The sequence below is a fragment of the Mirounga angustirostris genome, unplaced genomic scaffold, assembly GCF_029215605.1.
Source record: "Mirounga angustirostris isolate CCGP_5_RB_7025 unplaced genomic scaffold, mMirAng1.0.hap1 SCAF_2, whole genome shotgun sequence".
Lineage (NCBI taxonomy): Eukaryota > Metazoa > Chordata > Mammalia > Carnivora > Phocidae > Mirounga > Mirounga angustirostris.
The window spans coordinates 161,792,305-162,945,737 of record NW_026991710.1 but is presented as its reverse complement, the minus strand read 5'-3'; the positions used below and the strand labels follow the sequence as shown (position 1 = coordinate 162,945,737).

Genomic DNA, 1,153,433 nt, shown 5'->3' with positions numbered 1-1,153,433 from the left:
TCTGTGTGGTTTGAGAAAGCTATGGATGTGTCAACGCAGGTGATACATCCTTACACTAACACGACCCTGGAAGAGCAGTTGCGTACAATGGTGTGTTTTCTGGATTGAGTAACTTCTGGTCGAATTAATTTCTCATTTTAAACATGGCTGTTGAAAACAGGCTCCATTTAGAAGGACTTATCCCATGAAGTCATACTCTTTCCTCTTTGGAGCTTTCACCCGTGGGAGTTGTATTCCTTTGTATTAGTGATGTTGGCCCCAGGAAGCTTTTTCCCACTCTGACTGGTTTTTGGGTAAGCTTGCCTGTGCCTTCCTAGATTCCAGCCTTAGAGATTTTTGGCCTGTCGCAATATCTTTCATATTACTGTGTAAAGGGAACCAAATGTGAAACACTCATTGGCTTTAGGCTTGTATTTTTCTAGTTCTTTTGTTTGAATTCATTTTCATCCTATGTCCACTGACATTATTTTAATAGGCCATTTGCAGGGAGATTAATTATACCCTTGGCACATCTGTTTTCCCATTTGAAACTTTTCTTTCTGTGACAGAATTGGAAAATAATAGAAAACAGTTCATACAGCTGCCTTAGTTACCAAGACAACAAAACGAAGAAAGAGCTGGCTACTTGGCTTTTTCCTTTTTCTGAGTTACCTTCCAAATACAGTAATCTCCATCCTAAAAGCTATGTATCTGTTTGAGATTACTAGTTTGAGTTGACTAGTTGAGTACTGGATTAATTTTTTAGCAAGAGTATTGTGTGCCTGATTATAGTTTGAGAACAAAGCAGGGTTTTTTTTCTTCAGGTTTTCTTTTAAATTATTTTAAAAATTACACAGGTAATATATTTACACTTGTTCAGTATACAAATGTAAAACTTGACAGAAGTGTGTGGGGAAAAAATGTAAGTCTCACTTTCCAGGACACTTATCTTGAGCAATATCAACATACTGTAATGAATATAATTTCATAGACTGGCTCAGGGTGATTTTAAGAACAGCAATGTTTTCAAATCAGTAAAAACCACATGTGAAATATATGTCTTAAAAATTTAAAAACTTTAAAGTCCTTTAAAGTTTATATGAGCAATACATGTTTCTTGTATGAAATTCAGAAAAAACAGACAAGCAAAAAAGAGTGTATAAATTACTCACAATTCTACTACCCAGAAGTCACCACCACTAATATTTAGTTTTCGATGCTTTTTGAAAGGATTAGTTTTTATTTTAAAGTAACACATGCTTATTAAAAATAAAAACAAACCGGGCACCTGGGTGGCTCAGCCGTTAAGCGTCTGCCTTCTGCTCAAGTCGTGATCCTGGGGTCCTGCTCGGGGGGAGGCCTGCTTCTCCCTCTCCCACTCCCCCTGCTTGTGTTCCTTCTCTCGCTGTGTCTCTCTCCATCAAATAAATAAATAAAATCTTTAAAAAAACCAAACAGGGGTGCCTGGGTGGCTCAGTCATTAAGCGTCTGCCTTTGGCTCAGGTCATGAAACCAGGGTCCTGGGATCGAGCCCCGCATCGGGCTCCCTGCTCCGCGGGAGGCCTGCTTCTCCCTCTCCCACTCCCCCTGCTTGTGGTTCCCTCTCGCTGTGTCTCTCTCTGTCAAAATACATGAAAAATAAATAAATAAAATTAAAAAATAAAAAACCAAACAAACTGGAGTCCCATCAATAATGATAATCAGAACAATACTAATGGCAATAATGAATATTGCCTACGTGCTTGCCCTGCGGTAAGAGCTTACTTGCATGAAGACACAATCATTTTTTGGGTAACATTCATAATATTAATTTCTGTTCCTCTCCTTCCGTGTGTAGGTATTTTTAAAAGTATGAACTCTAATTGTAGTATGTAAACAGTTTTGAATTCTGATTTTTCATAAAAATTTTTTCTGTGATGCTACCTAATTTTTGATGTCATTTTACAGTACATTATCAGATAGTCTTTTTGAAGTCTTTGTCTTCTTCCTGATTGTTTAATATTTCATTGAATGCATGTATAGAATCCATTTAATTATTTCCATATTGTTGAACATTTATTATTTCTACTTTTTCATATAAAGCTCTTTATATATTATTTCTTAGAATAGATTTATTCTTAGAATGGATTTTTTTCTTAGAATAGATTTGTCAGAAAGGAAATTATTGGCTCAAGGTAATGAATAGTTTTAGAGCTCTTGAATGTATTTTCAAATTCCCTTACCAAAGGGTCGTGGTGATTCATACTGCCGACAGACTTGTGTGACAGCACTGGGAATTATGTTTCATACTCCTTCCTAACTTGATAGAAGCAAAATCCTTGTGTGTATTTCATTAGTTTCTTTTTGATTATGACTGAGTTTAATCATTTACCAATGTTTGCTACTATTATTTCCTTTTATAATGAATAATTTATCTATTGTGATATTGCATTTTACCCTCAAAAATGTATGTCTTTTTAAATCACAAGAGTAATGCATGTTTACTGTAAAATTAAAACAATATAGAATGTATCTCCTTAAGCTCACTCCCCAGGGCTGGTTTGGTATGTTCATCTCCAGACCTTTTTCTAAGATTTAGGAGTTAGGTTTTTTTTTTTTTTGGTGGTGGTGGTGGTGGTAGTGAGGGGGGTAATGAGTTTGTTGTTAGTTCTTTATGAAGAACTTGTCTTTTGTGCTTGCTAGAAATGTATAATATTTTTTCCTGTTTTCTGTTAAGCTTTAATTTTGCCTTTGTTGTGGTTGCAGTCAAATTTGCTGATATTTTCCTTTGTGATTTAAAAAAAAGTTCGGGGCGCCTGGGTGGCTCAGTTGGTTAAGCGGCTGCCTTCGGCTCAGGTCATGATCCTGGAGTCCCGGGATCGAGTCCCACATCGGGCTCCCCGCTCGGCAGGGAGTCTGCTTCTCCCTCTGATCCTCCCCCTCTCATGCTCTCTGTCTCCCATTCTCTCTCAGATAAATAAATAAAATCTTTAAAAAAAATAAAAAAAATAAAAAATAAATAAAAAAGAGTTCTTTTCAGTTTAAAAAGGCCTTTTCATTTAAAGACTCAATAAATACTAAGTTCTTTATCTTGCTAGTTTTTACTATGGTTTTTATTTTGGCATATACTATAAGGTGATGATCTAAATGTAATTTTGTCTTTCAAGAAATTAATTTTGATATGTATGTTATGAGATGATTATCTAAATGCAATTTTTTCCCCAAATGGTGAGCCCAATGCCCCCCAAACCAAGGGCTGCATAATCCCAGTCCTCCCCGGTGATTTACAGTGCCTCCGTTATCGTGTCTTAAATCTGAAGTGTAAGAGGACCTCTTTTGGTGTTTCTAGGTCTATTGATTTGTGTGTAATTTAATGTCATTTAAAAAAATAAGTGTTACATAAAAATAAGTGTTATGCTTCGGTAAGACTAGATTTCTCTTCATACAAACCAAAAAAGTTCATGTGTGCATTCCTGTAAAAGATTTTCCCCCCGGAATTTGTTTAATGAAAACAAAAAATTACTATATATCTTTTATTGTTGTTTGTTTTTGAAAGTAGGCTACTCTGCGGGGAGCCTGCTTCTCCCTCCCCCTCTGCTGCTCCCCCTGCTTGTGCTCTCTCTCTCACTCTGTCACTATCTGTCTCTTTCTCTCAATTAAATTTTTTTTAATTAAAAAAAAAGAAAACTGTTCCCAATAGTGTGTAACATAAAGAATTAAAACATGATGCATAACCTCAAAAACTTGACATTTCATTGGAGAAATAAATCAAGCCCTTATGAAAGTAACAAAATGCATGATAATGTATGAATGAAGTAGGGAGTCAAGGAAAACAGATTTAGAGGTAGGACAAAGCCTTAAGAGAATGCCTAATACGAGAGGAATATAAACTTTGGGTAACTATTCTTTCCTTATTATTAGGACTCTACCTGAGCACTCTGTCCCACAATAAATGCTACCACACATCAATATAAGAATTTTTATCTAAATTTATGCTACCTTCTTAACTGTCATCTTAGTGGCAAATCCATGGTGTTATGATGGTCTCTAAGCTACAACTCCCCAGGACCCCAGTCCTTTCTCTGTTGCTTTGTTGTGCTCTCCATCTTATTTATACAAACAAATGTGCTTTCTTTTAGCCAAGATACCAAGTGTGCCCTTGAATAATCTGGAATATAATTTGAAGCAGCCCTTAAATTTTATTAAAAATTAATTTCCAGGGGTGCCTGGGTGGCTCAATTGGTTAAGCATCTGCCTTTGGTTCAGGCCATGATCTCGGGTTCCTTAAAAAAAAAAAAAAAGAGCCAGATGGTTAATTGACTGAGCCACCCTAGTGCCCCAAAAGTACTATATATCTTTTAGGATGTATATTAAACATGGAATAAAATTAAAAAAAATAAGATTATCCATTTTCTTGCATTCAGTTTAGAGCCTGAATTCTGCTCAGGTGTTTACCTTTCAGTGTTGGTTGAGGGGAAGGGCAGGGCAGATAAAGGGCAGTGCAGGGAACAGGTAATGCTTACCCCATTTTCAATTCTTTGAAAATATATACATGCCTGGGAGTCAGATTCCTAAATCATACGATGATTTTGTTTAACTTTTTGAGGAACTGCTAAAATGTTTTCCATAATAGCTGCACCATTTAAAATTACCACCAGCAATGCACAAAGGTTCCAGTCTTTTCATATTCTGGCAAAAACGTGTTCTTTTCTTTTTCCTTTTTTTTCTCTTCTTCTCTTCTCTTCTCTTCTCTTCTCTTCTCTTCTCTTCTCTTCTCTTCTCTTCTCTTCTCCTCTCCTCTCCTCTCCTCTCCTCTTCTCTTCTCTTCTCTTCTTCTCTCTTCTCTTCTCTTCTCTTCTTCTCTTCTCTCCTCTCCTCTCCTTTCTTCTTTTCTTTTCTTTTCTTTTCTTTTTTATAATAGCCTGCCTGTAATGGGTGTGAAGTGGTATCTCATTGTGATTTTGATTTGTATTTCCCTAATGACTAATGATGCTGAGCATCCTTTCATGTGTTTATTGACCGTGGTATATCTTCCTTAGATAAATATCTATTCAAGTCCTTGCCCAGTTGTGAATTGAATTGTTTTTTGCTGTTGTTGAGTTGTTGGAGGTCTTTACATATTCTGGATATTAATATCTTATCAGATGTTTGATTTGCAAATATACTCCGTGAGTTGTCTTTTTACTTTGGCAGGTGTCCTTTTATGCACAAAGTTTTAAATGTTGATGCTGTCTAATGTATTTTTTCTTTCGGTGCCTGTGCTTTGGTGTCATATCCAAGAAATCATCACCAGACCCCAAATTGTGAAGATTTCTATATTTTCTTCTAAAAGTTTTATAGTTTAGCTTTTAAGTTTAGGTCTTTGATTAAATTTTTGTTCATTTTTGAGTTAATTTTTGTGTATGGTATGAGGCTATCCAGTTTTTCCAGCATCCTTTCTTTTTTTTTTTTTTTAAAGATTTATTTATTTTTGAGAGAGTGAGAATGAGAGAGAGAGAGAGAGCACATGAGAGGGGGGAGGGTCAGAGGGAGAAGCAGGCTCCTCGCTGAGCAGGGAGCCCGATGCGGGACTCGATCCCGGGACTCCAGGATCATGACCTGAGCCGAAGGCAGTCGCTTAACCAACTGAGCCACCCAGGCGCCCTCCAGCATCCTTTCTTGAAAAGACTCCTCATTGAATGGTCTTGACACCCTTGTCAAAAACCAATTGATCAGGGCACCTGGGTCTAGCGGCTGACTCTTGATTTGGCTCAGTTTAGGATCTCAGGGTGGTGAGATAGAGCCCTGCATCAGGTTCCATTCTCAGCATGGAGTCTGCTTGAGATTCTCTCTCTCCATGTGCCCCTCCCCACCACACACTTTCTCTGTCTAAAATAAATAAATAAAATCTTTAAAAAAATCAATTGACCATATATGTGAGGGTTTATTTTGGGGCTCTATGTCCTATTCCATTGGTTTAGGTCTGTCCTTATGCCAGTATCTCACTCTTTTGATTACTGAAGATTTATAGAAAGTTCTGACATCAGGAAGTATGAAAATTTCCAACTTTGTTCTTGTCTTACAGATTGCTTTGGCTATTTGGGGTCCCTTGAGATGCCATGTGAATTTTAAGTTGGATTTTTGCAAAAAACATCATTGGGATTTTGATAGGGATTACACTGAATCTGTATACCACTTTGGATGGTATTGTCATCTTAATATTAAATTTTCTATTCCATGACCATAAGATATCTTTCTTTTTACTTATGTCTTCTTTAATTTCCTTCTGGAGTGTTTTCTAGTTTCAGTGTACAAGTCTTTTGCCTCTTTAGTTAAATTTATTCATAAGTATTTATTCTTTGGGTGCTATTATAAATGGAATTGTTTTCTTAATTTTATCGTTGGAATGTTCATTGTTTGTGTACAGAAATTGAACCAATTTTTGCATGTTGATTTTGTATTCTGCAACTTTGTTGAATTCATTTATCAGTTCTAACAGGTTTTTGTGTGGAATCTTTAGAGTTTTTTACATATAGAATCATATCATCTGAAAACAGATAACTTTACCTCTTTCTTTCCAATTTAGATGCCTATCTCTTTTTCTTGGTGAGAACTTCCAGGACTATGTGAAGTAGAAGTGACAAAAGTGGACATACTTGTCTTGTTCCTGGTTGGGAGAAAAGCTTTCATTATTGAGTGTGATGTTAGCCCTGGGTTGGTTGTTTTGTTTTTGTTGTTGTTGTTTTGTTTTTGTATATTGCCTTTATCATGTTGAAGAAATTTCCTTTTAGAAATTGGATATCTTGAATTGAGTTTTTAGAAATTGGAAAGCATTCCAAAGAACTGAGAAAGCCAATATCTTCAAGGTGGATAGAAAAAATCTTATCATTTTAGTAGTGTTCCCTAGTAAGTGGTATTATATCAAATCAGAGATGTTAGATGGTGCAACCGTTTGGTATAGCAATTTGGCAACACATTTAAGGGCTCTAAAACTGTTCATAACCTTGAAGCAATAATTTCATTTCTGATAAATCCATTCTAATAAATGTTCTTCAGTATATAAGGAGGTTTATATGAAAGAGTAGAAAGAAAAATTTATGTATAGTATTTTATAGTTCCATGACATAATTGGGAAAGTTTAAGTAAAAGCATGGATTTATCCACAGCTGTGGAAGATTGAAGTTTAAGGTTTGTTACCAGGACAATACAGTTGTTCAGGTGCCTTCACTCTACATGCACAGCTCTTTTGTGAAATGAAATATTTTTAAAAAATCACATTCTTTATCATTAGGGTTTCAATGTCACAGTGTGGTCAACATTGTTTTGGTGGCTAAGATCTTACATTAAGGAACAAAATAGGGATTTATTTAGCAAGATAGGAAAGTAGAGTAAGATAGGAGAAAATGTAATTCCAGCATTTGGTATTCTAGTTTCATTTGCATCAGGAATGCTCTAGAACATTGGTTTTGAAACAGTGGCAATTTTGTCCCAAGGGACATTTGTCAACTGCTGGACCCATTTTTTAATTGTTATGACGGGGGGTGAGGGGTAAGGGTGTGCTACTGACATCTAGTGGTAAAGGCCAGGGATGCTGCTAAACATCTCACACCAGCACAGGACAGTTTCTTTCCCACAACAAAGAATGATCTAGTCCAAATTGTCAGTAGTGCTGAGATAGAAAAAAGAGCTCTAAAGAAAGTAGTCAGTATGATTATACTATTACAATAATTAATTTGCAAGACAAGGATATTAAAAGCAATAGGTAGATTTTGACTGTGCTATTGCTGTGATCATGGGGTGAAATCCCAACGGTACTGTATTTGAAGCACAAAAGAAGGGAAGAGAGTCTAATATATGGATAATCATGCTAGAGACATGGTCTGTTCTCTACAAAAACATTATAATTTACACCTTATGCTGAATTGTTCTAAGGATATAATAAGAAATTAGGGCAAGTGTGAAATAGTGTAAGTAGGCTAGCATCCATTCCCAAATAGGTCTAGGTGAAAATATGTTATCATAAGAGGGATTTTGTTGTTGTTGTCATTTTAAGTAGGCTCCATGCCCAGTGGGGAGCCCAACATGGGGCTTGAACACACGACCCTGAGATCAAGACCTGAGCTGAGATCAAGAGACACTTAACCGACTGAGCCACCCAGGCTCCCCCATTAGAGGTATTTTTAATATCTAATGTTATTGAACAATAGTTCATACATACAAAACAATATGTATAAATAATTGTATGCCTGTATATATTTTATACCTGTATACATGTATATGAAATGTATTAAATGAATATTCCTAAGCCTACCACCCAGCTTGTGAATTAGAACATTATCAATACCATGGGCTCCTCCTGAGTTCCAACCCCCTGCTTCTCCCCAAGACATTAACCACTATATTGACTTTTATCTTTATCATTCCTTTGCCTTAAAAATAGTGAATCATACATACATATATCCTTAAATTATATACCTTTTAGTTTTGCTTTTCTTTTCCCAAACAAAAAAGGTATCATAATGGAGACAGTCTTTTGTGATTTCCTTTTCCACTCAACGTTATCCACCTTCTCACATGCAGTTCTTATTCATTATGTTACTGTTGTTTAACACTACTTTGAGTAATTGTTACAGAATTTGTCTATTCTCCTCTTGATACACATTTGGGTTTGTTATGGGTTGAAATGGGTTCTCCCAAACTCGTATTTTGAAGCCCTAACCCCCAGTGCCTCAGAATGTGACTGGATTTGGAGATAGGGCCTTTGAAGAGACGATTAAGTTAAAATGAGGCCATAGGATGGGTTCGATCCAGTCTGACTGGTGTCCTAAGAAGAGGAAATTCAGGGATGTGCAGGCACAGAGGAAGGACCATGTGGGGACACGCCAAGAAGGCAGCCATCTGCAAGCAAGAAAAGAGAGGCCTCAGAAGAAACCTAACCTGCTAACACCTTGATTTCTGCTGTCTTGCCTCTCAAACTGTAAGAAAATAAATTTCTGATGTTTAAGGCTCTCATTAGTATTTTCTTATGACAGCCTAGCCCTAGTTTCTAGTTTTCAATATTCTGAATGTACTGCTAAAAATACTGTTGTTTCTATACATATGTATGTGAGTTTTTCTACTATACACATTGGAGTGGAACTGCTAGGTTGTGCCATATACATATCTTATGTGGCTTAAGATGATGCCAAAGGGTTTTCCATAGCGTGCATGAAAAATTCCCGTAACTCCATGGTCTTGCCAATACTTGCTATTGTCAGACTTCTTCATTGTTGCTCTTGGGTTTGTTTTTGTTTTTTTTTAATTGAGCTTTCTCATTCCATTTTACCTCTTCCACTAGTTGGGAAATTATATACTTTGTTTATTTTATTTTATTTTATTTTATTTTTTTAAAGATTTTATTTATTTATTTGAGAAAGAGAATGAGAGAGAGAGAGCATGAGAGGGGGGAGGGTCAGAGGGAGAAGCAGACTCCGAGCAGGGAGCCCGATGCGGGACTCGATCCCGGGACTCCAGGATCATGACCTGAGCCGAAGGCAGTCGCTTAACCAACTGAGCCACCCAGGCGCCCTACTTTGTTTATTTTAGTGGTTATCCTTAGAATTTACCATATAAATTTATCTGAAGTTAATCAGCATCTTTCTCTCCTAGGGTCATATAAGAGCTTTAGAACATTCGCTTCTGATGACTCTTTCCCAATTTATGTGCTACTGCTGTCCAGCATTTCATTTTCTTTTTTTTTTAACCCATCAAATTAGACATTTTTTATTTTTTACAGATAATATCTTCATCAGGTATACACACATACACACACTCACACGTTTACCAATTTCTTTGTTTCTTTGTTTATTTATGCCTTCTTACATCTCACACTTTCCTCCTGCAGCAGGTTTTTGTTTTTCTTCTCACTCTGACGTTCTTTTAGAAGCTCCTTCAGTGAAGATGAACTAGAAATAAACTCGCAGTTTTTGTTTATCTGAAAATGTCTTTATTTCAACTTTATTCTAGAAACATAGTTTTTCTGGGCCCCTGGTGGCTCAGTTGGTTAAGCGACTGCCTTCGGCTCAGGTCATGATCCCGGAGTCCCCGGATCGAGTCCCGCATCGGGCTCCCTGCTCAGCAGGGAGTCTGCTTCTCCCTCTGACCCTTCCTGCTCTCATTTTCTCTCTCTCTCATTTTTTCTCTCAAATAAATAAAGTCTTTACAAAAAAAAAAAAAGAAACAGTTTTTCTGAGTTCATAATTCAATGTCCATATTTTGTTCTTGCTAATTTTTCGATATTGTTCGGCAGTCCTCTGGCTTCCATTGTTATGGGTGAGAAGTCTGCTGTCAGTCTAATTACCGTTCTGTGGAAGTGATCTTGTCTCACTGGCTGTTTTACTAGGGTGACCTTGCTCCAGGTTTGCCCAGCGCAGCCCAGCTTATGTCTGTTGTTTTAAGATCATGATTAAGCATGCCCTCTTTGACTCTAAACATCTGTTTTAGGCAATAAATAATATGGTTACTCACTGTGACATTCAAGGTCTTCTTTGATTCCCTTCAGTTTCACAAAATGTGTCTAGAATTAGATTTTTTTTTTTTTAAGATTTTATTTATTTATTTGAGAGAGAGCACTAGCAGGTCGGGGGGAGCGGAGAGGGAGAGAGAGAAGCAGACTCCCCACTGAGCAGGGAGCCTGATGCGGGGCCTATCCCAGGACGCTGGGATCACAACCTGAGCCGAAGGCAGACGCTTAACCCACTGAGCCACCCAGGCACCTCTAGATTTATTTTCATTCATGTCACTTGGTACATGACACATTCTTTACTTTCTTATCTCTTTTTGAAGCACTTTGTGCTACCTCCTACCCTATCCTCAAGTTTGCCAGTTCACTTTTCAGCTACTTCTAATCTTCCATTTTACCCATCCACTGAGGCTTTAGTGTCAATGATTACATTATAAAATCTATTTGGTTCCTTTAAAAAATTGAGGTTCCTTTAAAAAATTTGGTTCCGTTAAAAAATGACTCATTCTATGTTTTGTTGCTCTCTCCTTGCTCATTTTTGTCCTTCTTTTATACCATTTGTTCCCTCTTTATTTTGTAGTCTGTGTCTGATAATTTTAGCACTACAGTTCTTGGAGTTCTAAGTTTATTGTTTGTTGTATCTGGACTTTTGGTCATGGTGGCTTATTTTCTTATAGGTTTGGTGATCTTGCACTGTGAGCTCAGATTTGGCTGATTGTTTTTTTTTTTTTTTTTGCTTTGAAGTACCTTTTATTTTTTAAATAGAGTTATTTATTTATATACAAATATTACCTTTCTGTACTTTCAATTGATGAAATGTTTTTTCCATTAATCAAAATTAATGTGGATAAGTATTTATAAACACTTTTAAGTTAATAAATATGTATAAGTCTATTTTTTAAATTCAATTAATTAACATATAGTGTATTATTAGTTTCAGAGGTAGAGTTCAGTGATTCATCAGTCTTATATAATATCCAATGAGCATTACATCATGTGCCCTCCTTAATGTCCATCACCCACCCACTTCTCCAGCAACCCTCATTTTGTTTCCTATGATTAAGAGTCTCTCATGGTTTGTCTCCCTCTCTGGTTTCGTCTTGTTTTAGGTTTTCCTCTCTTCCCCTATGATCCTCTATTTGTTTCTTAAATTCCACATATGAGCAAGATCATATGATAATTGTCTTTCTCTGATTGACTTATTTTGCTTAGCATAATCCCCTCTAGTTCCATCCATGTTGTTGCAAATGGCAAGATTTCATTCTTTTTGATGGCTGAGTAATATTCCACTTTATACACACACACACACACACACACACACCCCTCATCTTTGTTATCCATTTATCTGCCAATGGACATCTGGGCTCTTTCCATAGTTTGGCTATTGTGGACATTGCTGCTATAAACATTGGGGTGCAGGTGCCCCTTTGTATCACTACATTTGTATCTTTGGGGTAAATACCCAGTAGTCCACTTGCTGTGTTGTAGCATAGCTCTATTTTCAACTTTTTGAAGAACCTCCATACTGTTTTCCAGAGTGGCTGCACCAGCTTGCATTCCCAAGATTTGGATGATTTTAATTAGTTGGAATTATGGGGGCCTAAGCCCAGGATAATTTCTTCAGAAAGGATTTGTTTTACATTCCGGTGTGTGCCAGAAGGGGGACAATTTAGCCGCCTACAGAGCATTCAATTTAATGTGGGTCTTAGCTTTCAGATCTTGTGGTGAGCTCCAGGATTGTGGATTTTTCTATTTCTTCTTTCAGTTCTATCAGTTTTTGCTTCTTGTACTTTGAACCTCTGTTCTTAAGTGTATACACATTTAGGATTGCTACATCTTCTTGGTGAACTGACTCTTTTATAATTATGTAATGCCTGTCTGTATCCTGGGTAATATTTCTCCTTCTGAAGCCTACTTTGTCTAATATTAATATAACCACTCAACTTTCCTTTGGTCAGAGTTCACATGGTATTTATCTTTTCCTACCCTTTTCCTTTGGACCTATCTATGTCTTTGTATTTAAAGTTGGTTTCTTCATCGCCAAAGGCAAGGGAAGCAAGGGCAAAAATGAACTATTGGGACTTCATCAAGATAAAAAGCTTTTGCAAAGCAAAGGAAACAGTCAACAAAACCAAAAGACAACTGACAGAATGGGAGAAGATATTTGCAAATGACATATCAGTTAAAGGGCTAGTATCCAAATTCTATAAAGAACTTATCAAACTCAACACCCAAAGAACAAAGAATCCAATCAAGAAATGGGCAGAAGACATGAACAGACATTTTTCCAAAGAAGACATCCAAATGGCCAACAGACACATGAAAAAGTGCTCAACATCGCTCGGCATCAGGGAAATCCAAATCAAAACCTCAATGAGACACCACCTCACACCACTCAGAATGGCTAAAATTAACAAGTCAGGAAATGACAGATGTTGGAGAGGATGCAGAGAAGGAGAACCCTCCTACACCTTTGGTGGGAATGCAAGCTGGTGCAGCCACTTTGGAAAACAGTATGGAGGTTCTTCAGAAAGTTGAAAATAGAGCTACCATATGATCTAGCAATTGCACTACTGGGTATTTAGCCCAAAGATACAAATGTAGTGATCCGAAGGGGTACCTGCACCCCGATGTTTATAGCAGCAATGTCCACAATAGCCAAACTACGGAAATAGCCAAGATGTCCATCAACAGATGAATGGATAAAGAAGATGTGGTATATATGGAATATTATGCAGCCATCAAAAAATGAAATCTTGCCATTTGCAACGACATGGATGGAACTGGACGGTGTTATGCTGAGCGAAATAAATCAAACAGAGAAAGACATGCATCATATGACCTCACTGATATGAGGAATTCTTAATCTCAGGAAACAAACTGAGGGTTGCTGGAGTGGTGGGGGGTGGGAGGGATGGGATGGCTGGGTGATGGACATTGGGGAGGGTATGTGCTATGGTGAGCGTCGTGAATTGTGTAAGACTGATGAATCACAGACCTGTACCCCTGAAACAAATAATACATTATATGTTAAAAAAAAAAAAAGAAGATAGTGGGAAGGGAAAAATGAAGGGGGGGGATATTGATGGGGGGAGACGAACCATGAGAGACTATGGACTCTGAGAAACAAACTGAGGGTTTTAGAGGGGAAGGGGGTGGGGGGATGAGTTAGCCCGGTGAAGGGTATTAAGGAGGCCATGTATTGCATGGAGCACTGGGTGTTATGCACAAACAATGAATCATGGAACACTACATCAAAAACTAATGATGTAATACATGGTGACTAACATAACATAATAAAATAAAATTTAAAAAAATCTTAAAGTTGGTTTCTTGTAGACAGCATATAATTGAGCTTTGCTTTTTAAAATTATTCTAATCTACCTATTTGTCTTTTAAATGATTCTTATGGAGTTAGTTTTATCATATGGAGCTTATACAAGAGGGGCCTAAAATTCCCAAATTGAAAAATTTCCGAAGTACTATTGGTGTAATAATTTATTAAAAATTAGGTGAATCAAAATTACTAGATTAATCCACAAAAGTTCTAAATGTTGCCTACTATTATTTAGCACAAATAGCTTAAAATGTTTAAGGTTTACCTAGATTCTGCCAAATACATTTATCGAATGTTTACTATTTAGTCAACTCTGTATCAGGTTGCCAGCCTAGTTGAAAAACAGAAAATACTCTGTTGACCTGCATGATTTCACCCTTTCTTTCCCATTTTCCTTCTCAAATGATCAGTGGAATTGGGAGTGATATAAGCAGTTTCTCCTCAGCCCAGAGCCTGCTTAGAGGATTCTCTGTGACTGGCTTTTTAATTGTCTGTGGTCATGTTTGCCCCCAGGTTTGCACCTTAATTAGAAGCAGGGTGTATTTTGTATAGCATATTGAAGCTCGACTGGGAAGGTCTGAGTCAACATACCCATCTCGCCCTCTTTCTTGTGTCTATGTTCCCGTTTGATGCCGGAGTGGCACACAGCACCCTTGGGTGTTGGTATAACTGCAACAGGCACGCGGGCTTCGGAGCGCAGATGGCTGGTGTAGAATCCTGGCTCAGCCATTGATTTGCTCTGAGACTCCTAAATAGATTCAAATTCCTAAGCATCAAATATGTAGTAGATGCTAATCTCCGACCCCTGTCCCACTAAATAATTTAAAACCCCAAGGATGATGTGAAACATATTTTTAAAGATAAAAAAGATCTTGGAAAGTTATTAGTAACTTTCCAGGAAATTTTTATTATGGAGAATTTCAAATACACTCAAAAGTAGAATAGTATAATAAATCCTCATGTTCTCATCACCCCAATGGTTTGCCAATCTCATTTTACCTACCTCCCAGATCAACTTTTTTCTTTCTTTGTTTCCTGAAGCATTTCAAAGCAAATCATAGATATCAGATTATGAAGCCCATAAATACTACAGTATGCAAGTAAATCTTTTTAAAATTACATCTACCAATCCTTTCTTAGTCCCACTCCCTCCTTATTAGATTAGGAAACTTAGAGGGTTAGTGACTTGCCCAAAGCCATATAATTAGTGGCAGAACTAGAGCTAGAACTTTAGTGCTCCTAATAATCCTGTATTCTTTCCCTTAACATGTTGCCGATGAAGATTACCTACTTACCAGCTAAAAAAAAAATGCAGTTAGATTCTCCACCAATTTCTTGCATCAGGATCACTTGGGAAAATTTTTTTTTAATGTTTTATTTATTTATTCATGAGAGTCAGAGAGAGAGAGAGAGAGAGAGGCAGAGGCAGAGGAAGAAGCAGGCTCCCCGCCTGGCAGGGAGCCTGATGCGGGATTCGATCCCAGGCTCCTGGGATCACGACCTGAGCCGAACGCAGATGCTTAACCATCTGAGCCACCCAGGCGCCCCTCACTTGGGAAATATTAAAAATGCAAATTCCTGAGCCCTTAGTCCCAGAGGATCTAATTCCTTAGGGCTGAGCTGGAGCCAGTGGTTTGCTGGAGCCAATTTATAGTGGTTCTTCAGATCCAACTATTAAATTTTAAGGGATTTTAAAGTTACTAAAAATCATTAAAAATTAAATTATATAAGCTTACAATTAAGTAAATTATATTAAAACCAAAGGTAATGAATACTCAAAACTGTTTTCTACAGACTTTACTGCATTTTACCATTATCTACGCTCCTGAGGTTATGTCCATCGTATCTGTACGGAGGAAATACTGTATAATGGTGTGCCGCAAACATCTCTCCTCAACTGCACGTTCAGTGGTAGCTTGAAATTCGCCATATGGGACATTTATACCACGAAATTAGCAAATTTCACTCAGCAACCAGAGTTGTTGTTTTGTTTATTGTCTAGACTTCAGAAAGTGCTGGAGAAAATGTTAATAATGCAGATTAAATTTAAGTGTGTCATGTCTATGACCATCATAAATAGTACAAAATACGAGGAAATATTAAAAAACTGTTATACAATTCAGCAAAGAGATCTCCCACATTATTAATAAATGATATTTCATTTCAGTTTTATTCATTCACGTAAATGGAAATATTAACTAATATTCATGTCCTTTGTTCATCAGCTGCAACCATGGGCTGGCTATAGATAGAGTTTGGCAAAAATCAATGCATTCTGTAAGAATGAATTAGATCATGAAATTTACAAAAACAAAATTTAAAAACATTGAATATATTATTATCTGTAAACTGTGTGTAACAATCTATTTTATCGGCAAGATATATTATGATGTATGCATAAAATGACTACATTGTTTTGTTTTTTACGTTTTTGGAGACCTAGTTGTTAAACATTTTCCAGCACACCTCTGTCTGAAACACAAGAATCTACATTTAAAGGAACCTCTCAGGTATTCTTATCTTTACTAAATTTGGAGAACCAATGTTTTAGCCATTGAACAAAAAGAGCAGGATCATTTAATTAGTCTCCAAAAGTTCTTCCTGATTCTTAACTGAAAGCAAGATACAAAATGTGTACTTTCAAATACAGAGGACTATTTAAAGATTTTAAAATAATTAATATACAATAAACAACACATATTTGGAGTGTACAATTTGCTAAGTTTTGAGAAAACTATTACTATAATCAAGATTGTGAACATATTATCACCCCCCAAAAGTTTTCTCATGTCCTTTTATAATTCTTCCCTCTATCCCTGTCTGCCCACCCCATCCTCAAGCACGACCAGTCTTCTTTCTGTCGCTACAGATAACTTTGCATTTTCTAGAATTTTATATAAATGAAATCATACAGTGTGTACTTTTTTTGGTCTAGTTTCTTTCACTTGGCATAACTGTTTTGAGATTTATCTATGTTCGTGAGCGAATAGTTCATCTTTATTCTGAGTAGTATTCTACTACTCAGAAATTCCACAATTTCTTTTTTTTTAGACGAAATATGAATGAATACCATAATTTTTCTTCATTCAACTCTTGATGGTTGTTTCCAGCTTTTGCCTATTACAAATAATGCTGCTATGAATATTTGTGTATTAATTTTTGTTTGGATAGGCATTTCCTTTTCTTTTTTCCTTTTTCAAAGATTTTATTTATTTATTTGACAGAGAGAGACACAGCGAGAGAGGGAACACAAGCAAGGGGAGTGGGAGAAGGAGAAGCAGGCTTCCTGCCAAGCAGGGAGCCCGATGTGGGACTTGATCCCAGGACCCTGGGATCATGACCTGAGACGAAGGCAGACGCTTAACCGACTGAGCCACCCAGGCGCCCCACTTTTTCTTTTTTTAATAAACAAGTGGAATTTGACATTTTATTTATTTTTATTTTTATTTTTTAAGAGAGGGGGAGAGAGAGAGAGAATGCACACAAGTTGGGGGAAAGGGAGAAGCAGACTGCCCCCTGAGTGGGGAGCCTGATGTGGGACTCGGTCCCAGGACCCTGAGATCATGACCTGAGCTGGAATCAAGAGTTAGATGCTTAACCAACTGAGCCACCCAGGCACCCCGCATTTCCTTTTCTTTTGGGTAAATACCTAGGAGTGAAATGGTTGGATCATATGGGTGATATGTGTGTAACTTTTAAAGAAACTGCCAAACTGTTTTCTGAAGTGTCAGAGGCCATTTTTTTCCTTTTTGTTTGATGGTGAAAAAATATGAGTGGTCTGACTTTGGGTCAAGATTTTTACGAGAGCACTCCAAGCGAGACAGTGTTGCAACACAATTCGGGCTATATTCTTTAAGTAATTAGTCTTTAGAGTCCTTAGTTAGTGGAAGTGGGAAGAAACTAGTGTATAGCAATGAACTTTGTACAGCGTTAAAGTCACTTATTTAATTTACGTCATTGGTTGATGATAAATTTGTTTGATTTTCCATTTTCCTATAGTTCTTGTTTGCACTTCTATTTCCTTTTGTGATTTTCTGAACCAGAGAACATCTTAGGAGGTATATTAAAAGGTTTAAAATTTTAGATAATAAACTCATTAACTTCAGTAAACATTATGCCAAATATTACTTGATTTCAGAAAATCAGCTGAAGGCAAGTAGTTACTATTTAGCACATGGGCATTGACAAAATACTCAACAGAGATAAATGTGCGTGTGTGTGTGTGTGTGCATGCACACAGGTGTACATGGTGTTTATTTTCCCATTCCAGAAAGTTGTCTATTTCAAGACTAGTGAGACCAATTACATTGTACTCAGGCTAACTGGGGCTATGGTTCTGATTTATTTTGGTGATATGTCTGTCTCCTCTTATGGATTGTTCCTCTAAAAAGCTGCCTGGCTAGCCCCTTGATTTATCTGTCTCTGAGTGGTCCCTTTGGAGAAAGACAATCCAAAAACTAAGACTAGGTATGCTATTATTATACCAATAGGCTTTACAAACCCCACATCTAAAATGGCACAGCCATAGTTTATGTCCTGTGAAGTGTAACAAGAAATTCAGAACTGCAGGAGGCTTCCGCGAGGAGGTGACCACAGGGAACCCTGACTAGGAACCACTTGCTTGTGCAAGTGTGGCGACTTCTTAATCACTTCAAAATATGGTGTTATTTCCGAGTTTTTCTCAGAGCGGGTTGCTTGGTGGCAGGCTTGGAGGGGGATGAGCCTTGCCAGTGATGATTAGCTCCAGCTTTAGAGAGACTTCCCAGGAAGTTGGCTCTAGCAGCTTCTTCTTTCCCCAAAGAGGCGACCTGTGCGAATCACCCAAGAGTTAATGGACAAATGCCCAGTTCTCTTTTGATGAAATTCAACTGCAGTGTGGTACTGTCAAATTATTTGCTTTCTTATTTTATCTGTGAGCACTGTATGACTCTGAAAAAAATCGAACTGTACATACAACAATAAGCAATATTGCCCCCTCATTCCTGGGCATTATTCTCCAGCACATAGCAGAAGTTATATACAGCAAATGTCTTCAAAAAGCTCTTTATCAGTGAGGGAGCAGTTTACCTCTCTCTGCCCAATCGAGATAAAAGCTCTATCTGGAGGGAAGCACTGTTTATAGATCCTGGGACTGGTAGTCTTCCAAGATGCTAGTAAAAAAAAAAATTAGGAATGAGAAGTATCTGTTCTGTGACAAGGAAAAGAAACAAAAAGCCTCCTTTATTTTGTTAGGTAGACATTTTTAGTCTGACTCCAGTTGTTGGCTTAATGAATTGAGAATATATCAATGACGTTGATTATCACCTCAGAGTACAAAGCACGGTACCATGTGACAAAAGAATAAAGCAAATGACTGCAGAAGCAGATCCATGAGTTCAAATCTTGTTTAACTTTCCATTGTAATACCTTGTCACACTTCCTGATAACTCTAATCAGTTATTATTTCAAACGTTCGGAGAACACAAGGAGCGTAGCTGAGGAGCACTGGACTCAGGCAGGTTGGCTAGATCCCAATTCTGAATTTACTGTGTTCTCAGAGGGGAGTGTTGGAGAGATAAGTGGTTCCCAACTTTTCCACCACAAAGAATACATTTTATTATTTTTGCCCTGTCTATGATGTTTTGAAAGATTTTATTAATTTTCTAGACATGAGCCAGCAGCGTGTCATGGGGAAAGGAAGCTGGTCCGGGTGTGAATCTTGGCCCCCTGGCTTACTAGCGATGTGACCTTGGGAAAACCATATAACCTTTCTAAGTTTCAGCTTCCTCATAGGGTGTGGCCAGTATATAAATATATAAATGGCTTATAGCAGTGCCTGGAATATGATAAAAACCAAAATCTTAATAATAGTAATATTTTTGTTGTTGTTGTTATTTGAACTAACCAGATAGAAGAATTGGTCCTTCTGAGAGTTGACTAGTAGTCCCTCCCACAGTGCCCAAAGGCATTCAGCAGACGTTGGTCTGAGTGATGTTTCTGTATCTATAAGAGGGTGTGGAAGTGGACAGCAGACGTTTGGGTGCAGAGATGGTACTATTTTTCAGGTGCAGAGATCTAAGCTGAATTTTGTTGGAGTTGTCAAAGTTGGAGCAGGATTCAGTTAAGGAAGAGTATTGTAGGTGGAGGAAGTGAAACTGAAAAAAAGAAACCCACAAAAAAACCAAAACAAGAAGGGATCAGGGTGCAGGTTGGATAGACGGGCTTCAGAGCAGAAGTTGTTCTCAGAGGAGGACTTATATCTCCAAAAAACCAAGCCAATCCTTAATACTTCCTGAAAAAGGAAGATGCTAAGGGGCGAGGGTGCAGCAGGCAGATGCTTGCCGTGGACACAGACTTTGTGTGTGTCCAATGACAGGCAGCAAGACCAATGACACCCCCTACTCCATGTTGGGGCCGTGGATCCTAAATATGGTGAGGCCATATTTATTTAGGACAAACGGGGTTAGACACAGCTGGGTCTGCAGATTAAAGGGCCCGAGACCCTATAACAAAAATGATTTTTTAATTTGTAGTCACATTATTTTTTAAAAAAATTTCATCTCTGGTCCATCCCTATTTGAACCAAAGATACACCATTATTAAAGGGATAATAAATTTACCTTATTGCTTGAATTACTGATATGTTTGTAATGCTAAAAGCCAATCAGGACAAGTGAGCATGTAGGCACTTATACACTGTTCCTGGTTTCTGGCTATTGTTTTCTAGGCCAAGGTTGATGATATGCTGGATACTCTGTGCACGGTGACAGGGTCACCATTTGCATCCTAGTAAGTCCTACAAAGTCATCAACAGCAAAGCGACTTGGGTCCATTGTAAAATGTCAGTGTAACCATACAGATTTTATATGATTCTAGTAGAAAACAGGGAAACAATATTTAGTTAGCTGATGCTGTCCCATTGTGGGTATATATACCTTTTCTGTTGGGTTTTTAAAATAATTATCATGGCTCATCTACAGCTAAAGTAACTTCTTAACAAACCTAGTAGGTGCTATAGGACTTTACACTTGTGACTGTCACCTGCCTCTTGAAGGTCTCTGGCTCCAAAGACACCTCCTGATTCTCCTATCCTTGTCACCATTCCTTCCTAGTTTTCTTTATAGAACATCCTTTCTTGGCCGATTAATTCTAATGTTTCCCTGCACTGTGCTCTCTGCAACTTCTTTCATTTTATGTACTTTCACTAGTTGTTCTTTTCATTCTCATGTAGATGATTCTGTTTTGTCTGTGGAAGACTCCCTATTCTCCCTATTCTCTCTGTTATTTCTGGTCTTAGCCTGTCTTGAGTTCCAGATTGCTATTGCTGATTGATAGCCGCTCCTCTCTCCTGGGCTATCCCACAGGTGCCATAAGCTTAGCCATTTTTCACACTGATTTTCCTGTTTGCTTAAACCAACCATAACTCATCCCCACACCCCCACCCAGAGCCGGGGGCATGTTGACCTCCCTTGAGGGCCTCACGCAGGACTTCTCAGAGGTGGGCTCTGAATAATCAAGAGTTCTTCCAGCTAGCAGGAAAGCCTGTCGATTAGGTAACTAACAGTGTCTGTTCACATACACACATTCCCATCTCACGAACATTCACATGCTAAATTCCTTCTGTGGCATTCAAAGTCCTCCATCATCTTGACCGACTCAGGCCACTTTTAGACTTTGACCTTTTTCCCTAAATGTTGCCTGTGTTCGGGCCACCGTGGGCCGCCATTTTCGGACATGCGCAGTGCTTTCCCATCTCTGCTTCACTGGTCAGGCATTATTTCTTGGCTACTCTCCTATTTTCTCTGCCCGTCAAAATCCTATTCATCGTTCCGGAGCTGTCTGAAAAGCTACTTCTTTTTTTTTTTTTTTTTTTTAAGATTTTATTTATTTATTTGACTGAGAGAGAGACAGCAAGAGAGGGAACACAAGCAGGGGGAGCGGGAGAGGGAGAAGCAGGCTTCCCGCCGAGCAGGGAGCCCGACGCGGGGCTCGATCCCAGGATCCTGGGACCATGACCTGAGCCGAAGGCAGATGCTTAACGACTGAGCCACCCAGGCGCCCTGAAAAGCTACTTCTAACATGAAGCCATCCACGGGAACCTCGGGGGTCTCTCTCTCTCTCTTTCCCTCCTTTGAATTCCTATAATATTGTGTTTGGTCTTTCCTACTAGATTTTGGGTTCCTTGAGGTTAAGGACTAGGCTTAATCATTTTTGTAGTTTCCATGGTGCCTGGCACACACTAACTGCCTCACTTACTGGTATCAGAGGAATAATGATTTGACTAAACCACTTTCTGGCTGTGTTTACAAGAAAGCCAAATATGTCTCATACGGCAAGGAAAGCGACACTGGTATCATCTGGTTTGAAGGCAAAGTTTGCCCTCAGATGCACATGTGTATGGTCATATAAAATGAATCCCTGTGTACACAGGTTTTAGATACACGTGAGAAAAAAAGAAAAGGAGGGGCAGCTGAGGGGCTCAGTCGGTTAAGCGTCTGCCTTTGGCTCAGGTCATGATCCCAGGGTCCTGCTCAGCAGGGAGCCCGCTTCTCCCTTTCCCTCTGCCCTTCCCCCCTGCCTGTGCTGGCTCACTCTCTCTCTCTCAAATAAAATCTTTAAAAAAAAAAGGAAATATTCTTGTTTCTGAAGTTGGTACAGCTTGTTTTCCACATCATCATCATTGCCTTTCCATGTCTTTTTCACTTTTGGTGGGTATCCTACTTGTTGCTTCTCCTGTAGGTATTTCTTATGTTTGGACCTATTGATTTAACTATACTTGCCCTTCCTGTGGCCAGGCCATATTCCTGATATCCCTGAGAACATCTTTATATATCCTATTTCTGCTGTCTGCAATAGAGATTCTTACAACAGTGTGTGTTGTTGAAACAGATTCTTTTATTAACGGACTGTATTGTCACAATGTATATCTGTAGCAGTGAAAGGGCACAGAGTGAGGCCTGGAGGTAGGACAGGACTTTGCAGATATTGACTTAAAAGATAAACGGTCTATTTTTTTTTAAAGATTTTATTTTTTTAAGTAATCTCTACACCCAATGCGAGGCTCAAACTCACAACCCTGAGATCAAGAGTTGCACATTCCACGGACTGAGCCAGCCAGATGCCCCATTAAATGATCTATTTTTTTTTTTTTTGAAGATGCTAATAATGCTTGGAAAGAAATACAATAATAATTGAAAATAGTCTATCCATCAGGGTTAAAAAATTCAAGCTGTAGTGAAAGCCACGGAGATTTGAGTCATCCAAGCGACATGTTTGAGTATTTCTGGCTTTCAAAAAGAAAGGCATGCATAAGCTTGATCTGCACATGGGTGACTTAGTGCAACTACCGTAGAAAGAAGGGACACGGTTTTGAGCTGCTCTGTGTTTAGGTATCTGGATTTGATGTCAGGTGGATGTGGACCAGATGTGGCCGAGTCTCTGGTGATTCCCTGCTTGGGTTTTTCTGCAGTTCCTTCTGTAACCCTTTTGTTTTCTTCTAGAGATGGGGGTGTGGAAATGCTGAGTGCACAGAAGGAGAATGGAAAAGTCAACCTGTGAAGCACCTGTGACTGAGATGACTTTCCTGTGAGATCTGTTACACTGTGGACAGCATTAGCCCAGGAACGGCCTCACTTGTCTGCCATTTGGAGAAGACAGCTTGGGAGGGGCGCCCTGAGGAGAGCAGGCCTTCTAGCTCTGCTCCTGCACTGACCCCAAGGATAACGGAGCATGTGAGATTGAAAATATTATGAATCAACTCATTGATTTTGATGTGTATATCTAAAGATGTGAATGTAAAACGTGCGAAAGAAGTGAAAATCATCCCTGATTCAGTCAACAGATTTTAATGGGGCCCCACGGTGTTTGAGTAACAGTGTTTATGGAATGAGGTCTTCAACACGTGTGATTTTTTTTTCTAGAAAAACAAAATTTGCCTTTTTGGGTCACACATTATTTATTTTACTCATTTTAAATGAAAACGTAGTTGGAAATGCATTGCATATTTTCAAGATTTCTAAAGTAGACTCTAGAATATAATTAGATTCTATCTCAATGACTCACCACTCACAGTAGCGCCATCTGGCCAGTTTTTAGGCTTTGAGTACAACACACCTCTCCCATCTAATGAGCTACCTCTGACTACACAGCACATTTGCTGTGATCTAAGAAATCAGATAACCCTGATTATTAGAGCTATTTAAAGTAAGAGTCAACACGGCTTGAGTGACTGCCTGAGAGCTTCTCTTAGAAAGTAAAGTAATTGAGTTTTAATGAATAAGCTTTACAACTGCTCTTTCAGCTCCTGGATGGCTCTGGGTCAAGGTTCTCAAGGTTCCTGGTGAGGTTAAGTCTGACCTCGAACTGTGAAATATTTTTGTACTTAAAATTTAATATTTTATGCAGTATATATTTAAAACAAATTACATATTATATATATTTTTTGCATTTTATAAATGTAAAAGTTTGACATCTTATGTATTGTTTTATAATATATTTTTATATGGACTAGTTTTTCCCCCAAGGGGATAAAATCAGTCCAGCATCATAATCTTACCTATTTACAGAACTTTCTATATATTTCTGTATTGTTACCACATTACTAGCACAATATGAAGGTGGAAGTGCCTTTATAATATGCTTGGAAATTCCAATAACATATTCTGATTCCTAAATCATTATGCTTATAAAAACATTTACATAAGAATACTGCAGCTAAAAGCTAAAATCCATGTAGAAAACCTTTTTTTTTAATTCGCTCTTATAAATTGGTTTTTAACATCTAGGTCTGGCGTTCAACCTATTTATTCTGGTCAGTTGGTCTTTGAAGTCTAAAGGAACCCCTCTTTCTACTGGTAACACCAATTCTGTGAGGTGTCATTATAGGATGGGAGCTGCAGAGGCAAGCTGGTTGGCCTTTTCCCTCATTCAGTGCTGTTTCTGCTAATGATGAAGACTAAGGGTGACTGACTGACCCTGCTTCATAATAGTGACTCCCCCAAAAGCCCCTTCATAATAATTGAAATAATATTTACTTTTCTAGTATTTCCAGAAAAATGTATCTTTAAATTATTTATTTTTTTAAAGATTTATTTGAGAGAGAGAGAGAGAGAGAGCACCCACGGGAGTGTAGGGGGGAAGAGGGAGAGGGAGAATCCTAAGCAGACTCCCCTCTGAACGTGGAGCCTGACCCTGGGCTCCCTCCCACGACCCTGAGATCACAACCCGAGCCAAAATCACAAGTTGGATGCCCAACCGACGAGCCACCGGTGCCCCCAGAAAAATGTATCTTTTCTCACATTATGCTCTTAATTTTGTAGTTTTATCACTTTTCAACTACCTTATTTTTTGATGTACTAATTATTGTCAGGATGTACCTAGAGGCATCAAACGCTTAGCTAGCATTGGCCTGATGACTTTTGATATGTAGACATATACTGATACGTATTGATATGTATATTGCTGTGCTGATATATTTGGAAAACCTCTTCAGGTACCTTTACAAGTAAGTTATGTGCCGTGAAAGGAAATGTAATTAATCCTGAAGTGATGACAAGAACAGAGACGGTTGCTTCTTCCTCCTTTCCCAAGCAGTCCATGCAAACCTAGAATCTGAGCCTATGAGTGTGCCAGCATAGCAGCCCTTACTCAAATCTTTGGCCCATCTTCCGGACCAGATTCCTCCCTTAAGCCCTATTAAATAGAGATTCTGGAGCCATCACTGAACAGACAGTTGGAAGAAAAGGAGGAAAGAAAATTGATGCTTTAACAACCTGCCTATCAATACGTGAAGGTGTGGGAATGTGTTCGTGACATCTGGAAAGGCTCTGAAGGGGTTACCTGATTACCCAGAGGGCTTGATTGTGCAGGCTCTGACCTTTGCACAACTCACCACTAACTGTAACCTCCATGTGGCCCCTCCATCTGCACATCGGGGGTTGTCATATGATTTGCCTCATGAGGTTGCTGTGAGAACAGTGTATGGAGGAGGCTTGGCCAATGACTTGTACCTACATATATGTGGATGCTAAATTAACCATTTACTTATGACTTCATAACCTTGCCACATTTTGGGGGCAGTAACAGGACAGACACTGTATTTTTCATTCATTTGATACATACCTGTTGCTTCTTCTTTCTGAAATCCCAGTTGAATTGCTGTGGGGGCCTTATGTCACAAGGGTGATTAGCCCACTCAGGGGTGTGGGGTTGGTACAGAGCCACCTAAAGTACCAGGGCAGCATGCGTTGGAAGAAGGATGAGCCTGGTGTGTTAGGGAGTCCTGGTAGGAAGCAAGGCTTGCTTCAGGGATGCTTCTTGTAGGTAAGTAAGTGCTTGCTGGTTGCTTGAGGACTGCTTATTGCCTCCAGGACCACTACCCTGTGCCCACATAAAGTCTGGTACCTGGAAACCTCCCATATGGGGGCTTTGAGCCTTCTGCTGGTCAGGTAGTGGAAGGAGCACTGCACCAGGAGTCCTAGGACTGGTTTCTAGCTCTGGTTCTTCTATGGCTCAGCCAGGGGGACTCTGCAAGTTGCATCTTTAAGTGGAGAGATGACCTCTTTCAGCTGATTCCTCCTGAGTCTCCTCCATTGTATTGAGAATTGGGGAACATAATACCCCCAAACTCCCTCTCCCCAGAGAAGTGCTGGAACACTTACAAATAAAAGGCACCTGTGGCCCCAGAGGGTGTGTGCGTGTGCGTATGCGTGTGCGTGAGGGGCTTTTCTTACTCAATAGCCCACTTGCTGACTTCCATCCTTCTCCCCCTTCCTCTCCTAGGCCTCTCAGTGGCCATCAGGGGTCCCTACAGAATCACTTCTCCACAGTGGTGGGGTCTCAGAGCCAAAGGGTTTCTGACCTTCGCTGTCAATAAAGGTTCTCTAGTGAAGACGTTATAACTGACGGGGGCCGCAAAGACACCGACTACAGGGTTAATGCTCCGAAGTCCAATTTACAAAGTTTTGGTAAGTCAGCCGGCCCAGGGAGGGGAAGGCGGCCCCGTGATGGCAAGGGAAACAGAGGGAGGGGCGTGGGGAACTCTGTCCAGAAAGAGGGAGTACCAAAAACTTGTCGAAAGGCACCCGACCGCCCCTCCTCGGGGGTACCGGCCGCGCCGCAGTGTCCGGGCCCCTTCCCTCAGCTCCTCCAGACCTCAGGGCCAGTCACCTGCCAGGGGACCCCGGGTGTCCGGGCGTGCCCCCTGCAGAGAGGGGCCAGGCTCCCGCCAGGGCGCCCCTCTCCAACGGGGCGGAGGGACGCACTGCTGAGGGACGGCGGGGGAAGCGGGTCGCAGCCAAGCGCGACCCCCGCCGGGCGGCTGCAGCGCGGGCTCGCGGCCCGCGGGCTCCCACCCGGCGGCGGGGCGCTGGGGCTTGGCGGAGGTTCAGCCCGCCCGCCGCCGCCACCGCCGCTCCCCGCCCCCCGGGGCCCTGGAGGCTCCGCGGCTGCCGGAGCGGGAGGTGGAGCCGAGCCCGCGGCGGCCGCGCAGGAGGGAAAGTTCGGCGGCGGCGGGAGCAGCGGGGGCCGGCCGGGCAGCCCGGAGGGCGCCTCGGGGTGAGTCGGGTCCCCTGCCGGGGCCCCCGGGTGTGGTGCGCCGCGCGGGGGCGTCGGTGCGGCTCGCGGGTCCGCGCAGCTCCGCGCGGCTTCCTCGCGCTGCCCAGCCCGCGACCCCGGGGCGGCTGGTGCCGCGGGGGACACGGTGCAGCGCCCCGCCTCCCGCCGTCCGCCGTCCGCGGGGGTGCGGGGGTGCGGGGGTGGGGGTGGGGGGCTGCGGGCGCCGGCGGGGAGGGGGCTCGGCGCGGAGGCGGGGGCTGGGGCCGGGCGGCTCGGCCCGGCGGAGGGCGCGGCGCGTTCAGGTGGACGCGCGAGGACGCGGAGCTGGCCGCCGGGGACGGTCGGCGGCCGCTGTGTGCCGGCGGTCACTTTGGCTTTGCCACCCTTTCTCGTGGCCTTTGACTGTTTACTTGCTTTCTCCAACACGTACTGAAAAAGTAGGCTCACACGTGCCCGCGTGACTACTTTGCTGGCGTTGGTGTATTATTTTTGCTGGGCTGGAGAGGGTGGAGGGGGCGTGCCGAGGGCGGCCGGTGGGCAGCGTGCTCGCCTGCCTTGGACCGGGGCCGGCGGGCTTGTGTCCGAGGGTGAGCGCGGTCCGCAGGGCGCCCCGAGCGAGAGTTTTGTGCTGTCAGTAGAGAGAAGCCTTTCTTTCGAGGGCATGGTCTGGGGGTGAGGGTTTTGAAGCGCCGGGAGGAGGAGGAAAACTGTACAAAGAGAAGGCGAAGCTGTTGTCTCCGCGACACTTCCTGCACCTGCACTACCGTCAGTGATTTTGAAGTTACCTTTCCATCGACGTGCGGAGAAAGAGCGATGGGAGAGGGAGAGATTTTAACAGCACTGTACATGCCCGAACAGTGAGGCTTGGGAAACACGAATAAATGCAAGAGTGGCTCCTTGGAGTGGTTTTTACTTAAATGTCGTTAGATAGGTCTAGGTAATAAAGATAATTAACTGCTCTCACATCTTTTTACTAGAAATTTAAATTTAATTCTACCGGATTTCTTGGATTTTGTTAACATTGTTCATACGAGGCAGTCATAATTCGTGGAGTATTACTTGCACCGTGAGCATTAATAAGCCCTGGGCAGTGCTGTCATGTTGCTAATTGGAAGGAGAAAAGTCTTTCAAACTTGGAAATAGAAGCATATAGGAAAAAAACCAAAGCCTTAGTCATAAATAGTGCCTCGAACACGTGTAATAGTGCTTAATAGAGTATGAGATCCTGTGGTGTGTTCCCAGGGAATGTCAGTTCCTGGAAAGCAAGAGATGGGCCATACCTAAATATTTAATAATTCCTCTACATTGAATTACCATACTATATGTTCTCTAAATTATACGGTATTGAAATGCCTTAATTTTGTTAATCTTTGTGTTCCAAATCTCGTCCGTCTGCTTGCAGGCTGTATTAATGGGGTTCAAAGGAAAATCTCAAACTTTGGGATTCACCAGTTTACAGTGAAGCAAACATTTGCTTTGCCATCCCAGGTACCTGGGCTCCAAGCAGCCTCTCCCGTTTATCAAATGTATAACCTTGGGCAAGTCACTTACCCTTTCCCAGAGATAGTCTCCTATTTCGTAAAATGCCAATAATATTCCTCACGTTATGGAGGTATTAGGCAGAATGAAGTAACATTTAGGAACTTATCCCAGTGCTTGGAGCATGCTAAGTACTTCGTAAATGTTGTCTCTTGCCTTTGTCTTCCTTTATTTTCAGGAATCCTCAACTCTGGAATGTTTCAACAGTCTTTTTTTTAATTTAAAAATCCTGTGCCATCTTATTTTCCACTCGTTCATTCATTCAACCTCATTTTGTTGATGAACCTCAGATGCTGCCCTGTATATACTGAAAGTGAGGAGCTGACCCTTCGACGGTGGGGGTGGGCAATACTTCAGGTTTTCAGGTTTTTCCTGTTGGTAAGAACGCATTACAAGGTCATAAGGTGGTGAATTGTACTTCCCAGTTTCTCTATCTCTGTCCTTAACTAATATGATTACGTTGAAAAGAAATAACAGGAAACTCTATGAGGGTGCTCATCTCTCCTGTTTACCCTGCCTCCATGCCCAGCTCAGTGCCTAGCAGTGTGTAAGGGCCTCATAAGTATTTGTTGATTTAAATGGAGAAGGTAATGAAATTATTCCTCAGGTCCCATCCTTTTTATATATATAAATTCCTGATGAAAGGACCTTGGGATTCTAAATGATGGCCCTATTATATTAGGGCTAATAGAGGTTATTAAAGAAGCAAAGCTCAGGTAGACTGTATTACCTATTCATTCTGCCCTCGTGATAAAGCCGTCTTAGAAAATGTCTAAAGCCAAGTTGGAGCAGCAGCTTCACCACTAGGGGCCTCCTCTGCATAGTGTATCACCCTGGGCGGGTGTTTATGGCCATTATGCTGTCCTTTAAGGTAGCAAAGGAATTAAACTTCCTTGGTCCTTGACATGGAATCCTTTATTACAAAAGGGCAACCCTGTGTGAAAAGCATTACCAAAGACCTAAAAATAAGTGAAAGCCGTCTTAAATGATGGATTCGGTACCGTTTTAGAATCACTTCAGAGGTTTAAAGGAGATTTAAGGATGGGCTTTTTAATTTGCACATCCTTATATTCAAATATATGATTTTTTAAAAAAGTAATAAGGCAAATATATGATTTTGTTATAGTATCCAAGTTTTTAGGTATGTCTCTGGTGAGGCTTATTTTTTATGTTTTAATGTTTTAAAAATTGCTTTATTTCCTACATAGGTACTTGTAGCACTAACAGTAATACAAGTTGTTTCTCAAGGAATGTTATCCTGGTAGTAGAAGCTTCTGGTGTCCCTCCCTCCTTTCCCCCCTCCCTCCCTCCCCCTCTCTCTCTCCTTTCTTTCTTTTAAAAGAGGACCACGTTAAATTCCAACTTTAAGAAATATGTTTCATTGCATTCCAAGATGCGTCATTGAAAGGTACTTTTCTGTGAGTTTTTGAAAAGACCTCTTACTTCAAAATTCTAATTTGAATGAAGTTAGTCATTGGGACTGTTGAACAACTCAAAGGTGTGTTGGTGTTTTTGTCAGATGTAATTTGCTATTTGGTGGAAAAATTACAATATATGTAAGCACACATTATTACTAAAAATATTGCCATATTGTTTACAAATGAGTAAGAGAAAATTCCAGGTTTTCTGTGAAATTTAATTATAGTGGCAAACTAAACACCATCAGTCTTTAAAGTAAAATTAACAACATTGAGAAAAGAGATCAGAGCATTGCATTGTAGGCCCAAATTCTTATCAAGGGGTTTCTTCTCTTGGCAGAATGCCTCTGAGTTCAAAAAATGATCAGGCATCCAATTCTGATTTTTACATGGTGGGATTTTAAAACAAAGCAATCTGTTTTTCACTGTTTTTCTTCCATGGTCTAGATTTGGACTCTTTAGGGAACTGAGTAAGGGGAATAACTTTTGTGTAAAGGTCAGAGATAATTTTTATTATCACTTTTCTTTGATTAAGTGAAAGATGTTTGGATTATTTTTAGGATTCTGAGTATATAAAATGTTTGGATTATTTTAGGATTCTGAGCATATAAAAAAGTTAAAACAGATCCTGTCTGCATAAACTGATGCTTCTCTGGAACTGGAAGAGTATTGTTTTCACCCTCACACATCCAGCCTGTAAGGGTGTGGTGTCCCCCTGTCTCTCCCTCCCGGGCTGATGCAGGGTCTAAGCCACAGTGAGAGGTATAGAGCTATATGCAGGATGAGGGCTTTTAGCTTGGGCAAGAGCCCCTGAGCTGACCGAGATTACAGATGCTTGAGGTGGCAGGAAATGAATGTCTTTATACCTGGGAGTCATTTTTAGGAAACTCCGTTGGGGAGGTGCCTCCTGGAGGGACAGAAATGGTAACTGTTTGCTAGAGTTTGCAGTGGAGTGTTTGGAACCTATCACTTAGCAAAATATTACCTTGCCACACAGATACTTTTTGTTGTTTTTAGACAATGCAAAATGTAACATTTGGTTATCTGGGGGTCAAGTATGATGCTTTGTTTCATTATCACACACAGGGACATTTGAGTTGATGTAGGAAGAAGGAAGCAGGAGGTGGGGAGGAGGTGGATGGGAATTGTCTATTTCCACCCAACACCAGGGCCTGCCTTATTTTCATGTTCCCACGTGGCACATGGCTGTGCAGCTTAATAATACGTGTTGTTCGCTGGTGACTTGGGGTTTACTCATCTACTCTGTTAATGCAATTACTGAAATGATGGTCTTTGACTTGGGTCGTGGGTACTCTCAAAAGTAACTTTCTACTTCTGTCTCCCATTTGTTAGAAATTTGCCAAATTTAATGCATCAGTTAATGCATGTAAACAGAGCTGCTGCCAGCCCACGGGGTGCCCCTTTGTGGTGGACCACGCCATGCCAGGGTACATGGCACGGTAAACTGAGAGTGGACTGAACTTCAGCCCCACTCACCTCCTGCTGGGTGCTCTTGTGTGGCATCAGCTACACAGCTGTGTGTGATGCTCTTGTCTGGGAAAGTGGTTAGAACAGTGCCTGGCACATAGTAAATATCGCTGTTGGTGGTTATTGTTACTATTTTTGTAGTACTGATGGTATTGCTTTCAGGGTAGATCGTTTTCACCGCAATCATCTGGAACAGATGATCCAGGTGAATTTAGTGCTTGTAATAACATTTGTGAAGGTGATTAATTTCAGGTTTCTTGTCGCACTTCCATTATAGTTCTCCTCAGGTGATGAAAATGGCTAACACTCAGGGCCACTTACCCACAGAGCAGCTGCTATGCTAAGTGTGGGCCATGAGTCATTCACTGAATCAGCACAACTACTTCAGGAAGCATGTGCTATTAGTATTTGCCGTTGACGGATGAGAAGACTAAGGTTTAGAGGGTGTCTTACTTGCCCCGGGTCAGTTTGTGGGTTCTGTGCCTGGGCCTTGAGTTCACATCTGCCACGCCTGGCTCTACGACTTGAGCTCCTAACCTCTGTGCCGTCTTAGAGAATGCGGAGAAATGGGAGCCCTTTGCCCTGTTGGCGGGAATGCAAGCTGGTGCAGCCACTCTGGGAAACAGTATGGAGGTTCCTCAACAAGTTAAACGTAGAGTTATCCTACGATCCAGCAATCACGCTACCAGATATTTACCCAAATACAAAAATACTAATTCAAAGGGCTATATGCACCTCAATATTTATAGCACCATTATCCACAACAGCCAAATTATGGAAACAGCCCAAGTGTCCATCCACTGATGAATGGATAAAGAAGATGTGTGTGTGTGCACGCATGCATGATAATGGAATATCACCCAACTATAAAAAAGAATGAAATCTTGCCATTCACATTTGCCATGACATGGATGGAGCTAGAGAGTGTTATGCTAAGTGAAATAAGTCAGAGAAAGACAAATACCATACCATGGAATTTAAGAAACAAAACAAATGAGCAAAGGGAAAAAAAGATAGGTAAACCAGGAAACAGACTCTTAACTCTAGAGAACACACTGCTGGTTACCAGAGGGGAGGTGTGTGGGGGGATGGATGAGAAAGGTGATGGGGAATAAGGAGGGTACTTGCTGAGATGAGCACAGGGTGATGTATGGAAGTGTTGAATCACCATATTGTACACCTGAAACTAATATTACACCGTATGTTAACTGGAATTTAAATAAAAACTTAAAAAAACCCTCTGTGCTATCTTTTCTGGCATGAGTACTCACTGCCTTGGCAGTCCAGAAAACATGTTAGTATTCCAAGGGTTAGCAAAATGTGAAAACTTTGATTTTCCTTAGATTATTGTATTTATATCCATTTCTGGACATGACGGAGCAAGATGACAAATGAATTTTTATCAGGAAGTCTGCTTCAGCATTTTTTTATTTATAGATTTTTGTGTGTAGCTTTTTCTAGTAGCTCAAAATACAATACAATGTGGTACAACTTATTTCTGTACAACATTTAACTTCCTATCAAGGCACTTTGCAGGCGTGTTATAAGTAGAATATATGAATAAAATCAAGTGTGTGGGTTGCAGAATATTAAGGTGTGAAGGCTGGAATCCACCATTCATGCATTCATTCAACACATTCATTATTCGCCCCTTAGGCAGTCTGCTGGACACTACAAAAATGGCACGTTGGGAAGACAGCTTGGAAGGCAGTGGAGAGGAAAGCGTTTGAGCCTTGGGAGCTAGACAGTCCTGGGCTTTGAATCCCAGCTCCACCACTGACTGACTGTGGCTCCCGCTCCCATCACTGAACACCTCTAAGGGCTTAGTTTCTTTGTGTGCATGATGGGGGTAATCATACCTTATAGGCTGTTGCAAGAATTAAAGGAGTTGTGAAGGGAAGGAGCCAAGCCAGCAGAGGTAGTAGGTGCTGCGGATAGCGGTGCTCTTCCCCTTCTTTTCTTTTTTAAAGATTTATTTATGTATTTGAGAGAGAGAGACAGAGAAAGGGTGCGTTAGTGAGCCTGCAAGCAGGGGGAGGGGCAGAGGGGAAGCAGACTCCCCACTGAGCAGGGAGCCCGGTTGCAGGGCTTGATCCCAGGACCCTGAGATCATGACCTGAGCTGAGATCAAGAGTCAGACGCTTAACTGACTAAGCCACCCAGGCATCCCTTTCCCTTTCTTCTTGTCTCTTTTCATTCTTTCCCTTTCCACTCCTCCTGCCCCCTCCCCCCCCCCCCCCCCCCCCGCTTAGGGGGGCATGGTAGGGATAAAAATATCTAAAGAAGAAGAAAAAATATCTAAATTTAAGGTAGACTGTGATGAATTCATTTAAAATGTTCCTTTCTGCTTCTCCCTCTTGGGTCCTGGGACAGACCTGGTGTTGGGTGATTCGTGAGCTGGTGCCGGCGTATGGTTCCTGTCACACTGGGTTGCTACCCAGGCTGGCCAGAGGAGGATGAATCCCAGAAGGCAAAGGCAGCTTGGAGCCCAGGATAGGTGCCTATGATGTAGAATAAGGTTGGGGTCCAAGGGATGAGCATGAGGCTCTTTTGGGGAGTAGCTGAGAACTCAGGTCTCATGAAAATTAGAACAAGCTAGAAGTGAAATTGGAGGTGGGCTGAGTAGAAAGGGTTTGGGATCTAGGTGGAGAGCAAGGCATGAACATGAGCAGCTTGTTCTTGAGAGGCACAAGGTTGAGTCATGTGGCTCAGATGTGTGGCTCTTGGCTGGTTGGGCTCTGCTGAAGAGCTAGGAGGAGGTCTGCAGCCCTCTGTGTCCCCAGGTTGGTGCATTGCCTATTATATGCTTCTAGCTCCTTGGTCTCCTACTGCAGGGTTTTTCCAAAAGCAGTGCTTCCTCTTTTAGCAAGGCTAAATCAAAATTATTAGTTGTCGCCAGTTCCCCTCTAGATCTTCAAGAGGTAGCTGGACTCACAGAAAAATAAGCCTTTTTTTTTTTTTTGGTTCCAGTTGGAGATGTGGTTACATACACCCAGATCTGTTTCACAGGAAGGCAGGGAGCCAGGTGCACAGGGCCCACAGTATAGAATCCTGCTTGCATTTCTGTAGAGTGGCTGTGTTGTAAGATCAGGGAATGTTTTTAGAGAGATGTTCCTAGTGGTTTTATGATAATGAGCCACCTTGTTTGGTGTCCAGGGTAGATGCTCTGTGCAGTAGGGAGGGAATGTAGGCTTTATAAAATCATTACAGTTTGGGACTGTGTACCTCAGCCAGGGGCAGGAGGCCTCAACTCATTATTTATTATGTGTTGGCACAGAGGCATAAACCAGCCCTTCTGTGAATAAGCAAACAGAACCTGCCCAGGTGCAAGAGGAGATTGATTCAGGGTTTTTAAAAAATGCAAAACATTTAAAAACAGTATCGAATTGGGGAACAGTCTGTTTAAAGCAAGTTACTGTAATTTTCAAAAGCCCATTTTATTTTTTATTTTATTTTTTTAAGCCCATTTTTGAGAATTAGTAAAGTGTATTGAAATGAACAAGCAGACTTAAAAACAACAACAACGGAAGGATAGCTTAGTGGGAAGAAGAATAGTCCTTGAAATGAAATCCAAGTTCATATGGTTCTTGGGAAGATTAGGGGAATGAGGGTGTGTGCTGAGCACTCCAAGTGAGAAAGTACAGGAACCAGTGGACTGAATGAGGAAGCAGCACCTTGGCGAATGGGGTTGGCAGTTGGAGTCCATTCACCCAGCTTCACTGCTCCACTCTTTCTTCACTCTGTGATCTTGGGCAAATTCCTGAATTCCTTAGACCCCAGTTTTCTCATCTATAGAATGAGGATAATAGTTCTTATCATATTGGACGGTCTGCTGATTGATTTAGATAATGTATGTAAACTGATTAGCACATGGTAAATAATGCTTATCAGTTGTTATTACTACAAAGGCACATAGGGAGGAAGCATGGAAGAGAAAACAAGGATCAAGGAGTATTTGGAAGACTAGGAAGAACATTCTCTATCTGTCCTGGACCTTGAGTTTTCTAATTCTACTCTTGGATAGTTTTAATGTCTTAAGTTCTAGATGATTTTAATCATATATGTCTTGAACACCCACCTTGTATATGTCACTATGATAAGATGCTTGGATATGGACACTAATCCCAGAAAACCACCTTTGGTATGCTTATGTAACTTCCAATTTTATTTTTTGTTTATTTTTAATTTTTAAAGATTTTATTTATTTGAGAAATAGAGTGAGCACGAGAGAGAGCACATGAGCAGGGGGAGAGGGAGAAGCAGGTTCCCCTGCTGAGCAAGGAGCCCGATGCGGGGCTTGATCCCAGGACTCTGGGATCATGACCTGAGCCGAAGGCAGATGGTTAACGAACTGAGCCACCCAGGTGCCCCAATAACTTCCAGTTTTATACTGAGAGGAGCAAGGTGGTAGCTGGGACTTACTGTTAAATAATGAATTCCTGCTGTCCCTTGGCTACTTTAACTAGCTGTCCAAAGGAGAGTAGCTGTCCTTTTCTTACTTACCATCTATTCTATACATAAATGGATAGGGAATAAATACTACTTCTTGGGCCACTATAGATGTAAGTAACTCAAAATATCCAGGATACTTTTGGATATCTTATATGCATAGAAATAAGATTTATTTAAATACCTCTGTGGCTACATAATGAGGAACCAGGGGAGGAGACTTGTGTTCTGGGGGGGATTTCTTTGGATGTACCTATGACCTGTCAGCTCTGGCTTCCACTTAAAGCATGTTCTTTGGGGGGAGGTTCCTTTTGTTTTTTCACTAAACTCATGGCCCATAAATTTCCTGGGCCTGAATAACAGGAGTGAGGTCAGTTTGAAGAGTGTGTGTACATGTGTGTATCTCTCCTCCAGATGGACGTGTCGACAAGTTGCTACAGGAGACTAGATTGATGGAGGAAGGATTCCAGAGCTGACTCTGTGGCCACGAACACATTCTTAATCCCTAAAGTAGGAATTTAATCATTGAGACTCAGGGACCATTTGAATGAAAAGCAATGAAATTTGTGGACTGTGAATGGAATCCAAATGGAGGTTGAAGCCAAAATCTGAGCATAAAGCTAGTAACTCCGTTGGATTAAGTAAGCTGATTCAACATCTTGGGTCTTAAGTTGTCTCAAAAATGTTTTTTCTTTGAAGAGAGTATATTGTTCACTTCAGTAATTAAAAATCTTGAGGATGTTTTCCATGAGTATCCTTTGGGAATATAGGAAAATTTTTCCAGCTTCACTGGAATTATTTTTTGTCTTCGTCTGAGAATGAGTCTGGACTAAAACCTGGGTCACTATTAGTGTGGATAACAGAGACCATGAGATACTTCTTTAGACCCTTTATGCAGGGCAGGTGTCTTCAGGTTCATGTTCTGGGGGAAATGAGGTAGGAGTAGTTGTAGGAACTATAAGCTTTTTGGATTCTCTCCCACTCAAGAGAGTGATCCCAGGAACTGACTGTAGAAATGATTTGCTCACTGACTACCTGGACTGTGCTTTCTTTTCCATCCTTTCAAGATGGTGAATTTTATTGATGGCTAAAGGGTGGCCAGTGAGTATTTATATTTTCCACCAGTGTGGGGCAGGTGGGAGGTGGGTGATGGTCCTTTATAGAACCTTCTGGTTGCTGGAAGGCATGAGGAGGTGCTTGACTTGTGTGATGGTCCAGCTTAGGGTGAAGATGCATGGGAGACACCTGCTTCTCTAGATTCCTTTCCCTGGTCTCCATAAGTGACTGTTTGATTATGCTTGGGGCAAATGTCATGCCAGTGTGAAATGGACAGGTATTACTGCTGCTCCTAATCACTTAGCAATGAGGGTCAGAGAATGAATGGAGAAGCTTCGAATAAAGATGGCCATGTTTATTTATTTTATCTAGATGAACTGGAAATCTTTCAAATGGTAATATTCCATATTTGAAAGAGACACATGGGCTCTGGAGGATTTGTAGACTTCATTTAATCTTGTCATTGACTTGCTGGAGTTAGAAGTCAAGGGTGAATCATTGGTTGACAAAAATACATCAAGAACAGTGTCATCTCTGAGATCATTTGGTCTAACATCAGTATTTTGCAGAAATAATAGCACATTAGAGATCATTTAGACTATCTCTGTGTTTTGCAGATGAACAGAAAGATGCCCAGAGAGGCAAAGTGACTTATTTATGATGACCCAGCTACTTAGTAGAATTCCATTGTTAGGAATGGAACTCAGGTACATTGTTTCCATCATGCATCATCATTAGGCCACCATGGCTAGCTGGCTGGTAATTTTAGGTGCCCCTACAACGATGCCACTTAAATACCTGCACGTTCTCAGGTTGTTTAGAATCTGGGTATGGCCCTCCTACTGTGTGCTTGGCACTGTGTTCAGGGCTAGAGATGCATCGATGAAAAGACAGGGGTTTCTGACCTCAAGGAGCTCACAGTAGAGTTAAATACAAAGAAGGGAATGTATCATCAAGCTATGGCTTAATGACACGCAGAACATCTTCCCTGGGGATAGTAAGCTCTCAGTGCCCACTTCAAGGCCAAGGGGATTGGTTTTTATTTCCTGTTGACTTGACAACATCAGAAATGGAAATCACAGCAATAAGCTTTGTGAATCCAATTGAGTTTAAATGCTCTCAGCTTCATCTGTACATATCCAGCTAGTGGATTAAAATTTGAAATCTTTTGTTCTCTGCACTTCAAATCCATGCTCTTTCTGGAAAGACTTGGTAAGAATAGTTCTGGAGGGGTTTGTTTGCGGACACAAATAAAAAATGGGATTGTTTGTGCCAAAGAGAGGTAAGATGTGGATATGGGTATCATTGCCACTAAGTCGGTGGTTGAAAAATTGGTTTTTCAATTAAAATGGGGCCCATTTTATCCTGGGAAAGCAGAAATGGCAGAAGGTTAGGAAGAAATCCACGCTGTGCTAAACACTATTTGAAGCACTTTATTTGTGGAATTTTTTTTAAACCCATGCAGTGTTATTTGAGGAACTGAGGTTTATATCGATGGACTACCTCGGCTGGATCAGATGACTATGACAGGCAGAACCAGCATTTGAACGTAGATCTGTTTGCCACGAAAGCTCCTCCTTGCAGGACTGTCACCGGAACTCCATGGGTACCAGGCATTACATGGTGGTGGGCACTGTCGTTGCTTCTCTGTCCTCCTTGGATGAGTCTGTGGGCTCCTGGAGCATAGGGATGGCACTTGACACAGGTTTTCAATATATTCCAAGGAGTGTATAGCACAGTGTGTAGGCACAGTGAGCTCTCTGTGACTGTGCATGGAATGAACAAATGCAGCCATTTAAAAGTCAACAGGCTTAGTAAGCAAGTGGGTTCATGAATGGGCAAGTTGCCTTCTACGATCTTTGTATTTGCATGCAAAGCTGGCCTTAGAGAAACCGAACAGATAACCCACCCTTAGAAATCTCTTACTATGATTTGCAGTTCATAAGTATGCCTGTTTTTAACTATATTCCTATGTACTGTTTTCTTTGTGTTTTCTTAAAAGCTACCTATAAAACAAATTATGTATTCATAATCTTGTGGCAGGCTGGGTGGATTTAATAGAGTCAGGAAAGCTTCCAACACATTAAGTGTTCTTGAACATAATAAAAAGGAGGACTAATTATCTAACTGGAAAGATTATAACAGAGATGTTGGACATCTTGACTCAGTGGGATTTTTGACGGCAGCCAAGAGTGGTTAGGAAAAGACAGCTTTGAGAAACAGCAAAGATGAGTTTTTTTGAACCCAATTATTTTATTAAATCTATGGTGTGGGTGTACCTATAAGCAAGAGGACAGGACTAAATAATGCATGGAGTGTCTGGGGTTGGAGTGGTAATTTGAAAGTACGTGGTTGGTGTTCACAGTTGGAGCCTGTGAGATTTTACATTTAATGATTATACCTTTCCTGGAGCCATCTGTCTCTCTCTTTAATAAGCAATATTCCTTATCAGGCCTGATTTGTGTACATTGATTACACCATTATACTTGTTAAATATTAAAGCATTTTTCCCCTTGTGTGAAGTCTAATTAGGCAAAATGGTTAGTGCAAGCCTGGCATTATCATTCAGAATCACAACCTGGTCATTACCGACAACATACCTCAGATTCCTGATCATTTGTCTTTTTTTCCATCCCCCCTTCTATCAGAGTCCAGTTACCAAATAGAGTGCTGGAGCCTGGAAGTTTGATGAGGGGTTCAACACTGTTGAGCTGTTAAGAAGGGTCATACTACAAAGCCAGTCAGTAAGTAGTTGCATCTTATCCATACTACTGATAACAGGAAGAATTTTCGGTATCAAGCCACTGTCACCCGAAGGGCCATAAGGTGATCTGTTATGATCTTTTTCAACTTATTTCTTCTGTACAGTCTAGTTAAAAAATTTATTTGCGTCATTGATTTAAGAGCAAGCATTTAATTAGTACAGGGCCCAAAATAAGATTATTAATCACTCTGATATCTTTGATAAGTTATCTCGCATCATTTTGAGGCAACCACTGTAATGGATGTTGTCTTTTTTTTTTTTTTTTTGAGGTATTCATAGTACTTTCTCATTTATTGTTTAAATTTCTAGAAGAATCTGCAGTCTACAGTGAGCATGCACAAACACACAGGCACACATGTACTCACATGTGTGATCTGGGGCTGATGGGCATGAACCGGTTAGGAATAGGCCCAGTTTATTGCTTGTTATTCTCAGGGAGAAAAGATTTCAGGCCATAAGTTTCATGTGATGTATGTTACCAGGCTAATAGGTTTTTCCCTCTCAGTAGTCCCAGCTGCTTGTGTTGGGGTTTTTCAAAGTGCCTTTATCCCTTTACAGCTGCAAGTAGCAACAGCATTGCGTTCTATTTATGCATTGTGGAAAGCAGCCTGAATATCTCCTTAAAGTGAGAATTTATTTTGAGTTGTTTTTGTATATAGTCAAATCAAAATGACATTTGGCTCTGGACTGAAATACGGATACAAAGATCGAAGACTGGAAGGAACTTACAGATTTTCTGCTTCCCAAAGGTGGAAGCTGCCGCTCGGAGAGGTGAAGTGGTTCAGCCAAGTTCACGTGGGTATTAGCAGCAGGAACTGGGGCTCTGTTGTTCCATACCACTTTCTCTTCAGGGCAGTTGGAGACCCTTGGCAGAGGATGACATCCGGACCATTTCCCATTTCCCAGGCCCTTCACAGGTATAGGGTGCCCTTGGCCTGGGCGGGTTAGAAACGATTTGAAGGAAAGATTGCTGCTTTACAACCAGCTGAAGGCAGAGAGGCTATAATCTGAGTCTATCTGGGCTTACAGAAGAATTTACATTTTATGTTTGCTAATTGGCATATTGCTAGAAACGGAGAACTCTGAGCCAGTGCCTGCCTTTGAGAATCCCAGCAGTCAGAGCCTCACTTGTTTTGTTTATTAACATGGAGTAATAACAAACATTTATATTATACTCACTACGTGACAGTTGCTGTCTCGGAATTTTAGGAATATTCACTAATTTAATACAACAATGCCATGAGGTGGAACTACCGTTACTCCCACTTTACAGATGGGGAGACTGAGGCCCAAGAAGTTCAAAGTATTGCTCAAAGTTACACAGCTACTAAGAGTCAGAGCTGGGGTTTGAATCTTGGCGTCTGATGCTCTTTAGCACTGTCCTATGCTGCCTCTCACTAGGATGAAGATTTTTGTGAGGATCAAGTGAGATAAGCATACAAGGAATATCAGCTGTCATTGTGAGTAATAATAAAGCTAACGTTGCCTTAACAGCAACAATAAAAATCTACATGATCAGCACCTTCTTTTCCCACAGACAAGCTCCAGAAAAGCCAGATCATAATCAGAAAGTTGTTTTGGCTATTACAAAGGTAATGCAGAGAGAATTCAAAAGACTTTATCAAATGTCGCTCCTGCTCAGTGTTGGTATCACCAACGTAGAGTCGGTCAGTGGGGTCAGCTCAGTTGTCCCCTACCTGTCATCCAGACAGTGAAGAAGATTAGGTATGCTAAGGGCATTGTCCATGCCGCAGAACTAACCACCACTACTACAGAAGTTGCTAAGAACAACACTCTGATGTTTTGAGGAAATCTTTCAACCACTTGTAGAAGTCATTTTTTGACCAGCTTCCTCCATTTTGTGTTGAGTTTACAGCCTGATTCTCAGAGTGCAGTCTTATCTCCAAATTACTTTGCTATGGAGTTTAGATATTATTTTGTTTTTGTTCTTTTACATCATAGGCTATGAATAAATACATGTATATGTAATGTGTTCACATTTTAACTTATAATAACAAAGTGAATAACTACCCAGATAAACATCTAGAATGTTCTCTTCGAAACCCCTTGCATGCACTTCCTGGTGGTATTTCCTTCCTTCATCCTGGCCCCCACACCCACCCCAGGGGTAACTGCTCTTCCAAATACTGTATTGTTTCCTTGCTTTTCTTTCAGTTTTACCACAAATGTGCATCCCCACGTAATGCATTGTTTTTGTCATAGGCAGTTGAGTTGGAAAGTTTGACTAATATCTCAAGATGTACTAGATAGAAGTTACTAAAATAAGTTGTGAGAAAGAGCAAAATAGGCATTTTCAAAGGAAATATCTGAACATCAGGTTCACAGCTCTTGAAAATCTTCAGTCTGACTGTATAAAAAGCATCGATACAAGATTTGTAAGGGGATTTATTTAGAGAAGCTGCTGCTATGAGTCTGCATCATCCCATGTTCCTGGAAGAAGCATGAGGTGGGGGAGCTGTCCCTCAGTCCCAGCCTGGAGAGAGGTTGCCAGTGGAGCTAGGAGCGCAGCGGACTGGCTCTGACTCTGGTGAGATGTTTTGGTGGTGTGGCTGAGTGGGGAGCAGCTGCAATAGGGCTACCCCCACTGCCAAGTTTGTTGGAGCGATTGTGCATGCTTCCCACAGACCAGATGCGGCCCATGCAGGGATGGAGAGCCAGCCTGGAACCCTTTGACCTCTGCCCAAGTGGCACAGTCAGCAGAGAGATTATAAAGTGAATTTCAGGGGCTTAGGTGGGGGTGGCAAATGAAGAACTTGAATACATCACTCATATCACAAGGATCTTGAGAGGAGCCCCATAAAACTACCCATAAGAGACAGGGAGTCAGGTTTAAGTAGCTACTGGTTCAGAGAACGTGAAGCCCTCTGTACTAGTGAGCAGTACATTTGCCGGCATATAAATGAAAGAACAATGGTAACACAAAATAGAAGTTTATTTCTCTCTTACATAGAATAAGTCAGGAAATAGGCAATTCATGGATGGGATGGTGGCTCCACACAGTTATCAGGAACAAGCCTCCTAGTTCATTGCTCCCATGGCCCTGAATGTGGTCCTCAGGCTCATGGTCAGGGGGAGCTGCTAAAGCTCCAGCCATCACATCATGTTTCAGGCAGCTGGAGGAGAGGAACGGCAGAGGAAAGGTCTGCCCCATCTCTTTTAAGGATTCTTTCAGAGTATACCCCCATCATTTTCGCTTACACCTCATTAACCAGAGCTCAGGCACAGGGTCACACCTAGCTCTGAGGGAAACCAGGAAACCCAAGCTTGTTTGGGGCAGCAATGGGCCCAGCCTAAAGTTGGGATTCTTTTTGTAAAGACAAAGGGGTAATGGACATCGGGAGGCAGCAGCAGCCTCTGTCACTTTATTTTAATGGCAGCAGCAGTGAAGTAGCTGCCGCTAGCAGGCAGGGCAGGAAGTGGGTGGAAGAGATGGAGGCCGGCAGACGGCCTATACAGATCTTAGCTGGGGGTATGGGGTGGAGCAGGAAGTCTTTTTTTCTTTTTTGCCTTACTTAAAGTGTCCATTAATATAGTGAACTTTACATTTCATTTTCTGAATCACAGTTGCGTTTTGTGACTTAAAGTAAATTTAGGACTTTGTCACCTGTAAGTGGCAGAGAATTATGGGGCCTGCTAGAATTTCCCTTGAGTAGCGAAGGTTTCCCTGAATATTCCTTGAATATTATATGAATTTCAACGTGATAAGGTTTTTATTATACATAACCACTGTGCCATTTCCACACCTAAAAAAAATAATAATCAGCCTTTAAAATCACCTAATACCCAGGCCATATTCAAATTTTTCTTATTTTGTAACTATGTATGGTGATGGATATTAACCGGATTTATTGTGGTGATCATTTTGCAATATATACAAATATAGAATCAGTTACATTGTACACCTGAAACTAATATAATGTTATATGTCAGTTATACCAAAAAAAAATGCATACTCTAACCTAGTAAGTCTGCTCATAAGGGTTTATTCTTAGGAGAGCATCAGACTAGTATCTAAAGATACAGGTAAAGTAGGAGAGATGTGTGGGGGGATGGGTGAAATAGGTGATGGGGATTAAGGAGAGCACTTGTGATGAGCGTCAGGTGTTGTGTGGAAGTGTTGAATCACTGTATTGCGCACCTGAAGCTACTATTACACTGCATGTTCACTAACTGGAATTTAAATAAAAACTAAAAAAAAAGGATATAGGTATATCATGTTCATTGAAGCCTTATCTATAGAAAAAAATTCTAAAAATCAATGGGAAATGGTTAAAACATTATAGTACCTCCAGATAAAGGAATTATGATAAGCCATTAAAAATGATATAGATGATGTGAAAATTTGATTAAAATATTAGATGATGTGAAAATATGATTAAAATATGATTAAAATATTTGCCTTACTTGTGATGTGAAAATATGATTAAAATATATTGATGAGTGAAAAAAAATTCCTTATCTCAAAAAGTATCTTTGTTTGTTTGAATCTCAATTGCAAAAGCTGAGCATGTGTGTTAGGTGTATTTCAGCTGCGTGGAAAAGCATGCATAGATTAGCATGTGGTGTTTCTCTATCAGCAGAAGGACCTAAACCTCTCAGCACACACAGTCCCTTGTGCCTTGCCTCTGTCACCCTTAGATGAAAAGTCTTTTTTAGAAATTGTGGAGGAGGTTAGTGATAATCCATATCGATACAAAACATCATGTGTCACACAGCTGCTGACTCCTAGATCGGAAAGCTTGAGACAGTGGAGTCTGACTTGATGGTTATCCTGGCAAGGGAATTGATTTATTCTTAATAATGGAAGGTACAGGTCTTTGAAGTGAGAAATAATAGAATCTATTTTACGCTTGAATAGAATTTCACATTGACCATTGCTAGAACGTGGGCTTTGGATGTGATGCCATAAGGAGCATGTTCCAAGTTGACAAGAATGCTTTATAAAATTGTGTATTTAGACTATATGGATAGGATTGTTTTAATTCAAATCGAATTTACTGGACACCTTCCACAGAAAGCACTGCCATGTAAAACAAAAGAAACAGAAAACAATGGGTTTGATAGGCTCGTCCTGCCTGTTCTCCCCAGTTCTGTCCAGATGTTCTGCTTTTTGTCAAATTCTGTGATTAATCCTCAGAAATCCTCTTTCACTGCTATCCCATTCCCCAGTATGTCACTACAAAGGGGTGGTTAAGAAGTATAATCATTTGAAAGTACAGGTACTTCACTTTTTAGTTATTTCTATTATATCCTCTTAATATATCCAAATGAATATCTATATCCAAAATGAATTTGAGATGTCTACATGATCTGCTTTTAGGAAGAGCAAGTTAAGAACTGCAACAAATCCAGTATGGTCAAAGTTACATCACCAAACTGTCCTCGTAGGCTGCAGTAATGCAGGAGTATACAGATAGCAGTCCATATAGTGAGGTAGTGTACTTCACAGTAACATAATTTATAAAGATCCACATATGTAACTTTTTTGCAACTTGATCTATTGCCAAAAGTAAGGTGTCCATGAATACTTCTTGCTTTTGGTATCTATTGTAAACTCTTGAACTTTGACATTATTTTTGTTGTTTCTTCTTTTAACACATGCTCATTGGACCTTCGCTATGTGCCCTGTGTTGTCCTGACGCTGGGGGAAAGCCACATAAAGACACAGCTGCTTTTTATTCTAATTTCAGGGTCGGGGAAATTTAGTATCTAATTGAAAGGTCAACTCCTGGCGAGCCAGGATTTGTTTTCATGTTCTGGTTTTCAAGAGATGGTACGAGCACAGCAGCTAATTCTGTTGCATGTTTTTATGGCAGCTGATAAATAGGGTTAACCACAGTAGACAATTATCTTAAAATGGTGTATCCTGTAGAAACACCCATAAAAACTCTCTACTTTTTTATTTCAGGAAATTAAAAATAGTGTTTTTGAGTGCAGATTTTTCTTGTTAGTTCATGTCCGTCAAAGACCATAGGAAGAATACAGTTAGCTGTCATATTAGTTTACTTGAAAACATGCCATCTTTAGCACACTAATTTCTAGAAAAGGGAGATCTGAGTCAAGCTAGGTTGATCCAGATTGCAATGTTCGCTTACATTACCTGATTCTCTTAACTTGGAAGATTTAGAATGGATTGTAAGAAAGGGTTTGGCAAATGGCACTTTTTAAAAGAAACAATCTTATTTTATTTTCTGTGTGCTATCAGTGCCTCATGGAGATCAAAACTCTAATGCCATACAGAATTGAAATGCCAAAGGTAGAGCTGCAGCATGTTCTGATAACTTGGTTATTATTTGATTCAACATTTTAATTTATTTTCTAAACTATTCATGGCAACAATTTAAAAGAGATTCTTAATATAAAAGTATAGAGGATGCTGACAAGTAAATATCTGTTGTGTGTTGATTAAGAATTAAAGCCTAAGCAAGAAGTTTTTTTTTTTTTAATTGTGGTAAAATATACATAACAAAAAATTTATCATCTTAACCACTTTTAAGCTTTTTTTTTTTTTTTTTTAGATTTTTATTTATTTATTCATGAGAGAGAGAGAGAGAGGCAGAGGGAGAAGCAGGCTCCTAAGGAGCAGGGAGCCCGATGCGGAACTCGATCCCAGGACCCTGAGATCATGACCTGAGCCGAAGGCAGACGCTCAACCATCTAAGCCACCCAGGTGCCCCTAAGCTTATTTTTGTTACAAGTTATTTTGAGGCACTGTGTTCTAGCTAGCCTGATGGAATTTCTTATGGAAAGGTGGCAGCACATATTCCCTGGTCTTTAAAAAGGTTGTAAAATGGTGTGTCACAAACCCCCTTCTTGAGAGAGCTGACGGTTCCCTTGCTTTTTAAGGGAGGCCTTCCCCTTCACCCTTGGCATGGTTAGTTTCCTGATGTTTCCATGTGTTCTCCTGCTCCTCCTCCTAGGGCTATCTGTTCACAGTCCCCCCAAACTCCAGAATGTGTCCTGGTGGCATAAAGAATGCAGGAGGCCAGGTTCTGGTCTGAGTGTGGTGCATGAGGGCTGGTTTCAGCTGGCTGGGGAACTGAGGTTCCCGGTTAGCAAGGAAGTTCTGGCCAGGGGCAGTTGGGGTGTAGGTTGCAGGATGATTAGAAGATGGAACACAAGAATTCCTTTAGTGTTATTGACAAATACAAGCAATTTAAAGGACACGCTGCTCTAGGAATAGTCGGAGGGATGATCAGAGACCGTCTGAAGGCTCCGCGGCCATGTGGGCTGCACTCTTACTGGGGGGTCCATGCTGCTGTGGTCACTGTCTGGGTCTGGGGGGGGACAGCTGCCAGGTGGATGCACATCCAGGGCTCTGCACACAAGGACAGATGGTAGTCAGCTCAGATCGATGACCTAGTTATTCCCTCCTGTGGGTCCACTTCATGCATTTTACTTTTTGCTCATTCCCCCATCCTCCACCTTTTTGATTGGGTAAAGTCCATTCAGAATAGCAGCCCACTTCAACATTGTAATTCCAGCCTCAGCATGGACATAATAAAAGTTTAACAATGCAGAACATTTTCAGTCATCTAGCATAAGCAGTCTCTCCATTAGCAATTTGATTGGAAGTCCTCCACTTTGCAAATTCTTAGTGACTGCATTTTCACACCCTTCGACAGCCTGCCGGGGGCGGTGCCGGGAACCACCCGTCACATGACCTAGTAGTTCTGTCCTGGGTCTTCATACTCCTTTGCTTGGTTTGGAGCATTCATATATAGGAATGGTGCGATTGTGGGTCTAAAGAAGGGAGTGTGATGACTGTAAGCATGCTTTTGACTTTGCATTTCTCAGGGAAGGGGCTTTCTGCTTTTCTAGAACCGCTGCAGATGAGAGGTGTGATTGCAGGCTGGGGGGAAGGGTTCACCCAGGAGTTCTCCAGTCTGTTAGGCTTCCCTGGCACCCCCACCCTAAGGTTTCCCCCTCTGCACACAGGGGACAGCAGTGACAGCAGCACCCCAGTCCTGCTCGTGTTATCTGAGCTCCCTCCAGGGAGCTGAAGGGTGTCGGGGATGAAAATGATGGCATTTCCCCAGTGCAGAATGCTGGCGACTTCTCTGGGACACGGTTCAGCTCTTCCTCCTTACTGCTGTGGAGTGCCTCTCAGAAGGGGGTCCAGGAGCCCCTCCAGGCCCTGGGTAGTGTGAGATTCCCCTTCTCTGTGTGGTCAAGACAGAAGACAAGAAAGGGGGTGGGTGTTCCCGTCACATTCTTAGGTACGTGCTCCGGCCTCCTGCAGGGGGCTGTTCCTGGGCTGGGTGGCTGAGGAGAAAGACAGTGCTAGCTTGAAGAGAAAGGAATGAAAGCCCGTCAGTTTGGCTTGGAAAGGCCCCCAGCCCTCCAAGGTGAAAGGAACCTGTATCCAGAGTAGCTAGCTAGCTCTCTGATACTGAAGCCTCTCCTCAGCACCCTGGGTGGTCCAGTCTCTTTGAATACTTCTGGGAACAGCAAACCCCTGATTTACAAGGCAGTCCATTCTGAATCTGGGTGGCTCAGCTAGAAAGTTTTCCATGTGTTTTCTACAGTTTCTACCCATTGGTCCTCAGTTTTGACGCTTAGAGGCATGAAGAACAGTGGATAGGAATGGGTACCAGTCTGCACATAAGCACTCTCTGGAAATAGGCAGCCAGTGATGTGACAAGCAAGCAGGCAAACACACACATGAATCAAGGAGTGGAGACTTCTCTGCACCTCCATGTGTTATTTTGTGTTATTTAACTTCCTTGGTTTAACAGCCCAAAGGCTTCTGAGTGTGTGGCTTAATTTTCCAAAGATACTACTTTTCTTCCTTGTGACAATGGTACATTTCAACTCACACTTAGTTGAATCCCATAGGTCAAATTTAACTGGCTTCTACCGTGATGGAAACATCCATGGGATATTTTGTAAAAAGAAATAGAGGAAATCTGTGTTAATTGCCTTGGGGAAATACACTCAGTTTCAAAAAGAAAAGGAGCAGTTAAAAATTTTCCCTTGGTAAACTCATTTAGTAACATGACATTTGTAACCCATTACTCCTCAGAAGCCTGGTGACTTGCTTAAAGGACAGTTTTATTTTAATCTTTTATTTCATCTTCTTGAAAGGCCCAGGCTAAAGGTCTGTCAAGTCTCCTGGGACCGAGGAAAGGGTTAATTTTTTCCACGGTGCAGTCATACACACCTCAACACATTCCAGAATTTTTGGTAGAAATTGTAAGAAAGTATTAAAAGTTGAGAAATGAATGAACAAGCCACCTTTTTATGCGGCGGCAGCGTGGCCCTTCGTTGAATGACTAGTACTTTATTCCACAACTGCATAAATCGTGGGCTGAGATGTGGAGGGAGCATGTGGCCTCGAAATCAATGAGGGTGTGTGTGCGTGTGTATTCACATCAGAAAGAGCCTGTGCAAATAAGATGAGAAGTCCCACCTCAACTCCCAGAACCCTGAAGCAGAAGAATTTCAAACAAATCTCTATCTTCAGCCCACACTGATGTGTTTCGGCATTTTTTCGGGTTTCTTAAATAGATCATTCTCACTATAGCACTGATAATTCTTGTTATACAAAGAAAGAATGCTTTTCCTTTGTCCTTGTTCACTTTTTATTTTGAAGGCTGACTTGTAGATGTGTTAATTTTTTCCAAGTCACATACCTGAAATACAACTGTAAAAAATGAAACTGCTTTTTTTGAAATAATGTAGAAATTGTAATGATTTCGGGTGCCTGGGTGGCTCAGTTGGATAAGCGACTGCTTTCGGCTCAGGTCATGATCCTGGAATCTCGGCATCGAGTCCCCCATCGGGCTCCCTGCTCAGCGGGGGGTCTGCTTCTCCCTCTGCCCTCTTCCCTCTCGTGCTCTCTCTCATTCTCTCTCTCTCAAATAAATAAATAAAATCTTTAAAAAAAAATTGTAATGATTTCTACGTTCCTTTGTGCTGGTCGCTGTCGTGTCTTACACAGACTAATTCCCTTAATCCTCACAGCAGTGGTCTGAGGTAGGCAACACATGAGCTCCATTTTACAGAGGATGAAGCTGAGGTGCCGAATGGCTAAGTAACTCACCAGGCCGTGCCTCTAGGTCGTGGGGGAACCCAGGTTTGAGCTCTGGCCTCCTGTCCTGAGTGTAGACTTGAATCACTACTTGTCGCAGCCTCCTAGAGCGTAGCTAGTAGAATTGCTGTCACCCTTGTAGTGACATCTTGCTTCCCCTATATTAATTAGGAGAAGGCCAGGAGGTTACAACAAAGAGACTCAACAATAATTTTAGTGGCTTAAGGAAATATAAGTTGTTTTTATTTCCCTCTCATAGGGTCTGAGGGGAGCATTCCAGGTGAGCAGGACAGTTAGGCTACATGGAGTCTTTCAGTGACCTGGATTCTTTCCATGTCATTGCTCCATCATCTTAGGGACCTTGTCATGTGTATGGTGGGAGCTGGGTGGTGGCCACGCTCAGATTCTACCCGTTGGGAAGGGGAGAAGAGTGTGGAGTGGCAGGCAGAGCTTCTAATTTTTTCCAAGTCACATACCTGAAATACAATTGTAAAAAATGAAACTGCTTTTTTTTGAAATAATGTAGAAATTGTAATGATTGCTACATTCCCTTGTGCTGGTCGCTATCACGTTTTACACAGACTACACAGACTAGGCCCAAGTGTGGCATGCAGTACTTTTGCTCATCTTCCTCTTAAGAGAACTTAGTCACCCCTACCTTGGTCACATGGCCACACCCACCTGCAAGGAAATATGGGAAATGTAATCTAGCTATGGTGTTAGGAAAAAGGGGAGAGCAGAGTTTGATGGACAACCAGCAGTCTCCACCATGTGTGTAAAAAAGAACATAATTATCTTGATAAATAACATATCATCACTATAAGAAACCTGGCAAAATGGGATGCCAGGATAGTTAGTTGGTTAAGCGTCTGCCTTCAGCTCAGGTCATGATCCCAGGGCCCTGGGATCGAGTCCCGCATTGGGCTCCCTGCTCTGCTGGGAGTCTGTCTCTGTCTCTCTCTGTCTCTCATGAATAAATACATAAAATCTTAAAAAAGAAATCTGGCAAGTAAAGGAAATATTTAAAAAAGAGAAACAAAGTCACTTCTAATTCCACTGAAGTGGGCTTTTTATTTTAAATTATCCTTTGTCCATTCCTTCTCATAAACCCTTTGATTTCCTTTGGGGGATTCCATCTCTCCCTTTAGGATAGTGTCTCGTGGGATTGAAAAGCAGGTGTCTTGCCCTCCCCTAGCTCTGGGGGTGGGTGTGTGACCCAGGCTGGGTCCATAGAACCTTCCTTCCCATTTGAGGAACCCTCCTCACTCATTTGAGGAGTGAGACAAGGAGATTAAAAATGCTGGAGCGTATTTTTTCCTGGTGGTGGCACCTGGACCAGCACCTGCAAGTCTACCGGTGGCCTTAGTCCTCATTTACTTACAAGCTTGGCATTCGAGCTTTCAATCCCCTGAGCTCCCAGAATTGTAATAAAACCCCCTTTGTTCAAGTTAGTCAGAACTGGTCCCTGTTGTTTGCAACTAAAGATCTCAGACATGCTTGCTATCTAGAGGAAGTCTCTGCCAATGTTTGTCTCATAATACATTTTACATATTGTTTATATAATTTTATACCCATTCGAAAAATAAGTATTTTTTCCATTTTACAAAAGTACCTGGATAATATTAGATTGCATGGATGTTCCATATTTATTAAGACAGTTAACAATTTTTTGTGTCTTAAATACCTTTTTTTAAAATTGTGCATCATTTTAGGACCAGAGGGCTATTTCATTTATTAAAGGTCCTGAATATTGTTGCATTAAAATTTACTTTTCACTTATCTTAAAGTTTGTAACTATTTATAATACTTTTTAAAATCCAAATATGTCTAGTTCATATGCTCTTTTTTTTTTTTTTTTTTTTTGAGGTGGGTGCTAGGGGAGGGAGGGAGCAAATCTTAAGCAGGTTCCATGCCCAGAATGAAGCCTGATGTGTGAGGCTCGATCTCACCACCCTGAGATCTTGTCCTGAGCTGAAATAGAGAGTCAGATGCTTAACTGACTGAGCCCCCATATACTTTCTAACATAGGCAATTCAGGCAGGATTACCAATATTTTGTTAAGAAATTTGAGGCCCTATGACTTTCCCTAATGGCCACAGAGTCTGCAAAAAGTCAGGTCTATTGGTGGCTTGTCTTGAGCCGCCTTCTGAAGCCAGGCTGGAGACTCTCTTTTTTTTTTGGGCAGCTGGTAGGCAATGATTCTGATAGCTGTGCTTTTGAGAACTCACCCAGATCTCTAACTAGTATGGAGGGTTTGCTGCACTGGCGAGATGCTTGCCCAAAACATGAGTGCCTTGGAGTTCTCCACCCTTTTGGAAATGGACAATTACCCAGATTGTCCAAGGAAAACTCTGCTTGATCTGGATCTGAGGTGGCTTGTTGGGTAAGAATGAAATCAGGGTCAAATTAAACAGCAGCCGTCGTGAGTCCTTGGAGGAATGGGCAAAAGCAAGGTTGGAGTTTATGTGTTAGACGACTCTGACAAAGCCCCATCAGAGGCAGCAGGGGTCGGAGAGGGGCTATGGATAAAGCTCCCTGCTCACATAGGGTGGGCCTGGAGATCTGAAAAAGGGAATGTGGGGCACCCTCCCCACCCCCCAGGCCCCCCATGCCGGCCCTCTGACCTCCCTGAAAGGTCATGACACAGGCATGACACATGGAGCACATAAAGCGTCTGCACGTGCAGCCCACAAGGCTGTGGAACCTGGGACGTCTGAGCAGGGTAATTTATATTTGTGTCTTGTTTTGAACTCCCTGCACCTTTGTTGCATGTTATCAATCCTTATTTATTAGTTGAAAGTGTTGAGGTAGGCAGAATAACGGCTTCCCAAAGATGGCCACATTCTGGAATCTGTGAGTATGTTACCTTCAAAAAGAGTTTTGCAGATGTGATCAGGATTAAGGACTTTGAGATGGGGACATCGTTCTGGATTATCTGGGTGGGGCCGATGTAATCGCTAGTCTTAAAAGAATCAGGGAAGGAGATGTGATGAGGAAAACAGAACCAGATTGGTGCAATGTGAGAAACACTCAACCAGCTCTTGTTGGCTTGGAAGATGGAAGAAGGAGCCACTAGCCAAAGGATGAAGGTGGCTTCTGGAAATGGAAAGGGGAAAGAAATGGATTCTCCCCTAGAAGGTTCTCCCGTGTTCCAGAAGGAATGCAGCCCTGCTCACACATTCATTTAGCCGCGTGAGACCTGTTTTGGACTTCTGACCAACAGAGCTGTAAGAGAGTAAATTTGAATTAGTCCACATGAATAGAAGAGGCTGCTCTCAAGTGGAGACCTTGAGAAGGGAACTCGAGACAGACACTGGAATTGCCTCTCTCTACTTTGTCCCCAGAGCACAGATTTGTGGCAGGGAGTGACAGCCAACAAAATAGATAAACTTGTGCTGGTTTCCCACTTCCCACTGCAGAAGAATTGGTCAATCATGGCCAGCACTGTGGACTTGAAGGCTCTGCCCTTGCTGGTTGAATCGGACTTCTGGGTGTTCAGGGTGGTGTCCCATCACGTCTCTGGACTGCGCTGAATCCTCGGAGCCAAGCAGCCTCCTGTGGAAAGGCGGGCTGGGTTGTATGTGGTGGCCACCGCTCACGTCTGCACACTTCCCCAGTAACTGCCCGTGGGCCCTAGGAGAGGGCAGTGATGTGCGGATGGCGTGGAGTTTTGTGGCCACACCTGCATTTGCCTCTTGGCTCTGTCACTTCATAGCTACTTGATCTTGGGCATATTACTTAAGCTTGCTGGGCCTCAGTTCTCTTATCTGTGAATTGAGGAGACCACCTCTTATTTTAGGGTCCTTGGTACATAGTAAGTGTTTAAGAAATTTTAGCTGTCAGTATTATGTTAATCAGCTAAAGGCCTCATGTGTCACTGCAAGCAGCTCATTCGGTTATTCCTTTATCTAAGAACTCTGAGCCCCTCTCCGCACCAGGCACGGTGCTGTGTCGGTTCCTGCAAGAGAGTGGCCAACGGGCCTCGAGGTTCGGTTTGCTGCCTTCTTGGCTTTTATGTTCTTTTTCTCATCTGATTATAAAAAAAGAGATAAATAGATACTTATTTAAAACCCTTTGAAATGTGAGGATTCCAATGTAAGCACTTTAACCAGACTCAGGCATCCAGCTTTAAATCATACACAGAGAAGAATTTGATACAAACTTTATTTTTTCTTGAAGGCTTACTGTGGGTTGGGAGCCAGCATGGAAAGACACTCTATTACAGCAACACTTTTAGTTTTAAATCTTTATATTGGTTGTGCCAGGGAATTTATTTTTATAACTATTACTATTTCTTTTGAAATTAATATGCTAAGGGATACATTTAATGATCCATAAAAATATTGACTTTATGTAAAAGAAACAGCTAAAGGCGATTAGCATATCTTAATTTGCATATGTAGTCCAGCTCATTAGATATAAATGTGTTTTCAATATAATGCATGATATTTTTTGACTATATGATACAGTAAGAAGACATTGCTCTTTTCAAATTTAACCTTTTAGGTGATAAACAGAATTCTGTTGACTTGTTACAGCCTATGTGTTTAAAGTAAAAAAAATTTTTTTAAAGATTTTATTTATTTATTTGACAGAGAGAGACAGCGAGAGAGGGAACACAAGCAGGGGGAGAGGGAGAAGCAGGCTTCCCGCTGAGCAGGGAGCCCGATGTGGGGCTCGATCCCAGGACCCTGGGATCATGACCTGAGCCGAAGGCAGATGCTTAATCATCTGAGCCACCCAGGCACCCCTAAAGTAAAATATTTTTGTAGTTACTATTTCATAGTGAAAACAGTGCTTTCCATAGTTTTTGGGTTAGAATCCTTTTTTGTGGGGAAGGTGAGGGAGGCAGAAGCAGAGGGCTAGAGGTCTTGGCTGGGAAACTCAGAACATCTGGAGGACCAGTTTTGTGGTCTCCAGGGTGGTGTTTGTAAGGAAAACCCAAGGGCCTCCAGAGAAAGGGTGCAGACCAAGGAAGATGGCCCTGAGAGTCAGCAACCGTCATCAGCTTTGAGGGTGAGGTGGGATTTGTGCCTCGCACATTGCCCTCTGTCAGGCCTGGTGAACTTGTGGCCCAGTCCCAGTGGGCAGTGGTGTGTAGGGTGGTGGGGGTATGCAGGAAGACAGGGCAGCACTGCTTATGGCCTGCATGGAGCACAGTGTGGGGATGAAAGGCGGCTCCCCCCTTTGGAATTACGAGTAAGTCAGGGACTTGGAGTGGAAGAGAGAGAGAGGGATGGGCCAGCGTGTTCTGGGGGGGGGGTGCAGGTCGTGGAGATTGCCAGTGACGGAGGACTCACCAGTGCTACTGCAAGGGAGACATGGCGGATAGCTCCCATGTGGTTCATGGCCACCAGCCTTGAATCTAGAACCCAGCGGGGCTGCAGATTTTGGTTGCTGTTTCTCATGACCCCTATTTCACGGCCCAGGCCACATGGTATCTGGAAAACCGTGCTGCCAACCCCTTGGAGTGTTTTTGTGGATGTCTTGGCTGTCTAGCTCTTACAGGAGATGAGCTCAGATAGCCTCAGGCCTCTGCACAGTGCAAGCATTAGGCTCAGATTGCTCATCCAGACTGTTGTTGTGATGGTTTAAAACCTGCAACCCAAATCCTTCCCTAAGGAGCTGCTCTGCCAGGGCATTCCTGGGCATGAGCCAGCAGCACCAGAGTCAGCCAGAGAGGGACAGAGGGAAGTTTTTCCCCTTTAGGCTCTGAAAACACGTATTTAGGACTCTCAGAAAAAGTGGGTGGATGGACGGGAGAAGGGAAGGGAGAGGAGAGGGAGGATCAGAGCGACACATTCCCATGCCCACGGCGGGCACAGCCCCAGTCCCCAGCCCTGTCTGTGGAAAGGGAGCCACCACTTAACAATACTCCTAAGAAGCTCAGATGCATACAGACCCATCAGTAGAGATTGATTCTCTTGGATTGAACAGTGTCTCTGCAGATGAGATAAATGTGATATTTTAGTGTGGAGTGGCCCAGTTTCAAAGCTTTTAGCTAGAAGGCGTTTCTCCCCACTCCGAGCTCTCTTTAGCACCCCAGCTATGGCTCATGCGCCTGTGACATTCCGTCTGGTATTATGATGATTCCTCTGAGCTTCTTATCTCTCCTGATAGATTATAACCATCTGAGGGCTGGGATCAGGTCTTATTTATCTCTCTTTTTATCAAGCACACTGCTTCCCTTCATCACTTAGGGATTGAATTTGGCTCAGTGTAACAGAAGACCTAAAACTCTGGCTTGAAATGTGGGGGTTCATTTTCCTCAGGCAGCAAGAAGTGCAGAGGCGGTAGTCCAGGACTGGTGTGGTAGCTCCTGCGTGTCCCAGGTCCTCTGGCTTTCTGCTGTCCTATTCTGTCATTCTCAGGCTTATAGACCGGCTCTTGCACCCCTGTCATCACATCTGAAGGGGAACAGTGAGGGCAAACGTTTAGGCCAGCTGAGTGTGCTTCTCTTATTATTAGGAAGAGGAGAGCTTTCCTGGAAGGCCTCCACCACTAGGCTTCTGCTCACATCTCACTGGCCGGAAATAGGCCATCCTTTGCTGCAAGAGTGTGTGCGAAATGAAGTTGTTTGTTTTTTAAGGAGGCTACACTGCTGCCTGGAGTAAGTTGGGGTTCTGTTGGTAAAGGAAAGAGGACAATGTAGGCAGCTAGCATTGCCAGGCACACTCCCATAGAGAAATGACTCAAATAAACACTTGTGGAATGAGCGGCTTTAACTGTGGACAAGAAGCTACGTAGCCAGAGGGAAGAACAAGGTCTAGACTTGGTAACAACACAGAGATTTTTGCTGAAGCCTGCTCTTACCATCATCAGTGGGTATTTTGAGTGTTTAACTTTGGCATTCTTTGTGTGGTAGTTTTTCTTTTATTGACCCCAGCTTTACTGAGGTATAGTTGGTAAATAAAATTGTAGTACATTTAAAGTGTACAATGTGATGATTTGATATATCTGTACATTATGAAAAGATCACTACAATCAGGTTAGTTCACATCTATCACCTCACATAATTATCTTCTTGTGTGTGTGAAAATGCTTAGGATCCATTCCTTTGGCAGATTTCAGGTATATAATATGGTATTATTAACTATAGTCATCATGCTATACCCTCAGAACTTACTCCTCTGATAACTGGAAGTGTGTTCTGTTTGACCAACCCTTCCCTGTTTCTCCCCATCCAGCTCCTGGAAATCACTATTCTACTCTGTTTCTGTGATATAAATTCCAGTGTTTTTTTTTTTTTTAAAGATTCTACATATAAGTGATACCAGGTAGTATTTATCTTCCTCTATTTGGCTTATTTCACTTAGTATAATGGCCTCCAGGTTCATCCATGCTGCTGCAAATGGCAGGATTTCTGCTTTTTTATGGCTGAATAATATTCCAGTATCTGTGTATTTTACATATTTATATATTTATGTATATAAGTGTATTTTTACATATAATATGTATATATCATAAACTTATAAAATACATACCACATTTTCTTTGTCCACTCATCCATCAGTGGACACTTAGGTTGTTCCCATATTTTGACTATTGTGAGTAAATCTGCAATGCAGATACCTTTTTGAGATAGTGATCTCATTTTCTCTGGATATATACCTAGATGTGGGATTGCTGGATTATATGGTTTTTTTTTTTTTGAGGAACCTCCATTCTGTTTTCCATAATGGCTATACCACATTCCCACCAACAGCATACAAAGGTTCTCCTTTCTTTACATCCTTGCCATAATTTGCTTTCTCTTGTTTTCTCATAATGGACATCTTAACAGATATAAAGTGATATCTTGTTGGTTTTTATTTGCATTTCCCTGATGCAAATGATGATGAGTGATATTGAACATCTTTTCATATACCTGTTGACCATTTGTATGTTCTTCAGAAAAATGTTTGTTCTGAATAAACCTGAATAAACCCCATTTTTAAATCAGGTCATTTATATTTTTGCTATTATAAGAATTCCTTTTAGATTTTGGATATTAACTCTTTATCAGATATATGGTTTGCAAATATTTTCTCTCATTCTGCAAACTGCCTTTTCATTTTGTTGATTGTTTTCTTTGCTGTGCAGAAACTTTTTAGTTTGATATAATTCCACTTGTTTATTTTTGCTTTTGTTGCCTTTGCTTTTGGTGTCATGTTGGGGAATTGCTGCCAAGACTAATGTCAAGAAGTTTTTTCTTCTGGGATGCCTGGGTGGCTCAGTCGGTTGAGTGTCTGTCTTCAGCTCAGGTGGTGATCCCAGGATCGAGTCACACATTGGGCTCCTTGCTCGGCGGGGAGCCTGCTTCTCCCTCTGCCTGCCATTCCCCCCACTTTGTGCTCTCTCACTCTAATAAAATCTTAAAAAAAAAAAGTGTTTTCTTCTAGGAGATTTATGGTTTCAGGTCTTAAATTTAAGACCTTAATCCATTTCAAGTTAGTTTTTATGAGTGGTGTAAAATAGGAGTCTGATCTCATTCTTGTGGTTATCCAGTTTTCCCAGTACCATTTATTAAGGAGATTATTCTTTTCCCATTGAATATTCATGGCTCCTTTGATAAATATTAATTGTCTGTATATATGTGGCTTTATTTCTAGGCTCTCTATACTGTTCCATTGGTCCATTTTATGCCAGTACCATATCGTTTTGATCATTATAACTTTGTAATATAGTTTGAAATCAGCAAGTGTGAGGCTTCTGGCTTAGTTCTTTCTCAGGACTGGGTCTTTTTTTAGCTCTGTATAAATTTTAGGATACTTTTTCTATTTCTGTGAAAAATGCTATTGGAATTTGGATAGGGATTGCATTGAATCTATGGATGGAATTAATTCTTCATATCTATGAATCTGAGATATCTTTCCATTTGTGACTTCTTCAATTTCTTTCATCAAAGTCTTACAGTTTTCAGAGTACAGATCTTTCACCTCCTTGGTTAAACTTACTCCTAATTATTTTATTGTTTTTGATACTGTTGTGAATAGGATTGTTTCCTTTATTTCTAGAAGTTTTACAGCTTAGGTATTAAATTTTAGTTAATCTTTGTGTATGGTGTAAGATAAGGGTCTAATTTCATCTTTTGTATACGGATATCCAGTTTTCCCAGCACTATTTATTAAAGAGACTGTCTTTCCCCATTGTGTATTCTTGGCACCTTTGTCAAAAATTCATTGACTGTTATGCATGGGTTTATTTCTGGGCTCTCTATTCTGTTCCATTGATCTATGTCTTTGTTTTTATGCCAATACCATACTTTTATTATTACTATACCATACTTTTATTATTAACATAGTTTGAAATCAGGAAGTATGATGCCTTTGTTTTTCGTGCTTAAGATTGCTTTAGCTATTCGGGGTCTTTTCTGGTTCTGGTTGAATTTTAGGAATATTTTTCCTGTTTCAGTGAAAAATGTCAGTGGAATTTTAATACGGGTTGCACTGAATCTGTAGACAGCTTCGGCAAGTTTGGATATTCTTTTTACTTAAAAATTTTTTATTTAAATTCAATTTAGTTAACATATAGTGTATTATTAGTTTCAGGGGTAGAATTTTGTGATTCATCAGTTGCATGTAACACCCGGTGCTCATTACATCACGTGCCCTCCTTATGCCCATCACCCAATTACCCCTTCCCCCCACCCACCTCTCCTACAGCAGCACTCAGTTTGTTCCCTATAGTTAAGGGTCTCTTATGGTTTGCCTCCCTCTCTGTTTTTATTTGTTTGTTTGTTTATTTATTTACTTACTTTTAATATATTTTAAAAATATTTTTAAAATTTAAATGCAATTAATTAATGTGTTATTAGTTTCTCTTTTTGACCTATTTTTATTAGGCCAATGATTCATCTTAATAATACCCAATGCTCATTACATCACATCTAATTTTATTTTTCCTTCCCTTCCCATATGTGCATCTGTTTTGTTTCTTAAATTTTACATGAGTGAAATCATATGGTATTTGTCTTTCTCTGATTGACTTATTTCGCTTAGCATAATACCCACTAGTCCCATGCATGTTGTTGCAAATGGCAAGATTTCATTCTTTTTGAAGGCTGAGTAGTATTTCATTGTGTAGATAGACCACATCTTCTTTATCCATTCATCTGCCTATGGACAGCTGGGCTCTTTCCACAGTTTGGCTATTGTGGACATTGCTGCTATAAACATCGGAGTGCAGGTGCCTTTTCGGATCACTATGGTTGTATTCTTTGGATAAATACCTAGTAGTGTAATTGCTGGGTTGTGGAGTAGTTCTGTTTTTAGCATGTATGGATATTCTTGCAGTTTTTCTAAAAATACTGTAAAGGAATGGGAAAGTTTGACTTCTGGCCAGATCAGGGCTTTGGTGTTGTTCACTGCAACAGGGTTAAAGTGCCTTGTGAATCCTGGTTGGTCATAACAGCACCAGCAACCTGAAGAACTTGTGCTCACTTCCAGATGTATCTTTATATAATGACAGATACAACAGGTTAACCACCTCTTGCCAACTTTGTATCATGGAGAGTGCAGGATGTCTGTGCCAGGCACGGTCAGGAATGAATTTCACTATCACATATTCTCATCCTTCCTCCCAAAACATACATGCACGTAGCAAGATAAAATAAATACAAGTCAGAAAGACAAATGAGTCAAAGAAAAAAATAACGGTAGGGACCTATGATTTGAGCCAGGGCTGAAGTTTAAGTTACTATACAAAATATATGGCATAAGGTCCTGTATATTTTGCTAGAAGTAGGAGACAAATTTAGCTCTCTGCTTTTTAGCAGTCAGCAGGGAAGAGGGCAAGAATTCCTTACCCAGTTCACAGTGTCCATAAGGGAAAGACAGTTACTCAGGAGAAGCTCAACTCTTTCTGATCCTGGGAGATCTTGCAGGGTGAGAGGAGACCTATCAACAGCCATAACAGCTCAAGGTGGTGTAGGCTGCTGAAGAGTTTGGGTTCTAGAAATCCCAGTGAGGGAGGAAGTTCATTCCTATTCTTGGCCTGAGAGGGTTTCGTGGGGGTGGTGACACTTGCAGAAGAGGCAGGGGAGTTTGGGAAAAATAAGTCCTGTTTAATCAGAGCAGATCTTTGTGTGGAGGCATCATGGGAGGCAAAGTGGGCAAATCTAGGGATGGCTAAATGGCTTGGACTTTAACAGGTAAACAATGGCAAACTGTCAAGTGTTTGGGGGCAGGGAAGTGACATGATCAAAGTAGTGTTTTTGAAAATTACTAAGTGCTCATGATAGGGAAACATGGCATACGATAATTATCAGTTCATATAAAATAAAAACAGTACCACTGATGGCAAGAAAAAAGAAAAGAGAATGTGTTCAATTAGATCATTTTAAAAACACAGATGCATTTCCAGTGACCATGTATTTCCGAAGCATAGGAATTGTGCACACAGCATGGGAATTGTACAAATTTGTTGCAGCTTCAGTCTTTGGCTTTCGCTTTGTGAACAGGAAAATGGATAAGAAATGAAAGCCTTTTATGTTTTGAACCTTTCAGGCATCCAAAATGGGGACTGTCGGCACTGAGCTCTGGACCTCCAGGGAGAGAGCTTGTGGAGGCCCCGGCCCATCCTGCTGTAGCCTGTGGCCGGGTGGACAGGGCAGGGCCTGTTGTAGGGTTCATGGCCACAGGGATATTTGGTGAATATAGCAGTGCCCAAGGCTAGATCAGGTAACGCTTTTGGAGTTAAAGTGTAAGAAACTAGAAATGGTCTCTCGCCTTGAAGAAAAGAGCCAATAGGAATATGGCGTAGGTTCATGGGTCCTGGATGACCAAGCTGGGGTTGTTGCTAACTTGGTCCCGATCAGGAACGCAGGGATTGGGGTCCTGGGGGAACCAGGGCGTACTAGCTGTTTGATGTTGCCCTCATCCCAAAATGGCACAAAGAGGAGGCACGAGAGACTTTTTGGAGTAGCGGAACTGTTTTTTACTGTGGTCAAGTAATCTGTGGTGATTATATGACTTACTGCATTTGTCAGAACCCATATACTATACACACAGAGTTTGGGGACCTAGCAGTGAACTCATAGCCTTGAGGCTTGAAAGGTCACTGTGCTGCCACCTTGTTAGTAATCTCCTCTTCTATTTTTCTCTGTCTCTGTGAGCCCCTAGAAGAGGTTTTCTGCAGTCGTAAGAAGAAAAGTAACAATCCATTGTTACATAGGCCACGGCAGCTGTGACATGGTAAATTTGTGCTACCTTGTTTCTGTCACACCAGGTAGCTTTCCCTTGAACCTGTATTGAATGAGATACAATGGCCGTGGCCTCCTCCAAGGAAATGGAAGTTGCTCATTAGCTACTTAGTGAGCCTGGTCAGGCCATGTGAGGAGGGGTAAAGGGAAGCTCAGTCCTACACAGACTTCCTTCAGTGGCCACTCAGCAGCAGGTGCCCTCTCCCTCCGTGCTGCCTGCGAGGCTCAGGCGCAGAGGCCTGGCGGTGACAATGGACCCCGAGGGTTTGGCCGACAGACAGGCTGTGCTTCTGTAATGGTCTTTTCTGAAAGAGTGCGGGCATTTCAGCAGGCGGCTCCCAACCCCCACCCAAGCCTTATGAAACGCCCTTTATAGTCACAAGAGTTGGTGTCAAGTGGTCAGTGGTGGGTGGTTCTACGAGGCCTCCGTGTCCACTGTGAATGGAAGCACCGTGCAATCACTGCACAGGCTTCCAGGCCCCGTGGAGCCGGCGGGCAGTGCTGGGGGGTGGGAGCAGCCTTTGGACGCTGGACTTCCGAATCTCGACTTTGCCACTCATCAGTTATGTGACCTTCCGCAAGTTACCGAGCTTTCGTTCCCTAATTTCACAGATTTGGTTCATAACATATATACCTTTTAAGTTATGAGGCTTAAATTAGAAAATGCAAAAGCACCAAGCACTGTGTTTGGGACTGAGTAAAAGCTCCTGCCATTCCTCTCCTCTGTCAAAAGCAGTTATTTCTTAAGAGGATACTTATGCAAAAATCCCAACATCTGCATAGTGCAGATACATATATTGAGGGATAGGAAGGTCATTCTTGGTGGAGGGAATAGGTTGAAAATGCAAAGAGGTATTTCGTTTTTCCAGTTGAAGATGTAGAAGGATGGAAAGATCTGGAAAGCACTTTGTTCTCCGCTTTACAGTGAAAAAAACTGGACAAAGAGCAAGTTAACAACTGTTCTTGAACCAAGGAGAGTGCTGAAGGTGCAAGATCCAGAACGTGGCGTGAGGTGGGTGTGGGCAGGGAGGGGTGAGACAGAAGCACTAAGGTACTGTGTGAGCAGCTGCTGGGAGACTGGTAAGAAGAGTTCTGCCAGCGCGCCTGGAGGATGATGAAGGCTAACTGCGTGTGCCCTGGTGAAAGTGAATGAAGCCCTTGCGGTTGCAAATAGGAGCTGGTATCTGTACTTGCTTGCAGGTTTTTTCCTCCATGAGCCATACCAGTCCCTCCAGGAAACGTGGAGAAAGTGTTCTCTGTGGGGCAGAGCCAGGGGAACAAATAGCTGTTCTTGGAAGGGCAAGAAACTTTGCCTGGATTTCTTTTGTATCTCCCCTACAGAACAAATCTTTGCTTTGGGAGGGATGCAACAAACACCATCATCTTTTGGGGACTGGTGAAATCTTTCTGTAGCTGGGCAAGAAAGCTGGAAAAAAAAATCTCAACCCGTTGGTGGGGAGGGGGGAAAGATTATAAACTGGATTCAGGACTATGAATACGGGAGAGGGCAGGATTACTGAAGGATGGGCAGGATCACTAGGTAGGCCATACTCCCCAGGATCCAGGGATATAGAAGCTGCTTAACACTGAGGGTTAATCAGAACAACTGAGGACGCCCTCTACTCCCCTACTCTACCACCAGGCTAGCAAAGCATGGAGTAGCAACTAATTTGCAAGAGGCAGACTTTCTCTGAGGCATGGTGAAAAGAAAAGACTTAAGGCCCAGGGTGCAGCAGTCATTGGAGAACAAGTAGACTCTGGCATTCACCCTTACCCCGAGCTCAGGGTGTCACTAGTCTGTGGGTCCCTGAGGATTACCATAGCAACAACAGACTTCAAAGCTAGCCCAGCTCCTGATTAGATTAGTTCAAACCCTTACACTAAAGGCCTGGCAGAAGGAAAGGCATAGCCATTTCCAGGCATTAAAAAAATATTTACCTCAGTCTCTACTCTCTTATCTAAGATGTCCAACTTTAAATAAAAAATTACGAGGCATATGAAAAGGCAAGAAAAAAAAAGACTATGAACACAAAAACCAGCAGACAAAGCAATCATTAGAAGCAGACTGGATATGTCATAGATGTTGGAACTATTGGGCAGGGAGTTTGTTTGTTTGTTTGTTTAAAGATTTATTTATTTGAGGGAGAGAGCATGTGTGAGTGTGGGGAGGGGCAGAGAGAAGAATCTCCAACCAGCCTCCACAGCCCCCCACCCCTATCCCACCCAGCACGAAGCCTGATGTGGGGCTCGATCTCCCGACCCATGAGATCATGACCTGAGCCCATACCAAGAGTTGGACACGCAACCAACTACGCCACCCAGGCACCCCTGGCAGGGAGTTTAAAATAACTATGATTAAATAGGCTAAGTGCTCTAATAGAAGAGGTGGAAAATGGGCAAGATCAGATGGGGCAATAGAAATTAACCAAATTGAAACACAAAGAGAAAAAAAAAAAGTAAAATCATCAAGAGAAGAAAACAAAGAAAGAACAGAACATCCGAGAACTGTGGGATGGCATCAGACAGTCTAAGAAATACTTTATTGGAATGCCAGAAGGAGATGTGAGAGCGAGAATGGGGAAGGCAAAAAATATTTGAAAAAATAATGGCTGAGAAGTTCGCAAAGTTAATGACACCAAATCACAGACCAAGAAGCTCAGATTATACCAGGCAGGATAAATACAGCAAAACAAAATACACTGAGGCAAATTATATTCGTACAGCTATAAACAAAAAAGGGAGAAGATCTTAAAGGCAACCAGAGAAAAAAGGACACATTACAGAGGAACAAAAATAAAAATTATAGCAGACCTCTGTTCAGAAACTATGCAAGTTAGAATATAATGAAGTGACATTTTTAAAGTGCTAAAAGCAAAGAGCTGTCAACTCAGAGTTCCATATCTAGTGAAAACCTATTTCAAAAATGAAAGAGAATGAAATATTTCCTCAAAAACAAAACAAAACTGGAAATTCATTGCCAGCATACCAACTCTATAAGAAATGTTAAAGAAAGGTCTTTAGGCAGTAGGATTTGATACTAAATAGAATTTTGGATCTATACAGAGAAATGAAAAACACTTTATATGAAATAAAGGTAAAATAAAATTCAATTTTTCTTATTTTTAACTCTAAAAGAACATTGTCCAAAGCAAAATAGTTGTACTGTGTTGTATATTTCTGACTTAGTTTTAATTTTTTAAAAAATTTATTTATTTATTAGCGAGAGAGCACACGAATGCATAGGGGAGGGGGAGGGGCAGAGGGAGAGGGAAATAGAGAATATCAAGCGGATTTCCCACTGAGTGCAGAGCCAATGCAGGGCTCGATCCCACAACCCTGAGATCATGACCTGAGCTGATCAAGAGTTGGACACCTAACTGACTGAGCCACCCTGGTGCCCATAAGCTACTTTTTCATATGTATGACAACAATAGCACAAGAGGAGTGAGGAATTAGGAATATACCACAGTAAGGCCCTTACCCTACATGTGGAGCAGAGTAATGGTATTCAAAGGTAAGCTGTGATTGATTGAAGATAACCCTAAGGCAAATACTAAGAATTGCTATAACAGAGGTCAATACAGAGTATGGTGGTATTTTCCTTAGGTAGCAAAGGAGCACTGAGAGGATCTTGATCCAGGAAGGAAACAGAAAAGGAGCAGTCAGGGAGGTGAGTGGAGAACTAGGGGAGTGTGTTCTTCCAGGAGCCAGAAGAAGAGAGCATTTCATGCAGGGAGAAAGTGGGCGCTAGTTTGAAGCAATGCAAAGAATTTGTGGAGAGTGAAAATGATAGTGTCTGTAGGAGTCAGTGATCAGGCAGACTAATTAGCATCCTTCCATAATAGTTTCCATACGCAGGTCCAGAGAGGTCATCTTAATGAAGAGTTGTGAATGGGTGATGAGAAAGTAGAGGAATCTATGCTAGCTTCTTTTATTTTTATTTTCATTTTTAAAAAGATTTGTGAGAGAGAGGGAGCACGCACGCTCAAGTGGGGTGAGGGGCAGAGGGAGAGGGAAGCAGGCTCCCCACTGAGTGCAGAGACCAGTGCAGGGTTTGACCTCGGGACCCTATGATCCTGACCTGAGCTGAAATCAACAAGAGTCGGACAGACGCCCAACTGACTGAGCCACCCAGGCACCCCTACCCTAGGCTTCTTTTAAGTAGAACAAATGGGAGGTCAGCAGGTGGGGAGTGGGAAGGGGGAAGCGGAATTGCAGGAAATATCTGTGGTTTACCCAGCAGACGACCAAAATGTGAAATAAGTGGAGTAAAATATAGAAATGATGAATAGGAAGTCCTTGGATTAAAGTAATTAAAGCAAGGTGGCAGATCTAGCCTTTGAAAGGAGAAACAGCTCCTTTATTTAAAGACAAGCTGAAAGGGAGGGAGGTGAAGACAGAGAGCCCTGGGGAAGCAGAGGAGAGGATGTTGAGGTGGAGTCATTCTAATCAGAGTAAAGTAGGGCATAGGTCTTCTGTAAGTTACTGGAAGGTTTTTTAAAAAAATATCTTCTGTGGTTGCCTTTCACCACATCTTGTTTTTTCTCTTTCTTCAAATTGCCTACTGTATTAGTTTCTTAGGGCTGCCATGACAGAGTACCACACACGGGTGGTTTAAAAAACAGAAATGTTTTGTCTCCGTTCTGAAGGCTGAAGGTCAAAATCAAGGTGTGGACAGGGCCATGTTCCCTCTGGAACCTGGAGGGGAGAGTCCTCCCTCGCCTCTTCATAGAGTCTGGTGTTTTGCCAGCACCCCTTGGTGCTCCTTGGCTTGTGGCTATGTCTCTCCAGGCTCAGATGATTGTCACCTGGCGTTCTCCCATGTGTCCCTATCTTCACAGGGTTGTCTTCTTTGAAGGATGCCAGTTCTATTGAACTAAGGGCCCCCTCTGCTCCAGGATGATCTCATCTTATCCCATTACATCTGCAACAACCCTGTTTCCAAATCAGGTCTCATTCTGAGGTACTGGGGGTTAGGGCTTCCACATATCTTTTTTTGGGGGAGCCCAATTCAACTCATATATATACTAAATCTTCATCCCTCTTTACAAAATTTTCTTCAAGAGAAATCCAACTCAGCATCTAGAGCCCATTGAAATACTGCTACCTCTTATCTGAGGCCTTTCATGAACTTCCCTCCCTGCCACTCTCTCTTTTGTGCCCCACAAATCTCTTATGGGCTCATCATGCGGCTCATTATCCCTCTCTATTCAGCATGGCTCCCCTTCCTGAGAGCAGAAATTGTCCAGTGGCTCTGTGTACCTTTGACAGAGTTCAGAGGCACTTCCTTGTGGAATGGCTTAGGATCTCACAAACCAGCAGCAATTGGGAATTCAGCGATAAAGGAGAATCTGGGAATTCAGGATCAGGGAGCTATTAGAGTAGATGGGGACTAACCAGGTGAGCTTTCCTGAGAGTGATGGGATAGAGCATTGGGAGGCGGGAGGAAGAGAGAACATTCTAGGCTGTTTCTTGAACATATTTTTTGTTGGCAGGCAAGATCATGATGGTGCTTCCTTATGATGACGTGTTGGAACCTTCTGCACAGGGTCCACCTCGTAGCTCGTACAGCAGTCAGTTATGGTTATTGGGTTCATTGTTCAAAGCCGCAGCTGGGATTCTCCCTGTCAAACTCTGCCCTCCTCACCATTTTGAATATCCCACGTGTGCTGCTATCCATGCATTTAGGGACCTAGTAGGATGGTCACCCATCTTTAGTGAGGTAACAGAAATTGTCCATCTGTGCAATTTTTTTCTTTCTTGGTACCATTTTGGCCAGGAAGGTAATTTTAAAAAATGCAGTGGGTGGTGCTTCTGTGTTTTGATGGTGGTGGTTGGAGTGCAGAGACTTGTTTTAGAGTTCTCTTTCTAAGATCTAAAGAAGGGTTAACTTCTTTCCTGAAAAGATGAACCTGTCTCATTGTAAGCATTTAATCAGAATGTAGGGCAACATATGCTTTAATCCAGCCCTGGCCCTGTTTTCTGATCTTGCCCTCAATATCTCCTAAGGAAGAGCTTTGTGGGCATGTCTCTCGGAGGTGCTCAGTTTGGTAGTTCAGTAGAAGCACTCCAGGGCCATTTGGGCCCTTGGAGAACAAGCTGAATGAATTTTCAGGAACAGAGTGTTCAGTGATAGAGGTAGGCAATGTGAATTGACAAAGTACCATCACAGCCTTTCCTTGGTCCCCTGGTGCAGGCAACTAAAATCTTCTTGGCACATCTGTCCTCTTACTGTTCCTGTGAATTTGGCTGGAGTATAAGGGAAGGAGCATGAGTTTTGAAGTTGAATAGCTCTGAATTCTAACCTGGCTTCATCACTTTATTACTTCTGTGATCTTGGGCACGTAGCTTCCTCACTGGTAAAATGGAGCTGATACCATATTTGGGGTTCTTGGGAAGAGTCAATGAAGTAAGAGTTGAAAGTGGCTGGCCCACTGGTGCCAGGCACATCAAAGATGCCACATGCTGTCAGTTTATCCTTACATAGTTTTGCAGAGTGTGGAACATCACAGCGAAGAGGTAGGAAGTGGCCTCCTGGGAGCAAGGCACATGTCAGCTGGGAATAGAAGTAAATTAGGGGACGCTCAATGTTCTTCTTCTCTCTCTCTTTTTTAAGATTATTTATTTATTTGAGAGAGAAAACAAGCAGAGAGGAGGGACAGAGGGAGAGGGAGAAGCAGACTCCCCACTGGGCAGGGAGCCCGATGCAGGGCTCAATCCCAGGACTCCGGGATCATGACCTGAGCCAAAGGCAGACACTTAACCAACTGAGCCACCCAGGCGCCCCTGTGTTCTTCCTTCTTAATTACCTGAGATACACTGGGGACTTAAGCTTCTGAAAAATACTAATTTTTAAGTGTAATATCATTGATTAGGAGTTTGTACTATAAAAGCTTCCATATAGGGGGCGCCTGGGTGGCTCAGTAGTTAAGTGTCTGCCTTCGGCTCAGGTCATGATCCCAGGGTCTGGGGATTGAGTCCCACATTGGGCTCCCTGCTCTGCGGGAAGCCTGCTTTTCCCTCTCTCACTCTCCCTGCTTGTGTTCCCTTTCTCGCTGTGTCTCTCTCTGTCAAGTAAATAAAATCTTTAAAAAAAAAAAAAAAAAGGCTTTCATGTAAGTTTTATTTGTGCTGTCCCTTTAAATATGATGCTACAATGTTGGAATACGTTACTTCCTGCCATTCAGCACGCAAGATTTGATCTACTATATTTCATCACCAAACTGAGTCCTCTTAAAATTTATTGTTGAACTTGTTAGAATCTCTTCCTTTGTGTCTTTTTCTGCTTCCTCCCCGCCCCACCTTCCTGCAGGAGGGAAATGTTTGCTGCTGCTGTAAAACTGATTGATAAACATTTCAGGATGAAAACATCAGTTTTAAAACTTTCAGCTTCTGTCTCCGCCCCCCCGCCCCCGCCCCCAGCACTACTCAACTATCACTTTTGATGATTACTTACTTTTTATTGGGCCTGACTTGGCATAAGGACTATGAATTATCCTTTAAAGACATGTAAGAACCTAAAGTTAAATTGCCCTCTAAAATATATTTATATTGAAAATATAAATTAAGAAAAAAAAAGAATGCATAAAGATTGACCAAAAACCTTTAAGATAACAGCAGGGTTCTGGTGGAGTGGTGAACCACAGAGTCAGATCTCCTTGGAGAATAGGGGGGCTATCTAATTAATCCTTCTTTCTGCAGGACTTTTGGGAGAAATGTCAGAGAGGAGCTTGAGGGGTGGTTCAGTTGAATAGAAGGGAAAAATGTGAAGTAGACAATCTACAAAGTATTTCACAGCTCTCGAGTGTTAATATAACAGGAGCACAAATGCTGGTGATGAATTCAGGAGCATTGTCTCTGAAACTGGCAAACGGTAAGTAAGGAATAATTACAGGGTTTCAGCCCAATTTAACACATTATACAAGAAGTGTTAAATGAAGAAGTTTTACTGTTTCAACATGCTCTCTCTTCTTTTTCTTTCTTTCTTTTTTTTTTTTAAAGATTTTATTTATTTATTTGACAGAGAGACACAGCGAGAGAGGGAACACAAGCAGGGGGAGGGGGAGAGGGAGAAGCAGGCTTCCTGCCGAGCAGGGAGCCCGATGCGGGGCTCGATCCCAGGACCCCGAGATCACGACCTGAGCTGAAGGCAGACGCTTAACGACTGAGCCACCCAGGCGCCCCTCTCTCTTCTTTTTCATACAGAAAAGTACAGACAGTAATACCGCAAGCACTTATGGACCACTCCCTGGAATTAATGAATATTTATAACATTGTGCTATGTTTGCCTCAGATTTTTTTGAAATGAAAGCAATAAAATACTTCTGATAACGGTGTTCTTTGTTCTCCTCCTTCCCTCCCTGGAGGAAACCACTGCGGTGATTTTGGTGTGCTTCCTGTCACCAAGCGTACAATGGTAACGATGATCTACTTCTTTTGCCGGAACCATCCTTTTACAGATGATTTTACCACCTTATGATATGTGCCGTAAAAGAAACCAGATGACAGCAGCAAGCTTGCCCAGCTGACTCTTGGCTGGTCATTGTTTCTCGACATATGGACCACAGACCCTGTTCACTCCCCATACATAGTCATGCTGTGTTAATTTTTAATTAAGCATTTTATGGGATGGCAAAGATAATTAATTTATGCCTACGTTTTGGTATATTTTTTGACACTTTAATTCAACAGTCGCAGACAATTTGAGGGGATATGGATTAAGCCGATTTAGTTGCGGTGTTTTCCTAGAAGTATTCCTTCAGGAGGAACCGTCAGCCTCCAGGGAGTAATATTTCACACACATTGTCTTGCCTCCTTCCAGGCTGTGAAGTGAAAATAAAAAGTAATTAGTCATTTATACCTACCATGGACATGCCCTCCAACTTAGCCTTCACTCGTGTTTGGTGTCATCGCTGACTGGAACAAAGGTTCTGAAGTGACCTTTACAAGAGGGAGGCCTCAATCCCCAGGTGCCCCAGGTCTCTGTCCTGAGCCTTATTTGCTGTCTTACTCTGTGTGGGTCTCAACCTGAGCTGTGCTTCAGAAACATCTGGGGAGCCTGGCGAACTCCGCATGCCCAGGCTGCACAGGGACAGTCATACTCGAGTCTGGGAGCAGACTCAAGCATCCATGGCTCCTCAGGCTCTCCTGGCGATTCCACCACTTGCCAAGCTGAGAAGCAGTGCGTTAAAGCATTCAGCCATCCTGGCCGTCTTCTAGTTTCTTGAACTTACCAAGGGCTTCCAAGCCCCAGGAGCACTTGCTTTTCCCTCTACTGGGAACCACTTTATTCTCTTAGTTTAAATTGTACCTCTTCAGGCAGGCCTTCCTTGACCAGCCCCTCCAAAACAGCCCCCCCCCCCCGTCACCAGCTAGACTAAAGTATTGTACCCTATTTATTTCCTTCTTAGCACTACAGTCATAGAAAATGTCTGTTACTTTGTTCACTTGCTTATTGTCTCCCCTCCCCCAACTAGAATATAACCCCTTGAGGGTAGGACCTTGCTTTCTTGTTTATCACTGTATTCTTGGTGTCCAGCATGGCGCCTGGCATAATACATAGGTAGAAAATGTTCCTTAAATGAGAATGAATTCTAATATCAAGAGGCATCGGGGAGTCACTCAATAACTTTTAAGTTCTAAGATCTAAAGAAGGGTTAACTTCTTTCCTGAAAAGATGTACCTGTCTCATTGTAAGCATTTAATCAGAATGTAGGGCAACATATGCTTTAATCCAGCCCTGGCCCTGTTTTCTGATCTTGCCCTCAGTATCTTCTAATTAATAATAATAATAATAAATCGACAGTACACAAACATGTATACAATAATAATCAGCTTAAAAGGGCCTTCACATACTTTATCTGATGTGATCCTTTTCTGTGGAATGGCTATGATTACGCACAGATCATGAAACAGGCATATAGAGTAGTAAAATACCATGGCCAAGTCCACATACATCTAAGACACAGAACTGGGATGGATATTGGGTGTCCTGTTTTGGGACATTAGGAAAGGTATGTGTGGGCATTAGACCTCTCCAGGATTAGGGAGCTCTTGCCACCTCTCCATGCAATGTTGAGGGCTAATGCCCTTTTCCCCTGAACTTCTGTGCTTTCTTGGTTTAAAACTCAGAGGGAGTGAATAGGATAGTGAGTAGAATTGGAGAAAGGATGGAGGGGTAAGGAGGAGGAAGTCTTTCTCACCTTTTGCCTTTCATATGGCCTCCTCTCTTTGGATGCAGTGCCAAGTCTTTGGCACGAATATAGCTGAGTACCTTTATTTTTTTAAAGATTTTGTTTATTTATTTGACAGAGAGGGTGAGAGAGCACAAGCAGGGGGAATGTTAGAGGGAGAGGGAGAAGCAGGCTTGATCCCAGGATGCTGGGATCGTGACCTGAGCTGAAGGCAGACGCTTAACCATTTGAGCCACCCAGGCGCCCCTAGCTGAGTACCTTTAATATAATGGTTCATATGTACCTTGTGGATGTGACCTTCCTAACTCACTGTTAACACTGGGTGGTGTGTTTTGTAGGTGAGGACTTGGAGGGGCTTGGCTTTATTTCATTCAATTGACTTGTAAAGGAAACCCGTCCTCCTCAGTGCATTCCTGGGAATGCCTTAATCCTGGTAGACCATGAGTTTCAGGAGAAGCTCCTAAAATCTGGAGTAGTTATTCATCGGTGGATCAGATTCAAAGAGCCTGACTAATAGAGATGAAAATATGTCCCCTTGACAGGACTCCCTTGTGACGGCTGCACCCTGTACCCTCAGGATGATGGGTGCTGAATTCCCAGTATGCTTCATAACTTAGATGCATGCGCTGTATGTGTTCCTTTGCGCGGAGGAAATATTGTGCTGTTCTACCATTAAAACATAAGAAATAAAACAGAGTAAGGAGATCAGTTACCTTGACCTCAGAACCAAACTAAACTGCCTCCCTGTGGTTCCACCTCACTTCAGTGACTCTTTAAATAGGAATAGTCTCCATCTCTGATACCGTCTCCGTTACTGAGATGCTGTGCTGGCGGAGGTATCATACTTCCTGCTGCTGACCGATCCCACACGAGTGTCCTTATCTTAAATCGTGCGGCTGTAAGGAAATAATTGGTAAACTGGCTGGTGACGGAGGTGTTACTGAGTCCTGTAGTTCACGGAGCAGCTATTAATGGGGATTTAAACGTTGTAATTGGTTGTGCTTAATTGTACAGTGCTTTTGGACACAGAACTGCTTCACTTGTCAGCCAACAAGGATTTCCTGGCTTAAGTGCCAGTACCATCGACACTGTTGGTGTTCTCAAATCCTGTTTAACCTCACTTTTTTCTTGAGCTACCTTCTGGATTTCTCTGATTTGGGTGATTTTGGTCACTAGACCAGAAGGACAGTAGCCTCAGGTTGGTGGGACTGCTTGGCACCCGTCAGAGCTTCCCCACGGCCTCCCTCCTGTCCCTTTCTACACAGCCTTAGGGTTACAGTTTCCCCTTTGTGAAGTATTTTTAGCTAGAGGGCTGTCGTGTTGATTTTGCTCTGATAAGGGAAGTGAGGGCTCACGCACGAGGCCTGCACTTGGAGTCACATCCTGGGGGGACCCTGACCTCTAGAGGCACCTGGGGTGTGCCACCACAGACCTTTATTACTGCTATTTACTCTTTCACCATTAAAATGATTCCTCCTTTTCCCTCGTGGCCTGAGATGATAAAGAGGTTTTTCTGGTTGCTTTGTGGACTTTGGCTTGGGAAGAGGCACTCCTTTCAACTTGATTCAGTGTCTTCCAGTGTCTGATTTTAGAGCTGGCATTTGTCACGTTCTTGATTGCCCGTGTGGTGGCCTGACTGCTCCCAGAGGTGAACATCAGTCTCCACTGTGGTGGTTTTCCTTTTAGGAAGTAACGCTTCCTTTGAGGATGTTGAGGAAATTCTGTTGCCCACAACACAGATATGGATTGAGCCGGGCTCAGATGCACACAGCACATGGACAATGACTCTGTCCTTTTGTGAAATTCTTTTAGAGCTGTAAACAGAATTTTCGCTAATTTAAAGGAATTAAATGTTAAACTGGGGAGGGGTTGGTGGGTTCACTGACAGACAAAAGGGTATAAACAACTGTCTTCCGTGCCATGGCTGCCTTTGCAAGGGCTGTGTGTGATCGGGGAGAGATGAGAAATCTATTTTTAAATTAAAAAGAGAGTATTGGTGGTGCTTTGGAAAAATTCATCTAACCCCCAATGTAACAGGGGTCCAGAAGGGTGTGTGACTCAAATGCCCTGTTGCTTTTCTTGTCTCTTCTTTGGCAGCACATTCATTTATTGCCTTGTTTTTCCAGGGGCGGGGGCAGGCGGGGACAGAGGAGCGGGGGACAAGACTGTGAGAATGACCAAATGATTTGCCAATTAACCACTAAATGTGGCTGATTTGGGGGATTCTTATCCTTTCCTTTCTTCAAAACTTAAAAAAAAAAAAAAAATCTCCCTTGGCAATGTGGTGTGTTGGTTGTACTGAAGGCCGGAAGAATGAGTCCGACATTGGTGGTGCCCGTGGGAGCGGATGGCTGTTGGGGAAGAGTAAGATAGCCACACACTGCCCCCGAGGCCTCTGACAGCTGCTTGTGAGGTGAGGGAAGAAAAGCCAGTATCACCAGTATCGTCCTGGGAATGAGCAGTTGCCTAGAGCACACTGTGAGTTGTAGCTTTCCTTGAGGAGATCTAAAATTAGCTGTACTGAGTAGCTTTAGGTTTGGATATTGTGCATGGCTTGGCTTAGAATGTGTTTTGAGTAAATGAATCCGGTAATTTTGTGTCAACCAGTGAGCCTTGCAAGCCATGAGGATTCCTTGTATTTGGCTGAATTTTGTTTTCCTATGCAAGATGCTATGCATACAGTAGCAATCAATCCTTGTTACCTGAGGTTTAGGAGAGGTAAGCCCCTTCTTATGATGTAACAACCTTGAGCAAGCTACTTCTGGGTGTTCCTGACTTGGGTGATTTTGGTCAGTAGACCAGAAGGGCAGTAGCATCATGTTGCCCAGACCCCTTGGTGCTGGTCAGAGCTCTTCCGTGGCCTTCTCCTGCCCCTTTCTACAGATCCTTAGGGTTATAAGTTTCCCTTTGGGAACGATTTTTAGCTCAAAGAATGTTCATGGTGTTGATTTTGATCAGCTAAAATATGGAGGGAAGTGAGAACACACCAGGAAGGGGGCTGAGGAGGGTGAGGGTGAGAAGGGGGCAGGAGAGGGATCCTAGTCCTTGCTCTGGTTTAAGTGGGGGCTATTGCAGGGCTGGGCTACATTTACTCTCTTTACAGGAGACCCTAAAACCCAGTGCTTTTCCTTCTCGACCAGAACTATGACAGCTCAGTCCTTGTCCAGAAGGAGCCATCAATGTGGCACACAAGGTTTTGACTTGGGTCTTGAGGATTTGGTCTGGTGGGGGACACATGGGGCTGGGGGAGGCATGAGAGAGGATGTGCATCCAGGTGGACTAGATAGTATATGCCAAGGTGCAGGATGGGAAATCCCAGGGAAATACAGGGCACAACCAGGGGCTCAGTTTGGCTGGAGGGTTTGGAGTGTGAAAGGGAGAGGTGGGGAGGAGGGAAAGGAGTGGGAAGCAGATACAGGTTAAAGAGTTTGGACTTTATTCAGGTAACAGAGATCCAGTGAAGACTTTGGTGAAGGGTGTGATATGATCAGAGCTTCACTTTTGGGAGACTAATCTTGTAGTGGGTGGTGGTAAGGAGGGATTTCTATCAGGACACTATGGTAACGATCTAAGCAGTATTTATGATGACATATAAAGCAGCTATGAAACCAGTCAGATGTTTTGCCAGAGCTACAAGAATCTCAGTTCCTACAGGAAATAATTTCTCAAGTAGAGGAGCAATTTAGGGATGACATACAATAAGAATTTTCGTTAATGAATTGACAAAGCTTCTTCAAGATTAGCATGTCTGTGGAGATTGGTTTGTGCAATGTCTGTTAGTTTGTTGTGTTTGATATTGTTGTCTTGTAGTTAAACGCATGTACTCTGGAGCCAGGCTGCTTGGATTTAAAGCCCAGCCTCACCATTTATTAGCCAATAGACCTTGGGTAAATTACCTAACCTCTCTGTGCCTCCATGCCTTCTACCTACAATGTGCTTCATAAGGGTTAATGCCATCATTACCATTGTCATTAGCATCATTTATTTCTAACAGATTGTCTTACTTCACAGAGTTAGAGGATCTTTTCAGGATCCTAAGTATAGTTATATACCAAGACCTCCTTAGGACTTGCATTTGGCTGAGAGTGCAGACCCCTCCGCCACCACTGCATGATTTTGAACTCTGAAGGGCTTATTTTCTTAACAAGAAGACTAGAGGTAGAGTTGCTGACATTGCCTTGGTGTCTTAAGGATGTCGAGTAATTGAGATTCTCTTGGTTTCCTTCCTTCATGGGCTCAAGATGGCTGCTGCAGCTCCAGCCATCATATCTGTCAGACTGAAGGAAAAAGGATAAAGGGTAGAAGGTCAAAAGGGTACCTGCCAGTTGAATAAGCTCTTTTTTAAATTCCTTCTTAGAAATCCAGCCTAAGGACTTCCATCAACATCTTATTGGCCATCTCTTTTCCAGGGATGTGGAAAAGGTAATTTTCCCCAGATACTTTGCCTCCCTCAAAAATACAGATGTTCTGTTACAAAGAAAAAAAGAGAAGGATGGATATTGTATGGGTGGCTAGCAGTCTCTGCCACAGTGGGAGCTCACTGTAAGAAAGCCACCTCAAGGGTTTCAAAGAATTTTGTCTATTTCTAGCAATTGGATTGCCTTCTTCCAGAGCAACAGCTTCTGGTAGTCTAGTCATTTAAGTTTTTAGCATGTGTTCAGTTTTTGCCATTAGCAATTTTGTTCAAGAAAGAAAAGATGATTACAGAAAAATATGGGAACATACTATGTTTTAAGCTCAATTAGTTGTCAGTATACATGAGGGCGGATTCTTAGTTTACCCCTAAAGATACATTCTGTGGGTCACATAATAGGTGCTCCCCAAGCACCTATTATGTGAGGTGGTGACGAAGCCTCTGTCATACATCCATATCGGGTCTATTGTATTGTTATCTGTAGACAGATCGACAGTAGTATAAAAACACTACAGATATCAGTCAAGAGGTGCAGAGAAGGAAGGTAATTAGCCTGATTCTGTAGGAAAAAAAAAAATTTCCAGGCAAGGTATGTACATAAGGAAGGACCATGGCAACAAGTTATAATGATTTGCTTAACCTCAGGTCAGAGTCAAAGTTGAAAGCCAAACCATGAGCACTATCTAATAAGATCTTACAAGTAAGAGGTTTAGGATCTAGGTCCAGATTTGCAGTAAATGATTTATATAATAAAAAAATAACTTTTCTGTGCCTTATTTCTTATTTTAAAGTAAGAAATAATACCTAAGTTTTTGTTTTAATTGTGGCAAAATACACATAACATCAAATTTTCCATTTTCACCAGTTTTAAGTATATAGTTGCAATCCGTTTCCAGAACCCTTCTTCATCTTGCAAAATTGAAACTCTGTACTCATTAAACAATAGCTTCTCATTCCCCTTCTCTGGCAACCCCTGGCAATCATCATTCTATTTTGTTTCTATGAATTTGACTACTTTAGAAACCTCATATAAGTAGAATCATACAGTAGTTGTTCATTTCACTTAGCATAGGGTCTTCAAGCTTCATCTACATTATAGCATATTAACTTTTTTTAAAGGATTAAAAGAATTTCCTTTAAAGGCTGGTAATATTCCATCCCAATGTATGTACCACATTTTGTTTATCTCCTCATTGTTGATGGACAGTTGGGTTGCTTCCACCTTTTAGCTATTACAAATAATGCTACTGTGAATGTGAATATACAGATATTTCTTTAAGACCTTGCTTTCAATTCTTTAGGGTACCTATCCAGAAGTGGAATTGCTGGAGCATATGACAATTAAAAAAAATTTTTTTTGAGGAACAGCCATACTGTTTTCCACAGCAGCTACATCATTTTACTTTCCCACCAGCAACGCACAAGGGTTCCAGTTTCTCCATATCCTCCCCAACATGTATTGTTTCCTGAGGTTTTGTTTTGTTTTGTTTTTTGTTTATTTACTGTTTTTTTTTTTTTTTCTGGATAGTAGCCATCCTGATAGGTGTGAGGTACGCACCTAAGTTTTATTTTATTTTTTTATTTTATTATTTTTTAAAGACTTTATTTATTTGACAGAAGGAGAGAGAGAGCACAAGCAAGGGGGAGTGGGAGAGGGAGAAGCAGGTTCCCCGCTGAACAATGAGCTCAATGCTGGACTCAATCCCAGGACCCTGAGATCATGACCCGAGCTGAAAGAAGATGCTTAACCTACTGAACCACCCAGGCGCCCCTTACCTAAGTTTTAAAGGAGTCCCAACAGTGCCTCCAGATTGACCTCTTCTGGAATCACTGCTCCCTCACTCAATCCTTGTTTCTCTTTGGGCGAGTTACTGAGCCTGTGAGCCTCAATTTCATTTTCTGTCCAATGTAGATGTCCGTACGGGAGGGTTGTATGAATGTTGTTGAGATTATGCCCTATGCTACGTGCCTATTCCAGTATTTTTATTGCCGTGGAAAACTTAAAGGCATTAACAGAGTACATTATTGTTAATATTCCCATTATCCCTGGCTGTAGGTTTTCTCCTACATTCTAATAAAAAACGTGATGTTTCCAAAGTGTTAGGGTAGAGAGAGCATTGGTCTTGGAGCCAGCAGGCAGGGAACTGAATTTCCATATTCCCACTTTTTAGCTGAGGGACCTTGGACAAATATCTGGGTCTTTCTTTATCTGAAAAAAAAAAAAAAAAAAAAAAAAAGATGGCATGACTGTGGACACCTCATGGGACTTCTCTTTCACAACTGCCTCCCCCTGGCCCCTCCCAACAACCTAGAGGTTTTCCCTGCCAGCTTTACTGAGATTTTATTGACATATAACACATGTACGTTTAAGGTGTGCAATTGTGCTGACTTGATACACATATCTATTGCAAAATGATCACCACAGTAACGTTAGCTAACATCGCCGTCCCCTCAGATAATTACCTTTTTTATGCATGTGGTTATAACGTTTAAGGTCTAAGTCTGTAAGACAGTATTGTTAATTATACTCACCATTGTGCACATTAGATCCCTGGAATTTATTCATCATGTAGCTGGGAGTTTGTACCCTTTGAGCAATGTCTCCCTGTTTCACACACCCTCTAGCCCCTAGCAACCACCATTCTACTCTGTTTCTGTGAGTTCAGCTCTTTTAGATTCCACATACAAGTGAGAACATAAGGGATTTGTCTTTGCCTGGTTTATCTTACCTAACATAGTATCCTCAAAGTCCGTGCATATTGTCACAAATGGCAGAATTTCCTTCTTTGTTAATGGCTGAGTGATATTGCATTGCAATTATACACCAGGTTTTCTTTATCCATTCGTCTTTCAGTGGCTGCTCGGGTTGTTTCTGCGTCTTGGCTACCGTGAGTAATGCTGCAGTGAACATGGGAGTGCAGATATGTCTTTGAGATAGTGTTCTCATTTCCTTTGGATACACCCAGAAGTGGGATTCTAATAGCCTACATTTGGCTGCCGCCTTATAACTTCTGACTCACTGTTCGCCGCCTGAAGTTCAAGCTTTCCTACGAACTGCTCTGACCCCTCTCACTGTGAATTTCTAATTGCGAAGTCTGGAGATGTGCTGGGCCTCCATCTTCCTGGACTCTTTTGCTGCGTTTGACTGTCCGTGCAGGACTACTTCATTCTTGACCTTCCTCGTTGGTTCCTAGGATCCCACTTCCCTTTGATTTTCCTTTCTGTTTAGATAGTTCTCTCTCAGTATCCTTCTCATTCTCTTTCCTCTCTCCAGGGTAAGGCATCCCCCTCCACATATTTTCTGATGACCCTCGAATCTCTATTTCCAGACCTTCTTTTCTGAACTCCAGACTCCTGGATACATCTCTTTCTTGAGCTCCTTGAAGTCAGCATACCCAAAGTGAGCTCCTTACCTCCCACTCCACTCAGTCCCAGCAAGGTCCTCGAAGCAGCTGGGCCCACAGCGTGGTGCTTGTTGGTGTCCCATTCCCAGGAGCGCTGGTGCTGCTCACTCTCTGATGCCCCACCCCTACCCCTGTTGCACTTGGCTTAGTCTCCAGATTTTCCTGACCATCACTCTTGCTCTTCCTTCTGTTCCCCTTCTGCCCTGCCCTGGTACTTCATGCCTACTTGCCTTGCGAGGATATGGCCAACCCCCCCCCCCCCCGCGATCTGGTTCACAGTTCTGTCTGGATCCCCTCCCTGCCATTACCATTCCTCCACCTGAAGTCCACACTGGGGCTCAGTCCCACCATTCACGGTATACCAAGGCCAGAGATCTGGGTATCTTTCTGGACTCCTCCTCACTCCTTTCCCTTGGCACCTAGAGCTAAGGGCCACTAAGACTGAAACTGCTTCTGCATGGCTCCCAAGTCCTCCCCTCCTCCACACCTTCGCCACCAGTTTTCTCGTTCGGGCTATGGTCATCTCTCTTTGCTGCTATTGCCTTCACCGCATATTTAGTTGCTTTGTCTCCATCCTTGCCTCCTCCTGGCCATCCTCTACTCTACTGCTAGATCCTACAGTGCTGATGCTCTGAGCTGCTTAAAACTCACACATCCCTTGATGTGGGATCAAGGACCAATTCCTATGAATGGCACACATAAGCCCTCTGTGGTCTGTTCACGCCATCTTCATCGCCTGCCTCTCAAGCCCCTGCACTTTTGAGCTACACCAAACCACTCAGGGTTGCTTTTCATGTTTGTATTCATTTGCATGCACTGTCTTCTGCCTTTCTCTCTACCTTGTTTTGCTAGAAAATTCCCACGCATCATTTGAGACTCAGCTCCATCATAGTGCTCTCTGTCATGATGAGAGCAGCTAACATTTGCATGTGCTTGCTGTGTGCTAGTCACTGCTCTAAACACTACATGAATTTGTGGAGTCCTCCCAACAACCCTCTTGTGGTACCTGGAGGGCAGGCACCATTATGATCATCCTCATTTTACAGTTGGGAAATGGAGGCACAGAGAGGTTAAGTGTCTAATGCAGGGTCACACAGCTAGCAAATGGGAAGCTGGGATCTGAAGGCAGGCAGTCTCATTCTGGACTTTGGGCTCCTCACCCCTGGAGCAGCCCCGTCTATCTTAGGCAGAGGTGGCCATTTCCTCCTTGTGCTGCCCTGCCCTCACCTGCCTCAAATACAGCTCTATCATGGCCCCTTGGGGAGACCTGCCTTTAAGTCATGCTCAGATTCCTGGTACGGGGGACCCCGACTCACCCATTTATGTATCCCCATCACCCCGTGGTACATACTTATCAAAATTCTTCTGAAGAGTAACTGAAGGAATATGATGAATATTAGTTGAATGAATGATTAGTGAGAACCTTTTTAAGGGGTTGGCCAACTGTGGGCAAATCTGGCCTGCTGTCTGTTTTTGCACTATGCACAAGCTAAGAATGGCTTTTGCAGATGCATATTTGCAATCGATCTGATGATAGGGAGTGCTAATTCTAGACTCAATTAAATAAAATGTTATCCCTCCCAAAAGAATTCTGTCCTTCCTCATTAGATCTAGGTTTTACTCAATTGTTGTTACTGTCTTTTGAATTTTGTCAATAACAAATTTGAGGAAATGTGTGCGTTCTCTTATTATGTAAGTACTTACAGGACATCCTCATTTGTGCCCCTTGGCTCACAAACCCTAAAATATTTACTCCTTTACTAGAAAAATGTGCCCCCTGCTCAAAGTGCTGTTTACATAACAATGTTACTGTTATTGTTACAGTATGATGTAGGGATTAAAAAATGTAGGATGTTCTGGGCACACGCGTCTGATTAGATGGGGTAAAGCTTGCGAAGCCTTGGGAGTAAGGGCTAAACAAATGTTCTTTTTCTCTTTTCTATTCCTAGACCTAATTTAGGGTAACACATTGTTGGTTGGTTTGAGGGTAGGTGACTTAAAAAATATGACACACAGTGTCTTGCTTTACTGGGTGACCCTGGGGGTTAGTCAGTGGTGTCTAGGGCAGATTGTATACAGTTGAAATTGGAGACAGACCCTTTTTTACACTTTTAGAGCCCCACATTCCTGATGAGAGTGACCTGGACTGCAGGACATCTAATTGTTTATGAGGCCTTGGACAAAGGCAAAACTCAGCAGGAGCCAAAAGGAATCTTTTCCACATGTTTTTTAAAAAAAGACTATTTATAGGCTTATGTCTACATATATATTTTTGCTACTGGTCTTAGAACTTTAAAGTCTTTAAAAATTTATATTCAGAGTGTTTTTCTGTTCATTTTTCATTTTATTAAGAAGAAACTATAAATAAAACTTAACAATGTCATCGTTTTTCATTAGCTCTAATGGCTTTGTGACAGGATGAAAGCTCACGCAGCGTAATGTTTGATTTTTTTTCTTCCTCAGATGCTGTTGGGCTAGATCATTTAGAAATATTACAAAATCTTCTGTGCTGAAGGAGAAAGCTTTTGACTCCAAATTAAAAAAAAAACAACAACAAAACAAGACATGTGCATTACATCAAATGAAACCTTTGTAACTTTTGGAAGCTTTTCTACATCACATAAATTCCTTTGTCTTCACGTTGTTGTTTCTCTTCTATTCACAATCTCTGCCCCCAGCTGCAGTGTAGCCTCCAGAATAATGATAGAACTCTAAGAGCCCGTGTTCTTATTTCCTTATACTTCAAATTTACCTTGAATTAAAATCTGCATTTCTTAGGTTATTATTCTGGAGCCAATTGTACAGTTATTTTAATAGGAACATTTTAGGCCTGTATGGGTCCAACCACATTGTTTACAAGGAAGAAAGTGGGGCCAGGAGAGAGATTAACAAATACACTCATGGTCATAGGAGTAGGTAGTGGCAGAGCAAAGACAAGAGCCCAGACAAGGTCCACTTGCTAAAATTTCCTAGCTGAATTTTTTCCCTTTTGTAATTTTTCAGGGATGAAATCATCCAGAAACTTGAGTGGAAAGAAATAACAAGAGTCCAAATTCTTATTTTTAAAATTAAGTTGTTAGGATTTAAATTATTTCCGATTCTGTAGACATTTAAAATTGAGTCCCTGGATTCAGGAAAATAATAACAAGGTACTTTGAAAATGTACTGAATTTCACATCAATGTTACTAGAGACAGATTTTCTCAGGAATTGACACCAAGTCAAGTTCGCGGTGGTAGGTGATGTCGAAATACTAGACCCTTGGCATCTAAGTTCAAAGCGAGACGGGATTTCTGTGTCAGCTAGCGGGCTCCTCAGCATTGGTCTCCCAGGCTTGTCAGATGGGAGGGGCCTGGGCTGTTTGGCAGATGCCATGCACCTGGCTGCCATCTTTGCCTCACAAACTCTTGGGGACTTTTTGCGTTTGTGCAGTGGATCATTTTAGAAAATAACCTGTAATTCTGTGCCTTTGCCTGTGTCTGCTGTTTTATTAATGTTTTTTTTCTTAAGACAGCTGCCTGCATTTGCTTAAGGGCAGATTGGGAAGGAGCTGAGTAACTGTACAAGGGCTCAGAAGCACTCATTAGGGTGGTCATCACTTCCAGCCGTTTACTTAACATTTAAGGAAACCCCTACCTTTTCCCTTTCTAGAAGACATCATGGACACTAACCGAATATATGTACAAATCCAGTGCCTGTCCCCCTGGGAAAGCCATCGTATTTGCCAGTCCCGGCTCCAATCCCAGGTCAACACCACCATGATCTTTGTTATATCCGGTTATCTCTGTTTTTTTTTTTTTTTTTAACTTTTTAACTTTCTGAAAAATTAATTATGAGAGTTGTGCTTTCTAAGGTTTGCCATTAAGGATAATTCGGTGATTTCATTTGGAACGTAAGACCTGAAATGGGGGCAGATCTCTCTACAAAACAAGAAGTATCAAGTGAGTATAGACGCTAATACTGTACTTACTGCCCATATGTGGGTAGTTGCCAAAAGTATCATAATCACTTTCTGGAACACTGTGTTCTGACTCTAGTTTGTACATCTGTTGTATCTTTCTAGCCAAAAGGAAGTGGAGAGTTGTGAAAATATCAGGCGAGTTTGGGGCCAGTTGGATAGTTATTTCAAGTCACAAGTTTACTTTCACCTGATTAACCTACTCCCTTAATGGTATACGGTTGCTCCTAGAAATATTTTAAATGTAAACATTTACTGAGAACCTCAGTGTATGTGCTCACATTGTTACTGAGTGCAAGGTGGGATAGGTAGCAAATGCCAGTAGAGCTTGGCTGGCCCCCATGAGAGCTGGGGTCAGATGGAGGTGAAGTCTGGGTGATCGGGGCTGGGGCCGCCATCAGGCCATTGCGTGGGCTGGTATCAAACATGGTTGATTACACACAGGTAAGAACTAAAGACCTAGATGTGAGTGAACAGGGACTCCCCGTGGGAAAATGTAGTTCCAAAGACCGTCTCCGGTAGGGGCCTGAGTCAGTTGAGCAGACATCAGGTAAGGCATGATCCAGACTGAAACTGTGAGAACGGGCTGCATTCGTCATGGCCCATTCAAACAGAAGGCTTTTAATACCAGGACTTAGTTACAAAAGTCTTTGGAGGATCTGGCAGCCAAGTAGGGGATGATGAGGTCACCCAGAGATTAGCAATAGCAGGAAATCACTATCATCCCTGAGGCTGGTGGAACAAAGAGAAGGGGATTGTTTTTATCAGAGACCAAGAGCTGGGTCTCCATGCAGGCTCCTAGAAGCAGCCGGGACCATGGAGGGAGGCCTATCTGGTGGGAGCTGGAGCTGTGGAGAAGACAAAGCCACTGCTGGAGATACCGTCCAAAGCAGAGAGAGGAAAGGGAAGAAACACTCTGGCTTCTTCCTCTCTCCCATCCTCCAATCTTCTATTTAAACCTTGCTCGAGCCAGTTGGCAAGTGAGTATGGAAAAGATAGTTTGCAAGGGAAGGGCAGGGAATGGATCAAATTACAAACAGGCACATGACCAGCTTGTGGACAAGAGCCTGGGGCAGGGTTGGAGGGAGACTCACTGCTGGCAAGTTTTGAGCTGACAAGAGGCTGCAAGCCTAATAGATGCTAATAGCGCAGCAGAACATGCCTTCTGTGAAGGCTCAGAGGGCCCAGAGTGTCAGACTCATCTGATTTTCCCATGCTTGAGCCCAAGAGTCTTTCTTGTGTGAGGTGACCGTGCTCCCTCTCTGGCCCATTGCAAGCTCAGCCAGACTTGGGGGAGGTGGCGCCTTTTCAGGATGCGGGCTTTCTTTGTTGGATTCTTGTGGCCATGTGAAGGCTCAGCAGCTGGCCTTTGACCAGGGATCCCAAAACGTCTCTTTAAGTGGCCGGAGCTCTTGGGATGAGTGATGAGGAGTCATGGCCACGAGTACTAAAAGAAAGAAAAGTTCTGTATGCAAAGATCCTTTTAGGCCTGTTCCAGGTGGCCTCAGAGGCACCACTTTACTGAGGTAGTCTTATAAATTCTCAGCCATGACTTTGGGCATCTTCTGGTCTCTGTCCCCCTTCCATTTAATCATTCTTATTATCATCATCACCATCTCCAGTGTCTTCATCCCAGACATGGAGCTCACTGTAGGTAGGACATCATGTTACCTGCATTGCAGAGAAGGGATGAGTTCAGCTACTTGTAACTATGGTGAATTATCCCTTATTGAACAATGAACATACACCCGGCACTGTGCAAAGTGCTTTATGAACAGTTGCATGGTGGTGCTCAAACTTCAGTGTGACACCAACAGGGCTTGTTTAAGATGCAGGGTAGTTTCCCTTCCTTACAGCTACCCATCCGTTTCTGATACGGTGGGTCCACTCTGGTCCCCAAGGATTCGCATTTCTAACTAGTTTCCAGATGACGCTGATGCTGCTCATCCTGGGACGCACTTTGAGAACCACTGCATTGTGCCTTGGCTCTTCACAAAGTTATGGGCAGGTCTTGTATTCTCCATCCTACAGCCGAGGAACCGGCGCTAAAGAAGTCACGTCATTAGTTCAAGGCTACATGGCTGGGAGGCAGTAGAGGGAGGTCATCATTTGGGTCAGCTCTTGGTGGCCCTCCTAGGCCTCTCAGAGCTGGCATGGCCCATCATTAGGGCTTTCCCTGAGGCTGGTGGAACAAAGAGAGGGGGTTTGCTTTCGGGCTTTGGGGCAGCAAGCCTGAATGGCTGCCACCCAGTGGTCCAGGCCATTGATCACCTGTGAAATTTGTCATTTGGTCTTAACAGCCCTAGTGGATTTCTTTCTTAAATGTTATTCTGTGGTGAAAGTGAATTGGTGGGTTACATTTTTTAAAAAAATTGGGTCCAGTTTGGGTTGGTTAGTAGATTTTACCTTTTGGTACAAAATGCTAGCTGAAGCGGGCTGGGTTGTCTGAGGCAGCGAGACCTGGAAGCCCCACTCGGTAGCCTTCAGGGAGGGATCCCCCACATGACCAGCTGCCCTCTCTGCTGGGAGAGAACCTGCACTCACCATCTGCAGTGTGGGGGATTAGCCATGAGGCTAAGACCTCTTTCCCTTACCTCAGGATGTGGCCTGTTGCCCTATTTTTTTTCACAATAAACCGAGGATCTTTTTAATAAACTCAGTCTCCCGTACTGATGAATCCTGTGGTCATCCCCAGGGACTTGCACGGGGCGGTTAGCTCAGACGCTTCACCAGCAAACTCTACTTAACTTCTCGAGTCACCATTGAGCAAAGCAGGCCACAGGAAGGCCCAGGGCTTGAAGGACAAAAAGGGTGAGATAGGGAGCATAACACACCATCTCCTTTCCTACTGGATTTGAATAACATATTAATTATTAATTCAGAGTGTCTTTATTGTTCCATCTGCAAACTGCAAATGTGAATTCCAGCCATGTATTTTTAAACAGTTCTATTATGATCAAACAAATTTGAATATCTCTTGCAGTTTATTGCAAGTGGGCTTTGCTTATAAGGAAACAGCTGTTGTTTTATATATGGTTTCTATTTTTTTCATTTTGGTAAACTGTAGCCACATTCTGAGTTAGGAGAAATGCGAGCTGTTTACTATTTAATAGTTCTATATGTCATCCTTGCAGTTGCTTCCATCATGTTTCCTTTGCAGAAATAGTGAGTTAAGGACCATAGTAGAGAAATCTATGCCCTGGGACCTGGACTAGACTAGAGGAATTGATGAATTTATAACAATATAGATAACTAATCTGGGTAATAAAGATTTAAAAACAGCTTCAGTTGGCTATAAATGCAATTAATGCTGCCTCCTGGAAAGAAAGGTTGTAAAATTATATTTTCTGTTACTTTAGAAATTGATTCCAAAAGTATTCCTGTATTAATTGCCCATCAACATTAAGCCATCGATTAGAAAATAACTGCTTGTGACCTTTTTTTTTGAAACATAGTTTTATTCAGATTCTAGTAAATTTGTACCTGCAGTTTTCTGGTTGTCTCTCAAATGTAGCATTGTGTTTTGTCTAATGGGTTTAATACATAGAAAATTCTCACCGTCTTTCTTGTAGAATTTTTAAGTAGAAGCCAGAGTCTTCTGTGGTCCTGTGTATCAGTTATTTATTGCTGCATAGTAAACCTTCCCCAAAACATAGTGGCTCAAAATAGCAACAGTCATTTATTGAGTCCGAGATAGGCACTTTGGGCCGAGCTTGGCATGGAAAGCATGCGCATCATGCAAGTTAGCTGGGGCCATTCAAGGGCAGGGGGCAGTTGGGGAATGTGGGGTGGAGTGGGGAGGGCCACAGGTCCTCTTCCAAGATGGCACTGACCTGGCTGGCGAGTTGGTGCTGGCTGTTGACCGGGAGCTGAGCTGGGGCGGAGGACCTGGAGTCCCTCTTCATGTAACCATGGTAGAACCGCAGTAGCTGGGTTCTAAAAACCATCATCCCAAGAGAACCAGGTTAGAAAGCTACGACGTCGTCTTTACGACAGCCTTGGAAGGCTCATGGCCGTACTTCTGCTATGCGCTACTGGTCAGGCCAGGTTGAAGGGCAGGGGCCTCTAGGCTCTGCTTGTTGGATGGGTAGAGTGCCAGAGGTTTGACAGTGTGTTTCAGAACTGTCACACTCCGTTAGGAGCCTCAGATCCACATTTAACTGTGACTTGTCAATGAATGATCTTAAGTACTTACTGATAGGGTGAGGACGCACCACTACCCATAATTACGTGGCCTGATTGGAATCCATCCGGGCCCATTAGGTCCGAGCTGAACAGTGCTCTCAGGCTTGCACTGTGGTGGACCCAGGTTTTGTTGGAGTGGTGGGGATGGAAATCAGAGTGCGGTGCCACTGGAACAATTGTGCGGGGGGTGGGGTGGTGGTGGTGGAGTGGAGTCAGCAGGTATGGATGGTGCTTTCAAAAATGCTCAGCTGAGACAAAAAGAAGAAGAGAAAGGGGCAGTAACATGAAGGTGATAGCGGGCCAAGAGAGCTTTTCTTTTCTATTTTTCTTTTTTCAAGGACGGGAGAATTTATAAGGTGAAGGGAAGGAGCCAATACAAAGTATAAGGTGATATTGTTCCCATTCACCTATGTGACTTAATTTCTCTTCCAGATTTTCTTAAGAGATCCTGGCACACTGCCATATAAGAGACACTTGATAAACATTTCCTATAGAACAAAGAAATTTCACCTGTAGAAAAACATTGTTTATGGGATTGTTCACTATATGTGGTGGCCTCTTTCCTTCCCCTTCAGGGTGTGGCCTTTTGCCTGCCATTTTGTTTCACGATAGACCATGGAGATTTGAAATAAAAGTCAGTCTCCCACATTGCTGGGTGCTGTGGCCATCCCAGTGACTGCCACTAGAATTCATGACTATGTCTTTTCCTCACCCCCACCTCAAAGACCTCACTAATAAACTCGACCTATTTTCCTGAATCACCCATCAAAGCAAAAGAGACCATAGGAAGACCTAGGCCTCAAGAAGCCCCCACTGAGGGCACCAGGAACTAAATACAGACCTAGTCACAAAGTCCTTTTCTCTCAGGGCATCACCTGGGCATCTATAATATGGGATATGAACATCTACTTCAGAGGGATGTCATGAGTAAGGTCTTAAGATTGATCACGTTTGTAAAAGTACTTCCTAAACTGTAAAAATTAACTGCAGAGCACTATACAAATGTAAGAAACTGATTATATGTAGTCCAGTAGGCCAGTATGGGTGTTTATATTTTATTAGAAACCTGATTTTTTTTCTCTAAGGATTGTATAGTATCTGCTTCAGTCACTTTCCCATTTTTTTGACTTATGTAAGAAATTGGCCTGGAAGTGTCAGCAATTGAAAAATTGCAATGATTTTTTGCTTCATGATCTACAGTTGTAATAGACACAGTAATAACAGTACTCTCTGTCTGTAGTCTTTTTCTTTCTTTCTAAGGAGTACAAACCACTGACTACTGTAAATAATGGGAGAGTGGCATTTTGCCTCTGGACCTGCATGTCTTTAGAGACTCTTGTTTTCTCTGACACATGAGAAATGGTTGAAGACATTGCAGGAATTATTTATATTAGTGTGCTAATGATCCAAGGCATACAACATGGAGAGAATAGTACAATTCAATTTATAATTCATGCTAATTAACAGCTCTATGAAAAGAATTTCAGCCTTGACTTCATTTTTAATAATTGGTGCATCCGTACAGCCCTGTACGTTTGATTATTTTTGGTGACGGGTGCATATGTACCATTTCCTTAGGACGGCTTCTCTTTCAGAGCAACTACTCTCTTTTCTAAACTAAAATTTCTAATGAGGACAGGGAATGAGACACGAGTGTGTTTATTTCCCGAGTTTTTCTGCTCAGAAGAAGCGTGTGGGTTTTAATGGATGCGTGAGTGTTTTGCTGAGCAGTTTGTCATTTGGGATGCCAACTGGAGAAAAACTCATTGGTGGTTTTGAAGCCTCACTGATGTCTACTTCATTCTGGTGGAGCAAAAGTCACAGGTATGACACTGTGCACATTTTTGTACTTCTTAATGGAAACAGAGGCCCCGAGACCATGAATATATCCAAACCACAATAATAAACAGCATTTAAGTAACTGAGATGGCATTTGAATGACCTGTTTTTGGTGTTTGCATTTCTTAGGGTGTGTGCGTCTGTGCTCTATTTGATTTTGTCCCTAGGGGAAATTTCTGTGCCACATGTGAGAGGTAGACATACGTGACCAAGCTGGACTTGGAGTCAGAGAAGACGGTGATGTGACAGGCCACAGGCCCTGTCTCCAGTCCCGCAACCACAATGACTCCATTCCCTGTTATGTCCCCGGGGGAGGGTGCTGGTCGATGCCGTCTCTCTCTAGGGTTGCTGCCTTTCCCAGGGCTCTTGCCCTGGCCAGCTGCCTTCTTCTGTCCCAACGAGGGGTGAGGGAGAGCTGTTGAGAAACTCATCTGTGGGAGGAGCCTGAGTCTTATGTGGCCCATATTTCCACATTTAGGAAATTCCAGAGAGCACGTTTGTTTTGTTTTTTGCCATCATTTCTCGTTTTGGGGACTCCCCTTCTGTGTGTAGCCTAGGTGGGGGGCAGGCATCGGCCCTGGCTGGGCACAGGCACCCCTCCTTGACCAGCCAGCTGGCTGCTCTCCCTGGAGCTTTGACTCTTGAGCGAAGAGTGGGAAGAGGAAAGATGGTTAGAGCTGTGTGTGGCAGAGGCTCAGCACTCCTGTGGGCTGCCTCCACCCTCCTGAGTGCGTGTCCTGTGGGTCAAGTGAGACTAAGCTTTTGCTAGTTTTCTAACTCCTTCCTAAGCTGGGTGGTGTCTGTTTCATCCCTCTTACCCAGAGGCTTCCCTGACATGGAGACCCCCTGAGTAGCCCCCGTGCTGCCATTTGTTTCACACTTTCTTTTTGTCCCTCTAGTTTTGGTCCCCTCCATCCCTGGGTGGAGTGTGAGATGGAGCACCAATGTTTCCCATCCGCCATTCGCCAAGGTTGGTTTTCCAGAGGAAAGGAGCTGGTCTGCTTGCCTTTGTTGTGGATGGTAAAGGTAGTCATCACTGTGCTGTCTACCTTTGTGGGACACTTCACAGTTCACTGAAGCATGTAGATGCCTGATTATTTTGATGTCTGAATGTAGGTAGATACTGCTGTCCAAGTTGTATGGGTGATCAGATGGCCTCAGTGAAGTTAAGTGATTTGCCCAAGGCTGGTCGTATGGCTGTTAACTAGCAGAGATAGAACTTTAACCCAGGCCTCCTGACTCCCAAGCCTCCTGCTCCTAGCCGTTCTGATACACCAGTTAGTCTGGTGACGAAACAGCCTCCCCTGAAATACCATGCCGACCAGATTCAGAAGATCTCAGCAACTAAGAGCTGCAGATGAGGAACATTTGAGCAAGAACAGTTCCCAGTGGGCGTGGGTGCCGTGAGCAGTCCTTTTTGGAGCTCCTCTTGACATGTGGCTCATGCTCAGTCCCAGAATGGGAAAGATCAAGGGCTACTAGACTGAACACCCACTGTTTTACTTCTCCATCTGAGACCACAGCAGGCCCTGCGATGGGGATGGCCAAGGACCAGGATCCCTGGGAGGGTCCTGCGCTCCGGTTTGAATGCATCAGCAGCTCGCTCACGTTACAGCATGACAGGTCAGCTCCCAGGACGGGGTAGGTTACTTTGAATAACACGAATTTAAGAACTAGTTAATATGAATTAGGATCATCCCCAAATAGCTTTTCTTTTTTCCTTTTTTCCCTCAAGTCCTATGTGCTTACTCCTGAGAGATTAGAAAACACAAAAAGAAGTAAAAAAAAATTGAAAATACAGACAAAAAGAAGACGTAAGGAAAAAACTCTCACTTCCTTGCCACCCACAAATAACCATCTTAACATATATTTTTCCAACCTTCTTTCTGTTAAACTTTTATCACCATGTGTTAGGTATTCCGTTTTTAGCATATTTGTATACCTGATCTCATTAGGTCTTCCCAACACGCAAGGTATTATAACCCCCGTTTTACGAAAAGGGAACTGAAGCTCTAAGGGGTCTGCCTCATTTGAGAGGATGTGCTCTTTACTGTACCCCTAAATGCACATGTTATACACACATAGTTATTTAGCGAATACGTACCAAGGGCCTCCTCCAAATGGGTTGGTGCCGCAGCGAGGCCGAGTGTGTGGAATGTGTCAGAGCTTTGCTGCCGCAGGGAGCGTGGATGCAAGGACAGATTCGGGTTTTGTGGGGCCCCACACTTATGCCACTTGGGTTTCTCTTTAAGAAAAAGAATATACAATTTTGAATACAGGATTCGATACAAAAGTGAGTATTTACTTAGAAGGAGAAGAGGATAGAGAGTCAGTTCCTTTCTTCCTCCGGAGCTCTCTTGAGGCAGTTGATCTGAAAAGCATACATGAAAGGCTTCCTCATTGGAACCTGGTGTTTCCTGCTGCCCAGAACACTCCACCCTCCAGGGCCCTGCTGCTTTCGCTTCCTTGGCTTCTCAGGCCAAGTTGGAGACCGTGTACAAGGGAAGACTCCGGATCCAGGGGTGTGGGGAGGGGAGGAGTCACCTTTCTGAGCTGAGAGCTGGTGTGGGCCTGGAGTCATCCCAGCAAGAATTCCTGTCCCACTCTAGGAGAAAAAAAAAAAAAAAAAAAAAAAAAAAAAAAAAATATATATATATATATATATATATACACACACACACACAAATATTTGCTGGCATTCTCATAATTTTATGGTTTCATGTTTTGTCTTTGTTAGATCTACAGTTTAATTTGGTGAATGTTTTGGAGTAGGGATCTAGTAATTTTTTTTCCCAAATTTTAACCAGTGACTTCAATATTACTTGTTAATTAATTTACCTTTTCCCCTTGATTTGAAATGCCACCTTTATGATCTATTAAGTTATTTATTCTTGGATCTGTGTCTGGATTTTCTATTCTGTTGCATTGATAGGCCCCTTTATTGCTGGGCCATTACTCACTTGATCATTAGAATTTAAACTATATTTTCATATTTGAGAGGGTGGGGTCTTACCCTGTCCCCTCAATAGCTTTTGTTTTAAAACAACTTCTTTACTCATCTAGTTATTTTTCTAGATGATGGTTAAAACCATTTTGCTAAGTTCCAGAAAAAAAAAAATTGTTGGGATTTGATTGGGTTAGTATAAATTTTAGGTTAATTTCTAAAGACTTGAAATCTATATACTATTAAATTATATTTTCCAGAAATGTGGTATATCTATTTATTCTATTTTCCCTTTATGTTATTAGTGCCCCCCCCCTTTTTGTCTTTTTGGCAAATTTTGAATGCTCAGTCTAGGTAGTTAATTTTTGTTATGAAAGGGATCTTATGTCCCTCTTCTATAACTTTTCTAACTGGCTGTTGTTGGTATGTAGAAAGGCTTTTCAGAAAGGAACATGACCCCTTACCAAACTTAGTAATTCTAATAATTGTTGAATTGTCAGGCCTTTTGATCTTGTTTTCACTTTTTGAAAACTGTATTTGGAGTGGCGTCTGATGCATCAAAAGCTGTAATGACTGGCCCTCGGCTGTGGGCGGTATCCAGGGCATGGTGACCTGATCAGGCAGGATTACTGATTTTGATAACTGTGACTGAACAAATTTGGGTCAAGGTTAGGACGCACAGAACTTGTAGAATTTATTATAAATCATCGAGAGTCTGACAACGTGTAAATCACACAGCACAGATCAAATCGCTTATCCTGATTGGACATTTAACTTGACCATGGTCCTGCGATAGTTCACAGCTGCGTATCTCTTGCCTGTCTGTGCTGCTGATGTTGGCAAATCAGGTTCCCCAGGGTTATTCAAAGGGATGCTGTGTTCAGGGTGAACGTGTTTTACCTGCTCTTCACTGTATAAAGGACACCAAACTGAACTACCCGTAGATAAACACAGCTAATAGGGATTTCCTAAATGTTTGGGCATTTACTGATGGTGATCTGCTGTTGGATTTGTGGGGGCCCTTGGCTGTAGTACCCTGCTTCTGAATGCAGAACGGGACTGTGTTATCCTTTATCTGTGCTTACTGGAAAGACTGCTTAGAACAAGACCTCAAGTGTGGGCAGACAGACTGATTCCAAAATTAGCAGGCTTGCTCAGGCTGTGTTGTGGAGTGGCTCAGGAGGTGAGTAACCTGAGACCGTATCTACAACTTACCCGTGGTTTAGACCGATTTTACTTGAATGTTGTTTCACACTGAAGCAACATCATTTCTGGGCTTATACCCTAGTGTGAGTTAGTGAGTATTCTACTTTGGAAGAGCCAGAAGGGGAAAGACCACAAGTCCCAGGGGTGTGGTGATGACAGGGGTCATCTTTGTGATCTCGTGTATGTGGGTGTGTGACAGAGGGAAGTACCCCCAGTGGGACTAAAATTTAGGAACCCAGTTTGGGGAGTGCTGGGAATCATTTTATTTCTAATTAAGAAGAGCCCCTAGGAAGGGAAATAAGTTAGCTTGCCAACTCATTTGCAGACATTCTGATTAGACCTTCATGGCACATTGTCTGGTGGCTGGACGTAGGGATAGGAGGGACAGCCCGCCCCTAACATTTGTCGGGCCTGGGACAGGAGTATAAATGGAGGCTTAGGTACCGTGTGTCTAAATAAATATTTCAAAGTTACATGTCAGCCTATCTATAAATCAGGTTCTAACCCACTCTCTTGATAAGTAGACCTTCGTAACAACCTGGACAGCCAGATTCAAATGCAGAATTCTCACAGTCCTCAAGTTTCTTGTTCAAAATCTCCCTGTGGCACATATAGACACCCCTGGCCTCAGGCGCCCCCAAGTCTGTCTGTACCTCCTGTGAACAGCCTCCCTTGTGCAAGCTGTGGAGTGGTACTCCCTTGACAGAATGGACCCAGGCAGGTATGGAAGCAGGTCCCAGGACCTGTGATGGCATCCTAGGGGCTCTGTGAGCTCCTTCCCCCATGGAGGTGGCATGGCTGGAAGAGGTGTGAGTAGGGTCCTGTAAGCATGGTGCCCAGGATATGGGCCCAGCCTCGCACCCAACCTGAGGTTCACAGGGCAGGGGGTGGATGTGGGAAGAGTGGATGGAGCAGCGGGTGGGAGCTTAGAACCCCAGAATAGGTGAGGTGCTCTAAGGGGTGAGATCAGATGCCCCAAGCACGAGGGCCCTGGGATGGGCCAAACTGTGATTGTAGAAATGCTCTTTTATTATTTCTGGATTATGGGCAGCATGTGTTGAGATTCACAACTCATGTGATACAGACCCAGTGGACATGTCCTGCCCCTTTCTCAGACCTCTCTCCTCCCCTGTCCCCTAGTCCCCAGGTCCTCCTCACAATGTGGGCTTCAGTGTTGGTGGTGACAAGGGTCTGCTGTGATGGAAGGAGCCAGAAGTGGGGCTGGGGAGAGGTGGAGGGCAGACGGCTTCACTCCCGCTTTTGTCTCCCCTCACTGTTCTTACAGATCTGCTCCTCTGGTCCTCATGCCCTTGCCTCAGCCTCCCACACTCACCCAACACCTGTCTCTCCACTTCCTTTCCATTCTCATTTTCTGTTCCATTTTTGCCTGAGAATCTTCTTCTTCCCCATTCTTGGTGGCGGTGGCTTGGCCGGGGCCCTGGGGGCTTGACGGGGAGCTGAGGGGTACTTCCCTTGCATCCCAGCAAGCTGAGGTGTTATTATAGTAGTACTATATTCAGGTACTTTACAATTTAATAGGCTTTTGTGGGTCGACATGGAAACCTAACAGCCACTAATAACATTATTTCTATGGAGAAGTACGTTCCCAGTTTCAAATAACTGATTTACAAGTGAACTTTCAGAACAAAACCTGTTTGTCATAGTGGCTGTTATTTTTAGAATTTTGGATCTGAAAAGTGCTCTTTGTACATCAGTAAATGAATTGAAGCAAATGTAACCTGATGTGTGGGGCCCCTTGTGGCTCTGAAGGCCTATTTTTACAGGTGAGAAAACTGCGATCAGAGAATGTGAAGTGCTGTGTGTAAAGCCAAACCCAAAGCCTTGTCCGGAACCAGGCCTCTGGTCCCAACTTGCTGCCCCCTTTTATTACTATCAGGACATATGAGGGCCATTTTGATTAGCAAAGGATATGAGCACCTGCATCTCTTTGGGGACAGATAGTTCACGAGGTGTTTCGGGGACACGGCAGCCTGGAACCATGGTAGATGCTGCCGGACTCCACCTGTCCGCACAGGAGCCTTTGGAAAAGACAGAGGGCTACTTGTTAGATTTCATGCACGTGACCACGTCCAATGAGAGGATATTTGAAGAGAAGCAGCGAGAATCACAGCTTTTTAGTGCTTAAAGGCCGCTACAGGGGTCATTTGATCAACATTCTCAAAGTGTCTCTCTCTGTCCATACTTTAAAATGAGACTGATCTGCATGTGGAATTAAATTGTTGGAATTTTTTTTAACACGGCTTGAACATTTTTATAACATAGCTGTAATAGCTACTTTAAAGCCTTACCGTGATAATTCTAACGTCCAGGTCATGGCTTTGTTGCCGTCTTGAACTTCCTTAACTTTAAGTGTTCCAGTACAGAAAATAAGAGCTCCTGTTTCACAGAACTTTGAAATTGTTTTCTCTGGTGTCAATTGCACAATATCTGTGAAGCTGTTTCCTCACCTATAAAATCAGGATCATGATGCATCAGGATGACACGACAAGAAACACACAAAGCCCCTGGCACTGCGCCTACCTCACTGATGGTGTGGTTTCTGTCCTTCTTGTCATTGTTGTCACTGTCACCAGGGATTCCCTGTCACTGCTGGGAGGCTCTTCTATCCACTCCTGAACAGGTTTCTCGGTGCTTTCTGGCACCTCCTCCTCAGTTTGAAGAGATTGCCTATTCAGAAAAACCTGTTGCATATTCCGAAGAGCCCTCCTTCATGGGTCAAGAGCCACAGAATTGCTTTGTTTCTTTTTACGTGTTTAAGATTTTTGGTTTGTTACGTTCCAGGAACTACTTTTGATTCCTCTTGGCTGCCTCTAAGTTCTTTCAGTTATGGCTTTTCTCTTGACCTTTCTCTGTGCCCTATTTGTCTTGGACCTTCTTTTCTTAATAAGCTGGGGACATAGGGATATCCCTTAAGCCTATTTACCTTCTCAGTTAGGTGCTTGATTTGCATTTATGTCAAACATCATCAGTAACTGCTCAGCTATGAGGATAAAATGAGACCAGTCTTTCTAAAGTTGAGCCATCCTTTTTTGTGGCTTTTCCTGGAATAGTTTCTATGGTCTGTCATCGGTTATCTGAAGAATTCCCAGTCTGGAGTTTCCCTCACCCTCTCCTGACCTTTGTCTGCTTGCTAGGTTTTAGTATTCCACACTAATTCCCATCATCCAATCTGATGTGGTATATTTGTCACAAAGCAAATGTACAGAGACCTCTTTATACTTCCTGTCCAGCCCTTTGCCCCGGGTGCTGGGTGTTAAGGTTTACGTGGTGTCTCACACTGGGGATTGGTTCCTGAGGAAATGACTTGGGAGTTTACAATGTGGCTAAGTAGCATTTAGTAGGATATAATGTTTTTCAGACAATTTGAAAATTCCAGTTGTCAGTGACTTTTAACATTGTCTACAAAGGAATCCTATAGCCTTGCTGAATTTGTGCACTTTCCCCCAGTCCAGATATTCACTCTTCAAAATGACTTTTCCACGCCTTTTCTTTTCTCCTCAAGCCTCCAGCATCTTCTCACCCTTCCTTATATCTGGGGGTGGCCTTGCTTCTCATTTCACTGATAAAGTAAAAACACTTAGAAGACGGTATATCCTTTTGGTGCTGAAGCTACACCCACCCACCACATCTGTCTGTATAGACTCTGATTTCCTTCCAATCCATGCTCTCATCTGTATACCTATCCAAGGCCTGCTCTTCTTGCACTGGACTCTGTCCCTTCCCACTTACTCAAGGATATTGCTTTAAAGTTGATCTTCACTCCCTGCATCCTTAATTTTCCCCCTCTCCTGGATCAGCCCCATCAGCACACAGAAATATCTTATATCTTAAAAAATTCACTCTTGAACCCACTTCTAGTTTTCAATTTATCCCATTTGGTTCTTTTTTTACAGTTTCTGTTCCTCTGCTGGGAACACCCAGATTTCCAGTGATTTTGAGATAGTTTGCCTCCTAGAGCATAGCTCTAATGGCTACTTTCAAGTCTTTACTTGGTAATTCTAACATCTGGGTCATACTGGGGTCAGCATCTGTTGATTGTCTTTTCCCTTGGGAATTGGCCACATTTCCTTGGTTCTTTGTGCACTGGGTCATTTTGCATTGTCCAGAACACCGTGAATGTTACGTTGTGTAAACTCGGGGTCCTTTTGTAATCCTGGAGAAGTGTGTTCATTTCTGTAAGCAGGCAATCAGCATGATTAAGTTTAGGCCTCTAGTTCTATCTCACCCTCTCTGAATTAATGGTTCCCATGCAGTTTAGTTTTCCATAGCCTCTGCTTTCTATTTTGGGTCTGTCCTGCCCATGTGCAACTCAGGGTGACCCTGAGACTTGAGTGGGCTCACACACAGAACTGGGGGATCCCCTTCCCTAGCTTTCTCCTCTCTGTGGTTCCACTCGTACTTCTTGGCTCACAGGAGCCAGACAGATGGGGTTTCTATCTGAGATTTGTGCAATCGTGGACCTCTGTGATTGGAGCCCATCCTCTGGGCAAGGCCTCAAGAGAAAAGAGAGACAGATGAAGAAGGAGGGTTGTGGGGAGAAAGTGAGGGAAAGGTGAGGTTGGGGAGGGAGATGAACTCTTTGAGGGTCACTTTTCCAACTTTTGTTTCCTTTCCACAATCTGCTTGCTTTCCACCCCCCCCCAAATTTATTTTATTGCGGTGAGATACACATAACATAAAATTTACCCTGCTGATCATTTTAAGTGTACAGTTCAGTGTATTAATTACATTCATAATATAATGCTACCATCACGACCATCCATCTCTAGAGCTCACTCTTCTTATAAAACCAGAACTCTGTATCCAGTAGACAATGACTCTCCTGCTGCCAGTTCCTGGAAATCAAAATTCTACTCTCTGCCTCTATGATTTTGACTACTCAAATATGTCATATAAATGGAATCATAGAGTGAGTGTTTGTCTGTTTTGTGACTGGCTTATTACACTTACTAGAAAGTCTTCAAGGTGCATCCATGTTGTAGCATAGGTCAGAATTTCCTCCTTTTTTTAAAAAAAATTTTTTATTGTTATGTTAATCACCATACATTACATCATTAGTTTTTGATGTAGTGTTCCATGATTCATTGTTTGTGCATAACACCCAGTGCTCCATGCAGAACGTGCCCTCTTTAATACCCATCACCAGGCTAACCCATCCCCCCACCCCCCTCCCCTCTAGAACCCTCAGTTTGTTTTTCAGAGTCCATTGTCTCTCATGGTTAGTCTCCTCCTCTGATTTCCCCCCCTTCATTCTTCACCTCCTGCTATCTTCTTCTTTTTTTTTTTTCTTAACATATATTGCATTATTTGTTTCAGAGGTACAGATCTGTGATTCAACAGTCTTGCACAATTCACAGCGCTCGCCATAGCACATGCCCTCCCCAGTGTCTATCACCCAGCCACCCCATCCCTCCCACCCCACTCCCCACTCCAGCAACCCTCAGTTTGTTTCCTGAGATTAAGAATTCCTCATATCAGTGAGGTCATATGATACATGTCTTTCTCTGATTGACTTATTTCGCTCAGCATAACACCCTCCAGTTCTATCCATGTCGTTGCAAATGGCAAGATCTCATTCCTTTTGATGGCTGCATAATATTCCATTGTATATATATACCACCTCTTCTTTATCCATTCATCTGTCGATGGACATCTTGGCTCTTTCCACAGTTTGGCTATTGTGGACATTGCTGCTATAAACATCGGGGTGCACGTACCCTTTCGGATCACTACATTTGTATCTTTGGGCTAAATACCCAGTAGTGCAATTCCTGGATCGTAGGGTAGCTCTATTTTCAACTTTTTGAGGAACCTCCATACTGTTTTCCAGAGTGGCTGCACCAGCTTGCATTCCCACCAACAGTGTAGGAGGGTTCCCCTTTCTCCGCATCCCCGCCAACATCTGTCATTTCCTGACTTGTTAATTTTAGCCATTCTGACTGGTGTGAGGTGGTGTCTCATTGAGGTTTTGATTTGGATTTCCCTGATGCCGAGAGATGTTGAGCACTTTTTCATGTGTCTGTTGGCCATTTGAATGTCTTCTTTGGAAAAATGCCTGTTCATGTCTTCTGCCCATTTCTTGATTGGATTCTTTGTTCTTTGGGTGTTGAGTTTAAGAAGTTCTTTACAGATTTTGGAGACTAGCCCTTTATCTGATATGTCATTTGCAAAGATCTTCTCCCATTCTGTCGGTTGTCTTTTGGTTTTGTTGACTGTTTCTTTTGCTGTGCAAAAGCTTTTTATCTTGATGATATCCCAATAGTTCATTTTTGCCCTTGCTTCCCTTGCCTTTGGCGATGTTTCTAGGAAGAAGTTGCTGTGGCTGAGGTCAAAGAGGTTGCTGCCTGTGTTCTCCTTTAGGATTTTGATGGACTCCTGTCTCACATTGAGGTCCTTCAACCATTTTGAGTCTATTTTTGTGTGTGGTGTAAGGAAGTGGTCCAATTTCATTCTTCTGCATGTGGCTGTCCAATTTTCCCAACACCATTTGTTGAAGAGACTGTCTTTTTTCCATTGGACATTCTTTCCTGCTTTGTCAAAGATGAGTTGACCATAGAGTTGAGGGTCCATTTCTGGGCTCTCTATTCTGTTCCATTGATCTATGTGTCTGTTTTTGTGCCAGTACCATACTGTCTTGATGATGACAGCTTTGTAATAGAGCTGGAAGTCCGGAATTGTGATGCCGCCGGCTTTGCTTTTCTTTTTCAACATTCCTCTGGCTATGCGGGGTCTTTTCTGGTTCCATACAAATTTTAGGATTATTTGTTCCATTTCTTTGAAAAAAGTGGATGGTATTATTATTATTTTTTTAAGATTTTATTTATTTATTTGACAGAGAGAGACACAGAGAGAGAGGGAACACAAGCAGGGGGAGAAGGAGAGGGAGAAGCAGGCTTCCTGCGGAGCAGGGAGCCCGATGTGGGGCTTGATCCCAGGACCCTGAGATCATGACCCGAGCCGAAGGCAGACGCTTAACGACTGAGCCACCCAGGCACCCCAAAAAGTGGATGGTATTTTGACAGGGATTGCATTGAATGTGTAGATTGCTCTAGGTAGCATTGACATCTTCACAATATTTGTTCTTCCAGTCCATGAGCATGGAATGTTTTTCCATTTCTTTGTGTCTTCCTCAATTTCTTTCATGAGTATTTTATAGTTTTCTGAGTGCAGATCCTTTCCCTCTTTGGTTAGACTTATTCCTAGGTATCTTACGGTTTTCGGTGCAGTTGTAAATGGCATCGACTCCTTAATTTCTCTTTCTTCTGTCTTGTTGTTGGTGTATAGGAATGCCACTGACTTCTGTGCATTGATTTTATATCCTGCCACTTTACTGAATTCCTGTATGAGTTCTGGGGTGGAGTCTTTTGGGTTTTCCACATAAAGTATCATATCATCTGCAAAGAGTGAGAGTTTGACTTCTTCTTTGCCGATTTGGATGCCTTTGATTTCTTTTTGTTGTCTGATTGCTGTGGCTAGAACTTCTAATACTAGGTTGAATAGCAGTGGTGATAGTGGACATCCCTGCCGCGTTCCTGACCTTAGGGGGAAAGCTCTCAGTTTTTCCCCATTGAGAATGAGAGTCGATGTAGGTTTTTCATAGATGGCTTTTATGATATTGAGGTATGTACCCTCTATGCCTATACTCTGAAGAGTTTTGATCAAGAAAGGATGCTGTACTTTGTCAAAAGCTTTTTCTGCATCTATTGAGAGGATCATATGATTCTCTTCTTTCTTTTGTTAATGTATTGTATCACGTTGATTGATTTGCGGATGTTGAACCAACCTTGCAGCCCAGGGATAAATCCCACTTGGTCGTGGTGAATAATCCTTTTAATGTACTGTTGGATCCTATTGGCTAGTATTTTGGTGAGAATTTTTGCATCCATGTTCATCAAGGATATTGGTCTGTAATTCTCCTTTTTGATGGGGTCTTTGGTTTTGGGATCAAGGTAATGCAGGCCTCATAAAATGAGTTTGGAAGTTTTCCTTCCATTTCTATTTTTTGGAATAGTTTCAGAAGAATAGGTATTAATTCTTCTTGAAATGTTTGGTAGAATTCCCCTGGGAAGCCATCTGGCCCTGGGCTTTTGTTTGTTGGGAGATTTTTGATGACTGCTTCAATATCCTTAGTGGTTATAGGTCTGTTCAGGTTTTCTATTTCTTCCTGGTTCAGTTTTGGTAGTTGATACATCTCTAGGAATGCATCCATTTCTTCCAGGTTATCTAATTTGCTCGCATAGAGTTGCTTATAATATGTTCTTATAATTGTTTGTATTTCTTTGGTGTTGGTTGTGATCTCTCCTCTTTCATTCATGATTTTGTTGATTTGGGTCATTTCTCTTTTCTTTTTGATAAGTCTGGCCAGGGGTTTATCAATCTTGTTAATTCTTTCATAGAACCAGCTCCTAGTTTCGTTGATCTGTTCTACTGTTCTTTTTAGTTTCTATTTCATTCATTCACCAGGGTTCCAGTTTATCTACATCCTCACCAACACTTGTCATTTTCTGTTTTATTTTGGTTTTTTTTGATAGTAGCCCTCCTAATGGGTGTGATGTGGTATCTCATTGTAGTTTGGTTTGCATTTCCCTAATGATCAGTGATGTTGAGTATCTTTTCATTTCCATTTTACATTTGTACATCTTCTTTGGAGAAATATCTATTCAAATCCTTTGCCCATTTTGAATTGATTTGGCTTTTTTTGTTATTGTTGAGTTTTAGAAGTTTTCTATACATTCTGGATATTAATTCTGGATATATGATTTGAAAATATTTTTTCCATTTTGTGGGTTGCCTTTTAACTCTGTATTATCTTTTGATGCACAAAATTTTCATGAAGTCCAATTTGACTGTTTTTTCTTTTTTTGATTGTGCCTTTGGTGTCATATTCAAGAAATCATTGTCAAATCCAATGTTATGAAGTGTTCGCTTTATGTTTTCTTCTAAGGGTTTTATAGTTTTAGGTCTTACATTTATGTCTTTGATGTATTTTTGAGCTAATTTTTGTATATGGTGAAAAGTAAGCATCCAACTTCATTCTTTTGCATGTGGATATCCAGTTTCCCCACACAATTTGTTGGAAAGACTGTCCTTTCCCCATTGAATTGGTGTTGGCACCCTTGTCAAGAATCATTTGACTATATATGTGAGGGTTTATTTCAGGGCTCTTTATTCTGTTCCCTTGGTCTATATGTCTATCTTTATGCCAGTATGTTTTAATTAATAAAGCCACAGTCTGCCTGCTTTTGTTCCCTTTTCATAGTTCCAGGTAGCTGCTTTTTGTATTTTGTCCAGAGTTTCTATCTGTGATCAGAGGGAGGATGACCATTGTGAGTGTTCACCACCATGACAGTTCCATGATTTTAAATGCCGTATGAGCAACATCCAGGTAAACCTCCTGCCTGCATGTCTCCCCTGAACTACTTCTTCTGGATATCAAACAGGCATCTCAATGAGTCTAAGGCTGAGTTCTCCATCTCCCTCCCTACCTCTACTTTCGTAGCTTTCCCCACCCCAACGAGGGACCACCATCCTTCAGTTGCTCAGACCAGATACCTGGAGCTGTTCATGGCTCCTCTCTGTTGCTCCTACCCCACATCCAAACCCTTAGCTAATCTTGACAGCACTTTTCAAATTATATCTAAAATCTGGCTTCTTACCATTTCCCTGTTATCATCATCTCTTACCTACAGAGCTGTAAGAGCCTCATAACTGCTCTCCTTGCTTCCATACCTTGGTCCCAGTCTGTTTTTCACCCTGTTGTAAGTCAGAGCATATTAAGCTTTTGCTCAACCCCATCACCCCTATTGATGACTATTTATCTCACTGTGTGTAAAAGCTAAAGTCCTCACAGTGATTTTTAAGATCCTAGGTAACCTCTAATCATCTTTCATTCCTGCTTTTTCCCATTGCTGTCCTTACTCATCTGGCTTCAGTTACACAGCTCCTAGCTGTTCTTCAACCCTCTTCTTGTACTCCTACCTTAGGGCCTTTGTACTTGCTATTCCTCACCTGGAATCCCCCTCTCCCAGATATCTGCAGGGCTCTCTCTTTCACTCACCTTCTAATCTCTCTTCAAATATCACTTACTCAGAGAGTCTTCCCCCATGACTCTCTGTCTCCTCTTACCCTGCATTAGCCATAGCACTCATCAAACCTGATGTCTTATTTGTGTCTCTTCTCATGAGCTTATGCTAATAAGCTCTTTTTTTTTTACATTCAACTAACATCTATTTATTTATATTTATTTTCTTTTTTTAATTTAAATTCAATTAGCCAACATAAATTCAATTAGCCAACATATCATTAGTTTTAGATGTAGTGTTCAATAATTTATCAGTTGCATACAACACTCAGTGCTCATCATATCATCAGTTTCAGATGTAGTGTTCAATAATTTATCAGTTGCATATAACACCCAGTGCTCATCACATCATGTAGCATAAGCTCTTTGATGACAAGTTCTTTGTATTTATTTTTCCAGTGTTGTATCTTAGGTGCCTAGAACAGTACCTAGCACACAATAGGCACTCAATAATTATTTGCTGAATGAACAAATTAAAAGATAAACAATAGAATCAAAGTATTTCTTCACAAAAAGGAATTTGGTAGAGTTATTCGCCAATATTTTTCAAAAACACTGTATTAAAAGAAGGATGCAGAATTGTTATGATAGTAGTGTTCCAAGATACTGGCATCTACAAGCCCACATTTGGAGGACAGAACATTAGTGCGCTGGTAGAAGCAAATGAATTCATTTCTCACTCTTACCTACTTGGATTGACTTCCTGGTCCTCATTGGGCTATTTTTTCTAAGGATAGCTACTGTGATCAAAGATGGAAATATTGAGCTTTCACTCTTGTATCGCATAGTGCATCTTGAAGGCCGACAAGAGGGGAACATAGTGTGGAAACCAGACGGACCCCATTGTATGTAGCCACTTGGGCTGCAATATCTCTGCTCTCTTGTTCTGCTGAGACTGGGTCCCATTATCGTGAATGACAGAGTGAAGAGCTGTTATACAGATGTTTAGCCCTGAATGTGAGCAACTTTAAAGTCATTTTCTGTGGCTAGAATCCTTACCTCCTCTATTTTCAGCACCTCCGAGGCACAGGCAGGTTGGTTGTGAAGATGCAGTAGTTATGTAGCTCAACTATTGAACCCAGAAACCCAGGGAACACTCTGAAATCCGTATCACTTTTGTTCTTTGCATCCGAGTCCATTTTTAATGCAGTGGCCATGTGGGTTCACAGAAAGGACAGTTGTCACCCTAGGGTGTGTGTTCTCACTGCTGGTGAGTATTAGGACATCTGCCTCTTGTTCTTTCTAAGGCTACATCATAAATTAGGACATCTTTTTGAGGTGGCTTTCTGGATTTACTTCTGACTTCTGAAAGTGGGCGTTAGAAAGGAGGATTTTGAGGAGGTAATCCTAATAGTCATATATAGTGCTTACAACTCAGAATTTCCCGTTGCCTTATCAATGGAACTGTTATTGCTCAGTAGATGGTCCCAAAATGAACCAGCTTAGTGGTAAATAACTGATGTGTCCTGTTCTTCTGTTTTTGCTTTTATCAAGTGCAGTATTTTCTTGTTTGTCAAGTTTTATGCACATTGTTTTAAGGCTTTTTCCTCCTCCTATATGTGAGGGCATAAGTGTTTTGTTTTGTTTTGTCTTGATGAGAGTTGCTGCCTATAATGCTATGGCTAGAATTTAGGATGAAGAGTGGACTATTTATGAACTATTAAAAGATACACTTTTCATTTCTGTTTCAAGGGTAAGGTATTATATAATTGTCATCTTTAAGTGACTAGAAAGAGGAAAAATAATGGAAATGTGTTCTGCATAGTTTCTGTATGGTACTTAGCATTTAATTTAGATATTTAATAGTATTCTCTAGTTGTCCAGGGCACATGGCAGTTTCGAGCATCCTAAAGGCATGAAGGGAAATATTTTGCAGCCCTGTTAGGAGGACGCTGAATATGTCTGAGATATGACTCACTACTCTTGGTGGAAGGGAGCTTTAGTGGGAGGAAGAATTTCTAGCATCTTCTTGGCTGTATGAAAGCCTGAGTGTTTTTTCAGTACTCATTCATTTTTTTGTTCATTTATTAATCCAATGGATTGCATGTTCTGCTCTGTACCAGTCACTGTGCTAGGTAGGCATCTAGGGAAGAGTTCCTCTCTAATACACAGAGTAGCTGATAGTGGAGAGATGGGGAAGCCAGAACACTTCTGTGAGTCTGATGAAAAGGTTGTTGGGTGTAGGTGGCAGGAACCTTGCCAGGAAGAGAGGGAGGAGTCTGGGCACATGGCTTGCAAGGTATTGCTACCCTGTGCAGTTAGAGTATACCATGAGCCTTAACATTGTTTATGCTCAATTCTATGTAATTCCATTTCCTTACATTTCTCTTGAGGAAATAGAAGCAGTATTTATAATAATTAAAAAAAAGGGAGAAAATCTAATTGGCCCGTAGAGCAGAGTGATTAAATTATTTATGGTGCATTCATGAGATGGAGTTTTCTGCAGTCATTAAAAATCATATTGCAAAAGAATACTTAATGGCGTGGGGAAATACCATTTCATAAGTGGAGGAAAACGCCTATAAAAAGTATGATCTCAATATGGTAATGCTGCATTCTTAATCTGGCCCACCTGGATTACCATGTTGAAATTGCTGCCATCCCCACCCCCAAGTTCACTCCCCATGCTCTTACCCTGCTCTGCTCTTCACCTTTCCTTACCACCTGCTAACATACTCTACAGTTTACTTGTTCATATTATTGCTGTTGTTTTTCTGTCCTGCTAGAATATAAGTTGGAGGAGTGCAGGGATTCTTTGTCTATTTTGTTCACCGATGAATCCAAATAAGTCTAGTGTCTGGCACATGACAGATCCAAAAAAAAAAAAAAATACTATAATTGTTGAATAAATGTTGAAGGAAATGTGGAAGGGTTATGATGGTTATTCATTTTTTCTTTTGTCAGTTTTTCATATTTTCTGTAATAAACATGGATTACCTCTATTGTTAGAGGGGAAAAAAAGCTTAAAAAGGATATTGTTGAATCTGAATTCCTCATGTAGACCTTGCTCGTTTATCTGGGGGAGAGGGCTGAGTGGGTGATCAGAGAAGGCAGAATCAGGTTGTTGGTTGTAGAGAAGACTTTAAACTGCCTGTGGACGCTGGTCCGGGTTTATGCTGGGCTGCGGGCTGGATTTTGAGCCTTCCCCGCTCACCCTTCTCCCGTATTTCCCCATGCTCATAGCTGCCTTCATGCTTTGCTCCTTTCTCCTTCCTGGTCTTATTTTTCCTGGTCACCATTTTCTTCAAACGCTTGCTGTCTTTTTATAGCCTCCTGTGACGACTCTGGCCTTATCCTCCCCTGAATTCCCATGGCGCTTACAGAGTGTGCCAAGTGCAGCGCTTGAGGAGGCCTGGCCTGACATGACTCGCTCACGCTTTCGCAGCTGGCCTTTGGAGGAGCCATGTTTGCAATGGACGTTAACCAAGGAGGCCAGAGCCACCACTGCTGGGAGCCAGGAGGAATCTATTTTAAGACAAGAACCATAGAAATACTTTAAACACACATATGCTTCACTCATCTCATGTGTTACTTTTTTCTGCAAGTAAATGACAAGCTGCTTGAGAAAAAGGCTTCTATTTTCTACTCTTCTTCCATAGCGCATAAACAGTTCTGGTCTCCAAGCTGACGTCACATATTCGTTGGCCAGTCCTTGGTTTCCCATATATAAAATAAATGTTGTTTGTGACCCTTCAGAGATGGCATGAGAATGACATAGGGGCAGTGATTCGAGTGCCATCGAGGGCATTATCTATGTATGCACATATATATTTAATGACATTTTGTTATTAATAATTGAAAAGAGAATAACTGAAGTGAATTGTTCAGGATATAACTTGGCTGCAGTGAGCTTTTGCTGTTAAAATTGTACAATTTTTGGGCGCCTGGGTGGCTCAGTTGGTTAAGCGACTGCCTTCGGCTCAGGTCATGATCCTGGAGTCCCAGGATCGAGTCCCGCATCGGGCTCCCTGCTTGGCAGGGAGTCTGCTTCTCCCTCTGACCCTCCCCCCTCTCATGCTCTCTCTATCTCATTCTCTCTCTCAAATAAATAAATAAAATCTTAAAAAAAATTGTACAATTTTTATTTAGGGAATTCAGATTGATTTTTAGGAAGCAGGATATTATATAACAGATTATTCAATTCAGTAAATGTTTATTGAGATTCTACTGTTTATAAGGTGCTACCGCAGGCCCTGAAGGGACTTGTAGAGGTCAGCTGAAAACAGTCTACTGGAGGTGGGATTATAAGGAAGTACATAAATAATGCCAAGAAAATTGACGGTTCAAGAAGGAAGAGATAACATGTGATCTGGGGACCAGGGAACAGGCATGGAGTAGAGGACAATGGGATGAGCCCAGAATTATGAATATTATTGGGTGGGAGATTGTAGATGTGGGGAAAAGAGGATGCCAGGTGGAGGTAGCACAATTGGAGAGGGGTGGGGAGAAGGCATTTGGGAGAATAGTGGTTGTTGGTGGGCAGGACTGCAGGGGACATGCTGGTGAGGAGGTTGGAGAGGAAGCTAAAAGGTAGATTTAGGTCATATATGGGAAGCCTTCATGCTGGAATAAGAAGCCCTGTTTTCAGTCTCCCAAGGGACCTTTGGATATTCTACAACATCGGATACAGGTTTTGAAAGAAAATGTTTATAGTTTTTGTTTGGTTTGATAAGTAGAAGAGTAACCATATGCTTTTGATATTTGATATTTTGTGGTTTTTATGATGGTGAGTTTCCTCTCATCATGCACTTATTAAGTGAGGTTACATAAAATAAAAAAAAGTTGTTTGTTTCCAGGAACACTGGTATTTGTTTGTTTGTTTTATTTTTTTACCACTGCAGTTGCAGAACCAGTGGATTGGGTGAGTGCTTCAGTTTGCAGATGGACCTAAACTACTGTTGGGGAAATGGAAGTAAATTTTAAATGGTTCAGTGATTTTCTCAAAGCCATATAGCAAATTATTAAGATGCTTTTGAATATAATCCATGTGTCTGGGCTCTAAGAAGCCTGCAATATCAGAAAATTTGTGATGATTTTCAGAACGTCATCAATATGGTTGATACCACATATGTGCAGTGAACGGTCTGATATTAATGCTATTTCTGTCCATTGCCTTGTGCAGAATGTGTTTCAGAGTCCATAGTCCTCTACAACAGGCTTTTTTTTTTTTTTTTTTAACATTTTGGGGCATGAACCCAAACCACAATCATTGGAAATTCATAAATTATTTTTCATACTATTTCAAAAGTTTAGCAAAGCGTGTATTCCTAATCCTATGTGATTTATATCATTTTCTCATTTGAAATAGATTAACAGCTTAGAAATATACAGCTAGGAATCTTTGGGTTTGAGTTACTCACAAAGTAATTGATCAGTTACTTAAGAATTCTTTTTTTTAACTGAGGGTTGCTGGAGGGGAGGTGGGTGGGGGGGTGGGGTAACTGAGTGGTGAGCTTTAAGGAGGGCACGTGAGTGTTGAGCACGGGGTGTTGTATGCAACTAATGAATCACTAAATTCTACCTCTGAAACTGATGAAAACAAGATTTTTTTCCTATTTTTTAAAAGTTCAACTCATTACTTTTTTTAGTTTTTAAATTTTAAAATATATTTGGAAAGGAAGCAAATTGAAGACTCAGGGGTGAAATGTTTGCCTGTTTTTGTGAAAGTGTGCATGTGTGTGTGTCTGAGCTGAGGAGAAACAGGCTGAGGAGCATCAGTCCTCACACTGCTTCCCTGACATGGCTGGACAGGTAAGGGAGAGATTGATTGAACGAATGGAGGAAAAAATGAAGTCTTTTCTCACTTTACATTCTTTTAAACAAATGGTGACATTACGTGTGATTTTTGCTTTTCCCTTTTTGCATTTTTGAATAAAAACCAGAAATATTTGTCAAAACTATTTTTCATTATGTAGATTACTATGTGGTACATTTTGGAGTCAGTTTCCTCCCTCATTGGACATTAAAGGATGCAATATATATGCTGCTCAGGTTTTTACTTTCTTAATGCCTTTCTAGTTGCTTCTTCTAATATTTGAATTTTTACAGTTCCTTCCTTTCAACTTTACTATCTTCATTTTCAGAGAAGTTATAATCTGTACTCTAATTATATCTCCTTCTCAAATATTTAGTTGAAGGAAATTTCATGATCATTCATGGAGTTTAATACTTTTTTTCACTTGCTTTATCAAATTTTTGAATTCTTACCAATATTTAATACTCTTATAATGCAAATATGTGTATAGTATAATTTTACATTCCATTCTCTGTGGTGTAACTTCCAGAGATTTATGGTCTGTGATTTTCACATTCTCACAGAATAATCTTGTCAACTTTTTGAGAGTGCTCCTCACTTGACAGAGAGACACTACTTTTTCAGTTGCAAATACCTTTTCCTTACTGTCATTTTGTGGTCATGTTGGATTTAAGGTCTTGACCTGTCCTTATTCCAGTCCTACTTTGTTCAGAGGGAGTCTAACAGTCCTGACCTGTTTCTCTGACTGTTGTGTGAAGTAACATTCAAATCATTTCACACTTTAGGTACTAAGGTAGAATACAAATAATGTCTTTTGAGGAGAAAATGCTGAAATAAATGACTTGGGTGAAGTAGCTAACTAGAATAGAAGTAAAAGTGATGGGTTTTCTTCACGGGACCTGCATTCGTCTGGGCCTCCATTCCCCGAGTTGTAGAGTGAGGGCAATGGATTGGAAACCTTTAATTCCCCTACAGCACTATGTTTATGGTCTGACTGCAAAGGGCCAGTAACTTGGACTTCGGAGCTGTGGGAAGAACACGGATGGAATATCCTGTTCCTCTTCTTCCAGCATGTTGACCTAGGTTCCATGAGCTTTAGGAGAGCATAGAACACCCTCCTTCTACTAAATGTTTCACACAAATAAAGGGAAGTATCATGAGGATTGCCTGGATTTAAACTGGTAGGCAAATAATTGGAAGTGACTCCACAAGGAATGAAAAGAAACCACATCTGGATTGCCATGTGAAGGTGTCATGAATAGAATTTGAAAAGATGAGGAAACTGACCAGGAAAGTGGAAGCTGCAGATAAAAAGTCTGGAAAACCATCCAGAATGTGGTAAGTGAATGTGGGCTCTTGACCTTGACCTGGAGGGGAGACCAAGAGGTTACCTCTTAGAAGTTGAAATGTTAAGTTTAAAAGAAGAGAGAGTATGCTTGTTTTCCTAGTGGATGATACATTTTTAAGTATCCATTATCCCAAATGTACCTCACACCCTTACATAATGTGTTAAGTATAGGGAAATGCATGATCTCTGTTCTTTAACAGGTGAGAGGATCGTGCCTGATTGAGCTACAGGTCTACCTTGGTTCTGATGACAGAACCAAATTCTGTGCTAGTGGACCATGGTTCTGCTCTGGGGTTGCAAGTCAACCAGGACGGTGGTGAGGTCCATGGGATCCCAGGCTAGATGTTGGAAAGAGGCATGGTGAGTCATCACCATGAAGAGAGATTTCAACATGGGCTGAGAATAAGAGCATTTACTCCATTGAAAGTCCACTCATCGCCTGAGTACCTTTGAGACAGTTGTCTTTTCTTGATTTTTTACTTTTGAGTTCTGGCTCCTACATATTATCTTAGGAGGCAGGCTGGGTATAAATAGACATTTTGTAGCTATTTAAAACACTATGTTAAAAGCCTGAAGGAACCACAGGGTATTTAATCACAATTCAGTCGTGAGTACTTTTACAAACAAATTTGTCTTTTATTTTTGTAAGATCAGGATAGTTTGGAGTAGAGTAAAAATGCCAGTTCTTTATTCAGCAACCCTGTGAAACCAGTAATGTCTTCATTTCACTCTTAGATTTACAGCTTTGAAAAATGTTTTCAGCATAAAATGTGAGTCTGAGGACATTTGGGGAGAGTATATCAATACCAAGAGGTAATGGGAACAAAGCTACTCTATTTCTAAGGGCCTGGCTGGAGCCATTGCATGAGTCCCTCCAAAGACATGGGAGAGTGACTTGGCCGTGACCATGCTCCCTCCAGCTGGGAGTCCTTCGGCTGGATATTAGAAAAGTCTTTTCTCTGAGAAGAGTGCCATTCTTAATCTTGTATAGAAAGTGACATTTGTCTATTGTTTTAAAAATGCCAGTGTCAAAAAAAAAAAATGCCAGTGTCTGCTCAAACCCAGATCTGAAGGCAATTTCAGGGTCATATGAAACATTAAGAGGAGAGAATTGTAGTTTTGGGGAGGAGGAGGGCTGGATTATCTCCTTGGCTCTTATCTGTTCTCATACTTAAGATTCCATCCTGATGAATTGAAATTTTCGCACAACAGAAATGTAGTATTACATTTTGTCCAAGTTGTTTCAGGTCATAAATCTGTCTCTTTAAGTCTCCTATATGCACTTTCGCCTAGTCCCGCCCCCCCTCCTCCCTCCCCAGTTGGTAATCATTCTTCATAACTTCGTCCAAGGTTCGAGTTGTTGAAGCTTACGGAAATGTTGCCATTCCTGGCCACACATGCCTGGCATGTCAATAAGGCCGTCCTTGCAGCTTCCGGGATTGTCTGTTCCCAGCTCCTGAGCGCATGAATGCTGCGCCGTTTGGAAGGGAGCCCATTGTCAGAACCCCCATCCTAGGAGGAAAGGCACATTTGGTGTTAGGTCCTTGGTTGTTTTAAACTGAAGATTTGCTCTGGAAATATTTAATTCTGGTGAGGGATTCTCAGTATGTTTTGTATTTAGATTTTCTGCGGTTGGGGGAGAGGTTTAAAAGAAAAATAATTACCTGAAGAAAACATAGGGTTTTCATAGTATTTTAGCCTTAAACCACGGCAGGAGATTAAAAAACATAGAATAGGGGGCACCTGGGTGGCTCAGTCGTTAAGCATCTGCCTTTGGCTCGGGTCATGATCCCAGGGTCCTGGGATTGAGCCCCACATCGGGCTCCCTTCTTGGCGGGAAGCCTGCTTCTCCCTCTCCCACTTCCCCTGCTTGTGTTCCTGCTCTCGCTATCTCTCTCTCTGTCAAATAAATTAAAAAAAAAAAGAAAACATAGAATAGGTGCAGACCTGACCCTAAACCATGGAAGATGGACAAATCCATCTTCAGGACTGTGGTTATCTTTAGATATGTTGGTGCTGCTCCTGGGAAATGCTTGCCCAGCTCTTTGGGGAATTGGTGGCATTGCAGAGGCAGAGTGATTACGGGAAACGTAATCGCTACACGGGCAGAGCGCATCGCCCATCGCGCATCGTTCTTTATGTTCTCTTGCAGGTGTGTGTTACACTCAGTTTCTTGTTGTTACCGATGTGCTTGACACTTTAGGCAGACAATGCCTGGGTTTCTGCCTTTGGGGGCACCCGTGGGGTGGAGAGCTGGAGGTAGAGGTATCCTCTCTCTCAGGACTGGCTGGAGGCTCAGAGAGGCTGGATGCGCTCCTGGATGGGAGCAGGATGGCCGCCCTGCTAAGTCCGTTAACGCCGCAGCAGATGGTCTGGCCTTCTCCCCATCACTCACGGTGGCTGGCAGGGCCAGAGCCAAAGGAGAGTATTCACCAGTGTTGGCTGCTGTTACCAAAGGAGTGAAAAAGAACAAATATCCTCTCCTTCTGATGTTTACCACACATACCTCAGCGTCCACCTAACAGACTATTTTTCTGTGCTTAGGCCAGCTGCTATGTTTCTCCTCAGGACCTAAAGATTTCCTATCAGGAAAGAGGAAATGATAGAATAATAGAGGCTTTTGCAGGAAGAGGAAATGCTATTTACAAGTAATACACAGTTGTTAACTATTTAGATTGCATGCAATTATTGGATGACGCAAACCTTTTTAACCAAAACATCACTTTAACGTTTAGCTTTGATTTTTTAAATCAGTGAGAGTGTTGGGAACATAGATTCTTGCTGTAGTTGTTTCACTTACCGAATTTCAATAAAGAGCTGGAGCTGGTGGAAATTCAGAGAGGGACAACTGTAAATGATAGAAAAGGAGTTGCTGCTGGAAGGGAGATGCTAAAAATAGCTAACCTCTTAATCCTGGAATAGTGAAGACTGGGAAGGAGAATGGTTGATCTGGAATGTGGGCTTGTTCACCAGATCTTGAAGTGTTAGGATTAAGGAGCACTCTGTGGTCACAATAAGTTTGTTTCATTAGAGGAGACACTGCTCCCATATGAAATGTAAGACTGAGGAGGTGAAAAGGCAGGACGTAGCCATGACTTTATCGTGTCAGTGGTACATCCGTAAGGACTTGTATTAGACATTGAGATACACATGACCTGTAGGGTTCATGAAAAGGGAGGACCGTATCCTCCCATAGTAACAATATTCTAGCTGTCTGTTCCATTATTTTTATAAAGCAGAATGCAGAGGATCATGAAATAGATCAGGGATGAAGATCCTTATGTCTCTTCCAACCCAGGCTACATGTTTCCTGTGTTACCTAAAAAAAAAAAAATCTATATAGTAATAATAGTACTATATTCCAGAACATTGGAAAAGTCTCAACAAAAACTATAAGCCATGATACCAGAACCCCCACACAAACACTGTTGGTTTGGTGCATTCCTTAGATTCTAGACGGTTTTTCATTTTTATTTTTTACCTTCATTTTATAAATAGCTTTGCTCAGTGCTGCATAGTGAGTATGTAAGGCTTTGCAGCATTCTACCGAGGAACTGGCCTGGGTGATGATAGCCTGAGGCACTTCCCAGTTGGTGACTCATCTTCACATGCTCTGAACAGAGCCTTTGCCTGGTTTCCAGGGCCCTTGCAAGGCTGATGGAATGAAGCTCTGAGCACAGCAGCTCCTGGGTGGAAGGATCGAAAGGTCCTAACCCAATAGAATGAATTCATCTAGGAGGTTTTGGGGGTGCACACCCTATTTAAGAATCTTATTTTGTTGTGTGTAGAAGGGAGTGGGTTGTTCTGGGCAGAGGAGACACTGGTGCTCCAGGTGCTGGTAATGCTTACCTTTGATGTAGGGGGTTACCTGTAGGTAGGCTCTGAGCACCCTCCTTTAGCTAAATGGAGCCCTTTGTGAGGAAGAGGATGGCCTTTCTCTGTTACTTACTGTGTCGTGTGTGATGGTGCACTGATTAACTAGGAACCCCCCAGGCTTTTTAGATCTAATGGGACTAGGAGATTCTAGTTGGAGGTACAGTTGCCTCCAAACCAGCCGGCAGCAAGGATGCACTGGTAAAGCCCACAATTTCAAAAGATTATAATCTTCTGGAGGATGTGGCACCATAGTGTTATGGAAAGATTATGGGGTTGATTCCTACTTCTGCCACTCATTAGCAGTGATAGAAGGTATAATTATCCCCAATTTACAGATGAGGAAATTGAAGCTTAGAGAAATTAAGTAATTTGCCTGAGGTCGCATAGCTAAAAAGAGTCTGGCCCCAAGACTGCCTGTTTAAACCTACTGCATCCTCTCATCTCTCTCGCTCTCTTTTTCTCTCTCTCTCCCCCACCCCTTCTTGCCCCTTCTCCCTCTCCCCGCTCTCTCTTTTTGAGCAGCCATTTTCATTTTCTCTGATCCCATGGCAGAATGTGTGGATAATACAGTATGCATGTGAAATTGTGGTTAAGAATGTGAACTCCAGAGCCCAACTGATTGACCAAGTTTAAATCAAGGCCTGGTCACATCTCAGCTTGAAACTGGGAAAATCACTTAATTTTTCTGAACCTTAGCTTCTTCATCTGTAAGCCAGGGACAATGATAGTACCTGCCTTATGGCTGTGAGAGTATTAAATGAATTACTACCTGGAAAGCACCTAGAACAGAGTCCAGCATATGATAAGCACTCAATACATGCGAGCCATTATTATTTCTGCCATGATTTACTGCCATCTCTATAGGCCACTTTGTGGTTGGCAGTAAGTGCAGCTTTGTCCCCTATGCAGCTGCCTTGCTAGAGGCTTATGTGCTTTGATGGTCAGGGTCTAGGCAGATAATGTTCTAGGCAACATATTAAGCAAGATTCAATGGTCAGCCAGTCTTGAGCCAACAATCTAGGCAGAGATTAACAGGCTGTGCGTTCTGTACTCTTATGTGAAAAAGAAAATGAGAATTTAAGCTGATATCTGATTTTGATGAAAAATTTTCATGTTAATTTGTAAGGTCTGAGCAGACTCAATTAAAATATTTTTAGAGCCAGTACAGAGGTACAAGTTCTGGGGGATTCATATGGCTGATTATCTACTCCTGAGGAACATTCAGTTTTGTTAGAAACACACAATACTTGCAGAAGGCTCTGTGGAAGTTTTGAATTGGTGATGAGAACTAATGTCTTGGGTTGATGTGAAGAGGGTGTGAAGAACATCTAGGACGGGGAAAGAGCCCTAGTAAAGGATAAAGAAGGAGTTGCTTAGAGTTGAGAGTTACAGAGGGGAAACAATAGAAGACATGGGCAAAATGGGACTGAGTTATAGAGTTCTGTTTTTTTGGTATGAATTTAAGATGATGGGCAAAGAAATACCACTGCACACTCTTCTTCTTGAAGATATCTTGTTAAATTTGCCCAGAATATGTACATTTCCCTAAAGGTACTCTGGACTTTAAAATGAGAAAGCCATCCTGCAGGAAATGTACATAACAAAGCCATGGAAGTTGATTTTTAAAGAAACCTTTGTCTTTTCAGTGGGAATTGAACAAGTGATTTCACTACTTAGGTTAATAGAAAAACCGTTTATGAAGCTGGTTATTCACAACTTCGACAAATGTAACTGGCCATCAGGTAACTGGCTTTTGCACATCATGCTCCAAGGACCTATTTATTCAACACAAAGTTTTCAGATTACAAGGTGAGCACTGTGTATTACTTTTTAGCTTCCAAATTCCCTTAAAGGAGTTACAGCTTGCTAAATGCCACCACTGATGAAAATCCAGTGGAGCATAGACTTTGCTTGGGTTTTGGAATTCTTCTCCTTGACATTTTTTTTTGGTAGTGATGATCCTAAAACCTATCTTAATAAAGTATGATTGGTCGAACAATAATTAACCATAATTCTCCTATCATTATTCTGCCTGAATAAGATTTCAAAGTTGAAAGGAGTCTTAAAGATCAGCTAATTAGATCACAAAGTTGATGCCTGACTCTTCTGTGCATCAGGCCATGTCTGACTGGTATCTGGATACTCAACATTGTTGAGCTCAGCCAGTGTGGCTTTTTGGACTCTCCACTGGAAAATTTCCAGCGGAGAAATTCAAGTCATTAAAATTACTTTTAAAGACTCATACAGTCTGCCCCCGGGGCACCTTTCTGTCCTCACCTCCTGGTACTCTCTTCATCTACTCTTTCCTTGTCACACTGGCCGCCTTTCCCAAACATCCCTAGCATGTGCCCATCTCCAGACCTTTGGACTTCATACTTGCTATTTCCTAGAATGTTCTTCCATGATATATTTATTTCACCCTAGTTCTTAAGATGTTTCCTCAGCCTATACTAGTGCTAGATTGACATTTATTTTCTCTTATCACACTGAAAATATTTTTCCCTTGAGTTTTGGCTTGCGTTGTAGCTCTTGAGAAATCAGTTACTTGTTCCTTTGAAGGTAATCTGTCTTTTCATTCTGGCTGCTTTTAAGATCTTGTCTTTGGTGTTCTGTAGTATCTCTAGGATGTATTAGGTGTGGAGGTCTTTTAATGAATCTGTTCTGGTTTTGTTGGATCTTCTGTGTCTTTGGATTTGTGTCTTTCATCAATTCTAGAAAATGCTCAGATGTTATCTCTTTATATGCTGCCTCTGATCCATTCTTTCTTTTCTCATGGAAATCCATCTGGATCTGTTAAACCTCTTTAACATCCTCATGTCTTTTTAACTTGTCATTAAATTTTCTGTCTCTGTTTTTCTATTCTTTATTCTCAATAATTTCTTCAGCTTTATCTTCAAGTTCACAAACCTTTATCAGTTTCTAGTCTGCTCAACAAACATATCCTTTGTGTTTTAAATGTCATGTATCTTAGATGCTTTTATTTATAGAAGTTCTGTTTAGTCAGTTTAAAAATCTGCTTATTTTAAAGTTTATTGTTTCATATTACTTTTACCAACTGCTACTTTCATTTCTTTAAACATGATTGTTTAATATTTTGTGTTTGACAATTTAATACCTGAAATCTTTTTTGATCCACTTTTTGTGGTTTTTGCTGGTTCTTGCTCCTACATATTTGTGACTTTTAAGTGTGAATTCAGTTTTTTGAATATTTATCCATGGGGCTTTTGGGAGGTCTAGATGGAAGGCGAGTTCCTCTAGAGAATTTATGTTTGGTGCTGTCAGATTTCTTGGGGATACTACCAACCTGGGACCCCCTTACAACAAATTATTGGCTTAAGGTTTTCCAGGCCACCCAGGTACCGTGAATTTGGACTGGAGATCCTGTGTGAGGGCTAGATTTTGATGACAAAATTTTAGGGGAGATTTTTTTCCCCTTTCCATATCCACAAGGGACATGTCATTTGAGACAGTCATATTTTCTTGAAGTCCCTGGGAGGTGGCCACACTGCTTGTTATATGTGGAAATTAGAAAAAAGCAGTCCTTTCTCAAGATACTTTATTGCTGTCAGAACATTTTCATAATAACTAAAATCCATAATAACTAAAAAGATGACTGTGAAGCGAGTGGTATCCCGGGGATTGTGTGAAGCACCAGTTACTCTCACTTCATGAAATGTACCCTCTCTCACATTCTGTCCAATCAAATCCCGCCCAAGCCTCAAGGCCTCACTCAAAAATCCCTCCTCTGGGAACACATCCCTCATTTCCCCATTCTAATGTCAAATGGCAGCCCCTCTTCTGAATGACCATAGAAGCAGTGGTGCATTTATCACAAATTTGCTACTTGTTGTTATTCTCTTTAAATCTTATACCTATTACCAGAATGAGAGTTGCATGTTTTATTCAAATTTCTGGGTTCCATAGCACTCAGTGGAAGGTCTTGAGCAGGTAGGTGGAATATTTTTGTTCAATAATTAATTAAAGGGAAGAATTTAATTGAATAACAGGATGTGAACCTACTAAATAAAGGATTGCAAAAGGTTAGCAATTTGGATGGTTCGTAAAGATTCTCTAAATCCCACGTGTATAGTTGAGAAAGGCTGTCAAAGTGGGTAGAAGTCTTCTCTGGGTGATGGCGTGCTATGTTATAAAGAGCTTAGATGTTTTTGCTTGGCTTCAGTGTCCAAATTTAGAGTGGTTTGGCAAAACTTAAGTCTGCTTATAATAGAGTCAGAGATGTCTGTTAAGGAACGAAAACTTTGTATCATTCCAGGAAAGTGATTTCTACCAATCTTTGTTTTTTCAAAGGGAGATGAGGCCACATTATTCTATAGAAATTGTTCCTCTAACATTTATTTATTACTCAATATATTTTACTCATTTTGTTAAGTAAGTGAATGCATGTCACGGATTTTCTTCCTTCCCAGTTCTTTTCCATTATCAGGTGATTTTTAGAACTTTTTAAAAGTTATTTTTTAGTAGAACACGAAAAAATGTTTTCTTTAAAATCTCGAGTTTTCTTTAGCTGATACTTCTGGAAAATTTAGTTTGTACTGGGGACTTTTTATAAATTATCTGATCTACTTCTTTGAAGGTCCCACAAAATTGAGGGAACGCACAAAATAACTTGTCCTGGTCACTCAACCAATAAGGGGTGGGACGGCTGTGATTTGGTTATAGGTTCACCTTTCTTTCCAGTACACCACAGATTTACAGATTTAGCTTCCTAGTATGATTTGGTCAGATTTTAAATGGTAAGCATTAAATGTGTTTAAGCTCCTTTCCCTCCCATTTAAAATTTAAAGCTCATTATGATATTAACAGGATATGACCTTATAGGAAAGTGATTGAGCCTTCTAGTTCCTTTGTTTATTTTGTATTTGGAGAAACATCTGGAAAATATTATGTTCAATGACTATTATTGACTTAGTGACTAATGTTGATGCCCTAGCATAGAGGTCCTAAAGCACGCTAAAGTAGTCTGTAGGTGTGTTTGTAGTGATTATAGAACAAGGCACTTTCCGTGCAGTGGGCACTCTGGGAGAGGTGCAGGGCTCTGATTAGCTGGGCTTGGACCTTGACTGGTGGGATGCTGGGCTTTCAGCTACCTGGCATGGCTTCTTCACTAGAAAGAGGAGTGCCGTCACAGAAGAAGGGAGTGTGGAGGCAGGCCAGGGAATCAAAAACTAGAGCCACTCTTGTGCACTTCTTGATAAACAAATAGAGATGTGAATGCGTGGTTGGATAGAAGGTTCTGATGCTCCAGATAAATGTAGGGTTGAAGATTCTAATTTGGTCCTGAGGGCATATAGATAGATGGGATTTAAAGCCATGGGGTTGTACCAGAACCAAGGGCCGGACCTTGAGGCACACGATAGACCATAAAGAAGGAGTTGCCAGGGGATAGTGGGAGCAAGTGCCCAAAGAGGCGGGAGTGCAGGACCTCTTAAGATCAGAGAAGAGAGAGTTGCCATCTGAGGCTATACTCAACACTGCTGAGAGCGCAGGTGATAGAAAAATTGAGAAGTATCCATTGATTCATTAGGCAAGATGTGAGCACTCTGAGAAAATTAGAACTGATAGGAGATGACCATCAACTGGCATGTGGGTTGGAGGAGAAGAGAAGTAGAGAACAGAAGTATCTGGTTTGGGTGAGGAGGTGGTTGCTCATTCCATGGAGAGGGACAGCAAGTCTGGGAAGGTAGAGTAGGTCTGAAGAGAAGGGGATGGATTCCGTTTTCATCACTTCATAATTCAATTCCATGGCTTTCATTAAAATGAGGTTTTGACTTTCAAGCCTATATTTCATAAATTATTACATATACCAAGAGGAGGTCCAAAGCAGAAACTTGATGAATGGAAACATATGAGGGAAGAAGAGCAGCCTGTGAAGAAGTCTGGAAGGCAGGGAGGCCACAGGCAATTGAGGCTGGTGTCATCTGCTAGGCCAAGTGGGGAGAGAGTCTGAAGGAAGGGATGACTGTCAGCAGTTTCCATTATTAGAGAGGGGTCAAGTAAGTTAACAACTGAGAAGTGCCTATTGATTTTGGCAAAGACTATTACAGAAGAGTAGTGGGGTCAAAATCCAATTAGCAGAGGGATTTTAAGTGGAAGAGATGAGAAGTGGGGAAGTCTGGAACAGATCACTGTTCCCTGAAACTGTGATTGGAGCGGTAGAAACACAGGGATATGGTCAAGGAAGTGTTGGTTATTATTTTTGGTGGGGGGCAGGATAGATTTGTGCTGTTTGTATGCTAATGGAAAGAGGAAGGTTGAAGATCCTGGAGAGGAGAATATTTGAGGAGTGAGGTCCCAGAGCAGGTGAATGGAGGAGATACTTCAACCGGTGAATTAGGAGGGATGGTGGTGTGAGCAGGATCCAAATGTTTCTAGATGCACGTAGATGCGTATAGTCAATTCAATTGGTGAACAATGAATAGGCAGCATCAGTTATAAGTTGTATCAACTCCCCCTTCTTGATCTTGATCCCCAAATATTTAACATTAGGAAAGTTATTGCCACTCCCATTTTACAATTCAAAGGCCTTAGCAAACTAGCCTACCTGCTGCCTGTCCTGTCAAATAAAGTTCTACTGAAACATGGCCATGCTCCCATTCGTTCATTTGCATTCTGCCCATGCTTTTGCACAATAGCAGCCAAGCCTAAAATATCATTGTCTGGCCCTTTTCAGAAAAGTTTGCTGACCTCTATTCAGTTGGTAAAACCGAAGCCCAGAGAGAATATTGACTTTAGAGGATCCCTCCCTCTCCCATCCATGTCTGAGACCACTCTTTCTCTGTGTTACTTGGCATTCTCCTAATGTTTGCTAAGTGTGCACACTCTTAGAATTATTTGGTAACCTCTCTTTCTCAGGAACTTTCACCAGTTGCAATTGTAAATGAGATCAAATTTAACCCTATCCTGGTTCCACCCTAGAAATTCAACTGTGTCTCAGCATTTCCTAGGAGGTATGTGCTAGAGACAGCCCTGCTCTTTCCATGACCTAGGATACGAGGATGCGCTGGTTTATTATGTTTACTTGGATTGCTTTTCTTCACCTTTTCTGAGAAGCTAAGATCATCTTCTCTCAGATCATTACGGAAGCCCCCATGTGTTCCTTATCCCCATGGTTTTGTTTCATTGTTTCCCTCCTGTACTTGCCCATCTTTGAGTATAGTCTGTGTCCTTGAGAGGGGACTCCCCCCACTCTGGTGCCAGAGTACTGTCTCTGCATCTAACCTCCTGGAGGAAAGGGACCATATTGACCATGTTATTAAGCACCTTGAGTTCCACAGTTGCTGAGCATGTTATTGGTGCTGATCAGATGAATTTTGATTAAGTTAAAAATAATTTAGGTGCTTCAGAATTGCTCATTTATGCATAAAATGGTGTGCTAATTACTAGCCCTTCTCAACTGCTCTTGAAACCAAATCCCTTCCTGAATCTTTTGAAATCTACTTTGAATTATTGACCAAATTTGAAAGTAATGCATTTACAGGTACATTTTCCCCCTTTATGTCACACTGTTCAATTTGCAAGAGAATATACAAAATCTATTCAAATGTATTTCTTTGCTGGAATTTCAAATGTTTTTGTAGGGGCTAAGATTTTAATAGTTGCAATTTACTTCTACAATTTATCAGATTATAGTTGTATTTACTTACACATACTGTTTAGCACCTTGCTACTAAAAATGTGGTCTGCCCACCAGCTGCTTAGGTATCGCTTGGGAGCTCGTTAGAAATGCATAGTCTTGGGGCACCTGGGTGGCTCAGTCGGTTGAGCGGCTGCCTTTGGCTCAGGTCATGGTCCCGGGGTCCTGGAATCGAGCCCTGCATCAGGCTCCCTGCTCAGCAGAGAGCCTGCTTCTGCCTCTCCCTCTGCCTGCCGCTGCTCCTACTTGTGCTATCTCTCTGTCAAATAAATAAATAAAATCTTAAAAAAAAAAGAAAGAAATGCATAGTCTTGGGTGCCTGGCTGGCTCAGTGGGTTAAGCGGCTGCCTTTGGCTCGGGTCATGATCTTAGGGTCCTGGGATTGGAGCCCCATGTTGGGCTCCCCACTCAGTAGGGAGTCTGCTTCTCCCTCTCCCCCTGCCCCTTCCCCTGCTCTAGCTCTCTCTTTCTCTCTTGCTCTCAAATAAATAAATAAAATCTTAAAAAAAAAAAAAGAAATGTACAGTCTGGTTCCACCCAGACTTACTGAATCAGAATCTGCATTTTGACAAGATCCCTGAGATGCATATATGCATTGCAATTTGAGAAGCACTGCTTTGGGCTGTTGAACTTGGGTTTTAGACAAACACACAAAGCATAGGGCCCTACCTCACAGACCTTTTATAACTTTCATATGTTATGATGGTGTGTTCTACATTTTATGATGGAAGTTTTCCCTATCAGAAAAATTTTGCTGTTTTTCTCTATTATTGTTGGAGGTAGATCATGATTAAGAGACAGATCAGGTGTGCTTTTGTTCTTTCTGCCACCTGGAATGTATTTATTTTCTCTCTTTTTATAGAAATAACAAAATCTAAAACTTCAGTCTTTGACAGGAATCTGGGCAATAATCTGTAGTGAGTGAACAACATTAACCCTCCCTCACCTGTAACATTGGGCTTAATGCTATTTTTTTTGGTATGTATATTTTATCATCCCCCTTCAGTTTCCTTGGAAATTGCTTGTACACAATTGAATTCTGTACTGTATGAAGTTGTATTTCCCATTTTTTCAAGTCCTTGGAATAGTAAGGGACTAATTATAGGAACAAGTAAATAATAAAACTGCATTTCTTTAAAAATGTTTAATTAATTCAAAACACTAATTCATATTGCCCTTCTTGCCAATTAATCCAAACTGGCAGAGCCAAAAAATAATACTTCATTTGTTTATTTTTTGGACAGGTCATATGTATAGAATTCAAAAGATTCAGTAAAAAGTGAATCTCCGGGGCGCCTGGGTGGCTCAGTTGTTAAGCATCTGCCTTCGGCTCAGGTCATGATACCAGGGTCCTGGGATCGAGCCCCGCATCAGGCTCCCTGCTCAGCGGGAAGCCTGCTTCTCCCTCTCTCACTCCCCTTGCTTGTGTTCCCTCTCTCGCTGTGTCTCTCTCTCAAATAAAGAAATAAAATCTTAAAAAAAAAAAAAGTGAATCTCCTTCCCATCCCCACCCCCTAGCTGGGCAGTTCCCTCCTTGGGAGCAGCTCTTTTTCCCAGGTTCTTATGGAAACTTTCAAAGATGGTATATGGACTAGGAAGTTCCATGTAGCTGTGGCTGAGGGTGAGTTCTGAGGCCAGCCAGAGTTTGAACCTTGGCTACTAGCTTTGTGATCTTGGGCAAGTTTCTGAATCTCACTATGCCTCAGTTTTCTCATCTGTGAAATGGGTATATTAATTGTATCTCTCAGAATTGCTGAGAAGAATTAATGAGATAATTCATGTAACAGTTCTTGGCATGCAGAATACATTTAAAAATATTAACTATTAATATTATATGTGAGGATTTCTTTATGTTTTTATCATTTCTATACATAGTAGTAACATACCCTAAACACTTCTACACCTTGCTTTGTGTTTTATTTGTGACTATTTTCTTTTTGTTTTTTCTTTCATGACCCTGCGATCAAGACCTGAGCTGGAATCAAGAGTTGTATGCTTAACAGGCTGAGTCACCCAGGCACCCTGTGCTTTTTCTTTTTTTAACCTGATGATTTGAGATTTTCACTAACAGTGTGGAGATTGGTATATTTTATTATGTATAGAACTGCTTCATTCTTTTTTTTTTAAAAAAGATTTTATTTATTTATTTGAGAGAGAGAGAATGAGAGACAGAGAGCATGAGAGGGAGGAGGGTCAGAGGGAGAAGCAGACTCCCTGCCGAGCAGGGAGCCCGATGCGGGACTCAATCCTGGGACTCCAGGATCATGACCTGAGCCGAAGGCAGTCGCCCAACCAACTGAGCCACCCAGGCGCCCCTGAGCTGCTTCATTCTTTTTAGTGGCTCTACAGTATTCTTTTTTTTTTTTTTTAGAGAGTGAGTGTGGGCACGTGGGTGTGAGTGGGTTGAGGAGGGGCAGAGAGAGAATCTGAAGCAGGCTCCACACCCAGCCCAGAGCCCAGTGTGGGGCTTGATGTCACCATCCTGAGATCATGACCTGAGCTGAAATCTAGTCGGACGTTTAACTTACTGAGCCACCCGAGCACCCCAAGTGGCTCTACAGTATTGTTTTATATTTATTTATTTATTTATTTATTTATTTATTTATATTTAGATATAAATATTTATATTTATTTATAAAAAATAAATTATTTTTTCGGCCCCCTATTGGTGGACATTTGTTTCCATTCTTTTTTTTTTTTTTTTTTAGGGGAGGGGCAGAAGGAGAGGGGGAGAGAGAATTATAAGCAGACTCCACACCCAGCACAGAGCCCCATGTGGGGCTTGATCTCATAACCCTGAGATCATGACCTGAGCCGAAATCAAGAATCAGATGCTTAACAGACTGGGCCACCCAGGTGCCCCGAGTTGTTTCCATTCTTATGAGATTATAAAAAGCTTTTGCACTTTCGCTCAATGGCATGTGTATATGTTATAGTGTGTCTGTAGGGCAAATTTCTAGAAATGGTCAAAGTATAGGAGTTAGTCTTGCTAGATGTTGACTCAGTGCCCTCCCCAGAATGATACACGTCTACCAGCAAAAGCATTCGCACACTTGTTTTGACAGTCAGATTATAACTGTAGTTTTTAAAAATATAATTTTGTTCATGAATATATAATAAAAATGTCCATACATATTTGGAAGTTTTATTAAGATTGCTAGATTCTTTGGAAGAGTTTGGTGGGTAGGAGTAGGAAGATAATACTTAACTCTTAAGGGTTTGAAGGAGCAACAAAGTGGGATAGTGAGCTGTTTTTAAAGAGGAACTGTATGATATGCAACAAACTGTCATTATACACACTAACTTCTAAAGGATTTTTGAGATACTGAAACAAAACAGAGTTCAGAAAACTCCCCTGAACAACAGTGCCTGGCCTCTAGAAGCTCCTTGAAGGGTCTTGGCTTAGCTGCACTGTTCTGAGATCGGCATGACATAGAGCACTTCTTTCTCCTACTCAGACATCTCATTGTACAAATTCTTGCTGCCAACGGAGCTGACCATTCAGCTTTTACTTAGGATGTGGGCAAAACAGTTTCTCCTATATATTTTAAAAAATTAATATAACCTCCAAAGTAAGTAAGACCAGAATCTAGTATCCTGGAACATGTGACCTTTGCTTAGTAATTTTTGAGTGACCCAAAACATTTGCAGGCCCCTTCTCATCTATATTACATTTTGTAAATTGTTCAACCATTGAATTTTACAGAATTTATAATATGCAGCTCTTCTGAAACACAGCTCTAGTCTGCCATGAGAATTAAGATTAGCACTGAAATATACATTTTTAATCCATTTAGCAGATGATCGCTTGGTTCTTTTTGCATATTCAGATGAGTTGAGGAACTGAAGGGGAAACGAAGATAACTTTACATTCCAAGAAGCATATAAGTACACGGCCATTTTTAGTCACTGACATCAATCAGGAAATACTTGCTGGCTGGATATCAGGTGTATTGAATGTGGCACCTGGTCACAGTGACATGCAGCAGGTTCTCCGCTGACCTCTCCCAACCTGGTTGGAATACCCTTGCAGCTGTCAGACTCCAGGAAATGCTTTTCAGGGCAGCCTCTGATGCCTGAGTTCGGCTGCTGTCGCTTCGTGAGGTTCACTGTGAGGGACGGCATGGGGCCACAGAAGATTTGCTCTTGTTTAGGGGACCAATAGACAGGTAGGGTTCACAGATAGATGCTCTGTGGTAAGCTGAATCGTTCAGCCATCTAGGGCTAACCTTGTTGCTAGGACAAAGGAGATAATGCATGTATTCTCTGAGGAGTTTATCAACATGGCTGTCATTCTTTCTTAGCCATTTGACAAGATCTTGACATTGAGGAACTATAACTCCCCCTTCCCCCCCTTTAAAATCTAGCTCCACACAATAGATGCTGTTAAGCTTCAAAATAGGTACCAATTATGTGGTTCTTACTTTGTGCCACGTCTTTTTGTCAATTGTTAATTGTCATGAACGTCAATGAGGTAGATGACAAGTTAAGGCTTAGTGGGATTAATTAACCATGTGCCAACTTTGGCAAGGGGACAGCATTGAGATGGACCCTCGGGTCTTTCTCACACTGAAGATAGGGCTTCCCTATCCACAGTGCTGTCCTGCCAGCTAAAACTGTAAGTGCCTATTGCAATGCAAGGAGCCGTCATGTTTGTCTGGACAGTTGTTTTTTCCTAAATAAAGGCTCATTATTACTGCTCGTTCAACTACCCGTAATGTAATTATGATCAATTTTGATGTTGCTAATGATTTTGAATTATCTCCTCAAATTATCTTTATTACTTCTCTGAAAACTGAGGCTTAATATATTGACAAGTTGTCAGACTTGCCCTTTAAGTTTTCAGTGATCAGCGATACCCGCCATGATCTGTCATCAGCTTCTGGTGATGACTGGAGCTTTGCAGGCACACACACTGTCTCGCTCTCTTTCAATCAGCAAGGTCATTGTCTAATTCTCTTAGGATCCTGATGCACACCAGGCAGCATTCTTCTTTTACACATACTTACCTTGTGTTTCTAGTGTTTTTCTCTTGTCTTCTGAGTTATATTGATTTTTGTCTTCATTAATTCTTCCCATCCCTGCCAATTTTCTTCACCCTTTCTGCCTGACATCTCTTTTAAAGTGTTACTCAATAGGCTTATTCTAGATTTGTTGATTTCTCATTCTTAATTTATTTCTTGTTATTTTTCTTTCAGTTATAAGGCTTATTATATTTTCTATACCATGCATTTTGTCCCCTTCTGTAATTATTTTTTCTTTCTCTGGGGGTTCTTTTTTGCTGTATTTCCACCCCTTTGTCCCCACTTCTGTTCCAGGCTCTTTGGAGTCTGGGTTGGGGTGTGGTGGAGCAGACCCCAGGCCAGTACTGCCTGGGGGAGCCTGCAGGGACTGTCAGGGTCTGGGCTCCATATAATCACTGGGGGTTACTGGCAGGTCATTCTTTTCCTACCTGTCTCTGGCCCCCTGCTAGCACAAGCAAGGCTTTCCCCCACCCTGCCTGCAAGTTGGCCAGGAGAGGGAAAGCAGATCCCACAGCCTCAGGGACACGTGGCTGCCTCTGTGGTCCCTGGTCTTTCATCAAGAGAATAATGGGTTCCATTCATTGTTAGGCATGCTGGGCTTTGAACCAGCTGTCTCCTATCTGCTATGTCAAACCTTACACCCACCCTGCAAGGTTAATTACTATCTGGGTTTGACAGATGAGGAAGCTGGTGCCCTGAGAGGTTAAGAATCTTGCCGGAGGCATGCCTGGGTGCCTCAGTCGTTAATTCTGCCTTCGGCTCAGGTCAGGATCCCAGGGTCCTGGGATCGAGCCCCACATTGGGCTCCCTGCTCGGTGGGAAGCCTGGTCTCCCTCTCCCACTCCCCCTGCTTGTGTTCCTGCTCTCGCTCTCTCTCTCTGTCAAATAAATAAATAAAATCTTAAAAAAAAAAAAAAAAAGGATCTTGCCGGAGAGTGCGTTCTGCAAACGGACGCACTAGGATTCCAGCCTGTCTGTGTGACTCCACAGTCTACTTTGTTTCCACCACAGCATATCCTTCTCTGCCAGAAGGAACTTGTTACTTGAGTACTTTCTACCACTTTTGTTATCTGCATTTGGATTAGATCCTCCTTGTCCTAAGTAGAGGGTGCTTTAGGTATTCCCTACTGTTGTATCTTAATCCTATTGCATCATGCTCCTGAGAGTTACTCATTTCTCCCTATTTAATTCATTAATAATCCCAGTACATTGTTTCCTTTGTTCATTGTCTTAGACTCCAGTAACTGGTGGATCCTGTTTCTCAGCTTCCTGCCACACTGAGAACAGGCCTAAATTAATTAGTGTGTGTTGCTCTGACAATCTAGTAACGTAAAAATCAAGATTATTGATCTTTTCAATTCAATGAATCAAACTTTGCTGCTTACAGGGCATTTACATGGACCCTTGGCTTTTATTGGTGCTGGTTCTCTTACTCTTAGACCTGTGTTTTACTTACGCGGAGCATCCTGCTGATGTTCACACAGAGGCATGATTGATACTGGGCTGCCTGCAGGTGGGGATAAGCCTTGATACATGTAGGATGTGTCTTGGTTTCATGAAGTACTTTTAATGATTTTTAATCTGCAATACAAAGTCTTCGATTAGATACATGAGGTCATTGTCAACTCAGTAGTTCTGCTTTAGGGTAAGTTTTGGCTTGATGAGTATCAACATTTACTTTCTTATTGTCTCTCTTTTGTCTCTTTTTTGAGGTCAAGGTCAGTCTTTAAAGTGTGTTTTTTTTTCTGATTAGGAAATTAATATAAATTGTGGAAAATCCCACTGTAATCCTGCTTTCTAGTGATAACTACTATTGAACATTTGGGCATATTTCTTTCCCAATTAATATAGATGATAAATTCCCTATCACTAAAACTCTCCATGAGCATAATTTTAGTGGCTGTATAGTATTTCATGGTACGTATATGCCGTAAGTTCCTAACCATTCCCCAGTGTTAGGCATTTAAATCCTTTCCCATTTTATGAATAGTGTTCCCTGGTATGCTGTAGTGCATCCATCTTTGTCCAGATTTATGATTATTTCATTTAGATTAATTCCTTGAAGTGAAATTAATAGGTCAAAAAATATGACCACTTTAAAGTTACTTGATAAATAATGCTTGCCAAATTATTTACCAGAGTGCATTTCCACTCCAGCCAGCAGTGGGTGGGAGCCTAGGACTCATTAGCCCCAAGAAGCACTGTGTGTTGGCACGGCTAATTTGATAAGTAAAAACTAAAGATGCTGTTTCAATTTGCATTTCTTTGATTACCAGTGAAGTTAAACATTTTTTATCTATATGTTAACTTTTGTATTCCTTTAAAAAAACTCTCTACTTTTTATCTATTGAAGTCTGGCATATTTCTTACAGCTCATAAGAGATCTTTATATAGTAAGGCTACTGACCCTTTTTCCATTTTATTTGTTGAAAACGTTTTCCTAATTAGTTTTTGGCTTTTATATCGGTAATTTTTTTGATGTTTACATGTGTTTAGTTTACTAATCTTTATTTAGCATTTTAATTTACTATGTCACTTATGATATATCATTTATAATGTAAAGATATACTAATTTAATTTACTAATTTTGATTTTTTAATTGTCAGTTATATCTTTTGTGTGTGAGTGTGATTTCTCCCATCATTTTATTTTATTTTTTTAAGATTTTATTTATTTATTTGACAGAGAGAGAGAGAGTGCATAGCAGAGGGAGAGGGAGAAGCAGACTCCCGGCTGAGCGGGGAGCCTGACGAGGAACTCGATCCCAGGACCCTGGGATCATGACCTCAGCTGAAGGCAGACTCTTAACCGACTGAGCCACCCAGGCACCCTCTCCCGTCATTTAAAAAAGTCTTTTCCCCTTAGATTAAAAAAAAAGAAGAAAGTCTTTCCTCACACAGAAAGAAGATAAATATATTTAACTCTTTTTTTTTTCTAGCTCCTCTAATGGAATTTTACAATTTCAACTCTGTGATTTACTTGGCATTTATTTTGGAGAATATTTTGAGATAAAAAAGCTAACTTGATTTCCCCCTGTAGATAATCAGTTGACCCAGCAATATTTTTGTTAAATAAGCCATTGTATCACTGCAGAGTTTTGTCATTACTTCGTCATGTGTTTAAGTTTTATGTAACTTAGGGTCTGTTTCTAGGCTCTTTTGTTTCATTGATCTGTTTCTGATTTATCCTAGAATTATATTCTTAATTATTATAGCTTTATAATAGGTTTTATTATTTGAAAAGTTGTATTTCTCCTTCTTGCAATTATCTAGAACTTACTTATTTTAAGCTTTTTATTTTTTTATAGAAATTGTAGCATCATTTTGCCAAATTCTTTATTTGACCTCTATTCCCCTTGACCTCTCCCCTCCCACCCTAAAGCAAAAACCAATAAAATAATAACAAGAAGGAAACATAAATATCTCTGGGATTTTGGTTGGAACTGTGTTAACCAATAAAATGATTCAGGCAGAACTGAACTCTCTTATGCCTATCTAGAAAGGCACTTTCCTTTTAAACAACGCTTATTGTTTGTTGGGTCAGAGATGGTCATCAGGTGTCCCTGTTTGAGCCCCAAAGATGTTCCAAGGCAGAACTGTGTGACCTACAACCTGCAAATGGCCAAAAGTGGCAAAAGGCTGCCAGCGACTGTCCTCAAGCTAGCATGGTTTTTACACTTTTAAAGGGTTGTAAGAGGAACCAAAGAAGATGCGACGACGGAAACCTTATGTGGCCCACAAAGCTGCAAATGTTTACTGTCTGACTCTTGAGAGATAAGGTTGGCTGGGGGCATCGCACGCAGCAAAACACTGGCAAGCAAGCTAAGGCATTTGGAGTTCACATGTTAATTATGAGTCCTGCCTTCCCTTTACTTGCTGCTTCTTCAGCACATTGGTGGGAAGGTCTGTGTTTGTTTAATGTATTTAAGGTCATCTGATGTGAGGCTGTCAGCGAACATCTACAGGTTCTGTTTCTTCCTACATTTAAAAATGTGTTTATACATTTTAAAAAGTGCCTGAGTGTGTGTTGTGAAACTTAAAAAAAAGTACTTCTTTTTGAAGAATCATGTAGTCTCGAGGCAACATCTTGTTTTAATGACCTGTCCCCAAAGTAGGGCTAGTGAGGTCAGCAGCGGCCCATGCAGGAACGCTGGAGGGGGTCCAGCGGAGTCAGCCCCACGCTCCAACCCCACCAGCAGTGCTGTTTCGTAGACATCTTAACTAGAGGAAGGCCTTTTGTTAACCTGATGGGCTCTGCTTTATTATCGCATTACCTCCCCTCTGTTATCACTGGAGAGAGCCGGCTCTGCCAGGACCAGACACAGAGTGTGGGTCTGATGGGCTCAGGTGAGCTCAGGTGAGCGCAGGTGAGGAGGAGCCCAGCAGAGGCTTGGGTGTCCTGAGGTCTGGGGAGGAGACATGGGGAAGAGGGATGGCTGGACGAGACAGACAGGGTCTACAGGTCACTGTTCCTGGTAATGAGGGTAGGTTCCATGTCCTGGGAGACCTGAAAACCTCACGGACTGAGGGACTGAAGAGAGATGAGCTAGAAAAATGACCCTGAATCTGCCTCGGTGCCAGGTGTTTCTTTGTTGCTGAAGGAAGGGCAGGGGAGGACCAAGGGAGACCTCGTTTCAAGTTCAAGCAGCCTGAGTCTCACCAATGGGTCCAAACTCGAATAAGGTTTCATTAGGGCTTCTCTCCTGCGTCTTGGAAAATCTGATTGTTCAGAGTTTGAATTTAGCCTTTCGGATATTCTGAAAGGAAAACAACCAAAGTTTAAGTCTTTCACGCATACGTTTACCTTCTGAAATATAGAAGGTGTTTGCTGGTGGTTTCATAATCTCTCTTTGTTTTTTTTTCCAAGTGTAGAGTTATTCAGGAGTAGTGTAAGGCCCTGCAGAGTTTGGTTAATAGAATTTACAGCAGGCAAGTCAGGCAAAGACCAGATTTCATGGAAAAGCTTCTAAAGCAAAGTTGTTGGAAATTTAAATTAGATTTGAGTGTGACAGATTGACTACTGAGAAATGGTATAGTGCCTCACTGTTAAATTCTACAGGAATCAGCCTAGAATTAATAATGTTGTTTTTCTGATGTAGTGGGTACTGATTTTGAGTTTTGAATCCAAGTTTATACATTTTCAAGATGTAATCATTTTACCCAAGTAAATGGAAATATGGCTGTATCAGGGACTCAAAACCATTACATAGAGAATGTATCTAGCAGCAATTTTGTGTCCAGTCAAGAATATTCTAGCAATTGAACTCTAAGGAGTCTTGGGAAAATTTCCTGCTCATGGAAAGTATAGTTTGAAGGAGAAAACAATAAAATTAAAAGCATTAGGAGATCTATCTGTCTGTCTGTCTATCTATCTATCTATCTATCTATCTATCTATCTATCTATCTATTTCTAGCTCACATATTTCATGAAGTGAGCTAGAATACCTGGCAATTGCTGTAGGGTGCAATGTGAGATTTTAATGCTAATACGCTGTGTGCTCACTAGAATGTCCTTGATGGAAATCAGAGATCTTTCGTTTGTGTGTCTCTGTCATTTCTAGTAGGTGCCTTGAACACTTGGAGTTCTTATGAGCAAGCAGGAAGGTTCAGAGAGTCCCATGTGTGGGCTGAGTTGAGGCCTTTGGGAGCTTCCTAGTTTAGATAGTTTAGATCCTTCCCAGGGCAGGACTTCATTCCTTTCTAAGTCACTGGAACATATCCATACACATTCCTGACGAATTGTATCTGAACTCCCTCAAAAAGGGGTTTCTAGGAGATTTGTAAAGACGCATTTATTTCTTGGGACTGTAGGAGCTACAGTGTCTATCTTGTTCATCACTTTATATTCAGCTCCCAGCATGGGGCCTTGCACAGTGTAGATACTCAGTAAACATTTGTTGAGGGAATAAATGGACTATAAATTAGGTGTTTTGAAACTGAGGGTTTTAGAGGGGAGGGGGGTGGGGGGTTGGGTTAGCCTGGTGATGGGTATTAAGGAGGGCACGTACTGAATGGAGCACTGGGTGTTAGATGCAAACAGTGAATCATGGAACACTACATCAAAAACGACTGATGTATACTGCATGGTGATTAACATAATAAAATAAAATTAATTAAAAAAATTAGGTGTTTTGAGATTGCAATCCTAGTTCTCATATTTAACCACTCCACAATGATAATAATGGGGTCCAAATTTTATTGATTGCTGATTGTATGGAGAACTCCCTCTATAATTTTACTTGGGTCATCACAACAAGAGGCACAAAGACTATATTAGTCAGGGTAGCCTAGATTATGCTGTGGTCACAAGCCCACAGGTTCAGTGGCTTCACTCAACAGAGCAAAGTCCACTGTAGTGGTGACCCAGGCTGCTTCCATATCAGCACGACTCTGTTATCTGAACCCGAGGCTGGATAAGAGTGGGGTGCAGCCTCAGGTATGGGCTTTTCATTGTCCAGATCTGGAAGTGACATGCCATATGTCTGTTCACATTTCATTGGTCAGAACTGGTCACACATGATACCATCCAACTGTAGGGGGACTGAGAAGTACCATCTTCTCTATGCAGGGAAGGACAGGAAAACCAGAAGTTGATATGCAATGGTAATAGCTATCATCAGTCTATTATAAAATTTCCCCATTTTATAGGTGATAAAACTGAGGCCCAGAGAAGATAGGTTACTTGTCCAAAGTTACATAGCTGGTATATGCCAGAGCAAGGCCTGGTACTTAGGTGAGTTTGTTTTCAAAGCCCATATTCCTTTTTTAAATTAAGTTTTTTATATTAATTCCAGTATAGCTAACAGTGTTATATTAATTTCAGGTGTATGATATATGACATTCCCCCACCCACCTCCCCTCTGGTTAACTATTAGTTCATTCTCTATATTTAGGAGTCTATTTCTTGGTTTGTCTCTCCTTTTTCCTTTGCTTGCTTGTTTTGTTTCTTAAATTCCACATACGAGTGAAGTCATGATTTCATATGGTATTTCTCTTGACGGACTTATTTTGCTTAGCGTTATATTCTCTACTTTCATCCATGTTGTGGCAAATGGCAGGATTTCATTCTTTTTTATGGCTAAATAATAGTCCATTTGTGTGTGTGTGTATACCCCACATCTTCATTATCCATTCATCTCTTGATGGGCACTTGGGCTGCTTCTATAATTTGGCTGTTGTAAATAATGCTGCAATAAACATAAGGGTACAGGTATCCTTTTGAATTCGTGTCTTTGTATTTTTTGGGTAAATACCCAGTAGTTCAATTACTGGATTGTAGGGTAGCTCTATTTTTAACTTTCTGAGGAAGCTCCACACTGTTTTCCACAGTGGCTGCAGCAGTTTGCATTCCCACCAACAGTGCACGAAGGTTCCTTTTTCTCCACATCCTTGACAACACTTGTTTCTTGTGTCTTTTATTTTAGCCATTCTGACAGGCATGAGGTGATAGCTCATTGTAGTTTTGACTTGCATTTCCCTGATGATGAGTGATGCTGAGCATCTTTCGAAGCTGTACTCTTAACCACCTTTCTTAAGGAAATTAATTTCCTTCTAAAGAAAACTTGACCTTAGTGAGGGGGGAGAATAAGAAAAGTATTGGATTTGGGGTTTGGGTACCTGGTTTATAGGACTGATTGCATGACTGACTTTCTTTTACATGTAGCTAAGCCACTTGCCTGGGCTGATTTCCTCACGTGAGAGTGGCAGTTACTCTGACGGAGATACAAAGTAATGCGTATAGTAGCACATGCTATTACATAAGGGACTGCATAAAGATGTGATGGTGTTACTGCTGATAACCACTTTATGCCTTGCTCTCGTGCAGGTTTTTCACCCATAACAAGCCTCAAGATTCTGACAGGAAAACCAGGAAACCCTTCAAATAATCTCGGTACATTTAGGTGAATATGCTCTATGTTACGAGATAAAGCTAAACTTCATTGGGATAATCTTTTCAGACATTTCATGACACCGAAATGATGTTAAGGTTCAACTAAATTTCTTAGCTCTCACCTTCTAACCTCCTTCCCCCATCTTTTCATTATACAAGTTTTCAAAAACTGTTCTTTTAAAAGTGAGTATCCCAAAGAGCATCTCTAGATGGATATGTCACTGTAAAGTCAGCAAACTCTTCCGTATTTGGCCTTCTGTTTACAGTGCTATGGAGGGGCTCAAGTCAGAACAGGTGTGTGCTGCTTGTTGTCTAAGCGAGAAGAGCAGCCCTCTTCCTTTGTAGCTGTGGGAGGAGAGGGAACCTTTTTGTCAACTGGGTTAAATCCCTGGCTGGCACCACCTTCCCATCCCCCCAAAACTTGGTGTGATGTTGTAGTTCTCAATATTCATCTTCTATTTCGAGTATCTCCCAAACTTGATGTTCTGTAATGCCTCTCTCCCCGCCCCCAGGGCCACCTGGCAGACCTCAGGCAGGCCCACTGGGGGTACCTGGAGCCTCACATTGCTTTAGATATGATATAATAGACTTTCACAGTCCTTCCACTTCTTCCTGGCAGTGGTTAATAGTGCAATGAATAATCAGACTAGAAAAGAAAAAGTTTTCTGTGGAAATTTGGGAGCCAAATTCCCATTAATTAAAAAAAATACCCCGCATGTTTTTCTCAGACCCCATCTCATAGACATGTTTATCCCTCATTGTTTAAATATAACCCTCCTTAACCAAGGGCAAGAATGCTATGCCTTTCTCCTCCTCTCCTGTTTGGACATAAAGCCTGTTATTGTTGATTGTTCTGCAGTTGGGTCACTTGAAAATGAGATTTCGTTTAAGTAGAACATTTTCATTACAGGATAACGGGCCTCTTGAATTTTGTACTTTTAGAGTGGCTAGGAAACGTTTACATTTACTCCTGATTTTCTCTTTTCAGAGTCCTGGATGGACAGGGAGGATTCATTAGAGAATAGATCATGATGACACATCTCTTTATTGGTGAGCCATAAAAGTTTAGAGAAGGAACACAGAAAGTAGGCATTTATACTATTAAAAGCCTTTGGCAAATTATGTATGTGATGGCTTTAACTGACCGTGGAAGTTATGTAAGTCTTTGTATGTACTTTTGGGTGAGAGTGTGGTCTATAAAAACGATGGTAATCTACTGAATTTACAGAATAGCTTCCCAGATGCCTGGTTCGGCTCTTTCATAGTAGTGAGCAGTGAATTGGCACTGCGTCTCATTTTGGGAAGGAACCACTTTGGTGGCACCTCCTTTCTATTCCTGTTCTTTCAGTTCATTTACATAAATGCTTCTTGCAGAGCTCTCCCAAAACTGTTTAAATCCCAGGGGGGTCAGTCTTGTGTGCATTTAGCTTCCATTCAATCGTAGTGCATTTCAAGAACCCCTTTCCCCTTTATGATTCCTTTTTCTATTGCTCCCTTTCCAATTCTTCCAGTTTCTTTAACTTATTTTGGAACACATTTTTAAGGCTTCTGAGAGCCACAATGAATTAGAACAAGGAGACAAGTGAGATTAAAGATCTTACAGGGCAGAAAGAAGAAGGGCAGGTCAGGTCCAGGGTTAGGTTGAGCCCAGAGCTGAGGAGGCATGGCTGGGCTGTGGCTGCCACTCCGTGACCATTTCTTCCCTTCAGGTTGTCTTTGTCTCTTATTCTGGGCTCTGCCTTCCGTAGCAGTAGACACAGGTTGGGGAAGGGCCGGTCAAGCTAGGCCTCTCTTAGGAGCTGACGTCCGAGCTGAGACCTGGGGGGTGAGGTGGACCAGCAATGCTGAGAGGCGGGAGGGGCCGTTCAGGCAGCGAGGGTGTTTTGGCCTATGCTAGGAGCTGGGAAGCTAGAGATACATCCCACTTAGTGCCTGAGAGTTTAGGCTGGTTGTCAAGCCACTAAGCTTCATCCACGGCCACTTCCTGCCTCCCCGAAACGGACACTTCCTGTAACCCGTCCTTTGGCTTTAGTTACACCAGGATCTCTTTCAACCTGTGATTTGGCTCCAGATAACCTCGAAGGAAGCTGTTTAACTGATTCCTCCAGTCAACATGTCAGTTTAATGTCGGCAAGAGGTACACGTTCTGATATATAAGTTAAAAAATAACAGCGGAAAACTGGTCAGGTTACTTTAGAGTAGACTCTCATGTAGTGGTGATGGGTAGCAGGATAGGCCACCCCAGAGTGTGCTTTTTGGCATGTGGATTATTTTGAATTAAAGTTACTTGAGAAACAACCATTGCAGGAAGGACAGTCTAGCCCTTCTTCATACCCCTGCAGGCAGAAAATAAATCTCTCCTGTGAAAGGTACCCTCTCCTGTGAAAGGAGAGCATCCCTATCACCAGAGATAGGAATTTAGGGCTGGAAGGGTTGTATGAAGAAACCTTGTTACTTCTTCACTAATTTACCACCTCAAGCTCAAACCCCTTTGTCTGGGCAAATTTATTGCTTCCTTGTCAAGAAGGTATAAAAGCTGCCTGCTTTGGTCACTGCTTTGAGCATCATATCTTTGGGGGGTCTTATATGTATGAAATTAAATTTGTTTTTCTCCTGTTAATCTGTTTTATGTCAATTTAATTATTCAACCAGCCAAAGAACCTAAAAGGGAAGAAAGGAGAAGTCCCAACCCCCCTTCAGTGGGTATAATTCTTAAGCTGTAATTTTCTGCCTCAGATGTAAATGATACTCAGAAGTCTTGGAACAGCAGTGACAACCTGATTCCTAGTTATTTGCCCTCCCTCCTACCTATTACCTTTTAAAAACTTTAGCCTCAGTTTTACAATTAGATCAGCCCTGAAGGGAAGCTGCTTACTACATATGCTGCATTAGACTTAATTTGCATGGAATAATATTAACAGTATCTGTAGGCTTAGTTTCCCATATATGCATGTGATCACATAACCATTGTGCTAACATTAAGTTTTAAATGCTTTAATTTTAAATATCAGCCTTTGGGGGGAATAATCAAGACCTAACAGAAGGGAAAATTAGGCTTATGACATTATCATACAAAAAAAGAGAACATTATCATAAAGTGGAAAGAAAAACAGTAAAATAAAAATCTTACCAACTGCAGAGGGTAAATAAAAAAGAATGATGGCAGTTATTACTAAATACTAAAATCAACAACTCTAACTTGAGAAAATTAAGCTTTTTCATGGAAAAGAAGGGAGGGGTTTGGTTGCATATCAAGTAGAAAAGAGAGCCTTTAAGGCAGAGCAATTTCCTTAAGACATTGTAATGAGAACAGATGACTCTAGTAAGTCATTGTTTTATGTAAGGAGTGATACATCTGAAAGCATTGTCTCAAGGGTTCTGATTAGCCTAGGAAAGCAGCCATATTCAAATGGTAGGAAATGATGCATTACATAATCAAGGTAAAAAAAAACTTCATAAAGCCTGAGAGGACTCTCAAGCTATTCATGTTGCGTAGACAATTCTAGAAGGATGTTACAAAGATCTCTCTAAAGTTGGGGAAGGCACTGTTGGCTGTGCCTATGTGGCACGAGTGAACCTCAACTGCTGTGAAGGCTGACTTTGGCCAGATGGTGTTGTTCAGATGCACAAAAAAGAATAAGCCAATTGTGTCTTTGTGGGACCTGTCAATACTTTCCAAAGACGCGTAGAAAATTAAAGAAAAGGTTAGCCATCCTCTTGAAGTGAATCCAGCTATGCCAAAGTGGTGCTGATTTCAAAGGTATATTATTTTCTCTGGGGTTCTCGCTTCTCTTCCATATCATTTCTGGGAATTCTACCATGACATTTGAGAAATTGTGTGAGGAGCCTTCTAAAAAGCTAGAAAGGAACAGGGTTGTGAAAAGAGGAAGAGGAGAGTGGAAAGACTTCTTAACTGGCCCAGTCTGAATGCCTCGAGTCTGTTCCCCACTGCCTGTCCCTTTATGACAGGAGGGCGGGGTGCTGAGGAGGGGGAGCTGCTGCAGAGGTGAGGTGCACAGGGAGGAGCAGGAGAGATCTGGTGCTACTGTAGACAAGGAGCACGCATCAGGGAAGCTGGACAGAGAAGCAGCCTCCCTTCTCCCCGTGTCCGGGACTCCAACATGCTGTGGCCTCCACAGGTGTCCCTGGCTGGGAGGTTCAGACAGGTGCCCAGCCACAGCCCTGAGCTTTTCAAGCAGTGTGTCCTTGGGAGAAGACAGGACAGCCCTTTTCTCCCTCCCCCCTCCTTTTCTGTGCGTCCCTGACGGCCAACCTCAGGGCACAGAGCAGTGCCGTGAAACATGAACCAAACAGATCTTACTTATCTTACTTATTATCGAGAGCAAAGGAGCACAGCAACTTAAACACAATTCTTTAGAGATTTTTGGTACTTAAAACACCTAAAATTTCTAGTGAGGGAGTTCTGACCCCATTGATACCTGATTACCACTACTGATTGTGAGGTGTTTTCATCATTTCGTTAAATTGTGTTCTCATTTATATATGACACCTGTCTTAGTCAACTCCGGTTACCATAGCAAAATATCACAGACCGGGAGGCTTAATCAACAACATTTTATTTCCCGAAGTTCTGGAGGCTGGAAGTCCAGGTGCCAGCATGATGGGTGTTTGGTGAGGACTTTCTTCCTGGTTTGTGCAAGGCCACCTTCTCGCTGTGTCCTCAGGTGGCGGAGAGAAAGGGAGTGGAGGATGTAGGCTGGTGTCTCTTCTTATAAGGGCATTAATCCCATCATGAAGGCCCCACCCTCATGACCTCATCTAACCCTAAGTACCTCCCAAAGGCCCTGTCTCCAAATACTGTTCCATTGGGGGTTAGGGCTTCAGGATAGGAATTTTGAGGGAATACAATTCAATCCATACCAACAACTTTTCAGCCAAAGCTATTTTGTATGTATAAAAATAATAAAATATATTTTAGGATTAATAAATATGTAATATGCTTGGCACATTTTAATTTTAAGGGGAAATTATGAATGTCCCAGCTTCTTTTGTGTTTATTAAATATTAAGCACACCAAAAACAAACTCTTAAGTCCTTGGAGATTCTCCATGGGCTCTGCCCATAGACCACGAGGCAGTATCTCTGGAGGCTATGTCCCTGCCAAGGGAAGTGTGGTGACAAGTAGCAAACCTCCGGGTCTGGACGGGATTCTGGCTTCTGGGGAGGGGTTACTGCATCAAGGCTGGGCCCCAGTCCCAGAGAAGCTCTGAATGCCATGACACTTTGTCCAGACAGCAGGCTTTGAATTCCCATCTGGCTCCAGAACCCATTTTTCAAAGAGTGTATTTATTAGTTTTCTTTTTTTGTTGGTTAATTTTATTTTTCTTTTTCCTCAGCTTTATTGAGATATAATTGAAATGTAACACTGTGTAAGTTTAAGGTAAACAATGTGTTGATTTGATACATTTTTATATATTTCAAAATGATTACAGCCATAGCATTAGCTAAGACTTCCTTCTCATCACATAATTATTGTTCCTTTTTGGTGCTGAGGATATTTTAATGTTCTCTTTTAAATCCAGTTTTAATGAGAAATAGTTGATATGTATTACTGTATAAGTTTAAGGTGTATAGCATGATGATTTGATTTATATATATTGTGAATGATTACCACACTAGGTTCAGCTAACATCTATCGTCTCATGCAGATACAATAAAAAAGAAAAGGAAGAAGAAAAAAGAAGAAAGATTCTCCTTGTGATGAGAACTCTTAGGATCTGCTCTCTTAACTTACCTGTCTATCATACAGCAGTGCTGACTGTAGTCAGCATGGACCTCCAATTCCCCTTCCCCCACCCTCTGCCTCTGGTAACCACATGTCTGATCTCTTTCTGTGAGTTTGTTTTTTGTTTTATTTTAGGTTCCACGTGTAAGTGAGATCATACAGGATTTGTCTTTCTCTATCTGATTTATGTCACTTAGCATAATGCCTTCAAGGTCTATCCACATTGTCACAAATGGTAGGATTTCCTTATTTTTTATGGCTGGATAATGTTCCATTGTGCATGTACATACATATATGTGAGAATATTTAATACCTACTCTCTTTGCAACATTCAAGTATATGGTACAGTATTATTAGCTATAATCACCATGCTGTGCATTAGATCCCCAGAACTTGTTACTCTTAGAAGTTTGTACCCTTTGACCAACATCTCTCTGTTTCCCCCACCTCAACTCCTGGTAACCACGACTCTATTCTTTGTTTTCTTTGAGTTCAGCTTTTTTAGATTCCACATTAAGTGCTATCATTCAGTATTTGTCTTTTCTCTATCTGGCTTATTTGACTAAGCACAGTGTCCTCAAGGTCCAGCCAAGGTGTTGCAAATGGCAGGAGTTCCTTTTTTCTCATGGCTGAATAATACTCCACTGTGTATGTATATCACATCTTATTTTTTTTTCTTCCAATATTTTATTTAAATTCAAGTTAACATATAGTGTAGTATTGGTTTCAGAGTAGAATTTAGTGATTCCTCACTTACATACAACACCCAGTGCTCGTCACAACAAGTGCCCTTCTTAATGCCCATCACCCATCTAGCCTATACTCCTACTCACCCCCCTCCAACAAACCTTAGTTTGTTCTTTTTTTTTTTTTTTTTAAAGATTTTATTTATTTATTTGACAGAGAGAGACACAGCAAGAGAGGGAACACAAGCAGGGGGAGTGGGAGAGGGAGAAGCAGGCTTCCCGCCGAGCAGGGAGCCCGACGCGGGGCTCGATCCCAGGATCCTGGTATCATGACCTGAGCCGAAGGCAGATGCTTAACAACTGAGCCACCCAGGCGCCCCCCTCAGTTTGTTCTTAAAAGTCTCTTATGGTTTGCCTCCCTGTTTTTATCTTATTTTTCTTTCCCTTCCCCTATGTTCATCTGTTTCATTTCTTAAAATCCACATAGAGATTATACCACGACTTCTTTATCCATTCATCTGTTGACTGACACTTAGGTTGTTTCCTCTTGTCTATTGCGAGTAATGCTGCAATGAACATGGGAGTGCGGATAGCTCTACAAGGTCCTGATTTCATTTCATTTGGATATATGCCCAGAAGTGGGATTGATGGATCATATGGTAGTTCTATTTTTAATTTTTTTGAATTATGTTGTTTTCCATAGTGGCTGCACCAACTTGTATTCCCACTAATAGTGCAATGGGTTCCTTTTTGTCCACATGCTCACCAACACTTGTTATGTCTTCTCTTTTTGATGATAGCCATTCTAACAAATGTGAGGTGATACCTCATTGTGGTTTTGATTTGCATTTCCCCAGTGATTAATGATGTTGAGCACCTTTTCATATACCTGTTGGCCATTTTTTTAAACTTTTAAAATTCTATTTTATTTTTTAAATTGAAGTATAATTAACATACAGTTTTATATTAGTTTCAGGTGTACAATATATTGATTCAATGATTCTATATATTATTGAGTGCTCACCATGAAAAGTAGAGTCACCATATAATGTTATTACAATATCATTGTAATACTTTCCATCTCCATGACTTATTTATTTTATAACTGGAAATTTGTACCTCTTAATCCCCTTTGTCTATTTTACTCATCCCTCCACCCACCTCCCCTCTGGCAACCACTAGTTTGTTCTCTGTATTTAAGAGTCTGTTTTTTTGTTTTTGTTCGTTAGTTTGTTTTGTTTTTTAGATTCCACATATAAGTGAAATTATATGGTATTTGTTTTTCTTGTCTGACCTATTTCATTAAGCATAATGCCCTTTAAGTCTATCCATGTTGTTGCAAATGTCAAGATCTTATTCCTTTTTATGGCTGAATAATATTCCATGATATATCTCCCACATCTTCTGTTGTCCATTTGGATGTCTTCTTTGGAACACTGTTGAGTTCCTCTGCCCATTTAAAAATTGGATTGTTTTTTGTTATTGGGTTGTATGAGTTCTGAATATTAAGCCCTTATCAGTTATATGATTTATGAATATTTTCTTCCACGTGGTAGGTTCCCTTTTCATTTTGTTGTTGATTCCTTTGCTTTGCAGAAGCTTTTTAGTTTGATATAATTCCACTTATTTATTTTTGCATTTGTTTGTACTTTTGGTGTCATATCTAGGAAACTGCTGCCATGACAAATGTCAAGGAGCTTTTTCTTCTATGTTTTCTTCTAGGAGTTTTATGGTTTCAGGTCTTAAATTTAAGTCTTTAGTCCATTTCTGGTTCTTTTTGTGAATGGTGTAGGATAGGGATCTAATTTCATTCTTCTGTGTGTAGTTATTCAGTTTTCCCAATACCATCTATGAAGAGACTATTCGTTCTTTCGTTGAGTATTTATGTCTCCCCTGATAAATATTAATTGACTGTTTATGTGTAGGTTTATTTCTGGGCTCTCTATTCTGTTCTGTTGGTCTGTGTGTCTATTTTTAGGTCAGTACCACACTGTTCGATGATGATAGTCATCAAAATATAGGTTTTTTAAAAAAATTTTTATTTATTTGACAGAGAGACAGTGAGAGAAGGAACACAAGCAGGGGGGAGTGGGAGAGGGAGAAGCAGGCTTCCCGCTGAGCAGGGAGCCCAACGTGGGGCTCCATCCCAAGACCCTGGGATCATGACCTGAGCCGAAGGCAGACGCTTAATGACTGAGCCACTCAGGTGCCCCATCATCAAAATATAGTTTGAATATAGTTTGAAATCAGAAAGTGTGATGCCTCTAGCTTAGTTCTTCTTTCTCAGGATTGCTTTGATCATTTGGGGTTTTTTGCCTCCATACAAATTTTAGGCTATTTTTTCTATTTCTTTGAAAAATACCATTGGAATTTTGATAGAGATTGCCTTGAATCTATAGATGGCTTTGGGTAACAGGGGACATATTAACAGTACTCATTCTTTCTATCCATGAACATGGGATATCTTTTAATTTGTGTCTTCTTCAGTTTCTTTCAGCAAAGTCTTTCTAGTGTTCAGTGTACAGATCTTTCACTTCCTTGGCTAAATTTATTCCTAAGTATTGTATTGTTTTTTGATACTATTGTCAGTGGGATTGTTTTCCTTATTTTTCAGATATTTTGTTGTCAGTATATAAAAATACAACTATTTTCTATATGTTGATTTTGTATTCTGCAACTACTGAATTCACTGGCTAGTTTTAGCAATTTTTTGATGGAGTCTAGGATTTTCTATATATAAGATTATGTCATCTGTGAACAAAGACAGTTTTACTTCTTCATTTCCTGTTTGGATGCCTTTTATTTCTTTTTCTTGCCTAATTGCTCTGGCTGTGACTTTCAGTACTATGTTGAATAGGAGTGCCGAGAGTGGGCACCCTTTTCTTATTACTGATCTTAGAGGAAAAGCTTTCAACCTTTCACCATTGAGTATGATGTCAACTGTGGGCTTGTCAATATGGCCTTTATTATATTAAGGTACATTCTTTCTATTCCCAATTTTTAAGGTGTTTTTATCACAGAAGGGTGTTGTATTTTGTTAAATGCTTTTTCTGCATCTGTTGGGATGATCATATGGTTTTTATCTTTTGTTCTATTTTTGTGGTGTATCACATTGATTTGTATGTGTTGAACCACCCTTGCATCCCAGAGATATGATCATGGTATTAGTTTTCTAACGCTACCATAACAAATTACCACAGTCTGAGTGTCTTAAAACAGAAGAAATGTATTGTCTCACAAATCTAAAGATTAGAAGTCTGAAATTTGTAAGTCTGAAAGGTATCAACAGTACCATACTTCCTCCAACACCTGTAAATGAATGTTATTCCTTCCCTCTTCCTAGCTTCTAGTGGTGGCTGTTGATTTTGCAGCTGCATCTCTTCATTCTCTGTCCCTGTCATATTCTTTCCCTGTGTTTTCACATTGTCTTCTTATAAGGACTTCAGCCATATTGGATTTGGGACCCACTCTACTCCAATATGACCTCATTGCATCTGCAAAGACCCTATTTCTAAACAAGGTCACATTCTGAGGCTTAGAGCTTAGGACTTCAACATTTTTTTGGGGGGGGGACACAATTCAACCCATAACAGTGTGCTAGAAAATTTTCCATTTTTTGGTGTGGATGGGAGTAGTATGTTTATCTGTGTGTAGGGTGAAAAAGGAAAGGAATGGATTACAGAAAATCTTCCAGTTACTTGTGGTATATTAAATATCTGCAACTTGCTTGTCCTGGAGACTCCACAACACAATTAGTAAGGATATATGGTTCACCTGGAGAAGACACCTTCAATTACGCAGTCATAATAAAGTATCCTCTGAGCCAGATGTCCCTCACTGGAAATTTTTTTAAAGTTATGCTATATTTTACTAGCCCCAAAACTCCCCTTTGAAAATTTCTTAGCAGAATACATAGTCACTTTGCTTAGATTGACAGCAAAATAATGGGGAGAATTTTCTTAGCACTACTGACGTGTGGGTGTTTCAGCTTTTTGCTTGAAGTTACACTAGAGGATGTTTCCATATAAAATATAAGGACACCTAGTATCAATTCTGGTATGTAGCCAAAGGTAAATAACAGAAGTATTTGATTGTACCCTCCAAAATGCAGTGATAAAAACACACAGAAACGGTAGTCTAAATGTTATGCTTATTCCTGACAAATACCTTTTTGATACTTTTCTTAAATGCTTTGCCATTTGGTTTGGAAGAACTTTCAGACATCCTTGCCACCTAATTATGGACTATTTCCAAGGCTTTGAGGAGCTGCTATAAACAGCAGATCCAGAGTTGAGGAGAAAGCACTTGTTTCATATGGTTATATTTTGTTTGTTAAGAATGGGAACATAAAATGGGCCATTTAAAAATTTCACTTGCTTGCTAATATTTTTTCAAGGTAGATGTGTTATGTGACTTTTGATTATGTTATGTTTCATCAACAAAAATGCCTAAGATAAAATTCACAAGTTTGCAAAAATTATGAAATTGAGTGACTTCTTTTTCTTCAAGAATTTTGTTTTGCACTTTATTGCCTGAATCTTTGTAGAGTTAATGAACATCAAAACCATTATATAAACATGCAGGTGTGAAATGTTGCTTTGAAATAAATATAGTAAGAAAGTATCACTCTTTGAAAGTTCAAGCCATAGCAGGTGTAATAGTAGACAGCAGAGACTTTCTGCTCATTATTCTGTTGTTCTAGTTTCCATAAAAGTGTTGGAACATCTGGATAAGCTATAGAAGAAGAAGAAACCCAGACCTCCCTCCCCTCCTCTATCCATAACTTTTAGTGGCTTAGAAATAGTACAAAGCAATTTAGGACTGTATAATGTTTATTTAAATCTGAGAAGAACTTTGTGAAACAAAGCCAAATTCAGCTATGTCAGAGAAAATGCCTTTATCTGGCTAGTCATCAATAAAAGACAATTTTTATCCCTGTGCTTCAGGTATCCTCATGGCCTTGAAAGCTCATTTTAGTATATTAGCGATGAAGGGACAAATTTTGCTTTGGCTTTTTCAAGCTCAGGTACCAAGTAATACGAGCCCTGCCTTCGGCAATGAGGATTAATTGTTTTAAAGAATTTTTTTTTCTCTTGACAGATACTTCTTGTTTGATTGGAATTTCTGAGAAGGACAATTATGGGCTGAATTATGACAGTTTATTATGCAGTTTGTTAGGACTTGCTTTTTACTTTAGAGAGCTGAACAGTATGATTTAAAAAATACACATGTTGGGTTATAACAACAGTAAGACATCACTACACAGAGAATGGATGAAATTTAAAACTGTGACAACACTAAATGCTGGAGAGGACACGGAGCAACAAGAACTCTCATTCATGGGGAGCCTGGGAGGCTCAGTCGGTTAAGCGTCTGCCTTCGGCTCAGGTCATGATGCCAGAGTCCTGGAATCGAGCCCCACATTGGGCTCCTTGCTCAGTAGGAAGCCTGCTTCTCCCTCTCCCTCTGCTCCTCTCCGTGCTTGTGCTCTGTCAAATACATAAATAAAATCTTAAAAAAAAGAACCGTTGTTCATTACTGCTGGAAATGCAAAATGGTACAGCCACTTCAGAAGACAATTTGCAGTGTCTGGCAAAGCTAAACATTTGAATTCTCACCATATGATCCAGAAGTCATGCTCCTAAATGAATTGAAAACTGTGTCCACACGAAAACCTGCACAAAAATATTTGTAGCACTTTTATTCATAATTGCCAAAAATTGGAAGAAACCAAAATGTCTGTCAGTAGCAAAAGGATAAACAAACTGGCCGGATTGCAATGACAGTGACCGTCGTCAGGCTGCTATTGGCCGGATGGGAAGCGCCCTCCAGGGGCATTGCTCTCTGTGGCTTGCCCTGGGCTGTTCCGGTTCCATTTTGAAATCTCCAGGAGGGTGCACTCCGCAGCTCCCCAAGTGTCTCTCCACTCATACACGATTTTGATTCCATGCCCGACTTGTGGGGCAGCTCGACTTCTCATCTGTAAAATGGGAGTCATCACATTCACTTTCTCTTTTGTCTCTTCTAATTAAATTGGTCACCCCACAGGGGTGTTGTAAGGAGAATGATAGTGAGAAACATAGCTTCACTTCCTAGAAAAAATTGAGTTCCTAAAAGATCATGATAGAGATGAGTGGGGATGGAGCTGATGTAAAACTAGGTGAGAAGCATTTTGAGGGATAGATATTTTTACAGCTGGAAGGCACTGTAATCGATTACCTGATCTAGGTTTAGGCCAGCAGGCAGGGGACTCTCCAAGCTTAGTTAGCAGTGTGTGTGATATAGTGGAAAGATCTGGATGGTGAAGGCAGAGATACCTGAGTCTGTCCCTCTCTGGGCAGCTGAGGGGTCTTATGTGGGACTTAGCCTCTCTGACGCTGTTTGTGTTTCTATAAAATGGGAATGATGACACCTGCTTTCTAATTAGCTGATTAAAACTGATACCATGTGTAAAGTGCCCTTTATGGGGCCTGGTACAGGGCAGGCTGCTCTGTCTGCCAGGTTTAATATTTAGTGGAATGAACTGCCAGTTTTATTCTATCCTTCTTGAAGGTCTCAGAAGAAAGTCAACTGCCCTTTAATCTGTCTTAGTTTTATCCGGTCAGGAAAATAGTTTTTAACGTCAAACTAAATCTTGTTTTCAGTTTAAGTCTCCTTTCCTTTGTCCTATATCCTCTGGACATTTCCTCAAAAGCCTTCACAAAGGAGGTGATTAAACCACCTTCCTGACTTCCTCTAGATTAAATAACTTCAATTACTCTGACCTATTCTAAGAGGAACTGTTTAATATTTCTTTGAACATGTTTCTTACCTTGTTCCAGCTTCTCCTTGGTCTTTGAGGTGTGTTTTCCTAGGGGACTGATGTCCAGAGAGGGTGCCAGGAAGACCCCCTCCCTGGAGCCTTCACATGCCTTGTTCATTTTATTTTGTCTTTTGGTGTTCTTTTTCTTTTCCTCTGTATTATTGACTCCCATTCTGACCTTGTTTTTGTCCTGCTTTCTTTTTCTTAAAAAACATTGTCTATTGGCTAAGACAGCACTGGAAGTGGACTTCCTGGGTTTGAGCCCCACCTCTGTTACTCACCAACTCTGTCCTTGCCCACATGACTTCACTTTTCCAAAATTCAGTTTTCTCCTCCGCAAATGGGATGAATGAAGTATCTACTGCAAAGACTTAGATATTAAGTTCTCAGAACAGTATGGCTACACAGAGTACTCAACAAATATAAGCTATTTTATTCTTTATTTTTATATTTTTAAAGATTTTATTTATTTGAAAGACAGGAGATATGAGAGAGAGCACCAGTGGGGAGGAGAAGGAGAAGCAGACTCCCCACTGAGCAGGGAGCCCAACACGAGGCTCCATCCCTGGACCCCGGGATCATGATCTGAGCCGAAGGCAGACGCTTAACCAACTGAGCCACCCAGGCACCCCAAGTATCAGCTATCTTAAAACCTATTTTGAAATCATTTAGGCTCACAAGAAGTTGAAAGAATAGTACAGAGAGTTCCCATGTACCCTTCCCCCAGATTCATATAATAGCTTCCATAATTAAAATACTTTATCACAACTGGATAATTACCATTGATATAACACTGTTAATGGAATGACAGACCTTATTTAGATTCACCAGTTTTGTCATGCTTTCTTTTATATGTTGGTGTGTATGTATGTATAGTTCTGTGAAACTTTATTGCATGTTTAGGTCCATAGAACCACCACCACGGTCAGGATAGAGCATGGTTCCATTTCCACAGAGGCTATCTCTTCACAGTCACACAGGGGTATCCCTGGCAACCACTGATCTGTTCTCAATCACTTTTTTGAAAATGTCATACAAGTGGAATCATACCTTTTGAGACTGGGCTTTTTGACTCAATATAATGAATGACCTTGAGATCCATCCAAGATGTTCATGTACCAGCAGTCTGTTCCTTTTCATCACCAATTGGTATTCCATTGCTTGGGTGTGCCACAGTTTGTTTACCTGTTTATTCCTTGAAAGACATTTGGGGTGTTGTCGAACTTTTGGCTATTACAAATAAAGCTGCCAAAAAAATTCATGCACATTTTTGGTGGGCATGTTTTCATTTCTCAAAGGGTAAGTAATTGAAAGTGTGATTGCTGAGTCATTATATTAAGTATATGTTTAACTTTTTGTAAAACTGTCAAACTGTTTTCTCTTGTGGCTATACCATTTTATATTCCTACCAGCAATGTGTGAGAGGTCTAGTTTCTTCTGCATCCTCACCAGAATTTGTGATTATCACTATTTTTTATTTTTGCTATTCTAATAGATGTGAAATGGTATCTCACTGTGGCTTTAATTTGTATTTCTCAAATGGTAATGACATTGAACATCTCATGTACTCAGTTGCCATCCATATATTCTATTTTGAAGGTCTGTTCAAGTCTTCTGCCCCTTTTCAAAATTCTTTTTCTTTTTACCATTGAGTTTAGAAAGTTCTTCATATATTCAGAATATAAGTCCTTTGTCAGATATGCATTTTGTAGTAACTTTCTCCCTTTTTGTGTCCTGTCTTTTCATCCTCTTCATAGGATCCTTTACAGAGCAAAAGGTTTAATTTATTGATTTTTTTCTTTTTCATGCTTTTGGTGTTAACGTCTAATATTTCTTTGCCTAACCCTAAATCATGAAGATTTTCTCCTATGTTTTTTTCCTAAAAGTTTTATATTTTTACATTTAAATCTAGGTTCCATTTTGGTTTGATTTTTGTTTAAAATTAGTTCAGTTTAGATGAAAATTCTTCCTTATCTTTTTTTTTTTTGCCTATGGATAGCCAATAGTCCCAATACCATTTTTTTTTTTTTTTTGAAAACGCTATCCTTTCTCCATTCAGTTGCTTTTGTGTTGGCTCTACTTATGTACAGCTATTTCTGGCTTCTTAAATCTGTTCTCTTGATCTGTGTATCTGTTCCTCTGCCAAGATCACACTGTCTTGATTATTGTAGTTATATAGTAAGTCTTACAGTTGGGTATTGTGATTCCTCTAACTTTCTGCTTCTCTTTCAGAATTGTTTTTTTTTTTTTTTTTAGCTACTTTAGTTTTGTTGCCTTTCCATGTAAATTTTAGAGGAAGTTTGTCTATATCTACAAAAACCTTGCTTGGATTAGCTATTATTTTAAATGTTATTATTACTTTCTTATCTGTATTTGTTTTATTGTCTCACTTTATAGTTTTCACTTTATTGTAGAGCCAAAGGGATCTTTAAGAGGTTATTTAGCCTGATTCCAACATTTTTCAGTGGAGAAAATGTAATCTTTCTTTGGACTAGATTCGGTGAGGGTAAGTGACTTCCTAAGGTCATTCAGGAGGTTAATAGGTCTAGGACCAGTGTCCACGCCTCTGACTCCTGGGTCTGTAGGATTTTCAATTTGTCACAAGGCTCCTCTCTTACACCTACTGAGTTTTATCTCTTTTCCATACATTTTCTACTTTATTGAAAAAGGTTATTTAGAATGTCACTGTTTTGTATTTCAGAGAAAAAATGATCAATAGCATAAAATCCCCTTGGAAACTTTTTAAAAGTGCAGGTTCCTGTACTCTTGAGATTCTTATGCAGTGAGTGTGGTGTGGGGCTCTGAAAAGGCACCTCTAGTTACTGTGATGCAGGGGGGCTGTGGCCCACACTAAGAGCAGCTGGAACCCACCAGCAAACACGGGCATTGCAGTCATAGGTCAGGGTTTAACTCCTTACTTCCTGTTTAACTGTATGCTTCAATTTCTTCAGGTATAAGTTGGGGATAATGGTGTCTGGCTCACAGTGTTTTTGTTTAAACATGTATGTGCAAAGTTCGTAACATTTAACTTAGTACCCCAAATCAGTGGATACTACTTCCTTTCTTTCTTTCCTCTTTGTTATGTATTTGAGGCAGAGACTGTGTTATGTGTTCAATAAACCATTTCCTCCTGATTGCTGGGAGGACTGTCCTTGTCAATGAGTATGGTCCTGTGACTAGTTTGGCAAATGGAAATTTCATACAACCAGTGTGTGTCACTTCCAGGCTGAGATGGTTAAGGGTTTGACTTGACCTCCCTATGTGGTCTGCTTCTGCTGGCGGCAAGATACCTGAATGACCCTGAGGCAGGAATATGGTAGCAGCCCAATTCCCTGAGTTACTGTTCAGAAAAATGCACCTCCATTAACTACATTAGTTGGTGATTCAAAAGAGAACTCAAACTTTGTTGAGATTTTGGGGGATGGGGTATAGCACTTAGTGTTAACTTACCCCAATTAATATACTGTTGGGTGTTTAAAAACTTAAAATTATCTTTTGAATATTATATTTGTTATGATATTCTAAATACTTTATGATTTATGTAAGCTATAGGAGATATAAAGTATGCAAGAAATTTAGTAGGAGGCTCTGGCACAAAGAGATCTTCATTTGTGGTGAATAAAAATTTTTTTTCAGGGCGCCTGGGTGGCTCAGTTGGTTAAGCGACTGCCTTTGGCTCAGGTCATGATCCTGGAGTCCCAGGATCGAGTCCCGCATCGGGCTACCTCCTCAGCAGGGAGTCTGCTTCTCCCTCTCCCACTCCCCCCTCTTGTGCTCTTTCTCTCTCTCACTCTCTCTCTCAAATAAATAAATAAAATTAAAAAAAAAAATTTTTTTTTTCAAACCAAGATATTTTTGTAGGTTTCATGTATTTGAGGTCTTATGTAAGTTTTATGTATAGATGTAATTCTTAAGCATCAAAAGGCAGGTCCTTATCCAGGTGAAAGTTGAGATAATAGTCCTTTAAGTATAAGGGTCATCAGGAGCCAGACTGGCAGAAAGGATAGAATCTCAGAGTATGTACACTGTGAGGAGGTGGTCCAAATGGTCTAGGTGGGGGTGGGCATTTTACCACTGGGAGAGTAATGCTGGGCACTGGAAGGAAAGACAAAGGGTCTTTAGCACATAACTGACCACACCATCCCTCACTGTAAAATAGAAGAAGGTTCTTGTGTTCCGTGGGATAGCTGCCCTGGGTCCAGATCCAAAGTATTTAACCATTTGCCTCCAAGGACCTCCTAGACCTAGGATCGGGTAGAGGTCTCTTTTTAGGCACAGGCTTAATTTTTTAATAAAAATGACAGATCTCTCAGGTCAGCACATCACTGAGGGGAACAGATACTTCACCACTTTCAGTGAATGGATCAAAAGACCCTTCTTGACTTAGAGATATTCCCTCTAGAAGAATTTATATTTTCATTATCTTTCAGTTCTAAGGAGTTTTTGTTTCATGAATTATTTTAAAGTTTATTGGTTAATATCCAAATACCTGGGGATTTTTCCATTTCTTTTTGTTATTGATTTCTGGCTTAATTTTACTATAATCAGTGAACCCACTCTATGTAATTTCAGTCTTTTGAGCAATTTGTTGAGACATGCTTTCTCTCTCAGCATGAAGTCAACTGTAAACATTCTATTTACTCCTGGAAATGATGCATATTCTGAAGATGTTAGGTATAGTGTTCAAGAGTGTTAATAGTATTGTTTAATTAGAAAAATGTGTCAGACCAACTTTGTGCTGCTTATAATAGACACTTCTTAAATTAAGAATATGGAAAAGTTAAAAGTAAAGGATAGAAAAATTGATTTTCTCTTGTTTATTGTATTAGCTCCTGAGAGAGGTGTGTTAAAATGTCTCACTCTGATTATGGGTTACTGCTTATGATTATTTCTCCCTTTAGTTCCTTCACTTTGTGCTTTCTGTGTTTTGAGGCCATATTAGTACGTGCATACAAACTACAGAATTGTTATATTAATTTGATGACAATGGTTTGTCCCTTAAAATCTTTGACTAATATAGCCCTTCCACCTTTGTTTGGGGTAGTGTTTGCATGCTGAATTTTTAATCCTATTACTGTCAAACACTCTCTATCTTTATGTTTAAAGTATGTCTCTTAAAAGCAACATAGTTAAATTTCATTGTATACCTGGTTTGTTAATCTTTGTCTTTTAATGAGATGATTTAGTCTGTTTACCTTTAATGAACTCTATTTGGGTTTCAATCTACCATCTTACTCTTTGGTTTCTATTTTCCCCACATGTTCTTTTTTGTTTTTGTCTCCTTTCTTGCCTCATTTTCAATTAAGCAGTTTTTACTTTTCCATTTTTTCCCCTCTTTTCTATTGGCTTGTTAATTATCCATCCTTCTATGTTCTTTGGAGAGGGTACACCATTCATATTTGACTCATTAAGGCTAATACAAATTAGTACTTTTACCACTTCCTGGACAATACAAGGACCTTAGAATGCCTCAATTCCATTTATATTCCTCCCAGACTTAAGTGCTATTCGTTTCATGTATTTTGAATCACTCCAAGAGCATAGATAGTAGTAGAATGTAATAAAATTAATGGAAAGTAATGAATCTTGAATATTTAATATCTTTTTTAAAATGTTAAATATAATTTATATAATTCTAAGTTTATATAATGTATTTTTAATAATGATTGTGTTTAACAACCAGCTTGTAAAATTCTTGAAAATGTAATAATTATCTCTTGTGAGCCAATATGAACTGGTTCAGTTACACCACTGACTGAGGTCATTTCTTAGAATGGGAGCCAAGTTTAATAAAGATAATCCTTGGAATTATAGGCATCTCAGCATCCAAACATCAATATTTATGATCCCTACACAGTAAAACAGCAATCATGTTTTGTCAAATTCAACAAATTAGGGGCACATTTTGCTGATGACCTGGATGAAGGAATTGAAAAAGAGTTTGTAAATGTGCAACAATGAAGTACCTGTATGGTGGAAATGCAACATAACAGTGCGCTACTACACATTTCTTCCAAACTGTATCTGGTGATGGTCATGTTATAGCTTGAAATGGGCCATGGTGGACTATTTACTTCATGGGGTTATTGACATTTACATTAGGGTGTGATTTATTGTTTTGTGTTCTAGACCTAAGAAAATGATGAAGAAAATTGCAGATTCAACTGTCTGTAGCATTACATCATGAACAGCATAAAAATTGTGGAAGTATTCTTTTAATATTAAAAAAAAAAACCTACCAGACTCAGCAAAAAAAGAACTTTTACCATTGATAAGCAAGTGATATCTTATCTTACCCTTAATATAAAATAAAATATCAACAAGCCTTCACACTGGAACCATACTCGTTTGTCAATTGCAACCATAGGTGTTTCTACAGACACAAGAATTTGGCAAAAGTTAATGAATGAATTGGCTGTATGGAATTTATGATAACACTGGGTATTTTATTATTATTTGTAAATTGTGTATTAATACTCTATATCAGTAAAATTTATAACTAATTTATGTCTATAGGTATAGATATACATGCAGTTTTCTTCCTGGAGATCTGGTTCTAAAACCAACATAATTTGCCAGCATACCACTGACCTCACTCCTCCAAAACTGCAGTTAGAAGCATTGTTATTGAATCTACTGACCTCCTTAAGAATCCTAGGGTGAAAAGTTAACAGATGTTACTGACTTCAATACAGCAATTGCTTCTTTCTACATTTCTTTATTCTACTGGAGTTTTTCTAGAACTTGGACTAGTTGTCTTCTTATTACCTCTGTGAAAACTCCCAAGGCCTCAAGGTCTTCACAATATTTTTACAGTTTTTTTCTTTAAAGCTTGAGTTTCTCTGCTCATGTATTTAGAATACAAAGTAGATAATTCCTTTCCTTTTACCTAAAAGATGTTTCTGCTACTGTGTCATCACCTCTTAAGCTTTTACTTCCCAGAGTTTTTTGACAGATTTTGCATCTCACAGTCCCCACATGAGCACCTTTGCTCCTTCTGCTACCAACAGGGTATTGATGCCCTCTTTCTTGCCCAATACCAGAACTCAGGATATCTTAACAATACAAGATAATATTTTGAATAAATTTTTATTTTCTAGCCCTGGGGAAATCCTCTATACTATATAATAATAGTGATCGTTTAGTAAGTGCTCACTGTGGATCAGTTATTGCATTTTGTACTTTCTCCTTATATCACCCTCCTGATTAACCTCCTCAGGTAAGTTTCATCATTATTCTCATTTTAGAGATAAGAAAACTGAGGGGCACCTGAATGGCTGTCAGTGGTTAAGCATCTGCCTTTGGCTCAGGTCATGATCTCGAGGTCCTGGGATCGAGCCCTGCATGGGCTCCCTGCTTGGTGGGGAATCTGCTTCTCCCTCTCCCTCTGTCCCTTCTCTCCTCCCCCCGCTCATGCTCTTGCTCTCTCAGCCTCTCTCTCTCAAATAAATAATATCCTAAAAAAAAAAAAAAAAAGAAATAAGAAAACTGAGATTTAAAAAGGACAACTTGCCAGCGTTTCAAGTGTCCAGACCAGAATTTGAACCCAAGTTCTTCTGGTGCTGTAAGCACTGTATTATTCTGTGACTTGTCAACAATGCCTGTCCTGTTTCTCTTTTGTCTCTCTCAAGTAACTCACTGGCCTCTGCATCCCATTTTCTTGTCAGAATTAGTGAGTATTCCTTGAAATTTAAATGTGAGGACAGAAACATTTTGTTATTGTGACATGAATATTTTGAATATTCAAAATATTCAAAAATATTTTTTGAAAACGGAGAAAGTTAAAACTTTGAATAGTCTCCTCCCTTTCCCTCACTCCATGTGAAGATGATCACCAAGCCCCAACTCCATGTCTTTTAAACCTGTCCCTTATCGGGCACCAGCCCTCCTTGGTATAGGCCTCCAGTCCTTCACGGTTGGGTAACTGCTGGAGCCTCTCATTGGTTCCACACCTTTGGTCCTCACCTCTCCAGCCCAGCCTCATGGCCCTACAAAGAACATTTTAAAACACAAGTATGACCATTTTAGTTTCTTGCTTTAAATTTCCCTTTAGTGACTCCATTGCCTTTAAGATATTATTCCTTCACTTAGTGGAGTTTTCCAGGCTTCTCTATCACCTCACCTGCATCCACTTTCCCATGAGTATATGAAATTCTAGCCACATTCAACTTCATATTCTTCAACATCAAAATCAAACACAAGTTCCAAACTCTGGCATATTTTCTTATGTCTGCTTTTTCTTTGGGTCTCCCTGCCTAGAATGCTATTTTCCTGTCTCCATTTCTTCCATCATCTGCACTCCCACCTGCCTTTCACAACTCAGATATAAGTATGATTAGCCTAATTGGATTAGCTGCTCTTTCCCTCTGCTCCCATTGCAGCCCACATATGCTTCCTCATACCCCTTAGCCTTCCAAATTGTGGATGGTGGGGGAACAGGTAATCTGTGAGCTCCCTGAGGGCAGGAATTGTAACCTTATCATAGAACTTGACAGTTTTAAGGTACTTGGTATATTTATGTTATGAATGAGAGAGGAGAGATTTGCCTGTTCAATCACCTGTCCTGCATTAAAAATTTCTCCTGTAGAGGTAAACATTTCATTGTAGAAGAAAATAGGTGGTGGCTATAAATCCAGTGGGAAAGAAAAATTCAGAAGAGATTACAGATGCTGCTGTGCTAAGAAACAGTGCTAGCTAAGAACTTGGGGGAGTCATTTCACCTCTCTGAACTTTGATTTCTAGGAGAATGAAGGTTGGATGCTATGATTCCTAAGGTTCTTTAGGTTGGTGAATACCAACCTTATAGTCACACTTAATAGCCATTTGTATTATAATTTTTTTTTGGTATTTAGAACTTCCCAAAAGATCTGGAATCTGATTATTTCCTAATCATGATAGTGAGTACAAATCTCATTTTAAGCATATAGGAATATAGGACTTCTATTGAGTTCCTCTTTTAAAAGCTTACCTATTCTTCCTTCAAGTTGTTAAATGAATGACATGTTAACATAAATCAGTACAATTTTATTTTAAGATATCTTAACATGTCAAAATATATACATCAAAATGAATGCAAAGTAATTCAATGAAGATACTTTGGGAAGCTATTCCCATAAGACTGTCTTCGCTTGAAATATTTTTGGAACTTCTTGTTCAGAATTATCCTTGAGCACTTGCACAATCTTTTTTCTAATGTCGGCAAATCTGTCTTTTTAGGACAGATTTGTGAACAAAGTAGGTGATCAAACTGTATTATCGTTTTGTTTATTAGTTACTTGCTCTGCTTAGGAGAGTAATGTATGTTCATTTGGAGAGCATAGAGTAAAAAGAAAAATTAACAGAGTCTATATTCCACTTAAACATTAATCAGTCCTGAGGAGAAAACACCAGAAATTATGGGGTTCAGAGCCTGAAGGTGATTGAGGTTCAGAATTTTCATCTAACACAACAAATTTTTTCTGTCTGCCTTGTCAGTGCCCTGGGATGGAATTTGTCTGCTTCTGGAATTTTGGATGCATGATTCATATAAAGGAGCAAAATCCCCCATGCTATCTTTTCATTTATCTTGGACTTCAGACCCCCTTTTTTTCCCATAGGGAAAAATGGCAAAAAAAAAAAAAAAAAAAAAAAAAGTAACTAGAGATCTCCCTTAATTTAACCAGAATATTATTTTGGTGCATTTTTTTCTAAATTTTTTTTTTCATTTTTTTTTAATTTTAACAAAATATGTCCTGTGTGTTTTATTTAAGAAAAACTGAGATCCTACTGTTTATGCCTTGTATCTTGCCACCTCTTCTTAGATGATTGCCATTCATTAAATTTTTAAAAACATGATTTTTAGTGGGCACATTTTATTCTATCATATATATTCATATTGTATTTTCCATTTTCCTATTCATAATAGTAGCATATGGATGTCTATTTGAGTGTACCCACAATTATAAAAAATATTATAAATTAGAATATGTCAGTTTGATAAACAGTTTCTTAAAAGTGGAATTTTTATTATTAATGAGGTTGAACTATTTCACATATTCTCTGTCTTGTTAAATGTTCTTTTGCCTTAAATTCTGCTCTGATATTGCCATCCAAACTTTCTTTTCATTTGTGTTCTCTAGATACACTTAGCTCTTCCTTTTATTTTAGATTTCTGGGTCATTTGGTTTTAGAATTGTCTTATAAACAGCATATAATTGGATGTTAAGCATCTTTGTTTTTGTTGGGGATGTTTAACCCACTTACATTTATTGTCATATTTGATAAGTTTGATCTTTGATCAATTAAAAAAGGGATAAAGGGGTATTCAAAAGAAAGCATGAGCAATAGAGCATTATTGGAATCAGTGTTTATCCTTTCAAGTAGACTATTCTGAGGGACAAAAGTCATTTGATTTCAAGTGTTGATACTTTCATGTAAAAAAAAAAATCATGTTTTATAGTAAGGTCAGCTTAGTGAGCGTTTCTCCACCAATTTGACCCATTGGTTACTTTAGGATTAATTTAAAATAAAGGCAAACAATTAAAAAAAACCACCTTATCCAGGTACACTTTCTCTGTTATGCACCTTGCCTTCTTTGTTACCCCTATGTCTTTAACATAAGGAGTGGAGAGCAATCAGCCAGTGGCCAGTGAGGGCAACATGATGTGGCAGAAAGAGCTCTGAATTGTTAGATCTTGGATAAGTCACTTTCCCTCTGGGCTTCAGTTTCCATATCTGGAAGTTTAAGAAGTTGGAGTACATAATCTCTGAGGTCATTACTTGTAGCTTTAATCTTTAATAATTAAACAAAACTTATTAAGCACCTATTTGTATAGCTTCAGTACCAGGCTATATAGAATGACAAACACAAAAACAATCTATGTTTAAAAACTAAGAAAAAGAGAAGTTACTAAGCTGATGAGATTCTGTATCTTGGTCTATGTGCTGGTTACATTGTGTGTAGTATGTAAAAAATTCGCTAGGCTATATCTTTAGGATGAGGGTACTTAAATCACTTTATTTGTGTATTTTATACCTCAATAAATTGGAAAACTAAACTGAAAAAAGAAAGAGAAAAGAAAAACTGGCCAGATGTTTAAAGGTTGTACTTATGAGACAGGATGGTATAATGGAGAATCCACAGAAAGTGGATGGTGAGTTTAAATCCTGACAACAAATATTAGCCTTGGAATCTTGTGCACATTACTCAACCTTTTGAGACTCAGTTTTCTTAGTGAAAATAAAATTTGTGGTTTCTACTTTATGAGGCAGTCAGGAGTATTGAATGAGTGAAAAGGCACATAAAGGACCTGGCATGTAGTAGGTGATCAATACATATTTTTTATTTTTTAATTAATTTATTTTTATTTGACAGAGAGAGAGAGAGTACAAGCAGGGGGAGTGGCAGGCAGAGGCAGAGGGAGAGGGAGAAGCGGGCTCCCTGCTAAGCAGGGAGCCCGATGTGGGGCTCGATCCTAGGACCCCGGGATCATGACCTGAGCCGAAGGCAGACGGTTAACCGTCTGAGCCACCCAGGTGCCCCAATACATATTTTTTAAAAAGAGGCAGTAAGAGTATAAACAAATGTTTATGACAGATTCGAAGAACTAAAAGATTTTACATCATTCTTTTTAAATCACCCCCAAATTAATAAACTCCAGAAAGCCCAGTGTTAAAGAGACTACGAAGTAAAAGCTAGGCTTGTATTTTTCTGGTGATGTGCAAATTAGAAATATCTCTTTTGGAGAGCCACCTGGCAATTTATAATAAAAATCACCCAGTTTATAATTATGATCTTTAAACCGTTAATCCCACTTTTTGGATTATAGTCTGAGGAAATAAGTCCAAAAGGAAAAACAAACTTTATTTAAAAATGCTTGACTGGGTTATAATAATGTGTGGAAGCAACTAGCTGGAAGATAGCTAATTAAACCCTTTTAGCGAGCAGTGGAATATTGCTCCATTTAAAATGACAGATACATGGACTAAGTAGATATATGGAGAATTCAAGCAAAAAATTAGAAAATAGGGTGCACTCAGTGAATACAACCACATAAAACCTATGTCTATGCAATGATAAAGGTTAGAAGTGAATTTTGTAAATTTCTGGTTCTATGTGGAAAAGGGGTGACCTATATTTTAATTTTTGGCTTGTTATAGTATAATGATTACTAAGTGAGTCTATAAAAATAAAGTAAAAACACTGTATGTTCTGAGATAGAACAGGGTATATATGAACATAGTGTATAAAATACAGAATAAAAATGTACGGCTGATACATAGGTAGAGTTATAGAAAAATAGGCATATTCCTCATAATATTGAAAAGCTTGCCTCACCAATGCATTGTGAAAGGAGTTATCACTCTCAAGAAGTGCTTTTCCTAGAAATAATTTCCAAGTCAGCTAAAATGCCAAAATATGGAGATGAAAATTCATGAGAGAAGTTGTTCTTAAAGATATCAAGTTCCCTATCAGCTGCATTTTTTTTTCCAGCTGCTTTTTCTTCTTTCTTTTCTTTTGTAATAAAGGAGAAGGTTTTATAGATGCTGAAATGGTTTACAATTGCCTTATTTAGTTGCTCTTATTTTTTTATGTCTCCCCAAAGGGTCACAAAATCCATCATTTAAAAAGAGAAAATGATGTGTTTTTAGTGCAAGGAGAGAATAGCCACTTTAGAGAACCAATAGGAATGGAAATAAATGGAATCGGGCACCTATAGCCATAACATACTAAGTGCTTTGAATCATCTCAGATATCAGAAGCTTCACAGGGCAAATGGAATGAGGTGCTGGGTGGTGGGGTACTTCCTTTTCATCACTGGAAGGCCTAAATCAACTTGTTAGTGGTTTTGAAGTGAAAGACTGTGGGAGTGCACAGGACAACATGGCAGGCCCGGGTTGAGGGACGCTCCTCTTTCCTCTGGGAATAGAACATCTTTGGGAAATAATGAAGGAATTTGCTAGGTGTGGGAGGAGTCTGGGTGTTTTAGGAGATGGAGGAAGCTTTGTATCTGAAATGTGTTTGGTGGCATGGAAAATTTTTGACCCAAGTTACAAAATGCAAGGAATATTCCCCAAAAGAGGACTGGCAAGAATCACGGAGCTGGAAGGAGTTTTAGAAATTGATTAGTCCAAACTCTTAATTGTGCCAAAGAGGAAACAGACCCAAGGGGGAGAAATGGCTTGCCCAAGGTTAGAAGTCAGCAGTGAGGACATGGCCAAAACCAAGTCTGTTGATTTCTGGCCATGACTTTTCCTGCTCTACCTTGCTGAATTGCCCTTACCTTCCACCATCACTTCATTACTGACCTTTTCTGCATCTGTCATGCAAAAGATTAGCTTTCAGACTTAGAAATGTAGCCCTTTAATTCACAAAGAGTTCCTTTAAGCCATCAGAGGTGTGAATCAGCAAATCGTGATCTATAGCATTGTTCCAGGATTCTGTTTGTGTAGCAGAGGGAGAGAAGTTTAATTTCAAGAGCTTGATTCTGGAATCAGAGTTCATATCCCATGGTTCATATCACAGCTCCACCACTGGTGGTGACCGACATGAAGCAAATTATTTAACCTCTCTGAATTTTGGTATCATCTGTAAAATGGAGGATCATAATAGAACCTATCTTTTAGGGCCTTTAGGTGAGGATTAAATGGGATACCCCATTAGATGGGGGCCTGGGTTATAGTAAGTGCTCATTAATGCTATTGTTATTGTTGTTCTGGGGATAGTTAGAACTACTTCTGTCAAAAGTCTTAAGGAAAGAATTTTTTTTTTTTGAGGGAGGAATGGTATTATCTAGGCATGGTCCTTAGGTGCTCAGAAAGACTTCTCTGGGATTATAAAACTTCCTGAACTTTCAACAACGAGAAATCTTTCTCTGGTAGTCTTTTATGGATCTAGTGTAGCTTATTTTTTCTGTAGCTTTTCATCCAACAGCTATCTTAATTACCCCGAATTTAGCTACTCCTTATCTTTAAATTTTTTCCCTATTTTTGTCTCTCAATAGTTTTTATAGCTTTACTGATATGTAATAAACCCACATATTTAAAGTATGCAATTTGATTAGTTTTGATATACACATGAAACCATTACCAAAATCAAGACAATGAACGTATTTATCACCAGCAGAATTTCTGTGTGCCCCTAGGTAATCCCACCATCCTGGTCCCTTATGGTCCCTCCCAACTCCCAACCCCATCCTCAGCCAAACACTGATCTGCTAGAATTTTATATAAATGCTATCATATAGTATGTTTACTATTTGTCTGGTTTCTTTCAACTCAGCGTAATTATCATCCATGTTGATACATGTATCAATTGCTCATTTGTTTTTATTGCTGAGTACTCAATAATTTTTCCTTTGTTCACTCTTTACCCCTGTCTTGCTTAACTGGCCATGATATGGGACGACAACACATTTTGATGATTTAAAAATATTTATTGATTAAATATCTGTGTTTCCTGTTCTTATTTTCTATGTCATTGCTGTCCAGTATACATAGTAAATAGTACACAGCACTTTAGTCTCCCTGAGAAGTAACACCCATTTGCATTCTGTATGCATGTTTTAAGAAATGGTGTCCATAAGCAGTATTATTATTTATTTACTCGAAGGTTGAGATTAAAATTTTCTCCTGTCTCTTTGGCTCTCAGTATTAAAAAGAGCATACTTCCATTGGCCTAACCCAATGAATTGATTGAATAAATTCAATTATATAAATATTTACACAGTTTTAATTTTTTTAGTGAAATATTTACTGTGAATGTTACAGTCCTTTTTTTGAAAATGTGGACAGCATGTTCTCAATTCCCTTGCAATTGGAGCAAAACATGAAATAAACTAAAAAATTGATACAGCAAAAGTAATACATGTGCAAAATAATGACAGCTCATTTAGGACGCAAGTCCATTTTTATAATGACTTTTTACCAACACCATAGTATCTCTCAACTATTGGCATTCCTGCATCTGGGAAGGAAGAAGATGAAAATTACCATTTAAAACGCCCATTCAGGTTTGGTGAAAGATTTAATTTCTTCATCTGTCACGGTGTCACGAGCCTTGTGAATACTATAGATCAAGCCTCAGCACCAGAAGTTTGGAGACTTGGCAGTGTGGAGGGTAGCATTTAGCCAGAGGGAATCATAATGCCAGAGAAAACAAACTTTACCCATTCTGCATCTTACAGTTGTGTTCTGAGCGGTTGTCCTGAGTGCTCTTTCTGCCTGAGAAGCCTGGGAATGCAGTAATTTAAAAACTGAGCCCATAGTGGGGATGTATGTACAGGAGCTACAGACATTCTAGTGAAAGATAGAGGTTTGTATGGAGCAACGAAGAGAAGGTGTGGTTTCTGTACTTGAAGGTAAACTGGAGATTATCTGGTCCCAACTTTCATTTTGCGGGTGACTAGCCCAAGGTCATAATCACTTAATAGCAGAACTAGGACCAGAGCTGTGCTTTCTGAACCACAAACTCACGCCCTCTCTGTGTTGCTGTTGTCCTGGGGCTGGTGTGCTGGTGTGAGAGGTGTTGGACTCTATGATTTGTTCTCTCTGAGCTGCCCCGCCTAGGGGTCCGTAGTCTGGGACATTGCACCTTGATGAGCTATACTTCTTGAGCGTTGTGTCTTTAGCTTGTCCGTTTTAAAGCCCTCTTCCCTACTCTTAGCATCTAAGCCTAAATGCTGTCCTGCATCTTCATCATTTGTCTGTGCAGCTTGTGCCCAGCTGTAACATATCTTCTTGTCCACAGGGATTCTTAGGGGGTGTGGCAAGCAACAGATCAAGATCAGCCTCCTTCAGTGCTAATCATTGACTTAGGCCAAACCCTTTATTTTACAGACCTGGAAACACAGGCGAAGAAGTTATGGACTTAAGTCTCACGGTAATGCATTTAAGATGATGTCATAGCTTGGGCTGCTATATAAAAATACCGTTAACTGGGTGGCTTATCAACAACAGGCATTTATTTCTCACAGCACTGGAAGCTGGGAGTCCAAGGTCCTGGTGTCAGCATGGTCAGGTTCTGGTGAGAAACCTCTTCTGGGTTGCAGACAGCTGGCTTCTCATTGTGTCCTCGTGTGGAGAGAGAAGAGCCAGCCAGTTCTCCGGCCTGTTCTTCTTAGGGCGCTAGTCCCACTCATGATGGCTGGCTCCACCTTCGTGACCTAAAACGGCCCTACCTCCAAATACCATCACACTGGGATTAGAACTTCAACAGACAAATTTTGGGAGGGACACCAGCATTCAGTCCCTAGCTGCAAATCTGTTGTTCTGCATGGGAAGAAGTACAACAGATCTCCCTGAAACAAGGTTCATGCCTCATTAGCATCTGCGATAGTACTTAGCACATGCCGAGCAGCTGCAGGATCTAGTAGGGCGGAAGAATGTATTCGGAGAGGGGTGTCTGCGTGGCTCAGTCTTTGGCTCAGGTCATGATCCCAGGGTGCTGGGATCAAGCCCCGTGTCGGGCTCCCTGCTCGGTGGGAAGCCTGCTTCTCCCTCTCCCACTCCCCCTGCTTGTGTTCCCTCTCTCGCTGTGTCTCTGTCAAATGAATAAACGATTTTTTTTTTTTTTTTAATGTATTTGGAGAGGATGTCTAATGAAATGAACAGTCGCCCGTGAGGCTGACTGTAGCACTGCAGGCCCTGTGCTGGAAAGGAGCTCTCTATGGAGGCCCTCAGTTGTCTGCGTCTGAGCAGATTTAGGAGAGAGAGAATGTTAGTGGTCTCACAACTAATGGCCAACAGAGCAATGCAGTTTCTTTCCAAGAGACTACATATAACTCTGTCCTCTCCAGTTCAAATTAGTTTGTCTTCCTTTCTGCTCTAACAGAACATTATTTGGATTTCTGCGTAGGATGTGAGTCATTTCATTCTTGAATGTGCTAGTGATTCACAGTGAGGATGGCTCAGATAGGGAGCCCACAGGGACCCCACTGCCTAGCTTGGGACGCACTGGGTAAAGCTTTATAAAGAAAGTATGATTGGATACCCTTTAAGGTGCTAACAGACCCACACATTTTGTTTTTTTTTTTAATTTAAATTCAATTAGCCAACATATAAGTACATAAGTTTCAGATGTAGTGTTCAGTAATTCATCAGTTGCATATAACTGAGCTTATCACATCATGTGCCCTCCTTAATGCCCATCACCCAGTTACCCCATCCTCCCACCCACTTCCCTTCCAGAAACCCTCAGTTTGTTTCCTATAGGTAAGAGTCTCTCACGGTTTGTCTCCCTCTCTGATTTCTTCCCATTCAGTTTTCCCTCCCTTCCCCTATGATCCTCTGCGCTATTCCTTATATTCCACATATGAGTGAAACCATATGATAATTGTCTTTCTCTGATTGACTATTTCACTCAGCATAATACCTTCCAGTTCCATCCACATCGATGTAAATGGTAAGATTTCAACCTTTCTGATGGCTGCATAATATCCCATTGTATATATGAACCACATCTTCTTTATCCATTCCTCTGTTGATGGACATCTGGGCTCTTTCCACAGTTTCGCTACTGTGGACGTGGCTGCTATAAACATTGGGGTGCAGGTGCCCTTTTGGATCCCTACATTTGTATCTTTGGGGTAAATACCCAGTAGTGCAATGTAGACCCATACATTTTAAAAGAGACTTCAAATAATTTAGCAATATAATTTGTTGATAGTCTTGATAGTTCTGCTAATAGTATCTGAGATTATCCCCATTTATCAGAATGAAATTTGAAGAAAATAAGAGTGACCTACTTCACTGGAAGGATTAGGAATAAGAAAGAAATGAAGAGGTATCTTCTTATTTAGTCTGCTTCTGTATATGCTAGGCCAGGACACAGTGATCCTGTTTTTCATTCCACAGGATAACAGAAGAGCAACATTTTTGGGGAAATTCGTGACTTTTAAAGTCAGTTGTGCTCTAAAAAATACTATTTTCAGCATAATTATTTAATGTGGAAGGAATGTGGTTACATGTGATTTATAATGTGTAGCATGCAAGGGCACTTTCTTTTCTAAAACATTTTCTTTTTTTTTTTAAAGATTTTATATATTTTTTTTGAGAGAGAGAGGGCATGGGAGTGAGGGGGACAGCGGGGAGAGGCAGAGGGGGAGTGAGAGAGGGAGAGGGAGAAGCAGACTCTGCACTGAGCCCAACACAGGGCTCGATTCCACGACCCTGGGATCATGACCTGAGCTGTAACCAAGAGTCGGAAGCTCAACAGACTGAGCCACCCAGGGGCCCCTCTGAAACAAATTCTTGAGAAAGATAATTTTAGAAGTTGTCTGCACAGTTCCTGACTCTATCCCTGCTCTGTCTTCTAGTACCATAACATAGAAGACTTCACTGATTTATACAAATAAAAGACATTACCATCAAGATTTAAAAATATATATTATTATCCACATACGCACAAAGAAAAATCTCACGGTAACTCGAGCTGGCAGACACATATCTAGTCTCTGCCTGTTTTGGTGCCTTTCTTTTGTTGTTTTAGGCACATTGATGATGAAAGGGCTTGTTAGTCTTCCTTTCTTATTTCTCACATTTCAGGAATCAATGTGTCTGATACATACATGGTTTAGATGGACTAAAGATTTAAAGATTGACATTTATGAAGGGGAGGAAGCCTTGGAGCTTAAGGCACATGGATGGGTATTATTGCACCATTGGATCAGTTGTGTTTTTGAAGCTCTTTAGAAATTAAATTGCTGGGAACTTTCACTTAGGAATTGTACATTTTATAGAATGGGTTGCTAGACTGTTAAAATGTTACTGATCTCAGTGTACTCATTTTTAACATTTTTGATTGCTGTTTTCAGTAGTTGATTTTTGGTAGTCTCCTTTTAATATGATTACAAGCTGACTTATTTATGGAGTCCTGTTAATTAATGTATGTCAAACTCTATTGTTGTGGGGCTGTGGTGGGTCAGACTTCCTAACCTTTAGAATCCTGCTGGGAAGCTTCCAGATCCAAGTATGGGATTGTTCCATGGACGTTCTCCCCGCCACCGTCTGCACATCTGCCTTCTCTTGCCTACTTTTTACCGTAACTAAAACTTGTGAAACAACATAATTGTCTCCGTAATCCTCACTCTTTATGCCAAATGATCAAGAACACACTTGGCATCAGGTGATAAGAGAGGGGACCTCGGATCTGGCTACAGATATTTAGACTGAGGGATGTTGTTGAGAACTATTTTCCGAATGGAACAAAGCCAGGCACCATATCTGTACACGTGCAGTTGCTGTCCTGGATGTAGCTTTTATTTTGAGCACAGTCTTGTTGTCTGTTTCTTTGATACTCAGGAAGACTTGTCCAAGAGTGTGTTTTTGTCACTGTGATTTCTTATAAAGGATGAGGGATTCAGATCAGGGAGGGGCTGTGTTCTCAAGGCCTCGATGGCAACCTTTGGCATATATGCCAGGCCCCCACTTAATGCAGTAGAAGCCCCTGTAAGTCCCATACTGTCTTAGAGGACCACACGTGAGGACCAGTACTTGCAGCTAAGGCAATGTTGCAATATAGAAAAGTAAGGGCTTGCTTTTCCTTTTTCTCTCTAGAGCTTTGGTTTTAAATTCGGAAAAATCCTGGCTTTAGCATATACTAGTAGGGTGTACTAGTAGGGAGGTTTCTTAACCCCTTAGAGCCTCGCTTTCCCCATCTGTAGAATGGGAATGTTAACACACACGCACAGCGCTGTTGCGGGGACTGAGTGAGTTTGTATGTGATGCAGCTAGACAGTGTATGGCACAGTGTAGTTGTGCAGTTGGTGTCCCTTGCCTTTCTTCCAATAGAGGCTGTGTCCAGTTGAACACACCCATTTCTCCCTAACGGACCTTCCGTTTACCTTCAGTAATTTTCCATGATGCTAATTCACCTTCCACCCCCATCTCTAAGGGAGTCTTGTCAGTGGTTCTGCCTTCCTGTCTCTTTCCTTTTCCATCACTAGCTTGAGATGACTGCTTTCTGGGGAAACATGATGTTTGGAACTGCTAAGAAGACAACGTACTTCCCAGTGCCAAGGATTGGAGTTTTAATGAGTTCTTTCACTAGGAAAAGAGGGAGGCGCTGGGCCATCCTGTGGCTCTTACCCTGCAGTTTGGCATTGGTAGGGCCAGGCACTTAGAAGCTGGATGAATGTGGACTACTGTGTGTGGGTGAAAAAACTGTGAATGTTTCTCTTCAAGTTGCCAGAGAGAGAAGTACAAATTAGATTATTAATGATCATATGGAAGTATGAGCTGACAGTCTATTTAGTTTCATTATTAAAACAAGTGTGGTTTTGGACGATGCGGATGTTTCCCCTTATTATTTAGATGGCAAAGAATATTCATTAAGGGTATCAATAGAGACCCTGTCAATGATTCAGCCTCCAAAGCTGCCCCCTGCATGCTAAAAGACAGAAAAGAAAATTTAAGTGGTTGAGAATGAGAATGTGAGATTGGAAGCCAAATTATAAACTCATTTCAACTCCTGGCCTGCAGGCGCTGGAATAACATTATTTGTTGTCAAGGATGGAAAACAACTCAGATTCAGGTCCAAGTGATTATTCCACTTTGGCATTGCTGCCTTTCTGCCAACAGCAATTCCATTTGGACATAAATTAATTAGCCAGGCAGGGATGGAAGTGTTGCTGGTGAGAGCAAAGCCCGAAGAGGCAGAGCTGCAGCCCCATGTCGCAGTGGAGGGCACTGCTCTGGGCCCCGAGAGGACGAGAGGACGGCCGCAGGCTGGCCCAACCCACTTGAAACTCACACCCACAGTAAACTGGGAAGAGGGTGCCGATCCAAATGGACTCGGAGTTGTACGGACTGTTAATGGCGATGCCTCAGAGAAAACCTTCAAACTTAGGTGCGGGAAGAAGCAAAAATGTGACAGATGTGCTGTAGACACAACCGCTGTCCCCATGGAGAAAGGACAAGCGGTGGCAGGCCCGAGGGCCTTCGCAGTCTTGTCTTTGGCATTCTGGACCTTTTTTTATTTCTGCATGTGAAACGGGAACAATAGTGTTTACTTGCTGTTACTTGAATTATAAAGACACATGAGACAAGATCATGAACACTCTTGGGAAAGATGACTCTGTTAATTAATCGAAGATAGCATTGATGTAGTTATTAACACTTTAACAGGAGGGCGTAGTCCCTTTCCAGAATATTTTCCCTGCCTTTGCTTCCAAAGTGTTTTGCTTGTACCTCTTTTCCATCTGCTTTTATCTTCGTTGACACATCTGTGGCCTCCAGTGGAATTCCTTTTAAAGGCAGGGGTGGCGTGGGGAGGTCGCCGTTCTCCGCCGTGCCGCACTCGGCCCTGCACAGCCGGGAGCGCGAAGGCGGCGGGAGGCGCAGGCGGGAGGGGGCCGGGGACCCGCGGGGCCGTGCGCGCGCCCCTCTCCCCGCCGCGCCCGCGGGACAGCGCTATAGCCGCGCGCGGCCCCGGGGGGCCAGACTGGGGACGCGCGCCCCGGGGCAGGGCTTTCCCGGCGGCCCGGGACCCTTTGGAAGCGTGTGCACCCTTTCCGTCCCTTGGGCAAAACTTCCCGGAGGATTTGCTCTTTTCTAACATTTCATTCCATGAAAACATTAAAAAAAAAAAAAAAAAAAAAGTGGTGGCGCTGCACGCGGTCCTTGCAGAGGGGGGCAGCACTTTCACTCCTGACCCCAACCTGGAAGCCCGAGTGACTTCAGCGCTGATAGAGCATGCAAGCCTGCAAGCCTGCAAGCCGAGCCGCGAGTTCAGAAGCAGCGCGTGGGCCCCGCGCACGTTTCTTTCTGGCGAGGTTTGCTTTTTGGGGGGAGGTTCCTTCTCAAGTCAGTGTGATTGCTTTCACGCACACTTCTATAGGGCTTTCGCCATTTATTTTAAACCTTTGTGTGTGTGTGTGTGTGAACAAACATTTTGTATTTTACCATTAAAATAGAGAGCGGAGAAATACCATCCCGCAATTTGGGGATGAATTGTATTTTATATCCTAAGTGATTTAAATTTCTACCATTTTGTAATATCACCTGGAGCAGAGACATGGAAATTCACAGGGGCTCCTACTTCTTATTTTTATTTTATTTTATTTTTTTATGTTTTAGATTCCTTTCCGTTTCGAGGAAAGAAACCAAGGTATTTTTACCCAGAGGAGGAATGATGTAGTTCCAACCTAACCTTTTCTTATACTTACAGGTAAGTGAGTCTGTTCATCATAGATTACTTAAGAAATGAACTTTGGTATGGTCTGAGTTGTATTCAGTATTCTGGCTATGTTTGAAATGTGTTAAATTTCATTTTACTTTCAACAGTTTGATTAACAACAAATTATTTTTTTAAGATATGAATACTTTTTCAAAGTAATTCAGTTATTTCTGCCTTGGAATCTTTTTTATTCACTTTGTAAAGCCTATAATCTACATTTAATGTTACCAACTTCTTTAGAATTTATCTCTTCTCACAGTGGCAAATGACTTAAGCCAATAATGAAGTTAGAAGAATTACATAAGTCTTCTTAAAAAAAAATACTCACTTGAATTTCTCCTTTTGGAGGTTGTGACAGACTATTAAGCTTTCTCAAATATTTAGCCCATAATCAAATGGGCACCATAATTTTGACCATGCTACAAAATATTTCTTTCATTAAAATGGTTTAGGAAATTGAAGAATGATCTTCCTTTCTAACTTATATCTTAGGGGTATACTTTCTAGAATCTTGGAGAATAGTACCCCAGTGGATTATATGGTTGGTTTCCGTCTGGGGGCAAACGTAAAACTCTGGAACGTTGTTTTAGTTCTGCTCTTATAACCAGTAATTTTGAGTTTCTCTGCGATAAGATACTACATTTGGCAAGACTAAACTTTAAAAAAAAAAGCAAGAACCTTAGGGACATCATTAATATTGAAAGGCAACAGTATGAAATCTGAAGTTGTATACATGGTTTCTGTCTTCAGCAGAGCAAACCTTTTCTAATTTTCTTTAGAACTGGCTCAAAAGACATAAAATTAAAAATAGGTGAGCTGTGCTCAGCATATGCATATCTTCAAGAAGCTCCTCTCACCTTTCCTCTTCATTTAACAGATTTCTGTAGAGGTTTTGTTCAGGATTTGTTTTGTTTTATTTTTACTTCTGTCACACTGATTAAAATGAAAGAATGGAAGTCAAAGCATCTGATTTGATTTTACATTAATGAACTGCTTTGCATTAAAACAGTAGAGTGTGCAGAGTGTAAAAGGGATTGTAACTGAGTTACTATAAACAGAAAAATAAAAATGACCTTGGCCAAAAGTTAATAATACAAACAAAAATAAAAGAAATTTCTTCACAAATTCTTTTCTGAGTAGAAAGTCAAGTGCCTATCAGGCCTAAGTTCAGGGCCTCAAGTTCAGGGCCAACTTGAGGGATATATGAAATTATTCTGATCTTTGGTCTCGGGATGTTTCATGTTTTTGAGGATGACTTGGATGTTGTAGAAGAGAACAATGTCAGTAGAACACCATGTAGACCCTAATTATTAAAATCTTGAGATAATAGTAGAAAAGAGCCAAGTCAACTTTACAAAATAGAGAAGCGGTAAAAAGCTGATTAAGGTCTGCTTGGGCAAATGCAAAGTTATATGATGTTTGTGCTCTAGTCCAAGGCTATTAGACTAGCAAGACGGGGAATGCTTGGGTGGCCAAAGGGCAGAGTGGTAGCCCGAGCTGGGTTTTAATGGTGGTCACAGTGCTGTGGATCCCTGGGCAGAGACATGGGAAGTTGCTGAGGAGCCGAGCCTGCACCTGGGCAGTACCAGCTTGGGAAAGCCAGCCTTCCAGGAACTTCCCTTTACAGACTGAGGCTGTTACAGACTCAGGGACTTGAATATCCTTCAGCAGTAGACCTTCCCCAGACTTGCAAGAAACAAACGTGTGATTTGGGAAAAGAGTGACTGGGTTGTGTTCTCCCTCTGGTCGGCAGACACGCCACACCAATGCCCGGTGACCATGGAGTCCAAGCGACGACAGTTCACTATTTGATTCAAATATTTAATAGCATCAGGCCATAAAAGGTTTGCAATAAGGATGTCCTGGTGTCACAGACACATCCTTCACAGAGCCTACGGCCCCACCACTGCTCCTTCCCTGTCCGTTGCTGCCCACCATGTTTTCAGCCCTACTCCATGCCCTGTTGATGGTTCTTGTCTCTCCCTACCCAGAAGTGGGTCCGCATTGCCACACGTGCTAATTCCTCTCCTCCCGAGGAGGGAGGTGTGTGCCCCGGGTCACTCCCTCTCATCTCCACCTTCTGCCCCTGCCCCACTCCCCGGGAGTGCTGGAAGCTGCGCTGGTCTTCACACTCCTCTTCCTACCTGCCATACTTTCTTCATGGCCGCTCTCCTGGGGAACTTTTCTCACCCTTCAGCACCAGTGCCTCCGATGAACATCGCCAGCACTCAGAAACAGCTCCTAGGAGGCCCTGATGACAGGAGTGAAAGGGCCAGTCAGTATGTGGAAAAGTGAAGAAAGGATGTCCCTGACCTGCAGATGCCTCCTCTGTTCCCTAGCCCCTGCCTGATGCTCCTGCATGGTCAAAACTGTGTGTCCCAGGGTCTCTCGCACCCTCCTCTGAGCAGGGCGCAGGCCTTTCTGTTCTCATTTTGGTGGTCTAGTCTGTTTCTTGGGGAGTGTCTGGGGAATAGAAACTCTCTTTGTAGACAGATAACCTTGTAGGTCCTTAACAGTCCTGGGAGCTCTTGAAATGTGATGACCAGATAACATAAAATGGTAGCTGATTCAGTCCTTTTTGGGATGAAGTGGGCATGGTAAGTAAATACTAATATGAAGCTATGATATAGGAACTTGACACGTTGCTCATATTTGAAAAACCAGAGGATTAAGTAGAGCAGTTTGTGTTTTACGAATTTTTGGATATGTTTTCAGCTTCTAAAGTATTTCCATTTAATGGCATGAAGTGTGACACAAAGTCCGTAAGCTTTTAATGAGTGTCAGCTTTTGCCGCTACAATTTTAATTTATACTCCTGAGCCACAATTTGTTTTCAGCAGATGAAGCTACTCCAGGCAAGCCAGGGCCGGGAGACTCACACTGGCACCAGAATGGGTACCCAGCGATGCAGGCCTTCTAGTGGATTTTCGTTTCTTTCTGTTGATTGACACTTAATTAGGCCTTGTGTTTTGTCTTTTCTGTTCTCTTCTGGGGCTCTGCTTATTGAGATTCCCTTTCCATCGAGTTAGTTTCTCTGTCCCAAGCCTGTATTGCAGCCTCTCACATCTGCGTCTGGTTCTGCTGTCCCGGACTCCCTTCCTCTCTAGGACTTGGCTCTGGAAAACCCTTCCTGAGCCCCGGCGACCAAGGGGCTGGGCCGTTGTGCCTCTATCACCTTATTTCCTGCACTGTTTACAGCTGTTTACCGGTGAGACAGCTGTGCCAGGGCCCAGCATTGTCCTCACAGGAAGCACTGTCTCTGCACTTTTAGCACCTAGCCCATGTTTGTCCTTACTCAGAGCCGCAAGCAACGTTTGGATGACTTTCTGGTATCGAAAACCCTCATCCGAACCTAGTAATGTCAGTATTTTAGTTTGCTGAGGGCTACATGATATACCTACCTTTCCTTTGCCTTCTTCTTTCATTTTAACGTGTATATTTTTGGAGCTACCACAGAGGTCGGGGGGGTGGGATTCGAACCCAGGTGTTCGGACTCCAGCACCAGTGCTTACTTAGTTTCATCTGTTTGAAACTTAAGTCAAAGAAGGTTGGCTGCAACCCACGTGTCTAACCACAGATAAACGGATGAACACAATGTGGAATATACATACCGCAGAATAGCATTCTACCTCAAAAGGGAAGGAAGTTCTGCCACATGCTGCAACATGGATGAACTGTGAGGACAGGACGTGAAGTGAAATAAGCCAGCTACAAAGAAAGACAAAACATTGTATGCCTCAGCTTACATGAGGTCTCTGGAGTCTTCAAATTCATAAAGACAGAAAGTGGAATGGTGGTGGCAAGGGGCGGGGGGCAGGGAGAATGCAGTGTTGTGTAATTGGTAGAGTTTTCATTTTGCGAGATGAAAACTTCTGGGGATTGTTGAACAACACTGTGAATGTATCGAATACTACTGAACCATATACTTAAAAATCATTGGGATGGCAGGGGCCCTGGGTGGCTCAGTCGGTTAAGTGTCAGACTCTTGCTTTCAGCTCAGGTCATGGTCTCAGGGTCCTGGGATCAGGGCCCCTGCGGCAGGATCTGTGGTCAGCACGGAGCCTACTTGTCCCTCTCCCTTTGTTCCTCCCCATGCTCTTTCTCTCTCTTGGATAGATAAATAAAAAAAATCTTAAAAAATCACTGAGATGGTGAATTTTATGTTATATGTATCTTACCAAAATTTAAAATAACAAAAAGTAAGTCAAAGACCTTGCTTTTAAAAAAGATAATTAATCCATTGAAAGTAAAAAAAAAATGGAATTTGATTTGGGGACTTTTCCTTCCCTACGCTTTATTTTTCATTTGCTCAGATCTTTAAATCACTTTTTATTTAAACATGTATTATGTAATAAAAACAAACTGGATTCACATTGATAAGATCTTTGGGATTTACTTCCAGACCTTGTTATTCCTTTTCTTATCTTTGCCTACATTTGCAGTTAAAATCTGATTCAAAATTACCCACTTTCTCACCTGTTTTTCTTCAGTAAAGATAATAGGATCTTCCTGCTCATCTAGAAATACTTGTATGACACTTAAAAAAATTACTTGTATGATTAAGGGCAGAAATGTTTGTTCTGTCACAAGCAGAGGGCATGACAGACTCCAGGCTTTCATTTGCTCATGAGGAGCCAGCTACTTCAGTCTTTTTTTTTTTCTATCACACTAATGGACCTTTTATGTGGAAAATCATGACTCTAAAACTGTAAATAACACTCTGGTGCTTGAAAGAGCACAATTTCAAGATGTTCAGCTGACACCTAGGAAACAGCTCTCTTTTTTACTCTGACCCAGTGTGTAATATCTTTCCTGAAGAATTTAAAATGAAACTTGAATCCTGTCAGCCTAGGGACATGTTTGTGGAGAAGGGAAGGCAAGGATCTGATTGAGGAGCTATGTGTAAAGGTTTGAGGGGAAAGTGGGGATGAAAATTAGAGGTGGAGGTGGGCATAGGAATGAATTGTAACCTTGTGGAAATTTCTATCTCAATTGTTACTTAGATTTTTCTTTCTTTTCTTTTCTTTTCTTTTCTTTTCTTTTCTTTTCTTTTCTTTTCTTTTCTTTTCTTTTCTTTTCGAGAGAGAGCCCACACGAGCAGGGGCTTGGGGAGGTGGGAGGTGGAGGGGGAGAGGAGGGTCAGAGGGGGAGAGAGAATCTTAAGCTGGCTCCATGCCCAGTATGGAGCCCTACGTGGGGCTTGATCTCACAACTCTGAGATCATGACCTGAGCCGAAATCAAGAGTCGGATGCTTAATGGACTGAGCCACCCAGGCGCCCCATTACTTAGATTTTTTTTTAACATTACAGACAGGATTCTATGGTCAGGACCACCAGAAAACACTAAATTCATCTCTACTATTAGGAAACCATGTAATCCAAGTTGGTACTTTAAAATTTTTTTCTAAAGCTCTTTAAAAATATGTGGTAATTAGAAATATTAATATTTACACAAATCTTTTAATAAGGAGTTGCATATTTTCAACTCAACAAACAAATGAGACTTGCTACAAGTTAGACTTTAAATACACTTTGTGGTTACAAAGTGTCAATTCTTGGATTGGAATCCAGTCTCTGGTGAAGGTGTCAGTCATCTGCAGAAAAATGAGAACAGTAAGGTGATGTCTTTCAAAGAGCTAATACTCCCTCTGAAGGAATAATCTTTACTCTGAGGCTCTGGTCTTTTTCTTATGTATTAATATTTAAAATATCTATTCTTTTAGAATATAATGATAATTAATATTTAAAATTCTATTTCTTGACAAATTAAAATGTTGGATATTATTTAGGATTTAGGATTCCTACAGGAAAGGTATATATTGGAAGAATGTCCCAGAATTGATAGAAGAACCAAAATCTCATGTATAATAAAGACTTGCAGCCAGGGCTAATTGTATGATTAAATGTGTTTTTCTGAATTTATAAAACATGTGAATAACCAACTTAGTCCCAACCATGTGGGATCCATGCCAAGGAATAGAGGTCTTGATAGAGGGGGAGAAAAGGATTAAATTAATAATATTTGACCTTTATGATAATTTTTTGCAGCCAAGTGAAATAAAGCACTTACCTGTAGCCTTGGACCATTGCCCTAGTTGGAATCCTGACCTAAAGTTGGAATGAGCGCTGTACCTGGGTGTGGTTTAGCTGACTGCATGAGGGTCGGTTGTGTTGTTCTCATCACCTAACTTTTCTTGCCCTGAAGTCGTTGTTGTGGGTTTTTGCTCATCTCACTGCAATTTGATTCATGGCATCTTAATTATTATTTTTAGTACTTGAAAAGCCAGATTATTGATATCACTATGGCCTGCCTTCTCTCCATTGTTTGATGCTTTGACTGCTGTCCTTTAAACTCTAACTTCCCTTGGCTTATACAATGTGACAATAAGCTCTTATAGTTTTTCCCTACTTCTCTGGCTGATCCTGCACAGTCCCTTTCCCATCACTTATATCTTGACGTTCCCTAGCATTCTGTACTCTCTGTCTTTTCAGTCTATACCTCTGTGTCGTTTCTTCTGGTCCAAATGGTGAACTTTCATCCATTTCCTGCTTCTTTCCAACTTTGCTACCCCAGCTCACATGACCCTTCAGTGCCGCAGACTCCTGGCCATGTCTACGGCATACCCCACCAGTGTTCTCCACTCGTCCCCAGCTGAGCTGATTAGGTTAGAACCAGGTGATGAGGATCCTGTTTCCTTCTTCTCCCCATCTAGCATGCTACTCTAAACAACTCAACCCTTGTCTAACTTGGACCCAGTATAAACAAACATAAGTGATAAATAACTCCCAAGTTGTGGATGAAAATGAGTGCACACATTACTGAATTTCTTAGAATAAAGTTGCCAAGTGGAGTCACATTCTCAGCAATACTGAAAACTGCTCCAAAAAGATGATACTGTCGAAGACCCATATGCTGATGTTCTAGGAACCAGTGGCAAGGGCATTAATACTCCTGCATTGCGGGAGAGATCCTTAGAAGGGAGATACTGTCCAACCTCGGGTCACATAATGCCACAGTTATCCAGGGGCATGGCTTTCTTCTCTGCGTCTCCCTTCTTGCGAGTCCAAATTTTAAACCCTCAACACAAGCAGTAGACTTCCAGCTCTGATTTGTTTCATACTTGTACTCCCTATGAGACTAACATTTCAATAACAAAAAGCCATAGGTGGGATAACTCTGTTGGTGATAACAAGGATATTAATATCATAATACTACCCTCAATATATCCTAGCCAGTGAGAACTTACCACAGACATTACTATTACTTCTATAGATTATTATTTGATTCTGAATAACATGAAATAAAGTTCATCTAAGCAGACTTTAAAAAATCCAGTAACTCGGGGCGCCTGGGTGGCTCAGTCGTTAAGCATCTGCCTTTGGCTCAGGTCATGATCCCAGGGTCCTGGGGTTGAGCCCCGCATCGGGCTCCCTGCTTGGCGGGGAGCCTGCATCTCCCTCTCCCTCTCCTGTTCCCTCTGCTTGTGCTCTTTCATTCTCTCTGTCAAACAAATAAATAAAATCTTAAAAAAAAAATCCAGTAGCTCATTTCCTTCCAGAATGTTAAGTATAAACACTACCCACACACATTCCCTTTCCTTACAGTAGGCCAGTGCACTCAGTCAGCAAATTTGCTAAGTGTCTCCTATGCACTAGGCAGTATTCTAGGAGTTGGAAATACAGAAGTGAATAAGAGATGAAAATCCCTGCCCTCGCGAAGCATTTATTCTGGAGCTAGGAGTCCAGATATCTAGCAAAATAACTGGATTTTTGACCTTTCCATTTTCTTCCAAGGTTTATTCACTATTATAAATCCTATCTCCCTCTGATCACAAAAATCGTGGCTTGGTAGAGCTGAAAGAAATGGCTTCAGCCACTCTGTGTGTGGCGTGAACTCCGGGCAGGTGGGCAGAGACCCTTGATCCTAGCTGTGCTTGTTCGGATGACCTGTGACGACCCCCTCACGTCCCTGAGCCTTAGTTTTCTCACCTGTTAAATAAGGACTGGATTCGAATCTGACTCAAGCATGGCAGCTGAGGGGTGTTTGGAGAATTTGGTTGACACCATGACTGAGTGGGCCCAGGAATGCTGAGTAACTTGCATGTCCTGGGACAAGCCCAGCCCAGGCCCACAGAGCTTATGAGAGCTGATCTGGGAACAGGACCAGAGATCTGCTATATTCAGTTTGGGGCTTTTTGGGGACCCCATGCCATTCCATCCTTTTTAAGATTGTCTAGGGTGACATGTTCTCTGATTTCCGTTCATTTGGAATAGCCTGGGTAAGGCAGTAGGTAAGTGTGTTTGATGGGAAAGCTGTCCACCAAGGTCCTCTACTCTGAAATCCTCAGACTGGGCAGAGCAGGGAGCTTCTAGTTATCATTCTAAAGCAACCTCGATTTTCAAAATATCCCCTGATTTTTTTTCGGGATAGCTGAAGCTCAAATACATAAAATTAAAATTATTATGTCAACTAGATCTAATTTCTACTAGGATCTAGTTAATTTGCATAGCTATTGTATCTTATTATGCAAAGAGAGAGACCTTATTACAACATTGGTTTTGAGGAGATTTATAGCGTCCAAAGCCCAAAGTGAATAATGCCAAAATATTTTGCAAGCAAATCATCAATCCATGGAAAATAAGCAGCTTATGGGGAGAATAATATGCGAACCAAACCAAAAAGGTTATGTAAGGAAATCTTATCAAATAAACGGTGTATTAAGTATTTCTTCTTTTATTCATTGGTAAGCAGGGTATAATGCAATACTGTCCAAGAGAGAAAAATCAGGCCTCTCAACCTGAGAGGTATCATAAATGAAAGAAACAATGTTCATCTTTTGCCAATTAGGTTGAAATGTCATCTCTGCCTCCTGTCTGTGTCTGGTGAAATTATAATCTTTTTTTTTTTTTTAAAGATTTTATTTATTTATTTGAGAGAGAGAGAATGAGAGACAGAGAGCACGAGAGGGAAGAGGGCAGAGGGAGAAGCAGACCCCCTGCTGAGCAGGGAGCCCGATGCAGGGCTCGATCCCGGGACTCCAGGATCATGACCTGAGCCGAAGGCAGTCGCTTAACCAACTGAGCCATCCAGGCGCCCCAAAGACAAATGTTTAATTTAACTTCCTGGTTCCTAGCTTTCTTCTCCATAGAACCCTTTTCCAGGCTTTTTCCTTTCCAGAACCCTCCACCCTCGCCTTTTTAAGAACGGTGTCCCACCAACCAGCCTTTGGGAGGCGCTGCTGCTGCCTGTGATGGAAAGAAATCTGATTCCATTAGATTTGCATCTCACTAGCTGTCATACACTAAGCCAGCATTTCTCAACATTTGAAAACTTGGAGTTTACAGAAACGTACAGATGCCCCAGCCCATCCCCAGAGTTTCTGTATACCAGGGGTGGTGCCAGTTACCTACATTTTTGAGAAGCTCTTGCAGGTGGTCTTAGAGGTTCTGAGGTTGAGAGTCGCTTTGCTTGGAAGAACTTTCTAGGTTCTGTTTCTTTTCTCTAAGGCTGCATCGGTGTTTCCACGAGTCTTTTTGATGTTGGGCATGTTTCCTGAAGGGAACTGATTTCATGTTGAAAGAAGACTGCTGCGACGCTGTGGCTCGGGAGTGTCTCAGCCTGTGGGCCTCCCCCTGCTGTTGCGTGCCCGGGCCCTGGGGCTGCTCCAGCGCAGGTGTGCTCCTGAGGTCTCGGGAAGGCTGCAGGGGAGTGGGAGAGAGGATGAGCCCTGTCCAGAGGCCTGTTCCTGAGCTCCTCAAGCGGGGTGCCACTCACACCTTGAGCTCTGCTTTGTCCATAAGCCGATAATTGGGTCGTGGGGACCTTGACCTCATGTTCTCCTGGAGAAACGTTCTCTGTTATGGATCTTCTCGTATTATATCTCATGGCCTGACATTCTCTAGAATCTCTGTTCCTCCTCATGAGACCACGAGAAGCAAGGCAGGAAAGAGCTCAGTAAGGTGAGTGGGTTTTATGGTAATCAGTCAGGGAATTAGTACAGGGATAGTGAAGTGATGTGGTGCAGCCACAGGCTGTGGATTTTTCCACTAAAAAAAACCCCAAAAGGGCCCAGGTGAGAACATAGGACACTGAAACCAAGGCAGGGTCTACTGGATCTCCCCACACTGTGAAGGTGGTGTGGGAAAAGTCCCATAACCGAATGTTGAATCAGAAGCAAGAGAATCAGGCTTTTTTTTTTTTAATTGTTATGTTAATCCCCATACATTACATCATTAGAGAATCAGGCTTTTTTGAGTGGTGGATGAGATGCATTGCTGAGGTCTGTTTGTGTTTTACCTTCTTCAGTCACATGTGGTCCCTAGCCTGGCCACAGAAATTATGCCAGTAGTTACTAGAGACTGTCAACTCAAACGGGAAGGAGCCTCCTTCCTGTTCATCGATGGCTGGGGAGAGCGCTCTTACCGGTCTGCCTTTTCTCTTTATAGTGACTCTGAGATAGTCTGAGATGACTCACCTACGGACAGGCCAGAAGAAGAGGGAACCAGTGTCTGCATTGTGTTCCAAGCATGACGTGGTCAATTTTATATACATAGTTCCCTCTGTTATTCCCTACAACAGCCCTTGGGAGTACTTCTTAGTTCTTTAAATAAAGATGAGACACACAGGTTCAGAGAGATGAAATAAGTTGTCCAAGGGTTCACAGCTCGGAAATGAGGGGGATAGAACCCAGATCTGATTGATTCCAAAGTCCACTTTGATGCCCCTCCCCCGCCCCCCCAAGCCCTTCCTGTTGCCCGTTGCCGGGACCCATGGCTGTGGTGCTCCTGGATATCTTCTGTGCAATGAGCTGGATAACAAGCTCTTGAAAAAGAAAATGAAGAGATGCCTTTGAATACTTTCTTGCTTGTCTGTATTGCTACAGCCATGGAACTGAGCATGCTTCCTATCACCAGTCCTTCTGGGACAGACTGTGTGATAGGAAAGAATATGGTGGCAGAAGATTCATTTGTTTTTCTCAGAGTATATTTAGATTATACTTCTTTTGATTTTATAAATAGTTGGTTTTCAAATAAGCCGTTGATAGTGTTCACTAGCAGTGTGTTTTAGGTCTAAAATTTAGTGGCATTAGCTGGAACTTTATCATGGCATAAAAATTTCCTGGAGGAAATAGAATATCAACCGTGGGATATATAGCTAACATTAGTAAAATAAATATTAATCCAAGGTTAACTGGTAGTCTAAACTTTTTCTTAATTCAAAATCCAAGCGAAGCCTTACTTTGTCAAAAAAAAAAAACCTTTATTTCAGCTCACTTTGAAATTCTAATGTGAAAATCACCATAGACTTGCAAAATCACAGCATGAATAATATTAACGGCCTCTGTAACTTAATTACAGAATACCAAATACCATTGCCCAGGAGGCACATGACCATAAGCTTCCAGGTTTAGAGATCACACATTTCTCAAATGTTAGCTCTGGATGGTGATCATTTAATTTGACTCTTACATTCTGCAGATGAAGAAAATACATAGGTGAGTGATCTTTTCAAAAGTCATAAAGATGATGGGTGGCAGACAGGGCTTCTTATTTTGTTACCATAGATAGTGGTGCCTTTAACTGGAATATTTTTAAGAAACACTTTAGCCAAGCCTATTAATGTAGCAGACTATTAGGCTTGGCTCAGTTTGTGCTTCTTATGCGTCATTTAATCATAACTAAGCAACATAAACATACCCCAGAAGCTGTGGGCTGAGGAAGTGACAGTTGTCAGTGTTCAGCCTCATTGGTTTGAGCTTTCTCAAATCCAGAAGAGGGGCAGGTGGCCAACAGAATTTGGAAGCCTTTGAAATTGTATTCTAGTTGCTCAGGTACCGCAGAGCAATCATTGGTTCTTTGTTGGCATTTTCAAACCGAATGTGGAGGCTGTGTGGCTTGTCTGGGACAAGGTAGCAGGAAGGTGACTGGAGAGTTTAAGTAAGCTGAAATGGAACGCCTGCAACTGAGCGTAATCCCAAGCAAGGCCTCTAATCAAAGTAATTGGATTTATAGTGATTGATAATTTCAGTGAAAGTTGAATGTAGGTCTCTGCTATTACGTTGTTCTGAATTACACTTGCTTATTATTATCAGAAAGCACTGAGACATTTGGTAACCCGATTAGTTTTGGGACAAGGTCACTTAGAATGGAATCAAATCATCTTACTTTTATTTTAATGTCAGAGGCTGGTCTGATGCTATATATACTCCATGGTTTTACATTGGGTTCAGTGCAGTTCAGAATTTTTTCTCCGAAGTGTATGTGTTTTTATCTGTGTCTGCCAGCCATGGTCTAATCTGGCTATTGGTCCACCCTGGTCACCAGGACTTCCAGCTGAGAAATCTTTTGAGGCATCTCACAACAGTACCTGTTAGAATGGCTCCCTTTCTCCAGAGTGAACTTACTAGTTTAGACTCTTCCTACTACAAAAGATAGAATACTCTGCTCATACTGGCTCAAGCAAGAAAGGGTATGGGTGCCGCTGGTTTCTGGGACTCTTTGATTCAGGAACCTAGATCTCTTGGCTCTGCTCTGCTTCATTTTTAGGTAGGGAAGAAAGTCTAGCTGAAGAGTGAGCATGCTTCTCAATCTCTCTTTTCTTTCTCATTGTATCTCGTGTTTTGTCAGATATGTATATATATCTCATCATCATCATAATATGATATATGTAATTTTTAATTGAAATACAGTTGACATAAGTTTCAGGTGTACAGTATAGTGACTTCAGAGTTATATACATAATGAAATGCTCACCATGATGAGTGTAGTCACCCTCTGTCACCATACAAAGTTATTGCAGTATTATTGACTGTATTCCCCGTTCTGTACTTTGCATCTTTGTGACTTACTTATTTTATAACTGGAAATTTGGGCCTCTTAATCCCCTTCACCTATTTTACCTGTCCCTTCACCCCCCTTTGTAAATCACCAGTTTGTTCTCTGTATTTATGAGTCTGTTTCTGTTTTGTTGTTGTTGTTAATTTTTTTGTTCATTTGTTTCTTAGATTCTACATGTAAGTGAAATCATATGGTATTTGTTTTTCTCTGTCTAACTTACTTCACTTAGCCTAATACCCTCTAGATCCATCAATGTGGTTGTAAATGGCAAGATCTCATTCTTTTTTATGCCTGAGTAATATTCCACTGTGTGTGTGTGTATAAGAGTGTGTATGTATCACATCTTCTTTATGCATTCATCTGTTGATGGATAGCTTGCTTCTGTATCTTGGTTATTATAAATAATGCTCCTATAAACATAGGGGTACATATATCTTTTTGAGTTAGTGTTTTTATTTTCTTTGGATAAATACCCAGAAGTGGAATTACCCATGCAAGTGGATTGTATGATATTTCTATTTTTAATTTCTTGAGGAACCTCCATCCTGTTTTCCAGAGTGCTGCACCAGTTTATAATCCCACCAACAGTTCAGAGGCTTCCTTTTCCTTCTCTCTTAATCTTTCCAGCACACCCCAAGACTGACTTTCATTAGCTTTGATTGGGTCATGTGTCCATCTCTGAACCAGTCACTGTGGCTGGGGGATTGAATTCCTTAGCTGGCCAGGTCTTGGACACGGGTATCACTCCCAAGGATGGATGGTTTCTTTCACACATGAGCTAGAGAAGGTAGTGTTTTTAGTAGATATTCTCAGGCTTTTTAAATGAAAATGTTAGGACTTTGAGGGAAATGAACAACAGGGGCTCTTTCCTCAACTTGCATACTCTAGTGTTGCTGATATTCATTACAGGTTTTGAAAGGTCTAAGGGCTAGTCTTTCAATAGAAGTATTGATTTTCTTCCCCCAACCTTTCTTCTTTTGGTTTCTCGTAAACCATCTGTGAAGACTCTAATCATGTTCTTCTATTATGTTATCATTTACCAAGATAGTATCTAAAACCCTGATAAATGGTGGTTGTATAGTGAGCTGTGATCCCTAGTCACAGCCATGGCCTTCTTGAGGAAGGGCTAGGTGACTGGGCACTTTTGTTTTTGAGCCTGTTTTTCTGTTCCAGCATTTTCAGGACTCATTTGGACTCATTTGGGTAAGACAAATAACTCATGCAGAGCCTGGTCTGGTAGATTATTATCACAACATTATTTTGAAGCTTTTGCACATGATTTCTTTTCCTGTTAATAACTAAGACAAATAATTTTCTGAGTTGTTGGAAAATCAGAATGAATTTCTTAATCTTTTGAAAGGATGATGAGCTCACCATTCTTAAGTATGTACCATAACAGCATTCTGTCTGTTAAGAGATCAGTCTCATCATGTCATGACAATAACTCATTTTTATTGTCTACTTTATGGGCCTTGGGTCCCTGGAAAGTGAAATTGTGGGTATATATTAGCATACTGTTGATACTCAGTAGCCGGTGTATTTTCTTTATCAGTTAGAGAAGCATCAGGCATCAATAAAAAGCTTTTCTCTTTATATACTGACAAGTTTTTAAAACTGAAAACAAAAGAAGATATAAAAGAATTTGTATGCCACGATTGGTATCTTGCAGAATTCTGCCCCAAGTTAATAGAAAGGAATTTAACTTTGGGACTTCAACAAGGCATTATCTGAACTTTTGTCCTTAGTTTCACCTGATAGCAAAGTGGGAAAGAGAGGCTATCACACTTCCATATGATAATAAGCTCTGAGTCAGGCCTATACATACTCCTATTATATATACTATTACATCTGCCATTAGGCACCCCCACCCCTCTGCCCCAATCCTGGATGATGCTTTTTTCTTTTTTTAATAAAGATTTTTTTTTTTTAAATTTATTCATTTGACAGAGATAGAGGGAGAGAGAGCATGATCTGGGGAGAGGGGGAGAGGGAGAAGCAGGCTCCCCACTGAACCAGGAACCCAATATGGGGCTCGATTCCAGGACCCCAGGATCATGACCTAAGCTGAAGGCAGATGCTTAACCATCTGAGCCACCCAGGCGCCCCAATCCTGGATGTTTCTAAGACTTTCTCTTTATATTTCGATCTCAGCAGGTTTACTGGGATGGGCTTTGGCATGTTTGCTTTATTATTTCCCTTAACTGTGGTTTGTGCAGCTTCTTGGATCTGTAGCTCGATATCTTGAATCTGTTTCGGCCTCCTGGTGACTGTCTTTCTCCCCTTCGCTCCTTTTGGGATTCCAGTCGCATGTGCATTAGTGCTCTCATCTGTGTTTCATGTGCCACTTCAGCTCTGTTCTGTGTTTGCAGTTCTTTTTTCCCCTCTAGGCTTCTGTTTGGATCTATCCTACTGACATCGCTTTCACTTTGGAAAACCCCTCTTGTGCTGTGTCTCACCTGCTGTTAAACTCATGTATTGAATTATTAATTGCAATTATTATTATAAAGATTATATATAGATTCCAAGTATCTGATAAAATTCTCTATCTTTAATCTATTTTCTTGAACATAGTAATTGTAATTCTATTGAAATTCCTTTTTGAAAATTACAATCTCTAGATCACCTGTGGGTCAGTATATTATCTGTTTTTTTCTCTTAATTTTTGGCCATCTATTCTTGTTTCCTGTCATGCTTTGTAATTGTTTATTAAGTACCTGACATCATATGTGAAAAATTGGTGGTGTCTCTGGAGACTGTTGTCTTCCTCCAGAGAAGATTGAATTTTTTTCTGGTGGACAGTAGAATAAAGCTGTTCCTCTTGATACAGTCAACAATGATGATGACTGGGGTGGGGTTTCAGGCTGTTCTGTTTCTGTGTACCTGACTCCTAAGGCATAGCCCATCAAGGGTCTTACCTGAAAGCCAGGGCTCCTGGTCCATGTCAGACCCTAAACTTCAAGTCCCAAGCAGAGTGGGGCTGACAAAAACTTCTTAGCTTCTTAGCCTCTTGGCAGCAGCTTTCTGCTTGTTCTCTCCTCCTTTTACAACTCATATATTCAGCAAGTGCCTTGAGTGCAAAATCTGAGCAGCATATTTGGTTTATGTTCCTGAGGTTCCCTTTTCCCTGGGATATTGTCTGCTCAGGTCCTGACTGCAGTGGTGGTCTGAACTCCATGTTGTGTCTCTTCAACCCAGGCAGACTGCTCCAGGCTATGGGCTGCATCTGTCTGCTTGCCTCTTCTTCCCCTCCCCCTCCCTCTCCCTCTCCTCTTCCTCCCCTCTTCCTCCTTCTTTTCCTTCTTCTCTCCTTCCCCGACTTCTTCATTTTTAGTCTGGCTTTTGTAGTTGCTCTCAGTGGGAGACTTAGTGTGATTATTGCCCTTATTGGGCAATATTGGGATTATTTTATAATCAAGTATTCTCATGAATGCAATATATATTGTTTATTCAGAACAAGGTTTTACTTCAAGAAAAGAGAGTATTCAAATATTATAACTGTTTTGAGGTAAAAAAAATTTCTGGTGGTTGCCAGGAGTGGGGATTAGGGGGAGAATGAAATGGTTGAAGGGAGTCAAAAGTTGCAAATTTTCAGTTATAAAACAAGTCATGAAGATATAATGTACAAAATGGTGACCATGAATAATAATACCATATTGAATATATGAAAACCACTAAGAGAGTAGACATTAAAAGTTCTCATCACAAGGAGAAAAATTATAACTATGGTCTAGATGTTAACTAGACCTATTGTGGTGATCATTTCATAATATGTATAAATATTGAATCATTTTATTGTACACCCGAAACTAATATAGTATTATGTCAGTTATACTCAATAAAAATGTGGGAAGGAAAATAGCTTTAGGATTTAATAAAAAGAGGAAAATCTATATAGGATCTTGGTGAATATCTTTAAAAATGTGTTCTCAAAGTTCAGAGACCAAATTTCTTACCATCTTTTTCTTTAAGAAAGATTCAGGAAGTAATCTACTGAAGAACATGTTATTTATTGGATTAAAGTCATTGAGATCAGATTGCTAGCAAAATAGATACAATTGACCCTTGAGCAACATGGGTTTGAACTGTGCAGGTCTACTTATATGTGGATTTTTGTCAATAAATGTATTGGAAATTTTTTGATAGATATGTAAAAATTTGAAAAAACTTTCAGACAAACTGTGTAGCCTAGATGTACAAAAAAATTAAGACAAAGTTAGGTATTATTGAAAGAATATAGTATATAATACCCATAAAATGCAAAATATGTGTTAATTGACTATTATTGGTAAGGCTTCTGGTCATCTGTAGGGTATTAGTAATTATGTTCTGGGGGAGTCAAAAGTTATAGGCAGATTTTTAACTGTGTGTGTTGAGGAGAGGGTTGACATCTCTAACCCCCACATTGTGCATGGGTCAACTGTAGATACAGAATGGAAGAAATCACTTATGAACATAAATACAAAAATCCTAAACAAAATATTAGCAAACTGAATCCTTTAAAGGTTTAAAAAAATCACAACTTAGCTGAAATTCCTTATTCCAGGAATTTAAAGATGGTTTAGCATAAGAAAATCTTTTTGTACTTTACTCATATTCACAATTTAAATCTGAAAACCACATGTTTATCTCAACTGATACAGTAAAGTATATAATAAAATTCCAATTTTCATTCATGATAAGCTTCTTAACAATAATAGAGCATTTCTAATCTGATAAGGTATAGCTAACAAAAATTTTCAGCAAATATCATATTTAACTGTGAAACTTAAGCAAGATTTCCATTAAATTCAAAACAATTAATTACCTGAAAATAAGAAATAAAACAATCCCATTTACAATAGCATCAAAACAGTAAAATACTTAGGAATAAATTTAACTAAGGAGGTGAAAGATCTATACTCCAGAAACTATAAGACTTTGATGAGAGAAATTGAAGAATACACAAACAAATGGAAAGATACTTCATGCTCATTGATGGAAGAATTAATATTGTTAAAATGTCCATATTACCCAAACTATCTATAGATTCAATGTAATCCATATCAAGATTCCAATGGCGTTTTTTACAGAAATAGAAACAATCCTAAAATTTGTATGGAACCACAAAAAATCTCAAATAGACAAAGCAATCTTGAGAAGGAAGAACAAAGCTGGAGGCATCACACTGCCTGATTTCAAACTATATTACAAAGTAAACAAAACAATATGGCATTGGTGTAAAACACACATACCAATGGAACAGATTTGAGAACCCAGAAATAAACTCTCAGGTATACAGGCAACTAATATTTCTCAAGGGAGTCGAGAACATTCAGTGGAGAAAAGATGGTCTCTTCAATATATTGTGCTAGGGGGGCGCCTGGGTGGCTCAGTCATTAAGCGTCTGCCTTCGGCTCAGGTCACGGTCCCAGAGTCCTGGGATCAAGCCCCACATCGGGCTCCCTGCTCGGCGGGAAGCCTGCTTCTCCCTCTCCCGCTCCCTCTGCTTGTGTTCCCTCTCTCGCTGTGTCTCTCCCTGTCAAATAAATAAAATCTTTAGAAAATAAATAAATAAATAAATTGTGCTAGGAAAGTTGGATATTAACATGCAAAAGAAGGAAACTAGACCCCTATATTACACCACTCACAAAAATTAACTCAAAATGGATTAAAGACTTAAATATAAGACCTGAAACCATAAAGCTCCCAGAAGAAAATATAGGGGAAAAATCTCCTTGATATGTCTTGGCAGTGATTTTTTTTTAAGATGTGACACCTAAAGAACAAAAAACAAAAGTAAAAATAAGCAAATAAGCAACATCAAACTAAAAAACTTTGCATAGCAAAGTAAATGATCAACAAAATGAAAAGGCAACCTATGGAATGGGAGAAAATATTGCAAACCAAATTTCTGATAAGAGGTTAATGTCCAAAATATATAAGGAACTCATACAACTCAATAGCAAAAACCCCCAAATAATCCAAGGAAAAAAATGGGCAAAGTACTTGAATACAGATATTTTTCTGAAGAAGGTATTCAGATGGGCAACAGGTATGTAAAAAAGATGCTCAACATCACCAACCATCAAGGAAATGCAAACCCAAACCACAAATAGATACCACCTCACACTTATTAGAATGACTGTTATCCAAAGGACAGTGGTGCTGGTGAAGATGTGGAGAAAAGGAAGCCCTAGTAGACCGTTGGAGGGAATGTAAATCAGTACAGCCACTATGCAAAATAGTATAGAGCTTCCTTGAAAAATTAAAAATAGAACTACCATTTCATCCAGCAATTCCACTTCTGAATATATATCAAAAGGAAATGAAATCACTATCTTGAAGTGATATCTGCACCCCCCCATATTTATTGCAGTATTATTTACAGTGGCAAAGACATAGAAACAACCTAAGTGTCTACCCATGAATGAGTGGATAAAGAATGTGTGTGTGTGTGTGTAATGGAATATTATTCAACCATAAAAAAGGAAATGGGGATGCTTGTTGGGTGGCTCAGTCGGTTAAGCGTCTGCCTTCGGCTCAAGTCATGATCCCAGGATCCTGGGTTTGAGCTCCGCATTGGGCTCCTTGCTCAGCAGGGAGCCTGCTTCTCCCTCCGCCCCTCTCCCTGCTTGTGCTCTCTCTCTCTCTATCTCTTTCTCTGACAAATAAATAAAAAATCTTAAAAAAAGGAAGTGTTACCATTTGCAACAACTTGGGTAACCTTGAGGACATTATGTTAAATGAAATAAGTCACACAGAGAAAGACAAACAGTGTATGGCCTCACTTATATGTGGATATAAAAGAACAAAACTCACGGAAACAGAGAACACGCTGGTGGTTGCCTGAGGTGGGGGTTGGGTGAAACGGGTGAAGGCGGTCAAAAGGTACAGACGTCCAGTTACAAGATGAATAAGTCCTGGGGATGTGATGTACAGCATGCTGACAGCACTATATCATGTATTTGAAAGTTACCGAGAGAGTAGATCTAAAAATTCTCATCACAAACAAAAATTTGCAGCTATGTGAGGCGATGAGTATGTTGACTAAACTTAATGTGCTAATCATTTCATAAAATATACATTTATCAAATCATTATGTTGTACACCTTAAACTTACACAATGTTATAACCAATTATATCTCAGTAAAGCTGGAAAAATATAACTATTTTTAGGTTAAAGTAAGGATATACACTGTTTATGTTCACTCATTAGCTTTTTCTTTATTCATTATTAAATATGCTAGAAACCGAGTATGTTGCTATGAACTAATTAAGGGTAATTCCTATTCTTGGAGATCTTATAGTCCTCGTGGCAGGGCTGGGTATTTATGGGTCTCTTCACCTCTATCTGCAGCTGTACATAATTACAAACTGTAAGTCTTACAGAGGAAAAGTAAACATAATTATTAAAAAGAATGAAAGAGTAACTTAATTTAGACTAGGGGAAAGGTTTTAGAGAATGTCCCCTTTTGGAACTGTCGACGGGAACCTGCATACTCAAAAGGAATTAACCAAAGAGAAGGGGAAGAGCTTTTAAGAGGAAACAACGTGAGAACCAAGAATATGGGTCATTGGAAAAACCGAGAAATTGCTGAACTGAAGAATTGAGAAAGTGTGGCTTTCAGGAGTGTAGAGGGTGTGTGGGGAGTGGGGGCCAAGGACAGTGACATGAGATGAACTTGGAGCTGAGCCTTTTGGGCCATGCAAAGGAATTTGGAATTTTTCTTGAATGCAGTTGGAAGCCACTCCAGAGTTTTGAGGAGGCAGGGTTTCATGGTTTAAAATGCTTGCTCTGGCTGCTGCATGGATAGTGGATTAGAAGCAGCGAGAGTGAAAGCAGGGGCACGGGTCAGGAAGATGTTGCAGGGGTCCAGGTAAGGACGTAGTGGGTTGGGCTACAATTAGGACAGAATCTTAGGGCAGCATCTGCAGCCTGCATGTACCTTCTGCCTCAGGAGCGGCCCGTGCCCCACACCCACACCTGACACGGAAAGGCTGTGGCTGATCTGGAACCTGCTCCCTCCCGAGGGCTGAGTGAAAGCAGAGGAGGGCTGTGGCGTAATTTTTTCCACCGCTCCATTCAGTGCAACTGCACCTACAGATCTACTTATGGTGCATGCCAGCTAGCTCTTTATTTTACTTTGGAGTTAGCTGTGGCAGAGGCTGGGCTCCTAGGATGCCAGTAGTTTTGTTCAGTTGTTGGCTGAGAATGCTTTAGAATTTGGGTGTCATCTTGAGACATCTCTCTCATTTTCTAGTTACAGACTCTAAGTGTTCGCGTCAGCATCGGCTTCATTTTCTTGCTCAAATCAGACAGCTGGGAAGTGGCAGAGCCTGTACCCAGCTTCATTCCTTGTGATTTCAAAGCCAGTGCCAGGATGTCTCACTTGCCTTGCATTTTCATTGCCTGGCATGGTGACCTGACACCTAACAGATGCAGCAGGGTGGTGGGAGGTGCCCATTGAGATCTTTTTATGCTACTCACCCCAGCCCCAACAGTTGAGCTAGTATCCTGTGGAGAACAGAAGTCTAAGTTCTCCAGTACCCCACACAGTCTCTATTCTGTTTCCTGGTATGAGAAGGGGCCCTAGTTTGGCCAACTTTTATCCATGGCCACTAAGAGGAGAGCCAGGATCGAGAAGGAGGTGGGCTTCTGCATACACTCCTAATGAATAAAAGATGCTCCTTCTCTCTTTCCCAAAGGAGATCAGAGAGGCCAATGGGGTTTGAAGGTTGCCATGCTTCTGAGCCGAGGTGAAGGACGGGGGACAGGAGGATTGCTCATATAATTCTTGAGGTCCACAAGAAGCAAAGACTGTTTGTGTGTTCCTTATTGGATGCCTGCTGACCTGCCCAGGGCTGACAGCACAGAGAAGAGCGTTGGTGAGAGAGGGTATGGTGATATAACCAGTTGCAGAGGAAACAAGACTGTTTCCTCACATTCATGGTTTCTGAGAAATATGCAAACAGGATCTCACTCCTGAGCAGGCTGTTATTGGCCCTGGCTCACACAGGAAAGATTAGCTTGGGTCACCAGGTGGGGTGAAAAGGCTCTCCTATCAATGCAAGGTGGCATGATGCTGCCAGCTGGGGGTCAGCTGGAAGATGCAGTTAGAGCTAACAACAGACCACCAACCCCCAGAGTTCCTGCTCAGGACGGAGATGCCTGCCAGCAAGGCTCGTTTGGGTCTCTGCCTGTCCATTTGTATCAGCTGCGACTGGGCTCAGTCATTAAAGGAGTAGGCTACCAGCAAAGAGAACAACAACGAATGAGAGAGGAGAAGTCTCCCCCAAGCTTTTATCTGCTCTGTCCTCAGGGCAGTGAGGGCAGGCGAGAGGGAGGGGTATGGGGAGCAGACAGCACCCCCTTCCTTTCTCTGCCCATCCAGCTTTTTCTTTCAGAGCCATTGGAACCAGCAGCTTGGCGGGCTCTGCAGGGAGGAGGGGGTCCCAGAATGGATGAGATTGAAATGTTGCATGGACTTAGATCTTTTTATTATGAAAAATCTTCAAATATATGCAAAAGTAGAATGTAATGAACTCTCAAGAGTTCACCAAACCTCAGCGGAGTATCAACATTTTGCTAGTCTTATTTCACTCATCCTTGCCTGACTTTTATTTTATTAAAAACATTTTTTTGTCAGACTGTTTTAAAGGAAATCCTAGCCATTGTGTCGTTTTACATGCAAATACTTTTGGGTGTAAGACTAACAGATAAAGAAAGACGTGTTTCCCCCCTGCAAAGCTGTTATGCCGGTATTAGTTTCTAACAGAATTAATATGAATTCCTTTACTGTCGTACAGCATCCAGTCCACATTCAAATTTCCCCAGTTGTTTCAGAGGTATCTTTTCACAGTTGTTTTTCAAATTTGTGTATAAACAAAGGCCTGTGTTTTGCATTTGGGCATTTGGTGTTTTGTGAGTCTCTTTTATTATGTTCCCCTATTTCACTTCCCCCCACCTCACAACATTAATTTGTTGGAGAAGCAGGTTCATTTGTCCCATAGGAAGTTTCACCCTCCTGACTTACTCCTTCCTAGTGGTGACAAGTAGCTTGTTTCTCTATCCCTGGTATTATCTGTAGGCCAGTAGGTAGATGAGATTCAGACGAATGATTTTTTAGACAAGAATACTTCATAGGCGGTGCTGTATAGGCTGCACTACTTTAATAATCCAAAGTGATCAAATGTTTTGGGATGGACTGAGAATAAAAGTCACTCACTTCCCAGGGGGAGAAAGGGTACACAGTACACAGTTGGTGGTGGCCGTTGCTGGAAAAAAGAAAACCACTGTGTTTATTTCTCAATCAGTTGAGCATCTTTGGCCACTCCAATTATAGAGGCGAGTTGTGATGGAATTTGAAAATTGCCTTTTCCACTAGGGATCCAAATTCAATAGACACATGAGTTGGCAGACAAGGCAGTTTTGAAAACCAGCCGCACAACTCCAAACGGGTCAAACTAAGGAGAGGAGAGAGGATTTTGGACATAGCTGCCTGTCTTACCCTCCCTGGGCTGGGCAGCTGGAGGGCACCAGGGTGGGGCCCTGAACCTCAGGTGGCCTGAGGAGGGCTGGCTGGCAGCTGTGGGCTTTGCCCTGCACTCTGCCTTCGTTTGTTGAGCAAGAGAGGTGAAATGGTTATTATTTGTGCACCAGAGGTAAGCCACACATGAGAGAACAGCGTGTCTTCTTGGATTCTGTCGGGTAAATTGGGCCATGCAGAGGGCCTCTGGGAGCAAGAGGCTGGAAACAGATGCCAGATCCTATGGGGTTTCGGAGATCGATGGCACTGAGACAAGTTCGCCCAGGTCAAGGGAGAGAGGTTTCCAGCAATGAGAATCTCCCAAGAACCCAATAAGCAGCCCATACAGGAAGAATGAGCTTTAGATATCTGCCAGGCTCAGGAATGGATGCCAACTTCTGATGGAACCAGTTTAGTACTAACTTTCTTATTCCTTTTTCTTCTTCCATCTTATATCCCAGCACCTGAGGGGATCAGCAGCTGTAAAGAGGAAAGCCCGATCCACCCCCTTCCTCAAGACTACAGGTCCAAAACCAGCCTAGCCCTGAAAATGGGGATAGAATCTAAATCAGATTTGGAGTATTGATTATTCCTATTATTTTTTTAAAGATTTTATTTATTTTGACAGAGAGAGCACAAGCAGGGGGAGCGGGCAGGCAGAGGGAGAAGCAGGCTTCCCGCTGAGCAGGGAGCCTGATGCGAGCCTCGATCCTAGGGACCTGGGATCATGACCTGAGCCGAGGGCAGACGCTCAACCATGGAGTATTGATTATTAAAAGGGATTGGGAACGGGGCACCTGGATGGCTCAGTTGGTTGAGCACCTGACTCTTGATTTCAGCTCAGGTCATGACCTCAGGGCTGTGAGATTGAGCCCCGCCTCAGGCTGCACGCTGGCCGTGGAGCCTCCTTAAGATTCTCTCTCTTCCTTGCCCTTTGCCCCTCCCCACTTCTTTAAAAAAAAAAAAGGGATTGGGAAGTCTCATCTCTGAATTAAGATTGTTTTATGACTTGAAGTGACTCTCAGTGACCTAAGAGTGAACAGAGAGGATCTGGCACTTGCCCAGATTTTCATCTGGAGCAAGGGAAGTCCACCTCCCACTGATGGATTTTAAAGGGGCAGAGGGAGTTTTGTTGTGATCCCATTCTATAGTTGTGCTTGTTCAATGTACTAGTTGCTCAGGCAGTCAACGTTTGAATGAAGGAGTGGGTAAGGGCTAATTTACTGGGTCCGGCTAGGTGAAAAGAGGATGGGCCAAGCTGACTTCATCTTTTTCATGTCTCGAAATCAAAGTAAAACCTCAGAACACTGCCACCATAGGAGTGTATCCTGTTCAATGATCTGCTGGTGGGAGGTGCAAACCTGCTTTTTGTTCATTTCATCCTCTGTCCTCTATGTATTTCTCATTTAGTATCATTTCCGCAAGCTGTAACACGTGCAATTTTGACTTTAAATCCCTTGAATTGTCTTCTTGCTTTCTAAATATGATTTTTAGGACCATGGCAGTTTTCTAGAGAAAGTACTCAGCTTTATCTCATTTCAAGTTGCTTATCTTAACCTGGATAGAATGAAACATAGTGTCATTTGTCATTTATGCATGTCCATGAAAAACTCTAGTGTGGAATTGTCATAAGTGACCTCAAATAATAAAACGTTAGGTTGTGTAAACATTTAAGGGTCCTTATGAAATGTCGTTTTTAGCATTTGCTACCCAGTTTCCTTCCTTTGCTTAGGAAGTGTGCCTTGCAGCTTTGGCAACTTGAGATTATCCACCCAAAGGGTAAAATTATTTATTTGTAGTTGGATAAATACAATTAATATTACCTGTTGAAATAATGTATTTGCTGAATTAAAACTTGTTCTTTGTGAGTAATATGTACACATAAGTGATTCTTTTCCTGGCCAAAGAAGCCTTTGTCCTTTTGATGTTTGGGCCTTAATCATCAGTAAGGCTATCTCCCAGAAGGGACTTTTGAATCATTTTTCCTTTTTTTTTTTTTCCTTTTTCTTTCTTGACTTCCTGTGTTAACCTGTTCTGAAAATTACTGTGATTTTTCTCTTAGAATCAGTGGTAAGCCTAAAATGCTATTCTTCTTTCACTGCATCATATCTATGAAGAATGACAAGAAAGGAGAAAATTAATGGCATGAATTTTAAAGTTTTTATCTCTTTCATCAGGGAAGATAAAATTTTATAGATAGGTAAACATTTAGGTCTTCTGGGAAGCAGCTCTACAATTCAATGACGGTGGGGAGATGGAGCTCTAAAAAAACATGTGAAAATATTGGGCGCCTGGGTGGCTCAGATGGTTGGGCGTCTGCCTTCGGCTCAGGTCATGATCTCAGGGTCCTGGGATCGAGTCCTGCATCGGGCTCCCTGCTCCTTGGGAGCCTGCTTCTCCCTCTGCCTTTCTCTCTCGCTCTGTCTCTCATGAATTAAAAAAAAAACAAAAAAAACAAAAACAAAAAAAACATGTGAAAATATTATTATTTTAAGGGGAAGTATTTATATTTTTGTTGTTGCTGCTGTTTTTCCAGTTGACAGGCAGATTTTACTATTTCAGTTTGAAGAAAACACTTGATGGTAGATGATTTTAACTAGCCATTTAAAATACGAAATTACAGTGTGACATATGATAACTGTGTTCCCATTCATGAGGGAAGTCGACTAAAGGGAAAAAATAATGTAATGACTTGTTTGTTGGTGAAAATGAGGCAGGCAGTTTTAATTTAAATATTTTGAAATGAATCCAATTTATCCAGGTTCCACAGAAAACTTACAATATTTTCATCCAAGATATTCAGGTATCTCATAAATTAGCTTTTCAGGCCGCCATTGTCTGGTAGCAAAAAGAGCAAAGGTTTCTATTCCTATTTTGCTGATGGACTGTAGGTTTGCTTTAAAGCTCTCTAAAAAGTCAGTGGCTAAAACAGTTGAAGCCATTTTCCATGGGCTTTGGCTGTGAAAGCTGAAGGTAATGCCTTTCTCTGTGGCTTTTCGATAGGATTTTTTCAAATAGTGGTAGTTTTCATCTGGAGGTACTTAAAAAAAACACCTTCTTCCTGTTTTAATCATTAACTTAAAATATGTTTATTATTATTTTTTGCGTATATATTGAATTTTACTCACAGGGTCAGTATTAAAATTTACTGGAACATTGGAAATATTTTCTATCTGGGAAAGAGAGGGGTTAATCAACAGTCAGAAGCACAGTTTGGTGAGAAACCCAGCTACTTCTACAAAATGAGAACATGCCTAAGTGTTCAGTCCTTGTAGTAGTGCAAATGTCATATTAGCCACAGGAGTCTGTGAAGAGAGATGGCAGCTGACAGTGACTTCCCCTGGTTATGATTTCTGATTGCTCTCAGTAGCCTTTTGTACTTGCGCCGTGTAGACAGACACCAGACTTACGTCAGTAATAATTCTCAAGTGCTTCTCGCACTAGACTTCCATGACTCCCCGAATAACAGATCTTTCACTAGGGCCTGGCTTATATAAGACGGGGTTTAGCAGATGAGGGTCTTATGCATATCAAATGTAGAGCTTCTAGATTCAGAGACATCTCTGTACTGGTCTTACTAAATTATTGGAACCCCCAGGGATAGTGTGAGCTACTGCCTTAAACCCTGCCATGAAGTTGGAAGTACTACTCATTTCTGTGCCTGTCCTCATTACCTCTTGCTCTCTGTTTATGTCTAGATTTTGATTAGGGCTCCTTTTAGATGTTAATGAGGAACAGACTGTTGAGACAGAACAGCTTATTTATCTGTGTAGGGGAGATAAGTGCTAGTACTTATTTGATTGGCCGGTATCTCTTCAAGTGTTCAAACATTCAAATTATAGCCAACAGCAATGATCCCCTTAGAGAAAATTGGCTTCCCTTAATTAAAATGATTAAAACAAATATTCAACATTGAAAAACAGCCAACTTTTTTTTCTTGTTTACCTTTTTAATAAGGTATAATTTATATAAATGCATTATACAAAGTACACAAATCTTACGTGTAGAGCTCAGTGAAGTTTTACATATGAAAATATCCATGTAATCACTACCCAGATCAAGATTTAGACATATCTAGCCCCCCAAAAGTCTCCCTATCTACCCCTCATTCACAGTCAATACTCTCCCCACAAAATAACCACTAGTCTGACCTCTAATCTAATCCAGCATCTTGGATTAGTTTTGCCTGGTTTTGAACTTCACATAAATGGCATTATAAGATGTTGTGTCTGGGAGATTGATTATATGTTGCTGCGTATAGCGGTGGTTTGTTCTTTGTTGTTGTATAATATTCTCTTGTATGACTATACCACAGTTTATCGATTCTGCTGTTGATGGACAATTTGTGTTTTCTAATTTTTGGCTATTACGAACAAAGCTTCTCTATGAATAAATATCCTTGTATGTGTTTTCTGGTGGATATCTGTTCTTGAATTATTGGGCCATAGAGTAGGCCTATGTTTATCTTTAGAATACGCTCATCAACAGTTTTCCAAGTTGGTTGTGTCAATTTAGACTCCCACCAGCAATGTATGCCAGTTCCAGTTGCTTCACATCTTTGCCAACACTTGGTATTGTCAGCAACCCACTTAAAAAAAAAATGCTAGCTCTCCTTTAAAAATGATTGTATCTCCCAGAACTCAGTTACTTGTCTTTAAATGAATTTTTAATTCACCAAGTGATATTACTGAGTGCCTACTGGGTTCATAGTGCTTTATTGTGCTGTGGGGTCTGTAAGAGAATTAAACATAACCCCTGCTTTTATGGGTTTACCATATCCCCCTAGGGTGCTATGGAGAACAGGCCATCAGCAGTGTAAGTCAGGGTATGATAAAGTGCCATCATCAGTAGTTTCTTCAACAAGTCTTGATAGCAGAACTGTGTCCTCAGCTATATTTTCAGATGAATTTGCTTTTTCTAGTGTCTTTTCACTTTTCCTGTAGCACTGCAATGTCATTAGCTTTGTACTTTCCAGGATACCTCACTGGCCAACCCATCTGGCTAATGGTAGCATTATGTACTCTGGATCTGTCTCCCTCAAAGTACTGTGCCTTCCTCCTCTGTGTTGTCAGAACTGATTCCCCCAGGGCGCCTGGGTGGCTCAGTTGGTTAAGCAACTGCCTTCAGCTCAGGTCATGATCCTGGAGTCCCTGGATCGAGTCCCGCATCGGGCTCCCTGCTTGGTAGGGAGTCTGCTTCGCCCTCTGACCCTATCCCCTCTCATGCGTTCTTTCTCTCTCATTCTCTCTCTCTCAAATAAATAAAATCTTAAAAAAAAAAAAAAAAAGAACTGATTCCCCCAAATCTTTCTTGTGAGTCAGGTAAGTTAAGTTTGGTGTTAAAATTGGATGGTGGCTCCTTTATGTTATCTCCTCTAAGAAGTGTTTTCCTTTTGAAAATGGATTCCAGGTGACATAGTGTCTTAGCTCAAAGGAGTTAACCACTGATACTTGGGCTTTTGATGTTTTCAGGCTAATGGAAAATTTTGAGACGTGTACTTTAGAAATTTCACATTAAGGGAAGCTGTCCATTCCATCTACATTTAAAGATAGCTCTAACAGGGAATGACTAAAAAAGAAGGCAGAAATTCTAAATAATTCCCATGCAAGGATGAATTGACCCTGGTATATATCCATTGGTTTGGACCACTTATTCTAAATGGATTGGCTGAGTAAAATCTCAGATGTGTTGAAGTTTTATAAATATCCATGAAATGCCACTTTAGATTTTATGTTCTAACAACTTTTTTATGCACTCATTATAACATTAAAGGACTTAATGTTTTTGTTTTTCACAGTTATTATAGTACTTAGTGTGGAAATTCAAATGTCTCATCAGTGTTTGGTTAAGACATGGGATAATGACAAGAATTCCAGTCTGCCACCAGAACCTACATTGCACCTCTCCGATCAGAATTCTTATATGACATATCAAGATAGCACTAGATTTCAAAAAGCATTTTTTATGGGTGCCTGGGTGGCTTAGTCATTTAAGTGTCATACTCTTGATTTTGGCTCAGGTCATGATCTCAGAGTCGTGAGGTCGAGCCCCACAGAGCCTGCTTAAGATTCTCTCTCTCCCTCTGTCCTCCCTGCCCCCAACTCTGCTCATGTGCATGCTCTCCTTCTCTCTCAAAAAAACAAAAACAAAAAAACCACCCTCCCCAAAAAACCCCAAAAGCACTGTTTGGATGAGAAGATAAGGTGATAATTATATTCAGTTTATTTTTCTTTCATTTGTTGAGACTAAAACCTATCTATACACCTGAGTTATTTTAGAAAACTCAGTCTTGTTGTGTAATTTTCCTTGTTACTGGTTTTGCACATCTTTTGTTAAATCCATTTCTAGATACTTTTGTATTTTAGATAATATAGTCAGTGGTATCTTTTTTTAATATTTCATTTTCTGTTTGTGTTGGTATGTTGAAATACAGTTGATTTTTCCATATTGAATTTGTATCTAGCAACCTTGTTAAACTTTCCTATTTATTTTAATATTTTATCTGTGTTTTCTTCAGGCCTTTTACAGATATAATCACATATCAGTAAATAATGACAATTTTATTTCTTCTTTGCCATTCCTTATAATTTTTCCTTTTTTTTTTTTTTTTTTTGGTTCTCCTGGATAGGCTTGGATCTTGAGTACAGTGTTAAAGGAAGTGGTCATGGGCATCCTTACCTTATTCCTGATTCCAAAGGGAAAACTTCTAACATTTCACTAGAAAGTATGATGCCTGGGGTAGGGATTTTATAAATACCAAGATTAAGGAAGTTGCCTCCTATTCCGGTTGTTAAAAGTTTTTATCCTGATTGATGAATTTTATCACACACTTTCTCTGTCTGTCGCACTGTCTTTTTAATGGGAAGATGGCCGTACTGACCCATGCTCATTAAGGCATGATCTTTTAGATTGTTTGATATTACCTGGGATGGATTACACACAGATCTTCCGCTCCTTGTCTTGACTGATTGATGCTGGAAGAATTGATGTTTATTTACAGTTCCCTAAGGCTTTCTTTTTGTGCTGGTGGAAATCTGGTTCTGAGCAAAGAAGGACTGGCTCCTTATCATCACAGTATACTTTGGGTTTTTGTTTGTAATTTTTTTCCTACATCAAGCTGAGGCTGGAGACTTTTCAGTTGCAACAATCTGTAGTCCAACCCCCTATTTCACATTAGCCTTAAAGGTGACCAAATGTTTGCATGTCATCAGAGAGAACTCACCCCTGTTCCTTGAAGAAGAACAGAGTACGGGTGAATTGAAAATATCGTTCTCGCCCTTCTGTGGGCAGCGCATTGCTGTGCAAAGGGCTCTGAGCCAGAATGGAGATGCCTGAGGTCTGACTGGCTCTCATGCCAAGGGCCTCACCCTTGCAATCCTTCGTGTTCTCTTTCTTAGAAGGAAGGTTGCCTTCAAAGGGCTATTTTTGCTCTAAGACTATAGATCTTTGAATGGTAGTCCATTATCATCCTTTCCCGCATTATCTCTACAAGAATCCCTGTAAGAATTTTCATCTTACCTTTTCAGATGGGAAACTGCCTTACGGAAACACCGTGTTGAGTAGCTTTAAATCCTAATGAGAATGGAGAACTGTGATGTAGATCTGTCTTGCAAAAGGGAAATTGAGTATATTTCAATTATATTTATTTAAAATGTAAATGTTAAAGAAATGTATTTACCTTGAAACAAAAACTTGTTTTTGATAGAGGTTAAATTTCTCGTGCCATGCTCTCATAATGTCTAGCAGATACTAATTATCAGTAAAGCATATATTAGTTTCCTGTGGCTGTTGTAACAAATGACCACAGACCAGAAGACTTAAAAAACTGTAGAAATTTATTCTTTCACAGTTCTGGAGGCCAGAAGTCTAAAATCAAGGTGTCAGCAGGGCTGTGCTCCCTTTGAAGGAGAATCCTAGAGAAGGCTCCAGGCAGAATCCATTTCTTGCCTCTTGTAGCTTCTGGAAGTTCCAGGCATTCATTGGCTTTTGCCCACATCACTCCAGTCTCTGCCTCCTTCATCACATTGCCTTCTCCTCTTCTGTGTCAGCATTTACTCTGCCTCTCTCTTGAAGGATACATGGGATTGCATTTAGGGCCCACCCAGATAATCCAGGATAAGCTTTTCCTTAGGAGATCATTAACTTCACATCTTTTGCCACAGAAGGTAATATTCACTCTTTGGGCATATAAAGTAGTGTTCACAGGTCCAAGGGGTTAGGATGTGGACGCATCTTTTTGGAGATTGTCATTCATCTCATTAAAAAGCAGAATGATTATTTTTTTTGATAATGATTATTTTCTCCCTATAACTAGAAATGGGCACTTAAAGAAAGACTAGATCAGCCTTATATTTCTTTAATGTATGAATAGAGGTGCCTCTGCTTTTAGTATCCAAAAAGTGGAGCTAGAGGAAATATTTTAGTATCTTTTGGACTTCCTGTTTATTTTCACTGAAACTGATTATTAGAGAACCTTGAGTTTAAAAGATATCTCTAACAACCTATTTATATGAATGAATGTCATAAATATAGGTTAAAAGATTGAATTTAAAAATTTGACATGATGTCGAAGAATGTAGTAGTCATAGTCTAGCAAGTAAGCAGTCATGCTACATTACCTAGACAGGTGACAGTTTATATCAGAGGAGGGTGAAAGGATGCTTTATTTTAAATTTAGTCATTCTGAGAGTCAGATAGACCGGTCATCTTGTTATATGATGTTTATGAATTTTAGAACTGTTCTTAAAGTTGGATTTTAGTCTTTAGAGCAACTTTAATTTATCCTCTATGTATAGGATAGGGAAAGTATATTTATAGTAAGGATGACCATAACCTTTCAAGTTGAGCCACATTTGTAATGTAATGGTTATTTTTAGTTCTTGAAATGGAATGGATTCATTGAGGTCCTTCTGCATGCAAAGCACAGCTCAGCATGATGGATGGAGGTGACCTGATATGTTCCCTTGCTTATCACTCATTTATTCCACAAATATTTACTGAATGTCTGCTGTGTGCCAGGCACTGTTCTAGGAGCTTGGGAATCTGTGATGAACAACACAGATAAGGATTTTACTTCCATGGAGTTTATGTTCTAGTGGGGAGAACAGACAATAAACAAGAGAGATGTTGGAGAATATGAGTGCCAAGCAGAGAATTAAAATAAGATATGCTATGTAAAGACCAGTGGTTTCTCTTGATTGGGTGATCCGAGAAGGCTTCTTTAAGAAATGGATATTTAAGATGAATTAGGATAGGTGATGAAGGAGTGAGATTTATGGGGTGGGCTAGATAGGGTGCAGAAACACAGGGCAGTAGAAACACCTCTTGCAAAGGCCCCCAGGAAAGAATGGGTTCAATATCTTTGAGGAGCAAAAAAACAAACCACAGTGGGTGAGGGGTCTATGGGAGGGAGATGAGGTTGGAAGGAGTTAGGGTCAGTCACCTAGTTATGTGGTCTTAGCCCCAGGGTTCATGTTTGAAATGTCTGTAGGAACTTAAAAACTTACCTGGATCTCACTCCAGCCAAATCAAATTGGTGTCTCTTTTGTTGCTGTTGTTTTGTTTTATTTTGTTCCCAAGGGAATTGTAATCTATTATGCAGCCAACATGGTACTTCAGGCTTTTGAAAAGGTAAGGAATTTTATCTTAAAATCAATGGAATATCAGTGAAGTCCTTTAACAAAGGGAATGATATGCTTGGCTTTTATGTTTTTAAAAGTCTCGCTGCTTCTTTTGTGGCAAAGGGGTTAGAAAAGCAGGGCACAAAAGAAAGGGGGTCCTCAGGAGGCTGTGGCCTGACCCTAGGGCTCAGCTGGGCCACATTCTGGAGATGGTGCTGACAGGGCTGTGGAGGGATTGCGTAAGGCCAGGAGAGAAAGCAAGCATCACACAGGATTCCTAGCGTTTTGGTCTGAGCAAGCAGGTGGATGGTAGCTCCATATACTGAGATGGGGAAGCTCAAGCTTGGGGAGGAAAATTAAGAGTTTGGCAGTAGAAGTGCTAAGTGAAATAAATGTGTCAAGTGAAGTTTAAGTGTAGGCTTGTAGGTGTGCCGAACACAGAAGGGTCACATCAGGACGGGAAGTTGTCAGCAGAAGCAGAATCATTGGAAGGAGCAGGTATAGGGTGAGTAGAGCTTCCGAGACACACCTCCAGGCTTCAGAAGTGGCCGTGGTGTGCAGCCCAGGTGGGAGGGTGGGGAGGACAGTGTGGTAGGAGTCCTGGGTATGGGGAGCAGTGTGGCTGGGGAAGAGGCTGAGAAGGTAGGTTGGGGACCTTTGAGTGTTGGGCAGGATGGCTCAAGTCTCTAGGAGCCACTGAAAGTCAGTGAATATGTGTGAGGTGTGGAGGGGTCTGGGCCGACTTGTGTGGTTAGGAGGCTTGGTCCAGGGACCCTGAAGCTTGGATTAAAGGAACGAGTGGAGGGGTAGGGAGGGCAAAGGAGGCTGCCATGCTAGGTCACAGTAGAGGCCACAAATGAGGGTCTGAAGTAGGGCAGTGGCTGTGGGAATGGCAGAGAGCAGGTAGATTTAAGGGAGAGCCTGGTGATGACTGGCCTGGACACCTGGGAGGGTGCATGGTGAGGCTGGGCTTTTGGAGAGCCAGAGCAGAGATGATCCAGGCCTTCTATGACTTGCCAGTTGCCTCCATATGCTGCAAATGATTTTGTTTCTTGTGCTTCTCGGTCATTACTATTCTGTGGAAAAGTGCAATTCAAAATATTTTGTGTGTGTGTGTGTGTGAGCCTAAATAATTTGTATGAAATGAGCAAGGCAACCTAATTAGAGAACATACTTCATTCAGATGACCATGAATGGCCTTTTCAAAGTTGCAGATTGAATGAACCATGTTAGAGGCCGAGCTCCACTGGGGTCCCAGTGTGGGATTGGGCTGTGGGAGGACCGCAGTGCTCAGGGAGTGGTCGCAGCCACGCTCCTCCCTGACAGCTCTGGTTTGTCGCGCGAGACCTCAGCACAGGCCTGGGGTGAGCTCCAGCAAGAGGGGCAAGAGGGGCTCCGGAGGGCAGAGGCCTTGGAGGAGGATGAAGGGAGGGTGAAGATACTCTATAGGGATCAGGAGTGAGAAGTGTGGAAATTAGGGGGCCTCGTGCTGGAGTAGCAACCCCTCCCCACCCCACTGGGCTCAGGCCCTCCTTCACTTCCCTGCCCCCTTGGCCCCTGCTGGTTTCTCTTCTCCCTGCAGTCATCTGGTGCCTGCATGGGCCTTCCTCACCCTGTTGGCTCACTGAAAGCAGAAGTAGCTCCACAGTGTGCTCTTTTTGCTCATGACCTTGTGATAGTTTCTACTAACAAGGCAAATGGGGTCGAGTCCTTCTTGTTTGTGCTCCCTGCCCCCTCCCCAGCTCTTCTGTTTGCCGTTGTAAAGGAAGAGGAGGCTTGCACATATATCCGGATTGTTGGACCCCAGCACAGTGGAGTGACGTGAACTTCAGCAGCACTTGGCCTGGATTCTTTCACGGGCTTTGTGATACAGTGGAGGGAGCCGAGTGGGGCTAAGAAGAGGGACTAATAGAGTATTCTCTTCCACTCTTATCTTCAGCCTGATTCTTCTCATTCTCCAGTCTTACTGTGCTTGTTGATGATAATGAAACATTTATCCACTATATCCCCAAACCAAGCTCTGAAATTTATGTATTTATTTTCAGTCATTTTTATTATAAAATACAACAGATGTGCAAAAAAAAGTCCATGGGCCCCAGTAGTATAGGTTAATGAATAATTAGAAAAGCGACATCTGGGGGCGCCTGGGTGGCTCAGTTGTTAAGCGTCTGCCTTCGGCTCAGGTCATGATCCCAGAGTCCTGGGATCGAGCCCCACATCGGGCTCCCTGCTCAGCGGGAAGCCTGCTTCTCCCTCTCCCACTCCCCCTGCTTGTGTTCCCTCTCTCGCTGTGTCTCTCTCTGTCAAATAAATAAAATCTTTAAAAAAAAAAAAGAAAAGCGGCATCTGTGGATTGCCAGCCTACCTGAAGCCTCCGTGGTCGCTTCTGGATCACATCTCTTCCTCTTCCCACAGGTAACCACTCTTCTCGTTCTTAGAGTTTTCTTGCTTTAAAAAACAATCTCACCTCTCTACATATTATCATTTGGTTTTGCTTGGTTTCGAATCCTATGTAAATGGAGTCAGACTGTACATCTTCTTTTGTGTCTTGCTTCTTTGTTCCACTTTAGGTTTCCAAGATGTATTTATTTTGTTGTGTCTCGCTATAGTTTGTTAAATTCTGCTGCCATATAGTATTTCATGGAATGGTGATAGGACGTTGTGTTTATCCACTTCTTAAGGTTGTTAACAGTTTGGGGACTACAAAGATGCAGGTGTGAACATTCTTATGCCTGCATCCCAGTGCATGCTAGCATGACTTTCTCATTCAGCCTAAGAAGGGGACATGCTGGCTCATGGAATATGCTTCTCTTTACCTCCATTGTGTTCAAGAATTTTCATATGTCCTTGTCAACCCTTAATATTGTCATACCTTTTTTTTTTTTTTTTCCTAAACAAGGATGTGTGTTCTTATCTCTTTGTGGTTTTACTTGGCTTTTCTCTGTTTACTAGTTAGGTTGGTCATTTTTCATATATTTATGGCCATATGGATTTCCTCTTTTATGAAGTGGACCATTTTTGTGCTGTGTTGTCTACCACCTTTGAATTGTTTGCTGACTTTCTTATACATTCTGGATCTAGTCTTCTGTAGTTATACATAATAGCTAATCTCTTCTCTTACTTTGTGGCTTGTCTAACTCTCCTATGGTGTTTCTTGATAAATAGAAAATTAAAATTTTAGTATAGTCAAATTTATGAATCATTTCCTTCAGGGCTTGTGCTTTTTGTACTTTGTTTAAGGTATCCTTCCCTATCCCAAGGTCATGAAGATATTTTCTTTCTTTTTCCTTTTTGCCTTTTGACCCCTTTCATCTATTACTCTCACCCCCTCCCCCCACCTCTGGCAGCTACCAATTTCTTCTCAGTCACTGTGAGCTTGGTTTTTGTTTTTTTGTTTTATGTTTATATATCAGAATGTTTTCATCCATTCATCTATTGATGAATACTTAGGTTGTTTCCATATCTTGGCTATTACGAACATTGCTATAGTGAACATGGGAGTCCATATATCTTTTTGAGTTAGTAGTTTTTGTTTTTCTTTTTTCAGATAAATAGCCACAAATAGAATTGCTGGATCATGTGGTAGTTCTATTTTTAATACTTTGAAGAACCTCTGTACTGTTTTCCATAGTGGCTGTACTAATTTACATTCCCACCAACAGTGCACAAGGGTTCCCTTTTCTTCACATGCTCACTTGTTCTTTCTTTCTTTCTTTCTTTTTTCTTTCTTTCTTTTTTAGCCATTCTGACAGGTGTAAGGTGATACCTCATTGTGGTTTTGATTTGCACTTCCCTGATAGTTAATGATGCTGAGCATTTTTTCATGTGCTTGTTAACTCTCTGTGTCTTCTTTTTGGGAAATGTCTATTTAGGTCTTTTGACCTTTGTAAAATTGGATTGTTTGGGTGTTTTTTTTGTGTGTGTTTTTTCCTTTTTTTTTTTTTTTTGCTATTGAGTTGTAAGATCCTCTCTATAATTTGGATGTTAGCTCTGTATCAGGTATATGATTTGCAAGTATTTTCTCCCATTCAGTAGGTTGCCTTTTCATTTTTGTTTATGGTTTTCTTTGCTGTGCAGAAGCTTTTTAGTATGATATAGTCCCACTTAATTTATTTTTGCTTTTATTGTTTTTGCTTTTAGTGTCAGATTTAAAAAATCATTTCTAAGAACTGTGTCTGGGAGCTTACCACCTATGTTTTCTTCTAGGAGTTCTATGGTTTTAGGTCTTATATTCAAGTTTTTAATCCATTTTGAGTTAATGTTTATGTGTGATGTAAAGTAGGGATCCAGTTTCATTCTTTCACATATGGCTGTCCAGTCTCCCCAACACCATTTGTTGAAGAGGCTGTCCTTTCCCCACTGTGTGTTCTTGGCTTTTTTTTCATAAATTAATTGACCATATGTGTGTAGGTTTATTTCTGAGCTCTCTATTCTGTTCCATTGATCTCTGTGTCTGTTTATCATGCCAATACTATACTGTTCTGATTACTGTAGCTTTGTAATGTAGTTTGAAATCAAGGAATGAGGATATTTTCTATATTGAATCCTATATTTAATGTATTTTCTATATTAAATTTAATAAATCAATTTAATATATTTTCTGTATTAAATCATTTTCTGTATTAAACTTATTAGCCTTTCATAGTTGGGTCTGAAATTCACCTGAAATTACTTTATGTGTGTGGTGTGAGATAAAGATCAAAATTAATTTCTTCTGTATGGATATACATTCATCCCAGCTTCATTTACTGAAAAGACTATTATTTCTACCTTTGTGAGGCGTCACACATCCTTCTGAGTGTGAGTCAGTTTCTTAGCACTCTAGTATATTCTGTTGGTCTATTTTATGCCTATACCACACTGGTTTAATTTTTTTTTAAAAAGTTCTGATGTCTGACAGAGCATTCTTGTTCTCCGAGAGAGTCTTGACTTGTCTGAGCCCTTTACGTTTCCATGTAAAGTTTTAGAAATGAGTTAGTCAGGTTTCACAGCCCCCAAATAAAGTTTTGGGATTTCATTTGAGATTGCATTGAATCTATGAATTAATTTGGAGACAACAGATATCTTTACACTACTGAGTCTTTCTCTAAGTCTTTTTCAATGTCTTAATAAGGTCTTAATAGTTTTTTCCTCAGATCCCCAGAAGTCTTACATATTTTTTATCAGATTTATTGCTAGGCACCTCATATTTTTTATACTCTTGCAAATATTACATTTTTAAGCTGTTATATAGAAATGTACTTGTTTTTTTCTACATAGCAAATTGATTTTCTACATCAGAGAACTCTCCTATTCTAACAGCTTGTCTATAAATAGCTTTGGATAGTCTACAAACATAATCATACCATTTGTGAATAATGACATCTTTGTTTTTTCCTTTCCAATCCTTACTCCATTTATTTATGCCTGCCATGCTGGCTAGGTCTCCAGTTTTCTGTTGAATAGAAGTGCTGAAGGTGAGCATCCTTGTCTTCTAATTTCAAAGGGAAATTCTCTGCATTTAGTATGATGTTTCCCATAGCATTTTTTTTGGTGGGGGCAGTAGACAATCTAGTAAAGGGAAAGAAGTCCCTTTCTCTTCCTCCTTTTCTCAGGGTTTGAAATTATGAATATTGAATACTATTAAATATATATTCTGCATTTATTGAGATGATTATATGATTTTTCTGTTTAGACTGTTAAAGTGAGAAATTAAGTTGCCGATTTCAGCATGTTAAACCAACTTAGCACCTGGGATAAAACTTGATATTTTATATATTGCTGGATTCAGTTTGCTAAAATTTTGAGTGGGGGTTTTTGTATCTGTGCTCATGAAAGAGGTTAGTTTGTGATTATCCCTTTTCCTACTATCTTTATTGTTAAAAAACAGAATTGAAATATTTAATTTCATTCTGAAGTTCCTTGAGGAATAAAAATTAAGGTTTTTTTATTCTTATGTTAATCCCCATATGTTACATCATTAGTTTTAGATGAAGTGTTCCATGATTCATTGTTTGTGCATAACACCCAGTGTTCCATGCAGAATGTGCCCTCCTCAATACCCACCACCAGGCTAACCCATCCTCCCACCCCCCTCCCCTCTAGAACCCTCAGTTTGTTTTTCAGAGTCCATCGTCTCTCATGGTTCATCTACCCCTCCGATTTCCCCCGCTTCATTCTTCCCCTCCCGCTACCTTCTTCTTTTTTTTTTCTTAACATATATTGCATTATTTGTTTCAGAGGTACAGATCTGAGATTCAACAGTCTTGCACAATTCACAGCGCTTACCAGAGCACATACCCTCCCCAGTGTCTATCACCCAGTCACCCCATCCCTCCCACCCCACCCCCCACTCCAGCAACCCTCAGTTTGTTTCCTGCAATTAAGAATTCCTCATATCAGTGAGATCATATGATACATGTCTTTCTCTGTTTGACTTATTTCACTCAACATAATACCCTCCAGTTCCATCCACGTCGTTGCAAATGGCAAGATCTCATTCCTTTTGATGGCTGCATAATATTCCATTGTATATATATACCACCTCTTCTTTATCCATTCATCTGTCAATGGACATCTTGGCTCTTTCCACAGTTTGGCTATTGTGGACATTGCTGCTATAAACATTGGGGTGCACGTACCCTTTCGGATCCCTACTTTTGTATCTTTGGGGTAAATACCCAGTAGTGCAATTGCTGGATCGTACAGTAACTCTATTTTCAACTTTTTGAGGAACCTCCATACTGTTTTCCAGAGTGGCTGCACCAGCTTGCATTCCCACGAACAGTGTAGGAGGGTTCCCCTTTCTCCGCATCCCTGCCAACATCTGTCGTTTCCTGACTTGTTAATTTTAGCCATTCTGACTGGTGTGAGGTGGTATCTCATTGAGGTTTTGATTTGGATTTCCCTGATGCTGAGTGATGTTGAACACTTTTTCATGTGTCTGTTGGCCATTTGGATGTCTTCTTTGGAAAAATGTCTGTTCATGTCTTCTGCCCATTTCTTGATTGGATTCTTTGTTCTTTGGGTGTTGAGTTTAAGAAGTTCTTTATAGATTTTGGATACTATCCCTTTATCTGATATGTCATTTGCAAAGATCTTCTCCCATTCTGTCGGTTGTCTTTTGGTTTTGTTGACTGTTTCCTTTGCTTTGCAAAAGCTTTTTATCTTGATGAAGTCCCAATAGTTCATTTTTGCCCTTGCTTCCCTTGCCTTTGGCAATGTTTCTAGGAAGAAGTTGCTGTGGCTGAGGTCACAGAGGTTGCTGCCTGTGTTCTCCTTTAGGATTTTGTTGGACTCCTGTCTCACATTGAGGTCCTTCAACCATTTGGAGTCTATTTTTGTGTGTGGTGTAAGGAAATGGTCCAGTTTCATTCTTCTGCCTGTGGCTATCCAATTTTCCCAACACCATTTGTTGAAGAGACTGTCTTTGTTCCATTGGACATTCTTTCCTGCTTTGTCAAAGATTAGTTGACCATAGAGTTGAGGGTCCATTTCTGGGCTCTCTATTCTGTTCCATTGATCTATGTGTCTGTTTTTGTGCCAGTACCATGCTGTCTTGATGATGACAGCTTTGTAATAGAGCTGGAAGTCCGGAATTGTGATGCCGCCGGCTTTGCTTTTCTTTTTCAACATTCCTCTGGCTATGCGGGGTCTTTTCTGGTTCCATACAAATTTTAGGATGATTTGTTCCATTTCTTTGAAAAAAGTGGATGGTATTTTGATGGGGATTGCATTGAATGTGTAGATGGCTCTAGGTAGCATTGACATCTTCACAATATTGGTTCTTCCAGTCCATGAGCATGGAACGTTTTTCCATTTCTTTGTGTCTTCCTCAATTTCTTTCATGAGTATTTTATAGTTTTCTGAGTACAGATCCTTTGTCTCTTTGGTTAGATTTATTCGTAGGTATCTTATGGTTCTGGGTGCAATTGTAAATGGGATCGACTCCTTAATTTCTCTTTCTTCTGTCTTGTTGTTGGTGTATAGGAATGCCACTGACTTCTGTGCATTGATTTTATATCCTGCCACTTGACTGAATTCCTGTATGAGTTCTAGCAGTTTTGGGGTGGAGTCTTTTGGGTGTTCCACATAAAGTATCATATCATCTGCAAAGAGTGAGAGTTTGACTTCTTCTTTGCCGATTTGGATACCTTTGATTTCTTTTTGTTGTCTGATTGCTGTGGCTAGGACTTCCAATACTATGTTGAATAGCAGTGGTGATAGTGGACATCCCTGCCGCGTTCCTGACCTTAGGGGGAAAGCTCTCAGTTTTTCCCCATTGAGAATGATATTCGCTGTAGGTTTTTCATAGATGGCTTTTATGATATTGAGGTATGTACCCTCTATGCCTATACTCTGAAGAGTTTTGATCAAGAAAGGATGCTGTACTTTGTCAAAAGCTTTTTCTGCATCTATTGAGAGGATCATATGGTTCTTGTTCTTTCTTTTGTTAATGTATTGTATCACATTGATTGATTTGCGGATGTTGAACCAACCTTGCAGCCCAGGGATAAATCCCACTTGGTCGTGGTGAATAATCCTTTTAATGTACTGTTGGATCCTATTGGCTAGTATTTTGGTGAGAATTTTTGCATCCATGTTCATCAGGGATATTGGTCTGTAATTCTCCTTTTTGATGGGGTCTTTGTCTGGTTTTGGGATCAAGGTAATGCTGGCCTCATAAAATGAGTTTGGAAGTTTTCCTTCCATTTCTATTTTTTGGAACAGTTTCAGAAGAATAGGTATTAATTCTTCTTGGAATGTTTGGTAGAATTCCCCTGGGAAGCCATTGGCCCTGGGCTTTTGTTTGTTGGGAGATTTTTGATGACTGCTTCAATTGCCTTAGTGGTTATAGGTCTGTTCAGGTTTTCTGTTTCTTCCTGGTTCAGTTTTGGTAGTTGATACATCTCTAGGAATGCATCCATTTCTTCCAGGTTATCTAATTTGCTGGCATAGAGTTGCTCATAATATGTTCTTATAATTGTTTGTATGTCTTTGGTGTTGGTTGGGATCTCTCCTCTTTCATTCATGATTTTGTGGATTTGGGTCATTTCTCTTTTCTTTTTGATAAGTCTGGCCAGGGGTTTATCAATCTTGTTAATTCTTTCAAAGAACCAGTTTCTAGTTTCGTTGATCTGTTCTACTGTTCTTTTAGTTTCTATTTCATTGATTTCTGCTCTGATCTTTATTATTTCTCTTCTCCTGCTGGGTTTAGGCTTTATTTGCTGTTCTTTCTCCAGCTCCTTTAGGTGTAGGGTTAGGTTGTGTACTTGAGACCTTTCTTGTTTCTTGAGAAAGGCTTGTATTGCTATATCCTTTTCTCTTAGGACTGCCTTTGCTGCATCCCAAAGATCTTGAACAGTTGTGTTTTCATTTTCATTGGTTTCCGTGTATTTTTTTAATTCTTCTTTAATTTCCTGGTTGACCCATTCATTCTTCAGTAGGATGCTCTTTAGCCTCCATGTATTTGAGTTCTTTCCGACTTTCCTCTTGTGATTGAGTTCTAGTTTCAAAGCATTGTGGTCTGAAAATAGGCAGGAAATGATCCCAATCTTTTGGTACCGGTTGAGACCTGATTTATGACCTACAATGTGATCTATTCTGGAGAATGTTCCATGGGCACTAGAGAAGAATGTGTATTCCGTTGCTTTGGGGTGGAATGTTCTGAATATGTCTGTGAAGTCCATTTGGTCCAATGTGTCATTTAAAGTCTTTATTTCCTTGTTGATCTTTTGCTTAGACGATCTGTCCATTTCAGTGAGGGGGTGGTTAAAGTCCCCCACTATTATTGTATTGTTGTCGATGTGTTTCTTTGCTTTTGTTATTAATTGCCTTATATAATTGGCTGCTCCCATGTTAGGGGCATAGATATTTACAATTGTTAGATCTTCTTGTTGCATAGATCCTTTAAGTAGGATATAATGTCCTTCCTCATCTCTTATTACAGTCTTTGGTTTAAAATCGAATTTGTCTGATAGAAGGATTGCCACCCCAGCTTTCTTTTGGTGTCCATTAGCATGGTAAATGGTTTTCCACCCCCTCACTTTCAATCTGGGGGTGTCTTTGGTTCTAAAATGAGTCTCTTGCAGAGAGCATATCGATGGGTCTTGTTTTTTAATCCAGTCTGATAGCCTGTGTCTTTTGATTGGGGCATTTAGCCCATTTACATTCAGGGTAACTATTGAAAGATAGGAATTTAGTGCCATTGTATTGCCTGTAAGGTGACTGTTACTGTATATTGTCTGTGTTCCTTTCTGGTCTATGTTGCTTTTAGGGTCTCTCTTTGCTTAGAGGACCCCTTTCAAGATTTCCTGTAGGGCTGGTTTCGTGTTTGCAAATTCCTTTAGTTTTTGTTTGTCCTGGAAGCTTTTTATCTCTCCTTCAATTTTCAATGACAGCCTAGCTGGATATAGTATTCTTGGCTGCATATTTTTCTCATTTAGTGCTCTGAATATATCCTGCCAGTCCTTTCTGGCCTGCCAGGTCTCTGTGGATAGGTCTGTTGCCAATCTAATGTTTCTACCCTTGTAGGTTACATATCTCTTCTCCTGAGCTGCTTTCAGGATTTTCTCTTTGTCTATGAGACTCGTAAGTTTTACTATTAGATGTCGGGGTGTTGACCTATTTTTATTGATTTTGAGAGGGTTTCTCTGTGCTTCCTGGATTTTCATGCCTGTTTCCTTCCCCAAATTAGGGAAGTTCTCTGCTATAATTTGCTCCATTATACCTTCTGCCCCTCTCTCTCTTTCTTCTTCTTCTGGGATCCCAATTATTCTAATGTTGTTTCGTCTTATGGTATCGCTTATCTCTCGAATTCTGCCCTTGTGATCCAGTAGTTGTTTATCTTTTTCTCAGCTTCTTTATTTTCCATCATTTCATCTTCTATATTACTGATTCTCTCTTCTGCCTCATTTATTCTAGCAGTTAGCGTCCCCATTTTTGATTGCACCTCATTAATAGCCTTTTTGATTTCTACTTGGTTGGATTTTAGTTCTTTTACTTCTCCAGAAAGGGTTTCTCTAATAACTTCCATATTTTTTTCAAGCCCAGCTAGTATCTTTAAAGTGATGATTCTGAACTCTAGATCTGACATTGTACTAATGTCTGTATTGAGTAGGTCCCTGGCAGTCGGTACTACCTCTTGTTCTTTTTGTTGAGGTGGTTTTTTCCGTCTTGTCATTTTGTGTAGAGGAGAATAGATTAATGAGAGAACAAAATGCTAGCAGAGTAACAACGTCCCCAGAAAATATACTCTAAGCAAATCAGAAAAGACCTGAAGCAGTGGAACAAGAAATGGAAAGAGAGAAAAAAGAAAAAGAAAAAAAAAAAAAAAAGAAAAAGATAAATATAAAAACAAAAGCAAACAAAACAAAACAGCAACAACAACAAAAAAACCAGAATGTGATCAAATATGATCAGGCTGGTATATAGATCAGTGCCACACACTAGATTTGGGGTGTATTTTGGTCTGTTAGAAGAAAGTGCCTCCCAAAATTTTAAAGAAAGAAAAACTTATATATGTACAAAAATAAGGGTTGATATGATGAAGGGATGGAATATGAGTGTAAAGATGGAAATTTTAAAAAATTTTATAAAAGGAATTGATAAGTTGTTTGAAAAAAGAAAGAAGAGGATTTAAAAAAAAAAGAAAAAAGAAAAAAAAAAGGGAGAGAATGTGATCAGGCAGGGGAATAGAAAACACCATATACTAGAGATTTAGGGTATATTTTAATCTGTTAGAAGAAACTATCTCAAAATTTTAAAGAGAGAACAACTTATATATATAAGACAAAAATACGGGTAACTACTATGAAGGGATAGAATATGACTCTAAAAATGAAAAATAAAAATGTTTTTTATTTTTTTTTTTTATATTTTATTTTATTTATTAGAGAGAACGAGAGAGAGAGAGCATGAGAGGGGGGAGGGTCAGAGGGAGAAGCAGACTCCCTGCCGAGCAGGGAGCCCGATGCGGGACCCGATCCCGGGACTCCAGGATCATGACCTGAGCCGAAGGCAGTCGCTTAACCAACTGAGCCACCCAGGCGCCCCAATAAAAATGTTTTTTAAAAAAGGGATTGATAAGATGTTGGTTGAAAAAGGGAAAAAGAAAAATTCAAAAAAAAGAAAAAAAGTTAAAAAAATTAACTTTGAAAGACTAAAGAATCATGGTAAAAAAGCCATGAATTCTATGTGCAGTATTCCCCTAGCGCTGGAGTTCTGCCGTTCTCATTGATCGGTGAACTTGGTCTTGGCTGGCTGTTCTCGCTGATCTTCTGGGGAGGGGCCTGTTGCCGTGGTTTCCAAATGTCTCTGCCAGAGGCGGAATTGCCCCACCCTCGCCCCCTCCCGGCTAAGTAATCTGCTCGGGTTTGCTCTCCGGGCTTTTGTTCCCTGCAAGCTTTCCGTACAGCTTTGGAGGCGGAGAGTGAAAATGGCGGCCTCCCAATCTCTGCCCCGGAGGAGCCGAGAACTCGGGGCCCCACTTCTCAGTGAGCCCCCAGAGAAAAGCCGTCAGTCACTCCCGGATCCCCGGTCTCCGGCCGCACTCCATGCTCACCTGGCCTGTGACCGCGCATTTCTATCTCTGGCACCCGACCCGGGTGGAGTCTCCAAACCCAGCAGATCCCTGCGGTGCACTCCCGCGAGGCTCCTCCTGGGGGATGAAGGTGAGTCTCCCCGGATCTGCCGCTTGTTGGGTCCCTGCTGGAGGAGCAGGGGCCCGACTGTGCCGCGGATCTCGGTTTATGGCCACCCCGAGCTGAGAGCCCGCGCCTGGGCTCCGCCTCTGCAGCCGGCTTCCCTGCTCCGTTACCTGGGAGCTCTGCCGCACTCAGGCACCCCCGGTCTTTCTGTGACCCCGAGGGTCCTGAGACCACACTGTCCCGGAGGGTTCCACCCCCCGCTTAGCCACCGGAGTGACGTCCCTCGGCGGAGCAGACTTTTAAAAGTTCCGATTTTGTGCTCCGTGGTTCTATCACTTGCCAGAAGCGGCGACGGAGGGCCCACCCCCCCAACCCCCCCACCCCCCCCCACCATCTATCCTCCCGAATATCGCTGCGGATTCACTTCTCCGCACGTCCTACCTTCCAGAAAGTGGTCGCTTTTCTGATGAGAGAGTTGTTGCTCTTCTTTTCTTCGATCTCCTGTTGAGTTTATAGGTGTTCAGAATGGTTTGATCCCTATCCAGCTGAATTCCTGAGAGGAGACGAAATCCAGGTCTCCTACTCCTCCGCCATCTTGCTCCGCCCCCAAATTAAGTTTTTTTGACGTGAAAGGCACAGTTGCCTTGAAACAGAGCTATTTACCCATGCATATAGTTCAGGGAATATCAAATATTTGGAAACTGATTTCTTCTGGAAACTTTCAAATCATGTACAGAATGTTCCAGTTTGGTGAATAATGAGAAAACTCCTTTATGTAAATTGTTTCATGGAAAAAAGTTCTTTTCAAAATATCTTGACAAGAATGTTGGTGACATGTATGTAATGTCCTCATCCTTTGATGAAACAATTTTTAGATAATTAGATTTAAAATTTGTTCATTATTCCATTTCAATCTCTAAATGTAATGTCAGTATGGAAAGAATTTTTCTTGTCTTGGATAACCATGACACTGATAATTTGAGAATTGAATCGATAACTAAGTAGTGAATTTGTTAAAAATAGTTTTCATTTTTGGAAGCTAAAGGCAAGTGTTGCAAGTTAAATAAAATCTATGTAAAAGCCACACGATATAAAATACAATTTTGATTGATGTCAATTAACTTTCTAAATCATATGTATTCCTTTCTCTGCATTAACATTTCTTTTTTTCAAGAGTGTTCAGAAACCACCTGGAAATCCTGATGGTATAACTTGCTTAGCTACAGGGACGTTGGATCCCTAATTATAAAAAAACAAATTTCTGGGGCACCTGGGTGGCTCAGTTGGTTAAGCGTCTGTCTTTAGCTCAGGTCCTGATCCCAGGGTCCCGAGATAGAGTCCCGAATCAGGCTCCCTGCTCAGCGGGTAGCCTGCTTCTCCCTCTCCCTCTGCCTCTCCCCCAGCTCGTGCTCGTTCACGCTCAAATAAATAGACAAAATCTTTAAAAACAAAAAACAATCCCCCCCCCAAATTTCTGAGTGGTGGAAAGGGAAAAGAGCCAAGTAGGCAGCCTGAGAACAGGGTTCCTACCTCATAGGAGTGGGCTGTATAGTTAAGTACATACATATATATGTATGTTTTAATAGTTATACACCTGAGTTATTAATATCATTTATAGCAAACATGATGGTAGCTTTCCATTTGTAGTGGTGATAAGCTAAGAGTTTTAGAATGTGAGGAGATGTTAGCAACCATGGAATATAATTTCCTTTTCCCAGAGATGAGACCAGTGATTTGCCTAAGATCAGAAAGACATTTATTATTAGAGTTGGGACTGTATTTTTTTATACATTCCTTTATTCAACACAAATTTATTGAGAACCTAGTATGTGTGAGATTCTATTCTACATACTAGGGATATAGTGGTGAACAATTGTAGTCCTTCCCTCATGGGGTTTGTATTCCAAAGTAGGAAACTGGCAAATAACAAAGAGCTATGTAATAAAATGACAGACATTGAGAATTGGCAGGAAGAAAAATAAAGCAAGGAAAGGGAATAGAGATGATAGGGAATGCTGTTTAGGGTGGGACGGTCAAGAGAAGTCTCATTGAGGGTATGACCTTTGAGCAAAACCTGAATGAAATGAGGGAGTAAGCCCTGTGGATATCTTGCAGAAGAATGTTCTAGAAAAAGAGAACAGAAATCTCACATGTTTGCTGTGTTCCCAGAACAGCAAGGAAGTCAGTGTGGCTACAGTAGGTAAGAAGGGGAGAGTGGTGGGCTGTGAGGTGCGGGATGAGCTAGGTGACTCCAGGTCATGGCTGGGAGCCATGTGAGGACTCTGGGATTTATTCTGAGTGTGCAGGAAGACGGAGAGTTGTGAGCAGGGCAAGAGCACGGTCTGCCTTCAGTTTTGAAAGGTACACTCTGGCGGCTCTAGGATAGTCTGAAGAGAGACAGGAATGGAAGTGGGATGGCGGTGAGGGGCTCCTGCAGTTTTACAGTGAGAGACAAAGGAGGCAAGAGATTCTGATTCATGAGTAAGACAGAGGCAGCTTGATGGCTTCTTGATATATTTTAAAAGTAGAGCAACAAGATTTGTAGAAGATATAAGGGCAAAGCAAGCACCTCAACAATTTTGCCTGTTCCCTTTCACTGGACTAGAGCATATTAGAATGCTTTTCCAGGATTTAATTTTGCTTTGCTTTTCTGAAGGACGTTCAAGGCAGTTTTAAGACTTGGTTTGCTGGGCAGATGATGGTTTTCATCTGTGGTGGTATAAGGTTTGTTTACAGTGCACCTGCCCTCAGGTGTCACTAACTTTGTATCTGATTTACTTTAAATGTCTGCACCTGGTTCAATTTTTGTTTACGTCTGGAAGCTTCGTAGTGTTTTACTTTAATCTCTGCATTGACCTGAAAATTGCTAAGTCTCTTTGAGGTTAGATTTGCCTCAAGATAGATGGTGCATTAATAGGACTATTGTAGCTCTGCGTGTTGGCACTAACGAAATTATCCTGGAAAAAAAGAGAATCTATTGGTTTGTGCCTGCTTGCAGCAGATAGGAGCTTGCATACAGAACAGTCTCAACAATGCAGAGTTCCGATTGTGCCAGCTCGTTAAATGGACTAGAGGACAACACTGTCGGAGAGCCCTCTCCCTCGCTGTGATGCAGTGACACTGAATCTTGACTCCGAATTGATGCCAAAGGCAGATCCATCGGATTTTGTGAATGCTGATCGTTGCCCTCTCCCCCCACCTTCTAGGATGAAAGGAACACATGTTAAATCAGGGTTTCATTCACTAATAAAATATTCCTTTTCATGTAGTTTGTTAATGCAGGATGTTGCTCATCTTTTTATCACAACTTCCAGTGTTTTTGTTGTTCTTATCTTTGAGGGAAAAATATACCACAGAATACCCATTCCAGATGGCTGTTTTTAAATGGGACTTCAGAGGCAAAATGAAGACGAGCATTTTACTTCTTCAGTTTCTGCGACTCTCCCCCATTGCTAAATCACCAAGGGGAGGAATGGCGTTGGTGCGTTTCCATTAGTTGAATTAGTCTACACATCAGGTTGCCTGTTTCCCACAAAATGGACATATATTTTTAGGCAGAGCCCATAAATGTTCATTTTGTAAGCAAATATGAGTAAAGGAAGATCCAAATGCCCCTGGAACCCAACCACCTGTAATGCGCCAAGTGAAGTCTGAAGTGCATAGTCGGGTGTACTAAAGAGCATCTTGACTGCAGAGATGTTTTTGAAAGCTCACAGATGTTTCCAGTTGAGCCGGTGCTGAAGTCTTGTTTTAGTTCCTTATTAGGTATGTGGGAATTATGCTTCAGTCTAGTGGATAGACTTCAAATACTTAGGTCAGAGTGTATGTATGGGCAGCATATGAAATCTCGAGAAGTTTGGGAGCCAGGCTCTGGAAGGTGGACGTCTCTCTTGCATCTGATAGTTTGTCACTTGGTCTTCAGACTCCACCCCTTTAGCTTCCATACCACCAAACACTCCCGGTTCTCTTTGGCAGGCTCCCCTCCATTGGACATAAATGTTCTCTGGGGTTTCATCCTTGGCCTACCCCTGACTCCCACCACATATTCTTCCCACTCACAATCGTGGCTTTAACTAACCTGCAGACAGATGGCTGTCAAACTGTTGCCCCCAGCCCAGACCTCTCCCTTAAGCTTTTGATCTGCACACCCAAGTCCAGTTTAGTCATTTCTTCCTGCCACAGGCACCTCAAACTCTGCAGGTTCTCCACCAGACCCTTCCTTTTGTCCCATGGCATGGTCTGTCCCCGAGTGCTGTCTTGGCTGGTGGCCCCACCATCCATCCCCCAGTCACACACAACCCTCCCTGCCACAGCAGATCAATAACCAAGTCATAAGTATGTTTTATAATAAAGTTTCATTTTAAATTTTTTATCGAAGTAATTCATGCCCATGGTTAAAAAGTCAAGTTAGTACAGAATGCCTTAGAATAAAAAGCAATCATTTCCTTGCCTCACTCCTCCCCACTCTCATTCCTTCTTGCCAGAGGGAACCACTTTTAGCTCCTGTAACTGCCTCTTCTGGTCATTATCGTCATAGATTTAAGTTCTGTGCTTAGATGGTCATCCCCTCACTTAGCAATTTTGGAGAGTGGCTACTGGTTTCCTGCCACCCTTTTCCACCCCCCCCCCTTTAGCCAACAGAGTTGGATCACAGTTTTTATTTCCTCTATTTAAGTAATATAGTTACACTTTTGTATCTTGCTTCATCACCTTTGGATGGAATCACTTGGGGAAGATCTTAGCACACCCATCCTTCCCTTTAGCTCTTCTTCTTGCTTCTCCCCATCTTCTGTCATGCGCACTGACTCTGCAGTTATCAAAATTCATGCCACTTGTTTGACAAATTGATAAATGTATTTTCCCTCTGAGTTTTGAGACATTGCTCCATTTTTGTATCCAGCGTTGCTGTGATAAGTCTCATATCAATCTAATTGTCCTTCCTTTGCAGGAAGACTTTAGGATAGTCTCTTTGGAGTTCTGAAATTTCCCCATCTTGTATTCAGGTGTGTGCTTTTCAAAACTTCCATTATATTTCCATTATTCCTTACTAATTTTCTCCCACTTGCTCTGTTTACTTTTTCTAGGACTCCTTTTAGATGACGGACAAGTGGACAAACTAGAAATTGGTTTTCAGATGCTTATACTTTTTAATTTTTCTGTATTCTGGAAGGTTTTCTCTACTTTATCTTCCAGCCTTATATTGATTTTTTTAAAAAAAATTTGTTGTGTGTGTATTCTTATTCTGTGATTGTTTTTTCCATAACATCCTGTACTTACTTTATGGATGCAATATTTTCTCAGCTCTCTGAGATGAATAATTACATTTTAAAAACTTCTTTTTAAAGGTACAGGGATTTCCCATAGACCCTCCATCCCCACACAGGCATAGTCTTTCCCATTATCAACATCCCCATCAGAGTGGTACCTTTGCTACAACTGATCAAACTACATTGATGCCTTATTACCATCCAAAGTCCATAGTTTCCATTAGGGTTCACTCTTAGCATTCTACATTCTATGGGTTTTGACAAATGTGTAATGATTTGTATGCATCTTTATAGTATCATACAGAGTATTTTTTTCCATACAGAGTATTTTCACTGCCCATAAATTCTCTGTGCTCAACATGTTTATCCCTCAGCATTCCCCCCCCAATTAGTGATCTTTTAATTTTCTCTATAGTTTTTTCTTTTACTAGAATGTCATATAGTTGGGATCACACTACAGTATGTGGCATTTTCAGATTGGCTTCTTTCACTTTGTAATATGTATTACAAAGACTCCATGTCTTTGACTTGATACCACATTTTTTTTCAGTGCTGAATAATATTCCATCGTGTGGATGTTTGTTTATCTGTTCCCCTACTGAAGAACATCTTTTTTTTTTTTTTTTTTAAAGATTTTATTTATTTATTTGAGACAGAGAGAATGAGAGAGAGCACATGAGAGGGGGGAGGGTCAGAGGGAGAAGCAGGCTCCCTGCCGAGCAGGGAGCCCGATGCGGGACTCGATCCAGGGACTCCAGGATCATGACCTGAGCCGAAGGCAGTCGCTTAACCAACTGAGCCACCCAGGCGCCCCCTACTGAAGAACATCTTGAGTGCTTCCCAGTTTTGGCAGTTATAAGTAAAACATTTGTATCTATCCATGTGCAGGTTTTTATGTGGACATAAGTTTTCCACTCTTTTGGTTAATACCAAGGAGCACAGTGACTAAGGCAAGAGTGTGTTTAGTTTTGTAAGAAACTGTCAAACTGTCTTCCAAAGTGCCTGTACCATTTTGCCTTCCTTCCAGCACTGAAGGGGAGTTCCTGTTCCTCACCAGCATTTGGTGTTGTCAGTGTTTGGGATTATGGTCATTCTTCTACATGGGTAGTAGTATCTTGTTTTACTTTGCATTTCTCTAATGACGTATGATGAAGCACATCTTTTTATATGCTTATTTGCCATCTGTGTATCTTTTCTGGCAAGGTGTCTATTAAAGTCTTTGGCCATTTTTTAATTGGGGTTTTTGTTTTCTTGTAGAGTTTTAAAAGTTCTTTGTATTTGGGTACAGTCCTTTTCCAGATGTGTCTTTTGCAATTATTTTTTCCCAGTCTATGGCTTGACTTCTCAGTTTCTTGACACTGTCTTTAGCAGAGCAGAAGTTTTTAACTTTAATGAAATCTAGCTCATCAATTATTTCTTTTATGGGTTGTACCCTTGGTGTTGTATTTAAAAAGTCATAGCCAAGGAAGGGAAAAAATAAAGGGGGCAGGAAATCAGAGGGGAGATGAACCATGAGAGACGATGGACTCTGAGAAACAATCTGAGGGTTCTAGAGGGGAGGGGGTGGGGGGATGGGTTAGCCCGGTGAAGGGTATTAAGGAGGGCACATACTGCATGCAGCACTGGGTGTTATACGCAAACAATGAATCATGGATCACTACATCAAAAAACTAATGATGTAATGTATGGTGACTAACATAACAATAAAATAAAAAATAAATAAATGAATCATAGCCAAACCCAAGGCCATCAAGTTTTTAGGAGTTTTATAGTTTTACATTTTACATGTAGGTCTGTGATCCCTTTTGAGTTAATTTTTGTGAAGGGTGTGTCTAGCTTCATCTTTTGAATGGGGGTGACCAGTTGTTCTGGCACCATTGCTTGAAAAGACTGTTTACTTCATTTCGTTGCCTTTGCACCTCTGTTAAAGATCAGCTGACTATATTAATGTGAGCCTATTCTAGTTGCTTATTCTCTCATCAATACCACCCTGTCCTGATTACTGTGGCTTTTTAATTTTTTTTTTAAAGATTTTATTTATTTATTTGATAGATACCGAGAGCAGAAACACAAACAGGGGGAGTAGAAGGGGGAGAAGCAGGCTCCCTGCTGAGCAGGAAGCCCGATGTGGGGCTCGATCCCAGGACCCTGGGATCATGACCTGAGCCGAAGACAGATGCTATGCTTAACAACTGATCCACCCAGGTGCACCCCCCCTTTTTTTTTTTTTTAAGATTTTTATACTAAGTCTTGAAGTCAGGTAATGTCAGCCTTCCAACCTTTTTTTTTTTCCTTCAATATCATTTTGGCTATTTTGGGTCTTTTGCATCTCTCTATAAACTTTAGAATCAGTTTGTCAATATCCTCAAAATAATTTGCTGGGAATTTTATTGGAATTGTAGTAAATCTAGAGATCAAGTTGGGAAGAATTGACATCTTGACAATATTGAGTCTTCCTATCCATGAATATGACATGTTTCCATTTATTTAATTTTTCGATTTCATTTATCAGAGTTTTGTAAGTTTCCTCACATAGATCTTTTACATATTTTGTTAGAGTTATACCTAATTATTTCATGTGTTGGAGTGCTAATGTAAGTGGTATTGTGTTTTTAATATCAAAGTCCACTTGTTTGTTGCTTGTATATAGGAAAGTGATTGACTTTTGTATATTAACCTTGTATCCTGTGACCTTGCTATGATGGCTAATGAGTTCAAGGAGACTTACTGAAATTTGGATTCACTCAGATGAGAAGGAGGTACATTGACATCTCACTGTAACACTTCTGCAGTGGGTTTGGCATTGCGTTATTTCATTTTGGATTCCTTCTCAGTAGCTTTTTTTTTTAGTAGTAGTTTTTTTTAAGTTATAAAAAAAGCATGCAGGCACATCTGAAAGGGTATACACCAAATTGTATTAGTTACTTCATCTGTGTGGGATAAAGAGCCAGAGTATCTGCTTTATGTATTCTCTGTTTATTTTCCTGAACTATTAAAATTTTGAAATAAAACCTAGTAAAAAGATGTACATAACAGCATAAATGTACAGATGAAAGAATTACTTATTTTTTAAAGATTTATTTATTTGTCAGAGAGAGCGCATGCATAAACAGGGGGAGTGGCAAGCAGAGGGAGAGGGAGAAGTAGGCTCCCCCGGAGCAAGGAACCCGATGTGGGGCTCAATACCAGGAATCTGGAATCATGACCTGAGCTGAAGGCAGATGCTTAACCAATTGAGCCACCCAGGCATCCCTGAAAGAATTATTTAAAGCAAATATCTAGGGGTGCCTGGGTGGCTCAGTCGTTAAGCGGCTGCCTTCGGCTTGGGTCATGATCCCAGGGTCCTGGGATCGAGCCCCGCATTGGGCTCCCTGCTTGGCGGGAGGCCTGCGCCTCCCTCTCCCACTCCCCCTGCTTGTGTTCCCTCTCTCGCTATGTCTCTCTCTGTCAAATAAATAAATAAAATCTTAAAAAAAAATAAAGCAAATATCTATATAACCACTGTCTAGATCAAGAAACAGGATACTGCCTGTCCTGCAGAAGGTCTCCTGCATCCCTTCCCAATCCCAGTGCCCCCACTCACCTCAGTGTGATCATTATCCAGCTTTGTAAGGTTATTACTTCTTTGGATTTAGTGATAGTTTCATCTCCTAAGTATGGATTCCTAATTACTTTTTAAAACTTTGGAATCATAATACAGAATCATATTTAAATGGAGTTATTCCTTTGTGTCTGGCTTCTTTTGCTTAACTTCATTTTTGTGAGATTCAGTCCCATGATTACATGTAATGTAGTACATTCATTTTCATTGCTGCAAAATATTCCGTTATATGAATATATGATTATTTGTCCACTCTACTATTCATGAACATTTGAGTTGTTTCCAGTTTTACACTATTATAAAAAATGCTGCTAGAAACATTCTTATACAGGTATCCTGATAAATATGTACTCATATTTTTGCTCAGTATATGTTGAGGAGTGGAATTGATGGTCATAGAGCATGTATATCTTCCAACTTTATTAGATACTGTCAAAACAGTTTTCTAAAGGAGTTACACCAATTTATGTAACATATTGTCAGGTTTAAAAAATTGTTATTCTGGTGAGTATAGAGTAGCATCTTATTATAGCTTTTATTTACATTTTGCTAATGACTAATGAAGTCAAACTCATTTTTACATGTCAATTGGCCCTTGGGATTTCTTCTTTGCTTTGGGTTTTTCTTTTTGATTTATTAGGATTTTTTAAAAAGTGTGTTTTGGATTCAGGTCACCCAGGTAGCTCAGTTGGTTGAGCAGCTGAGTCTTGATTTCAGCTCAAGTCATGATCTCAGGATCCTGGGAACTGAGCCTCGTGTCAGCCTCCCTGCTTGGCGGGGAATCTGCTTGAGGATTCTCTTTCTCCCTCGGCCCCTCCCCTCCATTCTCTCTCAAATAAATAAAATCTTTTTTTTTAAGTGTCTTTTGGATTCAGATTATCTGTCACCTATATGTGTTACAAACATTTTCTACCACTGTGTGACTTGCCTTTTTACTTATTTTAGGGTATCTTTTAATAAACAGATTTTAAAATTTTATTGTCCAATTGCTCAGTATTTGTTGTTTGTGTTTTTTCTGTCTTATTTAAGAAATCTTTTCCTAATCAGTGATCAAGAAAGTATTCTCTTGCTCTTTTCTCCTAAATGGTTTGTTTTGTCTCAAGTATTTAGATATTCAGCCTACCTGGAATTGATTCTTGTATATGGTGTGAGGTCAGGTTCAAATTTCTGTCCTAAAAACAAATAGACACCAACCCATATTTCTTTAACAACAACAACAACAACATAAAAATGAAGCACACAATGGAGGCAGGGCCTAATGTGGTTAGACCTCCACCATGTTCTCACGATGTGTCTTTCAGCCATCCTAAATACATCCTCCTCTGTCTCTGTTCCTCCTCGTGGCCCTTTACTAGCCACCATCCTGTGTTTGGTAAGTGTATTCTCAAAGATGAATAGGAAAGGGAAAGTACTTTACCTTCTGATCAGATAAGCATTCTGTCTAGCTATAGTTTGACTTTATTTTCATAAGTCTTTTTATAACATGAAACTAATACTTTTTAAAAGTGCAGCTTACTGCAAAACAAAATCTAAAACTTCAGTAATACTAATGTTTGTCTCAGTATTGAAGTGCTACCCACATTTTGAATGTAGTCATAATGTATAGGAAGTCAATCTGTAATTTCACTAAAAAACTATTGGAACTTGCAAGTGCAAATCTTGAAGTTGAATTGAACTTGCTTTAGAAATAATCTTCTCTTATTCCCAGGAGATGTTTCTATTAGGAAAAAAAAGAAGCTTGGCATAGCAGTGATTATTTTCTGCATACAGGTCTATTGGAAAGAAAAGAAGCATACAGCTGGAAGGAATTTAAGATGTCATCTAGTGCAGGATTTTTACCTCTAAGAAGTGGACTGCTCTCATTTTTAATATAGTTCCAGAAAAGAAAATTCCACACCCTCTCCTGGTAATATTTAATATATCTCACTGTCAGTGAGTTTTCCTTATGTTATGTCTTAAGTCCATTTTCTTATTCTGTTTCAAATGGAAACAGAGAAATTGGGCCAACCATCTTGTGTCTATAATAATCCTTCATCTACTTGATTACTGAACCCCTTGCCAGCCCTCTTTTCATGGTATATTCAAATATGTTTGTTTAGCTCTTTCTTTTAAGTCAGTTTCCAAGTCCTCTAATTACTGCTCTTCATCCCATCTGAATTTTCTCCATGTCTTCTATAAGTTATGATTTATAGACTCAAAAATTGAACTAATACTTTTGCCAAGATATGACCAAATGCTGGTCTTTTAAATAAGACTTCTAACCTGAATTTTTTTGTGTGTGGTGAAAAGATTTTTGCACTTACATCTACACATGGCAGTTTGAACACAGTTGTTTATCTCTGCTTCCTGAGACTACCCAAAATGGTACGTAACAAATAAAAAAGATATAAGTCCATATGGACAAATAAAATGGGCGATGAGGCTTGGTGGATGAAGGATACCAACAAATTTTTGGAAGGTGGAAAGCAATGGAGAAATGGGAATTGAATTAGCAGAGGAGAGAAAACTGAAAGCGAAGTGTCCACAGAGCTGGAAGTCAGCCTGAAGAGGTTGATTTGTGGTCAGGACCAGAAACTTGGAACTGCACTTGGAACCACAAACTATGCCAGAAGGCAGTATGAAGGGTGAGGCCAAAAACTGGTGTTGGGTGGAAAGCCCAAATAAGGAGTAGTTAGACCCCTTCCATCCTAGCCACCTGGGAAATAAACCCTAGTGGGTATATTTTCTAGGGAACTTAGACCAAAGAAGCTTTGGGCTTGGAAATAGCAGATACCAATGAGAGTGTGGGTAAGACTCCTTAGAGAAAACAGGAATATTATGTGAACTTCTACATATAGAACGGTGCTATCTCCTTTCTGGACACTCAGAACAGACAACCAGCCTCACAGGTCTCCATTCCTGGATTAGAGGGTGAGAGGATTCTTTGCTGGGAACCTGACCAATTGAAGAGAAAAGACTTTTGGAGGCCTCCTGTAAAATGACTGGGTCCCCCCCCTCAATCATGTCACATAAGTTCAGCTTTTGAGGTCTCACAATGGACACTCAAGGGTTGCCAGATATATGAGGACCATCTATAACATGAACAAATGGAACCAAAACAAATAAACTATCAGGAAAAGAGGCTCAGAGGGAACAGAGAGAGAAGCAGAGATGGGGGGAAAAAAACCCCTGAAATAATTATAACTGATATTCTCTGAGAGATTAGAGAAGATTCATGAAAGAGGGCTTGGAGATTAAAATATGATAGTAGAAATTAAAATTCAGTGAAAAGTTGGAATGTTGATGACACTGCCCAGAAAATAGAATGAAAAGACTGAGATGGAAAACATGAGAGAAAAGAGGAGGAAATAAGAGGCTTCTTTTAGGAAGTCCAAAATCTGACTAGTAAGAGTTTTAGAAAAAAATAGAGAAAATGCAGGTGGAAGATCTATAGAAGAATGTTATGGAATACTTTACCAAAGTCTAAGGACATAAATTTCCGTATGGGAAGGGTACATTAGGTGCCCAGCACAATGAGTGAAAAAAGACCAATTCCAAGACACGTCTGATAAAGTCTGTGAATTAAAAATAATTTTCTAACAGTTTTCACAGAGAAAAAAGTAGGTCACATACAGAGGCTCAGGAAGCAGGCAGTGTCTGACTTCTCAACTGCAATAGTGGAACCTAGAATAAATAGAGCTGTACTTTCCAAATCTGAAGGAAAATAATCTCCAATCTGGAATCTTGTACCTGGCCAAATTGTCAACCGAATGCAAGGGTAGAATAAGACTATTTTCAGACAGATACACAAAGTCTCAAAAATTGGTCTCTCGTGTGTTTTCTTGGATAGTTCTTGGGGGAGGTGCTCTACTGAGATGAGAGAAGGAGCCAAAAATTTTGCAGGAACTAGGGGAAGTGAAGGAAGTTCCCTGATGGGAGGCAAAGAGAAATTCCAGGGTGACACCTGGATATCACTAGTTAGACCTGGAGGACACCTTTCTAGATTGGACAGGAGGACAACATGTAAGAAAGATCACGTAATGTGTTTATCTGTGATGAAATGAGTTTTCTAGTTCTGTCCTAGAGTTAGATATAATTTAAAACAAACAAACAAACAATTGAAAGATTGAGGTAATTATTAACACCAGGAAAAAAAAAGGTTGTAAAAGAAATGAAATATAATTGTAGTATACTATTGGGCTCAGTTATTAATAATATTTAAATAGATATACTATTATAATGCAAATACTGAGTATTTTTGTTATCAAAAATTGTGATATAGTTAAATTGAGAGGATTTTGGTGAGGGGACAGAGGAAGTAAGAGAGCTAAATCTTCATATTCTACAGCAGGAAGCCAATAGACATTAAAAATGGGTAAGAAATAGCAGCTGAAGAATATTAGTTAAAATATGAAGGTAAATACTGAAAGAAACAGCCAGAAGAGTTGAAAGTGATTGCATTTGGTCACTGGGACTCAAGAGTAGAAGGATGGTGAGAGCAAAGGACTGCTATTTTTAATTGCCAGCCTTATAGTACCATTTGATTTTTAAATTATGTGCATGTATTATTTTGATAAAAGTAAAATAAATGTACATAGAAGTATATTTGCATGTATGAATTTTAATGTATTTCACAAAATATTGTTAAAAATTAATATTTGAGAAAAACAGCAACAAATTTTTGGAATATATTGAAAAGTTAACATATTTTTTAGCTTGTCATGATCATGAGTTCATGGTAGATTTGATATTTGATGTTGGAATTTGTGAAAACGTAGATTTATTATTCACACATGTGGTATCTGATTTATTCTTTCATATTTATTAAGCATTAGAAAAAATGTGCCAGAATTATTGGAATTCAAATTTGCCTTCCTAGAGGAAAAATCCAGTCCGAATGAAATGGGCAAGTTGGCTCTTCTAATTTTAACTGATTTGTGTTGATTATGGTTTGCTTGAAATATACTCCAGATGATTATTTATTTGAAACATTTAATACTCAGTCCTATGATGGTCTACTTCCAGCTTTGGACACTTTCAGACTTTCAGCCTCACAGAGTTAGTGTGAGCGATGTGTTCTATCAGACATATGAATTTTTTTTTTTTTTTAAGATTTTATTTATTTATTTGAGAGAGAGAATGAGAGAGAGAGAGCACATGAGAGGGGGGAGGGTCAGGGGGAGAAGCAGACCCCCCGCCAATCAGGGAGCCCGATGCGGGACTCGATCCCAGGACTCCAGGACCATGACCTGAGCCGAAGGCAGTCGCCCAACCAACTGAGCCACCCAGGCACCCTGAATTTCTTAATATAGTGCTTGGAATGTGGTAGCTGCTCGCCTGTCTTCCCCGTCCATCACTATGATCACTCTGGGAACACATCCCAGTCCCTTGGGGTCAGGCAGCTGCTGTCTTGTCCTGCCTCCTCTTTATGTAAGTCTTGCTCTTTTCTTCATTTCTTAGTCTTACTAGTTAAAATTTATTGTACGTATCAGTGATCAGTCTTTTCCCCAGGTATTTTAAAATTATTACTCTTTTTTTCATAACTATTATTCTTGATATAAATCAAAGTCCCTAGAGCATATTGTACTGTATTCTACTAAATACCTAACTGCATTTCTGATTCCAAATTACCAGGCTTAGACCATAAATAAGGAGTAAGAGATCTTACTTCTGCCCCTCATTTGGGTACAAGTTATGTTAAACTTCAAAAACCCCAGCAAGTGATGAGCAGACTTTCAGCAAAACAGTGCTTTTTAAATTTTTATTTATTTATTTATTTATATATTTTTTTTAAAAAAGATTTTATTTATTTGTTTGACAGAGAAAGACACAGCGAGAGAGGGAACACAAGCAGGGGGAGTAGGAGAAGGAGAAGCAGGCTTCCCACGGAGCAGGGAGCCTGATGCAGGGCTCGATCCCAGGACCCTGGGACAATGACCTGAGCCGAAGGCAGATGCTTAACGACTGAGCTACCCAGGCGCCCAGTGCTTTTTATTTTTATTATTTATCCTTTGGCATCATGGAACCTTCACCTCATTGACTAACATGTTTTTTTTAGCCAGTTAGATTCGGGGTATCTTTTTGTATCTGTAATATTCTTGGGTGTAAAAATGCCAGGAGAGTCTACTTTGAGGCACTAGTGAGTTCTCAGAAAATGTTTTTAGAAAACCACTGTCAGGTATTTCTAGGGAAGAGGCTTCTCGTGATTCAGCTACTGTCAGTTCCCTCTGGGAAGAGCATCTTGCTGGTTCATTGGCTTTGTGATGCCCCAAGAGCCCATGCCCTGGGCCATCGTGTGGCACTGATCCAGGGACCTCAGTTACAGTGGCAGAACCTCCGCTTGGTCCATTCAAAGTTCTTTGCAAGGAACAGATAGGTTTGTTTTTTAGTTTTCTTCTGAGTTTGAATGGAGATCAAGACAACTTAGAAGGTATTATTTCTTTAGCAATTTAGGAGAACTATATAAGTATTTGCATGATAAACAAGGAGTAGGTGGCAGATCAAGCAAAGAGAAATGTGGAAACTTCGGCCAGTCCCTTTCAGGAGCCTGATTCTGGTCGTGTGTCATTACCTGCGTCAGCCAGTTGGGATCAATTTGTTAAGTACAGCGTTGTCTCTGGGGGGCCCTCACTCACTGTAGGTTGAATGAAATTGGGAATTTGTCAGCTTGGAAGGGCCCTTTTTTTCTTTTTTTTAGAACAGCTTTCTTGAGATATTAAGTGAACATACCATACAAAGCAACTATTTAAAGGATACAATTGTATGGCTTTGTTATATTACAGTATTAACTTTTTAAAACTTTTGGTAAAATATATATAACAAACTATCATTTAAGCTGTTTTTGAAAACTTTTTAATTAAAAAACTTTTAATTACAAGTTGAAAAAATCAATACACATAACCTAAAATTTACCATCATAACCATTTTAAAGTATACAGTTGTTCACTTAAATTCATCATTAATGTATTCACATTGTCGTGGAATCCCAACATCTATACACAGAACTCTCTTTATCTTGCAGAACCCATCAAACAGTAACCCCCATTCTTGCCTCCTTCCAGCCCCTGGCAACCACCATCTTCCTTTCAGTCTCTGTGAATTTGACTCTAAGTGACTTATTTAAGTGGAAGCATACAGGATATTTGTCTTTTTATGTCTGGCTTATTTCACTTGGCATGTCTTCGGAGTTCATCTGTGCTATAGCATATGTCAGAATTTCCTTCCTTTTTAAGACTGAATAATATTCCATTGTATGTATAGACTACGTTTTGTTTATCCATTCCTCTGTCGCTAGGCATTTGAGTTGTTTCTCTGTTTTGGCTATTGTGAATGATGCTGCTGTTAACATTGGTGAGTTTCTGTTCATGTCCTGAAAGGCCAATTTCTAACCTATTCTTTAAGGTCACTATAATACAATACAAGCAAACAAAAGAATTTCACTTATATTCTGGAATAATTTATGTTGCTGTGCCTTGTCAGACAACCATTCAGGAATGTATATGGTCCATAAGGACTCCATGGTGAGAGATGCTTAGAGAACATACTGAGAAGGGAGAATATGAAGAAGGGATAACTCTGTCCTGCAAGGAAAAAGTGATTTCACGAAGTAGGAAGAAGACAGTGACAGGCAGAGAAAAGGGAGCATCACTGTAGAGAAATGGAGCTGATACTTCTTGTTCCCCTTGGCTAAGAGGATAAAGTTTGAGCGGGAAGCCAGGCTTAGACAAATGTCACCCTGACCCATAGTTTCTGGATGGCCCACAGTTGATGCCCATAACCACACCCCGTGAACATCGCCCAAACTTCTTTAGGGACCAGTAGAAAACTTCAACTGATTGGGGTTTGGGAAGCATAGGGAACTAGGGGTTTCATGCAGGCTAGTTTTTATTTATTACATTCCTTTCCAGTAACTCTGTATCAAGAGTACTTATCCTCCATTCCAGATGTTCCCAAGAATGATTGGGTAGGATGAAGGAACAATGTTCATGAAAGTACCGACCTGGGAGAATTTATGTTGCTGGGCACTACCAGAGGATATTCCCAGGGCTTATTTCTAAATGATTTGGTGGCACGTTTTGTTATAACAGAAAATTCTAGTTGGCTTTATGACCAACTCTTAATTCTTAATGATACTCTCCTTATTTGAGTGGAGAGTGATGTGGTATAGTTGTTCTCACAGTTCTGTTGAGGTTCATGTTCACAAATTTCTGAACATTCAACAGAGGTCAAGGTCTATTGTTAGAGGTCTATTGTTAGAAAGGATAACATCTAAAAATTTGTGTGTGGTCAGTAGCTTCCACAAAAATTGATTGTTGTAGCAGGAATAAGACATGTGAGCATTTCGTTTCCATTTTTGCCAAGGGAAAAAAGAAAACCCTAATATTGAAAAACAACCCCCAGGCATATGTTAAAGCTATGTTTAACTCGTTTATCAAAATACACTTAAAGAAATATTTTTAATATATTTAAAGAAATGTATTTAATATATTAATATCACTGAATAGAGAAATTGGGTAAAATACTAAAAAGTAAGTATTATACTCTACTGAATTTATCCACATATATTTGTGTGATTGAATTAAATATTTAAAACATATTGAGCCTTTCCTGGTTTCCTTGTAAATTTTTTTTCCCGTTGTATTAAGTGAAGAGAAAAGTACCATAGTGATTTGATCCAATACTATGGCAACTATATGTCCTGAATTTTTCTGGGATATTTAAATTTCAAACTATCACCTCCATAGCTATACTTCCAGTTGATATACTGTGTGTCTTGCTTATTCACTTTTTTTGTGTTTTGTTATGTTGTTATAGAAAAATGGGGTTGCCGTATCTATTCCTAACCAACTCATCTCAGAATCTTCCACTCTTGGCTGCCTGGAGACTTTGGGGAAGAAAAGTGTATTATTGTAGTTTAGTCTGATAATTTGACTCATTTACTTCTTCAAAAATATTTTCTTTATATTGTTTTACTACCTTACCTATTTAATAGACTCATTTCATTCATCTGGAAACATTTATTGAATGTCTATTATGTTGGAGGCCGTGTACTAGGCATTGGAGGGGAGTAACAAGGCAAAGCCTTTGCAGTCACTGCACTTGCCACCCACTAACTCAATTGGCACAATCAAGGATGGCATTTTATACTTTCTCAGCATGAGTTGTTATCAAAGAAAAAAAAGGTCGTAGGCAGAGAACTGGTTTTCCAGGTTTAGTCTGTGAGACAGTTCTCACAATCTCATTTTCTAGAAGAGTCTTACCTGTGAATTTAAATCTTCAATTAAATATTAATTTTTCTATAGAAATTTTTTTTGAGATTTCATTCATTTCCTCTCTGATCAACAAAGAGGATATCCTACATCCTGCTAAAGCAGAGGATATATCAAATATGGTGGCCATTTAACTACTGTGAACAGGTCTCCCTGAGCAGGGGATACTTGGCCTTTGGTCAGTCAAGTCCAGAAATACGACCTTAACTATTTCATTGGAAAACAATGTATTTTTAGCTTCGGGGCTGATATGGGAGTGGCCTTGCTGTGCTTCATTCCTACCCCCTCCCCGTCCCCCCCCCCAATCCCTGTGCAGGTGTGACTCCGTTCTCATCTAGGAACCGAGTTTTTGAAAATAGGAAGCACCTGGAAGAATGAGCTGGTTTCTCCCATGGTTCCTCCTGCTTGTCTTTGAAAGCTTCTCTTTTTGAAAGGGAAGAGGCCTGAAGGCCCTTCTACAAATTATAATCTATTTCTTTGCTGTCTTCTCAGTGGGATTTTCTTATTTCTTAGATATACAGCCTCCACTTGGAGGATGTGGTTGTGTGTCCATAGTGTTCCAACAGGATAGATCAGACCTACCCTATAGTTAGTCAAAATCCTATGCCAGAAATGTTTGCCCTTTTAGCTGCTTTAAACTTTTATCAATCTACCCCTGGTATTCTCCCAGCATAGCTACGGGGCCATATTCCATATTTCACTAGAAATGTGATGAAATATTTGGATAAGCTAGTTTCATCTAGGATCTGTAACATCAGAGTGGTTAAAAAAAGAAACTCATTCAAGCAGGTGCATGTTTGTTTGGGGTCAGCTTTGGTGTAGTTTTATGTATTTCAAAAAGTAGGAAAAAAACCAGTTTTTTTCTTTCTTCTTTCAGAGCTATAGTTTTTTTTTTTTCTTCACTCCTGGAGAAAAAATTTTATATTTTATATTCTTACTATTTAAAACATCTGAGTTTTTATGTTTAGGTTCAGTATTTCAGTAATAAAAGCTACTCAGTGGTAATTTGTTCCCAATATCTTTTAAACTACTTTTAAAAAGTAGTGGAGATGAATCCTATTAAATTATATTTTTCTTAAGATTGAATTAGAGAATAAAATCTTAATCTCCCTGGTGGGAATACATATCTCAGCTGTCTGCCTTGCTTTCTTTTGTTGCTTCTGGCAAGGAGCAGATTTATTATTCAGATTCTGTCTAAATCTATAGTTTGACAGCTATGTCCTTCTGGTCACCAAAATATTCTTTTTCCATAAACGAAATAGCCGCAAACAACCTATAAAAAGTTACAGTCATGTCTCCATAGTAGAAAACCCATTACATTAGCAGCATCAGGTTATAATGTAGGCTGCATTTAATGATGGAAATCTACTTTTTCCATTAGAAAAATTAATAAACACAAAATATTTACACAGTAAAAGCTAATATTTTGTTTTAAGCCTTGTTTTGGGGGTACCCAAGACTTTCCACACATTTAGAGATTCACTGGAAGGACTCAGAGGATCAGCAGATAGCCCCATTATGCCTAAGATGAATTCCAGTGACACAGCCAGATGTAAGGGGAAAAGACATCAGTGGAGTCTGGAGGAATCCTGTGCTCTCTCCATGAAGGGTCACATGGAGTGCATGCACCCTTCCTAATATGGCAAAACGCAGCCATCCGTTTGCACTTTTTCTGTGCAGAGAAGCCCGGTTGAGATTCAGAGTTTAGGGTTTTTATTGGGGTCATGTAGGCATTCTCTGCCTAACAACACCTACTAAAATTCCAGGCTCTCCGAAAGAAAGCAGGTTTTCACCATCAATCACATGGTTTGTACAAACAGCTTAGGCACAGCAGAACAACCTTATCAGTTAGGGAACTCTTCATGTCAATGTAGGAAACTTTTTGTAAGCTGAATTCTCGGACGCCAGCCAAAGGCTAACCTTGCAAATTGGCCTTTCCAAGGACAGCAGCCTCAGACCTGCTGTATTAATGCTTCCCACCCAGGCCTGCATTTTGGTTTGTAAACAGTTTGCAAAAATACACTGAGCTTTAAGTGATACGTAGTGATGGAGGAAGGCAGTGAGATTGTTTCTCCTAACTGTCGTCAAGATCAGACTTTGCATTTGATAAAGGTATCTGGAGAAAATGATGATTCTCTGTGTAATACACTTCTAGTTCTAGAAACCCCATGAGCCTAATATTTTTAAAATTACAATTCGGTCATAATCTGGGTTACATTTTGCATATTCAGGTGACTGCTTCTGAATTTCTTGGATTTGGGCATCATGCAGTTGAAATTGGTTTTATTGCCAGTAGCTTAGCCTACGCTATGCTGCTTACTTATTGCTGAGCTCTCCCACCTGTGGGGGATATTCTTGGAGTAGCTCTTACCTGTCTGATCTTCCACTGTTGGAAGTATGAAAATGAAATTGGACTTATCAGGAAACAGAATTGGAATCTAGGGAATCATTACTTTTATAAAATTAACCCAACAGTTTTGGAGCCATTTAGGCAACTAAAACAATTTAGAAATGATGTTTTTCTTCTTTTGTTTTGTTTTGTTGAATAACAGTTCTTCTTAAAAATCAAATGAACTAAGAGGTTTTGGTTAGGGAAATAAATAAAAATGACGGGGCGGTGAAGCAGCAGCTAGGCACAAGTGGCTGCCTGTTTGTGTTCATACCAGGAAACAGGAGTGTGTTTTCCTCCCCCGTATACTCTTACACTGCCCCCCACCTCCCAGAGATTAATCATCATCCCTTGTCTCTGTAACTCCATTAGGATTTCACAAGGTGTCATTCAGAGCCTGAGGAGGTTGAAGAGAGGGAGGGCAGCAAGCTTGTGGAGGAAAGGGGAAAATAGGCTGGGAGATCTGGGCCCGGGGATACTGTCAGATGGACCATGCCATTGAGCCTGCTGTTGAAAATATTCAATGATCCCTTTGCCACGAATACAGTTTTAATCTTCTGTGAAATGAACATACTTCTCTTCTTCGTTTGGCTTAAGTGACACAGCTCTCATTTTATTGACAGTGTTTTCTTTATAGGGCATTTAAATGGTTTTCCTTTGGACTTATCTAATAGGCATCAGTGAACAGTAACACGTGTTCACACGCATGTATCCTTGTGCTTTCTCTCTTCTTTCTTGGGTACTTGGAATAAAATTCTTGTCAAAACCAATTGGCTCACAGAAGGGAACATTCAGAAAACACTTTCTTGTCATTTAAATACTCCTTTTCCTTCCATCAAAAACTAGACAATCTCTGGATAGGAAATATGTTCCATAATAAAATCTGCCCATGCCAGTTTCCTCTTCTTTTGTATAAGCACATTTTGTCTCCATTCCAGTATTTGCTGATAACCGAAGACCTTTTCTGTCAAATGCTATGAGATTCAAGTGAGAACTGCCAAAAGCATTATTTGACAGGATCCTAAAGGGACTTCATTTAAAAGTGGCCCTCCATGCTTCCATCCAGTCCAGGCATTCATTTTAAGGAATAGGAGTATGAAAACACTGAAGAGTTATATTTATTTTCTATTACAAAAATACATTTTTATTAAAATAAACATTGAAAATCTATATGAGCCAAATTAACAACAGCAAAAATTCTTTATTACTCTATACCCAGAGAAAATATGTGTGGCCTTGACAATGTACTGATGCATGGCATGACTTACAGTGGGGGCAACAATGAATGAGACTGAGTTCTTTCTTTAGTGGCCTGCAGTCTGGGGACAGGGTGGGGGTGAGAGAGTTGATGAACAGGCAATTGCAGCACAGTGTGAGGGGGGTCCCACAAAACTTCCTGGAAATTGGCATGGAAGCTGATGAAGAATACATAGGGATTATTCTGGCAGAGGTGGTAGGAGGTGAGGAAAGACTTCCCAGGCAAAGGAAACAGGATGAACAGAGCTCTCCAGGTGAGGGTAAAATGTGACACATTGAGAAATCTGTGACATAAATCAGTATGGCTGAAGCACAGAATCTAGGAAGTGAGGGCTGAGAGTTGAGGCAGGAGAGATTAGTGGAGGGAGATCAGTCACAAAAAAGCTGGCCCACCATGTTATAAAGTTTGAAAATGTTCATTTTGATGTTTTTTTCCTGTTCAGTCTCTTACTTATATGTAATGGTCTCCTTAGTTGTAATCACAGTGCAAAACATTTATTCACTAATGGATATTTATAAGGATTTACTATGGCCGGAAGCTTTGAACTCAAGTTTCGTCATTTTTGTATCTGCACAGTGAGCCAGTGTGGGGGGAACCCTGGGAGCAAGGGGAGAGGAGTAGAAGACCTACCTTATCTCTCATTTTATTGTTGACCCACGTGATATAATAGCATAAATGCTTTTATCCTTCTTGCCACCCAGCCTTTCCAACAACCATTTTAAGCATCTATACAGTAACCCAACAGATGGAAGGACCATAATTAACTGGATAGGACATGAATTTTTGGTTGCATATTTAGGTTGTTAGACTATTTTGGTAGCAAGAACAAACTCCCAAATATCATGTGAGGCTGGGATAGTGTTTTTTTTTTTAATTTTTAATTTATTTATTTAAATTTTTAAGCCCCATTGTGGGACTTGAACTCACGACCCTGAGATCAAGAGCTGAGCTGAGATCAAGAGTCTGACACTTAACCAACTGAGCCACCCAGGCGCCTCCAGGCTGGGATAGTTTAAAGAAACACATGAAGGAGGCACAAATCTCATGGGAACCAAAAATGTCCATTTCTCAGGATCTATGACAATTGTAGAGATGCTGTCTTATTACCCGTTTAGCATCAGGAATTTGTGATCTTTAACCTATTGTTTTGTGGCTCTGCTACTCCTTCTGTGTCTATCTCTGTGTCACTTCCACTAACCAGTTGACAAATTCACTATTTCTTCATTCAAGAGGGAGGAGGCTGATGTGCCCAGCTACTTACAACTCCTCTTGACACACTTCCTTTCTAGACTATGTCCTAGATGTCTCTTCTTTTCTTCTCCTACCCTTCATGACCATCTCGCTGGTCATCTGTGTTCAACAGCCCAAGACTATGCCCTCAGCAGGGGATGTGGGAAGGGAATCACATCATAGAATGGGTCGGGGGCAATCACAGTCACCATGGCTAACATTTCCAATATCAGTCATTTCAACATTTTTCTTAAGGAAAAATACTGCTGTTACATATCACTATGCATGGTTCAGGTATGGCTAGTGCAGGACTACCACCTCCTTTAATCTGGGAAACATATATTTCTCAGGACAGTCTTGGTTCCATTACATCCCTTGACATTTTATAAGAGGACATTTGTCTACTTAATAGTCCTCCTGATTTTCATGATTTATGGAAGGCTTGGTCTAAATTTTCTCTCTTCCTTCCAGTCAAGAAGTACTTATTCAATGCCTTCTAAATGCCAGACTCTGTTTTAAGCACTAAGATTACAACAGAGAATAAGACACTGAATATCCCTATTCTAATGGATTTAACTTTCTTGCGGGGGAAGGCAGAGAATAAAGAAGAAAATTAATGATGAGATCGTTTCAGATAGTTTCTTCTTGGAAGAAAATGAAACAGATGTCTGAGAGACTGCCTGGGGGTCAAGTACTACTTTCTGGTGTATTCCCAGCACAGGGTCTTTAAAGAGAAATGTCTCAGCTGAGACCTGACAGTTGCGAGCCAGGCGGGGTGGAGGTCTCAGGAAGAGCATTCTAGGCAGAGAATATAAATGTATACAAGGCTGAATGCGCAAGGTTGGTGGGTCCATAGAAGAGATGGTGAGTCAGTGCGGGGGCATCATGGGAGCAAGGGAACAGGGTAGAGACCTACTTTACTACTTTATAACCCCTACCCAAGTGTACGCAGAGAGTATTATATAAACACTGCCATTTCCACCGATCTTCTCACAGTTAACTCTAACTTGCCCTGCCCACAGCACAACTCGTTGGTTTTCCTCTTAGCCTATACCTCTTCCAAGTCTCCTTCAGCTCAGGAAATTAAACCACCCCATTGCTCATGTTACCCTAACACCTTCTTCTCACTTCCCCATCTAAATTGCCCAGTCTTTCAGTCCTACATCCAACAGAAAGCTCAAGTTCATTCACTTCTTCCCATGTCCATTACCCTCATCCTCATTCAAACCACAGTAATCTTTTGCCTAGATCAGTGCCTTGGCTTCTTGGGTGATTTCCCACCATGGGAGAATGTCTGTCCCATTTTCTAATTAGATTGTGTTTTTTTTTACTGTTGAGTTTTGAGAGTTCTTTATATATTCTAGATACTAGTTCTTTGTTGGATATGTTGTTTGTAAATATTTCCCCCAGTATGTAGCTTATCATTGTCTTTTGTAGAGCAAAATGTTTTAATTTTGATGAAGTCCAGTTTATGAATTTTTCCTCTTATGCTTTCAATGTCAAGTCAAAGAACCCTGTCTAGTTTTTAGATCCCAAAGATTTTCTCCTATATTTTTTTCTAAAAGCTTTCTAGTTTAATATCTTACATTTAAATCTGTCACCCATTTTGAGTTAATTTTTTTTGTATAAGGTATCAGACTTAGGTTGAGATTCTTTTTGGAAGGGGAGGGGGCTATTGATGTTCAATTGCTGCAGCATCATTTGTTGAAAAGCTATTTATTTTTCATTGAATTACTTTTGCACTTTTATGAAGTCATTCAGGCATATCAGTTGGATCTGTTTCAGGTTCACTGTTCTGTTTCATTTGTCTGTGTGTCTGGTCCTCTGCCAGTAACACACATTGTGATTAATCTGGCTATATGATAATTCTTGAAATGCGTAGACGGATTCCTTCCATTTTATTCTTTTTCAAATTATTTTAGCTACTCTAGTTCCTTTGTCTTCTCATATAAATTTTGGAATAATCTAGACTATATCCATAAAGCAATTTCATTGGCATTTTTGTAGGCATTGCATTAAATCTATATATCAATCGGAGGAGAATTTATATTTTTCCTATGTTGAGTCTTCCAATCCATGAATATGTTTTCCAACCCATGAATCCATTTACAGTTGACCCTTGAACAATGCAGGAGTTAGGGGCACCGATCCTCTGCACAGTCAAAAATTTGAGTATGACTTTTGGCTCCCCTAAAACTTTATTAATAACCTGCTGTTCACTGGAAGTCTTTATAACATAAACAGTCTATTCACACAAATCTTACATGTTATATGTACATATCCTGATTTCTTACAATAAAAGAAGTTAGAGAAAAGAAAATGTCATTAAGAAAATCACAAGGAAGAGAAAATACATTTACAGTACTGTACTGTGATTATTGGAAAAAATCCTCATGTAAATGGACTTGCATAGTTCAAACCCATGTTGTTCAAGGATCTGCTGTATTTAGATATTTGAATTCTTTTACTGGCATTTTGTAGTTTTCAGCATGCAGGTCATGTTTTGTTAGATTTACATCCAAGTATTTCAGCTTTTTGCGTGATTGTAAATGCTGTTGTATTTTTAATTTCAGTGTCCACATGTTCATTGATAGTATGTGGATACAATTTGGTTTTGTATTTTCCATATAGATAATCATGTCATCTGCAAATATGGGCAGTTTTGTTCCTTCATTTCCAATCTATATGCCTTTCATTTCATTTTCTTGACTATTACACTAGCTAGAACTCCATTACTAGATCTAATACAAGTTGTGAAAATAGACATCCTTGCTTTATTCCCAGTTCAGTGTTTCATCATTCAGTATGATGTTAGTTGTAGGTTTTTTGTGGATACTCTTTATCAAGTTGAGGAAGTTCCCTGTATTCTTTTTTTTTTTTTTTTTTAAGATTTTATTATTTGAGAGAGAGGGAGAGAGAGGGAGAGAGCGAGCGTGCAGGAACAGGGGGAAGGAGAACCAGAGTCACCGCTGAGCAGGGAGCCAGATGCGGACTGGATCCCAGGACGCCAGGATCATGACCTGAGTGGAAGGCAGACGCTTAACCGACTGAGCCGCCCAGATGCCCCGAAGTTCCCTGTATTCTTAGTTTCCTGAGAGGTTTTTTGTGTTTGTTTGTTGGTTTGTTTCCTGAGAGTTTTTATCATGAATGCGTGTTGAATTTTGTCAAATGCTTTTTTGCATCAATTGATGTGATCATGTGATTTTCCTTCTATAGCCTGTTAATATGGTGTATTACATTAGATTAGATACCTGAGTTCAACTTGCCATACTACAATTGGAATTCTGTTTAGTTTTTAAATTTCCAGAAATTGAATTGGAACATTATGTTTACCTCATTCATAAGATACAAAATCTTATTTTGTACTTGTTAATGTGGGTTTATTGTTTAAATGACTAGAAATGTTTAAAATATTGTTGTTATTAATGGACATTTAATTGAACTAGTGATTTTGAGAATGAGTATATATGCTTTCTAAATGTTTGAATCAAGAGAATTCAGTTGATGAATTTTCCATTACAAGGAGGTCTGCTTTAAGGAGTAATCCACCTTTATCCCATTTTGCTGCTTTCATTGGAACAGAAATTGTAATATTAAGTTATCTCAGACCATCAGTTCTGGAAATAGTTTAAGGAGCAGCTTGGATGATGCAGTCTTCTTTGTGGTGCTAGGAGAATAACCTTAAAAATTTTTTTTGTAGGCTCTTAGAGAACTGGAAAGCTTCACTAATAATTTCATAAAATTAAACATGGGAGAGACTATTTCCTTTATAATTGATTGTATGATGTAGTCATCTACTGATGACTTGGAAATAGGTTTAAAATGTTAAATATATTAGAAACCAATCTCTTTACACTTTCCTTTCCTTACCACAGATGGCTTGATACATTTGCTATCCTTCTTTCTAAACAGTCCTCTGGTCCTCCCTGCTAACTCTGCTCACTTACTTTAACCTGGCAATATCTTTTGGCCATGTCAGCCACCATCTATATTTTGGCAGCTTTCTGGGACTTGAAGTTTCTTTTCTGGGGAAATATTGTGAAGTGCAATGGATATTCAAAAAATCTATTGTTATAATCACCATAGGTCTTTGGGTTACAAACTCCCGACTTGAAGAGGAAAAATTATTCCAACTGCAAGATTAGTTCTAATAAACTGCCTATTATTATTGATTTCTTCCAGGCATTTTTTATACCCCTTTAAACTGTCATTTTCTCCGCATTTTAGGTATGTGCGAGTGAGTTTAGGTCACTTGGGGCTTTTCCATTTGTGATTCAATATTCTATTCCTTCTGCCTTTAGTTCTGCCAAGAAATAGTTCTTGGTAGATTTCATTTAGTCTTTGGCCCCTGACTTAATGGCTTCTGCAGGGTCTTGATCGGTGTGTTTTCCACTAACACACCACAGTCTATGGCAATGTGAGGGATCAGCATTGGGTTCCTCTGGAATTTGCTTCTTTAGTATATAACTACTCTTATGCAGCTGAATATTATATACAACCACGAGCTTGCTAATATCTGGTGTGATTTTTTTCACCCAAATTTATTCCGTTTTTCACACATCACTGAAAAGGATATGTTTTCATTATTATACTTATTCCAGATTTAGACCTTTGGAAAGAAAGAGGACCAAATGCTGGATCTGAGTACCTCAGAACCGTGGGTTTGGTCTAGGGGGAGGGCAAGGGGAGACTTGCCAGAAAATACTGGAGGCTGTATTTTGGGGAATACTGAAGATTCCCTCTCTCTTCCGCTCATGGTTTTGAGAACATCTTTGTTCTTTTTGTTGTTGTTATGTTAATCACCACACATTACATCATTAGTTTTTGATGTAGTGTTCCATGATTCATTGTTTGCATATAACACCCTGTGTTCCATGCAGAACGTGCCCTCTGTAATACCCATCACCAGGCTAACCCACCCCCCCACCCGCCTCCTCCTAGAACCCTCAGTTTGTTTCTCAGAGTCCATAGTCTCTCATGGTTTGTCTCCCTCTCCGATTTCCCCCCCTTCATTCTTCCCCTCCTGCTATCTTCTTCTTTTTTTTTTTTTTAACATATAATGTATTATTTGTTTCAGAGGTACAGATCTGTGATTCAACAGTCTTACACAATTCACAGCGCTCACCATAGCACATACCCTCCCCAAAGTCTATCACCCAGCCACCCCATCCCTCCGACCCCCCACCACTCCAGCAACCCTCAGTTTGTTTCCTGAGATTAAGAATTCCTCATATCAGTGAGGTCATATGATACATGTCTTTCTCTGATTGACTTATTTCGCTCAGCATAACACCCTCCAGATCCATCCACGTCGTTGCAAATGGCAAGATCTGATTCCTTTTGATGGCTACATAATATTCCATTGTATATATATACCACCTCTTCTTTATCCATTCATCTGTCGATGGACATCTTGGCTCTTTCCACAGTTTGGCTATTGTGGACATTGCTGCTATAAACATTGGGGTGCGCGTACCCCTTTGGATCCCTACAGTTGTATCTTTGTTCTTTTTCAGAAGTACCATTTAAGCTTTGTTTTTCATATATCTAAATTTTTCCTCCCCACTTAGATTGCATATTCATTGAAGAGAAGATCTTTAAAAATTTCTCCTGTACTACCACAGCAAGGAGCATTCTGAATATATTATAGTTGCTAAATGGGAACTGAATGTTATCCTGTACCCTCTATGATGGTGATGTACAAAGTGTGCAGGATCCAATCCTTGCTCTCAAAGGGCTTACCATATATTAGAAAGATGTGAAGCACATAAAAATATATGTTCTGAGACATGGTATGAGGCAGGAGAAAGATGAAATCAAAGTGCTTGAAGACTAAGCAGGATAGAATATATAGCAGTAAAGCAGAGCTTCATGAAGAATCTGACATTTGAGGTCAGTCTCAAAGAAGGAGTAGGATTTGGAAAGGGGTATATTAAAAGTAGAGAATGAAAAAGAAAAGACGACCCTTTTAGATAAAATTACAGAATGAGCAAAGGTGTGGCCCTAGGAAACTACCGAGTCCAGCTGATAGCTTGTTTGCTGCTTCCGTGGCAGTAGAGAGAAGGCGGGGTATGTGCGCCCCACCCCCCCCCCAGTCCACGCTGAGGTGCTTCAAAGTCTAGGCATGTGAGCTGACCCCCAACTCTCTATGCCACCTCTGCCAAGGGGTTAACTGGCCTCAACATGTGCAGCCTTGGAGATGGGGGGCTCACTGCCTCTTGAGGTTCCAGCTGTCATTGGGGCATTCTTACCGTGGGGCCCTGGTGGGAAGACTGGCAAGTGGGGAGAAGTCCACATGAGAGGCACCGAGAAGGTCAGCCTGAAGAGTTTCCAGGCAGTTACTTTTTTTAGTCATGATTGAAGCTGTGAGTTTAGGAAAACACTAATGGCAGCTGTGTGGCAGGATGTGGAGTGGGGGCAGCCCTTTTGTGGTGATGAGAACCTAAAGTAGCGAGCTGTTTAAGGGAATAGAAAAGAGAGGACATACCCAAAAGGCTTTTGTAGCACAGACAGTGTTTTTGAAAATACCAAACTAACCTGTTCTTATTCCCAGTAACCCCTAATTGTTCCTTGTTGCCCTGCAGCTTTCTATCAGTTGCAACTGGGATCTTTATTATTTCTAGAGAAGGCTGGGCTTCTGGGATCAAACAGAGTTTGTTTTAAGATCCAGAGTGAGACAGTCTGAAAGCAAGCATTTTTGATTTCCAGAGGCAAGGCTTGGTTGAGAGAGGGAAGGAGGAAAATAGCACGGTAACAGAAAAGGATCTGTGCTTCCCTACGAGCCAGCGCTGACCACCTAAGCATAGAATTTGCAGTCGACCATGGTGTCAATGCAGGATGTGGCATGAGGACTGTTTTCTTGAGAATAGAAAAGAAGAACTCAGACAGCAGGCAGGAAGTAGAGGAGTTCAGAGGGGATAGGCTCTTCCTCTCCCTTCCCAGAGCCTGTGCATCCAGGGGGAAGCTCAGGTGAGAGAAACCCTGGGGCACTGTCTGCTGGAAAGGGATTGAGCTCTGTACTAGACAGTACCTGATGCAGAAACACTCGAATCTGACCAAGAAGAATCACTGGATTGCAGTGAGCACACCTGAACAGGGTAGGATGGGCAGCTTGCTCCATGCAGCCTTGGGGCATGAAAGCAAAGTTAAATTCAGTTGTAGAAAATAAAGTTGTCTTCTTCCAAAGAAGTCATAGTTGACATAAAATCTCACCTTGGCTACACTCTGAAGACGTGAGGTGTTCCAACTGCTGGGAGGTGAGTTAAGGTTTTACCACCATTTCACACTTGAGAAACTTAGAGAAGGTCTGTGGTTTGCCAGGGTTATTTATATTTAGTTGGTGCGCTGTGCTAGGAGGGGAATGTGGAGATGCCACTGAATCATAACTTTTGACTGACAACTACAGGGACGTCAGAGTCCAACCCTAGAATTTTCCCAGATCAGAGATCTTAAATAAATGGAGTGATCCACTCAGAGCTGTGTATCTGTGTCAGGAGGAGCAATGCTTTCTGGAGTTTCTTCACTAGTCCAGTGTATGTCTGATCAGCCTGGAGAAATTATTATCTATTCCATTTGACATCCATTTCCTTTCTTAATTATGTGCCGATAGGAGTGAACATTCTGTCAGGCTGATTAAGTAATTACTTTACATTCATCTAGAAAGCTTGTGCTTTGGGGATTTAAGTTTTTTCATCACTAAAATAAGGATGATAGATATCTGATTTCTTAGTAGCATGTCAGGAGGATTTAGAAAACAATTTTGTCTGTCCCGAGTTTCCGGCTCTGTGGAATCAGTCTCAGATTTTTCATTTCATTTAGTAGGAAGTGGCAACTCTACCAGGTCACCGAACCCAGAGCAGAGCTCAAGTTCAGGCGTGAACGGGTTGCGTGAATGGGTTGCGTGCAGCACGTTGCTATGGGGAGTGGCAGAGAAGAGCGCGGCAGCCTCGGTGCAGCCGCACTGGACGCAGTAGCTTCGCAGGGGCCTGATTGCAGTGCAGTGTTTGTGTTGAACAGAACTGCTCCTCTCACTCATTTTGTGTGACTCTTATTTTCCTCCATCCCCTTCTCAGACTATCTTTGAAGTGAGATGTAATGTCCTGCAAACTTCGTGGATAATTGCCTTTTTCTGCTTCACTAGTGGTTCCACAATTTTTTGGAAGGAATTTCCTGAATTATAGTAAATTTGATACATTGCCATTATGATTTATAAGTGTAGAGACTGAACAAATCCATGCAAAGTCTATTAGTTATCTATGTTAACGAAGGAAAGAGTTGCAGGTAGTATGGAATTTTACATATATATTTGGGGGTTCAGTGCATCAGCACCATTTCCGCTTACCATCTTTTCATTCACTCCTGTTCTTCATACTTACAGTCTGTAATGGGGAAGGGGGCTTGTGGTGGTGGTCAATTAAGTGTTAATCAGAGCTCAAATCCTAAAGTCAAACAAAGCAGAGGGAAACAGGGTCCTCTTCAGGATTCAGCTCTCACCCACTTGCTGCCTGTCTTGAGCTGAGACCCAGAGGCCTCACTGCTCACGTGGATATCGTGGGCTTCTTCCTGTCACACACCTTTCCAGCTATCGCTTGCCTTCTTACTCTTCTTCCGAACTTCTTGAAAAAGTTTCTGTATTCATTGCCTCTATTTCCTTCCTACTCTTTAATCCACTCTCCTGTGTCATTCGTACCCATCAGTCCACTAGACGAGTTTTCCACTGAGTTACCAGTGATCTGCATGTGGGTTCAGCTCGGGGGTGTTTTTTCAGTTCTCAGTTTACCTGATTTCTCAGCAGCATCTGACATTGTTGATTTTGTATTCTTCTTAAAAGAATATTGTTAACATTTTCAAACTGAAAGATTTTATTAAGAGTATAATAACCCCAGGGGCACCTGGGTGGCTCAGTTGGTTAAGCGACTGCCTTCGGCTCAGGTCATGATCCTGGAGTCCAGGGATCGAGTCCCGCATCGGGCTCCCTGCTCAGCGGGGGGTCTGCTTCTCCCTCTGACCCGCTTCCCTCTCATGCTCTCTGTCTCTCATTCTCTCTCTCAAATAAATAAATAAAATCTTTAAAAAAAAAAAGAGTGTAATAACCCCATATACTCTCCACTGAGTTTAAGAAATAACATTTTAGCAACATTAACACTTATTTCCTTATAGAGCTTCCAAAGGCTCTATACTGCTCCCTACTCCTACAAGGTAACTACTCTTATGACCTTGGTGTTTGTGGGGTCTTAGGGTATCAATATATTTATCTTCCTCATCTGAGTTCTGTCAATATCCTCCAGCCAAGGACCATCAGGAACGCAGTATTTGGACACGCTGGGTTTATTACTTGTTGCAGCAAGTGAGAACACATGCCATGGAGAATCGTGGGGTCTCAGTAAAAAGGTGGTAGAGAGAACCTATTCTGTGGATTTGGGTTTTAGTTGGATGATTTGCAAGAGAGTCTGAAGAAGAGGAGATATACTCCAGAATAGATGCTGTCAGAGAGCAGGAGTAATTCTCTGATTAGGTATATCAATAAATCTTATCTATTGGGAGACTAGAATAAAGATAACGTAACTGGTAAAGAAGTAGCCGTTGATCGTTTTGGCTGAGAAAGGGATGTTAGATATTTTGTGGGTGACACATTGACTTTGTTTTTGTGATTGGACAAAATGATGAAGTGGACTTACTTTGTTTCTTTCATCATGGTCTCAGAGTAACCTTGTTTGAGGCTGGTATTCTTTGAGATGGTTTATGTGTAGTAGGAGAATACATGGCCTTGCTAGGCATGTTGGGCAGCTTCTGATCATTGGGATTGCTTTCTTTTTTTTTCTTTCTCAGTTCTATACAAGTTGAGAAATCGAATTCAGGCAGATGGAGACCAAAGTATCAGCTTGGTTATAAGGTTAATTTGAAGAACATAGTTTGGATATGTGGTGAAAATGGGCTTCCTGATATTGGACCCAGGATAGCAGACTTCCCTCCTCAGTCATGGGTAGCTCTGGCCGTGCTCAGGCCGACCCACGCAGGGCCTCTCTCTCCCAGTTCACAACAGTATGGAGTTGGAGGCCGTTCAGAGTCAGAGTTTCTACAGACTCAGAACCAGATGTGCTTCTTGCTCTGTACTTTCCCTAAGTTGTCTCATCCACTCTCAGGGTTTGATGACCATTTTTTCCCAATGACCCCAATCTGTATCTCCAGGCTAGACTTCCTCTCTGATATGTTATTCTCCATCTCTACCTGGATGTTTCAGAGCACTGCAACTTCACATGACTCAGGCCAAATTCATAATCTCCTCCCTAAATTCAATGTCCCAGGTCCCCATAGCCTGACCCTACAGCTTCACCCCACATTCCAGCCACCCTGATCCACCTGCACAGTCTATATGCACCATGTTGCCTCACGCCTCCAAGCTCTGCCATTTGGTCATTTCTGCCCGGAATGCTCTTTCATTCTTTGTCTGCCTTGCTACACTCTTCTTTCAAGGCCTACCTCAAGTGTCATCTCCTACAGAAAGCCTTTTTGGAACCCTCTAGGTTGGATTGAATACTCCTGCTCTATGTCGATCTCTTCTTACCTTTTGCTCCTCTATATAGCAATTAGTTCATTGATTTATCTATTCATGTGTCTGTCTCCTTCACTATATCTTAAACTCCTTGAGGCCAGGAACTCTATCTTATTCATCTTTATATCTTGAGATACATCTATATCTATACATAGATACCTCCGTACTTTGATCTTATGCCTATGTATCTATAGATACATGGGTAGATACCTATCTATCTATATTGATAGATAGAACTAGATGTCTAATAGCTTAAACTAGACTTGGCACTTAATGAGTGTTCAGTAAATGTTTGTTAAGCTACTTGTTGTCTAAAGACTTTGTTAACATTTTGTCTAGACCTGGAATGACCAGAGCTTTGGTAATTTTAGTATTGAAAAGAGTAAGCCAAGTATTTTTTAATCTGGTTGTATTTTACTTTACTCGAGATATAGTCCAGAAAAGTAGTATTTAGATTGAAGTTTGTGAAGTACACAACATTTTCTTATTAAATTACATATTTTCAGCAAATGGTTTACTTTTTTTTTTTTTTAAAGATTTTATTTATTTATTTGAGAGAAAGAGAATGAGAGACAGCATGAGAGGGAGGAGGGTCAGAGGGAGAAGCAGACTCCCTGCTGAGCAGGGAGCCCGATGCGGGACTCGATCCTGGGACTCCAGGATCATGACCTGAGCCGAAGGCAGCCGCTCAACCAACTGAGCCACCCAGGTGCCCGCAAATGGTTTACTTTCATTTCTGATTGACTGTGTCGTAGATTAGGACTCCTAATAGTTCAGGTAATATCATTATCAGTCAAGTAAGCATTTTTCATTTTATCTATAATTTTTATCTGTAAATCATAAATTTATCTGTAATTTTAAGTTAAGGTCCTTTGCAAAATGGCTGTCCTAACCTTCTATGAAGGGCATGCAAGTGTCTGGGATGGAAACCTTCTCAGTCCCATGTCCTTCCGCTGGGGCCCCGGGATTTCAGGGGACTGGTGCGTGGGAGGTGGGATTCGACCTCAGGCGGCTTTAGTGGGCCCTGCCAGGAATCCCTCAGCTGACAGCAGAGAGGAGACGCCTCTGTTCTCACCCATTGGCGCTGACAAGTTTCTTAGGTTGTTGACCTGTGGCTCCAGGTGTCCCTATGACTCAGCTACCCTGTCAGGGCTGGCTGCCGTGCTCCAGGCTGGCAGCTTCCTTCTGAGTCTTTTACTATGGCTTTCTGAGCAAGGCTTTGGTGGTCTCAGCTCATCTTTTAGAGCTGGGCCACACACTGAGCAGTCTCTACCATCTGCCCCTCCTCTCTCGGAGGAGAGGGAAGGCTGAGTGGGGTTGTCCGGGCAGGACTCTACAGAGAAGGCCCCTCAGAACACACCTGGTGCCAGGTAAGAGACGAGCACTGTGTGTAGGGGACTCTGCTGAGGGGGAAGGGCAGGAGGAGCAAGGAGCTGGAGGAGAGAGGCAGGTGCCATTGATCTGAGAACAGACTTGATTGAATTGCAATTCCTATGTAAACAAGGATTTATTTTTCCGATTATCACCTCCTAATTTGGTTTTCTCAAGCAATATTCCTTTGAAATGTCTGCAGGTTCTTAGCGCCAGTCATAATGAAGATAAAAGCGGTAAGGATACCACCCATTGGGAGTATTTCTGTTTGTACTCTGCAAAGCAGTTTCACATTTGTTTAAAGAAAATTGACATTATTTTTCATCACCTTTGCAATGAGGATTGTGTGCCCTGGAAGAAGACTTCTGCCCTGGCAAATAAATTGGACAAAGAACACAAAAGTTCCATGCTGAGGGGCATGCTTGCTTTTCTGAATTGGGTCTGATGATGTGGTCAGTCTGTGTTCTACACTACTGGTGGATTTCTGTGGTCACTTCTCGTCACTTCTCAGAGCTGGCATGCTGCTTTACACGTGTCTGCAGTGGAGACTATGTCCTTGTTTTCTCTTCTGCTTCTTTTGTCTGATTCCTTTTTTTTTTTTTTTAAAGATTTTATTTATTTATTTGATGAGACAGCGAGAGCGCACAAGCAGGGGGAGCAGCAGAGGGAAAGGGAGAAGCAGACTCCCCACTGAGCAGGGAGCCCGATGCCAGGGCTCGATCCCAGGACCCTGGGCTCATGACCTGAGCCGAAGGCAGGTGCTTAACCTACTGAGCCACCCAGACGCCCCTTTTTGTCTGATTCTTAAACTGAGGCTGTAGAACGTATGACAAACGTACCCTTCATTGTGTTGTATCACGGAGCCAGCAGATGGAAATAAACATGCCAGGCATCAGCAAGCAACAGTGCTAGTCCATGGCAGCTGAGGAAAGTCCTTAAAAATCTTACCTCATGATAGGCTTTTAATAGAGAGAAAGCAATGTTCATTAAAAGCTGAACCCTCCTTAGACTCACTATTCCACAGAATAATTGCACTCATATCAATCTCGAGACCCATTAGCTTGGTGCCAAGAAAAAAATTCCAACTCTGCTTTCTAGATAGAAGGAGCTATATTAAACAAACAAACAAACAAACAAACAAACAAACAAGGACGAATACCCAATGCCCATTGCATTTCTTTTCACCTTGCCCCAGGGCATATGAAAAAGGGTTGAACACTAAGAAACACAATCAGACCAAAACTCTCCCCAGTGTCCCCATTTCTACCCAATAAAGAATACCTTGAAAAGTTCATCTGAAAGTTCTCTGGTCCTTCCAACCAAAGCAGTCTTTCTCTGCTCTGAACTACAGCAGCATTTTGTTTCTATTACTAATGATTGATCGTAGTCCCCTAGTATCTCAGTTATTTTTATACCTGTCCCTCCCAGGGGACCATTACCCTTGTGAGGACAATTGACTCTCCTCTTTATCCCCTACCATAGTTGACATGGTCCCTTTCACACAGTAAACATTCTATACATACTTGATGAGTGAGTGGATAAAATTCATATTAATTGGCACATCAGTGCAGAATTTCAGAAAAATTATTTTCTGTGTTCATGATATAATGGAGTGTTTGCTTCTTACGAGAGTCCCATATCCCTTTCCGGTAAAGCAGGGTGGGTGTGGACTGAGCATGTGGTGTTTTCAGAGCTGCACTCATCTCCCCTAGGCGTCTGGTGCATTGCGGGTCACTGTAGCCTGGGATGAAACTGTGTATGTTTTGCTCTTTTGACATTATGTAGCGCAGTTGTAGAAATTGTAGCAATTGTTGCAGATTCACGTAAGTCATCAAAAGGATAATATTCCAATTTATCTTTCAGGAAAGAGGCATTTTATGCCTGTTGCCCGTCTTGGGCAGCTTTGAACTGAGGGCTGTTAGGTATCAGGATAATGATGTACAGTCAAAAGAGGGAATCCGGGGACTCTTCTCACCAGAGGCATTGTGAAGCCTTATTTTGGGAAGCAGCTTTCATTGTTGTTTGAAGTTTTCTTTTGAACCCCAGGAATATCTCCAGTACCAGCAGGTGAAATCAGAACACTAGTGTATTGTCTTATATCATTTGGAGCTACCGGAAAACTGCATTTCAAAAGTATCCTAGGAGGTTCTGAGATTTCTCCCAAACAGTCCCTTTAATAGTGACTCAGCAGGTCTGACAGCCGAGTTGTGCCCAGGGTCCATGCAGTCAGTTCTCTGGTCGGTAAAGTTTGCTTGCAGCTTGCTCTCTCATGTCCATAGCTCTGTACTATATCATCCTGAGGCCCAAACAACGTTGAAGAAGCTCAAGAAAACCGCCCCTGTGCCCTTCCACTCTGCCTGGAGACTGCGCTAAGCCTTTCAATGCGATTGCCTTTTAAAACTCCCTCTGCACCACTTGGTGTAAATGGCAGAGAACTTTTCAGATTCATTACAAATTCCTTTTTCTTTTCCTTTTCTTTCTTTCTTTCTTTCATTTTTTTTTTTTTTTTTTTAACTGGGCTTTACAGGGACGATAGGGATGTGAGAGAGTTACTTTGATTTGAACTTTTGGGAGTGTCGTTCAGAGGCAAGAGACCGGGAGTGTGGAGCCCATAAATGTGTATAAACATCAGCTATTCCTCCTTGGTTGACTTTTCTGAGCAGTGAAATGGCGTCAGTGTCAGGCTTGTATGTGGGGGTTTGGGCCTCACTTTGGCTCGCACTGATTACATGTGAGCTTTGTGCCCGGTGCTTCACGTGCATTATCTCATTTACTTTCAGAAGGACCTGAGGCCCTCTCTGTGCTCCTGTGCTTGGGAAACTAAGGCTGAGGGAAGCCAAGCAACTGTAGGACCGAATAGTCTGCACCCTAGAACCTGTCCTCTCAGCCACTGAGCTGTACTGATAGGATAGAAGGGGACACGAGGTAGTGCTTCGAGAGTTAAAACAAATATAAATGTGAAGTCTTATCGAGGTGCAGGAATTGGTAGAGCAGGCACTTGCCCGTGCAGATAATTCAAAGAATGCAGGCGGGGGCCTCCTAACAGAGACCTCCCCCTCTACCTGACATTCCACGGGCTGTGCCACGTCCACATGTCCAAAACCAAGCTTGTCTTTCTGCTAAATCTCTTGTGTGTTGGCTTTTTCAGTGGTAGCCCCATCCTGTGAGTCACACAAGCTAAATCCTAGGCCTTGTTCTTGGTGGACACTTTCTTTCTCCCTCTTGTCTGATTGGCATCCACATCTTGGAGGTGGTACCCAAGAAAACCTTCTTGAATCCACCCTACCCCCATATTTCGTGCTGCTGCTTCCATGTGCCTTCGTTGGAATACTGAGGTGGTGGGTGGCTTCTTACCTGGCCCTCTAACGGCGGTCTTTCCGCCTGCAGCCTGGCTCAGCCCTGCCCATTTGCTAGGATTCAGTTCTGATCTTATCTAAAAATTTAAATGGCTGGCTTATCTAAAAACTTAAATGGCTGGCTAATCATCACCTGTAGAATAAAGTTTACATCCCCTGTCATGATATAAGGGCTGGTTGTAGTCTGTGCAGACTGCATTATAAAGTACCATCGATTAGCGGTGTAACAAACAAACACTGATTTCTCACAGTTCTGGAAGCCAGAAGTGCGAGATTAGGGTGTCAGCATGGTCGGGTTCTGGTGAGAGCTCTCTTCTACACCGGGCTCTTTGCTATAAAACCTTTCCGAGCTCCTCTCCTGCCCCCTTACCGTCCAGCACTGTGCATTGTGCAGTTCCACATCAGCCTTCTTTCTGCTCTTCCCCATTACCATGAACACTGCTCCGCTGAGCATGTAGCAAGCTATAGAGAAGCCGTGTAGCATAGTGATCAAGAGCACAGATGACGGAGACATACTGCCTGGATGAGAAGCCCAGTTCTGTCGTTTCATTGCCAAATGACTCAGGCAAATGACTAACCTCTGCCTAGATGTCCTTATCTGCAAAATGGGTATGATATTAATAGAACCTGTATCATAGGAGACATCAGAGAAGCTGGAGGAAGATGCAAATAGAGTGGGATCATAGATAGAAAGGCAAAAGTTTACAGAAAGAGCCTGGACTATGTTAAGAGTGACACAGAGAATATGTTTGTGGAATGTTACATAGTATTAAACTGTAAGACAAACTTAGATTAAGTAAGTACTCTGTGCTATTTAGCTTATGTAGAAATGGGACAGTGTTTCTGGTGGATAAATTTCTTGATAGGAGCAATGTCTTGAAATATTTTTAGCCAGTACCTTAATAATCAGTTAACCCTCTAGCAGGGACAGTTGACTCTAAGATAGGCTTGGTAGGGGTATTGGGAGTGGGCGCTGAAGAAGGGGTAGGGAAACCTGCAAGAGGTGCTCATAGGCGCAGTGGACCGGAACAGAATCTACTTGTAGTCAGTGCAAGGTTTTATTTTTGTGAAAAATAATAATACATCTTACATTTATGTAATATTGGACATCCTCCTGTTAATTTTTTCTCTATTACTGGTTCTATTTCCAGATTGAGATAGATGGCGCAAAGAGAGAAGGCTTTGCTGATCTAGCTTCGTGGGGTTTCTAAAATAATTCTGCACAATCCGTGCTTTCTCTAGTCCTGTTACATAATAACCACTTGCTAAAAGAAAGCCGCTCCTTTGTGTGCTGCTCTCTTCCTCGTAGGTGGGGAGGAAAGAGGAGAACCGAAAGGTGGTAGGCTGTTTATTTCATCTGGACTGAAAGCAGTTATCTTCTCAACCCTTCTTACCCCAAACACGCCAGCAGAACACGTCAAGTAACTCATGAGAGTGGCTGTCAGCACTGGTTTGATGCAGGATGTTTCCAGCGGTGGTTCCTTCAGGCGTCTGATGGGGGCGGAGAGCGGCAGTGCTCGTGCCTTCTTTCACGAGACTGGAGGCCGCCCAGACTCACGCACAGCATCATGCCGACTGATGCCCAGGCCCAGGGAGGAGGGCGAAGAATGACAGCCCTGGGAGAAGGCAGCACACTCTAGTCATGAGCAGACTACATATGCCAGAGAGAACAGGCTTCTTGGTCATTGTTCTTTGCACACTCAAGCAGGGAATCCCACCTTAGAGGAGCCCAAGATGGAGAAGGGGGGCGGAGTTCCCCCAACTCTGACCTTCAGGTCAGAGTGCCATTTTGCTTTGAGAGACTGGTATCTATGGGCCACTCCTCTTTGGAGGCCTGTTTTGTCCTGTTTCTAGGGCTTTCCCCGCCGTGTGTATTCTCAGCTTCTGGCTCTTTCTCTGTGGCCCTGTTTGTGGGCATTGCCTCCCCTTGCTGTTTTTCTCTAATTCCACACGTTGCGTAGCTCTGTCTATGCCTGGCAGCATCAGGCTGATGGAAGTAGGTGACTGTGGTGGTGTGGAGGCCCACTAGCTGCGTGGGAAGGTCACTGGCCTCCCCAAATCCCAGCTTCTGCATCTCAGAGAACAGGGATCAACGACTCACATGTGGTTTAGGTAAGACAGCCCGTAATGCATGAGGCCTAGTGATTCTCTGGTGGTCCTCAGTGGTGCCCCCTCCCCCTCCCAGGGCTGCCTGAACAGACGACCCAGGTGAGCACTTTTATCTTATCTGGGAGCTCTGTGTCTATAAATGTTTTAAAGCCATTGGGCGGTGCATGGTAGAGGCATTTGGTAAACATTTTTTTAAAGATTTTATTTATTTATTTATCTGTGAGTGAGGGGAGGGGCCAAGGGGGAGGGGGAGAAAGAATCTTAAGCAGACTCCACCCTCAGCGTGGAACTCCACACGGGGCTTGATCCCACGATTCTGAGATCGTGACCTGAACCCATACCAAGGGTCAGGCACTTAACCGACTGCGCTACGTAGGTGCCCCAGTAAACCTTTTTTCTCATCCTCCTCTTCCTTCTCCTGTCCGCTAATAAGGGGCATGGATCATGTTATCAGAAAGGAGAGAAGTCCACTTTCCTCTCTGTGCTGCCTTCACTCCAACTAACGTGCGGTTCATCTCATTCTGGAGCCTCCTCAGCCTCCGTGGCATCGTGTGACGTGATTCACACCTCTGACCTCACCTTGGAGCTGATAGCTACCACTCAGCAACTCTGGCATCTGCTCAGGGCTCTGTGCTTATCACTGAGCTAGAAGGTACTTGGCTGTGAGCATTGCTCACACTTAATTAGTCCCCTCCTTGTTAATTAACAGCGTGCATTTCCCTGGAAGCTGTGCTGTGTGACCTTGGGAATGTGGTCTCCTGGGGGGGGAGGGGTGCCTTTGCCTGAATCTGCATGGATGCCGGGGCTGACTTTGGCCTACACATGAGGGTATTCGTTGACACACGGTGAATGGCCATTGCCTGGGCATCTCCTTTTGCCATGCTTTGGAGGAAAGAGGTGAGAAATCAGTGTTTGGCAGGAAAGAGTTCCATAGTGATTCCAGCCAGCATCTTAACCATCTGAGAGATGTTCTCTTTTGCTCCTTTCAAAGAAGAACATCTCTCAGTTGATTAAAAATTCGACTTACTAGGGTGCTTTTTGGTGGAGCTGTCTTCAACCTGATATGTGGGTATAAGCTCTTGGCATCTGCTCAGAGCACTGGCTGGCGTGTTGCCGACGTCTTCTTTCCTGGCTCCAGCCGTGGGGCCAGGGCAATGCTTGCACTGGCCATGGCCGGGACCGGCATTATTTCTAGGGATAGCATGAGTTTGCGGAGCTGGTAAGCGATATGGAAATGCAAACCCTAGCTAAGTGGAGAGGTCAAAAATTTCACAGAAACAGTGCTTACTGCCACATCTGAGGGGCTGGACAAGCTCATAAATAGGAAGGTTCATTTTGAGTTCAGAAGCAAGAAAAATCAGACATGATGGTTGCAGAATGAGGAATGGGTCTCAGCAAGCAGTCCAGGATTATTAAGGGTGATGAACAGGATAGCCCAGTGGGTAAGAAGAGCAGGGTGTTAGCATCAGACGAAGCTGGGTTTGAAACCAGGCTTGGCTGCTTGCCCCTGTGCACCTTGGGCAAATGACTTCACTGCTCTAAGCCTCGGTTTCCTTGTCTTTAATGGGGGATAATAAGACTTAGCTCATAAGATTGTTTTGAGGATTAAATGAGATAATGTTTATAAAGTGCTTAGTGTGATGTCTGGCCCGAAGTAAATGCTCAGTAAGTGGTTGTGATTATGAGCAATGAGTTTTGGAAGCCTGGTTTCACAGGGTTCTCATTTGGTGGGGCTGGGCGGCTCCACCAGCTGCAGAGAGCCCCGCGGGACTGAGGGGGAGACGGAGACTAGGCAGGTCCGTCTGCAGTGTTTTGGCAGCTGACTCAGCCCTGTGTACGTGCTGGAGACACTTTCCTGCTGGGAAGAGGTTCTTTATTAGACTTATTCTCAGTCCCTTGAGTAATGCCTTCTTGTGCCAGGACCCTTCTCTCTTTTCCCTCTGTAGGCTCCATGACTGCCCCCTGTGCTGGCTGATTCCCTAGGACCCTTCTTGAAACAAGGTTGGAGGTAGCGAGGTAGGGCGAGGGTGGGGGGAGAATAGTAAATCTATGCATATTCAGGAAGCCCCCCTCTATCAGTTCTTCCCTTTGAAGTTTCACCAGCAAATTAAAAACCAAAATCAAAACAAGAGAGGATAGCAGAAACAGTTTAGACCTGTTTCCTGACTTTTTGGCTTGTGTGGTTGTGATTAATCTCTGTACCTTCACTTTCTGACTAGCAGACCCCATTTCTTCTACCACATTTCTTTTTTCCTGCTTTGAGGTAGGGAAAAGGGAATCAGAATGATTCTCTCAGGAGACCAGTGTGGAGTTGAGGGGATGGAAGCGTACCTCTCACCTAAGAAGTTTTCAACCAACAAGTAGTCAGCCCCGTTCCTTTGGGCTGCTCTCTGCTGGTCCCTGGAGGACATGCTCTCAGAGCCAGGTTATAGGGAGGACCCGCAGAACAGACCAGCTGAGTCTGAGTCCTCTAGGAAGGGAGGGGAGTGCGTTCCTGGCAGCAGTCTGGACATGTGGCCTGGCGGCAGGTGTTGGACACCCTGGGACTGAGTCAGTGTGGTCCAGAGACAGGAAAGTCACTCTGAGAAGGGGACAGCAAGGCAGGCGCCCCGGGCTGTGGAATTTGCTGTTGACTGGGGGCCATGGAAACGAAGGTCAGTAACCCCCTGAAGCAAAGGTCCCTGGGGGTGCCCAGGAAGGTTCATCAGGGTGAGAAAACAAACAAACAAAAAATGTTCTCCTGCATTATTTTAAGAGTGCTGTTTTGTGAATACATAATACAACAATGCTGTAAAACGTGTATGTAACTTATAAGTGAGTAAATTTACATACTTCTCTATCATCTGTATGTCAAAAGTTACTTATCACCTGGAATGTGCTATCATGTTTGATAAGTTTGGAGACGGCTGACGGTGAGGCCCAAGGTCGGGGAAGGAAAGCAGCGAAACTGCTGACATGACGAGGCCACAGCCTGCGTAGCCCCCTCTCTGTGTGAGGGCAGAGCCTCGGGCCCAGGCCAGGTGGCTGCTCTCAGGGCTGGACGAGGTCAGGGAGGAAAGCTTCAGACTGCTCCTGGCCCGTTCGACTCCACTCTGGGTGTTTGACTGTCGACTTCGCTTGGAAGCCCATGGGATCTGGGACTCGGCTGCAGCACCTCTTCATTTTTAGGCGGTGATACTGCTCCGCTTCCCTCCTTGCTTCAGCTCTTCATTCGTTGTCAGGAACATACCCGAGGATAAAGCATTTGGCACTAGAGAAGATGCTGACTTTACTCATGGGGAAAAAGAAACCTGCATTGCAGAAAGCGCTGTGACACCTGGGAACCCCAGCTCTAACGCTTCCAGGTGGATGTGGTTTAGGGAGATTATGAGCTCTTATGCCCATTTTTGGGCTGTTTTCACTTCTTTGCAAGTGCCTCAACCCTAAACGAACTGTGCACAAGAGGTAGATGATTGTGGACTCAACAAAGCAGTTTCAGGAGTTGGTTGTATATACTCATTTCCTTTAAGAGAAGGCAGATGGAAAAATCTTGGGAAAATCCGTAAACAGAATGCACTGGGAGTAGGCGCTGTGAGCTTCAAGGTTTTTCAGCTCTCATGATGGCTTTTTACCTGTTTTCTGTTGAATTTTGCAGAAATGTGCTCCACTTCTGCCATATGTGATCGGCCACTCATCTCAAACCCCCAGGACAGTGTGGGAGGCAAACACACAGCGGGATGAAAGCCCACAGGAGACAATGTTGAGGGTCAGATTGGGAGCTCCTTGCATGGGAGAGTCAGGCCAAGGTGGACAGAATTCTAAAGGAAGTCATGTGTTTGAGTAAAGTTTACAGTGTTACATACATTTACATTACATATACATTTTTGAGAGCATTTGGAAGCTCTTTGAATAAGAATCCTCGCATGATGCCTTTTCCACACACGTCCAGGATGCTAAATATTCCAAGAGATAGAACCTCCATTTATGTTCTGTTAGTACAGCTAATCCTTTGACTGAAGGTTAGCTTGTGGCCTTGGCATCAAAGAGCTGACTGTATGGGCCAGAGTGGAATAGACTCGCATGGTCGTGTTGGGGCTTTGGGCTACCACTTCCTGGCCCAGGAGACATTGCTTGTTTTCTTCCCCCCATCAACCCTCTTGGCTGTGCCTGCACATAGGGTGGAGATGTCTTGTAGAATTTATTGCCGCCCCTTGAATGGTTTCCTTTATCGGTCACAAGGCCTGTCATTGTAGTGTGTAGAACTGCCTGACCTGGTCTCACTGTGAAGCCACTGTCCTTTCTGCCTGCTGCCGACCCTGACGGTGTGGCATCCATGGGTGTCCTGGAATCCTTGGTGATTTATGAGCATCTTGTGGCCATTAATAGACACATCTTGGCAGGCTCTCTGTCACCGCACACAGCTCTTGTGACCCAAATGTTCCCTGGGATCTGTAGAGTGAAGTGCCTACACCCATCCTTCTACTTCTTAGAATAGGTACTTCTGTCCTAATCATAGAATTTCTAACTTCCACGGTCCCCATTGGGGTAAAATGTTGGACTCTGAACCAGACTTAGGCTTGGCTTGGTTTTACCAAGAGCGTCCACTCAAAGATGAAATGATGCCCATAGCCACTTGTCTGTCTTATCTTAACAACTGTTGTTGATTTCTACCATTTATTTTAAGCTTTTGTCATTTTAAAATGTATTTATTTATACGTCTCAACACCCCTGTCTTCCACATACATTTGGTAAGCGTTAACACTTTATATCTGTTTTAATGGTGTTTGCCTATAGGGGACTTATATTATAGTCATTTGAGCGTGCTGATAAACATGCTGACACTGGAACTTGTGCTTGGTTCATTTTCTCCTGTAATTTCTTACAGGAGTACATTCAACATAGTGGGTGCTTAATAACTATTTGTTTTAAGTGTGATAACAGTATCCTAGATGGAGTAGACTGTGATTCTGACCCACTGTTAGGTCACTGCTCGGTCATTTGGAGATCTGGGTGATGTTCTGGATGCCTCCCGGTCCCAGCAGGACGTCAGAGCTGTCAGACAACTTGCACCTAGAGTCTGAGAAACCCATCCATTGCTGGACCCCTTGGCAGAGGCCCACTGTGTCTTTCAGATTCTCTACCTTACGTGTTCAGAAAGTGCTGTAGATTCCTTAAACAACCCCCTATCTAGAGACCCTAGGGAAAACGTTCTTAGGGTTATCCTGGCCCATGGATGATGGAACACCAGTCTGCACTGAGAATGCTTTTCCATTCTGAGAGTTTGGAGGATAACCTTGCTTTACGTGGGCTCAGACCTGGGTGGATGCTAGAAAGCATTGCTCTTCAACATTGTCTTGCCTTTATAGTAGACTATGAAGAAGCCTTTACCCTGTGGCTTTTGTTGCCCAGAGATTGCAAGAATGGCAGCAGAACCATTGTGCTTGGATAGTCCCTCCATTCTAATCAATAAACCCAGTGTTTGGGACAAGATGTGTCACAGAGCCATCCTTGGGAGTTGGCCAAGGACAGGAAAGTATTGAGGAAAGCAATTAGTAAGGATGGACATTTAGAAATGTAAGTGGCAAGAGGGGCGCCTGATTGGCTCAGTTGGTAGGGCATGTGACTCTTGATGTTGGGTGTGAGTTCGGCCCCATGTTGGGTGTAGAGATTACTTAAGAGAATAAAAATCTTAAAAAAAATTTTAAAAATTAAAATTGTAAGTGGCAAGAAATCTGATGAATACAAGGATTTTCTATAATTAAAAAAATAGGAATATGCATCTCTCTTCTCCCAAAGGTTCTAAAATTGGTTATTGACAGGGCTTCAGCTTGCTCTCCACTCCTTCCCTGTTCCCAACCACCCCCAAAGACTGAACTAGTCTAAAATCTGGGTGCCTTTTCTAAGTTTTTAAAATAGTAGCACTGTGCTGCTGTGATCACATAAAGCTGTATTTTCACTGTCACCTCTAGCTTGTAGTAGTCTTTGGTAATTACATGGTGCTTTCCATCTGTAAGTCTGTAAACACATGGTAAATGTTAACTCTTACTTCTCCCAGCACTTCTGTAGGTATAGGGAGAGATTGCACGGTGTCTTTTAGCCCTGCGTTTGGTCTGGTTTCCCTATAGGTTTCGCTCGATGTTTGGTCTCGTTACATCTCATTGAGGTGTTCTTTCCTGACTGGTCAAGTAACATGTGCTCTTTTTTTTAAAAATTTAATTTTATTATGTTATGTTAATCACCATACATTACATCATTAGTTTTTGATGTAGTGTTCCATGATTCATTGTTTGCGTATAACACCCAGTGTTCCATGCAGTACGTGCCCTCCTTAATACCTATCACCAGGCTAACCCATCCCCCCACCCCCCTCCCCTCTAGAACCCTCAGTTTGTTTCTCAGAGTCCATCGTCTCTCATGGTTCATCTTGCCCTACGATTTCCTTCCCCCTTCATTTTTCCCTTCCTACTATCTTCTTCTTTTTTTTTTTTTTAAACATATAATGTATTATTTGTTTCAGAGGTACAGATCTGTGATTCAACAGTCTTACACAATTCACAGCGCTCGCCATAGCACATACCCTCCCCAATGTCCATCCCCCAGCCACCCCATCCCTCCCACCCTCACCACTCCAGCAACCCTGTTTGTTTCCTGAGATTAAGAACTCCTCATATCAGTGAGATCATATGATACATGTCTTTCTCTGATTGACTTATTTCGCTTAGCATAATACCCTCTAGTTCCATCCACGTCATTGCAAATGGCAAGATTCTGGGGTTTTTTTGATGTCCACATAACATTCCATTGTATATATATACCACATCTTCTTTATCCATTCATCTGTCGATGGACATCTTGGCTCTTTCCATAGTTTGGCTATTGTGGACATGTGCTCTTAAGAATGATGTTCTATGCTGCCAAATGAAAACCCTAAAGTCTCCATAGAAGCAAGAAGCCAAAAGATAGGCTGCCTGACTTTAGGAAGCACATACTCCTAGCCTCCACAGTTTAGCCAGTTGTTACTGTTTTGATTACAGATTAGATTGCTAGAATAGTTAGAAAACATTCTGTCTGTTAAAGAATGTAGAACTTTGTTTCTGATGCATATTATCTGCTCCTGACTTTTAAAGGAGAAATCCATCACTGCTTCTTTGGCTGTAATTTTTATGGCTTTTTCTTATTTCTTGTAAAGAGTCATTTTTTCCTAAGATCTGTTTTTTTTTTCTCCTTTTACATCCCAAAGAATGGAATATCAAGTAACTTTGAAATTTATACTAGTGAATTGCAAAAGCCGGGCTAGATGTTGAAGAGACTTACGGAACAGAACAAAATCATTACTGTACAGTTCTAAATTTCTTTAGCCATCCATAGCTTTAATATATTGCTTCGTTAAACAATGTGATTTCAATTTATTATGCAAATATAACAGTTATTCCAAATATAACAATTAGATTGCACTCTTTGTTTCTGTGGCACAATAAATAATGTTGAATGTTCCATTTTTGTTTTTTGATTTGCTTATTTTGCCTTTAATGACAACCCATTTAAAGTAAAAGTCTTTAAAATAGTAGAATAACGTGATAACATGTTTTCACTGGTAATTTAATACTTGGATATAATGAGTTCATCTGAGAGATTTCATTAAAAACAGCAAGGTGCCTGAATACCAAAGCTGAGATGTTTTTAATCACAGAATTATAGTAATTATACAAATCCCAAGATTTTCATCAGACAGAAAAGGCTTCCAGAGCTAAACATGCACTTTAAACTTAGCGCTAATAACTGTGTATTGTTCTACATTATAGCAGAGAGACTCCTTGGGCCAAGGGGAATATTGGAATTGAATTTTTAAGGACAATTGAGAAATAAACGATTTTGGTAATATAATGGTATCTGTAAGAGGCACATCACCAGGGTAATAGAAGAGGATCTCTCTCGGTGTGCATTAGACATAGCAGGTGCATATCAGATAAAGTCAGTGAGCCCATTATTGTTGATTATATTTTCAGCATAGAGAGAATGCTAGAAGGAGCACCTCTTTCTTCTCCTAGAGGTCCTGAAGTTGCTAATTGACAGGAGTCCTCTTCCAGTCAGTAAGTGGGGCAGACCACCAGTAAATGAGATGACCATTGACCCAGAATCTGGATTTTCTTGGTTGGATGAAGACTCTGTAAAGAGTAATTTAGTTATTGTGGGAATTATTTAAAATGTCAAATTTTTATAAAATGGTCAGGACATGGTATCCTCAGGGAGCTTGCTTTTAAGAGAAGTTATATAAAAAAAGATGCAGCTAGGAAGATTTTATAAAAAAATCTCCCTAAGCAAGAAATTTTATTTGCTCTATTTTTCATTTATTGTTATTTCTTTCTGTTTTCTGGCTCAGAAGGGTAGGGGGATACAAGGAAAGGGGATTGAGGGGGAAGGGAGAAGACTGAAGGAGTGTTCTCTGAGGAGTCCGTAATGGCAGGAGGAAGGAGGGGAGCGTGGGGCAAATGAAGGAGGCAGGTTAGGTTGGCTTCTCTGGTGTTACAAGGGGTTTGGAGTTGAGGTGCCGAGCACGGATTTGAATGAAAGGCTCTGTGATCTGTCCGGGTATTCCTGATGATCAGTCAGGACACAGAACTCCTTCTAGAGGCTGGAGCAGAGACGTGCCTGGGATCTGAGTTCTGACAAGACAAGTATTTCTGGTCTCTGTCCTCCCAACCCCATCCCTTTCTGTGGTAAACTCATCTTCCCCGGTCTGCAAGCAGAGTTAGAGAGTTAGCTGCAGCAACTGTCTCCGGACTCTGTCTTATTATGTTATCATCCACATTTACTATTTACATATTTGAAGCTCCAGGGGCTTCCCCCCCTCCTCATCAGATTTGAAGACCAGTCTGAGTCAGCTCTCAGCCCTGCCCTGAGTGAGTGCACACAGGTGAGTGCAGGTAGGCCTCACCTTCCGCATCCACCACTGCTGGGCAGGCCCTGGCTGGAGAAGTCCCTGCCCACAGCTTCAGCTTCATTAAAGTTTTGTTTTTTCCCTTCTAACCATCTATACCATCTAACCATAATACGTGCCCTTGTGGAAATTTATAAGATAGAGCAAAGTGTAGAGAAGCGGGGAAATCGCCATTAATGCTTTCGGAGGAAATTCACATTTTGCCGTATTTCCTTTGAATCTTTTTCCTGCATCCTTTGTATTTTCTGCGCACGGCTCTGCACATGCGTATTGGTGTTCTGATTTAGAAACATGTAACGGTATTTAATCCCGTCATAAGCATTTTCTGTAAACCTCATGGGACGCCTATGGAATATTGGTTGCCACGGTGAACGTAAGAGTATTATCGTCTTGATTAAGTGGTATTGCCGTTTGGTCTCTTCCCAGGTCCCTGCTTGTGGTCTGCTGCACATCTGGAGGCTATGATAAGAATGATCGTGAACGCTTGGAGGTTTCACCGAACTGGTTGCTCCTGCCTAGATCATCCTTTCCGAGTAGGAAAACTGCTCCACGTGGTGGTCGACTTCAAGGGACCAGAGCCATTGTAGAAAGAAATGGATGAAAGCAGCCTGGGGGGCCCCAGACACGTGCTCCCTGCGGTCTAGTCCAGGGAAGCCCTTCCGGGGGCCCTGGCCTTCTGGAATGTGGCCGGTGTGGACGCATGGCTGACTGCTGAGTGAGGATGCTCCGCCGGGGGCTGCTTGCGTGGGTCTCCCGGGTGGTGGTTTTGCTCGTGTTCCTCTGCTGCGCCGTCTCCGTCCTCTACATGTTGGCCTGCACTCCGCAAGGTGACGAGGAGCAGCTGGGGCTGCCCAGGGCCAGTGGCCCCACGGGGAAGGAGGGCTTCCAGGCGGCGCTGCAGGAGTGGGAGGAGCAGCACCGCCACTACATCGGCAGCCTCAAGAGGCAGATCGCGCAGCTCAAGGAGGAGCTGCAGGAGAGGAGTGAGCGGCTCAAGGCCGTGCAGTATCACCCCAGCGACGCCGCGGGCCTGGGGCTGGAGCAGGGGCCCCCCGAGAAAACCCAGGCCGACCTGCTGGCCTTCCTGCGCTCCCAGGTAGACAAGGCGGAGGTGCACGCCGGCGTCAAGCTGGCCACGGAGTACGCCGCCGTGCCTTTTGATAGTTTCACGCTGCAGAAGGTGTACCAGCTGGAGACCGGCCTGACTCGCCACCCCGAAGAGAAACCCGTGAGGAAGGACAAGCGGGATGAGTTGGTAGAAGCTGTCGAGTCGGCCTTGGAGACCCTGAACAGCCCTGTGGAGGGCAGCCCAAATCAGCGCCCGTACTCGGCGTCGGATTTCATAGAAGGTTGGCAAGTTCGTGAATTGGGGTAGAAGGCAGAAGGAAGGGCACCTGGGTCCAGGCACCCAGGCAGGTCACAGTTGCAACAGGCTGGCAGCTGGCTTTGGGCATGGCTGGTAGAAAGTGTCATGTGAGCGACAGCAAGGGTATATAGCATGGATTTTTATTTCTCAGAAATACCCTTTCTACTTACTTTCTCATGAAAATCACACTTACTGAGGGGACAGGGTTCATTGCTCCTTGGCAGAGGAAGGCAGAAGTTCTTGCTTTCATTAAAAAAAGAAATAAAACAAAACATAAACAAAAAACATTGAAACGCAAATCGAGGATGATAGGCAGTTTTTTTTAAAAAATATTTTATTTATTTATTTGACAGAGAGATAGAGAGAGAGAGTACAGGTAGGCAGAGAGGCCGCAGAGGGAGAGGGAGAAGCAGGCTCTCCGCTGAGCAGGAAGCCCGATGTGGGCCTTGACCCCAGGACCCTGGGATCATGACCCGAGCCGAAGGCAGACCCCCAACTGACTGAGCCTCCCAGGTGCCCCGATAGGCAGTTTTAATGGATCTCTTCCTTGGGCCCTTCTCCTAGAGATCGGGCCTTGTTACCAGGCCCATGAACAGGAGAGTGATTGCAAACATGTGGTCTACAGCACTTACCATTTGCTGGACACTCTTTGAGGAACTTTCTACTTAGTGATTCACTTTTTCTCCTTAACGACCCTATTAGGAGGATGAGGAAACCGAGGTTTAGGTTAATTAAGTAAATCACCTAAGATTGCTCAGTCAGCAAGTGACAGAGCCAGGATTTGAACCTGGGAAGTCTGATTCCAGAGTCCTCATCCTTAACCACTAGGTTATATTGTACAGACCACCAGAGCGCATGAACACTAGTGAGATGAACGGCTCAGCTTTTTTCATGGGCACGGAGCAGCCTACTATTAGTCTGTGTTTGTGTCTAATTTTAGAAGAAAGCGGCCTTGTCTCGTTTCTTGGAAGATTCATTAGTATCTTCTTACTGGCTTTTCCCTTGTTACTGGGGCAAAAATCAACTAATAAGTTGGGAGAGGAATTAACTTTCAAGGTCAGCCAGCTCTTCTGCCTGTTTCTGGAGAGAATCTACTTCAACTTCCCAGACGTGTGGCTGCCTCCTCGTCACCCTACTCCCAACTTCGGTTATATAACCGCCCTCTCATCAGCCTACAGGCAAGACGGACTCTCTTTAGTCATATCGAAAAGCCTGTTGCTGCTATTTATGCCTCTTCTCTTTGGACACTTCCCCATCTTATGATTTTTTTCCACTTTATATGTGAACCATATATCTGTGCAATTTTGGTAGAGAATTATTTTTCATATACCTCGAGCCAGGTAAAGAAATCTTTTACAGGATCAAGCTTTTGGTTGTCAGGATTTGTTGTTGTTGTTGTTGTTCCTCATTTATATGAGGTATTAAAGATGCCTAGCACATTGGGCAGCTAGTAAGTATAAGCACATGGTTAGTAAGAGTTTGAAATATCATGATGTTGTGGCATCACATTTTATCGTGCTTTGGAGTTTATGAAACCTTTCCGCATATAGTACCTTACTAGCTGACGCCCCCCCCCCCCCCCCCCCGGGAAAGCCATTAAACATCCTTAAAAAACGAATCCTGGTTACCACCCGCCCTGAATATGCTACAGGAACTGCCCCCACACAAAGCAGGTTCAAAAGACCTTGATTACAAATCAATGCCTGCAATTTGGAATGTTTGCCCTTGTGATTTTTCATCTGCATTCGTATTTGAAACCTCTGTCTACTTTTCTGCGTACAGTATCTTAATACGCAAGGCCTGTTCTCACTCAGCAGTGACACGGGCCTTTGGTGCCTGAGTTTCTTTGCTCTGAGATATGGCTGACTTTCTGTCAGAGCCGCTGTTCTCTTAGCTACCCAGTGTTGCTTCCGTGTGTGGCACACAGCCTCTGTTGGAAGGCAGATCCGTCCACACATGTCTTCCAGATTCGATGAAAGTCTAGTCAGCTGTTTACCTAGGATGACAACAGATTTGCTGAACCCAGAACGAGTATGGGGATTCTTTGTGTTTCAAGAAATAATAATAAAAGCACATGGAATCCTTCCAGATGGCAATAGTTATGCAAAGCTTAAAGCTGACTGTGAGGCAGGTGGCATGATGACATGAGCACGGGGAGCTGTGTGACTTTGACCAAGACCCTTAAGCCCCATTGAGACTCGGTTTCCTCATCTGTCCTTACAGACTTGACTTAATGTCCCCCCAGTCCCTACCCACCCCAGCCCTCTGCAAAACGCAAAGCACGGCTTCAACTTCTTTTCTTCTTAACTTTGCCAAGCGACCGTCCCTGAAGAGTACTCTGCCACCCACTCTGCTGGGTGACCAGGACATGCCACCAGCCCTTTGGGATCTTCCTCTATAAAAGGAGGAATTCAGGTAGATTATCAGGTGTGGACTGACTGTGGCCACTTCCTAGGGCGGTGTGAAGCTTGCAGAGGGAGAACACCACATTGACGACGATCTGTTATCTATATATATATATATATTTTTTAAAGATTTTATTTATTTATTTGACAGAGAGAGACACACAGCGAGAGAGGGAACACAAGCGGGGGGAGTGGGAGAGGGAGAAGCAGGCTCCCTGCAGAGCAGGGAGCCCGATGCGGGACTCGATCCCAGGACCCTGAGACCATGACCTGAGCAGAAGGCAGACGCTTAACGACTGAGCCACCCAGGCGCCCCTGTTATCTATATTGATGTAATTATTTTCTGTCTCTGAAACAGAGGGAACGGCATGTGGCTCCCTCTTCCCTTTCCTCCATGTTTTGTTGGCATCGATTTTTGCGTTGGCTTCTTACATAAGAGCATGATTTTTTTTTTTAACAACTATCTGGGAAAAGAAGTTAAAGTAGAAAAATGTGATCAAATCCTGTGCCTTAGGATGCCTAAATGTTTATCTCCTCAAGTGAACAGAAAATCTTTATGTTTGTGGTTTAGCTATTCCTTCAGTATTTAACTTTGAGTGGCATAACTTCTGGCTTTGGTTTCCTATTTTTCAGTAGACTCTTGGACATAAATTTGACATGGTTTCATAAAACAATTTAGCCTTCCAAACCATTCCCCTTTTACAATCCAAGCATCTGAGAATATGAATCTGCACGAGGCGTTTGTGTCTACTCTCTCCATGGGGTTGCGCCTCTGCTGCCCTCCTCCAGCTTCTGCAGCTTAGTGGTGGCCCGAGTGGGTCAGATACTAACAGTGGGTTTGGGGGCGGCGGGGAGCCAAACCATGATCCATGAGAAATTGAAGGCTTTGAGGGCACCCTGAGATGCATTTAAAGCCAGGGGCATGGAAATCATTATAAAACCTTAGTAGCTTTTCTACCATAAATACTGACCTTCTGTGCTCAATGACCAAAACCCCGTGCTTTCTGGGAAAGAAAGCTAAGGCAAGGAGTGAAGATAGAGTTTTTGATTTCCATTGTTTGTGTCTCACTGTGACCTCTAAGGGTACACCGTGTGACCCCTTTGCTAAAGCTGTTTTGGACAAGTCAAATCCATTTCCAGGTCCTGGGTACATTGGGAGCAAGGGGCTTGGGGCGGTGAGGACAGGCAGCGGGCTCTTTGCTCAGCACGCATTTCGGTGATAGGCTTCTTTGTCAGCAACTTTGTGACTGGGGGTAGAAAAGGGAAGGCAGGCGTTTGGATGCAATTCTGGCCATTTCTGGGGATCATGATGCAGAAATAGGGGAGAGCTGTGGTGGGCGTGGGAGGGGGATTCTGCACAGTGGGTGGGTCTAACCTGTTTTGGGGTGTGGGGAGAGGTGTTGGCAGGTGGGAAAGCATCAGGACTTCAGGTCCTGAGTTGGGCCTTGGTTCTTAGCCAGCATCTTCAGGGCAGTGAGGGTGTTCGAGCTCAGGACAGCCTTTCTGACCGTCTCTCACCTACTGTGAGCTGGAGCGACCTTGTTGGCTCACTTCTAAGTTCTGAGTAGGCCGACGGGATATTGGGGTCCCTGTCCCTTCTATCCCACTTCCTACCTCAGATCTCCGCCTTTGTTGGCTGATGCCTTAATGTCCTTTAAGGAGGGAGAAATGCTTTTTATTCTGAAATCAGAGATAAAAGGCTTAAGTGCACATAAATGGTTTGAGGCTACACTTTGAAGAGGGAATTCTCCCTGTGGTGATGGTAGGAGAGAAGGTGGCCCAGCTTAGGATTCGGCAAGTGGGCAGGACTCCAGCCCTCCACCAGGACAAGTGGAAGAGTCCCATGCTAGAGTAAATGCTCTGCAGTCGTAGAAGAGTTTGAAATTCTTAATAATTTTGAAACGGGACCTTATGTTTTCATTTTGCACGGAGCCCTACAAACTAGGTAGCAACCCACCTGCAAGGCTGAGAGGACAGGAGAGAAAGGTGAAGAAAGGGGGGCAGAATGAGGGGGTGAGCTGTGCAATCTGGCGCTTTTGCCGAGGGTCGGCTCTGTTGACCTTCGGTGTGCTGAGATAAATGGAACCTGTGTTTGACATATATCCTATGTGTACAGGGTATTTTGTCACAAAACTGCAGAAGCTGGTAAATCTCACTTTCTGGTGTATTTTCCTTGTGCTTGTGCAAAGCAATTTTGTTCCCAGGGGATTTTTTTTTTTAAAAAGTGAGGTTGTCACTGATCTCCTGCCTTGTTTCCTGTTAAGAACAGGCTACAAGAGCACTTGTGACAGTGGGGCATGTCCAGGATGGATGAACTTGGCTTTAGCGGGAGCAGGTAGCAAAGGTTCAATGGAGAGAGGGTCTGAACTGGGGCCTCATACCAAGTGGAAGGATGTGTGAGTGGGGGGGAGGGGGAGACCCAGGCAAGGAGCCCCTTCATGGGAATGTATGGCCAGGGCTGTTGCTCAGACTTCGGTCTGCTCAGCTCCTTTCTGGAAGGAAGTGGTGTTTACAGAAAGGATCTGCAGTTTTTTAACCAGACCCTTAATTTATCCCCTCTTAGAGTCGTGAGTGAGGTCTTGCACCAATGCATAATCAACGTGCATGGCTAGGACACCTGTTTTTTTGTGCAGGATGTCCTCAGCTGTTTTGGGGGCTGGGAAAGGAGGCTAAAGCTAGGTTCAGGCTTGAAGGACCTGATTATGTACATGGGGAAGCATAAGTCTGAGTGACTGAGGTTCAGTGAGGGGTACTCTTCGTGCCTGGGGCTTCAGAATTGGTGGCTGGGTGTAAGCCAGATGGTCAGGGAGGATCCAGAGGAGGCTGGATCTGAACTGGTCTCTAAAGCTGAGAAGGGGTTACCGGAGACGGAATGAGGCAGCAAGGGGAGGGGTACCAGAAAGCCAACTGACTCCAGCATAGGATTGGGGTATAGGCTTAGCGTGGAGAGCAGCCTGGTCATCATGCAGGATCTGAGAGTCACTAGAAGTGGACTTCACACGGGCCCTGAGGGCTGGGCATAGCAGTTTAGCTCAACAGGAATCATCTGGATCTGGAGTTAGAAGGTCCATCCTTCCCAGGAGGCAGTGAGCTCAGCTCTTGGGCCCCAGATAGCCCTCCTCCTCCTTTTGCTTGAGGTGGTTCCCAAGTGCTCAAACAATTCAGCATCTTGGAGGTCCCTGTGGTCAGAGATGGGGACTGCCATGGTTTGTCCCAGCTGTTCTTACGTCTGTGCACTGGGCACTATTTCTGACAGTTCCCACACTCTGGTTTATTTAATCACCTCTTTAACCAGACAGGTAGACATGCTCATTATCTCTGTCTTACATCAAGGTCACTCGTCTGGTAGGTGTTAGGACCAGGCAGGAATCTAGTGCTTTCAATCTTGGCTCCCCACGTGCTGCATCTCACCTCTGATGGTCTCTGACCCAATACACAAGCTCCTCTGGCCCCAGAATGAGGTGGGGAAATCTTTTAAAAACATGTCCAAGGTGTGCAGACACCCTTGGGGGAGGTCCTACACTAGTGAGTTGTATAAGATTGGGAAGAAGTTTTAATAGGAGGAGAAGGAAATACATGAGCTCCTGGGGGAGACAAGCAGACGGAGACATAGGAAGAGGCTGCCAAAGACAAATCCTTCACCTAACAGGGCAGAACTGACAGCGTCTAGGAGCCTTTAGCACAAAGAGCTTTATTTAAACTGCTCAGACATGCGTTTCTTCTCAGAATCATTACAACTTTATGGAAAGAGGTTTGAAAGAGGAGTGAATATTGAATTCAAAACAGCTAGTTGAAAGCTGTTGAGGAGCTGTTTGGCATGCTTGTCCATTCTTTAAAAGACCGGGTTTACTTTTTTTTTTTTTAAGATTTATTTATTTGAGAGAGGGAGAGTGAGTGAGCAGGGGCAAGGTGCAGAGGGAGAGGGAGAGAGAATCTCCAGCAGACTCCCTGCAGAGCAGGGAGCCTGATGTAGGGCTTGATCCTCGGTCCCCAAGATCATGACCTGAGCTGAAATCAAGAGTCAGACACTTAATTGACTGAGCCACCCAGTGCCCCTTACCTTTTTATTATTGTCTCCAAAACATATTGCCTTACCTAGGTAATCCTGGAGGACTCTGTGATCTAATCCCAGCTTATTTTTTCAACTTCATTTCCTCCTGCTTCCTCCTGCTTCCTCCTGCTTCCTCCTGCCCTTCCCATCCTGCCACTGCATCCCTGTCCTCTTGTGCCTGCCCTCACACTCCTTCCCTGTGCATGTTCCTTCGCCGGGAAGACCCTGGCTCCCAACCTCTCCGCCAAGGGTCCTATATTCTGTACGATGTTCTTCTCTGAAACCTGTTCCCAGTCTTCCACCTGAAGCTCCTGCTCGTTCCGCCCAATGTGGCAGACTGGATGGTGCTTTCTCCATCCGGTTTTATAGCTCTTCCTTTAGACTCAGCCTGTCTCTACTGACAACATCTAGCAACAGCTGCAGCCTACAGAGCGACTGCCAGCGGCAGGAGCCTTAAAGTCTGACTCCCCCGAGGTCCGCGGCGTGCACGAGAGGGAGCCTGGCTTCCTGACTCTCCTCGCCCCTTGTGTGCAGTCTGCTCCCGGACCATGCCCCACCCAGCTTTCAGCTCCCGATGAGTTGTAGACACTGCACAATTAGTATGTATCAAAGAAATTGCTTAAACCTTTTGGAATAAAAGTGTATTGAAAATCCTAAGTATGCAGGGCACCTGGATGGCTCACTGGGTTAAGTGTCTGCCTTCTGCTCAGGGTGTGATCCCAGGGTCCTGGGATCGAGTCTTACAAGGGCTCCTTGCTCTGCGGGGAGTCTGCTTCTCCCTCTGCCCCTCCTCTCACTCGTTCTCTCAAAAAGATAAATAAATAAATAAATAAATAAATAAATAAATAAATAAATAAATAAAATCTTTAAAAAAATGAAATCCTAGATATGCTCAATACTCACCTTACAAATCTGCTCTGCTCTTAAATTTCCATTATAAATTAGGTGTTTGGATTAGAGGATATTTTTGATAGAACTAATACTGTAAATACTACTTGGGTTCCTTGGACACACCACAGATCTGATTTAAACTGCAAATTCAAACAAACTGGTGCTTGCCAGAGGGGAGGTTGGGGGGGAGGCGGGGAAACGGGTAAAGGGAAGTGGAAGGTGCAGGCTTCCAGTTATGGAATGAATAAGTCATGAGGATGAAAGGTACAGCATAGGGAATATAGTCAATGGTATTTTAATAGCATTGTATGGTGACAGATGGTAGCTACACTTATGAGCATAGCATAATGTATAGACTTGTCAAATCACTGTGTTGTACACCTGAAACTAACATAACATTTTGGGTCTATTATACTTCAAAAAAAAAAAAAAGGGGGACGTTACCCTCCCCAAATTTTTTAAATAAATAAGTAAAAGCAAAACAAAAACTGAATAAACAAATTCCAAACTCAAGAACACAAATGCTAGAGATGAGAGATAAGTGTGGAGAATACTTTAGAAAGTTATTTTCATTTTCTGTTCTAGGCATTACTAGTACATTCTCAATGTAGTACCTAACAGTAAAGCCATTTTCAAAACCTTTTTATTTTGAAATATTTTAGAATTACTGAAGAGTTGCAAAAGTAGCACAGAGTTCCTGTATATACCCTTTTCCCAGCTTCCCCTGATGTCAACATTTTATATGACCATGGTACAATTATCAAAATGAGGTAGATAACATTGGTAGAGAACTATTAGCTAAATTATTCCCAGGTTTTGTTTTGTTTTGTTTTTGTATTTCTCCTACTTGGTGTTCTCTGAGTTTCATAGACCTGTGGTTTGGTGTCTGTCATTCATTTTGGGATATTCTGAGCCAGTATTTCTGCAACTATTTCTTCGCTCCATTCCTTCTCTGTTCTTCTGGAATTCCAATTATGTGTATGTCACACTGCTTGACATTGCCTCACAGCTCTTGGATGTTCTGTTTCTTAGTTTTCACTTCTTTACTCTTTGTGTTTCAGTTTGGGTAACTTTTAGTGATCCACCTCCAGTTAACTGATTCTTCCCTTAGCAGAGAGAGGGTTACTCATGAGCCCACCATCCAGGGCATTCTTTATCTCTATTACTGTATTTTTAAATTTCTACATTTCCATTTGATTCTTACAGCTTCCATCTCCCTGCTGGAATTACCTGATTGCCCAAGTTGTCCACTTTTTCTGCTAGAGCCTTCAACATATTGATCATAGCTATTTTAAATTCCTTGTCAGATGCTTCCAGCATCTATGTCCTATCTGGGTCTGGTTCTGATGATTGCTTTGTGTCTTGGATTTTTTCCTGCCTCATAATTTCTGTTGGAAGCCAGATATCTTGTGTAGCTAGCAGAGACTGAGGTGGTGTTTATCCCTGGAGATGGCCCACTTCTCCTTCTCCTAGGTCTTTAGTGTGTGCGTATGTGTGTGGAGGGGGTTCATCTAGTCAGCAGTGGGGCTGGGTTTGAGGCTTGTTGTTGCTATGGTTACCCTCAGAGCACCACAGCCTTCAAATTCCTCTTGTGATACCTTGTGTTTAGAGTGGAGGTTGTTTTGCCTGAGCATCCTCTGCTCAGCCCTACAATTTAGGTCTTCCCTACTCACCTCAGAGAAGGTCTTCTGGTACTTCTCTCCTGTCCCTCCCAGCTGTTCTGTTACTTGTTATTCAGACTTGTTGGCTTCGGCCTGCAGGAAGGTGACAAAGTCCCTGGTGTTCTGACTAAATCTCAGTCTTACACAGGCACTGTGTCACTAGGTCTCGGGGTGATCTCCTGATCCACCTCCAGGAATAAGGCTTTTTTACTTCTCCCTTCCCATAGTTGCAGTGAGTTTCACCAGTTCCTTGAGGGTGAGAATGTTCTTTGCCTAAGCTTTGTGTTTCAAGAAGAGGAGGCAGGAGAGACTGAGACAGGAGGAATTTCTTGCCCCCTCCTACATGGCAGCTGTCCTCTCCTCTGGTCTGCACCCTATAGCTATTTTCTTTCTTTCTCTTTTTCTTTTTAAAAATTGGAAGTATAATTGACATACACTATCCTATTAGTTTCAGGTGCACGTATATATATTTTTAAATTTTATTTTATTATGTTATGTTAATCACCATACATTACATCATTAGTTTTTGATGTAGTAATCCATGATTCATTGTTTGCATATAACACCCAGTGCTCCATGCAGTACGTGCCCTCTTTAATACCCATCACCAGGCTAACCCATCCTCCCCACCCCCCTCCCCTCTAAAACCCTCTGTTTCTCAGAGTCCATAATCTCTCATGGTTCGTCTCCCCCTACGATTCTCCCCCCCTTCATTTTTCCCTTCCTACTATCTTCTTCTTCTTCTTTTTTTTTTTTTTTAACATATAATGTGTTATTTGTTTCAGGGGTACAGGTCTGTGATTCAAAGTCTTGCACAATTCACAGTGTTCACCATAGCACATACCCTCCCCAATGTCCATCACCCAGCAACCCCATCCCTCCCACCCCCGACCACTCCAGCAACCCTTAGTTTGTTTCCTGAGATTAAGAATTCCTCATATCAGTGAGATCATATGATACTTGTCTTTCTCTGATTGACTTACTTCACTTAGCATAATACCCTCTAGTTCCATCCACGTCACTGCAAATGGCAAGATTTCATTTTTTAATGGCTGCATAATATTCCATTGTATATATATACCACATCTTCTTTATCCATTCATCTGTTTGTTTTTTTTTTTTAAGATTTTATTTATTTGACAGAGAGAGACACAGCGAGAGAGGGAACACAAGCAGGGGGAGTGGGAGAGAGAGAAGCAGGCTTCCTGCAGAGCAGGGAGCCCGATGCAGGGCTCGATCCCAGGACCCTGGGATCATGACCCGAGCTGAAGGCAGACGCTTAACGACTGAGCCACCCAGGCGCCCCTCCATTCATCTGTTGATGGACATCTTGGCTCTTTCCATAGTTTGACTGTTGTGGACATTGCTGCTATAAACATTGGGGTGGACATACCCATTCGGATCACTACCTTTGTATCTTTGGAGTAAATACCCAGTAGTGCAATTGCTGGGTTGTAGGGTAGCTCTATTTTCAACTTTTTGAGGAACCCCATACTGTTTTCCAGAGTGGCTGCACCAGCTTGCATTCCCACCAACAATATAGGAAGGTTCCCCTTTCTCCTCATCCTCGCCAATATCTGTCATTTCCTGACTTGTTAATTTTAGCCATTCTGACTGGTGTGAGGTGGTATCTCATTGAAGTTTTGATTTGGATTTCTCAGATGCACATATATTACAAAATGATCCCCATCTGTCACCATACAAGTTGTTACAATATTATTGACTATATTTCCTATGCTGTGTGCTACATCCCTGCGATTTATTTATTTTATAACTGGAAGTTTATACTTCTTAATCCCCTTCATCTATTTTGCCCCCCTCTCCACTCTCGGAGCCAACAGTTTGTTTCCTGTGTCAATGAATATTTCTGTTTTGTTTGTTTATTGGTTTTGTTTTTTAGACTTCACATATAAGTGAAATTACATGGCATTTATCTCTCTCTGTCTGACATTTCACTTAGCATAATACCCTCTGGGTCTATCCGTATTGTCAAAAACAGCAAGATTTCATTCTTTCTATATATCTATCTATTTATATGCTACATTCTCTTTATCCATTCATCTGTTGATACACACTTCGGTTGCTTCTATATCTTGGCTACTGTAAATAATGCTGCTGTGAACATGGGAGTGTATATACCTCTTTGATTGGTGGTTTCATTTTCTTCAGAAGGAGAATTGCTGGAATGTATGGCAGTTTGGTTTTTAATTTTTTGAGGAGTCTCCATACTGTTTTCCATAGTGGCTACACTCATTTATGTTCCTACCAGCAGAGTATAAGGGTTCCCTTTTCCCCTCATCCTCGCCAACACTTATTTATTGTTTTTTTGATAATTGCCAGTCTGACAGATGTGAGGCAATATCTCGTTGTGGTTTTGATTTGCATTTCCCTGATGATGAGTGCTACTGAAAATCTTTTCACGTGCCTGTTCGCCATCTGTATGTCTTTTTTATTTTATTTTATTTTGTTTTATTTATTATTATTATGTCTTCTTTGGAAAAATATCTATCAGGTTTTCTGCCTATTGTTTAATCAGAATTTTTGTTCATTGATATTAAGTTGTATGAGTTATTTATATATTTTGCATATTACTTCTTATTGGATGTGTGATTTGCAAATATCCTCTCCCATTCAGTAGGTTGCCTTTCATTTTGTTGATGGTTTCCTGCACTGTGCAAAACCTTTTTAGTTTGATATCATCACATTTGTTTATTTTAGCTTTTGTTGTCCTTATCTGAGAAGACTGGTCGAAAAAAATATTGCTTAAGACTAATGTCAAAGAATTTACTGCCTATGTTTTCTTTCAGGAGTTTCATGGTTTCAGGTTTTACATTCAAGTCTTTAATCTGTTTTGAATTTATTTTTGTACAGGGTGTAAGATAATGGTCCAGGTTTATTCTTTTGCATGTAGATATCCAGTTTTCCCAACACCATTTATTGAAGAGACTGTCTTTTCCACATTGTATATTCTTGCCTCCTTTGTCATAGAGTAATTGACCATATAAGTGTGGGTGTATTTCTGGGTTCTCTATTCTGTTCCATTGATATATGTGTCTGTTTTTGTGCTAGTACCATACTGTTTTGATTACTATAGGTTTGTAGTATAGTTTGTAATCAGGAAATGTGATACTTCCAGCTTTGTTCTTCTTTCTCAGGATTGCTTTGGCTATTTGGGGTCTTTCATGGTTCCATACAGATTTTAGGATTATTTGTTCTGGTTCTATGAAAAATGCCATTGGTATTTTGATGGAGATTGCATTGAATCAATGGATTTCTTTGGGTAGTATGGACATTTTAACAACATTAAATCTTCCAATCTATGAATATGGGATATATTTCTATTTATTTGTGTCATCTTTAATTTCTTTCAATCTAATTTTCAGAGTACAGGTTTTTTACCTCCTGGGTTAAATTTATTCCTAAGTATTTTATTCTTTCTGATGCCATTGTAAATGGGATTGTTTTCTTAATTTCTCTTTCTGAAAGCTCCTTATTAATGTCTAGAAATGCAACTGATTTATGTATGTTAATTTTGTAATCTGTGATTTTGCTGAATTCATTTATTAGTTCTAATAGTTTTTTGGTGGAGTGTTTAGAGTTTTCTATATGAAGAATCTTGTCACCTGCAAATAGTGACAATTTTACTTCTTCCTTTCCAATTTGGATGCCTTTAATCTTTCTTTCTTTCTTTTTCTTTTTTCTCTTTATTTGTTTTTCTTGCCTAATTGCTGTGGCTGTGACTTCCAATGTGATGTTGAAAAGAAGTGGTAAGAGTGGTTTTCTTTGTCTTGTTCCTAGTCTTAGAGGAAAAGCTTTACATTTTTTACCATTGAGTATGAAGTTACCTGTGGGTTTGTCATATATGGTCTTTATTAAGTTGAGGTATGTTCCTTTTATACACATTTAATTGAGAGTTATTTTTCATAAGTGGATTTGAATTTTGTCAGTTTTTTTTTTTTTTGCAGCTGTTGCAATGATCATATGATTTTTATCCTTCATTTTCTTAGTGTGGTGTATCATGTTGATTGATTTGCAGATATTAAATCTTCCCTGGACTAAATCCCACTTGACCATGGTGTATGATCCTTTTAAGGTATTATTGAATTTGCTAATATTTCGTTGAATATTTTTGCATCTATGTTCATTGGGATATTGGCTTGTAATTTTCTTCTTTTTTTAATGATGTTCTTGTCTGGTTTTGGAATCAGAGTATTGCTGGCCTCACAAAATGAGTTTGGAAACATTCCTTCCTCTTCAGTTTTTTGGAATAATTTGAGAAGCATAGGTTCTAATTCTTCTTTATATGTTTGGTAGAATCCATTTGTGAAGCCATCTGGTCCTGGACTTCTGGTGAGTTTTTATATGACTGATTCAGTTTCATTACTTGTAATTGGTCTATTCAGATTTTCTATTTCTTTGTGATTTAGTCTTGGAAGTTGTGTGTTTCTAGGAATTTATCCATTTTTTCCCTAGGTTTTTCAATTTGTTGGCATGTTTCAATTTGTTGGTAGTAGTCTCTCAGGATCTTTTGTATTTCTGTGGTGTCAATTGTAACCTTCTCTTTCATTTCTGACTTTATTTATTTGGGCCCTCTATCTTTTTATCTTTATGAGTCTGGCTAGATGTTTATTAATTTTATCATTACAAATAACCAGCTTTTAGTTTCATTGATTTTTCTATTGCTTTTTAGTCTCTATTTCACTTATTTCCACTCTGATATTTATTATATCCTTCCTTCTACTGACTTTGGGCTTTGTTTATGCTTCATATGAACACTTTAAGACTTTGATTTTTCTTTGAGTACTTAATGAAGTTCCTGGAGAAAGAGTCTGCAAGAGAGTACAGAGTTCTCTACTTTTTTGAACCCTAGGGGCTTTCTTTTTTTGCCAGCCTGCTCTTAGCCTCCATCATTCTTTTAATTACTTCTTACCAGTGTCCAGTTGCATATATCCCAATAAATGAATGCTCAGGTCTCTTCTCTACCTGTAGGCTCCTGTCTCTTCTTAGATTTTAGGCCAGCTCTTTGTTCTGTGAACTTTGCACTCCACTAAGTCAAGAGTCTTGCATTTGAAATCAGTCAGCTCTTTTTTCATTTTTTTTTAAAGATTTTTTTTTTATTTATTCATTTTATGAGAGAGACAGAGAGAGAACAAGCAGGGGGAGAGGCAGAGGGAGAGGGAGAAGCAGACTCCCTGCTGAGCAAGGAGCCCGATGCGGGACTCGATCCCAGGACCCTGGGATCATGACCTGAGCCGAAGGCAGACGCTTAACCATCTGAGCCACCCAGGCGCCCCCTCTTTTTTCATTTTAAGTGATGTTTCTTCAAGCTCATTATATCCTGGAGTGGAAACAGAAGTGTGAAACCATTTCTTAAAATAATAATTTAAAACCTATTGATTATTTTGTCTACTTCTGTTTCTCTACTAATCAATAATCTCTTCTCAAATCTAGTTTCAACCGTCATACACAATCCAACAGTTTAAAAGAACTTAATTATATTGATTTTACTGAGTGAGGATGCTGTGGTAACATCCCAAATCTGGAAGTCCATTATTAGAAGATTTACTTTGAATGAAAACCTCAAATTCCATGGTCTCTTTTCTGTGACCAACAATCAAAGGAATGGCATTGTTAATTAAAACCCCATCTTGTACTATAACTCTATTCTTTATTTGAATTTTAATGTTTAAGCGTTGAACACTTGGATTTTTTTCTCAAGTGTTGTATTATCATACGAAGTAAAATTATTCTTATTGTGACAATTTGTAATTTACAAATACACTTCCCCAAATTGGTGGTGTTGAACCATCCCTGTCTTCTTCATTGCCAGAATTTGGGGTTGTTATTTTCCATCTATGTTTTCCTTTCCCTTTCTAGGATCCCTATTATCCTCATGCCAGTGCTGATATCAGTCCTATGTCAACCGGATTGGGGGAGTTAAAAGAGTAGTAGAGGGAAAGGAAAAGGTAGTATCTTGTTTCCACCTCAAATATCCACCTTTTTTTCTGCATTTCCCCTCCCCCTTGGAGGCCCGGAGACACCAGCTGCCCCATCTCCTTATCTCCACCCCACACAAACCCTCAGTTAGGAACTAAGCCAAGACTTTAAAACCGCAGGAGGCTATTCATTACCTCTGAATCCTGTCATGATCCTTCCTCTGGGGGCTTAATCCCAGGCAATCAGCTCTGCTTCCTTCCTTCCCTGCACCTGTCCTCCTGATCTGGAGCTGGTGCCCTAACCCACCATCACCAGTGACTTAGAGTTCCCTCATCTCCAGTCCCTCATCTGTCCTATTCAAAATGTTGTTCCAACTTTTGAAGTTATATTCACAGTTACGTGCTTGGGTTGATTTATATAGCATGATAAATGCTATACCATGGGCACATAATGGGTTACAGAGGTTTTTGTGGGGTGGTGTGAGGACTTCACCTCAACAGATCATATTGTTTCTGTGCCTTCTGAGTGACTTACAAATACACTTTGAACATAGCCTATTTATAAATAGAGGACTATCCCATGTATTTCCTTTGCATTGTGAATGTTGCTGCCAGTGACAGCCAGTGTTTTTCCTGCACTGCAAGTCAGAATCTATCAGATTTAGCCAGGAAAAGGCAGCATATGGTGGCAGTGATGAGACTATTTTGACTGTAAGCAAGAGACAGGGTCTGTCAAGTGTCTTTCCTTTCTCCATCTGTTTCCATTGAGGTTGCTGATCAGAAGTCAATATCCACAGAGAGATATGGGCTCGTTCTTCTTCAGTGTCAAAGGTCTGCTAAGCCTTCTGCCCAGATGACTTTACTCTCATTATAGGACCTGTAGGAGCTGAGGTGGGAGAGAAATAAACACCAAGAAGAATGGCTCCATTGTGGAAATGCTTGCCTAAATCCTACCTGACTCTCCTTCTGCCCTCAGCCTCCTGTTTTTACTGAGGACACAGGTGACCTTTCCAACCTTGGAGGGTTCCATTTGGTTTATCAATGGTATGGAAAATGCAATTCTGAGAGATGACTTCATCTGAAGGTTTTTGTAAGGAAGATACTGATGGTAGAGCACCGAGCCAAGAAGAAATTAAATTGCAAGAGGAGGCAATTGGATTAAGCACTACTTAAAACTTCATAGCTTGTTAAATGTAGGAACAGATGGGTAATGGGAGACAGTGGATTTATGCTTTGAGATTTTTAAAGACTTGGCTATTCAGTGGTCTTTCATTCATTGGTTATGCCCTACGCACTAGACATTGTTAGTGCTGTGGATAGACAGAGTTACACACAGAGTCCCTGGACCCTCAAAAGCCCCAGGGCCCAGTGCGAGGGATACTCATGTACACAGATGACGTCAGCAGAGTCACATCTTAAACAAGTGATACAGGGGAGAGGAAATTAGCATGGTCAGAAGGCATCAAAGGGAAGGCTACCCTTAAACAGGGTTTTGAAAGATGAGTAAGAATCGGCTCAGACCAAGGGTGTGTATGGGCTGTAGGGAAGAAAGAATTTTAGGCAGCAGGAGTAATGTGGGCAAAACATGGAAGCAGATAAAGATTGGTGGATTCAGGGAATCAGATAATGCTGGAGAGTTAAGCAGAAGCATGATAGGTCTGGGTGGTAGGAGAAGTCGTGGTGAGAAGACAACACTGAAGAATTAGGCAGGGCCACAATTATCAAGACTTTTCTACACTGAGGGTTTATAGTTTACCCCACAGGGCATATGGCACTATTGGCTTTTAAATTGTGTGTACATTTATTTTTTGGCTGGGTCATGATAGCATGATGGAGGATATATTTGAGTGGGTTAAGAGTAGATGCAAGTCTGGAAAATAGTTTGGTAGTTCCTTAAAATGTTAAACATAGAGTTATTATAAACCCAACAATTCTACTCCTAGTTATAGACCCAAGAGAAATGAGAACTTACATTCACACAAAAAGTTGTCCATAAATGTTCATAGTAGCCAAATGGTAGAAACAACCCAAATGTCCATCAGTGAATAGATTGATAAAATAGGACTATCCATACGACAGAAAAGTATTCTCCATAGAATGAAATGAAGTCCTGATACATGCTACAACATGGATGTCACTTGAAAGCATGTTAAGTGAAAGAATGCAGATGCAAAAGATGACATATTGTATAATCCTATTTATATGAAATGTCCAGAGCAGGTAAATCTATAGAGACAGAAAGTAGAGTGTTGGTTGCCGAGGACTCTGGGTGGGTGGGGATGAGGAGTGCCTTCCAGGAGGTACAGGGTTTCTTTTTTAGGGAGATGAAATGCTCTAAAATTAGATTGTGGTGGTGGATGCACAACTCTGTGAATATAGTAAAAAAGTTGACTTGGATACTTTAAATGGTGCATTGTTTGGCATGTGAATCATATTTCAATAAAGCCACTTATAAGTAAATAAAAATAAATATAACACTTTCTGTGTCCTCAAAAAAAAAAAAAAAGTGAAGGCTGATTGACTAATGAGAATGCTCTAAAATTAGCTGAGGGGATGAGGGTTCCTGGACTGAGGCTGCTGCAGGGGGATAGGAGGGTGGGAGGAATGCTCAGTACTCCCAGGAGAAGGCAATTCTTGAGGCTTAACCATAGAATCCTAGGCTTTTCTATAGACATTTCTCAAGAGTGTTTGATGAATAAGCTACTATGATCGTATTTATTTTTACCATGGCTTTTTCAAAAAAAGATTTAAGGCAACTATAGTATTTATTGATGTCCTATCTCTTTCTTATATGTAAGTGCTAAATTATATCCTTCTTATATAAGACACAAATATGGGCAGGCACTGGGCAGGGGAGGTGGGGCGGAGGCTGATGGAAGGAAGACCCAAATCTCAGTTTTACTATAAGATTCATTCCAGAGGCAGAAATATGAAAAACCTCTGTCAACTGATTGTCTTACAAATGAATTTCCAATTTGTCAGTAGTCTTCCAAACATGTTACCGTTGGTTTGAGGCTGAGCATTGAAGCGTACTAAGTGAAAGCATGTACAACATCGCTGGGTGGGTGCCTGTCAGCAGGGAGGGGGGCCCAGGAGCTGGATTGGCAGGATGGAACGGCCAGACCAAAACACAGCTGGGCTTCCAGCTGATGTTGAAGTGGAAGATGCCATTATCATGAAAGCCTTTAGGGCAAAACCAAGTCAGACAGGGGCCTCAGGCCGACACAGGCAAGGCTTAGCCCTAGTTGGCGGGCCAGCCCAAGCAGGGTACATGGCACAGCATTCAAGAGCCTAGACACAGATAGAAATTTGGGGTTCCACTGCACACCAAGAAACAGGCCAGAGATGCAGGCTGAGTCAGGAGATGAGGAGCAGTGTGCTGGAACCTGAGGAGGCCAGTGAGTTTACCACCCTGGGATGATTATTTATTCAACAAACATTTATTGAATGTCTACCACATGTCAGACATAGCCCAAGGGTATGTTGGTTGATCTCAGGATGAGGGCTGTGTGCTTCTCTGAAAAGGAGCCTTCATTGTTCTCATGTAGATAATATTCTGTTACTTAAATCTTATATATTGCTAGACATTTTCTAAAGGATTCTCACTATTTACCAATGTTCCTCTAAGACTAGAGTTTAAACACGTTATTCATTTTCAAGTTCATGGCCGAGCCTCCTTGAATTATGAATATGTTTATGGTCAATAAGTAAATAGAATTTATTAATAGTACGGAGTGTTCTTTGGCCTTCCTTCCATGCTTAATGAAATCATTTATCTCTGTAACCTCTACCCACAAACTAAATTGCACTGGAATTCATGAAAAATAGTACTATATGACCTCATACAAAGTGTATGGATATAAAAGTATGTCTCAGTACCCTTCAATTATGTACCAAATTTATGCAGAATCAGTCTTGCCCTTTGCAGATTATTGGACAATAGAGAGACACACATGAAATGCTAAGAGTGAAGTCTAAAAAGACCTTACTTTATTTTGTTAAAGATACACATGAACATGACACAGGTTCTTGCTTAAACTTAAGTCCAGACAAACATCATGAAAGAAAAATGGGCAAAAAATATGAACAGACCACAAAGGAAGAGATACAAGTGTCTGTTATACCCATGAAAAAGCGAGATATAGATAAAAATGAAAACAAAAGTAGCATGTCAAATTGCCATAATTTTAAAAATGACAGTATGTGGCAGTGGTGAGGGTGGGGTAAAATGAACATTTACGTTTACAGAAATGAAGCCAAATGTCTGACAACAGGAGGTGAGTAACATCATGCAGTTTCTATATAGTGGAATATCACGCAGCAACTAAAACCATTTATTCAGTAAAATGGGGCAAAGCCTATGCCATGAGAAAAACTGTAATTTTAAATGCAAAAATAATTTCAAAGTTACATCTATCTATATATCTATGTAAAGAAAAATGATTGAGGGGCATCTGGGTGGCTCACTTGGTTAAGCGGTTGCCTTTGGCTCAGGTCATGATCTCTGGGTCCCGGGATTGAGTCCCGCATCAGGCTCCTTGCTCAGCGGGGAGCCTGCTTCTCCCTCTGCCTCTGCCGCTCCCCCTGCTCATGTTCTCTCTCTCTTTTTTTCTCTCTCTCAAAAAAATAAAATCTTTTCAAAATGATTGAGAGGATAAAAATCCTATATCAAAGCATTTATGGTTTTGTGCCTAAGTGGTACGATGATAGGTGATGCTGTGTTTTCCAGACATTCTGCTTTGAAAAACTGTTAGTCTTACACCTTGAAAAAAGATACCAGTGCTTGAATCATGTTGATATCACTAGGAAAGAAAATAGTATTTGACCTCCTAAAAGGGACAAAATCTGGTGGTTGAAACAGTCACAGAATTCAGGGTGGTGGTATTAGTGTACTTCCTTCCTGCTTCCTTCGTCCAACTGGAGAGTGAAAAAGAGAAAAGAAAAACTGTAGGTCACTTTCTCAATCTTGGCCAATCTATACCCTAAACACCAAGCCTGGAGGAAGCAGCCGCCTCGCAGGGGTGAGAGTGTTTTTTAGGAAAGGTGATTATCAGCTTCTTGGAGGACATTTGAACACAGCTTCTTTGTGCCCTAAGTTCCATTCCTGCCTTCTTCACGATCGATCCCAGGTATCCACGCTGGAGGGAGGAGCTCAGCAGAAGGCTCCCTGTGGGTGCAGATTTGCCCTCATCAGTTAGCTGTGACAGGTGGTGGCTGCGGGGCGTCATGGTCCCTGGACAGGTTTGGCAGAACCTTCCCACTGCCATGACCAGCTGCAGTCTGCCAAGTCCCTGTCCTTGGGGCCTCTTACATTACTCTCTAACTTCTTTTTTTAAAACCCTCTTAGTGCTCCTGTGAGAGGAATGGGAATTTTAAATGGCAAGAGGAAAGAGAACAAAACACCTCTTCTTCCTCTTATTCCAAAAAGACCCTACTGTCAATGGTGCCTTTTTTTTTAAGCCTGTCTCTCCCTTTTCCCTTCTTTCCCAAAAATATGTTTCACAGTCAGTTTGTGAAAACTAGTGTGAGCTGCGGCAGCCTCCCATACATGGCCTTCCATCTGTAGCTCAGTCTGTGTTACGCGCCGTATATTTAGAACGCCTAAATTAGTAGTGCTCCGTGTGCTATTTCAAGAGGAGCTGGAAAGTCAGATGGAAGAGCAAGGCTACTGATCAGGAACGGCTTCTGAACGGGCTTGGCTCTTATCCTCGAATTCCAGAAGTTAGAGATATTTTGGGGACATCAAGACAACAGATGGTCTGTGAAGGCAGCTGGCCCATGTGGTAATGAGTCCACGGAGGCAACTGGTCATTTTCTGAGCTTGGAGCAGAATTCCACTTCTGTTTGTGCCATTCAAGTTGTGGACAGAGGCTTCGGTTAGAACTTGTAGGCCCTGGACATGTGTATAAATGAATCATCACAAGTGGATAGATAGCAGCTCAGCTTGGCTTCCCAAGTAAAAGGTTCCTAGCAAAGAGATGGAAAGAATTTTTGTTTTGTTCTGTTTTTAATTTAAAGTTGGAGATACTCAACTGTGTTTAATAGGGTTAGGGAAAGATGTCATTGTCAAGGGAACCAGCGAAAATACACTTGATGGTGCAGACCCCACACACTCTTCTTTCATAGCATTTATGTCCCGTGATTGTGAAGTTTTCTGGGTCCCCCCACTAGACTGAGATGAGGGACCATTTTTCATATCACTTTGTAGCCCTAACACTAAACAGGGTACATGGTACACACATGATAAACGTTTGTTGAATGAATACGTGAATTCACAGAGGGTGTAGGAACAAGAGCACAGGTAGAGAGATTGATCTTGCCCAGGAGGAAGAGAATGATTCCTTTGAGACCTCAGGAAAGAATGGCTCTGCAGAGTAATGAGTAAATTTTTGTTGACTTGATTTTTCCTCTGGGAGAGAAACTAGGAATTTAGGGTCTAAACATATAAAAATGTCCACTGTCTAGTCAATAAATGTTTGACAGTGATGATTTGATATGACACCTTTATTCCTCCATATCCCTCCAAAGATTTGAGTCTTTAAGTTGGAAAGCTAACTTAATTGTGCATTTGCCATTCCTATTTTTGTAATATCCTGTTTCTCTCACTTGGTTCATCTTCCTTTTCTTCTAAGGACACCCTCCTCCCACTGCAGTTCACACCACTTTCTGCCATTCACCTGTCTTAGGTGACCTGGCTTTTCCATCTCTCATCTCCATACTGTACCTGTAGGAGATACATCTCCTGCCCTTCACATGGAGGCCATTGTTTCTTCCTGGCCACACACAGTCATAACTACTTATCATTACTTTTCAACAACCTCAGCTCTGTATAAAATGAGAACCCTCCAATTCTGCTATGCCTTGTGGTCAGGTAAAAGGGTCCTCATCCCAATTCCACTGTGTTATGTGGGGGTTTCCCACACATCCAACAAGTAGTTCTCTGACACCAGCTGAGTCTCCTACAGTTCCGCTCAATTCTGACACTCTCTGCCTACAGATAGCATCAGCTCTCACAGGGTAAGGGCTCAGTCCCATAAGACCACCCCCCCCGCTTCAGATGCCGGGCGCAAGCTCAGATTGTCACTGTGCTTTTCACTGACCAGCTGTAGATTGGAGAACCTGTCCTTGGGTCTGATTAATTTGCTAGAGTAGCTCACAGAACTCAGAAAAACATTGTACTTGCTAGATTACGGGCTTATTATGAGAGGATATGATAAAGTATACACATGAACATCCAGATAGAAGAGATGCACAGGGCGAGGTATGTGGGAAGGAGGGTGGAGCTTCCTTGCCCTCTCTGAGCACGCCACTCTCCCTGTATCTCCACCTGTTCACCAACCCCGAAGCTCCCTGAACCCGCGTACTTTGGGAATTGTTATGGAGGTTTCTTTGCATAGACACAATCAATCACTAATACCATTTTCAGCATTTCTCTCTTCTCAAGAGAATTGGGGGCAGGCTGAAAATTCTAGGCTTCTGATCATGGCTTGGTCTTCTGGTCACCACCCCCATCCAGGAGCCCATCTAGAGTCACCTCATTAAAACAAGACTCTCCTATCACCTATGAATTTAGGAGGTTTTCAGGAGCCCTGGGTCAGGAACCAGGATCAAAGACCAAGACCAATTAGTAGAACAAAAGATGCTCCTAGTGCTCTTCTCACTTAGGGAATTATAAGGACCTCAGGAGCTCTGTGTCAGGAACCAGGGACAGAGACCTATACATAGATTTTCTATTATCTAACAGTGGGAACGTTTATCAGACAATCTCGTCCCTATGCTGTCTTCTCTTGTAAGTTTGGCTTCGGAGTCAGGCTGCCTGATTTAAATCTCAGCTGAAGCATTTAATTGTGTCATGTAGACAGGATACTTACCCACCTCTGCTCCTCAGTTTCTCTGATCTATAAAATGGACATTATTAATACCTCCTGGGGTTTTTGCAAGGAATATATGGATTAACAGACATAATACACTGCTTTTATAGCAGTGCCTGGCACAGTAAATGTTCATAATTATGACTATTCTTTTTGTTATTTCTTGGTAGGCCTGAGGAAAGCATTTTTATAGCCCCAGAAATTTTTTAGACTCTTTCCCTGGCTCCTCATACCCTTTTGAACTGTAGTTGATTTTCTCTAAGACACCATTGAGACAAGCAGTGGGTTCATTTCCCTTTCTTGACTCATCTCCAAAATATCATTTAATATAAACAAAATTAAAAGTTTCTCAGTGAAGACATTTTGAGAAGTTCTCTTCACAAAGTTAGAATTCTGATCTAACTCAGTATTATTGTTCTGGGTATCAGTGGTCATATTTGAGATGTCTGTAGGATTTTTTTTTTTTTTAAGATTTTATTTATTTGACAGAGAGATAGCAAGAGCAGGAACACAAGCAGGGGAGTAAGAGAGGGAGAAGCAGGTTTCCCACGGAACAGGGAGCCCGACGAAGGGCTTGATTCCAGGACCCTGGGATCATGACCTGAGCCGAAGGCAGATGTGTAATGACTGAGCCACCCAGGCGCCCCTGTCTGTAGAATGTTAATCATAGTTTTTGCGCATACAGTATCTGTTGAAGTGAGAGACTGTCTCTTGGAAAGTGTGTGATACGGAGAATTTTGGATGTAGGATGAATACCAATGTTTGCTCACATTTATTTCAGCATGTCTTGAAATGTGAGTTTTCTTCTTTCTCATTTCTTTCTCTGAGCTGCTGTCTTCCAGTCTAAAACCCGAAGCCTGCTTTGGCTAGAAAGCGCAGTGATTTCATGGTCCCTCCAGTGTTTTCCTAATTAGAATCCTATTAGGAGACGGATGGCACGGGAAGGATGTGACAGTTGGCGTGTAAAGAGGCGCTCTGGGCTGTGAGCGGCTGTGAGTGTACCACGCCCCTTGGCTGAAGCTGCAGACACTCTGGTTTGCGCTGTGGCTTCTTGCCTGTCGGGGTTTGTGAACAGCTGAGTCTTTCAAAGCCTGACCATTTTTCTTGTCTGGTTTTTACCCATTATTTTTTATTGACTTTTCATTCATCATGTTAATTGCTATTAGATTCTAGTTTCTCTGGCCCAGGGCTCATTTGTTTGGCCCTTTGCACCCAGTGCTAAGACTCCGCCATGGTCTTGACACGTGATGGCCCCTTCCTTGACTGTGGGCTGTGCTTTTTGGATCTGGAACCAGCTTGAGTAAGCCAGAGCAGCAGTAATAAAAGAAATTCATCCTTTTATTTCCAGATACCATAGCTACTGTTGGGAGGTGAAATGGTCATCTCTTCTGGGTATTGGTTGGAGTGAAATCATTTGTCTTTTTAAAGCAATACTGCATTTTAGGATATAGTTTTTTCATAGTGCTTTTCAAATATTAACATGATAGATGAGTCTCTGGGGCAGAACATGAGTAAATGTTAAGGCATAAGCTTTCAGGAATAAAATTTAAGCTCTTTAGGGTTGTCAGCTTGAGAAAGAATTGAGGTAATTCTTCAGAAGGAAAGCGTCACATGAAAGTGTGAGTTGACATCTGAATATAGGTTAACTTTCTTCCCCAAATATACTAGTTAAAGGTGTACTCTTCGCCTTGGCTTCCTCAGAGGACGTGCAGTAGATCCCGAGACCCATTCACACAGGCATTAACTAGTAGATAGCCTTTTTAGTTCCCATTCATTCAACAATGACCCTCCACGTGGAGCATCTCCCACGTCAGGGGTACCCTCAGCATTGGCGATCCGGAAGTGAACGCCCAGACAAAAAGTCAGACTCATGGAGGTTACGTCCCATTTGGGGAAGAGACTAAACATAAACCTAACTAAGCAAATTATATAGTAAAAGATAATTCCCTTTATATGGGAAAAATGAGGGAGTTTAAGGAGAATGTGGGCTGCTGGGGAGACTTCTACCATCTTAAATAAGATAGACTAACTGTTGTTGAGAAGGCAACATCTGAATAGAAACCTGAAGAAGGTGAGGGAGCAAGTCATTCATGCATCTGGAGGAAGAGAATTCCAGAGGGAAGAGCAGCTGGTGGACCAGCTCTGGGCAGTAGCCTGCCTGTGTGCCCGAGGAACATATGAGAGGCACGTGTGCTGGGGCAGAGTGGATAAGGGGGAGGAGAGCAGGAGGGGCAGTCAGGGTTGGGGGGGGGGCACATCATGTGGGCCATTTACCCTCAGTGAAATGGGAAGACCCTGGCTAGTTTTAAGCAGAAAGTTCACATGATCTGACTTAAGTTTTAAAGGGATTATTTTCAAAAACTAATGATGTATTGTATGGTGACTAACATAATAAAATTAAATTTAAAAAAATAAAGGGATTATTTTGGATGCTGTGTTGAGAGTAAGCTGTGGGGTGGCAGGGTGGAAGCCGGGGGACCATTAGGTGGGTATCACAGTACCAGGCAGTAACCAGCATGGTTGTGGCTTGGACCAGGGTGGTGTTAATGGAGGTGGTTAGCAGTGGTCAGATTCTGGGCATATTTTGAAGGTAGAACCAGTATGGTGTGCCAGTGGATTGATGAGAGAAAGAGAGGAGTCAGAGATGACTGGGAATTTAGCCTGAGGAACTAGAAGGGTGCATTGCTCTTAATAGAGATGGGAAGTCTCTGGATGGAGTGCGTGCGTGTGTGTGTGTGTGTGTTGGGGCAGTTGTAGATGTCTTTTAGATGTCTAAACTGCACGAAGCTTGTTTTTTTGAGAAAATTATTAAAAAATGTACTCTGATAATAGATTTCCTAAAAAACATATACACAATACATTGAAATATATATATATATTCATTTCATTCACTCAGTAATTTATAAGTTCTTATGATGAGTTAGGCACTGAAACAAGAATAAAAGTTTCCCTACTCTAGGTGGGCAGCCAAGTTAGCAGGTGATCGGTGACAGTGATAAGGTGCTATTTTGGATCACAGAGATTATGCACGTGCTACATGGGAGCGAGCACATAGAAAGGAAAGATATCAAACCCACACTTGTAGATTGTGGGGAGGACTGGTTCCCAGGAGAAGATATTCTGTGTTGAAGTCTTCAGGGAGCAAAGGGAGCTGGAAAGGGAGGGGAACAGGTAGGCTGGAGATGGGGGCTGGGGCCTGTAGTGGCCATGTGCAAAGCCCTAATGAGGACACCAGAGCCTGGTGAGGTGGGATTGCAATCCATTTTGACTGTGGCTTTGAGTTCAGGGTCAGGGTGTGTTTCTAGGAGGCTGGGATGTCACTGAAAACCAAAGGACAAGATGTGTTAGCTTTCTATGCCCTGGATGACACCAGGGAGCCACTGAAGGGGGCTAAACAGAAGGGTGAAACTATCAGAATGTGGAAGTGCTGCTTTGGCTACTCTGGGGTGGTCAAGTTATAGGGACCCCACCCATGGGGATGGGGATCTGTTGAGTGATTTGGGGCTGAGATGATGCTAGCCTGATCTGTAGTAGCAGGAGTAGGGATATGAGAACCGGGCAGTTTCAGAGATGATGATTGGTTAGATAGTAATAATAGCTGATACTTATATAAAGCTCACTGTGTCCGAGGCATGGCGCAGAGAAGGAGTGAAGGATGAGCCTCAGATTCGGGCAGCTCATTTAACGCTGGTACCATCACTGCTCCTCAGGAGGGGAAAAGCTGGACAAGGGGAGACGATCAGATCAGTTTTGGTCGGTGATCGTGGGGTATCTCTGGGACACAGAAGGGGAGAGTGGAGACAGTTGGAATGTGAGTTTGGAGTTCAAGACAGAAATCAAGTTTAGAGTTGGAACTGGGACTTGTTAGGGGGCTGATGCAAATTTAAACTGCAGAAATGGTTGAGGTTCTCTGGCGGTGATGTTCGATTGGAGAGAGACCTGAAATCAAAACTCTGGGGACCACCCACAGTTGCATAATGGGCAGAGGAATGACACTTTGTGGGAGTAAAGAGGAAGTACGCAGGGAAGTAGGCAGGAGACCAGAAGAATGTGGTACCTTGAAAGCTGAGGAAAGAAAGTTTTAGATGGAGAAGAGTGAGCATTTGCATTGAATGCTGGCGACAAGTAGAGCAATACAATGTCTGTTGGATTTAGCTGCAGGGAGTCCTCGATTACCTTGGTTGGTGAGAACATTTTTGTGGTATGATGGGGTAGAAATCCGATAGGAAAGGAAGTGAATTGAGGAAAAGGAAGGAGAGGAAGTGGAGTCCTTAATATAGACTGTGTGATCTAGAAATTGCTCTGTACAACAGGGCAATCATCCCATCATGTATGGCTATTTAAAATTAAAATTATATGAAATTTAAAATTCAGTTTCTCACTTTTGCTAGCCACATTTCATGTGCCCAGTAGCCATTTGACAGCACAGATTATGAACATTTGTGTCATCTCGGAAAATTCTGTTTGACAGTGCTGATCTAGATGCTGAGCAGTGAAGGAGAGAAAGAAATAGAGCAGTAGCTATTCTGAACGTGTGTGTATGTGTGTATACAGGGATAGGTGTGTGTGTGTCTGAGTGCATGTGTGTGCATGTGTTTTTAATGAGGCAGACATAAGATCTTTAGAACTGGCGTGAAGAGCTCATGTGTAAATGCATGTGTTTGCCTCTGTCCTATCAGGTAGCTGTAGTGTATACAGAAAAGATCACTTCCACTCCCGCCAGCATTTTTTTTACACTTACAGAATTATTTTGAATACTTCTGGGTGTGTTAAAAATTTACTTAGGAAGAGAAAATATTGTATTGTCCCTGTATCTCCATGATTTTTAGCTTTGCACATAAAACGGGGTTGATACATGTTTGCTGTAAATTCCGAGTTGCTGTTGCAGCACCAAAATGATCTAGTGATGTAATGCATTCCATAATCAGAGAGCAGACCTGGGCTGAGCGCCCTCTGTGCCCCAGCTACTGTGCTGAGTGTTGAAGATGTAGAAATGAATTTTGACTAAGAAGAATGTATTTGTGTCCCCAGTTGTGCACTCTCTTTCCCCAGGGTGGTTCTAAGGCCCACCTGGGTGCTGCCCCGTGACGTTATTTGAGGGGCGGGGGGCGGGGGGCGGTTAGGGTAGTCTTGCTTAAGTCCTTGGGCCGGGCAGTCAGCTAGAGGTCTGTGACTTTACATCCCCAGCAGCATGGCAGCCCTTCAGGGCACACCTGTCCACACGTGTTTACTGAGTTCCTGCTAATGCCTACCCATCTGTTAGGCCAAGGATGTAGCAAAAATTTTTAAATAAGATAAAATCCCCATTCTGCTTGGGAAAATGAGACACTGTGACCACATAAAGCTAGAAACAGGACAGTGTGATCAGTAAGGTGGTGGCTGGGGGAGTAAGGGGCAGATTGCGAGGGCGAACGTCCAGAGCGCAGGGGGGCCCAGTGGTCAGCAAGGCTGTGTAGGAGTGAGAGGTGATTGTAAGAGTCATTGTGATTTTATGAGCCACACAGAATCTGTCACTAAGGCTAGTGTCTGATTAGTGACAGCCTTAAAGATTTGGACAAAGAAGTTTACCTTGATGTTTCCAGCAGTGGGAAACATTTGAGGGTCTTGTGCAGGGAAAAGACCCAAGGCTAGTGGAACCTGCCATGCGCATGGACCTGGAGTGCCTCCCTAGCGAGCGAGACCCAGAGCAGCAGAGAGCGAGGGTGGGAGGCACAGCTCCTGCCGACACTTGATGCTGTGTGAAAACTTCAGTGCAACCATTCAGGAGGAATAAAAATTCCTCCTCCCCCCTGCCAGTGTGATCAAGTGTCTCTCCTGATCACAGAGCTTACCCGCTGCTGGGGTAGCCTTGGTGGGAATGTGAGACAAGAAGAGAGACAAGCCGTTGTGGATACTCATTTTTCTCCTCAGGGCTGGATGCCAGGTCTCTAACTCACCCAGAGAGTCCCAGATACCCAGTGATGCTTCAGCATCTGTGCTCGTTGCTGCGTTGGTATAAAATATACTACTTGTTTACCGATCAGAATGTAGGCAGGCACCTGAAATATGCATCACTGTAGTTATTTATAATTCAAACTGAGGAAAAGAAGCCGACCATATTGAGAATTATTCTTTGAGGGTCCTGCCACAAAGAGGTATCTCATCCTGTTATTTCTATCACACCTGTTCTTTATGAGTCCCAGTGCACAAGGAGGATCCTGAAGCTAAGCATCAGTGGGATTCACAGACAGGAATCTTTTTCACCTGAGTCAAGAAATGTGGCTCTCCCTTCAGGTTCTTGTTAAACTTAACAGTTTCTGAGGGTACTTAATGACGAATACTAACTATCCAGGTTTTCTGTATCTGTATCTGCATGAACATCCCTTAATTCTGGATATTTGCTTGGTTATAACAGCACTTCTTACACCTTTGAACAGTATTTTGTCTGGCACCGGATTTCTTTATAAGCCTCAGTTACTACAGTTAAGATGTCATAAGCATATGAAGGAGAATAAGACAGAATTAATGAGAAAAATGAGAAGGAAGAAGTGTCCAGATTTTACAATACAATAATAATGGAAGAAAAAGAAATCCAGCTGTCTCAAATTATTGACGTTGATAAAGCCACAGGCCAGCCTGCAGGGCATCTGGACTACTGGTCTCCAGATGACACTTTGAGAACCTTGGTTCTCACCGTGGATTGAGTCCTCCAGTCCTTAGAGGCTTCCCTCGTGGTCCACTCAGAGAATAAACTCTCATACAAAGGAAGACACTCTGGAGGCCGTTGCTGTGGTACTTGAGGTGCCTCACTGTGTGTCAGTAATAGCTGCGATGGCTGCCATATTCAGTGGAATGGATGGGGCCCTGGACCTAGAAGACAATTTTTACACAAGTGTTACAGATGGGACCCTGTCCTGAAGTGTATTTTCACCTATCTCTTCCCAGTTTTATCTCCACATCATAACAACTCCCATCTTGGAAGCGCAGTCATTCCCGAGACCACTTATCCTTTGGTCTACACTTTGCGTTCCGTTCTTTAACACCGTCAAAGAAGCCATTCTCCAGGTGTTCATGATTTCCTTGTGCTACCGATATTTCCTCTCCACATTCTTCTCATAGAATCGCCCACCATTCAAACACTAACAACCTAAAATGGATTTTATATAACAGGGAAAACCGGGGCTTCTCAAGGTCATTATGGGTCCTCACATGGCAAAGACGCACAATGGACTTGAAGGTCCTTTTAAGGAGAATAACATGTGCAGAGGGCTGGAAGCTCTTCTTGATTTCTGTGTTGTTCGCTCCTGTTTCATTTGACTATTAAGCCTCCAAGGGATAAAAACCTCTGTCACATTAGGCCTCCACAACATTAACACTCCTTTACTGATGCAGTTTAGAGTAATAGAGCAGTTCAATGGTGGAGAAAGGGGAGGCATTATTTCTGTCATTACTTAGCTTCTAGAATCACTCTGAAGTGCCAGTGCCCCGTGACTGCCTGTGAATGACTTTGCCTCCATTTGGGAATCACTAGATCGTGGAAGCATTAGAGTTATATTCCCTAAAGCAGTGCTTTTTAACCTTGGCTGCACATTACAATCTCTTGGGGTGTGCAGGCTGCACTGCAGACTAAGTAAATCAGAGTCTCTTGAAGGGGGGGCCTGGGCATCAGTATTTTTAAAGTTCCCCAGGTGATTCCAGTGTGCCACCAGAGTTAGGAGCCCCTGCTTTATTTTTTTTAAGATTTCATTTATTTATTTGACAGAGAGAGACACAGCGAGAGAGGGAACACAAGCAGGGGGAGTGAGAGAGGGAGAAGCAGGCTTCCCGCTGAGCAGGGAGCCCGATGTGGGGCTCTATCACAGGACCCTGGGATCATGACCTGAGCCGAAGGCAGACTCTTAACGACTGAGCCACCCAGGCGGCCCATGTGCCCCTGCTTTAAAGGAATCGCCAAATCTAGAGCTGGAATACCCTTACAAGTAATGGTTCTTGAGCCTGTACCTGTTCAGGGGGCCGGTCCCTGGAAATTGTGATACTCTTTGTGGAACATCAGGAAATATATTTGGCCTTCTCTCTTTAACTAGTACATGACCTCCATTGTACTAGTTACAGATGTACTAGTTACCTTGACAAAAGTCTTTCTTCCCACACCCCAAGGTAATATGCTAGCTAACACTGAGTCCCTAAAATATTGTCTTTATTAAGTGCTGTATATGTACTTCAATCCACACAACAATCCTCTGAGTTAGGTCTTTTATTATGGTCATTCTTGTTTTATAAGTGAGGACACAGAAGCAAAGAAAGGCTCAGTTGCTTGCTCAAGAATACATAGCTGGAATGTGAGCCCGGGCACCCTGGCTCTGGAGTCTGTCTTCCTGTCTGTAGCCACGGTCCCCACAGTGAGAAAGTCAACATCGGTTCATTCAACAAATATTTACTGAGCACCTAGAATGTGCCAGGCACTGCTCTAGGATGTTCAAGCACACTTACTCATTCTTTTATTGTTATGAATGAGGGATGGCTTTAACAGGTAACAGATCTGTGTATCACCCACAGAAAAATAACTTAAAATTGATTGTTTCAAAATAATTATTCTTGGTAGATGTTCTGGAATACCATCTCTTCTATATCTAACTTGCTGTTATAGAGCAAATTAATTATTTAAGTGAATGTATTTTTTTTTTTTTAATTTACTTTGAGATTCCCTTTTTGACCCATGGATTATTTAGAAGCATGTTATTTAATTTCCAAGTGTTTAGAGATTTTCTTGTCTTTGTGTTATTTGTTTCTACTTTGAATCCATTATGAACAGAGAGCACACTCTGTATAATTTCAATTTTTTTCAAATTGTTTGTTTTATGGCCCAAATATGGTCTATCTTGTTGAATGTTCCATGGGTGCTTGAAAAATATGTGTACTAACGGTGGAATATTCTATCTGTGGGAATGAGATCCTGTTGGTTGATTGTGCTGGTCACATCTTTTGTTTCTTCCTGATTTTATGTCCAGTATTTTTATTCGTTGCTGGGGATTGAAGTTCCCAACCATAACTGTAGAATTGTCTGTTTCTCCTTTCAGCTTTATCAGTTTTTCTTCTCTGTCTTTTGAGGCTCTGTTGTTTGGGGCATACACATTAGGATCATTCTGTCTTCTTGGTGGATTGAACTTTTTATCATTTTGTGATGCTTTTTTTGTCTCTAGTAATTTTCTTTGTTCTAAAGTCTACTTTATCCTACACAGCCACTCCTTTTTTTATTAATGTTTCTAGGATATAGCTTTCTCCATCTTTTTTCCTTCAAGTTACCAGAAGTCATTTATTGAATTTGAAGTGAGTTTTTTGTAAAAAGCTTATAGTTGTGCTGTGTTTGTTTGTTTCTTAACCACTCTGTCCGTCTCTACTTTTAACTGGTATATTTGAACTACTTAGACTTAAGGCAGTTATTGATATGTTAGAGTTTATGTCACTCAAGTTAGCAATTATGTTGGAGAGCTCACCAAGAGATTAAATTCAAAATAGTTATCAGTGGGTACTTCACCAAGGGGTCCTTATTTGCATGATTTTATAGCCAAAGAGTTGATAGCCACTTGAAAGGTTTCCTAGACTAACTTATTGTAGCCAGGCTCCATTGCGTGGGGGTCTTAGTTGCCCATTTGTCCATGTGTCTCATGGCCCCAGAACTTTTTTCTGAGGAAAATTTTAGTCCTACCTGGGGAACTCCCAACTTCATACTGAGTTTGGGCGGCCTTTGCTCTAGTACGTGCCTGGTGAGTCATAGGAGGACATCAGTGGTACCAAGAGCACAGAAACTGATAATGTTTGCACGTGCTCTTAATAAACAGCAGAGGACATTTACATATTTACATGCTATTATTGGTTATTCACTTTCCAGGACCTTTGAACTATATTCCTTTTGTGTGGCACCGGATTTCTTTATAAGCCTCACTTACTACAGTTAAGATGTCATAAGCATATGAAGGAGAATAAGACAGAATTAATGACAAAAATGAGAAGGATGAAGTATCCAGATTTTACAATACAACAGTAATGGAAGAAAAAGAAGAAGAAATCCAGCTGTATCAAATTATTGACATTGATAAAACCACAGGCACCGTAACTGATAATGATTGCATGTGCTCCTAATGAGCAGCAGAGCACATTTGCGTACTTACATGCCGTGATCAATTATTCACATTCCAGTTATTATTGCTGCAGGATGCATTATCCCGCAGTTTACTGGCTTGAGATCATTTCCATATCCTGACAGACTCCATGGGTCGGGGATTCAGAAAGGACACAGTGGGGATGGCTTGTCCTGTTCCAGCATGTTTGGGGCCCCACCTAGGAAGGCTGGATGGCTGGGGCTGACAGCGAGGGGCTCAAGTCATCTGCATGCTCACTCACTCCCAGATGTGGCAGCCGGGCTGTGATGACAGGAGGACCAGGACTGCTAACTGGGCTGCATGGCTAACTGGATTGCACTGCTTCTCCTAGCAGCGTGGTGACCTCAGTAGTTTCACTTCTTACGTGGCAGTCTGGGCTCCCAGAGAAAGTGTTCCAGCAAAGTGGAAACCATATCACTTCACTGTGCTCTCTTAGGCGAAGCACTCACAGACCCACTCAGATTCAAGGCGGCAAGGTAGGAAAGCAGAGACCAAATAACTTGGGGGTCATGACTTACTTGAGAAAAAATACTTAGGGAACACTCCCTAAATAGGTTAAATATTATCTATTTTTATAGGTTCTCTAAGTTTAAAAAAATTCCTTCTATTAAACCATCACCTGAAAACTGCGTACCTAATAGACCACATTATTTTGCTTTCCTATGGAGTTGTTTTTTTAGAGAGAGAAAGCACATGTGCATGCAAGCAAGGGGGGAGGGGCAGAGGGAGAGGGAGAGGGAGAATCTTAAGTTGGCTCCACGCTCAGTGTAAAGCCCAGGGTGGGACTCGATCTCACAACCCTGAGATCATGACCTGAGCTGAAATCAAGAATTGGATGCTTAACTGACTGAGCCACTCAGGTGCCCCCACTGTGGAATTGTTCCTTTGCTTTATTAGTACATTATTAGTTTTTTAATTTTATTTTATTATGTATGTTAGTCACCATACAATACATCATTAGTTTTTGATGTAGTGATCCACGATTCATTGTTTTCATATATCACCCAGTGCTCCACGCAGTATGTGGCCTCCTTAATACCCATCACTGGGCTAACCCATCCCCCTCCCCCCCTCCCCTCTAAAACCCTCAGATTGCTTCTCAGAGCCCATAGTCTCTCGTGGTTCATCTCTCCCTCCGATTTCCCCCCCTTCATTTTTCCCTTCCTTCTCCTAATGTCCTCCATGCTATTCCTTATGTTCCAACAATAAGTGAAATCATATAATTGACTTTCTCTGCTTGACTTCTTTCACTTGGCATAATCTCCTCCAGTCCCATCTGCGTTGATGTAAAAGTTGGGTATTCATCCTTGCTGATGGCTGAGTAATATTCCATTGTATATATGGACCCCATCTTCTTTATCCATTCATCTGTTGAAGGGCATCTCAGCTCTTTCCACAGTTTGGCTATTGCGGACATTGCTGCTATGAACATTGGGGTGTGTATGGACCTTCTTTTCACCACATCTGTGTCTTTGGGGTAAATACCCAGGAGTGCAATTCCTGGGTCATAGGGTAGCTCTATTTTTAATTTTTTGAGGCACCTCTACACTGTTTTCCAAAGTGGCTGTATCAACTTGCATTCCCACCAATAGTGTAAGAAGGTTCCCCTTTCTCCACAACCTCTCCAACATTTGCTTGTCAATTTTTGCCCTTCTAACTGGTGTAAGGTGGTATCTCAATGTGGTTTTGATTTGAATTTCCCTGATGGCTAATGATGATGAACATTTTTTCATGTGTCTGTTAGCCATTTGTATGTCTTCTTCAGAGAAGTATCTGTTCATGTCTTCTGCCCATTTTTTGACTTGATTATTTGTTTTTTGGGTGTTGAGTTTGAGAAGTTCTTTATAGATCTTGGATACCAGCCCTTTATCTGTAGTATCATTTGCAAATATCTTCTCCCATTCTGTGGATTGCCTCTTTGTTTTGTTGACTGTTTCCTTTGCTATGCAGAAGCTTTTTATCTTGATGAAGTCCCAAAAGTTCATTTTTGCTTTTTCACTAGGCTTTGGAGATGTATCTTGAAAGAAGTTGCTGTGGCCGATGTCAAAGAGGTTACTGCCTATGTTCTTCTCTAGAATTTTGATGGATTCCTGTCTCACATTGAGGTCTTTCATCCATTTTGAGTTTATCTTTGTGTATGGTGTTAGAGAATAGTCGAGTCTCATTCTTCTGCATATGGCTTTCCAATTTTCCCAGCACCATTTATTGAAGAGACTGTCTTTTTTCCATTGCCTATTCTTTCCTGCATTGTCGAAGATTATTTGACCTTAGAGTTGAGGATCCATATCTGGGCTCTCTATTCTGTTCCATTGGTCTATATGTCTGTTTTCGGGCCAGTACCATGCTGTCTTGGTGATCACTGCTTTGTAATATAGCTTGAAATCCGGCAATGTGATGCCCCCAGCTTTGTTTTTCTCTTTCAGCATTTCCTTGGAGATTCGGGGTCTTTTCTGATTCCATACAAATTTTAGGATTGTTTGTTCCAGCACTTTGAAAAATGTCATTGGAATTTTGATCGGGATGGCATTGAAGGTATAGATTGCTCTGGGTAGCATAGACATTTTAACAATGTTTATTCTTCCGATCCATGAGCATGGAATGTTTTTCATCTTTTTGTGTCTTCTTCAATTTCTTGCATGAGTGTTCTGTAGTTCCTAGAGTATAGATCCTTTACCTCTTTGGTTAGGTTTATTTTGAGGATCTTATGGTTTTTGATGCTATTGTAAATGGAATCATTTCTCTAATTTCTCTTTCTACAGTTGCATTGTTAGTGTATAAGAAAGCAACTGATCTCTGTGCATTGATTTTGTATCCTGCCACATTACTGAATTGCTCTATGAGTTCTAGTAATTTGGGGGTGGAGTCTTTTGGGTTTTCCACATAAAGTATCATGTCATCTGCGAAAAGAGAGAGTTTGACTTCTTCTTTGCCAGTTTGCATACCTTTTATTTCTTTTTGTTTTCTGATTGCTGTTGCTAGGACTTCTAGTACTATGTTGAACAATAGTGGTGAGAATGGGCATCCTTGACGTGTTCCTGATCTTAAGGCAAAGGCTCTCAGCTTTTACCCACTGAGGATGATATTCGCTGTGGGTTTTTCATAGATGGATTTTATGAACTTGAGGAGTTTTCCCTCTATCCCTACACTCTGAAAAGTTTTAATCAGGAAAGGATGCTGTATTTTGTCAAGTGTTTTTTCTGCATCAATTGAGAGGACCATATGGTTCTTCTCTCTCCTCTTATTAATGTGTTCTATCACACTGATTGATTTGCAAATGTTGAACCACCCTTGCATCCCGGGGATAAATCCCACTTGGTCATGGTGGATCCTTTTAATGTATTTTTGGATCCTATTAGCTAGGATTTTGTTCAGGATTTTGGAATCCATATTCATCAGGGATATGGGTCTGAAATTCTCCTTTTTGATGGGGTCTTTGCCTGGTTTGGGGATTAAGGTAATGATGGCCTCATAGAACGAGTCTGGAAGCTTTCCTTCTGTTTCTATTTTTTGAAACAGTTTCAGGAGAATAGATATTATTTCTTCTTTGAATGTTTGGTAGAATTCCCCAGAGAATCCATCAGGCCCTGGACTCTTGTTTTTGGGGATGTTTTTGATCACTGCTGCAATCTCGTTACTGGTTATTGGCCTATTCAGGTTGTCAGTTTCTTCCTGTTTCAGTCTTGGGCGTTTATAAGCTTTCAGGAAGGCATCCATTTCATCCAGGTTGCTCAGTATATCATTCTTAAAGCATCTATCCAACAAGAAGATCTAACAATTGTAAATATCTATGCCCCCAACATGGGAGCAGCCATCTACATAAGCCAACTGTTAACCAAAATAAAGAGTCATATTGATAACAATACATTAATTGTAGGAGACCTCAATACTCCACTCTCAGCAATAGACAGATCATCTAAGCAGAAAATCAACAAAGAAACAAGAGCTTTGAATGACACACTGGACCAGATGGACCTCATAGATATATACAGAACATTCCACCCTAAAACAATAGAATACTCATTCTTCTCGAGCGCACATGGAACTTTCTCCAGAATAGACCATATACTGGGTCACAAATCAGGTCTCAACCAATACCAAAAGACTGAGATTATTCCCTGCATATTCTCAGACCATTAAGGCTTTAAAACTGACACTCAATCACAAGAAAAAATTTGGCAGAAATTCAAACACTTGGAAGCACAGACCACTCTGTGCAAGAATGTTTGGGTCAACCAGGAAATCAAAGAAGAACTTAATTCATAGAAACCAATGAGAATGAAAACACATCGGTCCAAAACCTATGGGATACTGCAAAGGCAGTCCTAAGGGGGAAATACATAGCCATCCAAGCCTCACTCAAAAAAGTAGAAAAATCCCGAATTCAGCAGCTAACTCTACACCTTAAAGAACTAGAGAAAAAGCAACAAATGATGCCTAAGTCATGCATTAGAAGATAAGTAATTAAGCTTTGAGCAGAGATCAATGAATTAGAAACCAGAAACACAGTAGATCAGATCAGTGAAATTAGAAGCTGGTTCTTTGAAAGAATAAGATCGATAAACCACTGGCCAGATTTATCCAAGAGAAAGGAGAAAGGACCCGAATTAATAAAATTATGAATGAAAGGGGGAGAGATCACGACTAACACCAAGGAAATAGAAACAATTATTAAAAATTATTATCAATAACTATATGCCAGTAAACTGAGCAATCTGGATGAAATGGATGGCTTCCTGGAAACCCATTATTAGTTTTATGATGTTTTTAAAGTTGCTGTAGGAATTTCGTAGAGGCAATAGCTCTTCTAATCCTAGGATTATAATTGTGTTTCTTCTAGTTTTTTGTTATTTCGTGGGCACAGTGAATCATGTATTATTTAGTGCCTGTGTTGTATAGCTGGGGAAACTGAAGCTTTGAGAACTGACCTTATCCAAAGTCATAGAGAAAGTTAATGGTTGAATGGACTTAAAATTCAGGTCTGTCTCTCTCCTGGGCCAGATTATCTCTGTAGAACTTTCCCTGGCTTTGTTATCAAGTGTCACTTTATGACTTGCTACCTCATAGGGGTCTCACATGACCAAAATGTAGCTTGGTGTTCTGAGCAGATCATTGTATTAAAAAGGATGTTTCTCTTGGGTTGACATACCTCATAGTTCCCAATAGTCGGTATTAAAGTTATTTCTTGGTGTGCTTTTCACCCCAAAGGGAAAACTCTCTCATTATGTGTTGATTTTACTCTCTCATTATGTGACCATCCCTTGAAGACCAGGTTGAGGTGTGTGTCCATGTCTGAGTGTGTGTCTGTAGGGATGTGGAGGAAAGTGCAATTGAAGCTAATCTCAAGGGAGGGGGGGTTTCTTCAAAACATTATACCAGTTAGAATATACTTTTTTACCGTTTAAGATTCGGATTGTTATATTTTTGTTACAGCGGTTGTCCAAAAAGTATAAGAAATTCCACAAACAAATAGCCACACAAAACCCACAAATCTATGTTGGTGGCGAACAGGAAGTCCTCCTGAGCATAACTCACAAGGCCATCGCGATTTGGAACCTGCCTAATCCTTGAGCTTCCTGTCTTGCCGTGTTCTTCACTGGGCCCCTCTCTCAGCCTTACTGAACTTGAGGGCTTTTCTGAATGTACCATATCCTTCCCCAGTCCTGCTGTACACTATTGTATATGCTGGTCAGGCTGCCCGCAGAGTTCTCGAGCAGCCCGTGCTGAGTCTGTCCCCTACACAGTCCTCCTCCTCCACACCGCTCAGATACTTGCCTCTCTGGGAGGCTGTCCCCGAGTCTCCCCAACAGAAGTAGCACCCTTGGCCCTAAACACAGGTGCTACTTCTGTTGCTACAGCTGCTCGTGTCTGTTTTTGTGCTCTCCAGGGCAGATCCATGTTTTATTATCTCTGTGTACTCTAGTCTGTTATCAGTAATGGCAGGTGCTTTTTGAGGGATTGTTAAATGAATGAGTGACTGGATTAATGGGTTCACAGAAGCATATCCCATTATTTACTATCATCTTAGCTTTACTTACTGTCCTTGTGGCCCTGGAATGTTTGCAGGAAATGATACATTATGCAGATTTCATTTAAAATATTGCCAAGGTTTGGGCCAGAGCTCCAAACTTTGTATTATGAAGTAGATGTTCAAAGACCAAAAAAAAAAAAAAAAGGATTGGGGTTTAAAAGTGTGCTTTTCATGCTGGTTCTCCATGTTGGTGTGGGGATTGATTCCTCTTCCTTTTTGTGATCATCCTAGAAGCATCAGGGATAGTGGATCCATCCTTGTTATAGGACGTGTTTAGTGAACCTTTGGTCATAGCTCTAGTCCCATCAGAAACTCCATTGACTGGGACCGTCATTATTTATTACAATAGCTAATTCTTCATTTTTACTCTCTAACTTTTGTACTGGTTTGGGGTACACCAGTGGTTCCCAAAAGCTAGTCCTCAGACCCAATTTAACATGTCTGGTGTAGGGCCGAAGAGTCTGTCTTTTCTAAAGCTTACCAGTTTCTACTGGCATGGATGAATACAAGTCAATTAATATCTGTTATGGTAGAAAATTGTGACCTATGTTCTAGGTCTTCTGATTCTTTTCTTGCTCTTCAGCTTGGGGTGGTTTATGTGTAGTTCAGAAGTTCCACAGAAATATACATATTTTCCCCCAGATGGCCAGTGATTTGCTCTTACAGCCTATTTGTAAAGCTAAGATGAATTTTTACCACTAATTAGATGAGTTCGTCAAATACGATAAATGCTTATGTAAGATCCAACTAATGATTTTACTTGAAGCACAAAGCAGTTGTTGTTGATGCTTTGAACATACACTGTGATTCAATTTTAAGACTAAAAAGTAGGAACCCTGTGTCATTAAATATCGTGTTTAAAGTGGCACAAAGTGAGCAGTGAAGCCAGAGTTAGGCCGTGAGTCTCTGGCCTAGATGTTGGCCAAGCACAGAAGCCGTCAACAAAGCCAGGAGACTGCATGTGTCTGGCAGAGGGAAGGAGGCTGTTCTAATTATGTCAGTGTTGGGGGGGGTGTAGGTGTGATAGGGTGCAGGGTCTTGCTAACCAGTAAGGTGATGAGGGGATGGTATAGTCAGACAAAAGCTCATGATATCTGATAAAGGGCTATGGGATCAATGGTTTGAAAATTCCAGTTGAGACTATGCATTAGAAACGGAGTTCTCAAGCAACAGCTAAAAATAAAATCCTATTGCAATATTGCTCAAAATTTTCCTGACTTAAATATTATATGCTACTTTGCGTATTACCAGGCTTTTTACCAGAGTATTCAAGAATCCTCATATCTCTGGATCCACAATGATGAGTGACTGGATTCAGCTTCTAAACACATCAAATGCCAGTGTAGCATAGCAAGAGGAAGGCCTGCCCCAGGGCCCGGACCTCTCTGACCAAGAGCAGGCATGCATTAAATGGCTAATGGAGCAAAGTAGGATGACATGATAATTATAGTAGTAATAATAGTTATTAGGGTTATTGCTATTGCTGACATCACTGAGTACTTCCCATGTACCAGGCATGTACTAATTTATTTAATCTTTACAACAGTCCTATGAAGAAGTAAGTATTATTATTAATCCCATTTCTTAAAGATGAGGAAATTGGTGTCCATGAATGAATTGGTAATATATTAATCTTCAGAGATGAGTTTTAAGCCTGACTTTCCTGATATACTGTGGAAAGTTAAAGATTAGCTTTCTGAAGTGATCTTTGTTGATGTTTTTCTGTCCTTGAAAGTCAATCTTGAAAAGAAAGGAAGAGCAGAGAAGAAAGAATCATAAACATCCTTTTGATGGTAAAGTTACTTTCAAAGAGATTTACCATGACATGCTCTGAAATGCAGTCATTATGTCCATCATCTGTGAGGATACCACTTGTAACCTTGAACATGTTCCTTATTTAACTGCTATGAGGGCCTCAATTCACCTGTCTGTAAAAGGAAATGGGTAACTGGCTTACCTCGTTGGAAGACTTTTTTAGGCCTAAGATGAAGTTTCTGAGTGTGCTTTGAGAAGGAGACACCTGCAGTGTGTCCTCTGTTTTGGCAGTATGTTGCTCAAGTCATTTCACACAGACAGGCTCAGCGGTTGGCCAGAGACAATAACAAGGTCACACATTCCCTGCCCTTTGACCTTTTAACTCCTGCTCATTGCTGCTACCTGGATCTGAAGTGATCTGCTTTCCACAGCATCCTGGATGTACCGTCCCATGGTGTGTTGAAAGGAAGTTCTGCAGCCGTTTGGAAATGGGCCCTGACAGTGGCCGCTTTGACTCCCCCCGCCCCCGATGTTTGTTCTGGAATCCCTGCAGAACTCCCCACTATCTTAGTGCCCCACTGCTGTGTCGAGCCCCTTAAACTCCCTTTACCCCAGGTAGGTGTCTAGACTGTCATTTTTTGCCACTGGTTTCTTAAAGTTATGGAAAGCGATGGATCTACCACGTCTTCATAAGAAGCCCACAGTCCTTGAAGAATAAGAGCTCAGGGCGAAAACGAGATCTGTGTAGTTGGGGGTCTTGAGCGGCACATTGTGTGGTCTGGCTGACACAAGGGCAGGGAGGGAGCGAAAGTGCACAGGCTGGTTTCCAGGGCAGTGTGGGCCTTGTCATCTCCTGTAAGAGCCCTGCTTCTTCATTAAACTTACACATCATCAGAAATCCATTTTCCCCCAGGACTTCTGTTATACTTCTGCCTTCGGTCTCTCCATTGTTTATTCACACTCTGACCCATTCCGTATCCTTTGACCTGCCTTTCCTTAGGCTTTACTCCTCCTTCTCTAGCCTGGACCCCATAGTGTATTCCTTCAGCCACTTGCTTCCCAGTGCCCTGATTTCCTTGCCCTGCAGAGCCTGGCCCTAAATCAGTCACTCACTGTCTTTTCCCCTCCTTCGCCTGTTCTTCATGCTGCAGGAGAAAAGCCCCTGAAGTTCCATACATGCTGATATCAGTACAAATTTATGATCTCCAGCCCAGCTGCATTCTCTGGCCACCCTCCCAAGCCCCCAGCACCCCTTGCAAAGCCTGTATCCACCCTTAATCCTCTTGTCCTCAGCCTGACCTTCCTCCCACTTCACCGAGGAATTAACGATATTAGTTATCATGGGTTCCTTTGGCTCCTTGCCCCAATCCTGCACCACCTGCACCCTTGCTCTCCTACTTCTGCCCTGTTTGGGAGAATAGGTGATGCTGCTCTGTCCAAAACCGTGTCTTTTCTGGGTCATGGTTCCCCCCAACCTCTCACTTTGTCATTCCATCCATGCATCCTCATTGCCTGGTTCTATTTGTTCTTTCCTCTCAACATATGAAAGCTTGTTTCTTTTTCCTATTTTTTAAAAAGATTTATTTATTTATTTATTTGAGAGAGCGAGGGAGAGCCCATGAGCAGGAGGGAGAGAATCTTAAGCAGACTCTGCGCTGAGCACCAAGCCTGACATGGGGCTCGATCTCATGACCTTGAGATCATGACCTGAGCTGAAACCAAGAGTTGGACGCTTAACCAACTGCACCACCCAGGTGCCCCTTTCCTATTTTTTAAAAAATATTTTTTTTATTTATTTGAGAGAAACAGAGATAATGAGAGAGAGCATGAGTGGAAAGGAGGGAGAGAAGCAGGCTCCCCGCTGAGTAGGGAGCCCGATGCGGGGCTCGGTCCCAAGACCCCGGGGTTAATGACTGAGCCAAAGGCAGACGCTTAACCAACTGAGCCACCCAGGTGCCCCCCTGTTTTTTTTTTTTTTTAAGAAACACTGTCAACTCTAAGTTCCTCTGGCTGCTACTCTGTTGCATTCATCCCCTTCTAACCAAGCACCTTCCTTCCCACCCTCCTGCCCTACTCTGTGTGAGGGGTATGCATTAGGGTTGCAGAAACAGTTGTGGTTTCCATGGAGCTTACCTTCTAGTGATGGGAACAGTACGGAATAGGCGGGTCAGTAGACACCTTCACATAGTGTGCGGTGCAAACACTCAAACGGGTAATGGGAAAGCGGTGGCAGAGTGATGGGGCCGGGGGTTGGGGAGCAAGACCACAGGAGGCCTCTTTGAGGAGGTGGCTTTGGGCTGAGACTCACGGCGAGAAGGATCCAGCCATGCCTGGCCCCTGGGGGGAAAGCATCCCAGGCAGACAGGAGAGAAAAGGCAATGGTCCTGAGGCAGCAGCCGTCACTTGACAACTTCAAAGAGATGAAAGGAAAATACTCACCTCCCTCAACTTGGTGCTGCCGCTTCAGCTCTCATCACCCTTCACGTCTGGCCTGCAGCCCTGACACTTCTCTGAGACCCTCATTGGTCAGGTCACCAGTGATCTCCTGCTTGCCCTCCAGGGGGCCAGTTTCGTCCTTGCACTTAACCCTGATGTAACAGCTGGCACGGCTGCTGTCCCTCGCTCACTGGCGGGCTCCTGCCTTCTGCATCCTGGGCTCCCTCTTCTGTCCTTACAGACTTCCTGGCTGCTCCGACCCCCTGCATGCTGGGGACACCTACCTCTGTGTGTCAACGGGAGGCCTGTCTGCTGAGCTTCCATCCTCCTCCTACAGTGCTGGAAATCAGCACATCCGGGGCTCCACTCACAACCCCTTTCTCACCTGTAACTGGAGTCACACCACGTTTCTCCCTCTCCCCCACACACTACGTTTGTCCCATTTCTTGAGTTCTTTCTGCTTCTCATCCTCCCACTGGCACTAGCACTGTTTAGGCCTTTGTCCTTTCTTGCTGAAGCATTTTGGTTCCCTCCTCATGGCAATCTGAGCTCAATGCCTGTGGTCCCTCCACGCTCCCGCTGCTGTAAGGGGTCTCCCGGCTCCTCTGTGAACGACCCACCGTACTCCCCTGAGCTCTGGGCCAGCATGGTGTGCCCCACCTGACTCTCCAGCTTTGTCCCCCGTCTCTGTCCCATACGTAGCTTTTGCACCCCAGCTTCCCTGAAGTGCCTCAAGTTTTCGTTTTGTCAGTATCTTAGCTTATGTTGCTGTCTTTCCCCAGAATGCCCTCTCTGATTTTGCAGTCTTGGCAAACACCCACTCAGTCTTCAGTTCTGGTGAAATATCTCCTATCAAACTGTTCATACCTGCACTAGGTAGAAGACTCCCTCCTTTCTGTTCCCTTCCAGCTTAGGCAGACTCTCTTAGGGGCTTATCATGCATTTATGCCTGTGTTGCTTACCTATCTACCTTTCTCTCTGAGAGCACAGTGATTTTATGTTCATTTTTGTATTTCTAATATAAAACACAATCCACAGTAAATAATAAGAAAAATCAGTGAGGATGAGAGTAACCATGTCACATGAATATGAAACGTGTCAGGCTGGCGGGTCCCTGGTGAGGATCCCCGCCCACTGCTGTGCTGGAATCACAACATGCCCTCACTTCCTGTTTATTGTGAAGTACCTGATAGCCTTCATGAAGTGATAGGTGGGTTGTAGTTTTGTGGGGGAGAAAATGCCTCTGAAAAGCAAGTCAGCTGTTAGTAGTAGTGATGAAGTAAGGACGAGCTCTAAGTATGGTGAGGTTCTTAGAAATTTCTGGTAGATTAAGGTGATGAAGTTGTCTGCATGGCTTCGTAACAAGAACAGATACAAAATGCAATAAATAGAAGTAGGAAAAGGCAATTCCTGAATTGCTTCGGCAAGGACACCAGTCAGTGCAACCATTTCTTATCAAACAAAAGAAACACGTTTGGTGAAGGTTGAAAACAGTGATAACCTTGCGTCAGGACATGTCCAGAAGCTGCTATGGGCTGACGCACCGTGATGAGTGGAAAGCAAGGTGTGTACAGACAGTTCCCTACCCTGGCAGTTGAGGAAAAGCCTGAAAGTGGTTACTTTTTATTGTTTTTTTATGGGGAGAATTGCTTACGTGTAGTACCTGAGCATTTGAAGATTCGTGGCAGTCTCAGGACCTCCTCTTTCCCAAATGTCAAAAGTCTACCATTTTCCCTGAGAAAACAGAGCTGACAACAGATGGCACTGTAATAATGTCTCATTTATCTCACAGGGTCTGGGAATGAGATATTCCTTCTGAACAGGATTTTCTAACCGAAAACCACTAAAGCACCAAAATAGTTAAAAATTACTATTGGGAATAAAATGTTTCTCAGGTGTTTCTCTTCTTGAGCAGAGTAAGGAGGCTATGCTCTTACAGTGACATCTTCAAAGACGATTTACATGGGAGTGTTTTTATATTCAGTGTCTCAGACATTTAAAAAAAGTCAATCATGTTCTGTCTCTCCCCCTGCTGTCCTATGTACCTCTTCCAGCATCTCTGCCTGTTCTAGATTTCTCTTTTCCCATATACTCTTCCTTTTGTGGTTAGAAATATTTTTTTCATGAAAAAATTTACTACTTTGAATGCATTGTAGACTATGAATTTAGGGGACTGTTATTTAGTAACTGTTGCAATTGTGCGTTAGCATAAAAGAAAAGTTCTAAGGGTGGATGTGAAGCTTATCTGTGGGTAAATGAGCCCAACTGGTTTTCACAACAGACTTTCTATTGTTTATTCTGACTTCTGTTTTTCATGCTTCTGCATCTTTGCCCTGCTCTGAGCTGTTCCTGTTGTGTATGAAAGTGACCTCTAGGGAGTAAACCCTTGCACAGGATATGTTCCAGTCAGTCATTAAAGAATCTGGTGAACACGGGCAGATTGCAACTGCCCTGTGACTTAGTGTGTTCACCTGTAAATGACAAGGCTGTACTAGATGATCTCCAAAGTCCGTAGAGGCTGAAAGAATAGTTCAGCAAAGCAAAGTTTAAAATCTCGGCAGACCAGAGTGTCCGAGGATTGAGTGGCCACTTTAGGTTGAGAATGTCATGGGGATCTTCCCAGAGGATGAGGTCAGCTTTAAAAAGGACAGACGGTAGACTGGTGGGCAAGTGTGTCTTGAGAAAGCTCAAGGCCTCTTCAGAGGAGAACAGTTATTGTGGTAAAATATACATAACATAAAATTTACCATTCTATTTTTTAAGTGTACAATTGAGTGACATTAAGCATATTCGCACTGTTGTGTAACCATCACACTACCCATTTCTAGAACTTTTTCATCATGTCGGACCGAAACTCTGTGCCCATTAAATACTAACTCCCCATTCCCTGCTTCCCCAACCCCAGGTAACCACATCTGGGATCAGCAGTCCACTTTCTGTCTCTAGGAATTCGACTAGTCCAGACACCTCATATAAGTGCAACCATACAGTATTTGTCCTTTTGTGTCTGGCTTATTTCATGTGGCACATGTCTTTAAGTTTCATTCCTGTTGTGGCATGTGTCAGAATTTCCTTCCTTTCTAAGGCTCAGTAGTAGTCCATTTATGCATCTACCATGTCTCATCCATTCATCTTTTCATGGAGGTTTGGGTTGTTGCCATCTCTTGGTATTGTAAACACTGCGGGTATGAACATGTACGTACAAGTATCTGTTCGAGACTCTGTTTTCATTTCTTTTGGGTACACACCCAGAAGTGGGTGGATCATGTGATAACTCTATGTTTAACTTTTTGAAGAACTGCCAAACTGTTTTCCATAGTGGCCGTACCATTTTACATTCCCACCAGCATTGCAGGAGAGTTCCAGTTTCTCCAAGGAGGAAGAGTAGTTGTATATGCGCGTTATGAACTAGTTTGGCTGGAGCCCATCTTTCTCATGAGGCAGTGGCAAGACCTACAATTAGGACAGTAGATTGAGGCCATAGTATGGAGGGTCTTGAAGGCCTGGCCATGGTATTAGTACTTTATTCTCTAGACTGTAAGAAGCTGGTGAGGGAAGAGCAGGATTAGAATGGTGCTGTAGGAAGGTGAAGGGCCAAAGGATAGCCTTTGCAGGATGGATTGGGCCCTGGAAGTGGGACGTGGGTTGGCAGAGAATTGTAGTTATCCTGCTGAGAGACCTGAACTAAGCTCTGTGTGGGAAGGTAGGAAAGACAGGGATGACAGCGGAGACACTTCTGGGATCAGCAGGCAGCACTGACCACAACCTGTGGACACTCATATTGAGGGAGGGTAAGTAAGAGCATGAGGGTAAGGAGTGGTACCTCCTTGACATCCGGCATCTGTCATGACAACGTAGTCAGGTCCTACGTTGATGACAGGATGTAGAGAGGGGGCTTATGTCTGGTTAGTTCCTTGCCTGCTGAAGGAACAGACATTTGCAGTAGACCATGGAGCTATATCTTGGATGCCTGGGGGTGTCCCCACCTAGTGGGTCATTCTACATACAGCCTGGCCCCCTTGAGTAGCATAAGATGAGCACTAGGATATTTGCTCAGGAAGCAGAAACACCAAACTCAAAGTAAACTTAGTGTCAATGGAAAGAGGGCAGTTAGGGTATCTAACCCAAAATCTAAGCTAGGTCCAAAGTTTTTATTTTGATCTTTAATTTACATAATGCCTAAAAATGATGTTATCCTACACAAAGCCGGTTTGCTTTGCATTTGCTGGTATGCATGCCAGCTCATTGGCTGAAAGGCCATTTCTGTCTCAGAATCCTTCTGCCTGCCCCCTTTCTCCCAGGCTCTTTGTGTTTCCACCACTGAAGATTTCCAGGAGGCACGGGGACCCACTGAGGTGTCGTCCTTTGTGTTCCAAGCAGACCGAGAGTGCCAGTGTGCAGGTGTGGGAGGGCGTGCCTGCGGGTGTGGTGGGTGGATGGCTGGGTGTGGGTTTTAGTGGACACAGGTTGCAAGAGAGTTTTAAATAACTTATTTGAAATGGACTTAAGAGATCTAAATCAGATTTGTAAGACATAATTAATTTAATTAGTTTGAGTATGGGGAAATATGCTAAAAAGTTGATGCAATAACTGTTTTGAGGCATGGGATGTGGAAGACAGTGAGAAAGCAGCTGAAACTGTGGTGTGCACGCTCGGCCTGGGTGCGCTGGTGTCCACAGGAAGCGGTGCCACGCCTGGGGGCCACGGCCACAGCTGCTGCCTGTCGGGAGGCAGCTCCACTGACGTGCCTATGAGGATCACTGTCGTGAGAATTCTCACATTCCCGGGCTTCTCTCTAAGTAGATGCCCATCTCTTCACATGGGTTCGTGTATCTCCCTACCTGTATTTTCAAATCTGTGGATTCAGATTTTTAAAAGTTAATGATTCTTATCCTGGTGCCGAGAAAGAAAATGACTCCGTTAAAAAACCCTCTTCAACCCACGTACATTTTTATCTGCACATTAAGCTGTCAGCAGCCTTTCCCACGTGGACTGCTGTGTGGAGAAGGTGTGCTTGCTGACAGCAGATACCAGGAGCTTGAGGAGGCGCAGCCACCGACCCCTGGCAGGCCCCTCCCAGCTGTGCGGCCTCTGTTACCGAAAGCAACCCCTTTCTCACTCGCCCAGTCTTATTTTAACCCTGGAAGTTAGTGGTTTCCCCAGCTGCTGCGGAGAGCGCTAGAGGTGGCGGAGGGCTTGTTTCCTCAGCGAGTACTGATTGCCCGAAAGAATGAACAGACTTTGAAGGGAACTACTTCACATTTTCAAAGAAGTCCTTTGAGCTTCCTCAGACATGAACCTTCTTCTTTCTTCCATGAATGGCCTCTGCAGGGACTCTAAATTCTGTTCCAGCGTGAGCTCAGCAAAACCTCTCTCGCTTCCGTGGCTCTGAGGGCCGTTGAGCAGTATACCCTGTTACCCAACGAATCTATGGAGGCTTCAGAAGGGCACTCAGGCCTTGTCACTGTGTGCCCAGGTCCTTCAATCACCTGTGCTGGCTGCCAACGGATTGCGCAGCTTGATTCTCAAGGCAGGCCCTTGGGACAGCTGTGAGAAATGAGACTACCTGAAAATCTGCAGGACCAGACTCCTCTCTGGGGCTCCTGAAGGAGATCCAATCTTTGAAAAGGATCAAAGAGGCAGTAAAGCAGGCTGTGAGCGTGAAAAGCCCCTGTACGGCAGAGAGTGGAGCAGAGAACCCGGCCGTGTTTGTGAAGAAGACCTGTACTGCCCACAAAAGCAGAGGGAGTGAGGAAGAAAAGGAGGGCTGTGTTAGAGGCCTGAGAACTGTAACTCCCGTGGGCAGGCACTTCCCTGGAGATGTACTTTTGAAGCTACTCCAAGACTGGGAGGTGCATGCCAGCTAAGGTGGGGATTGGGAGGAGGGATGAGAGCTGCAACAGAAAACATGGCAAGTCAGAGGTAAAAGATGAAGGAGCTTGTCTGGCAATTTGTTGGATTCTTACAGGAGTTTTTTTCTGACCGTAGAAAAAAACACCCACAATACCAGTGATGTCGGGAAGGCAGTGGAACCTAAGCATTGGGAATCGTTTGCTTGATAGAAAAATTCTGTCGGGTCAGGCTCATCTTGAGAGTTGACGGGTGGCGACTGTGGCATTTCAGTACCAGTGACGTGGGGTAGAGCACAGTTTGGGGGGGCCTTAAATAGATATCCCAGGTAGTCTGGCTCGGGAGCACTGAGCTGTGCTACTTCTCAGAGGTAGGAGGGATGATATAGAATTAAATAAGATGTGTGCCTGCCACTGTGCTGGGTATTTTATGTGTTGTGCACTTTAACGCTTCCAGAAGCTTCCAGAGGGCCACTCTGAAGTGCTCCGAATAGATCGCTATGGTCAGTCCATCGGAAATGGTGTAATTTCTAAGAGATAATTTTAACATTCTTTTACAATTAAATAAATAGAATAACTATAGTATTTATCTAATCATATTGCAGAAAGAGTGGATAATAGCAGAAAAGAAAAAAAAAAAAAAAACCCACAACCCCACTCCACATCACAGCCGATCTTATTTTGGCATGTTTCCTTACTGTCCTTTTTTGAATACCTCTGTATAGTACAAATACAGTTTTGTATCCAACATTACACATTTCTTTCTGTGTTTATAGGAAGTCTTCAAAACTACGATTTTTAAATTGATGGTATTTTGATTTCTTTGGGGATTTTAAATATGGGAGCATTTTGGGTATTCTAATACTTATTACATGTAGAGATTTAATCTTAATTTAATGTTTTAAAAGGTATTTTGTGCTAGATCTCAGCTATAAAAAAATATACTCAGCAGCCAGGGTCAATTTTTAACACTCTCTTTGTGTCTCCGTTGACAGGGATCTACCGCACAGAAAAGGATAAAGGCACTCTGTATGAGCTCACGTTCAAAGGGGAGCAGAAGCACGAATTCAGACGACTCGTCTTGTTTCGACCGTTTGGCCCGATCATGAAAGTAAAACAAGAAAAGCTCAACATGGCCAACACGCTCATCAACATCATCGTGCCACTGGCGAAGCGGGTGGACAAGTTCCGGCAGTTCATGCAGAATTTCAGGTTTGTTTGTACATGTTTACCTTCCTCTGTGTGGCATGTGTTAAAATGCTGATATCATTTCCCGTCATCTCCCTCCTTTCTCCAGCCAAGTACAAAGGCCCCTTTCTCTTCTTGTTCAACTGTTCTCTTCATGTAAAGTTTATCATTTGCATTTGCCTTTCCCTAAAGCAATTAGAAAACTGTCAGACAAGCAGATTTACCTTCAGAAGGGGAAATTCTGAGGGGTGGCTTTTCATCAGGACCTGCAGAGATGGCCTCATGCCTGCTGTGTCCAGGTCTAGCTTGAGTTTAGGCTCAGGTTTGGGGACAGCACAGGCCACGCTGTCTCATCAACGGTGTTAGGCTTCTCTCAGACTCTCGAAGGCCAGGGCCACCATGGCCCATGGACTTGGCTGGAGGATGTGCACCCTCAGCTGCGGGAGGCCTTCGTTGGCTGTCCTGCTCCTGAAGTGGCTGGGATGGATTGAATCAGAATCCATTTTTTATTCTAACCTACATCTCCTCAGAGACTAAATTTAGAATTATACCAAGAAGTTTCCAAGCACTCGCTTTTATAGCTATTCAAGAAGACTAAGTAGGGTTTCATTTTCAGATGCAGTAATGTAGTCTTTACATATGTGTCTTGAAGCTCTTTACTGTGCAATGTTGGCTCTTGTAAGCTATCATGGTTAACATTCATATATTGGTTCACCTAAATTAGCTCACTTACGTAGCCAGCTTACTGTAAAGATAAAGGTTATATGTGTCTAATTATAAATCTTGGAAGATCAAATTTATTTTTATTTTTTAAATTTTTAAAAGATTTTATTTATTTGTTTATTTGAGAGAGGGAGTGAGCACAAGTGTGGGGGAGGGGCAACAGCAGAGAGAGAAGCAGACTCCCCGCTGAGCAAGGAGTCCAATGCGGGGCTCGATCCCAGGACCCTGGGATCATGACCTGAGCTGAAGGTGGACGCTTAACTGACTGAGCCACCTAGGCTCCCCTCAAACTTATTTTTATTTTTATTTATTTTTTTTAGAGAGAGTGAGTCGGGGGAGGGGCAGAGGGAGAGGGAGAGAGAATCTTAAGCAGGCTCCATGGAGCCCGATGTGGGGCTCCGTCTCACAACCCTGAGATCTATTCAAGAGTCTGACGCTTAGGGGCACCTGGGTGGCTCAGTTGTTAAGCGTCTGCCTTCGGCTCAGGTCATGATCCCAGGGTCCTGGGATCGAGCCCCGCATGGGGCTTCCTGCTCCGCGGGAAGCCTGCTTCTCCCTCTCCCACTCCTCCTGCTTGTGTTCCCTCTCTCGCTGTGTCTCTCTCTGTCAAATAAATAAATAAAATCTTTAAAAAAAAAAAAAAAAGAGTCTGACGCTTAACCGAGTGAGCCACCCAAGTGCCCCTCAAACTTACTTCTAATCTTTTATCACTAAGTTCACATTATAAATTCATATTATATCACAGTAATGCTCAGTATAAGGGTGTGGTTGATACTTCTCAAAATTCTAGATAATGAATGCAATCTTTTTAAAAGTTTTACATTTGAAGGCTAACCTTTATCTAAATAAATTTTAGGGTCAGAATCCAATAGTCTTAAAAGAGGCCTTTGGAGGTCACCTGGTCTAATCCTCCCTTAGTTCAGAATCCCTCCAGAGCATCCCTGACATCCGTTCTCTGCAACGTGTGTGTGTGTGTGTGTGTACATGAGCATGCGTGCCAGGTAACAAACTGCCTCCTTCACTAGGCAGGCTGCTCTGTTGTTGAGCAGCTCCAGATAGGAAGCTTGCTATTATTTGGACCTGCAGTCTGCCTCCCTGTGATTTCAACCCGGTGGGTCTAGTTCTAGCCTCTGAGGAAATGACTGAAGAAATCCATTTCCTCTTAGACATGAGAGCCTTTCACATCTTTAAAGACAGCTGTCACAATGCCCATTGTCTTTCTTTTCCAGGTTCAGCAGTTGTGCCTTCAGTTGTGACACCATGCAGAGGAGGGTGGGCTGATCTTGTCATCTGCTCCCAATCTGTAGAGACCCTGTGGGCACCATCCTCTGAGTGTTGGCCGTGTCCCCTGGCTCCGGTAGTTAAGTGTCTATGGAGCTTTGGCTTCTGGCAGCCTTCCTTTGGTGTTTCTGTGTCCCCTGCCTTCTCTTTGGGATGTCAGAGGGCTGCTGGTTGATTCAGCATAATTTCCCGAGGACTAAACCTGTGGTTGGCACTAGGCATTAAGTCAAATCATTGCTTCCGTTCTAGGACTCGTTTCCGGTAAATTTCTGTGGCCGGAAGCTGCCTAGAGTTCACCGGATGAAGGGCCCTGAGATTGGCGTCAGGCCGGCGTGAGGACCCGCCGCGGGGCGTGCTGGGCGCGGCGGCGTAGTGGTCACGCTAAAGCAGCGTCCGCTTGGTTCTCTGTGTAGGTCCCGGGCCCAGAGCAGCAGGATTCTCTTGGTTTTACAGGACCGGCTCTTGCCGTAGTGTCGTGAGGATTGCAAATACTTAACGATAGGACTAAAACTAGAAGGGAAATATTGTTGAAACAGGTAAAATGACCAGCTTGCCAGTCTCCAAAATTGAGATAGTGAAATGAAATGTAATTCTAGTTCATGTTTTAAAAACAAATAAAATGCCCGCTGTGGCACAGAGGCAGGAGAGGAGGTGGGTGGGAAGGCTTACGACTTGGGTAGGATATTTGGAAGGCCTGTGTGTGCCAGACACGCGACCAGACGTCGGGGTAAGGAGGTGAGTTCCAGAGGTGGTGCCTACATTCCCGTGGCCTAGAAGCCACGCGAACGGAGCTCGGAGCTGCAGCAGAAACAGAGACAAGGGGCAGTGGGCGGCAAGAAAGGCTTCCCAGCCCAGAGGAAGCCGAGTGGGGAGTTTGCTCTGTACTCTAGGGGTTTCTGAGTGTGTTGGGTCTCTGAAAACAATGAGATAAGAAAGGGTACTCAAACCTGAGAGTATTTAATTCTGTGTCAGAACTTAGTATAGGTGGCATTTCAAATCAGCCAGCAGAGAATGGATTGTTTAGTGTATGGCTTTAAGACAACTAATCAAACATAGCAGAAAATATTTAATTCTTACTGCATACCAAAACTCTAGAGTAAACGCTGGTCAGTTAAATATTTAAATAGAATTAATACAAACAAAGTATTGGGGAAAAAATATAAGGAGCTATTTATTAAATATTTGACGTTATCTTTATGAAATCCTTTTTGTCATAACATTAGCAGATATTAACTCTGGCTGGAACTGAAGATGGCATTATGAGTGACTTTTGTTTTCTTCTTTTGAATTCGGTTTTGTAAATTTTTATGTAGTTACCATATGTTTTGTGTTTTTTTTAAAAATTCAACGAAAGATTTTTTTTGGCTGTTATAATTTAAACATGGATTTTTAGTTTGTAAAATGATATATAGCTATTATAAGATATTTAAATAATATAGAACACAAGGAATGAATTATTTAAAAATCCACTCCTCCCAAATTAACCATTTTTAACATTAATTAACTCTATTGTAGGTACTTTTCTTTGAATATATGCAGATAGAAGAATAACTTGCTAGCTAGAAATAATTTAATACAGCGTGAGATATACTATATATTCTGTTTTTAATTAATTAATTACTTTTTGCCTGACTCAATTTATAGAAGCGAATCCAAAGTATAAATTCAAAATCTGAAGTATAATCTGAAAAAATTGCTGATCTTTAATAAAATGTTTCTCCGCTGTAAGAGATATTATTAGCTCTGAAGAGATCCCTCTAAAATTATCTTTTTTTTTTAGAGAGAGAGAGAGAGTGGGGGAAAGGGCAGAGGAAGAGTGAGAGAGAGAATCTTAAGCTGGCTCCACGCTCTTCATGGAGCCCCATGCGGGTATTGAGCTCACGACCCTGAGATCATGAACTGAGCCTAAGCCAAGAATTGGACGCTTAACCAACTGAGCCACCCAGGCGCTGCTGAGATCCCTCTAAAATTTAAAAAAGAAAAAAAAAAAGATTTTGCACAACAGAAAAGATTGGAATCATTATGTATTTTTTGCTGCATATTCTCAATTTAAACTGGAATGACTGAAAAATCACCTGAAGAGGAGGAAATCAGCACAGTCATACTTCCTCCCTCTCCTACATCCCCTCTTCCAGTGCCCTGGCCGTCTATTATTTTTACCTTATCAGGGGTTGCAGCCTTTGTGTTCTGTTTTGTAGCCACAGAGCCTGTGTGTAAGTGGATTTCGTGGACCCATCAGCAGCCCTCTGACAACAGTGGCTTCAGTCCTGAGGTCTTGGTTGGCTAGATTTCATGGGTGAGATTTTTTTTCAAGAAGTGTCCTATGTGCTAAGAGTGGAATGTCTACTTATGGTCATTTTAATTTAAGGATAACTTGGTTGGGCTTAAAATTCTTAGGACACAGTTTCTTTCTTCGGAAGTTGGTAGACATTCTTCTGGCATCTGATGATCCCACGGACAAATGTTAGGACAACTTTATTTCGCTTCTCCTGAGAATGACTTACTTTTGCCTGAGTGCCTGAAGAATTCCTTCTTGAATCTTGAATCCTAATAGCTTCATCAGGATACGTCTCATCGCAGTGTCTTGTTCTCGCTCAGATTTTCCTGTACTTAATCAAGTTTTCTTTTTTGTTTTGTGGATTCTTTCATGTCAGGAAAATTTTGCGGTGTTTTAATTTTGTATTAGCTTCTATTTCTTAATGCTAGTCTTAATGCTGCTTTCACATAAGGCTTTCCTCGAGATGAGCAATTTGATTTTCAGATGCATCTATTCTGTCCCTAGCTATGCTTAATTTATTACTTTTGTGTGTTTGGGCGGCCACCTTATTTTCTCAGCACAGAATGTGCCTTTTAATCTGTTGTTTTTATCATTTCTTCTTTGAACTTTCTTTATTGAATTCACATTTTTTTTAAGAAAGTGAAATGTGTAAGATATTTTCTTCTGTTTGAATTGTATTTTCTTTCAGACTAGGTTTTTCATTTACTTTTCGAATGCTGTTGGCTTTCTTGTTTCTCTCTTTTTTTTCTTCCTTTAATTTTGATACTCTTCTTGAAACATAGTTGCTGTGAGGTGGCCCTTCATCTTCCTTCTGCCTGGCATACAGAGGGCCACACAGACTGTTTGCTCTGACTTTGTAGGGGTGGGTTCTCCTTTGCTACCTCCCCGTCTTGATGGAGAACTATTTGTGTCCCACTTCTGGCTATATTCTGAGGGCAGGGTATTTATTGTTCTATTCACTTTATTTGTAGTCTCCAAGAACAGAGAAAACTCAATGGAGGCTTTGTGCGGCCTTTGTTGGAGGTTCCCTATTCCCGTGGCTCTTCTGTGCCCTGGAATGGATTGGATATGAGCTGTGCTGGGCTCACTCTGCCTAGTGGTGGGTGGGTCTTTGTCCTCAGGGGAGGATGATTTGGCTCTGAGAATGGGCCCTCAGGGAAGGGCTGAGGCCTGGAACATCAGCCCCATGAGTTTCCTTCTCATCTCCACCTGTTGTCTTCAGCAGCTATCCCAACCCCCCCCGCCCCCCACACACACACCAAATCAAAAAGAGGAAAGAAGATAAGGTTTGGGCCTTCTGTTTAATGATTGGCGCTGTGTGTGTGTGTGTGTTGTGGAGGGTATATATAAGATGTTTCATCTGACTATCAGCATTTCCCATCCCTTCTTTTTCTGCTCTTAAGAAGGATCTTGACTATGATCATCTTTTTTTCCTTTGCTTCTGCCCACTCCACCTTTTTTGCAGGGGTTAGTTTACAAAGTGTAATGAAGAGAGTCCTAACGTCCTCCTCTACTTTCCATGTGAGGTGGAGAGACCATGTATTCCACTGTGGCTCTTCCTTCATGGAGATCCTGAATTGGGATTTGGGCCCCATCTCTCCCCAGACCAGCTGTTCCCCTCGGCCACCTTCTCCCCGCCTGGACTGCCTCCCCAGCTCTTCTGGAGGGAGTAGATGGAGCCAGGAGCCAGGAGCCACATGAGGGGAAAATCAAATCTTCTGTTTCTCCCACTGTCTTCTTGTCTTCCATGTGAAGATTTACATCCTGTTCATTGGTCATTTATTAGTAGTAAGACTTGCCATTTGCCACTATTTTTGGTATAGGGTTTGTAATGATCAGTGTGAGATTAATGTATTTAAAACATTATCTTTCCAGTGCATGTCTTTTAAAATGTAGACACCCTTTGTTCTGACACCATTTGAATGAGGAATCTTTTACAAGTTGCTTTATGTATCTGGCTTTAGTATCTTCTGTAAAATCAAAGTACTGGTCCAGATGGCTCCCCTTGTAGCTCTGACACTGGTTATTACCGATAGATTTAGGGTTTTGTTTTGTTTTTCACTTCAGCATCAGTTTGCTAACTATTCACCTAGAAAAGAGCCAAATGACTAAGAATTATAACAAAGATGCCTTCTTGGATAGAAGAAATAGATGTAGAACCCAAAATTCCCCCAGAGAGAATGGCCCCTAGGGAGAACTGGGTCTGAGAAATCAGCATACTTGGGGTGAAAGCCAGGCATGGGGTACAATCTGCAAGGAACCAAAGACCAAGTTTTCATGTTCCAGAACCATGTCGGGGGTGGGCCCTCCGGACAAAAATGATTCCTGGGTACATGGAATATATGGACTAAGCTTTTTATTCTCATTTTATTCTCATTATTATTTGAGTCATGTCAACTAATCCTAAAAATTATTTGTGTTTACAAAAAATACCGATTTAATAAAACCATTTTTATAAAGGTCATTAACAAAGACTGATTAACAATGCGGAATGGAAGGTGGGTGTGCCTGGAACCCGGAACCAAGGGAAACAGTTGCAGATTGTCAAAAATGCCAGCTCTGAGCTTTCTGTCAGACAAAGGGACAAGGGGGAAACTCAGGCTGGTTTACTTCCGCCCTCAGTAGTTAATGAAGAGAAGGCTGCTATTTGTTGGGGCAAAAAGCTTTCTCATAGTACTAGACCCTAACGGCCTTTATTGAAGTGGCAGTAAGCATTAAATGAGAGCTATTCCTGGGATTTACAAGACATTACAAAGCTAAAGCTTCAGTATTACTGTCTCTGTGAGTAGGAATACAGCTGGCAGGAGCACCATGGACCGTTCTGATCTGGCTACTGGGGGCCGCTTTGTGGCGCCATTGTTGTTCATGGAGATGAGATGGCTTTGTACTATGGCAGCCCGGTTCTCTGTTGCTGTCATTGTAGTCCTGGCCTGTGGAGGATCTTCACAGGCACTGGGCGCTGTTTCCTCTCCCATGAATGCTCCACATGACTCCCTTGGGGTTTGGGGGACTCCATCATTAAGGACCCCTTTACCTGTGGCCAGAAATAGAGGGAGTGTATCCAGGAGAACTTGCTTCACATCTAGCCCTGTTTTTATGTTTCCCCTTTGCCCAACAGCGTATTAACTTAAACCCACCTCCTCCTGCTTTTCTTCTTTTTTTTAATCACCTGATTTGCCTTTGAAACTATTCTCATATTTGCTTCTTGGCTCTTTAGTTTCCCTTGGCTTCTGGGTTATAGGTCTCAAGCTCATTAGTTATTTCAAGGTATAGTTTGTGATAGCAGAAAGAAACTCATAATAACAAAGCTATAGATTGTCTTTGTATCCTTTCTCTGAGCCTCTCCCAGAAAAAAAGGGATTTTTAAGCAAATGGTTTTTTTTATGATTTCTAAAAATCTTTCCCAGTTCATTTCAAATTTGCTTGATTTTTATTTTGACTACTTCCAGCTGGTCTGAGAACCCTTTTTCACGTTGCTATGATTCTCCTCAGACTTTGGTAGTTAATTTTGTTTTAATGTTCTTTCTTTCCTTCTTCTGACTCTTCTCTCATCCCTCTCAAAGCATTTATGATATTTTCAGTATCAGGGACATCTTTTACTTAAAATTTCTTTAGTCATATTTTAATCCCTTTTCTGCCTAGAACTGTGAAGATGTTTCTGGAGATTTCTGGATCTTTAAAAAACAATGACTATAGACTCTCCAGACCAAAATGAGCCTTGAGGGTAGGGCTAACTAACCTGGTGTAATTTAGAGTATAATAGAAAGGCTTCAGGTCATCATCACATTGCGCATTGTTGTTGAGATAGGCCCCTGATCTTCTTGGTTTTTCAGAAGGAAAACTAATGTAGTTTCCATTACAGTATTATCCTTCCTCCCACTCATGCCCCTCTGCCTCTCCCATGGGCCCTTTCTCTATTCATGCACCAGTGTTGCCCCTAGGAAAGTTTTAGGGTTCGTATGTTTGAGAAACACTAATTTACATCATTCACCTTATTTGGAGAAAAGTTTCTATTTTGGGACCTAATAGTAGTTGTTTCTTGGGGCGCCTGGGTGGCTCAGTTGGTTAAGCAACTGCCTTCGGCTCAGGTCATGATCCTGGAGTCCCGGGATCGAGTCCCACATCGGGCTCCCTGCTCGGCAGGGAGTCTGCTTCTCCCTCTGACCCTCCTCCCTCTCATGCTCTCTGTCTCTCATTCTCTCTCTCTCAAATAAATAAATAAAATCTTTAAAAAAAAAAAGTTGTTTCTTATTTCATTTGAGCCACAGAATATGTGAAAACATCTACCCAAGATCAGTTGGAAACGATTCCATTTGCTCTTCTGAAATGGGCATCCAGGAGAGTGGGTCCTGATTGCTTGGTTGAGAGTCAAAAATCAGGCTCATTTCTTTAACACTGATCAGACTACTCGAAAAATGGAATCCAGGAATTGTATATTAATTAACTTGGGGCAAGGGAAGGGGAGAGGACCCACCAAACCAAAAGAAGAATGTTATTTTTTTAAAGCCCAATTTCAGGAGGCCCCAGTCACTCTCTCTTCCCTCTTCAGGGTAGTACCTAGTCCTTTTTTCCAATGCCTTTTGGCTAAGCAGTTTCTTCCTGTTGGCAGTGCAGACCATAGGTAGCATTTGGAGACTAATGAGCTGTTATGTATTTATTACCTCATTTGCACGGGACATAATTAAAGGTAAATCATAGATTTTCTTCTCATACCTGATATATTTGAGTAGAAAATTGACTTAGAAAAGAGTAGTGATATAATTTCCTTGCAGCTATGCCTCCTGAGCTAAGAAAACACTTTCTCTGCTCCTCTCTACGTGCGTGGAGCCTGTCAGGGCTCAGCTTAAATACTCCCTCTTCCTTGAGAGCCCTTCTCCATCCCTCAAAAGAAAGTAATCACACTCTTCTCAGTCTCTTGGCTCACCACACCTCCAAACCATTGCTGCAGATAGTCCATCCTGCCTTATGCTCTTTAGCTGTCCATTCCTTCCAATACACTATAAGGTCACTGAGGCAGGTAGGGTGACCAGTTGTACCAGTTTGCTTGGGACTGAGGCATTTGTCAGGACATGGAGAATCCCAGGCAAACCTGGGTGGTTGGTCCCCCTACAAGGCGCCATAAAAGGTTACATTTTAAAATCTTATTCCAATGAGAATAGAGCATTGCACCACAAAGTTACTCAGTAGATATTTTTGAATCCATGTTTCCATAGGCCATTTAGCCTGAATTATAAAAATAACTACCCCTAATTATATATAAACACAATTTTCCTTCTCTCTGTCACTTTCTGTGGTAAGAGGTCCAGCTTCTTGTGCCCTCCCAGTCTTTCTAGGAATCCTCAGGGATGTTTCGCATATGCTCAAATACAAGTTCAGCTTCCACGGACTGCTCAGGCATCAGCTGCATGATGCCAACGCACTGCTTCTGACAACAGCCAAAGTTGTTGGCACTTGCTAATGCCACGGAGGCTGCTGGTGCAGCCACCACTGTGCCAACACTGCCACACTAATTCCCTAAAAGTCCTGGCTGGAGCTCCCGACACCCCCTCATAATCGTATTTTCTGTAAAGAGAGCCTTTCAGCATTTCCTGCAGCTCCATCTCTCTCTAGGGCTTACCCGTGAGTCCACAGGAACCAGCTGGAGAGCAGGACAAACCCTGGGGACGTACTCTGTTTTCACAGACATGCACCCCTCTGATAACTCCAGTATTCTGCTGAACCTGATTCTTCCTTAAGATAGTGGTTCTGACCAGGGGGGCTATTTTGCACCCTCTACCCTGGCACATTCGGTAAAATCTGGAGACTTTTTTGGTTGTCACAACTGAGCTGGGGGTTGGGGGTGCTACTGATGTCCAGTAGGTAGAGGCCAGAGATGCTGCTAGACCTCCTGCTATGCACAGGACAGCTCTTTCCACAACAGGGAATTCTCTGGTCCAAAATGTCGATGGTGTGAAGTTGAGAAACCCTACTTTAGGATGCGTTTTCTCCCTAGGAGTACAGCACTTCCTCCAAATAGGCCTTGGGTTCCCCTGTCCCCTATTCCACCAGATTGCACAGTCATATCTGACTGGTCCCATCAGGAACACAAGTGAACAGTCCTTCCCCATGGCCAGTTTACATTTGGAGTTTGGTTGAGACTTCTTCCATCTTCCTCCTAGCCACACAAACCCATTCCACTTTGTGGCAGAGTCCTAGATAGGTAAGACCAAAGCTGTGAGATTTCAAAAGTACATCCTTCATCCTGCTCAGGTAACCTGAGGTATACAAATACCAGGCTGGTCCTTAGGAAAGCTGGATTGCGTGCCTGGCTGCCTCCATAGCTTGGGCAGGTCACTGGAACTCCTTTCCTTATCTCTGTACTGAGAGTGTAAATGATGGTCAAGTAGTTCTTTCCACAGTGCAGTCGTTCAGATGAGTAACAGAACTCAAAGACCGTGATGTGCCTTCTTGAGAAATAAAAATACAGCTGTAAAAGTGACTGTGAAACATGTTTTCTGACTGAAAGTATATCTTAATTAGTCCCTGTACTCTGTGGCACAATATCCTCAGGGAGAAGGAACTGTTGTTTTCCAGAAAAAAAAGTCTTGAAAAGACAAGGTCTTTGTGGGCTGCCTTTTGTTTTGTTGATGGTTTCCTTTGCTGTACAAAAGTTTTTTATTTTGGTGTAGTCCCAGTAGTTTAATTTTGCTTTTGTTTCCCTTGCCTCAGGAGACATATCTAGAAAAATGTTTCTACGGCCAATGTCAAAGAAATTATCGCCTATGTTTTCTTCTAGGAGTTTTATGGTTTCAGGTCTCACATTTAGGTCTTTTCATCCATTTTGAGTTTATTTTCATACATGGTTTAAGAAAGTGGTCCAGTTTCATTCTTCTGCGTGTGGCTGTCCGGTTGTCCCAACACCATTTGTTGAAGAGACTGTCTTTTTTTCCATTGGATATTCTTTCCTACTTTGTTGAAGATTAGTCATGGGTTTATTTCTGGCCTGAATTATGTTTCATTGATCTATATGTCTGTTTTTGTGCCAGGACCGTATAGTTCTGATTACTACAGCTTTGTAGTATATCTTGAAATCTGGTATTGTTACACCTCCAGCTTTGTTCTTCTTTCTCAAGATTGCTTTGGCTATTTATGGTTCCATACGTATTTTAATATTATTTGTTCTAGTGCTGTGGAAAATGCTGCTGGTGTTTTGATAGGGATTGCAATAAATATATAGATTGCTTTGGGTAATATGGACATTTTAAGAATACCGTTTCTTCCAATCTATAAGCACAGAATAGCTCCATTTGTTTGTGTCATCTTCAGTTTATTTCATCAATGTCTTATAGTCTTGGGAATACAGTTCTTTCACCATCTTGATTAAGTTTATTCCTAGGTATTTAATTATTTTTGACACAATTGTAAATGGGATTGTTAATTTCTCTTTCTGCTACTTCATAATATTAGTGTATAAAACACAACAGATTTCCATATATTAACTTTGTATCCTGTGACTTTACTGAATTCATTTATTAGAAGATATTTGCCAAAGACATATTTGATAAGGGGTTAATATCCAAAATATGTAAGGAACTTATACAACTCAACACCAAAAATAATAATAATAATAATAATAATAATAATCTGACCAAAAAAATGGGCAGAGGATCTGAATAGACATTTTTTCCAAAGAAGACATCCAGATGGCCAACAGACACATGAAAAGATGCTCAGCATCACTCATCATTAGGGAAATGCAAATCAAAAGCACAATGAGGTAATCACCTTACACCTGTCAGAATGGCTAGAATAAAAAACACAAGAAACAACAAGTACTGGTGAGGGTGTGGAGAAAAGGAGTCCTCGTGCACTGTTGGTGGAATGCAAATTGGTGCAGCCACTGTGGAAACAGTATGGAGGTTCCTCCAAAAGTTAAAAATAGAATTAACTATATGACCCAGTAATTCCACTTCTGGGTATTTACCCAAAGAAAATGAAAGCAATAATTCGAAAAGATATATGCACCCTTATGTTTATTGCAGCATTATTTATGATAGTCAAATCATGGAAGCAACCAAATGTCCATCCATAGATGAGTGGATAAAGAAGATGTGGTATATATACAATGGAATATCACTCAGCCATTAAAAAAGAATGAGATCTTGCCATTTGCAACAACATGGATGGACCTGGAGATTATAATGCTGAGTGAAATAAGTCAGAGAAAGACAAATACCATATGATTTCACTCATATGTGGAAGAAACAAAACAAATGAACAAATAAAGAAAAATGAGACAAGCAAAAGAACCCCAGCGGACTCTTAAATACAGAGAACAAACTGGTGGTTGCCAGAGGGGAGGTTGAGGGAGATGGGGGAAATAGGTGAAGGGGATTAAGAGTACACTTATCGGGGCACCTGGGTAGCTCAGTCGGTTAAGTGTCTGCCTTTGGCTCAGGTCATGATCCCAGAGTCCCAAGATTGAGCCCCGAATCAGGCTCCCTGCTCAGTGGGGAGCCTGCTTCTCCCTCTGCCCCTAACCCCACTCGTGCTCACGCTTTCTCTCTTTCTCTCACTGTCTGTCTCTCTCAAATAAATAAAATCTTTTTTAAAAAAGTACACTTATGATGAACACTGAGTATTGTACAGAATTGTTGAATCACTATATATTGTGTACTTGAAATTAATACAACAGTGTATGTTAATTATATGTCAACTGAAAAAGAAGAAAAAAAAGACAAGGTCTTCATGAAGAAGAAACAATTTTGAGGTTTCTAGATTGAGATAGAAGAAAGACCACGTAGGATTGTGGAGCTCATATAATACAAAGCATCCATGTGAAATGAAGAGCTTTCCTGAAGGATACTTAGGAAGTTGAGGTGCCCTGAGATTCATTCCATGCACTTTGCTACAGCCGTACCATGGCTGTTACAGAGAGGTGCTCTCGGGGCACCTCAGTTAGCTCGAAGGATCCAGGCACAAATAATCACACCAAAACACAGACATCTCCATGTATGTAGTCACCCACATACACACTCTTCTCCCGCACACATTGTTCTAGGGGATGGAGTCTACTAAGACTTGTTTGGAAAAATATAAAAATTACAAGATCGTTCTGACAGATTGATGATGGTGTTTCCATAGTTCTGCTCATTCCCTCATGGAGTGTTTGTTTATTGCATCATAAGTAGTTTTAGTTATGATGGTAGATCGAGAACTTCTCAAGGGCAAGACTGTTGAGGTCCCGGGTAGAGCATCTGGCATATAGGATGTTGCTTGCGTGGTTTTTGTTTGTTGAAGGAAGGAAGGAAGAAATGAGTACGAGGAGTGGAGCCATGGAGGAGCACTGCAGAACCCAGTCTGCTTTGCCTTTTTGGGAAGCCTCAGCTGGTGAATGAAGAGTGAAGGTCCAAGGGATCTCTGTTTTAGTCCTTGAAAGCAGAAAGTGCTTCAAATGGATTTTAAAATGCCATCAAAGATGTTACTAGAAAAACAAGAATGCTTTTTATCCAGGCTCAGCGGGTAACCCTCTCCTGATTCTGGGATACATTTTTTCCAGGTACACATGCAATTTTAAAGCACCATTTTTTGGGTGCTTGGCGCTGTGTGCGCTTTTATCCTACCCTGGCAAAGGAAGTTGAAGCTTTGTCTGGCAGGTTTGCAAAAGAGCTCTTTTACGGACAGAGAATTTTGTTGTCCCTAGATTCCATCTGCGGGGCCTGGGTCTGTGAGGGAGCTCTCGGTTTGAAGCACGTTGTCACATGCTGCGCTTCTTGTTCCTGGTCTCTTGTCTGTGTCTGAGAGCTCTGCCATCAGACTGGGTTTCAGAGGCAGCTCTTAACTTTCTTCCATGGGAAAGAAACAGATTCTCGGAACCAAGCCTGTGACCAGGATGAGCCTTGCATGCCTCTAGCCTCGGGTCAGTATCATCTTCCCTGATAGTTCTTCCATCTGGAATTCTCTTCTTCCTCCTCTCTTCCTCTCCCCTATCCATCCTTCAGGCCTTGACCAGTCCAGCTGATAGGATTTGCGGTGCTTTCTGAATTCTGTGTACTTGTTATCTGTGCCACAAGGTGTCATGATTTTATTTGAGCTCATTTTATTTCCCAAGTTTCTGAGCACAGCAACTGTATCTCCTACATTTTTGGATTTCTCCCAGCAACCCCAGCTAGGCAGTCACTCCTTTTTGATGGCATTATAAAAAGCATTGAATAAATTGGCCTCTGCAGTTAGAGCTCAGGGACTTCTGGAAAGCTGTGATGTGTTGTTTGGGAGGTTAAGGAAAGTAGCGAATAGAGAGACAAAAGGAATAAAAAAGGAAGGACATGCAAAATGTCAAAATATCACAAAATATCATCCCACCAGTAGAACCTTTCATTAACTTGCTTCCAGAAAACTGTTTAAACTGTGCACACGCACACATATGTATACACATGTGTACACATAAGCACATATGTATATGCACATGTATTCACACACATACACACATATGTTCGTATACACATAGCTATACAGAATTTACGCACATATTACACGTGTATGTGTGGCAAACCCTCAGCAGAGTATCTTACCAGATTAGCTTAGGTGTTACCATTTAGAGCACAGGACATGGACAAATAAATCAGCTTTGGTGGAGAAAGTGGGTCTGGACCAGTCCAGAGCCGGAGGCCTGACCCCTAGAGGGCTGTTGGGGCCTTAGAGTGTGAGGTGCCAGGCGCCTGGGATAATCGGTCATGGAGAGGAGAAATGGGGAAGCAGTGAAGGTGATTGTGGGAAGGGTGAGATACCCTAACTGTGCTTCTGCCTTGTCATTCCCTTCGGGTGTTAAGAAGGGTTTTTGGAGCTCTACATGAAAGAAGGTCTTTTTGCCTTTGTTCATTCAGTCTTTTTTTTTTTTTTTTTAAGATTTTATTTATTTATTTGACAGAGAGAGACACAGCGAGAGAGGGAACACAAGCAGGGGGAGTGTGAAAGGGAGAAGCAGGCCTCCCGCAGAGCAGGGAGCCCGATGCGGGGCTCGATCCCAGGACCCTGGGATTATGACCTGAGCCGAAGGCAGACACCCAACGACTGAGCCACTCAGGCCCCCCTGTTCATTCAGTCTTTAAGACTATTTGTGTTTGGCACACACAGGAAAAGTCAGAGATAAGGATTCTAGTCCCACCATCTCTGGACTTTAGCTTTCTTATCCGTAAAATGGAATTTATGTCTTCTGTCCTTTATAGACTCTTTCTGGCAAAGAGGGGGATGGACCCAGTGCCCTTTGCATGACACTAGGTGGCCCCAGGGGCTAAGCCTGTGGTAGATTGGACCTGTGGCCTCATGCATCTGAGTTTTCATTCACTAGATCTGCTCTTTTACATTTCATTATTTTCTTGGGAAGATAAATACAAACACAGGTAATTGTGATGGCCAACCAGAAATGTCCTGGTGTCCCATCTCTGCTTTTTTTGGCAGTTCACTCAGTTTACTTCAAAAATCTTTTGCACTGGGGCGCCTGGGCAGCTCAGTTGGTTAAGTGTTCAGCTCAGGTCATGATATTGGGGTCCTGGAATGGAGCCCTGCGTCGGGCTCCCTGCAGGGCAGGGAGTCTGCTTCTCCCTCACCTTCTGCTCCTCCCTCCCGCTCAATGCTCTCTCTTTCTCTCTCTCTAAAAAAAAAAAAAGAAAGAAAGAAAAAGAAAAGAACCTTTTGCTCTTTACAAAATAGGTGTATGTTTGGACCTTGCCTGTTACAGTGAAAATGACCAGACACACGTGTGTTTTGTTTTCTAGGGAGATGTGCATCCAACAGGATGGGAGAATTCATCTCACCGTTGTTTACTTTGGGAAGGAAGAAATGAATGAGGTCAAAGGAATACTTGAAAATACTTCCAAGTAAGTACGACAAGGAGACGTAATAAGGAGTCATAGTATCTGACCTCAGGAGTCTATATCTGAGGCTGGAACTTCTGCTTCGGTTTTATTTTCCTTAACACTCTGGGTCAACTGGGAGATGGACTGGTTGCTGGCTGTGCTAGGGGGAATTGTGCACCCTCTTCCCTGGGAGACCACCCCTCCTGACACCAGTCCTCACTGCACAGGGTGTTGGCTTTGGCAGTTGAGATGAAGTGCCCTGAGCTGCAAGGATCGGCGGCGGGGGGTGGGGGGGTGGGGGGGGGTTGGCCACAGGCCTCTTTGGGCTTCTGCATGAGAGGGTGCAGTCAGCACTGCCGATTTGGGGACTTGGCATCACGGAGTAGGAATTAAGGGCCGCACAGCTGCGCAGTGAGCTCCAGCTAAGTGATGTCCGTCCTGGGGTTTCCTCCACTTAGCAAATGGTCTTACCCTTTTGACTTTGATTCATTATGCATTTTGAAAGATTAGGGAGAAGCCAGAAGTGATGGCTAGGACAGGATCCTGCATGAAACCTATTCAGTTGGACAGAAATGATTTAACCAAAAACCTTAGACTGAGGGTTGTATGTGTATACTTCATTGATCAGTTGTATGGGGGAATAAATGAAAGCAGCGCAGATGGGTTTTCTTCCCTCCCCAAATAAATAAACAAGTATTACTTTAATAAATACCTGGGGCATCTTCTACTAGTGAGGAAGCCGGAATGGTGCCCCCACACCATGCTCTGGTTTTCCAGGGAGGTTTGCAGGGCTTCGCTTGAATAATCAGGTGGGTAATTTCTCCTTAGTGAAGCTTGGAGGGGGGTCAGTAGTACTCAGTGGCAGAAATAGCCTCAAAAGGTCCATATGGTCTAAATATAAACAGGGCCCCCTGTTTTGAGTTTCTGGTAAATGATAATAGGATGATAGTCAAAGGATAAGATTACAAGATTGATTGCTCCTTTTGTATTTATGTTCACACTTTGTTACTAAGTTGGTATTAATGGGCACAAGATCAGAATGCTTATTACAATTACTCAAATGTTCTAAAGCAGTCCACTGATATTATTTCTGTAAAAAAAGGAAAAGTTGTATTGAAATGCAGGCATCCTCATTTCTTTTTTTTTATTCTCATGTTAATCCCCATACCTTACATCATTAGTTTTAGATGTAGTGTTCCATGAATCATTGTTTGTGCATAACACCCAGTGCTCCATGCAGAATGTGCCCTCCTCAATACCCATCACCAGGCTAACCCATCGTCCCACCCACCACAGTTTGTTTTTCAGAGTCCATCGTCTCTCATGGTTTGTCTACCCCTCCGATTTCCCCCCCTTCATTTTTCCCCTCCTGCTACCTTCTTCTTCTTCTTCTTTTTTTTTTTCTTAACATATATTGCATTATTTGTTTCAGAGGTACAGATCTGAGATTCAACAGTCTTGCACAATTCACAGCGCTTACCAGAGCACATACCCTCCCCAGTGTCTATCACCCAGTCACCCCATCCCTCCCACCCCACCCCCCACTCCAGCAACCCTCAGTTTGTTTCCTGAGATTAAGAATTCCTCGTATCAGTGAGGTCATATGATACATGTCTTTCTCTGTTTGACTTATATCGCTCAACATAATACCCTCCAGTTCCATCCACGTCGTTGCAAATGGCAAGATCTCATTCCTTTTGATGGCTGCATAATATTCCATTGTATATATATACCACCTCTTCTTTATCCATTCATCTGTCGATGGACATCATGGCTCTTTCCACAGTTTGGCTATTGTGGACATTGCTGCTATAAACATCGGGGTGCATGTACCCTTTCGGATCCCTACTTTTGTATCTTTGGGGTAAATACCCAGTAGTGCAATTGCTGGATCATATGGTAGCTCTATTTTCAACTTTTTGAGGAACGTCCATACTGTTTTCCAGAGTGGCTGCACCAGCTTGCATTCCCACCAACACTGTAGGAGGGTTCCCCTTTCTCCGCATCCCCGCCAACATCTGTTGTTTCCTGACTTGTTAATTGTAGCCATTCTGACTGGTGTGAGGTGGTATCTCATTGAGGTTTTGATTTGGATTTCTCTGATGCTGAGTGATGTTGAGCACTTTTTCATGTGTCTGTTGGCCATTTGGATGTCTTCTTTGGAAAAATGTCTGTTCAGTCTTCTGCCCATTTCTTGATTGGATTCTTTGTTCTTTGGGTGTTGAGTTTGATGAGTTCTTTATAGATTTTGGATACTAGCCCTTTATCTGATAGGTCATTTGCAAATATCTTCTCCCATTCTGTCGGTTGTCTTTTGGCTTTGTTTACTGTTTCCTTTGCTTTGCAAAAGCTTTTTATGTTGATGAAGTCCCAATAGTTCATTTTTGCCCTTGCTTCCCTTGCCTTGGGCGATGTTTCTAGGAAGAAGTTGCTGTGGCTGAGGTCAAAGAGGTTGCTGCCTGTGTTCTCCTTTAGGATTTTGATGGACTTCCTGTCTCACATTGAGGTCTTTCAACCATTTGGAGTCTATTTTTGTGTGTGGTGTAAGGAAATGGTCCAGTTTCATTCTTCTGCATGTGGCTATCCAATTTTCCCAACACCATTTGTTGAAGAGACTGTCTTTTTTCCATTGGACATTCTTTCCTGCTTTGTCAAAGATGAGTTGACCATAGAGTTGAGGGTCCATTTCTGGGCTCTCTATTCTGTTCCATTGATCTATGTGTCTGGTTTTGTGCCAGTACGATACTGTCTTGATGATGACAGCTTTGTAATAGAGCTGGAAGTCCGGAATTGTGATGCCGCCGACTTTGCTTTTCTTTTTCAACATTCCTCTGGCTATGTGGGGTCTTTTCTGGTTCCATACAAATTTTAGGATGATTTGTTCCATTTCTTTGAAAAAGGTAGATGGTATTTTGATGGGGATTGCATTGAATGTGTAGATTGCTCTAGGTAGCATTGACATCTTCACAATATTGGTTCTTCCAATCCATGAGCATGGAACGTTTTTCCATTTCTTTGTGTCTTCCTCAATTTCTTTCATGAGTATTTTATAGTTTTCTGAGTACAGATCCTTTGCCTCTTTGATTAGATTTATTCCTAGGTATCTTATGGTTTTGGGTGCAATTGTAAATGGGATCGACTCCTTAATTTCACTTTCTTCTGTCTTGTTGTTGGTGTATAGGAATGCCACTGATTTCTGTGCATTGATTTTATATCCTGCCACTTGACTGAATTCCTGAATGAGTTCTAGCAGTTTTGGGGTGGAGTCTTTGGGGTTTTCCACATAAAGTATCATATCATCTGCAAAGAGTGAGAGTTTGACTTCTTCTTTGCCGATTTGGATGCCTTTGATTTCTTTTTGTTGTCTGATTGCTGTGGCTAGGACTTCCAATACTATGTTGAATAGCAGTGGTGATAGTGGACATCCCTGCCACGTTCCTGACCTTAGGGGGAAAGCTCTCAGTTTTTCCCCATTGAGAATGATATTCGCTGTAGGTTTTTCATAGATGGCTTTTATGATATTGAGGTATGTACCCTCTATGCCTATACTCTGAAGAGTTTTGATCAAGAAAGGATGCTGTACTTTGTCAAAAGCTTTTTCTGCATCTATTGAGAGGATCATATGATTCTTGTTCTTTCTTTTGTTAATGTATTGTATCACATTGATTGATTTGCGGATGTTGAACCAACCTTGCAGCCCAGGGATAAATCCCACTTGGTTGTGGTGAATAATCCTTTTAATGTACTGTTGGATCCTATTGGCTAGTATTTTGGTGAGAATTTTTGCATCCGTGTTCATCAGGGATATTGGTCTGTAATTCTCCTTTTTGCTGGGGTCTTTGTCTGGTTTTGGGATCAAGGTAATGCTGGCCTCATAAAATGAGTTTGGAAGTTTTCCTTCCATTTCTATTTTTTGGAACAGTTTCAGAAGAATAGGTATTAATTCTTCTTGAAATGTTTGGTAGAATTCCCCTGGGAAGCCATTGGCCCTGGGCTTTTGTTTGTTGGGAGATTTTTGATGACTGCTTCAATTTCCTTAGTGGTTATAGGTCTGTTCAGGTTTTCTATTTCTTCCTGGTTCAGTTTTGGTAGTTGATACATCTCTAGGAATGCATCCATTTCTTCCAGGTTATCTAATTTGCTGGCATAGAGTTGCTCATAATATGTTCTTATAATTGTTTGTATTTCTTTGGTGTTGGTTGTGATCTCTCCTCTTTCATTCATGGTTTTGTTGATTTGGGTCCTTTCTCTTTTCTTTTTGATAAGTCTGGCCAGGGGTTTATCAATCTTGTTAATTCTTTCAAAGAACCCGCTCCTAGTTTTTTTGACCTGTTCTACTGTTCTTTTAGTTTCTATTTCATTGATTTCTGCTCTGATCTTTATTATTTCTCTTCTCCTGCTGGGTTTAGGCTTTATTTGCTGTTCTTTCTCCAGCTCCTTTAGGTGTAGGGTTAGGTTGTGTACTTGAGACCTTTCTTGTTTCTTGAGAAAGGCTTGTATTGCTATATACTTTCCTCTTAGGACTGCCTTTGCTGCATCCCAAAGATCTTGAATAGTTGTGTTTTCATTTTCATTGGTTTCCATGTATTTTTTTAATTCTTCTTTAATTTCCTGGTTGACCCATTCATTCTTCAGTAGGATGCTCTTTAGCCTCCATGTATTTGAGTTCTTTCCGACTTTCCTCTTGTGATTGAGTTCTAGTTTCAAAGCATTGTGGTCTGAAAATAGGCAGGGAATGATCCCAATCTTTTGGTACCGGTTGAGACCTGATTTATGACCTAGAATGTGATCTATTCTGGAGAATGTTCCATGGGGACTAGAGAAGAATGTGTATTCTGTTGCTTTGGGATGGAATGTTCTGAATATGTCTGTGAAGTCCATTTGGTCCAGTGTGTCATTTAAAGTCTATTTCCTTGTTGATCTTTTGCTTAGACAATCTGTCCATTTCAGTGAGGGGGTTTTTAAAGTCCCCCACTATTATTGTATTGTTGTCGATGTGTTTTTTTGCTTTTGTTATTAATTGCCTTATATAATTGGCTGCTCCCATGTTAGGGGCATAGATATTTACAATTGTTAGATCTTCTTGTTGCATAGACCCTTTAAGTAGGATATAATGTCCTTCCTCATCTCTTATTACAGTCTTTGGTTTAAAATCTAATTTGTCTGATAGAAGGATTGCCACCCCAGCTTTCTTTTGGTGTCCATTAGCATGGTAAATGGTTTTCCACCCCCTCACTTTCAATCTGGGGGTGTCTTTGGTTCTCAAATGAGTCTCTTGCAGAGAGCATATCGATGGGTCTTGTTTTTTAATCCAGTCTGATAGCCTGTGTCTTTTGATTGGGGCATTTAGCCCATTTACATTCAGGGCAACTATTGAAAGATAGGAATTTAGTGCCATTTTATTGCCTGTAAGGTGACTGTTACCGTATATTGTCTGTGTTCCTTTCTGGTCTATATTGCTTTTAGGGTCTCTCTTTGCCTAGAGGACCCCTTTCAAGATTTCTTGTAGGGCTGGTTTTGTGTTTGCAAATTCCTTTAGTTTTTGTTTGTCCTGGAAGCTTTTTATCTCTCCTTCAATTTTCAATGACAGCCTAGCTGGATAGAATATTCTTGGCTGCATATTTTTCTCATTTAGTCCTCTGAATATATCCTGCCCGTCCTTTCTGGCCTGTCAGGGCTCTGTGGATAGGTCTGTTGCCAATCTAATGTTTCTACCATTGTAGGTTACATATCTCTTCTCCCGAGCTGCTTTCAGGATTTTCTCTTTGTCTATGAGACTCGTAAGTTTTACTATTAGATGTCAGGGTGTTGACCTATTTTTATTGATTTTGAGAGGGGTTCTCTGTGCTTCCTGGATTTTGATGCCTGTTTCCTTCCCCAAATTAGGGAAATTCTCTGCTATAATTTGCTCCATTATACCTTCTGCCCCTCTCTCTCTTTCTTCTTCTTCTGGGATCCCAGTTATTCTTTTTTTTATTATTATTTTCATTTATTTATTTGAGAGAGAGAGAATGAGAGACAGAGAGCATGAGAGGGAAGAGGGCAGAGGGGGAAGCAGACCCCCTGCTGAGCAGGGAGCCCGATGTGGGACTCGATCCCGGGACTCCAGGATCATGACCTGAGCTGAAGGCAGTCGCTTAACCAACTGAGCCACCCAGGTGCCCAGGATCCCAATTATTCTAATGTTGTTTCGTCTTATGGTATCGCTTATCTCTTTAATTCTGCTCTCGTGATCCAGTAGTTGTTTATCTCTCTTTTTCTCAGCTTCTTTATTTTCCATCATTTGGTCTTCTATATCACTGATTCTCTCTTCTGCCTCATTTATCCTAGCAGTTAGCGCCCCCATATTTGATTGCACCTCATTAATAGCCTTTTTGATTTTTACTTGTTTAGATTTTAGTTCTTTTACTTCTCCAGAAAGGGTTTCTCTAATAACTTCCATATTTTTTTCAAGCCCAGCTAGTATCTTTAAAGTGATGATTCTGAACTCTAGATCTGACTTTGTACTAATGTCCGTATTGAGTAGGTCCCTGGCAGTTGGTACTACCTCTTGTTCTTTTTGTTGAGGTGATTTTTTCTGTCTTGTCATTTTGTGCAGAGGAGAATAGATTAATGAGAGAACAAAATGCTAGCAGAGTAACAACATCCCCAGAAAATATACTCTAAACAAATCAGAAAAGACCTGAAGCAATGGGAAAAGAAAGGGAAAGAGAGAAAAAAGAAAAAAAAAAAAAAAGACAAAGAAAAAGATAAAGATATAAACAAACAAAAACAAACAAAACAAAACCCAGAATGTGATCAAATATGATCAGGCTGGTATATAGATCAGTGCCACACACTAGATTTGGGGTGTATTTTGGTCTGTTAGAAGAAAGTGCCTCCCAAAATTTTAAAGAAAGAAAAACTTATATATGTACAAAAATAAGGGTTGATATGATGAAGGGATGGAATATGACTGTAAAGATGGAAATTATAAAAAATTTTATAAAAGGAATTGATAAGAAGTTGTTTGAAAAAAGAAAGAAGAGGATTTAAAAAAAGAAAAAAGAAAAAAAAGGGAGAGAATGTGATCAGGCAGGGGAGTAGAAAAAACCATATACTAGATATATAGGGTATATTTTGATCTGTTAGAAGAAACTATCTCAAAATTTTAAAGAGAGAACAACTTATATATATATATGCCAAAAATACGGGTAACTACTATGAAGGGATAGAATATGACTCTAAACATGAAAAATAAAAATGTTTTTTAAAAAAGGGATTGATAAGATGTTGGTTGAAAAAGGGAAAAAGAAAAATTAAAAAAAAGAAAAAAAAAACACAGTTAAAAAAAAAATTAACTTTGAAAGACTAAAGAATCATGGTAAAAAAGCCATGAATTCTATGTGCAGTATTCCCCTAGTGCTGGAGTTCTGCCGCTCTCATTGATCGTTAAACTTGGTCTTCGCTGGCTGTTCTCGCTGATCTTCTGGGGGAGGGGCCTGTTGCCCTGGTTTCCATATGTCTTTGCCGGAGGCGGAATTGCCCCGCCCTTGCCCGGTCTGGCCTAAGTAATCTGCCTGGGTTGCTCTCCGGAGCTTTTGTTCCCTGCGAGCTTTCCGTACAGCTTTGGAGTCGGAGAGTGAAAATGGCGGCCTCCCAATCTCCACCCCGGAGGAGCCGAGAACTCAGGGCCCCGCTCTTCAGTGAGCCCCCAGAGAAAAGCTGTCAGTCACTCCTGTCTCCCTGGTCTCTGGCCGCACTCTGTGCTCACCTGGCCTGTGACCGTGCATTTCTATCTCTGGCACCTGACCCCGGGTGGAGTCTCCAAACCCAGCAGATCCCTGCAGTGCGCTCCTGCTCCGCTCCTCCCGGGGGAGGAAGATGAGTCTCCCCAGATCTGCCACCTGTTGGGTCCCTGCTGGAGGAGTAGTGGCCCGACTGTGCCGTGGATCACGGTTTATGGCAACCCCGAGCTGAGAGCCCGCGCCTGGGCTCTACCTCTGCAGCCCGCTTCCCTGCTCCGTTACCTGGGAGCTCTGCCACACTCAGGCACCCCCGGTCTTTCTGTGACCCCAAGGGTCCTGAGACCACACTGTCCCGGAGGGTTCCACCCCCAGCTTAGCCACCAGAGTGACATCCCTCAGCAGAGCAGACTTTTAAAAGTTCCGATTTTGTGCTCCGTGGTTCTATCACTTGCCAGAAGTGGCCGATAGAGGCCCCTCCCCCACCGTCTATCCTCCCGAATATCGCCTCAGATTCACTTCTCCTCACGTCCTACCTTCCAGAAAGTGGTTGCTTTTCTGATGAGAGAGTTGTTGCTATTCTTTTCTTCGATCTCCTGTTGAGTTTGTAGGTGTTCAGAATGGTTTGATCCCTGTCCAGCTGAATTCCTGAGAGGAGATGAAATCCAGGTCTCCTACTCCTCCGCCATCTTGCTCCGCCCTTGACATCCTCATTTCTTTACATATTATTTATATCTGCTTTTGTGCTGCAGCAGAGTTGTGTAGTTGTGACAGAAACTGTATGACTGGGGCGCCTGGGTGGCTCAGTCGTTAAGCGTCTGCCTTCGGCTCAGGTCATAATCCCAGGGTCCTGGGATCAAGCCCCGCATCGGGCTCCCTGCTCCGTGGGACACCTGCTTCTCTCTCTCCCACTCCCCCTGCTTGTGTTCCCTCTCTCACTGTGTCTCTCTCTGTCAAATAAATAAAATCTTAAAAAAAAAAAAAAAAAAAGAAAGAAAGTGTATGACTTGCAAAGCCCGAATTCTCTACCGTCTGGTCCTTTACAGAAAAGGTTTGCTGACCTCTGTTCTAAAGCAATACGGAATTCAGAGTTTAAAACTAGTAACAGCTTAAAAGCTAGGCCCCTGTCGAAGGGAGATCAAAGAGAATAGAATAATTGAATATCTTAAATGTAAGTGAAATAGAAACCTCTCAACTCCAATGCATTGCAGTATCCTTTTCGTCTCTGCTTAGGAATGAGGCCCAGGAATTATTAGAGTTCATGTCCTCTGCCTGGTGGATAGGTTTCATCATCTCTGTAAGTATCCATTCGTGGGCATGGATCTCTTTTTTAACTTTCCCAGATGATTCTAACATGCAGCCAGGATTGAGAGTCATTGTCTGAGAAAGTGGTAGTCTGCCCCAGGGGCTCAGGCATGAGAGGCCTCGATTACAGCCAGCTGCCCCATTCTGAGGTGTTTTTGAGTAGTTATCCAGGTGACTCTGAAGTGTAGTCAGGACTGAGAAATTTAGTCCTATTGGGTCTGGCACCTTCTGAGCACTTTAAAGGACATTTGCTGATGGATACATATAACCAACTTGACATGAGTCTGATGGATAAGTGGAAGGCCAGTTTCAATGTTGTTATGAGAAATATCCATTTAACTGACTGGAAGGCTTAAGGACTCTTACTATCAAGGCATTCTTCTCTGTATCAAATTACCTGGCGAGCTGAATTCTCAAGCAGAAGTTTGCTTGGTGAGCAAAGAATGAATAGAATCTGAACAAGAAAAGTAGAATCATTTCAGTGGTAAGAATGGTTTACTTAAAATTTTGGAAAATTTCCAGAGATCAATCTACCCATAACCAAGAACTTTGTGTCAGAGACTGAGCCGTTCGATGCTTTAACGCAGTGCTACAGAAACTCTGGTGAAATGAATTGGAACCCCAGTTTTCTGTGTCAACGCTCTCATTCTGCTAACTGGGGATATCTACAGCGCTAAGGTCTCTGATGCCTTGGGGGTGTCCTCTGCCCTCCCTGGTGTTGCTCTAATCAGACCACCTCCTGTAGGAATGCCCCACCCTCTGCAGCCAAGCCTGGGCTGACCGAAAACAGCAGCACTGCCGCTCCACCTTCCAGATCAGTCTTCCTAATCACCTACTGCCCTAGGCTCTTGCCTTGATGATTTCCTGTCCCTGACCACACTGGGGGGCGTGGTTTGCCCCTTCGTCCTCCCTCCCAGTATCATCTTCTACTTGGTGATCTCTTGTCCTCCTCCTTTCTACATACTCAGACCGCCACCCTTTCGTCCCCACACCCCCACCTGACCTCCAGTCCTCTCTCTGAACTCAGACTGTACTCCCTGCTGGCATCCCTTCTGCTTGGCACTCGGCATATGATTTGACTATATGATCAGCACTGCCGATTTCGGGATTTATAAGCCGATTTATAAGCCGCTTAGTAAGCAGGTAGTACCATATCACGTGGCTCTTTATATCTCCAACTTAGGGTCTTACTCAGAAAACGTCCAGTGTTTGTTCCTGAAGAGAAGGGCACCTGGGTGGTGCAGTCAGTTAAGCATCCAACTCTTGGTTTTGGCTCAGGTCATGATCTCAGGGTCCTGGGATTGAGCCCCACACTGGGCTCCGTGCTCAGCGTGGAGTCTGCTTAAGATTCTCTTTCTCCGTCCCTTCTGGCCTTCCCACTCATGCTGTCTGTCTCTCTCTCTCTAAAATAAATAAAATCTTAAAAAAAAGAGGAGGATAATTCCACATACACAGTATATTTATGCTCCTAGTAATCCATATGAACACTTATATAATAAGCCCTATTTAAATGTCATTTTTATCATTCTTTTAAGGTAGTAAAACTTTTGTTCAAATGCATCTTATCTTTGAATAATAATAATAACTATTCTTATTTACATGAATTATCTTATTTATTATTCACAGCAACCTTATGAGATAGATGCTATTATTAGCCCCATTCATAGATGAAGGAACTGAGGCTTGGAGACTTTGTTGCTCAGGCTGCTGTCCCTAGCACAGGGGCAAGCCAAAATCTGAACCTCAGCTGTGACCTTGAGATACTCCAGGTCTTAACATGGCACATTTCCTCTTCAGTGTACTCCCTTCTGAAACTCATAATTGTCAGTTGAAAGTAGTAAGATTTGAAATCAGCCTAAGTGATATTTATTTCATTAGGGTACCAGCATTGTGATTAACCTGTTCGAAATGCAGCTAAATGTATATATGTTAAGAATAGCTTTTTAAAATCTAGTTTGGCTCATGTGCAGTGTTTTCCTCTCTCTGTCTCTAGATTTACGTTTACTCAGTTGAGCTTTACATTTCAGTTGATGGCTGTATATTAGTGTTTTGGAAACTATAATTTGTGATTCATTAGAGGGTTGTGTAATAGCTTTAGTGGGTTATGTCCAGTGTTTTTAAAAACATTGAAATAGAATAGGCTAGAAGATATCAGAGTGCATCACAAGTAGTAAGGGTAAATACTGTTTTGTAAAACTTGAGTGTGTGTTTGTGTCTACTATGTCATGATGTATAATATATTCCTTTGTATGGGTGGCAGTCAAAATATTTAGAAACCACTGCCATGGATAAAAGTACAAATCAGTTCTTGGTATCTGATTCTTATTCCATAGTTTTCCATACTAAGCTGCAGTTAATCTCAAATTAAAGCCTCACTTGGTGATTCTCAAATATAAATGTGCTTGGGAATAACCTGGGGTGCTTTTTTTAAAAAATATATTTTTTTATTTGAGAGAGACAGAGAGAGCGAGAGAGAGCACAAGCGGGAAGGAGGGTGAGAAGCAGACTCCCCGCTGAGCAGGGAGCCCGATGTGGGACTTGATCCCAGGACCCTGGGATCATGACCTGAGCCGAAGGCAGATGCTTAACCGACTGAGCCACCCAGGCACCCCCTGGGGTGCTTTTTAAAATGCAGATTCCTGGGAATCAGGTCCAGAAATTCTGAGTCAGTAGGCCTGAGATGTAGAAGCCTGGTAACTGACACTTAGAATGAGTCCCGCATGTGACGGTGATGTGGGTGGTCCATAGCCCACAGTGAGAAATGCTGACCTAAGTAGACATTTGCTTGGAGCTATGTATTAGGAAATTTTAAAAAATTGTAACAGGTAGGCAGATTGGCATGAGTTAACATTTACTATATTGCAACTTCATCTTTGTCCAATCATAAGGACACAAAGGCATCTTTCAGAGGTATTACCTCTGAGATCAAAGTACTAGAGATGAGATACTACCCTGTCATTGCAAGTATGTGACCTAAGAGAGGGGTTTTTCTGTATGTCTTATTGGGGACCTGCCTTTGTTGGTTTTTGTGTCATCATTTCATGCCTCTTTGAAAGGATTTTTTTTTTTAAGATTTTATTTATTTATTTGAGAGAGAGAGAGAGCACAAGCAGCGGGAGGGGCAGAGGGAAAGAGAGAAGCAGACTCACCATGGGGCTCAACCCCAGGACCCTGGGATCATGACCTGAGCCAAAGGCAGATGCTTAACCAACTGAGTCACCCAGGTGCCCCTGAAAGGATTTGTTTGACATGTACCCTCAGGAAGATTTTATCAGGACATCCCAGAAGAAAATTGGGGAGGAAGGTTTTATTCTGGTTTGTTTTATTTCAATTTATTTCTTAAATTAGAACAAAATTGTTGCTTTGTTTTACTTTTTTTCTTAAGCAATTTTTAGATACTATCTCTTCGCTAAAATCAAAAAAGCAACACAGCAAATCCCTCCCAAGAAGGTAAGAAATCTTGGACCCTGGGAGGCACCTCACAGATTAAGGCAGCATCTCAGGCCTGTGGCCATCCCACCTGGCATTTGCAGGAGGGGCTAAATATGATTCTGCTTGATGGAGATTCCACTCTTTGTGGAGATGTGCCTGTATTCAGTATTCTAAATTGTTCTTTGGGGAATTTGAACATAACATATAGATTATAGTATTGTAATAATGTTAAATTTCCAGAGTGTGATTATTATATTATTATAATGTTACATAGGAGAGTGCCCTGGTTCTTGGGAGATACTTCTCTTTAAGGGTAAAGCTGACATGATGTGTGCAACTAACTCTCAAAGAGTTCCAAGCAAGCAAGTAGGCAGGCAGGCAGGCAGAACATTAACACTTGGTAAATCTAAGTGAAAGATATGTGGAAACTTATACTATTCTTACATTTCTGAAGGTTTGAAATTTTTCCAGATAAAGATATTGGGGGGCACCTGGGTGGCTCAGTTGGTTAAGCGACTGCCTTCGGCTCAGGTCATGATCCTGGAGTCCCGGGATCGAGTCCCACATCAGGCTCCCTGCTGAGCAGGGAGTCTGCTTCTCCCTCTGACCCTCCTCCCTCTCATGCTCTTTGTCTCTCATTAAAAAAAAAAAAAAAGATATTGGGAAAATATATGATGAAAAAAATTAAATGATATTATTTATATAATGGAATATAATTCAACAGTTAAAGAAAGGTAATGTCAGCAAAAATGGTAAAATAAAGACCTCTGCAAATACTCTTAATAAAGCAATGAGAAAATGGCTAAAAATGGTCAGAATCAACTTTTTAAGAACTCTGGAAATAAAGCTGGCAATAACCTGGAAAATCTTTATCCAAGAAAAATGACTGAATTTTTGTGCAGCCTTAACCTGGCTTATTCCCACCTTCTCCTTAGCTCTTCAGTAGCCTTGAAATCCAGTAGCCCACAAGCACAGCAAGAACCACAACCTGGCAGCCACCAGGGGCCACCGTGGGCCAGGAGCTCCTTTAAAGTATTCCCAGAAAAATGTCATGATTTGATCTGTCTGGGGTTTTCTGGAAGACTCCACTCAGAAGGTTGTCTTTATTTAACTGACTCAGAGCTCTCCCAGTGGAAAAAGCCTTTCCTCCAAAAAACAATTATAGGAAGTCTGTAACTTTGTGGCCGCCTGAGGTGGTAGATAAGAGTTGGGGCAAACAACAAACTAGCTTAAAAGGTGAGGCTGAGGAGTGAGATCTCCACTGGGTTTTTGAAAAGTTCAAATACATTCCTGGGGATCTAGAAGACCATGCTCACATCTAGGGCTATGCTCATTACTTAGGAAAGATGTGAGTAGGCCCTAACTTTTCACCTCTGGCTGACCTTGAGGCTTTGTGCAGGAAGCAAGTAAAGGCTAAGGTAAGCAGTCAACTGCCTGGTTGAGTGTTGATGGCAGGCCCCAACATGTACACAAAACCCCTTGGGAAAGATTTGGAGACTTATTGGTTCTAGACACTTAAATCTCTGTCTAATCGTTAGCTTACCACTAAGTTGTCATACTCAACACAGAATATAGATTTTACAGAATTAGTTCAAGAAAGTCACTAAACAAACAACAACAACAAAGAGCACCAATAATAAACCCTGGGGGTGGGGGGTGAGGTTGATTCTCATTTCCAGGATTGCCACATTATATTATTTAAAATGTTAAGTTTTAAACAAAAAGTTATGAGATATGCAAAGAAACAGAAAGTATGGCTCATGCACAGGAAAAAAAAAATCAATCATTAGAAATTGTCTTGGACAGGGGCGCCTGGGTGGCTGAATTGGTTAAGTCATGATCCTGAGTCACAGGATCGAGCCCTGCATTGAGCTTCCTGCTCAGCGGGGAGTCTGCTTCTCCCTCTCTCTCTGCTCCCCCCCCACTCGTGCTCTCTCTCTCTCTAGCTCACTCTCAAATAAGTAAATAAAATCTTTAAAAAATATTGTCCCTGAGGAAGCCCAGGTATTGGACTTACTAGATGAAGACTTTAAATCAGCTGTATTAAATGTGAAGATTAAAAGAAACCATGGGTTTTTTTGTTTGGGTATTTTTAAAGATTTTATTTATTTATTTGACAGAGACACAGCAAGAGAGGGAACCACGAGCAGGGGGAGTGGGAGAGGGAGAAGCAGGCTTCCTGCCGAGCAGGGAGCCCGATGCAGGGCTCGATTCCAGGATCCTGGGATCATGACCTGAGCCGAAGGCAGATGCCCAATTACTGAGCCACCCAGGCGCCCCTAAAAGAAACCATGTTTAAAGAACTAATGAAAAGTATGAGAACCAAGTCTTGCCAAATAGAACCATGTCTTACCAAATAGAAACAGAAGTTATAAGAAAAGAACCAAATAGAAATTCTGGGGTTGAAAAGTACAGAAACTAAAATGAAAAATTCACTAGGGTGTGCTGAACATCTGGTTTGAACAGGCAGAGGAAAAAATCTGTGAACTTTAAGGTAGGTCAATTGATGTGATGAGGTGTAAGAAACAAAAATAAAGAAAAATGAAGAAAATGAACAAACCTCAGAGACTTGTAGGATACCATCAAGCATGTCAATGTAGACATAGTGGGAGTTCTAGAGGAGAGGAGAGAAAGGGGCAGAAAAAATTATTTGAAGAAATAATGGCCCCAAACTTCCCAAATTTGATGAAAAACCTGAATCTACACATCTAAAAAGCTCAACAAACTCCAAACAGGAAAATTCAAAGAAATCCACAGTAAACATATGATAATCAAATAGTTGAAAGACAAAGACAAAGAGAGAAAGAATCTTGTGAGTGGTAAGAGCAAAGCACTCATTGGGTCCAAGGGATTCTTAATAAGATCGGTAGCTGATTTCTCATCAGAAACAATGGAGGCCAGAAAGTGGGATGGCTTATTCAAAGTGCTGGAAGAAGAACACTAAACCAAGAATTCTATATTCAGCAAAACCATCCATCAGAAATGAAGGGGAAATTAAGACATTCCCAGATAAACAAGAACTGAGAGACGTCATAACTAGCATGCCTGCCCCACAAGAATTATGAAAAGAAGTCCATAAGGCTGAAATGAAAGGACACTAGACAAACTCAAATTCTTGTGAAGAAACCAACAGATGAAGTAAAAGTAACCATTTCCCTATTTATAGGGAAATATAAAATACAGTATAAATGTATTTTTTGTTTGTAACTCTCTTTTTCTCTTATCTGAAAAAATAACTGCATAAAACAAGGTTCATAAATCTGTATTGGTAGACACAGTGCATAAAGATATCATTTTAATATGATAACAACACAAAGGAGGGGAGAGGGAATGGAGGACCAAATTTTGTATGCTGTCGAAATTAAGTATTTCTTCAAAAAGAACTAGAAAATCTGACTAGACCTATAACAAGTAAATGGATTGAAATAGTAATCAGAAAACTCCCCCTAAAGAAAAGGCCAGGCTCAAATGGCTTCCCTGCTGATTTCTACCAGTCATTAAAGACGAATTAATACCAATGCTTCACAAACTTTCAAAATTTAGAAGAGGAGGGAATACATCCCAACTCATTCTGTGAGGGCAGTATTATCCTGATACCTTAACCAGGTAACGACTAAGAAAAGAAAACTACAGACCAATATCCCTTATAAATACAGATGCAGAGATCCTCAACAAAATACTAGCAAACTGTATCCAGCAACATATAAAAAGGATTTTACACCATGACTAAGTGAAACTTACCCTAGGAGTGCAGGGTTGACAACATACAAGAATCAATCAATGTAATACACAAAACTGCATGACCATCTCTATACACACAGAAAAAAACATTTGAAAAAAATGGGGATTTATTTTATTCTGGATATTTCAGATAAGTGGAATCGTATAACATGTGACCTTTTGTGTCTGGCTTCTTAACTTACAGTGATGATTTCAAGGTTCATCCACACTGTAGCATGTAACAGTAATTCACTACTTTTTATTTTATTGTTTTTGATGCTACTGTAAATGGGATTACTTTCTTAATTTCTCTTTCATTGTATATAGAAACACAACTGATTTTATATGTTATTTTGTATTCTGAAACTTTTACTGAATTAATTTATTAGTTCTAACAGATTTTTGGTGAAGTCTTTAGGGTTTTCTATATATAAGATCATGCCATCCACAGACAGAGATAATTTTACTTCTTTCTTTCTGATTTTGTCATATATGGCCTTAATTATGTTGAAGTACATTCCTTCTATACCTGATTTGTTAAGGGTTTTTATCATGAAAGGATGTTGAATTTTGTCAAATGTTTTTTCTGTATCTTTTGAAATGATCATATGGTTTTCATCCTTCATTCTGTTAATGTGGTGTATCATGTTTATTAATTTGCAGGTGTTGAATCATCCTTACATCCCAGGGATGAATCCCACTTGCTCATGGTGTATGCTCCTTTTAATGTATTGAATTTGGTTTGCCAATATTTCGTTGAGGATTTTTGCATCTGTGTTCATCAAGGAGATTGGCCTGTAATTTTCTTTTCTTGTAGTGTTCTTATGTGGCTTCGGTATCAGAGTAATGCTGGTCTTGTAAAATGAGTTTAGAACTATTCCTTCCTCTTCAATAGTTTGGAAGAGTTTGAGAAGGATTGGTATTAATTCATCTTTAGATGTTTGGTAGAATTCACTCATGAAGCCATCTGGTCCTGAGGCTTTTTATTTGTGGGAGATGTTTGATTATGGATTCAATGTCCTTGCTCATTATTGGTCTGTTCAGATTTTCTATTACTTTATGATTCGGTCTTGGGAAGTTGTATGTTTCTAGGAATTTATCCATTTCTTCTAAGTTATCTAATTTGTTGGCGTATAATTGTTCACAGTAATCTCATGAGATTTTGTATTTCTGTGGTATTAGTTGTAATGTCTCCTCTTTTGTTTAGGATTTTATTAATTTGAGTAACATCTCTTAAATCTCTCTTAGGTAGTCTAGCTAAAGTTTTGTCCATTTTGTTTATTGTTTCAAAAGAAACTTGCTGAAACAGAGTTGTATAAGCTGGCTTGTATAAGCTCAGAATCTAGAAAATTCTAAATTATTTAAGGTACCTACTATGAAAAGCTGCTTGAGAATATGTTTAATTTTAAATTCTTGACCATATTCAAGTGTTTTCAGTAAGTAGAACTCATAAGCAATTTCAATATTTAGAGCTGTTAGATTTAAAATTTTAAATTATAATGTGGGTTTTTATGTAAATTTTTAAAGTATTTTTTTAAATGAAAGGTTATTGTGGGAAGTGCCACATTAAGGGAATTTCCTTGTAATGGTATAAAGAAGTCTGTATGAGAATAAATCACAGTAGACAATAAGATCTTTTATCATTTTCAATCCGGCAATTCTGGGAAATGCAAGTCAATTAGAGAAATTAAATCTCCAGTAGAAACAGTAGCTTTCTGAGGTCATTATAATGTCTAGCACAATAATTGTTTATAACTTGGAGGAGTCCCTGTGCACCAGCCTTATTATATATAAGAGGGAATTGAATGAGAAACTTGAGAGTTTCATCAGTCAATAATACAATTGAAGAAGAATAGTGAGCAATCATGGGGCCTTTGGGAACTACATATTCTGGAGTCGTAGTAGGAAATTGCATAGTATCGAAAGGAGGGCCCTCATTCTGCCATGAAAAAGGCCTATTTTCCTTACCAGGCCATTACTTTAGGCGTGCCACTAAATGTTCCATTTCTTTGTATGGATAAATTAAGTATTTCAAACCAAATTGTATCTCCTTTTTCTCAGCTCTCATTTTTTCTGTTATTTCATATTTGTCATCTTTCTAAAAGCATGGGTTTATGTCTGTCCTTAGGAGTCTATTGGTTGGAGACTCTTGCTGATGATATGTGGGGGGTTCCCCAGTACCCACCTGAGGGAAGAAGGAGGAATCCTGGGCAGTGCCCCCCAACAGTGAAGGTCTGAGATACACCTCAGCTTTTCCTGTGGATCTACCCCTCGATTCATCCGATGCTTATTGATCGATCATCCACTGTATCCCTGTGTGTGCCGTCCACTGCAAAGTGCCAGATCATCTCTGCAGATTAAGAAAAGGGGGGGCAATCCCGGCCCACCCAGGATTTACAGCTTGCTAGGTCATCCAGTACAAGTCTGTACAGGCAAAGGCACAAGAATGCACCGGGCACGGGAGGACAGAGGGAGGACTGGGCAAAGTGCTTGGGAGCCCAAAGAGGCCACTTCAGTTTGTAGCAAGACCTAAGAGGTGGTGGCACTTGACTAGGGCTGTGAAGCCTGGATTGGATGGAGAAAGTACATTCCAGGAGGGGCCCTGGTGCAGAGGCAGGAGGCACATGGCACACCAGCCATGATCATCTTCTGGATGGTCACTGTGGGGTGGGGGGCCATGCACAGAGGACAAAACAGGGTCTTTGCCTGTGCACCTCTGTGGCCTGCATTTTTGGGTTACAGCCTCATGGCTGTGTTGGGTGCATTCCCAAACCACCACCAGACCCCCTTGGGGCGAATCAGAGTTTTGTGTTGCAATGTGTCCTTGCTTTTGCATGGCCTCACTGCCCCTTCATCCTGTTTTATACATGGTGGAGCAGTGCTGCTCTGGCCTAGTGAGTGAGTCCCCCTGCCCAAGCAGTGAGCGGCATTTCTGAGTGAAGACAGGGGACATGTTGAGGGAGGGGCCAGGCGATCCTGCAGAAGCCAGTTTCTCATCATCCTGTTGTGGGCTATGCTCCAGAGCTGATGCTGATGAGTTTGAGATGAGAGGAAGGTATCCACTGTGGATCTACCCCTCGATGTTTGACCCAGATGTTTGACAGTGTATTAATCTCTCTGTTCTGGAAAAGAGAGAAAGTAAAGTTGTTCCAATTCTTTTTCTGGTGTTTCCAGCTCAGCCCCCTTTCTTAGTAGAAAATACTTGTTAGTTATCTGAGGCCCTTCCTGACAGCAGAGAGGAGAGCATGGGGCTCCTCCAGATACCGGTCAGTTATAAAAAGTGCTTGGGTTGAGTGATCGGGAGGGAACACAGTACTATTATCCTTCTGCGGATAGACTCAGCTGAGCGCAGTGACCTGGCAGCCATGCCGGAACCACAGATGGATGGCAAAGTTAGCCCTGGGCCTTCTCCAACACCCATGACTGGCTAATGGTGCCTCCCAGGCCAGCCACTGCCCTGTCCCCACCCTGCCTCTGTGCGCCCTCACGTCCAGCTCCCTGCATCAGCCATCACATGTGTATGCTGGGAGGTCGGCAGGAAGCATGCGTGTCTCCCGCTGGCCAGCATTGGTCATGGTGGATGAGCTGGGCGCGGCGGGGTTCTCTGCAGGGGTTGGGGAGATGGGGAAGCAGAGGCTACTGGTACCACGTGCGTGTGGGCCCCCGTCGGGCAGCGGGGCTGCTGCGCAGACGGGACAGAGCTGAGTGCTACAGCCTGCAGTTTTCTCACGGCTTGTGGGCGCGCTGAGAGCGGCTTGGCCGTTTCAGACTGGGGAGCGCCACGGGTAGAACGTGAACCATCTCATCCTTGTAGAGGGCGTAACCGAAGAGAAAGGAAGCGGATTGCCTTTTACATCAGGGCCAAATGCAGGGTCCCTCGGCATCCACTTTCCTGAATTCTCTTCCTCTAGAGGCAACACATTGAAGCCTAGAAATGGATGTTTTAAGACTTGTTTAAAAAGTTCTTCCAAATTAAGGTCATCTCAAACACTAGGCACAGTGTTCCCCTCACCCCTTTTCCTGGTGGTTCTGGTGACAGACAAGCCCAGACCCCCATCTTCCTCTCTCCCCCTGCCCTTTGCTGTAGCAGAGCAGTTCAAGCCAGGGTTTGGGGAATTTAGGGACAGAACAAACTAGATTAACTTACATATTGGGTAAGGGTACACATCAAATTACCACTCTCCCCTCTAAGTTTATAGTACTCAACTGTCTCAGTGGTCAACTACCTACAGTCTTGTCATATCTTTAATGCTTGTTTCCTCAGTTTCTAGGGCTGCTTTGTGTTCTTAAGTATTTAAGCTTCTGGGAGAGTATTTAACTTTTGTAAACATTTGATATATATACACAAAGATCCGTATGTAGGCTGTTCCAGGAGGAAAACTGGACAGTTCCTTTAACACAGCATATCCAGGAACTGCATTCCTCTTCCTTTGGTGAAAGTTGCTTGCTGTTGGTAGATCTCCAATGGTAGATCCTGGAAAACCTCTTGGAGGAGGCACCTGAATTATGAGTCAGATACAGCCTAAAGAAGGAAGGCCTTCCTGCTCTGCCAACTAGCTAACCTATATCCCTGCATTCTGGGGGGGTCCCAAGAGTATGGGCCTTGAGACAAATTAAGAAAGAGACCCAGTACTGGCTGTTAGAGAAAGATGAGCCCCAGGGTGTGGGTAAGTCCTGTGAGACCTGGCAGGAGGCTCCCTTAGATGAAGAGGGAAAAATCCAGGTGCCTCTCAAGGGTGAAACCTTCCTGAAAACTGCCCAAACAGGTCAGGCAGAAGTGCGGTGAGCTTGACCTGCCGGGGCGGGGCTGTGGAAGCCTCCAGGAGATGTGAACACGACTGCAGGGGCCGCTCTGCACCTGCACATGCATCTGTGCATGAGGGAGGTAGCCCTGTCCTCACCAGGGGCCAGGCCAAGTGCTGAGGAGGCTCTGGAACATGACTTCAGTGCTCCTCACAGAAAATACGACCTGTGGCTACCTCCCCAGAGAATGCAAGAGCAGGAGGATCCCACCACAAGCAGAACCGTGCTGAACTGGATGCAGCATCCCAGAAAAACAGAATTTGAGAATGGCAAGGGCCATTGGGCTCCACCAGATTTGCAATGAGGAACCAGAGACAAGATAAGCAAAATGAGTTTCCCTAAATAGATGAGGGACAGCGCTGGGATGAAAGCCATTCGTCTACTGACACGCTTTTCCACACACGTCTATTGAGCACCTAGTGGGGGCAGGCGTGGCTCTAGGCCCCGGATCCAGGTTTGCTGCCGCAGACATCAGGGTTCTTCTAGTCACCAGGCCTCCTGCCTTGATCGAAATCTAAAAGTCTTGTCTGGCACTGGACTCAGACAAGGTTGGGCCCACAGATTCCCAGGATAAAAAACTCAGCTCAGGCACAGGTTTGAAAGATGTTCCGTCAAGGAAGGGGGAGCAGAACTAGTTCTGCTCGGCTGGTTAAATGACCAGGTATAGGCACAACCTCACATTTGAAAAGTTTCGGACTCTGTTTTTGTGTTGACCTTCACCCAAGAGACTTACTCGGAATATAGACTTTGAAATGGAAATGGGTTTTTATACTTGTTTTGAATACATCAAGATTAGAGAGGCCTTAGGAATGGGGAGTGGGTGAGGGGAAAGCCCAGGCTGTGGGAGGAGAGGAACCATTACGAAAAGATGGGTGGCATGAGTGGGAAGGGGGATTTGCCAAAGGCTAGGCCCCCCGCTGCACAGGCAGGGTTAGGAGCTGAAATAGGACTCAGAGTCGTTCTCTAGTTCTGTCTGGCCGAAGACAACGCCTGTCCCTCTAGATACAACATGAATTCCTGGAACTTCTGCTCAAGACATGCCCCATTTCAGAAGTTTCTGCTGTCCCTGGGAAAGAAGAGCCAAATGAAGAAACGTGTTGCTTGGCTTTACCACCACAGGCCTGGGCATCCTTGCCTGGGCTGAGGACAGCGAGAGCTGATGCTTACAGACCGCTTTATGCTCTTGGCAGCGTTGAGCTAACTACTAACTCTGTGAGGTAGTTAAGGAAGGTGTTTTTATTCCCATTTTCCAGATGAGGCAGCTGAGCTTCTGGGAGAGTAATGGGCTGGCCTAGATCACAGAGTTCATCTATAGGAGAGCCAGGTCTGGCATAGCCTTCGTGATCTGAGTCCAAGTCTGTCATTTTCCTACCGTGCTCTCTTGCTTTACCTGAAGGTGGGGAAGGAGTCCAGGTTTCAATCTGTTTTGGGATAGACATACATCAAGGCCATCGTGCCTGGTCTCCAGTCGCATACAGATGAGAAGACACTAGGCGGGGCCATTCCAGTGTGATTTTATTTCTTTGGCCCAGTGGTTTCATTCAGGTGGCTTGGAAGGCACGGAGCTTGTCCTGGGTTCTGTTCACCTAGTCTCCACTGGTTCAAGTTTCTCTATCACAGAGAATGTCCATTAGCTATAACTACAGTTTTCACTGTGGGGAAATTGCTAGAGAAAGAAGAAATAAGTTGGTGTTAAAACTTCACTGAGTGTTCTTGGTACCTTTAATATCAGTGAGTTTCCAGTGAGTCTGGGTCATTCCGTATCTTCTTGGTAGTTTCAGTGCCCTCATGATTACAAAAACTATGGGCCCTGGTCTTGTGTTTTCCAAGGGATTCTGTCTGCCTGGGTGCATGAGCACATGAGTGACTGTATCCAGTCTTCCCTTTTAGAGCTGCCAACTTCAGGAACTTTACCTTCATCCAGCTGAATGGAGAGTTTTCTCGGGGAAAAGGCCTTGATGTTGGAGCCCGCTTCTGGAAAGGAAGCAACGTCCTTCTCTTTTTCTGTGATGTCGATATCTACTTCACCTCCGAATTCCTCAATACATGCAGGCTGAACACACAGCCAGGTAAGGGTCTCTGGAGTAGGCTCTTCCCTTTCTCTCCCCCACGGTGGTGGTCAGCTCTGTCACAGTCACACTCATTCCTTCAGTTTCCCTCTGATGTCCTGCTTCTGCGCTGGCCCGATTTTACTCCCATGACAAAAAAAAAAAGGAAAATCATCTGGTTTGATTTCTCCTTTGATGTCAGTATGGGCCTGTCAGCCACCATAATTCTGGGGCTCTTCGTCCTACGTTCCAGTCTGTAACCCCTTTCCCATTTTCAGCTGGGACGTCAGCCCTAGTGAACATCCATGGGAGAAAGTGTGGGAGGACAGGGGCTGGAAAGCTGAAACTAAAGGGAAAGGAGTGGCTGTGGGCGTGTACTAAGGGAGGAAGGGCTCGGAGCAGAAAGAACCCACAACAGGAAAGTGATTTTCATAGAGTTTGACTCGAACCAAGGCTGATATTCAGCTGATAACTACTGTTAAAATACAGAAGCTCTTCCATGTAAGCTGGTAAAGAGCAAGTACCCTGGGGTCCCTAAATCCACTCCTGCTGCCTGAAGTCACCCTGGCCCCTCTAGCCATCCTTTGGACTCCCACAGGCGGGGGGTGGGCATCAGAACTCTCTCTCACGCCCGCCAGAGCCACCCACCGACTGTCAGTATTTTGAATACCACTTCTGTGCTAGGAGGTCAGAGATATTAGAGAGTCTGTCCATGTGGTCTGGGTGCACAGAACTTCTAAGATCTGTTTTAGGGCTGAGTGATAAGGAAAACTGGATGCAAATACCTGGGCTATTTCCGAGGGCTGAATATAAGTGAACCAGCCTAATAGTTTTGTCTTGTTGCTTTAAGTGAGTGTTTGTTTCCTGGTTTGCAGGGAAGAAGGTATTTTATCCGGTCCTTTTCAGTCAGTACAATCCTGGCATAATATACGGCCATCACGAGGCAGTGCCTCCCTTGGAACAGCAGCTGGTGAGTAATCACGCCGCAGGTGCCTTCGCGTGGCTCTGTGTCATGTCTTTCATTACCAGGGGCACCTGACCATGAGTAAAGGTGAGTGGAAATCTCTGGATTGATTCCCATAGTAATTTTTAAGTTTGGCAGACGTTCTGGCCCTTGCTCCCAGCGCCTTGTCCATTAAAAGTGCTTGCAATATTTAAAAATGGAAAATAAATAGAACAGTACCTTACAGAAAGGTAATTTCACACCTTCATAGTTTTCTTATATGGTTTTTGGAAACTAGGATTATTGCATTGTGGATGCAGCACATTTTCTCTTTGTTATTACAAAGGCTCCCAGGTAAGGTGACAGATGGCAAACAGAAGCCAGAAAGGGGTGGCACACCCCAGGTCACACGGTGAGTGAGTCAGTGGGGGACCAGATCCAGTGCCCGTCCCATCACGCTGCCATTCCCTCATATCACAGTCCCTCTGGGACATGGTCACCAGCAAGGTGGCTCTTAAAGGAACGTTGGAGGGGCTCCTCTGCTAAGATCGTGGGTTCACAGGTCATGGCGAGTGGAACCTCACAGCCACCAAGATCTCCGTACGCTGAGTGGTTTTGGTGGTGGTGGCGGCGGCGGCAATGAGCCCATTTGACAGAGAAGCAGTGCGGGCAACAGGAGGATGAGGTAAAGCCAGGAGAGGGTCTCTGTAACACGTGTAGGCTTGCCCTCCGGAGATGAAAGTCCCCATTATTGTTGGACTCTGACCCCCAACTTGGACTCTGACCTTTTCCTGCAAAGAGATCAGCTGGGTATGTCTAAAGCTGCTTCTAGCTCAGGCTGAATAGCAGGAGACAGCTGACCTGGGGCTGTCTGTGCTTCATTGCCTTGAGGGTCTCTGTCTTGAGGCAACGCTGTGTCTCTTCCCACTGAGTACGTCTTAGGGTGGAGAAGGGAAAGCTGCTGTGTGAACATGAAGATGGGAAGGAACCAACTCTCTCTCTCTTGCTTCTGTACAATGGGAGAGTAAATTGATGTTCATTGAAAACATGTGTTCTTTGAAATTTGTTTGGAGGACTGATTCTGTCTTTAAGCTTCCAGAAGTAGCAAAACCTGTTCTCTCTGGCCCCATCCTCCAGTAAACCTCTGGCAGCTGATACAGTGATCTTTTCCAGAAGGTTTCAGCTTGGGTTCCGTGAGGTTGGATGAGGTTTACTCCTACCCCATCCCAGCACGGTTTCCCTTGGGGCCCACGCCACACGATATGGTAATAATAGAGTTCTGTCTTCCCCCAGTGAAATCCCAACACCACAGATACACTGAATATCTGTTTATATAACTGTATGTTTCTGTGTACTGTATGTGTCAACACGGTAAGAGTTTTTCATTCCCCAAGAATCAGTTTTTACCTACTTTAGGGTGATACCGCTTCTGTTGAGACACAAACCTTGTTTCCTTTCCATGAGTTCTAAGCTTCCACCAGCGTTTGAGGGGGAAATGGGATACAGGATTTATTTTCTTTCAACCAATCAGAATATAAATTCCTTTGGTTTTAAATAAAGTACTTCTTTACATTTGACATCAAATGTGATTAATGTTTCAACTACAAACTCATAAAGATCTTATTTGCTTGCAAGGAATTCTTTTTATTCCACACTTTAAAAGTTTTATCCTTTTATTACCATTCCTGCAGAGAAGCAGGTGCAAAGGGAAACTAGAAGTTTCCCTAAGCCAGTTTCTCAGATCCCCAGAATTAATGGTCAAGCAGAAGCAGAACTTAGATCGCTGTGCGCATAGCTAGAGCCTCAGAATTCTCCTGCAACTGGGGACATTTACTTCCAAATATACCTTAGAGCTTTTCTAGAGCATGTCAGTCTGCTATGTTAGGGTTCAGTATTCGTGATGATTCAGTCCAGAGAAAGACAGCAGTTGTCTCTGAGACACAGGAGGTTCTCCATCCACAAAAGGAAAGTGTTGATTACGTTTGTTATTGGATGAGCCATTTCTGGAGCCCTTGCCGCCTGCAGAGAACTCGACTGGACATTCTAGAGGAGTCAGAGGAACTGAAAGAGTTTCATATGCTTGGGAGTGATTGGGGAGGAGGTCACTTTACTCTCTTGTTTTTGTAGACTTGCCCAGGATCACACAACCAGCTAGTAGGAGAACTCAGGCCCAAAGCAGGATTTCCTTACCTAGTGCAGTGGAAGCAGATTGGCTTAGGATCTAGATGAGGGCTGAAATATAAAGGAAATGATCTGACAAAAATTCCAAAGGAGAACATCAAGCTACAGAAATTAATTTAATGGAGACAGAATGTGTAGGTGCTGAGAAGGTATAAAATAAAAAGAGATGGTTAGGGATGGTAAGTTAGGAGGAACTTCCTAGCAAGGGTTCATTTTGGCTCTGTCCTGAAGGATCTGAGATCTGTGGATATTCTTGAGAGCCACTCCTGGCTCAGGGTGGAGGGAGAACACAGGTCCAGAAGGGAGCTATGACAAAAAGTACTCACAGATGCAAACACAAGACAAGTGTTCCAGCAGGCCTGCGAATGTGACCTCATTAGTCCCATGCGGGTCATTGCTTGTCAGGCTCTGGCCACTGCTGTTTGATAACACTTTGTCTTCAGACTAAAGCCGGAAGCCACATTCCTGATGTGTGTGTTTCTGTGTGTGTGTGTGCACGCGCGCCTTCAGACTACTCGTTTCTTTACTTTTGAGTACAGTCCATTAGTAATTGGAAGTATGTGAAATCATGGGATTTTATGCTAACATTCAGTTTCTTGACTTGTAAACCTGAGATAAACCTTGCTGATGCTTTAGTGTAGAAACAGCTCAGAGAGAAAGGAATGACTCTGATTTAAATAATTATTAACTTTAGATATTCCACTTTCCTAGTTCAAGCCTTGTTCATGCTGGGGCCACTCCTGCCTCCTCCGTCTATAGACCCTTTCCCTCCCCTATCATCCGGTCTTTCCTTCACCCTCTGCCAGAGATACATTTCCAAAACACAGATTAATCCCATTTTAAATCATCTTTCTGGCCTAAAGCCAGGGGTGTGCTAGTAAATGTGTAACAACCCACTGTCTGAGGAAGGAGGGGTAGAAAAAGCCCTGATTCATCGTGTTTGCCATTTTCCATGCCGTCAGTACCCCCACCGTGGCCTGGGGAGGCCCCAGAGTGACATCACTGGATGCACAATCCTGGTGAGCTGGGTGGGACAGGCTCCAGCACAGCACCGCAGCCTTGATGCCTTGTTGGGGTTTATCTGCTCCCCACGCTGACTCTGACACTGGTGACCGAGGAAATGGCTGCAAACACCAGCACCTGGCGCGTGGTCCCCGCCCAACAGACACCCCACTCTGCCGCTCTGCCAGGCAAGCATACCTGTCCCGCTTCTCCGTATGCTGACCTTCCCCCTCGGGGCCCTCTCCTCACCGGGAGATGCCCTTGCTCCCTGACACCTCAGTCCGCCCTGCATCCCACCCATCATTTAAATCCAGTGACTCTGTGCTACTCTGTCCAGTGTGTAAATGGTGTACTGACTCCCGTCCTCACCCTCTCTGATTCTATACCCTGCCTGTCTCCCCCCTTCCAAGAAGTATTTTACGACTAATCTGCATTTCAGTTTCAATGTCTAAAGCTTGCTGACTGGGCACAGTCCATCCTTTTAGTCTGCTTCTATATATTCGGGAAGCAGGCACTCACTGAGTACCAAGAGTAGTATTAACAGATGCCATCCACAGCTTATCGGAAGCCAGCATGGTGCCCGCTTTATTTCGTGGAATAGCCAGGAAGGTGAAGAGGCATTATTATGCTCGTTTCACAGAGGAAAACTTGAAGCTCAGAGCATAAGTCACTGCTCAGATCGCTGAGTGAGTGAGAGGGTTGGGAACTCGAGGCCTGCCCCGTGTGATGGGGTCGGGGCTGAGTATGCTGAGTGGCAACGACAGGTTCTTTGGCCTCAGACTGCTTCAAAAGACACCTTATTCTTTTTAAGCAGATGCCAATAAAAGAAGACTTGTGGGAAAATGTGGGTTAGTACAAAGCTTGCAGGAGGTGGCCTTTGAGTCCATTCTTAGACCAATTCTGTGAAAGCTTGAATTTCTCAAGAAATGGAAATGGTCCCAGCAATCCTGGTGTTGGCCTGGGCTCAGCCACAAGTGGCTGAGTTAGCTTGGCCAAGTCCTTCTGCCTCCACACTCTAAGGCACGTGCATGCCCCACACAGCCTCCCTCCGGGCCCCGATAACAAGGGATATACTGTGCGGGGGCAGAGGGCACCCAACCCAGCCACCAAAGCCCTTGAAGCTCAGGGTGTCTGCCGCTCCCAGGCAGGACTGGCTCCGTAATTGGTGCGGCCCAGTGCACGATGAAAGTGCAGGGCACTGGCTCAGGAATTTTTAAGAATTTCAAGAGCATTGAAGCAGGCAGGACTCCCTCTGAGTGTGGGGCCTGTGGGCTGCACTGGCATTTCTCATGAATGTGAGCCTGGACAAACACAACCTCGGTGCTTGGGAGGCTCTCTTTGAATTAGAGGAAATACTCTCCCCGAGTATTTGTTATTTATTTTATTTCAGGGTCCAGATTGCTTCGTGGGCACTTGTCCAAGTCCGCACCATTAAACCAACAGGCGCTGACTGCCTCCCAGCTCCCCGTGCAGCTGCAGGGCGCCGCCTTCCCACATCTCTGGGGAGAGACGCTGATTTGTGCTTTGTGCTCTGGTCCCGATAGAAAAGAATCATCCTGTCACATGAATCGCCCGTAGAGCTGCGGTAGAGCTGTGGGTCTGGAAACTTCCTGTGGGAGAGTGGGCTTGACAACTCTCCTTTGTGGTGTGTTCATGCCCTGCAGTGCTTTGCCGAGATCTAAGGTGGGGAGAGAAAGGGGGCTGCAGAGAGTTGAGAGGAGGCCAGCCCTCGAGAGACATTTTTTTAAGTGAGGATAGCACTTGAAAACAGATCGGAGAAATTCAGGACAGAAGATGTTTTTCTTTTAACATCCAATCTTTATCTGAAGGTTTCTTCCTCCTCTGTTGTAGTAAACATCATTGGTGTATATCTTTTCAAAGCTTGAACAGAGCAGTGGAGCTTCTCATGCCTGGAGCGGAGGCTCTAAGCAGGAGAGCCCTCTGCTCAAGCCCAGGAAGGTGAAAACGTTTTTGTCTGTACGTCCAAAGCCACACGATGCTGAGTTTTCCCACTTGAATTCCTAGGCCTTCTCTGAGCCGCTCAAGAATTCCCTGCTTGAACCATGTCTGTTTCCACTGGCATGGAGTCCTCTCTGCCCTAGGAGTGCTCCTCATTCCCTCATTGGAGAAGCATTTATTGAGCACCTGCTGTGTGCTGGACAGTGATCTGGGGGCTGTGAACGAGCCCAAGGCCCTGGGCGTACGTTCACCAGTGGTGGTAGGTAAAGACAGAAAAGAGAGGAACAAATGCATCAACAGGATAATTTCAGAGAGCTATTAAGTGTTACAGAGAAAATAAACCAGGTGACAGGTTAGAGAGTGACGTGGTGACGGGGGTGGAGGTGTGTGCTGACACTGGCTGGGAGGGTCAGTGTGACTGCTTTAGGCAAGTGGCATTGGAGCAGAGCCCAGTGGTGAGCAGGGAAAAGGTGACCCAGATCAGGGATCTGCAAGTGTCCAGCCTGAGAGACCTGTGAGCCTGGTGTGTTTGAGGGGCAGAATAGAAGGAGATTCTGCATGGGGGGATGAGATGGATGAGGCAGGCAGGGGTCGGGTCACATAGAACCTTTGCAGGCTAGAGGTTTTCTCTGGGTTTTATTCTAATTGCATTAGCGAGAATTGCAATTAAAGCCCCTGCAGGGTTTTAAATTGGAACGTGCTGTGATCTGATGTGCGCTCGAGAGCGCTCACTTCCAGCGAGGCTGCCGGTTGAGGGCACGGTGCCAGTGACTCGGCCCAGCTGAGGGTGGTAGAGCCCGTCAGAAATGAACCCCCTCTCACCCGTTTCCACCAAGGGGCTCAATCTCAAGGAGCATTTCAGATAGTGGCTTTTTTGGCTTGCCAACTTGAAAGCCGACATTAATAAGTGTTTATAGAATGCATTCCCCAGGGCGCCTGGGTGGCTCGGTGGTTAAGCGGTTGCCTTCAGCTCAGGTCATGATCCCAGGGTCCTGGGATCCAGTCCCACATTGGGCTCCCTGCTCAGCAGAGAGCCTGCTTCTCCCTCTGCCTCTGCCTGCCTCTCTGCCTACTTGTGCTCTCTATCTCTGTCAAATAAATAAATAAAATCTTTAAAAAAAAAAAAAAAGAATGCGTTCCCCAGCTCATAAATCAGTTTGTGTCTGTCCCACTGTCCCCAGGTGAGGGTCACTCTACCTTGTTCAGCCTTGCCAGGCACTGCATCCACAGCCCAGGTCTGGGGTGACCACCTCTTGCAATCCTTCTTGTCTTTCCTCCCCAGGGCTGGCTCATTGTGCTTCCTGTTTGGAGCATTTTTGTTTAGATTCCATATAGACCTCAGCCAAATGCTTGACATTTGGTTCCTGGCCCTTCTCTTTGACTGCATTTTTATCCAGAAGCTTAGAGGACTTGTCTGTTTGTGTCCTGGCCAGCAGAAAGATACCAAGCCAGGAGCTGCAACAGAAACCGTGTACCTGGTATGAAACAAACTGTTCTTTTTAAAAAATGACTCAGAGATTTTCCCAAACTTTCCTTTCCTGCAAAATCTTTCCAGTTGATACTAATGAAATTGCCTTGTCACTTGGGAAATATTGTATAAGAGGCTTTTGTTCCGAAGAAGAATTGCAGCACATCTGCTGAGACCACACTAACTGACAAAACCTCTCTGGGTCCTTATTCTCCCTCAGCAGCCCTGACGCGCGCGTGTTCACTCGGTGCAGGCCGTGTCTATGCGGAGGTTGTAGTGAAGATAAGATGGTTTCATGGATTACAGAGCAAAAGAATTTTTAAGTTCACAGTCCTTCCATGAGCCATATATGGAATATAAACCGAGGCTGTGATGGAGATAACTTGGAACTTCGGGGAGGTGGGAGAGCAGTAAGGTTAGATGTTTGGATGGTAGAGCTGGAAGAGACCTTAGCGGAGATTTAGCTCAACCTCCTCTTATTTTATTTTATTTTATTTATTTATTTTTAAAAGATTTTATTTATTTGAGAGAGAGAGAAATAACGAGAGAGAGCAGGAGCAGGGGGAAGGGCAGAGGGAGAAGCAGGCTCCCCGCTGAGCAGGGAGCCTGATGTGGGACTCGATCCCAGGACCCCGGGATCATGACCCGAGCCAAAGGCAGATGCTTAACCAACAGAGCCACCCAGGTGCCCCTTATTTTTTTTTATTTGGGGGGGAAGGGCAGAAGGAGAGAGAATCTTAAGCAGACTCCATGCCCAGCATGAAGCCCCATGTGGGACTTAATCCCAGGACCCCGAGATCATGACCTGAGGTGAAATCAGGAGTCGGATGCTTAACCAACTGAGCCACCCAGGCGCCCCTCAACCTCCTCACTTACAGGAAAGGAAGTAGAGGCTCAAAGAAGAGTGAAGGACCTGCCTGAGGCAGAAAAGCCAACGAGTGGTCAAGTTGGGAGGAGACCCTGGTGCAATCCCCCCTGCTGCACACGGTCTCTGATGAGCAGCAAAGGGAGCCAGACTTCGCAGGTGGAAAATGCAGAAATCCCAGTGGAGGGGGACCTGCTTCGGCCTCCCTTTCCCTTCCCCGGGCGGTGACTTTCTCCACTAAACACCTCTGTTAACCTCAAGAATGAGGAAGAACTATTAAGGTCTCAAAACAATCCCCAAAATTACCTCAGCCAAAAAATTAAACAAATGTTTTAGAAAGTTTTGCTGCTTTAGCAAATGCATTGGAAATTTACTTGCAGAGTGAGAGACTGAGCAGGACCAGGTCTCGCTTTTGGAAGACAGTCGCTGCTTAGACGGCCTCTCGGCATCCCTGCAGCCTGGCACCACCGCAGACGCTTTTGGGCACAGTTTGGTTTTAAAATAGCTTGAAGGTGAATGGACAGAGTCTTTCTTCAGAACCTGGACTCTTGGTGCCCTTTACCTCGGCCAGTGAGAGTTAGCAGAGCTGAAGTAACACACTGCCTTCTCGGGTTTTCTTTTTATTTCCCGAGGGAGTCCTGTGTGTGCCCTGTGCCAGAGCAGCTGAATTCCGAGTTGTTCTCTCTCCCTTTTCTCCACTTCCTGAGCCCTTTGCTGGCTCCCCGCCCGGCCCTGTGTGAGGGGCCGAGGCCTCGGATTCTCTCTGGCGCTGGTGTTGGGCCAGACACGTAGGTGGCTTTTCCATGGCGCTGCTCAAAAACTTGCTCTCCTGGTTTGTTTTTGAGTGTGTGTGTGTGTGTATGTGTGTGTGTGTGTGTTTTCATGCCTACACCCTGAAACATTCCAGCCAGACGTGCCAAAACTCACAAGGCCCATTTTGGAACTGGTGCGTTCAGTGTATTCCTACCCGGCGGAGAGGACTCAAATCCAGCTGCGTTTCCCACACGGTTGTGCTGGCTCCTTATCAGTGGGGGGCCGGGCCCCCCATGTAGCAGTGCTTACACGCGTGTGGGAATATGCTCTACTTCTGTCCACTCAAATGACAGTGCTTTCCCTGCAGGTCATAAAGAAGGAGACTGGATTTTGGAGAGACTTTGGATTTGGGATGACCTGTCAGTACCGGTCGGACTTCATCAATATAGGTAAGTGGAGGGACTGGCTGCCAGCCTGCACCTCTCCTGCCGCCCGGAGGCCCCGAGCAGCCCAGGGCCCCAGGAGTCGGCAAAGGTGGTGCCGTTTCCTAAGAAGAGGCCATTCCTCTTGTCAGGGACTTGGGGGCTGGACCAGGACAAGGCTTGGGGGTGCGCGACACACAAGCCCTTCTAATCCCCACCAGACCCTCTGGGTCACCCCAGTTGCGGCACACAATCTGAGGAAAAGGCAGTTGTTGCAGAAAGGCAGCTTCGAAGCAAGTCTCCCCCCCCCCCCCCACCCCGTGTCTCCTCCTGACCTAGTTCTGGCTCTGGTCCCTCTCCTGCAGAACATTCTGGGCCTCCACAGTAGCGGGATCCACTGAAGAAAAATAAGGGCAACATGGGGAATTTGGGAAAATCACATACTGGAAAAGATTGATTTCTCTCTGCTGAACCTTTGAAAATTCCAGATACTACTTCAAGCTCCGACTGAGTGTATAGTTCACTGTCAAAACACACACACTCACACACACACACACGTTCCCAGAGCACTGAGAGGAAAGGCCCTTAGGTTGCTGTTGAAGAGACCAAGGGCAAAGGGACCACACAGCAAGTGAGGGATGTAGGAGGAGAACAGAGCATTTCCTGTCCCCCTTGGAAATACCACCCCTCTTCCCATAGTAGTACCTACTCATGTGCCTTGAAACAGAACAAAATTATGGATTATACTTGACTAGGATCTGAATGAACAAGCCAGAAACTTTGATCTTGGGTTCAGGGGCTCAGAGTGGACCCTGGCTTGGGGTCAGGGAAGCCCTGCCCCCACAGAGCATGAAGACTTGCATCCCCCCCCTAATCTTTCTTTCTAAAGCAGGTTTCCATTTCGAGAAACTGTGTTTCCTTGCTCTGTGTACAGGGAAAGATTATTTTGTGATGGTGTATGTTTATCAAATTTGAATTTATAATAAATTGGATTTTCCTAAGGATGGGGCAGGGCTGCAGTTGAAACATGGGGGGATGGTAGGCTGGCGAGGGTGCTCTTCCTCCGTGAGCCATTGATGTGACCTCAGAATCTCTGGGTCACAACTGGACCCTGGTCTTTCTTTGCCATCTTGTATTTATTTGTAGGCATCTTACTTTTGCTCCATCTATTTACTAAGTTGTAATGATACCAATGATAATAAATCAGTTACAGCTAAGCAAGTGCTGCCCCTTACATGACTATCTCATTTGGTTATGACATCTAGTTCACTTCAGGATAAAGGAACCACAACTCGAGAGGTGACGTGGCCGAACCAAGACTCAAATTCCAGACCCCCGACTCGATATCATACACCTGCCCACCATGGGGTGGGGTGGGAGGCACAGATCACTTGCATACAGAGCCCAGCCGTGGCCAGGCTGCCGTTTTCCCTGTGCGTGAGCCCCCCCTTCCTGGCCCAGTGACGGCCTTGATCAGAGCAGTGCAGTGTGGGGGCTCCGTGGGGGCTCTGGTGGAAGGTGTTGAGGATGACTTCTTGTAGGAGTTAAATAAAGCCCCTAGGTGAGAAAGGAACAATGACAAAAAGGGGCAAGTCTTCTCTGGTTCTGTTCAGCTCACGGTGGGCTTTAGGTCAAGAAAAGACGTGGGGCATCTCAGTTTACAAAGGTGAGCCTTGAGGGGCCCATTACTCACTTTGAAGGAGTCCACCGTGGAGCACGGTGAGACCAGTCCCTTAAACATGACTCACGTCACCGGCTTGGGGCGGCCACACAACCTTCGGGACCGTTTCAGTCCATGAAAGGCAGAGTGTTTTGTGGGACATAATTTTGTTCACGCTGGGATCCTGTTGCTCTGTCAGGCAGCAAGCCCCTGCTTCCCTCGGCTTGAATGACAGGAGGCCACGTTCGAACAGATTCAAGAGTTTTCATCCTGGGGGCTCAGGCTGCTCGTTCGCCTTGCCGCTAGCTCTTCAAGGCAGGCGGGTGCTGGGAAGGAATGCTCCTTGCGGTCTTGGGATCTCCAGGAGTTGGTGCCGGCTGCCCCTGCCGCGGCGTCCTCTGTTCAGGATTCCTGACTTCTCTTTCCCGGATGGACACGCTCCTCTTTCGGAGGGGCAGTGAAGCGTCTCCCCTGGATGCTGCTTCTCTGCGTGCGAAGCGCTGTGCTGGTGCAGGTGCAGAAAGCCAGTCTAGACTGGGAGGGGGCTGCGCGGCTTGGTTCAGCGCTGTGTTCTCTCCCGACAGGTGGCTTCGATTTGGACATCAGAGGCTGGGGCGGAGAGGACGTGCACCTCTATCGCAAGTATCTGCACAGCAACCTCATCGTGGTGCGGACGCCTGTGCGGGGGCTCTTCCACCTCTGGCACGAGAAGCACTGCGTGGACGAGCTGACCCCCGAGCAGTACAAGATGTGCATGCAGTCGAAGGCCATGAATGAGGCGTCCCACGGGCAGCTGGGGATGCTGGTCTTCAGGCACGAGATAGAGGCTCACCTTCGCAAACAGAAACAGAAGACAAGCAGCAAAAAAACATGAACTCCCGGGGCTAGATCTGGGGAGACCTTTTATTTTTTCCCTTTTGTGATTACCGAACACATGGCTGTGACGAGGAAAAGATTTCCCTAAAGGGCAAAAAAAGAATTCAACTGATGAGTAAAAGAGAGGAGCGGGGAGAGCCTCTGATTTCTCTCTGCCTATTTGGCTGGACACAACAGGAATTAAAATCTCCCACTTTGCCTGCAAAAGTAGCCCAAATGCATCCCGAGCAGTGTCTGACAAAGGCAGAATGATTGTGAGGTTATAAGCCTGATGGCGTGGAGGTTTTCATTGTGTTTACAGCAAAGTGAGAGCTGTTATCTTTTGTGCTTATTGAAATAGTCACGAAATAAGACCAGTTTTATAAAAAGTTCTTTGGGATGAGAGGCAAGCCCATGTCTCCCCATAGGAATGATTACATGGTAGGGCTCTAGAGCCTGGAAGTGCTCGTGAGATTCGGAGATACGCTCACGGCGATCCTTGTGAGTATATTTAAGCAAAACCAAATGGACTCAAAAAGAAAAAAAAAAGAACTATTGTGTCATTTCCATCCAAGATTAACCAAAATAATCTGCTCATCTTTTTTATTATAGTTTTAACCATCCCCATTTCTTAATTTTATTTAAAAATGCACTTTTTTTTGCTTATGAGTTATATTCTGCTTATTTAATTACCAATTTGCAAGCCTTACTAAGAGAGCACAAGTTAGCATACGTTTTTTATATCTTTTAAGAAGATACTTGTAGGTGTATTATGAGAACTTTTTGTTCAGATCGAGCCCCATATCCAAGGACACGCCAAATGCTGATCCCGTCAGACACTGAATGTCAGACCTTTGGTCATGTGGAAGGCATGGTGTGGGGCTACTGATACATCGAGACATAGAGATACTTTATTGGAAGAGTATTTCCCAAGAGGAGCAACTGAACGCTGGAGGGAAAGAAAGATATACTTTTTACCTTAACAGAAAAGGAAACTCATTCAGACTGGTAATATCTTGATTTATTCAAAAGTCAGAAAACACATTTTCTCCTCAGGAGAACTGGGGACCACTTTCTTACCTGTTTAAATAAACCAAAGTATACTGTGTGAACCAAACTATCTTTTTTTCAAAGCAGGGTGCTCTTCCTGGCTGCTGGCTTTTATGAAAAGAAATGCAGAAAAATGTATTTTGTGAACGATCACTCCATCTGCCAGAGTCAAGTGGGATGGAAGATTTTGCTACACGTTCACCCACCCCAATCTAGGGGAAAGTAACTTTAACTATTTTTTAAATGAAACAGTTCTACTTAGTCGCCAAAATGCTTCTGAAAGTCGCATTTTATTACAGTTTCCAACTATTTAAAAAAAAATAGTTAACATTGAGTGGTTTCTACATTCATGTGAAAATTATTTATTTATTAGCCAGCACCAGATGCATGAGCTAATTATCTGTGATTCCTTGCCTTCTGTTTGCCCACAGTCGACTCATTGTTTAAAAGCCTCAAGAACATTTAAGCTGTTGGTGTGTAAAAAAAAAAAAAAAAAAAAAAATGCATTGTATTGATTTGTACTGGTAGTTCATAAAATTTAAAACACAGGACATGAATGGAAGGTGGCATTGGACAGCTAATAAAATATGATTTGTGGATATGATTTCTTCTTGGAGCAAGAATGCCATGTCTTTAGTTTTAGGAAAACATTTTTTATGTGTAGAGACCGGGGTTTCTGCTACAGACATTTTGGGCTAGATCGGTCTTTGTTGTGTGTGGTGGGGGGGCGGGGGGCTGTCCTGTGCATTGCAGGATATTGAGCAGCACCTCTGGCCTTCACCCACTGGATCCCAGGAGCATCTCTCACCTGGGTTGACAACCAAAATGTCTCCAGTCATTGCCAAATGTCCCCTGGAGGGAGGGCACGAAAGCACCGTCCTGTTGAGGACCATTGATCTAGACAGAGAGAACTACGAGGGAAAACCTGGCTGTTACTACATTTCACTTATCCTTTTCAGTTAGAAGAAATTGAGAAATGATTTCTAAGGTCCGTTTCTAACTGGGTTTCGTATTTCCACATGCAGTGGTGATACTAGAGACTCGGAGCACGCGTGGCCTCCCCTGCAGCAGTTCTGACGGCTTGTGGGACTGGCCACATACTCCGGGTCGGAGGACGCACTCCCAACGAGGCCGGTAGCAGGGGGCAGGTGCTGTGAGCATGCAGTTCGGCAGGTCTAGGCGTCCTGCAGACCGTGGGGTCCCGGCTGCACTCTGTGGGCCAACCAGCATATCCCAGGTGCCTGAGGCAGTGACGAAGACTTGAGCTTCGGCAGTTGGTTAAGAATTGCTGAGAGTAGCTGAAGAGGAAAGGAAACAGCGTTAAGATTAAACTATTCCTCTCTTTTTAGAGCTTAGGTAAAGCAGTTTTATCAAGAAGGAGGAGTCCTCTTCAAGCACACGTAAGAGGGGATTTGTCTTCGCTTGGGCTGCTGGACCCAAAAGCCCTAGACTGGGTGGCTTCAGCAGCAAGGGGATGACTCAGGGCGGGAAGGCTGAGGATTCCAGGATCAGTCCAATGTCTGGTGAGGACCCATCTCACCATATCCTCACAGGGTGGAGACCAGGCAGAGGGCTAGCTCTCTTCCGGTCTCAAGAGGACACTAATCCCGTCACGGAGGCTCCCCACCTCGTGACACTCCCAAAGACCTCACTTCCAAATACCATCACATGAGGGCTTCGACATCTGAATTTTGTGGGGGCACAAACATTCAGTTCTTATTAGGACCTGTTCTATCCTATATACAGACGAAGGGTCGGTGAAGACCCCACTGAAACATGACAATGAGGGGCTTGGAATTTAACCTCAGCAAAGGAAAGCAGCAGTGAACTCTGGCTTGAAGGACCCAGGCACATGACGTCTTCTAAAGGAAGGATACTGCCAAGGAAGCACTGAGTCCTGGGCTTGTCTGAGGTCCCTTCCAGCTCTCTGCATCCCCCCTCTGTTCTTACGGCATGTAAGTCACCTGGTAACTAGCCCAGCCATCCCCCTGGACCTGTGGTTTCTGATACAGACCTGGGTCTTCTCTGAGTCGTGGTGAGCTGCCGCAGGCTGGGAGAGCTGCTTGTTTGCACCTCTTCCCCCTCCTCACTCAGTACTGGCAGGATAGTATCTTGAAGTTGACCAAGATAGGAGTATTTACACCGTGGGAACGGGCATTTGGCAGAAGCTACCTACCAGGACTCCCCCTGCCCGCCTGCTCCACCACCACGCCCCATCCCAGCTGGTGGTTAACTGTTCACCAGCACAGCAGTGCCTCCAAGTGACACACCTGTTCTCCCTGTCATCTACTTTATAGCACCTCTTTTGTAGTTATCGGTGTGGCCAGCTGGCTTCTCCACACATCAGTGATGAGAGAATCAGGCCTAGGACTTTGCAACAGGTAAACGGAACTTCACACAGCCCTACTTTGAAGATTTTGTCCAACTCAAGTAGGCATCGTACGCAATTCTGAAAAGTAAGAAAACAGCTTCCCAGAACCTAATCTTAATACATTTTGTTTCAGGGAAAATCTAATGTCATCTACTTGTATCTAATTTTATCAGCGGTCAGTGCTGGGCGGTAGTTAATAGCAAGGCTTTCCCAGCCAGAGTGCCTGGGCTCAAATTCCAGCTCTTTGACTGGCAGCCTGTGTGATCTTAAGCCAGGCACTTGGCCTCTCTGTATCCCCGTCTCCTCATTCAGGGCCATGATCCCTATCCAGCTGAATTCCTGAGACCAGATGAAATCCAGGTCTCCTACTCCTCTGCCATCAGAAGCTTGTTTTTTCCATTCAGGGCCATGAATGCAGTCCCATCTACCATGTCCTAGAGATGGAGTTTTGGAAGGGTGGTGAGAACCTCGGAGCCAACGGCCAAGCCGTCTTTGGTGCAAAAAAGGTGCTTTTATTAAAGCACGGGGACAGGACCCGTGGGCAGAAAGAGCCGCAGCCCCAGGATTTGTGAGGAGCAACTAATTATATACTTTGGGGTTGGGGGGGTAAAGATTAGGGAAATTCCAATAAAACCTAATGACGTACTTATGTTGGCTAACTGAATTTAAATTAAGTAAAATTAAAAAAACACAAAGGCTCACAGGCTACCAGAGGCCTTGCTGTTGTCAAGCTAAGGTTGCTTTTCCCTCTAGCAAGGCATTAACTTCGAGACGGCTGGGAGTTTCCAGAGGAATGTTACGCTCTGCCAGCCTCAGGTATTTGTCAGTGGGCCGCAGGTTATAAGGACATTTCATTTTATTTGTTTCCCGCAACATTAGGACCCATCGGGCTTGCAGCGGGTATTCACAGCCAGCTATCGCTATGCAACACCAGGTCCGCGTTCACAGCCGTGGACGCTCCGCAACACAGCCAGCGCCTGTCGGGCCAGCATGGGTTGCACGTTAGAGGTCATGAACCCATCACATGGGCACCGCCATCCTCTATTTCTGTCATTCTGAAAACAAGTTCAGTCTATCTGAAGAAGGGTAACTAGGAATGTAAAATATAACGGATAATTCCGTCCTTAAATTCCACGCTCGGTAATTTGGTGTCGATGACCCCCTAGGCGGCTGAGGAGCATTCGAGGTTTCCAAGGTCAGGTGCAGAGCCGGGCACCCTCTGTATAGAACGCCACCGTGCTAAAGCAGGTAATACCCTTCCCAGGTGCAGAAACTGTGAGGAGCTCGCTCAGAGGCCTGGGACAGAAAGTGGCTGGCTTCAGGCTCACCCGTTATTACCCCGTCCTACCGCCAGCCCCAGAGGGCTTGAAGGTCAGGGGGAGGGGGTAAAGTAGGGAGCTTTGGCCTCCAGCAAGGCCAGAGTCTGTTCTCTTGTGCCTCAATTTCCCACCGTTGCTCTGCTCTTCAGCCCACCCGAGAATCCCCTGCCAGTGAAAGAAAACACCGTGATCCGGGAACACGGAAGGCACAGAGCTGCCTCCCTCTAGCGGCTCTGTAATCCCCTGCGGCTTGGGGCTCTGAAGCCCTGGAAGCCGCCCTCCTGGACCTCTGTGTGGCCTCTGTATGCCCAAGGCCTTGGACTTAAAGGCTGCCTTGAATGGGACGGGAGAGCAGGTGGGAATACTCGCCTTTTGAAAAAGATTTGACGTTGTTTCTGAGAATTGCTGATCAGAGATAATGCCCCTGGGCGGTCCGTGAGCCGGTGGGTGTGTTTTACTCCCAACACCCATCAAATAACTGGCAGCTTTGTGTGATCCATATTCTGATTAGCTTTACATTTGAAATTCAAAGCTGTTTCTCCTGGCAGGACTCAGTCAGTGCTTGTGCTGCGACAGCCAAAAACCGTGGGGACCGTGCCAGCTGGTGGGGGCGCGGAGGTTGGGTGGCGGTTTTTTCCAACACACAGAAAATGTTCTCTCGATCCTTTGCACGTGCCCCGGGCCTGTGTCTGCCTCCACGGCTCTTCCAGGGGAGTCGTCTCCAAGGAGAGAAGCAGTCTCTGCCTGTCATCCAGTCACCCCGAGGCTCAGGGAGGGCCAGGCCACCTTCGGCGACCTCTGCCCAAGACCCACCAAGTGTCCTGTGGTGGCTGACTGCGCAGCCAGCCTGCCCACTACAGGCGGCACCCAGGCGGGGCACTTACTCCTCATCCACCTGAGAGTCAGGGCTTCAGCTCGCTACGCCCTCCTCGTCAGCTGTTAACACCCCCGCCCCTCCCGTTTCTAACCCCAGCCCAATCTGCTCTCAGAGCACGCCCCCCAACCCCAGTGTTGAAAGAACTGCAACTACTAAATTTTTTTTAGGAGGTCATCCTCACCTGGCCTGCTAGGATGTGAAACCTCATTTGAAACGGTTAAGAAAAATAAATAAAAATGGACAACAAACAGCAAACCCCTCAAGTTACATTCAAAGAAAGGCTGAAGGGAGAATGCATTTAACTACTTGTTCCTTTTTCCAGCCATTAGCCTCAGAGAGCCGTCCGTGTAAGAGTCACCCATACAGTGTGTGGGGCTGTGAGCAGCAGCAAGGTGGTGTGTCCAGAGTCCACCCCCCGGAGCACCGGCCCGACAGAGGGTGAAGCAAGCGCATGCGGTTTGGTTGTGGAGGCGCCGTGTGGTGGAGGGTGACCGGGACCTGGACTCAGCTGGAAGGAAGACTTCGTGAAGGAACACCCTTTCAGCTAAAGGAAACCAAAAGTTGATTTAGACTGACCAGGGTGGCAGGGGCTTCCCCCCAACCCCCGCAGTCTGGGTTACCACTGGCTCTGCCTGACCTATTTGGGAGACAAAGCAGAGATAATCCCAGAGGGATCTGGAGTTGTGGTAACTCTTCTGGTCAAAAAGGCAGGCGAATTCTTGGGGATTTGTGATCAGGAATTCCCGAACAACTGAATCAATTTGTCGATGACCAATTTTGGGTAAAGACTGGCCCCTGCTAACTTCGGGGTTGTCAAAATTCAACATTAAGAGCATACCCTCGGGGCACCTGGGTGGCTCACTCATTAAGCATCTGCCTTCAGCTCAGGTCATGATCTCAGGGTCCTGGGATCGAGCCCCGCATCGGGCTCCCTGCTCAGCCAGGAGCCTGCTTCTCCCTCTCCCACTCCCCCTGCTTGTGTTTCCTCTCTAGCTGTCTTTCTCTCTGTGTCAAATAAATAAAATCTTTAAAAAAAAAAAAAAGAGCATGCCCTCTATCGGCCATTTCTAATCCAGACTAAGGTAGCCATCTCTCTGCAAGCCATTTCAACTGGCTAATTTATTGTGTGATTCCCTATTATATCCCTCACTCTAAAAGCTTCCCTTTCCCCCTGAAAATTCATCCCGGAAACTCTAGCAAATGGGCCATTGGTATACACAGCCCATGGGTTATATAAGCTGAGTTCATAACAGAGGAGCATGGAGTGTATAAATCCCGGCTTTGTTGGACCCAAGAGACTTTACATACTTCTTTTCTAAGCCTCAGAATCCAGTGGGTGACTTGAGTCACTGCTGTTTGAGAGCTGAAGCTCAGACAGGCTTACTATTGTTTTTCTTTTAAAATTCCACACAGCTAGGGGGCACCTGAGTGGCTCAGTCGGTTAAACGTCTGCCTTTGACTCAGGTCACGATCCCAGGGTCTTGGGATTGAGCCCCGCCTCGGGAAACCCTGTTCAGCAGGGTGTCTCCTTCTCCCTCTCCCTCTGACCGGTGCTCTCTCTCTCTCTCAAATGAATAAATAAATAATCTTAAAAAAAAAAAAAAAAGCCCACACTGCTGGTTAGTGATGTAGCCAGGATCCAAACCCAAACCTGCTAGACTTTCTACTGCACTGAGCTCACTCACGACCAAACAATGTGTTTTTACCACACGGTAGAAAGAGCACTTTTGCCCTTTAAGGCTCCTGAGCATTTTCAATCCGGGGCAGCAGTAGGAAGCGTGAGGATCCGGCAGAGGCCAGAAGGAAGCATAGCAAGTACACAGGAAATAGAACGCCTGCGTCCACAGTGGACGCAGTGAGAGCAGAATTCACGCTGCGTGTCTGTGTGCGAGTCTGTGATGCGGAAGGGAAGGAGATGAGAAGCTCTCGGAAATACAGCAGGAAAGCAGGAAGAGAGGAAAATGATGAGATTACAAAAATGGAAAGCAGAGGGGAGACCTGCAAGTAAGATCTGCGGCCACTCCTGAGGAAGGGAAAGTGCAAGTCGAATGGATGTCTTCTTTAAAAGACGTAACTGTAGAAACTTGCCTTCTGAAAGAAAGACCAATGGGATGCAGTCTGAACATATTTACCATGTTCTTGGCAAGAAGGGAAGCCCAGAGGCCCCGTGGAGACACATCCACACACCCCTGTAACATCTTTGTGTCTCCTGTGTGTCAAATGGCAGGCGTCCCGAGGATTCTGCGTGTGAGGCCTGTCACACGTGCTGAACTCCAGGCCTCTGCGGGAAGTGGCCACTGCAGAACTTTTGGCCATGAATTCTTTCCTTTTTTTAATCTAAAAGCATATTTTGTGCCACATGAGCACATGCCATTAGTTTATACTTAAAAGGAAGGTTAATTCCAAAGTGTAGCTAAGATAGGCAATTTTGATAGAAATGCCCCTAAGATATTTTAAGTGACCTGTCCATGCCCCATTTTCACTTTTTCTCCTTTTTCTTGATCCTTTTTCTTCTTAACTCTCCCTGTGTTTTTCCTTTTCTTTTTTATTCTTATGTTAATCCCCTACATTACATCATTAGTTTTAGATGTAGTGTTCCATGATTCGTTGTTTGTGCATAACACCCAGTGCTCCATGCAGAATGTGCCCTCCTCAATACCCATCACCAGGCTAACCCATCCTCCCACCCACCTCCCCTCTAGAACCCTCAGTTTGTTTTTCAGAGTCCATCGTCTCTCATGGATCGTCTACCCCTCCCGATTTCCCCCGCTTCATTCTTCCCCTCCTGCTATCTTCTTCTTCTTCTTTTTTTTTTTTTCTTAACATATATTGCATTATTTGTTTCAGAGGTACAGATCTGAGATTCAACAGTCTTGCACAATTCACAGCGCTTACCAGAGCACATACCCTCCCCAGTGTCTATCACCCAGTCACCCCATCCCTCCCACCCCACCCCCCACTCTGGCAACCCTCAGTTTGTTTCCTGCGATTAAGAATTCCTCATATCAGTGAGGTCATATGATACATGTCTTTCTCTGTTTGACTTATTTCGCTCAACATAATACCCTCCAGTTCCATCCACGTCGTTGCAAATGACAAGATCTCATTCCTTTTGATGGCTGCAGAATATTCCATTGTATATATATACCACCTCTTCTTTATCCATTCATCTGTTGATGGACATCTTGGCTCTTTCCACAGTTTGGCTATTGTGGATATTGCTGCTATAAACATCGGGGTGCACGTACCCTTTCGGATCCCTACTTTTGTATCTTTGGGGTAAATACCCAGTAGTGCAATTGCTGGATCATATGGTAGCTCTATTTTCAACTTTTTGAGGAACCTCCATACTGTTTTCCAGAGTGGCTGCACCAGCTTGCATTCCCACCAACAGTGTAGGAGGGTTCCCCTTTCTCCGCATCCCCGCCAACATTTGTCGTTTCCTGACTTGTTAATTTTAGCCATTCTGACTGGTGTGAGGTGGTGTCTCATTGAGGTTTTGATTTGGATTTCCCTGATGCCGAGCGATATTGAGCACTTTTTCATGTTGGCCATTTGGATGTCTTCTTTGGAAAAATGTCTGTTCATGTCTTCTGCCCCTTTCTTGATTGGATTCTTTGTTCTTTGGGTGTTGAGTTTGATGAGTTCTTTATAGATTTTGGATACTAGCCCTTTATCTGATATGTCATTTGCAAATATCTTCTCCCATTCTGTCGGTTGTCTTTTGGTTTTGTTGACTGTTTCCTTTGCTTTGCAAAAGCTTTTTATGTTGATGAAGTCCCAATAGTTCATTTTTGCCCCTGCTTCCCTTGCCTTTGGCAATGTTTCTAAGAAGAAGTTGCTGTGGCTGAGGTCAAAGAGGTTGCCTGTGTTCTCCTTTAGGATTTTGATGGACTCCTGTCTCACGTTTAGGTCTTTCAACCATTTGGAGTCTATTTTTGTGTGTGGTATAAGGAAATGGTCCAGTTTCATTCTTCTGTATGTGGCTGTCCAATTTTCCCAACACCATTTGTTGAAGAGACTGTCTTTTTTCCATTGGACATTCTTTCCTGCTTTGTCAAAGATGAGTTGACCATAGAGTTGAGGGTCCATTTCTGGGCTCTCTATTCTGTTCCATTGATCTATGTGTCTGTTTTTGTGCCAGTACCATGCTGTCTTGATGATGACAGCTTTGTAACAGAGCTGGAAGTCCGGAATTGTGATGCCGCCGGCTTTGCTTTTCTTTTTCAACATTCCTCTGGCTATGTGGGGTCTTTTCTGGTTCCATACAAATTTTAGGATGATTTGTTCCATTTCTTTGAAAAAAGTGGATGGTATTTTGATGGGGATTGCATTGAATGTGTAGATGGCTCTAGGTAGCATTGACATCTTCACAATATTGGTTCTTCCAATCCATGAGCATGGAACGTTTTTCCATTTCTTTGTGTCTTCCTCAATTTCTTTCATGAGTATTTTATAGTTTTCTGAGTACAGATCCTTTGCCTCTTTGGTTAGATTTATTCCTAGGTATCTTATGGTTTTGGGTGCAATTGTAAATGGGATCGACTCCTTAATTTCTCTTTCTTCTGTCTTGTTGTTGGTGTATAGGAATGCCACTGATTTCTGTTCATTGATTTTATATCCTGCCACTTGACTGAATTCCTGAATGAGTTCTAGCAGTTTTGGGGTGGAGTCTTTGGGGTTTTCCACATAAACTACCATGTCATCTGCAAAGAGTGAGAGTTTGACTTCTTCTTTGCCAATTTGGATGCCTTTGATTTCTTTTTGTTGTCTGATTGCTGTGGCTAGGACTTCCAATACTATGTTGAATAGCAGTGGTGATAGTGGACATCCCTGCTGCGTTCCTGACCTTAGGGGGAAAGCTCTCAGTTTTTCCCCATTGAGAATGAGAGTCGCTGTAGGTTTTTCATAGATGGCTTTTATGATATTGAGGTATGTACCCTCTATCCCTATACTCTGAAGAGTTTTGATCAAGAAAGGATGCTGTACTTTGTCAAAAGCTTTTTCTGCATCTATTGAGAGGATCATATGATTCTTGTTCTTTCTTTTGTTAATGTATTGTATCATGTTGATTGATTTGCGGATGTTGAACCAACCTTGCAGCCCAGGGATAAATCCCACTTGGTCGTGGTGAATAATCCTTTTAATGTACTGTTGGATCCTATTGGCTAGTATTTTGGTGAGAATTTTTGCATCCGTGTTCATCAGGGATATTGGTCTGTAATTCTCCTTTTTGCTGGGGTCTTTGTCTGGTTTGGGGATCAAGGTAATGCTGGCCTCATAAAATGAGTTTGGAAGTTTTCCTTCCATTTCTATTTTTTGGAAAAGTTTCAGAAGAATAGGTATTAATTCTTCTTGAAATGTTTGGTAGAATTCCCCTGGGAAGCCATCTGGCCCTGGGCTTTTGTTTGTTGGGAGATTTTTGATGACTGCTTCAATTTCCTTAGTGGTTATAGGGCTGTTCAGGTTTTCTATTTCTTCCTGGTTCAGTTTTGGTAGTTGATACATCTCTAGGAATGCATCCATTTCTTCCAGGTTATCTAATTTGCTGGCATAGAGTTGCTCATAATATGTTCTTATAATTGTTTGTATTTCTTTGGTGTTGGTTGTGATCTCTCCTCTTTCATTCATGGTTTTGTTGATTTGGGTCCTTTCTCTTTTCTTTTTGATAAGTCTGGCCAGGGGTTTATCAATCTTGTTAATTCTTTCAAAGAACCAGTTTCTAGTTTCGTTGACCTGTTCTACTGTTCTTTTAGTTTCTATTTCATTGATTTCTGCTCTGATCTTTATTATTTCTCTTCTCCTGCTGGGTTTAGGCTTTATTTGCTGTTCTTTCTCCAGCTCCTTTAGGTGTAGGGTTAGGTTGTGTACTTGAGACCTTTCTTGTTTCTTGAGAAAGGCTTGTATTGCTATATACTTTCCTCTTAGGATTGCCTTTGCTGCATCCCAAAGATTTTGAATAGTTGTGTTTTCATTTTCATTGGTTTCCATGTATTTTTTTAATTCTTCTTTAATTTCCTGGTTGACCCATTCATTCTTCAGTAGGATGCTCTTTAGCCTCCGTGTATTTGAGTTCTTTCCGACTTTCCTCTTGTGATTGAGTTCTAGTTTCAAAGCATTGTGGTCTGAAAATAGGCAGGGAATGATCCCAATCTTTTGGTACCGGTTGAGACCTGATTTATGACCTAGGATGTGATCTATTCTGGAGAATGTTCCATGGGGACTAGAGAAGAATGTGCATTCCGTTGCTTTGGGATGGAATGTTCTGAATATGTCTGTGAAGTCCATTTGGTCCAGTGTGTCATTTAAAGTCTTTATTTCCTTGTTGATCTTTTGCTTAGACGATCTGTCCATTTCAGTGAGGGGGGTGTTAAAGTCCCCCACTATTATTGTATTGTTGTCGATGTGTTTCTTTGCTTTTGTTATTAATTGCCTTATATAATTGGCTGCTCCCATGTTAGGGGCATAGATATTTACAATTTTTAGATCTTCTTGTTGCATAGACCCTTTAAGTAGGATATAATGTCCTTCCTCAATCTCTTATTACAGTCTTTGGTTTAAAATCTAATTTGTCTGATATAAGGATTGCCACCCCAGCTTTCTTTTGGTGTCCATTAGCATGGTAAATGGTTTTCCACCCCCTCACTTTCAATCCGGGGGTGTCTTTGGTTCTCAAATGAGTCTCTTGCAGAGAGCATATCGATGGGTCTTGTTTTTTAATCCAGTCTGATAGCCTATGTCTTTTGATTGGGGCATTTAGCCCATTTACATTCAGGGTAACTATTGAAAGATAGGAATTGTATTGCCTGTAAGGTGACTGTTACCGTATATTGTCTGTGTTCCTTTCTGGTCTATGTTGCTTTTAGGGTCTCTCTTTGCCTAGAGGACCCCTTTCAAGATTTCTTGTAGGGCTGGTTTTGTGTTTGCAAATTCCTTTAGTTTTTGTTTGTCCTGGAAGCTTTTTATCTCTCCTTCAATTTTCAATGACAGCCTAACTGGATAGAGTATTCTTGGCTGCATATTTTTCTCAGTTAGGGCTATGAATATATCATGCCAGTCCATTCTGGCCTGCCAGGTCTCTGTGGATAGGTCTGTTGCCAATCTAATGTTTCTACCATTGTAGGTTACATATCTCTTCTCCCGAGCTGCTTTCAGGATTTTCTCTTTGTCTATGAGACTCGTAAGTTTTACTATTAGATGTCGGGGTGTTGACCTATTTTTATTGATTTTGAGAGGGGCTCTCTGTGCTTCCTGGATTTTGATGCCTGTTTCCTTCTCCAAATTAGGGAAGTTCTCTGCTATAATTTGCTCCATTATACCTTCTGCCCCTCTCTCTCTTTCTTCTTCTTCTGGGATCCCAATTATTCTAATGTTGTTTCGTCTTATGGTATTGCTTATCTCTCGAATTCTGCCCTCGTGATCCAGTAGTTGTTTATCTCTCTTTTTCTCAGCTTTTTTATTTTCCATCATTTGGTCTTCTATATTACTGATTCTCTCTTCTGCCTCATTTATCCTAGCAGTTAGTGCCCCCATTTTTTATTGCACCTCATTAATAGCCTTTTTGATTTCTACTTGGTTAGATTTTAGTTCTTTTACTTCTCCAGAAAGGGTTTCTCTAATAACTTCCATATTTTTTTCAAGCCCAGCTAGTATCTTTAAAGTGATGATTCTGAACTCTAGATCTGACATCATACTAATGTCTGTATTGAGTAGGTCCCTGGCAGTCGGTACTACCTCTTGTTCTTTTTGTTGAGGTGATTTTTTCTGTCTTGTTATTTTGTGCAGAGGAGAATAGATTAATGAGAGAACAAAATGCTAGCAGAGTAACAACATCCCCAGAAAATATACTCTAAACAAATCAGAAAAGACCTGAAGCAGTGGAAAAAGAAACGGAAAGAGAGAAAAAAGAAAAAAAAAGACAAAGAAAAAGATAAAGATATAAACAAACAAAAACAAACAAAACAAAACAACAACAACAAAAAATACCAGAATGTGATCAAATATGATCAGGCTGGTATATAGGTCAGTGCCACACACTAGATTTGGGGTGTATTTTGGTCTGTTAGAAGAAAGTGCCTCCCAAAATTTTAAAGAAAGAAAAACTTATATATGTACAAAAATAAGGGTTGATATGATGAAGGGATGGAATATGACTGTAAAGATGGAAATTATAAAAAATTTTATAAAAGGAATTGATAAGAAGTTGTTTGAAAAAAGAAAGAAGAGGATTTAAAAAAAAGAAAAAAGAAAAAAAAAGGGAGAGAATGTGATCAGGCAGGGGAGTAGAAAAAACCATATACTAGAGATTTAGGGTATATTTTAATCTGTTAGAAGAAACTATCTCAAAATTTTAAAGAGAGAACAACTTATATATATATGTCAAAAATACGGGTAACTATTATGAAGGGATAGAATATGACTCTAAAAATGAAAAATAAAAATGTTTTTTAAAAAAGGGATTGATAAGATGTTGGTTGAAAAAGGGAAAAAGAAAAATTCAAAAAGAAATAAAAAGACAAAAAGACAGTTAAAAAAAATTAACTTTAAAAGACTAAAGAATCATGGTAAAAAAGCCGTGAATTCTATGTGCAGTAGTCCCCTAGCGCTGGAGTTCTGCCGTTCTCATTGATCGGTAAACTTGGTCTTGGCTGGCTGTTCTCGCTGATCTTCTGGGGAGGGGCCTGTTGCCGTGGTTTCCAAATGTCTCTGCCGGAGGCGGAAGTGCCCCGCCCTCGCCCCCTCCCGGCTAAGGAATCTGCTCGGGTTTGCTCTCCGGGGCTTTTGTTCCCTGCGAGCTTTCCGTACAGCTTTGGAGGTGGAGAGTGAAAATGGCGGCCTCCCAATCTCCGCCCCGGAGGAGCCGAGAACTCGGGGCCCCACTCCTCAGTGAGCCCCCAGAGTAAAGCAGTCAGTCACTCCCGTCTCCCCGGTCTCCGGCCGCACTCCGTGCTCACCCGGCCTGTGACTGCGCGTTTCTCTCTCTGGCACCCAACCCCGGGTGGAGTCTCCAAACCCAGCAGATCCCCGCAGTGCGCTCCCGCGCGGCTCCTCCCGGGGGAGGAAGGTGAGTCTCCCCGGATCTGCTGCTTGTTGGGTCCCTGCTGGAGGAGCAGGGGCCCGACTGTGCCGCGGATCCCGGTTTATGGCCACCCCGAGCTGAGAGCCCGCGCCTGGGCTCCGCCTCTGCAGCCGGCTTCCCTGCTCCGATACCTGGGAGCTCTGCCACACTCAGGCACCCCCGGTCTTTCTGTGACCCCGAGGGTCCTGAGACCACACTGTCCCAGAGGGTTCCACCCCCCGCTTAGCCACCAGATGTTTTTTTTTAACCGTCCCTCGGTGGGGCAGACTTTTAAAAGTTCCGATTTTGTGCTCCGCGGCTCTATCACTTGCCAGAAGCGGCCGACGGAGGCCCCTCCCCCGCCATCTATCCTCCCGAATATCGCCTCGGATTCACTTCTCCGCATGTCCTACCTCCCAGAAAGTGGTCGCTTTTCTGTTCAGAGAGTTGTTGCTATTCTTTTCTTCGATCTCCTGTTGAGTTTATAGGTGTTCAGAATGGTTTGATCCCTATCCAGCTGAATTCCTGAGAGGAGACGAAATCCAGGTCTCCTACTCCTCCGCCATCTTGCTCCGCCCCCCCCCCCCCCCATGTTTTTCCTTTTCTTGGCAGAAGTTTTGGGCCCACTAATACTTCTTGGCATTGGTTAGCTCTGCTGGTGACACTGAGGAACAAAGTAACTTTTGTGTGCATCCTCCAAAAGAGGGGTAGAGGAGGAGACCAGAACCAGGGTCCTTATGGGTGACCTGATTGGGGGTTAATGATTGTGAGGGTCTGGCAGGAGGGGGGTGGCAGCCAGAGAGTCTGGGATGACTGTAAGAGGAGATTCTAGAATCTTATTGAGGGAGTTGAGAAAGAAAAGAATCAACGTGGGCAGTGAGAGGCATTTGCACACAGTCCCAAAGAGGAAGGCAGATTGGAGTGCTTGGGGCTGGAACCTGGACAGTAACAGGAGAGGAACACCTTAGACCAAGAAACCATAGGCAGCCCAGGGGGCTGGGCTTGTTGAGGCAACCTAAGAGGGTTTCGATGTCCTCGGTTTAGGCCATAACTAGGGTCAGACATAGGGAGACTGTATCTAATAGCTGAGCTAGGATGAGAATTCAGGCTTCCTCAGCCCCATTTTTTTTTTTTAAATCTTTATTTATTTGACAGACAGAGACAGCGAGAGACGGAATATAAGGAGGGGGAGTGGGAGAGGGAGAAGCAAGCTCGTTGCTCAGCAGGGAGCCCGATGCGGGGCTCGATCCCAGGACCCTGGAATCATGACCTGAGCCGAAGGCAGACGCTTAATGACTGAGCCACCCAGGCGCCCCAACCCCATTTGGTTTTAATCACTTTCTGAATTCTGTACCATTCTCCCTCCCTAAGAATTTCAAGTAGCACTGCTGGCCATCATATCGTCAAACAATGGACAGTTTATTCCTCTGAATATTAATAATCAACAGGATAAAACCTACAGAACTCAGATCTGCTCCCCCTTGTACTATTAGGTTAATTCAGTCAGGTCATTTCCCGTTTACTAAATCATCCCACAGTAGGATGTTACTTAGTGTCATTATATCTGGATATGACTGTACTTATTTCCTCCAAAATAATTTTAGACAGAGGGTGATGCTGGAATCGTATGTCTTCATAATGATTAGTGACTACAGGGTACTTTTCTATTCATTACAGAACCATAAGATTTCAGAACTGGATGAAATTAATAAAAATCAGCTAGTAAAAGCACCTTCTTTTAATTAAAATAGAACTACCATGTGACCCAGCAATTCTACTTCTGGGTATTTATCCAAAGAAAACAGAAATACCAATTTGAAAAGATACATGCATGCCTAGGTTCGCTGCAGCATTATTTACAGTAGCCAAGATAATGGAAGCAACCTCGGTGTCCATCAACAGATGAATGGATAAAAAGAGGTGATATATATATATATATATATGTGTATATATATATATATATATATATATACACACACACACACACACACACACACACAATGGAATATTACTCGGCCATAAAAAAGAATGAGATCTTGCCATTTGCAACACGGATGGACCTTGATGTTGTTATGTGAAGTGAAATAAGTCAGAGAGAGACAAATACCCTATGGTTTCACTTATATGTGCAATCTAAACAACAAATAAACCAAGCCAAACTCACAGATACAGAGAACAGATTGGTGGTTGCCATAGCGAAGGAGGGTTGGGGTGGTGGGCAAAGTGGGTGAAGGGGGTCAAGAGGTACAGACTTGCAGTTATAAAATAAATAAGTCATGGGGATGTACAGCATGGTGACTATAGTGGATAATGCTAGAGTGCACATTTAAAAGTTGCTCTTAGCAACTTGGTAGATCTTAAAAGTTATCAGAAGAAAAAAAATTTCGTGACTTTTTAAGGTGATGGATGACAGACTTACAGTGGTGATCATTTCACAAACATTTCACATGTCAAATCATTATGTTGTATACCTGAAACGAATTTAATGTTAAATGTCAAGTACACCTCAACTAAAAAAATACTTTTTTTATTAGAAGTGAAAACTAGAGTTCAGAGAGCTAATGGTGGGCAGATATGGGTCCTGTGTGGTCTTTGCAATTCTAAAATGTCATGGCTGTTGAATCACAGTTAGAAATGACAGCTAAAGACAGGTCGTCTTGGACAAATGTCTCATTGACAGTTGTCGTTCAGACTATAGAAACACGTGGGACATTTCAGGAAACGCTTCACAGTGATCGGTGTTTAAAAACTTTCTCATGAGAGCACACACATGCACCCATACACACACATACACACACGTACCCCACCCTCTTCTCCGGTTACATTTTACAGGGTCTGTGAGTGTGTTACACAACCAACAACCTCATGAATAAACTGCCACAACGTTTGCTCCTTTGAAAAACTGCTGAGACAGGGATAGGCCTGGAGTACAAGCCAGCCTCCATCTTCCCAGAGGACGACTCTCTGGCCCAGAGCACTCTTGGTCACTGCCCAGAGGCGTCCCCCTCGCCGGGCCGGCCCGAGAGTTGCTGGCGGGGGCGGGGGGGGGTGCGGATGCAGTGGGCATAAGATTCCTGCCTGAGCAAACCTGCATCCCAGAGTGGAACAGAGCCGGCGAGGAGCTTCCTCTCCTCTCCCCTCTTCCTTCCTTCTCAGGAGCGTAGGCTGTGTAGCCACAAATGGTACACAACACCCATCAGGTTCTGTCATGACACGAACCTCTGAGTTTGCGAGGGCGGCTGTAACGGATGACCATAAACTCAGTGGCTTAAGACAACACAAATTTATTCTCTTACAGCTCTGGAGGCTCGAAGTCTGAAACCAAGGTGTCAGCAAGGCCACATTCCCCTCTAAGGCTCCAGGGAGGACCCTGGCTTGTGGGGGTGGCCAGCACTCCTTGGCATTCCCTGGCTTCCCAGGGCCGCCTCACCTCTGCGGGTCTCTGTTTCCCAAGCCCTCTCCCCTTAGAAGGACGCCTGTCCTTGGATGGAGGGTGCACTGAATCCAGTAGCAACTCATCTTCACTTGATCACATCGGCAAAGACCCTATTCCCAACTAAGGCCACATTCACAGGTACCAGGGTTTAGGACTTCAACCTATCTTCCTGGGGACACCATCCAACCCAGAGCAAGCGCTCCTGCAACGGCTCGCTCTCCGCGCTGGTCTGTCCGCACCTGGCGAGTGCGCGGGCCTCACCCTTCGTGGTGTGCTCTCCCACCGAGCCACGGTCGCAGGGCGAGCCCCGTGCTGTCCTCCAGGACGAGGAAACGCTCACAGCTCTTCGCTCACTCCCCTACCGTCCGAGGATTTCCTGCCACGGTAAGCCTCTCCTCCTCAGTTTTAACTCCTCATTCGATTCACATTCCCAAGGTTTGTTTTTCTATGTCTCTTCCTTACATCTTGGCTCCAACATGCATAATAAAGGAAGTGTGTTTGCAGCATTGGTTCAACCACCAGTGAAGCCTTTTCCGCCAGTTCCCCAAGGCCAACATGGAACTTAAACACAAACACCATCCTGAGACATTGCGAAATGATGCAAAGAGGGAGCGGAGAGGTCATAAAATAGTTGACAGGAGCTACTGGTTTTTGAAGTACGCCTTAATTCCTAAAAGGTTTCAATTTCTTCTGTGTTCATTTTATATACATCATTACGGTTGTATCCTTCATGTAGTTGCTGAAATTGGGGATCATCTCCCTTTACTTTTGGAGTGAATAGGATGCAGAGGTAATTTTCTCTTAACGTTAAATGCCAGCATTTGTGCAGAAGAGAGATTTCCACGGGGCTCCAAGGACACTTGACCGTTGATCAGTGTTGGCTCTGCTGCAGGCTAACTTTGGCTTCTCACGCAAAGGCCTAGTTGAGCAGCGTTTACCCAGAGGAAAGCCCAGCTGGAAGGAGCAGGATGACACGATGGAGGCTGTCACTCAAAGAGCTCCAGGTAGTCGGGCGGCTCGTCCTGCTGACCGCAGGGGTAGAGAAGGAGCTCTTTCCCCAGGGAAGTTATGGGTTCCTCCTGTGAATCAGAAGGCAGAGATCAGGCTGGGCTGTGGGTGGGCAGGTTGTTAAGACAGTAGAAATAAGAACGTCATGCCCTCCCCTGCCTCCTCAGAGTACATAACTTCTTGTTTGCCCTTGATTTACGTGAAGCTTTATTGGTTTATGGCAATCTTAAAAGAGATTTTCTCATCTGCACATTGCCATATATTCTTTTTCCCTCCCGGGCTTGAGTTCTCACTAAGAGTGGTCTCAGGTGCGATCAGTGTGTGCACAGACTTTGAGCATCTCCTCCATTCTCTGCCCCAGCGCCTTCTCCCTATCTGAGGAGGAACTAGGTTCAATGATAAAGGAAATGTAATTTAGAATCCTGATTATCCGGAAGAATTATCAAAGACTAATCCCCCCGTTACTCATCTCAATCTTTCTTCTTGTAATTGCCTTTCAATGCTAAAGCTGCTGCAGGACAACCATTCACAGAGCAAATTCAGCCTGGACACCGGTTCACCTTGTGATAGTCCACCAGCGCTGCCAGGGTGGTGTGCCGCAGCCGGTCCACGCCCAGGAAGCTGTAGGAGTCCGTAGAGGCATCTATGAGGAAATGCTTACAGCCATCCTCAGACAGATAGGACAGGGCATAGCCTTTGATCCTTTCACTGACACGGATCAGAAAACTGCCCGGCACGCATGTGCTCAGAAGTTCATTTGCTCTCTTTAATGTCAGAATACCTGCAGGAAAGAAAAGCAGGTATTTCAGCCAAATCATTTCCAGAACTGTCTTCAGTTATATAGCTGCGTGGATAAAGTTTAGTAAAAAGTAAGAGCAACTTCCAGTCCATTTTGGACTTCTTCAGAATGCAGTACAGTATCACTCATCTGGCATTCGGTCACCAGGCAAGCGGGGTAGGTGACAACAGCCAATGGATAATATAAATGAGAGCGTCAGTGTTTAACCTTCAGAATACGTTTCCACCTGTGCACCCGGTTATAACACCACAGGTGTTAGGTGGCTTCTGAGTCTGGTAGGACCCTTTACAGGCATCCTGGAAGCGTTCGATCTGGGAGGGGACTGGAAGGTGTCCTCCTCGGTTTATTGATGAGGACTCTGTGGCCTGGAGCATATTCCTACATGGTCTTAAACAGTGGTTCTCCACCAGGACAATGTCTGGAAATCTCTGGGAGACATTTTTGGTTGTCAGGGGCAACGGATCCTATGGGTATCTGGTGCATAGAGGCCAGGGATGCTGCTAAACATCCTCCAGTGCGTAGGATAGCTTCGCACTACAAAGAATCATCCAGCCCCAATATCAGTAGTGCTGAGCTGAGGAGCCTGGTCTAGGAGTCAGCAAGTTAGTAAGAGAACCAGGAGGGACCCAGGTTTATGTCTTTCTACTGTAGTTACTCCTAAATGATGCTTCAGTGGCATTTAAAGGAATAAAAGTACATACACATATGTATATGTGGATATACATATGCTCATATATTTATATTTTTCTATATGTTTGTCTTCACATATATTCAAAATAAAGCTTCATTTATATGAAGTTTTATATGTATATATACTTTAGAGGCCTCATGAATTCATACTAATTCAGACCAGCCTTTTCCCCAACTAGTCCAAACTCATGAAGTTTGACTCATATTCCCAATTTCCCTTATTCCTATTGTAGTTCATCAGATGAATCAGTGATGTTGTGAGACATATGGAGAGTGCACAAACACATCTTGGAGAGATGGTGAAGTCATTCACCTAATCAGCGGGCTCGGATTTGGGAGGAGGAGCGGCATTCTCCCAGTGACCCCTTTCACCTCAGCAGATAGAAGCTCTTACTTCTGTTCCACTGTTAGCTCCATTGTGAAACTCTGTATCTTATTATTAGGGAACCTCCCAAAAAAACCCTCCTGGTGAAAAGGCAATGGATGGATTATTATAGCCCGTTAGTCTTGTTATTAGTAAAGTTAATTGAGAATTGAACCCTAATTATCCAGAGCATGACATCAAATAAAAGCATCGCTGCTTTCTGGGGCGCCTGGGTGGTGCAGTCGGTTGAGTGTCTCATTCTTGATTTCAGCTCAGGTCGTGATCTCAGGGTCATGAGATCGAGCCCCACACTGGACTCTGTGCTTAGTGTGGAATCTGCTTAAGATTCTCTCTCCCTCTCCCTCTGCCCCTACCGCCCTGCTCTACCACCTGCGCTCTCTCTCAAATAAATAAATCGTGTTTTTAAAAGCATCTCTCTTTTCTTTTTTGTAAGTAGACCTTTAATAAGGGGGGGGATTAAAAAATCGCCCATTCCCTCCTAGCCAAGACCAACCAGCCAGCCCTCTGTCTTCTCTTCTCCCATGTACCTTTCAGGAGGCCCCAGAGCCTGCACCTCAGAGTCACAGTGCTCAACCCCCGTGAGGCTCAACCCCAGTGAAACACCGGGATAAGAACTGGGGGTGTTGCAAAGGCTTGGCAGATCCCCCCACTCACAGATAGGAAATATCCCTGAAACGGAAGAGTCATGGCCTCTCTTCTAGGGCCTCCAGCTCTACGGCATCGAGGCCCAGCAAGGTTACTGATGCCTGCGCATTATCTCTATCACCTCCGGTTACCTTTCTGCCCTTTCCTTGATGAGACCCGAGCCAATGGAAACTGCAGGCACCACTGACAGTGAGCGAGGGTCAGCTGCGGCACTGTCCACTTCAGGTGCTCAAATGATGCCCCTGTAAGGTCCAACAGATACGGACTGCTGCTTCTGTTGGTCTAGTCTACCTTTTTAAACACACCTGATCCTACTGATAAATTACAGATGACAACCATAATCTGAAACAAGGCAACAGGTAACCAGCCTACCCAGGGACTAAACATGACTGAAGTTTCAAGACTCTGTATTTGATTGTCTATGAAACCAGGGATATTTTTCACGGACACTGAAACTACCCTTCAGAGGTGAGTAAAGGAGAAGCAGCATTCTGGAAAAAAGATTTCTCTCTCCTTCCAGACTTATCAACAACCTAACTCTGAAACTCCAAGTTACTTCAACAGATGGGATAGATGTTATAATTTATAACATCAGCATGTTATCCAGATGGATTTAGGTTCCTAAAATGAAAGCTATTCTGGAAAATTATAACTGAACCTGGGCTAAGTTAGGTTAAATTCCTCCTAAAATCAGGTCAGATAGTAGCTGTAAACCAAACTTCCCGAAAGCCTCTCAAACTGTAATTATTACCCATTACACACAGATCTCGGCACTGTGTAATCTCCAGAGACACCAGAACCCAATAAAATGATTTTGTGGCAAATCATAATGGAGACTCAAACACAACGGTTCTGAAGGCAGGTTCAGAAGTGAAGTGCTGTGGAGACCACGCTTTGTTCTTTTTGCTTTACAACAGGATTATCATTCCAGAAGAGCACACTCTTTTGGCTCATCTGATGATACTTGTCCATGTACAATTTGTCACGATTCCATCGAAGGAAGAGAGGCCTGGCTATGACTGCTGCCAAGCAGTGAGCTTTGTCTGCCTGCAGAGAGAGTCCCTGACTGCAAAGGCCGAATCCAGTGTCTGATATTAATCGCTGTGAACTTGGGCAATCTCCTTACCCTGGTGCATGACTCTAAGAATTCTGAAGCAGTGGCCTTCATCCAGCTCCCTAAGGGCAGGGATGCCTCCAGGCGACCTCCCTCTGACCAGCTCTCTTAACACATACTCTAAGCCTGTGTGAGTGCACAACAGGATTTCTGTGCTAGTGATGAGGGGTAAATAAAAAGCTCTCTTTTATTTCGTCAATTTTTGAAACGAGCCAGATCCTCCCCCAGCCCCGCTCTATTTTAAGCGGAATCCAGGCAGCAGTGCCAGAACAACTACAGTCCAGAAGGAAGCAGATGTCACTGCATGAGGTCACACCGGACTGCTTCTGGCTCTTGAAGAGCCCGGGGCAGAGCTGGCTACAACCCCTGGGAGCCTGACCACCCAGCCTGGAGGTTCACAACAGCAGGAGTTGAGAGGGAGCAGGGAGAAATGTCCCACTCCTTTCTCTGCACGATGCCAGGGCACGCACCAGGACAGTGCTATCCAACAGAATTTTCTGTGGCAATGGAAATGCCTGGGCTGGCCATGTGGAGGCCATTAGCCACATGTGGCTATTGAGGACCTGAAATGTAGCTAGTGTTACTGAGGGACTCAACCTTTAGTTTTATTTAATTTTAATTAGTTTTGGTGTAAAGAGCCACATATGTGGAGTGGCTACCATATTGGCCAACACAGCTTTAAACCCCACTGGAGTGAAAGGAGAGCTCCATGACAGGCCCAGAAGGACTATTTTTTTGCACAAAAGACCCTAAGACACTTGAAATAACTCAGAAACCCTAGCATGGCCCTCACTGGAAATCCAAGTGGCAGCAACAACCCTACAGAAGGAGGGCAGGTCAGTGGGATGCCCTTCTCCACAGCTTCCTTCTGGAAAATGCCTATTCATTCTCCAAGATGCAACTCAATAGCATGAAGCTTTCTGAGCAGTAAGTCAAGGTTCCTCTGCACCTGCTGAGCACCTGTTCCCACCTCCCCCTGAGACTCCCCTGGTCTATCCAGGGTCTCCCCTAGCTCCCCCTCCATCCTGGCATGTACCATCCACAGCTCCATCGGAGTACTCACAGCACATTCTACTCTGTCTCTCCCTGCCCCACGTCCTTGTGATCTCGGAGAGAGCAAACACCACATCTTACTTATTTTCACACTCTTGGCACCTGCCACTTACAAGATGCCCAGAAAAGGTCTGACGAGTAATTCTGTCTTATAATGGGTCCAGAAACTTTCTTCTCTGGGACACTTCTATGCAGCCATTGCCTCTAGTCTGAGCATTGTTATGTATAGGGACAAGGGATGCACCACTAACTTTGTTTATATGTGTACATCTGTATGGCCTACGTCCAGAATCTGGAAAGTATGTGTTTAAAAACCAAATGAAAGGTAACCAAATAATAGTAGCATATGGAGTTCTTAATGTTTGCCTGGCACTCCTCAAACAGTGCCTTACTTCATTTAATTCTCAGAGCAGCCTGACAAGCAGGTACCATTCCTACTCTCAAATCTCAGATGAGCAAAACCTGCATCAGAGAGAGTTCATAATGTGCTTCAGGTCACTTAGGCAGGCCAGGAGAAGCACTGGTCTTGAACCCAGGCAGTCTGACCCCAGAGTCCAGGCTCTCACCAGCTCAACCAGAATGCTACCCCTGTGCTAGCATTTTGCATTGCTCAGCGTGCGTCCATTTGCTATTTCATTTAATTCCCAAACAACTCAACACAAACAGAACTGGTATTATTACCATCACCATACAGATGGGAAAACTGAAGAATAGGTATATGCCCAAGGTTATAGGATTAGTTAGTGATGGTTTCAGGTCTCTTGTCTCTCACTCAAATATTTTGTTTTTTAACCCCCATTGGGCTCATGAAATTTTCCTGAAATTGGCTGAAATTAAACCATGAATATTTATTTCACAAAGAGGTGTTCATTTCTAACCTGGGCAACATAGAGCAGGGAGGCGAGGGGGGGAGGGGCGGGGGGAGAATCCCGAAGCAGAGTCCCAGTTCAGCGTGGAGCCTGATGCAGGGCTTGATCCCAGGACCCCGATATCATGACCTGAGCCAAAATCAAGAGTTGGACGCTCAACTGACTGAGCCACCCAGGCACCCCTGACCCAGGCAACATAAAGAAGATGCATTTGTCAGTGATGACTTAAGTACAGTCATCTGGATGTAGAATTGATGCATCCGTGACCTCTGCCACCTCCCCTAAGCTCAGAATTCCTGTTGCCGGGGACTGAAAAGCCCCAGAGTACAGCAGGCTTCAGCATTCCCCGTGACCACACCTCGGGTCTGCTGAGAGCTGCCTGGGGGCTGCCCTTCCAGAGCTCTGCCAAGAAGCTCTCATTCCTTCTTTTGTCATCTGTCCTATATTCTCTGCTTCTTGGGCTGCCCAGAATACCCTGCAGGGAGGAAATAGCACTAAGATAACTTTCATGAAGGAACTCATCTCCGCTGTTAAGGTGACCTCAAAGTCCCACACTGCAAAGTGCCTAGATAAGGGGTGAATAAAAGAAAAAACTGAGTTTTAGAAGAACTTCTTTCCAAGTAGCAACCCTGCCAAATGCAAAGTGTACAGAGGTCTTAAACTTGGACAAGGGCTCTATATTTTCCCACTTTAGCTCCCTTCTTCTTTATGCTTCCTTTAACCCTGTCAGTATTTAAAGGAAGTATTTTCAGAGGGGCTCTGAGACCCTTGCTAGATCCTCTATCTAGAGGGAGATACACTGTGGTGTCAAGCCCTCAGGTCTCAGGCCCCTTGGGAGGAGGAAAAATAGAGCTCTCAAAATATTATTCATAATGTTTCCTTAATAATTCAAGAATTAAAATTACATCATTTGCTCTTTCTTCACTACCGTAATGGCTAACACTTACTAATTAGGGCTTCCTGTGTGTCACACTCAGCTCTAAGTACTTCACATATATTAACTCATGAATCTTTTGAACGATTCTGTGAGGCAGGTAATATCATTGTCTGCGGTATACAGATGAGCGACAAAAGTTCATAAGTCATGTGACTTGCCTAAGGCTGCACAGCTGGTTGGTGGGGGCTGGGATTTGGCCCCAGAGATGTGCTCTTGACGGCCACACTCTACTGCCTCCTTTCCCAGCATAAAGAAGGAGTGTCCAAATATTATAATCAGACCATGTGATGACAAAGAAAACTCTGGCAACAAAAGCACGGATTAAAAGTACTTCTCTAAATACCAGAATCCCCCTTTCCATAAAAGATCTGAAGTCAGACCCCCAAAGCAGGTGACTCTCTTTTGCCCCTCACCCACCCAGTCCCCCTTTCCTTGCCTGCGAGGTCCTTCTGGGTGTCTCCAAGAACACAGTGTAAAGTACAAGACTGGAGCCCTGGGCATCGGTAATGGCAAGCGTGGGGCTCCCGGGCACACGCAGGCCATGACATGCAGTGACTGGCAGCATTAGGGGGAAGACTCAAGGGCATCATTTAAAAAACTCAAGTAAGCAAGGCCTTTGGGGTTAATGGACTATTCCCAACATTAATGAAAATACATACTAACATTTTTGCAGCCAGTTTGCTATGCTGGGTAGTATGAGAAAAGTCAGGGTCTTCCCAAAAAACCCCACAATAATGCATGGTATGTGCTGCAGAAAAGCTAGCCCTTTTCAAGACTGAATGAATGTACATAGCTTTACCCTCTTTATGTTTCCTCTTCAGTTACTTTGGGAATATGATCCAATACTAGGCAGTCAGATAGAACTACGGAGAATAATTCCAAGGGCTCTGATGGTTAATGTAGGTGAAGGCTTCACGCTAAACTGCAGGTGAAGTCCCAGGACTCCGAGCTAAAGCTGTGCCGGCCCCTCTCCAGGGTGGGTCAGTGACTGCTGGGGATGCACTTGCAGGTGTCCTTCCCTGCCGCCCACGGACATGGCAGATTCTTGCTGCTGGCCACAACCTACCCCCCTCCACGAAGTGTATGAATCATGTATGTGAACGAGGCAGGATGTGCTTCGGAAAGACAGAAGCTTGAAAGTCTCTGTGTGGTAGGGGGGCAGAAATCTGATGGCCCCACAATGAAGAACTCACTACTCCTCATCAAAATAGTTGAAGGACAGATGATCACTTATGAGTGCCAGTTCCCAGGTTCATTAAGGTTTTAGCCTGAAGGAAATCTTGGGCGGGCTCTGTGAGTCTCTGTCCGTGGGACACAGGGCTGCAGCGGGACCCTGGGCTCGAGGGAACTGAAGTCCTGGAGAGCAGCTGCCTCCACAGAAATGGATTGGACTTGCTCTGCACGCAGAAGGAAACTTTGGAGGCATGTGTCAAAAATGGAAGCAATCAAAATAGCTGCAGTGTGAACTGAACTGAAATCCCACAGATGTGAAAGGGATTTGCTTTTTAAGTAGCTTAAAATATAAAATATTGGGACTAAAGCATTGAGAAGCAGGTTCAATTATAAACCATGACAACAAATGACATCCACAAGAAACAGATCAGGATGGAAACATTTCACCAGCAGGCTAATTATATCCATATTTGAATAAGGAAGTGTGCATTACATTTCAGAGGCATAATGATCAGCTATTGATGCGTAAAGCAAATATGCGAATTCTCTAACAACAGAAGCAATTAGAAAATTCCTAAATCAGAAATTTGTTTATACACTTATTGCTAGCTTTCCCCCAGCTTCCTACTCCCAGTCCCTGCTGAATTCTAAGCTCCTGAGCACTGTCGCATATTAGCGGGAGATGGGATATGCTAACGGAGAGAAGGAATAAATGAGTCTGTGCGTTTCTGAACAGACTTTCAAACTTCAGGTTTATTTATCTGTTGGCCCTCTGCTTGAAGACGTATAAAAAAGCATGTTAGTGAGTATAGTTAATTATATATCTACACACTTTGGATACTCATAATCAGGAGCCAGAATAAGTAAAATGACTTTGCAGGATGTTAAATTTAGCCAGGAGGGCTCTCCAACACGAATTCTCCAACTTTACCAACATTCTAGGCCATAATGTGCGTCTTAAAAATGGCTATAATGTGGTGACCAGATGCAAGAAGAAAATGAATAAAAACAAGGACTGTAGGGGCGCCTGGGTGGCTCAGTCATTAAGTGTCTGCCTTCGGCTCAGGTCATGGTCCCAGGGCCCTGGGATCAAGCCCTGCATCGGGCTCCCTGCTCAGCAGGAAGCCTGCTCCTCCCTCTCCCACTCCCCCTGCTTGTATTCCCTCTCTCTGTAAAAATATAAATAAAATCTTAAAACAAAACAAAAAACAAGGACTGTATTTCAGGGTCCAGACAGACAGGATGACAGGAGGGAAAGAGATAAGAAAACAATCCTTCCTAAGGAAACAAAACCAACAGACTTACAGTATTCAGAAGATTTTAAATCTAGAAAATAGAAGATATTATTTTAGCAAGGCTAGGACTCATTCCCATCTTGCGGAACCTTCCCTCCCAATCCCACGCTCAACCTCAACTGGCAATGTTCTGCTCAACTTTTCCAAACAACTTTATTCCCTGTTTTGGCAGTTGTCCTTTTGTCCTTCCAAATTCCTGTTGCCTTCTGGGGTGACCTCCTGGGTTCTGGAATTTTTAAGGACAGGCCCTAAAGAATACTTGTCAAAATAGCATAGGAGGACATTTTAGCAGTAATTAAGATCTATTTTATTGAAGTGCCGCTTATTCCTCGTATATGATGCTGCCACGACAATATTTTGTGGCAAGATTAGGATTATAATGAAGAGAAAGGCAGAGAGAACAGGAATGGTGAATTTACTCTTAAGCTGTTCAGTTCTGGGTAGCCATAATAACAGAAACACTATGTGCCAGGCACTGTTCTACGTATGTTACACATATTAGATGATATACTTAAAAAAAAAAAAACAATAAAAACTACTCTACAGTGTAAATATTATTAACCCCCTTTTAAAGAGGAGAAGAACATAACTCAAACCTAGGTGATCTGGTCTTGGAGTCTTGGGCCAAGCCTACACTATATAGTTGACCCTCAAACAACACAGGTTTGAACTGCATGGGTCCACTTATATGTGGATTTTTTCGATAAATGTAGTACTGTAAATGCATTTTCTCTTTCTTTTTTTTTTTTTAAAGATTTTATTTATTTATTTATTTGACAGAGAGAGACAGCGAGAGCAGGAACACAAGCAAGGGGAATGGGAGAGGGAGAAGCAGGCTTCTTGCCGAGCAGGAAGCCTGATGTGGGACTCGATTCCAGGACCCTGGGATCATGACCTGAGCCGAAGGCAGACGCTTAACGACTGAGCCACCCAGGCGCCTGCATTTTCTCTTTCTTATGATTTTCTTAATTTTTCTTTTCTCTACTTTATTATAAGATTACAGTACATAATACATATAACATACAAAATATGTGTTAACTGTTTATGTTATCAGTAAGTTTTCTGGTCAACAGCAGGCAGTTTGTAGTTAAGTTTCCGGGAAGTCCAAATTTATTTGTGGATTTTCAACTGTGCAAGGGGTTGGCACCCTAACCCCCACCTTGTTCAATGGTCAACTGCACTATCTTTCCATGCTAAGAACTAAGAAAACCCTGTGCTTCTTGGACTTCACATTTTTAAAAAATCAGCTTGAGATATAATTTATATACAATAAAATTCACCAATTTTAAGTGTGCAAATGATCATTTTTGACAAATGTATACAGTTAGGTAACCACTACCGCAAAATAAATAGATTCCATTTCTATTACTCCAAACCCTTGTGGCCTTGGGGCATTGTATTAAATATTTGAGTGCTACATATCTGCTTCTTGAAATTCTACCTGGGAGTGAGCAAAATAGTGTCTGGACAAAAATGTGCTTTTTTCTTATTCTCATAGGTGGGGATGGGGCAAAACTTATGCTGAATGAAGGTTCCTTGACACTTTTACTTCACCACTGTGAGATTTAGTGAACTCACTCATGTATTGGAGAAACAAATCTCTGTGGTTATTACTGTTCACTGATTTAAATTTCCAACTTATATAAAAAGCATGACATGGGTGTTCCCACTTGTATTAGTGCTCAGATATGCTGTGACTTTGAAGTTAAGTAGATCTGGCTCTGAATATTGCCACTAATGGTAGAAACCTGAAAAGAACTTCTTAGTTTCTAGGTTCTTACCTCTATAAAGTGGGAATAAAAGTTACTTCCTTTAAAGTGCTCAATGTAATGCTTGGCACATATTAGACCCTCAAAAAATTACAGCTCCAACAGTATATAATATGTATATTATAACATACTGCACAATAGGTAAAACAAATGAGCCAGTCTACATTTAGAAACAAAGAAAAATCTAGACAATGTAATGTTGGGAGAAAACTCAAGCTGCAGAAAAATGCCTATAACATGATACCATGTAAATGTGAAACACAATATTGCATGTTTTATATATATCTTTATATATTTTATAAAAATGCACACACATACACATACATAGTGAGAGTATAAAAATATGGATGAAAAGGACAACTTCAAAAGAGTGGTTCACCCCTGGGAGAGAAGTAATTAGATGTCAATAAGGGAGTAAAAGAGAGGGCCTTAATTCTTTCAGGCTTTATTTCTTAATAAGAAAAACAGGTATGAGGTAAATATAGCTTCTAACATTCATTGTGTCCTAGAAAGTAGATACAACATTTGTTACATCATTGGTGTTACTTATAGTTTCCTTTGTACTGTTTGTTCAAAACATTTCCTAATAAAAAAAAAATTATTTTTTAAATGAGGGAAGAGAGAAAAACCCTCCATAACGTGGGTAGGCCTCATCCAATCAGCTGAAGGCCTTAAAAGAACAAAGACTAACCTTCCCTGAGCAAGAAGGGATTCTGCCAGTGTTCAGCCTTTGGACTTGAGCTGCCAGTCTTCCCTGAGTCTCCAGCCTGCTAGTCTGCCCAGCAGATTTGGGGCTCAACAAGCCTCCAGTCGTGTGAGCCAGCTCCTTAAGATGTTGGCCATGGAAGGATCTTCAGGAAGAACTGCAAAGGCCCTAGGAAAGGGGCGAGTGTGGTGTGTCAGGGACAGAAGGGCAACGTGTGGGGGAAAGGAGTGATCAAGGCAGGGTTCTGTGAGGAACGTGGTTTGAGATGGATCTGGAGCAATAATCGGATCAAGCTGGACCAAAAAGTCCAGTGAAAGTTGAGACCCCATGGCCTCTGTGAGAAAAGCTTGCTGAGAGAGGAGCAGAAGTGGGGAGACTGTTTTTCTAGATGTGCTTGAGATCATCAAAAGATGCTCACAAAGTAGAGTTCAGTACTGCATTTCTGGATCTCTCTTGCGCTTGGGATTTTCCAAGCTCTTACATCTAGGAGATCAGAGGCAATACCCTACTTTACTGCCCATTGAACTGGCACCCATGGCCAGATATTTGCCTCATCATGACCCCAAGTGGGAAAGGAAACCTGAGACAAAGATGTGGGGTCTCTGCTCTTCTTTGCCATCGCACTGAGTGTTAGTGCTTCCTGGGGTCTTGTCCTCGGTCTTCTCTTAACCATCTTCTCAGGGCACTCCTGGAAAATGTCATCCTCTCCCATGCTTTTCATTGTGTGCTAATGACTCTAATCCATTATCTCTAGCACTGATCTGTTAATCCAATTACCAAATAGATTTTTTCACATGACTGCCCCAAAGACATTTCAAACTCATCATAACCAAAATAAATTCATTGTCGCCCTTCTTTTTTAATCCCAGTAATCTCTGGATCCTCCTGTATTCTTTCTCCCAACTGATAGCATGCCACCTTCCACCCGGCTCCACAAGCCAGAGATCCAGTGGTCTTCATTTCCCTTGTCCTCTCCTACCCACTTCCATCCTGTCTAAAGCTAATGAAAAGGGTGAAAGTGTGAACTTCCGTGGGGAAAAATTAGCTGACCAAAACAGTAATATAAGAAAGGCAACTTATGGAGTGTATAACAGAAGGACGATGGCAAACCAGTACAGAAGAGCTACCATCCCATTATTTCAAACAGGGCTCGTGATCAATAAATAATTATAGGGGCGCCTGAGTGGCTCAGTCATTAAACGTCTGCCTTCAGCTCAGGTCATGATCCCAGGGTCCTGGGATCGAGCCCCGCATCGGGCTCCCTGCTCAGCGGGAAGCCTGCTTCTCCCTCTCCCACTCCCTCTGCTTGCGTTCCCTCTCTCGCTGTGTCTCTATCTGTCAAATAAATAAATAAAATCTTAAAAAAAAATAAACAATTATATTTCAAAAATATAAGATATGATCCTTCTTCTCTTTATCATAGAAACATGTGAAACTCTGTCTTCTTAAAACAGAAGAAAATGACTTACATTGAGTATATGGCTGTGTATTATTTCATTATATTGTATCATTTATTTTGCTTATAACTATGATAAATATTTATATAAGTGAAAATAAATGAATAACAATAGCAACTAATAAATTATTATATGTAAAACTCAAGAGCTTCTTTTTTTAACCAAGGTTCCAACCGGATTTTTAGTCCAACTTTATCTTCCTAGCTTTTAGCAACTGTTTCAAATGGAATTGCCTGTTAAAGTACCAGGATTTTTAAACATTAATCAACACTTTCAATTTCTTATTTCCTGTTATTAAAATGAACTACCACCCTTGTAATCAGGGATGATAAGATCTTCTGCCCAATGACACAGAAACTATAAAGTACTGATTTTGTCAGTGCTTATCTTAAAAAGGAAAAAAAAAGGCAACATGAAACATTCACCTGTTGACACTGATGTCACGCTTTCTTCCAATGTCTTCTGAACAGAATGGAAAGGAAGTAGGCTTATGACCTAGTCCTAAGAGGACAGAGGAGCTCCTCAGGGAATGGATAATTACTAAAGCCTGAATCACCAAAGACACGTATTTTCAAGGAAAGCTAGACAGTTCTATAATGATCTGACTGTGAAAGCAGCCCTTTAGCAGGGGGCCTACTACAAATACTTTTTTTCTTTTTAGAAGTTTGCCATGTTAGTTGTTTGGGACCGTACTTTCGTGGAAATATTTGTGTGTGACATGATACTAATTAAGAGAGAAGCCTTCTGGGTGCCTGGGTGGCTCAGTTGGTTAAGCATCTGCCTTCGGCTCCAGTCATGATCCCAGGGTCCTGGGATTGAGCCCCGCATCAAGCCTTGAATTGGGCTCCCTGCTCAGCAGGGAGTCTGCTTCTTCCTCTGCCTTCCCCCATGCTCGCTCGCTCTCTCATATAAATAAAATCTCTTAAAAAATAAAAAAAAATAAAAGAGAGAAGGCTTCAACATGATTCAAAACAAGATACCCTTTAGGACAAGTGTGCTCTGTGAAAGAATCTTATTTTTGTTTCAAAGTACTTTTGTTATACATAGAACCAATTAATCCAATTCAACCACAGACCCTAAGGAAGCCAATTGAGGCAAGAAACCACTTCTTTTCCTGAAGTCCAAGAGACTGAGAGGACAGTGAAATGTGTGCTGGCTAGACAGAGGGCTTGAATTAATCAAGTTTCTAGTGTCAAATTAAGAAATGGTTTATTAGGTAATATCTGCTCAGGTTCTAACAAACTCACCTGACAGCTTCAACTGCTTAATGGAACCACAGATAAAAGTAACAGAATTTTCAGGTTAAAGATCATAAAATTCAACTCCTTCACTTAATAGGTGAGGAAAATGAGGCTCATACAACTTGTTACAGAGAAAGACGATTTGCTCACTCAACTGCTAATGGAGAGCTGACCCTTTGACGGCTAAACCAGTGCCCTGCCCACCACACCCAAGGGCGTATCTGACTCTCCCAGCTGTGAACGGTGGATGGAAGGCATTGCCATTTGCAGGAGATCACAATCAAGTGCCCTAGTGTAGGTGAACAGGAGGCACCGCTTTCCCCACCCACCCAGTGGTGTTTTATTTGTGGTGATAAATTACCCCACAGTACATGCTGAGACCACAACTGCTCACTGTTTTCTAAATCCGTCATGAGCTTGCAACTCACTGAGAAACCTTTGAAAAACTGCTTTGTGAAAATAATTTCAAAGACTCTTCTTGGGCAGCACAAATAAAAGGAAGCCTTTATTCTTTCTGCCCTCCTGGTGGATTAACAGACGAACACAGCTTCATCTGTCATCAGATGAGGTTCCGTCGAGGGCACCTGTGTACTCACCATGGAACCAGGGAGCTATGGTGTCTGAGGTTCTCTGGTAGCCCGCTCGCAGTGGTAGCTGCTCCTCTTTAAACCACCGAATGATGTCCTCCTGGGCAGAGTTGGATGCCATCCTGGTCATTCCCTGGTTTCTGTGATTTAGAAAACAGTTCAATTTAGGTTTAACTAATTTGAAAACAATGCCGTCAAAAATCATATATATCCTGTATATAAAAATCATGTATAAAGGGAGATAGGATTATATATATTTGAAGACCTAATTACATGGGTTGAGCTAATGGGAAGTCAGACCCCTAATTACTGCCATTATACAACTAACTCCTCAAGGGCTAGTCAACAAAATAGGAAGAAACATAAATCTGTCACTTGTCTTTCCAGTCCTATAGGGCTAGTCATAGGGTATGAGCTACTGCTGTGTTAATCTATTAAAAATAGATTTTAATTCATTTTTATATGAATAAAAGCTCCATTAACTTCCAATTAAAATTTGAGAAAATAAACATTAAAAAGTGAAATACACCCCCAGCACTATTTTCCTTGGGAGCATGTTCTTGCAAACAAAAGAAATGCAATAAAATAAATTTCCTTCCTAACATTTTCAGTATTAAACTTTCTCTTCCTTCTGTTTCCAACCTCCCTGACTTGCTTTCTTCTCTCCCACACTTTGAAGAGGTTTGGTTCTGCTAAAGACAGTCTCAGAAAAATAAAGTCAAAGAAAGAAGAGTGTTTGAAAATTGGTAAGAAAAAGATACAAGTGGTGGAATCATTTTGAAATATATTCAGTTGCAGAACTAAAGTTCTGGGATGTAAGTCAATTTCCATTACAAAAAATAACACTGCAATGTAATAAACATTTCCAAGTCTCATAGAACAGCCCACTAATTTTGAGCAGAATTCAGGGTAAAAACAATGACGAGTTTGGATGAACGACTGGGATGCCTGTCATGTAAATTAACTTATGGCTCTTTCTGCATTTTATGGTAACACATGGCCCCGCGAGTTACATGTGACATATGTCAGATGTACATATACGTGTGTACATATTCATATACATACATACATAGCATTTTGGAGAAGATAGCCTATAATATTTGACTTCTTTGGGAATCAGATCCTGCACACACATGAGATTACATGAGTGCTCTTATTAGCTTTCAAATTAGGTTCTTTTTCTTTGGGAAATCTTTGGAGTTTAAAGAAAAACTCGAAGGACAGCCAATCTCTGTCTTTTCTTGGGCTGGCTCCTAGCTGACCTTGGTCACATACTGTTGTCCCACCCCAAAAACCATCCAGTCTGGATGCCTCACAAGAAGCATTTCATGCAAGTGTATTAAGTTGGAAAAACTGAGCTCAATTAGCACAGCTCGAAACAAGAATTGCCCTTATTAAAGGCCACCTTCACTGCTGTCAATCACATACACTGTGCACTAAAAATAGTGTGGGCCAGGGCATATTACAAGTCATAGTCACACCCTTGGAAGAGCCTGGAGAACAGGGGCAGGTACACAAACAGCCCTGCTGGGGATCTGGGGCCAATGCACACACCAGCTCGGGCACTGAAGAGGACCCTGGGCAGGAGCTCACACCGTTGTGACCTGGTCACAAAACTGCGAGGACACCTGTTTCTGATTACTTTTCTTAGGTTTTTGTCTCTAAGAAAAAAACCATTCCCCAAACTGTCACTTCGTAGAACATGATCTTTTAGTTCTGGTCTCCACATCCCAAAATGGAACCTTTCAGTTGAGTAAGTAGAAATAATTATAGTAAAGGAAAAGGTCCACCTTCCTGTTTCCTCTGAGGTCATAATCCCCATTAGGAAAAGCCTTGAAGATCACTACTGACTCCAAGCAAAGAGAGATTTGTTTGCTTTTTATTTCTCCATACTTGTAACAGAGAAATATTTTTGGTTTTCATTTCAGAAGGCAAGGCTTTAGATAGTTGTTTCATTCAATCCCTATTTGATTCTTCTGGTATATTTTAAATAAGGTCTTTCTATATATTAGAATATGAAGAAATCATAATATCCAGGAGAAAATAATTTTAGAATCAGTTAACTAACATAAGGGAAAGGGGGTTTCTGCTATGATATCATTGTATTTTTCTTCAGGGATTCTACAAAACAAACTGTTCTACCTAATTTCCTATAGCCTAGGAGGCAAAGGCACCACCATGACCAAAAAAGTATTCATTCAAAGAAGGAACAGTTCCAAATTCTCAACATATGAACTTGGCTCTGTAACCCAGAATGAGGATTACCATCAAATCTTTAATCCTGAGCAATGAAAATATAACTCTATGATACCATGAAAGTCAGCAAGCCTTTAGGTTCCTACTTTGATATTGTTTCCTACTAAGAGCGATACTGAGCCCTGATGAAACCCCCATTGTTTCTGCTTCTCCCCTCACTGGCTCACCTACTGCCACTAGGTGGGGGTGGGGGTGCGCTGGTGGTGCAGGAAGGGACTGAACTCGATGTGCATCCTCTCTAAGTTATTGGGCATCTTAATTATAACAAACTATGGATATTTTATAGATAAGAAGAGGATGAATCCAGACGAGGTATCTGGGAAGACAGGCTTAGAGGTGAGGCTGAATTTAATTACACAGGCAGCCAGCTGGTCTTCCACTCCCCATGGCCCATAATGCAATTTGTCTTTAATCAGCCAGTTTCAACTGCTATGCTTAAAGCCATCTGTGTGGCTTCTTACCTAAGAGGCTTTCGAGGGTATCCCGCCAGGTTTAGGAAATGAGGCTTGGGTGGAAGGGGGGGTCTTTTTGGTTTCTGTGGAACACCTGGGGCGCTTTGTGGTCCCTCACCGCTTCTTCCTTTTTCAGCCGCTAGGGATAACCTCTTGTAGTCTTCCCGCGCTTGTTTAGCCAAAGAGCGTCTCTTCTCATCAGCTGCTTTGGATTTTCGCACTAGAAAAACAAGGGGGTTTGAGAAAGGCCCTGGTCAGCCCACAGAGATGGTGAGAAGAATCAGCTGGTGAAGAGAGCAGTCTCTCAGGAGATCTGTCATCGGCTGATAATAACGAACAATCACTATCAACACCTAGGACTCACATAATTCGGGCCTGCACATTCACAATTGCCCAGCATTCCCTGCAGAATTCTTGTATTTCTAAGAGGGTTTTAGGACTTCCTAAGGGGGAGAAGGAGGAGGAGGAGGAAGGGAGGCGACAGAAATGGAGAACCACATGTTTGAGAATTCCCTGCACTTGGGTAAGACTAAGTGATGAGACACAGCCTGAGTGCGAATTCCAACTGGCTGGGAGCCTTTGAATAGGAAGAGGTGTATCACATCCCTCAGCTCAGCTCAGGACATCACTAGCAAAGATCAGGCTGTCAGGAACTGCTCGGCGCAGTGGCTCGTGGCTGTGCACAGGGTGAGAGATCAGAGAGGCTCACCACAGGTCACACTCAGAGCCCCCAAAGAGCTGAACCAAATGTGAATTGGCCTACCAGACCAAAAAAATAAAATGATTCTCACCACAATCAAAGAATGTGCTGGTACACATAAAAAGCACCCCAAGGCCACCTTTTAATGTTGCTTTGTAAAATAGAGGGTTTATTGTTTTGTTTTGTTTCTGTTTTAGCAACACAGTAGTAAAGAGCTCTAATGCAGGATGCTAAGACTAATTTTCATTGAGTGTGTTTGCACTTCATGTGCTTTTGGTCAAGCCCTGTTATGCTGGACTTCAAAGAGATGCCAAAAATATTCCATTACACTAGAATTTCACTGCATGGAAATGACTGGATCTTGCAAATATATTCATTTCACAAAACTGTCATGTTAATGGTGTTCATTGTAATGGAAATGAAGACAGGATTCTCCACATCCTGCAAACATTGTCACTCCCATTCTCCTGTTCTCGCTCTCAAGTGGCCTCAAGGGATGACCTGGCTGGTAAACCTCTGAGTCAGCTGGAAACCCTCATCATGTCTCAGAGCTGCATTTTTCCCTAGCATCCCTGAGCATGCTCTGCTCTGCCTTAGCCTGCACTGACCTCTTCCTGAGGGGTTTTATCTCTGGCAGTGCTAACTCAAAAAGGAGTCAGGGTTAGGTCACAGGTATGGGAGGGACGCTGATATATCCAACCTTTTATTCCTGGGTTCTTCTATTACAAAGTTAAGGTGAGTTCACTGTTGAAAATTTAGAAAAGTACAGAATAACAAGAAGAATTCAAATAAATCTCAAATCCCATCCCTCCAAAAAAAGTTGTTAACATGCTAATAACCTTCCAGTTCTTTTACTATCCTAAAAGAGGGATATTTTTCATACTTTTTATTATATTTTTTTCTTCTTCAAGCGAAAAAAAGATACAAACATATCCCAAGGTCATTAAACCCTCTTCCAAAACATGTTTTTTCAGAGCTATATACCATTCCATCAAATAGCTATATCACAACTGTGATGGTACAAAGATGAATGGAGAACCTTTCTACTATTCAAGAAGTGACTCGTAAGCCTTTGTGTAACAACTTAGCAATAATTCTCTCAACAACTATTTTAAGTGCTTCTTAGATGGATTATTTGTTAAGAGAAGGAATTGGCCTGGAGGGTCTAAGGTGTTATGGAGGCCTCTGGGTACTCACGAGATGCCTGCCACTCTGAATCTTCTTTCCAGCTTTTATAAATCTGCTTGGTTTTCTCCTCATCTATTTGTTTTAGTTCTTCATCTTGTGTTTTCTTCACGGATTCTTTCTTCTGTTTAAAAAAAAAAAACAAGAACAAAAACAGAAACAAACACTAGTGAGTACCTCTGGCAGTATTCTGAGAGGAGGAAGAAGAAGAGGGGAGAGGAGGAGGTGGGGAGTCAGGGACACTGAGGGGCTGGTTTCTATGTAACTCCCTCTGGCCCCCTGGCTAGGCAATTTGGGGTTGGTGATACCTGAGGCTGACTTTATCAGGACCTAGCTGTGCGACCACATGGCCCATTACCAAACCTCTCTTAGGCTGTCTTCGCCTAAATAGAATTAGAAAATTGAAAATATTTCATAGGGTTATCGTGAGGGTTAAATAATATTTAAAAAGTGTCTCGCATAGTCTGTAACACATAGTAAGACTCAATAAATATTCATTTTCCTCAAACACAGCACTTAGCTGTTTTAAACTGAATTCCCTCAAGCAGTGTGTAAACACCGCTTCATGGCAGCAGCATAAACACTGCAGCACCTGACAGGCTCCATGACGATAACGGTATGTTTCTAGAGCAGCCTCAGCCGTGTCTCCGTGTGCCCTCAAACCATTGTGTCTAAAACGTGGTGCCAGGGCCGCCTGGCGGCTCAGTCCGTCAAGGGTCTGCCTTTGGCTCAGGTCATGGTCTCAGGGCCCTGGGACCGAGCCCCACACTGGGCTCCCTGGCTCCCTTATCCCTCTCCCTTTGCCCCTCCCCCCACCGCTGCTCTCTCTCTCTCTCTCTCTCTCTCAAATAAATAAAATCTTAAAAAAAATTATTTAAAAATGTGGAACTTACACATGATTTTAGGTGACCCAAAAAGGAATATTTCTTGTTTAAAAAAACTTTTTTTTACAAAGCATCCTCTTCAAGAAATATAAGAAACACGAGTCTTCCTTAAAAAGGCAATTTGTTTTTAAAATTGTAAAATATACATAACATAAAAATTATCATTTTAACCTTTTTAAAAATTGTGGAAGAATACACATAACATAAAAACCATGTTAGCCATTTTGAAGCGAACAGCTCTGTGGCATTAAGTACACTTGAAGGGAATTAGTTTTTAACTAAAGAAAAACTAACACACCAAATCACTTAGGTCTAAAAAGTACTTTTTTGGGTATTGCCTTCTGAGTGCTTATTAGAAAGCTGAATTTAGCACTTGGTGAACTAAATAAAAGCCTTGGTCACCTAAATAATGAAGCAAGTTGAGGGGGTCAGAAAAGACTGACCATGCTTCACTCTGCATCTCAGAATTGACAGGTCTTTTTTTTTCTTTTGTGTTTTCCTACAGAAAGATAAAGACAGGGGTGCCTGGGTGGCTCAGATGGTTAAGCATCTGCCTTTGGCTCAGGTCGTTATCCCAGGGTTCTGGGATCGAGCCCCACATCAGGCTCCCTGCTCAGTGGGAAGCCTGCTTCTCCCTCTCCCTCTCCCTCTGTTGTTCCCCCTACTTGTGCTCTCTCGTTCCCTCTGTCAAATAAATAAATAAAATCTTAAAAAAAAAAAGAAAGATAAAGACATTCTTTCTGTTACATTATTTTACCCAACTGAAATATAAACATTGATGTTGTGAAACTTGTTTTCCATCATTGTGGGAAGTCATAAATCACAGTTAATGTAGGAGGTGATCATTCATACACTGTCTTTCATTTCAGGTGTAACTAAACTTTTGTGTATTTATAATTTTCATTTTTTTTCTTACTTTCTTTCCTGCCTAGAGCTAAGGCCCCTTGGTTTCCTAATATTATAAAAACCAAAAAACCAGCTTTTGGTGTTTTAAATGACTGTTAAAATTTGCTATCACCTTACTGAAGCCATTTATAAACCTGAAATACATAAAAAGGACTGCTAGCAATTTCTAAGCTTAAACAGAAAAAAACTTAAAAGTTGAGCTTTGTTCATCTTCCACATGCATATTTTTTTTTTTTAAGATTTTATTTATTTATTTGAGACAGAGAGAATGAGAGAGACAGAGAGCACATGAGAGGGGGGAGGGTCAGAGGGAGAAGCAGGCTCCCTGCCGAGCAGGGAGCCCGATGCGGGACTCGATCCAGGGACTCCAGGATCATGACCTGAGCCGAAGGCAGTCACTTAACCAACTGAGCCACCCAGGCGCCCCCACATGCATATTTTAAAATGATTTAAAATGGTTGGAAAAGAGCCATAACATTAAACCATGATAGCATGGATAGTGCTGCTTAGGAAAAGCAAGACGTTTACAAAGTGAATCTACTTCAGGAGAAATATTCAGTCACTAATAATGCAGGTGGTACGTGGTTGATGACAATCAAATGTTGGGGAGTGCTATAGCTAGTAAATCATACTCCTTTTTAACCAGCAGTGTTATTAAGTATGGGGCACAGAGGGAGAGGAGACACATTAATGAGTTTCACAGAGTAATGGATGAGATGAGCCCTGATCACTCTATTTATTCAGAGCAGCTAGAAACCTTATGGACTTGTCCTGACTTTCTCTAAGAATTCCTCCAGAAAATTTACTTTTAGCAAAATATTTACAGGTTGGTCTTTACTTCCTCTACTTAGGAAACCAAACCATTATTTCGTGTTTAGAAGTGTTCGCAAGAAGCATATAGGTCCAGGATGGGGATGGTGAGCGCAAGCGTGTGAAAGTCAGGTAGAGGCTGAGGGGTGAAGGGGCAGCAGGGCTGAGGCTGGACACTGGTCCAAACACCCACAGGCTGAGGTTTAGACATGGGGATGGGCAGTTTGATGTCAAAACATCTCCCACAGAAAGACTCTCATCCCAGCCTGCTAATGGAAATACTTCCCACCGGTTTCCTCATTAGACCCTCTCCATTGCCTCCAAAGTCAGAAAGCTCTGTTTTATTATTTTTGTTCTATAGAGAAGCTGGCTAAGTGATCTATCTTCTTGTTCATTCTGTTGAGTTCCCATATAATTTCTTAAGTTAGAGAAGGAATGCATTCGCCCATGGCTCTGGGTGTTCTCATGCGAGGGTGTGAAGACTATGAAAATCTGACTGCCTCACATCTAAAAATGCTTGAGAACCATTGAGTCTATCCCCCTTATTTTGGAGACAAGATTGCTCAGGCTCTCTCTTTTCCATCTAGACTCACTCTCTAAATGATCTCATCTTTCATCATGGCTTGACATAACACCAAGATACCAGATTCCTTATAAAAGTATACATGATTTCTCAGCCCTAATCTCCCTTCTCATTCACTGACCTCTCTGCCGTTCCTTGACCATGTCAAGCGAGCTCTTGGCTTCGTGCCTTCATACTTGGTATTGCCTCTGCCTGGGGCATAATTTCCCCACCATCCACATGGCTCCCTCCCTCATTACTTCAGGTCTCTGCTTCGGTAGTGCCTTCTCAGGGTAGCCTTCTCTGACCACATCTATAAAAAGCCAATCCCCACCCTCCCAGCATTCCTCAGCTCCCTTATCCTGCATTATTTCTCTCCACAGAACTTATGACCATCTGACCTCATAGATGTGCTTGTTGTCTGTCTCCCTCGTCCAGAATATAAGCTTCCTGACGGCAAGGATTCTATCTGTTTTGTTCATGATGCTTCCAATGCCTGTAAAAGGGCCTAGCACATAGGAGAAACTCAACAGATGTTGGTTGAATAAATACACAGATCCTTTGTTTTTCTATCATTTAAAATGAAACAATGTAATCCAGGCAGTGTTACTGAAATTCTCCTTTAGATGCTCTATTGTTTCTGTTTTAGAAAGGTACATGTTATATCAGCAGGATGCACACTGGGACTACACTGCAGAAATTCATCATGGTTTCTCCAAGTCTCCATGCGAGCTGTCCCAGTTCACGCATGTCCCTGCAGATTGCACTGTCCACTGGAACATGGGCCTCTGCCCCATCTCAGGCCTGTGGTCACTCAGAACCTTCTCTTTACAGCTCCGTATCTTGCACTACTTTTTCAAACTTTCTGCAGGTCCAATCCTACTATGGTTTCCAGCTGCCCATCTATGCTCCATTTATTGTGAGGAATGTACGATGTGATACAATCCAGCACGATGGAGGAAGCTGGCTCTCTGCCTGTCAGGGAATCACACCCGGATGGATGTGTGAGATCTGAGTGCCTGAAGGTGCTCCTAGCACAGTGGGCATGGATGGCACAAGAGGCTGCTCATCGAACAGGGTCAAGCTCACAGAAACAAGGAACACATAAGGAACTTAATCTGCATTCACGATTTCTGCCAAGGTAAATGCTTCATTTATTGCTCTCTGAAATCAGTCTTCCCTCAGTGTTCGCTGCAGCCCACGATGTTGTCTCTGTGTTAGATCTTCCATGAGGAGTTTAGCAGATATGTCTTGGCATCTGTTCTTTCCATGATACTTAAGACGTTTCCAACTCCAGATAAACAGGTATGAATAGCTATGTTCACAAGCTTTTAAAGACAAATTTCACATTCTGCTGCTTTCATTTCTGCATGAGACTAATACACCAATTTGTGAAACATTAGTGGAAATGGCTATGCATTTAGCCCCCTGAAGACAGAATGTAAGTCTTTACCTGGTGAAATCCATATGCCTTCATACGATTGATAGAATCTGCCAACATTTGTTGAATATTTCTTGAGGAACTGGAGAGTGACTAAAAATTAAATGAAACATGTTTTTATACCATTTAGAGCTACAATGCAATTTTAGTAGATAACCTGTTCGTGCTCCTCTCATTTCAATGTCCCCTAACGTGCCCCTGCCCCGCTGGTGGATGCACCCAAGTTTCCCACCGGCACCTGAGTTCCTGAGCCAATAATGACTGAGGCAGCAGGTATGCAAAGCCTCAGCGCCTTCCCACTCAGTAGGGCTTAGAAATGAATTATTGCTCAAGATCCTGGAGCTGGTGGTTTGCTCATGACAAGTGGGTTTCTGTATTTTATTCCCAGCTGGCCCTAGGTTCCCTGAATGACTTCTAGACATCACCATTATTCCTTAATTTAAATTCTCTTCTTCTCTTCATCCCTGCTCTACCTCATCCCCTGTTTTAGCTCAGACCAGAGAAACTCAGTCTCTGCCATTTAACTGCATATGCCTTGCTCCCTATCTAGGTAGGACCAGAGGCAAGACTGGAATATCAGTTCGTTGTGTAGGAGCCCTGCCCACTTTCCCTGCCTGATCGCACTCCCTCCCCTCCTCTCCCACCACTATTACCCAGACCACTGTCTGGGTTTCTGCTGCTCCAGACAGATTTCCCAGGAGGCAACTCCTGCCAGTGGGGTTCCCAGATCCATTGCCTGGATTCCCTGGTGTCACTCTTGCCTGCCACATGCCAACTGCTCAGGCATTGTGACTGATCTGGCATATCACACTGAGGGCCTCTTTAGACCAGGTCAGTTACCTGGTCCCTGTCACCCTGTCCCTGGCCCGAGCGCAGAGTCTGGGCCAAGTCCCAGCATGAAAAGCCACATGCCCCATACAGCTTAATAGAGCCACCTGCAGCCCAGGATTTATGTGCCTTGTGCCTGAGGATTCACTCCTAAATTTTGGTATCGATCAGAAATTGTCAGTAAATTTTCAGAAAAATGTTGGTACCAAGATTCAGTGTGGGGCACAGAGGATACTTTAGGGTCATTACTATGCCATGTGATAAAACAGTGTGGCTACCTCAATTTTACCCCCTTTTTCACAGTAGCTACACTATATTTCCCAGCTGCCCTAGCAGCTAGGTGTGCCCGTGGGAATATGTTATCTCCACTATAATGCAGGTGATAACTGGTATTTGCCACTTCTCTTCTAGCCCTTAAAACCTCCTTAACACATGCCTCTAGACCACTTCCCCTTTCCTTTGGGCTGAAATGGTGATCACAATTATGCCACTGCTAAAGACAGGAGAGCCATCAAAAGCCCGGTCCCTAACTGACCGTATGGACCTGGGCCCTCCTGAACCAGAACCCATCCTGGATGTTATAAGACAGAAAAATGAACTTCTGTTGTGTTTTGACCATTGCGGTTTTGGTCTATTTGTTACAAAAGTTTCGTCTATCTTAGTTGATAAAACTGGCCATGGCAATCGCTGGTGGTACCCTTCAAGCCCTCTGTTGGGCATTTTGACTATTATGGGGAGTGCTATTAGTCATGGAAGGTCCATTATGACCAGGCACTGTGCTAGTGACTTAATAAGTATTATTTTTCTTTCTCACAACATCTCTGATGGATGGGCAACACAATGCCCAATTATGAGAGGAAGAGGCTGAATGGCAGAGGAGTTGTGTATCTGGCTGGCATCACACAGCTGATTTGTTCCAGAGTTTATACTTTTTCCACTATGTCAACATTGTAACGATGGGAAATGAGTTGTAGGTCAAAAGTTTCTTTATGCTTATTACTTGGCAAAAAAAATGAATCCTACAGGTTTCACAAATACTACCTACCATATTCTGTCTTATTTTTTAATATTATAAAAGGATACATAACTGCTTTGCATCCAAAATAGTACAGTCAGCAGTTCTTATTTATGAACAGGTTAGAACTGTTCCAACAGGTTTTGTGTATGTCTGCTCAAAAGCCCAGTGTAATTTTGAAGGGTTTGGACTTGCAGCCTCTGAATAAATGTCCACCATAAGGAATGTGAGCTTTAAAAACAGGCTCACTCTCCCTTTCTTCAATGATATAAGATCTGTGGGGCATCATTTTGCAAAAAGGATCAGTTTCTTCTATGTTGAAAATTAGGAGGCAGACTCTGGAAAACTGTATGGAGGTTCCTCAAAAAGTTGAAAATAGAGCTACCATATGATCCAGCAATTGCACTACTGGGTATTTACCACAAAGATACAAAAGTAGGGATCCGAAGGGGTACGTGCACCCCGATGTTTATAGCAGCAATGTCCACAATAGCCAAACTGTGGAAAGAGCCAAGATGTCCATCGACAGATGAATGGATAAAGAAGATGTGGTATATATATATACAATGGAATATTATGCAGCCATCAAAAGGAATGAGATCTTGCCATTTGCAACGACGTGGATGGAACTGGAGGGTATTATGTTGAGTGAAATAAGTCAAACAGAGAAAGACATGTATCATACGATCTCACTGATATGAGGAATTCTTAATTTCAGGAAACAAACCGGGTGTTGTTGGAGTGGGGGGTGGGGTGGGAGGGATGGGGTGACTGGGTGATAGACACTGGGGAGGGTATGTGCTCTGGTAAGCGCTGTGAATTGTGCAAGACTGTTGAATCTCAGATCTGTACCTCTGAAACAAATAATGCAATATATGTTAAGAAAAAAAAAAAGAAGAAGAAGAAGGTAGCGGGAGGGGAAGAATGAAGTGGGGGAAATCGGAGGGGTAGACGAACCATGAGAGATGATGGACTCTGAAAAACAAACTGAGGGTTCTAGATGGGAGGGGAGTGGGAGGATGGGTTAGCCTGGTGGTGGGTATTGAGGAGGGCACATTCTGCATGGAGCACTGGGTGTTATGCACAAACAATGAATCATGGAACACTTCATCTAAAACTAATGATGTAATGTATGGGGATTAACATAAGAATAAAAAAAAACATAAATAAAAAATTAGGAGGCAGGTAACCACCCTCTCTTGCCTCCTCAAGCACCGTAGATAAGGTTCCAGCTACAGTAGCTATACAACCACCTCTCCACTGGTTTGTCACAGGACCTGGACCCATGCAGCTGGCAGAGCTTTGGACCAAGGATTTGTCAGTGGTACGTCCACCACACTCAGCCTTTAAGCTCTCGAACAAACTCTCAGTTGTTTCCCGAATTAGCATCAGGCTAACAGGTATCTGACATGTCTCTTCTAACATATATTTTATTTTGTCAAACATTGTTCCCCCTATCACTTGCCAATTACTGTCATGGGTATAATACTTTAAGCATACTGTATGAGTTATTCTTTGTCCCTTAGAATTATTTGTTCAACTGAATGATTCATCTTATATACACATACAACATTGTTTCCTCAACACTTGCTTTTTTTTATTAATTTTTTTTCCATCATTTATCTATCACCAAGGGCAGACTACCCCAAGATGGACCACTTTGGCATGCAGATTATTTTTGAGCTAAAAGCAATCAAAACACAGCATATTCAGGAAAAGCTCTTTACCTCCCCACCTCAACTGCCTAAAAGAATTTAGATAAAGGACCTGCTCCAGGAAGAGAACTATCGCTGTAGATAACTACATTATACTATGAACTAGGTATGGCAGAGAAGGAAGAACAAGCAAAGCCTGTTTGATCAAAGTCCTCTAGGTCCCATTCTTTTTGAGTGGCCCAGCAAACATTTGTTCACCAAACACTTACTCCTTTTCATCTTCCTGTGAATTGCATTCCTCCCCTTTAAGTCCCAGACCCTTAGCCTCTTTCTCCTTAGTTCAGGATGATATATATATACCTCATTTTGCTCGACTGTCTTTGGAATTTCCATGTCTGTGTGGGTTTCCCATACATATGAAATTAAATTTGATTTTCTCCTGTTAATCTGTCTCATGTCAATTTGATTCTTACTCTGGCTGGAAGGACCTTGATGGGCAGAGGAAATTCTTCCTCCCTGACACCAGCATTTCAACATTCTCACTGCTTTTGCACTTATCAGAAATGATGAGGTTATTCCTATTCTTAAGATAATTCAAAACTAAGCACAGGCACATGAACCAGACAATGAAATGGATGTGATGCTGGGGACTGATGGGACGAGTGTGACCATCAGCACCATCTGCTGGAGCCAGTCAGAGTTGCCTGTCTTTCTTTGTCAGAAGGTTTCGGTTCTGTCTTAAGTATACCAAAGCTCAAAGTTGGTTCTTGAGTAGAAGGGTCTGAGCATAAATAATTTTGATTAGTTTAACAACCACCCAGTTAACAACTACATGATAGAATACAGGGAGCAAGATGGCGGAGGAGTAGGAGACCTGGATTTCGTCTCCTCTCAGGAATTCAGCTGGATAGGGACCAAGCCATTCTGAACACCTACAAACTCAACAGGAGACCGAAGAAAAGAAGAGCAACACCTCTCTGAACAGAAAAGCGACCACTTTCTGGAAGGTAGGACGTGTGGAGAAGTGAATCCGCGGCGATATTCGGGAGGATAGACGGCGGGGGAGGGGCCTCCGTCGGCCGCTTCTGGCAAGTGATAGAGCCGCGGAGCACAAAATCGGAACTTTTAAAAGTCTGCTCCGCCGAGGGACGTCACTCTGGTGGCTAAGCGGGGGGTGGAACCCTCCGGGACAGTGTGGTCTCAGGACCCTCGGGGTCACAGAAGGACCGGGGGTGCCTGAGGGCGGCAGAGCTCCCAGGTATCGGAGCAGGGAAGCCGGCTGCAGAGGCGGAGCCCAGGCGCGGGCTCTCAGCTCGGGGTGGCCATAAACCGTGATCCACGGCACAGCCGGGCCACTGCTCCTCCAGCAGGGACCCAACAAGCGGCAGATCCGGGGAGACTCACCTTCCTCCCCCGGGAGGAGCCGCGCGGGAGGGCACCGCAGGGATCTGCTGGGTTTGGAGACTCCAGACCGGGTCGGGTGCCAGAGATAGAAACGCGCAGTCACAGGCCGGTTGAGCACGGAGCGCGGCCGGAGACCGGGGAGACGGGAGTGACTGACGGCTTTTCTCTGGGGGCGCACTGAGGAGCGGGGCCCCGAGTTCTCGGCTCCTCTGGGGCGGAGATTGGGAGGCCGCCATCTTCACTCTCCGCCTCCAAAGCTGTACGGAAAGCTCGCAGGGAACAAAAGCCCGGAGAGCAAACCCGAGCAGATTCCTTAGCCGGGAGGGGGCAAGGGCGGGGCACTTCCGCCTCCGGCAGAGACATTTGGAAACCACGGCAACAGGCCCCTCCCCAGAAGATCAGCGAGAACAGCCAGCCAAGACCAAGTTTACCGATCAATGAGAACGGCAGAACTCCAGCGCTAGGGGAATACTGCACATAGAATTCACGGCTTTTTTACCATGATTCCTTAGTCTTTTAAAGTTAATTTTTTTTTTTAACTGTCTTTTTGTCTTTTTATTTCTTTTTGAATTTTTCTTTTTCCCTTTTTCAAACAACATCTTATCAATCCCTTTTTTTAAAAAAAAAACATTTTTATTTTTCATTTTTAGAGTCATATTCTATCCCTTCATAGTAGTTACCCATATTTTTGGCTTATATATATAAGTTGTTCTCTCTTTAAAATTTTGAGATAGTTTCTTCTAACAGATTAAAATATACCCTAAATCTCTAGTATATGGTGTTTTTCTATTCCCCTGCCTGATCACATCCTCTCCCTTTTTTTTTCTTTTTCTTTTTTCTTTTTTTAAATCTTCTTCTTTCTTTTTCAAACAACTTCTTATCAATTCCTTTTATAAAATTTTTTATAATTTCCATTTTTACAGTCATTTTCTATCCCTTCATCATATCAACCCTTATTTTTGTACATATATCTTTTTCTTTCTTTAAAATTTTGGGAGACACTTTCTTCTAAAAGACCAAAACACACCCCAAATCTAGTGTGTGGCACTGATCTATATACCATATAGATCATATTTGATCACATTCTGGTTTTTCTTTTGTTGTTGTTGTTTTGTTTTGTTTGTTTTTGTTTTTATCTTTATCTTTTTCTTTTTTTTTCTTTTTCTTTTTTCTCTCTTTCCCCTTCTTATCCCACTGCTTCAGGTCTTTTCTGATTTGTTTAGAGTATATTTTCTGGGGACGTGGTTACTCTGCTAGCATTTTGTTCTCTCATTAATCTATTCTCCTCTGCACAAAATGACGAGACGGAAAAAATCACCTCAACAAAAAGAACAAGAGGCAGTACCGACTGCCAGGGACCTACTCAATACGGACATTAGTACGATGTCAGATCTAGAGTTCAGAATCATCACTTTAAAGATACTAGCTGGGCTTGAAAAAAATATGGAAGTTATTAGAGAAACTCTTTCTGGAGAAGTAAAAGAGCTAAAATCCAACCAAGTAGAAATCAAAAAGGCTATTAATGAGGTGCAATCAAAATTGGGGGCGCTAACTGCTAGAATAAATGAGGCAGAAGAGAGAATCAGTAATATAGAAGATGAAATGCTGGAAAATAAAGAAGCTGAGAAAAAGAGAGATAAACAACTACTGGATCATGAGGGCAGAATTCGAGAGATAAGCGATACCATAAGACGAAACAACATTAGAATAATTGGGATCCCAGAAGAAGAAGAAAGAGAGAGAGGGGCAGAAGGTATAATGGAGCAAATTATAGCAGAGAACTTCCCTAATTTGGGGAAAGAAACAGGCATGAAAATCCAGGAAGCACAGAGAACCCCTCTCAAAATCAATAAAAATAGGTCAACTCCCCGACATCTAATAGTAAAACTTACGAGTCTCAGAGACAAAGAGAAAATCCTGAAAGCAGCTCGGGAGAAGAGATATGTAACCTACAATGGTAGAAACATTAGATTGGCAACAGACCTATCCACAGAGACCTGGCAGGCCAGAAAGGACTGGCAGGATATATTCAGAGCACTAAATGAGAAAAATATGCAGCCAAGAATACTCTATCCAGCTAGGCTGTCATTGAAAATTGAAGGAGAGATAAAAAGCTTCCAGGACAAACAAAAACTAAAGGAATTTGCAAACACAAAACCAGCCCTACAGGAAATCTTGAAAGGGGTCCTCTAAGCAAAGAGAGACCCTAAAAGCAACATAGACCAGAAAGGAACACAGACAATATACGGTAACAGTCACCTTACAGGCAATACAATGGCACTAAATTCCTATCTTTCAATAGTTACCTTGAATGTAAATGGGCTAAATGCCCCAATCAAAAGACACAGGCTAACAGACTGGATTAAAAAACAAGATCCATCGATATGCTGTCTGCAAGAGACTCATTTTAGACCCAAAGACACCCCCAGATTGAAAGTGAGGGGGTGGAAAACCATTTACCATGCTAATGGACACCAAAAGAAAGCTGGGGTGGCAATCCTTATATCAGACAAATTAGATTTTAAACCAAAGACTGTAATAAGAGATGAGGAAGGACACTATAGCATACTTAAAGGATCTATCCAACAAGAAGATCTAACAATTGTAAATATCTATGCCCCTAACATGGGAGCAGCCAATTATATAAGGCAATTAATAACAAAAGCAAAGAAACACATCAACAACAATACAATAATAGTGGGGGACTTTAACATCCCCCTCACTGAAATGGACAGATCATCTAAGCAAAAGATCAACAAGGAAATAAAGACTTTAAATGACACACTGGACCAAATGGACTTCACAGACATATTCAGAACATTCCACCCCAAAGCAACGGAATACACATTCTTCTCTAGTGCCCATGGAACATTCTCCAGAATCGATCACATCCTAGGTCATAAATCAGGTCTCAACCGGTACGAAAAGATTGGGATCATTCCCTGCCTATTTTCAGACCACAATGCTTTGAAACTAGAACTCAATCCCAAGAGGAAAGTCGGAAAGAACTCAAATACATGGAGGCTAAAGAGCATCCTACTGAAGAATGAATGGGTCAACCAGGAAATTAAAGAAGAATTAAAAAAATACATGGAAACCAATGAAAATGAAAACACAACTGTTCAAAATCTTTGGGATGCAGCAAAGGCAGTCCTAAGAGGAAAGTATATAGCAATACAAGCCTTTCTCAAGAAACAAGAAAGGTCTCAAGTACACAACCTAACCCTACACCTAAAGGAGCTGGAGAAAGAACAGCAAATAAAGCCTAAACCCAGCAGGAGAAGAGAAATCATAAAGATCAGAGCAGAAATCAATGAAATAGAAACTAAAAGAACAGTAGAACAGATCAACGAAACTAGGAGCTGGTTCTTTGAAAGAATTAACAAGATTGATAAACCCCTGGCCAGACTTATCAAAAAGAGAAGAGAAATGACCCAAATCAACAAAATCATGAATGAAAGAGGAGAGATCACAACCAACACCAAAGACATACAAACAATTATAAGAACATATTATGAGCAACTCTATGCCAGCAAATTAGATAACCTGGAAGAGATGGATGCATTCCTAGAGATGTATCAACTACCAAAACTGAACCAGGATGAAATAGAAAACCTGAACAGACCTATAACCACTAAGGAAATTGAAGCAGTCATCAAAAATCTCCCAAAAAACAAAAGCCCAGGGCCAGATGGCTTCCCAGGGGAATTCTACCAAACATTTCAAGAAGAATTAATACCTATTCTTCTGAAACTGTTCCAAAAAATAGAAATGGAAGGAAAACTTCCAAACTCATTTTATGAGGCCAGCATTACCTTGATCCCCAAACCAGACAAAGACCCCATCAAAAAGGAGAATTACAGACCAATATCCCTGATGAACATGGATGCAAAAATTCTCACCAAAATACTAGCCAATAGGATCCAACAGTACATTAAAAGGATTATTCACCATGACCAAGTGGGATTTATCCCTGGGCTGCAAGGTTGGTTCAACATCCGCAAATCAATCAATGTGATACAGTACATTAACAAAGGAAAGAACAAGAATCATATGATCCTCTCAATAGATGCAGAAAAAGCTTTTGACAAAGTACAGCATCCTTTCTTGATCAAAACTCTTCAGAGTATAGGGATAGAGGGTACATACCTCAATATCATAAAAGCCATCTATGAAAAACCTACAGCAAATATTATTCTCAATGGGGAAAAACTGAGAGCTTTCCCCCTAAGGTCAGGAACGCGGCAGGGATGTCCACTATCACCACTGCTATTCAACATAGTATTGGAAGTCCTAGCCACAGCAATCAGACAACAAAAAGAAATCAAAGGCATCCAAATTGGCAAAGAAGAAGTCAAACTCTCACTCTTTGCAGATGATATGATACTTTATGTGGAAAACCCAAAAGACTCCACCCCAAAACTGCTAGAACTCATACAGGAATTCAGTAAAGTGGCAGGATATAAAATCAATGCACAGAAGTCAGTGGCATTCCTATACACCAACAACAAGACAGAAGAAAGAGAAATTAAGGAGTCGATCCCATTTACAATTGCACCCAAAACCATAAGATACCTAGGAATAAATCTAACCAAAGAGACAAAGGATCTTTACTCAGAAAACTATAAAATACTCATGAAAGAAATTGAGGAAGACACAAAGAAATGGAAAAACGTTCCATGCTCATGGATTGGAAGAACAAATATTGTGAAGATGTCAATGCTACCTAGAGCAATCTACACATTCAATGCAATCCCCATCAAAATACCATCCACTTTTTTCAAAGAAATGGAACAAATAATCCTAAAATTTGTATGGAACCAGAAAAGACCCCGCATAGCCAGAGGAATATTGAAAAAGAAAAGCAAAGCCGGTGGCATCACAATTCCGGACTTCAAGCTCTATTACAAAGCTGTCATCATCAAGACAGCATGGTACTGGCACAAAAACAGACACATAGATCAATGGAACAGAATAGAGAGCCCAGAAATGGACCCTCAACTCTATGGTCAACTAATCTTCGACAAAGCAGGAAAGAATGTCCAATGGAACAAAGACAGTCTCTTCAACAAATGGTGTTGGGAAAATTGGATAGCCACATGCAGAAGAATGAAACTGGACCACTTCCTTACACCACACACAAAAATAGACTCCAAATGGCTGAAAGACCTCAATGTGAGACAGGAGTCCATCAAAATCCTAAAGGAGAACACAGGCAACAACCTCTTTGACCTCAGCCGAAGCAACTTCTTCCTAGAAACATCGCCAAAGGCAAGGGAAGCAAGGGCAAAAATGAACTATTGGGACTTCATCAGGATAAAAAGCTTTTGCAAAGCAAAGGAAACAGTTAAGAAAACCAAAAGACAACCGACAGAATGGGAGAAGATATTTGCAAATGACATATCAGATAAAGGGCTAGTATCCAAAATCTATAAAGAACTCATCAAACTCAACACCCAAAGAACAAAGAATCCAATTAAGAAATGGGCAGAAGACATGAACAGACATTTTTCCAAAGAAGACATCCAAATGGCCAACAGACACATGAAAAAGTGCTCAATATCGCTCGGCATCAGGGAAATCCAAATCAAAACCTCAATGAGGTATCACCTCACACCAGTCAGAATGGCTAAAATTAACAAGTCAGGAAACGACAGATGTTGGCGGGGATGCGGAGAAAGGGGAACCCTCCTACACTGTTGGTGGGAATGCAAACTGGTGCAGCCACTCTGGAAAACTGTATGGAGGTTCCTCAAAAAGTTGAAAATAGAGCTACCATATGATCCAGCAATTGCACTACTGGGTATTTACCCCAAAGATACAAAAGTAGGGATCCGAAGGGGTACGTGCACCCCGATGTTTATAGCAGCAATGTCCACAATAGCCAAACTGTGGAAAGAGCCAAGATGTCCATCGACAGATGAATGGATAAAGAAGAGGTGGTATATATATACAATGGAATATTATGCAGCCATCAAAAGGAATGAGATATTGCCATTTGCAACAACGTGGATGGAACTGGAGGGTATTATGTTGAGTGAAATAAGTCAAACAGAGAAAGACATGTATCATATGATCTCACTGATATGAGGAATTCTTAATCGCAGGAAACAAACTGAGTGTTGTTGGAGTGGGGGGTGGGGTGGGAGGGATGGGGTGACTCGGTGATAGACACTGGGGAGTGTATGTGCTCTGGTAAGCGCTGTGAATTGTGCAAGACTGTTGAATCTCAGATCTGTACCTCTGAAACAAATAATGCAATATATGTTAAGAAAAAAAAAAAAGAAGAAGAAGAAGAAGAAGGTAGCAGGAGGGGAAGAATGAAGCGGGGGAAATCGGAGGGGTAGACGAACCATGAGAGACGATGGACTCTGAAAAACAAACAGGGTTCTAGAGGGGAGGGGGGTGGGAGGATGGGTTAGCCTGGTGGTGGGTATTTAGGAGGGCACATTCTGCATGGAGCACTGGGTGTTGTGCACAAACAATGAATCATGGAACACTTCATCTAAAACTAATGTTGTAATGTAAGGGGATTAACATAAGAATAAAAAAATTAAAAAAAAAAAAAATTAGGAATACAACTACATGATACTTCTACTGAAGTACTTCTATATGTTTAAAATATATTGTAAACTCCAAAACTATTCACATATACTAAGAACCACATTTATGAAAATTCTAATTTTCAAGGTAAATCAAGATTTGCCATTATTCCAAAGTGCTAAAATAATGTGGAGAACTAATCAAGACTTGTGTAGAGCAGGTTCATTCGGATACACTTACACGTTCTATAAATCCATGGAATACAAGTTCAAGTTCAATGTAATAGACTAACAATAGTATATCCAAAAGAGATTTCCTTTATTGAAAAACAAAACCAGATTACAAAGACTCAAAAGTGATGACTAATGACACCAATACCAGCTGGAGACAATCTCAGGAATACTGTTGCCACTTTGAGCATTCTCAGAGTGAAGATAAAGAGGCTTCTTAGAAAGGGTACCACCCGTCTGAAGCTTCCATATGATGTTGTGCTCCAAGGAATATACTCTTTAGTTATTCCTATTTGTAACACAAGGAAGAGAGGAAAACTACCACCTACCTGCATAATTTTTGCTTTCAAAGCACTTTCAAGTCCAATATATCATTTGACCTTCATTACCAACCCCACAAGGGTGTCAAAGCAGGTACTGTCCCTTTACCAAAGAGCAAAGCTGACCTGTTAATAGGTAGGAAAGCAGAGACTGAAACCCATGTCCTTTCCATGTCTTCACCTTGCTCTTTCCATGGGGTGTCTCAGAGAGAACAGATGTTCGTCCTCATGCATACAAGTCTCTGCAGCCACCTCCCATTTGCTACATTAAAGATGTGTCTGCAGCTGCTGAAACTCTAGGGGCAGAGTTAAAGCAATCTTAACTGCTTCATATTTCCCTTATTTAAAAATAAAAACTGCCATCAAATATTTATGCAAAAGGTCCACAAAATAAAGTGAAAACTTGAATGTCAGTGACATCAGAAGCTAGTGGACTTCCTGCAGATACTGAGTCAGAATGGTCCCCTCTAGTCAGCACAGGCCCAATTAGATCTGGGAGCCATGGAGCCCATCTGTATTGACCAAAGGGTGGTATGAATGTTTATATATATTTTAATTACCATTAAACTTAAAAGCATGGCAATTCAAATCTATATAAGCAACTGGATTATCAAAAGATGCTGTAGCATCAGTATTACATGGTTACAAATTACATTTTCCCCCAGAGACTACGTGTCCTATGAGGATTATTCTAGTTCTATTCACTTTTAAAATGTGATTTGAAAAATAGTTCGTTCTGACTTTTAATTTATATTCACTCTGTTTAAAAGTAGGATTATGCAATTTATTAATTCCAAATAAACCAGAAAGCTCCAAAAAACAGAAAATTTTTTAAGAGCTGAAATGTATTTTTTATTTGCCTGAAATTCATACACATATGCCGCACTGTATTTCAAAACCAATTATATGGTTTTATTGAGTGGGTTCTCATGCCCCACTGTGTGTTTAGCACAATCATAGATATTGTGACAGAAATAGAAGGAATACTTTTTTTATACTGCAAATGTTTGCAGGTAGCTTACAAAAACATATACAATAAAAATGACAAAGATAAAAATAGGTAAACTGCATGATCGGGGAAAACAGGATATGAAGAGGAGGGAATAATCAGAAGAAATAAAAGACACTGTCCTTGCCCTCAAGGAGATTACAGTCTGGGGAGAAAACTCAACCTGAAAATTGTATGAAATATGAGAAGACAGTGCATCATTATAATAACTCTGAGGTAAGATTATAAATACATATTGAGCTCAGAGGAGAGGGAGGCCACGGAAGGCAGGAGTAAGGTTTAGATAAAAAGGTGATAGGACCTGGACAATGAAGAATGGAGAGATTTTTGAATAGGTTATCAGGGAAAGCAAAGGACATACAGGGGACCAGACCTTATGCAAAATGGCTCAGCAGCAACCATCAGGCAGGCATGTGTGTGGGGAGATGGAAAATCCATGACTAATACAGAAAACGTGTAGTCTGTAGTTCGCTCATGGCCAAATGCTGGCAAGTCATGAAAGGCAAGCAGAAGTATTGACCTTGATGCTGCTAGAGGTTTCCTAATACAGAAGTGATGTGGGAAAAAGATGTGACCAGCAAGTGTCTATAAGATTAGGATTATGGAGATAAGCAGGGGGGTCAGGGAGTCAGGGAGAACATGAGGAGATAGGGAGCTAGACCTTGAACAGGGAGGTCAGAGGGAATGAAGAGGAAAGTAAAGTCAGGAGAGACATTAAACAGAAAATTTTTAGCATTCATTTTTTATGGTAAAGATGAAAATGATGAATTAACAGGCTAAAACCAAGAGTTTACTTTTGAGAACAAACTACTACGTTAAGTATTTAGCCATCTTGTTCTTACACCTCTTACAATGGACTGCAGGTTAGAATAATAACCTCCATGAAGGCAAAAGACTGTATCTGCTTAATTTACTGGTCTCTGGGGCCTCAGCAAACAGAACAGTGACTGGCACTTAGTTAAGGTCTCAATAAGTATTTGGTGCATGAGTGAACTCACCATAAATTCCGAAACACTTTCTCAATCATTAAAAAATATTCAGTCTAGTTTTAATATTAATCAAGAGAGACAATTAAAATTCTCTGAAAATTGATGGCCTGTAACTCACCTAGTTTGCTAACCAGGTTACTGGAATAATCAGATCATCCTATTTCCAGCCATTTTAAATAAAACTTCCCAATGATGACTATAATATTAAGCATTTGAGCATACTGGGATTTAGCTTTTTCTTTCTAAAATAATAAGAGAGGCAGAATAAAGAAGCTGCCTTGATAAAGTTCCAAAGGAGAATAATATAGAGTGGAGATATCTTCCAAAGGCCAACTAGACTAACAAGATGGAAAACAGGACAATCAATTTTACTAGTGAAAATATGGTACATGGTCCCCATGGAATGATTTTTTTGAAACATGAATTAGGACAACGGATACCCTAGGGAGTCTTTTCCCTACTTTGCTAACATTGTTCCTAGTAAAATCTGTGCACAGGGACTATTGGATAGACTGACTTAAAAGTACAGCAGACTCTAATATGGTGTGTAGTTTTTAATCTTTAAATAACACATTGTCGGGGTTTATTTTGCACATATTAGAACATCGAACTATCATACTGGATGAACATCTGTCCACTTCCATTGCACCTTCCTCCTACAACCCTCAAAGCAATGTGCAAACAGCAGAACTGGGCAGGGATGTGCTCAGAAAATGCAATAATGCAGAACTGGTAAGGGCTGTTAGGGCAAAGCATTTCAGATACGAAAGAGTTCCAAAGGCCACCCTCACCATCTCACCAGGGACACACCTGATATATATTCCCTGAAAAACGAAAAGAAGACAAGCAAGGGAAATAAAGTAATTATTAAATATAAAGTATAAGGATAAAGTAATAAAGGATTGTTAAGAGAATAGAGTCTTAAAAGCACGATGGCTATGGGAAGTCTTGACACAACAGAATATAGGAACCTAACTATAAATAATAGAAAATAATATTTATATCATACATAATACCATACAAAACACTTCAATAAAAATTGCTTCATTTGGATTGTTCTCACATCCAATCCAGTGATGTGTAGCTCTAATAACTGCCATTGTTTAGGTAGGAAATAGAGCCCCAGACATATTAAATGAGTAAGTGGTCAGCAGGACCTCATGTCTCTAGACATGTCTCCAGGATTCATAATTTCTTCTTGGCACACTACTTCTAGTGAGTTGGATAAGCAAATTACTGTAAATATCATGCAAAATGAAGTTGTGGTACCAACTTCATAATGTGCAATTCTCAAGACTAGAAATGGTTTTCTCTTTTGTCATTTACTTTATATTAAGCATTTTATACAACATACTGCTTTTAAAAACACAGCAGCTTAAATGGTTTCTAAGGCCCTAGGATTTTGTAATTCTGTCTTATATAAAATTTTATTCTACAGACTACCATGAAATTCTATTACAGTTACATGGAAACTACTTGGGTAATTGTGTAACTTTCCGATTATGGCTCTACTTTTGAATTAATAAAATGAACACAACAAATCCTTCATCTGTTTTTGCCTAGTATACCCAACACTTTCTCTCTCACAAAAACAATACTGAAATGCTTCCTGCAGGTATACCAGAAGGGAATATACATCAAGACAAACAGTTATTGGTTTGGGATTCTCCCTCTTTTTTCTTCACATCTGTTGAAAAGAAAGCTACAGGCCCGAAACGGTGTCATTTAGGTTGAGGCTCCAAGTCAGTAAACCAAGACTTAATACCTAACCTAACTGCAGTTTCAACCCCCCAGAAATGTGACCTTTCAGCAGCCAACCTGGGAATTTCCTGGCCAGCACTAGGAATTTTACTGATAGACCCCTTCCGTTCCCTTAGGAGGGCGACCTTGCCTAAAACAATGGATTCTTTGCTAACAATTTCCTTTTCTCCACTCCCTCTCTACTCTTCCTTTTCTGAGCCCTTTGGAGCGCCCCTCTACTTGCTAGACAGACATGCTGCCCAATTCATGAACCAATTAATAAGCCAGTTAGATCTTTAAAATCTGCTCAATTTAATTTTTGTTATTTAACACATCCAATTCGATCCTCAAAATTCTAGCCTGCATTTCAGGAATACATTTTCCCATTCTGTTTACATTGGGGTTCCTTATTATAAATGTGAACCCAACTCCCTTCAGGGCTTGACGATATAGCCGTGCTCAGATAAGAGCCAGGCAATGCCAATGTGGTTCCACCACGCCCAGGCTCAGGCCATCTACTCCAGGTGGGGTACAGACTTCTCCATCCTGCCTACTCACCAAGCTTTAGTACTTACCTCCAAGGAACCGTGATCTAAGACTACTTTACTAATACACTAATTTACACTCTTTACAAAAAGCACAAGCCACATATAACCCAAAACTTTGGTTGCTCTACAAGTAGCACTTGGAGAAGAATAGGGAAAAAAACCAATTCTTTTCACTTCTTTCAGAGAAGTGGCCCTGATCTTAGTATCTTGCTTCTCAATCTCTCCTTTATAAAGGCAAACAACCCAAATCTGGTTTTAGACAACTGCTGGTTTCTGAGTAGAGAGCAAGCTTAATTTTTTCGTTTGGAAGGGATGTATGGAAGAAGGAAAACCCGAGCGGAAGTCCTTCATCATATCTGGAAATAGTTTTACAGAGTGCTCCTTCACCGCTGTCTACACAAAGCTACCACCATGGTGTCAATGTCAAGGTTACAGTCAAAATGTACAGTTAAGTAGCATATTTTTGTTATCATTCTGTTATAGTAAAATGACAGATTTAAAAACATACCAAAGCCTTGAGACAGTGCATGCACAGACGTGCACGTGTGCAAAGCAGGGGTACAGATGCAAGAGGTGTCATCTCTAACTCTCGTTCTTTAAAGATATGAAGAGGAGGACTCTCATTCAAAGCGTTTAATCTATGAGCCTCAAGGTTTTTTGGGGTTATTTTGGTTTTTTTTAGGAATGCTTTAAATCCCGGATGTTTGTGTTCTAATTTTTTTAATCTTCTGTTTTGCAGTATGGTCCACTCTGAAGGCCATTTGTACAAAAATAACAAGTAGTTCTCTGGAGATAAAATCTACACGTGAGCAGATCTAGTTTTATTCAAGGTCCCTTTGGGGGCAAGGGCAGTCAGTCTACTGATTAATGAGTTCCCAGCCTACAAATTACATATAAACAGAGAAACACAAAGGGACTTATCTTTGAATTAGCATACTCTGCCAGTCTCCCAACCACACTGAGAACTGTTCTGTTCTCCCCCAAATTCTCTGACACCAGGGTGGGGAAAACACCGACAGCATCCAGAGGACTGTCCGCATCCAGGGTCCCTAAGATCTCCACTTAGCTGCAGGAGATACCCAAACTTACCCAAACTCCCCAGGAGGGGGTGCCTCACACAGTGCATCATCTGGCATTTTCTCTGGCTCCTGTTAACTCCCCCTCACACTTGCCTTTGCCTGGGAATGGCGTCTGCTTCCCAACCTGCATGTCTCAGGACCTGGCTGGATGAGAGCTAAATCCTGATATTTACCATCACCTCCGGTTCAGTGACAGGCACCCAGGAACACGAAGTGTTTAACCGTGATCCACTGAGAACCACAACACTCTCACTAAATATTAAGCAGAGCATTATTTCTGAGTTTTCCAAGCACTATCACCACTGTCAAAAATAAGGACAGGACAGGTATCTTGTAGAGGGCAATAGCTTTTCAGAATAAGAACCTTACACTCAGCTCTAATCCAGGCATTACTTTTAGCCTCCTCCTCAGATTGCACAAACCATAGAGCCTCCCGGGCCTCCAGCTCTTCATCTGAAAAGTGAAAAGGACCAAGGCTGGGCTCATGATAAAAATAGCATCTTATAACTGAAGAACTTCAGGGAATAATTCTTGCTGCTTCCATTAGATGATCCTGGGCAAGCATCCTCATGTTTATAAATTTTCTCAGCTTCCTTTGTAAAGAAACAGTGTTGCTAATTTAATCCCTATTTTATAGGGATCCTTTTTACAGTATCCTTACAGGATACTGCCTGGAGTCACAGAGCTGTCTGGGAAGACTGAAGCCTCGCTTCCCAGACAAGAGGTTTTGCCCTGGGTCAGTGGTACAGTTTCACAGTATCTGGTACTTAATCGGGCAGTCTTACCTTTGGCTATCTATTTGTTAAAATGAAAATTTTAAAGCAACATAAGTATATTCTTTAAAAATTTTTTCATAAAGATTATCTTGAGTGTGAAGAAAACTGTTCTGAGACTGGACCCCAAGTTTTCTAAACCCTGAAGTGGGGATCCAACAACTCTTCTCAAAACCCCCAGTTTGCTTCTCAGGGTTCTAAGGGTGAAACAGAAATTCTTCAGCCTTAGACTTGGGACAAATTTTTCATTATTCTACAAGAGATCTCCTTGGATGAATTCATCTGCTAATGAAGATACAAAATAAATCGTTATTATATTGGTATAAAATAATCCAAAGGTAAACCTATAGATTGGGCTGTTTAGTGTTCTGGTTCTGTTAGAAATTAGTTGGACAGTTAGGTAGTCAGGGCCAGGGTCCCCAACAAGAAGATATGGAGTCAGGACAGCTAACAGCACTAACATCCTGTTTTAGAGCTTAGACAGGACTGCATTAGCTTTCTGCTTTGCAGCCTTTGCAGAATTGACTTTTGTAAAACATCCTAAAGTAAAAGAATTAACCACAAACCATTTGTCACCATCATGGGCAAGGGGCAGTTAAAACATAAGCCTCCAGATGTCAGCAAAAAAGACCATCCACACATGGACAATAACCTAAATAGGTAGACAGATATGTGACCAAAGCCCTGATTGGCAGGACTCAGCACACCCTGCTTACTGAAGATTATTTATGAGCTCCACAAAAGAGCTCATAAAAATCCCTAAACTTAGAGGGGTGCCTCGGTGGCTCAGTCAGTTGGGCGTCTGCCTTCGGCTCAGGTCATGATCCCAGGGTCCTGGGATTGAGCCCTGCATCGGGCTCCCTGCTCAGCGGGGAGCCTACCTTACCTCTCCCTCTGCATGCTCCTGCCCTGCCTACTTGTGCTTTCTCTCTCTCTCTGTCCAAAAAAAAAAAAAAAAAAATCCCTAAACTTGGAAACTCCAAGGGCAACCCTCTGGGTCCCTTCCCTCTCTGGGAGCTTTATACTACTGCTCAATAAACTTTGCTTTGCTACCCACCACTCTTTGGTCTACCTCTTCATTCTTCAAAGAGGCCAAAGTGACCAAAAACCACGGGCACTAAAGGCAGAAAATCCTGCAACAGTTCCACGGAAGGAAGGGTACATCTCTCTACATTTTTTATATGTGAGAAGATTAGCTCTTTCCCAGGTGGGCCAGAAGATACAGTTTTGAGTCTGGGATGGAAGGCTGTGGAGAAAAGCTCAGACTAGGATTGCCAATTGACTGGGAAAGACAATGCATACTTCTATTTCCAGAAATGAGATTGGGTTCACCTCAGCCTTGTACTACTGGCCTTGAACCTCACATCTTTGCCTAAATTCTGGTTGAATATGAAAGTCCAGACCTCAGGGTGAGGCTTATCCATTGAAACTCTATAGAAACTCTCCTTTACAGCTGTACTGATATGAAAAATATTCGACTTCAGGTCATGCCTATGGGCGTTATTTTAAGGTCATGAATGTCTGGAGCCAGAAAAATGTATGAGGAATCATTTCAGCAAACATCCCATCTCAACAGCTAACTGATGGCCAACAATTTGAGTAAGTGTGAAAAGGATTCTTTCCAAAGCTTGCAGATAAGAACCTGCCTCAGCCAAAACCTTGATTTCTGCCTTCTAAGACCCTAAACAGAGGGCCTAGCCAAGCCTTGTCAGAATTCTGACCAGAGGAGCTGTCAGATAGCAAACAGGTATTATTTGAAGCCATTTGGTTTACAGTAATTTGCTGTGGCAACAACAGAAAACATACATGAGACAAGCCTGGCTCCTGTCCCATCATGTGGCCTCTCAGCACCTCAAATGCACCTCCAGGTCCCAACCAAAGTACTTTCTCCAGTCAGGCTGCTCTCCTCCCTGTATCCCCACACATGATGCTTTCCTTTTTCTCACCACACACAGTCTGCATTTCCCTTAGGCCTTCCCCCATCCCTGCCTTCCACAAACCAGTGGAGCGAGCCCTGGCCACTTTCCAGCTAGAACTTGATTATGTCCTGCCTTACTTAGCACTAAGTGCTTCTAATCTTTCTTCTAACTCCTGAAGGATGAAGACCTTGTCCTGTGCCTCCTTTGCAGCTCCATAACACCTATCATTACATGTATTGGGACCCTGATAAATACTCAGAGAAGCACTGATTCAATCCATCCAGCTAAACCATGCAAGATCTTCACCCATGCAGCCTGCATGCAGGACACACTCACAGAGAGGAGGCAAGGCTTCAAGTACTTCTAGCTGAAACAACCCCTTGGATTTTTACTGGGGTTTGCAGTTTTTCAAGCATTCCCAAATACATTATCTCATGTAATTTCTACAAAAAAACCATGAGATAAACAAGGCAGGTATTTTTTAATTCCCAGTTTTTATAGTTGAGAACACAGAGCCTCCAAAAAGTTCAGAGATTTGCCTAGCTAGCAAATCTGCCTCATGATAAATCCTGCCACACTGTGATGCTGTCACAGTGTGGGGCAGAGATGCTGCTCTGAAGATCTGGGAAAGAGCTGGGAGAGAAACAGCACGGCAGAGCCCTGAGCTCTGGGAAGCACCACTGCCGTGAAATCAGACTGTCGCAAGGTTTCCAGGCAGTATGATGTAAGCGGTTTAACCATGTCTGTTTCTCCACTGCTTCCCCAGGCTTCCTCTTCCTCTTTCTCCATGTTTTCTTACAGGAAAAGTTCTTCTGTTTAATTTTAAAGCTAACAACGTCTGGGTCTAAAGCATTCCTGCTCTAGGGAAAAAAACCCCCAAACTCTAATTCCAACAGTATGATCATTAAGATACAGATGTGAATACCTTCCCTGGGGCACGATGAGATGGCCAGAGCACTGGCCCTACGTTAGAGGAGCTGGTTTATGGCCCCGGCTCCACCTCTACTCAGGCTTTGCAGAAACCACTGCCCTTGATTCGTCCACTCAGAGAGCAAGAGCCTGTTTCACACCTATGTTTGTTGTGAGCATGAAGTGAAATGGCAAATCTAAGTCTTTTGACAACTATACAGGGCTATACACATTTTAAATGTCAAATTCCTCACCTCAACCACTATCACCCCAATTACTAGCACTAAGGCAAATCTGCCTGCTCCACCAATAAATATCCCAGGCTCCTGGCTGTGCTCTCAGGATGTACTGTTTTCTTCCGGTGATGCTGGCTGTGGCATTCATTTAGGCTGATTTCACCTTATTCAAAATACTACTGGTAAACAGGGAGGACAATGAAGGAGTAAGTGTTGAATTTACCCGAAGTCTTACACAGACCCAGAGGGGTCCCTGACTATGTTTGCCTTGACCCTTTCATAGGATAATCAGAGCAGAGCTAAAAAACACTAGCTGACACAAATGCAGAAATACCATCTACTCTGATGCCTCAGTACAAATACAAGGGGTCACTATTAACCAGAAGAACTGCTTCCCATAACTAACTGACTCTACAGAAGAGCTTCTACAGTGCTGAATGCACATCAATATCTGGGCTGCATTTAACTTTCCCCTACTCTCCATAGCCCTTTGGAGAGTTTAGATCAGATTAGTAAGGGGTGCTTTCAGATTCAGGTCTGGAGTTCTCTGGTGATGATCTGTCATATGGAAATTTATTACGAAGCTAACAAGGCCATTTTACTTTAGTAAATCTGTAGTTGGTTTTCCGTGAATATTTTTCATAATTCTGGAAGACTGAGTGCTCTTTAAACCTGTCCGTGGTTATTCAGATAAGCTTCATGATCACTAACGTCAATAAAAACTGCCTGACAATTTTTCTTTTTATAATAAATTTTAGGCCATGTGTAGACAATGAAAGGTTAAAGACATGACAATATCTTTCTAGATATTATAGTTAAAATAAATTATGGATGAAATGTGGACCTCTTTACTGTGCAAGCCTCAGTTGCATTTTGGAAACATATTGGATGACTCCCAAAGCTCTAGTCTTGGTTTCTCACCAGAGTTCTTGTCGAAAGGTACAGATCTGGGGAATACAACGAATTCTGTTTAAACACACCAGGGTTGTGATGAGAATGAAAGCAGATAAACAAAAAGGAGAGCTTTCTAACTGATTTTTGGGCAAACCACTTATCTCTTTGAGTATTAGTCTCCATCTGTACAAAAGAAATACTTGCACTGTCTATTTCACAGGAGTATTATGAAATGAAATGACCATATGAGAGAAAGTTTTGCAAACTGTCAAATTGTATACACTTTATTATTATGTATAAAATCAACTTATATCTATTGCTACCACTCAAGTGGCATGCAGAATCCTTGATATCTCTAAACTAGACTCTCTTCTTTTAAAACTAGCTTCTCCTCCAGATGTTCCTGTTTATGCTGATAGCACCTCCATTATCCCAGGCATCTAAGCTTAGAAACTTGGGGTGTGCTAGAAAGCTTGCTCCTCCACCCACTCTGATCCATGAATAATCAGTTCAAATTTAAAAATTTCAAAAGATAAATCTGACCAGGTCAAACTCTTGCTCAAAAATTTTTGACAATAACCAGTTGTGCTTGAACAAAGGGGCCAAAACACAAAGTTGTCCCCAAGACCCTGTCCTGTCTGGCCTTGCCCACCCTCTCACTCAATCTTATGCTCTCCTCTGTCCCTTCCGCACTCCAGCCACACAGCCTTCTTTGGGCTCTCCAAAGCCCCCTGTTCTTCTAGCTCCACAAACCTTTGTCCATGTTGTCCCTTTGCTGGAACCGCCAGCCCTGCTCATCCTCTGTGATCATCTCCAGCTCCATGTCCTCTGCAAAGCCACCTGTACTTCCTGCCATTGCTCAAGTTCTAGTGTAATGGGGGTGCACAGAAACATATCCTTTTCTTGAGGTCACTTATTATCTTTTGAAATGACGGGTTATATGAAGTCTCTTGTTGCTTTCTCAACTATAAAGTTCATTTAGCAGTTCATTCCTTCAACTTATTCTGAAGTTCAGCAGTGATTCTGTTTTTACTCCTACGTTATAATCTCAATGCGTAGCACATAATGGGTACTTTTTAAATGAATGAGTAAATCAGTCAATGTTGAGATCTTCTCCTCTCACTGTGTGTGTGTATTACATATATATGTGTGTGTATAAAATATAATCCCTATAATATTTATGATATAGTAAAACAATAATAGCCACGGTACTTAACTTCTATTTTAATCTTTTGTTCTTTTGAAAAAAAATTTTTCTAGGAAAGTACTGTAATTCAAACACAAAGATTAGCATGTGTACTCAATGCTTTGGAAAGAGGTTTTTGGCTCTTGCTATTGTTGTTCTTCATTTTAGGGGTGCTAGAAAAGGAGTCTGCTGTTTGGAGGGAGTTTGGTATTAAATGTGGAATACAAAGCAGCCCTGGGAGAGCTTGCATGCTTCACTGAACATGTGAGGAAAGGACACAGGTCTGACCTTGGGATATAAACCAAATTTTAGAATTTTGTACCCCTAAATATTCTGAGCCTCATATTTGCAGCCCTTTATAAAGCTTCTTCACATTCCTCATATTAATAAGACAATCAAATGCAATAGTTAAGGAATGACCTAGGGGTCCTCCAGACCTCTGTTTGAATCCTGGTTCAGTCTTTTGTCAACTGTAAGATCTGGGGCAGACTGAATAACCATAGCTAACCTCAGTTTTCTTACCTGTAAAACGGACAAGTACAGAAACAGTCCCTAGGTCATAAAGTCATTGTGAGAATGAAGTGAGACATTCAGCAGTGTGCTTTGCCACATCATAAGCCCGTGAAGTAGGCAGGACAGATAACCGTAGCCCCGTGTAACTCCTCAAATAGGTCAAGAGCACACACAACTAGTGTCACAAAGCTGGGGGCCTGAACAGAAGTCAAACAGTTGCAAATCCCCTGTTAATTCTCAGTTTAATTAAATTCCTGGCAGAAGAAGGTACTTCATAATATAGTTTTATTATTCTTCCAAACTATAATCTAAGCAGCAAATGATATCTGAGCTCTTTAAGCCAACTGAAACACGAGAGAATTCATACCAATTCTGATTATAAAATTCTATGGTGTTGAGGAAATAATGGTCCCCACAGTCACAGGCAAAATCTATGAAGCCAAAGAGGCACTGAGGTGTAGTCCTCAACAAAACAGGGAAGATGCCATAGAACATAATCTACACCACAAAGATGCCAGAGCTCTAGGGCTGGGGTCAGTCGGCGGCAGTCTGGGTCCCAAAGCAGGCCCTGTCCTGGTAAGTCGGCGGCAGTCTGGGTGCCAAAGCGGGCCCTGTCCTGGTAAGTAAGGCTTTGCTGCCACACCTGTTCATTTGCGTACAGTTGTGACAGAGAGAGTGTGGTCCACAAAGCCTCAAGTCTTTGCCAACTGGCCCTTCACACAAAAAAGTTGCCGACCTCTGTTATAGAAGACATATAACAGGGAAAAATAAACCCTGAAAAAATCTTAAAATGCAAACTTTATTCCTAGAGTTCTTTCGTCACACCTTCAGTCCCATGAAAAAAACCCTTTTTTGTGAAGTAGCAGGTGAGCCAAATTTCCCAAAATGAAATGAACATCAGGGCCTTCAAGTTGGGAGGGACTTTTCCCAGAAAAGTTTGTGATCCTGATGTTCGACTACATTCATCTCAGTGGTCCCACTATCTTTAACTCCCCTGGTTATGAAATTCTGCATTTTATACATATGAAAGACTCACTGGAATTTTCTCTTCTTCAAGGAGTGGTGCTGGTCTAGAGCCTTTCCCCAATTCTTCCTCTTCTGTTGCTTTCTTATAGATATTCTGAGTCTCCTGGGTAGCTGGTGCTTGCAGATCATAATATCGTGATTTCGTTTTCAAGCTATTGGCGAATTCTTTGGACTGAGTTTTTCTGAAGAGAAACAAATGTGGAATTATCAAAAACATTCTCCAACATGGATAGCTTTTCTAAAGCAGATGTCTACATTCAAATTATGTGAAAAACAGTAACAGATACCATTTACTGAGTGCTTATAATACGCTAAGCCCTTTGCTAGTATTTAAAGCCATTAACTTAGGGGCACCTGGGTGACTCAGTTGGTTAAGCATCTCACTCTTGATTTCGACTCTGGTTGTGAGATTGAGCCCAGCATTGGGCTCCGTGCTCAGTGTGGAGACTGCTTATCCCTCTCCCTCCACCCCCCGCCCCCCTACTTTTGTGTGTGTGTGTGTGTGTGTGTGCGCACGCGCACATGTGTGCATGCGCGGTCTCTCTCAAATAAATAAATAAAATCTTTAAAAAAAAAAAGACATTAACTTAATCCTCATAACAACCCTATAAGGAAGGGCTTGTTATCCTTGCTTAATTGCAAGAGGCTCAAAATAATTATATTATTTATCCAAGGCCACATTGTGGCACAGCCAGGATTTGAACCCAGGTCTGCCCAACTCCTGTTCAGAAGCTAAACTGCTAGATCACACTGCCTTCCTATGATGGGCAGCATACAATTCCTTTATCTCTGTATGCCCGTTTTTTGTTTTAGTTACAGGAGTTGGTGGGCAGCATCAGCAGCCCTTGGGACATGAACCAAGGTCCATATGTCTGCTTCTATCTCATCAGCTCAGATCGGGCTGTCAATACTCAAGGGATAACAGTCTTCACAGAAGTCACCCTGGGCCCCCAGCAGAGGGGATCCATCATCTGCCTCACTGCTACCAGCCAAGTAACCTTCCTATATCTCCAGTTGACTGTGTCACTTCCTTATTCAAACACCTCTACTGTCCACAGAACAAGGTCCAAAGTCCTAAATCTGGCTTTCAAGGCACTTCAGAGCATGGCCCCCTGTCTCCTGCTACTTGCCCACGTATACCCCAAACAGTCAGAAGAAGTCATTGTCACCGAAAGAACCAGACATATTCAAAACTAGGGGTCTTGATTATGCCCTCTGCCTGCAATTTCCTTCCTGACATTCTGCAGCTGGAAAACTCTACTTATCTTTCAAGGTTCAATTCAGATTTTCACCTCTTTTGTGGATCGGAATAATGGGCTGTTTATAACTTAGTTGTAGCACGTATCACAGCCTGTATTGGCTGAAGTTAGTTGTGTACCTGCCTGTTTCTCCTCCTACTGGAAGCTTCTTGTTCATCTTTGAGTTCCCACCACCTAGCATAGTGTAAGCACCTAGAGGGCCTGCTTACTCAGCTGCCCACCTCTAAACAATCTTGTTTGAAGACCTGAAGCTTGAACAGCCGCTCCATTTCTCACTTATATTCCTGATGCTCAGCTGTGTCAGCTTTTGTGCTCTGGCATGATTCTAGTGAAGCCAGTGATCATGTGGGAAACCACATCCAGATCAAAACTCGGATGACAAGCCAGGAAGTGAAACAGCTGATCTGATCGCATTGTGGGAAGGCAGGGAACCACCAAAAGTGTAAAGAAACTTGCCAGAGAGATCTATAGTGACTTTTGTGACTCTCAGATCCCACCCCACTCTCCCTCCAGATACTCTGAAAAGGAGGCATCTTTGCATCATTTTATAATCTGGCCAGCCTCTCACGGGTTTGTAGATCTCATACCTGAGCTCTTCCGCTTCCCGCTCTGCTTTCAGCTGGGCCCTCTCAGCAATAATTTCATTACAGATCACATCGTATGGTTTGTCTAGATGGTGTTCGCCCATCACCCAGACCCAGACTTCCTTATCGGCTCCCAGTTTCCAATGAACAGATTTGCTGTTCTCTGCAAGCAAAATAAAATTTGGATTGGACAAATATCTTTAGTCGTGGGTTATTATGTTTGCCATCATTAAAGTATTTAGGGTCTTTAGGAAAAAAAATGTTAGATGAGACAAAGCACTTCCAATCTCCTCAGGAAAAAGCAGCAGTCCCAAGGAGCAATGGAGGTGGTAGCAGTGGGGGGTGGCCACAGCAGTGTTTGTTTTAAAATATGAATATGGGTCTCCTGGGTGGCTCAGTTGGTTGAGTAGAGTCTGCCTTCAGCTCAGGTCATGATCCCAGGGTCCTGGGATTGATCCCTGTGTGGGGCTCCCTGCTCAGTGAGGAGTCTGCTTCTCCCTTTCCCTTTGCTCCTTCCCCCGATCATGCACTCTCACTTTCTTCCCCATGCTTTCGCTCTCTCAAATAAATAAAATCTTTAAAAATATATATTTTTGAATGTGTCCATTTTGTAACTAAAGAAGGCAAGATGGGGAGAAAGCATGCAGTTTGTGGTACTATCAGCTATCAGAATCTCTAAGGTCTGAAAATCTTCTGGAACCCCAGAAGTACACAGCTGCTCCAGGGTTTGGTACTTCCATTTTAGAATTAGACTGGCTTTAGTTTAAATCCTAGCCCTGCCACTTACTAGCTGTGTGACTTGGACAGATTATTTAATCTCTCTGAGCCTCAATTTCCTCATCTGCAAAATGGGAATACAACCATCTACAATGCAGGACTGCCATGGGGAGCAGGCTATGCCAGCTATTTCCCCCAGTGCCTGCCACATAATAGGAGTTCATGAGAGGTTAAGTGCTACTGTTGCCCTATTGTTTACTTCTAGGGCTGCTCGGAGATTCACACCAGCTTGTGAGAAGATAATACTACTGGTAGTGTGATACTTGGTGAAGCTACTTAAATGACCCTTGTTTACAATTGGTTGCAGGGGTTGTATTACATTCTAGTTCCTGGACTTCTGAGATGCAGCCACACAGGTCATGCTCCCTGAACCCCAGGGGAATGTGGAACACACCCAGGAGAGGCCAAGAGGTGCAGTCCCTAAATCGAAAAGCCCCCAGGCAGCCCTACCGAGGGCCATTATGGTCCATGTTGTGGTCAAGATCCCTGGGCCTTACAGACCCTAAACTGGCCAGTGGTGTTGAGTGTGGGTAGGAGGGCACCTGATGTAACACAGGTGTTTAGAGTTTAGAAATCCACACTGGGAGTGTGTCCAGTCTTTGTACCTTAAGTAGAAGGTTTCCAATTAAAGCATCTTCTGTCCAGTGAATTGTTGACCTACTTCCTACTGTTGCCTCAGGATACATTAAAAAAGCAGGCTGCTCGACATATTCAGAACATTCCATCCCAAAGCAACGGAATGCACATTCTTCTCTAGTGCCCATGGAACATTCTCCAGAATAGATCACATCCTAGGTCATAAATCAGGTCTCAACCGGTACCAGAAGATTGGGATCATTCCCTGCCTATTTTCAGACCATAATGCTTTGAAACTAGAACTCAATCACAAGAGGAAAGTTGGAAAGAACTCTAATACATGGAGGCTAAAGAGCATCCTACTGAAGAATGAATGGGTCAACCAGGAAATTAAAGAAGAATTAAAAAAATTCATGGAAACCAACGAAAATGAAAACACAACTATTCAAAATCTTTGGGATGCAGCAAAGGCAGTCCTAAGAGGAAAGTATATAGCAATACAAGCCTTTCTCAAGAAACAAGAAAGGTCTCAAGTACACAACCTAACCCTACACCTAAAGGAGCTGGAGAAAGAACAGCAAATAAAGCCTAAACCCAGCAGGAGAAGAGAAATAATAAAGATCAGAGCAGAAATCAATGAAATAGAAACTAAAAGAACAGTAGAACAGATCAATGAAACTAGGAGCTGGTTCTTTGAAAGAATTAACAAGATTGATAAACCCCTGGCCAGACTTATCAAAAAGAGAAGAGAAATGACCCAAATCAACAAAATCATGAATGAAAGAGGAGAGATCACAACCAACACCAAAGACATACAAACAATTATAAGAACATATTATAAGCAGCTCTATGCCAGCAAATTAGATAACCTGGAAGAGATGGATGCATTCCTAGAGATGTATCAACTACCAAAACTGAACCAGGATGAAATAGAAAACCTGAACAGACCTATAACCACTAAGGAAATTGAAGCAGTCATCAAAAATCTCCCAACAAACAAAAGCCCAGGGCCAGATGGCTTCCCAGGGGAATTCTACCAAACATTTCAAGAAGAATTAATACCTATTCTTCTGAAACTGTTCCAAAAAATAGAAATGGAAGGAAAACTTCCAAACTCATTTTATGAGGCCAGCATTACCTTGATCCCCAAACCAGACAAAGACCCCATCAAAAAGGAGAATTACAGACCAATATCCCTGATGAACATGGATGCAAAAATTCTCACCAAAATACTAGCCAATAGGATCCAACAGTACATTAAAAGGATTATTCACCACAACAAAGTGGGATTTATCCCTGGGCTGCAAGGTTGGTTCAACATCCGCAAATCAATCAATGTGATACAATACATTAACAAAAGAAAGAACAAGAATCATATGATCCTCTCAATAGATGCAGAAAAAGCTTTTGACCAAGTACAGCATCCTTTCTTGATCAAAACTCTTCAGAGTATAAGGATCGAGGGTACATACCTCAATATCATAAAAGCCATGTATGAAAAACCTACAGCGAATATCATTCTCAATGGGGAAAAACTGAGAGCTTTCCCCCTAAGGTCAGGAATGCGGCAGGGATGTCCACTATCACCACTGCTATTCAACATAGTATTGGAAGTCCTAGCCACAGCAATCAGACAACAAAAAGAAATCAAAGGCATCCAAATCGGCAAAGAAGAAGTCAAACTCTGTTTGCAGATGATATGATACTTTATGTGGAAAACCCCAAAGACTCCACCCCAAAACTGCTTGAACTCATACAGGAATTCAGTAAAGTGGCAGGATATAAAATCAATGCACAGAAGTCAGTGGCATTCCTATACACCAACAACAAGACAGAAGAAAGAGAAATTAAGGAGTCGATCCCATTTACAATTGCACCCAAAACCATAAGATACCTAGGAATAAATCTAACCAAAGAGGCAAAGGATCTGTACTCAGAAAACTATAAAATACTCATGAAAGAAATTGAGGAAGACACAAAGAAATGGAAAAATGTTCCATGCTCATGGATTGGAAGAACCAATATTGTGAAGATGTCAATGCTACCTAGAGCAATCTACACATTCAATGCAATCCCCATCAAAATACCATCCACTTTTTTCAAAGAAATAGAACAAATAATCCTAAAATTTGTATGGAACCAGAAAAGACCCCGCATAGCCAAAGGAATGTTGAAAAAGAAAAGCAAAGCTGGCGGCATCACAATTCCAGACTTCCAGCTCTATTACAAAGCTGTCATCATCAAGACAGCATGGTACTGGCACAAAAACAGACACATAGATCGATGGAATAGAATAGAGAGCCCAGAAATGGACCCTCAACCCTATGGTCAACTAATCTTCGACAAAGCAGGAAAGAATGTCCAATGGAAAAAAGACAGTCTCTTCAACAAATGGTGTTGGGAAAATTGGACAGCCACATGCAGAAGAATGAAACTGGACCATTTCCTTACACCACACACAAAAATAGACTGCAAATGGTTGAAAGACCTCAATGTGAGACAGGAGTCCATCAAAATCCTAAAGGAGAACACAGGCAGCAACCTCTTTGACCTCAGCCACAGCAACTTCTTCCTAGAAACAATTTCTAACGAGGCAATGTTGTGAAACATCACATAAAAAATGGGGCAACACATGTCCTTGGCATGGGAATGGCCAGGCTTATTCCAGCCTTAGTGCATGACACTGCTCACATCATCATTGTGTCTGACTTCTGTCTTAGATGTGTGCAAGGCACCTGCAGACAAAAATAATGTCTTAAGCTCCAGGTAAGCTGGACATGTAGCATGTTCGTTAACAGCACCTGCTTTGGGAGAGTCAGACTCAGGGTCTATTGCAGCTCTATCACTTACTAGCTGTTGCCCTGGGCAAGCCAGTTAATGTCCCAGTCTCACTTTCCTCCATCTGTAAAATGTGAACAGTAATGCAGCTTTGGCTTGGCTGTGATTATTTAATGAGATAATACATTTAAGCACTGAGCTCAGGTCTGATACACCATCAGCTCAGTGGTGCTATTTTTATAGTCTAGAGCAGCACTGTCCAAATGTGAGCTACGTCTGTAATTATACATTTTCTAGTAGCCCCATTACGAGAGCAAAAGAAAGAGGTGAAATTAATGTTAATAAATTTTATTTTGCCCATGTTATCCAAAAGATTATCATGTCAATATATAATGAATATAAAATTATTAACGTGGTATTTTACATTATTCTTCATATCAAGTCTTTGAAATCTGGTAATTTATACTTCTAACACACTCAATCCAGACCATTCTCATTTCATGTGCTCAACAGCCGTACGTGGCTAGGGGCTACCATCCTGCATACAGAGCTCTAGACCTCCAATTACGTGTCCCCCAGCAGGCAGACAAGGTACATAATTCTCTCCCTCTCTAAAAATCACATTTTCCCATGACATTTTAAAATGCTTTTCTGATCTATTACTAAGTTAAATCCATATTTCTAATTGCTTTTCAGCCCTTTCTACTTTAGCCATAAGACTGCTAAAATGTTCCTGGTATACACAATATCCTAACATTTTAGTGATGCTCTGAAAACTCACCACAGCGGACTGTATAGAGAAGAAAATGATCAGATGACAATGAAAGAACTGCCAAGTAATCAGCTAAAATGGCGCAAAGGAATGAGGGGGAGGGACGGCATAAGATATATTTAAAGAGCCAAGAAAAGGACAATCTCCAGTCTGGCTAAGAACTGCTAAGAAAAAGCAGCACTAAAGTCAGCGGGGTACAAGCTGGGGGGGTGTGGGGGGGGGAGGTGCTGGGAGCACAGGCCCAAAAAGAGCAGAAGCACACAGTAGGCCTGCAGCACAGATACACCCCTGGGGAGCACCAGGTGTAACACTGCCTTGTACTATCTTGGCTTTCTCGTCAAAGGCAGAAGAAGATGAAAGATGGAGAAGTGCTATTAGAGGAAGTTGGGAAAGAATCTCAAAGTTTTTCTTTTTCTGTAGTCACAAGAGAGAATTAACTTAGTGTAAAATGTATTTTTCCAAGTGTTAAATTTAAGGGAGTAATAAACTTTTGGCATGAAATACTGATAGAACGTTCACTGCATATATTAACATACTTTTTAAATGATCATTTAATAAGATAATACAGATTTTCTAAGAGGTAGATTCAAACTCTGCAAAAAAAGAATTTAAGCAAAGAAATGAAATTACTGTCTTAAGTAGTCACAAGGAGACCACTTCAGCAGACGTGAGAACCCCAAAATCTTACAAAGTGTCTGGGCCACTGACATTAGGGGCAAGAACCCTTCAGTTCTCACTAGTCCCAAAGTTACACAACACATCAGTGTGCTCTCTTCACAGTGAATAATGGTGCCCAGAGAGGTCCAGCTCTATCTGATAAACTCTGGCTCAAGAATGCAGGGAGATGTATAAGCCAGTTAAGAAAGGTAAAAGGGCCATGCTTCAGTTTGGACATGTTACTTACTGAAGGAAAAATTCTATTTCGGGCCGTATAGAGTACTGTGAAATCCAAAAAATCTGGGTACCTACTGGTGGTGTGACTGTGCATATAATACTTAACTTCGCTGATTCTAAGTTTCTCCACCTCTAAAACAGACAATACCACTTTGCAGAAGTTTTGTGAAGATGAGACATACTGTATATAAAAGTGCTTTGCATAGTGTCTGATAAAACACGTTTTTAACAAATAGCTGTTATTGATAATAGTAATAAATGAGATATTCATATTTATTCCATATCATTATAAAGGCTTAATTGGAAAGGTTTTAAATAAAGGCAGTATGAAGTAAAGGTCACTAAACTGACTTCCTTTTTTAGTCTGTATATACCAGCATGCAAGTGAGATTCATTTTCTCCATCTCTGAAACCCTGAGTGATTTTATTTTTCCTGGCTTAATGAAAAATGAGGAGAAATTGGTCTTGAATGCCTCTGTGGGTGACCTTGAAAACTGTTTTTTTAAACAACTTAGGTATTCATCCATGACAGAATTTGTGCTGGGGGAGGGCGAAGAGCAAAGGTGGTTAATGTATGCTTTTCTACGTCTGCGTGTGTATATGCTTTAAATCTTGATGTACAAGAATTTCTCCCTCATGGTCTCAAAAGGATCTCTCAAGCAATCAGGGATTCCTTGGGTCAGGAAGAAGTACAGCTGAAAAATTAACTCACATTAAAAAAATGTGTAGTATGGAGGTGCCTGGCTGGCTCAGTCAGTAGAGCATGCGACTCTTGATGTCGGGGTCATGAGTTTGAGCCCCACGTTGGGCATAAGAGATTACTTAAAAAAAATATGTAGTATGACTTCCCCCCCACCCACAGCAGTATTTGCATTTTTTTAAAAGATTTTATTTATTCATTTGAGACACAGAGATAGAGAGAGAGAGAGCATGAGCAGGGAGAGAGGCAGAGGGAGAGGGAGAAGCAGACTCCTTGCTGAGCCAGGAGCCTGATGTGGGGCTCGATCCCAGGACCCTGGGATCATGACCTGAGCTGAAGGCAGACACTTAACCATCTGAGCCACCCAGGTGCCCCGCAGTATTTGCATTTTAAGAGGGAGTTTCCCTAAAAAAAGATAATGCAAAGAAAAATCTCTTAAAGTCTAAGAAATGTAAACATAATTGCTATAAAAATGCTCATACAATGCCTTCCTTTGCTGGTAGTAGGACACAGACCCCAGTGACAATAAGTGGGAGAGAAGCCCTTCCTTAGGACCCCTCAAATCAAACTGTACAGGTGACTTGATACTTCAGCTTAAGGTCAGTCTGGTTTCAAGTAAGAGATCTGCTTCACGGCCACACAAGTTCATGGTAAATGCTGTGCATGTGTGGGTATGTGCAGGTAAGTATAAACTTCAAGCTGATAAATTGAACTATTAGAATCTCAACAACATTTAGGGTCCATCTACCAAACTGGAACTTGCACCTGACTTGCTTCTGACTAGTGCGAACTATTAAAGCAAGCCGGGAGCCACGGTACTAACACATTCACAGAAGAGACACAGGTAAGTTTACCTTTCTTTGGCCTGGACGTCACTGGCAAGGACTCTTTTTTTTCTATTGCTGCTTCTCTTTCTTTCCATCGGCGGATCTGTTCCTCCCTCATCTTGAAGAACAGGATCTGTTTCTGTTCTTCGCTAAGCTCTGCCAGCAGATCGGGATCTATGTACATCTCTGATAGTATCTGTTTCAGCATCTTTGCAGGCCTGGAGTCTTTTACACCTGTGACAAAAGTTCTTGAAAATGGCTTCCAGGTGTGCCTCGTTGGCACGTGGACGTACCCGCAGACCTTCCCAGAGATTCGCAGCAATCCTAGTGACTGGGACGATAATTCAGCGAACTGGCTCTTGGTTCCTGGCAGCAAAGATACGGTCCAAAACGCTGTTCGTGAACCTGCAAAGGGCAACAGGCAAAAAGCTGGCAGCGTTAAAATGTAGACGCCAGGCAGGGGCAGGCTCATGAATTAAGCTTGGAGGAAATACAGTATCACTTTTCATTTCAGGTGAAAGAAGAAGAAAAGCTGAGGCATGCTTTGTTAAGAGTTTGTGTAACCCCTATCCCATAATTTCCAGACACTTTATCAACAAAACAAAACAAACCCTAACTTTTTACAGGTCAATCTCAGGGAAACAAAAAAAATTAACAGAAGTTTGGCCTTCTCCCAACTAAGCAAACGTATTATTACCTCAGAGCCTAACCACCAACTGTATGGCTGAGAAAAGAATAAAAGAAAAAAGAGGCACGGGAAGAAATTAAACGGTTCTCTCCAAACAACTTATTTCAAAAGAAAATACTGTTTTTGAGATTTCACAGAATTACCGACCCCAAACCAAACCAAAATGGGGTCATCCTCAAGGAAGGAAAAAGAAGAAATAGAAATTAGACCACAATGCAGTTTTCCCATTTCCCCTTTAGTGCTACTTCTAAGAAGGACAAGGCAATTTCCAGACAACCTACCAGAACCATAATAGTGTAGGTACAGGAGAAAACATTCGTGTACACTCTGGAAGGTCACCAGGTTTTAAATGTACCTGTTCATATATCTAATTTAATAAAATCTAAATTTACAGACCAGAAAAACTGGGGGAATGAAGAGGTAATGAGGTTTGTTACAAAGGATCCCTGCTATACAAAAGAGTTTCTTAGAGGGCTCCTTTAACAAGAAGCCACAGACTCACGCACTCACAAGTGGGTTCACAGTGGTTGGGAGAGAGGGACAATTCCACTGGGGTTTCCCTCATTTACGCATTTCTGTTTGGTTGATTTTTTTTAAGACTTTTAATTTTTTTTCAATATAACAGGATACACAAAAAAGCTTACTTCCTGCGACTTTTCAGGATCACCTATGTTTAAGAAGTTGACTAGTAATTTGGTGTGCACAATGCTCAAATAATCTCACCATCTAGCCATGCCTCTCAAATACCTTGTTTCGCCAAACTAAGTGCAAACACTCATAAACTTCAGACTATCACTTAGTCATACCTTGGCTGCTCTTAGTTCCTTCACCTTGTCATTTCCACGGGCCAGACTGTAAAGCTCCCTGGGAATCCCCTGCAGCTTCCCCTCTTCTTCTTCTTCTTCCCTGCAAAGCTGTTTCTTCACTTACACAAGCATGTTCAACAGTCAGGGTACCCCAGAATGTTTGCATACACAGCACATAGTTAAATTCTCTGTCCATTGTGTAGCTGGGACCTTTATTGAGGCTACAACTATTCTTGCTAACTGCATCCTATAATCTCCTGCAGCATTCAAACTACTGGAACTCAAATGGAAAACAATATTAAGAGAAAATTTTTAGTGGTGGCTCTGTTGGTTAAGTGTTGAACTCTTAATTTCTGCTCAGGTCATGATCTCAGGGTCATGAGATCGAGCCCCATGTGGGGCTCCACACTGAGGATGGATCCTGCTTAAGATTCTCTCTCTCCCTCTCCTGTTATCCCTCCCCATCTAAAAAAATTAAAAGAAAAAAAAAAGAAAAGTTTTAAAAACAATTAAAAGCAGTGTTTGATTCTCAGTCAGTCATGTCCCTCCCAGGCTCCCTTCCTACGTTTGTATTTTGCTTTGAAAGATGACCCTCAAAGGCTATACTAGCCAAAGAATTGACGTCCTGTAATGCTTTTTTGACTCTTGGGTCCCGACAACCTTCTTGAGGGGCAGGGCCAACTAAATCTCCACTAAATGAGAGTTTGCCAGAGGCTGAGCTCTGTCTTCACAGGAACCACAGGAAGGATTTGTTTCCTCAGCACACTTGACTCCAGTAAAAAAACCAAAGTGAATGACTCCCTGATGTTCCAGTAAATGTCCTTATGTTGGCACATTCCCTGACTCCAATGATTGGCTTTCACAGAAATAAAACATGGTAGAAAAGGAGGAACCCAGTGAAGCCTCAGGTTTTGTGTTCCGTTCCCCATTTTGAGTGGGGTGAATCTTAGCAACAGTGATGGTGTGGCCTAAAAACCGAAACCCTGAAAGTGCCAAATTCACATTGTTCCTTTTCTCCACCCCAGAGTACTCCTGACAATAAGAGCTTGCACACGCTGTGCCAGGACTACCTTAAGCACCTTGCGTGTTTTAACTCATTTTCACAATTACCCTTGGGATTCAGCCCCTCCCTATCCCTGTTTCACAGATGAAGAAGATGGAAAGTGGCAGAGCTGGGCAGTTGGCTCTAAGTCAGCTCTACTGACTCCACTAGTAGAGTAGAGCTTCTTTGTAAGCCCAGAATCAGCACATCCCAGGACATGGTACCATATGCGAAATTTCAGAATGAAGACCAGCAAATTTTTGCAGCAACATAAATGCTGACTTGAAGGTGCATGACATAATGCCTCTGAGGGGCAGAAGCCTTATCTAGGTACTGTAGATAAGCTGAGGGGAGACCAGATATCGAAAAAACCTCCCCCCACCCCCCCAGGAAGGGCAGCAGGGAACTGTCATGGTGGCCCAGGCGTGGATGTTGTTTGCCTGCTTTATTCACCGGGCACTTAGTGTTCTCAGTTTCCTCTCTCACAGCCGCTAGGAGCAGCATAAATGGTCCAGCCTCTCACAGGTGTGAAGAGTTCCATGGTACCTCTGTGATGAGATACTCAAGCTCTTTCACAGTTTTAATTTGGGTTTGTTTTGCCTTTTCTAGCAAACATGGATTTTTAGCATTAAAGTTAACTACTAGATCTTGGAGGAAAGACACTGGCTTCCCTGTGTCCTCAGAGAATACCTGGGGGCTCAGCTGGCAACTGCCTTGAGGTCAGGCAGCTGAATAATATGCATGCTATTCTTTTTTTTTTTAAAGATTTTTATTTATTTATTGAGAGAGATAGTGATAGAGAGCAAGCATGAGAGGGGGAGAGTCAGAGGGAGAAGCAGGCTCCCCGCCAAGCAGGGAGCCCGATGCGGGACTCGATCCCGGGACTCCAGGATCATGACCTGAGCCAAAGGCAGTTGCTCAAACAACTGAGCCACCCAGGCGCCCTATGCATGCTATTCTAAGGCTCTTGATTCCCAGCTGGTCTAAATTAACTCCTTCCTCCCTTACGCTCGAAGATGGAAAACTCAAACAGCACAGGGTGCTCACAGAACACCCAGCAAGGACCCCAACGTGGGCTTCTCAAGAGCTGTATGACTCCCATCCAAGAGCGGCATGACTTTCAGCTGTCATTTCACTACTCTGTTTTCTCATCTGTGAAATGAGGGCCTACCTATACATCTTTGTAATTTGAAGACTATGTCATAGAGTCTATGTGAAGTTGCACAGACAAGTGGAGCCAGGGTTGAGGAAATAGGAAGAAGGAAACTAACCAGGGTTTTTCCCACTTTCACTCCCTCACAGGACAACCACTGACATCGATTCAAACTTAGAATGACTATCCCCATCTAACAAACTGAGTGCAGCAAACTTCCAGTTATTCAAGATCCAAAAAAAGGAAAAGCTAACTCGGTTTTCTTCTTGTATAGCACCTTACTTAAAAAAAGAGAAATGACAAGCGACAAGTCCACATCTGCTATTTATTTCTAAAGGGTGATAGGATCAGTTGTTTTCCAGGATACCACAGATTTGGCCTGATTCTCATATCTTCCATAGCCCTGCTCAACAAAATAAAAGTTGTGCTTTTAATGACTCTGAGACCTTAGGGGAGGAAAAGCCTGAGATAAAGCCTAAACCATAGCAATAATGTATATGGGCAGTAAGACCTTAATATTAAGAATATAGTTTGGGGGCGCCTGGGTGGCTCAGTCAGTTAAGCAGCCCACTCTTGGCTTGGCTCAGGATCTCAAGGTGGTGGGATCCAGCCCTTACCTCTGGTTCTGCACTGACCATGGAGTCTACTTGTCCCTCTCCCTCTGCTCCTCCCCCCAACTTGCTCTCTCTCTCCCAAATAAGTAAATAAATAAATAATAAAAATCTTAAAAAAAAGAATATAGTTTGAATTCTACTTCTTTTAAAATGGCCAACCATTTTCATACTTTCAGTTATCTTATTCAACTTTACCTAATAAAGTTTATCTGCAAAAGGGCTATTTTTGAGGATAAAATGAATTTACCAGAGGTGACAGCAATTTGATAAGTTTTGTACATATATACCATTCTTCAGAAATTTGAAGTTACTGTACATACGGATTTATCTAGAAAATTCCACTCATGTACCAAATCTATGCCCACATATGCCTTTCATTTATTTATTCACTTTTTTTTTTTTTTTAAGATTTTATTTATTTATTTGACAGAGAGAGACACAGTGAGAGAGGGAACACCAGCAGGGGGAGTGGGAGAGGGAGAGGCAGGCTTCCCGTGGAGCAGGGAGCCCGATGTGGGGCTCGATCCCAGGACCCGGGGATCATGACCTGAGCTGAAGGCAGACGCGTAACGACTGAGCCACCCAGGCGCCCCTATTTATTTACTTTTAAAAGCTTCAAGTTGTTTCTGGTAAGCAGGCAATCAAAAGCCTTTTAGAGGGGTGCCTGGCTGGCTCAGTCGGTAGAGCACCCAACTCTCGATCTCCTTGTCCTGAGTTCGAGCCGACCTCGGGGTAGAGTTTACTTCAAAAAAACAAAACAAAACACCTTTTAGGAGCTGAGGAGCCTAAGTTTAGAGAGAGGTGCATTGCTTCTTTTCTGTGACCCCTGCGAAGGGAATGACAACTCAGAAGACCGACAAACTAGCATCTCCACGCCCACCCCTTCAGGCGCCCGCGTGAACCCCGAGGGCAGGGGCGGCCAGGGGTGCCCACCTGGCTGAAGAAGACCGTCGCCGGGTTGCCTGGGGCCACCGTCTGGGTCTATCTACCTTCCAGCGGGCGGGCGGCGACGCGCGGCCCTGAAGCCGAACCCCTCCCGCCCCCCCGCGGCGCCCGAACCCCACAGGGCAGCCCTGCGTGCCGGCGCGCTGGGAAACCGGTTCCCGGGCCTCTCCCAGAAGGTCTGGGGCGAGGGAGGCCCGCACGGCCCTACCCCACGTGCGTGGGAGCGCTCGTCCGCGGGTGCAGTCGCTGCGAGGGCGCAGGCGGGGGCGCCCGTCGCGGGCCGGCGGGAGGGTGGGCGTGCAGGAGCCCCGGAGGCCGGGACACACGCGAGACCCGCGGGGCGCCGGGGCTGTTCTGCTAGAGTCCAGAAGTTCTAGGCTAGCCCGACCCTCCCACGCGGCCACCGCTGGCCCGCCCCGGGCTCAGTGACGTGCGCACGCACACCCCTCAGGCACACGGAGGCCCGCCCGGCGCCCCAGAATTGCCCCCAGACCTCCCGAGTGCGCTGCGGCCTAAGCCCCCCTCGGGACTCCCCGTTACCGCGGCCACACGCCCCGGCCTCTCACCCGCCGGCGGCTCCAGACACCGAACACCGATACCGGACACCGGACACCGGCCGCCCGCCCGGGCCGCGGTGGAGGGGGCCCTCGGGAGGGGCGCGGGCCGGCCTGGGCCCAGGCGTCGCCGCGGGCCTCCCCCAATGCCCCTCACCCCCGCGCCTTCCGCGCTCCCCCTCGAGCCCCCCCCCCCCCCGACAACACACCCAGTCTTCTCGCCCTCCCGTTTCTGGCCCTCCCTCGCCCACCCCAGGCACCTACCGGTGCAGGGCCCTGCGCTCGCCTCGGAGGCTGACGAAGCAACACCACGTCCACTTGGGCCGCCAGAAGCTGTCGGGGAAGGAAGGGAGGGCAAGGCAGAGGTGCCGGCGAGCCGCACAGGCTGGCTGGACAAACACTCCGGCTGAGGTGTTGGCAAACAGTGTCCCTCAGCCCCGGCCCGCCCGCGCCGCCCCACCCGCGGCCCACATGCCGGAGTGACTGACTGGGCGCTCACGGCCCCGCCCGGGCACCTGGAGACGCTCCAGGGCCAGACGTCTGCGAGGCCGCGCGGCCTCCTGCATCCCGGCCCCGCTGTCTGACCGCACGCTGCCCCGAGCTGCCGGGGGTCTGGGGCGGCAAGGCCACTGCCCTCCACCTGCAGTCTGTGAAGGCCTGTCGCGCCATCTCGGGACCTGCGGAACTTATTAAAGTATCAGCGGGCCCGGCCCCCTCTCCACTTCAGAGCTCAAGGTTTCCTGCAAGGTGGAGCCTGCGGAGGAGGCGGGGAGGCCCTTCTCAGTTACACTGAGTCCCAGCAGGCCAAGTCAGCTCACCCCTCAGGTCTCTGGAGTTTACTTTTTTTCCTTTTTGTTGACATTAGGTAATTTATCAGACACTCAGACACTTGTCAGTACCGGTGTGGCTTTGTAGGACAGGATCAAGGAGGCAAAAGGTTGGAAAGATGGAGACTGTAAACAACAGAGAAGGAAAAATGAAAAGGGAAGAAGGTAAAGGAATCTTGTGAATTGCAGCAAGAACAGGTTGGGGTGGTGCATGAAGGGAGGAGCTGACTGAGTACGGGAAAGTTCGGCAGAAGCAGAGTAGAAACATTGGAGGGCATTTTCCGTTGTGGAGGAACATTCAGAATGTGTGCAGAAGAACAGCCTGCTTTGGGCAACCCCCAGATTGCACATGTTGGGGAGAAATGTAATAAACAGTGAGCATTGTGGGAGTGAGAGCACAATGAGAGTGAGTCCTCTCCACAGTCTACTTGATAAATTCAGGGGTCTGATTTGCTTCCTTCAAAAATGAGACTTTCTTGTTCCTAACCTCTCCAGACTGCAGAAGATACTCAAAGTTAGAAAGAGCCTTGGGGGCAGAGATGAGTCCTTGAGACCTAGCTATTTAGGAACCATTCTAGGGATCCTATCAGGGGAGAATTTCTGGTTTAGGTTTGGTTCCCACTGCTTATTAAATGAATGGCCTGTGGGTGCTTTTAGCTGGACTGTCATTTGCCCCTGGGTAGCAGCTGAAAATGAATCCTAACACTGCATGGATTGAGCAGTTGAAGAACTATAAAGGGTGGTTCATCAGCCAGTAAAATTTCCATATGACACTGGTCACAGCCAGTTACCTTCCCCCACACTCAAATTCTGTTCGTGTCCTGATAAGTCCTTCTTTATAGCAGTGCTCCCATTTTGCTACTAACCTCTCTGTACTTCAGTTTTCCCTTCTGGGTAATAACAATGAAGTTGTTGTGAGGATTAAATGAGATAATACATGTAAAGTGCTTAGAATAGTTCCTGGATGTGGTGAGTGTTCAAACACATTAGCTTATATTATTTCACATCACGTACTGTAATTTCAAGTTACAACTTCAGGCTCAGACCTTGGATTTTGCTTTCTGTGGTACCTAGACTCCAAGTTAGCCTCAGTGATCCATCCCCACCTCCTCGTATGTCACTTCTGAGATTAGGTTATGGAAGACCTGTAAACGCATGCCAGGCTGGGCCTCCAGCGCAGGTCTTTGAGGCACTACTGTGGGACCACCAGCCTCAACCTTGCAGCGCATATTGCCTGGGTGACTGCTAAATGTTCTCCAGGCAGGCAGTGGGCAGAGCTGCTGACACTGTGAGCGAAATGGGAGATGCTGAAGCAGGCAAGAAGATCTTTATTCAAAAATGTGCTCAGTGCCACACAGTGGAAAAAAGTGGAAAACACAAGACTGGTCCAAATCTCTGGGGCCTCTTTGGGTGAAAAACAGGACAAACACCAGGATTTTCTTATTCTGATGCTAACAAAAACAAAGGTGTTGTCTGGGGAGAGGAAACTGATGGAATATTTGGAAAACCCAAAGAAATATATCCCTGGTCTTTGCTGGTCTTAAAAAGAAGAGTGAGAGAGGGATGCCTGGGTGGCTCAGTCGGTTAAGCAACTGCCTTTGGCTCAGGTCATGATCCCAGGGTCCTGGGATTGAGTCCCATATCGGGCTCCTTGCTTGGCAAGGATCCTGCTTTTCCCTCTGCCTGCAGCTCCCTCTGCTTGTGCTCTGTCTCTCTCTCTCTCTCTCTCTCAAATAAATAAATAAATAAATAAATAAATAAATAAATAAATAAAATAAAAAAGAAGAGAGAGATCTTATTCACTCTTCGAAATGGGCAACATCTTCATGAAATGCTCTTGCAACTTAAAAAATACTAGTTTTTAAGCCAGAATTTTCTAATTTCAAATATTGCATGTTTAAAGAAGTCGTATTTGATCTTTCTTGATCAGCCTGTAGTAAGTTTAACATTTAAAAATAAAGGTTGAAATTAAAAAAAATAATAATTAAAAAAAAGATCTTGTAGCTTGCATTGGTGTGTGTGTGTGTGTGTGTGTGTGTCTTTCTCGGATCTTTCATTCTGAAGGAAGCCAACTGCTATGTCATGAGCAAACCTTTGGGGAGGAACTGAGGACTCTGAGCCAACAGCCACAGAATGAATTTAGAAGTGAATCCACCAGCCTTAGTCAAGCCTTTGGATGACTGCTGCATTGGCTTATGGCTTCAGTGCAAATTCATGCAACCACCTAATTAAGCCACTCTCCAATTCTTGACCTACAACATTGAGGTAGTAAATGTGTGTAAATGTGTATTAAGCTACTAAGTTTGAGGATATTTGTTACATGGCAATGGATAACTAATATACCTCCTCATTGGTCTTGTTTCTAAGCCGGTTTTAGATAGCTTTTGTGTACAGAAAATTTCATGTACTGGATAACTAATTTAATGCAGATCCAGGACCTCACTCCACACCTGGGGAATATAATGTCTGTGAGGCCCAGGCAGTAAGCACTCCAAGTAATTAGATCAAAGATGGAGTTACATACGTTTCATGCTTTCAGAAATTCTGCTCCAGGCTCTCCAGGTCAAACATTTCTGAATGCAGTTGCCAAATTAGTCTTTTTTAAACATTAACTCTAATCTTTCATATTTGGTTGCTAAAATTCTTTGATGCTCACTCCTTCTTGTCTCAAGTAAGACTAAACCTCCTGCAACTTTCAAGGACCAGGACAATCTAGCATCAATCTTCCTCAGCTTTATCATCTTCCTAATACAAACCCTGCATTCAGATAATCTGGCATTTTCCAGGCTCTTAAACCTACATAGGCTCTGCAGCTTCACATTGTGGCCTTTGTCTAAAATGTCTTGCCCCAGGGGCACCAGGGTGGCTCAGTTGGTTAAGCATCCAACTCTTGATTTCATCTTGGGTCTTGATCTCATGGTCATGAGTTCAAGCCATGCATTGGGTTCCATGCTGGGTGTGGAGCCTACTTTAATTAATTAATTAGTTAATTAATTAGCTAATTAATTAAAACATCTTGCCCTATAACTTCGCTTATAAAAATCCTACCTATTCTTCAAGGATCAATCTTTGGGAACCCTTTCCTGTCTACCCTCTCCTCAGCCAGAAGCAACCCCTGCCTCCTCTATGTTTATAGCACTTGTATCACAAGTTAGCATTTAACACATCCAAGAACCAGGTAATGAACCCTCCCTAAGTGCTGGGCGTTGTGGTGACACTGGAGGATGGCAGAGAGCAGACAGCCAGGCCTCCTGCTGCCATCCTTGGCATACATAGCTGCATGTATGTTTTATGCCTCTTTGAAATCATAAACGTCTTGATCGCAAGGAGTAATCCTATGCAGTTTGAATCTTACCCAACACCCAGGCACACAACAGGTGTTCAGTGCGTGTTAGTTGAATGGATGTTGACTGCCCAAATGAATGCCGACTGCACACAAATACTGTAATCATTCACTCAATGTGGAGCCTGGTATCTCTTCTTTTTTCTCTCCCTTTTCCCTCCCATCCTTCTTGTCCTGTGCCTCTTTCCTGTATTTGTAAGTATCTCCCTTCCCCTCCTCTTATTTCTGTAGTTCTTTTTCCATCTTTACTTTGTCCCCCTTATCCTCTAGCACCTTCCTTTTTGTTTCCTCTCTCCCATTTCCCAGTATTTTCTCTTTTAGTGGCATAATCTGCAGCAGAAAATGTATTTTTCCCTTAATTTCTTTTTTTTTTAAGCTTTTATTTATTTGACAGAGAGAGTGCACAAGCAGGGGGAGCGGCTGGTGGAGGCAGAGGGAGAAGCAGGCTCCCCACTGAGCAGGGAGCCCAATGCAGGACTCGATCCCAGGATCCTGGGATCATGACCGGAGCCAAAGGCAGACACTTAACCGACTGAGCCACCCAGGCGCCCCTCCCTTAAATTCAAAAGTAGACAATTAAAATGTTTCAGATTATTCCAAAAAACATCAAGTGGCTCTGTTATTTACTCATGAGACCCTCAATTACTTTTATCCTCCCTTTGGGCCAGTCCTCTCAATAGAAAACATTTCCCCCATTCTGTGACCTAGGATGGACTATGGGGAGGACTGCTACCCTCATGTGCTGGCAACACTCATGATAGATGGGAGGTCTGGACAACCAGGCCTTGGGAGGACACGGGTACTGAGCACCTACTGCTGGCTGGCCATTGGCAGGTCAGAGACAGGCACCATGCGTGCCCCCAGCACATGGTTCAGGAGTGCCCCAATGCCCATCAGGACCAGTGTTCCAAGAGAAAAACTAAATATCTATTTACTGTATGCTAGTTTTTTTAAATTTGTCATTTATTTGTGGTAATGGACCATGAAACAAATAGCCTACATGTTAATAGACATTAATTGATGTTCCATTTAGAATGTTGTTCAAGAACCCTGCTACTCAGGTGTGGTACTGTACCACTGGAGGGACGCCAAGCAGAGACTACAAAGTGTAAGGCACCCTTTGGAGATGCGCAACACAGAATTCCTGTTGCTGCCAGAAAGACGTTTCACTTTCCATGAGTAAAGGTCAATTTATGTTCCACAGAAATGGAAGTTACCCTCAGATATTTTCTTTGTAAAAATAAAATAGGATAAACACCAATAATATTTTTCCTGTCATATTTTGTCATCAACATCAGAAACCTCAACCACACTTTTTAAAGGTTTTTATTTATTTATTTGACAGAGAGAGGGAGAGAAAGCACAAGCAGGGGGGAGTGGCAGGCAGAGGGAGAGGAAGAAGCCCACTCCCTGCTGAGCAAGGAGCCTGATACAGGGCTCAATCCCAGAACCCTGGGATCATGACCTGAGCCAAAGGCAGATGCCACCCAGGTGCCCCCAACCACATTTTTAATTCTTAAAGAAGTTATACATTTGTCCCACAGTGAATGTGAAGTAGATATGAAAGAAAAAGACTAAAACATTTCAACTTTACTAAAAATTAATCAGATCTCAAAATGAATCTCTCTTAAGTCATCAATCATAAAAAAATATATTGAAGATGTACTATGATTTCAGTTTTCTGCTAGCAGGTTTAATTTTGAACTATTTTCATTTCTTTATGACTCTATGTGGGCTTTTATTTTTTAATTCTCATAAATATCAAGATAAATTGTTGGTCTTTACATTCATCTTTGAAATATTCTAATTTTAGTGTTTTTCCCTGAATTACCTTTATGAACATATTTCCTGAAAATCCATGCTCTGAGTTACTGTTAGGGCATTCTGTGTTTCTTATATTTCTGTAATGCAGTGATAAGCAGCCTGTGGCCCAGAGGAACCACTGATCTGAGGCTTGTGGATGAAATTGGACAACTTCTACCCCAAGTAATATGGGACATCTGTGAACAGCTGTGTTAACCAGTGCTGTTTTTTTGTTTTTGTTTTGTTTCGTTTTGTTTTTTACAGATCGAAGCTCTGAGAAAGGAGCAGAAACAAGATTTTGCTAGTATTGTAGCATTCCCTGGACCTGCCCAGGTAGCTCTGAGTAAGTCTCCTAATACTAACAAACCAAAGTCTCATCTCTTCCTTGGACCAGATTCAGAATCAGGTTTTGATTTCCTAACATCTCTCTTCTTGCAATCTTTGCAAAAAGCATACAAATTCATTCTAGTTTTACACGGGTTCACTGCCAGTGAGCATAGAAGTAGTCTCAAGCACATATGAAAGTAACCTAGGGAGATTTACTATTTGTCCCTCTGCCTGCTCTCCCAAGGGGTTCTTATTTGATTGGAATGGGATGGCACACAGACAGCAACATTTTTTTCAAAGCCTCCCAGGAGACCCCAATGTGTGGCCAAGCTTGAGAACCACTAAAATATATGGAAACAAAATTAATTGGTTATGGATTTTGAAGGAAATCCCTAGACTTTCCTAAAACAAACATGAAGGTAGACATTCATCTGTCAGGTTTGGGTCCTAAAGTTAAATGCCCCAACCTTGTCTGGAAATGGATGGTCCACCAAACCCAGCTTGTTATTTAAATGCAATGCAACAAGTGACAGTGTCTGGCTCCTTGTGGCTGCCTCAAAATATCTAATTTTCACTTCTTTCCTTCCTTTCACTGCTTCCTGGTTATGAAACCCAGATGTTCCCTCTGGCCATCTAGTTGAGGAAAGCACTTCCCTCTCTAGACCAAAGACTTCCCACTCACACCAGGGCTCCAGGTGTTCTCAGTCACTTCCTTATCTTTCCTGGAGGTAGCTCGAGTTCTGCCCCATAGCAAGTCTTGCCCTCTCCACCAAACCATTTCCCTCCATTATACTGTTTGCCTGAAGACTTTTCTCCAACTGGAAATTGGAGTTCATTCTACCCTTGGGTAAGGTGACACACTTTGCCTCTTCCTAAGGGTATGTTAGGTAAGAGCCGGCCTATGGCCACAGTGGTGAGTGTCATTGTTAAGTTCATGACAGAAAGTTGGTTTTTATTGGCATGTTAGTATTTTAATGACAAAGAAATTTGTACAGCATCTAGTATAGTAGAAAGTTATGGCCAATAAATGACAGATCATACTATACAAATAGAGAAATGTGAAAGGGGGCAGACTTTCCCTTGTGGAGTCTGTACCCATATAGAATGTATATAACCACATTTGCCAACCCTCATTGGGATTAAACACTACATCTTTATAAGTTCTCATTAAAAGATGTAAATCATACAATGTTTAGGACGAGAAGGAATCTAGATATTATCTGGACCCCATTCTGCAGCTGAAAGAAATAAGGCAAAAACAAGGTTAACAATCACAGAGCTATCTAATCAGTGGCATATCCAAAATTAAAAAAAAATTTTCTGACACATCTTTACAGGGTTAATATACCATGTTAAAGTAACTAGCTCATTTGCCTTACTAAATTCAGGAAAGCATGAAGGGAACCACTACCTGTGTTTCTCTCCTAACATAAAGCACCTTTGTGCCTTGATGAAAAGGTGTACAGGAACTGCCCTCAAGGCTGTACTAGCTCGGGACCAGCTATTGGGGTACAGGATCCCACTCCAGTCTCTACTCACAGCCCTGGGCTCACAGTCCAAGACCTGCAGATACCACATTAAACTTTCAAGCCCCCTCTGGAGGAAACAAAGCTAAGGCTGAGGCCCTCTGAAGTATAATAAGTAGGTATTGATGAAACAACAAATCAATTCTGATTGTTAGGTTCTGACCAAAGGAGGAAGCATAAGGAGAAGGAAGGGAAAAAATGAGAAGGAATAAAAGAATCAATACCAAAAGAATAAAGAGAATGTAGGTGAATTTAAAAAATGAATACATAACTTAGTTGATTTCTTAAGTGAGCCTTCCTTTGGTGCTTTCCTGTGGAGCCTCAACTCCACACTCCTTTCCTGTAGGGGAGTGGTTCACACAACAGAGGAAGGAAGAGTGCATCTGGCATCCAGACATGATTTTGAAGAGTCTTTAATGGAGGAAGAAGAATTTCTGGCCAGTACTGGACATGAAAGCATGATGTGTGTGTATATGTGTATGTGTGTGTGTGTGTTTATTTGGCATTTATTGAGTGCTTTTCATGGCCCAATTATTTTTTTAATTGAAGTAAAATTGACATGTAACATTATATTAGTTTCAGGTGCACAACATAATGATTCAATATATGTATACATTATAAAGTGATCATCACAATAAGTCTAGTTACCACCCATCCTCATATAAAGTTACAAAAACTTTTTTTCTTGATAAAAACTGTCAAGATTACTCTTAACAACCTTCAAATATGTGATACAATATTATTGACTAGTCATCACACTGTACATTCCATCTCCATGACTTTGTTTTATAACTGGAAGTTTGTACCCTTTGGTCTCCTTCACCCATTTTACCTACCCCCCAACTCCTCTCCCCTCTGGCAACCACCAATCTATTCTCTGTATTTATGAGTTTTGTTTTGTTTTAATAGATTCCACATATAAGTGAAATCATATGCTATTTATCTATCTCTGTCTGACTTATTTTGCTTCGCATAATACCCTCAAAGTCCATCCATGTTGCAAATGGCAAGATTTTATTCTTCTTTGTGGCTGAGTAGTATTCCGCTGTAGATGGATAGATAGATGATGATGATAGATAGATACATAGATAGATAGATAAACAGACCAGCCACAATTTCTTTATCCATTCATCCACTGACAGGCATTTACATTGTTTTCATATCTTGGCTATTGTAAATAATGCTGCAATGACTATCAGGGTGCAGATATCTTTTTGAGCTAGTGTTTTTCATTTTCCTTACATAAATACCCAGAATTGGAATTGCTGGATCATATGGTAGTCAATTTTTAATTTTTTGAGGGAGCTTTATATTGTTTTCCATAGTGATTTCACCAATTCACATTCCCACTGAGGGTACACAACGGTTCACTTTTTGCCATGTCCTCAATACTTATTATTTTTTGTCTTTTTGATAATAGCTATTCTGACAGATGGGAGATAATCATGGTTTTAATTTTAATTTTGCTGATGATTAGTGAAGTTGAGCATTTCTTCATGTGCCTGTTGGCCATTTGTATGTCTTCTTTGGAAAAAGGTCTATTCAGATCCTCTGCCCATTTTTTAGTTGAATTGTTTATGTTGTTGTTGTTGTTGAGTTGTATAAGTTCTTAATATATTTTGGATTTTCACCCTTTATCAGATATATGATTTACAAGTATCTTCTCCCATTCAGTAGATTGCCCTTTAATTTTGTTGATAGTTTCTTTCACTGTGCAGAAGCTTTTTAATTTGATGTAGTCCCATTTGTTTATTTTTGCTTTTGTTGCCATTATTTTTGGAGTCAGATAAAAAAAAAATATTGCCAAGAGTGATGTCAAAGAGCTTACAATTTGTTTTCTTCTGGGAGTTTTATGGTTTCTCGTCTTCCATTCAGGTTTTTAATCTGTATTGAGTTAATTTTTGTGTATGGTATAAGAAAGTGGTCAATTCTTTTGCACATGGCTGTCCAGTTTTCCAAACACCATTTATTGAAGAGACTCTCCTTTCCCCCATTGTATATTCTTGTCTCCTTTGTCATAAATTAATCGACCATATTCATATGGGCTCTCTATTTCATTCATCTGTGTGTCTGTTTTTATGCCAATACCATATTGTTTTGATTATTATAGCTTTGTAATATAGTTTGAAATCCAGAAGTGTGATGCCTCCTGCTTTGTTCTTCTTTCTCAAGCTACCTTGGCTATTCAAGATCTTTTGTGGTTCCACACAAATTTTAGGATTGTTTGTTCTATTTCTGTGAAAGATGACATTGGAATTTTATTGGAAATTGCATTGAATCTGTAGATTGTTTTGCATAATGTGGGTATTTTAACAATATTGATTTTTAAACATTATTGGTCCTTCCAATTCATGAGTATGGAATATCTATTTATTTGTGTCTTCTTCAGTTTCTTCCATCAGTGTCTTACATTTTTCAGTGTATAGGTCTTTTTGACTTCCTTGGTTAAATTTATTTCTAGGTATTTTATTCTTATGATACAATTGTAAATGGGATTGTTTTCTTAATTTCTCTTTCTGAGGGATGCCTGAGTGGCTCAGTCTGTTAGGTGACTGTCCTTGGCTCAGGTCATGATCCCGGAGTCCTGGGATCGAGTTCTGCTTTGGGTTCCTTGCTCAGTGGGGACCCTGCTTCTCCCTCTGCCTGCCACTCCCCCTGCTTGTGCTCTCTTTCTCTCTCTCTCTCTGACAAATAAATAAATAAAATCTAACAAAAAATTTCTCTTTCTGATAGTTCATTGTTAGTGTATAAAAACACAACAGATTTTCATATAAGCATACTTCACAGATATTACAAGTTCAGTTCCAGACCACCACAATAAAATAAATATTACAGTAATGCAATCCAAATAATTTTTTTTGTTCTCCAGTGCATATATAAAGTTCTGTTTACACTATACTGTACTCTATTAAGTTTGCAATAACATCATGCCTAAACAAGCAATGTACACATCTTAATTAAAAATACTTTATTGATAAAATATGCTATCATTTGAACTTTCAGTGAATTGAAATCTGTTTAATGACAGAGGGTGTTGCCCTGATGTTGATGGCTGCTGGATGATCAGGGTGGTCATTGCTGAAGGTTGGGGTGGCTATGACAATTTAAAACAAGACAACAATGTAGTTTGCCACATTGATTGATTCTTCCTTTCACTTGAACATTTAGAGGCCATTGTAGGGTTATTAATAGGCCTAATTTCAGTATTGTTGTGCCTCTGGAAATAGAGGCACAAGGAGAGAGAGAGGCAGAAGAATAGCCAGTTGATGAAGCAGTCAAAACACACACATTTATTGATTCAGTTTGCTGTTTTATATGGGTGTGGTTCATAGTGTCCCTAAATAATTACGGTAGTAACATCAAATATCACTGATCACAGATCACCATAACAAATATGATAAAAATGATAGAGTTTGGAATATTGTAAGAATTACCAAAATGTGACAGAGACAAGAAGTGAGCAAATGCTGTTAAAAAATTGTGCCAATAGACTTTCTTGATGTAGGCTTGCCACAAAACTTAAATTTGTACAAAACACAATGTCTGTGAAGTACAATAAAACAAGGTATGCCTGTACACTGATTTTATACCTTGCGAATTTACTGAATTTGTTTATTAGTTCTAGCAGTTTTTTGGTGGAATCTTTAGGGTTTTCTCTATGTAAAACCATATCCTCAAATAGTGATGGTTTTACTTCTTCCTTCCCAATTTGGATAATTTTTATTTCTTTTTCCCACCTAATTGCTCTGGCCAGGACTTCCAATACTATGTTGAATAAAACTGCCTAGTGTGGGCATCCTTGTCTTATTCCTGGTCTTAAGAAAAGCTTTCAGCTTTTTGCTATTTGAATATGATGTTGACTGAAGGCTTCCCATATATGGCCTTTATTATGTTGAGGTACAATCTGTCTATACCCACTTTGCTGAGAGTTTTTATGAGTGTATGTTGAATTTTGTCAAATGCATCTATTGAGATGATTATATGATTTTCAATCTTCATTTCATTAATGTGGTATATCATGTTGATGGATATATAATGGTCTATTTTAAGTTAATAGCAAGTAAAATTTGTAAGCATTCTAAAACTTTGCTCTTTTTTTCTGGGGTTTTATCTTGTTTTTTTCATTTGGAATATATTCCTCTGTCTCCTTGTTTTGCTGACTATCTGTGTTTGTTTCTATGTATTAAGTGAAACAGCTACCTCTTTTAGTCTTGAAGGAGTAGCCCTGTGTAGGAGATGAACCTTATCTTTAACCTTGCCCTAGCTCTTGATTATCTCTCAAACCGTCTCTCTGATTGTTCAGACCTGCTGAGTCCAGCAGCAACCACAGGAACAACAGGGAGGGGCAGGGCACTAGCCCACCGGGTCACACAGTGGGTTGGTGCCATCTCAGTAGAGAGAAAGTGTAAAGACGCTGCCTGCCTTTGTTGGCACTAGAAGGTAGAAGGAGAGTGCCCAAAATAGCATCTTCTAGTGCCTTTGTCCCCAGAGAGTCCTGACAGGCTTTTGGCCCTTGGGCAGATGCCTTAGTGTTAGCAAATGAATCTCCCTCACATGTGCTCTAGATGCTTTTCAGTCTGCTACTTTTGTGCCGGGTCCTGGATCAAGAGTCTGTGCATGAGCCTTCTAAGAGCCGAATTCCCATTCCCCGGAGCCCTATGTTTCTCTTGGATGTAAGCTTTGTTGGTTTTTGGAGCTAGATGTTTTGGGAGCTTATCTCTCAGGTTAGGTCCCAAGGATTGGGGTGCTGGATGTGGAGCACAAACCCTTTGCTTCTCAGAGAGAAGCTCTGTGTGTAGGAGATCCCTCCCAACTCCTCCTGGTGTGTGTGGGTCACATGTGGGGGGTGGGGTTTTTGGAGAGATTGTGTCTCTGTTTTTCTTACCCATCTGGATGTGCCCTTTTAATTCTTGGTTGTGGAAGACCTGCTGAGCTAGTTTTCAGGTGTTTTTTTAGAGGGAATTGTTGTATATGTAGCTATATGCTTGTTTTATCTATGGGAGGAGGTAAGTTTAGGATTTTCCTAAGCTGCCATCTTGACATGCCTCTTCTAAAAGCATGAAGGCTATTGTTAGTTTTGCTACATGGTGGGCAGCCCTCCTAAATTGGCTGAATAAAAAGTCTAGTTAAATGCCCAGGAACAAAAGACTCAAATCATCTGTTTTTTAAAATAATATTTCCTGGGGCGCCCGGGGGGCATCCGGGTGGCGTCTGCCTTCGGCTCAGGTTGTGATCTTGGGTTCCCGGGATCAAGACCCGCATAGGGGTCCCTGCTCGGCAGGGAGTCTGCTTGTCCCTCTGCTCCCTCTGCCTCTCCCCCTGCTTATGCTCACTCTCTCTCTCAAATAAGTAAACAAAATCTTAAAAATAAAATCAAATAAAATGTCCTAGTTACACTTAAGGACGTAACATATGCCATTAAAGAGATGACACTTAACAGATAGAAATAACTTTTGGTCCTCTGTGTGTGCTGTAAAGGATAATGGCACCATAAATCTGTACAGATTAACATGTCAGAGCACTTTAAAACGATTATTTCATTCAGTTCTCACAACATGTTTGGTGAGGTAGGCCTTTGATCTTAATTGACAAATGAAGACACTTAGTTACAGGCCAGTTCAATGATTTGCCTAGTTCACACAGTAAACACAGTAAACTGTACTGCTGTATAGTAAACGGGTAGTGGTGGGACCAGGGCTGGGATTCAGGACTTCTAACATTCAGTCCAAGGCTCTTTCCCCTACGTTCTACTCCTGCATGCGGAGTAAAGCTGGAACTTCGTCTTCTTATATTTGCATCCCCAGAGTCTAGCCCAGTTCGTGATATGGAATAGGTCCTTAATACATGTTTGTTGAATAAATGAATGACTCTAAATTTGGGCTTGCCCAGGAAGAATCAGTACCTCTCTGAATAGTCAGGGTAAGCTCAATTTAGGCTTTGTAGCCTAAGAAATTTTCAACATGTTTTACGGAATTATCTTAATCCCAGGAATGGCTCCTTTAACTTGAATGTTCTGAGATGAGATACTATTCTGTAGGAAAGGAGGGGATAATTTATGGGGATGATATTATTATCCTGCCACAGAATCATATACCTCTATATTTATTTTCCTTTGAGTTTTTATTATTTTTCAAATGATCATTCATTACATTATCTTATATCTTATTTATATAAGACATAAATCTCTTATCCCTAGGATGTGAATGACACACATATGAGTAACTATTGTTTTTAAATACATAGCATTTCTAAAACTCTGGCCCAAAGGATTATTATTATGATTCGTCTTGCAATTTTAGTCATGTACCATCTCAAATTATTATTTAATAGTTTTATTGTCCTTGGTTGTCCAACTAGATTATAAACTCCTTTGGATCAACTCATTCATTTTATTCATTTCATATCTCCCTCCTGCTTAATAAAGAACTGAAGGCACAACAAAGATGGATTTCTGAGCACACAAATCAAGGCAAAGAATGTAGTACTCCCTTGAGAGAGCTCTTAGTGAGGTCTGAAAATGTTGTGAGAAAATATTTGTTTTTTTAAATTTTCATCTTGATCCAACTTAACAGATATTGTAGTTAGACTGGAATTCTGTTTTATTAGACTCCTCACAGTATTTCCTAAGGGTATATGTTTTTTATAATAAAAGTTTTTGTTAGTAAGGCAAAATATCTAGACAGAATTGAAAAGGCTACTTCCAGGATATTTGACAAGAAAAGAAGCCACATATGACTCTCCTCTTCTCTTCTTGCTTTTCCATCTTTTCCTACTCACTTAACATGTTTAAAATCTGCAGGTGTATACTTTCCATTGCTAAAGTGAAAGGGAAATGATTGATTGCTTCTGCTTATTTGTCAAACATGTAATAAATGCCTATTATTGCTGGGGAGGGAGGTAACAAAAAGAAACAGTCTCTGATGGCAATAAGCATAACATCTAAAAAGGAGAAATGCTATAAATAAAAACAATTGTAATAACTTTAATGAGGGGGTAGAAAGTATAAATACCACAAAGACCACAGAGACAAAGCTGTGAACATTCAGAAGACCAATTACATCAACCTGGAAGGATCTACATCTTGTGTACGGCAAACTGATGGTCATTGATGGGGCAGGCTGCCCCCAAATGTACCGCTTTGGCATATTGATTTTTTAAATAAGATTTTATTTATTCAATTGAGAGAGAGAGAGCACGAGAGGGGGGAGGGTCAGAGGGAGAAGCAGGACTCCAGGATCATGACCTGAGCCGAAGGCAGCTGCCCAACCAACTGAGCCACACAGGCAGCCTGATTTTTAAAAATTAAAGTTACTTAAGCAACAGCTACTGCAAAAAGGACACTTACTCTCCTTTGTACTCCTGAAAGCAGAAACTAAATCTCCCATGTGAAAGGTACCCTCCCTGTACCAGGAGGTAAAGAGAGATTAGGGCTGAGAAGACTATATAAACAAACCTTGTTAATTCACTAATGTACTACCCCAGGCTCAAACTTCTCTATCTTGTCAATTCTTCACAAATTTATTGGTTCTAAAAGATATAAAAGTTGCCTGCTTTGGTCACTTCTTTGAATATTATATTTTGATGAGCATATGAAATTAAATTTGTTTTTCTCCTGTTAATCTATCTTATGTCAATTTAATTATTAGGCCATCCAAGAAACCTAGAAGTGAAGAAAAGAAAAGTTTTCCTCCTTTACATTATCATAAAATTTATCTTACATTCCCTCCCTCTTTTTTATAGCTTATTGGTAAAGGATTGGTAAGAATTCATGGGGCACTCACAGAGGCAGTTGGGGTCCTCAGTGAGGCTGAACACATAATGGGATTTTAAGGCTCTAGGATTTTAGGAACATTTTCTTAATTAGAAATTTTGAGTTTTCTGGTTTGCTCTTTCTAGCTTGTATCAGTTATCTCTCACTGTGTAACAAATGCCCTCAAACTGAGTGACTTTAAATAATAACACTTTAATATCTCTCATGGGTCTGTGAGTTGGCTGGATGGTTATTCCATGGGTCTTGCGTGGGCTCACACGTGTGGGTTGGCTGAAACCTGACAGGCTGGAACAGCTGGGCCTCTCCCTGCACGTGGCCTCTCACTCTCAAGGAGTCTTCATGTGGCAGTAGTAGCATTCCAAGGGGACAAGTCCCCGTGTGTTGGAGCACATGTGCCGATGACGCTATTGGCTGAGGAAAGCCACAGGGCCACATTCAGAGTCAACACTGGAGGAACTACACAGGGGCAGGGACACTGGGAGGTGTGGCTCCCTGGAACCATTAGTGTAACGATCTACCACACAGTCCAATACAGAACTCTCTAGAATATGAACAGCATGCCTGGGAAGCTCAGAGTTGTATAGGAATTTATTCTGTGGTGTCCTGGGTTGGTTTATTCCTGCAGATGTCTAATGTGGAACGACTAGACAACTCATAAGTTATAATAAGCCACTGTGGTACTTCCTACAAGGACCTTTCTTCCTCCCTCCCTGCCTCAATGCCTCTCACTTCCTTTCTCCCTCTCTCCTTTCTCTTCCCTCTCCCCCTCCCCCCTAGCTTTTTTCCTTCCTCCCAAGAGGGCAATTACTTACCCATGCTAAATTAGGGAACATTAAACACTAGATCTCAATCTAATGGTCTTTGCACAAACTTCCTATGTAGCTGTCTGCTGTGGATATGTGGTCTCCAGTTTCATTTACTCTAAACTATACATTTGAGGACTTCTTGTCTAACATTTTATGTGATTTTCAATGTTTATAATTAATGTATTTGATATTTCTTTTATGTTTTAATGCCATGAATGATCCTTATTTACTTCATAATTAATTTCTCATTAATTTTATTTTTATGATGTTTAACATTAACTAGTAGAGCCAGTAAAAGAGGAATGGCCCCAAACCAGATCTTATAGCACTGAACCTTACATTCTACAACTATATTTCCTCCTGTTTATTATTAACGTTGATTTACCTCGTTTTAGTTGGTAATCTGACTATGAGGGCATAGTCTGATATATGATAACTTGGGTTGCTCTTCAGAAAAGAGATGATCATTCCACATCAAACAAACCTCAACTTGTAACTCAGTGAATTCAAAGTATATTTTAAAATAGGTTTTAGTTTTCATTAAGCCTAAAGGTATAATTTAACAAACAATAGAGTGCCAAATAGGAGCAGTATGCTGAGTACTTCTTTCTGTTGTGCCTTTTGTATGAGTCAGAATTTCCTAGTGTGTAAGGCCATTATATAGGGGATAAGTTAGGCCCCTCTAGAAGCTACATTAACACTCTGAGCTTGCACTACCTGATTTAAACCAGGAAGTAACTTGGGCATTAGAATTGCAGGTCCTTGAGCAACTCATATTCTTTGTCGTATATATAAGGTTCAGGTTAAACAAACAAACAAAACAAAACCTATTCATTGCTAACCGCATGAGCGCTTATGGGAGTTCTGTGAGATCTCTATCACCCATGGATGCCCTGAGCGTCATCATTTTATCATCATCATCATTATGCATATTGTTCTCCTTACTTGTCATCATGTGTTCATTTGAAGGAAATGAAGAAAAGAAGGGGGGCATCAAAGAAAATGTCAGCGTCTTTCTTTGGCTCAGTGAAGAAATTTTAGAGTGTTGGGTGGAAAGGTTAGATAGTTTTACCATATTCTCCTTTGGTCAGATTACCTTTGGAACGTTTGTTTGATATTGAGATAAAATCAATCACAACCAAGTGCAGTTTTTCCAGAGAATAATGAATATGTTAAGTGAAGGATAGTTAAAGGAATTGGGGATGGTTAGCCTGAATAAAAGAAGGTTTGGGGGTGTGTGGAAACATCTTCAAATATCTGAAGGAGTCCCGTGTGTCATTTCAGTTGTGGCTTAGTTATTTCTCGTAATAGAAATACTTTGGATGAAATTAGGGCATTTGAAATGTGAGATCAGCTATTGCTTGCCAGACATCTCATCTCTTCTTCTGATAACATCATTTACCAAATGAAGGACAACCAGAACTTACTGCCATCTTCAACCTCTCCTGGTCCATTTTCTTATGTATTGATACATTGGGTTTCATAATCCTTAGTTCTGGATGTGACTCCTTTCTAAATATTTTCACCCACCACTGCTGTTTCTAGTTTATCACATTTCTTGTACTAAAGCTCATTCTGATGTAATTTTGGAATATAGGTAAGGTTCAGTGGGGTGGAGTCCGGAGCCGACAACCAAGAAAGAATTCTTGAGGCATCTTTGGTGCAAAATGGTGGTTTATTAAAGCATGGGGACAGGACCCGTGGGCAGACAGAGCTGCTGCCCTGTGATCTTGAGGAGTGGCTGATTATATATACTCAGGAATTGGGGAGGTGAGGACAAAGGGGGTGTCCAGAAGGACTGTCATATGCTTGAAGACTCTCAGGATACCAGAAGCCTGGTTATTGTCAAGCCAAGGCTGTTTTCCCCTCTAATGAGGCACTAACATGAAGACAGTTGGGAGTTTCCTGGAGGAATGTTACATTCCTCCTATCACACATCTTTGTCAATAGGCTTTAGGTTTAGAAGAAATTCAATTTTATTTACATTTCCTTCTGCCTCAGCCTCCCTTAATTTTATGAAGGGGAGGGTGATATTAGGGCTTCAGGAACTGAGTTATGGGTCTCTGGAAGTTAGGCTATTCATAAGAAAGCTTCTTCCTTGGAGGAGCAAGATGGTGGAGGAGTAGGAGACCTAAATTTCGTCTGGTCCCAGGAATTCAGCTAGATAGGAATCAAACCATTCTGAACACCTATGAACTCAACAGGAGATCGAAGAAAAGAATAGCAGCAACTCTCTGAACAGAAAACAACCATTTTCTGGAAGGTAGGATGTGCAGAGAAGTGAATCCGAGGCGATATTCGGGAAGATAGATGGCGGGGGAGGGGGCCTCTGTCGGCCACTACCAGCAAGTGATAGAGCTGCAGAGCACAAAATCAGAACTTTTAGAAGTCGGCTCTGCTGAGGGACATCCTTCCAGTGGCTAAGTGGAAGGTGGAACCCCCCTGGAACAGTGTGGTCTCAGGACCCTCGGGGTCACAGAAAGACCGGGGATGCCTGAGTGTGGCAGAGCTCCCAGGTATTGGATCGGGGAAGCCAGCTGCAGAGACGGAGCTGAGGAGGGGGCTCTCAGGTCGAGGTTGCCATAAACCGTGATCTGCAGCACAGTTGGGCCACTGCTCCTCCAGCAGGGAACCAACAAGTGGCAGATACGGGGAGCACACCACAGGCATCTGCTGGGTTTGGAGACTCCATACAGGGTCCGGTGCCAGAGATAGAAACGCTCGGTCGGTCACAGGCCAGGTGACCATGGAGTGTGGCCGGAGACCAGGGAGACAGGAGTGACTGACGGCTTTTCTCTGGGGGTGCACTGAGGAGTGGGGCCCTGAGTTCTCGACTCCTCTGGGTGGAGATTGGGAGGCCGCCATTTTCACTCTCATCCTCCAAAGCTGGACAGAAAGCTTGCAGGGAACAAAAGCTCCCGAGAGCAAACCTGAGCAGATTACTTAGCCCGGACCCGCAAGGGCAGGGCAATTCCGCCTCCCGCAAAGATATTTGGGAACCATGGCAACAGGCCCCTCCCCCAGAAGATCAGCAAGAACAGCCAGCCAAGATCGAGTTTACCAATCAATGAGAATGGCAGAACCCCAGCGCTAGGGGAATACAGCACATAGAATTCATGGCTTTTTTACCATGATTCTTTAGTCTTTCAAAGCTAATTTTTTAATTTTTCTTTTTCTTTTTTTTTGAATTTTTCTTTTACCCTCTTTCAACCAACATCTTATCAATCCTTTTTTAAAAAAATCTTTTTTTATTTTTCATTTTTAGAGCCACATTCTATCCCTTCATAGTAGTTAACCTTATTTTTGGTATATATTTAAGTTGTTCTGTCTTTAAAATTTTGGGATAAAGTTTCTTCTAACAGACCAAAATATACCCTAAATCTCTAGTGTATGGCTTTGTTCTAGTCTCTTGCCTGATCACATTCTCTCCTTTTTTTTTTTAAATCCTCTTCTTTCTTTTTCCAAACAACTTCTTATCAATTCCTCTTATAAAATTTTTTATAATTTCCATCTTTACAGTCATATTCCATCCCTTCATTGTACTAACCCTTATTTTTGTACATATATAAGTTTTTCTTTCTTTAAAATTTTGGGAGGCAGTTTCTTCTAACAGACCAAACTACACCCAAAATCTAGTGTGGCACTGATCTATGCACCAGCCTGATCATATTTGATCATATTCTATTTTTTTGTTTGTTTGTTTTTATCTTTTTCTTTTTTTCTTTCTTTCTTTCCCTTTCTTTTCCTCTGGTTTCAGGTCTCTTCTGATTTGTTTAGTGTATATTTTTCTGGGGTCGTTGTTACCCTGTTCGCATTTTGTTCTCTCATTCATCTATTGTCTGGACAAAAATGACAGGATGGAAAAAATCACCTCAAAAAAAATGTACAAGAGGCAGTACCGACTGCCAGGGACCTAATCAATACAGACATTAGTAAGATGTCAGAACTAGAGTTCAGAATGACGATTTTAAAGATACTAGCTGGGCTTGAAAAAAGCATGGAAGATATTAGAGAAACCCTTTCTGGAGAAATAAAAGAACTAGAATCTAACCAAGTCGAAATCAAAAGGGCTATTACTGAGGTGCAATAAAAAATGGAGGCTCTAACTGCTAGGATAAATGAGGCAGAATAGAGAATTAGTGATATAGAAGACCAAAGGATGGAAAATAAAGAAGCTGAAAAAAAAAGAGAGATAAAAAACTACTGATCACAATGTCAGAATTTGAGAGATAAGTGATACTATAAGATGAAACAATATTAGAATAATTGGGATCCCAGAAGAAGAAAGAGAGAGAGGGGCAGAAGGTATATTGGAGCAAATTATAGCAGAAAACTTCCCTAATTTGGGGAAGGAAACAGGCATCAAAATCCAGGAGGCACAGAGAACCCCTCTCAAAATCAATAAAAATAGGTCAACACCCCGACAACTAATAGTAAAACTTACGGGTCTCAGAGACAAAGAGAAAATCCTGAAAGCATCTCGGGACAAGAGATCTGTAACCTACAATCATAGAAATACTAGATTGGCAACAGACCTATCCACAGAGACCTGGTAGGCCAGAAAGGACTGGCATGATATATTCAGAGCACTAAATGAGAAAAATATGCAGCCAAGAATACTACATCCAGCTAGGCTGTCACTGAAAATAGGAGAGATAAAAATCTTCCAGGACAAACAAAAACTAAAGGAATTTGCAAACACAAAACCAGCCCTACAAGAAATCTTGAAAGGGGTCCTCTAAGCAAAGAGAGAGCCTAAAAGTAACATAGACCAGAAAGGAACACAGACAATATACAGTAACAGTCACCCTACAGGCAATACAATGGCACTAAATTCGTATCTTTCAATAGTTACCCTGAATGTAAATGGGCTAAATGCCCCAATCAAAAGACACAGGCTAACAGACTGGATTAAAAAACAAGACCCATCGATATGCTGTCTGCAAGAGACTCATTTTAGACCTAAAGTCACGCCCAGATTGAAAGTGAGGGGATAGAAAGCCATTTACCATGCTAATGGACACCAAAAGAAAGCTGGGGTGGCAATCCTTATATCAGACAAATTAGATTTTAAACCAAAGACTGTAATAAGAGACGAGGAAGGACATTATATCCTACTTAAAGGGTCTATGCAACAAGAAGATCTAACAATTGTAAATATCTGTGCCCCTATGACAAGATGGATCACCTCATGGGAGCAGCCAATTATATAAGCCAATTAATAACAAAAGCAAAGAAACACATTGACAACAGTACAGTAATAGTGGGGGACTTTAACACGCCCCTCACTGAAATGGACAGATCATCTAAGCAAAAGATCAACAAGGAAATAAAGACTTTAAATGACACACTGGACCAAATGGACTTCACAGATATATTCAGAACATTCCAACCCAAAGCAACAGAATACACATTCTTCTCTAGTGCCCATGGAACATTCTCCAGAAAGATCACATCCTAGGTCACAAATCAGGTCTCAACCGGTACCAAAATTGGGATTATTCCCTGCATATTTTCAGACCACAGTCCTTTGAAACTAGACCTCAATCACAAGAAGAAAGTCGGAAAGAACTCAAATACATAGAGGCTAAAGAGCATCCTACTAAAGAATGAATGGGTCAACCAGGAAATTAAAGAAGAATTTAAAAAATTCATGGAAACCGATGAAAATGAAAACACAACTGTTCAAAATCTTTGGGATGCAGCAAAGGCAGTCCTAAGAGGAAAGTATATAGCAATACAAGCCTTTCTCAAGAAACAAGAAAGGTCTCAAGTACACAACCTAACCCTACACCTAAAGGAGCTGGAGAAAGAACAGCAAATAAAGCCTAAACCCAGCAGGAGAAGAGAAATAATAAAGATCAGAGCAGAAATCAATGAAATAGAAACTAAAAGAACAATAGAACAGATCAACGAAACTAGGAGCTGGTTCTTTGAAAGAATTAACAAGATTGATAAACCCCTGGCCAGACTTATCAAAAAGAAAAGAGAAATGACCCAAATCAACAAAATCATGAATGAAAGAGGAGAGATCACAACCAACACCAAAGACATACAAACAATTATAAGAACATATTATGAGCAACTCTATGCCAGCAAATTAGATAACCTGGAAGAAATGGATGCATTCCTAGAGATGTATCAACTACCAAAACTGAACCAGGACGAAATAGAAAACCTGAACAGACCTATAACCACTAAGGAAATTGAAGCAGTCATCAAAAATCTCCCAACAAACAAAAGCCCAGGACAGATGGCTTCCCAGGGGAATTCTATCAAACATTTCAAGAAGAATTAATACCTATTCTTCTGAAACTGTTCCAAAAAATAGAAATGGAAGGAAAATTTCCAAACTGGTTTTATGAGGCCACCATTACCTTGATCCCAAAACCAGACAAAGACCCCATCAAAAAGGAGAATTACAGACCAATATCCTTGATGAACATGGATGCAAAAATTCTCACCAAAATACTAGCCAATAGGATCCAACAGTACATTAAAAGGATTATTCACCACCACCAAATGGGATTTATCCCTGGGCTGCAAGTTTGGTTCAACATCGGCAAATCAATCAATGTGATACAATACATGAATAAAAGAAAGAACAAGAACCATATGATCCTCTCAATAAATGCAGAAAAAGCATTTGACAAAGTACAGCATCCTTTCTTGATCAAAACTCTTCAGAGTATAGGCATAGAGGGTACATACCTCAATATCATAAAAGCCATCTATGAAAAACCCACAGAGAATATCATTCTCAATGGGGAAAAACTGAGAGCTTTCCCACTAAGATCAGGAACACGACAGGGATGTCCACTATCACCACTGCTATTCAACATAGTATTGGAAGTCCTAGCCACAGTAATCAGACAACAAAAAGAAACCAAAGGCATCCGAATCAGCAAAAAAGAAGTCAAACTCTCACTCTTTGCAGATGACATGGTAGTTTATGTGAAAACCCAAAAGACTCCACCTCAAAACTGCTAGAACTCATACAGGAATTCAGTAAAGTGGCAGGATATAAAATCAATGCACAGAAATCAGTGGCATTCCTATACACCAAAACAAGACAGAAGAAAGAGAAATTAAGGAGTCTATCCCATTTACAATGGCACCCAAAACCATAAGATACCTAGGAATAAATCTAACCCAAGAGGCAAAGAATCTGTACTCAGAAAACTATAAAATACTCATGAAAGAAATTGAGGAAGGCACAAAGAAATGGAAAAACGTTCCATGCTCATGGATTGAAAGAACCAATATTGTGAAGATGTCAATGCTACCTAGAACAATCTACACATTCAATGTAATCCCTATCAAAATACCATCCACTTTTTTCAAAGAAATGGAGCAAATAATCCTAAAATTTGTATGGAACCAGAAAAGACCCCAAATAGCCAGAGGAATGTTGAAAAAGAAAAGCAAAGCTGACAGCATCACAATTCTGGACTTCAAGCTCTATTACAAAGCTGTCATCATCAAGACACTATGGTACTGGCACAAAAACAGACACATAGATCTGTGGAATAGAATAGAGAGCCCAGAAATGGACCCTCAACTATTGGGACTCCATCAACATAAAAAGCTTTTGCACAGCAAAAGAAACAGTCAACAAAATCAAAAGACAACCAACAGAATGGGAGAAGATCTTTGCAAATGACATATCAGATAAAGGGCTAGTATCCAAAATCTATAAAGAACTTCTTAAACTCAACACCCAAAGAACAAATGATCCAATCAAGAAAGGGGCAGAAGACATGAACAGACATTTTTCCAAAGAAGACATCCAAATGGCCAACAGACATGAAAAAGTGCTCAATATCGCTCGGCATCAGGGAAATCCAAATCAAAACCTCAATGAGATACCCCCTCACACCAGTCAGAATGGCTAAAATTAACAAGTCAGGAAACGACAGATGTTGGCGGGGATGCAGAGAAAGGGGAACCCTCCTACACTGTTGGTGGGAATGCAAGGTGGTGCAGCCACTCTGGAAAACAGTATGGAGGTTCCTCAAAAAGTTGAAAATAGAGCTACCATACGATCCAGCAATTTCACTACTGGGTATTTACCCCAAAGATACAAATGTAGTGATCCAAAGGAGTGCGTGCAGTCCGATGTTTATAGCAGCAATGTCCACAATAGCCAACTATGGAAAGAGCCAAGATGTCCATTGACAGATGAATGTATAAAGAAGATGTGGTATATATCTACAATGGAATCTTATGCAACCATCAAAAGGAATGAAATCTTGCCATTTGCAATGATGTGGATGGAACTGGAGGGTATTATGCTGAGCGAAATAAGTCAATCAGAGAAAGACATGTATCATATGACCTCACTGATATGAGGAATTCTTAATCTCAGGAAACAAACTGAGGGTTGCTGGAGTGGTGGCGGTGGAAGGGATGGGGTGGCTGGGTGATAGACATTGGGGAGGGTATGTGCTATGGTGAGTGCTGTGAATTGTGTAAGACTGTTGAATCACAGACCTGTACCTCTGAAACAAATAATACATTATATGTTAAAAAAAAAAAGAGAAGAAAAAGAAGATAGCAGGAGGGGAAGAGTGAAGGGGGAGAAATCAGAGAGGGAGACAAACCATGAGAGACTATGGACTCTGAGAAACAAACTGAGGGTTCTAGAGGGGAGGGGGTGGGGGGATGGGTTAGCCTGGTGATGGGTATTAAAGAGGGCATGTTCTGCATGGAGCACTGGGTGTTATATGCAAACAATGAATCATGGAACACTACATCAAAAACTAATGATGTAATGTATGGTGAGTAACATAACATAATATAAATAAATAAATAAATAAATAAATAAATAAATAAATAAATAAATAAATAAAAAGAAAGCTTCTTCCTTGTAAATCACCAGGACATTTGTAAACTGAGGGAGACTCCTGTCCAGCAGGACTGTGATCTCTATCAGTTAACCATTTGTTTTTCCTTTAGGGCAGCCAGGAGTGCCTGAGCAATGTCCCACATACCACATGGGGGGGCGTTGTAGGCTGCCAGCTTCAGCTTTGCCCTCAGCTTGTCTTCTGCTCCCGCATCAATTCCATGATTTCAGAAAACCACAGGCCCAAAATGGCATCACTTAGATTAAGTCCCCAAATCAGTAAACCAAGACTTAATACCTAACTTAACTGCAATTTCAACCCTGGGGAATATTACCTTTAAGCAGTCTACATAGAATTTCCTGGTCAAAACCAGGAAACTTATTGACAGAACCCTTCCATTCCCCTTAGGAGAGTAACCTTGCCTAAACAATCATTCCTTGCTAATATATTCCTTTCTTTTTCTCTTCTTTCTCTCTTTTTCTTTTTTTTTTGAGAGAGAGAGCGCACATGCATGCATGTGCAAGGCGTGGGCTGTTTGGGGGGTGGTTGTCTAGAGGGAGAGGGAGAGAGAGAATCCCAACCTGGCTCCACACCCAGTGCAGAGCCCTATGCAGGGCTCAGTCTCATGACCCTGAGATCATGACCTGAGCTGAAATCAAGAGTTGGAAGCTTAACCTACTGAGCCACCCAGGTGCCCCACTAATATATTCCTTTCTTGTTCTTTTAATGCACTCTCTCTGCCTTTAAAAACCTTTGCTTTGTTTAGCTCAGTGGAGCTTCCCTCTACTTGCTAGACAATATGCTGCCTGATTCACGAATAATTTAATAACACCAATTAGATCTTCAAATTTACTTGGGTGCGTTTTGTTTTTTTAACAGATTTGGTGGCAGTGTTGGGACCTGAAATGAACTTCTGATGGCATTTGGGGACAATGAGAAGCACGGGAATGGTGTCCCATGAAGCCCTTTGAGTTCTTGCGGTTTCCTAGGACTGTTGATAAGTTCCTCTAGTTTTGAGCTTTGCTCTTATTGTTTTTGAGCTACTGACCTAATTGGCTTTCCAGTCCAGGGTTATTGGGTCAGTCTAGACTAACAGGAGGCTCTAATAGAGCACCAGTTCTCAGCCCTTGGTTGAGTCTATGATTCCACATGGGAGTCCTTTCCCAATTTCCAGTCCACAGTCCCTGTTTACTGTAGTTTGCTGGTTTAGTGCTTTCCCCATTTCCCATTCCCAGTCTCCATTTACTGGTTTAGAATTGCTGATGGTGCCCATGGCCTTTTCTTGGCCAGTCCACAATAACTTCTTTTGTTTACTACTGTTATATTAAGGTGCACAAGTTCCTTTGTCTTGTTTTGTGTAAATAAAAGCTAAGCTAATAGGATGCTTAAAATCCAAAGTATTAAGAACATCAACTTCTGGCACACCTGCTTATCTAAAAGTCTAAAAACTATGGTGCTAAGAGCTGTGAATAGCTACAGATGTGGCAAAATTCTAGAATTGCAATAGCCATTGTGGGAAATGTTTCAATTAGATTGACAGTCAGTGTTCCCAAATCAAACAGAATGGGAAACAGGCAATTAAAACAGCAATCAGAAGACTCCAAAATGATTTTAAAATCCCCAAATAATTTCACTGAAAGATTCATTGCAAAAGCTAAAGAAAAATTAAAGATCTAAGAGGTATCTAAGATAAGAATTATAAGACTGATACTGAGACAAGGAAATTAAAGGGACCCCATTAAAAAAAAGTGTTTTTTTTCTTTGCTCCTTTTCCTGCTTCTCTTCTTGCTAGGATCTGCACCCCCACCCTACACATACCTTAATGTGTGTCCTCCTTGTAAAGATCAAGGAGTTAATGATTTCTTTGGAGTCTTCCATCTCAGTAGATAACATCTAAGGAGTAACTATGTGAGGTTGTCATGTATATTTTCCAAGACCACTGACTCACCAACACCCCTGGCTCCAGGGCATAAGCAACTTAGGGAGGACACCTGAACACTTGTTCTTGTCCAACCAGTTCCTGGATGCCTGCAAGGACATGTACACCAGACCACCATCCTCAATAAAAACCGTAGACCCCAAGCAAAGATGACACTCATGTTCCTTTTCCTTTCGGAGTCTCCCAGATGCTCTGTATCTGCTCTCTCCATGTCTTCAATAAACTTTGCTCTTACTTCCTCTCAGCTCCTGCTTGATTTCCATCTTATGCAAAGCTGAGGACCTCCTTGGCTGGTCCTGTAGGAACCACTCTGGGTCCTTGGACCCAGCCTGCCTGCGTCAGTATCACTTCTACTGCTCCCTTCTATCCTCCTTTGAGTACTCATTCTATTAATCAAGCCAGTCTAAATTGTTTTTCAACTCTGAAAAGATGAAACAACCAGAAACAAAAGTCCACCAAGTTAAGGGTCTTACAGACACTCCCATATCTATCTTCAGAGGAGGGCTCCCAAATGGGCCCCTCCCAGAGTTGACAAAACTAAGGGATTTTCTGGTAAATTGCTACCTTATTCATTTAAACAGCTAAGGGGAAACTGTGATAGCTGCCAGACCTGCAGAGGGGATCCTATAAAAACTGGCAGAAGACAGCAAAGGATAAAAATTCTTACCAGAATAATTTCTTCTAAATCTCTGTCTGTAATGTTCACTTGAGATTAGAAAATAAAATTTCATCCCGTCATTTCCTTTACAAATCCAAACCCGTTGTTTATTGATCCTTTCTCTCCTAGGAATAACCATTTCCTTCTTGCTTGTCTCATTTGCATAACTGGGTTTGGCTTTCTGCCTGTCTGGGACATTCAGGTTGTTGGCTCTTTCTTTTGGTTATTTTTGGGAGTGACTCTGGATTTGGGAAAGGTAATATCCTTTCACCCTCTTTGGGGGCCCATCTTATACCCAAGAGGGGTTATTCAATACGGCCAGAAATATTTAAAACTACATACCAAAAGGGAAAGAAGCATATTTAGGATAATATAGTTGGGTAGGTAGATGAGCCTATGAAGTTGTTTAAGTTACAGCCTTATTCTTTGAGGAACTGAGAACAGCTGTCTATCTTAACAATCCGTTGCAAAACAAAAGTCAGCTCTGGAGGCAATTCGAAGTTCACCCATTCCTTTACCAATCTGTCTATCTCAGAAGGCTTGTAAATTATTGGTTTTAGAAAACTAAAATCCGGGTGTTATACACAAACCATGAATCATGGAACACTGCATCAAAAACTAATGATGTAATGTATGGTGATTAACATAACATAATAAAATAAAATTTAAAAAAAAGAAAGAAAACCCAAATCCTTCTTTTTGTGTGTGTGTGTGTCTTTTTTTTTTTTTTTAAGGATTTTATTTATTTATTTGACAGAGACATAGCAAGAGAGGGAACACAAGCAGGGGAAGTGGGAGAGGGAGAAGCAGGCTTCCTGTCCTGGGACCATGACCTGAGCAGAAGGCAGACGCTTAAGGACTGAGCCACCCAGGCACCCAAACCAAAATCCTTCTCAAAAGAACTTACATTCTTTCTCTGTCTCTTAAAGCTATATATATTATCATGTCTTTGAAATGTAAACACAGCCTACAGTGTACCTGAGACTAAAGGAAAAAAGAGAGGGGAAAAGAAGCCTTGTTAAAATACAAACTGGTGGGGCGCCTGGGTGGCTTAGTTGGGGATCTAACCCCACATCGGGCTCCCTGCTCCGCGGGGAGCCTCCTTCTCCCTCTCCCATTCCTCCTGCTTGTGTTCCCTCTCTTGCTGTGTCTGTCTCTGTCAAATAAATAAATAAAATCTTTAAAAAAATTATAAAATACAAACTGCTAAAAAGGCTCTTGTGCCCAAACTCTTGTATAGCCTCAAAAGATTAAATCCAGGGACAAATACAAATCTTAAAAATCCTCTCCACGAAGACCCCAAATAGCCAAAGCAATCTCGAGAGTGATTAATAAAGCTGGAGATACCACAATTCCACATTTCAAGATATATTACAAAGCTGTAGTAATGAAAACAGATTAGTACTGGCACAAAAATAGACATAGAGATATAGAGACCAATAGAACAGAATAGAGAGCCCAGAAACAAGCCCATGGTTATATGGCCAATTATATGTCATAGAGGAATAGTTGTGACAAGAAGGCAAAAATATACAATAGAGAAGACAGTGTCTTCAGCAAATGGTGCTGGGAAGTAGACAGCTGCATGCAAAAGAATAAAACTGGGCCACTTCCTTACACCATACAAAATATAAACTCAAAATTGATTAAAGACATAATGTGAGACCTGAAACCATAAAACTCCTAGAAAAAAACATAGGCAGTAATTTCTTTGACATTGGTCATAGAAACGTTTTTCTAGGTATATCGTCTAAGGCAAGGGATACAAAAATAAAATTAAACTATTGGGACTATACCAAAATAAAAAGCTTTTGCATAGTGAAGAAAATCATCAACAAAATGAAAAGGCAATCTACTGAATAGGAGAAGTTATTTGCAAATGATATATCCATAAGGGGTTAATATAAAAAATATATAAAGAACTTAGAACCAAATAATCCACTTAAAAAAATAGGCAGAGATCTGAACATTTTTCCAAAGAAGACATCCAGATGGCCAACAGACACATGAAAGGATGCTCAACTTCACTCATTATCAGGAAAATGCAAATGAAAACCAAAATGAGCTATCACCTCACACTTGTCAGAATGGCTAGAATCAAAACAACAAGAAATAACACATGTTGGTGAGGATGCAGAGAAAAAGGACTCTTCATGCAGTGTTGATGGGAAAGCAAATTGGTGCAGCCACTGTGGAAAACAGTGTGGAGGTTCCTCAAAAAATTAAAAATAGAATTACCATATGATCCAGTTTTCCACTACTGGTTATCTACCCAAAGAAAATGAAAACACTAATTCAAAAAGATATATGCGTGCACGCACACACACACACACACACACACACACACACACACAGAGTGGAATATTACTCAGCCATAAAAAAGCATGAGATCTTGCCATTTGTGTCCATATGGATGGACCTAGAGGGTATAATGCTAAGTAAAATAGACAGAGAAAGACAAATACCAATATGATTTCATTCATATGTGGAAGTTAAGAAACAAAACAAATGCATGAACAAAGAAAAATTAGATAAACAAAAAAACCAGACCCATATACAGAGAACAAACTGGTGGTTGCCAGAGGGGAGGTGGGTGAAGGATGGGTGAGATAGATAAAGGGAACTAAGGATACACTTATGATGAGCAATGAGTAATATATAGAATTGTTGAATCATTATATTATACACCTACAACTAATATAACATTGTATGTTAATTATGTTTCAATAAAAATGAAATAAAATATTTTAAAAATCTGTATAAGAACTTGGAAACCTCAGTTACTAGTTTCACTGTTCAAATACAACTGAAATCCCAGGTTGAAGCCACTCTTATAAAGGATGTTTTATTCATTTTTCTGTTCTCATGATACCCTCCCTCCTTTGAAAAGCATAAAATAATTTCTGATTTTTTTTTCAGTCAAAGAAATTTTGTAAGCATGTGCTCAATTTCAGTTAACATGAAATATCTAATTTTTTGAAAAAAATCATCTCCACAAATATTAGTAACTTTAAGGTCTTTGCATGTATGAGTGTCCCTCTATATGTTGTAAACATGAGGTATTTTTCTACCTCTGGGTGGTATTGCTAAAATAATTTGTAAAAAGAGCTCAGTTGGTTTAAACGAAGTACTTGTAAAGACTGGGCATTCTACAGCTCTCGGAAAGATAGAAACTAACCCAAATGTTTTTTCAAGTTCATATGATCTGGGAAAATATTTGATATAAAAGTTAGTTTGAAGTTGTTGGTTTAATTAAAATAGACATATCTTCAGAGTTATCAGCAGTAAAAGTAAAACTTTTTTTTCTGCCTGGCTTTACTTAAAGCCAAATAAATGGATGTTATCCTTCATAAAAATTTTTTTAAATAGCTTGGAATATTGACTGACTTTGATGTCCCATGAAGTTTTTATGGGTAATCTTAGCATAATTGTTAAGAGCAAATACATTGAATAGATGTAAATAATTTTCTTTTAAATTAGGTAGACTTTTAAATATCTCCCAAGGGGCGCCTGGGTGGTTCAGTCAGTTAGGTGACTGACTCTTGATTTCAGCTCAGGTCACACGATCTCAGGGTCGTGAGATTGATCCCTCGGTCAGGTTCCCCACTGAGTGTAGAGCTTGCTTAGTATTCTCTCTCTCTGTATCTCTCTCTCTCTCCCTCTGCCACCCCACACTCTCTCTCTCTTTAATTAAAAATAATAATAATTTTAAATAAATAGTCTCCTAAATCTTTCTGGTAAACTAAAATCTTGAAGTTTTGCTGAGTTAGGTTAAATGATGAATTCAGTTAAATTTATTTAAAATCCAGATCATTTCCAAATAAGACAAAATATTAAAACATTACTAAACATAGGTTTATCTACTTTTAGCTTCTTATTACAGAAAAACTAAAAGATATTTGAATGTGTTAATGCTACATTGGAAAAATTTTAAAAGGCATATGTTTCTAAAAACCATGAAATGTATTCATAAGTTTGCAAATCTAAAGTATATTGGGGCGCCTAGGTCGTTCAGTCAATCATCCAACTCTTGATTTCAGCTCAGGTCATGATCTCAGGTTTTTGAGAATTAGCCCCAACTTGGGCTCGCACTGGGTGTGGAATCTGCTTAAGATTCTTTCTCTCCCTCTCTACCCCTTTCCTGCCCCTCTCTCTCCCTCTCTAAACAAAAAAAACAAAACAAACAAATGAACAAAAAGAATGTTGGTGTAACAGTTCACAATTGCTTGCTACTTAATTTTACTTAGTTAAGGTTGCTAAGGATTAAACATTCTACTTAATATATGCAATTAAAGCTGCTGGAAATAATAATGGAAAACATCTCCATATGCCAGGAAAATAGTATGTGTTTTCTATAATGGAAGTTTTAAGAAACGGAGATACATTTTTTGTTGAGGAAAAAGAAAGTATTTTTGTCCTAAAGGCTGGCTGTTTAAAGAAAAAAAAAAACAAAAACAATGTAAAAAAGAAAGTTGTAGAATGTTTATGAAAAGGGAATCTGTTTTGTTTTTTTTTTTAGAGAGAGCCTGCATGGGGGTGGAGTGGGAGGGAGGGGAGAGAGAGAGAATCTTAAGCAGGCTCCATGCCCAGTGTGGAGCCTGACTTGGGCTCAATCTCACAACCTTGAGATCATGACCTTAGCCTAAATCAAGAGTTGGATGCTTTAACTGACGGCGCCAGCCAGGTACCCCAAAAAGGGAATCTTTGAGAGCAAATTTTAATGGGTGGCCAAGTTGACTAAGATTAAAATGAATTTATTTAAAAATCAGTTTTAATATCAAAAGTAAGGTGGTGCAAAATTAGAATTTGGTTTTCTCTCAGTTAAAAGGACAATTTTTTTTTTTTTTTTTTTTTTTTACTTTTGATCTGCTGAAGTCTTTTTAACCTGAAACATTCCAAAAGATTTGCTAAACTATTAGGCTTATTTGCTCTGTTAAATTATATGGGAAGCATTGTTAAATAAGAAGTCATACTAAGCCTTCTTTATGTTGTATTTGTAAGACTGCAGTACAGGTGGATAGAGTCCATTCTGTCTCCACAAAAATGGCCCCTCATTGCCAGACTTTTGCCATCCTGATGTCCTGGTAACATGGCAACAGTCTGCTCCTAAATAAAAACATTAACACTGACTGTAAATTAAGCAAACAGGGCTTTAGAAAACCCAAGATGCTGTTTAGTTCTTCCCTGCTCCCTGACAAACCCCATTTTTAGATTTTTGCATTCTTTCATCCACCATAGTGCATTTAAGATGACTCTTATTATTACATAGACGGTGGGGAAACTATACAATTATAAAACAGTCTATCAGCAATGTCTGACTTGTCAGGTCCATTATTCTGGAAAAACTGTTTGCTGCCCAGAGTCCCCAGGGCTCCTCTCTCTACACCCTTTCAGCACTTGCTGATGGACTTCATTCACCTGCCACTTAGTATGGATTACCAATATGTTCCTGTAATTGTACGTATGTTTGCCAGATGAATTAAAGCCTTTCCTTGCTGTAAGACTGATACCCCCAAAGTAGCAAAGAAACTGTTGGAAAGTGTGTTACCCACTTGAGGTATACCTTCCAGAGTCTCCAGTGATTAAAGCACCCACTTCACTGGACCAATCATATGAGCCTTATACAAAAACCTTGCAAACTTCTTGGAATTCTATTGCATACAATCTTCTGCCAGTCCCTTGTTGACTCATGCTAGTATGACCAGTTGCTGTGAGTCTCTCATGTCTTATGTTCAAGCCTATCATCAACAGATTAAAAAGCCTTTCTAGATCCCAATTTAAAGGATCCTACTGGTCACAGTTTACAGCCTGGTGATTAGATATTTTGAAAGTATTATCAGAAAAAAGCTGCTGTCGAGCCCTGTTTGGAAAGGACCTTACCAAATGTTTCTGACCACTGACACTGCTATAAAACTAAAAGGTATTAAGCCTCGGGTACACAAAACACAACTAGAAAAAGGCTCCACATGACACCTGGTCTTGTGCAGATGCTGGGCACCTCCAAATCAAAGTGACAAGAAAGAGAAGGAGCTGACATCAAAGTAGACTGCTTCCACCCAAGACAACAAATCAAGACTCCATGCTTTAATTGAACACGAAACCCTTTCTTCTTCCCTTTCCTTTACTCTGGCTCACCCTTATCTTTATCTCCCAGGCCATTGCTAAGGGGAGTAACCTTTGGAATTTAGAACAACCTTCTGTTTCAGGCTAGGAAAAAATCTAACTGTGTCCCTAACATTTCACAAGTGAAATGAGATATCTCTCAATTCCTGTAAATTTACATTATGAAGTTAGAAAGGACTTAACAAGAGGCTTTCATGATTCCGGATTTACTTTTTTTGACAGATCCCTATTTCCCTAGTTAGAAATAAATGCAAATGAGTCTAACTTCTTAAATTTTTTTATTTTTTTTTGAGAGAGGGGTTGGGGAGGGACAGAAGGAGAGGAAGAGAGACCATCTTAAGCAGGCTCCACGCCCAGCACGGAGCCCAACAGGGGATCTCACAAACCTGAGATCATGACCTGAGCTGAAATTGAGTTGGATGTGTAACCGACTGAGCCACAAGACTAACTTCTTAATTTTTTTAAAGGTTTTATTTATTTATTTGAGAGAGAGAATGAGAGAGAGAGCATGAGGGGGGAGGGTCAGAGGGAGAAGCAGACTCCCCGCCAAGCAGGGAGCCCGATGCGGGACTCGATCCAGGGACTCCAGGATCATGACCTGAGCCGAAGGCAGTCGCTCAACCAACTGAGCCACCCAGGTGCCCTAACTTCTTAATTTTTAAAATTATTACAGAATCTTCTGCTAAAGCAATAATTGCACAACAAAGATCCTTAGATTTCTGGCCAAAGTTTTTCTTGATAATAAATAGCTCTTGGTTATTTTTTACCTGAGTTCAGAGGTGCCTGCGCCATGACCACCACCACCTGCTGTACCTGGATTAACTCTTCTGGGGATGTTAAAACTCAATTACATAAGATCACAAAACTAGCCACTTGCCTTAAAAAGTGACTCCTTCCATGGGGTGTTTCTTTGACTTACCTGATTTTGATCGGTTTGGGTTTGGGGACCATGGTCTGAAGTGTGCTCCAAACATTGGGAATTATTCTGTGTATGTAGAGTAATCACAGTAACTTCCCTGATGCATTATATTCTTATGGTCAGCATAGCAAAATGTATGAACTTGTCAAATCACTAAGTTGTACACCTGAAACTAATGTAACATTGTGTGTCAACTATACTCAAAGTTTCTTAAAAAGCTTTAAACGTGTGTTCACAGCCACTAACCATCACACAAATGATCTCACTAAGGCTAGAATGTTAGAAAAGGAACAGAGAGTAACTGACATAAAGAATGTAAAACTACAGTCATAACCTGTAAATATCACAGAGGTAAAGCAAAAATATCATGACCTGAGCACATATTAATCCCTAACTCACAGTGCCTAGATGCTGCTTTTGACCCTGGAGATGTCTCCTCCTTTTTGAAACTTGCTACTCCTTTGGCTTCTGTGAACCCCCACTCTCCTGGTCTTCCTTAGCTTTCTAATCAACCTTCTCTTCTGCTTCCACTTTAAATGTTAGGGTTCCTAAGTCAATAACTCCTCTGAATCTAACAACTCCAATGGACTCTGCTTGCATGATTTCATCTACTTGCATTTTTTGAGCCTACTTGTATATGGATGCCTCCTAAATCTGTACCTGGAGCCTGGACATCTTTCCTGAAATTTAGACTTGGATAATACAATGCCTGATGGACATGTCCACTTGAACATCATCCCTGAATGCATGTCAACAAAGCACAAACAGAATTAACATTTTCTTCTTTACTTTAATCTTTTTTAGTTGGTTATATCAACCAGTCTCTCAAGTTATTCTTGGCATTTCCCTTTTCTTTACTATTCCTCATCCCATGTTAATTCTAATCAGGCCATTGTCAATTCTAATGCTTAAATATTTCTCAAATTCATCACAGGCTTTCCAGTTGTGCTATCACTGGCCCAGAGTTTCATCCTATCTTTCTGAATTTCTAACTGATAAACTCCTAACCGGTCTCCCTTCTTCCCATTTTATCCTCTCCAAATCCATCTTATATACAGCAACAAAAAAGAATATAAATTTTAAACCAACTATGTTACTACATCTCAAAATCCGTAACTTAGAGGGTAAAGCCAAAGCCCTCTATCCCCAAGATGGGCTCCTGACTGGTGAAAATCCTGGATAGGAGGAGGATTTTTGTCAACTGTCAAAGGACTCTTATTTGGGCTTCTTTTTCTTCTTGTTATTCTAATTAAGTTTTGCTGTTTTCTCCCATGCCTCTCCACCTGGCGCCAAGACTCCTTCACTGCCATAACTTCAAACTGACAGATGATCCTCTCTGCTCAAGGAGACTCCCATATGTCATCAACTCTAGACACAACTGTCTCAGCTTTCCATTACTCCTATTGAATTCCCAACTGACCAATGTTGACCCATAAGTCATTCAGCATGAAGCAGTTACAGAAGAGAAGACCTTCCACCCTCAGCAATCTTAAAGATTTAAGGGTCAAAATTGTTCAGGGGGGAATGTAGAGGTTGCTTTTAGGCTACCAACTTGAACAATGGAAAGCTGAGTAAGGTAGGAGATCTCACAGTGACTTCCTGGCTGAATACAAATAGGCTCATCAGGCGACCCATCTCAAAATATGCATAAGTCCTAGCTGACCAATGGGTCACTTACATCTGGACACAGGTACCAAAAAAGGAAAATTCTGTATGTTCCCATACCTCCTCATACTCCCCTTTAACTATAGCCCTCCATCACCGCCTCATGGCAGACAATCTCTACCTCACTGTCATGTCCTTCACTCCCTTACAGTGTATTGAATAAACATCAATCTTCTTGGTCTGCTTTGGGTGAATTCTTTCACTGCTCGTGCTGCCAGCCTCCACCCAATCATCAAAGAGGGAGAAAAACCATGAGAGATTCTTAACGATAGGAAATAAACTGAGGGTTGCTGGAGGGGAGGAGGGTGGGGGGGATGGGGTAATTGGGTGATGGGCATTAAGGAGAGCACGTGATGTGATGAGCATTGGGTGTTATATGCAACTGATGAATTGTTGAACTCTACATCTGAGACTAATGATATACTGTATGTTGGTTAATTGAATTAAAAAAAAAAAAAAAAGAAAGGAAAGCAACTCTAATACTGACCTGTGGGCTCACTGGATAATCAGAGCATGTCCAAGATAAGAAGGAAGACTAAGCCACATGAAAGTCAAATATCCAATATGTTGCAATCTTTGGGTTGAAATTAGAGCAGGTGAGAATTGAAAAGACCAGTTGTTAAACTACAGTATAGATGAACCATGAGGAAGGGAGAATGGAATAGAAGTATAGTGTGGTAAATATGTTTGCTTTAAACACTCAAAAAAGAAAGGAGTTCTTATCACATGCAATGGCAATGGCTCAACTTTCAAAGGTTTTTTAGGTTTCCCGAATTGACATGCTCCATCCTTAAGTGGTTTAACCCTTATTTGGGGATATTTTGAAATTCTCCTGAGGGTAATCATGAAGCAGAGCTAAAGACCACTATATAAGTTGCCAGAATGCCAGTCTACCAAGTAGGATTCACAGGGACCCAAATACTCCATCCTTCTCTGTGAAAATGGAATAATGAGGGGCACCTGGGTGGCTCAGTCATTAAGCGTCTGCTTTCAGCTCAGGTCATGATCCCTGGGATCATGCTCCTCAGGAGGCCTGCTTCTCCCTCTCCCCCTCCCCCTGCTTGTGTTCCCTCTCTCGTTGTGTCTCTCTCTGTCAAATAAATAAAATCTTAAAAAAAAAAAAAAAAAGAAACGGGAACAATGAAAACTGCTTCACTTGCCACTGTGCAAAATGCTGTTGGACCTCTGGAATGGCCAAATACCTAGAAAGAGAAATTTTAGAAACTTATTTATTTACTTATTTTAATTAAAGAAAATACTGAATTCTTTATATTCATTATCATCTGTATTAATATGGGTCCTTAGAGGAAATACCTCTATTGGTGGAATCTGGGCTTTCAGAACAAATGTTAACCAGGTAAAAAGACTTTTTCTCTTTACTTAATAAACTGTTTCCTTCTATGGGCTATAGCCTGTAAATATTATAGTATAATGAAGATAGCAAAATGTGTTATAGTGCAATAATATAAAGTTTTTAGGTACAAATGTATTTGAATTGCAAACATATAATTGGCTTTTGCCAAGGTAACTTGAAAGGATTGGTGGGTGGGGCACCTGGGTGGCTCAGTCGGTTGAGCATCTGATTTTGGCTGGGGTCATGGTCTTTGGGTCCTGGGATTGAGTGGGGTGTTGGGCTCCCTGCTCAGCAGGGAGTCTGCTTGTCCTTCTCCCTCTGCCCCTCCATCCTCCTCTTGCTCACTCTCTCCCTCTCCCAATCTCTCTCCCAAATAAATAAATAAAATCTTTTATTTATTTGAGAGTGAGCGAGAGAGCCCGAGCCGGGGGGGGGGGGGGAGGTAAATAAAGGCCAAGTAAATAAAATCTTAAAAAAAAAAAGGATTGGTGGGCTATTTTTATCCATGAGCTGTGTGGCTCATGCTTAATTGGTCATTCTCGATGAGAGCCATGACCATTAGCCTCATGATTGTTGGATTCCTTTAGTCTTTCTTAGCCTGTGGAATGACATATACTCTGATTTCTTCTGCTCTGTTAAACTCTTTGGTATCCCCAACAGAATCGCTTCCTTCTGCTCCCTGGTGATATGCCAGCTGTTGGACTTAGGCCACTGTCTCCTCCCTCCTGCACTAGCACCACGTGCTACCCTCTGCCTAGAATGGTGGAAGTTGTATTCATTGCATCCAGGAGAGTCTCCTTCTCCAAATGGATATCAGCATGACAATAGATAGCACTAGGACTGGCTTTGGTTTTCCCATATCTAGCGTGTTTATGGTCTCTGGCAGGGAACTAATTTCATTAGAGGACAGAAGGAACTTTTTGCAGCTCCACTTTTGGAAGTAGTGAGTTAGTCATTAACGAAAACACCCATGCTTCTGGAAATGAGTCCCTACAACCTGAACACTACTCTTTTGTAGAAATGGCCTATGATTGAAAAAGAGATGATAGTTTGGAGTGGAATAAAGACCAAATTAAGAATGGAAAGAGGAGTGGGGATACCTGGAGGCTTATCTTGGCTCCTACAGAACAAATAAGGGGTCCAGGGCTCAGCCACTCTTCCCTCCAGCCTCAGTTTTCCCAAGTCCATAATGAAGGATTTAGAAGGAAAAGACTCTAAAAGTTTAAAATTCTATAGTTTTATAAATCTTAAAAAGTAGAAAACTAATTTGAGTTAAATGTAATTAAGGGTATATGCAATACATTTGGCAAGTTTCGATCTCTATTCTATACATATTGTCATAAAGAATAAATAGGGAAGATTTTGAAAATGCCAATAGTCTGGGTTTTTTTCCAGCCCATGACAAGATCTATCCAGTTGTCAACTTCTTTTTCCTTTCATAAATCAGTCAACTAATGGTTTGAGATTTAAGTGTGGAATGATTCAAGACTAGAAATTCTGGTTGCACTAGGTAAAGAGATGTGTTCCTATAGCCATTTAACTTCTTTTTTTCATTCTTAAAGATCAACCTGAAATCCAAAACCAGGCCAGTTAAATTTAGTGTTGATGTGTCAAACATTTATCAACAATGGCAGTTTGCTAGAGTCTCTCTAAGAACAAGGGTCTGGGGGGATATAAAGGTCCTTTCAGTGTTTGTTATTATGATGCATCTAGATGAATTTTAAAACTTCTTTGCCATCTGCCAAAGGTCATGTGATGTCAGATCTGGACCCTATCATACAGTGATTAGTGAGTGGCTAGTGACATATGAGGCTTTGGAGACTGGCACCTTTGATAGGTTTCTAACACTTGAATATTTCCCAGCTTGTCCCTCAGCACTTCCAAAGGGAGCAGTACAAATCCATGGGCACCCATGTGGAACTGAACTATTTGAATTATTCTCAGTTACAAGTTTCCAGGATCTGATCCAACAGTCAAAAAATATGTGCTGAGTGCCAGTATGTTCTAAGCACAGAGCTAGGTGGGAGAGTATGTAAAAAAAAAAAAGCAAGATAGATAAAGGCTTTTGCCCTCAGGTTTTCAGTCCGATGGGAAAGGATAACATTCTTCAGATTGATGTAATAAAGATTTCAAGTAGATGTCTACCAGATTCCTGTAGCAGAAGACCAGGATTATTTGGGCAAAAATATCACTTAAACTTTAAATGTCCTGATCACCACCTACACAACTAAAAGGCCCATTGACCACAGAAATGTCACAGGATTGATTTAAGTACTCAAAACACTGATGAGGCAGAATCTTTCCTTATCTCTCTAGGAGAATTATCTTGCTCAGGCTTCTATGTTCTCTCTTCTCTCTTTGTCTGGCTCTATTTTTGTCCTCTGCCTACCATATACTTTAGAATGGAAGAATTAATTAAATGACCTCAGTTTATTACCTCAATCCTAGAGCCTATCTACCTTGAGAGTTGCATAGTTCTGGCCCACGTAGCATGGATAGACAACAGAAGGTAGGCACACATGCAGACAGAAATGATATGTAAAGTGGATATAGCAAATATTCCCATGAACTTTGTCATTCCTCACCTTTTCTGTTCTCCAGTGGATTTATACACAGGATGTGGTCCTGAGGAAAAGGGCCCAGAGAACACTGCCCCCTGTGGACTGGTGTATTGTTTAAGAAACAATTCCAATAGTTTTCAGTTAAAAAAAAAAAAAAAAAAGCTTACACGAAGTATTTACTGTGTGCCGGGCAATGCGTGTCTTCCATGCTTTAATTCATTTAACCATCACAGTAAACCTTTCATTATCTCCATGTTACAGATGAGTAAACTGAGGCAGAGTAGTTACTTGTCCAAGATTACACAGCTAAAGAATGGTAGAGCTAGGATACCAATCCAGACCATTGGACTCCCGAGTTTATGTCCTTAACTAGTATACATTCTGCCGTCCTAGAGTGAAAAACTGGTTGGGAATCTTCTCTGTCACATTTCCCATTCCTCTTGAATTTGTGTCAACCGAGTGGCAATCCTAAAGTACGCTTGGCATCCACAGAAGCTAATCTATCTGCCGTGCTGGCCTCCCCGCCACAAAACAGCACGCATATTCCTGAGTCACTCGTGGCGTGAGCAGGTGGCTGGAGCTTACGCCTTCTGAATGAGCAGCCTGTCTGGAAGTGAGGCTGTCTAACTGGCTTTGCCACTGACATCACACAGGGAAATAAATTTTTAAGGCATCTCTGTACTTCTTTAACTTCCTTGAAAATGGTGTTATTTAAGTGGTTATGAAACATGCCTTGAAAAGGATTCTCTTTGATTTAAATACTTAAAACCGTACTTAATGAAGCATGTCCATTTTTAGAGTCATTGCATAATGTCTTGCCTATTAAGTGTGCTTCATAATTTTGATGGTTAAATAGTCAATTGGTAAGATAATTGGTATAATTTCTCTTTTGAAAGAGAAACCATTCTCTGAAAATCATAAACATATTTATATAATCATCTCCTCCTTTTTGACCTCCATGGGATGCAAATCTATTCTGGCTTAGGATGTTATTTAAACTGTTCTTTATGTGTAAGACTTGCCTCTACATTTAGTTATTAAACTCCTTAAAGACACATCAAGACATCTGGGGACACAGTAAGTGCAATACCTAATAAATATTACTGCTGAACTGAAATGAAAATATACAGATACTAAATTATCATTAGGTATAAAAATCAAGCCATAGATAATAAATAAAACTTCAGAATTAATTTTGAAAACTAATAGTCTCCTTTATTCCCCAAGGGACTGCAAGTCTCCTTTTATATTTCTGTTTACAGTTAAAATTAAATGGCCCATCTTTGTGAATATAATGGAGTAGTTATTGTAAAAAGGTTATTTTTTAAAAAATATCAAAGAATAATGTGAGTTTCTAAAAGACATCAAATCCTAATCAAATATACTAGCTTTTCTCACAGCAGAATTTAAAATTAATAAAGCATTCAGGACTTTATTCTATTCTATTCTATTCTATTCTATTCTATTTTAATCTTTATAAGGAAGACAGTTTCTATTCCGATCCATGTTGCACCCCAGCTTCCCAACCTCATAAGTATTAGCAGCATCGAGAGTGGCATTTAAAGGAAGTCTGTCTGAACACAAGCCAGTTCCTTGTCCGTGGTTTTACAAAGAAGCAGAGCTGCATATAAAATTTAAATCTTTGAGCTGGAAGTGTCAGCTATCACTGTCTCTTGTTACGGAACCAAGAACTTGGGTTTTAATTCTTGGGGCTGGTAAAACTTGCGCAGATTATGGACAGGGCCTTGTTATTAAATAGTGCTTTTTACGTTATTGGATCTCAGCTTAGAAGCTAGTAAACAAATTGCCTTGATGGATGACGAGTGATGGATGGCTGCACAGAGAGTGAGGGCCAGAAGGCCCTAAAGACAGCACGTATTTTATAAAATGCCTCCTGTGAAACATGGCCACGCAGTTAGGGAGAGGAGGGAGATGGAGCATACTTTGCATACAGTAAGGAGTGCATTCTCCCCTTATGCAAGCACAGGCATGGGATAGGGACAAGAGAGTGGGATATGGTTGAGGAAGGGGACAACAAAAAGGTGAATGACAAGCTAGTGGAAGAAAAAAGGACACACATGCCTAAAAACGCCTGAAGGAAGGTATTTCCAGGCCTCAAGTTTTCTTATTTTTAAAATGAGAAGATTGAATTATGTCTTGGTTTGATAGCCATTCATAGAAACTAACTCTAGCTGGCTAATGCGAAAGCCAAGAGTATATTGGGAAGATGCTGGGGTATGTAGTATCCAAAGAGTGGCTAAAAACCCAGGCCCCAGAAACAACAGGGATTAGGAACTTCAGCAGGTTGATTTGTGAATTTTCTTTCTAGAATGTTGCTTTGCACATGATTCAGTAACAAGGGCCCTCTCCCCAACACCTCCCTCCCCCCAAAAAGTTCTGTGTCTCTCAACTCAAAGGTCCCAATTTCTAGGAGAAACATCCAGTTAGCTCAGGTTGGGTCAGCTGTTCACACCTGGATTATGCATCTATGACCAGGGAGATAGGATCTTAAAAGTACAAACATAGCTGTAGGGTCCCACTCTGTGTCTTAGGTGGGAATTGCGGTGGAGGGAAGTAATTTCTGGAGAAAGGCAAATAGATGAGAGCTGAGGAACCATATTATATCTTGCAGTTCACCCAGGGTTCTACATAAACTACCATAGCTCACAAGAATATTTATAGAAATAAACAAAAGAAATCTTTAATGGTACAATTAAAGCTGGGTAAGTTTGATCAGGAAGGAGTTCTTAGAACGGAGACAATTTGAGTGGCACTTTTAAAGGGCCTGGTTTGGTGAGGCACTGCTTCAGACAGTGAGGAGAGCGTGCAGAGAGGCTCAGGACAAGAACAGACAAGCCATGTTTTTGGAAAAGGAAGCACTTTGCTTGACTAGTCCAAAAAATTGAAGTCTGAGATTAAAGAGTATTTAAATAAATTAGGTTAAAGGTGAGCTGATTTGTCAGGAGCCTGGAGTTGGGAGGCAGCCTGGAGGAGAGGAAAAGCAACATGTTGTTATGGAAAGAGCAGGAATGGGAGCATGGGAGCCTGGGAGCCTGGCTTCTGCCACGAATCAGCATTTTCTCTGTGGGTAATCAGGTTCTCTTGGCCTTAGTGTATTCACCTGTAAAGGGATTCTATCACTGGTAATTGGGTTTTACTTATGCATTCAAAAAATATTTATTGAGCAACTACGGTGTTCCCAGGAAGAGCTTCAAGTGCTGACGATCCAGCAATGAACAAGACAAAGTGTCTTCCCTGATGGAGCTACATACCCAGCTGATAAAGCAACCATCAAAACAGTGTTTGATTCAGACACCTAATGATGAGCCTCGCCGTGTTTCCTTGCTCCCGCATTTCCTTTACACACTTCCTTCCCAGAGCCACTTCTTGGAGTTACATTGTTCCTTTGCTAGCTCCCCCTGCCTATCAGATGGTTTTGTCATCATCACAAAATACTTGCCAGATGCGTAAATGGAGTGTTTGAAGAGTCCCAACAATAACCCCACTCTTTCTTTTCCAAGTTGTGAACCATTGAAGAAATAAGACAAGAGTAAAGCAGATGATTCCTTAGTTACTGGTAAATGCTAGGGCACAGTTTATACTTGCTGTGAAGAAGTCCTTTGGACAGTAATCCCCAGAGTTAGACACATTGGGTCAGTCCAGGCCCTCCTCCTGGTGGCTCTCCTCCTGGTGGCTCTCCTCCTGGTGGTCTGCCGTGTGGTTTCCTGATGGAGGAGAGAGCAGAGGCATGTTTCTTACTGACAGCTGGTTCCCAGGAGATGGAGAAAGCCTGGATTACACACATCCAGTTCCTCTCCCCAACTCACAGCCAGTAAGTCGCTCCTCCTCCCTGAACTCACTGGCTATTGATATATTGTTATCTCTTTTCTATCTGGATAAAGGAAGAAAATTTTATTTCACTTCCCCGATAGAAACAGGGCAGGGACAGGACCCCATGCAACATTCCCTGCATAGCACTGTTACACCTAGCCCCGACTACAGGAATGCTGGGTTCCCTTGTTTAACACTCATAACTACTATTGCATGGCCCACTTCATCAAGTTGTCTAGACTCTTTGTATATTGTTTTTGTAAGGCCTGGGGTCTCTGGTGAGTTTTCCACCAAACGCTTGGAAATTAGGAAGACTGCTACCATAAGAGATTAGACACAGGCATATCATTGGGAGGACAACAAAATAACTATGAAGCCAGGAGTGCTTGACTGAGTAAGTGGCTGGGCCTATGCTGGCAATTATGAGGTGCCTACATGTGGTGATTTAAATTTCAATTAATGAAAATGAAATGAAATGAAACATTCCCTTCCTCAGTCTCACTAGTCACTTTCAAAGCGCTCAATAGACAATATGGCTAGTGGCTATCATGTTGGACTGTGCAGACGGAGGACATTTTATCATCACAGAGCTTTCCTGGCTGGCGTTCATCTAGAAAAGTACCCATTAGTTGATTGAAGCATTGGTCTGTTGATTAACCTTTGAAGTGCAGACAATGGAGAGCCCTCAAGTCAAACCTGGGTACTGAGATTACATCAGTCTGCGTCCTGGGAGAAAACAGATGGCACACTTAAAGGGTTAATTAAAGAGAGTTCAATAAACAGATTATGTACAAAGTTGTGGATTGGGCTGAGTGAACCAAAAAAAGATGGTGAAGCATCTGGAAGCTTTGCACAGTGAGGAGCCATCAACGGCTCTGGTGTTGAAAGGTCTGAGAGGAATGACATCCCTGGTCAGGCCCAGAATGCCTTCTGAGATCCCATGAAATCTGGCATCAGAGGAAAGAGCTACTCTGTTGTAAAGCAGAGTGGAGCCTGGTCACCCAGTGTGTCTCCCAGCAGTCCTTACCTATGGCTCAGCCTGTACCTACGTGGCCTTGACCCAGGGACTGATCCTAGAGAGCGTGACTGCAGGATGGGAGCCAGAGGAGCATGTGCACTCTGATTCCTGCCCACCTCCCACCCTCACGTATCCAGGTGCTCTAGGCCTGAGTGAACAGGGTCACCCCAGCTCTGTAGGCTGTCTTCCTAGAGTTGTGGTTCCCTGCACTGCACTCCTGAGGCAGAGTGGGGAAGGTCTTTGAGTCAGACTCTATTGACCTGTGCTGGCAGGATACATGGGGAGTCAGGGAACCTGAGTGGTTCCCAGTGGTACCCAGGATGGCAAGGCTAGGGAGTTCCTTGAGATCAGGGTACAGGCAACTGAATTTTGGAGCCGGGTGAACCTTGGCATTGCTGTGAATTCTGCAAAAGTCCCCAGAGGGGACAGGGTCCATCCCTGCAAGTGCTGAATCCAAGGTGTATGGATGCTGAGTCACCATGACTGGCACATGCGCAGCACACTCCACCAACTTGCCCCCAGGCGTCTGGCCCCCTTGGTCCTCAGATAGGGCCTTCCCTCACCCACCAGGCCATCTTCCTAGGTCAGACTTTCCCCATGTGTCATTGATGAGGACATTTGAATTGTGGTTACTATCAGACCCTATATGGCCCTGCTGTTCATATGGGGCTAGACATCTGTCTGCCAGTCATAATTCCTAAGTGCTTTGTTTTGGAGGCAAATTATTTTCAGAGAAGAATTCATCTTTCCTAGCTGTTTATTTAATATAGGCTCACTGTGGGAATTTCACAAGCCAATAACATACAGAATAATGTCTCTTACTAAGCCAATAAAGAAACGACAAAGTCTAAATCAATCATAGATTAATTATACTATTGTTCCAGGCAAGGAAACACTTAAGAATTAAAGTCCAAATTTAGTTGAGGTGTACCTTTATATGATTTGGTACTTGGGAGAGAGAGCTTAGTCAACTAAGACCTGCTGTCTAACTGCCAGCATCAAAGTAAAAGTCCCCTGTTGTGAGAGCATGGTGCTAGCAAATGATGCCACTGGGATTGACAGGCAAGATGATATTCTTCAAAGGGCCATTGTATGGCTTTTGCTAATAAAAGAGGTGCTTCTACTGGTGCAGGAGCCAGCTGCCCCAAGATCTTCAAAGAGCTGTTTTAGATCAGCAAAATGTAACCTTGCCCAGACCAATCTCACGTAGTCCTCATGAACTCTCAGAATGTATAGTTTAAATACTGGTAGTTCAGCTGCTGAGGACTTAACTGGTGAGAAAAATGAGATGATGATATCCTGACACAACTTACTTTATTTTGATGTAACAAAACAATGGTTTTTGTTTTTGTCATAAACAACTGGATTGAAACAACTTCGCTTAAGTCATAAACAAGTGGATTTGAAGTCATATCAAACCAACACACAACTCTGAGTCACATTGTCTAGTATATATGCAGTTTGCTCCCTGACACTTGTTCTAGTCATCTGGCCCATTTGGCCTGCTGGCTAGGGACTGCTTTTGCTTACCAAGGAATTTTTAGGGTAGCTTTTCTCCTCACTGCTTCATTGATGAAAAGGTTTGAATGGTGATTACTGTCAGGTTCCATATGCTCTTCCTCTCCTTATGGGAGTAGGCGCCTGACAGGCGACTCTGATTCTCCCATCGCATGGAGTCCTAACCAGGCCTGGAATGGCTCCTGAGAGCCTGGGAAGACTGGCTCTGATATCACAAGAGATCTGCCATCAGAGGAATTAGCTATTCTGGTTGGAGCAGAATGAACCCTTTTATTCTGTGTATTCCCCACAAGTCCGTGCCTGTTACCCAAATTACCCCACCTGATCCAGGTCCGTGGGAGTCTCCATTCTTCAGAGTAGCCAGCACATGGGTACTTTGCTCCCTGGGAAATTCCTGAACTCAGATTTCTAGGACTGTGTGTACAGAAGGTGCCCCAGACAGCAAGCTGTCTTCCTATAGCAAGGGCTTAACTTTCACTACATTGACGATGTGAAGAGAAAGGTCATTGGAATCAGTTCACTGTGGTCCACTATTGATGAGATACTCAGGCCTATGTAGAAAGCAGTCCTCCCAGATGTTTTTCATTAGAGAAGTTCCAAGATTTGCCTCTTATCACAAGGATCAGGAATTCCCATGAGACCTGGCTTAAGGAAAAGAGGCGACTGTTTTGGAGTGGAGTGGACCATGTCATTGCTGTAAGACCGCCAGTAGTCCACAATGAGAACAGGTAAATCCCCAGCAGTAATGGACCTGAAACATAAGCCAGAAATGTAAATAGCAAGTCCTTGTGGCTCTAGCATGGGTAGTTCTAGCCTCCTCTTCTTTCCCAAGGCATCGGGCCTCTAGACCTTTTTGGTGTGGGGCCACGCTTCACCCAGCCAGATGCATTCCCAGAGCACCCTTTGCCCATTAATTAGATCTGCCCTCAGCAGAATTAGCCCCTCATCTAAAAAAATATATATTTTATTTTGTTCTTCTTCTTCCTTATCCATGCATCTATCAGTGGACATATGGAATGCTTCCATAATTTTTTTATCGTAAATAATGCCGCAATAGAGATGTATATATCTTTTCAAATTAGTGTTTTCATATTATTTGGGTAAATACTCAGTAGTGGAATTACTGAAACTCCATATTGTTTTCCAAAGTGGCTGCACCAATTTGCATTCCCACCAACTGTGCAAGATGGTTCCTTTTTCTCCATGTCCTTGCCAATACTTGTTTCTTGTGTTTTTTATTTTAGCCATTCTGACGGGTGTAAGGTGATATTGTGGTATTGAGTTCAGATTTGCATTACCCAGAAGATGAGTGATGTTGAGCATCTTTTCATCTGTCTGTTGGCCATCAGTATATCTTCACTGGAGAAATGTCTGTTCATGTTTTCTGCCCATTTTTTTTTTAAAGATTTCATTTATTTATTCATGAGAGATAGAGAGAGAGAGAGGCAGAGGCAGAGGGAGAAGCAGGCTCCCCGCGGAGCAGGGAGCCCGATGCGGGACTCGATCCCAGGACCCTGGGATCATGACCTGAGCTGAAGGCAGACGCTTAACCGACTGAGCCACCCAGGCGTCCCTCTGCCCATTTTTAAATTGAATTATTTGGGGGCTTTTGGTGTTGAGTTATATAAGTTGTTTATATATTTTGGATACTAACCCATTATCAGATATAACATTTGCAAATATCTTCTCCCATTTAGTAGGTTGTCTTTTAGTTTTCTTGATTATTTCCTTTGCTGTGCAGAAGCTTTTCATTTTTAAAAAAAAATTTTTAGAGAGAGAGCACGTGCGAGTGTGGGAGGAGGAGAGGCCGAGGGAGAGGAAGAGAGAGAATATTTTTTGTTTTTTTTTAAGATTTTATTTATTTATTTGACAGAGAGAAAGCACAAGCAGGGGGAGGGGCAGGTAGAGGGAGAGGGAGAAGCAGGCTCCCCACTGAGCAGAGAGCCCAAAGTGGGGCTCTATCCCAGGACCCTGAGATCATGACCTGAGCCAAAAGCAGACGCTTAACCACCTGAGCCACCCAGGCACTCCAGAAGCTTTTCATTTTGATGTAGTTCCAATTGTTTATTTTTGCTTTTGTTACCTTGCCTCAGGGGACATATTTAGAGAAATGTTGCTGTGGCTGATGTGGGAGAAATCACCGCCTGTGCTCTCTTCTAGGATTTTTATGGTTTTGAGTCTCATATTTAAAATCTTTAATCCATTTTGAGTTTATGTTTTGTATGGTATAAGAAAGATAGTCCAGGGGCGCCTGGGTGACTCAGTCATTAAGCGTCTGCCTTCGGCTCAGGTCATGATCTCAAGGTCCTGGGATCAAGCCCCACAACGGGCTCCCTGCTGGGCGGGAAGCCTGCTTCTCCCTCTCCTTCTGCCCCTGCTTGTGTTCCCTCTCTCACTGTGTCTCTCTCTGTCAAATAAATAAATAAAATCTTTTTTAAAAAAAATAAAAGAAAGATAGATAGTCCAGTTTCATTCCTTTGCTCTCCAGTTTCCCAAAACCTTTTGCTGAAGAGACTGTCTTTTTTCATTGTGTATTCTTGCCTCCTTTGTCAAAGACTAATTGACCATATACTCATGGGTTTATTTCTGTGCTCTCTCTTCTGTTCAATTGATCTATGTGCCTATTTTTGTGTCAGTACCATACTGTTTTGATTCCTACAGCTTTGTAGTATATCTTGAAATCTAGGATTCTGATACCACAAGTTTTGTGTTTCTTTTTCAAGATTGCTTTGTCTATTCAGGGTCTTTGTGGTTCCATACAAATTTTAGAATTATTTTTCCTAGTTCTGTGAAAAATGCTGTTTGTATTTTGATAGGGATTGCATTAAATCTGTAGATTGCTTTAGATAGTATGGACATTTTAACAATATTTGTTCTTGCAATCCATGACCATGGAATATCTTTCCATTTGTTTGTGTCATCTTCAATTTCTTTCATCAGTGTTTTATTGTTTTCAGAGTATGGGTCTTTCACCTCCCTTGTTAAGTTAATTCATAGGTATTTAATTATTTTGGTGCAATTGTAAATGGGATTGTTTTATTAATTTCTCTTTCTGCTATTTCATTATTAGTGTATAGATATGCAGTGGATTTCTTTTATTGATTTTGTATCCTGCAACCTTACGGAATTCATTCATCAGTTCTAGTAGTATTTTGGTGGAGTCTTTAGGGTTTTCTATATATAGTATCATGTCATCTGCAAATAGTGAAAGTTTTACTACTTCCTTACCAATTTGGGTGCATTTTATTTCTTTTTCTTGTCTGATTGCTGTGGCTGGGACTTCCAGTACTATGTTGAATAAAATTGGTAAGAGTGGACATTCTTGTCTTGTTCCTGATCCTATAGCTTTTCCCCTTTGAGTATGATGGTTGCAGTGTGTTTTTCATATATGGCCTTATTATGTTGAGGTATGCTTTCTTTAAACTTACTTGGTTGAAGGTTTTTATCATGAATGGATGTTGTACTTTGTCAGATGCTTTTCTGCATCTAATGAAATGATCATATGGCTTTTATCCTTTTTCTAGTTGCTGTGATGTATCATGTTGATTGATTTGTGAATATTAAACCACACTTGCATCCCAGGAATAAATCCCACTATACTGTGGTGAATTATTTTTAATATATTGTTGGATTTAATTTGCTAATTTTTTGACGATTTTTGCATCTATGTTCATCAGGAATATTGGTCTGTAGTCCTCTTTTTGTAGTGTCTTTATCTGGCTTTGGTATCAGGGTAATGCTGGCCTCATAAAATGAACTTGGAAGCTTTCCTTCCTCATCTGTTTTTTGGAATGGTATGAGAAGACTAGGTATTAACTCTTCTTTAAATGTTTGGTAGAATTGGGGTGCCTGGCTGACTCAGTCCATAAAGCATGCGACTCTTGATCTCAGGGTCATGAGTTCAAGCCCCGCAATGGACATGGAGACCACTTAAACAAACAAACAAACAAACAAACAAATGTTTGGTTGAATTTACCTGTGAAGCCTTCTGGTCCCAGACTTTGGTTTGTTGATTAGTGATTACATTTCATTGCTGGTTATCAGTCTGTTCAAATTTTATATTTCTTCCTGATTCAGTTTTGGGAGGGTTTCGTTTCTAGGAATTTATTCATTTCTTCTAGGTTGTTCGGTTTGTTGGCATATAATCTTTCATAATACTCTCTTATAATCCTTTGTATTTCTGTGGTGTTAGTTGTTATTTTTCATCTTTCATTTCTGATTTTGCTTATTTGAGCCCTCTCTTTTTCTTTTTTATTTTCTCTTTTCTTGTCCTTTTTCTTTTCTCTTTCTTTCTTTCTTTCTTTCTTTCTTTCTTTCTTTCTTTCTTTCTTTCTTTCTCCCTCTCTCTCTCTCTCTCTCCCTCCCTTCCTTCCTTCCTTCTTCCTTTTTTTTTTTTTTTTAATAAGTCTGGCTACAAGTTTCTCAATTTTGTTGATCTTTTCAAAGAACCAGATCCTGATTTTACTGTTCTGTTCTATTGCCTTTTTAGTTTTTATTTTGTTTATTTCTGCTCTAATCCTTATTATTTTCTTCCTTTTACTGGTTTGGGGTTTTTTTGGTCTTCTTTTTCTAGCAGACATTAGGTTGGGTTGTATATTTGAGATTTTTCTTGCTTCCTGAGGTAGGCCTGTATCGCTATAAACATCCTTCTTAGAACAGCTCTTGCTACATCAAAGATTTTGGACTATTGTGTTTTCATTTTCATTTGTCTTCATGTATTTTTTAAAATTTCCTTTTGATTTCTTGGTTAACCCATTCATTGTTTAGTAGCATGTTATTTAACCTTCATTTATGTTCTTTCCAGATTTTTTCTTGTGGTTGATTTTTAGTTTCATAGCGTTGTTGTCAGAAAAGATGGATGGTATGACTTCAGTCTTTTAGAACTTGTTGAGACTTGTTTTGTGGCCTAACGTGTGATCTATTCTGGAGAATGTTTCATGTGCATTTGGAATGAATGTGTATTCTGCTATTTCAGGATGGAATGTTTTTAATATACTTGTTAGGTCCATGTGGTCCAATGTGTCATTCAAAGCCACTGTTTCCTTGTTGATTTTCTTTCTGGATGATCTATCCATTGATGTAAGTGGGGTGTTCAGGTCCCTACTATTATTGTATTTGTTTGTTAATAGCAACTTTATGTATTTGGGTGCTCTCATGTTGGATGCATAAATAGTTATAATTGTTATATCTTCTTGTTGGATTGTTCCCTTTATGATTATGTAGTGTCCTTCTTTGTCTTTTCTTATAGTTTTCATTTTATAGTCTATTTTATCTGATATAAGTAATGCTACCCTGGCTTTCTTTTCACTTCCATTTTCATGATAAATGCTTTTCCATCCCTTCACTTTCAATCTGTATGTGTCTTTAGGTCTGAAATGAGTCTCTAGTAGGCAGCATATAGATGGGTCTTGCTTGTTTATTTATTCAGTTACCCTATGTCTTTTGATTGGAGCATTTAGTCCATTTACATTCAGTGTAATTATTATCATTTTGTTACTTGTTTTGTGGTTGCTTTTGTAGTTCTTCTCTGTTCCTTACTCTCTTGCCCTCTTTTCTCATGGTTGATTGGCTTTCTTTAGTGATATACTTGGATTCCTTTCTCTTTTTGCATTTCTAGTCCCAGTTTTTGATTTGTGGTTACCATTAGGTTTATATGTAACATCTTATGCATATAGTAGTCTATATTAAGTTGGTGGTTCTTAAGTTTGAACCTATTCTAAAAGCACTATATGTTGTCCTCCCCCACCCCCATTATATGTATGTGCTGTCATACTTTATATCTTTTTATTTTGTGAATCCTTGACTGATTTTTATAGATATTCTTAATTTTACTGCTTTTGTGCTTCCTGCTTTCCTTGCTCCTGCTTTTGGTCTTTCCTTTCCACTCCAAGAATCCCCTTTAATATTTCCTGGAAAGCTGGTTTAGTGGTGATGAATTCCTTTAAATTTTGTCAAGGAAACACTTTATCTCTCCTTCTATTCTGAAAGATAGCCTTGATGGATAAAGTATTCTTGGTTGCAGGTTTTCTTCTTTCAGCACTTTGAATATATCATGCCACTCTGTTCTGGCCTGCAAAGTTTTGGCTGAAAAATCAGCTGATAGACTTGGGCATTGCCCCCTTGTATGTAACTGCTTTCTTTTCTCATGCTGCTTTAAAAATGCTTCTTTATCACTACTTTTTGCCATTTTAATTACTATGTGTCTTGGTGTGGACCTCCTTGGGTTGATTTTCTTGGGGGCTCTCTGTGCCTCCTGGATCTGGATTTCTGTTTCCTTCCCCAGATTCAGGAAGCTGTTATTTCTTCAAATAAATGTTCTGCCCCCTTTTTTCTCTGTTTCTTTCTGGGCTTCCTACAATGCAAATGTTATTATGCTTGATCTTGTTGCAGAGTTCCCTTAATCTGTTCTCAGTTTTTTAATATTCTTTTTTCTTTCTCCTGTTCAGCTTGATTGCTTTCCATTACTCTGTCTCTCAGGTTGCTAATCCATTCTCCTGCTTCCTCTAATCTATTCTTTATTCCCTCCAGTGTATTTTTAATTTCAGTTATTGAGTTCTTCATCTCTGATTTGTTCTTTTTTATGTTTTCTATATCATTGTTGAGAGCCCCACTGAGGTCTTCCACTCTTTCCTCAGGTCCAGTGAATATCTTTATGACCACTTCATTAAATTCTCTATCAGCATATTACTTATCTCTGGTTCATTTAGCTCTCTTGCTGTGATTTTGTCCTCTTCTGTCATTGGGAGACATTCTCCTCATTTTGTCTAACTCTCCATGTCTGTTTCTATGTGTTAGGGAAGTCAGCTACATACCTGCTCATGAAAGCGGTGGACTTATGAAGAAGAGGTCCTGTAGTGCCCTACAGGACAATGTCTCCTGTTCACCAGAACCTGGTGCTTCAGGAGTGTCTCTTATGTGTGTTACATGCACCCCACTGTTGTCGCAGTGCCACATTTACCCTCGGTCCAGTCATCTGCAATGGCTCACTTTGCCTGTTGTGGACAGGGTTTGGTTCCTCTATTGTTAGCCGGCCAGTCTGGGGCCACTTTGTGCTTGAGTTGGATCAGACCAGGCACTTGCCAGAGCTGCAGTGGCACTGAACTGCAGGGCACTCTCACTGTGTTATCCCCTGAGAGGTTTTCAGCAGTCAGACCAGATGTCTGCCCCTCCCCGCTCCCAGTGCTGGGGTAGCAATCCAGCAGCTGTGTGTGGTTATCTTTCCCTCTCCCTGGGGCAGGAGTCACTTTGGAATGTTGGTGGCCCCTGGCAGGTCTGCTTGCACAATGCCATGCTTGTGGCACTGCTTCAGTTTGGAGGGGGCAGGTCTGCAGGAGAATGTGGGGGAGGGCTGTACTGTTAGCAAGCAAGGTAGAGAGTGTTTAAGCTCTACTGGTTCCATCAGGTGTCTATGTATCTAGGCTGGGGGACAGGGGAGTGAAATGGCAACCACCAGCTCTTTTGTTCTTGGGAAAGTGTCCTAATGATCCCTGCCCTTCCATCACATACTCTGAAATTATTAAATAAATCTTCCCATACACTCATGATTTTCAAACTGCTGCTTATGTTGTTATCAGGGGGACTGTTCGTTGTGTTGTCTCTTTAAAGGTGGGGACTCAGTTTCCTATCCCCCTCCCACTCTCCCAGAGCCTGCTGATTTTTAAAGTTCAAGTATTAAGCCTCACTGATTATAAGAACTCATGAAGTTAAGCCCCTGTGGTTTTCAAAGCCAAACATTATGGGGATTCATCTTCCCAGTGGAGGTCTACCGAGCCTGGAGTGCCTGGGGTGGGGCCTGTTCCTCCCCCTTCTCCATGCTTACAGTGTCCCTTCCTCTTGGGGAGAGTCTAAGGTGTCAGTTCCCAACCAAATCTCAACTGTTCCTACTCTTTACGCCTGTGGCCTCTTCTCTACATGTAGCTATGGAGAGTGTTTGGCCAGGCTTTGGGTCATTTTCTGGATTATTTACACTGATGTGGGTGTTATCTACTTGTACTCATTGGAAGAAGTGAGCTTAGGATCCTCCTAGTCTGCCATCTTCCCTGGAAATGTTCAGCTTTTTCTCCATGTTAAAGTCTGACAAAAGCTGGTGGCCTTGGGTGTTCCACACAAGCCACTATATGGGGCCTGGATCATGGTCTACTGGTGTCTAACCTGGGGACTGAGCCCATGCAGCCTGGCCGCAAGGTTTGGAGAGCCCAGCACATGCACAAGCTGCTCTCTATCTACCTCCTGCCCTCAGGTTTCCAGCACCTCCAGACCTGGAGAAATAGGGGCTGTCTTAGCCCAGAAGGCTACCTTCCCTTAGCTAAGGCTGCTCCAAGGGCACACCTGTTGCCAAGAGGGGAAGCCCATCTGAGTGAGACCAGCTGTGGCCCTGTGCCTAAGGTGGGCTCAAGGTATCTCTCCAGTGTTTGGCAGGGGAGGGAGTCTGGCACCGCAAAATCTGTTAGGAGCCAATATCCCAGACAAACCCAAGCTGATGAGGCCAAGGGATTCCCTCTGGTATCTGGCTTCAGTCACAGGCATGAAAGGGTGTGGTGGAGTGCTGTGGACCTGGGCACTGCAGTGAGTGCCCCACAAGTCCCCACCATGAGACTGGTCCATCCCCACATATCCAAGTCCCAGGGACTCAGCTGAGGCCACTTGAATGCTGAGGCTCTGGGGCTGGTGGGTGAATCCTGGGCATCAGACTCCCCTCAGCCCGCTGGATTGGGACTGCTCTCTCTCACCAGTCCTTCTTCCTGGGTCATCACTGCTCTGCACTGACCTATTGATGATAAAGAGGTTTGAGTGGTCATTCTGGCACACCCCATCAAGTCCACCTGTCCTTATTGGACAAGGGGACTGTTTGGCAATGGTGTCTCCCATCCCATCTAGTACTGCTGGGATCTGGCTTCAGAGGGGTTGACTGTTCTGGCTGGGAGCAGGGTGGACCCTTTGGTCCCCAAGGGAACCCCATAAGCCCAAATGTGGCCCAACCATCCCTACCTGGCCCTGACCCTGGGGCTGAGGCCAGGGAGCCTGGCTCCCACCTCAGGATGGCCAATGCAAGGGTGCTGCCCTCCATATGCACTTTCTGCCCTCAGACTTCCCAGATGGACTGAGGTCCATACTCAGCCCACGCCATTACCTTCCCTGGAGCCAAGGGTCCTGTGACTGCACTCCTGAGGCTGCTGGGAAAAGGCCATTTGAGTAAGAGCCCTGGTAGCCCTGTGCAGTTGGGGTAGCCAGGGCCTCTGAGGGAGTCAAGTCTCTCAGGTGAGAGATACTTTCTGGCCCTACCTGGGGAAGGCAAGGTTCAGGAGCTCCATGCCATCTGTCTTGGGCAGAGCACAAAAATGGGTCTCAAAGCAGTGTGGAATTGGGCATAGCTATGAGTGCCCTGGAAGTCCCCAGAAGTGAGTTGATTTACCACATAGCTCATAATTAGGGTCGAATACCAGGGTGCCAGAATGCTACTCACAAATGCAGAGTTAGCTTAGGCATACTTATCTCTTGGCATTAGGGGTTTTTTTGCCTGTTCGGTAGGACTTGCCTTCTCGCCAAGCATCCCCACTGTGGGCAGCATCCTCACTGTGGCCACAGCTATTCCTACACACCCTTGAGCTGGGGACCAATCCTAGGGTGCCTGGATGCTGAGTCACACACGCTTTTGCATAGATCATTCCCTTCTGTGCACCTGTCCTCAGATATCCTGTACATGTTTTTTTGGATAGGGACTCCCCCTTACCTAATGGGACCATTCTCCTGGGGCCAGAGTTCTCTGCATTTAATTCTTGGTGGGGAGGCTGGAAAAATCCTTTACTCTTATGGCCCTGGTGAATGTCTGGGAATAGGGGTCATTCTAAGTAGTCAAGCCTCCCTGATGTCTGTTGTGCTACCTTTCTGTCTTGCTGGCATGGCATGGCTCCTGAAATCCTACAAGATATGTACACAGGGTAATTGGCATCTCTGGTGTAGAGCAGGCTGGACTTTGACAGTGTGATGTGTTCCCCAGACGTCTCTGCCTGTCATCTTCCCTGTCCCTTCCCATCCTAGACTCAGGGACAGATTCCAGGGAGACTATGCACTGAGTTGCACTGCATTTCTTTATGGAGTTCATTCTCAGGCACCTGCCTTCTGGCTCTTTGATCTGGCCTAAGCTCTCTCACATGGACATACATCCATAATCAGATGCAGGAAAGAAGAGGGTGCTTTGGACCATGCACTTTTTCCTGTCTGCTTGCCTTCTATGTGCTCCCTTACTATTATCCTGTCTTCTTCCTGCCCAGCACACCCTGTATACTTCCTCTGCACCCAAGCCAACATGAAGTCATAACACTTTACAAAGGCAATAGTTAAAGCTCTATAACCCAATGGCAGAGAAACCTATTGCATCCAGGCATGGTGAAGTTTTATGCTACAGCTGAATACCTGGATCATGTGTGTGTTGATTAGGTCACACCCACATGGAATTAGATTGTGGGGAGCTTCAGACTTACAGCATACTGTCTGGTGGTCAGAACTGTGGAGCATCCAAAATGATGTTCCACACTTGCCCTTACTTCCCCTTTGCTGCTTCCTGACTCTCCTCTCTCGCTCCCAGCTCATGGTTAATGTGTGCCTGCACATGGATCCAAGGTCTGAGTTGTAGAATCTCAGAGCAAAAAGACACCTCAAAAAAATCACTTGGTCCAACCTTTTCCTTTTGAATAGATGAGAAAACTGAGTCCAAGAGAAGTAAAGTGACTTGACGCAGGTTAGTCTAGGGCGAAACCAGCCCTAGAACCAAGGTGTCCAAGAAGAAAGGCTTTTAGATAAAGGGTCAAAAGACAGGGATAAGTCTTAGCTCTGCCTTGTAGGAAGTGCATGGCTTAGGATAAAACTCACATGCCCTTGCTCATTTCCATAATTGTTCTAGCCACCTCTGCCTATCCAAAAGGCAGTTGCAAAGACCAAATTAAATAATAGATATGAGACAGGGCTTTAGATACTGTTAAGCCTCCTATCAATGTAAGATTTTTACTATGTCCAGTCAATGGTGTACCAAGGCAGCCTTGTGTGCTGACAATAAGAAGGTACATTGTCTGTAAAGAATTTTAAAGTAATTTTAAAACTGGTTGAAATTTGGTTGCTTTTTGTTATCACCATGTTTGGCAATTCTAAATAATATTAGTAATAAGACATTCTTTCTTGAAATTATTTTTCATTTTGGAGCAGGTTTCTAGCTTCTCTCAAGATTAGAACTTTCCTAGGTATAAAATAGCTATGTCTTTACTTGCCAGACCACTCCTGGGAAATAGTGGCTTTCTTTTTCCCTCCTCAAAACCTGTTAAGCCCATCCTTTTTTGTTTCTATCTGGAGTAATTCCTAGAGCAGAATAACTTCCTTGTACTTATTTTAAACAAGACTTATTGAGCAGAGAGCTTTGCTTAGAGCCTCTTGTTGGCATACAATATAATATTTATTCATTGTGAAGCAGACCTGTGGGTTCTAATATCTTGCTTTCACTGTTTTTGTTTAATGGGCATATATTTTCCATAAAATATTGGTACTACCATTCCTTGCCATCTCACAAAGCTGTCTAGCTGTGTACTGGCTTTAGAGATAATATGTGTAGAACAGTTAACATAGTAGCACCTAAATGAAGTGCAATAATCCACTTTCCTTCCTTCCTACTTCTCTCTCTCCACCCTCTCTTCCTTTGGCAGAATTTTTTAAGGTTGACTTCCTATTTGCCTACAATATGTAAGCATGAGAATGGGGTTGGCTGATGTCTTTTGTATATTTGTTTTTCCAAGTTCACCACATTCAATTTACTAAAGTTGCATAAAATAAAAAGTTCTTCCAGCAGGCGGCACTGTAGGCTTCCAGAGGATCTGGAAGCCACTGGTTCCAGAAGTAGGTGCCCATCCTACAGTTAGAAAAGAAGTCTTACTTTCTGTGTTTGTTCAAGGATAGAGTCGCATGCTAAGGATTTCATCCTGGAATCCAACAGCGTTTTCATGTTATCAGTACATACGGCCTTCCTGAAGTAATGCAATCCTGAAGAAATAGAAGGACAAGTTAGCTGAAGTGTGCATGGAGAATAATCCTGGTGAAACACCATAATGTTAGCTTTATATACACTGTGTAACAGAAACTGGACTGACTTAAAGGGCTAACAAACAAATGAACCAAAGAAACCAAGTAACTTAAGTTTAAATAAAGTATATGATAATGCACTGGGTTCTTAAGCAAAGGTACTAATCAGAATCTCCTTACAGCTTAAAACAAAATAAACATTCTTTGCTCCCATTCCTGAATGCTCCAATTGGATAAGTCTAGGTGGAATCTGGGCCTCTAGGTTTTCTTAAGTTCCATAGATGATTCCAATGAATGATCCCAGTATCTAGTATAATGCTACAAAGGTCATCTGCATTATTCTTGACCCTCCAGTTGTGTGATATAATGGGAAGGACACATTACATCTAGTGAGCTTTCAGTTTTCTGAATCAGCTTGTTCATCTGTGAAAAAGGCCAAGTTGTTGAGCTGGACTAGTTCCTCAAACCGAATCCAGACATTAGCTATGATTGGGTGCCTAGATCAGATCTCCACATCACCCCTCCTCATTCCCACCGCTCCCCCCCACCAAAAGTCACTGACACAATGCTGAATGGAGAGACGTCACTGTTGAGATCCTTGCTTTCCTCAGTAATCAATTACAACACAGTGATGTCTTTTCCCTAACTTTGGTAAGTATTAGGAAATTGAGCCTCTGTCATGATATAGTCTAAGAAGTAGCAAATGAGTCTTAAAACAGTGTTCCTTTGGGTCACTAATTATTTAATGATTTGGGACTCAAAGACTCCTCAAAGGAAAAATTAAATCTGTTCACAGTAGGAGGAAAGTAATATATGTTCACTAATGATTTGGTTTGCTCTTTTTGAGAGAAGAGACTAGAAGAAAAACTCCCTGAAAAGACATTGAACCTGAACACCGGGGCAGACAGTCTCCTTGAGAACCTTCCATCTGATATCTGATGAAACAACATCCAGCCCTTCTGTCACCTTGTAGAACCCTCTTTTCCTCCCACTTCTCCCACTTGACACCCTCTTCTACATCCTTTAAGAGGGAGTCAAAGGTCAGCTTCTCTGTGAAGCCTTTTGTCTTCCTTGGGCATTTTGGTCCCACCTCTCCTGGTCATATATGTTGTAAATATGTCTGTCCCCTTCAAAGTAGAATTAACTAATTGATGTTGGAAGATTAAGGGACAAGTAAGGTTTTCCTTATGTGCAGGGAATATGGGTAGCAATTTTTGGAGTATGTCTGAAATAAACATAACGCCATCACCCTCTACCTCCCAGTATCTTGTATATCAGTCAAACAGGTATTTAATTTTACCAGTGATTTATTCGGGTTAAACATTGCCCATGCCTGAAGGCCTTTCAATAAGATAAGCATCCTTAGGAAGGATGAGACCACCCCCTTGGAGTAAGTGTGATTACCAAATCTTTTTTTTATCAGGCAGAAGGTAAGGTTTAGGATGGTTCAATGACAATGCCCTGGGAGTGCAGGATTTGAAAGAGAGGTGCCATCTCAGGATTCTGAAGAGGACCAGCTTTGGGCAAAGGGATGTCCTACTATGGAAGACACGTTTTGGTACAAGGGAGCATTACAGCTGGATTATGAACAAGTAGAATGTCCAAGTTGGAAGAGAATCCAATCCTTCATTTTATTTCATAGAAGTAGCGGCTGAGGCCCAGGGAGAGGAAGAATTTTACTCAAGGTCAGTGAGAGGACTTTGCAATTCACATGCAAAATATTTTCAGTAGTGATATAAGCAATGCCCTGTGCAGTCCTTGGTGCCACTGGCAAGGCAACATTCTCAATGCCAGAGCTTTGCCCCCCCTTGTACCAGCTGCTCATCGGAATTCTCCAGACTCTTTTTTAAAAACCAAGGGACTATATTTTTAACACGGATCTGCATTTTTAACAAATGCTCTCCAATGAATCCGATGCACAACAGGTTTGGGAACTACTTGTCTATGTTATAAGGACTGTTCATATAGCTAACCATAGATTTTTTGTTGGTTTGATTTTTTGTTTTTTTTTTTTTTTTTTGGTTGTGTGTGTGTGTGTGCTTAAAAGAACCTTAGACATAGCATGAATCCTCTTATTTTTTTTCCTTTTAGTTACAGAAAAATTATACATTACTAACCACAGTCCACTTTCATGAAAAAAAAAATACAGAAATAAAAAAAAGATAGACCAAGAAGTCAGAGAAAAAATAAACTTACTAATGCCACATTTTAGTGTTTTCTTGGCTCCTTCATCTCCCAAAAGGAGAAAACCAGATCTATGGAACTTAGTGACTCTTCTCAAAGTCAGACAAGTAGTTTGGGACAAAGCTGGGCCTAGGAATCTAGGCCCTCTGTCACCACTAGCCCAAATATATAGGGCTATGTAAGCTTAGAGAAAAGTCTTGTGGGAAGAGACCACACTGGTCACAGTGGTTAGCATTAGAGACTGATTCCTGATGTGGGTTTTCATTTTATACCTATCTGTATTATTTGAATTTGTTCCAGTTATAAGCAACACAAATACAAAATTACCTGAAAAATCCTCCTACTTCAAACACTAGACAATGCTGTAGTGCATATTGCAAATAGCCCTTCCAACACAGAGCTGAGCTTGCAGAAAAGAATGAGAAATGCTCATGTGCTGAAAATCAGGGTGGCTTTGCCTGATGCTACAGCTGCTCTGGGAGCATCAGCCTGAGACAGAAGAAGAAGCTTCTGCCCACAGCATGCAGAGGTATGGGGGAGCCCCTCACATAATCCAGGCCTGGGTGGGCTGAACTCATATAGGAGAAGAAGAAGGAAATGTTGCTGTTTCTGCTGAAACTCAGGGTAGGAAAATTCTCCCTGAGAACTTGCAACTTGTGATTTATTCAAGTAGAATTGTATTTTATTCAGTTAAATTAGAAATTAATAACAAAGGACTTTTAAAAAATCCTCTGGAAATTTAGTAATACGTTACTCAGTAAACATTGGTTTTAAAAGGAAATACAAAATTATAAGTGTTTATAATTAAAAGATAATGTAAACACTGCAGGTTAAGAGATGTGGAACAGCTGAAGAAATACTCTTAGGTAAAATTATAACCTTAAATATGTTTAACAAATTAAAAAGTACAAGCTAACTGTTCAACTCAAGGGTTTGGGAGAAGAACAATAGAACAAACAAAGAAACATCATGAAAAGAAACAAAAATAAGTGCACAAATTAATGAGATGAAAGAGGAAAAATGCCAGCAGGGATTAACAAAACCAGCAGCTGGTTTGTGGAAAATATTAGTAAGAAAGGTATATGAAGGGAAAAGGAGAGAAAATGCAAGTATACAAAATACATAATGCAAAGGAGAAATAACTATAGACACTTAAACATTTTAAGATTGTTATGAATGGATAATATACTAATGAATTTGAAAACCAACCTGAATATAAAATGTAACATGTAAAATGTGTAAAAATTGACAAAAAGAGAAATTTAAAAGTTAAATAGACCAGAACTTCTGGAAAAGATGGTGGTGTAAGAGGATGCTAACTCACCTCATTCCACAGATACAACTAGGTAACACTCACATCAGTGTAAATAACCCAGAAAATGACCAGAATATAGACAGAACTGACCCTCTACAGCTAAATGTAGAGAAGAGGCCAAATCAAAAAGGGTAAGAAGGGCAGAGATGTAGTCAGGAACCAAACTGAGCTGCGAGAGAGACAGTCCATGGGAGGGAATGACACCACAAGCACAGAGAAGGGGGGTGAACAGATCTCATCCCAGTCACTCCAGTCACCCCAGTCACCCCAGAAGTGGGAAAACCTGCACTGGGAAGATAAATTCCCATAACATTTGGCTGGTTCTTGAAAAGATCAACAAAGTTGAGAAAGCCAGACTTATCAAAAGAAAAAAGAAAGAAAGAAAGAAAGAAAGAAAGAAAGAAAGAAAGAAAGGAAGGAAGGAAGAAAGAAAGAAAGAAAGAAAAGAGAGGACTCAAATAAGCAAAATCAGAGATGAAAGAAGATAAATAACAACCAACACTATAGAAATACACAGGATTATAAGAAAATATTATGAAAGATTATATGCCAACAAATTGAACAACCTAAAAGAAATGAATAAATTCCTAGAAACAAAAAACCTCCCAATACTGAATCTGGAAGAAATACAAAATTTGAACAGAATGGTTACCAGCAATGAAATAGAATCAATAATCAAAAAACTCCCAACAAACCAAAGTCCAGGACCAGAAAGCTTTACAGGTGAATTCTACCAAACATTTAAAGAAGAGTTAATGCTTATTCTTCTCATGCCTTTCCAAAAAATAAATGAGGAAGGAAATCTTCCAAATTCATTTTATGAGACTACATTTACCCTGGTACCAAAACCAGATAAAAATCACCCCCCCCAATGAGAACTACAGGCCAACATGTCCAATGAACATGATGTAAAAATCCTCAAAAAATAGGAAATTAATTCAACAATACGTTTAAAAAAACCATTTACCGCTATCAAGTAGTATTTATTCCTGCAATGCTGGTGTGGTTCAATATTCACAGATCAATCAATGTGATACATCTAATCAGCAAGACAAGATAAAAACCATATGATCATTTCAACAGATTGAAAAAAAAAAAGCATCTGACAAAGCACGACATCCATTCATGATTAAAACCCTCAACCAGGCAGGTTTAGAGGGCACATACCTCCACATGATAAAAGCCATTTATGACAAACCTACAGATAACATCATACTCAATGGTGAGAAACAGAGGTTTTCACCTAGGATCAGGAACCAGGATATCCACTCTCACCACTTTTATTCAACATAGGACTGGAAGTCCTAGCCACAGCAATCAGACAACAAAAAGAAATAAAATGCACCCAAATTGGTAAGGAAGAACTAAAACTTTCACTATTGGTAGATGACATGATACCAAATATAGAAAACCCTAAAGACTCCACCAAAATACTGCTAGAACTGATAGATGAATTTATGAATTTAAGAAGGTTGCAGGATACATAATCACTATACAGAAATCCATTTCATTTCTATACACTAATAATGAAGTAGCAGAAAGAGAAATTAACAATCCCATTTACAACTGCACCAGAAATAACAAAATACCTAGGAATAAACTTAACCAAGAAGGGGAAAGAAGTACTCTGAAAACTATAAAACACTGATGAAAGAAATTGAAAATGACACAAACAAATGAAAAGACATTCCATGCTCATGGATTGGGAGAACAAATATTGTTAAAATGACCATACTATCCAAAACAATCTACAGATTCAATGCAATCCCTATCAAAACCCCAATAATATTTTTCACAGAACTAGAACAAATAATCCTAAAATTTGCAAAGAACCACAAAAGACCCTGAATAGACAAAGCAATCTTGAAAAAGAAACACAAAACTGGTGGTATCACAATCAGATTTCAAGATATACTACAAAGCTGTAGGAATCAAAACAGTATGGTACTGTCTCAGAAAGAGACACATAGGTCAACAGAATAGAATAGAGAGTCAGAAATAAGCCCATGATTATATGGCTAACTAAGTTACAACAAAGGAGCCAAAATGTGCAATGGGAAGAAGATAGTCTCCAACAGATGGTGTTGGGAATTCTGGGCATCTATGTGCAAAGGAATGAAATTGGACTACTTTTTACACCATACAAAATATAAACTCAAAGTGGATTAAAGATCTAAGTATGAGAATTAAAAGCATAAAAATCCTAGAAGAGAGCACAGGCAGTGATTTCTCTGACATCAGCCATAGCAACATTTTTCTAAATATGTCTCCTGAGGCAAGGAAACAAAAGCAAAAATAAACTATTGTGACTACATTAAAATAAAAAGCTTCTGCACAACAAAGGGAACAGTGAACAAAGCAAAAAGACAACCTAGTGAATGGGAGAAGATATTTGCAAATGTTATATCTGATAACGGGTTAGTATCCAAAAATATATAAACAACTTCTACAACTCAACACCCAAATCCCCCAGATAATCCAATTTAAAAATGGGCAGAAAACATGAACAGGTATTTTTTCAGAGAAGACATCCAGATGGCTAACACATGAAAAGATGCTCAACATCATTCATCATCAGGGAAACGCAAATCAAAACCACAATGAGATATTACCTCATACCTGTCAGAATGGCTAAAATAAAAAATGCAAGAAACAACAGGTATTGGCAAGGATGTGGAGATAAAGGACTTCTTGTGCACTGTTGGTGGGAATGTAAATGTACAGCCACTGTGAAAACAGTATAGAGGTTCCCCCAAAAATTAAAAATAGGATTACCATATGATCCAGTAATTACACTACTGCATATCTAAACAAAAATATGAAAACAGTAATTCATAAATATATATGCACTCTTACGCTTATTGCAGCATTATTTACAATAGCCAAATTATGCAAATAGCTCATGTGTCCATTGACAGATGAATGGATAGAGAAGATGTGGATAAAGAATATATATATATGTGGGTGTGTGTATATATATATAATGGATATTATTCAGCCATAAAAAAGTGTGAAATCTTGCCATTTGCAGCAACATGATGGACCTAGAGGATATAATGCTAAGTGAAATGAGTGAGTCAGAAAAAAAGAAATACCATATGATTTCACTCTTATGTAGAATTTAGGAAACCAAACACATGAACAATGAAAAAATGAAACTAACCTAAAAACAGACTTTTAATATAGAGAACAAACAGGTGGTTCCCAGAGGGAAGTTGGGGGGGGATGGGTGAAATGTGTGAAGAGGATTAAGGGTGCACCTATCATGATGAGCACTGAGTAATGTGTAGAATTGTTGAATCAGTATATAGTACACCTGAAACTCATAAAACACTGTATGTTAATTATACTGGAATTTAAAAAATTAAGTAGACCACTAAGGACACAAGATTTTTAAAATGGAATTAACAAGCTGTCTCTCTCAAAGCATAACATACACACACTGTGGTATGCAGCCTCTTACATGTCTCTCAACAATCTCTCTGTCTCCTGGATTCATACCCCTGTGTAATTAATTCCCTGCCCTTGAGTGTGGCCTTTGTAGTTGTCTTCTAACAAATAGAATATGGCAAAGCTTTTGGATGTCACTTCTGTGTTTAGGTTGCAGAAAGACTGTGACTTCCATCTTGCTCTCTCTCAATCTCCTTTTCTCTCTTAGCCCTATCTCTGGGTGAAACATGATGGCATGTTTTAAGTAGCTTTATGGAGACACTCATAGGCAAGGAACTTATGTCTCTGGCCAATAATCAGTGAAGACCAACAGCTTGTGAACAGCCATCTGATTGATTTTGGAAGTGGATTTCTGAGGCCAAGAGTGAAGTGAATGAACTTGGAAGCAGGTTCTCCCTCAGGAGAGTCCTGATGCATTGACAGCCATCTTATGAGAGACCCTGAGTCAGAGGCACCCAGCTAAGCCTTGCCCACAAAAAGTGTGACATAATAGATGTGTGTAGTTTTATGTCTCTAAGATCTGGGGTTGTTGCATGGCAAGAGATAACTGATATGTACACAAACAAAAATTGGTTTTACTGGTGAATTCAATCAACTTTCAATGAATATTATCTATCTTATGAAACCTGTTTCAAAAAATAGAAAATGAAGCTGTCTAGTTCATTTGTGAAGCTAGTATCATCATTTCATTAATGCAGACATGCACAGATCTGAAGTGTATAATTAGATGAGTGATGAAGAACACATACTCCTGCATAAACAATACACCAATCAAGATAAAACCTTTCTGTTACCCCAGAAAATTCCCCCATGCTTCCTTCTAGTCAATCTCCTTTCTCATGGGCAATCACTAATATCATAGGTTATTTTTGCTATTCTTCAAATGGAATTGTATATTTATGTACTCTTTTGTGCTTGGCTTATTTTGCTCAACATAATGTTTATAAAATTAAACCATGCACCCCTCTCTCCTCTAGTAATGCCAACTTTCCTCCATTATGCACACCCATCTATACTCAGAAAGCCAAAATACCATATTAAAACAAGGTCAGATAGTCTACCCAATTGAAAAGCTGATTAAAGATGGTCTTTTAACCACAGCTTAATGACTATGTTAAAGATATACAAAGAATTAAGATAATCTAGTGGCATAAAATCAGGCTGAGAGGCATGAAATTATTAGAGGTTATAATTTTCTATCTTTCTATAGAGCATAATACTATGATGAAATAAAGGAGGCTGCATGAATAAGGCTGCTGGTCAAATTGTACTAAATAATTTTGTCTTTGGTATATATTAAAAATAGCTTATTTATAGGTAGAATTTTATCTAAGAATTGTCATATGGGTGTGTATAGCCCCTTGTAGATTGCTCTTTTTTGTAGCTAAAATTCTGTGTTTTTAATAGACCATTGTTGAGGGAGGCACTGATCATTGTAATTAATAGTAATATTATATTATTTTAAAATAATTATGGCGGAGATGGCAAATTGTGGACACCAAGGCTACAACTCCTCCCCTTCAATACACAAGACAATGTTACTAATCCATCACACCACTTCACTGCTCTGAGCCAAAGCTGGTCTGTGAATCCTTCTCAACCAAGTACTCTGGGCAGCCACCATGCATCTATTGGTGTTGGCAAAGGGGTGGAAACCTACTGAACTATTCAGATACCTTCTTAAAGAACATGTTATTCATAATAATTTATTGAGATACAGAATGCTACTTTATTAAAATAGTATAGTGTAGGGCGCCTGGGTGGCTCAGTTGGTTAAGCGACTGCCTTCGGCTCAGGTCATGATCCTAGAGTCCTGGGATGGAGTCCCGCATTGGGCTCCCTGCTCAGCAGGGAGTCTGCTTCTCCCTCTGACCCTCCTCCTCTCATGCTCTCTGTCTCTCATTCTCTCTCTCTCAAATAAATAAATAAATAAATAAATCTTTAAATAATAAATAAATAAATAAAATAGTATAGTGTAAGAGTGTAGAGAAAAAAGGGACTTTGGAGTCTAAGAACGCTGGGTGTGAATCCTGGTTCCATATTTAATTTACCTAATGGCCTTGGCAAACCACACCTCTTCTTCAAAAGAGGAATGATCATTGTTATCTTACTGATTTTTTTGCAAGAATATAGAAATAATTTTTAAAGTGCTGGGCAAATAATAGGAGTTCATTAAATGGTGCTTAGTACTCTTATTATACTGGAAATAGCACAGGTTTTTAATCAGGTGACCTGTATTCGAATCTTAGCTCTGCTCCTTTACTGTGACTTTAGATAACTTATTTATTCACTCAATCTGTTTCCTCATGGGCAAAACAAACAAACAAAAATCATAATAACTGCCCTGGTGGGTTGTTTTGCAAAAATCACTGCTAATACATGGAAATTACCTAGAAAATAGTTAAAGCTTGACCAAAGATAGCTTTATTTTAATGTTACTGTCATTACTATTCTTCCTTCCCCCCAAATCTGGAAAATAATTGAGAAAATATGTGCCAAACTCAGTTGATGGGGCAAAGGTGGTGGAGGCATAGAACTTGAAGAGCTTCCAAAGACTACAATTGGTATTACTGTATTGTTTGAATTTTCCAGCTCTTAATTTATACCTGAAATTTAAAGGCAATATAATAGCAAAACTTTAAAAATGTGAATGTTCATTAACTACATATAAAGATTTTTTCAAATACTAATTCAACCATAATAAATAAAACTCCAAAGAAAGATTAAGCCATGTCATTGTGTGTATGAAGTAGTAAGTTGTTTTTTGTTCCAAACAATTTGTTTATCCAATGTATTTATCCAATAGTAAGTTGTTTTTTATTGCTATATTCCAAATAATTTGTTTAACCAACAAATTTGCATTGTTTTCATATTTTAGTTATGATGAATAAAGCTGTTATAAACATTCTTGTACAAGTCTTTTTGTAGACATGTTTTCATATCTTTTGGATAAGATAAATTCCTACAGTGGAATTACTGAGTTATATGGTAGGGATCTACTTAACTTTATAAGGAACTGCCAAAACTATCAGTTTTCCAAAGTGGTGAAACACTTTTACTTCAGCCAGTAAAGTAGGAAAGATTTGTTATTCTGCAACACCACCAATATCACTCACCTAATTACACACTTCATACTTGGTGTTGTCTGTCTTTTAAATGTTAGTCACTATAATGGGTATGAAGTGGTATCTCACTGTGTTTATAATTTGCATTTCCTCAAGACTAATGACAGCATATTTTCATGTGCTTGCTTGCCATCCACAGATCTTTCCTTGTGAAGTTCTTCAAGTCCTTTTTGCATGTTTTACATCTGGGTTGTTTATTTTTATTATTGATTTAAGGGTCCTTTATATTTTGGATACTAGTCCTTTGTATATTATGTATTTTCTCTCAGTCTGTGGTTTGCCTTTTTGTTTTCTTTATGGGGCACTAAATTTAAAAATGTTTATAAGTTCATTTATTTCATAAAGACCAATATCTATTTATAATTCAAATTGTTCCTAGTAAGTTATAAATACAATAGAACTTCCTTACCTTGTTTTGGATTATATCCAAAACCTACAACCAACATTATACTTAATGGAAAAACTTTGAAAAAATAATTCCCTTTAAGATAAAGTCTACAATCCTCAGTATAGATCTGGCCAATATTACAAGAGGAAAAAGAGGTAGTATAAATTGTGAAAGAAAAAGGGATAAATTGTTACTATTTGAAGATTGTATGGTCATCTATTTACCTAGAAAAACCAACTGAATCAACATAGAAACTAATAGAACTAATAAGAGAGTTCAACAAAATTGTCAAATAAATATCAATATACAACAACATTCCTTACACCATGAATACAAAGCTAGAAAAATATAATAAAGTGTCATTTGCATAGTAACAAAAATGTATAAAGTGTCCAGGAACTAACCAAGTTATTCAGTGTCCCAGTAGAAAACAGATGAGACACTCAAATTTGATAATTAGAGAAATGATGATGATGATGATGATGATGATGATGATGATTTGGTAAAATACTTTGGAGCTTGTAATACCAGGCAGTGATTGCTACTCTTAAGTCTATAAGTTTTTGAAGTTCTTATTTTGCATTTTCATCCAAAGTGGCTTATTTCTTCCTGTGTTTTTGATTTTGGATTGTGAATTCATGTTCCTTAGAACTTCATTTGCAAAAAATTTAGAAATACTTTCCATCAGTGTTTGTTTTTGACAGGCACCTGTCAGACTAAGACTTCTTTAAACTAAATTTTAGCTTTTTCTTTTTAAGTATTGTGACTTCTGACCCCAACCTCATGTGTGCGCTGTCTGTGATTAGGAATTCTGAGACAAAAATTGTTTTATTTTTATTATTTTCTCCTTCCACTCAAAGCCAAGGCTTATCCCAGCAAATATTCTTACCATCTCTTTCTGCATGACAGATTATTGTTTATCCTATTTTTTTTAAGATTTTATTTTTATTTATTCATTTGAGAGAGAATGAGATAGAGAGAGCATGAGAGGGGGGAGGGTCAGAGGGAGAAGCAGACTCCCTGCCGAGCAGGGAGCCCGATGCGGGACTCAATCCTGGAACTCCAGGATCATGACCTGAGCCGAAGGCAGTTGCTTAACCAACTGAGCCACCCAGGCGCCCTATCCTATTTTTATGTCTAAACCAGCTGTTTTACTGAGGGAAACAACCAGGGGTTAAGGTGACTCATTCAGTGGATGTCTCTGTCTTTGGCCATCCCTGTGCTTATGCATTGGGCTTACTTTAAAAATAACCATTGTTGCAAAGATAAAGACTGAGAATGAGAACCAACAGCATGGACTTCCTCTCACCGAGGCTGATTTAGCTACCACTGCTGCTAAAAGTTTGATACACCATATATATTCAATATGTTGATCCCACTGGGCCCACAGTATGGTTTCATCCCTCAGAGTGACCAATCAACAATTTGACTACAGGTAATTACATTAGACTATTTCCTCTTCCTTGATTCATTCTATTGTCATTGATATGTTTTCCATTTATGAGTTTTCTTTTCTTGGATTAAGGAATACACTCTAGGAAGAGGAGTTATTCCTTAGAAATAAGAACAAAACATAAATAGATCAGGTTTTGGCCAGCAGCACTATCTGAGTTTTCACAGAGGGCCTGATTTAATATAATAGGCTATTCCAGACATTACCTCAGACCAAGGGACTAACTTTAGGGATAATAAATTGTGATAATGTGTACATTACTATGGAATCCACTGGACCTGTCATATAATACAGAATCTGCTAGTCTGATAAGGTGTTAGAATGTCCTCTTAAAGGTGTGGCTAAGGCATCAGTTTGGGGTGGGGGAGTTGTCCTCCCAGATGAGGTACATATTTTGAAAAAAAGGCAATTATAGGTGTTATTTCTTCATAGTTAGCTACAATACATGAATTTAAGAATGAAGAAGTAGAAGTAGGCCTAACCCTTCTCACCATCATTCCTGGACTAGCTTCATAAATTGTGCATCTTGTCCCTAAAACTTTTGCCTCTGTTTTAGCCGGGGGCCTTGTTGTCTGGAAGGGGGTGAAAAGTGGTAAGATACTTCTAACATGGGACACTGCAAAGTTTCTCTAAACCTAATGTGGGGGAGAAAAAATTTTCATTTCCTTCAAGATTCTTCTAGCTGGACTAAAAATTAAATTGACATGAGATAAATTAACTGAAAAAAATCAAATTTAGTTTGTACTTACAGGAAATCCACACAGACATGAAATTCCAAAGATGGTCAGGCATAATGAGGTGCATATGTCATCCTGAACTAAATATAAGGGAGTAGTAGTCTGGGACTCCAAAGGGAAAGAATGTAATTCATAGGAAGATGAAAAGAATAAATATTTGTTAAACAGATGTTTGCTGGCCATTCAGACACAATAGGACATAGAGAAGGCTTTCATCAAACAGGTCTTGCAAGGGTACCATATCTAGCTCATATTATAGTGTAGTTATTTATGGTGATAACTCTCTTCCTGGAGCAGGTCTTCTTTCTAAATTCTTTTAGGTAGGTGGTGTAGGGAGGTTAAAGTTCTTTCCTGAGTCTTTTGGGTCTTGATTGTTTGTAGCTTGGCAAAATCTGCATGCTTAGGTGGCCTACTGTGGGGTCACATGCCTGTAGCTCCTACACTAAATTATAACCTAAACTTAATCATTTCAGATTCCTTATACCAGTGAAGAAGAAAGAAATTACTATAGAGGCAGGTGATATCATGAGGAGATAGAATGGTTGGTATGTAATGGGACGGGAAGAAGTACATTTGAAACTCAAGCATTCACTAGGATGCCTCTTGGATTCCTATATGCCTAGTGCTCTAAACAAATAAATGGGCAAATGTAGCAGCCATTTCCATGAAAAGGCATAGTAACCAGAGTCTCAGATTCCTCACAGATAAAGATCTGGGTTATCCTTTTGGGCAAACAACCTAGACCAGAGGAACAGTTGGCCAAGGATGAGAGAAGTCTACAGTGGGTGTTAAAGGAAAGATAAATTATGGCTTTAGCACCAACTAAACAGCAGAGTCTGTAGCATGTCCTACTATCTCTCCCATTGTACTTTGAAAAAAAAATTATTTATTTGAATATTGTGACTGGCCATCACCTTGAAGAATCAATGACATAGCAGAGTGAACTTAATGTGGGATACAAGTGGATCTGAGTAGTGCAAAAGATACAATGTAATAGATACTGTAGGCATTCTGTCCATATCCTCTGGGCATTCATCATCCCAATCTTCAATGACTCAATTGCTTCCAATAGAAAGCACCTATGACTCTTTGCCTGAGGATTTTCTCTGGATACTGAAGCACAACTGATCTGCATGAATTTAGGCCTAAGTATCAGAAGAATTAATGTCTCTTAGGATCAGCACTGAACCAATATCTGAGGGAAGTTAGTGGATACCTGAGTATGCAGAGAGTCCTTGCCCTTTTGTTAGGTTAACTGAGGTGGGTTTGTCAGTAATGAGCCCCAGTTTCCCACAGCAGTGGCTTTTCCATTAACTTTGTTTCCTTCCCTCTTACACCTCCCCTTTCTTGGTATTTCCTGTGATTACCTCCCAGATTAATTATTTGCATTCACATATATGTTACCATTATTTGGGTGGATTTCTGTTTCTCACAGCAAATAATCCCCATCTAAGATGGTTTTTGACCTAAATATCACCCCATTCAAAAAGCCTTGACAGACACCCCCAGCAGACCCTGAAGAAACCTTGCAGTGCACTTGCACAGACTTTGTAATTTTCAGTTCATAGCACTTATCCATATCATATTGTAATCTCTTATTTGTCTGTGTCTACTGCTACACTGATAATTTAATGAGGCCAGGAACAATTGTTTTCTTTTTAATTATTATATTCAAGTACCCTAACCCAGCAGTTGGCATTTGGTAATTTCTCGCCCCCAAAAAAGTCTTAAAAAAATCAATGAAATAAAGGAGAATAAGTCTTGAGTGGGAGAAAATGATGAGTTTAGTTTTGGACATATTAGATATGAAGGGCCGTGGCAGCTGCTTCTTTGAAGACAGAATTGGATGTATGAGTGTGAAGCTCAGGTGAGAAGTAAGGACTGAAGTTATAGATTTTGATTTGTGAGATGTATCATTTATATGATGGTTGAAAGAAAAGAATATGAACAGTGAAAAAATGTTGGCTGAGCACAAAACTCACAGAACTCTGTCAATTAAGAGATTGATGGAGCAGAGATTTCAAGAAGTAGAAAGTGATTGGTAGCATCCAATGTGGCAGAAAGGTCAATTAAATTGAGGACCAAAAAATGTCTATTTGATTTAAAAAGGTCATTGATGATCATGGAAAGAATAAATCCTTTCTTCAGTAAATATTTTTTAAGTTTGTTTGTTTGTTTATTTATTTATTGGAGAAAGAGAGAGAGAGCCTGAGAGCCAGTGAGCAGGGGAGGAGCAGAGGCAGATGGACGAGCAAACTCCATACTGAGCATGGAGCCTGACGTGCATGGGGCTCGATCTCAGAACCCTGAGATCACGACCTGAACTGAAACCAAGAGTTGGACACTTAACCTGACTGAGCCACCCAGGTGCCCCTTCAGTAAATATTTTATTTAAAGCATACCATGTGCCAGGCCCTGGTGTAGGCAGAGAGGAAGCAGCAAAATACTGTGTAATGTAGTGATGAATTAAGTAGAAGCCAGATTGCAGTGGTCTGAGGAGAAGCTATGAGATAAGGAAGTAGAAACAGAGAATGGAGAATAATTTTTTTAAAAGTTTGGAAGGGGGGGCGCCTGGGTGGCTCAGTTAAGCGACTGCCTTCGGCTCAGGTCATGATCCCAGGGTCCTGGGATGGAGCCCCGCATCAGGCTCCCTGCTCGGCGGGAGGCCTGCTTCTCCCTCTCCCACTCCCCCTGCTTGTGTTACCTGTCTCACTCTCTCTCTCTCTCTCTCTGTCAATTAAATAAATAAAATCTTAAAAAAAAAAGTTTGGAAGGGAAGAAGAGAGATTAAGTAGTCACCATAAAGACTTTTCTGATGATTTGTTTTCTTCTCTTGCCTGCTGATTTGTGAGTGATTGGTATTTTTAAAATTTATAATTCATTGTAATATCTGGAAGGACAGCAGTTTTAATGGTGGTATTTGCCTCTTTGACATTTAAGTAGATGTGTCTACAATACCTCAAGAAAAAGGCTTCCAGGCCAGGTGAAATGAATACAACTGCCATAGATCAGCTAAGCCAACCCAAAGCCAACCCAAAGCTTGGAATGACTTCAAGTGCCAAATTTTGAGGGGAATCTGGACTTTAATTTCCACTGTATGGCATAACTTAGTAACAAGAATCATATTACCAAAACATGTAATTCTAAGAAACATGTAATTCTGAGAAATTTGTATTTTTTCCTTGTGATGAGAATTCTTAGGATTTACTCTCAACAACTTTCCTATCTATCCTACAGCAGTGTTAGCTGTAGTCATTATGTTGTACATTAATCCCTAGTACTTATTTATCTAGTAACTGGAAATTTGTGCTTTCTGACCACCTTCCTCTAACCTCCCCCTCCCTTATCAACCACAAATCTGAGCTCTTTTTTTTTTTTAAATGAGTTTGGAGTTCTTTCTTTTAAGATTCCATGTATCTAAACTTGACATCATATAATATTTGTATTTCTCTGTCTTACTTATTTCACTTAGTATAATGTCCTCAAGATCCATTCACATTGTCACAAATGGCAAGATTTCCTCATTTCTATGGCTTAATAATGTTCCAGTGTGTGTGTGTACTTCTTTATCTATTCATCCATTGATGGGATACTTAGGTTGTTTCCATATCTTGGCTATTATAAATAATGCTACTGTGTCAATGTGCAAATATCTTTTTGAGTTAGTGTTCTCATTTCCTTTGAATATATTCCCAGAAGTAGAATTGCTGAATCATATGGTAGTTCTATTTTTAATTTTTTGAGGATCCTCCATACTGTTTTCTGTTGTAGCTGTGCCTGTTTGGAATATAACTAACAGTTCACAAGGGTTCCCTTCTCTCCACATGCTCACCAGCATTTGCTATCTCTTGGCTTTTTGATGATGGCTGTTCTAATAGGCATGAAATGATAGCTTATTGTGTTTTTTTTGATTTGCATTTCCCTAATGACTAGGGATGTCATGCATCTTTTTATGTACCTGTTAGCCTTTTGTATATTGTCTTTGAAGAAATGTCTATTCATGTATTTTGCTCATTTTTAAACCACATTTTTTCTTTGTTTGCTATTGCGTGGTATGAGGTTTTTTTTTTTTACATACTTTTGGATACTAACCTTTTATTAGATTTTTGGCTTACAAATACTTTTTTCCCATTCCACATGTTGTCTTTTCACTTTGTTGATCATTTATTTTTCTGTGCAAAACTTTTAATTTTGATGTAGTCCCACTTGTCTTTTTTAAATTATTATTATTTTGTTCCTTGTGCTTTAGTTGTCATACCCAAAAAATCATTGCCAAGATCCATGTTAAGGAGATTTTTTTCTGTGTTTTTTCTTGGAGTTTCATGGTTTCAGGTCTTTTATTTCCATTCAAAGTACTCCCTTTAGCATTTCTTGTAAAGCAAGTCTAGTGGTGATGACTTCTCTCAATTTCTATTTGTTTGGGTAATCTTTATCCTTTCTTCATTGACGTACAGCTTCTCCAGGTATAATATTCTTGGTTGACAGTTTTTTTGTTTGTTTTGTTTTTGTTTTTAGTATTTGAATATATCATTCTATTCTCTGCAGGCCTGAAACGTTTCTATTGAGAAATTCACTGAAATCTTATAGGGGTTTCCTAGTATGTAACTTCTTTCTTTTTTCTTGCTGCTGTTAACCCACCACTTACTTGCTTCTGTAGAAGAACAAAACCACTGATTAGGACTACTAATTGGGCTCTGCAAATAGAAACTTTGGCAAGATCCAAGTGCTGGTTGTTGGAAGTCCCTCCCACTTTTCCATCACAATCAGATTCCCAGTGGTTGAGCCCTGCAGGTTCCCTTGTAATCACTCTTGGTGTGAAGCCAGAATAGGGACTCCCACATAGCAACCCACATTTCTGAGTATTGGATGTCACCTCTGGGCTCTCTTTTCCCATTGGATGAACAGCAGGCTCATAGGAGACATCTTGGCATGGTGCTGCACTATCCTAGGGGAGGGGCTATGCATCTATATTTCAGCATGTAGCCAGTCCTCTTTTCCTTCTTTTTCTTTTTAAAATATTTTATTTATTTATTTGTCAGAGAGTGAGAGAGCACAAAGCAGGGGAAGCAGCAGGCAGAAAGAGAAGCAGGCTCTCTGCTGAGCAAGGAGCCCAATATGGGACTTGATCCCAGGACCCTGGGATCATGGCCTGAGACAAAAGCAGATGCTTAACAGACTGAGCCACTCAGGTGTCCCTCCTCTTACCCTTCTAATGTAGTCTGTCTTGGGCTCTGTGGTGTAGGAGGATGCTTCAGTCTCACTCCTGTGTTCTAGGATTCTCTCAGTGGTGTCTTTGTCATCAATAGTTGTTAGTTGTTCTTTTTGTGAGAAGGAAGTGAAATTAGGAATGACCTATGTCACCATTTTAGTGATGTCTCTCCAGAAGTTTGTATTTTTTCATTTGTTTTTGTTAGACTCATCCATCCAATGATACTGCTATTGCTATAATCAAAAATTAATGGAGCCAGTTAAAATAATTTTAATGTAACATCTAAGTTATCTATATATAATCCATTTATTATACATATAGACATGATATGTATTCACATTAGTAATCTGTGGATTTCATTTTCTAATCCAGTTTCTCTTCTGTGAATATTATTAATGCTTTTTAAAAATAGCTACTTGTTTTCTTTAGATTTGTTCAAGGACTAAATATAAAGCTGAAAAGCTACATGCTTCTCCAGAGTTGGTAAGCTAGCAATCCCTGAAACTAGCCACTATAGCCAATGAAGTGCATAAAATACTGTTAATTTTTCTTTTTTTAACACTACAATTTCTTTTTTTTTAAAGATTTTATTTATTTATTTGAGAGCGAGAATGAGAGAGAGAGAGAGAGCATGAGAGGGGGACGGTCAGAGGGAGAAGCAGACTCCCTGCCGAGCAGGGAGCCCAATGCGGGACTCGATCCCGGGACTCCAGGATTATGACCTGAGCCGAAGGCAGTCGCTTAACCAACTAAGCCACCCAGGAGCCCCAACACTACAATTTCTTCATGAAGGGTGCTTTTAAAAATTATTTTGTGAAGCACTCATAACCTAGAATTTACATCTTAACCATTTTTAGGTGCACAGTTCAGTAGTGTTAAGTATATTCACATTGTTGTGTGACCAATCTTCATAATTCCCTTCATCTTAAAAAACTAAAACTCTATACCCATTAGACCACACCCTGTTCCCACCACTCTGTCTGTAGCCTTGCCATTCTACTTTCTGTCTCTATGAATTTGACTATTTCAAGTACCTTATGTTAGTGGAATCATATAGTATCTGTTTTTTTCTGACTGGCTTGTTTCACTTAGCATTATGTCTTCAAAGTCAATCCATATTGTACATGTGTCAGAATTTTCCTTCTCATATTGTTGCAAATATCTTCTCCCATTCCGTCAGTTGTCTTTTGGTTTTGTCAACTGTTTCCTTTGCTGTGCAAAAGTTTTTATCTTGATGAGGTCCCAATAGTTCATTTTTGCTTTTGTTTCCCTTGCCTTTGATACATACCTAGCAAGAAGTTGCTGCAGCTGAGGTCACAGAGGTTGCTGCTTATGTTCTCCTCTAGGATTTTGATGGATTCCTGTCTCACATTTAGATCTTTCATCCATTTGGAGTCTATTTTTGTGTATGGTGTAAGGAAATGGTCCAGTTTCAGTCTTCTGCATGTGGCTGTCCAATTTTCCCAACACCATTTGTTGAAGAGACTGTCTTTTTTCCATTGGATGATGTTTCCTGCTTTGTCAAAGGTTAGTTGACCGTAGAGTTGAGGGTCCACTTCTGGGTTCTCTATTCTGTTCCATAGATCTATGTGTCTGTTTTTGTGCCAGTACCGTACTGTCTTGATGATGACAGCTTTGTAATAGAGTTTGAAGTCCTGAATTGTGATGCTGCCAGCTTTGCTTTTCTTTTTCAACATTCCTCTGGCTATTTGGGGTCTTTTCTGGTTCCATACAAATTTTAGGATTATTTGTTCCAGCTCTGTGAAAAAAGTTGATGGCATTTTGATAGGGATTGCATTGAATGTGTAGATTGCTCTAGGTAGCATTGACATCTTCACAATATTGGTTCTTCCAATCCATGAGCATGGAACATTTTTCCATTTCTTTGTGTCTTCCTCAATTTCTTTCATGAGTGTTCTATAGTTTTCTGAGTACAAATCCTTTGCCTCTTTGGTTAGGTTTATTCCTAGGTATCTTATGGGTTTGGGTGCAATTGTAAATGGTATTGATTCCTTGATTTCTCTTTCTTCTGTCCTATTGTTTGTGTATAGAAATGCAACTGACTTCTGTGCATTGATTTTATATCCTGCCACTTTGCTGAATTCCTGTATCAATTCTAGAAATTTTGGGGTAGAATCTTTGGGTTTTCTACATTGAGTATCATGTCATCTGTGAAGAGTGAAAGTTTGACTTCTTCTTTGCCAATTTAGAGGCATTTTATTTTATTTTGATTATTATTTTTTGTTATCTGATTGCTAGGTTGGGACTTCCAGTACTATGTTGAACAACAGTGGTGAAAGTGGACATCCCTGTCATACTCCTGACCTTAGGGGAAAAGCTCTCAGTCTTTCCCCATTGAGGATGATATTCTCTGTGGGTCTTTCATATATGGCTTTTATGATATTGAGGTATGCTCCCTCTATCCTTACATGGTGGAGTTTTTAATCAAGAAAGGATGCCATATTTTGTCAAATGCTTTTTCTGTATCTATTAAGTGGATCATATGTTCTTGTCTTATCTTTTATTAATGCAGTGTATCATATTGATTGATTTGTGGATGTCCTCTTAGGACCACCTTTGCTGCATCCCAAGGGTTTTAGACTGTTGTGTTTTCATTTTCATTTGCTTTCATGTATTTTTTTTTTAATTCTTCTGTAATTTCCTGGTTCACCCATTCATTCTTTAGTACAATTTTTTTTAACCTCCATGTATTTGTGGTTCTTCCAAATTTTTTCTTATGGTTGACTTCCAGTTTTAAAGCACTGTGGTCCAAAAATAGGCACGGTATGATATCAATCTTTCTGTATCAGTTGAGTCCTGATTTGTGACCCAGTATGTGATCCATTCTGGAGAATGTTCCATGTGCACTTGAGAAGAATGTGTATTTTGATGCTTTGCTCTGAATGTATCTATGAAGTTATTCAATGCCTTTGTTTCCTTTTGATCTTCTGCTTAGATGATCTGTCCATTGCTCTGAGTAGGGTGTTAAAGTCCCCTACTATTACTATGTTATTATGGATGGGTTTCTTTAATTTTGTTATTAATTATTTTATATATATATGTCTGCTCTCAAGTTAGGGGAATAAATATTTATAATTGTTAGATCTTCTTGTTGGATAGATCCTTTTATTATGATAGAGTGTCCTTCTTCATCTCTTATTACAGTCTTTGGTTTAAGACATAGTTTGACTGATATAAGGGTGGCTACTCCAGCTTTCTTTTGATTTCATTGGCATGATAAATGTTTCTCCACTCTTCACTTTCAATTTGGAGGTGTATTTGGTTCTAAAATGAGTCTCTTGTAAGCAGCATATTGATGGGTCTTGTTTTTTTCTTTTTCTTTTTTTTTTTTTAATCCATTCTGATACCCTATGCCTTTTTATTCAAGTATTTAGTCCATTTACATTCAGAGTAATTTTTGAAAGATACGAATTTAGTGCCATTGACTTACCTGTAAAGTCACTCTTCCTGTGGAGTGTCTCTGTTCCTTTCTGGTCTTTGTTATTTTTGGACTCTCTCTCCACTCAAAGGATCCCCTTTAATATTTCTTGCAGGGCTGGTTTAGTGTTCAGAAATTCCTTTAGTTTTTGTTTGTCCTGGAAACATTCTATTCGGAATGATAGCCTAGCTGGATAAAATATTCTTGGCTGCATATTTTTTGCACTTGGCACACTGAAAATACCATGCCAGTGCTTTCTGGCCTGCCAGTCTTATGTGTCTACTCGTGTAGCTTAAGGACCTCTTGTCCTGAGCTGCTTTCAGGATTTTCTCTTCATCTTTGAAATTTTCAAGCTTCACTATTATATGTCGAGGTGTTGACTTATTTTTATTGATTTTTGAGGGAGGTTCTCTGTGCCTCCTGCACTTGAATGACTGTTTCCTTCCCTAGATTAGGGAAGTTTTCCCCTATGATTTGTTCAAATAAACCTTCTGCCCCTCTCTCCCACTCCTGGGATCCTATTATCCAGATATTATTTCATTTTATGGAATTACTGAGTTATTTAAGTCTCCCTTAGTGATCTAATAGTGTTCTTTCTCTCTATTTTTCAGCTTCTTTATTTTCCATCATTTTATCTTCTATATCACTGACTTGCTCTTTGCCTCACTCATCCTCTTTTTTATAGCCTATATTTGGGACTGCATCTTTGTAATAGCATTTTTAAATTTCGGCCTGACTAATTTTAGTTCTTTTATTTCTACAGTAAGGGCTTCTATGCCTTCTTCAAGCCCAGCTAGTATATTTATAATCATTTTGAATTCAAGTTCAGACATCTTACTTATATCCATATTGATTAAGTACCTGGCAGTACTACCTCCTGCTCTTTATTTTGGGGTGAATTTCTCCATCTAGTCATTTTGTTCAGAAAACAAAGGAAGAAAGAAAAAGAAAACAACAACAGCAACAAAAACTTCAGGCATGTTTCTGATGTATGCTGTGTACACTCTTCTGTTGCATTTTGGCTGCTCTTTTCCACTGATCCATCCTCTACAGAGCTCCTCCTTGCTTGTAGAGGGGAGTGTTTGAACTTTTAGCTAGGTGTGCTTTGATTTGTTTGTCCAGATAAGCTTGTAAAAGCAAAGAGAAAAGAAAAGAAAAAAAAAAACCTGATACAAGACAAGAAAAAAGGAAAAGGAACAAAAATGCAAACAGACAAAAACTATAAGCCTGATTCCAATGAATAAGAAATAAAGAAGGAAAAAAGAGTAAGAAAAGAGAAAAAAAAAAAGTAAGATGCCTGATCTGAAAAATAAGAGAAGGAAACAAACAAATGAACAAAAAATTATAAGCCTGGTACCAAAAGGAAAGAAAAGATAAAGACAAAAGAAAAAAAAAAGAAAAAATATATAAAATAAACAAAAAAAATAAAAAATAAGATATAGAAAAATAAAAAATTTAAAAATTTATAAAATTAAGAAAAGAGGTAAAAAAAAAAAAAGAAGCAAGCAAACCTAGTCCTATTTCCACTGGAAGTTGATGTTTCAGATCATTCTTTAATCAGTAGACTTGGTTCATGTGTGAACCTGTGGTGGTCTTCTGAGGGTGAGGCCTGCTGGGCTGGCTCACGAACTGACTTGCCCTTGTAAGGATGCCCCTGCCAGGTGCAGGGGGGCTGGCTTTCATGTAAGGGACTCCAGCATCCACTGGAGGTACTGTGTTTCTCTGAAATCCGACTGTGCTGGTGGGTGAGGGTAGGGAGGGGTGATGGAGGAAGGAGAATATGGTGTCACCTCTCCCTCTTGTCCCTGTTGAGTGGAACTCTTGGCTACCTCTGTTCAGGAGGTCCTCTGAGAAAAGAGAACAATCTCCTGTGTCCCAGGCTTTCACCAGTTCCCTGCCCTTAGCCTGTCTGTTCACAGGCTATGGGTGCACCCAGAGCCACAGATCTGTATTTTATCCCTGGCCAGTGGCTGGGATTCAAAAACACCAAGTTTTAAGGGGCCTGGCAAGGTATGGGCCCACTCCCCTGCCCTGGAAGAGAGCCTTTCTTCAAGCACCATCTAGTCCTGAAAAGCACAGTGTGTTTGCAGAGGTTAGAGTTTATTATAACACTCAGCAAAAAGCTGGAACCAGATTATCTGTCCTCTGCTCGTGACTCAGTCCCCTATTCTGTTGTGTCCCAGAAAAGCAGTCATACAGAGGCTCGAATCTCTTGTGGCAGTGAAAAACAGTGGCCAGGTTATCTGCAGTTTGCCCGGGTCTCTGCTCTCTGCTCAGTTCTGCCGTGGAAAAGCAGCTGTTCTATGTGCACACATAGACTTAAGATTATTGTGGCTCACAGTGTAAAGTTTTTAAGAGGTTTTTCTGCCCTCTGTGCACACCTCTGACCCTGCTAATTGAGCACCACTCAGTGGCTCCCACCTGACCTTTTGTCCTTGGAGAGGGCAAGTACATTCTTCTAAATGGACTCCAGAAAGGGGAGTGAGCTCTTCCTGTGTGATCCAGGGGATCTCACCGTGGCTTACTGTGCAATCCCCACCCACTGTGCTCTCTCCCACTTTCTCCCTCTCCCTGACTTGGCTCCTCAAAAAGAGTTCTGTTGTGGGCAGTTTTCCTGTACCCTAATTCATGGCTATGAAGTTCACATCTGCCATGTTCTCTCCCTCCAACTGTACAGATTGTCTTCTTAGTCCTCAGATCATATTCCTAGTTGTTCAAGATGATTGGATGTTGATCTAGCTGGAAGGAGGAGAGAAGCTCAGGATCCCCCTATTTTAACTTGCCCATTGATGTCATTTGTTCTTTGTTCCTAAATAGGAACAAATGTGTCCTCTAATCTTTTTCTCCTTTTAATAGTTAATTGAGCATTTTATATGATTCCATTTTTGAGGTGCCTGGTTAGCTCAGTAGTAGAGCATGCTACTCTTGATCTTGGGGTTATCAGTTCGAGCCCTACATTGGGTGTAAAGATTACTTAAAAATGAAATCTTTATATGATTCTACTTCCTCTCATTTCTAAGCATACATCATTTATACTTCTTTTATCACTTTTCTAGTGGTTGTCCTTGTGTTTGCAAGTTTGCAAGTTTACAGGTTGTGCAAGCATCTTATAAATTCACTTCTCTGATGAATCTAAGAAGAAGTGTTAATTCAGTTTGTTCAGCTTTTTTTACTTGTTAGAATGGAGTGACAACTTCCAAGCTCCTGTATACCCCAACAGAAACTGAAAGTTTCTTTTTCTTACTCTCTTAAAGATTTTTTTTTTTTTAATTTGCAAAAGAGTGAGCAAGAGAGAGAGCATAAGCAGGGGCAGAGGAAGAGGAAGCAGACTTCCTGCTGAGCAGGGAGCTGGATGTGGGGTTCTATCCCGGGATACTGTGATCATGATCTGAGCTGAAGACAGATGCTTAACCAACTGAGACACCCAGGCACCCCTCTTACTCTCTTAATACATGTGTTTCATGACAAAAAATGTTATGGTTGTTCCTTTCGACTTAGCCACATCACACAAATTCATTGCTCATCACTGTTTCTTATATTCTTTAGTTTTCTTATCTAAGATCTTTGTTCTGATTTATTTATCCTTTAGCTAGGTTACCTCCTGTAGTGTTTTCCTTAGATAGGATATGTGGGCGGTCTGCTTTCTGAGGTCTTGCAAACATGCAAATGTAAAGGATATCCTCACTGGGTATAAGATTTTTGGACTTACTCATTCAGTAGCCTAAAATAATTGTTGACTGTTTTTTGTTTCTGATGCTGCAGAGAAGTTGAATCCTTTTTTTTCTTCATAGGTGTTCTTTCTCACTAGAAGCTTAGATAATTTTCTTCTTTATCACTGTAGTTCAGGAACATTACCAGAATATGTCTAGGTATGTATCTTCTTTGCCTACTCCTTCTTGGGACTCTGCTCCCTTCAATACAATGATTCAAACTGTTTTGTGTTTTTTTTTTTTTACTTTAATTTTTTCCTGTTTTTTTCCTTTAACAATTTCTTCTCTATTTATTCTGTTTTGTCCTGATAATTCTATTATTTGTATAAGTTTCTTAGGTTTACCTTCCTTTTTTCTTTTCTTTTTCTTTTTTTTTAGGATTAACTTTAAGTGTCTTTTATTCCCCTAGGTCTACCTTCTTATTGTTTTCCTCATGATTTATAATTCTTTTTTCCCTTTGAACTGTGAATTGTGAATTACTTTTCCCTTTTAATTGTCTATCCCATTAATTTAATTCTCACCATAAGTATAATAATTCTTAGTTTTCTTGATTTTTAAAAAGATTCACCTATTTATTTTAGAGAGAGAGTGTGTGTGGGGAGGGGCAGGGGAAGAGAGAGAGAGAGTCTTAAGCAGATTCTGTGCTGAGCACAGAGCCCAATGTGGGGCTTGATCTTACCACCCCAAGATCACGACTTGAGCTGAAACCAAGAGTCAGATGCGTAACTGACTGAGCCACCCAGGTACCCCTCTTGCATTTGTAAATTCAAAGTCGTGTTTTATACTTACAGTGAATCTTTTTTAAATTGTATAATTGCATCTATTTGAGATTCTTATAAATTTTGTTAAATTTTCTTATGATTTTTGTGTGTGTGTGTGTGTGCCTTCCCATCTTGGACTTTGTAATAATTATCTATTACTGTATAACAAATTACCCTAAAATGTTGTGATTAGAAATATAAACTTTTATTAGCTCACAATTTCATTGGGTCTGGAATCCAGGAGTGGCTCAGCTGGGTGGTTCTCATTCAAGGGCTCTCATAAGGCTGGAGTCCAGGTGCTGGTCAGGGCTGCAGTCCTCTCAAACTCAGCTGAGGAAGGATCTGCTTCCAAGCTTCTTTACGTGGCTCTCTCCACAGGGCTGCCTCATGACATGGAAGCTGATTTCCCCCAGAATGAATGATCCAAGGGAGTATAAGAAAAAATAGCAAAGATAGAAGCCACGGTCTACTTATAACCCAGTTCAGAAGTGACATCCCATTACTTTTGCCACATCCTATTCATCAGGGGTCAATAAGGTTAGCTCATACTCATGAGGAAGTAATATACAGGGATGTGAATACCAGAAAGTGAACATCAGCCTTCTTCTTGCAAGCTCCTGAGACCCTCTTTAAAAAACTGTACTTTTCCAGTCTATTCATGAATGTGGGTTCCCTCTGAGCCTACCCATGTCAAGTTCATGGGAGTCTCTCAGCCAAAGTGATGAGCTTGAAGACATGATAGTCTTTGTTCTAGAGGCTCGAGGCAAATAAACTGTCCCTAGATTTCAGTCAGCTAGAACTTTTGGCCTTTTATTCCATTCAGAAATTTAATCAGAGTCTTCCTGAAAATCGTAAAGAGTCACTAAAAAGCAACACAATCAGGTTTGCTTTTCAGGGAAAAAAATTATTTTAGCAAAGATATGGTGGATGGTTTGCAGAAGAGGTAGAGAAATCTGTTATGGATCATTGGCAATGATTCAAGCAGGAAATGATGGGCTGGATAAAGGCAGTGGCATTTGAAGTGGGTGAATTTGATATTTAGAAGGGAAAATTTACTAAATTTGATTCTGGATGAAGGGGGAGAGAGAAGAAATATAGCCCAAGTCCCAATTATTTAGTTTTAGCAGGTAGGAGCAATTCACTGAGATAAGAAAATATAATTAGGAAGAGTTAATTTTTGTGTGTGGGCTATGGGGAATAATTATTTCAGTTTTTAAAATGCTTTGCTTCAGGTGCCTGTGGGACATCCAAATGAAATTCTTCAATAGGTAGTTGTATTACAAAGACCTACATCTCAGTAAAGAGACCTTTGGCTATTCTTGGTCTTTCCCTACCAAGGGCCATGCTTCTTCAGGTATTCTGTTTTCTTTCCACATCAGTTTCTATTTACTGGGTCATTCTGACCTATATATACACACATGCCTTAATATCAACCATTAATTTAAAAAATCCTTTGATCTCGGGGAGCCTGGGTGGCTCAGATGGTTAAGCATCTGCCTTCAGCTCAGGTCATGATCCCAGGGTTCCTGGGATCAAGCCCCGCATTGGGCTCCCTGCTCAGCATGGAGCCTGCTTCTCCTTCTCCCTCTGCTTCTCCCTCTGCTTGTGCTCTCTTGCTCTCTGTCAAATAAATAAATAAAATCTTTAAAAAAAAATCCTTTGATCTCATGTCTTCCTCCAGCTATGACATTTCTCTAGTCATCTTCACAAGAGACCTCCCTAAAAGAGTTGTGTTCCTCACTGTCTCCACTCTTCACCTCCTATTTTTCTTCTCCATAACACAAAGCAGGGTTTCATTCCTACCACTCCTCTAAAACTCTAATCAAGATCACCAAAGACCAATGACCTGTATCTCTCCAAAGCTAATGGTCAGTTCTCCATTCTCTTTTACTTGCCCAAACATCAGGATTTTTACATAATTGGCCATTCCCTTTTTCTTGAAAGACTTTCTTCTCCAAGCTCTATGGAACTGATTTTATATTTATCCTACTGATTAATCTTAAAGTCCGTTGTCTTGTCTAGTGTTCCTCCTACCTCCCTGATTCCTCCTTCTTAGTCTATTTTGTGACCTATTCTTCTATTTGTCTTCCAAATAATCTTTCACAGTCTTAAGGCTCCATCTATGTGCTCTGAAGATGTCCAAATCTACGGACTGCCCCAAAAACAGGAAACAGAAAACATTTATTCATTTATGTTTTTTCCAGATTGATGAATGGACTCATGGTTTTAAATATAAAGTGACTTTTTTTGCAAAGATAAAAGAATACAGCTACATTTTACAGTGTAACTAACATTTTTAAAATATGTTCTCTGTATTTCCAGTTCTTATATTTCTGCCTTGAACTCCTAACAATCCAAATGCCACTTGGATGTGTAGTTGTCATCTCAAACTTAAGTTGGTCAAGATAGAACTACTTATTTCCGCACTCCCATTTCTCATGTCTAACCTATCTCAGAAAACGGCACATCATCCACTTATTTGCTTAGTAAAGCAACTGTACATCATCTTTGATTCTTCTCTTTTATAGTCCTCATTGGTTTCATTTCCAAAATATGTACAACCCAAGTCCAAACCACATGTTCCTTGGACTCTTAAAGCAGCCTCTTAACTAGTGTCTGCCACCACTTTTCTCACTTAGAGCCCATCTGTTCCATCCTCCGCATTTCAACCAGTGACTTTTTGAAACGTAAATCACATCAGGTCAACTTCCTGCTTAAAACTCTCAATTGGCTTTCATTATACTTAGAATAAAACCCATCTTGTTTCCTGCCTTTGCATTCACTTCTTCCTGAGGAAGCACTTCACTAGATATTTATATAGCTGCCTCCTGAATGCCCCTAGCACACTCAGTTACTGTACTTTGTTTTCTTCATCATAATTATCAGCACTCATATGAAGCTACTTATTTGTTTCCATATTTATTGTTTGACTTCCCAACCCCTCCCCATGCCCACACACTAGAACATAAGCTCCTGGAGAGCAGGGACTTTGTTCTCTTCACTGGCATATCCCAGAGGCTTGTATAAGGCCAGACACAGGAGGCATTCAACAAAGGCTTGTTCACCAACTGACTTTCTGTCCATTCTTTTCTCCTCACACAAACAGACAAGAGAAACCACACTAACATGTATATCAAGCTGTTTTTCCTCCTTGAATGTTCTTTTCTTGCTTCTTCTTTTGGTGTTAAGATTTTTCTAGACTCAAATCCTCAAAAATGAGGATTTTTCTAGATTCAACTCAAAATCCCAAGAAGATTCTCAATTCAGACAATAGTATCCTTAATGGAATTATCTTTGCTGAGTTGCATTTGTGCAATGTCCTTGGCTTTTATCGATGAATGTTTAAGAAAATGTCATATAAAACCTATTTCATTTGTTATAGGAGCATTGTAGGAGACATTCTACTATAGTTCTCAGTGACACTAATAAAACTCCCACTTGAAAATTCTGTTTGATAAAATAGTTCTAAGACTTGTTTTCCCCTTTATGAACTAGTTTGTTTTTTCCTTTATGACAATAAACATTATGCAATTGACCATGACTTCCTTTTCTCTTTGACTACCAGAGAGCTCATACATGCTAAAGTATGGTGTGACTAAACTCTTCTTCTCATTCTTAATTCTCCTTCTCCTCCTCTTCCTTCTCTTTCTCCTTGTCCTTGTTCTTGTTTTTCTCCTTCTTCTTGTTCTTCTCCTTCTCCTCCTCCTTCTTCTTTCTGTATAGTTAACATTATGCTGCTCTTTTTGGACTAAATTTATTTTTCCTCTGGTCTTGATTTTTCTTACAATATTTACATTTTCCCTGGTCCTGATCCCCTAATTTCTATTTTATCATTACTTTAATGTATGCATTTTTTGGTGTAAGCAGTTCCAATCCCTTTCTAAAAGGAGGTAGGGGTATACATAAAGAATAGGGTGATATTGTCTCAGTGACGCCATTTCCCACATCTCCAAGCTGAATAGCTCTATCCTTTATGCTCACACACACTTTGTTCATGTCTCTACTTATACCTCTTTTCAAATTATCATATAATATGGTGGTTAAAGAGTGCTTAATGTTCAAATACTCAGTCTGCCAAGCTATGTGATCTCGGAAAAACTCTCTGTATTTCAGCTATAAAATGAAGATACTGATGACACCTACTTCATAGGTTTCTTGTGTTAAAAAACAAAATTCATGGGTCACCTGGGTGGCTCAGTCTGTTAAGCAGCTGCCTTCGGCTCAGGTCATGATCCCAGGGTCCTGGGATTGAGCCCCATGTCGGGCTCCCTGCTCAGCGGGTAACCTGCTTCCCCCTCTCCCTCTGCCTGCCGCTCTGCCTGCTTGTGCTCTCTCTCTATCTCTCTGTCAAATAAATAAATAAAATCTAAAAACAAAACAAAACAAAATTCACTCTAGTAAATTTGAAAATCTAATTGGTTTTTATTAGGTGATTCATGAATCAGGCAGGATCTCATCCAGCAAGTAGAAAGATTCTGCTCAGAGGTATTGTACAAAATGGAAGACTTTCATAAGAAGGAGGATGGGGAGGGGGTCTGGGTGGCTCAGTTTGATAAGCGTCCAACTCTTAGTTTCAGCTCAGGTCATGATCTTGTGGTTGTGGGATGGAGCCCCATGTAGGGCTCTGTGCTCAGTGTGGAGTCTGCTTCAGATTCTCTCTCCCTCTGCCCCTCTATGCATATGCTCTCTGTCTCTCAAATAAATAAATAAATAAATAAATAAATAAATAAATAAATAAAATCTTAAAAAAAAAAAAGGAGGGTGGGGAAAAGAGTGATTAGCAAAAGAAAAGAAAGAATAATTTGGGGCCAGAACATTTTCTTCTTTGGGGGAAAGGGCTTACAGGGTTTTCATCATGCAGATTACCTCACTGGTACTAATCAGAAAATTTTACATTGACTTTTAAAAGGTCACATTGCTGGGAGAGGTTGAAACTCTGATTAAGTCTTGATATGCTGTTGTGGGGAGCAAATTATTCCATTTGGGGATTGGTTTTTCTCTTTTAACAGTTCTGAGGATTAAAGGAGTGGATATACAATGCTTAGAATGATGCCTGAACTATATTAAGTGCTCAGTAAAGTTAGTGATTATTATTATTATTACTATTGTATTATAGTTACTTATGTGTTTGACTCCCCTGATTTGTCCTGAGCTCCTTTAAGGCAGAAATTTTGTCTTACTTATTCCTAGTGCATAGTAAAGTGCCTGCTATCAACTATGCATTCATTGAATATTATGGAAATTGCTTAGATTTAAATAAGAATCTGTTTCATGATCATAGAATATTAGGAAGTGAAATTAGAGAGGAATGGTGGGGATGGATTTAGCAAGGCTTTAAAAGCCAAGTAACATTTACACTTAATGTCACGGGAAACAAGATCCACTGATGGTTTTCAAAAAACGGGTAGGGAAAAGCAGTTTATTAAGGAAGATTAATCTAATAATGGAGTGCAGATCTGATTGTATATGGGGTGGGATAGGGTCACTAGGCTAATGAGCTATATCCCTCTTTGTCAAAGGCCCCACAAGTAATCCCTCCATGTTTCTAAGGTTCACTTTTCCATTGTGCTAAACTTATTCATAAGGACTTGGCTATAGTGAACTAAAAGTGATGCAAATTCTTTTGCCCGCAGTAGCCAGCAGAGCTTGCCCCAGCGTTGGAGGACGTAAGTCAGGGGCAAGGAAGGGTTAATAGGGATATGAGCAAAGGCACAGACACAAGTTCTCTCCCTCAAGAGAATTGTATGCTTGTGAAATAAATCAGATTGAAATCATCTCCTACGGCAATCCTGAGGTGGGGGGCGGGGGAAGGACACACAATAAAGTTAAACATCAACCAGTGCTGAAAGAAGGTGGAAGAAAAGAGGACAGTCCCATCCTCTCTGTGACCATGAAGACTGTAGCCATGTGGACATGAACTGAAGCCTTCCTTTAGCACCTGCTGAGATTCTTCTGCCCTGGAACTAGTTCTTTTGACTTATTACCAGGCAGCTGGGGATTTGATTCCTGCACCTGGAGGGTGAGGAGAGGATGTGGGCAGATGAGCAAGGGGTTATGGATTTAGCAGATTAACTTCCCTGCTCTAGAGAGCTGTTGATGGAGAGGGATTCTCCCTTCTGGTGGTAGACTTCAGACTGTTTAGAGAAAGAAGGGAAGAAGTGAGAGTCAGAATGAGAAGCCCTCCCTCCCTCTTCAGGAGTATGTCCTGTTAGCAACCTCTCTGATACAAGGACAAATATTTAAGAAGCATGATTACTGCTAATATCAGAATGTCTACAGCCCTAATGTTATATGAAGTTTTCTAAAAGTTTATTTTGTAAGTCAATCATTTCATTCATTCACTTTACAATTCATTTCATCCATAATTCAGAAAAATAGTAGCAGATATGTTATATAGTCACCAGAAACAAATAACAACTCTTGGATTTAACTCCTCCATACATCATAGAGGGTTAACCATTCTCCAAAACTTTCAAATATAAGCTCCATTACCACATTGATTTGTTTAAAATTCACTGATTATTTTAAATGTATTAATCACAAAAACCTGTAAATGATTTTTTTAATCCCTTGATTCTGTATGGAGGCATTCAAATAATCCGGAAAAGAAGAGTTTCCATCTTTCTGTGAAACTACATAAAGGAAACCTCATTTAAAATGGAGTCCGGTAGCCCAGAAGGGGGAGCTCTCATGCACCTACAACTCACTGCAGTTGAGTGAACCAGCAGAGAGAAGGAAGACTAGAATCATTTCAACAAAGGGAGAGCACTTTTCACATAGAAATTTATCTTCTGCCTTTAAGGAAGGAAGACGCCTCCCCCCACCCGCCGCCTCAGCAACAATGCTTTAGCCACTGTTTGCAGCCAATGAGAAACCCCCACAACCTCAAACTCCTGTTCTCCAATACACTTTTGTTCAGAACAACAACAATTGCCTTTTTAAAAAATCTTTTTAAATATTTTAATTCTAGTATAGTTATGCAGTGTTTTATTAGTTTCAGTTGCACAATATAGTGATTCAACAACTCCATGCGTTACTCAGTGCTCATTGTGATAAGTGTAGGCTTAATCCCCTTTACCTATTTCACCCATCCCCCGCATCTGTATTTTTAGAAACACACATAGAGACACAATCGCTTTTTAAAATGTGATAAAAGCTGACCTTCCCCGTATCTCTTCAGACTTGTCTGTGGATCATCATGGTTTACTTGTCCGGAATTGCAATTCCTCTGTTATTCCCAAATAAACTTTCTTTCTTTCTTTCTTTCTTTCTTTCTTTCTTTCTTTCTTTCTTTCTTTCTTTCTTTCTTTCTTTCTTTCTTTCTTTTTCTTTCTTTTTCTTTCTTTCTTTCTTTCTTTCTTTTCCTTCCTTCCTTCCTTCCTTCCTTTCTTTTTCCTAAAAAAAAATTGTCCTTTTCTCTGTTTAAAGGTAACATGTCCATAAGTTAAAGTGCACAGTTTCTTAGGAAACTTTGGGTTTGGTTTCTATTACTAGACTTGCTTCAATGTTCTTGTCATGATGTACCCAAGAATACAAATCATAGCCATCATGATGAGAAGATATTCTATCTTTTTTAGGAAATAGCAATATCTGTTAGTAAAATTCTGGGTTTTACAGTCAGAAATAAAATAAGTTTATTTTAGGTTGGGCCACCTTGATTCTCACAGGTTTCTCTGGCACACGTTCAGAGAATTCATCACTTACATGTAACACCCAGTGCCCTGAATCCCATCAACTGTGGATTCAGAAGTTCTGTGGGTTCTTTGATATGTAAAATAAGCTTTTATTGACCTGTATATATGCTCTGCAAAGTTTGCTTTTTATAAAAGTTGCCTGAAGACAAGAAGCATTTCTCTGTTCCCTGTAACACTTTAAAATACTTAGAACAGTGCTGTCCGCACTGGGGCTTTCAGCAAATTCTTGAGATTTATTGAAAAAATCTACATAGATAAGAAGGCAAATGCACTAATTGGTCCAAAGTCCTTGACTCACTGTATATAGGTAATATGCCTTAGGTTTTGATATCATTTCAAATTTGGTATGCAGAGCAACCAAACAAATGAAAAAAGGGATAGATTCAATTGCTCCCTAGTAGCAGATAATTAGGAGTGAAGTTTCTGGGGTTTGGTGACAAATCAGAACATGAAACTCTCCAGTTATAATCTTAAAGTTAACTCAGGCAAAGCGGTCTAAAGTAAAAAGTGAAGCATATTTCTATAATTACATTTATCACATAGGCAAAAAGTCAATTGTTTACCTTACTTGACTCCCAGTAATTGTTTACCTTACCTTACTTCCAGTAATTCTCTTAATCTTGTACTTAGTTTCCTTATAGAGTTTTGGTCACATTTCAGATACACTGTAAAGACCAGCTACAGTGGTAATTTGGGTCAGATGACAAATATTGTTGGCATTTTTAGTTTTTCTACTTTTCTTTAATAACTGTAAAGAGTAACTGTACATAAAGAACAAATTACTTCAAAGGCCATAACATTAGACTACAACCATCTGTATTTTTAGAAAACACTCAGGTCACCTGTGTTCTTAAAATAATACATATTACTTATCTATGGTAAATTAGAAAAATCAATACACTTTCAAAGAAGATACATGGCTTTTTTGTTTGTTTCAAGTTTTTATTTTAATTCCAGTTAGTTAACATATAGTGTAATATTAGTTTCAGGAGTAGAATTTAGCAATTCATCACTTACATGTAACACCCAGTGCTCACTGCAACAGGTGTCCTCTTTAATACCCATCACCCATTTAGCCCATCCCCTGCCTACCTCTCCTCCAGCAACCCTCAGCTTGTTCTCTATAGTTAATAGTCTCTTTTGGCTTGCCTCCCTCTTTTTTTTTTCCTTTCCCCTACATTCATTTGTTTTGTATCTTAAATTCCACATATGAGTGAAATCATGGTATTTGTCTTTCTCTGACTGACTTATTTTGCTTAGCATTATACTCCCTAGCTCCATCCACGTTGTTGCGAAAGGCAAGATTTCATTCTTTTTGATGGCTGAGTAATATTCCATTACACACACACACACACACACGCCACAGCTTCTTTATCCATTCATCAGTCGACGGACATTTGGGCTTTTTCCATAATTTGGCTATTGTGGATAATGCTGCTATAAACATTGGGGTGCATGTGCCTCTATGAATCAGTATTTCTATATCCTTTGGATAAATACCTAGGAGTACAACTGCTGGATCACAGAGTAGTTCTATTTTTAACTTTTTGAAGAATCTCCATACTGTTTTCCAGGGTGGCTGCACCAGTTTGCATTCCCACCAACAAGGTACATGGCCTTTTGACTATGTCTTTATTTTGTATAGTATAGAAAATTGATTTTTATTTATAACACATATTCATATATTAATTAATTCATAATTTTGCCATTGGAATTCTACTAAAAAATCAAAGGAAATACAATAGTTAAAATACGTTTTGAGTCTATGTTTTACTTGTAAATAACTGTCACATTACCTCTCTAAAATATAACTTTGTCTAAAATATTCATCACTCTCAATAACCTTAAAATGTAGCATTGACGATAACTCAAATTACATGTTTATTCTAAAAAACAAAATTTTTAAAAAAGGATAAAATGGATCTTTGCTTTTTACTTTTAATTCTGACTCTTGAACTTTGTTAGTAAATTGACTCTTTTCTTTCAATGAAGTCTTATAATAAGCTCCACACAACCATTTGAAATTGTAATTAAGAATTGCACTACATTAGGGCGCCTGGGTGGCTCGGTTGGTTAAGCAACTGCCTTCGGCTCAGGTCATGACCCTGGAGTCCCTGGATCGAGTCCCGCATCGGGCTCCCTGCTCGGCAGGGAGTCTGCTTCTCCCTCTGACCCTCCCAACCCTCCCCCCTCTCATGTGCTCTCTCTCTCAGTCTCTCTCTCTCAAATAAATAAATAAAATCTTAAAAAAAAAAAAAAAAGAATTGCACTACATTAACACCACTACTCCTAGGAAAATGCATCATAACCATGTGTCTGGACTAAGTTTTGTGCAGTTGGACACTTGTCTCCCATATTGCACAACACAAAATTGTGCAATAAGCATGCCGCTGGCAATTAGGCAAAAGATATTATTACTGAAGAGTCTCTAAATATATTTATTTTGCCATGAAGCTTCCTGGCATTAATTTAATTAAAAAGTTATATCAAAGTATTAAATATCATTGCATAACAGGTAGGAGGAGGAGCATGTAGGGCAGTGTTTCTTTCACAATCCAAATTAAAAAGGATTTCACCAACAAAAATAAGACTAAAAGTGACGAAGAACTCATCAATTTTGTAATTGAAATAAGACAGATTCCCATTCCATAAGGTTTGAGAAGCAAATGTGACTCCATAGGCTTTTCACTTGTGTGCAAGGAAAGCAAAAGCATCCACTATGAAATGCACCCAAAGATTAGGTACAGCTTTAAGAGGAGAGTCCTGGGCAACACATGTTCCTATGAAGCCTACAATTGTGGCTACAACATTGACAGTCAGTTGAAATTGAAGGAATTTAGAGATGCTGTCATAAGCATTCCTACTCTTACTTGATAACTTTAACAGTATTTGTGAGATTGTCATTTATAAGGATGATACTGGTAGGATATGACATCATCGGTTAAGTGATAGTCCTGAGGCTCCTTTGATGAACAACTGAAACCCCCGTCAGGCAGTTTTAAGACAGTAGTCATGGATTTCTTCTCTGAGTAGAAGGTATATACTTTTATAGACTCTCTTATGTTATGCTCTCCCTTTCCTTCCTTCCTTCCTTCTTTCCTCTCTTTTTTCTCTTTCTTTTTTTCTTTCTTTCTTTCTCATAGTCTATTTTTAAATGCAGAATAAGTCCTAACAACACATATTTTATTTTATTGCCAGTCTGTTGTGGTGGACCTTTGATATCTTAAAAAATACATGTTAGAATTATAAGAACAATTAACACAATATTTGTTAAAAAGACATTCCAAAATGGGTCTGGAACATACTTAAGTCTAGGAATTGTTTTATAATGATCTCACCAATGTAAGCCTGACTATCGTTTTGTTAATAGTCAACATTCTTATTTTATCTGAGCAAATGATTGCTGCATTTCCTGTAGTTTCAAAAGCTTCCAAATGTCTTAGTAAGTTATTATCCTTCGTTATTTTCTTTATGGAGTAAGCCAAGGAAAGAGGGACTGCAAATGAAAGGTTTTCTGGGATAGCCACCACCAAGACTGTTATTCCAATAGTGAAAAACTGAACAATATATTCTATGTAAACTGTAGTGCAATCTAAAGTCCATTTGTGTTCCCCAGTTCCAAAAGTCCATAGTACAAAGTTTGTCATTAAGAAGACAAAGTGAGAGAAGCCATTAGCAAGCCGTACTTGCCAGTTGTGTTATGGATGACTGAAAGTTTGTCTTATAGAATCAACTACTGTTTGGCGCTAGTAATGTCTGAATCTGCTGCATTTGTCTTTGCTCTCTTGGATGGTTTTGCCCTCTCTGGTCCTATGAGAATCTGTTTTCTTTACATCATCTTTGCTCTTTGTTTCATAAGTCAGCAAAGACAGGATGAGGTTGCTTTGGAGCTGTGGTCACCTAGGACCCAGACAGCAGCCTGGGGTCGGGGGTCAGCGTCTTCTTCACCATTTCCTACTGTGTGGTGAGGACGTTCTCCTCCATCTTGAGGTGCTGCCGGAGGAGCAGCAGCTGGTCCACTGCAGCCTATTGCCCTAGGGGATCTGCACCATGTCTCCCACCACGAGGTCCATCCCACGGACCTCCTCCACCTGGAGCCCAGCAGCACAGCAAACGTTTTGTGGGCCTTGCTGATGCACTTCTCCAGGCTGCGGAATTGTTCCTGCTTGCTCTCTGGTCATTGTAGATGTCAGCCACACTATGTGCACCACCCTCCTCCATCTCCACATTCTGGAACAGCTGGCAAATGCGGCTCCCAACCCAGGCCACATGCACCCCATCATCACGTGTCTGCTCACTGCTGGGTGCGTTTCTTCATTTCCTTCCCCTTTTCTCCAGTGGACCCTCAAGCCCTGGCCAGAAGAGTCACCTGTGCCCTATTTCTGCACGCCCAGGTACTTTCAACTGAAGTTGAAAGTGCCCCCTCTTCCAATTCCAGATCTCACTCCCATCCACCACCCCAGCACCCCCCTCCCCCGCAGCCCCCACTGCAAGGCCAAGTGCTTCTGTCACACATCGGCAGGCTCTCAGAATTCTTCAAAGACCACAAACACCCAAATGAGAGCAAGCAGAGGCTATTTATTCAGAGCTTGCTTTGGCAGGGAAGTCAGCCACTGTCAAACCTAGGACAGAGACTCAAGGGCAGGCAAGGAGTGGGAAGACTTTATAGTGGAAAACAAGGAAGGCTTCAGGTGGGCCCTAGTTAGAATCTGTTGACCTGGGGAAAGGAGGCAAGCATTCCGTGTGACTGGTTGGGAAGTATATTTGGCTTTCTCTGGTTGGTTCTGAATTGGAAGCGTTGGTGTGGGCAGGGCAAACATTAGGGGAGCTTACATTTATTGGTCAGATCTTGACCATTTGGGTCTGGTTGGTGCAGAGATTGTGGGTCAGTGTTCTATTTTTATATGCTCTGACCATGATCCCTTTGTATATTGTCACCCACCACTCATCCCCTCTGCTTCCTTTGGCCACCTTTCCAAGTAAAAGCTGTCATTGGGAGTTTTCAATAGGAACTAACCTTCCAGGATGCTGGGGGTTAGCATTTTTCCTAAGAGAAAAAGCTCCAAGTGGTAGGCCTAGTACATACGGCCTGTGCCCAGGGCTGTGTCTTTTAGGCCTTCAGCTCTGTGATGCAGAAGGGTAGCTGAGCTCTTTGATTTTTAAAATTATGAAACTCGCCCACCTCTCTTAGTTCTATTGCAGTGCAGCCAGTGCTTACAGAAAACCAAATATTGTCTCTATATTCACCATATTCTCATGAGTAGTAACTAAAAAACTGAGCATACACCACATGCAAGGTCCAGCACAGTGGATGAAGTAGGGTGTGGTGGCCATTCTGTGGCCACAAGTTTGGTACTAATCCAGTTTCTGTATTCACATAGCTCCAAATTCATTTTTGTTATGGTCTTTTCTCTGTGTCTGGATTATCACCATGGTGTAGGGAAATATGTTATGCTCTGTTACCCAGAGCCTTGGAACATCTTACAAAACCTTCCATCATTGAGGAATGATGTTTTGTCTTCATCTTTACTCTCTCCCTGCATCTGGTTAGCAACAGTTGAACAGTCAACTGGTGATTTACTGGATGCTATTTAGTTTGTTCGGTCAGCTGTTTATTAATCTGTAACTTCCTGTTAAGATGCAGGGTGTGCTTTTTAAAGAAACCTTACACAGCATAAGTTTTATTTTGGGACTGGCTGTACTAATATATAAAGAGGATCTGTGAGAGTTACTTAGTCTTGTAAACTATTTTCTTCCAGCAAAATTTTGTGGGCACTTACCATGTGCCAGGCACTGTTAAGTGCACTGTAGTGCAGGAATGAATGAGATAGTCTCAGCTTCCAGAAGCTTACCATTTACTCCAGGAAGACAAGCATAATAAAGTGTGGTAAGTGCAAACATAGATGTGCAAGGTATGGCGTGATGCAAAGGAGGAACTGGAAAATTCCAGGGGAACAGAGGAGCGAGAAAGTTTTCATAGAAGAAGCTCTAAAAGGCAATCTAGGAAAGATTTCCAACAAAGATGTCACATTTTGGTGACAGCATAGAGGGACATTGGACAAGGAAGAGCTTGAAACTAGGGAAATTATTTGAAGGTTATTTAGGAGGCTGTTGCAATGATTTAGGCAAGAGATGATAAGGGCCTAATTGAAGACTGAGAGAGAGGTTGCAGAAAAGATTTGAGAGAATTTTTATAATGGAGTGGACGGTGGGAGGTGAGGAAAAAAGATTGGAGCAACAGTTTTCGTTTAGGAGCACTTGGTAATTAGTGTTGCCTTTAAATAGAATGGAAAAGAAGGAGAAGCAGGTGAGTTGGGTGACGGCTGTGGAAACAATGGGTTCACTTTTGGACCTGTTGAAATTCAGGTGCCACGTGGGGACATCATTCGTTCATTGGAAATCCAAGTTTGAAGTTTGAGAAAGAGGTCTGGGCTGGAAAAACAGATGTGAGTGACATCTAACAATTTGGAAGCATGATTCTCTTAAAAACAGATTGTGTTTTCTGTATATGGCATTGGACAACTGACTAATACTTCAAAAGTATAGAGTTTATTTGAAGATATAGTTTTCTCTAGAAATTTAAGTTACTTTTAGATCATGTTTTTTTTCTTTAATGGTGTCATCTTTTATGTGGGGAATTGGGCATACCAGGGCAGGGGAAGAAAGCAGTACAAACTGAATACAATCTGCAAATTGAACTTGGGGTTTTAACATTGACATTAAAACTGTTACTTGCCTTTTCAGTATTAGAGATTTAAAAAACACACTGATAAACTATGGAAAACTGTATAGTTGCATTTAATCTTGGAATGTTGTAAAATGTTCTTTACCAACAGTGCTTTACCAGTTCCTGGGAATTCGGAAATCTGAAAAGCCTATCATCTTTTATTAGACAAAGTGGGATTTTCAGGAATACCCCTTTGTAAAATTGTCCTTTGTATCCAGGAATCTAACCTAACCCTAAACTTAACTCAGACCCTAAATTGTAACCTTAGCTGTAACTCTGGACCCAACCCTAACCCCAAGTGAATGAATCTGTGCACCTAGACCTATACCTCATCTTCAGCTGAGCCTTAACCCTAACACTAATCACTAACTTAACCATAACCCCAACTCTGAACCTAAATATAGCACTGGCTCTTTCTTGTCACTAACCCTAACTGGAACCTAGAACTGGTAGATCTATGGGGGAGACCTATGGGGGGAAAAGGGGGAAAGACCCATTTCAGGGGTAGACCTATGGGAGAAAATGTTCTTCAGGTCTCTAGTAATTAGATAATCAAAACTGAGCAATGAATCTCAGAATAAATGAGTAATTTATACGCAGATCATCAGCAGACCATCTTTAACAACATATCATGATTAGGTAACCTGAGTTTTCGGTTAAAAATGTCCAAAGGTCTGGCTATTGTTCCTAGATGTCCTACAGGACATACTTGCTTCTGTTGTCTAATTTCAGAATGTGTATTTTACATTTACCTAAAGGTTGCTGTGAAAATTTGGTGAATATCTCTGAAAGGAAGGTCCAAATTAAGAGTACATTTTCATAGACTTCACAAAGGTGTAGGCTAACCTTGCTCCCAGTCTTCTAGGACTCCCCAAAGTGTAATACTATCCTATTCCAGAAGACTTACAGAAAGCTGGGGCTCTTTCATTTATATCTAAATCCCGATGTGACCCATAGCCAGACCTTACCAGCTGTAACTCATGTCTGTTAGACTAGCAGTCATTAAGACAATGTGCAGTGTTGGGCCCTGGGAATTATAGAAGTAATATAAGATACTGTGTGCATTCAGAGACTTTACGGCCAAGCTGAGGAAAAAAATGATTAACATTCATTAAACAATGAGAGAGTATGACGGGAGAGAATGTAATTCAGTGCTGTATTATGTGGTACAGACCTGGATACTGAACTGCTTCAAAGTGTGGACAATACTTTCTCTTTTCTATATAACACTCAGCAGCTTACCAAAACTTTGTAACACACATTCAATCTTTCTTAGGATCCTGGGAAGTTCATAGAAGGCAGGTATTAGTATAATTGTTCATATTTCCATATGTAGAAATAGGCTCAGAGGAGTTAATTATATCCCCCCAACTCTCCCAGCAAAAGCAGCAAAGCAGAGTTTTGAACATAAGTTGGTCAATTTCAAATCCAGTGGGAATGCAGGTTGGTCAAATCCAATGGGAAGCTCATTCTATTTCATGGAGTAAATGAGACTTGAATTGGGCCTTGGAGGATTGAGTAAAATTTGAAGAAATGAAAGGAAATGAGAGTATTTTGAATGGGGTAAATACTTTAAGGAGAAAGCAAGAAGCCAAAAATGGGATAGTGAAGAGACAGAGAGGGGAGTGGATGAAGTAAGATTGATTGCAGAATATGGGGCTTTGAGAGCCAGGCAAGGGGTTTATATTACGTGTACGGTTTCACTAAGAAGTCAGTGAGCGGATGGTGGCATAAAGGAAGCGTGTGTGGGAATCTGATAGTGCGCAGGTGTATGGGGAGGATTAGAACAAGGAGGTCCCAGAGGCAGGAAGGCCATTTTAGGTCGCTCTGTGGTGTGGCTACAAGGAAGGGCCTGGAATGGGGTAGTAAGAGTTAGTGTTAAATGAAAATAAATGGGTTAAAAAGAGACGAATCAAAAGGATTGACTTAGTGCTCGATTGAGCATGAGAGAGGGAGAAAGTGAAAAAAAATCAAAGAGTTCCAAATTTCAAATAACTAGTTCTGTGGCCTCAGGCAAGTCATAGGATCTGTCTGGACCTCTCATCTGAAGACAGTGTGATGCAGAAGCTGACAGCAACCCTCACCTCACATGTGACTGAAACTTGTTATGTATGCAGAACTATTGGATTAATCAGCTGCTTTAATTATGAGGGGCAATTTTTAAATGTCTAGAAAGATATTCTCAATAACATTACTGAAAATAATGAAAAATTGGGAAATATCTAAATGTTCTACAATGGAGGAAGAAGTAAATAAATTATGACTATTATGTGGAAATTAAAATCATATTTGTACAACATGGGGACATAAATATTCAAAATATAGAGGTAGGTGGAGAAAACAGGACACAATACTATCTGAACATTATTAAAAATAAATATATGAGTAGAAAAAAGGACTGGAAGAAAACATTAAGTGATTATCTCTGGCTGATGGTAATGTGGCTGATTTGTATAATCACTTTTGTGCTTTGTACTTTTCTGGAATTTCCAAATTTTGTACAATGAAGCTTTTTTCTTTTATAATAAGAAAAAATATTTAGGGAAAAAAATGAGATCGGCCACTACTGTTTAAAATCTTTAGATGTGTTGTGTCCCTTCTGTTTAAAAATAAAATATAGAATAGGTATGTACATCCTTCTCTATCTGACTTGGAAAATATCGGTGGGGTGGAATAGCTTTGAAGAAGTGCCAGAGATGGAGAGGTGACCTTCTTAGGAAACAGGGAATAGAGCTGAAGAAGATTCCGGTACTGCACAGAGCAGAGATGAGTGCCTTTACTGAAAGAAAATCGAATCCTTCTCTGTAAGGTAGTTTGATCTCTGGAAAATGCTTACAGCTCAGATAAATACAAAAGCAGCTCCGGAAGTAGATAAGAATGTAGTTATGTCACAATTGCAAACAGTGCTTCATTGTACAAAGTATTTCATTAGGTTTGCTAACCTAAAGGAGACCTTTGCCAGGATTCCTCTTGGTTTTCCACTAGGACTGCAAAATGTTTTCATTGACTGTGCATTCAGGCACAAGTGGAAATTGACTATCCTGTGCATTATGAAACATTTATGTGTTAAGAATTTTTAATAAGCATTTGTATAACTAAACAAAATATTCATAGGAAATAAGACCACAAATGTGCCCTTGAGGAACATAATTGAAAACCAGTAGAATAATTCTTAGAATCTTGATATTGATATGGATCCATGATAGTTCCTGGCTTTGTGTTCAGTAAACAGGTAATATGACGTGACAGGGCTATTTATCTGAAGCAATATGAAGTGTTACAATGGTCTTTGACTCAGTTTTCTGCTAAATATGTTATTTCACATGACCTTGTACTATCACTTAAGTCAAAACCCATGGAATTATCTTTGGTAGGCAGATAGTTTCTGACCGTTGGAGCATTCCTTTTGGTTTATCTTGGAATTTGCTTTACATTTACCTTTGTGGTGTTGTTTTCAGTAAATATATGCTAGTTCAGGGAACTCTCCTCAAATAGTTTTTTCTCCTCCCTACGATTTATATCGGCCTTGCTATGTTTCCCCTCACTGTCTGTTCTGGATGTCACTCTGCCACATAACAGGTAAAACACACTAGGGTCTGCCAGGGAGAGCTTGAGTTCTCTAAATACAAAGGTCCCCGAAACGCAAAAAGGCCAAACCTGAAAAGGGTCAGGGTACAACCTCTGATTTTTCTTTTGGATCAGCTTGTTATTAGACTTTGGGTAGGCTCAGCTATGCTAATTTTCTTGGCTGTGCTCACATCTGTAAAAACGGCATGAAAGTAAACAAAGGAGCATAGCAAACAGGGGAAAAACTTTCCCACTACCTCTTGCCATCTCTCAGTTTGTGATTTTTGCCTATATTTTATGCTGCTCAGTGGACAAAACTGCTTCATGCAGAGTTGGAGGTTTTTCCCAGTTGTACGATACTTGTCTATATAGGTCGTCAAAGTAAATACTGTAAGATCGTTTGCTTATGATATCACCATAGATGATGCCAGAAACATTAGGAAAACAAAGATTCGCATGTCAATACTAATTTTTTAAAAGTTGGACCTCAGTAGAATATATTTGCACCTTTAAAAATATCTCACAGGAGGAAGGTAAACACTGCTGGGAAGGAAGGATAGAGGATGGTAACAGAATGGGAACTTTATGGCCTTACTTGCAAAAATGAAATAATTAGGCCGGAGATGGCTTTTCTATTGTTGTCCTCTCACCCTGTAGTTTTACTTGAATGACTGTCAAAATAAACGACAAGTTATCACACCGTGTATAATCAATGTGACATCTGGGGCTCCATAAGAGGCCACTGTTTCTCTAACTTTAGCTAACCAGTGCACTTCCTGTAGCGTGCTTTGGGTTAATTGTCAGAGCCAAAGGGTCTGATTACCCTCGGCTTGTTTTAGAATCACTTTCTCTCTCTCTCAGCTAGAAGAAATGTCTCTTGCTGCACTTACCGCATTCCAGCATTGAAAAAGCCTGTTCTTTTGACAAATATATACAAGCAAAGAGCTAATGGGGTAGCTCCATCCATTTGAAGAAACTTTTAAATCGTTTTGTAACTGATGATTCCTAATTTGCTTGATACATGTACATTTTACACCTTTTCCTTGACAAGTGAGCCGAGATTGTGTGGTGGTTTTCATTGTGGCCTGAAGTGTAGAAGAGAAGGAGAATGAGGAAGAAAATATTTTTGAGATTTTACAGAGAGAAGGACTGAGATTTTCACTCTGTTGTGGAATCCACTGGAATAAACAAAGTCATTCACACCAGGCAGCTTAACTGAACGCATTTTTTATATTTCAAGTTTCTGACACAACCTCAAAGCAAAGAGGAACCTCTCCAAGGACCTAATCAGATGCAAGCCTGGTAAGTCACTGACTAGCACGGAAACTTTCATGTGAAGCAAAGCACTAGTAAGAATATATTTTTAGGAGGAAACTTTGGGTCCTTAAAAAAATTCTGTCCTTTCTACAACCATGAGTGTGTAAAAATAAGAATTCTCACACGGTAGATGAGGTGATTTGGGGTATCTTGCCAGGCTGCTTTGTGTTATGTTTTCCTTAGGAGGAAGGAGAGACAGAGAATATTCTTAGTTTTACCATCTAAATCTACTCTTTAAAATCAAATTGCCAGTGACTGGGTGTTTGAGACTCCAGGCAGGTTGATGCCCTGTGAATTATGCTTTTATTTCAGTGTGTTTTGCAATATTGACTGGTTGGATATACAGAGTTTTCACGAACATAAACTGAAGGATGATTTTATTGGAAAACTCAAGTATATCTTGCTTTTAGAAGATCCAGTTCCATTTTTTAAAAACCTTGCTTTTTGTCCTTTAATAATATCTTTAGTGTTGAAGAGATGAAACCATAAAGCATTGAGTTGATGACAAAGAAGATATAAATGAAACTGTAATAGCAAAAATATTAGAATAAGATGTGCATTTCCACAGAAAAGCTGGACATCTAAACTTCAAAACACAGAGGCAGAAAAGGTAACTTTTTACTTTACATTTATCCATAGAAATTGCCTTTATTTTTGTAACCAGACCCACTAAGCTGGCCTTTATATGATCCTTTGCCCTCATGAAGCAAGTGGGGAAATACCTCTATGTGAAATGATTGCAGTTTATTAAATGTCAAAGAGAAACTTGTTAACCAGATGTATCAGATAACCAATTGCCATGCAGAGCAGTTGACAACCACAGGAAGTGTCAGTCTTCCCTTTAAGGACAACTGGTGACTACACAAAATGCATAGTTTATAAATAATTAGGAAAAAGAGATTAGAAAGCATGCACTCATGTTATGCTATATGTTCCTAAAAAGAATAAATATTACCAGTAGTGTCATTCATAAGAATGATTAAGTATCAGTGTGTTAGAAAACTGTGAATGCAGACAATTTCAGCCTAACTCCATAATCTCAGATATGGGCAAGATATAAGCATAGGAATGAGGTTTCAAGGACAAGCGTTGGGGGAGGGGAGTCCAGGTTTGATGTATTTTTTTGTGGCTATGGACTGAAAAAATCAGTTTCCCAGGAAGGACTCCTGCAGTTAGGAGATGGGATTTTTTTCCCCTTCTCTAGTCCTGAGAATTTCTCTTCCCTGAGATGAGGGAAGGAATGGAAGCCCCTCAGTCTCTTTTCTGGATGTTCTTTTTCCTTTGCAAAGGAGGAAATTAAATTGCCAGGATAGGATCCTGGCCAAGTTAGAGAAACCCTCAGGGGATCTATGGAATTCTATGGGGCTGAGAAGGCCCACCTGACATGAACCCCCTGCAATTTTATGCGGAATTGCTGGTGAAGAACCACTCCTTTGCATAAGGAGAACATTTGAAGAAAAGCATTTGCGCAAGTAGAGGAGAGACAGGTCTTTGAACTACAGCTGCCTTTGAAGCTAGGGCCTCTATTGCTCTAATATACACTCTAGATCTCGGGATATTCAGGAAAAAAACAGGCTCAATTCAAGACCTCTCGGCTCGTGCTTTGTACAGGGATCTGTGTATGGAGGGCGAGAGGACAAGATGCTTCCTGCCCTTTGCAAATAAATACAGGTCAGCCAGTGAAATTTAGGAACACTATAATTGGGTTAGACTTGCCCAGGCAGTGACAGAGAGGGTCACTTGGGAGTTGGGAGATGAAGACTCAAGTGGAAAATCAGAATACTAGAACACTCGGATCACAGGAAAGGAGGCATGTGGTTCTGATGATCGAGGCAAAGAGAGAAATTGGGAGCTAGAAGTAGTCAGTGAGAGCAGAATAGGGCAGGCTGAAAGGAAAGAATCATGAAGGAATCACGACTCCGAATTGATGCGCCAGGGGAGCTGGCCATGGCCACGGTGGCCTAAAGGTGCTGCAGCAGATCGGGCAAACTCTCTTCCCCATACTGTGGGTAGGCAAACTCTGGCTAAAATATTATATCATGGATTAAAAGTTACCTCAAGAAATCTTCTATTCTGACTCCCTCATTTCATATACACGGAAAGTGAAGCCTGTGGCCTAACTAACCCAGAACCATACAGGGAAGGAAATCAGAGAAATTAGCTAAATTGACACAGTTCAGAGTCAGCAGAGATGTCTAATGGCCTTCTCACACTTGGCATGTCCCAAACTCTACCCCTACATCTTCTTTGTCTACAACCTTTCTCCATTAATGGCATCTCTATCTTTCCTGGAACCTCGGGGTCACTCTTGATTTTGCTTTTTCTCTCACACCTACATTCAATCCTTCAGGAAATTTAGTCAGTTCTGCCTTCAGAAATATCCCGAATCTGACCATTTGGTTCAAGCCGCCAAAGCTCCGCCCTGGATGATTGCAGGAGGTGCTCTCTCTGCTTGTCATGTGCCCCCTCCATGTATATGTTCAACACAACAGCCGGAATGACGATGTTAAAGCATAAGTCAGATCACATTCCTCTGCTGCACTAAACAAACAAACAAACTGCGAATGAATAAAATATCTCCTTGAGTAGCATTAGGAAAGAAAGAGCCATTATTTATGTGATATGTGTCATTCACCTGGGAAAGGGAAGGAGGGAGGTGAGGGAAACTAGCATTTTTTGAGAGTCTATGATGGAATTTGTGTAAAGGAACTTGTATGGTGCTTTTTGCACATCTGGCACTCATGACATGGTAGCTGTTTTTATTTTATTTAATTTTTACCGACTTCATGAGGTGGATATTATGATCCCTTTTTGGCAGGTAAGGAAACTCTGGCTCAGAGACAGGTTATAGATTTCAGGGTCACTTAACTAGTGATGGTGGAGCAAGGATTCAATCCCAAGGCCACGCACCTTCCCCAATCCTATTGTTCCACTGTGATCTTCAGAAAGGACCCCTAGGAGCATACAGCAGGTGTATATATGCACGCATGTAGGCATTATTCACCATAGACATGGATAAGACGGAAACTGGCAAAAACTCCTCCCTGGTGCCTCTTAACTTCTTTTTATAACCCAGCTGCTGAGCCCTTTGCCTTACTCCTGGACACCCATTCAGTGTCTCATATTTTCAGATGTCCTTAATCTCAGCAATCATCATTCCATTATTCAACCTGTCTGAGTTTCACTTTTCTCATCTGTAAAACTGAAATGATTATATCCCCCTCATGGATTCATTATGAAGATTAAGCAAGAATAAAAGCCAACATTTATTGAGTGCTTGCTGTATACCAGATAGTACTATAGTACTATTTTAAGCACCTTCTACGGATTAATTTATTAATCTTCACAACTACCCTATGGAGTGAGTATAATTACTATCATTGTGATCATTTAATGAGTGGATAAGCTGAATATCAGAGATTAAATGACCTGCCCAAGGTTACCCAGCTAACAGCAAAGATTCAAACTGGGGCAGTCTGACTCTGTGGGCCCTTTGCGCCATTTCCCCTATGCGTCTTCATTTGTAAAACAAGGATAATCTCTAAATAATAAATAATATTAAAATAAGCATAAGATGATAAGAAAGAATAGCTATCATTTACTAAATGCCAGCTTGTACAAAACAGTGTGCTTGCTCCCCTGCATTGGCCCTTCTGGGGGCCTCCAGCACTGCAGAGTTATTACAAGGATAAATGACATGACTAGTGCTTGCACATCACAGAAGATGATTAAATATTGTCTGCTTTCCACTCAGAGATAACCAGTATCAATACTTTTACATAGAAACTTCTAGACACTTTTCTATGCCCACTTACAAATAAATAAGTAAATATGGATTATATTGTACACCCTATTTTCAACATCCAAATTTGTTCATATTTTGCATAGTAAAAAAACAACATGCTTTCTCAGTGAATTTGATGTCACCCCCAAGTCAGAAAACATTCTTGGGGTTCTTGAGGGGGGAAAAAAAATCTAGATATTGCAATGGTTTGTGACTCTCCCTGCCTTTCTAAATATATTTTATTTTTGTTTTTAAGGAAGGTTCTGCATCGTGTGTTGTTAATTTGCAAACTGATTGGGTTATTTTGTTTTTCTCTCTCAAGAATTGAGTCTTTTTAATTTACATGAAGCCTTTAGTTGGTTTCTTTTCTTTTCTTTTAAGATTTTATTTATTTATTTGACAGAGAGAGACAGTGAGAGAGGGAACACAAGCAGGGGGAGTGGGAGAGGGAGAAGCAGGCTTCCTGCTGAGCGGGGAGCCCGAGGTGGGGCTCGATCCCAGGACTCTGGGATCATGACCCAAGCCGAAGGCAGACACTTAATAACGACTGAGCCACCCAGGTGCCCCTAGTTAGTTTCTTTTCAAACACTTGAGTGTAGTCAGTAGACCTTCACAGGGAAAAAAAAATCCCCGCCATTAAAGCAACAGACCACATGCTTGGGCTTCTGAAGCTGCTTGGTTTCTTCTCAGCGTGCCCTCGGCCTGTAGTTTGACTATCCCCACTTATGAAAGCTTTCATCCCCTACTACCTGAATTCTCAAGACTATATAATCTTCACAGGGTGGTAAAATGCTACAATATTTTACAATTTTTATAAAATTTTGTATTTTGCAACTATTACAAAAAAGTAGACTATGACTCACACAGTTTTACTGGAGCCGTCCTTCAAGCAAGTTCATGAATAATATGATCTCAACAATATTTTGTTGGATGAAGCATCAGCAGAAACTGATAGTTTAGAGTCTGAGAAATCCGTTTAGGAGACGATAGTAAACATAAAGTCCCCCTATAATTTACATCTCATGTTTAGCCTTGCGGTTTGTTCTATCCCATATACATACATATGTCTGAAGGTTTGATAGGGAATTTTTAGGTCACCACGATCTCTGCTCAGTTTTTTTTTTTTTTTTTAAGATTTTATTTATTTATTTGAGAGAGAGAGACAAAGATAGCGACAGCACGAGAGAGATGAGCAAGCAGAATGTGGAGGGGAGGGAGAAGCAGGCTCCTGCTGAGCAGGGAGCCCGATACAAAACTCAATCCCAGGACCCTGGGATCATCCCTGCTCAGTTTTAAACAGGACTAATGAATCGTTGAACACTACATCAAAAACTAATGATGTACTATATGCTGGCTAACTGAACATAATAAAAATAAATAAATAAAAATTAAAATTAAACAGGAGTTTAATATCTTAAACATTTTTAACTTTCAAATGACTTCTCTGGAAAAAAAACAAACATAGATTTCTTAGGCAGAAAATACAGACCAACCATCAAAACAGATAATCAATATTTTTTAAATCACTCTTGAAATGATAATAAGAGCAGCTGACATTTTTTTAAAAAGAGTTTTATTTATTTATTTGACCGAGAGAGACACAAGCAGGAGGAGTGGGAGAGGGAGAAGCAGGCCTCCCGCTGAGCAGGGAGCCCGATGCGGGGCTCGATCCCAGGATCCTGAGATCATGATCTGAGCCTAAGGCAGACCTTAACAACTGAGCCACCCAGGTGCCCCAACAGCTAACATTTTTATAGTACTTGTTTACTTGTGGGCACTTCCCTAAGGGCTTTTATATTACATGTAATTAATTTATATGAAGCATAGTTTTCACAAATATCTTATGAGGTAGGGACTTTAAATAATGATTGGAAATAAAAAGAAATTTATCTCAATAAATAAATTTTGAGAAAAATAAGATTGCTTTAATGTACTCATGTGTGAAAATGGGTATAGTCAACAAATTTGATGGTGGGAAAATAATGGAACGTATAACAAAATAGCTTAATTTATTTTTTTCTAAAAAGATAACTTAAGAAGCCATTGGATAGCTTGGCTAAAAACACTTTTTGGATATTGTTTGATCTCAAAATCATCAGGAAGAAAGCTTGACGCATTTAAGAAGTCTCCACCATTTCACGATCTATGTCAGTCAAATTATAATGCTGTACACCTTAAGCTTATGCAGTACTGTTGTATATCAATTATATCTCCGTAAAACTGGAAAAGAAAAAAAGAAATCTCTTAGGAGTAAGAGTGTCAAGGTTAAGCAAAGAAATATTGCTTGCAACATACAATTTGAAAATAAAGAAGGGAGGCATTCCCAGGAAGTTAGTAATTTAGTTGCCAGGGCAACTCTTTCATGATAAAACAAAGGAAAGTCAAAGGAAATGTTCTGTATGCTGTGGGGTTTTTGTTGTTGTTTCTTCCTTATTTTGTTCTGCTAGACATAAGGAAGAGAACACTTAGGGTTTTGGAGCAGAGAGGAAGAAAAGTAACTTTCTCCTAGAAAAGAAGATTCAGGGATTTTAGATTCCTTGAATAATTAACACTTAGATACAGATAAAGTCCTACTAATTAGAATAAAGAACAATTAAAGGCCTGATAGGGCAATAAGCTTTCTTGTCTAACAAGATTGTTGCATATATGTAATATACATAATAGACAATTGCCCATGTCTTGGGCAATTTCTGATCTTAAGAAAAGGCTCAGTGAGTCCTTCTTAAAGTCAGAACTATTAAACTTGAATTCTAATTCGGAGTAGCCAAATGTACCTGGATGTTTTGAGTTTCTTTAAATCTTGCTCTGTATCAGCTTATGTAGTTATGCAAGAGTTAATAAATATTTTCCCTCCCTCACTCTATTTTCTAGAAAAGAATAATTGGCCGGATTGTAACTAAGTGTATTACTTCTTAGCTGGAAAGTATACATCACTCATCTGCATCTCCATACTTCATCACTTTTCACCTGGTGGCAGCTCAGCTTCCCTATTGGAAACATAGTTAGTGTTCTGTGATAGTATGTGTGTACTCAAACCTTTTGTGATAGCACACATTTTAGGTTTAATATTTTATAAAGGATTGTACACATATTGGGTCAGTGTCTATATGGTAAGCCGGGTATTTTCCCATTTCTAATAAAACCCTAGCTTAGAGCTTCCTGTTTTCTGAGCTTTGTAGGAAGCAGCCAGAAACCAGTGTATGTTACCTGAGACATGTTTGTTTCCTTTGGCTCTCAACTGAGTTTGGCATCGTCTTCCCTTTTCCTTGGCAGAAGGTAGAAATTAGAACCTTGAAGGGGATTTAAATGCAGCATTTGGGGCAGCACCCTGCCAAGCAAGCCAGCCACTGACACCCGAGGTAAGGTTATGACAAGGTTTCTCAACAGTTATGACTCCAAGAGTGAAGATTAACATTCACCTTGCCTTGGACTGATGTTACTTTTACTCCCCTCTGAAAACAATCAAGATAACCGTGTCCATGTTCAGATTGTCTCAATCAGCTGTGGTTTCTCTTTCAGACAAAAGTGGTGCCAATGAATGTTACTTCTGCTCTGGCCTAAATAGCACCTTTCTCCTTATTTTAAAGTGTCATTTTACCAGGACATGTAGTGAGGGGAGGAAAAAGCTTTAAATAAATAAGCTTTTTCTTTCTCTGTTAAGTTTTGCTCCCTGGAGACCAGTGTCCATAACATCTCTACGTAAACTCAGTTTACTCCTATTTCATCTCCAATAGCCATGCCCGCTCTTGGAGAGAGCTGGCTTCCTAGCTTATTCAGAAAAGAAGCTATGAGGCATATTCATGCCTTAGCTTCCCTCTTGTCTGCTTCTAAAGTAACCATATGTTTACCCATCTTATTCTCCCTCCTATCTTAGAGGAAAAGAAATCCTTCATTTCTTTCCAAAGCCAATTTTTTTCATCTTTGTTAATGATCTTTCTCTTTTCCCACCTTTTCCGGGGTTTAATTTACTGATTTTTCTACTCTCTTTCTCTCTTCTAGCTTTTCTTTCCCCCTGCCTGTAAATGTAGATGAGTCTCAACCTTGCACAAAAACCTTCTCTAAGGTCACACACTCCATCCAGTTACCCCCCTTTTCCTCTGCTTGGTTTCATTGCCAACTTCTTTTTTTTTAAGATTTTTATTTATTTCATTTTGAGAGAGAGAGCAAGAGAGAGAAAGAGCACAAGCAGGGGGAGCAGCAGAGGCAGAGGGAACTGAGCAGGGAGTCCGAAGCAGGACTGGATCCCAGAGACGCTTAACCGACTGAGCCACCCACATGCCCCTCATTGCCAACTTCTTGATAGAGTTTTCTACAATCACTACTTTCTCATCTCTCATGTACTTTTCACCTTGGTTTCCGTCCTCATGACTCAACTGAACTTATCATAGCAAAGGTCATCCTTGGTCTCAAATCCAGTGTCCTTCTGAGTGGTCATCTAACTGGACCTCAGCACAGCCCTCCCTTCCAACACTCCCCCCTGGGTTTGTAAAGCAGCTCTCTTCTCCCTAACTAGTCTCACCCTTAAATGTCACCCATGGTTCTGTCCTGGGTTGATATTAATTGAGGCTGAGGAGGTGGACTTGGCAATGGCTCCTACCATGTTCTGTCCAGTGACACTTCAAGGCATGGATTAGTCATTGGGTTCCATTTTCTCTTCTTCCCTATAGTATTACAGAAATTAGAATTTTTCAAAATATCTGACACTCAAATCCAGGAGTCGCTATTTTTGTTTTCCTTCTTGCCTCGCCCTAATAGAGGAAGGAATTCACCTTTGGTGACAAAGGCCTTGGTCCTTCTCTTTGTCATGTACTGGCTTATTGAAGTAGATCAGAACAAAAGAGGGTCTTTATGAAGGTATGTGAAAACTTGGACAGTTCTTGCATCTGGGCTCTTTGGATTATGTCAAAATGAACATTTTCCCTACATGGTGCTACCATGAGTCCATGTGCCCCTGAGTCTGGTGTCTCAGTGAAAGACATGGCAGCATGGTCCATTCCAGTGGAGACATTGCATAAGGTTTTTTTTTTAAGATTTTATTTATTTGGGGAACCTGGGTGGCTCAGTCGGTTAAGCGGCTGCTTTCAGCTTAGGTCAGGTCATGATCCCAGGGTCCTGGAATGGAGCCCCCGTTGGGCCCCCTGCTCAGCAGGGGGTCTGCTTCTCCCTTTCTTCCTCGCTCATGCTCTCTTTTGCTATCTCTGTTGCTATCTCTCTCTCTCTCTCAAGTAAATAAAATCTTAAAAAAAAATAATAAACTGCAGTTGCTGTGGTATATTGTGAATTTTGAAAAAAAAATTATTTATTTATTTGAGAGAGAGGGAGAGAGCGAGAGCAAGCTATAGCGGGGGGAGGGGCAGAGGGAGAGAGAGAGAAGCAGGCTCCCTGCTGAGCAGGGAGCCCCAACACAGGGCTCGATCCCAGGACCCTGGGATCATGCTCTGAGCTGAGGGCAGTCGCTTAACTGAATGAGCCACCCAGGTGCCCCTGCATAAAGTGTTTTTGATGTACAAGTACTATATCTTTATTTAGAAAATGGCTGTACTTGTTACAAGTTATGCAATATCTCTTTGCCATGGCATTGAGAAATGTCCGGGAAATCACCCAGGGAAGCTTTCCTGTGGTCTCTGGGTATATTCCCTTAAAGGTTTCTCCAAAGTTAGATGATTCACTTATGCTACAGATTTGTTTGTGGAGGCTGTAGTTACTTGCCTACTTCTCATTTCAGCAGAGTCTTACTTTTCTCCTTTTTTTTCTTTTCTGCCCTTCCTTCTTGCTCATGGGACTATTTTACTGGAAACTATTAATAACCCTCCCCAAACTGCACGTTCAACTTTCTTCTAAAGAACAGAGGAAACAGACAACAGAAGTTGTGAACATACCAAACTGAAAGAGAAAAATTTAGAAAGTAGCAAAGAAGCCTGAAATAAAGTGTAAGACGTATCTCATGGCCGCAAAGGAGAAGGAGAGCAGAGAACCTATCGCAGAAGCTCTAGGAATTTCAAAGGCCTTCTCTGGCACCATGGTATCAGTGAAGAGGGAAACTAATCATCCCAGATAGGTAGTTGGGAGTTTTAGAGTTTCAAAATTCACTTAATATTGCACCGTTCACATGTGTAATAGGTGTAATAAAGTTTATTTCTAGCACTTATTAAAAGCCCAGTGTACTGGGTTTTTTTTGGAGGAACTAAACATATCGATTTTCTCAGGCTCAAACAGTCCTTTGGTTTTCCTTTTTTTCAGACATAACTTTTAAAGGAATGTGAACACTTTTGATAATTTTCCAAGGAGCATTTATTTATAGTCACCCTTTTAGGTTGTCAAGAATTATCAGAAGACTCTTTTCTTTACCTTACTTTGTAGTTTTGTATATTCTAGACAGTTCAAAGGTTTACACCAGAATAAAACTGCTTGAATTTAGAGTGGAAGTGCTTGGGTGGGAAAGGATTGATCATGCTAATGATATTGTATATTGTTTGTTCTTTCCTTCCATCTCCCAAATATTTCCATCCATCTATACCCAAACAAAAAGTTGTTTATTCCTTTTTGTTTAGTTTTGCTTCACATTTCTTTTTAATCAAAGTATTCACTAATTACTTTGGGAGTTTAAGTTACCCAGTCTAGTAAAACACCATCCAGAGTCTGAAATTATGTAACACCACCCTTTTGAATAATCTACAATGTTTGTAACTCAGCTGCAAAGTTTTTTTCACGATCTAATGTTTCTTCAGAAGTTGAATGGCAAACAGCAGGGAATCTATCATTTCAGAATTCTCCTTCCGGTAGAATGAATCTAGGATTTATGCTTTAGATACACATGAACACAGTTGCAAAATTATCCATCTTGCTGAAGAGCAGAGTTGAGACCAGACAAAAGAATGTACAATTCAGTGGTTTCCTTTTGCTCAATTTATAATGATTCCACTGTAAGCAGTATAAATAATGATAATTTTTTTCTCAAACCTTGCCTTGAATCAGAATCGGAGGGCCAGCTCCGTACGGATTGCTGGGCTTCACCTCCAGAGTTTCTGATTCAGTGGTCCTGGGGAAGCCTGAGAATTTGCATTCGTAACAAGTTCCCCGGTGATGTTGATGCTACTTGTACGGAGATTGCACGGTGACAGCCGCTGCTCTAATTATAATGTTACAGCATGATAATTATACATGGTAATTTGAGTTTCTATTTTCATCTCTGCATATACGAGAGAAACTGAAAGATTAATGTGGGAATTGCAATTTTTGGTAAAGAACACACACTGAAAAAAATGATATTTTAAGAACTGGCTATTCCCTATAACCTCAAAAGTATAACATAGTATATATAAAACACCTGAGACAAACCGAGTCATCTTTTTCTCAGTGATTTGCTGCTACGGAACAACTCTCTGGTTTTGCCTTTGCAAACAGACCACAAGATTGACTTCAGATGACTATTGCTGAGGCTGGATCCATTTATACACAAAACCCGTCTCATCAGCAGTCCAGTTACATTTTCAATCCTGTTGGCCTATTTGACACCACAATATGTAATTAATGGTCATCTGCCCCAGTGACAGGATTAAATCAGGACATGCTACTACAGCCAAAGCAAGTGTTTTTCTCTGGTAGGTTTACCTTTGGAATTCAAACACAAATCAAATTCCCTGAGTCGCTATTCAAAGAACAGGTGCAAGAGTGCCCCACAATGTGTTTTTATTGGTTTTGCCTCACTTTTTCAAAAAGTTTAACAATTTATGGTTTTTGAAGACCACGAGTCTTTTCTTTGAATATTCCCTATATTGGATAGTTCAACTTTTTTTAAAGCCCCAAGAGAGAAGAGCTCAAGGAGCTCTGGCAAGCACAACTCACACACTATACAAAAGGCAAGCAAAGATGGCACAGCCATAATTGAGCCACGGCTGTGGCTGTGGATGCCTGTCCACAGAGGCTGGTAGATGCATGCCGCAGGAAGAAGAAAAGCCCCACGGTGCACAAGGACTGTGCTCTTACGGGACTATTAGCTCTGGTGACTGTTGTACAGAGGCTGATGAAGAGCAGTGGAATGGCGTTGAGTATTAAACATGCACAGTAGTAGAAGTGCTTACATATTTTTCTTTCCAAACATTTGGTGTCCTGCAACATGCAGCCTGAGTCTAAAAGAGCTATACAATTGCTATTGTTTAAATCTGGTTCTACGTTAGCAAAATTATCTTAAGGGAAAACATGGGGAAACGGATCAACAACATTGCATTTGGTTATGATTGTCAAGCATGTTCTCTCTTTGATCTGCCTCATCTAGATTGCTTCCCCTCAACTTTCAGTGTAAAACTGCCACCAGGGAGAGGCAAAGAGAGTCAGGGAAGTGCTTTTAGCCTTTGCCTCTTTCCTGCTCTTCATTTTTGAACCCTTTTGTCCTACCCCCTTTATCTCTCCCTTTTACCACCCCTTCCTCTTCTAATATAGAAAATGACGATAAAGTCATGAACTGGTTGCCCAGCTGCACACGAGAAACAATTCTTTTCTTTTTAAGATTTTATTCATTCATTTATTTATTTGAGAGAGTGAGTGAGCTTGAGCAGAGAGAGGAGCAGAGGGAGAGGGACAAGTAGATTCTGGGCTGAGCATGGAGCCCGACAAGGGGCTCCATCCCATGCCACTGAGATCATGACATGAGCTGAAACCAAATGTCAGACACTTAGCTGACTGAGCCACCCAGGTGCCCCACAATCCTTTTATTTTATAGCTATGACTAGAATAGATCTAGTCTCAATTATATTTTCCAGCTTATTCAATCTCACTTTTATTTTTATTATGTTATGATAATCACCATACATTACATCATTAGTTTTTGATGTAGTGTTCCATGATTCATTGTTTGCGTATAACATTCAGTGCTCCATTCAATATGTGCCCTTTTTAATACCCATCACCAGGCTAATCCATCCCCCACACCCTCCCCTCTAGAACCTTCAGTTTGTTTCTCAGAGTCCATAGTCTCTCATGGTTCATCTGCCCCTCTGAAGTCCCCCCTTCATTTTTCCCTTCCTACTATCTTCCTCTTTTTTTTTTTAACATATAATGTATTACTTGGTTCAGAGGTACAGGTCTGTGATTCAACAATCTTACACAATACACAGTGCTCACCATAGCAATACTCTCCCCAGTATCTATCACTCAGCCACCCCATCCCTCCAACCCCCCAACAGTCCAGCAACCTTCAGTTTGTTTCCTGAGATTAAGAATTCCTCATATCAGTGAGATCATATGATACATGTCTTTCTCTGATTGACTTATTTCGCTCAGCATAATATCTTCCAGTTCCATCCACGTCATTGCAAATGGCAAGATCTCATTCCTTTTGATGGCTGCATAATATTCCACTGTGTGTGTGTGTGTGTGTGTGTATATATATATATATATATATATATATATATATACCACATCTTCTTTATCTATTCATCTGTCGATGGACATCTTGGCTTTTTCCACAGTTTGGCCATTGTGGACATTACTGCTATAAACATTGGGGTGCACGTACCCCTTTGGATCACTACATTTGTATATTTGGGGTAAAGACCCAGTAGTGCAATTGCTGAGTCAAAGGGTAGCTCTATTTTCAACTTTTGAGGAACCTCCATACTGTTTTCCAGAGTGGCTACACAGCTTGCATTCCCACCAACAGTGTAGGAGGGTTCCTCTTTCTCCGCATCCCCGCCAACATCTGTCGTTTCCTGACTTGTTAATTTTAGTCATTCTGACTGGTGTGAGGTGATATCTCATTGAGGTTTTGATTTGGATTTCCCTGATGCTGAGCAATGTTGCGCAATTTTTCATGCGTCTGTTGGCCATTTGGTTGTCTTCTTTGGAAAAATGTCTGTTCATGTCTTCTGCCCATTTCTTGATTGGATCATTTTTTCAGAGAAATGGAGCAAATAATCCTAAAATTTGTATGGAACCAGAAAAGACCCCTGAATAGCTTTGTTCTTTGGGTGTTGAGTTTGATAAGTTCTTTATAGATTTTGGATACTAGCCCTTTATCTGATAGGTCATTTGCAAAGATCTTCTCCATTCTGTTGGTTTTCTTTTGGTTTTGTTGACTGTTTCTTTTGCTGTGCAAAAGCTTTTTATCTTGATGAAGTCCCAGTTGTTCATTTTTGCCCTTGCTTCCCTTGCCTTTGGCGATGTTTCTAGGAAGAAGTTTCTTTCTTCTGTCTTGTTGTTGGTGTATAGGAATGCCACTGATTTCTGTGCATTGATTTTATATCCTGCCACTTGACTGAATTCCTTAATGAGTTCTAGCAGTTTTGGGGTGGAGTCTTTGGGGTTTTCCACATAAACTACCATGTCATCTGCAAAGAGTGAGAGTTTGACTTCTTCTTTGCCGATTTGGATGCCTTTGATTTCTTTTTGTTGTCTGATTGCTGTGGCTAGGACTTCTAATACTATGTTGAATAGCAGTGGTGATAGTGGACATCCCTGCCACGTTCCTGACCTTAGGGGGAAACCTCTCAGTTTGTCCCCATTGAGAATGATATTCGCTGTAGGTTTTTCAGAGATGGCTTTTATGATATTGAGGTATGTACCCTCTATCCCGATACTCTTAAGAGTTTTGATCAAGAAAGGATGCTGTACTTGTCAAATGCCTTTTCTGCATCTTTTGAGAGGATCATATGGTTCTTGTTCTTTCTTTTATTCATGTATTGTATCACATTGATTGATTTGCGGATGTTGAACCAAACTTGGTCGTGGTGAATAATCCGTTCAATGTACTGTTGGATCCTATTGGTTAGTATTTTGGTGAGAATTTTTGCATCCATGTTCATCAGGGATATTAGTCTGTAATTCTCCTTTTTGATGGGGTCTTTGTCTGGTTTTGGGATCAAGGTAATGGTGGCCTCATAAAATGAGTTTGGAAATTTTCCTTCCATTTCTATTTTTTGGAACAGTTTTAGAAGAATAGGTTTAATTCTTCTTTAAATGTTTGTAAGAATTCCCCTGGGAAGCCATCTGGCCCTGGGCTCTTGTTTTTTGGGAGATTTTTGATTACTACTTCAATTTCCTTAGTGATTATAGGTCTGTTGAGGTTTTCTATTTCTTCCTGGTTCAGTTTTGGTAGTTGATACATCTCTAGGAATGCATCCATCTCTTCCAGATTATCTAATTTGCTAGCATATAGTTGCTCATAATATGTTCTTATAATTGTTTGTATGTCTTTGGTGTTGGTTGGGATCTCTCCTCTTTCATTCATGATTTTATTTATTTGGGTCATTTCTCTTTTCTATTTGATAAGTCTGGCCAGGGGTTTATCAATCTTGTTAATTCTTTCAAAAAACCAGCTCCTAGTTTCGTTGATCTGTTCTACTGTTCTTTTAGTTTCTATTTCATTGATTTCTGCTCTGATCTTTATTATTTCTCTTCTCCTGTTGGGTTTAGGTTTTATTTGCTGTTCTTTCTCCAGCTCCTTTAGGTGTAGGGTTAGGTTGTGTACTTGAGACCTTTCTTGTTTCTTGAGAAAGGCTTGTATTGCTATATACTTTCCTCTTAAGACTGCCTTTGCTGCATCCCAAAGATTTTGAACAGTTGTGTTTTCATTTTCATTGGTTTCCATGAATTTTTTTAATTCTTCTTTAATTTCCTGGTTGACCCATTCATTCTTTAGTAGGATGCTCTTTAGCCTCCCTGTATTTGAGTTCTTTCCAACTTTCCTGTTGTGATTGAATTCTAGTTTCAAAGGATCATGGTCTGAAAATATGCAAGGAATGATCAGAGTCTTCTGCTACCAGTTGAGACCTGATTTGTGACCTAGGATGTGATCTATTCTGGAGAATGTTCCATGGGCACTAGAGAAGAATGTATATTCTGTTGCTTTGGGTTGGAATGTTCTGAATATATCTGTGAAGTCCATTTGGTCCAGTGTGTCATTTAAAGTCTTTATTTCCTTGTTGATCTTTTGTTTAGATGATCTGTCCATTTCAGTGAGGGGGGTGTTAAAGTCCCACACTATTATTGTATTGTTGTTGATGCGTTTCTTTGATTTTGTTATTAATTGGCTTATATAATTGGCTGCTCCCATGTTAGGGGCATAGATATTTACAATTGTTAGATCTTCTTGTTTGATAGACCCTTGAAGTAGGATATAGTGTCCTTCCTCATCTCTTATTACTGTCTTTGGTTTAAAATCTAATTTGTCTGATATAAGGATTGCCACCCCAGCTTTCTTTTGGTGTCCATTAGCATGGTAAATGGCTTTCCACCCCTCACTTTAAATCTGGATGTGTCTTTGGGTCTAAAATGAGTCTCTTGCAGGCAGCATATCAACGGGTCTTGTTTTTTTTTATCCAATCTGATGCCCTGTGTCTTTTGATATGGGCGTTTAGCCCATTTACATCCAGGGTAACTATTGAAAGATAGGAATTTAGTGCCATTGTATTGCCTGCAAGGTGACTGTTACTGTATATTGTCTGTGTTCCTTTCTGGTCTATGTTACTTTTAGGCTCTCTCTTTGCTTAGAGGACCCCTTTCAATATTTCTTGTAGGGCTGGTTTTGTGTTTGCAAATTCCTTTAGTTTTTGTTTGTCCTGGATGCCTTTTATCTCTCCTTCTATTTTCAACAACAGCCTAGCTGGATATAGTATTCTTGGCTGCATATTTTTCTCATTTAGTGCCCTGAATATATCCTTCCAGTCCTTTCTGGCCTGCCAGGTCTCTGTGGATAGGTCTGCTGCCCATCTAATATGTCTACCATTGTAGGTTACAGACCTCTTCTCCAAAGCTGCTTTCAGGATTTTCTCTTTGTCTCTGAAACCTGTAAGTTTTACTATTAAATGTTGGGGTGTTGACCTATTTTTATTGATTTTGAGGGGGGTTCTCTGTGCCTCCTGGATTTTGATGCCTGTTTCCTTCCCCAAATTAGCAAAGTTCTCTGCTATAATTTGCCCCAATAAACCTTCTGCCCCCCTCTCTCTTTCTTCTTCTTCTGGGATCCCAATTATTCTAATATTGTTTTGTCTTATGGTATCACTTATCTCCTGAATTCTGCCCTCGTGATTCAGTAGTTGTTTATCTCTCTTTTTCTCAGCTTCTTTATTTTCCATCATTTGGTCTTCTATATACTAATTCTCTCTTCTGCTTCATTTATCGTAGCAGTTAGAGCCTCCATTTTTGATTGCACCTCATTAATAGCCTTTTTGATTTCGACTAGGTTAGATTTTAGTGCTTTTATTTCTCCAGAAAGGGTTTCTCTAATATCTTCCATGCTTTTTTTTTCAAGCCCAGCTAGTATCTTTATAATCGTCATTCTGAACTCTAGTTCCGACATTTTACTAATGTCTGTATGGATTAGGTCCCTGGCAGTCGGTACTGCCTCTTGTTCTTTTTTTTGAGGTGATTTTTTCCGTCTTGTCATTTTGTCCAGAGGAGAATAGATGAATGAGAGAACAAAATGCTAACAGGGTAACAATGACCCCAGAAAAATATACACTGAACAAATCAAAAGAGACCTGAAACCAGGGGAAAAGAAAGGGAAAGAAAGGAAAAGGAAAAAAGAAAAAGGAAAAGTAAAAGATTAAAAAGAAAAAAAAGAATATGATCAAATATGATCAGTCTGGTGAATAGATCAGTGCCACACACTAGATTTTGGGCATATTTTGGTCTGTTAGAAGAAACTGCCTCCCAAAATTTTAAAGAAAGGAAAGCTTATATATGTACAAAAATAAGAGTAAATACGATGAAGGGATGGAATATGAATGTAAAGATGAAAATTATAAAAGATTTTATAAAAGGAATTGATAAGATATTGGTTGAAAAAGAAAGAAGATAAATTTAAAAAAACAACGACAAAGAAAGGGAGATAATGTGATTAGGCAGGAGACTAGAACAAAGCCATACATTAGAGATTTAGGGTATATTTTGGTCTGTTAGAAGAAACTGTATCCCAAAATTTTAAAGAGAGAACAACTTATATATATGTATATATATCAAAAATAAGGTTAACTACTATGAAGGGATAGACTATGACTCTAAAAATGAAAAATAAAAAAGATTTTTAAAAAAGGGATTGATAAGATGTTGGTTGAAAAGGGGAAAAAGAAAAACTCAAAAAAAAGAAAAAGAAAAAGAAAATTAAAAAAATTAACTTTGAAAGGCTAAAGAATCATGGTAAAAAAGCCATGGATTCTCTGTGCAGTATTCCCCTAGCACTGGAGTTCTGCCATTCTCATTGATCGGTAAACTTGGTCTTGGCTGGCTGTTCTCACTGATCTTCTGGGGGAGGGGCCTGTTGCCGTGGTTCCCAAATGTCTTTGCCCGAAGCAGAATTGCCCTGCCCTTGCCTGGTCTGGGCTAAGTAATCTGCTTGGGTTTGCTCTCCGGAGCTTTTGCTCCCTGCAAGCTTTCCATACAGTTTTGGAGGACGAGAGTGAAAATGGCGGCCTCCCAATCTCCGCCCCAGAGGAGCCAAGAACCCAGGGCCCCACTCCTCTGTGCGCCCCCAGAGAAAAGCAGTCAGTCACTCCCGTCTCCCCGGTCTCCGGCCGCACTCCATGCTCACCCGGCCTGTGACCGAGCATTTCTATCTCTGGCACCTGACTCGGTGTGGAGTCTCCAAACGCAGGAGATCCCTGCGGTGCACTCCCGAGCCGCTCCTCCCAGGGGAAGAAGGGGAGTCTCCCCGGATCTGCCGCTTGTTGGGTCCCTGCTGGAGGAGCAGTGGCCCAACTGTGCCGCGGATCACAGTTTATGGCAACCCTGAGCTGAGAGCCCGCGCCTCGGCTCCGTCTTTGCAGCCGGCTTCCCCACTCTGATACCTGGGAGCTCTGCCGCACTCAGGCACCCCTGGTCTTTCTGTGACCCTGAGGGTCCTGAGACCACACTGTCCTGCGAGGGTTCCACCCCCTGCTTAGCCACTGGAGCGACGTCCCTCAGCGGAGCCAACTTCTAAAAGTTCCGATTTTGTGCTCCGCAGCTCTATCACTTGCCAGTAGCAGCTGACAGAGGCCCCTCCCCTGCCATCTATCTTCCCGATTATTGCCTCGGATTCACTTCTCTGCACGTCCTACCTTCCAGAAAGTGGTCGCTTTTCTGTTCAGAGAGTTGTTGCTATTCTTTTCTTCGATCTCCTGTTGAATTCATAGGTGTTCAGAATGGTTTGATCCCTATCTAGCTGAATTCCTGGGACCAGATGAAATTTAGGTCGCCTACTCCTCCGCCATCTTGCTCCTCCCCTCAATCTCACTTTTTCTCCCTTTTTTTCTTTATTCTTTTTCTCAGTCTCAAACTGAAGTGTCCTCTACTTTTCCCACGAATTCTCAGGTTACTTTCTCTATTGCCCAGTGGTGTGTGTTCAAAATGATGTAACTCTTAATAATAGTTTCTCCAAAATGTAACTAAAAAATAGTGATCTGCAAACATCATCTGCAAAAGCCAATAAATATATGATTTTTAATATTATCTGTGATTTTGGATTACAAGTGACTGTTCTCCATGGTAATAGATAACACAGTATATTGCCTCATACTTTTAATAGGCATTAAATTATTGACTGATTGATTGTCCTTCTGTCCTATGAGTTTAATGATGCAAAAACTGAAAGATTGTAAGTATATTTTTATAATTGTTCTCAACCCAATGGTTTATTTAGTCAACTGCATTATAATAAAGTTTCTTAGGTTTGACAAAAGGCTACATTGTTTTTCTTTACAATCTTCTAAAGCTGTAGTTTTATAGTTATTTTTTAAAAGATTTTATCTATTTGAGAGAGAGAGAGCACGAGCAGGGGATGGAGCAGAAGGAGAGGGAGAAGCAGACCCCCCACTGAGCAGAGAGCCTGTTGGGGCTTGAGTCGAGGAGCCTGGGATCATGACCTGAGCTGAAGGCAGACGTTTAACTGACTGAGCCACCCAGGGGCCCTTATAGTTGTTTTAAAACAGTGTCTTTTGAGGGTACTAAGATTAAAGACCAGTAAGCAAATCAAGTTGACAACAGAATAACATGGATTCAATCTATTAATGAATAACCTATAGCCACCAGACTCATATACTTGAGCTTGAGGTTAAAAAAAAAAAAAAAGCAAGATGAGAAGTTCTCTTTCTTTCTTAAGCATTCATATTTGGAACCATATAAACATCCCATAACAAATTCAACTTGTCTCCACACAATTTGCTACCTTGTTCTCGCTTGACCTCATGTCTAAACAGAGACTGAAAAAGTAATGACTCAGAAAAATGACTAGCCATGAAGTTCTATCCTGTTCTGAAACTAAAGCTAAGCAATTTCTGAAGAGTGGAATGTCCCTCCTGAGACTCACTTCCTTGGGGGACTGTTTAGCTCTACCTCCCATACTCCCTGCTTGGGAAGGACATGTCTCATGCACTTCTGTGGAAAGGGTGCTCTGATTTAGGCACAAAGATTCAGACTAAGACTCTTTTTTGAAAGATCCCATAAGCCCTGAGAGCTCTCAAAGGTGAAGGAGGGAAGGGTCAGAATAGTTGGAATTCTAACAGAAGAGATATTTTAGAGACGTGAGCTTCAGGTAAAGACTCAGGGGCTGAGGTCTTTTGGGCCAGGCTTCTCAAGTCCTGCTGGCTTAATCTGGAAGATAATGCCTATGGTACCAGCCTTTCAGAATGGTGGCTTGTGATCTTCATAACTTTGAATATGACTTGTTGGAATGAGGTAGGATGGCATTAATATATCAATACATGCTTTCCAGTAGAAAGAAAAGTGAAAGGAGCATGAAATCTTGAGTGTTTGGGGTTGGGGGAACACTTAAGACACTCAACAACTACTTATTGATTGATTTAAATGTACCTTTTCAATCCAGAAAAAGAATCTGGTTTTCACTGTTTGATGGCCATTCCAAGAAGGGAATATTAGAAAGTCTATTGTTTTTTTCTCTGGGCTCTAGAATAGGAAAAGATGGGGGCAGGCTGGTGGTGAGGGAGAAGGAAAGGAACCGAGGAAAGCTTAATCCTTCAAAGCATTTGTATCGTATTTTTATTTACTGAAGATGCCGTTTATGATAACTGAGAAATACTGAGGGTAGAGAGGAAAGAGCAGATTTTTTATATGCTCATTATTAGAAAATGCCACAAACACAGGAGCTATGATGCCTGATCTTACAAAGGAAAGTAGCTGAAGATGCAGACCCGAGGGGGAGGCAAGTGAGGCACTCACCTCGGGTACACAGTTTATTGGGGTGCCAAAACCTCAGTCATCAAGATAAATAATGTAATACTCACAAAATACTTAAATTCTGTGCCTGAGGCAAGTGCCTCACTCCCCTCATCCTAGTTCCATTGATGGACTCTCTAAATGAGTTGAACTAATCTGCTGTGAAGAGGGTTACCAGAAAGCAGATTTCTCATGGCAGGGGCCAGGGAGGCAGGCCTCAGTTGGCTTTTAACTTGTAATGGGGACATCTTAGATATACATGCCATCGGGGCACCTGGGTGGCTCAGTCGTTAAGCGTCTGCCTTCGGCTCAGGTCATGATCCCAGGGTCCTGGGATCGAGCCTGGTGTCGGGCTCCCTGCTCAGCAGGGAGTCTGCTTCTCGCTCTCCCACTCCCCCTGCTTGTGTTCCCTCTCTCGCTGTGTCTCTCTCTGTCAAAATAAATAAATAAAATCTAAAAAAAAAGATATACATGCCATCATGTCACATATAAGTGATTTAATGGGATCTGTGACAATGTGACCCAGAAATCCCATACTTTAAAAAATACAGTTAGAAAATGTAAGCTTAACTTTAATATGAGTGGTGGGTTGAACGGTGGCCCTCAAAAAGTTCTGTCCATGTGATGATCCCTGAGACCTGTGAATGTGACCTTATTTGAAAAAAACAAAAAACAAGAAAGTCTCTGCAGATGTAATTAAATGAAGGATTTGAGATAAAGAGATCATCCTGTGTTATCCTGGTGGGACCTAGATCTAATGACAAATCGCTGCTAAGGGGGAGACAGGGGGAGACTATGCACACAGGAGAGACAGCAGGGGAGTGATGAGGCTGCAGACCAGGGAACAGCCAGTGGAAGCTGTAAGAGGCAAAGAACGGATTCTCCCCTGGAGCCTTCCAAGGAGGGCATCCTGGCCCGCACTTTGGTTCTGGACTCGTAGCTTCCATAACTGCAAGGGAATAAAATGTCTGCTGGGTAAAGCCATCCAGTGTGTGGAGATGTGTTACAGCACCCACAGGGCATTCACACCCTACGTCAAAGGGCCCAACGACTGCAGAGATACCGCAACTGCTGCGTTGGGGAGTGCTCTCATCTTGAAGATTAGACCAAGGATGGGCCTTTAAGTGTGGTGACCACATAATTTATTGACCAAATCAGAGCACTTTTGAGAAAAGAAGGGGTACTATTAATCACACCTGGATAACGGGCACCAGTCCTGGAACGACCGCCCTTTGAGACTAAGGACTTACCTCGTTAATTTCCAGCAAATTAGTGGTCACCGGTAAGTTTGTTATTGGAGCCACAACGTCGCTTCATTAATTATAGACACTCAAGGAGTTCTAGTGTGGGATGCAAACACTTCAGGGTGTTTTTGTTAAATAGATCAATTAGAGAAATGAGTACTGAGTGGTCTTTGAAGCAAGGCATTTTTTTGTTTTTAATTATTTATTTTGAGAGAGAAAGAGAGAAAATGAGAGAGTGGGGGGAGGGGCAGGGGGAAAGACCCTCAAGCAGACTCCCCACTGTGCAGGGAGCTGGAAGCGGGGCTCGATCTCAGGACCTTGAGATCATGACCTGAGCAGAAACCAAGAGTCAGATGCTTAAGGGATTGAGCCGCGCTGAGGTAAGGGTTTCATGTTGCAGCACCCAGCAGACATATTTATAAAAGCAGAGAATCTGACTTTGGGAAGCTGGAGGACCAGCAGTGCCCGTTCTGGAATGTTGGCAGGCACTGCAGAGAGTTCCCGGGCCAGCTCTCAAGGGCCTTCAGAGGCGGCGTGACTGATACATTTGTGTGTGTTTATCATTGGCTACAGCGTTTGCCATGACGCCTGTTCCATGGTGTTTTAATTATTAAACAGCCGGAGGAGCTTCAGTATTTGGGCAAGAAAGGTAGAACAAAAAATCTATTTTTCTAACAGGGATATATAAGATCTTTAACTGAATCCACTTAGGGAAGAATTACAACTTCAAAGTCATACAATACTGTACCTTGGCTATAACATTCTTAAACCAATTAGTTTTATGTTTTGGTTTAGAAATTTAACTTCATTATGACAACATAACACTTTAAACTTTGATGATGTGTTTGGTATTTCTCTGGTTTAAACTGTAAATATGCTGTAGCAATGCTAAAAAATGTTTTCTATATTTCTAGGATATATCAATGAGCAATATCTAAGATTCAGCAATTCAATAAGAAATATTTCTGTGCACCAACTATATGCTGGGTACTTTGCCACCTGCTGGGGATGCAAAGATGTGAGTGCATTCTCCATCTGTACCACTTTCTGCCCTCTCCTCCCCGTTCTGTGCCCGGGAGACTGACCCTTACCAATGCGCTCCCTTGCCTTCTGGCTTCTGGTTGGTGTTGGGGGCACCTGTGAAGTGCATCTGTCAACAGCTGTGTCCATACGGCTTTCTCTGGTTCTGATTCCAAAAGGATTCCAGTAACTGGTCAGCTCTAGGGCTGGTAAATAAGAGGGTAGGGGGGTAGTGAGAGAAGGGAAGGGAGGATATATTGTCTGATTTCTTTCATTTTCTTTTCATAAACCCTGCTCACATTTTTTAAATAGTCCCTTTGTTAAACTGACTCCAGATTACTAACTTGAGAGCCCAAGATCCTAACTGATGAAAATATGGACTCACCATAAAGGAACTCACTTCTAGCTGGAGAGACAGATGTATAACAGCTAACTGTACCATAAAGTGAAAACTTTACAGTAAAAGCCTGTGAAAACAGATGTCAGGGTCCTGAGAAAAGAATGAAGAAGTGCTCCCTGGCAAGCTAGAGGTGAAGAGAGAGAGAGAATACTCCATCCAGAGCATGCATTTGGGCTGTGGAGGATTCAGAGGTGGTAGATTTCCTGGCATCTTTATGGACCTCAGAGATCTTGGGCTGGTTAGTTGAAGAAGGAAGAGGAAACTCCTCTGGGGTTTTCATTATTACTATTACTATTTTAGAATAATGTTATGTGGTGACATGAGCAATGAGCCCAAGCCAGAAAGCCTTTGGGTCCTAAAGTTGTCGCTAGCTAACTGGATGAACAAAGGAACGTTTCCTAACCTTCTCTCTGTCTCAACTGCTTCATCTACTGAATGGAGAGGATAATTCCTGCCCTTCCTCTTACAGGATTTCTGTGAGGCTCAAAATGAAATAGTGTTTGTAAATATAGCATAGGACTAAAGCACTATACAAATGTGGAACATGTAGGTATAGGTAAGGATGGAACAAGGTTAGCCGTGAGTTGGTAACAACTGAAGCCAGATGATAAGCACCTAGGAATTTATTACACTATTTGTTCTACTTGTGTGTATGTATAACATTGTAACTAGGAATAATTGACTTACAGAAAAATGCAAAAATAATACAAAAAATTTCTGTATACACTCTATCAGATTCCCCAAATGTTGATAACATACCCCTTGTGCTTTATCATTTTCTGTATATATATATGGATGAATGTGTATGCATTTTTTATTAAAATATTTGAGAATAATTTATAGACATGATGCCATTTACTCCTATGAATGTGTATTTCCTACAAACAAATTCATCCTCTTTCATACCCATAGTACAATTATCAAAATCAGGATAGAATTAATATCTATATAGTATTATAAGTATTGTAAGTGTATAATACTTACACACAATGATCTACACTTCATGGCTCATTCGAATGTTACCAAATGTCTCACTAATATCTTTTATAGCTAAAGAAAAATAATTCTTGCTTTCTGGTCCAGGATCCAATCGAGGACCACACTTGCATTTAGCAGGTGTTTGTGTAATGTCTTTAGTCTCTTTAAATCTGGATCATTTCCTGTCTTGTCTCATTTTTTTATCACCTCACATTTAAAAAATATATAGGCCCTTTATTTTGTAAAATGTCCCTCAATCTAGGTTTGTCAGATGTTTCCTTATGATTAGATTCAGGTTATTCATTTTTGACTGGAAAACCATGTTATGGAAACCCAAGTTCAGCTGCCTGTTGCTCTAAAACCTGTTAAGAGACAGGTTTTGACTGGAAAGGAATATGAGCTTTATTCGGGAAGCCAGCCACTTGGGGAGAAGGCAGACTCTTGTCAAAGGCCTATCCGAGGTTTCTGCCTGGCTCAGGGATTTTTAAAGGGGTTTAATCAGTTAAGGGAGTGTAGCAGTCTGTGATGTTTCCTGATTATGGGCAGACTCGAAGATGTCAGCTGCAGAGTTATCTCAGTGCTTGGAGACTGTGCAAGAGGGTCTGGTTCCTTGGCACCCAGGGGTTGTGCAAGAGTGCTCTGTTCTTTCTGCAAAGGAGGACAAGGTCTACAGATATGCAAAGGGAGGCCAGTGAAGTCATTTGTGTGACCTTAAAAAAGAAAAACATTTTGCTAAAAGATCACTGGGCTAACCAGAAAGCTAAGGGAGCTTCAAACAGACTTGTTGCCCTCTACGGCCTGGGAACCTTCTGGTCCTTCATTCCCCAAGGCCAGTGTTCTGCAAATCTCAAAGAAAGTAAATTAGTTCTGGTGAAGGGCCTTAAGTCAGCAAGCAAGGAGTGTGTTAACTTGAAGCAAGTTAACCCTTAAGACCAGCTGCAATGCTGTGACAACCACAGAAGTAATATGTCCTCTCAGGGTGTCCTTTCAAGGGTCACAACATATCTGTTTGTCACATTATTCCTGATTAACTTTACTTGATTAAGGTTATTGATGCCAGTAAAGTTACATTTTCTCTTTGTCATTAATAAACCTCTTGTGAAGAGATAATTTATTTTCATATATTTTTTACATTTTTATAATAAAAATGGGGATGGTGGGGGATCAAGAGTTTAGTTTTAGATAAGTTAAATTTGAGATATCAACTAGGAAGTCAAATATATGAATATGAAGCTCAGAGTAGTGTTTTAAGATAGTGTGGTATAATATAGATGAAGCATTGAGTGGACTGAAGAGAAAATTGTAGGTAAGTAAGGAAGTCAAGAGCCTTTGTAGAAATTTTTTATAAGTTCTGATTGTGAGAAAGAGCAGAAGAATGGGGTTGGTAGCTGATAGGGAATTTAAGGTCAGGGAAGGATTTTTTTAAATGTTGGGAAATAGAAGAACATGATCATATGCTGATAGGAATGATGCAGCAGGCGCCGAGGGGGTTGGGCCTGGGGGGTAAAATGGTGCAGCAGAGAGAGAGGGTATCAGAAGCAGGGAAGTCCCTGCAGTTATTTATCCTCAAGTCAGGAAGCTGGCTTCCCATCGCAGCTCTGCCACTCTGGAGCTCTGAAACTTTGGTAAGTAAATCAAACTCTTAGTACCTCAATTAACCCATTTGAAAAATAAGATTGTTATAAGAATTAAGTAAGATGGTATTTTAAAGAACACAGTACAGTGTCCGCTGAAGAAAGTGCTATGTAAATGTAAAGTTCAACATTATCTTGAACTCACAATCATTTAATATCTTAGAATTGTTTTATCTCTCAGCTGCATTCTGAGGTATGTCCTCAGGTCCTTTCTGCTCTTTTTTTTTTTTTTTTGACTATGCAAATTTCTCACGTTTTAGTTTTTTTTAAATTTTTTATTGTTATGTTAATCCATACATTACATCATAGTTTTAGATGTAGTGTTCCATGATTCATTGTTTGTGCATAACACCCAGTGCTCCATGCAGAATGTGCCCTCTTTAATACCCATCACCAGGCTAACCCATCCTCCCACCCTCCTCCCCTCTAGAACCCTCAGTTTGTTTTTCAGAGTCCATCATCTCTCATGGTTCGTCTCCCCCTCTGATTCCCCCCCTTCATTCTTCCCCTCCTGCTATCTTCTTTTTTTTTTTTTTAACATATATTGCATTATTTGTTTCAGAGGTACAGATCTGTGATTCAACAGTCTTGCACAATTCACAGTGCTTACCAGAGCACATACCCTCCCCAGTGTCTATCACCCAGTCACCCCATCTCTCCCACCCCACCCCCCACTCCAGCAACCCTCAGTTTGTTTCCTGAGATTAAGAATTCCTCATATCAGTGAGATCATATGATACATGTCTTTCTCTGTTTGACTTATTTCGCTCAGCATAATACCCTCCAGTTCCATCCACATCGTTGCAAATGGCAAGATCTCATTCCTTTTGATGGCTGCATAATATTCCATTGTATATATATACCACCTCTTCTTTATCCATTCATCTGTCGATGGACATCTTGGCTCTTTCCACAGTTTGGCTATTGTGGACATTACTGCTATAAACATCGGGGTGCACGTACCCTTTTGGATCCCTACATTTGTATCTTTGGGGTAAATACCCAGTAGTTCAATTGCTGGATCATATGGTAGCTCTATTTTCAACTTTTTGAGGAACCTCCATACTGTTTTCCAGAGTGGCTACACCAGCTTGCATTCCTACCAACAGTGTAGGAGGGTTCCCCTTTCTCCGCATCCCCACCAACATTTGTGGTTTACTGACTTGTTAATTTTAGCCATTCTGACTGGTGTGAGGTGGTATCTCATTGAGGTTTTGATTTGGATTTCCTTGATGCCAAGCGATGTTGAGCACTTTTTCATGTGTCTGTTGGCCATTTGGATGTCTTCTTTGGAAAAATGTCTCTTCATGTCTTCTGCCCATTTCTTGATTGGATCATTTGTTCTTTGGGTGTTGAGTTTAAGAAGTTCTTTATAGATTTTGGATACTAGCCCTTTATCTGATATGTCATTTGCAAATATCTTCTCCCATTCTGTTGGTTGTCTTCTGGTTTTGTTGACTGTTTCTTTTGCTGTGCAAAAGCTTTTTATGTTGATGAAGTCCCAATCGTTCATTTTTGCCCTTGCTTCCCTTGCCTTTGGCGATATTTCTAGGAAGAAGTTGCTGTGGCTGAGGTCGAAGAGGTTGCTGCCTGTGTTCTCCTTTAGGATTTTGATGGACTCCTGTCTCACATTGAGGTCTTTCAACCATTTGGAGTCTATTTTTGTGTGTGGGGTAAGGAAATGGTCCAGTTTCATTCTTCTGCATGTGGCTGTCCAATTTTCCTAACACCATTTGTTAAAGAGACTGTCTTTTTTCCATTGGACATTCTTTCCTGCTTTGTCAAAGATGAGTTGACCATAGAGTTGAGGGTCCATTTCTGGGCTCTCTATTCTGTTCCACTGATCTATGTGTCTGTTTTTGTGCCAGTACCATACTGTCTTGATGATGACAGCTTTGTAATAGAGCTGGAAGTCTGGAATTGTGATGCCGCCAGCTTTGCTTTTCTTTTTCAACATTCCTTTGGCTATTCGGGGTCTTTTCTGGTTCCATACAAATTTTAGGATGATTTGCTCCATTTCTTTGAAAAAAGTGGATGGTATTTTGATAGAGATTGCATTGAATGTGTAGATTGCTCTAGGTAGCATTGACATCTTCACAATATTGGTTCTTCCAATCCATGAGCATGGAACATTTTTCCATTTCTTTGTGTCTTCCTCAATTTCTTTCATGAGTATTTTATAGTTTTCTGAGTACAGATCCTTTGCCTCTTTGGTTAGATTTATTGCTAGGTATCTTATGGTTTTGGGTGCCATTGTAAATGGGATAGACTCCTTAATTTCTCTTTCTTCTGTCTTGTTGGTGTATAGGAATGCCACTGACTTCTGTGCATTGATTTTATATCCTGCCACTTTACTGAATTCCTGTATGAGTTCTAGCAGTTTTGGGATGGAGTCTTTTGGGTTTTCCACATAAACTACCATGTCATCTGCAAAGAGTGAGAGTTTGACTTCTTCTTTGCCGATTTGGATGCCTTTGATTTCTTTTTGTTGTCTGATTGCTGTGGCTAGGACTTCTAATACTGTGTTGAATAGCAGTGGTGATAGTGGACATCCCTGCTGCATTCCTGATCTTAGAGGGAAAGCTCTCAGTTTGTCCCCATTGAGAATGATATTCGCTGTAGGTTTTTCATAGATGGCTTTTATGATATTGTGGTATGTACCCTCTATGCCTATACTCTGAAGAGTTTTGACCAAGAAAGGATGCTGTACTTTGTCAAATGCTTTTTCTGCATTTACTGAGAGGATCATATGGTTCTTGTTCTTTCTTTTGTTAATGTATTGTATCACGTTGATTGATTTGTGGATGTTGAACCAACCTTGCAGCCCAGGGATAAATCCCACTTGGTCGTGGTGAATAATCCTTTCAATGTACTGTTGGATCCTATTGGCTAGTATTTTGGTGAGAATTTTTGCATCCATGTTCATCAGGGATATTGGTCTGTAATTCTCCATTTTGATGGGGTCTTTGTCTGGTTTGGGGATCAAGGTAATGGTGGCCTCATAAAATGAGTTTGGAAGTTTTCCTTCCATTTCTATTTTTTGGAACAGTTTCAGAAGAATAGGTATTCATTCTTCTTGAAATGTTTGGTAGAATTCCCCTGGGAAGCCATCTGGCCCTGGGCTCTTGTTTGTTCGGAGATTTTTGATGACTGCTTCAATTTCCTTAATGGTTATAGGTCTGTTGAGGTTTTCTATTTCTTCCTGGTTCAGTTTTGGTAGTTGATACATCTCTAGGAATGCATCCATTTCTTCCAGGTTATCTAATTTGCTGGCATAGAGTTGCTCATAATATGTTCTTATAATTGTTTGTATGTCTTTGGTGTTGGTTGGGATCTCTCCTCTTTCATTCATGATTTTGTTGATTTGGGTCATTTCTCTTTTCTTTTTGATAAGTCTGGCCAGGGGTTTATCAATCTTGTTAATTCTTTCAAAGAACCAGCTCCTAGTTTCGTTGGCCTGTTCTACTGTTCTTTTAGTTTCTATTTCATTGATTTCTGCTCTGATCTTTATTATTTCTCTTCTCCTGCTGGGTTTAGGCTTTATTTGCTGTTCTTTCTCCAGCTCCTTTAGGTGTAGGGTTAGGTTGTGTACTTGAGACCTTTCTTGTTTCTTGAGAAAGGCTTGTATTGCTATATACTTTCCTCTTAGGACTGCCTTTGCTGCCCAAAGATTTTGAATAGTTGTGTTTTCATTTTCATTTATTTCCATGAATTTTTTTAATTCTTCTTTAATTTCCTGGTTGACCCATTCATTCTTCAGTAGGATGCTCTTTAGCCTCCATGTATTTGAGTTCTTTCCAACTTTCCTCTTGTGATTGAGTTCTAGTTTCAAAGCATTGTGGTCTGAAAATAGGCAGGGAATGATCCCAATCTTTTGGTACCAGTTGAGACCTGATTTATGACCTAGGATGTGATCGATTCTGTAGAATGTTCCATGAGCACTAGAGAAGAATGTGTATTCCGTTGCTTTGGGATGGAATGTTCTGAATATGTCTGTGAAGTCCATTTGGTCCAGTGTGTCATTTAAAGTCTTTATTTCCTTGTTGATCTTTTGCTTAGATGATCTGTCCATTTCAGTGAGGGGAGTGTTAAAGTCCCCCACTATTATTGTATTGTTGTCGATGTGTTTCTTTGCTTTTGTTACCAATTGCCTTATATAATTGGCTGCTCCCATGTTAGGGGCATAGATATTTACAATTGTTAGATCTTCTTGTTGGATATATATACAAATTTTAGTTTTTTTATTTCTCCAGAAAGGGTTTCTCTAATAACTTCCATGCTTTTTTCAAGCCCAGCTAGTATCTTTAAAGTGATGATTCTGAACTCTAGATCCGACATTGTACTAATGTCCATATTGAGTAGGTCCCTGGTAGTCGGTACTACCTCTTGTTCTTTTTGTTGAGGTGATTTCTTCCATCTTGTCATTTTTTCCAGAGGAGAATAGATTAATGAGAGAACAAAATGCTAACAGGGTAACAACATCCCCAGAAAATATACTCTAAACAAATCAGAAAAGACCTGAAGCAGGGGGAAAAGAAAGGAAAAGAGAGAAAAAAGAAAAAGAAAAAACAAAAAAGAAAAAGATAAAGATAAAGATAAAAACAAACAAAAACAAAACAAAACAAAACAAAAAAAACAGAATATGATCAAATATGATCAGGCTGGTACACAGATCAGTGCCACACACTAGATTTTGGGTGTATTTTGGTCTGTTAGAAGAAAGTGCCTCCCAAAATTTTAAGAAAGAAAAAAGTATATATGCACAAAAATAAGGGTTGATATGATGAAGGGATGGAATATGACTGTAAAGATGAAAATTATAAAAAATTTTATAAAAGGAATTGATAAGAAGTTATTTGAAAAAAGAAAGAAGAGGATTTAAAAAAAAAAAAAGAAAAAAGGGAGAGAATGTGATCAGGCAGGAGAGTAGAAAAAAACTATACACTAGAGATTTAGGGTATATTTTGATCTGTTAGAAGAAACTATCTCAAAATTTTAAAGAGGGAACAACTTATATATATATGCCAAAAGTATGGGTAACTACTATGAAGGGATAGACTATGACTCTAAAAATGAAAAATAAAAATGTTTTTTTAAAAAAGGCATGGATAAGATGTTGGTTGAAAAAGGGAAAAAGAAAAATTCAAAAAAAAAAAGAGTTAAAAAAATTAACTTTGAAAGACTAAAGAATCATGGTAAAAAAACCATGGATTCTATGTGCATTGTTCCCCTAGCCCTGGAGTTCTGCCGTTCTCATTGATCGGTAAACTTGGTCTTGGCTGGCTGTTCTCGCTGATCTTCTGGGGGAGGGGCCTGTTGCCGTGGTTCCCAAATGTCTTTGCCGGAGGCGGAATTGCCCCGCTCTTGCCCGGTCCGGGCTAAGTAATCTGCTCGGGTTTGCTCTCCGGAGCTTTTGTTCCCTGCAAGCTTTCCGTACAGCTTTGGAGGCAGAGAGTGAAAATGGCGGCCTCCCAATCTCTGCCCCGGAGGAGCCGAGAACTCGGGGCCCCGCTCCTCAGTGAGCCCCCAGAGAAAAGCCGTCAGTCACTCCCGTCTTCCCGGTCTCCGGCCGCACTCCGTGCTCACCCGCCTGTGACCGAGCATTTCTATCTCTGGCACCTGACCCCGTGTGGAGTCTCCAAACCCAGCAGATCCCTGCGGAGCACTCCCGGGCCGCTCCTCCCGGGGGAGGAAGGTGAGTCTCCCCGGATCTGCCGCCTGTTGGGTCCCTGCTGGAGGAGCAGTGGCCCGACTGTGCCGCGGATCACGGTTTATGGCAACCCTGACCTGAGAGCCCGCACCTCGGCTCCGTCTCTGCAGCCGGCTTCCCTGCTCCAATACATGGGAGCTCTGCCACACTCAGGCACCCCCCGGTCTTTCTGTGACCCCAAGGGTCCTAGACCACACTGTCCCACGAGGGTTCCATCCCCCACTTAGCCACCAGAGTGACATCCCTCAGTGGAGCCGACTTCTAAAAGTTCCGATTTTGTGCTCCACGGCTCAATCACTTGCCAGAAGTGGCTGACGGAGGCCGCCTCCCCCGCCGTCTATCCTCCCGAATATCTCCTCGGATTCACTTCTCCGCACGTCCTACCTTCCAGAAAGTGGTCGCTTTCTGATGAGAGAGTTGTTGCTCTTCTTTTCTTCGATCTCCTGTTGAGTTTGTAGGTGTTCAGAATGGTTTGATCCCTATCCAGCTGAATTCCTGAGACCAGACAAAATTCAGGTCTCCTACTCCTCCGCCATCTTGCTCCGCCCCCGTCCTCTGCTCTTTAATTACATCTGATTTGTTATTTAACCCATACTTGGAGTTTTTAACTTCAATAACCATATCTTTCATTTTTAGTTCTGTTTAGATTCTCCTTTCTTGAGATAGTGTCTTGATCTTTCATACAGTTTCTATTTCCTGTTTTAACTTTTAAATTCTTTAAATATACTTATTATATAGTCCCTTTTAATATTTCAATTTGGGGGGAGCACATGTTTTCCTGTATATTTATATCTGCTGACTTTCTCTTATGGTGATTCATTTTCTTTTGTGGTTTCTAACTTCTACCGTGAGTTCATTTTCAACTGAAGTTGTTTGTTTCTCTGAGTGTCCCATGAGACTTATTTTGCATTTTCTTTTGCCAAGTGTTCTATGAGTTTTACTGGTCTGGAAACCATTTTTGTATTAATTTTGCAGTTTGTTGTCACACAGATTAGGACTCTATACTTGCAAATGGCTCAGGATTGGGATTTCAGTTCTCATATGAGGATTTGTTGTTATTCATTTATATGATTTTTATTTTTAAATCAGAACCCTTTCCAGAATAGCTAATACTAGAATTTTTTAGAACTTCTTTCTAGGGACTTAGCTATATAAAGCATTTCCCAGTTTCAGTTCCCTCTGTTGCAGAGGCTTAAGATCACATCAAAACGCCCTTCTTGGGGCATTAAAACCTCAGTCTTTGGGACCTATATACAGGTATAATGTGCCCCTGGGCCACCAGAGGCAGCTTGTAAGCCTACCACTCTGCCTGAGACATTTCTTGCCATTGCCATTAACAGAAGAAAGTCCATTTGTTCTTTCATTCTTGGCTATGTGTTTACAATTTTTTGTTATGTTTTATGTGTAAAAGGGATAGAATCTATTTTAGTCCAAATGACCCAGTTGTAGGAACCAGAACTCTGCCACTTAATACAGAGAGATATATAGATATTATAAAGAGACCCAGCTTGAAGATTTTCCTGAAGAATACGCAAGCCATCTTTTTCTCTATGGATTCTTTGAACTCAACTCCTGGGGTAAGCTAGACCAAAGATCAAGAGCTGTGTACCAGGAATGCATCTCATCGGGCCTCTTGTAGAATTGCTTTTCCTGAATTGCAGTTTGGCATGATACCCTCACCTTATATAGGCCGATTTTATCAGAAACAGCCTTGTGAAAACCCTCACTGTCTTTACTATAAAGATATTGTTGAAAAGAACTCATTATGCCTTTCTGTACTCCTCCTGAGGAACTGGATTGTTTTTCTTTTATGGAAACTCTCAATTGAGTAACTACTAGTGTTCTCCTCTTTGAATGGACTATTAAAAAGCTTAGAGCTAAGTGTGTAGCCAACTTCTAATAAGAGTATAAGGTTCTTGGCATGCATTATTGGATTCTAACCTTACTCTTGACTCCATCTTATTTTACTATGCTTGTTTTCTCTTTTAGTCTCATATATTTGAAATGTACTTTACCTTGCTATATTTTATTTATCTCTGTAAACTATTTTACATCTTTGATAGGGTGGGGTGAATGATGTGTCTATGAATGAATAATATTAATATGCAAGGTACCAAGCCAGTTGCATGAGAGTAAATTGACCTCTATGAGTTAAGGGCAGAAAATAATTTATAATCCAAGTGCAAGAGAGTTAAAATATCACAAAATAATAGGCAACCATTAAAAATTAAAGTTGAAGAATGTTTAAAGAAATGGGACACACACAACAACAAAGTATTTGTCTAATGCTCCCCTTCTCATATATACCAATAGGAGCAATGCAATAATAAGTCGATAATGATTATCTCCCTTAGTAGGATTCTGGTTGGTTTTATTTTATTATTTATGTATTCTTTATTGTCCAAAATTTTGATTACAAACATATATTCCTATTATAATTATAAAATAATTATAAAATGGAAAAGCAGATGAATACACTGTATCTATCAGGGCTGCGAGGAAACAGCATTCACCCCAAATAGTTTAAATAAAGAGAGTTGAATGATGGATATTCTGCAGAGGTGTGTGCTGGGTTAAAAGGATGAGCAAAGATTGTTCAGGCTCCCCAAAGCTAGTTGCACTGGGAGACCCCCTGGGGGAATAGAAGCCTATGAGACAAAATAAATAGAACAGTAGCCTGGGGGGATGGGAGGCTATTCCACCAGAACTGTAGTCGCAGAGAAACACAGACATTTATGGAGACACGGTGCCAAAGCAGGGAGGCAGTAGGAAAGAAATCTTCAGACCTTTCTCTCCATTACCCGCTGTGATGGTCAATTTTATGTCAACTTGACTGAGCCACAGTGTGCCCAGATATGTGATCAAACATCACTCTGGGTGTTTCTGAGGGTGTTTTGGGATGAGATTAACCTTTAAATTGGTAGACCGAGTAGATTACTCTCCATAATGTGGGTGAACCTCATCCAATCAGCTGAAGGCCTTTCCCCCAAGGAAGAGAGAATCTTTCCTGTCTGATTGCTTTTGAACTGGAACACTGGCTTTTTCCTACTTTTGAACTCCTCTGAAACATGAACTTTTCCTGGGTCTCAGGCCTAACAACCCTTGGGAGGGAACCCTACACCATTAGCTCTCCTGGGTCTCCAGCTTACTGCGTGACCCTACAGATCTTGGAACTTGTCAGCCTCCATATTCATGTGAGGCAATTCATTATAATACACCTATAAATTATGCACACGTGCACACACATCCAGTTGGTTCTGTTTATCTGGAGAACCCTAATACCTGACTGATACACACTCTACTCTCCTATTGGTGCTTTCCATTGGCCAAACCCAGCCTGCAGAGGACCTGGGTGATGTTCTGGGGCTCAGAGCAATGCAGAGGACAGTGGGTGATTCCTGGAGTTGTGCATGTTGACAAGGTGGTGGAGGTCCGGGGTGTGAACAAATGGAGACAAATAAAATGCTACGGTGGTTCAGAAAAAAGAGACATTGGAACCAATGGGGAAAATTTCATGTAGAGGTAGATTTTAAGCTATTTATCTGTGGATAAAATGGGATTATGACTGAAAATTATTTAATAACTACAAAGTTCTGTAATATTCCAGCTCTTATGAAGATTAAGCTGCATAGAACTATACACCATAGGATGATACTACCTACACAATAAAATTATAGTAACACTGGGGTGCCTGGGTGGCTCAGTTGGTTGATTGAGCGTCTGACTCTTGGTTTCAGCTCAGGTCATGGTCCCATGGGTTGTGGGATCGGGCCACATGGGGCTCTGCCTCAGTGGGGAGTCTGCTTCAACGTTCTCTCTCTCTGCCCCTCCCCCCACTCACGTGTGTGTTTGTGTGTGTGTGTGCGTGCGCGCACATGCATGTGTGCACTTGCTCTCTCTTTCTCAAATAAATAAATCTTAAAAAAAATCATAATAGCATTTACCATGTGCCAGGCATTACGCTAAATGCTTTACATAAGAAATTGGATATTTCCTTTATGAGGCAGAAATATGAACTCCTTCACAGAGACCTAGCTATGTAAAACCAGCAGGCGGTTGGAGGAATAATTGCAGTTTGCTCAGGCACTCTGCAAGTAAGAGGCCCTATGGTTTGAAGAGACCATGATGCCATTTTGGGTTTCATGTTTTTTCAGTGCAGTCCTAGTTATTGCCAGAAAAACACTGACCTTGTGGTTCAAAACCTCACATCAGGAATGGTTTATGTCCTTACAGGAGGAAAAAAAGCTCTTCCCCCTCAGGTGCCCTGCAGGTAATCTGCCCTGGCTATGGCCCACGACCAAACCTAGAAAGTAAGTAAAACAAAGAAGAAAGCTCAGAAGGGCATATGAGTAAACATGTCAGTCGTGGAAAGGAGTTAGGAGGTGCTCAGCTTTCTGCTGATATGAAATTCTATTTCTTCCTGTTTTGTCCATGTCTTGCCAAGCCTTTGGACGAATGAAGGGAAGGGGGGGTCGTCATGCTGTCAGATAACTATAGGTCCCTTGATAGGAAGAGAAAAAAACACAAGTGAAAGGAAGCCAAGTGAAATGGATCAGATCATTCTGGGCAAAGTAATAATGCCGATGGCAAGGCAGGGGAAGTTTCTCCTCATTGTCCCTGGGCCTTTTCTAGGCAGAGCATGTTGAAGGTCAGATGAGGCAGAGTGTGACATCAAGTCTGACTCATATCTGCCCTGAGCTAGCTCTTGTCACTAACAGACGAGACAGAAATGTTGGGGCTTGTTCAGGGTTCTGAAAAAGGTTAAGAACAGGTTAAGAACATCCAGTTTCAGGGTGCCTGGGTGGCTCAGTTGGTTAAGCATCTGCCTTCACCTCAGGTCATGATCTCAGGGTCCTGGAATTGAGCCCTGGAGTCCAGCTCCCTGCTCAACTGGGAGCCTGCTTCTCCTTCTCCCTCTGCCCCTACCCCTGCTTGTGCTCTCTCGCTCTCTCTCAAATAAATAAATAAACTCTTAAAAAAAAAAAAGTCCAGTTTCATTGCTTACATGACAAAATACACTGTATTCCAGTCTGAGCTTTGACTGGGCATTTTAGGAGCCACAATTATTGACATCTTCTGAATTAAAGTGCACAGTGAGTGACTGGATCCTGAAGAACAAGAGGTCAAACCTGTGACACCAAAATGGAACAGGAACAGAACCCAGGAAGGAAGACGGCCAACAGCCCAGAAATTGACAAGTCCCTCACAGCTTTAAGAGTAATCTGATATGGCCACCCAGGACCTGAGATCAGTGCTGTAGGCTGGGAGTAGGCAAGGGGCCTTCCACTCCCAAAGAACTTCAGGTCACAGGTCTGGGAGTCAGGGAGTGTGGGTTCTGGTCACGACCCTGCCTCTAAGTTGTCCTATGTCTTATGGTGAAATAGCTTCTCTGGCCTCAGCTTCTTCATAGTTAAAATGATATAGTTGTGCAAAAAGATTCCTAAGGACTTTCCCTTAGGGGGTATAGCTCAGTAGTATACCCATGAGCTCCAGAACCTAAGGTAGTGGGGCCTAAAACATGGGTTCCTAGTCTTTTTGTGGCTGCAGATAAACTTCAAAGGGAGAACAATCTGAGCTCCAGAACCCTGGTACAGGATGTCCACACCGCCAGGGGTATCTCTTAGCTGGAATCTGAGAGCTTGGCAAATGGCAGACAAATGGTCACTACCTTCTTTTATGCCATAGCAGACATCATTAATGGATCATATTATTTTCCTAAAACCTTCTCAACTCAGAGCTTCAGGCAAACACACTAACAAATTAGAGTAGGCTTGCTAGATGAAACTTATTTGCCATCCCTGCTCTCCTCTTTCTTTCCAGTTTGACATTCTTCATTGGATAACATCAAAATTAATTGGTTTGCATGGAAAATTCAGTTATTGTATGAGAATACCACATTTTAAAACTTTTTTTTTTTTTTAAGATTTTATTTATTTATTTGACAGAGAGAGACATAGTGAGAGCAGGAACACAGCAGGGGGAGTGGGAGAGGGAGAAGCAGGCTTCCCGCAGAGCGGGGAGCCCGACGTGGGGCTCGATCCGAGGACGCTGGGATCATGACCTGAGCCGAAGGCAGACGCTTAACGACTGAGCCACCCAGGCGCCCCAGAATACCACATTTTAATTAGGGCTTTAAGTAATTGAACTCTTTAGGCACCAGTCTTTGTATTTAAGCATTACGTTAGTGAAGACATTTGTTCTCATAATTTAGCACTATGTAAACAAAGATGCAGTTACCATAGAATCATGGCATGTGGAGAAGAGAAATAGTAAACATGTGTCTGGACATCCCGTTAGTCCCCTGGAAGAAACACAGTGCAGTTACTCATAACACATTCAGTGATAATATTGTTTTCTCTGTGCTGAGTAATAATATTACTTGTGTCTCCTCTGAGAGATTTCCATAACCTAATGGAGTTTCACAACATTTGGCCCTAATTATCTTTTACTTAATTTAATTCATTTGATTTAACTTAGATTGCTTTCTACCAAGCTAAGTTTTTCATCCTTTTCCTTGTAAATACGCACAGCAATTATTAGAACGTAGCTATCACATCCATTCCCAAATGTCACAACTGGGTTAAAAATTCTTTTGGTTTTGCATTACATCATGTACTCTGATGTTTGATGCATTTCTCAGAATCATTTCCAAGTTATCTACATTATGATAAATAACATCATATACTTGGGAACTTTTTTCTCTTGTTGTCATGATGCAAAGTTGTGTAGGTTCTTTGACTTTTGTCTGATAAAACTTGTGTCTAACTTTTCATATTCTTCAGTCTTTCAAAGATAGTTTCTTCCATAACTCACAGCGAGGACCAGAGAAGACCAGAAGTAAGGAGCTTAGTTGAGGAAGCCTGAGTTATCAGAACAAGCCAAGAGGAGACATGTTTGCATTAAGATGCAGCAGACCATCAGGGAGAAACTGAGACCACTAAAGTATGTGATTAACAGGGCTTCTCCAATCTGATTAATGCTTCTGAATAAAAGGGAGGCAAATGGTTCTCACATCTGGATAAAGAGCACAGTGGATGAGCAATTCTCTTAACCAGAGAATTGAGGTACCTGTCCATGTCCTGGAACACTGGCTCAAGGCTGACATAAGAGTAGAGGCTGATTTATAGTGATGCTAATAAGGCTTATGCTTTAGGGCCCCTGGCTTCTAGGGACCACTTCCAAGAACCCCAGGAGAGGTCTTAGCAATGTGTTCACATTGTCAGATGTTCTTTTAAAATATACCTCCAAAAAGGAAAAGAAAAGAGATTTTATTTTTAAAGATTTATTTATTTATTTGAGAGAGAGAGAGAGAGAGAAAGCGAGAGCCTTGGGAGGAGGGGGGACAGAGGGAGAAGATAATCTTAAGCAGTCTGTGGGCTGAGCACAGAATCTGATGCATGACCCTGAGATCAAGATCTTGAGATCACAACCTGAGCCGAAACCAAGAGTCAGACACTTAACTGAGTGTGCCACCCAGGGGCCCCAAGAAAAGATGTTTTAAACACTGTTGGTCAAGATTTCTGTCTCTGTCCACTTTACTCTGTCCTTCTTTTTCTCATATTGAGTGTTAAGAGAGCCCATGAAGTTTTGAGGCTCCATCTAATGGGAAGTTCACTGGGGATACATTTAGCTGGGTTAGTGGGATATATCCATGAGGCTTACAGTACCTTTTGTGCAGGGTTTAGCGACCATGAGCTGTCCCATGTGGGGGGCCTGCACCCTCATACCTCTATGCCTGCTAGGATGTGATTGTACAGGGCCAGAGGTCATACTGTGATAATGACGGGCCCTGTGACCCCTGCACCGGTACGCGGGACAGTGGAGGAGAAGTGAGGATTTAAACAGGGAGACAGGGCGCCTGGGTGGCTCAGTTGGTTGGGCGACTGCCTTCGGCTCAGGTCATGATGCTGGAGCCCCGGGATCGAGTCCCGCGTCGGGCTCCCTGCTCAGCAGGGAGTCTGCTTCTCCCTCTGACCCTCCACCCTCTCATGTGCTCTCTCTCATTCTCTCTCTCTCAAATAAATAAATAAAATCTTTAAAAAAATAAAAAAATAAATAAACAGGGAGACACAACCTGGTCTGTGGAAAATTCTTCTATTATCAGATATTTAAAAAGATAGGTAAAGGATTCTATTGTCAATAATATCTAGTCAAAATGGAGGTGATCTTCACCCCGGAAGAGACTCAATAATCTAATGTATAAAAATAATAAAATTTCTGTATAATATTTTTATTTGTTGACAGAAATCAGTGGAATGAATCAGTGGGGCTTCTTGTGCATGAAGAGCACAAACTTATACCAGCACTAGATACAGAGGAAATGTCTGTGTGTGAAGTTATGTGCTTTATGCATCTTAACATATTGCCCCATGGAGAGTATCTTACTCTATCTTCTCCTAACGAAATCTGGTGGCTCCAGAGGAAATGATGTGCCAAATAATTACTGACACTAGCAATCCAGGGACAAAACCCCTGAACTCATCATCCAAAACTCAGTGTATGGATGCTCAGAGCAGAATGATTTGATTAAATGGCAATGCAGCTAACACAACAATGCAGCATCAAAAACATTTAAAATTGCCTTTGAATTGCTCTATGTATGCCTCAGTTTCAAATTAATTTGATGTATTTCTTCATATTTATTGTTCATGCTAAAATTCAAATACAATAAGAAAGAAGTAGTCTAGTGGAAGCCCAAATTGGTAAGCTAAAAGACTGACAGAGCTTCAAATGTCAAAAACTCTCCTGTATGTCATAATAGAAACTAAAAAAATAAGGAAACAAAAAATACTAATGGTTAAAACTCATAAAGGATAAGATGAGTTGACAAAGCCCAGAAAATAAGGATAATGAAAATGACATAGAAAATTTAAAAAAAAAAAATTTTTTATTTAATTTTTTTTTTTTTTTAGAGAGAAACAAAGCAGGCAGGGGGTAGGGGCAGAGGGCGAGGGAGAGAGAGAATCTTAAGCAAGCTCCACGCCCAGTGCGGAGCTCAATGTGGGGCTCAGTCTCACCACCCTGAGTTCATGACCTGAGCCTAAATCAAGAGTCTGATGCTTAACTGACTGAGCCACCCAGGAGCCCTGACATAGAAGAATTTTAAAAGATCATGAAGATCAGGACTCTCTTTCAATGGACAAAAAAATGCAGGAGGAGTAATATAAGAATGAAAGTAAAACAATTTGTGTAGTCAAATAGTACATAAGGCTAATAGCTTCATTTTGATGAATTGGCTGACTTGACCTCTCTTTTGAGCTTGTTACAACGAGCAATAATTTTATTTGACACCATTTAATGAATATATAGTTTTCTTTTTTTCTCAAAATAATTGCCCCAATAATATTTACAGAAAATCAAACAACACACAAGTGCACACACACACAAAAGATGTTTTGAAAATAGACACTCTGGAAAAAACTTTCAGTGATCGAACTGTCCTGAGATTCTGACTGGCCTATTCCAAAACTGTATGTATCATTTTGTTTATGAACTATTATCAGAAGCAGACATTTCTTATATCAGGTTAGTTTTTAGACTGGATGACTATTTTGAGAACCTTCAAAAGTCATAAAGATTCTACAGAGCACTAGAAGGCTATGTTTACTTGGATCACATATTGATCAAATAAAAATGTACTATGTCTCAAAGAACAAAGAAGTAGTATATTTTTGATTGCTAAAAAGAGTTGTGTGTATTTTTTAATAGTATTTAAGTATAATTGACACACTATGTTATATTTGTTTCAGATGTACAACATACTGATTTGATGATTCTATACATTATTCATTGCTCACCGTTAAGTGTAGTTGCCATCTGTCATCATACAACATTATTACAACATTATTAAATATATTCCCTATGTATTTTATAACTGAAAGTTGTACCTCTTAGTCCGCTTTATCTATTTTTCGCATCCCACCACCTACCTCCCCTCTGGCAATCACCAGTTTGTTCTCTGTATTTGAGTTTGGTTTTTTTGTTCATTTATTTGCTCATTTATTTTGTTTTTTAGATCCTACATATAAGTGCAGTCACATGGTATTTGTCTTTTTCTAACTTATTTCACTTAGCATTATACCCTGTAGGTTGTTCCATAAAACCACAAATGGCAAGCTCTCATGCTTTTTTATGGTTGAGTAATATTCCACTGCATATCTATACCACATCTTCTTCATCCATTAATCTATCAATGGACACTTGGGTTGCTTCCATATCTGGGATATTGTAAATAATACTGCAGTAAACAGGGGTACACATATCTTTTCAAACTAATGTTTTCATTTTCTTTGGGTAAATACCCAGTAGTAGAATTACTGGATCATATGGTATTTTAATTTTTAATTAATTAATTAATTTGACAGAGAGAGCAAGAGAGCACAAGCAGGGGGAGCAGCAGAGGGAGAGGGAGAAGCAGGCTCCCCACTGAGCAGGGAGCCTGATGCGGGGCTTGATCCCAGGACCCTGGGATGGTGACCTGAGCTGAAAGCAGATGCTGAACTGACTGAGCCACCCAGGCGCCCCTATTTTTAATTTTTTTGAGGAAACTCCATACTGCTTTCCAGAGTGGTTGCACCAATTTACACCCCCACCAACAGTGCATGAGCATTCCCTTTTTCCCCCACATCTTCACCAACACTTGTTATTCCTTGTCTTTTTGATAATAGCCATTCTGACTAGTGTAAGGTGATTTCTCATAGTGGCTTTGATTTGTATTTCCCTGATGCTGAATGATGTTGAGCATCTCTTCCTGTGTCTGTTGGCCATCTGTGTGTCTTCTTTGGAAAAATGTCTATTCAGGTCTTTTGCCCATTTTTTGATCTAATCGTTTGGATTTTGGTGTTGAGTTGTGTAAGTTCTTTATATATTTTGGATATTAATGCCTTATCGGATATATCATTTGTAAATATCTTTTCCCACTTGGTAGGTTGTCTTATTTTGTTGATGGTTTCCTTTGGTGTTTAAAAGCTTTTTATTTTGTTTAGTTCCAAGGGTTTATTTTTACTTTTGTTTCATTTGCCTGAGGAGACAGATCCATAAATATGTTATTAAGGCCAATGTTCAGAACATTATTGCCTATGTTTTCTTTTAGGACTTTTATGGTTTCAGGTATTACATTTAGGTCCTCAATCAATTTTGAATTTATTTTTGTGTATGGTGTGAAAAAGTTATTCAGTTTCATTCTTTTACATGTAGCTGTCCAATTTTCCTGACATCATTTATTGAAAAGACTGTCTTTTCTCCATTATATATTCTTGCCTCCTAGATTAATTGACATAGGTTTATTTCTGGGTCTTATCCTGTTCTAGTGATCTCTTTGTTTTTTGTGCCAGTACCATACTGTTTTGATTACTACAGCTTTGTAATATAACTTAAAGTCCAGAATTGTGAAACAGCCAACTTTGTTCTTCTTTCTGAAGATTGCTTTGGCTATTTAGGGTCTTTTGTGGTTCCATATACATTTTAGGATTATTTTGTTATAGTTCTGTGAAAAATGCTATTGGTATTTTGATGGGGATTGCATTGAATATGTGGATTGCTTTGGGTAGCATGGACATTTTAACAACATTAATTCTCTCAATCCATGAGCATCGTATACATTTTTATTTGTTTGTATCTTCTTCAAGAACTTTCACTAATGCCTTATAGTTTTCAGAGTATAGGTCTTTCACCTCCTTAGTTAAATTTATTCTGAAGTATCTTAGTCTTTATGGTGCAATTGTAAATGGGGTTGTTTTCTTAAAATCTCCTTCTGCTACTTCATTATTAGTGTACAGAAATGCAACCAGTTTCTGTAGATTAATTTTTTATCTTGCAACTAAATTCATTTATTAGTTCTAAAATTTTTTGGTGGAGTCTTTAAAGTTTTCTACATATAATATGTCATCTGCAAATAGTGACAGTTTTACTTCTTCCTTACCAATTTGGATGTCTTTTATGTCTTTTTTCTTGACTGATTGCTGCAGCTAGGACTTCCACTACTTGGGCTGAAGAAAAGTGGTGAGAGTGGACAGCCTTATTTTATTCCTTATCTTAGAAGAAAAGCTTTCAGTTTTTTACCATTAAGTATGATGTTAATTGTGGGTTTTTCTATAAATGACCTTTATTTTGTTGAGGTATGTTACCTTTGAACCCACTTTGTTGAGAGTTTTTATCATGAACATATGTTGTATTTTATCAAATGCTTTTTATCTATTGAGACAAGCATATGTTTTTTATCCTTCCTCTTGTTAATGTGACATCACATTGATTGATTTGTGAATATTGAACCATCCTTATATCCTTGGAATAAATCCCACTTGATCATATGAATGACCCTTTAATATATTGTTGAATTTGGTTTGGTACTATTTTGTTGAGAATTTTGTATTTCTGTTCATCAGAGATGTTGGCTTGTAGTGTCCTATTTTTGTAATGTCTTTGTCTGGTTTTGGTATCAGGGTAATGCTTGGCCTTGGTGAATGGATTTGGAACTTTTTCTTCCTCTTCTATTTTTTGGAATAGTCTGAGAATATGCATTAACTTTTTAAAAAATGTTTGGTAGAATTCACTTGTGAAGCCATCTGGTCCTGGATATTTGTTTTTTGGGGAGTTTTTGATTACCAATTCAATTTTATTACTAGTAATCTGTTCAAATTTTCTATTTCTTCCTGATTCAGTTTTGGATGTTTCTAGGAATTTATCCATTTCTTCTAGATTGTCCAATTTATTGGCATATAATTTTCATAATATTTTCTTATAGCTATTTGTATTTCTGTGATGTTGGTTATTAGTTCTCCTTCTTCATTTCTGATTATTTATTTATTTTTTATTTGAGTGTTCTCTCTTTTTTTCTTTTTTTAAAAGATTTTATTTATTTATTTGACATAGAGAGTGAGAGAGTGAGAGAGCACAAGCAGGGGGAGCAGCAGAGGGAGAGGGAGAAGCAGGCTCCCTCTGAGCAGAGAGCCCAATGTGGGGCTCAATCCCAGGACCCAGATGCCCCTCTCTCTTTTTTTCTTGATGAGTCTGGCTAAAGGTTTATCATCTTTGTTTATCTTTTCAAAGATTAAAAAAATATAAAAAAGATCTTGGTTTCATTGATCTTTTCTATTACTATTTTAATTTCTATTTCATTTCTGCTCTAATCTTTTATTATTTCCCTTTTTCTACCAGTTTTGACCTTTGTTTGTTTCCTTTTTCTTGCTCCTTTATGTGTGGGGTTAGGTTGCTTATTTAAGATTTTTCTTGGGCACCTGGATGGCTCAGTCATTAAGCGTCTGCCTTCAGCTCAGGTCATGATCCCAGGGTCTTGGGATCGAGTCCCACATCGGGCTCCCTGCTCCGTGGGAAACCTGCTTCTCCCTCTCCCACTCCCCCTGCTTGTGTCCCCTCTCTCTCTGTTGAAATATAAATACAATCTTTTAAAAATAATTAAAAATTAAAAAAATTAATATAATAATTAAATATTATATAATTATTTATATATAATAATTAAAAAATTAAAAAAAATAAACTTTTTTCTTAGAACTGCTTTTGCTGTGTCCCAAAGATTTTGGACCATAGTGTTTTCATTTTCATTTGACACCATGTATTTTTCAATTTCCTCTTTGATTTCTTCACTGGCCCATTTTGTTTATTTTTTTAGATGAAAAATTATCCTGATGTTGCAATGAGAAGTGGTTTTCTTCAAATACTGGAACTTTCATGGGAATCATTAAGCTGATTATTGAATTTGATGCATTTTTGTGTGATCAACTGATAATTTTTAAAAAGTGACTTGCTTATGCAAAATAGTTTACATTACATTAATCTAAATAACTGGAAATCCTTTACAAAATGAGTTAGGCAATCAAATAAATAAACCAGGAAAGAAATACCACTCCATAATTGTAAATTCTTCATAGGATATGACAAATGTTTTATCAGTTGATGATTATTGTGCATTAGTCTTATAACAGAAAAATCTATGCATGATTTTAACTTTTTTACCAGATGAAAACCATTTATCTGTGGTCATCATATGACAATATATGAAAGACAACTACAAAGGGCAGCAAACACCCTTTCAAATATTAATAATTGCATAGGGCATATGACATACACAGCTCATCCCCTAATCACTTTAGAGGCAAAGCTGCCCCAATAGTACTGAAGTTGTTGGTTACTGTAGTATTTCCACAATAGTTAATAAGTTTGCTTTTCAGGCTTGTCTAGTACAGTGCTACCCAATAGGAATATAATGTGAGCCATATTAAAATTTTCTAGTAATCACATGTAAACAAGTAAAAAGAAATAGTTGAAATATATTTTAATGATATATTTTATTAAACCCAATGTATCTTAATATGCAATCAATAAAAATATATTTAAACATTAAAAAAAATTTTGTGTGCTAAACTTTGAAATCTCATGTGTACTTTATGTCACAGCACCCATGTGACTAGCCACACTTCAAGTGTTCCATAGCCACGTGTGGCTAGTGGTTACCAAATTGGACAGTGCAGATATTGTTGTTGGTGTGTTTTAAACACATATGACAACTCAGATTTTTCTTTAAAGGGTCTGAATACAATTAAATAGTTTGTCTATTATAAAGTGTTCAAGCCTTGCGACAGGGGTGCAAGCTAGGAACAAGCTAAAGTTAACTGCAGGTCTAGATCAGATAAGGCTAACTTCTGGGACTGAACTCCTCCCAGGTGATAAACATTTAGAAGTGCAGATCAGTAGGGCCCTCAGAAGAGTAACCAGGCAAGTACTGCAACAGTTGGGCCACGAGTGAGAGCTGGTGACCAAGCAGTTGAGCCACAGGACCTCAGAGGGCTAGCTTGGGCAAAGCTTACAGGCTATGGAGGAGACACGCAAGGATCAAGGGTGATAGAAGGGGACCCTGGGGGAATGTTATGATTAACCTTCTTGAATGCCAATGAGGGTATGCCAGGGCCCCGGAACTTTTTATAAATATGACAACGTGGAGCCTCAGAACAATCTACAGTTAGGCATTATTATCCTGAATTTACAGGTAACACCAGTAGAGCTGAGAAAGGTGGACAGTTTGCCTGACATCACACAGTAGGGAGTGGAATCAGAATTTGTGTTGTTTCAAAGCCTCCGCGTGCCACACTGCCATAATGTCCCTGTCAGAAAGAATGGTATTCCAAAAATGGTACGGGAGGTTTGAGGAATCAAAAACAAACATTACTCTTACACCTTGATTACTTTATCCCCAATTGTAGCATTGCCTAAAAAGTCAAGAGTTTTCTTACTATTACCACAGTGTCTTTCAGCAAAAATGGCCTGGGAAAATAAAGATTGCCCGCTGGCCAGATGGAAGCCAGTGCAACAGCAGCTGCTGAGAGGGCTTTCTGAAGATGGCTCTTACACTGTGGTTTCTAGAAATACATTATGGCACAGGAGCAGAGACCGCCTATGTCATTCAGTATTTCTAAATTCCATTTGAACTAGTACAACTCTTATTTCCCTCTGACTTTTTGTTTCCTGGAGCTCTTCTTCTGAAAAATTGAATGCATGGAGTTTACTCCTTCTTACCTTTTCTCTCTCATAGATGTAACTTTTAAGCAGGAAAATTCTTCTAAAGGAAGAGAGAGTAAAAGCATATGAAGTGAATCTCAAGCTGAATGAACATCCTCCAAGTAATGGAAAGCTGATTGTCTCCTCCTAAACCCTTTAGTTTCTGCCTAAGGAGTGCAAGGTTTAGGTGTGATTGAGGGCTCAAATAGCTTGAAAGGCAACCTAGATTAACTGTCTGTTGCTTTGAGCTCTTCACTTACTGACTGCATGTCTGTAGGGAGAGGCGTGAATAACTTTGGAGCACCCTCATGCTTAAGTACTGATAAAAACATTAAAAACTATAGGCATTAGTTCTGCCTTTGGCTGTATAACTTTTGTAAAGGTGGGTAACTGCCTAGCCTCAGTTCTTCCTCTGTAAAATGAGAAGAGATTGCTCTCACGAGCACGCTATGAAGGCACACACACGAGTTGTGTCTTTCCACAGTGTCAGCTTTATTCAGTCCTAAAGCAAAGTTAAATCACAATTAGAAAGCAGGTTCGGGATTCCAGGCTCGGTTCACCATGTGATTAAACCTGGCTTCTTACACAGCACCCAGAGCAGGAGAGAAGACAAGCCACACACCGAACAAGGTAACAGAAGGTGCAGGAAGTGAACGAACCAAACTCAGTCAGGCTGTGGGCGTGTGGTTGAGCCAAGGCCTCGGCCTGGTCCGGGTCAGCTCTCCGCACTCGGCTTCTGGTGTTCTGGCGGCGAAGACCTCGGTTCTGCTCGGAGACCCCGGGGATCAGCGGGGCAGAGCCTTCCGTGGCCATTGCCTTTCTCGAGTGGCGAGACCGAGGGGCCAGGTCTGAAGAGTCCGCCAGTTCGCTGCCCAAATCCTTCCCTTCTTAAAGGGATTTACTCCGTTTGGGGTCTCTGCAGACCTCCTCTGGTTCTTCGTGATCAGTTGTGGGGTGTCGGCTGACGTGGGTCCGGGCGATACCTCGTAGCTGCCGGACCTTGACGCAGGCTCCTGCTTGACGTGAGAGACTCCATTTTGCTCTCTACAGTTGACCATTTCGTGGGATTAGTGGGCATATTGAATGAGATTAAATGAGACAATATGTGAAAGTGACTCACACAGTTACTGGGTCATGGTAAATAAAATGTTGAATGAATGAACAAATGAACATTTTAAGCTTTTTTAAAAAATCATTGACAGAATAATTATACTAATTTATCACAGAAAATACTTAGCTCATTTCTCACACAGCTTTCATTCTTAAAATTCATGGTTTATTTTCCTTAGTAGACTACACATGATTATACATCTTTTTATTTTATTTATTTGTTTTTTAAAGATTTATTTATTTGAGAGGGAGAGAGAGAAAGTGCACATGGGGGTGGGGGTGGGTGGAGGAGGGGGCAGAGGGAGAGATTCTTTAAGATTCTCCAGCCCACATGACCCATGAGATTGTGACCCCAGCCCAAACCAAGAGTCAGACACCCAACCAACCGAACCACCCAGGCCCCCCATACGTCTTTTTTTAAATCACAAATTTCACATAACCAAACAACTTCCACCTCTATTTTCTTTATACATTGATTTTAAAGTTAAGTCAGAAATCTATATAGCATGACACATCATTATTTGCATTGTCCAGAGATGGAGTCAAAAGGCTCTGAGAGGCCCTGCTGTTTGCACAGCCAAGAATTGACTTGGGTCTGGACACCTAATTTGACAGTGCCTCTGCTGAGTGCTGCCCAGTTCTCAGTGCACTGAGGGGAATGTTGGGCTCACAGATAGCTCACGGATGGCCCTCATTCTAGCTGACCCTATTAATGAGAGGAGAACATTTTAATACCCGCACACTTTCTCCTATAGTAATGATAATGCATAAGAAAAATAGTGAGCAGTAGTGAGCACTAGGTCCCTTGTTAGGTCTCTAATGTGCATCATCTCACACAATCCTTACACCACCATATAAGGTAAGTCTAGTATTTGCCCCCATTTTCTACGGAGGAAATGGCGGGGGTGGGGGAAGAGAGGTTAAATAACTTGCAAGGGTCACTTTGTTGCAGGAATTCTCTGCCTTTAGTGCCCATGGTTCTTGGTCATGCTGCTTTGAAGAATGAAGAGGTAGACCAGATGAAGACTCCTGGAGAAGGAGGGGACCCGAGAGGGTTGCCCTAGGAGTTCCTAAGTTTAGGGGTTTTTATGAGCTCTTTTGTGGAACTACCTTCAGCAATCAGGGTGTACTGAGTTGTACCAATCAGGGCTTTGGTCACCTATCTATCTACTTATTAGGTTAATGTCTACGTGTGGATGGTCTTCTTTGCTGACATCTGGGGGCTTATGTCTTAATTGCCCCTTGCCTGTGATTGTGACAAATGCATTGTGGTTAATTATCTTATTTTAGGATGTTTTGCAGGAATCAGTTCTGCAAAGGTGCAAAGCAGAATGCTAGTGTGGTCCTGTCTAAGCTGCAAAACATGTGTCAGTGCTGTTTTATTTTAGCTGTCCTGACTCCAAATTTTCTTGTTGAGGACTCTGGCCCTGACTACCTAACTGTCCAACTAACTCTTAACAACTTGACTGGTAAGCAGCAGAGCTGAGACCAGATCTAGTTCTGTAGACAGCAAAGCTTTAACGACCGTGCCATACCAGCGAGAGCCGTAAAACACAACATGCCGACACCAGTGTGACCATTTGAAAATGGCAAATGTGTCTGTTACAGACAATTGTGTATTTGGGGCCCATCACACCATCCATAAAGACCTGACTCCTGAATAGAATTTTTCCCAGGAGGTGATTTTCATGCTTACGTGCTATTGTTTGGGATAATAAGAATCAACTCCGAGTGCTACTTAATTAATGAATACAAAGACTGTGAAGATGGAGAACTTGGGTTTATTTTTTTTCCCCACACAAACCAATTATTTATTATATATATTCATATGTTTATAATTAAATTTTTTAAATTTTATTTTATTATGTTATGTTAGTCACCATACAATACATCATTAGTTTTTGATGTGCTGATCCACGATTCATTGTTTTCGTATAACACCCTGTGCTCCGTGCAGTATGTACCCTCCTTAATACCCATAACCGGGCTAACCCATCCCCCCTTACCCTCCCCTCTAAAACCTTCAGTTTGTTTCTCAGAATCCATAGTCTCTAGAACTTGGGTTTAAATCTAGCTCTGCCACTTACCAGCCACAGCAACCTGAGCATAATCAATACAACAGTGCATATAAATATTTAGTTTATTGCCTAACACACAGTGAGTGCTCTATAACCATTAGCTATTTTTCTTTTTATTATCAGCACATTTTTGGTAAGCATCTATTATGGATAGATGTTGTTATAGTGGTACTAAGTATTGGCTCTAAAATTTTGATGTAGGAGAGATTCAGGGATAACGTCTGGTTAGGGGAAGAAGAGTAGGCAAAGGACTTATCTTAAAGCTGCTTTCCATAACAATGGGCTTGAGAAATTCAGTTTTATATACCAGTGATTAGGGAGGGTAGACTGACAAAAAAAAAAAACCTTACAGGAGCTAATGCTGCTCCTAAACCACCCTTGTGGCCACAACTGTAGGTTCTACAGAGAATACATATTCATATCTATCTAGCTGCCATTGTGCTAGAAAAGAATATCTTATGCCACCACCTTTAAGAAAACCATCTTGTTGGAAAAGTGGGCATGTAAATAAATCATGTGGTAGGAAACCTTCTAAAGGAGAGATTTCACCAAGCACTGTAGCAATTTGGAAGAAGGAACTGACCATGCTTTGTGGAGTTGGGTTCAACTTCACAGATATATTTGAGCTGGGTCTTATAGGATATGTAACAATATACCAGATAGAGAAACACAAGAGCCAGCTAAGCAAAGAAAACAGCATGAACAAAGATCTGATAACATTTAAAGGACTGGGATAGTCAGGAAAAGGCATCTTGAGGAATGGTGTAGGAATTAGTGTGGCTACAATTTAGGATGTAGGTTAAGGGGCGTAACACCAGGAGATCAGCCCCCAAGGATAGGTTGGCCAGATAATCTTTTAGGTAATGATTAGACCCTGGTAATTTTTTTTTCAAATATTTAATTTATTTATTCATTTGACAGAGAGAGAGAGACAGCGAGAGAGGGAACACAAGCAGGGGGAGTGGGAGAGGGAGAAGCAGGCTTCCCCCTGAGCAGGGAGCCCAATACGGGGCTCGATCCCAGGACCCTGGGATCATGACCTGAGCCGAAAGCAGTTGCTTAACGACTGAGCCACCCAAGCGCCCTGAGACCCTGATAATTTTTAAAGAAGGAAACACTGGGGCACCTGGGTGGCTCAGTTAGTTAAGCGTCTGCCTTCAGCTTGGGTCGTGATCCCAGGGTCCTGGGATCAAGCCCCACATCGGGTTCCCTGCTCATTGGGGAACCTGATTCTCTCTCTCCCTCTGTCTGTGTTCTCTCTCTCACTCACTCTCTCTCTCTTAAAAAATTAAATCTTAAAAAAAGAAGGAAATACTATGATCAAATCCTTATTTTAAGTATATAGAAACATCAAAGTATATTGTCAACTAAGACTCCAGTTGTTTTAGTGAGAATGTGCTAGATTGTGCTACAATAATAAACCCCAAATTTTAAGGACTTAAAACACATTTATTTTTCTCTCCCACACAATGTGTCCCACATGGGTCAGCAGGGTTTTATAACACATAATCCCTCAATATTCCATCTTGGAGCTGCACCATCTGGATAGAGCACAAGTCCTCCTCGTCAGCAAGGGAAGAGAAAATTAATCACACAGCCTTGCCTAACTGAAGAAGAGCTAGAATTGTTGATGAGAGAATGGAATGTTTGATGAGCCTTAACTGTCTCTGCCATGCCAGGAGAAAAAGAATTTTAAAACTATCTGGATATGACAAATAAGAGTCATTGGAGGGGTGGGAGGTAGGGTTAGATGCAGCACCTAGAATTTGTAGGGCAGGGACCAAGTAGCCATGGAAAAATTGGTCCTTCTGTATTCTGTCCACATGCTTCCACCCTTTATCCCATCCCTGCTTGCAGATGGTTATCCACTAACCTCTATTGAGATAGTTGTAGGTCATTAAGAAGTAAGCTGAAGCCATCAAAAAAATGAAATCTTGGGGCACCTGGGTGCTCAATCGGTTAAGTGCCTGCCTTTGTAGGTCCCGCTAGATTCTGGTGTCCTGAGATTAAGCCCCACATAGGGCTCCTGGCTCATCAGGGAGCCTGTTTCTCCCTCTCCCTCTGCCCCTCTGCTTTTGCTCTCTCTCACTTGCATTCATTCTCTCTAAATAAAATAAATAAAAATCTTTAAAAAAAAAAAGAAGTAAGCTGATAAATATTCTAGGTCTAGTGGGGGCTGGAAAGACATGGTATGTGGAGATCCAAGGCCATGGTGAATTATTAACCCCAACAATGTTTCAGGAGTGTGGGTCCCATTGTACCCATTTCCCTTTTCACCTCTGTGCCCTATTTGTGATAAAAAATAAAGTAGGCAACCTGTAGATGAGATGCGGGAGAATAGAGAAAAGAGAAAGAGAATAAAATGCTATATACTGGATAAACACAACACAATGTTAATAGTGGTTGTTTGGAGGTAGTAAGCTTATGGATTACCTTTTCTCTCTCTTTTGTCTCCTTTCTTTTCTGTATTTTCACATTTCAAAAATAAGTAGTATTAGTTTTCATCATTGGGCAACTTGTTTTATTTTAAACAGATATAGGGGCGCCTGGGTGGCTCAGTTAGTTACGCATCTGCCTTCTGCTCAGGTCGTGGTCCCAGGGCCCTGGGATCGAGCCCCATATCAGGGCTCCCTGCTCCGCAGGGAGTCTGCTTCTTCTTTCCCTCTGCCTCTCCCCCTGCTTGTACTCTCTCTCTTTCTCTCTCAAATAGATAAATAAAATCTTAAAAAAAAAAAATAAAACATGATACAGAAGTTGTACTGTTTATTCTGCCAATGGTTCTGTGAGGTTGACACTTAAATTTTTGATTTAATTTTCTACATTATGCAATGAAGAATAGAAAAGGTTAGCAAAAAATCCTCCGGCTTCTCGGTGAAACTAGTCTTGGACTCAGTCAAGGATCTGAGGACAGAGTTGGGCCACTGCCTGGAAAGAAGATCTCCAGGAAAGGGGCTGGAGCCAGGCTTGAGGTATGGGGGGGCCATGGGGGCACTATTGCCCTGAGGCTGAATTGTTAGCAACAGAACCGGGTTCTGCTCTCCCAGGAGCACATTTCTTCAGGGTAGGGTAACGTCGGAGTCTTCCATCCGTCTAGAGAAAATTCGCCCCTCTCTGTCCATGGTTAGATAATGAAAATAATTACTATTGATTGTTAAGAATCTTATATTGATAGGAATACTTAAAAAAACCCTTTGTAAAGACAAAAAGAGCATTAATTATGTCATAATTCGCACGCGTGACAGCGGCAGGGGGACACTATTAATCTGAACAGACATAAAGATGAACACTGAAAGGACAAGAAGTTTGGGGTTTGTAATTTAAGCAATGCGAATTGTTCTCCTGTGTGAATCAAGCCAGGATGGTAACTTGTGGTTATGTCACTGTGAACATTCTTTCCCTCTGCATCATGGGAGAAGTTATGCAGTCATTCTGATTCTCCAGCTGTTTCTAATCAGATTAAATGAAAACTAGGAAAAAGACTCTGAACTGAACCCACACCATCTACAGACAGTTCTTGCCTCAAGCAACACTGGGGGAGTGGAATATTCCTGTTGCCTACTTATAGCTTATTTATCTCATTCCTCACAGAGAAACCTACTAAGAGTCATGAATCAAACAGAAGATCTCTTCTATTCTCTCTCTGGACCACTTGTCCTTTGTAGGTCCCACTAGAGAGACTGTCTGCCAAGCCCAGGCATTTAGTAGTATCTTTGAAAGAGGCCACGTATGATAACTGAGGCCTTGGAAGACACCATGGATTCTGAATACCAGGCAGAGCCACCAGGTAGTTTAAATACCAAGGTTAGGAAATGCATCTGTAAGTAAAAATGCACAACATTCTGGGGCGCCTGGGTGGCTCAGTTGGTTAAGCGACTGCCTTTGGCTCAGGACATGATCCTGGAGTCCCGGGATCGAGTCCCACATCGGGCTCCCTGCTCGGCGGGGAGTCTGCTTCTCCCTCTGATCCTCCCCCTCTCATGCTCTCTGTCTCCCATTCTCTCTCTCAGATAAATAAATAAAATCTTTAAAAAAAAAAAAAGCACAACATTCTTTCTTTTGGTGATAGCTGCAAACATCTCAAAAAAAAAAAATGCTAGCAAAACATATCCTATAATGTTGTAAAGGAATAAAATGATAATGATTTGTGTGAATTGGTGTAACATAAGTGAAATGAGTGAGAGTACAGGTGAATCGGTGTTCGGTTACAGTTCCCATTTAATGCATGTCTCCATGCCAGTAATCGGCCTCTCTAAATACCAGTTTTCCCATCAGCATAATCGGGACAGTATTTCTCTCGTCGGAGTTCTGAGTGCCTGGCTCACAGTAAGTGAGGAAACAGAAGGACGGAAAATTCTCACAGCCAGAGAACGGCAGAGTAAGGATTTAGCTTCACCTTCTTTGGACTCAGAATCTGGGCTCCTAATCTCTAAGTTGTAATGGAACCAAGAAGCCAATCTAAGAAAATATAGGACTATTTTTCTGAACTAGAGTAAGAAAGAATTTTTTAGTAATATAAACAAATGAATAAACCATAAAGGAAAATGTATAGATTTGACCACATGAAATTTTAAAACTTTTACATAAAAAACACTTTCTAAAAGTTTAAGAGGTAAAGAACAACCAAGCAAAATGTTCACAACCTGTATCGATTAATATTCTAAGTATATAAAAAAGCCAAGTGTTTAAGAAGATGAATAGTCAATTTTTAAAAAAGGACAAAATACATATACTAAAAATGTACAAAATAAGAAATACAAATGGCCGATAAACATGTAGGGAAATACTCTAAGCCAGAAAAATTATCCAGAACGCTTCATAGGTTGAGAGAACGTCCATGCTCCTAGACTCCTTCTCTGCTTCCCTTTTCTCCTCAGGCTCTCAGCTTGTCATGAGCTGGGAAGGTGAGGGCTCAGGATCCAGCCACTGCTGAGCTCCAGCACCCTCTCCTGCCACTCTCCTCCACACTGGGTAGTCCAGCCTGTGGGACACCGTAGACTTACGGCATCCTCAGATTTAACTTTCCTGGTGTTGACTATTTGTTAGCTACTCTGCTGAGGCTTGAATTTTAATCATAGGCGGATGATCAATTAGCTAGTGAGTGAACCTAACTGACTGAGAAACGTTCCCAATTAACTGTTCTTCCTTGAATGCATGTTGCTTTAGGATTTGGTGCCTTTGCCTTCTCTGTTTTTTACCTTCTTTGCTTCCCTTCTTCCCCACAAGGCCAAGTCCCAGCCCTTTCCTCTGAGAAGACTGCGCTGCAAATGGGCAGAGTACCTCACATCATCTTTGTACTCTCTTCACACTTTGTGTATGCAAAGCATAACATGGAGGTTAACAGCATAGACTCATGAGCCAGACCGTCTGGGTTCAATCCCAGTTCTGCCACTCATAGACGACCTTAAGCCAGTTACTTCTCTGTGCCTCAGTGTCCTCATCTGCAAAATGGGGATAAAAATAGCAACAACTCATAGGAATGTTGTAAGCCGTAAGGTAGTCAACAGGGTGCTTAGGACAGTGTCTGACACATGGTAAGTGCCTTTTTATCATTCTTTTATAAAACTTCCCACACTTAATTGTAGTTAACTGTTTATATGCAGAGCAGGATTGAAAAAGAAAAAAAGAGGACTACCAAAACTCAGTTTTGCAGATAAAGTGTAGTTTCTTCAATTTGTTTATGGATTTTCTGGAATTCCTCTTGACCGACAACTGCCACCTCTTCTCCTCTTGCTCTGGGACATAAAGCCACCAAATGTACTCCAGCTTTGTAAACTGGGTTTGATCCAATAATTTAAATAGCCCATTGATAACGCTGTCTTTGAAATTGCTTAGACTCTTCTTTGCAGTTCTCCAAACCCCACCCAACTCCTTGGGGTTGGCCTCTGAGTTTTTGGAGGGCGAGAGAATGTCCTGCCTCGGACGGGGGAAGGTGAGGACCTCCAGTACTCGTAGTACTTGCTGCTCCGCTCGTCTCCCAGCTCACAGGGGCTGTGCTGGCCCGCCTTGCGCTGGGGCCTGCTACTGCTGAGCTCACATTCCCCTCTTGTTTGGCTCAGGAAGACCTCCTGGCCTCTCCCTGCTGACTTACTCTGCTGGCTGTGGCTTCCTCCAAGTCCCTGTCATGCCTCCCATCCTGCCCACTGCTCCATGGGCTGCACCCCAGCTCTCTTGCTGTTGGTGACCTCTCTACTTAGCACCCCCACCACACCAGGTGCGTGAGGGGCTCAGGAGAGCAAACCAGGCCCTTCGTCTGCCTGAACGTGCTGCTTTGCCCTGATTTACCCCAGAACAACCAGGCTCCAAAACTCTCCTGCCCCCAGCATTTCCAAATTCTATAAAACATACAACTACTTCTTTTGACCATCTTATTCCCACAATCCCTGGGGCTAGAACGGGGACTTTCCTCCATTTCTTGTGGATTGGTTGTCCCCTCCCCCCGCCCTGATCCCCCTTACATGAAACTCTGGTCTGGACATCTGGCCTGGAACTTAATATAGCTTTCTTCCTTTCCTATCATATCTGAATAGTGCCTGCCTTTCAAGCTTATTTTGTAATTGAAAAATCTAATACAAAAATTAGATTCATTCTAAATGCTAATGTGTTCTTTTCCCTTTGGCATTCATACTGCAACAATTTAAATCCCCTCAAGGCTGACAAAGAAAGAAGGTTAAATACAGTGAACACACACACACACACACACACACACACGCAGAGCCCCTGGAAACTGGAAACATCAGCCCCATTGTTTGACATTGTTTCTCAGCCCCCTGAGCTCTGCAGAGACAGACTTCATCATATTCACTGAGCTGGGTTCTGTCTCAATTTGAACACTGGCCCTACCACTTACCCTGTGACCTTAGGCAAGTTACTTGGCCTATCTGAGTCTGTTTTTTCATCTGTAAAATCCAGTTAAGAATATAACTTTGGGGGTGCCTGGGTGGCTCAGTCGGGTAAGCATCTGCCTTCGGCTCAGGTCATGATCCCAGGGTCCTGGGATCGAGCCCCGCACTGGGGAGCCTGCTTCTTCCTCTCCCTATGCTACTCCCCCCTGCTTGTTCTCTCTCTTGCTCACTCTCTCTCAAATAGATAAATAAAATCTTAAAAATATATATATATAACTTTGTGGGATTGTTTTGAAGGTTAAATAATTTAATACATGGAAATTTTTCAAAACAGTGCCTGGCATACAATAACTGCTCAAAAAGTGAGAATCATTGTTGCTATTAGCTCAGCGCTTCTCCAGAGCGGCTTGCTCAATAAATATTAATTGAAAGATCATACAATGAGGTAGTAACTAAACTTGGGGTATAGCTCAGGAGTTCTGATTATCAGACAGAAATATGAGTTTAATTGCACTGTGTCCTTAAAAAGAAGCTGTTAGTAAGGCAGGTGCAATACTGCATGTGTTTTGCAATCATGTGTCTAATCCTTACAGGGAAAACTGCAATTAGCCTTTCTTTCACCTAATGTCGTGCATTTAAATATTTAAGACTTTTCCCCAAAGCTACTTTTAAAAAATTGGGCTTAGAGAAAGTAAAGAAAAATAATAGCACAGGGAAGTGAAAAGAGCAGGGCTCTAAAAATCAAAAGATGGGCATCCCGCTTGTAGCTCTGGTTCATAGGAGACAAATGACCAAGGATAAGCCATCTCCTTTCCACTCCTCCTCTGTTGCTGCACTACATGTCTAAGTTCTTTCCAATAAACAATGCTATTCCTTACTTCTCTGAAGAAAGACCACAAAGCATTACGAACTAGATCTGCAGCACTGAATTTGCTCACATAGCCCTTTAGTTTGGTTCAGGATTCCATCAAAGTCCTCTTGCAAAGAAAGGCATTTGAATAGTATCCACTGACAACCTGCCTTGGACTGCAGGAGTCTTGCTTGAAAATGGGTCTTTTGTACAACCCGAAAAATTAAAGCATCCCTTATCTCAAATTACCTTATTGATTTAAAGACATTGATGAATTTAAATGTAAATTATTTATGAATTAAGCAGTAACAGCAAAATTTAAACACTCTTTGAGAAAGAACTTCCTAAGAAAAAAATTAAAGTGAAAAAATTAATTTATTATACTCTTTTGAAGATATTTCTGGTCATACTTCTCAACTTTTCTTCAAAATATTTAATATAACCTGGGTTTTATTTATTATTTATTTATTTATTTTAATTTATTTGTCAGAGAGAGAGAGAAAGAGCACAAGCAGGGGGAGTGGCAGGCAGAGGGAGAAGCAGAGGGGGAAGCAGGCTCTCTGCGGAGCAGGGAGCCTGATGCCGGACTTGATCCCAGGACTCTGGGATCATGATCTGAGCCGAAGGCAGACGCTCAACTGAAGGCAGACGCTCAACCGACTGATTCACCCAGGCATCCCCCCATAACCTGGGTTTTAATGCTGTAAGAATCTTGGCATAATTTTTGATTATCATTTAAAAATATTTTATAATTGTAAATGCTGATGGCAAATCTTTGATATTATATGCATAAGAATTTGTGTTTAATGTGAATACTCTTTTTTAAAAAAAGATTTTATTTATTTATTGAGAGAGAGAGAGTGAGGAGAGAGAGAACATAAGCGGGGAGGGGCAGAGGGAGAGGGAGAAGTAGACTACCTCCTGAGCAGGGAGCCCAATATGGGGCTCGATCCCAGGACTCCAGGATCATGACCTGAGCTGAAGGCAGATGTTTAACCAACTAAGCCACCCAGGTGCCCCTAATGTGCGTACTCTTTTTGAATGGACCTAAGAAAAATAATACTTTGGAGAAAAGTTAAAGAATTGTTTTTAGCTCCACCTCAATTATCTTAACCTTCAGTTAATTAATGTATATGTATATATGTAGTCTAATGACTGTTCACTTGTTTATTTACCTGTCTGAAGTTTAAGAGTATATTAACAACATACTTAAATACCCTATAACAACATAGTCATGGGTTAAATAAACCACCAAGATGAGAATAAACACAGTGATATGAATTATTTTCACCTTATTTTTCTGGAGTACTAGTTCTTCACTCAGACTAGTAACTTTTCATTTTCCACTGTTTACTTTTAGTTCTCCAAATCCATCCTTTTTTATTTTCTGTTTACTTTTTATTTTTTCCAGAGAGAAAGAAAGAGAGAGATGGGGGTGGGGGAGGTGAGAGGGAGCAGGGGAGGGGCGAGGGAGAAATCGTCTTTTTTTTTTTTTTAAAGATTTTATTTATTTGACAGAGAGAGACACAGCGAGAGAGGGAACACAAGCAGGGGGAGTGGGAGAGGGAGAAGCAGGCTCCCCGTGGAGCAGGGAGCCGGGATGCGGGCTCGATCCCAAGACCCTGGGATCATGACCTGAGCCAAAGGCAGACGCTTAACCACTGAGCCACCCAGGCGCCCGGGGAGAATCTTAAGCATGTTTCATGCTCAGCATGGGGCCCAATGCAGAGTTTGATCTCACAACCCTGATAGCAGGACCTGAGCCGAAATCAAGAGTTGGATGCTTAACCTATTGAGCCACCCAGGCGCCCCAGTTTACTTTTTATTTTTATATTATATTCTACTGTTAACTGAATATCTTTCCCCATTCAGACTTTAGATGCTGTTAAATTTCTTTTCTGGGACCTTTAAAATTATCTTATTTTTCTTCCTGGTTCTCCCTTTCTTCTCTTTAATCTTGTGGCACTCCTTCCCAACTTGTCATACTTTTTACACAATTACATTGATTGCTATTGTTTCTGAGCTTTATATATAGCAAAATTGTGTTTGAAAGCAAACTATCAATACTGTTAACTGCTCCCAAACTCAATTCTACCCTTGAATCTGCCAATAAAGCTGTATGGGAATATAGGGATTGGGCAATAGTTTGTATTGAACAATCTCTGCTGAGATATAACTGGTTCTCTTCCTAATGGAAAATCATGCTCACTTTCTCTTTTTGTGGGGTAATACTTTTCCTCACTGAGTGATATACAATTACTTGCAATCAACAAGGGAGAGATAATTGATCTGAGATTAAAAGATACATAGGAGGGTACATTTCCTCAGCATTAACACCCTCTCCATATGTGTAGATATAAAGAAAAAATCTGAATCAACTTTTAGAAAGATGAATAAAATTAGCTCCAATGGACTTTGAATAAAACATATATTATTGGGAGAAAAAAATTAAAATTCTAAGGGATTCATTTGTCAATCCATAAGTCTAAAAGTTTTATGAAAAAAGAAGTAGAATCAAAGAATGTGACAGCTGGAAAAGGCCTAGAGATAATCTAGGGGCCCACTCATTTTATGGCTCACTCTAGTGCTCCCACTGGACTTTGTTGGAGATGCCAAAATCTGTCTCCTGCAAACCATTGCTATAAGAGATTGGACTGAAACCTACTGGAGACCTAGTGATTATTCTAAATTGACTGAAAAAAATTAAAGATACGTTTTCCTATTCTTTTGATTGATTTCACAAAAATATACTGAAGTCAAATTTAAAATTCAGACTACCAAAAATGTTTGTGTAATTTCACCATGGTTTTGAGTCCTTTTAGTGTATTGATGGTCCATTTTTGTATATTATTATAATAAGGGACATTGAGGTTTCCCTTATTATAAATGTATTTTTTAAACAAATTGGAATTTTTGAGTGGGAATGGCTTAATAGAAACATTTGGGAGGAAATTCCACATTTCCAAAGCATGGCTTCAGTATAGAAAAAGAGCAAATGTGTTGATTTTTCTTTTGGGTGTGTTGGTTTTGGTTAGGTCTTAGTCATAGCACAATATATGGAAAATTCATAGGACTTTATGTTAGCAAAGGGAATGAAATGGAACAGTTATTTAAAGGAACAAGACTTTTGGGCAAGAACCCAAGCACCTGGATATCTAAGATATATAGCCTTGTTTAGAATAGCTGTTCCCTTCCTGTGTGTATTACTTTCATAGTCACAGACTGAAGTTTACAGAACCCTAACTGCCTATATGTTTCTATAACTAAACCTAAAGTCTAATAAGGTCTTATTCTTCCTGAAGATAAAAAAAATCAAAGATATTTGCAAATGACTTATCCCATAAAGGGTTAGCATCCAAAATATATAAAGTACTTATAAAACTCAACACACCAAAAAATAATAATCCAATTAAAAAATTTGCAGAGGACATGAATAGACATTTACCCAAATAAGACATCCAGATGTCAACAGACACATGAAAAGATGCTCAACGTCACTTATCATCAGGGAAATGCATATCAAAACCACTATAAGATATCACCTCACCCCTGTCAGAATGGCTAAAATCAACACAAGAAACAACAGGTGTTGGGTGAGGATGTGGAGGAAGGGGAACCCTCTTGTACTGTTAGTGGGGATGCAAACAGTGCAGCCACTGTGGAAAACAGGATGGAGGCTCCTCAAAAAATTAAAAAATTAAAAATAGAGCTACCCTATGATCCAGTAAACACACTACTGGGTATTTACCCCCGAAAAGAAAAATGCCAATTCAAAGGAATTCATGTACCTGTATGTTTATAGTAGCATTATTTATAATAGCCCAGTTATGGAAGCAGCCCAAGTGTCCATCAATGGATGGATGGATAAAGAAGGTGTGGTATATGTATATACAATGGAATATTACTCAGCCATAATGAAGAATGAAATCTTGCCATTTGCAATGACATGGCTGGAACTAGAAGGTATAATGAATGGTAAGTGAAATAAGTCAGTCAGAGAAAGACAAATACCGTTATGATTTCACTCATGTGTGGGATTTAAGAAATAAAACAAATGAGCAAAGGAGAAAAGAGAGAAAGAGAAACTGACTCTCTTTAAAAATCTTTTTGTGATGTAATTTTTCAAATCACATTCCATTTTTTTAGGTTTTTATTTAAATTCCAGTTAGTTAACATATAGCATAATATTAGTTTCAGATGTACAATATGGTGATTCAACACTTCCATACAACACCCGGTATTCATTACAAGCGCACTCTTTAAACCCATCTCCTATTTAACCCATCCCTCCACCCACCTCCCTTCTGGTAACCATCAGTTTATTCTCTATAGTTTATGAGTCTGTTTCTTGGTTTGCCTCTCTGTCTCTTTTTTCCCCCTTTGTTCATTTGTTCATTTTGCTTAGCATAATACTCTCTAGCCTCTATCCATATACATATGTGTATATATATATATACACACACACATATACGTATATGTACATCCATATACATAGGTATATATGTATATACCTATGTATATATATATGTATATACCACTCCTTTATCCATTCATCAGTTAATGGACACTTGGGCTGTTTTCATAATTTGGTTATTATAGATAATGCTGCTATAAACATTGGGGTTCATGTATCCCTTTGAATTAATATTTTTGTATTCTTTGGGTAAATACCCCATAGTGGGATTGCTGGATCCCAGGGTAGTTCTATTTTTAACTTTTTGAGGAAACTCCATACTGTTTTCCACAGTGGCTGCATTCCTATCAACAGTGTTAGACAGTTTCCCTTTCTCTGCATCCCTGCCAACAGCTGTTGTTTCCTGTGTTGTTGATTTTAGCCATTCTGACAAGTGTGAGATGATATCTCATTGTGGTTTTGATTTGCATTTCCCTGTTGATGAGTGATATTGAGCATCTTTTCATGTGTCTGTTGGCATCTGGATGTCTTCTTTGGAAAAATGTCTTCTCATGTCTTCTGCCCATTTTTAATTGGATTATTAATTTTTGGTGTGTTGAGTTTTATAAGTTCTTTATATATTTTGGATACTAACCCTTTATCAGATATGTCATTTGCAAATTTCTTCTCATATTCCATAGGTTTCCTGTTAGTTTTGTTGATTATTTCTTTCTCTGTGCAGAAGCTTTTTATTTTGGTGTAGTCCCAATTGTTTATTTTTGCTTTTGTTTCCCTTGCTTCAGGAGACATATCCAGAAAAAAAGTTGCTTTGGTCAATTCAGAGAAATTACTGCCTGTGGTTTTTTTTAAAAGTACTTTTATGGTTTCAGGTCTCAAATTTAGGTCTTTCATCCATTTTGAATTTATTTTTGTGTATAGTGACAGAAAGTGGGCCAGTTTCATTCTTCTGCATGTGGCTGACCAGTTTTCCCAACACCATTTGTTGGAGAGACTGTTTTTTCTCATTGGATATTCTTTCCTGCTGTGTTGAAGACTAATTGACCATAGAGTTGTGGCTTTTTCTGGATACTCTATTCTGCTCCATTGATCTATGTGTCTATTTTTGTGCCAGTATCATACTGTTTTGATCACTACAGCTTTGTAATATAACTTGAAGTCTGGAATTATGAAGACTCCAGTTTTGCTTTTCTTTTTCAAGGTAATTTTGGCTATTTTGGGGTCTTTTGTGAGTTCATGCAAATTTTAGGATTGTTTGTTCTAGCTCTGTGAAAAATGCTGATGATATTTTGATAGGGATTGCATTAAATGTGTAGATTGCTTTGGGAAGTGTAGACATTTTAATAATGTTTGTTAAAATATTCCAATCCATGACATTGGAATGTTTTTATATTTCTTTGTGTCCTCTTCAATTTCTTTCTTTCTCTCTCTCTCTCTTTCTCTCTCTCTCTCTTTCTCTCTCTCTCTTTCTTTCTTTCTTTCTTTCTTTCTTTCTTTCTTTCTTTCTTTCTTTCTTCTTTCTTTTCTTTCTTTCTTTTCTTTCTTTCTTCTCCTGGCTTAATCTTCATTTGTTGTTCTTCTTCTAGTTTCTTTAGGTGTAAAATTAAGTTGTTTATTTGAGATTTTTCTTGATTCTTGAGGTAGGCCTATATTGCTATATACTTCCCTCTTTGGACTGCTTTTGCTGCATCCCAAAGGGTTTGGACTGTATGTTTTCATTTTCATTTCTTTCCATGTATTTCTTTTTAATTTCTTCTTTGATTTCCTGGTTGACCCATTCATCTTTTAGTAGCATGTTGTTTAACTTCCATGTATTTGTGGTCTTTCCAGATTTTTTCTTATGGTTGATTTCTAGTTTCATAGTGTTGTGGTCAGAAACGGTGCATGTTAGGGTGCCTAGGGGGCTTAGTCAGTTGGACAGCCAGCTCTTGATTTCAGCTCAGGTCATGATCTCAGGGTCATGAGATTGAACCCCACTTTGGGGTCCACACTTAGTGTGGAGTCTGCTTAAGACTCTCTCTCTCTCACTTTGCCCCTCCCCCCCTCTTGCTCTCTAAAATAAATAAATAAATCTTTTTAAAAATGGTGCATGGTATGACTTCAATCTTTTTGTATTTGTGGAGGCCTGTTTTGTGACCTAATATATGATCTATTCTGGGGAATGTTCCATGTGCACTTGAAAAGATTGTTTTAGGATGGAATGTTCTGAATATCTGTTAAGTCCATCTAGTTAGTGTGTCATTCAAGCCATTGTTTCCTTGTTGATTTTCTGCTTAGATGATCTGTCTGTTGATGGAAGTGGGGTATTAAAGTCCCCTAATATTACTGTATTATTATCAGTGAGTTACTTTATGTTTGTTATTAATTTTTTTTTATATATTTGGGTGCTCCCATGTTGGAGGCATAAATATTTACAAATGTTATATCTTCTTGTTGGATTGTCCCTTTCTTTATCTTCTGTTACAGTCTTTGTTTTAAAATCCAGTTTGTCTGATATAAATATTTCTGCTCTGGCTTTCTTTTGACATCCATTTACATGATAAATATTTCCCCATTCCCTCACTTTCAATCTTGAGATGTCTTCAGGTCTAAAATGAGTCTCTTGTAGGCAGCATATAGGTGTGTCTTGTTTCTTAATCGATTCTGACACCCTACATCTTTTGATTGGAGCATTTAGTGCATTTACATTCAAAGTAATTGTTAATAGATATGTATTTATTGTCATTTTATTACTTGTTTTGTAATTGTTTCTGGAGATTTTCTCTGATCCTTTCTTGTCTTTGTCACTTTTGGTTTCTCTTTTCCACTCAAAGAGTTCCCTTTAATATTTCTTGCAGGACTGTTTTAGTGGTCATGAACTCCTGTAGGTTTTGTTTGTCTGGGAAACTCTTTATCTCTCCTTGTATTCTGAATGATAGCCTTGCTGGGTAGAGTATTCTTGGCTGCATATTTTTCTTATTTAGCACACTGAATATATCATGCCACTCCTTTCTGGCTTGCCATGTTTCTATTGAGAAATCTCCAGGTAACCTTATGGGTTTTCCCTCGTAAGTTAAGGACTTCTTTTGCCTTGCTGCTTTTAGGATTTTTTTCTTTATCACTATATTTTGCAAATTTAATTACAATATGTCTTGGTGTTGGCCTGCTTTTGTTGATTTTGATAGGAGTTCTCTGTGCCTCCTGGAGCTGAATGCCTGTTTCCTTTCCCAGATTAGGGAAGTTTTCAGCTATTATTAACTCAAATACATTTTCTGTCCCCTTTTCTCTCTCATCTTCTGGAACTCCTATAATACAAATGTTATTATGTTTGATGAAGTTAGTGAGTTCTCTAAGTCTATTCTTGTGTTGTATAATTCTTCTTTCTCTCTTTTGTTCAGCTTCATTCTTTTCCATTATTTTATCTGCTAGGTCACTAATTCCTCTGCTTCTTCCAACCTGCTGTTCATTCCATCAAGTGTTTCTGATCTTGTTTGTTACTTTATTCATCTCTGATTAATTCTTTTTAACTCTTTTATCTTTGTTGTAAGGGTCTCACTGGTGTCTTCTATTCCTTTCTCAAGCCCAGTGTGTATCTTTATGATGCCTGCTTTAAATTCTCCCTCAGGCATCAGGGTTCCTGATTGGCTCAGTCAGTTGAGTGTCTGTCTCTTGATTTTGGCACAGGTTGTAGTCTCAGGGTTGTGAGATCAAACCCTGTGTCATTCTGCATTGGACATGGAGCCTGCTTGGGATTGTCTCTCTCCCTCTCCCTTTCCAAAAAAAAAATAATAATAATAATTCTCCATCAGGCATATTACTTATATCTGTTACTTAGATCTCTGGCTGTGACCTTATCTTGTTCTCTCATTTGGTATAAATTCCTCCATGTTCTCATTTTGTCTAAGTCCCTGCCTTCTTCTGGGTGTTAGAAAAGCCAGTAGCCAGAAAAGCCAGCTCTTTCTCCTAAAAGTAATTGCCTTATGAAGGAGAGGTCATAGAGTCCCCAGGGCTTGGCACTTCAGGGAGCGTCTGCCATGTGTGCTGCCTGAGCTGTGGTATTATGTTCTGACTATTCTCTCCTTCTGGCCAGTTGTCTGCAGAGGCTCTCCTTGCCTGCAGTGGGCAGTGTTTGGTCCCTGGCCTGAATGTGGTGAGTTTTAACTAAATGTGCTCTAGTCTGCTTGTTAAATAAGACTGGATACTCCTTCCACTAGAACTGAAGCCCTGTAGAACTCTTTGGACAGGAGACATGGTGTGGCCAGGGGTTTATGCTGGTCTTCTGTGGAAGGGGCCCACTGCACTGGGATTGGTAAGCTTTTCTGAAAAAGGCAGTCCCACCAGAGTGCAGAGGTGTGGCACTTGGTGTAAAGTTAGGTAGCCAGGGTCGGTGCTACAGTGCTTCCCACAGGTGGCTCTGTGTTTATGCTGAGAAGCCAGGGAGGGAAATGGCACCAGCCAGCTTATTTGTCCCTGGAGAGGTGTCTCCATGAATGCTGCCTCTCAGGGATATGCTCCAAGAAGAGCGAATAATCTCTCCACTGTGTGCCCTAGGTACTCTTCAGATCGCTATTTCCATGCTGTACAACTGTGGTTGGTTGCCTGCCTCTCTCTAGGAGTTGGTCAGTGCCCTCCAGGCTCTATCTAAGCCAATCTCACTGACCTTTAAAACTTCAGGCTTTAAGCCCCACTGGTTGCAATAACTCGTATAATTCAGCTCCTCTCATTTTTCAAGCCAATGGCTTTGGGGAAATATTCTCTTTGTGTGTTCCCCTGTGTGCTCCTCTCTCTCTTGCCCTTCTCTGCAACCATGGCTCTCTCTCCCCTCTGCAAAGCTCAAGATCAATTTCTCTCCTAAACTACATCTCCACACTTCCTATCTTCTTCAGTGTGGCTTCTTCTCTCCCTTTAGTTGTGGATTTTGTTCTGTCAGTCTTCAGGTTGATTTCTGGGTTATTTAAGATGATTTGATCATTATCTAGTAGTGTTCATGGGACAAGACGAGTATAGGGTCATTCTACTCTGCTGCCACCTTCCTCTACCTTAACAGACTCTTACCTACAGAGAACAAACTGATGGTTACCAGAGGGGAGGTGGGGGGAAGGGGCAGGCATGGGTGAAATAGGTGATGGGGATTAAGGAGTGCATTGTGATGAGCACAAGATGATGTATGAAATTGTTGAAGCACTGTATTGTACATCCAAAACTAATAGAACACTGTATGTTAACTACAATGGATTAAAATAAAAAATGAGAATGTGATTTTTAAAAATGTAGTCAGTTTCAAGTAAACCTATTGCCATAAGGCTTTTTTAGTCATTTTAGGGTTTTCCCTGCCCACTTCTTCCTACTTTGAGGGATAATGTAAATTCCAGAGGCTTGTCTAGCATCATAGTCCGGGCAGAAGTAGCATTCGGGGAAAGCACAAGAGCTCTAGTTTTTCTCTGTCCTACAGTGGCACCTAGTGAGAAGAACAATTTGCTTAGTCCTTGGGTGTGGACCTCTCAGCACACTTGTGCTTGCTTGGGTGAATTCATCCCTATCTCAGTATGGGCTATAGGATCCACATTCTTATCTCGACTAAGAGACACTCTTCGTATGTCCTCAAATAAGACCACTGGTTTTTCTTTAAGTACATATCCGCATTTCTCTGTTTTTACCCACACTATCCCCTCTATTTGTAAAGGTCTTCCCCACTCAATAATCTTGTCTCAGAACATTATCCAATCTTGAAAAAATTTGTAAGTTCTGGCCACAGTGGGCCCTTATGCCTGTATGACTGCAGTCCACCCATGTGAAGTCACAGTTGCCCTCTTTCTTCCAGGCTTATGTAAACTGTCCAGAGCCTATAGGTACTTGTGACTTGTGCCTCAAACTACTAACTTTTACATTCAGTTTTTAAATTGAACTCACCACAGGCAAGGTGAAAAAAAAAAAATCTGACTGGGGTTATAACAAATAAATGTAAGAACAGAATGGAGAATCAAGAGGCCTGCTCCCAGGTCCCACGGCTGCCATGTAACAGGCTGTGTGACTGAATGAATCCCTCAGCTTGTCTGTGCCTCTGTTCCTCACCTGTACAATGATGGAGTGGGATTAAAGTAGTAAAGGCCTCTTCCAATACTAAAATCAGTGGAGACAGCTTTCTGATGGTCCCTGCTCTCCTCTGAACTCTTCCCTCAAGTGGGGTTGTCATCTCTATGCAAGTGAACTTGATTTATGTACTCTCCATGAAGCACCTCTGTGCTCAGGGAAAAGTAATTCCCTCACCTCTGGAAGTATTCTGTGGTGTGAGTGTGCCTTAAATAATTGAATGAGAGAGAGAGGGAGAGAAGAAAGAAAGAAAAGGAAAGAGAAAGTAGTTTACCTACAAAAAAATTAAGAAGAAAATATTTGTAAACAACTGGAAATCTACAGTGTATTAAGGTTCATTCTATGACATTAAATCAGCATATTAAATTACCTTCACCTTAGTCTTCATTGTATTTTACCTTTATGCTGATCTATGCTGATAAGTAAATATATTATGTTAAGTTATATATATATATATATATTTATATATGTAAAATCTTTTGCTTTCAATCTATATACAATTGAATTTTCATCTCCTAAAATAACCGATTATGGAGATGCCACCTCTTGCAAGAAGCTCTGTGATCTCTCTGAGTCAGAAATAATCTCTTACAGGGGCGCCTGGGTGGCTCAGTTGGTTAAGTGTCTGCCTTCAGCTCAGGTCATGATCCTAGGGTCTTGGGATCGAGCCCCACATTGGGCTCCCTGCTCAGCAGAGAGTCTGTTTCTCCCTTTCTCTCTCCCTCTGCCTCTCCCCCCTGCTTGTGCTCTTTTTCAAAAAAAAAAAATCTTTCTGCTCAAAACCTCTTATTATGTTTTATATCTCTCATATCACTCACTACATATTTTGTATTTTGTTTATTTGTGTCCTTTTGTATTTTACCTTCCAGCCTATAAGGTGCTTGACAATAGAAGAGACAAAATTTTGTATATTAAAGAATAGCCACAGAATCTAATGCATGGTAGTGCTCGAAATATGTTTTCTCAATGAATAAAATGACAATTGCGTTAGTCAGCTTTCATGATGATAAGCTGTGTAAAACAAAAAATCAGTGGAATGCAAACATTTATTTCTCCCTTGAAGGTCATGGACAGTCAGGTAGCTGTGCTTCGGGCTGATGTTCACTTCAGTTCTGTTCCATGTGTTTTTCCTCTGGGACTCAAGCTGAAAGAGACACTTTTTCTCTGGAATGCTCACTTCCATTGTTGGAAAGTTACTAGAAGGTTGGCAGAAAATCTCGAAGCTTCTTCAAGCACCCATTTGAAACTAGCAGGAGTCACTACTTCCCTCACTACCAAGCCAAAGCAAGTCACCCAAGCAAATCCAATTTCATTGGGAAATACACTTCTCCTAGGAGTGAGGTGGGACAGGTTTGGAAGTGAGGCAATATTTACTGAAAAATAATATTATCCACCACAAAGACAATGAAAGATACAGAACAGAAAATAAGCAGATCCACAGATCTTCAGTGTTATGGCAACAATATCATCAAGCTAAGTAAGTGTCCTCAAAAAGCTCTTCTGCATTCATTTCCTATCCTTATATACTTTCTAGTTAGGAAGTTGTTGTTTATATAGCTCTAGCCTGCATGAAAAATATACATAGATGAACTAAAATTCAGATCAGCTATAGAATAACATGCAGGTTTTCCCCCAGGAGACTAAGAATGAATGGCTCCTCTCCATTTGTGACCTAAGCTTAGAGAAAAAATGGATAGAGCAGTCTTAATGAAGTTAATTTAAAAAATTTTTTTTGTATCTTCTTGAGATATAATTTTGCATATCATAAAATTCACCCATTTAGAGTAAACAATTCAATTCAATGGTTTTAATATATTGAAAGATTTGTGCAACCACCATCACAATCTAAATTTAGAAAATTTTCCTCCTCAAAAAGAAACAGATATTCATTAGCATTCTCTGCTTATTACCCATCCCCTAGCCCTAGGCAACCACTGATCTACTTTCTGTCTCATTAGATTTGCTCACTATGAACATTTCATAGAAATGGAATCATATAGTATGTTGTCATTTATTTTTTTTTAATTTTATTTATTTATTTGACAGAGAGAGACACAGTGAGAGAAGGAACACAAGCAGGGGGAGTGGGAGAGGGAGAAGCAGGCTTCCCCCTGAGCAGGGAGCCTGATGCGGGGCTCGATCCCAGGACCCTGGGATCATGACCTGAGCCAAAGGCAGACCCTTAACGACTGAACCACCCAGGGGCCCCTATGTTGTCATTTATGACTGCATTCTTTCACCGAGCATCTGTTTTCAAGGTTTGTGCATGCTGTATCAGTACTTCATAATTTTTTTTATGGCTAAATAGTATTTCATTGTGTGGATATACCACATTTTGCTTATCCATTCATCAGTTAATAGACATTTAGGTTGTTTTCACTTTTTGACTATTATAAACATTTGTGTATAGGTGTTGGTGTGGACATATGTTTTCATTTCTCTTGGGTACATATGAAGGAGTAGAGTTGATGGGTCTGATGGTAATTCGATCAACCTTTTGAAGAACTGCCACAATGCTTCCTAAAGCCACAGCACCATTTTCTATTTTAATCAGCAATATACAGGGCTCCCAATTTCTCCACATCCTCACCAACATTTGTTATATCTGTCTTCTTGATTCTACCTTCCTAGTGATAGCTCACTGTGGTTTTGATGTGCATTTTCTAAATGACTAATGTTGAACATCTTTTCATGTGTTTATTGGCCATTCACATACGTTTTCTGAAGAAGTATCTACTGAAAGATGTTGCTCATTTTTAATTAGGTTATTTGTTTCTTTACTATGGAATTCTAAGAGTTCTTTGTATATTCTGGTTATCAGTCCCTTATCCAATAAGTGATTTGCAAATATTTTCTTCTGTTCTATGGTTGTTTTTTCACTTTCATGATGGTTTCATAGAATGAAGTCCTTTTGCCTTAGCTCTTAAGCTTTACTCTTTTCATGCCAATGCATCTGTACTGCTTTAACTATAATAAGATGTTAGACTGGGTGCTGAAGACTATGACTTCACATGACTTTGTCCCCATATCTTGACTTCTCTGTTCATTTTGTGGGCATAAAGGAAGTTAAATTAGCACTGGCTGAGACGAACTCCTTAAACAAACATAAATCCCACTTCCTCTGTTTGTGTACCAGCTACACTTGGATGCATCCTGAACAACTGGATGAGCCACAATTCAGTTGTGGCTTGAGTGGAAGCCCCTGGAGCAATGTCTGCTCTCACTTAGGTGGAGCTCTTTCTGCCTTAACTGAAATTCAAGGTCATCAGTGACTTTCAGCTTAAAGAAGCATCACTGCTAGTTCTTCTCTGGGTCATATCACCATGAGAATTTGTTTTCTGTTGTAGTAAGAATTATTTAACTCTTCACATTTAGTCTCAAATAATCTAATTTGGAAAGAAACAGCGTACTTTGCATGGACTTTAAATCAAGTATCTCCCTTGGAATGGTGCAGAGGTACTCAAGAAAGCTTCATTATTTCCAGTTAATGTTCCATGACCATGCCTGCGTATTCTCAATCCTCTGATCTAAAACCTAAAGATATGAAATGACCTAATGGAAAATGCTAAACCTATAAATTTCCAAGCATGAATGTGACTTTCTAAACCTGAAATCCCTTGAGAGCCCTTTGTTTCCAATATGCAAGAAGGCTGTGGTGTGCAAAGCCTGCTTTTAGTTTCAGGCAGTCTTTCAATTAGCAAATTGTAAGCTTGTGTGGATCTATAACAGGTGAAATATTTTTAAATTCATTAATAAAACTGGAAGCCCAGAGAATTTAAGACAATTTATGGAGATTTCAGAGCTGTCAGATCTGCTGTGGACAAAGTTAGAGATATTAGTTTCACCACCCTTGCTTCCCAATTTCCTCTTTTAATACATTGAAACTTATTTAAAAACATGAAGTTGTATGCAAATAGCCAAACCCTGGGATGGTGACAATAAGTTATTGTCTTGGTAGAATTTCCCAGAAGAGGTCCTGAGACAGAAATTGACTTCCTGGAGGTTTATTGGGTGTGCTGTCAGGAATCACTCCTGTAAGAAAGTGAGGGATGTGGGCTCACACTGTATTCTCAACATCTGGGATGTGCTGAAGCTTAACCCTAGTTATAGGCTGAGGTCAATAGGTGAGGTAGGGGTAGGTTCTGATGGGGATACATACCTTGTGGGTAGAGATCTCAACACTGTCTTCAAGTAAGGGGGTTGCTGCTATTAATAGGGAGGGGTGGCCCGCTTCTGTAGGCCCAGAGAGCTTGGGGAGTTAGGAATTGGAAGGGGGAGCTGAAATCAACTCAGATGTCCTTAGCTGAAAGTTTCCTCTTTTTTGGAGGTTTGCTGTTCTCACAATTAGGTCCTGAGCCTGGTAGTCAGCTTTCTCTGCCTTCTCTATCTAGCATTTGAGACCCTCTTGGTATGCTTCAGGGAGGTCCTCTTGCTTCCACATTTGGCTCTCATTTGCCTGTAAATTGCTTTCAGGTTTTCATTATCTTTTCCAGAGTGTCAACCTATCTTAGTAATAGCTACTGAATTACATTATAGTTACTATTTTCTCCAAACTTTGGACACATCTGGTATTTAATACCAGCTACTGCATGTCCTTCCACTGGTGTACCATTTCAATTTGCTACTGGTGAAAGTTTTAACAGCCAGACCAAGTATTAGTTTCCTATGGCTGTCATAATAAACTGGGTGGCTTAAACAGCAGAAATTTATTTTCTCATAGTTCTGGACACTGGGAAGTCTGAAATCAAGGTTCAGTAGAGCCATGCTTCTTCTGAATGCTCTAGGGGAGAATTCTTCCTTCTTCTTACTGTTTCTGGTGGCTCCTGACATCCCTTGACTTGTGGTTTTATGACTTCACGCTCTGCCTCCATCTTCATGTGGCTATTTCCCTATTTCTTTCTATCTGCATGTTTCCCCTTTTCTCATAAGGATGCCAGTCATTGGATTTAAAGAAATCCTAAATCTAAGATAATTATATCTTGAAATCCTTAACTAATTACATCTTCAAAGACCCTGTTTCCTTTTTTTTTTTTAAATTTGACAGAGAGAGAGACAGTGAGAGCAGGAACACAGGCAGGGGGAATGGGAGAGGGAGAAGCAGGCTTCCTGCGGAGCAGAGAGCCCGATATGGGGCTCGATCTCAGGACCCTGGGATCATGACCCGAGCTGAAGGCAGATGCTTAACGACTGAGTCACCCAGGCACCCCAACCCTATTTCCTTTAAAAAAAAAAAAAATTTAATGTTTCAAGTCTTTATTTAAATTCTCGTTAGTTAACATACAGGGTAATATTAGCTTCAGGAGTAGAAGTTAGTGATTCGTCCTTACATGTAACACCCAGTGCTCATCATAACAAGTGCACTCCTTAATACCCATCACCCATTTAGCCCATCCCCCACCCAGCTCCCTCCATCAACCCTCAGTTTGTTTTCTATAGTTACCTGTCTCTCTTATGGTTTGCCTCCGTCTATTTTTTTTTTTAAGATTTTATTTATTTGCGAGAGAGAATGAGAGACAGAGAGCATGAGAGGGAGGAGGGTCAGAGGGAGAAGCAGACTCCCTGCTGAGCAGGGAGCCTGATGTGGGACTCAATCCCGGGACTCCAGGATCATGACCTGAGCCGAAGGCAGTCGCCCAACCAACTGAGCCACCCAGGCACCCCGCCTCCCTCTATTTTTTTTCTTTATCCAATGTTCATCTGTTTTGTTTCTTAAATTCCGCATATGAGTGAAATTATATGGTATTAGTCTTTTCTCTGACTGACTTATCTCGCTTAGCATAATGCACTCTAGTTCCATCCATGTCATTGTAAATGACAAGATTCCATTCTTTCTGATGGCTGAATAATATTCCACTGTGTGTATGTGTGTATGTGTGTGTGTATGTATGTATGTATGTATGTACATACCATATCTTCTTTTTTTTTTTTTTAAAGATTTTTATTTATTTATTCATGAGAGACAGAGAGAGAGAGGCAGAGGGAGAAGCAGGCTCCCAAGGAGCAGAGAGCCCGATGCGGGGCTCGATCCCAGGACCCTGGGATCATGACCTGAGCCGAAGACAGACGCTTAACCATCTGAGCCACCCAGGCGCCCCATACCATATCTTCTTTATCCATTCATCAGTCAGTGGACATTTGGTCTCTTTCTGTAATTTGACTATTCTTGATAATACTGCTATAAACATTGGGCTGCATGTATCCCTTCAAATCAGTATTTTTGTATCCTTTGGTTAAGTACCTAGAAGTGCAATTGCTAGGTCATAAGGTAGTTCTATTTTTAACTATTTGAGGAACCTCCATACTGTTTTCCAGAGTGGCTGAACCAGTCTGCATTCTGACCAACAGTGTAAGAGGGTTCCCTTTTCTCTTTATCCTCACCAACATCTGTTGTTTCTTATGTTGTTAATTTTAGCCATTTTGACAGGTGTGAGGTTGTATCTCATTGTAGCTTTGATTTGTATTTCCCTGATGATGAGTGATTTTGAGCATCTTTTCATGTGTCTGTTAGCCATCTGGATGTCTTCTTTGGAAAAATGTCTGTTTGTGTCTTCTGCCCATTTCTTAACTGGATTATTTGTTTTTTGGGTGTTGAGTTTGATAAGTTCTTTATATATTTTGGATACTAACCCTTAATCAGATATGTCGTTTGCAAGTATCTTCTCCCATTCTATAGGATGCCTTTTAGTTTTGTTGATTGTTTCCTTCACTGTGCAGAAGCTTTTTATCTTGGTGAAGTCCCAATAGTTCATTTTTGCTTTTGTTTCCCTTCCATTCAGAGACATGTCTAGTAAGAAGTTGTTATGGCTGATATCAAAGAGGTTGCTGCCTGTGTTCTCCTCTAGGGTTTTGATGGTTTCCTGTCTCACATTTAAGTCTTTCATCCATTTTGAATTTTTTTGTGTGTATGGTGTCAAAAAGTCAAAGACCAAATTTCCAAATAAGGTCATCTTTTGAGGTTCTAGATGGACATGAACATGGGTGGTGGGGGAGAACACTATTCAGTCCACTATAGGTAGCCAGTTTGGCCAGGGACTATTTGTGCTCAATTTATCACTGATGAGGAGCTCCTCACTGCTAGCCAGGTGGCAAGTGATTCATTTCCAAAACCCCATATTACCTTTGTCATCTCACTCCTGATACCAACCTCATAGTTTGGATTCTCCAGGAAACAGACCCTGAATCTGAGTTCAGGCTGCAGAATGTTAATTAGGGAATGCTCTTGGTACCTGTGGAAGGGAAGAGGAAGTCAAGCTGCATCAGCCTCAACCAACCCTACAGGGAACTTTGGAGCTAACTAAAATCACCTGTCAGAGTCAACCAGGGTTGGACCAAAATGGTTAAATGTTTATATATCCACTTCTCTTAGTCACTGGATATGAGCAACAGTGGGAAAGGCTTGACCTTGAATGAGGTGGCTCTTTGTAGCTTTCATAAATATCACCAAATTGCTCCTCCATATGTTTGAACCAATTTACTTTCTCATTGGCAATATGTGAGTCCCAGTTATATCACATTCTTGTTAAATTTGATGTCAGACTTTAAAATTTTTGCCACTCTGATGGATGTGATCCAGTTTGTTAGTTTAATTTACATTTTGTTTATTACCAGTAAATTTGAGCTCATCTCCTAAGTTTATTAACCATTCAGATTCCCTTTCTTTTTGACTTGCCTTTCGTATTCTCTACCCATTTTTCTACTGTATTGCTTATATTTTTCCTTTTATAAGTGTTCTTATGTTCTGGATCCCAACTCTTTTGTATTCTATAGGTTGCAGACATTTTCTCCCAGTCTGTCCTTTGTCTTTTATAGTGTCTTTTGTTTTACAAGAGTTTTACATTTTAATATACTGAAAAGTATTTATTATTACATTTGTTGATTGTATTATTCTCTTTTCCCGAACCTGATGTTATAAAAGGTATTTTCATAAATCTTACTCTAAGATCAAAAGTTTTACTTTTTACATTTGTCTTTAATATACTTGAAATGTATTTCTGTGTAAAATATAAAGTTTCTACATGAATAACCAATTTTCATAAAGATAATAAGCAAAACATGTTTGAAGAGTATTCATAATTTTTGACTTGGAATTACATGATTAAGATTTATCCCAAAGAAAGGAACAGAGATATGTGCAAAGATTTACTAGGATGATGACCACATCATTGTTTACTATATGGAAGAATTGCAGACAATCCAAATATTTAACAGTGGGAGAATGAGTGAAATTAATCTGATTACAGGTATATAATGTTATATAGCTACAAAAATAACACATTTGAAGAAAATTAAATTACAGTGAAATAAATTAATGATAGGGTCTCATGTGGAAAAGACCAGTTAAAACAGTGTATATGTATGGAATGAATAAATTACAGGGATGGAAGGCACAGCATAGGGAATATAGTCAATGATACTGTAATAGCATTGTATGGTGACAGATGGTAGCTACACTTGTGGTGAGCATAGAATAAAATATAGACTTGTCAAATCACTATGTTGTACACCTGAAACTAATTTAACATTGTGTGCCAACTATACCTCATTAAAAATCCAGTGTATATGATCAAATATTATTTTGAAAAGAAAATGTAAATACCCACAAAAAAAACTAAAAAGTTATTTGTTGAACTGTTAGTGTCTGTGTCGTGAAGTTATGGATGGATAATCTTATTTACTTATTTCTTCACATCTATTTATATTTTACTTTTTAATAAAAAATTGGAAGTTATTTTAAAATAATCATTCCAAGGATTAAGGTTAACAGAGCATTCTTATGTGATTAATGAAGAAAAAGTAGTCTTTGTTGCCTGGTACAGTGGTTAGAATGATAGAAAGCCCGGAATCTTAATGACAGAACTGAAGTCAAACATCCTGATCCGATGGTCTTCCATATTTGTATGACCACATATCCTGATTTGGAGATGCACAAAATTCACTCTTCCTGGTGTGATCCAGATCCAGCACACCACTGATTGTACCCAATAGCCAAAATTAACAAATATTAACAGTTTTTGCATGACATTTTCCACAAAAGAAATAAAACATTATGAACAGTGTTGAAGTTCTCCTTGTTTCTCTCCACAGATCCATCTCCTTATCTTCCTTCCCCAGAGACACCACTATCAAGAATCTGGTATGTATTCTTCCAGACTGCATCTTCATACTTTTATTACAATATATATCCAGTCAAAACAATAATTATGTTTTGCATATTTTGAATTTTACTTAATGCTGTCATATTGTTCATATTCTTCAGCTTCCTTTTCTCTCACATTATGAAGTTTATTTATACTGATTCATATAGATGTGGTTCATTCATTTTAACTGCTGATTGTGCTCAATTATATGAAAATATCACAACTTATTTATCCATCCTCTTATTAATAGACTTTTAAGTTGTTTCCAATTTTTGCTAATATAAGTGATGTTGTAACCACTCTAGGTATGTCTCAGTATGTAAAGTTACAATGCCTAGAAGTGAAACAAATGAGTTTTAGGGGATGGTTATTTTCTACTTTAGTAATATTGACAAACTGTTCCCTAAGTGGTTGTACCAATTTATACTCCTGGTAGATGTATTTGAGAATTTCTCATTTTCATATTGCCAATTTTTAGTATCACAGGACTTTTTAAATATCACCAAAACCTTAGGGTATGAAATGGTATCTTGTTTTAATTTGCATTTCATAGATTACAGGGTAGGTTGAACATTGTATTAGTTAGCTAGTGTAAAGGCTAAACTGCTGTAACAAATAGCCTGTCCCCCCCTACCCCCACCCCACTCCCAATATAGTAGTTTAAAAGAGAAAGACATTTCTTTCTTGCATAACAATCTTATGTAGGGTAGTCCAGACTGGTAAGGTGGCTTGGCTCCACACAGTTATTCAGGGATCTTTCCATCTGTTATACTGCTGTCTCTTAGGCCATCATTCTTGTCTTCATGGTTAGTTAGGTTGTTGCCACATACCAACTTTTGGGGAAAGATTAGAGAATTTTTGGGAAAGCAATTTTCTTATAGGCATGTAAGGCAGAAGCTGCACACATCCCTTCCACTCACGTTCCATTAGCACTACTTAGTTTTATAGGGGCATCCTTAGAAGGATACTGGGAAATGTAGTCCTTGGCTGGACAACCATGTGTCCAGTAGGAAGGGAAGAAGGTGGGGACTAGTATTCCTTCTTAAGCACCTGTTTATTGACCTTTGGGGCTTCATCTTCTATGACTCAGCTGGCAATATATTTTGTCCATTTTTGTTTTGTTTGCTTTTTCTTATTTATTTATAGGAATTCTTTATATATTCTAGTTTGCTTATTTACAATAAATTTGATTACTTAAAATGTACCAGTATACATACGTCAATAAAGATATCTTAAAATATTCTATTGTACATATAAAGGAGTTACTTAAACAAGTCATGTCACATTCTTTTGATAAATTAAGATTTCCTTTATAAAGTGAATAATTCCCACCCATTCCAATTTTCTCTTTTCTGGAAATATGGAATCTCACCTACTCATTTTATTTAAAATGAGGTAGACCTATATACTCCATTGACTTCTTAAAAATCAAAGTTTTATGGCAAGTTTTTAGGTTAATATAAGTTTCTCAAAATTAACACTTAGAAAAATGTCGTTTCTTAGATTCAGTTGAACTTACTGAACCTATAAGGGACCCTGACAACATGTCTGATGTTGTGGTAATTTTCTTAACCACACTGAGTTTCAATTATCTCAATTGAATTAAGGATGATATTATTTGCTCTAACTGCTATATGAGATTGTTGTAAGGACCAAGGAAGATAATGTAGGGAAATGCTCTATAGAATCCAAAATTTATTCAATTGTTAGGAATTAGAATTACAAATAGGATTTAAGTAGCATGCATTAGATTTTATTTGAAGTTTCATAAATCTTGTTTCCAGTTCCACTGACATACTCTATATATTATCTACACACATAATCTATACTCCATATCAAGGCCTGACTTTTGACAGTCACTACCATCTCTGGGTGTGTGTATATGTGCAGGTTGGAATAACAGCCATGTGGTTGAGCACATCTATGTGAGATAAGACTCTTCTGAGAATTGCTTTTATTCAGAGCTGCTCCTTTCCTAATGGCGACCTAGGAGACCCTTTTCAGATTGTTTTCAAGCTGTTCTCAGCTAAACCTCATCATTTCTAGTTGTGCCTTGGAGTTTCTATCACTGATTCAGGCCAACCCAGCTTGTCATTTATCACTGTCTTCACTGGGGAAAATTCTCAGTTTCCTGGAATTTTGTGTCCAGCCTGTCACACACAATTAAAGCTCATTACAGTTAGTTGGGCAGTACATAAATGGCACCTCCTTATCTTAGCCTGATCCATCAGCTCCTCTCCCCAGTATCTCTGTGCCACCACAACTCTGCATGGCAGTCCTCAGGCATGGCCAAGGAAAAAGAGGGCTGGTGGGGGCAGAGAGGAAAGAAACAAGAATGCCCTGGAATGTGATTTTTGCTTTATTGGTGATAAACTGATTTTAAAAAGTTGGAAAGAATTATATCAATGTGTTGAAGAAGTGACTATATAGTAGAAGTCTCATTATTTTATTGATATACTTGAATTTTGTTTTAAAAATTAGAACAACAGTGTTCTTGTGACAAAATGCAGGACAATTATTATATGCTGTGTAGCTTACACCTGCAGATGTTAGGTATACTCAGTGGGAAATAAAGTGAGAACCAAGGTGATTATGTGATGACCAAGGTGGGGGAATTAGCAGAGTGAGGGTCTCTGTCCTCCCTCCTACCCAAAATGGGGTTAACATTCATTCACTTGTTAAGCATTTATTGAGGAACTCCTATATATTAAGAGACATCCTAGGTGCTGGGACACAGCAGAGGCAGAAAAAGGTGAGGTCCTGCTCTCATGAAGCTTGAATGGTAGGGCATGGAAGAGGTTAAAAGACAAGACTTAGACAAAGAGGCACATGATAATGAAAATAAATAAATACAAGCATATCAGTTAGTGACAAATGCTATGTAAAGATTTTTAAAAATGATGTGAAAGAGATTGGGGTCATCAAGAAAGATCTTTCTGAAAACGTAACGAGTAAACAAATCTGAATGATAAGGAGCAAATCATTTAAAATCAGGTGGGAAGAACACATAGCTGGAAGGCTTAGCTAATGCAAAGGACCAAAAGTAGGACCAAGTTTAACAAGTCCCAGTGGGACAAAGAAGAAGGCCAATGGGCATGTAGTGAGATGGTGAGGGCAGATGGCAAGGAGGTGCGTGTGGATAGGTAGGTTGGATCATGCAGAGCTCTGTCAGACAAGGCCTGAGTCACAAGTCCAGAGGTTTAGTCCAGAATGAGGTCCATTTGGGAGCTTTTGCGGCAATGAGGAAGCCAAGGTTCTCAGAATCAGGTAACTACCAGGTCTAGGAAGTTTATCTGGGTTGATTCAAGGATAGTCTTTAGGGGTAAAGAGCAGACATTGGGAAGATGGAAGCCATTACAGAAATAGTATCTTGCCCTGAAGGAATAATCTAGTAGGTATTGGGTGAGTTGGTGGTGGTCTCAGCTGATGGAAATGAAACACCAGAACAAGGTAAGACAGACAGACATCCTTTAGGTAAAAATTTAGTAGGGGTACAGTGCCTCTTAACCCATGCAAGCATCCCATAAGAACCCGTTCAGCCCCTTGTATCCCATACTAGAGACATGGGGCAGCAAATAAGCTCCCAAACCCACTCACTTGTGTGTGGGAGCTCCAAATGTACCGCAAGGTCTGACTGTTGTTGGCTAACAGCCTCACCAGGTCCAAGCCTAAAGTTGGCAGATCATTTTGGCAGGGACAGGGAATGTGTACCTATATAGTACTAGAGCAGACTGGGAATGACAACCAAGAAGGCAAAATTTTGCTTTTAAAGATTCAGGATCAAATTCAAGGTTCTTCACCTTTGAGTTCGGGCACCACTCAAGTCAATCAAGCCTTTCAAGTTTTTTTGACATTGTAAGGCAACCATCTGGTAAAGGAACAGGTAAAAGTTCACTGTGAATAAGACTTAATTATGCATCCCATAGGCAGATATGCCCTGGGTTAGGTCAGGCACAAGTTGAGGCTTTATGTGTCAAGAAATATCTCAGGATAGCAGAAAGTGTCCCTCCTTCGAAGGTGGCACCATGTCTAACAACAAGTTCCTTAATTTTCGTAGCCAGGAAAATCTCCTGATAGCCTAAAACCCCATACTATTCTTACTAGACCATCCTGTCTTCCGAGTAAACACATCCCTAAACTTTTTATTTATTGTAGTAAAATTAAACAATAATCATGAGGAATTGAAATGAGGCATATTTCATAGAGATAATACATAATATTAAATTAAAATGTGTGTGCCTGTTTGCTCAGTGGAAACAAGAGATAGATAATACACATGACTGTGTACATCACATGAGGATCTTTCTATAAAAAGTTAACAACAGGGCGCCTGGGTGGCTCAGTTGGTTAAGCGACTGCCTTCGGCTCAGGTCATGATCCTGGAGTCCCTGGATCGAGTCCCGCATCAGGCTCCCTGCTCGGCAGGGAGTCCGCTTCTCCCTCTCCCACTCCCCGTTTGTGTTCCCTCTCTCGCTGTGTCTTTCTCTGTCAAATAAATAAATAAAATCTTAAATTAAAAAAAAATAATAAAATAAAAAAAATAAAAAGTTAACAACAAAATCATTTTTTTTTATTAGAAGCTTTCATTTCTTGGTGCCTGACTGTGTTCTAGGCACTGTGCTGAGCACATTTTACATGATTTCATGTAACCTCGGTTATGCTATTGTTTCTAACTAAAAGTAATGTACTCAGGGAATCCCAGGGTTTGGAGGGTCGTCTGATCTGATTTATACCATTTGACTTACAGCAGCTTTTCCATTAATGTAATCTTCTTCACCTTATGGGACTTGTACTCACTTATTTGTACTTCTCTCTCTCTCTTTTTAAAGATTTTATTTATTTATTTGATGAGACAGCGAGAGAGCACAAGCAGGGGGAGGAGGCAGAGGGAGAGGAGAAGCAGACTCCCCGCTGAGCAAGGAGTTCCTCACAGGGCTCAATCCCAGGACCCTGGGATCATGACCTGAGCCAAAGACAGATGCTTAACCAACTGAGCCACCCTGGTGCCCCTGTACTTGTCTCTTTTTGAGGGGAGGATGAGGGCAACAACAAATTAACTAAACTAAGTGCTTGGATCATATATATTAGAGAAAGAAGGACCTTATGAGGCTTGAGCTAGCCTTCTGCCTTCAGATGATTATGCACGGGAAGGCAGGAGAGGTTAAATCCCCTTCTCAATGCCACCAGCTAAAAACTGGTAGAATGAAAACCACAGTCCAGATCTTCTATTAAGATCCTGTCACCTGGGTGCCTGGGTGGCTCAGTCAGTTAAGTGTCTGCCTTCGACTCATCATGATCCCAGGGTCCTGGGATTGAGCCCCAAGAGGGGCTCCCTGCTCAATGGAGAGCCTTTTTCTCCCTCTCCTTCTGCCCCTCCACCCCACTCATGTGCTGTCTCTATCTCAAATAAATAAATAAAATCTTAAGAAAAAAAAGATCCTGTCACCTGTTAAGATCTCCCTCTCCTAAACTGAGCTTTGTTGTGAAAGCAAGAGTAAATATGTATTGAGATATGGCACATTTGTGCCATTGGTTCTCCTTGACAAATTGCACTTTCAAAACATAGAATGAAGAGGTGAGGGTAGAATAAAAAATGGTTACTGCAAATGGTATATTGTGCTTCTAACTGCTCAATTTGGAAGAATTTAGGAAAGGCAAAAAACTAAAATCTGTAGCTCAGAATAAGCACTACCCCAAGCAACAAGATCATAGCCTTATCCCAGCCCAAGCTGTAACAACATTCTACCCAGATGATGAAACAAATATGCCTCCCTCCTGCCCACCTCCTCTACCCAAGCATGTCTGTTCCATTCCATCCCTCCCATTTGCTGATGTCCCAAACCCCAGGAGAGCCCGAGGATGCAGTACAGGATTAACAAGGGAAGGTGCTAAGGGGAACTTTCTGACAATCTCAAGTGTTTTTTAAAATGCAGAAATGGTAATTAGCATCAAGAAGGCTCATTTTAGTGTGTGTGTTTGTGTGTGAGTGTGAGTGTGTGTGTTGGGGAGATGAGCACTCTTCCTGCTGACTGTGCCTGAATGCTGGTCTTTCCTGACCTACTAATGAGATTTCCTGCATGGCAGAGAAATAGCCTCTCACTCCATGAAAAGAGCCAGTCCCAGACAAATCTCTGGAAAGACAGAAAGATCTAAACAAACATAGACCAGACATTGATTTAATGCAGATGCTGACACTACCAGGAAAATGAGAGAAAAAGGGAATATTTGGGGAGAAGGAACAGCATATCTTGAAAGGCGAAAGCAAAGTAACACATTAAAAGACCAAGAATTGGCAGCAAGAAAATTATCTTGTAATGTAACCATGTCAACCAGAACATGTCAAGAAGTGACTCTGGGGCGCCTGGGTGGCTCAGTTGGTTACGCAACTGCCTTCAGCTCAGGTCATGATCCTGGAGTCCGGGGATCGAGTCCCACATCGGGCTCCCTGCTCAGCAGGGAGTCTGCTTCTCCCTCTGACCCTCCCCCATCTCATGCTCTCTCTCTCTCATTCTCTCTCTCAAATAAATAAATAAAATCTTTAAAAAAAAAAAGAAAGAAGTGACTCTGGAAGCAATAGAGAAAACGTGGAGCTTTAGCAGAGGATAAAGAACCCAATCAAAGCATGAAACTTGCTCATATCCAAGCTATGAAACTATCATCTCCCTAGTAAAGAGGGATAGAGGCTCAAATTGCACTCGCCCTAGCATGATTTATTTACAGATAAATTATATATCTATAATTAAGCACATAGATTTAACTGAAATGTTTAGCTATAATATTATACATACCATGTTTGTTGAATTATACTTAAATGACCCCTTTGCCTTTAAAGTGCCATTAGGGAACTGGGTAGTGGGGGTGAGGTGGGGAAAAGAGGAAAGGATGGAGAACTCCAAGAATAAGCTGTATTTTGCATAACAAAAGATGATCCTAGATTAGGGCTCTCTCTACCTTTACCTACTTGCTGGAAAGGGGGGTATGTTGGAGTTAATGTCCCCATGTGGAAGTTCCATCAGCAGATTTGAGGGTGTGCTGGTGGACTGAGTCAGTGAGTGAGTCAAATCCCTGCTCCACCCAGGAGCAAAATGACAATAGCGTCTTTCAGGGCATAGGTGTGAGTCATGTTTGAGCATCAACCTCTGCAATGCAACACCATGACATCACCTCTACAGACTACTATTTGGCCCACAGAACAGCTGTGGAAGCAGTGACTGAATCTGAATCAAATTCAACTCTATTAAGTTAACCTTTGCAAGGTCAACATCTGCTACTTGCTTTTTGACCAGCCAGCAATCTAGAAAATGAGCATAGATGACTTGGTTAATGAAGCTTTAATAATAGAAATCTGGGTCCTGATTAAGTTTCGTGCAGCATGTCTTTGTGGATGCTAGTGTATCTTACAGGGTTTCTCAGGGTTGTCAATTATATATAAAAAATTATAACAGCAAATGCTCTTTTAAAAAGTATCCTATATATAATTAGAATTAATTATGTATATGAACAACTTTGTGTATATATACACATATATCCATATATACATTTACATACATATACATACTATAAGTACTTAATTCTATTGTATCTGTATATATATGTATACATAGGCATACGTGTGTGTGTATACACAAAGTTGTTCACTATAGCATTTTTTTATTGCAACAATAAATCCAACAATAAATGCCCAACAATAAGATATTTTTAATTAGATTATGGCCTATATATACAGCAGGATGTTATGGAGTTATTGACAAGAAAAAAAGTGTATTAGCACACATGATATTATTATAAGCTATTATGAAAGAAAGCTATGTGATAGAAAAAAGTATGCAGTAGGATCCCATTTACGCAAAAAAAAGGATATATGTAAATGTAAATGTATATCAAGGCTTAGACAGTCTCTGAAAAAATGGGGGAAAATAGCTATTAACTGGATTAGGCTTTGGAAAGGGTCCAGATGAAGTAGAGAGGTGTGAGGGAGAATTTGTTAAATGAGGTTTTTTCTTAATGTATCTTCTAAAATACAACAAACATTAAAGAAAAGCACAAGAATTGCATCCAATATTCAGAGGCCAAACTGTCATTAGTAGGATACTGGCTGCTGAATATATACTGTAAAAATGGTTCCAAGTTTCCATGCATAAGGATTCAAGTGCCCTGAAAGCAATTTCACTATTAATGTTTTTATTCTGCCATGTTTTTTCTTTAGCACCATTTTCAAGGAATTGGGACATTGTTTTTTTAGGTATTTTCTTTCTCAATTATTCAGACAATCATTGATCTAATAACAAAAGGAAGCTTTTAGAGATACTGTGTGCCAGATATTACTCATACTTGATAAATTGCATGCCCAAGGGAATATGAAAAGAAGCACATCAACAAAAATAGAATATAATTCACATTGATTAAAACAATATGTGCCAAACACTTCTTTTTGTGGGAGAGGAAAAATAGCAACATATATTAAAAAAATCTAACAAGTGAACATAGGAGATTATGGCCCTCATAGGTTTTAGTTATTCAGTGTACTTTTCCTGATTGTTTATTTTGCATTAGGCATTATGCTGAGAATGAGTAGTGGGATACTTTGGTGAAAGGAACAGATAAGTTAAAACAGTAATTACAATACAATGGAATAAGTGGTAAAGTGGAGGTCAAGAGGAAAATACATTTAAGCAAATGCAAAACAGCATACAAACATGAAAGAATGAGGTATTGAAGGAAAGGCAAGAATACTGCTATTCTGGGGTGTGGAGGATACATATCTCACTGTCTATTCAACATGTCCACTTGGATACCTAATAAGCATCTCAAACTTAATACACCCCAAACTGAGCTTCTTATTCCTCCACTCTTCACCTCCACCAGCTTCTCCATGGTCTTCCTCTTCTTAGTTTATGGCAACTGCATCCTTCAGCTGCTCAAGCCAAATGTCTAGGAGTCACTATTGAATCCTCTCTATGCTCCATATACAAAGTGTCAGCAAATCTTTCTGGATCCCCTGAAAGGATCCAGAACCTGATCACAACTCACCAGCTCTACTGCATCCATCCTGGTCCAAGCCACCATCATCTCTGGCAGCACTGCCCCACTTCAACCTATCTACACAGCAGACAGAGTGATCTGTTTATACAGTAAGACAGATCAAACCCACCTTGACTCTCATCTCACTATGAGTAAAAAGCTAAAGTCCTCACTGTTGATTGATCAAGGTCCTGAATAATCTGACACTTCCTCTCTCCTCATTCTGCTTACCTCACCTCTACTTCCTCTTTTTGCCCTCCCCTCTCCACCCACAGGAGTCCAGTTCTTCCCGCAGCCTCCCCCAGGCATACCTGTTCTACCACCTCCAGTTTTTATTCAATGACCCTTCTCAGTAAGTCTTTCTAATCCCCCTACATAAATTGCAACCTCTACTCTCATACTCTATCTTCTTTTTAATTTTTCATATCACATGTAACTATCAAACACATTATTTATTCTATGTATTTATTTTGTTTATTATCTGCCATCTAAAACCCATCCCCAGAATATAAGTTCCAGAACGATAGAGATTTTTGTCTTTGTTCACTGCTGTATCCTTAGAACCTAGAATAACATTCAGAATATTATAGACATTCAACAAATATTTGTAAAATTCATGAATGAATGAGTGGGGTGAATGAGATATGAAATGATCAAAGTTGAGACTGAAGGGATACACAAGGGCCCAGCTCTTGAAGGTGCCATGGTAAGAACTTTGAAACTTGGGCACCTGGGTGGCTCAGATGGTTGAACATCTGCCTTCGGCTCAGGTCATGATCCCAGGGTACTGGGATCAAGTCCCGCATTGGGCTTCCTGCTCCTTGGGAGCCTGCTTCTCCCTCTACCTCGCTCTCTCTCTCTCTCATGAATAAATAAGTAAGATCTTTAAAAAAAAAAAAAAAGATCTTTGAAACTCATCAAACAATAGAAAACCACAGGAACAAGAGAGGTGTGTATGTGTGTGTATGATATATAAACACATATATGGTATAAAGAATGCAATGGGTGGGGGGAAGACAGGAAAAAATGGACAAAGGACTTGAATAGACATTTCTCCAAAAAGATATCTAAATGGCCAACAAGCACATTAAAAGATGCTCAACATCATCAGTCATTAGGGAAATGCAAATCAAAACCACGATGAAATATCACCTCACTAGGATGACTATAATCAAAAAGAGAGGTAATGGCAGGTATTGATGAGGCTGTGGAGAAACTGGAACTCTCATACATTTCTGCTGGGATTGTAAAATGGTGCAGCTACTGTAGAAAAGTTCTGCATTTGTTCAAAAAGTTAAATGTATAGTTACCATAAGACTCAGCAATTGTGGCTTGATAGTTCATTTCTTCTTGTCACTGAATAATATTCCATTGTATAGATGTCCCAAAATTTGCCTGTTTACCTATTGAAGAACATCTTTGTTGTTTCCAAGTTTGGGTAATTATGAATAAAGATTCTATAAACATTCATGTGCAGGTTTTTGTATGGGCCTAAGTTTGCAACTCATTTGGGTAAATATCAAAGAGTATGATTGCTGGATCATAGGGTAGACTATGTTTAGCATTGTAAGAAACTGCCAAACTGTCTTCTGAAGTGGTTGTACCATTTTGCCTTCTCACCAGCAATTAATGAGTGTTCCTGCTGCTCCATATCCTCATCAGCATTTGGTGTCAGCAGTGTTTTGGATTCTAACCATTCTAATGGCTGTAGAGTTTGTTTCAATTTGCAATTTCCTGGGGCACCTGGGCGACTCAGTCGGTTGGGTGTCTGCCTTTGGCTCAGGTCATAATCCCAGGGTCCTGGGATCGAGGCCCACATTGGGTTCCCTTCTCAGTGGAGAGCCTGCTTCTCCCTTTCCCTCTCTCGCTCCCCCTGCTTGTGTTCTCTCTCTCAAATATATAAATAAAATCATTAAAAAATAATTTGTAATTTCCTGTAATTTCCAATGAAAGCATTGATGAAAAATGTTGACTATTTTGGATCCTTATTTGTCATCTTTGTATTTATGTTATAGTATTATATAATAAGTTTTCCAGTGTCTCCAATCTAAGTATGAATTGCTTATTTTTAGTCTTCCCACATTTCTAGATCCCAGTTCATATTGAGGAAAGTGAATCTAAGGAATTTAAGGACAGACAATATCTAGTACGCCCATTATCTGTTATAGGAAATCACTTGTGTAATACGTAAAAATTGACTCATAGTATGAGACTGATTATAAAGCCCAGAAGTCAGTCAGTTTGCATTTCCTCCTGGAAGACACCACTATTGGTTTTTACTACCTTCCTTCCAGGTCATATATTCTAACTTAATTTAATGGCATTTAAACATGCCCAAACACCCAGACTAGAAACTCAGAGCTACGTTTGGGTTTTCCTTCTGCTTCACCTTGCACATTAATATAGCTACTATATCTCATGAATTCTACTTTAAAATGTTTCTGGAATCAGTGTCATTTTTTTCATCCTGACTGACAAATATTGCAATAACTTTAAAATTTTTTTTTTCCTGCTATAGAGGCCTGATGTGGCAGCAGGAGGCTTCCTATTGTGATCAGAGATCTAAGATCTCCACTTCCACTTCACCAGAGTACCTTCACTTTTTGTCTGTTTTATATACTGGATTCCATAGATTTAATTTTTTTGAAAAAATTTTTTTCCAAACACAAGCAACCAAAAATAATTTGATAAATTGAACCTTATCAAAATTAAAACCTTATGTGGATCAAAAGACACAACCAAGAAATGAACAGAACAGGAGAAAATACTTGCAAATTATGTATCTGTTAAGAGTCTTACAACCAGAATATATAAAGAACTCTTCAACTCAATAAAAATAAGACAAATATTCCAATTTTTAAATGAACTCAGCAATTCCACTCCCAGGTATATATTCAAGAGAATTAAAAACATATGTTCACACAAAAACTTGTACATACATTTTCATAGCAGCAATATTTCAAAATATCCCAAAGTGGAAACAACCCACATGTCCATCGACTGATAAACAGATAAACGGAATGTTTTTCAGCTGTGTAAAGGGATGAAGTACTGATTCATGTTACAACATGGATGAACCTTGAAAACATCATACTAAGTGAAAAAGCCAGAACCAAAAGGCCACGTATTGTATGATTCCATTTATATGAAATATCCAAAGTGGACAAATACACACAGAGAGAAAGGAAGTTAGTGGTTGCTAGTAGATGGGTAGATGGGAGAATAGTGAGTGACTGCTAAAACAGGTATGGAGGTTCTTTTTGGAGTCATGAAAATGTTCTGGAATTATATAATAGTGACAGTTGCACAACATTGTGGATATACTGAAAACCACTGGAGGTACTAAAAAACCACTTTAAAATGGTGAATTTTGTGTTATATGAATTATATCCCAAATAAACATTGCAAAAAAAAAGGTGTCTTCCAGAAATTATTATCTGGAGCTTTAGAGACAACTTTGTGATCCAGAAAATAAGCAGGTGGATCGAGGAGACTACTGTGGATTTCTGCTGAGGAGGAATTTGTGGAGAATTCTTACTGCCAGATTGAGTGATCCTGCCAGATAAGCAGAGTTGGGCTTAGTTCTCAGGTCACTGTACTCCCAGGGTAACTGCTGTCATGTGCAAAATTTGAAAATGAATTGTTCAAACTGAGTGAACACAATGCTGGTGGGGCACATGAAAGCCCACAAGAAATTATAGATAGGCTAGTTTAAGGGCTGCTGACCAATGCCCTTAGCCTGAGGTAGGGCAGAACTTTCATACGTTCTTGTAAAACTCAGGTAGAAATGAAACTAACTACTAGAAATAAGGAAACAATGACAAAACTAAAAACACCACTATAACTATAAAAGCACATGGGTTTCATACATCATGGGAAAATAATCTATTTGTGCATTGAATGCTTTTTCTCTCATCACCTGTGGAGGTGAGGATAGATGATCCAATCAAATCGGCACTTGTTTGACTTCATTCCCAAAAGAACACAAAAGTACAAGGTTTGAGTTTAATGGCAAAAGACAAATATTTTTTTAAAATACGAACCAATTAAAAGCTCATTACCCAGAAATACATTTGATGGTGTATGTCTTGGGAGGAAATGGTCTGACGAACCTTTTCTTGAAGGCACTCCCTGATCTACAGCTGGAGTAAGAGCAACAGGAGAGAGAGAAGAAGCAGTGCAAGACTCAGGCTCCAAGTAGTTGTTGAGGCAAACCTGCAATAAGATAGAGGAACTCTGAGGAAAAGAATTCAAGGGCGGTTCTCAACATACCAAGCAATGGGATACAGCCTGCTATACCTGGAGCAGTTTCCAAGTGTCAACTTCCTTAGGAGACCTGGGATTGTTGAGGGGCCCTGATTGGTAGGTAGCGTTGTCTGGATTTTCAAGTTAAGACTAAGATGACCCGGGCAGGCAGGATGGTCCCAAATAGACTGGCATGTAGTAGTTCTGTGTAGTGCCCAAGTCTGAAAGGTACGTTATATCTTGTGTGTTATGTAGACTGACGACACTAGAGTTCTTAATTTATACTAGAGCAATAGTACTCAAAAGCAAACAAATAGTAATTTGACAGATATTTGACTATAATCACTGCCTATTGTAAGCTATATAGAGAGTTACACATTTAACTCACTCCCAAAGAGAGAGAAATGGAAGGATTTTTTTTTAAGACAAGAAAAAGATGCATCCTTTTGATTAGTTTTCTCATGTTCTGTCATTGTGCAAAATGAAATTCAGGTCCGAAGGGCAGTAAGCAGTCACAAATATGCAACATCCATCTGGAGTGGTACATGAGTAGTCACTAAGGAAACGATTCCAAAAAGGAAACCAGAAATGCCTTCACCAAAGCCAGATAATTAGAAGTGCTATTAAAGAAACAGTGTAGGATTTTTCTTAACTTCCTGGTTAAGGTAAATCAGATCTAATTATATTTTAGTTGCTGATTACTACCCAAATCATTGAAATCTTTCATGAAAATAATTAAACTGATAATTCTTAATAGGAAATTTGAGAACAATCAAGCTCTCTCAATGTTGCATAGTTTCTCAAAATAATTTATAATCTTAACAGGAGTACAACATATTCATGCATTACTCTCTTCTCATAACTCATGGGATTCTTTTTCTCTTTGTAGTTATACTAAATAGATCCTATAGAACCTTTGTCTGTTTTAGTAAGTTTAGAGAAGGCAAATTTAATTACTTCAATTTCATATAGGCTTGGGAACACAGACTGACCCACGTCATAAAGAGACAGCATGCACGTTATCACAGCCTACCTGAAACATAGCTGGCAGCCATTAAGTCATCTGCTAAATTGCCTTCAAGTTTGAGCAGGAAACTGAATGAGGGAGCACAGGAGGGAGAAATAACTTTTGGGTAAGTGAGAGTCAGAAGGAAAATCAAGGAGGTGGAGAGTTCTGTTACTCGCCTTGCCTTCTGAGCCGTGGTATCCCCCCAGTAGTCTCACAGCCCCTTATCTGAAATTTGTGGGGTCAGAGGTGTTTCAAAATTCCGAATGTTTTGGACTTCATGAAGGTAATCTGTTTTGGATACGTTGCATATGCCATGACACCCCCAGGGTGGCCAGGGCAGCAGCTTATAACCAAACATATTGGCATGTCTGCGGTTTAATGTATGAACATCACTAAGTAGAATAAAAAAACAACTGAAAAAGCCTCTTGTCAGTTCAGATCAAGGTTGACTTTCAAATTAAGTCTGAAAAATCCTTTGGTTTTCAGAGATGATTTTGGAATTGTGGATAAAAGATCGTGAACCTGTAATGAAATTAAAGAGATTGCCCTCTTTGTCCTGGTTGTAGGTGGAAAACCCTCTCGGGTGTCTTTTTCACACCCTGTGTCCCCCTGACCCTTCATAATAGAACTTGAGCAAAAGAGCAGAACCGCAGGCCCCAGTGTGATCCTCGCTTCGACAGGTCAGAGTGTCTTGGGAAAGAAATTTGACGTTCAGTCAAATAAAGAGATCCTTGTTAGTTACACCCTCAGCTGAAGAATTCTGTAATTGCTTGATTTGGTGAATCATAATGAGTATGTGAATTTCCAAATAATTATCTTGGAAATCTCTCACTCTCTCATTCACCATTACCTAAATTTTGTGTATCATTTATCTCAGCAGTCCAGATGATCTGATGATGAAAAAATGTTTACCTTCCCTGCGAATTTAAATGTATGAGGTATCCCTGCCTATTCTTCTGTTTCCTTTCTCTCCCCACTGAATCCTCTGCCCCCAATCCAAGTTAAATGGGACTAAAAGTATGAGCAAATTCTGAAAAACCTTATTTTGATAACTAGCACGAGCATAACAACTATGGTCAATGTGAATCTTTTTGGCTGGCAATCAATTTTCATGTTTGAACTGGCAGAGCTGTCAGTTTAGGAACTGAAAATGCCATTTTCTTGGTCTTCAGACCTACTCAGTGAAGGAAGGTTCTTAACTGGGAGGACTAAGGGCTGTGTCAGAAAGGATCCACTGTGGCTATGCAGACCAGTGCCATCCAAAAGAAGCATAATGTGATCCATACTTGTCATTTAAAATTTTCTAGTACCCACATTTAAAAAGAAACAAGTGAAGTTAATTTTACTAATATATTTTATATAAGCTCATATATCTAAAACATTAACTTTCTGATATGTAATCAATAGGAAAATTAATGATAAAAAATATTTTACATTTTTCCCACCAAGTCTTTGAAATCTTGTGTATATTTTATACTTAAAGAACATCTCAATTTGCACAAGTCACATTTCAAGTGCTCAAGAGCCACCATTTTGGACAGTAAAAGGAATGTGAAAGTTTAGAAAGTGAAGCTGGCACCCAATCCCTCAGAAGTTTGTGATTCTTCTGGGAAAAGGATGGCTCCTACTTTGACTTTTCTTTCACATTAATTCTACTATATATTATAAACAAAAATAAAGACCATCAACTAGTGAAAATAATGTTTAGTACCTCCAGTAAACTAATGAAATACTCGGGATTCATGCTAAGAATTGGATGTCATTCCTTGGCTAAGTAGAAGTCACAGTTTGAATCCAAAATTGGAGTAACACTGCAATCAGAAAGGTGTTGCCCACTGATCTTTTTGCAAAGAAATTTACAGAACAAGTATCTCTATTGACTTTAACCCTGAACTTCTGCTGGTAGCAATTTAAACTGCCCTAAGGAAAACATGAACATGGTAAATGCTAACAAGTGAATGTTGAAATGATTTAAAAATAAAATTCAAACATGTTAGGCAGTTAGACTTCTTCCCTTCTGGAACTAAGGAATTTAGATCTTACAATCTTATTGTGCAGTAACGAGCTGCATCTAGATTTTCACAACTATGAAATGAGAATAATGTCTAGTGTTTATTACAGGCACTGTTCTCAGTGTATTACATGTACTGATTTGCTTAATCCTCACACTAATCGTATATGGAAGACACTGTATTTTATTCCCATTTGAAGGATGAAGAAACTGAGACCAAAAAGGTAATTTATCCAAAATCACACAGCTAAGAAGAAATGAAATAGTATTCAAACTCATGTTAGTAATCATTACTCTGTAACCTATTAGATTTATAAGATGAGGTGAAAATAAAATGAAACCTGATTATCTTAGAAATCACAGTATAAGCACAATATATTAATATTAAAAAATATCTCTTAGTGAAAATACCTTTGTTAAAGGAAATCCTATTTGGTTTTGTTTTTAAATATGTGTATTTTTATGTCCCTCTTTTAATACAAATGGTAGCATAATATGTAGATTGCTATGAATTTCACTTTTTTAAAACTAATAACTTTTTTTTATCTTTTCACCTAAGCATTGATATAGTATTGATTAGTATTTCTTTGTTTTAACTCCCAAATTTGTTTTATTTTTTCATCATTTTATTTTGTTTTTTTCATCATGATGAGTGTACTATTTAATCCCCATCCATTATTTCCTCCAGTGCCCCCACCTACCTCCCCTCTAGTAATCATGTTTGTTCTCTAGGGTTAAGAGTCTGTTTCTTGGTTTATCTCTCTCTCTTTTTTTCCTTTGTTCATTTGTTTTGTTTCTTAAATTCCACATATGAGTGAGATCATATAGTATTTGCCTTTCTCTGACTTATTTTGCTTAGCATTATACTCTCTAGTTCTGTCCATGTTGCTTTATGTTTAAATTATATATGCAGTTTGTCTCATGTTGTACCAAAGCAGCTAAAATTTAAACTCATTCATTCATTTATTTCATTCAAATAATCATCTATTAGTGATACTTTCCCTGATGCTTTAAAGTAAAATAGCAATAAACTTTTCTAGCCCTTGGCAATCTCAATCTTCCTTAATTATAAATTTATACATATTATTCCTTATTATAAATATATAGTTATAAATTTATGTATAAATTCATTATTCCAAATTTACTTATGTGTTTGTATTCTCTCTGTCCTTAATAATGTAAGGTCCATACAGGCTAAATTTTTTTCTGTTTTGTTCACTCCTATATCCCCAGTACTTGACAACAATGTTGGGATCTTAGTAAATCCTCAATAAATATTTATCAATTGAACAAATGATTGACTTTTTAATATTTATTCATTTGTTGATGCTGAAACAACACATATAGCAATTATGTACATAGACTTTGGAACAAAAAAGACTTGGATTAGAATCACAGCTGCCATTTACTATTTGTAAAGTATTTATTTATAAATTTATTTATTTATTTATTTATTATTTATTTAGTTAAGATTTTATTTATTTATTTGTCAGAGAGAGAGAGCCCAAGCATGGGGGAGCAGCAGGCATAGGGAGAAGCAGGCTCCCCGCTGAGTGGGGAGCCCGATGCAGGGCTCAATCCCAGGACCTGAGATCATGACCTGAGCCGAAGGCAGACGCTTGACCCACTGAGCCACCCAGGCTTTTAAATATTGTAAAATATTTAAAAAATAATAAATACATTGATCTTGTAAGATTATTGGGAAGATTAAATAGGATACTTCTTTCTAAAAGTAGCATAGGGCTGGCACAAGGCTGTGCTCCATGAATGTTGTTGTTGTTGTTGAATTTGTATTACTTATGCACACATTAAATAAACACAGTGCCAAACACTGTGCTAGGTGCCAAGGGAGTTTGAGTTAAAGAAGACATCTCTTTTGAGATAAATCATAGCTTTTAATACACTACTGGACTCATAAGAAGTAAAGGAGCTCTTTTAGGCTTCCTCACCCCACAAGCTCCAGCCCACACCCCCCACCCCCCAACCCTAAGGTGAGCTGAAAGCAGAGTCAGGCGCTGGGAGCAGCAAGCAAACAGAAGTGTATGTTTTCCTGAGGGCAAACGCTACAAGCCGAACGGCCTTTAGGCGCTCAGGCCTCAGACCGGACCGGGCAGATAGGTAAGCCTGCCAGTCGGACAGAAGAGAGGACTAAAGTCGTACCTGTTTCAGTAGCAGCAAAAGCAGACAGAAATTCTCTCTGAAGAAATCTGCATGATTCCCATGATTTAAGATCATGCAAGTATGACTTCAAAAAGATCACCAAAAACACAAATAAATAAGCCATCATGTTGCCGAAAAAGGAAATAAACAGGTTTAGATCCCCAAGGATTTCACATTTTTAAATTATTAGATAAACAATATAGAATATAGAAATAAAGGATAGGATTATAAATTTGATGAACAAAATGACAGGTAGATTTACAAAAGAATCTAATAGAACTCTTTAAATTGAAAAATATAATTGTGGAAATAAAAAACTCAATGGAGAGGCGAAACGGGATGAATAGCAGCTGCAGAGGGAATCTAAGAGGGCGTACATGGAAACTACGAGAAAGACATAGAGGCTTGTGGAGGAGGGAGTGAGAAGCCTGCCATAGGCCTAACCAGGGTCCCAGAAGTAGACAATAGAAAATATGGAGGAGAGGTGAGGATTGAAGAGAAAAATGGGTTTCTGATGAGACCAGACTCACCAAACAGGATAAATAAAAATAAACTACACTTAGATAAATCACAGTGAAACTACAAAATATCCAAGCAAAGAGATGTTATAAGTAGCCAAAGAGAAAATGCAAATCACCCACAAAGGTATGACAAACTTCCAGCACACTTCTGAACACACCATAAAAACAGCCAGAAACTGTGGAATAATGTCATGAATAGTTGAATGAAAACTTAGAAAAGCTGTTTACAGAATAAGTCTGAAATAACAACCATTTTAGACCATCAAGCCTGGGAGAGTTGCCCCCAGCAGATCTTTACTAAAGAAACTTCTACAGAGGAGCGCCTGGGTGGCTCAGTCGTTAAGCATCTGCCTTCGGCTCAGGTCATGATCCCAGGGTCCTGGGATCGAGCCCCACATCGGGCTCTCTGCTCAGCGGGAAGCCTGCTTCTCCCTCTTTCACTCCCCCTGCCTGTGTTCCCTCTCTTGCTGTGTCTCTCCCTGTCAAATAAATAAATAAAATCTTAAAAAAAAAGGAAAAGAAAAGAAAAGAAATTCCTACAGAATCCACTTCAAAATAGAGAAAAGTGATTCCAGAAGGAAGGTCTGAGATGCAGGAAGGAATGGTAAGCAGATCGATTAGAAAACATGTGCTTTATGACAAAAACGATGTCTAATTGTGAAATAAAGCATTCCAAACCCTTGCATTTTGGGGAGAAGATGAAGATAATGGATTACAATTTGACTTTGTTTACTCAAGAAAGATCACTGAAAAAAATAGTAATACAAAATTTTAGTTTCAAAAACCAGAAGCAAAAAGAAGATGAGAAAAACAAGTGAATAGAAGTCATGTTAAACTTTTTTAAAGGCAAAGAAGAGGTGTAGAAAACATAAAACAAACAAAAATAATAAAATAAGGTAGAGTAAACAAGTCTAAATGTATCAGTAATCACAATGAATATAAATGTTACCATCTTACGAGTTAAAAACAAAGTAGATCAAAGAGAGAGAAAAAATTCCAGCTATATACTATTTATGAGATATGCCTAAAACACAAAAACACCAAAATGTTGAAGTAAAAGAACAGATAAATATTAAAGTATTAAATAACTTTTTTAATAAAAAAACCAAAAACCACCCAAAATCTTAACCATAATTATTTTTCATTTTTGTAAATTCCTCCTTTTGTCCCAAACTTCCATATTTGGATATTACTATATTTATGATACACATTTAACTTCAATTCAGCTTTTTTCTTTTTAAAATTATAGTATAATATAATATCCCGAATTTTTAGGTGGTCTGTATCAAACATATTTGACCTTTTTATAATTCAATTCTATTTCCTGCACGACCTTTCCAGTAGTGAATTTTATAAGCTTATTACCAACTGTGTGAGGTAAAAACTCATTTTATTTGTCCTAAATGCTTAGAAATTCAGAATCTGTTTATCGTCTGAATACTTCTCGATTTAGGGTCCGCCCGTGTTCATTTTACGCATGCCACTCAGATTTTATAGATTGGGAACATAAGCCTACTTGGTCTTTGCGAGCTGAAGCGTTGCCCTCTTTTGCACATCCTCACATAGCACCGCCCATCTTGCGGATCATTTTATCTGACTCTTCGGTCTTTCTGAAGAGGGCAGAAGGCTGCTCGGTCGGTTGGGAGTTGGAGTTGAGGATACAGCACCTTTGTACGAAGTCTCAGGATGGAGTACAAGACTGAAATAGAGGTGCTCAGAAACACCAACAAGCGACGACAACAGTAACAAACTTCCTACGTGCCACATACTGTTTAATCATATTCCATGCGGTAGGGTTTACTGATGAGTCCAGGAAGGCCTCAAATACCTGTCTAATTCTCCTTTCTCCTTCTCCCTTCTTTGTTTCCAAACAAATTAGAGGCAAGTGAGTAGGCATTCAGGCCTCTTGCCTGTTTGCAGAAGCTGTAGATAGGCATCAATGCTTCCATTCATCTGCCTCTCTTCTGGGTCAAGAGGGCACAATGACAGTATGGATTCTGAAACAAAGGGGTGTGAACTTGGGAGCAGGAGGCCAAAAAAAAAAAAAAAATCCAAATAAACAAACCGTAGAGGTCAATGCTAATGAGCAGACAACCAGCTTACAACTAAGACTTTCCAAGCCTTTAAGGAACTAAATAAAATTAGATTATGTTTCAGTGACTGACATCACAGCATAGCTGAATAGTAATAATACAGTAGTGCAGGACATAGAAATTACGTATGTACATAATTATGGCTTTACGCAAACTAATGAACCAGATGAACTTCTCTGTTGCCTCTGACACAAACCTTGGTTTTTCTCCTGGGAGTTGGAAAAAAGTCAACGTGTCAGCAATTCATCTATTTCTGCCTGTTGGTACATCATGCAGAAATTAAATGAGGTGCATAATATGAATTTAGATGTCAACATTCTGTTGAATTCTAGAAAGATGTACTAAAATGTTTAGTTTGCATTATAACAAATTTGTGTCATTCTGAGTTTGTTAAATTTGGATTATGGAAAATTGAAGATTTGCATAAATCTAAATTCTGCTAAGGACCCTGTGTTAATACATTCTTCACATTATTTTTCCAAAAGATAACTTTGATCTGTTCAATCCAATCTTTAAAGTCTTCATTGTATACTTTGGAAAGCAATATTTCCTTCAACCTCAAGTATTCAGCCATTAAATTAATCTTTTGAGCAGGTCCTAAAATATTTAGTAGTTTTATCTGACAGGGTAATCATCTGACATAAACATCATCGTGATGTATTAAAAACCAAAACAAACCAAAATAAAACAACAAGAAAAGGTTCATGTTGCCAATCGTTCGGCTAGAGTCACCCGTAGGCCCTCACTGGGTCTCCCTGACAAATGGCACCTATCTGGGAATAGAGGCTGGTCGGGCCCAGAGCTCTGAGCTCAACCATGGAGCTGAGCACGTCTAAGTGGGTTCTCCTGGGCCTGCCCACGGATAACGACAAGAATTATAATTACTACTTAAGTGAAGCGAGTTTTAATATTGTGTGACCCAACATTAAATATCAGCTTATGTAAAACAGCCTGTAGCATATGCTACATATCGGTTCATTTATGTGATAGCTTATCTGGAAACTGGCTCCTTTTAGAGCTAATGGCCCCGCAACCCTCTTACATATCATCACTGTGGATACCGATCTAACCCGAGCCCTCATCACCCAGGCTGAGGCCACTGTCACTCTTTCCCCGTTTTCTTGCCTCAGCCTCATTCCACTTAGACTGCTCTCCACGGTCGAGCTAATCGTCCTGTAACAAAGCTAGTGTCGTGTCTTACCACGACTGGACAAGCTAGAGCGGTGCCCAACTGCTCCTCTCTCTGGCTTTACCATCAGTCTCCCCTGGCTGCCTTCCTTCCTCCCTTCTTTGTTTCCTCCCTCCTTCTTCCTTCTTTCCTTTTGACTTTTGACTGAATTATAATATCCATCTAGAAGAGTGCATATATCAGTGGGGTTTCACACAACTGACTAGCAACTCAGAAATTCCTTCTTGCTCCTTCCCAGGCTCCACCCACACACCCTAAAGGTAATCAGTATCCCACGGTCTAAGAGCAGGAGTTAATTTAGTCGGCCTTTACTTTTATTAACCTCCTACATGCAGGGCTCCGGGAAAGGCTCTAACTCGGGGTGCAAGAGGATGCCTTGGGCCCCCCAGACCTTGAACCTATGGCAGCAAGTCTAATTTGAGTCCCTACACTGATGGATCTGAATGTCCTGAGATGTCATCTGCCTTCATCAGGATTTGCTCAGGAGCTGCCAGCTGGAGGTGTCCAGGTGACAGCTAATGAGAGTTCCGTAGGGAGAGGTAGAGACAGGCTATGGGTAGCGTTTGCTGACAATGTTCTAAAGCTAACATTTGCATTTCGCTTCCCTCCCATGTTCTCCATTCTCTTGCTCCTTAACCATCTCCTCTGCTTCCCACTCAATTGCTTTTCAATTAACAAAGCCACAAAAGGCACCTGCGACCTGTGGCGTTCAATCATAGAGTCCCCAACTAATACCCAGGGCCTCTTGCATCTCAAGTGGAATGCTTCCAGGGTGCGAGAGCCTTTGATGCTGTTCTGACCGACAGAACATTCTCCTTGTCTTCCAGGAGCAAAGACATGGAAATAATTTTTATCTGTGATTCTTTTTAACAGCAATTCAACAAATGCTATTTGTTGTTGCCTTATTGTGAAGTTGAGATTTTCTTAAGCATACCTCTTGAAAACATAACATAAAAACAGTATATTCGGGGCGCCTGGGTGGCTCAGTCGTTAAGCGTCTGCCTTCAGCTCGGGTCATGATCCCAGGGTCTGGGGATCGAGCCCCACATCGGGCTCTCTGCTCAGCGGGAAGCCTGCTTCTCCCTCTCCCACTCCCCCTGCTTGTGTTCCTGCTCTCGCTGTCTCTCTCTGTCAAATAAATAAAATCTTTAAAAAAAAAAACCCAAAAAACAGTATATTCAATATTGAAGAAAAGTCAGTGGGTGTTAGTCATCATCCCAACCTAACTCTACAACTAGTTTAATTTTGTATATCGTCTCTTTTGCATATTGTCTCTCAGATCCTGTCCACACTCAGAATTTGTACACTTACTATTGTAGTGCTCATGTCAGGAGACTACCTTTAAGTAGCCTCTTGTTTATGCAAACAAAAGGAGTAAGTTTCACGGAGTCCCCCTATAAAATAATTTGAATACAGAATCACAAAGTTCTGCCTTTCTTTTCTGATGTATCCTAATTCTTTTCATTCAGGGGAGCTATGTAGCTCAGCTACAACAGATGGCAGCCATGCCAGGACGTGAGGAGCCTGGTTCTTGCTCCCGCTCTGTCAGTCACTGTTTAAGTAAACATATGGGTGTCATTGTAACTTTGGTATGCCTCAGAATCTTCAGGAGTAAAGTGCAGAGACTAAGACCTATCCCACCTACCTCACAGGATGTCTTATTATCTCAATAAACCGAGCACCTACTATGCATGCACGGGGCCCCTGCTGGGGGCTGTGGACAGTAGAAGAGCTGGCAACTGAGCCTACCTGGGTGGCTACCTGGGCAGTGGACAGGTGAAGGTTCTGGTACAGAAGAGGCGATGGCCCCACTCAGGAGGGTACGCCAGTCAGGCCTCGGTCTAGGCTCCGGTTCTTGCAGTGCCGCTCTCTTCCCCTCATCCTCGTACTCTCTGACAGCAGGTTCCCAAGGTCCCCAGGATGGTCACAGGGTTTTGACCTCTCTGCATCCCCCCCTTGTCTCTCTCTCCCAGCTCCTCACCTCCCTCCCCAGCTTCCACCACATCTTCCTTAGCCCTCCTTCACCAAAGCCTCATTCTCTGCTTTTTCCTAGGCAGGGGCTCGGTGGTCCCCCAAACTGGGACCCTGACCCTGTGCAACACAAAACTTATTTCCCTTCCTGGAAGGGAAGTGTGGGGGCCTCAGAAACCCAGGGGCCTTTCTTTAAGATATATCACCCTCCCTCAAGAATGCACAGAAAAAAGTTTTCTGCTGAGGAGGGGAAAAAATAGTTTTAAAATATTCCCTTTCAAATGCCATATCCCATTCCGCTTACATGAATCCAGAAGCAGGAGCAGTTGTTTCTGATTGGAAATGTCTTGCAGGATTTTGCCGAGTGTGGCATTTGTGTCAAGCAGTAAAGACAGTTGGGGCTTGAATAGGGCACCTCACATGAGGGAGCACAGGGGGCAGAGTTCAGAGGTGGGAGAATCCAGAGTGTATCTGGAGAGCTGCAAGGATCCAGAGGCAAACGGAGGCCTTAGAACTTCAGAGCTGCTTCGCACATGTCCTGAATAAGAGCACTTGTTCTCCAAGTTTAAAGCAATCTGATTTGGAAGGAGTGAGAGGTTCCTTGGGTGGGGTATCCAGAGAAGAGCTGCCTGTGTTGACAAGGGTGGGACTATGGCACCAGCCCGCCAGAGCCAAATCCACTTCCTTTAAGAGGCCCATTGCCTGGTGCACATCTCCCCGTGCCTCATCGCTCCAGAGGTCCCAGCATCCCCAACATCCATCACCACACTCTCACCGCACATTCTCCATATGTGCCCTGACCTGATCAGTCCACCTTCAGTTCCCTTCTGAAATTTCTCCATATCACAGCCTCTCCTCTGAAATATGGAGGTTCTCTGAAGACACATTTCTCAAAGGCTGTCTTTTCTTCCACATTCCATGTAACCAGGACCCCAGAGGTAAGGTAGATATCTTCCTTGCTTCCCTGTGCCTCCTCCAGACCATTTTTTTCCTGTGAAACCCTGCCCTTTGACATTCATGTGATTGGGACACAGTCCCTCCCTCATCTCTGTCACCTCCCGGTCACACTTCTTCATTCGCTTGTTCCCAGGCTTCCTCTCCACTCCAAATTCTGCCACTCTTGTAATTGCAGCATTCCCAGGAAAGGCCATTTTAATTCTCTGGCATCTCAGTTTCTTCATCTCTTTGCCTCATATGATCTTTCCTTCCCTCTGCTTTGGTTACCTCCTCTTACTGTTGCACCCTGGACAATTTGCACCACCTCTGAAATCTTGAATGCCAACATCATGCTCCCAGACTCTCCATATCCTTCTAGTTTAATTATTCATGTAGCCTACTAGAAAAGTCCCTTAACCTCATCATGGCTTCCACTTCATTGATCCTCCCACTTTCTCACTATCCAACAACATCCTCCTCATAAATCCCTCCCTTCCTGCCTAGGTTCAATTCCATACTCCATCATTCTAATCATTTTTTACAAATGCCATAAATTCACTTACCTGCCATTGCTTCAGGGATGTGTTATGGACAAGGATCCCTGGTAGCAGCAGAAGGAATGAATTAAATTAGAAGGAAATTGAAGGCAAAACTGTTGGGAAGATAAAATGATCCCACAGATATATATCTATTCTTTGAAAAGGTAAATGGACTATATGAACATATGGTTGTACTAAGTTACATTTAGTAATTTTATTCTTCATTAAGAATTAATAATATTTGACTTGATCAAATAGTTTAACCTTGGGTTTGTCATGTTCAAATTATCATGGTTTCTGAGTAAATGTCCCAGATTATCTCAATATATTTATGCCCACAAGCTGTAAAACATTTATAGTTTGTGGTTTGGGGGCTAATCAGGCCTAAAAGTATCTTTCCACAGTAATTGGAAAAAGCCTCCCATACTCAGCTGGCTATTTTTAAACACAAGGAACCTCTCACTCCTTCCAAATCAGATTGCTTTAAACTTGGAGAACAAGTACTCTTATTCAGGACATGTGAGTAGCAGCTCTGAAGTTCTAAGGCCCTTTTTCTTCAAGTATCTGGATTGAAATGGTGCCTAGAAAAAGTGATTACAGTGGCAATGAGTTTGAAAACTTCAAAAATAGTCATACAGATTTTAAAGATGTATTTAAAAGCAAATAAACAAAAACTAATTCTACCCACAGTACCTGTGAAATGAAGGAGGTCGAGCTCTACTCTCAACACCAAAAGAAATGAACAATGGAGGAAGAAAGGTGTTGAACTGAATGGATGCCAAGAGACCTCTAGCAAAGGGCTATAAAAGGCTATTTTATTCATTGTTGTTTCAAAACCCAAAAATTCTAAGTGAAGCCTGCACACTGATGTGTTTGGTTCTGTGGTGGTAATGTGTGAGCAGATCTGGTGATGAAAGCAATTTGCTGCCTACTGAAAAGGAGGTACATCTCAAGCACCCTGCTTCCTGGGCTGGGGCATCCTCAACATAGTGGTGACACAGAGAACGTGCTGGAAAAAAGAAAAAAAAAAGATGGAGTTCCTATGAAAGGCATCTGAAAAAAATTAGTTTTAATTGTTAGGACAGAAAGCATTATATTGATCCCTGGGTTGTCCTGAAGAAAGTGCAGTGAAAAAAAGGGGAAACTTAAAATAGTTCTAGTAAAAAAACTTGACAGATTACTACCAACAGATATTCACAATGTGACTAGGTAATTTTATGCCAGTATAAAGAATGTATTAATGACGTGTCATATACTTGGGCCTCTGGGGAGGCATTAGAAAGGCAGCATGGCGGATGGAAAGGGCCCTCACTTGGGCATCAGGAGATGTGTTGGTTCCAGTCAGATCTCTGACTCTCACCACCACTGACTTCAGATAGTTAGCTTCCCTTTTCTGACAATTCTTTCCTCTTCTTAGACTAAAATGTTGGCATCCACCTTAGGCAGGAGGAACGACATCTCAGAGACTAACCAGGACAGAGTCTATGGGTGTAGATGTGTTAAAGAGTGGAGTAGAAAGCCAGCCTCCAGCTTGGACCTCATCCTTTTTGTAGAGCAGGAAGTGATCTACCCACTGGGGGAAGAGGCAGGGGCCCAGGTGAAGAGAGAGTTTGGAGGAGTGAGCAGAAGGGGATCAGAAAAAGCCGGCAAAGCCTAAGGAACATTTACAAGCACAGATACATAGTGACCCTGACGGGTGGCTCCTTGCAGCGGCAGCATTTCGCAGTGTGTGAAGCCGGAAGATGGAAATCCTTGAGCAGTGGGAGTTGGAGAGAGTAGGGGTCAGGAAAAGGTCCTACAGTCAAATCTGAAGAAATACTGCAGAGTGCATTCCCTTATTGAAGATTCATGGTGCATATTACCATATTGAAGGCTCTGGGGAGACCTACGGTAAGGAAACAGGATTAACTATTTAATCCTGAACTCACTTCAGTATAGAAACTTTTAAAAATAGATGTTTGCGATGGTTACCAGAGGAGAGGTGGGGGGGGGGCGGGGGAAATAGGGGATGGGGATTAAAGAGTACAGTTATCATGATGAAAAAATAAAATAAAATGAAAAAATAATGCTGGAAAAACTATGTTAAAATTTCACCGAACACAATAGATAAAACCACTGTTCTAGGGTATAAAAGTCCAAGCTCGCTAACAAGGTATGTAAGACCCTGAAGGACTGAGCCCCTGCCCCGGCTGGCCTCAAGCCCAGTGTTTAGTGCCACTAGGGCCAAACCACGTGGGGCTCACCTCTGCCCACCCCACCCCCAAGGCTGCACACCCCAGACTGCCCTGTCAACTGCATGCCTCGTAGTTTTGTTATGTGTGTTTTGTTCAGTGAAAACACAAATGCTCTCCCACCTTTCAGACTGGCTAGTCCCTACTCATGTTTTAAGATTTGTGTAAGAATTATCCAGGAGGGGGATGCCTGGGTGGCTTAGTCGCGTGAAGGGTCTGCCTTGGGCTCAGGTCATGATCGGAATGAGCCCCCCCATCCCTCCTACCCCAGCCCCCCCACCGCTTCCTGCTCAGCAGGGAGTCTGCTTCTCTCTCTCTCTCTCCCTCTGCCCCTCCCCACCACTCGTTGTCTCTCTCTCTCAAATAAATAAATACAATCTTAAAAAAATAAAAAGAATTATCCAGGAGGCCATGCTTGTCAGGGATCTTTTGTAACTTTAAGTGGAGTCATATTCAGAAACACAACCCCCCTGTGACCTTATTATCATCATCATTTTATAAGTGAGAAAATGAGGTTCAGCCAGCCCCAGTGATTTGCCCAAGATCACCCGTCAGGAAATGGCAGAAGCAGGGCATTCTCACTTCAAAGCCGAGGCCTGCCCATACAGTGGCTATGTGAGCCATTAGAAATAGACTCAAAGCATTTAAAGAGCTTCTTGTAAAAAAAATCCTCGGCTTCTCCCTCCGGACTCTTTCTCTGTGTTGTCTCTAACATTGTCACTGCCAGCATCATAGCGTCTGCCTCTTGGAAGGGCCACTAGTGACTGAGAAGGACGGAGAGTCTAGGGTGGACTAAAACTCATTTGTACCCTGTGCACACGTCTCTTCTCACAGCTGCTGCTGTTCCCAGTTTTCTGCTTGGCTGGATTTTTTAAAGAGTGTTAACTGTGTTTTTCCTGTTGCTAAATGCAAAACAAACAAAAAGCACAGTCACGTGTGTGTACACATTAGCATGTGTATTTCTTTCCGAAGCAAATATTTGTAATAACAAGGAGCTGGAAAGGATGAAACTTGCCTTTAAAAAAATTTTTTTACATCGTTGTCCATATTTTAAAAGTAGACAGGGACTAAAGGAAAATTCTCCAACTACAGCTGTAAACACTGAGCCCAGCACTGAGCCCAGCAAAACCTGGGCTGTTGTTGGACTTGTGTGAGTTCACTGGGCCTGGTGGGTGCACGTGAGCCTCTTGCTGGCCTGCTTATGGCCCATTCTCTCCTCCTGCTGCTGAACCAGAACAGTGTATGAGGGAGCAGCCTCAGAAAACCACTTGCACCAAGATATTAGTGGTATGGTGGATTTGCTCCTCCCAGAGTAATTAGAATTTTAAAAGAGAATCTACCCCCAGGTGATGACTGACCCAGAGAAATTAATCAGTAAGGGTAGAACTTTTGGATATGTCACTCTGATGAACATCTCTTTTGGGCCAAGTAGGCCTTCCTGGCATCCTTCGAGTTGCATCCTATGGAAGGACGTTTTCCCACTTATAAGGCCATCCTAACTACCAGGGCGAAAGAAGTAATGCTAAGTTGAAAAAGAGGCCCTAACACATAGGTGTGTGAAATGGAATAAACAACCATTTTCCATCGTTGAAACAGCTGCACAGACCTAATGAAAAGCAGTCTATTTCAAACAGTTATACTTTTAAGTATTGCTTTCTGCCCTTTACTCTTCACTCTTCTTTTACTCCTTTCAAGATAAATAGGCCTTTTTTTTTTTTTTCTGCTATTAGAAGATTTCCTTCTGAAAGGCACAGACTGTGTGTGAGAAGCACATCCATTCATATCCAGCCGAGGTAGTCAATGCTGCCTGGTCTGCCAGGCAAAGGGGAACCGGATCCGTGTGCCCCGCATCTCCCCACTGGGCATGGCCATGTGCCCACCACCCTCAGTGCACCATACTGGCCCTGTTCTTCTCCCAGCAGAAAGGACATGCTGTGTCTTCCAGGCAGCATTTCTGTTTGCTTCCTGACAGGAACCCAGCTTGAGGGCTGCAGAGAATGACTTGGACGTTGGGGAGACCACACTAATCACTAAGGCTGCTGCTTGGTCGGGTTACCTCAGAGCCTCTGTTTACTTCTTGAAGCCTGGAGGTGCCAGGGTGTGCTGTGGGAAGTCATGAAATGTGGTCTATGAAGTGCCTGGCACACTCATGCCCAGCACAGTATGGAGAAGTCGCTCTTGCCAGATCCCCAAGGAAGGTTTGTTGGGCTGAAGCACTGAACAAACTGTCTTTCACAGACTCAAATTCACTTCCTCCTCAAAAGCCTCAAAAGACCCCCTTAACTTTATTTTCAAGGTCCTCCGTGACATAGAACAACCCCCCCCCAATTTCCCATTGTAAACCGTGCTTTGCATGCACTCCATCATTTTGAGCCACATATCATATGCTCTAAACTTGCCACATCATGTCCCATTTCTGTGTTTTTCCTGTGGTTTCCTCCAGCTTTGAATGTATGACTCCCTAATCTTTACCTATTGTAATGCTGACCAACAAGGCCACCTCAGGTGGTGCTTCTTCCATGAGACCTCCCCAACAGCTCTGTCAGAATAATCTCTCTCGGGGCGCCTGGGTGGCTCAGTTGTCAAGCATCTGCCTTCGGCTCAGGTCGTGATCCCGGGGTCCTGGGATCAAGCCCCGCGTCGGGCTCCTTGCTCCACGGGAAGGCTGCTTCTCCCTCTCCCACTCCCCCTGTTTGTGTTCCCTCTCTCGCTGTGTATCTCTCTGCAAATAAATAAATAAAATCTTTGAAAAAAAAAAAAGAATACTCTCTTTCTACTTGTACCTCTATTCAATATTTATCACATTCTGTCTTGTATTACAGCTGTGTTTTTCTGTCTTCCCCATTAGATTACAAGCTTACTAAAGGCAAGAACTTGTCCATATACACATCATTTCTTCATTTAACAAGTATTTATTATGCTAGGCTCTGTTCTGGGGACTAGGTAGGGGGTGAAGAACAAGATCATGTGGTGCCTGCCCTGGTCCTGAGGGAAATAATTCAATTCAAATAATTAAGCAAATAAATAACTCTGTGATGACACACTGTGATATGTGCTATGAAACCTATTGCAGACACATCCGTAAGTAAGTAGATATTTTCTGAACTGCCCTCTCTTCCCTACTCTCATCTCACCTTGATCTTCAAAAGTCAAATGTTGATAATGCTCCTTACATGGCAGTTCATGCCCATTCTAATCTCCTTATCAAATGGGTGCTGGGCCACACCCTAAGTTCTCTTCCAAACACATTCTCTTTTCATTCCATATGGGAATTTTTCAAATCTTCAAGTTCTGGTTCCTTTTGGCTTAATAATTCCATCTTTAAATCATTTCTATCCTCTCCTATTTTACCGTAAGAAGTCAGGAGAAACCAAGTCACTTCTTCAACACTTTGCTTAGAAATCGCAGCAAAGCATCCAATTTCATGGGGCGCCTGGGTGGCTCAGTCAGTTAAGCGTCTGCCTTCCGTCAGGTCATGATCCCGAGGTCTTGGAATGGGGCCCCACATCAGGCTCCCTACTCAGCGAGGAGCTTGCTTCTCCATCTCCTCCCCACTCGTGCCCTCTCTCACGATCTCTGTCTCTCTCTCTCAAATAAATAAATAAATAAATAAATAAATAAATAAATAAATAAATCTTTAAAGCATCCAATTGCATCACTGGCAAGTTCTACCTTCCACAAAATACTAGAACACAAACACAGTTCAGCGGCATTCTTCACCATGGCCTCTTCTCCGTTGTCCAATAACATGTTCCTTACTTCCATCCCAGACCTCACCGGAACAGCCTGTATTGTCTGCATTTCTATCAGTATTCTGTACATGGTTATTTATGTATTTTCTAAGATGGAAACCTTTACAGCTCTCCTTTCCTTCCTGAGCTCCCACCACAGTCGTTTATAAACATTCCTGTATGTTAATTTCAGCTTTGTCTAACATGCGACTAAAACTCTTCCTGCCTCTACCTGTAACCTAGCTTCAGAGCTGCTTCCCCCTTTCTAGATACCTGTTGTAGCAGCATCCCATTTCTTGGTTTGAATTTCTGCCTTAGTCAATTCAGGCTGCTTTCACAAAATACCATAAACTGGGTGGCTTATCAACAATAGACACTTATTTCTCACTGTTCTGGAGTCTGGGAAATCCAAGCTCAAGGCGCCGGCCAATTCAGTGTCTGACGAGAGCTTCCGTGCAGTCGCACACTGCTGACTTCTTGGAGAAGGAACAGTCCCCTGGCCTCTTCTTTTAAGGACACTAACCTCACCAAAAGGGCTCCACCCTCATGACCTGATTACCTCCCAAAGGTATAATCCCATCATATTGGGATTAGGTTTAAACCTATAAATCCTGGGGGGGACGCTAACATTCAGTCCATAATAGCATTCATCTATTGACTCTCCCCAGTGTCCCCTCTTCTGAGCCCTGTAGCACTTTAGCCTCATTGCCTCTAAGGACGTTTACTTACTTGTGTCTGGATTCAGAGTTTTCCACGTAGGCAGCACCCCTACTGGATCTAAGCTGCTTCTGGGCACTGACTAGTGCATACTTAAGCTCTGCAGTCCTTGCCACACAGAAGATGCTCAACAATATTTGTTGAAATGGTGAATTTGTGTCCCTTCGTGGCAATGATATATATGCCACTGATGTTAGAAACCTCAACTGACACAAAAGAGAGGAAATAGAAGAAAGGAGGGAAAAATAAAACAAGACAAAATCAGAGAGGGAGACAGACCTCTTAAAAGAGACTCTTAACCATAGGAAACAAACTGAAGGTTTCTGGAGGGGTGGGGGGTGGGGGATGGGGTCACTGGGTGATGGGCATTAAGGAGGGCACATGGATGTAATGAGCACTAGGTGTTATATGCAACAGATGAATCACTGAACTCTACCATACTAACTATATGTTAATTAATTGAATTTAAATAGAATTAAATTAAAATAAAACCTCAATTGTTCAATCAATTTGTCTTATCTTAAAAGAAAGCATCAGAATTCAAATTCTCCTCCATAGTCCTAACATGGTAATTATTCAGTAACACTGAGTTAGGGCAGATATTTTTATATTTCACAAATAGAGGTTGAATCTGTGCTCCTGGTGAGGTATAGGGCTTGACCTGCAATCTGGTCAGGGCTCTGTTCTTTTTATCACTCTTCTCCAAAACAAAGCCTAGGCCTGCCTCCAGTGAACATCATTCCTTTGACCTGAAGCCCCTGTCGAGAATGATAGCAGAAGCCCAGAAATCCTAAAAACAAAGCAGGGAATCCGTTTTGGATAAGTATCCCCAAATATTATCTAGCCTTATTACATTCTAGACTTCTCCCTTCCTGTTACTTAAGGGATTACATCATGCCTTTCTTGGGAGAGAAATTGTGTTTAACACTGACCCAGGGGACTGGTTTGATTCTGGATCATTTTGCCATTGCGGGAGTTATGGAATTGAGCAAAAGATCAAACTCCCAAGGACTGAAGATCACTGTGTTTTCCCTTCAGAGTCTTCATGCAAGGACATTACTGGAGTAATGCAGTAGCATTATTACTGCAGGGTAGAGAGTGGATGCTCAATCGATATGGGTTTAGTAATTGTTTTTATTATTAAGACCTGATAAAACCTCCTTCACTTCTATTTAAACAGTGCCTCATGGTGCAAGTTGGTATGCCACACACACAGCTTTCCAAATTCACTGCTGAATTAGTCATAATTTGATAGCGTTTCAATTGAATTTATTGTCTGATATATCTAAAAAATTACCAATATGTGGTTCTGATCTGAGTATACAACTAAGCCAAATGTTTTACTTAGGGCAGAATTGTTGCAATACTAAAATATTTTGGATTTTTGAGACTGAGTCAGGAGTTAGCAAAAAGAAAATTTCTAAAGCTTATTGAAAACTTCTTTCTTTCCTTTCTTTTCTCTTTCTTTCACCACAGGAAGAATATGTGACTGGCATTAGAATAAATGTTGTTGGCAGAAAGTGCTAGAAAGGGAAGGATTACTGATGGCTGGAGTGTCTGGCAAAGGTGTCAGAAAGCTGGTAGAATCTATACAGGATCCCAGAAGGCAGTAGCGTTTGCACAGATGGGGAAGACAGAGAAGGGAAGGGGCTCAAGCAAGGGTCTAAGTGAAAACTTTGCATGGGGAGCAAACCTGCATGAGGGGGATCACATGGAAGAGCAGTGGGAGAAAAGTCGAGGAAAAGAGGGAAGGCACAGGCAAACCAGTGAGATTATCTTTATGTTGGAGACTGGTGACCACAGGTCATGGGCGTGACAGACTAGGGGTCTTAGAAGACCAATGTAGCAGCAGCTAGTAAAATCCGTTGAATGGGGATGGAGGGAGCACTGAAGGAACTGGCTTCCTTCAGTGGGTTGGAATGAGGACAGGGATGCACTGAGAGGCATTTGGCCCCTGTTTGGAGTAAGGGCCCAAGTGCTGGCTTTACCTCTTGTTAATGACCTTGGGCAAGGTGCTTCATCTCTCTGGGTCTCAGTTTCTTCATCCTGTGGCCTCTTGAGGACTAAACTGGGTAGCAAATGGGAAGTCTTTGGCACATGGTGGCACTAGATAAAATTACAGCTATTATGGAGTTCAATAGAAATGAGTCATTTCCTCTAATTAGTTATAAAAAGTGCACTTAGACGTAATCCCTATTCATCTAATCAAGCTTTTGTGAAGGCTGCTTCTGGCAAACTCACAACACTGTGAGGATGGCTTCACTGAGGAACAATCTGGAACAATTAGAGATTAAGTGAGGGAGGTGTAGACTTTGGCTCTGACCTGAGTCTCAGAACACCAACACCTCAAATTTCACTCACACCACAAACTGTCCCTATCCCATCCCACCCCACCCCCTCTGTAAGGTAGAGCCTGCTCCCTACCTGGCTGCAGACCCCCACCTTTGACTGTCTAGCGCTTCCATGTGGAAAAAGCTTCAGAAACCATGAACTAAAAGACAGTCATCTGGGCAGGACACAGAGCAGAGCATTTAAATTCCTTATGGCCATCGCTCTGGTCTGTTCAAGAACTTTTTCCATTTACTTCAAAAACAGTCAGCCTGTGTGATCAGATGCCAGGGTAGGCACATATCAACCTAAAATACAACGAGTCACTCAAATCACACCCACGTGTGTGGGGGGGTCAAGGTGGCAGGCAGTAAAAGAAATAGAAACAGGATGGAAATGGGAAAACTCCATCTGGTTCTTCCAAAAATAATCATCACAAGGGGGAATATCTGACATGGTGTCAACTCCTGAAGAAATGAACTGAGCTTGCTTTTTGGGGAGAGGCAATAAATGGTCACAGGGGAGTGGGTTTGAAGAAAGTAAGAGGAGGAGGAGTTGAGGGGACCATGTGCCCCTGATACCTGAAGAGGATGTGAGAAAAGTTTTTTTTTTCTTTTTTTTTCACCTCTCCAAATCTCAAGTGTTTGTCTGTAAAATAGAAAATAAAGTTGGTCCCTAAATAGATGCATTTGGAAGCAATGTGGCATCATGGAAAGATCATAGACTTTGGAGCCTGAAAGACCAGAGTCTGCATCCACTTCGTTGCTATGTCACTTTGGGAAAATAGTTGAACTTCTGCAGACTTCAGTGTCTGCTTTGAGACAGAGACTCTAACATTTACCTTGTTGTGAGGATAAGGATGGCTGTGTCAGGCATATAGTAGACATTCAGTAAATGGTAACTATCGACGTTGGCATTAACAGGTTCACTATTATGCAAATCTCCTTATATAAGCCACAACTGTGAGGTGAGGTGTATTTCTAACCAGTAGATAGAACATCCTGAAGAATCTTGAAGCCTTATTTGAAATGGCATGAATAGGAATGCTCAGTGCTTATTATTGGCATTGCTCGGACTCTCCTAGGTCATATCTTTCAGTTCAGTCCGTGTCCCTGCCCTAGACATACTCTCTCTGGCTGCTTCATGCCTCCTTAGCCATTCAGGTTTCATTTCTGCCCAACTCTTCCTCAGTCCCATGCCCCACCCTTACCTCTGCCCTGTTTCTCATTCTTTCTTGACTCAAGAATGCATTATCCAAACACATATAGTAGGAGAGGCTATAGTTACTACCTCCTTTCCTTCCTATTAGGCTGTTGATGACCAACAGGTCACAAACAAATTGGACACTGACTCCAGAAGTCTCCCAGTTTAATTGCCAAGGGCGGACCAGTGTTGATGCCACCTTCTGTGAGAATGAATGACTGTGGAGAGGTAGGTTGTGGCTCCTTTGACTTAAACTCTGAATACAATATTTCCAGGAATCCTTGGGATTCCCTGGAACGTGAACCTCTAACACTCGTTCTCTGGAATCACCACTCCTGGGAGAATTACTTATCTTCAACTCAGATGACAGATCTTGATTGTACCATTTTTGTACAATCTTGAATCATTTAAGCTCTTAAAAACACCAGGGAAACCACTTTAGAGAGGCTCCCTCATCAGCAAACATAACACATGAGTGGTGGGTAGGTCTTTCCTGGGAATCCAGGCTCTGGAGATTGGAAGTACAGACAGGCTGAACAAGCTGCATTGATTGGGTCCACCCATCCTAGTGAGGGGAAAGAGCCAGACCTGGATGAAAATCTCAAATTCCTGCCCTCCTGAACCACATTGCTCTAAGCAAGTCACTTCGTTTCCCTTATTTTCTGTTTTCTGCATTTATTTTATTTTATTTTATTTTATTTTATTTTATTTTATTTTATTTGAGAGAGAGAGAGAGAAAAAAAAAGGACAGGCAGAGGGAGAGGGAGAAGCAGACTCCCCGCTGAGCAGGGAGACCGAAGTGGGGCTCGACCCCAGGACCCTGGGATCATGACCTGAGCCAAAGGTAGACGCTTAACTGACTGAGCCACCCAGGCACCCCCCTTTTCTACATTTCTAAAAGCAGGATTCTGCTGCCTACTTCCTAAGGTTATCATAAGGTTTAAGTGAGAGAAGCAAGTGCTCTGATATCCCTTCCCAGTGCCCACTCCCCACTCCACCCTTGTTAAGATTCTAGAATGTTCTTTTTCTCTCTAAAAGTAATGAGAAGAAATCACTAGCAGAAATAGAGTATAATTTAAATGATCTGTTGTTTGCAGTAATACTTTATGAATCTTGAAGGTCAGTGGTGGTGGGAATCCACCTAGAATCCTTTCAGACAAAGAAATCTTGAGTTTTCAGAGAAATCAGAGACAATGATTTAGAGTTATTATTGATATTATAACAAAACCCATGCTGACTTAAAGACCTAATACGTGTTAATTTTTGTGTTTACAAAGTATTCTTACATAGATTATCCCATTTGACCTTCAAGATAATTCTGTAAGTCAGGAAAGGCAGAAATTTATTTTGCTCAGGTAAATGCACTGAATTTCAGAAACTTGCTGTGAGTCATAACTAATAAATGATCATACCAGGACTCAAGCATATGTGTCCAGACCCCAATTCACTGCTGACTCTTCCCTCATCCCAATTAATTCTTTAGCTCTTAGATATTTACCCATCACATTAGAAGCATGAAAACATGCCGTGTGATTGACCACCATGGATTAAATATATACATTTCATGCCACAACTCAAACCATTCCATTGGGTCAACCAGTTTTCTCTAGGCCTTAATAGTATGTGGTTATAAATTCTAAGAGTTGCTAACACTTATTGAGAAACCATTATGTGCCAGCTACTCTGCTAAGTAAGCCCTTTATATACACTTCTACCTGATCCTCTCAGCAACCCTATAAAGTAGATATTGTTACCTCATCTTAGAGAAGAAGAAACTAATAATCAGAGAGGTTAAGTAACTTGCTCAAGGTCACACAGCCACACAGTGGGTTCAGAGAAATGTCTGTCTGCCACTAAGCACATGCTCTCAATCACAGTGCTATTTACATCATAGCAGAAACCCATGTTTCTCTGGCTTGCCCCAACGTCTCATACAGGACTCCAGCCTCCTTTTGAGGTGGCCCCCAAATACTTAAAAGTGTCCTAAGGAGATGTCTTATGTGTGTCCTCCAAGTAAGTCCTGTCAGCCCTTCTGTCGACTCTTTAGTGGCATCTACCATTTCTTTACTCTTCTATTCCAAGCCCGCACAACCTAGAAATGAAATATTTGGCCACAGTCACTCCTGTGGTAGGCTTACAAATAGAAAGTTAGAAGAGAGAAGTGTCCTGAACACACCATCACTACCACCAGAGTTCTTTTGTACATCGTTTTATTTGGAGGCTGGAGTTGAAGTGAGACCTCTCATCTGATAGCTCTTTAAAACCCTGGCCCTTCTGCGGTTGTGGGAAAGAGGCAGCCGGCAATCAGTTCACTTCCCTGACCCATGCATTCCTCGACTGCAAAATGAAGGTGATGCTACCTCCTCATGGGATTGTGTTCTGCCTTGAATCACATAAGGTTTGCAAAGCACCTAGGGTAATGCTTGGCACCCACAGAGGCTAAAACAAAATGATGGTTTCTTCTCACCCAAATCCCTGTTCTGTACGAACACAGGGCTCCTGGCCTTCTCAGCGGTTAATCAGTGAACAAACTAGCATTTGTGGAGTGATTAGTGTCTGAGCAAAGTACTTTTATAGGAGAGTGGGTAAATCACGTAAGAGGACCGGCCATCACTCACACAGGACTTTTGTTCAAAAACAGTGTGATCAGATCAACATATCATTATTTCAATGGATGGGTCTAAGACTTGGACATAGTACTGTTTTGCCAAAGTTTTCTCTGTAATGGTGTTTGTTGTAAAGGAGTTATAGTGTCCCATGCCTGCCTCTGGCACATTTCTCAGTAGATGTACACGGAGTCCTTTGTCAGCTGTCTGGAAATGTGGGCAGAGCCGCCCCACCTTAGTTGTAAAGGTTGTGCGAAGATGTTTAAAAATAAAAATAAATGGAGAGCCCCAGCCACCCCTCCTGAGAACCTCCCAAGTCGCCCTGGCCAGCGGTGGTCAGCCAGGGCCATGGCCCTGCCTTACTCCAGGGGTGCTGCCAACGGAAGGGAGCAGCCAGGTGCCAGGGAGAGAGAGACAGCTCAGGCTCATGTGCTGCAGAGCAGCCTACTTTCTGGGCTCTGGGCTCAGTTTGTCTCCTAGCATAACATCCTGGTTCCCTTTCAGTCAAGTTCACATTGAGAAAGAAAAGTCCTTTCCCACCTCCTACTCCCTTCACTCCTCAGGGACAAGGCCATAGGACTCAGAATGTTATTTTCCACTGTGAGAGGTATTGAGCCTCTGAAAGTGAATTACTCAATGAATTTTCAGGTGGATTGCTGTAGTTCTCACAAGAGGCTGAAGTATTTCTCTAAAACAAACAAAAGCCCCGTGCATCTGGTTTGTCACCTGCATGTTTTTTCTTATTTTCTGTCTTTTTCCTATCTTTCTGTCTCTCTCTCTTTTTTCTCTTATCTCTTTTTCATCTTTATCTCATTATTTTTATTTATTTGTGTGTGTGTGATGCCAAGTATTTTGATGTGGGACTATGGGACTCCTGGGGAACTCCTAAATAAACACAGGATTTAAAGAGGAAATTCATTAAAATATTAAAGTTGTTTATAAGTGTGCATTATCAATGCAGGCAAGGGAGATTAAAAGTACACTTTGAAGTGTCCTGGAGGCTTCACGTATAAATCACAGTGTCTCACAAGTCAGACACCAAAGAAGAGGTGTAGCTAATACGGAATTCAGGATTAAACAATGAGACAAATAACTTCTGTGTTTTCATTTCAAATATGGGGAAGGGGACATTTAATTAAGAAAAAGGAATTCCATCAGACGCACCAAGGTGAGAGCAACGGAGTCTTGACTGTCCCCTCCCACCTCATTCCTAGATTGTGCTCCACCAGTCTGTCTGCTTTTATGATTTTATGAAGTGAGTGCTGAGTCCAGTCCCACAGCCAGCATTACCCCTGCTCCTTGAAGACTCCCCCTGAAGGTGTGTCGTTTTCTTCCTCAGGCTGTCAGTGGAACCATGGGGCCAAGTCATGTCTGGCCACAGCTGCTGGCATTTGCATCCCTGGGCACGGAGGTCTGAAACTCGACCCTGGCAAGAGCCAGCCCTACCCCCTTGGAGGAAATGGCTGAACAGCCTGAGCAACAGCAGATGAAAACTTCCTTCCTCTTCATCCAGCTGCAGGCCCCCCCTGCCCGAGCTCTCCCCTCCCTGTCTCCAGCTGAGGCAGCCTGGACAGCAGCCCCAGGGGGCCCGGAGGAGGGACACATTTTCCCAAGTCCCAGGACTGGCTTCTTGGCAGGCCAGGACCTCAGGCGCACACAGGGCTCAGCTGCTCCTCCCTCGTGCCTGCCGCAGAAGGGGGCCTCTGGGACAGAGGAACCAGCTGCTTTCAGTTGCTCTGCTCTGAAGGAGGAGGAGAGAGAAGAAACACCCCAGGATCTGGATGTAAGGAGGGGTGGCGTTTGCAGATCCCTACGTCACAGGCCTTCCCTGGCCCCTGCCTCCAGGAAATTTGGACGACAGCAGCCCCTGTCATGCAGCCTTCCTAGCCCAGCTCCCGTAATGAGTGATGAAAGCAGCAATCCCTCCATGGGCTGGGAGCACTGGCCAGCCATCACTGCCCCCCAGGACCTGGAGAGCACGGCCCCTCGGTCTTGGGATGCCTTGGGATGTTCAATTCCACAGGCCAACCTGGCTCACACCACTGACAGGGGTGAAAGCGCTATGCTGAGGAAAGATGTTGCCACCTGCCAGGCACCCCCGAAGAGCTGTGAAGCGGACATTGGCACCGCAGCGCGAGCTAGGAGAGCCAGGCTCTACAGATACTGTCCGCGCATTCAGACCAGCCAGAGCTGCCCGGCCCTGCCTGCCCCTCTGCCTCTCAAGGTAAGAAAGTGCGCGTGGCTGAATCCCCAGACTCCAGCTGTTCCCCTAGGAGAGGACTAGAGAGTGGAGACAGATGAGCCCACTAGGGTTCCCAGTTCCTCACACTTGGGTGTCCCCTCCACTGTGGATGGGGTGCACCTCAATAACACGGGTACTCACCAGCCACAGTCCCCTGGGGCCTGGGCCTGGATTTTGCTCCATGTTCTGCCACCTTCCCCGCCATTAGCAACATCTTGTTTGGAAGGAGAGAGTGAATAACTGTTTCCCAAGATTTCTGCCAAAGATAGGAGAAGAAAAGTTAGGCGAGGAAGTACATACTTTTAGGGGAAGACAAGAGGAAGGACAAAGGAGATACATAGACCTATATTGAGCCCTATGCTGTGCCAGCCATTTATACTAGATGTCTTGTTATATCCCATTTATCCTCATAACCACCCTGAAGAATAGAAGCCCATATCCCCAATTCCAGATAGGGGGACTGAGAAGTGACTAGGCAAAATCCTCTTCCTTCCAAAAAGAAAAGGGCAGAAACAAAACCTGTTCTCCAGAATGGGCTGTGGGAACTTTGGGGAGGCTTCAGTGAATTTTGTGGAGGTTTTCAGAACTGGGGTACAGCTTGGAACTCAGACACATCTTTACATGCTTGACCTTCTAAGGCCCACATCTACTTCCCATCACCCTCCCCCGCCCCAAGAGGATATATAGCCCTGGGTGTCAGCCTCCCAGCCTCCATTTCCCAGCAGGAAGGGAAGGGTTAGGTAATTTTGTGTGATCCTCAGGGTCTCTTCCAGCTCTTATGGGCTATATCTCTAATCACGGCCATGCTGACTCTTTGGTATTAACATCTTTTTCTCTGCAACTCTGACTCCACCTCCTCATCATGCTGGTGCTCTCTCCACCCAGTTCAGGTATATGGTTCCCAAAATGGGTGGACAAAATAAAAAATTATGCTTTTATTTTCCCTTTCCTCACAGCATGGACAATTTGCTATACTTTGCACATATACAGGTGACAGCAGTGAGGGTGAGGCAGAGTGTGTGTGTGTGTGTGTGTGTGTGTGTTGGCGCTGCTGGGATGAGATAGAAGACTAGGGATTCTTGTTGGGATATGTGGAAGGTTGACATGGAGGGGACTCTCAGGGACCTCACAGGAGAAATGGATGAAATTCACAACATCAGAAAATGGGTCTTCCATGGGCTTGGAAGTGATGTGGCTTCATCTACATTCTGTGGCTGTCTCCTACATGCTTCTACACACCATCCTTCCTTTCCCTTTCCCCTTTTCACAGGGAGCCTGTATAGTCACAGTTAAGAAAGGATGAGCCCAAGTTCTATTCAGGGGAACTCCTGGAAGAAGAGAGATGCTAGCATGCTTCCTTAAGAAATAGTTTACATTCCTTCCTAGTTCTTGTATCACTCATTTCCTACAGGGATTTAAAAGGAATGACATAGCCGTGCGTCAGAGCCCCATCTCTCTATGTGGGATCACACAGTAGTTGTTTATGTACTTTAATGCTGGTCTGATAACTTGAAAACTCCATCTTTTCCTACTCTCCCCTCCTGTCTTCCAGATATAAGCCAAAGCCTCAGAACTGTTGCCATTTCTCTAGGGAGAGGCACCTTGGGAGTTGGTCCAAGTGGATAGATTTCTGCCTTGTCTGCCTCATGTAGTCACTTTTGCTAATGGGTTCTCAGATATCTGCCCCCATCTAAAGTAGGGATTGCAAGATTCCAGACTAAAAACTTGGATTTGTATATGAAAGTGTTGGTCCAGTGAAAGGGACTCTCAGTAGCCCGGTCTTAAAGGAGAGAAGAAGAGAGGCAAATCAGTGGAACATCTGGGCAGGACCAGGGAATACATGCTCCATGTAGGGTGGGACTCAAGGTGGTTAGGAAGCCAGGCTAAAAAAATTAACCTTGAGTTTGCTGGTCAGATGTTGTGATTTCTCCACCACAGGAAGGTGAGTTGGGAAATTAGCACCCTCAGACCCCAAGTCCTTTAAATGCCTTATGGCTATTATTAACCAGGTGACCCCTGCCTGGTCTTTTGTGTTAGAGAAAGGAGAAATTAACAGAGATAGATTTTCCATCTGTGCAGTCCTGAGCAGATTAAAGTGTCTGGATTTGATAGATTAGCGTATGAGAATTCTCCAGTCTTCTCATGCTTCTTGTAGCTGTATAAGTCACAGCAAAGTGGCAGAAGGGTGATTAGAAATATCTTCTTATCACCTATGAATGGAAAGCCCCTGATTACCCATAGTGGAAATTTTCACTTGATGTACTCATGAAAAATGTGATCGATTATATTTGTTAAAGTGAAATGCTGGTTATATAGAAGCAAAGCCTACATATACTACATGTGTATGATAGGATTGAGGTTCTTGTATCAACTTTCCAAGCAGAAAAATCTGGATCATAAGTGTAAACTCTCTTCTTCGCAGTGCTCCAGATGGCTAAATTTAACCTCTCACAGTTGAAACAAATGGGCTCCAATGTGAAAATTGTTGACTTAAATCCTTCCAAGTTAGCATAGGGAATAAGCACAGCAAATCAAATCAAATCAGTTGGTTCCTAATTTATAGTAAAAACAATTATAGCACTCAGTGACCAACACAGGGCTTCCAACGCACTATTTCCTCTTATTAAAACCTCAAAACTCGGGCACCTGGGTGGCTCAGATGGTTAAGCGTCTGCCTTCGGCTCAGGTCATGATCTCAGGGTCCTGGGATCGAGTCCCGCATCAGGCTTCCTGCTCCTTGGGAGCCTGCTTCTCCCTCTGCCTCTCTCTCTCTCTCTGTCTCTCATGAATAAATAAATAAAATCTTTAAAAAACAACAACAACAAAAAAAAAACCCTCAAAACTCCATGAGGATATACGTTATTATCATCCCCCTTTCATGGATGAGGAGACAAGAACCTTAGGGATGGTCAGCAACTTGCTGGGTTCTATGACTAGGACGTGGCAGCTCAGGACAGAACTCTAGTTATCCACTCAGAAGCCAGAGTTATTTCAGCCTTCTCCGAGTGTCTTCTAAGAGGGTGATTTCCTTGGAAGGCAATCCACTACTTCCTAGAACCTGGGATACTATTCTCCTACTTTCTCTGGTGGGAAGGATGGGACAAGGACCCTCAGGTCTAGTGACTAGCCTTGTATGAAGAGGCACTGCTTTCTAGAAGCAGTGAAGGCCTGGGTTTGGAGGACGTCGAGTTCCAGCTCCTGGCAATGCCAACTGAGGGCTATAACATTCCTGTGGTGAGTCTGTCAGTGTGAATCAGAAAATGTTCCATGGTCTGAGGCCAGAGCCTGACTTAACAATTTCTTGGACCCCATGTTCTGCTGCCTCTCTGTGGGAACGAGAGGAACTGTCGATGTGTGGCTTGAATTTGGGGCTAAAGATACAAAGACCATACAAAGATAAAGAAAATAGACACAACACAAGAGAGGGGAAAAAAGCTTTCTCTATAATCATTTTGGGAAATTTCCAATTTTTTAAAAACTAGGTCTTCATATCTTATGTATTTTATGTTTTGAAATAACAATGACTTTTGGTAAATAAATGACAGAAAATCTTCCCCAAATACCATTTTTATAAACCCCACAAAATTTTCACCTTATAGCTTTATATTTCCCAGAATTTTTACCTCTCTTTATTGGTCTTCCTTTTTCTCTTCCTCTGACATCTCAAAAGCAATCACCTTTTTGAGTTTTTATCACCAGCTTCCAGGAATGTTCAGGTTTAGAAGATAAGGTGGAGAATGAGCAGGCAGACAAGGAGTCCATGGGAGGTTTATGTGGGAGGGAGACAGGGAAGGGTAGTTCTTTTTTAAGGTAGTGAAGGGAAGTGCAGGTCTATTGTCCTGTAGGCAGGCCTTGTCAAGCAGACTAAAAAAAATAGTTTTAACTTTCTATGTCTTGGATTATTTTGCCTTAAAATAAGACCAATGTGTGACATATAAGTCTGTAAAGGGCATTAGATTTTTTAAAGGTTATTTATTTATTTATTTGAGAGAGAGAGAGAGAGCACACAAGAGCAAGCACGCAAGCAGGGGGGAGGGGCAGAGGGAGAAGGAGACGCAGGCTCCCCCCTGAGCAGGGAGCCCAACTTGGGACTCGATCCCTGGACCCTGAGATCATGACCTGAGTTGAAGGCAGACCCTTAACCAACTGAGCCACCCAGGCACCCCAAAGTGTATTAAATTTTTGATGGAAAGCTTTTATTTAAAGTTCTCTGGCACTGGAATTTAAGAGATGAAAATGAAGCTCTGGTTTTGGCAACTAACTAGTTAAGTGGCCCCTGACAACTCACTGAACAAAGCTAGGTTATTACATTTGTTCTCTGAGGTCTTTCCAGTTCTGACACTCTACATATAAAGTATGAATCTATGAGTCCAGAAAGGGAATGGAACTGTTTGATGAAATGAAAGTATTAAAACAATCAGCTTGGGGGCACCTGGGTGGCTCAGTCAGTTAAGCATCTGCCTTTGGCTCAGGTCATGATCCCAGGGTCCTGGGATCGAGCCCGCATTGGGCTCTCTGCTCAGTGGGGAGCCTGCTTCTCCTTCTCCTTCTGTCTGCCTCTCTCCCTACTTACGCTCTCTCTCTCTGTCAAATAAATAAATAAAATCTTAAAAAAAAATCAGCTTGTCTCTAAAGATCAATGATTTTGTCAAATGACCTCACTGCAAGGAAGATACCTAGTGCCTCTCTCTGGGAGATCTGGGACTTCAGTGGGCTCCAGGGTGGTTATACACACGGTAGCACAGTGCCTGGCACTTAACAGTTAGGTGAATGAGTGAATGAATGAAGGAATGAACCTTTGAAAGGCTGATTAACCTTCAGTGAGATGAAAGAGTCAGTGCCTTGGGGCACCTGGGTGGCTCAGTAAAGCATCCGCCTCCGGCTTGGTCACAATCCCAGAACCCTGGAGTCCCACGTGGGGCTCCCTGCTCTGCGGGAAGCCTGCTTCTCCCTCTCCCACTCCCCCTGCTTGTGTTCCCTCTCTCGCTGTGTCTCTGTCAAATAAATAAATAAAATCTTAAAAAAAAAAAAGGAAAAAAAAAGAGTCAGTGCCTTTTTTGATCATAAAACAAATCTCACCATGGAATTTTAGGGACCGAATTCCCAGCTGTCGGTCCCCTAATGATTGATATTTCCTTCTCTGACCAGATTCCAGGTGAATTAAATTCCCTTCTGGTGTTGAATACTGACCCTCCAGGGTATACTTAACCCGCCCCTGGCAAAGGTCATTTATCTTATCTAGGGTAGATACTTAATTACCCAAGTCTGTTTGTTTTCTGGCCTGTGGTAAGTTTAGAAACTGTTCTGCACATAAAATGGTATTCTAGATAATTCTACCCTTAAATTAATCCTTCCTGGTGAGCAGTTTAGAATTTAAAAAAAGAAATTAGAACAAAGAGAGAGCTTGCACAAATGCCCATATAGTAATTTTAACAGCAATATAGATACATGTGCAATGCTGTCCCTTTTAAAAGATTTTGGTACTTAGGAGACAGTACTGATTGGATTGAAAAGCTTATCTTTAGTCTATTTTATACTGCATTGGTTTTGACACAGATGTCTTGATTTAGTACTTGAATAAATGAAGTCTGAGATAGCAGAATGGGTTTCAATTCTTTTTTATCTTGTGATTTGCCTTGGTGTTCCCATGACAACGTTTTCTCGCTCTTTTTCTCTCCTTACCCTTTCGTTTCACATTCAAACACAGAAGTCCTGTGGATCATTGTACAAGTGCTACCCTCGCGGAACTACGTGCGCGGCGGCATCTTGATCGCGGGAAGAGGGCAGAGAGCACGTTATGGTTGGGTGTCCCGGTGACACACAGAAAAGCAATTGGAATGGGAGCTGGGACACAGGGACTCTGGCCCTCTCTTTGATTTAAGTTAGCTAAGGAAGGACAAGTCTTTTCATTCTGGGTCTTAACACCTTGTCTATAATGTGAAAAGATTAGACTGCTTTCCTCCCATCTAGTCTATGATTCTAAGTTCTTGCCAATCCATTTGTGCCTACTTTAAAATTCAACCAAAACTACAGCTTTTGATGACAAATCTCTAAAAGTCCATCATATTTAGAATTTACTATGAGTTGGAAAACTCCTTTATTGGTGAAATTAGATGTCTCTTCACTATCCAGAGGATAAACAAGAACTAAATACTTTTTTTAAAAAAGATTTATTTATTTTTAGAGAGAGAGTGCAAGCCGGGGAGGGGCAGAAAGAGAGGGAGAGAGAGAATAGGAGGCAGACCCCCTGCTGAGTGCAGAGCCCAATGCCAGGCTCCATCTCATGACCCTGAGATCATGACCTGAGCCAAAACCAAGGGTTGGATGCTCAACAAACTGAGCCACCCAGACGCCCCAGAACTAAATACATCTTAAAACACTTTACACCGGTGCCTGGGTGGCTCAGTTGTTAAGCGGCTGCCTTCAGCTCGGGTCATGATCCCAGGGTCCTGGGATGGAGCCCTGCATTGGGCTCCCTGCTCAATGGGAAGCCTGCTTCTCCCTCTCCCACTCCCCCTGCTTTTGTTCCTTCTCTCGCTTTGTCTCTCTCTGTCAAATAAATAAATAAAATCTTAAAAAAAAAAAACCAAACACTTTACCCCAAGTGTTAATAGTTGTTTTTTTTTTTTTAAATATTTTATTTATTTGACAGAGAGAGAGATAGCGAGAGCAGGAACACAAGCAGGGGGAGTGGGAGAGGGAGAAGCAGGCTTCCCACTGAGCAGGGAGCCCGATGTGGGACTCGATCCCGGGACTTCGGGATCATGACCTGAGCCGAAGGCAGACGCTTAATGACTGAGCCACCCAGGCGCCTGTGTTAATAGTTTTTATAAAATGTTAGTAGCATTAGTCAAGTATTAGAGAAATTTGGACAAAGAGACTAAAGTTGACTGTTTTTTATAACTATACAAAAAGGAGTTTTGTTATTCTCCCATATTAAAAAGAAAATAAATGCGGAAGGGGGTTGTTCTGTGTTTTTAGTCTCTTGAATCAGTTATTCAGCAAAGGAAATATTTGGAATTCAATTCATATCAGAAATTAAGACTTAGAATGGTGAAGAGACTTGTTCCTCACTTAGCTAGTTTGAATTAGTTCGAACAGATTGCTTCCGTTTAACTCTGAAGGTTTGTGCCTTTGAACAAAAGTTTTCTACTTGTAGATTTAGTTAGGATTCTTGTTTGTATATAATAGAAATCCTCAAGGATACTTTATCCCAAATGCAGGGCACTCACTAGAAGGACACATGTGTGTAAGAGTAGGGTCTCATAGAACCCTAGGGCCTCAAGACCCTAGGATGTGGCGATGTGGATGGGCCTCAGGACCAACTGGAGTGGGGGTTCCAGAGCTTTTAGGGCTCTCTCTGTATCTCTTTTCTCTGTTGGTCCCTGCTGTTCTCTGTACTCTTCTCTGAATCATTTTTTCTCTTTCTGCACATCTACTTCCTCTATTCTCTCTTCCACAGGGCATGTATGGCCACCCACAAGTCCCAGGTTTACATCTCCTCTCTTTAGAGACAATGTAGACTAACACTGGAACCCTTAGGCCTGCTTCCCAATCTCCCAGGAAGAAGCTCCTTGGCCTAGTGTGGGCTGGGTGTCCCCCCAGTTTACTATGGTGGGGGCGGGGGCGGGTACAGCTCACATGATACTATCAGGTCTGCTGAGAGCCCAAAGATGGTGATATACATGTATATGTTAGAAAGGGACAGTTTCTAGAAATTAATGGGATGTGGAGAGGAGGGGAGCAAATTTGGACAACCAACCCAATAAATGACCAAAAACACTTTCAGGGAGTTGTCAACTAAATTTACAAAGTGATCGCTTTGTGTAAATGTCCTATCTGAGCCTTCTGAAATTTTAGGGAAGCCACTTTTTATAGCCTTTGGGGAGATTTTTTAAAAAGAGCACACCTTAACTAAGCAATATATTAGAAACAAGCTATTGCCTGATACAGTTTATGAATAGATTTGCTTCTAGAATCTGATACTGGTTATGACATTGTCAATTTTCTCTTTCATATATGTTTCTTCTTCATAGACTTTTCAGAGACTATAGGATACCAGAAGATTTATACAAATCTAAGTCCTTAGTGAAAGTGGGCTTCTATAATAAGCAGATTACCATCTCAGATTCTACATGTGATCTCTTCCACTTTACAGCAACTCATTGGGACTCCTGACCCACAGTATTCAAGAATTAAGAACAGCAAAAATCGTAAAGATAAGCCACATTCCTTGAACTGGGTTATACAGATTCCTTGAACTGAAACATATCAATGGAAAACAAAGGTGGGCGCAAGAAGGAATGAAGGTTCCATGCAGTTCACATTGTTGGGCTATTGCAGGGCTGTATGTTTTGGAGGTTCCCTTTCCCTCATTCTGAAGTAATCAGCAGCTGCAATGCTTTTTTGGCTGCCCTTTGTGTTGTGCATATTTCCTGTGGTTATATTTAGTCAATTTTAACTTTTTGGAATTTAACTTCCAATTTTCAAGATGTGTGATTTTGTATTAACCTTTCAATTACCAGGTTTAGCAGATTATGAGCCAAAAAGCTTCTGGACATTATTCAAGCACTTACAATGTTTTATCATTTGAAAATCCCACTTTATCAGCAAGGAGCTTGGTTTCTCTTTATTGAATTCTCAAAGTGATTGTATGATGGAGGAACAATTAAAATGTCACACCAGGGCGCCTGGGTGGCTCAGTTGGTTAAGCGACTGCCTTCGGCTCAGGTCATGATCCCGGAGTCCTGGGATCAAGCCCCACATCGGGCTCCCCCTTCTCTGTGGGGAGCCTGGTTCTCCCTCTGCCTCTGCCTGCCACTCCCCCTGCTTGTGCTCATTCTCTCTCTCTCTGTCAAATAAATAAATAAAATCTTTAAAAAAAAATAAAAATAAATAAAATAAAATGTCACACTATTTATCCCATGCCACAAGCAGAAAGATCTTCAGGAGAGTTTGTTACATACGCTCGATCTTTTTCCGTAAAGGATTTCAAGTATACCTCAACTATAGCACAAATAATAAATAAAAATAATGGTAAAGGTAAATAGTAATAAAGAATCAGGTCTAGGAAAATATAAATAAGGATCAAGATGAAGAAGAGATCAGGTGAAAATCAGGAAAAGAACAACAATAACAACATAAATGCCATAAAGGCTTACAAAGTTGGTGTTTTTCAAGGTCAGATTTGGATCTGTGCTTTCCAGGTATCCATGCTATAAGGGACATGGTTAGCTACACGGTTCCAGTTGTGAGAAGGGAAGGAGGGAAGGGAAGGAGAAGGGGGAAAAGGAAGGAAGGAAGGAAGGGAGAGAGGGAGGGAGGGAGTTTCTTTAACATGTTCCACAGAAATAATGCTCTCAGAAAACCAAATTTTGCTTGCCCTTTCAAATAGCAATAAAAATAACATTTTAGATAAAATCTTTTCTAAGGAGCACTTGGTATTTACTATTTCCTTGTTTCTTTAGAGGTATATATAACATAATTTAACTTTCTTGATAACAAGTAATTACTATAATAGCAATATTGTTTGTTGGCAACTTTACATCTGTAGGACTATTTGTTTTGTACTAATGCCCCCAAATACTCTGCTTTCTGAGTTCTTACTGCTTTTTAGTTATTTTTCAGTTTCCTCCATCCTGGCCTATTCCCTCTTACTGCTATTAGTGTGCCTACCTCTAATATACTTTTTTAAATCTACCGCAGGCCAGGAAACTAGATAACAAATTTGTTTAAATTGTAAAGCAAGTTTGTTAATTATGGAAAGTAAAAGTAAAAACCCTCTGTGTGAGGGGTTGAGGGACTCATCCAGCAGAAAATCTCATGAGTTTAATACAGATTTTTTTTCTTTTGATTTTGTGTGTTCAGACGTGATACTTTTGCTTTCTATAACTATGGTTTCAATCCGGATGAATAGTTGCTAAATAAATAACTTCTGGATTCATTCATTCAATAAATATTTCTTGATCGCTGTTCTAGGCACTGGGGATACAGCAATGAATAGGACAAAGTCATTGCTCACGTATTCTGGTAGGAGCAGGAAATGAAACAAATAAACAAGACATGAGCATACAACTTCAGATTGTGACAAGTGCTTGGAAGAAAATAAAACAGAAGGAAATGGTGAGGTGAGGGGTGTTAGAATGAATAGTTTAGTTTGTGGGATGAAAATTAGCCTCATGGAGAAAGACTTGAATGACAGGCAGGAGCCAGCCATGGAAGATCGGGGAGGGGAAGGTTCGAGGCAGGAATTAGCACAAGAGTGCCTACGTACCTGCAGGATCACTAGTGAGCATTAGTTACTAGAAAAGTCAAAGCCATAGAAAGGGACAGATCATGTAGAGCTTCACAGACTCAGAAAAGAAGTTTGAATTTTATTCTAAGTACAATGCGAGCTCTTGGAGAGTTTTAAACAGGAGAGGAACTCAGAAATTAAGATAAGAGTGGGTGCATTGATGAAGTAACTTCCCTACAATTACTCTATAGATTACAGGATTTAATAATGTTCCTGCCTCGCACTTCCTAATCTTATCGAAAAATCTTTGAGGCACACAATTTAACTTCCTCTGGATGACAGGAAACTCTCATTTTTTTCCTCAAAGTTCTTTAGTTCTGAACTATAGATTTTATCTTTTATTTATTTATTTATTTATTTATTTATTTATTTGAGAGAGAATGAGTCCAAGCGGGGGGAGCAAGAGAGGGAAAGGGAGAAGCAGACTCTCTGCTGAGCAGGGAGCGTGATGTAGGGCTCGATCCCAGGACGCTGGGATCATGACCTGAGCCGAAGGCAGCCGCTTAACTGACTGAGCCACCAGGGTGCCCCTAGTTCTGAGCTATAGAGGTATGATGAATTCATGAAGGAGGGGGGAGAATACTCCAGTTCCTCAAGTATTTGAGGTTTCCCTGAATGAAACTGCATTCTAATGATAGACAATCGAGCAGATCCTTTCAATATTTGTAACCTTGAAAATTTTGATTTTGTTTAGGATAACAATGTTTAAGATTTAAATGAAAAAAAAAAACTTTCTTTTTTTTATTATTATAAAATGTATTGCACATAATAGGTGCTCCATCAATATAACCTCTAGATTGCCTATGGCATAGCCACTCTAAGTGACCTCCTCTTTTACTAATTCCTTCACTCTTTCCTCATGTCCTTTAGTCCCTCCACTTCACATTTGTAAGGCACTAAACTGTGAGGCCTCCAGGCTGGTGACTTGTCAAGCAAGGGGTAGTTGGCACTGTTGGAGTCAATCCAAAGTAGAATAAAATTTCAAACTATCTTTGGGGTCATAAATTTAGCATAGTGGTATTTTTATGATAATATATTTCTCTTGTGGCTGAGACCAATGTTTAAGGAGTTCTTGGGTGGGCCTGTGGCCAAGGAATTACAGTAATATTTCTGTTTGGCTCAACTTGTTGACCTAGTTTTTGCAATCTACTTTGCAAATAATCTCGTGAATAATGTCCCCTCAATAGTGATAACTATTCTCCTAAAGAACCAGCTTTACTCCATGCTCTGAACAACCTATTAAATTAGTATTTTCACCATAAATAATCATTCCTACTTTTCATGCCATTTGAGAAAGCTAATGGCAATATTCTTTCCATTTTCATCCTCAATCTGTTTTAGTAAGTGAACTTTATCTTACAGTTCTCTCCAAACTGCTCTTCCACCCTTCTTTGTTGTTTGTGAACCATTTATGGCTGGCTGCCTTCTGTGCGTTTATTGGGTTGTCTTGTTTGTAGCCTCTGAAGCCTTTTGGGAAAAGAAAAAGCATTACAAAAATCCAACTAGAAAGAATTATACTGTTGACTACTGTAAGTTACTTCAAGCATTGTTAAAAGAACTTTTTAAATGTTTATGTAGGTCCTTGGGCAGACATAAAACAGGTGGGAGGTTCTTTTCATGCTTTCTATAAGCTTGAAGTTTGAGGCAGACAAACATATATGCAAAGAGGCACTTTAGACATATACAAGAAATATCAGCAGAGTAAGGACAAAGGCTTGCTACTTTGGGTAATAATCAGTGTAGGCCTGCACTCTGATGATGGCCAAATAAGAAGGTTGTTGTGCAAATTACTATCTGTTCATCATGGTTTGAGGAGAAAAGTCACCATCTCTGTTCCATTTAGTCAGGGGAAGATCCATACTGGAGATGGGCTTCAGGGCCTTTCTGAGTGAAGGAAGGAAAAGCGTGGTGATGGATAGAATGTAAAGAGGGTTTGAGTATGGAGTTTCTCCTGAGTTCACAGGTGAATTTTCTTATTCATTAATAAGGAACATAACAACTAATATAATCTTATACACATAGAGTGAATGTTTTCCTAACTGAAAACTAAGATTTCTGGGTTGTAAATTTATACCTCTTATTCAAAATATAAAAAATAAATTTAAAATAATAGGCTGCATTTACTGAATTTAAAAAATGCCATGAAAAGAAGCACATATTTCAGCATAAAAATATGCATCATTTAATGCAACACTGGAGAATTTGGAGTCAGGACCAGAAAATCTGGACATAGACTGCCATGTTTGTGCAATAGAGAAAGGTAGTAGCATCCCCTGGGATGGAGAATATTTCTCCTCACTCTGGAAGATTTCCCTTCCCAGGTGGCAGGCAGTGATGGCAACTGATTAAGGCCACTTTGCAAGCGTTGCTAAGAGACAGCAGACACGCAGGAGTGGGTCCTGTAAGCTTGATCAAAGTCAGTGAATCTGAATCTATTTCTTGGTCAGAGTGTGCAAGGAGGTGGGGAAGGGGAGGTTGGGCTTGGGATGTCTCTTTGAATGTGGCTCCTTTTGCAAGGACTAAATCTTGCCGATAGCACATGAAGGATTCTGTCACTTGGACAGCAAATCAAAGCAAGTGATCCAGGTTGGGAGTGAGCAGAATGTGGCCTCTGAACAAAAATGAGGTTTAGAACTTTGTGACACTGTAACAATATGTCAGTTCACAACAGTAATGTATACCTTGGCTTTTCTGCATCTTTCTTCCCAGACAAAATGATTTTGAGATCTCTTAGGCCTCTTAATCATGAAGACAGGCCAAAAAATTCATACCGTTAATACCCCTCCATTTGCATGCTTGCCTAGCCTATCCTGAACATGCAACAGACTTGGCCTTATGAAAAAATTTGTTCCTACTCTGTTAAGAGTAGGAAAAAGAAGAAAATAAGTTATTCATGAACTATAACTATAGCAGGTATCAAAAGCCATCACCATGTTCAGAGAAAGAGCCATTTCATTATTTTTCATAAAATCGCATTAAAATCTTTCACCATACCCCCATCTTCCTGGACTAGCAATAAATTCAGTCTTGGATATTCTCAGGGTTCCCTGTCCACTAAAATTGGGCCAAGGGTCGAGAAATTTCCATGGTACGAAAGCATTCATGAATTCTTGCATTTACTTGTTCCTTCAGCACATGGTCAGCACAGAACCATGTTGGAGATCACAGACCCCAGAGCCAGACTCCAGGTGTGAGTCTCAGCTCTGCCTGCACCTTCCTAGCTGGGTAGCCTTGGGTGAGTTACTTAATCTTTCTGTACCTCAATTTCCTCATCTGTAAAGTAGAAGTGAGGTGAGTTCCTACCAGATAGAAAAAAAGAATTAAGTTCTAATTTGTAAGGCACTTGGGCCCATGCCTGGCACAGATGCTGGGGAACTCCAACTTCAATCCAACTTCGATCACCAACTCCAACTTCCATCACCAGTACCCCATCCACCCTAACCTTTGCCAAACTGCCTCTCATTCTAGGCTCTGGCCTTCAGGTCTGGCAGCTCCATTGCTTCTGTGCCCCAGGGCCTGGGGTCTGGACTCCGTCTGTGCGTCTGGAAAAGTAACACATAGGAAGTAGACAAGTCGGGAGCAGGGGAGAGGAAGAAGAGGTCTCCCTTTACCTGTAGGTCTGAATAATGATTCCTTTCCTTACCAGCTTCCATCTCCAAGTATAAAGACAAAGGCTGTTACTTTCTTTGTCTAATCATAACTTTTGTGTTACATGCACCTAGTATGAGAATTCTCCATCAAGTCATCATCTACTGCAGTCCAGAACTGAGGGACCTGGAGAAAAGGAAATGCACTGAAGCTCAGAAAACTTCAGGAAAACAAAAGAGAGCTCTCTGTAGTTGGAAGCATGAAGTAATTTGCCTCAGATCCTAAAACAAGGCTGGGAAGTGGGAGATAGAAATATGAAAGCCTGTAAAATCCTGACTAAGGGCAAGTCATTTCATAAACACACCCACCCTTCCTTTAATTTCTGCTCTCTCTTGCTTAAAACTTCCCAGAGGGCGCTGCCTCTGAGTAGCCCCCCAGGATTCTCATTGTACCCCTTGCCAGGCTCAGGCCAACACCCTCCTCTCTCAGACACTTGTTTTAGTATCTTTAGTGTCTTCTAACAGAAGGGGAATGTCCTGAGGGACACTGTGCCTTGACATATAAACCTCCCCAAGGTACAGCAAAGGGCTTCGCTTAAAGGGAAGGGTGCTGAAAAAAAAAATCAAGAGAAAATTCACAAATTCATGTTAAGAAATTATTCTGCCACTTAAGATGGTTTGGAGAGGTTTTTAATTATTAGACCATATTCTAAAAACAAAACACTAAGTCTGGGTCTGCCTAGCCTAAGTAAAAAGGAAAGAGTTAAAGAAAATTTGGATTTTACAAAAATGTATTGATGTACTAGGCTGGTTCTCTAGACTCAATATCTGGGATTCAAGATTCAGGTTGCTTGGTTAGTTCCAGTAGTTCCAGGGTCCTCTTTTTTTTTTAATTTTTAGGAGGGGGAACCAACCTTTATTTACACTTGGGTTCCAGTTCAGAGCCATCTTAAACAGGATAGCAAAGCAGGAAAAAGCACAGATCCTAGGACCAAGGTTCAAATTCCAACACAAGCATATTATCTATGTGACAATTGGCAAACATTACCCGTAGTTTCTTCAGTAAAGTGGGGAGAGTGTCACCCCAGCTTCCAGCAGCTGTTGTAGCTGCCTCCACCCCAGCCCCTCCCTGAGCACTCTCCCCGAAAGGCAGCTTGGCGGAAAGGAGCATGGGCTCTGCAAGTCTCAGTTCTGCTGGTTACGGAGGGACTTGAAATAGGAACTCTAGAACTGATGCAAGGACCAAGTGAGAAAAACTGCACATAGGCTTTTAATAAATATTAGTTATCTTCAAGTCTTGCCCAGGACAAGGATGTGCAAAGTGGGGTGCACAAGACAATTTATTTGGCACAGAAAGAAAAAGATAGTTTTTTATGTTTTTATATCTCATCTTTTAAAATTTTTATTTTGTGGGGTACCTGGGTGGCTCAGTCTGTTGAGCAGCTGCCTTCGGCTCAGGTCATGATCTGGGATGTAGCCCTGCTTTGGGCTCCCTGCTCAGTAAAGAGCCTGCTTCTCCCTCTCCCTCTGCCTGCCACTCTGCCTGTCTGTGCTCTCTATGTCTCTGTCAAATAAATAAATAAAATCTTTTTATAAATAAATAAATAAATAAATAAATAAATAAATAAATAAATAAATAAAATTTTTAATTTGTGTTTTAAAGCTTACATGATGTATTAAGATGATAGTATTAATTGCAATGATGATTGGGTTCAGGGGAAAAGGTTTAAACATTGCTAGGCATATCACACTAAAAACTAATATTAAAAACAAATATTATTTACATTTTAAAATTTTAAATGTACAGAAATTTTGAATTTACAGAATTGACAATTTTGTCTAAGTCTTTTGCTTCTTGTAGCATCATGATGCATCTGAAATAGGGCAGGAGTGCCCAGAACTATGATCTACATCTGCTCCAAATTCCAGTGTGTGGAGCTTTTACCCACACCACCAAGCAATTCTACACCAGCTGGGTGCCCTACAATTCAACTCAATTCTGACATTACCGACATGGAGATCGCGTCCAATTCCACAGGCTGAGTGTTTAGTACTACAAAACTGCGCCTCTCCTCTCCCATTTTAGATTCCAGACCAGACTGTCACCTTTGCTTCTGACCTACTGGCTCTAGATTGGAGCTTTCCTCAGTCACTCCTTGAGTTCAGTTAACTTGCTAGAGCAGCTCACAGAACTCGGAGAGACGGTTTACTTGCTAGATCACCAGTTATTATAAAAGGATGTAACTCAGGAATAGCCAGATGGAAGAGATCATAGGGTGAGCTCTGGGGAAATGGCATGGAGCTTCCATCTCCTCACTGGGCAGGTGTGCCGCTCTCCCCAAATCTCCAGTGTTTGCCCACCCAAAGGCTTTCTGAACCTACCTTTTCTGGTTTGATGGTGGCTTGATTGCACAGGTATGATTGATTATATCATCAAACACTGGTAATTGAATTCAGTCTCCTGTCCCTCTCCCCTTCCAAAAGTTTCATCATTAACATGACAAGAGACATCTTCCTGGCCCTCATCACTTAGGACATTCCAAGGGTTTTAGGAGCTCTGAGGCCGGAATGAGACAAAGACCAAATACATATTTCTTATTATGAATCATAATATCACATACAGGCAATAAGCTATTTTGTGATACTCCTAACCAGAGGGAATCCCTTCTAGTCCTGAATTCCCTACCACCTAAAAATAGGATCTTATCTTATAGGTTGAGATTTGGAGTAGGGTTGCCAGATTTAGCAAATAAAAATAGCAATATTTGAGACATACTTTTACTTTTCAGTGTAATTATTTGTTGTTTATTTGAAATTCAAACTTACTGGTGTCCTGTATTTTATCTAACAACCCTTGTCTGGAGGTGGACTTGTCAACTTGTCCTTGTTTGGAGTCAACTTGCTGCACTAGCTAGCTAAGTGATCTTGGACAAATTACTTAACTTCTCTGAGCCACACTTTCTTTGTACCCCTCCATTGTTGTGAGCATCCTTTGTATAGAGGATATCAAGCACTTGCACGGTTCTAGCATGTAGTAGATAAAGTTCCTACTAAATTATAGGTATTTTCATAATCACAGGTGACCCTATTATGTGGTTTTGCCTAATATTACAGTATTTCTATACACACTTTATCTCCTTTACTGGGAGTTGGGATCCACATCTGCATAGGCCTGCACGTAATGAGTGCATAACTTGTTGAATTCTGCATAAATATAGCCTCTATCACTTCTGTGGACTCTGGGGGACTGGCTACTGGGCTGGCCCTTCTTCCCATTCTCCTATTCCCTTCCTTCCCCTTCCCTCATATGAAGAATAAAGCTTGGTTCCTAAGTAATTTCAAGCAAGCTAAGCCCTTGTGGAAACTGCTTCAGTAGGTTTTTATAGGCCAAAAGATCCCACAACATGTATAAGATTTATTGTTCATATTAAATTGAAAAGCTCCCTTGTGTAATTCTTTGGAAATACTGATGAAAATGAATGGCATTCACTAGAATTGTTGTAAAGATTTAATGACACTTGCATTCAAGCTGCTGAAAGTAAATAATTATGATGCTGGGTAGCTATTTTTCTGCAGAGGTTAGACAGTTTAAAACAACTTGCCCTATGTTAGCTTGGCATTAACTCAGGGTGTGTGAACAATCCCCATCAGAATTGTGGGCTAGGGGAGCCTGGGTGGCTCAGTTGGTTAAACTTCTGCCTTCAGCTTCAGGTCATGATCTCAGGGTCCTGGGATCGAGTCCTGTGTGGGGCTCCCTGCTCAGTGGGGAGGGAGTCTGCTTCTTCCTCTCCCTGCTCTTGTGCTTGTGCTCGCTCTCTCTCCCTCTCAAATAAATAATCTTAAAAAAATAAAAATAAATAAATTAAATTAAATAACCAATATGCCAGAATGGTACATTTTGGGTGGCCTACCCTTGGCCCCTACAGCTTCATATGCAGGCTGCAGAGGAGCCAAAATCAGAGGACTAGCCAGTCAGCTGGACTTGAGTGAACTTTTGGGCATGTGGAAGATCATTGTTTTCCACGTCATTATCAGAAAGCATTTCCCATGTGCCTAACTAATGGAGGGATTTTCCTTCAGACCCCAGATGTCCATGTTGAAAGCTAAAGGGAGATCCCAGCAGTTGGCAGAAAAGACAGAATGCATAGACAGATGCCAGAAGAATTTTTCCAAGCTGGCCAGCAAAGAGTACACAGGGCTGCATTTGATAAACTCAGTGGTCACCCAGTTGCCTCAAAGGGAGAAATGAGCCACACATAGGTGACTGCTGTGGGTCTCTCCAGAGCAATTCCTACCTGCTTTGCCTAGCTTGCAATGCTTCACTTCACCCTGAGCCTTGAGGGTCACCCCTTGCTGCAGGCTCAAGACACACCAGGAAAGACTATGTCTGGACCACCAAATTGTACTTCCATCTTCTCTTTCTGGCTGCCATTTGTGTGGGATTTCCTGTCCTTTCACAAGCTATTTGAGTGATGCTCACGAAAGTTATGAATCAGACTTGTGAGCTCATTGAACGCATTGGTTAGAGTCCACAGGCTTTTCTGATGCCCCTTCTGTGGGAGGTGTTTTGAAGAATGCGGTGACTCTTGGTGCAATGATGGTTTTCAGTTTCCTTATCTCTCAAGTGAAGATTTGGATGCGATGACTCTGGAATGTCTTCCATCTCTAATATTCTGTGAGCCTCTGATATGGAATAATAGATATGAACATACTATAAAGCACTATCAAGTCGGGTCACTACTGTTACTATGTTTTCCCCTGCATCATATCACAAACTAAGATGTAGCTTGATACCAATTTCTCTCAATAATTCCTTCAAATTGACCAATCTTTTAAAATGATAATTGAGATAATTGAATGTCTACCCAAAGAACGCATCAGTCTTATAGGTTTAGCATTAACTTTCACTCATTCAACAAATACTCCTTTACAGGCTCTGTGCTAGACATTAGGGATATAGATAATAATAATAATAAACCCCAGACTTGTTCTTGAAGTCTACATAATCTAGCTGAGAAGACAGACTTTGAATAAGTAATTAAAAGTATGATGAGTGTTACAAGGAAGGTCAAGATGCTGTAGAAATGGGGGCACCCAGCCTGGTTTGAGTGGGTAAGAATAGCTTCCTGCCAGAAGTAACTATCCAGGTTAATAATATTAATATTAATATTAATTATATATAATAATTATACTTGTGTATTATATTATTAATAATTATTATATAATTTTAATTAATATTAATTATTAATTGTTAATGTTAATAACAGCTAACATTATTGAGTATTTATCGTATGTAGTCATGTTATGTGCATTATTTCATTTAATCTTCACAAGAGCCCCATTGGGTAGGGTCTATTATTATTTCTACTTACAGAAAAAAAAAAACAAAGCACAAGAGGTAAAAAAACATGGCCAAGGCTCCCAGCTAACACCTGGATATGATGTGGGTAGTTGTACACCACATTCTTTACTGATTCTGGGGTAGAAGAGAAGCTGGACAAGCCTAGAGACAAAGGCTGGGTCAGATCCTACAGGACTTGATGGGCTTGTGAGATTGCACTGGAAGAAAGCATCAAATGGTTATGTGTGAACTTGAGAGGGAGTTTCTCATCGTCCCTCTGTTCCTTAAGATAATAATGTGTTTATGAAAGAAAAACAAGCTGCTTTAGAATTCAAGAAAGAAGGAGATGGAATGGTTTATATGCAGCCAGAGGTATTAGGTTTTGTGAGAAGTAGAGTTTCTCTAAAGTAAAGTTTTCTCATAAGTAAGATAGAAGGCATAATGTAATTTTCTAATAAGCCTTGAGTAATAAAACTCTATAGTGGATCTTAATGAAATTCCACCCGGTATCTATCAGTTGGCAATAACAGTAGAGGTTGACTGTTTCAATAATAGAATAATTCTAGCTAAAGTCACAAAGGCGTTGATTCTGGCAAGTTCTTTTTCTCAATACTTGGAATTATTACTATTTAGGGAAGAAGTGGGAGTAATAAGGAAATATTACAATGGTAGTAGGGAGGAGTTTTATTTCTGACATTGTAAGCATAGCTCTAAAAAGTTTAACTTGAACATTTCTTATGACATAACATTTAGGAGATGAATGTGCTGGGCAGCATTTAGATTCTTCGGTATTATTAGAATGTTTCTACATTAACTTCAAAAGAAGCAATTTAAGCGTGTCCAATATTACCTTATCTAGGTGCATACCAAAAGCATCTTTAATTATTAGGAATCACATGCTACTAAAGCTTAATTAACTAGAATTCAGCTACCTGGACTTCACAATTAACTTGAATTTCTTTTTGTATTGTATCCAAGGCTTAAGGGAAATTGCCAGATAATAAGGTATAAAAAAAAAACAAAAACCCAACTCATATATTTTAACACTAAAGCATGTCATGCTGAATGTGCACCTCAGGTCAGGATTCTGTGCATTCCAATTCTGCTACACCTGGGATTAAAGGCTGAACTTGGAAATCAGATGGACCTAGCTGAGAGTCCTTGTTATACTTGTTATTAGTCTCCAGGCAAGTTATTTATTTTCTTGATAGCTCGATTCATTCATCTGCACAAAAGAGATAATAATACTGTCTTGCTGTAATGTAAGAAGAGTCAAAAGGGATTGCATAAGTAAAGCAGAGAGAGACTCAGGCACTTGACAGGTGCTCAAGAAACTGAAATCATTTAAAACCAAGATTTAACCATCCTAGTGTCACAAATAATCCAAAAAAAAGGTGACATTACATTTGGTATTCAGTACTCTTATAGAAAATTATGCCTTCATTTTTTCAAAAATTATTTTAACAATGATGATTAAAATTAAAATATTTCCTGGTTAACCCTTGTTAAGCTACAATTAAAATCAGGTAACTAGAATTTCCAATTTAGAAAATATTCAGGTTAATAAAGACTAGACTTTTTACATATTCAGAAACTACAGTGTTGTATCTACAAAAAAAATAAGATCACCTTCCAGAGTCGATAGACTGGTTAACTCTGATTTTAGCAAAGTTTAAATAGACTGCCAGGTAGGAATTAGTGCTATGTTTCTCTGGCTGTTTAAGCTAATTCTGAAATTTTCAAGTCTTGCTGTCTCACACATGCCTTATAATTAATTTTGTAGTTTTGTTTTTTGCTGAATACCTATTATCACCTTTATTTTGCAGGGATAATAGACTTTTTTCTTGACTAATGTTGAATGGTTCTGAATTTTCTTCTCTTTTGCATTTGGGGCAAAACAGACAAATCACATAGATATGACTTTGAAAAGATCGATTTTCAAATATAAGTTATATCAGGATGTGGCAAATTTCACCCAGGATGGGGAGGTGAAAGTTGTCAGCAAGTTTGAGGAGATGGAACATGGCCTGGAAGGAAGAGGAGTTTAAAATAAAGGAGAAGGAGAACATTCTAAGTGGGGTTAGCCGTGATGTTTTTAAATGTATAATTTAACAAATTTACTAGCAAACAAGCAAAATAGTAGTACCTGTTTATTCCTGATTCAAGCACAGTATTTGCAAACTAACATGCTTGTTGGTTGAGTCATTTTGTTAATTTTGTCTTGTCACCAATGATTAGATTATTAACTATGTCCTTTTTTAATTTTCCAAAATATTCACTAACTATAACCTTGGCCAACTAAATTATCTCTTTTGCTTGTTTGTTTTGTAAGTGTGGTGTGGTTGTGTGTGTGTGGGGGGGGGGCATTTATAAGGACTGTCAACTGTGATTTCACTTATTTTTTTTAAGAAATTCTAAGCTGGCATAGGAAAATGGGGAGGGATGAAGACAAATGAGGCATGATCAGATGCCACCAGTGGAGGCTGGCACCTGGCTGATGCCCGCAAAGTGTGCCAAGGCTATAAAGGAAAGCCCTGCTAATGAATGTGCCCTACTGTGTTTTGTGGCTGATTGAAAGAGGACAAAGAAAGGGCCAGTCAGGGTAGGTAGAAGCCAGGAGCCTTCAACAAGGGGCTATTGTTACCTTGCCCAAGAAGGTATCTAGATAACTGGAGACAGGCACCTTCTAAGCCACTTGCTTTTCTTAAGCTTCATGCCCTTGCATGCATGGCTGCTTCCATTTATCATCTTTCATTTCCTTCTTTCCTCCTCTAGTTAACTTTATAACTGAGGAAATCATAAAGAAGAATTTCATCCTATCAGTAAAAATTGGCATAACAATGAAACAATGATCAATTTGACTTCATCAGGGAGGCATATTTCACACTAACAAGATTTATTGACATATATTAATGTTAGTGTTGAGCTATGTTTAAGATCTGCAAATCTCTGTGACTATAGATATAAGGAAACCAATAATCCTATAAGTGAAGCTACAGATATATATGTATTGATAAATAAGAGGTATTGATAGCAAAATTTCTATATAGATATTTCTAAAGCTGCTTCTTAGAAACTCAATTAAATTTTAAAGTGGTTTTTTTTTTTAAACTTTCTCTAGTCATCTGAAACCACAGACTCCTTAAATCTCCCAAGCTTCAAAATGTATTCACTTCCTTCAGCTGACATTATTCAGAAATAAGGAGGAAAACAAACCCCAGCTCAACAAAACTTGACATTTCAGGGAGTTAGGGCCCTCCAAACATCATAATATAAAACAGTTGCTATCAGGACGCCTGGGTGGCTCAGTTGGTTAAGCGACTGCCTTCGGCTCAGGTCATGATCCTGGAGTCCCGGGATCGAATCCCGCATCGGGCTCCCTGCTTGGCAGGGAGCCTGCTTCTGCCTCTGACCCTCCCCCCTCTCATGTGCTCTCTCTCTCTCATTCTCTCTGTCTCAAATAAATAAATAAATAAAATCTTTAAAATAGTTGCTATCATTTGAAAGGTCAGTGACATTTAGGGCTGCCTATGGTCAACAGCACTCATCTCAAGCACAGATTTGACTGAAGCCCAGGCAGACTTGCTAATCCTTTGGTTCTCAATGCAGTTGCTTGGAATGCAGTGCTAGGCACAGCACAACACTAGAATTTCCCATGGTTATAGGAGACAGAAGGCAGCCTGGGGCGGGTACCCTGGTCTATACAGAGCTGAAGAGGAGTCTGGCAGGCTGGAAAAAAAGAAAATGATCCAAGAGAAAGAAAAGCCTTGACATTTCTATGCATTATTTCTTTCCTATCTCTCTCCTTTTGTTGTCTCCATGTTATCCATTTCATCTTTTTGTTGTGGGAGTGATTAAAGATCTCAACTCAACATTCTAGAAACATAAAAAATTTTTAATTTTTTGAATAACTGATAATAAACTTGCTCTCATAATTTCCTCGCTTAGGTACTGAGGGAGGAGAAAGAGGAATCTATTTGATCTCATCAAATAAAACATCCCAGTGTAATCTGATACTGTTTTAAATCTCAGACTTTTCGAAAAGCTTAAATCTCTCACCCTCCTGCTGAGGCTAGTTTTTTGTTCAAGAGCAGCTGCTACTGCTACTGTTGGGAAGATTGAGTTGCAGAGTTTGGCATGCCCCATATTCCTCGTCCTTCTCATAATTTTCCCATGTTTTCCCTTTGAGCTGCACCCTCTGCAGAAGCAGCACAAGAGCTGGAGGGTAGGGTAACCATCTTCCTATGAGAGTGAAGGTGTCTACAGACTCTAGAAACATGGGTGTGGTCACTCTTTGTTGACCCCTGTCGTGCCGTTCCCTAGTCTGGTTCCTGGCATGATGCTGCAGACTCAGCGACAGCTGGGTCTATCTGGGTGGAGGGAAGTGCCCATGACTTAGACCTTGATCATTCTGTTTTTCATGGTCTCTGCTAAAATGGGGATTGTAGTGTAGGTGGCATTCAGAATTTGCATGGGCGGCATTCAGCTCCAAAATGTAATCAACCTCAGCCAGATCACTGGAGGGTAGTCAAACTTTCCTGTAGCTCTTGCCAACAGTACATGCTGTATCCCTTCAGGCTGGACAACTCTGCTTTGCATAGTGACCACAAAGGCAAGCTATTGGCTTCCCTCCTTCACTTAATCTCATTTGGGTCACAGAAACCAGCAGGGGTCTTGCCTTGATACCCAAAGTCACTGAGAACTGGAATGGCAATATCCTCACTTTCTCTTTCCTTGGTGTGCTCCATGCTATGGTCCCCTCTCATTCTACTGGCCTAGATACTGCTGAACCTCTTGCCATCAAAAATATCCAGATAAGCAGCTGGCACCAGTCCTTAGTTTCCAGAAACATCACTGAACTTCAGAGGACTTCTGTACAATGTGCTTAGTTACTCCAATTCAGGGAGAAAGAAGGGATACCAGCATTATTTTGGTTGGGCCTAGCTGGTAGAGTAGACAACACTTAAAAAAGTATCATAAAGAAAAATTAACTTTTGTGTATGTGCATATGTATGTGTGCATGTGTACACAGTTCTATGAGTTTTAACACACATATATATACATAGATAATACATACACGTGTAAGTTTGTGCAACCAACCACCACTATAATCTGGAAATATAATGGCTACATCACCCCAAAAAACTCACTTGTGCTATTCCTTTAGAGTTATACCTCCCCCTCACCCATAATCCCTGGAAATCATGGATCTGTTCTTTAATACAATAGTTTTGTCTTTTCAAAAATGTCATAAAATGGAACCACAAGTATATAATTTTTTGAGACTCAAGGGTTTTGAGGTTCAACCAAGTTATTAATTATTGCATGTATCAATAGCTGTTCCTTTATGATGCTGAGCATTCCATTGCATGGGAATTTGTCTACAGTTTGTTCATCCATTTACCCTTTCAAAGACATTTGAGCTATTTCCAAGTTTTAGTGATTATGAATAGAGCTGCTATAAACATTCGTGTACAGGTCTTTTGTGAACATTAGTTTTCATTTCTCTAGGGAAAATACTCAGCAGAGAGATTTCGAGGTCATATGGTTGAATTTTATTTTAAAAAAAACTGCTAAGCTGTTTTCCTAGAATGGTTCTACCATTTTGCATTCCCACCAGCAATGTAGGACAGATCCCATTTTTCCTTTTGCCAGGGTTTGGTATTTCTTCTGTTTTGGGTTTGTTCCATTCTAATATGGGTGTAGTAGTATCTCCTCATGGTTTTAGCTTGCACTTCCCTAATGCCTATCCTTATAATTTCTTCAGTGAAGTGATTGTTCAAGTCCTTTGCCCATTTTTTCCCCTTAAACCATTTATTAAGTGAATTTTTTTCTTTCTTTTCTTTCTCTTTTGAGTTTTGAATGTTCTTTATATAGTCTAGATATGTCCTTTGTCTGATATGTGGCTTGTAAATATTTTATCAGTCTGTAGCTTATCTTTTCATTTTCTTAACAGTGTCTCACTAAACAAGTTTTTAATTTTGATGGACTAAAATTTATCAGATCTTTTCTTTTATAGATCATGCTAATGGAATATCATGTCTAAAAACTCTTCACTTAATCCTAGATCATGAGATTTTTTTCAGTTGTTTTCTTCTAGAAGTTTTATGGTGTAGGTTTTAGATTAAAGCTTATTACCCATTTTTAGTTAATTTTTGTGTATGAGATTTAAATTGAGGTATACTTTTTTTTATACAAAGATAACCTGTTGTTCCAACATCATTTATTGAAAGGGCTATACTTTCTCCATTGAGTTGCTTTTGCATTATTGTTAAAAATGAAATAGTCATATTTGTGTGGGTCTATTTCTGGACTCTGTTCTGTTCCCTTGACCTATATGTATTTCTTCATGAATACCACTCTGTCTTATTACTGTAGCTTAAAGTCTTAAGATTGGATACTGTGATTCCTCCAACTTCATTATTCTTCAAAACTGTTTTAGTTATTCTAGTTCCTCTACCATTCATATACATTTTAGAATCAGCTTGTTTATATCTTCAAAAAAATCCTGCTTGGGGCAACGCTCTCAGGTCCCCTCCCTCTTCAGGAGCTTTGTACTCTCACTCAATAAACTTTAGTATCACTCAATAAACTTTGCTGTCCACCAAAAAAAAAAAATCCTGCTTGTATTTAGATTAGTATTGCATTAAATCTATAGATCAACTTGGTGAGAATTGGCATCTTTAACATGTTGACTCTTCCAATTAATGAACACAGTATGTCTCCATTTATTTCATCTTCTTTGAGGTTTTTTTTAATGGATATTTTGTAGGTTTGGCGTGTAGCTCCTGAATATTTTTTTTAGACTCTACCCAACTATTGCAATTTGGGGACTTATTATAAATGGCATATTTTTTGTTTTAGCGTCGACTTTTCTTTTTAAACTACAGTAAAACACACATAACATAATTTTTTTTTTAAGATTTTGTTTATTTATTTGACAGAGAGAGACATAGCGAGACAGCAAACACAAGCAGGGTGAGTAGGAGAGGGAGAAGCAGGCTTCCCCATGGAGCAGGGAGCCCGATGTGGGGCTCGATCCCAGGACCCTGGGATCATGACCTGAGCCAAATGCAGATGCTTAATGACTGAGCCACCCAGGCACCCCAAATTTTATCATTTAAATCATTTTATTTTATTTTATTTAAGTAAATTCTACCCCTAACTTGGGGCTTGAGCTCACAATCCTGAGATCAAGAGTCATAAGCTCTACCAACTGAGCCAGCCAAGCACCCCTCATTTTAATCATTTTAAAATGTACAATTCAGTGGCATCAAGTACATTCATAATGTCATACAATTATCACCTCTATCTGGTTCCAGAACTTGCTTATTGCCCCAAAAGTAAATAGTATTATTTTTTAAAGTTCAGTTTTCAATTGTACATTGTTAGCATATAGAAATAAGACTCTTATGTGTTTACTTTGTGTTTGTGACCTTTCTAAATTCACTTACTAGTTTGAGGAGTTTTGTTGTAGATTTATTGGGATTTTCTACATAGACAATTTGCAATCTATAAATGAGGATAGTTTTATTTATTCCTTTCCAATCCACTGGGTTTTTTATTTTAAAAATTGCCATTTAGTTCTTCTTTATTTCTTCTGACACTTTCTATTTTAATATTTCTTTCAAGAATATTTGCAATTACTTATTTGAGTGCTTTTATAATAGCTGTTTTAAGGTCTTTTGTCAGATATCCCAGTATCTATGTCATCGTGTTGGTATCTGCTGATTATCTTTTCCCACATGAGTTAACATATTCCTGGTTCTTCATAGGCCAACAGTTTTGGACCGTATCCTGGACTTGTTGAATATTACTTTATGAGACTCTGAGAACTGTTTAAATCATATGAAGAATATTATTTTTGTTTTAGCAGATAACCAACCTGGTTAAGTTCAGGCTCCAATTCCAACCCTCCTTTTGTGGTCTGTGGTTCCAATGTCAGTTCAATTTTCAAAGCTTTTATGATACTCTTTAGATTCGTCTCACAGGTGCACCACTCAGTGGTCAGTGTGGGACCTGGGTGGAGTTCATCCATTACCTCAGTTCTCAAAGTCTTTGATTTTCTAATTAGGATCAAATCCAGGCATGGGCATGACAGGCTTGAGCCTAGGAGTTCCTGAACGTAGTCAGTTTCCCGAGAGGCTCCCTCTTCACTATCTCCCTAGTATTTTCCAGTTCACTAGTTTCCTCTTTTTGATCCCCTAGCCAGAAACTTTTCACTTCCATACCTGTACCGTATCTGGGGCCAAGTGACAGGAGGAGATATGAGAGGGAGAGGATAAGAGAGATGAAAGAAAAGGAAAGCAATGGGATTTGATCCCACTTCTGAGAGCTGCAACTCCACTGAACAGGGAAAAAGTTTCTCTCCTTTTGAGTTTCAGAGTTTGGGCTCCAGCAGGTTGCTGTTGCCACTGCTATCACTGCTGCCACCATTGCCACAGGATAATCTGGTGGCTGGTACCTGAGAAATTGGAGAAAATAAAAAATAAAGAGGTGATTTCCCCCACACTCTCTGAAATTTAGTAGATCCCTTCATTGCTTCTTAAGCCAGAACTAAAGTGCATCTCCTGATCTGTCCCTATACACATCACACACTTGCACATTTCCAGCTACCTTAAGTTCAGGCTGCAGCATATGGGAGGGAAAATAAAATGGTAAACTCACCAATAGTTCAGTGCTATTTTGAATTACAGTGTTCCCTGATCTGCCTGCTGGTGTATATTTCCTTTGTTGGGTCTTCAAATATCTGAACCATGCTTTCTGTCTATGTTTTATACCTGCATTCAGTGAGAGAACAAGCAGCATATGTTTATGCCATCATACCTAGAAACAGAACTTCTGACAAGTTTTGCATGACATAATTTTTTTAACCCAGCCAATTTTGATCTAGAAAAAGTGTTGTCAATTAAGGCATCACTACATAAAATTAGAATAAAAGATTACTGGATCTATACTCTTTCCATGCCTCAGCTTCCTCTTCTGAAAAGTGAAGATAATAATAATTTTTACTTTACAGAGTTGTTATGAAATTTAGATGAGGTAATATATATGTAACACTTAGAATTGTGCCTCAAATATAGTGGTTTATAAACTTTTGGTATCATCATCATGCACCATTAGAAAGACATTAATCATTTTTGTAACATTAGATCTATTTTTGATATTTCAAATATATGTGCAAATGGAGATAAAAAGACAAATTTTAAGCTATTATATAATGTAGGAAAAATGTCAGATAAATATATAATATCAATTTTATACTTATGTGTGAAAACTAAGCAAGTAAAATGAAATTTACACCTGAAAATCCACTGAAAATTTGGAGTTCTTTCTTACTATAGATACCAGTTTGTAAAAAGAAATCATGATTTTCCTTGACACTTACTGCAAACATGAGTTTTCTTATTAGATGAATATATAATTTCTCATTGTTTCTTTGAAGAACAATTTAGCAAGAATCCAAAACTTATTCAACTCTAAATGCTGAAAAAATTAGGATGACCTACTAAAACCGCTCCCTCGATTTGGGAAAGCACTGAGTCTTATTTTCCAAACTAATAACAGTTCACATCTGCTGAGTTGAATTTCCCTTAAAAAGTCCTGTCCAAATTGCTTTATAAGTGTCCCTTCCATTCTTGCTGTTGTTTGTACACAGGAACAGCCACACTAACAATTCTGTATATTTTGTCAGGCTTTTTGTTGTTCTCAGACGTTCTTGGGGGTTAGTCTTTAAGTCAGGGATTGGACATTCATTTACAGTTTGTTAAAGGAGCATAGCCATAATTTTAGCTTGGTTAGCTGACATCATTCTTTAATTTCATTCATATCTCTAAAATGTCAACATAGTCCAACCCTGTTTCTCCTTAGAAATATTTTCTTCAAATGTAAAGAAAATTAACCCATAAGTTCCCAGATTGTGCCTACTTAAATTACAAAAGGACTATATGCATAGTCTGAGTGAAAAAAAATGACTATTTCCAAGATGCAATCTCACTAAACCTTTCTACTTCTATGTTGTATCTTACCTGACACATGCTGCTGGCTCTCAGTAGTCATCCTCTAACCTGTATAGTCCCCAAATGGAAGAGAGCAGCTTTTACATCTCCTTATACTGCCATTATTCCCTTATGCCAGTGGGGCTAGCTCAAGAGAAGGCCTACAGGGGGAGGAGCAAGATGGCAGAGGAGTAGGAGACCTAAATTTCGTCTGGTCCCAGGAATTCAGCTAGATAGGGATCAAACCATTCTGAACAGCTACGAACTCAACAGGAGATCGAAGAAAAGAATAGCAGCAAATCTCTGAACAGAAAAGCGACCACGTTCTGGAAGGTAGGACGTGCAAAGAAGTGAATCCGAGGCAATATTCGGGAAAATAGACGTCGGGGGAGGGGGCCTCCGTCCGCCACTTCTGGCAAGTGATAGAGCCACGGAGCACAAAATCAGAAGTTCTAGAAGTCGGCTCCGCTGAGGGATGTCACTCCAGTGGCTAAGCGGGGGGTGGAACCCTCGTGGGACAGTGTGGTCTCAGGACCCTCGGGGTCACAGAAAGACCGGGGGTGCCTGAGTGTGACAGGGCTCCCAGGTATCGGAGCGGGGAAGCCGGCTGCAGAGACAGAGCCAAGCCATGGGCTCTCAGCTCGGGGTTGCCATAAACCGTGATCCACGAGACAGTCGGGCCACTGCTCCTCCAGCAGGGACACAACAAGTGACAGATCCAGGGAGACTCCCCTTCCTCCCCCAGGAGGAGTGGCACGGGAGTGCACCGCAGGGATCTGCTGGGTTTGGAGACTCCACATGGGGTTGTGTGCCAGAGATAGAAATGCTCGGTCACAGGCTGGGTGAGCACGGAGTGCAGACAGAGACCGGGGAGAGGGGAGTGACTGCTTTTCTCTGGGGGCTCACTGAGGAGTGGGGCCCCGAGTTCTCGACTCCTCCGGGTGGAGATTGGGAGGCTGTCATTTTCACTCTCAACCTCCAAAGCTGTATGGAAAGCTTACAGGGAACAAAAGCTCCCGAGAGCAAACCCGAGCAGATTACTTAGCCCGGACCAGGCAAGGGTGGGGCAATTCCGCCTCCAGCAAAGACATCTGGGAGCCATGGCAACAGGCCCCTCGCCCAGAAGATCAGCAAGAACAACCAGCCAAGACCAAGTTTACCAATTAATGAGAATGGCAGAACTCCAGTGCTAGGGGAATACTGCACATAGAATTCATGGCTTTTTTACCATGATTCTTTAGTCTTTTAAAGTTAATTTTTTAAAATTTTCTTTCTTTTTTTTTTTTTTGGAATTTTTCTTCTTTCCTTTTTCAACCAACATCTTATCAATTCCTTTTTAAAAATAGTTTTAAATTTTCATTCTTAGTCATATGCTATCCCTTCATGGTATTTAACCTTATGTTTTGTATATATATATATATATATATATATATATATATATATATATATATATATACAAATTGAGATAGTTTCTTCTAACAGACCAAAATATACCCTAAATCTAGTGTATGGCTTTGTTCTAGTCTCCCGCCTGATCACATTCTCTCCTTTTTTTTTTTTAATTTTTCTTCTTTCTTTTTTCAACCAACTTCTTATCAATTCCTTTTTTAAAATCTTTTTAAATTTTCATCTTGACAATCATATTCCATCCCTTCATTATATTTACCCTTATTTTTGTATATATATATAAGTTTTTCTTTCTTTAAAATTTTGGGAGGCAGTTTCTTCTAACAGGCCAAAATACACCCCAAATCTAGTGTGTGGCTCTGTTCTATTCACCAGCCTGATCATATTCTTTTTTTTTTCTTTCTTTTCCCCCCAGTTTTGGGTCTTTGCTGATTTGTTTAGGGTATATTTTCCTGGGGTCGTTGTTACCCTTTTAGCATTTTGTTCTCTCATTCTTCTGTTTTTCTCTGGACAAAAAGACAAGATGAAAAACTCACCTCAAAAAAAAAGAACAAGAGGCAGTACTGACTGACAGGGACCTAATCAATACAGACATTAGTAAGATGTCAGAACTAGAGTTCAGAATGATGATTATAAAGATACTAGCTGGGCTTGAAAAAAGCATAGAAGATACTAGAGAATCCCTTTCTGGAGAAATAAAAGAACTAAAATCTAACCTAGTCGAAATCAAAAAGGTTATTAATGAGGTGTTGTTATACTTCTAACAAAATGGATACTTCCTTTATACCCTTTATACCCTTTCATTGACCAGTAGCTGAAAAATCTGAAAATACAAATAATAAGGTGGTATATTCTAAAGATATGCTTTCATTGGCTTCTATCAGTGAAATCAAGTACCTCCTGATTTTGTAATATGGAGAGTAAAGGGCTTCTGTTTTGTCAATGGTGGTTACTTGCAGCTCTTTTCTGTAGAAGAATGTTATCACCATTAAGCATATGGCTGAATGGCTAGATGGAAGGTGGTCAGTTGACCATGAAATCCAAGGAAATTTCTTTTTTCTTTGTGGTGGCATCAGGCTCTTGGTATATAATTGTGAATAAAAGAGGTGGGTGAAAATAATGGGAGGAGGTAGAAGAGCATACTTTACATTTGATAGTTAGGAAAGACCTCTCTGAAATAAAAACATTTATGTTAAGACCTAAAGGTTGGGAAGAATTTTACCAAAAGAGTAGAAAGAAAGAGCATTTCAGGTTGGGGTGTGAAGTCCTGAGGTTGGAAAAAAGCTTGGTGAATTTAAGGAATTGAAAGATCAATATGATAGGATCCCAGAAAGAAAACAGGAAGTAGCATGCTTACTTACTTATTACTGATGTATTTTGGTTTATTCCAAATGCTATGGGAAGTCATTGAAGAGTTTGGGCCAGGGGATACTATGATATACAATATATATATATATATATATTTTTTAGTATTTTATTTATTTATTTGACAAAGAGACACAGTGAGAGAGGGAACACAAGCAGGGGGAGTGGGAGAGGGAGAAGCAGGCTTCCTGTGGAGCAGAGAGCCCGATGCAGGGCTTGATCCCAGGACCCTGGGATCATGACCTGAGCCGAAGGCAGACGCTTAATGACTGAGCCACCCAGGCACCCCAGGATATATATTTTTAGATCACTCTGACCACAGACTGGATACAGGCAAGAATGGAAGCAGAGAACAAGTTTAGAGGCTATTCAGTGGTTCATGAGAGAAATGATATGAAAGTGGACATGAGATACATTGTGAAGTAGAATTGACAGAAGATGGAAAAGAAATGGAGGAGTTGATTAAGGGTGAAGGAAGAATCTTGAGCAACTTGGATTATGGCAAAGACCACAGACAAATAAGTTGGTGTGTGTGTGTTGTGTGTGTGTTGTATATGCGTGTGGGGGGGTAGATTAAGAGTTCATTTGGGATGTATAAAGTCTGAGATGTCCCTGAGTTCATCCAAAAGGAAAAGTTGGGGAACTCTGCGGAGAGGATGGAGCTGAAGATAAAAGTTTAGGAATCATCAGCATATTGAAGATATTTAAATCAACAGATATAGGTGAGGTTACTCAGGGAAAGAATGTAGAGGGAAAAGAAGTTCAGGACAAAGCATTGGGCCTCTAAGAATTTAGACATCAGGCAGCAGAGGAGTCCAAATGGTCACAGGGGTCAGACACAGACACTGGTCAATCTGAAGAAATGCTATTGACATCCCTAAAACAGGGTCTTGGAAGCCCCCTCCTGTGTTATATTAAGTAAATGTTTACCAGGGCCCAGAAGAGGGAAGACAGCAGAAAGGCTGGGGCAGAAGTGGCTCAGGACTGTAGCTATTTACAAGTGGTATGAAGTATTTCAGTATTTTAGTAACAGGTATAGTCAAAGTGGTACAGACCAATTGAGTATCAGTACCGGATCCTGCAAAGGAACACAGAGGAGTAACTAGAGTGGTAGGCAGAGTTTTTGGTGTCTTAGAAGCTTGAAGGTTTAATTGTGTCTAACATTGCTGAGATGAGGCAACATGCAGACCTTGACAACAGAAATTTCAGTGGAAGGATGGGAATGAAGCCAAATTACAGTGGGTTGAAGAGTAAATGAAGGACAGTATTCATATGCCACTCTTTGAGAAATTTGGCTACAAAATAGAGAAGAAAATTGAAGAAGTAGATGGAGGGATGTGTAAAGAGACAGTAAAATATATTTGCATGCCAGTAAGAGTAATATAGGAGAGTAAGTGTTGGTGATGCAGAGTCCAGGGGAGAACCAAAGTAATACAGTTTTCAGAAGCAGAGAGATGAAATAGCATCAAGAGCTCATCACAAGCTAGGAAGAGAAATGAGAGCAGAAGCAGGTTGGCATGAGGTTTGGTGGTAGCAAGATGAAAGATCACAGCCTTGTCTGAGAGCTTTTCTTTTCTTTTTTTTTTTTTTAATTCTTTTTTATTTTTTAGTATTTATTTAAATTCCAGTCAACAACAGTGTAATATGAGTTTTAGGTGTTACAATTTAGTGATTCAACACTTATATAAAATACCTGGTGCTCATCACAACGGGTGCACTCCTTAATCCCCATTACCTTTAACCCATCTCCCATCCTCCTCCCCGCTGGTAACCATCAGTTTGTAAGAGTCTGTTTCTTGGTTCGCCTCCCTCTTTGTTTCCTACGCTCCTTTGTTTTGTTTCTTAAGTGCCACATATGAGTGAAATCATATGGTATTTGTCTTTCTCTAACTTATTTTGCTTAGCATATACTCTCCAGCTCCATCCATGTTGTTGCAAATGGTGAGATTTCATTCTTTTTTATGGCTGAGTAATATATTCCGTTGTATATATAGACCAACTCTTCTTTTTTTTTTTTTTTTTTTATAAGATTTTATTTATTTATTTGAGAGAGAGAGAATGAGAGACAGAGAGCAGGAGAGGGAGGGGGGTCAGAGGGAGAAGCAGACTCCCTGCTGAGCAGGGAGCCCGATGTGGGACTCGATCCCGGGACTCCAGGATCATGACCTGAGCCGAAGGCAGTCACTTAACCAACTGAGCCACCCAGGCGCCCTAGACCAACTCTTCTTTATCTGTTCATCAGTCAATGGACATTTGGGCTGTTTCCATAATCTGGCTGTTATTGTAGATAATGCTGCTATAAACATTGGGGTGCATGTATCCCCTATGAATTAGTTTTTTTTTTAATATTTTTATTTATTTATTTGTCAGAGAGAGAGAGAGTAAGCACACAAGCAGAGGGAGAAGCAGGCTCCCCGCTGAGCCAGGAGCCTTATGTGGGACTTGATCTCAGGACCCTGGGATCATGACCTGAGCCAAAGGCAGACGCTTAACCTACTGAGCCACCCAGGGGTCCCTGAATTAGTATTTTTGTATTCCTTGGGTAAATACTTGGTAGTGCAATTGCTGGATCATAGGGTAGTTCTATTTTTAACTTTTTGAGGAACCTCCATACTTGTCTACAGTGGCTGTACCAGTTTGCTTTCTTACCAACTGTGCAGGGGGGTTCCCCTTTCTCCACATCCTTGCCAACACCTGTTGTTTCTTATGTTGTTGATTTTAGCCATTGTGACAGGTGTGAGGCAATATTTCATTGTTTTGATTTGTATTTCCCTGATGATGAGTTATATTGAGCATCTTTTCATGTGTCTGTTGGCCCTCTGTATGTCTTCTTTGGAAAAATATCTATTCCTGTCTTCCACCCATTTTTAAATTGGATTATTCTTTTTTGGGATGATGAGTTTTATAAGTTCTTTATATACTTTGGATACTAACACTTTATCAGATATGCCATTTGCAAATATCTTCTCCCATTCCATCGGTTGCCTTTTAATTTTGTTGATTGTTTCCTTTGTTGTACAGAAGCCTTTTATTTTCATGAAGTCCCAATAATTTAATTTTGCTTTTGTTCCCCTTGCCTCAGGAGACATATCTAGAAAAAAGTTTCTACAGTTCATGTCAAAGAGGTTATTGCCTGTACTCTCCTCTAAGATTTTAATGGTTCCATGCCTCACATTTAGGTCTTTAATCCATTTTAAATTCATTTTTGTGTTTGGTGAAAGACAGTGGCCCAGTTTCATTTTTTGCATGTTGCCATCTAGTTTTCCCAACATAATTTGTTCAAGAGACTGTCTTTTTCCCATTGGATATTCTTTATTGCTTTGTTGAAGATTAATTGACCATATAGTTGTGTGTTCATTTCTGGGTTTTCTAATCTGTTCCATTGATCCATGTGTCTATTTTTATGCCAGTACCGTACTGTCTTGATCACTACAGCTTTGTAATATAACTTGAAGTCCTGAATTGTGATGTCTCCAGCTTTGCTTCTCTTTTTCAAGGTTGCCTTGGCTACTCAGGGTCTTTTCTGGTTCCATATGAATTTTAGGATTATTTGTTCTAGCTCTGTGAAAAATGCTGGTGGTATTTTGATAGGGATTGTATTGAATGCATAGATTGCTTTGGGTAGTATAGACATTCTAACAGTATTTGTTCTTCAGATCCATGAGCATGGAATGTTCTTCCATTTCTTGTGTCATCTTAAATTTCTTTCATCATTGTTTTATAGTTTTCAGAGTACAGGTCTTCTACCTCTTTGGCTAGGTTTATTTCTAGGTATCTTATTGTTTTTGGTGCAATTGTAAATGGGATTGATTCCTTGATTTCTCTTTCTGCTGTTTCATTATTGGTGTATAGAAATGCAACAGATTTCTGTACCTTGATTTTGTATCTTGCAACATTACTGACTTCGTGAATCAGTTCTAGCAATTTTTTTGGTGGAATCTTTCTGGTTTTCTAGATATAGCATCATGTCATCTGCAAATAGTGAAAGTTTGACTTCTTCCTTGCCAATTTTGGAGGATTTATTTCCTTTTGTTGTCTGATTGCCATGGCTAGGACTTCCACTACTATGTTAAATAACAGTGGTGAGAGTGGACATCCTTCTTATTCCTGACTATAGAGGAAAAGCTCTCAGTTTTCCCCCATTGAGCATGATATTAGCTGTGGGGTTTTAATAGATGGCCTTTGCTATGTTGAGGTATGTTCTCTCTAAGCCTACTTTGTTGAGGATTTTTATCATGAAGGTATGTTTGTACTTTGTCAAGTGCTTTTTCTGCACCTATTGGAGTGATCATATTGTTCTTTTTTTTTTTAATCTTTTTTTTTTTTAAGATTTTATTTATTTATTTGAGAGAGAGAGCACATGAGAGGGGGGAGGGTCAGAGGGAGAAGCAGGCTCCCCGCCGAGCAGGGAACCCGATGCGAGACTCGATCCAGACACTCCAGGATCATGACCTGAGCCGAAGGCAGTCGCCCAACCAACTGAGCCACCCAGGCGCCTGTGATCATATTGTTCTTATCCTTTCTTTTATTAACATGGTACATCAAGTTTATTGATTTGTGAATACTGAACCACTCTTGCAACCCAGGAATAAATCCCACTTGATCATGGTGAATTATTCTTTTAATGTATTGTTAGATTTGGATTGCTGGTATTTTATTGAGGATTTTGGCACCTACGTTCATCAGGGATATTGGCCTGTAGTTCTATTTTTTAGTGGTATCTTTATCTGGTTTTTGTATCAGGGTAATGCGGGCCTCTTAGAATAAATTTGGAAGTTTTCCTTCCTTTTCTATTTTTTGGAATAGTTTGAGAAGAATAGGTATTAACTCTTCTTTAAATGTTTGGTAGAATTCTCCTGTGAAGCAATCTGGCCCTGGACTTCTGTTTGTTGGGAATTTTTTGATTACTGATTCAATTCCTTTTCCTAGTTATCAGTCTGTTCAATTTTCTGTTTCTTCCTGTTTCAGTTTTGGTAGTTTTCTATGTTTCTAGGAATTTATCCTTTTCTTCCAGGTTGTCCAATTTGTTGGCATACAGTTTTTCATAACATTCTCTTATCATCATTTGTATTTCTGTGGTGTTGGTTGCTATTTCTCCTCTCTCATTTGTGATTTTATTTATTTGGGTCCTTTCTCTTTTCTTTTTGAAAAGTCTGCCTAGAGTTTATCAATTTTATTAATTTTTTTCAAAGAACCAGCTACTGATTCCTTTGATCTATTCTATTGGTGTTGGTTTTTTTTTTTCTTTTAGTTTTTATATCATTTATTCAGCTCTGATCTTTATTATTTCTTTCCTTCTGCTGGCTTTAGGCTTTGTTTGTTGTTCTGTCTAGCTCTTTTAGGTTGTTTATTTGAGATTTTTCTTGCTTCTTGAGGTAGGCCTGTACATCCCTCTTAGGACCACTTTTGCTGCATTGAAGAGGTTTTGGACCATTGTAGTTTCATTTTCATTTGTGTCCATGTATTTTTTTAACTTTTTTTTGATTTCCTGGTTGACCCACTCATTGTTTAGTAGCATCTTGTTTAATTTCCATGTATTTGTGGTCTTTCCAAACTTTTTTTTGTGGTTGACTTCTAGTTTCATAGCACTGTAGTCAGAAAAGATGCATGGTATGATCTCAGTCTTTTTGTATTTGTTGAGGCCTGATTTGTGACCTAACATGTGATCATTCCAGAGAATGTCACATGGAGGGAGTGTACTTTCTTAATGAAGAGTAGCAAACTGCGGTCATTGCCTATAGTCCAGGAGATAAGGTGGAATTTGGGGAGCAAAAGAAACTTCTGCCCAGTTTCTTTTTGCAAATTTTTACACAGTGAATCCCTTTATTATATGTTTATCTTTCTGTTTTATTTTATTTTTGTCTTTGTTTGTATATTTTGAATCAGTACAACTGAGGAAGGGGTTAGCAAGGAATACTTAGGTATATTTGTACCAGGCAAATATCAGTGTTCACTTAGTTTCAGAATATGGAAACTAGAAAACCAGAGAAGAAGTTTGGAATAGCTGATGAGAAAGCCTGCACAGACACCATATATATTTGGAGTCTGAATGGAATGTTTGCTGTTTGTTGAAATTTGAAAGTGAAGCAACTGCCTTGCTAACATGGTCTCCACTAAGCCATATCTTGGTTTGCCCATGCATTTTTCTGTTCTAGTTAGATTGCATGCATGGAATATGTCCAATCTTTCCATCAGGAGGTTTCTCTTTACTCTGTAGTTGTACAATGAATAAAAAATCTGACTCACTTCTCTTCAACTGGGAGGAACAGTTCCAAGACACATTTTAGATTTAATATAAATATTCAAACATCCAGATTCTGCCTGGCCAGGGTATAAGAGAGTCAACTTTCTTTCTTTATTTGTAAAGCTGCAATGTAACAAACTGCCCAGAGGCCACAACAGGTTTCTTTTGTGGCTTCTGAGTGTCAGATTTTGCATTGGAATAATATCTTTTGTCCTTTTGTACTTGAAAAAGATGAAAGGGAAGGAAGTTATCCCATGAGAAAGTTGCTATAAATGATCACATTTAGATGAGATTAAAACTCAAAGAAGCACAACAAAGGACACAGTATTTAACATCAAGGAGGAAAAGAAAATTCGGACCAAGAAACAAATATTTTCAAGATAATAGAATTATCTTTCAGTAGACTATATCTTAATAAGGCACATAACAGCATTTTTAGTATGAGAGCAAATAATTTTGGAAAGTAATGTGTTCTCTTGCCATATACATCAGCATGCAGCATGGAGACTGAAGTTCAATTGTATTGAAATCTGTATCTACCTTTGTTTGGTAGAATGACTTTCCAGTCATGTTTAAGGTAATCTGAATACAGGAAAGGAACTACTGAGAAGATTAAATCTCGGTGGTAACAGGTCACAGAATGGGGTGTGGATTTAGTTGGGTCTCAAATTTCAGCGCTGGTCCTAATTGTGTCATTTTGCTTTGTCAACACACTTTAGCATCAATTCTACATTTATCCTCTGAGCCTTTTGCCTTTTCGTGCTACCTTGACGACTGAAATAGTCCTTTTACCCCAGAACTAGTGATATAGATCATTGAAAAAGTCTGTAAGTCGCCTAGGAATAGATGTGTCATTAGTTATGTATGAACTGCCTCATCAGTAAACTTCAGCTGTTATATTAGTTAGACTAGGCTAACCTCTTCCTTGGCAACATAGCAACCCCTGAGTCTCAGTGGATTAACACGACAAAGGTTTATTTCTTGCTCATGCAAAATCAAATAAGAGAAGAGAGATCAAGAAGGTTACACAAAGGCTTTTCACTGTCACAGTCCAGAAATGACATATACATCTCTTCCACTCATATTAAATAGGACTACTCACACTGTGTGCCTACCTGCAAAGGGGCTCAACATGTGGTCCTCCAAGTGCCCAGGAAGAAGGAAAAAGGATAGACAAGTTTCTACCACAAATTTTCTTTCTATTGGCATTATATATATCACATAACCTATAATATATATAGTATTCTTATTTTGTAAATTACTTAGTTCAAAAGTCCCTCAAGCCTAGAATTGCAGATATGCCAGAATTAAAAATTGTTGGCATTGTTAGATGCTATTAAGGGGAAATTTTATTAGCATGATTCCTGTTTAAGAGTAGGCCTTTAGAAGAAAAAAAAAATCCTATTTTTTTTAAAGAAAGTTTTTTTTTTTTAATATTTTATTTATTTATTTGACAGAAAGAGCAAGAGAGCACAAGCTGGGGGAACAGTAGGAGGGTGAGGGAGAAGCAGGCTCCCCGCCAAGCAGGGAGCCCGATGTGGGGCATCTATCCCAGGACCCTGGGATCATGACCTGAGCCGAAGGCAGATGCTTAACCATCTGAGCCACCCAGGAGCCCCCCCAAAATCCTATTTTTATAAAATAGTTTCAGATTCATATAATCAGCTCACATGTATTATTAAAACTAAGATCACCAAAAATATTAATTCTCTGGACTGCATTTGGCAAATTCCCAAGTGAAGATTCCTTGCTGCATTTTTCAGCATAAAGAGAAGTAGGGGAGATGGGAGGAAGAAAACAGAGACATATGGGGCAAAGAAGTTGGATCCATGCAAGATGATTATAGAGTTCTAGAAACATAATTTCCTTGCTCCCTTCCTCCCTCCCTTTCTCCCTTCCTCCCTTCCTTTCTCTCTCCTTTTCCTCAACAAATATTATTCAATCTCAGCCATATGCCACAAACTGCCAGGCACCAAGGAAACACTCACAAACAAGGTAGTCATTGTCCCTATATTAGGGTAACACTGGGTGCTATAACAGATAAACCCCCAAATCTCAGTGGCTTAACACAATAGAAGTTTGCTTTTAATTCATGTAAAATCCAAAATGTGTGTTTCAGAGCAGTGGGAGGCTGCTTTCAATCAAGTAGTTCACTCACATGGCTCCACAAATTTTACATGTGGCTTCCAGAGTGCTTGACTGCAACAAGCCAGCAGAAGGGGAAAACACATGGATGATCTCATTTAGGAGATTTTTATGGGCCTGGCCTGGGAGTACTCTACACCACTGCCATGTCCAAATGCAGGGAGGGCAGGTCAGAGCAGAAAAGACTTAACAGACCATAGAGAAACAGGCTGAAGGAGTCCTCTTTTGGTTTAGAGAAACAAAAATAAAAAATTTATTCACTTCGGGCGCCTGGGTGGCTCAGTTGGCTGAGCAACTGCCTTCGGCTCAGGTCGTGATCCTGGAGTCCCGGGATCGAGTCCCGCATCAGGCTCCCTGCTCAGCGGGGGGTCTGCTTCTCCCTCTGACCCTCTTCCCTCTCGTGCTCTCTGTCTCTCATTCTCTCTCTCTCAAATAAATAAATAAATCTTTAAAAAAAATTTATTCACAAATAATCATCAGTGCCTTCTCTTTCAGGCATTGTTGTGGGTACAGGAGATACTACAGAGAAAAAGATAGGCATAATTCTTCTCTCATTAGACTAATGGTAAAGTTTAACATATTCCTAACCAAAAATTCTACTTTTAGGTCTATACTCTTAAGAAAATCTTGTACAGGGTGCCTGGGTGGCTCAGTCAGTTAAGCATCTGCCTTCGGCTCAGGTCATGATCCCAGGGTCCTGGGATCAAGATCCGCATTGGGCTCCCTGCTCAGTGGAGAGCCTGCTTCTCCCTCTGCCCCTCCCCCCACTCATGCTCTCTCTCTCTCTCTCTCACAAAAATAAATAAATAAAATTTAAAAAAAAGGAAAATCTTGTACATATAAATAAGAAACCATACACAAAATGTTTACTACACTGTGTAAAAGAAAAAAAATGGAAATAAATGTCCATCATTGGAAAAATAAATTATAATATATTTATTCAGTAGAATACTATAAAGCAGATAAACTGAAAAAATTTGAGCTACAACTATCAACATGAACAAATCTCAAAAACTCAATATTGAGTGAAAAAAAAAGTAAATTGCAGAATGATTACTGATAGACCGGGGTTACATTTAAATAAGTTTTAGAACCCCAGAAAGCAATACTGTATACACTTCATGGATACAAATATATATTAAAAGTTAAAAACATGCATGAGCATGGTGAACACAGAATTTAGAATAGTGGTTATTATCTCCAAAAAAGAAGCAACAGGGAAATGGATTAGGAAGGGATACACAGAGGTCCTTGTGTGTATCTATAAAGCATAATTTCTCTTAGAAGAATCTGAAGCAAATATGGCATGTTTAGATTGGATAAAGCTGGATGAAGGGAGTGTTCACCATAGCATTATCTTTTTTTTGCTATTACATTTGAACTGTTTTTGGTACCCTCTTTAACTACTCATTGCCTCTATCCTCTTCTCATATTTTCCCTCTCCAAACATCCTACATATCTCCTGGCTAGCATCTCAACTACTGGTCCTGCCAAGGGGAGACATTTTCCCTTCTTGCCTTTGGGTGATGCATCTGAGGCAGTACAGAAAGGCTGCTAGTGGGAAGGCAGGAGGAACAGGGCACAGGTGTTATAGGCTTTCAAGTGGGGAGGGAGTGGTAGGTAGAAACATGGTCACTGGAGCTCCCTACTTACACTCAGGTCTGTACCCAAACACCCGTCCTCCCCAGTTGGTCTGATTTCCAAATCCTGGTGCACCCAATGGACCCGCTCACCATCTTACAAGATGGTCCTGACCCTCAGCCATCACCAAGATTTCTAGTGACTAAAATCCTCCCACTTTGCATGGACAATTTGTTCTCTCTTGATATCCCTGGACTCCTTCCCCACTTTGGACTCCTTGATTAGCTGTATTAATGCAGAGCCTCCACCCCATTCTTCAAGCTCTGAATTTAGATATTGAAGCACAGTTAGAGAAATTGCAAGAAATCCATACATATATTTATAGCAAACCAATTCTCAGCTCCTGATACTTGCTTTTATAACTTTCTGTTTTGTTTTTTTTTTTTTTTGCTAACTTTCTGGCCTTATTACTGTAGTAGCTTTTCCAGACCACCTTTACTCTCTTCAAGCCTCCATCTTTTCTTCCACCTCCCCATACTCCTATCTGAGGATCTCACCATGGGAAAGCTGAAACGAAGCAAACTGCGGACACCTAGCACAAATGCTCCATCCCCAATCACCTTTACCTATTTTTATTTCTACATCTGTTCTCTCTTCCTTTGTTGTAGTATAGAAGGAAGAGATTTTCCTATTCCTTCCTGGAGTTAATTCATCTACCTGTGCTCTAAATTTCTTTACATCTAAGCTGAAAGATATTATTTCTATATCATGCCATCTTTTTCTAGCATCCTATATAGTCTGTCATTTTCAGTTAGATTTTGTGGATTTTTCTTTTTCTTTTTGAGTGCCTGCACCATGCTAGATGCAGTGGATATAATAAAGATAAAATGTGGCTCCTGCCCTCAGCTGAGTAGGGGAAGATGGTAACATGCTATTTCCCCGACTATTATAATATAGTCAGCATGACACAATGACAGATAGTTCTCCAGGTGTTCACAGGAAGGAGCAATTATTCTGATGGGGGATTTTTATTTCCTCAAGTTTCAACTGCCCCCAAGCCAATTTCCCCATTCCAGCAGCAATAAAATAGAAAAGGAGAAAATGCAGGAAAATTCATTCATTAATCCATTCAGAAAATATTTATTGAATGCCTACTATGCATCAGCACTACTGGGGTGCTGGAGGCTTCCTAATAAGCAAAAACAGACAAGGTCCTTGCACTCCTGGAGCTTATGGATAATTGAACAAGAAAAGTCTTAATTACACAAGTAAGTATGGGCTACAGTAAGTGCTAAAAAAAAGACAATGCTGGATCATGTAAGAGAGCATAATAGAAGATGTGGTCTGATCCCAGGAAGCAAAGAAGTCTTCCCTGGACCTGCGATAATGGAACTAAGAACTGAAGAGTGAGCGCTGGTTATGGAGGCAAAGATGGAGGCAAGATGAGGGCTAGCCTGTGCAGAGCTCCTGTCTGGGAAGGGAGCTCGACAAGTACACAGGCTTGGAGGAGGCCATCAAGGGAAGGTGATACCATGGAAGGCTGGGGTGCATGCATGTCAGGTGAAGAGATGCCATGGGGAAGGAACTCACAGGCTCTTTATTCTAAGAGCCATGGAGCTGTTGATGATTTAAACAAAAAGGGAACATAATCAGATGTATAAATAAATGAACACTCTAGCCTCAGTGTGAGGAGCAGTGTGGAGGGTTTGGGGGTCAACTCTTCTGAAATTGAAGCACTGGACTTGGAATTGGGAATCATAGGTTCTATCTCCAAGTTTTACAAGTCCAGTGACCTTGGGTGAACTCTTGTTCCTGAGGCTTGTTTCCTCCTCTGGATACTGAGACTATTGGAAGAGTATGTATGTGACTAGGTCCTGGCCCACAGGAGGTCTTCAGCCCATTTGTTTAATCCTGTACCTTTTTTTTTTTTTTAAGATTTTATTTATTTATTTGACAGAGAGAGATAGCAAGAGCAGGAACACAAGCAGGGGGAGTGGGAGAGGGAGAAGCAGGCTTCCCGCTGAGCAGGGAGTCCAATGTGGGGCTTGATCCCAGGACCCTGGGATCATGACCTGAGCCGACGGGAGACACTTAAGCACCCCCTCCTGTACCTTTTTAATTTTCTCTAAGCCTATAGCCAAAATCCATTTGACAGGTAGAGATGTGGTGAGGGGTATAGACTATGGAGCCCACAGCATTTCTGTGGCTGAAGTTCCAAGAGCTTCAGGCAAACTTCACAGGCCCAGAAGAGGTGGAGTCACTTAAATTAGAACACCTTTTTTTTCTAATTTCAAAATTGCATTTGTCGAAAACTAACTTAGCAGAGCTGAATGGCCTCTTTGACCTACATTGTAAGTAATGAGATCTTGATCTAAGAATTATTGCAATCCCTATCATGAATTGGCTGGCTTGTTTGAGCAGAAGTGTAATGTTTTTTTAAAATCCTGGCTTCTTCAAGACTTCAACTTTCTGCTAGGTACTGGCTGGAACCAAGAATTTTAATTGTTTCATTCCTTTCCTTGTTGTGATTGTTTTCTATTAATGGGTTAGTCAAATAAGAGGTTAAGCTAATAAGTGACAGGGATGGGATCCAAATGCAAGGAGTCTGGCTTCAGACTGGATTTTGCCAGGCCACTCTGCCTTCTCACTAGTCAAAGCAGGCTCAGGAGCCAAACAGATAAAACACCTAGATTTTTGCTTTCTCATTAAATGAGAGAATAAAGCCATCTTCACCATTATCTTCTCTCACAGATCCTAGAGGCACAGGAAAGTCTTAGAAACCCAGGAAGCTCATCCACACACATAATTTAGGTTTAAGGGATTCCTGATCTCCTGCTTATGGTAGGACTACAGTGATGAGAGATATTCTCCTCCCTCCTCATTGGAGAATATCACCTGCTTTTACAGCCTGTGAACCGTGCTCCCTTCCTTACCCCAGTTCATATGTTGAAGTCTCAACTTCTAGTACCTCAGAATGTGACTGTATTTGGAGATAGGGCCTTCAAAGAGGTAATTAAGATAAAATGAGGTCGTATGGTTGAACCCTCATTCAATATGACTGGTTTCCTTATAAAAAAGAAGAGATTAGGACACAGACCACACACCAAGGGGCAGCCCTGGGAGGATACAGAGAGAAAGTGGCCATCTGCATGCCAAGGAAAACAGGCCTCAGAAGAAACCAAATCTGCTGATGCCTTGATCTGGGACTTCTAGCCTCCAGAACTGGGAGGAAACAAATTTGTTTTATTTAAGCCTCCTAGTCTATGGTATTTTGCTATGGTAGCCCGAGCTAATTAATACAGAGCCTCATGTAGCTCTACCAAATCCACATAAAATGAGAAAACCTGATTAAGTTTCCTTGCTTTCCTTCTCCTATGGAATAAATCTGACTCTGTGACAGTTTTCTATATTTTGTGAATGAGGCTGCCTACTGCTTAAGCAAATTGCTTTTCCATATCTTTCAACTTGACATTGCACAGGTCTCACATTTATTGACCATGTTGATGATTTGGAATCTCCTCTCTTTCTTCTCTCTCATTTCTCTCACAAAGATATATAAGCTAGCACTTTGGCAACTAAATTGCTTAGAGTTCTCAAAGTATTAATTCAGTAGCTAAGCACCTTTCACTAGTTTATTCATATATCTTTGTAAGCTAAATATTTTTTACCATGATCAGTGCTATAAACTGTTTCTCCAGGAATCTTTCAAAGTTGTGGGCTTTGGGGAGACAAAGTACACTCTGCCCTCATAAAAGGATTCCATAAACGATGTCTCTGCTGTTTTTGCCTCTAAGGTGCTAGGTCTGCCAGAACTCCGCAGCCTGTAGGAGAGGGTGGGGCCACGTCTCTTTGAAGAGCCAAAGAGGTTGGCTCCATTGCCCCACCAGGTTCATTGGCATTTGAGTTGATTTTAGTCCCTGAGGGCAGCTATCAAGCCTCACCTCACTCTGTCTGCTGCTTCTGACAGAGGCTTCAGGAGAATGAATTAGAAGCTGTTGGCCCTGTTCTTTGAAGTATCTGGATGTGCACATACTGCTTGTTCTAGGTTTAGGCAAGCCAAGGATGCTAACCGGTTTGTCAGTGGAACTGCTGCATAAGAAAGGATGGAAAGTAAATTTGCAGGAAGATTCATCTGAAAAAAAAAAAAAAAAAAATCTAATCACAAGACACTCAGTGGCCCAACTAGGCTGTAAGTAGATGCCACCTCACAGCAGAAACTTCAGAGCAGGAGGCCCACCTGGCCATGGTATTGGCCCCTGGGCAGTGTGATAGCCAGCTTCTGCCTAGAGCATGGGCACCTTGGGATCCTTATTCTAAGGGGTTCCCATTCTTAAGAAGGAGAGGACTGGTTCTCTGCCTAGTTAATTCACATCATTCAACATGTCCCTGTTGAATGCCTGCCTTGTGCCGGGTATTATGCAAGATGTGGGAGAACAGTGGTGAAAAGACAAACATGGTCCCTGCCCTTTGGGCTCAATAGTATAGTTGTGCAGAAAGCAAAGATTGTGTTTCCTTCCTCTACCCACACTCTGTATCTCCATCTTCTTTGTCCTTTCTTCCATTCATCTGTCCCCTGTACTCCTACTCCCAGAGGTTGGCATCTGAGGAAGACAGCCACAGGAAGAGTGATGCTTATCCCAGGACAAGAATCTTATCATCTGGGTAGAAGACCTTTATGATAAATGAGCATCTTGTGGACCCTCCAGTTACACGATCCTGAATCCCTTCTTTTGTGATGAAATCTGCTCAATGCACTCATAGTGTTGTAGCTTGGATGCCTTGTGGAGGTACATGAAGGCTGCTCCAGGTACATCAGCAGTGCATGTTGTCATTAGCAAATAAACAGCTGAGTGGCACTGAATTTCTCTGCTGAGGCTCTTAAATACTTGTCTACTCAAGCTCCTAGTTTAGTTCCTGCTTCCTGCAAACAGATTTATGTCCCCACATACGCAGGAATAAGAGGTCTGCTGGCAGTGAGCCCCAGAGAGGTAGTGGGGTTTATAGACGATATGCTGACAAATAGACTTGCTGGCAGCTGTTGGTCCCAAGGATGCCAGCCATAAGATTTAATTTCTCCAAAAAAAAAAAAAAAAGATTTAATTTCTCCAGATAGTATATGAACTGAGGATGGGTAGAGATCACTCTTGATCAAAGACAAATGTTCACCTGAGGCCCACACCTGAGAACTTTGTCCCTATCCCTACTAAGTTTAATGCCTTTTCTTCTATTGCAAGACTAACTAATCATTTCACTTGCTAAGAATTGAATGATAGCAAGCTTCAGTATTACCGTTTAACAGAGCCAAAAATATTTCTTTGAAATACAATTTCTTTTTTTGGCTTTAACAAAACCTCATCAGGTCTTACTAAAAGGATTAGCATCTGGAGTTTTATTTGGATAATCCAACGCTGGATCAAATTTGGGGAAAAAAAGTTTAGCTTGCCTTAAAAATTTAAGGCAAGGTTACACTTGGACATTCCAAGAGGCAGAAGGAAATGATAAGGGGATTATGATTAAGTAAGAAGGAGTGGGCATGGCTCTTTGTTAAGTCTTACCTCAATCAAATGCATGGTGCTGGGAACTTAGCTCATATTTATTGAATAAGTAAGTGACGGCCCAAGAAAAGAAATTGGCCAATGCTAAAATGATAAATAAATCGGGATCCCCATCAGGTCTGAGAGCGTAAGGTCCAATTATTTCATCTTTTTCTAAACAACTTTTTTTGTCCGTATTGGATAATCTCGTAAAAGTTTGCTTATGCAAACTAAATTTGAAATTAATTTCAATTGTCCTTGGTAATCATCTATTAAGGACAGAGCATAAGGGATGATAGTTATGGCCTAAAAAGAGATATAAAGAAAAGTATTTGAGAACCTAGTAATGATTAGATTGATGTGAACCCTGAATTCAACTGGGATAAAAATGCCTACCTGGCAGGTTTTTGTGAAAATTAAATGAATTAATGGGTATAAAGCATCTAGCATAATGCCAGCTGTAGAGAAACTTCATCTTTGCAAGAGCCAAAAGTTTTCTAACCACTTGGGTGAACTTTTGTAGAGTCAGTCTTAGAGAACAACTACTGAGAACTGTTATTTTCAAGTACTCTATGCTTTTGCTTAGAAACGTGTATTATTTTCCCAGGAAAGACGCTTGGCCGTGTTCAAGGGAGTTTGGCTACTGTCAGTCTCAACTCCTTTGACACTTCTGATATATTCAAAATAAAAGATATATGAAAGGAATATCTAGGCCCTTTGGTCAAGTTTTCCCATGATACTGTGAATCTCTTAGTTTTATATCATCCTCTCCTTAAAATTTTCTCCCGATTGCCTGTGAGAAATGAAGTCCAAATCCCTTATAATGGCATTCAAGGATTTTCGCAATTCAGATCTTAACTTTTTTCAAAGTCTCATCTCCCTCTCTCCCTGGAACATTTATCCCCTTCCCCACCTCTACATCAAACTCCTCTTCATCTGTGGAGAATCTCCTCTGTAAAGCTTTATGGCTTTGGGTAGAGCAGTGTTCTTACAGTCCTTTCTTATTTCTTTCAATCCCACAGTACTTTTCATGATTTATTGTAATTATTTTCATGTGTTTGTCCTCACTGGACTACAAAGTCCTGGAGACCAAGGCCTGGGTATTGAGAGTCACTAGATTAAGAGCTATGGAATGAGTAGAAAAGGAACAGTAAATACAGTGAAAAAGAACAGATGATAATTTATATTCACTTAATATCTGCTATAAGCTGGGTATTGTGCTGGATGCTTGCCAGGATATAACTGATACAATGTTATTTAATCTATTCAACAACCCTGCAGGCATTAATCTATTTACAGATTAGTAAAAGGATTTAGGGATAGAGTGACTTCTTTAGACTAATTAAGAATAGTACCTAGATTTGAATCCTTTCTGATGCTCCAGAAAAACCCAGGCTCTTTGCATTGCAGCAGGCTGGCTTGAGAAGGGAAATGCTACAGTGGAAGATATAGGCTGGCATTAGTAAGCAGTACAGATTTGATAGGGGAGGAAAAGCAGCTAGGAGCCTAGCTACTGGAGCAATTGAATTGTGGAGTAATGAGGGCCTGGAAAAGAGTAATAAATAAAGAATAATTAATGAAAGTGATAGACATTGACAAGGAGCCAAACTGCGAACCAAGCAAATGAAAAGCAGATTCATAGAAATCATGAATGCAACACAGTACATGGTCCGAATGTGGTTAGGGGACAGAGGACCTGAAGTAGGGACAGGACACAGTCCTTAGCCTGAATCCTCAGAGGCTCCTGGCCCTGTGCTGGGATACAATCCAGTAGCATGTGGAGCAGAAAACCACAAGGACTCAGGTCCTGCCAAGAAATCATAATCTGTTCAATCCTATGTGAGTATTTGAGATTTGACATGAGAGGTGTTCAAGGTATTTTCCCCCTAACTATGAACCTAAAGGTGGTCTACAAAAATAATAGATTGAATCCCATTTCTCTCCCAGCTCAGATTTGTCAAGGGGATTTCAGTTGCTGTGAAGAAAGGACAGCATCTCAGCCCCACAAATGCACTAATAGATTGGAGGGTTGTTTGAGTTGTGTTTGGCTGAATATCACAGTACATGGAAAGGCTGACCCTGAACTACCACTAAAACTGTTTGAAATCTTGTTTATGTAGCATGATTCCACATGTATGAATTCTTTCTGCAGCCATTTTGGCCAAATATGCTACTTGCCAGTCTGTAGTATTTGACAAAATGTGTGGTCTGATGCTGAACATAGAATTGTCCTCCTGGTTCAAGTCTCGGGTCTTTGCTCTTTTTTTCTACTCTTTTCTGTTCTGCCTGCTCTCCCTAACCCCCACCCCCACCTTTTTGGACATTTTGTTTCTATAAGGTCAAAGTAGTTTAGGGACAAGAACCAGATAATTGGGAAGAAGAGGTAGGACAAAGTGAGACCATATTTTTTTTTGTAACTCCCTCTTATTTGCATTGTTGGGCAACTTCCTGGTAAACTATTCCTTTATTTGATCTTACCAAGATAGAAGTTGTATTTAACTGGAAATTAGGGCAATTCTTCTTCTCTGGTGAAGTTGTGCTTTCTTTTTAGGAAGTGTGATTCTTTCACAGGCATTTAATTCAATTTAAAAAAGAAAGAAAATGGAACTTTTGGCTGCAAACTCAAGCATTATGAATGAAATTAAAATGCCCAAGTCTGTGCTCAAGCACATTATGTGGATTAATGATACTCCTTTGAGCTTGTCATGAATTCAGCTATTTTGAGTTTTGGTGACCCATGAAAAGAGCACTTTCATGACTGCTTTTTGTTTATATCCTCAACTTTTTTTTTTTTTTTTAAGAAAACTGCAGAAATTCTATTCGTGTTTAGACCTGGTCAATTTCATAGACTACCTACTTTGCTGGCACAGAATTGAAGGTTTTTGATATTTCAATCACTGACATTTGGCTGTTACATGTGATTTTTTTCACCTTATTCATTATAGAACTAGATTTATCACGCCTGATGTTTTTCTTTTAAGTATGTGCCGGTTTTGCTTAGAAACATGTTAGGGACTTATATAGAGCCTCACCCCACATTTCACTAAACATATGGAAGGGAAATCATTTTGCAGGATGTAATTCTAGAAGCTAGGTCACCTGCTAAATCACTTTGGAATTTGATATCCTTAAAAAAAAAAAAAAAGCCCACAGGGATGAAATACCATATGTTAGGTGCAATGTGGGAATCTGAATCTTTTTCTTCTCATTTATTATGTAAGTTTTAAAAACCACATGTTCATCCAGCTGTTTCTCATCAGTTTTGTTTTGTTCCCATATAAACACATACACATAAAATAGACAATTTTAATGAAAAGAGAAATTCTCTTTTTCCCTTAAAGTTTCTTTGATGATGGAATTCATGTAAAGCTCTGAAATATGAAAATGTATAAGTTAAGAATCCAAAAGAGAATTTAAAACAAAATGCATTTTGATTGTCTCTTTGTTTTGTCTCCATTTTTCAAATATGTTCATTCTTTTAACTCTATAAAACCACATGGGAAAAGCACAATTTTAAAATAATATTAGCAAATAAGGTTTTTGGTTTCTTTTTAATGAGAAAAGATCAATCAGAACATTTTTGCTGACAAGATCAACACAGAGAGGAATACTGGCTGTTCAGAGCATGTTGGGACATAGCCTTACTGTTGTCTCACCTATTTATTTTTTATTTTTTGTAATTTTTAAGATTATTTATTTATTTATTTTTGAGAGAGAGAGAGAGCAGGAGTGGGGGTAGGGGCAGAGGGAGAAGTAGAATCCCTGCTGAGCAGGGAGCCCAACACAGGACTCAATCCCAGGACCCCGGGATCATGACCTGAGCTGAAGGCAGACGCTTAACCGACTGAGCCACCCAGGTGCCTGGTCTCATCTATTTAAAAGCTGTCTGGGCATATAGTCCAGGGTGTTTATCTGATACATATTGACTTATAGCTTTTAGCCATCTTTATATAGAGCTTTGGAAAGTTCAAGAGGTACAGCATTTCCAACGGTTACAAAGTAACATAGAAAATATTTGGTTGTATCTTTTGTACTGAATTTTACTTAAAGAATAGTAACTTAGATATTTATAGAACTTTATAGCTTTATGGTTTTCATATACATTCTCCCATTTGATCCTCCCAAATGTATACCTCTTTTACCATGAATTTAAGGTACAGGGGACATAGATAATTAAAATGAGTGTCAGGGCGCTTGGGTGGCCAGTAGGTTAGGTGACCAACTCTTGGTTTCGGCTCAGGTCATGATCTCTTAGTCATGAGATTGAGCTGTACATCAGGCTCCACGCTCAGCATGGAGTCTGCTTCAGATTCTCTCTCCCTCTGCTTCACCCTCCCCCTCTCCCCTCTCCCCACTCATGCTCTTTCTCTCTCAAATAATTAAATAAAATCTTCAAAAATAAAGTAAATGAGTGTCATAAAATGGGCCCATTCACTTTGGCAGTGTACGCTACCATATTAGGGTCAATTGAGCTACTAAAGATAGGATAATTAGCTAGACCAGCTCCAAAGAGCTTTGTCCTTCTCTAAGTTAATGCTGTTGCCATTTGTCTTGTGACTTACAAGATGTAGGGGGCCATACAAAAGTAAATAAGGTAGGTTCTACATAAAATGGGATCAAGTCTCACAATATATAGAATGTCAAAGTTAAAGAAACCTTACATACCATGTGGTCCAAGCACAATTCAGACAGCATCCCTAATTTCCCCCGCTTTTGCTTGGATACTTCCAATAAGGGACATAGCACCTCACAAAGTAGCTTATTCAGCAAACTCATCATTTGCATTGATACTCTGGTCCAAGTCATCATAATCTTACCTAGCCCACTGAATCTTAGCAGGTCTTCCTGCTATCATTCTTTTTTTTTTTTTTAAAGATTTTATTTATTTATTTATTTATTTATTTGACAGAGAGAGAGATAGCGAGAGCAGGAACACAAGCAGGGGGAGTGGGAGAGGGAGAAGCAGGCTTCCCGTGGAGCAGGGAGCCCAATGTGGGGCTCGATCCCAGGACCCTGGGATCATGACCTGAGCCGAAGGCAGACGCTTAACGACTGAGCCACCCAGGCACCATTCCTGCTATCATTCTTGTCCTACACCAATCTCCATGATCTATTCTTCATACTGCAGCAAGTAAACTTTAAAAAATGTAATCAGGACAAGTTATTTTCAGGTTTAAAAATCCTCTAATGTATTCCCACCATGCTTTAAATCTAAATCCAAACTCTTACTATGGCCTTAAGGTCCAGTGACCTGGCTTCCTGCCTACATCTCCTGCCCTCCCCTTCTTAAGTGCTCTGCCCTGACCACATGGGTCTTTCCACTGTTCCCATTTCATGACATTTGTACACTGCTCTCTGAGCCTGCTGAGCTTTTCCCATGCATCTGTGTGTGGCACACTCCCTCATTCAGTCAGATCAATGCTCAAATATCATCTCCTCAGATCACCCTAACTAAAATAGGTCCCCCCAGATCACTCATAAACACTTGACCTGCTTTATTTTTCTTCATAGTTTTATTGCTCCTTACATTATTATTTTTTTATATTCAATTATAATTAACATACAGTGTTATATTAGTTTCAGATGTACAATATAATGACTCAGCAATTTTATATGTGTTTATTTGTGTGGATGTTTATTGTCAACCTCCCCACTGTACTGTAACTCTGTGAGGTAGGGACTTTGTCTCTCGTTCTCTACTATGTTGTCATATAGTAGGTATTCTATATATGTTGATGGAATGAATAAATTAATTATTAAAAAATTTCCTTTCCATTTTTTTATAAAGATTTTATTTATTTATTTGAGAGAGAGAGAATGAGAGACAGAGACCACAAGAGGGAAGAGGGCAGAGGGAGAAGCAGACCCCTTGCTGAGCAGGGAGCCTGATGCGGGACTCGATCCCGGGACTCCAGGATCACGACCTGAGCCGAAGGCAGTCGCTTAACCAACTGAGCCACCCAGGCGCCCTCCTTTCCATTCTAAGACTGAATTTATGTGGCGTGAAAGATGACTCTAAGATTCCATCCCTGGGTAATTGAAAGAAGGTGGAAGTGGGACAGCAGGAATTGTAGGAATAAAGAGTTCAAAGGCACCTAATCCAATCTATCCCTTTACTCTAGAGATAAGTTGAATGATGACCTCTAGATCATACAGCCAGTACATCATGGACTAGAATCCATGTCTTGTGTAAATTTCCCTGATTTGTGTTTGTTTTTTTTTTTTACAACACCACACTATCTCATTTAAATCAGCAGAAGGAGATGAGGTTGGGGGTATAGCTAAAATGGTAAAGGAAAGATGATAAATTCAGCTTTGGATATACTGAGTCTGAAGTGGTACTGGAACATTTAGATTCAGATGTCATGTACCACAGATGTAAAAACTGAAACTCAGAAATGAGCTCAGAAACCTGTATGGATTTTGTAATTCCAACTGTTGGAAAGGATGAGATTGCCAAGAGTAGAGACAGAGGGAAAAAAAGAAAAGAAAATGGAAAGAAGAGAGGGAAAAAAGTCTAAGTCCAGAAACATTACATAGAAAAAGTTTGAAAGGAAAAAAGGATCCAAGTGGTCTCATAGAGTCAAGGAAGAAAGAAAATCAACCTAGGGAAGGTCAAGTAGGATAAGTACTAGGCAGAAGGAGATGCAGTTTCAACAATGTGGGATAGAAAGTCAAATTTCTCAGGACTGAGAGAATAAGGGTGAGGGGCTTAATGGTTAAGAGCTCTGGAATTAAATTGCCTGGATTTAAATCCAGAGTTCAGCATTTACTGTATGTCCTCAGACATTTTTAATGTAGAGCTCTAAGCCTTATTGCCTCGTATATTAAGTAGGGATAAAATTAATATCTACCACATGAAAGTGTTATGAGAAATAAATGAAATAATCCATTTATATAGTTTAGTCCAATACCTGACACATAGTAACTACTCAATAAATTTAGATACTATTTCTCTTGGTAAAAGTTTAGAATATAGAGTAAGGAGAAAGATAAATTTTGGAAATTAATGGGGTCAAGGGAAGACTGCTCTTGAGGGGAAAATCCTGTAAAGAAAGGAAAAAGGCTTACAGGTTTAGGCACAGGGCTTAGGTTTAGGGAAGAGAAGATAGATTTTGAAATAAGAGCACAAACAGATTTTAGGGATGAGAAGAAATATGGATATTTTGATAAAGAGAAATGTATTCCAATGTCACCTTTTTTTTTTTAAAGATTTTATTTATTTATTTGAGAGAGCGAGAGAGAATGAGAGCGAGAGCATGAGGGGGGGAGGGTCAGAGGGAGAAGCAGACTCCCCGCCGAGCAGGGAGCCCGATGCGGGACTCGATCCCGGGACTCCAGGATCATGACCTGAGCCGAAGGCAGTCGCCTAACCAACTGAGCCACCCAGGTGCCCCCAATGTCACCTTGATAGATCAGTCCATGGTCCCAGCTTGTTGAGAGCTTTTGAGTCCTTATTTCTTATAATGCCACATGTTAGCTGATAATTCCAACACTCTGAAGTGATAAGCTTGATAAGTTTGATAAGCACTGCAAAGAGCTAAGGATAGATTCCTACAACATGCTGTGAGAAAGCCTCTCCAAGTTGCCATTGATCAACACTGAATCAAGTGGCTATTGATTTAACACAATCTTTTTAAAATTTCAGGTTGGAAAGCATCTGATAAGGCCCTCTGGCCCAATCTCATCTGAATTCTCTCCACATCTCTAGCAGGTAGTTTTATATAAGCTGTATTTGAACAACATCCCTTTTGATATCTTGCAAGCCAGACCTTTCTTCCTCAGATTAGATTCTTCAGCATATAAGTTTCTTCCCACTGAGTTGCCATGGGTCTTGAAATGTTCACATTCAATCACTTCTTAGGGTTAAGGGACAGAGGATTCTTTTTCTTTTCTTTTTAAAAAATATTTATTTATCTATTTTAGAGAGAGAGAGAGAAAGAGCAAGAGGAGGGGCAGAGGGAGAGGGAGAATCTCAAGCAGATTCCCCACTGAGTGTGGAGCCTAATGCAGGGTTCTGTCTCAGGACCCTGAGATTGTGACCTGAGCCAAAACCAAGAGGGTGACACTCAACCGACTGAGCCACCCAGGCACCCTGACAGAAGGATTCTTTCAAACAAATACATACCTGGGCACAAAGACACTGGTAATGACTTGTCTGTAACAGTTCTTTGTTAGTCACATAGAATGACCTCAAAGGTAGGTAAATTCTAATGTGCAGTAGGAGACGCTAGAGCACAGAGGATGTTTTAAGAGCATAAGATACTGCTAAAAGGGTTAGTCCTAGAGAGTGGCAAAACAAAAGCACAAGGTATCAGAGGAAGGGAAATATTGAAATCATATTCATCCTTCTTCACACCTTTGGCTTTCTCTGACCCTAGGTGGGTAATGGGTGAGCTACCATCTAAAGAGGAGCCCAGGTCTGAGCATTTACTTGCCACCATTACTGGCAACAAGATAGTCCATTTAGTCCATTTAAATGGACCCAGCCAGCAGTGCATGGATCTGGTCTGAGCTAAGACAGCTAAAGATATTCTCACTCTACCTGTGGATAAGATTTCCAACTCCAGACGCATAATGCCACCACAGTCCAGATATAGTCCAACCCAGCCCAGGTCAACCCACTACTCTCTGAGTTCAGCTAATCTGAACTTTGTGTTTCCTCATTTGTAAATTACCTTACCTATTAGAATTCAGAGAGCTGGTTAAAATGCTCTGGTGGGTGTTCCCACTTTTAAGTTCCATGATAATAGCTCAGCTATAAGATCTCCCTGGCGACTCAAGAGGTCATGGCAAGAGGTGGGTAGGCAGTGGCAGCTCCAGAATTTCAACCTAGGACACAGCTAGGGGTCAATCTACTTAAAGGGGAAAGCTGTAGGCTTGTCATGGATCTGCATCTTCTTGGCAAGTGGCTGTTTTTACCTTAATTGCATAAGCACTGGGGGGACTTAGGGGAGGTTAACAAGAATTGGGGGAATCTAAACCTCCCCCACAAATAACCCCTTGTGCCATTTCTGGAAATAGTTCTAGGTAGATGGTGTGGTAATTCTTCCAGCTCTATACTCCTGGCAATCTCCATATCCTTTGTTCAGCTTTAGGAAACTAAAAGACTCAACAGTGGTTATTTGAACATTACATCCACCATCAGAAGATACTCCTTTTTCATCAGGAAACTTTGGTTATCTCTGTGTGTTTTCTCTTCTGCCTGAGTGTGTAATGTGAGTTGGTTAAGATTTGGCCAAGAGAAGTATAAAAGAGAGACTGGACAATTTGTTAAAAACAACAACAACAAAGAAAAGAAAAGAAGTTTAAAAAATTCTTCTTCTTAATTCAACAATGAAATTATGACTGTTAATGAAAAATGAACTGGTCAGGATGCCTGGCTGGCTCAGTCAGGCATCTGATTCTTGATCTCAGGGTCCTGAGCTCAAGTCCCACATTGGGTGTGGAGCCTACTTTAAAAGAAGAAAGGAAGAGGGCGCCTGGGTGGCTCAGTCGTTAAGCGTCTGCCTTCGGCTCAGGTCATGATCCCAGCGTCCTGGGATCGAGTCCCGCATCAGGCTCCCTGCTCAGCAAGAAGCCTGCTTCTCCCTCTCCCATTCCCCCTGCTTGTGTTCCTGCTCTCGCTCTCTCTCTCTCTGTCAAATAAATAAATAAAATCTTAAAAAAAAAAAAAAAGAAGAAAGGAAGAAAGAAAGGAAGGAAGGAAGGAAAAGAAAGAAAGAAAGAAAGAAAGATGGATGGATGAACTGGTCTATTCTGACCATGAACACTTTACCATTTATGATAATAACACTAGCATCGATACTAAACACTGCATTTATTAATAGCAGTTTTCATCTTCATAGTGTTTTACCAACAACTAATTAATTAAACAAACCTATTTTAATTAGTTGCCATGGTAGTAAATAAAGATACACAGAAATAGTTGCCTCCATCAAATCTGTTCTTAGCTCCTGAAACATAATTCAGTTTGGGCAATAAATCATTATTATGTAGCACTATAATGTGTTTAGAATCACAATTATGTTATTACGTTAGTAATGAAAAGATTTGCAAGTACACATAAATACATGCAATAGCAAATATTTATAAAGATAATTTTTATGTTTGTTACACATAGAATTTTTTCTTTAACTGAGTCTGATAGCTAAAAATGAAAATTTCATCTATAATTATTACTCTGTTTACATCTTACCTGTTACGTTTCTTCCTGGGTACCCAACCTGAGAAGAGGGTCATCAGAATGACAGAGGCTACAAAAAATCTGCTGTTAAATTAACAGTGAAAAGAGGAGTTATGGAGGGAAGGTGAGAAGATGACACAGTCACCCTCTTCAAGTGTCTGAATGGTTATTGGAGGAGAAGAGGAATTGGACTGATGGTTTGTCCTCTGGGGTCCGGACCAGAGTGCACGGTGGAAGCTACAGGGAAGTGTGATCTGAGGTGTCACGGCATAGTGGTTATGGCAAATGCTCTGGAGTCAGACTGTGCTTAAAGTCTCTGCCCCAGACTCTGCCCCTTCCATAGGTCAGGCTACCTACTCTAAGCCACAGACCTGTTGCATGGGGTCATGTGGGGATTACCAAATTAATGCACTGAGAACGCGCTCAGGCCTATGCCTACTATATAGGAAGTAGTGCATGAGTGTTAGCACTTCATTAGTGGAAGGTTGTTAAAAATGGAATGGGTTGCTTTGTGAGGCAATGACTCACTTCTCTGTGACCAGAAGTAATGCGGGATAAACTGAATGGCCACCTGTTAAAAATCTCGTATAAGGGCTTCCTGCTTTGAGGGTGAGGTTGAAATAGATGATTCTTGGGTCCATATGATTTTTTGGGAGGGGAAGGAGGAAGGATTTCTACTTTTATTCTACACTGGATTCTTGCTATATTGTAATGCTTGGGGGACTATGTTGGTGACATAGTATTACTGGTTAAATGGTATTATATGGAGCAAACTTTTCTCTTTCAGACTTTTGCCCTGAAATAGCCTTAATTTTGAGGAAAAAAAATCCATAATTTTGACAATCTAGTCTCTGCCGGGTTTTCCTCTGAGACCCCTTAAGTCATTTTCAAAAGGTGATTTTTTTCCAACTGCTTTCCCTAAGTCTGTGGCTCACTGTTCCAAAATTACAAATTACTTCTCTTAATATCCAGAATGTTCTCTGTTATAATCACATTTCCCTAAATACTTATATTGACCTTTACCTTGCTGTTTAACTCTTCTCTCAGTGAGCAAGCAGGGAACTGATCTAGGTTTTAAACAGTGGGAGCTTCTTTCTCATAATTTTTCTCATTTTTATTTCATTCTCTCTAACAACACTGTGTGAAGACAACTCTGGTCCAGTTGCACAGAGCTGCTGAAATCCATAACATTTCGGGCTTGTTTGTGGGATAGGATGTTGGGTCGGTCCCAAACACTCATGAGACTGCTACTCCTGGAAGTGTGGCTGTCACTATGACAAAAGGCTGGGAATAACAGTGAACTGACTAAGAACCTTAAAGCGAGGCTGAGACGGAGCCAAGGGAAAAGGAAATGAAAAAATGAATCTTGGGGAGGTAACCAAGGCAGGGGTAAAAGGCTGGATATAAACAGTACAGGAAGAGAATGGAAACAGAAAGAAAAGAGCACAAAGCAGAGAAAGAAAGAAGAGAGGTTTAAAATCTGTTCTTTTACCTTTGTTTTTTTTTTTTTTTTTTTTTTTAAGATTTTATTTATTTATTTGAGAGAGAAAGAATGAGACAGAGAGAGAGCATGAAAGGGGGGAGGGTCAGAGGGAGAAGCAGACCCCCTGCCAAGCAGGGAGCCCGATGCGGGACTCGATCCAGGGACTCCAGGATCACCACCTGAGCCGAAGGCAGTCGCTTAACCAACTGAGCCACCCAGGCGCCCTGTTCTTTTACCTTTAAACCTTACATCTACATAGATCCTTCAAATGCAACAAAAACTATTCTTTTTTTTTAATTTAAATTCAGTTAATTAACATATAATGTATTATTAGTTTCAGAGGTAGAGGTCAGTGATTCATCAGTCTTATATAATACCCAGTGCTCATTACATCATATGCCCTCTTTAATGTCCATCACCCAGTTACCCCATCTCCTTCCCCCCTCCCCTCCAGCAACTCTGTTTGTTTACTATGATTAAGAGTCTCTTATGGCGGGCGCCTGGGTGGCTCAGTCGTTGGGCGTCTGCCTTCGGCTCAGGTCATGATCCCAGGGTCCTGGAATCGAGTCCCACATCGGGCTCCCTGCTCGGCGGGAAGCCTGCTTCTCCCTCTCCCACTCCCCCTGCTTGTGTTCCTGCTCTCGCTATCTCTCTCTCTGTCAAATAAATAAATAAAAATCTTAAAAAAAAAAAAAAGAGTCTTTTATGGCTTGTCTCCCTCTCTGATTTCATCTTGTTTTATTTTTTCCTCTCTTCCCCTATGATCCTCTGTTTTGTTTCTTAAATTCCACATATGAGTGAGATCATATGATAATTGTCTTTCGTTGATTGACTTATTTCTCTTAGCATAATACCCTGTAGTTCCAGCCATTTCCATCTAGCAAATGGCAAGATTCATTTTTTTTTGTTGGCTGAGTAGTATCCCACTGTGTATGTATATATATACCACATCTTCTTTATCCATTCATCTGTTGATGGACATCTAGGCTCTTTCCATAGTTTGGCTATTATGGACATTGCTGCTATAAACATTGGGGTGCACATGCCCCTTCTTTTCACTACATTTGTATTTTGGGGGTAAATCCCTAGTAGTGCAATTACTGGGTCATGGGGTAGTTCTATTTTCAACTTTTTGAGGAACCTCCATACTGTTTTCAGGGTGGCTGCACCAGCTTGCATTCCCACCATCGGTGTAGGAGGGTTCCCCTTTCTCTGCATCCTCACCATCTGTTGTTTCCTGACTTGTTAATTTTAGCCATTCTGACTGGTGTGAGGGGGTATTTCATTGTGGTTTTGATTTGTATTTCCCTGATGCCAAGTGAAGTTGAGCTTTTTTCATGCATCTGTTGGCCATTTGTATGTCTTTTTGGAGAAATGTCTGTTCATGTCTTCTGCCCATTTCTTGATTGGATTATTTGTTCTTTGGGTGTTGAGTTTGTTAAGTTCTTTATAGATTTTGGGTACTAGTCCTTTATCTGATATGACATTTGCAAATGTCTTCTCCCATTCTGTTGGCTGTCTTTTGGTTTTTTTGACTATTTCCTTTGCTGTGCAAAAGCTTTTTATCTTGATGACGTCCCAATAGTTCATTTTTGCCCTTGCTTCCCTTGCCTTTGGAGACGTGGCTAGCAAGAAGTTGCTGCAGCTGAGGTCACAGAGGTTGCTGCCTGTGTTCTCCAAGGATTTTGAGGGATTCTTGTCTCATATTTAAGTCTTTTATCCATTTTGAGTCTATTTTTGTGTATGGTGCAACAAAAACTATTCTCAGAGAAAATAAAAATTAAAGTTTGAAGGCCAAAATAGGTAGTAAAAGAGAAAAGAAAAATGTCCTTTTATAGATAGCCATTGTAGAATTAATCATTTACTAGAAGCACTATAACTGCGTAGGCAGCATAAACTAGTATGTCCGGTATGGGCACTTTCCATAGTAAACCACAAATGAGAAAAAAATTAAAGGAGAAAACAATCTTATATCCAAGAATAACTAAAACATCACATTAAAAGTCTTTTTTCTGAACAAAATGGATTTGAAGTTAAATGTCCGTTGTTTGGGGGGGTGTGTGTGTGTGTGTGTGTGTGTATGATATCTACGTGACATATTTACCAAATGACAAATTTTAAAACATTAAAATAGCCCTCCCTCTTAATGTTTATAGTCTCAGAATTTCTTCAGCAAAAATGTGGGCATATTCAACTTATATTCACAACAAAATAAGAGGTGAGTTCTACACTCTGATATTAATGTTGAATATCCATCGGCTACAAATTACTAATCCTTTCTTTGGAAATATTTTATTACCTGAAAAAGTTCCACAGCAAATCAGTATAACTCAAGTTATAAAATAAGTCAAATTAGGGGCGCCTGGGTGGCTCATTCATTGGGCATCTGCCTTTGGCTCGGGTCATGGTCCCAGGGTCCTGGGATCAGGCCCTGCATCGGGCTCCCTGCTCTGCGGGAAGCCTGCTTCTCCCTCTCCCACTCCCCCTGCTTGTGTTCCTCTCTCGCTGTGTCTCTCTCTGTCAAATAAGTGAATAAAGTCTTTAAAACAAAACAAAACAAAACTCCTTTAAAAAAAATAGGTCAAATTGGTTTTGAATTTTGTTTCTAAATATTATACTTAATATATAAGGGATAGATAAACTATAACTCACTTATGGGTTTGTGTGTGTGTGTGTGTGTGTGTGTGTTTAGGGGTAGTGTAAAAGGATAAAATGTTGATTTTTAAAAGATAAAAATTGCTCTACAAATCTTAATGTCTTTTCTATAAGGTCAAAGCATTTTTATTTGTAACTCATCTGATAAATGAAGATGGTGATTGGAATAAAATGACCAGATATGACTCATTGGTTTCAGGTTGGCATCCTACATTTGTCCCCTCCTTCCAGCAGGTGTCCAGGGGTCTGAGCACCCCATTCCCAAGTCATGTTGAATGGCAGGAAAGACTCCTCTCAGAAGGTGATCATCTCTAAAATAGAGCAGATCATTGCATGTATCCAATTATTAAATTTTTGTAGTAAAATGTTATGAGGACTTGACTCAAACAATTGTCTTGCAACCTAGCCCAAGAGTCTATAGGAGGGTTTCCTCATCTGTAAATAAAGAGATTGGGTTAAATAATCTCTAATGTCCCTTTTAGTTTTGTCTATGAAGTTGAGTCCCTTGCTCATGTTTTTATTTTTCCATCCCCATTTAGTTAACATACAGAAACAAACCTGTCATCAGAATGTCACCCACTTTCTTCACAAGTAGCACTTAACCACACTATGATGAATCTAATATACTTGGTTAATGAACTTTCATCCTAAGTCTCTTTATTGGAGAGCTTTTAGATCATTTGTCGGGGAGGCAGGGAATACCTTCACCTACATATGTGTTTAGTACTTTTTCAGATTGTTCTTGACTTTATTGTGTCAAACAACAAAGATCAGTTCACCAAGGAAGATATTAGAATGAGTTTAAATTTGTTATATACTACCCTGTTCCCTGCTGTGATTTTACTCCTAGAAGTAGTGTGGCAAATGTGACTAAACTGATAACTGTTTTGAGGATACGTGATTCACATATCTTCCAACAACAGAATTCCCTTACAGCTTTCAAAATAATATGCTTATTATTTGGTATTTGATTATGTGTATTGGGGCTAGGTATTAATCACGTTCTTGCTCTAATCGAAAACCCCATAGATTTCAGTAGCTTAACACAATAGAAGTTTATTTATCACTTACTTCACAGAATGTATGTTGGTGAATGTTCTGGTTGCTTTAGGCACTGGCAACTTCCTGATAAACAAGGAAGAGAATAAGGAAGATTTTGGATGTCAGGCCTTGAAGTGTCATATATTTCTTCTGGTGACATTTCATTGACCAGAACTAGTAAAATGGCCTCACCTAGATACCTTTGGGATAGGAAATGTAGTCTTCCTAACATGCCTAGGAAAAAATTAAAATGGATGGTAAACACAGGGGATTGTTTCTGCCATAGTATTCCATAGCAATGAGCCATATTTAGCAATGAGTGGAAGAAGAGGAGCCTGATGGGGAAAACAGCTTATACATTTTCCATGACCAAAGTTAGGATGGTCCTCAGAGGTTGTAACAATTATCATGTTGAATTTCTCCTATTTGTGTATTTCAGAAATGAAAGAGTGGTAAAACTTTAGAAATTAAGTTGATATGGGGCCGGAGAGGATAAATGCTGAGTAGGGAAAGTGCATTATTCTGGAGAGAGAGAGAGAGAGAGAGAGAGAGAGTGTGTGTGCATGTTTTGGGGGAGTATTTACAGAATCTGGAGATATGCTCTGTCAGATATTAGCTTCATATTTTTGCCTGGATGCCCCACCTCCTAACCTTTGTACAGTCTATACTTGCTTGTAATATATCTTATTTTCTTTGTCGTTGGCTTAAATTTAAGATCTCTCTAAGCTGCAACCTTAAGAAGCTAGAAAAAGAAAAGCAAATTAAATCCAAAGTAAGAAGAAAAATGGACACAAAACAATAAAAACAGAAATCAATAAAATAGAAAACAGAAAAATAATATAGACTATAAATGAAATAAAGTTGATTCTTTGAGGTCAATAAAATTGACAAGCCTCTAGCTAAACTGATGAGAAAAAAATAGAGAGAAGACACAAATGACCAATATCAAGAATGAAAGTGAGAACATGACTAGAGATCATAGAGATATTAAAAGGATAATAAGGAAATGCTATGAAAAACTTTATTCCAATTAATTTTGACAATGTAGATGAAATGGACAAGTTCTTTAGGAGCTCACTCAAGAACTAGATAACCTGAAATAGATAACCATATATATTTTGTATGTTATTATTACATGTAATTATATGTATATATATATATATATACACTTTTCTTAAGAAATTAAAATGTAATTATATGTGTATATATATATATATATACACATGTTGGTTTTTTTTAAGAAATTAACTTTGTAATTAAAAACTTTCTCCAAGAAAACTCCAAGTCCTGATGGTATCACAAGTAAATTATACCAAACACTTCAGCAAGAAATAATACTGATCTACACTAACTCTTTTAGAAAGTAGGAGAGAAGAAAATACTTCCCAACTCTTTTATGAGGCCAGCATTACTCTGATATTCAAATCAGAAAGATATATTACAAGAAAGGAGATGTCAGGCCAATATCCTTCATAAACATAGCTGCAATGGTAGTATAAATAATTAGCAAATTGAATTCAGCAACATATAAAAGGTATAATTATTATGAACTGAATTATGTACCCCCCAAACCTTATGTTGAAGCCCTAACCCCAATGTGATTGTATTCTGAGAGAGGGACTTTAAGGTTAAATGAGGTCATAAGTGTGGGGACCTAATCCAATAAGACTGGTGTCTTATTGGATAAGAGAGGAAGAGACTCCAGGAGTGTGCACACACAGAGGAAAGACCATGTGAGGATATAGCAAGAAGGTGGTATCTGCATGCCCAGAAGAGAGGTCTCATTAGAAACTAACCCTACTGACACCTTAATCTTGGACTTCAGAACTGTGAGAAAATACATTTTTATTGTTTAAGCCACAACATCTATAGTATTCTGTTATGGCTGCTTTAGAAGACTAATGCAGTAATATATGGTGATTAAATGAGATTTATCTCAAATGTAGGGTTGGTTTAACATTTGAACATCAGTCAATGTAATTCTCCAAGATTACAGCATTAGAAAGAAAAATCATATGAATATCTCAATAGATGCAAAAAAAGCATTTGACAAAATTCAATACCCATTCATGATTTAAAAAGAAAGAAAGAAAGAAAGAAAGAAAGAAAGAAAGAAAGAAAGAAAGAAAGAAAAGAAAGAAAGAAAGAAAAGAAAGAAAGAAAGGAAGAAAGAAAAAACTCTCAGCAAACTGGGAATAGTAAGGGACTTTCTCAACCTGATAAAAATCATCTACCAGGGCGCCTGGGTGGCTCAGATGGTTAAGCATCTGCCTTCGGCTCAGGTCATGATCCCAGGGTCCTGGGTTCGAGTCCCACATCGGGCTCCCGGCTCAGCGGGGAGCCTGCTTCTCCCTCTGACCCTCTCCCCTCTCATGCTGTTTCTCTCTCGCTCGCTCTCTAAAAAATAAATAAAATCTTAAAAAAAAAAAAATCATCTACCAAAAACTTGTAGCTAACATCATACCTAGTAGGGAAAAACAAATGCCTTCCCCCTAAGATCAGAAATGAAGCAAGAATTCTTATCAATTTGATATAATATTGTACTAACGTTCCTGATTAGTCCATTAAGCAAGAAATAAAACTATCTTCATTCACAAATGACATGATCAGCTATGTTGAACATTATAAGGAATTTATTTAAAAGCTAGTAGAATAAGTGAGTTTAGCAAGGTCACAGGACACAAGATCAATATACAAAAACAAAATTTGTTTCTCTGTATTAATAGTAAAATATTTGAAAGTATAATTAAGAAAATAATAACATTTACATACCATGAAAAATCATGTGACAATTGGGTATAAAGTTAATAAAATATGTGCAAATACTATACACTAGAAACTATATAACACTGATGAAAGAAAGGAGACCTTAATAAATGGATATATATATATATATAACATCTTCATGTTTCATAAGACTAAGTTCTGTTGAGATTTTCAATTCTCTCCAAATTGACCTATAGATTCTGTGCAATCCCAATCAAAATCCTAGTAGGCATTTTAAAAGAAATTGACAAGTTGATTTTCAAATTTATATGGAAATACAAAAGATGTAGAGGAGGCAAAACAATTTTGAAAAGGAAGAACAAAGTTGAAACAAAGTTTAAATACTTACACAACCCCATCTCAAAACAATCTTTTTAAGAATGGTATTAGAACAGGGGCGCCTGGGTGGCTCAGTCGTTAAGCATCTGCCTTTGGCTCAGGTCATGATCTCAGGGTCCTGGGATGGAGCCCTGCATCGAGCTCCCTGATTGGCAGAAGCCTGCTTCTTCCTCTCATGCTCCCCCTGCTTGTGTTCCCTCTCTCGCTGTGTCTCTCTTTCAAATAAATAAATAAATCTTAAAAAAAAAAAAAAAAAGAATGGTATTAGAACAACTGGATATCCATATGGGAAGACCCTTAACTTATGCCATATATAAAAATTAAGTCATAATGTAACATAAGAATTAAAACCATAAAACTTCTGGAAACAAACATAGGGGAAAACTTTGTGACACGATGTTAGGCAAAGATTTCTTAGATAGGGCACTAAAAACATAAATCATAAGAGAAAAAAGTGGTAGACTAGACTTCATTTAAATTAAAAACTTCTGTTCTTCAAAGAAATTTAAGAAATTGAAAAGGCAAAACAGAGGCAGGAAGAAAATACTTACAAAATACGTATCTGACACAGAATTTGTATCCAGAATATACAAGAATTCTTACAATTCAATAATAAGAAGACAAAAATAATCCATTTTTAAAAAATGGGCAAAAGTTTTAAACAGATACTTTAGGAAAGAAGACATAGAAATTGGAAATAAGCACATAAAAGGATGCTCAATAGTATTCATCATTAAGACATGCCAGCCAAACTACAGTGATAGTCAACTAACTACACATACACAAAGCCAAAATTGAAAAAAAAGAAAACTGATAATACCAAATGTTGGCAACAATGTAGAATATTGGGACTCTCATACCTTACAAATGGGAATGTAAAATAATATGGCCAATTTGGAAAACTATTTGGTATTTTTTTAAAAAATAAAGTTAAATATACATACACCACATGAGCAGCAATACCATATCTGGGTATTTATCCAAGAAAGAACATACAAACACAAAAATACTTGAACATATATATTAACACATTTTCTTTATAATAGCCAAAAACTGGACACAACCCAAATGTCCATCAACTGGTAGAGAAACAAGTTACGTATTCATGCAATGGAACACTACCGAACAATAAAGAGGATTAAACTACAGACCCATATAAAAACATGCATGATGGGCAACTGGCTAACTCAGTGGCAGAGCATCTGACTCTTGATCTCAGGGTCATGAGTTTGAGCCCCACATTGGGCATCCTACTTAAGAAGAAAAAAAAAAGAAAAACATGCATGAATCTTAAAAGCATTATGCTATGTGAAAGAAGGTAGACAACAAAAAATTTCTTATTTTATGATTCCATTTATGTGGAATTCTAGAAGGGCAAAACAGAAAAGCAGGTCAGTAGTTGCTAGTATCCAGGGTTTGGAGGGAGGGATTGACTGCAAAGAGGCTTGGAACTTTGGCTGTGGGGGGGTGGGGAGGCAAAATATCTTGATTGTAGTAGTGATTTACACAACTCTATACATTTGCCAGAACTCACTGAATTGTATGCTTAACAATTCTGATCACCAGTTCCAACATGTGTGAGTTTTTCCCCCATATCACCAAGCAATTCTCCCATACCAGCTGGGTATCCTACAATTCAACTCAATTCTGACACTGTCTACCTGGAGACAGCATCATATCCCATACGTTAAGGGCTCAGGCCTTAAGGGACTAATGGCAATACCGCCCCCTTCCCTTCAGAAACCGTAAGTCCAGGTTGCCATTTGGGCTTCTGACCAACCTGCTGTAGATTGAAGGTTCCCACGGCTTCCACCTCAGGTTCAGTTATTTGCTAGAGAAGCTCACATAAATCAGAGAGATAGCTTACTTACTAGATTACCAGTTTATTATTAAAGGATATAACTGAGTGACAGCCAGATGGAAGAGATGCAAAGGGCAAAGTATGGGGAAAGGGCACAGAACCTCCATGTCCTTTCAGTGTGAGCCACTCTCCCAGAATCTCCAAGTGTTCACCAACCCGGAAGTTCTCCGAACCTGTGCTTTTTGGTTTTTATGGAGGCTTCATTACCTAGGCGCAATTGATTAAATCATTAGTTCTGGGCAACAATTCAACCTTCAGCCCCTCTCCCCTTCCTAGAGGTCAGGAGTTGGTACTGAAATTTCCAACCTTATAGTCACAAGGTTGGTTCTCCTGGCAACAAGCAACAAGTCCCATCTTCAGGTGAGGTCCAAAAGTTACCTCATTAACAAAACAAAAGACTTTTTAAAAAAGATTTTATTTATTTGAGAGGAGCGAGAGACAGAGCATGAGATGGGGGAGGGACAGAGGGAGAAGCAGACTCCCCATGGGGCAGGGAGCCCGATGTGGGGCTCCATCCCAGGACCCTGGGATGATGACCTGAGCCGAGACAGAGGCTTAACTAACTGAGCCACCCAGGTGCCCCAAAACAAAAGACATTTTAATGCTCTAGTCACTTAGGAAATTTTGAGGGTTTTAGGAGCCTCTGTGCCAGGAACAAGGACAAAGATGAAATACATATTTCTTATAAATCACAATATCATAATACTTAAAATTGTTGACTTTTACTGTATGTAAATTGTACCTCATTAAGAGAGGTATTAAAGGGAAAACACCCTTTCCTCCAGAGTTCCTGACTGGATTTATATGAATCAATAGACCAAAATATCTGGTCTCACAGATCTTAGAGGCGAAGTGACTCAGAAAGAGCCACTCTGTCAGAATTAAGCCTCAGGAACGTGTCACTTCTTGCAAGTAATTCAGCAGGTGTGTCTAGAATGAGAGTGTTTAATGGGAAATAGAAAACTGATAGATTTCTCTCCTTTCAGAAACATTTAAACTTACAGAAATTTTCAAATGTAAGAGTTCATAATGCATGTATTTTGTGATGAGAGTTCTATTCAAAGTTCTCTCACTTACTTTGTTGATAGTGCTTACCAACATTACTCTCTATGGAGTCAATGAAATCAAAGGAATTCTTAAACATGTTCTCCTTCCCGAAACAAGGAGAGAGAATTCTTTCATTCATTTATTCATTCAGTGAACATTTGTTGAGTACTTCCTCTGTGCTAGGCAATATGTTCTGCAGTGGAGACAAAAAGTAAGTAAATGAATGAATGAATGAATGAATGAATGAATGAGTGAATGAATGAATAAGGTGTGGTCTGTACCCTCTGGAAAGTGCTGTCTGCCCTGGGTTTCTTGGGGTCACAATTCAGAGCATTCAGCTCCTGGGGTTTGCCATTGTCACTTAAAGACTTGCCAGAAAGACTGAGGATCATGAAAATAAAGAATATTTTTAATTGAAAGCTCTTTAAATCCTCAAATGCTGCAATTTTTCAAGTGGGAAGGACAATCTCTCCCAGTCATAGAAAAGGAAATGAGGGCCTAAGGATAAGAAGTTCCCATCCCATGGTTAGACAATGAGTGAGCTGAGATACTGTCGTCTGATTCTTGTTCAATATTCCAGAGGTCCCTGGGGTCATCTTCATTGTCTCCTCTCATCACTGACTGTAGAGCAGCCTGTTACTATGTTATGCTTTCTTCTTGGAGAAATGTCTGGTTACTTTTACAATTTGAACGCACACAGCATTGGTAATTTCCATAGGTCATTTCTACTCTGTAAAAGATATTATAATGAAATGCTTTTTCAGCAAAGAAATGCTTTGTATGGAATCCCCCTTCAATACAAATACTGCTTTTGAAACAATTCCTTTTCATTTGTTGAATGATTCTGAAAAAAGTGATTTGTTTTTTGAGGGAAATAGGGACTTTTTCCCAAACATTTTCAGCAATTATTCTGATGGTAAAGCATTTTCTGTCGAAGTAGGAGGAAGCAGATAGGTTTTCAAGTGTGAAATAGAAAAGCAGCTGTAGCTATGTAAAGGTTTGGTTGTTTTTAATTGTTGAGTTGGTAGGGGTGCTTGGGTGGCTCAGTCGTTAAGGGTCTGCCTTCTGTTCAGGTCATGATTTCAGGGTTCTGGGATCAAGCCCCACATCAGGCTCCCTGTTCAGCAGGAAGCCTGCTTCTTCCTCTCCCACTCCCCCTGCTTGTGTTCCTGCTCTTGCTATTTCACTCTCTCTGTCAAATAAATAAATAAAATCTTAAAAAAAAAATTGTTGAGTTGGTACATAGTATTGCACTAAAAAGCTTTATCTTCTCAGAAAAATAAATCAGTGCAATCGTATGGTATTCTTGGACCGAACTTTCATTTGTCATTTATTCAGTGCCACCTATGTGCCAAACCCTGTGTGAGGCAGGGCTGTCAACAAAACTCTTATGAGGATGGCTATGTTCTGTCTGCATTGTCTAAATATAGGAGTCATTAGCCACATTTGAAATATGGCTAAAAACTGAATTTTAATTTAACTTTAATTCATTTAAATTTAAATGGCTACATGTGGCTAGTAGTTCTCAAATTGGACAGGATATGTATGAGGAATGAGGAATAAGTAATACGAAGTGTCTCAATATGCACAATGTGGTTATGGTGTATTGGGCTAGATGTAGATGTAGGATCTTTTCCAGTGATATCTGTCCACAAGTGTACCAAATCTTTCAGAATCATCACCTTCAATGAATCTACAATGAAAATGATTATGTCTGTATCCGGAGGTACAATGAATAACGTGCATACTTAAATGTCCATGTAAATGTCCGTGTAAATATATGTGCACACATATTTACAGTGAGAAAATAAAGTGCTAAGACTCTTTCAAGCTAAGAAGCATAAGAGGATGGTAGAATAAGGCTCTGCCTCAGGTTCAACTGAGGTGTCAGTGCAATAGATATCAAAGGATATGAAAGTGAATGTGAGACAAACCTCTACCCCATGTGCAGATTTTTAAGGAAACGGTCCTGAGATCCTGTTCCACAATATTGGGTCCTACAGTCAGATCAAAGCTATAAAAAGAAGAGTATGAGGTCAGTGGGAGCCTAACTCTACTCCTCATTAGGGGGAGGTAGGGGGTGCTACTCTCTAATTCTAAGCCTAGTGAAGGTACTTTAAGGGGCCCCTTGGAGATATTTGAAATTGTTCCCTGTAGCTGGAAAATACTGAGAATGGTGGCCTAACTCATGTCCCAAAAAACTAATGGAGACTGCGGCTTCCCAGGAAAATCAGTGTGGGAGACTGTTGACCATACTTTGGGGGCAAGGCCAGAGAGCTCCTGCTGTGTGGTTGGGATTAGCCTGCAGTTCCAGAATTAGTGAAGCCAGGGACATGTGAGTGTTTCTTGTGGACCAGGTGTGGATCGCGTGCAAGAGAGTTGGCCTTGGGTCCGCCCTCTTGGGGTATATCCAACAGGGTGGGCTGGAGAGAGACTCAGCGGGAACAGGAGGTGTCCCGCTGGGGTACCTAGGGCTGAATAACAGGAACAGGGGATCTCGCCCACCCTCTTCTCCACTGCAAACTTCCAGATAAGCAGAGAAGATTTTAATGCTAGGTCAAACGTTTTTGTAGCCACTTTCCTTTATTTAGGCACCTTCTTGCGATTACAAGAGGTAAGACTAGTCTTCGTGACATAAAACCGTAACACAAACATCCTATAAGCACCATGCAGTTGGCCACATGGACTTCTACCTCTAGGTAGACCTGGCACGAGTGAAGTGCCCTTGACCTGCAATAGACCTTCCACGGGGTGGTTTTTAGATCGCCCTCTCCCTTCGCCAGACGAGGGCGCCTTTTCAGGTCCTGCCTTTGCCGCACACCACAGAGGGCAAGAGGAAAAAGAGCACGGGACTTTGGCACTTTCGACTGAAAAGGCAGTTTTTAAAGTGAGCTACTCCCTTGCAGGCACATTCAGTGTGGGATAGTCCGGAGACTAGACTGCCGGGTGGAGTGAGCGCCTGTCTTCCCAAGCAAGACCCTCCCCAGGGGAATGGACCTCAGATGGCGCGGCGGGTGGGCAGGTCGCCGGAACTCCGGCGGCGACTAGTGGCCCTAGGAGCCCCCGCAGAGGCAAACCAACCACAACCCCGACCTGAGGCACCTCCCCTCGGCACGCCTGCCGCCCAGGACCCTAGGGGAGGCGCGTAGGCGCGTGTCCCCGCCGGCGCGCGCCCCGGCGCTCTTCCTCCTCGCCGATCCTTCACCCGGCCCTTCCAGAGAGGAAACACCCTGGAAGGCGCCTCTCACTTGCCTCAGGGTGGGAAAACTGGCAGGGAAGAAGACAAAGCAACAGGCACAGTTCCGCACTCCGGCTGGAGGCCGGGCGGAGGGCGAGCCCGTGGCACCTAGCGACTGCTGAGGGCCCAGGGCACCGCCCCCGCTCGCCCCTGGGGCACCGCCTCCCCTCCCGCCCCCTCCCACCCTCGGGAAGTTATTCCTTCCCGCTCTCTCGCCCCTCCCCGCCCCCCGGGCGCCTGCCCCGCCCACCGCCTCCAGCCGCAGGCTGCTCTCGGACCTTCTCCGGGGACCTCGGGGGCGGGCGGGCGAACGGCCTCGGCAGCCTCCGCCAGGGTGCGCACCGCCGCCGCCACCGCGGGGCTGCTGGTCCGCCGCCACTCGCCAGTCCCGCGAGCCCAACAAAGAGCGCGCGGCGCCGGCCGCCCGCCTGCAGTCGCGCCCGAGGCTACCTGGCCCGGGAGCGCCCGGCGACAGTTTCGGCGCGGGCGATGGAAGATGGAAGGAAGAAATGCCGCGGTGAGGCACGAGAACCGCCGGGGGCTGAAGGGCGTGTGGGGTCGCTCGCGTTGCTTACCGTCCGATCGGGGATGTGATTTGCTTTGTCGCTCCTTAGTCCCCTTGGGTCCCTGGGCCACTTGTGTTTGTGCCCTGATGTCATATTCTGGTAACTGTTTTCCTTTTTGCGCTTCCTTTGTGTGTGTTAGGAGCCCAGAAGGGTCAACTTTGCGGTGTTAAGGTTTAGGGGTTTTAATTCAACCCTCCGCTTTGAAAACCTGCCTTGGAAAAAAAGCCTGAGTACTCGTACTTGCTTAATGATCGAAAGAAGGCAAGCATTAAAGAGGACTTAATGTGCCAGTTTTTACTCTGCCCAAGTCAGCTCTTGTATTTAGGGGCTATCACGTTTCTCTTTCAAAAAGAAAAAACAACAACAAAAAACCCCCAAACAAATTTGCATTGAGCGAGCAAACAGGGGAAGATTATTTGGTCTAATATTCTCAGTAGCTTTTAAAGACGTTTCATTCTGTTTTACATGCATTTAACTTTTATCTGCTGTTTTCAGCTGTAAGTTCTAGCAAATGATGTTCTGAGATTTAAAAAAAATCCGGATTAACACTTAGAGAACGTGGGTTTAGAATGTTGTCCTTCACTTAAATAATAAATGTTTAGTTTTACCGGTCCCCTCGAGGGTATGTTAAACACCCAGTAGGCAGAAGATGTAAAAGGCATTACGATTTTATTTTATAGAAACTGGTTTGCCTGACAGTGGGATGCAGGATTTCCACACCAGAGTAACTCTTCAGTGGGTCCAGGTGTTGGTGTAGGGAAAAGGCAGATCTTGAAAATTACACCAAGTGGGATTCTGAGAACAAATGCTTTGTTTCGTTAACTATAGTTCCATATATACAAAGGATTTTGCAAAGCCCAGTAGCCAAGTAAGACAGAATTTCAGCTGTCAAGGAGCTGCTTTCTAGTAGGAGAGACTTCTGCATAGGTTACATGGAGGAACCCAGAGGGAGGAGAGCTTCTGACCTAAGGGCTTGGAAGTCCTCTGAGAGGAGCTAGCTGTTGAGCTGGACCTTGAAGTGGGGAGGGTTTGGCTGTTTTTTTTGTGTGGGAGGGAAAGGATGTTCCCTGCTGAAGGAAGAGAAATGCACTTTCTATCCTATTCCAAGAAATGCTTTACCATCCTTTCTTAGAGTATTTACAAATCAAGAGTTTTTTTTTTAAGTCATTAAATTCCTCTTCACTTGAAAATGCAACATGCTCAACAGAACCAGCAAAACAATACAGAATAAATTAACACCTTCCCAACCAATTTTTAGTGGCTTGATGCATGTCTTTCTAACAACTTTCTTATATCCGTTCACAGATCATATCACAAATATATGATTCGTCTTGCCAGATACTTTATTAACATATGCTTTTTATACAAAAAGGAGCAGAGTGGTACCATGGAAAGCACTTGGGTGGAACACTTGGCTTGTAGGTTTTGTCACTGAGTTTTTGCTGTTGTCTTGGGCAAATCATTTTAACCTCTAGCTAAAATTTCTTCCTTTGTAGGTTGAGGGGATTGGCTTCCTCAGAGCCATCTAGCATTTTATGGTAACATGCTTAAACATGTATATGCATTACTTATTTAGTGATGTAGTCTTAACTTCACATTCTGACTATCTCTCAGTTTGTGTTTGTGAACGGATCATCGCTCTTATCCTATCCTGGCCATTGAAAGTGGGAGAGCGATTAAAGCTGCAAAGCTAAAATAACACCTTATTTAAAGGTGAAATTCCACAGTTGAATGTTATTTTTAAAAATGCAAGCATAAGAAGCTTGATTTGCAAATCTCAATTTGTGTTAGTTTTAAAAAAATTTTGCTGACACTCTTCGTTTGTGAACAAAGAATAATGCATACTTTACTATGTACGTTGTACTTAAGAGGTTCAATTTTGCTTTTAATTAAATAGTAGCAGTTAAAAAATGGGATAGGATAAAAAAAATGGGATACCTTGGAAATCCTTTTAGGCTAGTAAATCTTGGGAATTTGGAAATAAAAATAAAATAAGACAGAAAGTTCATTGAAAAAGGAAAATTCAGAGATACTTTCCATAAATGGCTCTATTCACTTTCTAAAAACTTGGTATTTATTTATTTGTTTGCTAATCCTGGTGGAAAATATGAATGGGATTTAGTCTGACATTACATTAAAAACAACAACATGTCCAAGGCATTACTACTTTCAGAGGTGATTTTTTTTTCCTTTAGAAATTGTGGAGTCATCTGTCCTGCCTTTTTCATAAACTAACATGCTATTGTGGTAATGGGTTAATCTCAGTCATGGTCAATCTGAGGCAAAAACCATGTGAACATTAAAATGTATATGCGCTTTGGCCTCCAGATTGGTTTGTTTGAGGTTTACCAGAGGTATCTTGTCATATGGCAGTTATGAAAAGAGCATTTCTTTGGGCTTGGGTTGGATTAGGAGGTGAGTAATGGATGGTGATCCTTTCCAATTTTTAGAAATGAATTCAGACATTGACGTTTAGGCAGTCTGTGAAAAATAATCTGGCGATCAGTAGGTGACCAAAGTCCACTTACCTCAGGATATGAGTCAGGCTCCCAGAAGGCTGCGGATCTAGTCTAGCCTTAAATCACTGTTGTTTTGTGGGTTCTCAACAGTTAGGGATTCTTCCCCTGTAGTCTGGGCCAAACACAGAAGTCCTTAGTTTCCCTTTGCTGAGAGTGGAGGTGATTTATCTTGAATACTGCCTTTTAGTTCTTTCTGAATTCTTTTACAGTTAAGCCAGCCTAACCTTATGTTAGAGGAGTACAGGATCCAGATGAATTTCTCCAGAGCATTTGTTCAGAGTGTCCGTGTCAGGACGGTTTGTGTTGTTTGTGATATTGCAGACTCAGAGGCGTGCTGGAAGGAATTTTAGTGGGGACATTTTGAGAGTGTGTCCCTTTGTACTTTCCCTGTGTTCCAGAGCTACAAGACCATCTTCCAAAGACATTTCTCAAATACACGCTGCAGATTAGCGTTCGTTGCAGTGGCTACAGTGCAGTGGCAGGGTGGATCACTGTTGCAGTTTACAGTGGAGGAAAAAACACAGCTTGCAGCATATAGTTAACAAGCTATTCTTTTTTTTTTTTTTAAGATTTTATTTATTTATTTATTTGAGAGAGAGAATGAGACAGAGAGAGCATGAGAGGGGGGAGGGTCAGAGGGAGAAGCAGACTCCCCGCCGAGCCGGGAGCCCGATGCAGGACTCGATCCCGGGACTCCAGGATCATGACCTGAGCCGAAGGCAGTCGCTCAACCAACTGAGCCACCCAGGCGCCCAACAAGCTATTCTTAAATCCAGATCACCAGATTTCCATGCCTCCTTTGAAAATAAGGTGTAACTCATAACCGTAATGAATCTTTGCTTATGCTATCTTATTTATATAAAAATAGCACATGTCCCTGCAGTCCTTGTTTTTCACTGGGCCCAGAAGGTCAACAAACTGGGGCCCAGTTGGTGCCTAATCGGCAGGGACTTTGTTGACAATCCAGGACACAGAGGTGGTGAAACATTTTTTCTCTTGAGCATACTTGTGGTGTGAGGGAGTCACCCCCTCGCCCCTTCTTCCATGTGAGTGCCAGGCCCTGACTAGGGCCCGCCACTCATTTCTTGGGGCTTGCTTAACTTTGAACAGCCATGTAGTATGAAACTCCCTTTTCCTTGGCCACAAATCAGTGATATGAGTCAGAATAATTGTACATGTTGATGGATGGTTTTCAAGTTTATCCTTGGAGTTAGGGACTTACGGTAAGTGGAAAAATAAGCATTTTGACCTGAGCCCGAGGCTCTTTTCTTACACAGTATTTTTATGTGGGTTGTCTGAGTGGCAGCATTTTCCTTTAAATTTCATCTTAAGTCCCAACTTCTGGAAAATGCTTATTTTAAGCATTTTAGAAAAGCTAATTTAAGTTTTCAGGAGATGCATTGTTACCATCATAGCTAATACTGATTGAGATTTCCTGTGTGCTTTGACAGATTACCTCCTCTAGTCCCCATGACAACCCCATGAGGTCAGTACTGTCATTATCTCCATTGTGAAGTCTGGAGAGGTTAAGTAACACAGCTAACAAGTGGCAGAATGAGATTTAAATTCAACAGTCCAATTTTCTTAACTACTGTTCTGTTTTTATGTCCTCAAAGTTAGCATTGCATGTTGCAGAAACTGAACTTTTTGGCTCTCATATTTAGATTCTGTATGTCTTAGACCCTGAAATGGGATGACTAATCAACAGCCATTATTTTATATATGTGTTGGCTTAAGTGGTAGGACCAGGATTGTAGTTTGGCTCAAGAGATGGAAATTGTGTAATTTTCTTTCAAAAACACTCTTAGTGTCTAAAGGGATCACTAAATGGATTATGTAAGGAGTTCTGTATAGTTATAAGCAATTCATTGGAATTCAAAATAAAGCAGATTTACAATTTGAAATTGAATGTAAGGCTCACCTATTTTAACCAACTGAGCCACCCAGGCGCCCTTGAATGTAAGGCTCACCTATTTTAACTTATAATTACGTCACCTCATAGAAGTAATCTAGACCTTTTTTTTTTTATAATTGCGGGTGTTGACACAGAGAAGGCTGTTTTTTGCTTCCCGTGAGCTGGGACTTCGGTTGTTGAGAAAAGGAGCCTGAAACAATGAGGAGGAGAAGGAGAATGAGCTGAGGGCGTTAATAAAAAGATCAAGCAGCAACTGCTCCCTTTTCTCTTACCTTCTGTTCCCAGACTTGTGCTAAGAAAAAGTGAATTATAGAAATGGAGTAGCTTGGTTCTTTCTATGGCTTTCTATGGTCTGTGGACAAGGCGAGTAGAAACGTGTAAATAGAAGAAGCTGTAGCTTCTTTTGTTTGGACTTGAGGAGATTATTGGTTAAGGGCCACTGGAACTGCTTTTCTCGGTATATGAAAACTTACACCCTTTTCTGAATTTTGATTTGTTTTTTGGTAATCCTTTCCAAGAAGTTATTTGATAGGCACAGTATAGATTCATTCAGAGGACACTGGGGGAAAGGGAAATCTAGGGGTAACAGTGAGTGACATATACAATGCAGTTAAATGATTGCTGCCTATGTGATTAATATTTTCTAACAAAATTATATTAGGAAGATACTGAGAAATGACAGCAGGCTGTGTGATCTTTCATAGCATCTTACTACCCTGATCTTTCCTTCATGTCTCTAAAAGCTACAAGTCGGAGTGTTTAAAGAAGGAAGATAGTTCCTTGGGGCTGAAGTTTTTCATTTGAACATCAGAGTTTGCTCTGGGCAGGTGTTTATTTTCAGCTTTTATTTCTAGTGGCTTCAAAGGGTCGTGAGCTGCCTGCCCCACCTGCTGATGCTTATTTCTTCCTATAAAAATCCCCTGTGCCAGAAAAAATCCCATTGCTTTCCATGAACTCCTATCTATAAGTAAATTAAGGCAGAACCCGAAGTACAGACATTAATATGCTATTCATTCATTCAGCAGATGTTAAGTACTTACCGTGTGCTAAGTTCTGTGTTAGGCCCTAAAAAAGCTTGTCCACTGACCACTAAGAAAACCTGCCAAGAACATTCAGAGGCATTTGGGTACTTCTGAAAGTCAGACCTCACAATCTGTAAATACTGATAATGTACCTAAGAACTCTGAACTTACAAACTTTTGTAGAATCAATGAAGTTTCTGTCATATCAATATTGTTAAATGGAATTTTCTGCTATGATGGCAATATTCTATATCTGTGCTGTCCAGTATGGTAGTCAGTAGCCTCATGTACCTACTGAGAGCAGTTGGAATGTGGCTAATGAGATTTAGGAACTGAATTTTAAATTTTATTTATTTAGGTGAATTTAATTTAATTTATTTATTTGCGAGAGAGAATGAGATAGAGAGAGCATGAGATGGGGGAGGGTCAGAGGGAGAAGCAGACCCCCAGCTGAGCAGGGAGCCCGATGTGGGACTCGATCCCGAGACTCCAGGATCATGACCTGAGCCGAAGGCAGTCGCTTAACCAACTGAGCCACCCAAGCGCCCCTATTTAGGTGAATTTAAATAGCCTCATGTGGCTAGTGGCTATTATGTTGGATAACACAGCTCTAGGGCAAAAATGCACTAACAGATAGCATTGGCTATCCTGGGCAGTCATTTCCCATGTGACCATCTGGTTGCTTATGATGTGTTCACCAACGAGGCTTTGTTTTTAGTTTTGCACATATTTACAAAAGCAGTGAGAGTGTATGGAAGCATGGGATTTTAATGGAAATGAAAGTGGAGGTAAAATCACTGAAAGTGATGAAAAGGAAAAACCTTTGATAAAATGGAAAAACTTGAGTGTCTTGCTGAGGGTCTTCTATTATATTAATAATTAGGTGCTTGAGAACTTATGGAGATGGTGAGAACACTGCAGTTGACTTTTTTTTGTTGCAAGCTGTGGATAGGTCATAATTTCAAGTCCCCTTTGATCTGCCTACCATTGCAGTGATTATCAGGGTGGGTCATGCCCAATATCTAAGTGGCTAAGGTCTTTCCTGGGACCCCTTAAAGCTGTCCTGGAGGCCCAATGGATTTTTAGTGTAGATGAAGCTGACTAGGAGAGACGCCTGAATAGCATAGATGTTCGCAAGGAATGGGCCTGGTTTTAAAACTACTCATTAGTAGAGGTGCTTCCGCACCATCCTTAGAGATCGAGAACACAGACAATGGAATGGAGGGAAAAAAGTCTTACTCTTTTTCCCCAAATACTTTTTAGTGACAAGTCTGGGAGGTGGACAGCCCTGTTTGCAGGCTCCAGGATTTCTCCAGGTAGGCGTACAGGAATAGCCTTGAGTGTAGCATGTGTGAAATCATGAAAGAATTCTCCTGGTTGGGCCTCTGTTGAAATAGATTCCAGTTATTGAGTTTTGTAACTTGTGGTGAAAACAATGAAATCAAGGCGTAACAATACAAAAACGTGGGGATGGGAAGAGGAGAAGGAATAACATGTATTCTGTATTTACTATGTGCCAGGCTCTGTGTGAAGTGTGCGTGTGTTGTGTGTGTGAACTTATATATTCTTATATGTTCTTTACGTTATTGTAAGATAGGTGGTGTCCCCATTTTCAGAGGATGAAATTGAGGCTCATGAAGGTTTAAATGGGATTCTTTTTAAAAACAACTTTATCGACAATAAAATTTACATACCACACAACTCATCCATTTAAAGTGTACATTTAGTGACTTTTAGTATGTTCACAGAGTTGTGCATTTGTCACCATAGTCAACTTTAGAGCATATTCATCACCTCAAAATAAACTTTGGACCTATTAGCTGTCACCCTTCCCAACCCAGGCAACTGAATATCTACTTTCTATGGATTTGCCTATTCTGCATAGTATGTGGCCTTTTGTGACTGTCTCCTTTCATTTAGCACAATGTTTTCAGTGCTCATCTGTGTTGTACTTCATTCCTTTTAATTGCTGAGTAATATCCATTTGAATACGCAGGGCGCATTTCATTTATTCATTCATCAGATAATGGGTTGTTTCCATTTTTTGGCTATTAGGAATGATGCTGCTTTGAACATGCATGTACAAGTTTTTGTGGGGACATATGTTTTCATTTCTCTTGGATATATACATAGGAATGCAATTGCTGGGTCATATTATAACTCTGTGTTTAGCACTTGGAGGAATTGCCAAACTGTTTTTCACGGGGCTGCACTATTTTACATTCCCATCAGCGATGTGTGAGGGTTCCCATTTCTCTACATCCTCATCAACACTTGTTATTTTCTCTGTTTTTTATTTTAACCATCTTGTGGGTGTGGAGTGTTATTTCATTGTGGTTTTCCCTAATGTAGTTGAGCATCTTTTCATACGCTTGTTGCCCATTTTTATATCTTCTTTGGAGAGATGTCTCCTTAGATCCTTTGCTCTTGGTAAAATTGGGTTGTCTTTTAGAATTGGGTGATTGTCTTTTCATTATTGAATTGTAAAATTTCTTTATGTATTATGGATACAAGGCCCTTGTCAGATATATGCTTTGCAGATATCTTCTTCCATTCTGTGGGTGGTCTTTTCATTTTTTGTCTTATCCTTTGAAGCAAGTGAGGATCTTTATATTAAGCAAAGCATGAGAGGGCTTAGCACACTTCACGTACGTACTGAGGTCAGTCAACAAAATGACTCGTAAAATGGCTTATGTAATGAATGTCATCTTGTTTGTTTCTGGTTGGAGAAAAAGATAGATTTAACCTTTGCCTAAGCTACTCAGATAGAGTTGCAAAGCTTTCATGTGTATTAAAAGTAAAATTTGCAAGTCGTTTCTCTGTAGACTTTTATGTACAGAAAATAGTGCTTTCCTCTTGGATTCAACAGAGAACTGTTAAAAAGGAAAAGAATGGGGCGCCTGGGTAGCTCAGTCAGTTAAGCATCTGCCTTTGGCTCAGGTCATGATCCCAGGATGCTGGGATCGAGCCCCACGTCTGGCTCCCTGTTCAGTGGAGAGTCTGCTTCTCTCTCTCCCTCTGCTGCTCCCCCTGCTTGTGTGCTCTCTATCAAATAAATAAATAAAATCTTTAAAAAAAAATAAAAGGAAAAGGAGCCTTTACCAAGAAGAGCCCTCTTTTGAGGTCCTGTAATTTTTATGATCTAAATAGTGTTTCGCATATTTGTCTATCAAAGGAATTACCTGGTTTTAGATTTCTAGGGCCAGTTGAAGGTTCTGGTTCAGGAGTTCTGAAGTGGCACTTTTCCTCAACACTTCCCATGATTAGGATCAGGAATGCTTGAGAAGCTCTGATCTAAACTGGTGATAATCATGACCTTCAGTGGTTGCCCCTAGAACTTAATTAGACCTCTTTAGTGGGTGTGGCCTCCAGGGGACAAGCATCCTTCACTGAGGGTTATTACAAAGAGCAGATCCAGCCAGTCTGACTACTTTGCTTACCGCAGCTACTGATCTTGATCCAACACAACCCAAATTCTCTTCCCCTCCCCTTATATAGTAGAGATAGTTCCACTATAAAAATTTAATCCAGGTTCATAAACATTTTCATGTCATAAGGTTACCACCGTCCTCCTGAGAATATTGCTCTGTTTCCTTTTCCTCTCCTTTAAGATGTGTTCATAATTTTCTTAGCATTGTTGAATCCCTGGAGGCCTCCCATAGCCACACAAATCTCCATGTAACTTGATTACTTACCTGGGTGGGTGGGAATTATTTTCAATCTTCAAGTCACACAGCTATTAATTGGTAAAACTGATCTTTCTTGTACCCTGTATTATTATTGCCTGTAGTGCACTGTGGTTGCCAAGAGGAAGATTCTAGTACTTTGTGTGGTGCTTTGGCACATAGTAGTCACTTAGTAAATGTTTGTTCGATGAATGAGTCGAACACCACAGTCTCTTTAATAGCTAAGCCCAGGAACCCTTCCAAAAATGTATGGACACAGTAGGTGCTTTGACTTTTAGCCTTGTGTTATGGTGGAGTAGAATTTCCAGAGTCAGCAGATTTCTGGCCTCATCATTTTTTGTTGTTGGCTTCACTGTGGGGTTTTGTTGCATCTCCTGTTTTGGGGAAGTGGAATTTTCCCCTACTTTGTAGACAGTGTTCGTGGTCTGCTTTTATAGCTCCAGTTGTCTAGAACATTCCTTTTAGCTTTCCTGGAAACAATCTTTTGTATGTACCCATATGTAATTGTTTTACATAATATTTAATTGAATTAGACAATTTCAGTAGCAGGTACAACTGGCACAAGTCAGTTCGGGAGCAAACACAGTTGATTCGTGGTAACCATCAGCTCAATGATAGGAGCAGAATTTGAACTTGCCAGAGTCTTGATTACTAGCTATAGGCACCGAGTAATAATGGGCATCAGCTAGGATGTTTTACAGGGTGAATGTTCATCCTGGAGTTGGCTAATTGGAGGTTGGTTGAGAGCTTCTGCTCTAAATGTGACTTCCTATACATAACTTCAGAAACAGGCAAACATATATGAGAATTAATATTATAAGGTGGAGAAATTAAGACACTCCATTTTTTTAAAAGTTAATTTTGGCTTTTATCTGCCTCACATCACTTCTGTTTGTGTACAGAGTTACTTTACTCCTGAATAATTTATTTCTGCATGTAAATGTTTTTTGAAATTATTTTGCTTTCCTTTTACATGGAAATAGTTGAAGTTCTTTTAAAATGTGGTTTGTAAAAATATGACCCACCCATGTCTATCTATTGAGTGAGTATATTACTAAAGTATTAATACCCCAATTTTTTGTCTTATATTTAAGTTCAGAGGTTCACCGAAAACAGGGTTGCACCCAGATCTTTTATATTATTAAAACATTAAGTGCTTCGTACTTTGTGTTGTAATTTCTCTATCTTTTTTAGAAATGAAAGCCCATTCTGTTGGTCTGGCAACTTTGACCTGCTTCAGGAAGGGTATCCATATCCAGACCATCTTTTCAGTGTGCTCTGGTGAAGCAAGATCTAGGGTTTTGAGAAGTCCTAGTGCCTTTGGAGTGTTTTAGAGTATCCCTCAGTTTAGAGAACTATGTCTTTACATTACTCAGTTTTTTTATGAGGTTAACTTAATTTTTAAATTGGAGCCCCCCCTTCTTTTCCCCACAGTATCTGAAATGAATATACATACAAAGTGCCTTATTAAAAGTATGCTATCATATATCATATACAGGTCTGTATCACTGTCCTCTTTTGTTCACTCACTTATTTATTAAACAGATATTTATCGTCTCCTATGTACCAGGCATTATTTTTAGATACGGGGGATACAGTCATCAATAAAATAGACAAAAAATTCTTACTTTTGCAAGGTGTGTGAAGTACTTTGGGGAAAAATAAAGTAGAGGAGAGAGATTAGGAATGAAGTGGAGTTGCAATTATAAATAGGATCGTCAAGGATGGCCTCAGTGAGGTGACTTGTGATAAAAGGCCTGAGGAAGGTAAAGGGAGTCATGTAGGGAAGAGTACCTCAGGAAGACTGGACAGCAAGGGCCAAGTCCTGAAATTGAGGCATGCTACCCACTGTCGAGGAACTACAAGAACAGTGTGACTGGAGTAGAGTGAGCAAGGAGGAGAGTAGACACCGGTTCCTGTGAGGCCTCTGGTCTTGTAGGCTATTGCCAAAGGCTTGGGCTTGTACTTAGAGTGAGAGCAAAGAAGCCAGGGGAGAGTTTCAAGTAAAGATGTTACATGGTCTGGCTTCTGTTTTAAGAAGACACACTGCTGCTGTGTCTCATGAGACTAAACTAAAGTGGGGAAGGGTAGAAATAAGGACACCAGTTAGGAGGCTATTGTAGGAACCCAGATGAATGATGGTGACTAGAGTGTTATGTTTTGAAGATAGAGTGGTAAAGATTTCATGAGTGACAGGATGTGAGATGTGAGTGAGAGAACTCCGTGGTGAATTGGAGGGTTTTTAGCTTATGCAGCTTGAAGGATAGAGTTGCATTAATAAGCTAGGGAGACAATGATTTGGGGGGGGAAGATCAGGAGCTCAGTTTTGGAGATGCCCAGTTGGCAGTTGGATATATTACTCTGGATTTTAGAGCAGGTCTGGGCTGGAGGTAGACACTTGGGAGTTGTCAGAGTATGGGATTGGATGAAATCCATAAGAGAGTGAGTGTAGATAGAGAAGCAGAGAGGTTCAGGACCAAGAACCTGGGCTACTTCCACACTGAGGTTGGGAGATGGAACCAGTAAAGGAGAATGAGAAGCAGTAGCTAATCAGGTAGGAGGAAATCCAGGAGAGTGCGGAGTCTGGGAGCCAAGTGAAGAAGGACAGTGAATCAGATGCTCCCAAGATGAGGGTCAAGACTTGACTTAGGAATTTAGCAATGGGGAGCTCATTGGTGAGCTTGACAACAGCAATTTTGGTGGAGTATTAGGGACCAAAATTGGTAAGGATTCAGAGGAGAGCAGGAATAGAGAAATGGAAACATCAAACATGGACAAATATTTCAAAGGATTTTTGCTGCAAAGGGAAGGTGAGAAATATAGCTGAAGGGAAAAGCAAGGTCAAGAGAGATTTTAAAATGGAGAAAATAGCAGTATGTTTGCTGATAGGAAAGACAGTAAAGAGGAAAAAAGGAATGAGCCTTCATGTAGTGGCATAATTCTTATTCAGAAGAACATTGATTTTGTTTGATACAGCTAAAATCATTTAGCTTTCTATTGTAAACACGAATTCTTGTTAATGCAGTTTGTATGTTCAACATACAAAGTTCTTATCTTCCCATCTCCATCAAAAACCCAAACCTTTTCTTTTGTCTGAGCCTTTAAATAAATGATGTTTTGGTATGGATAGTTTCTGTTCATCTTAAACAACCTAATGTAGTCCTTAGTTCTGCACCAGTATGCATGGGCTGGAGGTACACTCAATTCACATACCTTCTTCAGTAGCTGATGACTTTTTTTTTTTTTAAGACTTTATTTTTTAAGAGCAGTTTTAAGTCCACAGCATAATTGAGAGGAAGGTACAGAGATTTCCCATTTATCTCCTACCCCCCCCATTCATAGCATCCCCCATTATCAACATTTCCCATCAGAGTGGTACATTTGTTACAGTTGGTGAACCCACACTGACACATCATCAATCACCCAAAGTCCATACTTTACATTAGGGAATTACTCTTGGTGTTCTGCATTCTGTGGGTTGGCAAAAATGTATAATGATTTGTATCCTTCATTCTGATATCATACAGAATATTTTCACTGCCCTAAAAAGTTCTCTGTACTCTTCTTATACATCCTTGCCCACTGTCCCAGCACCTGGCAACTGATCTTTTTACTGTCTCTACAGTTTTGCTTTTTCTAGAATGTCATATAGTTGGAATCATGAAGTGTGTAGCCTTTTCAGATTGGCTTCTTTCACTTAGTAATATGACCTAAGCTTCCTCCATGTTTTTTCATGGCTTGATAACATTTCTTTTTAGTGCTGAATAATATTCCATTGTCCGAATACACCACAATTTATCCATTCACCTACTGAAGGATGTCTTGGTTGTTTCCAAGTTTTGGCAATTCTGAATAAAGCTGCTGAGAACATACGTGTGTAGGTTTTTGTGTGGGTAAATACCAGGGAGCATGATTGCTGGATCATATTATAAAAAGAGTATGTTTAGTTTTGTAAGAAAATGCCAAATTGTCCTCCAAATGGCTGTACCATTTTTGCATTCCCACGAACATTGAATGAGAGTTCAGAGGTACTATTTCTGAGCTTATTTTTACCTCCGTAGGTTTTGCTTCTGTTTTCTTCCTGTTTTCTCTTACTTCTCTCTAGCAAGAACTTTCTGACTCTCAGAACATGTAGCATTTCAGTATCTTCTGCCATCCAACCTTTGCATTTTTATTGATCTCTGCAAAAAGGCTATTAGCTCCTGGGTGTTTGTTTAGTAATTAGGTAGCTGAAGGGACTCGAAGCACATTTCATTTGTATGAATGGCCAGACTTCTGGGTCTTATTTAAATCTTGAGGCACCACATACTGACAAAACTTCTCAGATGGCTCTAGAATTGAAGAGGTACTTAATCAAAGGTAATTTTTTTTTTTTTTGGTTGAGGAAGAGTTTGAAGTTAATTACATATAAACTCTGAAAATTCATTTAAGTTTTTACATTTAGTTTCTGCTATAATTTAGAACATATATCTTGTCCCGAATTTAATTTTCATGAGGCATATTTTTTAGGATCATCTGTATCAGTACAGTCTAATGGAAATACAGTACAAGTTTTATATATAATTTTAAAATCCAGGATCCAGGGTTTGAACTCTAGACAGTCTGATTCAAGAGCTTATTTTCTTACAGGCTGTGCCAGATTGTTTCCTCAGCATATCTTAGCAGTGCATCTTTAAATTGTATGATTGAGGGGTGAAGAGTGGGGATTGCTTGATTTATGAAATCAATATATTCTGGAAACTTGAGTGTAAATTAACTCATTTTAAATAAATCATATTCTGTTTGCCATTAATTTGTCTTAATTTTAGAGTTGCTTTATCTTGATTTCTCACTGATCTTCCATTACAGTTGAGCCTCAACACTTTATTACTCTGTCCAACTCTGACTTGGGGGAAAACACCTAATAATATATAAAGCATACCTTCAGTGTAAGAGAGCTGGAACCCAGTAACACCAGCCACAACTATTTATTGAGTGATTATTGTATGCCAAGCATTGTGCTAATAAGACTTTGCACTTATTGTCTTATTTAATCATTAAAATGATGCTGTACGGTTGGTTTTCTCTTCCTCAGTAAGTGCCAAAAGCTGTGCCACTGCAGTCCAAAACAGTTAGATTCTGTGAGAATTACTGTATTCGATTCTGGGGGTCATATTTTAAAAGAGACATTAACAACGAAAGGGCAGTTAGATGGCTGAGTGGTAGGTGAGTGGTCAGAAAATAATATGATACTAGGAGAGATCGTAGAAATTGTGATCTTTAACCTGAGGAAAGAAGACTCAGTGGATAGAAAGTTGTCTTTAAGTATTTGGGACAAGGAAGGAATGTGATCTAAAGAGAAACCTGACTATGGGAAAGGACTATACTTTTCTGTCTTTCTCCAAAGAATATAGAAGAGAAATTTGCAGAATAACACATTTTTATTTCTGAATAAGAAAGAACTTTCTCAAATAATTGTTTGAAAAACTAAACCAACTTTAGATGTGTTTGGACAGAGGCTATGTCCTTACCTAGATATTTTAGATTAAATGCTTGTATTTGGAAGGTTTGGATTATAGGAATTGGCCATTGGGCGAGTTGTCTAATTCTTCACATGAAAGTTCTTGGGAGTTTGTGATTTTGTCATAGATTGTGTCCGAAAATCAGATGCTTTTATAATATAAATAATTGTCTCAGTTGGTTTGTAAATTAAGTTGGAGATTGTGATTAATAAGAATGTCAGAGCTAAGGATGAAATCTTATAGTCCAACCTCATTTTGCAAATGAGGAAACTGAGAGAGAAAGTTACAGAGGATAAAGCCCCTGTTGGACAAATAGTCAGGCATTAATTTCATAGGTGAAACAGACTAAATCACAGCACATGTTTAAAGGTCCTTTTTAACCTTACCCAGAGCTAACAGAATGAAGCATCTGGAATTCTAATTGGGGCACACTGGAGTCCTTTTGTTCTTGTTATCTCATCTGAACTTGGAGCTCAGTGATTTTCCTAAAGACAAATTTTCTGTTTCTTCATGGTGTTTTAGTTCCTTGGAAACATATGCATCTTCACATTAAAAGCAGAAGAAGGTACAGTGGTTCTGATAATTTATTGTTCATTCAACATATATTTATTGAAGGTCTCCTGTGTGCCAAACACTTTCCTGAGCAGCGTTGTACTGTCACAGGCTTTTACTCTGAGATGGGAAGCCATCAAATAGTTTTGAGCAGAGGATGAGGAGATTAGCTTTTTTTTTTTTAAAGATTTTATTTATTTATTTGACAGAGAGCACAAGTAGGCAGAGCGGCAGGCAGAGGGAGTTGAGAAGCAGGCTCCTCCCTGAGCAGGAAGCCTGGCGTGGGGCTGGATCCCAGGACCCTGGGATCCTCACTTGAGCCAAAGGCAGAGGCTTAACCGACTAAGCCACTCAGGTGCTCCCCACCTTAAAAAAAAAAAGAAAGAAAGTATGGCTGAAATATCAAAGGATTCTCTAGGAGTTTCCCCCAGGTGTAGTCTGCTCTGATTTAGTGAGACACACCTTTTGGCCCCTAGGCACAAGATTGGAATAACGGCAATTAGAGGTTTATATAAATTATATATGTAAGTTCACAACAAGTTATATAAGTAAGTTCTTAATAAAACAGGTATAGACCTCTTGAAAATATTTACCGTATGCCAGTTTGAAAAACATTGTAACTTCTTGATAGAATTTACAGACCTAGGTTTGAATCTTACCTCTTAGGGGTGATCTGATTTTGAAATGTATGAATTCTCTGAGCTTCAGTTTCCTCATTGGTGAAATGGGGGTAAAACCTTTTTCATGGGACTTTTTTGATGGTTAAATGGTTAAAGTGGGACCATGCATGTAAAATGCTCAGCTCAGTGCCTGGCACATTGTAAACATTCAATCAGACTATTACTATGATAATTGAGTCAAGGGAATTTTAAGATGGGTATAAAGATAGATTTGGAGTGCTAAGTCTGAGAGTTAATTTATTTTGTTTAGACTAAATGTCTTAAATACCTTTGTCTAGAAGTCCTGACATTAACTCAATGCTTAAAAATAATACCCTTCCTTAATACTGTTTTACATGTATATGAATTAATCCTTTTATATGTCACTAGCTGCTTTTGTGGTGTCACAATGTGGCAAATTCTAGAGCCCTCCTCCACATTCCACAGCCCTTATCAGTTTGGACCAATTCTGGAGGTTTGGCTATTGATAAAAGCAGGCAGGGAAGGGCCCTGCCTGTAGGTCATAGTTGACCTCTAGCCAGAGGACACCCAAGGGGCTGGTTCACTGTGGAAGCTGCCTGGGTTTGAGGGGTGTGTGCATGTGTGTGTACTCTGTTATCCAAAATCTTTGTCCTCCCAGAGAGTAAACACAACACCCTATGATTCTGTGGACGAGGTCACCTCTGTAATGTTTTTTGTTTGCCCATTTTTACACCTGGAAATTCAGTCTGACTTTTAGTTCAGTATTCTATCTATGGCTGTGTCTGGTTAAAAGCATAACAAATTTGACTTGCCAGTCTCCAAGTGATACTAGGAGAAAGTTCTGTGTAAAACTGACTTGGACCTCAGTAAAACATGTCTTTAGGGTGCCCTCCTTTCCTTTTGCTATGGCATCAGTTGCTTCTAGCCCAGTGCTCCGTCTTATTTTCCTGAGGCTTTAGGTATCACCTAGCTGAGTTCATAAATTCATCTGGGTTAATGCGAGAGGGTTAGAGGACATTTTAACTGTTTTTGGAGGCACTATTTTGTTTTCCTCTCCCCTCAGTTATTTGAAAGTACTTTGACAAGAACAAGGCCGCTGTGTTAATACCACATTTCAGCATTATTTTCAGTTGAGCCATTAGTGCATGTCAGAGTCATGAGAATTCTAGATCATGGAAAAGGTAGGTGCATGGCAGGTCTCTTGTGAAGATATAGGCACATAGAGCCCTTTTTGTTTTCCCTTTGGATTGTGTAATTTTTTAAAATTCTACTTTAAAATATAAAATTTAAATTTTAAACTTTTTCTGATTATGGGAAAAGGCCTGGTAATTGTGGATTAATTGGGATATACAGAAATATTTAAAGAAGACAACAAAAATCAACTAATCCTTCTACTCAGACATAAAACAGTTAATCTTTTTTTTTTTTTAAAGATTTTATTTATTTGGGAGAGACAGAGACAGAATGAGTGAGCATGATGGGGGTGGGGGTGGGGGTGGGGAGCTGCAGGCAGACGGGGAGGGAGAAGCAGGTTCCCTGCTGAGCAGGGAGTCTGATGCTCCTCCATCCCAGGGCCTTGAGACCATGACCTGAGCTGAAGGCAGACCCTTAACGGACTGAGCCACCCAGGCGCCCCATTGTTAACTTTTTTGAGAGATTTCTGTTTCCTCTCTCATTCTGGGTGTGTGTGTGTGTGTGTATTCATATAGTATACAGTTTTACGTGGTGTTTTAGTTTGCTTAATATTATAATACGAGCATTTCCCCATGTCATTAACACTATTTGCAGGTATGCTTTATGATTTGTTATTATTGTTTTTGAGGAGCACCCTTCTTTTTTAATTGAAGTTTAGTTGACGTGCGATGTCACATTAGTTTTAGCAAATGTTTTTTAAGTGGCCACCTGCTATTTAATCTTAGGGCTTTTCTGTAAGTTTTTTAACCAATTCCCTATTACTGAATACTTAGGATGTTTCTATTTTTTCATTGTGATGACATATATATACACCTTACAAATAAAGGCTTTTATATAAACTTTGTGTCTATGTCTCTGATTATTTCCATAGAATGTTTTCTTAGGAGTTTGAGAGTCAAAGGTGTGAACTTTTTAAGGTCCCCAAATCTGTATTCCTTTCTGGAAAGGTGGCACCAGTTACATTTTACCCACCATCATATAGAGGCAGACAGAAACATGTGGTTTTTAGGTGATACAGGTTAGGGCTGGCTCCATTTTAGCCACTGTCCTAAGTTTACACCTTTTAAAAAGGAGGTGGTGGAATCACAGAGCTCAGATCTTTAGATCTGTATCTGTAAGAGATCTAGTCCTACTTTGATACTTTTATAGATGAAAAAACTGAGAACTACAACGAGGAGTTAATTCATTGACCCAAGATCATATAGCTAGTAGTTGGCTGAGCCACAATTAGAGACTTGACTCCTTTTTGTCCTGTGTCGTTTCTTCTTCAGCTTGAACCTGATGCACCAGAGAGAGTTGTCTCTAGGACTGAACTCGAGGGGAGTGGGGACAGATTATTATTTTTTTCCTACAGCATAGGCTCTGTTTAGTGTACAGTACCATTACCTATCATCTGGCCCCCCTGGCATGCCTCTTGCCCATATTTCCAGAAAAATTCCAAGGCTTAAATTTGATAGGGCTAGCTTGAGTTATGTGTCTGTCTCTGTGGCCAAGGGAGTGGAATACCTTGGCTAGGTCTGAGTCGCATGGCTGCATGCGTGGCCCTAGGTAAGGATGAAAGGAAGTTGTCAGTTTAAGCCTACCTACATGGAGTGAGAATAAGGGAGAGATGATTTAAAGAAGAAAAGAGGTGTTCTATTATGAGAAGAGAGAGTGCTGGGCAGGCAGAAACAACAGATGCTCATGGCAGATGAAATGGGGCTGGCCAGGAGAAGCATATGCCGGAGAGAGGAATAGCAAGCGCAGGGGCCAGGGGTGGGCTGGGGCCTAGCATATGAAGAATGGGAAGAAGTGAGTAAGGAGGTGTTAGGGTGGGGGAGAGGGGGACTGGAGAGAAGGGAATTAGAAAGGGAGGCTGAAGCAGATAGGGCAGGACCTTATAAAGTAGGCTGTTTGGATTTTATCCTATGATGATGGGAAGTGATTGAAGGGGTTTAAGCAGTTTGGCATTTTAAAAAGATCACTCTTGGGGCACCTGGCTGGCTCATTTGGTAGAGCGAGTGATTCTTGACCTCAGGGTTGTGAATGAGCCCCATGTTGGGTGTAGAGATTACTTAAACTAAAAAGATCATTCTTCATTCCATTCTCCACCCTGTACAAGTTGGAAGCAGGGCACTCAGGAGGCGTTTGTAGGTGAGAGAGGAAGGTTTCTTGGATGGGAATGGTGGCAGTTGTGATACAGACAAATAAATAAGCCACATTTTGTGTAGATCAGTAGAACCTGATTATTTGATGGCATGTAAGGAGAGGGGAATGACATAGATTTCTGGCTTGATTAACACAGTGGATGGAATTGCCATTACTGAGATTTAGCACTCTTATTGGTATTGTTTTGTGTCACTCAGTTCCTTCCACCTGATGTGGATTAGACATCATCTCTTAAAAATAGGATTAGACATCAGCTCTTCACCATTGATGGTAGTACAGTGCTGAGCATGTGATAGGCACTTGGTTCGGCATCTGTTAGGTGGGTAGTTGATCCTAGTCTCCTTCCAGGGTGGGCCTTGAGAGGAGGCTTAAAGTAACAACAACAAATCCTGTTTGTTAGGACATACCTTGTTGCATTTTTGAATTTGTTTAAAATACAAATTATGTGGGAAGAAGTTACCATGAGCTGCATTTTATAGAAAATGTAATCAGATCTCAGTTAAAGAAATCTGCCCATATTTATTGACAGAGCTGTAACATTTTCTAATCCCTGGTATTCTCATTAAATCATCTACCCTATTCTTGTTCTTCTGGGTAATTTTTTTTTTTTTTGCCTAAAATTAGTGTTTTTTCTTCCTTTGGCATTCTAATGCCAAATTTTGTTTTACTCTTAAAAGTAAAACAAAACACTAGATAACTGGCCACGTCATCTTTGGGTGGTCCCTGCACCTTTGATACTGCTTCATTGTCTCAGTTCCTTTCAGTCTCTTTTTTCTCTTTTACCAAAAACCTCATTCTGAAGTGCCTGCAAAAAAGAGACCCAAACCAGAAGAAATCAGTCCAGCAGCCCAGCAACAAGCTCCCCGAGGTTATAGGGCAAAGTAAACCTCTTCCCAGAATGTGCTTCTAACATGAAAACACAGTGCCTAGCTAGGGCTCAGGAGATGCTCACCAATGCTGGTTACTCATCCTTAGCCAGTGCTTTGGTTTGACTCATTCATGGCTGTTGCTCTCTCTGGCATGCTTTCATTTCCCCCTGAGAGAAACTTTAAAACAGGAGGGGGCGCCTGGGTGGCTCAGTTGGTTAAGCGACTGCCTTGAGCTCAGGTCATGATCCTGGAGTCCTGGGATCGAGTCCCACATCAGGCTCCCTGCTCAGCGGGGGGGGTCTGCTTCTCCCTCTGACCCTCTTCCTTCTCATGCTCTCTCTATCTCATTCTCTCTCTCAAATAAATAAATAAAAAATCTTTAAAAAATAAAAAAAAATAAAAAAAAAATAAAACAGGAGGAATTAAATAGAGGCAGTCTAAAAAAAATGGGTACAGAACACAAGCTACCCTTATCTGGTGTCCTCACTGTGTAGGCTGTTGTCGATGTGGAGTGCCCCTACAGTCCTGTGGTTTGCTTGACCCAGGTTTGCAGTTGGTTTTGAAGCCCCCAGGCCAAATGGCAGGCTCTAGTCCAACAAGTACACACCTTACCTTCTGGGGCAAAAATGTGCTTTTTGTTCTGCCATTCCTCCATTTGCTACAGATTTTTATTTTTAATTTTTTAAAAATTTTATTTATTTGAGAGAGAGAGAGAGCATGTGCGGGAGAGCACGAGCAGTGGGGAGGGTCAGAGGGAGAAGCAGACTCCCCACTGAGCAGAGGAGCCCGACACACAGGACTCCATCCCAGGACCCTGGGATCATGACCTAAGCCGAAGGCAGATGATTAACTGACTGAGCCACCCAGGAACCCTGCTACAGATTTTTAAAGGAGTGATTGATTAAGAGAATTTCAGAAACCAGAGTTACTTTCCCTACTCTCATTTGCATATTTCTGAAGGGTTATTAGAACTTTAAGTTCTGTTCCTTAAAAGTTTCTAAGGAGGGGTGCCTGGGTGGCTCAGTCGTTAAGCGTCTGCCTTCTGCTCAGGTCATGATCCCAGGGTCCCGGGATCGAGCCCCACATCGGGCTCCCTGCTCCGCAGAGAGCCTGCTTCTCCTTCTCCCCCTCCCCCTACTTGTGTTCCCTCTCTCGCTGTCTCTCTCTCTGTCAAATAAATAAATAAAATCTTAAAAAAAAAAAAAAAAAGTTTCTAAGGAAAAAAGTGTTCTAAAACTTTGGGGTCTTTTTCATGCTCCCAAATCAATCCTTGTTTTTTACATGTGGTGGTGTCATTAATGTTCTTGTGGAAAAATTGTTTAAGGAAGTAGAGCTGTGGAGGGGTTTGGTATATGGGGGTTGGGTGAACATTTTGAGTTAGGTAATTAGGCAGCTACAGCCATGTGGAACAGAAGCGATGATTAGACTAATTAGTTAAGCCATTTTGTAAGTGCCATGTCGACCCAAGGGTAATGGCCTAGAAATGCTGCCTTTCCTGATTTATTTGATTGATGAAAAGCGGGTTTTACACTTGGGGTTTACTTATTTTTAAAATTAGGGATTTGCCTGGTTTTCATCTGTTTCAGTTTTAGTTCTCTGTATCTGATTTTGGAGTTTTGGGCTAGGGCATTTCTGCTTCTCTCCACTGTACCATTGTCGTGGAGCAGATGTGACAGGGCACCTATAGACAAGCAGGTCTTTGCAAACACCTGGAGTGTTGCATTTGGTCGGTATACAAGCAGCTTTCTAGTGGCAGGCCTCTTTCTGTCATTTTTATACACCTAACTTCTTCATGTGTGCATTTATTTATCTACCATTCCCTGATGTCTGTTGTGTGCCAGATACTATTAGATGCAAAGGATCCAAAGATATGTAGCAGTTAGAGACTTTATTTTGTTCGGTGTTACTGCCCCAGTTGCCCCAACTGCTTGGCGTGGTGGGTATGTATGTTCAGATTCACCTCATGCAATTGTAGCTGAGTTTGCAAGACAGATTTTTTTTTTTAAAAAGAAAACACATTTTTGTAGACTGAATCCCATTTATTTCCTTGTAGTTTTAAAATTTAAGCTGAATCTCTTAAAATGATTTGCTTTCTAAAAAATAATAAATATTATCAGGAATGCAGTAGATCTTTTGAAAATAAAAATACAAAGTGAAAACATTTTACCAAATTTTAATATGGTACTACGTGTAATTTACTAAGTACTTTTACACATGCTATGTTGTTTGATCCTGCCATCAGCTCTGAGGTAGGAAGGCAGGCATTACTCCCTGTGATAGCACCCTGATAGTGGGCGCATTGTGCGGAATTCAGAAAAGTTAGCTGATTTTCCTCAGGTGTTCATAGCCAATACATAACAGAGACACAACATTACTGCATCTTCCCCTTCCTGGCTTATTTTAGTCTTTTTTTAAAGGAATACTTTCTTCTGTAGTCAGTTCACAAATGGCTAAAGTAGACCCACTGGGTTTAAAGAATCCTTTAGGGGCATTCAGCAATAAGTGGTAAAATGTATAACTTTTCAAAAACAGCATTATACACTAATCAGATAAACTAAATGCAGCGCTATTAAAACATGTTTGTGAGACTTTTTTCACACAGTGAACATTTTGTGATTTGTCCATTGTCCTTACCTTAGGTAAGAGTGGTGGGCTTTATGGAAATCTGTAGTGAGGTGAAGAGCCAGATAGCTTTCTGAAACCTTTGAGTGTATTTTGTAATGTACAATGGAGTAAAATACCAACCTTGCAGGAGTGTTCTGAGGATTACGTGGTAATCCATGTAAGCAAGGTGCTACTCATATGAGGTATTCAATATTTGGTAGCAAAAACAGGTAAAATCCTAAACACCAAAGGGGAGAATAAAACTATTTTTAGGTGCCTTTTTTACTTTATAATTGAAATTCTAATTATAATTTTTATCTGTTTATTAATACGGTTTCTCCAAAAGTCTATACTATTAACCTCATTTCAATATTCCATGTATGTGAAGGGAGCAAAATCGTTCTTTTTAAAATAAAAACCTCTCAATTCAGTATGACCTTTTACAGTTAGTCTGAGTTAATGACCTTTATTACATCATTACTAATTGAGGATTTTAAAGACCTATTGCTCTGCTACCCAGCATCTCGTGGCTTAGGAATCTGAGACACAACTGGAATCTTAGTCTTTAAATAGACTTTTGGGTAATAAAATGAGGTGGATTATCAACAGCAAAGCTTGATTAAATATGATTGTAATGTAATGTTATTAATTCAGTCACAAGATATCCATTAAAATCACACTAATTAGGAAATATTTAATTGGCTTCTGGAAAAAATAGAAAATGTTATAGAGTGAATTGCCACCCAAAATCAGGAACAGAGAATTAGAATTGATTCTGAGACCTTTTCATGGTACTGAAATACATCATTCAAATATTTAAATATTTAGAGAGAAAAGAAATCTGAAACAACTTTAAAATATTTCATCTGTCTTATGGGATAATAATGAATATTGATTTCATTATTTGGATAATATTTCTGGAAAATGCAGAAATTAAAAAACTCAATACTTTTTATAGCTGTAATTAAGGAATTATGATAATATTCACAAATTTACTTTATTACCTTATTTAAAAGACTGAAACTTCCTTAAAATGGTCACATGGTTCCTTTAGATCATATTTTGATGGAATTCTTTAAAAAATACATTATTATTCCCTTTTCTGTATTTTAAATGCATGTACTTAATGCTGCTTAACTTTTTTCGATGATTCATGTTGACTCTTTCCGAGTATTCAATTACAGTGATATTGTCTTTATGGGGTATAAATCTGTATCTTAAAGGCATTATGGTAAATTATTTTAATGTATGATAACCAGCTTATAAATAACAGTTTTAAATAATAATGTATGATAACCAGGTTTTAAATAACAGTTTAGTTAAATTATGCTGTTTAACAGCTAGATATTCAGCCCCTATTGTAAGTGTACATACAGAATCTTAAGAAAAAATGTTTTAAGTACTTTTTAAGTAGTAGCTCATTTAGCCCTTAACAATACCTTAATGAGGTTGTTATCCTCTTTTTTTATTTTTTATTTTATTTTATATTTTTAAAGATCTTATTTATTTGACAGAGAGAGAGAGTACAAGCAGGGGGAGCAGCAGACAGAAGGAGAGGGAGAAGCAGGCTCCTGCTGAGCAGAGAGCCCGACGTGGGGCTTGATCCCAGAACCCTGGGATCATGACCTGAGCTGAAGGCAGTCGCTTAACCGACTGAGCCACCCAGGCGCCCCATATCCTATCTATCTACCTATCTATCTATCTATCTATCTATCTATCTATCTATCTACTATCTATTTTTGAAGAGAGATCCTTTATTTTATTTTTTTATTAACATATAATGTGTTATTTGTTTCAGGGGTACAGGTCTGTGATTCATCAGTCTTACGCAATTCACAGTGCTCACCATAGCACATACCCTCCCCAGTGTCCATCACCCTCCCACCCCCCTCCACTCCAGCAACCCTCAGTTTGTTTCCTGAGATTAAGAGGCTCTTATGGTTTGTCTCCCTCTCTGGTTTCATCTTGTTTCATTTTTTCCCCTCCCTTCCCCTAAGATCCTCTGCCTTGTTTCTTAAAGTCCTCATATCAGTGAGGTCATATGAAACTTGTCTTTCTCTGATTGATTTATTTCACTTAGCATAATACCCTCTAGTTCTATCCACGTCATTGCAAATGGCAAGATTTCATTTTTTTTGATGGCTGCATAATATTCCATTGTGTATATATATATATATATATATATATATATATATATATACCACATCTTCTTTATCCATTCATCCGTTGATGGACATCTGGGCTCTTTCCATAGTTTGGCTATTGTGGACACTGCTGCTATAAACATTGGGGTGCAGGTGCCCCTTCGGATCACTACATTTGTATCTTTGGGGTAAATACCCAGTAGTGCAGTTGCTGGGTCATAGGGTAGCTCTATTTTCAACTTTTTGAGGAACCTCCACACTGTTTTCCAGAGTGGCTGCACCAGCTTGCATTCCCACCAACAGTGTAGGAGGGTTCCCTTTTCTCTGCATCCTCACCAACATCTGTCGCTTCCTGACTTGTTAATTTTAGCCATTCTGACTGGTGTGAGGTGGTATCTCATTGAAGTTTTGAGATATCCTCTTTTTTTAAAGTCACAGGGAAGTTAAGTACCTTGTCAAACTAGCAAATAGTAGCATTTAGATTTGAATTCTCTTGTCTGGCACCAGAGCCTTCACTCTTAATCACCAAGGTAGTCTTTTTGTTGTATAATGAGTGGACTTTGTTTTTCATTTTGGGTAGTCTGTGGCCTGTTTTGTTTACATCCTGATTTTTGTATGTTTTGAAACTTTTTGTTTGTTCATTTGTTCATTGGCACATACTGATTGAGCACTCATTATGTGGTGCTGAGGGTGCAGCAAGTAATCCAGGTAGGCCCTTACCTTTGGAGTTTAGTGTCCAACAGTCCATGACTGTTAGTGCTTGATGTCTAGTAGGAGGGAAAACAGAGGTAGCAGAGTGCACTTACTGTGGCGTTAGAAAGAACTCCCTGGGAAGCAAGGGTCTGAGAGAGGCGCAGGGTTAAGCCTGACTGGGAAGGAGGTATGAGGAGAAGAGGGGTGACATTCTAGTTCAGAAGGAGCAGTCAAGCGCAAAGCCTGGGATGAGAGGCTGCGTAAGTTGTTCAGGGAACTGCCAATAAATCCATTGTGGCTGAAACTCAGTGTTTTGAATTGGGAGGGGTGAAAGGTGTAAATAGTGTAAAAGTGTTTTAAGATAAGATAGAAGAGTAAAATAATTAATACTTTATTGTAATTTCTGGGATAATAAGAGCATAGAAACAGAGTATATGGCTTCCATACTTACAGGGCCACAGAATAATAAATCAATTCGAAAGGAGCAAGAAAGGAGATTAAAATAAAGTAGATGGGATAAATAGCACAAAGTAAGATGGTACATCTTACAAATGTATTTGTAGTTACATTAAATATGTATGGACTAAATTAAAAGACAAAGGTTGTCAGACTGATAAAAACCAACCAACCAAAGAAGGCCCTACTTTTACTTTATTGATTCTCACAATATGAGAAATGACAAGAAGTGGCCATGAGATGATATACCCCCAGCTCCTCACCTCTCCTTGTACTCTGGAAGCTGTCACCTTCTTGGGAAGGGCACTGGGCTTCCCGCCGTAGTGCAGTGGTCATACTGGGAGCTGGCAGGTTAGTGGTATCTGGGTTATGAAGGACTGGCTCCCCACCAGCTTGTGAGACCTGTTATGGCAGAGGTGGAGTTTTATTCACATCCCTAGTGACTTATGTAGTGTTTGACTTGTGGTAGTATTTGGTATACGTAAGTATAAATACCGTACCTAGTATTTATCATGTGTATACATTTGAGTTCCATGTGAGATTGTAAACGTTTTGCAGGCAAGGAACTTGTTATAGTTTTCACTTTTCCATAATACCTCCTAAAGTATGTATAAGTATATAATAAATATTTCTTAATTAATTCAGTTAAGGTTAAATCTGACTTCTGCATGAGGACATTCTACCTCTGAATGCTTTGGAGGTTTGTTTGTATATATAGCACAGAAAAACAAAAACCACTTCTTTATACAATAAAGAATCTAATGACCTACTTTTCCATAAATACATTTTACAGATATGAGTATTCTTTTGAGGCGGTGGGGGGATGGGTGAAATAGGTGAAGGGGATAAAGAGTACACCTATCTTGCTGAGCACTGAGTAATGTATAGAATTGTTGAATCACTTATATTGTACACCTGAAACTAATATAACACAGTATGTTAACACATTGGAATTAAAGTAAAATTTAAAAAATTAATTAACATCCAAAAGAGGGCTTTTGTGTTCTGAAGAGCATGATTTTTTTAATATCAAAATAAATACTTTGCTTATATAAAAGCTTTAATAAAATATTAGTAATAAAATAATAAAAGTATTTTTCTTGGAAGAAATATTGGGCAGAACATATCAAAACAGCAATTTCTTTTTCTGGAGTGAAAGATACTTTTGATTCTGTTAGTCCAATGCCTAAAGTTCTCTTGTTGACTGAGAATGTACTTACTTGATACAAAACTCAGTTGACTTCATGTAAGAGCTACTCCTTATAAGTGGAAAGAATTACAGAGTCCAAAGTAAAAGCAAGACATTCTGTTTTTAATTACAATGTATAAAAATTAAAACATGCAGCCAGGGTCTAGTTGAATATACTTTTTTGTAGTAGGCATTTTTGGAAACGTTTACTGAGAAAAATAAAAATGGGTAAATGCAGCTTCCCCTCAATGTCCTGGTGGTCCTCCTGTTTAGTGTTCTATTTGGCTGTCATGAAATCACAGAGTTTTAAACCATGGAAAGGTTCTCAGAAACCTCTTAGTGGTGAGAGGATTAGACTGAAGTTGTATGGCTAACTGTAGAAGGAACTAGAAAGGGAGAGAGGTTGAGAGGGAGAGTCAGTGTCAGTGAGAGAGACGAGAGATTGGGATTGAGAGGAGGAGAGGCATAGCGGATGATGAAACAGTATTTCCTCCTTGCTCCTTTTTGGAAGTGGGAAGTCAAGCAGTGATCTGAAGCAGTGCGTACGTGAGGCGAGTGGAGAATGGCAGTGCTGGGGATCTAAGAACATTCTATACCTTCAGTATAAACCACCTAGAGCTAACTGAGGCTTGCTGGCTGCGCTTCAGTCCAGCCACCATAGAGCTAGCTGACTGTCAGGGTAGATAGAGATGTTAACGAGAGAAGAGGCAAATTGAAATTTATGTGGCTGATAATTTGTCAGATTTCAGATTTTTCAAATCTTAGCAAAAGGGTATAACCTCACACTCCCTTTTCTACTTGCAAATCTGAGCAAAATTGTTTGACCTTCCTTCCTTGGTTAGGGTATGACTTTTAAAGAAGAGTCATAAGGCAAACTATTTCAAAGGTATTTTGAATGTTTTAGTTATCCTTTCCCAGTTCACACAGGTGATTTGCTGCAGTGAAACAAACGTTGAAACTGGGGTGGGGGGGGTGTGGTGCTGGTTTTTAATGTTGCCCACAGTGCCCTCTGGACTTCCATCAAGCCTGGGGCGATCACCTGGCACCAGATTTAGGTTCTTAAATCCCCGGATACCTCCCTGAAGTCAGGTGGGAGCCTGGCCCAATTGAGGCTGAGAGTCTTAGCTACTGATTATCAATTGTTTTCTTTGGTATTACTGTGCTGTCTGACTTAACAGGTTCTCAGGAAAGCATGTGCTCTTCACTTGTTTGTACTCTAAAGTCCATTTCTGGTTACATCATTGGAAGTCTCTCAGTTTGACCTCTTACTTTGTAGGTTCTATACATAAATAAATTAAGACCGTTTATTTGTTCTCGTTACACAGGTAATGTATGTTCATTTTAGGAAAATCACAAAATAGGGAAAACAAAAACAGAAAAATAAAAGTTAATCTATAATCCCCCTCCTAGAGAAACCCCTGGTAACATTTTAGTGCCTATCTAAATGGTTTTCTCTGTACGTTTATTTACATAATACTAAGTATGCTTTAATACATATACTGTTTTGTACTAGCATTTCTCATTTGACATATTCTATACCTCTCTCATGTCAATAAATACAGTTTTATATTTTCAAAAGACACATCGCTTTGTCTCTATCTTTTAAATAGTAAGTACAAGAAAACAAAAAAGTCCTGTAATCTCACAACCCATGTTGACGTATTTGAATGGCTAGTAATAAAACATCTAACACTAAATGGTTGCTTACTCTATGCCAGGGGCTGGTTTATCTGTTAATTCCTCTAATCCTCACAAAAGCTGTAAGAAGTAGATACTATTATTAATCTTGTTTTGCGGATGAGGATACTGAGGCTAAGTGTTTTAAGTACTTTCCAAAGCCATAGAGCTAGTAAGAAATGAACCTGGAATAGGACTCAGGCAGTCTGGCCCCAGAGCCCATTTCTTAACCATGTACCACACTTTAAAAATAAACAAGCAGAAATACTTTTATGTCCATTTTAGCATTCATTCATCCACCATCTATCCATTTCTGTTTATATGAAAGGGATCATACACATTTTTCTAAAAGGTTCATAATAAATTTGGAGATCCTTATCAGCATGGACAGAACTATTTCATTCCATATAACAGTTACATAGACATCCTTTGTGTAACTTTAATTATCTAGTTCACTACAATAGACAGTTTGGTTGTTTCCAGATTTTGCAATTATAAGCAGTGTGGTAATAATATACTAATCTTTATTAAGTGATAAAATCAGTTACTATATGTAAAGTTAGTAGAACAGTGCCTGTTACATAGTAAGATAATTATTGCTATTACTGTTAATACTTTGTGCCACACCTTGTGCTAAAATTTTATTTAATCTTCAAAATGTCCCTAAGAGATAGTGTTGTTATTCCTAGTTAAGGAAACTAAGGCCTACAGAGGTTAAACAGTTTTTATTGTGTCACGTAGTGAAGTAAGTAAAACCTAGGATTTGAACCCAGCCTTGTGATTCTGGAGCACATGGTCTTGACTACTCCCATCTCTATACGCCCAACTTTCAGGAGCCGGGGAGTTGTGTCCTCCCAGTACCCAGAAGTGGAGGAGCATGGATATTGGTAAATATTTATTTTGGTGAGAACATTTAAGTTCTAATCTCAGTAAGTTTCATTCATGCAACACAGTGTTATCAACTATAGTCACCATATTTTACATTAGGTCCTCATACCTTACTCATCTTGTAGCTGAAAATTTGTACCCTTTTACCAACCTTTCGTTATTTCCCCCACCCGTGTAGCTCCTATAAACCACTTTTCTACTCAGCATAAGTGTTTTTAACTTAAAATTTTTGTTTGTTTGTTTTTAGATTTCACATATAAGTGATACCACGCAGTATTTGTCTTTTTCTTTCTGGCTTATTTCACCTAGCATAATACCCTCAAGATACATCATGTTGTTGGAAATGACAGCATTTCTTTCATTCTCATGGCTGAATAATATTCCATTATATATACATATAACTATGTATATATGTGTTATATATATTATATAAACGTATGTATATTATATATCATGTACATAATGTGCATAATATATATGTATAAATATACATATACATCATGTCTTCATTAGCCATTCATCCATTGATGGACATTTACATTGTTTCCGTATCTTGGCTATTGTGAATAATGCTGCAATGAACATGGGAATGCAGATATCTTTTCCACATACTGTTTACATTTTCTTTGGCTATATACCCAGAATTAGGATTGCTGGATCACATGGTAGTTCTTTTTTTAACTTTTTAAGAAGCCTCCCATACTGTTTTCCATAGTGACTACAACAATTTACATTCCCACCAACAGTTCAGAAGGGTTTCCTTTTCTCCATACCCTTACCAATACTTGTTATCTCATCTTTTTAAAAAAAAAAATTTTGAGAGAGAGAGAAAGACAGAGAGCGCATGTGTGAGCAATGGGAGGGGCAGAGGGAGAGTAAGAGAGAATCCCCAGGCAGACTCCCTGCTGAGCATGGAGCCCAGTCATGGGACTTGATCCCAGGACCCTGAGATCATGACCTGAGCCGAGATCAAGAGTCAGACGCTTAACTGACTGAGCCACCCAGCCACCCCATCTTTGTCTTTTTGATGATAGCTGTTCATATAGTTGTGAGGTGATATCAGAATATGGTTTTGATTTGCATTTGTTGATGACCAGTGGTGTTGAGTATCTTTCACGTATTTTTTGACCATTTGGATGTCTTTTTTGGAAGTATCTTTTCGCTTCCTATGCCCAGTTTTTAATTAGATTGTTCCTTTGCTATTGAGTTGTATTTCTTTATATCTTTTGGATATTAACTCCTAACAGATACATGATTTGCAAATAGTTTCTGTCATTCCATAGATTGCCTTTTCACTTTGTTGATGGTTTCCTTTTCTTTGCAGAAGCTTTTTAGTTTTTGCCTTTGTTGTCTTAGCTTTTCCTCTCATATCCAAAAAAATCATAGCCAAGGCTAATGTCAAGGCCTGTGTATTCTTGTAGGAGTTTTATGGTTTCAGATCTTATGTTTAAGTCTTTAATCCATTTTGAGTTGATTTTTTGTTTGTGGTGTAAGATAGGGGTCCATTTTCTTTTAAAAAAAAAAAAAGATTATTTTGAGTTCTCTATAAAATAAATAGCCTTTCAACTTTCATATGCATTGTGAATGTTTTTCCAATGTAAGCATTTTTTTTTTATTTTTTATTTTATTTATTTACTTGAGAGAGAGAATGAGAGAGCGAGAACACATGAGAGGGGATAGGGTCAGAGGACGAAGCAGACTCCCCGCCGAGCAGGGAGCCCGATGCGGGACTCGATCCCGGGACTCCAGGATCATGACCTGAGCTGAAGGCAGTCGCTTAACCAACTGAGCCACCCAGCACCCACCAATGTAAGCATTTTTAATGACTGTATTTTCCATTATATGGAGGATTGTAATTTATTTGAATAGTCGGTCTTTTGATTCTAGTTTTTTATTGCAATGCAATTTTTATTGCAAGAACATCCACTTAATATTTTCTTATGAAATTTCTTAGAAGTATGAATGGTAGATGGAAGGGAATACACTTTTTTTTTTAAGATTTTATTTATTTATTTGACAGACACAGCGAGAGAGGGAACACAAGCGGGGATGGGTGGGAGAGGGAGAAGCAGGCCTCCTGCTGAGTAGGGAGCCCGATGTGGAGCTCTGTCCCAGGACCCTGGGATCATGACCTGAGCCGAAGACAGACGCTCAATGACTGAGCCACCCAGGCGCCCCAGGAATACACATTTTTAAGGCTTTGATTCATATCATTATATTTCTTTCTAGAAAGATCATATGTATGTTGGCCCGCAGTGTGTGATACAATGCCTATGTCCCCATAATTGATGATATTACTTGGTGTTATTAAATTAAAAAATCTTGGCTAATATGTACTCCTTTGTTTATGAGTTAAGATATTTTTTTCATATGTTTATTAGGAGTTGATATTTTTTCATGAATTGCCTATTCACACATTAAGGAAGATTTTGACTTTATGTGCAATTTTTCAATTCTTTTATTCCAGTTATCTACCAGTGGAATGAACTGCCTCACCTTCCCATCACAGGTGATACTGAAGTAGAAGTTAAAGATACTGGAAGTGTTTAAAGCCAGGGAATGAATACAATTATAAGTCAGATTTTATACCTTTATAAAATTATAAGTCAGTCTTTAATCTTTCTGTTTTAATCTTACAGGTAAAGAATAAGAGGCTTAGATAGGCCAAGTAACTTATCCAGGGTCCCATAGTTGTAAATGGCAGAAAGGATATAAATCCTGTTCTGCCTAACCCTACAGCATGTTTCTTCCACTCTAACCATGTAGCCCTCCACTCCTGGGCCATACTTTGTTTAAGAAGGCACATTTATATTAGGTGTTAAGTTAGCTGGTTGAAATCTAAGGTACATTTTGGCCCAAAAGATGAAATTTGCAGAAAATACCAATTTAGAGATATGCTAATGTGATATAGAGTACTTCAGAAACTTGGTGTATTTTTCTTTTTACTTTTCTGCTAACTCTTCCATTAAGAACTGTGATGTATTAGGGGTATAGAAAATGGGTGGGGATTAGGCAAAGACATTATCCTTCATAGCTTTTTTTTTTTTTTAAGACTTTATTTGCGAGAGAGACAATGAGAGACAGAGAGCATGAGAGGGAGGAGGGTCAGAGGGAGAAGCAGACTCCCTGCCGAGCAGGGAGCCTGATGCGGGACTCGATCCCAGGACTCCAGGATCATGACCTGAGCCGAAGGCAGTCGCTTAACCAACTGAGCCACCCAGGCGCCCTATCCTTCATAGCTTTGACCTCTTCCCCTTACCCACACTTTCAGGGAAGTGATATACCTCTACTTGCTTTTGTCCTCTCCTTGCTAGTGCATTTCTCTTCCTACCCTGGTGTTAGAATTCTGCTTTCTCCATTTCCCAATGCCATGGCAACAGTACATGGTAACTGCTTTCCTTGAGGTCAAGGAAAAAGACTTCTGATTTTTCTTTCTGTTTGACCTATTGTTTTCAGTTAGCACTAGGGTCTACCCTTTGATCTGGTGAAAAGGAAAAATGCACTGAACAGTAGTCAAGACTGTAGGACCTGCTGGATGTAATAGCTAGTGGGCCTGCTGTGCCAAACACAAGTCTCTCTGACCACGAGTTCTAAAATGGCACCTCTTGGGTCTTCTGCCCCCAGCCCTCTGCCCCTTCACTCTCTGTGCCTTTCTTTTTTAACTTGATGTGTTCTGTATTAGACGTTTGTTTGTTCAGTCTACCCTCTACCAGCATGTAGTGGGTAGGTGAGTGGGATTTTCTTTTGTTCGCTGTTCTACATGTTCCCTGGGACTAGCACATCGCAGGGGCTCCGTAAGTATTTGTCAAATGGGCCATAGGACTTGGTGGTGAAAAGTCTAATTTGCTCTCCTTAGATCTCTTCCCCTTGAAGGCACATAGGATTATATTTGGCCCTTCCTGGGAAATTTGGTCAACTCCAGGGATTTTGAAATCCATCAGGTCTTAGGGCCTGAGCCAAGTGAGAGTCCCATAAACAGGGGGTTTATAGTTATGAAAGATTTGCATGAAGAATAGCTCAGACCTTAGTTTGAATCCTGACCCCAGATATTTTTAGTCATTGTATGAATTTGAGGAAAGCTTTCTGGGCCTGTTTGCTCATCCGTAATTTTGTGTAATAATACCTGCCTTCTTGGTGTGCAGTGAAGATGAACTGGTACAGGGGAAGAAAAATAAACAATGGTGGTAATGTGGTTGTTAGCATTTTAGTTTTCTTCTGTGTGATTTTCTGTTGATAAATGGATTTATTTCCTCAGTTGGATTGTACTTACTGTCTTTTACTAGTTTAGAGAGGCTGTTCAATGTAATGGTTAAAAGCTCTGTAGGTGACTTCGGAGTTTGCCTGGGATCTGGTCCTTTTGCCACTTACCAGCACTGTGACACCGGGCAAGAGTGAACTGTCATTTATAAGTGACAACAAATGGCTGTAGTAGTAGTATTTACCTCAGAGTGGATATAAAGAGTCAGTGAAATCCTGCTTAGCACAAAGTTTGGTCCATAAGAAGCACCCGATAATGTATATCCTGTAGTTTAATAATAATAGTTATGATAGTAGAGTTGACAGAAGCTTAGACTTCATCTAGTGCAACTCTAGAAGCCCTGTTTGTTTGTTTCTTTCTTTTAAGATTTATTTATTTATTTGAGAGAGAGAGAGAGTGAGAGAGAGAGAATGGGGGGAGGGGCAGAGGGAAAGAATCTCAAGCAGACTCCCTGCTCCATCTCATGACCCTGAGATTATGACTTAAACTGAAATCAAAGGTTGGAAGCTTAACCAACTGAGCCACCCAGGCGCCACCACCCTGTGTTTCTGATTTTGCTTCCTGCAGGAATAAACAAATGAGTATCCTTTTCAGTCGTAGTCATTCATGTACTTAAGATTGGATCTTGTAGACCGATTTATATCCCTTCAGAATTTGTATGTTGAAGCCCTAACCCCCAATGTCACTAAATTTGGAGATGGAGCGTTTAGGAAGGTAATTAAGGTTAAATGAGGTCGTAAAGGTGGAGCCCTAATCCTATAGGACAAGTGTTCTTAAAAAAAGAGGAAGAGACAGCGGAGATTTCTCTTTGTGAGAGACAGATATAGTGAGAAGGTGGCTATCTACAAGTCAGGACGGGAGGCTTCATCAGTAAACAACCCTATGGCACCTTGATCTTGGACTTCCGACCTCTAGATCTGTGAGAGAGGCCTGGAGGCTGGTTCTTAAGCCATTTAGTCTGTGGTATCTTGTCAGAGCAGTGTGAGCAGATTTGATCAGATCTTTTTTCTTTTCTCTTGTTATCATCCCTATTTTATCTTAGTTCTCCTCTTGAGACAGTTTTCAGATGCCTTGCAGTCCTGGTCATCACTGGCTAGATACTTTCAAGTGTGCCATTGTCCTTTTTAAAATGGGAAACCCCAAGAAGAACTCAGGACTCTCGGGCGCCTGGGTGGCTCAGTTGGTTAAGCGACTGCCTTTGGCTCAGGTCATGATCCTGGAGTCCCTGGATCGAGTCCCGCATCGGGCTCCCTGCTCGGCGGGGAGTCTGCTTTGCCCTCTGACCCTATCCCCTCTCATGTGTTCTTTCTCATTCTCTGTCTCTCAAATAAATAAATAAAATCTTAAAAAAAAAAAAAAAAAAAAAAAGAACTCAGGACTCTCAGATGGTCTGAGCAGATTGGGTACTGGACATTACTCTTCTAATGAAATCTAAGATTGTGTTAGGTAGTTCCCCAAATACCCAAGACTCATGTCTGTGCCAGCCTATATTTGGTCAATATTTTAGTCCAAATCCAAAATTTTATCTTGCTAATTTCAGTCTTCTTTTTTTTCCTCCTTCAGAACTCTCTTTGGATCAACTTACTCAGTGCTGGCAGTTTTCATGTTTGTTTTGGTCAGTCTGGGCTGCTATAACAAATTACCATAGACTGGATGGCTTAAATGGTAAACATTTCTCACAGTACTGGAGGTTGGAAGTCCAAGTTCAGGGTGGTGGCATGGTCGTTTTCTAGTGAGGGCCTGGTTTCTGGTTTACAGAGGGCTGCCCTGTTGCTGTGCCTTCCATAGTGGAAAGGGAGCTACTCAGCTCTCTGTCCTCTTCTTGTAAGGGGCACGAATCCCATTCTTGAGAGCTCTACCCTCGTGACCTAGTTACCTCCCAAAGGCTCATCTGCAATTACAATTACATTGGGATTAGAGTTTCGGCATGCACAAGCACATTGCACGGTGCTCCTAATGTTGGCCGCCTAGCCTGCTCGTACACTTCCAGTGGTGGGGAGCGCACTCTTTTGCTGTAGAAATTATTTCACTGTTTGGATTCCTTCAGGTGTTTTGAGGAATTATGTATGTTGAGCCAAAATCTGACTCTGTAATTGTGTTCTGTAGAGGAGCGGAAAATGTCTATTCTGCCTGCACTTGATAGTTTCTCATAGACTCCTCTTTCCCCTCCTGATATTTGTTCTAAACAATATAATATTTTATGTAGCATCATTGGGGAAAATCAATTCCACTTGTTTTCCACAGCCAAAGGTATATAGATAAATAAATCTATAATACATAAATAAAAGAGGAGCTTAATTGACTATTTGTTTTTGTTAATGAGTAGCTTCCATCAGATCTATTCTCTGTGAAAATAGATTGAGGTAATAGGCTCTTCATTCCTTATTATTTTCATCAGTAAGATACATTTCTCTGTTTAATGTGATGAGCATTAAATCTTTACCTGAACTCTTCATAGTATTTTAGATCTGGAAGGTACCCTACCAGTTTAATTTCTTGTAGACCCTTCTGTGGCAGATGTTTATCTTTTTTGTGTTCGGTTTTCTTTTTTGTTGTGGTAATCCAAGGCCAATGGAAAGCTGGGCTCAACCTCCCTGTGCTAAAGCCCAAGGCAGGCAGGCCTACCGTGGCCTACTTCTGGCCATCAGATTGGGCTTGTGAGTCTAAGGAGCTCTGAGTGCTTCAGTTTGCCTGTGTAGACTACTGGAGGCAGCTGCGCTGGTTGACGGGTAACAGTATCTATGGTCCAGAGTCTAGGTGGATGGAGGTGACTGTCTCCTGGGGTGTCTCCTGGGGTGGAGTAGTGGCTGGAGCAGTGGCTCCCGCAGCGTTCCGGCAGGCGAGGCTGTTCTGTTGTGCTTTGCCCTGCTTGGCCCCAGTCTGAGTCTGCATCTGCAGCCCCTCTGCAGACAGTGAGCTCCCCGAAACCTGGCCAGGCACAAGCACCTTTTCTGCCTAAGCTAACCTGAGTCAGTTTCTTGTTTTTCACCAGGAACCTAGGCAGGTACATCCTTATTTGAGTGTTTTCAAGTTGTGGTATAGGATTTTGGTGTGTAATCATCTCTGCCTAAGCACATCTGAGGTTTGCATGTACTAGTTAAGGAATGTACTCCCTAGGGTGTATAATTGCTATTTATGTGGCAGTTAGGAGCTATATCTTTTCATCCTTAACTGATTAATTTTCAGAGTACTCTTGTAAGCAAGATTTCTTTGTTTGTTTTTTAATTAAGTTCTATGCCCAACATGGGGCTGAACTCACAACCGTGAGGTCCAGAGTTGTATGCTCCACTGACTGAGCCAGCCAGGCGCCCCAGAGAGATTTATTTTTTGACCCTTTCAAAGCAAGTACTGATAGAGTAGCAGTTAGACATGACCTGGAGGCAAAAGTGATAAATAGGTGCCACTTAGAAGCACACATAGAAGCCTGAGGGCACAATATCCTGATTTTGTGGCTTTTAACATCTTGGCCTTGCTGCTTCCAGCACCCTGGGGCTGACAGACGAAGAGCCGCAGGTGCAGAACCTGTGCTCTCCTCTTCAACTGCTGCCCCAGGGTAACCTGTGGCTTCATTATAATATATTTATATTGTGGTTTTGACCTCCCCCACCAACCCCCCCGGGGGAAGATGGCTCTGACAGTTCCGTTTGTACTGGCAAGTACCTTGTAGGGCCAGAAACTCCCCCTCCCAACCCTTAGGAGGAGTCCCTTAGATGATTGGAAACAACCTCAGTTGGAGACTGCCTAGCTATAACCTCTGTGAGACACCCCTGACCGGTGCGTGGCCAGCTCTAGGCCTGCCTGCTTTCCCACCTTGAGGGTGTACTGTCCTTAATGTACTGCTTTGTGCTTGCTACTTGCTTTCTGGCTGTCTTTATTAAAGCGTGGATCCTCACATACATCCTTCATGCGGAATCCAAGAACTGAGACCTCCATTCACACAACGCAGACTCTCCCACTGGTAATAGTACATTTATTTATTTTACTTTATTTTTTTAAGGGGGCTCCACACGCATTGTGGGACTTGGACTCACGACCCTGAGATCAAGAGTCTCATGCTATACCTACTGAGCCAGCCAGATGCCCCGGTAATAGTATTTTTTAAAAGAAGGTGGACAGGGGAGCCTGGGTGGCTCAGTCGTTAAGCTAAGCGTCTGCCTTCGGCTAAGGTCATGATCCCAGAGTTCTGGGAGCGAGTCCCACATCGGGCTCCCTGCTCAGCGGGAAGCCTGCTTCTCCCTCTCCCTCTGCTTGTGTTCCCTCTCTCGCTGTCTCTCTTTCTGTCAAATAAATAAATAAAATCTTAGGGAAAAAAAAAAGAAGGTGGTCAGGCAGGGAACATGCCAGGATGTTGAAATTTGGATGTGGAAAGTGTTATAAAATGGTAAAGCTATGTCTGATTGGCTGGTAGGAAGGTTACAATCTATTATAAAACTGAAGTTTTTACCGAGCTCCATGGAAGGGCTCAAATTGCAAATAAATTTAAGAAAATGAGGTAAGTTGGTTTATCAGTGTTTGAATATATTAGGGTAAATGAGGGTTTTTTTCCCTCTTTTACTGAGCATGTTATTTCTCATTTCAAAAACTAGATAGTTAAGAAATGTTACCTTGCACACTTGTATATATTTATATTTTATTAGCAGAAATAAACTTTTTAAATTCTTTAAAGCTATATATAATTTGGAGGGGTTTTTAAAAAATCCCCTGTGGGCCATTCATATGGAAACCATGTGTTTGTGGTATCTACAAATCCATAATAATAATAATAATACGTCCTTTCAGAATATTTACTCCTTATGACTAGTATTTTCAGATTTCTAAAGATCCTTGGGTTTACTTTAAATTACACCCACTTACATTAAATTATAAGTAAGTTAACAGGGACTCAGGTCTGTGGAGTATGATAGCCAAGGCTAATATTAATAATAATATTAATGATACTAATATAACAATTTGGATATTGAATTTTCCTACAGATGAACATTCAAAATATCAAGGGTGTTTGATTAATTTAATCTTACACTATCTTGTTGAAATTTGTCTTGCTTATTAGTCCATGTCTGTGAATACCAGACCTTGAACAAATAAGGTAGAGTGTGATCTCTTTTTAGAAATGAACACAACAAGCTGTAACTATAAAATAATTTTTTTTTTTTAAAGATTTTATTTATTTATTTGAGACAGAGAGAATGAGAGAGACAGAGAGCACATGAGAGGGGGGAGGGTCAGAGGGAGAAGCAGGTTCCCTGCCGAGCAGGGAGCCCGATGGGACTCGATCCTGGGACTCCAGGATCATGACCTGAGCCGAAGGCAGTCGCTTAACCGACTGAGCCACCCAGGCGCCCTATAAAATAATTTTTAACAAGATCTACAACATGGATACTTTATTTCATTACTGAATTTCCCCCTACTAGGAATTTGTATTGTTTTCTGGTCATTCCGTAAATACACATTTGTACTGTGGATTTTTTTTTTTTTTAATATTTTATTTATTTACTTGATAGAGAGAGAGGGAACACAAGCAGGGGGAGTGGGAGAGGGAAAAGCAGGCTCCCCGCTGAGCAGGGAGCCCGACGTTGGGCTCATGACCTGAGCGGAAGGCAGCGCTTAATGACTGAGCCACCCAGGCACCCCTGTACTGTGGATTTCTAAATCTAAATTCAGCTGTTTTGTTTTCAGAATTTCATTAAGATAGTGTACTTTGTGGAGCACTTGAACAAAGAATATTTGTGGGAAAGGGATTTTTAAAAGAATATATGAGTGTGATATAATTTTACTTAGTACCTTAAAGCTGTTATTAAAATGGATCCCAGTAAGAGAAGGCATTCTGGAAAGCATACTGAACATTAGCTTCCCTCCCGCCCCCCGCCACCTGTTTATTAAATAAATAAATTTTATATCAAAACATAAAAGATTTTGAAGAACATTATTCTTTTCAGAGTAGACACTTGAGGAGGCTTTACACTTATTTTTGTGATTTTACAGTAGCTGAACACATTGTTGGATCTTTTTACTTTGGAATTACATTTATATCCTCCATTGCATTTTGAAAAATTACCCACAGCAGTGATGGACCTTTATTTTTTTCTGGGTGGATTTTATTTTTGAGTCAGGCTACAACTTTGAAAGTTTGCTCTGTAGGCCAGGTGATAGCAAGCTGGAACACAGTCTTTCTTTAGTGAGACATGAGGTGTGTCTGTGAAGAATCCCCCTGTCTTACGTGATGTGAAAACTGGTTTTGGAGGTTACTTCAGAACAGGAATTCTAAATGATTTGCTCAGGATTTCTTGAAATAACAAGTGTGGTTTCCTAGGGCGACTCTTTGAATGAGGACAATTCATTTAGACATAGAAGTTCTGTTTTTAAAAATAAAGTTCAGTATACTTTATGATCTGCTTGTGAAATCTTCCTCAATGTCTGAGTATCCTAATTAGGCGAATTGGACTTGAGAGCAGTTTTTCTGAATTGAGAAATCTCCGTTATTGGGTAGAAATACAGGATGATCTTAACCGAGGGCAACGGCTACCCTGAAGTAGTGTACAGTGTTCTATGTGGGTGTGAGTGGATATTTTTGTTCTATGTGTGTGTGGATTTTTTGTTTCCCCTCAAGAAAGGGTACAGTGTATTCACCACCTTCTCCAAGGGTTCTGGAACCCCAAACAATTGAAAACCAAGAGTATCTTCCTTCTCTGGTAGTTTCAGGAACTGTAGGAACATGGATATGCATTTCTGCACCCTGGTTCTTTTGTAAATCTAGAGGTGTCCCGAGGAGCTGAAATGAATGTCTTCCATGGGTGTAGTTGCTCATTTAGCTCCTCAGAGGGGTTACCAGTTTAATTTTGGTGGTTTAGATTTAGATCTTTCACTAGCCTCTTGTTGAACTTCTTGGACGTTGGAAGCAATTCCCTTCATAGCATCTGGGAATATATGAATGGGCCCTCAATACTTAATCTTAATTCTATGCATTTGGAAGGAAGTAAGTTTTGGGAGAAGCCATTTTTGCCCAGTCAGTTGATTTTCCTGGTTACCTGGTATCTGGTAACCTTTGTGTGCTTTTTACCTTTGGTTACTAACTTGATCATGTGACTCTTTTGGCAGTTAGTGATATTTCTTTTCTTTTTTTTTTTTAAGATCTTATTTATTTGAGAGAGAGAGCAGGAGTGGTGCGGAGAGGCTGAGGGAGAGGGAGATGCAGGCTCCCTGCTGAGCAGGGAGCCCGACTCAGGCTCCATCTCAGGACCCCAGATCATGACATGAGCTGAAGGCAGACACTTAACTGACTGAGCCACCTAGGTGCCCCAGTTAGTGTATATTTTTAGTAAGTGTAAAGGAATCACTCCTGCCAACATATGTGGTCATATGCCTTTTCTTTATTATTATTATTATTATTATTTTAAAGATTTTATTTATTTGAGAGAGAGAGCATGAGCAGGGTGGGGAGGGAACAGAGGGAGAGGGACAAATAGACTCCCCACTGAGCAGGGAGCCCGAGGTGGGGCTCGATGCCAGGACCCTGAGATCATGACCTGAGACAAAGGCAGATGCTTAACTGATTGAGCCACCCAGGCGCCCCTATTTTTTAACTTTCTGGTTGAAATACTAAAGAGAACACTCTTCTAAGAGTCAAAGGGGTTCAGGCACCTTATGGACCAGCTCATAGTTAAAAGACTTTAGCAGGGTGAACCTGGTATGTGTTAGGCATTCTTAAAATAGTTAAGTGTACACATAAGTAGAGCTAAGCATTGTCTAGGTTTAATGTGGTTATAGCATTTTACTGCTGGTAATTTTTTTTTCTTTTAAGATTTATTTATTTATTTGAGTGGGGTGAGGAACAGGGAGAAAGAGAAAGAATCCTCAAGCAGACTGCTTGCTGAGTGCAGTGCCCAGCAAGGGGCTCAACTTGGGGCTCCATGCAGGGCTTGATCCCAGGACCATGAGATCATGACCTGAGCTGAATCAAGAATTGGCTGCTTAACTGACTGAGCCACCCAAGAGCCCCATTTACTGCTGGTAATCTTAAGATATTTCTGTAGAAGATGTGAAGTAGAATCCCAGTCTGATAGGTCTTAGAACCTACGTGAAAAGAAAGCCAAGTAAAAAGACTTTATAGAACAGTGTATTCCCATTTGCCTGGAATAGTTTGGGCTAGGCAAGAAGATTGGAATAAGTTTTTCTCTTAAATCTCTTAGTTCTGTTTATCAGAACTTCTGAAACATTTCCCTTGAATTACCCCTAAAAAACAAGTTACATTCCTTCTACTCTCCCAACCTTGCTTGAGTGCATACTCTAAAGCAGCATGCTGCATGGACATAATTTCTTTTATGACTCATTTAAAAATTTTATGCCCATTTTCCATTACATGTTAAAAATATACTTATTTTAATATAAAAATCAGGTTTTAAATGACTGTCTATTCAAACTGAACTCCAAGAAAATGTACCCATTGGTCCTGAGACTTTGTGTACCCCTTAGCACACTGCTGAGTAACCCTGAGGATTTGAAGATACCCGTGTTTGAGTAGCACAGTTGTAGGGTATAATTGGAAGCTAAGAGGTCTGGGGAAGTATGCATTTTTTTTTTTTTTTTTTTAAGATTTTGTTCATTCACTTGAGAGAGACAGAGGACAAACAGGGGAAGAGGCAGAGTGAGAGGGAGAAGCAGGCTCCCCGCCGAGCCGGGAGCCTGATGTGGGGTTCGATCCCAGGACCTGGAGATCATGACCTGAGTCGAAGGCAGACGCCCAACAATCTGAGCCACCCAGGCACCCCAGAAGTATGCACTTTTAAAAACAACTTTGTTTGACATTGTAGTATAAATTCTAAAAACTTTGTGAGAAGTGGAATGGCAATCCCTTTTGCAAAGTATATAGTAGTGTGGAAATTATAAAGGGAAACCTAACAAAAATGGAGTTGGGAGGTCAGAAGGGGGAGCCTTCACTTGTCAGTTGCAGAACCAACAGAGATACTTTGCAAGTCCGTACTGCTTTACTACAGCAGGAGAGAAGGGTTTTCTCCTTGCTCTGTAACAGCACAGCCAATGAAAAGCCACTACACTTGGAACTCCCAGTTTACTCCAGTATACTTTTTGTTTATAACAGCCCCTCCCAATTCCCTCCTTTTCTCTATAAAAGAACGTTCCTCTCCATTGTTCTCCAGACTTAGCTGTGGTTTTGCCATAGCTTGGTAGTTTGTATGTCCTGAATTGCAATTCTCTGCTCTACCCAAATAAACCCATTTTTGCTGGTAAAATAACTGGCAGTTTTATATGTAAGGTTAATAGTATACAGCTGCCTAAGAAATCCATCTTACCTCAATGAGAATCATTTCCTTTAAAATAGCCCAGTGTATTCCACCTTTTACTGAGAGTCAGGCTAGCTGTTTCCCTGACTGTGTACCAGCTGTAATCTTGGAAAGTTATACATCACATTTTTTTTTTCCATTTTAAAAAGGGAGATTAAAATACTTGTTGCCTACTCCTCTCATAAGGTGTTGTAAGGATTAATGAGATCGTGCTAGTAATGTGCCTTAAACTCTCTGGAAAAATTGGGCACGGAAAATACCAAGTGTTATATTACCAGGAGTTTAACCCAGGCGTGGCTTTTACTCTGCCAGTAAGCTTCTATTTATTTTGTTTACATATTGCTTTAAACAATAAAGTAAAGTACTGTATTAAGCTTGAGGCCCTTCCACTAGGTGTGTCAAAATGAGGAGTAAGGGAGTAAGCCTGTTGGCCTCACATGTTTTAACTTGCCGTCTATTTGCCGTCTATTTCAAGAATCCTGTAAGCTTGACTGTTACATGTTGGATTGGACACTTTTTTTTTTTTTAAGATTTTTATTTATTTATTTGAGAGAGAGAGAATGGGAGAGAGAGCATGAGCAGGGGGAGGGTCGGAGGGAGAAGCAGACTCCCCGCTGGGCAGGGAGCCCGATGCGGGGCTCAATCCCAGGACTCCAGGATCATGACCTGAGCTGAAGGCAGATGCTTAACCAACTGAGCCACTCAGGCACCCCACTTTTTTTTTTTTTAAAGATTTTATTTATTTGAGAGAGAGAGAGGACAAGCAGGGGGAGCGGCAGAGGGAGAGGGAGAAGCAGGCTCCCCGCTGAGCAGGGAGTCCGATGCGGGACTCCATCCCAGGACCCTGGGATCATGACCTGAACCTAAGGCAGACACCGACTGGGCCACCCAGGCATCCCTGGACACTTTTTCTGTAGACCTCTTACTACCTTTTGCAGCTTCAGGTCTGTTTGTGGGACTCGGCTTCTTTAATAACTCCAGGCTGTCATTTTTTTTTTTTTTTTTTAAAGAAATTAGTGTTTTGGTTTTTTTTTTTTGAAGATTTTATTTATTTATTTGACAGAGAGAGACACAGCGAGAGAGGGAACACAAGCAGGGGGAGCATGAGAGGGAGAAACAGGCTTTCCGCAGAGCAGGGAGCCCGATGCGGGGCTCGATCCCAGGACCCCACGATCATGACCTGAGCCGAAGGCAGACACTTAATGACTGAGCCACCCAGGTGCCCCAGGCTGTCATTTTTAAAAGCATATAGTTTAAACTTTGTGCCCTACTTGAGTAATAAATTGTCATTCTGGCAACCTGATGTGCATTCTCACCAGGGGATATGGTGTTCATGCCAAGGAGAGGGCTGATGAGATGAGAGAGAACAAAGCCTTGCCAGTGAAGCCTGTGGTCCTTTTGTGAATGGCCCAATAGGGATGCTGATTCCTGAAGGGCATAGCCTCCTCTCTGGGTAGATTTCCCCCTGATTTCATTTGGGGAAACCTCTTGGGCTTGGCAGGATGTGCTCATACATCTTTATGTAGCCAAAACCTGACTGGTATAATAACTGAATTTAAAAGTCAGATGCCAGAGTGTTCAGAAAGGCATTATTTCTGAATTATCTATGAATGAAGCTACTGTAATAGAAGAACAGCAAAGTTTAAAATAATGTTGATATTCAGGATGGCAGAATTGGGGGAGTTGGGAAGGAGATGGGAGAAATATAATTTTAAACTTTTAAGATTGCACTGAAGTATAATGCTTAATTGTTAGTGATTCTAAGCAATGAGTTAGGCGCATTTAAAAATAGCTTTTTAGCATGAATGAACCTATTTATGAGTTGAACTTCAATGAAGAATAAGTTGGTCATGCAAATTGTTTTTAGTAGTCTTAAACATTTCAGGGCTGAGATATTTTTAAAAAACATTTTATAAAAGCAAAAAATCTGGCCTAAAAGCAACATTAATTATAATAATAGTCCATTGTATAGCTCAATGAAGAAATATGTGTCACTTTCTTTTTAATGTTATGTTTTCTTTGAGTTTCAAAATATGCAAAAGGAGTGGCTTGGGTGTAAACTGGAGACCAGTGAGTTGAGTGAATTGCGAATAGTTGGTAGACACAGGGGTCTTTTGTGTGTCTCTGAGTAAAAAACAGCCAGTGCAGAGCCACTCTGCACTCCAGCAGCTTTGGAAATCAAGGGAGGCCTTGCAAAGAGAGAAGTTGAGTGTAGTTGGTTGCTCAGGAAGTAGCACTGTGAGGAGGAAATCAGTGCTTGTGCTATGAATTTGTTCTGAGGCCACTGAGTCCTTGAAATAAGAAAGTAAATGCTCCAAGGTGTTAAGGAGTAAAACATTATTTTGGTGAAGTGTAACAAGAGATGTGGATTAGAATTAGAAAATAATATTTCTTAGGGAGCTATTTTGCCTGTAAATACAGGCAAATAAACGTGGAAACTATGCATATGTAAGTGCTGTCTTCTTAATGAGGTATTATATTTTTGGTAGAAAGTACTGAAATGTGTAAATTCCATTACTTTTCATAATTTTTCTTTCCTCTGTACATGAAGAAGGCCTACGTCTTGTGGCTAAATTACTGAAAGCAGGGACTAATATTCACAGAGGGGCAGCAAGCAAATCATACAAGTATGGAATACCTAGGATGAATGGACCCAACCGATGGGGCCAGCTTGATTAACTCCTACTCTTTCCAGGGACATATTTACTTCATGTTGTAATAATGTGGCCTCTCTATTTTAGCTATAAGCAAAGCCTTAAAATATTGCTGTTTCATTAAATTTGTAGTACTATTAATAAATTATTTATACCCGAAACATTGCTACTGACCATGTATTTCCCCCCACTCCCCATTTCTTATTTACTCCTGGCAGTGTTGTGTATTCCTCTGGCAAGATAAATGTAAAGAACTAATCATTGGTTCTAGTTTTTAAATGTTTTAATGGTCTCTACTTACCGTTCTGAGTAATTCTGAAAAAGAATTGAATTTGTTTTGTTTATGCTTTGCATTTCAGTTGTTGCTAGTTGGGTATGTATAAAATAAAAAAAACAAAATCCTGAGGTTCACAAACTGAGAACCCATAGCATGCAGAAAATTTTGAGAACCTGGTATGTGCATGAGAAAAGTTTTGAAGGAATTTTTTAGTTTTTAGAAGCAGAAATTAAGGGGGTCAAGTTCTTTGTGGGTTGTAATGTATGGGAATATATGTAGTCTAAACAGAACTCTTCCAAAGACCACGGCAAATCTTGGCTGGTCTGATGTGGTGCCCTGGTGGCCTGATGTGATATTTAACTCTTCTATGTCTTCTTTGAGATAAGATTGACAGTGGAACCTAGATCTCAAGTGCTTATAAGGATTAAGGTGATACAGTATGTGAAGTTGGTTAGTCAGGCACCCCTGGCTCATAGTTTGTAACCATACATACCTTTTTTTTTTTTTTCCTAGACAGTAAGAGCTGTCTAGGCTAGTCAGTTCTTCTACAGTTGGAGGTATTCAAACTTCAGTGTGCTGTGGAAGGATTCAAGCATAAACTTGATAGTCAAACTGAAATAACTCCAAGTCCCATCTAAGAATGATCTTTTTACCCAGTTAAAAAAATACATCTGACTTGCATATTGCATTAGCAATGTGGTTTGCCGTTTTTTCCAAAACGATATTTTCTCTCTCCCATAAAAAAATCCCCTTGGCTGCGTATCTGTATTGTTATATCTTGCCAACTTTATTTATTTTTTTTCAGGTTTTAAAACTTTATTGCATATTTAAAAAATTGTGCATTCCAATAATTAAAATCATTTGAACAAAAAGAAAAATGGCACTCTGATTAAACTGCATTTTGCAGCCTGCAGGACACCCTGGACCAGCTTGGTTTTTACTCTCAATTTCACTGTCGTCCCACCCGGCTTCTTCCTTAAAGCAAACCAAAGACTTCTAAGTTTTTTAATGCTGGGGAAAGTGTTCAAGGATTCCTAATAGGCACAACAAGGTTTTAAGAATCATAGTTGACCTGTCTTCATTTTGAGACTAATACAAAATTTTTGCAGAAAGAAAGCCAGTGTTGCAGATTTTACAAAGTTTTATCAGGAAAGCAGGTAATGTCTGTTATGTGCTCGAAGGAATGAGCTCTGGGCAGTGGAGGAAGAAGCACATACATTGTTGACCAGGATTTAGAAATATTTTTGTCAGACAGATACCTGATTTATCTGCTCTTTGACTCAGGACAAACAAAAATGCCTGAATGACAATTTTAAAGACCTCTCTAGAGGAATAATATTCCTCTGTATATTTATTAGTTTCTGTATATTTATTTTTTATGACTCTTGTTTGTTATCTTCTGTTGCCTTTAGATAGCTTAAATTGTAGCAACATGTTCTGTGTTACTGTGTTCTGTATTACTGTCCCATTGTGTTGACAGCTGTGTGGACTACCAAGTATTGAAATGACTAAAAAAGATAGTATTGTTTCTACTCTGCTTCATTAACAATGCTTATGCTTAGAGTTTCTCCTGTGTATTTCGGTAAAATTTCTCTGTTGCTGAATTTCATCATTTTGCAGTGGAGCTGTAAAATGTCTACTTGCTATATTCTCTTTAACTTCTAGTCTTTGAAGAGTATGATTACGCCTCAGAATTTTTTTAATATTTTTCCGAAGCTTTCTTACTCTTTGCAGAAGTTTCATTTTTCAGCTCCGTAAATCGTCTTCATTATTCTTTTCAGTTAGGCTTGGAACTCTAATAAGGACTAATTGGGATCTGTTGGTTGTACATAAAAAGAGCATAAAAATGACTTAGTTACCACCTCTGATTTTTGGCAACTCTGTTTTGTGAGGAATATCCCAGAGGCAGTAAGCAGTTCAGGATCAGCTGAGGACCTACAGTGAAGTGACCCTTAGTATATTTATGCATTTCTTAATTTGTTTTCATGAATTGTTTTGTTCAGTTCTTTGTTGGACAGCTTTCCATTATTTTATGATTTCTGCTTTAATTTATTACTCTGACATTCAAAGAACCCTTTTCCAAATCACCTCTAAATAACTGTAATCCCCTCTCTCGCGTCTCTCTTGCCTATTCTCTTGGCTTTTGCTGCTTCTTTGTATTTTGTATTCTAACCAGGCATGCCACTGACTATGAATCTTCAGAGAACACTGCTTGATTATGTTTCCCCTTTATTTAGCATTCCTTCCTAACTATTGAACACTCCACTCCACATTCTGACATGAATAATTTTTCAAAATCAGTGGATAGCTGAGTGTCATTTTTGTTAGGGCATGCATCTAAGTGATGCAAAGTCAGAGAGATAAGATAGAGTCCCAGGATCAGGAGACTTATTGTCTATTTTATCTGGATAGACTACTCATCAGTACAACAGATATTATTGCAAATGACAAGAGTAACACAGTATTAAGTGCTATAGGAATTCCAAGGAAAGGATAACATGATAAATGATGTCTGGGATGGGATGGTTTTCTGGTCAGGGGTGGGACTTGTACTATGCCTTGAAGGAAGGGTTGAGTATTAATGAGACAGTCTGTCTTTACCTGGTCTCATGTTTCCAGTCAAAGGGACTGCCACAGAAAGAGGATTGACTTATTGATTGGTGAGTTGGGGAGAATGAAGATTTTCAACTCATCACCTGCTAGGCCTCTCTGTTCAGAGTCAGCCTGCGTTTGGCTTTTCCTGCCTTAAAAGATCCGGCCCTGCTGGGATGGCTTGGGGTTGTCTAGCTGTGCCAATGACTGGCTAGAGAAGTCTGGCTAATTCTTATCATAGATTATAGCCATTTTCCCTAGTCAGCTTTATCAGTAATAAAGTTGATGTCTTGACTCATCTTGACTTGCTTCTCTCTCAGTTGGATGTGAGCTTGGAGAGAGGGTGGAAGGACAAGGTTGGTGGAGGCATAAGGCATTAAATACTGAGTAGATGAATAGTGTTGGCTAGTGTAGTGGATCAGTGAGAGATAAAAGTTGAAAGAGGAGATGGAACCAGATTGTGCAGGGCTGTAGAGCATGGACTTTATTTATTTTGTAGTCTGTGAACACTTGAGTGTATAGAGTCTTGTTTTAGTACTGTAAATCAGATAGTGCTATAGAATGGATTCCTGTTTTTATACTTTTTTTTTTTTTTTTTAAGCCTTTATTTCAAGGATTCTTCAGTTGGGATTCATGGAACTTCTGGCTTTGGAAGTTATGATGTAAGATGTTATAAAATATGCTGAAAGCGTATGTATGATATTTTGAAGGGGTTAATCTTCCAAAAAGGGCTTAAGGCCCACCATTAAACACCTTTGTATTGTTTGCTTATAGGACAGGTAGGAAGAGAATTTCACCATTAAGTATGGTGTTTACTCTGGATTGTTTGTAATGCCTTTGCCAATAAGAACTTCTTTTCTATACCTAGTTTGCTAAGGATTCTTTTTAAAATAATAAATGGATGTTGAATTTCATCAAATATTTTTCTGCAGGTATTCTGATGATCAGATAGGTTTTTTTCTCCTTTAATTTGTCAATATGGTACATTACATTAATGGAGTTCTAAAATTAAAACAGCTTTGCTTTCTTGGGATAAAGCCAGATTGGTTGTGATGGATTATTTTTTTTTATGTATTGTTGAATTCACTTTGCTAATTTCTTTTTTTTTTTTTTTTTAAAGATTTTATTTATTTATTTGACAGAGAGAGACACAGCGAGAGAGGGAACACAAGCAGGGGGAGTGGGAGAGGGAGAAGCAGGCTTCCCGCCGAGCAGGGAGCCCGATGCGGGGCTCGATCCCAGGACCCTGGGATCATGACCTGAGACGAAGGCAGCCGCTTAACGACTGAGCCACCCAGGCGCCCCACTTTGCTAATTTCTTGTTTAGGATTTTTACATTTGGTTTTGTGAGATTGACCTGCAATTTTCCTTTACAGGAACATCTGTAAATGTTTTCTGTAACTTCTTGAATGCTCAGAAGGAATCTGTACATTAGAGAACCTTAAGAAAACAACCAACCAACAAAACAACCTCAAGTTGGAAATAATATATGATGTGTAATTAAAAACTAATTAATTAATTGATATAAAAGGGTAGGAACTATAAAGAGAAAGTCTCTCTCTAACCTCAAAAGCCCAGGTCTCCTGGCAACCTGTTACTAGAGATTGTGTGTGTGTGTGTGTGTGTGTGTGTATGTATGTATATGTACATGCACATACCCACACATCCCTCCCATAAATGGTTGCATATTCTACACAGTTTTCTACTTTACTGTTTTTACTTAATATTCTTTGGAGATAGCTTTAGAGTAGCACATAAAGTCTTCCTTATTCTTTTCTTAAATCTCTATTGTATTTCATTATATTCTAGAATAGGTCATTAGACCCTTATTGATAGACATGTAAATTATTTCTTGTGTTTTGCTGAAACAAATATCATTTTACTGCCCTCTTTGGCACGTTGGTTTTTGTAGACTAAATTCCTACAAGTGGAGTTGCTAAAGGGGTGTGTGCATCTCAGATTTTGACAGAAATAGCCAAATTTTCTTCCAAATGGGTTACATCTCTTTACACTCCAATGGTGTATGAGCATGCCATGGCAAATGTCTGGAGGATCTTGACCTAAGACTTATTTACTGTGGCACAGGTCACTGGGTTTCTTGGTCATGCTAGTTGCACCCACACTTCACCCCACCTATAAGTGCATTCATTATTAACTTGGTGATCTCCTAAGCTTTGGCAAGCAGTGATTTCCTGTGAGAGCCTTGGAAATGGCTGTGTTCTAATGTATTACTGTTCTAACGTATACCTGATCTCAGCCTACCTAACTCTTCTCTACGTCCCTCCTTTCCCAGGTCCTTGTGGAATAGTGGAAATAAATTCAGCAAATGCTGGCTTCTCTCTTAGTCGGCTTTCTAGTGCTCATGCTGAATGGAGTGGATAGGGATTGATGGGATGACATGGAATTAGTTCTCCGAGAATTGGACTCTGTCTGGGCTGTTCTTACCTTTGATTTTGTTGCCCCGAGTTAGATTAATTTCTCGAGTTGTGTGCAGTCACCCTTCTTTCCTGAGGGATTATTTATTCTGAAGCCTAGGTGTGTGGAGGTGATTGATATGTACTCCTAGAATTGGCCATCATCTCTTACTGAATTATGCGTCCTTGTAGTGGTAGTCATGGGGGGATGTGTGGCAGGGGAGACTTAATACTTGGTTACTCCTTTCCCTAAGAAACGGTTGGGAGTCTTACCAACTTAGAAAATAACAAGATTTCCCCCAGTTCATATACAAGAGCCCTCAAGTGTTCTCCTGATTAACATATATATATTTAATTGCATGGTCTTCTGAACATGTATACTTTGATCACTCTGAAAGTCTATTTTCTGTTGTCCCAATATGTGTTTGTTGGATTATTATGTTCCAGATAAGGGAAGTGTTAAACTAATAATACCACCATCTCTTTATATTTTTAACTGATTTGCTCTTGTAAAAAAGATGATTTGTTCTCAGCTCCCCCAAGCAAAATTAGGGATCTGTAATCACTCACATCAGTTGTTTTTATTTGTAAATTATGTGAGCTACCAGTCTCAGTTAACCAGATTTTACTGTATGTCTAAGTGAAATGTATAAGCAATCTCTGACTTTCTTATATGAATCCCAAAAGTTATTTATCATTATTTGGAACTCTGCTTTTATTTTTCCACAGAAACAAGTCAGTTTCTAGGTTTCCAGCAAGTCCAATCAAGCATTCTTAAAATTAACTCTCAATACTTAGTAAAGCAGTATTATTTGAGCACAACCTAAAAAATACAATTTATCACATGATTTTTATATTCCAATTATAGATGTAAAAATAGAACGAGCCTCTAATCCTCTGAAGCTCGGGTGATCAGAGACTGTGGGATATGTGGGTGGGTAGGTTGGGGGTAGGGTATGTGTAAATGTCTTTAAAACCAAAACAGTGATTCACCTCTCAGTGAATCATTTATTCTCCAGTGTTCTATATTTAAGAACAAAGGTAATTTGCATTCACTCCTTTTTCTTTAGCTCATGCATTGTCTGTTGAAAATCCAGTGTTCGTGAAAAGAACTTGCCTTTTGGAGCAACGGGCATCACTCTATCCTGTACTCCTTGCATTGCTTGGGTCCCAAAACAACTTCATGGCTAATAGCGTTGCTCTCACTCACTGCACTAATTTAAAGCCATTGATAATAGCAACTGACATCTTTAACACCAGTTGTAAAATACCCACAATAAACCAGAAATCCTGAGAGTACATTTTCCCAGGTATTTTGTGGTTGTAATTTTTGCTGTAGGGATGGTGGAGATAGCCTAAGAGGAACAGGCTTTGTTCCCTTCTCTCAGCTGTCCTGCTGTTTCTTAGTACTTCTTGAGGGCTCAGTTGTGTACTCCATGGAGCTCTAACAGCTCTCACACTTCAGCATGCTGAAGAATCAGCTGGAGGAGTTTGGTAAAAATTTAGGTTCTCCAGCTCCACTTCCAAGAATCTATCTGATCCAGTGTGCCTGAGTAGTTCATCAATCTGCAGTTTATCTGTTGCCCCCCAGGTACTCTATTACAGATGTTCCCTGGGCCAGCAGAAATAGTGCTCTAGAATGTGTCGCACTTCCTAATGTTATCTTTCTCAGGTATGAGTGAGAGCAAGACAATTCCTAGATCACTTGCTTCTGTGGTTGAGGTTGATGAACTCTGTCAGGGACCAGTGTACAATTTGATGTCCCTGAAGAGGTAATTGACCAAATGGGACATAAAAGTCCTGAAATAATTATTTACTTTTATCATGTTTATGTAAGCAGTTTGTTTCTGAGAAGTTTACTCATTTTGGATTACAAATGTGTGTCTTTGCAAAATCTAAACATGTAAAATTAGAACTTTTTAGTATTGAAGGTAGTGTGAGTATCCTGACAATGCTTAAGTTTAAAGAACGGAGATCTGAGATCAAAATCCAGATCACTTTGTCAGTTCATATAGTGTCTTTTATTTATTTATTTATTTATTCATTCATTCATTCATTCATTTATTCATTTATTTATTTATTTATTTAAGATTTTGTTTATTTGACAGAGAGAGAGAGCACACAAACATGGGGAGCAACAGAGGGAGAGGGAGAAGGAGGCTCCCCACTGAGCAGGGAGCCCAATGCGGATCTCGATCCCAAGACCCTGGAATCATGACCTGAGCTGAAGGCAGATGCTTAACCAGCTGAGCCACCCAGGCGCCCCTCGTGTAGTGTCTTTTACCTGTTAATTGCCCATCATGCCTTTCCTGAAGCTAGGATGCTGAGAAGTTATCAGTGGAAAATGTGGCAATTAATGTATCTTGCTTTGTCAGGACATTTTAAAAAAATGACTTTACTGGTGATTAACAGGGGTATTAAGCACCCGCATAAATATTTCACTTTGTTTCATTTTAAATTAAAATTAAAAATTTGGTGAAAATTAAGACCATCGATAGGTAGTGTTATTTGTCTGAGAATTGACTTAGAATTTTTTGTTAAATTTCTGTTTTCAGGACCTAGTGTTCTATTTGGTGTCTTTCTGTACCTTGCCTTGACAGATGTATATTTTATAAATCATGCACATTTCTTCATAATAGGCATCTGTTAGCAGCTAGGGATGTGATGCTTGGTATTGTCTGTTCTGGATTTATGTCCTGCAGGAAGAACCAGATGCAGGGAGAACCAGCTCCAGGGTGGTTGACCTGGTCCTTAATGGTTTTCTTTATGATGCCAATTTCATGATCATTTGGTGTTTTTCAAGAGGAGTTTGGAGACACTTTGCTTTGGACTGCATATTTTCTTGTAGAAATTAATGCAATGATGGTTACTCCTAATATTTCATGGGTTATTTTAGCTTAAATTACAACCTGAATTTTATGACTTTTAGAATGTTTGTATTTGCCCAGAAGCACTTTTTTCTCTATACACGTGGGTCTGGTAAATGACTTGGACTTCAAAAGTAGGAAAGAATGTTGGTTTAATTTATTTGATCTCTCACATACCTCCTTGAGAAGAAATTTGTGGCTGCTTTTCTTACCTTAATCAAGAACCATCTTTAGCATGTCTTATTTGTAAGATCCAGTCTTGGGTATTACATATTTCAGTAAAATACATACCGCCACCCAAGAGGTCACTTTAAGTTAAGGGAAATAAAGATGTAGCAAACTAAGGTGAGAAGACACTTACTTCTCGTGGTTTCCACCTTGGTCACATTTGGCATCTATTTTTTCTTCCTGTCAAAGTGCCAAATGACATGTTTTTTAAACATTAGAGTGGTTGTAATTTTTTTCAGAATTTAGCAGAAGCTTTGAAGTAAATAAAGACACAGTCATATTTTGCAAAGCTTAGATTTAGGTGAGTAGGCAGATTTCATTTATGTAATTTTTTTGTGGTGTGTCTGCCAGGGCTTCCAGAGTTTTTTGAGGTTGCTGAGTTTATAAGGATTCAGCAAAAACATTTTGGAACACTTACTGTGAGCCTGTAGTCTGTCTGCTTTGTGTGATACTGGTTTTGATTGTTCTCAGTACCTAGTCTTCCTGTCTTTTTTTTTGAGTACATAGAGGAGCGTTTATGAATGCTATTATTCGAAGTCTGGTTGATTTCCTTGGAGGGATGTTGATTTTGCTGGGCTGACTTCTAAAGTTCTATGTGGCTTTGCAGTCTTCCCTCAATTTGCTCAAATCCTGCAGCGCTCTGCCCATGTGGAAAGCTCCAGCCTTCTGAGTAAGGACCTGAAGCAAGTAGGGAGATGTGTTCAAAGGCTTAAAAAAAGTGTGTTTTTCTCTTTAAAATCTGGATCTTTACATTGTCTGTTTCATTTATGAGTTTTAAACCTGAAGCACACAGGTCCAGAGCCTGAGGAAGGTGGAGGTGGTGTGTAGTAGGTAGGTAAGGAAACAGGAAAGGCAAAATGAAATCTTGTCACTGGGCCTGTACATTTGCTGCCAAAGGTCTCACCCCCTTGTCATTACTAACTATGAAATAGTGGGAAAGGCAGAGGATGTATTCTGAACTGATAATATTTGGTTGCTAGTTTTCTTTTAATTCTTTCTTTGAAGCTCTCCAGCACTTTAGTTAGTTGGTGCTTTAGTGAAGGAGCTGTGAGGAAAACCTGATCCCTATGTCTTGCATTTGTTTTACAGAGGTTTTGTTACAAATAAGTGTTTATCATCCTAGTTTCCTAGCTCTTAACTTTCTACATTGCCCTCCCCCCAAAATAAAGGTTCTATCACTATTTGTAGTAAGTCATAATGTGTTGTGAATGCAGAGTCTTGCCCGGTGTGGGCACAGTTCCAAGAAGGAAGATGTAATCTTCCCATTTGGTCAGAAGGCAACTAAAATGGGTCCAAGATGCAAATTATCAAGGGAAGAGTCCTTTGAGTTGGCCCAAAAGTCTGCTTATCCTTCCCTTTGACTTTATGTGAGATGAATGGCAGCAGGGTGACTCTGTGTGCTCTGGAGCCCCAGCCACCCTTCCCCCATTAGGCTGGCTTCTCTGACTCCATGCCTGGAGGAGCAGTAGAACCCCCACTTGCCCTGCCCCAGGGGAATGTGCTTTCAGGAAATGGGCTGAGTGAGTAGACAGCAGCTGGTGGGAAAATGAAAATGGACCTGCAGGGGCTTTTAAAAAAGCTTTGAATTCAGCTCTTGTCTTTGTGCTCACACAGTAAAAAAACAGGCTTGGCAGCAGGGCTAGATAGTGACTAGGTGAGGAGCTGAGGTCTCCTTTTTGCCACTGTCTTCCCTTTGGTCTTGTAGCCCAATTCCTGCTTTGCTCTTTGGTTTTGAAGCTGTTTTTTACCTTTAGAAGTCCCTTTCTGTTACCCTGTTTCCTGGCTGTTTTGGCCTCTCTCAACTCTTGAGAGGCCCTTTGTCCCAATTTTACTTGGTGCTGTTACTGGTTTTGGAATATCTATCCAGTTAGCCTGTCAAGGTAGTAGGAGCTGGTTGTAGGGGAATTCTAAATCCCCCCCCCCTATAAATTGGGCCACCCTCTTCTCAAACACCAGTGTTTTTTCTGCTTGTTTATATGCCGGCATGTGTCAAATATCTTTTTAAAGGGAAAAATGCTGCACATGATAAGATTTGAATATCTCTTTTTATAACCATGTAAATGGAAGAAATGGATGGTTTTGTTTTTGGCTTTTCAGCAAGACAAATTTCTTAGCTATAGTGGAACAGTGGAGTATATTTGGATGAACTGCAATCACGAGGAACACTTGTGGAATAACAATTCCTTGATAAGTCTTGTGATTATTTCATTAACAACTCATTTGTACTTGAAAGCAGCAGAAGTATACTTACAGAAAAAATATGAGTGTGAACTCGGTTTAATTGCATAGATGTACAAGTATAGAATAAAAATGTGCACTTGTATATATATTTCTCTGTGTGTTTGTATTAGTTTCCTATGGCTGCTGTAAGGAAGTACTACAGCGTGGCAGCTTACAACAACAGAAATGTATTCTCTTATAGTTCTAGAGGCCAAAAGTCTGAATGAGTCTTAGGGGCTAAAATCAAGGTGCCAGCAAGGCAGTGGTTCCTCTGGAGACTAGGGAGGATCAGTTTCCTTGCTATTTCCAGCCTCTGGAACTGCATTTCTCACATTCCTTACAAGGGGCATTTGGCCCCTTCATCCATCTAATAGCATAGCACTGTTTCATTCTGCTTTCTTCTTTTTCTCTATCAAATCTTGGCCCACCTGAGTAATCCAGAATTATCTCCTCCTATCAAGAAACTTAATCACGTCTTCAAAGTCTTTGCCATATAAGGTGACATTCACAGATGGCAGGGCTTAGATTGTGGACATGCTGGGGGCCCTTATTCAGCCTGCTGCAGTGAGCACACATGCTTGTGTGTGTCTGTGTCCTCTGAGCTGGTCTATAAGCAGGTACACCCCAGTAGCAATGAGCATACCCAGTCACCCAAAGTCCAGTTCTTGTATCTAAATACTAAATAATATTCTTCACTAAAAGGGACTAGGTTTTTTTGCCCCCCCCCCCTTTTTTTTAAAGAAATGGCTGATTCTAGGGAGAAGCCTGGAACATCCTGTTTTACCAGAAAGTAAAGTGGTACTCATAAAATAATGGAGACAGGTCAAAAAAAACAGAGACCGGATAGAACTTCTACTGGTCAAAACTGGGCAATCCGAACTTTGAAATAAATAATGAACGTAGATTACAACCCATAGAATAAAATAGTAAATTCAGCCTTTACTGATAAAAATATATAAATTTATAGGTTAAAAGTTTGATGAGGTATTTACTTAGTTTCTGAGTATTTTTCTACAGCATACTGATTAATTGCAATGAGGAAAGGTTGCAGTTGACAGTGGAGAAGCCTCGCAGATCAAAATGAATATGATTAAGTGGTGGGACAGGTTAAAATTGTGTGCCACTGGAGGATGCAAAGAGCAGAAGAGCATCACTTCCTATGATACATCAGAGATGCATAATCTGAACTTAATCATGAGGAAATGTAAAGATGAACCCAAGGGGAAGAACATTCTACAAAATAACTGGATGGTAATTTTCATAAAGTGTCACAGTTGTAAAAATTAAGGAATATGATGTAATGTAAAAGTGGGGTCTAATAGCCAGTTGGTAGTTCTAAACTTTGCTGTATGGGGATGTGGTTAGGCCATGTATTAGTGGACCCCTGGTTTAATTATCTAGGTCTTTCTTGGGCTGGTTACATTCTACAGAGAAAACTCTTCACATCTGCCTGCCTGCAGGGTAAAGTCTAGGGTGCCAGCATTTTACAGGCTGGATGGGAGAAGTCTAAGCATCCTAACACTTAGCAAACAAACCGCATTTCCACTCTGCTGTCTTGTATCATCTATGCCTGGTGACCCTCAGCCAGAGATGTTCTTCAGAAAATCTCTCCAGTGAATACAGCTCCATTCTTTTGCCTGGGTTGCGGAGGGACACTTGCCCATTGAAGCAGAGGTAGGGATCTGGGGATCTAACTTTTGGATAACCATTCTTTTTACTAATCCTACTTGTTTTAGCCACTCCTCTCCCTACCTTCCCCCTCCCCCTGGCCTTTGAGTACTGTGTGGTATGGCTTTGATTGGTTCTGTTCTCTTTTACTTGTCATCCTAAATAACTTTCTTTTGGCTCTTAGCTCTTGCAACCTTCCCTAATGTAGTACTTGTCTAGGCTGCCACAATAAGGTACCTCAAAGTAGGTGGTTTAGACAGCCAGAGACAAAATTATTTTATCACAGATTTGGAGGCCAGAAGTCTGAGATCAAGGTGTCAGCAGGGCTGGTTTCTTCTGAAAGCCTCTCTCCTTGGTGTGCAGATGGCTGGCTTCTCCTTGTGTCTTCATATGGTCTTCCTTCTGTGTGTGTCTGTGTCTTCATCTCCTCTTCTTATAAGGACACCAGTCATACTGAATTAGAGTCCACCCAATGACCTTATTTTAACTTAATTACTTCTTTAAAGACTATCTCCAAATACAATCACGTCTAAGGTACTGGGGATTAAGACTTCAACATAATGAATTTTGGAGGACACAGTTCAGCCCGTAACACCCATCTAACCATCGCCTTTGGCAGCATTAGCACTAAGGCGGGCACTTGCCATGGCATGCACAGTGCCCTGTTTCCACAGCCTCACTTCTGCTGGGCCGTGGGAGCCGATGGGACTGAACAGGCTCAAGTGTGAAGTGTGAATGTTGGAACCAAGTGTTTGTTCTTAATGAGTTCTGAAATACTGGTTTTTTGGCCTTTTATTTAGCTTTTAATCGTCTCTGGCTTAAAGCATTTGATAATACTTAGCTCTGACCGAGTAGGAGGCTCTCACCACACTGACATGGAAATGATGAGGAAATGAAAGAGCATACACCACCACCCTCAAACTCTACTCTCTGTCCCTTTTCCACCCTTCCCTTCCTCTGGCCCCATCCTTCCCCTCCCAAATCAAATTACTTTTACTTCTAAAATTTGCTTGCTGCTGTCTGCTTTCTCCTCTTGATTTTTTGCAGCTAGACAATTAGAAAAATTATTTTACATCAGTAGTGTTTCTCATGTGTCTAAGATTGGTAATTATAGTCAGTAACATCCTGAGAGTTGGATAATGTAAGTGAAAATTCTTTGCAAATTTGAAAAGCCATGTAAAACTAAGATTGAGATTTTATTTGTCCTGTCCATGTAATGGTGGACTTGCATCCTTAAATGCAAGGCATGTTTTGGTAATCATGTCATTGAATGTTAGCATAAGGGAAAGATTTATGTTTTTCCTCCTTAATGTAATATCTGTGAAGGTGGTTCAGAAGTGTGAAGAATCTTTGTGCTTCAGAATTTGAAGGGACCTTAGAGATAAATTTGAATAACACTCTTTATCAGTAAGGAAGCTAACGTCCACAGACTAAGCATTAGTGTGAGATTGAGTGATAATTCCAGGTGGGATTGAAGTCTGGATCGTCTGGCAGTCCGTTTGCTAATGTTACTTCATATCCCATACTTTTTAATGAGATCTGTGTTTCTAAAATGACTGTGACAAAATCGAAGAATATATTTTATTCAATTAGTCATACAGAAGGAAAAAGTAGTACTGAATTATATGGGTCAAGTTGCTTGTTTCAAATACTGTTTTTCAAAGACCTGCAAAAATTTAGAGATGGGTGCTGCTATAACCCTTGGCATGAGAAGAGGATATATATATATATATGTGTGTGTGTGTGTGTGTGTGTGTATATATGTAACCAAGAATAATTAATGTAGGTAGAATGGATTTTATTTCACTGGGCAAGGTGGAGGAATGTTAATGCTTTGATTCGGGTCTGAATGTTGGGTTTTAGGCTCCCCCATAATTGTCATAGAATGGAGTGCTTTATCAGAGTGGAATCTTTTAGTGTATTTAGGGTAAAACATCCCTTTAAAAAGTGCTTCTCTTCTCTAAAGTCTGAATATGCTTTGAACGCTGCTTTACTTTCAAACTTTAGCACAGATCTGCTCTGTGAACCACTGTCAGCATCCACTGGGAACTTTTTAGGAATGCAGAGTCTCAGGCATCTCAGGCACCACCCAGACCTGCTGTATTTTAACAAGATTTCTCATGTGATTCATATATACAAGAAAGGATGAAAAACATTGGCCTAGGGCAGTGGTTCACAATATTCAGTCCCTGGAGCACCAGCATTAACATTACCTGTAACATTGTTAGAAAATGTAAATTCTCAGGCCAAACATTCCAGACCTACTGAAACAAACTCTGGGTGAATCCAAAGTACATGTTTTAACAAGCCCTATACATGATGCCAATTCATGCTGAAGTTTAAGAGCCACTCTGAGCAATGTGTTTCCAACAGTTTGTAAGATAATACATTTTACATCATGCTCTCTCTCTCTCTCCTTCTCTCTCTCTCTCTTTCACACACACACACACACACACACACACATGCGCATGCACACAAGTAACTTAGGAGTTTCATAAAATAGTACTTGGGGCGCCTGGGTGCCTCAGTTGGTTAAGCGACTGCCTTCGGCTCAGGTCATGATCCTGGAGTCCCAGGATCGAGTCCGATGTCGGGCTCCCTGCGCAGCAGGGAGTCTGCTTCTCCCTCTGACCCTACCCCCTCTCATGTGCGCGTGCTCTCTCTCTCAAATAAATAAAATCTTTAAAGAAAAAAACAGTACTTATCTTACTGCATAGTAAGATATCATACTCTGGTATTTTCAGTTTTATTCTCTTAAATATATATATGTATGTATAAACTTACACAGTGCTCTTGAGCAGGGTCTCTTTTTGTTTGTTTGTTTTCTTTTTTAAAATTATTTTATTTCATCATGATAAGTGTACTCTTTAATCCCCATCATATATTTCCCCCACACCACCACCCACCTCCCCTGTGGTAACCATCAGTTTGTTCTCTGTGGTAAGGAAAAGGTCTCTTCTTTTGTGCCATGGCCCCTTTGGCAGTCGGGTTAATGCTCTGGATCTCTTGTCAGAATAATGCTTCTAAGTACATACAGTAATATACATGGAGCTGCAGGAAAACCAGTTACAGTGTTTAACTCATGTGTTTAACAAAATACTAAACAAGTTTTTGATAGGGTAGTATGTTTCTTTATTCATAATTTAATTTAGTGGTGGGTCTAGTAACTACTATCATTTCAAAGTAGGGATGAGTATAAATTATATTTTTAAAATATCTGCAGTAACTGTTAGGTGGTGTGAAAATGGTGATTTCTATTGATAACAAAGTTGCAGCTACTGGTAGTAATACTGTGGTTCATTGCATACATTCATATTTGAAAAAAAATGCTACATTTCAGCTTAAGGTAAGTGAAAAGAAGATGGAATTTTTTTTCACCGTCTAACTTCAGATTTCCAGAATTCTGTTGATAGACCCCTATGGAACTGAGGTTAAGAACCCTTTCTCAAGAGGAATGTTCCTTTACAGAACAGTTTTCAGGCTTTAAATTGAAACTATGCCAAAAAATTATCTTTCTGCAATTTCTTAAAACTGGTTCTTCATAGACAGCATATTTTCTTGTTTTTTAGCACTATAGCAATGGATTTTGTTTTTAGGACTTTCTTTTCTGTTGTTTTACTGAGACCTTGCAGGGTCACCTGGAAGCCCACATCCACGCTATTGATAATGTTCCTTCTCTAGTCTCCCCTGTCTCAATGCACGCAGCCAGATGCTCAGGCCAGATTCCTGGGAGTCATTCCCTGGGTCATGGGTTCTGGATTCAGAATTGAATCTGTAATTTATTGGCTTTATAACCTTGGACATGTTACCCACTCATTGCTTCTTTCTCTACATATGAGACTGGGATGATAGTAGTGCCCGCCTCGTATGATTGTTCTGAGTGTAAAGTGAGATATCCCATGTATTGCATTAGTGTGACAAAGTCCAAGTTTGTCCACTGGCCACATGATAGAGCAGTAAGTCAAGGGCAAGATGTTGGGGCAAGGAAAGCGATTTTATTTAGAAAGCCAGCAAACTGATGGTGGATTAGGAGTATTGTCCCAAAGAACCATCTCCCCAGGCATGAGATTTGAGATTCTTTTATGTTAGGAAGAGGGGGAAGTAGGAGAGGGTTGGAGTCAAAAGGTGACTGACGTCTGTAAACATCTGAAGAAGGCTGTGTAACTTTGTCCTTGGGTCAGTTGATCTTTGCATACAGGAATCTGGTCATGTCATTCTGTAAATCTTGAACATAGCAGAGTCATTTTGTACATACTTCCTTATTTCCCTGGGTGAGGTAGATTTTGGATAGAAAACAGTTTTTGCAAATCTTAGCTGTAACATGCCTGTGTGCAGGGGTAAGCAGAAGTTTCTAAGCTGTAAGTCACAGTACCAATGGAAGTAGAAGCAATATGGAGTCAGACATGCTAAGTTTCTCTGCTGCATTAGAGCAGTGATTTGCTGGGACTAAGTGGTTAGTAAATGTGATTCATTATAATTATCCCTGATTTCTCCCTGTCTCTCATTCCTGAAACCCAATTTATCAGAAAGTTTGTGTAGATCCTCCCTACAAAATATATTTAAAATTCATCTACTTCTGCCTATTTTTATTGCCATTGTTCTACTCTAAGCTTCCATACTCTCTAGCTTGGGCTCCTAACTGGTGTCTGCTTCCTCTTGACTCATTTCAATCCATTTTCCTATAACAATCATTTGCTCTTTTAAAAGTTTAAATGGATGACCTTTAAAAAATGTTAGTGATCACCGTGTATTTCAAACCCTCCACTTGCTTCCCATTAAACCTTTCCTTGACTTACACACCTTGTATGTTTGGCCCCTGTCTGGTCTACAGTGTTACTTTCTGCTGTGTTATTTTCCTGGTCAGTCTCTATAGTTTCCCATTTACCCACTATTCTGTGGCCACATGGGCTTTTCAATCATTTGAAAAGCCTAATCCTTTCATGCTTTAAGGCCATTGTGTATGACCCTCCCTCTGCTTAGATGATGGGGGTTTTTGTCCCTCCTGAGCCTCTCCTCCTTCTCATCTTTGCAAGTATTAGTTCCTCAGAGAGCCTTCCGTAACCACTCTACCTAAATTAGGGCACTGCGTTCCTCTTCTACCAGTCTGAAGCTCCCTAAACACATCAAAACGTTGATGTTTCCTCTGTTATGGGGAAAACGTTGATCAACAGCCTGCGATTATCAAGCATGTAACTCCAAGAGGAGTGTGCACCTTTACCATAAATATAAATATTACACATTATGAACATTAAGTGATTGTAGAGCTATTTTTAGAAATAAATTGTTATCTCAAAATTGTACAGGCTAACTCTTTGATATTGGTATTAAAGAACAAAGAGAAGCCTGCCCGTTGAACTGGTCTGCAGTAGGGTGATGGAGTTAATCATAACCCCATCATGGGTCTTCTCACTACTGTCAATCATTTCTGTTCCAAAGAATATACTAGAAATCATAAGATTTCCCTCTTTGAAGTAGTTGCTTGGTTGCTGATAAAACCCTTTGTGTTTTTCTCTCAAAGTGAATGGTCAGGTTTGCTCCTCAGACATGAGAAAAGAAGATGTCTCATAATTAGAGGGTGGAAACCAGTGAGGGCAATGTCTGGATCCTGGTTGATTTTTGAGTTCAAGGTAAAGTGGCAGAAGAATGGCTGTTTGATTGAACTAGGTCAGATTTCTCTGTGTTTTCCAATTTCTGCCTGTTACTTATTTTTTATTTTAATTAATCCTAGGCCAGAGAAGGGAGGCACTCGCCAGGAAGAAGGTCATAGGAATTCCGAATCATGATGTGAACTCCTTTCACAGTTACTTTTGTAGCTTTTCTTTCAAATAGGGGACTTTAAGGAATTCCAAAGAACACTGGGACATATGCTTAAATTTAGGACAATTAGTATAAATGGGATGACTGGCACTTCTACTCTGTGCGCCCTCTTTGGCTGAATGGTGTTCCTGATTATATAAAAAGTATGGTCTCTTTTGGGGAAAGACTACTTTTTGTTGGCATATTTTAGTAGAACCTATGCACAAATATTCTTACTCTGTGCTGTGAGGTAATGATAATCATTTGGAAAGTGATACATCTAAAAATAAAATACAGTTTTCTAATTGCAGAAAAGTAACATAAATTTAATTTAAAAAATTCCAGCAACCCCCAGCTAACATCATACTCAATGGTGAAAAGCCAAAAGCTTTTTCTCTAAGACTAGGAACAAGACAAGGATGTCAGCTCTCGCCACTTTTATTCAACATAGTACTAGAAGTCTTAGCTGCAGCATTCAGTCCAGAAAAAAAATAAAAGACATCCAAATTGGTAAGGAAGAAGTAGAACTGTTACTGTTTGCAGATGACATGGTATTATATGGAGAAAACCTAAAGAGCCCACTAAAAAACTATTAGAACTGATAAATGAATTCAGGAAAGTTGCAGGATACAAAATTAATATACATGGTAATAATGAACTAGCAGCAAGAGAAATTAGGAAAACAGTCCTATTTACAATAACATCAAAAAGAATAAAATACTTAGGAATAAATTTAACCAAGGAGGTGAAAGACCTGTACTCTGAAAACCTATAAGACATTGATGAAAGAAATTGAAGATGACACAAATAAATGGAAAGATAGACCATACTTATGGACTGTGAGAATTAATGTTGTTAAAATGTCCATACTAACCTAAAACAGTCTACAGATTCAATGCAGTCCCTATCAAAATACCAATAGTACTTTTCACAGAACCAGAACAAGCAATCCTAAAATTTATATGGAACCATAAAGGACCCTGAATGGCAGCAATCTTGAGAAAGAAGCACAAAGTTGGAGGTATCACAGCCGCAGATTTCAGAATACACTGCAAAGCTATAGTACTCAAAACAGTATGGTCCTGGCACAAAAATAGACATGTAGATCAATTGCACAGGATAGATAGCCCAGAAAAAAATCCACACTTATATGGTCAACAAATCTATGACAAAGGAGGCAAGAATGTACACTGGGAAAAAGACCATCTCTTTAGTAAATAGTTTTGGGAAAACTGGACAACAACATGCAAAAGAATGAAACCAGACCACTTTCTTACACCATACACAAAAATAAACTCAAAATGGATAGAAGACGAAAATGTATGACCTGGAACCAAAAAACTCCTAAAAGAAAACATAGGCAGTCAGCTCTTGGACAGTGCCCTTAGCAATATTTTTCTGGATCTGTCTCCTCAGGCAAGGGAAACAAAAGCAAAAACTCAACTATTGGGACAGCAAACTAAAAAACTTCTGCACAGCAAAAGAAACTGTCAACAAAACAAAAAGGAAACCTACTGAATGGGAGAAGATATTTGCAAATGATATCTCTGATAAGGGGTTAATATTCCAAAATATATGAAGAACTCATAGAACGCAACTCCAAAAACCCCCAAATAATTGATTAAAAATTGGGCAAAGCACCCGAATAGACGTTCTTCCAAAAGAAGACATACAGATGGCTAAGAGACACATGAAAAGATGTTCAACATCACTCATCATCAGAGAAATGCAAATTATAATCACAATGAGACATCACCTCCCACAGACAGAATGGCTAATGACTATTATAAAAAAGACAAGAAATAACAGTGTTACTGAGGATGTAGAGAAAAGGGAACCCTCATGCACTGTTGGTGGGGATGTAAATTAGTGCAACGACTATGGAAAACAGTATGGAGGTTCCTCAAAAAATTAAAAATAGAAGTACTGTGTAATCCAGGAATTCTGCTCTGGAAGAAGAAAACAAAAATGTTAATTTGAAAAGATATATGCACCCCTATGTTTATTGCAGTGTTACTTCTAATAGCTAAGATATGGAAGCAAGCCAAGTACCCATCCACAGATGAATGGATTAATAAGACGTGGTATATATGTACAATGGAATAATAGCCATAAAAAGGATGGAAAGTTTGCCATTTACAACAACATGGATGGACCTAGAGTGTATTACGCTAAGTGAAATAAGTCAAAGACAAATGCCATATGATTTCACTTATATGTAGAATCTAAAAAACAAAATCAGTGAACAAACAAACAAATATACCCAGAAATAGAGATAAGTGCAGAGAACATAAATGCAGAGAACAAACTGGTGGTTGCTAGAGGGGTGGGAGGATGGGCTAAATAGGTGAAGGGGATTAAGAGGTCAAACTTCCAGTTTAAAATAAGTCATGGGGATGAAAATTACAGTGTAGGGAATATAGTCAATACTGTTGGAATAACTTTGTATGATGACAGGTGGTAAATACATTTATCATAGTGAGCATTTTGTATCACTGTGTTGTATACCTGAAACTAATATGTTCTATGTCAACTATAATTTAAAAAAGATACTGTACCACAGTTCTGCCCTCCCATCAAGTCAAAGTTTTCATATTTTTCTTATTCCCCTATAGATGTATGTTTTTTTTTTTCTATGTAATTGTAATCTTGCAGTGATCATCTTGTATTTTGCTTTTTGTTGTGTTATATTTTTCATGTTTCATTTTTAATGGCTGTGTAGCATTTTGTCAGGTGGATATGTCATTCTAACCATTCTCTTGTGGTTGGTTTGCTTTATGGTGTATTTTTTATGATATGTTTTAAATGATGTCTTTGTTATGTTTTAATTTTGCAGGCAGAGACATTTGTTTGGGTTAACAATGCCTCAGCGCATTCCCAGAGTGTTGCCAAGGCCAAATATGAGTTTTTATTTGGCAGATCTGAAGAGAAACCTCCAGATACTAGTAAGTGTTTCCTGACCCTCTTCCTTCAGGTAACAGATGTGAAGTGCTACTGAACTTTCGTATCTCAGAAGCTGAGAATTCTTCAAACCAAGAACTGATTTGAAATTACCCAGAACTGGCTATAAGAATCACGTCCAGTATTTCTTAGGAAGTTTGTTTTGAAGAAGAATTAAAGTGAGCAGGTTTCAAAGAGGAGGAAGGCAGCAGTGAGGGTGGAGAAGTACTCAGTAGGTGATAAAGGGGATATTAGTGTGTTTTGGGAGTTAGCTAGGAAAGGGATACTGCATGTGCTTAGGAGCCTGGGCTCTGGAGCTAGACTTCCTGCATTTGAATTCTGGTCTTGTAGTTTATGAAGTTTGTGATGTGAGTAGGCTAATCTGTTTGTGCCTCAGTGCTGTCATCTGTAAATGGGATTAGACAGGTTATAAATAAAGCAGTTACACATGTCTCGGAGTTCTCTTAAGGTTTTAAATAAATTGACATATATAAAGATCTTAGAGCCAAATGCGGCATGTAATAAGTGCTATAAAAGTGTTTGCTGATGTTATTTATTGTAATCATCATCATCATCATCACCACCATGTCCCTGACGTTTTAAGTACAGTCCTGGCTCTCCTCGATTCTGTCACTGTCTGACGCTGATTTTTGTTATGGGTAGACAAGGAATCTGACCTAATGTAGTTGTTGTTCAGTTGAAAAAAAATCAAATAATAACTGCATTTTGGACTTCTATGTTAGATAGGAATATGTGATGGACCTCATAATATTTGGGGATAGCAAGAATGTAGTGTTTCTGCAGCCATTTAAGAATTTCTTTTGCCCTAATCATGAATACTTATTAGATATTTCATTAGTTGAGGACTCTTAATGAAGTATAAACCAGCTTGATTATTTTTTAAAAATCTTTCTGCTTTTATTAGAGTGCCCCAATTTGCTATTTATCATTCAGCATAAATATTTAACTATTCTGGGCTTGAGGTTTGGGGCACTTAATCATTATTCACTATTTCTCAGACAGGAAGTACTGATTCAACCAAGACTATTTAAAACTCCTTCTCAGGGGCACCTGGGTGGCTCAGTTGGTTAGGCGACTGCCTTCGGCTCAGGTCATGATCCTGGAGTCCCAGGATCAAGTCCCGCATCGGGCTCCCTGCTCGGCGGGGAGTCTGCTTCTCCCTCTGACCCTCCTCCCTCTCATGCTCTCTGTCTCTCATTGTCTCTCTCGCAAATAAATAAATAAAATCTTAAAAAAACAAAACAAAACAACAAAAAAACTCCTTCTCAAACAAAACGAAACAAAACAAAACCCAAAAAAACCCACAAAAAACTCCTTCTTGACATTGCTCTAACTTCGCATGTCACATTGTGATTTTATGCTGATTAAGCTATTTTTTTACTTTGATAAAAAATGATTTTTTCTTTACTATGTAGAAATAATATCAAGTGTCTGCATAGTTCTCTGACTTGGTGGGTGAGTTTGGTTCTTCCTTACTTAACAGGTTTTGAGTATACCTGTGTACCTGAGGCAAATCAGAATGACATTTTAATGACATTTTAAACCTGTTTTTATTTGCCTTGGTAAAAATGGTTAGTATGATTTGTTTCTAGTGTGATGTTGCTCTGCAGGTGTGAAAGTATGTATGCGTTCATTGAATAAATACGTTTAAAGAACACTTACTATGTGTAGTTACCTGTACTGGGGACTGTGAGGATGCAAAGAAGTACAGATACAGTTCTTCCATTACGAGCTTATTCTGTGGTCAGGGAAAAACAGATCTGTAAGTGACTAGAGGGAGGGAATAATCATTTTCAGCTCTGACTTCATGGAGGGGATAGAAGTTGAACTTTTTCATAAAGAATAACCAGTGTTCTGATTAGTATGGTTTTTGGGGAGGGCATTTCAGATCGGAAGGAATGGTATGAGCAAGGGTGTGGTGGCAGAAAATAAAAATTGTTTGAAGGACAGGAAGGAGACTAGCCTGGTTGGTTAACAAAGCATCTCAGTGAGAGATAAGTTTAGCAAGATAATCATTTAAAAAGGGGCAAAATCATGTAGGGCCTTCTAAGGCAAGATAAAGAGTTTGCACATTATCCAGGTGTGCAAAAGGAAGTAGAAAATCAAGAAGGATTGATCTGGAAGTTGGAATAGAGCAGCAGAAGCTGTTGCTTACCACAGGAGGGTTGTAAGATGCAAGTTTGTATCTTTTTCGTATCTTTTTCTTCTCATATCTTTACAGAAAATTATGGCATATTTTTTTCATTTCAAAAACACTATTGAAATTTCTTTACATAGACTAGTCATCTGTCATCAAAACACTGCCCAAATTCAGAATACCACAGGGTAAGGTAGTAGAGAGAATAGGACAGTGTTTTATTTTAATTTGATTGATAGACATACCTCTTCCCACAAAGGTTTTTTTTCCTCAAAAAAAAAGTGAATTAGGGGCCCCTGGGTGGCTCAGTCAGTTAAGCTTCTGCCTTCGGCTCAGGTCATGATCCCAGAGTCCTGGGATTGAGCCCCGCATCGGGCTCCCTGCTTGGCAGGAAGCCTGCTTTTCCCTCTCCCACTCCCCCTGCTTGTGCTTTCTCTCTCTGTGTCTCTGTCAAATAAATAAATAAAATATTTTTTAAAAATGTGAATTAAATAAGTGACTTAAACTAGGTGCTCCAGAAACAGCCTGCTGGAGAAATGGATGCATCCCCAGTAATAGGTGCCATCGCCCGAGGGGTGGTACCCTAATAATGACATATTCAGATCAGGTAAAGTCACTTGGTTCGTGATTCCTCAGTTAGGCCCAAGGAAAGTTTTGCTGCTACAGGGAGAGAAGGCTTAGACTTTGCCATTGAGCAGGGACTTAACAGGAGTCGTAGGTGGGAGGTTCTAGGGAAAACAAGTCAAGACTATTTGCACGCTATAGCTTATTGCAGGGATTTTTGAATCAGTGACAAGACTTAGGGTGTTGGATGGGGTACAGGAGAACATGTGAATTGTGGGAAGATGGCTTGAAATTAAGATCTAGATTCTCATTATTTGTTCATCAATATAGTGAAAGGAAAGTGATAACTGTGCTTCTCTGGTTTCTGTGTTCACTCTTGCTTTCTGGGAGCTGCAGCTTTCAGGAGCTTCTCAAGGGCGAGAGCAGTAGTTGGTGATTGTTGAGAGGCTTTGGGCTACGTGTGACTTCAGTTGTGCTGTGACTTAATGAGGCTGTGGTTCTCGTCTTCCATCCCAGTCGGCTGTTGGAATACGTATGGAGCTGCATTGAACTTCAGAGAGATAGAAAGAGGTATCATAGGAACCTCACGGGGGCTAACCATAGGCCTGTATTAATTAGTGTTTGGGTGACAATGCCTTTCAGACTTCCACTTACCACACTTTTCCTCTTTAGGTTGCCACACGTAGATGACCAGCATGGCTTTTCTAAACTAGTCAGATAAAGTATACTTTAACAGAAGGGTGGCTTCATTTTGGGAAAGTATGTTTTTTGAAGTGTTTGTAAGGCAGTATCAGATGACCACAGTCAGTTGGTCTTTTATCAAAATCTGGAAGGAGAAATGCTTGAGAAAGTCTTTGAAGAAGAGTAAAACTCTGGTCCTCAACTTACAGGGAGAACAAGTGACTTAGGGAGTGTGTGAGGAAGTAAAAGGGCCTGTGGGATGCTAAGAAGGGGAATCGGCTTCTTATATTAACTCTTAGAAGTTGACAAAATCTTACTCCTATGTTCTTTATTGATTTATAAACTAATTTTTAAGGTAAGTAGGTGAAGAAATGCACTTCAGAAATATTAAAGAACTTGCCCAAGGGTGCGTAGTTTAGAGCTTTAGAATGAAGTGGAGGGCAGGGAGGAGGTAAAGGGACTGGGGATTGATATACCGATTTTCCAGAGCTCTGAGGGGGGGAAAGCCACTCAAGTGGAACTGAAACCCAAGGTTGCAGCACAGAGGGGGTAGAGATCCAACTGTATCTTCACATGATTTCTAGAAATTTACACAAAACTGGTGTTGGACTTGTTGACCTTAAAAGAGCCAGTTATTTTACCAGCAAAATCAGTTTATTCAGGAATAGCAGAGGAATTGTATTTGGGACACGCAAAGTATGGCAAAAGGTAGAAGTCCAAAGATCAAAGGAGAGGAACCTTACTTTATAGAGAAAAAGGAAGTTGGGAGGGGCTGCTTTGAACAGAAGTCCATTGGAAGAAAGTGAGAGTTTAGGGTGGTGACAGTTTCTCATTGGTTGAGTCATGGTATTGGTTGAGCTTATTGCTGGGCAATCAGAAATTCTTCCTTTCTCCCGCTGGAATGGTAAAGTAGGCTTCTTCCTGTTGGGAAAGCACAATACCTCCCTTCCTGTTGGCGTCTACAGTTGACCAGTAGTAGGGCATGAGAGCTCCCCTTCTGGCCTCCCCACTCCATTTTAAATGAGGTATCCTTTAGTTTTCAGTTTCACAGACAAGGGAAAACCCACAAATTATTGTCAAAGTATATGCAAAACCACTGAGGGATCATTTCACAGCTCAGGACATAAGAGAACTCTCATATTAATAAATAAATCAGTAATCCATAACATTAATCAACTCACAATAAAATGGTATAAATTGCGAAAAGGAAGGAACTTGCATGGAAGGAGGGAAGTCAACATTCACAACAAATAGGGAATTAAGACCCAAAGAACTAGAGGTGGAATATTCTGAAATTGTAAAATTGGTTTGTTTAAAAGAGAAAAAAGGGAAAAGACGACATTATGATGAAAGAGGAAAGTGTGAAATTGGACATACATATTTGAACAAGAACCAAATATAACTTAACAGAAAATAAAAAGAATATAGATTAATCATCAGTGTCTCTTAATTTTTCTCTCCTATTTTAAAATATTACCTTCTATTCTTTCTAATAAAAGTTTCACTTTGATAATTCTATTTATAATTTCTTTCTCAATCTCTGATCACTTAGTTTCCATTTTAACCTGTTCTTTTATATATGCATTATTATGTCTAGAGACTCTATCTAAAGAATTCACTAGAATAAAATTGTTTTTCTAAGATTACCTTCTGTTTCTGTAATTTCTACTTCATCCAGGGTAAGTTCTATTTTATTCAATCTTGGAGCTTCTCTTGGAAGCCACTGTTTTTCCTCAAATGTCTGTTGGAGTTGTTTTTTTCCCCATTCATACACATGAATAAAAGACTGAGTTCCTTGGGAGCTTGGGTGGCTCAGTTGTTGAGCATCTGCCTTTGGCTCAGGTCATGATCCCAGGGTCCTGGGATTAAGTCCTGCGTCGGGGTTCCTGCTCAGCGGGGAGCCTGCTTCTCCCTCTCCCACTCCCTCTGCTTGTGTTCCCTCTCTCGCTGTGTCTCTCTCGTCAAATAAATAAATAAAATCTTAAAAAGAAAGAGACTGCATTCCCAAATAGAGATAGCTAGAACTTTTCTCTGTGTGTGGAGTGCATCCCAAGCAGGCCTCTTCCTTGTAAATAGAGAAGGGCTGAGAAGATTATCTTGGTGAGTTGAGATTTGTGGACTGGTACAGGGGTAGGTAGGTGGGCTGCCTTTATACTCTGGCTAAGTGCTTTGATGCCAGCAAGCCTCTAGGTAGGGAGGATGGTGGGAGAGGGGCCAACATAGGAAGCTGTTTTGTAGGTAATTCTTCAGTTAATCACAGTGACATCTGATCTGTCTCCCATTCTAGATACGGACACCTGTCAGCTCTGGGCTTTTAGCTTCTCTGTGGCTTTACCATGGGGATATCTGCAGCCTTCAGGATTGGGTCTTGGTTGTGATTTCTGCTTTATTTTGTCTGTGATTATAACCCCATCCATCCTTTTCAGTCTGACAAACTCATTAAAATTTCTGGCTTAATAATGTTCCTCTTTTTCTCAGCATCATTAACAAATTTATTTTCTTTTGAAAATTTATTTTCATTTAAATAGGACTTAGAAAAGGAGAGAAGGAAAACTTGTGTCCTTGTCTGTCACAATAACCCAGAAGCCCAAATAATTCTTTTTTCTCCAGTTTTATTGACATATAATTGACAAATAACTTTGTGTAACTTTAAGGTATACAGTGTGATTACTTGATATATGTATATATTGTGAAGTGATTACGACATTTAATTAGCACCATCCATACCTCACATAGTTACTATTTCTTTCTCTTCTTTTTTTTTTTTGTTTGCGATGATTGCATTTAAGATCTACTCTCTAAGCAAATTTCAACTATGCAGTACAGTATTGTTAACTGTGGTCACCATGCTGTACTTTACATCCCCACAACTTACTCATTTTTTTAACTGCAAGTTTATACCCTTTGACCAACATCTCCTCATTTCCCATCCCTTAGCCCCTGGTAACCACCAGTCTACTCTGTTTCTAGGAGTTGACTTTTTTAGATTCTACATAAAAGTGAGATGATGTGTGGTACTTGTCTCTGTCTCACTTAGCATAATGCTGTTAAGGTCCATCCATGTTGTTGCAAATGGCAGATCTCCTTCCTTCCATTATATATACCGCATTTTCTTTATCCATTTATTTGTTGATGAACACTTCAGTTCTTTCCATGTTTTGGCTACTGTAAATACTGCAAGTGAGCATGGGGGTGCAGATAGCACTTTCAGATAATTTTTTCATTTCCTTTGGATATACCCAGAAGTGGTATTGCTTTTTAATAGCTTTATTGAGATATATCTTATAATACCACATAATTAACCCATTTAAAATGTAAAATTCAGTGGTTTTAGTATGTTCACAGAGTTGTACATACATCACCGCAGTTAAGATAGAATATTTTCATCATCCTAAAAAGAAAAGACTGCATGCCCCAGCAGTCACTCTATATCTCCTCCTCGCTTCAGTAGGCAACCAATAATTTATTTTTTGTCTCTATAGATTTGCTTATTCTAATCACTTCAAATAACTGGAATCATATAATATGTGGTCTTTTGTGATTAGGTTTTTTTTTTTTTTTACTTACTGTGTTGTTTTCATCCATGCTGTAGCATGTATCACTACTTCATTCCATAATAAAAAAATTGCAGAATAATATTATATGATAAGACTACATTTTATTTATCTCTTCATCATTTGATGGATATTTGGGTTGCTTCCACTTTTTGGCTATTATGAATAATGGTTTTGTGAACATTTACGTATAGGTTTTTGTGTGGGTGTATGTTTTCATTTCTTTTGGGTCTGTACCTAGAATTGCTAGATCATATGGTGATTCTATGTTAAACCTTTTGAGGAACTTCTAAATTTTTTTCCATAGTGGTTGTACTATTTTATATTCCCATCAACTGTGTACAAGGGTTCTCATTTCTCCACATTCTAGTCAACACTTACAATTATCTTTTTTATTATATCCATTCTAGTGGATGTGAAGTAGAATCTCATTGTGGTTTTGTTTTGCATTTCCTCAATGACTAATGATGCTGATCATCTTTTCATATGCTTATTGGCTTATTTATTTCTTCTTTGGGGAAATGTCTATTCAGATTCTTTGCCCAGTTTTTAATTGGTTTGTCTTTTTATGATTGAGTTTTAAGAGTTCTTTGTATATTCTGTATATAGGTACATTATTTGAAAATATTTTCTCACATTTTGTGGATTGTCTTTACTTTCTTGATAGTATCATTTGCAGCACAAAATTTTGAAATTTGGTCAAGTCCAATTTATCTGTTCTTTTGTTGCTTGTGCTTTTAGTATCCTATCTAAGAAGCTTGTGCCTAATCTAAGGTCAAGAAGATTTACTCCTAATATTGTCTTCTAAGTTTTATAGTCCTAACTCTTAGATTTAGGTCTGTGATCATGTTAAGTTATTTTTTGCTTATGTGTGAGGAAGAAGCTGAATAATTCTTTTTTTTTTTTCTTAAGATTTTATTTATTTATTTGACAGAGCACAAGGAGGGGGAACAGCAGGGAGAGGGAGAAGCAGGCTCCTTGCTGAGCCAGGAGCCCAGTGCGGGGCTCGATCCTAGGATTCCAGGATTGTGACCTGAGCTGAAGGCAGTCGCTTAACCAGCTGAATCACCCAGGTGCCCCTGGACTTAGGACATCTAAACAAAATGTTTTTTGCATTATTTTAAATATCACTGCATTTCCTAGGACTATAACTATCATGTGAACCAAGGGAAGATTTTACTTAGTTCGGAAGTTTACTAAAAATTGTTCACCATTTCAAAATACCATGTCCCACAGGTGGTGTTCATGCCGTTGAGTCATCAGCTCCACACACCTGTTATCTGTGCTCGAGCCTTGCCATCCGGGGGACTCTGTGTTTAGGTGCAAGCAAGCGTCTGACTAACCTAATCATTTACATAATGAAAATCATTTTAATTTTTTGTACTGCATTTAGTAAACTGCTGAATGTACTACATTCCATAAATTATTGATTAGTTTGAATTTATATTTAGTCAGGTTATATTATTTTTGAATGTCAATTTATGATAATAGAGGAGGCATTGTAAAATATTTGTGACAAAATTAAAGGCATTTTTGCTCTTACGAAGTTGAGAATTGCTAATTTTTTTTTAAGATTTTATTTATTTGAGAGCGAGAACACCAGGCAAGTAGGGGGAGGGGCAGAGGGGGAGGAAGTGGGGGGTTGGAGAGGGGGAGGGAGAAAATCTCAAGCTGACGCTGCACTGAGCTCAGAGTCCCCTGCAGGGCTCCATCTCGAGACCCTGAGATCATCATGACCTGAGCTGAAATCAGGAGTCGGCTGCTTAACCGACTGAGCCACTCAGGCCCCCCAAGAATTGCTATTTTAAAGCAGTGGTTCTTAAGCATATCAGATTGCCCTGTGGCAGTTTTGAAAATCATCATTGTGAATCTCCCCTAGAAATACTAATTTAATTGTTCTCTACAAATTCTAGGAACTCTACAAACCTTTCCCACTTCATGACATACTTAGATGATAGTCTTTGTATTATATACTTAGGAAGAATGAAGGCAGCTGCTTCAGGCTTCAGGTGACAATTTCTGAGGATTCTGTGGCCCCTGTTTTGTCCAGCTCTGTCCTGCCTTGCTAGCAGAGATATATTGGCACTTTGGATGCTTGGAATGCTTGTTAAAAACTCAAATACTTCCTTTCACAGTGTATACATATATAAAATATCACCTTGTACATTTTAAAATCTTATAATTTTACTGTCTGTTATATCTCAGTAAAGCTGAAAAACCAGTTTGGATTCTTGAACTTCACTCCAGTAATTCTGATTTTGGTGTGTGACCTGAACATCTAGTACTGTATTGAATGCCCTAGATGATTCAGACCCAGGTGGTTCTCAGATTGCACTGTGAGCGGTCCTGCTCTTGAGGGGTGAGTGCAGTAACTATGTGGCATCTGACAAGAGGACAAGGGAAGGATTTGCTCCTTTCTAAGGGTGCGGGAGGTCATGTTAAGAGATTTCTGAGATAAAGTGGAGATACAAAACTCCTGCTTGGTTGCGTTTGTCCTATCACTGAAAGCAATTGCCTTGTTGGAAATGGTAGAGCAAACAGTGCTAAGAAGCAAAAGCCCAGGAAGAGCTCAACTCGCTCCTTCTACGTGAATTTCAACTGTGAGGGATTGTGTCCTGAGAGGCTGAGCAGATTTACAGATAAAGTACAGATCCACTCTAGGTAATCTTGGAAAAACAGGAAAGGTAAGTGCTCAAAAATTTTGAGAGGCGAAACCTTTATTTTTAGAAAGAATAAAGGAAATTGTAGAGACTCGTGAGTTTCAGGATAATGTTCAGCCAAAGTGTAGAGGATTTTGAAAGTATTGGGAGAGTAGAGAGTCCTCCCCGGGAAGGAGCTGGTGGTGGGGGCTCACGGATGGAGGGTGGGGTCCGGACGGAGGGCGAGGCTGAGGGAGAAGAGCTTCCAGGCAGAAGGTAGCCAGCAGGGTTGGGAGACAAGGTGGAAGAACTTTGACAGGTTAGTGGAACTGAAAGTCGTCTGGAGTGGCTGGAAACCCACATGTTATTAACATTATTAACTTCCCTACATGGATGTTATCGAAACATAGCTGGGGAAATGCTGATGTATTGGAAACAGGCCTGGGCGAAGAATCAGGAAGCCTGGATTTTCATTTGTGCTGGGTACCAGATGCCAAAAACTTCCTTCAAGGCAAGTAAAGGCACTTCTGGGTATTTATTTTTTCAACATATAATAAATATCTATAGTTGCTAGGCTGGAGATACAGAAATAAAGCATAGAGTCTGACTGAAGACCAGTGGGGGAAACAGACAAATAATACGATGATTGTAACACAATATGCGACTTGCTATAATGGAAGGAAGAACAGTGAGATTTGGGAGGCGATTGGAAGCACACCTAAGATCGACTGGAGGGAAGGCTTCTAGGAGAGGTGATTGATTATCCGAGCAGGGTTTTTGAGGATGAGGCGGAGCGGGTGCTGGGAAGATGTTTTCGACAGGGGAAGGAGCGTATGTAAAGATGTGTTACTGTGAACACGGCTTGTTCAGAACAAGGAGCGTCAACATGGGAGGAAGGGGGGGGAGAATGGGGAAGGCAAGGGCCAGGTTGTGAACTGTCTTACATGACATGCTAAGGAGTATAGATAGTACAGATTTTTTAAAATAATGGGCTGATTTTTCACATTTGGGATTTATAGGAAGTAGCATAGAGATTGGGGTGCAGTTAAGGAAAGGTGAGTTTGGAGGTGGTGTACCATGTTAGGAAGGTACACGCACATACAAACACGCACACGCACACACTAGTGGCTTAGACAAAATAAAAGTTTACTCTTCTTTTCCATGGAAGGAATCCGGCCCGATGATTTAGAGCTCAGATGCTGATTCCACAGAGTCAGATGATCCTGACTCCTTTGGACTCTTTGGTCTGCTATCTTTTGAATATTTCTCATCTTCTGATGTGGTTGCTTGAGCTCTGCCATATTCCTTGAGAGCTGGAAGGTGCAGGAGGAGCATTACAGTGGTAGAGGGGCATGTGCTCTATGTAATTTAAAGATATTGGGCAGACAGGACCACAGAACACTCTCAGCTGGAGCTCATCGTTTATAATGTGGTGCCGTATTTACAAGGGGAATGCCGAAAACGTGATCTTTATTCCAGGTGGCCATGTGTCCAGCTAAAAATTGGGAGTTCTGTTAGTAAGGGAGGAGGACAAATGGGCCAGTGTCTCGGCTGCAGAGTCGTATAGGAATGCAAGGGACTTGTGAGGACGAAGGGACTGAGGCAGTGGAGACCGGAGGGAAGAGGCTTCCTGCAGAGAGTGTGGTACCACTGCTGGCTGCTGAACGGATGTGGAAAGGAAGAAGAGGGAGGCCCTGAGTGGCGTCTGCTTGGGCGGCTGCGTAGATGGTGGTGCTTTTCGACAAGGCACAGTGTCTTTCTTTTTTTTTTTTTTTTTAAAGATTTTGTTCATTTATTTGACAGAGTGAGTGAGTGAGAGCAGGAACACAAGCAGGGGGAGTGGGAGAGGGAGAAGCAGGCTTCCTGCTGAGCAGAGAGCCCGATGCAGGGCTCAATCCCAGGACCCTGGGATCACGACCTGAGCCGAAGGCAGACGCTTAACGACTGAGCCACCCAGGTGCCCCAACAAGGCACAGTTTCGAAGGAGGAGAAGGTGTGGGTAAGAATAAGAACGGTGACATTTGGACGTGTTGAGTTTGAGAGGCCTGTGGCACACTCAGATGGAGACATCCGGTGGGCAGGTGGGCATACAGGTCTGGGCCAGAGAGAAGACATTCTGGAGGTGGGTAGGATTGCCCAGGAAGCATGTGCAAAATGAAAAGATGGCACTTGGAAGAAAAAGAAAATAAAGGGCAGGCTGAGAGAGTGGTGTTTGAGGAAAATCAGAACAGAAAGGTATTTGGGAAACAAGAGAGAAGGGATTTTAATAATAAGGGAGTAATTCCTGCCGTAGATGAATCTAGTAAGATCAAGACTGAAGTAACTAGAAATTAGGAGTTAACTGAATGCAATAAAAGAGAAATGTGTGTGTGTATAGACAGATGTACAGATGTGTACAAGTGTATGTGTCAAGTTGTTTAGATTAAACCTCTTGATCCTGTGACTCAGGGTAAATGGTTGCTATTCTCCTGAAATGACCTAGAAGTGGTCTGCATATTCTGTGCCCCTAAACCCTTAGCAGCCCACACTGGGCTTTTGTCACTGGGACAGGATAGTGACTGACTCTCTCAAGCTAAAATTATGGGTATATTTACTGCTAAGTGAGAATATTTTTATGGGTATGGTGGGATAGATATTTCATACAAGGACTAGTGTGCCCTAAGTATTATGAGATGGTTTAAAATATGTGATGAAACGTTATTCCACCTGCCACTGTCCACCACCTTCTTGAGCTTTAGAGCATCAGGCTGAGTGAGGATGAGGGACTGGTCAGAACTGCAGCGAGCTTGGCTAGGTGGAACTGGACATGGTGAGTCTTTGTTCCTTTTAGGATAATCCTTTACCTAGAAGTTTAATTCATAGGCACAAAATGATTTTGAAAACTGGACCATCTTTTATGATATCATTTTAACCTAATTACAGATACATAGTGGCAGATTTCTAGGTTTTCCTTCAATGAGTAGATATTTTTTCCCCCAAAAGCTTGGAAAGAAATATTTTGAAAATACAGAATTTTATTCCTGAGTTTTAAATTGTTCCCGCAGTTCTGTTACTAGTGAGACAACACTGCCCTCTGGTGGACACAGTGTGGAACACTTTCAGTAGAGGTTCTCAAGTTCTGTTTGCTTTTCCTGCAGGCAGATTTCTTGCAGATTGTTTTGGAGGTCATTTAGTATTCTTTTGTTCTTTCTGCCTAATCTATTCTGGAGGTTTATAAAAATTCCAGTGGTGTACAAATATGTCTTAAATCTGTTGTGTCTTAATCTCATTATGATGTTACGAAATTAAAGATTTTGACATTTTTATGGCAAAAAAACACTGAAGTTTTTGAAATAGAAAGTTAACCAACTATACCCTCAGATGGACATTTTGGTAGGTTGTTGATAATAATACTGTCTGAATATAAGATGCATTAAAATAACATATGAAACCCAATCTGGGGTGCTATTTTTTTTTCCTTGTATATAAATTTTGCAAAAACTTCCAAAGAAGTCAGTATTATTGGAGATGTAATAATTGAAAGATTAATGTGGAACATCCTAAATTGTTCCTTAACTGATAGGTTTTTGGTTGCTGCGCTTGTTATAATTATGATACAGGCTGGTAATAACGTGAGTAGGATATTTTTCTTAAATTTTTTGGGTTCAATCCCGAGTGAACATTTTTACACGTTTATTATGTAACATATACTCTACTAGAAAATTTTTATATTAGTTTAAACCTCACAAGAATCCTCTTGATATTAATGTCTCCCCACCTCCTGAGTTATTTCATAGATGAGACTCACCGAGATTTAAATAATTTAACCTTAGGTTGCACAGCAAGGTAAGGCATGGGACTGGCGTGCCAACTTGAGTGTGACTTCAGAGCGTAGGTCTTCCCACAATATCCTATGTTTCTACAGAGAATCAGAGTGGGGTGTCACTGTACCCCCAGTTGCCAGTCAACATGAAAGTGGACTGTAATTCTGACTTTGTCATTTTTTTTTTAAAGGATTTTATTTATTTATTTGACAAAGAGAGAGAGCACAAGCAGGGCGAGCAGCAGGCAGAGGGAGAAACAGAGTTCCCGCTGAGCAGGGAGCCTGATGTGGGGCTCGATCCCAGGACCCTGGGATCATGACCTGAGCCGAAGGCAGAGGCTTAACCGACTGAGCCACCCAGGCGCCCCTGACTTTGTCATTAATTGGTAGTATGATATTGGATAAACTATTTAACTTTTTGGGTTCACTTTTAAAATTTTTTTTTTTTAAATCTTGAAACCAAAATCTTTCTGTTTCCCTGAGGTTTTGGGGAATGAGGAGATAGTGGTATGAGTCCATGCCCCACCCCAGTCAACCAAAGGCATCCCCTCTTTTATCTGTCTCACATATTGGACTGTTGTGTATAATTTGAAGGCATAATTTTTCCACTTAAAATATTTTTATGTTGGTCTGTATGATTTTTTAGGTCTTATGTAGTTCATTATTTTTTGACAGGTGTTGATGAAGTGCAGTACCTCCTTGTATTTTCCTTTGGGAGGAAAGAAGATATGGCCTAAGGCATCAGATTATTTAATGCATGTTCCTTTCCATTGGTAGCATTAGGGTGCTGATGACAGGGCCATTAACTTAGGAAGAAAGCAAACTCTTGATGGGGCAGTCTTCTGTGTCTCAGGATACTGAAATGTCTAAATTCTTTATCCATTATGATTGGAGCATCCAGCCTGCCCCTTTTTCCTTGCAGTGTAACTTCAACAACCAAACCTTTCTAATCCAAAGGGAAATTATAATGCCAGGAATACGAATGAAGTAAAAAATACATAAAAACATTGAAACATAAATTAAAAGATCTATTTGCTTTCAGCATTGTAGAATTAGTGATTTCTTGGCAAGATACAAAATAGCAGTGAATAAGACCAAGCACCTTTTCATCCATTGCTACATTATCTGTGCTTTCCCCCAACAATTTTTTTTCCTTGTTGTGTCTGTACTGCTCATATATTGGAGTATCCAGTCAGTATTCATTCACTTGATAAGACAGTGGTGTTAACAAGGCCAGGGTCAAATCTTAAGGAATAGATAAGTTTATTTCAGTATATCAGGAGACTTGCAAATAATTTTACAAAAATGTTTCTGTTGGTTATGAGGGCGGCCCTAGCAAATGAACAGGGATGGCTCAATGTAAAACCCAACTAACTGTACTAGGAAAAGCAATTTAGAGAGTTTGCCCTTTTGATGACAGATTGTTAAATATTTAAAATATGGTCTTTTTAGTTGTCCTTGGAACAACTAGCGTTGGTGAACTTTGAGTTAGTCCTGGTGAAAATGAAGAGAATTTTTAAAAGATGCTTGAGACCCTGTTCTTTTTAAAGGAAAAATGACTAGAGATTCTTTGTGATGGCAAGTTCCCTAAAATTTGCTGAGAACTGAGATTTGTATAACTTTGGTTCTTATATCTAGGTAATTAAAAATAAGAGAAGAAAGTAGGAGCAGGAAAGAAGTTTCTCTTGTTTAATACATTTAAATAATATCTACAAATATTTATTGAGTGTTTGCTATGTACCTAATACTGCTGATCACTGTTTACAAGAAGCTGCTGAACTTGTAAGCAAGACGATATTCATGCTTGGAGCCATTAAATAGAAGATGATGTATTTAAGTTCCAGATAATTGGTTTAAATCTCATGAACAGATGACTAATTCCATGTTAAAGATCCTGCTAGAGACAGACATACACTCTTAAAAGGAGACAAACTGTCGAGGTCAGGAGCAGCGTGGGAAATCAGGGATATGTGGTCATCATATTGTATGGAGGAGAGGAGAGAACAGAGCAGCGTATGAAGTAGTAATCAGAGGCTTCTTGGAGGGATGCTAATGTGTTCCGTGTCTTAAAGGATAGGTAGTATTTGAATATATGGAAAAGAATGGGGAGAACGTTCTGTTGTGGGAGAAGATGCGAGTGGTGTTGTGGAGAACAGTAGAACACTGACTCAAGTGGAGAGGTGAATGAAGGTATGATGCCTTTAATACCAGTTCAGAAGGTTGTGATTTGATGTCTGTCCTGAGAAGCTTTATTTAATCCCTTTCAATCTGATTGACTATCCATTTCTTTGAGGGTCCCCTCTGTACTTCAGAGTCTGCCTCGGCTTTTGAATCAGTTACTCTGAAAGGCACTAATTTATTTACAGGTTTTTCTTTCACTAAATGAGACTTAAGACTACACCTTGTTACCTTGACTGGAATTTGGCTATTTTTGAAATTCCACATTTATCAATTTACCTATTATGTTCAAGGTGGATTACTTTTACAGATAGTTTGATTTTAATTATTTTATGTTTGAATCTTAAAATTTAGATTTTTGTGATTTTGCTCTCATTCTCATGTGCCGAGTGCAAAAGACATAAAAATTAAATCCTATCTAGCAATACATTTAATGAATTTGTCTTATAAAAAAAGACTAAGTGAAAGAAAATTAAAATTCAGCCACTATGTGTCATGAATATTATTGTGTGTTTTATTTATCTTCTTTTGTATTCACAGTATGTTATTCTACTGATACTTAGGAACTCATTTTTATCTCTGAATTTGTTTTAAAGAGATATTTTACAATTAGTTGCTAATGACAGTTTTTCCTGAGTTGTTTTAGGCTATGAAACTTCCACTTCTGATGTTTGAGGTTTAGCAGTAACCTGTGTTGGCCTGAGGAAACCTGGGTGTGGTGGAGGTGTCTCCAGGCCATTTGAGCTTTCTTAGCAAGCGGTGAACTGAAATTGAAATCTGCAAGTCATTGCTGATATTTCTCCTCTCCCCTCCCACCCATTTGCTTGTAACTATAAATTTTTCCATTTCCACTGTTTATGATCTTTGACATCTTCTGATTTGGGTATACTAGTCTGTTCTTTGACAATGTAAAAAAAAAAATATTGCCAGATCCTTTGGTGCATTGAAATTTCTTTGAATGAACTAAAAGTAAACTTTCTTAGATAAGTGAGAGCTGTGAATGTCTAACATGAAACCCTCTGTGAGAGGATTTCTTAACTTTAGAGGGTCTGTGAGCTCCCCAGAAATTTTATGCAGAGTTTATATAAATGTCCCTCTGAATGTTTCTTATTGGGAGAGGGTCCATAGCTTTCTCTAAGAGGTCCATGATACCAAAAAATTAAGAACCACTTCTCTGAGACTTGGGGAACAGAAAAATAAGTTTAAGGATTATATTTTTATAGTCCTACAAATATAACTATTATCCTAAATCAACAACACTAATAAGGTATTTATTGTAAAATAACCTCTTTTAAGTAGTTCGGTTACTGAATCTATATTGTCATTGTTTTTTGCAAGATATACCTCATAATGGAAAGGCCAAAGGGATCAATTTATACTTTGTTTCTTTTTTCCATTTAGAAAAATTATGTATTTACTACATAGGGATCACTTGCTGTAATCTTTATAAATAAGGGGAGTGGTGAAAATTGTTTTGGGTCCATATATCCATGGATTGCCAACTTAACATTGTCATCATCCTAGTAAAGAATTAATGAATACCTTAACTTTTACAGTATGATAGTTATCTAGCATATAGAAAATTTGAGATAAAAAGTAAGTGGGGAAGGCAGTATGAAATCATGAAAATATAAGGACCCAAAGAAAAGTACAGGGAGTATATGTTTTAAGAGTAAAAGGGAGGGGATGATCACGGAATTGGGTTAAGCATGGCGGACCTCAGTGAGAGGTAGATTTTGAGTGGGGACATGAGTAATGAGGAAGACATAGTTGGAAAAGAGGGAATAACTGTATACTAGTTTTACACAGCCATGGATTAATTTACTCTCGTCTGTGGCTGTTTTTGCTACCAGGGCAGAGTCGCATATTTGCGTAGAGATCTTATGGCCCATGGAGCTTAAACTATTTATTATTTAGTCCTTTACAGAAAAGGTTTGCTGACTCCTGAGTTCAAGAATTACATCTTTAATTTAGTCACACTGGGAATTTGTTTTAAGATTTGTTTTGTTTTTTGGGGGAAGGGGAAGCATTTAATGGGATTGTGGTGGCAATAATGCTATCAGAAAAGTGCTTTAGGAAGATTAATATGGCAAAATTACTTAGAGTGTATTCGAGGATATGAATTCATGTTGAGGTGGGTAGGATGCTCTAGAGAAGTGATAGTAATAATATAAATGAAGGGATAGATGCTTAAGACTTTAAGAAACGAGTTATAGTCTTGGAGACTAAAGATATGGGGACATGTGACGGGAGGTTAATGTTAACATCAAAGTAGGAATTCTCTCTCAGAAGCTAGGTTTTCAGGGAAGGTGATCACTATGATTTTGACATGTTGAATATGTAACGTGAGACATCTGTCAGATAGTTAGAAATTGTCGACTCTGCTTTTTGTCTGCTTCTCTGGACAGACCCAACTTTCCAGGGCTGGTAGGCACAGTTCCAGAGGAGGCTGCCTGAGACCCCATACAGGGTCCCAGGAAAGAGAGAATGTTTCCTCAGGCCAGGTTTCCTTCTTCCTGGTAATGCCTTTCAAAGCGAGAAGGCAGGGGGTTGGCGTGGTGAAATAATGTGGATATGTAACGCATGGTTTACTCTTGGTAGTGCTGTGGCGACTGTCTGTGGAGAAGCACGAGGCGCAACGCTCAGGGGCTCTCTGGAGCATATAGACTCAAGTGAGCCCATCATACAAAGCTCTTCCTTTGCATTTGTCATGTGAGACACACATCTCTTCTAGACTCGTCCTGAGACACCTCCCCACCCCACCCCCCATGCCAGCTAACTCGGTTATACGAGAACTGCTTCCAGCTGTGGTCTACTTTGTATTTGTTTTCTCGTTATGTTGTCATTAACCTAAGTTTCTCATATATCATAGGTTGACAGGAATGTAGCCTCCAGACCTTTACCTCTCCTTGGTAAGATTTCTTCTGTGTTTGGCTTCCTTCACGTTTGTAATTAAAAGGATACAAACTGGTCTAGAGTTCTCCTGTTTTCTTTCCTTTTTCTGTTACCACAGTCCAAGTCTAGACCCTGCCCCAGATGTCTGGTTTGGCTGATTGGCAGTTTCTTCTGAATTGACTAAATCATTGATATCTTTCTCTTTTTATTTATAGTGGTCTCTATGTCAGGTGGACTAAAGCTCAGGAGAGATGTTGGGTCTGGACATGTGGAATTACCAGTGTAGAGCCCTACTTTCAAATACCATTTTCTAGTTTTCAGTTACTCTTTCATGTGACCTTTCTAATTTTAATTCTTTTTTTTAAGATTTTATTTATTTATTTGAGAGAGAGAAAGAGCACGCACGAGAGAGTTCGAGAGCATGAACGGGGGAGGAGCAGAGGGAGAAGGAGAAGCAGACTCCCTAGTGAGCAGGGAGCCCAATGTGGAACTCGATCCCAGGACCCTGGGATCATGACCTGAACCGAAGGCAGATGCTTAACTGACTGAGCCAAGCAGGTGCCCCTATAATTTTAATCTTATAGCAACCTTGTGAGGTAAACATCTTGCTCACCTACATTATTGTTTGAATCATGAATCAAAATTAATTGCAAATTTTTATTTAGTGAGTACAAAAGACTGGAAAAAAAGGTTTGACTTTTAATGAGTTTTTTTAAAATACTAGGTGAAAGCTTGAGGCTCAGAGAGACAAAATTATTTGCCCAAAATTGTTTGCCCAAAATTATTTGCAAATTTTTATTTAGTGAGTACAAAAGACTGGAAAAAAAGTTTGACTTGTAATGAGTTTTATTAAAATAATAGGTGAAAGTTTGAGGCTCAGAGAGACAAAATTATTTGCCCCAAATAGAAAAATATCAGTAAGTAATGGAGCAAAGACAGATTCCTAGTAGTGATAGTAATATCAGCTGGTTCATACTGTTTCCCATGTGCTGGGTGCCATTTTAGGCACTTTATATGTATTAACTCATTTAGGATACTTTTGCCACCATACCAGTTTGTCTTTTGGATGATCAATATTTATTCCAAGCTCTTGCATTTTATTTATTTTTTTAGGATTTTATTTATTTATTTGAGAGGGAGAGAGAGAAGGAACAGGGGTCGGGCAGAGGGAGAAGAGAAGCAGACTCGGGACTCGATCCCCAGACCCTGGGATCATGATCTGAGCCGAAGGCAAACGCTTAACTGACTGAGCCACCCAGGTGCCCCAAGCTTTTGCATTTTATTTATTTTTTTTTCTTTTCTTCTTTTTTTTTTTTTTAAGGATTTTATTTATTTATTTGAGACAGAGAATGAGATAGAGCATGAGAGGGTCAGAGGGAGAAGCAGACTCCCTGCCGAGCAGGGAGCCCGATGTGGGACTCGATCAGGACTCCAGGATCATGACCTGAGCCGAAGGCAGTCGCTTAACCAACTGAGCCACCCAGGCGCCCAAGCTCTTGCATTTTAGAAGGCAGAGAACGCTAAGTGAGAAGAGCAGTGAGCTGAGAACTACCTAGAATTCTTGATACTAACTATAATTCAAGGGCAGAAGAACTGTAACAAGCCACGGCGACAGAAACATGGCAGAAGAGGTAGAACCACAACCAGGACAGCATATTGATACACAAGCCAATGGGGGAGACAGTTTCTAAAAGAAATTCTATTCCCTTCCATCCTTTTTGCTGAGCAGATGTGCTCTGTTGTTGAGGCTGGGTCTAGAGTTGTTCTGGTCTCGATTCCCTGCCATCTAGCTCATGGATGCCCTTATTGGTCCCTACAGAGAGGTGAAATTACATTTTACATTAACATAGTTAATACGAGAATTTTTTAAGAGAATCTTTTACTGAAAGAAGGAAAGAAAATAGAAATAGCAAATAAAAGAGTTTATAAGATAGAGGATTATATAAGTATGGCTTACTAAGCCTTTCTGGCTAGCTTTAGTTGCCCACCTGAATGCCATGTGGATACTTACCAGCTTTTCTATGTTAGGAGAGATTCAGTTCCTCATAGTATTTGCTTTCAAGTTTTACTTTTGTGTATGGGTAAGGACCCCTTCAGGTCACCTCTTTAGCTCAAGACTGTACTTTCCTTCAGCTCCAGTGCTATCCTGGCATCCTTGGGTTCTGATTCCATCCTGCACCCCATATATGAGGAAGGCAGTTTGCTGACTGTAAAAATTCTCCTTGCTCATTACATGCAACTGAGTTTTATGCCCTCTTGAAGGGGCCTTGCAGTTCAATATTTGTGCTTCCTGAGTATCTCAGTGGCATGAGGATACTGCAGTGAACAAAATAGAAAAATATCAGTGACTTCATGGAAGTTTCATTTGGGTCTTTGGGGGCTTATATTTTGGTTACATTCTGAATAATATTAATTAGCCAGTTGTCAGTGGTAAGAATCTACTTAGAATAATATTGGAAATAACCAGACTATTCAACAATAACTAAATTATATTACTACTAAAAATGATGTTTACATGGTTTATATTAGTAAACAATAACATGATATGAGTATTATTATAAATAATACAGTCAACAAGAAAAAAAGGTTCAGATCGCCAAACTGTGCTAGATTAAAAGACAGGAATGAAGTATAATCCAGTGTGAAATAATGATTTTGTTTGTTTCCTTCTGCTGTTCTGTATATTCATATTTGGGCTGGCAACTAATTGCTTTTCTTTTTTTCCCTTACTTTGGCCTGAGGGATGTTTCTTGCTCTCCTGATCTTCTAATCGTGTGTCAGTCAGGTTTCTTCAGCTTTATACTCTTGATCTGTAAGAAAGCAGTTAAAATCCTATATACTCCCAAATTAGGGTAAGGATGTTTTCCTTAAAAACTTATCAGAAAAAAAGGAGGGGTCTTATACTCAAGTTGTTAACTGTTTCTGTATTAGAGATGTTTTGATTATTTTGAATAACAAAGAACTTTTTGGAGAAAACACATTAGCTTGGAACAACTATAGATAATGCTATTGGGATGTTTACAGAAATCACTAAAACATATTAAAAAAAGGAGAAGAAAACATATCTAACACATGTTTAGTAATTATTAGTGGGGAAAGATCCTAGAGTTGTGTCAAAAGTCATTGTAATCTAGCTTTTTAAAGATGACTTCCAAAGGTTACATTGTGAGGATCACCTAAAGTGAATGGATACTGTAGATTAGGATAGAATTTCCACTTACAGCATCACACAGATTTAAATATTGCTGTGTCGCAACTTAAGACAGAACTGAAGATATAATATAACTCTATGGTAGCAAAGATCCTAATAACAAATTGCATATGAAAAGCTTGAATAAAATAATTCTCTGAAATGTAAGTGAAAAAAAGCTAATATTTTTTAATTGCTTTATGTGGTATGTTGTTAACTAAATATACAAAATTAACATAAAATATCAATATGTACAAAATTAGTATGAATTATGTGCAAATTTGTACAAATATGGACAGATTAACAGTAAAAGTGCTAATAGAGAAAGTGAGATTGATTAAAAACATTTTTTTTTAGAAGTAGAGAGAGAGGAGGGGCAGAGGGAGAGGGAGAGACTTTTTTTTTAAAGATTTTATTTATTTATTAGAGAGAAAGAGAGAGAGAGCAGGAACACAAAGCAGGAGGAGTGGGAGAGGGAGAAGCAGGCTTCCCGAGGAGCAGGGAGGAGGGAGAGACTCTTAAGCAGACTCCACACCCAGTGTGGAGCCTGAAGTGGGGTTTGATCTCACAACTCTGAGAATGTGATCTGAGCCGAAATCAAGAGTTGGATGCTTAACCAACCAAGCCACCCAGGCGCCCCAAGTCTATTAAAAATTTTAAGATTTTATTTGAGCAAAAATTGATTTAAATCATATAGCATCCAATATAGGAGATAGAAAGGAGTTCCAACTTGTATAAAATGGAAGATTTTTTTTTTTTTTTAAGATTTTATTATTTGACAGAGAGAGACATAGCGAGAGAGGGAACACAAGCAGGGGGAGTCGGAGGGAGAGAAGCAGGCTTCCCACTGAGCAGGGAGCCCGATGCAGGACTCAATCCCAGGACCCTGAGATCATGACCTGAGCCAAAGGCAGATGTTTAACGACTGAGCCACCCAGGCACCCCTAAAATGAAAGACTTTTATTGGCAAAAGGGAATGGGAACAAGGAGGTTATAGTAGGCAACAAAATGGGTTGATTATTGCAAAGTTACCTTCCTATAGGGATGGCTGGTGTGTGTCAGGCGTATTTCCTAACTAGTACTGATTAGGTGGTTCCTTCCTAATTGACTGGATTAACATTACAGTTCTGGGAGAGCCAAAATTGTAATTAAGTTATGTCTCAGTTTGGTAATGTAGAGTTTAGCAATAAGAGACTCCGTTTGGTGCCTGGTTGTTTTTTTTTTTTTTTAATTTTTTTATTATTTTGTGTTGTCTTGTTTTTAACATAAGTTACATTTCACCTTGGAGTGATTTTTTTTTTTTTTTAACAGTATTTCAGAGTATAAAGCTCTGACTTCATATCAGTCTTGGTGTATTGCCCACCCCTCCTCTCTGCTTGGATTTATTGGATTTATTTGATGTTATATCTTCCTAGATTCTATTTATCTATATGTGAAGCTTAAACTTTCAGATGTACCTTACAATAGAGACAATAGACTAATATATAAAAACTAAATTTTTGTAATCCTGAAATAGGCATTGAGGTTTTTTGTTTTTAAGATCTAAGAACCAGACTTAAAAAATAAACTGGAAACTGGCTCCTTATTTATTGGAATTTGCTCAGTGAAAGAAAGTTAATTCAAATAAGGAATTATAGTTATCATTCCTTCCACATGGATTCAGGAATTAATAAAAACTAACAAAAAATGATATGGTGATAAGAATTGGCATCATAGTCAGTCTTGATTTGTGAAAAAGGTCTAATTCTAAAATCTCATACTTAATTGGATAAGTTTGCTTGCCTGTCTGTATTATTTTGTTTGGAGATTTTGAGAAATAACACATATATGAAAGAACAATTTATTACCTACAGCTTGTCATTTCTGAACTAAAGGGGCAGTGCCAGTGACATGAAAGTGGAGAAATACCTTACTGATTTGAAATTTTGTTCTTAAGGAATGTGTAGTTGTTCATTTCTCTTAAAACTTTGTTATAAAATTTGGACTGGGCATTTGTGTTATCAGGTATGGTAAGACACACAGACATGGAAATAATTGTCATGAAGGATGAAGTTTATACATAGTTGGTGTGCAGGGCCACATGGGGAAGGAGGCATAGTTGGTGTGCAGGGCCACATGGGGAAGGAGGCAGAGGGAGTCAGGGAGAACATGGCCCAGCTTTTAACGTGTTTTTTGCAGGAAGGAATGGGCAAGCAGTGTAGTTCCCTGAGTATGTTTAGGATTGGATAGTTTAAATAATTTCATGGGTTCTGGTCTATAGTGGTAGGTCCCAGTTGTCCAGTACAAGGCCCTGGAGTGATTTAGGGCAGGGGGAATATTGGTTTAAGAGTGTGAGAGATTTATGTAGGAAATGGGGTGTGGCTATAGATTGGTTTGTATATCAAAAGTGTACTCCCATGGGAGTCCATTACTATCTCCAGGAAATAGCTAGTGGGGTGGGGGAGGGGTGCTTTGCCTCCTCAAGATCAAAGTTTCAAATGCCAGAGCATCAGTTACAGCAAATAAGAAGATATAGTCAATATAAACTTTGTGTTAATGTTCAAAATATTTTATAATTTAAATTTTATCTTTGTTTATTAAAAAAATTGGTTGTAGTTAGTTGGCAAGTATACTTTTACTTAGAAAATATTCCTTTAAATTTTAATGAAAAATAAATCTAGTTTTTGATTAGTTCACTCTGTCAGTGATATTTCTAGAAAAACTATTAATATTTTACAGAAGAGGTATAAACAGAATATTGGTTTGGATTTTTTTAATGGTTCTCTACTCTGAATATTTTGGTATTATGTATCCTTTAAGAATAATGGCAGTGTTATTAGATTACATTTGAGACACAAAACAAAATAATTTCAGGATGGCACTGCCATCAATCTGAATAAAGGGGTAAACTGAAGCAAGCTTGAATTATCAGAAATTGAGTTTATTTGGGGATAGCAGAGCAATTGCAATTTGGGAAATGCATCCTGTAGCAAGCTATAGGTGGATCCATTGAGGGTTTGGATCAGCCTGTATCTATGGACAAGGAGTGCAGAGGTGGAGGGCCAGCCAGAGTTCAAGCAGGTAAGTTCATTGGCTTGTGGGTGGAGAGAGCGTTGTGGCAGATGTTCATTGGTCAGGAGAGAAGTCTTGGTCTTCTGTAAATCAGACATTTATAGGAATTAATCTCTTAGTTACTAAGTTCTGTTTTTCTGTGGGTGCCTGTGTGGGTTTCTCCATTTCATATCCCCTGGTTCCAGTTTAGATTGAAAAATCCTTTCACTTAATCTAGTTATGGACTCATATGCTGTTTTTGAACATACGGTTTTTAGAGATGGTGCCCATGAGAGACTAGAGAATATATAACAAATTTGTTTTTGAGCTTTACTTTTTGAAATAGAAGGTTTTAGAATGTCAGTCCAAGATAGTATTAGTTAAAGCCTGATGTGAAAGGCTAGACATTTGGAATTGGGACATTTGTGAGGTGGAGACACATTTCTTCATGGTCCCTGGTAGTTGCAGTTGTATAGTCTTTATAATAGCAGTAACTTTATCAAGCATCCTCATTCTTGTATTTGAGGGGTTTTTTTTCTCCTTTAACATTAGCCTAGTTGCATGCAGATTGGATATATGGAAGAGTAAGGACAGTAAGATGGAGGAGGGACATCTCACATGCTGTTGCTTTAGCCCTTCAACTCTTTGTTGTTCTGTTTGTAATAGGGCAACATAGCTTCTAAGTTTTGGGAAGTAGTATGTTTTGCTTTTTCTTTCCCGTGGGGTCATCCATTGACTTGGACTTGGCACTGGAGAGGATACAGGCTCCAGATCTAACAGAAAAGTCATGATAAATAGCCCAGCCCTCCAGTTAGCCCTTGAAACTACCAGAGAAATGTGACCTTTAACTGTGTTTCATAGGATCATGGAGAGTTGCATATAATAGAAATTGAATGAAATACTTGAACTAAAGGTTTATTTCTCTCCATTGTAAAAGAAGATGAGGGTGGTAGATCTATGGTGGGTTTGGGCATTCTCTGTTTCACCTCCCTAACTAATATTAAGGATGCCTACAGTTTGGGATGGCTGCTTTGGCTCTGACCCCCTTCCATATTCCCAGCAGAAGAAGTTGGGGAGGGCAAAATGGTAAATGCTCCTGTTTCTTCCCCATATAAGGAGCTTTTTTGAAAGGCATGCCTAATAACTTCCATCTTCCATCTCATAGGGAGTCGGTGATTCATTGATTGGTTAATGTTTATATGAGGCCAGCAGAGGTTGTCCTTTGCTTTTCCAATCAACTCTGGAAAAATAGCAGCTCTTTTTGGAGAGGTTTTTGAAAAGTTGGCAGTTTTAGTAAGAAAATGTGACATTAATACTAAAAGTAATGATGATTATGGGAAACAATAATTAACCTTGAGCTTTTATTATATACTGGTTGCTACTCTGAGTGCCTTATATATTTATATGCTAAGGACCAGTATTACATTATGCTATTCATCTTGTGCTATTTTCACCTCACTTTTCTCATCTACAAAACTGTTAGTTTTTACATTTAGTATTTTTATTGAGATTATGTTGAAAGGTACTGCATACATCCAAGGTTCTCTTAGTGATGTAAAAGTTTATGCCATCATATTTAAAACTAGATGTTAATGTCTTTGAATTTTTTATATCACATTTCCCAAGTAATATCAATTACCCATTAAATATTAATTTAATCACAGGAATGATAATGTAATCATCAGTAAAATGACTTGAGATGGCAGCGTCATTTAGCAGTGAGATAAGGACTGGCAAAGCAGGATTTATATCTTCCTACAGCAGTTTTTCAACATTGTATTTGCTTTTGCCTTTTCTGTTTAAATAACACAAGAATTAAACCCTTTTACAGGGAACCCATGCATTTCCTTTCACATATGTCATTCCCTCATCAGAGAAAATGCTGCATAATCCTGAGAGGACAGCCCCACCTCTGATGTCACTGAGGATGGTACAATCCTCTCCGAGCCTTTGCTGGGGTTTCTGACGCCGCACTGGGGAAATGGTTACATTAAAGCTAACTCCCGTCATCTCAGTTATCTCCTTGGAAGTAGTTTTCACAAATATAGAAAAGCCCTACGGTGGTTGTTTTCGGTAAGCTACCAAGGTAGAGAGAGAGACAGGCAGAAAGAGGGCGAGCAAGCGAGCGAGCGAGCGAACAGGCGGCTTAGCCTTTGTGAGAGAGGGACTGAGGCGGCAGCTCCTCTCAGCTAGGGTTTCCAGTGCTCAAAGTGCTTCCATTGACATCACCGTGTGCAGTGCAGGGCAAAAGGGGCTGCCAGGAAATTTGAAACTCATTTGCTTCCAGTTGACTAGAACAGCAGATTTTGAATTAGCTGGTTTTTTTTTTAGCTAACTTTTCTCAAGCATTAAGCTGATGAACTGGGCATTTTCTATGATCAATGGGTAACTGCTGGAGCTACAGTAATCTCTGTGAGTAACCTCTATTTGTAGGTCTATGCAGGCAAATATATTTTTATATATCTATCTCTTGTAAAATGCTGCTGTGAAATGATCCATCTGTATTATTGACTGCTTTTGCTTACTAGTCTTGTCTTTTGAGTGGCCCAGTAGGAGAATCCTGGGGCTAGACCAGGTTGTGCTGAGTCCTGACATAGGAAAGAGCATACCGCATTATTTAGGGATGCCCATGCCAATATTTTTTTAACTCCCCATTCATCAGAAAGATGCCACCTACCCTCTGAGTGCTTTTGCCCAGTACCTTACCTGGCTTTAACCTGAAATGTTTATTTTAGCATCTGACATTGGATTTTCCAAAATTTTTATTTTTAAATAGAAAGCAATATTCTTACTTGTGCTTTTATTTCCTTTCATTGTTTTTTTTTGTTTTGTTCAACCAGCTTTCCTGAGAATACAGTTCTCTCAACCTATTTCTCTACTCTCTGTTTGTGATGTGTTACATAGAAAGAAGGAGGAAAACAGGCTACCCCTGTAGTTTTAGAAAGACATAATATTGTGGCACTGGACGGGAATAGGGGAGGAGTTTCTCTTAAAGAGCTCAAACCCCTTTCCATCTGCATGCCTAAAGTATGGCTCTGAGCAGCCTAGAAAAGAACCAAGGTTGGCCACAGGGTAGCACCAGAAATGTTCTATGAACACTGTAGTTAAGGCTGAGATAGTATCCATTGGAGATTTATAATCAGTATTTTAACTCCTCAGTTTATACACGGGGGTGTGTTTTTTGTGTCTATTGAAAGTGTCACTTTTAGAGTAATACAAGATTTATTTTTCTCTCACCAGGGTACTTGACTTTCTGTAAAATTTGCATCTCAGATATACTTGGAATTATTGCTCATGTTAGTTTGCAGCTGAATCCTTAGCAAAACTGTGGGTCTCTTTTTGAGCATGAAAATCACCGAATGCAAATACGAATCAGCTGAGGCTTATTACAGACTGGAGGCTGAGCGAGGTTGTTTACCATTACACCTAACATCTGTCTTGACACGCAGCAGTGTAGAGAAGTCCACAGCTGTAGTTGATCATCACTGCGAGGAACTCCAGCTGCTTGGCATTCATGATTTAAAAAAAGAGCTGTGTTTTTTGTTGTTGTTTTGTTTTCTAAAGATTTTATTTATTTATTTGACAGAGAGAGAGCGGGAGAGCACAGGCAGGGAGAGCGGCAGAGGGAGAGGGAGAAGCAGGCTCCCCCGCTGAGCAGGGGGCCCGATGTGGGGCTCCATCCCAGGACCCTGGGATCATGACCTGAGCCAAAGGCAGTTGCTTAACCGACTGAGCCACCCAGGCACCCCAAGACTTGTATTTTGAAACATCAATTTCAGTTTCTTTAATATTAAAATATCTCATAAAATATTTTATATAAGAATTTATATTAATACTACCACATTCATATTAACTTTAGCGGAAGAGAGACTGCTGTAAACAAAATTGTGGAATTATTTAAAAGTTTAAACTTTTTTTGCTTTTCAAAATAAAATAACAAAAAGTAAGGGTCAGAGAATTGTTAAAATTGGGTTTTTCAGAGAATAGAATGGTGGTTATGAGGTGCTGGGGGGTGGAGGAAATGGGGAGATGTTGATCCAAGGGTACAAACTTTCAGTTATGAGTGAGTTCTGGGGATCTAATGTATAGCATAGTGACTAGTTAATAATATTGTACTATACGCTTTGAAGCTGCTAAAGAGAATAGATTTTAAAGGTTTTCACCACAAAAAAGAGATGGTAATTATGTGACATGATGGAGATGTTAGCTTAAACTATGGTGTTAATCATTTTGCAGTCTATAAGTATCAAATTAACACATACACCTTAAACTTACACAATATTGTATGTCAATTATAGCTCAGTAAAGCTGAAAAAACAGTAAAAAATAAAATTGGGTTTTTAAAAGTGTGAATTCCTAAATAGGAAGGAGTAGTAGAAAGTGGATAGAGTGGATGAAATCAGAGGAGCAGCTTTAATCAGAATAAGGCTGAAAGGAGAAGCACAAGGTGTGGATATAAAAAGAAAAGTTATGAGAAGTGGATGACAGTGGAGGAGCTTATTGTTTGACAAAAGGAAACCAGCTTTAAAAAACAATGATTTTAAAGCTAGGCTTAAATTTGACTCTTACAGCTTAGTGTTTCTTCTCCACGACAAGAACAGTGTTCTGCACACTTGCAGAGACTTTGGTTTAAAATTAATGGGCTGTTCCCTATCTCACTCATTTTACCTTCTGTATGCTGGATGCAGTGCCACTCCTTAGCTTGCAGAGCTTCCTCTGAAATTGACTGAGACGGTAAGCTAGTGTCATTTCCCCAGGGATTAGAACTGAATGGGAAAAAATGGTTCTGAGTGTTCAGTTAATTCAACAGTCTCTAGTTGTATGCACATGCTAATAGCTTGTGTAGTAGTTGGCAGGCCTTTTCCTGGGTTTTGCAGCATATAAATACCTGAAATATGTGTGTTTTTAGACTTATTAGTAACCAGACAGTAGCCAGCATTCTCTGTGAGTTTTATTAGGGTGAAGGGTATGTACCAAAATACAGTGTACTTAGATTACTCATTTAGTAAATTCTCATTACTCATACTCATTTTCTGTTATTTTTATCATACTAAATATATTTTCCATTGCTTAGTAAAAACAGACTAGATTATTTTTTTAAAGGCAACTTTTTCTGTTGCATTGCAAATTTGAACAACGTGTACATGCATCACTATTACTGGAGGGGTTTATTGATTATCAGACTTAAAAACATTGATCCCTGTTATTCACAGTTAAGGATTATAGTTACTTATAGATGAAATGTATTTGAGATTTTTTAGCTCTGCAAGGCTTTTTATACATTTTGTAAACTGGACCTTTGTCTTCTAATTTTTTTTATTGATTTATGAAATTTCAGACTAAAGGGGACAAAGTGGTCACCCTCCTATGTGTGGGACTGAATTCCTGTTTGACAAGTCAGGGGGACTTTAAGCTTATTTCTGTAAAATTTCCAGTGTTAAAATAATTTAGGAATTTATAGTTCTTTTATCACACTAACTAATGATGTAAGTCTTAAGGTGTTTGCTAAATGATATTCATTAAGGAACAGAGTGCCAGTGACATTATTGCGTTTTATTTTTATTTTTAAATTTTATTTATTTTATTTTCATTTTTTTGCGTTTTTAAGGAATATTTTATTTATTTATTTGAGAGAGAGAGAAAACAAGCGGGGGGAGGGGCAGAGGCAGAGGGAGAAGGAGAAGCAGACTCTCCACTGAGCAGGGAGCCCAATGCCAGGCTCAACCCTAGGACCCCCACAGGATCATGGCCTGAGCCAAAGGCAGACGCTTTACCGACTGAGCCACCTAGGTGCCCCAACATTACTGCATTTATGAACAAAGTACATGGAAAGGAGAGAAAATAGATTTTTAGTGGCTAAGTTAGCTGCGATTTATAAAGACATGAAAATCTGTTGATTTGAACTCATAAAAAATAGATTACAGACCCCCTAGTGCACTCTTGAAAGTACCTCATCAGAGTGAATTTGTCCATGCATTTTTATTTTACAAGTAATATATCCAGTGACATGTACATTAAAAATATGGGAAAATCCTGTTTTTAAAAAATTGAAAAAGCTTACCTTTTCCTCAGCCCTTTTCCTTTAAGCTCTAATGTTATTTCATTAAGGCTGTGTACAGATGTTTACAATGCTCAAGTTTACATTTGCATTATTTTAGGATTTTATGGTTTTTTTTCATAGGTAGAGTTGAGTCATTGACCATTCACTGTGAGAGAAATTTACTATGAGATGTAAAATAAAGAAGAGATTATATCACAGTAGAGGAGATTCTCTTCCTCTCTTAAGAAAGATTCTAGGATAATTGGAGGGCAAACCCTGATGAGAATGAGCAAGCCCTTGTCTTGTAGGAATGAGAGACCATATGCTTCTTTAGTTGTTGTCTATTTGGTTAAACAGTTGGACCTTTCAGTTAGGAGGTAGGAACTCTTGGTATTATATTTTATTTTTTATTTTTATTTTCATTTTTAAAAAATATTTTATTTATTCATTTGACAGAGAGAGAGATAGCAAGAGAGGGAACACAGCAGGGGGAATGGGAGAGGGAGAAGCAGGCTTCCCGCCAAGCAGGGAGCCTGACTCGGCTCGATCCCAGGACCCTGGGATCATGACCTGAGCCAAAGGCAGACGCTTAACGACTGAACCACCCAGGCGTCCCTTGGCATTATATTTTAGAATTAAAAAGTAGCCATAATGTAGTCAGAACAACTTCTAGATATTGTCGTAGATACTATTGTAGTTCTATGGAGAAGTGCTTCTCATACTTTAAATGTGTATATAAATAACCTGGGTTTCTTTTTAGAAATACAGATTCTGATTAGGAAGGTCTAGGGTGGCAACTGAGTCTTCATTTTTTACAAACTCATGCGTGGTATTTGTGTTACTGTCCCAAGGCCATACTCTGAGTAGGAAGATTCTAGGATGGTACTTCCAAATAGAATTTTCTGTGATCACAGAAAAATGTTCTATATCTGTGTGGTGCAATATGGTAGCCACTAACTACATATGGTATTGAGCACTGGATTTTCAATTTTATTTTATTTTAATTAATTTAAATTTAAGTAGCCATATGTGGTTGTGCGTAACATATTGGGAAGCATAGCACTTAGAGTAAGACAATCAGTTGAGAAATTTATTCTTAATGGTAATAGCCCCTCTGGGGTCATGTTGAAATCTGGAACGGTGGGCAAGATAGTGTCCTCTTAATTTTACCACTGCCTGAACTTTGTCTGCAATAGACAAGTGCATACAAACTGGATTGCAAGCTCTCTGATGGCAAGAGCCATGTTGGCCTTGTTTGTTGCTTTGTTTTCCACTGTTGAGCACATACTTGGCTCACAATAAATGTTGGCTGAGCAGTTGGAAGAATTAGCTGGCTGTAACATTAGGAAGGACCCCCATGTTTGCAGCAGTCTCTTCAAGCCTGTACTTGGGACTAGGGGACAGAAGGCTGATGGCACTGACATGTAGTATTTTGGTTTTGGTAGGTTTCTTTTTGTTTCTGTTTTGAGGTTCTATTAAATGGTATCCTGATGGTTATAGGACACTCTTCATTTATTCATTTATCCAACAAATATATCCATTTTGCTAGGTACTATTGTTTTGGGCTCTGGGGATATAATGATAAAGAAAGCCAAGTTCCAGCCTTTTGCAGTTTATATTCTCATGGCAACAAAACAAAAACAGTACAAAACAAAAACAAAAAACCTCTTTCTAAACATGACTGGATCCAGTTTCTAGGGAATATGTATGTGTAGAATTCATATTTATGGTTCTTCTGGGGCTCTAGGCATAGACATGACAGTCATATTCTCTTGGGAAACTGACATCCTGTTGCTCAGAATCCCTCATGATAAACCTTTCACTTGCTTCACATTTCAGCTTCCTGTGTCCTAGTCTGCAGTAGACTTGCCAAATAGTTCTTACTTTTTTCCTTCGACCATTTTCTTTTAAGGACTTTGCTAGCCAGAATGGAAGAAAATCCATTTCATTTACTGGTCCTCAGGATCATTCTTAGAAGGCCACAGTTTTTCTGAAGCCCATCTTATGGAGCAAGCTCATTTCCTTATGATTTGAAGAAAAACAGGTTTTTAAAGTTGAGGTATAATTGACATGTAACGTTATATTAGTTTCAAGTGCATAACGATTTGATATTTGTATATATTGCAAAATATTCACCACAGAACGTGTAGTTAACATCCATCACCATATATAGTTATAATTTTTTTTCTTGTGATGAGGGCTTTTAAGATCTACTCTCTTAGCAACTTTGAAATATATGCTACGGTATCATTAATTATAGTCACTATACAGCACATTACATCTCCATGACTTATTTATTTTGCAACTGGAAGTTTGTGCCTTTTGACCCCCTTCACCCATTTCACCTAACTCCCACGCCCTGCTTCTGGTAACCACCAGTCTGTTTTCTGTGAACTTGGATGTTGTTGTTGCTGTTTTTAGGATTTCTGTATGTAAATGAGATCATACAATACTTGTCTTTCTCTGTCTGACTTACTTCACTCAGCATAATGCCCTCAAGGTCTATCCATGTTATTGCAGATGGCAGGATTTCCTTCTTTTTTTATGACTGAATAATATTTCAGCGTGTGTGTCTGTATGTCTGTGTGTCTATGCGCGTGTGCATACACCCGTGAGATTGTCTTTATTCATTCATCTGTTGATGTACACTTGGGCTGTTTGCATATCTTGGATATTGTAAATAATGCTGCAGTGAACATGGGGGTGCCTCGCTTTTCGAATTAGTGTGTTTTCATTTTCTTTGGATAAATACCCAAAAGTGGAATTGCTGGGTCATATGAGAGTAAATAATATTTTTAATTTTTTGAGGTTCCACCATACTGTTTTCCATAGTGGCTGCACCGATTTACATTCCTACCAACAGGGCACAAGGGTTCCCTTTCTTCCACATCCTCTCTAACACTTGTTTTTCTTGTGTTTTTGATACTGGCCTATCTAAGAGATATGAACTGATATCTCATTGCAGTTTTGATTTGCATTTCCCTGATGATTAATGATGTTGAGCATCTTTTCATGTACCTATATGTATATCTATATGTCTTACTTGAAAAAAAAAAAGTATTTTCAGAACTTCTCCCCATTTTTAAATTGGATTTTTTTCTGCTGTTGAGTTTGTGAGTTCTTTTTGTATTTTGGATATTAACTCTTATCAGATATATGATTTTCAAGTATTTTCTCCCAATCAGTAGGGTGCCTTTTCATTTTATTGATGGTTTCCTTTGCCAAACAAGAAGCTTCTTAGTTTTATGTAGTTGTTTTTTTTTTTTCCATTTTGTTTTATTTCAGTCCTGTCCCTGTTTCCCAGAAGTGGATGGCTGTTTAATATACAACCCAAAGCACTCTTGAAATTGATCTTGTTAACATTCAAAAGTATCCCATTTCTTTCTCAATATATTAAGTTAAAAAAACATTAAAAGAACTACTGGGTTTAGTTTATCACAGGAAAAGCATCTTTACTAAACAACAAAAAACAATTTGTTAGGGATCTGACCAAATACACAAAGTGGCAGATAAGATTCCTATTAGAAAAAGATGATTCCTAAAGGAATATAAATAGATAACTCCCCAAAGTATATGTATTTCACATGAGTGTAAAAAACTCTTCTTCTCTCTCCCCTCCCCTCCCTCCTACACGTTTGACACGACATTTTCATTCCTTTAAGGGGAAAAATAAATGCAGAAAAGCTATGAACTCTTATTAATTCAGATTCTACTAGTGTGTGGTTTATATTTAGGTAACTGCTAAAGTTCTTTTTTTATACTTCACAAATCCCTTTGTCACAGATACGGAACCAAATTTGGGCAAGACTAATTCAGTAAGACTTTTGGGAAGAGAAATAGCTATTTCAGTATTCACTTGGATTCTTACATTAGTAATAGATAGACACTGACAAAGGTGAAGGAAAAGCTTTAACAAGTGAGGTCTAAGAGCCCACAGCAGTTGGCATGGGCTAAGCAGTAGCTTTGTGGGAGCATGTTGAAGTTAGAGGGGGCTGGGCAGAGGGCATGCGGTGATACTGGGTGTGGATCCTGGCTGGAGTGGGAGATGCAGGAGCCCTTGCAACTTTGTTCTGTCCCTTCTGCCCTTGCCCAGGCTCAAGCACGCATCACCTCACCTGCGCTATTGCCAGTAGCCTGTGTCGTGACTCCTGAGTCTGTTTATGCTCGTTCTTTCTCCCCTGTATGTCCCTTCAGGAATAAACTTCTCTAACATGGCAAACAGACTTTTCATGCTTTGGCAGTATTCACTTTTGAATCCCCTATGTTTAGTACACAGCAGGTAATTAAAGAAGTATGTTGAATTTGAAGGAATTTTGGAAATGATAGGCATTTTTTAAAGATTTTTTTTTTTTAATTTATTTATTTGAGAGAGAGAGAATGAGAGAGAGAGCACATGAGAGGGGGGAGGGTCAGAGGGAGAAGCAGACTCCCTGCCGAGCAGGGAGCCCGATGCGGGACTCGATCCAGGGACTCCAGGATCATGACCTGAGCCGAAGGCAGTCGCTTAACCAACTGAGCCACCCAGGCGCCCCGGAAATGATAGGCATTTAATGGGAAGTATCTGTGGTCCTGTTTCCAAAGGGAACAGAAAAAAAATCTTAAAGTAAAAGAAGAATTTGGTCTTTTAAAAAACAATCACCCTAATTTTTAAAAATAAGGACTAAGTCAGAAATTCTAAATAAGAAGGTCAGGATTAATATCTTACAAAGTTTTGTTTGTTGTTAAATACAGTTTAAGTGGTGACCTGAAATGCAAGCAGCAAAAATGAACCGCTCTTGCATTCTAACAAAGAAATGCCTTATTTGAAAGGAAAGATTTGATGCTATGCTGAGTCCTGTGATGAGTGCTCTAACCAAGGGCCATGTGATGTTTAAGGCTATTTTTACTCAGAAGCTACAACTGGAAGATTTTTCATTCTTTATTGTGTCTGGTAATATTATTGCTGTCAGAAATAAAGGTCTGACAAATCAGAGGCCTCTTAGTTTTTCCCAGGAATTTACTCCTGAGAGACAAAAAGACTACGAATCTAGTCCTGACTTGTAATTCTCGCATAATATATTGTTGAAGATCGTTCCATTTACCTTGGTCAAGTCAGTTTGCCTTTCAGAACATGGATTTCTCTTGGTCTATGCTAGTCCTTATTTAGTTAAAAAGTAAACAAAACTTATTAGAATAGTACTTATTAGAACAGTAAACTTAGAACAGGAGAACTGACTGGAATAGTAAAGCAAGCTATTTGTCATTCAGGGTTTTGGTTTTGTCCTTCTCCCTTTTGTCTCACTTTCTTTGACCAGTTGTGAAGTTGTTATATCAAGATATCACAAGCTGTTTCCCACAACTGAGGCATTTGCCATCTCCTTTATGTGGTACATTTTAATGAAAAGTATTAAAAATAGGATGGAGAGATTAATTCCTTTGAGGCGTCTTTTCTTGAGTTCTTTATGGTCACTTCTCTTTGGGCTAGTGTGCCGTGTTTATTTTAGTGGTGGTTTTACAGGTGGCAGTTTAAACTGTTAGAGCAAAGTGGACTCCTGAATGATAAAGTGTGATTTTTCTTCCTTTTGTTGAACGGATTTCCCTTTGGTATGTTAAATATATGTATGGCTTCAAAGGTCACTATGGGCAGTTTTGTTAAAGCACTTCAGATAGGTTAAAAATTATTGCCTTTTGTAGCTTTAAAATATGAGCTAACATGTCCACTTATTTCATGTATTTGTACTACTATATGTAATGTACAGCTAAGATTCTCTTGATATTTGTAAGGGGAGAGGTGACTTCTTGCAAGGGCTGGTGATTAAGGGAAGACTTAATTAGAGAAAGGGGATTTGAGTTAGGTCTTGAAGGATGAAAACAATCTGGTCATTTAGAGATGGGAAGAAAAACTGTGTCCTATGGGGAAAAGAGATTGAGCAAAGGCAAAGGCATGTATATATAGTTAACTTAATTTCCAGTATATATTTGAGAGAACCTTTTCAAGGTATTCATGTGCTGTATCCCTTCTTCAGTTAGAGAAGTAATAGTATAGTATATTTGAAAAGAGTTGAACAAGAGAAAAAGAGTAATTTGGGGAAGATAGATTAGGACTGGTTTGGGATTGGGACTTCTAGCTCAAGGAGTTTAGACTTTATTCTGTACGCAGTGTGAAATTACAGAAAGCAACATAATTTTTGGTTTAGGAACAAAATGGGAAAATGAGGCTGGGCATTGGTTAACCATTTCAGAAGATTTTTAAATTTCAGGGAAAAGATTGAAGACACACATATTAGGGTACTTTACTACTAATAAAGGTGGAGGGGCGGGGAGGGATGTAAAGCATAGTAGAGGTAGAATAGAAAAGCTCTGATTTTTTATTTGTTGTGTCAGGTTGGTAGAGTATATCATTCAGTTGAGCCTGGTTTCTCACCTAACTAATGTTAGATGGCTGATTTAATTCTTAAATCCCTTCAACCTTTGAAATTCTATATTCTTTGGTCCTTGAATTTTTGTAAAGATATCTAGCTTAGAGAAATAATGAAAAACATTTAAAATCTAAAGGAAATATTTCCTACTGTGGACTAAGTACTTCTCTATTCATTTTAAGCTCTTTTACTATGTTAAAGAAGGGAAATTATCTTTTTGGATTATTCAGTTTTTTCTTTCATTGCATATTAACAATAAATTTATAGCTTTAAAGTGCTGAAGAAACTGATTAATGGAGAGAAAACTGTTAAGAGCTCAAAAAAAGTGTAAAACATAAAAAATGTTTTAAAAAAGTGTAAAAGGTATAAACAGATGCCAATATAGGATATTTCCCAATTCATTTTGTGAAGCCAGCATTACCCTAATACCAAAGCCGGGTGAAGATAATACAAGACAACTGCAGACCAATATTGCTCACCCAAAATACTAGAAACCTGAATTTAGCAACATATAAAAAGGATTATACACTCCGACCAAGTGAGATTTATTTCAGGGATGAAGGTTGGTTCAGTATATAAAAATCAGTTAATGTAATACACCGTGTTACTAGAAAAAAATATGAAATCCACATGAGCATCTCAACAGAGAAAAAGCATTTGACAGAATTCGACACCATTTCGTGATAAAAACACTCGACATACTAGGAATAGAAGGGATCTTCCTCAGCCTGATAGAAGGCATTTGTTAAAAGTCCACAGCTAACATTATATTTAATGGTAAGAGACTGAAAGCTTTCTCCTAAGTTTAAGAACAAGAAAAGATTGTCTGCTCTTACCACTTCTTTTTTTTTTTTTTTTTTTTTAAGATTTTTATTTGAGAGAGAGAGAGAGCGAGCTCGCCCATGAGCCGGGGGTGGGGGGAGGGGCAGAGGGAGAAGCAGACTCTGCTGAGTAGGGAGCCTAACTTGGTGTTCAGTCCCAGGACCCTGAGATCATGACCTGAGCTGAACGCAGGCGCTTAACCAACTGAGCCACCCAGGCATCCCTGCTCTTACCACTTCTAATCAGCGTTGTACTAGAGGTTTAGCTAGAGCAGTTAGGCCAAAAAAAAAAGAAAGAAAAGAAATAAAAGGAGATAGATAATAAAGAAAAAGTTAAATTTTTTATTTTCATGGATGACATGATTTTGTATGTAGGAAATCCACAAAAAAGCTATTAGAACTTATAAGTTCAGCAAGGTTGCAGGATATAAGTTCAGTGATATTTGTAAGGGGAGAGGTGACTTCTTGCAAGGGCTGGTAACCAATTGTATTTCTCTGTGTTAGCAATGAATAATCTGAAAATGCAAGTTTAAAATGACAGTTCTACTTATAACAGTATCAAAAAGAATAAACTACTGAGGGGAATAAATTTAACAAAAATAATGCAAAATTTGTACATTTAAAATTACAAAAGAATGCTAAGAGAAATTAAAGAAAAATAAATGGAAAGACAGTCTGTAGCATAGATCAAAAGATGTAATGGTAATATTGTTAAGATTCCAGTACTCTACAGATTTACCCAAGTCTCTGAAAATTTCAGCTGTCTGACAAGCTGATCCTAATTCATATAGGAAATGCAAGGGGCCCAGAGTAGTCAAAACAACTTGGAAAAGGATGAACAAAGTACGACTCAAACTTCCTGATTTTACTTTCTACAGAGTTATAATAATCAAGGTGGTGTAATACCAGCTACAAGAAAGGCTTCTAGCTCAATGGAATAGAATTGAGAGTCCAGAAATAAACCTTTACACTTAGGGTCAGTTGATTTTCTACAAGGGTATCAAGGCAGATTTTCTACAAGGATATCAAGGAGTTCAGTGGGGGAAGGAATAGTTTTTGTCAACAGATAGTGTTGGGACAACTGGATATCCACATAAAAAATGAAGTTGGATCTGTACCTCACACCATATACAAAAATTAACTCCAAATGGATCAAAGATCTAAATGTGATAGCTAACACTGTAAAACTCTTAGAAGAAGACGTAGGAATACATTTTTGTGATCTTGGACAATAATTTGATACATATAACACCAAAAGCACAAGCAACGAAAGAAAAAAGTAGATAAGTTAGATTTTATCAAAATTAAATACCTTTGTGCTTCAGAAGACACTATCAACTAAGGGAAAAGACAACCCACAGAATGGGAGAAAATATTTGCAAAGTATATATCTGATAAAGAACTTCTGTCAGGAATACATAAAGAACTCTTACAGCCCAATAATAAAAAGAAAAGTAACTGAATTATAAAATGGGCAAAGGATCTGAACAGATACGTCTCTAAAGAAAATGTACAGATGACCAATTTGTATATGACAGGATGCTCAATATCAGTCACTAGAGAAATGCAAATCAAAACTACAGTGAGGGGACACCTGGGTGGCTCAGTTGTTAAGCATCTGCCTTCGGCTCAGGTCTTGATCCCAGGGTCCTGGGGTCAAGCCCCACATCGGGCTCCCTGCTCCGCGGGAAGCCTGCTTCTCCCTCTCCCGCTACCCCTGCTTGTGTTCCCTCTCTCGCTGTGTCTCTCTCTGTCAAATAAATAAATAAAATCTTAAAAAAAAAAAAAAACTATAGTGAGATACCATTTCAATCTCACCAGGACAGGTAGAATTAAAAAAAGATGGACAATAATGGTACTCTCAGATTTTGCTGGTAGGAATGTAAAATGGTGCCGTTACTTTGGAAAACTGGCAGTTTCTCAAACACTAAACATAGAATAACCATGAGACCCAGAAATGCCACTCATAGGTGTATATCCAAGAAAATTGAAAATAAATGTAGACACAAAAACTTGTATACAAATGTTTATTATTCCTAATAGCCAAAAAGTAGAAACAACACAAATTCCGTCAAGTGATGAATGGACAAAGAAACTATGCCATATCCATGTAATGAAATATTGTTTGGCAATAAAAAGGAATGAAGTTCTGATACATGCCACAATGTGGATAAACCTTGAAAACATTGTGCTAAGTGAAAAAAGCCAGACACATATTATATGATTCCATTTTTATGACATGTCCAGAATACACAAATCCGTAGAGACAGAAAGTAGATTGCTCATTACCAGGGGCTGAGGAGACAGGGCAATGAGGAGTGACAGCTGATGGATATGGGGTTTTTTTTGGATGGGTGGTGAAATGTTCTGGAATTAGACAGTGGTAATGGTATAATTTAGTGAGCAGATTACAAACCACTGAATCTTCAAAGAGGAAAAAAATCTCAATATGCCATCCTAGTAAGAGAGATCTTACTGTTTTTAACTGTCTTTGTTTCAAAGTCAGGATTTGAAGAGATGCTCCCTCTTCAGATTTCAGCAAGCCACATTCTCTTAGTCCTGTCTTATGAAGGTATTATAAGTACTGCCATCACAGAGAAGTGCTTGTTGGGTTCCATCCATACCTTATTCAAATTTAATTTAAAAAATATATTTCAAATTACTTAAAAAAATGGAACATTAGTATACACTCTCAGATGTATTACTATTCATCATATTTTGCATACTGTGGGATACCATATGTTAACTCATGTTTCCAAGTTAACCTCATTTTATGCATGCCTTGGAATCAAGTCCTCCCTGTCATTTTAGTGTATATATTCAGATATTTAATATTTCACTAAGTAGGAAGCTTGTAGTTCACAGTGCTTTAAAAATATCAACAACACAACAACAAATGTCCTCTTTCATAAAGTTGTCAAAGTGAGTACACTACATTTCTAGTGTAGATGAGGACTTTCTTCATACAAAGTAACCAAAACCAAATTCAGAAGGAAATTGGATTATCAGAGCTGACTGAACTGTAACTGTTATCCATAAACTCCCAGTTTAAATTTTTCTTCATCAGAACATTTTCGTTGTTCTCACCGACTGCCATTTTAATAAGAAAATGTAAATTTGGTTTGTTGCAGTAAATATGTACTAATTATTGTTTTTACTGCTTCATATATTGGGGTTCTGTATAACACACATTTAGGTTTTATGCAGCTGGGATCCTGGAAATTTTTCTTAACACATTAAGTATCCTATTCCATTTTGACTTCACTCTCATTCTCCAAGGATGTTCTGAAAGCCTTTTTTCCCCATAGAAATCCAATAGTGAAGGGGAGGCTTCCAGCTGAAAAAGTATTTACTGACTTTAAATAGATCATATCTGTCTTGGAGATTGCACTGCACAAATGCTGTTGGCTGGATCATAAGGCTCTTTGTTTTTATGCCCAATATAAATATTCTAGTTACTACTTCACAAGTGGTATACGGCAAGTGGTACGGATTTTATTTCAATCCCTTTTTGCATGTGCAGCAACTGAGTTGCATGTGTGGGACTTTATCAAAACGGTGAAAGATGGCGTGTGTCATTAGATGCCTCCTTCTGTACTAAAACCCTTACCCTCATGTAAGCTAAGTAGAAGGGACCACTGGGAAAGTTACGAGAAGAATGTGTTGCTGGGTGGCTGAGGGGCAGGAGACAGTGAAAGAATCAAACAAGGACTATTGAGTACCTGATATGTGTTGTTATTTATTAATATACATTGGAACCTGTTGTTCAAAACAAGTTATGTGTCTATTCTGTTCTGTTCATAGGTGATCATGGAGGAAGCACTTTACTGCCACCGAATGTCACAAATGAATTTCCAGAATATGGGACCATGGAGGAGAGTGGAGAAGGCCTAAGAACTTCTCTTGGGTTTGATACAGAGTCTCTGCCAGGCGGCCCACAGGGGCAGCAGGGGGCCCAGCTTCTCGATGGCCACCACTCTGGGCCTGACAGTGTTACAGAAGGACCAAAAGATGTCAGAGAGTCCCTCTCTCAAAGTCACCTCAAGGAACAAAGTTTACAACCCATTGACTCTTTGATTTCAACTCTGGAAGCCACAGAAGCCAGAATAGCTTCAGGAACATTACAGGCTACAAAGGTACTGGACAAAGATGCTGTTTCTAGTTTTTCAGTTCAGCAGGTGGAGAGGGAGCTGGATACTGCCCTTCATAAAACAAAGAGACACAGAGCCAACAAATTATTTCCTGCTGGCCAAGGAAAAGGACCAGATATACCTCTTTCAGCTAAAGTTACGACTGAGGAGAATTCTTATTTGAGCACCCAGAAGGATCTGACTGTACTATTAACTGGAGAGGCTCAGGCAGAGCTTTCCGAGATAACTGATAATGGTAGAAAAGGGGCTCTTCGTGTGCAGGAGCCCGCTCGTCCGGTCTCCTCTCTGGGGAACCCAGCAGCGACCCATACTTCTGCGGGCAGTGTTGGTTTTTTGAGGGAGAGAAGGTCTGACCAAGGTAGCTCCACAGGACGCCCCGGCCGGGTCAAACATGTGGAATTTCAAGGGGTGGAAATACTGTGGACAGGAGGGGAGAAAAGAGAGATACAGCACCCTGTGGATTTTGAGATCCCATTGGAAAGGCCGACCTCTCCTGAAAGCAGAGAGTTTTCCAACGTGCCAAGCCATCTCCTCTCATCTGCTGGTTTGTATAATTCAGTTGGTTTGACAGAGAGTGTTTGGGATGGAACCTGGAGCACTTCATCAGAGAAGCCAGACACTAGCTCAGGGACGTTTTCCCCTCTGCCTCTTGTCGACAGTGGAGAGGATGAGGTCTTCCTAAAGGAAAACAGAGAACATCCTGAGAAGAAACCTGAACTGGAGAGAGACAAGGGAAGGTGAGCTCCCATAGTCATCCTGCTGTCTCTGATGCCTGGTACACATTATAGGAGACCGTCATCCTGTGCTTGGCTATGAGAACTCAACACAGTATCCTGGGGCCTTGTTATCATAGAGTGCAGGAGAAGTTACTGTAAGCTGGATTCCTTCTAAGTCCCGAAGATACTAAAGTGATCTTGTTATAAAGCTGTCCATCAGGCATAGACTAGGGAGGCAGAGTTATGGAGAAACTGCGAACCCATCCATTTCTGACATTTTTTATATTTGACAGGTTTCAAGTTTTCCAGCGTCAAGATAGCTACGTATACAATACCCCGCAGTTATCTTTGATAGTATGAAAAGATTTGGACTCTTGACATATCCTACAGTAACTGTATCTTACCTTAGGCACTTCTTCTGGATGCAACACCAGTGCCTGCACACAAGCTGCAGACGTGTGAATGCAGAGGTTTTGGGTGCGGGCTGCCTCAGTTTCCTAGGTTTAGAAAGGAGGTCAGGAGGTCAGAAGTAGACTTTATAATTCAGTTGTTTGTGGTATTGACATGAGAATCCCTTCTCCCAAGTAGCACGTGTTTTGATTTTGGGCCTGATAAGTCAACTTACATATATGGTATTTCCTGATCTTTCCACACATTTCTGACATCTGCACCAGCTTAGAGCCTGGATAAATGGAAGACAGGACCCAGCTTTCTTCACCTCTCTTGATTGCAGTGCTCCTTCTGGCAGAATGATTTGTTGTATACTCTCATTTTCAATTTGTACCATCTTTTCTCCCATCAGTCCTCAGAACACCACATTTTACAGTTTATGTGGGAGAACATTTATGTCAAGGCTGTCGGGTTTTTGTTTGTTTGGTGTAAGGAAATGCCTTTTCTTCTGCAGTTAATTAACAAATCCATCTAGAGTGATGCTCCTTTAGGATGGTTATCAGGACTCCTCCTCTCTACTCCTTCCCCCCCCACCCCCCTAACACATAAAATCTCTAGACTTCCCTCACAAGCAGCCTTGATATGTGGCACATGGCTCAGTAATTATATTCCCACTGGAATATGCACTTTTGCATATTATTAATTCATTCTTCCTTTCCTCTCTCTCTCTTTCCACAAATAGTGTTTGATTGTCTACGATGTTATTGACCCTGCTAGATGCTGGACATAAAAGAATGTTCAAAATAGAGAATGGCCTGTGGTCACTGCCTTCATGGAGTTTACTGCTGAAGATAAACACTGACCATATAAACATATTAATAATTATAGGATCATAAATAGTGGTAGGTTCTGTGAAGTAGAGGAAGAGAGACATACTAGAAAAAATAACTTAAATTCAGTTGATGGCTCTGAGGCGGCCTTTCTGTGGAAATGATAAGTAGGCTGAAACTTGAGAAATAAGTATGAGTTAACCAGGCAGAGTACTGGGAGGAAAAAGACTCCAGGGAGGGCGGGAACAGCATGTGTAAAGGAGGGCTGCCTGACTACACGTGCTTCCTGGAGTTGTGTGAGACAAAGGCAAGTTGGACAGCAGTGTGGCTGGACCACAGGGAAGCAGGGGTGGGGGGGTGGGGGGTGAGTATGGAGGGGTAGGGAGGAGCTTCCTCATAGGAACTTGCCATTTTATTCCATAAGCAGTGAGAAGCTGTTTAGAGATATAAACCCAGAATACTATTTGGTACATGGTAGACCTTTGTAATTTAAAAACAACAGAGACAACTGTATTGTTGATTGTGAGTCCTCATAATACCTAGGAATATGGATACTTACGAGGTAGTTTTCTTTCTATTTTTATTGTATTCCTGTTTATAGGAATCTGAGGCTCAGAGGTTAAGTAAAGTTTTCTAAAGTGACATAGCTGGTAATTGGCACATCCATCATTCAGCTCCAGGTTTTTCTAACTCTTGACCTCTTGCTCTTACTGAGTTTTAAATTTTTTCAATTAGCAATAATCGCGCCTCGGATAAACCTCATTGGCTACGATACTGCCACTGCACAAAGCTAAGAGTTTTAAATTTTTTATTTAGTTATCCTAATGTTCATTTTTAATATTTGAACAGAATGCTGCATACTAATTAGTTGGTGCTCTACCCATGTATATTAAATTGTAAGTTGTTTATAGGTTTTCACTGTTTTGGTTAGCCTTGGAATTAACATGTTTGTTGGCTTTAAAAAAAAAACAACTTTTTTTAAAGGTCATTCACTGGCTCTCTTAATTTTGGGCTTGAAATCTCTCTGCAGTGCTGCCTTGTTGTCAGCAGGGGGCGACCCTTGGATTCTAATGTATTCATCCTCTTGAGGGCGTTTGTTCTTTTTAAATCAGAAAGTATTAATAGACTGATGAAAGTTTAGTGTATTTTTACTCCATTAAGTTTACACGATATATTTATGGGTCCGTTAAAATTGAGGATGACAGTAGCTGCTAATAATTTGAATTATTATTTGGAGTTTAGTTGACCAGATAGAGTCACATACTGGGAAACTAGTGTGAAACCATATAAATTATTTAGAGGGTAGTGTAGCACATGTATGCCAAGAGGTTTGTCAACCCGAATATGTTTCCGTGGTATCTTCCTTTCGAAATATATTAAAATATAAGCCCAAAGAATATAATTGCTAGCTTTACAGAATATTATCTTTTTTATATGGTTGAAGGGGAAAAAATAAAAAGTATTAGCCTAATTTTGAAATTCTTTATTCTTATTTCCTTTCCAGGATTCTTGAGCAAGAGGAGCACTTTAGGGGAGGAGATGATGATATCCTTGGGCCTGGGTATGCAGAGGACTCCACTGATGTGTACAGCTCCCAGTTTGAAACCATTTTGGACAACACTTCCTTATACTACAGTGCTGAGTCCTTGGAGACATTATATTCAGAACCTGATAGCTACTTTAGCTTTGAAATGCCCCTAACTCCAATGATACAGCAGCGCATTAAGGAAGGCAGTCAGTTCCTGGACAGGACGTCGGTGGCAGGACAGCAAGATGTCCTGAGCGTCTCAGCAGATGGTGGAATAGTGATGGGCTATTCTAGTGGGATCACCAATGGGCTGAATGACACCAGTGACTCCATCTACATGAAAGGCACACCAGAGATTGCTTTCTGGGGAAGGTACTAGCTCTATTCTCATTAATTTCATGTGGTGGTTTTTGTTTCATTTTCTTTTTGGGAGATCTGAGTGTGGAATATATCTAAGCAGCATTTGGCCAATTTCCGTGGATATAAGTGAATGATGGGAGTAGAAAGTAATTTGGGTTTTAGGGGCAGGCAGAGTACACCCTAGCAGTTTGCTAAATTGGCAAGCTGTGGTTATTGTATTTGGTGATGTTTCCTGGACTACAGTATGTAAATTGGATCCTAAGCAAATATTCGTGGGTGAGGAGTAGGTGTCATCTCCCGTGGTGCAGCTTTGGTGGCCATGGTATGGTGCTGTGAAAAGAACACAGAGCTGTTGACTTCTGTTTTGGCACTGATAGTGGTTGATGACTTGAAGCGGGTTGCTTGACTACGCCAGAAATTCCTTAATTGCAAATTGAGGGTGTTGGGTTAGCTGGGCACCAGAGTCTCTTCCAGGCCTTTGCTCTGTGAGGTCCTGCTCTTTCGGGCATTCTTCCTGTTCCTGAGATGGTGGGGGAAGGATCTGATTATATGAATGCTTGGTAGAGCTGATACTTGGTCAAGGCTGTAAATACTTCCTCTCTCTACTTTAGGATTTGAGTCTATCTGGGAGCTAAGATGACAAATTACATTGTTTATATGTGCCATACCTGTCATTTAGTGATTCCCTGTCTGTCTGGATTATCCAGCATTTCATTTCTTCTTGTTCATCATCCTCAGGCGATTTACTTGTCATTTAGCATCTTGATCAATGCACAGGGAATACTAAATTTCAAACGATTTTGTGAATTTGGTTTTAATATAATTTTCCTGAATTAATGTGTGTCAGTGTGTGTGTGTTGGGAGAGGTGGAGGGGAGGTTAAATGGAGATAAACTATTTTAAAGCTGTATGAAAAAGTGTCAGTGCTTTTTTTAAGTGAGTATTCATGTTACAGGTTTCCAGTGAGCCTCTCTTAGTGAGCAGTCCATCTTATGTTGAGCATTTTCTAGATTTCATTGGATGAACACATTCAAGACTGGCATGTTATAGCATTGCAGCTATGCATTGCCATGTGAAATGGACCATGGATGTTGATTGACTTCTTGGATAACTAGTGAGATAATTAAAAAAATCTCTAGTCTCAAAAGCAGAAGACCTTGGTCTGAAATACTTGGGCAAGCCACTTATTTTCTCTGATACCCACTCTCTTTATTGTCAAAATGGGGTTAATGATATCCAGTATGCTATGTGGCTATATTAAAGAGTTAATATAGATTTAAGCAACTAGCATAGTGCCTGGTATAAAGTAGGAGCTTGAGTAAAGGTTTTGTGAATCAGAATTGGTTTGGCTGCTAAGTCCACATTTAGGCTTCCTGCATCTCTTGAGAGGGACGGCGTCCCTGAGAGGGAGGGTGTCTCTGGAGGGGATCTTTGAGGGGAAGATGTTTCTGAAGAGGGTGGTCCTCCCTTCAGAGGGGGGACCTTTTTGCTTTACTCTTCTGTCCTTTTTTTTCACCATCATCTCTGATAGCTAAGTTGTAATAAAATGCGGTAGTGTAGGCATGCAGATATTTTATTAAAATTTCGGTCCAACTTTCTGGGGTGAGTTGAAGTTATTTATATAACAGGCCCAAAAATAGGTTGAGGGAGCTGAGAGGTTTTGTGACTGAGAGGCTTTGTTGTAGAAGCTACAGGGAGGGTAAGTAAATAAAAAGAAAAGGTGAACATCAGCGAATCAGATCGGGAAGGAATTAGGTGAAAGTTTTATCAAATGTATGGTCTGCTTACTTGGAATAGGAAGTAGTCATGATTGGGGCCAGCAAAGGTGCCAGTCATTTTTAGTAGGGCAGAGTTAGATATAGTTAAGGAAGAGTATTATCGTAGGTTACAGGATTTTAGCATCTCACATTTAGACAGCAGTATACTTCAGTCCATCTCAAGACAAAGCTTCGTTACCTGCACTGTAAAACCATGAGATCTTGGCCAGTAGTAAGACAAACCAAGAAACAGATTGTTAACTATAGGGAACAATCTGATGGTTACCAGAGGGGAGGTGGGTAGGGAGATGGGTGAAATAGGGAGTAGGGAGTGCAACAGCACTTTCAGAGCAACCCCGTCCCCCCATGTGTTAATACCATGTACATGAATTCAAGAAGGACCACCCTTTTGTCTTTTGGCGCACAGTTTATTTAACAATATGATTGATAGAAGAAATGAGTTGGTACTTTACCATTCTATACAGTGATTGAATCTTCTTGGATTTTCTTATATATAGTAATTATAATGCTTGCATGATTTATACTAGAATTGCTTTTCCTCATTTCAAGTTTCATATAGAAGAAAGAAAAGAATGCATCTTCTCTATTAACATTAGCATGATCTAAGAGAGTGATTATCCCTGTTTTTTGTCTAAAACCAGTTTTATCAGAGAAATAAAGCAACAATTTCTACATCTGCAAGACAAGAGTTTGGCTTAAGCCGGTATGTATAGATAGATGTGTGTGGGGGTGTGTACATGTGTGCATGCAGGAGCCAATTCCTATCGTCCAGGGGTTAATACTTGGAGAACGCCCACGGGAGTTCACTATAGAAAAAATCTTCTATGTCAGAAAGTTGGGATACATTATAAGCTTGCATTATTTCAAGAATCAGTTTCCAAATATTATTCTTCGTCTCACTTTTAAACATAAATGTTTAAAGTCTTGAAAATACAAATAAAAAATATGAATATAATGAACTTGTTTTTCCTGTTAAAAAAAGGCACGAGTCACCAGCAATGACAACAAAAAGAATCCAAACAAAACCCCTCTGCCCCCAAAACAAAACAAAAACAAAAAGAGAGAGAGAACAGATATTTAAATCAACTGTTTTTTAACAAAAAATATATATTATTTGTATTATGTGGATGGATGAGATGGGGGGATTAAGGAGCGCACTTAGTATGATGAGCACAAGGTGTTGTAATGAAAGTGTTGAACACCCACCTGAAACTAATAATACACTGTATGTTAACTAACTGGAATTTAAATTAAAACTTTAAAAAAAATAAGATGGAATTCCTAGTACTGAATGAGAAGCATCTTAGAGATGTGCCACCCAAACTTCTCTCCCAGCTCTGGCATTCTTCCTCATGATTCCTGAACTGGTGGTCATTCTACCCTTCCTTGAACCCTGCTGGTGACTTGGATGGATCTATTTGTGGTCTTTGAGTTGGCATAAGATAGTAAATGATTATAGGTGGAAGAGGTTTTGTTTTATGATATGTGTCTCTATTCAGCTTAAAAAAAAATAGAGTGGGCTCAATGATCCTAAGAAATTTTAAAGAAACTGGAATGACTGTTATATTTTTCTTTACCCTCTCTGCCTTATTGGCGCTTTCAAGTTGCAGCATCAGAAGAATTGTAGGTTGAAGAATTATGACATTTTTCAGCTCGAAGGGGCCTTAGATAATCTTTCCTGTTTTTATGGTAAAGAATCCGAGTCCCAGTTTGGTGGGATGGATTTACCTGGTGAGAGATCCTGTACCAGAATTCAAATAGTCTGACTCTTAGACCAGATACATTCACTCTTCTAGGCTGCCTGGTCTCATACCTTTGTTCTTCTTCTAAATCTAATTTCTCTCATTCATAGGTCTATAGTACCAGGAGTCTGAGTTGGTAATTGTAGAACTTGGTGGTGGTGGTGGTGGTGTGTGTGTTTGAGAAAAAATTTACCAAATTGATAATGAACATGTCTCCATAAATTTTTTAAGTAATCAATGAGCAGGCTTTTAAACATTTCTTCTACATTAAAACATTCTTCTGCAGAGATAAGGAAGTAGACTATTGAGCCTGTTAAGGAAATCCAGATTAGAATGCACAGTTGCCAACCTGATTGACTTCCCTCAACCAAAACTGAGGGTCAGAGTGTTAGGATTCAAGGGAAAATTTTTTTTCCAATTTTATTAATAAATATGACATTTACATAAATAAAGTGCTAAATAAAACAAGTGCACATGCCTAGTATTTTGTCTCTATTCACCAGCCTTGCTGTTCCATTGGCAGTGGACTGGTGGGGGGGGGGGTGTCTGACCATATTAAATAAAGGGAATCTGAAGAAGGCTCAAAGGAAAGGGGATGATATGACTAATGATATGACTAGTGACTAATGATATGACTATCTCCCTGATAATGCTTCTTTGATTCTAGCTAGACCTGAACCAAGAAATTAAGCCCGTCTCTGTTGAAGTATTGATTTTAATGTATAAAATGTTAGGTCTCAGCCAGTAGAAAAGATTATAAGATTACTTAGGTTGTCTCTGAGCACAATTTTATATCAAAGGCATCCTATAGGTTTTATTTAGTAAACACATGGTGCATACTTCTCATAAGAAGCCAGAAGAAAGAAGCTATTAATGTTCACACTTTCCAGATAAGGAAACTGAGGCATAGCACAACTGAGTAACTTGCTCAAAGTTACACAGGTGGTAAATGGCACATCCAGGATTTGAACCCAGGTAGTCAGGCTCCAGAGTCCATTTATTATTGGTTTCAAAACAAAAATATATTTGGCATTGCCTAGGTATGTTTTAAAATCTTTTTCTACTTCAATATTTGCCTTTACTTTGTCATTAAAGGTGATTTCAGCAGCAGTACTTGACAGTGATTTCTTTTGAATGCAGGATGACACTGTTCTCTATTGTGTGGCTTCTTTAAAGACAGGTGCAAATGTTTGGGAACAGTGATGAGGATGTTGTATCGCTTCAGCAAAACTTAGTTCTGTCTCTCAGCAACATCTTCCAGTCTTGGATTTAGCCACGCGTTGGTGGCCAGAGGGGGTTGGTGTTCTCCGATACTCTCTCTCTCACCACTTAACTCAGAGAATAAGACATTTGAAATCTGTAATATTCTAGTATCAGGTCGGAAGGGACATTTTCAAAGAGTACATGTGCTCACTATTTGTCTTTTAAAGCATTATTTACCTTTGTGATATCAAATAGATCGTTCTTTATAAGGTGAAAACAATTCTTAAGACCCTGGAATAGTAAAATTCTCTCAGGTGCTCTGAGTGCTCTGAACACTGAATATTGGCAAGGGAGCTGCGTGTCGGTCAGGAAAGAGCTCACCCTGTGAATGTAACTCAGTATTTTAATGAAGGAGCAAAGAGGAGCATCCCCTCCCGTTGTGGTCCGCTACAGAGCACTCAGGCTGATAGGGTCAGCAGTGCTGTGTGAAGTCCAGTCACATGGCTGCAAAATTAGAAAGGATAATTAGAGACTTACCGTTGTACATGTTCCAATGGGTTCCTTTGTGTCTGGGTGTTTCTCCCTCGCTGGCTTATCATCTGATGATTGCGACTCCAGTCAGTAAGTTCTGACCTGAAGACTGAAAGGCACAAATGTTGTCACTGTAACCATTAAGAGAGCTGAGTACTGTCCATTTCTGTTGAGCTTGTGTTTGGACAGATGGGAAAAGAGAGATATCAAATACAGGAATATGGCAGGAGCTTTCTTTTGGTTCTCTGAAATATATAACACTGCTTTTTAAAATCACCTGTTTAGTGTAATGGATATATTTTACGTCTCAGCTTCCTAGTTTTTCTTTCAGATACTGCTCAGGATGTGGAGTACAGCAGAGGAGGTGAATTACATCTGCGTGCAACTGGTATGCCTGAGGAGAGTGCTCCAGCCAGTCTTGGTCCACTCTGAGTTCGGTAGTTTCGGCTTTTTGCCTTCCTCTTGTTCTCTCCCTCCCCTTCTCAGATGGAATGCTGGCATTTAAAAGTATCCCCTTTCCTCAGTTTTTCTCCTTCTCTAGTGTCTTTCTGTCTAGGAAAAAGTCACATGAAATAGGATTAATACAGAAGCTTGTGAAGTGTGGTTTCAAAATTTTTTTTGAAATTCCAACTTAAAACCTGCAGGCATTTTGATATAATGTATAAGTATTAAAATAAGAAATTAAAATAACATGGTATTAGTTAAGCTGGTGACCGAGGAAAAGATTAGATCTTGTGAAATCATCTTTAGAAACCTGGCAGGCCACTGAGTACCCAACTTTTCTCCTATCATTAGAAGCCGGAAGCTCTGCTGTCTCATAGGTTGATTATAGGGTAGCCGTTGCTCTAGCAATCTCTTTAGTCCTTTTCTTTTACATTTTAAAACTAGTTCTGCAGAAAATGGGTTCTCATTTTTTTTTTCTTTCTAGCTTCTTCTTTCTGCTTTTCTAGCAGCTATAATGGATTTTGGTTTTTTATTTACCAAAAGGGGTTCTTGCTCAGTGATAAGTGATGTGGACTCTACTAGGTAGAGCCAGGCATACCTGGGTTTGAATCCTGCCTCAGTTACTTACTAGATGTGTAATCTTGAGTAATTATAGAAAACCTGGGAGCCTTTCCAAGTATAAAATGCAATGAATAATCCCTATCTGGTAAAGGAAGGAAAAGCAAATGAAATTGATCAGGTGACAAAAATCAAGAAAAGAAAATCAAGTGGCATGACAATGCCTGGTGTACATAGTAGGAGATAAATCAAAATTTATGTCCGTGCCACTCTACCATGTGCTCAAATCCTGTATCAGCCTCTGAGCTGCCAGCAGTGTCCTCCCAGCTCTAAGCTGCCTGGCATACTTATTACTGGACTTCCTAAAATCTCACTTCTTTTCATAAAGTACAGCGCACTGTGGTAGGGTGGCATAAATATGGGGATTTAGAATCAGAAGACCAGGAGGTCAAGTCATCCTTTTTACTGGCTGCCTGATGTTGGGTAGGTTGTTTTACTTCAGAGAGCCTCTGATTCCTTATTGGTAAAATGGAAGTAACCTTACCACTCAATTTATAGTTTGTTGTAAGAATTGGCTAAGTTCTAGTTGGTGGATATTTATTTTAAACCTGTTGTGAGTTTTGTAGTATTCTGAGTAATAGTCTAGGGGATATAAGAAAATAGGTAAGAAAAGCCTGGTAAAGAAAAAAAAAAATGCAAGGATTTGGCGAATGTCTGAATGTAGGACATGAAGGCTGAGTCAAAATCATAGTGAGACTTCAAGCTTAGATGACAGAAGTAATAGGAAGTGGGGAGGTCAGCAGCGTTTGTGGGAGCATAGCTTGTAGTGGGGTCAGTTCAAGCAGGTTAAATTTGAGGAGCGTGATGGTGCTTTTGTACAAATGCTGGTGGGAATAAGGGATTGAAGGTTGGTTGCGGGGACTGGAGCCACCATTTAGAGGTGAGGCCGGCAGCTGTGGACAGGAGCAGACTCTTGGGGGGTGGGGGCTGCACTGAGGCCACTGCAGAGATGCACACACAGGAGCACAAGAGTGCTGCTTGTGCGTCTTTCTGAGTCCATATTTGTAGAAAATATCCCCTAAGGTGACTTCCTGGCAGCTCTCTGCGCTGGCTTCATTTCTCCAACAGCACCTTGTTTATCAGGGGGCCCGGTGTAAAAGCCTCGTGCTCTGGTCATCGATGTTCTTTCAGTTCCTCCCAGATAGTCCTGGCCCTGGCTGGCTCTGGTGGTTTTGGGCTCTTAGTGCTTGTTGAGTGCCTCTTGTATAAATTGGTGATGACTTCAGGAAATGGTGCTGGATTTGAAATAGGGTTTCTTAGAAACATGCTAATTCTGTAGTTTACAACTTAAAGTAATGCGCCCTGGATAATGGTGGATATTACACTGAGGAGTGCTGCGGGATGCTCACTGAAGTGGATGATCTTTTATCAAAGACCATATTAAAAGACTTCAAATGATAAAAGATGTTGGGGCCTATATATTAATTACAAGGACAATCGCAGGTCTAAATAAAAACTGGATTGGCTGTTAATATTGTAACTGGTTGGGATGATACAGCAATCTTTTTATTCATATATCAGTGCAATATTTAACTTTTAAAGGAAGCAATAACATTTCCTCTCAGTAGAGGTCACTTAACACAAGATTTGCAGTACTGGATGAGAAATGTTACCCATTGATTTGTGGTTTGGAGAAGAAAAAGGAGAAATAAAGTTCTTTGAAGGTATTTTTCATAGGAGTACCAGTTTATCAGAACCCAAAATGGGTACATTTCCAGTGCTTTGATATTTTTTTTTTCTTTTTGTACCGTGGATCTCATAAGCTTTCTATAAACTGATATACAGAGTCTGTATTAAATTGGCTCAAGCTCCTAGCAGAGCCTTAATACCCAGTACCCGAGTGGCCATGCTACAAGTTATGTTCAATATAATCTTTCTCATGAATGCTAATGAGGATTAATATTAAACTACATCTAAACCAGTGTTAGATAAATGATTTACCTTTATAATCCCTGCACCCATATGCTATTTCATATGCCTGCACCTAAACCTCCGTCTGCAGTATTCTCCTGGTCTCTGAATTAAGAATTATGAAAGGAAAGCGTAATAAATCACACACACTGAACTACTGACATTTTTAATCTTTCTACTTACCACCTTGCTTCCCAGCAGTATTGACCTGGGAGCTTGTTAGAAGTACAGAATGTCAGGCCCCACCCCTGACCCACTAAATTAGGATCTGCATTTTAAGAAGGTGTCCAGGTGGCTTATGTATACAATGAAGTTTGAGAAGCACGGGTCTAGGACAGTGGTCCACAGACCAAGCTAAAGTAGGAAAGCTCTAAATAGGGTTTTTTAACCTGACTTCACATTAGAGTTACATAGGGGACTTTTTAAAATTCCGACTTCCCACACTTCACCTCCAGAGATTCTGATTCTGTTGGTGTAGGGTGACATCTGGACAGTGATAGCTTTAAAAGATTCCCAGGTGATTCTGTTGTCAGCTTAGGCTGTCAACCTCTCGGAGTTTGTTGGAAATGTGTACCACAGAGCTTACCCCTGACCTACTCGATCAAAATGTGTGTTTTAACAAATTCCGAGGTGATTCATAAGTACTTTAAAGTTTGAGATGCGGTGAAAACTGTTTAGAGGCAGAATACAAAGCCCAGTAAGACAGCCCCTGTTCTCAGGTAAGCAGGGTTACTGTTACAGAGGTTTGTAAAAGTGAGTGGTCCTGGCCGTGAACTTGAAATGATTTCTTGTTTCATCTTTGGTGTAGTGATCATAGGGTGCCCATCCTTACTCTAGAAATAGAGGGGTTGATCCATTTTCCTGGTAGGAAACAGTATGGTTTTTTTAATAAAGAGTGTGGGTTCTGATGTCAGACTGCTTTGGTTCAAATTTTGGTGAATTATCTCCCTAAACCTCAACTTCCTTATCTGGGAAAAGGGATAATAATTTACTTCCACTTGATGAGTACTCAAAATATGTTGGCTGTTATTATCAGTAATAACACTGCTTCAACTAAAAGTTTTCTTTAAAACTTTTTCAAAGTCACCTGATATGAGTGGGCTGTAGTCAGATCGACAAAGGTGTTGTGTATCTGTAATAAGAACTCTAAGAGCCTTGGATTACTTGAAGGTGAGGATTTTTAATGACTGTTTTACTGTCTTTATAATTATCTATTTAGCAGCTCCACCTCAACACAAAGAAGGTGACATTTTTTTAGTCTAGAATAGTAGTATAAAATTTTTAGTACAGAGAAAATAAGAGGTATTGAATAATTATTGCAAAACAAAATCATAAAAGTTCTTTATTCACACTCAGCGTTCATTTAACAGTAGTTTTAGGGTTCATCCTGCAATATTGTACTTAGTCAGGTATGGGCCCATCTCTCCTTTTAGGCAGTGATCTTCTCAAGTCTTCAGTTCTGAGACTCAGAACCTCTGTTACCGGGGCCAGCACGCACCAGACACTCGGTTTTTGCTTAACGAAGAACTTAATTATCAGCTGCTCTCTACTAGGTACTAGGTGTCTTCCAGAGAGGAGACAGATAAGAAAATTTCACAAATAGTTCTAGTACCGGCCTGCCGAGCCAGACGTAAGATTCTAAGGCTGGGGCTACTTCTGGCATGAGGTGTTGTGGAGGCCCTCTGGAAGTGCCGCTTTTTGTGGCGGGTTTTGAAGGCAGAGGTAGATGTGTGTAGATGATCATGGGGGAGTGGGCAGGGTGACTGTCCAGGTAGAGCCAAACTGAGGCAGAATTAGTAACAGGTGCTCGGATCTGGGGACTTGAGAGTTAGGAGCTGAGGGAACTGTGATCCTCTTTGCCTCTTCTGTTAATTTTTTAGACTGAACAGGTGCTGCTACACTCAAAGGCAGCCATTATGAGTTGACTTTTTACAACTTCTGAAACATTTTAGGCATACCAAAGAGTAGGAAATAATAAACACCTGTGATCTCACCAGCCAATTTAAAAAATAAACATTGCAGATGAATTGCCAACTCCTGTGAATGCCTCCATGGTCTCATTCGTTTCTTTCTCTTCGTTAAGGTAACCATGACCTGTGGGTGTTTGTCATTCCTAGATGGGCGTGCATCTGTCAACACTAGTGTTTTTTCACGTTTTTAAACCTTATATAAACGCTACCTTCATCTCTCCTTTTGTAACTCACATTTTTGCTCAACATTTCAAATTCATTCTTAACTGATTCATAAAGTCCTAATTTATTAATTTATTTGCTTATAGTATTCATTGTATGAATGTATACTATAATTTACTTTTCCATTTTCCTATTTATGAACACTTTGGCTGTCTTGTATTTTTGTTATCTCAAATGGCATGGCAGTGAACATTCTAATTTGTGGCTTCTTGTGCGCTTATGGCAGAGTTCCTCTAGGCTAGGTGTATATTTAGGAATAAAATTGCTGGACAGTAAATTATAATCATTTTCTGGGTGAACCAAGGCATTCTTGAAAGGGCATATTACATTTTCTTTGAGAGGATGTAATTTTATCTACTTCTATTTATAAAGTGATTTTTAGGTATTTTACCTCCTAATCCTTATAATTCCGATATCCCAACAAAAACAGCTGGCGCCCAAAGAAAAAGCATGGGAAAGAAACTAAAGTAGAAGGCTGCCGTCCTTTCCCCAGAGGGGCACCGAGTGCTGCGCCTCTGTTATCCATTAGCTGGGTCTGGTGGCCGCGCGCTCGTCGGACGCCTGGAGCTCCGGGTTTCTGAGAGACTTCTGTGTGGCCGCGGTGGCCGGGTGGCCGGTGTCTGGCCGGTGTCTGGCCGCTGTGAGCGTCGCCTGTCTACCTCTGGTTGTCTGAGGCAGGACTCCACAACAGGGCAAATGAATATTTTCACATTAACGATAGCAGAAAACCAGAATCAAAACTAGGAGTGAAAGTAGGAAACACAAATCACATAAGATTAAGTGTGAATTTTATATAATATAAATGAGTTAGATTTATTTTTCCTATTTCAGTCATTCTTTTAGGTCCAGAATGTGTGTGCTGCAAGAAATTACAGTCTTCAAAAACAAAAATTACAGTCTTCAAAGTCTTAGTGCTGTTATGGAAGAACAATGCTGAAATTACTTTGTTTTTTTTTTTCTTTTTGTTAGATGATGTTGGACAAACTGCTCTTTGTTCTGTAAGAGCAACCACTCCAAATCAGCTAAGACAGTTGCCCTTTCTCCCTGTTGTCAGCTTGCCGCCTGGCTCCTAAAGAGTTAAGTTGGAGGTTTGTGAGGTCATGTGTGACTTCACTGGGTCTGAACTTTTGAAGCAGATCTTTTGGAGGGAAGCTGCCTGTTGAGAGGGGAGGCTAGGCAGAGGGGGTGGAGGGAGGGCTCCTTTCACTTCTTTCAAGTTCTTATCCCTCAGCCCCTGGGGGACATAGTGGCATTCGGGGAGAATGTCACTGCCGGGCCAGTGTGTAGCGGTTCGCACTCCCAACAGAAGCAGCTGGATAAGTACATTAAAAGAGGCCTTGCTGAACATGAAGGTTTGCTGAGCAGCTGGAACAGGAGAATGTTCTTTGTATTCCTGATAAAATTATGGGCAGACTGTTTGCTGACGGAGGTAACTGGAATTCAGTTTATTTTCTTTGTCTGGTCCTAGACAGTACTGGATAATATATAATTGTAGTTAGAGAAAAATTCCTTGGATTTTAAACTGTTTTATTTAAAGTGGAAAACATCGTAAGAAAGTCTCAGAAACTTAGGAAAATGATAATTCATATATATTCTAAATAAGGTTGACAAAAATGAAGAGGGTGTATTTGTTATAGGGTCTGTAATGTTTGGACAGGATGAGATTTTCTTCCTTAATAGAGTTGTGCTGCTCTTTGAGGTGGTCAGACATAGCTTGGTGCTCCTAGACTACAGTGTGCTTTCAGCTACCTTTTCTGAAACTGAATCCAGGCATTGGAAGGTTACCAGTTTGTTTGAGCTTGATCATTTAGTGGGGTCCATTCTGACTACTGCGCAAGGCTGTCACTCTTAAATTTTGGTGTGTCACTGCTCTAAAGGGAAAGTTGGCTGTGCTGTTAGTGTAGAAACGTGATTTGTCTTAGATTTTAGCATTAGGTTTGAAACTTCAAATGCTAGCTGGTTATCTAAAGAAAAAAGGCATAGGGAATATTTTTTTCTGGAACTGAGGGAATTTCAGCTCCACAGTTTATCTCTGAGAAGGTCTCTCTCTTGTTTCATATTCATAAATAAAGGTCAGTGGTGGTAAAGGAGGGAACTTGAACCCAGTGTGTTGATATTTTTTTTGGTCCATTCTTGAGATGCTTTGGGTTAAAGGATTCCTGAACACCTGGGAGCCCGTGAGGACCCTGGCGTTTGAATGTCCAGGACAGTCAGCTGATTCTAATAGATGTATTTGCGGGTATGTATTGGGGAAGTTGAAGTTTCTTGCCTTGATAACAGTGTTTAAGTTTGTAATTTTAAATTCATATTTCTAGTATTTTATAATGTTATTTATCTTACCTGGCCATCAGTATTTAAAAAAAAAGCCTCTTTCTAATTGAATATTTTGTTTCATAGCTTTAATAACAAAGGGCAAAGAGAATGCTTGATAAAAAGGATGTGAAACATATTTTAATGAGAGGCATAGTGGTTATGAGCCTGGACTTGGGATGATAGGCTCATTGATGAGTTTTATCTCTATTCCTTACAATTTGACCTCTAGTAAGTTACTTAACCACTCTTCAATCTCAGTTTCTTCATATGTGACCTAGAGATGGTCATAGCACCTAACCTGAGAGGTGGTTGTTGTGAAGATTAACTGAGGTACAATACATGGGAAGCACTTAGCAGAGTATCTCCTGCATTAATAAAAGCTCAGTAAATATTAATAAACTAGCTATTGTTATGTTTAAATTGCTCTTCCTTACATCAAGCACATGAGAGGACTTAGACCTTAGAGAATGGCTGTTGTGAACTTGGAGTTGTGGGTGTGCCCACACTATAAGCATGGCAGGGTTCCAGGTAGTGCCCTGTGCCTCGTGGAAGGCAGTCTTCCCCGCTGCTGCCCCAGAAGTCTTCTCTCAAACGGAGCCTTAGGTGTCAAGGAGGGCTGAGAGAGAAAAGGGGTGGATCAGTGCAATCCATCAACACTTTGTGAAACTTCTTTATGCTCACGTCCTGTTGATAGTGTATCCATTCCATCATCTTTGAATATGGAACACAGGACTGCACACACATGTACCTCATAGGAGGAATGTGACCCACAGTAGGAGTAAAACTGAAGTGATTGTCAGAACCAGGCCATTCTTTCTGTGTTCTTTCTGTAGGTGCAGATTGTCCTTTTCCATGCAGTAGTGGCTGTTCTTAGAGGATTTATCTGTATTTCCAGCTTGGCCCTTTCTATCTTTAGGCTCCAGGAGTTGGTAGCTGTGCAGCTGTTTGAAGCTCCTTAACTTCTATTTCCCGGAATATGACTTGTGGATAATATCTTTTCTTCCATGGTTATTGAGATTAAATAAGATAAAATATGGAGCACCTGGGTGGCTCAGTCAGTTAAGCATCTGACTCCTAGACTACAGTGTGCTTTCAGCTACCTTTTCTGACGAAGCATTGCTTTGGCTCAGGTCATGATCCATGGGTTTGAGTCCCACGTGAGGCTCCCTGCTCTGCGGGGAGCCTGCTTCTCCCTCTGCCCCTCCCTTAGCTTGAGTGTGTTCTCTCTCCCACTCTCAAATAATTAAATAAAATCTTAAAAAAAAATAAGATAAAATATGTGGAAATGCCTAGCATAAAGTCCTAAGTACTAACAGATTTTTTGGTCTTCCAAAAATTCTTCCATTTCTTCTATTACTGTGAAAGTAAAATTCACACAATTTGTAAATGAGTCTCTCACTATTTTGCTTTATAAAGGTCTCATGTCTAGATCAGTGTTTCCAAAGCTTTTGTTTACAGTGATTTTCTTCTGTGTTATTAGTTTACTTTGTCTAGTGTCAGTTTCTCTGTCACCATGACTGTCCCGGGAAGTCATTATGGCTTTTAAATTTAACGTAGAACTAGTTTTCAAAAATATGAAACAAATATGTGCCAATGGTAAAAATTGAAATTGAAGTTCTCTTTTTTCCCCACTTTGCTCCAACTTCTCAGAAGGAACCTCCTGATGGTTTTTAGTGTATTCTTTAAGGCATGGTCTGTGCGCTCTTTGGGAACCAGTTTTTAAACTGCCTTACTGGTGCAAAAGTGCAGATATAGAATGGAAAGTTCTGTCAGATTTGCCAGCTCCCCGTGCAGCTCAGTTCCTCGCTCCAGTTCTGCAGCACAATGTTTGGAATGTTTGGGAGCACTCTTGTAGGGAACCTGCCCGCACAGCTGGGTTGTGTCACCAAGAGCCTAATGCACTTGACAGGTCCAGCTGTAGCCACACTATTGTGATTCATGTGATCAGGCCAGAGTTCATGCAGGATAGCAAGGCAGGCCTGGGTCTGAACCTACCGTGAAAATGCTCAGTCCTGAAATTCTGGGGAGGCAGAGCCTGTGTTGGGTTCCAGCAAGGATTTTAGTCATTGTTTAGCTGGCTAGAGGGTGTGGTTCAGTCAGCTCTTTGAGCGACTGTTGTGTTTGGCTTTTTATCATTAATAACATTGGGTGGAGGGAGGATACAAGTAGGTGCACTGAATGTGGAGTTGGAAGAAAGGGGCTCAGCTATCAGCCTTGCTGCTTACCAGCTGTGAGCTGGAGGGGGCATTGGGGGTGGGGGGCAAGGCTTCTTTGGTTCTCTGTTTCTTTACTGGGAAAATGGGACTGTTGTGAGGGTGAGATACAATAATGCATATGAAAGTGCTAGATAGACTGCAAAGTGGTCTGTGTGTTTTTAAATTTGTTTTTCTTAATGGATATTGAGAGGACTGGCTTATTCCTCCTGAATGGCTTAGGTATGTTAAACTATTTGTGCTTTGGAGAGGGAGGAACTGTGTTTGGTGTCATTGGACTTCATCCCACCTCTTTGTGAGGGTTGTTTGTCATATCTGCTGTTGAATGCTCCTGGCATACCTAGAAGCCTGCATTTAGAAGGGGCTAGGGCAGTATAATTTCTGTGCTTAGAATGTTCTCAAAGAAGCCACTCCCTTTTGTTGATTTAGCTAGTCTTTTATTGAGACCCTACCTTTTAGCAGAGGAAGCACTGAGAACTGAGGCCCTGATCATCTCCATTGACCCAACTCTGCTACTGATTGTGAGACCTGGGAAGAGTCACTTCCTCTCTTGATCTCTCACTTTTCTTCTCTGTAAAACAAAGGTGGTTGGACAGAAGACATTTTTGTATGTGGGGGTGGAGATGGTGGACTAAATATCTTCCTGTTTCTGTCTTTCCTCTACCTTATTATATCCATCATCTTACTGACCAATTCTTTCTTCCCCTTTTAAACACCTTAGAACAGTTGTCTTCAAAAAGATAAAACAAGTGAGTAATGAGGCTAAACATCACTTGAGGGATGCTGTGTTGACTTGTGAGATCTAAATATAATGAAAACCCTTGAAGGGTGACAGGGTGTTAAGAGTGAGTATCATAATCTCCTGCCTATGATTCCTGACCTTGACATGCTTTGTTTTGTAGTCATCTGGAACTAATCATCTTTGATTAGGGCTTCCATGTCTCAGATCTGTTGTTATGGGAGCTATGAGTACCTGAAGGGAGAGAGAGAAAAAGGACACCATGGCAGGTGGTAGCTGAAATAGAGATGCCACCATGACAAGAAATGGAGTTTGAGTATTCTTTTAGCTGGAGGCAATAATCCCTTCAGGGCAGAGGAGGGGCCTTTTGCCAGGCTGCTGTGGCTTAGTTCTCAGTACTATTCATCCATCCTGGTTCTTAAGTTCTTTATCTAAATCTTATTTACTAGAGGAACACATTTATCATGTGTGGACATTTTTAGTCTGGCTTTCCCAGGACAAGACTGCATTTCTAGGTGACAGAATTATAGGGAAACATTTGTATTTCTTCAGTATTTTGCTGCTAAAAGGTAAACAAAAAGACAGTTAAAAACTGTCTCTGCAGCTTACAAATCAGAAGGCTTTGGACTGGTCCAAGTAGCGTGAGACAGTCATTGCCTCCTATAACTTGTGTTCCTTGGGTCAGGTGAGGCAACTTTCAGAGACCCATGGCAAGACTCCTCCTTGTTGAAATAATTCAGCTAAAGAATTCCAGGATTCATGACTTCAAAAGTCAACGGTTGGTAAGAGGAACACAGATTTCTTATGTGATTGGCTGAGTCTAGCCCAAGTGTATGACCGTGTGTTAGAGGGATTATCTCTGTTGTAGACCCTTCAGTCTCAATGTAAGTAGAGATTCTGTTGATCAAGATTTCACACTTCTTGCTAATTCCAAAAGTGAGGTCTTAGATATTTACCTTGCATAAACTTTGTGACAAGTAGATCAATACCTGCTTAAATGTCAAACGTGTAAGTGCTGCTTCAGGATTGGAGGTGGGGATATGGCCAATGGGTTTAGAAGGTAATGAAGAATAAACCTAAGGACTAAGTCAGTATAAGATGAGTTTGGCTTTGCATTTTCTGGCATCTTGACCTTGGGAAGCTGGTGTGTCCCATCCTTGACTATAACTTTGAATTCACCATGGAAATTGCTGGGCATTTTCTTAAGCTGGAAAATGAGGGAACCAAAGTATCCACTTGAAACACAGCCAAAAACATGTTGGCATATTTTAATATAATGAAAAACTGCCTAGTCTCTGGGCCCCACCTTCTCAGTAGGGTCCTGGTAAATTTACTGATCATTCTGGGACTCCTCATTGGTAAGCAATATGGATTTCACATCCCAATCCTTTGAATATAGCTTTTTTTTTTTTTTAAGATTATTTATTTATTTGACAGAGAGAGAGAGAGAGAGCGCACGCATAAGCAGGGGGAGTAGCAGGCAGAAGGAGAGGGAGAAGCAAGCTCCCCACAGAGCAGGGGGAGCCCGATGCAGGGCTGGATCCCAGGACCCTGGGATCATGACCTGAGCCGAAGGTAGTTGCTTAACCAACTGAGCCACCCAGTCGCCCTTCTTCTTCTTTTTTTTTTTTTTAAAAAGGAGAAAAACATTTTTATTAACAAAATATTTCATTGGCAAATTTAGGTTGAACAAAACAGGCACCCACTATCATACACACACACACACACACACACACACAGAGCTATTCCCAGAAGTATCTCAGCTTGAGAGAGAACAAACAGCACTTACACGTGAGCCACAGTCAGTAGACATTTGAAATGTCCACATTGCTCCCTACTGATTCTTCGCTCCATGTCTGGCTTCGTTTGGTTGCTGCAGAGTGAGAGCAGGCCATCTCCTGAGTCATCATTATCTCTTCCTGTGGCACTGAGGTCTTCTTGGGAGGTCTCAGAGCCACACAGCCATGGGGCCAGCTCTGGCAATAGGCTGAGAGATCCATCTACAGAAACTAGGCTGTGAGCCAGGGGTGGGGTTGCCCCACCCAGTATGTGTTAAGTATTAAAATCCACCCATGGTTGGCTGGTGTAGAAGTAATATTTATCTTGTGTTATACTCAGTTTTATGGAACCATACCTAAAGACAGCAGTCTGCTGTAACTGTACACCAAGTTGATTAAAAATTGAATTAGATATACCTTCTTAAAGAGCTTAAAGGGGAAGTCTCATTGTGAAGAAATAACAAGATTTTGGTATTTTTTTTCCGCTCAAAATATTGTATATTATATGGCTACCAGCTATCCTTCCTGTGCTCCGATGCCATTCTTTTCACTAGCTTTTTTTTTTTGATAGCATGTTTTCTCCTTCCTGCTATCCTTCTTCACCTTTCCTGTCTCCTCTGTCATCAGAATTCAAATTGTCATGGGATCTTTTCCTTTCCCTGATTATTTAGCTATGCTCATGTCTCCCCAATTGTTTCTCCATTCCACATTCTTATCTTCCTGAGCCTCAATAGCCACTGACGGACAGGGACTTTAACTTGCTCTGTTGCTGTAGCCATTGTGCATCTACCAGTGAGACTCTTATAAGCTCAGGTTGCTTCCAGACCTGTCTATGGAAGGTGGATGTCTACAGTAGTCTTGTGTCTGCTGGTGATGCAAGTGGTAGTAGTAGGAAGAGCGCTGTGCTGGGAGTTGGAAGACTTGGGCCCTGGCCCTTGTTCCGTCTATATCTAAATTCCTAACCTGTCTCTCCATTCACTCATATGGAAAATGAGATTAGATTAAATAATTCACAACGTGGGGCGCCTGGGTGGCTTAGTCATTAAGCGTCTGCCTTCAGCTTGGGTCATCATCCCCGAGTCCTGGGATCGAGCCCCGTGTCGGGCTCCCTACTCCTCGGGAAGCCTGCTTCTCCCTCTCCCAGTCCCCCTGCTTGTGTTCCCTCTCTCGCTGTCTCTCTCTCTGTCAAATAAATAAATAAAATCTTAAAAAAAAAATAATTCACAACGTGTATTTCCAACTCCAGAAGTCCATTACTTGACTCTATGAAATCATACTAATTCTGGCTCCTTAGATTAGCTCTTTGTGACCAACTAGAATCTTCTTTACAAGAACAGATTGAAAAATAGTGAGGAGACTGTGGAATTGGAGCAGGTAGAATAACACCAAAATTTAGCAACATGCTCAGACCATTGATAAGATGGAGAGCAAGTGGAAGGAGAGGCCATTTTCCATTCTTCTGTGGTCTTTTTTGGGCTGTGTTCACAGCCTGACTTTTGCATCATTCTTCCATGGAAGCAACAGCCACCAATTACCCTTTTTCAATCTAAGTTGGCAGATAAGAAATACTTATTTTGAAATCCCAAATGCACTCTGCTCTGAAGATGAGCACAGAGATAGTAGGGTATTGGTATTTTCCTTCTTTTGGCTGAAGGAAGTGACTGATGGTTGCATCTTCTTTATCCCTTCTTAAAGTCCTCATTTCTCACATGAAAGCAGAAGTGTGACCCACAACAGCTGAAATGAAACCAGAATGTAGGAGGTTAGAGTCCATGTAATTCTCTCTTGATTTTTAGTTATCCAGTGTCTGGATATTGTATCCCCTGCATTTAGGAGAACTGTTCTCTCCTCTTTGAACTGAAGAAGTATGGAGTTGGCAGTCAGGAGCCTGGGGTTTTTCTAGTACTTCACATTAGCTCTGTGGCTCTGGGCATGTCACTTACCATTTCTGAGCTGATCTTGTCTTTAAAATGAGGGAGTTGGGCTAGGCAATACTTAAATTTTTTTTTCCAGAGCCAACATGCCATGACCCTGTAATTTTCCTCTTCCATTTGCGAGACCATGAGAAAGGAGTGGCGGTGAGGGAAAAGGAGAGTAACAACAGTCCGGTTCTTCTGATGCCTTGTATAGCGCTTACAACCTCCTTGAAGGCAGAGGCTGTCTTATTTTTGTATAGCACTAAGTCCAGGTTACCACAATGTTTTAAAATTAATTCTTCTTTTCAGTTAGTATATTGATTTTTGCATTTATGAAGGCATCAGCAGTCTAAGCCTCTCTCTGTGAGGAGGACGACCTCCCAGAAACATGAGTGGATTCCAGTCTGAATTTTTCTTGTAGTGATGGCAGAAGTTTTGAACTATCTGTACTTTCATGAGGAAAATGTTTCCCTCTGTGGGGTGGTAGAAACTTTTCTATTGATCTCCCTTTCTGCTTGTTTTTTCTTCAACAAAAGCCTCAAGGACATTTGTTGTTCCCCAGCTTGTAATAAATGTCTGTTGGCATCCAGGTTGAAGGACCTCCTTGTGTTTTGGAACCCTAAGTGAGGGTTAGCACGGGAACATCAGTGTTTCTTCAGGGAATTATTTGCCTTTGCCTTCTTGACAATGATAGTGCCAATCAAAACATTGGTATTCTGATTGATAAAGTTGAGTACATGCATTGAATGGTTTATCAAGAATATTTTCCGGTCATGAGGAGATCTGAAAATCTCCTTTTCCTATTTTTACTTTTTTTAGTACCACAAGGCAACTTCAGAGTCGGCAGATTGCCCTGAGTTTAAAATAAATCCTATCTCAGTGAGGGATGCCACTCTTTCGAGTCCTGGAGAATGCTTTGGTTTAGGCTTATACCACTGACTTAAGGAAAGGGTATCAATACGAGTGGAGATTATTATAATTGCATTTAGTTAATCTGTGCTATTGGTCAGCAGAAATAGAGAGCATTTCACTTATTTATATACATTTATTTTATTCAAAACATTAATTTCGGTATTCTCTCCTGTCAAACTCTTAGACTGGGTTATAGTTTGATTTATTTGTGTTTCTCTCTTCTGCCATGTCCTAACTGACGTAGTAATGCGATGTACAAAGCTTCACCTGAGGGAGAAGAGGGAGTCAGAGGACTCAAGTAGCCCTGGCCTGTGCAGCTGACATAACTAAGAGGGGGTCGATGGGTAGTTACAGAGCTCTCTTAGTTTGGAAGTACCTGTCTCCTGAAGCCCTGTCCAGTACCCTTGGAGTGATGACTGAGGATGGACTTGCCACCCTGCCTATGTCACTAATTCTGGGACCACAGACAGGGCCACGTCAATGGGACCAACGGCCCAGGGGGCAACTACTCCAGCAGATGGCAAGATTTCTCCAGCTTACTGCTGATGTGACAGTCTCTCCTCTTCCCATCCTCTTCAAGATATTATCTGTATAGATGTGCCAAGCTTGTATGAGTAATATAGTCTCAAGTCAGAATAGTAATAGTGAAAGATGCTATTTACTTTTGAAGAAAAATTCTAATTTACTAAATATATTTCTACCTACTGATTTTTTTCTCCTTAGAACAAACTTACCCTCAAGTTAAAACTTTGTTCTATTTAAATAACAAGATTTTAGACAATCTAGGCTAGTTTGTGAACTCCCATGACATGCTTTGAGCCATCCATGGCCGTACATTCCTAGACTTGAGTACAAGGCTTTTCCCACCAATTTGGAATGAACTGGTCATTGTAACCAGTTTTGTATGGGACAGTTGTTTCAGATCCTAATCCTATAATGACGCCATTTTCTTTATACCCAAAATAAATGCTGTGCAGACTAGATTATTCTGGAATTTGACTGCTCTATTTTTCTCCCAATTAAAATCTGTTGCAAAGGGACCCTGCTGGTGAACAGTTTCCCTTATAAGTTATTGTTTTTGTGCTTCTAACTTTGCTAGTAATAAATCTTATTTTTCCATGAGAAAGCAGTCCGTTCTGTTTAAGGTGGAGTAGGAGTTGTGGTTGAAATTGCAAGCACATCCAGTGTGTTCTATTTTGATTTTCTAGCTTCAGAGTATTCAGTGGAAATGGTTTAATCTCAGTGTGGTTTGGGTTCAAGGGTATAGAATAGTAAGAGCTATAAATATGGTGAATGGAAGAAGGATCATTATTTAGCCAAAATAAAGTATACTCTAGATTGTTTATACATAAGGCCTTGAATTAGAGAAACTAGTAATCAGTAATAGAGTTCTCAAGTTTCTGATGGAAGGTGTGCATGTCTACCTCAAGTTGTTTATATGGAAAAGAATAGAGGAGAGATCACCTTGTAGAAAATTCCACCTTCTTGAGAACTCCCAGGGGATTGAAGGGGGACCTTCCTTTACTTTCTTTCTATGATATCTTCGTATTTGATGAGTAATTACCAGAACTCATAGTTTATCCTTGGGAAGCTACAGCTCTTAGGTAATTATGGATATATTTATAAGATTTAAAGAGTATTAACGCAAGTCTTGCCATAACTATTTTATATAATCCCATCAAGCAACTGCTGGACCTCTTTTAGGGCTAGAATTATAAGTATGCGATGGCTTAGAATCACATGTAGGGCTAAGAACCTGTTTCTTTATCAGGAGATTTATCTTCATAGCCCAAGCTGGCTGTTTCCTGACAGTATTACCTTGGGCAAAAAACCCCTCCCTTTTGTCCTGTAAAAGGACAGTAATACAGTAATACCTACTTCCTAGAGGTGTTTCGGTTAAGATAATGCTCATGAAGTGCTTAACACAGTGTGCAGAAAATGTTGGTTGTCATCATCATCTTCACTGTCATCATCATTATCAAGTCATTCTGTATACTTGAAAATGCCTGTATTTTCACTGTGCTTTTTGTATTATTTCCATTAAGCATAAAGCTTAAATTAGCAACAAGGGACATTATTGCATACTCATTTCCTTTCTACTCTCCTCTATGCTGTGTATCTCTTGGTGTCCTTTGCTCAGGGGTGCTAGGTGAGGTTTAAAGCTGTATCTCAAAGCTATTATTAGAAGAGTTTTCTGGATGCAGAGTTCTTTGCAGGCATCTTTTCAGGGAGAGGGAATTTCCTAATGCCTCTTATGGTACTTTGTTGCATAAAGGAGAAAAAAATAGAAAAATTTAAATAATGTCTGACTCCCTTGCTTAGATTTTTAAGTATGGTGAGTTTAATTCCTCATGCTGGTATTTATCTATCTAGAACAGTAACTTTCAGTTATGGGTCCCTATAATTCTTCTGATGATTTTCTTTTTTATTAACAACCACAGCAGAGACATAGCTTTCTAGAGTGGTGCATTGACAGTGGAAAAAACAACATGGAAACTGAATATATCCTTTTAAAAATGAGAATAATATGAAAATTTATGGGTCTCTGCCCAAGGAAAATCCCGTGCCTGATTCCATAATGTTCTGACAAAAAGGAACCTAAGATGAAGACCTCTGTACCTTAACATTGTACCAGGCTTTCTTTAGTCAATGCACTCATTCTTTGATACATACTTATGTCTAAAACCTTTGCTGCAGAGCTCTCATTGACTGAATATTAACAAAGTCAGCATATTAGTAAAACTATAAATTTTTGTGAGATCTAACTCATCTTAAAACTAAAGAAAAAAATTTATTTTTTTTGAGATTTTATTTTTAAGTAATCTCTACACCTAACGTGGGGCTTGAACTTAACCCCGAGGTCAAAAGTCACATGCTGTACCAGCTGAGCCAGCTCGGCACCCATAAAGAAAACATTTAGATTGCTATGAAGAGATCCAAAAAAGATGTTTCCATTTAAGCCCATGGCGAGAGCATTTTTATGTCAAAAATAAACTACCTCTAAGAGCCTACCTCTAAGCATCTCTGGAGCACAGAGGGGTTATAAAGGCATGTGAACTTTGGAACTGTGCAGTCTTGAGCTGCTTTCGGATGATGGTGATGCTATACAGAGTAGTTGTGGTTTTTGTCCAAGGAGCTCTGGTTGTGGGCTAAATGCTAGTTGGTGTGATCCTCAGTCTCATTGTGTATCCAGCAGTAGGCTTCAGGTACTACTTCCTTCTTGGGATTCTAAGACACTTGAAATACCGACTAAAATGGGAGAATGGTGAAGTCCATCTGATTGTTGGCCTTGGAAACAGCCGAGGAGGGGCTCTCCACTGCCTTCCTGCTCCTAGGACTAGTAGCTAGGGTTTCTTTTTTTTTTTTTTTAAAGATTTTATTTATTTGACAGAGAGAGCACAAGCAGAGGGAGAGAGAGAGAGAAGCAGGCTCCCTGCCGAGCCAGGAGCCCGATGTGGGACTCGATCCTGGGACTCGATCCCGGGACTCGATTCCGGGACTCCAGGATCATGATCCGAGCCGAAGGCAGTCGCCCAACCAACTGAGCCACCCAGGCGCCCCAGCTAGGGTTTCTTTATCAGCTGTATACCTCCATTGGCCTTGAGTATTCTGCTTACAAATAGAGTAGGTACTAATTAAACAAAGAAAGGGGCCAGGGACCCTTTGTTAGTTTATGCTTTTAAATTCATTTTGTTACCCTCATATACTGAGTCATGCAGGATTTTTCTACAGGTTGTGTGGCTCAGTGTACAACACTCTTCCTTCCCTGATCCTTCTGAGACTTCCTGAGAATGGTTCATGCCTGTTAGCAGCAAACAACTGTCTCTTGAAAAACTCAAGAGAATTTTGTCCGTCATCATCATAGTTGAGTCATCCAGGCATGACCGGTTGATACCAGCTGGCTGGGTGCAACCCAGAAAAGCCCACCCACTCACCAGCATCCTTCTTTTTATCCAGTTCAAACAACGCCTGCACTTCCGTTCTCCGTTTCCATATGGGATCCAGGGAGCCCTTTCTCTTCGTGGCAAGTAAGGGCGATTGATTCCTCCATGCTAGTGGGTTTTAAAAACTGTGTGTGTGTGTGTGTGTGTGTGTGTGTGTGTGTGTGTGTGTGAGAGAGAGAGAGAGAGAGAGAGAGAGAGAGAGAGAGGGAGAGTTTAAATAGACATTTTTAAAAATAAAGTATTATAAAGAACTCTCAGTTTTATCGGATAGTTGAAAGTGGAACTTGCTTTGTCTGAAGCTTAAATGGGGTGATACTGAATTCTACTCCAGGCATCTCCAGCCCTCCTCAGGCACTGCTTTCATGAGTTGTCCTTGCTAAGACTACATAACCTATTTCTCCGTGCTTTTCCATGCTGTGCACAAACATGCATACACACAGGAACACACGTTAACAAGCCATATAACAAGTAGGACAGTTTACTAAGCCACCACAAAGTTAGGTACTACCTAACTGCCTTAAGCATGAATTGTCACTCCTGGCCAGGGGTTTACCAGGCAGTTTAGGTTATAAACTTGATTTTTACCCAACAGAAATTATGAGACTTCTTTTGCTTTCCATCCCCTACTTAGGTTCTTGTTTTAGTACTTTTTAAGTAGCACATAGTATCTAATAACCTTACCAGGTATAGTAGACTATTGTAGAATTTTAGAGAGAGAAGGGACATTCATTCAGTCCCTCCCTACACACATGCACACACATACATGCACACACAAGTGTTGTGCAGATAAATGAATATACTAAGGTTAAGGTAGTAAGGCAGCTTGCCCCAGATCTCACAACTAATGATGAAATGGAGACAAGAATTCAACTGTCTTGACTGCCGTATATATCCTGCTGTTCCAGAATGTCTTCCAACATGTACCTCCCGCATCTGACCACTATTTGTAAATCTGCCCTACCACACTGGCGTCACAGACCTGTGCTAGGGATGCAGGATAAGCTGTGTGATGTCTTACGTCAGACAGTCCAGATACACATCCCAGCTCTGGCATGCTGCTCACCTGTGCCTCAGTTTTCCCATCTGTCAAGTGGACATACTAATAATACCTACTTCATAGAGTTGATATGAAAAGTAAATATGCTAATGCCTGTAAAAGTCTCAGAACAGTGCCTAGAACAGTGAAAGTGCTTAATACACATTAACTGTTGTTTTTATCTGAATGCAGCTATGCATTGAATGGCAGTGGAGAGAAATTGAGTGAAGTCCATTATGGATCACACTGCAATGTTTACCACAACCTGGGCAGACCAACTAGGGTTCATTTAGTTCATTTAGCATTAGCAAAATATATACCAACCACTCAGGTCATCTCTAGAAGGCCACCATGTTTGTCATAAGTGTTTGAGACATTTGGCTTAGCCTCCCCTCCAGTACACACCTCTCCATACCCCAGACTGTAACCAGGAGTGATTGGGGGCATGAGGCTTAGCTGCTTAGCATGAATATGGTGGGATGTTTTCAAACAGAGGAAGGTAGTTCTTGCTCTAAGCTCCTTAGGCTTATTCACTTGGCAATCACATTCCTTTGAGATAATGCAGAGTAGTTTTGTTTGAGACCCAGAGGACAAAGGGATCAGCAGTAGGATCCTTAAAGGCTCATGGGATGGTTAGTTTTTACAAAGCATAAGCCATTATTTTGTTCATTCATGTAATAATGTAAATTATTATGTGGAATAGTATGTGGGAGGAGAGAGAAAAGTTTTTATGGAACGTTGGCACTGCATTGTCTGTCTATGTGAATGATGTGGGTGAAATAACCACAAAGTATTGCTAAGTAACTACCACATCTGTCAGTCCACTGCCATAGGCTGCGTGGGAGGCAGGGAGATACTGTGTGGAGCTAACTGTGTCATCACTGTGTCATGGGAGAGCTACAGTCAAGCCCAAGTCTTGCTTTGTGTGCCAAAATACTTGGAGGATAACCCCATTGGTACTTTGAGCTCAGTGTTGAGGTGACTTACAGTGGGTGATACCTGTGGTGAGTGGTGTGTGTTCTAGAACTATGGGAGCTGCAAAACCTTCTTAGGAAACTTATTTTTCTCTGGGTGAGTAATCCTGGTTCCAGCTTACATTTGCAGAAGTGTTTCTTCTCTAAGTAGGCCTCCTCTGTGACTGGCCACAGCTTGTCTGTCACTCCTCACTCCCTTCTCTTTGCTGTAGCAAACAGGCTCCACCTTAAGGGCCAGGAGTTGTATGAGGAGAAGCAAACTCAAGGTGCTTTGGTGGAGAGAGAATTCTGTGAGGAAGATGTCCCTAGAGGAACCAGGGAAATTTGCCTTTTGACAAAGGATCTTTTAAAGGGAAAGCTTTGCTCTATTGTTTTCTGGTCATTTTCCTCTTTCAGGCTTAAGAAACAATTTTCCTTTAAAAGTAAGTTAGATTTGTGTCTAAAAGTTCAATGGAGAAAATGTGCTTGCACTAGGGATGTCTTTTCTGTCTGTGCTCTGATGAGATAATAATGCAAGAAACCGATGAATTCACCAACTCAGAACACTTGTAAATGGTGTACTCTCAAGTTAGGATGCTGGCACACTTTTGTGGCTCTCTTCTGCTTGAAATGAGGGAGCAGTACCTTGGCTGCTTTTGAGAGAGCTTAGTACAAGAAGTGGTGTTTTGAGATTTAGTTCCCTTTTTGAAAGACCCCTTCCTTCTGTTTGTTTTAAAGTTGGTTTTGAGTTGTCTGCCATTTCTATGTGTATGATAAGCCCATTTCCTCTGGGTTATTTGTAGAATATTTAGAGACTGATTGTGATTACTGAGAAACAGGGCCAAAGTTATATTTTTGAACTGCTTTTAGCCAAAATAGGTTGTCAGCCACAGAAGGCTTATATTTGTTTTATTGAACGTTATAATTTTTAAAAAGTTGAACTTTGGTTTGTGTGTACTTAAAAAAGTTTCCCTAACTCTATGTAGTTTTGTTGTTTGTTTTTTTTTAAAGAGAACAGGACACATTTAGTGAATAATGATACTTAGTTTTACTAATCACAGAAGTACTTTTGGAGAGCAGATGCAGACTATTTCCTTTCCAGGAAACCCATGTTCTAACATTTGTCAAGAGTGGTAAGACAATGCAGTCCTTTGGATAATATTTTAGACTTAATGTTTCTTGATCACATCATGAAGCCATAGCTCTACATGAAATCAAAACTTAAACTCTAGTATTATTGGCAGAAGATTGTTTAGAAACTAAAAGCCCTGCTCAGGGCTGCCGGGTGAATACAGGTGTGAGCTTTGTCAGATGGCATTGTGCGATAACTGGTTAAGCCATATGATTCATTAGATAAATGAGATAACTTAAAGCCATTCATAATTATGCTTTTTATTAGAGAGACTAGAGAGCTTTGTCTACACAGGGCGGGCATCTAGAACAGTCCTGTATCGTTTCATTCTCACACTGACCCTCCCTTACCCAGTGGCTGGCTGTCTGATGTACAACATGACATTTTGAAGATAAAACGAGTTGTTGATCTGATTGAGGTTAGAAGAGAGTCATCCTAATTCTTACCCAAGGTGCAGCACTTGAAAACCTTAGAGCTGACCAGAAAAGTATGTATATTTTGTGGTCTTTTGCCAGTTAGTAATAAAGTGTTAAAAACAGTGATATCTTGGTAACCTAACTAAGTGATACGAAAATTAGGCCATTAGGATGGAGAGGGAAAGCATGGTCACTTTCTTCTGGAGACCACTCTTTCATTGAACTTGCTCTCTTACTCCTCTTGAACTCTGTGTAGGCAAACCTGGGTTTATTTTACCTTGGTAATGTTGTATTTTTTTGTTTCTAATTTTTTATTTTTTTAGATTTTATTTATTTGAGAGTGAGTGAGCGAGCGAGAGAGAATGAGTGGGAGGGGGGAAGAGCAGAGGGAGAGGGAGAAGCAGACTCCCCACTGATCAGGGAGCCTCGATGCGGGGCTCGATCCGGGGACTCCAGGATCATGACCTGAGCCGAAGGCAGCTGCTTAACTGACTGAGCCACCCAGGCACCCCCCTGGGTAATTTAAATGACATTAATTAAAATATGGTATTATGGTATTGGCATGTGTCGAGAAGACTTGTTTACCACAAAGCAGTGAAGAAGCTCTTGGTAGAGCTGGGCCCCTGGTCCAACAAGTGCCCAAGAACTTGTTCATGGCTGATTCAAGAGCATCTTGTACTTGCTCTCTGTCTTCTACTTTCTGGACCTTGATTTTTGCACATGAAATGCTGTCCACTGGAGTTTTAAGATTATGTATACTATCTGTGTCTGCTACTCGTAGTATTATGTATGCTACTACTATCTGGGCTTCTGTTTTTTGTTTCTGAGCATAATCCCCACCCCCACCTTGAAGGTCTCCTAGTTTCTTTGTGTCCTGGATATGTAGCTAAAAGCCTTACCCATCAGATCAAAGCAGAAACCAAAGAACTTAAATTTTTTTTTATTAGTTTCAGAGGTAGAATTTAGTGATTCATCAGTTGCATAAAACACCCAGTGCTGATTTGCCTCCCTCTCTGTTTCTGTCTTATTTTATTTTTCCTTCCCTTCCCCTATGATCATCTGTTTTGTTTCTTAAATTCCACATATGAGTGAAATCATATGGTGTTTGTCTTTCTCTGACTGACTTACTTTGCTTAGCATAATACCCTCTGGTTCCATGCATGTCGCTGCAAATGGCAAGGTTTCATTCTTTTTGATGGCTGAGTAATATAATATAATTATATATTATTAATAATATATTATATTATAAAATATATTATATATTGCCATATATATATACCACATCTTTATCCATTCATCTGTCGATAGACATCTGGGCTCTTTCCATAGTTTGGCTGTTGTGGACATTGCTGCTCTAAACATTGGGGTGCATGTGTGCCTTTGAATCACTATGTTTGTATCCTTTGGATAAATACCTAGTAGTGCAATTGCTGGGTCATAGGGTAGCTCTATTTTTCACCTTTTGAGAAACTTCCATACTGTTTTGAGGAGTGACTGCACCAGTTTGCATTTCCACCAGCAGTGTAAGAGGGTTCCCCTCCTCCACGTCCTCGCCAGCATCCATTGTTTCCTAGGTTGTTCATTTTAGCCATTCAGACTGGTGTGAAGTAGTATCTCATTGTGGTTTTGATTTATATTTCCCTGATGCCAAGTGATGTGGAGCATTTTTTCATGTGTCTGTTGGCCATTTGTATGTCTTCTTCCCATTTCTTGACTGTTTTTTTTGTTTGTTTTGTTTTGTTTTTTGTCTGTTGAGTTTGATAAGTCAAAGAACTTAATTTGAATAACACTTGCATGTATATTAAAAACCCAACCACTTAAAAAGGAATCTAATTCTAAAAGGAAAGTATTTATTAATAGAAGACAATTTCAGAAGTAAAGTATATATTCATTGAAGACAACCTGAAAAACACAAAGAAGAAAACAATCTATTACTCTACCACCAAGGAATTAGTGCTGTTGCCATTTTGGTATATGCATTTTCAACGTGTGTGTGCATGTGCACACATGTGCACAGGATATATCAAGTTTATTTAGATAGCATTTCCCCAAGTTTGGTGCAGACACTATTCATGGTATATGAGATATTGTAGAAAATATGTGAATGAGTATGTTTCGTTAATAAGTATATATTCTAATATGTATTATAAAATTATAACTAGCACATCAAATCTGTGATTTCATGGTTACAATTACTGTGAAAGACCTTTAGTTGTTGGGAGTCCTCAGCACCTCTTCATTGCCTTACTCCTTAGGTGATTTCACTGGGTCTTTAATATCTAACACACCGGCAATCTGGTCAGCTCTACCTTCAAAATATATTAAAATTAAATTCTTTCACCATTCCAAATGCCATCATGATCCAAATGATCCACGTCACAATGGTTTATTACAATATCCTTTTTTTTTTTTTTTAAAGATTTTATTTGACAGAGAGAGAGAGACAGTGAGAGAGGGAACACAAGCAGGGGGAGTGGGAGAAGCAGGCTTCCTGCAGAGCAGGGAGCCCAATGTGGGGCTCGATCCCAGGACCCTGGGATCATGACCTGAGCCGAAGGCAGACGCTTAACGACTGAGCCACCCAGGTGCCCCTACAATATCCTTTTAACTAGTGTCCCACTTCAGTCTTTTTTCAATCTCTGTTGGCTTTTCATCTCAGAGCAGAAGCCAGAATCCTTACCATGATGTGTAAGTCCTTACAAAATATACCCCATGTCTGCACCCCATACCTTTGTGATCTCATCTCCATTCACTCTTATACTCACTTTGCTTCACTCACATTGGCTTCTTTGCCCTTCTCTGAACACACCAGACATGTTTCCACCTCTTCCTTTGCCCTTGTTATTCCATCTTCCTGGAATGCTCTCTCTCTGCCTCATGGCCAGTCCCTTCACTTCAGGTCTTTCTAGTGAGCATTTACCTGGCTACCTTCTCTAAAATTCTAACCCCTTTCCCCACAAAGCCTCATATTCCCCTTGCCTGCTTTATTTTTTCTCCCTAACCATGTCACCAACATGCTGTATATGTTATTTACACTAAAATGTAAGCACCACTAGGGTAGGGATTTTTGTCTGCTTTAGTCATTGCTTAATTTCCAGCGCCTATAACAGTTCCTGGCATAGGGCACTCAGTAAAACCTTGTCGGAAGAGTAGGTTAAATAAAAATCATGAGCTGACTTAAGGAGTAATGTCAAGTAAATCAGTACATGTGGTGAAGGGGTATATATAAAAATCATGAAAGTGATGAATGATGTTTGAGAAACACAGATTTAAGTAATCTTTGAGTTTGTTTCTTTTGTGTTATTATAAATAGTACTGTAGTAAATATTCTTAAGTAATTTTTTGTGCATGTTTATCATTATTTCCTTAAACTAAATGCTTAAAAGTGTAATTTCAGATTCTTAGGCTATATAGTTTTTAAGTCTTACAGAAACTAGAAACTTTACAGTTTACATTCCTCCCTCCAGTGTATGAGTTGTCCGTATTTCCTCCCATACCCCGCTGTGCAGTTATCTCAGTCCTTTCTTATCTTTTCCAGTTGAATAGCTAAAGAAGCTATCTGAGTACCTTAACCTATGCTTCTTTGATAACTTATTTTTTGTATGAGCATTTTGTCACATGTTTAATTCTGATCTTTTTATCCTTTTTTGAATTATTTGCTCATGTCTGTTTTGGTCTGGGCCCTGGGTGTAGTGGACTGAAAACCTACAAGAACTGGTTTTATTGGACTGATATCACAGGCACTCTGGTTTATCTCGGGGAATAGAATACAAAGGACAGTTATACCTCCCAGAGACAGGAACTGGAGAGTCAGCCTCCTTCCCTCATCATGACTCTCCTGCTTTTCTTTACATCCTGCATTTCCCTTTCCTCCAGGCCTCTTTGCTCTCCCGTAACTCTTTATTCCATCTGGCTTTGGCTTGCCATGTCACTTAGTTCAGCCTCTACTTTAACGTGGCCCTTCAGTTCAGGTACCCTTCATCATCTGAGTGCCATGGATATCTGTGTCCCAGATTTCTAGGAGTGAGCAATCGATTGGCTCAGTTTCACTCCGTGTTCAGTCAGCAGAGATCAGGATGGGAGTTGAGGTACTTGGGGCCTGTTCTTTCCAGGCACTGTGGATGAAACAGCTTCTCTAGGAGAGACACAGCAACTAGAATGTTCAGTACAGTGTCCTTTGCCCATTTTTTGATTTGTTGTGTTCATTTATCTCTTTTGGGTCCGTAGAAGTCCTTTACATATGTAGGCTAGTGTTGTCTTTATATTATGGGTGTTTTTCTGTCCATTTATCATTTTTCTTTTGCTTGGTGTTTTTGCCATGTAATTAAATCTGTCAGTTAAAACATGATTTCTGCTGGTGTAATGTTGAGAAATACCTTCTCTGTGAGGAAATTTTACATTTAGCTATATTTTCTTCTAGTTCTTGATGGTTTTATTTTTTATGTGCCCCCTGAATTGTGTTAAATTTTAGAGGAATTTGAGAAATGATTATCTTTGCCATTTTCATTCCAGGAGTATAGTCTTTATTTAGTACTCATCTTTTTTTTTTCTCTTAGCAAAGTTTTATAGCTTTATTTTAGTTCTGTGCTTTTAAGTTTATTCCTAGCTACTTTATAAATTTTATTCTTATTATAAGTAGGATTTTTTTTTTCAGTTATGTTTTCTAGTTGCTCCTTTATGGTTTATTAAAGCTATTTTAAAAATATTTTTATTTTATAATTGACCATCTCAGGCAGGCTGGCTCATACTAGTTCTGATAACTTTTTTACTTGATACTTTTGGGCTTTACATGTGGAGAATTTTAATATATAAGTATTAATCACTTTATTTCTACCTTCATCTCTTCCTTTCTTCTTTCATTTATTTTGTGGTAGATCTTTTAGGATGAGGATAATAATAGTTGTATTGAACTGTAGGGCATGTCTTATACTTTTGTATTTTGTTAGGGATAATTCTGATTAGAATGCTCTGGGAACATATAAGTAAATGAAACTAGTGGAAAATGGGTCTTGACCCTCAGTTTTTTTCCACTGCCTTGTCTTAGAGCCTGAACATTTCACTTGCTACACGATTTCTGGTCCAACCACTGTCTCTAGAAAGTCCCTGTTAAAATGCACATATGAGCCCTCCCATTAACATATTATGCTTGCTAATATAGCATGTCATGGACTTAGTTTTCTGATGGATTTAGTTTTCTGTTTCTGGTCTACTATTATTATGGAAAATTGAGAAATACACCTTAAATGGAATAGAAAGTGTTTTGATGCTGATGTCAGCAGGAAACCTTCATAATGTAGCAGTTGCATGCCTCTCTAGCTTCCTCTTTTGCCAACTCTGTGTTCTGCATACCTCCCACTTCCACCCCATAACTTCAACCACAGTGAATTTTTGCTTTCTTAACTATGTTTTCTTCTTGTGCATTGGGTTTTCCTGTTCTTTTGCCCCACTCTTAGCATCCTTGTCCTCAGGGTCAGCTTCAGTATTACTTTCTCTAGGAAGGCTGATATCCTTAGACTAAGTTGTGTCCAATCATGTATTCCTAATGCACCTGGTATTTTCTTTAAAATAACATTGTAATTTTTAGGGGCACCTTGGTGGCTCAGTCAGTTAAGCATCTGCCTTTGGCTCAGGTCATGATCCCAGGGTCCTGGGATCAAGTCCCACATCGGGCTCCCTGCCCAGTGGAGGCCCTGCTTCTCCCTTTCCCTCTGCTACTCCCCCTGCTTATGGGCTCTTTCTCTCTCTCTCTCTCTCTGTCAAATAAATAAACAAATAAATAAATAAAATATTTTTTAAAATAACATTGTAATTTTTGAAATCATGCATTTTAAAAATTGTTACAGCTATTCAACTGTAACCTCAAACTGCAATGCCAGAGAGTGTATCTTGTATCTGCCTTATTGACCATTGTGTCTGATATATAAAAGTTCTCACCCAGTAAATGCTTCCTAAATTAATGATTAAAAGGGGAATGGAGGATAGTGCTTGGCACGCTTATCAGTGAGTTTATCAGTAAGATACTGCAGGGAGCTGCCTGGATTAGCAACAGTAGTAGCAAGAGGGAAGTTGGTGGAGTTGAAAAGGGGTAGGGACAGCGTATGCCTGTGTCAGAAACATTTAGTTGTCCCTGGATCTGAACCTATGCAGAACTGAAGGGAAGGCCTGTCTTCTGTTACTGGAGTCTGAATTAAGAGTTTTGAGGAATGTGGAAGGCCGTTTCATACACGGATGAATTCTGTATACCCTTGTGTACCCTTGGACATGAAGGAAAATACAACCCTGTACTTTATGCTTTTCCCCTTTAATTTATTTGCTCTCCAGGGTTGAAGTAGTGCAGCTACTGGACTTTTACATCCTCTAAAATGGCAGCTGCCTCATAAAGTTCAGGAACCCCACCTACAAGAAAGATCATATTTAAGAAGCCTGAGTGAAAAAAGGCAACAGGAAAAACAGGAATGTCTACAAAAATGTAGTATTTGGTGCTCTTTTGTTGTCAAAAAGGAAGGTTCGCTTTTGTGAGCCTGGATAGTACCAGTTTATGAAAATATTTCCAGCAGTGAATGAAAAATTATCATATGGTTTCAATGTTCTTCAAGTTAAACTCGTCTTCCTATGCGTCTTTTTCGTGTATTATCATACTCTATTATAAATTAAAAACTGTGGGGTGCCTGGGTGACTCAGTTGGTTAAGTGTCTATCTTCAGCTCAGGTCATGATCCCTGGGTCCTGGGATCAAGCCCCACATCTGGCTCCCTGCTCAGTGGATAGCTTTCTTCTCCCTCTCCACTCTCTCCGTCTGCCCCCCTCCACTCTCTCTGTCTGCCCCCCTCCCCACCCCCGCTCTCTCTCTCTCTCTCTCTCAAATAAATAAAATCTTAAAAAAAAAAATAAATTATAAACTGTGAACCAGAACTGAATATAAAGGAAGACCAAATATATTTTTGGTTTTTATTTTCTATGTCTCATTTATTCGTACTATGTCTGTCTTAGGCAATCTGCTGTTTGACATAATGTTGAACTGGTATTAAAAACAAACACAGCAATTGAGCTGATTTTACGTGAGATTACTATATGACTAATAAACAAGTTGAGACTGTGTATTTTGGCAGTTTGAGTTGTGGGTGCTATATTTCAGTTCAGAGTAATTCTAGAGCTGAACACTGGCTCAGATTTAATTAACCCTTTCACTTTACAGACAAGGTAGCTGAGATATTAAGTGACTTACCTGAGATCATGTGGCTTTCCAGTTTCAGGGCCAGACTAGTAATAGTAGCCACGCTGTTGTATGCGCTTGATGACGGTAACACTCTTACCTATCTTACAGAAGAGGAAACTGAGGCACAGAGAAGTAACTTGCCCACCTTCACACAGCTGTTGCACATGAAGCCAGGATGTGAACCAAGGTCTGGGTCTCACATGCCTGCTTTTAACCATTGAGTTGTTTTGTTTCTCCACTCAGTATTCTGTGCTGTTAAGCATGCTGCCACCTAGCATTGTTTCAACATTGCTATTTATCCAGTATTTGGCTCCTAGAGGTGCTTTTCATACCTGATAATGGTAATCGATTTTCCCCAAGACATGCTCTGTTCCCAGAGCTGGTTGAGGTTGAATGGATCTAGTCTGTGATTAAGGAACCTTGAGACAGGAAATAGGTCTGCAAGCAGTAGGGCCAGTTCCCCCAAAAGACAAATACAGCCTCTTCAGGGACATAGCTAAGGTTATGCTGCAGTCCTTTTATTTCCTTTCTCAACCATGGAATTTTTTAGTTAACTAATTTCTTTTTCCTCAAAAGCCAACAGATGAAATTTGTTAATGCTGTAATAGCCGAAGGGTACTCTGATACTTATTAAATATTTACCATAGATCACAGAAGGTAATGTCTACTGGTATTCTTTGAAATTAATTGTAGTATGCATCTGTTCTGTGTCCTCTTGGGAAATAGCTAAAAGAAATCCCCAGGAGCTTTGGTGCATAAAATTTGCTGTAAAGCTAGGTTTACCACCAAATGGATCTGTTTTAGATGTGGGCCACAGGGGTTTATCATCGGGAAGACCAAGTAGAACCTGAACACATTTTACTGCACTTGTGGAATCCAGAGTCCACAGTGTCCAGAGGGCTTATTCATTCAATAGAAAATTGCTAAGGCTTGGTGTTTCTAGAGCTTTTTTTGAGGGGAAAAATGGTTGTGCTTTTTGCCAGTCAGGTCATGTGAGATGGTAGCCTTTTAAAAATTTCTGTTTATAAAATTATAATAAAAATTTTCTCTCAAACTTTAGAGCATCATTTAATTCATATCATATTATTTTATTTAAAGACAGAATTAAAGAAGTGCCCTTTTAGAGGTCGAGCAAAAGTGCTGTGGGATTATAAAGTCAAGTCATTTGAAGGCTTGGGTCGGCTCTATAGAGGCATTTGAATTGAGAATGGAGGAGTGAGTGGATTTCCATATGGTAGAGAGAACGAAGCACACTTGGAGCTAAGGGAACACTCACCTGAGCAAAGGGTCTTCATAGTGTACAGGGAAGGATGCAGTGGGGATTGAGCCTGGAGGCTTGATCAGCTGATACTGAGAACACCGTGCTAGGAACAGTGCGATGAACATCATGCTGAGGAGGTAGGGGGATATTCTGTAGGCTTTGGAATTTTTTTTAAGAGAATGATATCCATCCTATGATAGTAGGAGAACTCTGGATGAATGGAGGTTGGATTAGAAAGAAAAGGCCCATGGTGATTGAATGTATCTAAAGATTCCTGGGTTACTATATAATCTTGAAACTTTTTTCCTTCTGTGTTTTTTAATGAATTTTTATTTTTCCTTATGTAGTTATTAAATTTATTTTAATTAAATTTATTTAATTAAATATTAAATTTAAATATTAATTTAAAAATTAAAATTTTAAAAATTTTAGATGTTAGGTACCTTGCCTTTTCATTATAAAGAAAAGTGCCTTTGTCGGGGAATTAAAAAAAATAAGAATCATGAGTAAGACCATTTTTTCTGTTATCAAAATTTGGATGTGGTAACTTGGTTGTTTCTGTAACTTGTAAATAGACTTGAATCTTTAGTATTATTAAGTCTGGGCATTTCTCATTACTAAATACATATAACAAAGCCTTCAATGGAAAAATCATCAACTGTAAGACTAGTTTGTAATTATAAAAGACCAGTTATTTTGGTAATTTAGGCTGCTTTCTACAATTAGTTAAGAGGAAAGTGGAAAATTAGAGTATGAGGATGATGTGTTTCCTCTGGTCAAATTTGTAAAGTGGAAATAACCCTGAACCAAGGAGCTAGAGGATTTGGCTTATAGTTCTGCTGCTTGTAACTTTTAAATTATGCAACTCAGAGAATCTTGTTAACTTCTCTGAGTCTTTTCTTGTAAAATAAAAATAAACTGTTCACCTTACAAGGAGTTTATGAGACCCAAGAGATTTAAGAATGAGAAACATCAGATTTTATTGCTGATATAAAAAAAATCACATGCATTATCTCTGTCCTTCCTAAAACAGTCTAACTTGTATTTCTTATCTTGGCTAAAAGTTGGTTAAATTCACTATTATTCACCCGACATCCTTACGTTGTACGAAGCCAAAAGCCCAGAAGTCTACCTCGATTCTGCTTCTTCCTTCATTTCCCAGGTATAATTGGTTAAAACATTTTACTACTTTTATTACTTTTCTCACAATTCTGCTCATTAGCTCCATATTCATTACCTTGAATTGAGTCTTTTGTGTTTTTCGCCTGGACCTTTGCAATAGTTTAATAATTGAAAGCCCCTGTGTTCAGTCTCTCTTCCTAACAAACATTTGAATGGCACTACTTTCCAGCTGCCATTTAAGCACTTTATAAATTACAACTCATTCAATCCATCTGTTGTAATCCAGTCACCTTCCATAATGCCACCCAGTGATCTCTCTCAAATCTGGCCCTTTTTCTTACCTTCTTAAGTCTTTGTCTGGCTTCCTTGCCTGAGTGTTCATACTCCTCCTTCCCCTTCTCCTACCCTGTAATCTGATGACACTGGCCTGTTGCAGTTCTCTGAACAAGCCATGCAGTTTTACTCCTCCGTAACTTGCATATAGCCATTCCCGGTGCTGGGAGAGCCTTTCTTTCATTGCTATCCACCTGGTGAATGCCTTCTTTTGGCTCAGGGTTGTGCAGGATGTAACCTTTTGCAACTGAAGCACTAACTGCTCCATGATTTCTGTCATGTTTCTAGTTATTTGTATAAAGTTCATCTTCACTCCCTTTTTTGCTCTTTATTCATCTCTGTATACTCCGTACCTACTGTGAAGTCTGGATGCTTAATAATTGATGTCAGTGAGGGAACTTTGTAGATGGTTAGGCATATCTGTTAAGCCTGTGCTCTTAACCGTGATGTTAACATTGTACAAAACAATGTCAGAGTCATCATACTATTCATATCGCTTTGGTATGAGCTGATGTTAATGAGCTCCTTGTTAGTTATAGCTGATGTTAGTTATATTACAGCACTTAAAGCTTAGAACTTACAGTACACTTGAAAGATAGAAGATGTACTTCTTCTGGCTATAGAAATACTCATATCACTCTTATACGTAGGAAATGGAAGTGGCCCTGGTTATATATAGACATAATTAGATTTTTAAAAAATCAAGAACAAAACCTTCAAAAATTTTCAAAGGGCCTTTGCCAAGACTGATATGCATTCCCAAACATTAGGGATAACACAGTAGATGTTAGTGGAATCAGTTGTATGTAATAGAACTTTTTTCTTCCTTAATGATACATTTTATTTTCCCAACAGAAAAGTACAAAAGAAACTCTTTTACATCACAGGGAATATAAAGTAATATGACATCATACCATCTGATGAGAACTATAGGAAGTTGGACTTAGGTTAGAAGGGAAATTGCTGTTGATATTATTCTGTTTGGATCCAACATTTGCACTAATTCATAGTGTGTAGTATACCTGTTATAGTCAGGGTTCTTCAAAAAAAACAGAATCCATAGGAGATACATATAATGAGGAGATTTATTTTAAGGAATTGGCTTACGGAGGCTGAGAAGTTCCACAGTCTGCCATCTGCAAGCTTGAGGCCCAGAAAAGCTGGTGGTATAATCCAAAGACTTTGGAGCCAGAGAGGTATAGATTCTGAGTTTGAAGGCCTGAAAACCAGGAGTGATCAGGGCAGGAGAAGATGGATGTCCTAGTTCAAACAGTCAGGCAGAGGTCAAACTCAATTTTTCTTCTATTCATGCCCTCGGTGGATTGGATGATACCCACCCATATTGAGGAGGGTGAGCTGCTCTACTGAGTTCACTAACTTAGATGTTAATTTCTTCCAGAAACACCCTCACACAGACACACCCAAAAATAATGTTTAACCACATATTTGGGCATCCTGCGGCTCAGTTGAGTTGATGGACAAAATTAATCAATCATCACAATGCATTTTGTTTTAAGAAGGGAACATGCAGAAAAACTCCAGCATCTGAGCAGAGGAAGTGGCTACGAACCAACCACACACATCCTGCTGGGTGTTCTGATCTTGCCATACTTTTAAAGGCATCAGTGTGGAGGCAATGGAAGAGATCAGATTTTCACAGGTCATTCTCAGTCCATGAAAGATAGCAGTCAGTTAAAGCAGTAATGTTCAAAGTATGAATCAATGAATCATAGTTTCTTATCTTAAAGCAAATATTGAAAGCATCTTCATTCAAAATAATATTAAAATGCTTTGAGCTGTTTTTTACCAATGAACAGGGCTCCCTTCCCCCTAAGCATTCATATCCTAACTGTTACTTATTTTATAAAATATAATGATTAGGATGAAGATGCTTATAGCCAGGAGGCGTTTTAGTTATACCCGCTATAGGAGTGATTCTCAAAGTGGCCTGCACCCTGCAAATCTGAGTCTTTAGGGGTGGTGCCCAGTAATGGGCTTGCTTGCTTGCTTGCTTGCTTTTTCTTTCTTTCTTTTTTTAAAGATTTATTTTACAGAGAGAGTGAGAGACAGAGCATGAGCAGGGGGGAGGAGGAGGCAGAGGGAGAGGGAGAAGCAGACTCCCCACTGAGCAGGGATTCCCCACGTGGGGCTCGATCCCAGGCCCGTGGGATCATGACCTGAGCCAAAGGCAGACACTTAACCGACTGAGCCACCCAGGCGCCCCAGTAATGTGTTTTTTTTAAAAACAAGCTTCCAGGTGACTCTTAAAGACATTGAACTTTGAGATGGACTGGTGGTAATTACAATGAGAGATAGCTGGCAACTCTAAAACTACTGGTACACGGTTTTAAATTTGTTTTAACCTGGGAGGTTTATTTGAAATATAACTAAATCATTGTTTCTCAAACTTTAGGTCTTGGGTGGGGTTGGAGAAGTTGCCTTTGTAACAATTTCCCAGGTGCTTCTAATGTAAACATAAGTTCAAGAAACTGCTCTAGTATTTGACAGCATTATAGTAAGTCAGGGTTTTCCAAATTGTATTTCTCTAGGTGTCAATAGAGATGTTCTTAGCACAAAAGGATTTATGGTCAAATAAGCTTGAGAAATGTTAGAAAGTTAAAAAAGTTTTTTTTGTTTTTGCTTTTGTTTTTAATAGCTCCACTTTTCAGAGCCTGGAATGGAATACTGTTTGGGGGGACATACAGAAAAAGGTGGCTCTTGTCCTCTGGTTTGTTCTAAGACATGGCTAAAGAGGTGCTGTTGGACTTGTGTATAGTGGGGCACACTGTGTGTTATTGGTACTCTGAGTTGGGGATTAGTTGGTTTCTTTTAGATACCTGTATTACAGTCAGGTAATGAACAAAGCCATCTTGGTTCTACTTTTTTATTAACTGCTGCCCCCAAACACTGCAAATTTCTTTGGAGCATTTATCATGGATAATGAAGTGTCTGCCTTAGACATTGGTATGTGGCCCATGGATTTATTTTGGGGAGTTGTGGGGAACTTTTTTTTTTTCCATTTTTGTTCTGTAAAATCAAGAATTCTGGGAAAGAGAAAACAAAATCTTTTAAACAATTCAATAGTTATCACTATTTTTGAGTGACTAATTTTATTTAATTTTCACTGTAACCCTTTAATGGAAGTATTATGGTCTTCATTATTTGTAGGTAAGGAAGCCGAGGCTAGGACAGGTCATATAACTTGGCGAGGCTGAGCCCTGAGCCTAAGTCTGTTTGAGTCTCCAAACTCATAATTTTTTTTTTCTTAGTGATTTTGCCTGTCAGTTTTATTTAAGATCTGTATTAGTGCATTGGATTGTTTACTGTGGGAAATACTCTAAGACTGAAGATAGATGTGGCTCAATTTCAGTTTTGTGTCTAAGTAGTTTTGTGTTTTTGGGAAAGTCCGTAATCTCTCTGGGCCTCACTTTTTTTCCTCCATTAAGTTTATAGTGCTTTCCAGACCTTATTCCCAGAGTATTAGGAAAATTTGTGAGTGTGTGTGTGTGTGCACGTGCGCGTGCATGTGTGTATTCTGTATAAAGTACCATCTGTAACTGTATGGGAAGAGAGCAGGTAATGGTATTCTCATTTATAATAATGAGCTTTCCCCGAACTTTGGCAAGTTTAAAATGGTATCGATGGGAGTTACTTCTTCAAGTATTTTGGTTGCTGTGAAGTGACTAGCATGTGACAACAGTGTGACAAGGTGCAGAAACGTCATCTCTTGGGTGACTTGGAGTTGATGGCATTGCAGCAAATTGCGGAATTTAGGCTCTCCTGTGCCAGGACGAAAAAGCTAGCCTGATCTCCAATAGGACAGGACTTTTAACACCTCTGGTGAAGAAAGGGGAGGGGAGAATTCACACCTTTCCAGTTATTGCCACTTGCCTTGTACTTTCTTTTTATTTTAAGTGGTTGGGGTAAAAATCTTCTGGTAGGATTGGCGAGATTGACTTATTTTATCAGCCCTCGTTCCAAGGATAAGAATTCGGAATGTGAAAGTAAGACTACCTAGGTGATTTGACTATAGTTGAAGAAGAAATTTAAAAATGAATTTTAAGAATGGTGCCACAGTAATTTCTGTTTCCTACAGACCCCAAAGGAAGGAGTGTATCTTTCGAGTGGAAGTTCCAGACTGGTAGGTTGTTTTTTTTGTTTGTTTGTTTGTGTGTGTTTGTGTTTTAATTTTGCTTCTTGGGTGTTTTTCTAGCTACTGACTTAGATTTTTCTTTTCTTTGTCTTCCTTCCCTCCCTCCATCCTTCCCTCCATACTGCTTTATAAAACTGGAGTTTTTTTTTTTTATTCTTATGTTAATCCCCATACATTACATCATTAGTTTTAGATGAAGTGTTCCATGATTCATTGTTTGTGCACAACACCCAGTGCTCCATGCAGAATGTGCCCTCCTCAATACCCACCACCAGGCTAACCCATCCTCCCACCCCCCTCCCCTCTAGAACCCTCAGTTTGTTTTTCAGAGTCCATCGTCTCTCATGGTTCGTCTACCCCTCCGCTTCATTCTTCCCCTCCCGCTACCTTCTTCTTCTTTTTTTTTTTTTAACATATATTGCATTATTTAAAACTGGAGTTTTTATACCTCAGAATAAAATTACTTACAATATACCTCAGAAGTAAAATTAAAGAATAAAGCCTAAATAAAACCTTCATAGAGCTGATTGACTACATTGATTCATCATTTTTGAGTGAGTATATATGCTGGGATAGGAGTTGTGGTGCCAGAATCTAGGAGAAGGGTGGGCAAACAGATATTCTTGTTCTCTAAACTTTAAAATACTTAATGGTCATCCAACATGTATTTTTTATTTTAGAAGAAGGACGAGATATTATATGAAGTTAATGTACTAGTGAGGACAGTATATTTTATTTTCTATTGTGCATCTTATTCTGAAATGTCAGAATGTTCTCTGAAAGTCACAATGTATGTGAAAGCTGTTTTCTGGCTTAATCTCTGATACGCAGCTTTGTGTAGCAGATAGTTGGGAATTGCTAAATTATTCACATTGACAACTATGGCATTTAGGTCAGGAAGTAGACAGACGGTCACTAGGGGGATACTGGCTTATGGATAGACAGATTGTACCCAAGACATTACAACTAGGTCATTCATTCTAGCTATCATAAAAGTTGAGTTTGAGGATATTTCTACTTTATTCTTGCACGATGGTGTGAAGTGTTGCTCATAAGAGTGTGTATGTCCAGCTTAGGTGGGGTGAAGGGGTATCAGGAACACACTTCAGAGGGTGGACTGTAGTATTGAAGAAGGGACCCAGGTTTGCCCTCCTACTCTCAAGTGAGTAACACTCTTTGAGGAGCTGGGCCAGAGAGACAGCAGGTACTGTCTAGGGCTCTGCATGGTACTTCTTTTTCAGGAAGAGATATGTGACCAGATCTCCCTCTATTTGCTTTTCTCTAAAGTCTAAAGACTCAGCCTGGGCCATCTATTGGATTCAAGACCCTCTTATGGCCCCTCCACCCCCCCCCAAAAAAAAGTTTCTGTGGCACAAAAAGCATCTAACTCTATAGCTCTAATAACTTAGTGAAAGTTTGAATGCTTGTGTTCACAAGAGTGTGTGTTCCATGTAGAATAGATAGGAAGTAAATGGGTAGTAAACAAAATGAAAACCAAACAACAAAAAAAGATTTCATCAAGGTTAAAGTAAAACTCTTTTCTGCAGAACTTCTAAGTCTTTAGTACTAAGAGGACACAACTGCATTGTGAATCGGCAGGGGAGGGGGGGTTAGAAGTAAATACTCTCTTCACTTTCCACAATCCTCTTTTGTATGGTATGGAGGGTATTTATTCTATAGAGAATTTTCTCCCCTTGCTATCCCTTTCTCAAAATACAGTTTGAAGTGATAGAATTGATTATGGTTTCAAGATTTTAAAATCTTTCTATATATATAGATGTAAATTTGAAGCCATGGGTATAGAAGCTCATGAATTGTATGGAGTTGCAGCTTTATTGTGTGTGTGTGTGTGTGTGCGTGTCAAAAGTCCAAAATTTTGGTATTATAGCAATATGGATATTTAATATTATCTATAGCAGTGTTTGAATTAGCTGGGGAAATATTCATTTCTACAGAAACTGGCCAAAAAATGAGAAAAGTAATAATTGTTTTAGAGAAAGCACAAGAGTTTTCATTTGCTTTTGTTAGGCTTTAACTAGTTCACACAAACTCCACTTTATCATTTTTCTTAGGAGGAATAGTTACCTGTAATCTTTTTTTTTTTTAAAGATTTTATTTATTTATTGGAGAGAGAATGAGAGAGAGAGAGAGAGCACATGGGGGCGAGGGTCAGAGGGAGAAGCAGGCTCCCTGCTGAGCAGGGAGACCGATGTGGAACTTGATCCTGGGACTCCAAGATCGTGACCTGAGCCAAAGGAAGTCGCTTAACCGACTGAGCCACCCAGGCGCCCCAGTTACCCATAATCCTAAAAGTTTAGCAATTTGGAACTTGGTATATTGGTGTTTTTGAAATTGGAAGAGCAAAATTGTAGTACTAATTATCTCAAATGTGTTCTTGGTGCACATTGTCTTGGAGATAATAGCAATGGTTTAAAAATACTGTTCTCATTTATCTATGCTGAAAAATAGTATTTTTAAAAGCACTGATTGGAGAGTATGTCTGTGTTCTTTTGAATGGTGATTTTTGAGAATTGGGCCATAAACTTCTAGAATTAAATGCAAACACCAGAACTTCAAAATAACTTGTCTTTTCTAAAATAGAGGGAACAGAAACCAAAGACTTTAGTGCCATCATTATTTTACTCTCATGACCCATAAATGAGCAAATCAAGAAACAGAATATAATCTTCCTTTTAAAAAAATAAATGTTGTTGAAATTTAAGGTAAGTCTAAAGTAATAAAAACAAAAAGATATAGAATTTTTAAAATCTAAGATGCTGTTGATTCTGAGGTAAATCATTATTTTAAGTACCACCAGAAAATAATAGGCCACTAATTAACTATGACACAATGCTTTTTAATACTTAGAATTTTTTTGTCTTTCTCTGTCTGGCTTATTTCACTTAGCATAATATTCTCTAGGTCCATCTATGCTGTTGCAGATAGCAAGGTCTCATTCTTTTAATGGCTGAGTAACATTCCATTGTATATATAGACCACATCTTCTTTATCCATCAGTTGATGGACACTTGGGTTGCTTCCATATCTTGGCTATTGTAAATAATGCTGCAGTAAACATAGGGGTGCATGTATCTTTTCAAATCTGTTTTTGTTTTCTTCTAATAAATAACCTAGTAGTGGAATTACTGGATCATATCATATTTCTATTTAAACGTACAGATTTTTACATGAAAATAAGAATCTTAGTTGCTTGTTTTCATTGCCTTCTCCATACACAATACTTTTGTTTCAATACCAATTAATAGCATAATCTTTTTGGAGACCTTGTACACATCAGTTAAGTCAAGACTAAATCAACAATGTATAATTTTCCTTTGTGCACAGATAACGAACATCTGTCTGCCTGACAGGGGTTGTACTATATAAGAAACCATCCTAATTTCAGAGACTATGAAGTTTAGAAAAAAATTGTCTAAGAATCAATGGAATGTGATATGTACTTGTGTTTATATAGTTTTGTCAAAATCAGTACCACTTTTGCCTCATCTCTGGAGATGTTCAATGGGAAAAAAAGGAAAGGGGGAGAGGACTTCTGATTTTTATTCAGGAGCATCCCTGACTCTTCCTGGTATCACCCCCCTCCCTTTATAGGAAGGTTCATGATCAGGTTCTGGAGGATTACTTTCAGGGTTTCAAGCTGGTCTGCACTGCCTCTGACATCATCCCCTCCTTTATTAGTTTTCTGGGCTTTCAGAAGTGCTCTTCCCCCAGTGCCCTTTCCCTTGACCAAGAGACTTTGTCATTTTCAGTTTACTTGAAAAATATTTTCAGAAGCATTTGTTGAAATTGAAACTACCCTTTGGGAAGGCGAGCTTTGTCACCAGCTATTTAAATTGTCATCTTTGCTCTGAAAAAAGTTTTGGATTTAGAGTTGGAAGACATGACTCTAAGGGCAAGTCACACCTCTGGGTATCAATTATTGTCGTGTAAACAATGAGTAGTTAGGTGATCTATTATTTGAAAGTTCTGCAGATGCTTTCCTAAGGCCACGTGGGCTAACAGTAGGTGGTTGTCCTAATTATGCCATAATTTCTTTGGACCACTGCAAGGGTCTCAGATATGAAGAGTAGTTTTATGACCTGAATTCTGTTTACTCAGCTGTGAGTCCTGGTAGGGTTTCCTTTATCTAAAACATGTACCAAAATGGATGCCTTATTGTATTTCATTTGTACATAGGGGATACCTTTCTAAAATTCATTCAAAGAAGCTGTACTAAGAGGTTCTGACTATCATTAAAATGAGATGATATATGTAAAGGGCTTGTCACATGTCAGAGTGTCAGAAAATGTGATTTCCTTTCTTCTCATCTGATTTTAAAGACTCTTCTTTTTCTTTTTTGGAGAAGGAGGTATTCACTAAATTTGTTGTCTACTGTGTCCCTTTAATTCTCAGCTTATTTGCGGAGCATATTGTCTTGTCTTGTGTCCAGGAACTGAATCTGTTCCAGCTCATGTTATTAAACTACCTCTGAAATCCCACGATTTCCCAATTTTAAAATACCAAAATACTTGAGAAAAGAGTTGGATGGTAGATAGCTGATGTCATTTACATTAAGGAGCACCAGGCTTGCTCCCCTCACATTGCAGGAGTTGATAGTGTGAAATCAGAGGGCAAATAAAGATGATCTACAGCTCCCTAAAATTTGGTAACTTTTTTTTGCATGAGAAAAGTAGTTTATTTCTAAATTAAACTTATACATGGTTCAGATGATTTATTCATTAAGCAAACACTTTGGTAAGAATAAACTGTGTGCCAACTGTCTGGTAGGCACAGTTCTCCTGGTTTTCTTGCTTATTACCTCATTTGTTTAAAAATACATATATTTTTAAATCAAAGATGGTTTCAAGAAACCTGTAATTTTCTAAAACATATTCCTTGGAAAGGAAGGCACCCCATGTCTGAGCACCTCCTCCTCTCTTACATGACTCAGTGATCTGGGGAAGTCGTCTTAAGCATCGTCTTATCTATTTTTTTTTTTTTAAGATTTTATTTATTTATTCATGAGAGACACAGAGAGAGAGAGGCAGAGGGAGAAGCAGGCTCCCAAGGAGCAGGGAGCCCGATGCGGGACTCGATCCCTGGACCCTGGGATCATGACCTGAGCCGAAGGCAGACGCTTAACGACTGAGCCACCCAGGCACCCGTCTTATCTATTTTTAACATATAATAAATGAAGATAGGAAGAACCTGGTTTAAGCATCATTCCTGGGAACATACAAAACTTGGCAACTGGCAATGCTACTTTTCTTTTTCAGATAATATAAATGATCTTTTTATTAGCAATGATGGTTTTACTTTTCTAAGTTATTAAGAATTGAGTGTTCCCCTTGGATTCTACTTTGTTGCCACTTTTTCATATTTTCTCCCCATTGTGTAGTATTAAGGAGCAGGTAATGTTTTAAAAAAATAATAAACCTGGGGAATAATGTCTAGAGAGAGCTCATTGGTAAGTGTTTTGTACTGGTCAGAGCTTCTAGATTCCACAATGAGGGAAGTATTTAAAATTATTGAAGTAATTCTAATTGGTGGATATAAGTAACCAAAACTTCATGGTGGAGACTTTCAGCTTTTTATATAGGTTCAAGAGAAGAAGCATCCTAATTATTATTTTCAGGTATCTTCTAGTCAGGTTGCTTGGTGTGTTTAGACTAGAACATAGTCACTGACTTTTCTTATTAAATTTATCACAATTTGATTAGGGCACTTTTAGTGAGCAACTGTTTATGTGCCAGTCATTGGACTGGCACTGAGGCATTGAGACTAGGCATTGAGATAGAAATGTGATGAAGATCTGGATTCAGCCTAGAAATGTCACAAACCAACCTGATGGGGACAGTAGTAGAGACAGTATGCATAGTATGCAGTGGATCCTTGTGCCACAGGATGACTTAGGGGATTGCTGGAGTCTGGGCCTTGGATGATGCTGAGGGTCATGGGATCATTCTCAGAAGTAGAGGAGGAACTGAAAAACTAACTTTGGAAGCTAACATGAGTCTAAGATACTAACAGTCTGGCTTGTTGTTGTTTTGTTTTTGTTTTTTAATTGTTGCACCTCTTCTGACCATAGCTGTTTGAGAATTGGAGTTGATTTGGGGGCTTTTGAGTGAGTGACTGCTTCGGATGTACAAGTGAGTTCAGGCCCCACCTTTTCCCCTTGCTCTCTCCTCTCTAGCTGTAGTGTCCTCTCTGTGCTGTCCTTTGGACTTGCCATACACAGTCCTGCCCAGGCCTTAGTATTCGTTTGGAGTGCTCTTCCTGAAGATACTTTGCGAGGACGCATCCCTTACTTTCCTTCAGTTTTCCACTCACACGGCACTTTCCTGGTGCCATGAATAAAACAGCAGGTCTAGCCTCCCCTGTTTCCTTCCTGGCTGTATTTATCTTCAAGGCATTTATCACTATCACTGTCTGAATGTTAGCTCCATGAAAGCAAGGACTTTTGCTCTTCGATGCTTTATTGAACACTTAATATTTACATTAGAACAGTGTCTGACTCATAACAGATATTCAGCAGATATTTGTGGAAAGGTAAAGGGGAGGGATACAGGGAGACCTGCATTTGTTTATTATCTGTCTCTTATTTGAAGTTAAAACTGTACAAAGGCAGGACTTTGTACTCCTAGCACCTAAAGTATGTCCAGCACATATTAGATGCTTTAATAAGTTATTGCAGAGGTAATTATGCACATTGATGTGTACACTTAATTAACTATACTAAGCATGTTTAGTCATATGGATGTCCCTTAAGAAGTAGACATTTTTGTTCTAATATGCCAGTGTTATACCAGAAGTATAACATTGCCACAGAAGAAAGGCCACACAGCATATTGTTTAAGAGCTTGAACTTTCCAGATCAAACTGCCTGGCTTGAGCTCCTATCCTAGCTTTGCCATCGATCAGCATTGTGACCATGTGAAATTACTTTACGTCCCCATGTCTTAGTTTGCTCCTCTGTTAAGTGCATGATAGTACCTACCGATCATAGGGCTGTTAAAGGGGTTAGGTGAGTTAATATAAAGTGCTCAGAATAGTGTACAGAGCACAGTAAACATTCTAGATGTGCTTACAAAATATATTAAGACAAAAAATGTATATGGATATTCTTGCTAACTCATTCATCATAGGCAATAAAGAGTGGAAGAAAATCCCTTTTTATTCCCATAGCCCCAGATGAGGATGATCCCTTTGTTATGTCTCCAGATGAGCTGGAATAATGTAAAGAGATGAAAGCAGGAAGTGACTGAGATAAGACTTTATTTCCTTAGGGAATGATCTTCCTGCTTTCTTTGTGCTGATCTTACTACACTGTTGTTAGGAAGCACATTTTTTCTCTTTAAAATTAAACACAAAATTTGTTAAGCGAATCTGAGAAACCTCTATCAAATACAGCAGCTTTCAGTGTAGTTGCAATAAGTGGCACTCAGGAAAAACTCAGTATGGAGAGGATATGCTGACCGGCCACTGTAGTAGGAATTGCATGGAGTTTGTGAAAGCGAAAAAGCGAAAACCTGCATCATCTGGGTTATGCCCCCTGAGGAGTATGAAACTCTAGAAGGGTGAAGAGTAAAATTATATATTGAAAATAAATGCCTCTAAAGTAAATGCAGCCTGTTTCATTCACTTGGTGTTTGGGCAGTTTCTGTACCTCTGCTTTGCATGCTGGTGCCCTCTCCTGGAAGACTACAGAAGGTATTTGCAAGGTGAAACTGCCAGAAGCTGAGGGGCACTGCAGGCCAACTGTGCAGTTCTGAGTGTGCCAAGGAAGTGCAGCAAGAACTGTGGTGTGGGGCAGTGAAAACAGGTATTTATAAAAATTTGAAGAGAGGGCAGAAAACACTAATAGTGATGATACAAATTGGATATATCTAACCATAGAGAGTATTCATAAAGCCTCTTGTTCTTCCGAAGATGGAAGAGTCAGAAGAGAAGAGGAAGAGAGACAGAGGAGAGTACAGAATTGATCTAATGTTCTCTAGATAGATAATATTATTTAGTACCTGGACCTGCAAAAGTGTGTGTGTGGGGTGTTTGATCAAGCTAAATTTGTATTTACAAGTATACTTTTGAGGGTTCTAATGTTTCGTTTAGGATTGGGATACTTACGTTTAGTAAGCTAATTTTAACTTACTTATCCCTAATGGTAATCACTCTCAAGTAAATTACATTAAAAAAAATTAAGTTCTAAGTTGAGACCTCTAGCAGGGGTTGATTAAAAAAAAAATCGACTTGAATTAGGATACATCTTCTAACTCTAGACACTGCTTGCAAGATAGAAGAGGGCTATCTATCCCTGACTCGCTTTAGGTGCCACTTAACCTGTGTGCTCAGAGGGAAGCAGGGATTCACAGGATTGGTTTAGGTACACCAAGCCTTTTTTATTTTCTTTTAAATTCCAGTATAGTTACCATACAGTGTTATATTAGTTTCAGGTGTACAATATAGTGATTCAACACTTCTATACATCACCGTGTGCTCATCACAACAAGTGCACTCCTTAATCCCCATCACCTATTTAACCCATCCCCCCACCAACCTCCCCTCTGATAACCATCAGTTTGTTCTCTATAGTTAAGAGTCTGTTTCTTGGTTTGTCTCCCTCTCTTTTTTCTTTCCTTTGCTCATTTTTTTGTTTGTTTCTTAAATTCCACATATGAGTGAAATCATATGGTATTTGTCTTTCTTTGACTGACTTATTTTGCTTAGCATTATACTTTCTAGCTCCATCCATGTCATTGCAAATGGCAAGATTTCATTCTTTTATATGGCTGAGTAATATTCCATTGTATATACATACTACATCTTTATCCATTCATCAGTCGATGGACACTTGGGCCGCTTCCATAATTTGGCTATTATGAATAATTCTCCTATAAACATAAGGGTGCATGTATCCATCTGAATTAGTGTTATTGTATTTTTGGAGTAAATATCTAGTGGCATGATTACTAGATTGTAGGATAGTTCTATTTTTAACCTTTTGAGGAAACCATATTCTTTTCCAGAGTGGCTACACCAGTTTGCATTCCCACCAACAGTGCAAGAGGGTTCCTTGTTCTCATATCCTCGCCAACACTTGCTGTTTCTTGTGTTTTTTATTTCAGTCATTCTGACAGGTATGAGGTGGTTTTGATTTGCATTTCCCTGATGGTGAGTGATGTTGAGCATCTTTTCATGTGTCTGTTGGCCATCTGTATGTCTTCTTTGGAGAAAATCTGTTCATGTCTTCTGCCCATTTTTTAATTGGATTGTTTTTTGGGTGTTGAGTTGTGTAAGTTCTTCATATATTTTGGATACCGACCCTTCATCTGGTATGTCATTTGCAAAAATCTTCTCTCATTCCGTAGGTTGCCTTTTAGTTTTGTTGATTGTTTCCTTTGCTGTACAGAAATTTTTTATTTTGATCTAATCCCAATAATTTATTTTTGCTTTTATTTCCCTTGTCTCAAGAGACATATCTAGAAAAATGTTGCTACAGCTGATGTCAGAGAAATTACTGCCTGCGCTCTCTTCTAAGATTTTTATGGTTCCAGGTCTCACATTTAGGTCTTTAATCCGTTTTGAGTATATTATTGTGTATGGTATAAAGAAAGTGGTCCAGTTTCATTCTTTTGCATGTAGCTGTCCAGTTTTCCCAGCACCTTTTGTTGAAGAGGTTGTCTTTTCCTACTGGATATTCTTTCCTTCTTTGTCAAAGTTTAATTGACCACATAGTTGTAGGTTCATTTCTGGGTTTTCTGTTCTGTTCCATTGAACTCTGCGTCTCTTGTTGTGCCAGTACTATACTGTTGTGATCACTACAGCTTTGTCATATGACTTGAAGTCTGGAATTGCAATACCTCCAGCTTTGCTTTTCTTTTTCAAGATTGCTTTGATTATTCGGGGTCTTTTGTGGTTCCATACAAATTTTAGGATTGTGTGTTCCAGTTCTGTGAAAAATGCTGTTGGTATTTTGAAAGGGATTACATTAAATGTGTAGATTGCTTTGGATAATAGAGACATTTTAACAATATTTGTTTTTTGGATCCGTGAGCAGGGAATGTCTTTTCATTTTTTGTGTCATCTTCAATTTCTTTCATCAGTATTTAAAGTTTTCAGAGTACAGGTCTTTTATCTCTTTGGTTATGTTTATTCCTAGGTATCTTATTATTTTTGGTACAATTGTACATGGGATTTTCCTTTTTAAGTTTTTATTTAAATTCCAGTTAGTTGTGGGGTGCCTGAATGGCTCAGTCGGGTAAGTGTCTGACTCTTGGTCATGAGATCAAGTCCTGCATTAGGCTCCGTGATCAGCATGGTCTCTTGTCCTCTCCCTCTCACTCTGCCCCTTCTCCCTGCTCATGTGTGTGCACGCCTCTCTCTCTCTCTCAAATAAATAAAATCTTTAAAAAAAAATTCCAATTAGTTGAGATTGTTTTCCTAATTTCTCTTTCTGCTTCTTCATTATTGGTATATAGAAATGCAGCAGATTTCTCCATGTTGATTTTGTACCCCGGGACTCTACTGAATTTGCTTATCAGTTCCAGCAGTTTTTTGGTGTAGTCTTAATGGTTTTTCTGTATAGAGTATCATGTCATCTGCAAATAGTGAAAATTTGACTTCTTCCTTGCCAGTCTGTATGCCTTTTATTTCTTTTGGTTGTCTAATTGCTGAGGCTAGGACTTCTAGTATTATTTTGAATAAAACTGGTGGGAGTGGACATCTTTGTCTTGTTCTTGACTTTAGGGAAGAAGGCTCAGTGTTTTCCCATTGAGTTTGATATTCACTGTGGTTTTTTCATAGATGGCTTTTATTATGTTAAAGTATGTTCCCTCTAAACCTACTTTGATGAGGGTTTTTTTAATCATGAATGGATGTTCTCCTTTGATGTTTTTTCTGCATCTATTGAGATGGCTTTTATCCTTTTATTGATGGGTACACCAACTCTTGATATGACACTATTTAACAAACTGTTTACAATAGTAAAATTGTAGTCATTATCCATGTAAGGATTATCCACTTAGTGGAGTATCTGTTGCCAGTTGTGTTGGTTAGAGTTCATACATATCCTCACTGGCAAAATCCTTGACCACTTTCTGTTGCCCAGTGAATGTATAGTAATACTAATTCAATGCAGTAAAAGTGTAGACAGACGATAAATTTTTGCTTAAAAATTATTTATTGTATTCTAAAATGTGTGAAACATATATTAATATGAATAATTAGAAGATGGTTTAAGATTCAATTGAAAATAATTCAGTGCTTCATATTTTTTAAATTAAAATTGAGCATTTTTTTTCCCTCTGTGGTATGAAGGGACAGAATATGGCACCTCTTTTTATTTTATTTTTATTTTTTAAGATTTTATTTATTTATTTGACAGAGCAAGAGAGCACAAACAGGGGGAATAGTAGAGGGAGAGGGAGAGGCAGGTTCCCAACCAAGCGGGGAGCCCGATGCAGGGCTTGATTCCAGGACGCTGGGATCATAACCTAAGCCAAAGGCAGATGCTTAACCATCTGAGCCACTCAGGCGCCCCAGAATATAGCACTTATAAAACATTATCTTTTAGTTATAACTTTTCCTCAATAATAAAGCCATAGTGATAGAAAACTGATCATTTTCAAGTATCAGATAAACTTAAAAAACTAGAAAAAATTTAGATAATTATGATTGAACTTATAATAAAACATGTCTTGAGTTATCAGATGGTTATTTGGGAATTTATTGCTTTTGCATTGACTTCTTTTGTTTAATGATAGATTGTACCATTGAATGGGCCTCAGTAGAGGGAAGCGCTGAGAAATAATGTTACAAGCACTACAGAAAAGCAGCCATTATCATTAGTTTTTTTGTTATACAGAATTGTATGTGACGATTATTTGTTGTCTCTTTTTTTAGTTGGTAGGGATTTCAGAGAGAAAAAGCAAAGATGTGCTAGTTGAGGCAATTTTGGCTTCTAAAAATTTGACATTCCTTTTTATAAATTGTCTTTGGAAGGATAGACTTGATTTCATTCTGTGTTACTGTAAATACTCTAAGGATATTAAACTTTCTTCCTTATAATTGTATTGCATTTGGCAATAATAGCATCCTTGACTAAATCCCAGGAGTGAGGTTAGTGGGCTCTAGCAGTTCAGTTAGTCCCTTTTACATGTCTTAATTTTCTCATGTGTCATAGGGCCAAATAGTAGTACCTCCTTCTTCCTCAAAGGGGGGTGTGTTTTGATGAGTTTATGCTTTATTTGTGTATGTATACATTCATTTATTTAGAGTGTTAATGCCTTCCTTCAAATGAAATTTTTTTAAATTAGATAATTTGGAGAAACATGAAGGGATATAATATCTTGGCATGGGGGATAAGCTAGTGTTTTTCCGTGTAGACATGTGGGTGTATTGTCTAAATTCAGACCACCCTGTTTCCCCAGAGTGTGCAGTGCATAAGCACAGTCATTAACAGATATGGTCAGCTTCAGACTGTTTACTTACGAATTTACAGGGATATGGAATGCAGTTGTCCCTTTTATTTCCTTTTGTCAGGGTAGAGAGTGATATAGTGCCATTAGAGATTTTTAATGCCATATAAAGGCAGTGAGGTAACATGGCCAAAAGCTGTATCTCATGAAAGATGTAAACTCAGAATACGCAGTGACATTTTAATAGCATTCCAGGAAAACAAGTTAGTCCATCTGTGAATGATTCACTCTTCCTTTTTTGCCCACTGGAATTGGGATTCACTGATTCGTTCACCGAAGCTTCTGTGCAAATAATGAACATGTATATGTTTTTGCATCACTTTCCTCCTTATTTATTATCAAGCTAGACATCTAGTAGTAGTTGCTTTCCAAATGATTCATCTCATATTTTTATAGTGTAGTTGTATTAAAATTGCCTTGATAATATTGCAGCAAAATTACATTCTCATTTGAGAGCCAGCCAAAAGCTCCAGTTTAATATGAAAAATCAAAACAAAAGAAAAAAGAAAAAAAAATAACCCTGCATCATCTGGATTATGCCCCCAGAGGAGTGTGAGGCTGTAGAAGAGTAAAAATACCAATTATTTATTGGAAATAAGTGCTTCCAAGGCAAATTTGTAAGTTTGGTCAGCTTCTGTACCATTGCCTTGCACGTTGGTGCCCTTTTCTGGAATACTGAATGTAGGACTAAGTAAAATGAATGAGGTTTTAAAAATATCCTGAGCCAGAACCTCTAGGTGACACTTATTATAATTCTTCATTTGTAAAGACTGAATTATGTTATCCATGCCAAACAGAACTAGCCATTAGGAGTTTCTATAGTTAGATTTTATCAGTGGTTCTCTATAATTATAAAGTCCCTGAAATCATGTATAAGTAAAATGCAGCCCCATCTAGAGAGATGTATTCTATATAAATGTTAAAAGTCGGTTCATTTGAGGCAGTTTCTTTAGAGAAGTCAAGTATTAATTTCTACTGAGAGCCAGTTAACATTTGTGTACAATACAAATAGCAGTTTACATTTAATAAAATACTGCCTGATGTAATAATCTCATGTGATCATCCAAATAACCAAGTAATAATCTTAAAGATGTAAGGAGGAGGAGTAGTAGTGGATTTTCCATGGGTTACAGTGGTGCCTCAAAATCCTGATAACACATCAGAATCATCTTGGAGCTTAAAAAGAAAATGTGAAGACCCACCTCAAGCCAACAGTCTGAGAATTCCCTGGAGTAGTCGGTCTGGTGATGGAAACTAACATTTATTGTTCACTATGTGCCAAACACTACTAGGTAAACGTTTATGTGGATCTTCTCATTTAATCTGCACAACACCTTGGGAAGTTGGTATTGTTCTCTCCATTTCATAGAAGAAGAAACTGAGGCTCACAGAAAATAATGAATTTACCCACTCTGGTGACTGATAGAACCAGTGTTTGAACCTTGGCAGTCTAACTGGAGCTTTTGGGCAGATACTTGCTTTTAGCATCTTCTACATTAATAATTGTTACTGACAAACTAAGCACTTGCATGTAGAATCTCATTAATAAATGAAAGGAGACCTCCTCATTCTTCTGCTGTAATGGATTTGTGTTCAGATGAATACACTGCTAGACATACTTCTTTGTCACACATTTCTGGGTTCCTTGGGCATATTGGACATTACAGCCCCTTACCAGGTGATCGAGCCACATGAGTGGAGGGGACTGCTAAGGTTGTACTGAGTTCCCACGGGTAGTGGATAGTTGCTGTGGCTACTAGGACAGCTCTGCCTGAATATCCTGTGGACCCCTTACATGATTACATATATATTATTACCCCTCTGTCTCCTGTTTCTGTATGTGTGTGTGCTCGCATGCCCGTCACACACTGTTACATGTCCCATCTTCTTCCTCTTGTATTTGTTACCTTGGTTGGTGGCAACATACCTGCCCAGCTTCTAAGTCAGAGTTAGCTTTCTGCCCTCCCTTGGAACACAACTCCACACACATTCCAAATCACTCATTATGTTCTTTCAATTTACTTTTTGTAAATATCTTTCAGAGCAGAGCAGGGTTTGTTGTTTTTCTTTTTTTTTTTAAGATTTATTTATTTATTTGAGAGAGAGAGAGCACGCACAGGGGGAGTCCCCCGGCAGACTATGTGCTGAGTATGGCGCCCGAGGCGGTCAATCTCACAACCGTGAGATCATGATCTGAGCGGAAATCAGGAAGTTGGTCAGTTTACCAACTGGGCCACCCAGGCGCCCCTTGGAGCAGGTGTTGTTTTTTGGTTTTTTGTTTTTTTTAAATATTCACATGAATTATCTTTCAATTCAGGTTCTTGTCTCCTAGCCAGAGTATTTTGATAGCTTTCCTAGCTGATTTCTCTGCCCTCAATTTTGTCTCCCTATAGTTTTTCCCACATGGTACAAAGAAAAGTGATCTTATAAAAATACAAGTCTGGTGGGGTGGCTTAACCATCCGACTCTTGATTTCCACTCAGGTCATGATTTTAGGGTTCGTAAGATTGAGCCCTGAGTCCAGCTCTGCCCTGAGCATGGAGCCTACTTAAGATTGTCTCTCCCTCTCTCTTAAAATTAAAAAAAAAAAAAAAAAAAAAAAAAATCCAAGTCTGATCATTACCATTTCCCCTCTTTAGACCTATAGTGATTTTCCATGGGTTACAGTGGTGCCTCAAAATCTTGATAACACATCAGAATCATCTTGGAGCTTAAAAAGAAAATGTGAAGACCCACCTCAGGCCAACAGTCTGAGAATTCCCTGGAGTAGGCCCCAGGCACATGTCTTTTCTGAAAGACATTACATATGCTCATATTCCCATATCTCCTTGGATATCTAATGGAGATCTCAAAGTTAATGTAACTAAAATGGAACTTCTTTCTCTTAAAACCTGTGCCAACTTTGGTTTTCCTATGTTAACTGATGACAACTCCACCCTTCAAGTGGCTCGGACCTCCCATGACCGCTTTATAAATAAAAATATATCTACCTCTCTCCCCAAACTGAGATTCTTGATCTCTCTTTCTTTTCTATTTTTCTTCCATAGCAATTATCACCTTCTAATGTAATACATGTATATGTATTTTTTTCATTTATTATAGTTTGTTGTTTATTTTTAGCTCTCTTGGGGGTAGAAGCTTTTTCTTTTGTTTACTGAAGTATTCCTAAATAGTAAGCACCTAAACACATTGCCTGACACATGGCAAGGAATTTGTTAATATTTGTTGAATCAGCAAAAACAACCGTACCAGAAAATGACTAGCAGTAGCAAAATTAATAGTAGTAGAGTATATAAAGGACTTGAGTACTGAAGTCCCATTTCCATGTCCAGCTCTGTGCCTCAGTTTCCATCTGTAAAATGGGTATACAACGATCTACTTTATAAGATTATTGAGGATTAGATGAGACAATCTCTAGGAAACACTAATCTCGGTGACTGGCACAAAGTAAGCGCTTAATCAGGGTTAGATGCTGTTAGGTGAATGGGTACCACTGGAGGTACTGTAGCTGTTATGAATAATTTCTCATTTATATTTCCTCCAAGATTAGATGATGTGCTATCTCTGCAATGCCTGAGAAATAAATGTCCTACATAATGATGGCCAACAAGATTTCCTTTCCTTTCTCAAAGGCGATGTTATATACTTCAGGATTTTAAGTGTATCTTGCTTACGGTAGACTTAGAATTCTTTTTGACTGACGTTCGTTCTGGCCATGAAAGCTAATGCATTTTTACCAGTTTTTTTTCCTGAATCTGTTGCTTTCAGGCCTTTATATCTGTATTTTCAACCTGAAGAGTGGTGCCAGGGTCATATTGCACCCTCTGGTCCTTTAATTCCACTTTCCACTCTTTGGGATTCTTCTGACTGGCCTTTACCTAGCTTATACAGTCTAAAATTGGACTAGGTGCTGTTTGTTGTTGTTTTCTATGCACAATTCCCCCGGTATACTTTATAAATGCGGGGGGTGGGGGAAGCTTTGACACCTCAACCTAGTTTACTTTTTTCATCCTAGTTTTATTACCTCAATTCAATACAAATTTAAAGAATTTCTTAAAATTTAAATTCAACGTAAATATGAAACCAGGCTATCTAACTGGTACCCTGTGCTGATGTCAGTGTCTTCTGGAACATTCCAGGATTGGTCATAATGAATTAGAAAGTTCGTGCTTGCCATGTGTCATTGATAGTGTAGCACAGAAGACAGTGGAGAAAGTGGACAAAGCCAATTGCTCAGTTCTTGCATCCCTTTAGCAGATGGCTACTGAATAACTTCATCCTTCTCCTGTGATGTGAATACAGAGTGAAATTCAAGATTGTAGTAGGTGAGAGAGATGGGACTTTCAAAAGAAGAGCTAGAGTAAAGGTAATTTATCAGCTGCTCTGAGAATGCAGCAGGAGGGAGTTGGAATATGATTCTTAAAAAAGTTATCTCATTTGTGTTCTTGTAGGGTCAAAAAGAATTTGCAAAATTTGGGGCACCCCAGAAATATAGGGTAGGGGTAACAAGAGGGGCAAACGGAGCAAGATGGAAAAGGGGTATGAGAGCACAGCTAATATTGCTGTGTGACCCAAGCATGAGGAAGATGGTAGATGATAAATCTAAATGAGCCATTGGGGTCAGCTTGTGAATGGTCTTATCTGACATGCTACAGAACTTGGATTTTTATCTTGTGTAGGATTTTTATGAAGGAGGCATATTATTACATCTGTGGTAGCAGTAGGTAGGCTGGGAAAGAAGGGTGAAAATAAGAGAAAAGAGTTTTTCCTTTGTATTTAGAGGATATTAGAGAAGAATCAGTAGGTCATAGGCAACTGAGAGAAGGTCTTAATGAAACTATAGAACAATAGTTTAATAAGGAATAAAAATTACGTAAGTAAGTCAGAATAAACCCACGCTGTGGGTTGTGAAACACGCTACCAATTGGCAGTTAGGGAACACCATTATTGGAATTCTTCAAATAAGTTTAGAACAAATATTTTGGGAGGTTGGGTTACCGGGTGAACCTAGGTAAAATACAAGACGACTAGTTAAATCTGAATTTCAGATAAACATTGAATGATTTTTTTTTTTTTTTAGTGTATGTTCTGTGCTAAAAACAATTTTTTTTTATCTGAAATTCAGATTTAACTGGATATCCTATTATTTTTATCTAGAAAAACTGGTAATCCTAGTATTATAAAAAGGTTATGAGAATGCCCGGTGATCAGACTCAATCTGATCCTTCTTTTGATGATAGTGTTACCATATGTGTTTGCAGGTATGAGGTACAAGCCCCAGTGAAGCATTTTCTAGAACACAGGAAGAACCTTTTGGGGAGTCTTTTTACATTTAAGTGGCTATTAGGAATTTCACCTTAGGAAATTGTAAAGTTACTTGATCAAGAAGAAAAGAGAGACTAGGAAAAAAAAGGGAAAATTCAAACTACTGAAAGCATCTAGTATTCAGCAGACTAGATGGACAATGTCTTGTGTATTCCGGGAAACAAAATGGGGTGTCATCCCTCCTGAGAGGGATCATCCAGTTTGCTTTATCAAGTGTGAGCAAGGCTGGGCTGCCATTGTTGTTTATGCTCTTAATATACAGTGGCTCTTGTGTTCTGGCTCCTGTTTTTATTGGGGTTGTAAAAACATTACAAAAACCCCAACAGTAAGCACTCTGCCAAGAAGGTGAGGTCATAGTAATATGACTTCACAGGGAGCGAGGTCCTTAGAAGCCCTAGTGGACCAATAGACACTGGACTTGTGGGGCAAAGAGTACTGAGAAGGGGCTTGTAAGGGGATGTATGTATGGCCCAGCCACCCTAGGCTCTGAGATGAGTTCTTTTTGGTGTCTGCCTTATTGCTGGTGAGTTTGTATTGCCATTATATTGCCAGGCTTTCTGATTTAAAAGGAGCAGTCTCTGTTCTTGCTCAAGTAATCTCATAAATCATGAAATGGGACAGAATGAAGCCATCTAGGAATGGAGGTATTTATCCTCACTGTATTCCTTATTTTTTTTTTTTTACTGAAGGTTTTGTCAAGAAGATCCACAGAAATCTGATTTGTACAGATGTTAAAATTACCTCCTTTTGAAGAATGTGGGGAGAATGAGGTGAAATAGACTGGGCTGGGCAAGAGAGTAGAAAGAGGGGGCAAGTAGAAAAAGTGGTGACTGTCACCACTACACTTTAAAAAAATATATGCTCATTAGGGTAAGTCTCTTGTATTTGAACAAAATCTTTGCAGTACTGTATATATGGTGTAATTTTACTATTTACATGGAGTGATTAAATATATACCATAAATATGTCATGAAAAATGAGCAATAAGTAGCAGTTTAATTGAAAAGAAAATGCTTTCTTTGGCATTTGTTTTTTCTCCATGATAGCTACTAGATAGAGTAAGAGAATGCATGCAGACAGAACTGCAGGGATTTTCTTTTATAATTATAAAAATTATTTGATTGTAACTAAAATAGTTCTTGGAATAAATGTTTTACATTTCCACCACGAATGCAGGAAAACACAAAGTATGAGTTGTCCTTTAAAAGAATTTTCTAATACAAGTTTACTTATTATAAGTTTGCTGTATATAATGATTGAATACTCAAGTTTTCTGATAGGATAGATTTCATAAAACTGGGTGGTAACTCTGTAGAGGAAGGTTTAGGATGAAAAAATATTTAAAGGTGTTTGCATGAAGATCTCACCATAATGAAGCAATTTATTTTAATTGGTATCTATTTCTGTTGGAAAATTGTTTAAGGTGGCTAATTGTTTAAAGAAGGGTTACCAAATATCTTAGTTTGCCTAGGGTAATTCCAGTTTATGTTTGTTGTCCTGGCATTGACTGTGGCTTAACATTAGACTGACTTTAAAAAATGAAGTATTATCATTAACAGCTGCAGTAAAGTTAAGTCAGCCTGGGTTTGAAAAGCCTCCAGTTGGTACTTCTAGCTTCTCTGCAGTGTCCTGTGGGATGTGTGAGTTGACGTGTGCATTGAACAGAATAGTTAAGTCTGAAAGACAGTGTGGGATAACCTCTCTCTTTTCCCTCCCCTTGTAGCTCTCTTTCAAGGACAGCATGTGGAATACTTGCTGATAGAATGAGCTTGGAGAGGAGTTGTGAGGGGCAGTTATCTCCCTCAAGTCTGGCAGTGGTTGGGGAAGTCTGGGACTGTGCAGTTCCTAAGTGTACTGGCTGGGCAAACAGTGATAGTGTACCTGCCAGGCTACCACTTAGTTGGTGGTAGGAAGTGGAAAATCATAAGGTAGAATAAGTGACAAAAATAGATACTGAATAGTTCTGCTTAAAAAAATACATTTTTTGCTATGATTTTTATTATTTATTATAAGTTTACAACTAATTTTTTATTGGTGATGCCTTTTTTTTTTAACTTTGTAACAATTATAATCTCATTTAATTTTATCATCCTGTTCTCTTAAGAGTATCTTGGGTTAGACAATAAATGGATACTCTACTTACAATTCAGGCCAAGTTAAAGAACTATGTGACAGAGCAAAGACATGCAAAACTAGGCCTATGGGCCCGTTCAGCCTAGCCTGGAATGGTTTTTAAGTTTTAAAAGGTTGGAGAAAAACAAAAACAAAAACAAAGAAGCATGTGAGACAGAGACCTTATGTGGCCTTGCCTGAAGTATTTACTATCTGGTTCATTACAGAAAAATTCTGTGTCTGGTTTAGAGTCTGTGGTAAGTGTGTTGGAAGGCTACTTAAATGTGGTAGTTTATCATGAATGTACTGTTCCTTAGTTACCAAGTAAAGTGAGAATTTGGAAATTACTGCGTTATTGGTGTGTGTGTTATAAATGCATGATGTAGCATTCTATAGCCACCCACAGGCTGACCCCTTTGAAGAGCAGAGGCCTCACAGTGCGGTTTGTGGGGCCCTTTCAGGAGGTTTATGAGTTCCAGTTTATTTTATAATAACGATACAGCATTATTTTCCTTTTTCACTGTATTGATGTTTACACAAATGATGCAAAAGCAATGGTGTAGGGGCTTTAGCACAAATCAAGGTAGTGGCACCAAACTGTCCTAGTTGTTATTATGTTCTTCACTATTCTGCACTCAAAATAAAAACAAAAGCCAGTCTCACCTAAAAATTCCTAAATATGATAAAGCAGTACAAAATAATTACATTTTAACTCTTGAGTATATACCTTTTTAATTTCACGTGTGATGAGATGGAAAATATGCATAAAGCACTTCTACTCCTGATGGTTTTCTTTAGGACAATCTTGTATGTAATTCGAGTTGTAAGTTATAAACTAGTTGCTTTTTATGAAATGCCATTTTTCCTTCAAAGTGTAACCGACAAACTATGGTTATTGGGAGCCATTTTCTCAAAAATTAAGAGAGTGAGCCTATTACTAATTTAAGAAAACAACTGACAATATTTGTTGCCAACAATAAAATTTGAGCTTTCAGTTAAAACTTAGAATTTTGGAAAACTTATATCTGCCACCAAAAGTTTGGTAGCTTTTCCATACTTAAAGATTTTTCTGAAGATAATAGTGGTGACATAATAAACGTGATTTTAAAAAATATCGTATAATGAAATGTGTCAACAGATATTTTGCAAATGACCAATGTATGGTATGGAATCTTGCCTGGGTAAAAGATCCATTTAAAGTAGAAGATATTTTAATATGAGTATAAAAAGTTCTTTGAATACGGTATTGGCACCAACCTTTGGGAAACTACCCCTTGTCTTATTTTGGTGCCGTATAAAAAAAGAATATCTACAATTATCTGAAAAGGATATTAAATTACTTCTTATTTTTTTTAACTAAATATCTGTGTGAGGCTGGATTTTAATATATTTCAATCAAAACAAAGTATTGGTTAGTGGCAGTGAGAACCCAGCTGTCTTCCAGTAAGCCAACCATTAAAGAAATTTCTAAATATGTAAAGAATTGTTGCCTTTCTCACTAAATTTTATGTTGTTTTGGAAACTATAATTGTTTTTAATAAAATATTTATATTCATGAAATGGGTTTGTTATTTTAGGTGAATTCATAGTTGAAATTTTTCTTTTTAAATTATTAATACAGTGAATATCAATTGATAAAACCCACATAAACACAAAGATCTTTGGTGTCCTCCGTATTTTTAAAAATGTAAAGGTCCTGAGACCAAAGTTTTGAGAACCGCTCATCAAGGGTTTAAGCAATCACTTCTTCGGTACATTGAAATACAGTAGCTGGAAACACTTTTATGAATAATTAAGCATAAAACTATCATTTAAAAGTCTTTTTCATTTAGTTCTACAATAGCATGGTAATTTCATCAGCTATTTTTCCTTTTTGTCACATAAAAAAAATCTTTTCTTTTTTTCTTCTTTATCAATTCTCACAGCAATGCTGGGGTAAAAACAACACTACTAGAGGCTCATTCTGAGATGGGGAGCACTGAAATTCTGGAAAAGGAGACCTCAGAAAGTCTCAGTAATGGTACCAGCAGCAACGTAGAAGCAGCCAAAAGGTTGGCCAAACGCCTTTATCAACTAGACAGATTCAAAAGATCGGATGTCGCAAAGCACCTAGGCAAGAAGTACGTTCTGTACCAAGGCTGGTGTCTGAGTGTTCCGTATGTGTGTGTCTTTTTTAACAGCTTGGATTTTAATAACAAAGTTTATCCTGTTTTCTTATAGCAATGAATTTAGCAAACTAGTTGCAGAAGAATATCTGAAGTTTTTTGATTTTACAGGAATGACACTGGATCAGTCTCTCAGGTATGATTAAATATCACTTCTTTTATTGTTGTTGTTAAGATTTTATTTATTTATTTGACAGTGAGAGAGACAGCCAGAGAGGGAACACAAGCAGGGGGAGTGGGAGAGGGAGAAGCGGACTCCCTGCTGAGACTCCCAGGACCCTGGGATCATGACCTGAGCCAAAGGCAGACATTTAAATGACTGAGCCACCCAGGCACCCCCACTTCTGTTTTATTTTTGCCTCCAAATAATTAATTCTGAGAAGGGAAAGTAATGCTGAAACTAATTTTTTAGCCCACAGTGACTTTGTGACCTTAGCTCAAATTATACTATAGTTTATTAGACACAGTAGAAAGAAAATTATATTGTTTTTATGAAATCACACATGAAATCATATTTTCCAACTAGTAGATGACATAATAAAGAATAGTGACAAAGTCTTGAGAAGTGGAATCTATGGGAATTTGGTTTTCGAATGATCAATTAAAAAAGGCATAGATTTACAGACTGTAGAATTACAGGCTTTTTTCCCCTAAGCATTTGTTTACAATAGCCTTTTAAGATGATACTTTGAATTAACTCATGAATGGAATAAAAGTGAATATCAACATAATAATCAGCAGAAGATATCTGTAAACTGTTTCAGATAGTAGCACTTTTTGCTGATCTGTTCAAATGAAGGTTTAATAAACACAATGATCCTCACTTTTCACACCATATTGTACTGTAAATTTCTAAGAGCCGCTGAAGGTAAAACTCAGTCAGCATTTACTCTTATAAACTTTATAACATGTCAGAGCCTGGAGGAATTCTGAGATCATCTGTATAACCCTTTAGTTTTATAAATCAGGAAACTGCATTTTGGGAGGTGAAGTAAGGTTGTTTGGATTAGAATGCACAATAATGACTTATTTGGTGGCACTTTGCGTGAATTGAGGGCATGCATAGGTTTTTCCACTGAAAACAAATAAGGGTAGAGGAAAGATCTATATTTATGCTTTGTTCTCTAATGTGGTTTATAAAAGACGGTTATGAAAAATTCAAGTTTGATCAATATAATTTAGATTTAACAAACTAAGACAGCAATATTTTCATCATAGAAATAAGGTTTTTTGTATGTTTCTTTTTTTTTTTTTAAAGATTTTATTTATTTATTTGAGACAGAGAGCACATGAGAGGGGGGAGGGTCAGAGGGAGAAGCAGGCTCCCCGCCGAGCAGGGAGCCCAATGCGGGACTCGATCCCGGGACTCCAGGATCATGACCTGAGCCGAAGGCAGTCGCTTAACCAACTGAGCCACCCAGGCGCCCTGTATGTTTCTTTTAATTGTAAGATTTCTTAGAACATTTTAAAGGATTTTTTTCTTCCTATCTCATGTTTAGGGAAGTGCATCTACTTTGTCAAGTGAGGGTTATCGGAATTTATCATTAATAGACAGTACTCTTAGTGACCCCGATTTAGATTGGTGTGTGGTTCTGGGCATATTTTTATTTTGCGAAGAATTTTTATACATAAATTTATTCCTAGCCTAAGGAATAAATTAGGGTTTTAGCTCCCAATTTTCTTCTCATATAAAAAGTTAATAATATAATGTGATAATAGGCAAAATAAAATTCACAAAAATCTGTGCACAAGATAATATAATTGTAATTATTTTCTTTTTTTAAAATTTTATTTTATATTCAGTCAGTTAACATATAGTGTATTATTAGTTTCAGAGGTAGAGTTCAGTGATTCATCAGTTGCATATAACAGTGTGTCAGTGGCGAGTACAATCATATAACAAAATGACAAACTGATCCATGTATAGTTTTTAAAACATAGCCTACATGGTTATGGGTTCAGTCTTAAGTGTTCTTTGGTTTTTATCTGACTGATCTTTTAAATGGCTACTTGTCACTCAGTCATATGGGAAGTTACTACCTTCCCAAGGTTTTTCTTAATGTATTAGCTACCATGTTATTGTTACTGCCCTGTCATCTTTTATATTGACATTTTATAGAATTAAGTAAATTTATATTGAATGGCTTTCTAATAAGTGATTTTTTAAAAAAAATAACTAGAATATCTTCTTTGTATAATTAATTTCTTGTTATATATAAATTAACTTTGTCAAACGTAAAGAGTATGGTAATGTTTTCTAGTTTCACTTTTTTTCTCTTAATTCTTTTTAAGGTATTTCTTTAAAGCATTTTCTCTTGTGGGAGAAACTCAAGAACGAGAGAGAGTTTTAATACACTTCTCCAATAGATACTTTTATTGTAACCCAGATACCATTGCTTCACAAGGTAATCTGATGGAAATGTTTGTATTTCAAAAAACAAGGGTTATTTTTCTCATTATGAAAGTTATATTTTATTGTGGAAAATATGGAAGATTATACAAATGAAAATGAAAATCATCTAGGGATCTCTAATTACCTGGAAAAAACTATTAACAACTGTTTTATTTCCTTCTATTCTATTTGTATAATATTTAATTTCAAATTTGAATCATTACAGAGTTTTGTTTCCTATTGTCTTTCCCTTTCATTGTGAACATTTTCTCATGTCATTAAATATTCTTTAAAAAGCAAGATATTTAATGACTGCATGGTATTCTTTTCTTTTCATTATTTTTTACTTCGTTTTCCAGTTCCATAGTATGACAAGATGCTTTAAGTTGCTCATGCTGCTACTCTGAGATTTTACATGGCAAAGCACATTGTAATAAATGAAATGCTGGTTTTCTTATGTCTTCTTTCTATCCATCTGATCTCTAAACTTCTTGAAGTGCATGTATACTTAGTTTTGGAAACATTTACAAATCTCACTGGAGTTTGTAGTGTGTCTCCAGTGCTTTGGTTTGATATTCATTGTAACACTGACCACTGACTTTGGTTTATGATTTTAATGAACTATGAGTTTATGTTTATTGTACTATTTTTAAAAAGCAACTTTCAACTATTTAACTGTTGCACCCTATCAAGAGGTTTTCTTCCTCCGTGCCGTTTCCTGCAATAAAGCAAAATTTTCAGGGTTTGAAGTCAGGCACATTCATTTGCAATTGGAGAATCTTTCATAAACACAAATTCTGGAATAGATCACTAGGACTAGATGCACTAGAAATAACAATTATCTCTTAGCTTCCCTATTGCCAATTAACTGGGATAAATGTACTTGATATTGACTAAAGTGATTAATCCCCCCCCCCCCCGCCTCTGCCCTGCAGGCTATAGCTAAATTAACTAACAATCTGATCCTTAGAGTCACATTTCTCTCTGTAAAATGGGAACTTAATTTTCTTTAGTCCTTTCTTTGTTTATACTTAGACTATTTATTCACTGTTTCTATCACTATCAGGATTGAACAGAGAATGAAGGGGATAAAAGGGAGTTGTTTTTATTAAAACCTCCTTTAATCTAATAAGATGTTGACATTCCTGAGTGAAATAAGGAATATGGATGGATGTGTACACTCAACTGGCCATTGAGTTGGCTACTGAGTTTTACAAATGCTTTCAAGGAATTTATTTTGAATGTATTTAAAATTTAATAATAACAAACGGGAACTGGAATAAATATACTTTTGGGCATTTGATAGCATCTCCTTAGAGACATTAATAACAGAAATCACATACTATATTCAAAGACATACTTCTGAAAAATAAGCTATCTTTAATTCATGAATTCAGTAATTAGGAAGGCCTGCCTTTCTGTACATTTGGCATACACTAATAAGATTTTTCTGCATCTTCACTGCCATTGTCTATTATACTTGGATTGAGAATTGCAGGTAAAGAATGAGGAGAAGTAATTCTAAGGTTTGGAAATGAGAAGCTTCTAACTCTTAGTGCTTTTTCTTTTCCTTTATAAAGTAAGAGAGAGTGATGTTTCCATCTAAATGTGACATGATCCATCTGGTTTGAACAACATCTTTCCCCTGAATATGTAATTTTTTAATCTTTACAATTATTACAGTATTGTACTTTTGTCTGATCCATAGTATCCTGGACCAACCTACATGTTGCCTTTAGTGAATTGTCAAGAAAGAGGATAACTATTCCTGCCCATAAATTTTTACCCAGAGACCTAATACCCAGGCAGTACAGTGAAAGACCCAAATCTTGGTTTCCTTTAACTTTTGCTTCTTTCTCAATTCACATTCCTCCCAGAAAGTAAAAAAAGAAGGAACAGTAGCAAATAATTTATTTTCATTTCTGTATCTTACATTACAGAAAATTGGGAAAATATAAATAAAAAGGTAAAAATTATCTCACTATCCAGAGATGATAATCTTTAATATGTTATATATTATTCTAGATGTATTTATATTTAAATGGAATCGTACTGCATATAATGTGCTTTCCATATAATAATTTATTGTGAAATATCTTTCTATTTCAACATGTATACTTGGACAACATTTTTAATGACTTAAACATAACAGGATTGTGTTTTTGGAGGGTTTTATTTACTTGTTCCCCATTATAAGCAATATTTCTTTGGATACCCTTGTATTTTGCATAGATCCTTGTTTCCTTAGTGTAAAGCCTTATAAATGGATTTGCTGTGTCAAAAGACACTGTTTCAAAGCTTAAGATAGGTTCTATCAAACTACCCTCCAGAGAGGTAAAACTGATATATTTTATCACCAGCAGAGTCCAACTCTGTGCACTGAGGTCCTTCTAATAATTTATCTATTTTTTGTCTCCCCAAACAAATACGATTAATTGTGCCTAGCCACATGTTTGTGTTCTCATAGGTTCTTAATGTACGCCACTCTAATGATAATAAGGAGTCCAATAGGAAATAGTGAATTAATGCTTTCTTTCCTTGTTTCTTCCCTTAGATGGGGTCCATTGTCTCACCTGTGCAATGATGCTTCTTAACACAGATCTCCATGGCCATGTAAGTGTAGGTGTGTGAAGCTGTCTTATGGAAATCAAAATATCTTGGGTTTATCTTTGCTTTTGTGTTCATATGCACTTATTCTCTGCCTCCCCTTTCTCTCATTCTCTACATGGCAGGTAGGTAAATGTAAATCCTTGGAAAAAGAAATAGCTATTTTACATGCTAGCACAGAGCATAATTCACTTAAAAGTGAATATGATATTGTCTACATGTCTGGAGTTGACTTACCTGTAGTGTATTCTCTATCTACTTTCTCCAGTAGATGGCAGAGACATTTTTATTTGGGTTGATATATGATGGAAAGGGGATGTAAGTTAGATCTGAAGATGGTGACTGTGTTTTTACTAAATCTAGTAGCCAGTCTTAAGAACACAGCCTTTTCTACACCTCTCAGCTCACGTGGTCTTCTACTAGTTGAAATACCAAAATATTCTAATTACTATCTCATCTTCTTTTTAAAATCTAGAGTGAGCTTAAATTTATAATTATATGTAAATCTTTACCTTTCATAGATGTGGAATTTTAGCATTTACTTAAACTGTTTATCTTAGAGAAAATGAAAATGTTTTAGTTTAATATAGGCCAATATGTACTTATTTAGCACAAAAATTATTTCATAGTCCCAGGTCCATTTATTTTGAAGAGAAAACCAGGTTTCTTATGATTAAAGAATCTAGATCATCCCTTGATTTGCTATATGATTTATCTTACAATTTTAAAAAATCACATTAAAAGAACTAAAACTGGGGTGCCTGGTGGCTCAGTTGTTAAGCATCTGCCTTTGGCTCAGGTCATGATCCCAGGGTTCTGGGATCGAGCTCCTCATTGGGCTCCCTGCTCTGCGGGAAGCCTGCCTCTCCCTCTCCCCCTGCTTGTGTTCCTGCTCTCGCTGTCTCTCTCTCTGTCAAATAAATAAAATCTTAAAAAAACAAAACAAAACAAAAAAAACACTAAAACTTAAGTATCCATACAAATTCATTCTCGTATTCCGAAAGCCCACATAATTCTCTTAAGAAAGGCAAAATGGAGCTGTTTGGGACTGTTAAGATGGACTGAAGGAAAAAAAAAGTGATCTACTATCAGAAAAATGAAGAGGAGATGTAGTGATAGCTAACACTGTTTTCACAGACCTCTCAACTCAACTAGGAAGCTAGGAAGTTCCTTTTGCAATTTGCCTGAGATGAGTTTAGAATAACCTAGTGACTTGTAGACATATGTAACATGTGTCCAGAGATGATACAGAATAAAATTAATAGATACTCGCAGGGGACATTTTGGGGTAATAGCGCCATAATACATCTTGGGGAAATAAAGGTACTAGGATTCCCACAGTGTGAACTTTGACATGAGGATCAGAATCTAAACTCATTGGCTTGTTACGGAGATGACCAGTCAGTGGACAGTCCTGACCTCTGTTTTTCTCTTACCAGTAAAGCAGATTTTCCTTGTTTAATTTCTCTGCTTGTCTTATGATGACAGTTACAATTCTGTCCCCTTCTTTTCCTCCGACTTAATTTCTCAACCTAACTTTGAGCTGAAAGAGACAATTTTGAATACTCTTGTCCACATGTAACTTTGATCCAAGTCAGCAAGTCCCAGCATGAGGCATCTTCCTCACGTGAGATATTTTGAGGTCTCATTCACATACGATGGTTGTGCATTTAGTGTCTGTTGACTGAGAAAATTTATAATGACGAAAAAAAAATCCAGTAACACTTTCAATTCTTATTTAGAAGTTGAGGATCTCATAGAACTTCTGTGGAAGTTGCTAGATGGCAGATTGGTTTCTATTAAAAGCTGAATTACTTTTTAGAAAGCTAATATTGCTTTAATAATACTTTCAAATAAACATGTATCTTATTAATCACAATAATTTGAAACATAGCAGTAAATAAAGGTGTGAGGTTTGTTATTTATTCACATAACACAGCATGTTTTATATCCAAACTAACCACGGGCATCCCAGTGTCTATAGTCCATAGGTTCAGAAGCACAGATCTCGGATATGCTCTTGCTCTGTTTTCAGACCAATTTTGAATAGTTGAAAAGAGATTAAATGAAGCGTCACACTTCTTTTTGGCAACTAGAATGTAAGCGTTTATAGGTAAGAGGCAGTATACCAATGAAATAGTTTAATATTGTTTGGCTATAGTCACAATTACATATAAGAAAGAGAATAAATACAATATCATCAACATATTTTTAGTAATTATTGGTTCTTAGCTTTGTTTTTGAAAATGTGTGCTATATACTTAGGATTGTCTGTTGTTTAGGTTTTGTATATTAGAGGTTTTTTAAATCCTTATTTACAGTGCATGCTGTTAAAAGTGTTGAATATATAGTAGTTATCATAAGAACTAACCATATGAAAATGTGTTTTCTTATCTTCCAACTCTGGATTCATTTTAAAAATAAATTTTCCTTCTAGGTGGTAAGTTTTTATCCATAATTCTGGGTGTAGCTTCTCTTGCATCATGATTGCCTGATTTATTGTTACAGTGTCTGTTCGACTTATTAGCATGGCCCCTTTGAAGGTGAATCATTCAAAATATAAAGTGAATTATTTCTAATATCTGCCCCTTTTCACCTCCCCCCTAGGCTGTACTGCCTAGCCCATCACCTCTCATTACTTAGTCCAATGCCAGAATAATCCTCTTGGGAAGTGAACTATTAAACCATTTTCCTTTTCTTCCTTACCATTGTGCCATGATAGCAATACAACAGCATGACCCTTTCTAAGAAGTATTGAGATAAGCCTGTCTTTTGCTTTCAGTGGGGGAGGCATAACTTGGGAATTAGCTTCTTTTGGCTTTTCTTTGTGAATCCTCCTTGTGGGTTTTATTTACTCTAAGGACTGATACATTGAAAATGCACTGGTATGGGCCTTTGTTCATTCTGCTAACTTACTAAAATGATAGAATGTGTACTAATATAATAAATCTAATGTACTGTCATATATTGGAATGCCATTCTTTCTTTCTTTTTGTAATTCTATCATTCAGCAAACACTTATAGTATGTCTGCTCTATCCAAGTTCTGTGCCACTTGCGTAAGGATCGGAAATGAATGAGACATTTATGGAACTCAAATCTCATTTCTGGTAGTGTTGGCTAGGCTGACTTCCATTAGTCCTTTTAACTGAAGAATGTAGCAGGTAACTGAGGTGCTATAGTGGAAAAGTACTGGGGGGCTATTTGAATTATACCTTGGATTATTGAATTTCACTAAGTAGGCTAAAACAAAAACCAGTATGAAGTATATGCAATATTTTTGGGAGAAGTTCATTCCAATGTTATAATTTCATTGGAGCTAAAAAGGCTGATTCCCTTTTGTACCTATTTTTAAAAAAAAAATAATGATGTATCATTATTTTAGCAATTGTATTGACTTGCTTTTATTTGCATGTGGTTTATTCTCTTAGATAAAATATTTTATAATTGTGGTCACATGGCTAATTTGCTAAGTAATTTCTTATTTTTAAAATGCCTCATCTATGAAATAGGTATGTAAATTAAACTTTTGCACATACAGATAAATTTCTATTAAAACAAACTCTAGAGTTTATTTTTCTCTTACCATACTGGAACTAAGTTGTATTGATGTTATTTCAACTATCAACATGGAAAGAGCTGAAAATCTGAAAATCTTTCTTTAAAGCCATGTGTTTTATTGGAAATAGTATGAATAAAGGATTTTGTCTTGTTAGAATAAATTCAAAACTATTTCTTTTCTGGACTAATCTTCAAATGTGCTTTGTTGACTATAAATAGCTCTCAGTTACTTGGATCATAGTTGAGATTCAGGGCAGGACAATAGGCAAAAACTTCTTACCAGGGCTGGACCCTGAAGTGGGAGGAAGTTTTAGATATAGACTGAGTTGTAATGAAGACCAGGATAGATAAATATAGAATCAGTTGGTCATTTTCACAAATAAAAGTCAAAAGTGATCCATAACACAGTGGCTGCCCAGGGTCAGGCCATGTCAGAGGCAGTAGCCAGGACATTATTTTTAATCAAGATATTGTGGCAGAATCTACCCTTTAAACACTGTGGCTTGGGATTTTTAGTAGCAATTTTACCCAAGGTGTCTCTGTGTTTTTCAGTAATGGCAGGAGCTAGCCCACTCTGCGACAGGTGTAAGGGATTTGGGGGTGTGGTTCTTCTGGAGTGGTGGTTCTATCTGGCTCAGGCTAGGCCTCCTGTAGGTATCTTTGGGATACTCTGGGTGTGTTGACTATCATCCTCAGTGGTCTGAGTTTAATGTATGAGGCAGGACCTTACTGTTTTTTGTTTGTTTCTTTTTGTTTTTGTTTGGTGTTGGGTTATAGGTTGAATGACTAAGGGATAAAACCACAGTTAGTATACCATACTGGTAGGGGGGCAGAAAGAAGTCAAGGAATCAAGTATAGGTTTTGTAATAGAATAATGTTAAAAATATATGCATAGTACAGTTTGATATAGGTCATAGCAGTTCATTATTTTTCAGTCTGTAAACTGCATTGTTAATTGTATTTTTAATTCCTAGATTGGCTCTGTAGGATCATAGAATTGTAAATGGTAGGTGAAATATTTGAGTAATTATCAGAAGTGGAAAATGACTATTATCAGAATTGTTTAATGCTTTTACTTTTCATATTGTGCTGTTTTACCTTTGTACCCTCAAAGCACCACAAACCTCTGTGAGGGTGGTAAATAGGGTTAATAGCCTAGGAAATCTCTGTTTCTGTGATTATCATTCTTGTAACTGGCATCTGCCTTAAGTGCATTTGGCCTGCTGCTCTCCCTCCCGTAGAGCTATCTTCTCTCTGGGCTCCTCTTCCTGTCTCTGCTGCCCCACACCCTCGGTGCCCTCTGCCAGGAAAGTCATCCCTGGCATTCATTTATTTTCCTATCTGAGTTTTTCCCCTGTAGATTCTAGCCTTGTTCTTAATTTCCATTCAGCCAGCACAGTCTCCTCCCCTTGGAGTCCTCTTTTCTATGTCCTTGGTACCAAGTCTCTCCTTTCACCTCTTTTGGAGCTTCCCAGCCACAGTGACTTCCAGCAGGCTCTCATCCCTGGAGCTTCTCAGTGATACTGATAGTTCGCAGAAGCATCAGGTCTGGACCAGAGTTGCCAAGGGTTTTTGGTGGGGTCCTGGGTTCACTTTTACAGTTACTGTTTTTCTCACCAGAAGGAGCATTTTGGGGATCGCCTGAGAACCTTAACAATCAGCTGTGGAAATGTTTTTATAGAAAAATGTCTTGATTTCAGATTTTTCTTTTTTTTTTTTTAAAGATTTTATTTATTTGAGAGAGAGAGAGAGCTAGAGCGAGCATGAGTGGGGGGGAGGGGCAGAGGGAGAGGGAGAAGCAGTCTCCCTGCTGAGCAGAGAGCCTGACTCAAGGCTCGATCCCAGGACCCCGGGATCATGACCTGAGCCGAAGGCAGACACTTAGCTGACTGAGCCACCCAGGCACCCCTCAGATTTTTCTAACCTTTAAGATACTGTCACATTGACAACTATGTGGATTTTAATAGGAATGCTTACTTCAGCCTGTCACAGTTAATCATGCACTGGTGCATTTTCTATGCTTCTGTGACTCCTCAAAATGAAAGCCTCCTTTCCTTTTATTCCTTTCCCCCATTTCTTCCTCCCACCCCTTCTCTTTCTTTCTTCACTTTTTTCTTTTTTTTTTTTTTTTTTTGTAGCTCTGCTTTTTTTAGAATAGGTTCATACATGGAAAAAATACAATGCAGATATCAGTTGGGTCAATGGGGTTCATTTAGGAACCTCTGGTTATCTAATTTCTGCATTATTCAGTTGCTGCATTCCTTTTCCTTCTTACCATTATGAGTTTTTCACATTTGCACAGGTCATTAGTAGAAAATGATAAAGGGAAGTAGATGAAACGCCATATTAAGCCTGTTTTTGCTCTTTCTCCTGCAGATGGTTTGGGGAGGGAAGAAGTGAGGGTAAGGAAGGTGACTGAAACCTCTTAACTCTAATCCCATTGCTTAAATTAATGTCTGTCATTCTATGATAACTTAAAAGTAGAGTTTAGTTTTTGTAATTTGATAATCGGGTCAGTGTCTTTTCCTTTATCTTCTCAAATTTCAGAGGAAATACTTTTGTTTGTTGTGATAGAATATGCTACTACAGTACTTCTCTCAAACTTTATAGTATCACATTCCCTTTATACTCTTAAATTTTTTTTAGGGCCCCAAAGAGTTTTTGTGTATATCCATTAATATTTACCATGTTAGAAACTAAAATGGATAAGAGTTTAAAATATTTATTAAATTATTTTAAAATACCATTAATAAACCCATTAAATGAATAACATACTTTTTTTCTTTTAAAATGAGTGAATTTTATTTTTTAGTTTTTAGGTGTACAACATAATGATTCATTGTTTATGTATATTACAAAATGATCACCATAGTAAGTCTAGTTAACATCTGTCACCATACATAGTTATAATTTTTTTTTTCCTGTGATGAGAACTTTAAAGCTACTCTTCAGTTTCATACATGCGATACTGTAGTCACTAGGATGTACATTATATCCCCATGCGGTATTTATTTTATAACTGGAAGATTGTACCTTTTTTTTTTTTAATGAAGTATAGTTGACACACAATGTTATGTTAGTTTCAGGTGTACAACATAGTGATTTGACAAGTCTGTATGTTATGCTGTGCTCACCACAACTGTAGCTACCATCCGTCACCACATAACGCTATTACAGTGCTAGTGACTGTTTTCCCTATACTGTACTTTTTATCCTGTGACTTATTCATTTCATAACTGGGAGTCTGTGTCTCCCACTCCCCTTCACTTATTTTGCCCAGCCCCCGCCCTCCCCTCTGGCAGCAGTTTGTTTCTCTGTATTTATGTGTCTGTTTCTGTTTTTCCTTTTTTTTTTTTTAACTTTACACACACATGTTTTTTTAAGTTTTTAATTTAAATTCCAGTTAGTTACCATATAGCATTATATCAGTTTCAGGTGTACAATTTAGTGATTCAGCATGTACAAAGAATACCTGGTGCTTATCACAAGTGCACTCCTTAATCCCCATCACCTATTTGTTCATTTATTTGTTTTTCAGATTCCACATATAAGTGAAATCATATGGGAATAACATTCTTTTTTATGAATTAGAAAAACAAAAAAAATCAGTGAAAAGTATAGCATTGAAACTCTTTTTGCAAGACTTTCATATTTGGCTTAGTAGAAGACAGCTAAATTCTCTGCTTCTGTATTTAGTTAGTTGCAGTATGTCACAAGTAATGTAGCTTCTAGAACACTCCACTGTGAGAGAGAGTAAAAAAAATGTTCTGAGTATCATTAAAACTCTAGGTGTGACCTCATGGACACCCTGAACAGGATCCCTGAGTCATACTTTGAGAACCACTGTGTTACAATATTATTATCATTTGCCATATATATATATATTTTTAAGATTTTATTTATTTGACAGAAAGAAATAGCGAGAGCAGGAACACAAGCAGAGGGAGTGGGAGAGGGAGAAGCAGGGAGCCCGATGAAGGGCTCCATCCCAGGACCCCGGAACATGACCTGAGCCGAAAGCAGTTGCTTAACAACTGAGCCACCCAGGTGCCCCTGTTTATTTCTTTATACCACGTCTAGTTCCTTTTTCAGTGGCAGTGTATTACACAAGTGGCAGGAAAAGTCCAAGTAATATTTCAGATATCCCTAAAAGTTGAACTTCTAATACTTCATTAGTTCATGATTGGGGTTTATGAAAGAATACTTTGAATATCACATCCATAGCTTCTTGGTTTGGAAATTTACAAAGGATACTGCTTTGCCTGCTAATCATGCATACAAAAGAATAGACACCTGAGGGCAGCATAATACAATTAAACTTATTTGATAGAGAAGAATACAAAACAAAAGCAAAATAGCTTATAGCAGATCTACAGAGCTGAACTAATTACCAAATCTGTAGTATGAACCCCCCCCCCCATTTATTGTAACATGTTGGAGGAGGTGGAATTGTCATGTGGGAGAATATGCCTGCTGTGTTTTAAAATCCCAAGATTTATGAGGCCAGATTTTACCAATGGGTCATGAAAGCTTTTAGTTTCTCTGAAAGCATGTTTTTCCACAATGCTTCCAGACTCTACATTATTTTAGGATTATTTTGCCTAATTCTGCAACCTGTAGATCAGAGTATATACTACAGTCTGTTTTCCTGGTGAATACTTGAGATAGCTCTCCTTGCTAGAAGCTCTGTTTTAGAACTGAGTTTAGGTTAGGTCTTGGCAGGAGCTTTGAAGAGGTTTCATTCCTCCAGTTGTCAGGGAAGGCATACTCAAAGCAGAGACTTGGTCACTCTTGTGCTGAATTTTGGTCAGTAGCTTGTATGGTTTCTACGTGACTCTAAAGAAGGAATCTCTTCATCTTAACTTTTTGCCCCTTTGCTCTCATTGTTTCCACTAAAGTTGGGAGCTCATTATCAACTGAGTGGGGGAAATGCCATAATTTTAACAGCAAGGCACAAAATACTTCAGGATGCCTAATCTATTTGCATGCTCACTCAGGATGTTATCCTCAATACAAATGCCACTTCCTTCTAGTTTTCTTTTAGTTCGGGGGCTCAGCTGGGCGCCTGGCTGGCTCATTGGTGGAGCACGGGACTCTTGATCGCGGGGTTGTGATTTCGAGGCCCCCATTGGGTGTAGAGATGACTTAAAAATAAAATCTTAAAAAAAAAAAAAGATCAGGGGTCAGCAAAGCATGACTCACAGGTAAAATCCAGCTGATGGGCTGTTCTTGTAAGTGAAGCTTATGGAACACAGCCACACCCATTTCTTTACATCTTCACACTAAAATGATAAAGTGTTGAGTAGTTGTAACAGGGACCTCATGACCTGTAAAGCCTAAAATATTTCCTATATGGTTCTTTTCACAAATTTACAGAACTTTTCTACACCTCCTGCCCTTAGTCCATGAAACCTTCTGCTCTCTCTCCCAAACATAGTAGAGTAAGGTTGAGGATGATCCTTTTACTTAACATTCTGAATGAGAACATGTTCAAAACATATCTGAGTTTTCAGTTTTTCAGAAATGATAAATTCATCAAAGAATTTCTCTCTAAAAGGCATTTAATTTATCTTTAAAAGAAAACAAATGGAGAAAACAGCTCTTTCTTCTATATTATAAGAGAACATATTTGAAAATGGCAATATAATCATTTTGGAGAAAAGCCTTAAATTTTTCTGGGGATATGAACCTCCAGTCTTGGGTTTTTTTATCTTTTTGCTTAATATTTTCTCTCATTAAGGAAGGTGGCTTAATTGGCCAAATATTCAAAATTTGGGCCTGCCTGGTATTTTGGGATTTCAAATAAAATTCTTACTTTTTGTGGATTTTCCATTCTGTATGTTAAATTTTAGATTTGATTAAAGATGCCTCTTGATTTTAATTAATAATCTAGAGATTCATATTCATTGAACAGCTCAGATTTGATTGGAAATTTTTCATTGATTTCAAGAAAGGATTTCTGTGATTCTCAATGCATCAGGAGGCTTTTTCACATCTCCATGCCTTATTCATTTAATGGAAGGGAATCCAGAATATAAAAAGGTACTACAAAATTACTGCCTTGGCATGTAACTGGCCAGCATGTTTCAGAGCAAGCCTACTTTTTTCCAAAGTTATGAATCAATTTGGGAAGAAAATAGAACCATGGCAATGTGTGAGTTTCTCTGTGATAGCTATGAATGGTTGAGATACAAAATCAGTGATTACAGTTAGCTTGTTCAGTGGAAAGTATTTGAATAATAGTATTTCAAGGTAATTGATACAATTTGGTATAACAAGAAGGAAAAATCCAGGTATTATATGAAGGAGTGTTTCTTAATGACAAAGACTTCATTTCATTTTACTTTTACTCCATGATAAAAATGGAGTTTTTGTAAAACTCAGGGAGTGTTTAAACATATATGTTAGTAAGGCACAAATGGACTAATGAGACCCTTTGCCTTTCCTTCTGGGCCTTACCTAGAATTACCACTGAGTCAGAGAAGGATAATAAGTAGCAGATATAAATAGCCTCAAACAATCAAATATTCAGTAAGTTGTTGAGCATCTTTGACTATTAGAAGGCCATGCATCTTGGTTATTTTCCTACATTAGTCACACAAATTGAGGTACCAGGTATTGGGTGATTGTACTAATTCTTCCTTACTGTGGAGGACCCAAAGTGCATGAATTGTTTTTGTTGGTTCGAATTTACATATCCATTTTCTCCCTAATTGCTATTTTCCTAATTGTTATTTCAAAATCCATATGAGTCAAAATGATATCTTTATACTAAATTAGGCTGTGAAAGTATATAAAAAGCAATGCTAAATAAGCAAGTAAATAAAATAAATTTGAATTTAGAATGAAGTATGACTTTATAAAGCAAAATAATGCCAGGGACTTTGCCATTGTCTTTAAATGTTATAAAACATAACAATTGTTAATTAAATGATGAAAGTTTTATTTATACCATACAATAGAAATTCATGGTGTCCTCAAGAAGTTTTTTTGACTTAGTGATCTTTAAACGTGTTGCTCATGAATCTTTCAGATTTTTTTTTAAATGATTTTATTTATTTATTTGACAGAGAGAGACACAGCGAGAGAGGGAACACAAGCAGGGGGAGTGGGAGAGGGAGAAGCAGGCTCCCCGCAGAGCAGGGAGCCCGATGTGGGACTCGATCCCAGGACCCTGGGATCATGACCCGAGCCGAAGGCAGTCGCTCAACCGACTGAGCCACCCAGGTGCCCTGAATGTTTCAAATTTTGAACAAAGAATAGTGTCTTTCTTCCAGTTTAAAGGTGTCCTCTAATTTTTTTCATTAGAAGCTTAAGTAATTAAAAATAATAATAAGATTTTGTGGTGTTTTCACTTGCTCTCTTATCATTCCCCTCTCCTCAGCTCCACAGTAATCTTGAAAACCAGTAGTCTCTCATAGTCACAGTAGCTGTGAAAACCAAAAGCTTAGCATTCACTGGATTGGGCAGTTAGGAGATCCCTCAAAAGCCCCATTCCCGGAATTATCATTATTTGACTTGTCTGGCAGCTCCCTGGAAAACCCTCACTTGCAGAGCTTGTTTTTCTTCGATCTGACTCTATGCTCATTCAGTAAAAACAGTCTTTTCCCCAGAGCATTTGACAGTTGTTCAACATTACTGCTGCATCTGGTGCTAATAGCAGTTGGGCAAACAAGAAGCTGACTAAAAAACTTAAAAGGAAAAGCTGGGAAATATGGCATACTGGTGAACTCTGACATGTTCTTGGGAATCTTTGTCCACCTGTCTGGGAAAAACCTGAGAAGGCTCTAAGCTCTTACCTCTAACAACCCTTGAGATTCTGCATAAACAGAAAGTGAAGACTGCAACAGACTTAAAAACTGTCACCTGGAGCATTGAAGGTATTCCTTAAAATGCACGCAGAACCCAATGACAAAGGCTGGGATACTTATTCATTCAAGGCATTTAAGGAAATCTCTATCCAATAATAAGCTGCCTACTGAGCTAACTGAGGCTTCAGGGGTCACATACAACAAAAAATTAGTTCAGGAAAAGCCACTAAACAAACAATACAGTAACAACAAACAGGTGGGGAAGGGGAATCTGATTTACAGATTTGCCACATTATTTAAAATCCTTAGTTTTCAACAAATAATTATGAGACTTGCAAAGAAATAGGAAAGTATGGGTCATACACAGTAAAAGAAAGCGGTCAATAGAAGCTGTCCTCTGGGAAAGCCAGACATTGGACTTAAAATATTAGAAAAATGGATTAAAAATATCCCACTATGTGCTGCCTACAAGAGGAACATTTTAGATTGAGAGACAAATATGTTGAAAGTTAAAGAATGAAAAAAGTAGTACCATGTAAACAGTAATTGGAAGAGAGCCAGAGTTTCTATGTTAATATCAACAAAATATACTTTAAGACCAGAATTACTAGAGACAAAGATATTTTATAATGATGAAAGGGTCAATGCACCAAGAGGATACAACAATTCTAAATGTAGGAACTTAATAATGTAGCCCTGTAGGGGCACCTGGGTGGCTCACTCAGTTAAGCCTCTGCCTTTGGCTCAGGTCATGATCCCAGGGTCCTGGGATCTAGCCCTGCATCGGGCTCCCTGCTCTGTGGGGAGCCTGCTTCTCCCTCTGCCTGCTGCTCCCACTGCTTGTGCTCTCTTTCTCTCTGTCAAATAAATAAATAAAATCTTTAAAAATAATAATATAGCCCTGTAATAAATGGATAAACAACTGACAAGTGGAAGGTAGATAATACACCAAAAATCAGAGCACCAAAATATATAAAGCAAATATAGAACTAAAAGGAGAAATAAACAGCAGTATAGTAATAGTTGGGGCCTTTAATACCCACTATCACCAGTGGATAGATCACTTAGAGAATCAATAAGGAAACAGTGGATTTGAACAATAGTATAGGCCTGATAGGACCTAGGACACATATACATTCTGACATATACGTTCCATCCAGTAGCAGTAGAATACATATTACTTTTAAATCACACATGGTGCATTATCTAGGAACAATCACATGTTAGGCTGCAAAACAAGTCTCAAGAAATAGAAGATGATAAAAATTATATCAAGTACCTTTTCTGACCACAAAGGTCAGAAAATGAAAATAGAAATCAATAACAGGAGGAAAGCTGGAAAATTCACAAATATATGGAAATTAACAAACAGTGGATCAAAGAAGAAATCAAAAAGGAAAAAGTATCTTGACAATTAAAAATGGAAACACAATATACTAAAACTTATGGGATGCAGCGTAAACAGTTCTAATAGGAAACTATAGCTATCAGCAATATGTCAAGAAAAAAGAAAGATCTCAAACAACCTAACCTTACATCTCAAGGAACTAAAAGAAGAACAAACTAAGCCCACTGTTAGCAAAAGAAAGGAAATAATAAAGATAAGAGCAGAAATAAATGGAATAGAAAATAGGAAAGCAATAGAAAAGATTAACAAAACTGAGTTGGTTCTTTGAAACAATAACAAAATTGACAAACTTTTAGGTAGACTAACCAAAAGTAAAAGAGAGGACTCCTAAATAGATAAAATTATAAATGAAAGAGGAGACATTACAATAGACACCACATAAATAAAAAGAATTATGAGAAACTACTATTAACAAATGTACTCCAACTTACTGGACAACCTAGAATAAATGGATAAAATTTCTAGAAACATATAGTCCACCAAGGAAATAGAAAACCTGAACAGACTAGTAATGAGTAAGGAGATTGATTCAGTATCAAAAATCTCCTAACAAAGATAAGCCCAGCACCAGATGGTTTCACTGGTGAATTCAAACATTTAAAGAAGGATTAATGCCAGTTCTTGTCAAACTCTTCCAAAAAATTAAAGAGGAAGAGGGAACACTTCCAAAATCATTTACAAGAACAGCATTACCCTGATATAAAAGCCAGATAAGGTCAGTATAAGAAAAGAAAATTACAGGCCACCAATGAAGACATGCAAAAATTCTTGAAATACTAGCAAGCCACATTTAAGAGCACATTAAAAGGAACATACACTGTGATCAAGTGGGATTCATTTCTAGGAGGCAAGGATGTTTCATCATACACAGATCAATAAATATACATTACATTAATAGAATGAAAGAAAAATTATATAATCATCTTAATAGATGCAGAAAAAGCATTTAACAAAACTTATTATCATTTCATGATAAAAACTCTTAATACATTGGGTATGGAAGTATGTATACTTCAATAAAGGCCATACCACTGCTAACATCATACTCCATGGTGAAATGATGAAAATTTTTCCTTTAAGAATGAGCACTGTGAATTGTGTAAGACTGTTGAATCACAGACCTGTACCTCTGAAACAAATAATACATTATATGTTTAAAAAAAAAAAAAAGAAGAAGAAGATAGCAGGAGGGGAAGAATGAAGGGGGGGAATCGGAGGAGGAGACGAACCATGAGAGACTATGGACTCTGAGAAACAAACTGAGGGTTCTAGAGGGGGGGCGGATGGGTTAGCCTGGTGATGGGTATTAAAGAGGGCACGTATTGCATGGAGCACTGGGTGTTATATGCAAACAATGAATCATGGAACACTACATCAAAAACTAATGATGTAATGTATGGTGATTAACATAACATAATAATTAAAAAAAATGAGGCAAGTGTTTTCATTCTCACTATGCCTGTTCAACTTAGTAATGCAAATCCTAGCCATAGCAATCAAACAAGGAAAAGAAATTAAAAGAATCCAAATGGGAAAGAAAAAAGTAAAATCATCTGTTGGCAAATGACATTCTTAAATACAGAAGACTAAAGACTAGACTCTACACACACAAAAATGTTAGAACTAATAAAGGAACTCAGTAAAGATTGAAGATAAAAAGTTAATATGCAAAAAATCATTTGGGTTTGTATACACTAATGACAGAGTACCTGAAAAAGAAGTAAAACAATGCCAGTCACAATATTATCAAAAACAATGAAATACTTAGGAATAAAAGGAGGTGAAAGATCTGTACACTGAAAACTAGAAGACATTGATGAAGGAAATTGAAGATACAAATACATGGAAAGATGTCCCATATTCATAATTGGAATAATTAATATTGTTAAGATGTCCATAGTACCTAAAGTCATCTATAGACCCAATGCAATTCCTATTCAGATATCAATGGCAGTTTTTACAGAAAAGGAAAAACAACCCTAAAATTTGTATGGTACCACAAAAAACCCCAGGGAGCCAAAGCAATTTTGAGAAAGAAGAACAAAGCCAGATATATCACATTTCTGGATTTCAAACTACAAAGTTATAGTAATTAAAACAGTATGGTACTGGCATAAAAATAGACACATAAACCAATGGAACAGAATTCAGAGCCCAGAAATGAACTGACATATATACAGTCAACTTACATAAATTGATATATGTGTGTGTCTATATGTATATAAATAGTTTTTAGAGAGCGTGAGCAGGGGTGGGGAAAGGGTAGAGGGAGGGGGTGAGAATCTTAAACAGACTCCACACTGACCACAAAGCCTGACATGGGGCTCAGTCTTGCAACCCTGAGATCATGATTTGAGCTGAAATCAAGAATTAGACACTTAACTGACTGAGCCACCCAGGTGCCCCACAATCAACTAATACTTGACAGGGGAGCTAAGAATACTCTATGCAGTAATGATTGTCTCTACAATAAATGGTATTGGGAAAACTGGTTATCCACCTGCCAAAAATGAAACTGGACCCCTATCTTACACAACTCACAAAATTAACTCGAGTGGATTAAAGACTTACATGTAAGGCCTAAAACCATAAAATCCTGGAAGAAAACATTGGAAAAAAGCTCCTTGACAATTGGTTTTAGAAATGATTTTTTTAATCTGACACCAAAGCAAAAGCAACAGGCAAAAATAGGTAAGTGGGACTACAGCAGAATAAGAAGTTTGTACAGCAAGGGAAACCACCATCTAAAAGAAAAGGCAGCCTATGAAATGAGAGGAAATATTTGTATATCATATATCTGATAAGAGATTAATATCCAAAAAATATAAGGAACTCCTACAACTCAAGAGCAAGAAAGAAAAACTAAAATTGGGAAAGGAACTGAACTTTTCCAAGGAAGATCTATTCAAATTGTCAACAGATACATGAAAAGATGCTCACCATCACTTACCATCAGGAAATGCAAATCAAACACTGAGATATTACCTCACAGCTGTTAAAATGGCTGTTATCAAAAAGAGAAGAGGAAACAAATGCTGGTGAAGATTTGTAGGAAAGGGAACCCGTGTGCATTGTTGGTAGGAATGTAAATTGGTGCCTCTTGTCACTTCTATGTACCATATTGAAGATTTTAACTAGAGTAATTAGGCAAGGAAAAAACATATCAAGATTAGAAAGGAATAAGTAAAACTAACTCTGCAGAAGACTTGATCTTGTATTTAGAAAATCTTAAGGAATCTACAAAAAAAACCCTTGGGCACCTGGGTGGCTCAGATGGTTAAGCGTCTGCCTTCGGCTCAGGTCATGATCTCAGTGTCCTGGGATCGAGTCCCGTATCGGGCTCCCTGCTCCTCAGGAGCCTGCTTCTCCCTCTGCCTCTCTCTCTCTCTCTCTCTGTCATGAATAAATAAATAAAATCTTTAAAAAAAAAAAAAACCCTTAAAAATCTCAAAAACAAGTTCAGCAAGGCTGCAGAATAAAAGTTGAATGTACAAAGAGCAATATTTCTATGTATCAGTAATGAATAGTATGAAAATGAAATTCATTTACAGAAGCATCAGAAATACTAAGATACTTAAGAGTAAACTTAAAATAAGACTGATATATTGATGTTGAAAACTATAAAACGTTGTTCAAAGAAATCAAGTGGAAAGTTATCCCATGAGGATTGGGACACTTAATGTTAAAGTGGCATACTCTCCAAAATGATCTTAAGAGTCAGTACAGTCACTGTCAAAACCCCAGTTGGCCTTTTCTCGGCAGGGGCTTGGGGGAGGTGGGTGGGTGGGTGGTTGTCAATCTTAAAATTCATGCAGAAAGGCCAAAAAAATCTAGAGCACAGAAATAACTTGGAGGACTTGTACTTTTTGATTGCAAAACTTATACAAAACAGTGCTGAAAGAAATTAAAGAAGACACAAATAAGTGGAAAGACTTCCCATGTTCATGGATTGGAAGACAATATTGTTAAGATGTCCATACCACCCAAAGTGATCTGTAGATTTAATACAGTTAGTATCAAAATCCCAATGGCATATTTTGCAGAAATAGAAAAAAAAAATCCTAAAATTCATATGAATTCTCAAGGTACTGTGGATAGCCCAAACAGCTTTGGAAAAAAATGGAGGACTCACGCGTCCTGATTCCAGAATAATAGTGTAAGGCTACAATAATCATAACAGTGTGATACTGACATAGACAGGCAAATAGATCAATGGATTGGAATACACAGTGCAAAGATAGACCCTTGCATATTTGGTCTAATGATCTTCAGCAAGGATGCCAAGACCACTCAATGGGAAAGGACAGTCAGTCTCTTCAAATTGTGTTGGGAATAAAGGATACCCAAGGCAGAAAAATGAAGTTGGACCTTTATACCATATAAAAAATTAACTCAAAATGGATTAACAGTCTAAATACAAGACCTAAAACTATAAAACTCCTAGAAGAAAACATGACATTGGACCTAGCAGTGATTTCTTGGCTATGATACACAAGCACAGGCAAAGCACAGGCAACAAAAGCAAAAACAGACAAACAGGTTACATCAAACTTTTGTGCATGAAAGGACACAGTGGAGTTAAATGGCTGCGAATAGAATGGAAGAAAATATTTGCAAATTATTTATATGGTGAGGAGTTAATATCCTGTATATGTACCAAAACTCTGTAATAAAATCAAGGATGAAGGTAGACAAAGTAGTTATTGGAAACATAAAATTACAACAACTAGTTAATGGAAACATAAAAGGATGTAAAATGTGTCATCAAAAATATAACGTGTGGATGAGGAAAGTAAAATGGTAAAGCTTTGGAATGTGTTTAAAATTAAGTTTTTAGCAGCATTATCTACAGCCACCAAATTATGGAAACAGGTCCCAAGTATCCATTGACTGATGAATGGATAAAAAAGAATGAAATCCTGCCATTTGCAACAACATGGGTGGAACTAGAGACTGTTCCGTTAAGCAAAATAAGTCAGGGAAAGACAAATACCATATGATTTCACTCATATGTATAATTTATGAAACAAAACAAACAAAGGGGATTAAAAGAGGGCGAGAGCAAACCAAGAAACAGATTCTTAACTATAGAGAACAAACTGATGGTTCCCAGAGGAAAGATGGGGAGGGGGGAATGGGTAAAATAGATGATGGGGATTAAGGAATGCACTTGCTGTGATGAACACCTGATGTTGTGTGGAAGTGTTGAATCACTGTATTGTATATCTGAAACTAATAGTACAGTGTATGTTAACTAACTTAAAACAGGCTGATGTTTACATAAGATATTTTATGTGAACCTCACAATAACCACAAGGAAAAAAACTTACAGTAAATAGACAAAAATGAGAAATGAATCTAAACAAAACTTGAAATAAAACCATCAAGCCACAAGGAAAGAAAGAAAGAGAAGAAAGGAACAGAGAAGAACTACAAAATAGCCAGAAAACAGTGAACAAGATGGCAATAAGTATATGCTTATCAATAGTTACTTTCAATATAAGTGGACTCAATTCACCAATCAGAAGACATGGAGTGGCTGAATGGGTAAGGAGACAAGAGTCATCTACATGCTGCCTATAGGAGACTCACTCCAGAAGTAAGGACACATGCAGAAAGTGAGGGGATGGAAAAAGATATTCCATGGAAATGGATATGAAATGAAAGCTGGAGTAGGTATACTCATATCAGACGAGTTGACTTTAAAAGACTATAATATAAGTAGGTATACTTACGTCAGATAGAGTAGACTTTAAAAGACTGTAATAAAAACAAAGAAGGGCATTGCACAGTCTTAAAGGGGTCAATACAGTAGGAAGATACAACACTTACAAATATATATGCCCTCAACGTAGGAGCACCAAGATCTACAAAGTAAATATTACCAGACCTAGAGGGAGAAACTGAAAGCTGTGCAATAACAGTAGTGTTTCAATAATGGACAGACCATTCAGACAAAAGATCAAGATGGAAACATCAGGCTTAAATGACACATTAGACCAGATGGATCTAATAACTATATACAGAACATTCCATCCAAAAGCAGCAGAATACACAAACTTCTCAAGTGCACATGGAACATTCTCCAAAGGTAGATCACATGTTGAGTCACAAAACAATTCTCAGTAAATTCAAGAAAACTGAAATCATATCAAACATTTTTTCCAATCATAATGCTATGAAACTAGAAATTAATTACAAGAAGAAAATGAATAAAAAAATTCACAAAACTTGGAGATTAAACAATAAGGTACTGAACAACCAGGGGTCATTAAATAAATCAAAAGAGAAAAAAATACCTAGAGACACATAAACAGAAATATGACATATCAAAATTTATGGGATGCAGCAATCCCAAATCTAAAACACCTAACAAAAATGGTTCTAAGAAGGAAGTTCATAGCAATATAGACCTACTTCAAGAAACAAGAAAAACCTCAATCTAGCTTTACACCTAAGAGAACAAGAGAAAGAAGAGCAAAGCCTAACATTGATAGAAAGATCAGAGAGGAAATAAATGAAATAAGAGCCTAAAAAGACAATAGAAAAGGAATCAGTGAAACTAAGAACTGGTTCTTTGAAAATATAAACAAAATCAATAAACTCTTAAGCTTGACTAACCAAGAAAAAAAGAGGACTCAAATAAGAGATGAAAGGGAAGTTAAAACTGATATCCCAGAAATACAAAAGATCTTAAGAGACTAATGAACAATTAATATGTCAACAAGGTGGACAACCTAGAAGAAATGGATAAATTCCTAGAAACATACAATCTTTCAAGACTGAATATGAAGAAATATAAATTTTAATAGACTTTTACCAGTAAGGAAATTAAAACAGTAATCAGAAAGCTCTCAACAAATGAAAGTTCAGGATCAGATGGCTTCATTGGCAAATTCTATCAAACGTACAAAGAAGATTTAATATTCTTCTCAAATTCTTCCAAAAAATTGGAGAGGAGGGAACCTATTCCAACACATTTTACAAAGCCAGCATTATCCTGATACCAAACCTAGACAGGGATACCACAAAAAAAGGAGAATTATAGGTCAATATCCTTGATGAACATAGAAGCAAAAATCCTCAACAAAGTATTAGTAAACTGATCCAGTAATATGTTAAAAAGATTATACACCATGATCAAGTGGCGTTTATTTGGGGGATGCAAGGATGGTTCAACATCTGCAAATCAATGTGATCTATTAACAAAGTGTATGATAAAAATCATGTGACATCTCAATAGACACAGAAAAAGCATATGATAAAATTCAACATTCATTTATGAGAAAAACTCAACAGAATGCAAATAGAGGGAACGTACCTAAACATAATAAAAGCCATAAATCACAATCCCCGAGCTAGCATCATACCCAACAGCAGCTGAAGGCTTTTCCTCTAAGAACAGGAACAAGACAGGGTTGCCCACTCCTATCACTTTAATTAAATATAGTATTAGAAGTCCTAAGTACAGCAGTTAGACAAGAAAAAGAAATAAAAGACATCCAAATCAGAAAAGCAGAAGTAGAACTGTTTTCACAGATGACATGCTACTACATATAGAAAACCCTGAAGAATCCACCAAAATCTGGTCCATTGGAACTGATAAATGAATTCAATAAAGTTGCAGGACACAAAATCAATATACAGAAATCCATGGCATTTTTATATGCTAATAACAAAACATCAGAAAGATAAATTAAGAAAACAATCCCATTTATAATTGCAAACAATCACAAAGAATAATACACCCAGGAATGAATTTAACTCCAAAGGTGAAAGACCTATACTCTGAAAACTATAAGACGCTGATAAAATAAATTGAAGATGACATGAATAAATGGAAAGATATTCCATACTCAGGGATTGAAAAAATTACTATTGTTAAAATGTCCATACTACTTAAAATAATCTACAGATTCAGTTCAATACCAGTCAAAATCCTAATGGCATACTTCACAGAACTAGAACAAGTAATTGTAAAATTTGTATGGAACCACAAAAGTTTCTGAAGAGTCAAAGTGATCCTGAGAAAGAACAAAGTTGGAGGTATCATGCTACCTGACTTCAAACTGTAATACAAAACTGTAATAATCAAAAAGTATGTTATTGGTATAAAAATAGACACACAGATTAGTGGAATGAAATTGAAAGCCCCCAAATAAATCCACACATATATGGACAATTAAACTACAAAAAAGGAATCAAGAATATACAATGGGGAAAGGATAGTCTCTTCAATAAAGAGTGCTGGGAAAACTGTACAGCTACATGCAAGATAATGAAACTATACCCACTACCACCTTATACCATACACAAAAATTAACTCAAAATGGATTAAAGACTTGAATGTAAGACCTGAAACCATAAAATTCCTAGAAGAAAACATAGGAAACTCCTAGAAATCAGTTCTAGTGATGTCTTTTTGGACCTGACTCCCAAGATGAGAAACAAAAGCAAAAATAAACAAAAATGGGACTATATGAAACTAAAAAGCTTCTGGAAAGGAAAACCATCATTAAATCATAAAGGCAACCTACTGAATGCAAGAATATATTTGCAAACCATATATCCGATATGGGGTTAATATCCTTTATATATAAGGAACTCCTATAACTCAACAAAACCCAAATCTGAATAGACATTTTTCCAGAGAAGACAAAGGGCAAATGAGAAGATGCTCAGCATGCTCAGCATCACTAATTTTTAGGGAAATGCAAATCAAGACCAAGTGAGATATCACCTCACACCTGTTAGAATGGCTGTTATTGAACGACAAGACAAGAAATAAGTGCCAGATAGAATGTGGGAGAAAGGGAACCCTCACACACTGCTGGGATTGTAAATTGGTGTACCCACTATGGAAAACATTATGGAGATTCCTCAAGAAATTAAGAATAGAACTACCATATGACTCAGCTATTCTACTTCTCTGTATTTTTTCGAAGAATACAAAAACACTAAAAAATACGCGTGCATCCCTATGTTCCTAACCCAGATATGGAAACAGGCTAAATATCCATCAGTAGACAAATGGAAAAAGAAGATGTGGTATGTATGTATGTATGTGTGTGTATGTACAATGGAATATTAGCCATAAAAAGAATGAGATGTTGCCATTTGAGACAACATGGATGGACCTTGAGTGTATTATCCTAAGCAAAATAAGTCAGATGCAGAAAGACAAATACAGTGTGATCCCCTCATATTTGGAAAGTTAGAAAATAAATGAACAAACAAAACAAACTCATAGATACAGAAAACAGAGTAGTGCTTACCAGAGTGTAAGGGGATTGGGGAGTGAGTGAAACGGGTAAAGTAGATCAACTGTATGGTGATGGGTGGTAAATGGACTTGTGGTGGTGATCATTTGGTAGTGTATGCAGATGTCAAGTTACAAAGCTGTGCACTTGAAACATATATATTATATATACACACACACACATAACATTTATACATACATATATGTGCATAGAAGAAAGTACTCTATGATTCCACTTATGTAAAATATCTAAAGCAGTCAAATTCAGAGAAACAGAAAGAATGATTGTTACCAGAGGCTCAGGGGAGGGGAAGAGGGGAGTTGTTTTTTAATGGGTATAGAGTTTAAGATTTGCAAGATGCAAAAGTTCTGAAAGTCTATTTTATAGCCATGTGAATATACTTAACACTACTGAACTCTACACTTAAATATGGTTAAGATGGTAAATTTTTTCTATGTATTTTTTAGCCACAGTAAAGTACAAAGGCAAAAACAACTTACTACAAAGCTACAAGAATCAAGAGAGTATTATACCGGCATCCAGTCATATGTCTAGGTCAATATAGTAGAATTGAGAATTTGTACTAAATCCTTACATTTATGGTCAGTTGATTTTCAACAAGGATGCCAAGATTATTCAGTGGGAGAAAGAACAGCCTTTTCAACATATGGTGTTGGGATAGCCACATGGAAAAGAATGAACTTGGGTATGTCTTTCCTGTACAAAAATTATTGAAATATGGATCAAATATCTGAATGTAAGAGCTAACTGTAACATTTTTTGAAAGCATAGGAATAAGTCTTTCTGATCTTGGATTAGGCAATAATTTGTTAATTTGACAATAGAAACACAAGCAGCAAAAGAAAAAAATACATAAACTGGATTTCACTGAGATCAAAACTTTCTGTGCTTCAAACAACACCATCACGAAAAGATAACCCACAGAATAGGAGAAAACATTTTCAAAGTAGGTAGCTGATAAGGAGTTTTGTATCCAGAATATATAAATAACTCCTACAACTGAACAAGAAAAGACAAATGACTCAATAAGAAAAGGGCAAAGAGTTTAAGAAGGCATTTCTTCAAAGGATATATACAAATGGCCAATATGTGCATGGAAAGGATGAACATCATTAGTCATTAGGGAATTGCAAATCAGAACCACAAGATGGCAATTCATATCTACTAGAAATGGCTAAAATAAAAAAGATAAATGTTGGTAAGGATGTGGGGAAATTGAAACTCACACTTTTAGTGGCGATGTAAACTGGTGTGGTCTGTTTGGAAAAAATTCTGACAGTTCTTCAGATGTTTAAACATAGAGTTACCGTACGACCTAGCATTCCTACTCCTGAGTTACATATATAGGAGGAATAAAAACACATGTCTACACAAAAACTTTACACAAATATTTATAGCAACATTATTCATAATAACCAAAATGTGGTAACAGTTCAGTCAGCCATCAACTTCTGAATGGAAAATTTGTTATATTCATACAGTGGAACATTATTTTGCAATAAAATACTGGTACATGCTAGAATATGGATGTACCTTGAAAAAAATATGGTAGATGAAAGAAGCCAGTCAAAAAAGGCCATGCCCCTCCCCCACACGTGCTCGCTCTCTCAAATAAATAAATAAAATATTTTTTTTAAAAAAGGGAAAAAAAAGGCCATGATTCCATTTATGTGAAATGTTCCTGCACAGGCAAATCCATACAAATAAAAAGATTAGTGATTGCCAGGAGATGGGTATTGGGAATGGGAGGAGAGATATGGGAGCTGACTGTTAATGGATATGGGGTATCTTTTGGGGTGATGACAATGTTCTGAATTTAGATAGTGGTGATGGCTGCAGAATTCTATCAGTATATTAAGAATTACTGAATTGTAGGGGCACCTGGGTGGCTCAGTAGGTTGAATGGTGGACTCCTGATTTCAGCTCAGGTCATGATCTCAGTTGGGTTCTGCGCTCAGCGCAGAGTCTGCTTGTCCCTCTCCCTCCCCCTCTACCCCTCCCCCTGCTTGCCTTTGCTCTCTCACAAATAAATAAATAAATAAAAATTACTGAATTGTATAATTCAAAAGGGTGAATGTTACGTGGATTATATTTCAGTAAAGCTGGTATTTGTAAAAAGTTAACAGTGAGCGGACACTCCATATAAAAAAGTCAACTATTTAACCTTTTTTTCCTCCTAATAGTCATAATTGCTTAATTTTCCATAGTTTTTTTTCTCATGTAACATGTTTTTATACTTGGGAGTCTTTTATTCATTATTTGATACTTACTTGTAATAAAATATCTCATGAATATAAAATACAGCAAATGTTTAAATATAAATCATTCTTCAAGAAATTTTTGCTATGAACAATACAAAGTTGATTTAAAAAAGATAGTGTTACAAATATTTGAATTCACCAGATCACATGTTAAAAGAAAATTTTGGTTTTTAACTGATGGTTAAATCATGTCATCTTTTGATTTTGAGAATTGGAAACTGCCTGACTTGGAAAAGAATTTGTTATGTAGTCATTATTCATTCATTTTCTCGGCTCCTCAGAGCATAACCAGAAAGTCCTTGTCAAGTCATATCAAAATGACTATTGAATATACTTGTTACTTTTTACCTTAAAGTACCTTTTGTTTTTTTTATTACTATGTTCAGTTAGCCAACATAATGGTACATGTACCTTTTTGGATCTGATACATTTGATAAGGACTGGGAAGGTTGAGATATTGTGTTTTTCAATATAATATTGTGAAAAAGTATTTTTTATTAAAGTTTCTGTGCTTTAAATAAATTTTTCATCAGAACTTAGGGCTGCAGATTTAACTTACTTAAAATAATTGGCAAAGTCAGTTCTCATTGTTAAAACATTCATCCAGTCATGTGAAGTCTGACTATGCCCTCTTTGCTGATGGAAGAGGCAAGGTTTTTTAACAACAGTTAGCACTTTCACTCTAACTAATTAGATAGGATCAGTTGGATGATTTGTTTCATGTTATAAGGTAGAAGAGCAGCTGTGAGAGGGGGAGTGGGAAGCGATTACTTTAAGACACATAGGTGTATATGTCCCCAGGCAGATCTGTATTTTTGAAGTTAAGGTTTTATATACATACTCTCAAAAAGATCTGTATTTTTGAAGTTAAGGTTTTATATACATACTCTCAAAACTATCTATGGCTTTGCATCCCTTTTAAAGTCTTAATATTTTTCCTCAACTTGAAGACTAATGTCCTACTCCACTCTTAGTCTTTTCTGAAAAATAGCCTCACAGAATATACATTTTATTTTATGCATATTATGTACAAGGATATTAATATGTTGGTACACTTCATATTCACTTGGACCACATTTGCCAGAGATCCCATGCGGGTGCATGTATATTCCACACCCCTCTCCTGCACTCAGGATGGACTTCTGTTGGTGTCAAATTGAGCCTCTGAATCCTCTCTGGCAGCTCTTACTAGTTGACTGAGGCTGGCATAGGAGTTTTATTAGTTTTCTCAGTCTAACATATTTGTATCTTCTCTTTTTTTGTTAGTGTATATTTTCTGTTTGCTTTTTTTTCATTTTGTTTATTAATGTGATTTTTTGGTTAAACTCATTCTTAAATCTTAAACTTATTCTTAAACTTAATCTTAAATGTGTTTGGAGACAATTTTCCGTGGATCTCTTGCATTTCTGTACATTTTGTGAACAAGAGCTTTGGTTGCCTTTGTTCTGTTCTATTTTTTCAAAATTGTTTCTGTAGTGAGCAGTTTGGAAAATATAGTGACTTTAGAGCAATGGATAGGTTTGCTTATAGCCTTGGATGAGAACAGTCGGTTTCTTATTTAGAGCAAAAGCAATAGGCATGCTTACTGTCCATTACAAATATTCAGATTCCCAAATCTCGGGACTCCTTTCCTGTATCACAACCCACTGTGTGTGCATGTCATCTGGCCCTGTTCAGGTTCTGTGAGAATTGGGACTCAGGAAACTGGAGCAAGAAAATGCTAATATTTTGGCTACTCCTGTTGTTATAAAAAAATTCCTGTGCCTCCGACTCAGGAATCTTACTTCATCTGCCAACATGTGAGATTGTGGTAGACTAGTTTGTTAGCTTGAAAGTGGGCTAAAATCTCAGATCCTTCACAGTTCTTGACAATATGTAGGAAATAAAATAAACAAGCAAATAAATAGCTATCAGAGTTCAGCCCAGAAATGTCATTTTATCCATGTTTTCCATTAAAAACTACCTTATATATATATAAATGTAGCATAGATTTCTCAGATGTTTTTTTAGGTTAAAATAAAGGTTTGGCATAATTTTGCTATTTATATTTAATGACTGTTTTGAAAGCATAATAAGCCATCTGTTTCTTATAAGTTTGTATTATATGTATGTGTGGATATATGCACGTATAGGGGCATGTGTATTCATGTTTTGAAAAGCCAAATCAGTCTTGCTTTGCTTAATCACAGTTTTAAGAATTCCATGTATGTATGTCATTATGATGTATTATTTGCCTCTATTCCAGAATATTGGAAAGAAGATGACCTGCCAAGAGTTCATTGCAAACCTTCAAGGGGTAAATGAGGGCGGTGATTTCTCCAAGGATCTACTGAAAGTAAGCATTGAAATATTGGTTATTAAAATATGTTTATATTTTGTCTTTTCTGTTTATTTTTTTATCTAAAATAAACAGGGCAAGGATTACTTAAGTATTTTGTTTTTTGCTTTTGGTTTTGTTGGTGATATTTCTATTGGACCTCATCCTTGATGTGTCAGACTGCAAATACCCTCCAATGCTAAAAGTTCACATTGTAATCAGTAATACTGAGATAATAAGTAGATTTGGAATAATTTGTGATTCATATAGTGAGCAGTTTTTGTTTTATTTGTGAGCATACTGTCAGAACTTGAAAAAGATCACAAAGGTATATTCACTATGGAAACAGAAAAGCATTTACATACTATAATGGAAGCTGTATTCAGTCCCTAGTTACAAAACTAGGACTTAGGTTGTCTCTGGAAATCTGAGTAATTGTAGAATGTTTGAATTATTTGTAGTTAGCTTTATTATTGGTAACAGTCAGCATGTTTTTCTGTATCAGATTGTTTTCAAGGAGACAACAAAATCAGCTTTAGAATTTATAACATTCTACAGCAGTATAAATGAGATATGCATTTGTTTAAATACAAAATAGTGATTGATAATGGATGTGAATATTTTAGAAGTTCAGGATCAGATATGTATGTTGACAATCTGAGTTTTACAGATTTCTAATTGATACTAGTCTTCTTTTTAAAAACTTTGTACATATGTAGGTTTCTTTGGCAATTCCTTTGAATTTGCTAAGGGCAACACATATGAATTGTGGTATGATCTGGAAATGTACCAGTTGAGAATAAGTCCTTTATTATGTTTTATGTATCTTTTAAACCATATAAAAGATATACAAGAGAGTTCTAGATTTTGAAAGACATATACTATGGAAAGTGAAAGAAGGCATAAGAATATGGTATTATGAGATTCTTTTACTGACTTTAATTGCAGCTCATTAAAAAATTACATTATGTAAAAAGCAGGAAGAAAAGTAGCTTCAGGTTACTATAGAAAGAAGTGTTTTTTAACTTGTTTCTTTATAGGACAAATGCTGCCATTGCTGAAGCTACAGTTCTGAATGGGAAATAAAAGGTGTTGGATTTTGACATGATAAATATATTCTCTACATCCATTGAAGATGTACTGTAGATACATGTTAACAAGTCTTTTTTCAGTTTAGTGGTATTAACGTGGAAAATAATGCAGTCTTTCTAAGAGAAGGATTAGTGAGTGTTTTATCAAGTTATGTCAGAAGTAGAAATTGGCAGGAAAATTTTTCATAGTGAAGCTTTTATATTTTATTGGTAGGCTTATGGTAACATGCATGACTGTGGATGAATTATTGGGCAGATTTAGAGCATATTTGATGAGCTGTCTGAAACCAAATGTAGTTAACATACAGTCCAGTTGCTGCCATTCACCTTGGGTAAACATATGTTCTTTGGTTTACTCTGCCAAGAATTTTCTGGATGATTTGTTACAGTTGTACCATTGAGATCATGTTTATAAACCTCAGGGGGAAATATTTATTATACTCTTTTATTTACTGTAGGAAGATGACAGTGAAATGACACTGAAAGTGACAGTGGGATTTAGCATGGAAATTGTCAAGTAAAAAAATGATTCCCTTTAGCAGCCAAAACCGCAGCCACTCACCCACCTAAGATGGGAGTTTTCCATTTCAGTAAGAATCTGAATTTTACTGCAGATTTCATCAAGAAAAGGTTTTCTTCAAACCATTTTTGTTTTGTTTCTCTTCCATGTGGCTATTCTTTTTTCCTTCCCTGCCCTCCTGCTCCTCCCGCCCCCGACTTCCCTCCTTTACTTCCTCTGTTTCTATTTATCTGTTTTTTCCTTTTTCTTGTGCTCTTTTTGTCTCTCTTCTTTTTCCTCTTCTCTCTCTCTCAAACTCTCTCCCTCACTCTCTTTCTCAGTGGCTATCTCTTGATTCTCTTCAGAGATAAATTACTGGGTGGAATGTTAATTTGAACTTTTGTGGAAAATGATTATATACATGTCACACAGAGAGATAAACACAAAACATTTGGTATTATGTTACAGGTTCTGAGTAACCTAACCCCTTTCTGTCTTCTTCCACCCTCTCTCCAACTTGAAAATTATAGGCACCTGCAACATTCAGTTTAATTTATGAGGTAAGATGCTTAGAGTTACATGGATTGAATTGAGGCTTTCATTGCTGCATATTGATCTTATTACTTTTAGATTTCTTTGGCTCAAAAATAGCATTTGGATCTATGTCTGTTCAGATTTCTTTGGACCAGCAGTAAGATTTCACCTTATGTCTGCTGTTCAATGTGGTTGAGTAGTAGGGACTATTTATTGATGGCCCATTGTACATTCACTGGGTATTGTGGACCTGGAGAACATGCGGAACTAAATGGGCCCCTGTCCTCACAAACTACTTAGAAAGATGGGTGGTTCTTTTTCCCTTAAAATAAATAGTTATTCCACATTAAAATTAAAATATAAACTGATTCTGCTTGTTCTCAACAGAAATGGTTATCAAAAAAGATAAACCATAATGTATTTAAATATATGAAAAATGAGAAATTTATTTCAAGCCTTTAATTCAGAGACTTCAATTAATATTTTGCTTTAATTTTGCCTTGACTACATGAAAGGGATAGATGATACATTGAGCCCTTTTTTTAATAATTTACAGTTCCACTGTAGTGTCCCTTTTTTTTTTTTTTTTTAAGATTTTATTTATTTATTCGACAGAGAGAGAAAGAGAGCACAAGCAGGGTGAGCGGCAGGCAGAGGGAGAAGGAGAAGCAGGCTCGCCACAGAACAGGGGGAGCCTGATGCGGGACTCGATCCCAGCCAGGATCATGACCTGAGCTGAAGGCAGATGCCTAACTGACTTTGCCACCCAGGCGTCCCTGCAGTGTCCCTTTTGAGCTGATGACCTAACAGATAAATGAGTGCTTTGTGCGAATAAGAATGTTTCTCCCACAAGTTGCTTTGAGTATAAATTCTAGATGCCTACAGTAGAAGGTATCATCTAAGTAGAATTAGTTGGAGACCAAAGGACAACCAGTGATAGAATATTACTTAGGTTCTTTAAAGTTGAAGTCTGGCTGTGAGGATGTGATGTTTGAGAGAGGCCTTTGAACTTTAGGTGCGGTTTTAGTAGTAGACTTATTTTGTTTTTTAGTTAGATTATTATTTATTTCATTTCCTACCACCTTTCCCACCCATAAACATTAATGTTCTCTGTCATAAGTACCTTTCACTAAATCAGGACAGCAATTCATTTAACAAAATACACCAAGCCATCTGGCATGTTTCATGCTGGATAGGGACTGCCCATCCCAACACTTGGTTGTGGTTTGTGCTTAAGCATCCTTGAGGGACATTGTGGAAAAGGAGGGTACGGGAGGTTCTGCTTTTGGTTCTCATAGACTTAATAAGACATTCCTAAGATTTTATAATAAGTAATAAAAGAATTAAGTACATGAATAGACAGGGATGAGAATGTAAAACGTGGGCCAGGTCTGGGTTGGAGGCTAAATTTTCTGAGAGACACTGTAGTGTGGTGATTATGCTTGTGGACTTGGGAGCTATGTTGATTGGGTTCTAATCCCAGCGCCCCCCTCTTAGTAGCTGAGAGATTGTAAGCAAATTCACTGAAACTTTGTCTCTTGATTTCCGGATCTGTGAAAAGGGAGATCTTATTAGTACCCACCTCATCAGTTATTTTAATAATTGAAGGAGTTAACCTATAAAGCCCTTAGAGTCCTAGCATGTAATAAATGCTGTATGTGTTAGCTATTGTAACTTTTTATTTTTAATATTTTATTCTTTACCTAGCTTGAAGTGGATTGGGAAGGGCCTCCATCCCTTCCTGCAGGGTTTGGGTCTAAGGTGTTTTATAAGTACAAGGTCTAAGTGGGATTAGCTTTTATTCATAAGATCTCTATCGCCCATCCTTTTTTAGCATAACCATGCACATCTTCTTGCTCTTTCAAACAGACCATCTGTGACCTTGAGCTTGAGCATTTCCTCCTTTTGTGGTAAGATTTTTAACCCTCATCATTTATGGCTTCCTTTCTTTCCAAAGACTGTTGATTCCAAAGAATGGCCGTCAAAATTTTCCACAAGCGTTTGTTCCATTTGTGGAGGCACATGAAAATGAACCTTGGTTAGAACTTCCCTCTTGCCATGCTTTTATATCTTATATTTGGTTTGGATCTTTGAAACTGCAAGATTGGAGATCTGAGCCTTCTTACCTAGGACTGTTTGGAGAAAATATAAGAGAGCAGGTGGACATCTAGCAACCTTTCTTTTTTCCCCTGGAATTTTTAATCACTTCAAATAATTCATATATCCATTAATATCCCAGGATTATTTTGGGATCTTCAAAGAGGAGAACTAATTTGCTTCCTCAAAGGTTCTTCAGGATTCCAGGACCAGTTTAAGTTTGGTCTTAAATTATTCTGTAAGTTTTATTTCTTCTGAGTTTCCTATGAATCTCTATTCTTGATTTTAACAGAAAAGCCACATTTTTACCTTTAGTCCATTCTGTGTTCTATTTCTAACCTGGGTGGTTGATAATCCTTCATTTCTCATTACATATAGGAGGAAACACAGGAACTTTGGGTGATGGCCACCTGTTATTTAAATATTTAGAGGGGAAGTAACCATTTCAAAATATATTTACATAAAAGCAGGAAAGAAGCAATGGGAAATAAGGCAAAAGGAGCCAGTGAGAAGTGTCATAGAAATGTATAGGGTAGAAGGTTAGTTATTGGTTGCATAATAGTTTCATTTTGGGGAGATCCAGACTGAAGATTTATAAATGAAAAGCTTGAAGTGAATTCTCAAAAATACTTGATCTGAGTTATATTCGGAGTATATAGTTGAAAATAGGAACTTATGGGTGGTATTTAAGTGTAGCTAAAAAAAGAGCATCAACTGTTGCCTAGAGTAGGTGAGTTCTCTCAGAGAGAAGGTCATGGAAACCTGGTAGCAACAGTATCTATGGAGGAAAAGGGCTTAGATGCTTATCCTGATACAAAAGCAGGATAGCTTTTAAAGAGAAAAGCTGTGTTAGCAAGCTTTTTAAGAGAAGAGCTCTAAAGGTTCTTGTTTAAAATATGGAATGTTGCTTTTTTCAGTAAAATGAATCAAGCTGAGTTGTGATGAACGGTTCGTGGTGTGTTTCTGCTTCTGCTTTCCCCATGGAGATCTAGAAGCATGCTTTGCTTCCAGTCATGTGCTCGTCGTCATGGGCTGAATAATGATGCTCCCTTTCGTATGGTACAGACCTTGAATGAAACATGGCGACGGTAATGAGGATAATACTTTGAAGTAGCTGAATATCCACAAATCATCTTCATGCTTTTAAAAAAAAAAATTATCAAAAAAAAGCCTGGTAGAACATTTTGGCAGAACAGATGCTGCTTAAAGAGTACAAACAGATTTTTAACCAAAAAAAAAGAAGAAGAAGAAGAAAAAAGAAAGAAGTTTGAGTAGGGGAGGTCATAATCAGTGAGGGCACTTTAATGGAATATTAATGATTCCCAGAGAGATTCTATTTTTAATTTGATCATGAAGGTGTGCTACAGAATTTCATATTCAGCTGTATCTATGGAAGTGAGATTGTTTGTATGTTTAGAGATGTTTTAAAGCATAATCCGTCAAGGTTGCTGCTCCTTTCACTCAAGTTTGAACATGTGATATGAATGTCATGGGTCACATGTGAATTTAAGCCATCCTCCTTTTGCTTATGATCTACCACATGGGGATGGGTTCCTTAGGAGTGATGTGCTTTTTTTTTTTCAAGAGGGCTGCAATCCAATGTAAATGAACTATCAGCAAATATGTATTCTAAACACAGTGTTTACCTATCCATTAAGGATACAATGAAACAAATTTTAATTTAAAGGCATTTTTAGCTGTACAGTAAAAATGTCGTAAAGGAAAACAATTTTTGTGGTTGTATTAATTGTATACTCATGTAAAGGTCAGTTGTCTGAAAAAGACTCAGAAAGTTGAAAACACAAAATTAAAATAAGAACTCCGAACAGCCAGAATAAATGGATGTTATAGCGTCTGTGTAACAAACCTTAAAATGTTACTCACCCTGACTTGTGGCCTATTTTTAATAACAACCACAACTTTTACTTCAAAATTTTTGCCCTAATCTCCTTTCTGGGCATATCCTAAGCAAATGGCCACGCAGACACGGGCGGATACTGATAAACAAACAGCTGCTTCGAACTATGGCCTGGCTGGGCAACTGCCAGTCGGAGCCAGCTCTTAACTGGCAAAGTAATAGCCACATTCAATTGATTTTTCTAAAACAAACCTCATAAAACACAAGTATCTCGGTTGTTACTTAAATTTTTTAGTTGAAAATTTAACTTAATTTTGTTATTTTCTCAGTTAGCCATGAATTAGAAGGATGAAGTTGGAGGGAGTGCTGTTAGCTATTTGGACATTAGCAAGAAGTGATTTGATAAGGAGGTGGAGAGAAAAGGAAACCTTAAAGAGCACTGGGTCTCCAAATGGAACAGCTGGAGTTGTTTTGACAAAGGACAGGCAAGTCTAGGTAGTCAAGTAGGTGCTTAGAGAATTGGCTCTATTATATGGCACGTCAGAGTAATGGCTGTACTTAATGAATCATCAGAAATGTTGCATTATGCTTATTTAGTTTAAGGAGACAGTGTGAAGTAGATTTGGAAAGATTGCCAACGAAACTATTTTATAAAGATTTTGGCATTTAAAGAAATTAGCTTACATCAGAAAATCCACTATTGTAGAATAATTCATTTCTCTACTCATTTTTTAACTCCATTCCCTGTCAATGTTGGATTTTTTTTGTTGTTAATTTAAAGCTTTTTGTTTATTTTAGTAGTTCTAACATTTACCCTTCCCTCAAACTTTTCACAGATAGCATATAGTTTTTGTGCTGTAATGTTGATTTCTCAGAAACAGCAGGAAACAGCATTTTCCCAGACTTCACAAGGAAGTGTTTCCTGGATGATGTCGGTACACAAACTTTCCTCTTGACTGCTATACATTCCTGCAGTTCTCCCTCATCATCTCAGCTACCTGTTGAAGATTCTGATACTTTCAGATAAATGAACTAATATGTTCATTTCAACACACTGCCATTTGAAGAAGAGCACTAAGGGAAGTCAGTACTTAATCCTAGGCAAGTCAATTTACCATGTAGTTGCTTAATTCTAGAAGCAATCAGAAGCAGTTATTCTTTAAGAACGCAACATAGATACGTTGTTTTCTTTCACTTGTAGAAACATAAATCAAAGACAGATCTGTGTACCTAAAATATTACCTTGAAGGGTTGTTTGCATTTCAGGTCGTTAGTCATATGTTATAAACTTAGGCAAAAAAAGACATATTTGAAAAGAGTTATGGATTTTGAGAATATCTGAATTTTTATTAGATGATATAGCTCATTGCTTGTGTATGACCTTTTCTTTGACTCTTTTTTTTTTAGTATAGTTGACATACAATGTTACATTATTATCAAGTGTACAATTTAGTGATTTGACATGTTTATACATTATGCTATGTTCACCCCAAGTATAGCTACCATCTGACCCATTTCATTGGTATTAAAGTATCCTTGACTGTGTTCCTTATGTTCTGCTTTTTATTCCTGTGGCTTAGTTATTCCTCTCCTTTTCACCCATTTTACCCAACCTCACACCCTTCTCCATCTGGCAACCATCAGTTGGTTCTCTGTATTTATAGTTCTGAGTCTTGTTTTTGTTTATTTATTCATTTTTTAAAAATTTTAATTCCAGTGTAGTTAATGTACATACAGTGTTACATTAGTTTCACGTGTACAATATAGTAATTCAGCAGTTCCATATATTACTCAGTGCTCATCAAGATAAGTGTATTCTTAATCCTCTTCACCTAACTCACCCATCCCTCCCACTTTCCCTCTCGTAACCATCTGATTGTTCTCTGTAGTTAAGAATCTGTTTTTTGATTTGTCTCTTTTCTCCCCTTGTTCATTTGTTTTGTTTCTTAAATTCCACATGTGAGTGAAATCGTATGGTGTTTGTCTTTCTTTTACTGGCTTATTTCGCTTTTAGCATAGTACTTTCTAGATCCATGTTGTATCAAATGGCATGATGTCATCATTTTTATGACTGTGTAATATTCCAGTGTGTGTGACATTTCCTTATCCATTTTCCCTGACCCTATTCTTTTTTTTTTTTTTTTAATTTAATTTAGTTAACGTATAGTGTATTATGAGTTTCAGGGGTAGAATTTAGTGATTCATCAGTTGCATTTAACACCCAGGGCTCATTCCATCAAGTGCCCTCCTTCATGCCCATCAACCGGTTACCCCATCCCCCCACCCACCTCTCCTCCAGCAACCTTCAGTTTGTTCCAAATAGTTAAGAGTCTCTTAATGGTTTGCCTCCCTCTCTGTTTTTATCTTATTTTTCCTTCCTTTCCCCTATTTTCATCTGTTTTGTTTTTAAATTCCACACATGAGTGAAATCATATGGTATTTGTCTTTCTCTGACTGACTTATTTAGCTTAGCATAATACCTTCCGGTTCCATCCACATTGCTGCAAATGGCAAGATTTCATTTTTTTGATGGCTAAGTAATATTCCATTGCATATATATACCACATCTTCTTTATCCATTCATCTGTCAATGCACATTTGGGCTCTTTCCATATTTTGGCAACTGTGGACATTGCTGCTATAAACATTGGGGTGCATGTGCCCCTTTGAATCACTGTGTGTATATCCTTTGGATTAATACCCAGTTGCTGGGTCATAGGGTAGCTCTATTTTTCACTTTTCGAGGAACCTCCATACTGTTTTGAGGAGAGGCTGCACCAGTTTGCATTCCTACCAATAGTGTAAGAGGGTTCCCCTTTCTTCACATCCTTGCCAACATCTGTTGTTTCCTGAGTTGTTAATTTTAGCCATTTTGCCCGGTGTGAGATAGTATCTCATTGTTTTTTTATTTCCCTGATAATGAGTGACGTTGAGCATTTTTTCATGTGTCTGTTGGCCATTTGTATGTCTTCTTTGGAGAAATGTCTGTTCATGTTTTCTGTCCATTTCTTGACTGGATTTTATGGGGGGTTTTTTGGGTGTTGAGTTTGATAAGTTCTTTGTATATCTTGGATACTAGTCCTTTATCTAATATGTCATTTGCAAATATCTTCTCCCATTTTCTAGGTTGCGTTTTAGTTTTGTTGATTGTTTCTTTTGTTGTGTAAAAGCTTTTTATCCTGATGAAGTCCCAATAGTTCATTTTTGTTTTGTTTTCCCTGACCCTGTTCTTGAGGGCAGAGACTGTGTCTTATTGGTTACAGTATCTTTATACCTAGTGTAATTCTAGGACAAATCAGAAAGTCAACAAATACTTGTGAAAGAAATTATTGCAGTTTTATGTAAAACACAGTGCAGTGATTTCTGTCCATGGATTGGCTTTGTGAGCATTATGTGATCACCTTGACACTACATGCAGAATTGTGAATCTCTGTGAGTGTATACATAATTCCATCTTTTGTGTGTGTGTGTGTGATAGAGAGCAAGGGGACCCATATAGTTTTAATCAGATTGTCAGAGGGATCTTTGGTCCCCCAAATATTGAGAACCTATAGACCTAGGACCCTCCTAGAGTAGAGACTTGTGCCTTGTTTTGATTTAAATAAACACACAAAATACTTAGGAGAAAGAGTTTTTTCTTTCCCCAAAGCATATTGTTCATTCATTGAGGTCCTGCTATGGGCCAGTCTCTGCTGGATTCTGGGGTGCAGCCCTTAAATAACACAGATACAGGTTACGCCTTCATGGAGCTCAGAATTTGGTAGGGAAAACAAATATTGGACCCATGATTATAAAGCATGAAATGCTTTACTCAAAATTATACAGTAATTGTGGTTAGGTATAAAAGGCATACTTGGGCACCTGGGTGGCTCAGTTGGTTAAGCGACTGCCTTCGGCTCAGGTCATGATCCTGGAGTCCCGGGATCGAGTCCCACATCGGGCTCCCTGCTTGGCGGGGAGTCTGCTTCTCCCTCTGACCCTCCTCCCTCTCATGCTCTCTGTCTCTCATTCTCTCTCTCTCTCAAATAAATAAATAAAAAATCTTTAAAAAAAAATAAATAAATAAAATAAAAGGCATACTTAATAGATTTGTCATGTATGGCAAAAGTAAAAAACTGGATTAAGATGAAATTTGATAGGATTCATGAGTTTCTGCTTTGGTAAAGACTGTGCTAAATATATTAGGGAAAGCAAAGATGAGTGAGACATGTATCTTGCCCTGAAGGAATTTTTAACATAGTGGTTTGCAGCTCTGGCTACACATTAAAATCATTTGAGGTGAGAGGAGAAATAATAGGCAACTAATGTATTCTCACTTAGGTGGAAACTATTAAAATAGTATAGACTCTTTGAAGTAAGGTCTTGAACTTTCTTATAAAACTAAACATACACTTACCCTATGATCCAGCAATTCAAGATAAATGAAAACCTGTGTTACAAAAATATTTGTAGCAACCTTATTCATAATAGCCCCAAATTGGTAACAACCCAAATGTCTGTTAACAGGTGAATGGATAAACTGTGGTATACAGTGTAGTATTCAGTAAAAAGGAATGGCCTACCAATTCACACATCACGAATGAAAGAAACTTTATAAACAAATGTATGCAATGCATGGTTATATATGAAGTTCTGCTATAAGCAAAACTCTTCTATGGTGGATTAAAAAAAAAATTGGGGATGTGAGAGTGGGAATATCCTAGGAATGGGCAGGCAGGAACTTTCTGTGGTAATGCTAATATTAAAAAAAAAAAAAAAAGTTGAGGAAAATGTCACTTGTGGAGCTGTAAACAAAATCTTGATGTCTTCTCCCAGCTTTCCTCTCCTCCCTGTCATCGATTTCAAATCTCTGGGTCCATGTGCATTTTTAAAAGCTCCTCAGATGTTTCTGTTATCCACTGAGATATGAAGGAATATTGAGTAGGATAAAGTACAAAAGAAAACATACTAGTTTTCTATTGCTCTTGTAAAAAATTACTGTAAACACAGCAGTTTAAAACAACACAGATTGATTATCTTACTGTTTTGTAGGTCACAGGTTTGGGTTGACTGAATTTTCTGCTCCAGGTCTCACAAAACCAAAGTCAAGGTACAGGCAGGCTTACCTCTCTTTCTGAAAGCACTGAGGGTGAATTCATTCCCAAACTCATTCAGGCAGAAATCAGTTCCATGTGGTTGTAGGACTGAGGTCCTCATTTCCTTGTTGCCTGTTGGCCAGTGGTCATTCTCATCTTTTAGAAGCCATCTGCATTCCTTGGCTTCTGGTCCCCTTTCTCCATCTTTACACCCAACACCGATGGCTCAAGTCCTTCTCACTCCTCATAATCTCTCTGACCTCCCTTCTGCTTCATCTCTCCTCTGCTTTTTTTTTGGGGGGGGGGGGCGGTGAACATCTCCTGAGTAACTGTTCTGTCTTCCTCTTATGTTTTGGAGGGCTCGTAGAATTAAATTGGGCCCACCCAGATAATCCAGAATAATCTTCCTGTATTAAGGTCAACTGATTAATAACTTTAATTCTGTCTGCAGAGTTCCTTCCCAGGAGTACCTAGGGAATGAGAAGTAAGCATGTTTAGAATTCTGTCTACAGTAGAGAATTACCTATAAAATGCTGTGGAATAATGAGAAATGACTTCCAACTAGGGAGCATTGGAAAACCTCCTTTGAGGAAGTGGAATTTAGTTGTCATTTAAAAGGTGGTTCTTATGGAGTCTATGGAGCTAGAATAGGAGTGAGAATTCTGGATGGGGGTAATAGTTGAAGTGCCAGTGTGGAGAAAGGAAAGGTGACAATGTGTGATGCACTTAGAACAGCCCTTATCCCATGAATGCAATCCATGTGTATTGGTTATTTACAGTGAGTTATTTGAACCACTATAGCATAAAGTCAGATTTTTTTTAGATTAGAGTAAAATAGGAGGAATGTCAAAAAGTTACACATCTAACGTGTAGAAATACCATTTTTAAAAGGACTGGGCAATTTTGTAATGTGACTTTTGTGTCAACTTTTTTGTTAGAACCCCGTAGATTTACATATGAAAGTCTAAAAAATTATTTACGTATTTCTAAACTTTTAGAACTCCAAATCTACTGAGGAAAACCTGGGGATTGTGGCCTTCCATGAAAGTAAGCCACTCTTCCTTTATATTTCCCCACAATACTTAACTCTTGACCGTTTTTAGTAGACTTTTTATTCTGCTATAGGTGGATGATAAAACATGAGTACAATTGCAGCTTCTGTGTAGAGATGCCGTGGCCCTGTGGCATCTATCTAAAAACTGCAGCATTATCCACTGATTTTTTTTTTATAGTAATTTCACATAAAGGAAAAATCCTTTTTATAAGCATTAAGTTCTTTGTACCAGTTATCTTCTTTTTACCTTTATTCATTCATTCATTCATTTATTTATGGGGGTGGTGAGGGGCAGAGGGAGAGAGTATCGTAAGCAGACTTCATGCCCAGCATGGAGCCCAACTTGGGGCTCGATTTCACAACACTGAGATCATGACCTGAGCTGAAATCGAGAGTCAGACACTTAACTGAGTCACCCAGGTGCCCCTATTTATGTTTTTTAAAAAGATTGTGTATACATTTTTATGTTGAAACACACTCATCTATATAAAAAGTCTTAGAATACTTCCTGCCAACCTTTTAAAAATACAAAGGATGTAACTGCCTATGGTCATTTTTATTCAGCCTTCTGAAGGATGTGTACATAAAAGCTAGAATAATAAGACCAGCACAGCTAGCTCTGTAACCTTCTGGTGCATACTAAGCATTCTGGAGTCTTTCCAGACTTTTCTTCCTAGCTCTTGCCAGTGTCTGTCTTCTTTCCTTCTCTTTCCAACCTCCACCCAAAACTCAAGTGGTGGTCATGATGATTGGAGTCCTGCTAAAGGACACCCATTCTTCTTCTGTCTCATTTTTTACTAGCGTTGAGAGGAGAAATAGCTTTTTCTTGGAGTTGCTTTCTGCATTCTGAGTAAATAGTATATAAGTTATTCATACAGTAGTTAATTTAGCTATTTAGCACCTGCAAAGGAAGCACTGCTTTCTTCACCATGTTGCAGTCTTTTTCTTGTCACCAACCTGCCAGGATCTCTGCTGGTGTTTTGATTAAAACCCCATGCTTTCATATTCAGAATTACTGAGAACTCTTTTCTGATTTCATCTTTTTCCATTCATTTTCCCACTTTTATATGCTAAGGTATATTTTCCAGTAGTTCTAAGACATTGCAGTTGCTTTCACTTATTTCTTTCTCTTCGTATTTCCATAATGCTACTGACTTTGAGAGTATATATATTTTTTTGCCTGTCTACTACATCAGTTACATTTTTTTAAAATAGGAAAAATTGAATTAAAGATACCTGAAAACTAAACCTTTAGAAACTCTCTTAGGTAACTTCTTCAAGTTCTTATGTTCCTGTATTTTCCTTGTTTATAATATTTTTAATTAAGCTTACTGTAAGGATTTTTCCAGTGCTGTTAACCTCCAGTAAATGGTGTCAGTACTTTTGCAGGTACCCACATATATTTTTGTGAAAAGGCCAAACTCTGATTTATGATGTGTTTTACATTATTATTATTAAGAAATAGAGAATTATTTGGCAATATTTGCTTTTGAGAAGCCCTTTTTAACATTAAAAAATTGGTGTGTTTATAAACTTCACGTTATTTCCTATGAGCAAAGGAGGCTATGAGCTGGCAGTTCTGAAACTATTACTAGGATTAAACAAATAAGCAAATAAACTGTAGATGATAAGAGACAGGTTTCTCTCTATAGGAGAAAGACATTACAATTTAGGGAAAGGGTAAGGTTAAACCCTTTGGGTGTTAGATTGGAATTAGAGTTATCAGTATAAATTTATAGTTTTTAATGTACAGACACAGAAATGTAGCTGGGTGTGTATGTGCTGGGTTAGTATGCATACAGATATTTCCTAGTTCTGCCTGCTGAGAGGATCCAGAAGCAGTGACCTTCCTAGGATCCAGACCTTGGTTTCTAATTATTCACCAGTAAAAAGAACCAGGGCTCCTTGGAGAAGTGTTTAACTCTAGACCTGGGACAGGGAAAATAAGGGGAGCCTAGAACATCTCAGGGGCATGCCAAAATAACTGGGCCAACCTGGAGAGACTCCCAAGGTCAAAGCTAGAATAATTTGAGCAAGGAAACGATAATATTAGATTATACCCCATAGAACAAAATAAATATCCATTGAAAAATGCCTAACTTCAGTGTAAACATGAGAAAACATCAAGCAAACTCAAACTGAGGAATATTCCACAGAATAACCAGTTCTTTTCAGAAGTGTCAAGGTCATGGAAGACAGAACTATCACAGATTAGAGGAGACAAAGAAAACAGAACTACCAAGTGGATCATAGGATCCTGGATAGTGTCCTGGAATAGAAAAAAGACAGTAATGGAAAAACCTGTGAAATTCAAATAAGGTCTATAGTTTAGTTAATAATACCATACCAATGTTAATGTCCTGGTTTTGGTCATTATAGTATAGTTTTATAAGTTAACATTAGGAGAAGGCTGGTTAAAGGGTATACAGGAACTCTCTGTACTATTTGTACAACTATTTTGTAAGTCTAGAATTATTTCAATAGAAAAAGAGAAGATGCTGGGTACTTAAATGTACAAAGATGTGTGTACAAGGACATTAATTGCAGCATTGTTTACAAAAGCAAGAAATTGAAAATAATGCAGTTGTCCATTGGTAAGGGATTAAGTAAATCATGTTATACTCATATAATTAATATAGTTATTAAAAAGAACCACATAGCGTTATGTGTACTGATATGTATGTCATCATGAAGAGTTGAGAGTGTACAGTTTCATTCAGGCTATGTGGATTTTCATCCCCTCCTCAGTACTTAAAACTGATTCTGTGACCTTGGGCAGATTATTCTCTTCTCTCGGTTCACCAGTTTCCTCATCTGTAGATTGGGAATAGTAATAGTATGTACATAAGTACATGGACTGGTTATGAAGATTAAATGTGACAATCCTTGTAAAGCTTGTGCTAATAATACTTAGTACATAATATTGATAAAATATTAGGACTTTTATTTTCTAGGAATAAATGGGAAAAAGAAACCAAAATAACATTAAGAATCAAATGATGCCATTTCTGTTAAAAAAAAAAATTGTGGGGCACCTGGGTGGCTAGACCAAGAATCGGTAAGCATCCGACTCTTGATTTCAGCCCAAATCATGGTCTTGAGGTCATGGGATTGAGTCCCGTGTCAGACTCTGCACTCAGCACTGAGTCTGCTTGAGATTCTTTCTCTCCCTCTGCCCCTCCCTCTGCTCATGCACGCTCTCTCTCTCTCTCTAAATAAGTAAATAAAATCTTTAAAGAAAAAATAAAGTCTATTAAAAAACATATGTATGAATCTTAAAGATCAGATACTAATGCATTAATGGTGGTGGTGTTAGGGGCAGTTGGCAAATTAGGGAACTTGCACTTTCTAAGTTAAACTTTAAAAATGTATTTTCCATAAAGTGTACAATTAGACAAGTGTATACAGCAGCTTTTAAAAGAAGCCTGCTATTAATAATTATTAAATAAAAATTATTAAATAGAAATAATTATTAATAGAAATGGAAACTATCTCTAAGGCTGAAGGAATTGGTTAGTAATTCTAGATGAGTCTTCAAGATCATATGACTTGTATTCTCTTATAGTGGAAAGTAGAAGAGGTTTGACTCTGTTCTTGGCTAGTCAGTATCTAATACCCCGCAACAAGGTTCTTGACTTGGAAAATGAAGAACTTAATGCTCTAGCTGATTATTCTAGGCTGTGGAAGGTTATTGTGAGGATGAATGTGACCACCTTTTTGTCTTCATGGGATCTAACCCAAAAGGCCTAAATTGTAGAATTTAGCCAGAAATAAGTAGTTCTGGTAATTTTTATTAGAATGATTAAACTCTGGAGGAGAGCACCAAAATGATATAATCTCTAGGCTTATAGTTAAAAATAGGATAGGTATGAATTGCTTTTTGATCCTTAGATAGTGGTGGCCCACCTGAGTTACAGTGTAAGCCAGAATTCACTGATACAATAGCAAAAGCCATTTATATTTGTATACAGCATCGATAGAATATACATGTATATAACCTGTAAATAACTACACATTTTCACATTTTTGAAGAATATCCTTAATTCATATTTTGGATATGACATCAACTTTTTTGTGGTTAAAAAGGTTTGTGTTTCTTGTTTGTTTTGTTTTTTTTTCCTTCATTCTTGCTTCAGTACCTGTGATGTTTTGAAGTTCTTTATAGTGCTAGGGCTCTATGCTTGACCACTCTGATCTGTACAAGTCTATGCAGCAGATTCGGGTACATCTGTCTTTGTAGTTTTAGACTGTACTGGATTTCTAAAAGGATCACAGGGTGGAATTAGGATGAAATCTTAAAAATAAGTATATTCCAGGGATATGGGAAGACTATTTCTAGAAATTAGAATAAAAGGTAAAATGCTCTTCTGTTCTTTTGCATTTGTAATTCCTTTTTAAATATCTTCCCTATAATAGGTCTCTCAAATTTGAATCACTAAAGCTTTCCAAGGGAAAAAAGTGAAAATATTGAAAGCATATTTTCCTCATTTGACTCTTGGTAATGTTTTTACACTCTTTCCTCCTGGTTTTGTTAAACATTTTTGTTCAAATATACAATATTGGTTGACCTGCTATTTTAAAAATCTTTTAGATTTCATTTACTTTTCACTTTTCCTTCAGGACTCCACCTGCTTTTTTCTTCTGTTTGCAACAGTCACTGTTTCATCCATGGTAACTGGATGGCAGAGAATGTTTCTTTTATGATAAAATTAGATGCAGTGCACTGAAGCCCATATTACTATATTGCAATCTCTGGGGAGCTTAACGTAGATAAGAGAGGGCATCCCCAAATGCAGTGTGCTTGTGGATAAGGTACTGACTGGTAGATCATCTTAGCACCAGATTGGGTTTTACAATATTACATTTTAAAGGTACTGGTATATATAGCTAGTGGACACATATAAATGTAGAGTCCGTACGTGAATAGCACAGCTGGAATGTCAGTAGGGTTTCCCCACGTTTTCGTAAATACTTTAATCTGAGATAAATTCAGCTAGGTGTAGTGGGCACAGCTCATGTGAGCCAGTGCTATGAAGGTGGGATCATGATAGTGACAAGTCTAGGGAAAGAGCAATGGACTTCTGGAGTCACATCATCTTGGGTGTAGTTCTGACCCTGCCACTCACTGGCTTTGTGACATTGGGCAAATGATTGAAGTTTTCTGAAGATCCTTTCTATAACTGTAAAATGGAGATAACATTATATCCCCTTGAACAGTTGTTACAAGAATTAAATTAGATCATGTATATCAAAATGTTTAGCACATCCTCTGGCTCATAACTAGTACCTTTCCATCCTACCTTACTTGTTCTAGTCTACTTCTTGCTCAGTGCTTTGTTTTCTAATAGTTAAAAGACAGATAGCAGAAAATATTACTTCAGTCAAATTTTAAAAATGAGAAAAAATTTTGAAAAATATATTACGTAAGTCCCTTTCGTATATTTGGATCTGAAAATTCTTATTGTAAGTTTTCTTTCGTTATCTCATTCTTTCATTCATTGTTGACTGTGTGCCAGAACATCTTTCTGGAGGATAAGCTCATACTCAGCAGAATAATTGAAGACACTGGGAGAGCCCTGAAGCAGATGTACTGAACCCTGAGGGAGCTAGAAGGAGTGGGAAGGTTAAGATTGGCTCCATAGAGGAGGCTGAAGCAATGTTTAAGCAAAATTAGGAGGAATAGTAGACCAAGTGGCAGAAATAGAGGGAATGATTTGTTCATTTGGATTTGGGGATGAGTGAGAGAGGATTCTGGATGGCTGGTGGTGCCATTTCATTGAGATTAGGAATACATGGGCAATTTTATTAGAGCTGGAGGTAGTTTTAAAAGGTTATCTAGTCTGATGTCCCTGAAATTTTAGATGAGGAAACTGAGGAACTATTAAAGGTGGGCTCAAAGTGGAATTGAGATTTATTCAGGGTCCCTCAGACACTTTCCCTGCTTTATTAGGAGTGCAGTAATTTGATTGCTGAAAGAGTCCCTTAAGAATGGGATAGATATTGGGGAGGGTATGTGCTATGGCGAGCGCTGTGAAGTGTGCAAGACTGTTGAATCACAGACCTGTACCTCTGAAACAAATAATACATTATATGTTTAAAAAAAAAAAAGAAGATAGCAGGAGGGGAAGAATGAAGGGGGGGAAATTGTAGGGGGAGACGAACCATGAGAGACTATGGACTCTGAGAAACAAACTGAGGGTTCTAGAGGGGAGGGGGGTGGGGGGATGGGTTAGCCTGGTGATGGGTATTAAAGAGGGCAAGTTCTGCATGGAGCACTGGGTGTTATACGCGAACAATGAATCATGGATCACTACATCAAAAACTACTGATGTACTGTATGGTGACTAACATAACATAAAAAAAAAAAGAATGGGACTAAAGGTATGATGTGTTCTACTTGAGAATTTTACACATGAAACACCAAGGCATTCCTGTCTTTGTAGCAAGAGAAGGTCACTGCAAGCTGTCAGAATTGAGGAGGAGGAGTGAAGTGGGAAAAAAAAAGGATAGAACTGAGGTCAGATTCTGAGGAGTGAGTAGGTTGCCAACACCCACTGCCAGTAAAAGCAGTGTGGGAGTGATCAGGGTGAGTTAACACAGCAGGAGCTGTCTGCCTGGAGCCTGGGTCAGTGTCCGGTTCATCAGGCCAGTTGGAGATCAGAGCTGGGGACAGAGGACAAGGAGGCAAGGCCGTGTTATATGAGTATGGAGTTGGTGCCAAGAAATAACATGGGAGCCACTGTGGAGGTGGCCTGAGGACCTCTCCTACAGGCCGGCCTGCCACCATTGCTCTGTAGTGTTTGGCTGACATCTAATATCTGGCAGTTTTGTTTCTCTGAGCGTTTTCAGGAAAAAGAAAGTTACCAAGCAGTCTCTTAGCCCAGATTTGATGTTACGTTATTTGTGGTATCTTGAAAATTCTTTTGGAAAGAACCTATGTTCTAAAAATAGCTAATAGTGTCTGCCTTCGGCTCAGGTCCTGGGATCAAGCGCTGCTTCTCCTTCTCCCTCTGCCACTCCTCCTGCTCATGCTCGCTTGCTCGCTCTCTGTCAAGTAAATAAATCTTAAAAATAAATAAAAATAGCTAATAGTGTTAATTTCATCTAGTCTTATATAATTAAAAATACTTGGTTTTAATTTTTTTTGCTACTAAAAAATAGGATAAGTTAGAAATCTGTGACTATGTTTATTAATAAGTAAAAAGTAGACAGTATTTATAAAATGGACCTCTTTTCTATAACTATCAGACACATGAAAATAGAAGTTTAAAAAATAAATTTTGGAGTACATAATCCTATTCTTCATTTCCAACCCTATAATAAAACACAGATGTTTTAGGAAATTTTATGGTTCACCATAGAGTTCAAACAAATCTATTTATATTTGATGTTTTCCAGGTTTGCCCAGCCCTCGGTTTCTTTAAATACTGATGGTATTTCAACAGTGAGCCTACAACTAATAATTAAGCATAGGAACACCCATTTTTTCCCTTACATATCCCAGTCTTCTTTCTTGCACAAAGATTTGTTTATTGCCTAAAGTCTATTTCTGCTGGGAGAATCATATGTTTCCCTGTTACCGATTATAGCTGAGCATAGTTTTCAATCTAAATGAGTTTTTCAATTGCTTAGTATTTTCTTTCTTAAAGATATGTATCGCTAAATTCTCATCCACTTGAATTTTTCCTGCTTTTCCATATGTGCCTTCCAAAATGATTTTTTAATGTTGAACTTACTTATTAACTGAATCACTAAGTAAAAGTCAGTCTTTTGTCCGAGTTGTTCTGGCAGGTGCCAGAGGTTCTTAAAAGGAAAAGAAAATCATTCTTATGGTTGTTTTTGTCTTATAAACATATTAAGACAATTTTAGTGAAAAAATGACTAGAATTTCTTACAGAACACTTTTTATTTATTTTTTTTTGAGAGAGAGAAGAGGTAGTTAGAAAGCTTACCTTTGTTTTTTAGCAATCCAAGAAGACCATTTCTGGAACATGATCAGTTCATTAAAGGTATAATCAACCCTTCTACCTGTGTGATGTTTATATCCCTTTCGTTCAGCCATTGTTCTGGTAACTAGTATGAGTCTTCATTTTGGTGCTGAGTAAGGTACCAGTTTGGCATTCAGACCTACTCATGTTATGGTTTAACCTATGATGGAATTGAGATACCCAATAATGAGTAGAATTTTCAAAATTTAATGTGCAGTGTATATGGTAGACCCCCTTTATAGGATGATTACTGTGTGGATTCAGATGTACCACCTGGTGGATTGTGTCCCCAGAAAAAAACAGCTACATGTAGTAAAACATATTGGTTCTGACAATGTGGATGTTATTTAGTCATAGATCATTAGGGTTAGAAAGTCACTCGTGATATGATTCTGATGAACCCTCTCTCTTAACAAATGAGAAAATGGGTTTCAGGGAGATAGTGACTTATTCAAAGTCCTAGTCAATATGGTGAGGCAAAAACAGAATAGAGAGGAGTAAAGCTAATTCTGTTCCCCACTGCCATGGTTTTCCTACCTGCCAGGATGCCTCTAATTTTGAAATGACATGCAAAACTGATTACTGTCAAGTAATGATAATAGTCTGTGATGCAGATGCTAGGGTCTGGAATTAACAGTCTTCTGTTTTTTGCCAGTGACCCACGTCAGGGATTCAGATTTCCTGATTCCCACTGCTTTGTCCTTCTCCCAATCTCACACTGAAGGACTTTTTTTTTTTTTTAACAACTACTTTTTTTTTTTTTTTAAGATTTTTTTATTTATTTGAGAGAGTGAATGAGAGACAGAGAGCATGAGAGGGAGGAGGATGAGAGGGAGAAACAGACTCCCTGCTGAGCAGAGAGCCCGATGTGGGGCTCGATCCCGGGACTCCAGGATCATGACCTGAGCTGAAGGCAGTCGCTTAACCAACTGAGCCACCCAGGCGCCCCTGAAGGACTTTTAAGATCAAGCAAAGACAGAACAACAGAATAGCACAACAGAATCCCTGAGTTCAAATGATAGTTCTACCATTTTCTAGCAGTAAGCCCTAATTTTCTCGTTTGTGAACTAATGCACTGTTTCTCAGCTGTAGCTATGTTAGCATCATCTGAGAGAATTATAAAGACAACCCAAAGCAAATCAAAATAGGCTTTACCCCGAGAAAGCTCTGATTTTAAGTGATCCTGGATGGGGTTAGTATTGTTTTTAAAGCTCTTCAGGTGATTCTAATGGACAACTAAGCCATCAGACCTGATAACTTTGAAGTTCCTTTCAAGTTCTAATATTCTGCGATTCTTAGATTTTTTTAAATGTCATCTAGTCCAACTATTCATTCAGCATAATCATCCCTTAGTATTTGAAAAGTGGCATCTTATTTTTATGTCAAAATGTTGAAAGATGCCTAATTACCATCAGAAATCTTAGATTCTTAAAAAGTTCTTTTCTGGTAAGCAGCCAGATTTGCCTGTGGAGAAACAGATAACTCTATTTATTTATTTGATGACTTTTCTAATATTTGAAGATTACTTTTATGATTCTGCAAAGTTACCTCCTAAAGCAGAATACTCCCAACTTTCCATCTCTGTTGATGTGACAGTATGTCCATATCCTAATATCCTGCTTGTCTTGCTCTGGGGATAACCTGGGGAGCTATCATCTCTGTGATGTGTGTTCCCTAGAAGTGAACACAATCCCTTGATGATCACAGGAGGGAGCCCTAGGGGGTTTTGGTGATTGTCATCCTCTGAAACTCTTTTTGAGCATAGGGTTAATGAAAGTCCCTAGTTTCAGTAAATAATTATTTACTGACCCTCACGGGTTTACAGATATATTCACTAATAAATACCATAGATAATATAATCCCCAGTATTTTTGAATTCTTACGTACCAGGCATGGTTCTAGTGTTTTAAGTATATTGATACATTTGATTCTTGGAATAACCCTGTCAGGTAGATATCACTATCATCTTCATTTTATAAATAAAAAGAAGAAACTATCCAAGAGCATGACAAGTAGGTATCTTGCCTCTGATTTCACAATGGGTGGCAGAGCTGGAATACGAACAATATAAGGCATTTTACTGCAGAACCTGTAATCCTTTAGCTTTTCAGTAGAGGTCTCCTCATCTGTAATGTAAGAATCTTAATTTCTAAGTATCTTGACACCTCCAAGTTCTTCTGATTCTATGTAAATTAACAATAGTATATTGATACTAATCAATTTAACTTAGTATATTCAAAGAAAACAATCTTCAGCTCCTTAGGCCTATTTCTAAAGCCAAGAATTTTTCATTTATTTTGTTATAAATCACAGATACATTGCCTGACTTTGCACAAGAAATTAATCTTTTTATTTTATAGTAATACAGACATGCATACATGCATAAACATGTAAAATAAAGGAATTTAAATTCTGTTCATTCATCCCTCATCTAAAAGTCTAGAGAGAGGCTGGCCTGAATCTTGTTATATTTCATAGAATTCTAGAATTCTAGAGTTTCAAGCATTGTGACTCATGATATGAATTACCCTTAGTTTGTAATTGTGGAAGTTGGAAATTAAAGAAGTTATATGGAGGGCATAAGGCTTATGCTTATACCTAAATAGGTAAACTAAATTTTAGGAGATATGCTCAAATTTGTTATAATTACATGCTGTTTTAAGAAACTTCAAGCACTGGGGCACCTGGGTGGCTCAGTTGGTTAAGTGTCTGCCTTCAGCTCAGGTCATGGTCTCAGGGTCCTGGAATCGAGCCCTGCATCGGGCTCCCTGCTGGGCGGGAAGCCTGCTTCTCCCTCTCCCACTCCCCCTGCTTGTGTCCCCTCTCTCGCTGTGTCTCTCTCTGTCAAATAAGTAAAATCTTTTTTTTTTTTTAACATTTTTTTTAAAGATTTTATTTATTTATTTATTTGAGAGAGAGAGAGAGTGAGAGAGAGAGCGCAAGAGGGGGTAGGGTTAGAGGGAGAAGCAGACTCCCTGCCGAGCAGGGAGCCCGATGTGGGACTCGATCCCGGGACTCCGGGATCATGACCTGAGCCGAAGGCAGTCGCTTAACCAACTGAGCCACCCAGGCGCCCCTGTCAAATAAGTAAAATCTTTAAAAAAAAAAAAAACACTTCAAGCACTTCAGAAGCTACTTTCCATAAAAACAATTTATATGCTAATTATGTTATTTTTATTTATTCTTTAAAGTAGATTTTTAATGAATTCTGCTAGACAGTCTTTTTTCAATTTGCCAAATAAATTTTCTAAAAGATAATTTTATTATTCAAATGAGTGTTTCTTCAATTGACTCAAACAGAAAGTTTCTGACTATATCATTGAAAAATCATTGAAAGAACCCTTGTTGATATCCAATAATCCTTTGTGTTCTCACAGTTTCACTGGCCTGAGAAATTTGTATTGATTCTAAGGTTTTATGAATACTGTTTCTTAGTCCTTGTCTGATTCATTCTAAAAAGCTCAGTCTTTCTGTGTAAGGCTTATACTCAAGGTTGCCAGTAAAAACCATGCTCCTGGGGAATAGAAACATTTCAGAGAAAAATTGACCTTGTAGAACTTACTCTCATCTGATTACTTTAGCAGATATGTTTGTATGGCTGGTAACAGAATATAAAGTATAAAAGCTGCAAATAAAGCATTTCTTTTCAGTGTGACTCTTAACCTTCGGAGTAGTGTGTCTACTTGTGCTCATTTGCAGTCATGTCTCAGCTCAGTAGATTTTTCTGAACTCGTATTGTGAGCATCTCAGCCATCAGTTGGATTGTTTATGCTAAGGCCTTGGTGGTCTTGTGAATATGTGGCAGTATTGCACTCTAAATTATTGGCTTTAGGAATTTATGGAAACACAGTCTTTGATGTAAAGATCCGACTTTCCCTTTAACAGCAGAATTTTAAGTTTTCATCTCCAATGAGGACTGTTGCTTTTGTAGTACAGAAAAGCTTTGTAATGACGCTGCTGTTCTTTGGAAGCTTTTGATTTCAGCTTTAGAAAGAATGATTTAACACCTTATAAAACATCAGAATGAGAAACTGTGATCTTCCTTTCTTTTTGTTGACTTTGATATTTATAGTCATGGGCTCTTAGACTTAAATGGGGATGAGATGGGGCTTGAAGATACTCTCGCCCAGTCACCTCATATATAGGTGACTCTACCTGGCACCGTGCATTTGCTTCTTTTATGTCTCCCCATGACACGAAGAGCTCCATGAGGGCAAGGAGTTGATTGGCTTTATTCACTGTTGTGTCCCCAGTGCCCTAGTAGGTGAAGAACCTAAGACTTAGGGAGAGAAAAAAGACTTACCCAAGATTGTCCAGCCCAATAAGTTGCAATATATGACCTAGACGCTTCATCTTCTGACTACAAACTTTGTGCCTTTTTATGATTAAAAAAATAGACTATACTTGGGCGTCATAATTATTTGGGGACCTTAATCTATATAAAAAGGCAGAATCATACATAGTTTACATTTATTAAATACTGTTTTTCAGGTGTATAGACGACTTACTTCATTGAACCCCTAGAGGAAAACTCATTGATTGAGTGTATTTTTATCCATATTTTTACAGGTGAAGAAACTTGGACTTTAAAAGATTAATTTACCAGGGGTTCTATACAGAGTCAGAGAGCCAGGATTCAAATCTTTTTTCTTCCTCCCAAGTTTAGTGATCTTTCTACTTTTGCCTTTTATGTGGGGGCCAGTGTTTGTCGGACTAAAGAATTATAGAGGCCCAAAGTAACAGTAACTGAAATTATTTAGCCTTCTATGTCGCAGACCTTAATACCTTTAAAATTTGCTAGGTGAGTGCTAGTTTAGCCTAGAGGTCTCTGTTTAAAAGATAGCAAAAGAAGCATCACTTCCCAGTTTCTTTCATCTGTGGTAGTCAGTGTTGGCCTCCTGTGTGGTCTGACATGAAGGGCTTTTCTGCTCCCTTATCTTTTTCTCATTTCCCCATAATTACACTTGGATTTCCTCATTTTGGTCTTATATGATTTGCAGGCTTCAGAGCTTTTCTGCTAAATTACAGATACCCCTGAGATGGTGTGGTATTGGATTAGTTGAAGACTAACATCTATAGCTGGCAGAAAAAAATTAACCTCTGTTGTTCTTATTATGGAAAATGGAGAGGAACAGTGACAAACTGGGAAATGAGTGGAAGCCACTGTGACAGAGCATATTTGTCCACATTCTTTGCAAATTTTAAACCTCTTATTCAGTGGAATTTTGTTGAGGCTCAATTGGACTAGTTTCTTGGGACTCAGGATTATCTCATTACATCTCCACTTTGGTATATAAACCCATCTGCCAACCACTTTTTGGGAAAAGTCATGCATGAGTAATACCACTGTTTCCTATACACGGAGATTGGAGATGTCAAGAGGGGTTGGTGTTCTGTAGCACTGCACGTTGGTGCAGGAAAGAGGCAGCTGCCTGTCCACAAGAGCTGCTATGTTACTACCTCCATTTATCACTTTTATTTTTCTACTGTGGATATTCCAGTATTTACTTCTTCTAAGAAAGATGTTAGAAACATGATCTTTTAAAATCATGACCCTAAGAAGTAGAACTTTTTTGAAAAGAACTTTCCATCTTTTCCCCTAACAATTTATGTATTCTTTACCTGGTACTAAATCCTTGTATATTTTGTTTACAACATACATTTAGCTAAAGGTACTAAGAGATGCAGGGACGGTTCTATGGACTCATTCTTTTGTTCTCTATTTCTATATTTTAAAAGAATTCTAGTTAGATGTTATCATCGAGGTTGCTCTCTGAAAATATAGTCTGCACTGCATCTTCCATTTTGTTCTTTTTTATTCTTCATTGGGTGAAGAGTCAACGGTAGGAAATAGGGTATATTGGCAAGAAAAGGCACTTAATTTTGGCCATTTTTAATCTTTTCTCTTGATTTCTTTTATGTTACAGTGGTTTCTAGTAGTGGGGCTTAATGACAGATTGCTTGCAAAGATGTTCACCTGTAGTTCTTCCCATCCCTATTTGCACATGCTGTTCACCCATCAAGAGGGTTGCATCTTTCCCCTCCCCTTGAAGTCTGGGCTGGCCTAGTGGGACAGAATGTGCAGAAGCAGTGCTGTGAGAATTACAAACCTTAGAAGGGGGCAGTTTCTGAGCCACTGTGTAAGGAAGGAAGCCCAAGCTATCCTGCTGGAGAGCGGAAGCATTTGTAGTAGGAACTCCAAAGCTCTGCATCCTGCAACCAGCACCACTTCCAGACATGGGAGTGAGGTACCTGGATCCTCCAGCCCCAGTTAAGCCTGGCTAACACCATGTGGGGCAGAGATAGGCAGTCTCCTCGGAGCTCTGCCCCAAACTGCACATCCACAGAATCATGAGCAAATAAAACAGTAGATGTTATATGCCACTGGCTTTTGCGGGGGTAGCGTGTTGCAAAGCAATAGGTAATCAAGACAGGATTTTTATTTCTTCCAAATCTTTCTTCTTTTCGCATAGCTGTTTATTAATTGTCTAAGTATATCCATGAACTTGTATTCCTGAGGGGGTCTGCTACCTGATCAGTATTTTGTTTGTTGTGGTAAAAATTTGTTAACATTCTTAAACAGCGGTTTCTCATTTTGTTCTTTACCAGCTTTATATTTGTCTTCACTTACAGCAGATTCTGTGTCTCCTGAAATGCCCCTGAGAGGTCATTTCTCTGGAGCACACAGAGAGACCAGTTTCTCATAGTGTGTAGAAGACAAAAAAATTACTCCTGTCTTGCAAAAGAAAAATAATGAAACAAAGAAAAGATAACCTGTTTTCTCTAAAGAGGATTTCCTTGCTACTACATTAGACCATACTCACCTCTCAGACTTCACGAGTAGCTGAACATTGTGCTCATTGGTGGACAAAGAACATGCAATGTACATTCCTATTGAAATTGTAAGTATTTCCAGGAAAAGTTAGAAAGTAATTATTTCGTTTTACTGTAAATTTTCTGGAAGGATCTGAAACCATTTTTAAGAGTATGACTTTTAATTTCCTCCTGAGAAGAATGAATGCTTATACTGAGATCCTTGTATCAGCTACTATAAGCAATTTCCTTTGAAAACGCAAGGTAGTATTTTTCTCATTTTGTTGTCAGTTTTTTATATTTTAATTAAAGATTTATCATTTTTTCTGTTGTCTCTCTGTCTAGCAATTTCTTTCTTCAAACTCTCCGAAATAGATGACTAAAAAGAATTACTGGAATTGTGTTTGATCAGGCAATAAAGTTTAAGTATCAAATGGATAGAAGAGGCTGGGTTTAGAGGATCTGAGTTGTCTTTCTTAATAGAGAGAATCGTATCAGGCCCACCTTAATGATTTATTTACCGTTTCACTTACTTCCAGTCATTATTTATGGGGTAACACGATTCCATGAGTTCAGTAGTCAGTAGTTAGAATAAATGTTTTGCTGTTTGATGAAGAGGGTTCTTTGGGGTGGTGGGGGAGGAGACAATTTTCTAGAAAAGGCTGAAGGGAATGGTTTTTAGGACCAAATTCTCTCTCCTTCATTTTATTTAAAAATATTTTCCAGGCGCCTGGATGGCGCAGTCAGTTAAGCGTCTGCCTTCGGCTCAGGTCATGATCTCAGGGTCCTGGGATCAAGTCCCACATCGGGCTCCCTGCTCTGCAGGGAGCCTGCTTCTCCCTCTCCTCCCCACTTGTGCTCTCTCTCACTATCTCTGTCTCTCTCCCTCAAATAAATAAACAAAATATAAATATAAATATATATATATATATATATATATATATATATTTTCCACCTTACCTAGGTACATGTGAATTTCTGCTTGGTTACCATCTCTCCAACCCTAAAATGCTATTACATACTCTTAACAACCTGTAAGGCAGTGGTTCCCGCTGGACATTTGGCAGTGTGTGGAGACATTTTTGGTTTTTACAACTTGAGGTGGGTAGGTGCTAATCATATTTAATGCACGGAGGCCAAAGATGCCACTGAACATTTTGCATTGTGTAGTATCTGGCACACAGGAGGTGTTAATTAAATGAGTATTAAATGGATGAATGAGAGGTCAGTGAATGTAGCAGTGGATACAGTGTGTCTTCCTTCTCTTTCCTCAAAGATACTAAAAGTAGGCTTTGTTAAAGATTAGATTGCTAGTTCAGGTAGAACCCAGGGTCTTCTTGTTAATATGCATAGATAAAAGGTTTTTGCCTTTCCTACACACAACAGAGATGAAAGCTAAATAATTTTTTTGGTTATAATGTGTGTGTGTGTCAATAGCCAAACTGTGGAAAGAGCCAAGATGTCCATCGACAGATGAATGGATAAAGAAGCTGTGGTATATATACACAATGGAATATTATGCAGCCATCAAAAGGAATGAGATCTTGCCATTTGCAACCACGTGGATGGAACTGGAGGGTATTATGCTGAGCGAAATAAGTCAAACAGAGAAAGACATGTATCATATGGCCTCACTGATATGAGGAATTCTTAATCTCAAGAAACAAACTGAGGGTTGCTGGAGTGGGGGGTGGGGTGTGAGGGATGGGGTGACTGGGTGATAGACACTGGGGAGGGTTTGTGCTCTAGTAAGCGCTGTGAATTGTGCAAGACTGTTGAATCTCAGATCTGTACCTCTGAAACAAATAATGCAATATATGTTAAGAAAAAAAAAAGAAGAAGATAGCAGGAGGGGAAGAATGAAGGGGGGAAATCGGAGAGGGAGATGAACCATGAGAGACGATGGACTCTGAAAAACAAACTGAGGGTTCTAGAGGGGAGGGGGGTGGGAGGATGGGTTAGCCTGGTGGTGGGTATTGAGGAGGGCACATTCTGCATGGAGCACTGGGTGTTGTGCACAAACAATGAATCATGGAACACTTCATCTAAAACTAATGATGTAATGTATGGGGATTAACATAAGAATAAAATTTAAAAAAATTAAAAAAAAATAATGTGTGTGTGTGTGCACGCACGTATGTATGTTTATATTAGAGATACTTGCCACTTATCAACTAGAGATTAACAGATTAAGGTATTAACAGATGAGAATTAATGGCAAGGTTGATCACACCATGGTACTTTCATCCTTAAAATGTCAGGTCCTCATTTTGTTGTCCTAGGGTTGTGGAATGCATGTGATTTTTTTAGAGCTGTTCCAAAGTAACATTCCCCGTTAAGAACATCTCAAAAGAAGTGGTATATTGGGAATAACACAGTGTACTATTTGTAATTAGTAAAAAGCAATACTTTAGTGTATTTCTTACTTTTGAAAGTCAAGAACTAGTATGCCAAATTATGCACCTATTTTAGAAAAGGGGCAGCTTTTTTGTTTTATGATGCTTTCTTTTCTAGTCTCTGTGGAATTGTGCCTTCGCTATTTTAATGAAAGAGGAAGTAAATGAATGTGTTAAATCATAAGAGTTTTTACTGGGTAGAAACATTGTTTAATGCACTGGGGCAATATTATTTAAAAAATTTGAATTAGTAACTTCCTCAGAAGGAAGAAGGGTTAGCAGGGGATTTATTTCCCTCTCCTGTGTAGTAGGCTAGAAACAGGGATATTAGGGATTTTCCCCAAGAATAGCATTTATATTTTTTCATAGTGTCCTCATTTCATTCATGGCCCAGAGCGAGTGCTAGCTGTTTTGAGGAAGAGCAGTGTTTAAAGATAATGTATGAGACAGGTGCTGGGTAGTTCTTAATACACAGTTCTAAAAATTGTCCATTTAAAATCCATACCTTTTCTAATTCATACTTAGAAAACTGCATCTTTTTTGTCTTGGGAGCTGTGGATTCTGTTTATCCCTTTTATCTTTGTTGCACACTTCTTTTCTTTAATGTAATGGCATGTTCTCAGGAATACTATATGAGTCTAGATTTAGTCCTCTGTCTTGAGATAATTTCAGGTGACAGTCCCAAACAAGATACCACATTTGGACAGAACTCAGTATTGAATATGGACTAATGTTAGGAACTGGTGGTGGATTAAAGGGAGCTAGTAAATTCGAAGCAAGAAATTAAACGGAAAGCAGAACCAGTTTAAACTGTTTCGTTAGCTCATTGCTTAAACTTTTACACATTGCCTGGTAATTATGGGAATCTATAGGATTACAGATTCTGAGAGGAGTCCAGTTCAGAAATCTCTGCTGACTAGCAGAGAAAGTTCAGAGTCCCAAAGGGGGAAAAAAATTAGAGGTTCATATAGTTGATGAAATCTGCATTTGCATTTAAAATTGCTTGTTAGTTCAATTACTACATTTTAAAATTACTCTTTTTTGTTTGTTTGTTTGTTTGTTTGGATGGGAAAGGAGCCAGAAGAATAAAAATTTTCAATCAATGTTTTCAACACTGCATCTTTTTGAACAGACATTTCAGGATACAGAGAAAATGTAAGACCACAAGGATTTTATTCTGTGTTTTTCCTACAAGGAATTTATTCTCTAAACTGAGAGAACTGACACGTAAGGCCTCTCCCTTTCTTTTGCCCCTTCTCAGCTTCCCTCTCATAATCATTTTGATAGCCCATACTTTTTTTTTTCCCTTTGAATGGGAGGGGACAACTGAAGATGATTTCCAGGCCCTTCAAACTCTGATCCTTCCCAATCCTGAAGCTTGAGCTCTTTTCCTGTCCTCTTTGTGCTCTGAACTCTCAACCTATTGAACTTCTTTCAGTACCTGAACACTTTCTACTCTGTCTTGCTTCTAGGTCTTTATTCATGCTATTCCCTCTGCCTCAAACATTACCTCCCCACTTTTTCTCTGGCTAACTCTTACTCATCCTTCAGGTCTTCCTTTGCATGTCCCTCTAAGAAGCCTTCCCTGTTGTTGACTTCCAAGTTAAATATCCTTCCTCTTTCATCCATAGCACCTTGTTTCTAATTGACTTTAATGTTTACAGGAGACTATAGGTTTGTAGAAGACAAAGACCATGTCTGTTGTGTTCATTGGTGTATCACCAGTGCCTGACCCAGAGCTTGAGGCACAACAGACTCTCAGCTATTCACTGAATACTTGGAATGAGTATTTAAGTGCTAAGTTGTATGAAGAGAAAAAACACTGAAGATGGAAGTTATTGTAAAAGTGGGGATTTGACCTGAATTGTAAGCTCCTTCATCGAAGGGAGAGTTCGGCATATTCTTTCTCCTACTTCCCTTTCTCGCTTTCTTCTGTTTTTCTCTTATTCTTACAACAACTCATTCATTCATCCAGCAGATATTTTTTGAGGTCCTAATATGTTTTCAGCATTATTATAGGTGCTGAAGATATAAAAGTGAAAAAGTCTTGCTTTGGTGGCATTATATTCTGATGGACTAAATGGATAAAAATGAGTTAAATCTGAGTATAGAAATTAGCAAGCTGGTAGGGCAACGAGGAGGGCCAGTTTGATGAATAAGGTATGTTGCAAGTTGGACTTTGAATGGCTCCCCTAAGAGCATAATTTTACTTTGGAAAGTAGGTGGGTAATGGAGAAGTATATATAGCTTTTGAGTAAAGGAGACTTTTAGTCTGTAATTAGTATGCAGCAACTGAAAGTAAAAAGGCCAACTTAGACAAGATTGCCAAAATAGGGGTAAAGATACCCAACTTGGAATAGGGTAGTGGCAGAGAGGTAAAGATTTTTAGAAGAGACATTGTGTGTGTGTGTGTGTGTGTCTGTGTCTGTGTGTGTCTGGGGGTAGTGTTTGGACTTCTTTTTAATTCAGCAATTTAGTTTCTGAAGAAAATGTCCTAGATGATAGACTGCCTGGATAGAGGAGATAAAGGAGAGAGATAAATTAAGACTATACATTTAGAGCCCAGAAGAGCAATAGGAACCCTGAGAAACACAGGGGCAGTAGTTTTGGATGGAATTAAGATATTTTGCATAAGTTGAATCAGATTTCATCAGACTTAGGTTTATTCAGTTGATGCTTATTAAGCTCCCACTCGGTATCATTCTCTGGAGGTCAAACAGCTACACGAGAAACAGCTACAGGAGACCAAGACCGATGAGGCCTGTGCTGCCATAAAGTTACATTTTAATGGATACCCAGATGAGGGGATGGAATTGTAGATCAGGGTTTGGCAAGCTGCTGTAACAAATATGAGTTGAAGTCATGGGATATCTAGGTAGCCGATAATCTTGTAGTTTATTTAAATTTTTATATGTAGGGTTTGATAAAATGGTGTTATAATTGTAATCAGTTATGGCAATTGGAATGAAAATAAAGAAAAAAGATAAGGGAAAATCAGGGAATTACTGTGAATCTTTTAACCAGCTATACTCCTTTTCCATATGTGGAAGAAATATGGAAATACAGACATTTCTTTGTCTTTAAATTCTGAGCTGTCATTTTATTAAAGTTCAGTAACTTAATGTCTCTCTCTGCTTATTACTTGGCAGGATCTCACTAGCTCATGGGTGTCAATTTAGGCTTGTCTCCAACAAATGCATGAAAGAAATAGAGGCCAGTAATTCATATGATCTTTAAATAGATTTAGGACATGAGTGCCTTTCTGTGTTTAGGGAAGTGGAGTAAGGAGAGACCCACAGTCCTAGCTTCTGTAGTCTTTGTCTTCTTTCAGTAATGGCCCTGAACTGGGAGGTTAGTGTCTTGGCTCAGAGATAAGGATGGTTTGGCATTGATTCTTCTGTTGCTATCTCAGGCTGTTTTTTTCGTCCCCAAGAACAGCACTCTCAGTGGGTGTGGAAGTGGGTGGGACGTGAAGCAATGGCTCGTTGCATTGCCTGGCTACCGCTTGGCATTTCTTCCCTTTTTCTTTCTCTCTGCGTCATCGCCACTAGTGCCACTAATTTTACTTACCCCACCACCCTTATTCTGGGGAGTGGCCCTGTGTCTCAGCAGTATATTCTCTTTGGAGGTATGGCAATGTTCTCAAGAAAGAATCTAGGAGACATTACCCATCCCATCTTCCAAGGTTAATGCTAGAGGAATTCATGAAGGACATAGAGTGGGAGAGCGAGAAAGTCCCTCTCCCTTGATCTTCTACTTTTCTCTCTGATTGTCTTTTACTTGGGACATACCCTAAATGAACATATACAAGATGCCTCGGTTGCAAAAGGGAAGGATTTAACATGGGACATAAGGTAGAAGGGTTGTAAAAAAGAGTGCCAACCCCATTCCTTCCAGTGATTCCAGAAATCAAAAGCAAGCCTCCTTGAAGGAAGTATTTTTACCCCCTTAGGACAAAGTGTGATTGAGAGACCTGGTTTTCATCTTTTTTTTTTTTTTTTCCCCAGATCCCAACCAAATAAGTCTATAATATTAGTTTCTTCCAAGCTCAGATCCTACTTACATCTCCTCCTTTATCTATTTCTGTCCCTATCTGTTCGTAGCCTCTCCTCAAAGCTAGCTATTTTCTAAGTTTCCTAAAGAAGAAAGAAGTCTTAGGGCTTGTATTGAGATAGACCTTAAAGGATGAATAGGTTTGGGGTGGGGTGAAGGTGGGGTGGAGACTTATTACGGACATGGGTTACAGAAGAAATAACATGATTGGGAGCCAGTAAATCGAACATGTTTTCTACATTGAAAGCCTAATGAAAGGTTATTTGGCAGAAAAGAACTAAGAAATTAGGATTTGCTCAGTGATCTACATGGGAAAATACAGTTCACTTTATCTAAGTCTTAAAATCTTTCTAGGTAAGTTTTTTTTTTTCCCCCCTGATTGATAACTTTGCCCCAAGCTCACCTGCCCACTTCAGATCATCCAGTATTCCTGTCTAGTGGTTAGGATTGTTCTTTGTTCATTGTCCTTTTACTTCCCCCATATCCAGGAGTAAATAATTTATCCCCACACTCCTTGTTCTAATCTTGCCTTAATTTATTCCTTCCTCTATTTATTTATATGTTCATGTGTTCTAGAATCATTTGTTAAGCAGTATTTACCTTTCTCACATTAACCATTACACGTTCACATTAAATTTTATACCCACAGTAGAAAAAATTATAAAGAGGTGTCTAGCTGTAATAGTACTGCTGTTTGCTTTGGCTACTCAGTATGTTGTTGCCTCATTTTTCTTCTGGTGATAGACCCTTGATAATAGGCATAGGCATGCCTGATGCCAAGATCTCCACTCTGCGTAATGCTTCCGCTCTTACCTATGACCCAAACCCTAGGCTTATATTTTTGTCTTCTTTTTAGTATATCCATTCTTTAATGTCTGTTAATGTTTACTTTCAAAAGAATAATTTTCTATGTAACTTTCCTTATACATGTAGGCTTACAGTCCTTTACTTAATATGGCTGTGATAGCAAATCACTGTTTTCTAATATGTATAGATACAGAAGTTGCCTCTGACATTAATTTCTGCTTCAGGGAACATGAGATTTAAAATCAATAAATGGTTTTTGCAGTGACAGTGTGTGGGAGAATCAACTCTTCTCTAAAAATTAAGTCGGAAAAAAAAACATGTCCTTAAAATATATTATTTTTATGTACTTGGCTTTCATAGGATTGTTTATTTATAAAGGGCCGCTGTGCTTTTCTATGTTTATACCTACAAACTTCATTATTTCATAAACAATTCAGTGCGACTGACGCACTCTTTGAATTATTACTGTGTATGCAGCCCTGGGAGAAATGGTGATGGAGGTTCAGAAGGAATAGGTTTCTGTTCCTTTCCTTGAAAACTCTATGTGTATGTGTATATGCGTGTCTAGTTGTGTTTGTGTGTGCTTTTTATATTTGAGAATTAACAAAATAGAAAGGGAACTCTGTCATGTCTTTTTGTATTTATTTCAGGATGTTGTTTGGTGCTGGGCATTTAATAGATCTTCTGTAGAGAAATGCTTATGTGACTAATTTCAGTTACATTAAAATAGTTGACGGAAGGATCCTTTTAATGACTTGCTGTAAAATGAAAAAAATGACTGGATGATGAAATCCAAAAATGAAAGAAAAATTACATCCATATTGGCACAAAGGCATTTGAGGAATTTGCATACCTTAGTGTTACTTACGGCATTTTGCTTTCTTGAAGATGAATAACAACCATAATATTGATGATTATGTCTAGTCTCTTCAAAGGAGCTGGATCACTGGTGTGATTTTTAGCCGTATACCTTTCAGTTGCATCTGAGTTCATGTACAGCCAAAGGCAGAAATACTGTGTCACTCCTGAGAGGCATGAGTTTGACTATGCTAATTCAGTGTGGCAGGATTTTTTCGCCAAGCTCCTATTTGTCCACTTATATGCTAGTGCTATGGAACATATTTTGAAAGTATAAATTCTGGTGTATGTCCTTGATCTTACAGTTTAAGTGAGGAAACAAACCGGGTAATGTATATGCAACAACTAGCAAAGGACATGACATTCTGTAGTTAGTAACGAATTATGGGTTTTGCATAAGAGTGCTATAAGAGTTCAGAAAATGAGAACTTGGCGGATATGTGGTACTCCAGGGAAGCTCTATTTGTGTGATGAATTTTGAATGGGCCTAACAGATAGATGGGATTTAGACAGATGGGAAGGGTGCTTATGGTGGGGAGGAAAGGGTATTCTGGGGTTAGAGAAGAGCACAGTATTAGTGTTGGATAGCAGTAAAGATGGCCAAGCTGAGGTCCGACTGCACAGGTCTAGTGGTTACTGAGAGGACGTGACACTAATGGGAGACAGTGGAAGAGCAGCATGGGGGCTGAAGGAGGTTGATGGGCTTTCCTTGCCCCATGCACAGTTGCTGCCACTGCTGTATGCTCTCTTGAAGTGGGAATGAAGGAGAAAGGATGGAGAGAAAGATTTAATATCTGTCCCTTTCTTAAAAGATTAAGTTTTTTCTTAGTGTAGATCATTTATTACCCAGATGAAGGGAAACCTTTTACAAGGCCATCTAGGTAGAAATCTCAGATTATCACTGTGATTAGTGTTTATACTGTGCTGGAAAGAGAACATAATAAGAACATGTACATTTTTAGATTCTGGTTTAAGTTTTTCTTTGTGTTTGTCAGCTTTATAAAGTAGACCCAGCAAAGGAAGGCTGAATGTTGCTTCTTTAAAAAAGGGAACAACCTGCTCCTTGTCGAATTAGGGAATCTCTAAGACTTTGTCACATACTTTTTAGTCCCACTGACATATTACTCCCACATCCTTGTGGGTAGTAAAGTTAAAATTTTTTAAATGTTCTTTGATCTTCCACCCACTGATCTAGTAGACATTTAAGTTCAATACTGCAGCTGGGAGAAAGGGGAGTTGAAGTATAATTTATACCATTAAAAAAGCATCAGAGATCGCAGTCTCTATGTCTGCACTAGTTTAGAAATTATAACAATAAATTGGCTTCCATTTTAGAATGTGTTGTTAGTCATCACACTTTAAATTCCATGGAATTACTATTTGTGACCTACTTAAAATGGTTGTCCTTGTACTGGGAACAATATGTGTATAGCCATTGGTTGACTTGTAGGCCTTTTACAAAGCTGTCTTTTAACTGCAGCCATATTTTGAACATCAAGTTAAAGGAACACTGAATGATTCTCAATGGACTGGATTTTATTGGGTGAAAAAGTGCAACGAGTCTTTATTCAGGGAACTACTTAGTAAATAGTTAATAGTAATTAAATGCCTCTCCCCTGCTCTGTATTAAGATAGGACACATTTTCCAGAGTGATCATCTGTTTATGCGGAGTGATTCCTAGAGCAGGAGTCAGGAGACTCAGGCCCTCACATAGCCATGATGGTACACTGTTCTGTGGCCTCGGGCAGGTTACACACAGCTTCACTTTCCTCACGTATAAACTGAAACATTGCATTGTCATCTCACTAAATGTCAGTCTTTTTAACTTCTGAATTTTTGATGGTCCTAGCTATACTACAGAACTCTGGAGGAATATAAAAGATCAATCCAGTGTTCTTGGTCTCAGGTGGCTCAAGTACTTGGTCCTGGCTACCTAGGACATGGTTGACTCATCCAGGTAGACATTTGTAGGCATATCTCAAAATGAATCTTACATCAAATAGCACTTTGCCTCCCCCAGCCCTTTGGAGCCTCTCCTAGAAATTTTGTAGATTTTATTAAGAAATAATTGATCCTTAAAAGGAAAGCATTAAGATTATTTGAAAAAAAAAATACCAGAAGTTTCATACATCTTGTTTTGTTAGCTGGAAGTGAGTGCTCTGAGGGGTATCCTACGTGTTGGAGGGCAGTGATAGATCCCCTGGGGTTCTAGGGGTGAGAAGGGCTTTGTTCTCAGAGGGACATAGACAGTGGGCAGTCTTCTTTCACCAAGAAAACTGGTAGAATGTTCATGATTTAATCTCTTTGTTCACATTGGCTGATGAGCCTTACCCCTCAGTATAAATATTTTTATCTTCATGCTTGCTTTTAAAATAAAGGCTCATTTTGGTTTCCCCAAATTCTGAGGAAGAGTGATATAAAATAGGAAAAATTAGAGGCGCCTGGGTGGCTCAGTTGGTTAAGCATCTGACTCTTGATTTAGGCTCAGATCATGATCGCAGGGTCGTGAGATTGAGTCCCAGGTAGGGCTCCATGCTGGGCGTGGAGCCTGCTTAAGATTCTCTCTGTCCCTTTCCCTCTGTCCCCCCTCCACCCGCCCCCCACCCCCGCTTGTGTGCACTCTCTCTCCCTCAAAAAGAAAAAAGGTAGGAAAAATTAAAACCTTTAAAATATCACCGCTAATGATAAATCATTATTATTATTATTATTTTAAAGATTTTATTTATTTATTCATGAGAGATAGAGAGAGAGAGAGAGAGGGGCAGAGGCAGAGGGAGAAGCAGGCTCCCCACGGAGCAGGGAGCCCGATGCGGGACTTGATCCCAGGACCCTGGGATCATGACCTGAGCTGAAGGCAGACGCTTAACCGACTGAGCCACCCAGGCGTCCCATAAATCATTATTTTTTAAAGTGACCTTTGGACCTTCTTTGCTTTTCTTGAAGACTTGAGTTGTTGTAATTATGTGTGTATTTAAAGCATGTTACATGAATGCATCTGTATCCCTGCTTACGGGTATTGTATGCCATCTGCAGAGCACTGTGGGGGTGGTCAGGCAGGGAGGAGGGTTTCATACTAGACTGGATTTTTCTTTCAGTTTTTCTGGCAGATTTCAATACGAACTTCTTTAAGAATCTTTCATTTTTCTATTCTTTTCTTCTGGCCAGTTTGCATATAATAATTTGTTTCTATCCCATCAAGAGCTTCTCATTCTTGCTGCTTTTTGCCAATCCTAAATAGCTGTAGACATATAATTCCAGGTAGTTTGAGGATATGGGTACAGGGTTTTGTTGGTTTTTTTCTAAGTTTTGTTTCCTGCATTGCTTGTGTTTTACTCAACAAAATTGTACTGTCTTTCCAGATTTGTATTAAAGTATGTTGTCAATTCAAAGGGTCTTAAGAGGTTCAGAGTGCAGTTCTGACAAAAAGTGTAATCCAGTAAATATCTGGTGGTTCAGGTAGGTAGGACTGATTGGAATGTGCCTATGTGCTTTATTAATAAAGGATTATGTTTTTGTATCCAAAGCTAGGGCTTTGAGCTTCTTTGTATTTTCTAGGATGCCCCTCTACGTGCAGAATATCTCTGCAGATTTTCTTTCTACATATCAGTTTTGCCATATCGGGTATGGCAGTTATCCTTGATGGGGTGGGTCAGAATGGGGCTGTCATAATTGCCTGTAGGTTTCTATATTTTACACTTTGGGCACTGTGGACAAAATTTACATATCCTTTTCTGTATTTCAGTGAGAGAAATAACAGTACATCACTGTGAACAGAATAGATATTTCTATTTTAAAAATTTTTTTGTTTGAGTATAGTTGCCACACAGTGTTATATTAGTTTCAGGTGTATAACATAGTGATTTGATAAGTTTATACATTATGCTGTGCTCAGCACAAGTGTAGATACCATCTGTCACCATACAATGCTATTATGATGTCATTGACTATATTCCTTAAGATGTGCCTTTTATTCCCATTACTTATTCATTCCATAACTGGAAGCCTGTATCTCCTACTCCCCTTCACCCATTTTGACCATCCCCCCTACCCTTTCTCCTCTGGCAACTGTGAGTTTGTTCTCTGTATTTATAGGTCTGATTCTGCTTTTTGTTTGTTTATTCATTTGTTTTTTTAGATTCCACATACTAGTGAAATCATATGGTATTTGTCTTTTTCTGACTTTTTTCACTTAACATAATACCCCTCTAGGTCCATCCATGTTGTCACAAATGTCATAAGCTCATCCCTTTTTATGGCTGCATAGTATTCCATCGTGTGTTTTATACATATATAAGTTTATATACTCACAGCTTCCTTATCTGTTCCCCTATCAATGGACACTTAGGTTGCTTCCATCTCTTGGCTAGTGTAACTAACACTGCAATAAACACAGGGGTGCATATATACTTTTGAATTAGTGTTTTCATATTCTTTGGGTATTTACCCAATTTGGTCTTCCACAATGGCTAAACCAGTTTGCATTCCCACCAACAATGCACAAGGGTTCCTTTTTCTCCACATCCTCACCAACACTTGTTTCTTGAGCTTTTGATTTTAACCATTCTGACAGGTGTGAGGTGGTAACTCATTGTAGTTTTGGTTTGCATTTCCCTAATGATGAGTGATGTTGAGCATCTTTTCATATGTCTCCTGGCCATCTGTATGTCTTCTTTGGAGAAATTTTTCATGTCTTCTGCCCATTTTTATTTAGATTATTTGGTTTTTTTGGTGTTGAATTGTATACGTTCTTTATATATTTTGGATAATAACCCTTTATCAGATATGTTGTTTGCAAATATCTTCTCCCATTCAGTAGGTTGTCTTTTAGTTTTGTTGATTGTTTCCTTCATTGTACAAAAGCTTTTAATTTTGATGTAGTCCCAATAGTTTATTTTTGGTTTGGTTTCCCTTGCCTTAGGAGACTTATCCTCCTAAGTCAGAGAAACTGACTTATCCTCCATTGTTAGAGAAATTATTGTCTGTGTTCTCTTCTAGGAATTTATGGTTTCAGATCTTTCATCCATTTTGAGTTTATTTTTATGTATGGTGCATGTAAACCACAATTTATTGAAGAGACTGTCTTTTCTCCATTGTATATTCTTGCCTCCTTTGTCATAGATTAATTAACCAGATAAGCATGGCTTTATTTCTGGGTTTTCTGTTCAGTTCATCATCTTGTAGATACATCAATGTATCTATGTATTCATATAGATAACAATGATTCATGTAGATACATCAATCTATGTATCTGTTTTTGTGCCAGTATCATACTGTTTTGATTTCTACAGCTTTGTAATATATCTTGAAATGTGGTGTTGTGATACCTCCTCAAGATCACTTTGACTATTCAGGGCCTTTGGTGGTTCCATACAAATTTTAAGATTCATTGTTCTAGTTCTGTGAAAAATGCTATTGGAATTTTGTTAGGGATTGCATAGAATCTGTAGATTGTTTTGGATAGTATGGACATTTTAACAATATTAAGTCTTCCAATCAATGAGCATGGAATATCTTTCCATTTTTTGTGTCATCTTCAATTCCTTTCATCAGTGTTTTAAACTTTTCAGAGTACAGGTTTGTTCCTAGGTATTTTATTCCTTTTGGTGCACTCATAAATGGGATTGTTTTCTTAATTTTCTCTTTCTGCTACTTTGTTATTTGTGTATAGAAATGCTACTGATTTCTGTGTATTAATTTTGATTCCTGCAACTTTACTGAATTCATTTATTACTTCTAGTAGTTTTTTGGTGGAGTCTCTAGGATTTTGTGTGAATAGCATTATGTCATCTGCAAATAGTGACAGTTTACTTCTTTACCAATATGGATGCCTTGTATTTCCTTTTTTTGTCTGATTGCTGTGGCTAGGGCTTGCAGTATTATGTTGAATAAAAGTAGCAGGAGTGGACATCCTTGTCTTATTTCTGATTTAGAGGAAAAGATTGTTTTGGATAGTATGGACATTTTGTGGACATTTAGTTTTTCACCATTGAGTATGAAAGTTAGCTGTGTTTTTCATATATAGCCTTTATTATGTTGGCTAAACCCACTTTGTTGAGAGTTTTTATCATGAATGGATATTGAATTTTGTCACGTGCTTTTTCTGCATCTTCTGAGATAATATGATTTTTATCCTTTGTTTTGTTGATGTAGTATGTCATTTTGATTGATACTGAACCATCTTTGCATCCCCACAATAAATCCTACTTGATCATGGTGAATGATCCTTTCAAACGTGGTTTAGCAATATTTTGTTGAGGATTTTTGCATCTATGTTCCTCACAGATATTGGCCTATAGTTTTCTTGTGATTTTGTCTGGTTTTGGTATCAGGGTAACACTGGTGACTTCTGTTTTTTAATTATATGTGTTCGTATATAGTTTATGATATACAAAATGCTTTCTTATTACCTCAAAATCTTTGGCAAAACAAAATATAAAATACTGAGTTTGCTATATACATATATGCTATCTTCCTACAAAGCTGTTTGGTTAAAATGAAACTACTTGACCGTAAAAGAGATGTAGGCAGTTTTAGGAATAAAAATAAAATATCCTAGAACAAGCAAGTGAGTCTTTCTCAGAGTTGGAGTTGGAGTTGTCCATAGATAAAATGTACTGCCTCTGTAAGTGTGGCTTCCTTGATCTGAAAGTGTTCAAGCATAGTCTGGGCAGTTAGCTGGGGTACTGAAGGAGAAGTTAGCTAAAAGAATAGTTGGACTAAATGACTTTTAAAGTCCTTGTCAAATAAGATTCTATGCTATATTTAGTTTAATTACATTACAGTTTAATTAAGTTTCATTACAGTTTAATACAGATATGAATGTTGTTTTAAGCAAGATGACTAGTAATACATAATAAAGACGATGTCTTTAATGATGTCTTCTGCTTCTGCCAATGCTGCTTATGTGGCTTGAGAATGTTTGTTGTTGTTGTTTCCTTAGGAGTCCTTCTAAAACATGGAATAAGGTAAAAGCCTGGATTTAGTTACTTCCTCAGGCCAAACAGTCAATGTCAGATTTCTAAATTTTTCCTGAGGACTTTGTCTTTTGACAAATACTCCAGTACAGCCTGATTAAGAGGAACTTTATCATTAGTATCCTCCTCATGTTACAGATAAGGCAGTTGAAGTGTTTAAGTGAGGATAAAGTCTGGAGTCAGACTTCCTAAAGTCTGACTCCAGAGTCTGAACTTTGATTTTATATTTTATACTGTCTTTTTATTTTTTTTAAAGATTTTATTTATTTGAGAGAGAGAGCAGAGAGCACAAGCAGGGATTGGGGGAGGGGGCAGAGGAAGAGGGAGAAGCAGATTTCCCACTGAGCAGGGAGCCTGATGCGGGGCTCAGTCCCACTACCCTGAGATTATGACCTGAGCCGAAGGCAGACGCTTAACCGACTGAGCCATCAGGTGCGTCTATACTGTCTTTTTAGAAACAGGATGCCTCTCATAAAGAAGCTGGCAGTTTTGTTAAATATGATTCCTCAGTGATCTTGGTGCTACTAATCATCTCACTTGACATCTTAAAAAAAATAAATAAAGGAGCTTTATATATGCCACACACCAGACATGGTACTTCGACAGTCTCAGTGGAGTCTACTCATATCCCTTTTCCAAGGTGCCTCTTAGAAACTTGTTTATTATCTGGAACAGGGCAGAGTGCTTTTGAAATGGGCTGCATGCCTATCAGAAATCACAGATACCTAATTTTCAGTATCTGTGTTCATTCTTTGCTATTAGCCTCGTTCTCCTGATCTAAGGTTAACTCTTATCACTTATATTCCTTAATCCTTTATTCTCGTAAGTTCTCTACATCAGCTGACTGACAGTTTTACAGGTGTCTTTGTCAGTTGGGTAGAATCTGAAGTTCTGTGATGTCTGTTTTTGCACATTATCTAGGCATTTGTGCTAAATTCTGCTCTCCTTATTTGCCTTCTTTTTTTTTTTCACCTGTTTTTCCCATTTTAGTTTAGTTTTTTATTTTTTCTGGCACCAAATCCCTTTACTTTCAAACTCCTTATATCTCTTAAGTTAGAAACTTTCCCTGACTTCCTACTTTCTTTTGCCATCATTTCCTATTTTGTCTTACCTCTGTTTTTCATCTCCTAAGGGCTTTTAGGGTTTTTACTTCAGATTGTATGACCTTTCAGTTCTTAGAAAGACCTTATGCTCAGGAACACAGCTGAGACCTGAATATATGTAGTATTGATGTGTTTTCTTTTTATTAATATTTTTTCTGACTGTAAGATGTATTAAACACTTGTTATAGAAAACATTTAAAGTATTAAAAATGTCTTCAGTATTCCTATAGCCCAGAGATAATATTTCTGAATATTTCCTTCTAGTCCTTTTTATCTATCTATGAAGCTGAATGATTTACCTCTTTGTAATCCCTGCCTCTGCCTACTTTCTTAGAAAAACAAAAACCAAAAAAACACATACAGTAGTATGCTAAAGTTATAAGTCTTTTATAATTTCTTATGGGGGAAAAAAAAAGTATGTGAGCCTGTAATGGATAACATGGGAAAACAGATAAACATTGCTGGATGATTCTAGAGAAATGAACATGAATGAGTAAATGGATGAAAGGATAAGATAAAGAGTGTGAGTGTAAAAGAAGATTATTGACACTATAACTCGGTAAGGGTGCTCTTTTAGGGGGTGGGGGAGGGTTGTGCATGTGGGAGCAGCAGCAGGAGGTGAGAAACAGTCAAAGCCCGCTGACAACAGAAGGTTCCTAGAGGGCTGGCTGGAGCCAGTGTGAAACCTATACCCCCTCTACCAAGTATCCTTGAAAAAATACATAGGAAACCCTGGTACAAAAGTAGAAAGGGATGCACAATGTGGGACTCCCAGAGGCAGGACACACTGGGTACCTTCTTACAGGCTGGCTACCACAAATCCTTCTGAGCCATTTTTGACATTTATTCTGAAACCTGTGGAACATGTTCTGTGTTCTTCTATTTACCCGGTCTCACTTCGTCTAATTTAGTGTATATAGGGAGCTGGAGCAGGGGAAAGTTTATGAAATGGAAAGAATGATTTAATATATGTGTGAAAAAAAAAAATCACCAAAGCAGGCTGTATGGAAAAAAAGCCAAATAATGTTTTTGTCTGACTCTGTCAAAATGGCAGGAATTCATCAAAGCCAGTGTTGTGGTTGCTTTGGGGAAAAAGATAAAAGAAATTATATAAATAACTAATATACAAATACATGAAATAGATAATATATCAAAGGGTATTTAAAACGGATTCCCTTTCTGCAGTTTTGCTTTATGTTTTCTTTTAAAATTGGAGCAAAATATGTTTAGGCTCAAAAGGTTAAGACATTATAACTGTAAAAATAAAAGCAAATTAGAATGTTTTGACCACAGTTATGATGTGTGACCTCACACCAGGAACAGGTGCTCCTGGCAGAAGATTGGCAATTGCTAAACAGGTATATACTTAAGGAAAGTTCCCCTAATTCCCATTCTGGAACATTTTTTAAATTGACATTTTCTTCTAAATGGCTTTACTCCATATATATATACATATGTATATATGTATATATATAACATTCCATTGTAAATGGAATGTTAGGGTGAAATGTTTACTACCTGAAAAAAAAAAAGACAATTGAGAAACATGATTTACTTTGATGGTTTATTTATTTTTATTTAATCCTGTTGTTTTGCTTTTGATTTGTGTAATGGAGAAGAAAACAAAAAACCTTTGTTGATACTAGGACTCCCTTTAAGAAGGCTGATTTCATTTCTGCTGGCTAATTTTCATTTTCTTCTCTAACTGTGCTGTTTTTTCATGTTTGAAGAACTTCAGGTTTCCAAGTCTAGAGGTTTGAATTTTATTTTTTTTTTAAGTAGGTGCATCCTGATCAACCACATCTCTTAGGAGTCTGGCAGGAGACTATGCCCAGGGTTGGGCTGCCATTGTGCCTCCCCTCTCTGTCCTGGAGAAGGTGGAGATGATCATATTAACACCTCTGTCTCTGTGACAGAGATATAAATTGAGAGACACTACCTTGTAGTCCTTTCTTTTGATTTCTAAAATTCTCATTCTATATGATATCAAATTAGCCATTTTTAAACCATTGACTTAAATCGGACATGGAGAATAGTTTATAGAACTATAAAATGATCTATTATAAAGGTTAATCAGATTATGTTATTCCCTGCTTAAAACCCTTAATGCTACAACTTCCCTCCACACTTAGAAAAATAAATTTGGACTCCTTATCAAGATCTACAAGGCTCACATGATCAGACTCCTGACACCGATCCCCTAACCTCACCCCCTCCTCATCTCTTGCCAATGTTTTTCTTACTGCACAAGGTTCAGCCACACTGGCCTTCTTGCCATTCTGTGAATACACTAAGTTCATTCCCACTCTCTTCATTGTTTCACACACTTGGAACATTAGCATTCTTCCTTTCATTGGCTCTTCCTCGTTAATCAGCAGCCTGCTCAAAAATTGGATTCTCAGGCATCTATGCCTCTGCGGTGCCTGAAAAGGTAAAAATTGTATTTCCTTTAGCTCTTGCTGGCCGGGTTCAGATCTGTGATTTAGGTTTGGCCCTCAGAACTCCAAGGAAAATGATCATGAGCCATAAAGGGGCTGAGTCTGCTTGTAATAGTGCTGTTCTTTCTGCTGCAGTTTCATTTTTCTGTGGCTTCTGTGGCACATGTCCAAATGTCCACTGCTTGTGTACCTACCCAGAGGCAGGATGTGGGCGTGAGTCAGGTTAGAGGTCGGGTGGTTCTGGTGGCAGCACTGTCCTATTCCTGGCCACGGCCGTGACTTCTCTAGTGGTGCAGGTCTGCAGTATGGCTCTGGGACTATTGCCTGGACGCTCAGCCTGGACTTTTTCATTAGCCCCTCTAGCAATCTGTAAACTGTTTACTATCTGATAAATCACAGTCTTACACTTCCTAAGGAGATTCCGTTCTCTGCACTTGCACCCTGACCACTATTTGTGCTGGGCCTACCCTCTCAAGTAGCACTTACCCACCCCCACCGTTACATTCTGTTCTCTAACCCTACTTTATGTTCTTCATAGCACTTCTGCAACCTGGAATGATGCATGTATTTGCTTATTGATATGTTGGCTGCTTTCCTCACTGAAATCTATGTTCTATGAGGGTAGATGCTTTGTATTTTACTGTGCCCATCTATACCTAGAACAATGCCTGACACATAGTTGAGTCTCAGTACATATTTATGGAATGAACTTCTATGCCACATCCAGTTTTGGGGTAGCTTCTGAGAGAACTGAGAGAGAAACTGAAGACTGCAATGGGATTTGGTTAAAAAAAAGAAGAAGAAGAAAAGAAAAGAAAAACTAGTATTATTAGTAAGTGATATTCGTCATAGGCTCTAGAGCATCAAGGCCTGTGTTTGCCATGCCTGCCATGGATTTTCACAGCTGAGGCAGAGCGTTGATACCTGTGTTTGGAAAGCATTTTCAAGTACTTTAATATTTTTAAAAATCTGTTATATTTAGCAAATATTACAGATAAGTCTTTAGACTTAGTCTGTAGAAATAAATCACATTTTAAAATTACTGTCAATTTACAAACTAGGTAATTTAGAGTTTGTAGAGTGCTTACCTTTTTTGAACAATCTGAATTAGGGTAATTTAAAGGATAGCAAAATATTCTTTTCTTGAAGTGTTAACAATTTGTAGACGGACAATAAATACATACATGAATACATTAATAAAATAAATGTCCTAAAATTGGGTTTTCAGATGTGCTTAGTCTAGACCATTGCTTTTTAAATTTCAGGTTAGCGGATCATTAAATCAATGTAGTGTTTTGTGGCTAGCATTTCTTTCATTAAAATGGAATAGAAAAGAATGTAGTACATAGAGGAAAGGTAAGTATTACTTTCTGAAATTTTTGTTTCAGATATATATGTGTGTGTCTTGTATGTGCTGGGTCATGATGAAAGTGTTGTTACTGAATATTAGAGTAAAAATTTCCTGAAAAAACGTAGAGAGATAATTGTATGATCCACAACTCATCAGTGATAGCTCTACCCAGAAGTACTGCTAAGATTGAAGGTTAGAAATTTGTCTATGGATAAACTTACTGTTTTTTAAAGCCCCAAACTATCACACCCTGCTTGAGCAAACAAAAACTGCACTCCCTGCTCTCCGGAAAAGACAGATTGGTATTCACCTGTTTTTATTCAGGCACTCTTTTGGGGGGCTCTTACTCCCCATTCCAAACTTTCCAGTCTCACTCCTCTTCTGAGGAGTGTAATGATTTTTCTCTATCTTGTTTCATTTCCAGTGAATCTTACATTATTATGAGAAGCTAAAATTAGCAGGAGGTAATATACATAAGACCAAGCTAATGGACTGAATCCCAGCTGTTCTGCTGCTGCCCTGGGAACGTTACTAATTGTCTGAGTCTTGCCGTGTCTGTGGAATATGGGAGTGATGACAGTCCCTGTCTCATAGTCTTGTACTCTTCTTTTTCTCGGTAATTTGTAAGCAAGTGCTCAGGACTGTGCCTTGCAGCAGTAAATGTGTTTGCTACAGGGCTGCTGCCCATAAATCCTAAGCATCCCTGCCCTGAAACTGTGACATGAGTGTGGTCAGATATCAGTTGCACAAATATTTTTTGAGAATCCACTGCTCACTTGTTGCTGTGGGGAATACAGGAGAAGCTTTCAAGGAGCTTGTAGTTCCTGCAGAGGAAAAGTCTCATATACTTGACACGTGAGTGGAGCAGAATAACCAGGTAGTGCTGTTGTGAATTAGAAAGGAAGGAATAGGGTTCCTGGAAAGGAGAGGAGGGTAAGCTTTGAGGTGTTGTTTGGAATGATTCTTGCTGCTCTCTCTCCTAAAAATGAAATCTGAATCGCAATTTCTTAACTTTCTGACTTAAATAACTTTATCTGAGCCTGTTTTAGTAGCAAATTCTTTTCCATTGGTTAAAACTATTAAGCCATATAATATTCAGAAGACTGTTTGGCTGGGGTGGCATCAGGGCAGAGGGGGTTAGATGAATTGAATGTTTAATGTCAATGAGCTAATAAGGCAGCTTGATATAGCCATTTCCAATAGGGATGAGTGTGCAGTGGACCACAAACCTCAGAGTTCCTTAACTGCGGCTTCTGTATCCATCTCTATGCTCGGAGATTGCCAGTTGGACCAAAAATATATCTAAGCTCACTTAGCTAAGGCTTCTTCTCTGGACTGTACATGGATGGGCACTGCCAGTGCTTTTGTGTATAGCTCTTTTGCTCTTCTTCCTTGGCTAACAAATAGCTGACAGTGAGGATTTCTTTAAATATTGTAATATATGCAGTCAAGGTGAATCTTTCTAGCTTGTTGAGCTTACTTTTTTGAACTACTGTGTGATTATGTAATACATAGTTGTAGTAGAAAAATTAGGAAATAAAGATAAGCAAGAGAAAAAAATCTCCCATGATAACATTTTGCAGATTAGCATTGCATTGTATATTTTTTTAAATAGTTTTGCTACATAACAAACAACCCCAAAATCTTGATGACTTAAATCAGATTTGTTTCCTTCTCTTATTACATATTGGTGGCTATGGGATGGCTATGACTGAACTCTGCTCTGCTCCAAGTGTCTTCTCATTTGGAGATCCAGCCTGGATGAGAGGTGTTCCTCTATGGACAGGCCCATTCTTGTGGTAGACGGAAGACCGGGAGAGGCTGAGCCCAACCACAGTGAAGTTAAAGTTTCTACTGGTGTGTGACATAGATCATACTCAAATACTCATATGCTTTTGGCCAAAGCAAGTTACATGTCTGTGGCCAACATCAATGGAGTAGGTAGTTTTTCTTGGTAAACCTTGCGAGTCGGGTGTGTATAGGTATTTGAAAAACAGTACAATTTATGATAATTTTGGTCACAAATACTCCCTTTCTTCACACCCAAAATATACATGCATCCAATAATACAGCAACCACATTCTACTTTCCTGTTCATGAATACTCACTTCCTTCCACAGGCAAAGTATACTCACCCCCTCTCCAAAGAGGAGCCATCCAACAACAGCCTTTTTGTTGCATTCTTTAGGAGTTCTATAATATAGCCATAAATGAACACAAATTTAAGTGGCGTGTTCTGCCTTTTTCAGTTCATATATTAAAAAATCTTTACAGATCAATATATATTTTAATAAAATTTTAATGCTTGCACTGTATTTCATTATTTATGCTGTTTTGTTTTTTTTTTTTTACCAGTCGTCTGTTAGTAGACATTTTGATTGTTTTAGTTTTTGCCATTTTAAACAACTGTTCAAACATTTTTTTTTTCATTCCTCAGTTATTTACTTAGGAATTGCTGAGTCAAAGGATAAATCCATATTTTTAGTGCTTTTTCTTTATATTATAAAATTACACCCCAGAAGAGCTGTTTTGTGTTATTTCTGAACCAGTTTGGCAGGTGAAAATTCTATCTCATTGTTATTTTTTTAAGTATCAATTTCATTATGTTTATTGAACATTTTAGTATTTCTTCGTTTTTGAATTGCCTGTTCATTACTTTTTTTCCAATTTTTTAAATTGGGATTTTCATCTTTTTTTCTAATTGATCTCTAAAATTTGTATTTAGTGATTCACATATGCTGCTTATTTTTTTCTAGCCTGTCTTTTAACTTTTATGTTATTTTTTAAAGTTTCAGTTTTTAAATATTAAGTAGGGCAAAGACATTGTGGATAGTATATTGCATGAAGATAGAATAAGGTAGAATGCAGAAAATGGACACACTGAGACTGGGCAGCAGGTCTCTCAGTAACTGGGCAGGCCTGAGATGAAACTCGAAGAGTAGGAAACACTGGGATTCTCTCATTTTCCTCTACTCTCTGTGTTTAAGGTTTCCCACTGTGGAAGTGTATCCTCTCAGAACTGGTCTACTCATAAAGGGACATTCTCCGTTTATAGTCTAGTAAGAGAAAAAATGTTTAGGATAAAAGAAATGATCTTTATTTTAGTGGCAGTAAAATTAGTGTTTGAAGACAGAAATGTATGTTTTCAGTTGGGAGGCAATATTTTGGTACATCATGCCTTGCTTTGATTTTTGCTTTTTCATCCTTTTGGCATCTTTGTTTTAGGTCTTATCTGCCAGGAAGTTCATTTTTGATTAATCAGCTTTTTTTTTCTTTCTTTCTTCCTTTTTTTTTGAAGGGGGGGAATCAGCACCACAATTTTAGGAACAAACCAGTGATGTTGCAGTATATTTCACCACTTTGATTAATGTGAAATTCATGGGCAGTATACTTCAGGCCAAATTCTGAAAATGATTGCTTTGAGATTCAACTGCATTCATTTCTCTTGGTTTTAAAATACAAAGTTTACTTATTAATTTTCAAAAGGCTTAGTGTTATATATTCTCATTAGAAACACATTCATGTTATTTTACTTTTAAAAAAAGAAAACCCTAAAGATTGGCAACTGGTCTTTTAGAAAAAGCATCCATGGAAATGGATGTATATCACCCGGTCTTCTGTGGAAGTTATTCATGTATTTATTCTAACTAACAGTTCCACGTCCATGGGAATTCTGTATGTGGGAGTGTGTTTTCTGTGGGTGATTATTTACACCAACAAAAATGGCACATTGTTAATTGTTTATATTCTTAGAAATTTGTTTAAAATTTGTCCTTGAAAAGTAAATGCTCGAGCTCCTCAGAGTTCAGATATTCTCATGATAATGAAGAATTGAAGGAAAGCAATTTTTATTTCAACCTCTTGAAAGTCTGATTAAGCACCTTTAGGGACCTTGGAAGGGACAATAACTCAGTATAACTCTGGGTAAGCCACTCCTGAGCTAGGTGGGTGCTGGATAGCTGTAGGTTTCAGTTGTATATTGGTCAGTAAGCTTCACTCTCTTACAACTACAGAAAGCATGTGAGACAAATCTCTGTCATGGTTCATAGACTACGAATTCATCAAGAAAAGACCCCCTATAACCAGGAGAACAATGAGAAAGTTCAACGACCGTTGGTGGTGCCTTCTTTTTAGTGGAATCCTAGCAGCAAAGAATTAAAGGGCACTTTATGCAGCTCTTGACACTGACAAATAAGAGTTTTCTCGTGCTAGAATTTCTCACAGTTCTTGTCCTCACAAAAACACAAAAACCAAGATAGTATCAGAAAAGAGATAAGAGAAGGACATTTTAGGAGAACATGAAAATGGCCCTGGCAAGCAGTACACAAAACAATAAAGTGTCTCTTGTAAAGAGTACCAGTTAAGGTATAGATATTTTACAAATAAGCTAACACTTTAAGTCATTTCCATCTTATAACTCTGAGAACAGTTCATAGGTAGGTTATGTGTATATATATATATACACATATATATGTATCCATATACACATACATAAGATTTCCCTATTTTATAGAATGGAAAGCTGAAGCTTAACATATAGCATAGTTCCCCAGACAGAAAATGGTATATCTCCCCCACCCCCATCTTTCTTAACCACTGTACTATGTTTGTGTGTGCCCCAGTATAATTTACTTAATTAATCAGGTCATGTTTTCAAGTTATTAGGGAGAATGTGGATCTTAGAGTTACAGACAGTTCCATCTATTTCAAGATGATCTTAAACATGTAACTGTTGGTTACAAATTAGTGGTTTCAGCCTCCTCTACAGATGGATCAGCTATCAGTGTAATAACCTGCAGCAGTAAACGTCACTCAGAGTATCTGAAGGCAACACCACAATTCCTGGGAAACACTCTGTCTTAAGTACAATGTTAAAACTTGATCTTGAAGAGTTTTTTGGTTTCGCTTTTATTTTCCAGTTCTTTCACATAATTTTCAGATAATGTGCAGGCAAAAAGTCCCAAGAGCCATAAATGGTCCTATGAACATACGAACACAGAGACATTTTCATGATTTTTTTTGTGTCGGATGAAAAAGATTGAGATGAAGTATTGTCCCTAAGTTTCTTTTTTTTTTTTTTTTTAAGTAGGTTTTTACACCCTTGGGAAAGCTATGGCTATGCTATTGTAAAGCTTATTGCAAGTGTGAATAATTCCATTTTAAAAATAAATACCCACTTAAAGCAAACACTAAGCATTATCACATAAACGCAGTGCATTTGAGGAAAATTCACCTTGACAGATACGTGTGTATATCTTGAAATATGTCCTGTTAGGAAACCACTTTTTGTTTCTTTCTACAATGAAGGCCTTAACTCATATGATGGCATTTGCATACGTATGTTTGGTTTAACTGGATTGTAATATAAATGATCAACTATTGATAATCATTATGATTCTGTTTTGTTCTGTATGAGAAGGCCCCTTGCTATACGCTAGGTTTTAAGTTGTGCAGTCGTCACATGGGGCATGTTTAAGTAGTGTATTATATATGGGTTTGAAATTTGTAGCCAGCTGAATGAAACTTGTTTTGTCATTGAAATTATTTATATCAACTCAAAATATCAAAGTCCAACTTTGAGTTATACCAACTCAAAGCATCATTTCCTGTGACCAAATGTTTTTTTAGTTATAATATTTAAGATAAGATGTTATTTTATGAAATCTGCAAGAGCCTTAGAGGTCATACCTTCTATACAGATGAGTAAACTGAGGGCGTTGATAGGTGAAGGGACTCTTCCAGGGTTGCTTCAGTTTCACTTAGGGTTTTGAACCTCAGTTCAGCACCCTTTCTGTTCCACTATTTTTTTAGACCTTGGCTGAGGTAAAGAAAGAAAGGACAAAAGGAAAGGAGGGCTCAACATTCTATGGATTGGTCTGTAGTGTGATATTGTGAAATCTGTTGGTCTTGGAGTCTAGCAGTTTAGAGGTTTGGCTTCTCTTTTTGCCCTTGCTAATTTTGGTCTTGTTTTCCTCTTAAATAAAACTATTTCTGCAGTGTTTTATGTATCTGGCCTCTTTTTGTGTTTTGTTTCTGATGGGAAAATGAACATTTATACATTTTGTTTTATAAAAGGAAGTTTGTTTTTAAATCTTTACTCTCTCGAGAGTTCAGATCATTTATAAATAGGTAACTGTGTTTAATGATAAAATTATAGATCCCTACACAGCTGCTGCAGGCCTGCTACACGATGAAGCTGTGCTTCTGCTTAAGTCTTAGCTCCCAAACCAAACTGTTGATTTTCTTAAACACAGCTTTCAGGTTATTAGAAGTAATAGCAGAAAGGCTTAAGATGATAGGTGTGGGATATAGACTCTAAGGGATGTTCACTCTGTTTAAGTGGTGTTTTGTCTTTAAGAACTTAATCCCAAAACAAACAACCATCCTGTAGAAAGTACATCATATTTCCAGTTATTAATGTGAAAATATATACCTTTTGATGACACATTCATTATAATCTATATAATACTCATATTCTAACAGCCTATATAATAAATTCTTGGATTTTGTGTATTTTTTTAAATTATATTTAATTAAGTGATTAAATTAAGAAATCTGTTTTCAGAGGGAAACAGGGAGAGCTACTGCATTATTTTCTGGTTTTTGTTTTTAAAAGATATGTTTTGTTTTGTTTTGTTTTGTTTTAAAGATTTTATTTATTTGACAGAGAGAGACACAGCGAGAGAAGGAACACAAGCAGGGAGAGTGGGAGAGGGAGAAGCAGGCTTCCCGCTGAGCAGGGAGCCCGATAACGGGGCTCGATCCCAGGACCCTGGGATCATGACCTGAGCCGAAGGCAGACACTTAATGACTGAGCCACCCAGGCGCCCCCAAAAGATATGTTTAATTTAACATGAGAGCCCCAAAAAGTGGTGGTTAATTTCTTAGGTCCCATTTCTTTAAATCTTAGCTTAGGAAAATGATAACGAGGTTTGACTGAAGTAAGATTCTATCAAATCCTCTTGCAAAGAAGGAAGCCGCACCTCATTAAAATTTTCCAGGACTTTTGTCATTGATTAACTGCCTGTGGGAAAAATTTTATTCTTGGAAATAAGTTCAAAAAGTTAACCATTCACCAATGGTTGGTAAAGAAAGGAAGAAATAAAAGCAGAATCTATAGCTTGCTTTTTGTTTTTTTAAGGCCTCTGTACAATTTGTACAGTGTGTAGTACTAGGAAGAACCCTAATAAACTTTGTTTAAATAATCGAAATAATTAAAATGCTTCACATCTTACTTTTTCCTCTGTCTTAAAACACTCATTCTGGGGGTGCCTGGCTGGCTCAGTTGGTGGAGCATGCAACTCTTGATCTCAGGGTCGTGAGTTGGACTTAGAGCTTACTTAGAAAATGAAATAAAATAAATAAAGTAACACATCCATTCTGTATCTCAGTATGCCTATCCAGAAGTTTCTTATAATTAATTTATCTTTCATACTACTTGAATTCCTTTTATTTTTCTCTTATCATATATTGCCCAATAATCCTTACACTGCCTGAAATCTTTACCAAGAATTATAAACATCCCAGCATACATTTTCTGAGGAAGCTCTTCTTCATATAGAATAATTGACCAAGTGAGATTAGCCAGATCACTAAATAAAAAAGCTACAGTTTTTACCATATTCCATGTTGTCACCATGAAAGTAAATTCAAAAATCAAATGTTGGGTCCTCTTTCTTAATTGTAACTAGGGGTATCAATTTAGGTAGGCTAAATTGCGATAGTAAATGATCCCAAATTGTATAATGGCTAAACACGGTAGAAGTTTATTTTCCTTCTTACCCAGTTGTCCAAGGCAGATATTCCTGGTGAGCAAGTTGCTTTTCTCCATGAAGAAAAATAACAGCCTGTTTCCATTTTGTGGCTTTAACAAACCCAGGGACACCTTAATTTTTCTATATCTGGCTTGTAAAAGGGAGAGAGAATATGGTGGGAGCGGGGGAGAGGGGGCTTTAAAAGTGGTCCATATTCCTTCCACTCACATTCCATTGGCAGGCATCTGGCTACAAGTGGGGCTGAGAAACAGTGTCTGGGTATTTCCAGCAACAGCCCTATTAACCCTAAGTTAATTCCACATGTTTTCTTTTTACTCATTTTGATGAGGTTACTAGAAAATTTTAAAGTATGTATGTGAGTTTCATTATATTTCTGTCAGACAGTACCTACCCCAAACTTTTCCCCCAAACTAATGATGGTATGACTTAAGGCTGAACACCTTTCCCCTATCCTAGTCAGAATGGATAAAAGTGGTGGAGTCAGATTTGTTAGAACTAGCTTAATAAAAACTATTTCCTGTTAAACTTACATTGATGAACATGACTTGATGAGTGATTGTGATACTGTATATAGTAAAACCTTGGTAATTCTCAGGGGAGACTATAATTAGTACCTGAGTTAAAGAATATTTTAAAAGAAATGCATTTTATTTGCTTCTAGGAATATATACTAATACAAGCTAAGCAAAATGCTGCTCAGTAAAATAGGTCACACAGTATTAGAAAGAGACTAGCTTTTAAGATCTTAGTGGATTTAACAGTGAATTCAAGTCCCTACTTTAGCTGAATGACTTTCTGCAGTTTAGCTAACTTCTCTAAAACCCATCTCTAATGAGATTAATAATGTCTACCTTGTAAGGTAGGTAGGTACAGGATTAAATGAGATAATGTGAGTGAAGTTTCTGGCATATATAAAGTTCCCTGGGGTGCATACTCTGAGTCAGAGGTTAACTTGTAGGAAGTTTACTAGGGAGTAGAATCCAGATCATACCAGGGAGGTGGGGGCGGGGTGGGGGTGTGCTGTGGAGGAGAGAGGAAGAGAAGTTGGACTGCGATGCAGTCTCACAAAGGCCTCAGCCGACCCTTGATGGAGCTCTGAAACTGAGAGGTGGCCCTTCAGAACGATCCTGCAGTGGGGTGATCCAGGTCCATCCCTCCCTCAGGTCAATTCTCAGAGAGGGCTAACAGGTGAGGCTGGATGTGTCCTTCTTTCCTGAAAGGGCATCTGGGCTGTCCAGCACTGTTTCCACTCAGGAATGTTCATTACCTCTTCCCTCCTGTTAACAAAGCTTGCTTTACAATAGGAAAATATGCTATTATGTTGTATGAAGTTACTATAATTAATTTAACCATTTGAATTTTTTTCCTGTGCCTTCCCATTACAATGACATTTTTGAGTTCATCTCCTGGAGCATATATATAAGAGCTTTTCTAGAGTATAGTCCTAGGAGAAGAACTGCCAGGTCATAAGGTAGACAAACTCAGTTTTATAAGATAATGCCACATTTTCCGGAGTGTTTATATGGAGGGAAGAGCAAGACAGGTAGGATTGGGCCCCAGAAAGTTTTAATGGTAATGATTATATTATATTTCACATAATGAGGGTAGAGGGCTAAGGGGTGTTTCTTTCATTATTATGTTTATTTTGCATAAATATTGCGTGTATTATTTTGTATGTATCAATTATTACAAAATAAAAATGCCCCCTAAATGGGAGTAGGTAGAAGTTTTCCATAGTTCTGTGAAATTCCTCAGGGGTTGTCTGCAGTACATGGAAGAGGTCTAGCAGTTTGTTTATCTAAAGTATACCTTAATCAGTTATGTTTCTAACATATTGTGAAGGGAGGCATGAAAGACATTATCTTGTTACTCTTACCTCATGCTTGCACTTTCCTTTCTGCAAGGCTCATTTGGGGCTGTCAGGTATCAGTGATTGTTGTGTCTACAGCTTCCTCTAAGAGATACTTAAGATTTAATTTAGATTGTCAGCCTTCCCCTAGTCAGCCCAAGTTGTGATCTCAGTATCACTGTAATATTAGCTCTCATCAGCCCTTTGTTCCTACTCTTTGTAAAGAAGCTTTTTCCTTCTGCTGGAGATCTTTAGGCTTTTTAGGGGTAGTCTTATCCCTAGAGAATTTGAGAATTGCACAGCATAGCTCTGGTCCCTTTTTCATGCTATTTGTCTTAGAGTCTCTGTTTCCATTTATTGGTTCCTCTTACAGTAAAATGTGTATTGGATTGTTTTTCGGGGCACCTGAGTGGCTCAGTCAGTTAAGTGTCTGCCTTTAGCTCAGGTCCTGATCCCAGGATCCTGGAATCGAGCCCCTAGTAGAGCTCTTTGCTCGGCTGGGGAGTCTGCTTCTCCCTCTGCCCCTCCCCCACCACTTGTGCTTGTATGGGTGCATGTGCTCTCCTTCTCTCTCAAATGAATAAGATCTTAAAAATAAATAAACAAATAAAATGTATTGGATTGTTTTTAATATCTAAGAGTTAGTAGTATTTTTTTGAGGAGGTGGTATAAATTTCCACATACTTGGCCAGCTCTAAGAATCCCTTGAATGACTACTGCTAACCTGAAAACCATTTCATTTTTCAGAATAATTTAAAATTTATTATCTAAGTAAGAAGTGAAAGAGCTTACATCTACAAAGGTAAACTCACTTTTTAATTAATTTGAGCTTTATAGGATGTTTTCCCAAAAGACTTCGGGAGCCCTGTAGTGCTGGGAACAGGTGAGCAGAGTTGGCTAGTGGGGTGGGAATGGCCGGTAGCTGTTTAAGGCATAGGGAACGGGAATGTTTTATTAATGATTATTTACTGTTTGTGTCCCAGGCTTAAATAGGTACCAGAATCTTTTTAATCTTTGTTACCGAAGTGAAACTCTGGATTGAGCTGCCTTATTTTTTGTTTCATGAAGCTCAGACAGGAGTATTTTCAGATCTCAAAAATCAAGTCTTTCAGAGCATCAGGATCTAGCTTTACTACTCAGTTATCACAAATATGTCTTTTACGTATCAGGTGCTATGCTAAGTGCTTCATCTGTGTTTTCTAACCTCTACCATCTTCCATAATGCCATTGTAATAACCACGACTGTTGACTACCCACCCCTCCAAAAAAAAAGGGAAGTGACCCATGATAAGAATAAAAAGAATTTATTGGAAGGTATTCAGGTAGCTCACAAAATGGAGGGGGAGATTATTTGAGAATCGTAGTGGAAAATAGGCTCTATTCAAGGAAGGCTGACAGCAGAGGAAAATGCCAAGTTGCTTCCATGAGAAAGGTGCCGTCAGGACCCTGCAAGTGCCACCAGGACTATAACAGGGATGCTCTGTCATTGCCCCTGTGTCTTTATGTCACTCCCTTGGGAGCACCAGGTGGTCAAGCTTAGGTCACATGGCTTTTGCTGCCAGCTTACAGTGACAGAAGACTGTCTGTAACCCCACCTCTGGCCCACAGTAGGGGTTTCCTCTAAAGTAGGAAGTTGTTCCTAATGAGTAGCCTAAAATCAACAAATGTACATTTAGTTGTTTCCCCCATTTTTCATTGAGATTTAGAGAATTCAAGCAACTTACCCAAAGTCATACATCAGTCAGTGATGAAGCCAAGGTGTAAACTCCAGTCTGTTTTGGCTCATAACCTTATACCTTATTGCCACTTTAAGTGCTATTAACCTTGTAGAAGCCCCAGGTATAGTTTTGTCCACACTGAAATTTGAATGAAGCAGGGAGTATTAAATAGAAATCTGTTGCTTTGTTTAGTTGGTTTTTGACGGTTGCACATTTCCAGCTAGTCTGGTTCCACTGGAAAAATCTGGCTCAGTTTGAGAAATTGATCATTGGATATTCTGTGATATGCATAGTCTAGTCTTTACCTATTTCAGAATAAACTATAGTCCTGAATTTGCTCTGAGATTTTTCTTAACCCTTCAGGAGTTTACTTGAAGGTAAACTCATACCAGTCCAACCTCCCACCTGGATCCCCACCCCTGGAAATGACTTTCTGAAGCTCCAGAGCACAACTTTGGTTTTACAGGACTTTAAATGTTCCTAACACTCTGTCTTCCATTCTTTTCTTTAATTGGAATTGCTGATTGAGAAGTTAAAATAATATCCATGTAGTCTGAGCAGTTTGGTTTATTGTCCTTTTGAAAACAAAAGCCACAGATAGATTTGGAAACAGAAAATGGCCCCAAATTAACAATCTTTGCAGTTCCTTTTTTGACTAATATAACTATGGCTACTGCTATTACGCTACAGTTGCTTAGACCGTTGGTCCCTCTTCTTCCTGTTTATCCTTCATATTACATCTCATCATCAGCTTCCTCAGGGAAGCCTTCCTAGACTTCTTAAGACCAGCTCAGAACCTGATGGAGACTCAGTACCTTGTGCTTCTCAAATCAGTGGCACAGTTACTGTTTTCCATTTGCTTGTGGGATTATTTGATTATTTACTAATTAATCATTCTGGAGCTAATGTCTGGCCCCATGTAGACTCAGTAGGAGCAGGAACCTGTCTGGTTTTGTTAATATTCTGTTCCTAGTGCCTAACATAGTGAATGAAGGAAATTATAGTGGTGAGTATAATTAAACAGGTCTTTTGTCTTTAGCACGATAGAGCTTACAGTTACTCTTATGTAACAGTATTTTTGGTGAAATAAAATATGACTTGAAATTATTAAAGACTAGTAGAAACTGATAATGTGACTCAAACTACCAAGCAGACTAATCAAAGAAATGGAAAATGAAATTCTTTGGTTTGTAAGGATTTTCTGAAAGAGAGGCAGCAAAAAGTGGTGCTCTCTCTGTATAAATCCTGTTTTTTTGTTGTTGTTGTTTTGGGAAAAAAAAAGTAAAGTCATGTACTTTGGTTAGCATTATTTTTTACTCAAGAGAATAATTTGTCTTTGGTGTGAAGTTCTGCAAGGGCAGCAATCTCTGACTATTTTTCTTTTCTCCCGGACATTGTGCCTGGCATGTGTAAGGCACTTAGGGAATATTTTTTGAATCAACACTAAATGTTATAAAGAGATTATTGTGGGTGGGTTTATTGGATTAGCTTCTGGAACAGAATATTTTCTCAGCACTTACCATCCCATCTATAATTATTGGTTTACTTCCTAGAAGAACATCTTTTGGGGCTCTGAAATGATAACCATTTTAGCATTTGCATTTTGTGTGTATTTGGAGGTAGAATGAAGAATACCTTCTTGTGGCACAGAAAGAAAAATTTGTAGTGTCTCAGGTATACATGCTAGGTTTTTTTAGCATCCTAGAAGGCCTGGGCTGAATGTGACAGTGGTATACAAAATTATGTCTTATGAATACATGGATGAAGCCTTCCTTCTGTAATTTCCTGTACTTCTAAATAGCAAATCTAATATTTGACCCTTGTCTAAACGTTTTTACATCACTGGATTTGGTTTTATGAGGGCAATGTGATGTTTTTTCAAGTTTGGAACTATTTCACGCTTACAGGGTGTTTTTCCCCCCCTCAAGAATGTTATTTAATTTTAAATGTAAGAAGATTCTATTTAAAGATTTTTTTCCCCATCCTGTTGCTTTGTATGAGGAACAGATGGAACTAAAGCATGTGATAATAGAGGCAAGATTGAGGGCTGCTAGAGTGAGGTAATACGTCTTCATAGGTTGAACAAGTCATAGGGATTTTGACTTCCAACTGCCAATTACTGAAGACAGTGGTTATTCATTAAAATTAAACTGATTTTACTTTTTAGATAATGAATTATGACTCAAAGAAATCCGTACCCCACTGCTAGACAATACTTCTCACTTTTGTACACAGCTGAAATGTGTAAAGATAAACATTATCAGACCTTTAGGAAAGGGACTGTGAAACTTGCTCATTAGGCCGAGATTGAAGGATAAAGGGACCAGAGAGCAGGTTCAGTGTCTATTTGTGGAGAAATTGTCTGGGTCCCAATTTGGAAAATAGTCTTGAGGCGTGTCCAGTCCATTAAAGTAGTAGATTGGTAACACATGGCAACAGAGTTCCAGTTCAGACTGTTGGCACAGATGTCAGGCAGGTGAGCCTGCATGAGGCCTCATGTGGTCAGACCACCTGTGGATCGGGATTTATTCCTGGGGTGTAGAGCACAAGGAGAATCCAGGCTAATCACCATTTGCTAGGGTTCAGAATGGGTCCCCAGATTGGAAAAGTATCAGAATTATGGGAAAGCCTGGAAGAAGACAGGAAAATAAAGCAGGGAATAAGTTTTTATCAAATGTCACTGTTTTATTATTTGAAGTCCTTTGTTGTTTTTATGTACTCTCCATGACTACATTGTCCTCTAGAAGGTTAACTAATTTTGCGATCATGTTGCTGTATAGAAAGGAATAGCTCCCAGAGAATGGGAGGATACATACCTTACTCTTGCCACATCAGCAACAGGAAGCTGTCACACATTTTCCTGGACCCTAAGACTAGTTCCTAAGCTGTTGGCAGAGTTGATTTTTCAAGTCTTCCCTACAGTTATTATATGAGTGGCTGGGTTCCATTTCACTTCTGGAGTCAGTCTTCCTGTAGTGAATTTTCCATTTCAAGGTAACCATTTCAAGCCTTATTGCAGTCTGAAAAAAATGTATCGCCGTGGAATCCTTAGCTTTCAAGAAGAAAACAGCACAGGAGAAAAACATCTTCTGTTAGATATTAGGAAACCTGGACACAAGTCTCAGTTCTGTCACTTATTAGTTATGAGATCCTGGACAAGTCACTTCATGTTTCTGGGTCTCAGAAATCTTCACCTGTGAAATGAAGAGATTGAAGGTGATTTTTTTAAGGTCCCTTCCAGCTCTGCCAATGAGATTAAATCCAAATGAATGGCCTAGAAGAAAACGACTCATTAGCACCTTTATGGTGCCAGCACTAGCACCAATACTGAAGATGTGGGGCCACATGACAGTCGTGGCCAGAGAGCCTCAGTGAGCAGCTGACCTCTGACTCCCAGATCAGCATTCTGTGGTTTTACTATCTCTTATACAAGACACTGTGTTCTAAAGAACCTAGGGAAAGCCATGAGATCCTTGTATATTAAGTGAATATTACATCCACCATTTGTTCTGTTCTGAAAATAAAGTGAGCTGGTTTCCTCTTGCCATCTCATGCCTCTCCCCCTAGCCATTCTATGTATCATGTTAATAATTGTACCTCTGGGCAGTTGGTACTTAGAATTCATTACCACTTTGGCTTCTCTCCAGAGTTCATCACTCAGTCTTTATCTTTTTCTGCTCGTGATTCCATGACATTTTCTTAGAGGGGAAAGAAGCATCTGCCTAGATACCATTGATGTTCTCTTCTGTATCTCATTTGGGGTCTACAGTCTTCAGTTAATTGATCTTTCAAAGGTATCCACCATTATAATTATGGTAATAGGATTTCCTGTTTTTTCTAACCCTCACCCCCAGCTGACTATGGGCTGCCTAAAGTTAGGGGCCTCGTGCTGATGTTGTATGTATATATCCCCAGCGCCTGGTAGGCACACGTGAACAAGGTATTAAATTGGATTAGTTTCTCTGGGACTCTGCCTATGGAAAGGCTTAGAGAGTTTTTCTGCTACCCATTAACTGGGACGCTTTTTTAGCCAGTCTTTTAGGGTTTATGTACTAAATAGTATCCTAAGTCAGAAAGCATCAGAAGCTGAAGTACCAATTTTCAGACTTTTAGTTAATTTACTTGCATAATTAAATTTCCCTTACAATTTCTATTTCATATGGAAGTCACCTTTATTTTCTGTGAAAGCTTTTATGGAAAGTTATTTTGAAGTTCTAAATAGCTGCTGCTCTCCAGGAGGCCTGCCTTTATTTTATAGCAAGCAGGCTGTCTGTGTATAGGCTGAAGTCTAAGGACAGTCAAGCCCACTGACAGCAGGATGGGGCAGCACAGGGTGTTCCGATAAGTCTTTGAAGTGATTCATATTGAATCTAGTTGCGACCCCCATAAATACCTAACATGATGACTGTGGAAGATATGAAGTAAATGCAAGAAAAGGAAAATAAGACTTGTTCAGAAAACAGTTGGAAAACCATATTGTTTAAATACTGTTTAAGATGTGGCATATTACAGGCATATTCACTGCATCCTTATTTATGGTAGCAAAGACTGTAAACAAAATGTCCAGTGCTAAGACCCTGATAACATATGATACCTCAGCACACTGGAATACTATGTAGCTATTAACAAGAGTGAGGTAGCTTTGTGCTGATGGAGAAGGATCTTGAAAAGGGAAAAAAGCAAGAAACAAAAAGAATATATAGCATGCTTTCATTATAGCCCCTAAGACGGAAAAGGACACAACATACACACACTCACACATATAGTGTAGATGGATGGCTTATCTCTGGAAGGATGCATGGGAAACTGGCAATCGTGCTTTTTTCTTGGCAGAGGACTGGGAAACTGGTGTGGGAGGGAACTTAAATTCCTTCCCTTAAAACTGCATACTCTTTTGTTACCATTAGGAAAGAAATTGTGTATTAACTGTATTCATTTTTCAGAAAAAAATTATGCTGAATTTTCTTAGAAAGTTTAACAACATGAAATGCAGTAGTGAAGGGAAGCTTACTGTGTATTTAAGGAGTTTAATTATTCAGCAAGTAGTCATTGAGCTCCTGCTCTCTACCAAGTACTGTTGTAGGCTCTGAATGTCAGATGACTTCAGACAGCCGTGAGCACCGTAAAGACCAGGAGATAGCAGTTATGATGGAGAATGACTGGGGTGGAGGGTAGGGGCTCTTTTAGGAAGCATGACGGAGAAAGTCTCTTGGAACAAGTAGCAGCTGAACTGAACCCTGAATGATGAGAAGCCAACTATGTGGAGGATCAGGGTGGAGCAACAGAGTTCCAGGTGGGAGGATAGCAAATAGGAAGTAATTGAGGAGAGCTACAGTAAGGAGCTGAGCTTGTGTTTGTGTGTGGGTTGAGTGAAAGCTGCAGTGCAGTGTATACTGCACGGGAATGGAGAGACAGGCCTGACTGAAGGAAAGAGTGGTACTGGGAAGCGGTGGGAGTTAAGTGTAGGTCAATGGGACGCGGCCACACCACTGACCCTGAGTGCTAGGGGCCCTGCCAGCATGTCCACGTATCTCTTGGCCAACATGCTCAGTTAGGCTCAGGCAGGCTCATCCATTGCTGACTCTTAGAGTACTAGAGGCTTTGCAGCGGTTCTCTTCACTCTGTCCAGACGGAAGTGTGGAACAGAAAATAGAGGGGAGGCACAGGAGGAGACTTTTCTCTCCCTGACTTGCAGAAAGATTTATTCTAGGTTTAAAGAGGAAAGGGCCGATGTAAACAGCCATAGTTTGTGGAAGACAGTGTGGTTGGTGGTATGGTTTAAAGTGAGGCGTTGGAATGCTGGCTCTGTGCTAGCTCCCTGAACTGACCTTGCTCATCTATAAAGTGGTAGGGATTGTAATGTCACCTCAGCCCACTTCACAAAATTGTCAAGTTGAGAATCAGAATGAGATAACAAATGTTACTTCTATAAAGTAGTAGTATAAGGTGTTAAATAGATGAAAATTGTTATTAATAATGACATTACAGGAGTAGTACTGTCATTTGGGCAGTCTGTGGGTAAAGATAGAATATTTCCGCTAAACAGAAATCAAGTTGTAGATCAGAATCCATTTCTGTACATACTAGCACATGGTTTTCATTCTTTTTATGTAACCTTTTTGGTGGAGAAAAGGAAATTCAGTTCGTCAGAAGACATATTCTGACTCCTTATTACGGTGACTAGCAAATATCCAAAAGACATGTTTCTTTTAAACCAGTGCTCTGTATTTATAACCATGCTGAGGTGGGGGCTCTTGCCTCTGCTAGTAGTTCCTTCATGGGTTCTACCTCAGGCCTATTTGTGTTAAATGAAGATATTTCCCTATATAATCATCATATACTTAAATTTGAATTGTGCAGATTTAATGGTCAGCTTTATCATAATGTTAGAGCACTTCTTTTTATGCCTTTAGAACATGCTTTGTAATATGTGAGGTCACTACTTTTTTTTTTTCTTTACTTTATAGAACAGTTATGCAATAGCTTCAAATTACCTGGGAAGAGAGGAAAATTTACTACAAAGTAGCCAAAATGATGTTATAGATTCTAAAATCAATTAATTCTTAGAGGAGATCCCCAAGATCTTCTAAAAAGCTATCATCTATTATTATTTTAGACAAAATTCTATCAAAAATTAATTTTTCGTTTTTGACAGAGTGGAAGTATCAAGTGCTTCAAAGATAAGAGACGGAAAGTAAAGAAGTCTAGAGGAGGGTGGGAGAAAGCCCCTGACCTGAGGGTGAAACAAAACCCCAAGTCCAAATACCACTTTTTCTGGGCTGATTGACAGTGGACAAACAGCCTGAACACTGTCTTAAGTAGTTCTCAAGCACATCGGTGCTTTGCCATATACTGTATAAAATTTGTAATCCTGAGTCATCAAGGAAAAGTTCCAACTTGAGGATTAGATCAGTTGAGGCACCACTCTCTTCCTAGATCGGCGTTTTACAAACTATTTTAAAATTTTGTTATTTATATTAACAATAAAACTTCTTTTATCTGGAGGTTATCTGGCTGACCCTCTCTCCACCCCTGAGATGCCAGATAAGTGAGGCATTACAATCCTGAGTGTTATACTCAAAACTGACTCTGTGTGTCAGGAACTAAAATTATCTGGTCTTCTAATAATGTCCAATTTGTAATACTCAAAAGGTTGCATGTGTTCTTGTTCACGGACAGAGCATTTACAGCTCTTGGAAAAGCTTATTGCTTTTTATTGATTGAAATTGGTTTTATCGGTCTTACTGTAAGCTATATTTAAAATTAACATGTGCTAAACCAATTTTTTTTTTTAACTTTTTAGTATGATAGGAAGGTAGCATAACCTCTTTTTTATTCTGGATTTTTCATACAACCTGACACAATTCCTGTCTAAATATCTGGCTAATTACTCTAAGGTCACAATAAACATTTAATTCATCAGAAGGCAGTACAGTTTAAATTACTGTTAAACAATGTGTGGCCTGGGACAGGAAAGAGAGGAAAATAAATGATTGTTGGAGATGCTTTTGTGGCTACCATCTTTTTACTAGCCTGTAATTGATGAGCCTTTTGATTTCCATCCTTCTTCCCCTCCCCCCCTTTTGGGAGATTTATCTCTGTTCCCACCCCACATGGTGCCTCACAGATTGAGACTCTTATTTGTGGTATCTCTATTTTGTTGTTGACATTAATGAGCTTGCTGCACAATATCACAAGAGAAATGGTGTTGCTATTTGAAATGTTAATGAATAGCTTGCCTGGCCAATTGCCATTTGTTTCAGTGTGTGAATATGGAGCGTGTGTGTGTGTGTGTGTGTGTGTGTGTGTGTGTGTGTGTAAAAGAGAGACGAGTAGCAGGGGTGGGATTGCATTTTTTCCCTCTTTCGCAGCCAGTGACGTGAGCCGTGCCTGGAACAATCAGACTCGCTGCAAATAGGGTAGTTGAAGATGCTGGGGGAGGCAGCCTGGTGTTTCTTAAGCTAACGCAGATCTCTGCTCTCTGAGCTGCTCAGGCACAACCCGACAGAGTTCCTTCAGCATTAGAACCTTTCAGCGGTTGGAAAGTGCCTTTTTATTTCTCCAAACCTCTTCCCCAGTCAACCTGAAAAATGATTGGAGTGAATAGTGTTCAGAGTACCAGCAAGGTGCGGGTGAGGACCTCAGGTTCCGTGAAATACTCCCGGGAGGATTCTATCCGGCGGCAGTCCCACCGGTCAAAGTCTATGAAAATTTCTAACTCCTCAGAGTTTTCTGCTAAGGATACCAAGGTAAAGAAATACTGTGTTAAACCGTATTGAAAATTTGATACAGTCTTTGCAAATGTCTAATGTGCAGTGACAGAATGAGAAAGTAAGATATATAAAATGGCTCTAAGATAATCAGGTGAGATCAGATGAAAGGGATGGTATCTGAACTCCAGATATAAAGATTGCTGTGGCATGGGTCAGTTTTATAAAGAGCCCGTTTGTGGAAGAGAAGGGTGAGGTAATGCTCAGAATGAGATGATTGTGGGAAAGTGTTGGTTGGTATATTGCTCTTGTTTTTAAGAAAGGTTGCCTTGACAAATAATTTGTCAGTGCAGTGTATTTTTAGAATATCAGGAATACAGAGACATTGTGTATGATTTTATCATTCAGTTAGTCCTCTTGCCTTCCCTTCCCTGCTCTGCCCACAATATATGGAGCTGATGTACAACAGTGACCTGGTCTTATTAAACTACATTCTTGCCTTGTACAGAGTCAATAGCCTCGCGTATATGTAATTGGGAAGATTTTCTTCTTTTATGTTTCTTACACATATGTGCTGGCTGTGCTGCCATTAATTGCTTGTCTTTTTGCGACATCTGTAGGATAATATTCTCTCTGTTCATATGAAATGTGAAGGGAGTGATTACGTAGTGAAATGGGCATTTACTACATGCAGCATATTCTTGAGATTCTTCCCACCACCATCTGTGTGAGCAGGGTACTCAGAAACACTCCCACTCCACAGGTTTAAAAATGGAATAATAGAATCATAGGATCCCAGAACTCTAAGGCTGGAGATGTAGATGATTATGATGGAGATTTCAGAGGTTTGATGATGCACAGAAAAAGCTCAAGGAGGTAGATCTCAGTGTCCTGTCTTCTCACAAGTTACATATCCAGACCCACTGAGAGTGACATTAGGCTTTCACCCTCCCACCTTTCACCTTCCCAGTCCCCTTCTATGGCATTTACATTGTTGAAAGACTTTGGCATTAGCAGATTCCCTTAAAAGTATGGCAGGGGTGGGGATGAAGGGGGCAGAATACCTTAATGTGACTTTAAGAAACATGCTGGCTTTCTGTCCATCCCCTTAGATTATGACACAGTGGGATCTAACCTCTTCAATCATTAGCAAATTTTCTAGCTAGAATGTCGTCAGATGTAGCTCTTTCCCCTTCAGTATTTTTTTTAAAAGCTGTAGCTTTGGGGAGAAACATGTGTCTTCACATGTCCTGTTCACATGTCATCTTCACAGTCCTGTCACTGTGACCTGCATGGTGAGACCTCCTGTGGTGTGCCGACTACTGTCTCCTGCTGTGATAGACCTGGATGGCTTATTTATTGTTAAATAGCTAAATGTATGTAAGATGTATGAGATTCTCAACACGGCTCTAAAATTGGCTCCTATTAGGAGTGCAAAGAAGCATCTTTAGATTTTGTTTTAACATGGATTTTACCTACACTATGCTGTCAAAGACTTTGGGAAATAAAAAGATCATCATCATCTACCAGCAATCCTGATGAATACAACTAGAATTATGGTTGTATACTGTAATTAATGTTGGAATCTAGCATAGATGTAAAATGAAAAGACTTTCTACTATCTTCTGTTTGTTACCCAGTACAGGTTTTCTTATTTGATATTGCATCTATGCAAGAGAAAGCCAAGCATTTTTTTTTTAATATCACAGATATTACAAGGAGTGAACAATATAAAAGACTCCTGGTAGAATTGTGATCAATAGGCCATCATATGGTACTTTGGAAATTATAGTCAAATTTTTTAAATTATATTTTTTAAGCATATGTGGTCTTTAAGTTCTGGAGTGTATATTTAAGAATGTATCCAAGTCCCCAATATCTCACAAGAGATATTTTTGTAGGATTATGTTGTCTTTTAAAATTGAACACCAGAAGGAGCTCATAGAAAATCATTAGAACAGGAAATCAGATAGATTGAACTTAATCTTTCACTAGCCATTTTTGTTCCCTAAATGAGGTTAACTGAATAACACTATAGACTTGTACCGTAAATATAGGGGACTGAATTATATTATAGATGCATAAATACGTATCAACACATATTTCTATCCATAGTATATACATTTTACTCCAGGCATTAATAATCAGAATTCTTATTCACCAGTAGTCCTTTTTTAGTACTTAATGTTTCTTCCCACTAATCATGTAAATAACACTTTTTAATTATCTGACTCTTTATCCAAAATGAAAGATATCTATCCAATGATTAGAAAAAATTCTTCCCCTAATCCCCTCCAAAAAGGTCAGGTGCTTGTGATATATGCTCCTGGGATTTAATTTTGTCTCTCTGGAATTCTGGTTCTTCCTAGAATAGGTGTATTAATTGTCCTTTGTCAGAGAGTTGGAGTTATAACATGTTTTGTATTCCTTGAAAGCTTTCATTTTTCACGTTTCTAACTTCTGTTTTGTTTATTGAAAACATAATGGTTTAATTTAAATTTGATTCATCTGTTTTCGTCACTTTTTATCTGGTTTATTCATATTCGTTCTTCATTTGAAGCGGGTATTAAAGGACTTCTGAAAGGATTAGGTACTATTGCCTTTGATTTTAGCAAAATATCTTAAAAGCTTCCCTTGATCTAATCATTTTAGATTAAGAAAATTGAATTTTCTAATCCTTTCTGGTTCATTTTGACGTAGTTTAAAGAATGTTATTTGAACTACCAAAGTGCAGTCTATATGTTATTTTCTTTAAAACTTGATTTTCTGTATGGTCTTTTTTTTTTTTTTCCTTTAAGGTATTTTAAATTATATTCTTTAGACCTCTGGATGGAATGTGGCTTTGTCCTTTTCTAGATAACATTGTTAATATCAAATTCTGAAGCAGATAAAATGAGTAGGACACATGTCAGTATGTTTTAGAAGAATATGCATTTTGTGGAGAACACATTCAGTGTTCAAATGTATTAATTCTTACTTTGACTTAAGCTATTTATCAGTTAAGGGTCTGTTATTGGAAGAGTTACCAGTGAGGCTCCTGGCCATGAGGGGGCAGTGCAGACTTTCCTGCTGTCAGGCCCAGCTTGTTGCTCTGCCTTTGACAGAAGTAACATTTTGGAGTCAACTTCTTCAAAGGCGAAGACTCCAGAATTTGGTGTGTAGTGTAAGAAATGTTGATTAGGCCTCAATTCTGCCTGGAATTTCCACATGTCTCCCATGGATTTAGTTAAATCTCAAATATAAATTATTTCGGTATTTCTTAGTTTTTAACTTGAGTAAGTCAATTATAGGTTTAAAACATAAATCTGTAAAAGTTCATGTTGATAATGTCACTTATTTCCTTCTTTATCTCTTGTCAGACTGCATTATATATTATAGATCAGGAAGATCTCAACTGATGCTTTTGTTTCATGTTGTTGTGGGTGAATGTAACAAACATGGTTGAACTCTTGAGGCCTTTTTTTGAGGACTAGTAAGAGGCTAGGATAAACCAACAGTTCTCTAGTTGATTATTGTATGGGTTCAAACAAATTGTTTAAAGCTATTATTTAATAATATGGCAAAGAATTCAATTTCTCCAATGCTGAAATTTCAGAGTAAAACTTGTACTTTGGGTAGTGCAAAATGGAAAAAGTTGGCCCTTTGCTCTCTGTGCCAAGGTATCGCATCCTGGTGGCCTAGCCTGGGTTTTGCTCCCTATAATTAGCAATATGTGCCTAGACAGTCACTTCTCCTCCCTGGGACTCATCCATAAAATGCAGGGGTTGATAGAATGATAGCTTTGTTCTGAGCAATGTTAATTTTAGAAATCTTGCGGGGGTTGGTGGGGGTTATTTCCTCTGTAAAAGGAATCTAAAGACAGCTTGATTCAGGGAAGGTGAGTTTTATATGTATTTTGAATAAAACTTCCTGTGCTAAGAGATGTTAACCATAAACATGTTAAAGGGAAATGAAATGCCTAATTCATTGCTTTGTAAAACATGTTGCATTTGTGGTGAAAGGCCCCATCAACTCTATTCTCTCCATCCTGCATAAGCTTGCTTGTTATTTCTTTAGCATTGTTAGGTAAATGTTACTCATTTCCCCTTCTGTGAATCAAATCCATACACACAGGAACCTTAAAGATGTCATTACAATGCCCACTGCAACCTAAAGTTTTTCAGGAGAGGTTTGAGGATTTTTCTTATTCTTTACCAGATCCCTTTTGTGCTTTAGATTAAGGCTAGAGCCTGGGAAGGAGATTCTGGTCAAATAGCTCCTTTATATATGCGTATTCAAAAATGTATATCTCATATATTATGGGAAAAATCCTTAGTCATAATTTGGAAAAATTCCTGCAAATGTCTGTTTATATATATATGTTTTATTCTTAAATTGAAGCAGAACATCTTTTAATCTTGTAAATTCATCCTCACTTGGATCCTTGCAGGACAGTAGATTTAAACAATTGGGGTCGGAATTCAAGAACATCTCTCTGAACATCTTATAACCCTGGCACATGAGAGAATTAAGGAGGAAATGTCTTTCACAAAGCAAATCTGATAGTGTAAAGATAAAAATAATTTTATCTCCAAAACCCTATTTTTCTTACTTTGGCTCTACTGTCTTCCCACTGGAGTCACTTCTTGTGTTCCAAGAAATTATACTTTTCCCTCAGGTGTGATTCTGCCAGACTAACAAATTTTGATGTTTTAATGTGGTCTTTACCCAAAGGAGATCTTAAGAAACCTGGCTCCTTTTGGAAAGTATTTCTGCAGACTACATTATTATCAATAGCTGTTTAACTCAAGTCTTAAGACTTTAGTCAGCCTTGCCCCAAAATAGAAGCTTGTACTATCTTTGGATTTATTTTTAAATTATAAAGTTAGCAAAGTGATATTGGTTTTTATTGTTGGGCTTGGGGTTTTTTTCGATTCTCCCTCAAGCCCTAACCACCCCCAGAACCACCACCAGCTTGTTTCTGAATTTCTCAGATCCTGCCAGTACCTTTTCATGTAAATTAATACTTTGTTTCCCTTAGATTATACAGATTTTGAGATGTTGAGCAAACTGTGCTCCTGAGGAGATGATCCTTGTTGACCGTTGAATATAATTAAAAGCAGATCTTCATCATTTACCTATTTTCACTTGATTAAAGTGCCAGTAGAGTTGTGCTTGGCTTGAGTGTCTCTAAAATAACTCCCAGTGTCATACTGTGTTCTTGATCTGCTTCCTTATGCCTTTCTATTTGAAAGCATTCTTCCAATGATGTATATAGCATACATGTATATAGCACCTATAACAGGTGGTTCAGAGCTTCCATGTAATATTTGAACATTGTAAAGAAATTGCTGGCCCATGCCACCACTTTTGGCAAGCTAGTATAATACCCTTGTCAGAATCAAAGAAAAGGAAAAAAAAAATCTATGAAATATTAAGATGAGAGTTCAGGGAAGAAAAAAGAATCCTCTCATTTTTAAGGGTCTTTGTTGAAGCTCGAGGGAGGTTAGTACCATTATGATAACCTGAACTTAACCAGCTGGGAGCTCTAGTGTGGGAATATGCATGGTGACCAGATGTCCTGATTTTCTAGGATGATGACTTTCCTTTATTGTATCCTGCTGTTAGATCATGCCTGGTTGCCTGGTTTATAATTCATGATTGCATTCAGTTTACAGACTAATAGGAGATTTTTGGAGAGTGTTTTTATTTATTCATCCATGGTGATGCAGAAACCATGAGGGGCTGGGCAAGATGGCTCTTCCTCAGTCATTTATCATGAGAGTTACTCTTTTATCTTTGATTTTAATTAAGATTTTGGAGCATTATCTTAACCTTCAAGCAGATCACTTTTCATTGCTTTTTAAAAGCCAATCTTTCACATTCAGTGGTACAACATTTGGTTTATTTGTGCATATAGATCATTTGATCTTTGTGGAATTTGTTTTTCTAAGTAGATTACTTGGAGTGTTTCAAGTCAAAATTTTTAAGAAAGTACTGGCTGAGACTCAATTTTTATAGCCTGACTCATCTCATAACATAACACTGGTTGTAGCCTGCAGTTAAGTGTTAGAAGGCAGGATGATACGCAAGGCACTGGAGACATTTGTATATTGACTCATTATTACCAGATTCAAATCTGGTAAGCCAAGTTTTTGTTTGATTCTGGCAAATCAAAGAAGATTATATAGCTGTTCCATGCAGCACCTGGGTGGCTCAGTTGGTTAAGCATCTGCCTTCAGCCCAGGTCATGATCCCAGGGTCCTGGGATCAAGCCCTGCATTGGGGTCCTTGCTCATCAGGAGCCTGCTTCTCCCTCTCCCTCTGCCTCTGCCTGCTGCTCCCCCTGTTAGTTCTCTCTCTCTGTCAAATAAATAGATATTTTTTAAAAATTATATAGCTGTTCCAGACACAATAATCCCCTTGCATCCAGGTGCAATTTAGGGGGGTCAGCTTCAACCTTGTAATTGAGAAATCCCCTGGATCATGCCAAGGTATTTATAGCAAGCAGTAGGACCTTCTCTAGACCCTGGAGCTCCTAGCAGCTTATGACAAGGGAATTCATGCCTGTTGAGCTTTTTTATTAAAGTTTTCTTCTAAGATTTCCCAGTGTAAGTAAACTAGAAGGGTTGGGGTCTAGTTCGTTGAGTAGACTGAATAGGCAGACAGATATAGGAGAGTGCTTTGAGAGAAAAAGCTCTTTACTGTCACTTAGAAGGACTGCTAAGGTACCAGCAGTGCACTGATTTATGACAATTCTCCCCAGAGAACTTTTTAAAGAATAGGTAAAATGGAAAGCCTCTCCACAATACTTTAATTATGATTGGACAGTATTTTGAGGGGATTTTTGTATGTTTCATTAACCCCCTGCTGTGACCTCTTAACATTGTGATTAAGTGGTATTTATACACTGCAAAAGCATAACTCTTAAAATTAAAGATAACAATATGCTTTTCTCTCCATGCCTATGTAAACCTCACTGAAATGACAGTAGAACTCCTAGATTTTGAAGTACACAGATTGAGACCTGATGCCCTCAAGCTGTCAAAAAAATTTAGAAGATGGAAAGCTTACCAGACTTGTTAACTACTTACCACTCCAGAGAAAGCCAAAACCCAAGTGTCTGCAGACCTGGAAGCCAAGGAAAGATGACTGATTTTCCCCATAGAACACAAGAGAGGTCTAGGAATTGGAAGCACTGATTACACCTAAGGACAGTAGGTCGAAAAAAGAAGATCTCTTTAAAGGTTCTAAATTAGTAACTAGACACTCTCAGTGCCCTCCCTACTTTGTAGAGCCAAATGCTCCTCATCTTCTGCAACTCCTGTCTGGGAAGATTAACCCCAAAACTTTGGACTTCGGAAATCAGGTCAGTTGAGGCCAGTAGTGAGATTCCCACATTGAAAATAGCAAAATTAAGTGAAAAGTACATACATTTCACAATGGGCAGCCTCTTCCTTTCTCCTCACCTATGTACTTTTTCTTAGTTACTTAAAGAAGAGGAGGCTTGGTATCCAATAAACAGGAAATCTAATAGCAGAGAGGCAGAGGAAAGCCTCAGGATGATGATAAAGAGAAGCCCTAGGACATCAGCTTTGCAGGAGATAGAAACCAACCAGTTTAGATTAGAGTGAGAGAATAGAGAATTCCAAGGATGCTTCCAACAGTGTCACTGAGAGAATATCTGAAATGTTAGACTATATGGAGAAGAGAGTCACAGTTCTTTTGGAAAATGTGGAGATGAATTAGAGATAAGCTTTTGAAAATGAAGTAAACAACAACAAAATGAGGTAATAACTCCAGAGAAGACAAAAAGCAAATGAAACAGAGTGCATACATAGCTCAGGGGTGAATTATATCTACACAGTCATAATAATGTAAGCACTGAAAATTGATGTAACGTTAAATTGTGATATATAATTTTAGTGGAAGGATTGGGGTGCAAGAGGGGAGAGAAAGTGAGAGTCAGCTGTTGGTATGTGTGAGTGAGAAAAAGAAGAGAGAAAGAGAAGTGCCCTTTTTCCAGAGGTCCATAGGTAAAAGTCAGTCGGTCATACTGAAAATACAAAAAAAAAAAAAAACAAAAGGAGTTGAAAGAGATTATTTCTGGGCAGCAAGAATCAAGAGGTAAATCAAGGGATTGTTATATTAATTACATGCCTTTTAGTAATTGTTTATTATAAAAATTATATACATGTATGGCCTTGTTAAGCTTTTAAAAATGAATAGAAAATAGCATATAGGGGCGCCTGGGTGGCTCAGTTGGTTAAGCGACTGCCTTCGGCTCAGGTCATGATCCTGGAGTCCCGGGATCGAGTCCCACGTCGGGCTCCCGGCTCAGCGGGAGGCCTGCTTCTCCCTCTCCTGCTCCCCCCTCTTGTGCTCTTTCTCTCTCTCTAACTCTCTCTCTCAAATAAATAAATAAAATCTTTAAAAAAAAAAAAAAGAAAAAAGAAAATAGCATATATATGTGCATATGAGACTGGAATAATTTTCAGTGAGTAGAATGGTTTGTGTAGAAGAGCAGGCTAGAGGAGTTGGTGGCAGAGTAGGATGACACTGGGCTTGTCTCATCCCATGAGTATAGCTAGATAACTATCAGATTATCCTACATACTTGAGAAATCAATCTGAATACTGGCAGAACAAACTTCACAACTAAAGGTAGAGAAGAGCCCACATCAAAGAAGGTAAGAAGTGTGGATACACAGTTTGGAAGAGAAATGGAACATGGCTGCTGTGTTAGGGAGGGAGGGAGGATCATGGAGAAGGGCTAGAGGCAGACAAGCACATAGGAGAGCTCACAAGGAAAACGAATCCCCATAGTAATTGGCTTGGAAAGTAAGAGGTCCCAAATTTTGTGAGTTCTTGCAAACAGTGGGGCTTAAAGCCTAGAGTTTTAAAGGTCAGCATATGTGGCTCTGGGAGAGCTCAGAGGACATTGGGACTGCTCTTGGGGAGAAGGCAAGCAAACAACCTGCAGACATGCAGTGTGGAAATAGCAATCTGAAGAGCACGTGGGGCATACAGTGGGGAGGTTATTTGCTCATCTCTTGGAGCTCATCCCAGAGAGAGAGCATTCACAGAGACCCATCCAGTTCCCAAAAAGGAACTGGTAGGCATTATTTCCCTCCCTTCAGCATAAGCACAGGGCCACCTGGGAGAACCAACACAGCACCAACACTCACTCCCTAACTTGCTTACACCAAGCCCCACCCCCACGCTCTGGTAGAACAGCCCCTCCCAGTCTTGCTCAGTCCCAGCACATCACCCCTTCCCCCAGAAGACAGGTCCAAACCCTTGCTGACATCACATCTCCTGATATGGGAGTTTTGTGAGGCCTTGGTTCTAGTGGCAGTGGTGACAGGTCTCATTTCACAAACAGACCAGAACATGCCTAGTTAAAAATGTGCCGCATTCAGGCCAAGGAACAAAAACTGCCCACAACAGTCAAAGAGACTCCACAGACAACTGGCCTCAAGGATAAAGCCACCAGGACACAAAAGCAGAGCACAAGTAGCACACATTGAAGACATTTCCAGAAGCACCAGGGTCTAAGCAACAGGGGACACTACTCAGCAAGGCACTACAGGACCTCTTTTTCATGAGGCCCTTACCTTAAAGAAAAGGAGATACAGCTGACTTTCATAACACACAGAAACAGACACAGAGATTTAAACAAAATCAGAAGATAGAGAAATCTATCCCAAATGAAAGAACAGGACAAGGCCATAGCCAGGTATCTAAGTGAAACAGATACAAGTAACATGCCTGATAGAGAGTTTGAAGTAATGATGATAAGGATACTCACCAGACTTGAGGAAAGAGTGGAAGACATGCGTGAGACCCTTAACAGAGATAAGGAATAATATAGCATAGATAAAAGGCTCAATAAATGAAATGAGAAGCACACTTGATGCAACAAACAGCACAATGGAAGAAGCAGAGGAAGAAATTAGTGACTTAGAAGACAGAGTAATGGAAATTAAGCCAACCAAAAGAGAAAAAAAGAATTATGCAAAATGAAAATAGATTTAGGGAACTCAGTGATTTCATTTGTAGCAACATTTGTATTATAAGAGTCCCAGAAGAAGAGAGACAAAAAGGGGCAGAAAATTTATTTGAAGAAATAATAGCTGAAAACTTTCCTCATTTAGGGAAGAAAACAGATACCAGATCCAGGAGGCACAGAGTATTCCCATCAAAATCAACAAAAGCAGATCCTCACCAAGACATATTGTAATCAAATTGGTAAAATACAGTGATAAAAAATTTTAAAAGCAGCAAGACAAAAGAAGACAGTAACTCATAAAGGAAAACGCATAAGGCTAGCAGGGGATTTTTCAGCAGAAACTTTAAAAGCCAGAACGGAACAACATAATATATTCAAAGTGCTTAATGGGAAAAATCTGCAGCCAAGAATACTCTATCCAGCAAGGCTGTCATACAGAATTGAAGGAGAGATAGAGAGTTTCCCAGACAGATGAAAATTAAAGGAGCTTGTGACCACTAAATCAGCCATGCAAGAAATATTTTATTGTATTTAAATTCAAGTTAGTTAACATAGAGTGTAATATTGGTTTCAAGAGTATAATTTAGTGATTCATTGCTTACATATAACACCCACTGCTCATCCCAATAAATGCTGTCTATACCCATCACCCATTTAGCCCATTCCCCCCACCAGCTTCCCCCCCAGCAACCCTCAGTTTGCTTGGTTTGCCTCCTTCTCTGTTTTGTCTTATTTTATTTTTCCTTCCCTTCCCTTATGGTCATCTGCTTTGTTTCCAAAATTCCACATATGAGTGAAATCATATGGTGTTTGTCTTTCTCTGACTGACTTATTTTGCTTAGCATAATACACTCTAGTTCCATCCAGCCATGCAAGAAATATTAAAGGGGACTCTTTGAGTGAGAAGGAGAAAGTGACAGTATAAAGGTAGGAAACACAAAAGCAGTAAAAATAAATACTTCTGTAAAAAATCAGTCATGGAACTCACAAAATAAAAGTACATAAAGTATAAAAACATAAATCTAAAGTGTGGGGAGGAGTAAAGAATGAGTTCAAACCTAAATGACCATCAACTTAATATAGATTGCTATATGCAAAAGAGGTTATGTACAAACCTAATAATAACCGTATATCAAAACCCACTAATAACTATGCAAAGAATAAAGAGAAAGAGATCCAAATATATCACTAAAGAAAATAACCCATGAAAGAAAGAAAAGAAAGGATCAGAGAAAATATTAAGAAACAACCACAAAACAAATAATAAAACAATAAATACATATCTATCAATAATTACTTTGAATGTAAATGGACTAAATGCTCCAGTCAAAGACAGCGGATAAAAACACAATACCCATCTATATGCTGCTTACAAGAGACTCATTTCAGACTCAAAGACACCTGCAGATTGAAATTGAGGGGATGGAGAAACATCTGTCATGTAAATAGTTTTCAAAAGAAAGCTGGAGTAGTAATACTTATAATAGACAAAATAGACTTTAAAACAAAGACTTTAACAAGAGACAAAAAAGGACACTATATAATCATTAGGGGACAATCCAAAAAGAAGATATGATAATTGTAAATATTTACACACTCAATATAGGAGCACCCAAATACATAAAATAGTTAATAACACACATAAAGGAATTAATCGATAATATAATAGTAGGAGACTTTAACACCCCACTTTACATCAAAGTACAGATCATCTAAACAAAATCAAGAGGGAAACAATGGCTTTAAATGACACACTGGAACAGATGGATTTAACAGATATATTCAGAACATTCCATCCTAAAGCAGGAGAATATACATTATTTTCAAGTGCACATGGAACATTTGCTAGAATAGATCACATATTAGCCCACAAAACAAACCTCAACAAATTCAAGATGGAAGGCATGCTACATATGTTTTCTGACTAAAATGTTATGATAGTAGAAGTCAGACACAAGAAAAAAATCTAGAAAGACCACAAATACATGGAGGTTAAATAACATTCTACTAAACAATGAATGGGTCAGCCAGGAAATAAAAGAAGCAATTAAAAAGTACATGGAAACAAATGAAAATGAAAACACAACAGTCCAGAACCTCTGGGATATAGTAAAAGTTGTTCCAAGAGGGAAGTTTATAGCAATACAGGCCCACCTCAAGAAGCAAGAAAAATTTCAAATAAACAACCTGACCTTACACCTGAAGGAGCTAGAAAAAGAAGAACAAACAAAACCTAAAACTAGCATAAGGAAAGAAATAATAAGGAATAGAGCAGAAATAAATGAAATAGAAAGTAAAAAAAACAAAGAACAGGTCAAAAAATCAGGAGCTGGTTCTTTGAAAAGAATCAATAAAATTGATAAACCTCTAGCCAGACATATCAAGAAGGAAAGAGAAAGGACTCAAATAAATAAAATCACAAATGAGAGAGGAGAAACAACAACCAACACCACAGAAATACAAATAATTATAAGAGAATATTGTAAAAACTATATGTCAACAAATTGGATAACCTAGAGGAAATGGATAAATTTCTAGAAACGTGTAAATTACCAAAACTGAGCAAGAGGAAATAGAAAATTTGAACAGACTGATAACCAGTAAAGAAACTGAGTACTCAAAAAATTCCCAACAAACAGAAATCCAGGACCAGATGGCTTCATAGGCAAATTCTACCAAACATTTAAAGAAAAGTTAATACCTAGTCTTCTGAAACTATTTCAAAAAATAGAAAAGGTTGGAAAAACTTCCAAATTCTATGAGGCCAACATTACCCCAATACTAAAACCAGATAAAGACACCACAAAAAAGAGAAGTACAGGCCAGTATACCTGATGAACATAGATGCAGAAATCCTCAACAGAATACTAGCAAACCAAATCCAACAATACATTTAAAAAATCATTCACCATGGGGTGCCTGGGTGGCTCAGTCGGTTAAGCGTCTGCCTTCAACTCAGGTCATGATCTCAGAGTCCTGGGACCAAGGCCTGCATTGGGCTCTCTGCTCAGCTGGGAAGCCTGCTTCTTCCTCTCCTCCCTGCTTGTGCTCTCTCTCTCGCTATCTCTGTCACTATCTGTCTCTCTCGAATAAATAAAATCTTAAAAAAAAAAAAATCATTCACCATGATCAAGTTGGATTTATTCCTGGGTTGCAAGGGTGGTTCAGTATTTGCGAATCCATCAACATGATACATCACCTCAGTAAGAGAAAGGCTAAGAACCATATATGACTATTTCAATATCTGCATAAAAGCATTTGACAAAGTATACAACATCCATTCATAATAAAAACCCTCAACAAAGTAGGGTTAGAGGGAACATACCTCAATGTAATAAAGGCCTGATATGAAGCCCCACAGCCAGCATCATCCTAAATGGGGAAAAACTGAGATTTTCCCCTAAGGTCAGGAAGAAGACAAGGATGTCCACTCTCACCACTTTTATTCAACATTATACTAAAAGTTCTAGCCACAGCAATCAGACAACAAAAAGAAATAAAATGCATCCAAATTGGTAAGAAAGAAGTAAAACTTTTGCTATTTACAGATGGCATCGTACTCTAGATAGAAAACCCAAAAGACTCCACAAAAAAACTCTAGAATTGATAAACAAATTAGTCACAGGGTACAGAATCAACATACAGTAATATGTTGCCTTTCTGTGCACTAATAATGAAGTAGCAGAAAGCAAAATTAAGAAAATAATCCCATTTACAGTTGTGCCAAAAATACCTAGGAATAAACCTAACCAAAGAGGTAAAAGATCTATACTTTGAAAGAAATTCAAGACAATGCAAAGAAATGAAAAGATATTCTATGCTCATGGATCGGAAAAACAAATATTGTTAAAATGTTTATCCTACCTAAAGCAGTCTACAAATTTAATGCAATCTCTATGAAAATACCAAGAGCATTTTTCACAGAACTAGCACAAAGAATCATAAAATTTGTGTGGAACCACCAAGGACCTCAAATAGCCAAAACAGTCTTGAAAAAGAAAAGCAAAGCTGATAGCATCCCAATTCTGGACTTCACATTATATTACAGAGCTGTAATAATCAAATATATGGTAGTGACACCAAAGTCAACACCTAGATTAATAGAACAGAATAGAAAACCCAGAACTAAACCCATAACTATATGGTCAATTAATCTTTGACAACACAGGAAAGAATAGCCAGTGGGAAAAAGTCTTTTCAACAAATAGTGTTGGGAAAACTGGACCTCTTTCTGGCACCATACGCAAAAATAAGTTCAAAATGGATTAAAGACCTAAATGTGTGACCTGAAACCATAAACATCCCAAAAGAGAACACAGGGAATAACCTCTTTGACATTGGCCATAGCAATTTCTTTCTAGATATGTCTCCTGAGGCAACGGAAACAAAAGCAAGAATAAAGTATTAGAACTACATCAAAATACTAGCTTCTGAGCAGGGGAGGAAATGGTCAACAAAACTAAAAAGCAGCCTATGGAATGGGAAAAGATATTTGCAAATGACATATCTGATAAAAGGTTAGTATCCAAAATATAAAGAACTTACACAACTCAACACCCAAGAAACAAGTAGTCTATTTAAAAATGGGCAGAAGACATGAACAGGCTAACAGATACATGGAAAGATGCTTAACATCACTAATCGCCAGGGAAATGCACATGAAAACTACAATGAGATATCACGTCACACCTGTCAGAATGGCTAAAATCAACCACACACGAAACAACAGGTGTTGGTGAGAATGTGGAGAAAAAGGAACATTCATGCAGTGTTGGTTGGAATGCAAACTGGTGCAGCCACTGTGAAGGTATGGACATTTCTCAAAAAGTTAAAAATAGATCTACCCTTTGATCCAGCAATCCTACTACTGGGTATTTACCCAAAGAATAAAAAAACACCTTGCACCCACCCCTATGTTTGTAACATTATTTACAATAGGGAAGATATGGAAGCCGCCCAAGTGTCCATCTATCGATGAATGTTTAAAGAAGCTGTGGTGCACATACACACACACACACGAAATTTTGCCTTTTGCAATGACCTAAATGGAGCTAGAGAGTATAATGCAATGCAAAATAAGTCAGAGAAAGACAAATACCATATGATTTCACTGACAGTGGAATTAAGAAACAAAACAAATGAGCAAAGGGAAAAAGAGAGGGAGAGAGGAGTTAAGAAATTGATTCTTAATTATAGAGAAAAAACTGATGAGTACCAGAGGGTGAGGGGATGGGTTAAATAAGTGATGGGGATTAAGGAGTGCACTTGTTGTGATGAGTACTGGGTGACGTATGGATTGTTCAAAACTATATTTTACACCTGAAACTAATGCAACACTAACTGGAATTATGTATGTTAACTAACTGGAATTACAAAGTTAAAATTTTTAAAAATTTAGGAAAGCATAAAAAATTCGTGTATCTTAATTAACTTGTTTAGCAAATGCCAAAAAACAGAGACTACTTTTTTAAAAGTTACATCTTTCCCAAGACACTATATTTTAACAGTTACAGGACTAGATCATGTTCTGCTACTGGTCGCTGTCAAAATTTTCTGTCTGTAGTAAAAATGGCCATGAAAGACTGGTCCTCTCTTGGGAAACATTCCTTTATTTGAGATTGTCCTTGTTACTTATTTTTATGGAATGATGACAGTAGTAGATAGTGTTGTGGTTTGGTTTGTTTTTTGTTTGTTTGTTTTTTTAAAGATTTTATTTATTTATTTGAGACAGAGAGAACGAGAGAGAGAGAGCACATGAGAGGGGGAAAAAATAAATAAAAATTTATTTCCTCACTTGGCAAAATTTAAAACTTGGCAATTCCATGTGTGTTCCCAAAACCTCTTTAGAAAATTTTCCTGTTTATGAAATCCAAAAACCTGATAGTCACTAGATTAGGTCATTTAATTTGGCTGTATTGATTGTTTTTGGATAAAATCTAGTTCCATTTGGTTTGTCTTTCCTTGCTTTGTCTAATCCACGGAAATGACAGAGAACAAATGCCATGCCTGGTGTTCTCTCTAAATGTCAGAGTGCCCTAATGATCATTAAAGCTTTTTGTAAAAAGAAATCTGCATGTTACCCACCAAACAGTTTTTTAACTGTGAGGCGAATGTGATAACCACTACACTACGGAAACAGTTTTTTAACTGTGTACATTAACTTTACCATCATGTCCATAATCCTTAAATAGTTGATCATTTTTCTCAGGTATTTAAACAATACTGCATGCAATTTATAAAGAAGCTTAGAATTTGTTTTCCTTATGTTCTAAAATTATGAAGCATTTTTATTATGGTACAAGCCTGGCAGTTCTTTTTTTTTTTTTTTAATCTTTTATTCTTACGTTAATCACCATACATTACATCATTAGTTTTTGATATAGTGTTTCATGATTCATTGTTTGCTTATAACACCCAGTGCTCCATGCAGAACGTGCCCTCTTTAATACCCATCACCAGGCTAACCCATCCTCCCACACCCCTCCCCTCTAGAAACCTCAGTTTGTTTTTCAGAGTCCGTCGTCTCTCATGGTTTGTCTGCCCCTCCGAAGTTCCCCCCTTCATTTTTCCCTTCCTACTATCTTCCTCTTTTTTTTTAACATATAATGTATTATTTGTTTCAGAGGTACAGGTCTGTGATTCAACAGTCTTAACACAATTCACAGCGCTCACCATAGCAATACCCTCCCCAGTCATCACCCAGCCACCCCATCCCTCCCACCCACACCCCCTCCAGCAACGCTCAGTTTGTTTCCTGAGATTAAGAATTCCTCATATCAGTGAGGTCATATGATACATGTCTTTCTCTTATTTCGCTCAGCATAACACCCTCCAGTTCCATCCACGTCATTGCAAATGGCAAGATCTCGTTCCTTTTGATGGCTGCATAATATTCCATTGTGTATATATACCACATCTTCTTTATCCATTCATCTGTCGATGGACATCTTGGCTCTTTCCACAGTTTGGCTATTGTGGACATTGCTGCTATAAACATCGGGGTGCACGTACCCCTTTGGATCCCTACATTTGTATCTTTGGGGTAAATACCAAGTAGTGCAATTGCTGGGTCGTACAGTAGCTCTATTTTCAACTTTTTGAGGAACCTCCATACTGTTTTCCAGAGTGGCTGCACCAGCTTGCATTCCCACCAACAGTGTAGGAGGGTTCCCCTTTCTCCGCATCCCCGCCAACATCTGTCGTTTCCTGACTTGTTAATTTTAGCCATTCTGACTGGTTGTGAGTGGGTATCTCATTGAGGTTTTGATTTGGATTTCTCTGATGCCAAGCGATGTGTTGAGCACTTTTTCATGTGTCTGTTGGCCATTTGGATGTCTTCTTTGGAAAAATGTCTGTTCATGTCTTCTGCCCATTTCTTGATTGGATTCTTTGTTCTTTGGGTGTTAAGTTTGATAAGTTCTTTATAGATTTTGGATACTAGCCCTTTATTTGATATATCATTTGCAAATATCTTCTCCCATTCTCTCGGTTGTCTTTTGGTTTTGTTGATTGTTTCTTTTGCTGTGCAAAAGCTTTTTATCTTGATGAAGTCCCAATAGTTCATTTTTGCCCTTGCTTCCCTTGCCTTTGGCGATGTTTCTAGGAAGAAGTTGCTGCGGCTGAGGTCGAAGAGGTTGCTGCCTGTGTTCTCCTTTAGGATTTTGATGGACTCCTGTCTCACATTGAGGTCTTTCAACCATTTGGAGTCTACTTTTGTGTGTGGTGTAAGGAAATGGTCCAGTTTCATTCTTCTGCATGTGGCTGTCCAATTTTCCCAACACCATTTGTTGAAGAGATTGTCTTTTTTCCATTGGACATTCTTTCCTGCTTTGTCAAAGATGAATTGACATAAAGTTGAGGGTCCATTTCTGGACTCTCTATTCTGTTCCATTGATCCATGTGTCTGTTTTTGTGCCAATGACATCCTGTCTTGATGATGACAGCTTTGTAATAGAGCTGGAAGTCCGGAATTGTGATGCCGCCAGCTTTGCTTTGCTTTTTCAACATTCCTCTGGCTATTCGGGGTCTTTTCTGGTTCCATACAAATTTTAGGATGATTTGTTCCATTTCTTTGAAAAAAGTGGATGGTATTTTGATGGGGGTTGCTTTGAATGTGTAGATTGCTCTAGGTAGCATTGACATCTTCACAATATTTGTTCTTCCAATCCACGAACATGGGACGTTTTTCCATTTCTTTGTGTCTTCCTCAATTTCTTTCATGAGTATTTTATAGTTTTCTGAGTACAGATCCTTTCCTCTTTGGTTAGATAAGCCTGGCAGTTCTTAACAATAAGGTTTACCAGCAGGAAGGTCTAACAACTGACTAGGGCAAGTATAATTCAGAATCTTCTTTGAAGTTATTGGTTATTGGTATATTCTTTCAAAAGAATGGCTTAGCTATCCAAATCCAGACAAGTTTTTGATAAATTATAATGCCAGAGGATTAGGATATAAGAATTAAAAGCAAAACCAGGAGATAATTATAAGTGTAATGAGTTTGAAAATCATGAATAGTCTGAATCAGGTTAGAAAATAGTTAAACATTTGCTGAAGAATATTTTGGAAGTTCATCATAACTCACATGGAAGAAGGTGGTGATTCACTAAGAACATAGTTACATTAACTTTTCCCAAGCTGTCTAGCTCTAAGGATTGTTATATTAAGTTACATCTATATAATGTTTTTGGATACTAGTTTTATTTTCCACATTGGTTTGAAAATGGAGGGTCCTTTTAAAATATATGTTGCAGTCTTTCCATCTTTCATGAGAATCTCACTTAGTGAGAATACCTCTTCTACCTGAGATACATATCCCCTTTTAAGAGTGTTTTGACAGGGTCATGGCAAGTTCATTTGAGGAAGGACAAAGAAGAAAGTGTAGAGTAGTGAATAAAAACATGGGTTCTAGAGTCCTAGTCCTATGTTTGAGTTCCAGTTTTGCCACTTACTAATAACTCTGTCACTAGGATAAAGGTTGCCAGATTTAGCAAATAAAAATACAGAAAACCCAGGTAATGTGAATTTCAGATAAATTATAATATTTAGCATAAATATCTCATGCAAAATTTGGAGACATACTTATGCTAAAAAAAAAAAAAGTCATTCATTGTTTATCTGAACTTCACATTTAACTGGGCATGCTGCACTTGATCTGACAACCTACAGCATTCAGCAAGTAACAGTCTGCCTTATTCGCAGCTTTAAGATCAATGGAGTAAATTATACTTGTAGAATGTTGTTAAATAATGTACATAAGTGCTCAGTTCAGAGTCCAGCACATAGTAGCACTCAGTAAATGTCAAATATATGGAAGGCCTTCTTTCAGTTGTTAGACATCTAGCCTGGCATCCTAAAACAGATAGGACTCTAGCCTTAAAATGTTGTTAGACATCCAGTTGGAGTTCTGTGCCAAATTCTAAGATTCTTGAGTGAAGAGTATGCTAGTCTGAGTGGTCAGAGACTTGTACTCTTGTCTTTTAAAATTTGGGGAGGAGGAATTATATAGCCTAGGCTAGTTAGTATACACAGAGATAGAAATAGGAAGTGAACGCCTATATTTTTAAAAGAAATCAAAGGTCAAGGAAAAAATTATAAAGGCTTTAGAGTCAAACTGCCTATGATTCCATTTTGAGATCGGCCACTTTACTTAACCTCTGCACTCTATTTTCCTTCTCTGTAAAATGGGAAGTAATACCCATGGGTGGTGGTGTAAAAAAGTAAATGATGTAGGTCATGTATAACCCTAGGAACAGGTCTTGGAACTTGTTAACTACTCAGTAAATGTTAGTTTGTTGGCATAATTTGTCCATGATGCCAAACTGCCAATTTGATTAAAAATAAGTGATTCTCCTAATGCCCAGCATATGTTTGCCATGGGGTATTGATTGGCTAAGGGGCATGGAATGGATAGATTCTGGGTATTTAAATTCAAGTATTCTATAAAATCTGAGGAGGACAGGAGTAGATTGCATGTAACAAAAGTAGTACTTTCTATTTATGTGTCACTTAACCAGAGTACAAATCGTTTCATATCATTTTCACAATTCTGTGAGGTAGGTGTTGTTACGCTCTCTTTACAGATGAAGAAAGCAGAGGTTTAGTGTTAGTGGCCTAAAGTCATAACAGCTGATTCAAGAGGCAGATTTGATACAATTCTACTGATTTCTAGTCCATTGTTCTTTTTTCTATGTTTACTGTTTCCCATCATAATTGTTGTATTAGGATTATCATCATTGAGGTCTTTGGTTTCTCAACAGTTTTTTGTTTTTTTTTGTTTTTTTTTTTAAACACTGGCTGTCGTCGAGACAATTTATGAGGCATTGTGGAGACTAAAGAGAGGCAGAAGACTTGATTACATGTGCAAGAAGTTTAAAATTTAGTATCTAGTTTTTCAGTTGAAGTAATGCATACATGGTGTGGTAAACATTCGAATAGTACAGAAGATTTTACATTGAAATTTCTCTCTCACCCCATTTCCCCAATCGCCCTCTCCAAAGGCAGTCACTGTCAATGGTTTCTTCTGTATTTCAGAAATGTTCTGTGTAAGCATATATTTATATTTATATGTACACATGTGCACTCTTTTGCACCTTACTTTTTTCTTTTAGCAATATATTCTAATGTATCTACTTGGTTTTTAATTTAAATGACTTTAAATACTAATGGGAGAGAATATATCTCTGGTGCTATTGTTAAAACTGTCTTATCCAATTTTTCATTTGTGCTTGAGGCATGCAAAAATGGGCCACCCTTCTCCCATAATTTAGGAAGATAGCCTGATACATCCCAAATCTGCCACTGCCATTACCTCAGTCCAGGTCACATCATCTCTACCCAGCCACCACCAGTCTTTCTGCCACTTCCCTTGCTCTCTTCTAGTTCTTTCTCCACACAGAAACCAGGGTGACCTTAAGAACATGAACTAGAGCAGGTCTCTCCTCCATGGTTGCCCAACACACACAGAAGTTCTTTGTTTTCTGGTCAAAAAGCCCTGTGTGACCTGTCTACCTATTTGCCCTTACCACAGGCCTTCAGACCCACCAATCTCAGTTATACCAAGGAGCTGCTTACCGATCTTCTGTTTATCTTTGTGTGGCTGCTCCTTGTCACTCATATTAAATTTCCTTGCATAGAGGTTTTCTTGTCCAACCAGTTGAAAGCTAGTCTTTTAGGTTACCTTATATTAAATACCTTATGATAATTATCTGGAAGTCTACCGGAAAATGATAGAATCATTTTGATGTGTTTGTGTTCTTATTCCTTTATTGTCTGTTTCCACCCCCACTAAATCTAAGTTCTTTGCCTGTGTTTTTCACCACTGGCCTTTTCAGTGCCTATATTAATACCTGACAACCTGATAGGTAGTAGAGACTCAGTAAATATTTATTGACTGAATATATGAATGAATGAGTGAATAGTCTTAAGAGATTTGTTTATACTATATTGTTACAAGTGTTACAAATATTATACTGTACTATTAATGTTACAATAGGAATTATAGTCTTCTAGTGGTGAAGAAGGAAACTATACTATTTTGTATAAATATTTATAGTATGTATTATACTATTATAGGAAAAAATATCATTGGTAATTATAAAATGTAGTTTAAAAAAGTTACTTAAAAATTTTCTCTGACATATTAGCATATGTTATGATAGAATATTTGTAGTTATTGTACAATAGAGTGATACAATAAATATGAATTATTCCATTTGAAACAGTTTATAAAGATTTAGTGATGTGTTAAAGGATAATTTGAACTACTGACTATCAATTCATGTAGTCTGTGATAAGTTTTAGGTGTACAACATAATGACTTGATATTTGTGTATATTGTGAAATGATCACCTTACATACTTAGGAAAATTTTTTTCTTGTGATGATGAATTTTAATTTAATCTACTCCCTTAGCAACTTTCAAATATGCAATAGAGTATTATTAACTGTATTCACCATGCTGTACATTACATCCCCGTAACTTATTTTATAACTGGAAGTTAGTACCTTTTGACCCCCTTCACCCATTTTACTCACCCGCCAGTCTGGCAACCATTAGTCTGTTCTCTATATCTACGAACTTGATTTTCTGTTGTTTTGTTTTAGATTCCACATATAAGAGATATCATACGGTATTTGCCCTTCTCTGTCTGACTTTTTTCACCTAGCATAATGCCCTCCAGGTCCATCCATGTTGTATCAAATAGCAAGATTTCACTCTTTTTATGGCTGAATAATATTCCATTGTATATACGCCACACTTCATCCATTCATCTGTCAGTGGATATCTAGGTTGTTTCCATATCTTGGTGATTGTAAATAATACTGCAGTGAACATGGGGCTGCATATATGTTTTTGAATTAGTACTTTTTATTTTCTTTGGATAAATGCCCCGAAGTGGAATTACAGGATCACATGATAGCTCTAGTTTTAATTTTTTGAGGAACCTCTATAATGTTCTCCATAGTGGCTGCACCAGTATACATTCCCACCAACAGTGCACAAGGGTTCCCTTTTCTGTGCATCCTTGCCAGCATTTGTTATCTCTTGTCTTTTTGATACTAGCCATTCTAACAGGTGTGAGGTGATAACCCATTGTGGTTTTGATTTACATTTCCCTGATGATTAGTGATGTTGAGCATCCTTTCATGCTGGCCATCTGTATGTCTTCTTTGGGGAAAAAAAAAAAAGTCTATTCAGATCCTCTTTGGAAAAATGCCTATTTAGATCCTCTGCCCATATTTTAATTGGATTGGGTTTTTTGTTTTTTGTTTTTGCTGTTAAGTTATGTGTATTGTGTTTTGGATATTAACCCCTTATCACATACATGATTTGCAAATATTTTTTCCCATTCAGTAGGTTGCCTTTTCATTTTGTTGATGGTTCCTTTGATGCGCAGAAGCTTTTTCATTTGATATGGTCCCACTTAACTTATTGTTGCTTTTTGGTGCCAAATCCAAAACCATCATTACCAATACTGGCATCAAAAAGCTTACCCTCTGTGTTTTCTTCTAGGAGTTTTATGATTTAGGCCTTATATTCAAATCTGTAATCCATTTTGTGTTAAAATTTATGTATGATGAGAGATAGTGGTCCAGTTTCATTCCATTGCATATAGCTGTCCAATTTTCCCAATGCTGTTTATTGATTAGAATGTACTTTCTCCATTTTAGATTCTTGGCTTCTTTGTCATAAATTATTTGATCATACATATGTGGGTTTATTTCTTGGCTTTCTATTCCGTTCATCTGTGATTCTGTTTTTATGCCAATATCATACTCTTTTAATTACTGTAGCTTTGTTAATATAGTTTGAAATCAGAGTGTGATGCCTCCAGCTTTGTTCTTCTTTCTCAAGGTTGCTTTGGCTGTTGGGGGTCTTTTGTTTCTTTCCATCTTTTAGAGATTGTTTGTTCTATTTCTGTGAAAAAAAAAAAGCCATTAGAACTTTTATTTGGATTGCACTGCTTCGTAGACTGCTTTGGGTACAATGAACATTTTAACAGTATTCTTCCAGTCCCTGAACACATAATATGTTTCCATTTATTTGTGTCTTCTATAGTTTCTTTCATTAATATCTTACAGTTTTCACTGTATAGGTCTTTTACCTTCTTGGTGAAATTTACTCCTAGCTATTATATTCTTTTTGATAAAGTTATAAATGGAATTATTTTCTTAATTTCTCTTTCTGATACTTTGTTATTAGTGTATAGAAACACTACAGATTTTCATATAGTGACTTTGTATCCTGCAGCTTTACTGAACTCTTTTATTAGATCCTATAGTTTTTTTATGGAGTCTTCAGGGTTTTTTATATGTAATACCATGTCATCTGCAAATAATGACAGCTTTACTTCTTTTGTTTATTTCCCCAACTTGAATGCCTTTTATTTCTTTTTCTTACCTAATTGCTCTGGCTGGGACTTCCAATACTATGGTCAGTAAAAGTGGCAAGTATAGACATCTTTGTCTTTTTCCTGACTTGAGGAAAAGTTTTGAGCCTTTTCACTGTTGAATATTATGTTAGCTGTGCACTTGTCATATATGGGGCCTTTATTATGTTAGGGGATCTGTTTACAGTTTTAACAAGTGGAAAAAAATTCTACTTAAAATTGTTACTTAATAAGGAACTTAGTAGAGATACTGAATCATTATATTGTACACTTGAAACTAACATAATGTTCTATGTCAGTTATACCTCAATTTAAAAAGTAAAAAAGGAACTTAGTGGCTATTTACTACTTAAATTTTTGCTTACATTTGTCATAGTGTTATTCATACTAGCATATTTAAGAAATTTTCCCTAAGACACAGCAGCTAGTCAAATGGGAAGCAATTGTAAGGTATAGTAAAGGCACTTTAGGAGGATTGTGCTCTGTGTAAATTCTCATAACACCTTATTGACCAACCTGTCCCTCAAAATGAACGAACAAAAATACATGTGTGTACATTTGTTTGGAGTATTGCATTAGTAGAAATGATAATTAGGAGTTACAGTTTTATTTATTTTCATGTTTGGTTTAGTGGTACCTCCAGAGCTACTCACCAAATCTTTTGTGTGCCTATTTAGTATAATCTTTGGCTGCATTTCTTTTCCCTTCAGTAATAATGAAGAAATGGTGGTTTCTATTTTAGCTCACAAAGATTTGACAACAGGCAATCATGCAAGCCCCATGTTCTCCTCCTCCCCCGTAGAGAATTAAATCTCTCTCTCTCTCTGTCAAATAAATAAAATCTTTAAAAAGTTAATGTCAGTCAGATGCTCACCCCCCACACTTTAAATTCTTAGATCCGGAGATTGGATATGTTTTCCTTCTATAAAATTTTTCTCTAAAGAAAATACATTTAATATAAATCAGATATTAGATACTGTGTGTGTAAAAGCATCTTGCACTTTGTAAATAGGAAGCAAAGTTAGTTGACTCTGTTAGCTAATTCTCCATTAGGTGAAGTTCAATCAGGTTTAGCATCACATTTTGTCACCCTTACATAAGAGGCCCCTGAAGGCAGAATGTATTTATCTGCACCTAGCATAATGTCCCTCCAGCCAATAGAATGTTCTCAAAAATGTTTATTGTGTGATGAATTATACATATTAGTTATACCTCAGATTCCCTTTCAATAACAAAAGCATTTTTAAATTGGTTTTCTACTGTCTATTATGGGTTTTTGCTGGCACGTCTACTCAATTGAGTCAGACAGATAATGGGTCGATATTTCTGCCATTGCTGGCTGGGTTTGTAAGTGCACCACAACAGAAGGTTCGAGTTAATTGTCCAAGACATAGATTTTGATTTTGTTTATATGGTGGCTGGATCTGACTATAGATGTGGAAACAAACTCAAAATCAGTTACTTTATATTGAGCATGCTTCTGTCACCCTGAGTAAAAACTAGAGATGAATGTTTATGATGTTACTTGTGAATATATGTTCTTTAATGTAGTGCTCTTTAAACTTGGATACATGAAAATTGTCTAGTGGGTTTGGGAACACAAGTGGTTTAAAGGGAAATCAATTTCGAGAAACTCATCTTTATTTTTATTTATTTAAAAATTTTTTTTTTCGTGTCAAATTGGGAAAGATTATTTTTATTTTTATTTATTTTTTATTTTTTATTTTTTATTTTTTTAAGATTTTATTTATTTATTTGACAGAGAGAGACACAGCGAGAGAGGGAACACAAGCAGGGGAAGCAGGAGAGGGAGAAGCAGGCTTCCCGCCGAGCAGGGAGCCCGATGCGGGGCTCGATCCCAGGACCCTGGGATCACGACCTGAGCCGAAGGCAGACGCTTAACGACTGAGCCACCCAGGCGCCCGTATTTTTATTTTATTTTATTATGTTAGTCACCATACAATACATCATTGGTTTTTGATGTGGTGATCCACGATCCATTGTTTCCGTATAACACCCAGTGCTCCATGTAGTACGTGCCCTCCTTAATACCCATCACCAGGCTAACCAGTCCCCCCTCTCCCCTCCCCTCTAAAACCCAGTTTGTTTCTCAGAGTCCATAGTCTCTCATGGTTCATCTCTCCCTCCAATCCGCCCCCCCCCCATTTTTCCCTTCCTTCTCCTAATGTCCTCCATGCTATTCCTTATGTTCTACAAATAAGTGAAACCATATGATAATTGACTTTCTCTGCTTGACTTATAGTACTTCTCTCTAAAATGGATCTACCCTATGAATGCTCTGTGGTCAAAGCTTCAGGCTGTATATTCTTTTTTACCTCTACTTGACAATTGCCTTCTGCCACTTAAAAAAAGAAGGGGGATATAACTTTCACCCATAATCTTATTTGGTACATTGCATACATGTGAAATCCTCCAGGAATAGAAGGGGCAAACAAAAAATCCATTCTAAATACTGGTTTTAGGGAAGCCTCTGATGAGGGGGGTAATGCAGTTTTTCAATATTATTTTAAGGCATAGAGAAGAAAATAAAAATAGAGCACCATTTCTTTAACGTATTTTGAGTTTCTCTAAACAATTTGAAATTCATTTGGTTACTAGTTTTATCATTAGTTTTTTAAATAATGTCTTTTTCAAACATAGTCTCTCTGAGTACTTCCAGAGTAGTGCATATTTAATTTTACACTTAAAAGTCTGCTTGATCTGAATATCTGCATGAATATTGTACTTGGAAAAGATAGCCCTGGTGTTAATGGTGTCATAATTCTTCCTGGGTACAAATTTCATTGTGGTCACTGTCTCACTTTATAAAGGCAATCGGAAGCTATCCAATTTATCCTTTGTAATTTTTATAATAATTGAAAGAACACATGGGAAGAAATATCATTGGAGTTTAGAGATGATTGAACTAAAATACATGAATATGATAGGTTGCAAAATGTGCCTCTGTGTGGGGAGGGGTGGGAGACAGGGAGAGGGAGGGAGAGAGAGAGACAGAGAAACTCAGGTTACACAATGCATGGTAATGGGGAAAACTTCAGAGAACCATGTGTAGGCTGTCAGTGATGGTGTTGAGCCTTGAATAAAATTGCATTTTATCATCTCAATGAGAAACAATCAAAAGTTAGGAACAAAGACTTAAAAGTAAATTTAGACCAAGATACCTTGATCTCTGTAATTTAAGCAATTTACTTTTGCTTTCTCATTCTTAAAATTTAATGAACTTCAAATTTGAAGAATCACGCTGACCTGTTTAGTCTCAGTGGACGCATTTGATTGTTGTCTAGCTCCTGGGTTTAAGTTGCAGGAATTTCACTTAAAGAAATGATTGGTAGGGACACCTGGGTGGCTCAGTCAGTTAAGCACCTGCCTTCAACTCAGGTCCTGGGATCCTTGCTCAGCGGGGATTCTCCGTCTGCCTGCCGCATCCCCTGCTTGTGTGTTCTCTCTGACAAATAAATAAATAAAATCTTTTAAAAAATTAAGAAACGATTGGTAAATTTGCAAAGCAGTGGTTTTTAACAAAGGGCTCATACCAGAGTCAGGAGTAGAGCATTTAGAAATATTCATATATTTTCTCAACTGGGAATCTGATTCAGTAGATCTGGGATGGGGCTCAGTAATCAATATTATTAAAAAATTCCTTGACTAATTTTGATGACCACTATGGTAGAAGATTATGTTTTACCTAGGGACTGACTCTGGAAATATTTCTGAAAATCAACCTTTCTTTACTCAGATATCTGTCTTCCATTTATACCTTTGTGTATTAGTTTCCTAGGGCTGTTATAACAAATTACCACACACTTGGAGTCTTAAAACAACAGAAATATATCTTCTAATTTTGGAGGCCAGAAGTCTGAAATCAAGTTGTCAACATGCTGCACTCCCTTTGGAGTGTCTAGGAGAGAATCTCTGCCTCTCCCAACTTATGGTGGTTGCTGGCATTCCTTCACTTGTGTCTGTATCCAATTTCTGTGTCCATCTTCACATTGCCTTCTCTTCTTCTGTCTTTCTTAAATCTCCGCCTTCCATCCTCTATGGACACCACCCAGCCCAGATACCCTCCCCATCTCAAGATCATTAACTTAATCACATTTGCAGTCTTTTTGCTATATACAGAAATGTTTACAGGTTCCAGGGATTAGGACCTGGACATCATCTGAGGGTCCATTATTTAGCCCACCATAACTGGTTATTACCTTACTGCATATAATGTATATATGGGTTACTGTGACCCATTAAGGTTGATTTATCCCCAACTATCAATTTGTGGCCACTGTGATATAACAGCCTTTCATGACAGTGTTTGCTCACAAACCTTGCTCTCTTGGAGCTAGGTCAAATAACCCCTTACATAGCTATGGATAAATTATTTTCCTGAGCTATAGACTACATCTCCAGTTTCAGCCATTTATATGACAGATACCTTTAGTTGTAAGTGGACTGAGACTATAGGATCAGTGTGGCAAACCAGTCATGGTCACCAACAAAGGCATTTGAAGCCTGTGTCCTAGCAACAGTGACTTTTGTTGAAAGCTCATCCTTTAGAATTACAATGACCACCATTATTGAATGTATTCTAAGAGAGGCACAAGCCTTTTTACCTTTTCACATGGGTCTTGACAAGCCAGGCATTTACAGTGCTGTAAAGTTTGGTCTTAGGAGGAGACAATGTAGTTAGTTTTAGTTAGTTGATAAAAGAGAATGTATTTAGTTGAATGAATATAGTCAATTGATTTCTGAAAAATGTGATTTCTGAGTCAGAGCTTGTGAAAAACAGCTATTGGACCTTGAGAGAAGTTAATTAACATATGACTTCATTTTCTTTAACCTATAGAAGGAAGAATTTGTTTTATGATTTCTCAGGCCCCTGTCAGCTGTGAAATTCCATTTTGTTGTTTCTTGAGTGGGAATTAGAGAGTTTTTACAATTCATCCCGAAAACATGATTACTAAAAGATTTGTCCCTATGCCATTAGCAGGCAGATACAAATATGATTTTAACTTGGAACTTTCCTGCTTGTATGATAGGAATATAATAGTATTGTGGATGAAATAGTTGATAGAAAAATTCTGACAGTCCTAGGATTCTGACTTGGATATATTTTATATTACTGTAAACTGCCTTTACTTGGGCTTTATGTATAGTGTTTCCACACTCAAAAAATTAAATACTTTATACTAAGTTTACTAAGTTTGAGGGTACATTTTCACTTTTAGGTCTTCATGCCTTAGTTCCTCTTTACTGAGTTTGTAATATTTGGAAACATCCAAGTGCATCTGACATATGGATCCAGTGTTCACAAGAGTTCACACAAACTTAGGCTCACCTACATTTAAGTGATAAGATGAGGAAGATGTGAGTAATGGGGATTATCCAAAGAGTTATGAGAAATTATGAGAAAGTTATGAGAAAATTCAGGAGACTGTACTGTGTCACAGAAAATAAGGAAGAGAATATTTGAGAGTATTCAATGCTGCTGACAGGCAAAGTGATTCAGGAACACTGAAAAGTGGCTTGAATTTAGCATGAAAGAATCAGATGCATTTATTGTGATCAGTTTTTAATGGAGGAACAGGAATAAAAGCAAGATTGCCTGATTTGAAGAGAAGACATTAAGTGGAGATGTGAATTGCAGAAACTTATCTCAGAAATTTAGCTAAAATAGCGGCTGAGGAACAAAGGGTGCAGAAGTGGGGTTTAGAGAGACTTGCACATGTTTGAAAGCTAATAGAAAGCTAATAGAAAGGCACTAGTAAAGGAGGAGATGTTACCACAGAAAGGGAAGGTATCAGGACCAGTTTTAGAGGTTTAGCCTAGTAGAGGTGGGATATCCCTTCCCTTACCATCAGAAAGGCAGAAAAAATAGATGCCATTGCAGATACATTTTAAGGAAGATGGCAAAGAGTTAAAGGAGGCTCATGAATAAGCCTCTCCTGAAGTTTGAGATGATGAATATTCAATGGCATTGATTTGTGTTCTTGTTCAATTTTCACCATTAGTGCTGAATTAGTCACATACAAATAGGGGAGGCTGTGAAGCTCAGGAGGATTACACTATTGGCTAGCTAGGTCAGTGCTACCCCTTCTTTAATATATACCCCAACCTCCTTGACTTCAGGGCTGGGCCCAGTCATTATATTTCGTCTTCCAGCCACATGGATTAGTCCATGGGGAGGACAGGTGATCTAAACCACACCAATTAGAATCTTTTCAAATTGGAGTTAGGAGAAAGAACAGTTTTTTCTTGTTGAAAGACATAAAAGATGTAAATGGGTGTTGCTTGTTGTAGACATGTTTCTTGTGTAGTAAAAAAACAAGGAGTGGAGATGTTTGGGGTGGAAAGAGAATAGTTGAGAGGACAGTAGGAGAGTTTTAAATGCCTGTGTCCCTGAGACCAGCCCTATCCATGTCTTTTTATGATTTGGCTACATAAACTATTACATATACAATTAGGTCCCCCTTATGCATAAGGTAGCTAGAGTTTAGGTATTTGTATTTGAAACTAAAGAAACCTTAACTAATATAGGGGGTATAAATTGGAGAAGTCAGAGTAGGCTTGGTCAAGAGTTTCAATGTTTCTTTTTTAGGTACAATAGAGAGGCAGTAGGACAAAGAAGTTGAAGATATTAATAATAACAAGACTGGTTGATGTGATAGAGCATGGGGTCTAGGTTGCACGAGAATGGAAGGGAGGACTGTGGGGCTAAAGAGGAATCAATTCTTAACTAAGCTAATACATAAAAGGATAGGAAGTTGTGATGAAGGATATATAAGTGTTAGATGCATTTGCAAAGCATATTTTCCTTTTTTTAAGAAAAATAGTGTGTCATTATAAAGCACCAGAAAGATTCAAGCAAATCCCTTTGTAATTTTGCAATTGGAAAAGGATAAGCATAACATCCACTTTTTAGATTTGTCATGTTATAATATATACACTGGGAGAGGACTACAATATGACAAGTTTGTTGAATTTTACAGAATACTTTATAAAAGATTTTTGTTGCATGATATGCATCTGAACAAGAATTTTCTATTTTGGAACTCAGTACCTCATTAAGCAAAATATTCTCATGGACAAAAAATTTGAGGGCGCCTGGGTGGCTCAGTTGGTTAAGCGACTGCCTTCGGCTCAGGTCATGATCCTGGAGTCCCAGGATCGAGTCCCGCATCAGGCTCCCTGCTCGGCAGGGAGTCTGCTTCTCCCTCTGACCCTCCTCCCTCTCATGCTCTCTGTCTCTCATTCTCTCTCTCTCAAATAAATAAATAAATAAATAAATAAATAAATAAATAAATAAATAAATAAAACAAAAAAATTGAAAAAACTTGCTTTAGGACAGAATTGAATATATTAGAAAATTTTTAGATGCTTAGATATCATTGTCAAGTATCTACCTTTATGAATAGATCTTTTTTTTATCTTTACTACATTGTTAAATTACTCTAGGTAATTTTGAGTATGATAGTATATAAAGAACCTTTAATGATCTTTTTTCAATTGCAGTTTCTCAGCTCACTATTACTTGTGGGTTCAAAATGCTCATGCAAGTAATGGAACCCATTTAAAAGGCATTTATCCAGCAAGAGTCTCTGAGGCTTGAGTTAGACATCTTCTCTCTCTGCACATCTAAACAAGTGCAGTCTCATGAGACATTTAAACAATAGGTTGTTGTAGTTCTTCAGTAAATTTGAGTTCCTTCAAAAGAACATCCAATTTATAGCATGGTCTTTGTGCCTCATTTAACCCTTATTTTAATTTGATGTTCTATCAGTTTTTGTATTTGAGGACACGTTTTACCATGTCCTATTAATGATGAAATGCCTCCTAATTTTTATTAGCTTCATAATTATTCAGTATTTAAACTGTTGTAGCCACCCTGCAAAATTCCCACAGAGTTTGTGAAAATACTGGCTAAGGATACATGAATTAAATCTCAAGTAATATAAAATCTGTAACCTAAATATATTTGTACTGAATCTTTGTTGAGTCGAGTTGGTCCAAGTTCTTTGAAGAAGAACATTCCAGCATCATTATAATATCCTTTTCTTCAGTATAATTTGTTGTCGTGGTTTTATAGCTTAAAGATACATTTGTGTTTTCTTTTACATCTTACTCAAAATTAAGAAAGCATAGATGTGGAGTAGCATTTTCTTGGGTGGTTGTCATAGTGGAACAACTTGATTACAAGGATCTTATCTGGGAGAATCAGAATCAGGCTGACTGTCATTATTGTTACCAAAACTCTAGTTTTCTGTCTTTCCCCTCCACCACCTCACACCCACCAGGGTAGCACTCACTAACTGTAAAGCACAATTATGAAGTTAGACTGGTAACAACTGCATGAATCATTGGTATAGAAACTCTGAAATTATTCTAAGATAGTTTTCTATGCCCTAGGTTCAGTCCCCCTCATATGTATCTTACTCATTAAAATGTTATGAAAACAGATTTATTACATCAATGAAAAAGGTATGCATACTTCAGTATCCAAACTAATGAAACTACAAGACCATATTTTGAATAAGGAAAATAGAGTACATGGTCTAATTTTAATCATATCCTAATATTTTACATGGTAAAATGTAATACAGTGTTGTGTGTGTTATTTATAAAAGCCATTTTTTACTTTGTGCAAAATCTGTTTCACAAAATGCTGCTTACCCTATGCTTATTTGCCTCACCTGTCCTTATCTTTCAGAGCCAACAGGGGTGACTAACAAGGGGCTTAGGAATTACTTGCTGATTCCTTTTGGCTTTGGTCATTTGCTGAATTAAAAATATTGAACAGAATGAAAAGAATAATTCCATCTTGTTTTCTCTCTTTACAGGCTCTGTACAACTCTATTAAGAATGAGAAGCTTGAATGGGCAGTGTGAGTATGCTGGATGTCAGCATTTTAATAAGTGAACTACTTGTTCTTTTCTTACTGTCTTTCTTTATGCTTTAGAGGGTGATCTTAGAGAAGGATTAAATATGCATGACCAGTCCTCATTTTACACCAGTGTCTAACGTACTCTGTATAAAACCTAAGCAAACCCTGAGTATCCCATGTCTTTTTCTTGGTACCCAGCATGCTTCTATTTGCTTTTAGTCTAGTTGCCTTGCCTAGAGACAATTATCTTTTTAATGTATCCTTTTAAAAAACAGCCATTCTAGAAAAAACCTGATAAAATCACGTAATTCCAGAATCCAGTACAAATGATTTTGGTACCGTCTACTTACTATAATTCCTTCCTTCCTATCATCATAGATCAAGGTTTTCCAGTCTTATTTCCAATGACCCCAATTATATCAAGATATTGATAAACTTGAGAAATGATGGATTAAATAAGCAAAAAAATTTTTTTTAATGGCAGAACTTCCAGGAGCTTGTACAATGCCAATCTCCAAGAGAGGAATCAAATTTACAGTGTTTTCTGAACCTTTCAACAGTATAATGTAGTGTTTCAAGGTACATACTTTGGTAGATACTAGTATAGATAAATTATATCTAACTCTATGTAGACCAACAATACTGCTCTTGCTGAACTTTCACAGATCAATGCAGCAGTTAAGAATTTAACTTAAAAAAAATTGTTGCTGGGCGCCTGTGTGGCTCAGTCGTTAAGCGTCTGCCTTCGGCTCAAGTCATGATCCCAGGGTGCTGGGATCGAGCCCCACATCGGGCTCCCTGCTCTGCAGGAAGCCTGCTTCTCCCACTCCCACTCCCCCTGCTTGTGTTCCCTCTCTCGCTGTGTCTCTCTCTGTCAAATAAATAAATAAGTCTTTAAAAAAAAAAAGTGTTACTAAAGTTATCCATAAATTAGGTCAAAATATGTTTTTAAATAGAACTACATGTGAATTTTATTTTTGGTTTTCACTGATATTAAGCATTCATAAATATTTTTTTCTACCATATGACCTAACATAGCAGTCTGCAATGAACTTAGGTTTATAGAATCAGAACTTAGGGGATAAATTTTATTCTTTCATATGTACATTGGAAAAAAGTGGGTTAGCAATTGACTACGTATATCTCACATATATATACATCATGAGACTCAAAGACAGTGTAGCATTTCAAGGAAAACTGATTAAGATAATAAGAAGAATTCATGGTCTATCCAAAGTGATCACTTTCGGACTTCTCTGTCGTGAATGAAAGTGGGTTTTCTAGAAAAATTTCATAAATGATATACTTAGAATCTTGCTGAAATATTAAAGGTATAGCCTGACCTATGCAGAATATCTCCTCTAGTGAAAATTAATAAAAATGAAATGTAAATATATTCATACTAGGGGAGAGAATATTTTTCTTTTATAAAGTTATTTTAAAAACCAAATAAATGTACTCCTGAGGATCTGTTTTGTAAATCTAAATCTTTGATATATTGAACTTGTTATAGTAGGTTTTATATATAGTTATGTATAATGGCAGTTTGGTGCAAGAAAGTATCTTTTACTTTCAGGCTAGTATAGTTAACATCGAATGCCAGTATAGTTAACATAGAATGTTATATTAGTTTCAGGAGTACAATATAGTGATTCAGCAATTCTATATGTTACCCAGTGCTTATCATGATAAGTGTACTCTAATCCCTATCACCAATTTCACTCATCCCCCAAATCACCTCCCCTCTGTTAACCCACAGTTAGTTGAGTCTGTTTTTGGTTTGTCTCTTTTTTCTTTGTGCATTTGTTTATTTCTTAAATTTCATATATGAGTGAAAGCATATGGTATTTGACTTTCTTTAACCGACTTTATTCACTCAGCATTATACCCTCTAGTTCCATCCATGTCATTGCAAATGGAAGACTTCATTCGTTTTTATGTCTGAGTAATAGATACAATTATATACACCACATCTTCTTTATCCATTCATATATCGATGGATGCTTGGGCTGCTTCCTTATCTTGGCTATTGTAAGTAATGGTGCAGTAAACATAGAAGTGCAGATATCTTTTTGATTTAGCGTTGTTTTGTATTCTTTGGGTAAATACCCAGTAGTAGAATTAGTGGGTCATATGGTAATTCTATATTTAATTTTTTGAGGAACCTCCATACCATTTTCCACAGTGGCTGCACCAGTTTGCATTCCCACCAGCAGTGCACAAGGTTCTTTTATCTCCACATTCTCTCCAAAACTTGTTTCTTGAGTTTTTGATTTTAGCCATTCTGACAGGTGTGAGGTGATATCTCATTGCAGATTTGATTTACATTTCCCTGATGATAAGAAAGTATCTTATCTTGGGCCTAATCCATGGCTGAGCATGTGAGTTTCCCCAAGAACTGAATTCTTCTGTGGCCCTCATGTCAAGTCAAGAGAGCACTGTGTTCAGGAACCTAAATTCCAGAATCAGATAGATTTGGGTTTGAATTCCAACTCTTGCATGTACTAGCTGGGTCACTGGTCATGCCTCTATGCCTCAGTTTTCTCTTTTGTATGATAAGCAATTAATGAACCTCATATAACCCTCAGGATGACACTATAAAATGTTCTAAACTACTAAACATAAAGCAGCAGTGAAAGCCATATCTACAGCAGTGAAAGGTATGGGAGGAGTCATAGGTAAGGTAGAGGCCAAAACCTAAGTAAGTAGGGAAATACTGGTGTTGCTAATAGAAATGGAGAATATATGACAAAGTTCAGAGACAGATGATGAAGTCTAAATGGAGTGGAAATGTCCTGTAGGAAAGTAAAAATGTTGAATTGAAACTTGGGAAAGAGGTCAGAGCTATATAAATACTTGGGAAAATTTTTTATAGATCTGGCAGATGAAGTTTTAAGAATGAGTAAAGATTGCTGAGAAAAGGACCTTAGTGGAAAAAGACAATTCTAAGTGCTGGTCTTTGGGAGGTACCAACATTAATAAATAATAGGATGAAAATAAGTTAGAGAAAGTGTGATCGGAGAGGTGCAAGAAGAACTGGGTGAGCACAGTGTTCTATATGCACATACTTATTTATCAAGGAAAAATCTTAGTTCTTGATCTGAAAAATCACATAAATTGATATATAGCAGAGTTTTCTAAAGTGTGTTCTTAGGAACATTAGTTTTAGTAGCTGTTAAAAGGTACTTTATGGGGAGGCGGAGCAAGATGGCGGAGGAGTAGGAGATCTGGATTTCGTCTCCTCTCAGGAACTCAGCTGGATAAGGATCAAACCATTCTGAACACCTACAAACTCAACAGGAGATCGAAGAAAAGAAGAGCAACAACTCTCTCATGAGAAAAGCGACCACTTTCTGGAAGGTAGGACGTGCGGAGAAGTGAATCCGAGGCGTTATTCGGGAGGATAGACGGCGGGGGAGGGGCCTCCGTCGGCCGCTTCTGGCAAGTGATAGAACCACGGAGCACAAAATCGGAAATTTAGAAGTCTGCTCCGCCGAGGGACGGTTAAAAAAAACCGTCTGGTGGCTAAGCGGGGGGGTGGAACCCTCTGGGACAGTGTGGTCTCAGGACCCTCGGGGTCACAGAAAGTCCAGGGGTGCCTGAGTGTGGCAAGCTCCCAGGTAACCGAGCAGGGAAGCCAGCTGCAGAGGCGGAGCCCAGAGTCGGGCTCTCAGGTCAGGGTTGCCATAAACCGTGATCTGCGGCATAGTCGGGCCACTGCTCCCCCAGCAGGGACCCAACAAGCGGCAGATCCGGGGAGACTCACCTTCATCCCCCGGGAGGAGCCGCGTGGGAGTGCACTGCAGGGATCTGCTGGGTTTGGAGGCTCCACGCGGGGTCGGGTGCCAGAGATAGAGGCACGCGGTCGCAGGCCGGGTGAGCACGGAGTGCGGCCGGAGACCGGGGAGACGGGAGTGACTGACGGCTTTTCTCTGGGGGCTCACTGAGGAGCGGGGCCCGAGTTCTCGGCTCCTCCAGGGTGTAGATTGGGAGGCCGCCATTTTCACTCTCCGCCTCCAAAGCTGTATGTAAAGCTCACAGGGAACAAAAGCTCCGGAGAGCAAACCCGAGCAGATTACTTAGCCGGGAGGGGGCAAGGGCGGGGCAATTCCAACTCCAGCAGAGACATTTGGAAACCATGGCAACAGGCCCCTCCCCAGAAGATCAGCGAGAACAGCCAGCCAAGACCAAGTTTATTGATCAATGAGAACGGCAGAACTCCAGCGCTAGGGGACTACTGCACATAGAATTCACAGCTTTTTTACCATGATTCTTTAGTCTTTTAAAGTTAATTTTTTTTTAACTGTCTTTTTGTCTTTTTATTTCTTTTTGAATTTTTCTTTTTCCCTTTTTCAACCAACATCTTATCAATCCCTTTTTTTAAAAAAAAAATTTTTTTATTTTTCATTTTTAGAGTCATATTCTATCCGTTCATAGTAGTTACCCATATTTTTGGCTTATATATATAAGTTGTTCTCTCTTTAAAATTTTGAGATAGTTTCTTCTAACAGATTAAAATACACCCTAAATCTCTAGTATATGGTGTTTTCTGTTCCCCTGCCTGATCACATCCTCTCCCGTTTTTTTTTTCTTTTTCTTTTTTCTTTTTTTAAATCCTCTTCTTTCTTTTTTCAAAAAACTTCTTATCAATTCCTTTTATAAAATTTTTTATAATTTCCATTTTTACAGTCATATTCCATCCCTTCATCATATCAACCCTTATTTTTGTACATATATAAGTTTTTCTTTCTTTAAAATTTTGGGAGGCACTTTCTTCTAAAAGACCAAAATACACCCCAAATCTAGTGTGTGGCACTGATCTATATACCAGCCTGATCATATTTGATCACATTCTGGTTTTTTTTGTTGTTGTTGTTGTTTTGTTTTGTTTGTTTTTGTTTTTATCTTTATCTTTTTCTTTTTTTTGTTTTTCTTTTTTCTCTCTTTCCCCTTCTTATCCCACTGCTTCAGGTCTTTTCTGATTTGTTTAGAGTATATTTTCTGGGGACGTGGTTACTCTGCTAGCATTTTGTTCTCTCATTAATCTATTCTCCTCTGCACAAAATGACAAGACGGAAAAAAATCACCTCAACAAAAAGAACAAGAGGCAGTACCGACTGCCAGGGACCTACTCAATACGGACATTAGTACTATGTCAGATCTAGAGTTCAGAATCATCACTTTAAAGATACTAGCTGGGCTTGAAAAAAATATGGAAGTTAGTAGAGAAACCCTTTCTGGAGAAGTAAAAGAGCTAAAATCCAACCAAGTAGAAATCAAAAAGGCTATTCATGAGGTGCAATAAAAAATGGGGGCGCTAAATGCTAAAATAAATGAGGCAGAAGAGAGAATCAGTAATATAGAAGATGAAATAATGGAAAATAAAGAAGCTGAGAAAAAGAGAGATAAATAACTACTGGATCACGAGGGCAGAATTCGAGAGATAAGCGATACCATAAGATGAAACAACATTAGAATAACTGGGATCCCAGAAGAAGAAGAAAGAGAGAGAGGGGCAGAAGGTATAATGGAGCAAATTATAGCAGAGAACTTCCCCAATTTAGGGAAAGAAACAGGCATGAAAATCCAGGAAGCACAGAGAACCCCTCTCAAAATCAATAAAAATAGGTCAACACCCCGACATCTAATAGTAAAACTTACGAGTCTCATAGACAAAGAGAAAATCCTGAAAGCAGCTCGGGAGAAGAGATATGTAACCTACAATGGTAGAAACATTAGATTGGCAACAGACCTATCCACAGAGACCTGGCAGGCCAGAAAGGACTGGCAGGATATATTCAGAGCCCTAAATGAGAAAAATATGCAGCCAAGAATACTATATCCAGCTAGGCTGTCATTGAAAATTGAAGGAGAGATAAAAAGCTTCCAGGACAAACAAAAACTAAAGGAATTTGCAAACACAAAACCAGCCCTACAGGAAATCTTGAAAGGGGTCCTCTAAGCAAAGAGAGAGCCTAAAAGCAACATAGACCAGAAAGGAACACAGACAATATACAGTAACAGCCACCTTACAGGCAATACAGTGGCACTAAATTCATATCTTTCAATAGTTACCCTGAATGTAAATGGGCTAAATGCCCCAATCAAAAGACACAGGCTAACAGACTGGATTAAAAAACAAGACCCATCGATATGCTGTCTGCAAGAGACTCATTTTAGAACCAAAGACACCCCCAGATTGAAAGTGAGGGGGTGGGAAACCATTTACCATGCTAATGGACACCAAAAGAAAGCTGGGGTGGCAATCCTTAACATCAGACAAATTAGATTTTAAACCAAAGACTGTAATAAGAGATGAGGAAGGACACTATATCCTACTTAAAGGGTCTATCCAACAAGAAGATCTAACAATTGTAAATATCTATGCCCCTAACATGGGAGCAGCCAATTATATAAGGCAGTTAATAACAAAAGCAAAGAAACACATCAACAACAATACAATAATAGTGGGGGACTTTAGCACCCCCCTCACTGAAATGGACAGATCATCTAAGCAAAAGATCAACAAGGAAATAAAGACGCTAAATGACACACTGGACCACATGGACTTCACAGACATATTCAGAACATTCAATCCCAAAGCCACAGAATACACATTCTTCTCAAGTGCCCATGGAACATTCTCCAGAATTGATCACATCCTAGGTCATAAATCAGGTCTCAACTGGTACCAAAAGATTGGGATCATTCCCTGCCTATTTTCAGACCACAATGCTTTGAAACTAGAACTCAATCAGAAGAGGAAAGTCAGAAAGAACTCAAATACAAGGAGGCTAAAGAGCATCCTACTAAAGAGTGAATGGCTCAACCAGGAAATTAAAGAAGAATTTAAAAAATACATGGAAACCAAGGAAAATGAAAACACAACTGTTCAAAATCTTTGGGATGCAGCAAAGGCAGTCCTAAGAGGAAAGTATATAGCAATACAAGCCTTTCTTAAGAAACAAGAAAGGTCTCAAGTACACAACCTAACCCTACACCCAAAGGAGCTGGAGAAAGAACAGCAAATAAAGCCTAAACCCAGCAGGAGAAGAGAAATAGTAAAGATCAGAGCAGAAATCAATGAAATAGAAACTAGAAGAACAGTAGAACAGATCAACGAAAGTAGGAGCGGGTTCTTTGAAAGAATTAACAAGATTGATAAACCCCTGGCCAGACTTATCAAAAAGAAAAGAGAAATGACCCAAATCAACAAAATCATGAATGAAAGAGGAGAGATCCCAATCAACACCAGAGAAATACAAACAATTATAAGAACATATTATGAGCAACTCTATGCCAGCAAATTCGATAACCTGGAAGAAATGGATGCATTCCTAGAGATGTATCAACTACCAAAACTGAACCAGGAAGAAATAGAAAGCCTGAACAGACCTATAAGCACTAAGGAAATTGAAGCAGTCATCAAAAATTTCCCAAAAACAAGAGCCCAGGGCCAGATGGCTTCCCAGGGGAATTCCACCTAACATTTAAAGAAGAATTAATACCTATTCTCCTGAAAATATTCCAAAAAACAGAAATGGAAGGAAAACTTCCAAACTCGTTTTATGAGGCCAGCATTACCTTGATCCCCAAACCAGACAAACACCCCATCAAAAAGGAGAATTACAGACCAATATCCCTGATGAACATGAATGAAAAAATTCTCACCAAATACTAGCCAATAGGATCCAACAGTACATTAAAAGGATTATTCACCACAACCAAGTGGGATTTATCCCTGGGCTGCAAGGTTGGTTCAACATCTGCAAATCAATCAACATGATACAATACATTAATAAAAGAAAGAACAAGAACCATATGATCCTCTCAATAGATGCAGAAAAAGCATTTCACAAAATACAGCATCATTTCTTGATAAAACTCTTCAGGGTATAGGGATAGAGGTTACATACCTCAATATCATAAAAGCCATCTATGAAAAACCCACAGCAAATATCATTCTAAATGGGGAAAACCTGAGAGCTTTCCCACTAAGGTTAGGAACATGGCAGGGATGCCCACTATCACCACTGCTATTCAACATAGTATTAGAAGTCCTAGCCACAGCAATCAGACAACAAAAGAAATAAAAGGCATCCAAATCAGCTAAGAAGAAGTCAAACTCTCACTTTTTGCAGATGATATGATACTTTATGTGGAAAACCCAAAAGACTCCACCCCAAAACTGCTAGAACTCATACAGGAATTCAGTCAAGTGGCAGGATAGAAAATCAATGCACAGAAGTCAGTGTAATCTTATACACCAGCAGCAAGACAGAAGAAAGAGAAATTAAGGAGTCGATCCCATTTACAATTGCACCCAAAACCATAAGATACCTAGGAATAAATCTAACCAAAGAGGCAAAGAATCTCTACTCAGAAAACTATAAAATTCTCATGAAAGAAATTGAGGAAGACAAAAAGAAATGGAAAAACATTCCATGCTCATGGATTGGAAGAAAAATATTGTGAAGATGTCAATGCTACCTAGAGCAATCTACACATTCAATGCAATCCCCATCAGAATACCATCCACTTTTTTCAAAGAAATGGAACAGATAATTCTAAAATTTGTATGGAACCAGAAAAGACCCTGCATAGCCAGAGGAATGTTGAAAAAGAAAAGCAAAGCCAGCAGCATCACAATTCCGGACTTCCAGCTCTATTACAAAGCTGTCATCATCAAGACAGTATGGTACTGGCACAAAAACAGACACATAGATCAATGGAACAGAATAGAGAGCCCAGAAATGGACCCTCAACTCTATGGTCAACTAATCTTTGACAAAGCAGGAAAGAATGTCCAATGGAAAAAAGACAGTCTCTTCAACAAATGGTGTTGGGAAAATTGGACAGCCACATGCAGAAGAATGAAACTGGACCATTTCCTTACACCACACACAAAAATAGACTCCAAATGGTTGAAAGACCTCAATATGAGACAGGAGTCCATCAAAATCCTAAAGGAGAACACAGGCAGCAACCTCTTTGACCTCAGCCACAGCAACTTCTTCCTAGAAACATCGCCAAAGGCAAGGGAAGCAAGGGCAAAAATGAACTATTGGGACTTCATCAAGATAAAAAGCTTTTGCACAGCAAAAGAAACAGTCAACAAAACCAAAAGACAACCGACAGAATGGGAGAAGATATTTGCAAATGACATATCAGATAAAGGGCTAGTATCCAAAATCTATAAAGAATTTATCAAACTCAACACCCAAAGAATAAATAATCCAATCAAGAAATGGGCAGAAGACATGAACAGACATTTTTCCAAAGATAACATCTAAATGGCCAACAGACACATGAAAAAGTGCTCAACATTGTTCGGCATCAGGGAAATCCAAATCAAAACCTCAATGAGATACCACCTGACACCAGTCAGAATGGCTAAAATTAACAAGTCAGGAAATGAAAGATGTTGGCAGGGATGTGGAGAAAGGGGACCCCTCCTACACTGTTGGTGGGAATGCAAGCTGGTTTAACCACTAGGAAACAGTATGGAGGTTCCTCAAAAAGTTGAAAATAGAGCTACCAAATGATCCAGCATATTGCACTACTGGGTATTTACCCCAAAGATACAAAAGTAGGGACCCGAAGGGGTACGTGCACCCCGATGTTTATAGCAGCAATGTCCACAATAGCCAAACTGTGGAAAGAGCCAAGATGTCCATCGACAGATGAATGGATAAAGAAGAGGTGGTATATATATACAATGGAATATTATGCAGCCATCAAAAGGAATGAGATCTTGCCATTTGCAACGACGTGGATGGAACTGGAGGGTATTATGTTGAGTGAAATAAGTCAAACAGAGAAAGACATGTATCATATGATCTCACTGATATGAGGAATTCTTAATCGCAGGAAACAAACTGAGTGTTGTTGGAGTGGGGGTTGGCTGGGAGGGATGGGGGGACTGGGTGATAGACACTGGGGAGCGTATGTGCTCTGGTAAGCGCTGTGAATTGTGCAAGACTGTTGAATCTCAGATCTGTACCTCTGAAACAAATAATGCAATATATGTTAAGGAAAAAAAAAGAAGAAGAAGGTAGCGGGAGGGGAAGAATGAAGCAGGGGAAATCGGAGGGGTAGACCAACCATGAGAGACGATGGACTCTGAAAAACAAACAGGGTTCTAGAGAGAGGGGGGTGGGAGGATGGGTTAGGCTGGTGGTGGGTTTTGAGGAGGGCACATTCTGCATGGAGCACTCGGTGTTATGCACAAACAATGAATCATGGAACACTTCATCTAAAACTAATGATGTAATGTATGGGGATTAACATAAGAATAAAAATAAATTTAAAAAAAGGTACTTTAATCAAAAGAGGACTCAGTTATCCCATTTTTAAATTGGATTCTTTTGGGGGGGGTGTTGAGTTTATAAATTCTTAATATATTTTAAATACTAGCTGTTTATTAGAAATGTCACTTGCAAATATCTTGCCCATTCTGTAGGTTGTCGTTTAGTTTTCTTGGTTGTTTCTTTGCTGTGCAGAAGCTTTTTGTTTTGACGTAGTCCCAATAGTTTATTTTTGCTTTTGTTGCTTCAGGAGACATATCTAGACATATGTTGCTATAGCCAGTGTGAGAGAAATTACTGCCTATGTTCTCTTCTAGGGCTTTTATGGAGTCAGATCTCACATTTAGCTTCTTAATCCATTTTGAATTTATTTCTGTGTGTGGTTTAATGTTCAGTCTCATTCTTTTATGTAATGCTGTCCAGTTTTCTCAACACCATTTGTTGAAGAGGCTGTCTTTTTCCATCACACATTCTTTTCTGCTTTGTTGATTTGTTGATCATATAATTGTGGGTTTATTTCTGGGATTTTATTGTGTTCCATTGTTCTGTGTGTCTGTTTTTGTGCCAGTGCCATACTGTTTTGATCACTACAGCTTTGTAATATAACTTGAAGTCCAGATTGTGATGCCTCCAGCTTTGCTTTTCTTTTTTAAGGTTGCTCTGGCTATTTGGAGTCTTTTGTGATTCCATACAAATTTTAAGATTGTTGTAGTTCTGTGAAAAATACTGTTGATATTTTGATGGGAATGCATTAAATGTGTAGTTTGCTTTGGGCAGTACAGACATTTTAATAATACCAGTTCTTCTGATCCAATGAGCATGAAATATCTCTCTGTTTCTTTGCATCATCTTAGATTTCTTTCATCAGTGTTTTATAGTTTTCAGGATACAGATCTCTCACCTTTTTGGTTAGGTTTATTCCTAGGTATCTCATTATTTTTTGTGCAGTTGTAAATGGGATTATTTTCTTAATTTCACTTTCTATTCATTATTGGTGCACAGAAATACAACAGATTTCTGTACGTTGATTTTGTATCCTATGAATTTACTGAATTCATTCACCAATTCTAGAAGTTTTTTGCTGGAGTCTTTTGGGTTTTCTATCTAAAGTATGATTTCATCTGCAAATAGCAAAAGTTTTACTTCTTCCTTACCAATTTGGATGCCTTTTATTTCTTTTTGTTTTGTGATTTTGAGGACTAGGACTTTGAGTAACATGTTAGATAAAAGCAGTGAGAGTAGACATCCTTTTTTTGTTCTTGACATTAGGGGAAAAACTCAGTTTTTCCCCATTTAGGATGGTGTTGACTATGGGTGCTTCATATTAGGCCTTTATTATGTTGAAGTATGTTCCCTCTAACCCTACTTTGTTGAGAGTTTTTATCATGAATTGGACTTTGTCCGATGCTTTTTCTGCAGATATTGAAAGTTTCTTATCCTTTCTCTTATTGATGTAATGTATTACATTGATTTGCCAATAATTAACCACCTTTCATCCGAAGATTAAATCCCACTTGACATTGGTGAATGATTTTTGTTGGATGCGGTTTGCCAATATTTTGTTGAGGATTTTTGCATGTATGTTCATCAGAGATATTGGAATGTAGTTCTCTTTTTTTATTGTGTCTTTATCTGGTTTTGGTATAAGGGTAATGTTACCCTTGTAGAATGAATATGGAAGTTTTCTTTCCTCTTATATTTCTTGGAAATGTTTGAGAAGAATAGGTGTTAACTCTTCCATTAATGTTTGGTAGAATTCAGCAGTGAAGCCATGTGGACTTCTGTTTTTTGGGGGGTTTTTTGATTACTGATTCAATTACATTGCTGGTAATAGATTTGTTCAAATTTTCTGTTTCTTCCTGCTTTAGTTCTGATAGGTAACATGTGTCTAGGAATTTATCCATTTCTTCTAGGTTGTCCAGGGTGTTGACATAAAGTTTTTCATAATATTCTCTTACAGTTGTTTCTATTTCTGTAGTGTTGGTTGTTATTTCTCCTCTTTCATTTCTGGTTTTGTTTGAGTCTTCTCACCCTCTTTCTCTCTCTCTCTTTTGATTTTGGCTAGAGTTTTATCAATTTTTTGATGTTTTCGAAGAACCAACTCCTTGTTTCATTGATCTGTTCTATTTCTTTTTTATTTTCTACATCATTTATTTCTGCTGTAATCTTTATTATTTCCTTCCTTTTGCTTGTTTTGGGTTGTTTGTTGTTCTTTCTCTAGCCCATTTAGGTATAAGGTTAGGTTGTTTGAGATTTTTCTTGCTTTTTGAGATAAGACTGTATTACTATAAATTTCCCTCTTAGAACTGCCTTTGCTGTATCCCAAAGATTGTGTATCATTATGTTCTTATTTCTATTTTTCTCCATCTAATTTTTTATTTCTTATTTGATTTCATGGTTGGCCCACTCATTGTTTAATAGTGTAATAATTAACCTCCATGTATTTTGCTCTTTCCAGATTTTTTCTTGTAGTTGATTTCTAGTTTCATAGCATTGTGGTCATAAAAGATGCATGGTATGACTTCAGTCTTTTTTAATTTCTTGAGACTTGTTTTTTGGCCTAATGTGTGGTCTATCTGGAGAATGTTCCATGTACACTTGAAAAGAATGTGTTATTTTAGGATGGACTATTCTGAATATATCTTTTAAATCCATCTGGTCCAATGTGTCATTCAAAGCCACTGTTTCCTTGTTTGAGTTCTTTTCTATGATCTGTCCATTGATATAAGTGCAGAGTTAAATATCCCCTAATATTGTATCAATATTGATTTGTTTCTTCATGTTTGTTATTAACTGTCTTATGTCTATAGGTGCTCCCATGTTGGGTGCATAAATATTTACAATTGTTATATCTTCTTGTTGGATTGTCCCCTTTATGATTATGTAGTATCCTTTTTTGTCTCTTGTTACAGTCTTTGTTTTAAAGTACGTTTTGTCCGATAAGTATTGCTACACCAGCTTTCTTTTGACATCCATTTGCATGATAAACATTTCTCCATCCCCTCACTTTCAATCTGGAGGTGTCTTTAAGTCTGAAATGAGTCTGTTGTAGGAAGCATATACATGGGTCATGTATTTTTATCCATTCCGTGAGCCTTTATCTTTTGATTGGAGCATTCAGCCTATTTACATTTGGAGTAATTATTGATAGATATGTATTTATTGCCATTTGGTACTTGGTTTGTGGTTGTTTTCTACTTCTTCTCTGACCCTTTCTTCTCTTGCTCTCTCCTCATGATTTTCTGGCTTTCTTTAGTGATGTACTTGTATTTCTTTTCATTTTTTGCATATCTCTTACTTGTTTTTGATTTGTGGTTAACATGGGATTTGTATATAACATCTGCATATAGCTGTCTATGTTAATTTGATGATCACTTAAAATTGAACCCATTCTTTACTCCTCCCCCCACCCATGTTTTAGATATATTGTGTCATACTTTACACCCTTTTGAGTCCCTTGACTGATTTTTACACATATACTTATTTTTACTGCTTGTCCTACTTTTCTTACTCCTGCTTATTGTCTTTCCTTTCCATTCAAAGAGTCCTCTTTAACATTTCCTGTAGGGCTGGCTTGGTGGTCATGAACTCCTCTACCTTTTGTTTGGGAAACTTTTTATCTCTCCTTCTATTCTGCATGATAGCATTTCTGGAAAGAGTATTCCTGGCTGCAGATTTTTTCCTTTGAATATATCATGCCACTCTCTCCTGGCCTGCCAAGTTTCTTCTGAAAAACCCAATAGTCTTATGGGGTTTCCCTTCTATGTAACTGTTTTCTCTTGTTGCTTTTAAAATTCTCTCTTTATCACTACTTTTTGCCATTTTATTTTTCTGTGTCTTGGTGTGGACCTCCGTGGGTTGATTTTGTTGAGGGATCTCTACCTCCTAGATGTTGATATAGTTCCTTCCCCAGATTTGGAAAGTTTTCAGCTATTATGTCATCAAGTAAATTTTCTGACCCCCTTTCTCTCTCTTCTGGGATCCATATAATGAGAATGTTATGCTTGATGGAGTCGCTGAGTTCCCTAAAACTATTCTCATTTTGCATATTTTTTCTCTCAATTTTTCAGCTTGATTACTTTACATTATTCTGTTCTCCAGGTTGCTGATTCGTTCCTCTGATTCCTCTAGCCTGCTATTTATTCCATCTAGTATATTTTTAATTTCATTTATTGTGTTCTTCATCTCTGATGTGTCCTTTTTTATGTTTTCTCTCTCTTTGATAAGGGTCTCACTGATGTCTTCCACTCTTCTCAAGTCCAGTGAGTATCTTTATGATCATTAAATTCTCTATTAGGCATATTACTTATATCCATTTTGCTTAGGTCTCTTGCTATGGTTTTGTCCTGTTCTTTCATTTGGGACATATTCCTCTGTCTCCTTATTTTGTCTAACTCTGTGTTTCTGTGTGTTAGGAAAGTCAGCTTTGTCTCCTGCTCTCAGAGGTAATGGCCTTATGAAGAAGAAGCCCTATATTGCCCCGATGTGCAGTAACCCCTCTTCACCAGAACCTGGCACTTCACAGGTGTCTCCTATATGTTTTGTGCACCCTGCTGTTATGTCTTGGCCTCTTTTTCCTTCAGTCCAGTCATGTGCAGTGGCTTTCTTTTTGCCTGTTGTGGGCAATGTTTTGTCCCTCTGGGGCTGCCTTGGTCTTGAGTTGAGTAAGATCAGGCATTTCCCAGAAATGCAGTAGCACCAAACTGCAGTGTATTTTCCCTGTGTTGTCTAGTGAGAGGGTTTTGTTGGTAGGTGGGTCCTGCAATCAGACCAACTATCTGCTCGCAGCCCACTACTTGGGCTGCCATCTAACTGGTGTGTGTGGTTATCTTCCCCTCACCCCAGAGAAGGAGTCACTTTGGAGTGGCACTGGCCTCTGTTGGAGCTGTTTGCATATTATCAGTGGCTTTGGATGGGCTATGGTCAAGGGCATATTGGAGGGGACATCATGCTGCTGCTGGGACTAGCTGGTGTGGGGCATGTAGTTTTAGCACAATGTGCACTGGTCTGCTTTTGAAATGAGACCCTTCACCAAAGCTGCAGGAACTGGGTAGCCTGGGCAAACCTACACAGTGCACAGTGCCTGTGGGAGGGGTAAACAATTTAACAAGGTATGCCACCGTGAGGACCAAGTATGCCACCGTGAGGACCAAGGCCCCACAAAGCAGTTGGGTTGGAAGACACAGTGTTGGTAAGGTTTGTTCCAGTCTTCTGAGAAAGTAGACTCACAGCTCCGGGACTGAGGCAAATGTGACTGGAAAGGGTGGATTTGTGAAAGTGTAGGGGGCAGTGCTTGGTGTAAGCAAGTTAGGTAGTGATTGCAGGCACTGTGTTGGTTCTCATAAGTGGTTTTGTGTTTCTGCTGAGGGGCCGGGGAAGGAGATGGTGTCTGCCAACTCCTTTGTTTCTGGAGTAGTTTCTTACTCTATCCCTCCTGGACATGCTCTGAGATTAGTAACTCTCCCTCCCATATGCCCCAGGCATTTTTCAAACTGATAGTTTTACAAGGTATCTTCTTGAGCTCTTCCTTATTCTCTTTAAGTGTGGGTACTCAACTTCCTATTGAGTATTTCTCACCTAGTATTTCTCGCCTAGAGCCAAGCCCCCTGATTTTTAAGGTTTTAAGTACAGCTATTGTAAGAACTCCAAAAATTCGGCCTCTCTCCTTTCAAAGCCAAATGTTATGGGGATTCGTTTTCCCCATGCAAGCACCCCGCTGTGATAGTCTATTTCTACCCTTTTCTACCCCATGGCTTTCTCCCCATCTTGGGGGCTGGGGTCTTTTTAGCTACCCACCACATCTCCACCTTTCCTACCTCCTTTGATGTGGCTTCTTCTCTACATTTAGTTGTGGAATTTGTTCTGCTAGTCTTTGGGTCATCTTCTGGGTTATTTATGCTGAATGTGACTGTTATCTGGTTGTGTCCGCAGGATGAATTGAGCTTATGGTCCTCCTACTCTGCCATCTTCCCAGCCTCCCTCCAGTAATTCTCTTTTTAAACTTCCAAATAGCCACCTGTAGATTTATATTACAGGCAAAAAAAAGTTGCTATAGATTGTACAGTGTTTGTAGATACCACAAATATATTTAATGTTAAAAAAAATTGAGTGTGTCAGCAAAAAGTTGGGGAAGTTGGCATTAAGAGTTACTGGTACAGAAAGAAGTAACCATGGGAAAATTAATAAAACTATTTGCGTGAAACATTGGACCATAAAGAAGAAAAGGAATAAAACTCAGTTCTCCATTTTGGGTATTCATACTACGAAACATTTGCTAGATATGTATTGTGCCTCATTAAAATAATAGAGTAGAATAAGAATTAACATTCTTACCATCATTTCTATTAGATGCTTGCTTTCCTCACATTCCTAACATGGAGAATGCTACATCATGTTTTTGGTAAAATAATAATTCTAATGTTAATGTTACATGGAATTGACAAATTTAGAAGGTAATCTACATGAATATTAAATAAGGGTAAGTCTGTATATATAGATGGATATGTAAAGAATATTATTCATTTGATTATTCTAATGTAAATTCAGTGAAAATACATTGAATATAAGATAAGGAAAGAAGGAAAAACAAATAACATAGTTATGAAAGACTCATTAATTTGAAGGGAGATTTTTGAGCTGAAGAATTAATATCACTTAAAAATTTGTTAGCTAAAAATGATATTGACTGAGACTCTATCTCCCTGATTTTGGGGTTTAAAGGAGGGAAGATTTCAGGGTATAGAATTAGGGAAGGTTCTCCTACAGCTCTGTGAAGTGTAATTTATTAAGAATCTGAATCATAGCTCACAATGTTTAATCTGTAAGGACCTGTTTTTCTCAGTCTTTTCAAGTATGCTGAACTCAGATATATTGGAAACTAGAAGAATTTGCCATCAATTCTCAGCTTTAAAGGGAAAGTTAAAAACAAAATGTCTGCTTTCTATGTAAGTAACATCTCTCTCAATGCTGAGATTGAGATGGGTACTTAGAATATTTAAGGATTTATTGTCATAACAGTTGTATTATCCATAAAGATGATGATGAAAGTGATGTAATTTACAAATATTGTTATCTTTGCTTTACATTATCTTTAATTTCAGAATATGCTGAACAGTTAAATGGTGAGCATATGGAATATGATTATAATGTTAGTATCCTACTGGTCCCAAAGCAATTTTAGAATCACTGAGGTGCAAAGAATTATGGAGGCTGGGCTATAAGGAAATTGTTTTTCCTAAAAACAGAAGATTTAGAATTTTGTACCATCTATATTAATTGCTAACTTTTTGATTTTTGTTAAAGACAGGAGGAAAATACTACAATGAATATAATTTCTAAATGAAGCATATTAGGCATGGAGTGGCTAAATAGTGCCTTGAACATTTTAGACAATAGTCTGGATTTCATTAAGTATTTTGTATGTGTACATTTTAATATACATGCATACATACATTTTCAGGGGTGAGGAAAATTTAGCCAGATCAGTAATACTAAAAGAAGTTATTTTAAGTTGCCCATTAAAAATTTCTTAGTAGATCTTTTGGAAACATCTTGTTTGACTCCCGCAAACTTCCAACAACTTTTTAAAAACCATCTTATCGTTTATAGTTAACTTTTTCTTAGTTTGAAAAGCATGCTACAGTCTGTACATATAGCTAAGTTACCAACCTGCATCTTCCTCACATCTGGCAGTATTCTTATTGGTGTTAAAGGACTAAAGACAGAGCTTGACATTTTTAATAGAAAGATCGACTCTTTTTATAGTTCAGATGCCTATGTTAGAATAAGATATTTTTAGAAAATAAAATACATTTCCTGGTTTCATCAGAATTTTTAAATTTACATACCTTTTTTATTTTATACTGTTGGTAAAAGATAAAGACAGATTCATTTTATATTCCTTCTACTTTGTGCCATAATATGATCCAGTATCACAGAAATTTCTTGGCATGTCAGCAAATTTTTAAAGTAAGTTTATTCTTTATTTTCCAACAGTCACCTGATCACTATATTCAGATCACGTTCAATTTAGTATTCTGTTTGTGCACTCAACTACTATGTTCATTTTTAAAAAACAGATTTACTAAGGTGTAATTTATATACGATAAAATTCACTCATTTAATTGTGCAATTTCATGTTTTTTTGTGTATTTATGGAGTTGTATAATAGTCACCAGAATTCATCACCCCATTGTTACCACTTCATAAAGATTCCTTGTGCATGTCATTCAGTATATTTGATATGGAATTTTCCCTCCTCTCTGGTCCTACACTGTCTTGTGCATAACTCTATTGAGATTTATAATACAATACTCTATTTTATAAAAAATGTATTACCCATTATTATATGTATCTATTCCCCTGCTTGGACTATGAGTCCCTCATATGCTCTTAATCATTTTGATACCCCTTTCCTAGCACACTGCCTGACAACTAAAGGCTCCTTTTAATCATTAACTGAGCTGGCACCCACTCCCTCTTGGAGACAGGTAGGGGCTTGGCCTCTTTCTGTCTACCATGCTCCATAGGCATCCCTGTAGATGATGCAGTGACTTTCAAAAAAAATTTTTTAAAGATTTTATCCATTTATCATTTATTTTAGTGAGACAGAGAGACAAAGAGAGTGTGACCAGGGGGAAGAGCAAAGAGGGAAAGAATCTCAAGCATACCCTGCACCGAGTGTAAAGCCCAATGTGGGGCCCAATCTCATGACCCCGAGATTGTGACCTGAGCCAAAACCAAGAGTTGGACTCCCAACCAACTGAGCCATCCAGGCACCCCAAACCTGAAGATAGAAATAGACACCAGATCCAAGAGGCCCATGAGCCCCAAATAGGTTGAAGCCAAATAGGGCTACACTGAAATATATTGTTATGAAATTGTCAAAAGTAAAGACAAAGAATTTTAAAAGCAACAAGAGAAAACAAAGAAGGACATAAAAGGGAGCCTTCATAAAACTGTAGATAACTATCTCAACAGAAAATTTTCAGGTCAGAAGAGAATGGCATAACACATTCAAAATATTGAAATAAAAAACTGTCAACCAAGAATACTATATCCAGGGGCGCTTGGGTAGCTCAGTCATTAAGTGTCTACCTTTGGCTCCTGGGATCGAGCCCCACATTCGGCCCCTGCTCTGCGGAAGCCTGCTTCTCCCTCTCCCACTCCCTCTGCTTGTGCTCCCTCTCTTGCTGTCTCTCTCTCTCTCTCTCTCTCTGTCAAATAAATAAATAAATAAATCTTAAAAAAACAAAACAAAACGAATACTATATCCAAAGAAGCTGTCCTTTAGAAATGAAGGAGGGATAAAAACATTCTGGAATAAACAAAAGCCAAGGGAATTTATTACCACTAGACCTGCCTTAGAAGAAATGCTAAAGGGTTTATTTAAGTGGAAATAAAGGGACACTAATTAACATCATAAAAGCATATAAGAAGGCAGTGTAAAACTCACTGGAATGGTAAATTTATAGTCAAAGTTTGATTCTGTAATAGGGTAATAGTGATAATTTACTTACAACTCTAGTTACTTAAGCTTAAAACAAAAAAAAAGAAATAGAGTAAAAATATACTAACTGCAATAACCTGTCATTAGTTACAAAATGTAAGAAATATGTAAATTATAGCATCAGTAACTTAAAATATGTGGAGGAGGAGAAGGAAATGTGTAAAACTTTGGAATTTTATTGAAGTTATTAAATTAGGGTGTTATAATTCTAAGATATTTATACATCATGGTAACCACAAAAGAAATACCTATAGTAAGTACACAAAAGAATATGATAAAGCAGTCAGAGCATGCTGATACCAGAAGACATCAAGACACATAAAAGACAGCAGGATAAGAAGGCACAATGGATCTACAAAACAACCAGAAAATAGTTAACAAAGGCAATTGTAAGTTCTTACCAATAACTACTTTAAAAATAAATGGATTAAATTTGTCAGTAAAAAGATATGGAATGGCTGATGGATTTAAAAAAGAAAACAAAACAGGAAAAAAGGTTCAACCATATTCTGCCTACAAGAGACTCACTTGGCCATTAAGACAAGCAAACCAAGAGTAAAGGGATGGAAAAAGATATTTGAAGTAAATGGTAACCAAAAACAGAACAGCAGAGATATATACTTCTATCAGACAAAAAAGACTTGAACTAAAAATGGTAAAAAGAGATAAGGCCATTATGTAATGATAAAAGGGTTGATCAAGAAGATATAACTTGTAAATATATATGTGACCAACATGGATCACCTGAATATATAAAGCAAAAATTAACAGAACTAAAAGGAGAAATAAACACTGATACAGTAACAGTTAGGGACTTTAATACCCCATTCTCAACAGTGGATAGGTCATCCAGAGAATCAATAAGGAAAAGGCAATTTTATTTATTTATTTTTAAAGATTTTATTTATTTATTCATGAGAGACAGAGACAGAGAGGCAGAGGGAGAAGCAGGCTCCCAAGGAGCAGAGAGCCCGATGCAGGACTCGATCCCAGGACCCTGGGATCATGACCTGAGCCGAAGGCAGACGCTTAACCATCTGAGCCACCCAGGTGCCCAGGAAACAGCAAATTTAAACAACACTATAGATTAAATGGACCTAAGAGACATATACAGAACATTGTATCCTAAATAGCAGAATATATTCTCATCAAGTACATATGTAACATTTTCTAGGATAGATTATATATTAGGTCACAAAACAAGTCTTAGTGAGTTGAAGATTGAAATCATACCAACTATCTTTTCTGACCACAGTGATATGAAACTAGAAGTCAATAACAAGAGGAAAACTGGAAATTCACAAGTATGTGGAAATTAAATAACACTCTTCTGAATAACCAGTGGATCAAAGAAATTAAAAAGTATCTTGAGACAAACAAAAATACAAAACATACCAAAACATTTGGGATGCAGCAAACGAAGTTCTGGTAGGAGAGTCCATAGCAAAAAACACCTATTTTAAGAAGCAAGAAAAATCCCAAATAAACAACCTAACTATGCCCTAAGGAACTAGAAAAAGAACAGAGCCTACAGTTAGCAGAAGGAAGGAAATAGTAAAGATTAGAGCAGAAATAAATGAGAGAAAAGGAAAACAGAAAAGATTAACCAAACTAAGAGTTCCTTTTTTGAAAAGATTAACAAAATTGACAAAGCTTTAGCTAGACTAGCCAATGAAAAGAAAGGAAACCCAAGTCAACAAATTTACAAATGAAAAAGGAAATATTACAACTGATATACAGAAATACAAAGAATCATAAGAGGCTACTATGAACAATTAAATACCAACAAACTGGCCAACCTAGGAAAAAAATGGAAAACTTCTTAGAAACATACAAAGTACCTTTCCTGAATCAGGAAGAAGGAGAAAGTCTGAATAAGTCAACTAGTAAGGAGATTGAATCAGTAATCAAAAATCTCCTGACAAAGAAAAGCATAGGCCCAGATGGCTTCATCGGTAAATTTTACCTAACATTTAAAGAATTAAAGACAATCCTTCTCAAACTCTTCCATAAAATTAAAGAAGAGGGGACACTCACAAATTTAGTTTACAAGGTCAGTATCATCCTGATACCAGACAAGGAAAATATTCAAAAACTACAGACCAATATTCCTGATGAATATAGATTCAAAAATTCTCAATAAAATAGTAGCAAACCAAATTCAGCAGCACATTAAAAGGATCATTCACTATGATCAAGTAGGATTTATATTTGGATGTAAGGATGGTTCAACATATGCAAATCCATCAATGTGATACATCACATTAATAGAATCAAAGAAAAAAATCATATGACCATCTCAATAGATCCATTAAAAGTATTTGACAAAATTCAACATTCATGATAAAAACTCTTAACAAATTAGGTTGAGAAGCAATATACCTCAACATACTAAAGGACATACATGATAAGTCCATAACTAATATATCAGTGGTGAAATGTTGAAAGCTTTTCCTTTAAGATCAGGAGTAAGACAGGGGTTCCCACTCTCACCACTCCTATTCAAGTAGTACTGGAAGTTCTTGCCAGAGCAATCAGGTGAGGAGAAATAAAAAGCATCAGAATTGGAAAGGAAGATATAAAATTGTCTCTGTTTGCAGATTACTTGATTTTATAAATAGAAAATCCTAAAGAATCCAACAAAAAACTATTAGGCCTAATCAACAGATTCAGTAAAGTTGCAGGATACCAAGTTAACATATAAAAATCAGTAGCATTTTTATACACTAACACTGAATTATCTGAAAAAGAATTTAAAAAAATGATCCTATTTACTAGAGCATTAAGAACAATAAAATACTTTGGAGTAACTTAACCAAAGAGGTGAAAGATCACTACTCTGAAAACTGCAAGACACTGATGAAAGGAATTGAAGAAGACACAAATAGAAAATTATTCTATGTACATGAATTGGAAGAATTAATGTTGTTTCAATGTCCATACTACCAAAAGCCATCAATAGATTCAGTACAATTCCAATTAAAATTCTGATGGCACATTTTGTAGAAGTAGAGAAAACAGTCCTAAATTTTTTTTTTAATTTTATCTATTCATTTGATAGAGAGAGACACAGCGAGAGAGGGAACACAAGCAGGGGGAGTGGGAGAGGGAGAAGCAGGCCCCCCGCAGAGCAGGGAGCCTGACACGGGTCTCGATCCCAGGACCCCGGGATCACGACCCGAGCCGAAGGCAGACGCCCAATGACTGAACCACCCAGGTGCCCCAAAACAGTCCTAAAATTTATATGGAATCACAAAATAGCCAAAGCAATACTGAGAAAGAACAAAGCAGGAGGCATCACACATCCTGATTTCAAGCTATACTATTAAAGCTATAGTAATCAATACAGTGTGATACTGGTATAAAAACAAATAGATCGGGACACCTGGGTGGCTCGGTCGGTTAAGCGTCTGCCTTCAGCTCAGGTCATGATCCCAGGGTCCTGGGATCGAGTCCCACATCGGGCTCCCTGCTCCGCGGGGATCCTGCTTCTCCCTCTGCCTCTGCCTCTCTCTATCTCTCATGAATAAATAAATAAAATCTTAAAAAAAAAAAAAAAAAAGAATAGATCAATGGAACAGAACTGACAGCCCAGAAATAAAACCCAGCATATATGGTCAACCTAATATTAGACAAGGGCGCCAGTAATTCTCAATGGAAAAAAGACAGTCTCAAATAAATGGTACTGGGAAGATTGGATATTCGTATGTAAAAAAAAATGAATTTTTTCACTATTTTACACCACTCATGAAAACTAAGTTGGTATGTATTAAAGACTTGAACGTCAGATCCAAAACCATGAAACTACTAGAAGAAACAAAGGACTAAAGCTCCTTGACATGGATCTTGCCAGTGATTTTTTTCTATTTGACACCTAAAGCACAAGCAACAAAATAAAAAATAAACAAGTGGAACTACATCAAACTGGAAAGCTTCTGCACAGCAAAAGAAACAACAAAGTGAAAAGATAACCTACAGAATGGGAAAAAGATTTCAAAGCATGTTTCTGATTAGAGGCTAATGGCCAAAATATATAAAAATGCCTGCAACTCAATAGCCAATTAAAAAAAAAAAACCTAATTAAAAATGGGCAAAAGACCTAAATAGACATTTTTCCAAAGAAGATACAAAAAACACCAACAGGTACGTGAAAAATGCTCAACATCACTAGTCATTAGGGAAATGAGATTTTCCAGTAAACCTGCCTTATAAGAATTATTAAAACAAGGTCTTGAGAGAGAAGGAAAATGATACAGGGGCGCCTGGGTGGCTCAGTCGTTAAGCGTCTGCCTTCGGCTCAGGTCATGATCCCAGGGTTCTGGGATTGAGCCCCGCATTGGGCTCCCTGCTCGGCGGGAAGCCTGCTTCTCCTTCTCCCACTCCCCCTGCTCTTGTGTTCCCTCTCTCACTATGTATCTGTCAAATGAATAAATAAAATCTTTAAAAAAAAAAAAAAGGAAAATGATATAGATCAGATTCTCAGCTCTACATAAAGAAAGAAAGTGCATCATAGGAGGAATAAGTGAATGTAAAATTTAAAAGAACTTCTATTTTTCTTACTAACATCTAACTGATAACAGTTTGTTCAAAATAATAGGAACAATTACTTGATGATGTATTTATGCACATGTGTACTTATACATATATACATACATGCTTGTATATAAGTGGCATGAATTATAGCAATGATACAAGGAACAGGAGGCTGGAATTTGATGGTTTCTGTTATTATAAAGTATTTGCACTACCTCTGAAATGTTATTTGAATGTAGATTTGGATTAGTTGTAAATGTATATTGCAAACTTTAGGGCAACTACTAGAAAACATTCAAAAATGTAACATACTGAGAAATGAGGAAAATGGAATCATATAAACTGCTCAGTTAAAATCACCAAAAGATGGGAAAAAGGGGAAATGAGTAATAAGAGCAGTGAATAGAAAACAGTAACAAACATGGTAGCTATTAATCCATTTATATCATTAAATGTCAGTGGCCTAAATACACAGAAGACAAATTGTCAGAGTGGATCAAACAGAGAGAAATTTATAACATAAATTCTTATATTAAAAAAGAAGAAAGTTCTCACTTCAAAACCTAATTTTATACCTTAAAGAACTAGTAAAAGGAAACTAGCAGAGAGAATTAATATTAATATACTTTACTGCAGAGATGTAAAATAAGGAATGGCAAAATAATAGAGAAAATCAATGAAACCAAGAGTACTTCGAAAGGTTAACAAAATTGACAAATCTTTAGCTAGATTGAGGAAAAAAGAGAAGACTCAAATAATTAAGATCAGAAATGAAAGAAGGGATGTTACTACTGATTTCACTGAAATAAAAAGGTTTATTAAAAGAGTACTATGAACAATTGTACACTGACAAATTGAATAACCTATATGACAAGTGAACAATTTTTATAAACAAACAACCTACCAAGACTAATCATGCAGAAATACAAAGTCTGACAGACTGATAGGAGATTGAATCAGTACTAATAAACCTCCCAATGAGGAAAAGCCCAGAACCATATAGCCTTACTGGAGAATTCTATCAAAACTTTAAAAAGAATTAAGGCCAGTCCTCCTAAGACTCTTCTAGAAAACTGAGGTGGAGGGAACACTGAACACTTCCAAACTAATTCACCAATACCAAATTCACCAGTATTACACCAATACCAAAACCAAACTAAGATCTTTCAGAAAATTACAGAACAATATCTCTTAGGAATATTGATGCAAAAATCCTCCACAAAACACTAGCAAAGCAAATTTGTTATGCCACATTAACAGAACAAAGAATGTAATCCACATGACTATTTCAATTGATGCAGAAAAATAATTTGACAAAATTCAAACTATTTCCCCTAGAAGCACTCAACAAATCAGGGATAGAAGGAAAATACCTCACATTTATGTATGAAAAACTTAGAGCTAACATCACACTCAATGGTGAAAGACTGAAAGCTTTTCCTCTAATATCAGAAACAAAAGAAGGATGCTTACTCTCACTACTTCTTTTCAACATAGTACTAGAAGTCATAGTAACAATGTTACGGACTAAGTCGTGTTCCCTTTATATTCATATGTTGAAGCCCTAATCCTTAATGTGACTGTATTTGGAAATAGGGCCTTTAAAGAGGTTATTAAGGTTAAATGAAATCATAAGGGTGGGTCCTAATCCAATATAACTGGTATCCTTAGAAGGAGAAACACCAGACATGCACACACACCGAGAAAAGGCCATGTGAGGACACTAAATAAAGCCACCATCTACAAACCACGGAGAGAGGCCTCAGTTGAAACAAAACCTACCAGCATTTTGACCTTGGATTTAACCCTCCAGAACTGTGAGAAAACACATTTTTATTGATTAAGCCACCTAGTTTTTGACATTTTGTTATGACAGCTATGACTGACTAATACACAGAGCAATTAGGTAAGAAAAAGAAATAAAAGGCATCAGCATTAGGAAGGAAGTGTTTAAAGGTGACATGATCTTATATGTAAAAATCCTTGAAGATTACACACACACAAATAAAAAACTGTTAAAACGAATAAACAAGGGGCACCTGGGTGGCACAGTCATTTGAGCAACTGACTTTTGGTTTCAGCTCAGATTGTGATATTGCAGTCATGGGATCAAGCCCCATGTGGGGCTCCGCACTTAGCATGGAGTCTGCTTGAGGTTCTCCCTCTCTCTCTGCCCCTTCCCCCCATGCATGCTTGCTCTCTCTCAAATAAATAAATCTTTTTTTTTAAAGATTTTATTTATTTATTTGAGGGAGAGAGACAGAGAGAGAGCATGAGAGGGGGGAGGGTCAGAGGGAGAAGCAGACTCCCCGCCGAGCAGAGAGCCCGATGCGGGACTCGATCCAGGGACTCCAGGATCATGACCTGAGCTGAAGGCAGTCGCTTAACCAACTGAGCCACCCAGGCACCCAATAAATCTTTTTAAAACACTTATAATAAAGAAAATCAGTAAAGTTACAAAATACACAAATATCAGTTGCTTTTCTATACACTAAAAACAATATAAAAAAGAAATTAAGAAAACAACTCATTTTACAATAGCATCAACAAGAATAAAATACTTAGGGCTGAACTTAACCAAGAAGGTGAAAGACTTGTACAGTGTACACCCCCGTCCCTGACACACCAAGAAAACTCTGTTTAATTTTTGAGAAACTACCTACTATACAGTTTTCTAAAGCAGCTTGAATAGTGAAAATGTTTCAGCACTGAAAAGGGTGATTGAAATTAACAAAGACAAATAAATGGAAGAACATCTTGCTTTCACGGGTTGCAAGACTTAAATTACTGTTAAGGCATCAGTTCTGCCTATAGCAACCTACAGATTCAGTGTGGTTCACAGAGCATTACTAAGTGGCTTTTTTGTTGTTTTGCAAAATAGAAACCTATTCTAAAATTTATAGGGAATCTGAAGGAACCCCAGATAGCCAAAACAATCTTTTTTTTTTTAAATCTTAAAAGATTTTATTTATTTATTTGACACATGGAGATAGTGAGAGGGGGAGCTGCAGGCAGAGGGAGAGGGAGAAGCAGACTCCCCACTGAGCAAGGAGCCCAACGCAGGGCTCCATCCCAGGATCCTGGGGTCATGACCTGAGCTGAAGGCGGACGCTTAGCCAACTGAGCCACCCAGGCGCCCCTAGCCAAAACAATCTTGAAAAAGAACAAAGTTGGGATAAATAATATTAAAAAAAAAAAGTTTAGGGGTGCCTGGATGGTTCAGTCAATTAAATGGCTGCCTTTGGCTCAGGTCATGATCTCGGGGTCCTCGGATCGAGCCTTGCATCAGGCTCTCTGCACAGCAGGGAATCTGCTTCTCCCTCTCCCTCTGACCCTCCCTCCTGCTTGGGCTTTCGCTGGCTCTCTCTCTCTCTCTCAAATAAATAAATAAATTAAAAAAAAAAAAAAGAACAAAGTTGGAGGCCTCACCCTTAGTGATTTCAAAACTTAACTACGAAGCCATAGTAATCAAAACAGTGGAGTCAGTACTGACAGAAAGAAAGATATAAAGACCAATGGAATAGAATGGAGAGCCAGAAATAAACCATTCCATATTGTGGTCAAATGATTTTCAACAAGTTGCTATGACCATTCAAATGAGGAACGGACACTCGTCAACAATTGGTATTTGGAAAAGTGGACTTACACATGAGAAAAAAAAAGAAGTTGAACCCTTATCTTACACCATATATGGTAAGTACCTTAAAATGGATCAAAGACCTAAATGTTAGAGCTAAAATATAAAACTTTTAGAAGAAACAGGAGGGGAAAAACTTCAGACATTGGATTTGGCAATGATTTTTTGGATATAACACCTAAAATACAGGAAACAAAAGAAAGATAGTTGGGTTTCATCAAAATTAAAAAATTTTGCACATCAAAGAACATTATCGACAGAGTGAAAAGGTAACCCATGGAGTGGGACAGATTATCTGCAAATCACATATATTTGATGTAGGATTAACATCTAGAATATATAAAGGATGACACTTCAACAATTAACAACAAAAACAAAACATTTACTTGAATAGATAAGTTTCCAAAGAAGACATATAAATGGTCCATAAGCATTTGAAAATATGTTCAACATCACTGATGATTAAGGAAATACAAACCAAAATCACTATGAGATACCACCTTATACCTGTTAGGATGGCTACTATCAACTCAAAAGAAAATAAGTGTTAGCAAACATGTGGAGTAAAGGAACTCTGTGTACCATCTGGGAAAATGTAAAATGGCATAGCCATCTATGGCAAGCAATTCCTCAAAAAGTTTAAAAAAGAATTACCAAAAAAAAAAAAAAAAATTACCGTATGTTCCAGCAATTGTATTTCTGAGTATATCCCCAAATTCCTTGTTTAAGTTTAATTTAGTTAATATATACTGTAATATTACTGTCAGGGATAGAATTTAGTGATTCATCAGTTGCATATAACAGCCAGTACTCATTACAACAAGTGCCCTCCTTAATGTCCATCACCCAGTTACCCCTTCCCTCCCCCACCTCTCCTCCAGTAATCTTCAGTTTGTTTCCTAGAGTTAAGGGTCTCTTATGGTTTCCCTCCCTCTCTATTGTCATTTTATTTTTCTTTCCCTTCCTCTATGTTTACCTGTTTTGTTTCTTAAATTCCATATATGAGTGAAGTCCTATGGTATTTGTCTTTCTCTAACTGACTTACTTCGCTTAGCATAATACCCTCTAGTTTCATCCACATTGTTGCAAATGGCACGATTTCATTCTTTTTGATGGCTGAGTAATATTCCATTGTTTATACATACCACTTCTTTATCCATTCATCTGTCAGTGGACTTCTGGGCTCTTTCCATTTATTGGCTATTCTGGATATTCCTGCTATAAACATTGGGGTGCAGGTGCCCCTTCAAATCACTATGTTGTATCCTTTGGATAAATCCCTAGAAGTGCAATTGCTGGGTCATAGGGTAGTTCTATTTTCCCCAAAGTAATTGAAAGCAAAGACTCAAGATATTTTTACACCCATGTTCTTAGCAGCATTATTGAGAGTAGCCAAAGTATGGAAGCAGCTCATGTCCCTTGACAGATGAATGCTTAAAGAAAATGGATAAGCACATACACATATACATACATACATACGTATACTAGCCTTTAAAAGGAAGAAAATTCTGAAACATGGTACAACATGGATGAACCTTTAGGACACTATACTAAGTGAAAGAAGCCAGTTATAAAAAGACAAAAACTATGATTTCACTTACATGAGGTGTACCTATAGTAGTGAAATTCATGGAGACAGAAAATGGAATGGTGGTTGCCAGTGGCTGGAAAATGGAATGGTGGTTGCCAGTGGCTGGGAGAGGAAGGAATGAGAAGCTGTTACTTAGCCAGTATAGCATTTTAGTTTGGGATGATGAACAATTGTGGAGATGTATGGTTGTTTTGGTTTCACAGCAGTGTGAATATACTTAATATCACAGAACTGTAGCATTTTTAAAATGATAAATTTTATGTTTAGTGTATTTTACTACAACTTGAAAAAAAGGAAATGCATGTATAAAAGGGAATACTGGAAGTGCTTCACTTTTTCTGCCTGGGGAGCTTATATTTATTGTCCGACTCCAATATCACATTCTTAGTGATGATTTCACATTGAGTGCAGTTGAGTAATATTCCAGTTTTGCTCTGGAAAATGTTTTTCTTTTCTTTCAACTGTTACTTCTCTCTGCCCCCAACACACACACACACACACACACACACTCTCATACACACACACAAACAAGCCCCACCAATTTATATTTTATTTCAGTATTTGAATGCCACATAACTGAGGCCTTTCAAGATAATGTAGTTTTCAGGTTTGGTTCCAGCTTAACTACTTTGTTAAAACTGAAACTCCACTTGATGAAACTTACCAAAATGAGGTATTTCAAAATCTGCTCAGTGTCTGGGTCAATATAATGATACTCAGCTTTTACAAATTTTAGGAAGCAGTTGTTTTCCATTCTTTGTGAAATTACACTGAAATACAAGACTCCAATGAATTCGTTTGATTTCTTATCTAATTTTTGTTTCATAGTAAATCATCTGTCATGAGTAAGGCAGAATATAGGAAATTCATGATTTACGGTTGACCTTTAGAAAGAACATAGAAATTAGAAAGGTTATCTGCTATCAGCACAAGAGCTTTTGTCATTCTTGAAATGAACTGCACTGCTAAGTAGTGGACTTAGACCACCGATGAGTTTATACACTTGATTACTGAGAGAACAGATTCATGTGAAGAATGGGGGTGGGGGTGGTTTTGTAGGTTGTAAGGTTTTGAGATGTCTGGAATCTCAGTAGAAAATAGTATACTTATGAGTCTTTTTAAAAATATTCAGGTATGGGGCGCCTGGGTGGCTCAGATGGTTAAGCGTCGGCCTTCGGCTCAGGTCATGATCCAGGGTCCTGGGATTGAGCCCTGCATCGGGCTCCCTGCTCAGCAGGGAGCCTGCTTCTCCCTCTGCCTCTCTCTCTCTCTCTCTCTCTGTCTCTCATGAATAAATAAATAAAATAAAATCTAAAATAAAAATATTCAGGTATGAATCATTCTTTTCACAATCAAGACTGAGAACCCCTGTTGTGTCTCCATTTTACTTTAACAAAGTATGATCATCCTGAAAATTTTTCAGTGGTTCAGTACACACAGGAAAGTCCTATTTAGGTGGGCTTTTTTCTGTATAAATGAGCTAAATTTATTTATAGAATTATTTTTATCAGAATATTAATTTATATCTTCTCCTGTATACAGTGGAAATAATCTCCCTTATGGGGAAGCACTGACATTTATGATAAACTGTAAAAACAGTGACCCTACAATGATGCAGTCAGGAATCCAGGTATAAAGTGATTGGCTCCTATTTTCTGCCAATTCCATGTCTCAAATGAAGCCTGACACAGGTTCTTCTGGGGACTAGGGAGATATGAGAAGAAAGGTAGAATAATAGAGAAAGAGGGTATACTGCAGGGGTGGAGGGGTGGTGGTTAGGGAAGGAGAAGATCCTCACATTATTATCTGATATCGCTTCCGTCCTAGAAGTCCCAGCCAGCACAGACCCATGTATATTTAAGCCCCAAAAATAGCCTCCACCAGATGGAGCCAATCTGCATCTCAGACTAAAGTAGGTTTTTACTTTCAGAGCTTGACAAAATCATTTCATTAATTTTCAAAATATCAAGAATACTTGTTTTGCAGGATTGAATATTTTCAGCCTTCACTTTCAGGGTTTTACTGAGCTGTACTGTTTTGAACATTTTTTAATTATTGTTGTCCCATTGTTGTTTTTAATACTCAAATATCATAGAATATTTAAGCTGCTTTAACAGCACACCTGCCTAAAAGAAATCTAGTGCGAGCCACATACGTAATTTTAAAATTTTTAGTACCATATCCTAAAAGTAATAAGAAATCAATGAAATTAATTTCATAATGTATTTTTAATTTAATCCAGTGTATACAGAATTTTATTTCAATATGTAAACAGAAAAAAAAAAAACTTACTGAAACATTTCCTCCCCTTTTTTGTACTGAGTCTTTTGAAGTCTGTTGTGTATTTTTTCACTTATTGCACATCTCAATTTGGATTATCCACATTTCAATTTCTCAATAGCTATAGTGGCCAGTGCTATACCATATTAAACATTGTAACTCTATAAGCTTCTTTTTGTTGATGTTTATATAGAGAAAAATCATAATTGTAGCCCTAAAACTCGGTACCACATTTTATTATTTTTTTTAAGATTTTATTTATTTGACAGAGAAAGAGCACGAGTATGCAGAGTGGCAGGCATACAGGGAGAGAGAGAAGCAGGCTCCCCGCTGAGCAGAGAGCCTGATACAGGGCTCAATCCCAGGTCCCCAGGATCATGACCCGAGCCAAAGGCAGACACTTAACTGACTGAACCACCCAGGTGCCCCTCAGTACAACATTTTAAACAATACATGTGGAAAGTCTCAAATAACATTACAATTGAAGGTCAATCATGTAGTTATTTTGAAAACTGTGCCCAGCTGTCAGTAAAGAATTTTCTTGGACTAGGATGTTGCTGGATTTGTTTGTTTAAAGACAGTTATTGGAGTGCCTGGGTGACTCAGTCAGTTAAGTGTCCGACTGTTGGTTTCCACTTGGGTCATGATCTCAGTGTTGTGGGATTGAGCCCCGAGTCTGGCTCCACACTGGGTGAGGAATCTACTTGAGATTCTCCACCCCCCTCGCCCTCCTACCAGTCATGCACATGCTCTCTCTCTCTCTCAAATAAATATTTAAATAAAATCTAAAAACACAGTTATTTGGTGATATGGACACAATATTTTATTTTATTTTTAAGATTTTATTTATTTATTTGACAGAGAGAGACACAGCGAGAGAGGGAACACAAGCAGGGGGAGCGAGAAAGGGAGAAGCAGCAGGCTTCCCGCTGAGCAGGGAGCCCGATGCAGGGCTCAATCCCAGGACCCTGGGATCATGACCTGAGCCGAACGCAGACGCTTAACCACTGGGCCACCCAGGTGCCCCTGGAAGCAATATTTTAAGCACCTTATATTTTATGTGAGTGATTACCGTGTGTGTGTGTGTGTGTGTGTGTATGTAGGCATTTTTACTGTCCTTTAGACACTTCTTAGGAAATTATTTGAGATTGACGTATAATACACTATTATTACTTTTTTCTCTTGCAAGGACTAGGAAATAGATCCCCATTTTGCATATTTTGACCAAACATTGATTTCCAGAAATGAATTACTTGCATTAAGTGGGACAGGACTTGGATGCTAACCAACTCTTGAGTACAGTGCTTTTCAAATGTGTTTATGTTGACTGAAGTTGAAGGCTTTTTCATAGTGCTTCAAGACTTTAAAAGAATTTGATTCTACATTCATTTTAAATAGTGTTTCAAACTTTTCAGCTTAAAATACAAAATGCCTTACATGTACTAAATTTTTATACATTTATACATTAATCATATCAATTTCTTTTATATATCTCATAATAATGTTCTACTGCTATCTCACTTTTCTATTAAAAAGTACTCTTTTTTTGAAGTAGGCAACTTAAAAACTTTTATCGTTTATGCCACTTTTTCATATGAATCAGAATTTTCACAAAACTGTAACCATCCAAAATACAAAATTAGAATGCTGAGGCTAACTACACTGATACACAGTCCAAGTTTTATAAATTGTGTGTTTGTAAAAAACCATTCAAAAAAAAAAATGTAGAAAGTTCCACCTTTCCAATTGATAATGCTTTATAATAAATATTATACATTAAAATTTATAAAGCAGAATTACACTTCATCAACTTCATACTCAGATTTTTAGTTTACTCCCTCCAAAAGATTAATCTGCTTAAAAAACAAGCTTGTAAAGAACTGATAAAGTAGTGTTTCTTATAGTTCTTTATTTCTAAAATAATTAACATAATTCCCAGGATAATCATTCTGGTTTTTTTCTGCTCACAACTCAAACCCTCCAAAATTGATAATGCCCAAATATTAAGGACAGATTTATGAATAAATTTTGAAGTCAGGCAGTTAACAGTCCATTAACTCTTATTTAATCTGTATCCTATTTTTCTCCTTCAAAATGAGAAAAGAGTACTTTGAGTATGATCATCTTAAAATACCACTGCATGGATAAAGAAAAACTAACATTTACTGTTATTTTTGTCTTGTGCTTAATAATTTAAAGCAATCAAAATTGCTTTAGAAATAACCATGTGTGTCATGTGCTCTCTTTTAGAAATGTGGCTTATTCACATTAAAAATCTATTTAATATAATCAAAATTTCAAAATTTATATTTCTGATGACTACCAAATGTAATAATATAGAATGGTGTGAGAAAACTAAGTCTAATTTTTATAAGCACTTTGTAAATAGGTAAAACTAGAAAGGAGATATCATTTTTTCAGGTAGATATATTTTGGCTTGCTCACATCAGAATTTACTTTGTATCATCAGTTGCACAAACAAAAAATTATGTAGGACACTACACAGAGAATGAAGTGATATTCAACAAGGAATATTTGACTTGTGAACCTGCAATTCTTTTTTTTTAATACAGGGGATTACTTTTTGTTTTTCAAATGAATCCAAATTTATATTTTACCAGTATTAAATCTTAATAGTAACAGAATAATCTATTTGAATAATAGGAATCTTCCTTCTGGATTGATTCCAAACTATCAAAGATCTGTAAAACTATTTTTATTTTATTATCATGATGTTGTTTACAAACACAAATAATTTTTCATTATAAAATAAAGCCTAGAAACTAGAAGTTACCCAGATAGCTTTCAAAAGAGAAATTAAAAAAATATCTTGAGACAAATGAAAATGGAACTACAACATATCAAAACTTAAGGGATACATGAAAAGCAATTCTCAGAGGGAAGTTTATAGCAATAAATGCCTACATTAAGTAAATAAACAACCTAATTTTAAACTTCAAGGTATTAGAAAAAGAAGTACAAACCAAACCCCAAATTAGAAGAAAAAAGGAAATAATAAAGGTCAGAGTGGAAATAAATAGTCTAAAAAAGACAGTAGAAAAGATCAATGAAACAAAGAGTTCCATTTTTGAAAAGATAAACAAAATAGACAGACTTAAGAAAAAAAGAGGACTTGGGGCACCTGGGTGTCTCAGTCATTAAGCATCTGCCTTCAGCTCAGGTCATGATCCCAGGGTCCCGGGATCAAGCCCCGCATTGGGCTCCCTGCTCTAGGGAAGCCTGCTTCTCCCTCTCTCACTCCCCCTGCTTGTGTTCCCTCTCTCGCTGTGTCTCTCTCTGTCAAATAAGTAAATAAAATCTTTAAAAAAGAAAAGAAAAAGGAAAGTAAAATTGGAAATGAAGCACATTACAACTGATATCACAGAAAATACAGTCATTCATAAAAGACTACTATATGCCAACAAATTAGACAACATAAAACAAAAAAAGGATAAATTCCTAGAAATCACTATCTTACCAAGACTAAATCATGAAAAAATAGAAAAACTGAACAGACGAATTACTAATAAGGAGATTGAATCAGCAATCAGATACCTCCCAAAAAGTAAAAATCCAATTCTTCAAAGAAGAATTAATGCCAATCCTTATCAAACTATTCCAAAAAAAAATAAAGAGGAGGGAACACTTTCAAATTACATTACCCTGATACCAAAGCCAGACAGGGATACAGCAAAAAAGGCCAAATCGCTGATGAACATAGATGCAAAAGATCCTCAATAAAATACTGGCAAACTGAATGCAACAACATACTGAAAAGATCATACTCCATGATCAGATGGGGTTTATTCCAGAGATGCAGGGATGTTTTGACATCTGCAAATCAATAAATGTGATGTACCACATGATCAAGATTAAGTATAAAAACTATATGATTGTCTCAGTAGACTCAGAAAAAGCATTTGACAATATTTAACATCCTTTTATGATAACTCTCAACAAACGAGGTAGGAAGAGGATGTATCTCAACGTAGTAAGGGCTGTATGTGACAAGCCCATAGCTTATATCATACTCAACACTGGAATGCTAAAAGCAGGAACATTGGCCGAGGATACCTACTCTCAACATTTTATTCAACATAGTACTGGAAGTCCTAGCCAGAGGAGTTAGGTAAGAAAAAGAAATACAAATCAAAAAGAAGGAAGTAAAATTACCTCTGTTTGCAGATAACATGGTATTATATCTAGAAAACCCTATAGAGTTCAACAGAAACACTATTAGAATTAATAAATGAACTCAGTAAAGTTACAGAATATAAATCAATATACAAAAATCAGCTATGTTTCTATATATAAACAGTGAACTATCAGAAACAGATTTTAAGTAAATCCCATGTACAGTAGCATCCAAATCAGTAAAATACTTAGGAATAAATTTAATGAAGTGGAAGGCTGTACACTGAAAACTATAAGACACTGATGAAAGAAATTGAAGAGGGCACAAAAATATGGGAAAAGTATTTTGTGTTTATGGATTGGGATAATATTGTTGAAGTGTCCAGACCAGCTAAAGCAGTCTACAGATTCAATGCAATCCCTATCAAAATTGCAATACCATTTTTCACAGAAGTAGAACAAAAAAATCCTAAAATTTGTGTGGAACCACAAAAGACATCAAATAGCCAAATCAATTTTTTTCCCTTTTTTTAATTTTATTTTTTATTATTTTTCATCATGTTAAGTATACTTTTCTTTGCCTTCTGTATGATTGGTTGATTGATTTGGTTTCTGGAGTAGAAGTTAATGACACATTACTTACAGATAACACCCAATGCTCATCATAGCAAGTGCCCTCCTTAAATACCCATCACCCATTTAACCCATCCCACACCCACCTCCCTCCATCAACCTTCAGTTTTTTCTCTGTTGTTAAGGGTGTCTTATGATTTGCTTCCCTCTCTTGTTTTTTTTTTTTTTTCTTCTCATATGTTCATCTGTTTTGTTTCTTAAATTCCACATGGGTGAAATCATATGGTATTTGTCTTTCTCTGACTTACTTCACTTAGCATAATTCTCTCTAGCTCCATCCACATCATTGCAAATGGCAAGATCTCATTCATTTTTATGGCTGAGCAATATTCCATTGTATATATATACCACCTCTTCTTTATCCATTCATCAGTCAGTGGACAATTGGGCTACTTCTATAATGTGGCTACTGTAAATAATTCTGGTATAAATGTTGGTGTTCATGTATCTCTTTGAATTAGCATTTTGGTATCCTTCAGATAAATACCAGTAGTGCAATTGTTGGATCACAGGGTAGTTCTATTTTTAACTTTTTGAGGAACCTCCATACTCTTTTCTACAATGGCTGCACCAGTTTGCATTTCCACCAGCAGTGCAAGAGGGTTCCCCTTTCTCCACATCTTTACATCCTCGCCAACACCTGTTGTTTCCTGTGTTGTTGATTTCAGCTATTCTGACTAGTATGAGGTGGTATCTCATTGTAGTTTTGATTTGTATTTCCCTAATGATGAATGATATGAGCATCTTTTCATGTGTCTGTTGGCCATCAGTTTGTCTTCTTTGGAAAAATGTCTATTCATGTCTTCTGCCCATTTTTCAGTTGGGTTATTCTTTTATTGGGTGTTGAGTTTTATAAGTTCTTTACATATTTTGGATACTAAGCCGTCATCAGATATGTCATTTGCAAGTATCTTCTCCCATTCCATAGGATTCCTCTTAGTTTTATTGATTGTTTCCTTTGCTGTGTGAACATTTTTATTTTGATGTAGTTCGAATAGTTTATTTTTGCTTTTGTTTCCCTTGCCTCTGAGACGTATCTAGAAAAATGTTGCTATGGCCGATGTCAGAGAAGTTACTGCTTGTACCCTCTTCAAGCATTTTTATGATTTCAAGTCTCACATTTCAGTCTTTAATCTATTTTGAGGTTTTTTTTATGTATGGTATAAGAAAGTGGTCCAGTTTCATTCTTCTGCATGTAGGTGTCCAGTTTTCCCAACATCATCTGTTGAAGACTGTCTTCAGTTAACAAAACTAAAAGGTAACCTATGGAATAGGAGAAGATATTTGTAAATGGCTTAACTGATAAAGGGTTAATATCTAAAATATATAAAGAACTTACAAAACTCAAAACCCAAGAAACAAATAATCCAGTTTAAAAATGGGTGGAAGACATAAGTTGACATTTTTCCAAAGAAGACATACAGATAGCCAGCAGATACGAAAAGATGCTTAACCTCATTCATCATCAGGGAAATGCAACTCAAAACCACAATGTAATGATTACCTTGTCAGAATAGTTAAAATTAACAACACAGGAAACAACAGCTCTTGGTGAGGATGTGGAGAAAGGGGAACCCTCTTGCACTGTCGGTGGGAATGCAAACTGGTGCAGCCACTCCAGAAAACAGTATCAGTGTTCCTCAAAAAGTTAAAAATAGAACTACTCTATCACCCAGCAATCTCAGTACTTGGTATTTACCCAAAAGATACAAAAACACTAATTGAAAAGGTTACATGCACACATAATGCAGGATTATCTGCAATAGCCAAATTATGGAAACAGCCCAAGTGTCCATGACTGATGATTGGATAAAAAAGATGTGGTATATAAATATATGTGTGTGTGTGCACACACGCACACGTGTGTGTGGTGGAATATTACTCAACCATAATAAAGAATGAAATCTTGCCATTTGCAATGATGTGGATGGAGCTAGAGATTATTATGCTAAGCGAAATAAGTCAGTCAGAAAAAGACAAATACCATATGATTTCACTCATGTGGAATCGAAGAAATAAAACAAATCAACCAAAGAGGAAGAAAAGACAGAGGGAGGAAAACCAAGAAGCAGACTCTTAACTGTAGAAAACAAACTGATGGTTTACCAGAAGGGGAAGTGGATTGGGAGATGGGTTAAATAAGTGATGGGATTAAGGAGTGCACTTATGATGAATACTAGGCAATGTATGGAAGTGCTGAATCACTGTATTGTATACTTCAAACTAATATTGCACTTTATGTGAACTAACTGGAATTTAAATAAAAACTTTTGCAAAAATTCTCACCAAAATACTAGCCAAGAGGATCCAACAGTACATTAAAAGGATTATTCACCACGACCAAGTGGGATTTATCCCTGGGCTGCAAGGTTGGTTCAACATCCACAAATCAATCAACGTGATACAATACATTAACAAAAGAAAGAACAAGAATCATATGATCCTCTCAATAGATGCAGAAAAAGCATTTGACAAAGTACAGCATCCTTTCTTGATCAAAGCTCTTCAGAGTATAGGGATAGAGGGTACATACCTCAATACCATAAAAGCCATCTATGAAAACCTACAGCAAATATCATTCTAAATGGGGAAAAACTGAGACCTTTCCCCCTAAGGTCAGGAACACTGCATGGATGTCCACTATCACCACTGCTATTCAACATAGTATTGGAAGTCCTAGCCACAGCAATCAGACAACAAAGAAATCAAAGGCATCCAAATCGGCAAAGAAGAAGTCAAACTCTCACTTTTTGCAGATGATATGATACTTTATGTGGAAAACCCAAAAGACTCCACCCCAAAACTGCTAGAACTCATACAGGAATTCAGTCAAGTGGCAGGATATAAAATCAATGCACAGAAGTCAATGGCATTCTATACACCAACAACAAGACAGAAGAAAGAGAAATTAAGGAGTCGATCCCATTTACAATTGCACCCCAAACCATAAGATACCTAGGCATAAATCTAACCAAAGAGGCAAAGGATCTGTACTAAGAAAACTATAAAATACTCATGAAAGAAATTGAGGAAGACACAAAGAAATGGAAAAATGTTCCATGCTCATGGATTGGAAGAACAAATATTGTGAAGATGTCAATGCTACCTAGAGCAATCTACACATTCAATGCAATCCCCATCAAAATACCATCCACTTTTTTCATAGAAATGGAACAAATAATGCTAAAATTTGTATGGAACCAGAAAAGACCCCGAATAGCCAGAGGAATGTTGGAAAAGCAAAGCAAAGCTGGCAGCATCACAATTCCGGACTTCCAGCTCTATTACAAAGCTGTCATCATCAAGACAGTATGGTACTGGCACAAAAACAGACACATAGATCAATGGAACAGAATAGAGAGCCCAGAAATGGACCCTCAACTTTATGTCAATTCATCTTTGACAAAGCAGGAAAGAATGTCCAATGGAAAATGACAGTCTGTTCAACAAATGGTGTTGGGAAAATTGGATAGCCACATGCAGAAGAATGAAACTGGACCATTTCCTTACACCACACACAAAAGTAGACTCCAAATGGTTGAAAGACCTCAATGTGAGAGAGGAGTCCATCAAAATCCTAAAGGAGAACACAGGCAGCAACCCCTTCGACCTCAGCCGCAGCACCCTTCAACCTCAGCTGCAGCAACTTCTTCCTAGAAACACCGCCAAAGGCAAGGGAAACAAGGGCAAAAATGAACTATTGGTACTTCATCAACATAAAAAGCTTTTGCAAAGCAAAGGAAACAGTCAACAAAACCAAAAGACAACCGACAGAATGGGAGAAGATATTTGCAAATGACATATCAGATAAAGGGCTAGTCTCCAAAATCTATAAAGAACTTATCAACCTCAACACCCAAAGAACAAAGAATCCAATCAAGAAATGGGCAGAAGACATGAACAGACATTTTTCCAAAGAAGACATCCAAATGGCCAACAAACACATGAAAAAGAACTCAATATCGCTCGGCATCAGGGAAATCCAAATCAAACCTCAATGAGATACCCCCTTACACCAGTCAGAATGGCTAAAATTAACAAGTCAGGAAACGGCAGATGTTGGTGGGGATGCGGAGAAAGGGGAACCCTCCTACACTGTTGGTGGGAATGCAAGCTGGTGCAGCCACTCTGGAAAACAGTATGGAGGTTCCTCAAAAAGTTGAAAATAGAGCTACCGTACGATCCAGCAATTGCACTACTGGGTATTTACCCCAAAGATACAAAAGTAGGGATCCGAAAGGGTACATGCACCCTGATGTTTATAGCAGCAATGTCCACAATAGCCAAACTGTGGAAAGAGCCGAGATGTCCATCGACAGATGAATGGATAAAGAAGATGTCGTATATATATATACAATGGAATATTATGCAGCCATCAAAAGGAATGAGATCTTGCCATTTGCAACAACGTGGATGGAACTGGAGGGTATTATGCTGAGTGAAATAAGTCAAACAGAGAAAGACATGTATCATATGACCTCACTGATACGAGGAATTCTTAATCTCAGTAAACAAACTGAGGTTTGCTGGAGTGGGTGGTGGGGTGGGAGGGATGGGGTGACTGGGTGATAGACACTGGGGAGGGTATGTGCTCTGGTAAGTGCTGTGAATTGTGCAAGACTGTTGAATCTCAGATCTGTACCTCTGAAACAAATAATGCAATATATGTTAAGAAAAAAAAAAGAAGATAGGAGGGGAAGAATGAAGGGGGGGAAATCGGAGGGGTAGACGAACCATGAGAGATGATGGACTCTGAAAAACAAACTAAGGGTTCTAGAGGGGAGGGGGGTAGGAGGATGGGTTAGCCTGGTGATGGGTATTGAGGAGGGCACGTTCTGCATGGAGCACTGGGTGTTATGCACAAACAATGAATCATGGAACACTACATCTAAAGCTAATGATGTAATGTATGGGGATTAACATAACAATAAAATAATAATAAAAAAAACTTTTTGAAAAGACTATCTTTTTCCCATTGTATATTCCTTCCTCCCTTGTTGAAGATTAATTGACCATGTAGTTATGGGTTCATTTCTGGGTCTTCTATACTGTTCTGTTGATCTCTGCATCTGTATTATGCCAGTACCCTAATGTTTTGACTATTACAGATTTGTAATATAACTTAACATCTAGAATTGTGATACCTCCACTTTTGTATTTTTCAAGATTGCTTTGGCTATTCGAGGTCTTTCGTGGTTCTATACAAATTTTAGGATTCTAGTTCTGTGAAAAATGCTGTTGTATTTTGATAGGGATTACATCAAATCTGTAGATTGCTGTGGGTAGTTTAGACATTTTCAATATTTGTTCTTTCAATCCATGAGCATGGAATGTCTTTCTGTATCTTGACATTGTCTTAAATCTCTTTCATCAGTATTTTGTAGTTTTCAGAGTACAGTTCTTTCATCTCTTTAGTTATATTTATTCCTAGGTATCTTACTGTTTTTGATGCAGTTGTTAATGGGATTTTTTCTTGAGTTTTCTTTTTGCTTCTTTATTATTATAGTATAGGAATTCAACAGATTTCTATACATTGATTTTGTATCCTGCAATGTTACTGAATTCATTTAGAAGTTCTAGTGATTTTTAGGTGGAGTCTTTAGAATTTTCTATTTTTGTTTCTGGTCATATGCAAATACTGAAAGTTTTACTTCTTCCTTACCAATTTGGATGCATTTTATTTCGTTATGTTGTCTAATTGCTATGGCTAAGACTTACAGTACTATGTTGAATAAAAGTGGTAAGAGTGGACATCCTTGTCTTGTTCCTCACCTGAGTGGAACGGTTCACCGTTTTTCCCCATTGAGTATGATATTGGATGTGGGTTTTTCATATAAAGCCTTTATTATGTTGAAGTATGTTCTGTCTAGACCTACTTCACAGAGGATGTTTATCATGAATGGATGTAGTACTTTGTCAGATGCTTTTTCTATATCCATTGAAATGTGGTTTTTATCCTTTCTGTATTGCTGTGATATCCGTTTGGTTGTTTTGGAAATACTGAACCACCTTGCATCCTGGGAATAAATCCCACTTGATATGGTGTATGTTTTTTTTTTTAATTTTGAGAGAGAGAGAGAGAGAGTATGCATGCACGTGGGTGTGGGGCAGAGGGAGAGAATCTTCATGCAGACTCCCCCTAAGCATGGACCGCCCCCCACCAATGCAAGGCTCAGTCTCATGACCCATGTAACACCTGAGCCAAACCAAGAATCAGACACTTAAACAACTGAGCCACAACCCCTGGTGTGTAATATTTTTAATGTTTTGTTGGATTTGGTTTGCTAAGATTTTTTGAGAAGTTTTGCATCTATATTCATGAGAGAGATTGGCTTGTAGATCTCTTTTTTTTTTGTGGTGTCTTGGCAAGCAGTCTTGAGAAAGAAGAACAAACCTGGAGGCATCATAAGTCCTGACTTTAAACTATACTACAAATCTATAAATCAACACAGTATGGTACTGACATAAAAAAAAAAAAAAACAGACACACAGATCAGTGGAACAGAATAGAGAACCCAGAAATAAACTCACAGAAATTTGTTCAGTTGATTTTTGACAAGGCAGCCAAGAATAGATAATGGGGAAAAGACTGTCCCCTCAATAAGTGGTTTTAGGAAAACTGAATATCCACATGGAAAAGAATGAAAATGGACCTCTTATTTTCTCCTTTACACAAAAATCAACTCCAGTTGGATTAAATCTTTTAATATAAGCCCTGAAACCATAAAACTCCTAGAAGAAAACATAAAGAGTAAGCTCCTAGACAGTGGTCTTGACAATACATTTTTAAATTTAGGAACAAGAACAAAAATTAGTGGGACTACATCAAACTAAAAAGCTCTACACAATGAAGGAAACCATTAACAAAATAAAAAGGCAACCTACTAAATGGGACGAGACATTTACCCTGTTGGTGTAAATGTTAACTGGTACAGTGACTATGGCGTTTGGCACTGAGGCGCCTCAAAAAATTAAAAACAGAACTACCTGGTGCACCTGGGTGGCTCAGTTGGTTAAGCATCTGCCTTCAGCTCAGGTCATGATCCAGGGTCCTGGGATTGAGCCCCACGTCAGGCTCCCTGCTCAGAGGGGAGTCTTTTTCTCCCTCTTCCTCTGTCCCCACCTCTCTCTCGTGTGTGTGTGTGCACTCTCTCAAATAAATAAAATCTTTTTTAAAAAGGTAGAACTACCAATAGTCCCACTTCTGAATATATAGACAAAGGAAACAAAATAATTATCTGAAGGAATAACCTGTACTCTCATGTTTATAGCAGAATGGTTTACAATAGCCAAAGTATGGAAAAAACTGAAGTGTCTGTCTACAGATGAATGGATAAAGAAGATGAGGTATATATACATGATGGAATATTATGCAGCCTCTAAAAAAGAATGAACTCTTGTCATAGGCAGCAAACATGAATGAATCTGGAGAGCATTATGCTAACTGAATTAAGTTAGATATCAAAAGATAAATACTACACAGTATCACTTGTGGTATTGTGACATATGGGATTTTTTTTTTTAAGTTGAATTTATAGCAATGGAGAGTATAAAAGTCATTTTCAGGCATTGAGGTGTGGGGGAAGTAGGGAACAGCTGGTAAAAGTATGTAATAAGTTAAAAGTATGGTTATAAGTTATAAGATGGATGAGATCTGAGGAAATAATATATAACATGGTGACTACAGTTAATAACACTGTTGAATAATTGAAAGTTTCTGAGAGTAGAACTTAAATGTTTTCACACAAAAAATATTTGTATATACATATATATAAATATGTAAAGTGATGGGTGTGTTAACGCAATGAAGTGACTTTTTTCATGATATATATGTATATTAAATCCTCATACTGTATACTTTAAATATCTCACATTAAATTGTCAATTAAAAAAACTAATAAAGCAACATAGAGGAAATGTAATCCATATAATAACAAATTGTAATTTTTCAGGATTTTTGCAGTATCCAGAAGGTATTTCCTGAACATCAATAGTGACCATTAATTTTAAATAAATTAATAAATAATTAAACCTCTTACATTGCATAAATCAGTTATTCCAGAGGGAGAGGAAGATGGCAGCAGAGTAGGAGGACCCTAGACTAATGTTGTTCCATGAACACAAACTAGGTAACTATCAAATCCTAAATAACCCAGAAATTGACATGAAGACTGACAGAACAAACTCCACAACTAAAGGAAGAGAAGACATTGAATATGGTAAGGAGTGCAGAGAAGTGATTTGGGGAAGAAACAGATGCGAGGTACTACAGAGGGGAGAGAAGTGTGGCTGTAGAGAAGGATAAAAGAGGAGCACACAGGGGAACACACAAGGAGAACATTTCCTCAAAGCCATTGGTTTGGAAGACGAGGGGCTGGATTTTATGTGTTCTTGCCGTCAGAGGGGCTTAGAGCCTGGAGTTTTAAAGGTCAGCAGGCTTGCCTGGCATAGAGACCAGAAGGCACTGTGCTGCTCCTGAAGAGAAGGCAGGCAAAGCAGAGGGAACTAGACATCATTAATGCTAAGCAAAATAAGTCAGTCAGGGAAAGACAAATACCATATGATTTCACTCATATGTGGAATTTAAGAAACAAAACAAATTAATAAAGGGACAAAAAAAGAAACAAACCAAGAAAGTCTCTTAAGTGTAGAGAACAAACTGATGGTTACTAGAAGGGAGGTGGATGGGCAGATGGGTTAAAGAGGTGATGGGGATAAAGGAATGCACTTGTTGTGATGAGCACCAGGTGATGAATGGAAGTGTTTTTAAATCACTATGTTGTACAAACTATTACACTGTATGTTCACTAACTGGAATATAACTGGAATATAAAAACTTTAAAAAATGTATTAAAAAAATCAGTTGTTCTTCAGTTAAGTTGGGAGCAGGGAGACAAATGGATAAGCAAAATAAATATGGTATACCACAAAATGAAATAGTACTTAGCAATAAAAGGAAACAAACTATTGATTTGCACAATATGGATGAATCTTAAATATAATTTGCTGAGTAAAAGAAACCAGTTTTATGCCATTTTGAAAAAGGGAAATCTGTAGGGATGGAGGACATCAGTAATTTTCAAGAATTGGTAGGGGAGAGGAATTAACTAAAAGAGGGACGCAGGAGGCAATTTTCTATATACAGTGAACACATCTAGTACCTAGATTTGGTTTCTAAATACCGTTGTCCAGCAAGAAGAACTGAACTTCTTGGAGACATTTCTTCCAGGGTCGAGATAAGGAAAATTTAAGATGAGCTTAGAAGCATCTTCTTGTGGTACCTAAAAGAAATGCTTGAAAAACAAAAAAGGAAAAAGAGGGAGGCATGTTCAAAGGAGACAGAAGCCTCCTTGATAGAACTCCTAGTGGCCAAAGCTGAAAAAAATGGAGCAATAAATTTAATAATGATAGTGTTTTATTATAATGCAAAAGAATAAGATTATATCCATGTGTCCACACTTACAGAAGAATTCCAATTACTAATGTAGAACAAATGAGGGAAATAAAAAAACACCATTAGAGCAGCACAATAATAATTGTCATAGGCAGGATCCACTGAAGAATGCTCATATTAGTGTTCTGAAGTTTAAGGAGAAACAGGCTATTTTCATAGTCACAAATTTTCCCCAAAACATTTGCAAAAGAAAATTGTAACATTACAGAATAGAAACTTGTCAGACAGCACCTTAACCAAGTAATCAAGGTTAATACCACTAGTCATAAAACATATATACCCTCATCTGATGCACTGAGAGGGTGCATCAGTATGATATCCTTCCCAAAAATGTACAACCTCAATCTAATCAAACAAACCTAAATTGGGGATATTCTATAACATAACTACCAGTTCTAATACTCTTCAAAATGTCAAGGTCATGAAAGACAAGGAAGGAGTGAGGTTCTGTTGGTGACTGGAGAAAACTAAGAAATCATAACAACTACATGCACTGTGGGATCATGGATAGGATCCTGGAACAGAAAAAAAAATTAATGAAAAAATTGGTAAAGTCTGAATAAAGTCTTAAGTTTAATTCATAGCAATAGCATTATTGCTTTCTTCATTTTGAAATTTTTACTATGGTTATGTACGTTGTTAACATTAGGGGGAAGTGGGTAATAGGCAGATGGGAATGTATGTACTATCTTTACAAATCTAAAATCTCAAAATTAAAAATTAAGTATAGATGTCTAAGGGCCCAGTGTTGTTTTTATATATCTCACAATAATCAAATAGCAGTGGAGAAAAAAAGACTATTTTAATTTGATCACCAAATAAACACTTTCGATAATTATTAATTTTCTCGTTTCTTTTAAATATATTTTGGGAAAAAATAATAAATAAATATATTTTGGTTGTGGTTATTTGGAAGTTTTAATAAAAATATTCACTAATCAATATCTAATAAGCAATTAAACCAGAGGTGATTGAGGAAATTGAACAGGTGAACTAAGACAAATGCTCTTAATTTGGTGCTGTGTTTTTTAGCAGTATATCAGAGTTTATTAATTTTCTTGTTCTCTTCATTCCTCTTTATTAATTGAATGTAACCATCTATTTTCTGCCTCCTTCATACTTAATGTACATTAGAATCTCAGAGTTAAATTTGCCCTCCTTGAAGGATCAGAGGTTTTTTTTTAAGATTTTTTATTTATTTGGGGTCAAGGGGAGAGCAGAACAGGGGGGAAGAGCAGAGGGAGAGAGAGAAACAGGCTTCCTGCTGAGCAAGGAGCCAGATGTGGGTCTCAATCTCAGGACCTTGAGATCATGACCTGAGGCCAAGGCAGATGCTTAACCAACTGAGCCACTCAGGCACCCCGGAACAGAGATTTTAAAAAAGATTGGCCAATTACAGGTTTTCTCAGTGGCTGTTAGGGTGGGGCAACTTTTATGGCAGTTGAGAAAGTAGTCGCTATAAGATGCCAAAGCACTGTGGATGACACCACCATCCTACCTCATTAATAGCTTTACCAGGGGTTTCAGTATAAGAGAATTACCTGTTATTTGGCAGCTATAGTTCAGTATTATTCATTGGACTGAATCTATAATTATTTGTTGTATTCTGTATACTTGGCAATGTGCTAAACCATGTAGAAATCAAAAATCAAAATCAAAATCGTGATCTCTACCAAAGAATCCCCACTCTTTTGAAAGAGGACAGACATGAAGGCACTGTAGTGGGTAGAAAGAGCAAAGGCTTTAGTGATTTTGCAGTCATATCCTTACTATCTCTTTCTTTGATTACTAGATCTGTGGCCTTGGGCATTTATTTAAACTCTCTGAGTTTGTTTCCTTATCTCTAATATGGGATACTAATGTCAGTCTTAGAAAATCGTTATGATCATTAATACCTGGCACATAGATACATAGTAAATGATACCTGTTATTACAGTTTTTGTTATCAAGACTGATAGACTACTGGAAAACATGGTAGTTTATTACACGAAATAACTTTGTTCATTGAATATTATGTTAGGTGCTCAATCTGTGTTTTCTCCCTTTAGAGATGATGAAGAGAAAAAAAAATCTCCATCCGAAGGTACTGATGAGAAGGCTAATGGAACACATCCAAAGACCATCAGTCGGATTGGGAGCACTACCAACCCATTCTTAGATATTCCTCATGACCCAAATGCTGCTGTGTACAAAAGTGGATTCTTGGCTCGGAAGATCCATGCAGATATGGATGGAAAGAAGAGTAAGCACAATTTGTTGTCATTGTCTGTTTCGTTTATTTCATCTTGAGGCCCAAAATGTAAAGTGAATTTATTTGAAGTAAAGTCAAGGATGAAGAAAAATTATATTAGGTTTATCTAGAGAAGTATTTAACTGAAGTTTGATGAAGCCTCTAACCCTAAGTCAGAAATCCATTGTGGCACCTGCTCTTCTCCAAGTAGAATTATAGAGCTTCAGAAATGGAAGACGTCATACAGATTATTCATTTCCAACCTTTTATTCATTTATTTACTCTTGCCTTCAACAAATAATTCTGGGTACTTAACTATGTACTAGACATCAAAAATGTAGCAGCAGATGGGATGGGCAAGGTCCCTGTCTTCATGGAGTTTACATCTCTGGTGGTTGAGGGGAAGAGTGAATTTATAACACAGCATAATCAATAATGTAAGATCCCACAGACAAGGAAGGGAAAGAATGGCAGTCTGCACACATTTGAAGGGATTGGCCTTTATGGAAGATGGATAGGTGTTTCGTAGGCAAGCATGGTATAATTAGTACTGGAAAATTAAAGGAGTCCATCTGACGGTTCTGTGAAGTATAAGACATCGTTATCTACTGACAGGTAATAGTGTTTGAGATTTGAAAGAAATGAAGTATGTTTTATGCTTAGAATAACCAATGCAAAAAGTGAAATAGCAATTTGATATAGTTGAACAGGCTAAGGTAAGCTAGTATGTATGCTCAGAATTAGTGGGTTAAACCTTTAGGGTGTTCCTACCTACCTACAGACACAAATATGCACTGCTTGGATGGATAGTACCACTACTTCTATCTGTGGCTGGGTACTTTGTTAGCACATTCTGTTGGGTTACAATCAAGAGAAATATTGTAATAGAGTGGCTTTGACACTGACTTACGATGCTGAGTATGTTTCTCAGTTTTTCCAAGTTCCTTAGGAGTACCTCTACCATATATCCTGTACACTCTATATACTAGCCTATTAGACTACTAAATTTTCTCAAAGAGAATTGTTTCAGGACTCTTGTAGTGGCAAGTGACAGCAAGTCTAACTGGCTTAGGAAAAAAAAGGCAAGAACACATTTAAAATGAAGAATGTTGCCAGGACCCTTTGTCCATTTCTGTCTCTGCATTATATTGCATGTCAACTTTACTCTTTGAAACAGGTCTCTTCTACATGGCTGGATATATGATTATTAGCAGCATTTTAGAGCAAGTGTTCAATTTTGTCAACAAAAAGTGTTCTCCTTCTTTCCTGATTTTGAATTTACTATATTCTGGGTACAACCCTGACTTGTATGACTGAGAGATGGAATACTGTAATTGTCAGCACTCACTTGGTTGAAATGCAAAGAGGGAAAGTTCCCTCAAGAATGAATAAGATACAGTTCTCATAGAAAAGGGGTTCTTTTTGGTGGACAAAGCACTAGATATTCATCTCTTTGTTGCCAGCATACACACACACCCTTTCTCCAGCCAATTCAAGCAAAGCTTTTGGTAAACATAGTACCATTTTTCATTTATAACCACAGATATACTTATCTCTGTCCCACATGTCATGCCTAAGAGTGGCTCCCATCTCCAAGGTTTAAATTTGCTGGTCAGTGTCCATTTTCCCTAGGTAAGGATGTAAATTCACTCTATAGGCTAAATGAAAAATACAGAAATATCTGACATACTTTATATAAAGTACTAAAAGCAAAGAGCAGTATAACTGCAGTTGAAAATACCAATTCAGGAAAGGCAAAAAAGGAAGCAAAACAGCAATCATTGGTTCGGTGTATTTTACTACATTCTGCAAAGTTAACCTACTTGAGCATCTTTTCATTGATTCACTTCCTTAGCAATGGATTGACATAATTGATTAACTAATTTCAAAGAGTCCCCAGATTCATCCTACCAGTGAAATTTTCTTTCTGTCTTGTTTTCCTGGGACACTTCTAAGGATTATTGGAGAGAATTCCCTTGCTGGAAGCTCTGCTCCCTTAGCAGCCCACTGTATATGAGTATAGGTACAAAACCTGGGAGTTCCTTAGTAGTTGAGCCATCATAGACCTTCTATATCATGCTAGATTTTCCTGCCAATATAACCTCCTTTAAAGCCTTAGTTAACTCCTTTGAGAACTTCAGATTCATTAGGGCAGTTTTAAGTGTCATGGGACTTTTATCTTTTTAGCAACTTAAGAATTTCTGCCTAGGTGAGGCGCTCCCCCCAAAGACCAGCACAGGCCCCTGTGCACATCATGTCCCTAAAGCCTAGAGTGTTAAAAGTCAGCAGGTTTGGCTGGGATACAGCTCAGAAGGCACTATACTGTTCCTGGAGAGAAGTCAGACAAACAACCCAGAGGCAGACTATAGAAACAGCAATCTGAAAAACACCTGAAACAAACAGTGGGGAGATTATTCATTCTTCTTGGCTTGCCTCCCTGAGAGGCAAGCATGCACAGATACTCCTCTCCAGGAACAGAGGAACTGGCTAGGGCCATTTCCTCCGTCACCCCACAGCATAAACACAGAGCCACCTGCAGTAAGCAGCACAGTGCCCACACTGGCTGTCTAACCTGCTTATACCAAGCCTCACATCCCTGCAATCTGGTAATACTGCCCTTCTCAGTGAAGCTTGCCTCAATCCCAGTGCCACAGGCCCTTTCCACAGAAGACCAGCAGAAGCCCCTGCCCACACCACAGCTGCTGACCAGAGTTCTGCATGGCTTCAGTTCAAGTGGAACTTTCAGGTCTCATTTAACACACAGACCAAAGTGAACCTAGTTAAAACATGCCACATTCTAGCCAAAGACCAAATACTTCCCACTGCAGGCAAGGAGAGCCCCTACAGAAACTGGCCCGAAGGATACAGCAGCCAAAACACAGTAGCAGAGGGCATGCAGCACACACCAGAGACACTATCTGAAGTACCAGGCCCTGCCTATATGATCTCTTCTTCATAAAGCCATGACTATCAGGAGCAGGAAACATACAGGCTTTTCTAACACAGAGAAGAAGAGAGACTTAAACAAAATGCCCGAGATCTAAGCAGAACAGATACAAGTAATATGACTGATGGGGAATCCAAAGCAACAGTCATAAGGATACTAGCTAGCTTGAGAAAAGAAGACCAGGGAGACGCTTACCACAGAGATAAAAGAGTAAAAAAACAGTCAGAAATGAAAAATTCAGTAACTGAGATTCGAAACAACAAATGCAACGACCAAACAATGATGCAACGAACACAAGGATGGAAGAAGCAGAGGCACAAAAAAGCAACAAACAAGATAAAATAATGAAACATAAGCTGAACAAAAGAGAGAAAGAATTTTGCAATATGAGAATATACTCAGGGAATTCAGTGACTCCATCAAATGTAATAACATTCATATAGGTGTACTAGAAGAAGAGCACAGAGAAAAGAAGACAGGGAATTTATTTCAGAAAATAATATGTGAAGATTTCCCTAATCTGGGAAGAAACAGGCATCCATAACTGGGAAGCACCAAGAAATCCCATTAAAATTAACAAAAGCTGGGGTGCCTGGGTGGCTCACTCAATTAAGCATCTGACTCTTACATCTCAGGTCATGATCTCAGGGTCATGAGTTTGAGCCCTGTGTTGTGCTACGTGCTCAGCAGGGAATCTGCTTAGAGATTCTCTCTCCCTCTTCCTCTAATCCTCCCCCACACTCTCTCTCTCAAATAAATAAATCTTTTTAAAAATCAACAAAAGCTGGCCAAGAACATGACATTGTAATTAAATTTTGTAAAATACACTGATAAAGACAAAAGTCTTAAAAGCAGCAAGACAAAAACAAGTCCCTAACTTACAAGGAAGACCCACAAGGCTAGCTTCAGATCTCTCAACACAAATTTGGCAAACTAAGAGGGAGTGGCATGATAAATTCATAGTACTGAATGGGAAAAATCTGCAGCCAAGAATACTCTTATCTAACAAGGAATAGAAGGAAAGATGAAGAGTTTCCCAAAGAAAAGCTAAAGGAGTTCGTGGCCATTAAACCAGCCCTACAAGAAATATTAAAGGGGACTCTGAGTGGAAAAGAAAGACCAAAGTGACAAAGACAAGAATGTAATAGAGAAAATCTCCCAAAATAACAAAACAAGTAATAAAATGGCACTAAATACATATCTATCAATAATTACTCTAAATGTGGGGTGCCTGGGTGGCTCAGTCATTAAGCATCTGCCTTCGGCTCAGGTCATGATCCCAGGGCCTGGGATCAAGCCCTGCATCAGGCTCCCTGCTCCTCGGGAAGCCGGCTTCTCCCTCTCCCACTCCCCCTGCTTGTGTTCCTCCCCTCGCTGTGTCTCTCTCTGTCAAATAAATAAATAAAATCTTTAAAAAAAAATAATTACTCTAAATGTAAATGAACTAAACACTCCGATCAGATACACGGTGTCAGAATGTATTAAAAAAAGAAGACCCATTTATATGCTGCCTACAAGAAATTCATTTTAGACCTAAAGACACCTGTGCATTGAAATTGATGGAATGGAGATATACTTATCATGCAACTGGACATCAGAGTAAAGCCAGATTAGTAATACTTCTATCTGACAAACTAGACTTTAAACCAAACACTATGAGATGAAGGGCATTATATCATAATAAAGGGGACAATCTAAAAGTAAGATCTAATAATTGGAAGTATTTATACACACAATGTGGAAGCACCCAAATACATAAAACAATAACAAACATGAAGGAATTCATTAATAATAATAGAATAAGAGTAGGGGACTTTATCACCCCACTTACATCAACGGACAGATCATCTAAGCAGAAAATCGACAAGGAAACAATAACTTTGAATGACACACTGGACCAGATGAACTTCACAGATATATTCAGAATATTTCATCCTAAAGCAGCAGAACTTACTTTAATGCAGGTTCTTTTTGAGTGCACATGGAACATTGTCCAGAATAGATCATATACTAGGTCACAAATCAGGCCACAAAAAGTACAAAAAGATTGAAATCATGCCATGCATCTTTTCTGACCAGAGTGCTATGAAACTTAAAGTCAACCACAAATATTATATATATGTGTGTATATATATATAATATATATATATACACCACAAATACATGGTGGTTAAATGACATGCTACTAAACAATGAATGGGTTAGCCAGGAAGTCAAAGAAGAAATAGAAGCCAGACTTATCAAAAAGAAAAGAGAAAGGAATCAAATAAAATCAAAAGAGGAGACAAAAAATAACCACCAACACCACAGAAATAAAATTATAAGAAATATTATTGGGTGCCTGGGTGGCTCAGTCATTAAGTGTCTGTCTTCAGCTCAGGTCATAATCCCAGGGTCCTGGGATTGAGCCCCGCATCGGGCTCCCTGCTCAGTGGGAAGCCTGCTTCTCCCTCTCCCACTCCCCCTGCTTGTGTTCCCTCTCTCACTGTGTCTCTCTCTGCAAATAAATAAATAAAATCTTAAAAAGAAAAAATATTATGAAAAACTATATGCCCACATATTGGACAACCTGAAAGAAATTGATGTATTCCTAGAAACATGTGAACCACCAAAACTGAAACAGGAAGAAATAGAAAACTTGAAGAGACCAATAACTAGCAAAGAAATTGAATTAGTCCAGGGCTAGGTGACTTCATGGGTCAATTCTATCAAACATTTAAGTGACAGTGATTACCTATTCTTTTCAAACTATTTCAAAAAATAGAAGAGGTAGGAAAACTTCCACATTCATTCTGTGGGGCCACAATTACCCTGAATTCAAAAATAAAGACTCCACTAAAAGAGAGAACTAGAGGCCAATATCCCTGATGCTTATGGATGTATAAGTTCTCAATAAAATAGTAGCAAACCAAATCAAACAGTACATTAAAAAAATCATTCATCACTATCAAGTGGGATTTATGCTTGGCCTGTAAGGGTGGTTCAATATTAGTAAATAAATCAAAATAATACACCACAAAGAAAGGACAAGAACCATATGATCCTTTCAATAGATGAAGAAAAAGCATTTGAAAAAAACTATATAACATCCATTCATGATGAAAAAAAAAAAGTCCTCAACAAAGTAGGGTTAGAGGGAACATCCCTCAACATATAATAAAGGCCATATATGGAAAAACCCACAACTAATATTCTCTTCAATGGGGAAGACCTAGGAGCTTTTCCTCTATGGTCAGGAACAACACAGGGATGTCTACTCTCACCATTATTATTTAACATAGTACTGGAAGTCTTAAGCATCAGCAGACAACAGAAAGAAAGAAAAGGCATTCAAACTGGCAAGGAGGAAGCCAAACTTTCACACTTCACAGACATCATGATGCTCTTATGTAGAAAACCCAGCAGACTCCACCAAAAAATTGCTAAAACTCATACATGAATTTAGCAATGTCTCAGGATAAAAAAATCAATGTACAGAAATCTATTGCATTTCTCTATGCCAATAACAAAGAAGCAAAAATCAAGGCATTGATCCCATTTATAATTGCACCAAAACCTGTAAGATACCTAGGACTGAACCTAACCAGAGAGGTACTCTGGAAACTAAGGAACACTTATGAAAGAAATTGAAGTTTGAGACCTTTACAACAGGTTACTTTCTTTTCTATTTTCCTAGCATTTGTGCTATAGTCATCTGTTTTCCTTGTGTATAAAACTCATAGTACATTGTGATTATTTTTGCTTTAAGTAGAAATGTAGTTTTTACTTTTACCCACACATTGACTATTTCTGGTATACCAAGTTCCCTTTTTCATTTTCAAATTTCCATTTAGTATCTTTTCTTTTTCTGCTTAATTTCCCTTAATATTTCTTGTAGTAAAGTCCTGCTAGCAAGAAATGTTCTCGTGTTTTATTGGTTTTGAAAAAAATGTACACTGCATCTTAATTTTTGGAATTTTTGATTACTGGTTGTAAAATTATTTGGCAATGTTTTCCTTTTCCTTCAGTAATTTAAAAATGTTCTATTTTTCAATACCCTGTGTGGTTTCAGACAAAAAGCCTGCTGACATTATTTATTTCTCTGTACCTATCATGGTTTTATTTTTTTCTCTCTGGCTGCTTTCAAGATTTTTCTTTTTCTTTTTGATTTTCAGTGATTTTATTATGAGCTGCCTTAGTGGGGTTTTTCTTTTTGTTGTCTGGTGTTGATTGAAGTTCTTGTATTCATCAGATTATATTTTTCACCAATTATGGAAATCTTTTAGCCATTATTTCTATAGCACCCACCCCTCTTTCTAGGATTCTCCTTTCCTATATATTTGACTACTTGATATTACACAAAAAGTTCATTAAGGCTCTGTTCAATTTTTTTCTAAATCTTTTTTATAATTTCAGAACTTTCTTTATTGCATGTCTTCAGTTTTACCATAGTATTTGTCATTTCACACATAGTATTTTTTTTTTTTTAATGAGAGAGTGGAGGGAGGGGCAGAGGGAGAGGAGAGGGAATCTTAAGCAAGTGTACGCTCAGCACAAAGCCCAACTCAGGGCTTGTTATCATATCCCTGAGATTCTGTCCTGAGCTGAAAACAAGAGCCACCCAGGCACACCATATATATAGTATTCTTTATTCTTGAATCTTTTCTATCCTCCACTTCTCTCATTATCAAGTTTTTAATGTCCTTGAGCATATTTTTCATATTTACAAGAGCTATATTAAGGTCCTTCTCTTTGATTCTTCTCTCCCTGTGATTTCCAGAACTGTTACTTTAATTTTCCTGCTACCTCTAGGTTATAGTTTTCTTTTTCTTTGCATTCCTAGTAATTTTTATTTGAATGCCAGATGTGACATTTTGGGAGACTGGATTTAGTTATATTCCATTAAAGAATGTTGGATTTTATCTTATTGTATAGATAAGTAACTTATGAATTAACTGAATCCTTCAGAGGCTTCCCTTTACTCTTTGTCAAGGTATATCCAAATCAACCTTTATTCTGGAACTTATTTAGCTTCATCCTGGGGACTATTATTAGTGTTTAGCCTCTAACCCTGGTATTACAAAGTGTTTCTCTCTTCTGTTTGATGAAAATACAGACTATTTCTACTCCCACATGAGCTTTTGAAATTGTTCATTCCACTACTGTTTGGTTATTTTTTTCACATGTGACCACATCAGTGCTCTAGCCAAGACCTGGGAATTCCTCTGCAGATCTCCAGAACTATCCTCTTGGGTGGCTTTCCTCCCTTGTTCTCTGATGAACAAATTCTAGCCACCTCAACCTCACAAAAGTCAGTGCAAGTTCCTAACTATAGTTTGGCACCCTCTTTCACTATTGGATCTTAGATACTTCCTTCAAGCAGTTATCTGGGCTTACCTCTTTTGTTCCTTTCTCTTTAGAATCAATTCAAAGCTGCCTAATGTACAACATCTGGAAACTTTTGTTTCATATGTATTGTTCTGCTTTTTACTTGTTATGAAAGGAGAGAAGTTTTTGTAGCAGTTAACCTTTCATGGACATAAGGAGAACTAAACTGGTTACTGATCACTTTTGTTAAGAAATTTTTTCTAGTTGCCTCAGACCTCAAGACTTAATATTTACTGAGCTATGAAAGTGAAATGGAATTCTAATACCAAGGTCCATGAAGAAAAACTGAGAGCTTTTCCTGTATGGTCAGGAACAGGACAGAGATGTCTACTCTCACCACTGTTGAACGTAGTACTGGAAATCTTAAGCATCAGCAATCAGACAACAAGAAGACATAAAAGACATCCAAATCGGTAGGGAGGAAGTCAAACTTTCACACTTCGCAGACAACATGATACTCTATGTAGAAAACTGAACAGACTCCACCAAAAAATTGCTAAAACTCATACATGAATTCAGCAAAGTCACAGGATATAAAATCAATGTACAGAAATCTATTACATTTCTCTATGCCAATAATGAAGCAGCAGAAATCAAGGAATCGATCCCATTTATAATTGCACCAAAACCTGTAAGATACCTAGGAATAAACCTAACCAGAGAGGTAAAAGATCTGTACTCTGGAAGCTATAGAACATTTATAAAAAATTGAAGAGGATACAAAGAAACGGAAAAGCATTCCACGCTCATGGATTAGAAGAATAAACATTGTTAAAATGTCTATACTACCCAAAGCACTCTACACATTCAGTGCAATCCCTATCAAAATACCACCAGCATTTTTCACAGAGCTCGAACAAATCCTAAAATCTGTATAGAACCACAAAAGACCCCGAATAGCCAAAGCAATCCTGAAAAAGAAAAGCAAAGCTGGAGCCATCACAATTCTGGACTTCAACCTATGTTACAGCTCTGTAGTGATCACAGCAGTTGGTACTGGCACAAAAACAGACACATCAATCAATGAAACAGAATAGAAAACCCAGAAATGAACCCACAACTATATGGACAACTACTTTTCAATACAGCAGGAATGAATATCCAGTGAGAAAAAAGACATCTCTTCAACAAATGGTGTTGGGAAAACTGGATGGCAACATGCAAAAGAATGAAACTGGACCAGTTTCTTATACCATACCCAAAAATAAATAAAAAATGGATGAAAGACCTAAATATGAGATGGGAAACCATCAAAATCCTAGAGAACACAGGGAGCAACCTCTTTGACCTCGGCCAGAGCAACTTCTTACTACTCATATCTCTGGAGGGAAGGGAATAAAAAGCAAAAATAAACTATTCTGACATCTTCAATTTAAAAAGCTAATGCACAGCAAAAGAAACAATCAACAAAACTAAAAAACAGCCTGCGGAATGGGAGAAAATATTTGCAAATGCCATATTTGATAAAGGGTTAGTATCCAAAATATATAAAGAACTTGTCAAACTCAACACCTCAAAAACAAATAATCCATTTAAGAAAAAGGCAGAAGACATGAATATAGACATTTTTCCAAAGAAGACATCCAGATGACTAACAAAAACATGAAAAGATGCTCAACATCACTCATCATCAGGGAAATACAAATCAAAACCACAATGAAATACCACCTCACACCTGTCAGAATGGCTAAAATGAACAAAACAGGAAACAACAGATCTTGGCACAGATGTGGAGAAAGGGGAACCCTCTTACACTCTGTTGATGGGAATGCAAACTGGTGCAGCCACTGTAGGAAACAGTATGGATGTTCCTCAAAATGTTAAAAATAGAACTACCCTTGTGACGCATCAATTGCACTACTAGGTATTTATCCAAAGGTTACAGAAATACGGATTCAGAGGGGCACCTGCACCCTGATTTATTAGCATTATCAACAACAGCCAAATTATGGAAGGAGCCCAAATATCCATTGACTGATAACTGGATAAAGAAATTGTGGTATAGGTGTTAAGGAGTTAAGGTGTATAGGAGTTAAGATGGCAGAGTAGTAGGGGTACCCTGGTCCTGCCTCTCCCTTGAACACAGCTAGGGTAATATCAAATCATTTTAAACACTGAGGAAATTGATCTGCAGATTAAGAGAACAGTCTGCACAGTTAGAGGGACTCTGAGAATGTGGCATGTACAAGGTGCAGTGATGTGAATTGGAGGAGAGAAAAGCCATGGTGCTGTGAAGGGGAGGAGGGAGCACTTTCCATGGAGGAAGGAGAGTGAGAGAATGAGAGAGGGGGACAGAGAGCAGCATGTTGGTTCACACAGGAAAAACACTTCCCCAAAACCATTGACTGGGGAATCCAGAGGAATGGACTTTTGCAAGTTTTTACAAGCAGGAGAGTTCAAAGTTTGAAATTTTAGAAGATAGTGCCATTCACAGGAGTCCAGTGGGGGGGTGGGCAGCATTTCTCCTGGAGAGGAGGGCGGAGACCTGGGAGCAGAAAGTATTGTGTAGGGATCCCCTGGGTCACACTGGGAGAGAATATTCCCCTTCCTGGGGTACATCTGGAAGAGGGTATATTGCCTCTCCAAGGAAAAAATACCCTCCAGGCACCATTGAGCAGCTGTTCATTAGCAAGGTCCAGAAGTATGCACAGAGGGCAGATAACCTGTTCACAGCTTTTCATTGTGCTTTACCATAAACTCCAAGCACCTGCACTGCCATGCAGCTGCTCTCCTGGGACAGAACAGCACCAGACACAATGTGGTGAGGCTCGGCTCCAGAGGAGGGGAGTGAGTCCACGCCATAGCAGGTCCTTTAAGATTTGGAATTTTGTATCCCATCCAGGCACCAGACATAAAACACAGGAGAACTGTGGCGCTGGATGTGCCCATGGCTCAGGCACAGACAAATTGAGGGCAGGGATCAGCCTGGGACACCAGAAGGGAGGTTGTTCAATTTTCTTTTAGGGCTTTCTGAGCAGTGTCAGCCCGAGCTCCCCTCTTTGGGATGAGAGATCGAGTGATGCCATCTTTCCCTCTACCAACAGCATGATTGGACCTCAGTGAACAACACAGCACCCCCGGTGGAGTCTTGAGCCACTTACACCAAACCCCACCCCCCTGTGCCCTTGCAGGTGCATCTTTACTACAACAGGTTGGACTATGAGCCAGCGCAGCAGGTGTCTCCCACAAAGGAGTAGCATAAGCCCCCTGCATGCGCCAAGTCTACTGATCATAGAGTGCTCCAAAGTGTCAACTTCAGTTCTGATGGAAGTAGGACCAGGCTTTCTTTTTTCTTTTTCCTTTGGAATCAGGTTTATAGTTTACAGTTTTCTGTTTGTTTGCTTTTCTCTTTTTTAGTATCAGGCTTTTTTTTTTTTTCTTTTTTTTCTTTGGAATCAGACTTACTGCTTTTAGTTTGTGTATTTTTGGGGTTTTTGTCCTTTTCTCTCTTTTTGGATCAGGTTTAAAAAAAACAGGCTTGTTGTATCAAACAAATCAAAGCATACCTGGTTAAATGTCTAAACACTCCCCACTACAAGCAAGGAGGAACTCTGAAGAGGACTGACCAATGGGAAAGGGAGCCAAAACACAACAGCAGAGTGCACAGCATACACCAGAAACACTTCCTGAAGTGCCAGGCCCTGGACAGTGTATTACCACTTCTTGATATAGCATTACTCTCAGGAGCAGGGAACATAACAAGCTTTCATAACACATAAAAGACAGAAACCTAGACGAGACAGGATGGAGGAATTCTCCTCAAAAGAAAGATCAAGAAGAAATCACATCCAGGGATTTACTCAAAACAGATATAAGCAATATATCTGAACAAGAATTTAGAACAGCAGGGCGCCTGGGTGGCTCAGTCGTTAAGCGTCTGCCTTCGGCTCAGGTCATGATCCCAGGGTCCTGGGATCGAGTCCCACATCGGGCTCCCTCCTCGGGGGGAGGCCTGCTTCTCCCTCTCCCCCTCCCACTGCTTGTGTTCCTGCTCTCGCTATCTCTGTCTCTGTCAAATAAATAAATAAAATCTTTAAAAAAAAAAAAAATTTAGAACAGCAGTCATAAGAATACTGGCTGGGCTTGAAAGAAGCATAGAAGACACTGGAGCTACCCTTGCTGGAGAGAGAAAAAAAACCTAAAAAGTAGTCAGGCAGAAAGAAAAAATGCTATAATTGAGATGCAAAACTGAATGGATAAAGTCAAAATGAGGATGGAAGAATCAGAGGACACAGTAGGTGATGGAGAAGTTAAAATTATGGAACATAATGAAGATGAAGAGAAGAGGGGAAGAAAACTGTTCGATCACGAAGTTAGGCTTAAGGAACACAGCAACTCCATAATGTGCAATAATATCCATATCCTAGGAGTCCCAGAAGAAAAGCGAGATAAAGGGGCAGAAGGTTTATTTGAACAAATTATAGCTGAGAACATTCCTAATCTGGGGAAAGAAACAGGCATTCAAGTCCAAGAGGCACAGAGAACTCCCCTCAAAATCAACAAAAACAGATAAACACCATGACGTATCATGGTGAAACTTGCAAAATATAAAGATAAAGAGAATTCTGAAAGCAGCTAGGGCAAAAAAAAAAGTCCTTTACCTACAAGGGTAGACATATAAGGTTAGCAGCAGACCTGGCCACTGAGGCTTACAAGGCCAGAAGAGAGGGCAGGAAATATTCAACATGCTAAGTGGGAAAAATATTTAGCCATGAATACTTTATCCAGGGGGTGGCTCGGTTGGTTAAGCGTCTGCCTTTGGCTCAAGTCATGATCTCAAGGTCCTCGGCTCAGCAGGGGAGTCTGCTTCTCCCTCTCCCCCTGCTTGTGCTCTCTCTCTCTCAAATGAATAAAATCTTAAAAAAAAAAAAAAAAAGAACACTTTATCCAGCAAGGCTGTCATTCAGAATAGAAGGAGAGATAAAGAGTTTCCAAGACAAGCGAAAACTATAGGAGTTAGTGAATTCTAAACCACCTGTGCAAGAAATATTAAAGGGAACCCTTTGAGCAGAAAAGAGAGACCAAAAACAACAAAGACTAGAAAGGAACAGAGACAATCTATAGAAACAGCAACTTGACAGGTAATACAATGGCACTAAATTCATACCTATCAATATTATTCTGAATGTACATGGACTCAATGCTCCAACAAAAGACACAGGGTATCAGAATGGATTAAAAAAAAAAAAAAAGACCTATTGATACACTGCTTACACAAGATGGACTTCAGACCCACAGACATCTCCAGATTCAGAGTGAGGGGATGGAGAACCATTTATCATTTATCATTTTAATGGACATCAAAAGAAAGCTGGAATAGCCGTACTTAATATCAGACAAACAACATTTTAAACCAAAGACTGTAATAAGAGATGAAGAAGGACACTGTATCATAATAAAAGGGTCTATCCAACAAGAAGATCTAACAGTTGTAAATATTTATGCCCCTAACTTCAGAGCAGACAAATATATAAATCAACTAATAACAAGGAAAATCATTGATAATAATCCAATGACAGTAGGGGATTTTAATACTCCACTCACAGCAATGGACAAATCATCTAAGCAGAAAATCAACAAGGAAAAAGGGCTTTGAATGACACACTGGACCAGTTGGACTTCACAAATGCTTCAGAGCATTTCATACTAAAGCAGCCGAATACACATTCTTTCCAAGTACACAGGGAACATTCTCCAGAATAGATCACATACTAGGTCACAAATCAGGCCTCAACCAGTACAAAGACATTGAGATTATACCATGAATATTTTCAGACCATAATGCTGTGAAACTTGAAGTCAACCACAAGAAAAATTTGGAAAGACCACAAATACGTGGAGGCTAAAGAATATTCTACTAAAGAATGAATGAGCTAACCAAGAAATTAAAGAAATAAAAAAATACATGGAAGAATAAAAATGAAAACATGACAGTCCCATACCTTTGGCATGCAGCAAAGGTCGTCATAGGAGGGAAGTATATACCAACACAGGCCTTCCTTAAGAAGCAAGAAACGTCTCAAATATACAACATAATGTTACACCTAAAGGAGCTGGACAAAAAATAGCAAATAATGCCTAAAACCAGCAGAAGGAAATAATAAAGATTAGAACAGAAATCAGTGATATATAAATCAAAAAAACAGTAGAACATATCAATAAAACTAGGAGCTGGTTCTTTGAAAGAATTAACAAAATCGATAAACCCCTAGCCAGACTTACCAAAAAGAAAAGAGAAAGGACCCAAATAAATAAAATCACAAAAGAGGAGAGATCACAACCAACACTGAATAAATACAAATGATTATAAAAGAATATTATGAGCAATTACATGCCAATAAATTGGGCAATCTGGAAGAAATGGATAAATTCCTAGAATCATATAAGCTATCAAAACTTCAGGAAGAAATTAAAAAATTAGAACAGACTCATAACCAGCAAAGAAATTGAGTCAGTAATCAAAAATCTCCCAACAAACAAGAGTCCAGGGCTGGATGGCTTCCCAGGAGAATTCTTCCAAACACTTAAGAGTAATACTGATTTTTCTGAAACTATTCCAAAAAACAGAAATGGAAGGAAAACTTTGAAACTCATTCTATGAGGCCAGTATCACCTTGATTCCAAAACCAGACAAAGACTCCATTAAAAAGGAGAATTACAGGGCGCCTGGGTGGCTCAGTTGGTTGGGTGACTGCCTTCGGCTCGGGTCATGATCCTGGAGTCCCGGGATCGAGTCCCGCATTGGGCTCCCTGCTCGGCGGGGAGCCTGCTTCTCCCTCTGACCCTAACCCCTCTCATGTGCTCTCTCTCATTCTCTCGCTCTCAAATAAATAAATAAAATCTTAAAAAAAAAAAAAAAAAAAAGAATTACAGACCAATATCCCTGATGAACATGGACTTAAAAATTCTCAACAAATACTAGCAAATTGAAAGCAACAGTACATTAAAAAAATTATTCACCACAACCAGGTGGGATTCATTCATTGGCTGCAGGGTTGGTTCAATATACCCAAATTAATCAAGAGAAAGAAATAAAAGGCATCCAAATCGATGAAGAAATCAAACTTTTCCTCCTCACAGACGACATGGTACTCTATGTTGAAAACACAAAGACTGTACCCAAAAATTGCTAGGACTTATACAGGAATTCAGCAAAGTGGCAAGATACAAAATTAATGTACAGAAGTCAGTGGCATTACTATACACTAACAATGACCCAGAAGAAAGAAATTAAGGAATCGATCCTATTTATAATTGCACAAAAAAACCATAAGATACCTGGGAATAAACCTAACCAAGGAGGTAAAGGATCTGCACTCTGAAACTATAAAACACTCTTGAAAGAAATTGAGGAAGATAAAAAGGTGGAAAAACTTTCCATGCTCATGGATTGGAAGAACAAATATTGTTAAAATGTCTGTGCTTCCCAGAGCAATCTATACATTCAATGCAATCCCTATCAAAATACCATCAACATTTTTCGCAGAGCTGAACAAATGATACTAAAATTTTTAAGGAACCAGAAAAGACCCTGAATAGCCAAAGGAAAGTTGAAAAAGAAAACCAAAGCTGGTAGCATCACAATACCAGACTTCAAGCTATAATAAAAAGCTGTAAGCATCAAAACAGTATGGTACTGGCACAAAAACAGAAACATAGAGCAGTGGTATAGAATAGAGAACCCAGACATGGACCCTCAACCCTATGGTCAACTAATCTTTGGCAAAGCAGGAAAGAATATCCAATGGAAAAAAGTCTCTTCAGTGAATGGTGTTGGGAAAATTGGACAACAACATGCGGAAGTATGAAACTGGACCACTTTCTTACACCACACAAAAATAAATTCAAAATGGATGAAAGACCTAAATGTGATTCAGGAAACCCTCAAAATCCTACAGGAGAATACAGGCAGAAACCTCTTTGACCTTGGCTGTAGCAACTTCTTACTAGACACGTTGCCGTAGGTAAGAGAAACAAGCTAAATGAACTATTGGTTGGGGCATCTGAGTGGCTCTGTAGGTTAAGCATCTGCCTTTGGCTCAGGTCATGATCGCAGGGTCCTGGGATCAAGCCATGTTGGGCTTCCTGCTCAGTGGGGCATCTGCTTCTCCCTCTCTCTCTGCCCCTCCCCCTGCTCATGCGTGCGCGCTCTCTCTCAAATAAATAAATAAAACCTTTTTTAAAAAGATAAAAACTTATGCACAGCAAAGGAAACAATCAACGGAACTATAAGGCAGCCTACAGAATGGGAGAAGACACTTGCAAATGATATACCTGATAAAGGGTTAATATCCAAAATCTGTTAAGAACTTGGCAAACTCAACACCCAAAAAACAAATAACCCAGTTAAGGAATGGGCAGAAGACATGAATAGACATTTTTCCAAAGATGACATCCAGATGGCTAACAGACACATGAAAAGATGCTCAATATCATTCATCATCAGGGAAATACAAATCAAAACCACAATGAAATACCACCTCACACCTGTCAGAATGGCTAAAATTAACAACACAGGAAACAAGAGATGTTGGCGAGAATGCAAGTAAGAACCCTCTTGCACTGTTATGGGGAATGCAAACTGGTTCAGCCACTTGGGAAAATAGTATGGAAGTTCCTCAAAATGTTCAAAATAGAACTACCCGACGACCAAGCAATTGTACTACTAGGTATTTAACCAAAAGCTGCAAAAGTACAGATTCGAAGGGGTACATGCACCCCTATGTTTGAAGCAGAATTATCAACAATAACCAAACTATGGAAAGTGCCAAGCATCCATAGACTGATGAATGGATAAAGAATATTTGGTGTATGTATACAAAGGAATATTACTCAGCCATCAGATTGAATGAAATCTTGCCTTTTGTAATGATGTGGCTGGAACTAGAGTGTATTCTACTAAGTGAAATAAGTCAGAGAAAGACAAATACCATATGATTTCACTCATATGTGGAATTTAAGAAACAATACAAATGAACAGAATGGATGGGTAGGAAAAATACAATAAGATAAAAATAGAGAGGGAGGTAAACCATAAGAGACTCTTAAATACAGAAAACAAACAGGTTTGCTGGAGGGGTGGTGGGTGGGGAATGGGCTAAATGAGTGATGGGAACTATAGAGGGCCCTTGTTGTGATGAGCAGTCGGTATTAATATATAAGTGATGAATCACTAAATACTACTCCTGAAACCAATACTACACTATATGTTAACTAACTTGAATTTAAATAAAAGTTGGAAGAAAAAAAAAATGTATGTCCTGGAGATCAAAAGTAAAGTATAGTGAATATAGACAACAATATTGTATTGTAGTCCTCAAACTTGCTAAGAGACTAGATCTTAATTACGCGTACCATGAAAAAAGAAATGACTGTGATCGACATGATAGCAGTGCTAACTATTGCTACAATGGCAATCATATCACAGTATATAAATGTATCAAGTCAACATGTTGTATACCTAAAATTTACATAATGTTATATGTCAAATATATTTCAAAAAAAATTAAACTGTAACTGAACAAAAGAAGACTTTCGGTAAAGAGCATATACCAAAATCCTATTTCCAACATCATACTTACTAGTGAAGGACTGAATACTTTCCCCCTGAGATTGGGAAGGGGGCAAGGATTTATATGCTTACCACTTTTACTCAACATAATACTGCAATTCTAGCCCGTACAATAAGGCAGGATAAAAAAATTAGAAAATTAGATGGAAAAATAAAACTGTCTCTATTCACGGATGACATGATTGCTATATATAAACTTCTAAGGAATCTACCAAAAAGTCCTAGGATTTACTGCAAAAGAAAAATCATAGTATTTAGTGTGAGGTCAGCCTTGTTGCAGATTAAAAGATCTACACAATAAAATATATCCCGTTTCTATATACTAACAATGAATATGTGGAAACCAAATTAAAAATGCAATTTCATTTACAATTACTTTAAAGAAAATATATTACTTAGTGTGATGGATTGAATTGTGCCCCCAGTGTGACTTCATTTAGAGAAAAGGGTTTTAGGAATTGAGGTTAAATGATGTCCTAAAGTTAGAATCCTAATCCAATAGGATTGGTGGCCTTAAAAGAAGAGGAAGATCTCTCTCTTTCAGTCCCTCCACATGTATGTACTATGGAAATGCCATGTGAGTACTTGAGGAGAGCTCTTACTAGAAACCAACCATGCTTAACATCCTGATCTCATACTTCCAGGCTTCAGAACTGTGAGAAAATAAATTCCTGTTCTTTAAGCCACACAAATTATCTGATAATTTGTTATGGTAGCGCAAGCGGACTAAGACACTTAGGTATGCACTTAAAACATGTACAAGTATTTGTGTGCTGAACATTACAATATTGTGATGAAAATAATCAAAGAACTAAGTAAATGGAGAGGCATACTATGTTCAGAAGTAGGAAAATTCAACATAGTGAAGATGTCAGTTTTCTCCAAATTGATATATAGGTTTAATGCAACTTAATATCCAAATTCTAGCAAGATTTTTGTAGACATAGTGAAGCTTATTCTAAAATTTATATGGAAAGTCAGAGGCCCTGAATAGCTTAAATAATCTTGAAAAAGAATAAAGTGTCAGGAATAACTTTATGAGATACGAAGTCTTACTATGTAGCTACATTACTCAAGACTGTGGTATCAGTGCATGTATAGTCACACATATCAGTGGTGCAGGATAGTGAGCCCAAAATAACCACACAGGTATGTTCATCTTGTTGTTTACAGTGGTGCAAGAACAACTTAGTGGAAGAAGGATAGCTTTTTCAACAAATGGCAGCGAGGCAATTGGACATCCATAGGCAAAAAAAAAAATCTTGACCTAAACCTAACACCTTATATAAAAATTAACTCAAAGTACATCACAGAGTTAAATATAAAACTTTGAAAACTTGAAGGATAAAAACATAAAATCTTTGGAGTTTAGGGCCAAAGAGTTCTTAGGCCTGACAGCAAAAGCATGATCAATAAAGGAGAAATTGATAAATTGGATCTCATAAAACTTAAAAACTCTGCAAAACCCATAGTAAAGAGGATAAAAAAAATAAGGACAGACAACAGGAAGGTATTTGCAAATCAAATCTCCAACAAGGAACTGCTATCAAGAATATATAAATAGGTCTCAAATCTCAACAGTAAAAAAAAAAAAAAAAAATCCAGTTAAAAATGGGCAGAGACATTAAAAGACTCAAAATAAAAACACAGTGAGATATTGCTATACACCTATCAGAATGGCTAAAATAAAAGTCAGTGACAGCATCATGTGGTGGGGAGGATATGGAGACATAGAATCACTCTGCATTGCTGGTGAGAATGTAAGATGGCACAGCCACTCTGGGAAATAGGTTGGCAGTTTCTTATAAAACTATGCAATTATTATGTGCTTCAGCAAATGCCCTCTTTATATTAAATAAAAACTTATGGTCACACAGACACCTATACACAAATGTCCATAGTAGATTTATTTGTCATTCCTAAAAATTGGAAACATGCCAGATGTCCTTCAATGGGTTAAATGTTTAAATAAACTGTATTATATACACATCATGGAATACTACACAGCAATAAAAAATTAACTATTGATACACCAGGCAACTTGGATGATACAGAGTATTATTCTGAGTTTATAAAAGCCCATCTTAAATAGCTACATACTATTTGATTTCATTTATATAAAATTTTGGAAATGACAAAATATTAGAAATGTTGAACAGATTTGTGGTTAGTAACTGCAATGATGGGACATGAATTTATATATGTGATCTAATTGCAATGAACGTATTTTGTGCCAGTCTCAGCTTATCAATAACCAGTGTTCTGGCTGGACTGGCCCTTGTGGTTCTTATCATGACTGCAAGATGCCCTCAGCAGCAATCATTAGGTAACTTTGAAAATGAGTTTTATTACTTACAAAAAGGAAGGAAGGAAGGAAAGAAGGAAAAGAAAGAATTTATTGTGTGTGTATATACACACACACACAGAGAGAATATTACCCAGCCATCAAAAAGAATAAAATCTTGCCATTTGCAACAAGGTGGATGGAGCTGGAGCGTATTGTGCTAAGTGAAATAAGTCAAGTCAGTGAAAGACAAATAAGTGATTTCATTCATATGTGGAATTTAGGAAACAAAACAGATGAACATAGGGAAAGGTGGAGAAAGAGAGAGAGAGGGAAGCAATCCATAAGAGACTCTTAAGGATAGAAAACAAACTGAGGGTTGTTGGAGGGGTGGTGGGTGGGGGATGGGCTAAATGAGTGATGGGTATTAAGGAGAGACTTGTTGTGATGAGCACTGGGTGTTGTATATAAGTGATGAATCACTAAATTCTACTCCTGAAGCCAGTATTAGACTGTATGTTAACTAACTAGAATTTAAATAGAAATTTAGGGGGAGGGGTAGGAAACCACTAAAAAAAAAAAAGAATTCTAAGCATTTGAGTACAGTTGAACTCTTTAGATATGTATTTGGAGATCCTGAAAGGAAATTTTTGGCTTCCCAGCTAATCTTCTCCATGCTCTCCCCAACCCCTATTTGTTGAACTTTCAGTCATATCTAAGATAGTTGAACTGGTTTATCTCAGTGATAGACTGCTACTGCTTCTTAGAAATATACCAGAGTGGCTGAACTGCTTCTGAATGCATAGATGGTCACTATAAGTAAATTTGGAATATATTTTATGTTACTCATATCTAATGTGTTTTGAAAATTATCACTTTTCATTTCTAATACATTAAAACAAATTAGAACAACAGTGGAGTTTATTTGGAATAGGTGCTTCAAATAATTTTTGAGAAATCTGTGTGATGACACCTTTTGGACATACTTATCCTGCAAAATCTGTAGACATTTATTTGGGTTATAATGTTCAGTGTTGCTAGAACTGTATTGCATTTGCATATATATGTAAACATAGCCAGGTGCTATGATAACAGATATTACTAAAAGTTTTTAATAAGTGAAGATTTGGGTTGAAACTCTGTGGAGAGATTAAAACCCTGATTAACTTGTCTCTAAAAGACCTCTTATCTGACTCTATATTTGATATCTTTAACTTTTTTAAATTAACTCTAAGGACTCAGTTTGTGAGATTGCATCTGTAATTGCTCGTAAACATTTTTAAAAGCCTTGGAGCATTTCTTTGCTTCATTTAATTAATTTATTTAGCCTTTAAAAAATATGCTCAAATCAGAAATTCTACCTCCAGGAGACAAATCATGATGGAAAGCAAATGTATCTCTCATAGAAGTATATGTGTTTATCAGACTCATTAAATCTGACATTAAGGTAAAGTTTTGAACAGTCACATTTGGAAAACAAACTATATTTTCTGATTTTGTCATGTAAAATAAAAAACAAAATTCAGTATAGCCTCTTAGTTTTATTAACCTGATGTAAGAAATTTGTGGAAATCAAAGTGACTGGAAACAAGGTATTCAAAATATAAATGTTCTAAAATGAAGATAATAACAGTGATAAAGGTGACAATCAGTATTAAAGCTTTATCATAAGCACTTCATGCATTAACTCATTTAATGTTCACTCTGTGAAGCAAATATTATTAGTATCCCCATTTTATTAAGGAGAAAAATGATCTTAAACCTCTTAACCAAGGCTGCAGTAGAGAATTGCAAGACATCTGATAGGACTAAAATCTGATTATAGCAAACTAATTGCAGCATATTGTTTAAAGCAGTACCCAAAAGAAAATATGCCTATGAAATATTTAAGTTCTGCATTTTTTGTGCTGTTGGGGACAGTCTGTCACTATGTAGCATGTATTTAGATGACAAGAGGTATCAAACTAGAGCCTGTGCAGGCTGAGCTTTTCTTTTCTTTGGCCAACGCAGTCCTTTTATGTGTTTTGACTTGCATGAATTTTATTCAGAATTTTCTTGTTGACCATAGTTTCCACAGCTCCCTATGTCATACCAGGCCTCCCCACGCAATAATTACTACTTTTCCGGCCCCATATTCTTTTGAGATTGTGATCCCAATCCCTGTCTCCCATTTAGACTGAAGTAGCACACAAGAGATGGGGGCAGGCAAATGAATAAGATCATACATAGTGCCGTGTTTGTATTTTAGTGGTATCGATGTGGGAAGAAATGAAGTGGCTGTCTAGTTTTTATTACCACCTACATAAGGTGAGATGCAAGTAATGATTTTTTTCCCTACATGAATTAATCACTCCTGGAGTACCTAAGACTGAATATGTATAAAGATTTATATTAAACATAGCCTCTCTCCTAAGTAGCTTACATCTCTTACATATGTGGAGAGTAATTACAATCTAGCCTCCATAGTACAAATTTTTAAATACATAGTTAGCTAAGGTACCACACATAGTGTTCAAAGTTGAGTGGAAAAAGTACTATTCAGACCATGCTTACATTTTCTCAGATAACAAGACATTGATAGGACCACTGGAATTGAAGAGAGCCCAGAAGCAGCAGTGTCCATTGTTTATAACTTGAAAAATGTCATAAGAAGTATTTCATATAGTTAAGGACATCAGAAATGCTTCAGTAAATTGTGCAAAGTGTGGGACGTGAGTATGTGGATGGGATATGTAGGGGGGTATGGTATGTGTGATAGGGTGGTATGTGATATGTGTTCATGTGGGGTGTGCTAGGGTGTGTGTGTGTATTTTCCACATCAATCCTACCAGAAAAATCAGTTCCAGGTAAATTAAAAGTAAAAATTTGAGAAAAAATATATAATTTTTAGAAGAAACTGTGGAACAATATCTTTATTATCTTTGGGTAGAGAAATTTCTTAAGATTTAGAAAAACAAAAACTGAAAATATGTTTATACATGTGATTACATTAAAGTAAAGACTTTTTTGGGGCGCCTGGGTGGCTCAGTCATTAGGCGTCTGCCTTCGGCTCAGGTCATGATCCCAGGGTCTGGGATCGAGTCCCACATCGGGCTCCCTGCTCGGCAGGAAGCCTGCTTCTCCCTCTCCCACTCCCCCTGCTTGTGTTCCTGCTCTCGCTGTGTCTCTCTCTGTCAAATAAATAAATAAAATCTTTAAAAAAAAAAAAGTAAAGACTTTTTTGTATTAAAATCCTCTTTTGAAAAGTTAAAAGACAGTCCACAGTTTGGGAGATGATACTTGTAGCACATTGCCAGGATTAACATCCATAATATACATTTATTTTTTTTTAAGATTTTATTTATTCATTTGACAGAGACAAAGAGAGAGCACAAACGGGGGCAGCAGCAGGCAGAGGGAGAGGGGGAAGCAGACTCCCTGCTGAGCAGAGAGCCTGATACGGGGCTCGAACCCAGGAGCCTGGGATCATGACCTGAGACAAAGGCAGATGCCTAACCAACCGAGCCACCCAGGCACCCCCATAATACACATTTAAAGAAATCTTAAATTAGTTAGAAAAGGCAGCCCAATAGAATAATGAGCAACAATTTGAACATATATCATCCACAGAAAGAGAAAATCAGATGATCAATAAATATATGAAGAGATACCCAATCTCACCAATAACAACGATATTCATATTAAACACATGATGATATATTATTTCACATATGTCATTGGCAAGAATTTGAAAGAATGATAGCAAATGTTGGCAAGCATTTAGAGCAGCAAGCACTCTCCTACCCTGTGAGTTTATCAGTGGTATCACCACTTTGGAAGACAGCTGGCAGTCATCAGTAGAGTTGAAAATACTTCAACCTATGTCTCAGTTAATCCAATCCTACTTAGGTACATATCTACAAAAACTCTTGCAGTTTTATGAGGGGAAATTTCATAGCAACATTACAATAGCTGAAAATGAAATAACCAAAATGGACCTTAATAAGGGATTGGATGGGTTTCATGAATTCATATAATAAAAAAAAACATGATGTAACAGTGAAAAGGAAGGAACTAGTGTTCCATGTATCAACATGGATAACTCTCACAAACATGATGTGAAATGAAAAAAAAGCAACTTGCAGAAGAATGCACACATATGGTAAGATGCTTTTTTAATTGAATTTAATTGTATTTAAATGTGGAAAACCCAAAGACTCCACCCCTAAATTACTAGAACTCATACAGCAATTCAGTAGTGTGGCAGGGTACAAAATCAATGCACAGAAATCAGTTGCTTTCTTACACACTAACAATGCAAATGTAGAAAGAGAAATTAGAGAAACAATTCCATTTACAATAGCACCAAAAACAATAAGATACCTCAGAATAAGCCTAACCAAAGAGGTAAAGGATCTATACACTAGGAACTACAGAACACTCATGAAAGAAATTGAAGAAGACACAAAAATGGAAAAACATTCCATGCTCATGGATCGGAAGAATAAACATTGTTAAAATGTCTGTGCTGCCCAGAGCAATCTATACCTTCAACGCCATCCCAATCAAAATACCAATGGCATTTTCCAAGTGCTGGAACAAACAATCCTAAAGTTTGTATGGAATCAGAAAAGACCCCAAATTGCCAAGGAAATGTTGAAAAAGAAAAACAAAGCTGGGGGCATCATGCGTGATTTCAAGCTATATTACCAAGCTGTGATCACCAAGACAGCATGGTACTGGCACAAAACACACAAAGACCAATGGAACAGAATATATTGAGGGCCCAGATATGGACCCTCAACTCTATGGTCAACTAATCTTCGACAAAGCAGGAAAAAATATGCAATGGAAAAAAGACAGTCTCTTCAATAAATGGAGCTGGGAAAATTGGACAGCTATATACAGAAGAATGAAACTCGACCATTATCTAACACCATACTCAAAGATAAACTCAAAATGGATGAAAGACCTCAGTGTGAGACAGGAATCCATCAAAATCCTAGAGAGGAGCATAGGCAGTAACCTCTTTGACATCGGCCACAGCAACTTCTTTCAAGACACGTCTCAAAAGGCAAGGGAAGGCGCCTCGGTGGCTCAGATGGTTAAGCGTCTGCCTTCAGCTCAGGTCATGATCCCAGGGTCCTGGGATCGAGTCCCACATCGGGCTCCCTGCTCCTTGGGAGCCTGCTTCTCTCTCTCTCTCTCTCTGTCTCTCATGAATAAATAAATAAACTCTAAAAAAAAAAAAAAAGGCAAGGGAAACAAAAGCGAAAATTAACTTTTGGGACTTCATCAAGTTAAAAAGCTTCTGCACAGCAAAGGAAACAGTCAACAAAACAAAGAGGCAACCCACAGAATGGGAGAAGATTTTTGCAAATGACACTACAGACAAAGGGCTGCTTTCCAAGATCTATAAAGAACTTCTCAAACTCAACACCCAAAAACAAATAATCAAGTCAAAAAATGGGCAGAAGACATGACAGACACTTCTCCAAAGAAGACATACAAATGGCTAACAGTCACATGAAAAAATGTTCATCATCATTAGCCATCAGGGATATTCAAATCAAGACCACATTGAGATACCACCTTACACCAGTTGAATGGCAAAAGTTGACAAGGCAAGAAACAACAAATGTTGGAGAGGTTGTGGAGAAAGAGGAACCCTCTTACACTGTTGGTGGGAATGCAAGTTGGTACAGCCACTTTGGAAAACAGTGTAGAGGTGCCTCAAAAGATTAAAAATAGAGCTACCCCACCACCCAGCAATTGCACTGATGGATATTTACCCCAAAGACACAGATGTAGTGAAAAGAAGGGCCATATGCACCCCAGTGTTCATAGCAGCAATGTCTGCAAGAGTCAAACTGTGGAAAGAGCCGAGATGCCCTTCAACAGACAAATGGATAAAGATGTAGTCCATATATACAGTGGAATATTATTCAGCCATCAGAAAAGATGAATACCCAACTTTTACATCAACATGGATGGTACTGGAGGAGATTATGCTAAGTGAAATAAGTCAAGCAGAGAAAGTCAATTATCATATGGTTTCACTTATTTGTGGCACATACGGAATAGCATGGAAGACATTAGGAGAAGGAAGGGAAAAATGAAGGGGGGAAGTCGTAGGGGGAGATGAACCATGAGAGACTATGGTCTCCGAGAAACAAACTGAGGGTTTTAGAGGGGAGGGGGGTAGGGGGATGGGTGTGCCCGGTGATGGGTATTAAGTAGGGCACGTATTGAATGGAGCACTGGGTGTTATACACAAACAATGAATCATGGAATATTACATCAAAAAGTAATGATGTACTGTATGGTGACTAACATAATAATAATTTTTTTAAAAGGCAACTTGCAGAAGAATGCACACATATGATAAGATTCTTTTTTTATTGAATTTAATTGTATTTAAATTCAATTAATTAATATATAGTGTATTCTTAGTTTCAGAGGTAGAGTTCAGTGATTCATCCATTGTATATAACACCCAGTGCTCATTACATCACATACCCTCCTTAACGCCCATCACCCAGTTACCCCATCCCCCACCCCTCACCCCTCCAACAACCCTCAGTTCGTTTCCTATAGTTAAGAGTTTCTTATGGTAGGGCATCTGGGTGGCTCAGTCAGTTAAGTGTCTGCCTTTGGCTCAGGTCGTGGTACCAGGGTCCTGAGATTGAGCAACGCAGTGGGTTCCCTGCTCAGTGGGGAGTCCACTTCTCCCTCTCCCTCTATCTTCACCCTGCTTGTGTGCCCTCTTGCACACTCTCTCTCACTCACTCTCTCAAATAAATAAATAAAATCTTTTTATAAAAAGTCTCTTATGGTTTGTCTTCCTCTCTGATTTCATCTTATTTTATTTTTCCCTCCCTTCCCCTAAGATTCTAAAGCATGTAAAACAGCACTATTTTTAGTAAGAATACATTCACGTATAGAAATAATTACATATGGAAGAGTGGTTACCTCTTGCAGAGGGGAGAGCATGTAGTCAGTGAGGAGTACACAGCAGTTCAACTATATTGATCATGTTTTTTAAAAAAAACTAGGTGATGGTGTATGTTTGCTTTATTGCTCTTCATAAACTTTAGATGTATTAATGTTTTACAATTTTTAAAAACCTGATTGAACACATGATTGTATGGGAACTTTAGAAACAATGGAGGATATTTCTTGAAATCTATGTGAGAAAAAGAACAGTTGGAAAAGCCAAAAAAAACAAAAAATTAGTAGTCACCATCATGACAATATAACATTTTAGAACTTTATCACAATAATAGATTTCTGGTTGTCCTTTACATCTAGAAATGGGAAAGATTTAATTATGGTTACAGAGTAGATGTAAATACTGTCCACCTTGACTCTGTAAGAGTACAGATGAAAGAAGGTGGGAGGTAAAAGTAGAGAGGAGAACCAACCAAAGGAGAGCCATTATGTTGCTCTTACAGAAAGTCAAAAGAGACTGCCTATATTGAGGAAACAAAATAATCAAAGCATGTGCTTTTAAACTATTGAGGTAAGCAAGAGAGATGCAAATAAAAGCCACACAAATATATTGAGAAGATGGAATGAATTGGTTAATTTTGCTAAATCCTCATCTCGCAGCACAAAAATCAGTGGAGAATTTTACAGTCTATTATGACAGCACATTGTTTAGGGATATAATGGAAATTACCCAGAGAAATAGCTCAAATGTTAAAAAGTGGTTTCTTGTGGATAATGGGGTGGGAGGACTTGTGAAGAAGTGAACTAAGGTGGCTAATTGTGTGGACATATTACTTTAATAATTTTGAAATACTTTAATCACATTGCATTTCCAGTATAGATTTTTCAGTGACTTCACCCACATGAGATTTGTTTTTGATTTGAAATATTGAAATGTAGTTTGCTTTGTAAGGAAGTAAGAACCATACCGGTGCTATTCGGTAGCATCTTGAGAAGGTTGGGGAGGTTCACTCACTTTATAGGGATTTACACACTTGCCTATCAGTAAAAGATTTGAATATTTAGTCCCACATATCAAATTTAAGAGAATAGATGTTATTCTGAGTCACACATACTGAATATAGAATTTATAATGGCAATGCAGGCAGAATTCTTTTGCTATTGTATAACATTGAGAACAGTGACGCTATAATTAAAAGATAATAAAATTGAAACAGTTTTCTTATTTCCATAAGCCAGTTGTTTCATCCTGCTAGAGAAAGACTCTTTTAAGTGGTGGCAAAGCAAAGCCATTATTTTAAAAGTATGCTAAGTTCTCCCCCTCCTTTCCACTTTGCTGTGCTGTGGGCTTTGGGTGAGTAATGAAGCCTTTGAGCTGTTGATACAAGGTTAAGGAGCAGCACCTTGAGGGCAGCCCTTTGAGTTCCCATGTAGTAGTTTAACCTGTGACAGTCTAGTTTTGGTGGCATTTTATCTGTTTTTGGTGGGGAATGCCTCTTCACAATTCTACACTTAGACTAAAAAAATAAATTTTAAGTTTTTAAGTTCCATTTTGATGGTTAATGTCTCTAATTTAAAATCCTTTTCCTGAAATGGACTAAAGTTGTTTGAAAGAGATCATCCACCATTCTCAAAAGCCCTTGACAAGGACCCATGGAATAGGAACTTCAGTCTTTTAGCACCAAAAAAATCTGTGTTCATAATTTCTGACATACTTCTTTCTGAAAGAGGAATGCACTGTTTTCACTGTATCTGACTTTTAGTAATTATTCTATTTGAACTGTTGACTCTAAAGATTTTTGATATAGTTAACATTTGTGAAAAAAAAATAACGTTGCTGTCTCTGTTATGGTTATTTAATGCAGTATGAAATTCTTCAGTAATTTGATACAAATTTGAAATGAAAAATACAATACTTTTGTTTTAAAGGAAATAATTACAGTGACAAATATATTTATAAGAGTTTTATCACTGGATACTACAGACTTAATTTAAGTTTTGAAACTAGTAATCAGTCTTATTCAGGTTTTCTATTTCTTCTTGATTCAGTCTTGGAAAATTGTATGTTTCTAGGAATTTATCAATTTTTTCTAGGTTCTCCAATTTATTTATGTATAAGTTTTATAGTAGTCTCTTAAAATCCTTTGTAATCCTTTGTATTTGAATCATGAATCTTGAATCCAAGAAACAGGAAGTCTTCTTAGACCAGTAATAGAAATGAAAGTTGAACTAGGAGTCAGAAATCTCCCAGCAAAGAAAATAGCCCAAGGCTACATGGTTTCATTGATGAATTCTACCAAACATTTTAAAAAATAATCACAATCATTATCAAATCTTATAAATAATGGAATAGAGTGAACACATTCAAAATCATTCTATGAGGCTAGTACTACCCTGATACCAAAGCAGGATAAAAACAATACAAGGAAAAAAATTCTAGTTTGTTGGATATAATTATTGCTACTTTGGCTTTATTTTGACATCCATTTGTGTGATAAATGTTTCTCCATCCCCTCACTTTCAAACTATAGGTGTTTTTAGGTCTAAAATGAATCTCTTCTAAGCAGCATATAGATGGGTCTTGTTTTTTTAATCCATTCTGACACCGTGTGTCAGATGGGAGCATTTAGTCCATTTACATTTAGAGTAGTTATTGATAGATATGTACTTAGTGCCATTTTTACTACTTATTTTGTTGTTTGTGGAAATTTTCTCTGTTCCTTTCTTCTCTTTGTCACTTTGGTCTTTCCTTTCCATTCAAAGAATCCCCCTTAATATTTCTTTCAGGGCTGGTTCAGTGGTCACAAACTCCTTTACTTTTTCTTTGGGAAACTTTTTCTCTTTCCCTCTATTCTGAATGATAGCCTTGCTGGATAGAGTATCCTAGGCTGCAGATTTTTCCTTTTCAGAACTTTGAATATATCATGCCACTCCCTTCTGGCTTGTTATGTTTCTGTAGAGAAATCTGCAGCTAGCTTTATGGGTCTTGAGAGTTAAGAACTTCTTTTGTCTTGCTGCTTTTAAGATTTTTTCTTTATCACTGCATTTTGCTTCCTGCATGTGGCTCTGTGTTTATCCTGGGGGGCAGGGGAGGTCTATGGCACTGGCCAGCTCCCCTGTTCCCAGAGAGGTGTCTCTGTGAATGCTGCCTCATAGGGACACTCTAAGATGATTGAATAGTCTCCCTACTGTGTGCCCCAGGTATTCTTAGATTGCTGTTTCCATGCCATCTGCCCCTCAGTTGTTTGCCTGCTTTCTCTCCAGGAGTAGGACAGTGCTCTCTAGGCTCTATCCCAGCCAAACCCACTGACCTTTAAAACTCCAGGCTTTGAGACCTGCTAGTTGCAAGAACTCACAAAATTCAGCCCCTCTTATTTTCTAAGCCATTGTTTTTGGGGAAATGTTCCTCTTGTGCATTCCCGTGTGTGTTCCTCTCTCTTACCCTTCTCCAGGGCCGTGGCTCCCTCCCCTCCATGGCAGCTCTGATCCATTTCTCCCCTAAACCATGTCTCCATGCTTTCTACCTTCTCAATGTGGCCTCTTCTCTCCCTTTAGTTGTAGAGTTTTCTGTCAGTCTTCAGGCTGATTTCTGTGGTATTTAGGATGATTTGATAGTTATCTAGTTGTGTTCCTGGGATGAGATGAATCTAAGGTCTTCTACTCTGCCGCCATCTTGAGGACTCTCTATGTCTTTTGATTGGAGCATTTAGTGCATTTACATTTAAACTAATACTGTAGCTGTGTTCTTATTGCTATTTTATTAACTCTTTTTCTTTGTTTTTGTCATTCTTCTGTGTTCATTTTTTCTTGTTCTTTTCCCTTGTAATTTGATGACTTTCTTTAGTGTTATGTTTGTAGTCCTTTCCTTTTATTTTTTGTTTACCTGTCATAGCTTTCTGATTTGTAGTTATCATATGACTCATATACAACAACCAATCTACATAGCAATCTATTTTAAGTTGATGTTTGCTTAAATTGAAATGCATTCTAAAAGTACTGTGTTGTTGTTCTGCTGCCCACGTTTTATGTTTTGATATGTTACTTTACATCTTTTTATCTTGTGTATCATTTAACCTATTATTATAGATGGAATTGATTTTACCAGTTCTTTTAATCTTCATAATAGTTTGCAAGTAGTTTATCCACTACCTTTACTATTTGTTTGCTTTTACCAGTGAGATTTTTTTCTTTTGTAATTTTTTACTGCTGATTATGGCTTTTTCTTTTCCAATTAAAAAAGTCACTTTAAATTTTTTGTAAATCCAGTTTAGTTTCAATGAACTCCTTTATTTGTCTGAGTAACTCTTTCTCTCCCTCATTTCTGAGTGATAACTTTTCGGGGTAGATTTATTCTTGGTTATAGGGGTTTTTTTTTTCCTTTTAACACTTTAAATATATGATGCCATTCCCTTCTGGCCTGTAAAGTTTCTATCATTCAAGGATGATAGTCTTACTAGTTTCCCCTTTATGTAACTCGCTGGCTTTATCTTACCACTTTAAAAATTCTGTCTTTACCTTTAATTTGCGACATTTGAATTATAATCTGTTTTTGTGTGAACCTCTTTGGGTTCATCTTGTTTGGGGCTCTCTCTTCTTCATGGATCTGGATGTCTGTCCTTCCCCTGTTTAGGGAAATTTTCCACTATTATTTCCTGAAATATGTTTTCTGTTCTTTTCTCTCTCTCTTCTGCCTTCTGGGACCTGTATAATGTGAATGTTTTATGCTTGAAGTTGTCCCTGCAGTCCCTTAAGCTAATTCCATGTTGTGTGTTTTTCATTTCAGCTATATTCTTCAGTTCTGAATCATTCTGTATGTATGTTCTATCACTTTTTAAAATTTCTCATTGTTCTTCCATTCGTATCCTGAGTTCAGTTAGCATCTTTATGACCATTACCTTGAACTCTTTGTCAGGTATATTGCTTATCTCCATTTTGTTTAGTTCTTTTTCTAGGGTTTTTCCTTGTTCTGTTATTTAAAACATATTTCTCTGCCTCCTCATTTTGTCTGACTTCTGTGTTTGTTTTTATGTATTAGGTAAGTCAGCTATGTCTTCTGGTCTTGAAGATATTGACCTATGTAGAATGGTCCTGTGGTGGCCTTTGGTGCTATCCCTCCTGGTTACCAGAACCAGCCATTACAGGGGTGTCTACTGTATTCATTGCATGTGCTCTTCTGTTGTGTTTGGGCAGTGACTTTTGTGGGCACACTGATGGGCAGGGTAGCCCCTGGTTTTGCTGGCTGCCAGGCCCAGCACCTGTTGGCACTATCCCTCCAAAGCCACCTTTCAGGTGTGGTAGGGTGGGAGCTGCTTTGAATGGGGGACACAGGTCCTGACTGAGACTGCTTGCGAGGTATTGTGGGACAGAGCCACCTTTGTGTGGGGGGGAATTGCTTTCCAACCAAGGCTGCCTGATGCTTGTGGCAGTATTGGAGCCAATGTAGGGGTGCCTGCCTGGGTAGGCAGGTTGGGTGGGTTCCTTTATAGAGGAACACCCAAGCAGGGCAAGCATTGGTAGCAAGGTAGATGAAAGTGTTTAAATGGTGCTCACCTTTGCCAGGCCAGCAACATAGGAGAGTAATAAAAACTGGTATCTACTTACGTTCCCAGATAAATTTCCTACATGTCCTTCCCCTTTTGGCACACACCCAAAATTGGTTAAGTCCCCCCTTCACATATGACCTTGGTGCTTTTCAAACTGCTGCCTCTGTGCTGGGTCTCAGAACAAGTGAGTTTGTATACAAGCCCTTTAAGAATGAAGTCTTGGTTTTCTATATCCCTCCAGTTCTCCTGCAGTTAAGACTCACTGATTTACAAAGCCAGATATTATGGCAACTTGGCTTTCTGGTACAAGTTCCCAGGGCTGCACCCAATGTGGGGCTGGAACATCACGCTCCTCAGATAGGATCTTCTCATTTGTGATATCTTTCCTCCTTGTGGGTCACTACACTGGAATTGTTGGTCCTCACTAGACCGCATCTCTGCCCCTTCAACTTGTCTTAATATGGCTTTTTCTTTATATCTTTAGTTGTGAAAGAGCTGTACTCCTAGTGTCAGGTCATTCTCCAAGAAAGTTTTTCTTATGTATTTGTAGTTTTAGTGTGTCTTTGTGAGGAGATGAGCTCAGAATCTTCCTATTCTACTGTTTTTATCTCTCCTCAATTCATTGATTCATTTAAAAAAATACATTTGAGCACCAGCTGTGTGCCAGTACACTTAGTCTTGATGGGGAATAAGGAGGAGTGTATATACCTGAATAAGTGTCTTTCAACTAGGAGCGAATTATAAAAGGAAGTCCATAAAATCTTTGCACACAAAGATCATGGATACAAGTATTCTAGCAAGGAAGTAGATAATGCAAAGCCTTAAGGTGAGAAGGATGAAATGAAGCTAATGCCTCTTAGGGTGCTTAGAAAGAACCTAATCGTTATTTTAAGAACCTAATTGTTATTTTTGCTACTGTATATCATCATCATCATCATCATCATCATCTTGGAAATTCCATGGCCAGTGAAAGACTCATTGAGTAAAATAGGGAGAAGAGTACAATGCCTTTCTTTGATGTCATTTTTTAAACAACATAAGATATATTCTTAGCAGAAGTGTTTTTAAAAAAATCCCAGGGGCACCTGGGTGGCTCAGTTGGTTAAGCGACTGCCTTCAGCTCCAGTCATGATCCCAGGGTCCTGGGATCGAGCCCCGCATCGGGCTCCCTGCTCGGTGGGAAGCCTGCTTCTCTCTTTCCTACTCCCCCTGCTTGTGTTCCCTCTCTCGCTGTGCCTCTACCTCTCTCTGTCAAATAAATAAATAAAATCTTTAAAAAAAAATAAAATAAATTAAAAAATCCCAGTTGTGTGATACATGTATGCATAGTAAAATTATAAAGTAATATACCAAAATGTCAATAATGGTAGTCTCTGGTTAGATTGGTGATTTTATAGTTTTTTATGTGCTTTTTTTCCTCTTATTTTTCCTTATTTTTTATTTACTTTTGTATTTTTGCTGTTGATACTGGACAAGCATGACTTACATTTTCAGGGAAAATCAATATCTTATGTTAAAACATGTTAAAATATGACATTAAGGGGTGCCTGAGTGGTGCAGTTGGTTAAGCATCTGTCTGACTCTTGGTTTCAGGTTAGGTCATGATCTCAGGGTCCTGGGATCAAACCCCACATTGGGCTCCACACTCAGTGTGGAGTCTGCTTGAGATTCTCTCTCACCCTCTGCCCCTCCTGCTCATGCTGTCTCTATCTCTCTCTCTCTCAAATAAAGTCTTAAAAAAATAAATAAAATATGACATTAATACAATGGTATGTTTTAATGTTCTAATGAAGTATAATTATACTATATCTAAAAATATAGATATATACTATATCTAAAAATATAGACAAACATTTGCAAAATAATGATAAATGGAAAAGGGTATAACAAATATTTATCATACATGATTAACAATAAAAAAATGACTTAAGGTAAGATGAGTCTGTGTTTTCCCTCTTCTGAAAATTCACTTAATGGTTGTTTTGGTACTGTTCTTATCATAAATAAATGAGGGGCTAGGGGATGATTGTATAGTTGACAAAGGTGGTTTTGTGTTGTTTTAAGTAATTTGTATAAAGGATGCTTGTTGCCATACTCCTGGAAATGCATTCCTGTTTGCCTTTTTACAAAGTGGAAAGCACTTTAGAGCACCAAAAGTCTAAATACATGGAAGACATTTGACCTGAATTGGAAAAGCCAAGAGTTAAGCACACAGTGGCATCAATTCAGATACAGTCTATGACACTTCTGTGTGAGCAGCCTTGTAGTGTGCGGGTCAGGAGTCATATTTCAGAAGGAGGAGCTGGAAGTCTCTCCTGAAGCTTCTAAGTTTGGGGAAGAGCAGACAGACTTCTATTACATGCCCTGGAGAATAGATTCTGTCTGGAGGCTGCTCATCCTTGCCACTAGGAATTATTTTTATTGACCTGCAGTAGCTTTTGCCTAGGGGCATTCTAAAGATGCTAGGAGCCTTGGACTGTTTTACAATTACAATAGCTTATTTGAATTGCTATTTGTAGAAATGCATGTTCAGCAGGGTCTTTGACTCTGACCTTTCTCAGTCATAACATTCTTGTGAAGTGACATGTGATTTGGTGTCATTTGATAAGCCTACTTGACTGATTCAGCAGTTACCTGCACTACTCAGACTATAAGGATTTAACCTTACATTTTATTTTAGCACTTAGCTGTCTAAAAGTTTTATAATGAGCTCTATAAATTGCTGAAGAAATTATGAAAAAACATTAGTATGCTTGATTTTCTTGTAGTTCAGTGTTCATACCTTTCATATATAATGAAGTTATTGAACCTCAGTAACATTTAGCTATGTGCAACTTTTTAAGATGGTTATTAAAAACAGCAAGTTCTGGGCGCCTGGGTGGCTCAGTTGGTTAAGCGACTGCCTTCTGCTCAGGTCATGATCCTGGAGTCCCTGGATGAGTCCCGCATCGGGCTCCCTGCTCGGCAGGGAGTCTGCTTCTCCCTCTGACTCTCCCCCCTCTCATGTGCTCTCTCTCATTCTCTCTCTCTCAAATAAATAAATAAAATCTTAAAAAAAAAAAAAACACAGCAAGTTCTCCTGCATCCTCCTTCAGTTTATAAGAATTATGATCATGTTGACTGTAGCTAATAATACTGTATCTCATATTTGCATGTTGCCAAGAGAAAAGATCTTAAACATCCTCATCATAAGAAAAAAAATTGCCACCATATATGGTGACAGATACTGACTAGACTTACTGTGGTGACCATTTCATTATATATACAAATATCAAATCATTATATACCTGAAATTAGCATAACGTTATGTCAATTATACCTCAATTTTTTCAAAATGAATTTTGAGATGGCATTTCTTTCCTAGAATTTTGAAGTCCTTTGCCACAAATGTTCATTCTGTAAATGCTTGAAAACCCATAGTACTTTGTCAAGCTGTATTTGTTCCTTATGAGCCTTAGTCTTTGCTAATAATCTTATTTTCATATCTAACATCATCTTGCTGATATAATCTGCGTCAAAATTTTATCCTGCCCCATCTTTTCTCATTAAGTAACCTGAGCTTTATAACATGTTTCATCTAAATGATAGAGAAAATCAATTTTTAAAAAATTCCCTTTAACATTTGTTCAGTCACATCATTTGCATACCTATTTGGGACATCTGATTTTTTCCATTTTTCTTCCAAGTTTTTAATCTGCTCTCTGGCCATGGCAACAAATCAAACAAAGTACATACTCAGAGGTTCCATTCTGCTATAGAGGGAGCTCAAAAATAAATTTGCCATATTTCAGACAGGTGTTAAGTGATCCAGAGAAGAACAAAGCTAAGGTGAGGAGAGAGTTGTTAAATAACAAAAATTCAACTGAATAAACTGAAGATCTAATTGGCTTTGTAAACATTTGGGCAGCATCCCATCTAACAAAGAAAAAGGAATTTCATTGAGCTGTAGAAAATGAAAGGTTTTTAAAGGCAGGACAAAGAAAAGGAAATTATTAGCAATGAATATATTGTTTTAGGTATGACCATACCCTCCTAAGATGAACTGAAGGGGCCTATCAGTGAATTTCCTAGTGCTGACCAAGAAATTCCATGTTGACTGGTTTTATTCCTGGCGGGGGTGCGTAGGAATTGAAACTGCAGATTGGTCAGGCATTGAGTCTTGGTTTGTTGACTTGGGGCCTTAACATAAATGATAACACTTTGGACAGAGAGTCTAAGGATCTTTGTTGGGCAGCTGTTGTCTTAGTAACGGATTCTGTTAAATCTTAGAGTTAAGGAGAGGCTCTGATCATATTCTCATTTATATTTACTCCTAACCAGCATAGTATGGCCCCACCAAAGAAAGTAAATCCTGAGTCATGAATACTTCCTATAGTTCCTTTCTACCTTGATGATGTAAATCCAGCAGAGTCAAACCATGAGATGTAACTATTTAGGGCACAGTTAGAAAAGCTGGTTATGTACCAGCTTGGTATTCACAGGCCCAAGGAGAAGATAACCATCACAGACAACGATAAACCCTGTCAAGGTACAAACTACTTCCACTAAGCTGGCTCTGTTAATTGACATGTAGGAGTTTTTGATGACAGATCCAACAATCTGAAAGGCAAACTTTTTCTCATTAGTAATGGCCTGGGAGACACAGATGGTGGCATTATCTTTCCAGAACAGTGCCAGAGTAAAGGACAGACAGGAAAGAAGGAGTTACCTGGTCAAGTATGAAGTCTTGATCCAGCATCTTGGGAGGAAGCAGTCTACCTCAATTTCAGCCACTTTACTTCCTCATCAATTTGATTTGGAGTTTCCAGCATCTGTACAGGACCACGTCAGGTGGAGACTTCTTTAGTTGTGAGATGCGTATCCAAGATTTAAGTTTCTGAAATGTGGCTCTCATCTAGGTAGTGAGAAGGACCTGGTATAGTCCTTTCCAAGGATTTTTAAGGGTAGTCTTTGTTCTTAATGACTCAAAATCAGAAGAGCATCTGTCCTTTTTTTTTGCATACAGAGATGTTCTAGTAGGTTTAATCACATATATTTATTTGAATTCTTAACCTTTAGGAACCTTAACTAAGGAGTAAACAACTGTGAACGGTCTTTTACATTAGCATTCTGTGAATTGGGCAGATTTATACTTTTTATGATTTCTAGAAACATGCTTTTTTTCTTAGGGCATTTCTTAGCATCTCATAATATGTTTACTAATAGATGCAAATGTCTTTAGTTCCTATGTAAAAGGGAGCAAAAAGTGGGTAAGCTTATGTTTAGTGATAATGTTTCATTATTTTATCTGATCTGGAAATGATCTAGATATTTGATAATTTTCCATTATTTAACTTCACTTAGCAAAACTTAAAAATTTCAAGTTACCAAAGAGATTTGGGAAGCTATTTTTAAGTACATATGCTTTATAAAACATAATTATTGCTAAAAAGCTCACCTAAAAACTTTTTATCATCCATATCTATTTAATTTACTCATTTCAACAATTATTTTGAGATTACCCATGAAGACTTAAGAGGCATTAGACAAATTCAGCCATTATTCTGTTACCTTTTGCTGACAAATTTTGCAACAGAAATAACATTAACTTACTTGAGTAATAAACCCAGGAAGAGTAAGAAGTTATGTCTGCATTACATTCAGTGTTTGTAACTCTAAGACATGTTTTTTAATCAAACCAGCAAACTTAAATTAGCTTTAATACCAAATATCTTATGATCACATGAACCTAAAAAGCATTTGTGTTAGTTTCTATTATATTTCTGAGATTTAAAAATAATTTATAAGTGCTTATTTTTAAGCCAACTAAATAGAGCTCTTTACAAATCTCAGCAATACCATCCGGAGTTGGAAAATGCTGCACATCTACAATAGACACACATAAACTTATAACCTTAACTGTTTTCAAATTTTTTAGCCATAGGACTGGTATTATGGTAATGCATCTAGTCAGTATTCACTAGTCTGTAAAAGAACAGTTGGATCCAAACTGTTTTCCTGGCAGATAGAATAAGTTAAGGTTACCTGCTCAGATGGCCTAAATTTTTTCTGCTAATATTTGTGGAAAAGACACATGATTTTTCATTTGTCTAAATTTAAAATGACCTTTCCTTTTTTTCATTCTTCTTCTGATAAGAATTACTTCTCTGAGGTTTGTACTTTTAATATTTTCATCTCAAAGGCACAGGGAAAGAATTTAAGTTCCTCCCAGGACCAATAATTTAAAGCCTTTGCAATAAATAGGAGGTTTGGAGATCAGTGAAAGGAATGGGTGACTTTGAATTGCCTCTCATGCTGCATTTATGGTTTTGAAAAACTTGTAAGACAAGGACACTTTCTGTTAACGTTAGCTTTCCCTTGGCTGTTTAAGGATATAATGTCGCAGTTTACCAGAAAAGCCCTCAGAGTCGACTCTGGGAGGGGCACATATGGGCCCTCCTTTGAAGGTAGATATGGGGGTGTCTCTAAGGCTATTAACCTGGTGGGCTTTTGTTCACAGTCATGTAGTCTTTTCAGAGAAGGAAAACTACTAAGAGGGTCACTAGAATGAGTATTCAGAGGGGGACAGAGGGAAGCAGCAGGAGTTACATCAGTCTTACAGTCTTTGTAGTCTTTCCTATCAGGTATTGGACATCAAGTGTCTTTAATTTGTTACTGTAGTCTTTCCTATCAGGTAAGTGACATCAAGTGTCTTTAATTTGTTACCAGCCTTTTACCGTGAAACTTTTGATAAAGTTATTTTGGGAATTTTGAAGATTTTGCTTTTAAGTTCACTTCTTAAATAATCTTATCTAACTAGAATGTTCCTCATAATGGCCGTTGTATTCTAGATTGTAATTCCCCTGAAGGCTGGCAGTTCAGTAAGACCCTAACTACAAATGGGGTGCAAGTCACATTTCTGTCCAGCCTTAATTTGGGGACCCTAGCCCGACAGTTACCAAGTGAAGTTCTTCAGGACACAAAACAAACTTAGTTAGATTTTGCCATTTTTGTAGATATTTATAGCTTCTGGGACCATGGTTCTTAGATATAAAATAAGCAGGTATGCTAACTCTGGATTTTAAGGATCCCATTTTATTATTATTTATTTATTTATGATTTTTCTTTTAGCTAAGGCTTTGGGTCTCTTGGAGCCAAATTAATGCCAAGGAGGTATATGCTGCAGGGTTGGGGTTGTGTGGTGTCTCACGGTGTACCTTGTTACACAGAAATTTTCTTGAGGTTGGTGGGTGACTTAATATCAATCTAACTAACCCCTTCCGTGACCAACTTATGCTAACACAGGAGTCTTTGGGTTAAGAGATGAGCACTCTAACAGCTCTTAAATGCTCAACATGTATCCACTAATTTTTGTGGCCTTTTGGCCTTTGAGATCCCTGAAAGCAATAGCTTTTATCTACACCAAACAAGACAAGCAAACATGCACTTAATATATCAGCAGTAACCAAGAGATGTTACTGTGTCTTGGACAAGAGAAGGCCCTGTGCACACCACCAATTCCTGTGGAACCTTGGACTGGGGAAAGGATTCAACCAGCAAACCCAAGGGATGGGGACTGCAGACTGATTCCAAACAACAAAATGCAGAACTGCAGTTGCCACCAGCAGTTCCCAATGTTGGATTCCCAGGAAGGATTCCAAACCAATGGGCAACTGCAGACTAAACTGCCAGCAATTCCCTGCATGGAATCTGGAGATGGACTCAAGGACTGGGGTTTTCCACTAAAAAACCTGGGGCTCAGCTTTGAGCAGAATTATCTGCCAGCTCAGCTGGGCTCCAGGAAGAACCATCTGCCAGCTCAAACTGATGTGTCCTGTAAAGGAAAGCCAGTTAGATTGGGAGCTCAAAGCAAAGAGAGCAGAGCTCAGAACCAAGAGGGAACTTACCCATAGCCCTTGGAAACATCAAGAAAGACAGTGAACTTAAAGGGTTTGTGGGTACCACACATTTTTTTCATTGTTCCTTAAGGCCAGCAGAAGTCTCCTTTGGTCCCAACTACTGTCACCAAATCTGTTTAAATAACAAATTTTCAACAGTAAATTTGAAGATCTAATTGGCTTTATTAAATGATTCATTAATCAGGCAGCATCCCATCCAGCAAATAGAAAGGAGCTCTGTTCAACTGTAGAAAAGGAAAGGTTTTTAGAGAAGGAACAGGAAAAAAAAATTATCACAAAGAATGCATTGTTTTAGACAAACTATCCATCCTTTTTTTTTTTTAAAGATTTTATTTATTTATTTGAGAGAGAGAGAATGAGAGAGAGAGAGCATGAGAGGGAGGAGGGTCAGAGGGAGAAGCAGACTCCCTGCCGAGCAGGGAGCCCGATGTGGGACTCGATCCCTGGACTCCAGGATCATGACCTGAGCCGAAGGCAGTCGCTTAACCGACTGAGCCACCCAGGCGCCCAGACAAGCTATCCATCCTAAAAGCAACAGAAGTTGTCTACCAGTAAATTTCTTAGTGCTGACCAGGAAATTCGATGTTGATTGGTTAAAGGTTACATTCTTGGGGAGGTTGAAACTGCAGTTAGGTTAAGTATTAAGTCTTGGTTTGCTGACGTGGGGCCTAAACATAAATGAGTCCATTTTGGGCCTGTGGTTTTCTTTTTAACAGAGTGAAGCAAGGGTGGGGGGAGGGGTAGATGCTATATCGCATAGAGTAATTAAAGCGGACCTGTGGATGAGGTGGTATTTCAGCAGAGACCTAGTTGAAGTGAAGGGGCAAGCCATGATGATATATAGGGAAGGAACATTTTAGCTGGAGGGAATGTAAGGTATAGTTCCTTTGTAAAAATTATTTTTTAAAAAGTTACATGACTACTATTTCTGTTTTTCCTTAACATATATTCAGAGTCATTTTTGTTTTTCTTGCTGCCTGCATGCTTTTCCTGTAAACTTTAGCTTATGATGATATGTTCTTCTTGTGTTCTGCCCTCTTTTTCAACCTCAGCATACGTTATTTAAATTCTTCCTGTGCTTCAGTAATGACTACCAGTGAAGCTATCTCCTACCTAAGTAGAGAAAGATAGTTGTTTATAAGTTAAGTTTGTAGATTTCTGTAGCTTATTACTTGGGTAAAAAGTTCTCCATCAGCTTTTGTCCTTTCTCCTATTATTTATTTTTATTGTTTGTAATCATATTTGATAATCTTCAATATTAATATAGGGCCTGAGACAAACAGAAACAAATATGTTAATAAATGAGTTGCACTTCCCCTAGTTAAATTAAGAGTGAAAGGTATACCCTCTTTCTGTTAAAAATTTATCTATAATGTTGGGGGGGTCCTCAAAATACTGACTTTAACAAAGAAAAAATACTGAATACATCTTGTGTTTTTTCATGGAAATTGGATGCATTTTCTTTCATCAGACAGTATCCTTAGCTTAAAGAGGAATACACTTCTAAAAGATTCACGTATATTAGTTTTCAGAAGTAGGTACTGTTTTATTCCTATTTTACAGAGAAAGGAAGTGAAGCATGAAGAGGTTAAGTGACTTGCCCAAGGTCACTCTTATAAAAATCAAAATTTCAAACCTGGTGCTTTCTATAAAAAATACTGTGTTGACTTTTGTCCAGAGGTCATCTTATTAAAGGATGGTGGATATTAGCAATGTTATGAGACTTCCATAATTGAGATCCATATTTTGACTCAGTGTCTTAGTCCAGACATACTGTAGAGAATGTAAAGGTCAAAAGAAAATCTTTTTTTTTCCTTCAAAGTCCTGCTGAAAACTGAATGCTTATTTAAAATCTCTGACTTCTCTCACTCATCAGTAGAATTAATGACTTCTGTCTTTAACAGCTTGAAACTCCACTGTGATTTTCTTAGGTTGGTGCCATGTTACCATTTGTTTACACAGCTTATTATGTTGTATTAAGTTTTATTATTAATGTGACTGCCTCTATATACAAACTCTTTAGCGCTAAGATCTGTGTCCTGTTAATCTTTATGTAACAAAATTCCAACAACATTGTAAGGTAATTACAGTACAGTGAGTGTAGCATATTCATTTTATAGTATAAAACCACAGATGTTAGGTGACTTGTCCAAAATCAGAGAATAGTGGATATAAAGGTGTAAATAAAATCCAGGTTTCTTGGCAACCAGTTCAGGGTACTTTCTGCCTTTCCAAAAAGGTCAATTTAGGTAAGAGTCTTGATTTCTTAAAGGCATAGAACCATGTCCAGAATGATCTTCATTAGGGGACATTCTTATGTAGGATATTCTCCCAATTCTCTTCTTTTGTTTCATGTTCTCCTCTATCAATAAAATAAGCCTATTCCCATATATAAAAGAAGGAAATATTTTTCTGGATAAAACAAAAAGTATAGGTTATACTTCTGGTTCCATTGAGGCTGCCACATTTTTTCCTTTTATAAAATATAGGTGAGTACAAATAACAGCTCCCAGTCTTGAAGAGAAAAATGTAAAGATTAACTGACTTCAAACATGAGCAAATTGCCTGGAGAGAATGTTTCAAATATAAATGATGTAGAAATATAAGGTGATCTCACTGATATGAGGAATTTGAGGAACAAGACAGAGGATCATAGGGGAAGGGAGAGAAAAATGAAACAAGACGAAACCAGAGAGGGAGACTCTTAATCTCAGGACCATAAGAGACTCTTAATCTCAGGAAACAAACCGAGGGTTGCTGGAATGGAGGGGGGTGGAAGGGATGGGATGGCTGGGTGATGGACACTAGGGAGGGTAAGTACTATGGTGAGCAGTGTGAATTGTGTAAGACTGATGAATCACAGACCTGTACCCCTGAAACAAATAACACATTATATGTTAATTAAAATTTTTCTTAAAATTAAAAAAAATAAAACCCCATATGAACCCCCCCCCAAAAAAAAGAAATATAAGATGGTAATAGTACTATTTTATTTCAACTACTCTGTTACATACCTTGGAATAAATACTGTCAGTAGCTTAATATTACGTGACTCATCTCCCAAAGGTAACTTCTGTTGTGTAGAGCTTCCATTCCATTGCTTCACGTAGTAATCTAAAAGTGTCTGAGTTACTCTTGTAAAAGAGAAAGAAAGTTTTCTTCTGCCCTTCAGGGTCCTTCTAACTGAACTAAGAATTAAATTGACATAAGACAGAGTAATGGGGAAAAAAAAAAAGTTTTATTACATGCACACAGAAGCCCAATAATGAAATAGAGACCTAAAGAAATGACCAAGGCAGGCAAGTTTTATATGTTTTAGACAAAGAGACAATAAACCTGTGAGGAACTGATAAGACAGAGAAAACTTAACTTTGGGAGTTTCAATTAGTAAGGAATTCTAAACAGAATTTCAGCTGGAGGAGTAAATTAGTAAAAAGTAACAAGGGTTGTTTATATAGTTTTCTCATCTCTAAAATTTTCTGTCTCTGGTGATAAGAATGTCTCTACTTCATGGTACAGAGAGGGTATCTTTCACATGAAAGATTTATTTCTTGCTTCTGTAGACAAAGTGTATATGGTGGGGGGATCAGAGTGTTCTTTTTGCATTGGTTGTTTCTTAAGTAGCTTTTATTGAAAATAATATGCCAAAGTGGCACATTTTGGGCATCCTTCCCTTGACCCCTAAAGTTCCCTGGAAGTTTCACACATTAAAAGTTGAGCTAGTAGATTGTTCTTTCTCCTCAAACCAGTCTCCTAGTTCTGACAATAGGTCAGTTCAGTTAAACTCATTTCAGGAAGTGGGTGTGTTCTCAATCGTAGGCCTATGGCTAAAGTAATCAGGTAATAAGTGAGAGGCATGGAAAGAAGAGAAAAACAATAGTTAATGATTAGATCAAGTTACAAAATAACTTTTGAGTTTTGAGGGTAGCTAGTCAAGAGGATTTCCAGATGTCAGGCGTAAAGCATCTTTAGATAGAGTGAGGGTAGGTAACAGCAATCTAACAGATTTTCTTGTTTTGTTGTTCAAGTGTCTTTGGTGATCTATTTGAATGGACCAGTGGGCAATAGGCATGAAGATTGTCTATATATGAGATATTGTGCTGATTGCTATGAAGTTTAAGTCAAGTGGCTCATAATCAGTTTGTAGGGCCTCTGGAAAAAGGGTAGTTTTAGTTATCAAATGATTACAAATCAAAAGGATGGGGGAAAAATTGAAAATGTTATTTTGGAGAGTTGTAGCCTAGGCATTGTATGAAGCTAGAAGAAATCAGGATGTAATCCAGTTTATAATGAACTGTATTAGAATCTAATATCCACAAAGGTTTGTTACCAAAATATTTTTTTCCTTCTGTAATCACCCTTACCTTACCAAAGATAGCCAATTAATACTAATTTGTTTGTAAAATAAGTCAAGTTAAAAAACAAACAAACAAAAAACTTGTCCTGGTTATTTAGTTCAGTGCAGCAAGAAGAACAAGTCATATAGGCTCTTTTCAGTCGGGTCCGCTGGAACTTTTTATAAGGAATCTCCAGATTGAACTTCTAGCAGCCTCTTTAGACCTGAAGCCAAGCAAAATACTTGCCCTCAGATTTAGCCTGTTACACCGTGTAGATTTGGGTTAATAATTCTCTTCTTGAGGTCCCCAAAATATCTTGAGGTTCTTATACCTGCCAGGAAGTAACCTTCTTTACTCACCTGGTAAGACTGCTTGAGAACCCTATAAGCAAGGTAGCAGGCTATTTTTCCACAGGGCTTTATTGGCTCCATAAAGTCAACTTTAGTTCCTTTAAGCTGTCTGGTCATATCTTGAGTTTAATGCATATCTCCCTCAAATATGACATTCCACTTAAGTCCTGGGTAATATAACCAATGTTTCAGGGGTGCCTGGGTGGCACAGTTGGTTGAATGTCCAATGCTTGGTTTCAGCTCAGTCTGTGATCTCAGGGTTGTAAGATCAAGCCCTGCATCAGGCTCTGTGCTCTGCGCGGTGTCTGCTTGAGATTTTCTCACCCTCTCCCTCTTCCCCTCCTGCTCGTACTCTTTCTCTCTCTCAAGTAAATAAATACATCTTAAATGTATACATCATATATATATATATATATATATATATATATAAAATCAATGTTTCCAATTGTGTCTTGTTACAAAGAGAACATATTCTTATTGAACTTGGGCAAATAAATATGTTCTGAAAATAAAAGAATACTAAGTTTTTGAATTTTGGAGGGATCTGGTAGGGAGAAAAAGATAAATGTTTCAATTTGTTTACAAAGGTATATTTTATCAAACTGCTCTAAGTCATAGTTACCTTAAGAGAAGAACTTTCCTTAAATCTGGAAAAACAAAACATTAAGAAAATTAGCACTGTTTCAAACAAAAATGTTATAAAAATTATAACCATCTTTTTCAATTCATTCAGTGCATGTTATTAATTCTACTTTGGCTTGAATCCAGTTCTTCCACTAGTCCCAGAAATTCTTACCCAGTGTCAGTTTTATGATCTTAAGGTTATCAGAAACCTGTACTCAGAGTTCTTTCCTTGAGTCTCACTGAAAATGAAATACATTTGCAGGATGCTTTTGTAAACACATCTGAGTTAAGACTTAACTGTTGTAAATGATAAAAAGACTTAAAAATGGCCATGCTTAAAGATCAGATTAGAGTTCATTACAATGCAGTTGACAAGGAAATTTGGGTATTTCTGTGATGTACAATAATACTTCAAGACAATAATGTACCAGGGTATATCGTATTTTTAATAATCTAAGAAGGTTTGTATCACTTATTTGACAATGCTTCCCATGGAATTTAGCATAACAAATAAGCCTAATTAATTGACTACCTGTCTTTTATGAAGAGAGTACATCCTTTGAAATATTCCAGGGACCCTCTTGAATCACTTCAGTTAGATTGTGGCCAAAAGGCTTCATTTTAGAATCTGATTTTGGGAAGTTTGTCAAAAAAAAAATCAAAAGGTTGAACATTTTATTAAATAGGGTCACAGATCATTATGAAACAATAATTCCCTCTTTAAATTTACACTAAAGGATTTTTAAAAGGCAAATACAGAATGTTACATAGTTGTGAGCAAAATTTAGCTTTTTTAATAATAAAAAGATTCTGTTTTCTTGAATAATCAAAAACCTGATAAAGACAAAACATAGTCTCTAGAAAACTAGACAGATTACATTTAAAGAAAATTTTGTTTACAATTTTTTATAAAAAGCAAACTAATAACCTAAGAAAACTTTTTCCTTTTTACAGAGAGAAAAACCAAATTCTGATTCTGCACCAGTGTATTTTTGATATTAAACCTCATTCTTTTTTTTTTTTTAAGTTTCAGAGGTAGAATTTAGTGATTCATCAGTCTTGTATAACACCCAGTGCTCATTACATCAAGTGCCCTCCTTAATGCCCATTACCCAGTTACCCCATACCCCCCACACCTCCTCTACAGCAATCCTCAGTTTGTTCCCTATAGTTAAGAGTTTCTTATTGTCTGCCTTCCTCTCGTTTTTATCTTATTTTATTTTTCCTTCCCTTCCCCTATGTTCATCTGTTTTGTTTCTTAAATTCTACATATGAGTGAAGTCATATGGTATTTGTCTTTCTCTGACTTACTTTGTTTACCATAATACTCTCTAGTTCCATCCATGACATTGCAGATCGCAAGATTTCATTCTCAAAACTCATTCTTAAATAAATTTGTTTGAAACTTAGCTGGTATTGACTGCATATAAAAATTTCTTTTCAGAGGTTCATTTTCTATAGACAACTTTCTTTTTTACATTCAGATTTTGTCCTGAGAGTTGTCTCTTTAAATAACTAGCCTCACTTTAGGACAAAATTTTCTTTTTCCTCAACAAAAATGTATTTCCATTCCTCATAGTTTTTCTTAGCAAAAGCATACATTTTACTTTCCTTTCTTACGGAGAATTTTTCTTACTATTTTGGGTAGCTTTGACGCAGGCAGGCTGGGTTCATGGACCCAGAGAGGGTCCCCACAGGACCAGCCAAGAAGGTCCTTGGCTTCTCACAGCATAGAAATCAAATGTGAGCTGGAGAAAGTGAAAACAGGATTTATTAAATAGTATGAGTAACAGAAAATAGCACACAGAGTGTCTGGGAGACTGCGACCGGAAAGGAGAATGAGTCTCATCATCACTTGGGGTTAGGGATTTATATTGGAAAGGGGTCTAGGATATGTGTTCCTTCAGGAATCCATGGTGAGATCCTATCAAAGGCAAGGGTCAGATGAGCAATAGGTGCTATTCCATAAATTACCAAAGGTAGGTGTACTGAGGCCAGCATCAGCCGAGGTTTGTTTGAAGCTAGTCCTGGAACATTTTCAGGACCTGGCTCTTCTTAATGTTTTTAGGTGTTTGGAGCCTAATAAAGAACTTAGGGAATGGTTAACTTTCTTGTTTCCCCCTTGAAGTGGCTTAAGCTTCTTTGGCTTATTCAGAGGCAAAATATAGAACATGAATAAATGGGGCCTAGCAGAAAAACAGCAGAGACAGAGTTCCTTCTAAATGGAGTCCCTTCAGGGACGCCTGGGTGGCTCAGTCGTTAAGCGTCTGCTTTCAGCGCAGGTCATGATCTCAGGGTCCTGGGATCGAGCCCCGCATCGGGCTCCCTGCTCCATGGGAGGCCTGCTTCTCACTCTCCCACTCCCCCTGCTTGTGTTCCCTCTCTCGCGCTCTCTCTCTCCCTGTCAAATAAATAAATAAAATCTTTAAAAAAAATAAAAATAAAAAATAAATGGAGTCCCTTCAGGGGCGCCTGGGTGGCTCAGTCGTTAAGCATCTGCCTTCGGCTCAGGTCATGATCCCGGGGTCCTGGGATCGAGCCCCGCATCGGGCTCCCTGCTCCACGGGAGGCCTGCTTCTCCCTCTCCCACTCCCCCTGCTTGTGTTCCCTCTTTCACACTCTCTCTCTCTGTCAAATAAGTAAATAAAATCTTTTAATAAATAAATAAATAAATGGAGTCCCTTCAGCTTCCCTGCCTCAGCTTTACCCATATATATTAATTGGAATTCTTAACTCTCAGAAACTTTAATTTCTAGTGAAAGCTAAATGATAAGTAAATGTGAACTGTTATACCAACATTGTTTTAGATTGGTAAATTTATGAATACAATTCTAAAAACTTGTGTTTTTTTCATAGTACACTCTTTTAGTAAAGCATAAAACGTGTTTACTAACAGACCCAAATTTATTTTTAGTTTCTCTGTAATTAAGAAAGCAAAAGGAGGGCCGCCTGGGTGGCTCAGTTGGTTAAGTGTCTGCCTTTGGCTCAGGTCATGATCCCAGGGTCCTGGGATCGAGTCCCGCATCGGGCTCCCTGCTCAGTGCGGAGCCTGCTTCTCCCTCTGTCTCTGCTCCCACTGCCTGTGCACTCTCTCTCTGACAAATAAATTTTAAAAATACTGAAAAAGAAAAGAAAACCAAAAGTACGTACACCGCTGTTTAGTATGTAATGTTTATTATTTTCCTATTTGGAAATGACTGGGATATTCAGTGAATTAAACCTAATTCATCACTTAACTTAGCAAAACTTAAAGGTTTCAGGTTACCAGAAAGATTGGGGGAAAGTAAAAATTTACCTTAAAAATGTTTTTTTTTATTTACAGCTGTGAAATTTACCTATTCTTAACAGTTATGCTTCGGGTAGCCATAGAAACTTCAAGAGATATCAGACAAAGTCAGTTACCTTCCCAAAGCATTATTGTTTTAAAACATTTTCTAACATAAAACATCAACTTTAGTTTGAGTAAACTCGGGTAGAATAAAAGTTAGTGTTAATGCTGATAATTTTGAAGACATGTCTGCTTTAATTAAACTAACAACCTTGAATCAGCTTTAATATTGAATATTTTTCCCAGATCACATGAACTTGAAAGACATTTGGGTTAGTTTCTGTCTTTTGGAAAGTTATAGAATGCCCAGTCCGTATAAGCACTTGTCTTCAGACCAACTAAATAGAGCTCTTTTACAAATTGATTTTAATAATACCATTTGGAGTCAGAAAAATTATCTGACATTTACAACATATATATATGGGCCATACATAAACATATAGACAGATACAAAAATCTTACAGCTTTTTTTACTAATATTTGTGGAGAGGATATTACAGGCTTTATTCCAAATATCTTTTTTTTTTTTTTTATCTTTTGATGAGAAACTTCTTAAAGTTTGGGTTTCAAAGAATGGCTTTTAGATCCTAGAAAAGATGGGGGCAGAAAATTTATACCACAAAAGCATAGAGAAAGTATTCCCAAGTTTTCTCCAAGGTGGACTTTTTGGAACATAATGGCCTTTTATCAGAGGTGCTATAGCCTCTGGGCACAAGAGCCCTTTCAGCAGTTTTTATTTTAAGAAAGATTCTTCTCTCCCAGGCTTCCCTTTATTTTCTTCAGTGTCAGGTAATTGTGGGTTGTGTTTACATTTCAAAGACATGATGAGATTTATTACTTTAAGAGACAGAAAGAGTATGCAAGTTTTATGTTTTCTTTCCTCAAGAGTTTTATAGTAATTGCTATTTAAAATCTATCTTCCTTTTTTTTTTTTT

General features: G+C 39.9%; 3 protein-coding genes, 3 long non-coding RNA genes and 1 pseudogene across 15 annotated transcripts; 3 read left to right on the top strand and 4 right to left on the bottom strand.

Moving 5' to 3' along the window:
• The first annotated feature begins 27,158 nt into the window (after positions 1-27,158).
• CSGALNACT1 (chondroitin sulfate N-acetylgalactosaminyltransferase 1) lies at positions 27,159-370,806 on the top strand. 5 transcript variants are annotated; one of them, XM_045879960.3, is made up of 9 exons: positions 27,159-27,308; positions 171,336-171,426; positions 266,747-267,669; positions 317,704-317,920; positions 333,932-334,033; positions 356,887-357,065; positions 357,920-358,014; positions 366,583-366,664; positions 368,882-370,806. In XM_045879960.3, exons 3-9 carry the CDS (start codon positions 267,042-267,044, stop codon positions 369,169-369,171), a joined length of 1,593 nt encoding a protein of 530 aa, XP_045735916.1. In that variant the 5' UTR covers positions 27,159-27,308; positions 171,336-171,426; positions 266,747-267,041; the 3' UTR covers positions 369,172-370,806. The 5 variants fall into 5 exon arrangements, with proteins under 5 accessions (XP_045735916.1, XP_054364615.1, XP_045735914.1 ...); XM_045879958.3 differs by lacking the exon at positions 27,159-27,308 and adding an exon at positions 84,474-85,205; XM_045879957.3 differs by lacking the exon at positions 27,159-27,308 and adding an exon at positions 170,742-171,031.
• On the bottom strand, positions 96,337-97,066 carry LOC135363689 (uncharacterized). Its single transcript, XR_010409671.1, has 3 exons — positions 96,941-97,066; positions 96,709-96,867; positions 96,337-96,438 (listed from the first exon to the last, which is right to left on the bottom strand). It is a non-coding gene; the product is annotated as an uncharacterized LOC135363689 (long non-coding RNA).
• A 14,479-nt stretch (positions 370,807-385,285) lies between the features above and the next one.
• Positions 385,286-452,427, bottom strand: SH2D4A (SH2 domain containing 4A). 2 transcript variants are annotated; one of them, XM_045879962.3, is made up of 10 exons: positions 452,237-452,427; positions 446,198-446,575; positions 438,850-439,009; positions 437,014-437,185; positions 412,200-412,280; positions 407,597-407,708; positions 405,709-405,919; positions 403,001-403,131; positions 388,832-389,052; positions 385,286-388,342 (listed from the first exon to the last, which is right to left on the bottom strand). In XM_045879962.3, the coding sequence occupies exons 2-10, from the start codon at positions 446,376-446,378 to the stop codon at positions 388,250-388,252; spliced, it is 1,362 nt and encodes a 453-aa protein (XP_045735918.2). In that variant the 5' UTR covers positions 446,379-446,575; positions 452,237-452,427; the 3' UTR covers positions 385,286-388,249. The 2 variants fall into 2 exon arrangements, with proteins under 2 accessions (XP_045735918.2, XP_064441517.1); XM_064585447.1 differs by lacking the exon at positions 412,200-412,280.
• Positions 452,428-550,061: 97,634 nt separating this feature from the next.
• PSD3 (pleckstrin and Sec7 domain containing 3) lies at positions 550,062-1,125,287 on the top strand. Of its 5 annotated transcripts, XM_064585443.1 has the most exons (18): positions 550,062-550,222; positions 550,702-550,781; positions 555,870-555,931; positions 556,414-556,556; positions 563,004-563,089; positions 633,816-633,864; positions 673,719-674,603; positions 814,104-814,212; positions 855,962-857,045; positions 859,749-860,144; positions 901,930-901,974; positions 923,822-924,016; positions 924,117-924,197; positions 926,354-926,466; positions 929,008-929,066; positions 955,627-955,716; positions 1,054,969-1,055,012; positions 1,103,138-1,125,287. In XM_064585443.1, exons 7-18 carry the CDS (start codon positions 673,839-673,841, stop codon positions 1,103,376-1,103,378), a joined length of 3,222 nt encoding a protein of 1,073 aa, XP_064441513.1. In that variant the 5' UTR covers positions 550,062-550,222; positions 550,702-550,781; positions 555,870-555,931; positions 556,414-556,556; positions 563,004-563,089; positions 633,816-633,864; positions 673,719-673,838; the 3' UTR covers positions 1,103,379-1,125,287. The 5 variants fall into 5 exon arrangements, with proteins under 5 accessions (XP_064441513.1, XP_064441512.1, XP_064441514.1 ...); XM_064585442.1 differs by lacking the exons at positions 550,062-550,222; positions 550,702-550,781; positions 563,004-563,089 and having other exon boundaries at positions 550,791-555,931; XM_064585444.1 differs by lacking the exons at positions 550,062-550,222; positions 550,702-550,781; positions 555,870-555,931; ... (1 more) ...; positions 563,004-563,089; positions 633,816-633,864 and adding an exon at positions 669,854-670,001.
• Positions 778,032-785,376, top strand: LOC135363687 (uncharacterized). The gene is made up of 3 exons (XR_010409669.1): positions 778,032-778,806; positions 779,465-779,506; positions 782,819-785,376. It is a non-coding gene; the product is annotated as an uncharacterized LOC135363687 (long non-coding RNA).
• On the bottom strand, positions 856,848-865,737 carry LOC135363688 (uncharacterized). The gene is made up of 4 exons (XR_010409670.1): positions 865,663-865,737; positions 865,392-865,494; positions 857,429-857,521; positions 856,848-856,986 (listed from the first exon to the last, which is right to left on the bottom strand). It is a non-coding gene; the product is annotated as an uncharacterized LOC135363688 (long non-coding RNA).
• On the bottom strand, positions 858,956-859,036 carry LOC123849032 (U4 spliceosomal RNA; annotated as a pseudogene).
• Positions 1,125,288-1,153,433: the final 28,146 nt, after the last annotated feature.

Excerpts from the sequence above, each read along its gene's own strand:
- CSGALNACT1 (XM_045879960.3), top strand. The coding sequence starts at position 267,042 with ATGCTCCGCCGGGGGCTGCTTGCGTGGGTCTCCCGGGTGGTGGTTTTG. Across the intron at positions 358,015-366,582 it reads CTCCCTTGGAACAGCAGCTG|GTCATAAAGAAGGAGACTGG; the intron begins GTGAGTAATCAC and ends CTTTCCCTGCAG. Across the intron at positions 366,665-368,881 it reads GTCGGACTTCATCAATATAG|GTGGCTTCGATTTGGACATC; the intron begins GTAAGTGGAGGG and ends CTCTCCCGACAG.
- PSD3 (XM_064585443.1), top strand. The coding sequence starts at position 673,839 with ATGGCTGAACAGCCTGAGCAACAGCAGATGAAAACTTCCTTCCTCTTC. Across the intron at positions 901,975-923,821 it reads CGAGTGGAAGTTCCAGACTG|CAATGCTGGGGTAAAAACAA; the intron begins GTAGGTTGTTTT and ends CAATTCTCACAG. Across the intron at positions 955,717-1,054,968 it reads TCTCCAAGGATCTACTGAAA|GCTCTGTACAACTCTATTAA; the intron begins GTAAGCATTGAA and ends CTCTCTTTACAG.
- SH2D4A (XM_045879962.3), bottom strand. The coding sequence starts at position 446,378 with ATGCTGAAACAGATACTATCAGAGATGTACATAGATCCCGATCTGCTG. Across the intron at positions 439,010-446,197 it reads GACGTCCAGGCCAAAGAAAG|AGAACAGCAAATCTGTTCAT; the intron begins GTAAACTTACCT and ends TTTTGCTTGCAG. Across the intron at positions 437,186-438,849 it reads CGGGAAGCGGAAGAGCTCAG|AAAAACTCAGTCCAAAGAAT; the intron begins GTATGAGATCTA and ends GTTTCTCTTCAG.